Here is a 1153433-nt window from a genome sequence, read left to right as displayed (position 1 = left end):
CAACTCTTTGCATGAGGTGGCCAAAGTACTCGAGTTTCAGCTTTAGCATCATTCCCTCCAAAGAAATCCCAGGGCTGATCTCCTTCAGAATGGACCAGTTGGATCTCCTTGCAGTCCAAGGGACTCTCAAGAGTCTTCTCCAACACCACAGTTCAAAAGCATCAATTCTTCGGCGCTCAGCCTTCTTCACAGGCTAACTCTCACATCCATACATGACCACAGGAAAAACCATAGCCTTGACTAGACGAACCTTTGTTGGCAAAGTAATGTCTCTGCTTTTGAATGTGCTGTCTAGGTTGGTCACAACTTTTCTTCCAAGGAGTAAGCATCTTTTAATTTCATGGCTCAGTCACCATCTGCAGTGATTTTGGAGCCCAGAAAAATAAAGTCTGACACTGTTTCCACTGTTTCCCCATCTATTTCCCATGAACTGATGGGACTGGATGCCATGATCTTCATTTTCTGAATGTTGAGCTTTAAGCCAACTTTTTCACTCTCCACTTTCACTTTCATCAAGAGGTCTTTTAGTTCCTCTTCACTTTCTGCCATAAGGGTGATGTCATCTGCATATCTGAGGTTATTGATATTTCTCCCAGCAATCTTGATTCCAGCTTGTGTTTCTTCCAGTCCAGCGTTTTTCATGATGTACTCTGCATATAAGTTAAATAAACAGGGTGACGATATACAGCCTTGACGTTCTCCTTTTCCTATTTGGAACCAGTCTGTTGTTCCATGTCCAGTTCTAACTGTTGCTTCCTGACCTGCATACAGATTTCTCAAGAGGCAAATCAGGTGGTCTGGTATACCCATATCTTTCAGAATTTTCCAGTTTATTGTGATCCACACAGTCAAAGACTTTGGCATAGTCAATAAAGCAGAAATAGATGTTTTTCTGGAACTCTCTTGCTTTTTCCATGATCCAGCGGATGTTGGCAATTTAATTGTTGGCAATCTCTGGTTCCTCTGCCTTTTCTAAAACCAGCTTGAACATCAGGGAGTTCACGGTTCACATATTGCTGAAGCCTGGCTTGGAGAATTTTGAGCATTACTTTACTAGAGTGTGAGATGAGTGCAATTGTGCAGTAGTTTGAGCATTCTTTGGCATTACCTTTCTTAGGGATTGGAATGAAAACTGACCTTTTTCAGTCCTGTGGCCACTGCTGAGTTTTCCAAATTTGCTGGCATATTGAGTGCAGCACTTTCACAGCATCATCTTTCAGGATTTGAAATAGCTCCACTAGAATTCCATCACCTCCACTAGCTTTGTTCGTAGTGATGCTTTCTAAGGCCCACTTGACTTCACATTCCAGAATGTCTGGCTCTAGTTCAGTGATCACACCATTGTGATTATCTGGGTCGTGAAGATCTTTTTTGTACACTTCTTCTGTGTATTCTTGCCACCTCTCCTTAATATCTTCTGCTTCTGTTAGGTCCATACCATTTCTGTCCTTTATAGAGCCCATCTTTGCATGAAATGTTCTCTTGGTATCTCTAATTTTCTTGAAGAGATCTCTAGCCTTTCCCATTCTGTTGTTTTCCTCTATTTCTTTGCATTGATCACTAAGGAAGACTTTCTTATCTCTTCTTGCTATTCTTTGGAACTCTGCATTCAGATGTTTATATCTTTCCTTTTCTCCTTTGCTTTTGCTTCTCTTCTTTTCACAGTTATTTGTAAGGCCTCCCCAGACAGCCATTTTACTTTTTTGCATTTCTTTTCCATGGGGATGGTCTTAATCCCTGTCTCCTGTACAATGTCACGAACCTCATTCCATAGTTCATCAGGCACTCTATCTATCAGATCTAGGCCCTTAAATCTATTTCTCACTTCCACTGTATAATCATAAGGGATTTGATTTAGGTCATACCTGAATGGTCTAGTGGTTTTCCCTACTTTCTTCAATTTAAGTCTGAATTTGGCAATAAGGAGTTCATGATCTGAGCCACAGTCAGCTCCTGGTCTTGTTTTTGCTGACTGTATAGAGCTTCTCCATCTTTGGCTGCAAAGAATATAATCAATCTGATTTCAGTGTTGACCATCTGGTGATGTCCATGTGTAGAGTCTTCTCTTGTGTTGTTGGAAGAGGTTGTTTTTTATGACCAGTGCATTTTCTTGGCAAAACTCTATTAGTCTTTGCCCTGCTTCATTCCATATTCCAAAGCCAAATTTGTTTAATTTTTCACTAAATGCTTTCCAAGCTTCACAAGAATATCACTTTATTAACTGAAGTGACACACCTGTGATTATTTGTTCCAATGGAAATAGAGTCTTTCCTAGAAAAAAAAATGTTCTGATTAGAATTACAGCCTACAAGCAGTGCCACCCATGCAGTGATGCTTACAGATGTTCTGACTTTGTCTTCTTGCATCTATCCTTGTAACGTCTGGTTGGCTGCTACAACCCTTTCTTATAGGAACTGCAGTGCATAGGTGCTATTTTCAGAAGTCCAAAGTCAATATGGTGGTTAGGAAGCCATGTGTTAGGTGTAATTAGGACCTGACAACCAACTATGCTGTCTGGTGTAGAAGTGAGTGAAGATTCAACAGGACAAAGCGTTAAATGTGCCGGAGGCCTCTTTTCCATTAGAGGTGTGTTGCCTGGTTGAATTTTGACTTCACACTTTTTCCTCCTTCTTGCTGCCTCTTATTACACCACTTGTTTATTTTGTTTACATTCATTCATTCTTCTTCTTCTCCTGACTAACTTTGTTTCTGAAAATTCAACTCTTATTTTAGAATATACTATATGCCAGGCAGTGTTCTATTTCCCCCAAGTTTTTTTCCCTACAACCTATCAACTAAACTTTATTCTGTACTTGACTTCTCCTTGGGAAAAAGACTGAAAGAGACAAAACTTTTCAAAGAAATGTATGAGGTGGTAGTGGGGGAATCACATTTGGAAACATACACAGACTTTATGTCTTCATTTTTTTAAATCATGTTTTAAACTAGAATGGTCAACAACTGTGTGTTTCCTGAATTATTATAAGCTAGTATAATAGTGATAATATTTTGTTTCAGAATATTTTTGACAATCAAGTAGGGAAAATTTCTAGAGTATTTTTATTATGGACATATTATGGACTATAATGATAACATCTGGTCATCTGAAATGATTCCTATATGTTTGAGACATCAGAGGTATCCTTTAACTTGTAAAAATTTTTTTCTTTTCTAGAGACATAGTCACTGTGGCATACCATTACAGAGAGATACTTTAGTGAGCAATCAGGTAGGAGAGTAAAAGGAGGTAGTAGCATATTAAATCAGACTGTTAAGAAAAGCAATTAATAAGAAAATAGCTGTGTAGCTCAATCAGATAAATGGAGAGACTGATCAAAAGTAGTTAATTGGATGGTTTGGGTTTGTATTAAGTATATGATGAGTTATTTTTAATGTTAGAGAACTATGCATCTTGTTACTCTAGGAAGACTAAAATTAATCTGAGTAAAAGTAAGGAGAACTGAGCAATTGATATAATATGTGGGTTCATTGTAACAAGCTAAAGAAGATAAATTTTGGCATATTTTTGTTGAGAAAACCTGATTTGCACCTAACGTGAAGTTATTTATAATCTTTATATATCCCAGTTCTTATGACTGTTCATATACTTTACTGCGGAAATACTTGTGTGTGGGTTTTACAACATATGATATATACACAATATCACCTTTGTAAGTTTTGAAAGAAATCTGAATTCTGAAACATGTGGTTCCAAGAACTTCAGGTAAGGAATTATAAACTTTTGTATAATTATCAACCATGGGGGAATTATCAACCGAAAGGAGAAATGTGCCTGAGCTAAAAGCTCCTCTCTAACAAGCGGAGTCAGTAGCTCATGTGTAAAATGGTTAAATCAAGAAGCAAAAAGCATGCGTATTATGTAGGGTTATGAACCAGATGATTTAGATGGAAATTCAAATAAATTTCCCTTTGAAGTGGAGGGGGTTGGAATGGGAGACTTGCTTCTCATCACATGCTCTTTAGTATTCTTTGAACTGTTAGCACATGCATACATTATTTAGGTTTTAGCAAGTTAATCATTTCAATAAGCTTGCTCTGAGTTTGTACAACTTGTTAGGCACTGTATCTCAAAATGTAAAAATTAAATCCTTCAAGAATTCTCATATGCAAAATAGAATATAAACAATGAAACATAATACAAAAAAACGAAGTGATTATGTACAGAGAAGAGAGTGACTACAGTTTCTAGAAATATGAGAGATTGTAAGTAGACGTAAACGACTGTGTGCATCTATGTGTATATGAAGGTGATGGGCCTGGTGAACTGTGAGTAAGGGAAGAGGGAAATCAGACAGAGTTATCACAGTGAAGACTTGTTAGAACCCAAAGTTCTCAATGGAAGAGAGGTAAGAGGGAGATGGAGATGGGGGAGACGATGTGGAAAAATTTACAACGGAGAGCACTTTTCCATGCTTCCCTGTAGCCAGGATAGACCACCCTGCCCTTAATTTAGATCTCTATTCCCTAGCAAAGAGGAAACTGGTTCAGATAGTTTGTTGTTATTTTTGTTTTCCTGGGCAGAGGTGGGGGGAGTGAAAGTCGAGGAGAGAAAGGTGTATTTTATGTAGGAAATCTATGTCCTAATTTTACTCTCAAAATAGAAAAACCCTAAGATATAAGCAAGGAAAATTTTCAAGAAACTCAGTATAAAGTCAACTTTTTCTAGATTTCAAATTAAATGGATGATGTAAGTGAAACATGGCTCATCTGACCAGGATCTTAAAGTAGGCGAGCTAACTAAATCTCACAGGTGGTCTTTAAGGGTAGCCCTAAACCTGGAATTCATTGCACTAATCCAGCTTAAATATTTTAAGGGTGTGAACAAATAAGATGAGGTCACTGATGAGAAAGAGTTGCTTCTGTACCCATATTGGTAGCTGTAGCAGCTGTGATGTCTCTTCAAACACCCAGATTATAGGTTAAATCCTCAAGTTGAGCCTTAGAGTTTTAGAACTAAATAGAAAATTCTTGAAATATCAGGACTTTGATACAGCAGAAATGATGGCAAAGGAGTTGTATGCAAAATGATTACAATGGGGAGTGATCGGATACATTGTCAGTAAATACAATACACAAAGACTTAATTTAAAAAATGGAAAATGAGGACCACTCTCCAAAGAGAGCTCAACAAAAAATGCTTCAAGTCCATCTAGAGTTAAGAGTGCACATAGGAATGGCAGTGAGGCCTCTGACAGGTGGCAGGGAATGTAAGTTGACAGATGAGCTTTACATTTCTCGAAAACTTGGTCTTTATCAGAGTTCACAGAGGCGGATGGGAAAGGAACAGATGTCAGAAACAGCAGTGCTTCTCAGGGAAGATTAAATGGTAGAGGAAATGGAGATCACATTACCAAATAAGACGGGAAGGGAAAGCAGTGTCTCTAAAGGGCACTGGATAGAATGAGCAGGTGGAATGTGAATCTGAAGTTTGAGGAGATATCCTATTATCATAGTAAGCATCAGACTATCATAGGGTATGACACAGTCACAGGATTGGCATTCCATTAATTGATGATGGTTATGGGTGATTCCTTCATTTGTTAATAGAGTCATAGGGGATAAGAAAACTAAATTATTTTTTTTCACTGAAATATAATTGATTTATAATGCATGTTGGTTTTTGGTTTACAGCAAAGTAATTCGGTGATATATTTACTTTTTCTCATATTCTTTTCCATTATGATTTATTATAGGATATTGATTGTAGTTTCCTGTGCTGTACAGTAGGACTTTGTTGTTTATTTATTTCATATATAGTAGTTTATATCTGCTAATCCCAAACTCCTAATTTATTTTTTCCCATCCCCTTTTCCCCTTTAGTAACCCCCCATACCATAGAAAAGTTTGTTTTCTGTGTCTGTAAGTCTATTTCTATTTTGTAAATAAGGTCATTTCTATCATACTTATTTTAACTTCCACATATAAGTGACATAATATATTTTTCTTTCTCTTTTGGACTTACTTAGTATGGTAATCTCTAGGTCCATCCATGTTGCTGCAAATGGTGTTAAGGAAAAATTTTAATTTATATATATATTAAAATTTTGAAATGGAGATATATACATCTCCATTTCAGAATTGGTGGGAAATTGAAAGTATTGTTGCAATGTGTTGGGAAGAACTAGAGTTTAGGAAGATTTGGGGTCGAGAGTGGATTGGATCACAACATGTTACTTTTCAGTCATTTTTTTTCCCCTTTCTCAATACACTTCCTTTCTCTCCCTTTATTTCTTCCTCTTTCTCCTACTGGGACATGTGGAAATGAGACCTGCCATATGGGAAATCACAAGTGATGTTCAAAGAGAGAAAATTTATTATTAAGGAAATTGCCTACATTGTTATTATATGAGTATATATTCACTAAGAAGACATTTATATATGAAATGTAATTAGATTTCTGGCCCATATATTGAAGATCTTTTCAATTAAAGGAGCTTGAGACTGGAATTTAAAATACCGACCTCTAGTTCTAGCTTACTCCTATTTAGCACTGTGACTTCAGGCAAGTCACATGACCTCTTTGGCTGTTAGTTTCTCCCTCTGTAGAGAGAAACCTGAAATAATGTCAGTAATGAATGTTCTTGATGGATTGAATGCCAGAGTCTAAGTGGTGATTCTAGTTAAAGCAAATGGCATCCACTATAATAACAGCAAGGGAAAGGGTAGCTGCAAGAAACAGAAAATTACCTTGATGAAGGAGTTCCTACATTTTTTATCCATTCATGCTACTATTGCTAATTAAACATTACTGTGGTTTTTCTATGCCTGGGTATATTTTCTTAAAGATATCCACATTCCTCATTCTCTTGCCTCCTTTAGGTCTTCACTTAGTGGAGTTTATCATCTCATGAGCCTTTCCTTCTTCCTTATTTAAAATTATACATGTATACACAAACATGCATACACCACACACACACACACACGCACTTTCTTTGGAATTTCCTATTTCCCATTTTATGCTTTATTTTTCTTCCTAACACTACTCATTTTCATATTAAAAAAATTGTCCTTGTTTATTTTATTTATATACCCACTGGAAAGTACGATAAAGACAAGGAATCTGTTTTGTTCAATGCTGTGTATTTAACATGTAAAACAGAGCTTTTCACTTCAGACCCTCACTAATGTTAAATTCTTGATTATCAAGTGGCTGAGGGATTCTAGAATGGTTGTGAGTATATTGTTGAAATAGGAATGGATAGGGAGACTAGGAAAGTCAAGAGTGGTAATGGATCCATGACTGTAATTTTCATTGTGTCTTGAGCAATAGGATCTTTGCTTCAGATGAAAAGTTATGTAAGGGCTCTTATTTAAAAAAATGCTAAAAAGTAAACACAGACCTAGTCTGAGTGAAGCAGGTGAAAGGAATATGGCTTAGCCTGCTTTTCTCCTGCAATCTCAAGGTGGTCCCCGAAGAGTCTCTGCACAGATTTTCTCAAATTTACCTAATTTCAAAAATCACTTGGGTTACTTTTTAAAAATAGGAAGGAATGAGAGTATAGCAGGAAGTTGATAAAGGGGAAGAAGTTTATATCAAGGAAGAGACAATTGGTAACAGAGAAGTGCAAGGATTTAAGAGGCTAAGCAAAGAGATAGGTTAGCAAAAGGTTAGTGGGGTCTAGTGAGTGAAGTAATTTTAATGGTGGTCAGTCACTTATACTTGTCTTCCACATGAGAAAGAAAAATTGGATCTTGGTTTGGGTTGAGAATCAGATATGTTTAAAAAGAGAAAAACAAAGCCATATTTAGGGGGTTGTTTTGTTGAATTTTATTATTGACATTGACGCCAAAGAACCAACATACAACCACTTGAACTAAATAGAAGACTAACAGAGAGTTCTAAACATTCAAACATGTAATGAAAAAAAAATTCCATCAGTCAAAAATCTCAGAAGAGACATAACTCACTCATTCATTGCTACTGTTACTGCTAAGTCGCTTCAGTCGTGCCCGACTGTGCGACCTCATAGACGGCAGCCCACCAGGCTCCCCCATCCCTGGAATTTTCCAGGCAAGAACACTGGAGTGGGTTGCCATTTCCTTCTCCAATGCATGAAAGTAAAAAGTGAAAGTGAAGTCACTCAGTCGTGTCCGACTCTTCGTGACCGCATGGACCGCAGCCCACCAGGCTCCTCCATCCATGGGATTTTCCAGGCAAGAGTACTGGAGTGGGGTGCCATTGCCTTCTCCAACTCATTCATTAACCAGTAAACAAACAAAATCTAGAAAAAGATGTATTCATATTCCTTGTTTTTTCATGTTAAGTATAAATTTCCTTTTCTATCAATAGATCATAATCAAATTACTTAAGTTGTGCAACCTCTCCAAACACACCTGCAAGTTTCACTGTATACTTATTCTTTTGTGAAAGAAAAAGACTTGTGGACACATGGGAAGAAGGAGATTAATTGAGAGAGTAAATATCAAAACATATACATTACCATATGTAAAATTAGATAGGCAGTGGAAATTTGCCATATGACACAGGGAACTCAACTTCAGTGCTCTGTGTTAACCTAGAAGGGCGGGATGGGGTGGGAGGTGGGAGGCAGGGGACATATGTATACCTATGGCTGATTTGTGGCTTCCCTGGTAGCTCAAGAGGTAAAGAATCCACCTAGAATATGAGAGACCCAAATTCGATCCCTGTGTCAGGAAGAACTCCAGGAGAAGGGAATGGCAACCCACTCCAGTATTCTTGCCTGGAAAATTCTATGGACAGAAAAGCCTAGTGGGCTACAGTCCATGGGGTCGCAAAGAGTTGCACAGGACTGAGTGACTAACACTTTGACTTTGACTTGATGACTGATTTATGTTGATATATGACAGAAACCAATACAATATTGTATTGACTTGATGACTGCTTTATGTTGATATATGACAGAAACCAACACAATATTGTAAAGCAATTATCCTCCAATTAAAAATAAATAAATTTTAAAATTACTGTATATCCTTTAACTTTTTATCCATTAATCTTTACAGTTCTTTGCATTCATTAAAATCTAAATTTTAGATTTTAAAATATCTAAATAGAGAATTCTCTTTTTCCCATTATTCTAGCTCTTTTTGCATGTCTCAGACTCCTCAGCATCAAAATATCCAAAATGAAATTCATGACCCCACTGAACCCATGACTTATCTCCATTTATTATTCCCTATCTAATGACATCACTTCCATGTTCAGTCTTTTGCTCAATCCCTCTTAGTCTTCTAAATAGTTTTTCAAATATATATGTACTTCCTTCTACTCTCCAACTTTAGTCCAAGCTAATGTTGTCTTCTTTCTTGACTCTTGTAATAGCTTTCATGTAGACATTCTCTAAATTCTTGGGAGTCTGCTCTAGGTGTCGCTTAATCAATCACCTCTTTGCTGTTTTCACTGCCATTATATCATTCCATCACCTTTTTATCTGGGCCATTGGAGCATCTAGCATCCCAGTTGCTGTCTCAACTTTTAGTGTCTATCTTCTTCAATTTACACTATATTCTAAAACCAGTGCAATCTTCATAGAGTGAGCATGTTTCCCAACTGCCCTATTGCTTGTTGAATTAGTGTGTGTGAGTGCTAAGTCACTTCCATCGTGGCCAACTCTTTGCAACCTTATGGAGTGTAGCCCTCCAGGTTCCTCTGTCTATGGCATTCTCCAGGCAAGAATACTGGAATGGGTTGTCATTCCCTCCTCCAGGGAATCTTCCAACTCTATTACTTTAGCATTCTCTTCACCAGAAATGCCCTTTTCTTATACTTAATGTCTGTCAAAATCCTGTCTGTCAAAACCCTCAAGACTCTTGAAGCTTTTTCTGACTCTTTAGCCTGATGAGGCAGATCTGTCCTTTGAACTCACATAGACACGATGTCCTCTTTTACCATAGATCATAGACTTTCCTGAGAGCAGAGTTCTACATTTATAGCCCCAATCTTGTACTGTCTCTTACATATGGTAAATACTCAATACATTTAGTTAATTTTAGCACATTTTGAGTAGATTTTAGACTTTGAATCTGAGAAAACAGCTAAATTACTTTATTCATTTTAGTATTCTGAAGTTCCACAGTAATCAAATGGACGCCTTCTTGCATGTGAAAGCATGGCTTCACTCTATTTGTTTCATTTCAAAGTGAGCCAGGTCCTTTTACCATGAGATAGGGAAAAAAAAAGTGGGATTAAGCTGAAATTAATGTTTTGATGAAGATGAGGCAGATGGTAAATTGACCTGAGGGAAGCAAAAATAAAAATCAACTTGCCACATGTTAACAAGAGAAACTCTTCATGATTGATGTTCAGTGACTTGGAAATTCTCTTCAGGGCAAAATGCATTTTCATTGCTTACTCACATACATTCTGAGGCATAGATTAATTTCAAAACAAGATCTTAAAGCTATAAGGAACCTCAGACATCAGCTTAGTTTGTGGTTTTCAAACTTTTCTCTCTCCTTTCTTGTTTTCAAGCATTGGAACCCTTAATTCAATAAAAATCTTCTGTGAAATCCCATTATATGAAATAAATAAAAATAGAGTTGTTTTTGGTTAAATCAGGGTTGGAAACCAGGATCCAGCCCTCTTGCCTCGGGTCTCTCCAATTTCCATGGTGGCCCCCGAAGCACATCCAAAAAAGTCCAGGAATTCTGGTGATCTAAATTTAAAAGCAAAGGAACTGGTCTCACCTTTCATTCCTTACTAGAGGAAACAGATTCCGAGAGATTATATGACATGGCCAGAATTATAGTATTGGGCTATGGTGGAACCAGGACTAGAATTCGGTTTCTTGCCACCCAATCCAGTATTCTTCTCCTATTTCCACAACAGACTGGTTCCAAATAAGAAAAGGAGTACGTCAAGGCTGTATATTGTCACCCTGCTTATTTAACTTATATGCAGAGTACATCATGAGAAGCGCTGGGCTGGAAGAAGCACAAGCTGGAATCAAGATTGCCTGGAGAAATATCAATAACCTCAGATATGCAGATGACACCAGCCTTATGGCAGAAAGTGAAGAGGAACTAAAAAGCCTCTTGATGAAAGTGAAAATGGAGAGTGAAAAAGTTGGCTTAAAGCTCAACATTCAGAAAACGAAGATCATGGCATCTGGTCCCATCACTCCATGGGAAATAGATGGGGAAACAGTGGAAACAGTGGCTGACTTTGTATTTTGGGGCTCCAAAATCACTGCAGATGGTAATTGCAGCCATGAAATTAAAAGAAGCTTACTCCTTGGAAGGAAAGTTATGACCAACCTAGATAGCATATTCAAAAGCAGAGACATTACTTTGCCAACAGAAGTCCGTCTAGTCAAGGCTATGGGTTTTCCAGTAGTCATGTATATGTGTGCAGAGAAGGCAATGGCACCCCACTCCAGTACTCTTGCCTGGAAAATCCCATGGGCAGAGGAGCCTGGTAGGCTGCAGTCCATGAGGTTGCGAAGAGTCGGACATAACGGAGCTACTTGACTTTCATGCACTGGAGAAGGAAATGGCAACCCACTCCAGTTCTTGCCTGGAGAATCCTAGGGACGGGGGAGCCTGGTAGGCTGCCATCTATGGGGTCGCACAGAGTCGGACATGACTGAAGCGACTTAGCAGCAGCAGCAGCATGTATGGATGTGAGAGTTGGACTGTGAAGAAAGCTGAGCGCCAAAGAATTGATGCTTTTGAACTGTAGTGTTGGATAAGACTCTTGAGAGTCCCTTGGACTGCAAGGAGATCCAACCAGTCCATTCTAAAGGAGATCAGTCCTGGGTGTTCTTTGGAAGGAATGATGCTAAAGCTGAAACTCCAGTTCTTTGGCCAATGCGAAGAGTTGACTCATTGGAAAAGACTCTGATGCTGGGAGGGATTGGGGGCAGGAGGAGAAGGGGACGACAGAGGATGAGATGGCTGGATGGCATCACCAACTCCATGGATGTGAGTTTGAGTGAACTCCAGGAGTTGGGATGGACAAGGAGGCCTGGCGTGCTGTGGTTCATGGGATCACAAAGATTCGGACATGACTGAGCGACTGTACTGAACTGAATTGAATTCAACACATTAACTAGCAACTATTATCAAATGGCCATGTTACCATATTTTCCTATAAAAATGCATTAATAAGTTGGTAGCATGTTGACAGGCAATCCTAAGTATTATGTCACATCCCAGCCTTAAGGGGAACTTGGGATAAGAAAGGTAAATAGGGTAAAGAACTAATAATTCAATTTTGAGGCCAGAATAGCAGGATTAAAAAGAGGCACATATATAGGGCTTTTAAAATAGGGGAAACAAAGGGAACTTAGAAAAGGCTTTATTAACTCCACATTTCCCAAAATGAAAAACACTTGATTAAAAAATTTGGTTTTATTGTAGTAAGAACATCTAACGTGAAATCTACCCTTTTAATAAATTTTAAGTGTATAACAATATTGTAAACACACAATGTTGTACAGGAAATCTCTAGAACTTATCTTGCATAATTAGAACTTCATGCCTGTTCATTAGCAATTTCCCTTTTCTCCCACCCACTAGCCCCTGGCAGCTACCATTCTATTCTCTCATTTTTTGAATTTGCCTATTTTCCATACTTTATATAAGTGGATCTAGCAATCCCAATTCTGGATATTATCCAAAAGAACTGAAGTCATCAATATTTCAAAGAGATCATTGCAGCACTGTTCACAATAGCCAACATGTGGAAACAACCTAAGTATCCATCAATAGATGAATGGATAAAAAATGCGGTATATGCATACAATAGAATATTGTTCAGCCTTAAAAATAAGGAAATTTTGCAATGTGCAGTAACATGGATGAACCCTGAAGACATTATGCTAATTGAAATAAGCCAGATGCAGAAGGACAGGTGTGGTGTGAGTCCACTTATATGGTCAAAATACTTTAAGAACTTCGCATTGACAAAGTTTAAGAATAGAGAGTTTAAAAAATTCAATATCCCACCTTCTAGGAAAAAACTGCTATTACTCCTTCTTTTAGATACCTCTCTTTTGAATGTAAATGCATGAATTTATAGAATTTAATATAAATATACTATGCATGCTGCTCTATAACATAGTTCTCTCAGTCAAGAAAAATCTCGGTGCTCTTTCTACTGAATATAGATATGTCAATTTATTTCATAGTCATGCAGTGTTCTTTTGTGTGGGTTTATCAACCATACTCTGCTCACTTTTAAACTGTAATGATAATAGTACCTACTTTATGATATTGCTGCTGCTGCTGCTGCTGCTGCTGCTAAGTCGCTTCAGTTGTGTCCAACTCTGTGTGACCCCATAGACGGCAGCCCACCAGGCTCCCCCATTCCTGGGATTCTCAAGGCAAGAACATTGGAGTGGGTTGCCATTTCCTTCTCCAATGCATGATGGATTAAATTACTAAATATATGATAAAATGCTTAGAACAATAAGCACACAATAACTGTTAGCTGTTATTAGTATGTACCATAATTTTTAAGCTAGTCCCCAGTTGATGGACAGCTCAGTTTTTCAACAATAACAAAGCAAATATCATTTCATACATGTACACTGTGCAAGTACTTTTTTAGGCATGGGTCAAAGGAGAGATACATTTAAAATTTTGGCATTTTCACATCTCATTAGTCATTCCAGCCAAGAGTGTTTAAAATATCTGTTTCAGAAAGGGATATTATCAGTCTGATATGCAAATATTTACACACATGTAGTTTTAATGTGCATTTCTTTGAGCAATAGTGAAGCTTGGTGTCTTATATTTTATTGACCACTTGTCTTTTATCATCTGAAAAGTGCTAAAACTATCCTTGACCACTTTTCTGTTAGTGTTGATTTGTTCTTTTAAAGAGTTTTTTGAAGCTCTCTTAATATTAATTTTTAGTCATATATGTTCCCAGTACCTCTTCTCAAATTGTCATCTGCTTTTCAGTTTTGTCCATTGTTTTGTCATGAAGAAATATTTCATATCCATGAGACATTTTATAGTTTCAAGTTTTATGTCACATATCAAAAGTTGGGAGTTTTTGTTTTTCACTCCAATCTTACCAGAATTATCTGTACTCTTGAACTTTAAGTTTTGGGAGGGAGGGTGGAAGTCAATTCTTCTAAAGTTGTTTATTTGAAAGTCTGATTTGTAATGTCACCTTTATCACAAAATAAATTCTCAGATATATTTTACCCTTTTATGTTCTTTTCTATTCAGCTAATCTGCTGGTAGGCTTTTATAACAGTCATATGATGTTTATCACTAATTTTTATATTGAATTTTAATGTTTGAAGGGTGGTTACTTCTGTTACATTTGTTATGTTTTAGAAATTTCCTGGCTACTCTCAACTGTTTATTCTTCCAAGTGAAATTTAGAATCATTTTGTCAAGTTAACTCTCACAAAATTATATTGAAAAATTTCTCTTAAGATTACATTATAGGTATTTAATTTTAGGAGAATTTGTAACTTTAAATATTAGAGTTTTCTATTCAAGATCTGTTTCTCATTTTATGCACTGCACATTACGGTTAGGTTTATTCTCAGATTTTCCTAGTGAATACCCTAGGTAGGTATAATTCATTTAATTATTAATTTTGCAGTACCATCTGACACGAGTCTGCAGTGTGAATATAAATTTTAAAAAAACTTTCACCAAACTTTTAATGTTTGAAAATCCTGTGTTATAGGATAAAGAAAAGAAGTTTGTTAATGCTAGTAGAAACAATATTATTTTATGAAGAAAAATATAAAAATTTCTACTGACAGTTGTCATCAAGGACCACTCCTTTTGCCATTTTCATTACAGAGGACAATTTTTCCAAGCAGCTCAAACATCTCTTACCTACATACAGTTTCCATTTAACAAAACAAACAAACAAACAACAACAAAACTTGTTTGGCCAAGATTTCACTATAAATTATTTGAAGAGTTAGGTTTTCATTATTTTTCTAATCTTATCTAAAGAAGAAACACAACTCAAGTCCTTGAATATGCAGACTCACTAGGGTTAAAAAATAAATACTCTAAATTCAGCCAAACAATCATTATGCTTAATTCCCATTCATCTAACTAACAATTATTGAGACCTATTATGGACAAAGTTATAAGTAGAAACAGTTCTCTACTCCACAAGGACTTATTATCTAGTAGGAATGACAGAGGTGAAACAGGTAATTGAAATACATGTTCTGAACAATTAAATCTGATAAAATCAGTAAGATCAAATGACAATTAAAAGGCCAATGAATACTGTATATGTGTGTGTGCATGCGTGCGTGCATCAGTAGCACTTATTTGTAATGAATAGCACACTCAGGCAGAAATATGCCTGACTAAGGCAGGTTTCTGTAAGGTATAATTGTTAAGTCTTTCTTTCACTCTACATACAAAATGTTGTCAATAGCAATCAGATTAGGCCCACCCTATTTTTAAGATCTAATTCTAGCAATAACTTTTAGAATTTTAAAACTCAGATGTTTAATTAAAAACCATGTGAAGAATGATTGAGTTCATGGTACAAAATAAGAACTATATCCTTTTTATTACAAACATATAGATAGATATCTATATATATGTGTTACCACAAAGTAGAGTATAATAAAATAGACACACTCACACACACAGATTGGGGTTCTCATGTAAACTTCCAGCATCTCCTCATTAAGTAACTGGTTAGGAGAATGCTGCTTTCATTGTCCAAGTTGTGCTGATTCTTCTCTGTATGTGCCAGTGTTCTCATCCTGTGCTGATCTGTGCTAGGACATCACATACTTGTATAAGTTCACTACCTATGTACAGAAAACGCTCATCTCTTGCTTTTGTACATGTTTAAAGCTCCATCTCAAGTATTTCTAGAATTTTGTTTCATTCTTTACTTCCTTGTCTGGTGTAGTCGAAGCTATGAACCTGTTTAACCGGTCACCCTGGTGATGGCTCTTGCCATGTTGTGATGTTTCATGCTTGGCCTCCATTCTGAGAACAGCATGTCTGCTAAGCTCTGCCCACTGTGAGAATGAGCTGGAGTTTTTGCTTTTTGGCTTGAATGCTCTTGCTTGGCGTCCAAGCTAAAAAAATTGCCTTTTATCCATTGGACAAGATTGTGCATGTGATAACACACCTATGGAATTCCATTGAATTATAGACCTCTTTTCCTCACCACAGCAGGAGTTCATGGTATTACTGTCTACCCCAGTTGATTTTTGAGAATTTGACTAAAGCTATGTTCCCCCCACTTCCTCCCCACAATATATGTGCATTTACAAAAGTTTGCATAGTGTTTCAGGGAATTGACCACATTGTAGGGAATCTCCCACCTTCTAGTGCTCTCTTGTTTCCAAGAAAGGACACTTTGTTTAATGACTTCAAATCCACTATCATGTAGGACACATGATATTTGAAAAGTAGGAAAAAAATATATGTACTAATAGAATGCTTTAATAAAGTTAGAATGTTCCTTCAAGTGAATGGTATTTTCTTATGTGCCATTTCTTATTTTTTATAACAACTTGAAGGTTAAATGTCCATGGGAATATCTCTCATGGACTGTAATGTTTATAATATTTCTATAAAATGTCTATAATATTTCCTCTATTTCTTCATTCTCTCTTTAACTTGCTTCAACACAGTTAAGGCAGGTTCTGTTCCCATCCTCCCCCAAAACAGCTCTTCTCATGGTTGTCAATATCCTATTATCTTGACACATGTAAGAACTCCAGATTAAAATATCTACCTACCTTTTGAAAATATATATATATATATATTTGAATGCCTAATTAGCATTTTAAATTTAACTTTCCAAGACAGAATTCAACCTCCATGTCCCATAGTCTTCTTTGTTTTAGTAACAGGCAAACATACAAGTCCACCTTTGATTCCTTTATTTTTCTTACCACTCTACTTACACCTAATCCAGATGCCCTGATTGTCATTCTAATACCTGGAATTTCTTTCTTGCTTTTTATTATTTATTATTTCATAATACTCCATCATGCAATTTTTTTTTCATCCTGTTTTTCTTTTTCTAGTCATTCCTTTCAAAGTGATAGCTTTTAGTTCACATTAAAGGATGCTTATATCTTAGAATTTTAAATATAAGTAAATAAACATAAAATATAATGTTTTATGGGGTAGGGAGAACTCTTCATTGAGGCCTATTGTAATATCAATGTATAAAGTTATAATAAGGAACAGAGAGGTTGCAAAAATGCTATATAAACTCTTATACACTAAGAAAATCAATTGAGGTTTTTTTATTCCTTAAGACATCGATGTTATTACTAGCACTACTAAAAATGAATTTAATAAAGCAGTTCAATTATCTTCAGTAGTTATGGCGCATGGGTCTTATACAGAGCTGGGTGCGGTAAATACTGAGAGAAAATAGAGTTACTTAAATAAGTCACTGCCAGGGAGGGGAGGCAGACATATAAGTAAATAAATATGACAGTGAAAGAAGTCCAACAACAAAAACATGTAAAGGATAAAATGGAGGCAGCAAGAGGACTGATTGGCTGCAGTGGAGAGGGTGTGTTCATCACCTGCTTGCTCAATTTAAAAGCAGGGGCACTTTCCTTCATTCCCATCTATCCTTCATTCCTCCCGCCACCGGATTTGAGTTCATGATTTGCTGACTCTATTCCAAGGTTTGTCAGACCTTTTCTGTAAGAGACAGATAGTAAATATTGTAGGCTTTGTAGGCCACATGTGGTTTCTGTCACATTTTTAAAATAACCATTTATGAAAATGGTTTTCTCTTTTTTTTTTTAACCATTCAATATGGTAAAAATCATTCTTGACTATTAGGGCCATATGAAAATAAGCTAAGGCCAGATTTAGCCCTCTGGGCTGTGGTTTGCCAACAACTGCTCTTCTCCACAACCTTTCCCCAAACCCAGTCACTTCCTTTTCAACTGCTATCCTAGTTGGAAAGACCCCTGTTTCTTTCCTGCACTACTGCATTTCATCTCCTGCTTGGTTTCCTATTCCTACTCTTGGCCCTCCCTGATTCACACTCCACAAAAAGTGGTCAAATGATCTTTTAAACTGTATGTGTCACTTCCCATGTCAAGGAAGGCTTCCCTGATGAACCTATAAAAATTAGAGTTATTAAGTAACTTGGCAACATTTCTGTTGTGTGTGCTGTGCATGCTCAGTTTCTTCATAGTGTCCAACTCTTTGTGATCCCATGGATTATAGCCCACCAGGCTCCTCTGTCCATGGGATTCTCCAGGCAAGAATACTGGAGTGGGCTGCCATGCCCTTCTTCAGGGGATCTTCCTGACCCAGGGATTAAACCCATGTATCTCCTGCACTGTAGGCAGATTCTTTATGCTGAGCCACCAGGGAAGCACAGCATTTTTGTTATGCTTAAGAACTGAGGTTTTTCAAAAAAAAACAAAAACAAACAAACAAACAAAAAAAAGAACTGAGGTTTTTGGGTTTTTTTTTCTTTTTTTTTGAGGAGGGTGGATCTTGCTGCTTAAATTATAGGAAAGCAGTATAGTTCTCACCACTCTTATTTTAAGTGTGTGATACTATTTGTTAACACAGTTAAAGTAAGAAGGGATCTGAGATCTTTTTATATATTGAAATTTAATTATTTTGAATAATGAAAGAGTAATTGTGAGTAACCATTAAATCTAATTAGAAATAACTCAGTGTTTAAGTTTAGCATGAGTAAGAAAAGGAGGAGGGGGGAGGGGAGATGGGGCAGGGAAAAGGAGAGTATACACTCTGTCATCTAAAGCGGGATAAAACTCAATATTCTATTTATGTTGTTTATCTCTCTTTGGGTTGTTCTGAGTCTTTGTTGGTCTGGTCCTGTCTGTGTTAACCTTTGTCTGTGTGATGAGTTCTAGATGTGGAAATTTCTATAACCTCCAGTTCCTTCTATTACTTTCTACCAACTTCTTGATGAGGTCTTTTCTTATCCTTAGCAGCACTTTTTTCTACTGTGTTTTCCCTTCCTGTTTCTTTGATTCACCCGTTCTTCTTTTGTTAAGGGCCCAGCCTTACTGTGTCTTTTCCCAGGTAGCCCTAATTCTTCCACTGCTCTATTTTTGAACCATACCGCTCAGCATTTTTACCAACCCAGCTTCTTAAAGGAAGCAGATAATTTGCAGCAAACATTAAACATAGGTTCAATTACACATGTCAGCATGAATTAGACACATATTGTTGAGATATTTTCAAGAGTTACTCTTTTAAATAGTACCTTCTTTTTCTCAAAAAATGAAAATGCTTTTTTCATCTATTGCCCCTTTGTTCCCATAAAGTTACATTTATTTATTTTCATTTTTTAATTTAAGGATTGCGTTTGTGTATTATTATTCTTGCTTTACTTATAGTGAAACTGAAACACAGAGCAGAAAAACAGTCCCCACAAGGACACTCAATATATGTTCCAGTCAAGGCTGGGCCTCCCAGGTTCTGAGAGCCAGAATTGTGTTTTTTCTCCCAGTCCTGCTGAGGGCAAGTAGAAATTAAAGCAATCCCTAAGCTATGCTCCAAGATATTTGTAAGTCAAGGTCATTTGTTTGTACCTATTTTGAACATGTTACCCCTTTTAAGAGAATTCCAAACATGCTTTACCTAACCCAGTGTTTCTCATACTTGGGTAACATGCAAACACCCTTTAAAGAAAAAAAACCTCATCAGTTATGAACATAGACAAACATTTTTTTCATCATATTACTTATGTATGAGTACAAAATTGTTTTATTTTAAATATCTACAAATATATAAATAGCTTATGCTTATCATTCTACTTTAAAAAAACAAAGCCAATCAAGTTCAAACAGAACTCTATTACCGAGAAACTCTGATTGATAAATAACATTTACATGAGATATGATGACCTTTTGGGAAACCTCATTAGCTAGTCAACAGGAATGTGCTCTGACTGCCAGGCATAGGGTATTTTGAGATCAGTATACCCTGTGCTATCTGACCCCACCACCATCCTCCTGCAAGTTTTATCCTACTGAAATGAAGCCTCCATCCACCCAGGGCACTGTGATGCCATTGAAGGAATGTACCTAATTGATATGTTGACATGTGTCTCTGCTCTTTTTTTTATTAGTATTCCATAAAGTACTATTAGTGCACACTTTAGTGCACAGGCACTAAAAGTGAGTGCCAGTGTTCACTTATAAAGTGACAATTCAGAAAAGTTTTACTAATTTTATTAAATTTGTTGTTGTTGTTCAGTAGCTTAGGCATGCCCAACTCTTTGCAACCCCATGGACTGCAGCACACCAGACTTCTCTGTCTTTCACCATCTCCCAGAATTTGCTCAAACTCGTGTCCATTGAGCCAGTGATGCCATCCAACCATCTCATCCTCTGTCATCCCCTTCTCCTCCTGCCTTTGATCTTCCCCAGCATCAGGGTCTTTTCCATTTAGTCAGCTCTTCCCATCAGGTGGCCAAAGTATTGAAGCTTCAGCTTCACCATCAGTCCTTCCAATGAATATTCAGGGTTGATTTCCTTTCGGATTAACGGGTTTGATCTCCTTGCAGTCCAAGGGACTCTCAAGAGTCTTCTCCAATGCCACAGTTTGAAGGCATTAATTCTTCAGTGTTCAGCCTTTCTTATTGTCCAGCTCTCACATCCATACATGACTACTGGAAAAATTATAGCTTGACTATACATACCTTTGTAGGCAAAGTAATATCTGCTTTTTAATACAATGTCTAGGTTTGTTATAGCTTTTCTTCCAAGGAGCAAGTGTCTTTACTTTCATGGCTGTGGTCACCATCCACAGTAATTTTGGTGCCCAAGAAAATAAAGTCTGTCACTGTTTCCATTGTTTCCCATCAATTTGCCATGATGTGATGGGACCGGATGCCATGATCTTCGTTTTTTATTAAATACCAGCACCACATGTTATTTTTAATTCTCACAAGACCTCACAGACTGGGGGTCAGGAGACTAATTGGAGAAAATTACCCTAAATATACTGCTTTATTTTTTTTTTCCCATGCCTTAAGGTAATTTATTTTATTTTATTTTTTTAAATTTTATTTTATTTTTAAACTTTACATAATTGTATTAGTTTTGCCAAATATCAAAATGAATCCATCACAGGTATACATGCAGCCAGAGTTTTCTGGTCCAGCCCTGGACTAGGCAGCTCCCTACTAGAATGATTTAAAGGCAGCTCAAGGACCTCAGGCCTACCAAGTAACTAAAGCACTTGAATGACTCAGTCCTTTCAGGTAGAAGAATTGAAGTACCCAGTTTAATCCAGTATTCTTCACCCTGACTGTTTGGATATCAAAGTTCCCTTATGTTTTCTATTAAAAAATGCAAAGGGAGCTTTCCTGGTGGTCCAGTGCTAAAGAATTTGCTTTGCAATGCAGGGAACATGGGTTTGATCCTTTGCAGCAACTAAGCCCCATGCCACAACTAGAGAGTTAATGCCCCAAGTGCCACAACTAAGACCTCACACAGCCAAATAAATAAATATTTAAAATAAATAAACATACAAATATATTATCTGGGAAGAATTAATAATAATTGATTTTCTAGCTGACATTTATTATGAATGTAATCATGCATGAAACAAAGTCTAGCATAACAAGACATAGTAGAGGTGAGTTTGATATCATCATAAATCACCATGTGTTAAGTATTAACATCTACTTGTATCAGCAATCTAGTGGTAAACAGAGCCCCCACTCTTGGTTTTTAAAATCTAGTTGGTAATATACAGGACAAATGGGAGGGAGAGCTTTCTTGGGGATGTAGCAGAGGGGGGAATTTACAAACTAAGCAGCAATAAAGCAGTCAACCCAGGCCATCTTGGTGTGGAACCCATAGAGAAACTACCTAAATAGAAGATGTTTGGGGAAAGAAAACAAACCTTTCCTACTTTTTAGTTTCCTAGCTTGTTTTGCTACTCTTGCTTACATTTTTTAAAGTATGAGAGTTTATTTGTATTACAGATAGATGATTCTTTAATTATGGAATTTCATTTTTGTATTTCTTTCAGAACTTGTACTCCCTCCAAGTCATTTCCTTGATCTATTCAGTCTAATCCATTGTGGGAGTGAGGGAGAGGAGTTAGTATCACCCTTAGCCTGTAGTCACGTTTCCTCTCTCGGGATATGGACATAGTTAGATAGTTCTGGATTTCTTATAAGCCTTCATTGAGTAAGAAAGCAGAGTTTAAATTCAACAGAGTTTAAAATCAACAGAGTTGTTGATATTGTTTCTCTGTTTGACATTCTCCCAGCTCGATATTATTCATGTGATAAACACATTGTTTAATGTGTGTTTAGCTCCTGAGCATGTAATTAACTCATTTCCCTCACAGTTCTATAGCTTACAAGTGTCAATGCTTACTGTAGTAAATATGTTGATGCCCACATTACTATGTTTATTGGTGGGAAGATGATGGCTAATAAGATGATCCCCAAGGAAAGGTAAACAAATATTAGCAATCTCTGAATGCACAGACTTCTACAAGATCTCATTTAATCATCATACCCACTGTGAAGCATGAATTATCATCAACATACGGAGATAAAATAAGCCTGCAGAAATCTGGTTATTTGCCTAGGTTCACATGGGTAGTGCTAGAGCTCATATGTAAACCCCTGTGTCTTAATTCCAAACTGTGTATGTCTTTTCCCTTGACGTACTGGTCGTTGTTTCTCAGAGTCTGGGGGTAGAGCCTTCTGTGCATGCAGCAAAAGCAGAGAGTACTCTTTTGGTTTCTTCTAAAAGTCATTTAAATCTCTCTGTCTTTCCTCCTCCTGCTCCTTTCTCCTTCTCCGTGCTAACTACTTTTCTCTTCATCACCCTTCCCGCAGAGACCAGACTAGGAGTCATGATTAGGATTAATGGATAAGAACTATTCCAGTTCTCTTTCCCTTGTCAAAAGCCTGTTTCTGGATAGACATGCATTTGAGCTAATAGCAGTATACAGACCACCAGCTGTGCTCAGAGCAATGCAGCCAAGTGTCATCTTGTCCAAGTCCAAGGCTGCATCTCAGAAGACGTGTGGAAGGGGCCCCTCTTTCCCTGTTCCCATCTTGAATCAACACTCCCTAGGACACAGGGAGAAGGACTCTCACTAAAGTACAGAGGACAGGGTACTCCAGTCTGCTCTCCTTCATTACCCTCACAAGGAACCTCACTGAATCCTGTTAATATCAGTGGAAAGCAGTGGAGGGATTTAATGCAAAGGACTTCAGAAAAGCTCACTAATCAGTTGACTGCTTAGTCTTCTTGCTTTTTTCTTGGTGTTGCCTGTATTTGAATGTGTCTTTGCTTAGATGATAGGGGAGAGAGGGCAAAATTAAGCTTTGATTTTTGTTTGTTGCTTAGTGACAAATGTTGGGAGTAAAGTTTAAACCATTGAGTTCTGGGAATTGTCAGAGGATTTTATTTGTATATGCCTTCTTGACCTCCATTTTTCTCAGATAAGTAAAAATTATGCGGCATTTGTAAACAAGGTACTTTTATTGAGTTGAACTTTTACACATGTATGGTATACTTAGCCAAAATAACACTTTTATTTAATACAGTTATACTCCAAGGGTTATGCATGTAGAGTTCTATGTGATTAATATGCACTTGAAAGCATTACAAAGTAAGCATAATTTCATAGTTTGTGGGGTTTCTTAAATTCACTTTGTAACTTAATGTGCAGCCACATAAGTCAAAATTGAGGGATATTACTACCAGGAATTCATATCATATCACGTACCTTTTTAATGTAAACTAGTCACTACTCCAAACTTGCAACTTTCTCTTTAAAAAAAAAAATAAATTGTGTTACCTTGGCACAAAGAAAGAAGTGAGGAAATGAGACCATTAAGCATTTGAAATATGCTAATTTTAAAGTGCTTGCAATATGTTTTGCCTTGCTAGTACATTTTTTCCTTCCTAGTAACTTAAAAGATATAAAATACAAAGTCCCTGTACTTAGCTTACTAGTAGAGAAAATTGAACCCATGTAGTTCACTGCAGTTAATTATAGAGGTAGTTGTAGTAGTTTATGAGCATTCACACAGCCAGGAATTTTTCTTTCTGTTTTACTCACATTGGTTGCCTTATTTTATTTCTTACGGAGGTGCTCAAATGCTCTCACCTACCCTTTGAATTTTCAATTTAAAATGTCTCATACATGTTATTTCTTATATATATAAGAAATATATATATCATATATATATGAGATAAGTATATCATATATATATGAGATAAATATATCATATATATATGAGATATATATATGGTTAAAGACTCTTTCCTTGAGTGAAAAGTCCTAGAAATTCATATCTTCATAGCCCTCCCCTTTCTCACACACACATATACTCACACTCACACTCATGCTCACACTCATATATATTCATGCTAATAATCAGTTCGTGTAGTTTTTCTTTTTTTAATGACTATTAAAATGAGAAATGCTATTGTTCTGCTTTACTGGGTATTCATTTTTGCTAAGACATAATAAGACATGATGACTAGATATTGCTACTGTATTTTCAGAGTTCTTAATTATCAACAACAGAATCTACTCTAGCTACTTTAAGCAGAAAAACATTAATTAAATGGGATATACTGCTCAAAGAACCTTTGGTGGGGAAAAATTCCAGAAATAGTCTGAGTTTCCAGGAATGGTTCTCCAAATTAAATTTCAGAACTGAGGTTGCCAGGGACCTGTTGCCCCGACCAGTGTGGAGGCCTCACAGTCAGGAAGCTACCCTGTATTATACAGCCTCTGGATCCAGAGCAATGCCACTTCTGCCATGATCCAGGCCAACAAAACCCGTGCCACAGTCTCTGCCTCTTTCCTATGTGACTCACTTCTGAATCAAAGTCTGGCATGAGCGCATCAGATGGGTTGACACTGTCTTATCTGGAGCCCCCGCTGTAATAGCAAGGTTGGGAAGGGAAGGAGAATTTTGAATTGAACTCAAATGTTACAAGGGAATTGGAGTGGGTATCGAGATAATCCATCCTCAGAATCCACTTCAGTTAATAGCTGTGATATATATATCCCTGATGCTTTTGTACCATTCAGTTACTTGGAAATTCTATGTGTGAGTGAGGCTTGCGGAATATGGATCTCCCTATAAGATGATCAAGTAGCAAGCTGGCTTTTTCCTTGAAATGTTAGAATGCAAAGCATTTTCTCTGAATCTTATTTAGCTTCCCAGAGAAGAACAGTCAATATCCTGCCTGACAGAGGCATAGGCATCCATCTGGTTGCTGGCATTCTGGGAGAAGGCAGGAAAGGGGACTGAGGGATAATATTTCAGTATAAAGATTTTCACTAAGTTCTCTTGTTTTTATCCCATATTTGCTGTCCCCTGGATCCAGAACTTCTTTTGTATTATTTTTTTCTGTAGGGAAAAGCCTCTGGTCTCCTGCTGGGGTTTAGGAATGGGCTGCCATTACTGGGAGGGAGGGGCCCCATGTCATCAGTTGTTCTGGATAGGGCTTTATCTGATCCTGTCCTCGTCAGCTCCATAACTGTATCCCCTCATGTTGGGTACCAGTGCCTCCAAGGGCAAGACAGGACCCAAATGGGTTGGCTTCTCCTTCTCTCCCTGTCTAGGTGTTAGGATGAGATAACTCCTTTCTGTGAAAGTGAAAGTCACTCAGTCCTGTCCAACTCTTTGTGACCCCATGGGCTATACAGTCCCTGAAATTCTCCAGGCCAGAATACTGGAGTGGGTAGCAGTTTCCTTCTCCAGGGGATCTTCCCAAACCAGGGATCAAACCTGGGTATCCCGCACTGCAGGCAGATTCTTCATTAGCTGAGCTACCAGGGAAGCCTGAAAGTTAATGAATACTCCTCTGTCTGCTTTCTCTCTTACAAAGCCTTTGGGAAATCTCTTGTCCACTGTTTTTTCCCCTTCTATTTTTTTGGTCCTTGTGGATTATTATTTTTTTATTCTTTTACTGGTATCATAGAAGGTTCAGAGAAGGGAGAGGCTGTATATGCATGCAATCAATCTGCTATGCTTAACCGTAAGTCCATGAAATTTATTCTTTAGAGCATTTATTATAATCTGTCTTTTACATTGTCAATCTGGTATGTACAAATACTCATGAATATTGCTTTAAATATAAGGATTAATTAAATATAAACATTTAATAATAAAATCATTAATGTTCTCACTTTCAAATTGTGAAAGTACTTTTTTAGTCAGGGGTAAAAGGAGTCAACATTTTAAGGGTACTAGATGTACTTGAAATTATAGAGCTATATATATATATATACACATATATATATACACACCAAGTGCAAAAAACAAATAAAAAAGTGGTATTGCCCAAGAATGCCATGAGAATGGAGGAGGGAGCCCTCCAGTGGGCTTTTATGGCCAGACAGGCTTCCTGGAGGAGGTGAAGACTTAATTGGACTCTAAAGAAAGAGAAGGAACTAGGAAAAGAGCAGAGTCCAATTGGGTAATGGCAAATATACTATATTTCCCATTACCCAATAGAGATATTCCAGTGTGTAGTCCCATTTAAGGATCTGAGTACATGCAGAGGGGCAGCCATGAAGCTGATACATATAAACTGTGGAGTGTTGGGGGCCTCCAAGGAAGCTCATCAAAGGTATACATGGACAGTTTTTTCAGTGCCCAAGAGAAAAATCTAAAGAAGTAATATTTACTAGCAGCATGCTGGCTCACAAATTCTGTTTACTACTCAAAATTTAATTTAGATTAAAGAAGGATATTAAAGCCCAACTAAAAATATGGGTAGTTTATGAGTTTCATACTTTGTACATCTCTGTAGTTATAACTTTTTAATAGCAATAAACATCAGATTTTAGTTTTCAACAGCATGTGGAACTAGTAGTATGGTATTCTCAATATTTTATAGCCTTTTTCTTTGATATGTTGATTATTTTATAAGTCAGTCATCGTCTCTTGAGTCTTTAATATAAGCAGAACACCATGCCAGCCTAAGAGGGGACTCAGGCATATGTGCGTTCAGCACTTTGTAGAATGTCAATCATGCAACCAAAAATAAAAAGGAAACAGTTGCTTCTTTCAAGGGCTTGATGCTTTGATAGGAAGTCAGGACATAGTTGCAGAGTAGAAGAGGAGCAAGCTGCATAAAATGATTAACAAAAGTAATAATAAAGGTAATAATAGTAATAGATTTGCTCTTTCCCTTAGTTTACCTTGCAGTTGGAAAGGCAGAGCATGAACACACTTAGGTGGAACATTTGGACACTTAGACAATGAGACAAAAAGTACAAAGTCATGTCGTACAAACCAAGCACATGAGTTCTGTCGAGGGGTCAGATCTGGGTGTAAGGAATCCCAGCAATGGTAGAGGAGGCCTGAATGCTGTGCCTGGCCATACCAGGGGCTTTTGCTCTTTCAGGAGCACTGCATACTTGCATGAGTTTCTGGTGGACACATCAAAGTGCCCAATCAGGCAAGCCAGGCATGGCATGAGTGGTTTGAACTAGAAGGACTTGCTAGATTATATCCATGATTCTGAGAGATAAGTTTGCCCAGTTAGAAGTCACAGGGATCTGGATGGAACTACTTGGTGTAGGGGACTTAAAGGAGTGAGGTGACTCAAATTCTGGCTGGAAGTGAGAGGAGAGCCCTGGCACTGTGGGGACATCTGGAGAATAAGGCTGGCAGGTGGACCAGATTCTGAAAATAGGATCTAAAGAGCCAGGCCTGTGTTGTTGTTGTTGTTCAGTTGCTAAGTTGTTTCTGAATTTGTGACCCCCATGGACTGCAGCACACCAGGTCTCCTTGTCCCGTACCATCTCCCAAAGTTTCCCCAAGTTCATGTCCATTGAATTGGTGATGCTATCCAACCATCTCATCCTCTGTTGCCCTCTTTTCCTTCTGCCTTTAATCTTTTCCAGCATCAGGGTCTTTTCTAGTGAGTAGGCTGTTCGTATCAGGTGGGCAGAGTATTAGGGCTTCAGCATCAGTCCTTCCAAAGAGTATTCAGGGTTGATTTCCCTTAGGAGTGACTGGCTTGATCTTCTTGCTGTCCAAGGGACTCTCAAGTATCTTCTCCACAATTTGAAAGCATCAGTCCTTTGGTACTCAGTCTTCTTTATGGTCCAACTCTCACATCTGTACAGGACTACTGGAAAGACCATAGCTTTGACTATACGGACCTTTGTCCTTGGTCACTGCGACTACCTTTCTTAGCAGAAATGTCAGGGTGAGACAATGATTCTTAATGGGCAGGTTTTCTCATAGCCCCACTCCTATGAGAAAAGAGCTACACTTTTTAATCTACTTAATATAGTGGGCTTTGATGTCAGAATTTTTTAAAGAATATCCTTGACTTGAAAATAAGTCTACAAATAGGATGGGAAAGGAAAAGATAGAAAGATAGAGAAATGAGATCTATATACTTGAAGAAAAAGAAAAAATGTACATTGAGCCAGATAATCTTTTGCAGGAATTTTGAGGGAAGAGAACCAAGAGTGGCAAATAGGCAGCAGTATTTTTAGTGGAGGAAAGAGTTTAGATGAAGACAAGAGGGTATGACTGGATGTGTCCCATGTGGAAAGCGAAAATGCATTGACTTTCCTGAAAAGCAAGAGTACTGTGGTTGGTGCAGTGGGTGTGTTGAGATTGAATTTACTCTGAAGTCATCTTGGAAAATGAGATGAGGTGAGAGTAGGAAGCATGAAGAATACGTATGCTTTCATAACTCTTGTGTCAGTTACTCATGGGGACATCACATTTTTCTTGGCCCTGATCCCCACCCAGAAACCCAGGATAATGTCTCCAGTTTCCTTGTTTGCAAACATTCTGGCCACAGTGTACCAGGGATAAAAGAAAACTTTGTTGGGGAAAGAATATTGATCAACATTATTGTCTCTGGAGCAGCAAGCAAATTATAATAATTGAATGTTCCACAGTATCTCATGAGTTTTCAGGATTCTGAAAAAAAAACATTTAGAACCTCTGGATGAGGGATCTTTTCAACTTGTACTGATCTGTGGGCTACCACCCTGTTTTCGGACAAGGTTCTTGGTTGCCCCGTCATTCTGTCTCCTCCTTCAGCTGGCACCACAGTACCCCCTCTGTGGCCTTCACACATTGTCAGTGTAGTTGTGTCACAGGAATGTTCCATATGTTGCTAGCAGAATGGTGCAACACTGAGAAAGAACAAATAAATGTCAATTTTCAAGTAGGACAAGAGGCATTTAATAAATTAGGAGTATACAATATGAAAAATGTGTTATAGAGAATGCACATGATATAAAGTATGAGAAGAGGAACGGTCAGAACTAAGAATCTTTCCTCTAGTGAGACACAGCTATCCTCCGCAGCATGAAATATTCCGCTAGTCTATTGTGGAATCTTTTTCTAATCAGATTATTTATTAGCCTGAGAAATTGCCATGATTTTTTTTTCACATTTTTCTTTTATTTATGTTTTTTTAATTTTTTTGTTATTATTATTTTTTTACTTTACAATATTGTATTGATTTTGCCATACATCAACATGCATCCACCACGGGTATACACGTGTTCCCCATCCTGAACCCCCCTCCTACCTCCCTCCCCATACCATCCCTCTGGGTCATCCCAGTGCACCAGCCCCAATATATATATCCCCAATATATATATATACCAGCTTCCTATATCCTGCATCGAACCTGGACTGGCGATTCGTTTCGTATATGATATTATACATGTTTTAATGCCATTCTCCCAAATCATCCCCCTCCTCCTTCTCCCACAGAGTCCAAAAGACTGTTCTATACATCTGCGTCTCTTTTGCTATCTTGCATACAGGGTTGTCATTACCATCTTTCTAAATTCCATATATATGCGTTAGTATACTGTATTGGTGTTTTTCTTTCTGGCTTACTTCACTCTGTATAATAGGCTCCAGTTTCATCCACCTTATTAGAACTGATTCAAATGTATTCTTTTTAATGGCTGAGTAATACTCCATTGTGTATATGTACCATTCTTATCCATTCATCTGCTTTCTTATCCATTCATCTGCTGATGGACATCTAGGTTGCTTCCATGTCCTGGCTATTATAAACAGTGCTGCGATGTACATTGGGGTACACGTGTCTCTTTCAATTCTGGTTTCCTTGGTGTGTATGCCCAGCAGTGGGATTGCTGTGTCGTATGCCATGATGTTTTAAAATGTTAGAGCAATCCAGTGAAGAATTATAACAAAATTCACATATTTAAAAAATAGATTTAGAACCATTATTACCTATTTCAAAGATATACTTGGTGCCATTACTATCTTTTAAATATATTTTTCTCTAGTCTTTTATAATCTAGTCTCCTTTATGTTCTGTCATTTTTTTAAAACTTTGTATCAGTTTGTACCTCTAAGAGCAGCATAGCTGCTGAATTTTGTTTTTGTATTGTTTCGAAGTGTACTGGATTGTCACAGTATATTTATATGTTTAGGCCACAAGATTTTTTAGTAATCAAATCAAGTATATTGTTCTAGGTTAGTAAAACTTTACCTAATAAACTGTATGATATTAAGCAAAATGCTGTAAATTAATTCAAAATCAGTTTTTGAGAACTTAGAAATAAGTTTTCATATCACATCTTTTTGGATCATTTTTAACATAAGAGTATAGGTAGACATGGGGCTTCCCAGGTGGCTCAGTGGTAAAGAATCTGCCCACCAATGCAGGGGACACAGAAGACACAGGTTTGATCCCTGGGTTGGGAAGATCCCCTGGGGAAGGATATGGCAACCTGCCCTACTATTCTTACCTAGAAAATTCCTTGGCCAGAGGAGCTTGGCGGGCTCTAGTCCCTGGGGTCGCAAAGAGCTGGAGATGACTGAATGCGTGCACGCACACACGCACATAGGTAGACATAATGGTAAAAATAGTACGGGTACAACATAATAGTAAAATTCCATCATGTTGGTATTTTATTTGTAATGTATCATCAACAATCAAAATTTTGCTAACCAATATCCATATATGTAACAGTATAATAGCTGTTAAATGTAAATGAGTTATAACACAGTCCTTACCCTCAAGTAGCTTCCAATCTACTTGAAGAGGCAAGCTGAACATAAATAGGCAGTTTTATTCTATATGTGTGTGTGTGCTCAGTCGTTCAGTCCTGTTTGACTCTTTGTGACCGTGGACTGTAGCTCGCCAGTCTCCTCTGTCCATGGGATTCTCCAGTCAAGAATACTAGAGTGGGTTGCCATTCCCCTCTCCAGGGTTATTCTATATAGCCTATGACAAAAATTATAGAAAATTTGAAAACTATATAGAGGTCTATGACTTGCTATCATCAGAGTAGGCTTCATGGAGGGGGTAGCACTTCACATAAATTTCAAGATCATTAGTATTTGCCTTCTTGCAGAAAAGAGACATTCCTAGCAAGTAGAAGCAATACAAACACAGGCAGAGGTAAAAATAAACATGGTAGTCAGTCTAAATGTTATAAAGTTTTAATGATCAAAAGCAATGACAGTTAAGCATCTTATACAGGTTTTTTTCCATAGAATTTTAATTTGATTATCAAAATATATATAACTATCCAAATATTTTACTCAGCATTTGACTTTAATTATTAGACATTCTCAAATTAATTCAACAAATGTTTATAATTTACACTACATAAATTTCAGTGATCACTGTGCTAGGCATTGTAATATATAGAAAGGAGGAGGGATTCGCAGTCTTATCCTTGAAGATTTTGGTGCCTTATCATGCAGGAGACCCGGGTTTGATCCCCTAGAGAAGGAAATGACAGCCCATTCCAGTATTCTTGCCTGGAGGATCGCATGGACAGAGGGGTCTGGTGGGCTACAGTCCATGGGGTCGCAAGAGTTGGACACAACTTAGCAACTAAACCATCATTAGTGAGAAAGATGCACAAGTAAAATGATTCAGTGTAGTTATCAAACCAAGGCCACTTGAATATTCCCCAAGTTCTAAAACTCTGTATGTATGAGTCACCAAGTATATAAAGACTTTCCAATCCTTTGCACATTCAGGAGTTATTCCTCCATACACTGAACACTTTCCTCATACTCACTATAGCTTCTTCCAGCAACCAAGTTATATTGATGGTGCTCTGCAAGCTAGAGGTTATCAGTGGACACTTGCTGGCCCCACATCTGTCCCATATTGATCCTTTTGTTTCCTTTCAAGGTCAGTGAACATATACTGTGAGGCTATATCTTAATTCCCATCTCCCTCAGTATTGAGCCTCTGCTTGTGTCACTCATAGTTTAATTACTTCCACCTCAGACCACACTCTTACACACTAAAGCCTCCTTTCTTCGGCCTATTCTGTCAATATTTCTCCTCTTTCTTCTAACATTTGGCAAGTTATTGCAAGGAAAACACACACATACACACTCTCTCATATTCCCTCTCTCTTTGAAAAAAGAATCCCTGTCATCTTTGATGCCTTCCATACAAATAGTACTGGTTGTTGTTGTTCAGTTGCCCAGTCACGTCCGACTCTTTGCAACCCCATGGACTGCAGCATGCCCGGCCTCCCTGTCCCAGTCCATCTCCCAAAGTTGGCCCAAATTCATGTCCATTGCATCGGTGATGCCATCCAACCATCTCATTCTCTGATGCCCTCTTCTCCTGCCCTCAATCTTTCCCAACATCAGGGACTTTTCCAATGAGTTGACTGTTTGCATCAGATGACCGAAATACTGGAGCTTCAGCTTCAGCATCAGTCCTTCCAGTGAGTATTCAGGGTTGATTTCCCTTAAGATTGACTGATTTGATTTCCCGGCTGTCTAAGGGCTTTCAGGAGTCTTCTCCAGCACCACAGTTTGAAGGCATCAATTCTTCGGCCTCTGCCTTCTTTACAGTCCAGCTCTCACAACTGTATGTGACCACTGGGAAGACCATAGCCTTGATTATATGGACCTTTGTCAGCAGAGTAATGTCTCTGCTTTTCAACACACTGTCTTAGGTTTGTCATAGCTTTCCTGCTAAGAAGCGATCATCTGCTGATTTCATGGCTATAGTCATCATCTGCAGTGATCTTCAAGCCCAAGAAGAAGAAATCTGTCACTGCTTCCACCTTTTCCCCTTCTATTTGCCATGAAATAATGGGCCTGGATGCTATAATCTTAGTTTTTTTAATATTTAGTTTTAAGCTGGCTCTTTTGCTCTCCTCCTTCACCCTTATAAGAGGCTCTTTAGTTCGTCTTTGCTTTCTGCCATTAGAATGGTATCATCTGCATATCTGAGGTTGTTTCCCTGCCTGTCTTGATTCCAGCTTGTAACTCATCTAGTCTGGCATTTCTCATAATGTTCTCAGCATATACTCTAAACAAACAGGGTGACAGGAGACAGCTCTGTCATACATCTTTCTCAATCTTGAACCAGTAGTACTGATAACCATCTTATATTGAGAAAAGAAAAGGTATTATGTTTTAAAATGAAGAAAAGAATGGTGCTGAATGAGTGGCATCAGCTTTTGAAGCTTTTGAAACTTACACAGAAAATTTTTTTCTTGATCCACATTTAAAAACTCTTCCTCTAGAATTTTGCAAATGCTTCCTCCAAAATGTCTATTAAAGATAAAATGTTTAAAATACCAAATTCTATTCCTTGTTTATTTACCAAAAAAAGAAACATTCTCTACTTTTTTTGCTTTTCTTTGCAAGTGTAACCTACTTGAACAATAAAATTAACTGAACATTCTGAGTTCCAAATGAACAATCTTGACAGAAATTTTTAAATTAATGCATTTGCAAGATGAAGATGTCTCATATAAGATATACACACATACCTCATTTTATCTGACAACCTTGCGTTGTCAGATGGTGATTAGCATTTTTAAGCAATAAAGTACTTTTCAATTAAGGTAAGTAGATTGTTTTTTTTTTTTTAAACATAATGCTATTCCACACTTAATAGACTACCATTTAGTATAAACATAACTTTTATATGTACTGGGAAACCAAAAAAATATCATTTGACTTGCTTTATTATGATATTGGCTCTGTTGTGGAGGTCTGGAACTAAACCTGTAATATCTCCAAGGCGTACCTATAATTTAAAGTGAATAAAATAAACCATACCTGTTGTGTGAATTGAAAGGAGAGAGGGGATACTAATACAGACATAGAATTAAAACTCTGGAAAAACTCTTTGCACAGACGATAGAACTTGAACTGCACTCTAGATAGTACACTGGTATATAGGGAGTTGAAAGAGTATATCAAGCTGGGAAAGGACTGTTGGCAAATGTGTATTTGGTTGAAATGGAGACTTCCTACTAAAGAGTAAAGGAGATATTGACAAGTCAGGATCAGACCAATTTGTAGGTGTTTTTCAATTTCACATTAAGAAGTTTCATGGAACTTCTTCCATAAATAATGGAGAACTGTGAATGTTTTGAAGGTCTATAATGAATTTGAGAAACCTGTTGGCAGGTCAGGAAGCAACAGTTAGAACTGGACATGGAACAGCAGACTGGTTCCAATAGGAAAAGGAGTACATCAAGGCTGTATATTGTCATCCTGCTTATTTAACTTATATGCAGAGTATGTCATGAGAAATGCTGGGCTGGAAGAAGCACAAGCTGGAATCAAGATTGCTGGGAGAAATATCAATAACCTCAGATATGCAGATGACACCAGCCTCATGGCAGAAAGTAAAGAGGAACTAAAAAGCCTCTTGATAAGAGTGAAAGAGGAGAGTGAAATAGTTGGCTTAAAGCTCAACATTCAGAAAATGAAGGTCATGGCATCTGGTCCTATCACTTCATGGGAAATAGATGGGGAAACAGTGGAAACAGTGTCAGACTTTATTTTTGGGGGCTCCAAAATCACTGCAGATGGTAATTGCAGCCATGAAATTAAAAGACGCTTACTCCTTGGAAGGAAAGTTATGACCAACCTAGATAGCATATTCAAAAGCAGAGACATCACTTTGCCAACAAAGGTTCGTCTAGTCAAGGCTATGGTTTTTCCTGTGGTCATGTATGGATGTGAGAGTTGCACTGTGAAGAAGGCTGAGCACCGAAGAATCGATGCTTTTGAACTGTGGTGTTGGAGAAGACTCTTGAGAGTCCCTTGGACTGCAGAGAGATCCAACCAGTCCATTCTGAAGGAGATCAGCCCTCGGTGTTCTTTGGAAGGAATGATGCTAAAGCTGAAACTCCAGTACTTTGGCCACCTCATGCAAAGAGTTGATTCATTGGAAAAGACTCTGATGCTGGGAGGGTTTGGGGACAGGAAGAGAAGGGGATGACAGAGGGTGAGATGGCTGGATGGCATCACTGACTTAATGGACGTGAGTCTGAGTGAACTCCAGGAGTTGGTGATGGACAGGGAGGGCTGGCATGCTGCGATTCATGGGGTCGCAAAGAGTCGGACACGACTGAGCGACTGTACTGAACTGAATGAATTTGACAGAGTAGTTTAAGAAAATTGCCCTCTCTGGTGACGTTAGAGGAAGTACAAGACTAAAAGACTAGATAGGAGGCCATTTATAATTGCAGGCTTGTGAGATGCCAGGGACCTGAATTAATGTAGTGGGAATGTCAAACAATGGGAGCTATGACAAATGCTTCAAACACCGTGCAGTATAGTCTTGATGTAATAAAGAAGCCGATGGAAGACAATACGTCAGAAGTGATAGTGAGGTTCCAGACTGGGTGACTGGAAGAAGGATAAATATACCTGATGGCAGAAATGGGGAGGTCAGAAGAGGAAAACTGGATGGGTGAGAGGAAGGAATGTGATGATAGGTACATGGGCTCATCACTGTCAGTAGAAAGTTAACGTGAGCCGCATATGTCATTTAAAATTGTCCAACAGCTGCATTCAAAACAGTACAGATGAAATTATGTTTAATAATACTTTACCTCAATATATTCAAAGTATTGTCATTTTAACATATAATTGATATAGAAGTATTAATGATATAGTTTTCATTCTTTTTCTCATAATAAATCTTTGAAATCTGGTATGTATTTAACACTTAAGCACATCCCAATTTGACTAGCTACATTTCAAGAACATGGTAGTCACCTTAGCTGGAGGCTACCATATTTAACAGTGAATTATTAGAAAGTTTATAGAGTTAACAAAGAATATGTAACAAATGTCTCAATTAAGGTAGTTAAGATTCACTATATTTTAGAAATTATACTTGTTTACCCTTTCTCCTTCTCTGTTTCTTTTGTTTATTTCAACTATTTCATATTTAAGATGTTATTTTAGTACAACATCATACCTTCCCAGAAGGACTGAAAATTTTAGAGATATCCATGACATATAGCTTCATGGTTCTCGCATTTAATTCTCCATCTGACTAACAACTTTAAACAAATTAGTCTGAATCTTCTTTTTCTTCTTTTTTTGTCAGTCTGGAAAACTCTTGATTAGGAAATAATTTAGCAATATGTCCTCAAAAGTCTTAGATAAATGACATTTAGTTCTTTGGAAATGAAACTACGTTTTTTTATATTTCTCTGTCTGCACATATGTGTATTTCTCCATTGTTTAATATCTGATGAAAACTTGCTGGAGTTTTGGTCTCTACTATACGCTAAAGAATGTAGTACAAAAGAGAGCCTACTTCTATAGAAAACAGGCCAAGGACATTGTGTTCCATCTTTACAATGAAATGCAGATTTCCCATTAGAAGGCAAATCCATCATTTCAAAAGGTTAAATAGGATGTGCATTAAAAAAATCCAACTGCTTAAATTTAGGGCATTGAAAAGCATCCAGTACAAAAATGTTCCCTGGTTCTCAAGCGTTTTCATTTGATTATGTGTTGGGTAGCTTTTCCTTCAGGCTACAACCTTGACTCTTAGAATTGTGTCCTAAAATAGTCTAAAGTTAGGCCCAACTCTGATGCTTCATTTGCATAAATTATGCATTTTGTTATTTAGAATATCCTTGTATTTGCTATTGTTAATTTCTGTAAAAGAAATATTGGAATCTTCTTACAGTGCTTTGCTTTTTTATATTTATTCTTGCACTTCTCTCACTGCCATTCAATTTGTTTTTGGTCTGTTTTGTTATCTTCTTTGAAGACCTTGCCTTCTAGGACAGCCATTTTGTCCTTCAACCAGCTTCCTTTAGCTTCCTGTGTCACCTGTTCCTTTCTGCCTCACTATTCTAATGTGTTCTGCCCAAATTTCCCCCTGACTAATTTAGGAGTTAGTTAGTTAGTTCAGTCGCTCGGTCGTGTCCGACTCTTTGCGACCCCATGAATCACAGCACGCCAGCCCTCCCTGTCCATCACCAACTCCATCACCAACTCCCTGTCCATCACCAACTCCTGGAGTTCACTCAAACTTATATCCATTGAATCGGTGATGCCATCCAGCCATCTCACCCTCTGTCATCCCCTTCTCCTCCTGCCCCCAATCCCTCCCAGCATCAGAGTCTTTTCCAATGAGTCAACTCTTCGCATGACGTGGCCAAAGTACTGGAGTTTCAGCTTTAGCATCATTCCTTCCAAAGAACACCGAGGACCGATCTCCTTTAGAATGGACTGGTTGGATCTCCTTGCAGTCCAAGGGACTCTCAAGAGTCTTATCCAACACCACAGTTCAAAAGCATCAATTCTTTGGCGCTCAGCTTTCTTCACAGTCCAACTCTCACATCCATACATGACCACTGGAAAAACCATAGCCTTGACTAGAAGGACCTTTGTTGGCAAAGTAATGTCTCTGCTTTTGAATATGCTATCTAGGTTGGTCATAACTTTCCTTCCAAGGGGTAAGCGTCTTTTAATTTCATGGCTGCAGTCACCATCTGCAGTGATTTTGGAGCCCCCAGAAATAAAGTCTGACACTGTTTCCACTGTTTGCCCATCTATTTCCGATGAAGTGATGGGACCAGATGCCATGATCTTCGTGTTCTGAGTGTTGAGCTTTAAGCCAACTTTTTCACTCTCCTCGTTCACTTTCATCAAGAGGTTTTTTTAGTTCCTCTTCACTTTCTGTCATAAGGCTGGTGTCATCTGCATATCTGAGGTTATTAATATTGCTCCCGGCAATCTTGATTCCAGCTTGTGCTTCTTCCAGCCCAGCGTTTCTCAAGAAGCAAAGGCAGTGATAGTTCTTGCAATAACATTTTCTGATGTCTGCAGACAGCATGGCCCCCGCAAGCTGGCTAGGGAACATAGAAGAATTCTGCCCCACACTACTGAGCATAGACAAATTCTCAAGGAAGAACTGTAGGAGCTGAAAGAACAATAAAGTTTATGTCAAACATATCTGTATGGTGCATGTATTTCTCATAAGCATTAATATTGTGTATTAAGTCATGGCTAAATCTCTATGCTCTTCTCCTCTGAAATCTAGGCCTGGCATTTCTCAGGACTGTCACCCGAGATATACAGAGGACTACTGTTTAACAAGGGCTGTGTTAAAATGCCCCAAATATTGACTAGGTTTCCTAAACTTGAATATTTGGCTGTCTCCTATTATACTGATTGTTAGATATTTATGCATGCGATAATATTGTCCCTGGGCCACTCCATAAAGGTAAATGTTCTAATAATTCTTTGGCATCCAATATGTTTAACCAAGATTGGTTTGGTTCCATTTGCAGACCTCCCCTCTCAAATGTCCATTTTCTTCCTAAAGAGTTGTTAATTTTAGAAGAGAATTTGTTCTAGTTAATATCAATTCACTTCTAATGGGTGTTTATTCTCCCCAAAGAGTTTGACAATTTAATGGCATCATTTTTTTTTCCTGGACCCACATTTTATTCTAGACTTGAATGAAAGAAGTATTTTCTGTGCTTTATCATAGTTTATAGGGAATATCTCATATTAGGGTCCTTGTGCTTCCAGTCTCCTGCCGGTTCTGGCTATCAAAACTGCTTAGGCTGCAAATAAAATATGAAATGAAATCCATCTGGCATTTCTCATTGAATTAGGACCAGAACATTTTTGCTAAATATTAACAGATGGCTAAATTTTTAATATCAAACTAACATTTTAAAACATCTAAGGGGACCCACATGAGGAAGAAAGGATAGAAGACCATATGTTTTTTCCATCCCTGAGCCCTTTCTTCCTCTGCACGTTCCCTCCCGTCATTCTTCTGACCCATATATTGAGAACCATTGGCATCTCCTGTCTCCAATGATTTTTCTTCCTTGGTGTGGCTTGGTGATGGTTTGATGGCTTAGTTGCAAAGTCGTGTCCAACTCTTTACAACCCCATGGACTGTAGCCCACCAGGCTCCTCTGTCCATGGGATTTCCCAGGGAAGAAAACTGGAGTGAGCTGCCATGTCCTCCTCCAGGGGATCTTCCTGACCTAGGGATCAAACCTGCATCTCCTGCTTGGAGGTTTCTTTACCACTTAGCCCCCTGGGAAGCCCTTGTTCCTTGGTAGCTGGTGTCAAAGTAGTGTATGATGGTATCAAAATATTGTAATCAAATGCTGACCAGCTCAGGTGATATGTGGCTGTGGACATGCTTCAAGATCTTTTATTAAAGCCAGTTCTCTCTTTCTCTCTATAGGAAAAAGAAAAGAAGTATATGCTTCCCTTGGACAACCTGAAAGTTCGGGATGTGGAAAAAAGCTTTATGTCTAGCAAGCATATCTTTGCACTCTTTAATACAGAACAAAGGTAAGAAAATGAAGCAGCTTATGTCTTCACATTTTTTTTCTTTGAATTTCTATGTGATCCAGAGACCATATTTGCAAGATTTCTTTTGGTCCTACCTTAAAATTTGTTAACTCTTGAGTTTTCCTTTCATTTGTTTTGTATTTTCAGCTTTTACCATAGGTTATGAATTCAAAAGATTTAAACTTAGAACAAGGAAGATCTTCAAGTATTAATTTCCTGCTCTTAAGCAGGCACCTGTGTCATTCTTAAACTATGTTTTGTTACTTTAAAGTCTTCCTTGTTCTGCATTTATTGTTCTGTACTTATAAATAAATTACTCAGATATAATTTTTAGTAGTGTCCAATGGATTAGTATCACTTAAGACCCAATCAGGTATTCTGACTAAATTCTTGCATCAGTAAATAAAATTATTCATTTAAGATGAATGCAAATATATTGTTCTTTACAGTTTTTCAAAGCACTGTCCACATTCATTGTCTGTTGTAGCAATTGTGAGGGAAACGATAGAGTACTATGATTACCATTTCATAAATAAGAATGTATCTCAGAGACTTTGGGATCACAAAATTATCCCTGAATTTGGGGCTAATTATTGTGGAGTGCCATGGTTATTCACTGAAACTAAGTAAACAAATGGAGAAGGAACAGAGAATTGGATAGAGAAACATAAAAAGACTACGACTAGGCAAAAATAATAAAGACCTTTTCCAAATGAAATTGTTATGGGAAAAAGCTAATTAATTTCTGTGAGTCAGTTATTAAGAAACTGAGTCATTAGGTGGCAGGATCTAATTTTAACCCATCTCTCCAGGCTTTTTATCTTGGTTTAGCAATGAATGGAGTTCCTTGATTAGGTTCAGTGACTGGCCCAGGGTCAATCACACAGTAAATCAAAATGGTGGGAGAGGGGGGCAGGGAGCCTTTTTTCTACATTCCCAGTCAGTTGCTCAGAGTGACTCATTGTACAAAAATACTTAGAAAAACCACAAGAGCAGAACGTTTAAAGAATCAAGGGAAAAGAAAATTAATATAACTCCCCTGCCAAATACTGAGAATGAGATTTTATTAAAGTATTTTAATTTAAATACTGATTTGTTATTAGTATTATTTGAGAGCAGCTGGTGAAAAGACACTGAAAATGATAAGAATAAAAAGATTTCCTGGAGAGACAAGTACTGTGTCCTCCACAGGGGCAAAGTTCAGTACTGTTTACATACCTTCCTCGGAGCAGTGGGGAGTCAGAAAGTCCTAAAGCAGTCTTCAGGGGTGTGCTCAGCCTTCCTGCTTGGATGCAGAGTGGGCAGTATAATTGCCACACAGGAGGTCAAGCTAAATTTGAATCTTTGATCAACCTAGAAAGTTAAGGTTATAAAACTGCTGAGTATAAAAAAAAAAAAAATCAGATAATGATAGAGCATCTTTTTAGACAAAATACAATTATGGATTTATTTTCTTCTATTTTATTGGAATATAATTGCTTTACAGTGTTACGTTAGTTTTTGCTGTATGGTGAGGTGAATCATCTATGTGTATATATATATCCGCTCCCTCTTAGAACTCTCTCCACTCCCATCCCCACCCCAATCCCACCCATCACAGAGCACAAAGCTGAGCTCCCTGTGCTTTATAAAAGTAGCTTCCCCCTAGCTATCTAATTACACGTGGTAGTGTATATACATCAATCCTAATCTCTCAATTTGTCCCACTCTCCCCTCCCCCACCCCCCACCCTGTGTCCACATGTCCATTCGCTACATCCATGTTTCTATCCCTGCCTTGGAAATAAGTTTATCTGTACCATTTTTCTAGATTCCACATGTATTCATGAAAATATGGTATTTGTGTTTCTGACTTATTTCACTTAGTATGACAGACTCTAGGTCCATCCACATCTCTATAAATGACACTTCTTTGTTTCTTTTAGTGGATGAGAAATACTCCGTTGTGTATATTTATATACACCACATCTTCTTTATCCATTCATCTGTCATTGGACATTTAGCTTGTTTCTATGTCCTGGCTATTGTAAATAGTGCTGCAGGGAGCATAGGGGTACATATGACCTTTTGAATTATAGTTTTCTCAGGGTATATACCCAGGAGTGGGATTGCTGGGTCATATGGTAGTTCTCTATTTAGTTGTTGAAGGAACCTCCATACTGTTCCCCACAGTGGCTATATCAATTTACATTCCCACCAGTAGTGCAAGAGGGTTCCCTTTTCTCCACATCCTTTCCAGCAAAGAGAGCAAAAGACATGAACATAAGAAATTTCCGGGCTTCTAAAAATCTAGGTATCCTGGAATTCTAGACTTGTCAGAAAGTATTAAGCTCTTCAACCACTTCACTTGACCTCTATCTGTGCAAGAATATACAGGCATTTTTGCCATTTATCTTTTCCTCTGAAATCTTGATAATTTTCAATTATTTTGGTATTGGCTAGGCCCTCTAGTAGTACAATATTAAGTACAATTGGGCATCTTTGTTTTGTTCGTGATTTGAAAGAAAATTATTTCACATTTTTATGGTTAAGTGCTTTCTGATAGTTACCCGTTATCAAGTAAAGAAGATTCCCTGAGTTCCTAGTTGCTGAAGTTTCTGTTTTAATCATGAATGGGTGTTTTTGTCATGGATGAGTGGTTTTTTTTTTTTTTTCCCCTCTATGACCTTCTTTTTAAATCTATTCATGTGGTGAAATATATTAATAGGCCTTCTTACTGTAAACCATCCTTGATCTCCTAGGATTAAACCTAATTAAATTACGATGTATTATTGTCTATTATGTGTCCCTGACTTAAGTTTGCCATTTTATTTAGCTTTTTGCATCTATGTTCATAAGTGAAATTGGCTCATAAATGTTCTTTTTTATGTTGTCCCTGCCTAGTTTTCATATCAAGGTTCTGTTAGCTTCATAACTAAAGTTATGAAGTAGAAAAAAGTTCTTATTGTTCTTTGGAACACTTTGTATAAGGTGGGGAGTGAATGTTAACTGAGTGGTAGAACTCACCTGTAAAATCATCTAGAACTTATGGACAGTTTTGATAAGTAGACTTTGGGCTAGTGATTTCATATATTTAATAAGTATAGATTTGTTCAGGTTTTCTGTTTTTTCTATGAGTTTAAACCAATTATATTTTTTTCTAGGAAATTACCCATTCTGTTTTTTTAATATATTTTAATATTAGCATCAATGATTTCTTACTATTCTATTTTTACAAATCTCTGCTGTGTCTGAAATTTAATCCTTTTTTTATTTCTCATATTAAACCTTACCTGTTTTCACTTGGTCACTCTTTTCAGAGTTGTATCTTTTTCCAGAGAACCAACTTTTGATCCTCAGTTGTATATGTTTTATCTATTTCAGGAATTTCTGCTCTCTTCTTCATTTCCTAACTTGTATTTACTGTGTTTTCTTTGTAGCCCATTTTTTCTAACTTCTTTTTTAGATGTGTAGCTCAAAATTTTTATCTTATTTTTTCTTATGTATACATATAATTGTATAGATTTCCTTCTGTGTATTTTTAGCTGCTTACCACAAACTTTTAACATAATACCTTGGTTACCATTAAGTTCTGTTTCCTCTGATCTTCTGTTTCCATAATCTTCATTATCATTTTTTCTTTGAGTTGTTTAGAACTGTGTTTTATATTTTATAGTGCATGGAATTTTATTGTTTTTTTGTTGTTGATTTCTAACTTAATTGTATTGTGGTCAGAGCACATGATCTAGCACACATGGTAAATTTTCATAAATATTTCATATATGCTTGAGAAGAATGTATTGATTTAGGAGTACAGGGTTCCATGAGAGTTCTATGAATCATGTTTGTTAATAATACTATCCAGTCTATAGTAATTATAAAAATATAGTTACTATATTTTTAAGTCTTGATTGATAAAACTCAACAAGTATATACTAGGAAGCTGAATTATAATTTGTGTAAGAGAATGTTTTGCCTATATTGTCTTCTAGGAATTTTATGGTGTCCTAACAGATATTTAAGTCCTTAAGCCATTTTAAGCTTAATTTTTGTGTACAGTATAAGGGACTATTCTAACTTCATTGATGTACAAGTCATTGTCCAGCTTTCTCAACACCACCTGCTAAAGAGAATGTCTTTTCTCCATTCTTTTCTCTCATTCTTTTCTTCATTCTCATTCTGTATATTCTTGCCTCCTTTGCCAAAGATTAATTTACCATATGTGGTTGGTTTATTTCTGGGCTTTCTGTTTTTTTTCCATTGATCTCTATGTCTGTTCTTGTGCCGATGTCACACTTTTGATTACTGTAGCTTTGTGTATTGTCTGCAGCCTGGAAGAGTTATGCCTTGAGCTTTGTTCTTTTTCCTCAGGATTGCTTTGGCACTTCTAGATCTTTTGTAGTTCCATATAAACTTTAGGATTGTTTGTTTTAGTTCTATGAAAAATATCATGGGGAAGTTGATAGGGGTTGCAATAAATCTGTAGCTTGCTTTTTGTAGTATGGCCATTTAAACAATATTAGTTTTCTAATCCAAGAGTATAGGATATCTTTCCATTTTCTTGAATTATATTTGATTTCCTTTATCATTGTTTTGTAGTCTCAGCATATAACTCTCAGTTCAGTTCAGTTCAGTTCAGTCGCTCAGTCGTGTCCGACTCTTTGTGACCCCATGAATCGCAGCACGCCAGGCCTCCCTGTCCATTACCAACTCCCGGAGTTCACTCAAACTCACGCCCATCGAGTCATTGATGCCATCCAGCCATCTCATCCTCTGTCGTCCCCTTCTCCTCCTGCCCCCAATCCCTCCCAGCATCAGAGTCTTTTCCAATGAGTCAACTCTTTGCATGAGGTGGCCAAAGTACTGGAGTTTCAGCTTTAGCATCATTCCTTCCAAAGAATACCCAGGACCAATGTCCTTTAGAATGGACTGGTTGGATCTCCTTGCAGTCCAAGGGACACTCAAGAGTCTTCTCCAACACCACAATTCAAAAGCATCAATTCTTCAGCGCTCAGCTTTCTTCACAGTCCAACTCTTACATCCATACATGACTACTTGAAAAACCATAGCCTTGACTAGACGGACCTTTGTTGGCAAAGTAATGTCTCTGCTTTTGAATATGCTATCTAGGTTGGTTGTAACTTTCCTTCCAAGGAGTAAGCATCTTTTAATTTCATGGCTGCAGTCACCATCTGCAGTGATTTTGGAGCCCCAAAAGATAAAGTCTGATGCTGTTTCCACTGTTTCCCCATCTATTTCCCATGAAGTGATGGGACCAGATATCATGATCTTCCTTTTCTGAATGTTGAGCTTTAAGCCAACTTCTTCACTTTCCTCTTTCACTTTCATTAAGAGGCTCTTTAGTTCCTCTTCACTTTCTGCCATAAGGGTGGTGTCATCTGCATATCTGAGGTTATTGATATTTCTCCTGGCAATCTTGATTCCAGCTTGTGCTTCTTCCAGTCCAGCGTTTCTCATGATGTACTCTGCATATAAGTTAAATAAGCAGGGTAACAATATACAGCCTTGACATACTCCTTTTCCTATCTGGAACCAGTCTGTTGTTCCATGTCCAGTTCTAACTGTTGCTTCCTGACCTGCATATAGGTTTCTCAAGAGGCAGGTCAGGTAGTCTGGTATGCCCATCTCTTTCAGAATTTTCCACAGTTTCACCTCATTGGTTAGATTTATTTGTAGGTTTTTTTGATATGATTTTTAAACAAGGGTTTTTTTTTTAACTTTGTCTTTCTGATATTTCATTGTTAACGTACAGAAATGCAACAGATTTCTGTATATTAATCTTGTATTCTGATACTTTGCTGAGTTTATTTATCAATTCTAATAGTTTTGTGTGGAGTCCTTATGGTTTTCTGTATATAGTATCATATCATCTGCATATAGTGACAATTTTATGCGTTCCCTTCTGATTTGGATACCTTTTATTTCTTTCCCTGTTTAATTGCTATGGCTAGGACTTTCAGTACTATGTTGAATAGAAGTGATGAGAGTGAACATTCTTGTCTTAAACCAAATTTTAGTTGAAAGGGAAGATTTTCATTATGTTGGCTGTGGGTTTGTCATAAATGGCTTTTGTTATGTTGAAATATGTTCCTTCTGTACCCACTTTTGTTAGAGTTTTATCTTGAATGGATGTTGAATTTCATCAAATGCTTTTTCTACATCCTTGAGATGATGGTGTGGTGTTTGTCTTCTTGATATTGTGTATTGTATTGATTGATTTGGATATGGTGACTCGTCCTTGTGATACTGGGATGAATCCAATTTGATCATGATGTATGATAACTTTTTATGTATGATACTTTACTGGATTTGGTTTGCTAAGATTTTGTTGAGGATTTTTGTATCTATATTCATCAAAGATATTGACCTATAATTCTTTTTTGGTAGTGTCTTAGTCTGGTTCTGGTATCAGGGTGGTAGTGGCTTCATAGAAGGACTTTTGGAGTGTTTCCTCCTCTTCAATCTTTTGGAAGAGTTTGAGAAGGATTGATATAAGTTCTTCTCGGTATGTTTGGTTGAATTCCCCAGTGAAGCCTTTCTGGACTATTGTTTTCAGCTTTTTTTTTTTTTTTTTTACAAATTCTGTTTCCTTCTGGGCTTCCCTGGTAGCTCAGATGGTAAAAATCCACCTGCAGTGTAGGAGATCCAGTTCAATCTGTGGGTCAGGAAGATCCTCTGGAGAAGGGATAGGTTACCCACTCCAGTATTCATGGGCTTCCCTCGTAGCTCAGAAAGTAAAGAATGTACCCTGTAATATGGGAGACCTGGGTTCCATCCCTGGGTTGGGAAGATCCCCTGGAGAAGGACATGGCAACCCACTCCAGTATTCTTGCCTGGAGAATTCCATGGACAGTGGAGCCTGGCTGGCCACAGTCTGTGGGGGTCACAAAGAGTCGGACACGACTGAACGCCTTTCACTGTTTCCTTCTAGTGTTTTGTCCATTCAAATTATCTATTTCTTCTTGATTCTGTTTTGGTGGGCATTATGTTTCTAGAAACTTTTCCATTTCTTCTAGGTTGTCTGATTTGTTTCCATGTAACTGTTCATAGTATTCCTCTGTGATTTTTGTTTGTCTGTAGGAGTGGTTGTCATTTTTTTCTCTTTCCTTTCTTATTTTGTTTAATTTGATTCTTTTTTTTTTTTTCTTAGTGAGCCTGACCAGAGATTTATTCATTTTGTTTATCCTTTCAAAAAACCATCTCTTGGTTTTATTGTTTTTTTTTTCTATTTTTAATCTCTTTTCATTATTTCCTCTGATCTTTATTGTTTTTTTCCTTCTGATGACTTTATGTTTTGTTTGTTATTTTGCTCATTCTCTTAGGTGATAGGTTAGTCTCTTAGGTTGGTTATCTGACATTTTCTTATTTTTTGAGGAAGGCATGTATCACTATATAAAGTTTCCTCTTATTACTGCTTTTGCTGCATCCTTTAGATTTTTTAAAGTTCTGTTTTCATTGTCATTTGTCTCCATGTAGTCATCTCTTTCTGTGGTTGATTTCTATTTTTATGCCATTGTGGTCAGAAAAGATGCTTGAAATAATTTCTATCCTCTTAAATTAATTGAGGCTTGTTTTGTGTCCTAAAATGTGGTCTGTTCTACAGAATGTTCCTTAAGCACTTGAAGACAATGTATATTTTGGTGCTTTTTGGATATAATGTCTTGTAGATATCAATTATATCTAACTCTTGTGTCATTTAGGATTTCTGTTGCCTTGTTGATTTTATGTATGGAAGATCTGCCCATTGATATCAGTGGGGTTTAAGTTTCCTACTATTATTGTATTCCCATCAATTTCTCCCTTTATTTCTGTTAGTATTTGTGTTTTGTATTTAGGTATGCCTATATTGGATGCATATATGTTAAGGAGTGTAATATCCTCTTCTTGTATTGATCCTTTTATCACTATATAGTGCCTTGTTTATCTTTCTTTATGAACTTTGTTTCAAAGTCACTTTTGTCTGATGTGAGTGTTGTTACCCCTGCTTTCTTGTCATTTCCATTTGCATGAAATATCTTTTTCCATAGCCTCTCACTTTCAATCTATGTGTATCCTTCACCCTAAATTGGGTCTCTTGTAAGCAGCATATCGTAGGCTCTTATTTTATTGTCCAATCTGTTACTTTACATCTTTTGATCTGCTGATCCATTTATTTATTCCACTGGCATTTGTTTATTATTGATAGATATTTGTTTATTGCAGTTTTATGCCTTGTTTTCAGTTGATTTTGTGTTTCTTCTTTGTTCCTTTCTTTTTCTTTTTGTTTTTCCATTTACCATTTGATGATTTTCTTTTGTACTAAGCTTGAGTTCTCTTCTTTTTAGTTTTTGTGACTCTATTGTACGTTTTTGATTTGTGGTTATCTTGGGTTTCGAGTATGTTAACCCATTACTAGTTCTACTTGCTTTATACTAGTAGTCATATAAGTTGAAAGACATTCTACAAAAAACCTATATTTTCTAACTCTACTCCCCTACCTCTTATGATTTTGATGTTCTCTTTTATATCTTTATGTTTATTCTTTTGCTGTTCATTATAGTTATCATTGCTTTCACAGATTTTTAAAAATTTATGTACTGGTTTATTAAAGTTATTTACCTTCTTGTTGTAAGTTTCTCTTTCCTATAAATTCTTGATTTTTTTTTAATTTAGAGAAGAACTTTCAGTATTTCTTTTTTGGATAGATTTAGTATCTCTGTATTCTTTTAGTTTCTGCTTGTCTGAGAAATTCATTATCTCTCCTTCCATTCTAAATGATACCCTTGCTGGACAGAGTATCCTATGTTGCAAATTTTTCTTCTTTTTCAAGACTTTAAATATGGTTTGCCATTCCCATCTTGCTTGCAGCATTTGTATAGAGAAATCAACTGATAGACCTATGGCATCCCCTTGTAATTAATCCTTTGTTTTTCTTTTGTTGCCTTAAGAATCCTCTCTTTAATTTTTATCATTTCTATTGTAATATGTATTGGTGTAGGTTTGTTTGCGTTCATCCTCTTTGGGACCCTCTGTGCATCCTATACTTGGACATCTGTTTCCTTCTTTAAATTTGGGAAGTTTATAGCCATAATTTCTTCAAATACATTTTTATCCTCTTTTCTTTCTTTCCTTTCTGGGATTCCTGCTATGCATAGATTGGCATGCTCTGTATTATGCCATAGATCTTGTGTGTTGCTTTCCCTTCTCATTTGTCTTTCCGTCTGCTGTTCTGATTTCCATTAATTTACCTTCCAGTTCATGTATTTGTTTTTCTGCATTATTTACTTTGCTATTTGTTACCTTTAGCTTGGTTTTCATATCTGCATTTGAGTTGTCTAATCTTGATTGACACTTCTTTACAGTTTCTGGTTCCTTGTTACAGTAATCTGCATTTCTTTTGGCATTGTTTCTTAAATCCTTCAGCAGTCTTATTACCTTCTTTTTGAACTCAGGGTCTGATAGAACAGAGAGGTCTGTTTTCTTGTTTGTTATTTCAGGTGATTTCTCTTACTTGAGAGTAGCTCATCTCCTTCTTCATTTTACTTGTATTTCTATGACCCTATGAATTTAAGAGAAACAGTTATCTACTGTGGTCTTGAAGTGCTCTCTTTATATGGGAGTCTCCCTATGTAAACAAAAAAGATCTTAATGACCCAGATAACCATGATAGTGTGATCAGTCACCTAAAGCCAGACATCCTGGAGTGTGAAGTCAAATGGGTCTCACAAAGCATCACTATGAACAAAGCTAGTGGAAGTGATAGAATTCCAATGAGCTATTTCAAATCCTGAAAGATAATGCTATTAAAGTGCTGCACTCAAGATGCCAGCAAATTTGGAAAACTCAGCAGTGGCCACAGGACTGGAAAAGGTCAGTTTTCATTCCAATTCCAAAGAAAGGCAATGCCAAAGAATGTTTAAACTACTGCACAATTGCACTTGTCTCACATGCTAGCAAAATAATGCTCAAAATTCTCCAAGCCAGGCTTCAACAGTACATGAACCAAGAACTTCCAGATGTTCAAGCTGGATTTAGAAAAGCCAGAGGAACCAGAGATCAAATTGCCAACACCCATTAGATCATTGAAAAAGCAAGAGAGTTCCAGAAAAACATCTGCTTCATTGACTGCCAAAGCCTTTGACTGTATGGATCACAACAAAATGCAGAAAATTCTTTAAGAGGTGGGAGTACCAGATCATCTTACTTGCCTCCTAAGAAATCTGTATACAGGTCAATAAGCAACAGTTAGAACCAGACATGGAACAACAGACTGGTTCCAAATTGGGAAAGGAGTACATCAAGGCTGTATATTGTCACCCTGCTTATTTATCTTATAAGCAGAGTACATCATGTGAAATGCTGGGCTCGATGAAGCACAAGCTGAAAATATCAATAACCTCAGATATACAGATGATACCACCCTTACGGCAGAAAAATGAAGAGAAACTGAAGAGCCTCTTGATGAAAGTGAAAGAGGAGGGTGAAACAGTTGGCTTAAATGTCAACATTCAGAAAACTGATAGCATCTGGTCCCATCACTTCATGGCAAATAGATGGGGAAACAATGGAAACAGTGAGAGACTTTATTTTCTTGGGCTCCAAAATCACTGCAGATGGTGACTGCAGCCATGAAATTAAAAGATGCTTGCTCCTTGGAAGAAAAGCTATGACCAACCTAGATAGCATACTAAAAAGCAGAGATGTTACTTTGCCAACAAAGGTCCATCTAGTCAAAGCTATCGTTTTTCCAGTAGTCAGGTATGGATGTGAGAGTTGGACTATAAAGAAAGCTGGATACCAAAGAATTGAAGCTTTTGAACTGTGGTGTTGGAGAAGACTCTTGAGAGTCCCTTGGACTGCAAGGAGATCCAACCAGTCAATCGTAAAGGAAATCAGTCCTGAATATTCATTAGAAAGACTGATGCTGAAGTTTCAGCATACTTTCACCATATTTTGGCCACCTGATGCAAAGAACTAACTTATTGGAAAAGACCCTGATGCTAGGAAAGATTTAAGGCAGGAGGAGAAGGGGACGACAGAGGATGAGATAAGGTTGGATGGCATCACCGACTCAATGGACATGAGTTTGAGCAAGCTCTGGGAGTTGGTGATGGACAGGGATTCCTGGCGTGCTGCCGTCCATAGGGTTGCAAAGAGTTGGACACGACTGAGTGACTGAACTGAACTGAAATGAAATATGTGATCTTGTTTTACATGATATTTGTAATCAGTGACTGTGTACAACATTTGTTTTCCTTGATTTTAAGGTATGAAATTTAATAAATCAATAAAGGGTTTAAAAAGGAATAAAAGGTAATCTAGTTGAGGGAAGATTATACCTGAAAAAATGGGTTATAGTGTATAAGGTAACATTTAAACAGACTGTATGATAGTGTATTCAATTCCGATACTTAAGTGCTGGGGGAGCATGGGATTTATCCAGAAGCAATAGTTAACATCATAGAAGTTGTCTCTCATTAGTTTTGGCACAAATTGTTGGAGAGGAAATAGAAAAGAATATCCCAAAAAGGGAATAGTATTAGTCAAAACAAATGGGTGGAAAATGTTGCTTAATCTATTGCCAGCCTTTTCTAGATGAGAATTTAGTTTCAAAGGCAAGATGGCCCTAGTTTAAAAAAAAAAAAAGTAAAAGCATTCCATTGTCTTCCATAGGGTTTAATGAACTGTCCTTTCCCATGTAAGTTTATGTATTTACTATTTCCTGTAAAGAGAAAAGCATACATCTGTCAAGAGCTCATATACTTAGCTTTATTTTTTTAACAGCACATGAATGATATTCTTTTCATTGATTTCAAGATTATGTTTCTGTTTTTCTTTTCTTTCTTCTGAGACAAGATATTAAAAGATGTGTTCTGTTTCCTTGCCTTTAGATGAATTTATCCTTGATTAATTTAGAAGAGATTTTATAAGCGCTCCTGTTGTTTTGTCTTCCCCATTGCTGTTTTCTGCGGCAGTGTTTTAGCTCAGTTCATTTAGCCATTCAGCTGACCCATGTAAGACACATTGACCTAGGACTTAGTTTCTGTGCGAACATCAGGATTGGTGCTAACGTGGGTATAAAATATGGCTTTTTAGGGTTTTCTGAGACCTTAAAGATAATCTTGTTTTCCCTTTTCACTTTACAGGTTAAGGAGTTGACACCTCTAACAGTTTAACACTTTTCTCATGTCAAAAAAAAAGCAGTTAATGACAGGGCCAGAACTGGAACCCAGGTCTAATGTCTCCTTGATCCATGGCTCTTTCTAATCTGTAGTTCTGATATTAACTATGCAACAGAAATTCCGCCTGATATTTTAACTGGAATTGTTCCTAAAAGAGCAACAATGAAAAGATTTTTACCTTCTTGTGCAGGTATTTCAGTTTGCTGTTAGGTCTTACAAATTTCCATGGAACACTTTTGAGTCTTATTTGCAAAGGCTACGTGAACTGACCAGTACCCTTGCTACAGTTCCTGAAAAACTATATTAGCCGTTACTACTTGTATCACAGCTTGTGATAATAATACTACTTGTATTATTCCTAAGAGCTCATTAAGTTGCTATTTCAACTTTCCACCATAAAATTTAAAACAGTTACTCTATAGTTCCCAATCATCAGGTGTGTCGGAATTGATACATTTAACATCCTTATTTTAAAAGCCTTCAATGTCCTGGTGAATTAATATGATCTTTATGACTCTGGTGACCAGATTTTTGAGCCATTCTAATTAGTGTTTAGTGCTAATATTTTTGTAAATGGAAGGAATTGTTACTGGTTGCAGTAACTTCTGTGGTGGAAGACAGTGAGTTTCACACCTAGACTGATTTAGCCTACAAAAACTCCAGGTAAGAATATGCACCCCTAGCCATCCTCTGAGCCTTTGAAAGAGGGCATTCAGATACCTGGAGAGACTGATAAGTCAAAAATATTTAGATCTCACATTCATTGTATCACTGTATCATTTACAAAGTCTAAGTTAAAAGATTCCTGAACTTCTTTGTGGCAAGATCGAAAGTGAAGATTGGAATGTGCCCCCAGATTTTTGTTTCATTTAATTTTGTTAGAAATGCCACTTTTTCTTAGGTAGAAGCACTGTGCTGGTCTTTATACTCCCAGGCAGGCACTGGTTTTTAAAGTCATGTTAAGGCCCATTTGGTCCCAGGTATGTCAGCTCTGGTAGCCAGCAGAGATCTGTGTCTGTCCAGGGGGTTCATCGAGCAGCCATGTGGTATTTTCAGAGCACCGCTTGGGGTTGTCCAGCTCTGTTTTCTTTTAAATTAAGGCATTCTTTCTTTGATGCTGTTTTGTGGCTTCAATTCAGGATATGGTTTATCAACATTACCAAGTGTTCCAATTCACCCCTCCCTGCTTTTTCCTACAGAGAGTGATTTTAGGATGTTTCACTACACCACTCAGTCCCTAGCACATTGCCGACACTCAATAAATGTCAAATAATGCTGCACTATAGCAAGTGTGGGCTTTTTAGGCGTTCAGAAAAGAATGGCTCTTTCTTCTCATTGTTGAGTGGTATATTTTTCCAATTGTTAGCTGGAAAGGAATTGGAGTCAAGTTTTCCATTTATATACCTTTATGGCTGTTTCTATATTCAAACGTGCTTTGAGTTTAAGTTGTTTGGAAAAGTGCTTAATTAAACAAATATGCTAGGCAAGAGGTGATATGCAGTGCCTTGTCTGAAAGCTTATGTCTCACTTGGATATGGTGGAATGTCAAACCTGTATTAAAAGAGAATTAATTACTCTTCCATACATAGGAATCATATTTATTAGAAATTCAATAGAGTAAAAACATATAGTGCATGTTACTAGGAAATGAAATATTGTGTTATAGGATGCAATGCAATTAAGCTTGTGTTTGGAACATAAACATGACAGCTGGAAAAGTTATTTTATTTCATTTTACCGTCTGCTGTTTTCAAAAGAATATTTAAGACGTTTCTTCTTGCTTCATAAAATACTAATAATGCATATTATCTTCTGAATATTCTGGTTCAAGATTTTTCTTCATCATATGAAGACTCAGCTAGTAACCAGTCTTTCAGTCCAAGCTGAGTAATGAAGTGTGTGTCATCCTTCACTTTCTCACAGAGTATAGGTGGGTTGTCTTTCCGTGCAGTGGGTGTTTATAACACCCTCTGAGCACCTGGTGGAGGAAAGCAGTTTGAAAGTAAAAACTCTTTATCTGTCTCAATTGACATATCCAATTCACTGTATCCTTTCTGCAACTTCTGTACAGCATGAAAAGAAAGTGTGGTTTTCCCCACTTCCCTGATAGCTCAGTTGGTAAAGAATCCACTTGCAATGCAGGAGATTGATTGATTGATTGAAAGTCACTCAGTCATGTCCGACTCTTTGTGACCCCATGAACTATACAGTCCATGGAATTCTCCAGGCCAGAATTCGGGAGTGGGTAGCCTTTTCTTCTCCAGGGGATCTTCCCAACCCAGGGATCGAACCCAGGTCTCCCGCATTGCAGGCAGATTCTTTACCAGCTGAGCCACCAGGGAAGCCCAGTGCAGGAGACCCTGGTTCAATTCCTGGGTCAGGAAGATCCACTGGAGAAGGGATAGTACCCACTCCAGTATTCCTGGGATTCCCTTGTGGCTCAGCTGGTAAAGAATACGCCTCATTGAGGGAAACCTGGGTTCGATCCCTGGGTTGGGAGGATCCCCTGGAGAAGGGAAAGGCTACCCACTCCAGTATTCTGGCCTGGAGAATTCCATGGACTATACAGTCCATGGGGTGGCAAAGAGTTGGACAGGACTGAGCAACTTTCACTTTTCTTTCTATTCTTAGTATGAAAAATATTCTGCTAGATATGAGATCAATTGGAGTCTGATGCATTGTCCTGAGAAACGCATAAGTAAACGGGTATTAATCAGATGTCAGTGATATTGCTATAAGAAACACTTAAACAACATGATTAAGTAACAGAATGTGTTAAGTCAACATTTTAATACCTTATACTTCTTTCTAGTTTTAATACAATGGTAAATTAATTAATTAAAAATACAGTCATATCATGAGTATTTATCTCCACTGCTATATTACATTCCATAAGGCAGAGACTTTTTTTTAATTGAAATATGTCTGGTTTACAATGTTATGTTAGTTTCAGATGTGCAGCAAAGTGAATCAGTTATACATATACGTATATCTACTTTTTTTTAGATTCTTTTCCCATATAGGTCATTACAGAGTATTGAGTAGAGCTCCCAGTGCTATACAGCAGGTCCTTATTAGTTATCTATTTTACATATAGTAGTGTGTACATGTCAACCTCAGTCTCCCAATTTATCCCTCCCCTTGACTGTTTCCTGGTAACCATAAGTTAGGCTGTGTTTGTCTGACTCGTTGCTTTTATCCCCAGGGCCTAACACAGCATCTGGTGATTGTGAGAGCTCAGAACACGAGTAAATGAAAAGATGGATGGATACTAAACATTCCCCCTCTGTTATGTAGAGAAAATATAAATAATGCTAATTGTCAATAAAAAGCATTCTGTAGGTAAGCTCTAGAGAGGCCTACAGCCTCAGATCCGAGGAGGATGAAAATGGAGATAAAAATGAAAACTCTTAGAGGAAATAGTTTTAGTACAAAAAAAGAAATCTCCTATTTAAAAGTAAGAACCTGAGAATTTTAAATTATATACAAACTGTATAAACAGGCTTTGTTTTAATTTAATGTAACAGAATTCATGACAGTTTAAGGGGAAAATATAGATGTTTTATTGTAAATTGTCTCAACTTTGTTCCATAATCTTAATAATATTATTCAAATATATTTTGTAGATATCTATACTCAGCGTTCTAAATCTTCATTTCTTTAGCTCTAGCAAAGTATTAACACATTTCAGGATTTCTGTTATATACTGAACTTTTGAAAGTTAGGGAGGTGAAGAACCAGAAGACAGGATTTTAGTTTTCTGTTCATAAGTTTTTGGTCCTTCTTGTTTCTGCTAGAACTATTAAGTTCAAGTGGGTCAGACAGATTTGAGGACTTTTGCAGAATTATTGATTGTGAATTCACAATATGACAGTAATGTTTATTTCCCTCTATAAATCAGAAAAGATAAACCCCTTGCTTTCCTTGCCGAGATGGATAGGCATACATGTTTATTAAGTCAATAAAAGGACACTTTATATCTTGAAAGCTGTTAAAGCCAGATCTTTGAATCAGAGAACTCTTTTTTTTGTGTCCACTTTCTTCCTTTGTTCAAGTCTCTCACTGCAAAGATATTTGTTGTCATATGGTTCTGATCTTGCATATTTTTCAGTGGTTTCTCAGTTCTCACTACTGTATCTTTTCCCTTTAAGGGTGTCTCTCTAGTTGTGAAAGAACAATGTTAGGAAATCCTAGGTACATCAAAGAGGAGGGGCAAAAATATTTTCAAAGGGGAGCCTGGAGAGAAACAGATTGGAGAACCGAAATTGTCTTCCCATTTGATTTATTTGGTTCACCAACCACACCAGGACAGAAATCAAATATGATTTGGTAATATTTCTATGAACTAAGTCTGTGACAATTGATTTCACAGCTAAGATAAATTCTCATGAAAGCCAACATAATTGCTTGAGTATGAAATGTCTGTGGCTTGAAGCAATCAATTTAAATTCTTCTCTTACTGGTTTTCAACTTAAACTCTGAAATGAAATAGGAGTCTGATGCCCTACTTGGATGACTGTTTCTGCCTTTTTTGAGGGAGAAAAATAGCAAGTTAGTGCTTTTCAGCTCTTTCAAATGTCATTAACAGGCTTTGGAGAAATTCTTCATGCTTAAAACTCCTGTGTGTAGTCCATATCCATTTTTCTAGGGGAATTAGGTATTGTGCTCCCTGGGAGCCCTCGCTGATTTTAAACAAAGGGATTGATAGGATAGACTCAGCAACTTAGATTCAGTTCCTTTCACTAGAATTTCAACTGGAGTTTATCTTAAGCCATTGGTAGCGCCAGCAGAGATTTTGGTCAGTTTTTGAGGCATTCACATTCAGGAGGTTTCCGTCCAAGGGCTGTCTTGATGAATGAGCCCAACACGGCTGTGTAAAGTTCAAGAACAAAAAGAAATTATGTCCTTCACAGCAAGTTTACTTTTCTTCTAGGATTTCAGAGCAAACACATTGCCTGCTCCCCACCTACTTCCCAGAACAACTATTTGCTGATGGTCAGTCCCCTCCCCCTACCACCCCCTTGAGACAAATTCTGTGGCTTGGGACGGACATGTGCCTCCATTTGGGGACCATAAAATGGCCCCAACTGTGCTCATTAATGATAGGGGAGCAACTGCTAGTTGCAGACATACTATAGAAAAATATATGCTTGGTTCTAACATACAGTCTTTAAAAGGGAAGCTGTAATGGTTAAGTTGCAAGTGAAAGTGACAAATCATCATTACACAAGACGGGTACCAATGACTGATATCTTTAAATATGTGATTGTTTATAAATAAGATTGTCTTGCTAGTTTTCCTTAAAAAACATTTTCCCTTTTGAAAGCTGGTCATGCTAAGGAACTGGATTCAGGAAATAAACTGACTTTTCTCGGGCTTTTACTTCAAGGAATGAGTTTACCTTCTGGTTATTTCTGATAAGGATAGAAATAGAATGAGTTGGGTGCCAAAGCTCATACAGTGTGGCAGTGACTTTGTGGCAGCAGGGCCCCTGCAAGCTGCAGCTAACAGGGGGATAGCCAAGTGTGCAGGTATTTCAGTCAGCAACCTGCGGGGAGAGCTCTTAAGAAATGAATAAGCAAGGGTGTGAAAATTTCCCTAACAGAGTCTACCCTGAAGGAAATTTCTAAACACTTATATTTCTTTGGCAGTCTTAGAGGCCTCCCAAGAGCAAAAATAAAGAAAACTATGGACTTGTTTTACTATTGGAATGGTCAGGTTTTTAGCGATGACCTGAAGAATATAACAACCTACATGTTGAAAAAGAAACTTACATCAAATAGAAGAATAAATAGAAAAAGTCCAAAGAAGGGTTATTATTCAAATCTGTTGCTGTTGAAATCCAGTTACACTGAACAATGTATCCACGGTGCTCCTGGAGGACACAGTGTTTTCTGTTATTACCAGTGTTACTGTATACTATCCTGATTATTAAAGCAGTTACTAAAGCTGTAACACCAGGCCTAGAAGTTATTTTGTTTAAAGGCGAGGGGGTGGGGGGGGGACCTTTAAATAAAAGTAACACACATACACATATATAAAGCTCTATAAAGATCACTGAGCACCCTCAAATCATACACTTAAGAATATTCATTATAAGCCTGTTTTTATAATATCAATTTATAAATCAGAAATCTTTTTGTGACCTACTGCATGTGTAATATATTTTTATTTTTCCTCAGTTGATTTACTATGAGACTGACTTACCCATAAAGAATGTACCCATAAAAATGTCCTTAGTGACTATACCTGCTAAGAGAAAATACTGTGAAGGTTTTAATTACATACCTTGCATATAAATTATATTATTCTGCTTCAGTTTGCTGCATTCAGGAGGAAACTATTTACTGGCATGTGTAATTAATTTTAATTAACACACATAGCCTTAGTAAAGGAAACTGACATGGCACAAGCCTTGGTAGAAAATGTTAGTCACACTCTGCAACTAACTCTGAGCAGATGCATGGTTTCATAAAGAAAATATTTGCAAAGCCTAACTGGAGTGAGTTTTTTCCTTTTCGTTTCTTTTTCTAATTTGAAACTGCCTATGTTTATTTCTTAGAACCTGAGGAAAATACTGCTCACTTAAAGGAACTGTCTCAAAAAATACAATTGCAGAGAGTAGTTTTGACTGTTTAAACACAGAATCTGCTTTTTCTGTCAGTGTGTTTGTTAAATCCATACCTCATTCCATACTTTTAAATCTCTAGCAGGCCAAAGCATGAGATATCACTAGATATCTCATAGCCCAAATTTGTTTTATCATAGAATGATTTTTGCATTAGAAAAGAGATAAATGCTTGAAACTTGGTTACTCTGTCAGTTCACTAAAGTAGTTAAAATATTTCTGTATTTTGATGACTGTATCGTGGTCTTTAAAATAAATTGGCCGTATAAGATCTATATCAATGGCTCTCAAAATTTTTGGTTGATTGACCCCTTTCCACTCTAAGAATTATCAGAAACTTCAAAGAGCTTTTATTTAGATGGATTTTGTGGATTCCTATATTGGGAATTCTGGGAGCAAGTTGACTTCACATTATCACTTAAGTTTGGTATTTTTAAGAGAGTATTTATACCACAGAAATTGGCAAGTGCTATAAACTACCATTTTCTGGAAAGCTAGTTGTTAAACATTTATTAACACACTGCCAATTATACCCATTGTCAGAAATTAAAAATGAAACATCAGAAAAGATTAACTTACTAAATCGATTAAAAGTAATAGTAATGAATCAACTTCATGACATAAATCGTAAGTTTTTATGGAAAATATTTTTTAAAAAGCAGTGGAAAGAGTCGCTTTTTTTTTTTACAGTTTTGCAAATTTCTTTAATGTATAGCTTAATGGAAGACAACTGGATTCTCATATCTAATTCTGCTTTTAATCTATTGCAATATGTTGTTTTGGTTGAAGTATATGAAGAAAATCTGGCCTCACACAGATCTGTAGTTACAAAGAGAGGAGTATTTTAATAACTTTTCACATTCTTGTAGATTTTCTTTTATACCTTATCAAAACACAAGTGATAATTTTCAAAAAGTTAGTTGCAGTGTGGATTCTGAAATCATGTCAATGAGCTTTTCATATCCTGTTACATTAATCCATTGGTCTATCGTGCACTTTAAATGGATCTTTTACTAACGAGTGATTTTGAAACATAATACATTTTGTCATTTGAAAAATATTGGCTCATTGATTTATATAGATCTTCTCAGTGTTTCGTAAATCATTATACAGTGTTTTCATTATATTCATTAATATCACTACTAATCCATCAGAGATGGAGGAGCTGTCAAACCCATGGTAGGAGGTACAAATTTCAAAAATTCTAAGGATGAATTTTATTATTGATTACAAATACTGTCAGTTGTTTTCCTCTAAGTGTTAGGCTCATTTTGTTCATTTTTAAGAAAATTTCTGCTTAAAACTCAGGTTTTCTTAACCATAGATTAATTATTGGACTTCCAAGTAAAAATAGCATCCCATGAAAGAAGTAGGTACTTCAACTTATAGTTTAATTGCAGAAGTGCCTTTGCTTGAGAAAACCACTTCAGTAAGCAGCAAAAGTGCTGTGCAAACTTCCTGTTTCTGACATAGAATATTGGAAAGATGTAAAAGCTGTAAAGCTCAGTGGTAAGGAATTCACCTGCCATTGCAGGAGACACAGGAGATGCGGGTTAGATCCCTGGGTTGGGAAGATCCCCTGGAGGAGGAAATGGCAACCCACTCATATACTCTTTCCTGGAAAACCCCATGGACAGAGGAGCCTGGTGGGCTACAGTCCATGGAGTTGCAGAGTTGGCCACACCTGAGTGACAGAGTTCACGTACATATTCTGGGTCTAGATTTTTTTTAATTAATAGTTTTACTACTTCATCAAATTATCCTTAGATGAAATGGGCTTTTTCTAAAGCTGTAACATCTTGGCAATGAAGACTACAGTGACTGTCAGTGTAGCTTCATGACATTGTCTTGATTGGTGCTGAGTCACCCATACTTGCTCTTGTACCATCAGTGCAAATTTATCTTGTTGTGAGATAAATCATGACATTCAAAGAAATTAGTCTGTACCTTAACTATTTCAACCACATTTATTAATTATTTGTATAAAAATGAAGGTCTTTGAGGATTAGTTGGTACTGATACCAGACAAATATAATGAAAACAATTGTAGTCATCCTTGAGATTTGTCCATTTTAAGACAAAAGTATAATTCTGCAGATGAGATTTTTAATTCATGCTGCGTGTTAGCAACCAAATCTTCAATTGGACAAGTTACTCTATCGCTGGAAGATGACAGTAGTTTCTCTTTACTGACTTTTAACCAGGAGGTATTCACCAATATCAAGTGCAAAATTTTTAATTATTGGCCTCTCAGCTGCAGTGTGTACTTCTCTGCCTGTTGCAGTACAGTGACTTATCTCTTCAGACACTTCAAGGGCTTTTTCATTTCTACTTTGAAAAGCTCTAGCAAATACTATTTGGATTTAAAAGCACACGTCGTATCTCTGTTTAAAATATGTGATTTCTATTTTTTAATGTCCAATGATTGGTCTCAAAGTGATGCTATAACTTAAGTGGTATTACAATGCTATTGAAAAGTGTTCAGTTGTATAAGAAAGTAAGGTAAATTATAAACATTTATAAAGCCACAGGAAAGAAATAGCTTTCATTCAATTTTTATTTCATATTTATACAAGACAAAAAATGTATACATATATATTTGTATGTCTCCGCATAGGCATGAGAGAAACTTTAGAATTTCAAAATAAGAATGTACTGGGTCATAATGAGGTCATGGGGCTTCCCTGGTGGCTCAGATGATAATCTGTCCATAATGTGGGAAGCCCAGATTTGATCCCTGGATTGGGAAGATCCTCTGGAGAAGGGCAAGGCAACCCACTCCAATATTCTTGCCTGGGAATCCCATGAACAGAGGAGCCTGGCAGGCTACAGTCCATGCAGTCACAAAGAGTCAGACACGACTGAGTGACTAATACTTCCACTTTCAATGAGGTCACAAAGATAATAGGTATAAATGAGAATAGCTGTTAAGAGAACAGTAGAAATATTGAGAACAAATGAGTTAATATCTGAAAAAGCACATACTTCCTTTGAAAGTTCTAGATAACATGAGTGCACAAGCTCATCCTCCATTAACTGCTCAAATGATAACATCACATGTCCTCACAGCTTCAGGCAAACTCCTCTTTTCATTCATAACAATGAAAATGAAAAAATAAACAAATATTATTATTAAAAATTTTTTTTTACCTTAAGAACCCCCTGGAAGAGTCTTGGGGACCCCAAAAGTCCCCAGGCAATAATTTGGGAGCTATGGCAGTTAGGCAGTACATGATATAATGATTTTGTGCTATGACATCAATTTAAGGTTTATTTTCATGCTATGATGGCGGAACTTACTGCAAAAGTATGTGTTAATTACTTCAAAACTAAGAGTTTTGAAGAACCAAGAATCCACTGACTACCAAAATAAATTAATTTTTTTTTCTTTTGACCATGTCATATAGCCTGTGAGATCTTAGTTCCCTGATGAGGGATCAAATCCATCCCCCTGCAGTGGAAGCATGGGGTTTTACATGTCCACTCTACACTGTCTTAAAACAGGATGAAAACCTAGCACGTATGGAAAGTCAAGTTGATTTCAGGTCAAGTGGATAAAGAGATTTATTTTAGCAATCAAAATCATGCCATTCAGTCTCCTCCCACTCACCCCCTGAAATAAAATTCAAAACAGTTATGGGATTTCCAAAACATTTGTTTACTCCCCTTATCTATCATTTTTCTTTTAGCAGTGATGATGCTGAGGAAGGTAGATGCCAGTGAGAGAAATCATCATATAGCTTTGGGTTAACAAGGAGATAAAGATGTTGGAAATGTGATGATCTTCAAGAAGCATGTGTGGAAATGCAGATGTGACTAAAGAGAGTAGCCATATCACCAAGAACATAGACATTTCTCCTGCTCTCTAATTCTGTCCAAAAGTGAAAGTGTCCGGGGCCTCAGTCTCAAATGAGAGGACTTATCTGATAATCTGGGGAAATATATAAAATATACCCTTTTTCCTTCCCTTCCACTATGTTAAGTTTGAGAAGTGATGAAAGACAGGAAATATTGAGCTACTATTTCTTTCTTTCTTTTTTTTTTTTTACGAAATGCTGTATATGTAAAGGATTCTCTGGTCAATATCCTTCACCTTGAAACAAAACAGAAATTTTAAAAAGGGAAAGTCACTCAGTCCTGTCTGATTCTGTGACCCTATGGACTATACAGTCCATGGAATTCTCCAGGCCAGAATACGGGAGTGGGTAGGTAACCTTTCCCTTCTCCAGGGGATCTTCCCAACCCAGGGATCGAACCCAGGTCTCCCTCATTGGCAGATTCTTTACCAGCTAAGCCACAAGGGAAGCCCATGAATACTGGAGTGGGTAGCCTATCCCTTCTCCAATGGATCTTCCTGACCAATGAATCAAACTGGGGTCTCATGCATTGCAGGTGGACAGTTTACAAACTGAGCTATCAGGGAAGTACATACAAGGGGGCACCCAGATTCACCTTGAATCAGATTCAACCTGGATTCACCTTGAATCAAGTCAGAAATTTAAAGGAGAGAATTTTCTCCTAAAGCACATCTTTTCAAGTTTTCTATGATAAAGAGCCTTTAAAAAAAATTGTTTTTAAATATCTTCAGACCAATACATAGTCCCACTCTACAATGAATATTAAGCTTAAGCTGCATGTGACTTATCTCTTGAGTCTAACAAGACTGGCCTAAACCCTGTTCAGTAAGGCTCATCCACTGATAATGGCTTGGATTCCATACAGTGTCAGATGACCACAAAAGCTCCAGCTGCTGCTTCTCGAGTTCCATACTTTAAATGTATCGTAGACCAGTAACAAGTAGTTCTCAGACCTCAAGTACTGCTCTGCTGTTGGCCATCACAAATACAGGGTTGAATTTGCCAAACACACTCCCTCACAGAGGTTAATTATTTCTAGACAGTTATGGCCTGTCATTTGTGTAGCTGTTGTTAGATGCACAGTGAAGCCAGTTACAGTAATGTGGGCTCAACAGGAAGAATAATTCAAAGGACATGTTATTTACATCTTAGACTAGCTCCCATGGTCCAAATACTGATTTTGGCTTTTCCTATAAAACACAAAATGATGTTAAAGTACTGGACAGATCAAAGGCATGACGATGAACTCATCTCTGTTTTTAAATATTTTTAAAAATTTATTTATTTTTTAATTGAAGGATAATTGCTTTACAGAATTTTGTTGTTTTCTGTCAAACCTCAACATGAATCAGCCATAGGTATACATATATCCCCTTCCTTTTGAACTTCCTTCCCATATCCCTCCCTTTCCCACCCCTCTAGGTTGATACAGAGCCCCTGTTTGAGTTTCCTGAGCCATACAACAAATTCCCGTTGGCTATCTATTTTAAATATGGTAATGTAAGTTTCCATGTTATTCTTTCCATACATCTTACCCTCACCTCCCCTCTCCCCATATCCATAAGTCTATTCTCTATGTCTGTTTCTCCATTGCTGCCCTGTAAATAAATTCTTCAGCACCATTTTTCTAGATTCTGTAGATATGTGTTAGAATACAATATTTATCTTTCTCTGTCTGACTTACTTCAGTCTATAATAGGCTCTAGGTTCATCCACCTCATTGGAACTGACTCAAATGTGTTCCTTTTTATGGCTAAGTAATATTCCATTGCGGAGAAGGCAATGGCACCCCACTCCAGTACTCTTGCCTGGAAAATCCCATGGACAGAGGAGCCTGGTAGGCTGCAGTCCATGGGGTCACGAAGAGTCGGACACGACTGAGTGACTTCACTTTCACTTTTCACTTTCATGAATTAGAGGAGGAAATGGCAACCCACTCCAGTGTTCTTGCCTGGAGAATCCCAGGGACGTGAGAGCCTGGTGGGCTGCCGTCTATGGGGTCACACAGAGTCGGACACGACTGAAGTGACTTAGCAGAATATTCCATTGTGTGTATGTACCACAACTTCTTTATTCATTCATCTGTCAATGGATATCTAGGTTGCTTCCATGTTCTAGCTATTGTAAATAGTGCTGCAATGAACAATGGGATGTATATGTGTCGTTTTCCATTTTGGTTTCCTCAGGGTATATGCCTAGGAGTGGGATTGTTTTTAAATATATTTTAATGAAGTATAGTTGATGTACAACATTATATAAGTTACAATATAGTGATTCACAATTTTTAAAGCATATGCTCCATTTATAATTATTCTAGAATATTGATTATTTTCCCTGTGTTGTATAATATATAGTTGTAGCTTATTTTATGCATAATAGTTTATATCTCTTAATTCTCTACTTCTATATTGCCCCTTTCCCCTCCCTTCTCCCTGCTGGTAACCACTATTTTGTTCTCACATGGCTCCTTCTTATACCTAAATTTTTAATGAGGAGAAAACAACCTGAGAAAAATGTATTTATTGATACTTCAGCTTTCCTGTCCTTTTATAAACTACTTTGCTTGCTGACTTCTTTTGCCTGTCTCTGTGGAACAGTTTTTTTTTTTTTTTTTCTTCCATATAACTTTAGTGGTGTAAAACTCAATCAAAACTCAATTTGAGAATAAATACTGGTTTCTAGCTTTGGAAATCCAGATAGTGTACTCGAGTCAGAGACCTAAGAGGGAAAACTATCTGCTGCTGTTAGTCCTTTAGAGCTCCTGGCTCCATGGGAACACGTGTAGTGTAGTTCCTTGAAAATCATCAGTCAGTTCAGTTCAGTTGCTCAGTCATGTCCAACTCTTTGCAACCACATGGACTGTAGCATACCAGGCTTCCCTGTCCATCACCAACTCCTGGAGCTTGCTTAGAATCATGTCCATTGAGTCAGTGATGTCATCCAACCATCTCATCCACCGTTGTTCCCTTCTCCTCCTGCCTTCAATCTTTCCCAGTGCCAGGGTCTTTTTCAATGAGTCAGTTCTTCATATCAGGTGGCCAAAGTGTTGGAGCTTCAGCATCAGTCCTTCCAATGAATATTCAGGACTGATTTCCTTTAGGATTGACTGGTTTGATCTCCTTGCTATCCAAGGGACTCTCAAGAGTCTTCTCCAGCACTACAGTTCACAGTATGAGTGATAGTTCATGTTAGTTGTATTTTTCTAGTCTCAAAAGTGATATTTATTATTGATGCTTTCAACTGGGATTCTTCTTATAAATTAGAGGATCAGAGTATTTCCAGAATCAGAAATGTAGATTCTCACTTTCATATTAGGTAAACTGGTGTAAATTATAATAAACAGTGTGAGAACTCAAAGTTAGACAAAAGGCAAGATACTTTGAGAGGAAAGCATAGCTAACTATTCTATGTGCTTTTTAGGAGGTTAAATATATGACAATAAAGAATAATCAATAGCTGTACAACATAGTGAGTATAGCCAATATTTTATAATAACTGAGTGAAGTGTAACCTTTAAAATTGTATAAAAAATAAAAGAATAAAAAAACTTAAAAAAATAGTGAATAACTATACATGTAACGTTTCAAATAGCTATTAGCAAACTTTTGCTATACAGTTAATGAAATTGAGGTTGTTTTTTTTATTGTGGCTAGGAAACTCTCAAGAACGTCACTTGAGGGGGGAAGTTAACCAACTTATAAGCACTTTATTGAACATTTATAACATGATTGGTCCGTGGTAGGGGCAGGAAGAAGCAAAAATGGTCCTTGTTCTTTGCATTCGTGAGTTTCATAGTGTATTGGGACAAGATGGGTATTTCTGTCAATTGGATAGTATAGTAAATGAGATTTCTCATCATCCTAATTCCCTACATTTCCGATACACAAACTAGTCTTCACATCTGTGTAAATAATCTGAAAAACATTAAAAAAAAAACTTAAATTCTGTAGATCCGTCTCCCTTGGCCAGTGAACTAACAATCTTTAGAAGACCTCAGAGGCTTTTAGTAGTGAGTAGGAAAATGGCAACTAATTGCAGTATGGGAAAACATGAGGTGTCATGTGTTAGAGGAAAATTATCCAAATTCTGTCTAAGACTCTTAGAATTTGGTTAAGTGCAGTGAGTGGAAAGAACCTAGGAGTGTCTGTAGACTTACACTGAAAGTACCTAGCAACATATTGATGTGGTCAGGTGGACATCATCAAGAATGCAAAATGTCCTGCTTTTATAACATTACTTTAAAATTTTCTCAGTCAATTGCAAGAAAAGGTGTCATATAAAAAATTAGATCCTGTGGGTGAAAACTTAAATAATTGATCTGAGATTAGTAGAATTATCTTGCATATCATAGCAAAAGGATTAGGGTTCTTTAATTCTGTAAAAATAAGAGATGTTTTTAAAGTGCTGAAGTCATTAGATTATGTTACTATGATTTCCCTCCATGAAATTTTTTAACTGTTAGAATTAAGAGTGATCTTTGGATTAAAATATGGCCTGCACTGCAGTCCTGTCAATTATAGATCTTAATAGATTATGTTAGCCCCAAAAGGTAGTGTGGGTACATCTCAAGCAATTTGTATAAAATTATGGCTGCATCAAAAATTATCTGGTTCCTAAGGGAAAGCATCTATGAGCTCAGAGACTGATTGCAAGATAGACCCCTTTGCCTCTTCTGATACGTGTCCTATTTTCTGTCTCACATATGGAATATTCTTTTAGTGAATCCTAGATTTGACCCAGTTATGCTTTTCTTGTACCCTGTTCAAGTACAGTAGACTTAAAATGACGGAGTGCTTATAAAAAAAGTACTCTGTGGTCTATTTTCCTTAGATGCACAAATGGCTCTTTTCCTTGCCTAGGGTCAATATTTCCTAATTTTTTATCACAATTTATAATTTATGACCATTTTGCAGGAGTACATGTTACAATTACTGTTTCATAATAAGTAACACATACAGTTTGACTTCAGGGAAACATTCACTACTCATTCTTTGACATGCTGTGAAGGAGAAGGCAAGTTTCTGTGATTCATTAGGCCTTTTCTTTATAAACACCCTACTTTATTCTGTCTTCAGTTACAAAATCAGGAGCATCAGCATGTGAGATATTGCATAAGTTTACAAACTTAGCCTGGGTCACATTGCACCATTGGCTTCGCTGCCTTTCTCACTCTGCTGTGTTTCCATAGTGAACCCTAGCACATGCTGACTAGAGAAGAACCCCAGCAGCTTGGAGTGCTTGGTTTCCTTTGGAGGTTGAAGTGTTCTTTCTCTGGTAGTTTGTATTATCACTGTGACTTTTCCTGGGCTATGAGGTCAGTCTCCCCTTGTTTCACCTGGGGAGGTAGGCCAGTTTTCTCGTTGCTGAAATTTGCTTTGCTTATTTTAACTCGCAATCTGGTTTTATAAACACAATCCTGCCAGACTGTGGGTCATTTTTTCTCCTTTCAGTGTAGGAAATGAATGAGCATACATGTTGAGAAAAGAATTGATGCTTCATCACCTTTGGAGGGTGCAATTCATTTATGAGAAATCTTGAGAATAATAATTTTCCACTGGATTGAAAACTAGCATGGGGCATTTTAAATTCCTTTTAATACACTGATGTTGATAGTCAAAGCTTATTTTGAAATACACAAGTTTTAAAAAATGTTTAATGGATTAACTGTGGGCAGTAGACGAGTATAATACTCAGTTCAGGGGCTTTTATACCTCTGCCTAGGAACAGGATAGCATGTGAGTATTTGCACTTGAAATTTTCTCATTGGGAAAGACCCTGATGCTGGGAAAGATTGAGGGCAGGAGAAGATGGCATCAGAGGCTGAGATGGATGGATGGCATCACTGACTCAATGGACATGAGCTTGAGCAAACTCCAGGAGATAGTGAAGGACAGGGAAGCCTGGTGTGGTACACTTCATGAGGTTGCAAAGAGTCAGACATGACTTAGTGACTGAACAACAGAAATTTACACTTGAATAATTTCTAAATCAACACAAAACCACTAGCAAACTTATAACCTTGATCTGTTTGCTTGGGTGCTCATAAATCAGAATTGATCTTCGGTGAGATCCTGAATGCTTCAGTCATCAATGTCACCAGTATAGATAATTGGACCACTTCTTAGTGCCTTCACCTCCCCAGCATAGTCATTGGTGTTCTGGACTTTTGCAGAAGCCTCCTCCTTGGTCTCTTTCTGTTCTTGCTATACCATAGTTAGCGTGTTCATTGCACAGCAACCAGAGAGAGATTTCAGGAGTAAATCAGATCCTGCTACACACATCTGCCTAAATTCTTTCAGCACTTTTCTCTTAGGCTTCGGGAAAAAAACTAAACTTGTTATCATGGCTCTACAAGGACCTCCTTGATCTGGTTTCTGTCTACTTCTCTGAACCCATTTCTGAGTACCCTCCATTGTTCATCATGCTCCAGTGATATTGGCATCCTTCCTATTTCTTGAGTTTGTTGAGCTTGATCCTATCTGAGGGTTTTTGCATTTGTCTGGAATGTTCTTCCCCCAGAAATTCTCATGAGTCATGCTCCCTCTTTAATTCTTGATTCTTTTCAAATGTTATCGTCTCGTTTTCTGACTACCCTCTCTAAAAAGGCACTTTTATCATTCTGTCTCCTTCTCCTGCCCTGTTTTTTTTTTAACTTTTTAATATTTTAAAATATTTTTACTCACTTTTTTGTTTTCTGTCTTTCCCATTTGGGTGTAAGTTCTGGGAAACCAAGAATTTAATCTCATTTGTTCATTGGTAGGGCTACTCTGGTGGCTCAGGCAGTAGGGAATCTGCCTGTTATGTGGGAGACCCGGGTTTGATCCCTGGGTCAGGAAGATCCCCTGGAGAAGGGAATGGCTACCCACTCCAGTATTCTTGCCTGGAGAATTCCATGGACATATGAGCCTGGCGGGCCACAGTCCATGGGGTCACAAAGAGTCAGACATGACTGAGCGATTAACACAGTTCATTCCTATATCCTCAGTGCCCAATGTAATGCCTGACATAGAGTATTTATTCTGTGGTGAATAAGTGAATAAGTGGATAAGTGATTGAATGGACTTTGGTATTGCTTGTTATTATCCTTGAGCTTGCTGTTTGATGGATTTTTTCCTCAGTCTTAAACTTTAGTCAGTATTTATTTAATGGTAACCGCATGTTCTGTGAGGATATTGAAAAATGGTACTGAGTAACTATATAGAACTTTATAATTCATTTTAGCATATACTTCTTTGTTGTCATCCAAAAGAGATTCCAGACTAATAATCAGAGGAAATAAAACATTCTTGAAAAGTTTGTAAGGAGAGGCAGCAAAACACAAAATTATTGAAATTAATAGTATCCAAGTTTTACACACACAAGTACACAGGGAGATATGAAAGGAATAGTTCAAGCCAAGCATTATTAATTTTCATGAAATACTATTGTGAATGAGGTAAAAGGACTAGTTGGAAATAGAATTCCATATACAAAGACTGGAATATGGAAAGTCTTGATCAAAGATAGAAGATTGTGTTCAAGGAACAGCAAGTTTTGCTTTGATAGGAAGAGACTATGTATAACTGGCTGTTTTGAAACTGAGTATGATAAGAATTTCTGTGTATGTGTGCTGATGGAGAGGAAATATATGTTAACAGAAATAAATTATAGGAAATTTTGAAGCTGGTCTGAAAAAGTTTTGAAGCTAGTGAACAAGGAACTCCTCCAGATTTTTAGAAGGGCATTGACAGTGTGGAGAGGAATAACTTTCTAATGAACTATACCATGCGGGCTGAAAAGAGGTGAGTTGAATTACATAGAAAGGAGCCTGGGATGTTGTTGGACTATTAAATTGACAGAGTTCCAGATGAACTGTCCACTTGGAATTGGTTTCTTTCCTGTAAGGTCCATAAATTAATCATCACAATGGCAATTTCTCAAGGGGAGAGTTACCAGGAAAATGGTACCACAAACACAGACTAGGTAATATGTAGGCCAACATCCCCATTTTCCTCAATGTAAGTATGCTTAAAACAAGCTGACTTAGAAGACAATACATTCCGTGGGCCAGTTCTTTGCTTTCACAAGTGTTTTAGAGTCCAAAGTGTTGATGCCAATTGTTTAGCACTGTAAATTACTTTGTAAATAACTATTACAATCCATATAAATAATTATTGTGCTAAGTTGCCTCAGTCATGTTAGACTCTTTGCAACCCTATGGACTGTTGCCCACCAGGCTCCTCTGTCCATGGCAGATTTTCTGTCATGGATTTCTCCTCTGTCCATGAATTCTCCAGGCAAGAATACTGGAGTGGGTTGCCATGCTCTCCTCCAGGAGATCTTTCCAACCAGGGATTGAACCTGTCTGTATCTCTTACATCTTCTACACTGACAGGTGGGTTCTTTACCACTAGTGCTACCTGGGAAACCCTAAGTAATTATTGGTAATTTTTAAAGAATATTAACAAACTTGATCTTAATATTTTCTTTGTGAGTCAAGCTGATTTATGAACCTAATTCTGTAATTTACTGTGGTTCTGTTCCTGAATGTTAGCTTCTATGTTTGACAGTATTGTACTGGTTTCTTCCTCAGTGATATTTTGAAAAATATAATATACTTTTTTGTTCATCTCACTTCTTTACTCTGAATTTTTAGAATTATAAAACGTTGAGATTGAAGGGGACCAAGAGATGTAACATTTCATCTCAGTCAAGATCATGTCTAAAATATATTAGCAAGATGAAAATCTATTATACTTGCTTCCATGACTGTTTAGCCCAGTGTTTTTACCAAGCTCAGGACAGAGAGCTATGGAGGAACGGGAGTTTGTGATTTATCTTGTCCATTGCTCATCCTCACTGCTCATTCTGTCTACCTTCTTCTTCACTCTTCCTTTCTGAGTTAGTTACATCATTTGGACATTGCCTTGTGAGCTAATAGCTTTCTCCAGGAATATTTGCATTTTTATGATAATTCTACCAGGTACCATTCGGAGAAGGCAATGGCACCCCACTCCAGTACTCTTGCCTGGAAAATCCCATGGATGGAGGAACCTGGTGGGCTACAGTCCATGCTTTCATGCATTGGAGAAGGAAATGGCAACCCACCCCAGTGTTCTTGCCTTGAGAATCCCAGGAACAAGGAAGCCTGGTTGGGCTGCTGCTTATGGGGTTGCACAGAGTCGGACACGACTGAAGCGACTTAGCAGCAGCAGCAGCAACCAGGTACCATGCTTGCATACATTATTTCAAATCCTTAAAAATCCCCTTAGATCGTACTACCCTCTGTTATCAACAACAAAATCAAGACTTTGAGAACTTGAGTAATTTGCCCAAAGTTACAAAACCAACACACGATTAACAAGTTCCAGAGTTCGAATTTCTCTGATTCCAAAGTCTATGCTCTTTCTGTCATATCATACATTGATTCTTACAGAAACCTAAAGCTCTCAAGACTCAAAAGAAGACAACTGTCAGAAACATAACTGGCTGGTGAAAGTTTTGATATGGGATAAGGATATTCTAGGTAGGATAAAACTGTTTAACTATCCCACATAGTGAACATTCACTTTATTTGCTTCTATTAGGAAGCATCTTTTGTTCAACCACTGGAATGTTAGACTTAAGTCTATTTGGAAGTAGTTTCCAATTCCTTATTTACAGATACAGTTCATCATTCTTGTCTGGTAACTGTTGCAGCCAGTAGGAACCCACATGTGCTCTTCATACAGAGGGAGAAGGAAAGGACAGTCCTTCAGCCCAGGTACTGAGACAACTTACGGGGCGTCTCAGATGGTTGAAGTTGGGTCAGACCTGTTTTTATACCCACACAGCTGCAGCCACATGGCATCAACTTGCACCTGTTTACTCCAGATCTTCTTCCTTCCCAGGTACCTAATATCCTTACTAGCTACTGAGGGAGACATTATGAGAGGTTCACTTGAATTACTGGAAAATTCTTCTTCATATCTCTGTGCCACTTTTTCTCTCAGGTTTTCTATGAATGGCAATGGCTAATTAAATGCAAGGGGCTTCAGAGTGCTGCAAACAGCACTTTTCCTGCTAGTTTCTTCTTGAAAATATCTTCCCCTGGCCTTTTAACCTCCTGCGTCTTCTTTTAGTCACCTTGCAGGCTCTCTTAGTTCTCCCATGGATGGACTCCATTGCTTTAGTTGGATTCCAAAACTGAGCACTGTGGTTGGCGGGACTTGACCAATGAAGAATAAAGCAGCAATTATTTATATTCTTTGTGACTGATTCTCCTTTGCTACTTCCTGAAGTTGTTTAATTATTCCTTTCTATTCTTATAGAAAACCAGCTTAACCTTTATTTTATTGAGATGTAGAGGGGTCATTTTCTAAGTTTAGCAAGGAAAGAGGTGAATTTTACCAGGAAAGGGCTATGTTTTCTTCTTCCTCAACTAAAAAGAGATTTGGGGTTGCCTTTGTGTTTTCCTTGTGGTTAAAAATGTGCAATTGCTTGTTTTGCAATAGGTTTTGTTTTGTGTTGTATGCAATTTTCTTTTATATCTTTTTTCCCCTTAAAATTAAATCCAGTAAAATATGAAAGAAAGAGAAGTGAAATAATCTCCACAGCTGCTGTGTTTTCCTGGAAGGCAAAGACATCTCAATTTTAAAGTTGGTCTTAAAACATGAAATCATTGTTCTTTCAAACAGCTGTCTGGTCAAAACTCTTTTGTAGTGTACATTTTTAAACAGCAATTTTTAAAAACCACTAGGCACTTTGTAAAGATTTTCTTTATCTGGGTTATGGATTATTTTCAGTCTTTTGAGTAATTGTTAAAATGATGAAACTTACTGGAATAAAACAGATGTCTGTTTTTTCTTTTGTTTAGCAGGAAGAAGGAAATGTCATTGGGATATTGGGACTTACTTGGTACCTTGACAGTGAAGTCTAAATAAATGGTTTTTAGTGTTTTAGAATTCCATTTACTATCAATTTTTGTATGTACTTAAGCTTCATGAGAATAGGGACCTTGTCTGTCTTAATCACCATGTGTCCCTCGGGACCTCACACAGTACCTGGCACATAGCTTCTCAACCAATGTTTATTAAACAAATCAGTAAATGAATGCCACAAGAAACATTATATGGAATGATACATAATGTATCCATCTTCCTGTTAAATTGTATGGAGACACCTGGCATGAATGTCTTCCTTAATAGAAACTTGGAGGTTGAAGATATATCTCACAGTCTCTACTGTTTTTAAATTAGTCCATTATGGATCTTTTAACTGGGATTTTATCAGCTCTGATATTATTTATATTTCTACCACCTCTAGAAGTAATAAACTTCTTAAACAGAAGGTATAGTTCAGTTTAAATGATGCATAAGTAAGGCTTTGCTGCTGCTGCTGCTAAGTCGCTTCAGTCGTGTCCGACTCTGTGCGACACCATAGACGGCAGCCCACCAGGCTCCCCAATCCCTGGGATTCTCCAGGCAAGAACACTGGAGTGGGTTGCCATGTCCTTCTCCAACGCATGAAAGGGAAAAGTGAAAGTGAAGTCGCTCAGTTGTGTCCCACTCTTCGCGACCCCACGGCCTGCAGCCTACCAGGCTCCCCCGTCCATGGGATTTTCCAGGCAAGAGTATTGGAGTGGGGTGCCATTGCCTTCTCCTAAGTAAGGCTTTAGGGGAATACAAAGTAGAGGAAAATTTATGTAATTAATGCTACCTAGGGAAGATTCAGGGGAAGGATTATTTGGGTTGAGGCTCTAAGGCTGAGTAGAAGTTTGTCAGGTGGTTAAGAAGGCAGAAGGACATAAGCAACATTGAAGCAACCTTCAGCCTGAAGGTTGAAAGGGCATACCATGAGACCCTGGTCATAGAACCACCATTATTATCATTATCACCTTCTACATAAATATTACTCCTTCACACAAGACATAGGTTGCCATTGAATTGCTTGATTTTTTTCTTTTTTTTAATGAAGTGCTTGATTTTTTTTTTCAGCCTGATTTATTTTCTTTGAAGAGTCATTTACATCCATTGTGCTAGAAACTGTAAGTGTACCTAAAGTGGCTTCCCCACACAAGTCACTAAATAGCCAGGCTTCCTGCAGATGAGGTTTTGACAAACTTTTTGCGGCAAGGTAATTAATGTGTGTATATACAGATTTTGTGCCTTAAGCAGTTTTGTGCATCTGGTTGTATGCTGCTCACCCCAATCCTGGTATCTCTTAAGGGAACCAGTGGGTTCTATAGAGCCAGGATAGGAGTGGTGCTGGTTACCTGAGTGGAGTTCCTAGTCACAAAGCATCCCAAACTTCCCAGGTGCACTCAGAACATCTTTTTGTAGCTATGAACAGAAGAGTGGCATGAAAACCTATCTTTCCAGTGATAAAGACACATACGAAATGTTCAAAAATGAGTTCAAGGAACTGACTTTGATATAATTTGACATGATAATATCAATAGATAATAATTTTAAATAACTTGAAAGACATATTTTGTGGAGAGCCATTGATACCACGTCTGTGCCAGTCTCTCTCAGTTCTTCTAAAATTTTCATCTACCCTATTCTCTTTAACAGTAGCTCATTAGTGATAAACTTGTAAATATCTTCACCCCAATCCCAGGCTCTGAGAATTCTCAGCAAACTCTTTCTAGGTGTTTGGGGAGCTATGAATCTGTAACTCCACTATTATATCACATGGTTGTTTTTTGGCTTCTTAATCAATACTGTGCCTTCTAGGAATAGATGCTGCTTCTCCTGTGTTGATAGTTACTCATAAATCTTATTTTTCATAACTTGTTAAATGTCTCTTAAAATTTACATAATAATTATTATTAGCTAGTCATTAACTAAAATAAGAGATCCCACATACAGTGATTCTCAAACAATACACGCCAGGCTAGTGCAAACTGGGCAGCGGTTTATAACGAGGCATCACACTGCAGGATCAATGGCTGCTCTATATTTATCCCTCAGAGAAATGCTGAGTTTGAGCTTAAGCAGATTATTATCCCAACCTCTTCTGACCTAATAAATGAGACTGACTAAGAATAATTGTGGTTCCCTGTCTGCTTTCTTCACCAGTTGCCTTTTATTCCCTTCTGAAGTCTTTCATTGCTTTGGGCTAAATGAAGTTTGGATTGCAACAACATTTTTTTTTAACAATATTGTAATATTGGCTAATTTGCTATTGGTTATGCCTGAGTAGACACATGACCTGTGGCTGTTTGGCTTGTCCTCCTATGGGAAAATACTTAACGAGGCTAATAAGCTGTATTAAAATAAAATAAACAAATTCACATGGCACCTTGCATCACAGCCACATGTGGTATGATTATTATGAATTATCCTGAGACACCAGTCCCACATCTTCAGCTGCCTTCTGGGCATTTGCACTCAGAAAATGTCACTTCCTGTTTAACCCACCTGGAACCAAAACCATTATCCTGTCTTCAAAGCTGCCCCTCACTTTTGGAGTTTTCGGGGGCCAATAAATCACACCCATTTCTCCTCTTCTCCAATTCAGATTTGTTGTTGTTACTGTTTTTAGAAGCACAGTAAGCAAACAGATAAGGCATGAAACAGACGGATCTAGATCTGTGGCCAAGTGCCTTGTTAATACTTTAGCCCTCAGTAATCATAGACAAAGCTGAGCAGCCACAGGCCTCTCCCACAGGGCAGAACTCACCAGAGCATCTTGGAATGAGAGAGAAATGCATGTGTCCTACAGGCACAAGCTTGCTCAATTTTGCTTTTATAATCCACCAATCACAGCAGTTAGTCTGTCTCCTCTTTTTGGAGGAGAAACAATGAAGTCTGGAGAAAAGGAGCCAGGAGCAGAAAGTCCTTCAGGAAGCCAGATCAAGTTCCTACTAAGGAATCCAGACTTTCTATTTTTATTTAGATTACTTTCCTGAATTGTGTGACATAAGATTATTTTAGCATTTGGGTATGAAGAAGAATATTTAGATATTAAATATGTTATACTGCAAGAATTTTTACCTCTTAAATTATCATCTGCCTTCTTTATGATCTCTTTCATCAAAAATAAGACCCCACAATTATAACCCAAATTCATGCTTTCAGCTCTTTTATCGTGACTGTGATTAATGCTGACATGGACCTGGGATTGTGGCCATTGGCAGCCAGAGAAAGTCAGGAGTGGTGGTGACTCAGCTGATTTCTGCAGCCGCACTTACAGTAAATGTGTTTTGCAATGCTCTTATATTTTAAAATATTTTTTCTAAAAATTAAGACTTTTTTCATTTAGAATTTTTGTTTCTTCACTGTGTCAAGAAAAAGGAAATGTCAAAGCCTGATATCAAAGATCAGTGATCTTTATCCTAAAACAGTGGGGAACTCTTGATGGGGTTGGGTTTGGCTACAGAATGGAGAGTAGAGGAGTAGAGCAAGTAGAGGAGTTAGTTTTGGGTAGTAATCAGGTGAAAGACAACAGTGTCCTGGACTAAAATGGAGGCAGCAGAGACGAAAAAATGGGAGATTGCTTAGAGGGCTGTATTGACAGAAAGGACTGATTGAAGTGTGAGAAAAGAGGTGTCTAGAATGACATCTACCACAAGCAACTAGGTGGAAGGCAGCACCATTTGCTAATATGAGGAAACTTTGGAGGAAGAGATTTTGAGAGTAAATCAAGATTTTGAAAGTGGAAACATCCAGAATTTAATGGTAGCTTGGAGAAGAAGTCTGGGGCTTGTGAGTGGTCAGCTTATACATGGTACTGAATGCAAATGGTTTCTTCCCAGTACTCCTCATAGAAAATTCTCTTAGGAAAAACCCAACTCGGTAATAGTGGGTGGATATTTTTTCTATTATTGAGGTATAATTGACATATAACATTTATATTAGTTTCAGGTATACAAGATAATGATTCAATATCTATATATATTATGAAATAATCTCCACAAGTGTAGTTAAGATCCATCAGCATACATGGTTACAAATTATTTTTCTTGTACTGAGAACACATAAGACTTGCTCTTTAATCAATTTTCACATATGCAGTACAGTATATTATTAACTGTGATCATCACACTGTACTTGCCCATGATTTATTTCTTTTCTAATGGAAGTTTATATCTCTTGCCCACCACCCCACCCACTGCTTTTGACAACCAACAGTCGCATTGGAGAAGGAAATGGCAACCCACTCTTTCTTTATCCATTCACGCTTTGATGGACACTTAGGTTTTTTCAATTTTTTTGGCATTAATGTCTTAATTTACTTTGAATAAACCCAGGAGTGAATTGCTGGATCTTATTATAGTTATATTTTTAATTTTTTTGTGCAACCTCCATACTCTTTTCCACAGTTAGTGCTCCAATATACCTTCCCGCCAACTGTGTCTGAGAGTTCCCTTTTCTCCATATCCTCACCAATATTTACTTCTTGTCTTTTTTTTTTAAGTTTATTTTATTTTTAAACTTTACATAATTGTATTAGTTTTGCCGAATATCAAGATGAATCCGAAAAAATTTATTTTTTTTTTAATTGAAGGATAATTGCTTTACAGAATTTTGTTGTTTTCTGTCAAACCTCAACATGAATCAGCCATAGGTATACATATATCCCTTCCCTTTTGAACCTCCCTCCCATCTCTCTCCCCATCCCACCCCCTAAGTTGATACAGAGCCCCTGTTTAAGTTTCCTCAGCCATACAGCAAATTCCCATTGGCTATCTATTTTACGTATGGTAGTGTGAATTTCCATGTTATTCTCTCCATACATCTCACCCTCTTCTCCCCTCTCCCCATGTCCATAAGTCTGTTCTCTATGTCTGTTTCTCTATTGCTGCCCTGCAAAGAAATTCTTCAGTACCATGTTTCTAGATTCCATATATATGCGTTAGTATATGATATTTATCTTTCTCTTTCTGACTTACTTCACTCTGTATAATAGGCTCTAGGTTCACCCACCTCATTGGAACTGACTCAAATGCATTCCTTTTAATGGCTGAGTAATATTCCATTGTGTGTATGTACCACAACTTCTTTATCCATTCATCTGTCAATGGACAACTAGGTTGCATCCATGTTCTAGCTATTGTAAATAGTGCTGCAACGAACAATGGGATACATGTGTCTTTTTCAGTTTTTGTTTCCTCAGGGTATATGCCTAGGACTGGGATTGCTGGGTCATATGCTGGTTTTATTCCTAGTTTTTTAAGGAATCTCCATACCATCTTCCATAGTGACTGTATCAATTTACATTCCCACCAACAGTGCAAGAGCATTCCCTTTTCTCCACACCCTCTCCAGCATTTATTGTTTGTAGTCTTTTTGATGGTGGCCATTCTGACAGATTTGAGGTGATATCTCTTTGTAGTTTTGATTTACATTTCTCTAATAATGAGCAATGTTGAGCATCTTTTCATGTGTTTGTTAGCCATCTGTACGTCTTCTTTGGATAAATGTACATTTAGGTCTTTTTCCTACTTTTTGATTGGGTTGTTTGTTTTTCTGGTATTGAGTTGTATGAGCTGCTTGTATATTTTAGAGATTAATCCTTTGTCAGTTGTTTCATTTGCTATTATTTTCTCCCATTCTGAGGGCTGTCTTTTCACCTTGCTTATAATTTCCTTTGCTGTGCAAAAGCTTTTAGGTTTAATCAGGCCCCACTTATTTACTTTTGTTTTTATTTCCATTACTCTAGGAGGTGGGTCATAGAGGATCTTGCTTTGCTTTATGTCATGGAGTGTTCTGCCTATGTTTTCCTCTAAGAGTTTTATAGTTTCTGGTCTTAAATTTAGGTCTTTAATCCATTTTGAGTTTATCTTTGTATAAGGTGTTAGGGAGTGTTCTAATTTCATTCTTTTACATGTATCTGTCCAGTTTTCCCAGCACCATTTATTGAAGAGGCTGTCTTTGCCCCATTGTGTATTCTTGCCTCCTTTGTCAAAAATAAGTTACCCATAGGTGCATGGCTTTGTTTCTTGGCTTTCTATCTTGTTCCATTGGTCTATATTTCTGTTTTTGTACCAGTATCATACTGTCTTGATGACTGTAGGTTTGTAGTATAATCTGAAGTCAGGAAAGTTGATTCCTCCAGCTCCATTCTTCTTTCTCAAGACTGCTTTGGCTATTCAGGGTCTTTTGTATTTCCATATAAATAGTGAAATCTTTTGTTCTAGTTCTGTGAAAAATTCCATTGATAATTTGATAGGGATCACATTGAATCTGTAGATTGCATTTGGTAGTATAGTCATTTTCACAATATTGATTCTTCCTACCCAGGAACATGGACTATCTCTCCTTCTGTTTATGTCATCTTTGATTTCTTTCATCAGTGTCTTATAATTTTCTGTGTATAGTTCTTTTGTCTCCTTAGGTAAGTTTATTTCTAGATATTTAATTCTTTTTCTTGCAATGGAGAATGGGATTGATTCCTTAATTTCTCTTTTGGATTTTTTATTGTTAGTATGTAGAAATGAAAGTGATTTCTGTGTATTGATTTTGTATCCTGCAACTTTCTTAAATTCACTGATTAGCTCTAGTAATTTTCTCATACTATGTTTAGGGTTTTCTATGTACAGTATCATGTCATCTGCAAACAGTGAGAGCTTTACTTCTTCTTTTCCAACCTGGATTCCCTTTATTTCTTTTTCTTCTCTGATTGCTGTAGCTAGGACTTCCAGAACTATGTGGAATAATAGTGGTGAAAGTGGACACTCTTGTCTTGTTCTTGATCTTAGGGGTAATGGTTTCAGTTTTTCATCATTGAGAATAACGTTTGCTGTAGGCTTATCATATATGGCCTTTACTGTGTTGAGGTAGGTTCCTTCTAGGAGAAGGCAATGGCACCCCACTCCAGTACTCTTGCCTGGAAAATCCTATGGACGGAGGAGCCTGGTAGGCTGCAATCCATGGGGTCGCGAAGAGTCAGCCAGGGCTGAGCGACTTCACTTTCACTTTTCACATTCATGCATTGGAGAAGGAAATGGGAACCCACTCCAGTGTTCTTGCCTGGAGAATCCCAGGGATGGGGAGCCTGGTGGGCTGCCGTCTATGGGGTCGCACAGAGTCGAACACAACTGAAGTGACTTAGCAGAGAGAGGTTCCGTCTATGCCCATTTTTTGAAGAATTTTATTCATAAATGGGTGCTGAATTTTGTCAAAGGCTTTTTCTGCATCTATTGAGATGATCATATGGTTTTTCTCTTTCAATTTGTTAATATGGTGTATCACATTGATTGAATTGCATATATTGAAGAATCCTTGCATCCCTGGAATAAACCCAACTTGATCATGGTGTATGAGCTTTTTGATGTATTGCTGAATTCTGTTTGTTAAAGTTTTGTTGAGGATCTTTGCATCTATGTTCATCAGTGATATTGGCCTATAGTTTTCTTTTTTTGTGTTGTCTTTGTCTGGTTTTGGTATTAGGGTGATGGTGGCCTCATAGAATGAGTTTGGAAGTATCCCTTCCTCTGCCATTTTTTGAAAGAGTTTTAGAGGGATAGGTATTAGATCTTCTCTAAAGTTTTTATAGAATTCTCCTGTGAAGCCATCTAGTCCTGGGCTTTTGTTTTTTGGGAGATTTTTGATCACAGCTTCAATTTCAGTGCTTGTAATTGGGTTGTTCATAATTTCTATTTCTTCCTGGTTCAGTCTGAACTTTTATAAGAATTGAACTTTTATAAGAATCTGTCCATTTCTTCCAGGTTATCCATTTTATTGCCATATAGTTGTTCATAATAGTCTCTTATAATCCTTTGTATTTCTGCATTGTCTGTTGTAACCTCTCCTTTTTCATTTCTAATTCTGTTGATTTGATTATTCTCTCTTCTTTTCTTGATGAATCTGGCTAAAGATTTGTCAGTATTGTTTATCTTCTCAAAGAACCAGCTTTTCATTTTGTTAATCTTTACTGTTGTTTCTTTCCTTTCTTTTTCATTTATTTCTGCTCTGATCTTTATGATTTATTTCCTTCAGCTAATTTTAGGGTTTTTTTGTTCTTCCTTTTCCAGTTGTTTTAGGTGTAAAGTTAGGTTGTCTGTTTGATGTTTTTCCTGTTTCCTGAGTTAGGATTGTATTGCTATAAACTTCCCTCTTAGAACTGCTTTTGCTGCATCTTCCCTCTTACTGCTTCTGCTGCATCCTATAGGTTTTTAGTTGTCATGTTTTCATTGTCATTTGTTTCTAGAAATTTTTTTATTTCCCTTTTGATTTCTTCAGTATCCTGTTGGCTATTTAGAAACACATTGTTTAATATTCATGTGTTTGTGTTTTTTACAGTTTTTCCTTGTAATTGATATCTAGTCTCAGAAGGTTCTGGTTGGAAAAGATGCTCGTTACAATTTAAATTTTCTTAAATTTACTGAGGTTTGATTTGTAACCCAAGGTGTAATCTATCCTAGAGAATGTTCCATGTGCACTTGAGAAGAAGGTATATTCTTTTGCATGTGGATGGAATGTCCTGAAGATATTAATGAGATCCATCTCATCTAATATATCATTTAAGACTTGTGTTTCCTTATTAATTTTCTGTTTTGACGATCTGTGCATTGGTGTGAGTGGGGTGTTAAAGTCTCCTACTATTAGTGTGTTACTGTCAATTTCTCCTTGTATGTCTGTTAGTGTTTGTCTTATGTATTGAGGTGCTCCTGTGTTGTGTGCATAGATATTTACAATTGTTATGTCTTCCTCTTGGACTGATCCCTTTATCATTATGTAGTGTCCTTCCTTATCTCTTGTAATTTTCTTTATTTTAAGGTCTATTTTGTTTGATATGAGGATTGCTACTCCAGCTTTCTTTTCCTTCCCATTTGAATGGAATATATTTTTCCATCCTCTCACTTTCAGTCTAAATGTATCTTTAGGTCTGAAGTGGGTTTCTTGTAGACAGCATATTTATGGGTCTTATTTTTGTATACATTCAGCCAGTCTGTGTCCTTTGGTTAAGCATTGAATCCATTGACATTTAAAGTAATTATTGATATATATGTTCATATTGCTATTTTCTTAATTGTTTGGGGTTTGATTTTGTAGATCTTTTTCTTCTCTTGAATTTCTTGACTATATAATCCCTTTAACATTTGTTGTAAAGCTGGTTTGGTGGTACTGAATTCTCTTAACTTTTGCTTGTCTGAAAAGCTTTTGATTTCTCCATCAGTTTTGAATGATATCCTTGCCAGGTACAATAATCTTAGTTGTAGGTTTTTCCCTTTTCCCTTTCAGTGCTTTAAATCTATCTTGCCATTCCATTCTGGCCTACAGAGGTTCTGCTTAAACATATGGGGTTTCCCTCATATGTTACTTGTTGCTTTGCCCTTACTGACTTTAATATTCTTTCTTTGTGTTTAGTCTTTGTTAGTTTGATTAGTATGTGTCTTGGCATGTTTCTCCTGAGGTTTATCCTCTATGGGACTCTTTGCGCCTACTGGACTTGATGAACTATTTTCTTTTTCATGTTGGGGAAATTTTCAACTATAATCTCTTCAAAAATTTTCTCATACCCTTTCTTTTTCTCTTCTTCTTCTGGGACCCCTATAATTCAAATGTTGGTGTGTTTGATATTGTCCCCGAAGTCTCTGAAACTATCCTCAGTTCTTTTCATTCTTTTTGCTTTATTCTGCTCTTCAGAAATTATTTTCACCATTTTATTTTCAAGCTCACTGATTCGTTCTTCTGCTTCAGATATTCTGCTATTGATTCCTTCTAGAGTATTTTTAATTTTATTAATTGTGTTGTTTGTCTCTGTATGTTTATTCTTTAATTCTTCTAGGTCTTTGTTAATTGATTCTTGCATTCTCTACATTCTGTTTTCAAGGTTTTTGATCAGTTTTACTATCATAATTCTGAATTATTTTTTCAGTAGTTTGCCTATTTCCTCTTCATTTATTTGGACTTCTGTGTTTCTAGTTTGTTCCTCCATTTGTGTAGTATTTCTCTCCCTTTTCATTATTATTTTTTTTTAATTATTGTCTTTGCGGTCTCCTTTTCCCAGGCATCAAGGTTGAATTCTTTTTCTTTTGGTTTCTGCCCTCCTAAGGTTGGTCCAGTGGTTTGCGTAAGCTTCTTATAGGGTAAGATTTCTGCTGAGTTTTTTGTTGTTGTTGTTGTTTGTTTTTCCTCCAATGGGCAAGGCTGAATGAGGTGGTAACCCTGTCTGCTGATGATTGGGTTTGTATTTTTGTTTTGTTTGTTGTTTAGACGAGGCTTCCTACACAGGGTGCTACTGGTGGTTGGGTGATCCTGTGTCTTGTATTCAAGGGGTTTCCTTTGTGTGAGTTCTCACTATTTGATACTCCCTAGGGTAGGGTTTGGAGTCAGTGTTCCCACTCCAAAGGCTCAGGGCTTGATCTCTTGTCCTAAAATCCAGAAGTTCAGATGCTCTTAAGTCCTGCTGAAGTTGGAGCCTGAAGATCAAGTGAAGCCAGCACTCTGTCCCCTTACCTTAAGTTTGTCTCTGGGCAAGTGTGTGTGCATGTGTGAGTGTGTGTGTGCCTACTTCTTGTCTTTTTGATAACAGCCGTTCTCACAAGTGTGCGATGATGATACCACATCAGGATGTTGACTTGCATTTCCCTGATGATTAGTGATGTTGAGCATCTTTTCCTGTACCTGTTGGCCGTCTGTATCTCTTCTATGGAAAACGTCTATTCGGTTCCTCTGGCCGTTTTAAAAATCAGCTTGTTTTGTTGTTGGTTTTGAGTTATATGTTCTTTTTATATTTGGATATTAACCCCTTTACCATACATGTAATTTGCAAATATTTTCTCCCATTATATATGTTGCCTTTTCGTTCTGTTGATGGTTTCCTTTGCCTGTGCAAAGGAATTTTTAGCTTAATGTAATTTTGTTGCCTTTGCATTTGGTGTCAAATCTAAAAAATCATCACCAAGACCTGTGTTAAGGAGCTCAATGCTTATGTTTTCTTCTAGGAGTTTTATGGTTTCAGCTCTTAAATTCAAATTGCTAATCCATTGTATATTTATTTGTGTGTATGGTGCAGGATAGTGGTCTGGTTTTATTCTTTTGCCTAGTTTCCTTAACAGAATTTATTGAAGGATCTGTCCTTTCCCTAATGTATATTCTTGGTTCCTCTGTTGAAAATTAATTTACCATGTATGTACAGGTTTATTTCTGGGCTTTCTATTCTGTTATATTGATCTATGTGTCTTTTTTATGTCAGTGCTATACTATTTTGATTAATCTAGGTTTGTGCTATAGACTGAAATCAGGGAATATGATGCCTTCACCTTTATTCTTCTTCCTCAAGATTTCTTTGACTATTCAGGGTCATACTTTTAAACATTTTATTACACTCAATTTTCTAACTTACTTTTTAGCAGTTTTACATATTTATTTATAGGTAATATTGGTTTATAGAGACATAGCCCAAAGTTTGGTCCTTAAAATACACACTAGGTTTGTGAGAAATTCAAGGAGATAAGTTTATAAGGTCAAATAAACTTGGGGGATTCTACGTAGCATGTTCTTTTCCTGATTTCCAATGTATATTGGCCTATTAATGTTTCTGAGATGTCCTGCATAGTAGAAACTTTCCCTTAAATTTTGGAAAGACCTATAACCTCTCTGAGATAAGAACTATTTTGAAAAAAAAAGTTTAATTGTTTTCTAGTTTATGCTATGGATATTTGTCAGTTGAAATTTTATGATTCTTATTTCATTTCTTAAAAATTGTCTCCAACATTGATACTTATAAATTTACTATCATGAAAGTCTACATGCAAGCATGTGCGTGCTAACTCACTTCAGTTAGTGTCCACTTTAGTGTCCACTTTTTGAGACCCTATGGACTCTAGCCCACCAGGCTCCTCTGTCCTTGGGATTCTCCAGCCAAGAATAGTAGAGTAGGTTGCCATGCCCTCCTCCAGGGCATCTTCCCAATCCAGGGATTGAACCCCTGTCTCTTGCATCTCCTGCATTGGCAGATGGGTTCTTTACCACTGGTGCTATCTGGGATGCCAAAAGTATACTTAAAATATCTTAAAGTAATTCAGTCTGCTCCCTGTTAAAGTGTAAGTCCAATTCCTGATTTTGATTATTTTTCTCGTCTTTTATTTACTAGATATTACAGTGCTGTTTCTTTATTTGATTCATCAAAGAAGAAACTCTTAAATTTTACCAATGATAATTCATTTTTCCATAATTAGTTCCTAACTATTATATCCTGCATTTTGCTCTGTCTAGTTTTATAATTTCCCAACTTGTTAAATGCTGACAATGTATTTTTGTTTCTTTTTTAGAACCATAACTTTGACTATATGGACCTTTGTCAGCAAAGTGATGTCTTTGCTTTTTAATAGGCTGCCTAGGTTTGTCATAATTTTCCTTCCAAGGATCAAGCGTCTTTTAACTTCATGACTGCAGTCACCATCAGCAGTGATTTTGGAACCCAATGTCATATAAGATAATAAATGGCACAGCCTGGATTTTAATAGGTGTTTATGGTCTTTATCCTACTATGTTTTAATTAAACTTATATTAGTAAAAGTTTACTGTCCATAATGCAGATAAAAATTCTGCCAGATTTCTTCCTTACATCTGAATAATATTGTATCTGGAGATTTGTGATCAGTTGCTGGCATGTCATTTTCAGAAAATCCATTTAAAATAGAGCAAATTCACAAGAATGCAAGAAGGATGCAGTGTTATCTAGAATCCTCTTCATATGAGAAATGCTTGGAAAAGTGCAAAAGAGTTGGCTTAGGGACTAGAAGACTTATGGGAGACATTATATCTGGTCTCAGATGTTTGAAGAGCTGTCATAGGCAAGGAAATTAAACTTCACATTTTTAACACTCAAAGACATTCTTATGATGTGAATGAAAGTGGGTTCATGAAATATCAAATATGGGCTCATGTGGTCATGTTCCCAATAGTGTAACACTTAAAAGCCTTTTACCTATGGGATATATTTTCTTATGATCATTTTTAATATTGAGATGAATTTTGTTTTTTCAAACTCCAAAACACATAGTTAAGATTGATTTCATGGTGAAATCATTCAGAAGGTCATATCTGTGTGATTGCAGCTGAAATAGACTAAACAAACAAAAAAAAATGCAGTCAGTACAAATTGCTGTGGGTTATCTATATAGCTACAGCATGTGGTGAGACCCTGGAAGCTGCATCCACAGAATTTATGAGACTTCCAGTAAATCAGCTCAATTCAGTGTTTTAGACCTGTATCCAACTCTCTTTGGATGTCTAGACACAGCCCAAGATGAGGCTTCAAAAATGGGTAAAAATGAGGCAGCCAAAGCCACCAGAAGCCTTTGACCCTCTTCTAATGTTTCAACCAGATAATTATTTTCCCTCTCAAGAATTTGGCTATCCTTAGAAGGAAAAAAAAAATTAAAATTTTCCATGTGAGGAGCCCCTGAAAGAAAATACTCCAGAGAAAGGTCAGTAAGAATGGGCCAAGGCTGAATTCTTCAGATCTGCTTAGAGAGTGTGGAAAGTCTCTACTTTTCCTGCTCTTCAGCTGGCCAAGCACTCCCATGGCATTTGTCCAACTTTGCCTTCCCCATACCTTTACATCTTAAAGTAACTCATACTATGCAGTGGAAATGCCTCAGATAGAAACCTAAGTGGTAACTAAAAGCTATTGTATAGAAATAATTAGAAAATTAAAAGCTGATGAATTTTGATTCCACCAAAATAATCCATTACCCTTTCTGCTCTGTAGCAAAGATATGACCTTTCAGATTTTCCAACAGTAAACTGTCATACTTGGAAGATATATTTCCTTTAAATATATCCCAATTTAATTAAGTTTTTCATTCTACTTATTGCAGTTTGCCTCTTCAAACTTTTTAAATTTTAGGTTTTCTGTAGAAAGTTAAGAATCCAGTCAAAAATGAAAAAAATGGTTTTAAAAATATGCCCATTCCATAGTTCATTTATTAATTGATACATTTGTTCATTCATTGGACTAATATTTGTTTTACAAAGGCTGTATGCCAAAGAATGTGGTAGGCCCAGGTGGTGCCATCTCTTAGCTATGTGATTTGGGGAAAGTCACCTAATCTCTCTCAATCTCATTTTGCTTAACTGTAAAACAGCTTTATGATCAATTTTGTGGAGTTGCTATGGATATTAAAGGAGATGATTTCTCTTTAAGAAGGTAAAAACTTAGAAGTTTCTCTTTTACCCTTCTCCATCCATCACTCTATCCGAAAAAAGTCATACACACCAGAGTTGGAAAGTCAAAAGCACTCAAGAGTGCAAACATCAATCAACTATTTGCAAGACTCATGGAGTGAACTAGATTGAAATCCTTTGAGTGACTAGTGCATGCTTTAGCCTGATTAAGGAAAATTGGACTACATAGTAAAAAAGAAAGAAAGAAATTTCTTCACTTACTTACTGAATCAATGTGAGAAATGTGGAGACTGCCCCAACCAAAAATTCAGATGTCCAACTCTATTTTGAGCCAACTCATAAAATGAACCCAAGTGAGAATTTACAAATAGAGAAGTCCAGGTGGAAAATGCCTGATGATATATTTATTAAAGTTGAATGTGCAGAATTCCATCTAAATAATTGCTTAAGTGTAACAAAATTGAATACAAAAGGAAAGAAAGAGAAAAGGAGCCTCAAAGATGTGAAAACAAAATTCAGAAATAATTTCTAGGTTTGTATCTCTAGACAGATTTGCAAATGTCATGAGATGCTATGGAAAGTAAAAGCTTCTAAATCCCTTAAGAAACCAAGAATTATGATTTTATTCCTGCTGCTGCTGCTAAGTCGCTTCAGTCGTGTCCAACTCTGTGCGACCCATAGACGGCAGCCCACCAGGCTCCCCCGTCTTTGGGATTCTCCAGGCAAGAACACTGGAGTGGGTTGCCATATCCTTCTCCAATGCATGAAAGTGAAAAGTAAAAGTGAAGTCGCTCAGTCGTGTCCGACTCCTAGCGACCCCATGGACTGCAGCCCACCAGGCCCCTCCATCCATGGGATTTTTCAGGCAAGAGTACTGGAATGGGTTGCCATTGCCTTCTCAAAAATGAATTCAAGAATGATTTGAAAAACTTTTAAAGATAGTCATATACCTGTAGAACTGAAAACCACTAAAAAAAAAAAAAAAAATAGGAAACAACAAAGACCAGAAATAAACATGATTAAAATTTTCCTGATTGTAGAAGGTGATTTTCAAACTGGGATGAAAAATAAAAGCCTACTCTAAGGTTAGCATTTATAACAGATATTTCTTTTAAAAACTAAAGTAAATAGATAAAAGCAAAAATATAAAAGAGACAAAGATACGTCAGGCAAATGCAAGTTAAAAAAAGAGAAATATTACAGTAATGTACAAAAAGCATATAATGAAATCAGAACAAAGAACCAGCATTTCCAAAAGTATATAAAATGCTCAACCTCCTTGACATGCTTCATCACTCAATCTTGTCTGGCTCTTTGTGACCCCATGGACTGTAACCTGCCAGGCTCCTCTGTCAATGGGATTCTCCAGGCAAGAATACTGGAGTGGGTAGCTATTCCCATCTCCAGGGGATCTTCCCCACCCAGGGACTGAACCTGGGTCTCCTGCATTGCAGGCAGATTCTTTACCATCTGAGCCATTAGCAAAAGTATTAGAACTTTGACAGAGAATAACTTTTCAATTATAAAATTATTTGCAGAGGTATTCTAAAGATGATAGTCAATATTTTTAAGGGTGTGAGTGTAGTCATTATTCAGTAAGTATTCATTGAGTACTCACAAGCACTAATCACTTAGTAAGAACTAGGGTGATAGTATAATCAGATTAACCCCATCCAAAATGCCTTCCATTTATGAAGGTCTTATATTTGTTTTAATTTAAGAAAATTTATTTTTGTGTGTTTGATAGGCTTTCTCCTAATATGAATGGAATATTTTTTCCATTTCAAAGTTATCGGGAGTATTGAAAAAAGTCATTGATTTTTGTAATTTGTCCTGCAGTCAATATTAGTCTTTTAAGCAAGAATCTTATTAATTCTAGTGGTGTTTTGTAAAAACCACTTGGATTTTCCAACTCTTCTTGGTTTAATTTTGTTGGTTTATATATCTCTAAGTTCTTAGTTTTGACATAAGATCACATAAAGTATTTGATTCTAATTTTCTCAATCTCCTATGTATTTGTGGGTATGTACTCTATTCTTTCTCATTTTTGATCTTGTATTACTTTTGTTTTCTCCCCTAGTTAAGACCCTAAATTTATTATCTATTTCTAAAATGAAAATACTCGTGGATGTTTTTATCCTTTATGTTTTCTTAATATTTTCTATTTTATTAGTTTTCGCTTTAATCTGTGTTAATTTCCTTTCTTTCTATAGATGAATATTAACATTTTTTCTTTTTTCTCTAAATGATGAGCATATTTAAAGCCATAAATTTTCCAAAGCACAGCCTTTGTTGTACTTCATTGGTTGAGTATGATGTATCTATATTTTTTAATTGCTTTCTAAATAATTTATAATTTTTTGTTTCTTCTGTAATACAAGGATTATCTAAGAATGTGCTTTTTTTTTCTTTTTGACTCTTTTTTTTTAGAAATTCATTTTTTCTTTTTCTTTTTTTTGCTTTATGACCAAAAAAATATGACTCATAAAATTTCTATTTTTTTAAATTTCTTAAAACTGATATTGCATGTATGTACAAATCCAAGTATATGACAGACTTTTGTAAATCATTTGTTGATGATGAAACAGTCTTTATCTTCTACTTAAGTGATAAAGGAATCTATTAAATTTTATTCATCAGTTGTATTATTTATTTCTTTTGTGCATTTACTTATCTTTGTCCACTATGTTTAATTTGAAAAATACATATTAAAAGCTTTCCATATTTATACTTTAATTAATTATATGCAATAGTTATATCAAGTTTACCTTTACATTTTAAAGTAACATTTGCTTCATTTAATTGTCTACTATGTTACTTGGTGCACACAGGTTTAAGAGTGTTTTCCAGTCTTCATAAATTGTACTTTATATCATTATATAATATTTCTGTTTATCCTGTTCAGTACTTTTAAATTCTATCTTGCCTATATTAATATTGCTGCTCAATGCAGATTTTTTCCTTTGTTTTCTGTTTGCCTGATATCTCTTTACTTGTTCCTTTATTTTTGCAAATAACATAAAATTGGGCTTTATTTTTTCAACCTACATTAACTGTTTAGCTGACAGAATTCAGTTTACTTTTATTAATTTGGTAATCAATATACTTGATTTTATTGCTGTCATTACATTTTCTTATTCTGCTGCATCTTTTATTAATTTTCTATTGATTTTATCAAGAAGCTATTAATTTTCCTTGTATTACTTTTTTAAATTGGGGAGTTCTACTGTACTTTTTATTTTATTAATATTTAAACTCATCACTACATAGCCCAATTATTCCATGAGGCAAATTATCAAATATTTCTGTCTCAAGACACTTTCTTCTCCTACTTCTCTGCTTACCCACTTCTTCCAACAATATGAGAACTCTGGCATCTTTTGCCTCTCCACTATTCACCCCTGCATCCGTCAGAGGAGAACTTGGGCGTATCTTTATTTCCTTTCACTCTCCCTCAAGTTTTAGACTATTTGAATTTCTGTTGCAGAACTCTTCTACTTTAAGAGTTTGTATTGAGTCTTTATATTGCAGTTCTTATATGATCTATCATTAGTTATTTTGATTTGACTCTGAATATGACAAGTTTTGTTGCTCACCAGTGTTTTCTCTTCTCTTAGTTTTTCTTCACCTTGAATATTCTCTGCAGGTTTACTGAGTGTTGTTGTAATCCTAATGCTGCTTTAAGATAACTCTCAAGTTTGGGTATGTGGTTCTAACCTGGCTGGATGTAGGACTCTGAGTTTGCAGTCCCCTTAAGAATACTTGAATATTATTTCATTGCCTTCTACCTTTTGAATGCTCAGTCCAGTGCCAGTCTTTTTCCTTTTTAAGCAACTTGCTGTTTCTTTAAGAAGACTTTTCTTTATCTCAAAAAACAAGATTTATTTTAGCACATGCTTGTGTCATATCTTTTCTCACCAATCCTACCTGAAACAGTGTTTTCAATGTACAGATTTCAGTCTTTCTAAAAATCAAGCTAAATTTCCTTTTTAAAAAATAGTTTCTGTTTTATAATTATTTTTCTCCTCCTATCTTCCTTTTCTTTTTCTGGACCTCCTATTATTTACAGGTTAGTTCTCTAGTTCTTTCCTCCACACTTCTCTTTCTTTATATTTTTTTAACTCTCCTCAGTTCAGTTCAGTCGCTCAGTCGTGTCCGACTTTTTGCGACCCCATGAATTGCAGCACACCAGGCCTGCCTGTCCATCACCAACTCCCGGAATTACTCAAACTCACGTCCATCGACTCAGTGATGCCATCCAGCCATCTCATCCTCGGTCGTCCCCTTCTCCTCCTGCCCCCAATCCCTCCCAGCATCAGAGTCTTTTCTAATGAGTCAACTCTTCGCATGAGGTGGCCAAAGTACTGGAGTTTCAGCTTTAGCATCAGTCCTTCCAAAGAAATCCCAGGGTTGATCTCCTTCAGAATGGACTGGTTGGATCTCCTTGCAGTCCAAGGGACTCTCAAGAGTCGTCTCCAACACCACAGTTTAAAAGCATCAATTCTTCGATTCTCAGGTTTCTTCACAGTCCAACTCTCACATCCATACATAACCACTGAAAAACCATAGCCTTGACTAGATGGACCTTTGTTGGCAAAGTGATGTCTCTGCTTTTGAATATGCTATCTAGGTTGGTCATAACTTTCCTTCTAAGGAGTAAACATCTTTTAATTTCATGGCTGCAATCACCATCTGCAGTGATTTTGGAGCACCCAAAAATAAAGTCTGACACTGTTTCCATTGTTTCCCCATCTATTTCCCATGAAGTGATGGGACCGGATGCCATGATCTTCGTTTTCTGAATGTTGGGCTTTAAGCCAACTTTTTCACTCTCCTCTTTCACTTTCATCAAGAGGCTTTTGAGTTCCTCTTCACTTTCTGCCATAAGGGTGGTGTTATCTGCATATCTGAAGTTATTGATATTTCTCCCGGCAATCTTGATTCCAGCTTGTGCTTCTTCCAGCCCACCGTTTCTTATGATATACTCTGCATAGAAGTTAAATAAGCAGGGTGACAATATGCAGCCTTAACATACTCCTTTTCCTATTTGAAACCAGTCTGTTGTTCCATGTCCAGTTCTAACTGTTGCTTCCTGACCTCAAGAGGTTTCTCAAGAGGCAGGTCAGGTGGTCTGGTATGCCCATCTCTCAGAATTTTCCACAGTTTATTATGATCCACACAGTCAAAGGCTTTAGCATAGTCAATAAAGCATAAATAGATGTTTTTCTGGAACTCTTATGCTTTTTTGATCATCTAGCGGATGTTGGCAATTTGATCTCTGGTTCCTCTGCCTTTTTTAAAATCAGCTTGAACATCTGGAAGTTCATGGTTCACATATTGCTGAAGCCTGGCTTGGAAAATTTAGAGCACTACTTTACTAGCATGTGAGATGAGTGCAATTGTGCAGTAGTTTGAGCATTCTTTGGCATTGCCTTTCTTTGAGATTGGAATGAAAATCGACCTTTTCCAGTCCTGTGGCCACTGCTGAACTTTCCAGATGTTCTGGCATATTGAGTGCAGCACTTTCACAGCATCATCTTCCAGGATTTGAAATAGCTCAACTGGAATTCCATCACCTCCACTAGACATTCCAGGATGTCTGGCTCTAGGTCAGTGATCACACTATCATGATTATCTTGGTCGTGAAGATCTTTTTTGTATAGTTCTTCTGTGTATTCTTGCCACCTCGTCTTAATATCTTCTGCTTCTGTTGGGTCCATACCATTTCTGTCCTGTATTGTGCCCATCTTTGCATGAAATGTTCCCTTGGTATCTCTAATGTTCTTGAAGAGATCCCTAGTCTTTCCCATTCTATTATTTTCCTCTATTTCTTTGCACTAATCGCGAGGAAGGCTTTCTTATCTCTTCTTGCTATTCTTTGGAACTCTGCATTCAGATACTTATATCTTTCCTTTTCTCCTTTGCTTTTTGCTTCTCTTCTTTTCACAGCTATTTGTTATGCCTCCCCAGACACCATTTTGCTTTTTTGCATTTCTTTTCCATGGGGATGGTCTTGATCCCTGTCTCCTGTAGAATGTCACGAACCTCCGTCCATAATTCATCAGACACTCTCATCAGATCTAGTCCCTTAAATCTATTTCTCACTTCCATTGTATAATCATAAGGGATTTGATTTAGGTCATACCTGAATGAATAGTGGTTTTCCCTACTTTCTTCAATTTAAGTCTGAATTTGGCAATAAGGAGTTCATGGTCTGAGCCACAGTCAGCTCCTGGTCTTGTTTTTGCTGACTGTATAGAGCTTCTCCACCTTTGGCTTCACAGAATATAACCAGTCTGATTTCGGTGTTGACCATCTGGTGATGTCCATGTATAGAGTCTTTTCTTGTGTTGTTGGAAGAGGATGTTTGGTATGACCAGTGTGTTCTCTTGGCAAAATTCTATTAGCCTTTGCCCTGCTTCATTCCGTACTCCAAGGCCAAATTTGCCTGTTACTCCAGGTGTTTCTTGACTTCCTACTTTTGCATTCCAGTCCCCTATAATGAAAAGGACATCTTTTTGGGGTGTTAACTCTCCTACTGAATCTTAAAATCTACTAATTCTTTTCTCAAGATCCATCATCCTTTCCTTCAACTTACCTACTCAATATCTTAACTTAAAAGTCTTTCTTTCTTAGTCCTATAAGTCTTTTTTAATACTTTCTTGTACCTCTTCAAATACTTATTATTCTTTTATAATCCCCAACCATTCTCCGTTGTTTATAGACTGCTCTGATTGCCTTCTTTATTCTTTGTTTCCTCTGGCTGTTAGACCTCAGTGCATGTCCTTTTATTTTCCTTTGCTCATGGTGGCACAGATCCAACTGGTGGATACTTTAAGTGGACTGGTGAATGTGGGAAGGAACAATCATCGAAGTCTTCATGGCCAGAAGTGGGCAATTTATCAGTTTCCTTTTGAAACACCTGGAGAGAGCTTTTCTTCTTCACTAGATTAGAAAAAACTCAGTCCTTCCATACTTGCTTACAGCCAGAGGATTGAGAACACTCAGCAGTCCTATGATTATTGAGGGTCAGCTCTACTAAGGGGCTGCTACATGCTAGTCCTTGTCTTGAAGTTCTCCTTCTATGGTCCCAAAGCTTTGTTTTCATCCCAGAGCAAGAAAGTACCACAGCAGTTATCTAGCTCACACCCTCTACCAGACTACCAGTCCTAATGTCTTCTTGACTTAAGAGGATGTATTTTACCTGAGTTGTAAGTAGAGAGGAAACAAAGCACACTGAAGCCACCATCTTTCTGAATCCTCTGCAAATATAATGATGAGCATAAAAATGATACATTCTGTACACTACTTAATACTGCTTATAGGCTTGTTGGAAAGATAGGTGTTAATACAAAAAGAAACCCACATGTAATACTGAAATCACAGCTATGATTCGTACTATGAAAGAAAGGTAAATGAAAATATGAAAAATGCATGAAAGAGGAACGACTCCTGTAGAGGAATCAGGGAAGTAATGTCTGAAGAAGCCATGGTTAAGCTGAGATACCAAGAAAGAGTAGAGTTAACTGTGTAGTGAGGGAAGGACAGAGAGCTGCAGACAGATAGCAGTTTATTCAAAGACTTTAGGGGTAAGCATGCCATATTTGAGGAGGTAAATGGTAAGCATGGCAGAAAAATCAAAGGAGAACAGAGTATGAAAAGAAGCTAGAGAGGAAGATCATGGTGGGCTGGACTGTGAAGGGCTTTGTAGGCTATGATAGCAAGTGGTCTTTTCCTAAAAGCAAATAGTATTGGGGTGTTTTATAACAGGAGTAAAAATATCTGATTCACATTTTCAGAAGATAATAAGGATTCCCAGGAGAGAGCAAATTTAAAGTGTCCAAGTGATGCTGGGAGACCAGTGAGGAGGCTTATTGAAATAGCCCCTTTCAATAGCCTCTTTCATATTGGAAGAAAAAGAGTAATAAGATGATAGTCACTATACAGGTTGTACACTTTTAGGTAGTAAAATGTAAGGAGGTAAATGAGAATGTGGAAGATGTCCAAGATGCCTCCAAATTATAGGCATTACGCTGATGTTGCATGAAATGGGAGCATCAAGTTGGAAACCACCAGTTCAGTCATTCACGTCAAGGTGCCTTTGAGATATTAAAGCGGAGAAGTCAATGAGCAGTATAAGTCTGGGGCAGGTCTAGACAGGGGATGTAAATATGTAAGTCATCTGGATTAGGTGTAAATTGAGACTCTTAGGCATGAATGAGAAGACCTTGGGAGAGAGAAGAGAAAAGGATTGTTAATCTTGTACCTTGCTAGTATCTGTCTAAATTGGATTATCTTCTCTGGAAAGATGGCTAGAATTATCTTTATGTATCATTGTCTTGAAAAAGGATTCTGTAACTCCATTTATAGAAATCTATCCTCAGAAAATAATAATAATAAGGTAGAAAGACAAAGGCTTATGGATAAAAATATGTAGTTAAGTATTATTTATGATTGCAAATAAAGGAAATTACTTATCTACTATTAGGAGAAAGTCAAGAAAATTATCATACATTTATCTTAATGAATATTATACCATTATAATTTGATATTTATGAAGATCTAATAGCATAAGTATATGACCATTGTATGCTAGTAAGTGAAAAGGACACAAAATTGAGAGAACATCAACTGGATGAAAAATGCATACAACAAAAGAATATAAAGAAATAAGTTTATCTGTCAGTAGTAGAAAATGGATGATTGTATCCAGTTTTATACTTTTATCTAGTTTCCAAATTATTCAAGTATTACATCTTGTGTATTATTTTATTATTAGGAAAGGACATATAAAATTATAATATTGTCCTAGTTATAAACATGAACTTCATAGGCAATTTACTCTGTTAAATACTGGTTAATGTTCTTTCCTTTTCACAATATTGATGAGCATTTCTGATTTGAATCCCCATAGTATTTTATCTTTTGAGATTATTGCCATAATTTTAAAATTTTATGAGCCATTTAGACTTGTAAATTAACTTTGAAAATTATATAATTACTCGGCAATGGCAAGTCCATTCCCCTCAGAACAATTCCCCATCAGCTGGCACTCAGTGTGTCATATGAGAACATCTCTAGTTCCTTCTCTTTTCATTGCTTAGCAGTACAGATGACTCTCAATTCTTTTTATGAGGGTGTTTTAATTGTATAATACATACATGTGGGAACTTGTTAATTATTTTAAATGCAATAGATTGTTTTTTGTTTTTCATCAATGACTGTTAGATAACCCTCCATTTGGACTGTCATTTGTATCATCATTGTCTGTAGGGATATGAAATCATATTGGTTTTGGTTCAAAACTAAAAAGCTTGATTTTTTTCTTTCTTTTTTTTTTTTACTCCAGGAATGTATACAAAGACTACCGCTTCCTTGAGCTGGCATGTGATTCGCAGGAGGATGTAGACAGCTGGAAGGCATCTCTACTGAGAGCTGGAGTTTATCCTGATAAATCTTTAGTAAGTGGATTGATCTCCTATTTTTAAATTAGTAACCGTGTTTGAGAAAGCATAATTCAACATACTTTATGCTAAAGGACTAGTTCTCAGTTGACTTAATTAATTTGGCATAGTTTTAACTTTTTACTTTGCTTATATTTCTTTTTATCCATTAGACTTCTATTTTAAGAAGTTTACCAGTATATTTGTCAAAGAAAATGCCCAACTTTGCCATAAAACCTAATGTATGTATGTAAACTCAAAGCATGGGAGAGTTTCTCTGTTTTAATTTAAATTTTATTTTCCTTTTTATGTTATTCTACAGTATACTATTCTATAGTATTCATTTAAGCAGTTTATAACATTCTTTATGTAGTCATAGTATATATATTATTAGTCATAACACTTTTTCATATTCCTTAAAATATAATTTTTATGAAAAGCTACCTCCTTTCATTATGTCTGTAGTACCAGTATCCAAAATTAAACTCTGGTTAATGTCACTGTAAGTAAAAAAAGAACAAAAAATATTATATTGCTAGTCCCACTTATCTTTATTAATACACTTCAAGTGTCTTGGAGACATTTCTCTCATTCAAGTTAATAAACAGATCTTCTATTTGTGTTCTTTGGAAAATGTAATATTACACAGACTAGTCTGGATTTAAACTTCAGAATTCCCACCCAACATATGTACACTCAGCATTAAACAGACTCTGCAAATGTGTGGTTCTCACTGCTTCCTTGCTACCCCTGAGATATTGTACTATCCAGGTTTCCCCTAGAAGTTAAGCACTGAGACTGAGCTTTGGCGGATTTACTTCATCTTGACTTTTGTGGTGCTTAGATTGGCTGTAGATTAGTTTATACGACTGCCCATGCACAAGCTGGGTTATTTCTCGGCCCCAAATAGGTATAAAGTCTTCTCAAGGGAAAGTCTGAGATGGGAGCACATTGTGTGACAACTGAAGCATCTGGAGGGGATTTCAGACCTGACCGTATCCCTGAGGTTTCACTGGAATTTCACAAAGTTCCAGAAGTAAAGGATAGAGGATTTGTGCCAAAACATTCTCTTCTTTGCTGTTATTTTAGTTTCCATGTAGACCTCTTAACCCCATCTCTACCTCCACTTGTCTGGTTAGTACCTAAAACAGTGAATCCCCATGACACACCCTGTGCCCTCCAAATGGGGTGAAACCAGACCCTTTCCAGGTGATATGTAGGTACAAAGGTATCTTCTGTACCACTTTGATTTTTGTTGTTAGTTCTAATAGTTACTTATTACTCTGTCCTATCCATTGACAGACATATGTTTAATGTTACAAATGTTCTGTATTAAAAAATGCACATATACTTAATGTTTTATTCATTCATTCTGCAAAAGCCTGCTGAGCGTGTGCTTTTCGCCAGCTATCTTTCTAGACACTAGTGATGCTAAAGTGAACAGTGAGGTCCTGCCCCTCAAGGAACAGACATTAGAGTGGATGAATAACTTTGTAACTGTAAACTGTTATTTGTTAGAATGATAAGTTCTGTAAAAAATGAAAGGGGCAGACTGTGAGAATGAGGGTCAAGTGAGTTTTATTTTAGTAAAAGTAATTAGGAAAAGCCCCTTTGATTGGAGTAGGCTCCTGAAAGAAGTGGGAAAGTAAATGATGTGAATGTCTGATGGAGAGTGCTCATGGCAGAGGGCTAGCAAGTACAAAGCCAGCTCAATGTCTTAGAGCACCTAAGAGTTACAGTGTGTCTGGACAAGTGAAGGTACTTGATTTCCAGAAGTGGTCAGTGGCCAGATTATATAGGCCTTGAAGGAAATGGCAAGCATTTGTGCTTTATTCTAGGTGAGATGGTAAGCCATTGGAGGGTTGCAACTCAGTTAGTGACATGATAAGATTTACATTTTTGTAAGATTGCTATGCCTGAGTGTTATGAGAAGCAGCACAGCATGTGGGGTTAAAGCACAGGCTTTAGCATCAAAATGTGTAAACTGAAATTTCTGATGCTCACCTACAAGCTGTGTAGCCGTTTTATCTTTCGAGATTCCAGTGTCTAAAATGGAGATAACAAGAATCATCTGCAGCATCGTTGACAGGGTTAAATGAGATAATGTAAGGAAAGCACTGGACAGGGTAAACATAAGTTAGCACTCCATTTTTATTTATGATGATGATTATTGTTTTCATTGTAGATTACATATGTAAGTGAGTACAAGAGAGTTAAAACATTGTGGATATTTACAATACAGTCCCGGTGTGATTGTGAATACTTTATGATATTTTCTGTCTTCTAAATGTGCTTGGTTATATAAAATATCTGAATGTGTATATGTGTATGTGTGTGTCTTCCTTCCAAGAAACTGTAATGTTTATGAAAATGTTTTCTTAGGTCATGATTTTGTCAACTAAATTTATTTTAAATGTACCAGACAAGTTTGCTATTAAAAACAATTATGCAGTGCCTCTCTCGTGAGGGAAATACTGTCTTGGGAAAGCAAAATTACCCTTCCCTCTGTGAACTGTTTTTATAAACCTGAATTTTTATGTATTCATAGCTCTACACAAAAGAAGATGCTCAATAAAATATTTGCTATTTTTTATTAGAATGCTCAATTTTAAGCAAATCTAGAATTGTCCTACACAAACTGTTTTGATTCTTTTCACATCATTTTTATTTGCTGATTAAAATACATTTGGTACTATTGCTTGGAAAATCGAGACAAAGGGGCTTTTTACCACATGCCAAAGATATGACAGGAAATTAAACTTGGCAGTATGCCATGAACATTGCTTTTCTCAGCTTTCATCATAAACAATATTTGCATTTCTTCTGCACCATGTAGTTCTGCAGGTTATACTACACAATTGCTTGACTTTCAGATGTTTCAGTGGCAGCTAACTACTGAAAGCAATCTAAGTAGGATGCTTATCTAAACATTGCATTTTAGAACAATCTTAGGTTTGGGGAAAATGATACTTCTAGGTACAGTTATTCTTAATTTAGAAAGATTTGACAAAGAAGTCAGAGTAACCTAATAACAGATGTCTCTAAGTAAATTTTTAGAATTTCTGGTGTTTCTGTTTTTGTATCACTAAACCATTGAGTGAATAGCAAACCAGTCAATCCCTACCCTAATAATGAAATGTTCATGTGTCATACATGGATATGAGTCAAGACCAAAAAAATTCTGCTTTTTACATGAGACAGCTCTATTCTAATTGGAAAAAATTCTACATAGGTCATTTTTCTAAATTGTATAAGTTTGGATTCATTTAGATAAATATCCATCACCCAAATCTGGATGAGCTGATGTTTAGAATAATTTTTTTTGTCCAAACTAAGGTTGCATACTTTTTTATAACAATTGTTTCCTCATCATATCTTTTTCCATCATGTCCACATGGTGAAATGTTTTTTATGTCACTCATAATGTTCTGCTACTCTATTCCTTCTGTCTCTTAGGTCATTTCTCTTGGGGTTTTCTACAAATTTTTCTTCTTTCTTTCCTTTCCTTCCGTCTTCTCCCACTTCCTTCCTTCCCTTCATCCATCACTGTTATGTGGACTCTGTGGACTCTTCCACTGTTATGTGGAAGATTCAAAGATAAAAAAAAGAAGGCAGTTCTTACTTTACAGGAGTTCCAAGTCTAGTGGAAGAGAGAGATGCAAATAAATAGCTACTGTACAATGTGAATAAAAAACTGGTGGGTATCTATATAAAGCACAACAGCCCAACTATATTCCCATGTACATTTTCTAATTACCTTCTGTTTTCTAATCATTGATATATTTTATTTTACCATGTTCGTTTTCTAATTACTTTCCAGTCTCTTAAACTTTCTGGACCTAAAGCTAAATGTAGACTTCTTATCTGAGCATCGTGGTATGTGACCCTAAAATGGAAATGAGTCCTGAGTTTACTTTCCCACTATGCCACTGACTTACTCTGTGAATGTAGACATAACATCTCTGACCCAGAACTCTGGCATACTACCATCACCTGAGCTTTCTGAGCAGCAAGAATATTTTTAAAATATATTTAAACCTGAATTTGAATTTAACAGAATTTTATTTTTTACTTCTATTTCCTTTGGCCACTAAATTGAAATTATACTCAGTATGAAATTTATAAGTATGAAATTAAATAAGTACATAGGAATTTATGTAGTTTCAAAGTGAAGTTGTTTCTAAAGGGATTAATAGCTTTTTGTTTTTGTTTTTGATATTCCCTCAAAGATTTGGGGGAAGTTAAAACAGGAGTAGGCACTGAAAATGAGTCCCCCTGAAAATGAGTTCCTCTGCCAAGATTACGACTAACCTCTCTATCCAAAACTTTATTCCCTTTCTTGTTCTGCACCATTTCCCCGTCAAGATTAAGCAGCATCAAAAAGTGTGTGTGTGTGTGTGTGTGTGTGTGTGTGTATCAATAGCTACAGGTCACAATTTTGTAATTTTAAAACTTATTTTTATGATCCATGTATGTAAATTTTTCCTCTAAGTGTAAATAGAAATGTGTGAATTTAATTAAATACCTAAAGAATGTCATATAACAAATGACTGATTTTCCTGGCACAGTTTTGTCAGCTCACAATATGACTTTATATATAAATGTGAAGGAATTCCAGATTCTTCTGTGCGTGGAAGTTAGGTAGGCTTGAAGTCAAATCCACTTGTGTTGGAATCCCTACCCTTCCATTTATGTGCCATATGGCTTAGGCAACTTATTTCACTCTCTAGTTTTTTATTCCTTTTTAAACTCAAAATAATAATTTCTTCCTCTGAGTGATTTTGTAGGATTAAATGAATACTATTGCACACCACATCTAGCTTGGTGCCTACACCTGGAGGAAAGTACTCGGTGCCATGTAGACTTTAATGTTGATATTGACTATCATTAGTGTGTCCATGAAGCTGTACTTCTCAGATTAGTAGTTCCCTTTTCTTTGCAAACTATTGGTGAAATCTGGGGAGAATCTCTCCAACTGTTGGCTGAGGATACCAAACTGTTTAGGAGAGCCTTGAGATTATGCTGCCTTGTGGACAGACTGGCCTCAAAGTCTCCATCATTTAGTCAGGAGTGAGCCATAGAGGCTGTCAGGGAAATGAGAGTTCACAAACCTCCTCCCTTCAGATTCTGGCCATCTGAAAGGTGCAGCTGCAAATCTGTGCATAGCCTAGAAACAGATGTGGCGCAAATTCAGTTTTGTATATCTGTTAAGACATACACCTCAGAACTTTTTACAAGAGTTTTTTTTTTTTTTAGCTATATAGATACATGGTCCTCCTGTCTAATATATGATTTCTTTTTTAACTTATTAATTTTTAATTGGAGGACAATTGTTTTACAATATTGTGTTGGTTTCTGCCATACATCAACATGAATCAGCTAGAGATATATGACCCTTCCTCTTGAACCTTCCTCCCACCTCTCACCCCACCCCACCCTTCTAGGTTGTCACAGAGCAACTGTCATTTTTCATCTCTTAAGAAATCATATACCATCTAGACAGTAGAAATGGAAGCACCCTGGAACTTCACTGTACCTCTGAAGTCAGGACTCTCCCAGTCATAATTCATGTTTTTAAGGACTGCCTTGGAGGTTGAAACCATCCCCTAATGCAGTCTCAGGGATATGAGAAAGTCTTTTTGGATAGACTTTACAACCGAATTTTTCTCTGTGGCAAAAAGCAAATCAGGGAGACGGTGTCTGTTTCACTCTAGGGGGAAGAGAGGAATGAACACAGAGCCCCATAAGTATTCATTAATGTGGTGATGACCACTCCCATGTATTTACTCAGCAGTCTTGTGTACAAGATAGAAAACACCCATATTCGTCCCACTCTACATAACTTTATTCTTAGCTTATTTGACAGTGCTTCCCACAGAAATTAGAGCAGCTCCATGACCAATAGTTTAGTTTTTTTTTTTCAATGAAGGGACTTTCTAAATATAAATGCTGCCATACAGAGTAGTGGAGGAATTATAGAGAATTTACATTTCACCAGTCATGACTGCTATGCCTCTCTCAGAATAGACAACTGGGGAAATGATTGAAGGAAATAAGAAATGGCAAAGCCACACCACGTCTTTCACTTGTATGTTTCTCGTATTTAAGGATTAAGGCCCCCTACTCGGTGACATCACTGTTGCCACTACAAACAGAACCATCTGCCACCGAGCAGGGAAGCCAGCCATTCCCTAATGTGCAAAAATACTTGGTTGAACTCCTGAAACTTATTTGGTAGATCAAAAGCTGCACTGCTGTGGAATGCAATAATCTCCATCTGTTTGAGGTATTTTCAGCACTATTGCCCTTCTTTGGAGAACCAAGGTCCCATTATTTTCTAAGATAGTATTCTATTCCTGATAAAATTCTCTCTGGGGATCTTTATTGCCTTATTGAACCATTGGCATAGTCTTTACAAAAGATTCCTTTTCCCCTGATTTCATTCATTCTGGTACCATTATTTATGTCTCACGTAAACCAGGGATGTTAATGGTTATATCATGGCCACTCACAATGTCAGGAAACTTCTCTATGCTGTTTTTTCAGTGTCTTTAAATTTATGTTTTTATTCCATATGATGGCCCTGATGGTCCTTGAATTAGATATCCCCCCCACCCCCCCCAACCCCCCACCCCCACCCCCGCCCAGAGTCACCAGCTGCCATTGTTTTCCAGAAAATACACTCTCCTGGAATCATTCCCTTACTGCTCTCCAGAAAATTTTTGTATGTATTACTTCCCCACACACATCCTCTCTTAAAACTAAATGCCAGATCTCCAGCCCAACCTGTTCCTCCACACCCTGTGCTCCGGCTTCTCCACACAGGCACAGACTCCACTCACAGCTCTCTTCCACTCTGCATCTCAGTGGAGAGAGACATTCTTTCTGGGCCCCTTGTGAGGAGAGTTCAGATCTGTTCCCTCCCCATATCGCATCACGTCTCCCCCACAGGATCTGACCTTGCAAGGACTCAGGCTGCCCTGGGAGTAATGAATCACCATTTTATTTTTTTAAGCCATATGTGGGTTAAATTGTTTGATATAAATCATACTCCTGCCGCTCCAGTTTGAAACAAGACAGCCATTTGCCTGCTGCCTGTTGCTGGCTGCTCTCTGTGTCTCTATCCGGAACGTCCCTTTTAGAAATGACTACATTTTTGTAACTAACCTTTCCAGACCCATTTTCTTGAATGTGGACCAGTGTTTATTTTGGCTGCCTCCCCACTATACAGTTTTCACCTCCCATGCCAGCCCAAGACCAAACTCGTAATTTATGAAATAAAGGAATGGTACAGATGGACGTCGTAACGTGGTCTGCTTGCCCTGTCTCCCCAGAATCACTCACTCCTTTCCTCTTCTCTTTTTCTTTTTTTTTCCCCCACCTTCTTTGAAACCAAGGATGCAGTGTTTGTTTAAAAATGCATTGGCTGATGAAATTTTCCACTGCTTGGCATGTTGGAGGAGGGGCTGTCAGGAAAGGGCAAGCCGACATACTAAATACTTTGCCTTTCATGCTAACAGCTCACTTATTACCAATTCAAACCAATGCTTTTTGGCCAGGTTCCCGGTACTTCAAGTATTTCAAGTAGAAAGAAAGGGGGAAACCTCTGTCATAATTTTCTAGTGTTATAAATGTATGATTTCCCTTAATGTAAGTAGAATCTTTGACTCATCCGTGAGCTTTGGGTGCTGTATGTATGAATGGGATGTCAGTGAAGAGGTACTTATTTTGATTTTGATCTAGCATGAAAAACCTCATGACTTAAAAATAAATTTGTTTAACATATTTTTTTCTTTTTTTTCCTTGCGGCTACATGCACAGGGGAACAACAAAGTAAGTTCTTTGTCCTCCTGCAGCTCCTCTGTCTCTTCAGTCCCCACTCCCCTCCTGCATGTGCCCTTGGTGAGAGAGCTTCTGTGCTTTGAAATGACTGTCTGTGACAGTACACCAATGATAGAGGCTGTGCAAATGTCAGAGAAAACAGAGCTTGGACTACCATCGTGGCGGTTCATTTTTGACCTTTCGGAAAGGAAATATTACGTTCCTCAGGGCTGGTTATTGGACAGTTCAGAGAGGTTGTTTTTATAAGGAAAGAGAGCAACACTGAGAGCAAAGATGATGATTTAATAATGAGGATTCTTCTGCAGAAAGGGTACGACCATCTGATGAAACTCAGTGCAGCTGACGTTTTTGACCAAAAATCAAAGCTCTCATGTTAATGTGCAGTTATAAAAACCCCAAACTGGAGTCTTAAATAGCAGGATGGCTGGCTTTGTTGGTGAAACCGAACTAGATCAGTGCTCTGGCTTTGAAGGTGCCTTAAAATGGATGGAGGAGGGTGGGGTCAACATTTGCCTTGGCTTCTGCGCGCTTGATGTATTCCAGCTGGATGGAGGCAGGAGGGTGTGGGGAATGGAGGGGGAGACTGAAATGTGTATCATTTGTGAAACCAGGCAACACACACACATGGTGGAAACTATTTTAATGCTGTTGTTGTAATAGATAAATGAGTAATTTAGTAGTTCACAGAGTGGCTTGCTTGTTAAAATTTTAATTTAACTTTTCCAGAAGATTAGAACTACTTCTCACTTATATTAGGTATGTAAGAGTAATGTAGTTAGGGAAGATAGTCTTAAGTTTAGCAGGGTGATTTGTTTTTCCTATTTTTTTCCTATGGAGAATTATTAGCGCTTTATCCTACCAGGTGGCCCACTTAAAATAGGCCTCATTGAATACAATAAGAATTGAAAAGAATCTGTTTTATAAGGGTCTGCCTGCATATTTAAGCCAGCTGGAATTCATCAAAATTGCTATTCATAAGCCATACATATAGAATTTAAAACAAATGTGGGAAATCTTGCAGTTTAATTTGATGGAATGTGCTATTATGGAATAAGTTGATAGAGTTGGTATTGAAAATGTGTCACTTTATAAATTTATATCTTGCTATAATTGCTTATGACCCAAGTAATAATATTTAATGAAGTTAAAAATAATATTATAAAATTACAAGATAGGCATTTGTGAAGGACCCAGGGGGGTGAACTTAGGCCACTAAAAGTTTACTTTTTAAAACAGAAGGTAACTTATTAAATTGATTAAGGATTTCTTCTAGAAGTAAAGGATAATATTTCTAACTAATATTGTCACTATTGGAAAAAAAAACCGTTTGGACAAAATTTTAGTTCTCACACCGTATGCTGTATTTTGATTCTTGAATAGTAAGTCTCTTTGGTCCTGGACACACATTACACTGAGTTGCTGTCTAGAATTTCATGTGCTGCATCGCTTAATTGTTTAAATTGCCAGAGATATGTGAGTGCACTAATAGCAAGTCTATGCATGCTGAGGATCAGGCAGTCAGCTGCTGACATTTTAGGGAAGTGCTAACCCTTAGATCAATCTGATTTCAGTGTTCACCATCTGGTGATGTCCATGTGTAGAGTCTTCTCTTGTGTTGTTGGAAGAGGGTGTTTGTTATGATCGGTGCATTTTCTTGGCAAAACTCTATTAGTCTTTGCCCTGCTTCATTCCGTATTCCAAGGCCAAATTTGCCTGTTACTCCAGGTGTTTCTTGATTTCCTACTTTGGGATTCCAGTCCCCTATAATGAAAAGGATATCTTTTTTGGGTGTTAGTTTTAAAAGGTTTCGTAGGTCTTCATAGAACTGTTCAACTTCAGATTCTTCAGCGTTACTAGTTGGGGCATAGACTTGGATTACTGTGATACTGAATGGTTTGCCTTGGAAACAAACAGAGATAATTCTATCGTTTTTGAGATTGAATCCAAGTACTGCATTTCGGACTCTTTTGTTGACCATGATGGCTATTCCATTTCTTCTAAGGGATTCCTGCCCACAGTAGTAGATATAATGGTCAATGGAGAAGATCTATACAGTCAGCAAAAATAAGACCAGGAGCCGACTGTGGCTCAGATCATGAACTCCTTGTTGCCAAATTCAGACTTAAATTGAAGAAAGTAGGGAAAACCACTAGACCATACAGGTATGACCTAAATCAAATCCCTTATGATTATACAGTGGAAGTGAGAAGTAGATTTAAGGGCCTAGATCTGATAGATAGAGTGCCTGATGAACTATGGAATGAGGTTCATGACATTGTACAGGAGACAGGGATCAAGACCATTCCCCTGGAAAAGAAATGCGAAAAAGCAAAATGGCTGTCTGGGGAGGCCTTACAAATAGCTGTGAAAAGGAGAGAAGCAAAAAGCAAAGGAGAAAAGGAAAGATATAAGCATCTGATGCAGAGTTCCAAAGAATAGCAAGAAGACATAAGAAAGCCTTCTTCAGCGATCAGTGCAAAGAAATAGAGGAAAACAACAGAATGGGAAAGACTAGAGATCTCTTCAAGGAAATTAGAGATACCAAGGGAACATTTCATGCAAAGATGGGCACAATAAAGGACAGAAATGGTATGGACCTAACAGAAGCAGAAGATATTAAGAAGAGATGGCAAGAATACACAGAAGAACTGTACAAAAAAGATCTTCATGACCCAGATAATCACGATGGTGTGATCACTGACCTAGAGCCAGACATTCTGGAATGTGAAGTCAAGTGGGCCTTAGAAAGAGCATCACTACGAACAAAGCTAGTGGAGGTGATGGAATTCCAGTTGAGCTATTTCAAATCCTGAAAGATGATGCTGTTAAAGTGCTGCACTCAATATGCCAGCAAATTTGGAAAACTCAGCAGTGGCCACAGGACTGGAAAAGGTCAGTTTTCATTCCAATCCCAAAGAAAGGCAATGCCAAAGAATGCTCAAACTACCACAAAATTGCATTCATCTCACACGCTAGTAAAGTAATTCTCAAAATTCTCCAAGCCAGGCTTCAGCAATATGTGAACCGTGAACTTCCTGATGTTCAAGCTGGTTTTAGAAAAGGAAGAGGAACCAGAGATCAAATTGCCAATATCCACTGGATCATGGAAAAAGCAAGAGAGTTCCAGAAAAACATCTATTTCTGCTTTATTGACTATGCCAAAGCCTTTGACTGTGTAGATCACAATAAACTGTGGAAAATTCTGAAAGAGATGGGAATACCAGACCACCTGATCTGCCTCTTGAGAAATTTGTATGCAGGAAGCAACAATTAGAACTGGACATGGAACAACAGACTGGTTCCAGATAGGAAAAGGAGTACGTCAAGGCTGTATATTGTCACCCTGCTTATTTAACTTATATGCAGAATACATCATGAGAAATGCTGGACTGGAAGAAACACAAGCTGGAATCAAGATTTCTGGGAGAAATATCAATAACCTCAGATATGCAGATGACACCACCCTTATGGCAGAAAGTGAAGAGGAACTCAAAAGCCTCTTGATGAAAGTGAAAGTGGAGAGTGAAAAAGTTGGCTTAAAGCTCAACATTCAGAAAATGAAGATCATGGCATCTGGTCCCATCACTTCATGGGAAATAAATGGGGAAACAGTGGAAACAGTGTCAGACTTTTTTTTATGGGGCTCCAAAATCACTGCAGATGGTGACTGCAGCCATGAAATTAAAAGACGCTTACTCCTTGGAAGGAAAGTTATGACTAACCTAGATAGCATATTCAAAAGCAGAGACATTACTTTGCCAACAAAGATTTGTCTAGTCAAGGCTATGGTTTTTCCTGTAGTCTTGTATGGATGTGAGAGTTGGACTGTGAAGAAGGCTGACCACCAAAGAATTGATGCCTTTGAACTGTGGTGTTGGAGAAGACTCTTGAGAGTCCCTTGGACTGCAAGGAGATCCAACCAGTCCATTCTGAAGGAGATCAGCCCTGGGATTTCTTTGGAAGGAATGATGCTAAAGCTGAAACTCCAGTACTTTGGCCACCTCATGCGAAGAGTTGACTCATTGGAAAAGACTCTGATGCTGGGAGGGTTTGGGGGCAGGAGGAGAAAGGGACGACAGAGGATGAGATGGCTGGATGGCATCACTGACTCGATGGACGTGAGTCTGGGTAAACTCCGGGAGTTGGTGATGGACAGGGAGGCCTGGCGTGCTGCAGTTCATGGGGTCGCAAAGAGTCGGACATGACTGAGCGACTGACCTAAACTGAACTGAACCCTTAGGTCATTCAAGAAGCATTTTTTGATTTTTTTTTTAATTGGAGGATAATTCCCTTACAAAGTTGAGTTGGTTTCTGCCATACAACATGAATCAGCCATAAGTATATGTGTATATATACATACATACATAAGTATGTGTGTGTGTTGTGTACTTAGTTGCTCAGTCATATCCGACTCTTTGCAACCCCATGGACTGTAGCCCGCCAGCTCCTCTGTCCATGAGGATTCTGTCCAGGCAAGAATACTGGAGTGAGTTGCCATGCCCTCCTCCAGGGGATCTTCCCAACCCAGGGACTGAATCCAGGTCTCCCACACTGCAGGCAGATGCTTTACCGTCTGAGCCACCAGGGAAGCCCATAGATAGATAGATAGATCCCCTCCCTCTTGAACCTCCCTCTCATCCAGCCCCATACCCTTCTGTAGGTCATCCCAGAGTGTTGGGCTAGGCTTCCTGTGTTATACAGCAATCAAGAAACATTTATGATATGACTCTTTCATGAGTGATTCACTGATGACATAAAGGCATTTTTAAAATTCCCCAAAGAAAACACTTTTCCATAGCAGGAGTCATCCATTTGCGTTGTCCTGCTTGGTCAAGTTCTTCTGAGTAATGAAATGTTCAGTTTAATAGAATTTACTGATTCTTTTCAAATAATTATACAATGAGCAATAAAACTCAGATGCTCTAAGCTGGTGCTCCTTAAGGCTACCTCTCAGATTATGCAGAAGGCCCTGCAGAGTCTCCCAGCACCTGCAGCCCCCATCTGCACTGTGAACACTTGGTATAGTGCTGTGGGGGATCATTGGGTGCCAGTTAGAGTGTCAGCTGAAGCATGCCAAAGATGCAAACACTTAATGGTTTGATTTTTAACTGAAGAGCAGCTACTTTGGAGGGGCTTATGTGTATTGCCCTTATGCCTTAATTCTTGGTTGCTTATGTTATGATTAAGTAATAGTTAGTGAAAGAAATATAGGGCTAATACTTTTAAAATATGATCATTGTACTGACCATGGACTCTGGCACAAAAGAGGCTCCTCAAATCACAAACGGCACATCTGCAGGCTATTTTCCTTTCACTTAGAATTTCAGTATAAATGGACAACACTGGAATACAAGCTGTGCTGTCTCCAGAGTATAGATCTGGAATCTTCAAAAGGAGAATATGAGATTCTTTTTTCCCTCTCATGCTAGGATGCTTGTTCTGCGTTGTCCCAAAGGCAACACACCTGTTTGTTGCCTGCCATATACATGAGCCAGCTGTAAAAGGTGACTCATTTCAGACTCTCAAAGGCTAATTGTTTGTTTTGTTAATAGCATTTCATTATTTATGATACTCACCAGATACTAGAGAGAATGAAGCTTGCTCAATTAATGTTTCTTTAGATGAGCAGGATGCGTGGATTCATCTTCCTTCATACATGCACACATATACATACATACACGTATATTATAAAGTGTATGGATCAACTCTACTATTCATTTTCTCAATGCCCGCTAAAGTGATCTGCTTCATCCACCTTTGTTATTGTTCTTCAGTCACTCAGTCGTGTCTGACTCTTTGCAACTCCATGGACCGCAACACGCCAGGCTTCCCTGTCCTTCACTATCTCCCGGAGTTTGCTCAAACTCATGTCCATAGAGTTGGTGATGCCATCCAACCATCTCATCCTCTGTCATGCCCTTCTTCTCTTGCCCTTAGTCTTCCACAGCATCAAGGGCTTTTTCAATGAGTCGACTTTTTGCATCAGGTGGCCACAGTGTTGGAGCTTCAGCATTAGTCCTTCCAATGAATATTCAGGGTTGATTTCCTTTACTTAGAGTTTGGAAGCTACTTCTCTAAACTCTCAGAAAAAAAACATCTACAAGAGACACAGAGATTTATATTATAAATGCATTATGGGGCAAAACACCAATGGTCATGTTCTTCCTTGAGCACTTATATGCATTTTGTTATTTCTCCTTAAAAAGCACATTTTCCTTTTGTGAGGAGATCATAGTTGCTCAGGAAAAATTTTCCTTCCAGCCCCATTACTTATTTTTCCTTTGGAAATGTTTTTCTACTGGCTTAGTGATATCTTAAATTTCTTAAAGTAGAGTCTGTCTCCTCTTTCGAGGGGTTTCCCTAGACCATGAATTCCAAGTCAGTGTCTTCCAAAGACCATAATCTAGGACTCTGAATTAGTTTGGGGAATGTGAACAAATATAATACAGTAACAGAGAGGTTTGGACTTTTTTTTTTTTTTTTGGTTGGTTGGTTGGTTCATTTGTTTGTTGAGTACAAATGTAATACAGAATATCATTTTCAGAACTGAACCTTCAGGTAAAAAGTAATCTCCATGTTTTGTCCTAGATAGAAGAGGTTTAATTTGTTTCATTAACTTGATACCCTTGCTTGGTGGACATTTCTAGGAATTTAATAAGCATTTAGTTTTATTTTTTTGTTACTTTGAGTTTTGGTTAAGTATCTTTGTTAAATTAGGCAAATTAAAGGTAGAAAAAGCCCTTAAAATATAAAGAATAAAATACTGTTAAAAAAAATCTCTCAAAATTTCTTAATTATGTTGATACACAAATACAAATGAAAACTAAAAGGAATCCTAGGTTCAGAAATGAATACTTCAAAAAATTTTAACTTACAGAGAAACACTACAGGTACTCTCCTCTCTTATGAATCTTTTATTATGTTTAAAAGAGAAATTAACTAGCACCTTACTTAACATCAGTCTTCTTAAACTAAAGGATTATTTTATGTCCCTCATGTGGAAATATGGTATGGACTGCCTTGATTGAAGAGAAGGAGGATTTGAAAAGGAGAAATAGAACTGAAACATGCAAAAACATGTTAAAAACATGTCAGATTAAAAATAAGTTTTTACTAAGTTCTAGGAGAAGGCAATGGCACCCTATTCCAGTACTCTTGCCTGGAAAATCCCATGGAACGAAGAGCCTGGTAGGCTGTAGTCCATGGGGTCGCTAGGGGTCGGACACGACTGAGCAACTTCACTTTCACTTTTCACTTTCATGCATTGGAGAAGGAAATGGCAACCCACTCCAGTGTTCTTGCCTGGAGAATCCCAGGGACGGGGGAGCCTGGTGTGCTGCCGTCTATGGGGTCACACAGAGTCGGACACGACTGAAGCGACTTAGCAGCAGCAGCAGCAGCAGCACAGGAAATGGCAACTCACTCCAGTATTCTTGCCTGGAGAATCCCATGGACGGGGTCCTGGCGGGCTGCAGTCCATGGGGTCACAAAGAGTCAGACACGACTGAAGCAACTTAGCACAGCCCAGCACTGTTACATTAAATGCAATAATTTTATACATAGTAGAGGGCTTTGATATTTAAGAAAAGAAAAAGGAAAGAAAATCCAGTTTGAACACCTGTTTTAACATTTTAAAAATACTTTGTCTAGTAATTTTCCAACACATTTAGCTAGACAAGTGGACATTGGCAGTCTCATTAGTGGGAAAAGTAGTTACCACCTAGCATACTGATTTTGGTCAGCCATTGGATTGTAGTCATCATTTGCAAAGACAGAATGTGCCAAGTCAAATGTCACCAAAATATATTACACTGAAAAACACAGATAGTAAATCCATGTTAATTTGTTTTGCCTCTTGTGCAAATCTTCAATTCCTAAATTCCTGTTCTTGGTCATATGTGAGAGAGTATAGGTAAGGAACTGAAAATTCATCATGAAGCCTGGAAATGTCTTATTAATGATGTGTGTTATAATCTTAGTTGATGAAGGAGCAGACAGTACCTTGTCAGAAGATATATTTCCTCTCTAATATTTAAAATGACTGAAAGAACGTTCTTTTTATAATATTTATTTATTTATTTTTGGCTTGCTGGATCTTCATTGTGGCTCATGGTCTCTAGAGAGGGGGCTCAGTAGTTGTGGTGCATGGGCTTAGTTGCCCTGCAGAATGTGGGATATTCCAGGACAGGGATCAAACCTGTGTCCCCTGCATTGGCAGCTACCTGCCGATTCTTAATCCCTGGACCACCAGGGAAGTCCCTGAAAGAACGTTCTAAGTAGTTTAGGTATAGTCAGCTCAATTGGGTTATTTATTTTCTTTGAATAATGTATATTTTTTCCTTGATTTTCTTGAAGAAGTTTAGTAAATGTATTTCCCTGGGATTTATGGAGAGCCCCTCTGGTTCACTTAATTTATTCATAACCCAATGAGAATATCATTAAAGTTAAGAGAAAGGAGGAAAACTCACGGGCCTCAAAGTGTTATTTCAGCTCTATGTACATATAAAAATTGTCTGTCTCAATCACTGCAGCACCAATAAACCTTTGGTTGTTTTTTGGCAAATCGGTCTTAAAAGAGCATTGTAAAAAATGCCTACTTTTTGAACCCCCAGCTTTAATCTTAAACAGTTGGGAAAAAATGACAGTTCATTTGAAGGCAAAAAACTTTGATAAGGGAGGTAGAATCTATGTTGTATACCCAAATTTATTAACCTTGCCACATAGACTCTATAAGGAATCAAAAATTAATCTGCTGTTTAGAAAACTTACAGTGGGTGATAAGACAGGGAACTCTGAAACGTTTTTTGTGCTAATTTTATATTTTTATTTTCTCTGTCTTTTATAAAACATGACTCATCTCTAGTTAATGAGAAATAAGAAAATAATGATGTCTTACCTCATAGTTTTTTAAATGTATTTTTTCTCATAGTATTTTAGACATCTTTTAGTATGCCCTATATTTTTTCAAAGGAATTGGTTTAACATTGCTCCAAAATTAAAGGGGTTCTTTATGTTTTTGTTTTGAAAACATATTGTCATCGAGTATGATTTTAGAAGTTTCATTGTAATGTTTTATTTTCAAATTTAACCCCTTACAGAAGAATTTTTAATAAAAAAGTAGAAATTTATTTCTTTTGCTAGTTTAACGTAATGTGATTATCACACGATACAGTGAAATAATACATATTTGTAGTTATGAGAGTTTAAAATCCTTCTTCTTGTTTTAAGCAGATCATCTGGACAAAAACTAAAATGAAAAAGGATATGATTTGTATTAGAAATAAGGGTAATTCAAAAGATATATATGTATGTAGTAATATTTAAAAAACATATAAATATTAGATATCTAATAAGGTTTAGAAAGATAGAGATATAGAGCAAACTTTTTTTTTTAACTTTTATTTTTTTTATTTTTAAACTTTACAATATTGTATTAGTTTTGCCAAATATCAAAATGAATCCGCCACAGGTATACCTGTGTTCCCCATCCTGAACCCTCCTCCCTCCTCCCTCCCCATACCCTCCTTCTGGGTCATCCCAGTGCACCAGCCCCAAGCATCCAGTATCGTGCATCGAACCTGGACTGGCAACTCGTTTCATATATGATATTATACATGTTTCAATGCCATTCTCCCAAATCTCCCCACCCTCTCCCTCTCCCACAGAGTCCATAAGACTGATCTATATATCAGTGTCTCTTTTGCTGTCTCACATACAGGGTTATTGTTACCATCTTTCTAAATTCCATATATATGCGTTAGTGTACTGTATTGGTGTTTTTCTTCCTGGCTTACTTCACTCTGTATAATAGGTTCCAGTTTCATCCATCTCATTAGAACTGATTCACATGTATTCTTTTTAATGGCTGAGTAATACTCCATTGTGTATATGTACCACAGCTTTCTTATCCATTCCTCTGCTGATGGGCATCTAGGTTGCTTCCATGTCCTGGCTATTATAAACAGTGCTGTGATGAACATTGGGGTACACGTGTCTCTTTCCCTTCTGGTTTCCTCAGTGTGTATGCCCAGCAGTGGGATTGCTGGATCATAAGGCAGTTCTATTTCCAGTTTTTTAAGGAATCTCCACACTGTTCTCCATAGTGGCTGTACTAGTTTGCATTCCCACCAACAGTGTAAGAGAGTTTCCTTTTCTCCACACCCTCTCAGCATTTATTGCTTGTAGACTTTTGGATGGCAGCCATTCTGACTGGCGTGAAATGGTACCTCATAGTGGTTTTGATTTGCATTTCTCTGATAATGAGTGATGTTGAGCATCTTTTCATGTGTTTGTTAGCCATCTGTATGTCTTCTTTGGAGAAATGTCTATTTAGTTCTTTGGCCCATTTTTTGATTGGGTCATTTATTTTTCTGGAATTGAGCTGTAGGAGTTGCTTATATATTTTTGAGATTAGTTGTTTGTCAGTTGCTTCATTTGCTATTATTTTCTCCCATTCTGAAGTCTGCCTTTTCACCTTGCTAATAGTTTCCTTTGTTGTGCAGAAGCTTTTAAGTTTAATTAGGTCCCATTTGTTTATTTTTGCTTTTGTCTCCAATATTCTGGGAGGTGGGTCATAGAGGATCCTGCTGTGATGTATGTCAGAGAGTGTTTTGCCTATGTTCTCCTCTAGGAGTTTTATAGTTTCTGGTCTTACATTGAGATCTTTAATCCATTTTGAGTTTATTTTTGTGTATGGTGTTAGAAAGTGTTCTAGTTTCATTCTTTTACAAGTGGTTGACCAGTTTTCCCAGCACCACTTGTTAAAGAGATTGTCTTTAATCCATTGTATATTCTTGCCTCCTTTGTCAAAGATAAGGTGTCCATATGTGCGTGGATTTATCTCTGGGCTTTCTATTTTGTTCCATTGATCAATATTTCTGTCTTTGTGCCAGTACCATACTGTCTTGATAACTGTGGCTTTGTAGTAGAGCCTGAAGTCAGGTAGGTTGATTCCTCCAGTTCCATTCTTCTTTCTCAACATAGCTTTGACTATTCGAGGTTTTTTGTATTTCCATACAAATTGTGAAATTATTTGTTCTAGCTCTGTGAAGAATACCGTTGGTAGCTTGATAGGGATTGCATTGAATCTATAAATTGCTTTGGGTAGTATACTCATTTTCACTATATTGATTCTTCCAATCCATGAACATGGTATATTTCTCCATCTATTAGTGTCCTCTTTGATTTCTTTCACCAGTGTTTTATAGTTTTCTATATATAGGTCTTTAGTTTCTTTAGGTAGATATATTCCTAAGTATTTTTTTCTTTCCGTTGCAATGGTGAATGGAATTGTTTCCTTAATTTCTCTTTCTGTTTTCTCATTATTAGTGTATAGGAATGCAAGGGATTTCTGTGTGTTGATTTTCTATCCTGCAACTTACTATAATCATTGATTAGTTCTAGTAATTTTCTGGTGGAGTCTTTAGGGTTTTCTATGTAGAGGATCATGTCATCTGCAGATAGTGAGAGTTTTACTTCTTCTTTTCCAATTTGGATTCCTTTTATTTCTCTTTCTGCTCTGATTGCTGTGGCCAAAACTTCCAAAACTATGTTGAATAGTAATGGTGAAAGTGGGCACCCTTGTCTTGTTCCTGACTTTAGAGGAAATGCTTTCAATTTTTCACCATTGAGGATAATGTTTGCCGTGGGTTTGTCATATATAGCTTTTATTATGTTGAGGTATGTTCCTTCTATTCCTGCTTTCTGGAGAGTTTTTATCATAAATGGATGTTGAATTTTGTCAAAGGCTTTCTCTGCATCTATTGAGATAATCATATGGTTTTTATTTTTAAATTTGTTAATGTGGTGTATTACATTGATTGATTTGTGGATATTGAAGAATGCTTGCATCCCTGGAATAAAGCCCACTTGGTCATGGTGTATGATCTTTTTAATGTGTTGTTGAATTCTGATTGCTAGAATTTTGTTAAGGATTTTTGCATCTATGTTCATCAGTGATATTGGCCTGTAGTTTTCTTTTTTTGTGGGATCTTTGTCAGGTTTTGGTATTAGGGTGATGGTGGCCTCATAGAATGAGTTTGGAAGTTTACCTTCCTCTGCAATTTTCTGGAAGAGTTTGAGCAGGATAGGTGTTAGCTCTTCTCTAAATTTTTGGTAGAATTCAGCTGTGAAGCCATCTGGACCTGGGCTTTTGGTTGCTGGAAGATTTTTGATTACAGTTTCAATTTCCGTGCTTGTGATGGGTCTGTTAAGATTCTCTATTTCTTCCTGGTCCAGTTTTGGAAAGTTGTACTTTTCTAAGAATTTGTCCATTTCTTCCACGTTGTCCATTTTATTGGGATATAATTGTTGATAGTAGTCTCTTATGATCCTTTGTATTTCTGTGTTTTCTGTTGTGATCTCTCCATTTTCATTTCTAATTTTATTGATTTGATTTTTCTCCCTTTGTTTCTTGATGAGTCTGGCTAATGGTTTGTCAATTTTGTTTATCCTTTCAAAGAACCAGCTTTTGGCTTTGTTTATTTTTGCTATGGTCTCTTTTGTTTCTTTTGCATTTATTTCTGCCCTAATTTTTAAGATTTCTTTCCTTCTACTAACCCTGGGGTTCTTCATTTCTTCCTTTTCTAGTTGCTTTAGGTGTAGGGTTAGGTTATTTATTTGACTTTTTTCTTGTTTCTTGAGGTATGCCTGTATTGCTATGAACTTTCCCCTTAGGACTGCTTTTAAAGTGTCCCACAGGTTTTGGGTTGTTGTGTTTTCATTTTCATTCATTTCTATGCAAATTTTGATTTCTTTTTTGATTTCTTCTGTGATTTGTTGGTTATTCAGCAGCGTGTTGTTCAGCCTCCATATGTTGGAATTTTTAATAGTTTTTCTCCTGTAATTGAGATCTAATCTTACTGCATTGTGGTCAGACAAGATGCTTGGAATGATTTCTATTTTTTTGAATTTACCAAGGCTAGATTTATGGCCCAGGATGTGATCTATCCTGGAGAAGGTTCCATGTGCACTTGAGAAAAAGGTGAAATTCATTGTTTTGGGATGAAATGTCCTATAGATATCAATTAGGTCTAACTGGTCTATTGTATCGTTTAACGTTTGTGTTTCCTTGTTAATTTTCTGTTTAGTTGATCTATCCATAGGTGTGAGTGGGGTATTAAAGTCTCCCACTATTATTGTGTTATTGTTAATTTCTCCTTTCATACTTGTTAGCATTTGTCTTACGTATTGTGGTGCTCCCGTGTTGGATGCATATATATTTATAATTGTTATATCTTCTTCTTGGATTGATCCTTTGATCATTATGTAGTGACCATCTTTGTCTCTTCAGAGCCTTTGTTTTAAAGTCTATTTTATCTGATATAAGTATTGCTACTCCTGCTTTCTTTTGGTCCCTATTTGCATGGAAAATCTTTTTCCAGCCCTTCACTTTCAGTCTGTATGTGTCCCCTGTTTTGAGGTGGGTCTCTTGTAGACAACATATGGAGGAGTCTTGTTTTTGTATCCATTCAGCCAGTCTTTGTCTTTTGGTTGGGGCATTCAACCCATTTACGTTTAAGGTAATTACTGATAAGTATGATCCCGTTGCCATTTACTTTATTGTTTTGGGTTCGAGTTTATACACCGTTTTTGTGTTTCCTGTGTAGAGAATATCCTTTAATATTTGTTGGAGAGCTGGTTTGGTGGTGCTGTATTCTCTCAGCTTTTGCTTGTCTGAGAAGCTTTTGATTTCTCCTTCATATTTGAATGAGATCCTTGCTGGGTACAATAATCTGGGCTGTAGGTTATTTTCTTTCATCACTTTAAGTATGTCTTGCCATTCCCTCCTGGCTTGAAGAGTTTCTATTGAAAGATCAGCTGTTATCCTTATGGGAATTCCCTTGTGTGTTATTTGTTGTTTTTCCCTTGCCGCTTTAATATTTGTTCTTTGTGTTTGATCTTTGTTAATTTGATTAATATGTGTCTTGGGATGTTTCGCTTTGGGTTTATCCTATTTGGGACTCTCTGGGTTTCTTGGACTTGGGTGATTATTTCCTTCCCCGTTTTAGCGAAGTTTTCAACTATTATCTCTTCAAGTATTTTCTAGTGGTCTTTCTTTTTGTGTTCTTCTTCTGGGACCCCTATGATTCAAATGTTGTAGCGTTTAATATTGTCCTGGAGGTCTCTGAGATTTTCCTCATTTCTTTTAATTTGTTTTTCCTTTATCCTCTCTGATTCATTTATTTCTACCATTCTATCTTCTAATTCACTAATCCTATCTTCTGCCTCTGTTATTCTACTATTTGTTGCCTCCAGAGTGTTTTTAATTTCATTTATTGCATTATTCATTATATAATGACTCTCTTTTATTTCTTCTAGGTCCTTGTTAAACCTTTCTTGCATCTTCTCAATCTTTGTCTCCAGGCTATTTATCTGTGATTCCATTTTTATTTCAAGATTTTCTATCAATTTCACTATCATTATTCGGAATTCTTTTTCAGGTAGATTCCCCATCTCTTCCTCTTTTGTTTGGTTTGGTGGGCATTTATCCTGTTTCTTTATCTGCTGGGTATTCCTCTGTCTCTTCATCTTGTTTAAATTGCTGAGTTTGGGGTGTCCTTTCTGTATTCTGGCAGTTTGTGGAGTTCTCTTTATTGTGGCGTTTCCTCACTCTGTGTGGGTTTGTACAGGTGGCTTGTCAAGGTTTCTTGGTTAGGGAAGCTTGTGTCGGTGTTCTGGTGGGTGGAGCTGTATTTCTTCTCTCTGGATTGCAATGAAATGTCCAGTAATGAGTTATAGGATGTCTATGGTTTTGGGGTGACTTTGGGCTGCCTGTATCTTGGAGCTCAGGGCTGTGTTCCTTGCTGCTGGAGAATTTGCTTGGTATGTCTTGCCCTGAAACTTGTTTCACTCAGAGAGGTTTACAGCGTTATATGGAGAAGAGAAGAGTGAGGAGGGAGTTAGAGGTGACCCGAATGAGATGAGGTGGAATCAATAGAGGAGAGAGTGGGCTATTCAGTAATCTCTTCCTTATGTGCACTCCACAAATGGACCACTCAGAGTTGTTCACAGAGTTATACAGAGAAGAGAAGAAGGAGGAAGGTGGCAGAGGTGGCCAGGAGGATAAATGGGGGGAATGAAAAAGAGGGAGACAGATCCAGCCAGTAATCAGTTCCCTAAGTGTTCTCCACCGTCTGGAACACACAGAAATTCACATAGTTGGGTAGAGTAGAGAGGGGTTAGGGAGGAGACACAGGTGACCTGGTGGAGAAAAAGGAGAGTCCAAAGGGAGAGAGAGCAGTTAAGCCAGTAATCTCGCTCCCTAGTGAAAAATGGGTACTGAAGATTGGGTTCTTAAAGGTACAAAATTGGTAACAAATACATAAAAGCAAAAATTTTAAATGTAGAGTTTGGAATTTCAAAAATATGATGTTAAAGAAAAGAAGAAGGAAAAGAGAAAAAAAACGAACAAACAAAAACAAACAAGGTCGCAAAAATTATAAAGAAAATATAGGTACAAAATTGATAACTAATACCAAAAAGCAAAAGTTAAAAATCTAGCGTAGAGTTTGGAATTTCAAAAATACAATGTTAAAAAAAGAAGGAGAAAAAGAAAGAGAGAGAGAAAAAAACAAACAAACAAGAACAAACAAAGTCGCCTAAATTATAAAAAAAAAAAAAAAGGTACAAAATTGATAACAAATACCAAAAAGCTAAAATTAAAAATCTAGAGTAGAGTTTGGAATTTCAAAAATACAATGTTAAAGAAAAGAAGGAAAAAAAGAAAAAAAAGGTCAAAAAATTATAAAAAATATATATATATGAAGTTTGCTTTAAAAAAAAATAGGGTCTTTTTTTTTTGCAAAGTAATCAGTTATAAAAGTGGAAATTAAAGGAATAATAGAGGACTTAAAATTTTTTTTAATTAAAAAATAATAATTTAAAAAAAAGAAAGAATGATCGTACAAATAGTAAAAAATATATCTAGGACTTTCTCCGGTTTTGTTGTGAGTATTGTGGGTTCAGTTCATTTTTGGCTAGTTCCTTGGTCCCACTTATATTTCTCAAGATCTATAGGCCCCTTCCTATGTAGTTGGTAGTAACCACAGGATTTTAATCTATTGCCTGTAGCTTCCAAGGTGGTTCCCTCTGATATAGTTTCTTCTGTTTGCTGGTCTCTTCAGTGTCTGGTTTCCGCCCTGACACAAAGGGTATGGTGGAGGACACTTTTTTTTTTTTTTTTTTTTAGGCTCACTTGTTCAGTCACGCTGAGGGGAGGTAGGGAGGGATGCTGCAAACAAATAACACTGGCGTGTGCTCGCAGTGCCTCAGCCACACTGGGTCTGCCCCTGCTCACGGTGCGTGTAGCCTCCCTGCCCACACTGCTCGGGCTCTAGGTTGTTCCGCCAGGAACCATCCGAGGCCGGCCCTGAGCTGCATGCAGCTCCCAGGTCCAAGCTGCTCAGGTTCAGGCACTCGGGTAGTCCTCAGAGGCGCAGACTCTCGGTTGGGCCTGCGTTCTGTGCCCTTCCCAGATCCGAGCAGCTCAGGTGATGAGGTGTTTGGCGCACGCGATTGCTGCGACTTATCGCCTCCCCACCGCTCGGTTATCTAGGTGTGCACCGGCACACCTTCTCAGGCAAATGTTGGCCGTCCAGACTCCCAAGAAGTTTTAGTTAGCAAAGAAGCCTGCTTACAGTTTTATAGATAATGTCTCTCTGGGGCTGCGATTGTCCCCTTTCGGCTCTGGCTGCCTATCAGTGGAGGGGGATGGTCTGCCGCTGGCTATCTCTGTTCAGTCGTTTGTTCCGAGCGCGGGCCTGGCGGTGTCATAGGTTAGGGCTGGCTTTTCGCGTGGTAGATATCCCACAGTCTGGTTTGCTAGCCCAAATTATTTCGCTCAGATAGCGCTTGGGGTATTCAGGCCAGATTCTTGCGATGCAGCCTGCGCTGCACCTCCCTGCCCAGCCCCTGCTTGCTAATGGCGGATGCAGGCATCTGCACTGCTTCTCCGCTGGGGGAGTTACCGTAGGGCTTGCAATGTGCGGGTTTTAATTGTTTATTTATTTTTCCTCCCTGTTATGTTGCCCTCTGTGCTTCCAAGGCTCAGCACAGATTCGGCAGTGAGAAGGTTTCCTGATGTTTGGAAACTTCTCTCTTTTTAAGACTCACTTCCCAGGACGGAACTCCGTCCCTCCCTCTTTTGTCCCTTTTTTGTCTTTTATATTTTTTCCTACCTCCTTTTGAAGACTTGGGTTGCTTTTCTGGGTGCCTGATGTCCTCTGCCGACATTCAGAAGTTGTTTTGTGGAATTTAGTCAGCGTTTAAATGTTCTTTTGATGAATTTGTGGGGGAGAAAGTGTTCTCCCCGTCCTACTCCTCCACCATCTTAGCTCCTCCCCTAGAGCGAACTTTAAATGAGAAAACCTGTCTACTTAGAATGAAAAAAATACACTCCAGAAATAGATCCAAATGAAAATCAATGCTTAATTTACAGACTATTTGAATTATAATAACAATAAAAATACTATATAGGAAACACTATAAAATATACAGAGTGTTATACACAGAGAAAAATTAATAACTTTTAAAAGAATTATTATTTAAATAGAAGTAAATAAATTCAAGAGGTTGGAGGAGAGCAACAAAAAAAATCTAAGGAAAGAAATTAATGAGTAAAGTAAAAATTAATGAATTAGAAAATAGTGAAAAAAAATGTGACCTTAAACTACATGCAAATTTAATACTTTTGTATGGTCCAAAAGACAGTAAACAGTTAAAAAGCAAATGACAAATTCATAAAATATTTGCAGCTATATTATATGACATACAAAGTATTAAATGTCCTCAGGTTAAAATTGTTTCTATTCAATTCATTTAAGACATAGCAAAAACCAGCCAATCAATCGTTTAAAACCACAAAATAAAAAGTAAAAAGACTGACAACCAGTTGAAAAAAAGGGTTCAATTCACTAGCAATTCACTACAGGAATTGTAAATTAAAATAACTGCCCCTACATCATTTTTGAGCTTTCAGATCATGAGAAATGAGAAAGGATGGTCATGATAGGTGGTAATAAGGAAGCTGTTCTTCTTATATGTTACATGTGGCTGAGTATTCACATAACCTTGATGCAGGGTGGCCAGTTTGGCATGCATCAGATACCTTGATTATGTGCCAACCTTTTGGCCAAACCATTCCACTTCTAAAAATTTATTTTTATCAAATAATTCAATAGTTGTGCAGTGGTATTTGTTGAAAAATTATTTGGAAACATTTTTTTATAATTTCTGATATTTAAAAAATGCATCAGTATCCATCATAGATAATTGATTAAATAGAATATGGTACATCAATGAAATGCTATAAGTGAGTGAAGTCGCTCAGTCGTGTCCAACTCTTTGCGACCCCGTGGACTGTAGCCCACCAGGCTCCTCCGTCCATGGGATTCTCCAGGCAAGAATACTGGAGTGGGTTACCATTTCCTTCTCCAAATGAAATGCTATAAAGCAAAATTTAAAAAGTAAAGATGTATATATACACATATATAAAGATGTATATATACATATATATAAAGATATAAATATATCAATTGCAGTGGAAATTTTCATGATAAATTAACTGAAAAAAAAAAAACCATAGATAATGTAATGCCATTTTTGCATTAACGTATTTGCATTAATGCCAAATTTTGTAGGGGATGGTGTTTATATGGAAATATTTGTACGTAGAAATTTTGAGAAGATATACACCAAAATGTTAATTGTATGGGCAATTTTAAATTTTGTTCCCGTGTCATTTTCTCATTTTCTTGAAGCTGTGTTTTGTGTGATTTTCATAAAAAGATTTTAAAATACATAGTAAAACAAAAAGAGAAAGATACTTAAATGGAGGATGGTGAGAAAAAAAATATAAAATGATGAAAATAATATTTAGAAGGAGAGATATATTATTATACATAAATGGATTAAACTTCAAAAAAAGAAAATATTAAATAAATAATGGAAGTTAATCATCTGAGACTACAAACTTAGCATAATAATATAATCTTGTTTATAATTTTTTAAATGAATACACAGATTTTTGTTAACACCTTTCGCTCTACCCTGCCTGTGCAAATATGCTATTTTCCTCACTATTATGAGTCTCTGAATGCTCACCTTACCTTGTTGCCTGAGTCTCAATAGTGTCTTTGTTTCAAATGCTCAGATTCCCACGTATCCAGCCTCCCCATCTTCCTAGACCAATCATTCTTCCTTAAGTTCCAATTTTGTACCTGTCAGCACTATCACCCTCTATGACTATGTTGTGCATAATGTACAAATAATGTATATTATCTAAGGGTTATCAGGGAGCCATCCCATGGCCTAATTTCTGGTCTTTGATCTTTTGCTATTTAAAAAATCTAATTGAGTTTTAAAGATGAAAACATATAATATTGAGCTAATGAAAAGAATTCTGTCAGATTTAAATTTAAAAGTTGATTCATTTGCCTTGAATCCATTGATTTATGTAACAAATGTATATTCTGAAAATCAAAAGGCCGACAACAATTGAAGAACTAGGATCAGAATTAGAGTCCCTACTAAGAAATCTCCCCTTGAAGGGGGGGAAAAAATCATCCTTTAGATTTGAGAGAGTCATGTTGGCCTTTGAATATTTACTCTGTGTTTGCTTGGCTCCCTACCAGACACCTCCAGTTTGAAAAAGAACTGAAAGGCTTAGAGGTATAAAGTATCTGATTTCTCTGTACCATATTTAAGCACAAAGAGATTAAAGTTGATGACAATGAAAGCCAGTGACTTAATCTGACTCTAAAGAATAAACAGAGTTTTTAAAAAAGTTAAAATTTGAGAAAACATTTGTGACACATATAGCAAGCAAAGAATTAATATCTTATTTTTACCCAAATTAAAGAGTTTCTTAGAAATCAATAAGACAGTAATAAACATGAAAGAGAGGAGTGGTGTTTAGAGGGGAAGTGGAGAGCCTGCTGAGGCAGTGCAAAGGAGAGATGGTGATAGCTTGGGCTAGGGACAGTAGTGTGATAGTGAGAAGCAGTTAGTTTCAGAATATATTTTGGTGGGAGAGCCATTTAAGATTTACTGATGGATTGGATCTGAAAAGTGAGAGAAAGAGCAAAATAAAAAAAGATTATTGGATCTTGGATGATGGGTATGGGTTAGTGCCATTTAATAAGATGAGTAAGATAAGGAAAAGAGAAAATGGAGTGAGGCATTTTGTTTTGACCATGTTAAATTTGGGATCCTACTACATATCACTGTTTAGTCAGGATAGGCTAATACTGCTGTAACAAATACTCCCCAAAATCTGGTGGCTTCAAACTACAAAATATTTCTTGCTCATGCTGTGTGTGCATCTCAACTGTCTGGGACTTTGCTCCTTGCTATTCCCACTTCAAGACTCAAGCTGATAGGATTGTTGCTGATCACCAATGGCAGAGGAAATAAGCGAAGAGTCACACATGGACTGTTAATGTTTCTATCTGAATGTGACATGTAATTTCCATTTTCATCGTCCAAAGCAAGCCACGTGGCTACACCTAAATACAAATAGACAGGAAGTACCATCTTACTGGGTACCCTGGAGGGGAGAACCAAATATTGGAATGTCTGTTTAAACATCCTAACGGAGATGTCTTTTAGGCAGTTAAATATGTACATCCAAGTTCAGAGGAGAGGCCTTCAGACAGAGATTTGCAAGTTGTTAGATATTGTATTTAAAATTTTGGCACCTAAAGAGAAATGAAAGGAGGAGAACTGAGGACAGAATTATGTATTCTTTAGAAATACAATTAGAAGAAACCAATAAAAGTGACTGAGAAAGAACATTTGTGTGTGTGTATACATACGTTTATAAGAGCATAGAGAAAGGTGTAGGAAATGAGTTTGAAGAAAAGTTAAGAATTATTTTTAACTTCTTTAGGCAGCTATGTGTTAGTTTGCTATTGCAGTCATTATTACCTTTATAAACTTAGAAATATAGTAAGAAAAATTTTTATACAGAAAGTGTATGGGGGGAAGTCAGGGAGTGGTCATTAACTTTTAAGAAGACTGAGCAGGTGAGTATGAGGCAGTTGGTAGGAAGCTAGAAGAAGGCCATATGAGCATATGTGAAAACCCAGTTGGTAATGATAATTACTACATTGAAGCCATATGCTTGCACATTAAAAATTAAGTGTTCTGAGTGGACAGAGCAATTTGGCAAGTATCTCAGAACAAAAGCTAAAATAAGTCACTCAGGACTCTTGATTTTTTTAAGAAATGATAAAAAGGACTATCATATTTTAACTTAAAATTGTGTTCTTTTTCTTAAGTATTTGCATTTTGTTTGCCTTAACTTGATACATGTTATTTTAGTCCAGAATTAGGAATATACTTCCCTTAATTATTGGAATATGCAGAATCAAGTAAAAGTTCTAAAATGAAAAGAATATTTTAAAATAAGGATTTAGAATATATATTCTATTATATGCCAACAAATAGAATCAGTCCTAAAATAGAAAAGGCTAGTGTTATTTGGGGATATAGCACAAAATGAAATACTAAAGACCAACTTGACAAAATGACAACACACTTTCTTCAGCAAAATTTTTTACTATTGACCACTTTTTAATTGAAGAAAGAATCTAATTTGGACATTTTCATTTTCCTCTTTGAAATAATTCACCATTAGTTCCATAAATTTTCTCATTTTATGTCATGGCTTCAAAGAGAAGAATTAGTGACACTTCAAGGAATTGGGGAAAAAATAACAATTTGATACAAAGAACAAACTAGAACTTTTAAAAAAGGATCAGCTTGTCTAAATCTTTATATCAGTGTATTTTACCTCAGGTTAGAAATTGGAAATAAGTATTGTTTCCACTTAGATCAGTCATTCTCAACTAGGGGTGATTTTGCACCCTATGGACATTTAACAATGTCTGGAAACATTTGGACTGGGGAGATACTACTGAAATTTAGTGTGTGGAAGCTAATATCCTATTATTTACAAGATAGTCTCTACAATGAGGGCTTCTCTGGTGGTTCAGTGGTAAAGAATCTGCCTGCCAGTGAAGGAAACATGGGTTTGTTCCCTGGGTTGGGTAGATCCCCTGGAGAAGGAAATGGCAACCCATTCTAGTATTCTTGTCTGGAAAGTCCCATAGCCAGCTGCAGTCCATGGGGTCTCAAAGAGTCAGACATGACTTAGTGACTAAACAACATCTCCACAATAAAGAATTAGTCATATGTGTTGATAGTATTGAAGTTGATAAACTCTGACCTGACTTGAAATAAGTATGTAAGATCCTTTCATACCCAATTTAGCCTATGAAGATTTGGACCTATGACCTTCATTAATCAAGCCAAATTCACCTAAAATTAGCTAAAGAACTGGAATCTGTTCACCTACAAACTCTGATGTACAAGCAGTTTGCACCTACCATTATGCTTCAGCAGTAGCTGAAGCACATTATCTGCTTAATTTGAAAAATATTCCCTGCCCTTTGAATTGATGAATTGCCTTTAAAAGTATGACAATACTGTAAAGATTTTCAAATTTGGGCTTGTATTCTTGGACAAGTGGTTCGAGGTCAAGAACTGTGAGTGTTACAAAGAATTGCCTTCACCAACACTTTTTTATGAACATATGTCTTTCATTAAATAAGAAAAGCCCAATTTTTATAAATTTGGGAAGCTTTTATGTGCTTCCACTAAAAGCCTATTTCAAAACTGGAATTCCATGAAAACAGAAAAAAAGTTAAAATCTTTCTATATTTGAGCATTAGAACGAGACATTAAAAAAGACTCAGTAAAATGCAGTTAAAACCTGAGCCTTTATCAAGAAAAACTTTTCTAATGTTCCAACTTAAGCTTATATTTTCCTTTCTATGTGGTCCAACAATTCAACTCATGGATTGTCAAGCAGAGACTTTTTTTGAGTAAGGTATGGAATGTATTGTCTGCCAAGAAAGTTATTTTTAAGTCACTGTAAGATGGCCAAGACATCGAGTACCCAAAGATAAAGCCATCCACATTAGTTTGCTCAGCCCATATAAAGGCTGAGTTTGTCAAGCATTGAAGCATAACTTTGATGCTTTGATTTTCTTAAAATGTGACAAAATTACTGAAATCAATTATAGAAGCCAAGTTTTATGAAGGCTATTAACAATTTTACATTTCCAATTCATGGGATGTGTGGAGAAGGGTTATAGTTATGATGAATTACAGAAGTATAAGATTTATGGAATTATGGATTTGTAGAATGCAAATATCACATCAGAGAGTGGCAAACATCTAAATTTCAACTTGGATTCTATAAAATGGCATGGTGGTTGTGGCCCAGGAATAGATCTTTAACGAAGACAGTGTATTATTACAACTGCTCAACAAATAGAAAGGCCTCCCAAATAGTGAAAAAGCAGTATTTAAATTTTAAAGTACCAGACAGGGAACATTAGGCACAAATTTAGCAGAATAGCATTTTGTACATTGGCTAATTTGTGTGATATTCTACTATGTGTTATTGGTTTATTATTTGTTTATTGTCTGTCTTCTTAACTGTACTTTAGACTCTGTAAAGACACTATCCTCTCTGAGGTTTTGTTAACTTACTATATACCCCTAGAACTTGGGACATATAGGTAGTGAATAAATATTTGTGTAATGATTCAATGAATGAATATAAATGATGGAAGAAGCAAGTGACAAAACTGTGACCTTAGACATAGGTTTGAGGGAAGAAGTGGATGAACTGTGAAGACCGAGATGGGTGGGATAGGGGAGGAGGTCCAAGAGGGAGGGGATATATTTATACCTATAGCTTATTCACTTTGTTTTATAGCAGAAACTAGTTCAACACTGTAAAGCAATTATATGCCAATTAAAAGAATTTCAAAAAAAGAGAAGTAGGTGAAAATGCAGTGGAAGGAAAAAGTAAGACTAGATAGGAAAGGTATTGACATGGAGACAGAGTAGCTTTGGAGTAGCTTCCAAAACTTCTAGCCACTAGCTTGGTCACCATGATTCATTCACCTAAAATTACTGTAATAATTCTCCCTTATACATTAAAATTTTTACATTGCCAGGATATTTACACAGTCTTCAGGGCTAGGCATAATAAAATGCTAATGAAATAAATTTTAGTTTTTTTTTCCAGTATGTGTCAGTTAAATCTGATTGTGCTTTATTCCCAGTTCTATTAACATATTTTGTCCCCTGGGGGAAAAAAATCTATTTATATCTTAATTTTTCTCAAAATAGGGATCATAGCATTACTATAAAAAGGAAAACGCTCAGAATCGTTTCATTTTTTCATCCATTCTTTCGGCACTCCCAGGTCAGAGGATGGCCCTCCTTTTTGGCAAGGTCTTCTCTTCTACTTATATTTAGGGCTTTGCTTTATCAGTTATTTCCATATCTTGGGTTTTTGTTCTCTATCCTACTGGCTTTTTCATAGATAAGTGTATAGATATTAATAGAGATAACTATGTCTTTGTCTACAGATGTGTAGACTTTTCTTTCTTCTACTTGGCTTCCCATTCCAAAACTGTATATTTCCCGCTTTCCCTTCACCCATATGTATCTTTAAATTAGCTCATTTCATCCTCACAATTCTGTAACACAGTGATTCTCAGCGGGGGGCATTTGGCAATGTCTGGAGACATTTGTGACTATCACTACTGGGTGGAGGGGTGCTACTGGCATCTAGTGGGTAGAGACCAGGGTTTCTGCTAAACATGCTATAAGGCACAGGACAGCCCTCTAGAACAAGAATTATTGTGCTTAAAATGTCAATAGTACTGCTGTTGAGAATCCCTGCTGTAAAGAAAACAGCGTCTTCTCCATTCTAGAGATGAAGATCATGAGGCTTAGTCAAGTTTTCTAACTAGCCAAAGATCACATATCTAATAAGTGAAGGAGTCAGGATTTAACTCAAACTCAGTTTTGAACTTAAAGTTCATAAACTTTCTAATGCACATACTCAATTTCAATGTAGTTTTAATTATTGTATGTAAATTTAGGGTAAACATCTTAGTGCATGATTCCTGATATTCGTATCTGATTATTTCCTTAGGGTAGATTTGCGGAAGTAGAATCGGTGTCAAAGAGAATGAATAGTTATTTTTTATTACTTTCCTCAAAGCTAGAGTAATTCACATTCCTAACAACTCACCTGACTAACCTGCAATGATTACCATTTTCTTTTACCTTCATATTTAATCCATGCCAGTTTGATCATCCTCCTTTCCCTTAAAAAAAAAATCCCATCTGTTCAAATAATTTCCTTTAATTGCAAATTTATTGATCCTCCTGATTAGAACAAAGACATGCAGAGTTTTAAGCTCCAGTGTGAGCTGAAATCCAGCTCTGCAGGGTGATTTTGTGTAAGTTTACTCAGAGCCTCTCTCCTTTGTTAAATGGCGCTCAATGACATTCTCCACCTCACAGTGACCAAGTGAGATAATAATATTTGTGATATATGTAGAACAGTACCAGGAACAAAGTCAATTCTCAAAAGGTCTTGGCTGTCTTCAGTATTGTTTTTGTGCTCACATGGTCTTTTCAGCTTTGTTAAGGTGCTGTGACCCTGAACCCAGTGGTTGCACTGACTCTCAATATCATCCTCTTTCTCCAAATATTACCCCTTTTCTGAGATTGCTGTTGTTCAGTCACTCAGTTGTGTCCCACTCTTTGTGACCCCGTGGACTGCAGCACACCAGGTTTCCCTGTCTTGCACCATCTCCTGGAGCTTACTCAAATTCATGTCCATTGAATCAGGGATGCCATCTAACCATCTCGTCCTCTGGCGCTCCCTTCTCCTCTTGCCTTCAGTCTTTTCCAACATCAGGGTCTTTTGTAATAACTCTGCTCTTCACAGCAGGTGGCCAAAGAACTGAAGCTTCAACATCAGTCCTCCCAATGAATATTCACTGATGTCCTTTAGAATTGTCTGGTTTGATCTCCTTGTAGTCCAAAGGACTCTCAAGAGTCTTCAGCACCACAGTTTGAAAGCATCAATTCTTTGGCGCTCAGCCTTCTTTATGGTCCAACTCTCATATCCATATCTGACTGCTGGAAAAACCATAGCTTCCATTATACAGATCTTTGTCGGCAAAGGGATGTCTCTGCTTTTTAATAAGTTATTAGGTTTGTCACAGCTTTTCTTCCAAGGAGCAAGCGTCTTTTCATTTAATGACTGAAATCACCGTCCACAGTGATCTTGGAGCCCAGGAAAATAAACTCTGTCACTGTTTCCATTTTTTTCCCCTATATATTTGCCATGAAGTGATGGGGCTGGATGTCATGATCTTAGTTTTTTTAATGTTCCATCTTAAGCCAGCTTTTTCACTCTCCTCTTTCACCTTCATCAATAGGCTCTTTAGTTCCTCTTCATTTTCTACCCTGTGGGTGTTGTCATCTGCATATCTGAGTTTATTGATATTTCTCCCTGCAGTCCTGATTTTCTGCTATTACTATTTACCAAAGGCTTACTGTTTGCTAACTCCCTGAAGAGCATCAATTGAGCTACCTGTTGCTGAGCTAGTGGTTGGCTTTTACCTTCAGAATTTGTTCATAGCCACATCTTTGCTCCAGGTATTCTTATATGCTCAACTATAAACCATCTCCATCTAGGTATTATAGATTATCCTTCAGTAGTTCTCTACTTCTATATTTTCTTACATGAAAGTTCTATGTAGCAGTATTTCCCAAAGTATGTTCAGCCTATTTAATGGAAAAGAAAGTGTTTTGATGATCAAAATATGTTTGGATTACTTTATATTCTTTATCTCTCTCGTGAAAAACAAAGTATATTAGCTTTTTTCTAAACAAAGTTGAGTCTTGGAATAAAGAAACATGTAAATATCTTTGACTGTAGTTCTTGAACTTGTTTTTATCAAATACTCCCCACCCATTTTTTTTCCCACCCATTTTTAAAAACACTTATCATCATCTTGTAGCATCAGTGTTTGATGGGGAACCCACTTGCCAAACAGGCAGCAGGACTAGGAGCAGCCTCTAACTTAGGGTTTCTCAGCATGATCCATCTGACCTGCTCAGATATATTCAGTTCAGTTCAGTCTCTCAGTTGTGTCCTACTCTTTGTGACCCCATGGACTACAGCTCATCAGGCATCCTTGTCCATCACCAACTCCCGGAGCTTGCTCAAACTCATCCATCAAGTTGATGCCATCCAACCTTCTCATCCTTGGTCATCCCCTTCTCCTCTTGCCCTCAATATTTCCCAGAATCAGGCTCTTTTCTAATGAGTCAGTTCTTCACATCAGGTGGCCAAAGTATTGGAGTTTCAGCTTCAGCATCAGTCCTTCTAATGAATATTCAGGACTGATTTCCTTTAGGATTGACTGGTTCAATCTCCTTGCAGTTCAAGGGACTTTCAAGAATCTTCTCCAAGACCACAGTTCAAAAGCATCAATTCTTCAGTGCTTAGCTTTCTTTATGGTCCAGCTCTCACATCCATACATTTCTACTGGAAAAACCATAGCTTGGACTAGATGGACCTTTGTCAGCAAAGTAATGTCTCTGCTTTTTAATATGCTGTCTAGGTTTGTCACAACTTTTCTTCCAAGGAGCAAGCGTCTTTTAATTTCATGGCTGCAGTCACCATCTGCAGTGATTTTGGACCCCAAGAAAATAAAGTCCCTTTGCCATACCCCAGGTTGTGAAATCTGTTATGGGTCCTAGAACTTTCATAACAGTGCAAGAACTTCTTTAGTATAATTGTTCTCCAGTTTGTGAGTCGTCTGCTTGATGGCTCTATGGTGGGGCTAATGGCGACCTCCTCCAAGAGGACTTGTGCCACACGCTGTGCCTCCCAGGTCTGCTGCAGCCAGAGCCCTGTCCCCACAGCAGGACACTGCTGACCCGTGCCTCCACAGGAGACACTCAAACCACAAAGGCAGGTCTGACTCAGCCTCTGTGGGGTGTCTGGGTCCTCTTGCACATGAGGTTTTATTTGAGCCTTCCAAACATCTCTGGCAGGTATGGGGTTTGATTCTAAATGCAACTCTGCTCTTCCTACCATCTTGTTGGGGCTTCTCCTTTGCCCTTGGACATGGGCTATATTTTTTTGGTGGGATCCAACATTCTCCTGTTGATGGTTGTTCAGCAACTAGTTGCAATTTTGGAGTTCTCACAGGGGAAGGTAAGTGCACATCCTTCTGTTCTGCCATCTTTATTTTATTTTCAGACATACTCAAGTTTCTTATTACAAATGCAAACTCCTGAGTCACTCCTAGGTTTTCTCAATTTTAATATTTGAAGATGGCACCTGGGAATACACATTTTAAATAAAGCTACCAGAATAATTTTACAACCCCTTACAGCTGTAGGTACTAAGAGCAGCCATAGTGTAAGACGCAAACACTATTAATATTTCCCTTCTATCATATCAAGGAAGATTTTTACACCCATAACCTTTGATTTTATTGTGAGATACATTGACAAAACATTAAGAAGTATCCCCTAAACTCAGGTTTACCAGAAATTCAGCTTTCTTGTCACACCCCATCCCAATTCCCTGTCAGCTGTGAGCAATAGCAAATCATTTTGCCAGTAGCTACAGAGGCTGTGAATGAATTCTGTTCACAGCTCTGACACTGATGGTGAGGAATCTTTATTTTTCCTCATTGAAAATGAGTGTTGGAGGTTCCCAGGTTGAAAGGAAGATCTTGAGAAGCCCTAATACATTTCTCCATGGCACAGGATCAGAACAGCCACGGGGTATGCCCTGCGAGCTCAAACGAACTCACTCTTTTCTGTGTATTTGTTTGTTCAAGGAGGTCATTACTGTATCTCTTTGTACTTTTGTGCTAAGAAGCTCAGAAATTTCCAGGGAGTTTTCCAGATGAGCCAAAGTGTATAACTAATACTTCATTTTTATTTTAAATCCAGAGTGAAAATGAATCCGAACTTGACACATTTTCTAAGTAGTAGAAAATTTGTTTGTATAGCTTTATAGTTTTAGTTTTTCTTTCTTTTACCTTTTGCTTTTTAGAACGTTTCTGCTAAATGATATTAACTCATTAAAAAGTATGTTCACGTTTTCCTTCTTTTGTGATTTCCGTACTTTGTACTCTGCCAAATTTGCCCATGATGTTCACTGACACTTGTTTTTCTAAATAGAAAATACAATTTGATTGATTTCAAAGGAAAGTTGAGGGTAACCTCTGGCTATGAAATGTTTTGGTATGTTAAGTAGTTCCTTTCCAATGTGTGAAAGACTGTTTCATTCTTGGGATCACTTTGAAGTCTGCCTTTAACCTAAATCTCCTTCCTGACTTCTGAAGTATTGTAAGTTTGTACTTGCTACCCTTGGAATACAAGGACAGGGTGATGCTGTTCCTTTAAGATATTAACTCAAACTGTATTATCTATTAATATTTCCATCTATGTTTCTGTCAGTCTGTTTCTACACATTTGCACTGGCTTAATTTACCTTAGAAACCTCACCTCTGTCACTCTTGCCCATGCCCTATTGTTAGGCTTAGATAGTCATCTACTGAGAAATTAATGGGGCCCTGGCCTGGTAGGTTATCTGCTCCATCAAAATACTGCAGTTTTAAATAGTCTTTGCTTGCTATGCCTGTGGGCCAAAGCACATAGACGTGTAACAAACACTTAGTGTTCAGCCATATTTCAGGGTAACAGCTTCTTGCATCTTCCTCCCAACTTTAGGGAGCCAGTGTACTTGTCTCAATTTCCTGAGGTAACTTTCTCATCTCCAATAGGTGAGGGCAGCCTGAAAGCCAGCCTTCTTTTATACATCATTCCTGCTTGTCCAGTCTGTTGGAGTTTGATGTCATTTATTATTTCTCTCATTTCACATAAAGGTTCAATGAACCTTTATGGAGCATTTGCCAGGTGTCAAGCATACAAAAATTTCTAGGTCCATGACTTCTGTCCTTAAGGGACTCACTCTCTGACAGAAACTTACAGTACAGTGTGAGAAAAGGTATGTTCAGGGTTTGGTTCCTAAGAAGCACCCAGCATGGATGGGTGGGGAAGGCAACCTAATGGGTGACACCTAACTGTTGAGGTCAGGCATGGTGGGACTGATGCCTACACAGCGGGCAGGGAATCAAGGCACCAAGGATGGGGTACCTTATCCTGTGCCACCGAGAAGCTATGAAAGGACAGGGTGGTGTTTTAGACTGTTTAGTCTAACTGCAGTGTAAAAGATAAATTTAATGGGAGCCCAGGAGATTTGTCAGGAGATTCTCAAGTAGCCAAGGAGAGAGGTTGTAAGGGCCTGAACCTGAAGAGTTTTAAAGAACAGATGATGATGTAAATGAAAAGTATGCCCCTTCCCAATCTTTTGGCTTAGATTTATTCTGGGAATTTAGTATGCCATCAGAATCAGTTGTAGGTTGACACATTTCCTTATAAGTTGTCGGTGGACAGCCTCCTCTTCTCAGGGGAAGAATCACCGTGTCCCCATTCCTGGTCCCAACTTATGTATGTTGCCATCTCCCAGACAGGTCCCCTGCCCAGCTCCCACTGGGCTGCTCTGCAGCTGTGACCATTAAGGTTTATGCTGACCCCTCTTATGAGCTTTTCCTCCCTTCCAAGTACTCACCAGACCCGACCCTGCTTAGCTTCCAAGATCAGACAAGATCGGGCACTTTCAGGGCAGTAGGACTATAGACGAGCTTTTCCTAACCACAGTGTCCGACAAACATTGAGCACTCACCGTGAATTTTACCATCTGTATGACACAAAAGTGAAAAATAAATTAGAATGAATAGTATTAAGCACATCTCAATGATTTTGGGAGTGTTGGGTTTCCTCTCATTCAGTCAATGCATTGCAACATTTCTCTAGTTAAAAAAAGCAAGTATGTTGTGAAAGTTGTGATCTATTACAGTCTTGTTCTGTGCTTTATTTGTTGCCTTTCAGTAATCTGTAGAGCTGTTTATCGTGGTTTTTTTTTTTTTCCTGATATGAACCAATTTCTTTGTTCTTTTCCTTGTACGTTTCTTCTTTTCTGCCCCCTTACCTCTTTTGGGATCTTGAGAGAGTGGTTTCAAGGGAAATTCTTTAAGAGACCTGCAAAATGTATTTTCTCCATTGAGTTAAAAAAAAAAAAAACCTCCATAGCAATAAACTTGGTTTAATGTGGTCAGTTTTATCACAGATCAGGCCTGCCCAAGGCAAGGGAGCTCAGCCAGTAATTTGGGAAGCCTTTGAAGCCACATGCACATGTATATATTAACCTCCGAAACTAGCCATAATTTTAATTAACATAAAATAATCTAAAGACATGCTGATTAGACACCGTGTGGCTTGAACAAAGCATTCTGGGCAGGGGGTTGGGAAATAGAGAACTTTGACCATTCCTATCCCCTACAGACAGGGTTTTCTTTAATCATTTAGAAGCACATTTTATTTTTTTCAACTTTTTTTTTTCCTTGCCTGATGTTCTTAGAGACCAAAAACAACAAAATTCCAAAAGCTTTTGCTAATTAGGAAGAGAGGAACTGAAACTGTTACAGATTATGTCAGTTAAACCTCACATTAGGAAAAAAAAAGTAGAACTCCAGATCTCTTTTAAAGCATATGATTTACACCCTATTCCAGTAAATTGAAGCAGGCCGAGAATTTTTCATTCATTTCTCTTGTGTGTCATGTGGGCCACACTTCGAGCTGTTGGTTCTCCCAGGGACAAAGCAGGAAGAATTAATTGGAGCCAGTGTTGCTTTTTATGATACGTGGTTTTGAGCTTCGGAGCAGTGGAGTGCAGTGTGAATCATGGAAGCAACCAACTGAAAAATCCTCAACCCTCTAACAAAAAGCAGATTTTTTTCCACATTTCTTCCAAGTTTTTATTTCACATGTGAGTCTGAGATAGAAAATACTTGGTAAAACTGTAAGGAAGCCGCAGTAGTTCTTGCTGTTTGGGGGTTTCCTGGAGAGAATCGTGTTCAGAATGTTCCTTTTTTTGCCAAAAGGTTTATTATGTGGACTGAAAGGCCCAACAGGACAGACTACACCATCTCCATTTTATTATACATGTTATTTACTGGGGTTTCCCTGAAGAAAGCTCAAGAATTCTTTCCCCATGAGTCACTGACCAAGTGATTGTTTTTTTAAAATATAAACTCTCCTTCAGCTGGTCAATTTGGAACATGGTCTTCTCATCTTCTGCTCACTTCAGGGCCGCTTTGCCTTCATCTGTAAATAATCACGTCTATAGCCAAATCGAGCAGTTTGAATGTAGCCAATTTCTTTCTGTTTTAACACTCAGGTCTAAGAAATCAACAGCCTGGTCAGGAAAGATTCAGAAGACTCCATCCTCTGAATGTGACCAACATAATTATATTTTCATTGCTTTGGCAAAAGGCCTCTCCGTGGTTTAATTTCTGCTGGAATTAATGAGATGGGGAAGTTCACCCTTTTTCACTGAGAATCGGCGGTGGTTGCTATGCCCAGATCCCATTCCCTTTTTACCTTTGTGAGTGGGTGAGATGATGTTGCCTTCTGCTCTCATCCTCTTATTGAGCAAGACACTGTAATGATTGTCCTTTGAGGTAGCTGAACTTTCTAATTAAATTTTGACACCTTAACAAATGTGTCATTATGAACATTAATCAAAGTTAACTTTTTCTCCATAAAAACAGCTCTATAATTGCAGTCATCTATTGTACAGGAACAATGTTGTTTTAGAGAATATTTCTGAACCCCTCCCCAGCTCCCTTCCCAGTGGCTGTAAGTCTGCTGATGCCAGCTGAGTGGTCTAGAGAGCCAGCTAATTACCTCCTTCCACAGCTTTTGATTTGGAGCCCAACTGATGGCGCCAGAGGCTGAACCACAGTCACATCTACAGGCCCCTGATTTGCCAAATGGAATCCATGCAGTTTGTTTCCTTTCTCACAGTGTTTTTACGATGGACTCAGCTAAAACTAGAAATAGACTAGGAATTATTTCAAAATATTAATGGATGATGGTTTAATATTAATGGATGATGGTTTAAATTTTGAGAAAATAGGTTTATGTGTGTGTTCACAAAAGGACACATGTAAACATATGACAAAATTTATTAGACATTCTTTTAATTATTTTCCACTAACTACAAGAATACCAAGGGCTTTTCAGGAGACTTCACATTTTATAGCGCAATTAAGTTTTTAATCCATTGTCTTTTGATGACTAATGTGTAAGGACTCATGTCCAAATCAGAAGTGCCTAGAATTCTTGCTAAACTGACATTCTTTTAAAATATACCTTAGTAAAGAAAAATTATTGTATGCATAGAGCAGTCTTCCCAGGTGGCTCAATGATAAAGAATCTGCCTGTAATGCAGGAGACCTGGGTTCGATCCGTGGGTCAAGAAGATCACCTGGAGGAGGAAATGACAACCAACTCCAATATTCTTGCCTAGAATGCCAGGCTGCAGTCCATGGGGTCCCAAAGAGTCAGACAAGACTGAGTGACTGATTACACACACACACATGCATAGAGGGAATAAGAACTCTCTTTCCAGGAGTTTCAGAGGAGTTAACCTGAGAGCCTGAGACCATAACAGTTGTCCCTCTGTTTCATAGAAAAAATTAAACACAAAAACTTTAGTTTCATGACCTTAATAATGTTTGTTTCTCCAAAAGAACTTTTTCAGCTGTATATTGCTTTCTTATTTGACGTTCCTTTGGAAAGAGAAATTGATTATTCTAAAGAAAATAATGTTAGAAAGCAAAACAGTTCTCAGACATTTGCAAGTTCAAGGTTTTATAAATGAATGGGTAACTTTTCTCACTATTAATTTGACTCCAAACACAATTTGGAGCACAATGGCAGTAAATATTTCAAACTCTATAGAGTAGAGTGAACAGAAAGTTAGTTCCAGTTTTCTTTATTGATGAGAAGTTGGGAAATTATGCATAATTTTAAAGAGCCGATAATCTAAACCATACAATAAGCACATGCTCTGTCTCTCTCTCTCACACATACACACACACACAGACACGCACACACACACACACACACACACACACACACACACACACAAACAGTTATCCATTAGAATAAATCTTCCTCATCTCATTTTCCAAACTTTTAAGTGTAGCTGTGCCCACTGATTCACTGATTCATCCCACAGAATTTAATGAGCACCTTCCATATGTCCAGCTATGTTTGGTGCTGGGTATAAAACATGAAGGAATTCCTGTTCTCAAAGAACTCCCTGCCTTGTAGTAGGGGAGGCTGATAAGAAAATCATTTATCATCACTTTTTATGATCATTGCTGTAATATTTCTGTTAGAGAGCATAGATGTGAGGTGCCTGATTATGTTTTCCTGACAAGCAAGGGTGTGGATCAGAAAATACTTGGAAAAGAAAGTGACTTTTGAGATAAATTTTGAAGGGTACAAGTAAGAATCTGGGAGAAAGCTGGGGAAAGGGGGATAGATCCTGGACAGAGGAGCAGTGTGATTAAAAATTCAGAGAAATGAGAGTGTAGTGGGAGAACTGGAGGTAGATGGCTATGAGTGCTTGAGGTTTGAATGATGATATGTAGAGGAGGCTGAGAGGCAGGGGAAGTAGACAGAGGACAAACCTCACTGGGCTCTGTATGCATGGGCAGGAGTTTAGACTTTATCCTAGGAGCACTATGGAGTCATTAAAGAAATTTAAACATGTGACCATCTTTAAATTTAATAAGAGTGTTATACTAGGCCAAGTGAGTATTAGTGTATCTAATCTATTAAGATATAGGACTGGAGACTAAAAAACTGTTGCAATAGAAGATGAATGTTGAAATGGGGACAGATAGACTTCTATTTTAAACGGAATAAACAACTGGGGCTTCCCTGGTCATCTAGTGGTTAAGAATCCAGACTTCTATTTTAAAAGGAATCACCCATAGGGACTTCTCTGGTCATCTGGTGGTTAAGATTCTGCCTTGCAACACCCAGGACACGGATTTGATCCCTGGTCTGGGAAGATCCCACATGCCGTGAGGCAACTAAGCCTCAGCACTGCAGCTACCGAGCCCTCAGGCTGCATCTACTGAAGCCTGTGCACGTAGAGCCTGTGCACCACAAGAGAAGCCGCCACAATGAGAAGCCTGCATGCTGCAACGAAGAGTAACCCCGCTCACCGCAGCTACACAAAGCCTGTGTGCGGCAACGGAGATCCACCACAGCCAAAGAAATAAATACATCTTACAAAATAATAATAATGGCAAACAGGCCAGATACCCTGATGGTACCCACAACACAATTATAGTTAAAATGCTGCATGTGATATAGAACATTTGTTTTTAATGCATTGCCAAATGGATTGAAGGAAAGAATTCACAGAGGCCATAAAATAAAGTGAAAGCAAGAAACCTGGCAGGTGAGCAAATGCTAGAACTGATTTTCATTCTCAGGGTTTCACCCAGACTCTAGAGATCTTGAACCTTCATCATGGTGGCCAAAGAAGGCCTGGGGAATAGGTGTTAAGCTTAGGACATTACTGTTTCTAAGGAGTCTAACAAGGAGACTGGCATACAGGCTGGCATTACAAAAAAACAACCTTAATGTAAAGGCATAACTAGAAATAGACCCAGTGTTCAGAAGGATGAAGCAAAGGAATGATCCTTTATTGACATTGGCATTAAACTGAAGGACAATGGTGCTGGTGATCTGATCCCAAATCCCCTCATTTGAGTGTAAGGTCTGAATTGATGTGATGTGCATTGTGAAAAACTTCAAGTACAGAATTTAATTTTCCTGGGAAACTAGCATAAGCAAATATAAATCATTTCTGGAAAAATACAAGTTTAACCCAGGTCTTAACTCTCTCAGATAGAGTTCTAAGGAAAATGAACAATTCACAAGGAACAAAGAAAGGAATGACATAAGGAAACAAGCTATAACTGAGAACCAAGAGGAACAACAGACAGGGAAGTCAGGCCACCAAGGAAAGATATTGGAGTTATTAGGCACAGAAATAAATTTAAATGTTTTACATGTTTAAGAAGTGAAAGAGAAACTTGTAAGTATGAGTAAGAAAGAACAAGGAGATTTGTGTGGTGAAAAGAATAACTTCTAGAAATGAAATTCAATCATTGAAATGAAAAATTCAATCAAAAGATTCCAAGAAACAAATTAGACTTAACAGAATAAAGAATTAGTGAACTGGAAAATCTGTAATGATATGAATACACTGACCAAAAGAAAGTTCAGGCCAGAATAAAGCCTGCAAAGAAAATAATTGAGATCATAGACTGAGCAGGTCTATCTAACATATGTCTAATCAGAGTTCTCGAAGGAAACAGAGAATGGAGAAAGGCAGTAGTCAAAAAAGGACTAGCAGAATGTTCAAAGTAACATTGTTTATAATAATGAAAATCTGGAAACAATCTAAATGACCATCAGTGGAAGGGGAAATAAATATTGCAGTATATTTTCACAGTGGAGTTATAGTACAGCATCCCAAACAAGTGGACTGTAGTACATTTAACAGTATGCATGAATTAGCAATATAAGTTAAAGAGATTATACTACATAATTTTTTATGAAATTAAAATAATAAAAACAATTCTTTAAGGGTACATATAGATGCAATGAAACAATAAGAAAAGGAAAGTAAAGGAATGATGGTTGTTTTCATAGATGGTTAACTCTGGTGACAGAAACAGAGATGAATTGGTAGAAAACACCCTCTGAGTAGATGCAGTTATTTAAAGTACTAGCTTTTGTTTTGGATAATGAATTCATGGGGGCTTATTACATTATAAAAATAAGTAATTTAAAATCTAAGTAAATAAAATTGATTCATACATTGACCAATGATGAAAATGTGCCATGAACCCAGAATTATGAATAATCCAACTTTATATACTAGAAGTATATTGAGGAAGATGGTAGGAGAGAGAGAAAAAAAGAAAAGAGAACAAGAGAGGAAGGAAGACAGAATTTCATAAAATTGTTTTTTTAATATTTACTTTTATTTGATTGTGCTGGTGTTAGCTGTGGTACTTAGGATCTTTCTTGTGGCACAGAAATCTTTAATTGTAGCAAGTGAACTCTTAGTTGCAGCACACCAACTCTTAGTTGTGGCATGCAAACTCTTAGTTATGGCATGTAGGTTCTAGTTCCCTCACCAGGTATTGAACCCAGGTCCCCTGCATTGGGAGCTTGGAGTCTTAGCCACAGGACCATCAGAGAAGTCCTCCTAAAATTGTTGAAGTCTGACAATTCTCAGAAAGCACATACATCCTAATAGAATTAAATAATGATAATAAATACACACTTAGGTAAATGATAATGAAACTATAAGACAAAAGAAAGTGGGGAAAACCACTAGACCATTCAGGTATGACCTAAATCAAATCCTTATGATTATACAATGTAAGTGAGAAATAGATTTAAGGGACTAGATCTGATAGTGTGCCTGATGAACTATGGACGGAGGTTCCTGACAATGTACAGGAGACAGGTACCAAGACTATCTCCAAAAAAAAGAAAGGCAAAAAAGCAAAATGGCTGTCTGAGGAGGGCTTACAAATAGCTGTGAAAAGAAGAGAAGCAAAAAGCAAAGGAGAAAAGCAGAGATATAAGCATCTGAATGCAGAGTTCCAAAGAATAGCAAGGAGAGATAAGAAAGCCTTCCTCAGCGATCAATGCAAAGAGATAGAGGAAAACAATAGAATGGGAAAGACTAGAGAGAGATCTCTTCAAGAAAATTGGAGATACCAAGGGAACATGCAAAGATGGACTCAATAAAGGACAGAAATGGTATGGACCTAGCAGAAGAAGAAGACATTAAGAAGAGGTGGCAAGAATATACAGAAGAACTATACAAAAAAGATCTTCATGACCCAGATAATACAATTGTGTGATCACTCACCTAGAGCCAGACATCCTGGAATGCGAAGCCAAGTGGGCCTTAGGAAGCATCACTACGAACAAAGCTAGTGGAGGTGATGGAATCCCAGTTGAGCTATCTCAAATCCTAAAAGATGATGCTGTGAAAGTGCTACACTCAATATGCCAGCAAATTTGGAAAACTCAGCAGTGGCCACAGCATTGGAAAAGATCAGTTTTCATTCCAATCCCAAAGAAAGGCAATGCCAAAGAATGCTCAAACTACCACACAATTGCACTCATCTCACACGCTAGTAAAGTAATGCATAAAATTCTCCAAGCCAGGCTTCAGCAATACGTGAACCGTGAACTTCTAGATGTTCAGTCTGGTTTTAGAAAAGGCAGAGGAACCAGAGATCAAATCGCCAAATCCGCTGGATCATCGAAAAAGCAAGAGAATTCCAGAAAAACATCTATTTCTGCTTTATTGACTATACCACAGCCTTTGACTGAGTGGGTCACAATAAACTGTGGAAAATTCTGAAAGAGATGGGAATACCAGACCACCTGACCTGCCTCTTGAGAAACCTGTATGCAGGTCAGGAAGCAACAGTTAAAACTGGACACAGAACAACAGACTGGTTCCAAATAGGAAAAGGAGTACGTCAAGGCTGTATATTGTCACCCTGCTTATTTAACTTATATGCAGAGTACATCATGAGAAACACTGGGCTGGATGAAGCACAAGCCAGAATCAAGATTGCTGGGAGAAATATCAATAACCTCTGATATGAAGATGACACCACGCTTATGGCAAAAGGGAAAAACTAAAGAGCCTCTTGATGAAAGTGAAAGAGGAGAGTGAAAAAGTTGGCTTAAAGCTCAACATTCAGAAGACTAAGATCATGGCATCCAGTCCCATCACTTCATGGCAAATAGATGGGGAAACAGTGGAAACAGTGGCTGACTTTATTTTGGGGGGCTCCAAAATCACTGCAGATGGTGACTGCAGCCATGAAATTAAAAGACACTTACTCCTTGGAAGGAAAGTTATGTCCCACCTAGACAGCATATTAAAAAGCAGAGACATTACTTTGCCAACAAAGGTCTGTCTAGTCAAGGCTATGGTTTTTCCAGTAGTCATGTATGGATGAGAGAATTGGACTGTAAAGAAAGCTGAGGGCCGAAGAATTGATGCTTTTGAACTGTGGTGTTGGAAAAGACTCTTGAGAGTCCCTTGGACTGCAAGGAGATCCAACCAGTCCATCCTAAAGGAGATCAGTCCTAGGTGTTCATTGGAGGGACTGATGTTGAAGCTGAAACTTCAATACTTTGGCCACCTGATGCGAAGAGCTGAGTCATTGGAAAAGATCCTGATGCTGGGAACGATTGAGGGCAGGAGGAGAAGGGGACAACAGAGGATGAGATGGCTGGATGGCATCACCGACTCAATGGACATGAGTTTGGGTAAACTCCGGGAGTTGGTGATGGACAGAGAGGCCTGGCATGCTGAGGTTCATGGGGTCACAATGAGTCGGAGGTGACTGAGCGATTGAACTGAACTGAACTGAAGACTCAAGTCCACACTCTAACAAAATTTATTACACATCTATATATAGAGTATTTTGTTCATCATAATGAATTCAGACCAGAAAAATAACAGAATATAAGAACCCTCAAATTTGAAAAGCTGGAAAAAACTTAAAAATAATCTGTTTAACATATGAACATTTCTGTAAAATTTATATAAATACAAGAAAGAAGAGGGAAGTAACATTTGTACAATGCCTTAGATATGTATCAGTCATTGTTCTGGTGTTTTGAAAATCTCATTCAGTTCTCACAACAAATATTTATTGAGTTGCAGTTCTTATTTCCATTTTGTGGTAGAAAAGACCACGGCTTGGAGAGATTAAATAACTTACCCAATTTGACAGAGCTGACAAATGGTAAATTCAAATTCTGGAGAAGTGCCAAATAGCCCTGTCCAACCTCCCCATCTTCCCAGTAGCATTTTCAATAAATGAATAATATAATATGTATTAGCCATTGCCTTCTCCAATGTATTAGCCACGATGTCACCAAATAGAACACTTTCTGTGTAACCTTACAATACCACCATTTCCAATATCAAGGGTTTCTGACCCCAGAGATGTGCCTCGGAAGATCAGTTCTCCCTTCTCACTTCTCTAGACTTTTTTCCCACTTGGATACTCTGCCAATTCCTCCACCACTTGCTTCGTCATCCGTTTAAAAGTACAGTCACTATTTTCTAATGGTGCAATGGTTTTGAATCCTGATTCTTATACATAAACAAATTATTGAATCTCTATGAGCCTCAATTTCCTCATATGCAAATTGGGAAATAACACATACTCACCAAGGATATTGTAATGATTAAATGAGATTAAATAAAGGCCTTAATCCACATCCTGGCACTAAGAATTTCTCAATAAGTGATTGCTATTGCTATTATTAGGTCCTGTACAGGTACAGAAAGGGCTTTCATAGTCAGTGGTACTTATTTTCCTTTCCTAGGTGGCCTCAGATTAAATGATCCATCTTTAGCCTACTGGTTATGGTCTAATATCATCTTCAGTTCAGCTCAGTTCAGTCACTCAGTCGTGTCTGACTCTTTGCGACCCCATGAATCGCAGCTTAGTTGTCATTAATTATAGATTATTTTAATAAGAAAATAGATATGAAATATTCTGTTCTCAATTTCACATTGAGGTAATATGGATACAGTGATATATTGTGTGTGAAGTCGCTCAGTCGTGTCCAACTCTTTGCGACCCCATGGACTGTAGCCCTCCAGGCTCCTCTCTCCATGGGATTCTCCAGACAAGAATACTGGAGTGGATTGCCATTTCCTTCTCCAGGGGATCTTCCCAACCCAGGGATCAAACCCGGGTCTCCTACATTGCAGGCAGAAGCTTTATCCTCTGAGCCACCAGAGAAGCCCATATGGATATAGTGATATATTACAAATATCCATTTTCTAAATTAAGATTTTTTAAAAATCCCAAAGGTTCATCCCCTGAGTTGAATACACTACAATAGAATAAATGAAGACAATGTGCACTAAGTTTCTAAAGAATATGTGTGAAAGTTGCTGAGTCGTGTCAGACTCTGTGACCCCATGGACTATACATGTCCATGGAATTCTCTAGGCCAGAATACTGGAGTGGGCAGCCTTTCCCTTCTCCAGGGGATCTTCCCAACCCAGGGATCAAACCCAGGTCTCCCGCAATGCAGGCAGATTCTTTACCAACTGGGCCACTATCATACATTACAGAAAGTGAAATAACTATTGACTATGATAAACTGTAGGCATATTTAAGTTAGTCTGGCCAAAGAGTACTTTTGCCTCCAGGATTTATTTTTTCTGAATTAAGTGGTTATATACAATCATGTTAATGATACAGTGATTTATGAAGGGGATTGCTATACTGTTAGGAGTTAGAAACAGAAAAACACCAAATCCCCATGTATATAAACAACTCATTCTGAGGCCAGAAGAGGGAGGAGAAGAGGTGGGAAAAAACATCAGACTGCATCATCAACATGTACATTGTGTGATTCGTGTCCATGTACATACAAACTGGTGTTGGTTTCTGGAAATAAAAATGCCTATTTTATTTTCAAATTGTGCAAATTTGATACACCTAATAGGCAGAGAGTTTTATATTTTGCCTTTCAACTAATCACTGTATCATTTTTTTCAAACAAAGAAGATAATAAGTACTAAGTGCTATTATAGAATATCTTCTTTCTGCTATGATGGTTGCCATCATAAAGTTGCTTACATTTTTCATACCCTTCCATTTTATCTCATTAATATATTCCTAGTAGGTGCACTCCCCTGGTGGCTCACACAGTAAAGCATCTGCCTACAATGCAGGAGACCCAGGTTCAATCCCTGGGTTGGGAAGATCTCCTGGAGAAGGAAATGGCAACCCACTCCAGTATTCTTGCCTGGAAAATCCCATGGACGGAGGAGCCTGGTAGGCTATGGTCCATGGGGTCGCAAAGAGTCAGACACGACTGAGAGACTTCACTTTCACTTTCAGTAGGTGCACTCTTCCTCCTGCTAATGACTTAATATGTTCATGAATCCAGAGAAATGGATTTCATTTTCCTTTGCAGAACAACATTCTCTGCCACTTTGTGTAGTGTTCAGACTTTCTGAGGATTGCTTAGCTATCATGGTATAACTAGAGAAGAAGAAAGGAAGTACTTTGCTTGCATAAAAATTAATGTAAAAGCAGTTCTCCCAGGAGCACAGCAATACAGTGAAGTCTAGATTATCTATTAGACTCTCAGAGACCAGGGTGTGCTAGAGGACGAATAGGAGAAGAAAAAAGCTTCGGTTCTCGCTCATGTTATACTTACTTTGTAAAAAGAATTTCGTTCTCTTTTACACAAGATGCAATTCATGAGACCCCTTTATATCAGCAGGAAACTCATCTGTCTGCATAGATGGAACCTGATGGCTGTTAACAGCATGACAAAACACTGCTGAACAGTTCAGGATACAGGGATAAGGAGTATCATTCTATCATTCCCAACTGAAACAACATCAGAAAATGTAGGCAGGCTAAATAGAATTATCCAAAATGGAGCCCGTCTGATATTCCAAGTCTCTTGGAGACAAAAGTGCTATTCACCTCTTCTTCCTTCCTACGGCTGAAATTCATTTGCATCCACTGACATCCTTTAAATTATTACCCTCCTGGGAAAGTCTGAACCCCCTGTAGAACACTTACAAACATTCAGTTGTTTCTGATCAGACCTATTTTGTTTGTAGTTCCCCTGACTCTTATTTTAGTATCCCAGGAAAGAAAAATCACTGCCAGAAATATAGCAAATGTTGACCATCTAGATTCTCTGGGTTTTAGGGACTTCCTGCAGCAATTTTAAAATTTGAGATATCTACTTAATGCTTTAAAGGTCATAATTCCAGAAGTCTGGCTTTTATCTGAACCTTGAGAATGATAAATCTAATAGAATTTCTTGTGCCCAGAGAAAATGCAAAATGGGAACTAGAAGATTCCAAAAATTCAGCTGCAGAGTAATGGATGGCTTTCTCCAAATATCTGTTAAAATCTTACTATAAGAAATTCTAGGATTTTTTAAGTAAAATTGTTTGTTTGGCAACAAGAATTTAGCACTTTCAAAGCATTCACATGGTCTGTTCCCCAGGACTCCCTTAAAGATTGCTTTGCTGAGGCTGTTGAACATCTGTCAGCATTTTCAGCATAAACCATCGGCTCAAAAAAAATTCTTCAGTCTGAAACTGGGTATATCAGATACCAGCTCAGGAGTTTTTATGTGTATTCAGGAAAATAAGTTCAGCTGTTTTTAAGCTAGAGCTATAGAAAAAAAAAAATCTAATATACCATTTCAAGACATGCTTGTAGCTTATACATAGGTAAAAGGAAAACAGACTTCTACCCAACTAAAATGAATGGGAAACATCTAAATGATTTGATAGTTGTGAGTTTTTCTTGACACTGTCTTGCTGAAACAGGATGTCTTCATTGGAGCTGGGTGACCACATTCTTAGTAGGATGGTATATGGAACTCTGCCCAGCATTAATCCAGAGGTCAGAATGTGCCCACCTCTTGGCAGCTGAGGATGAATGGCCTAAGTGACAAATTCCATTTCTTCAGCTTCCCAGATCATTGTACAGCCAGAGACTAATACAATACACAGCAGTTTGCCAAAAGGGATCGTGATCCGCTGGTGGATTGTGGTTTTGCACAGCTTCGACATACATTATCTTGACATCTAAAATTACTTCTCAGAGTACAGCTGTGCGTGTGATACTGGCCTTCATTCCACTGAATGATCCCGTGCAGTCCACTTACAACAGGAATGCACTTTTGAACCAAAAACTGTCACTACAAATCTCACCGTGAGTACAAGAATTCATGAAGAGTTCCAGTTTATTGGTTCGCAAGGATTTGCTTATGAAGTTAAAGAGATCATGTCTTAAAATTGTTATCGCATACAAGATGGAAAAACCATTTCAGTGAATGAGCTCCGGATATTGATTTTTTTCAGTTAACTACTTGTAATGTGAACATTTTTTTCCTTTATATATAAATGTTAATTGGAAATAGAAAGGTAAGAAATGAGTAGCTCTTTAACATAACAGTCCTCTCTATCAGGTTCTGTGTTGTGGAACTTTTTTGAACTGAAACTTTCTTAAATCACTACAGCATAACCCTCAGGAAAAAAAGTACAAAAACTCAAAACATAAACAATTAAAAAACATACTAAAATTGAGCCACTGTTTTATATACATAAATAGCTCTGCTTTGATCACAGAGTCTTCTATTCCAATAGGAGTTTCTTCCCCATGGCAATGGGAAAATGTCCCAGTTTTTCTGATGAATTTGTGCTATTGAACACTGAACTTAAAGCTTCTAAAGCTGAATTTCAAGTCTAGCTCTTCAACTTATATTGTATAGCCTTGGAAAAATTATGCATCTCATGACTTGTAGTTTTTGAAAAAGGAGGTAAGTCTACCTATGTTACAACTTTGATCAAAATCTCTAAACAAATTATGTGAGTAAAACAATTTCAAAATTGTATACCTCACACTTATACAAAGTACATATTCATATTTCTACAAATAGTACATAGAATTCTTACTAACATCAAAGGAAAAGAGAAGTTTAAACTACGTGAATCCCAAATAAAATTTGACAAACAAATGGTGGTTAGGATGTAAATTGCTTTTGGTATTAATCTTTGATTCACTTATTCATGGTTTACAAAATGCTTTGTAAGAATTAATAGCTATTCTGAAATAGCTAATAATAGTCAACACATAAGTAGTAACACTTAATGTGTTAATGGGTGCATCTGTGTGTCTGTAGTATATAAAACATTTTTTGCTCTAGAATATTCTGAAGAAAAAGAGAAAACTTAGCACCAGAGCTCTCAAAGGTTATTTTAAACTATACTTTAAAATACCTTTTAAAGGATCTTTTTGAAGGACTTGTGGACTTTGATTTCCAGCAGATTTTTAGACTAGTTATCTTGACTTCAAAACATCCAGAGATATTGAGGACCGTGTGAGAAGTGCTCTTTTTATCCCTGACTGAGCTCTCAAGAAAAATGAGAAATCCTTGGGGTATGGAAATACGAAGGAGGCTGGAGATCAGAGGGTTAAGCCTGCGGTGAAACTACAGCTGTTCATGGGGCATTTGCCTTCACTATACCCAATAGCTTTGGGTTTACATAGTCATTTGAGGATAGGAGAAAAGACTTCAGTAAGAACAAACTGGAACAAAGACCCTGGCAGGAAGCAGGGTCCTCAAAGAGATACACCTTCAATGAAATGATAGATCAAGAAAAATCTACTGGCCAATAATGGGAGAAAACAAGGAAAATTATTTGTCTCAACCTGGGTTCTGGGTAGAAGAAAAGTCTTCCTTGAGAATCCATGTTATCACTGTCATGTGATTTGGGGTTCAGATTTGTACCACTTGCATGGTCAAGCAGATCGAAAGCTGAGAAATTAAAAATGGTCCCTGGTTGGAAACAGTTCTGGGAGCATATAGAAAAATAAATATTCTCTAGAGGAATGCACCCTCATATCAGACCTAATAGGAGTCACACAAATAAAAATATACAAATACACAATCCAACATTTAAAAGGAAGCTGTCATGACTGAGTAAAGAGAATAGCAAACAGTAGAAAAGATGTTGGACTATGTTTAAAATGTTTGAAGAAATAAAATAAACCATAAACTTGAGAAAGGAATACCTTTTCTTTAAAGACAATGCATATTTTTAAAAAGAATCAAATAAAACTTTTAGAATAAAAAGTGCAGTTTTGAAATTGAAACTTTCAGTCAGTTCAGTTCAGTTTAGTCGCTCAGTCATGTCGGACTCTTTGTGACCCCATGAATCGCAGCACACCAGGCCTCCCTGTCCATCACCAACTCCCGGAGTTCACTCAGACTCACATCCATTGAGTCAGTGATACCATCCAGCCATCTCATCCTCTGTCGTCCCCTTCTCCTCCTGCCCCCAATCCCTCCCAGCATCACAGTCTTTTCCAATGAGTCAACTCTTCACATGAGGTGGCCAAAGTACTGGAGTTTCAGCTTTAGCATCATTCCTTCCAAAGAAATCCCAGGGCTGATCTCCTTCAGAGTGGACTGGTTGGATCTCCTTGCAGTCCAAGGGGCTCTCAAGAGTCTTCTCCAACACCACAGTTCAAAAGCATCAATTCTTTGGGGCTCAGCTTTCTTCACAGTCCAACTCTCATATCCATACATGACCACTGGAAAAACCATAGCCTTGACTAGACGGACCTTTGTTGGCAAAGTAGTGTCTCTGGTTTTGAATATGCTATCTAGGTTAGTCATAACTTTCCTTCCAAGGAGTAAGCATCTTTTAATTTCATGGCTGAAGTCACCATCTGCAGTGATTTTGGAGCCCCCAAAAATAAAGTCTGACACTGTTTCCACTGTCCCCCATTAAAACTTTACAAGTGAATTAAAGACTAAGTAAGCTGAAGCAAGACTAAGTGAAACAGATTGTATGCAGTGGTGCACTGATAAATGTTTTTAAAGTGGCTCTCTAGAGGTTGGGGAGAAAACCCTTTCATGTAGTGTTTGCCAGTTTCCATGGTGTACCTAACCCACCACAGCCCATTTTAAGCTACCAATGTGATGACAGTGAATGTGGACCAGGGAGAGGATATGCCCAGTTGGCTATTGTAAGCTGATACAAGCCAGTTCCTACACACGACTGGATGTATAACTAAGTTACCCAGAATACAACACAGAAAGGCACAGTGATAGGAAATGTGCATGAGACATAAAGGATAGCATGAGAAAGTCTGATGTAAGTTTAATCATTAATGTCAGTTATGAATTCTAAGATCTAGGAGCACCACAGATAACATGCAGAAACACATGGTAATGAAATTGCAGAACACCAAAGGCAATCTCAAAAGTATTCAGAAAAAAAAAGAGAGATCAGCTTCCAAGGAACAAGAATTAATACTTCTTGAGAACAATGGAAATAAATAACAGAATAATTTTCAAAGAACAGACAGAAATATTGTTAAACTAGAAATAGTTATCCTAATTATGTTAAATATTATTAGTAGTAGTAAAGTGAAGGTATATTAAAGGCATTTCAAACAACAAAAGCAGAGAGTTTATCATCAATGGATGACACAAAAGGAACTTTTTGTAAAAGTACTTTGGGAATATTGGAAAGGAATAAGGACAAAGAACATTTATGTAAATTGAAGATGAGAGGAGAAGGAGATGACAGAAGATGAGATGGTTGGATGACATCACCAACTCAATGGACATGAGTTTAAGTAGGCTCTGGGATTTGGTGGTGCACAGGGAAGCCTGGAGTGCTGCAGTCCGTGGGGTTGCAAAGAGTCAGACACGACTAAGCAACTGAACTGAACTGATCTGAAGCTGACATAAAAATAACAGTAATAATTAAAGGCTATATGAACGGCTTTATTTTCCCACAAATAATAAACAGCTTTTTATGCATTTAACTTATCATATTACCACTTAGAAGTTTTAATCATCTTTTGTTCACTTTTGACTTATTAAGAAAAAATCAGGAAGAAAACGTTAAACACTGTGGTAAAAGATTTACTTGTTTTAGTCCAAGTTACATTTTGCTGACCATGCTAACTATTTAGGTAGGTTTTTTAATACATTTTTTAAAGATTTATTTATTTTATTTTTGGCTGTGCTGAGTCTTTGTTGCTGCGCACAGGTTTTCTTTAGTTGTAGGGAGCGAGAGCTACTTACTGTCTAGTTGCGGTTTGCAGGCTTCTCATTGAGGGGGCTTCAGTAGTTTCATTCCCTCCTGCTCTAGGTGCATGGGCTCAGTAGTTGTGGTGCTCAGGCTTAGTTGCTCCATGGCATGTGGGATCTTCCTGGACCAGGGATTGAACCTGTGTCCCCTGCTTTGGCACATGGCTTCTTAACCACTAGACCACCAAGGAAGTGCTTGGTAGGTTTTTAATTTGTAATGAAAGATCCATATATATTGGTAGGAAGAGAACACTCTCTTTTGTGTTTCTTGAACTACTCTCACACTACTCAGCAGATGGTCCTCAACTTACCATGGTTCAGATATGATTTCTCTACTTCAGGATGGCGAGAAAAAGTTTCATATTCAGTAGAATCCATACTTTGAATCTTGAGCTTTTCCTCAGTTAGCAGTATGCTTTATGATCCTCTCTCATGATGCTGGGGCAGCGGCAGGATCATGCAGGTAAACTGCCAACACCCTTGCAGCCATATTGCACCCACACAGCTATTCTGTTTTTCACTTTCAGTATGGTAGTCAATAAATTACATGAGATATTCAACACTTTATTGCATAAAATAGGCTTTGTGTTAGGTGGTTTTGCCCAACTGCAGGCTAATGTAAGTGTTCTGAGCACACTTAAGGTCACCTCAGTTCAGTTCAGTCGCTCAGTCGTGTCTGACTCTTTGCGACCCCATGAATCGCAGCACGCCAGGCCTCCCTGTCCATCACCAACTCCTGGAGTTCACCCAGACTCATGTCCATCGAGTCAGTGATGCCATCCAGCCATCTCATCCTCTGTCGTCCCCTTCTCCTCCTGCCCCCAATCCCTCCCAGCATCACAGTCTTTTCCAATGAGTCAACTCTTCACATGAGGTGGTCAAAGTACTGGAATTTCAGCTTTAGCATCATTCCTTCCAAAGAAATCCCAGGGCTGATCTCCTTCAGAATGGACTGGTTGGATCTCCTTGCAGTCCAAGGGACTCTCAAGAGTCTTCTCCAACATCACAGTTCAAAAGCATCAATTCTTCGGCCCTCAGCCTTCTTCACAATCCAACTCTCACATCCATACATGACCACAGGAAAAACCATAGCCTTGACTAGACGAACCTTTGTTGGCAAAGTAATGTCTCTGCTTTTGAATATGCTATCTAGGTTGGTCATAACTTTCCTTCTAAGGAGTAAACATCTTTTAATTTCATGGCTGCAGTCACCATCTGCAGTGATTTTGGAGCCCCCAAAAATAAAGTCTGACACTGTTTCCACTGTTTCCCCATCTATTTGCCATGAAGTGATGGGACCGGATGCCATGATCTTCGTTTTCTGAATGTTGAGCTTTAAGCCAACATTTTCACTCTCCACTTTCACTTTCATCAAGAGGCTTTTTAGTTCCTCTTCACTTTCTGCCATAAGGGTGGCGTCATCTGCATATCTGAAGTTATTGATATTTCTCCCGGCAATCTTGATTCCAGCTTGTGTTTCTTCCAGTCCAGCGTTTCTCATGATGTATTCTGCATATAAGTTAAATAAGCAGGGTGACAATATACAGCCTTGACGTACTCCTTTTCCTATTTGGAACCAGTCTGTTGTTCCATGTCCAGTTCTAACTGTTGCTTCCTGACCTGCATACCAATTTCTCAAGAGGCAGATCACGTGGTCTGGTATTCCCATCTCTTTCAGAATTTTCCACAGTTTATTGTGATCCACACAGTCAAAGGCTTTGGCATAGTCAATAAAGCAGAAATAGATGTTTTTCTGGAACTCTCACTTAAGGTAGGCTAGCCTAATTTGTGATGTTTGGTAAGTTAGATGTATTAAGTACATTTTTAACTCAGGATATTTTTAACTTACAATGGGTTTGGGGGAAGTAACCCCACTGTAAGTCTAGGAAGATCTGTACTTTACTTCTGACACCAGATGTATGTGTTTTCCACACATTAAGCGATTCTGTGACACCAGCTGGGTATCCTACAATTTAACTCAATTCTGACATTATCTGGAAATGGCATCAGGTCATACATGTTAAGGGCTCAGTTCCACGAGACCCTTCCTCCACCTCCCACCTTCAGATGCCAATCAAAAGTCACTTGCTGTGTAAATCAGATGTTCCCACAAATCCATACTCCAATTAGATAATTTGCTAGAGCAGTTCCAGAACTCAGGAAAATCTTACTTACTAGATTACTGGTTTATTATAAAAGGATACAAGAGGAACCATCAGATGGAAGAGATACATAGGGCAAGTTTTGGGGGAAGGGATTCAGAACTTCCATACCCTCTCTGGGTGAGCTACATGGTTGTCACCACTGGCAACTAGCCTCAACCTTAGGAGCTTTTCAAAAGTCCCCTCATTAGTATAAACTCAGGCGTGGTTGAGAGGGTTCTGTTATGAATAACAAAAGGGATCTTTATGGTTCTTATTACATAGAAAATTCTATGTACTCACTCCGACTCACCAAAAAAAAAAAAAAAAAAAAGTTATTTTATCTAGTCTCCAATAAAAGAACCAGGACTCCTTGGAGATATTCTAGGACTAGAGCAGAGAAGGTACAAAATGAGCCTGGAATATGTATGGTGCCAGAAAGTAAGCACTCCAAAAATGATGGGGGCCAGCATATGGATATAGGAGGCAACTTAAAGGAGGCTTCCAATTACTAAATTTGGGACAATTTCAGCAAAAGAGTAATGATAGGAATGGACTATATCCTGTAGAAACCATACTTAAATAATTGACTAAATAATTAAATGAAGGGGAAGGGAAAGCTCTTCCTTACAATATAATTCCAATTAATACATTTAGAAGAGAAAATAGGGACTTCCCTGGTAGTCCAGTGGCTAAGACTGCACCCGCAATGCAGGGGGTCCAGATTCAGTCCCTGGTAAGGGAACTAGATCCCTCATGGCACAACTAAAGATCCTACGTGGCTCAACTATAGATCCCATTGCAACGAAGACTGAAGATCCCAAGTGCCACAAGTAAGAGGCAACACAGCCAAAATAAATAAGTAAATACATTTCCAAAAGAAGAAAGAAAAAATCACCATTTATAAAACACCACAGTAATAATTGTTTCTCTCAGGAATCATCAATGGATACTAAAGTTAGTAGGCAAAAATATGATGAGAAGCAGGATATTTACATGCCCTCAACATATTACCCATAAGATACTTACTAATCCCAAAAAGGCAAAACCGCTAGAAACTTTATAGCGGAGGAACCTGGCAGACACCATCTTAACCAAGTGCTCAAAGTTGAACCTCACTAGTTAATGGGATAGATCTCTTAAGAGCACGCGTCTCCTGATAGAATGCACTGTGGAGGTCATCTCATTCATGTGGTTTTCTTGACAAAAACATACAACCTGGATTAATAATGAAGAAACATCAGATAAGCTCAAATTGAGAGACCAAATAACTAGTCAATACTCTTCAAAATTTCCTGACAGACCATGGTTGTGTGGTTTTATAAGATGTTAACATTTGAGGAATCTAAGTAAAGAGTATACAGGAATTCTGTTAATTTTGTAAGCTTTTTATAAGACCTAATTATTTCAAGATGAAAATGTATTTTAAAATCAGAGATAGGGTTATGATAGTTTCCAACCTCCCTTATTCTCAGAAAGGCCATTTATTAGAGCCCTCCCCTCCCAGCTCTATCTAAAGACATCAATGCAGGGCTTCAGTAGAAGGGGGCCAAGTGTAAGGCTGGAAGGAAACAGTTTGGGTCTGAAACACAAGGTCCCTACTGTGTTGAATCAGCATGGCAGAGGCTATTAAAATGCCATCTTTTTCACCCTCCCACTCCTCTCTCTTTTCCTCTAGCTCCATATTACACATCCCAGACTGCTTTTAATCCTATTGGGAGGATGTGCAGCAAGAAAGAAAGAAAAAATAATGAATGGCTGTATTCCTTGGCACATGAATAACAGTTTCCCTTTTGGGGTTTCAAGAATAAAAAATGAGAGGCTTTTAATCTTGCAAACTTGTGCAAATGTGTGTGTGTGTGTGTGTGTGTGTAGATAAAAATGTAAACTACCACTGTGGTAAGAATAATGCTGATTTTTAAAGTCTGCTAAAGCGAAAGGAAGCATTTTTCCAGAATAAGGTATGTTAGAGGCCAGTGGGAAAAAAGAACAGCAGATGACTGTGTTTAGAGCTGGGCGAATTAGGAAATACCCTTTTCATAGTTAACTCTAAATAGATGAGCTGTTGTTGCCAAGATGTGTTTATCAGAAGTCTAGGCCATCTCACAGGATGTGAAATCTGGTTTAGCTGTGTAAAACAGCTCTGTATTTTTATTTTAGCCAAAACTCGGCAAGACTCATAGTCAGTTCCCTCCCCAATAGAGTAAAACAGCAACAAGGACAACAAGCAAACACACTGAAACAGCAGAGTAAATGTTGGCAGGAAGCCTGCTGTGATCCAGCCTTGTTTTGTAGAAGGAATCCTCTCAGTTTGATGCATTGCTTCTCCCAAGTGAACTCCGGAGAGTTTTACTTAAGATAAAATAAATTGAAGTGAAAATAGAATCTTGCTGTTGGTCATTCCTTCTACTTAAAAAAAAGGCAGGCAAAATTTCCACGCTCTCGTTGACTCTCTCGTTACTCTCTCGTGGGTTGACTCTCTCATGGCTGTGGAAATGGTGCAAGACAAAGCCACAGAGAGAATAGTCTGGTGTGAATACAGACCACATGCCTCGTTACTTGTGCTTCTTTCTGGGGTAATCTGTCTTCAGTGAGCAGGCCTCCCTCACTTGGCCAGGTGAGATTCCACCAGGTTGCCTCTCCGGTGACTCAGACAAGGCCTGGGACTCACTGAATTTACATTAAAAATCCTATGGGCATCTGGACACCCCCCTCCCCTCACACACACACACACACACACACACACTTAATAAGCATAAAGTTGTGCATTTCCCTCTATAGTGATGGCGCTGCTGGCTGTTTTTGTTGTTTTTGGCTTTGAGGTCTTACAGACCAGCCAGCCGTTGTGTAAGCATAGTTTGTCTGAATTGCTTCGGGACTAACTGCCTTCTTAGAAGTCCTCTTGCTGTTCATGATTTTTGCCAGCAAGCCATTACTATTGTTAATTTAAAATTCCTCACTCTGCCTTTTCTGTGCTATAAGATGGTAAAGTTTAGTAGTCCTTTAAACCCTCAAGATTTTGAGGGGTCTTCAATTTCTGTAATTTGGGGTAGGGGTTTTAAGCCAGTGTAGAACTTGTAAATTTGCTAAGTTTAATCAGAATTGGGGAGGGGATGGTGGTTAATACTAAACTATTCTGCTCATGCTGTTTTAAAAACTTCTGGTGTGTGTGCCTTTTGATTTTTTGCTCATCATATAGCCTATTCAGAAAAATTAAAAAAAAAATTAAGTAGCTCTTGGCAAAAGGTCAAAACCAGCATTGCAGGGAAGGTATTTAAAAGTCTTTTAAGTGTGGCTATTTGTATAAGCAATAACCGAACATTTCTTATGACCAGGGAGGACTATTTTCACAGTCTTTCATGGAAATATTTCTAGACGATCTCTGTGGCTCTTTTCCTTGAGCTCATTTATTTGCTTTTGCTTTAGAACAGAGCATTTTAATGAGCAGTTTTATGAGCTTAACCTGCGTTCTGCAAGCTCCACATGACTGGATTCCTGTTACATATAACCTTTGCCCTATTTTTCATTAAAACACAAGATTTTCCTATAATCAACTCTGTACTAAGTAAGACCTTAAAGGAAAGAATGCAACGATACTTTGGTCTCCTATTCAGGCTACTCAACATGTTTTCAAACTATTTGTTTCCTTGTTGTTTTAAAAATTATACATATGAATATTTTAATCATAAACTCCTTTCTTTTCTAAGATACTTATATCCTCATGGGTTTCATACCTTTACCCAATCCAATATCACCACCTCCCTCTTAATGAATACCTCTGTGTTTACCATCCACTGAGGCAGGGACAAAGGCAGCATGAACCCCAAATCATTTTCGAAATAGGAACTTGTAAGAACAACAAATCACATAGGTTTTTTTCATCTTATATGTATACAAATGCTAGGGCCTGAAAGTTCCGGCCTATGACAAAGTTAGATAACCATTCAATGCACCTTGACTCCTTCTCTTTGTCTCATAATTGGACATTAAAATAACTATTTTCTATTCTATGCACAGTATCCCAGATGTTTTTGTATAGAATGACTTTTTTTCCTCTAACCTAAGACCATCCAAATTTGTTTAATTTTTCTTCCAAGTTCACTTTCAGTGTTTAAATCAGTTTTATTGAGGTCTGCTAGACATTCAAGTTCTCCCTTTCATTTGAGCAGGCTGCAGAACCCCTGGAAGGGTCTAACAGTCCTGGAAACAATGGAGACATTGTTGTTTGTCACAGGCAGCTCCCCTCTCGGTCACGCATTCCAGCCATGTTTGCCTTTTAAAACTATACTACGGATTTAAGATAGTCTGCGGTTCCTTGTAACACCTAGCTCTTTTTCTACCCTTCTTACTTCAGCCAATCTGTCCTCATCTTATAATCTTGTTTACTTTTAATTTTTAGAACAAGGAGGGCACTCTTTAAAACAGAGTAAAATAAGTTTAGGGTAAATGAAAGGAAATCTACTTCACATCGGAGTTAGAAACTTATGGAACTCATTAGTTCCCAAAGGTGGTGCTGGCAGGAAATGTAAATGAATTCAAAAACCTCTTAGCCAAATTTATGAATGAGAGCCACAAATGGCTACTGAGAAAACCAGAACTCTGCCTGATTTTTACAACTGAAGACAGAGAGTTGCTCCAAGCCCTCCCACAGGAGGTCTCTTGAGATCTGTTGAGTCGACTGACCTTGGGTCTGGCCCCTGATGGGTGTCCTCTCAGCACTTGTCTCTCTCTGGTTTCACAGAGGTTCAGAAAGACCCTGCAGACCGATTCTTAAATAGGCAACTTTCTTTTTGAAATAACATTTTTTTTTTGGTAACTGTTCCTTTACCGTTCAACCATCTGCCTACCACAGTGCCAATTATGACTGTCAGTTAGGGAATGGTGACGTCTGTCCAGTGGAAACTAGCTGAGATCACATTTGGATCTTAAAACATCGATACTTTCTTTTATGTAAAGTTAGACCTTTCTTTTTCCTGGGACTTTTCAGGCTTCAGACCGTAAATAGCTTTCTTACTTCATCCTATACTCTATCCTTGGTAGAATCTTTGATCCCCTCACCCCTTTGACTTTTCCCAGATCTGTATCTGCAGGGGTTCTCAACCAAGGACACTGAAAAAAATCACAGATGCTCCAGGCCTCATCCCAGACCAAGTAAGTCAGTCTCAGTGGGTGGGGCCCAGTCATGGATATTCTTCAAAATCATCCCAGGCTGTTTTCAGCAGCCAGATTGAGAGCCCGGACTGGCAGGTTGCTATAGAATTTCTCCTCCCCCTGAACCCCTTGCTCATCATCTCAGTGCCACCTGAGGCATCAGTCTGCCTTACCCCCACCTTTCCACCCCCTCAACTCCCCTGCCACCCTCCCATGTTAGATATTCATTAATGATTTTGGCGGAGCTCACTGTACCAGTCAACAATGCTGGATCTTTATGCTGTCTGCTTTCAACTGTGAACTCCCAGGAAAAGAGAACTTGCTGCAAAAATGTGGTCCCTTGCTGGGGACTTGCCTGGTGGTCTAGTAGTTAAGACTTCACCTTCCAGTCAGGAGATATGGGTTCGATCCCTGGTTGGGGAGCTAAAATTCCATAGGCCCCATGGCCAAAAACCCAAAATATACAAGAGAAGCAATATTGTAAATTCAAGAAAGACTTTAAATATGGTCATATCAAATATATATATATATATATATATATATATAAATGGCCCCTTACAACTTTATGATACCCAACACTTGAAGGGCCTTCACCTCCTTTTACTCATCTTTTTGTTGACTGACATGGTACCTGCTCCAAATAAGATCTTTCTTCACATCAGTTGCTCACTTTCCCTCTAGGCAGGCATGGGTCCTTTTTCTTTAGGAGAACATTGAGGCCAACCAGAGGAAGCTGCCTGATGCCATTATTTCATCCTTCCTCTGTTGTCTTCTTACCCTTCCCTTCAGTCTTCAGGAAGAAAAATTCCACTTGCATTTATTAAACACTGTGGAGTACCAACCATGTGCAATGAATTACACTACAGTTTAAAAGACCTACTAGAAAGCAATTAACAAGAATTCATAGGAGAGATGTAAATTCTTAACATGAAGAAATTTAAATAGGTGATAAGTATTTAGGATAGAGAGATCAATTCTGATGGCCAAGGGAAGGTTATCACATAGATGGTGACATTTGGGCCAGGTCTCGAATAGTGCAAGGATTTTAGCAATCATGTATTAGGCAGAAAGCACTTCAAATTCAAGAGGACAGAGTGGCCAAAGGTACCAGGTTGTAATGTGTATGATTTGATCTGGAAATAGTGAACAGATGGATATAGCTGGAATATGGCACAGAAGGTGCCATATTCTTTCTAAGTATTTCTTTCAAAATGTTTAATCTTTCTAAATATTTCACCTTTACCAATATCCTGAATCTTGTTCATTTTAACATCATCTAAAATTTAATATGCACAACTACCTTCGCAGGTATTTTTGGCCTTTTTTTTAAACTTTATATATACATATGTCTTCCCTTTCCTACAAGAAATCATTTTGACCCTGATTGTCTTGATATGTACCATACCATTTCCTTTATTCCTCTGCCAAGCTCTCAGAGCATGATTTATACTTTATTTTACTCCCCTTTGCATGGTCCTCACCTTACCCTCCTATTCTAGCTTCCAGACTCCTCCCACTTTCCTCATCCCCCGCCTCCCTCCTCACCCCTGCAGAAAGGCTCTGTTATGGATTCTCATATAATTCGGACAAAAGATCGTTGGCCAGTCTTCATTCTGTTTAGCCTCTTAGCAATAGCTGGCATTATTGGTAACAGCATCTTGAAAGTATTCTTATCTAAAGTAGCTGGGAGGGTGTTTGTTCTTTGAAATTCTCCCCCTTCTTCCACACCTTGGTGGTCTTTGCTAGTACTTCTTCCCGTTCTTAACTGTGGATATCCTAAAATACTTTTCTCCATCCCTTACCTGTTTCATTTCTTCATTCATTCTTTCACTCTAAGACCATTTATTGAGCACATGCACGAGGCCAGGCACGTTGCTAAACACAAAGGTAAATCTGGATTTCTCTGTGCACACACAGATTTTAACATGCTTTCTGTTCTTATGGTTCCAGTTTCTACCTCTGCATGAGAAATTTCTAAATCTACATTTTCTGCTGTGACTTCTCACCTGGACACTCATTCTCTGATTCAAGTTATCCACATATATATCTTTTGCATCTACTCAAACATAATTTGCTCAAAAATAAATTCATTTGCTCAATGAAAATCAGTTTTCCTGCCTCAGATTACTTACCTCAGTCAATGAAGTCATCATTTTAGTCTTCTATGCTGGAAATTTGACTATGATATTTTACACTTATCTCAGTCAATTTTGTATCCTTTCTTAAGGATGTCTTTAAGAGCCACTCTTACTCTATTTTTATAGCTACTCATTTGATCCAGGCTTTCATTACCTCATATATACTACTACCATAGACAATAATTGGTCTCTCCATTTCCAGTCTCACCCTCCTTAAATTCATTCATCTTACGAACAGCTGCCATAATAATCTTCCTAAAGCACCATTTGATCACATTCTTTCTGGTGACATTGCATGCCCACCACATCACATCTCATCTCTTTAGTCTAACTCTAGTTTTCCACAGTCAGACCACTCATTTCACAATTCAGCCGCTCTCCTTCCACTCAATGTGTTTGTCCCTATGACCCCTCCAATATTTCCCCAAACACATCAAGCTAATTTCCACCTCTTTCCTTTGTTCCCCTTGCCTGCCTACCTTCTTGATGTCTGCACACCATAGTACAACCAGGTGACGTCTCACATACTTTCTTTCTAGAGCCTTATCTGGCTCCTGAAAACTCCAGGAATCTCTCCTCTCTTCAAAAGCCAGTTATCCTTAGAGGCTTTTTACCATACAGCTTAGCTCTTTTTACATGCTGTTAGTATGACACATTGTTCCCTGCCTTTTAATCAGCTCCTTCCCAAATAGATGGTAGACTTCTCAGGAGCACAACTTGTGTTGTGTTATTCCCTTCAACCTGCCAGGGCATCTAGCAGATTTCTTATCCTATGTTCTATGCTTAATATGTAGTATGAATTAATTGTTGTAATTATCTATCCTTCAATAAACTGGTCTAGACCAAAGAAAGACTCTGCAAGGACAATAGGAAACAGTCTTTACACTGTATACAAAAGGGGTCATTTTCCACTCTACAACATTAGTATCTAATCTGCATATCAGTTTTGATGTAGATGTCTCTTTCTGACTCAAAAAGAGTCAGTTAAAAGGTAGTCATAGAGCCTCTAAATCTAAATATTAAATTATATGAAATACAGGGGTTGTAATAACTCATTAAATGATATCAAGATGGGACTTCCCTGGTGATCCAGTGGTTAAGACTTGGCCTTCCAACACAGGGGATGTGGGTTCAGTCTCTGGTTAGGGAGCTAAGATCCCACATGCCTTATGTTCAAAAAACCAAAACATAAAACAGAAGCAATATTGTACTAGATTCAATGAATACTTTAAAAATGGTCCATATCCCAAAAAGATGACATCCAGGTGAATTTGGTCTACCAAATTCAGATTGGGGAGTGGGCTGGAACCCACAGGACAGATGTCCCTATATTTTTTTTAAAAAGACAACAACAGATAACAAAGGAACTAGAACGAGAGAGAGAGAAGTCTATAGATTGAGATGAAGCTAAGAGACATATCCACCAATCACAGTATATAGACTTATAGGATTCCAATTCAAGTACATAAAGTGAAAAAAGATTTTTTCAAAGACGGTTGGGGAAATGTCATTGAACACTGAGTATATATAATGTTGAGAAATTATTAATATTTTTAGAAGTGATAATAGTACTGGTTATGTTGGTTAAGGGTCCTTTTCTTTTCGGAATACATACTGAAATATATACAGATAAAATTATATGATGTTGGAGTTTGCCTCAAAATAGCTGAGGAAGAGAGAGAAAACAAGGATACCCATGTGGTAAATTATTGAAGCTGAATAATGAGTTATTAACCCCCAGGTTAATTTATATTATTCTCTCTACTCTCTCTACTTATATGTTTTTAAAATTTCCCCAGTAAAAATATTTTTAAGTAGTCACTGATGTTAAGCAATTCTTATGAAATATTTTGGGGTGACAATGGTACTATGGTTATGGTTTTTGAAAAGGAGTCCTAATCTTTTAGAAATTAAAAGTTGGACACAACTTAGTGACTAACAGCAATAACAACACACTGTCTACACGGTCCAGTGAGGTAACCACCATTGTTACTGAACACTTGAACTGCGGCTAGTCCAAATTGAAATATGCTCTAAGAGTAAAATACATACTGGATTTTGAAGACTTCATACAAAAAAAAAAAAAAGGGAAAGAAAGTAAACTATCTAATGATGTTTTTGTGCTGTGCTAGTTTGCTGGAGCTGCCATAGCAAAGTGCCAGATACCGGGTGACTTAAACAACAAACATTTATTTTCTCACAATTCTGGAAGATAGAAATCTGAGTTCAGTGTGTCAGCAGGCTTGGTTCCATCTGAGGTCTTTCTTGCTGGCTTGTAGATAGATAGCCATCTTCTCTCTGTTATCACCTGGTCTTCCTTCTGTGTGTGCCCATGTCCTCATTTTCTCTCCTTAGAGGAACACCAGTCACATCAGTTTAAGGCATGCCCTAGAAAGTCTCATTTTAACCTAAGTGTCTTTTTAAAGATGCTTTCTCCAAATGCAGTCGCATTCTGAATACAGTTTTGAGAGTTAAGACTTCGACAAAGGAATTTGGGGCAGATACAACTTAGCCTATAAATATATGTCAAAAGATAATATTTTGGATATATTTCATTAAAGCATTATTCAAATGCACTTCACTTGTTTTACTTTAGTGTCTTTTTTTTTTTTTTGCCATATAGAAGTTCTATTTTTTTTAAATTTTATTTTATTTTTAAACTTTACAATATTGTATTGGTTTTGCCAAATATCAAAATGAATCCACCACAAGTATACATGTGTTCCCCATCCTGAACCCTCCTCCCTCCTCCCTCCTCCCTCCTCCCTCCCCCCTCCCCATACCATCCCTCTGGGTCGTCCCAGTGCACCAGCCCCAAGCATCCAGTATCATGCATCGAACCTGGACTGGCGACTCATTTCATATATGATACTATACATATTTCAATGCCATTCTCCCAAATCATCCCACCCTCTCCCTCTCCCACAGAGTCCAAAAGACTGTTCTATACATCAGTGTCTCTTTTGCTGTCTCGTATACAGGGTTATTGTTACCATCTTTCTAAATTCCATATATATGCGTTAGTATACTGTATTGGTGTTTTTCTTTCTGGCTTACTTCACTCTGTATAATAGGCTCCAGTTTCATCCACCTCATTAGAACTGATTCAAATGTATTCTTTTTAATGGCTGAGTAATACTCCATTATGTATATGTACCACAGCTTTCTTATCCATTCATCTGCTGATGGGCATCTAGGTTGCTTCCATGTCCTGGCTATTATAAACAGTGCTGCGATGAACATTGGGGTACACTTGTCTCTTTCAATTCTGGTTTCCTTGGTGTGTATGCCCAGCAGTGGGATTGCTGGATCATAAGGCAGTTCTATTTCCAGTTTTTTAAGGAATCTCCACACTGTTCTCCATAGTGGCTGTACTAGTTTGCATTCCCACCAACAGTGTACGAGGGTTCCCTTTTCTCCACACCCTTTCCAGCATTTATTGCTTGTAGACTTTTGGATCGCAGCCATTCTGACTGGCGTGAAATGGTACCTCATAGTGGTTTTGATTTGCATTTCTCTGATAATGAGTGATGTTGAGCATCTTTTCATGTGTTTGTTAGCCATCTGTATGTCTTCTTTGGAGAAATGTCTATTTAGTTCTTTGGCCCATTTTTTGATTGGGTCATTTATTTTTCTGGAATTGAGCTGTAGGAGTTGCTTGTATATTTTTGAGATTAGTTGTTTGTCAGTCGCTTCATTTGCTATTATTTTCTCCCATTCTGAAGGCTGTCTTTTCACCTTGCTTATAGTTTCCTTTGTTGTGCAGAAGCTTTTAAGTTTAATTACGTCCCATTTGTTTATTTTTGCTTTTATTTCCAATATTCTGGGAGGTGGGTCATAGAGGATCCTGCTGTGATGTATGTCGGAGAGTGTTTTGCCTATGTTCTCCTCTAGGAGTTTTATAGTTTCTGGTCTTACGTTTAGATCTTTAATCCATTTTGAGTTTATTTTTGTGTATGGTGTTAGAAACTGCTCTAGTTTCATTCTTTTACAAGTGGTTGACCAGTTTTCCCAGCACCACTTGTTAAAGAGATTGTTTTTAATCCATTGTATATTCTTGCCTCCTTTGTCAAAGATAAGGTGTCCATATGTGCGTGGATTTATCTCTGGGCTTTCTGTTTTTTTCCATTGATCTATATTTCTGTCTTTGTGCCAGTACCATACTGTCTTGATGACTGTGGCTTTGTAGTAGAGCCTGAAGTCAGGTAGGTTGATTCCTCCAGTTCCATTCTTCTTTCTCAAGATAGCTTTGGCTATTCGAGGTTTTTTGTATTTCCATACAAATTGTGAAATTATTTGTTCTAGCTCTGTGAAGAATATCATTGGTAGCTTGATAGGGATTGCATTGAATCTATAAATTGCTTTGGGTAGTATACTCATTTTCACTACATTGATTCTTCTGATCCATGAACATGGTATATTTCTCCATCTATTAGTGTCCTCTTTGATTTCTTTCACCAGTGTTTTATAGTTTTCTATATATAGGTCTTTAGTTTCTTTAGGTAGATATATTCCTAAGTATTTTTTTCTTTCCATTGCAATGGTGAATGGAATTGTTTCCTTAATTTCTCTTTCTGTTTTCTCATTATTAGTGTATAGGAATGCAAGGGATTTCTGTGTGTTGATTTTCTATCCTGCAACTTTACTATAATCATTGATTAGCTCTAGTAATTTTCTAGGTAATTTTAGGGTTTTCTATGTAGAGGATCATGTCATCTGCAAACAGTGAGAGTTTTACTTCTTCTTTTCCAATTTGGATTCCTTTTATTTCTCTTTCTGCTCTGATTGCTGTGGCCAAAACTTCCAAAACTATGTTGAATAGTAATGGTGAAAGTGGGCACCCTTGTCTTGTTCCTGACTTTAGAGGAAATGCTTTCAATTTTTCACCATTGAGGATAATGTTTGCTGTGGGTTTGTCATATATAGCTTTTATTATGTTGAGGTATGTTCCTTCTATTCCTGCTCTCTGGAGAGTTTTTATCATAAATGGATGTTGAATTTTGTCAAAGGCTTTCTCTGCATCTATTGAGATAATCATATGGTTTTTATTTTTCAATTTGTTAATGTGGTGTATTTCATTGATTGATTTGCAGATATTGAAGAATCCTTGCATCCCTGGGATAAAGCCCACTTGGTCATAGTGTCTTTTAATGTGGCTACAGAAATGTGGCTTGCATTTTATCTCTATAGGATGACATATTTTATTTCTTTGGACTGTTAAGACACTGTATCCATCACCTGTTGGAGGAGTAAGAATAAGTCTTAATTCTGAATAAATTTCTCAGTTTCAATTTAATTTCACTTTTAGTACTTAGTTTAACTGAGGTATTGTTAATGAGCAAGAGCAGTGAGATGGTACATGAAAAATGAAAGTGAAAGTCACTCAGTCATGTCCAGCTCTTTGCAACCCCATGGACTATACAGTCCATGGAATTCTCCAGGTCAGAATATTGGTGTGGGTAATCATATTAACAGAAAATAATCTAAATTTCCTAAAGCATCTTTTAGATATTTTATCTGGATCATCTGGTAAGGCTGTTGGGGACCCTAGGATGTTGGCAAGGTATATTCACTAAACCATCTGTATGCTAATGCTAAGTCACTTCAGTCGTGTCCGACTCTGTGCGACCCCTAGACGGCAGCCCACCAGGCTCCCCCGTCCCTGGGATTCTCCAGGCAAGAACACTGGAGTGGGTTACCATTTCCCTCTCCAATGCATGAAAGTGAAAAGTGAAAGTGAAGTTGCTCAGTCGTGCGCGACTCCTAGCGACCGCATGGACTGCAGCCTACCAGGCTCCTCCATCCATGGGATTTTCCAGGCAAGAGTACTGGAGTGGGGTGCCATGGCTGAAAATGTTATCTTGAGACCTTTGAGAATTCTGCAGTAGAATCCCATTGACAACTTTATCAGCTACAGTGTTCAGTGGACCTTGAAGAAATGCAAAACTCTTGACTATAGGTGCTTCTTTAAAGGCTTCATTTTTTTTTCTAATACTCTTGAAAGACATAATGATTCTACCTAAAGAATTTTACCATTGTGTGTTTCTAATCCATTGCATTCTTTTATGTTTATTTTTACATATTTTTGCATGTAAAGCAAGTACTCTATTTACACTGAACTTTAAGATAAGAGAGAACTAAATTAAAGCCACTGTGTACCATGCTGTTATTTTACTATATAGTTAGTCTCTTATGACCTCCCATGCTGTTTTCATAATACTTGAATTTTATCGCCCCTGATCTCCCTAGGACTTAAATAACTTTACTATAATGCATCAGTAGTCATCCACGTAAACATTTTTGAAGGACTGAACAACAAACAAATTCTGTTTTATAATAGTTATTATTTTTCTTTCATATTTTTGTCCATCATCTAATCTGTGTGAGACCCAGTGTTCATTGCATAGACCTTATAACCCCTTAATACCCTGATTCTAATGAGAGTATCTGTTAAACAAATTGTATGATAGAAGTAATAATTTGAAATTTCCCTGCAGTTATGCATTTTTAGATGAGAATAATAGAATTCCCAAAGCATAAATTACTCTTGTGAAATGGTCATTTTTGTTCCTAGTCTTCAGGTATTTTCTTATAAATTATACCACTAGGATTTTTCTTGTGATCATAACGTTTGGTTACTTGAGTATGAAACATTTGTGATGATAGTGATCTTAGAAAATTAGCAGCAGCAAAAGCATCACTCTGAATCAAAGAAGAGCCTTCATCATGATCATCATGAAGAATTGTTTTATGTCTACAAGGCATTTCTCACCGGACTATCCTAGCAGCATTTGGAAGCATATGTTTTGTTTCAAGGTGTTTTCATATCACTTTTGCTGGTGGGGTGAGCATCAACCCCACCCTAGTCAAGAATGGAGAAGAGCTCATAGTATGTAACAGTTAAGAGGGTACATCCTGTAATCAAAATACCTGTATCGAATTCCCACCCTACCACTTATTAACTAAGTGACTTTAAACGAGTTTGCTTTTCAGACTCTTCAACTGTAAAATTCAAATAGTAACCATAATAAATAATGGTATCTACTTCATAAGGTTGCTGTAGGATTAAATGGGTTAGTATATGTAAAGCAGTTTGAATACTCCCTGACATTTTATTGTCATTTAGTGAGATTTTTTTTTCATCATAACTTTCAACGTAGAAACATTTTTATATGGTAGAAGTTAGTCTACCAATTTGGTTGAAGAAAAAAGAAAAAATATAGCCCACTAACTAGTATGTGTACTAATGTAATAAGAATGCATCAGTGTAGTAATGGTGTCCACTAAGAATTTTCTTAGCATCATTTTAGCCCTATAACATTTACCTTTTTGTTGAGATTAACTGCATATTTGCCATCAACTATTATGATCCTTACCTTCAAGAAACTTTCATTTTGGTTAGGGAAGTCAACATTTACATACCTAACTAAGATACAAGACAAAGGATCAAACGTCTAAACTGAATGTTCAGAGGGTGTTGTGTTTTAGAGGCAGCATTCAAAGATGTGTTGCATTTGCACTAAACCTTGAAGGATGAGTATGTGGAGGTGGAAGAAAAAGACTTAAGGCTGAGAGGACATCATGACTATCTCTGGATGTTTTCTTCACTTGGATTCTTTAGGACATAGGTAACAAATTAAATTCAAGTGTACTTAACTTTTTAAAACTAACAAAACCCTTTACTGCCTGGTATGACTGCACAGTCCAGAGGTAGACAGAGCTGTCAGAGCCAGATCCAGACATTCCAATAATGTCTTTAAATATCTGCCTCTCTCCATGTTTCATCTATACAGTTCTCCGTGTTGACTTCATTCGCTGGCAGGTTTGAGCCCTCTTCACTCTGACGCAGGCTAGCCCTCAGGCTTACATCTTAAGAAGCTCTCATCCTAACTGAGAGGGAGCTTCTCCTTCTAACAGTTCTAACAGATGTGCAGTGATTGGCTTTTCTTGGTCACATTGCTGTCTGTCATCACAGAGGCCAGGCCAGATAGGTAGATTGGTGACAGGGTACTTGGCCTGATCCATGCAGTCCCATCTAACCACCAGAACTGAGAGTGGGGGAGAGGAGACTTCCCACATTCATATTTGGTCTGTCAACAGAGGAGGGATGGCACGACCTTGTGATAGAATAGAGAGGATGAAGATGGATTATTTTTTAACTCATTTCCCTCTCACTTAGAGAATGCTAAGAAGTACAGTTAAATCATTTGAGTGGGACCATTGTAATTTGCCATCACAGCCTCCTTGATCTTCTGCTTCTCTGAATTCCTACAGCACCTATTAATTTCACTAAGCAATGTAACACTGAATCACATACTGTTTTATAATCTATAGTGAGACTGTGTATTAGCATTCTCCAGAAAAACAGAACCAATAGGATGTGCATGTTTTATACATATTGATATGTCTCTCTATATGAGTCAGTGATCCAATTTGAGTCTGAAGGCAGTCTGTTGTAGAAGAAACAAGAGCCAGTGTTGCAGATGAAGTCTAAAGAGAGTCTGCTGGAGAATTCTCTGCTGAGGGAGGCCAGTCTTTTTGTCCTATTCAAGCCTTCAACTGATTAGATAAGGCCCACCCATATCACAGAGGACAATCTCCTTTAGTGAAAGTCCACCAATTTAGATGTTAATCTCATCCAAAAACACTTTCATAGAAATATTCAGAATGTTTGTATCAAATATCGGTATTCTAGTCCATGGTCCAGCGAAGTTGTCAAACAAAATTAATCCTCACAGATTGTTTTTATGTTTACCTTTATTTTATCTGTTCCTGTGTTCTGGTGGTTTTTCTCTTTGGAAATATTCTAGTTCTTGTTCTGCTATTCCAAAAATATGTAATTACTTTTTAATCAAAAAGGAAATTTGTATCAGTTGATTGTCATTTCAGTTCTTTTAGTAAAAGGGTTTTATCACAAAGTTAAATTTTAAACAGTTAATATTGTTAGTTAATCCTAATACTTAATATTGAAAAATAACTTTGTCCCTTTTGAAATTACTAAAATAATCTAAAACCAAAAATGATGGTGAGGGGAATGGTTATCTTTGAAGAAACCTTTTAAATTGTTCTGTTTAGACTGTTTATTGTTTGGATGAAAGGTTGCTATTCATGGCAAGTAAACTCGGTATATAAAGATTGAAATTTTCCAAAACTAAATATTACCAATTGTAGAAAGAATTCTTAGTAATACTGTTTAGTAATATTTGATGTATTTATATATGTAATATATTTTATATATCTGTATTTTTCATATTTATAAACTTATCTGTTATATAAAGTAATACAGGCCTTTAGATTAAAACCTAGATTGGAATTATTATAACTTCTAGGAGTACCTCAACACAGAGCTTGTAAATTTTTAGATTTCTTTAAGAATCCTCATGGGCTTCCCTGGTAGCTCAGCTAGTAAAGAATCTGCCTGCAATGTGGGAGACCTAGGTTTGATCCCTGGGTTGGGAAGATCCCCTGGACAAGGGAATGGCTACCCACTCCAGTGTTCTGGTCTGGAGAGTTTCATGGACTGTATAGTCCATGGGGTCGCAAAGAGTCAGACATGACTAAGCAACTTTCACTTGCACCCACTTCAGTATTCTTGGGCTTCCCTGGTGGCTCAGCTGGTAAAGAATCCTGATGCCTGCAATACGGGAGACCCGGGTTTGATCCCTGGGTTGGGAAGATCCCCTGAAGAAGGGAAAGGCTACCCACTCCAGTATCCTGGCCTGGAGAATTCCATGGACTATACAGTGACCCCATGAGTCAGACAGGACTGAGTGACTTTCACTTTCACTTTCAGACATACAGGGCACTGGACAGAAATATACTGTTAGGCAGCTGTTGAGCTAAATGAGAGTTTAAAAAAAAAAAAAAGATATATAGCTACATCAGAATTAAGATAGGTTTGTTGTTGTTAATCAAATAATTATCTTTAAAACCCTAAAGGTTTTCTCAATGTCTGTTTAATTTCATATTAATCTTACATAGTTTTATAATGTTTATCATGATGTTATATAAGATGAAGAGATACAAAGCTATAGAGAGACTAAAAAATTAACAGTAGGTAAAGGAGAAGAGTCAAGGAAGGAAAATAACAGAATCAGAAAAAGTTGGGTCCTGCCTGCTAACATAGTGGTTATCCCCTGTGTACCCTGGATCAGGTGAGGCTCAGTGTTTTCTCCTGTAATAGGGCTATTTCTTACAGAATGGAGGTGCAAATTAATGCCCCTTTGCTTCCCAGTGTTCTGACTACAAATACCGCTCACATCTGTAGACATCTTCAGACTGTTAAAATCTTTATATCAATTGAAATACAATTCTCAATGCAGATAGCTGTTTACCCTTTCCAGGCAAATAAGAGGCTGAACTCATTTGTAGGAATCTAAGAGATCATGCTGTATAACAATACCCCAGTTATCTGAAGCTCAGTCGCTCAGGTTCCTTCAGAAACAGAAATCCAATCCCTCAGGAAATGGCCTGGGTTGGTTAGTTTTTTCCGTCATTTATTCCACAATATTTACGAAGCTCCTGTTAAATGTAGGGCCCTGTGCTAAGTACTAGGGCCCTGTGCTAAGTACTAGGGGAAAGTAATGAGCGTGTTCTCTCGGCCTGCCTTTGAAATCTTACCCAACTCTGAAGGTCCATCTCGAATGCTGCTATCAGTAAAGACTCCCCAGAAGCCCACCGTGCTTGAGCTCACCTTTGACTCACTAATTCATCTGACACTGTGTTACCCTGCTACAAGCAAGGTGTGTGGTTTTAGGCTTCATTTATGTCTCTCACAGACCACATTAGGCACTACGTAAACATTTGTATTGACTTTATAGTGAAATACTTGTCCCAAAATAACAGACCACAGCCTCGACTATCCTCAAAGACTTCCTGAAGCATGTTTCTCCCACAGTCTTTTTTTAAAAGTTTGGTTGCCTCCCTTTCTGGCCTCTGCAAATTAGAAGTGAATGGGAGTGGGGAAAGGTTTTTACTGAGACAATCTCCATAAGGTGGAGCTGGAAGATTCAAAGCAGCATTACCATGGCAACATATTTTCATAATGATAACCTGCTTCACTAAGAAAAGTTAAATTATATTTTTTACCCTTTGTTTGAAAAGGAAATGGCAACCCACTCCAGTATTCTTGCCTGGAGAATCCCATGGAAAGAGGAGCCTGGTGAGCTACAGTCCATGGGGTCACAAAGAGTCAGACACGACTGAGCAACTAACACACACACACCCTTTGTTTACAGTAGTGGAGAACTGTATAACAATAATAAGATGCTGGTTATGTGAAAAAAATCAGTTGTGTAAATCTGGAGGTTATCTCCCCAAGTTCTCCACTGGTGAGAAGAGACACAGCAAAGCCCCCTTGAGCTCTGTAGTATGTTTATGTGTATATTCCTGACGGGACACTTTGTATCTCTGTTATTTCACTTTTAAAGAGTGCAGTTCTGTGCATGTGTGCTAAGTCGCTTCACTCATGTCCAACTCTTTGAGGCTCTATGGATTGTAGTCCATCAGGCTCCTCTGTCATGGAGATTCTCCAGGCAAGAATACTGGAGTGGGTTGCTATGCCCGCCTCCAGGGGATCTGTCCAACCCAGGGATTGAACCCACATCTCTATGTCTCCTGCATTGGCAGGTGAGTTCTTTACCATTAGCGCCACCTGGGAAGCCCCCAAAGAGTGCAGTCACCAGCCTTATTCAGATGGTTTCAGGATCCTCAAAGAAGCTTATGACATAAGTAAGAGCTTTAAGGAAAGGAAGGAGACAAAGACAAAACATGAAAAATAGACATCTTGGTAAAGCCCAGAGTTTTTCTGTAGTGGATGCTTTGAGGTATGGCAGGAATTATTTCTGATCTGGCTCCTTCATTCTTTGACCTGTTGAAGTTTCAGGTCTTTGCGTGTTAGTAGCTCAGTCGTATCCGACTCTTTGCGACCCCATGAACTGTAACCCGCCAGGTTTCTCTGTCTATGGAATTCCCCAGGCAAGAATACTGGAGTGGATTGCCATTCCCTTCTCCATTCAAGTTTTTAGGAATAAGCATTTAAATTAAAATTTTATACAGCAGCCTATTTCTTGAATACTGTGTAAATAATATTAATTTTTACAAGCAATTCTAAGTTGTTATTTTTGATTATTTAAATTGCATTAGATTTCTCAAAAGCTATTTAGAAAAAAAATTACAATAGGAAGGCCTGTCCATTGTTATTTTTCAAAAGGAAAGCTGGTTTTCACAATATTATTCACATTTTGTAAACAGCATCAATGAACCTGCACATAAAAGGTTAAATGTTTGCAGACCATTCTTTTTTTGCCTCAAAGATCAGAGACAAATTACTATTTTTATTTTACATTCCCTTGATGAGGATAATGATAAACAGCTGTCACTTCAGTGCTTAGACTGCAAAGAATCCTATCGCAATCCTATAATTTAAACAAAGAAAAAATACACAGTCATACACAGTATTCATACAGAAAAGAGAATCATAGAGAATTTGCTTAAGGGAGCATTTGCTCTCTGCAGTTACTCGGTTAAAAGAAAAAATTCTACATATATACATTTCCCCCATTCATCTTAGACATATTAGAAGGGACAATTACTCCTCTCTTTCTAAAATCATAACTTGAATTCTGTGACTCCCCATCATGCCCATGGTCTTATCAGAGTAGTTAAGATTTACATGTAACTACACATCTACTAGGATTTCTAAAACCTAAAGAGAATTTCTAATTATTTTACTGGTTATTCTGAAATGTTTCTTCTTTTTTTTAATGTTGAGAATTGAACTGTTCAGTGTTCTCTATTCACTCCAATTTTTTACTTATTACTTTCATCTGGTTTCAAAAAGTGAAAGTCAATGTCTTTTGCATATTTTGATATGCAGAAATTAAAGCAAGGCTAGAAGTTAAGTATAGGGTAAAGTGGGAAAATTTAGTGTTTCTATATGAAAATAGAAATGGTGGTATAATTTTCCTGGTGTTTCATTTTCCTAGAGGTTCTTTTAATAAATACTGTTTATTCCGGTTTTCTCTTTTGGCTCAATCATATTTTTTATTTTTACAAATATAAGTATTTAAATGTCATCTTTTCCTAGAAACTCTTTTTACATTTATTATTTTATCTGTGAAACTGATTTGACGAATTATGGGTTTTTCCCCTTTTCATAATAGTTCTTATTTTTTTTATACCTAAAAAAAAATAGAAATTGGCTTCACATTGTATCCAAGGATCAAACCCAGGTCTCCCACATTGCAGGTGGATTCTTTACCGACTGAGCCACCAGGGAAGCCCAAGAATACTGGAGTGGCTAGCCTATCCCTTCTCCAGGGGATCTTCCTGACCCGGGAATCGAACTGGGGTCTCCTGCATTGCAGGCAGATTCTTTATCAGCTGAGCTACCATCGTAGCCCCTCACATTATATTCACCTTATATTTGTTGAACATTTCAGCTCTCAGAGCCTCAGCACGCTCTTAGGTTGATGATAACAGGTACCCACCTCCTAAGGCTGTGGTGTGGATCATCTACGTAAAGTGTTTAGCACAGTACCTAGAACACAGAAAGTGCTCAAACATGTTCCTGGCAGAGAAAGTATGTTGATGCTAAAATGCCATCATCCCCTTTTGTTAAATACGACAGCAAAATCCCAGTATGTTTCAGGTCAGAGAGACGAAATAAAATGCATTTTATCTATTATGGAGATATATATTGCTTTACGTAAAAGGTGTTTTCCTCAGAAAGCTGTAGGTCATGTATTTTCACTTGATACATACAGGATTTCATCGTCATTTTATCATCCTCACTATAATCAGGGCTTCCCTGGTGACTCAGATGGTAAAGAATCTGTCTGCAATGCAGGAGACCTGGGTTTGATCCCTGGGTCAGGAAGATCCCCTGGAGAAAGGAATGACAACCTAATCCAGTATTCTTGCCTAGAGAATCCCATGGGCGGAGGAGCCTGGTGGGCTACAGTCCATGGGTTCGCAAAGAGTCAGAGGGGACGCAGCAACTACTACTTTCACTTTCACTATGATGAAGTAGTAGTGGATCCTAATTCATCAACTTGGGATTTCTCTCATCTCCAATTTTGTAACAAATAGGCACTCTTAGAGATCCTGAAATGTACTGAGGCAGCCTCCTTGATTTAGGCAAAGCCTTTTTAGTATCAACTCCTCCTCCTTCTCTTTCTCTGGTACATCAAGCTTTGTGCTAGCTGATGAGAAGGGAGAATTAAACAAGACCCTGGAGTCTAATAGTGGGAGAAGCATACCTAGGCTGGATATAAATCATAGATGGTAGTACAAGACACAGATGAAGTACTGTGCAGGGAGTGACGGTGGGTCTGAGGGCCACTGGGAGTTTGTCTAGAAGAGGTGATGGTGAAGCTGACTTTTAAAAGATAAAAGGTCTTCACAGATGGAAGGAGGGGATTCCAGGGAAAGAGACTAGCTTGTAGAAAACATGGAGATTTAAAAATAGTAGTTTGCTATTTTTATATTATTTGAATTGAAAATGTCTTGTGCTCAAATTTTTCAGCTTAAATTTTCATAATGTGTGTTGAGAACCTAGCAGCTCTCTAACTCATTCCATGAATATTCAGAAAGGAAAGAAAGAAACTAACATTATTGAGAAGCCACAAGGCCCTTAGCTAGGTTACTTCATATGCATTATCTCATTTATCCCCATTTTAAAGATGGGGAAGCTGAGTTTCAGTTACATTAAATAAGTGAGGTGTGGCCACACAACCGTACCTAATAAAGCCTGAGTTTAAACCTAAATTTTTACTTTCAAATACGATGCCCTTAAGACAACATTGCAGTTACCACTGATTCTTAGAATTTAAGCTTAGTGTGGCACACAATCTTCAGTAGTTTTTAATGCCCTGGGGAGTTTTTTTCACTGCCTTTGCTGATCTTCCCTCTATCACTTTACCACTTTATCACCCTAGTTACCTATTTATCCCAAATCCTATTGTGCTTATATTACAAATTAATGATAAAAGTAAGGAACTACCTGATTTACTTCTTTCAGTGACCAAAGACCATTTAAAAAGAAATAGTATAGGGATAGGGAAACAACTGTCATTATTGACATCTAATCCCCTCTCTTGCTGCAGCAGCAGTAAGATGCCTCAGAAATGTCCTCCAGTTGTCATCATGAAGTATGTGACTCGACTCAGGTTTGGAAAGTAACTGTTGTGTTTTAGAGTTAGCACATATTATTTTAATATTTGTAAGGTGTTAGAAAAGCAACAGAAGCCTATATAAATGTTTAGAACTAATTTCTATCTTTGTTATTGTTGATCTTGTGGCCTACAAATATGCCTTTCACACATACGTATTGATCCAAAGTTAACACTTATTTATAGATCCATTTAAGCAATTCAGCACAGTGCTTTGACAAGAACTGATTGGATGATTAAAAACCTGGCAGATCAAAGTAGGTACATTTCCAAAGAAAATTACTTCATGTCCACATTGGAAGCAATAAATTATATCCCCCTCTTTTTTTGCATTAGTAATTAAATCTTTCCAAATGCTAGAAAGCAGCCAGACCACTAACAGTATTTGTATCATGTTCTGGGGCTTAGATGGTTCAACCTGACTTGAAATGGAGACCATTTATTCTAAATTGATTTCAATGCCAAGCCAACAGGTCAGCCCTTAATGATGAAGATGCCCAGCCCAGCCTCTGGTGGATAAGCCAAAATTAATTAACTCAAGTTGCAGAGTATAGAAAACAGATGCTTCTCTCATGTTGCACAAATAAATGCTTTGTGTTTGGATGTATTCTGTTTTATTCAAAGAATAACAAGTTGGAAGTTAAAACTCTAAGTTTTTCACAGTGGAGCCAGCCTTTAGTAGTGATGACAGAAGCATGAATTTATAGAACAAATTCCAGCAAGTGCATGGAAAAATGCATTATTCCCTGTATCTCTTATTTTGGCTCCAGGCCAGGCCTAGGAGATTTAGTTTTAAATCTGGACTGATCCAAGTGCTGATCCATTCCAGAGCAGACCTAGGAGTTCCAGAACACCACCAAGGTTATTTCTAATCTATAGAATCCCTGGAGACCCCTCCCAGAGGTTTACATCTGCATCAGATACTTGGATTCAGTTCTTTGGCCAACTTGAAAATGACTTAAGATTACATTGTTCTCTAGAGGTACATTGTTAGGTGCACTGTTTATCTGATTGTCTGTCTAAACATTCATTCAGAATCCCAGTATTTTGCTTTTCCTTGATTGTGGCCGGCTAAAGGTAGAATAATAACTGTGTGGTTCTGATCTCTTTTCAGAATAAATGGCTGTTTGATAAGATAAAGATGTTACCATCTGGTAGTACAACTTCAAATTCAGTAAACAGAAGTCAATCATATGATAATGTCTGATATTTTTTTTTCTTCTGAATCAATGTGAAATAATCCTTGTTTTTCTTTCCTTTCTGTTAGACTGAAAATGATGAGAATGGCCAAGCAGAAAACTTTTCTATGGACCCACAGTTGGAGAGACAAGTGGAGACCATTCGCAACCTTGTAGACTCCTATATGTCTATTATCAACAAATGTATCCGAGACCTAATCCCCAAAACAATAATGCACCTTATGATCAATAATGTAAGTGTTTATCAGCTGTCTCATTTTTAACTTCTAATCCCATACTAGCGTGGAAATTGCTCACACTCTCTTCAGCTTCTTTGTGATATTTTCTGGATGGTCAAAACACCTATTACCCAGGCTTATCATTTTCCATTACAAGTGGTAATTGACTGAGTGGAAGGGAACTTAGGAAAGAAAACATAAATTACTTCTAGCTACAGTAAAGTGGTATTTCCTATTGGCTGTCTCCTCTAGAAGGGTGTGAATTTGCTCATGATAAAGCAGAGAAAAAATACTATAGTCAAGGAATAAATTAGTTGCAAAGCCAGGAATAAAACCAGATACCCTGGCTTCTAGACTTTGAAATTAAAAGCAAAAGATATCTATTCTTTTCTACATATTCATACAGAATACGGTAATACGGTTCTTCTCACTTTCTAAAAATTATAGAATACTATTTTAACCTAGCAAAGGGGTTTTTGCCCTATCACCATGGATACAAAATGAGTTTCTTTTTCTTTTCTAAGGTAAGATGATAGAACCAAGGATCTCAAAGTAATTGATCTATATTTCATAGAATCTTTCCCTTTTCATGGTTATCTTTACAGCAGTCAGGAAATGATACTTAAATTACATGGTCTGGTTTGGTTCTTTTGGTCGCTACTTTGCTAAACTATAAATAATACCGCTTTATTTGAGAACTTATCTTTTAGATAAGATAGGCTATAATGGGGTGTTTTATAGCAGGCTTTTCTGATTCTTGAAAAGTACACCACCAATTTTATTCTTTATTATCTTCTAAGGACACATTTTTATTTAAATCAATAATATATTATTAACATTTGCTTGTAACAAAAATTAGATGGTAAAGTACAAAAGAGCCCCACCCTAGAATTCAGGAGAAACCTGGATTCTATACTTGGTTCTGTTACAAACTCTGTTGTTGTTCAGTCGCTCAGTCATGTCCTGCTCTTTGTGACCCCATGGACTACAGCACACCAGGCTTCCCTGTCCTTCACTCTCTCCCTGAGGTTGCTTACTCATGTCTGTTGAATCGATGATACCATCCAACTGTCTCAACCCCTGTTGCCCCCTTCCCTTCTGCCCTCAATCTTTCCCATCATCAGAGTCTTTTTCAATGACTCGGCTGTTCGTATCAGGTGGCCAAAGTATTGGAGCTTCAGTTTCAGCATCAGTCCTTCCAATGAATATTCAGGGTTGATATCCTTTAGGATTGACTGGTTTGATCTTGCTATCCAAGGAACTCTCAAGAGTCTTCTCCAGCACCACGGTTCGAAAGCATCAGTTCTTCAGCACTCACCCTTTTTATGGTCCAGCTCTCACATCAGTACATGACTACTGGAAAAACAGTAGCTTTGACTATACAGACCTTTGTTGGAAAGTGATATCTCTGCTTTTTAATACACTGTCTAGATTTAACCTAAAACAATCCTTTGTGTCTTTCTATTTCCTCCATATATAAAATATGAATCATAAAAAGGTATCTGGATTAGTTATTTGTTCCCCAAGATAGTATATATGGAAGTATCAATACAATGAAAAGTATAGTTGTAAGAAACTAATATGGCTGCCTACTAAAGAATTGAAATAACCACTATCCATATATTAAGATTCCTTTCAAAATTCTAAGTTTGACAGTTTGTTGTTCATGATGTATGAGTTCCTTGACTTGAAGACCCCAGTCACATGAGCAATCTTGTTTCTAACTCACTTTATTTTCATACACATTTCATTTATTCAAACAAGGTGAGCAGAATGCTTTGAAGTATCAGCAGCAGGTAAGCAATGTATTGGAAATGTATTGGAAACTATAAATTATATACTTAAGCTTAGTCAATGGCCTGCTGTGTGACCTGAAGCAAATCATTTGGCCCCTCTAGACTGAAGTCAGTCACTTCTAAGACTACACTAGGAACCCTGAGCTGCCCCCCAGAATTGTCAGAGAACATAATAAATGTGACTCTATGCCATTTTGAAAAATATAAAGTACTAAACAAATAGTCTGTGTATTTTTCAAATTACCCTCTTAACTTCACTTAAATGAGTTCAGGTTGTTTTGCTGTGGAATCCAGGCACTTGCTTATTTAAACATTTTCCTGATTAAGAATCATTTATCTTTTCCCTGTTTTACCTAGAGTCATTAGTGCTGCCATCAGTTCAAACGCTGCTCTGCTCTGCACTATATTAAATCATCAGCACAGGAAATAGCACTTCCTGTCTATAGCTGTGAGGAGTGGCTTGACATAAATTAGTCAAAAGGGGGAAAAAAAAACTGATTGCAGATCTATCCTACTTTCACCTTCTCAAGAAACACACACACACAAAGAAACATGAGGATAATTGCCCTTACCCCTCACCACTCACTTGCTTTATGAGATGGCAAAACCCCTACCTAAAGGTATTATCCATTGAAGTGAAGTTCTGCTAATTGTCCTCAAGGAGACCTCACATAAGAATCATGAGAAAGAACACTTCAATTAAGACTTGATCTCCAAGGTCAAACCTTGAGGTAGAGATTGATAGGAATGTGGAGAAAGTAAAAACATTATGTAATGCTGGATTCTTATGACATTATGGCTATCTTTGTTTGAATATAATATTTTATATCTACCAGAAAATAGTTTTATACATCTAGGATGATTGCTTTCCTTTGGATATTATTTTATCCACATTTTTACCGTATATGTAAAAGTATATAGAGCTTCCCTGGTGGCTGAGTGGTAAAGAATCTACATGCCAATGCAGGAAATGCAGGTTCAATCCCTGGTCTGGGAAGATCCCCTAGAGAAGGAAATGGCAACCCACTCCAATATTCTTGCCTGGAGAGCCCAGTGGAGCCTGGTGTTCTACAGTCCATGGGGTCGCAAAGAGTTGGACATGACTTAATGACTGAAAAACAAAAATGAAAGTATATAGTTTTATATATGTGTGTGTATAATATAAATTTATATGTATAATTATGTATATGTAAAAATACAAATCCCTTTAAAAAAAAATATATTCTCATGACATCTTATGGTACAGAACGTCTGATCCCTTTTTGTTCATTCCAAAAGCACCCTTTTGAGTACAAGGAACAGAAACACACTGAACACCCAGTACTGTGTCATACATATGTGTTGATTTTTTTTTTTTTTTAAACTTAAAGTGAAGAGATCTTCAAGTGAAAGAATTAATCTTAAAATCATAACAAGAAAACTAAATACTTTGACTCCTCATTCTGAATTCCATCTCCTTAACCCCGCTGTTTCTAAAAATGGTTGTGGATGAAAAAGCTAGTTGTTCCTGCAGAACCGATAAATGCCTAAAACCGGGTCCTCTATTTGTTAACTATCACTATTGAAAGCCAGGCTGTGGCCTTTCCTCTCTGAAATGGGAATGGCTACTCTGCCTTCTGAAAACGAATATGTTTCAGCCAACTTTCATAAAGTTCAGAATTTGGTGGGCAGTTTCCTTTGAAAGTTTACATTAAGTGTTCTGCCACTCAAGTCTCCATATGGAATTGTTTAAGAAGTTTAAAGCCAGCAATAAATGCCTCGCCTCAGACATACTGTAAGCCTTTGTCTATTGAAATGCAGCAGCTGTTTCATTGCTTAAACATACCAGGTAACAGCGGCACAAAGAAATAGCAAGTTTATGACAGGCGGTTTTTCCGGACAGGCTACAGGCAAAGCGACAGAGTTTTGTTTGAGACTTTAAAGAAAACACACATATAACACCGCATAGCAAGCACATCTCGATGGCCTCTTCTTCTAGCTCACACTACCAGAAGTTCTCGATTAGAGAATCAAGAAAGTGAATCCAGCTTTATTTGAAAAGTGTCAGTGGCAAAGCAGCACATAAGTTTGTGTTTGAACCCATAGGACAGCCACCTGTTGGGTACTCATGATTTTGTTCCATTTCAAATGAAGAAGTTGAGGCCCCAAGAGGCTAAGTGACTTGCCCAAGATCACACAGCTGGTGGTGGCAGGATCATGACTAAAATCCACCTCCACGTCTTCTCATTCATGGTCTGATATTCTCTCCAGTCCACCACCAGACAGTGCATATGGCAAGGTTCAGAACATTGTTAGTCTTCTCAAACCAGAGGGGTGGGCTCTGATCCCCATAGCATATACATAGGCTGTCTTCCCAGAGGGTTCATTTTACTTGAAAATTTGATTAGGGTTTGTTTGAATACGAGAAACAATGTTTTGAATCTTAACTAGTAAGTAATTTAAAACATTGTTCCTTGTAGTCAAACAAACCCAGCTAATACAAAATAGAATGTAAAGTTTTATGAAACATTTTAAGAACCAAATATGAAACCTGGAGGCATTTCACACTTGGAGCCTGTGCCCCTGGACCGCTGGAGGTCTACTTTCACTCTCCTTGGCCAGTGGCCCTTTGGTGGAAAATTAGTAACATGTGCCCTAGTTCCCCAACTTATTGTAACTTTAACGTGTATGAAGTAGAGTGTTATTTTAAATGTTCATTATTTGAAGGGAAAGAACATCTTAAATACCAAAGCACTAATTTATTTCCACCAGTCAAGAATTCTGTATCCTGCTCAAGAAACAGATCCCAACTAAGACCCAGAAGCCTCACAAGCCCCACTTTTGCTCCCCTCCACCCCCCACCATCACTCACCACCAAAGGTAACTCTCCTGCTTTACATCATAGATTAGTTCTGCCGTACTTGAACTTTGGAATTATACGGTATGTACTTTTTTCTGCCCATCTTCTTTGCTCAACCTTTGTGAGTCAAAGGATATTCCTTTTCAAAGGAAAACTTGGTTGGTCTTTACCAAAATGAAATCCTGGGAAATGGAAAGCAGTCTTAAGTAGAAATTAGAGAATTGTGAGATCCCAAGGAATCTATATATTCTAACCAAGCCCCTCTCTAAAGCTGAACACAATTAAACTTCTTAATTAAGTTTTTATAGGTATATTCATGTGAATGAAACTTATCACTGTGCCATTCTGTGGCCCCTCCTGTCTCGAAACAAAAAGGTTTTAAGGAAATGGTCTTCTAAGTAACTGAATTGTATGAAAATTCTATAAATATCTCTTCTAATTGTGAAGGCTTTAAATGGTTTTAGTAATAAAGACAAAGAAGAAAGTTAAAGATTCAAAAATACTGCAGGTTTGCTAGAGAAGGGTTAAAGTCAGAAAGAGAGGAAAACATGTGGAACGTTTTTAATGACCTCACATTCCTTTACACTGAGCAGAACGACATGGCGCAGTAATGCCTGTTTATCTAGCCTGTGGAGTTTGAACTGGAATGAGGCTTTGTGCGTGAGAATTTTTTGGTGAACCTCACAAAGATGTATAGGTTATAAGGTGTTATAATTAAAGCCGTAAAGATTCTTTCAAATCTCACATCCAAGTATAATTAGTTTAGGTCATGTTCTGTAAGGTATTTTCTCAATGCTATCATTTAAAAGGGATCCACTTGGCCTCCAATTGTGCAGAATCCTTGATTTAAATATTTGTAACATTGACATACAAACTGCTCAGAAAGTCCCTGAAGTGTCTGGAAACTCCCCAAAGTTCCCCCTACCTTTGTTCTAGTTATAGCATTACAAAGTGAGGCTAGCAGGAGGAGAAGAGTTTTAAATTTTCTTACGTGCAAAATAAATGTTAACTTCGCTCTACGTGAACTGTGTCACTTGATGCTGGCACTATTGCCCTAGCTGCCTATCTCTACATACCTAATCCCAATTTAGACCTTATACTATAAAAAGATAGCTTTTGTTGATGGAGCACTGCCTAAATGCTAGGCATCAAGCCTACCAGGCTCCTCTGTCCATGGAATTCTCCAGGCAAGAATACTTGAGCAGATAGCCATTCCCTTCTCCAGGGGATCTTCCTGACCACGGGATCGAAACCAGGTCTCTCTCATTGCAAGCAGATTCTTTACCATCTGGGCCACCAGGAAAGCCCTGGCATCATGCTAGGCAATATATATTCACTGTTTCACTGAATCCTTGCACCAACTCTTTTTTTTTTTTTTTCTTATACCAACTCTTGAGGCAGCTCCTACCTTTAACCTCATTTTGCAGATCAGGAATCTGAAACTCAAAAATGTTAAGTTTTTTGTCCAAGAACAATAAATGTTAGAGCTAGGACTCAAATTCATTTTTGGACTGTGACACGTGGCTTGTGGGATCTTAGTTCCCCAACCAGTGATCGAACCTGTACCCCTACATTGGAAGCATGGTGTCTTAACCACTGGCCCAGCAGGAAAGTCCTGTAAGACTCAAATTTTGAGCTGTCTCATTCCAAAGAATATGCCCTTAACCACTGTACTATATTGCCACTTTCTCTTATGCTAAAAATCATTCATATTATTTCAGGACATTGCTAAATCTATTGGGTAGTAGGCAGGTTTTAATGTGTAACATTTTGATGTGGAAGAGTTGATTCAAGGCAGATCTTTGATCAGAATGCCGAAGCAGGCTCTTATTATTTTATTTCGTGGTTTGTTTGACAGTTGCTTCTTAATTCAGATCTGCTTTAAATCTATTCTTGGAAGGACCTTCTTTTAAATTGTGTTTAATAGATTCTAAGTGATACTCCAGGAAGATGTAAAGCTTCAAAAGAGCTTAACCTAACTGTTGGTCAATGCCAGGAAACTTGTCTGGTTTTGAGTTTGGAGTTGCACCATCTCTCCAAGTACTTACACACCTCACAGTGGAAGATTTGTGCAAATGTGTATGACTCCTTGGGCACCTGCAAGTGTGTTTAGCAGTAAATAAATCTTCAAGGAGGAGAACAGTTCTTAAGCCAAATTTACTGTCTTTTCTCTAAACCTGACTTTCCTTGACTTCCACTCACCCAAACTTCAATGCTTCAAGGGTCTTTGTTCCTTTCTTCCTTGCCCCTCATAGCCAAACAGCACCAAGTCCAGCTGGTTTTTCCTTTATAATATCATTTATCTGTGTCCATATTTTCTATTCTACAGCAACCTTGCTAAATTAAACCCTTATCATTCCATAAATCTGCAGTGATCTTCTGACAGAATTCTTTATCTCTACTACCACTCTTGCAAATTCTTTTCCAATCACAGCCAGATTGACTTTCCTAAAACTCTCTTTTATTATTTCACTTACTTGCTTTAAAAGCCTTCCATGGCTCCCCATTGCCAAGTGGATAAAGTTCAAATACTTTTCCTTGGCTTTCAAGGCCTTCACATCTGGCCCCAAGTTACCTGGCCAAATTTACCTTCTACAGCCATCACACATAAACTTCCCCTTCCACCAGACAGTTGCCTGGATACATCTTATGTATTAGATTGCTTCTACATTTAAATCATTCCTGGTTTACAGAATATGTACAGAGAACAGTTTTTATTTATTTCACAACAGAGCTGTGATTTAGCTGAATTCTCTGATTAGTAGAATTATTCAAATGGTTTGATACCTTTAAAAAATAGTGAAGTTATGTGTTTTAGAATCTTGTCATTTCTGAGTTACAAATTTAACTACAACCCAGGAATCTTGAGCATCTGATAAGTGTTCTGTTGTCTGCTTGAATTTGTAACAATTAAATATACTCGCTTTTGGCCTTTCATAGATCTAGTGACTCTAGATAAGTGTTAACTTTCTCTTAACAGAGGCATTGAAAAATTCAAGGTGGTTTATTTTTCTAGGCTTAAGTTAAGTGACATACTTGTGTACCACACTATAATCCTGACGCTTAACTGTAAATTATCTTTTCTAGTCACTCAAAGTGAGGCAAGGGGGTCATGGAAAGAGCACTAGACAAGTCCGAAGATGTGGGGTTCAACTTAATGTTGTGTGACTTTGGGCAAGTTACTTAACTTCTCTGAGCTTCATTCAGTTCCTTCATCTGTAAAATTGGGATAATAATACATGCTTCATACATATGCAGTGAGAATTAAATCAGATACCTTGTGAAGACACATTGGATTTCATTGATTCTCACATTCACTTTTTTCCACATTTAACATTTCTGACACGAGGATGCATGTGACACTCAGTGATACCTTGGCATTCTGTCGTAGTTTAGTTGACAGTGGTTTTCCTTTCTTAGTGGCACGTAAAAGAGTGGTGTGTCTCAAAATCAGGGGTGTCTTAGACTTGATGAAATACAGTTATTGATTCTCTCTCCCGCAAGGCTATGTGACAACCCATCCTTTCCATTCTCATCCTGCCACAAAATGCCCCTCCTCAAAGACTCACATGAATTGTTCATATTTTAATTTATTTTCTTATATGAAATTTTATGTCATATAAGGTTAACTATGGAACCTTATGTCAGTCTTCATCACTGTTAAGCTCTGGAAACCAGAGAATGTATCACTTTTTTTGTAAATGAACTTGCATAATTATATATGATTCTATATTTAATACATATTCACTGGTACTAATTCCACTTTTGAGACAACATGGAAACCTGGGGTCTTAATAGTATTCCAGGGATTTTTGGTAAAAGATAGGTAAAGGGCTGAAACACCAAGGAATACATAGCTTGTGTTACTACCTAAGTTTCCCTACATCATTGTTTCCTATTGAAAATACCACCACTTACCTGCTGGCACTTTCCCTTGTCTATAAACCAAGCAGCCACAGACAACACTGCAGAAATGCTTGTACGACCAATAGGCCTTGTCCTGATGATGGCGAGGTTTGGCCCTCTTTTCAACTACCTGTTTTTCTTTAGTATCAACGGCCGTCAGACAGAGAGGAAAACTGTTACTGGCATCGGGAGGCTAATGAAGAAAGAAGAGTGAACATGCATGATGGGTCCCCTTTCCCAGAGTGAACTTTTGTGGACTTTGTCCACAGGCTCTGAACCAGTTTATCAATCAGTCACTCATTCATTTCCATTTTTCACTTTTCTGCGGTGACTCGACAGGTTAAAGATTTCATAAATTCCGAGCTCCTAGCACAGTTATATTCTTCAGAGGACCAAAATACCCTGATGGAGGAGTCTGCGGAGCAGGCTCAGCGCCGGGACGAGATGCTTCGAATGTACCAGGCCCTTAAAGAAGCCCTCGTGGTCATCGGCGACATCAACACAGCCACGACGTTCACACCCGCACCACCACCTGTGGACGACTCCTGGATCCAGCATTCCCGCAGGTAGGAAGATGGTGCCCCCAGTGCCAGAGGCCTCCCAGCTTGTCCACAGTCGTTTTCTGAATGTGCTTCCCTAAACCGATATGAAGAAGAAGTGAAATCGCTCAGTCGTGTCCGACTCTTTGCGACCCCATGGACACCAGGCTCCTCCGTCCGTGGGATTTTCTAGGCAAGAGTACTGAAATGGGTTGCCATTTCCTTCTCCAGGGAATCTTCCCAACCCAGGGATCAAACCTAGGTCTCCCGCATTGTAGACAGACGCTTTACCGTCTGAGCCACCAGGGAAGTCCAATATGAACCTAAAGCAAAAAGAGGAAAAGGATTATTTAAGTTCAGGAGGGATAGAGAGAGTCAGATAGTCTCAGCTCCTTTCAAAAACAAGCACAATATACCTGGACAATGGCATGTTATACAGCCATTAAAAAGAATAAGTACTGAAGTAAAAAGACAGTCCAGTTAATGTGAAGCTTAAAAAAAAATTTAAATTGTAGAATGTTGTATGCAAAAAAGCAATTTATGCATATATATATGTATATATATGAGAGAGAGAAGATAATATAGAATATAGATAAAAAGGATACCCAGGAAAAGATACTGGTTGTCTCCACAGAGGAAGGGGTAGGGAAGGAAACTTCCTTTCACCTTTTACCCTTTTATAATATCCGTAATGTGTATCTGAGTTAGTCAGACAATACTTTTTTAAACATAGTCAATTATAACATATTTTTAAGGATGACTTCTGATGGAAAGGAGGATGAGCAAACTGATGTCTCTCTCTGTCCCCAGGTCCCCCCCTCCAAGCCCCACCACCCAGAGGAGGCCGACGCTGAGCGCACCTCTCCCACGACCGACGTCCGGCCGGGGACCAGCACCCGCCATCCCCTCCCCGGGACCCCACTCAGGGGCGCCGCCAGTGCCATTCCGGCCGGGCCCATTACCTCCTTTCCCCAACAGCAGTGACTCGTTCGGGGCGCCTCCGCAGGTTCCGTCTCGGCCCACTAGGGCCCCTCCCAGCGTCCCGAGGTGAGTGTTCTGCACGCGGCCGAAGTAGGGGGGTCGCGGGGTGGGATGCTCGTGGGTTCTCTTCTCATAGCGTGACAGACAAAATTGATTTGGAAAAGAAAAGGGCAGAGATACTGTCCTACATGTTTGCTGTATCCCCTCCCCCAGGAGAGGAATCATAGGAAGATTGCTGAGCCCATGACTCCATTTAGAAACCAATATATGAACTACACTCTCCTTTCTCTACTGGCACAAACTAAATGAACCACAGAAACTTAGGTCCAGATGAATGATGTTTTGGCAGCTATTTGTAGAATTTGACAGAGAACTTTGAAGTGAAAGAGCCAGTGGCTGGTTTGCTGCAAGCTGTGTGCACCCTAGGTCACCAGAGCATCACAAGCTAAGGCCTAGCCTCTTCTATTACCAGAGGAATTCTATAAAACCACTGACTTCAAGGAATATTATCCATCTGCCCTCCGAACTTTGACCCTTAAACCCAATGTCACTAACTTTAATGTAGGCTGAGTAAAAATCTGGCTGATTCATCTGCAATTGTTTTTTAACACAGACATATGACTGCTGTGTGCGGTCACTGACAATAAATAGAACAATGTACATTTGAATAATACATTCTGGCATTTATAAGCAGATTTTCAGGCTTAATTGTGAAACAAAATAGCTAATAAATAACTGAAACTTGAAATCATGTATACCACATATAGTTGAAACTATAGTCTCACCTTCATACATTTACAGTCAATATATTAATTAGAGATTTTGAAAATAGAGGGAATTAGGGTTTTGTTTTTTTTTCCAACACCAGAAATTTAAAAAGGAAAGAAAATAGCCCATAGAGAAAGCTAGTTTTTTCAAAGTTCAATTCAGAGGATTAAAATATTTGTATACTCCATGAAGGAAAACCTTACTATGCTTGTACTGTCAAAAGAGAAGTGCTTTCTGCCTACCCATGAAGTCTGAACCACCTCACCCTCTGATTATAGTGCTTACATTTATTTCAATCTTCAGGGCTGTTGGGTGTAATGAAGAGAAGAAGGGTGTCCTAAACCACCAAACAAAGGGAGGTGTAGACGAATAGAAGGGAAGTGAAATCAGAAGATTTGATTTGCCACAGGTCTTGGGAAACTCAGACTGAGCCATGAGTTCCTCATCTATGAAATAAAGACTCACCAAGGTTGTTGCTCAAATCATATGAGATGGGATATTTGAAAAAGTCTCATTAACTGTAAATCACAGTGGATGTTATTGCCATCACCATTGTGGTCCCCATCAGAGAGGATATGTGTACTCTCAAACCAGTTTTTTTTTTCCTCTAACCTCAGAAAATTTGATTTATAATGTACTTGGAACTGAGCTTAATTCTAGTATTAATAATAAAAATGATAATATTTATTGAGCTCTCAATGTTTGCTTTGCGTGCGTGCGTGCTCAGTCGCTTTAGTCGTGTCTGCCTCTGGTGGCTCAGTCAGTAAAGAATATGCCTGAAATGCAGGAGGCCCAGGTTCGATCCCTGGGTTGAGAAGACCCACTGAAGAAGGAAATGGCAACCCGCTCCAGTATTCTTGCCTGGGAAATCCCATGCATGGAGGGGCCCAGTGGGTTACAGTCCGTAGGGTCACAAAAGAGTCGGACACAACTTAGTGACTAAATCACCACCACCAAAATGTATGCTAGGCGCTGTCCTGAGAGTTTTGCACGTATATTTTTGTTGAATGCTCACAACAACCCCACGAGTTAGGTGATTGTCCATTTTACAGACTAGATGCAGAGGTTAAGCTGTTTGCCCAAGGCACTCAACCAGGCCCTAACAGAGTTGGGCTTCAACACCAAGCAGTCTGACTCCAAAACTGTCTCCTAACCATAATGTCAGGATTTCTCCATCTCAGCGCTACTGACGTTTTTGTTGTGTGGGTCATGCTGTGCATTTTAGGACGTTTAGCAGCATCCTGGCCTCTACCCACCGGATGTCAGTTGCACTCACTGAGTTGTCACCACTGAAAATGTTTCCAGACATTGTCACTGGTTTGGGGGAGTTAGTCTTCCTCCCCTTGAGAACTTCTGTACTGCAGCATTCAAAAGACTGTCCCTTCCATGTAATCAAGCATAAAGGTCAGCGCTGAGCCTCACTTATAAGCAAAATTAAATTATTATTTTAGGAAACTTAAAATTGACTGGGAAAAGGTCTGCCATTGTGCCAAGAACGTATGGTGGCCATTGGGGGAGGGCTGTTAGAGTCCCACACAGGAGCCTTGAAGTCAGCTATTTTGTCTGTTTAGCTATAAGAAGGAACCAGAGCAACCTGGGGATGCCTGTCTTCAGGAATGAAAGTGCATGTCTTTGCCTGCTCGCTTGGCTGCTTCACCTCTTTGTTTCAGATAAGCTGGCTTGCTAATACCCTTCAGAGATACTGCTGAATGCTAAATTGATTTGTTAAGCCAGGTGGAGTTGCCCTTGGTATTTCTGAGCTCACTCACAGAGGGTAGCCGGCAGGAATCAGCCTCCCGAGCCTGAGCTGGAGAGGGAAACCTCCAGGTTTCAGTCGTCTGCACTCGGGAATTTATAGGACAACAGTTGTGTTACTCAAAATTTTTAGGGTATTCTCAAGTTAGAGCCAGACTTAATTTGATCTGGCCTTGCAAAGAGTCTCAAATGTAAAACAGAAATGAGAGTTCTGAGTAAAAGAGGAAAGTTGGTTGTTTTCTGCTGAGCCTTCGAGTTTCAGCGCCAGTTCTGCGCATTGGGAGGGAAATCCCTGGAGGGGCAGGGGGGTGGTCACCTGAGAGAGAGCAAGAAAGACTCTGTCAGGATCCTTATGCCTATTAAAGTTTAGCTTTAGATGGAGAATTCTGACCACATAAAGTCTGTTTTTAATAAAAGCCAGAGCGGGAATCCTACCAAATGCAAGCCAGAAATGAGGTTTAAGATTTCAAAAAAAGAAAGAGAGAGGAAAGGAAAGAGAGAAAGAGATAGAAAGAAAGAAAGAAAAAGTTAAAGGAATTCTTGTGGAAACTTCACCTTGTTCTATTTATTTATGTATTCTCTTTTCCCTCCATGACTTGCCTCCATTTTCTCTATTAAAATCTAAAAAACTTGAAATGCCATTATCCATCATCTTCAGAAAACCAACCCTTAGCTTTCCGAGAAGGAAATTTAATTTTTTTCCCCAGTCCTTTGCTTTCTTAAGGGCCCTTTCTCCCCTTTTATCTGAAACCAGAAACTCATAATATGACAAGACAGCACAAGGGGTATCCCGCCAGCTCCCTGTTGGGCTTTAATGTTACAAAGGCAAACACTGAACTTTTAGCAGCAGAGGATTCTGCCATGCACTGTGTGCCCGAGCTTAGTTTTCTTCCGGATAATTCAGAGTTTCATTAGCAGGCTATGATCTTCACTTTTAAGAGCATAGATTTATTATGACCCTATTCAGACATAATGAAAGTGCTTACAGTTGTACAGAAACCATGAGTATTCTGGGTGTTTTTTTTTTTGTTTTTTTTTTTTTTAAGTGATTATTATTTTATCTTTCCGTTTCAATGTAAAGAAAGAGGAAGGAGAGAGGCTGGTGGAGTCATTTTTGGCCCAGGTTTTCTCAGCTGCTCAAACTGTTCTGGTTTATGTGCATGGAGCCTTTCAGTGAGGGAGCTAGAAATATTGCAAACTACATGCCTGCTTTAATTAATTCCTCCTGAACTAGGGAAGCATTTCTGTCCAAAAGAGGCTCATCAACAGGGATGATTCTACCATTAGAAACTTGACTGTACATAAATCTGACTTGGGGAACATTTTCTGATGCTAGACGGTTTCGTGTGTCCCCCTCCTCTCTCACCTCCATCAGCTTCTCTGGAGGGGCTGAAACCCAGTTGGAAAACCCCATTTAGTTGTATCCTTGTTTAGCAAGATACTCTTAAACAGACCTCAGTACCTCTTTAGGGGCCCTATTCTTTTACTTGAGGATCCTAATGTCTAGGGCTGATGTAGCTATTTTCAGTTAGAGCTTCTTAAAATTAGCTAATTGGGAATCACAGCCTTTGACATTAACAGAACAAATTAACTGAATCAGAGTGTGTTTTTCCTGGCAACGGTGACTCTGGCATTATTTTATTCATTTGTCTTCTCCCCTTTCCTTGGACTAAGCTATTTTGCAACGGTCAAAAGGGGATAAGGGTGGGAGGAAGGGTCTCTATCCAAGGAAAAGCAAACTTCACTTACCTCATCACCCAGTCTTCTATTTAAAAAAAAAAAAAAACTTAAAAAAAAAAATAGAAGTCCTTTTTTAACCACCCCCTATCACCAAGTCTGATGGTGTCTTTTAAAAATGACACAAGTGAATCAGAGGAGAGGGTTAGCTTTTACTCCAGCTCATTCACATGACAGAAACACAGCATGGATATCAAGAGTGCTGGATAGAAAGAGTCTCTCTCTGGGGAGGCCCATGGTGATACCGGCATCCCTGCCTTGCAGGGACAGCCCTGGAATAGCATTAAGATTACCCCAGGGCCTCCCACTTGCACTCCTTCCATGACTTAGTTTCCCTGACTTTACATGGAGCACCTTGAGAGTCTCCTCACAGCCCCACATTCTCAGTAATTCATGGTTCAACTAACCATAGCAAAAGATACATCAGTTCTTTATGTGAAGAGACAGTCCATGCATGCATGTTCTTTTCTTTACAAAGGTAAAAGCCCTTTGATTCTCTTTAATCTTGTTTTAAATGGTTGACCTTGATGTCTTCTGTACCGTGTCTCTTTTATGCATACATATTTTATGCATTGATTTAACTGACAGATAACACAGAATCCCTTTCACCTAGGGATAAAGCTCCCCTGTTTTGTTTTGTTTTTAGCCAGTTCCCCAAATTTTGAATAAGAGAAAACCTGTGATTCTTATGAGTGTGTCTTTGCATCCCTAATATCAAGGTTTGGTGCCATGAAGGACGAAGCTGCCGAGCCTTGAAGTCGTGGGCTCAGGGTTCACGGACAGTTAAGCAACTTGTGGGACTAGCCTGTGTCTGACTCCTCAGCAGTCATGTTCTGGAAACATCCTGACTTACTCCCTCCTCAACAGCCCTCTAAAAGCATGACTTCTTTTAGCAGCTGAGTGTCTTTGGACGAATGATGAATTCATCTTGTGATTTCTGATTTCAGCCATGAGCTTTCTATTTTCCTCACCATCTTTCTCCTTTAAAGAACAAACAGATAAATTTATGATTAGGTGTATTGATTTTTCAGGGAACAGTTATTATATTTAGCAACTGGATTTAAAAATCAAGCAAGGATTTTTACAAAGTATAATTGCTGAGACTAGAAACACCTTCAAAGCATTGTTTCTGATTCTTAATATTTGAGGCATATTGTGAGGCTACTATGTCACAGAATTTGTTACTGAAACCCCAAATGTAATTAATAATTTGTTGTAGGTTTACCATGAGTTGTCATGATGCTTAATATATTTTCATGAATATAGGAATTTGGCCACAAGATGTTCACTAAAGAAAATGTCTTTAATTTTATTTGATCCTCTCTATTAAATATTTCATCAAAATCATTCAAATACCACAGTGATTCTGGTTGTAACATAATAATTCACTAAAGTGGATCAATGGTTAATGTCAAAGGTTTTCTTTCTTCAGGGTCTTGGTTTCATTCTAGTTTGAGTGGAAGTAAATTAGTCTGGTGGTTTCCTTCTTGGGTCTAGCAAACTTGAGTTACTTTACACAAACATCTCCATCCCACCACAGTCCAGACTGACTGGCAGTCTATTTAGGTCAGGCTCAGGAATGTGGGAGCTTTACAGCTGTGTCAAGATAGACTTCAGATTGCCTTTAAATTTTCAATGTGCCCCTTATCTTACTTTTCCAAACATCTGATATTGCAGGAGGGTACAAGAAAAAGGAAAATAAGAAAGGATCTACATGAGACAGTACAAACAACAGAAATGCAGACAGAAAGCAGGGCAATAAATATAACAATAGACCATATACCATCTCAGCCCCATGGTAACTGGCACTGAGTTAACAAAACAACTTCTTCCACGTCTCACAACAAATAATAGCAAATAGCTCTGTCATTGTTCTTGTTTGGGGCTGTACATTGCTAAGCTTCAACAATGAAGGGAAAGCCTTTCTGAGTTTCAGGGTAGCCCATCCACCCCTGGTTTCACCTGATCGAGGAAAACAGCCAAGACTGGAGTCTGGCACAAGAGCCATTGTCCGGTGAAAAACGCACAGTCAATAGTTATTATTCGTCCTGTAGCCAGTCAGCAGCCAACTGTCACCAGCTGGAATCTGCTGAATGTTCCTACATACAAGTTGATGTCAGCTGAAAGAAAAGAAAACAATTCTACCCAGTGTAAGCAGACCCACAGTCTTGTAGACGCACACAAGCTAGTACTTCTGTTTCATCACTGCCCTCTTTTGTCTCCCTCACTGTAAGAAAAGAACGGTTTTACGGGGAACGATTTTTCATTTTCAGGCAGTTATGGTCAGATGGCATGTTTTTCAATGACTTCAGAGATTCATGGCACAGCATGATCCATGGCTCTTTCACCTCTAAATTTTCTGTAAGCAGCCAGCTCCAAGAATAAGCTGCTGGATGCTTCTTCCTCCCTCTGATTTATCAGTTACAAGGAAAAAATCAGAAGTGAAATTTAGCTTACTAGAGCCACTTCAGCCAATAAATAGCCAGGAAATTAAACATGAAAATGTAAATGCTGCATTTTTCACTCAGAATATGAATTACATGCCTACCTCCAGTTGTATGAGAGAGGAACTGAGGATTTAACTGAGGGTTTGATGGCTGTTGTCTACTTGTCATAATTTTATTTTATTTTATTGCTGCTTAAATATAGAATTTTTAAATGCCCTACGTTGAAACCCTCAGCTTACTGTAGCCAACATCTTGTAACCATTGTCTAGGGGAACCTCTGAATCTAAACATATATTTACACCCTTTAGTTGCCAAATGAAATCCATCTGGCTTACCCAGTGCCGTTTCCAAAAGAATATTACACTTTTAGTCTGGCCAGTATTTTTAAATGTAGAAGAGGAGGTGGGGGGTGAGGGGCGTGTTGGAAAGTCACTGGGTTTCTAAGAATCTGCCTGTGTACTGATGCCACATTAACAGTATTTAGATGAAGTTTAAGCTCATGTGGCAACTCTGACCATAAATAGAATTCCTACAGAGGGCAGTGTCGAAAGCCACAAAGAACTGAGGCAGGCTCATCATGGCACAATACTTTCTTTTCTTTCTGGCTAATTTTTAGGCATCAGAGCCACATGGTAGGCAAATCCACAAACAACGAGTGCTCTAATTTCTGAAATTATTTTTTAACCATTCCCATAAACACCAGGAACTGTCCACTCCTGTTCTCCAGCCAAAATTATCAGCTCACATGAATTGTAGAAAGAACACATTCCATCCAAGGACCAGGGGGAAAGATGCATAATCAAAATGGTAAATGGCAAAATTCTCAATTGCTCATGGTCAATGACAAGGCCAGGCCTTCTTGATTTTAATTGCTCAGACACATGGAGAATTCCAAATCTTCATAAAGTCAGCATTTTCCCCCACTGGGATTAAACACTGAAAAATGGGATAATACTGTTCTTGCTGCTGTTATGGGAACCCAGTAAATGTGTAGGTTAATATAAAATTTAGAAGTAAACTTTATCCTTTTTCTGTTTTTGTTTTGTTTTTGAGAAAGAGAGAATAAGGGAAAGACTAGATAACCACCAACTAGATATATCACCACAAGTGAATCCCCAGGCATCAGTGGCAATTTTGAAACCCGAGAGAAAGGAGACCTCAGGTGGCTCTGAATATGATTTGGAAAATAATCTTATTTTACAATCAAATATGCCAGTTGCCTCCACCATGTAAATAGATACCTGTATTAGGTTTCAGATTTTCGTGAGCAGCTTTATCTACATTTCAGTATATTTGACATTCATCTAGCATGAGACTTTTTATGATAAGAGGAGATGGGAAAGCCTTTTTTAAAGATATTTTGCAGCTCAGAGAATCTAAAATGAAATTATTCCACTTGGAAATGGATAATTATGTAAGGTATATTCTGTACCATGTGCATTTTTTAACTTTATATTAGGATTGCTTTTGAAGCCAATTTTAAGAGTGAATGCAGTTTTTCCCTCAAATAAATCTCCTCCTAGTCTCGTGCTCAAGTGTTTTCGCCAGAAAGTCTGCACTCTGCTTTGCCTTTTAGACCACCATTCATGGAGTAAAGCTATAAAAATGAGGAAAACGTCTACTTATTTTTAAAACAACTAGAATTTCTTTTTACTTCTTAGCAGTATTGGAAAGTATTTTAATAACTAAAATAATAAAACTTCATGTGAGGCCAGTGCTACCTTAATTATTGCCTCTTGGGGTGGAAAATTAAGGAAACATTAGTAAATGTGTTAACTAGAGAAACCACTGCAGTAATTTCCCTCCACGTAACTGGGTCTAAAGTCACAATAAATCCATGCTGTACATATCCTTTGAAAGAAAGAAAAGTTATAGTTTTAGCTGTAATAGTAGTAGTATCAGAACTCTCAGGACTGAAATTAATGGACCATAAAAATCCCTGCAATTCATCAGCGGACTTTGATTAACCTACTTAAATGCTCTCCAGTTCAGTTTAGGGATCTGTGATGAGGGTTGTTGATATGATTCCTTGATTTGTTTTAATATTTCGAACACTCTAAACTACCCTATTACCATCTTAATACTCTAAAACTAATAAGTATTTGGAAATTCATTTTGAGGCACCGTATCTTTGAATAAACATGTTGAAATCGTGTTTCTTGCTTTTGCTTAAAACTTTGGTGTGTGATTGATGACATCTTGTAGATTTCCCTCTTTTTTTTTTTTTTTACTATACTCGCCTCCTTCAACCCAGGACCCTTTCCATTTGATATATAGTGTTTATTCAGTCTTGTGACTGAACAGCACATGAGGCATTCATACCGATAACCACGGTTACTGTGTTGTTCCCTTCCCTGTAGAGCAAGAAGTCTCAGCAAAATATTCTTGAGGGTCACAGGGAATCTTTGCAACTTACAAATACTTTCCCAGTCTCTGTAGACTATTCAGGTTTCTGTCTATATGTTGTTATTTTTATCATTAAAGTTAACCTTTACATTTTTGTCTGTGGATTTCATACCACTTATTAAGGTGCATTTTGAGGTACAAAAATATGGAGCTAGAATAACGAAGGTAGTGCTGACCACTGTCTCCAGTCCGGAAAGCGATGTTAAAGCAGAAAGGCAAGGTTTTAGGACATTTGTCTTTACTGCATTCTCATTGCATTCCTGCTTTGTACTCCCCGTCATTCTGATCCCTTTTGTCTCTAAGTTAGGCACTACACCCAATTATATAGGACGGTCTTCCGTTGGTTACTTCTGTCGGACACCTGCCTTCTAGCTGTGTTTGGCAGGCCCGCCAGATGAGGTAATAATCAGAAGAAAATGTTCTGGTTTTTTGGCCCCATCCACGTACAAGATTATTCAAAACAGTTTTCTGTGAGTGAGAACAGAGATGCTTTGAGATCCGTTGGTCTAACATTCTGTGGGGGTGTGGAGGAACAAAACTGTAAACTTTTTTGATCCCTTCTAGAAGAGTGGAAATATAAATTACATCTGCCTTTGCCCATCCTCTCAGTGATGGTTACAGACAGATATATGTAGAAATGAGAGCCTCTTATTTGTAAACATTCTAGCTTTGCTCTCCCCAGCCGTCTTCTTGAGCACAGCTCCCATGGTCATTACAGCAGTGTTTTCCTAAAAGCATATTTTGTGAACTATTTCTCCAAGATGATGGCAGTTTTTTGTAAGACAGATGCCTAAAAGACATATGGTTTTCATAGATTTTTCCGTCTAGACTAGCTTTATTTAGTGACTTTTGGCCTGAATTGGTCTAGTTAAAGTTTCTGTAGGAGCGAGTATAAAATTTTTAAATGTGGGCATACCATTAAGGTGTAAAACAAAAAGTTTGACTTCTTATTGGCGAACGATTAGAAGGGATTGGTTGAAAATTTCCTTCAGGTTAAGTAATTGTGATCATACTGTGCACCCACTTGTCTATCCCTCTCCCACAACACTGTCCAGAATGGAAAGGCTTACCCTCAAAATCCGGTAACTGTTAAATTCATATACTTCTCACTGTTTTCCTGAGTAAATTCTTTGTATTCCAGTTGATGTGTGTGAGTGTGTTAGAAAGCTGTAATTCTTTCTGCAGACTCTTTACATGGCCCAGGGGACTTATGATTCCTTGCCCTTTTAGCACCAGTTTTTACAAACACAGCATTTCTCTCATTTTAAAAAAAGCGTCCAACAAGCCGCAGAGTAAAGGAGAAGAACATTCAGGAGTTTTTGTAGTGCCTTCAAACGCCGATGAAGATTTCATTTTAAAATGGCAGTTTTTGAGCCAGCGTCAGAAGACTCATTTAGAAACAATATGATACTTCAAGAGGAAAAGAATAATTTCTACACTTGCCTAGAAATCAACCTTTTGCTCCCTGACACCACAGATCCGTGCCCAGTTTAACTGCATCAGAACACGGAGACTTGTGGAAGGGAGAAAATGTGGGCCATTCTGTCTTCGCACTGAGCATTTAATTGGACTCCGTTACATATTTGTTCACTGACATGGCAGCTTGCAAAGCACACCACCTCTCTGTTTTTCTGTTTGCTTTCAGTGTTTTTGTTTTTCAAGCTTGAACTCTAAAGCATGTTAGAGCTCCTCCTGCTGGAATTTTTTTTAATCACTGGGATTCTAATTAGTAAACTGTACTTCGTCTCCATTTTTTCCTCTCGGATTGATACATGACCAGAAAAATACCATGTGGTGCGTTTAAAACTGGGTTTTTAATTCACTAGGTTTCACAATCAGGCAAAAATGAAACCTTGGTATAACATAAATCTTCTCTAAATCTTCAGATTCCTCATGCTCAGTTTTTGTTGTTGTTACAAAAATAAGAGGAATTGGAAAGTTAACTTTTGCATCTATATTTCTCAGTACACATTTACCCCCTTTGAGGTCAGGCCCCAAGTCGGATACTCATGCCCAGAAGGTTCTTGCTGTCAGAAAGGAGAAAAGGTCTTCCCCACCTTTCCAATGCAGAAGTGAATTTTACAGTTTCATAGAGAGATCCAGTGTTGCCTTTTTCCTCCCCATCCTTGTTTCTTTTCATTTCTTCTCCCTGACTTGAGGTGACAAAGCAGTGTACATCTCAGAAGTAAAAGTTCGCCTCTCCCAGTAGCTGGTCCTTAGCACCTCCTTCCCAACCTCTCCTCCTTCCCCCAAATGTCTGAATTGGCCAACCCCCTCCCCTGGTGCCTGGTGTGGGAGTGAGGGGAAGGGCAGGGAAAAGAGGACAGAAGACCGTGAAGAGGGTTAGAAATAGCTTTGCCCCAGCTACCATCAGTGGGACTAGGTTTCTGCATCCATGCATGTAAGTTCTTAGATCTCTTTGGGGATTTCTTGAAAGAGAGAAAGAGGTAGAGAGGGAGACAGAAGGAAGGGAAAGAAGAGGAGAAAGAGACAAAGAGAGAAAAAAGTCCTCAGAGGGGACACTGCCTAACTTCATTCAATAACCATGTGCGTGTGAATCTTTCAAAACCACCTCCTTTGTCTCTGTGTAGTTTTCTCATCACTATATTCCTCTGACCTTCTGTTTCTTTGCAAACCTTTTAGTCTTTTTCTCTACCTAGCTTCTCTGTTGTCAGTGATATAGTACAGAAACTAAAATATAAAAAGGTCAGAAGTAATGCTTTTTAGGAATCATATTTTAAAACAAAAAACCCTTAAAAACTTTGCTTTGTGAATTAGGACTTGGATTAAAACAAGTAGTTTTGCCACTTGTGATAAAATATGAGACATTTGATTTCTCAAGCTGACAGTACTTTTTCTAGCTTTTTTACCCCCTTCATACGTACTATCTCCTATCCCTGGAATGCCGGCACCCTCAACTTTTTCTGTTTTCTTCAAGCCCTTTTAACACCCCAACCTCTTTCCAACTCCAGTCTAAGACTCCAGGTATCCCTGAAACGCTTGAGGCATAATCCTGTCGTTGCACTTACCCAGCTGTGACACTGTTTACTTGTCTCTCTTCCCAGCTGGACTAGAGATTCCTGGGCAGTGACTGTCTCTATTTCTGTACCCCTAACGCTTTATACAGTACCTAGCACATAAACAGGGCTTATTGAGTGAATGAGAGAAAACAAAATGAGTTGATATACAATGTTTAATCAAAGTTTATTTTCAGAATTAGCCCAATCTTTAGTGTATTTTAAGAAATGATTTAAATGCACACTTTCTCTCTTGTTCTTGTGCTATTCCTTCTGTGCTAAAACCTTGCCTGGCTAATTCTTTTTACAAATCATAAACTGAGCGGAGTTCATGTAGGCATATAATCCCTTAAGCTGCCTTTTTGCTGCAACCACAGAAGTGGATTTATCTGTACCATCCTTATGGGTGGAACCCAAGTCAGACGTTTAAAATAAAGTGAAAGAAGTGTGGCAAGGTGGATTATATAACCAGTTATCTCAGAGACTAATTTATACAGTATATTATATGTTTGCATCTTCAAATAAAAATTACAGACTGTTTTTCCCCTTATGTTGTTATTTCAAAGTTCATCAGTTGATTCATACTTTCCCAATGACATACATTTAAAAATCATGGGTTCATTTTCACAGGGGAAAGAAATGCTGGCTCTAAAATGTAGCAAGAGTCATATTAGAGAATTTCTCTTGAATCCTTTAAATGTACTCCAACTTCTCTGTTGTTTCCAACATCTACTGTAAACTATTCTTGGACAGTACTGGCTCACTCTGTACCAAAGCTAAAAGAGCCAAAAATATGCTGGATAGCATCCTATAGTGTTTTTGACAGTTACAAAATATTATCTTCCATGTGGACAAAATCATGACTGTTCATAGCATTTTTCTGAACTTTGCCTTGGACTTTTTAGATATCCAAAACCTGTTTTTTTAATAAATGCTCAAATTAAGAAGCAAAGCACAATGCTGTGTTGAAATGTAAAAACACTGTGTCCCACAATCTGTTCTCTTAGAGCAGACATTAGCAAGAGGAAGTCCTGGGTCATAGTTAGCTGCCTTTCCATTTCACCTGGAGGTGTGCTCCTGTCTGATTTATTCCTGGGCATGTTCACTTATTCATGTCCTTGAATTCCTGCTTGAGACACTGCCCCCTACAGGTGCTATGAAAGGCTGCAAGCAGGATAAGGCGTAATCTCAGGTCATGGGAAGTTTATAATGTTGTTCAGATGATAAACTATGTATACATGCCTTAAACTTTGAAAAAGGATGCAAGGATTACGTTATTCAAGAGGGTCATGGAGAAGTAAGGCATTTCAGTTCCTGGGAAGGAGAAACTATGGGCATCCCCCATTTAGCTGACTCAGACGCCACCAGAGCCATTTTTGCCTGAAGCCACTTGGGAACCACGCACAGCAGAGTCCATTGTGGGAGGCATGCGTCACGATTTTAGAAAGTTCAGAAGCAGTTTTTGCTTTTGTTCTCTAAGAAATTCATCCTATGTAGCCCTCAAAAAGGAGAGATACTTTACTTCTTGTGCTTAGATAGACAAAATCCTTCTTTTTTATCTTTTCATCAATAAGACCAAATGACCCTAAATGCAATTACATGTAAATTAAATTTTAAAACAGTTGTATTTTAAGACTTTACCTATATCTAATAAGTAGAACTTATGGTATAAATTGCATATCCTTTTTATGCAAATAACTGTCCTTGTAGGCAAATATAATTAATTCCCCTAAAAGTATCAGTCTTTGATTTTTTTAGAGTTTTTTATTTTTTTAAATTTGGGTCCACCTAACTAATTAGGCTGGGCTTCAGTTGTACCCTTTTCAAAGATGACAACTTGGAATAGCGTGGTTAGATGTGCTTAGTGTCTGCACCCACTGCCATGTTCATGAGCAAGCTTCTCTAAACAAGTAGTTATTCTTCTGGTGATGACTAACAAAAAAACTACTGTAGTATAATATCTCAGTCTTTACAAAATAAACCTAAAACCAATTTGACCCATGCTTGAATCTGATTTCCAAAGGTATCAAAGAATTTCCACAACCATTTCTTCATCTTTCTTAAGATAGTTTTTCCCAGCACTTTCTCTTTTTTAATCTGACTTCATCTGGCAAGTGAAATGAATTGCTAAGAAAGCAAGGACAAAATCATTTATTATGTCTTCAGACAGTTTTCAAAGCATGGGACAGCAGCATTAGCATAATCTAGGAACTTACTAGAAATGTCTCACCCCTATAGAAAGTCTGTGTGGGACCTAGAAACCTCTGTTTTAGCAAACCCTCCAGGGAGTTCTGATGTACAGTCTAATTTCAGAGACATACCCTTAGAACATGCCCATGTGACTGCCGTATAGAAAAAATGCCGGCCTGGGAGTCCTGATATTTTGGTTTAAGTAAGGAAAGGATGGAGCCTGAGCTACATAGGCCTAGGCTGGCTCACAAACTTATCAGATAGATAAATCTCACTTTCCATCCTGAAGAGAAATACAGGCAGGGGCAGAAAGACCAAGCCATGTCAGTAATTGGTGTTACGATGCACCCCTGTTAAGATCGGTCACGCATTGTGAATACTCAGAACCAGCTAACCCAGAGAAGAGCAAATGAAGATTTAGTTCTCCCATTCTTAGAAAAGAATCAAATGAGACAAGCAGAGAATTGATTCATTCTTCTCTCTTATCATTGTAGCCAGTTTCTCCCCCACCATGCCACCCACCCCGTATGAACATTCGACTTTCTTACAAAATTTGTCATTGTCCAAAATAATGCACCCGGCCCATCCCTGCAGCTACAAATGCAACTTTAAGTATTACATCTTTCCCTTTGATTTGGAAGCAGAAACATGGCTCTTCTATCGTAACCATAAACCGCCCACACACCACACAGTGTTTCAATAAACACTAAGTGATGCAAGATGCTCCATTTCAATATAATGGGTAATTTAATGAAGCCCATCTCTGTGCAAAGTAATGGAGAAAAATCTGGTACAAAACAAATAACTCTGCTTGGCCCAAAACAAACTGTCTTATGAGGTGAATATCTTTGGAAACTCTTTGAATGGTTAGGAACTGGACCAATGAAATGAACTTTAACAATAAACCTTAAATGTTTTTCTGGTGTTGAAGTTGGCAAACATCTTAGCATTACTTATTAAGAAAATTCACACTGAACAACTTGATGCTCCTCTTAGATTGTTTCCCTTACTAGATTATCAAGGGGTTATTGTTTAGAAATAAAATGGTGCTTATTTCTTCCAGAAGGCTTGACCAGCTCTTCAGGATTTTTAATTACTAAGTACATGTATGAGTTATTTTAACTTAAAACTAGGCATATTTTAAAGATGTCATAATTTTTTTAAGAGACCATGATGGAAATTTGATCTTTCTTCTTTTTCAATCATTAATTCACCACACAGGGTGCAGTGCCTATTTAGTGCCCTAGGGACTCCCTTAAAGTGCTCGTAATGGATAGGTTCTGCTGATTTATTTATTTGAAAAAAAAAAGTAGCATGAGCCAAAGACAAAGCTGAATTCTGGGATATGGTGATGAACAAGACAAACAAAAGACCTGGCACATAATAGAAAGTTGTATTTTTTTAGTTTCCTGCCTTGCCTTCTTTCTGCAATTGCCTATTATCGTTGACTTTGTCTCGTTGCATCAACACAGTCCAAAGATTGGAGAGGAGATTAAGGAGAGGTTGCTGTGCCATCAGAGTATTTCAATCTTTCTATTCTCTGTCTCTATCATTGAGTCCATCCCTTCCACCTCCCCACTTAATTTCTAGTTTCTTTAACCCCATTATAGACCTACATTCTCCTATGACTTTCAAATTTTATATGCCATGATTAAAATCATATTTGCCCCTGCTTTAACCACATTATTGTATTTTCAAGCTCTGAGCCTGAATTACAAAATTTTGCCTCATTTTTTCCACTTAAAATGGGGTGCTGTAGTAAAACCACTTGCATACTTGTTTTAGCCCATTTGTATTCCACTATGAATAGATTTGAGTTTTTAAAAATTATGGAGCATAATACAGACCACATAGTACATGCTCAATAAATTATACATGCAGTGCATAACTGGAAAGCATGTTACAGATCATCTAGTCTGAGTCTCCTGTGTCATAGATGAGAACACTAAGGCTTAGAGAAGTTTAGTGACTAATGATTACACAAATTGGCAGTTGGAGCTAAAATACACATCTTTCAACTTCTGTGTAAACGTGCTGTCTCAAATATAAACCTCTGACAAATGCTTCAAAAAAAGTTGCATTTCTGGCCTCGCTGGACCCACTCTCCTTGAGCTAGTCTATACTCTAGCCTGTCTGAACATCTTTGTGTAGGTACTTTTCAGTCATTCACTTGTTTGTCTGCTATTTAATAAATATTTATTCACTGTCTTCTAATCACATTATACTGAATACTGAATATATGTAATAAATACAGAATATGTGGTCTCTGCACTCAAGAAGTTTGCTGTCTACCGGAGAACACAGGCCATAAGCTAGTAAATACATAATGGCAAACAGTTAAGTGCTATGAAATGCATAAAACCATGAGGTGGTGAGGAGTGGTGGTTGGAAATTATCTGATGGTCAGGAAGTGCTGGGCTATGACATTTAAGCCAAGAACCAAAGAATCAGAAGAGAACTCAGTTGCATTCCTTTCTCTCTTGGCTACAACACTTAGTCCAAGCTATCACATATGCATGGAACAGTTTCTAGCCCACCATGCTACACTGTATTCTGCCCCTCGCTGCATTTGTCATTTCAAGTCTACTTTTTTCAAATAAAATTGCCTAATTAAGTCCATCCCATTATTGAGCCTTCTGATGGAGTTTTGCTTTTTCAGGTTCAAATTCTGGCCAACTTTCTTACTCCTCCTATAACTGCTAAAATGCTAAGAATATATTTCTATACGTTATGTGACTATCAAACTCCCCGAGGAAGGGCCTGTGATTTAGTATTTATTCCAAACATCTACTAAACAGTTAAGCAGTCAAATATCCTGTAGGTAGAGTTTCTAAGAGTCTAAATCCTACACGCCATTGTAGCTGTTGTTTTGGCTTTTTTTTTTGCTAGAACAGTGATTTATTTTTTTAAAATACCTTAGTATAATGTAAAGATCTGTGGCTATCAAAAGTATTCATAAGTTGTTTCTTCTGGGAGTAACTTTCATTTATTCATTTGTCAAACGTTCAATGAATGAATGACAATCTCTGACCTAGACACCACAAGAAAGTGAAGATGACTAAGACATAGTCCATTTCTGGTCAGTGGCAATAAATATATAAACCTAATTCTAGAAATACATTGGGATGCTAGAGAAGCATCAAGATAGGAAAACGTAGGTCAGAGAAACTTCACCAAGGTGGGTGTGGAGGGAGGAATACAGTTCTAGCAGATAAACAAAAGAATCAGAAGAGAACTCTGATTGAGGACATCATTGAGAGCAGCTCCATGCTAAACACTCTATGAAACACCTCAAGTGGACATGACCTCTGGCTTCTGGCAAGTTCACATCAAAGGAGAAAATGGCTGGGTTCAAAGCCAGGATGTAAGTCAAACATATAACCCTGTCAAATGAAAATGAGCCATATGCTAGTGAAAGGGCAGGTGTTTTTGTGTTGTCATAAGCGAAAAGGAAATAACAGGAGGATTTTTCCCAGCCAGGAAATTGCCCAAACATTTCTAGTGGTCACACTACCCCGTAGCCTTTTGCGGGAAAAGGACTTACTTGTTTACCCAAATTAAACAGCTAGTAGGAATTGGTTTAGTTCCGTACTGTGCATATAAGGTATCTGTAGTTACAGTTTGAAAAACTGAGTGCTGCTTAAGTGATAAGACTTAGTGTAAGAGGTTAAACTGGCATGCACCTTCCCAAGAAAAAACCTTTCTTCCACAGTTCCTTGGATATTTGTCAAGCACTGGAGGCAAAAGAAACTCCACTAAGATCTATGAGTTTGCACTTAAGCGGTTGGTACTTTTACCATTAACCAACGATACCTCTTTTGTTTTGATTTTTCCTTGACCATCTAATTTTATCTTATAGCTCTGTAATTTTTAACATTGCATAACCATTTTCTTTAGCTTTTCTAACTTCACTCCTTCATCCTGAGAAAGAGTATTTGATTGGATCAATTTTGTGTGTCCAATAAAGAAGAAAACTTAATGACATGACAGTAATTCCAGAAAGGGGGCGGGAGGGCTCTTTCTGAAAAATGTCAATGGAAGAGTTTTATCAAGAAGAAAAGTTTCAATTTGCAGAATTTGTTGAATCTTACTGGCTATAAACATTACCCTCTGAGATATGATGTGTAAAGTCAAGTACACACATAAAAAGCTGATTAATGCATTTAGGATAAATGTATGGGTTCAATGAATAAAGAGTATTAGTTGGTATAAAGCTGAAGATTCTCAGATACAGTAATATTTCATTATATGAAGTTTGTTTATTTAGAAACCTCAGCTGTTAGAAACACCATTACCAATCAGAAAGTGAGCAACACTGTTACTAAAAATAAGACTTTTAGGACCCAAAATAGAAGCCAGAGCTCATGCAATTTACTCAGGGACTCACCCTGAGCCTGTTTATGCTTATTGTAGAGAACTCTAGGAACCTTGATTTTCTGATTTTCTAGTACCCAGTAAATTAGAAGTAAAATATAGAATATATTGGAGAAAGCTACTGCTGAGGGCAATGAGAAGTGATAATTAACATCCTGACGGGAAAAAAAAGAGGAAGAACATTACATAAAGGGAAGAAAAATTCAAACCCCTTTAGTCTCTGAGGCCTAAATACCTTACTAGTTGCTGAAGTGGGCATACTCTACTGGCTGAGAAATATGCAGTGTATTTCTGATGGCTTTTATTTTTTTTTTTCAGATGGCTTTTAAATGATTTAATGTTTTTATTAGTATTGGGAGGGAGGACTTCAGTTTTTAGAAAGATTTGCATATGAAAAATATCTCATTTTCATTAAAAAATGCTGGGTGAGTGAAAAGTGACAGTATTAAGTTATTCCAGATGGCAACCATTCCTGCTAGCCTGTTTGTGCATGAGCATGTGCGGGATGGCTCTTTCTCAGTATCTTCGGGATAACCTTCTAGTAGTTACTCTACTTGTTTCTTTACCTTTCTTTTTCTCTCTTTCTAGCCGGAGACCACCCCCATCACCAACTCGTCCCACTATAATCCGTCCACTAGAATCCTCCCTGTTAGACTAAACGAAGTGTCTGGCATGGCAGTTAATCACTAATGAATTTTACGAAAGCAAAATATTTGGTAACTGTTGCAGTAAATCATGAGTAGTCGCATGTATGGACATCAGTAGGCAAGTAACCAGTTTGACTAATGCATTCATCACTCACCTTCATTGCTCATGGTATGTCAAACTTTTGGGGTTTGACTGTTGAAAACTGCTGACTCTTTAAGGTTTTGTATGTTGTATTGACCAAAGTAGGTTGTATAGCCGCCCTCTGCTTTGTGGACCATTGGCCTACCCTGGCATATATTTGAAATTGCTTTGACAGGTTTCCCACATTACCTACCAGAGAGCCCATTCAGTGTAATTTTTAAGAGATAAGAGATAGTGGGCTTAGACCTAAATGATATACTTATTTTCCTGCATTCTGTTTTGACTGATGAAAATTATATTGTCTATTATAAATGTTTCTGCCTACTCCAGGATTACCTGTTTAGAGCCTCTCTCCTTCCTCTTTATTTCATAAAACTGATAGGGAGTAATTTTTAAAATTAAGATTCCTTAAAAATAAAACTTTTCCAGAAGCACAAAGTTGTTTGCAAAGGAAAAGTTAATGCATTGCTTGCTCTAGAAGGCTTCTCATGCCAGTGTGTTTTTGCTTCGTGCTAGAAGCATATTCAACAGTGAATCAAAGCTTGCTTTTTGGTAGTCAGTCAGTAAATTTGGCTAGTTAGTTTCAGAGTTTAAGGAAGAAGTAAAATATCACATCTCAAGAAGTGTCTGGACAAATGTAATTTCTTTATTCACTTATGTATTTACCTCCTCAGATTACAGTGAAGGCTAGCATAGAAAATATTTAATTTTTTATATTGATCTGATTTTAGGCATGACTGACTACACTTTGACACTAATTCCATTCGATTTATTTAGTTAGAGCAAAAATATGTCTCTCTTTCCATGCTAATATGTAATTCCCTAATGCAAAAATTTAGCCTACCTTTGAAACAGGTTAATGTAACTTTTTATCCATTCTAGGTTTCCTTAATAAATCCTGAGCCTTATTATAGGATAGCCATATTTAAAAAATGGGACCTGGCATGGAAAAAAAAGATGCCCCGGGTTAAGAGCGGAGCTCATTCTCCTGCAGTCAAACAACTTGAGGGTCTCTTTCCAGGTCCTTCCAGAAAATAGTTAAGACATCGAGATTTAAAGCAAATCGGCAAATTCTAACATTTCTAAAATTTACAAGTGCAGCTTAGCCTGGGGGTTAATAGTTCAGTCTCGAGGCGGACTTTTGGACTACCTAGGAGTAGATGATTAGCATGTAGGAAATGGCCAGAAGCCAACTGGAATTTTGTCTGCTAACTGTCCCCAGACAGCAGACCAAATATTCACTGCCTATTTGTGTCCCATGACACCATTTCATGTTCTGCAGAAGTAAATCAGGTTAGCCAACTGAAATGTCTCCCTTTGAAAGCAGCAAACATGATTTGTACATTACCTTAACTTTAATTTCCTGTGTAGTTTATACCCAAAGCAGATACCCGTAAAGTATGAAGTAAAAACGTTTAACCGTTATTAAAAAGAGAACTTGCCAAGTTGAATGGTGTTGTTTTGAACTTATTCTAAAGGGTTAAAACTAGGCCACTCAGGCAAAAACCAGAGAATACAAGATTTACAAAAAGAGCCCTTCAACTTTTAAATTACAAGTGATTGTATAAAGAACTACACCCTAAATCGCCACCCTAAATCTTCTCATATCTTATGTTTTCTCCTGGAAAAATGTTAACTCTTTGTGAATGGAACAGAGGTACAAGATACATACCGTATTTTTAAAACAGCATTGCAGCTGAGTGGAAATATGTTAAGTAAAAGGAATAGTCTACAGTGAGATCTTTTCAGAAAATTTCCTCTTTTTAGGATTCCCTTTGCTTCTTCCTTTGAATTCTCTAAAATAGGCATCTAATGGATTATATACTTCAGGGTTTGGCTTTGTGCTATATGTGGTTTTACGTTTTTCTATATTTCAAAAGTTTCCTTTGGTTAAAGGAAAATATTGTGGATAACCACTGGTGTGTTCTTAGATCAGCACAAACCATGTCAAGGAAAATTGGAGATTTGTTTTCCAAGTTTCTTTGCACTGGTTTTATGCAGTCATAAACAGTGGCATTTGTCACCTTTGGCTTTTGCTCTGGGTTTATAACCCCACAGTTTCCTTGTCTCAGCTGTCTCATCTTGTGTGTGCATTTTTGTTTTATTTTACTTCTAAGCTATTTCTAATAGAACCCAGCCTCTCTCCTGGAATTTCAGCATCATGTTGGAAAATATTTTCACTTTACTGCAGTACTGTGTCATGTGATCAGTATTAATCCCATTTCCCAAAGGGTTTGCATCCTGTTAAAAGGAGATGTCAATTTAAGTGAAGTCACAAGCTCTAGGATGTGCAGAGTTTAGAGGACAGCGTTCATATCAGGTCTTTAGATGGGAATGTCACTTACTGAGCTTTCTAAGTATTCCCCATACGCTTCAGGTCTTTCGTGTAACTGCCCCCTGATTCCTCCAATGTTGCCTGAACAACAGATGCAGCTCCATCATGTCTAGTATAATAAAACATACAGTGATTTTAGGATTTTGAAAAATAAACTGTGTGTTTATTTGATGGGTCAATCTATTTTATTGTCACATGCTAAATCTTGCATGCTTATTGACTAATTGGACCTGCCATCAACTCAGTTGTGGACAGATGATTGAAATAGTATTGATTTAGAACAGATATGTTACATTTTCAGATGTCATCTACCAAAATGACTCCTTGAATATTGCTTCTAGCTGTAGTCTGTAACATAGAAGAGCAGTAGGGTCTGTTTAATTAGCAAATTGCCTACTTGTTCAGATAATAACATTGTTCCAAAACATGATAATAAAACCAAGTTCCTGTGATATAACTATAAGCCTTCTGACTTTAGAATTAAAGAGTAGTCATATATATTCATTTTATGACTTTTTAGTATAGACTGTAGCCATAATTCTCAAGTATGAAATGGGACCTAATACCAGTATGTGACAAATGTTGATGTTTCTGTGTACACACATACTTTCTATGCATGTGTCTCTATACAGACTATGTGTATAGTATATACATAGTAAATTTGTGTAAGTACATGTATTTTGTGTCCTTTTGGGCAAGTAGGTTTAAAATTACTTGTTAAAATGCCACGAGCATGAATGTGATTGTATGTGTATCGTGTATATATGTATATGTATGGGTGTAAATATGTATACATGTGCTTTGTATGTGTGAGTATGAATTATTTTTTAAACTATGCTAATACAGGAGTTAGCCTTAGAGTATCTGCCATAATACGTGATAATAGTGGTTCATTTCCCAAACATACATGAGATGTACAAAATTTTTTTGTATTGTATTCATTCTGAGAGGCACAAGGCTCAGAATTTCCATGACAACATGGTAGAATAACATCTGCAGGCAAAAAAAATAATAATAATTTACAGACATTTACATCTAAATTCACAACATTGCTCTTAAAGAAGAAATTATCTTTGCCAATATAGCTAGCTCATAGTAAGTGTAAGATCTGTAAACCTACCTTTAAGATCGCTGATAGAGTTATAAAAATTATTCTTAGATTGCTGAGCTGAATCTTTTAAAGCTAAGTTGGTCTATATAGTCATCTTTATCTCTATTGTAAATGTCAAAATTTTAGAGGGATCTAGCAGTATAATAATACAAGTAGTGGATTTTTCTGAGTAAATTGCTTAAAATGCAGGGAAGAAGTTATGTAATACCTCAAAGGCAAGTCATCCATTCACTTTTTCAGGTAGACATTTTTCATTTGTCGGACAGTATAATTATTTGAAATTGACAGGAATCTCCTTAACGTTGAGAATAAAGCTTAAATAGTAGGTCTTTGAACTATGGAACTCAATGAAAGAAGATAATATTTGAGACTCAAGCCATGAGTTTTATATTATTTCACCAAGAGGGCTGAAAGCTATGAACTCAGAGTTTAATGTGAATGAGGCTGTTGATAGTTTCCAAGAAACAGTTATTGGTTCACTAGATCGCTCATTCCTTTCTCAAAAGCTCAAGTGTGTCTTTTAGATAATCTTCAGTCATCCTGTCTAGTTGGTATGTTTAACATTATGTGGTGTTCTGTATTGTGAAATTTTAAGATTTTGAAGCATATGTTGTATATGCATTGCTATCTGTATATATGTGTAAGAATGTTGGTATATATGAGAACAAAAGACAGGGAACTCAAGGAAGAATCTCCTGTTTGTCTTAAGACCTGTTCATACTGGTATGTTGGTGAGACTTCTCACCTGTCTGGGCTTCCCTGGTGGCTCAGACAGTAAAGAACCCGACAGCAATATGGGAGACCTGGGTTGGAAAGATCCCCTGGAGAAGGGAATGGCAACCCACTCCAGTATTCTTGCCTGGAGAATTCCATGGACAGAGAAATCTGGCAGGCTTCAGTCCATGGGGTCGCAAAGAGTCAGACATGACTGAGCGACTTTCACACACACACACACACACACACACACACACACACTCACCTCTCTGGTCTGAGGTTTTACACATGGCTCAGCTCAAGGCTTCATTTCTTTTTTTATTTTTACCCTCTGATTTCTTAATGTAATGTTTTTTAAATTACTGTAAAATTATTCTGTCTAATCTCTTGCATTGTCTATTGTCAATTTGATAAAAATGATCCTTCCCAATCAGAAATTCCACCATTACTTGATTTCTATTTAATTTCATATGTATAGCCTTTGTTTTGCTTACCTATGTTTCTTTTCTCTCCCTTTTCAAAATCAAACTCGTTTTTTTGCTTTTTTATATTAAGAAGGAGTGTACAGAAGCAAAATCTTGCCTTTTATGTCAATTCTTTATTTGAGCCAGAATACTTTCCACTGTCAGAATCCTGAAAAAGCATTTTTCAGGATTTCTTAATGCTGATATATATGGATGGACTCTGTGAATGGACATTTTGAAGCAACTTCCTTTAAATCCTGTATCATTCTAGAAGGTCATGTGTACCTGTTGTGAAAATGTGAAGCTGTACTACTGAACCTGAAATAAATGATAACATTTGAAGGACTCCCTCTTCCTCATTCTTGTATATATTTGAGTCATGTCTTTGCTTATCGGTAAGACCTGACTTGTAAATACTTAGAACTCTTTTTAATCCAATTGTCCCAGAATTACCAGTATGGAGAATGATAGCATTTGACATTAGTGTCATTAATTTGGGGAAGAATGAGATTTTTAAAGGGAGCAAGTTGAACAAATCAAAGGCAGGAGAGTGGGAAACATTTTTACTGACTTGAAGTCATTGTTTTACTAAGTTAAAGAAGGACACAAACCTTCGGCTGCTGGAGCGTGCAAAGTGACACTTGGCAAGAAGCACCGCGACACTTAGCTATTGAAAAGGAAGTGATTCTGAAAATCTAGGTCTACAGAAGGCATTTCTTGCAGAAAGTAATTGAGCTTCTGACTCAACAGTTGACCTCCATTGTTTACTCATGGTGTGTTGATGGGAGAAGTTACCACTTTTCATTTCCCCGGTAGTAAGAAAATGGAAAAGTGTTCAGTAGTTACACATGTCCTTATCCCAGCTGAATTTCCAGAGAATAGACAAAGACTCTTTGTAAGAAGGGAATGGGAGGGGAGAAATTTTGATTTACTTTCCCTTTGTGTTTAGGATAGACTCCTTGTGGAAAGATGAATTGGAAAGACTGTTGGGTAATTCACACTTTCCTGTTGTAATTTCTTTCTCATGTCTATACATGTTCTGTGAGAGGGTCCATTAGTGTCTTCAGAGGAAGCCTCTTAATGGAAGAGAGAGTCAGGATGTGAATCCTGCTGTGCCCTTGTGTTGTGCAAGCCTTACTGCATGATTCTTATTCAGAATTGTTCCTGACAGAAATACCCAAACCGAAGGACCTTATTGTAACTGTTTGGCAGATTTCCATTTGTATTTTTAAAATAGTTCTGACATCAATGTAAATATATGCCCAATTAGTTTTCAAGATTCTTGTTTTTCTGCTGGAATCTTTAAATCTAATCCTGAGAAGTACTCATTTCATCACACACCTGACATTGCCCCTTTTAAGACCATTTCTTGGAGTTCTTTCACACTGAGGCAGCCTGATACTTAGTGCATGCAAGAGATGTTGGCTAAAACTACAACTTTAATTGGAGTTTCCCAAAGTCCACTCCATGAGATTTTAATGTTTTACACATTCATACACCAAGACCCTCTCGATTAAATATACTTGGGAAAAGATGACTAAAAATTAAAGGTTTATTTACTAGAAGACTCTACAGAAGCTCTCATATCAGATTACAGGGCTAGTGTCTCCATGTTTCTCACATTTATTTTAACATCAATGCTTTGTTCATAGAGCATCTATGAACTATACTACAGGACTAGTGTTCTGAGGTACATGCCTTAGGAAGCACTGTTTTAGTGGCTTTAGGCCAGGTTCAGTTCAGTTCAGTCGCTCAGTTGTGTCCGACTCTTTGCAACCCCATGAACCGCAGCACACCAGGCCTCTGTATCCATCACCAAATGCCAGAGTCTACCCAAACCCATGTCCATTGAGTCCGTGATGCCATCCAACCATCTCATCCTCTGCAGTCCCCTTCTCCTCCTGCCCTCAATCTTTCCCAGCATCAGGGTCTTCTTAAATGAGTCAGCTCTTCGCCTCAGGCAAATGCATTGAGTGAGATTATCCCAGTACAGACCATCACTAACACAAAGTTGGGTGGTAAAATGTCATCGTAACCAGAGATCCCAATTTAGGACCATCCTCCTGGTATTCTGGTGCTTTGTCACAGTGGGGTCTGAGACCCAACCAGGTAGGTCACATAGGAGCAGGAGACCTGAAAGCAGATAGCGACAGACATGCCATGAGTCCTAGGGAGCCTTGTGGAGAACTCAGAACGTTTTCAATATGACTTTGACTCTCTCACTCCAAAGTGAGAGAAAATACTGAAGGCTTGGGAAAGTGAGACAAGAAAGGCAATAAGAACAGGCCTTCTTCTCAATGCTTCTCTGATGATCTCCACTTTTAAGTCAACTTAGATCTCTCCCTTCACAAGAATACACTGGGAGTCATGTAATTACCTGAGAAAGGTATACTGAGCTGAGTCCCAGTATTTTCAGCAAATGCCTTCAAGCATTTCAGCATTGGGTTAAGTAACATAGTAACATAAGTAACATAAGTAACATAGAGCAGCAGTCCACAGCCTTTTTGGTTCCAGGGATTGGTTTCCTGGAAGACAATTTTCCCACTCCTTTGAATTAATTACATTACCCCTAATGCTTGTGAAGGGAGAGATCAAAGTTGACTTAAAAGTGGAGATCATCAGAGAAACATTGAGAACACCTGTTCTTACTGCCTTTCTTGTCTCACTTTCCCAAGCCTTCAGGCTCACCCACTTCTCAGGGATGTGAAGTTATCTAAGTGATGGGCAAAGGAAACAAGCAGAGCATGTTTTGTGAGATTGTAACAGAAGAGAACAAAGTTATAAGGAAGGCCTTTCCAGGGCTCTTGCCAGAGGAATGTCACCATAAGAACAGATTGCAGCATTGAGGTAGATCCAAGAGAATGTGGGTAATTCATCATTCTTATGAATAATGGGGTCTTTTATGTATATATGAATTATGCCCATGTTCCACACACAGGTTTTCCTGCCCCTCTACTTCCTGTTTTGGCCAAACGATTCTCTGAAGTTATTTTCAGAAAACTTAAGGAGGTATAACCTGAAATGATCATCTTGACTAGGGAGAATTTGCTTGTACAGTGAATGCTGGCATGATGAGCTTTCAAAAGTGCTAGCGACTCAGTATCCCCACTCAGTAGTCCAAACTCAATACTTCAAGTTTCAACTGTTAGAAGTGGCAACAATAGAAAGTTCCTTTGTTGCCCTTCATATAAAAAGCCCCAGTATTTTCAGCAAATGCCTTCAAGCATTTCAGCATTGTGTTAAGTAACACAGAGCAGCAGTCCTCAGCCTTTTTGGCTCCAGGGATCGGTTTCGTGGGAAGACAATTTTTCCACTGACAAGGGCAGAGGTTCAGGGGGTGGGGATGATTTCAGGATGATTCAAATGCATTACATTTATTGTGCACTTTATTTCTAATTATTATTACTTCAGCTCAGTCTCAGATCATCAGTCATTATATCCCCAGAGGTTGGAAATCCCTGATATAGAAAATTCTGGAAAAAGTAAAAAAAAAAAATTGCCAAGATCCATAATAGAAGTAGCTCTGAGCCAATGTATGGTGTCATCACCAAGGATGTGTTTTTGGCAACAAGTGGAAAGTTAGATACAGGATGAGTGAAGAGGAAAGAAAAGAGCTAAGGGGATAAATGTATACACATTTCTCCGGTGGTTGAAGCAAACATTCTAGCTGTTCATGAAATATATTCCAAGACATAAAGCTTCTGACCCTGTTTCTGGACTAGAACACCAAACTCAAACAGGAAGGCGCTTTGGCATATGCTGACAAAATGTCCCTTCAGCACTGTGGACTTGCTGTTCAGTTTAATGGCTCACCTCCCCACCCTGCTGAGGTCATTAAAGTGTTCTAAAGCCCCTTCAGAACTCAAAAATAGTTTCTGTTTGCTGGGCAGGTGATAAATCTCACCAAGCCTGACAGGAATTTAATTACACTTTCTTCACAAAAACACTAGGGATACCCATTACCTGGATCTCTAAAGCTAAAGGCTTGCAGACCCCCCACAGTTGAAAGGTTAGGGACCCATAATAAGTTCTTCATCATATAAATGGATGGGAGGCCTCCTTAAGTGCAGCCAGCTTAAATTGGACCAAAGAAAAATTGGTCTTGGACTTTAGGAAAGGTAAGATCATTTTTCACTGTTGCTAAGAAATACCCCCGTCAGCTTGGCTGCATTAACATTTTATAGAAGATGAAAAAGAAGTTTGTTTTTGTTTTTGTTTTTTTGTAGACCTCCTTGCTCCACTCACTGAAGTGTTACAGAAGTAAGATGGAAGTGAGTATGTTGTTGAACACCTGGACGAGTAGCCAAAAAGAAGTCCCACAGGGAGCGGGGTACTGAACTAACCTCGCAGTTGTATGGCTTGCTGTAATGTTGAGCTCATTACCAGTTGAGTTAGAAGGAGGAAATTAAACATAGACTTTTGCAGGAAACCCATGGGAAAGCTTCCTGGCCTGCTGTTGTCCTACTTACAGAGCTGCGCCTTGCTGTGTAGCCTTTACTGCATCTTCTCTACCAGCCCATCATTCAGAGGCTGACGTCAAAACTAACCACTTCTCTGGACCCTTCTTTCACAACCAGTGAACCTGACAAGATGCAAGCCAGGCTAGGGATACAAAGAGCCAGCAAACCAAATTTCACTTACCCTGGACCCAGTTCAGAATAAATCAGAGCTTCAGTTGCACCTAACTCAGAGTAAAAGAGAAATTTTACAAAATCCTCACATCACCATGAACCAGATGTAGCCTCCAAGTTTGCCTGGGCCTAGAAAGGCTATCACATCAGGATTTTCACCTGCAGGAAATTCTCATTTACCAACCCTTTTCTCCAAGATTGACCCCTGATATTTTCCACCTTGTGATTACATTGCTCATCTGATCTCTCGCTGCCTTCTACTGTCCCTCAGCTTAAAAAAAATTTCCCCTGTCATATTGCTCTATCAACTCCCTCTCCCCCTATGGAGATTTCACAACATTTATTGAAATCTTTGAAAATAACTGAATGTCACAAAATCAGGGTTGGGAAACAAATACTCAAGTTATAAAGGTATGTGGCTCTGGTACTATTCCCAGTTTTCCTGAATATGATTGCATGAATATCATTCCATGGTACAAAATAATATGGGTTTGGAGTAGGCTCAAATGGCTCATACCTAGCACATGACTGGTAGCCAGGAAACAGCCCAGGAGCTGCTTACTATGCCACGTGATCTCTCATTTCCCTTGCATGTCTGCATGTTTTTTGTCTGATTTAAATTTGATTTTTGTGGGATTATTTTTGCATGCTCTTATTTGGATTTGTTTTCTGGTTTAAACATTGTTTTCTTCCTCCGCATCTGTGTTTTTCTTTTTATTATTTTGTTTTGTTTTCACTAGGCGACCCCCTCCTGCAGTTCCTGGACAACCATCCTAACCCCCATCATTCATCTCCTTTTGTGTCCAACAACATGTCTGTCTGTGGTATTTAAAAGCCTTTCATTTGCGCTGTATGTCATATGTACAGAAAAACTTCTATTTTTGATCCATGTCTATAATAAAAACAAAGTTTATTCTATATAAAAAATGAAATGTGTTCTGTTTCTTTTTCTAAAGAAGATCCAAGTTAAAATAGGAGTTTGTTTCAACTAAAACCAGGTATGGTGAAAAATACATAATTTGACCTGCAAAGGAGCTTCAATTGAAAATGACTGATTTTAAGTTCTTAAAGCATTGTGATTTAGGATGATATTTGGTGGACAATAGTAATCGATCTTCAGTTGAAATGTCTGTCCAATAGAAGAGTGAAAGATGAAGCAAAAATCCTGGGTGTCTAGAAAAGACACAGAGAACCGAATAAATTCAGTCTGCTCCCAGGAATCTCATTAATAATTATTATTGCACCAAGACATTTTGCACTAAGACATTTTGAAGGAGGAAAAGGGGACAACAGAGGATGAGATGGTTGGATGGCATCACCAACTCAATGGACATGAGTTTGAGCAAGCTCCTGGAGCTGGTGATGGACCATGCTGCGATTCACAGGGTCACAAAGAGTCAGACACAACTGAGCGACTGGACTGAACTGAAGCAACTGAACTGAACTGAAAAAATGAAGACATTTTTTCCTATTTTCATTGTTTTTTAGGTGATAAAGTACATAAGATTATGTTAGATTATGGGAGAAATTTTTGGTCTGAAACATGTAAACCTCATATATTCTATTTGGCAAGTTCAGGGGAAAAAACACATCATTCGAGTAAAAATACAAGGCAAAGAAATGTTGCCACATTGAGAAGATTACTAATGATGTCAGTAAAGTACTGGATGAACAAAATCTTTATGAGTTTTCAGGAAGAGAACTTTTTTTATACCTTAATCCTCAAATGATAATTTCAACTCTGAAATTTTAAGCTATCATTAAAAACTAATCCCAAAGACTTACCCAAATAAAATGATTATTATTAACACACTATTGACCAGGAGATTTTTGTAGAAACTAATGTCTGTGGCTGGTGATTTGTTATATAAATGACTGTTGAAATACTCAGGACAATAATGCTTGTGTAACAAAAGATGAATTAATATGTCTGTGGTCAATAAGTTGTTAAGGTAACATAGTTTATCCTGCCAAATATGTGATCTGAAGCCTTCCACTAAAGGCTTGAGATTTAATTCAGAGTTTTCCTTTTGAATATTTATTTGGTCTATGTTCGAGTTTTAAAGGATCTCCTCTTGGATCACTTCTCCATGTGCCTTGCTTTAGCACATGAAGAAAGAAACTACAGGATGGGAAAGTAAAACACTGTTGATCAGGACTCGGTGTTCCACTCACTTCCTGGCTGACCTAGACAAGCACTGGCAAGGAGAGGCAGCTCAGATGTGGGCAAGAACCACCTCAGTACAGCAACGAGGACCCTCACTACCAATGTCCTTTCTCTGGGCCATAAAAATCTTTTTCAAGGACTACATGCTCCTCCCCAAAATGCAAAACCAGCTTATCTCTCAGGTGAAAATTTTCATCTTGCATGTTAATACATCACTGTGTATTTGCATCACAGGTCCAGTGACTGAGAGTTAGAAGCGCTGGTGACTAAGGAAATTCAAAGACACCAAAGCAGAGGGTCAACCAAAGCTCAACTTTACCTCCAAGTGACTGAACTGATGCAGACTACCACACAGCTTGCAGTCTGTTGCCCTTCCTTTCACCTTCAGTCTAGACATTTTAACTTTTTAAATCAGTATTCTTATCGTGTAACATTCTCATTTGATAGCATTCTCATCCCAACAGACCCAGAGTTCCTGGGTTATATCACACCACCTCCCCAAATACAAACAGAGGTTGTCAACAGGAAGGAAAACCTCAATTCATTTCTTTTTTTAAGTGTTTGGTATTTTTCCACCCTCTGAAATTTGAGCTTGTTTCTATGTGCAATGTTATACCATTTAGATGTTTAAAACTTAGATTGATCTGATGACCATGAGAACGTAAAGCTGAAGTCGTAGTTGAATGAAATGATTCCGTGGCAATCCTAATCCATCTCTTCAACCAACAGGTATGGCCCCATCCTCACATTAGACTGGTGAGAAGAAAGGGGACTGACGGGATGGGGTGGTGGGGGTGGGAAGAAGCCTGGAGTAAAATTAAACTATTCAGAGGTTTGTTCATATTTCTTTATTGTTCCTACCATTTCTGTGTTTTATAGTATGCCCTTGCTCAGCTCTCCCTCCCTCCTCACCCCTCAATATTGGATAGAGAGCTGAAGAAGTACAGTTCTTCAGAGTTGAATCAGGATCTTTGGGAGAAAAAACTATTATATTTTTAATACATATTCTTAAGTATTCCCATCCCTTTATATATCAAACATTCCTTGAATTTATAAGAATGTCCTAGTTACTGGGAATACCAGATACGTTAATAGGATAAAAGTAGCGGACAAAATAGGGAAATAAGAAATTCTAATATAAGCTATGACAGGAAAAACTTTTGGACTTTTTTCCAGGGAGAACTGTTACTGACTTCCATGCTAAAGCAACTATTTGAGTCCTAGAATCAGATTATCCACTTGACCCAAAGCCTGCTAGCATTCTAGAATGTGGTGATTTTGACCTCTGACAAAAAAATAACAGAACTCATTTCAGCCAATCAGAAACCAAACTTTTCATTTCTCATGGAATAGTATAATAGACTCTAAATCATGTTAAGTGTGGGTTGAGAAAGACATAGTGGGATTGAAACTGAAGCAGTCTGTTGTTAACTTTGCTTTGGCTTCTAACAAGAAGGCTTTAGATTCAGAAGGTGTCCTGCACTGGTCTTCCACTGGACGCAGTGAGAGGAGTGAGAGTCCTCCAGCCTCTAGCTAGAAACTCGCAGACCACGCAAGAGATGGAGAAAAGAGAACTAAAGGTAGGGAAAAGAAAAAAAAAACTTGCCATACTCTCCTTAGAGATTTCCACTGGTAATATATGTCTGTAAGCCTTGGGAGCCACATGTACATTGAAGCATTTTTCAGCAAACATCCTCAAAGTTGAGAGCCAAGAGGAGATAAGGAGATAACCTCAGCTGTTCACATACAAACATGGACACCTTCAGTGGGTTTGGAGCTTGGACCCTTCAGTCCCCTTCATCCCTGAGTTTGAAAAATACTGTACTTGACAACATCTGTTTTATAACTCAGCACTAAGTATAATTTTTTTTTAACTCAGAAAATTGATATTGGAATCTTTAGTCCAGTTCCATAAGATTCTGAAATAAATCTTTGCAACTGTGAATCCATTTCAAAGACATGAACCTCATCCACAGAGAGAAAAGATAGCTAAAAAAGAAGAAAACCTCTATGCCCTTTATAATCCTATAGAATCTATATCTGAATAAATCAGATGGAGCTCAAATGCCACCACACCCCTATATGTTCCTCATTTAAATGGACACACTAGCTGCCTTCATTAACATAATATACACCTGTTTTTTAAAAAAACTTTTTATTTTGTATTGGGGTATAACCAATTCACAAATGTTGTGAGTTTCAGGTAACTAGCACAGGGACTCGGTCATGCATATACGTGTATCCATTCTCCCCCAAACTTCCGTCCCATCCAGGCTACCACGTAACATTGAGCAGAGTTCCTTGTGCTAGACGGTAGGTCCTTGTTGGCTATCTGTTTTAAATATAGCAGTATGTACATCTCCAACCCAAACTCCTTAATTATCCCTTCCTCCTGTCCTTTTCCCCCAATAAGTTCATTCTCTAAGTCTTTGAGCCTCTTTTTTTGTTTTGTAAGTAAGTCCATTTGAATATACATCTGTATTTTGATTTTTGATTTTTTTAATACTATAAATTACTATCAGATCACAGTACTGTCAACATTTAAGATTGGATCAGGTGGTAGGTTGTTGGATGAGTCAACGCTATAAACTGCTACTCTCATGCTTTTTTTTAATCAAATCACATTTTACAGTACTCCTTATCAGGTCCTGATCTCACCACAGTTCACATCTTCCGTGATCCTCTTGAGCAGGCACACAGTAAAGACAGTCTTAGCAAGCCCCAGGGTCCAAAGAGACTTACGATCCTCAAGAGCGTAACACTGAAGTGGGTCCTCCCTCTCAAAACAGCTGCTAACAAAGGATATTTTTGAAGCTCCGTATAACCCAATGGAAAAACAAGTCTTTCAGATTCTTAAGGGCTCACTTTTCATCCTCCTCTCTGTGACTGTATTCTAGAGGCAGCAAAGAGTAGTGCCAAGGAGACTGTTCTTCCTCCTGCTGCTTTTTTCTCTTTTAAAGACAGAAACACATTCAGCCTCAAACACAAAAGCTGCCTGGGGCCTAAAGATCTGTTTATTTTGCAGCTTATAAAGAGCAGGAGACCCGCAGTATTCTCACTGACCAGAGTCCAAGTGTTCTTGGGCTCTGCAAAAGGCCCCGGGGCCGTCCTGTAAGTGAGCTGGGAAAAGCAGAAGCAGCCCCCTTAGCTGGGGAAAGCTAGCTTTTCGGGGCCTGAGGGGACAGTACCCCTCGACCTCAGCTCTGGTAAATGTGCTCCACCACCCCTGCAAAAGTACAGTCAAGGGACTGGAGAGCTAGTCTGTTAGGGCACAAGACCTCACTCAGGCTGATCCTGAAACCCAGGTGCCAACCGCTGCTGGATGATGACAGAAAAGGCCATGCCTTTCTAAGGCTCTTCCTCGGGCACTCTTACCCCTGTATCATACTACGGGCAAGATGGCACCTGTACCGTGGTGTTGCTAGGCCCCTGGTGCCCAGCAGATGTTGGCCTGTGGGGAAGCAGAGCCTCCCTTATCTCTGGATAAGGGAGTCTTCCTGTTAATCACAGTAACAGATCTGGGAAGAAAAGGGCTTTTTGATTTGGCTGGTGATTGCTATTGTTCCCTAAGTAAATGAGCCAAAGTTAATTGCACCTGTGAGCTGTAAAACCCTAAGCCAAAAGCAGTGGGCTGGTAAGCTAGCTCATTCCTACAGAACCTCAGCCATTTTTCCTCCACCTCTGGCTGCAGCTAAGCTAGCCAGAGCCCTGTCAGTGGTCCGAGGAGCCGCCCTCCTCAGTCCTGATGGTTCCCAGGACCTTGATCAAACCCTGGCTCTCACTTCAGCCCTGGTCACTTTCCCCAAAATCAAACTTTCTCTAGAAATGGCATGGCCCCATTGTTAGAAGTTTGCATGGTTCTCAGGAAATTAGTCATTAGCGCCCCACAAGGCTCTGGTCCATATGTTCATTTATCTACCAACCTTCAGTTCTTTCTCCTTTATCTCCTGATGATTTTAGCTCCTGTTTCACTGTCATTCTCCTGTCTTAATTCTTGGAGATTTCCACCTACCTGTAGGTACACCTTCCAACACCCCACTTCCATCTCATTTCCTTGGACTTCACTTCTCCAATATCGTTGCCCTCCCCCCACCTCAGCTATTCACTTCCAAAGTCACAACCTTGTCTTTATCTTTTCTCCAGCCTTTACTTCCTGGCTTTCAGACCCCTTGAACTTCCAATCCATAGAACTTTGCCCTGTCCTTCATCTCCATTTTTCACCCTTCTTGAGGTTCATTCTCCTTCTTACTCAATTTAAATTCCATGGCCAATCATTATAATCATGCCCATGTATAATTACTATTCTCCCTTGCCCTTCTCTCAGTCTGATTAATCACCATCCTGGGTAAATTCAACTCCCCATCTGCTCTAGTTTGCACTCATGTAGCTGTACAAGGTCAGCAAAACACACACACACACACACACACCCAACTTCACTTTAAATTCATGACTACCAGTCTCAAGTGAGCCCTTCCTTACTACTGCTGGGCATTATACTAAGCATCCCTAGTTCATCCACTCCCCCAGTGTCACAAACTGTTTCATATCCCCTCATTCCATCAGTTCCCCTCACTCTCACATCTCAGCTGATTCTTTGCCTCCTACTTCCCTGAGAAAAGTGAAGCAATCAGAAAAGAACATCCACAGATTCCCATCACCTCATCTGTCCACTAGCCATCTACCCACTTACCTGCATCTGTATCTACACGTCGCGCCTTCCCACTTGTTCCCAGAGACCAACTCTTCTTCTCTTCCTGAAGCCAGTCCCTCCCCTGTGCTCACTTGCTCAAGAACATGACCTCAGCAGTTAATTCTCCCCTTTCTCACATCAACTATTACTTTCTACTGTTTCATTTCCATCAATATACATTCTCCCATCTTAAAAAAAAAAAAAAAAAAACATTTTCTTTGCCCTCACCTCCCCTTTCAGTTTCTGTCCTATTTCCTGGTTCCCTTTTGATGCAAAACTTCCAGAGAGTTGCCTGTACTTGCTGATCCAATTTCTCTTCTCTTGTTCTCTTAAACTTACTTCAAATAGGTTTCTATTCTCACCACTCCACAAATATATATATATTAAGGGACACCAATCACCTCCTCCTTGATAAATCCAGTCATCAGTGCTCAGTCCTTGCTTTCTTGATTTTTCAGATTTTGATCTAATCACAGTTGACCATCCCCTCTTCCTGAATCATTTGCACTTGGTTTCCAGGATTCTAAACTCTGGATCTTCCTCCTGCCTCAGTCGTTGTGCTTTCCAAATCTTTTTGTTTATTCTTCTCTCCAACATTTCACTTTGGATGTCTTAGTCCTCTTCTATATGAAATTCCTTCCTAGTGATTTCATCCAGTCACACAGCATTAAATGCCATTTATATACCAGCAAACCTTAAATTTCTATCTTCATCCCATACATCGCTCCTGAAATTCAAACTCATATCCCCAACTCCTCACTCAGCATTTCATCTTGGGTGTCTACATTTCATACATGTCTACATGCCCCAAACTGAACTCCTGACCCTCCTCCCCAGAATCTTTACCCGTATCTCCTGGACCCCCATCTCAATGGATGCCATCTCCATCTTTCAATTTGCTCAGGCCAAAAACCTCGAGTCATTTATGATTCTTCTCTTGTGTTCATGCCGTCCATCTAACATACTAGGAAGCTTTTGACTCTACTTGCAAACTATATCCAGAAGGTGACTGTTTTCCACCACTTCCTCTGCTATCACTGTGGTTTGCGGCACCATCATATCCCCTGCTTGGATTAATATCAGAGCCTCCTCTAATGCTTTCTGCTTCTACTCTTGCCCCACAGCATCCAGAATGAGCCTAGTCTCCCACATTCCCTCTCTGGCCTCCTCTTCTGCTCTCCTCATTCACTTCATTTCGGCCACTCCTGGCTATTCCCCAAACACATCATGCCGCCTTCTGCCTCTGCAGCGGCTCCTCCCTCTGCCTGGAATGCTCTTCCCCTGAGACCGTGGATAATTCCCTCACTTCCTTCCAAACCTTTGGTTAAATGTTACCTTTTCTGTGAGACCTACCCAGACCCCCTTATTGAATTCCATTGCTACTTTTTCCTTTTTTGCTCAATAGCATTTATTACCTTCTGCTTATGTTTATCATGTCTCCTCTTGCTAGAATGTATGCTTCACTAGGTCAAGGAACTTTGTCTGTTTTACTCCTATGTAGGTGTATCTCAGGCAGACAGAACAAGCGGTATCTGTCATATAGATAGTGTTCAGTATCTGTTGAATGAATACATTTCTAAGGTTAAACATCATAAAATGTGAATGGTAGAAGTGAATAGAGGTGGGCCTAGGTGGACAATAAATGTTTTAATAAATAGATATTGGGGGAAGAGAATAAGGGATAAAGAGGGACTTGATAAAGCATTAAAAGCAACAGCCTACCAGTTAGCCCTGGATGCATTTCAAGACTTACATTGAATTTCATTATAAAAAGGAGTATCAATAACTTCCACAAGATGGCACTATGTCCCAGGCCTGTTTTCCTGCATTCGAAGTTTGAAATATTGTAAAACTGTGTGACTGGTGCCCTCTGCTGGCTTGCTTTTGTTTTTGTTTTTTGACTTTGAGCCTTTGGTTTAAAGATGTAAGTGATGGGCTCTATATACTTCCTTGAACATGCTGTGTGGATTCTTAAATCCGTAATTTAAGCCAGCTGCCCAAAAGCACACTCAAAAGTTTATACTGGCACAGCATACAGGCATAACACTGGTACCAGTTTGATTGCCACAGAGAACCACTGTGGTGTGGGGACACTCAGATCCACGCACAGCATTCTAGCTACATACCAGTCACGTATCACACCACAAAATCCAGCACACCTGCTGCCCTGTGGCTCTACCTCTCCTTGGTCCTTCCATCTCGACTACAATCCCTGGTACCATTTTGGAAGGATGGGCAAAACTGCCTTCCCATCCCTTTACCCTTGCTCTAGCTTGCCACCCTCCCACCTTACTTATAACTTATGGTAACAAGAAACAGAGCTGGGAGAAAGGAGTACAGCTTCTTATATAAATATTTGACAGGTTGGGCTTAATTGGAGGATAATTACAAGGATTTTTATTCCAATGCTACTCTTCCCTTCTGCCCCCCACTACCCACCCACATACACACACCATAATTAATATTCCCTGGAAATTTAAATCATTAATATCCTACTTGGACCCTTTCAGTGTGGTATAAATTTAGAAGGCTGATTAGACTACATACTTAAGTGATGAGTAACTTTCTCAGGAATTATCACATTAGGGCCTGTTGGTCATTAAACAGGCCAGCACCCCTGTGCCAGCAGCAGCCCAAAGAAGCTGCCATATATGAGCTCATCACCCTTCAGGTAGCAATGCCTAAGGGCTTGGGATTTCTGAACATGTCCTTACAAGACATTTATAGCTTTTTTATTTGCACTCCCCGCCCCCCAAATTTTTGGATCCCATCTATATCCCTGGCTTGTGAAACTTTTTGGACTTACATGTAGAACGTTTATAAAATTTTTTGTCTTAAATTTTCTGTTCAAAGGTGTCTCTCCTATAAGGGCTCCCCCAGTGGTTCTGTAGCAAAGAATCCACCTAACAATACAAGAGACATGGCAGGAGACGCAGGGTCAGGAAGATCCCCTGGAGAAGGAAATGGCAACCCACTCCAGTATTCTCACCTGGAAAATCCCATGGACAGAGAGGAGCCTGGTGGGCTACAGTCCATAGGGTCGCAAAAGAGTTGGACATGACTTAAGAGACTAAACAACAAAAACCCTCCTATATAAGGCATGAACATTCACTTTCGTCACTAACAGTTTTATAGGCAATGACTGGATCTCTTTTAAGCCTTTCTTGCAGGCTGTGGTGGTTCTATTCTCTAATCTGGTTTCATAGGCCAGCCTCCTTTCCCTCAGATTCCTACCATTTTGGTTATTCCAGTTATCCTTCTGTGATCCTTTTCTAATTGCACTATAGCCTGGTTGTGAGGCCACCGACTCTATACAAAGAATTCCAAACACAAAAGTGCTGGATTCTGTTTATATCTCAATAACCTCCTCGATAATGCCCAGAATTCTGAGCCAGTGTCCTCCAGATACTACATATGGAACTAAGCAGTTCGCTTGGGTGTACCACCTCAGGCACCTCGAACTTAAAATGTCCCATTCTTATCTATTTCCAAACCTGTTCTCACTTCTGTTTTCTTATGGTATAGTTATTAGAAACACAAACATCCACTCAAGGCGGAAGCCCTCCCAGTCATCCTCTTCCCCTTCTACCTTCCAACATGAATTCACCAAGTTCTAAAAATCTCTCGTCAGAACCCTCACCTCCTTTGCCCACTGTCACCACCCTTAGTCTAGACTCTCATTTTTCACTATTGCCACAAATGCTCCCCATGCTCAGCCTCTGTAATTCAGCATGAACACTGCTATTAGAATTTCACACACCATGAAGTGTTAGGTGTGAATCCTAGATCCCTTTTTTTTTAAACAAAAAACTTATTTTCATTGGAAGATAACTGCTTTACAACATCGTGTTGGTTTCTACCACACATCAGCATTAATCAGCCGTAGATGGACATATGTCCCCTCCCCCTTGCATCTCCCTCTCACCTCAGGTGGGAAGCCTATATTCCTTTCCAAAAGCTCCTTCACTTGCCATTGACTCCAAGATCCAATAATTCAACGTACTCACCACTCTCAGACCTCAACTTCTCTGCCCGCAGCCCATCTATTCTGCACTCCCCTCCACTGCCAAGAGGTATCAAGCCCTGTGTGCCTGGACATATACTCATCCTTCTACCCACAGATACCTCTTTTCTATCTGAATTGAATCTGCTGCCCCACCCTGTACCCTAATAGCCAACCCACGACACCCCATCCCCTGCCACCTCCCCTCTGAACTACAGCCACAAGACTGAACAGGATCAGGCCTTGGGTAATTCCAAATATTAGACAGTATGACAGCTGAACATGACAGCACAGGCACGTCAATTCACCCCACTGAGGAAGTATTCTTCAGAGTGATTCAAATCTGTGGAACTTTCTGCTCACCAACACGATGCAGTTGCTATGTGAGTTCCCTCAAGTTGATCATCAGAAACCCATTCAGATAAGGAAAATATATTAAGACATTAAAAAAAATTTTTTTTTACTTGATGTTTGGCAGAAACCAACACAATATTGTAAAGCAATTATCAAAAGTAAATTTAAAAACAATTTATACAACTCTTATTACATTCCACCACTATCCCCTATCTTGTTTCTGATGTGGACTATATAACAATCATGAGCCAATTCTGGTCAGTCAAGGTATGCAGAGTAGTGGTTACCTTGTTTGGACAGGGTATGCTCTCCCAGTTTTCCAGCTGCCATTAGTCACATGAAGCATGCCAGCTCCACTTGCTCAGCCCAGGTATTGCTGACCTGGGCTAAAGGCCTTTGCCACTTTGTCTCCCAAACCATTTTTTTGCTTGCTGAAATCCCAACCTACCCTCCAGGACTAAAGCTCAAGTGCTGTCTCCTCTAAAAAATATTTCATTACTCCAGCTCTCTTTGCCCTCCAGCCTCTTTGAATTCCCCCAACATTCTGCTTGTGTATTATGATACATCATACTCCCCTTGAAGTTAGTTAGTGGCATACAGGCTTCATTAAGAACTAAGTGGAAATTCTGAGTCAAGGTTAAGTGATCAATTCTGTGATCTTTGGCAACAAAACTGGACATATTATCCAGGGTTCTAGCATTTGAGCTGTAGATAAATAACAGAGCCTGCATTTGGTATACTGAGAAAGGTCGAGAGAAGTGACTTTACATGCACACACATACACAAATTCTCACTCTCCATGTCCCTACTGTATGCCTTCTGCTTACAGAAAAATCATGAGACAGCTTGATGTGTTGTTATTTTTTTAATAAATAGAAACCACACCACTTCATTTGTTACAGAGAAGAATTAGAGGCAATAATTCGAGGGCCCCACAAAGCTTTTTCATCTATACGATAACAGAAAGGATAATCACCTTCACCACCCAAGCCTTTTGTTAACATTTTCTTTTGATCTCTGATCTCCCACCCACATCAGCGTGCCACTTCCAGAATGAACTCTGCCTTCAAATCTTCTACTAGTTGGAAGGCTGATCTATCAGCTTGTCTTAGTAACAGAATGGAGGTCCCCAACTCAACTGAGGAACCTGGACAAATCTTCTTTGATTTCAGCCTCATCCCAAGGCCCATGAATGTTTTCTTTAAAAAGCTGCAGGCGAATGAGGTAGAAAGGACAGAGACATGAGATGGAAATCAGCAGAAGGGCAAAGAGTATGGCTCCCACAGCACTGATGGACAGCAGGCCTCCTAAGGCTGAGAATGCAAAGAGCAGCGTGACCCCCACATAGCTGCGAGGTGTACATGCCTTCAGTTTCTTCTGTAACATGGGCCACAGGGCAAAAATCTGGATGGCAAATGTCACCATGATGAAGGCATGGAGGGATCGGGGCAGGCGGGAGGCAAGGCAGACAGAAGCAAAGATGGCCATGTTCAAGGACAGTGTGCTGGATACAATGGCAGCATTGGCACCATAGTCAAAGAAGATGAGGTGACCTAACAGCATGAAGACTGCCATGGCATAGATGGTGTCAGTGCTGACAGACTCTGTCAGGGTCTTCAGCACCGGCGAAAAGCCATAGGTGAAAGTAATGAAGACTAGGGCACTCTTCAAGTCAGCCCACCGGGTCCGCCCACTCTTCTTCCGTCCTTCACCTCCGTCAATGAAATCAAACAAAACATAGCCAATCAGTGAAGAAGCCAGGCCAGTCCCAAAAAGCCACTGAGGGGCCAGAAGACCCTCATCCATATACCACCAGATAACCACAAAGACACAGACACTGCACAGCTGCTGTATCACCACACTGGACTCAAACACCACAGCCCAATATTGGTATTTCCGGGCATAGATGTTTTTCCGGAGCTCTTCAAGGAACCTCCGATCCACGTAGTTATCAGGAAAGGGCTGTCGCTCATACAAGACCTTCTGCCACCTGACCTCTTTGGTGTTAGCTACAGGCTGGGCACACATTATCCTTTCGCTCAAACTCAGGCGACTTCAATCTCCCTTGCAGAAGTCCATGTGGTTCTCGTTCTTTATAAAGTTTTGAAGTAAGACTTCTCTGGAAATTCCATGCTGAGTTGTGGTTTATATTGTATTGACCTTCCCTTGCTTTCAAAGGCAGCGACCCAGGCTAGGCCTACAGTAGATGAGTTTGTTCTCTGAGGCAGGACAATGCAGCTAAGTTCCTACAAAAAGAGAGACTATGAATCTATGAAAGGTCAAGGGTAGGACTTAGCTAAAATCATATCAACTTGGTTCGTTAGAAGCCTGAACAAAATATACGTGGTAACCATCTTATACTATAGATGTGAAAACTTCATTTCAGATTTTACAGTGTAATTCTTTTTCAGCTGTTGCTTATCCAGTGCCTACTATGTCCTGAGCCTTTGAAGCTTCTTCCATTTAATCTCCACAACCTTGCAAGTTAGTGTCAGTCCCACTGTATCTAGTAAAACAGCTGAGATTCAAACAGTGGTAAATAGTGGAGCCAGATTCAAACCAAAGTTCGGCCCAAAAGCCTGTACCTCTAAACCAGTTCTTAACTCAGGGGTTCACACACCCCTGAGGTCTATCGATGATCTCCAAGACCATTCAAAACCCTCCCTGTTAATGCATATTTGTTGCTGTGATTTATGCAAATTTCTAGGACTGGAATCCAAGTTTTTATTGGGTTCTCAAAGGCATCTGTTACTTAAAAAAAGTAGAAAAGAAGAAAGTTACCGGTCTATAAGGAAAGGTAAACCTCACAATACGGAAAGATACGAGCTCTATGGTTTGTTTAACCAAAAGCAAAGATTCAAGATTCTTAATCCCTTAATTGAGCTTAACATCCTTTAAAGAGCTATCATCCTACTCATTAACGGCGAAACTCCGGAGGATCGAAGATAATGATCCCCTTTCCACAAAGGGAAAACTAAGAGTCAAAAATACCAAGGTCATCCAGCAAGACTGAGAAGAAAATTCTTATTGCCTGACCTTATTTCTTCCAAGGAAACCAGGGTAGGGTCCGAGGCGCCGAAAAGGGCAACGTCCACCCAAAGGGTGGGGGACAGGGCCGGGTGGGGTGTCCCCGGGGGCGCCCCACTCCCCCTCCTGGGCCTCCCCCGCCCGCCGCCGCCCTTCACCCGCATCGGGCCTGCGGGAGATGGCGGAGGAGGCCCGGAAACACTGACTCCCAATCGGCACCCACCTGCCCGCGAGTTCCTAGGGGTGCGCGGCCGGGGAAGGGCGGCCGCCCGCCTCCTTCCCCATCCGGGGCGCCGGGGTCGTGTCGATGGCTGAGCACTTCCGGGGCCGCCACAACCTCCGCGGCTAGAGCGCCCTTCCTCAGCCGGTGAGGCCGCGATGTCGCTGCTGCCTCCTCCTGGCCACTTAAGAGGAACTTCCAGTTCCTCTCCCAGGAGGAATGCTCTGAGCCAGGAAAGCTGATCTTCAACAGCGAGACCCGGAATGTGGCATCGGAAGGGCAAGGGAGAGAAGCCAGGCTGGAAGAAGAAAGGTTATAAGGGCGACTTGATTGAGCTCCTGTTGTGAAGTCAAGCCCTCAGCTAGGGACATCCCATGCATCCGTGCATCCACTGGGCACATACTCAATAAATATCTACAGGTATCATGCACTGTTTCAGGTGCTAGTGATACAGCAGTGAACAGAAGAGACAAGAATTCCTCCCCTCACAGAGATTTCTGTCTTGTGCATTGACCTGTAAAGAAACGACGTCCTCCTCCTTTCATGGAAGACAAAACTGAGGCTCAGAGAGGTTGTGATTTGTCCAAGGCCACACACTTGGAAAGTGGATTAACCTAGATTAACATCCAATTGTCTACCGCTTGGAGGTGCAGTATTTTCCTCTGCCTCCTGGAAGGGGTGAGGGTGGACGGCCCTGTGACTGAAAACAGCCAGACACTTGGAATGGGAGGCTGCTAACATTCACCTGAGGTTGTGGAAATATAAGAGGACGCATAAACAGATGGGAGTAATGAAGAAGCAGAGGGAGATAGTAGGACACAAGATGTAATCGACACATAAATCAGAAAACCTAAATCCACTTACTAGCTGTGTGACTCTGGAGAAGGCAATGGCACCCCACTCCAGTACTCTTGCCTGGAAAATCCCATGGACCGAGGAGCCTGGTGGGCTGCAGTCCATGGGGTCGCTGAGGGTCAGACACGACTGAGCGACTTCACTTTCACTTTTCACTTTCATGCATTGGAGAAGGAAACAGCAACCCACTCCAGTGTTCTTGCCTGGAGAATACCAGGGATGGGAGAGCCTGGTGGGCTGCCGCCTATGGGGTCGCACAGAGTCAGACACCACTGAAGCAACTTAGCAGCAGCAGCAGCAGCTGTTCAGTTCAGTTTAGTGACTCAGCAAATCACACTGACTAAATTTGATTTCTTCATCTGTAAATGGAGATAACACTATTTCCTCTTGGCTACTTAATGGGAGAGTCAATGGGGTCAAACATGAAACATAAAAAGTGTGAAGTGCTGACTGATGTATAGCTGCTGTTAGCCTACTTTCATCATCCTAATGATGGAAATGGCCAAGTGAAATACCTTCTGCAAAATGAGCTCTTTCCATTTTTCCCTCTAGGTGTCTGTTCCAAGATTTCACAAGATTCCCTGGTTTAGTGAGGCCAGCTTCATGAACAAGCCATTAGTGCTCAGCCTCCCCAAAAGGTAACAGCCCAACCACTGAGAGCAAAGATTTCAAGCAAGGTCTCATGGAAGATGATTTCTTAAGGATTAGGGACAACCATCTGAGGGGCATAGCTGGACGGTTAAGAGGCTAAGTCAAGTGCTTAAAAACCAGAAAGGAGAACTTGCCCAGCAATCCAGTGGTTAAGACTATGCCTTCCAATGAAGGGGGTGCATGTTGGATCCCTGGTTGGGGAACTGAGATCCCATATGCCCCAGGGTGCCACCAAATTTTTTTTTTTTTAATTAACAACAACAAAATGGAAAGGGCCATGGTTTTTAACCCAAAAGTGAGCCCTGAGAATTGGCCTGGCTGGAGGGGATAAGACCTCAACTAACTTCCTTCTGTTCCACTACCGCTTAGCAATACAAGAAAATTTTGCCCATGGACACTGCCTTTCAAAACAATTCCATCCTCTTCATCATCTTACCCTGTCTCCCTGCTTTAATTTGAACTTTTAAAATTTTAACCATCAAAAGTCTAGAATCAAAAATTCTTATCTTCATAGAGTAGCAACTTCCTGTATTTTAACTTTGAGACAATCTCGTCCAATCTCACCAGTCCTGCCCTTTCAAACAAATGCCTGTGGAACATGTGTCTATCCTTTAAAATTGGGGGATTTCATGTGTAGGGAGTTGCCACTTGAAATAACTGAGTTCACTCATTCCTCCCCCATTTCTAATCCCCGGGTATGATCCCCAGGTCTTATACTCTCCTCTGAAAGGGGAAATAAAAGGAAGGGTGAGTGGGAAAACCCAGGGAAGACTGGGAGAGAGCAGGCCAGGAGCTAAGTTTATAGGTACATTATAGGTGAGAAATCGGCTCCCTTGGCATGTAAGGTCATTTGCTGGAAAGATAATACTCTCTGAAAAGAGCCTTTCCTCCTTTTGGTAACTGTCATGTACTCTCCTGTCCATGGATAAATGACTCTGCATGAGAAATATTTCCTCCACATCCCATTTCAATAACATACACATTTGCTTCGTCCGCTGCCCTTCTTAGAAACCACATTCTCAGTAAGCAGCTAGACAGTTTTGTATATTCTCAGAAGCACCTGTAAAGTGCTTGTTGTTTGGGGTTTTTTTTTTTTTTTTCTCATAACTTGGAATATATCTAAACTCTAGCTAATGTCTTAAAATAAAGCAGGCAATCTGAGATTGAATAAACCCAAAGGCTTGTTGACTAAATAAAAACACCAGTGACTTAGTTCATAAGAGCTGCTAGCAGTTCAAGGATCAGCATGAGTAATGACAATTTAGCACCTTTTAATTAGGGACAGGGTACAAACTCACATGGCAGTGATAGTCAGATGGTCAGCATACATGAGTAGAGCTGGCCAAAGGGAACTGTAATGAAGGGAGATCACCTCCCTTCAGGAGAGGAATGGTCAGCCTCTACCCTGGTCAATGCTGCCTGTAGGTATGTGACCCTGTCTGTATTTCCAACGGTAGCAGAAATGTGGATTTCCATGTGAAATGGGTAGTGTCTGACATCTAACTAGGGTAACATCCCGCTATCCCATCCCACCCCACACCTCTTAGACCTACCACTGCAGCCATGAGCAAAGCATCCCGGTGCATGGCTCTCTCACCCCCAGCTCCCTTTTGCCTTGATTGTACAAGCCTTTGGTGGGAGGTAGGAAGGGAGCACTGGAGTAGGCAACGGCAACCCACTCCAGTATTCTTGCCTGGAAAATCCCATGGACAGAGGAGCCTGGCAGGCTACAGTCCATGAGCTTGCCAAGAGTTGGACATGACTGAGTGGCTGAGCAAGCCCACAGGGAGCAGGGATGTGAAAAAGGCAGACCAAGAACACAACTGGGCACTCTCACGCCCTGTTCAGTTTCACAGACGGGTCCTGGGGTGTCCCGGGGCCAGCCAGCTGGGGAGAGAAGGAGTAGTTTTTCCATGCAGCCAGCCATGCTTGAGCCAGTTGCAAAGAGAAATAAGTTGACATGGTACGGAGCTCTGCCCATGTCTGTTCTGGGAGGATTTCTCAACACCTCTGAAGAGAAATGGTGCTTACCTACCTCACAAGAACTCTAAGATGACTAGATAGCACCTGTGAGGTGCCCTGACCTTCAGAAGGACAAGATAGGAATGGAAAGTCTTTTGAAAGGATTCTCCAAGTCTCAACAGTTCCTAAGAATTGGAAACCCCTTCTCTGGCCATAGCTCGGAGTTCCAAGCTGTTTATTTCTGGAAAAAACCCTTTTCTAGGAACTTGGTTGGGAAGTTCTGAATGTGCTTTAAGTATTACTGAGCTTTGGACAAGCAGTTCCAACACAGAACAGTCTGAAAAAGAGAAAGGAAACTTCAGTGAAATGCACTCAGAGCACCCCTAAATGCAAGTTCTGGATACACACCTGCAGGCTTGGAGGAGGTGAGACCCAGTTCTGAGGGTCACTGCCCACAGACCCCTTCCTACCAGGAGGTATCTCTCTCAGGTCAGCCTGACTGTGCTGAAGCCACATCCATCATTTGTCTCAAAAGCCCTCACGTCACACTGTGGTCCTGTTTAACATTCTTGGGCGCCAAAGCAGTTTTACAGGGGCCTCTGATCTCTCCTGGTCAGCATTTGGGTATCAAGTTCAAGGCGAGCTGTTCACACGTCAAAGACAGAGGTGGTAAAGGAGCTGGATCAGACCCACCTCTCCACTCTCCCAGAGCATGGTGGGAGAAATAAAACAATAAATGCCTCATGAACACCATGTGCACGACTTTGTTATAAATGAACAATGGACAATGAAATCTTTCCTTATAAACGAGGAGAGGTGTTCTTGGCAGAACTACCAGCATTCCACACGATTTTCCATTTCTCGGAGGCCAGGGAAGGCCCAGGGCTGCACACACAGGCTGCTTACGAGGCCCAGGCCCCCTGCACACCTTGGCTTCTTACAGTGTACTTAAACAACCCACAGGGGCCAGCAGGGTGGGTCACCCTGGGAAGAGAACTCTTGTTATTGCTGTAGCATCTCTGCCTCACCTTCTGCCTGGAACGAAGGAATGTTCCAGAGGAAGAGTATAATTGGAGGGAGATGTTCCATGGTAGGAAATGGGTGGATCATTTTAGAGTACAGGGACAGAAGCTCCAAGAAAGCAGGCCAGGCAGGAAAGGATTGCTCTTGTTAAATATCAGTGGCTTGTGTGCAGACCTTGCCAAGAAGGAGCTCTGGGGTACATGTCACCCATTATCTTTCTGCTTTTCTCAACAGTTTTTTTCTAGCTTTGTTTGTACACCGTCCACTGTCTCTGACAACCTACAACTGGCATTGGTTAGTTCAAAAAGGGTGAACGTCTCTGGTGGTGCAGTGGTAAGAATCTGCCTGCCAATGCAGGTGTTCCATCCCTGGTCTGGGAAGATTCCACATGCCACAGGGCCAACTAAAGTCTATGTGTCACAACTACTGAGCTCACGTGCTGCAGCTACTGAAACCCACGTGCCTAGAGCCTTGCTCCAGAACAAGAGAAGCCACCTCAATAAGAAGCCCACACACCACAAGGAGGAGTAGCCCCCACTCGCCGCAACTAGAGAAAGCTGGCACAAAAGCAACAAAGATCCAGTGCAGCCAAAAATAATTTAAAAAATTTTTAACATTAAAAAAAAAGGAAAACCTAAAGGGCCAGAGAAGCCAGAGTGACTAAAGAGGAGAAATCTTATGGCAGCCCCAAAATGGCCGGGGCCCTCCAGGTTCAGGGTGAGGAGCAACAACTTGGGTGTCCCCCAGGTTTTCTCTGAAGTGCCCAAGGGCCTGACACCTCACACGGGGCACCTCGGTTCTAACTTGCTCTTGTTTTGCCTTCTCAGATATCCTCATTCCTCTGCCACTTTTCTGGTTGCATCCAAGAAGGATATGAATTTGCCAATTTTGTTCCAAGTTCCAGATATCTTATCTAAGGTACCCAATTATTTTTTAATCGAAAAGAAACCCGAGGCTATAAATAGTTCCAGGAAGACAGAATATGAATACAAAGGGTATCATATCTCCCTAACACAGCCCTGAGTCTGGATCATCCTCAGTGTTCAGCAGAGATCTGTTAAATGAAGTGAGTGAACAATGTCTGCCCCTTGCCCATCCTGTCCTGAGTATCTTAAGGCTCCCATGCACTAGAACTAAGAATAAAGGCATCAGGTTACAATAATCAAAAAGGGAACCCCCCCAACACACACACCAAAAAAAATTTTTTTTTTTTTCATATTGAAGGGTCTTCCCTGAGACCTTCAGGGACTGCTTCTCAGCCTGTGCCCAGAACCAGTCTGCTTTTCTGGAGTCTCTAACCCCTTCCCCCCACCACCATGAAGCCCTCTGTCTCCAACCTAAGACCCCCTAAACCCAGGGAATTTCACATTAAGAACTCCACACCTCTCCTTCACCTCGTGGAAACCTGCCACGACTGGCTGCTGGGGGACACTGCGGGGCGGGGGTTCCCATATGAGGGGTGCTGGTGCAGCGAGCACCCGCCCCAGGTGGAGAAAGAGCATTCCGGGGGATGTGGGCAGTGTCTCCACCTGAAAAATCCCAGGGCTGCTAAAGGCGGCACGCCAAGCGCTTGGCACGGTGCCCTTGGGTCAGGGGATGAACGCTTCCAGGGCCCTCGCGTTATGTGGTTGAAAGAGATGAGTGAGTCAGATGCCACCCACACAAATGGGTGGGTGGACGGGCCAAGAACCTAACCGCGGACTCAGAGCAAAGTCCTGGAGAGGAGGTGGGGGGAAAGGTCACCTGCGGCCTGGGGGAGGGGCGAGGGAAGGATGCGAGAAGCAGCGGCACCTGCACCGGATCTGGAAGATATTATTTCCACCTGAGGAGGAAGGGCCGGGGGTGGGGGTGGCCAAGACTTGGAGCCTGGGCTTGCCGCTAGAGCATCCAGGAATCCCGCCGGCAGGAGTGCGGGCCCGGGGTGGGAGGGACCCAAGGAGGCGGGTGGACCCCGCCCGGGCACGAAGGGGACGTTCCAGGTCTACAAGCACGGGAGTGGCGGGGTCAGGGCTGTGCTTGAGAGTCAAGCACGAATCCCCCTAACACCTTAGGCTGGACAAGCAAGTAAGTAAGAAAGGGACGGAGGGGCCTGAGCGGAGACGGCGTTGCTCCCTTGTTTGCTGCAGTGCCAGCAAGAAGCCTTCCAGTCACTCAGTCTCTGCAGTTCTTCCTGAGACAGGCTTTCCGCTGCCACCGAGCGCCTCCTCTTCGCGGGTTTGCCCTGGTTCTCAGCGCACCGTGCCATCCTAGGCGCTAAGGCTCTAAGGAGGGGGAGGAAAGCATCATGAGAGAGAGGCCTGGTTTAGGATTTCACGGCTGCAATACTCTTATGTGGCCACTAGATGGAAGCCAAGAGCAACAGCTCCCGCGGCCTGCCCTGCAGGCTGAGCCTGGGAGGCTGGTCTTTGAGCAGACCCAGGAGGTCACAAGTCCATCGCTCCTGCTGCGACAGGAGACTCAGGTACTTCACCCACACCTTCACCCCCACCTTGTCAGAGACTGACCCTCCACCAGTGAGCGTGTGCGTGCGCGGGTGTGTAGGCCAAGCAGGTGTAGGGGAGGCAAAATTTTATCTTTGCTGTCTTAGGGTTTGGGGCTAAACTAGAGATTTAAAGGGACAGATTAATAGGAGAAAAATTTATATGCTATAAGTTTTATGTGAAACAGGAGCCTTTATAAGGAAATGAAGACCCAAAGTAGCAAAATCTGAATGTTTTTATAGTAGGTGTCAAAAAAGGCAGTTGTGCAAGAGTAACAAAACTGTGAGGAGGCTGAAGGAGGAGAACAATTCTCTTGGCTTCATTTCTTGTCCTTGAAGATAAGAATGTTTCTTATCTTCTGAACGTTTCTTTTCTTCTGGTATTAGGACGTCTTGTATATGCGGTTTTATCTCCTTTTAGGAAGAAAAAGAGGAGGTTAGAGCACTTTTCTTGCATGTGCTGTTTTTACAGAGCATCTTAGCTCAAAACAAGGCTTAGGCCAATGTGGCAGGTTTGGGGGAGGCATAGTCTGCCACCCTTCTTAGGGCCCTGGGATCTGTTGGGGCACCTGGCGGGTACCTCATGTCAGATCTGAATCCAGTGCCCGGAGTCAGTGGCGAGCCTGAGGCCTGCATGTATGTGCTGCTCCTCTCTAGAGCGAAGCTATGTTCTATCTCATGGGAGTGGAATGTACTGTCCTCTCTCTTCCTTTCTCCTCCACACCAGGGACCTGTCAGGAGGCTGTGGTAGCCCCGAGATCCTGTCCCCAGGGCACAGGTGCAAAGGTCCTGCCACCTGGCTCCCTTCCTCCTCATCATCACGGGTCAAAAGTTATCGCTTTGAACATCCACATTCCAAGTGGCCTTTGCTGCCCAGGAGCAGTCCCGGGCAGGGGCGAGTGTGTGTGTGGAGCAGACGCCTGAGTGCATCACCAGAGAGACAGAGAACCAGAGGCTCAGAGACAAAAAGACAGGGGAGGGAGACAAACAGCAAGAGAGCAGAAGCCAGACACACAGAAGGGTCAGGGGACAACACAGACCAAAAAGGAAACAAAAAAGGAGAGGTGGAGCTCACAGAAAAGAAAACAGAAAATGAAGACCAAGAAATGAGGCCTGAACATGTCCCCATTTAAACACCTGCACAGCAGCTCTTTACCAGCAGGGCTTTCACCTGCCTGTTCCAGGCATGTACTTGACTCCTCTGGATTCTGGGAGAGAAGAAAGTGACCACGGTAATTGGACAATCGAGGCCAGGAGGTGACTTACTCAGAGCTCACAGCCCAGCAGAGCAAACATGGAGGCGATCAGGGAGCCATGGTGGGAGCCCCTGGAGCCTTTTGCCTGCTTACTGGGTGGGCTGTGACCGAGTCTCCCCCCAACCCTGCACCATGGAGTACAAAGTACCCCCCACTCCATTCCTGCCCCATCCCCATCTGCTCTCCTTAACTGGCTTTGTTGTCCCAGTCTAACGAGTCAGAGAGAAGAGGAGAACATTATTCATACTGCTTTTGGCAGACTTGTGACAAAAAGCCCTCATTGACAAACACCGTCCAGCAGCAGAGATGTGGCTGGGAACACTATAGGAGGCAACTTCCCATTTTCTGAGAACTCTTATTTCTCTGTCATTGACTCTCAGTTTTTGCAAATTCATGACCCCTCACATATGCTTCATTCCGTCTCCTGTTTGTGTTGATCAAACACGTATAACCACAAATCCAAGCTTTAAAGGAAAGAACTGACCTGAAATAATGATCTAGATATAAATAATGATCTAAATAATGAAATGAAAACCAAGTTTCATAAGTCTGGGTGATAGTTACACGGCTGTTGATCATTTCGTGTATGTTTGAAATTTTCCTAGTGAGCAGTAAGAGTATTTCTTATACTATGCTCACTTTTGTTCTTTGAGATGGTTGCTATTGTCCAAGAGCAGGGAAATGTGTAGTTATGATGGGGGCTTTTGGTTTGAATATTGAACGTGGTTCTTCTAGTGTTACTTTTTGGCTTCTAAGGGCTGCAGGAATCATCATGTCCTGATATGGACACTAAGAGTTCTCTCTCCCCCTGGGAAAAAGGTAGTCTTTCTTTGACCCTTTATCCAAAGAACTTTCTGGATGACAGAAACTACATGTATGGACTGTTGGACAAATCTCTTAACCTGTCTGAGCCACAGTTTCTTCACTGTGTCCACCAAAAGGGTGGAAGTAGGTGATGGTTGATGAGGTGTCTCAGTTAAGGCAGGCGTGAGCAGGAGGAAAGGAAGACAGGTGTGGGGCAAGAAGGTAGGAGGCAGGCCTGTCAGTGCCCCTCAAATCATGTTTGTGATGGATATTTTTAAAATCGCCATCTGGTGCTTACATTTTTCAGTTTTTGTTAGGTGGACAGGTGTGTGTCTGAAAGAGAGCGAGAGACAGAGAGAGGAAGAGGGAAGGAGAGGGAGAAAAAAATTCTTTTTTTTTCCCTCTAAGATTCAAGGAGGCCCAGCACTTTGGCCACAAGCCAGAGTTCAGGGGCCTCAGCAGACACTAAGCTCAGATAAGAGGCTGTTTCCAGGTGATGTGAAGCGCAGGCTTTGGCCCTGGGGGTCGACTGAGCTCTGCCTCACCTTGGCCGGGCTCTCCTGAGGAGAGCTGCTCGGGAAATGAGAGCCCCATGGACATTTCAGAGCCTCTTTTCCTGATGGCTCCGACTCTGCAGATGACACAGCCGGGGGGCCTGTGCTTAGAACCACCGGCCTGTTTATGCTCCATTCCTGCTCGTGTGCTGAGTGAGCATGAAGGAAATCAGGAATGAGAAGGAGAGGCTTCACGTAGAAGGACCTTGGTTTCAGGGCTGAGGCCCAGAAAGAACACAATCCCAAAAAGTCTGTGTTGGTGTCTTTATAGACTGGCCAGGCAGGATTGCTCATCACGGCCACCTCCCACACTGCACAGACACCCCTCTACCCCCCATCCCCCCACCTCCAGGCCCTCGCCCGCCTCTCCAGGTGAGGAGGGATGCAGTGGCTCTTCTGGGGGCGAGGATTGGCTGACAGTGAGTCTCAGGTAGAAATACCGCCACTTTCCTGGCAGAGTGACTGAAGCCACACGTCAAAAACTGGTTCTTTCTGTCCCTAGAAAGCGTGGGCAGGATGAGAGTTGGCCTCTGGCCTTTTGGCCACAGAGACCAGCAGCAGCAGCAGCAGGGGGTTGGGAGTAACAGAGCGTTTCAGTGATCGCCCAGTCAAGCCTCTCAGAGCCAGGTCTGGAACCGAGCAATTTGCCTTCCAGCCTTGGCTTTTCTAAGAACTTTGTGTCCATGAACTGGTTGCACACAAGCGTCCTGTAATGTTTCCCTGAAGAAAGTGCTATTACAGTAATGATCTTTGCACACATCTGTTGTGTTTTAGAGGTTTATGGACATACATGTTTGCTGCTGCTGCTGCCAAGTCACTTCAGTTGTGTCCGATTCTGTGTGACCCCAAAGATGGCAGCCCACCAGGCTCCCCCGTCCCTGGGATTCTCCAGGCAAGAACACTGGAGTGCGTTGCCATTTCCTTCTCCAATGCATGAAAGTGAAAAGTGAAAGGGAAGTCGCTCAGTCGTGTCCGACTCTTAGTGACCCCATGGACTGCAGCCCACCAGGCTCCTCCGTCCATGGGATTTTCCAGGAAAGAGGCTAGTCATGTCTATATACCTGATCATTTAAAATGCTTACACTGACACATTCGTTCAACCAACATGTGTTGAATGCCTACTGTGTGCCACACAGTAGGTTCTAGATTCCGGTAGTACTTTGGGTCAGTGGTGATTATCAGTACTTCCCTCTGAAACTTGTATTTGTCGCTGTATGTGTTTGATCAACATGAAACAGGGAGGAGGACTTAGGAGATGCAGGGTAGTTGCTCTAGTGATCACAAGCTGTCAAAACTTGGGAGTCAATGAGAAGGAAATAATAAAAAGAGTTCTCTGTGGTGAGAAGATTGGAAGTCAGCCTCTTATATATCCAAAGATGTGTGAGATACATTCTTGCTCTTAGGAGGAAACAAACATGCTAAAAAGCAAACAGAACAACAGTGCAGATTGCAGCAAGAGTTATACTAAATCTTGATGCAATCTGAGAGGCAGACACCCAGGTAAGGGAGTCAGGAGAAGGACTTTCTGAGAAAGAAGAATCTAAGCTAGATTGTACAGGATAAGGAGTTGCCAAAACCAGATCAAACAATATATATGACATGTTTCTCCCTCAGATTCCCAAGGATGACAGTCCTCACAGTGTGGGACTCAGGTCACAGGTCCAACTCTCGTTAAACTAGCAAGCTCCTGCCAGGCACCTGGTATGCTTGTTGCTTGATTTGGAATGAATCCTGTGATTCCAATCCCTGCAGGCCCTAGTGTTTTCTTCTGCAGACACCAGATGTCTGCAAGAGGGGCAGAATCAACTGCAGGAAACATAAGCACCTGCTTCTAACTCCACTGAAAACAAACCTGCTGAGCACCCTCCCATCCCACCTCCGTCCATCCAGGTCTTCCTTGTCCTTTCAGACCAAGCACAGATGCCACTTTCAGAAGCCCCTGCTGAGTCCTCCAAGGGGACACAGTCCGTCTCTTTGCTGAAGCCCCAGAAGTACCCTCGCTTCTTCAGTGATGCCTAGCACATCCAGCCTTGAATCGCAGTTTCAGAGAGGTGTCTTAGTCTCAGAACTCAAAGACATGAGGGACAGGGGGAGAAGCCTGGGCCCCAGGAGGTCCCATGCCCAGGATATCTGGGAAGAGAAGGTAGAAGCTTGAATGGGCCCAGAAGAGCAGAGGAGTCAGCCCGGGGTCAGGGTGAGGGTTTGCGGGGGGTCCTCTCCAGCTTCTCTTTTCACCCCTCCCCCCAACACACACACAACTGGCCATTCCAGGCTGTCCTCACTTACCTGAAGTGGATTTGCCAGGTCTTTCTTCCAAGTCACTGCGCAGTGTTCCTAGGTTGGAACACCGCCCCCTCTCCTTGCTCACCACATCCAGCACCTACCCAAGCACTACCTGTTCTTTCAACCCGCCTCAGAGCTTTCTCGTGACGCCCACCCCCACCAGGTGAACTCAGGCCTCCTTTTCCTCCCAGTGGCTTCAGCATCTTTCTGCCTTCAACACTGGCACGCTTCTTGGGTGCTGAGCAGGTTGCAGTCAGAAATGGTTTCTTCTTTATCTCCACGTCCTCAGTACCTGGGGTTCCCTGGTGGCTCAGATGGTAAAGAATCTGCCTGTAATGCAGGAGACCCAGGTTCGATCCCTGGGTTGGGAAGATTCCCTGGGAGGGAATGGCAACCCACTCCAGCATTAATGAAAGGACAAATACATGAGTCTGTATTCTTCCCTGGTCTTCCTTTGGGCCAGAAACCTTACTCATCTTTGTGACCCCATCTCAGCACCCTCCACGCGGTGGCGTCACAGTGAAGGTTTGTGGCTGAATGAATGGATTAAGCTGTTCCCAGTCATGCTTCCACATGCCAGCCCAGTGTGGGAATACTGATTCTTTGAGCTGATTCTTTGAAAATGGACTATAAACATGAAATGTATTTTGAATATTTGTCAGAAGAATCCAACATGGTGCATACTTTACAGTCCTCAGACCCCTAGTAATGCCTCACCCAAGTGTATCTCATGGAAAAGTCCGGCAAAGGTCACGTTAGGAGCACGCCGCAGCACTCCCCATGCCATACAGGTATATTCCCCATCTTCCTGTTCTGCACAGCTGGCTGGACGGCAGGAACGCGTCAAGGCACAGGTGGGCACTCCTGCAGTGACAGACCGCCAGGTCACTCAAATGAGAGAAAGCCTTCAGTTTGCAGTAACCGACTGCTTGTCTCTGTGGCCCTCCTCTCCCTTGTAGCTACGCTTCCTGAGAATCTTATCTCAGGACTCTGGTGTCAGTGTGAACAGGAAAGGGTAGGAGAGAATCCCTACGTGGGATACTAACCTCAAGTTGCCATCTGTTCCCTAACCAAGCTTTCACCAGCTATGCAAATGAGGAGCCTGTGTTTCAGGTGGAAATGCTCCGAAGCCCACCCTTTCCCCTTCTGGCAGAAATGGAGTCTGAAAGAGAGCAGTGTTTGCAGTGAGCAGACGGCTGCCCCACTCTCCCTCTGCTGGTGGTTTCTTTGCCTCCCTCCTCTGGGGAGAGAGGGGCTCAGGACCCACACACCAGCTCCAGTTCTGCCCAGGTCTTGATCGGCGGCTCTCGGGTGGTGCAGAAGGGCCTCGTGGTAGCAGACAGTGTATGCTTGAGAGCTGATGTCGTCCCAGAGTAAAGGCCTGACAAGAGAGGATAGGATTTCAGAGAGACTAGAGAAAGCAGGTTTGCAGCCAGCAGAGAAGTCTTCTATTTGTTTTTCTCAGGCCATCAGAGGGTCTCAACTAGTTAAGATGGTGGGACTTGTGTATGACATTTGGAAAGTGTCACCTATGAGAGAGGAAAGCCCCTCACACTGGAAAGAGGGACCTCACTGGATTTCAGCCCCAGGCCCACCCTGCCCCACCCCACCCCCTGCCAGCTGTCTGATGCCTGTGCCACTGTATGCGGGTGCCCAAGGCCACTGTTTAGTCTGTGGCTCACCCCCTTCTGTCTAAACCCTGTCTGAGTCTAATGTCCATCCTGGGCATGGCTGGGACCAGAGTGTTCATCTCTGTTTTGTGGCAGAAGTAACTGTTATTCCTCCCACCCCTCCACCCCTTCCCCACTTCTTTGCCACCCCAGCTCCTCGCCTCTCTCTGTCTCTCTCTGCAGGCTGGGTGGAACCAGAACGACCCCACGCTGATCAGAAACAAGCAGCTGTGCTCCACATGTCGAGGTGTGAAAATGGTAGGTGAGGGGATGGCAGGTGTGGGCATGGGTGTCCCCAGGGCACAGCACTACGCCTTCCGCACCAAAGCCCAGCAGAGAGACCAGGAGCCTGGCAGGAAGGGCCACAGATGAGCAGCTGCTAGCCTGGGTGCTCCATCACCTTACATGATATACCTCCCCATTTGCAACGAACCACAGATGAACCAAGGCAGGTTGAACCCTAGGGGAAAAGCAGAGTTGAGCTGCTTTGCTTGGCCTCAGGTGACTACCCTACAGAGGTGCCGGAGGTTATGGAGCCTCTTCTCTGCCTTAACATGTCTCCAACACAACACTCAGCATCACAGCCATGACACAAGCAGCTTCATCCTGGGCTTTGTCATACATTCAGTCGTCGCCTCGGTGGTGGAGCTGGGGGGAGAATCTCTGGTACTTCCTGGCTACAGGTGGTTGTTTGTTGCTGGTGGTAGGGAATGGTGGGTCAGGGGAGTTTTAGGAAAGAAAAGGCTATTTAGGGGATGTGGGTGCCTCAAGAACAAAGCTCTGACATCTGAGTTGCTAAAGAAAGAGGTGTATTTCAGGAGGGAGGCTGTACGTGTTGGAGTTAAGACTTGGGTCAGTGTAAGAAGCAAGGTTAGGGGCCTTCTGAGAAAGCATCGGGCTTAGATTGAAGGTTGACTTAGTTGAATGGTTAGGTTTGGGTTTGGGAAGCATCTCTTTAATTCTGATCCTCTTTGACTCAGGGAGGAAGGTGAGGCTAGTTGTGCAGAAACAGGAAAGGGGAGAGGAATAGAAGACAAACAGGAGGCACGAGCGAGGCCCCTTTGATGAGTTCACAGTGAAAATGCTTCCAACGAGCAAGTGTTTCGCTGGGTTTGTGAGTTTGTCATGTGGGATTTGGAAATGTCACTGAAGCTACCAACAAAGGTGTACCCGGATGTTACAACATCCATTCATGTTCTGCATAATTAGGATCACAGTGTTCAGTATCAGCTTTGGCTGGGGTCTGGGAAACTGGGATTGGAATTTCTCCTGGTCTTATTTCTGGAATCACTTGTGTCTACGTTTAGAAGGCTCTGACCCCAGGCCTAAGCAGGCCCTGGCCAGTTGGCTCCCTGGGGACCTCAGCAGCTGTTCTCTCTCTCAAGACCTCTTTTCTAACCTTTGCTTTTGCCCAAACCAGCCCAAGTGGAAGCACACAGCAGGGTTTTATCATTCGTCGGAATGCCCAAAGGAAGCGCCTCAGATGCAAAAGTGCCCAAGGGCCCTTCCCTATTGCTGTCAGAACCGGGCCTCGCAGAGCCTAGGGGAAATGAAAAGAGGTTAGAAAATAAGTGCGAAATACTCTTGGCTCACTGTGTGCAGTAGCAGCTCCGCTTCCTTCTTGGCGGGGACTGGGGTGGGGACTGCTTTGTCACTGAGACCCCTCCATTCATGGGGTGGAGCGGAGATGCTGGGAAGGTATCAAAAGACTCCTAGGAAATTCCCTGGTGGGCCAGTGGCTGACACTGTGCTTCCAGGAGGCGTGGGTTCAATCCCTGGTCAGGGAGCTGAGATCCTGCATGCCATGGGGAACGGCCAAAAAAGGTGATTCATAAAAATAGAGGGCACTTCCTCAACTTGGTGTGGGGTGTCTACCAAAAACCCACAGCTAACATCAAACTTAATGAGGAAAGACTGGGTGTTTTCCCCTGAGACCAGGGACAGACCTGGATATGTACTGTTGCCTCTTCTGTTCACCATTTAGTGTTCGTTCTAGTCAGGAAAATTAAGGCAAGAAAAAGAAACTGAAATTAGAATAAAAGAAATTAAAACTATGGAAACATAAAACCATATTTCAAATGATGTGATTTTATATATAGAAAACCCTATATATATTTCTATATATAAAACCCTTTTTATATATAGAAATTTTATATATAGGGATCCACAAAACATTTACTAGAGCTAATAAATGAGTACAGCAAAGTTATGGGACACAAGATCTATGTACAAAAAATAATTTTATTTCTATGTATTAGCAATGAACAATCCAAAAATGAAATAAAGAGAACTATTCCAATTATAATAGTGGCAAAAAATTAAAATAGGAATAAATTCAATAAAAGAAAGGAGAAAATGATATATGAATGACTCACTAAATGCAACTTGAGTTTGCTAAGATGGTATGTTATTTCTATAACTTAGAGTGCAGTTTTGGGCATTGTTACACATGTGACTTTCTTCCATAGGTGCAACCAAAAACTCTGATAATCCCAGATGATCGGAAACTATCCTTTGCAAATATTATGAATCATAGGTAAGTTAAAGATTTAAATCAGGACACAGATTTATATCTGGTTATATTCATTTGGGGACATAGGATAGTGGGTTGAGTAATATAATAAGTAAAATGTTTGGGGAATGCTTAAGCGATGAGTTTCTTGAGTGGTTTCATTTTCTGGTTAAACTATTAATACACAGTTAGACCAAAAAAATAGTTGTTTTTACCTTTTCCCTAAACAGCTATTGAAACTAATGTACAAACTATAATTTTTCTTTCTACCTTCATAAGACCTGTACAAGGCATAGAATAGATTTGTTTGATGACTTAGAGCTAAACACAAATTTTCCATGTAGATGACATATCTAATCCGTAAGATATGGGAGATTACACATTACTTCTCTTGGCCTGGGACAGCCTCTGATACACTGCAGTGACTAAAATTACTGTTAACCATTCCTTTTGTTGTCATTTGCTGCTTTCTTACCAAGATCAAATATATCAGAAATAAAGTCCAGTCAAAGTTTGATTAGTTGGATTTTGGGGTTTTTTTCCTGCATGTTACTACCAGACAGGGAAGAAGAATTCAGTTTTCATTTTATTAAAAAACTCAAAACATGGAGTCACCCTGGATAAGGAACCAAGATAGGTGGACTTGCCTTGCAGTAGATGGTTGAAATGTAAGCCTACACTGACCTTTACATATGACTAAGCCAAAAAGTTATATGTGATCTAATGACAATCATTAACTTGTTTCCTCTACAGAGAGCAATAATGTTGGAAAATACATAGGCCCTTTTGTAACCTAGGATGGACAGTAGTAGATATTATATTTCTCTGTATGAGTTCAGGGACATTTATACAAACTAAGATGCGGACTCAGACGCATCAAAACCACGTCCTGGCCCGAGTAGACATGGTGGTGGAGGAAATGGGCATTTGAATGTGACAGGCTCCAGCACTAACATTACCTACACCAACTCTATACTTAATAAGTGCTCTTAGATCACGATAAATGTAACTCATAAATATTCTTTACAGACTTTAAATGGAAAATTGAACTATTTAAACTCGGGAATTTCTGAGCTAAAGTTCATTCTTCTATGAAAGAGAGTTTTGAAAAGTTTTGACCCAATTTATTTATCTTGTATATTTGGTACTTTAAAGAAAGTCTCAAGTCGTGAGTCATTAATTTTTTTAAAAACCAAGCTCTTCTTCCTTTAAAGCTTAGAGTGAAGGCTGAACCAATCCTAAAATCATGTCAATCCCAGTATTATTAGATTGGTCATTTTTAGTTTTTATTTTTTAGTAAAATGAAAGAAAACATCCTACTCTGAGATTTAGCTTGTGTGACTATAACGTAAGATCCTGGTTCTGTTTGTAGCTTATAATTTCTCTCCTTACAGTCTCTAAATATCACTACGCATATAGGCTGATGAAATTGTCTTCATTGAAATACTTTTTAAGAGACTTTAATTATAGTCATTGTGGGAATCAAATGATGTTTGTTGATTGGAAGGAATGAAGGAAAGAGGAAAAGGAGAAAGGAAAAGACAGAGGAAATAAGTATGAGCAGATAGATATATATTTGTTGTATTATAGTGTAGACAGTTCTTAAACTATTGTCTTACAAATACCACCTTCTTGTTTGCCAAAAATGGGCAATTAAAGGTATTTTTCTTTTTCTTAGTCCCAGTGAATCCTCCAATGGCAATTTAATAAAATTAACTGGATGGATTGACCATATTTTTAGTAGCAAAGTTAAAATAATCTTGGAAAAATCTTTGTTGAAATAGATACCAAGAAATGAATGTAGAGATGTAGCTTGCTCATCCAAGTTTACAGATTGGTCAATCTTTAGAAAAAAAACAACTTAAAATAATGTAGAAATGGTTTGGGGCTTCCCCGATGGGTCAGTGGGTAAAGAATCTGCCTGCTAATGCAGGAGATGCCAGAGACATGGGTTCGATCCATGGGTCAGGAAGATCACCTGGAGAAGCAAATGGGAACCCACTCCAGTATTCTGCCTGGAAAATTCCATGGACAGAGGAGCCTGGAGTCTACCATCCATGCAGTTGCAAAGAGTTGGACATGACTGAGCAATTGAGCACCTTTTGGTTGAGAGTCACTTCCAATCTTAGCTTCCGGAAAAAATAGACAGTGGTCAAGACATTTTCTCCAAAATTGGAGGATTGTGATAAAAATATGCTCAATTTCGCACTTGAAAGGTAGATTGGAAGTGTTGTTTACATTTTTCTTGAGAACTGGAGGATTCTCTCCTTAATCCCTTCTATTTTCAGACTATACATGTTCTGACAGTGAAATAAAATAGTATTTTAAATGCAGCTTTTATCAAACTCCATGAAAATATCACTTAAGTAAAAAGAGCTTCTGAAGTAGTGGTCTTTGACCAGTCATCTCACACTGCAGCCAAGTGATCTGAATACCAAGTTAGCAGGTGCTGGGTTCGAGAGCCCATCTGTGTTTTAAAATTTATAAAGACACATTCCTTTCTGCCAAGCCCTAGCCAAATCGCTAATGTGTATTCTTGCTTCTTCCCATCAGAATGATGAGTCTCCATCAGCCAAAAGCCCAGACTGTACCCAAACGTTCTCGTGATGACATCCTAACAGGTTTGCCTTCTTTTGGAGTACTTGTAGGGAGACACATACCACCCTCATGGTAATAGAATGAAAAGTTTACTGCCTAAGATAATTTCTGAATTTTTTGAACAAATTCCCATTCTCCATCCCTTCTCTTTCACGTTCTGCTTATTGACCTGTTTCGGTGGGTCCACACCCCTCCCTTCACTCCAGCCCTCCCTGTCCCCTCTTCAGCCCTCACTTGGCCTTATCCATGGTGTGTTCCTTCCCAGGTCCTCTCCATGCCACATCACTCTGCCCCATTTAAAGAGCCCCATAATCCACTTGCTGAAGAATGTCTATAGATAATTCCCTTCTCAGGCAGTCCTAATAGCCCCAATTAAGGGGAGAAAGGATGTATGTCTCCACACTGCTGGAATGGCCTTCCCAAGCCCTGAACCCTCCCTCCCACAGGCTCCTTGGAGCACCTGCCTTCTCCTGGCAGCTGCCCAGTGCTATTCTTACATTCACTCGCTGGTAATAGAATAAAAGGATAGCAACTCTATCTCTGGCTTCAGCATTGACATAAATCTTATCTTTTAGAGAAACCAATACAGGGCTGGTGGAGGAGGGGTGGGTCATTCTTTGGAGTGATGTAATTTAAGGGTTTGATGCAGCAGAGGCTGTCACTTTATGTCCGTATTTTCATCTGTTTCCAGATTAACTGAAGCCACTTTCAGTTTTTCTTTTGATACACATAGAAAGGAAAATCAAGAGCACTTTCTTTACTTCATACTAATGGGAAAGTCTAAGCTCTGTCCTGGGAGGTTGCAGGGGAGTTAGAGCCAGAATTGAACTGAGAAGACATCAGAAAGGAAATTTGAGGACAGAAAGGGTATCTTGAAGCAGTGTCAAAAGGGAGGATCAGAGACTTAGTGGACAGCTGAGGTTAGGAGATTTCCACTCTAGTGGATCTCCAATTCCTTCTTATGTATACAGAAATATTGGCCTCTCTACTGCCTGTCATTTAGCCAAAGTGGACTGAAGATCCAAGAGTTAAGTGCGTCCTTCATGAAAGCTCCCCCATCTGCCTGCAACCACCTCATTCTCTTGAAGCCTAGGGAACGCTGGGCGAATGAACCCATGTGAGGCTGGTTTCAGGGTTCTCTCTTATCAGCCGCACATTCATTCTGAGTTTCCCTTAAGCCTGGATTTTTTTCAGGTCTGCCTCACAAAGGACGAAACCTACGTGTGCACACGTACTCGCACATAATTACATGCCCTTCCCTAAGCAAAAATGTTTATTTTCTGATTTTACAGCACAATGTGATAAGATGCTTCTCATGAATTTATTAACCCTGAGGATATATTTTCAACTACCAACATAAGAGCTAGACTCAATGAATGTAGATTATATTAAGTTCTCAATAGACATTGTTCTTGCCCATAGTTTTCATCCAAGAACCACAGTCTTGGAGGTAGGACTTCAGGGAGTGCTTTTAGAGCTGAGGCTTGATAGATTGGTAGTTGATTCCAGTCGTGACCCTTCTGAGCTGAGCTTTGCTCTTGTGTATGCTTTCTGAGGTTAAAAAAAAGGTGCCTAGGAACAGAGAGACCTGGGTTTAGATCCTAGCCTTGCTAGACAGGTTTAGCTATCTTGTTGAAACTCTTTGGGTCTCTATGTTCCCACCTTTAAAACCAGAGAAGCATTTTGCCCACTCCCACCCCTGAGAGCCAGACACTCAGTACCAGCAGCCTTCACTTTTGATCGACCCAGAAAAGCTGCTGACACTGCCCCAGCCCCCGCTGGCTTATACAGCTTAGACGTGTCCCTACGTTGCATAGCCTGTGGACATGCTGCAAATACCAAATGGCTGAGTCATCCAGCAAACATCACTGCCAGTGACTGCCCAACTCATTTTGTTGATCACGACAGTAATCCCTGGTGTTCTTCTGGATTCAGCTAAATTTCATAGATCCTCAATAATTCCTAGTGAGAACTAAGTAAATGGAAAGAGCCTATCTCTATTAAGTGATGGGGTTTCTTCATCTTGACTCTGGCCTTGAGTCCAGAATTCCATAACGCTCACAAGCTCTTGTCCATGAACATAGGTACAGCTGCTAACCACCTGGCTTAAGTCTACCACCTGGCCTGGTCTACCATTCCACCGGGGCTAAGACGTGACATGAAGTGTTAGGATTAAGGAGATCTGGCTTCTGATCTTTAGTTCATCATGACCCTGTACCTCGGTTTCCTCTTCATTACAGTAATAACACTGAACTGGTTTGTGATCTTCTGACATCTCTTAGCTCTCATTCACCTGGACCATGGAGCTTTTCCAGAGAATTCAGGACACCAGCTCCCTTAGTCATTCCGTGACTTCCGATGAGAATATGCTATTTTAGACACTGATGTACTCTCCTTCACAATGAGTAGTCACAAAAATGAATAAACCAACCATCTGTAAATAAACTGATAACCAAAGAAAAGGTCAGGACGGTAAGAGTTTTATGCTATGCTATGCTATGCTAAGTCACTTCAGTCGTGTCCGACTCTGTGCGACCCCATAGACGGAGCCAGAGTTTTAAGGAGCCCTAAAATAAATTATTTCATAAAATGAAGGTTCCTTTTGAAATACAAGTGTATTTGCCCTACTGTTGGCTTTTGTAAGATCACATTTGTTTGTTTGAAGAGCAGAACCACACGTGTGTCCCTGAAAAGTCTTCTGAGGATTGTATCCTCTTTTCCCTTTAACTCATGTTACAATTCCAGTCGCACATTATCTTCATTTATAATTTAATTGGCAGTCTCTCTGAATATTTGAGTTTTGTTTCTAAACACTCTTTTCTGGCCTCTTTGACCAAGATATGTAAAAGCTTAAGTGTGGTGGGGTAAGATGGTTCTGTTAGAGAAGGTTTTCATGTGAATCTTGAAGCTGTTTTATAAGGTTGAGAAGTCTTTGGTGACACCAGTTATTTTGAGTGTATTTTAAAAATAGAATCTAAGGAGCCCTCTCCTTCCTTCTTGCTCTGTTCTCCAGAGAACGTTCACTACAGACTGCCCATTCTGGGCCCCAGGACAGCTGTCTTCCACAGACTTCTGTCAGATGCCTATGAAACCCTGCAGGAGACACAACTCTCTTCCCTGCCCAGTGAGCAAAGCAGTGAGTCAGTGAGTGGTGGGCACTCATCACCTTCCAGATGCTGAGAGAGAAAGCCACCTCACCCAGTGAGTTTCTGACACTAGTGCCTTCACATCACTTCCTCTTAGTATGAACAAGATGACTCAATTTTGCCTTCCTAACCATTGTTAAAGTTCTAGCTCTTACCAGTATCTTCTCATTTCTCCTAAAGATAAAATAGTTTAATGGACATGATTATAAACATGTGATGATTAAAATGGAACATTTTGAGTGTCATTTTTTTTTTTTTTTTGAGTGTCATTTATTTTATTTTGCTAAAGAGTTTCTATAATAGACAATAGTTTTCTGTTTCTAAGACATGGATTTTCTGTGAAAATCAATTCTTCTTTCAGGACAGAAGGCCAGAGATGGTTCCAGGAGGTCAGCATAGTAAGAATAAAAGAGAGAAATGGTGGTCACCCTTCTGTCCTTATCTCAGTTAGTTAACTCAGATGACAGAGGTTGCTGTATTGCGGTAACTGGTAAGTGGTAGGTGAAGGTTGTGTGTTCATGTCACGTTAGCTCATAGCTACCCAGGGCTTCCCTGGTGGCTCAGATGGTAAAGAATGTGCCTGCAGTGTGAGAGACCAGTGTTCAATCCCTGGGTCAGGAAGATCCCCTGGAAAAAGGAATGGCTACCCACTCCAGTATTCTTGCCTGGAGAATTCCATGGACAGAGGAGCCGGGTAGGCTGAGTCCATGGAATCACAAAGAGCTGGACATAGGTGAGCGACTAACACTTTCACTTTTTTCACTTTTACTCTTGAGGACAGAAAAAGTATTTGTCTTGCCTTCCTCATGTAACCTCCATTAGTGTCTGGAATGTAACGGATGTTCTTCTCATCTGTGTTCAATCAAATTCAAATCAAATGCTTCTATTCTGTATTTTGGTTACTTTGGTTTGAGGATGTATATCCAGCTCTGTCACAGTCTGTGTGTGTGAGACAAAGGAAAATTCTAGGCTTGTAATATTATATTTGTGGGCATATATGCTCCATGCCCAGCTTCAGGAAGGCTCATGTAAAAAAAGATCCCTTCCATTACTTAGGAGGCAGTGGCCTTATGGAATCCCAAGATCCTGTCTAAATGGGCACTGGGCCAACCTGTGGGAATGAACCTCTGTGCTGTGTTTGAAGAATGTAATTCAGAAGTCTCTAACAGATAGCCTGGTGACCAAACTGACCTCATTTCTTGCACATGCGTGCATGCACAGACACACAAACCCCCAAGCCGGAAAAGCTTTCTTGATTACCCTATATTCCTGGTAGGCTATGGATTCTTGGTTTCAGTTCATTTAGAGTTCAAGAATTCCAAAAATAGAATGCAATTCCTTTCAAATGAAGGCTGTGTGCATGAATTGTGATCCCATTTCAGATAGTTGTCGAAGGACAGATGAAAATGTTTCCTTATCTTTTTTCTTTGCAAATTAACATATCCAGTAAAAGGATCTGGGGCACACATTCCCATATGTTAGAGGAGGGTGCATGCCTGCAGCACAGTTATTTAGAGCTTTTGAGGTAATCTGAATATTATCTACTTAAATAGAATACTTCCTAAATCTCCTTAGGAAATCTTCACCTAGAATCCTTGGGTGTTCCCCAGATCTCATTGAAAAGAATAACATGGTGGTATTTTGTTAGCGTTCTAGCATGGTGACTGACAATCATGGTCTATGTTGTGGTTCTTACAATTTTTGATCTTAGGAACATTTTGCACTCCCAAATGTTGAGTGGGTTATATTCATTGACCGTTACTGTGTTCTAAGTTAAGATGGAGAAATTTCAAATCACAACAGTACACAAGTAGACCTTCCAATTTCTGTCAGAGTGATAACATTGTCACATGTCAGGCAGCCTCTGGAAAACTCCGCTGTACTTCTAGGAGACAAGAAAAGAAAGGCAAGTAACATCTCAGTGTCATTATGAAAACAATTTTGACCTCAAAGAAATCCCAAAAAAGGATTTCAGAGACTCCAAGGGTCCCAAGACCATGCTTTGAGAACTAGTAATGTACAGGGTGTATGTACCCTTGCATCTTCAGCCTTCCGGGAAAAGGAATGCTAAGGTGCTTTCACTTATCTACCTGAGAAGTCTGGTCCCTTGGGAGAGATTAGAGAGAAGGCAACAAAGTTTCAAAGAGAAGAGAAGGTTTGCGAAGTTTGGAGATACTAACTTTTTGAACATCCTTTACCTCTATTTGAACATCTTTTAACTCTCTTTCCTCACATCATCTGTTTACCAACCTTAACTTGGTTTCTCAAATAGTGTCCTGGTAAGAAGAGGATGGGTTGACCAGTTGGCATAAGAACTCAAGTTCCCTTTGAACTCTCATTTTTCTATATGAATGCTTGTTAGCTTATGTGCTTTTGGTTACGATGAAATCATTTCTCAGAATCTGAGGTCCAAGCCTTGACCCAAGGTGGCCTGAGCCCACTGGTGATGTCCCATCAGCAGCTTTGTTGAACAATTAGCCAGCTGGTGAGTTTCCTTCACACTTTACTCCTGCAACTATATCCTATAATGGCACTGAGGGCAGATTGTCCTAGATTGGGAAGTCCAACCCTTGACTTCTTCTCCATACAACCTACCCAATGCAATGATTTCAATTTAAACTCACAAATAGATCTATATGGGTATTGCCTGTTTTTTTTCTACTGGTGATAATGTTTATAAGAAATTATCTTAAACATGCTTCTCTTTGTACCATAGGGGTTAAATGGTTGAGTCTACCATCTTCTTTGGTGCAATCTCTTCCTTACCTAATTGAATCCTTGGAGGTAATAATTTGGACTTGTCAGTTATTCTTTTATCTACTGCATGTTCCTAAGCTTCATCCACAAACCTCTCATAAATTGACCAGGATAATTTCTTTATGGTAAAAATCTAGTCATAATGTTATTCCTGATTCAAAGTCATGTACTGTTTGGATTAATTTTTTAACATGGATAATCTTGGCTAGATTTGTTTGTTTCAAGGCTAAAGCCTGATTTTTCTGTTTTAAAAATAAATGACTCTTGTTATAATAAAAATCCACAAACATGAGTCAGACTTACTGCTACTCTTTTATCTTCTTTCACCCCAACAGGGAACTTAAAAACCAATCAATCAGCATAGTTGTTGCCTTACTGCCAGAATTGGAGAGAAATGCTATATTTAGGAGAATCTGTACAAAAAATCAAGTATGTAACCCAAAGCCATTGTCGTCTCCATTCCCCAGTTTAACCTTGGGAAATCCCACAGGCCTTTACTGTCTTGTACCCTCCGCAGGGTCACTCGTCTTCTTCCTGGCCCCTGACTGTCAAAGTTAATGGGAGGCCAGTCAGGGGCCTGTTGGCTCCTGGGCCCTGCGATATTAACACTGGAGCTGCCCATCTTCCTAAAAATGCCCAAGAATCATGTAACTCCAAAGAGTAGATGTGAAACAGGGTTTGGCAGAATGGCCTTGTCTCCTCTAAGGAAGCCCTGTTGGAGTATCCTGCATGGGTGTAGTTCCTAGGTTGGGAGAGTCTGAGGATGAGGACGACCATGCCCAATAGAATACAGAAAATTTCCCAGAAGAGGAGGAAGCACAGACTTGTTTCTGTTAGTCAATCTATGAACTACAGTCTTAAGAATCAAGATTAAATTAGAATGTCTAGAAATAGAAAAACTTAATCTCTAGAGAAACCGAGGACAGTCAATCCTGTTTCAGCCATGTCCCCCTCAAACCCACCTCAATTTAGCACCTTAGTAAGCACTGCCCCTGTTTCATATTTGTAATTCTTGTCTCTCTAGAAAAATGTGTCACTTCATGAGGATGAGAACAATGTCTCACGCTCCCACCATATCGCCATGGGAACTACTCACATTCTAGCGATACTAAGAAGGAAGAAAAGTTCATTTCTCAATTGCTAAGCAGAATGAAAAAAACAGGAGGTGAGATCCTAATATTGGGGGCTCTGAGGATATGAAAGGTTTAGGTACTAGGACCCTGCCTTTGAGTGACTTATCATTTCAATTGGATAAATAACAAACATATACACAAACAAAGAGCATGTGCACAGGCCAGTATGGAAACAAGTGTGAGTTACTCTCTAACTGAACCCTGGTGATTGCAGCAATAGTGCTCTCCTAGCACCAACCGTCCAGCTCGCTGGGTAGGAACAAAGATGCAATTGTGTGACTGTGTCAGGAAAGTTGGTCAGAAGAGAGATAGCCATATCCACCCACAAAGGATGTTATCTTGCATTCTTTGCAGTCTTTGGCAAGACATTTAACTAACTGCCTGGCCAGTGGAGTGCAGAATAGTAAAATTAGGCATTGACAAATGTTTGCAGTTTTGAGGAAGACTTGTTCCTAAACTTCTTGGGATTGGCCTCTGCTCAGTCCTGTGTCTCAGCGACCATACTATGGGATGTCATATGGCTACAGTCAGGAAACCCTTACAACTCAGATTCTCACATGGAGAAAATTGTGTGAAGAACAAGATGTGTCTAAACAGCAAGAGAGATACTGGTTCCCATTAGTTGGCTCAGGAGTGGAACTGAATGGCTAGAGAAAAGACATTAGCAAAAAAAAAAAAAAAGAAAAGAAAAGACATTAGCAAAAGAAGAGTTTTCATTTTTCTTTACTCTTTGAATTTTAAACCACAGGAATGGTTTCATTGACTCAAAAACAAAATAAGAGGAAATGAACAACAGCAAAAAACTCTGCAAAAGTGTTAATAAACCTATCAACATAATTAATTGTCTTCCTGACAAACAAGACACAGAGTCCTTGAATACCACAAAGTTCAGGCAAACAACCAGGTCAAAGATAAATTTTATCTCTGGCCTTTGGAAGTTTTGCTACTGAAATGCTAGTTCTGGCAAATAGTAACTGATGTCTCATGCTTATGGAGCATTTTAAGGTTTTCAAAGCACTTGTCACTTACTTTTCCTCTCTCTTTACATTCAAGTTCACCAGTGTTCTCCTTCCATTAAACAGGAGAGGTAATGTTCCACTCAGTGCTGTCCACTTAAGAAACACAGTCCTTGCCTGGGCACCTCTGCAGAACTACTCATTCTGTTGTAACAAGTGCATTTGCTGCTTTTTTTTTATGGCACTGCCTGCATGGGACTGGTCTCTTGCATAAAACTCTTGAAATATTTGATGAAATGACCATGTTCTCCTTAGTCTTATTATTTACTTGTTTATTTACATTGATGTATATTTGATTCACACTACTTGGTTAGTTTCAGGTGTCCAGCAAAGTGATTCAGTTACATGTACACTTTTCCAATTCTTTTCCATTATAGGTTATTACTGTGCTGGGTAGGAGGACCTTGTTGGTCACCTTTGTGATGTAGTGTGTATCTTAATCCCATACTCCTAATTTATCCCCTCCCCTACCTTCCCTCTGGTAACCATAGGTTTGTTTTCTATGTCTATAAATCTGTTTCTGTTTCGAAAATAAGTTAATTTCTATCATTGTTTTAGATTCCACATATGAATGATATATTTGTCTTTGCCTGACATACTTCATTTAATACGATAATCTAGTTCCATCCATGTTGCTGCAAATGGTGCCCACTTCTCGTTCAACACAATATACCTAAGATTTCCTAGCAGTCAATCACCTCAACCTTGTTAGAGTTAAGTCCAAAGTAGCAGTTCCTCAGTGGAATTCTCTACCTTCTGAGGGATGAAACCGGCTGCAAACCAAGCCATGCCGAGCCCCATCTTGGGTTTACCTGGCTGAGGAATGCCACATGCTTGCTCGAGGCACAGGCCTCTGTTCTCTCAACCTGTTAGATGTTCAGGGTCATTAGCATGGGTGATGTCTTTGGAACGGGAAGCCAGGGTGGGGCCATAAGAAGCTGAGCTCTGGCATGAAACTTGCCTACCAGGATAGACAAGGCTAGGAAGGGGAATGGTAGAAGGTAGACTAGACCCAAGAGTGTGGCAAGGTCAGAGGATGAATCTTCCAGCAGTCAGCCTAGGTGTTCTGGTCTGCAGTCAGAGCCCAAAGTGGAGGAGAGCAGCAGTGACCAGGGAAGTGGAGGAGGATGTATGAAGGAGGAAGGGCTCACTTGTAAATACCAAGGGCAGGAGTTCATCATCTTGGAAGTCTGATTGTCTGTAGGAAAGCCCCGTCACAGAACCAGGTTCAAAGGGCTGCCCATGGAAGGGAGTCTGGCCAGAGCAAAACTAGAAGAAGCCCAAAGGATTCCCATAAGAGCATATCATGATCTATGGGGGAGGAGTAAGAAAGTGCGTGCAATATTTTAATATTTTGCATACATACACATTTAAAATATTCTTGTTGTGTTAAAATAGAACATAATGAAAGCAAGTATGAACAAAGTCATTTTAGCTGGTGAGGATGTACAGAAACTAGACTCTAGCTCAAAACTATTCTCTTTTGCATATTAGTGACTTTCAAGGGAGTTGTGAAGTTTTTATGTTAGCTAAAAAAGAGGGCATCAGTTTCAGTATTGAGAAACTCTCGAAAAGTAGAAGAGAAATAGAGAGTCCAGTTCTGGGGATAGGCTTTGTTGCCCACACAGGCAATAAGTTAGCCTAGGACTTTTTTCCATTTGTTTGGTTTGCTTTAATTACTTATTTATTATTTTTTATTGTATCTACTTTTTGGTGTAGCAGTAGTTTCTTCTCATATCCATTACAAGGCAGAAGTAAAGAAATATGTGTGGCAAAATAATCTTATTAATATTCAAGCTTGATCTTTAAAGTCTTGTTATTATAATTAAACCTTTAGGTCTAGGATCCAGTGGGAATCGACAATGCTATTTTTTGAAGCCCTTTGTGAAGTTCTACCTTGTATTCTCTGACTTGGCTGAGAACCAAACAAAAGAAAAGAAACTTCTATTTCATCAGGGACCATTCAATTATAAGAAATGTAAAAATATTTTTTCTTACTCAGGAAAGAAAGATAATTTTATTCACTCAGTGGAATATTGTGTTTTAAAATCTTATTCCCAAGGTTTGAGAATCTGGTAGCTAGATATGGGCTGTCCCATGAGTTTTGGGGGGACCAGATGATCTTTGGTGACAGAGAAGAGTTGGGGTCACTCTTCAGTCTTTGGGTTCCATTCTGAAATGAAGATTCACCAGGACTATTCCTAGATTATTTAAGTGTAATAGTATGTAAATTAAATGCCATTTTCAGCAGCAGGGATGAACCTAGAGATTTTCATCCTGAGTGAAGTAAGTCAGGGTAGAAGTATCATATGACATTCCTTATATGCAGAATCTAAAAAGAAATGATACAAATGAACTTATAAAGCAGAAAGAGACTCATAGACCTAGAGAACGAACTCACGGTCACCAGTTGCAGGGTAACGGTAGTTAGGGAGTTTGAGATAGACATGTCCACACTGCTAAATTTAAAATGGATAACAAACAAGGACCTACTGTATAGCTCAGGGAACGCTGCTCAGTACTATGCGGCAGCCTGGAGGGAAGAGGAGTTTGGAGGAGAATGGATACGTGTATATGTATGGTTGAACCTGGCAGTATCACATCATTGTTAATCAGCTATACTCCAATACAAAATAAAAAGAAAAAATAATATATACATTATCATAAAATATAAATACTCGTGAAAGTAAATGTGTACCATTTTGAGCATTTTATATTACTAAGACTTTACTGCTTAAAGAATTTTACATAAAATAAAATGGGAGTTTTCCCCCTTAGATTTAAAGAAAAAGGAAAAAGAGAGGAAGGGATGAAGAAATGGAAGAAGAAAAGAAGTGAGGGTTCTGGGCTTATAGAGATGGACAAAGGGCAGGAGAAATTTTTCCATTGATCTAAAACGTTTCTTTTGGATCTTGTTGGTGCTAGCAGCCATTACTGTTTATGAAGATAACACAAGTGAATGAGTTTGTAACCAGTTCATAGGTATGGTCATTTAAATTTTTTTGAATCCAATTTATTTAAGGTAAAAAAAATAATCATCCATTTCTTCTACTCCCCATCACCCCTTGCCTCTTATAACCATCAATCTGTTCTCTGTATCTGTGAGCTTCGGTTTTGTTTTGTTTCAGATTTCACATTAAAAAAAAGAAATCATATGGTTTGTGTTTTTGATTTATTACACTTAGCATAATTCCCTTGTGGTCCATTTATGTTGTTGCAAATGGCAAGGTTTTGTTCTTTTTGTGGCTGAATAATGTTCCATTGTGTGTGTGTGTGTGTGTGTGTGTGACTTCTTTATCCACTCATCTATTGGTGGACATTTAGGTTGTTTCCATATCTCGGCTATATAAATAATGCTGCAATGAACATGGCTGTGCAGATATCTTTTCAAGTTAGTGTTTTTATTTTCTTCCAATAAATACCCAGAAGTGGAATTGCTGGATCGTAGAGTAGTTCTATTTTCAGTTTTTTAAGGAAACGCCATTTCTACTAACAGTGTACAGGAGTACCCTTTTGTCCACATCTTTGCAAGCATTTGTTACCTCTTGCTTATTTTTAAATTTTTATTTATTTATTGTGCTGGATCTTCGCTGCTGTGCCGTCTTTTCTCTAGTTGCAGCAAGTGGGGGCTACTGTCCAGTTGCAGTACTCAGGCTGCTCACTGCAGCAGCTTCCCTTGTTTCGGAGCGCAGGCTCTAGGGCACGTGGGTTCAGTAGTTTTGACTCCCGGCTCAGTGGTTGTGGTGCATGGGCGTGGTTGCTGTGTGGCATGCGGGATCCTCCCGGACCAGGGATTGAGCCTGCATCTCCCTTTATTGGCAGGTGGATTCTTTACCACTTAGCCATCAGGGAAGCCCTCTTGTTTTTTTGACAATAGCCATTCTGACAGGTGTCAGGCGATATTTTATTGTGGTTTCAATTTGCATTTCCCTGATAATTAATGATGTTGAGCATCTTTTCATATACCTGTTAGCCATCTGCATGGAAACATGTCTTTTCAGATGAAGATTTTTAAATTTTTAAATTTAATTAAAAAATTTTTAATTGGATTGTTTGCGGTTTTTTTTCTATTGAGTTGTATGAGCTTTTTAAAAAGTATTTTGGATATTGGATCTTTACCTAATATATTATTTGCAATTATTTCCTTCCATTCAGTAGGTTGCCTTTTCATTCTGTTGATGGTTTCTTTTGCTGTGCAGAAGCTTTTTAGTTTGATTTAGTCCCACTTGTTTATTTTTACTTTTGTTACTTTTGCTTTTGGTGGATGTCAGATGCAAAAAATCATCACCCAGACTGGTGTCAAGGAGCTCATTGCCTGTGTTTTCTTCTGGGAATTTTATGGTTAAAACCATAAAGGCCTAAAGGCCTAAAAGCCTTACGTTCAAGTCTTTAGTCCATGTTGAGTTAATGTTTGTTATGGTGTAAGATTGTGATCCAGTTTCGTTCTTTTGCATGTGGCTACCCATTTTCTCAATACCATTTCTCAAAGAGACTGTCCTGTTGCCATTGTATATTCTTGGTTCCTTTGTTGTAAATCAATTGACTGTGCATGCGTGGACTTTTTTTCTGGGCTCTCTGTTCCATTGACCTGTGTCATTTGCTTTACTTTAATTCAGTGAACATTCTGTGTGAAAACTTACTAAGCAACAGGTATTGTGTTGGGTGCTATAGATCCAAGAATGAATACCATTGTTTTCTGCTCCTGGGAAGTTTGTGATCTAATTGGGCAATAGAGGTAGGTTGACAGATAATCACAATGAAATGTTAGAATTGCTCTGATAAAAGTCTGCGCAGGATGCCAGGAGGGGAGGGGGAGGGCAGAGGGAGTTTCCTAGTTTTAGGGCATAGAAGATTATCAATAGTTCTGAATGTCATAGGGAAGTCAAGCAGGAAAGGAATGAAAAGGTCACCAGAGTCCATAATAAGATGTTGGGGATAACTTTAGTTCATGTATTAGTTGTTAAACTGCATTGCAGTGAGTTAAAGAAAGGAGTTTGGTATGAGGATGAGCGGAGGGTATGAAGAGAAGGTCTCTTTAATGTGGGAGAGTCTGAAGCATATTTGGAGCCAAGCCCATGAGCACCTAAACATTCCACTGCTTTGTTTCTGTGAGTTGCTTTTTTTAAAAAAGAAAAAAGTTATTTATTTTTGGCTGTGTTGGATGTTCATTGCTGTGAGGGCTTTTTCTCTAATGGCAAGAGGAGGCTATTCTAGTGGTGGTGTCCAGGCTTCTCACTGCAGTGGTTTCTCTTGCTGTGGAGCACAGACTCTAGGGCACACGGGCTTCAGGAGTTGCAACACATGGGCTCAGTAGTTGTGGCTCACGGGCTCTAGAGCACAGGCTCAATAGTTCTGGTGCACGGTCTCAGTTGCTCTACAGCATGTGGGATCTTCCTGGATCAGGGATCAAACCCGTGTCTCCTGCCTAGGCAGGCAGATTCTTTGCCACTGCGATACTAGGGAAACCCTCCGTGATTTGCTTTTAAGACAAGAAATTTTGTAAAATATTGTTATGGTTAGGAATCTCATTGCTAGCCTTTTTTTAAAACGTACCTCTTAGTGTTATCTGAATCCTCTGGGCACACTCCAGGTGGGCTCTGCTCCCAGTCCTCAGCATGCCTACACCAGAAGCCCAGGACTACAAAGAGAAAGGAATGGCACCTGCTCCCCCAGCTCAGGGCCGTCCTCCAGCATCCTGCTCTCTGCCTGCTTTCAGAGCCGCCTCACACATCAGCTCCCCTCCTCCCTAACCCACCTCTAGTGCCTCTGGACCTTAGACTGTCTGCTTTGGGTCTGGTAACTGGTCCTCCTCAGTGCTGCAAACTCATGCCCGAGCCCTGAGAATACCCCTGGCAGTGCCAAGAGTGACCCATCACCTATTCATTCATTGCATGTATGTTTATGAAGCCCATAGCTGGAATACTCCTCCCACTCATTACCCTATGAAATTACCCACCCTGATAAAAACTGACAACCCCTTACCCTGGTGCTGTTCTTGCCTTTTGAGCTGGCCCACATTCTGTCTGTGAAGTGTGTTTCTCTCTAAATAAATCCACTTCTTACCTATCTCTTTGTCTCTCACTGAATTCTTTCTGCGATGAGACATCAAGAACCTGAGCTTCATTAAGTCCTGAGATCAGGTGTGTGAATTACATGGTTTCAGAAGCAAAAGTAAATCCTCATAATCAAGGTTCTCAATGCTCATGTGATAGCTCCACCAACTCTAGTAATAGTCAGTACATTCTAATGCAACCAAAGGACACTGGACATCTGGGAGACTTCTTTGTGTAAGGATCTGGACTATAGTTTCTTTCCTATGAGTTTAAATTATGAAGGTAATATTTTATCTATTGCAACCACTCCAGAATTATAGATGGAGAAACCAAGGTTTCTTAACCATGGCACTGGGTGCTCATTTAGTGCTTCCCAAAGCCACTCTTTTTCTCTGAAAGATCAGAGCTTGTCTGTGTCTGGCAACTTAGGCTCTTCCTGAAATGAGGGAAAGCTACACGGTAGGTTTTATTATCATGCTGGCATCTAAAGGTATGAATATAAGCTGCTGAAGCCATGAGATGTAATGTTGACAGACCCTCACTGGAGACTAATTCTGGGCTCCTTATCTGGAAATTACAGATGCTGGTTAAGGTTTTGAAAGTGAAAGTTGCTCAGTTGTGTCCAACTCTTTGTGACCCCATGGACTATACAGTCCATGGAATTCTCCAGGCCAGAATACTGGAGTAGGTTGCCATTCCCTTCTCCAGGGGATCTTCCCAACCCAGGGGTCGAACCCAGGTCTCCTGCATTGCAGGCAGATTCTTTAACAGCTGAGCCACCAGGGAAGCCCAAGAATACTGAAGTGGGTAGCCTATCCCTTCACCAGGGTATCTTCCCGATCTAGGGATCGAACCGGGGTTTCCTGCATTGCAGGTGGATTCTTTACCAACTGAGCTATCAGGAAAGGAACCGTAAAAACTATTGTGAAACAGGAACTAGGTCAGAAGGGTAAAAATCTGGGCTTTTTAATTTTTTTTTTTTTTTTTACCAGAAGGAATATCCAGAGACTATTTCCTCAGGCCATCTGGCAGCACTGCTAACAGATCAGATTTTTGCATGACTCAACTTTTTGCATAAACTCTATTTAAATGTCACCTTTCCAGAGAAAACCTTATTGATTATCTCATCTATAATAGCCTGCCTACAATCCAGAACATTTAATCCTTTATTCTGGTTTTTAAAATCACAGCAATTATCACTATCCAATACTGTCTAAAATGATTAGTTAATTGATAAAACTTGCTTTTTTTCTGTCTTCTCCCACCAGAAAGCAGAGGCCTGGTTCAACCAACTCCATAAACCCAGAGCCAGAACAATACCTCTAAAATAGAAACCTAAAAATATTTGTTGAATGACTGAACAGTGAATGAATCAATGAAGAAAATGACAGGAGCTGTAATTATTTCCATTTCAGACAGATCAAATTCCATGTCAGGTTTAGAGCAGGTTTTAAGTGGTTCATTTTCTCTCAGGAACTAGCTGTAATGTTTCTGTATCACTGGTCTTAGTGCCTGCCGTGTACAAGGCTCTCAGTAAATCTTTGCTGGATAAAAGAACATGTATCGTATACTCCTTAATGATGAGCTGCTGTAATTTTCAAGAAAAGTAGTCAGCGAGCAACATATAATCTTAATAATAAAAAAAATTGGAAAATGCAAATAGATTTCATGTGATATGAAAATTGAAAGAGATGAAAGATTTGAAGATTTAAAATAACATTTTTAGACTAAGAAATGGAAAATCATGAAGGCAGGAGACTTTTAAGAAGGAGAAATTCAAGTTGTCATGGTCGTCCATGTTCCTCTCATTTCCTTTGTTAAGTAACCTAGGGAAGTTATAAAATCTTCTTCCAGGAGGGCTTTAAAAAAAGAGCACTTTCTCCTTGACTGGATGCCTGTGGATTTGCCCCCAGAATGAGGGAAAACCAAGTGGCCTTTCCAAACATCTTCCATCCTCATGATAATTCTTAATTTGGACACTGAGAAACTACTCATTTGTCGTTCAGCTGACATTTACAAATACGTTCTACATGCCAGATAAGAGCCAGAATCCTTTGGCTGCAAGTGACAGAAACTCAGTTCATACAATTAAAAAAAAGAAAGAAAATGTGCTTGAAGGATCCTGGCTTTTCTCCCAGAGCAACTAAGCCACAAAAAAGGCAGGGATATAGCAGACCCCAGGAACTGCTGGACCCAGGGACCTAACTTGGTGGGGATTCTCTCTCTACCTTTTCCCTTATTTCTGGAGTTATCTTTTTCCTTTCCCTGCTACAGACTGCCTGTTTCCACATGGTGGAAAGCCTGAAGACTGATAAGAAGTATCTTCTAAGATTAATGCCATATAGCTTTTTGGCCACTGTAGTTCCAAGCTAAAAAATCGAAAAGAAGGCACCTAGCCCAACTTGGAAACGCACCCTATCAAATCAAGCAATCAATTATGACCATTGCAATGGGATGAAATAAGTCCAAAAAGATAAAGTGGTGGGGAGAGACAGTTTTCAAAGGAAGGGGGCGGGGCTTAGCAGGCAATACCATATACACTCATTATGGTCTGGCACGGTTGGAAACTGGTCAAAGATGATTAAGCCCTTATACCTGTAAAACCAATGTGTCATCCGCTACCGAACTACACAAAAATGCTGGCAGTAACATCCCTGGGAAGTCTGAACGAGGTGCTGTGTATGGGAGCAGCTGAGTTTGGCATCTCTCTGAGAACGCCTCCACTTTTTTTCGTAAGTCGTTTCCCCAGTTCAGAAGGTTGACTGTCCCTCGGAGCTAGTGATGACTGTGGAGGCAGAGGTGATTGTTAAGGAACTGGTTTGTCAACTCTTTGGAATCTGAGAAGAGAGATCACTATGACCCTCTTGGGGATGAGCTGATCAAGTACAGTAGATGTAGAGAAAGGGAGAAAACAGGAAAAGAAGAATGTTGTTAATGGAGTTAATATAAAATTAACTCCAAACCTCACTTCCTCGTAGCTCTCCGTGTCTTCTTCCATCGAGGAAGGAGAAAGCTAGGGTTTCCTGGAAAATATTGAGAGGGCGAAGCCTTCTGATATATGAATCTCTGATCACAGACTGCTGTCCTTTCCACTCTGTGGTTGTGTCTGCGCCGTACTGCCCCCCCCCCCACCCCCAGCAGTGCCTGGTAAGAAAGATGGTATGAGACTGAATGAGCTATTTATGTCCTAGTTTTGTTTCCATGACAACTGAGCTTCAAGCATTGCATTTAGGCCCTTAGAATTCACACCTTTCTGAGGAGGACTCTGTATGTTTGGGGAAGGGATGGAGTTGGCTTCTGGTTACATAGTTGGGCTTTTCACTCTATGGGCTTTTCTCCATAGAGCTGACCTTTTTTTAGAGATATTTCTGCTTTCAATGCTTGTGTGTGTATGTGTAAGCCGCTCAGTTGTGTCCGACTCTGCAACCCCACAGACTGTAGCCCACCAGGGTCCTCTGTCCATGGGATTCTCCAGGCAAGCATACTAGAGTGGGTTGCCATTTCCTTCTCCAGGAGATCTTCCCTACCCAGGGATCAAACCTGGGTCTCCCACGTTGCAGGCAGATTCTTCACTGTCTAAGCCACCAGGGAACTTCAATGCTTAGAGTAATCGTATTCTTTCCCAAGTGACTTGAAATAAAAATTCTTCACTTTTCCCTTTAAACAATGTCTGCAGCCCAGTAATTCCCAAATAGGCTGGTAAGAACCCAGAGGGGTGGGATTGCGGGGGGGGATGGGGTGGGGGTTGGGAGGAAGGTTCAAGAGCAAGGGGACATATGTATATCTATGGCTGGTTCATGTTTTGATGTATGCCAGACACCAACACAACACTGTAAACAATTATCCTTCAATTAAAAAAGAAGAAGAAGAACAGCACAGGGCACAGCACCCCAGTCGTTTGTTAGTCAAATGGGAAAGTAGGAGGAAGTAATGCCTTGGTGGCAACTAGCTCAGCCAGTCAGCCCCTGTCAGGAACCGTCTCTCCTTTCCCTGAACTAGAGGGACCGTGCAGAACTGGATCCTTTCAGGGGAAGAAGTGTCTGAAGATTTCCTGCAAGTGAAGAGACGCATGTGGCAAGAGTCCCAGGAGAACCTGATACTATCACAACATTGTTTGTTAATTGGCTATACCCCAATACAAGATAAAAAGTTAAAAAAAAACTTGCCATGAAGGAGATGAAAATGTTTAGGCAGATAAGGATGATAAACATCCATACTGTAAGAATTTCAGTGACCGACTGAGTTCTTCCTTTCGGCTTGAAGCAAGAAACCATGACTTAAACATTTCCGGGTATCTCGGCAGCATGGTACCTGGCACAGAGCAGGCACTCAGTAAGTTTTGATTGATTGACTACTTAAAAGTAATGTGTGATATTTGCAAGCGTATCTCAGGAGCTTTGCACAGTCTGGGGCTTCCTGAGAGCAACAAACTTGCTCTCTACAAATGAAAAATATCCTTTTAAAAATTTTCAATTATCCCTCATTTAACTCTGATTCATTTTTCTTAATTATGCTCCATGTTAACTAGGAATTTGATTCCCCAAAACTGGTTCCCAATGAAATAGAGGAAATTAGTTTTGTCTCTCACAGCCCTCTAAAGCAGGAGCAACTCATTCTGATACACAGAAACGGAGCTGAGGATGGGAATTCCTCTGGATTCCCAGCAAAACTCAGGATCGAAATCAGTGACAGGACTTCCAGAGTTATCTTCACTGAGAGATCGTGAAACCACCACAGAAAGGGAGAAACAGAGTCTAGTCAGTGGGGAATTCTCTTTGCTTTCAATTTGTAAACCCCTTAGACCTTATATGGAGAAGGCAATGGCACCCCACTCCAGTACTCTTGCCTGGAAAATCCCATGGATGGAGGAGCCTGGAAGGCTGCAGTCCATGGGGTCACTAAGAGTTGGGCACGACAGAGCGACTTCACTTTCACTTTTCACTTTCATGCATTGGAGAAAGAAATGGCAACCCACTCCAGTGTTCTTGCCTGGAGAATCCCAGGGATGGGGGAGCCTGGTGGGCTGCCGTCTATGGGGTCGCACAGAGTCGGACACGACTGAAGCGACTTAGCAGCAGCAGCAGCAGACCTTATATAATTGACATCTGGAGTTTCCATCTCTTATTTGTACATGAGAATTACTGAAGTAAATTAGCTTAAAACTGAAGAACAACAAGGCAAAGATAAGCAATGAGAATTGACATTTGTAAATGAAGGACAACCTCAGACACATTTATATCTTAGTGGCCAAGAGCAAGGGTGCGGCTGGCAGCCTGTTCAGGGTTTGTGTCCTGACACTGCACCTTCCTGCTGCCCTGTGACTTTGGGCAAGAGTGTTGTGAGACCAAAATGCATTATGTCAAGAAAAGTGCTCAAAATACGCCTGGCACATAACAAGTGCTCAGTAAATATCAGTAAATCTTACTATTAGAATGTTTTTAAAAGTTTCCTGGGACTTCCCTGGCAGTCTAGTGGTTAAGACTCTGTGCTTTCTTCCAATACAGGGGGCATAGATTCCATCCCTGGTCAGGGAAGTAAGATCCAAAGTGCTGCATGACATAGCACCCCCCCCAAAAAAAAATTTGCTTTCGAAGCCACAATTTTAATAAGGCTATTTTCCTGCCTAAAATACTACTTAATATTCCAGTAGCTTGTTCTTTCCCCCTGGATGAACTGAAAGTTCTTTAGCATGGCCTGAGGTTTATTCCAGGGCTGCCCCCACTTACGCATTCCTGGCCTCTCTTCCCTGATGAAATCCTAAGCTCTAGCTTTACTTCGAACCCTTGAAGGGCCTTGTGTTCTTTATACATGTTCTTTTTCTTCTGCTCAAAACATCCCTTCCCTACCACTTTTCTGGCTAATATCTATGTGTCCTTAAACTAGCCCAGATGTCTCCTCTTCCGGGAAGCTCCCCCTAACACAGCTTGATTTGGGGACCCCCCCCCCACCAAAACACAAGCTTTTCTAGTCCCTTGTTCTACTGATCGCATCCTCTAACATACTCTGCTCACATCTTCTCTTTCTCTCTCACGTGCTCCTTTGTGAAAATAAATGGCATCTTGTTATCCAGTGTATTCTCAGCATGTATCACAGAGGAGGTGTTCCAAAAAATGCTTACTATTTTCAGAACAGACTGCTACTGCTAAGTCACTTCAGTCGTGTCCGACTCTGTGAGACCCCATAGACGGCAGCCCACCAGGCTCCCCCGTCCCTGGGATTCTCCAGGCAAGAACACTGGAGTGGGTTGCCATTTCCTTCTCCAGTGCATGAAAGTGAAAAGTGAAAGTGAAGTCACTCAGTCATGTCTGACTCTCAGCGACCCCATGGACTGCAGCCTGCCAGGCTCCTCTGTCCATGGGATTTTCCAGGCAAGAGTACTGGAGTGAGGTGCCATTGCTTTCTCCATTAAGAACAGAGGGGGGTTACAAATGAAATAGTCTAGAAAAATCAGCAAAGGTAAAGAACAGAAGCCCGCAATAAAGAGAAATAATTAGTGAAAATCTGTAATTCCTTCACCTCTCAACTCACTTGTACACCCTCATCTGTGCAGGCCTAGGATTTGCTTCTTTATTAACTTCTGTTCTCAAGTTCCTCTGAAGAGAATACCAGGAGTGACGTTCTCTGATAACTCAGGTCTTTGACGGTTACCTGATCCTGCTTTATTTCCTGTGAGCAAGCACAACACCAAGTCTTGATCCTCAATGCAAAATGCAAGCAGTTAGGGTGTCAAGTCCTTCTAAGCTGATTATGGTTCTTAGAGGTAAGGAATCCAGGCTTTCCATCATCTAGACAATGCAGAGCCTGTCTTGTGGACTAGCCAGCACTGGATAAATAGTAACCAATTGCTTGTCCCTTTTCTAAGAATACTAGAGGGCCACAGTTAATCCTTTAGATATTCCTGTGGGTGGAAACATTCTGTTGCATATTGATTAGAAACATGATAGCTCAAGGTCATTCAGCAGATAAGTGGCAGAACTAGGAAGTACCAGGGCCATATAAGTTTGAGGTCATGAGTTTGAGCAAATTCTCTCAGTCATGTCCGATTCTTTGCAACCCCATGGGCTGTAGCCCATCAGGCTCCTCTGCCCATGGGGATTCTCCAGGCAGTAATACTGGTGTGTGTAGTCTATACCTTCTCCAAGGGATCTTCCCAACCCAGGAATCAAACCAGGGTCTCCTGCACTGCAGGCAGATTTTTTGCCAGCTGTGCTATCAGGGAGATACTGAAGCCTAGTGTGCTGCAGTCCATGGGGTCGCAAAGAGTCAAACACGACTTAGCGACTAGACAACAACAAAGGGTCATATAATGCAAGTCAGTCTCTTTTTTCCTTCGGCATTTAAATTCTGGACACAGAGCTATGGAATAAAAACCAGAGCAGAGAGGCAAGCTAATGAGAACATTATATGTTTGAACGAGATTTAAAAATAAATGGTAAATAGAATTTATGGAATCCTATGAACCTGTTCCCAGCAATCTGGAAAGCATTAGCAAAAGAAAATACCCAAGTTATCCAAGGGAATTACCCTACTATCTTTGGGTGTTTTTGGCATGAAAAAAGCCCCAAGGATCCAGTGTAAGCATTAGGAGAAGAGAAAGAGGAAGAAAAAGGTTTCTAAAGAATTAGGGGCTTGATTTTTCTGCCATTTAGTAGACATTTGATTTTTAGATGAATTGGTTACAAGTTTCTGAAATCTCTTTCTCAGGATGTTTGATCCTGGAAAGTAGAATAGACTTCAGAATATTTCAGTCTCAAGTGTGAATAGACCCAAAGATTTTCACCTGTCTCTACAATAGACAGACAAATGATCAGAGAGCTTGTCAAAGTTAATGAAGTCTCTTCTGGTCCAGAGATTGTATATTACCTATCTTTATAACTCTTATTCTACTATGAAAAGTGAAAGTGGAATTCGCTAAGTCATGTCCAACTCTTTGCAACCCCACGGACTTTAGCCAGCCAGGTTCCTCTGTCCATGGAATTCTCTAGACCAGATTACTAGAGTGAGTAGCCTTTCCCTTCTCCTGGGGATCTTCCCAACCCAGGGATCAAATCCAGGTCTCCCATGTTGTAGGCAGATTCTTTACCATCTGAGCCACCAGGGAAGATCAATTAGCTGATGCTCAGCAAATCTTGCTGGAAAAAAAACAAAGTTGTGAATGCATAGCATGTTTGGTTAAGGAATTGTGGTCTCTTATTTTTAGTTCTCAAAGGAAAAAAACCTGATTTGTAGCATTTGCCACTTTCTGTGGTGTAAATACTGGCAGTCAGGCCACTGGCAAGTTGCCAATGGTGTAACAGTCAGTCAGTCAGCTCAGTCACTCAGTTGTGTCTGACACTTCGCGACCCCATGGTCTGCAGCATGCCAGGCCTCCCTGTCCATCACCAACTCCTGGAGTTTACTCAAACTCATGTCCATTGAGTCGGTGATGCCATCCAACCATCTCATCCTCTGTTGTCTCTGTTGTCTCCTCCCAACCAGCTCACAAAGGTTCCAGAAGTTTATCAGCTGGGTCTTGTGACTGGCAGGAGTCAAGTCCAGCAGACCTGTGCTTGTAGCAGTACATTCTTGGATCTCTGTGTTCACAAAGCAGAGCAGGGGTGAGTGTTTTCAATACATTTAGCCCTCAGAGGGAAAGGGGATTCTAGATAAAGCTGGAGGTGTCTTAGGAACAGAAATTCTGTAGTATGCTGAGGTCTCCCACGTAGAAAAGCACATCAGTAGTGTCCTGGAGGAACTGCCAAGGACCAGAATACTTCTCCATCTCTAGCCTACTATGCAAAATTGAAGAAGTGAGTATTAAACTCTCCTCTGCATTCTGCATGCCTCTTCCTCTAAACAAAAAAGAAAAAACCGCTCAGAATTCACAACCCTCTTTAATAGGGTTGAATTTTATGTGAACAATTAAAAAACAGTAATCCAGGTCTAAATGTGTTCAATCACAGTTACCAATGTAAGCTATCTTTGTAATGTGGAGATTAAACCAAAGAGGGTTATTTTCTTTGATGTGTGTGTGTTTGTGGAGGTGGGAGGGTGGGGCTTCCCATGTGGCACAGCTGGTGGAGAACTCAGCTGCCAATGCAGGAGACGTAAGAGACATGAATTTGATCCCTGGGTCAGGAAGATCCCCTGGAGGTGATCATGGCAACTCACTCCAGTATTTTTGCCTGGAGAATTTTGTGAACTGAGGGGCCTGGTGGGCTTCAGTCCATGGGGTCACAGAGAGTCAGATACAACTGAAACAGCTTGGCATGCACGTACCCACGCGTATATATGTATATATTTATTTGGCTGCACGAGTTCTTAGTTGCAACACGTGGGATCTAGTTCCCCAACCAGGGATCACACCTGGACTGCCTGCATTGGGAGCACAGAGTCTTAGCCACTGGACCACCAGGGAAGTCCCCAGAGAGGGCTAGTTCTAATTACTTGAATACTTTTATCAAAACCAAGAATACTTTTTTGTGTGTGATTGGCAGTAAGCATTCTTCATCAAGATAAATAGATCATGATTTCCATTCTCCCACCATTTCCATCATTCACAGGGTTTTCGTTCAGAGTTTCTCCATTTGTCACGCTGCTGTATTAATAGGGTTTCCTGCTCCTGAGTGCTTAGGGGGAGTGCTTGGTGACAGGTGTTTCTTAGGGACACGTGTATGTAGCCAGCATGACTTCTTTCAGCCAGTTCATCCTGTCCACTGGACGCTCTGGACAGGTCAGGAGGGGCTCTGGTTATGGATCACAGGAACGTACCTGGGACCAGGTCCCACGTGAAGCACACGTCCCTCCTCCCCAAGTCCTGCCCTGTCAGGGAGGTGGTGGCCTTGAGTGGAGGGGGGACGGTGAGAGCCAGGTCAGCACGGCTCTTTCACTGCACACACCAACCCTACCACACAAATAGACATCATGTAAAAGACAGGCTTCAGCCTGTTCTTCTGTTCGCAGAGTTAGTTCTACATCACTCACCACAGTCTATTGGATTGGCCAAAAATTTTGTTTGGGTTTTACTGTGAGATGTTATGGAAAAAGCTGAATGAAATTTTTGGTGAATCCAATACTTTTTGCTAGTCCCTTGGTCCTATGCCTGGTCTTCCTGACATTTCCTGTGCTATTGTTTTCTTCATACTTTCCCAAGATCATTCTTTGGAATTACCCTACATGTTTGGGTCAGTTCCACTCAGTTTGGTGTAAGAGATAACACAGAATCTGAGGTCAGATGGTCTGGATTTGTGCCTTGGCCCCTTTGCTTGCTGGCAGTATGGCCTTGGGAAAGTGGTTTGACCTCTTAGCTTCAGCTTCCTCCTCTGCAAAACCAGGTCACTACACACCCCTATTTTATGAGTGTTGTGAGACAAAAATCAGGACATAGGTGCCAAATTCCCAGCAGATATCTTGGTGGTAGACACTTGAATATGTCAGCTCTTGTTAGCATTACTTTTGTCCTTGTTGTGGTCATTGTCATCAGTAGAAGTGAAGTTTCCACAGCACAGCACTGACCCAAGTGCCTTGGAAAAGGTCCATATTCCAGCCCCCACCCACCCTTATCTCCCAAGGGTCCTATGGCCAAGGTCCCTGAGTGAAGTCTTGAGAAATGCTTAATGTAAAGAGATGCTTGTGAAACCAATGCCAAACCTACCTTCAAGCATAGAACCCTGGAATAATCTGTCCCTTGACATGTTCTGCAAATTTGTCTTGGATAGGAAAATCCTTAATGACTTTTTGATTTTGCTTGCCACATGCTTTGTTACTGCTGACACAAAGGCAGGTCTAGAAAACATATGTCTTTTTAAAAGTTTACATTTGATAAATACTGATTTCTTGGCCTTTTAAAATGACAACGTTGGGATTGAAATGGTTTTATTGTTTCCCCTCTAAGAAACTGAACCAGGGATACTCCAGACGGCCTCTTGTACCTCTTGTAATTAACGATCAGTCTGGAGTCCTGCTGGAAAGCCCTACCTCTTTTCACTTCCCTCCATTTATTCTGGGGAAACAGCCAAGCTCCTGAAATAGGGCAGATGCTGCCTGGACTTGACAGGTCTGGATGCCCTTGAAACTGTGACTGGACTCATCTGTCAGGATCAGGGTTTGGAGCTTACCTTCCAGGTCCAAAGTGTCTCTGAATTTTTCAAGATGCATAAAAAGAGATTCCATGTATGTAGTCATGTGCTACCCTCTAGAATATCCAAACTGTGCTTTCTAGATATGCTGACAGTAGACTTTACAGGCATCTGACATATCTGGAGAAAACACGAGAGGTCAGGAATAAAGGCCAAGAGGACTACTTGGGGTTTTCCATTGGGCAGGAGAGGTCACTGCCAGGGTCAGCAGTGTTAGGACTCCCCGCATTTCCTGATGGCACCATGACCATTGCATTCTACTCTATATGAAGCCAATCTCTGCCCTCCTCCCCAAACCTCTTCCTCTAATTCTTGGCCTCCTCTCCACCACCCTGCAAATCTTCAATTCCAAAATGGTGGGCAGAGGGGCCTACATTTAGCAAAAAGGTTCCTGTGAGCTTTGCAGAGGAATCTACATTCCACAGAACGTGGTCCACTGGAAAAGGGAATGGCAAACCACTTCAGTATTCTTGCCTTGAGAACTCCATGAACAGTATGAAAAGGCAAAAAGATAGGACACTGAAAGATGAACTCCCCAGGTCAGTAGGTGCCCAATATGTTACTGGAGAACAGTGGAGAAATAACTCCAGAAATAAGGAAGAGATGGAGCCAAAGCAAAAACAACACCCAGCTGTGGACGTGACTGGGGATGGAAGTAAAGTCCAACACTGTAAAGAAAAATATTGCATAGGAACCTGGAATGTTAGGTCCATGAATCAAGGTAAATTGGAAGTGGTCAGACAGGAGATGGCAAGAGTGAACATCAACATTTTAGAAATCAGCAAACTAAAATGGACTGGAATGGGTGAATTTAACTCAGATGACCATTATATCTACTACTGTGGGCAAGAATCCCTTAGAAGAAATGGAGTAGCCATCATGGTCAACAAAAGAGTCTGAAATGCAGTACTTGGATGCAATCTCAAAAATGACAGAATGATCTCCGTTCGTTTCCAAGGCAAACCATTTACTATCACAGTAATCCAAGTCTATGCCCCAACCAGTAATGCTGAAGAAGCTGAAGTTGAATGGCTCTATGAAGATATACAAGACTTTCTAGGACTAACACCCAAAAAGGATGTCCTTTTCATTATAGGGGGCTGGAATGCAAAAGTAGGAAGTCAAGAGATACCTGGAGTAACGGGCAAATTTGGCCTTGGAGTACAAAAAGAAGCAGGGCAAAGGCTAAGAGAGTTTTGCCAAGAGAACGCACTGGTCATAGCAAACACCATCTTCCAACAACACAAGAGAAGACTCTACACATGGACATCACCAGATGGTCAATATTGAAATCAGCTTGATTATGTTCTTTGCAGCCAAAGATGGAGAAGCTCTATACAGTCAGCAAAAACAAGACCAGGAGCTGACTGCAGCTCAGATCATAAACTCCTAATTTCAAAATTCAGACTTAAATTGAAGTAAGTAGGGAAAACCACTAGACCATTCAAGTATGATCTAAATCATATCCTTTATGATTATACAGTGAAAGTGAGAAATACATTCAAGGGATTAGCTCTCATAGACAGAGTGCCTGAAGAACTATGCACAGAGGTTTGTGACATTGTTCAGGAAGCAGGGATCAAGACCATCCCCGAGAAAAAGAAATGCAAAAAGGCAAAATGGTGGTCTGAGGACCTGGGAAGTGGTCCTTTTCCCAAGTAGCTGAGAAAAGAAGAGAAGCGAAAGGCAAAAGAGAAAAGGAAAGATATACCCATTTGAATGCAGAGTTCCAAAGAATAGCAAGGAGAGATAAGAAAGCCTTCCTCAGTGATCAATGCAAAGAAATAGAGGAAAACAATAGAATGGGAAAGACTAGAGATCTCTTCAAGAAAATTAGAGATACCAAGGGAACATTTCATGCAAAGATGGGCACACTAAAGGACAGAAAAGATATGGAGCTAACAGAAGCAGAAGATATTAGGAAGAGGTGGCAAGAATACACAGAACTGTAAAAAAAAAAAAAAAAAAAAAAAAGGATCTTCATGACCCAGATAACCACAATGGTGTGATCACTTACCTAGAGCCAGACTTCCTGGAATGCGAAGTCAAGAGGGCCTTAGGAAGTGTCACTATGAACAAATCTAGTGAAGATGATGGAATTCCAGTTGAGTTATTTCAGATCCTAAAAGATGATGCTGTAAAAGTGCTGCACTCAATAGGCCAGCAAATCTGGAAAACTCAGCAGTGGCCACAGGACTAGAAAAGATCAGTTTTCATCCAATCCAAAAGAAAGGCAATGCCAAAGAATGTTCAAACTACCACACAATTGCATTCATCTCACATGCTAGCAAAGTAACACTCAAAATTCTCCAAGCCAGGCTTCAACAGTATGTGAACCGTGAACTTTCAGATGTTTAAGCTGGATTTAGAAAAGTCAGAGAACCAGAGATCAAATCCCCAAAATCTGATGGATCATCAAAAAAGCAAGAGAGTTCCAGAAAAACACCTACTTTAGCTTTATTGACTACGCCAAAACCTTTGACGGTTGGATCACAACAAACTTTGGGAAATTCTTCAAGAGATGGGAATACCAGACAACCTGACCTGCCTCCTGAGGAATCTGTATGCAGGTCAAGAAGCAACAGTTAGAACTGGACATGGAAAAACAGACTGGTTCCAAATCAGGAAAGGAGTACATCAAGGCTGTACATTGTCACCCTGCTCATTTAACTTATATGCAGAGTACATCATGTGAAATGCCAGGCTGGAAGAAGCACAAACTGTAATCAAGATTGCCAGGAGAAATATCAATAACTTCAGATATGCAGATGGCACCACTCTTATGGCAGAAAGTGAAGAGGAACTAAAGAGCCTCTTGATGAAAGTGAAAGAGGAGAGTGAACAAGCTGGCTTAAAGCTCAACATTCAGAAAACAAAGATCATGGCATCTGGTCCCATCACTTCATGGCAAATAGATGAGGAAACAATGGAAACAGTGAGAGACTTTATTTTGGGGGGCTCCAAAATCACTGCAGATGGTGACTGCAGCTATGAAATTAAAAGACACTGGCTCCTTGAAAGAAAAGCTATGACAAACCTAGATAGCATATTAAAAAGCAGAGGCATTACTTTCCCAACAAAGGTCTGTCTAGTCAAAGCTATGGTTTTTCCAGTAGTCATGTATGGATGTGAGAGTTGGACTATAAAGAAAGCTGAGCACTGAAGAACTGATGCTTTTGAACTGTGGTGTTGGAGAAGACTCTTGACAGTGCCTTGGACTGCAAGGAGATGAAACTGGTATCCTAAAGGAAATCAGTCCTGAATATTCATTGGAAGGACTGATGCTGAAGCTGAAACTCCAATACTTTGGCCACTTGATGCAAAGAACTGACTTACTGGAAAAAACCCTGATGCTGGGAAAGGTTGAAGGTGGGAGGAGAAGGTGACAACAGAGGATCAGATGGTTGGATGGTATCACCGACTTGATGCACATGAGTCTGAATTACCTCCAGGAGTTGATGATAGACAGGGAAGCCTGGTGGGCTGCAGTCCATGGGGTCACAAAGAGTCAGACATGACTGAGCAGTTGTACTGAGCCTCATTCTACTGGGACTTCCCAGGTGATGCTAGTGGTAAAGAATCCACTAGCACCCACTAAAGAACCCATTAAAGAACCCACTGGAGACGTAAGAGACTTGGGTTCGATCCCTGGGTCAGGAAGATCCCCTGGAGGTTGGAATGTCATCCCACTCCAGTATTCTTGCCTGGAGAATACCATGGGCAGAGGAGCCTGGTAGGGTACAGTCCATAGAGTCGCCAAAATTCGGACGCAACCGAGCAACTGAGCACACACTATGTTCTGTTTCCCTCAGATAGTTCTTTTCTCACGTACTGTGGCTATAGGGCCGCTCCGAGCCCATCCAGTAGTCCTGCTGTCAAGTCACAAGTCTTCAGCGCTGTCCTTGAGCAGTGAATTTGTATTTTACAAAATCCAATTCAATTTTCTGAAGAACCTTAAGAATTATGAGCTGCAAAATCCAAGAGATGGAAGGTCATCAGAGGTCATCTTGCCTAGTGCCAGGAACCATGGTTCATTTATACAGTGTTACTCACCGAGAGGTCTGGCCTTTGATTAAACACCAGATGATGGAGTTTGCCTCTTCAGAAGAAAAAGGAATATCTGAGAAACAGGAGTGTGGATGAGGACAAACATCTCGTATTTTTGTTTCTTTTAAATTTCATCTTGTTGCATTGATTGCCTATTCAAAAAAAGTTAACTAGATGTTTTGAAAATGCCTTCAGCATGAGGAAACCCATTACCCCACAAAGGAGATTGTTTCATTTCAGGTGGCTGGAATGGGTAGACAGCTGTTTCTCTTGCTGAGTTGAAATCAGTTTTGTTTGGCTTCTACTTGCCTCCCCATTCCTCATAGTAAGTGGTAGAGAACCAGCCCACCCCTCTTTAGCTTTAAAAAAAAAGATCAAACCATCATTCTACCTTGTTTTAGTCATTCCTTCTCGAAGGACAGAAAGGTCACCCATGTTGCTACATCAGGTCTCTCATCTAGGAGGACTGGAGGTAAAGAAAAGCTAATTTTAGTATTTATGGGGGCGGGGGAGGGGGGGAGAAAAAGAAACTGGTCCAGGGATGTGTGGTCTTGTTGAATTTTGCCTCCACTGCTCACTGAAGGGTGAGGATGGGTAGAGCCAAATTTTCCTCCAAAATAAAGAGGCAGCTCTGGCCTTAACCTTACAGCCTGCGGGGATGGAAGGAGAGGCTCTCTGCGGGGATGGAAGGAGAGGCTCTCTGCGACAATGGACACTTCCTAGCAGCCTCGGAGAAGTTTCATAAGCTTCTGTAATAGATTGTAAAGCATTTAGGGGCAGGAGAACACACTGTTCACTATCACAGGAGACTTGCACAGACTTTCATCCAGACGTTTATAAAGTTAATAATATCAGGGGTCTGATTTTAAGGGCATGTTCTTGGACTGGAAAGACAGTGGATAGGCTTAGAGCTTTGTATCCAATGCCTTTCTTAATTTTTATTATCATGTCAACAAGTTTTGCCTCTCATCCTCCTCCACCCTGAGTCCCTAATCTGTGCTAAAATACGAAGGAAGCACCGGGATACGTACCTTGACCTCCAGGAGCATGTATTCATCCAAGAAGGCTGTACGTAGTGAAGTAGGAATAGAAGACCAATTAGACCTGACCAGGAACAGTCCCCAGGGGCAGCGCTCAGCCCATGGTGTCCCCCTGTAGCTGGTGCCCCCCGGCCACACACAGACCATGTGCCTTCCCAGAACTGAACAGTGTCCTCATTCCCCCTCTCCTACAGAAGAACAACCCTACTGATCTATTAGGAAATAGCCTTAGAGGTGTCTGTCCAGTTGCCCGAGAGGTACCCACCCCCCACAGCCTATCCAAACACCTTTCCAACTTGGTTTCCCTTATGGCCACGGGTATGTATTGGGGACCAACTGACTGGAGGAAAAGAGAAAGACTGTAATTATGAGGTTTGAGAAGCAGTCACAGAGAGATTTGTCTGCCAGAGGGATATCTTTAAGGTTCAGATTCAGGCCAGAATAGCACACCCCCCCACAAGATGGCAAGTTGACAATGCCTTGTTCAGCCCATCTGTGGCACTCCTGGCCCCCATCAGCATGGTAAAGCCTCTCCGGAGAGCTGGTCTTCTGGGCCCCTGCTTACCTTATCAGAGGTGTAACCACAGGAGGAACAAGATATCTAGAAAGTCGTCAAATGGACAGCGAGTCCTTCTGTTTAAGCCTGTGTTGTTGTGTCTCAGCTCAGGCACACCTCTCATTCATGTCTACTCTGGACCAGTTCACACGCTGGCAGGCACCTCTTGTTTGGCCAACTCAATCAATTTACCCCTGATGTAAGCTGGAGCACGTCAAACATGTTTTCACCTGAGCGTTTACTACTAACCAAGCCAAATGACTCAGTGTGTTTCCTGCCTTTATGTTCTCTTTGCGTTTAGGAAGCAGGCCTTCCGACACCGAGCCCGGCGAGGAGAGGGTGGGCATGCATGAAGCACACTCTGTAAATATTCAGTGATTACCGTCTACCAGCCTGGTGTTCTGCTTGGCTCTGGGAGACCAAGGATGAATGAGATTCTTGTGCCTTCATGTTGAGGGGGGAGGCAGAAAAGTCAGCGAGCCACAGTGCAAAATTGAGCTAAGAACTGGAGCTGAGAAGGCACTGAGGGCGGGCACCTAGTCCAGCCTTGGTGAGGGACGAGGCTGGGACAGGGAGTCAAGGAACCGTCGAAGGGAGGTGACATCCCACCGGTTGAACAGGCATTTGCTGATCCAAAGACAGGGCCAGGTGTCAGGACAGAGAGGAGGTTCAATGGCCTGGGGAGCCAATGGGAGGTGAGAGAGAACTGGGTTAGAACCAAGTGATGAGTCTTTGTATCTCAGAATTTGTTGTTCAGTCTGTAAGTCGTGTCTGACTCTTCATGGCCCTCAGGACTACAGGATGCCAGGCTTCACTGTCGCTATCACTGTCCTTCACCATCTCCCGGAGTTTGCTCAAACTCATGACCACTGAGTTGGTGTTGCCATCCAACCATTTCATCATGTGTTGCCCCCTTCTCCTTCTGGCCTCAATCTTTCACAGCATCAGGCTCTTTTCCAGCAATTCAGCTCTTCTCATTAGCTTTTCATTTGGGTTAATGATGGTGATTGATACCAATTTATATTTATAGTCAGCCTAGGGTTAGCAAAAGCTCTCTGTCCTGATCTGTGAAAAGATGGCTTAAAATGTGTGAAGGTCAGGAAAAGCGAAGGTCCAGTTGCTATGCCCCCTCCTCCAGCTCTGGTAGAAAACAAAGGCCCACTAGCAAGTGTCTATCGTGCTGGAATGTGCTGGCGCAGCTCAGGGGCTTGGGGCGCTCTTTCTCCTCCCTCTTTCTCCTCCCTCTTTCTCTCCTCTTTTGGTCTGGTGAGCTTGCAAACAGTCTGTATTCTCAGAGCTTCCCTTGTCAGGTCTCATACAGGACTCCCTGCTTAACCAGGCATGCATACCACACAGCTTTCTGCAGACATCCTCCGGAGCCCCCACCACCACCCCAGGCCTGCCTCCACACCCCACGTGCCCTGGGCCCTCAGAACTATGACAGCTCTCTGGAGACAGCAGGTCTACAAGAGGGGAGTCACATATCTGTGGAAGGACAGAAGCCCAGGAGAAGATGTGGAATATGATTTGTCGATCTTTTCCTTAGAACCCAAAAGGGAGCAAGATGGTTCATCCTCTGAGGAAGAGCCTTAAAAATCTCAAGAGAAGGGAAAGGACCTTCAGATCTTTGTGTCCACAGTAAAAGAAGTTAATATTCTTAGATATTCAAATGCAACTTTAACATGGATTATCTTACTCAATCCAAATGATACTCTTACAAGGTGTTTGCTATTATCATCTCTCTCTGTGCCTTGCTGTCCTCTTTAGGGATATAACGGCACCCACCTCATAGTCTTCAAAGGATTTAACAGAGAAAATAATAAATACATTAGAACTGCACCTGGCATGTAGTAAGCTGTCAGAAAATGTGAGGACTGGGACTTCTTTGGTGATCCAGTGGCTAAGACTCCATGCTCCCAATGCAAGGGGTCCAGATTCAATCCCTGGTCAGAGAATTAGATCCCATATGCTGCAACTAAGGCTCGGTGCAGGCAAGTAAAATAAATAATAAAAAATATTAAATATGAAAAAAAGAAAACGTGAGTATTTATTATTGTGAGGAATCTATGGCACAGAGGCTAAGTAATTTGGCCACAGCTGATTAAATGAGGCCAAGATTCAAACCCAGGCTGTCTGACCCCTGAGCCGACCTCCTAAGGGCAGCACTATGCACCCAGTGGCTCAGCTCCAAAGAAGAATGAAGGATGACAAGGGACTGGTGACTTTGGGTTGCTAGAGAGAAGCTGGAAGACCCCTTTGGTTGCGTGAATCAGTGGCTCTCAGACTGCTCCCCAAGCAGCATCCTCAGAATTTCCTAGGGGCTTGTTGGAGATGCGTGTTTCCAGGCCCCATCCCAGCTACTAAATCTGAAGCTCTGGGGGGAGCCCAGCGTGCTCTGCTTTCAGGAGCCCTCCCGGTGGGGACTCCAACTCTTCGTTATCTCATACCTCCCATGTACCCAGGCTCCTCGGATAGACTCGGCTCTCAACCACACTGTGATGAGCCATCATTTTCCAGGAGGAGGTCTAGAAAAGGCTCAGCTGCGGGCTGGCCACCCAGGGCTCATGGAAGCCTCCACCACCCTCGGCATTTTGTAGGAGAGCAAATGGCAGTGGCACTTTCCCACCTCCTCTGGTATTCCCTCCAGTAGTTAAACAATCCTCCGAAGAAACAGGCCTCTAAAACATGCATTAAATTGGCTTCATGGTCACAACACACAGAGACTTCAGTTTTCAGGAACACTAGGTCACACTGGAGAAAACAGACTTGATCCCCAGCTTTTGGTGGTGGTTATTGATTTTCCCCCCAAAATTGACTGAAAGAGTTTAAGGGCCAGAAAAGCTAAAAAGTGACCAAATGAATTCTTCCCCTTGGGGAGTATATCTATCAGGTGTGGAGGTGGTCAGAGGTATAACCAAGGCTACTGTAGCTTTGAAATTTGGGTAGGATTTCATATAGGTGGTTACAGAAGTAGCACAATTTCCCCCAAGGATCAGGGCAGGAGAAGGGCTGGCCCATGGGGGTGGGCACAGGGAATGGGCTAAATCACGTTCTTTAACAACTTACTATTCTTGAGTGCCTTCAACCTGGCTCAGTTTGTCGCAGCAACTTTGAGAAGATTATAATGAGCATTATTGTAGTGACTTTATACTGTCCTTTTTGAGCACATACCCTATGGCAGGCAATATTCATTTTGCATCTGTTAAGTCTTTTAATTCTCATAAGTGTGGAAGTAGAGATCATTTCTTCATCCTCTTCTTATAGATGGATTTAAAATAGTGAAGCACAGAGAAATTAAGCAATTTACCTAGGGACAAACAACTACTCAATGGTGGAGCTCGGCTTAGAACCCAGGTATTATAGCAGGAATGTAGCAGGTCCCATGGTGTGATTGCTCCTCTCCAGACAAGTTAGTGCCCACACCAGGGAAGGGTGGGGAGGAGAACAGAACAGAAACACAAGGCTCCCAGCTGATTCTGGAGCTAGATTCCCTCCACAGTGGTGCCTCAGCCAAACTCTGCCACATCAGTCCTCTGGCCTGGAGTTTGACACCCACTGCCATTCATTAGAGTCAGGTGATAATGACACATGCGGGCCTTGGCCAGCAAGCATCCTGAGATAGATAACAAAGTCCAGCCGCCAGCGCTGTGCTGCACCTCCCCAGAATGAGATCAGAGCTCAGGAGGGCACGTGGCAGAGCTGCCTGGCCTCAGGGAGTTGTGCCCAGGCCCTGCCTGCCTCTCTGCCCGGTAGGAGGGGCTGGGGCTCCATGTGGGACGTCCTGGTCTGAGGTGGGGCGCCTTCACTCCAGGGCAGCTATGTCAGGTGAGGAGGCCAGGCTGACGGGTGTGACCATGTGTGCTACCACCTGCCCACCCTTCCTAGCAGACAACTGGAGGTTTCTCACTGTGAGTCTTCCTTCCCGGGCAGACTGGGACGGAGGACTGCCTTCGGGTTTTCTCCCGCAGACGGAAATTCAAAGCCAACAGGCCTCTCCCCGAGAGACTGCAGACCCAGGCCAAGGTTCCCAGGAAATGGCCAGCTCACCCTGTCTGACAAGTGACCTCTCCTGACAAGTGGCCAGTTGAGTTTCAAAACAACAGTGCCACTGACTAAAAGAAAATTGCCTCTTTAAAAAAAAATTGTATTTATTTATTTTTGGCTGTGCTGGGTCTTCGTTGCTGTGCGGGCTTTTCTCTAGTTGTTACAAGTGAGGGCTACTCTTTAACTGTCATATGCAGGCTTCTCATGGCAGCGGCTTCTCTTGGGTGGAGCATGTGCTCTGGGCATGGGGGCTTCAGTAGTTGTGGCCTGGGGCTCAGTAGTTGCCGTTCCCGGGCTTTAGAGCCCAGACTTAATAGTTGTGGTACATGGGCTTGTGGAGTTAGTTGTTCTGGGGCATGTGGAGTCTTCAGTGTCAGAGGTCAAACCCAAGTCTCCTGCATTGGTAGGCAGACTTACACTGAGCCACCAGGGAAGGCCAAAATTGCCTCTTCTTAAAGAACGCAAGGTGGTTCATAGGTGGATCAGAGTTCCACTCTTCAGATGCAGGAATATGGGGGACACTCATACTCATTCCACAGAGCAGGATATCTGGGTCACCCCTTCCCAGAGGGGCTGACGCATGTGTATGCTCTGCTTACGCTCGAGGGAACTGGTAGCTGGAGGTAGTGCAGGACCCGCCGTACTGGGCATGCTTTCTGAACACAGGAGCGCCTGCCATGGATCTGCTCCAACGCTCGGTAATGAGGGCTCAGACTGGTGACTCCTGGCCTCTGCACAGTGTGTGTTTTGTTTCCTTGTTTGAAGGCAATTTTAAGCTTAAATGTATATGGGTGGGAGGGGAACATGTTTTTCTATTAGACAGTCTAAAACAACTGGCAAAGGTACAAGGAGCCCTTGTTACCTGGACCAGGATCTGAGGAAATGCTCCTTACCCAGAAGAGGACTCTGGAATAAACTGTTCCTTTCACCAGGCTGGCTCAGGCCCCAGTGATTGCTGAGGGAACAGATGAATAAAGCCTGAGGGGCTGGGAGAGCCACTGGGGCCTCCCAAAGTCTACAAGTCTCAACAAGGCCCCATCCTCCTCCCTAAACCACTCTGGATCACTTAGCTTAAAACCCATCAGTCCTTAAACACCTTCTCCCACCTGCTCAGGGAAGATGTCATCCCTGGTGCCCAGTTTCTGGAAGTTTCTGCCTTTCATTTTTAAGAGTTTGCTTTTTGCCCGGGGTTAAAGATCTTCCATTCGAGAAGCAGGCTGGGCAGGCTTTCCTCCACAGTCCAGCTGTGAGCCCAGGGATTCCTGAGCCTCCATGGGAAGCATCCCAGGTTAGCCCTGGAACTGCTGGTGGACTCATTCATTGAGCAAGTTTTTAGGGGGCACCTTCTACATGCTAGGCTTGATCAAAGCCCTGGAGACAGACACATGAACCAGATCTGCTCTCACAGAGCCTGTGCTGTGCTGTGCTTAGTCACTCAGTCGTGTCCGACTCTTTGCGACCCTGTGGACTGTAGCCCGCCAGGCTCCTCTGTCCATGGAATTCTCTAGGCAAGAATACTGGAGTGGGTTGCCATGCCCTCCTCCAGGGGATCTTCCCAACTCAGGAATCGAACCCAGGTCTCCTGCATTGCAGGAGAATTCTTTACTGTCTGAGCCAGCAGGGAAGTCCAAGAATACTGGCGTGGGTAACCTATCCCTTTGCCAGGGGATCTTCCTGATCCAGGAATCAAACCAGGGTCTCCTGCATTGCTGGTGGATTCTTTACCAGCTGAGCCACCAGAAAAGCCTCCTCACAGAGCCTACATTCTAGTAAATATTTGTTGTTTTGGTCACTAATTCATGTTCAACTCTTTGTGACCCCAGGGACTGCAGCATGCCAGGCTTCTCTGTCCATCACTATCTCCCTGAGTTTGCTCAAACTCTTGTGCATTGAGTCAGTGATGCCATCCAACCATCCCATCCTCTGTCGCCCCCTTCTCCTCCTGCCCTCAATGTTTCTCAGCATCAGGGTCTTTTCCAATGAGTTAGCTCTTCGCATCCGGTGGCCAAAGTATTGGAGCTTCAGGTTCAGCATCAGTCCCTCCAATGAATATTCAGGGTTGATTTCCTTTAGGATTGACTGGTTTGATCTCCTTGCTGTCCAAGGGACTCTCAATAATATTACTCTCTTAATATGGTATATTAGGAGGTGATGATTGCTATGGGAAAAAAAGCGTAACAGGAGTTGGGGACGATAGAAACCTGAGGACCCAAGTGAACCCAAATCAGGAGTAAGTCATTGGATGGGGATGTCTTTTGGCCTGAATGTCACTGCTCCCCTCACCCCAGGACCTTCACTTTTACCAAGAGCTCCTTCTAATGCCCGCCTCTCTTCTTTTGAGTTTTTTGTTCCTATCCCTTCCTCCACCACCAAATACTGGGCCTCTTCCTCTCTGTTACTAATCCTCCTTATTTCCAATGTCCAACCCAAGCCCAGCCTTAATGCAGCTCCTCAGAAGTGTACAGATGTGTCCTCTCTCTGAGCCCTGTAAAAGCATGAAGCCAAGCAAGCGCTCCTGAATCTTATCTTGTCTCCTGTGTCCTGTCAGTGTCTTGTTGGTAGCATTCTCAACTCGTGCTAAGCTGTTAAAGAGGACTGCTGAGCTCTCAGCACACGGCCTTGAATAGAAGATGCCTTTAGTCAGCATACTAAGTGGCTCCAGTGCGCTTTGCTTGGAGAGGACTCCTCATTCCCAGGAAGCTGCAGCTTTTTCTACTCAATCCCTAACCGCTCCCTCAAGCTCTCTCAGTTGAATCTCCATTTGATGAGAATTTGCTCAGTTTTCCCTCTCCTCAAAGTGAAAGTGTTAGTTCCTCAGTCATGTCCACCTCTTTGCAGTCTCATGAACTGTAGCCCACCAGGCTCTTCTATCCATGCAATTCTCCAGGCAAGAATACTGGAATGGGTAGCCATTCCCTTCTCCAGAGGATCTTCCTGACCCAGGGGTTGAACACAGGTCTCCCACATTGCAAGCAGATTCTTTACCATCTGAGCCACCAGGGAAGCCCAAAGCACACATCGGGCAAAGGTAGGATTTGAACTATGCATTCAGAGAACAACGGATTAGCAGTCCATTGCCTTAACCACTCAGCCACTTCATCCTCATCTCTCTTCAAAACATAATCTGTATCTTTATCATCTCCTTCTTATCTAAGGAGAATTAGTACTGACTGCGGCCAAGACTAACTGCTTCATCTACACTTTCCCACCATGACTGCTCATGACTCTGGCAATCTTGTTCTGTTCATTATCCAAAAATTCTTGTTCATTCTATTAAAGTACTGACTCCTTCTTCTAAGCATCCCAGCAAGTTGAAGTCTTCCCAATTAAAAATAAGAAAAATCCCCGTACTTCTTCCTCAAATTACTACCAAATCATTTCAGAAGGAAAAGTGAGTTAGAAAATGGACTCTTGAATGAAATTTCCCATAGTTTAACTACCACTTCTACTGTTGATAACTGTGGGTTTGGGTAATTTACTTAACCACTTGATTCCTCAGTCTCTTCATCTGTAAGAATGGGGATAATCATAATAACAACTATCTCATCATGTGAAGGTGAGAATGAAGCAAATTAATTGTTTGTAAACCACTTAGAAACAATGTCTGACACCTTATAAATGCCATGTAAGTGTTTGTTAATTAAAATAAATAATGGCTAAACATTAGCTATTATTGCTTCTTTCATTTTTTTGGTATTATTTCTTCTTAAAGCTACCATCCAATCCCTCTATTGCCTTTCATCACTAAATTTCTCAAAAGGATGGCTTACACTGCAGATTCTCCACTAATTGCCTCCAGTTCCTCAAGCCACTATAAGACTGAAACCACCGTCTTCCAAGATGCTAATGGCGTTCTTGACCTATGACTCCACAAAGTCTCTTTTCCTTTCATTTGCCTTCTAGTATCTGACTTAGAACCTCTTCCTCCCATTGGAGAATCAAATCCAGCGCCTTGTCAGCCATCATTGCTCCACGTACTCCATCCCTTGACACAGCCTTCCCAAAGGTTCTCCTTGCCTTCTTATGCTCCTCCCTCTCCCTGGTGATGCCATCCTTACTCCTGTCTTCAGTTATTGCCCTCATGCCATTGACTCTCACACCTACGAGGCCTGACGTTTTCCCCCTGAGCACTAGCCCAAAAGCCTGACTGTCCAGACAGAGAAGATATCCTATCAAATATTCAATTACAACATGTGAATCTGCTCCCTCTCATGTGTTGCCACAAGTCTCTGTTTCTGGCATTTAGCCTCCAAAGTTTGAAATCTTAGTCTTTGTTGTTCTGTACCCGTACGTGCCTTTGCATTTCACAAGTAAGTTTCACCTCCCTTAGTGCAGTTGTTCCCTATGACGACCTTAAGAACATTATTTGGTGAGTGATTTAGTAAGTCTCAATTTAGATGCGTCGTCTTTCCTCAGACCGACAAAACGAGTATATTTGCCAATTCTTTTAAGAAAGGCTGGTACAACTGCTTACAAAGGAAGAAAACAAGGTTCATGAAAGTTAGGTAGCTTGTCAAGGTGTTGGAAGGGTCAAATACAATAGTAAGTGCAATGGAAGCTTCATGAACCATAAAACATGATGAAAATACCAGGTTTTAATAATTACTAATAAAATATTAAATTATTGTTGAAACAACACATTTGGTAAATGTCAAAGGAGAAGTACTGCATGCTCATTCAGTCATATCTGATTCTTTGCAACCCCATGGACTGTAGTCTACGAGGCTCCTCTGTTATGGGATTTCCCAGGCAAAAATACTGTTGAGAATTACTCGGTGCATAAAACACAGAGGGGAGAGAAAGATTTCAGTTTGTTGACCTTCTAAATGACCAGAGGCAAAGTCTAGCAGTTGCCAACCTGGCTGGGCCTGGATGATGCATTCGGAGACTTTATCTTCACCTCCCCATATTCTGGGTGCCACACAGTCACTAAGGATGTCCCAGCATTATTTGACTAAGTGCCTGAGACACAGGCCTCTAGAATGTACCAGAGGAAGCCACCAAAAGCTGTGTCTCATTACTTCTTGTGTTTTTAAGTTATTTAAGAAAAATAAATCTTGTTTATTTTTATTGTAATAGGTTGACTTACAAAATTGTGTTTGTTGGTGGTGTAAAGACTCTTGTCCACTTATACTCATATTATAGCTATTCAGCTGTGCTTTTTTTTTTCACATGTAAGTTATTACGGAGTGTTTAGTACACCACTCTTGCTAAAGTAGGTCCATGTTGATTATATATTTGCAATGCTCCTTTCCCCAGACTGGAAAAATGGACATATTGCCAATGCTGTTAAAGGACTGTAGAATCCCAGGGACGGGGGAGCCTTGTGGGCTGCCGTCTATGGGGTCGCACAGAGTTGGACACAACTGAAGTGACTTAGCAGCTGTGAGGATTACTGAGATTATGCTTGTACAGGGCTTGAATTACTGCTAAGAAGAATGCTGAACAAATACTGAGCGTGTGTGCATATATACTGTTGCTTTAGTCGTGTCCAACTCTGTGCAACCCCATGGACTGTAGCCCACCAGGCTCCTCTGTCCATGAGATTCTCCAGGCAAGAATACTGGAGTGGGTTGCCATGCTCTCCTCCAGGGGAAGAGCATAGTCATTATTTAATCCAATTGCCATTTATTTTAATAATTACTCATGAATAGTGATATCTTGAGAACTAGGCCTAAAACTGGAACAACTATAAGCTGTCCAGTCACAAAAGTCAGTGGGTACACTTTTACCTAGAAATGGAGTCACAGAATGAAATGTAGTCAGTTCGCTCTGAAAGCTGAAAATAAGTTATGTCACATTTATGTTCAGATCTCTAAGAGCTCCTGTTGCTGGTGGTCTGGGGAGATGCCACCTCTCTGCCTGCGTGGTCATCAGATGATGTCCAGAGAGTGCCCCAGCCTGGGCCACTTTGTCCTGAAAAAGGGGACAAAACACTAGAAAGAATAGAGCTGATCTCAGCTTCCCAACAAATTCACGATCTGTTGATGATGTAAGAAATCTTCATTTCACAAATTGCTGTATCTGAATTTAAAAGTGAGGAGAAACCTCTCCTCGGTCCCCAAAATCTGCCCTGTGGGTTGCAGTGGATGTAAAGGACAGAGAGGTGGAGGAATAGAACTGAGTCATTAACCAGGGAGGAATTCAGTTAAGTCTCTGGGTTTGGGAATCCAGCCTCTTTGTGTAGGACTCACTGGGGCCAGCAGCTTTTCTCAAGTGTCTTCTGTTACCTGTTTCCTTGAGCACCCCACCCCTAAGGAACACTAACCTGGAACAACAGGATCAAGAGGAATTCCTAAAGTTTAGTCCAGAGCAGTACAGCTAGATGGTGGGAAGGCCAGCTGGAGCGAGGGTCTCCTCTCTAACATCAAAGGGGCTGTGGGGAAAGAACCTACAATAAGGTGCAGCTGAAAAGTGACATGCTTCCCTGGAATTCTTTACTACTTGCTTCCAGTTGGAAAGGAAAACCTAGCTTATGATACCAAAACCAGTGTTACTGACAAACCCAGGTGCTCCTGTGGATCCTCCGCCATGGTCCTGCTGAGGCCACGCTGCCTACAAGCTGCTCCCAGCCACTGGCAGATCACACAGGACACCGTGAGGCAGACCTGTTCCTCTAAGACTTGGGACTCTTCCAATACGTGACTTTGGCTCAAGGACATCCTGTCAGCTTGGCCAAGCCTTTCTCAGAACTAGGCTGCAGTCCATGACTCTTCCTACCCATTTCTCCTTCCGTCTTCCTTCCCTTCACTGTTGTCAGACCTGCATTATGGTCTGAAAGCTCTCCCCAGCGTCTGTTCCTTCCCCGTTTATCCTTCACAGGCACCAACCCTGTGCATCTCTATTGTGTCCAATCCTCTCTTGGGTCTGATAAGGACCTGAACTCACACATCATTAACACTAATATATCTATTGCATTCTCTGGGGAAGGTGCTATACTAAGATTGAGGGATGGTGGGACCATACAGAGATACAGGCCACAGTCCCTTGCTCTTTGAAAGCCTTTCACTGAATAGCTAAAATGATTCCCACAGATACAATCAGTTCAGTTCAGTTCAGTTCAGTCACTCAGTCATGTCCAACTCTGCGACCCAATGGATGGCAGCCTGCCAGGCTTCCCTGTCCATCACCAACTCCTGGAGCCTACTCAAACTCATTTCCATCACATCAGTGATGCCATCCAACCGTCTCATCCTCTGTCATCCCCTTCTCCTCCAACCTTCAATCTTTCACAGCATCAGGATCTTTTCCAATGACTCAGTTCTTTGCATCAGATGGCCAAAGTATTAGAATTTCAGCTTCAGCATCAGTCCTTCCAATGAATATTCAGGACTGATTTCCTTTAGGATTAACTGGTTGGATCTCCGTGCAGTCCAAGGGACTTTCAAGAGTCTTTTCCAACACCACAGTTCAAAATATCAATTCTTTGGTGCTCAGCTTTCTTTATAGTCCAACTCTCACATCCATATATCACTACTGGAAAATCCATAGCTTTGACTAGACAGACCTTTGTTGGTAAAGTAATGTCTCTGCTTTTTAATATGCTATCTAGGTTTGTTATAACTTTTCTTCCAAGGAGCAAGCATCTTTTAATTTCACAGCCACAGTCACCATCTGCAGTGATTTTGGAGCCCAGAAAATAAAGTCTGTCACTGTTTCCATTGTTACCCCATCTATTTGCCATGAGGTGATGGGACCAGATGCTATGATCTTAATTTTCTGAATGTTGAGTTTTAAGCCAACTTTTTCACTCTCCTCTTTCACTTTCATCAAGAGGCTCTTTAGTTCTTCTTCGCTTTCTGCCATATATGAGGTTATTGATATTTCTCCTGGCAATCTTGATTCCAACTTGTGCTTCATCCAGCCTGGCATTTCACATGATGTACTCTGCATATAAGTTAAATAAACAGAGTGACAGTATACAGCCTTGATGTACTCCTTTCCCAATTTGGAACGAGTCCATTGGTCCACACCCAGTTCTACCTGTTGCTTCTTGACCGGCATACAGATTTCTCAGGAGGTAGGTCAGGTGTCTGGCATTCCTATCTTTTTCAGAATTTTCCAGTTTGTTGTGATCCAACAGTTAAAGGCTTTACTGTAGTCAATAAAACAGAATAGATGTTTTTCTGGAACTCTCTTGCTTTTTCTATGATCCAGTGGTTGCTGGCAATTTGATCTCTGGTTCCTCTGCCTTTTTAATACCAGCTTGAACATCTGGAAGTTCACAGTTCACGTACTGTTGAAGCCTTGCTTAGAGAATTTTGACCATTACTTTGCTAGCGTGTGAGATGAGGGTAGTTGTACGGTAGTTTGAGCATTCTTTGGCATTGCCTTTCTTTGGGATTGGAATGAAAACTGACATTTTCCAGTTCTGTGGCCACTGCTGAGTTTTCCAAATTTGCTGGCCTATTGAGTGCAGCACTTTCACAGAATCATGTTTTCTGTTCATTTCAGTTCAGTAGCTCAGTCGTGTCCGACTCTTTGCGACCCCATGAATCGCAGCACGCCAGGCCTCCCTGTCCATCACCAACTCCTGGAGTTCACCCAAACCCATGTCCATCAAGTCGGTGATGCCATCCAACCATCTCATCCTCTGTTGTCCCCTTCTCCTCCTGCCCTCAATCTTTCCCAGCATCAGGGTCTTTCCAAATGAGTCAGCCCTTCGCATCAGGTGGCCAAAGTATTGGAGTTTCAGCTTCAACATCAGTCCTTCCAATGAACACCCAGGACCAATGTTCTCCTTTAGGATGGACTGGTTGGATCTCCCTGCAGTCCAAGGGACTCTCAAGAGTCTTCTCCAGCACCACAGTTCAAAAGCATCAATTCTTCGGTGCTCAGCTTTCTTCACAATCCAACTCTCACATCTATACATGACCACTGGAAAAATCATAGCCTTGACTAGATGGACCTTTGTTGGCAAAGTAATGTCTCTGCTTTTGAATATGCTATCTAGGTTGGTCATAACTTTTCTTCCAAGGAGTAAGCGTCTTTTAATTTCGTGGCTGCAATCACCGTCTGCAATGATATTGGAGCCCAGAAAAATAAAGTCTGACATTGTTTCCACTGTTTCCCCATCTATTTCCCATGAAGGATTGGGACCAGATGCCATGATCTTAATTTTCTGAATGTTGAGCTTTAAGCCAACTTTTTCACTCTCCACTTTCACTTTCATCAAGAGGCTTTTTAGTTCCTCTTCACTTTCTGCCATAAGGGTGGTGTCATCTGCATATCTGAGGTGATTGATATTTCTCCCGGCAATCTTGATTCCAGCTTGTGCTTCTTCCAGCCCAGCGTTTCTCATGATGTACTCTGCATATAAGTTAAATAAGCAGGGTGACAATATACAGCCTTGACGTACTCCTTTACCTATTTGGAACCAGTCTGTTGTTTCATGTCCAGTTCTAACTGTTGCTTCCTGACCTGCATACAGGTTTCTCAAGAGGCAGGTCAGATGGTCTGGTATTCCCATCTCTTTCAAAATTTTCCACAGTTTATTGTGATCCACAGAATCAAAGGCTTTGGCATAGTCAATAAAGCAGAAATAGATGTTTTTCTGGAACTCTCTTGCTTTTTCGATGATCCAGCAGATGTTGGCAATTTGATCTCTGGTTCCTCTGCCTTTTCTAAAACCAGCTTGAACATCTGGAAGTTCACGGTTCACGTATTGCTGAAGCCTGGCTTGGAGAATTTTGAGCATTACTTTACTAGCATGTGAGATGAGTGCAATTGTGAGGTAGTTTGAGCATTCTTTGGCATTGCCTTTCTTTGGGATCGGAATGAAAACTGACCTTTTGCAGTCCTGTGGCCACTGCTGGGTTTTCCAAATTTGCTGGCATATTGAGTGCAGCACTTTCACAGCATCATCTTTCAGGATTTGAAATAGCTCCACTGGAATTCCATCACCTCCACTAGCTTTGTTCGTAGTGATGCTTCCTAAGGCCCACTTGACTTCACATTCCAGGAGTCTGGCTCTAGGTGAGCCATCATGATTATCTGGGTCGTGAAGATCTTTTTTGTACAGTTCTTCTGTGTATTCTTGCCACCTCTTCTTAATGTCTTCTGCTTCTGTTACCTCCATATGTTTTCTGTCCTTTATTGAGCCCATCTTTGCATGAAATGTTCCCTTGGTATCTCTAATTATCTTGAAGAGAGCTCTAGTCTTTCCCAGTCTATTGTTTTCCTCTATTTCTTTGCATTGATCGCTGAAGAAGGCTTTCTTATCTCTCCTTGCTATTCTTTGGAATTCTGCATTCAAATGGGTATATCTTTCCTTTTCTCCTTTGTTTTCGCATCCCTTCTTTTCACAGCTATTTGTAAGGCCTCCTCAGAGAGCCATTTTGCTTTTTTGCATTTCTTTTTCTTGGGGATGGTCTTGATTCCTGTCTCCTGTACAATCTCACAAACCTCCATCCATAGTTCATCAGGCACTCTGTCTATCAAATTTAGTCCCTTGAATCTATTTCTCACTTCCACTGTATAATCATAAGGGATTTGATTTACAGGTACAATGGTGAACAATAAAAAGAAGTATATGCTTTTGATACAATATTCTTGTCATCTGTTTATACAACTGTTTCCCTTTCTCTATCTCAATGGAACCAGTTTTTTTTTTAAACTGTAAATCAAGACTCATTAGGGAGCTGTAAAATCCTAACAGTGGGTCACAACCAGCATCACTTGAAACAAAATAGAGGAAAGCAGAAGGTAGCATACATAATAAATATTATATGTGAAACTCTTGCATCTATATATTATGTGCACATACAAATATTTGTGTATAATGGACTTTAAAGTAAAATAAAATATAATATTCCTTACTGAAACACCATTAAGAAATTCTGAAAGTGAGAAAACTCAACCATAAACTTCCTGAGGACAAGAACAGTGTCCTTATTCGGGGCTATAGTCCCAGGATCTAAAGCAGTGTCTAATTCCATGGAGGCATGCTGTAAATATTTGTTGACTATGTGTGCTTTTGATGGCTAACTTTAGAAAGCCATTTGACCGGGCTTAGTGATGCCCAGATAGTTAGAAAAACATTGTCTCTCTGGATGGGTCTGTGAGGGTGTTTCTGAAAGAGATTAGCATTTGACTTGGTAAGGGTGAGTAAAGGAGATCACATCCTCACAAATGCAAGTGGGCATCATCCCATTCTTTGAGGGTTTGAATAGAACAAAAAGGTAGAGAAAGGGTGAATTTGATTTCTCCTTGAGTGAGGATATCCATTTTCTCCTCCCTTCAGACTTCAGTACTGCTGGTTAATGGGCCTTTGGACTTGGAATTACACCACTAGCTCCCCCCGTTCACAGGCCTTTGGCTGTGACTCCACTACTGGCTTTTCTGAGCCTCCAACTGGTAGACGATAGATTATGGGACTTCTCAGCATCTATAATCACATGGGTCAGTCACGTGTACTAAGTCTCTTTTAAATTATCTGTATATCTCCAATTGGTTCTATTGTCTGAAGAAGCCTGCCTAATATGGTAGTGAATAAGGAAAAAAGAGTCAGTTTACAGAAGAGAGAAAACCTTAGAACTTGAAAAAAAGGACTGGATTTAGAAAAATGGAGAGGAAAAGGACAAAGATTCAGGGAGCGTGATCTGAGGTGGGAAGTGAAGGCTAAGATGCTCCTGATATATTAGGGAGATTGAGTAGACCAGTTTTTTGGTTTAATGACTATCAGTGTGGAAAAAGAGTAGAGAGGAAGAAGATGTTGGCCAGATATTTATGTCAAAATGGCCAAGACAGTTCTCCCAGCATGTGCTTTTGCAATGATAAGGTGATAAGGTAATAATGATAATGGCAAAATCATACCCAGAACTCACACGAGGCATTTTTCAGAGGTGTCTGAGCACATTACCATGCTGCATGATTCATCCTCTTGAGGATTCTGTGAGACAGGTTCGGGGAAGTTTTCAATTATCTCTATTATTCAGGGAGGGAAACCTGAATAGAAGTAGTGAGAATGTCTTAATTCCACATCCCTACTGTGAGCTGTCTGGAGTTCTTTGTCTCTCCATTTCAGCTACCTCTTCCAAAGCCAGTCTTTGTTGTTAAGCTGTGTCCCAGATCCCTTGTAGATGTAGAACCCTTTTAAGTCTATAGATGTGTATCTAGTTCAGGCAACTAACTAGATTTAAAGCCTTGGGAAGGAAGAAGGGCTACATCTTCTCTTTTAATGATATACAGATATTTCTCATTGACACCTAAAATGAAATCTGTGTGTCTAAAAGAAGACAGTCAAATGACACGTGGGTTTTTAAGTGCATTTTCAGTCTAATATGGGTTCATTCTGTTAGCCTACTGGAGTCTTCTGCCCTTGAAATCCATCAGTTTCTCTCTCTTTAGATTGTTCCTTTGCCCTTTTTCCCTCTTTCACCACCAATAAGACATGATACATAACTCCAGATACTGGTTACCAAATCTAGTGAAAAAATTGAATGGTTCACAAACCTCCTCAGCCTCCATTTATGGCCTTTTATACTTCATTGTCCACCATACAGATTGGATCTCCAACCCAAGTTCCTTAAAGACCTTTATACTTACCTGAGTGCAGGTGCAGGGTCAGTAATGGCTACTCCTAGTTTTCCCAGAGCTCAGTTGAATAGCAGCCTACTTGACCTCTTAAAGGTCACCTGGGCTTGCCAAGAGTTTTCTAGAAGTATGTTACCTCTTTCTGCTTTACTAAACCAATCAGTATTCCCCCCATGGTTTAAATGTAGACTGCTCTTATGTCAGGTTCATTCAGGTTAAATCAATGATATGAGCAATGACATGATCGGCCATGGCTTATACTTTATTTCCTAGCTGTCCCCAAGCAAAATTGGCCATGCTTAATGCCGAAAGGGCAGCACAATGTATCAGGAAGAATGTGAACTCTGGAGTCCTGCTGGGTTTCCAGTTTTGTGGCATCTACTGGCTTCTCACCATGGAGTTGGCCTTTAGATGACTCTCTTTGAATCTCAGTACACTGCTTTAGTCTTTCCCTTCAGTGCTTAGCAGAGACCTAAACTCAAAGTACATCCATGGTGAGTTCTGGTCCATTTGATTTAACTGACCTGCCTATGACATTGTAGCAAGCTTAAAGCTTCTCCTTCTCCCAAGCTGTAGCTCAGTCAAGGTCATCAAAGAGTGAAAGAGACACTGGCCATTGGAATGGTTTCTGCAGCAGCTGAACACTAGTTGATACTTTCTTTCCTCTTTTTTCTCCCAGGACTTCTTCCTACCTGTTGGAGCACTCTCTGCTCTGGTATTAGAGGGTGGGTCACACTCTAAGGGAAACTCCTGCAGTTTATAGCAGAGGCCGACTCCTTCCTATGACCTCAACAGCAAATGGAGTAGGAAGAAATGGAAAACTGAAAGAAGCACTATTATCTCTAAAGCTAAGGCCAAGTGAGAACGCCCCTAAGGGACATTGTACCATTAGGTACTTATATGGGAGCCGATGCAAGAGCAGCAAGAATGCTGTAAGGATGATGACGTGCCCCACCCCCCGCCCCTGACCTCACTAACTCTCCCACAGCTTCCCCACATACGTGCCACGATCCAGACATACTGGACTACTTGTAACTTCCTAAAATTGCCTGCTTTTTTTTTTTTTGGCCTCTAGGCTTTTCTTTATGTTATTATTCTGTCTTCCTGGGTGCTTTTCCCAGTCCTTCCCATAAGTAGGACTTCCTCCTACTTGTCCTTCTGGGTGTGACTAGGTATCAGTTTCCCTCCTCTTGTTCACCTTCCCAGACTATGCTCTTACAAGACTTTCCTCCTGTCTCCATACATCACAAGTGATATTGTAATTGTTGATTTATAATCACCATTCACCGTTTCCAGAATGATGACAGCAATGAAATCATATGTGCTGAGCACTGCCTATGTTCCGAGTACTATATTTTATGCCATTAATTCTCACATCAGCCTCGTGTGTAGGACTGTTATTCCCATTTTGTTGTTATTCTTTAGTTGCTAAGTCAAGTCCAACTCTTTTGCGATGCTATGGACTGTAACCCACCAGACTCCTCTGTCCATGGGATTTTCCAGGCAAGAATACCAGAGTGGCTTGCCACTTCCTTCTCCAGGGCATCTTCCCAAGCCAGGGATCCAATCCTAGTCTCCTGTATTGGCAGGTGGATTCTTTATAGCCAAGCCACCAGGGGAGCCCTATTTCCACGTTAGAGATGGGGAAAATGAAGCTTAAAAAGGCTTTATCTACACTTACACAGTTAATAAGAAGTAGGGTCAGGATGAGAACAGAGGTCTAGTTTTCACCCACTGGGCTGTGCACAACCTCAAGGCAAGGCCGCATCTTTCATGTCTGTAGCCTCAGCGTCTAGCACAGGGCTTGGAATGAAGAGCAGATGTGTTGCTCAATAATGTGTCTGATAAATCAGTAAATGAATGGTGATGAACTGCTGTCACAGTCAGCCTTGATAATCTCAATATATATTTCCTGGTCCTGGATAACCATTTTAGAGGAACACTTAAGTCTAAAATAAAAAGATACTTCAAGGACAGCAGCAAGAGAGTATTTTGTAACTTGACTTTGAGTACATTAGACATGACTGAACTGGATTGAGTTAACTGGGATAGACTGCTATACAGAACAGGTCAAGGGACTTCCCTGGTGGCCCAGTGAATAGGAATCCACCTGCCAAAGCAGGGGACGCATGTTTGATTCCTGGTCCTGGAAGCTTCCACATGCCTAGGAGCAACTAAGCCTGTGCCCCACAACTACTGAACCAGTGCTCTGGAGGCCAGGATCTGCAGCTGCTGAGCATGCGTGCTGCAGCTACTGAAGCCCACATGCCTAGAGGCTGTGCTCCGCAACAAAGAGTAGCCCCAGTCACTGCAACTAGAGAGAGCCTGCTTGCAGTAAAGAAGACCCAGTGAACTAAAAATAAATAAATAAAATAGGTTGAGTATCCAATGAGGAAATGGATATAGATAAATTGTATTACTCCCAGGAACTACTACAAAGGGTTTAACAGAGTCTAATGTTCTGCTGAGGCAGAGCCTTGGGCAAATAGCTAGGCTTTATTTGCACAATAAACAAATGGTCCCAGTATGAGCTAAATTTCTCAGGAAGGCTGCTTGAAAAGCAGGTCTGGGCTTAGAACAAGTCTGAACCAGTTTTCTCTGTTGTAGGAGAATGAAAGAACAGATAATTTTTGGTGGAAATAATAAACCTGAAGAGAAGAGGCTTAGAAAGGCTTTGTCCCTAAACAAGTTCTCCCAGACTTGTAACCAGTAGGTAATTCCTGGAGATCTAATGCACAGTCATTATAGACAATGCTGCTGCTGCTGCTAAGTCGCTTCAGTCGTGTCCGACTCTGTGCGACCCCATAGATGGCAGCCCACCAGGCTCCCTCGTCCCTGGGATTCTCCAGGCAAGAACACTGGAGTGGGTTGCCATTTCCTTCTCCAATGCGTGAAAGTGAAAAGTGAAAGTGAAGTTGCTCAGTTGTGTCTGACTCTTTGCAACCCCCTGGACTGCAGCCTGCCAGGCTCCTCAGTCCATGGGATTTTCCAGGCAAGAGTACTGGAGTGGGGTGCCATTGCCTTCTCCACATTATAGACAATACTGTATAGATCCCATTTGTTCCCACCTCAAAAGAAGTGATAATTATGTGACACAATAGCGATGATAACTGCTGCTAAGGTGGTGATCACACTGTAATATATATCTGTATCAAATCAACACATTGCACACTTTAAATTCTTACAATATTATATGTCAATCATATTTCAACTTTTAAAAAAGCCCTTTGGTTTCATTTCAAAGTAGAATACATTCCACCACTGAGGTTGCCTACTTAGAGGATCAAATTGCTGCTATAGAGTTTAGATTTGAATATATTTATTCTAATTTTTAAAATCTCCTAAAACTTTAGGAAATTATAAAACAGTTACTGAGATGCAGAATGAATACGTCAGGTAAGCATGTCTACTTACTAGGAAAATCAATTCCTGAGTGATAGAGCTGATGGCAAGGAATCATGATAATTTATTCCAGTTTTGACAGTTGATAATATATATGAAAGCACTTTTACATTTGTAAAGGGAAAACATAACTGTTGTAGTTACACAGTACTCTGAAAATCCATGACAATGGAATTTCATGTGATTGGATGTGAGTCTGGAAACCTGACCAATCAGCTAAGAATACTAAGAATATAATTATGTTATGTTAGTATTATATTAAATATAATACTAAGAATAGTATTATAGGATTTTTTAAAAAATATCTTTTTAAGCTTTAGACTTCTTTGTTTATGAAATGTGGTTATGTCTAATCTATCTACCTCACTGGGTGGGATGTATGATCAAATGAGATCATGAGGATTGAAAATGTAGACACCATCTTTCTCCCTTAACCAACAATCAACATCTCAAGTCTACTTCCAAGGGAGGAAAGTAAAGTAAAGGGTACTGCTAATCTTCCTGTGAATCCCTTTGAAGAGAGAGGAGAAGTAGATAATGTGGTGTCTTGGCTCACCATCCTCCCCGCCCCCAGTGTGAGTCTCAGTGAATCACTAGCTTTTGATACAATAGAAGCAGGTTTTTCAGAAACCTTGTAGCATATTTCCCTGCTTCTGCCTGCGCTGCTAAGTCCCTTCAGTTGTGTCCGACTCTGTGCGACCCCATAGACGGCAGCCCACACCAGGCTCCTCAGTCCCTGGGATTCCCCAGGCAAGAATACTGGAATGGGTTGCCATTTCCTTCTCCAATGCAGGCATGCATGCTAAGTCCCTTCAGTTGTGTCCAACTCTGTGCGACCCTATGGACAGCAGCCCACCAGGCTCCTTTGTCCACAGGATTCTCCAGGCAAGAATACTGGAGTGGGTTGCCATTTCCTTCTCCATTCATTTATTGTATCTACCTCATGAAAGACAATGGGCTTTAAAGGTGAAAAATCACAGTCCCTGCTCAGGAGTAATATTGCACTGGGAAGTAACCCCCTAGAAGTTTCAGACAAGAATAGTTCACAAGACAGGCTATGGGAAGGAAGATCTTTCCAAGCTAATTGTATCAGGGTCAAGATTAATTTAGAAACTTTAGAAGATATGTTTAAACTAAAGTTGAATGATTGTTCTCATCACTGGACAAGATGCATGAGATCTCATTTTTTATGAAGTAAAACAACAGATCCCCCAGAATGATGGAGCGTCTTTCTTGCTTTGGAGATAACTTGGATTTCATTCCCAAGTTTTCTCAGATGTGAGGTTTCAATAATAAAGGTTTCAGTAAGACACAGTGTTCATTGCTCAGTCGCTCACTTGTGTCTAACTCTTTGTGACCCCATGGACTGTAGCTCGCCAGGCTCCTCTGTCCATGGAATTTTCTAGGCAAGAATACTGGAATGGGTTGCCATTTCCTACTCCAGGGGACCCTCCCAACCCAGGGATCAAAACCAAGTCTACGTCTCCTTCATTGGCAAGCAGATTCTTTAATACAGCGTCATATGGGAAGCCTCACTAAGACACAGAAAAGCAACAAAATGATAAAACACTGGAAAATAGCAGAAATGGGTAGGCGACTTAAGGGGAATTGTAATGAAAGAGGGATGGCCGATCATGGCATTAAATCAGGGAATAACCCATGTATTCGCTTTGCATCAGTTACCTTACTAATTAGTGTGAAGGTAATCTAAAGGAAAGATTTTAAAAAGTTAACGTCTAGATTCAAGTTTTTTTAATTAATGTGCTATTTAGTTTACTTAAATCTTATTTTATAGTGTCTAATCGAAACGTGGGCCAAGACTTAAATCTGGTAACACTGAATATTGAATGGATGAAGATTTGTCCTTCATCTTCTTCTTCTTTTAATCCTTTACTTTGGGCACCAAACAAAACCTGCCTACGTTGATGAGAACCCTGTGGTCCAGACCTCTCCCTGACCTGTATACTCCATCAGCATTTGGGTTCTGAATCTAATTTCAACATGTCCCTGCTGTCCACTGAGAAACAAACCAGTTAATCAATAGCAGTAGAACCTCAATTAAAGGAGAAAATGGAACTGGTTAAGAGACATGATTTAGGGAGCTAGGAAGAGAAGCAGAGAAGCCAAAGGAGAAATGAGGTTAAAAAAGGAGATGGTGAAGAGTGGTCTTGGACAACTGAGAAGAATTGGATTTAATGATTTAATGATTAGAACTGCTGAACTGAGTAAAATGAGAGGAGAAAATAGAGAATGCAACACGTTAAGGAAAGAAATCAGCCCATGAAGAAGTGGAGACAAGATTATAATAATGATGATAACCAGTGTTTATTTGGGAGCTTAGCTGTGTGTCTAGTATTCCACTAAACGCTTGGCACATATTATCTCCTTACAGAGACCCTATTAGGTAGGTACTATCATTATGCTCATTTTAGATGAATATTGCGATACAGAGTAAACAGTAATTTATGTAAGTGGGCTTCCTTGATGACTCAGTGGGTAGAATATCTGCCTGGAGTGTAGGAGACATAGGAGATGCAGGTTCAATCCCTGGGTTGGGAAAAAGCTCTGGAGAAGGAAATGGCAACCCACTCCAGTATTCTTGTCTGAAAAATCCCATGGACAGAGGGGCCTGGTGGGCTACAGTCCAAAGAGTCAGATACAAGTGAGTGACTTAGCACACATGAATTTACTACATTGTGTTACTGATAATCTGGAGCTGATGAAGCTCAGATTCAAACTCAGAACTGTTCAACTCTTGACTGCCAGGCTATCGTGCCTCTCTAGGTTTACTTGATTCAGAGGAAAAATAATTTTATCTGTATCTCACGAGGAGAATGTGGTTTGGGGGAACTTTTTGTCAAGATAAGGAGGATACAAGGATCTATGTGAGCAGATGGGAAAGAAGCAGTGGAGATGGAGGTTGAAGATACAAAGAGCTGAATCTCCTAAATGGAAACTTGCAATTGATGGGATAAAATTTCCCAAGGATAGAAAGGACTCTGATTACAAACACAGCTAGATGAATTAAGACATAAGAAAAGGAAGAAAATGCTTGCTGGGTTTGATGATTAGGGAATAATTTTGTTTGAAATAGCTTTAAAACTCAGATTTCACAGAGGAAGTCAGTTGTTAACAAATATTCAGTTATTTCTCAGATGAGTTATGCACCCTGTCAAGTAGAGTCAACAACAGCACTGCTTGTCATTTCTAATTATTTTCTAGACACTGATTATAATGATGAAAAACAGTTTATCATTACTGTGCCACGTAAAATATTTATGTTGCTCCATTCATCTGAGAAATTGTATTCTTCAGGTAATCTCTGGATAGATAGGGCACGTCAATTAGAATTCTTTTGATTGTAAGGATCAGGAACACAACTGGAACTAACTTAGGTAAGAGGATTGCCATGTCTCACACAACCAGACCCAGGAAGGCCAGGGTTGTAGCCAGCCTTGGGAGAACTGGAACTGGGACTTGGGTATCAGCAGGGTTCTCTCTTCTCTCTGTTTCTCTGTGCTGCTAACTTCATGTGCTCCTACTCCGGGCTACAGTCTCCATTCCTTCCCTGCTAGAAAGAAAGGCATTTCTCCCAAACTCCAGTATGAAAATCTCAGGGAAAGCCTCAGAGTGTCTTATAACCCAGGTCACATGCCCGGTGATGCGGCTAATGACTGATCAGGGGAGTGAGGTCAGCTCCCATCCAAACCACGTGGGGCTAGGTGCAAGATGAGGAATTTCAGTTCTTCTAAAATAAGGAGATGCTGTTCCCAGAAGAAAGAAAGGGTGACAGTCAGAAACAAATAAAACAAATCCACTGCCGGAGTGTGGTCAGCTCTTTCACTGATGGGGAAGGGGAGGCACAGAGGCATTAGAAAATCAACTCAAGAGTCCTCTTGAGTCAGAACTGACAATAGATGTGGTTCTTTTTTTTAAATTAATTAATTTTTTTATTGAAGGATAATTGCTTTACAGAATTTTGTTGTTTTCTGTCAAATCTCAACATGAATCAGCCATAGGTAAACATACATCCCCTCCTTTTTGAACCTTCCTCCCATCTCCCTCCCCAATCCCACCCCTCTAGGTTGATCTACTCATCTTCCTCATCTTCCTTCTGGCTATTGTGCTAAATGTTGGGTTCAGTTTTGGTCATAATTATTTTGCCCTCCAGTTGTATTCTTTGTGAGCAAATAGAAACATGTGGCTAGGAGTACATATTTCTGGATATATCCTCAAGAGTCAGCTTCCCTCTTCTCCAAAGAAAATAGTAGGAAAAGATTCATAACAAATTTCTCCTGGGTCAGCAAGACTCTGATTGCTTCAGCCCTGTCTTCACCTGGCTTATTCACAGTGATCTCAGAGAGAGCCCCACCTGCAGAGTCATAATGAGTGAGCTAAGAAATAGGCAACTTCAGCTCCACCCTGTCTGCTGACACAAGCCTTTGAGCTCCCATTTCATCTTTCACAGTTCATTTAGTGTGAGGATGTTCCCTTCCCAGTCCTGAGAATGTAGACATTTAGGCTCTCTAGAGCATGGTCATCATATGTCCAATTTGTGTTTTTTAACTTTAAATATTCTTAAGGAATTGGCATATTTTGCAAAGCTAAAGAATATTTTTTCTCCGCATTAATGAAAGGAATTTGCAGAAGCAATGATTGGATATTCAGAAGTAAAGCAGAACACAAGGATTATCATTGTAGGCAGGGTTCTTGGAAATATACATACATGAAAAGAAGGCAACATGGGCTTGAATAATGCTTATGTCTACTTAATAGTGTGCAGATCTTAGACTTGAATACTGAAAAGATTCATTGAGAAAAACCCAATTCATTGCTTCATTGTTGAGAAAATAAAAGGAAGTTTTCTATTAACCTCCAGATTAGTAAGTATAGGCTTCCCGGGTGGCACAGTGGTAAAGAATCTATCTGCCAATGCAGGAGATGCAAGAGACCTGGGTTCTATCCCTGGGTTGGGAAGATCCCCTGGAGGAGGAGGAAAGGGCAACCCACTCCAGTATTCTTGCCTGGAGAATTCCATGGACAGAGGAGCCTAGCAGGCTATGGTCCATAGGGACACTACTGAGCAATTAGTAAATACAACACAGAAAACATGGTCCTTGACTAGCAGAATGGCTTTTAAGACTAAAAATAGTCCCAATGGGTATTTTTCAAGTATCTGGTATTCTCTGCCACCACTGATTCAGACTCGGCTGATGTTTGTGACCGACTGCTCTCTTCTGGCTCTTCGTTGTTTGCCTGTGTTACCTCATTTGATTCTTGCTTCAACTTCAGAGGAGTCTCAGCATTCTCATTGTACAGAGACTTGGGGAAATTCAGGGCCTAAGTAAGGCCTCCTCAGTGTGGAGTGAGGAGTTGGGGTTCTGGAATAGAATCTGGTGTTTCCTGATACTACAACTCTGACCCTTGTCTCCATTTTATTGGAGTCTGTGAGGTGTATTGACATGTAGACATCGACATGTAGTCATTTGCACAGAAATAGCCAAGAATAGAGCAAGCATAATTTGAGCAGTCATGAGGCATGATCTGAAACCATCTGTTCTTTCCCATGTCTTTGTGTGTTTGCTTTTTGTAGTGTCAACAAGTTCTGTGTGTGGCAGAAAGGCATGAAAGATGAAACAGCAGGTTTGAATTACAGAGTTGTATGGGTCTGGCCTGTCCCCCCAACTCAGGGAATTTTATTTACTCATTGAAAACCTAGTGCAACATGTGTTCAAAGACAGCTGGGTCTTGAACGAAGCGATATCACATGGGTGATATCAGAGGGTCATGGAGCCATGTGGGACCTTAAGATAAAAACACTCCTGCACAGCCTGTCCCAATCAATACACAATGTGCCAACTTCACATGAAATGTCCTTTGGCAAATAAAAAGGTTCTCTTAGGGAAATACAGGATTTTACCTCCAATTAAAATTAAGTTATCAAGTAGACTATTAAGGAACAAGGTCAATTATTCCTAAGCACATCACTCTAATACTATAGCTAATTTCACTTTTGTATATTTATATTCCCTTCCTAGGGACATCACTGTCTTTAGGATGCATCACTTTGGCTCCCGTGATCTCTTTTGATAAATGACAGTTTGCAAGAGATGCAATGCCTGACCTTGTGGTTTATTTTGCAAGCCTGTGGCCCTCAGCAGCATGATTGCATGGTGTTTTTTTTTAATTCCCTGGTGGTATCTAGATGTTCAAACCCACATCCTAAGAACAAAGTGAGTGTGCTAAGTAACAACTATTTCTCTGTAGCCCAGCTCTGCCCAGTTATTTCTGGTACACAAGGCAGATCCCCTCGAACTGCTTCCTGATCAAGCATTTTTAGTTTCTTAAGCAACTGCAACAGGAAGGTATGAGACAAGGCCCTATTTCCTAAGAGGCATTATTTTTGTCAGCCCATTGCTCCTATCAGTATTCAGCTCTTAATTTTTACATTTTTAAATAAATCCCTTATTTTTTTTTAAAATAGAAAAGTCATACTCTAAACTGTACACTCATTGCTGCCAGTAAAAGCAATGAAAGAGGACAAAGGTATAGGAGCTTCCTTTGACAGTAGGTCAACACTTCCAAGCTTGTTTTTCTGGAAACACACAGGAGGACAGAGAAATAGTTTCACAAAGGGGATCTTAATGGACACAAAGTTACAGTACTCACCCCCTTATATTTTTAATATTTATTCATCTGGCTGTGCCAGGTCTTAGGGGCAGTATGCAGAATCCTTGAATCTTCATTGTAGCATGCAAGATCTTTAGTTGCAGCCTGAGGGATCTAGTTCCCTGACCAAGGATCAAACCTGAGCCCCCCCCCCCCCACCTTGTCCCCCGCATTGGGAACACAGAGTCTTAATCACTGCATCACCAGGGAAGTCTCTTGCCCCCTTCTTAATCACTCCTTTCTCCTCTCTCCCAGCTTCCTCCCTCTTCTTTTGTTTTTCTTTCTCCCTGTCCTTGACCGTATTCTCCCTTCTCCCCTCTTTCCCTTGAAAGTTTCTATCTGAACGGGTTTTTAATACTGTAAGAATATTAAGATTAATGAAATAATATTTGAGTGTTCTGATGCTCTCAGAGGAAGGTTCTTTGGATTTCCTTGTTCTCTCATAATTAATGTCTTCTCTGGGAGTGAACTGTTCATCCATCAAGCATATTAGCTCTTCTCCAGCCAGATAACCATCTGCTGGTCTTTGAGAAGTAAGAGATTTGTTAGGTGATTTTTTTTTTTTTTTTTAAGATTAAGGCCAAGGATCTGTATTGGCTCCTCACTGGAAGGAAATGGAAACAGTTCCACCCAGGGCTGCTGTCCAATGGGAAAAAAAGAGAACAGGACTATTGGAAGATTGAAGAGGCATTCAAGGCCTTCTATAATATGCCCCAAACTACCTTTACAGCCTTATCTCCTGTAGTCCCCTGACACGCCTGTAGCCTTCTCTCAAGGTAGACTGAACTTATTTCTCTTCCTTTAGTCTATGAGGCAGGCCCCAGACCTTAGCCTGTATGCTCTTCCCACTGCCTGGAAAACACCATCCCCTTCCTAAAACACGACAGGCACACAGATGGGACCTCACGTGGTCCTTCTGCCGGGGAAAGTGCGTCTATCCGTGAAGGCTCCATCCTCGGTCCATCTCTTCCTCCGCCTTCCTTGAGTGTCTCACCTTGCTCCATCTCTTCTTCTCTGAACACCTGTGGCACTTACTTGTGTCAAGCAAAATTTCACCTCCATGATGAAAACGTACTGACAGTGAACCTGAAGATGATGCTCTTGATAAAATTCAGCATGCTTTAAAAAAGCGGCATGTGTGTGTCTCAGTGAAGAGAGGGTGAGGAAAGTAGACGATGAAAACAGAGAGACTAACTAGAGAGAAGTGATGAAAGTAAAATATCACCTTCTGGTCCTGATTGTGTACCTTCCAGAACCCTTTTTCACTAGTCCTCTTGTATAGCTGTGCTAATTGTCTCTCTCTCTCTCTTCACTTTGGCCTTCATCCTGCAACTCTCAGTCATACTGATAGTAGAAACTCAGCAAGGCTTCTCAAACTCCAGTTCAACGTTTTAGAAACATCTTTTCCATTTGGAGACACCACTATACATACCACACACACACACACACACACACACACACAAACATACACACACTATATCCCAGTTGGCCAAATGTCCACTAAATTGTGCTTAACTTCCTAAATGCTGCCGCTGATATTGCTTTTGGCTCTTTCTGCATCCTCTTGGCCAAAACTAAAACCTGAATAGTTTATATTCTTCTCCTTTCCCTTCTCTAGCCTTTTCCTGAAAGTTTGAACTTGGTGTTAGAACAGCTTCAGGCAGTCTCCCTCTTGTCCTGCAGTCTAGTCTGCGCATACGCTGAAGGCTTTGACACATCAGACAAAACCACCTGGCGCTTTTGTTCTCTAGTGTTTATGTACCCATATCCTTACAATTTGGGATCACATACTCTCAATAAATTGTGAAAAATAAATTGTTAAAAAGCATTTTTCAATACCCTATTTTGCTTCTAGCTGCTGCTGCTAAGTCGCTTCAGTCGTGTCTGACCCTGTGCGACCCCATAGATGGCACCCCACCAGGCTCCCCTGTCCCTGGGATTCTCCAGGCAAGAACACTGGAGTGGGTTGCCATTTCCTTCTCCAATGCGTGAAAGTGAAAAGTGAAAGTGAAGTTGCTCAGTTGTGTCCGACTCTTCGCAACCCCATTTGCTTCTAGAGTAAAGACCTATTTGAGAAAGATAATGGAAACCTTGTAGACCTTAAGATAAAATCCTAAAAAGCATTTATATACATATACATACATATATATATATATTCATAGCCATACACATGTCAAACTTGATAATTGATAACTCATGTGGTTTATTTATTTATTTTAATTGGAGGATAATTACTTTATAATATCGTTATGATTTTGCTATACATCAATATGGGCTTCTCTGGTAGCTCAGATGGTTATGAATCTGCCTGCAGTACAGGGGACTTGGCTTTGATCCCTGAGTTAGGAAGATCCTCTGGAGAAGGGAATGGCAACCCACTCCAGTATTTTTGCCTGGAGAATTCCATGGACAGACCATAGGGTCGCAAAGAATTGGACATGACTGAGTGACTAACACACTTCATAGGTATACATGTGCCCCCTCCATCCTAAACTGCCCTCCCACCTGCCTCCCCACCCTATCCCTCCAGGTTGTCCCAGAGCACCGGTTTGAGTACCCTGTGTCATGCATCAAACTTCCACTGGTTATCTGTTTTACATATGGTAATATATATGTTTCAATGCTATCCTCTAAAATCATCCCACCTTTGCCTTCTCCCACTAAGTCCAAACGTTTGTTATTCATGTAGTTTTGAGATGAAAGAACAATGAAACAAATATGTAAAATATTAGGAATAAATCTTTCCTTCCTTCCTTCCCACTTTTCCTTTCTTTCAACAAATATTTAATACCTACTGTGTATAATATCCAAGCTTTCCAGGTGGTACTGTGGTAAAGAATCCACCTGCCAACGCAGGAGATGCAAGACACGTAGGTTTGATCCTTGGGTCAGGAAGATCCCCTGGAGAAGGAAATGGCAATGCACTCCAGTATTCTTGCCTGGAAACCCATGGACAGAGGAGCCTGGCGGGCTACAGTCCATGGGGCTGCAGAGTGGACAAGACTGAGCACAGCAGTACATACATACATGTATTTGCTGCTACAGGGAGTGCTTATGCTTACTGTCAGTCACTCAGTGTGTTTGACTCTTTGCTTCCCTTTGGACTGTAGCCCACCAGGCTCCTCTGTATGTGGTATTTTCAGGTAAGAACCTGCTATATATGTATTCAGTACTGTAGGGAATAGAAAGATTAAAATACTCACCTCTGTCCTAAAGTCTCTTTCAGTCTTGTTAGGAAGACAAGGAATGATGGAAAAGAATATATGATACAAATATTAAAAGATTAATACATAAAGTGTCATGAAGTAATATGTGATTGTATAACAAATAAGTGGCATAGTGAATTAGTGCTATGATTTTGAGGTAGACATCTTTGTGAATTAGGTGGTCCCAGTAGGCTTCCTAGACAAGGAAGAGTTTTAGCTGGGCAGAAAAGAGAAGTGCAGGACCATTTTGATGGTGGGAACTAAACTAGTGGATTAAAAGACTGTATGTGGGATTAAAATATTGTTATCAATAATGTGGTCTCAATGAGATTTTTAAAAAAGATGCTTAGAAAAAGGAAGGACAAGGAACACAGAAAAAATACTAGCTGGTTGACTTTGAGCAGTGGAATGATTGTTTTCTTGGTAGTATCTGTATTTTCCAAATTAACTATCATGAACCTAAAAAAAATAAGATGTGATGAAACATTGAAAAATCATGCATCAACCTTTGTTGACTTTTTGATCACAAATCTTCTAGTGACAACACAGGATTATCTCTCCTAGCTCATGTTTACAACAGGCCACTCAATTATTTTTCTCACAGAAATGCGTGTGTGGGGATTTCCATGATTAATGTTTTGTTTGATATGTTAGGTAGCTTTTGTGTTCTCTTCCTTTCAGCGTATTAGCCATTGTTCCAGTTATCTTCTGAGTAATAAAATCATCTCCATACCTAGAGGAGTAAACAGGGCTTTATTGTGCTCATGGGTTCCATGAATCGGACATAAGTGTATGCAGGGAGGATTCATCTTTGCACCATGATGTCTGGGCCCTCTGCTGGAAGATGAAAGGTTTGGGGTGACAACAGCTGAAGTCTGGAATTATCCAAAGGCTCCTTCACTCAGACAATCTGGCAGGGGATGCTGACTGTTGACTGGAAGTCAACATTCCGATAGCTGAGGCTATCGGCCAGAACATCTCCATGCGACCTCTCTGTATCTCCTGGGCTTCCTTATAGTAGGAAGTCATTTTCTTTGGGTGTTTCCAAGTAAGAGAACTAGGCAGAATCCATAGCTCCTTATTTATTTATTTATTTGCAAGAGGTATTAACTGTGGCATGTAGGATCTAGTTCTTTGACTGGGGATCAAACCCAGGCCCCCCACCTAGGGAGCATGGAATCTCAAAACTGGACCGCCAGGGAATTCCCTGTGTCTTCTTTTCAGATCCTAGAAGACACAACCTTGGAAATCGCACAGCCTCACTTTCACCACAGTGTATTGGTCCAGGCAGTCACAAAGCCCACCTCCTCCTCTAGTTTCAATGGGAGGAGAGAGAGTCTCTGCCTCTTAATGGAGGAGTGACAAGGTTCCAGAAAAACACGGGGAACTAGACAAGTTTATGTGACAATTTTCAGTTCAGTTCAATCGCTCAGTCGTGTCCAATCTTCACGACCCTATGGACAGCAGCACCCCAGGCCTCCCTGTCCATCACCAACTCCCGGAGCTTGCTCAAACTCATGTCCATGGAGTTGGTGACACCATTCAACCATCTCATCCTCTGTCGTCCCCTTTTCCTCCTGTCCTCCTCCTGACAAGGGCAATTTTGGGAAGATAAAATCTACCACAGCTGTTGTCATGCTTTTTCTTGCAGTTAAGTCAGTTGTACCCAATTGCTGCTGAAAAAGCCAGATGAGCCAGATTTTCAGGCCCAGATCTTTTTTTGATAGCTGAGAGATCCCTTAGTGCAGTGATATCAAGTATCTGCTGCAAGTTGCTTTCCCGCTGAAGAAAGGCCTCACTTTCATCACTGAAATGGTTTGGTTTATAGTCCGGGAACTGCTGCTTGTTAATATGTTGACCAAGACCAGGAAGTTCTGTTGAGAGATACCCTGTCTTATTGAAATTTATGTTCTGTGTTATATTTATGTCAGATTTTTTTGTTTTCTTTTGGCTATGCTGCATAGTACATAAGATCTTTGTTCCCTAATCAGGGGTCAAACCCTGTGCCCTCTTCATTGGAAGCTCAGAGTCTTCACCACTGAGGGACCACGGGAAGTCCCTTATGTTATATTTGTAAATACAGATATAAAGCCATTATTTGGGTATGGAAGGACAAAACAGACCCAACAGAGGGAGCAGGGAAAGAAGGAAAGTGAGTACATGGGAGAGAGGATGAGTGGAAGGAGCTTTTTTAAAAAATATCTTCCACTCATCGTTGCCAAGTGGGAGATCTAGGTTGATAGCAGTTGGGGCCTGGTCAGCAGAAGATTAGCAGAATAATCTCCAAACCATTCTGCTTAGGTCTGTGAGATGTAGAGGCAAAATTAAAAAATGAGACTCCAGCCTTAGGATGTTTACTTGTCTCAATGAGCATGGGGAGGAGGAGGGCAAAGGAAAATCTCATACATATATACTTCACTTGTTCACTCTACAATGAGAATGGGAGTTGTCCATTAATCAGAGTGGTGGTACAACTTAAAAACTGACTGAAATTAGAATCAAGTTTATCAAATTTCCCCACAGCCACACTTTTAGTCCAAAACAATGGAGATGCTTTATATACTCCTGTACAGATAATGGCTCAAGGAGACGAGGGAACAATGTCTTAGAATAGTGTTTCCAAACTTATTTGACAGCAAACACCACCTCTTATGTATGGATTTCAGGGACTGTCTTCTGGAGATTCTGATTTTGTATTTGTAGGGTGGGCTTAAGAAACCATACTTATTACAGAGGATTCCATTACAAGGAAAATTTAGAAAATTGAGATCTAGGAGAAATTGCAGTTGACCAAAGAGGAGTGAAAACCCAAAGAACGGCTTGTGCAAATTAAAAAAACAGAAGCACAGCTCATTACATGCTTTATGTACCTTTCACAAGTTGACTGAATCTACATCAGCAGGATTGCAGATAAATACAGTAAAAATAAATTAATTCAAAATACGTCTGTCAAGATATTTCCAACAAATGTGAGTCTCTGACTAAAAAGTACATAGTTACTCACAACTGTGCAAATAAATGCATCATGTTAATTTTTTTAGCCTATAAGTAGTTTTTGAAAAAAGGTAAAATCAAAAACATACAATGTTTAAATTTAATCAAAGTCATTTTAAAGGATTCAAAATTTAAATTCTCCTCATAATGATCAAAAATCCCTTTCATCTTCATCCTTATTCTTCAGGAATAACCTTTCTTTTTTCTCTCTTTCCAAACTTCTTAGAGTATGTTTTTGTTTTCAATCGTATCTTGGAAGATGGAACTTTAACTACTGACAGTCCTAATAAAGTCCTATAAAGAACGAATGTATCTAAACATTCTAAAAACGTGAGACTAATGTTCTATCTTATATAAGTAATATAAGGAGGGTCGTATTGCTTCACTGTAGCTTTGAGGTTTTTTTTTTTTTTTAATGTAGTTGTAATTTTAAATGAAAGAATGGACACAAAAGCTCTAACTCTGAATATAAAAGATGCCCAATAAATTTAAGTGTCCCACTTTATCAGTCATTGTCAGCATCCCCAGTATCTTCCTCATAGGTCGACTTGATTCAGTGGCTCCTTTGTACCAAGACTCATGCTACGTGCTGTGGCGGTGACAGAGGTGGAATAAGATACTTCCCATCCCTCCAGTGAAGGACCCACTAACTGTAGTGTGTGTCAGAATATAATAATCCACACTACAACATTCACAGAGTGGAGGGATTGCACAGCAGGATTCTGCCACACTTTATAAAGTGGCTTTTCAGCCGATCTACAAAAAGTTTCTATATAAATGCAATAATCTCAACAACTTTCCCTAGAAGCATCCTTGTTACTCTTCATTAATTATTTGGCGATATGGAATGATGAATGTATAATGCTTTCTTATCAGACTTTCCCAATGAGTTCAATTAAATGGTTTGAGTCATTTCAGGGTCACGTATTGAAAGTTGTTTTGTGGAAGGAAACTGCAAAGTTTCTTCAATGCTAGTTTACCTTGAATATCGTTTCATGCAGATCCTTTAAAGATTTACTGACTGACATGCCTTAATATCCCATTATCTCCCTGTGCAAAATGAAGAGGTGAAATTACTTGATCTATATAACAATCTTCACAGTTTAGGCCTCAAAACAGGATAATGACTGAACAAGGAGGCAAAGTAAGTATGCCTCAATTATCCAAGTAGTTGCTTCACGTCATGGAATAGTAGAAAGATGGTTTAAAAATAGATACAGATAACAGAGGGAAGCAGAAATTTTTAGGCCTTGGAAAAAGTTACATTTTAAACACTAAATAGGTGGTTCTAAAGCAGGAGTAGCCAGAACAGTTCTAATAACTGGCTTTCCTATTCTAAAAGAGAAAAATAATCAATAGGAAAGTGTTCATTTGCTCCACACCTCCACTTTTTATTATCTTCTTATATTTGACTCAGATTTTTAAATCTAGGCACTGAATGAACAATTGTGAAATCAACACATCATAGCAGGTAGTTTACTTTGTTCCACAGATCCAGTACAGACAAATGGAAAAGGAAAAGAATATGAATACATGAAAAACATGAATTTATTTTGCCACAAATCACAAACATTATAATGAAATATCTTAATTTGGGGGAGTACCCTCATGGGAACTAGGCTGGATCCTAGTGGCCAGCATTCCAGGCTTTTGTTGCTGTGGCCCAGGTTCAATCCTTGGTTGGGGAACTGAGATCCCACAAACCATGCAACATAGCCAAAAAAAAGAAAAGAAATATTAGTTTTTTAAAAATCCAAAGTTTACATGCACATAAGAATCAAACAGTTGTAACAAAGTTATGAAAAAATCAATTCCCTACTGCTCACCTCCTATTTCTTCCTGATCAAAAATCAACTGCTTCTACTACTTATTGTCAGCTATTTTCATATTTGCCTCCATATCCCAAAAACTGTATTGTTATTTTTTGTTTCTATTTTTCCAAGTTTTAGGCATTATTGATTGACATTCAGTTATGCAAGCTGAGGATTTTGCTCTTTTTTCTTTTTCCTGACCAAGGACTCCTACCAGAAACCTATAATCTTTCCAATCCTCCCATCCTTCTCATGCAGTTATAATTTTGTTTGGATTTAATTTTACTGTTTGTTATTAAGATCATATAAATGTTAATCACAGATGAAACTTTCTGCATGGCTGTTTTCTAAATTGTTATGTTTTAGTTTTCTAAGTGCTTCTCACTAATTCAACTCTTTATTTCATAAACATCTAAGTTTCCACCAAATCACTCAGATCCAGTAGATGTTCTACAGATGTCATCTTCTTGACAACATCTCTCTCAGGGCCGCTGACCTGCACCAGTCTGCATGGCTGCCTCTTTCCTATGTCTGGTTCTCAGCTGTCATGCTGGGTTCTTTCTTCACTATCACCCTGGGGATCCCTTTCACCTCTTTCCTCTGTACTGGATTTCCTGTTTCCTGTATCAAATGTCTTCTTCTTTTTGGTTTCCTCCCTTGTTTTGGTAGAGCAAAATCTCTTTTCATGAGAAATTCCCAACAGGTAAATTTGTTGAGATCTTGCCTGTCTCAAAATGTCTTTATTCCCCCTGGCACTTGGGGATTGATTGATGGCTTGAATGAACAAAGAATCCTTGGTTGGAAATAACCTTCCTTCAGTATTTTGAACATGCTGCTCCATTGCCTTTCAGCTTTCCATGTAAATGTAGACAAGTCTGAAACTAGTATTAATTCCTGATTCTTTGTGCATGGTCTATTTTTCTCTCCTGTCTCTAAAACTTCTGTGATCTTCTCTTTGCCTCCATTGTTCTCAAATTTCACAGTGGGGCACCTTAGCGTTGGCCATTTTTATCCAGTACGCTGGTCCCTTTGACTAGGGAACTTTCAATACAGAAACTCTGAACTCTAGGAAAACGTCTTGAAAAGTGTTTACTATCTCATCTATGTCTTCTCTCTTCTTCTATTTCAGATACATGTCTGGACTTCCTGGATGAGTCCTTTATCTTTTTGTCTACTTTCTAGATGATTTCCGCAACTTTATCTTCCAATTTTTTTATGTAGAGTTTTTTTTTTTTTTTTTTCATAGCTTTACTTCCTAAGAGTTCTTGGAAGATGTTGACAGATTCCTTCTTTTTAGTATCCTGCTCCTGTTTTAGGTGGCAATATCTGGCAATGTTACAATTTCTTACTTTCATTTAAGATTTCTTCTCACTTCGTAGTCTCATTTCTTCTCACTTCAAGTTAACAGCTGCTCCTATTTGTTCTCTCTCTTTGAATCTTTGAAAGTAGGGTGCCGTCACCACATTTCACTCTTCAATATTTCAGCATAAGTCTCCTTAATGTGAGGACATTTCCTACATAATGGTATTATCATATCTAAGAAAAAATAATTTATTAATTAATGACCAGTGCTTATTCAAGTTTTTCCAACTGATTGTCACAAAAAATACTCTTCTTCTTCTTTTTTTTTTTGCATGATACTTTTGCTTTAAACTATGCTCAGTTCAGTTCAGTTGCTCAGTTGTGTCCGACTCTGTGACCCCATGTACTGCAGCATGCCAGGCTTCTCTGTCCATCACCAACTCCTGGAGCTTGCTTAAACTATGCTGGATGTTCCCAAATCCAAGCTTTACCTTTATATTCCCCTGATAATAAATCTATAGTTTTTTTTTTTTTTTTCTTTTTTGCTGGTGGTAGGGGAAGGGCACTCATTTAGCCATGTAGAGCAGTGGAGGGTCTCTATTTTTTAATTTGCAACCCCTTTCTACTACCACACTACCAAACACACATACCATCAACCTTACTTCCCATGGTACTTGGTGTATTGTTTCCTGAATGGGCTTTCTGGGGATTCTGTGTCACAATCGAGTCAGTTCTTGCCATTTCCTGTTGCTAATTAGGGTTCATTTTTTTCATGTCTGCTATGTTGAAGATTATTATTTATTGTTCCAACAAGAACATATTTGAAAGTAAAATTTCCCACTATTATTAATTATGCCAGTACCATCAATAAGGGTAAACCAGAATTGTCCTTGGAAGGTCACATTAGGAAGTTGTTTCCTTATCAATATAATTTTCAGCTTCAAAGTTTTGCTCTTTTGATTCTCTCACCTGACCTCTCCATCCTTGTGTCTTTATGTACAAAGAACAAATAAAACTTTCCTGTTGTTTTATGGAGTTTTGTGAGTAAAGGTAATTGTGTGTGTTCAACTGTATTATTTTTACTCAACTTAATGATCTTGAACTCACTGTGATCACTTTGTACTTGGCATCACTTTTTGGTATTTTAATGTTCTTGAATGTCTTGTTTCTTGTTCTTGAAGGCTATCGAAGGGGATAGCATCTCTAATACTTAGTCTTTAAAGTCATCATATGATCTAATGTGAATTATTTTATGTACATATTCAACAAATACCTGTTTCTTTATTTTTTGTTTAGAACTCACTATCACTGATTATGTCAAACACAGAGTACCAAATAAATGTCAGGCAAACCAAAATTATAAGGTATGTGGTAAAAATTGTTAAGGTAGTTTTTAATTAAATTATAGAGTTTACTGTTCTCTATACCTGAAATAGGTTCTCCTCACATCTCTATCTATTCAAATACTACTCATCTTTCAAAGCTTACCTTAAATCTACTACATTTTCAGGTCTTCCCTGATGATTTCCTTGAAAGAAAAAAATTTCTTTTTCCTCTAAAATCTTGTGACACATATGATTTGTATTGTTTGTTGCATTTATTCCATGTCTTATGTATCTTATTTCCCCTAGTGCGATGGCTTTCACTTGATTTTTACTGCAGCCCACATTAAGACATATGTTTTATACTGCAACTCAATATGCATATACACATATAACAGAACACACACAAATATACAACATGCATACATGTGCATATATATATGACATTTATATCACTGAAACAGGAGTAACTGAGATAATATTACCCCTTACTGAGACACTAATATTTTATAAATTATTACCTTTTGCTTTTTAAAAAGTTCTACTTATGTCCCTGAAAATTGATTACTTGACCCTCTAATGAGTTGTAACTCACAATTTAAAAAATAACGCCCTACTGCAGGGATTCTTGACTTAGAATCCAAATATAAATTCACTGGTCCATGAACTTGGACAAAAAATAATTATGTCTTTACTTTCACTAAACTTTTACTGAAATTTAGAATTCTCTCTTATTACAAATGGAGGTAACTAATCTCAGAAATTTGTCACTAATAGAAGTCTCCATGTCACATGATACATATTGTGCTCCTGCTGCTGCTAAGTCGCTTCAGTCGTGTCCGACTCTGTGCGACCCCATAGACGCAGCCCACCAGGCTCCCCGTCCCTGGGATTCTCCAGGCAGGAACACTGGAGTGGGTTGCCATTTCCTTCTCCAATGCATGAAAGTGAAAAGTGAAAGTGAAGTCGCTCAGTCATGTCCGACTCTTAGTGACCCCACGGACTGCAGCCTACCAGGCTCCTCCATCCATGGGATTTTCCAGGCAAGAGTACTGGAGTGGGGTGCCATATATTGTAGGTATCTTAAAATACATTTTAAACTCATCACTCTTTTGATGATTGAAAATCACCACTGGCAATGGTGGTTTAGTCACTAAGTCGTGTCCAACTCTTGTGACCCCATGGACGGTAGCCAGCCAGGTTCCCCTGTCCATGGGAGTTTTCAGGTAAGAATACTGGAATGGGTTGACATTTACTTTTCCAAGGGATCTTCCTAATCCAAGGATAGAACCCACACCTCCTGCGCCTCCTTCTTGGCAGGTAGACTCAATTACTAATCACAAATTTGCTTTGAAATAGTTTCACAACTGTATTTCAGTTTAATTGGTTTCCTTTGTAATCTATTATTTTATTTTATTCCCTTACAAATACTCTGAAGGCTTCCCTGGTGATTCAGACAGTGAAGAATCTGCCTGAAAACACTCTGAGAAGGGACTCATGTGTATCATGAGCCTGCCAAAAGGGTGCAGTCTGGAAGAAGATTAAGAAACTACAAGAACACTGAATTTCCTGGAGACAAATAATCTACTGCAGCACCTTTCATATAAAAAAAGCTCAATAAATATTTGTTGAACACATTATTTCTCCAGATTACTCAAGGATAATTTAAACCCAGAAAAGTTTAGTCACATACACGTCAAACAGTATTATGCTAAAAAGCTAATTTGGCTACTTGTAGTGGAAGAGATAGTTGGCTAGTATCTCTAGTCAGTTGCTAAAACTTAGGGGTTTGCTATTCCTAGGAATTGAAAATATTGGGCAGATTGTAATTTGGTATGATTAGACAAATGAAATAGTAACTAAGTAAAAAATCATTTTTTTGGCTCCTGTAAAAAAAACAAAACATCATGTTTTACATATATAACACATGACCTCTTTGCATAAGGAATTGATACACTGCTTGGGGAGATAGACATTAGGAGAAGTGAGAACACAGGGGTTTCAGAACTTGGCAAGCAGCATGGTCTGTGAGACGGTTGAGTCCTGAAAGGAAACAGTGGAGGATATGTCTTATACTGTCAGCTGAGTTGGATCCTGAGAAACTTTAAAAGCAGTACTTTATTCAACAAATATTTCAATGCTATTGGGGATTTTCTTTCCTTTTTCTTTTTTTTTTTTTTCCTTTCCAAAGAAAGGATGTGATGGGCAAAGATGTTTGTGTTTGCATGAGCTCTTTCCTTGGCCTGGAATACTCCTTCCCTGAATCCCTGGGTAGCTACAGATCTCCACCCAGATGTTTCCTCCTGGGGAGACCTGCCCTGACCCTTGCCCACCCAAGACATCCACCCATCAGCACCCTTCACACCCCTCAATCTATGCATCTTCTTCCCGGCATCTTGTCCTCTATGGGAGGTTCCTCACTGTCCCGAGGGCTGGCACTCTGGGCCTCGGATGTGCCTGGCCAGTGGCAGGTGGCCACATGGACAGTACCATCCCCCACGTGGCTGCCAGTACTGCCACCCACAGGTCTTGAGAAAGCAGGTGCTGTGTTCCTCCCATAGGACGTGGGCACCATTAGGACTCATTACATCCTAGGTTCACGTCCGAACTTTGATGCTTGGGTGACCTTGAGGAAGTTACTTAGTGTGCTCATGCCTCAGTTTCTTTATCTGTACAATGGGGACAAGGCTGGTGCCTATCACATGGTGTCACAAGGATTAAATTAATTAATATGTGAAAACACTTAGCACAGCCCCAGCATGTGGTAATGATATCATGCAGGGCTCTGTGGGGCCCCTGGGTACAAGGCCTTTCTGTGTCCCCCATTTCTTTGATTATAGGAAATAGCCTTCATTCAACCCCCATGAACTTCCCTGAATTCCAATGGGCAGAGTCAAACAAGTAGTTGTTAATTACGGAAGGGAGACCAGGTAGGACAAACTGTTAAGAGCAGTGTTGGGCAAGGTCCTATTTCCCCATAAAAGGATACACACAACAATATCTTTGACTTGTATTGTAGATATTGAAACACCTTCTAGATGGGAGAAGTTAACAATTAATGATGGTGGGCGGCCCACAAGCATGTAGACCCCAGACCAGTTTGACCTGAAGGTCGATGATGCTGACTCCTACTTCAGTTCAGTTTAGTTCAGATCAGTCACTCAGTCGTGTCTGACTCTTTGCGACCCCATGAATTGCAGCATGCCAGGCCTCCCTGTCCATCATCAACTCCTGGAGTTCACTCAAATTCACGTCCATCGAGTCAGTGATGCCATCCAGCCATCTCATCCTCTGTCGTCCCCTTCTCCTCCTGCCCCCAATCTCTCCCAGCATCAGAGTCTTTTCCAATGAGTCAATTCTTCGCATGAGGCGGCCAAAGTACTGGAGTTTCAGCTTTAGCATCATTCCTTCCAAAGAACACCGAGGACCGATCTCCTTTAGAATGGACTGGTTGGATCTCCTTGCAGTCCAAGGGACTCTCAAGAGTCTTCTCCAACACCACAGTTCAAAAGCATCAATTCTTCGCTGCTCAGCTTTCTTCACAGTCCAACTCTCACATCCATACATGACTGCTGGAAAAACCATAGCCTTGACTAGACGGACCTTTGTTGGCAAAGTAATGTCTCTGCTTTTTAATATGCTGTCTAGGTTGGTCATAACTTTCCTTCCGAGGAGTAAGCGTCTTTTAATTTCATGGCTGCAATCACCATCTACAGTGATTTTGGAGCCCCAAAAAATAAAGTCTGACACTGTTTCCACTTAGCTCACCGCTAACACATCAGAAGAATGTCCACGAGCTGATCCTGCCCTCTTTGGACAATTGATATAAAACTTTTCACTCTTTTCCATAAGTTAGGACCCACAGTTTTGAGGACATGAGCCCGTTCTGGCCCCCTTTGCCTGGCAAAACAATAAAGCTATCCTTTCCTACTTCATCCAGAAAAAAAGGATGTGAAGGAGGTAATGTTTTAGGAAACTTCACCTGAGAGCATTATACAGGAGGGACTGGGGGCCATGGACTTCCCTGGTGGCTCAGATAGTTAAGAATCTGCCTGCAATTCTGGAGACCTAGGCTCGATCCCTGGGTGGGGAAGACCTCCTGGTGAAGGGAATGGTAACCCACTCCAGTATTCTTGCCTGGAGAATCTTATGAACTAAGAAGACTGGTGGGCTACAGTCCTTGGGGTTGCAAAGAGTCAGACACAACTAAACTATTAGCACCCTGAAGGACATAACAGTTAGAACTCTTAACACGTCATCATCAATTGCTTTGTTTCACTCCCTTTTGGGAAATATATATTTGTAAATACTTGCCAGATGCTTCCACCAGAACCTAAAGCTCAATACTACACTTCTAAAATCAAACTAATCTTCCTTACAAACCTGCAACTCCTGACTTTTCTATTCATGTCACGACCACATGCCTTCTCAGAAGTCCTCTTAGATTTCTCCCTCTCCATCACCCACTTCCTGAGTCATCCTTTCTCTGGCTGATTTCATTACTGCTAAACTCATGTATTTTCAAAGTAGACATTGAAAAGCCAATGTACCCAGTTGAGAAACCATGTTTTAGCATGGTTAACCAGTGATAGAAGACTAAACTGGTGGTCATAAAGTGCAAAGATTTTAAGGGGAAATCTTTTGTTGTTTGCAATATAAACAGAACTAAACAGACTGACATTGCAGTTTGTGATTCTTCTGTTAAGAAACTGAGTTCTCAGGCTGTCCTAGAGAACCAAGTTTTTCTTATCTCCTTCTGAATTCTACCTTTAGTTCCTCAAGTAGCTACATCATCAGAGCTCTAAGGTAGATTTGGTAAAGTAGTTTAGGCTCTCCTCAGGCAAGCAAGCAATTTTAGTTGGTCAGTCATATCTGATTCTTTGTGATCCTTTGGACTGTAGCCCCTCAGGCTCTTCTGTCCATGGGATTCTCCAGGCAAGAATACTGGAGTTGGTTGCCGTTTCCTTCTCCAGGGGAATCTTCCCAATCCAGGGATCAAACCCGCCCCCCCCCCCCATGTTTCCTGTATTGCAGGCAGATCCTTTATTTGCTGAGCCATCGGGGAAGCCCTCCTCAAACAAGGAGTGGCTAAATAAAACAGGCACGTCCTATTCTATGCACATATCTATACGCACTCAAAGAAACAGCAGCAAATGGAGTAAAGACAAATAATAATAAATCTCTATCTCTACTGTATCTATATGTAGATAATATTTTTAAGTGCTGATCACCACATTCACCCTTCTTCCCATCTGGTTTAGTCCCTTTCCTTGTCTCTATATTAGTCTTTTCTCAGTTCTCTGGGCTTTCACTGATTTTTGTCCTAACTAATTTTACTCTGGAAGCATCTAATTTCATTGAGCCTCAGCTGTTCCTCTGTAATACACAGTGTCTCAGTATTTTATAATATTGAAAAGGGCAGATAAATTTTCAACATATTCAAAATATGTCGAAGCTTGCTCACCAAATACCACCAACTTGAACAAATATGTCTTCTCTGGGGCTTTTAAAGTGTGATTTATATATGAGACAAAGTACAAAGGAGCTGGCCAGAGGGGTTGACTTCTTATCTGAGATCTGCTTGTTTTTTTTTTCACCGTGAGCAAACAGAGTATCTGATTTTTATCCTGGCAGGGACTTAACCTGTCCAGTGTTTCTATGTCTTTAACCTTTTAAGAACAGGAGAACTCCTGTTCACCATGTGTCTTGTCCTTGGTGACTCCCTAAATAATCCAAGGATCTGCAAGGCACATAAGTTACATGTGTGTAGTCAATGCTTCATAGATTTTATAGAATTGGGTGATTCTGTTATAGGAGGGTTTCCCAAGCTAGGCATTTTTGACTTTTCAGGCCAAATCATTTTTTGTTGTGTAAGGCTGTCTTCTGCATTGTAGGATGTAGCATCCCTGGTCTCTACCCATTAGACGTAGCACTTCCTCAGTTGTGATAACCAAAAACATTTTTAGACTTGCCAATTTACCCTCAAGGGAAACAGTTGCTGCTGGTTGACAATCACTGTAGTACAGTTAAGAGGTGGTAGATGGTGGTTAGTTAGCTTGCACTAAGATTAAATACACATTTTTCTTGCCATTTTCTGGCATGTGGTATATATTTAAGTATGAGGGCAGTTATCTATACTCAATTTATTTTATATGATACTTATTTTATCACATTTATTGTGCTAGAATAAAATTTATTCCATTATTTTTTCTCATATTTAACAACCATGTAGAAGAACATCTAGTTTTTCAAAGGTCAGCTCCACGGAACTTCTCTTATCCTATCTGAGGCCTCAAAACAAATAGGAATTAATGCAAATAGAAACTCAAGTGAAGAACTTAATTTATGGGGAAATTGAATTTATGCAGAAGCAAGTTCTATTTTATGTAGTGATGGTAGAATAAGTGTTATGTCCAGCCACTACTTGAAGAGAGGCTGGGATCTAGAGTTGACCTGGGAGTCAATTGTATAGCTGAGAACTGAAAGTATGAAAAATCCTAGAGAAAAATGAAAAGCTAAAGGGACTGAAGATTAAACCTTAACATGAAGCTATAGACATGAAACTAGCAAAAAGAGAAAAGGATATTTATTGCTTGAAACAATAGTAGCCAATGATTCATTAATAATAAGGGAATGACAACCCTACCACAGGGGTCACTCTAAAACCTCAACTGTAAGAAAAACGAAGAAAGAAAGGAAAGAAGGGAGGGAGGAAAAAAAGGAAGAAAAATTCTATCTACTAGTTGTATGTGGACTTGTGGGTTTGGAGTGAGAAGGACAGGATACAAGAGAGGCACCTGATAACTTGTCAGGCTTGAGATGAGTATGTATTCTAACAGAACTTTGTTGGCTGTGATCTATGGAGAAGCAGCTCAGGAGCACCTGTTCTTTGTCCTGAATAACCTAGTTCCTGGAGTGAAAGGAAGAGGGTGCCCAACATGGTAAAGAATGTAAAATAATCCCCATACTTCTTTTGTCCCTACTGCTACTGCTAAGTCACTTCGTGTCCAACTCTGTGCGACCCCAGAGACAGCAGCCCACCAGGCTCCCCCTTCCTTTAAATTTACATATTAATCATTTGATATTGCTCTTGGGCTAGTTAAGTGCTTGCCTACTGCAATGAGAGAGATAAAGAGCCTTTATTGTCATACACCAAAAGGGTCATGAACAGATCATTCTACATTTTGCAAGAAAAATTAGTTTAGGATGAATTCCTCTAAAACCAAATCATGCTTTGTAGAATTTTTTTAAATATCCAGTTGACTTATAGCAAGAATTTTAGAATGAGTCAAAACATTCAGTTTCCTGGGAATATAATTAACAAACAATTCAACCTAGAAGGTTTACAAGGAATTACATGGCTCAAGATTAGATGGACATTTTACGGAGTCTTTTTTCCTTCCATCACATAAGCAGTAAGTGCCTCATACTTTTGCTTTGACCACTGGACAATCGGACAGTTGGTCTCCATTCTCCCATCGTCTGGATGCTTTCTGGAGAAGGTAGTTCCGAGTTTCTGATAGCAAAAAAAAAGGGGGGGGGGGGAACACCATTGACTTATATTTCTTATTTTATAAAAGAAAATAAGCGACTCGGTAGCGACTAACTTCCCTGGTAGTGTCAAGAGTCTGAAACAAATGTATCACCAGGGATAGAAGAATTGCGGACTTTCAGGCAGACGGTCCCTAAACTAGCTTCTGAGAGATCTTTAGAAGCCTCAGGGGCATAAAAATCTCGGGTGGGTACATTGCTCATTTTACAGATTGAGAAGCGGTCATTTTTTCGTCTCAGACGGTAACGAAAGACGTGCGAAGGCGACCAATTCCCCCGATTTCGGTGAACCCCAGAACTTGAAAGTCCCAGCAGGAGCCGCAGTTTTCCTTTCTGACCCCACCACAGCGAACCCAAAGCACGAATCCAAAAGAATAGAGACGAATCGAGCCAATTCCAACAGAGGAATCCGGCCGGCTGCGAAATTCTCCCTGAGGCGGAAAAGATGAGAAAGTCGTCCCACTCCAACCAATCAGGTTAGAGGAAATCTTGGCACACCCCCCCCCCCCTTCCCGCCAGCCAATCAGCATCTAGTTCGATGGGCCCGGCCCACTGACAGGGAAAACGCCTTTAAAATTTTATTAGTATAGCTTCCCACCCACCTCCCCCCCACCGTCATTCTAGGCCTTTCCACAAACTGCGGTCAAAAAAGGAAAACTGCATGTAACACTTCCAAAGCTTGTCAGTCTTTCGGTAAGAAGCGAAACCACAGACCTCTTAAAACAGTGATACTAAGAGGGACAGGGACAGGGACAGAGAAACGAGGGTTCTATAGGGAGGTTTCTATAGGGAGAGAAAACTATAACTCCCAAGGGCCTTTGCGCGGACTACGCGCGCCCCGAGCAAGAGGGCGGACCAGCGTAGGTAAGAGGCTGAGGGTCACAAGGGTGCTCTAGGACTTCCTGAAGTGGGCGGGACTTGAGGTGGGCGGGGCGGTGGCCACCTCGGCTCTCCCGCTTTGTGGCCTCCTCCTTCGGCGTCAGCCGCCAGAGACGTCGGAGGGGGCGTGGCCCGCGCGGAGGCTGGTGGGGGTGAGAGCGCCGCGGGACGTGGGTGACGCGTCTCCTTCCAGCTCAGCGGTGTGTGAGGTGTCGCGGCTCCGCTGGCGATTGGCTGTTGAGAGGCGAGTGCGCAGCGGCCGTTGGTCGCCGGCAGCACGGAGCGAGAGCCGGGGCGGGCGGGGGTGATATGGGGCGGCAGCGGAGGTGGCGGCTGGAGAAGGCGGGCGCGGACGAGCCGGCGGCCGCGGCGGAAGCGGCGGTTCCCGGAGTCGTCCCGTGAAGCGCCCGGGTCGGCGCCGCCGTGGGCCCCTGGGAGAGGGCAGCCAGCGCGCGAGCCGCTCAGGAGCCTGTCCTCCAGCGCCGCAGCCCTTCGGACTCTCGGTCTCATCCTCACTCTCCTGCTCCGGCTCCTCCATCTTGGCCTCGGCAGTGGCAGCTGCAGGGAGGATGTGCCGCCTTCTGGCAGGGGGAAGAAGGAGGAGAAGATGAAGAAGTACCGGCGGGCCTTGGCCCTGGTCTCCTGTCTCTCTCTGTGTTCCCTGGTCTGGTGAGTAGCCGCGACCACACGGGACTTTCCCTTGAGGGGAGACGGGGCAGGGAGCGGCCCGAGTCACACCCCCAAATTATCCTGGCTTTTGGGGTGCGGGTCTCCGAGGCGCCTATGAGGCAACAAACACATTATTCCGTGACTTCCCGGCGGACTGGCCTGGCAGCACTGTGTGTGGAGGTTTTCATGGTGCATTTTGGAATTTACAGAGTCTTAAGTGGCAGAGGAAGCGCCCAGGTGCCTTTGTACCCAATTACCCTGGCCCTTGGCGATGGAGGGGTGTTTGGGTAGTGTTCAGATAGAGACTGGCTAAGTTGTTCGGGCTTAGTACCAGCCACTTGTTTTCATGGTGTGCGAAGGGCAGAAAGCGTGTCGGATGTGGCGTGTTCCCGATAGGCGATTTTAACAACGTGACTTGGGAAGGTGAGTAATGTACGAACAGTAGTTCTCCTGGCCCTTTTCTCTCCTGGTCTTTGCCTCGGATACTTTTGGGGTTGCTGTTCTTGGAAACTTTGGGGGGCGTTATGAAGCCCTTTTTCAAGGAGTAGATGATAAGCTGTTCAGTAGCTGAGTGTGTCTTAGGTGTAGTGTGCACGGGTGTTTCTGATCGTGTGCCTCGGATAATGTCCCTTAGTAATAGAAGGATAAGCCCTGCATTTTGAAGGCGGGAAGAGTGCTTTGTCTATAAGTTTCTGTATGGAGTTTCTGTTAATCCCTGGCACATTTGGGTTTTTGGGGAGGAGCAGAGAAAGCTAGCTTATCAGTCAAAGGATCGTTACCATTGCACTTGAAAAATCCCTTCTGTACTCCGAGGGGATTTCTTCAAAGCTGTGTGATGTTTGCTGATTAAACAGATGCTTCTTCAGTCAAAGTGATTTGCTGTTACATTAAAATCTAGGTAAACTAAGTTTCTTGTTTAGCTTATTTCCGCAAAACACCAACAGTTGTTTTTCATTAATGTGGGGTGTCTAACGGATTCCAAAGACACTGAAGTTGTACCAGAAAATAATAGATAAATAAGAAAAGAAAACACTTGCCTGGCTGAAGAATTTTGAGTGGTAGGTTGATAGACGTTTTAGAGAACAAGAAATTTGACCTTTTTGACATTTACTCTCAACCCTTTAGCAAAACCAGTGTTATCTCATCTTAATACTTATCAGCATCACGTTGGGTACAAAAAGTGCTTTTAGGAAGTGAGTACACTCACTCATTTTAAATTTAAATTTGTACGTGAGAGAGGGAAACCTTGTATTCATAACCACTTCTTTCTTTTGGCTGTTTAGTTGTAGGTTACGTGTTTTTTCTCTTTCTCCCTGATCTTGCCCATCTTTAGACCATGTTGTTATTCTTCTTTACTTTGTGAAATGGTTTAGGGCAAAGAGGTTACACTTTTCATTCACATTTAAAACACACCAGGATCTCTGATTTTTTTCTTTTTTAAGTTGAAATATACCTGACATATAACATTGTGTAAATTTCAGTTGTAGAACATATTGATTTGATACGTTTACATATTGTAATATGATTACCATTGTTGAAATAGTTAAGCACCTCTATCATATTACATAGCCATTTCTTCTTGTGGGAATAGTTAAGATCTAGTCTCAGCAAGTTGATAATTATCATAAAATAGTGTTGTTTATACTAACTATTCAGTGGTCTTCAGGACTAACTTATCTACCAGTTGCAAGTTTCTACCCTTAAATGGAATTGAAAAAAAATTGATTGGTGGCAGTGAAATCAAGCATTTTAGTGTAGTTTTAAAAATCATTTGTGGATTTATAATAACTGTGCTTCTATTATTTTGTTTAATTTCTGGCTGTCTTTTGCTTAAGCTAATCTCAATATGGTTTCTCATCTTGATTCATTAGAAATAGTAATGAGCTCATGACTTGTTGTTCATTTGGTCAGTCATGTTCAATTCTTTGCGACCCCATAGACTGCCAGCACATCAGGCTTCTGTCCTTCACTGTCTCCTGGAATTTGCTCAGACTCATGTCCATTGAGTCGATGATGCCATGACTTGTTAGGGGAAAAGAAATCAGTTGGCCTATTGAAAACAATAGTCATAAAGTTCTGTAAAGTTTGTTGACTTTCACAATGAAAAGTGGATATTGAGGGTTTAAGTAGTGCAAAATTTAAGAAGCTTTTGTTTAAGAAACAACTGAGTTAGTTTGTTTTGAGATTTGTTTGCACTGCCAAATTCAGAGAGATTTTAATTGCTCTTTACTGAAGCGGTTGGGAAGGCATTAAAGTAGAATATTAAGGCTTGAGAATTTTTTGGAAGGGTCATGATGAGATCAGGAAGAGGAGTGGTGTATGGTGTGATTGGTAAAGAGACTTTTCTTCCTTGGGAAATTGGAATAATGAAATTAAGTCACTGACTCACCTGGCGATCTGGTCCTTGCTACAGTCTGGTCTGTTAGGTCATTTCTCAACATCTCCATTCTCCCTTAGCTTGATGCCATTGTAGGGTTCAGCAGGTTTTGCAAAACAGTCATTTTTGTCTTTGTCATTCATAAAGTGTTGCAAGATTTTGTGATTCTTTTCTTTTTTAAGTTGTATCATTTTGTAGATTTTTGAGTGCTATATGTTTATACTACAACACTCTAGTTTCTAATTTTCCAGCCTCCTCATCCTACCAATATTACTGCATTTTATAACCACCTTATTTATATTGTCACATATTTACAGATCTTGATTATGTCTCCTCTCTCCTTTTGTCTTTCCAGCCTGGCGTTCTAACCTTAGATTACTTTCACAGAAGACCCATCCAATCTTTATTATTCATTCTGATTGCTATTTTTTTCCTTTTTTCATACTTTTGTGTGATTATCAAGTAGCACAGAGTATTTTAGGCATAAATGTACTATAACATCAAGAATAATTATGATAGCTATTATTTATTGTCAGCTGCCTCTTTGTCAAACCTGTGGTGTATACTTTGTACATTTTAGCGCTTTTAATCTTCAGCACCTTTAATCTTCACAACCACCCTATGTGTATTATTGATAAATTAATTTTACATTTTATAGTTGAGGAAATAGAGAAGTAACTTGGCTAAGGCAAAGCAACTATTAAGTTCTGGAGCTTGGATTTGAACCTAGGCTGCCTGATTCATAGGATCCTTGATTGCTGTAATCCTTTGACTATGGGCTAGAAAGCCTATATTGTAGTTATGGCTCCATCACATAATAGATCTGTGTCCTTGGACATGTTTTGTGGTGTCTTTGAATCTTATTTCTTATATCCTAAAAGTGGGACAACTAATTCGTTCACAGCCCACAGGGTTGTTAGGATGATAATATGAGAGAGAATATATATGATAGATCTTTGTAACATAGTAAGGGTACATTATCTATATATTTCACCATAAACTCATTCAACAAAGGTTTTTTGCTCATTATGCTCATTATGTACCAGATGTTGTTACTGGCATTGAAAACCTGAAAATAGGGTGACCAACTTATCCTGGTTTTAGCAGTAAAAGCCCCAAGTGCCAGGAATCCTCTGTGTTAGTTTCCTATTGCCCCTGTAACAAGTTACCAAAAGTTTAGTGACTTAAAAACAACATACATTTATTATCAGTTTTGTGGGTCAAAAGTCCAAAATAAGTCTTAACTGGGCTAAAGTCAAGGTGTCAGCAGGCCTGGTTCCTTGAGACTCTAAGGGGAAGAATCTACTTCTTGACTTTTTCAGCTTCTTGGGTCTGCTTGCGTTCTGTTGATCGCCATTCAAAAAAGGAAAAAAAAAAACAAAAAACACTTGCCTTAAGTGGTAGATATTCAGATTTTTTTGTGTCCTCCCCTCATCAGAAATTAAAAGATGCTTACTCCTTGGAAGGAAAGTGATGACCAACCTAGACAGCATATTCAAAAGCAGAGACATTACTTTGTCGACAAAGGTCTGTCTACTCAAGGCTGTGGTTTTTCCTGTGGTCATGTATGGATGTGAGAGTTGGACTGTGAAGAAAGCTGAGCAGCTAAGAATTGATGCTTTTGAACTGTGGTGTTGGAGAAGACTCTTGAGAGTTCCTTGGACTGCAAGGAGATCCAACCAGTCCATTCTGAAGGAGATCAGCCCTGGGTGTTCATTGGAAGGACTGATGTTGAGGCTGAAACTCCAGTACTTTGGCCACCTCATGCGAAGAGCTGACCCATTTGAAAAGACTCTGATGCTGGGAAAGATTGAGGGCAGGAGAAGGGGACGACAGAGGATGAGATGGTTGGATGGCATCACCAACTCAATGGACATGGGTTTGGGTGGACTCCGGGAGTTGGTGATGGACAGGGAGGCCGGGCGTGCTGCGATTCATGGGATCACAAAGAGTCGGACACGACTGAGCGACTGAACTGAACTCATCAGAAAAATATTGTGTGTATAGCTTTATTATGTACTTAATTGTTTATAAGATTTATACATGTGCAAATATGGCATTAGTATATTTATATACTAATAGTGTACGTAATAAGTGACACAAATTAGGTGGTTAAGAAAGGTGAGAAGGAAAATAATCTTAATACTTTGTTAGCAGACCTTTTTGTTCTTATTTAAAAAGTAATAATTTGGTGAGAGTTGTGTAATTGACTGACTAGATTATTTTGCATCATAATGGGGATGAAAAATAGCTTGTACTTAGCCCTGCGATTTTGTTGTTGGCTTATGCTTGCCTTACTATTATCTTGGTGGGAATTTTTTTCAGAGCCACTTCTCCATGTTGTGAGAGTCAGTTTAGTTAAAACTAAATAAGTTAATCCCCGAATCTGCTTCATTGGGCACATGTAAATGACATTACATCACAATATGCTGGAAGTAAAATATATTTTATGGTTTACTGTTCGTGGAATTTTCATTCTTTCCTTCACTTTCAGACTGTATAGTCTCTGCTGTTATGACTGGCTGACCTTTAGATGGAGTGTGAATCCTTATATTAATCTTAGTAAAGCTAAATAAATTAGAAGTTAACTTTTTTTTAGAGCATTTTTAGGTTCATAGCAAGATTGAGCAGAAGGTACAGAGATTACTTTTAATACTTGATCTCTGTCTCCACCACATGCAGAATTTCTTCCATTATCAGCATCTCCCACCAGAGTGGTTTAATTTATTTAAGACTAAAAAAGTCAATTTTTTTTCTTTTTGCACCGAAAAGGATCATTTGGAGGCGCTCATATTTAGAGCTAATAAGAGAGGAGCCTGACATTTAAACGATTCTCATACATTTGACAGATAGTTACAAAAAATAGTTTAAAAGGTCTTTAGGAACTCGAAGGGAAGACTTTGTATTCTATAATAGATATGGTCTATCTCTAGCTGTGTGTCCTGGGACAAGTTAGCTCTGTGAGCTTCAGTTCTCATCCATAAAATGTTTTGAGAATGGTGAAGTGGCAGTCACAGTAGGGGAGAGTTGATAGATAACCTAATTCAGAGTAGTCTGTTTTGTTGGCCTTTTTGGCCTTAGTATTAATAGTAATTTTTCTGAGGGTATGTCACCTAGTTTTCATTGATTTAAGAGGTTTATTGCTTGGTTTGTAATTTTGTCTCTGTACCCTTTATTTTGCGTTTTCTCTGACAGTTTTGCTGGTTTCTTGCTCATTTGTTAATATGCATAAGTGAGCAGAAAAATAAGAAACTTAATTTTTTTTTTGCTTATATTTGTATAAGCAGTTCCCCCCCCCCCCCCCTTTTAAAGATAATGATTAGAAATTTCCTTGGGGAAAAATTTTTCCTTGAAAAATCCCTACTCTGTCTTTAATCTGGAGATTTTTTTCCCTATGTTTTGTTTCTATAACTCTTTAAAGACTCTAAATCTGCTTTTCTGAATCAAATAATATTCAAAATAAGTAAAATAATAAAATAACCCTTCTCCAAATCATTGATGACTTTAAAAAAAAGTCTGTCTTGTTCTGGGAATGAAATGTTCAGCATGGCGAGTGTACGTAATGATAATGTATTGTATGTTTGAAAGTTGCTGAGAGAGTAGATCTTAAAAATTCTCATCACAAGAAAAAGCATTTGTACTAGTGATGATGGATGTCAGCTAAACTTTTGTGGCGATCGTATTGCAATAAATACTAATATTGAATCATATTGTACACCTGAAACCAATATAATGTTATATGTCAGTTATATCTCAGTAGAAAAAATTAAATACTTTCTTATGGAACTTTATGTTAAAAAGTTTGGGAAGAAAGTTTATTTTTAGTCTGGGATATACATTCCATAGAAAATGTCTGGTACTTAAAAGAGGTCTTGGGTTGTTAAAAACAGTGTCAGATCCCTTCAGACAAATGAGATGAAACCAGATTGCCTAAATAGGAAAAAGTCTGTGAAAGAAGGTGTATGATGTCTTTGTGTAAAAGCTGAACACGTGTTTTCAGTAAAAAAATGATAAATAATTTACTTATAATATCCTTTGGAATTATTTTTTAAAGAAGTGGATGTATTTCATAATAGCCTCTTTAGATTATTAAACATCCGAGGATGTATTGGAATAGATGCAAGTAGTAGACAGTAAAAAATGTCTTGGCAGACACTGAAAAAAACAAAAGATGTCAGCACCAAACTTACCTTTGGCTGTTGGTTATTTCATTTTTCAACTGTTCATGTACTCTTTAAAGTATCTTTCATTTTCTCAACAATGTGAATAGAGAAATGAATCTGCATGTATACCTAATAGTCTAGTGCTTTTTAATGAAAGGAAAGAGATAAGTTTACTAAAAATTTAAGTGCTTTATTATTCTCTCAAGTCATCTTTATGTAGAAACATTTGTATATTTGAAATACGTTAGTGAGAAACTCAATACCTTTTGTTGGAAACCTGTACATGTTGCAGATGGTACTTCAGTGCCAGGTGTAGTTCACCTGTTTTGTTTTCAAGGCTGTATTTTAAGTAGTTTAAGAAAATAAAATTGTACATGTCTCAAGGGAATGAAAATTGCTTTTGAGTATTTGCGGTATATCAGTCCTTTGGTATACATTTGTTTCATAAATGCTGAGTTTTTTGAAAGAAAATTTGATTTTATTTTTAGGACTTCATTTTTGTAATGACTCAGTTAAAAATTATTTTATATTTTTTGTAAAAGTAACACTTTGTTAGAAAATGTTTTGTAGCATTGACATAGCTCATAAATACTAAGTTTATTTTGTATTTCTTATTATGGAGTATTTGAAATCAGTAACAGGAGAAAATGTGTAAAGTGCTTAAAACAGTGCTTTGCTCTTAGTAAGCCCTGTTCTTATTATTCACTCAGTCTGGATACTTTGGCAGAAGTTGGATCCTAGGCTGAGGTATCAGAGTTCAGAAACAGGAATCCATATGTTTGTTCAAAATATTATTTGGTTGCCAACAATATATTGGATGTGGTGGGGGTTGCTGAAGAAGCAGGAGACTTGAGCTCTGCCCTGAGGAGTATACAAGTTGATGTCAAAGTATACAAAGATACTGGTATAGTGAAAATGGCATGAAACCAAGTTAGAGCTTGATTGTAATCCTTTCCTTCCTGTATTAACAGTGAACCTTTTTGGGTACTTATTTTTGTTCTAAGTGCTTTATCCGCACTAACTCATTTTGACTTTATTAAACTCTTTTTGAGATAGTCACCACATTTTAAAGAGACTAAGAAAGGCACGGAAAAATTAACCAACTTGCCAAAATTATCTGTAAGCAATGAACTGGAATTTAAGTAGCCTTTGAATCTGAGCCTGTGCTCTTAAGCACTACCCTGTGCTACGTGGAGGCTGACAGGTGGCCTTAGGCAAGTTTCTTTACCTTTTCTTTGTCAGTTTTCTTATCTAAAAAATGAGGTTGACTGGATTCACTCAATGAGGAATGAATATTGAAATTACTCATTCATGAAGCTTTAAAAAAAAGTGCCTAAGCCACTTACCTTGGAAGTTTGCTAAGTTTGGAATATTCTTTTGTGTGTTCCAGTAGTTACTACTACATTAAATGAATTCTGAGATTTTTCTTTTGCACTTTTAACATTCTAAGGTACCTGATTTGAGCATTGGTGAACAGTACAAAAAGCTGAGTTGGTTAGTAGGGGCTTGAAGAGAAAAACTGGACAGGAGTTGTCAGGTAAGACTTCGTTTTAAGAGAAATGACGTCTGTGGTTTATAAAACTTGGCTTCTGTGGAATACAGGCGCTTTACAGACTGAAAGAAGATAGACTGGTGCTACTAAGATGAACAGTGGCCTTTCCCTAGTTTGCATGTGTGTGTGCTTCTGCTTGCCTGCCTTCAGTGGGCAGACAGTACTTAATTGTCAGGAGAAATGAGAAAGAGTTGTGGGTAAAGGAGACAGTGTACTTGATATGGGTGGAAATGATAGTAAGCAGACAAACCAAGGAAATAAAGTCATTCCTTGGTATTTGTGGGGGATTGCTTCCAGGACCCCACCTCGATGTTTAAGTCTGCTTTGTAAAATGGCATAGTCACTTTGCCCTCTGTATAAACGGATTTGGAACCTGTGGATGCAGAGGGCCAAATGTTTTCTGGAGATTATGATGGGTTTTGCAAGTTAAATCAAGGAGTTAGGCACCGAAGATCCAGCAAGAGAAGTGGTGTTTGGAGACTATTATTTTGACATCATTACTAGATATTTCTCAGAGAAGAACGGCTGGAGGGATGAATACTAAATGAAAAGCAATTGGAATAGTTGAAGTTTGTCATAACAAGGACTTAACTTGGCAGTAGAGATGAAGAGGATGTGTTGAACAGAGGTTTTGAGCAAGTCAGTGATAGGTTTGGTGATAGGTTGGCAATGCAGTAGAAACAGCATTGGGCTATGATTCAAAGGAACTGGGTTTTGGTTTGCCTCTGACCAGCTCTTGGTTTTTGATACTGCCTTTCTGTCATCTATCTCAGTGTCAAAAGATGTTTACTGAGGCTTCTGTTTGCTGTGTTTGGCAGGATTCTGGTGGACAAAACAAAGTAGCTGCTTTCTTGGAGCTGACCATGGTTGAGAAAATAAATTCTAGGGTCTAAAATTATGAATCTGAAATAAAGTTCAAAGAGAGGAGTGAAGTTTTTCCTTTTAACTTGGGCAACTAGAGGAATTGGAGGTGTTAAAAAAGAATTAGAGTTGCAAAGAGTTTTAAAAGAGAAGGAGCTTTCGGTTGAGATGAGTAGAATATCCGAGTGGAGACGTTTTATTAGTGAAATTCTGTCAGTCGTGTCTTACTCTTTGCGGGCCTATGGATGATACAGTCCATGGAATTCTCCAGGCCAGAATACTAGAGTGGGTAGCCTTTACCTTCTCCAGGGGATCTTCCCAACCCAGGGATCGAACTCAGGTCTCCTGCAGTGCAGGCTGATTCTTTACCAGATGAGCCACAAAGGAAGCTACAAGGGAGATGTTATATAGGCACTTAAATACAGACTTCAGTAAAGACGACACTTTGGCTGGAGCTGTTCTTGTAGAGGGGATCATTTAGGAAACAAAATCTTTTGACTGAACATGGAGTTGCTGCAGATACTTAGAACAAAGAAAGGTGACGAGCAAACTAAGGCTCTGAAGAGAAGGAAGAAACTAGGGAAAGAAGTTTAATGAGGTCAGAAATAGAAAAGTCTCAGATAGCCTGAGAAGCTTGAAAATTGAGAAAAGGACCTTGTTTTCAAAAGAGAGAGGTGATTGATAAACTTTTGTGAGCAGAAATAGAAAATATTTGGAGAGAGGTAGGTGTGAGTTCATACACATTTGTTTGGCAGCCAGAAGGAATGCAAGAGGTTGGAGTAGCTTCCTGTATGCTTCAAATTATCCAACCCATTTTCATCTGAGGTTGATTTGCTTCAAAGTATCCAACCCGGTTCTATCTGAGGTTGATTGAATCCAAAGATGCTGAGGGCCTCCTGCAAGGGACGTGAGCATCCATGGATTTTGGCATCTAAAGAGGGTCCTAGAACCAAGATACCTAGACAACTGTTTTCACTACTTTGGAATTTGATAAATGAAAGACGATGAGAAGGACAGCAGCTGATAGCAACTGCTGCCATATGAATGCATATTCTATGCCAGACTAAGCATTGCACAGATAGATTCAGGGGATGAGGTTTGATAGACAGAGTGCCTGCAGAACTATGGATGGAGGTTCGTGACATCGTATAGGAGGCAGTGATCAAAACCATCCCCAAGAAAAAGAAATGCAAAAAGGCAAAATGGTTGTCTGAGGAGGTCTTACAAATAGCTGAGAAAAGAGAAGCGAAAGCCAAAGGAGAAAAAGAAAGATAAACCCATGTGAATGCAGAGCTCCAAAGAATAGCAGGGAGAGATAAGAATGCCTTCCTCAGCAATCAGTGCAAAGAAATAGAGGAAAATGATAGAATGGGAAAGACTAGAGATCTCTTCAAGAAAATTAGAGATACCAAGGGAACATTTCATGCAAAGATGGGCTCAATAAAGGACAGAAATGGTATGGACCTAACAGAAGCAGAAGGTATTAAGAAGAGGTGGCAAGGATACACAGAAGAACTATACAAAAATGATCTTCATGACCCACATAACCATGATGGTGTGATCACTCACCTAGAGGCAGACATCCTGGAGTGCAAAGTCAAATGAGCCTTGGGAAGCATCACTACGAACAAAGCTAGTGGAGGTGATGGAATTCCAGTTGAGCTATTTCAAATCCTAAAAGATGATGCTGTGAAAGTGCTGCACTCAATATGCCAGCAAATCTGGAAAACTCAGCAGTGGCCACAGGATTGGAAAAGGTCAGTTTTCATTCCAATCACAAAGAAAGACAATACCAAAGAATGTTCAAACTACTACCTAGGTGTACTCAATCTCAAGCTAGCAAAGTAAGGCTCAAAATTCTCAAAGCCAGGCTTCAACAGTACGTGAACTGAGAATTTTTCATATGTTCAAGCTGGATTTAGAAAAGGCAGAGGAACCAGAGATCAAATTGCCAATATACCGCTGGATCATAGAAAAACCAAGAGAATTCCAGAAAAACATCTACTTCTGCTTCATTGACTACGCTAAAGCCTTTTACTGTGGATCATGAGAAACTGTGGAAAATTCTTCAAGAGGTAGAAATACCAGACCAACTTAACTGTCTCCTGAGAAATGTGTATGGAGGTCAAGAAGCAACAGTTAAAACCGGACATGGCACAATGGACTGGTTCCAGATTGGGAAAGGAGCATACGTCAAAGCTGTATATTGTCACCCTGCTTATTTAACTTATATGCAGAATAGAAAGTGAAAGTGAAGTCGCTCAGTCGTGTCTGACTCTTTGCGACCCCATGGACTGTAGCCCACCAGGCTCCTCAGTCCATGGAATTTTCCAGGCAAGAGTACTGGAGTGGGTTGCCATTTCCTTCTCCAGGTGATCTTCCCAACCCAGGGATTGAACCCGGGTCTCCCGCACTGCAGGCAGACGCTTTACCATCTGAGCCAGCAGGGAAGCAGGATACATCATGTAAAATTCTGGGCTGGATGAAGCATAAGCTGGAATCAAGATTGCCAGGAGAAATATCAATAACCTCACATATGCAGATGATACCACTTAATGGCAGAAAGCAGAGGAAGTAAAGAGTCTCTTGATGAAAATGAAAGAGGAAAGTGAAAAATCTGGCATAAACTCAACATTCAAAAAATGAAGATCATGGCATCCAGTCCCATCACTTCATGGCAAATAGATGGGGAAACAGTGGAAACAGTGACAGACTTTATTTTCTTGGGCTCCCAAAATCACTGCAAATGGTGACTGTAGCCATGAAATTAAAAGATACTTGCTTCTTGGAAGAAAAGCTATAACCAACCTAGACAGCATATTAAAAAGCAGAGACATTGCGTTGTCGGCAAGAGTCCATCTAGTTAAAGCTATGGTTTTTCCATTAGTCGTATATGCATGTGAGAGTTGGACTATAAAGAAAGCTGAGTGCTGAAGAATTGATGCTTTTGAATTGTGGTGTTGGAGAAGACTCTTGAGAGTCCTTTGGACTGCAAGATCAAACCAGTCAATCCCAAAGGAAATCAGTCCTGAATATTCATTGGGAGGACTGATGCTGAAGCTCCATTAGGACTTTGGCCACCTGATGCGAAGAACTGACTCATTAGAAAAGACCCTGATGCTGGGAAAGATTGAAGGGAGGAGGAGAAGGGGGCGACAAAGGATGAGATGGTTGGATGGCATGACTGACTCGGTGGATGTGAGTTTGAGCAAGCTCCGGGAGTTGGTGATGGACTGGGAAGTCTAGTGTGCTACAGACCATGAGGTTGCAAAGAGTGGGACACAACTGAGCAGCTCAGCTGAAGCATTGCACATGCATTATTTCATTTTCCTGTTTTACAGTGTTTATATTGAGACTTACAGCTTTTGTAATTAGTTTGTCCAAGAGAATGCACATAATAAAAGGGGGAACCTAGGATGTAAGAGTTGGTTTATAAAGAAGGCTGAGCACCAAAGAATCGATGCTTTTGAATTGTGGTGCTAGAGAAGACTCTTGAGTCCCCAGGACTGCAAGGAGATCAAGCCAGTAAATCCTAAAGGAAGTCAACCCTGAATATGCATTGGAAGGACTATTGATAAAGCTCCAATACTTTGGCTACCTGATGCGAAGAACTGACTGTTTGGAAAAGACCATGATGCTGGGAAAGACTGAAGGAGAAGAAGGGGGTGGCAGAGGATGAAATGGTTAGATAGCATCACCATTTCAATGGACATGAATTTGAACAAACTCTGGTAAATAGTAAAGGACAGGGAAGCCTGGAGTGCTGCAGCCCATGGGGTCACAAAAAGTTGGACAGGCCTTAGTGACTGAACAACAACACGTTTTGACTCTGAGGTCCATGCCCTAGCCACTACACTACAAAACTTTGTCTCTTGGGGCTGTTATCTAAATCAAGGGGTAAACATTGCCCCTCCTTTGTGGTAGTTCTTATATTTGTATCTGCAGTAACTAGCCTTAATAACATGATCGGTTCTTAAGAGAATGGATTAATGTTATTTTCTCACCTTTCTTTTCATTTATCTGTTGACTAGAGAATATGACATGGGAAATGTAGCGGTACAAAGATGATAGGCTTTGGAGAGATCTAGATTGGTTGAGTGACTTTTGACCAATTAACTTCTGAGGTTAAGTTTCTTTATTTGTAAAAGTTAAATTAATATTTTAATGTAAACAGCTTGACACATTAGAGAAAGACTGTGTTCTCTTCTAGAGACATCAGATACTTAGGATCAGATTGGTCATACTCAGTTTATGCTACATTCTTTATAGGTCCCCCTTTTTCCCTCCACTTTACATCATTACTCTTTTATAGTCTATCTTCATTTTCGCTTCTATCTCCCCCATGTTGGGCATTTACCCTGGAGTATATTTGATGTGTTTTTCCAGTTAATCGTCATGTATTTACTTAGATTTCTGATTTCTTCCAAAACTAATGTTTTGTTTATATGTTTTAAAATTTGCGTAAATGGTATAATGCTATTAATCTCATTCTTTTTCCTATTTCCTTCTACCTAACACTTTAAAAAAAAAAAAAAAAAAAAAAAACAACTAACTTGTTTTAGTTACTGGAGTCACCGTTATGTGAATTCTGCATAGTGTGACAGATGCCTCAGGAAGGGCTGATGTCATTTATTCACTGAGTATTTATTGAGCCCTTTGCATGTATGCTGCTTCTAAAGAGAGACTTTATACCAACAAATGCATTTGGGAGTATTTTGTTCCATTTGCTTATCTTTTGCTGTCCTAATACTATAGACTAATTAGAGTGGTTTTGTGATAAATCTTCATTATCTGGCAAGGTGAACCACTTTCCTTTGCTTTTTTTTGTCAATATAGTTATTCTTAGATAAGTTTTTCCATATTTAGAACATCCTTCAGGTTATTTTCTCTAGGATTTTCTTAAAATTTTTTTTTTAGTTTATATGGGAGTATATAGTAAATTTACAGTGTTGTGTCAGTTGCAGGCATACAGCAGTGATTTAGTTATGCATATACATGTATCTATTTTTTCTCATTTTCTTTTCCCACATAGGTTATTACAGTGTATTGAGTAGAGTTCCCGGTGCTATATGGTAAGGATCCTTCAGGTGTTTTGATAAGAATTATACTGGAGTGCTGAAGTAGTTCAGGGAGAATTGCTGTCTTTACTTTGCTGTCAACAGCACTCCATCTATGAACGTACTAGATCTTCAGTTGTCTCTTCATTTTGTGGTCGTTATTAGAGTTAACATTTTTTCCTCTGTAAATGGTTGTGTAGTTTTTAAGGTTAATTTCTAAATTATTTTAAAAAATTGTTACTGATAATGGTTTATTATCTATCTTGTTATTACTGGGGAGGAAAATATTGACTTTATTGCTTATTTTTTAAATTGAAATAATTTACATACAGCTAAGTGCACATGTTGTCAACTGTATAGTTGGATCAGTTTTGACAAATACATACATCTGTGTAACTCACACCCATCAAGATGCAGAGCATTTCTATCACTCCAGAATGTTTTCTCATGTCGCATTCTACAGAATTCCCTGAAGCAACTGACGATTTGATTTCTATCACCATGGGTTAGTTTTGCTACTTCTGGAAACCTATTTAAATAGAATTAATACAGTATTTATTCTTGTGTCTGACTTCTTTCACTCAAGTGTAATGTTTCCAAGATTTATCCATCTTATTTCATTCATTTGTAATTCATTCCTTTTGATTGTGAGAACTAGTATAATACATTGTATGAATATACTACAGTTTATTTATATTCTCCTGTTGTTGAACATCTGGACAGCTTCCAGGTTTTGGCTATTAGGAGTAAAAGCTACTGCAGACGTTTTTGTACATACAGTTTTCATTTCTCTTAAGTATGTAAAAGTGGAATTGCAAGTACTGAAACAGATGGATATCCTGTGCTTCTGGAGATAGTACCCTGAGAAAGACACATTGCTTATGAAGGATTCCAGCCAGGAATATATAACCTGAATCTGGTCATGATGAAGGGTAAGACAAACCTCAAAAAAGGACCACGGTATTCATGGTCAACAAAAGAGTCCGAAGTGCAGTACTTGGATGCAATCTCAAAAACGACAGAATGATCTCTGTTCGTTTCCAAGGCAAACCATTCAATATCACAGTAATCCAAGTCTATGCCCCAACCAGTAACGCTGAAGAAGCTGAAGTTGAATGGTTCTATGAAGACCTACAAGACCTTTTAGAACTAACACCCAAAAAAGATGTCCTTTTCATTATACAGGACTGGAATGCAAAAGTAGGAAGTCAAGAAACACCTGGAGTAACAGGCAAATTTGGCCTTGGAATACGGAATGAAGCAGGGCAAAGACTAATATAGAGTTTTGCCAAGAAAATGCACTGGTCATAACAAACACCCTCTTCCAACAACACAAGAGAAGACTCTATACATGGACATAACCAGATGGTCAACACCAAAATCAGATTGATTATATTCTTTGCAGCCAAAGATGGAGAAGCTCTATACAGTCAACAAAAACAAGACCAGGAGCTGACTATGGCTCAGACCATGAACTCCTTATTGCCAAATTCAGACTTAAATTGAAGAAAGTAGGGAAAACCACTAGACCATTCAGGTATGACCTAAATCAAATCCCTTATGATTATACAGTGAAAGTGAGAAATAGATTTAAGGGCCTAGATCTGATAGATAGCGTGCCTGATGAACTATGGAATGAGGTTCGTGACATTGTACAGGAGACAGGGATCAAGACCATCCCCATGGAAAAGAAATGCAAAAAAGCAAAATGGCTGTCTGGGGAGGCCTTACAAATAGCTGTGAAAAGAAGAGAAGTGAAAACCAAAGGAGAAAAGAAAAGATATAAACATCTGAATGCAGAGTTCCAAAGAATAGCAAGAAGAGATAAGAAAGCCTTCTTCAGCGATCAGTGCAAAGAAATAGAGGAAAACAACAGAATGGGAAAGACTAGGGATCTCTTCAAGAAAATCAGAAATATCAAAGGAACATTTCATGCAAAGATGAGCTCCATAAAGGACAGAAATGGTATGGACCTAACAGAAGCAGAAGATATTAAGAAGAGATGGCAAGAATACACAGACCCAGATAATCACGATGGTGTGATCACTGACCTAGAGCCAGACATCCTGGAATGTAAAGTCAAATGGGCCTTAGAAAGCATCACTACGAACAAAGCTAGTGGATGTGATGGAATTCCAGTTGAGCTATTCCAAATCCTGAAAGATGATGCTGTGAAAGTGCTGCACTCTATATGCCAGCAAATTTGGAAAACTCAGCAGTGGCCACAGGACTGGAAAAAGTCAGTTTTCATTCCGATCCCAAAGAAAGGCAATGCCAAAGAATGCTCAAACTACTGCACAATTGCACATGCTAGTAAAGTAATGCTCAAAATTCTCCAGTCAGGCTTCAGCAATATGTGAACCATGAACTTCCTGATGTTCAAGCTGGTTTTAGAAAAGGCAGAGGAACCAGAGATCGAATTGCCAATATCTGCTGGATCATGGAAAAAGCAAGAGAGTTCCAGAAAAACATCTATTTCTGCTTTATTGACTATGCCAAAGCCTTTGACTCTGTGGATCACAATAAACTGTGGAAAATTCTGAAAGAGATGGGAATACCAGACCACCTGATCTGCCTCTTGAGAAATTTGTATGTGGGTCAGGAAGCAACAGTTAGAACTGGACATGGAACAACAGACTGGTTCCAAATAGGAAAAGGAGTACGTCAAGGCTGTATATTGTCACCCTGTTTATTTAACTTATATGCAGAGTACATCATGAGAAACGCTGGACTGGAAGAAACACAAACTGGAATCAGGATTGCCGGGAGAAATATCAATAACCTCAGATATGCAGATGACACCATCATTATGGCAGAAAGTGAAGAGGAACTAAAAAGCCTCTTGATGAAAGTGAAAGTGGGGAGTGAAAAAGTTGGCTTAAAGCTCAGCATTCAGAAAACGAAGATCATGGCATCTGGTCCCACCACTTCATGGGAAATAGATGGGGAAACAGTGGAAACAGTGGCAGACTTTCTTTTTCTGGGCTCCAAAATCACTACAGATGGTGACTGCAGCCATGAAATTAAAAGACGCTTACTTCTTGGAAGGAAAGTTATGACCAACCTAGATAGCATATTCAAAAGCAGAGACATTACTTTGCCAACAAAGGTTCGTCTAGTTAAGGCTATGGTTTTTCCTGTGGTCATGTATGGATGTGAGAGTTGGACTGTGAAGAAGGCTGAGCGCCAAAGAATTGATGCTTTTGAACGGTGGTGTTGGAGAAGACTCTTGAGAGTTCCTTGGACTGCAAGGAGATCCAACCAGTCCATTCTGAAGGAGATCAGCCCTGGGATTTCTTTGGAATCCCAGGAATGATGCTAAAGCTGAAACTCCAGTACTTTGGCCACCTCATGCGAAGAGTTGACTCATTGGAAAAGACTCTGATGCTGCGAGGGATTGGGGGCAGGAGGAGAAGGGAACGACAGAGGATGAGATGGCTGGATGGCATCGCTGACTCGATGGACGTGAGTCTCAGTGAACTCCGGGAGTTGGTGATGGACAGGGAGGCCTGGCGTGCTGCGATTCATGGGGTCGCAAAGAGTCAGACACGACTGAGCGACTGATCTGATCTGATTTAAAAATAAAAGGATTATGTCCTTCAAAAGTGTCAGTACCACATAAGATAAAGACTAAGAACTGTTCCAGGTTAAAGGAGGCTGAAGACACAGGACATGGTCTTAGACTTGATTCTGGGCTTGGGGTTGAGGAGGGGAGGGGGAGTGCTGAGAGGACACTACTGGGACATAGATTATTGTGTCAGTGTAACATTTCCTCAGATTGTTAATTGTAGTGTGGTTGTGTAAGAAAATATCCTTATTCTGAGGAAATACGTACAGAGATACTTCGAGATATATTACACGCAGTGGGGAAAGAGAGGGCCATGAACTTGCTGTGAGAATGGCAAATGATGGGACAAATGGGTCACAATAGGTAGAGAGGGTTTGCGGTTGTTCTTTTTACTATGTTGGCATTTCTTCTGAAAGCTTGAAATTATTTCCAAATAAAAAGTAGGGGGTAAAAGATTGGGATTTCCTTTTCTCTAGATAAGGTGTTGATTAATCCGCTCAAAATTTTTAAATTATTGTCAGTGATTTCCAATTTTTGTATACTTTGTCCCAGTTTTGTTATTTTTCTAGAAACATCCATGTCTTCTGAGTTTTCAAATATATTAGTATATATAGCTGTTAATATTTTATGATTTTAAAAAGTATGTCTTGCCTGTGGTTATTTCATGCTTTTAGAACATATTTTGTTAATTCATATCACCAACTCTCCTTTACCAGTTTTTCCAGAGGTTTGTCTTTTTAATATTTTCCTTGGAGAACCAACTTTTGGTTTTAATCTTTTGGTTTGGTTTTCTCTCAGTGATTTCTGTCCTTAAGAGTCTTCCTTTTTTCCTTAGATTGAAACTGTCCTTTATCTTCTTGAGTTGAAAGAGGAGCTCTTTTGTGTTCAGTTTGTCTCCAGATATGCTCAGAAGGATAGCTTTCCTGCTGCTGTTTTACCTGCATCCTACCTACCAGTTTTGACCTGTAGTCTTCTGCTCTAATATTTTGTAATATGCCCTATATTTTCCTCTTTAATAAAAAATTATTCTGCTTTATAATTTAGTTTACAGGTTTTAGAAGGTGGTTAGCTTTTTCTATCCTAAATGACACTCAAATGCAAATTTTACAAGACTTTTAATTACATCTACTCTAAAAGTTAATACCTTTCCATATGAATGGTGAATCCATGCCACATTAGCGGGGTGGGGGCGGGGAGGTGACAAGAAGAGACAAGTGTCCTCTTATTTTCCAGATTCTATTTTTTGAGTTTGTGTGTTTGTGTGAGGGGGTGGTGGATGGATGGTTGAGTTGGGGAGGTAGTGGTAGTGGTCGAGGCAGGAGATGGGGCTGATGGGAAGAGGAATGAAAAGTGATTGAATTTTGTTTCTGCTGTGTGCTGCAAAACAGTTCCCCTAAGAACCCTCATTAGTAAGTATTTGTTAAACACCTAATGTTTGCAGGTTTTGGCTATGTGGGGAGGGGCTAAAGTAGTTAGGGATATGAAATTGATTCTCAAAGAGTTTAAGTGTAAGACGATATACTTGGCTCACAATCAATTTAATCAATAGTAATAGAGTCTGAGGGGAGAGTGTCAGGGGCTCACAGGGGCTCCATTTATCTTGCTAGTTGTGATTTCTGGTGCTGAATTTCTTAAAACTTTTGAAAGTAATTTCATCAGGCTTGGGGTTTTCACAGTACAGTTTTTGAAAGTTGCTTCAGTAGTATGGAATCAGATCCATTTAGTCATGCAGCAAAGTGCCCTCAGCTATTTTAATGTGACCCAGTGATTCTTAATGATGGGGCATGCATATCTAATTCACCTGGGAGAACTTGTTGACAGTAAAGAGTGTATTATAGAGATTCATTGTTCTTCAGTGTAGTTGGTGTGGGTTTGTGTTATTTCATTTTACTTTGGTGATTTAAAATTTCTTGACAGTTCTTAGTTGGTGATCATTTTTATCTATTTTAGGCTTTTTTCTTACACACAAAATTAAGGATATCTTTGCAGGTCTGTCTTTAATTAGCATCTGTCTTTATATAGGGACTGATATATTAGAGGTAAACAGTGATACTATTGATAAAGCTACTCTATAGCTTTATCAATAGGGTAGATAAGCTAATAATGTATTACATACTAATGTCAGGTATACTAGGGTTCTTCAGAGAAATAGAACCCACTTTATATGTAAAATGAGATGTTGAGTCACACGATTATGGAATCTGAGAAGTTCTACTGTCTTAAAGCTGGAGACTGAGGAAACACAGTGGTATAATTCAGATCAAGTCTGAACGCCTATTAACCAGTGAAGCAGAAGATATAATCCCAGTAAAAAGGCTAGACATGAGACGCCACAGCTCAGATAGTGAGGCAGGGGAAAAAAGGGCGAATTCTTCTGGTCAGTCCCTTAAAGGATTAGATGATGCCCACTCATATTGGGGAGGACAGTCTACTGAGTCCACTGATTCATATCTTGTTGTTGTTGTTCAGTTGCCAAGTTGTGTCTGACTCTTTGCAACCTCATGGACTGCAGATTCCAAAGCTAATCTCGCCCAAAAAGCTCCTAACTTCGGATAATGGAATTTGATTATGTGATAGTAAAAATAAGTCTCATGAGATTTAATGTCTTTTGGCTGTCTTCACACTAACTGTGAATATTGGGATTTATATATACATATACACATGCAGAATTACTGATGATAAAAGTAGTATATGCTCGTAGTAGAAATTTAAAAAGTATAGAAAAGAATAAAGAAAATAAGGGGGCATAATCACCAAAATTCTAACACCCCTAGTTTTGAATATCTGAAACTTTTTGTTGTCCCAAATGTGTGTATATATACCTGACAAATACAACTACAAACACCCATGTGAGAAACAATGCAAAAATCTGTCAATAAAGAAATGTTTAATAAATAATGATATATCTATATGACAATTTGAATAAGTAATATATTCTTATGGCTCAAAATTCAGAAGACTTAGAGTATTAAAAAGTGAAAAATATCCATCTATCCAGTCAATCAGTTTTCCACCCTGGAGGCAACCACGGTGGTGCTTTTTTCCCCTTTTGTTTTTAATTCTTTCAGAGAAATTTATGGACCTACAAGTGCCTTTAGTAAACATGTGCGCACATAGTAGCATACTATATGTGTATGTTGTTATGTACTTTGCTCTTTTATTTGATTTTAATTTTTATCAAAATGATGTAACAAAAAGTCAGGTAGCTCTACAAGGATTTTTGTTTATTTGCTTTTGCAAAGAAGTCAGTCCTTCATCCCTCTTTCCTCATTTTTCCTTTCCAAGGAAACCACTTTGATCTTTTACCTGATGAATTTTGTTTACTTCTTTGTCTCTAAAATAATTGTTTTAATGTCACTTTTAGGTATGTTACTGCAAATGATCAGATTCTCCTGGTAATGTAGTTCAGTCATAATTTGGATTAGATCAGTATTCATGACTATAAATGATACAGCTGAGCCATGTGGTAAAACATGGTTACTTTTCCTTTTTCTGTTCTACTTTTCCATTTTCATGGGGCTAATATTTGACTTGTGTTTTCTTATTTTTCTCTTTAATTACAAATTATCTGCTAGTTGTGTAGATCTGTTCTTGAGATTTTCAGAGACTCCTCTAAGTTGTGCTGTTAATTCCGTCCTCCAAAAGAGGACTCTTCCAGAGCTTCTGATGACCTCCAGTTTAGTTTCGGTTGCCCTCTTTGTGTACATACAGCTGTCATCCATGAAATTCTCTTTGCAGTCACCCTGGGAATTCTCTTTTACTCTTTCATCTCACTACTATATTGTTGTAATTATTGTGGTTTCTTAGATGTCTAATTTCCCCACATTAAAATCTTATTGACTATTCTGTTTATATTGGAGAAGGCGATGGCACCCTACTCCAGTACTCTTGCATGGAGAATCCCAGGGACGGGGGAGCCTGGTGGGCTGCTGTCTGTGGAGTCGGACATGACTGAAGCGACTTAGCAGCAGCAGCAGCAGCATGCTGTTTATATGAACTTTAGAGTCAGTTTGTCTAATTTTTTTAACGCTTTCTTTTTTGCAACTTCAGTGTGTGGTTTTCAGATCTTCCATATAACTTTGAATTGTGTAAAACTGACTTTTTTTTTTTTCAACTTAAAATAATATCAGTTTCAAATATTTTTACTATTAAGAACACAGAACACATATGTGTGTTTGTGTAGAACATTTCTCGCTAAGTTTATATTTGGTATTTTATTGTTTCTATTATAAATGGGGACTTTTCTTCTGTTAACTCTTACAACTGGTGGTAATGATTTGAGTAGAGTATCTGTTGATTTCTTTCTTAATTTTATACCTGCTGCTACTGCTAAGTTGCTTCAGTTGTGTCCGACTCTGTGCGACCCCATAGATGGCTGCCCACCAGGCTCCCCCATCCCTGGGATTCTCCAGGCAAGAATACTGGAGTGGGTTGCCATTTCCTTCTCCAGTGCATGAAAGTGAAAAGTGAATTCGCTCAGTCTGACTCTTAGCGACCCCATGGACTGCAGCCCACCAGGCTCCTCCTCCATGGGATTTTCCAGGCAAGAGTAATGGAGTGGGTTAGGAATATTATTTTATACCCAAGTCTTCTTTTAACACTTTTTAGTTTTCCAACCATATAAACTCATTTGCAATTAATGATAATTTTACTGTATCCTTTCTCATTTTTATACTGCCTTTGTCCTCATATTATGTAATACTAGTGATAATGGACATTCTTGTCTTGTTTCAGATCTAAATAGGGGTATTTCAGTTTCTTCACTGATTATGATAGTGACTCTTAGGCTTATGTGTTATGCATGTACTATGTATTCCCCATGTTAAATATCTACTTATTACTATTTTATTAATTTCAACATCTTGATGCCTGCATAAATTTATCAAATGTCCTTTGGTGAGGATAATCTTGAGATTTCTTTTCCTTGGTATTTTTGCATAGCAAAGTAAATGTATTTTAAACCATTTTGGAATATCAGAGCTAAACTCTACTTGACCATAACAGTGGTGTGTTACATCTTTGGTATGTTAATGGAGATTTTTTCTTTTTTATTTTCTTCAGAACTTTTGTGTTTGATTCCATATGTATTATTAACCTATAGTACTTATATATATGTACTGTTTCCATTAATTTTTGATATCATTGTTACGTTCCCTATAAAATAATTTGGAAGCTTTACTTCTATACTTTGAAATAGTTTAGGTAGCTTCAGCATTATCTGTTCTTAAATATTTGGTAGAATTTAGAATATCAGTGGCATCTGGAGCTTTTGAGGAGGTTAGCTGTTTGTCAGCTTTCTCTGTTCTTTCTGTGATAATTGTCAGATACTCTTATTATTGTGAAGTATTTCCTGTTTTACCTTTGTGAGATTAATGATGCCTTACTTGGAGTGCTGATAACACTATATTTTTCTTAGGGTATTAAATAAAAAAACCTTTGTCTTATGTACATTTGTCTTCATCATTAAATTGTCAAATTGTCAAGAACATTAGGATAAGAACCATCTATTGTCTATTGCCTCAAATTCTAGTTCATGGTATGGAATATGTTGTTTTAACGACCTTACTTTTTTTTTTTTTTGATGGTGTCGGTGGATGTTTTACAGGCTTCCCAGTTGGCATGTGTGTTGTAAAGAGAGTTCTTCAGCTTCATCGTATTACTCTCAAGATGACAATTGTGCACTAGAAAATGAAGATGTACAATCCCAGAAAAAGGTACCTTAAATAAAGATGAAGTTGTAATTTGTGTATTAGCTTTCTGTCTTCTCAAAACATTTGGAATAAAAATATTTCAAAAATACTGTGACATTATTTTTGATGGAGATTTGTAATTTTCTTTGCTATACTTTGAGAAGTTACTTAGGTAATTCTGAAATTAACCTAAAAATATTTATTTATTCTTATTGCTTGTGTTTGGAATATTGTAGTCCTACAGTATGGAGAAGGCAATGGCAACCCACTCCAGTACTCTTGCCTGGAGAATCCCATGGACAGAGGAGCCTGGTAGGTTGCAGTCCATGGGTGGCTAAGTCGGACACGACTGAGTGACTTCACTTTCACTTTTCACTTTCATACATTGGAGAAGGAAATGGCAACCCACTCCAGTGTTCTTGCCTGGAAAATCCCAGGGACAGGGGAGCCTGGTGGGCTGCCGTCTATGGGGTTGCACAGAGTCGGACACGACTGAAGTGACTTAGCAGCAGCAGCAGCAGCAGTCCTACAGTAAGGAGAAAAATAGTGCCTGTTCAGAGAACTGAAGACTAGGACTTTCTTTTTAATACTTTAACTACTTAAAGTGTTTCTAAAGAAACCTGAGTCTTATAAATTAAAAACTATTAGAAATGAGAATTATAGAGAGAATCTGAAATGATTGGCTATGTACTTTGTTTCATACATTTGGGTAGAGTGAATAGACAGAGGCCAAAAAATCTGATGGTCTCTAAATAGTTTATTATTTTATCATTTTAAATGGTAAAAGGTGGTTATTGACTTCAGCTAGATTTGGCTCCTCCTCATCCCCCCCGAAAATCAATGTACTTATTTTAAATTAGAGGAATAATTTATACACACTGTAAGATATTCATCTTTGTATCCCCTTCCCATCCCCAAAGGAACCAAAATTTGCGTTTCTTATTAAAACACTCAGACCATTTTCTTTGGGTGTAGATACATCATAGCTCACAAATTAATGTTTTAATTTTTAGTAAAATGTCATAAATATTGCACAAGTTGACTTCCCCTCTTCCCCAGCAATATCTTGTGGATACCTTTGTATGTTACTGTATTATTTTGAATAGCTACATTTTTATTCCATTATATGGATGTGTTAAATTTATTTAAGTACTTTTTTGATTGAGAGGCTCTCAGCTGTGTTTATACGTGCATGTTTGTGTCTGCATTTGTGTGTGTGTGTGATTGTGGATGCATAAACTTTAAATTATATGCTTGGGTGTTTTCTTTTTTTGGCATGATGTTTAGAATGGATTTATATTTCTGAGTTATACAGGATCTGTTTTAAGAATAGAGCAGTTAAAATTTTGAAGACTCTTGCTGGATACCTCTCCAAAAAAAGTGTGATTGTATGCTTCTATGCACAATCTGTAAGACTTAAAGCTAATCTCTTCTTTGATGAGAAATAAGACTTAAATGTTAAGAATGATTTAAGCAAAGCATTAAGGAAGGGGAAATAGACATTCTTTCAGTAAACATTTGGTTACCTATTATGTTCTTTACAGGGTTAGAATATGATGGATATGAACTTTGCTTTTATGAAACTTGTATGCTAGAATATACATTTAAAAACAATATATCTGAAATTCTAACTTAACAGTATCAAAAGAGATGACACAAAAAGCTATAAGCGTATATATTTACCAGATATTTACTGATCTTACTGTGTGTCTAACATACAGTGCTGGGTGGTAGGACTAAAGTGCGTATTAAGAAATCAAATGTAGTGTATGTTTGGAAGGCAGCTATGCTCATTACTATACCACTAGTGTACACATGTAGTATACATTTGAAGTGAAGCAGTAAGGAGAGTAATACATGAAGGAAGACAATAAGCATGGAAACAAAATTATTAAAATCACAATCAAGTGTTTTGGTTGTGTAGAAAGACAGTCTTAATATTGCTTCAGGACTATTTTGTGAAGCACTTTCATCAGTCGGCCTTTTCTTTGTTGCAATATAGGATGAAAGAGGGGGACCTGTCAATGCTGAATTATCGGGAAAAGTAGGTTCAAGCTTACCTGTTCCTCCAGAAGAAAACAAATTAAAAGATGATTACATTGTGAATGTACAGGTAAGATTTGTTGCTTTGATTTTTTAATGATATGGCTTTTCAAACCACTTTACAACATAGAATACATTTATTTGGTCAACATATTGTGTATTTTTTTTCCCCTTTCTTTTTGTGATACCATGCAACAGAATTACCAATGTAATAGTAAATGTGACCATTTTCCTTGTAGTATGGGTTTGGCTGTAAATCTTTCTTTTTAGGTTCATTTTGGCTCAGTATTATTTACCTTCTCTCAGGTTTTCAGCTGTCAGGGGACATTTTTTCTGACTTAAAGTATTTGTATGTAGAATACAGAATATTTTGATACCAAATTTTATCACTTAGTGTGGAATATTAATAATCATTAATAGATTATGTTTTTTCCCCTTTTCTCTCATATTATATCCTAAGTATTTTTCATTTTGTATACCAGCTTTTATGAAATATGTAAAACTAGACCAGAGTGTAAGTTGATCAGAATGCTGATGCATCTGGAAACCATTTAATATCAGGAATAACTGAAGAAACTGGGGATGTTTGATCTGGAAGGAAGAAGGACTAAGGAAAAACTAAATATCTTAAATATTAACGAAAATAAATTTCAGCTTAAAAGGAGGGAAAATGCTCTTAAAAAAAACACAGCCAGAGTTATTTTATTGGGTTATCTAGGGAGATATAGTACATTGCATTTTAATGAATTTTGGAGGAGGTTTGGAAGAGATTTATGCATAAGAGTAAGGGAACAGTGATCTCTGTAGCCCTTCAGTTATATGTGTATCCCAAACAGTCTTGCCATTGTTCATTTTCCTGAATTTTCCTCATGGTATCCTCTTATTCAAATATATTGAAGTGCTTACTGCATCTTTAGAGACCTGTGCTGTTCAGTACAGTGGCCACTAGCTACCTGTGGCTCTTGTGCATTGGAAATGTGGATAGTCCTAGTTGAGATTTGCTGTAAGTATAAGATTCACATCGATTTTGGAGACTTAGTATTAATAAAAGAGAAAAAAGAGTGTAGAATATCTTATTAATTTTTTATGTTGAATGATAATGCAGTATTTGATAATAATGTGATAGTTCTTTTCTCAAAGCCTCCGTCATAAAATACAAACTATTTGTATTCTTTTGCTAACTTTTCATTCCAGTGTAAATTCCTCAAATGATCACATTTCATTTTATATTCTTATTTTATAAAGAATTTTTGTTTTATATCACATTATTTATTTTATGTTCTTTTATATTTATATTCTTCTACATTTTTATTTTATATCACATTCCTTATTTTATATTCTTCTGACTCTGCCTCTTATTTTCTTTCTGCTGCTGTACTGCCTTCTCCTTTTCTTCAAAGTCCTAGTTCTTCTAGTTCATAGTAGTCCTTAGTTTCTCTTTTCTTTGAACTGAGCATGAGTACCTCTCTCTCATTTGATACTCAGTAAGTATTGTCTACTGTGTGCTAGGTACTAGTACATGCGAGGCACTAAGAACATGAAGATCAAGAAAACATAGTCCGTACTCAAGACATTTATAATGGAATTGAAGAAGAGAAATAAATAAGGGCAATTGAGGTGTTATAGATGCTGTGATTAAAGTCTATACAGATAACAGTAGAGGCATAGAAGAAGGGGAATGGCTAATTCTATATGGAGTTGGTTGGTGGGGGAAGTACTTATAAGAGGTTTTCAAACATAAGTAGGTATTAAGTACATTTCAGATTATGTTTTGGAAGAGTGAAACAACATACAGTCCTTAAAAGAGCAGCCAGAATTGTGTATTGCTTTGTAATGTTATTTATGCATGCCTTGTATTGTTATTTCTTGATACACATTATCTTCTAAACTGCTCAGGGACAAAAAACTATGTGGTACACTATTTTATACTAGTTTAATATATACTATTATATATTAAATTCTAGTATATAGTATTTTATACTAATAAATAGTAATGCTATTTAATAGATACTGTTTCATGTATTTACATAGGATTTCTGTGTTGCTATAGGATACATTAAGGTAATTATAGTAAGAAATTTTGTAGGTCCTGATACAAAATAGGAAAGAAGAAAGATAAGCTGCTTTGTCCTGGTTTATGAAATGCTATGACAAATCTATAGAGCCTGTATTGTAATATGAGATGTATTCCTTAGGGTGTTTGTGTTAGAAGAAGGGACTTTTATAAAAGTAATTTTTTAATGAACATTATATTGTTACTTTTGAGACATACTTTTTATAATATCATCTTCAAATAAAGAGAGAATTTGTTAATCCCAACATTAAATACAACTGACTTTTTTAGAAACAGGATACGGAGTCAAAAAAGTTAAGTCCATCTGTGACTGAGACACTCCCTACAGTTGATGTTCATGAAGATTCTTCCAGTGTAGTTGTGGACAGTGAAAATACTGAAAATATTTCCAGTTCATCTACCTCAGAGATCACTCCAATCTCAAAACTTGAGTAAGTCATTACAAAGAAAAAAAGAACATCATTAGATAATGACAGAAGAATTTCTTTGATACTGAAATTTGACCTTTAGTCTATATAGCAGACCTATACAATAATGCATTTGTTTTGTGTTTTTTTAATGATCTTACGGCATAATGAGTATTTATACTTCTGTCTAACTCAGGGAGGCTGATTGTATCCCAGGCATGAATTATCTGCATAATATAGGTAAAGTGAGATTCTTGTTTAAGAAACATGGTGCTTAACTGAATAATCTTCCCTATAATTATCAAAAATTCCAATGTCAGAGTATTCATTTCCATTAAGTATTACTGTGTTATTCCATTCATAATATGTCTTTGTATGATAGCTAACTTTTTCAAGCTTGATAATAAATATTCAGAATATTTAGATATATTTGGAATATTTTGTTTCTTTTTCTCTCTTTTAAAAATGTTTTACAGCATTTTTAAAGGCTACTTTCCATTTTCAGTTATTACAAAGTATTGGCTCTATTCCCCGTGTTTTATACTACATACTTGAGCCTGTCTTATACCCAATACTTTGTGCCTCCCATTCCCCCACCCCTATTTTGTTCCTTCCTTCAGAAAAGGAAAGAATACCCATTTGAATGCAGAGTTCCAAAGAATAGCAAGGAGAGATAAGAAAGCCTTCCTTAGCAATCAGTGCAAAGAATTAGAGGAAAACAATACAATGGGAAAAACTAGAGATCTCTTCAAGAAAGTTTGAGATGCCAAGGGAACATTTCATGCAAAGATGAGCACAATAAAGGACAGAAATGGTATGGATCTAACAGAAGCAGAAGATATGAAGAAGAGGTGGCAAGAATACACAGAAGAACTATACAGAAAAAGATCTTCATGACCCAGATGATCACGATGGTGTGATCACTCACCTAGAACCAGACATCCTGGAATGTCAAGTCAAGTGGGCCTTAGAAAGCATCACTACGAACAAAGCTAGTGGAGGTGATAGAATTCCAGTTGAGCTATTTCAAATCCTAAAAGATGATGCTGTGTAAGTGCTGCACTTAATATGCCAGCAAATCTGGAAAACTCAGCAGTGGCCACAGGAGTGGAAAAGGTCAGTTTTCATTCCAGTCCCAAAGAAAGGCAATGCCAAAGAATGTTCAAACAACTGCACGATTGCACGCATCTCACATGCTAGCAAAGTAATGCTCAAAATTCTCCAAGCCAGGCTTCAATTGTACGTGAACCGTGAACTTGGAGATGTTCAAGCTGGATTTAGAAAAGGCAGAAGAACCAGAGATCAAATTGCCAACATCCACTGGATCATTGAAAAAACAAGAGAGTTCCAGAAAAACATCTATTTTTGCTTTATTGACTACGCCAAAGCCTTTGACTGTGTGGATCACGACAAACTGTGGAAAGTTCTGAAAGAGATGGGAATACCAGACCACCTTACCTGCGTCCTGAGAAATCTGTATGCAAGTCAGGAAGCAACAGTTAGAACTCGACATGGGACAACAGGCTGGTTCCAAATTGGGAAAGGAGTACGTTAAGGCTGTATATTGTCACCCTGCTTATTTAACTTATATGCAGAGTGCATCATGCGAAATGCCAGTCTGGATGAAGCACAAGCTGGAATCAAGATTGCCGGGAGAAATATCAATAACCTCAGATATGAAGATGATACCACCCTATGGCAGAAAGTGAGGAAGAACTAAAGAGACTCTTGATGAAAGTGAAAGAGGAGAGTGAAAATGTTGGCTTAAAGCTCAACATTAAGAAAACTAAGATCATGGCATCTGGTCCCATCACTTCATGGCAAATAGATGGGGAAACAGTGACCGACTTTAGTTTTGGGGACTCTAAAATCACTGCTGATGGTGACTGCAGCCATGAAATTAAAAGACATTTGCTCCTTGGAAGAAATACTATGACTAACCTAGACAGCGTATTAAAAAGCAGAGACATTACTTTACCAACAAAGGTCTGTCTAGTCAAAGCTATGGTTTTTCCAGTAGTCATGTATGGATGTGTGAGTTGGACTATAAAGAAAACCGAGCATTGAAGAACTGATGCTTTTGAACTGTGTTGTTGGAAAAGACTCTTGAGAGTCCCTTGGACTGCAAGGAGGTCCAACCAGTCAATCCTAAAGGAAATCAGTCCTGAATATTCATTGCAAAGACTGATGCTGAAGCTGAAACTCCAATTCTTTGGCCAACTGATGCAAAGAACCAACTCTTGGAAAGACCCTGATGTTGGGAAAGATTGAAGGCAGGAGGAGCAAGAGACGACAGAGGATGAGATGGTTGGATGGCATCACCGATTCAATGGACATGAGTTTGAGTAGGCTTGAGGAGTTGGTGATGAGGGATAGGGAAGCCTGGTGTGCTGCTGTATGTGGGGTCACAAAGAGTTGGACGTGACTGAGCTACTGAACTGAACTGAACCCTCCCCGTTGGTAGCCACTAGTTTCGTCTCTATATCTGTATGTCTGCTTTTTTTTGTTACATTCACTAATTTGTTTTATTTTTTAGATTCCACAGATAAGTTATCTCATACAGTATTTATCTTTCTCTGACTTATTTCACTTTTAGCGTAATGCCCTCCAAGTCCATCCATGTTGCTGCAAATGGCTAGATTGCATTCTTTTTTTTTTTTGCTGGGTAGCATTCCATTGCATGTGTGGATATATATACAACAGGTTCTTTATCCATTCATCTGTTGGTGAACACTTAGGTTGTTTCCATGAGTTGGAAATTGTAAACAATGCTGTTGTGAACATTGAGTACATGTATTTTTTCAAATTAGTGTTCTGTTTTTTTTCGAGTACATACAAGTAAAATTGCTGGGTCATAGTTTTAATTTTTTTGAGAAACCTCCATACTGTTTTCTATAGTGGATGCACCTATTTACATTCCCACCAGCAGTGTGCACGGGTTCTCCTTTCTCCACATCCTTGCCAACATGTGTTACTTACTCTTTTTTTTGGAATTTATTTAGTTTTGGCTGCACTGGATTTTCATTGCTGTGCATGGGCTTTCTCTCAGTTGCAACGAGTGGGGATTATTCTCTAGTTGGAGTGCACAGGCTTAGGTGCCCGGCAGCATAGGGAATCTTAGTTCCCGGACCAGGGATTGAACCCAGGTCCCTCCATTGGGAGGTGGATTCTTAACCACTGTACCACCAGGGAAATCCCTGTAAACTTTTTGAGAATAGCCATATGACAGATATCTCTTTGTGGTCTTGATTTTCCTTTTCCCTGATGATTAGTGATGTTGAAAGTTTCCTTAATTTAGAAAATCTGTTTTGTACGCCTAGTTTCAGCAACAGTACAAAGAACAAAAACCCCTTTCTTTTAATAGTATATTAAACATATCCTTTGTCAAATGAGTTAGCTTATGTAAAATGTATAGGATAGTATCTGGCATAGAGTAAGAATATATGCATCAATTAATACAATTCTTATCATCAGTACTATTTTTCTCTTTTCTAGAATATGAGGGACTGGGTTTAGGAGTTTGCCCTGGTAAGGGACGAGGGAACAGAAGACATGCTTAGAAATAATGATAGTTTTTAAAATTTTAAAATGTTAAACACTTAGTATTTAAGCCTAGATACTATATATCTGAACAGTACATCTTATTTTCTCATTATATTGAACATGATTGTTTAGTGAAATGAAAGTAAGGTAGGGAAAGACTCTTGAGAGTCCCTTGGACTGCAAGGAGATCTAACCAGTCCATTCTGAAGGAGATCAGCCCTGGGATTTCTTTGGAAGGAATGATGCTAAAGCTGAAACTCCAGTCCTTTGGCCACCTCATGCGAAGCATTGACTCATTGGAAAAGACTGATGCTGGGAGGGATTGGGGGCAAGAGGAGAAGGGGACGACAGAGGATGAGATGGCTGGATGGCATCACTGACTCGATGGACGTGAGTCTCAGTGAACTCCAGGAGTTGGTGATGGACAGGGAGGCCTGGTGTGCTGTGATTCATGGGGTCACAAAGAGTCAGACACGACTGAGCAACTGATCTGATCTGATCTGATATTTTAAATGAAATTATGAAAGTGCTTTAAGAACTTTAGTAAAGCATTTTGAGATAATAGATGATTTCTTGATACTGTAGGCAATAACTCTAATATTGGTAGGATGTACTAATAGAAGTGAAACATGAGAGAAGATGCATTTAGAATAAATAATTTAAAAATCTTATTTTTGACAAAATCAAATATTAACCTACAATATTTTGTTTTAAATGTTGGTAATCAGCTATTTAGAGGCCAGGCAAGAGCACCAGCAGATCCAGGGTCTACAGTTCACATGTTTTAAATCTTTACACAACTTACAGTATGTGAATTCTTGAAAACCCTCTGTAGAACTATAAAGCATTTTTTCCTGGCTTGGATTTGTTTTGGAAATCACTAATATCACTTTTAACTTATGCTGCATTATGTCCATTAAATTGTCAGATCGTCTTTTTTGTTTCTATTTTAGTGAAATAGAAGACTCTGGTACTATCCCTATAGCCAAGCCAGGGGAAACTGAGCATTCTGAAACTGATTGTGATGTTGGTGAGGCCCTTGATGCAAATGCTCCAGTTGACCAGCCTTCCTTTGTCAGTCCACCTGAAAGGTGAGTGTGAGCTGTTGTTTGTCCTTTATATGATTCTATAATAAATGGCAGTGTCACCTTTGAGTACACTTTGGTGCATACTTAATTCAGCTTTATGATTGAGAGGAAACTTCTTTGTGCTCCTTTCTTGGTTTACTTTGTATTCATGTACACTTTTTATAGTTTGGATTTGTGTGTACTTGTTATTCAGCTGAAATTTGTTGATTTAATATGCCTTTTGATTTCAAATAGCCTTGTCGGCCAACATATAGAAAATGTGTCATCTTCGCACGGCAAAGGAAAGATAACAAAATCAGAATTTGAATCAAAAGTTTCATCAAGTGATCAGGGTGGTAGTGATCCAAAATCTGCATTGAATGCTTCTTCAAATAATTTAAAAAATGAGGTAGGTAAATAACATGCACTGTCTCCTACTTTGTTACACAATGCATTTTCGTTTTTAACTAATCTTGTAATTTGTTAATTGTATTTGCCATAAAGTTAAGGGATCAATAGTTAGTGATAAATGTGGAACTGAGGTGAAGTGTGCTCCCAGAGAGCAAGTGGTTACTTCATGAAACTATTGCCAGTGTAATGTTCATATATAAAGTTGTCCCAAGTATGACCTTTCTTTGGTTGTATTTAATTATAAATGGTTTTCTGCCGCCATAGACTGTTTGGTACCAGATGCATAAAGTCCTTTTTTAAGCAATTTTTAAAGAGAGCTTTATAGAAGTTATGATTGTTTTAAGTATCTTCAAACTATAACTCAGTAATACAGGATTAAATTTAGGCTCTTCAACTAGAATTATTTTAAAGGGACATTTTACCCTTTGTTATTTGTGTGCAAAATACAACTAGACCAGCTTATATTAACGAATATGATTCTTAAAGGCAAGGCTCATCCCTGTATAATAGTTGTATTTTCTTTTCTCTTTTTGAGTTTTTACTTTGACTTCATGTGGAGGCCAGTACACAGGCCAGTACAGAATTTCCTGAAAGAATGTTGGCAGAGAAGTGTATTCCCTTCATCTAAGAAATAACTAAATAAAAGAGAGAAAGGCCACTCAGTGAACTTAACAAAAACAAAATGAGGAATCGGAGTTCAAAGTACTGAGTGCCACATCTGTATTTGTTTGTTTCTCATTTAACTTTTCTGTCCTCCACTTTTTCTTTTACATATTTTCTGTGAATCTGCATTCATTACTAACTAAATTTCATTCTGGAGACCTGACTATCATTGGGCTAGCTGTTTCTGTAATGCTGCTTATAAATGTAGGAAGTTAACATTTCATAGTCCAAGATCTTGTAGGAACAATTTTCCAGTGAAACCAAGACAAGTGTGTGTTACGGTTCAGTTGTCAAGTACCACAGGCATAAATAAAATTAGACAAACATTACAAAAATGTCTTCTTTGAGCTATTTAAGTACCAAATCTAGAATTCAAGCAATGCAGCTAGTTTTGCCCAAGATTTGCTTGTTCGCCTTGACCATTCACAGCAGTGTCTTGCAGATCCTTGAGATAACAGGGATAAGCTCTCCCACTCACACAGACTTAACTGGGCAGAACTATTCTCAACTGGATGGTGTATAGAACTACTGGACACTCTGTGATAACGTTCATTCTCTGACAGCTCTTTTGGAGTATTAAATAATTTAGAAAGTAATTAATTGTAAATTCCATTCCTTTGCTTGTTATAATGCTTTGCAAAGTAATTTTATTGTGTTGTTTAGTTTTTATATTTGTTGCTAAGAGGTGAGAGAGAGTGCTCTGCCTGGCCCTCAAAGAGTGTGTGTGTATTCTTACTTTTTATTGTATTTCTTTTAGTATTTGGGCTTTACTCTCAAGCATCTCAACTAGATTAATTTTTATAAATATTTGTTTATTTTCTCACTTAAACTAAATTTTTATTATTTAATTTTTAAATTAGTGTAATGTTGGTCTTTTAGTTTTATTTTCTGTGTATTAGTTTTTAAATAGCTACATACTTTTATAAGCTTGTGTGTTCTGCAAAACATTCCCAACATGGAGGTTGTAGAGGAACCAATTTGCTAGTTTGTCTTCCTAAAGCAAGATTATAGAAATTCGGGTTGGTGTGTTATACTAATATACACATTAGCATTAGTACTCAAAAATGTACCCTAATATGAGATTTGTGCCATTTACTGAAGTGAGTGAGTTTTAGTCTCTCCATTGTGTCCCACTCTGCAACCTCATGGACTGGAGCCCACCAAGGCTCCTCTGTCCATGGAATTCTCGAGGCAAGAAGACTGGAGTGGGTTGCCATTTCCTTTTCCAAGATTTATGGTCTAAATAGATTTTGTATACTTCTCAAGGCACTATTAATAAATGCATTATGTATTGTTTTAGGAAGACAGAAATAATGTTAAAATGGAATGAACATCCTTGCATACATTCTTCTAATTAAGGTTAAAATGACAGATTGAATTGTATGCCCTCTCCAGTTACATATCTTCTCTCCGCTTCAGATATAACCACTATCTTGAATTTGTTTTTTGTTTACATTTTAGAGTATATTTTTAAGCTTTTTTCAAATATTCATTGCTATAAACAATACATACTATTATTACTTGGCATATTTTGAAACATAAAATGATGTCATTCTTAAATATCATTTTACTCAACATTGTTTTTGAGTTTTATTTATTCTTTGTTTTCACTGTTATATTTGATTCTACCACAATTTACCTGTTCTTCAATTCATAGATATTTAGATTATTTCTAATTTTTTGACATTATGAATAGTGCTGTAATAAGTGTCCTTATGCATATTTTCTTAGGCACATATGTATGTTTTAATTGATATTTATACATGGGAATTAAATTATTGGGTCATAGAGTATGCATATCTTTAATATTGCTAAATGTCACACTCACTTTAGCAGTCCATAGATGTCCGTGGCTCAACAGGCTATCACATTTTAACCTCCATCAGTTTGGTATACTTTATTATCTTTAGTTTTCATTTGCACTCCCTGATTTTACTAAGAGTGAACACTTTGTATTTTCTCTTTACTCAGTTGGCTGTTCCTCTTCCACTTTTCCCCATTATTGATTTGTAGGCAGTATTTATGGTTAGTAATAATCCTTTGTTGTCTGAATGTGTTTCATATATTTCTGTCTGTGGCTTATTGAACTGTGTGGTGTATGGCCTTTTGATAAATTTAATTTTCAAATTGTAATCTAGCCAGATTTTATCAGCCTTTTAAAAAATGCTTTCCTTCATCTTGCTGAATCCTGGTACAGCCTGAATCATGAAGATATCTTTTCTATACTTTCTTTAAAGCTTTGCTTTTCACATTTAAGTTTTTACAGCCACCTTAGAATTTTATATAAATGATACTTTAATTTTTAAATTTTTTATTGAAATCTTTGGTGGCTCAGTGGTAAAGAACCACCTGCCTAAGCAGGAGTTGCATGTTCAATCCCTGGGTCCAGAAGATACCTTGGAGAAGGAACTGGCAACGCATTCCAGTATTCTTGCCTGGGAAATCCATAGACAGAGGGGCCTGGTGGGTACAGTCCATGGGGTTGCAAAGGGTTGGATACCGCTTAGTAACTAAATAACAACAGCAACAATAGCTGATTGATAGTGTTGTATAAGAGTTGGACACTACTGAAGTGACTGAGCACGTTGTGTTACTTTCTGTTGTATAGAAAAGTGAATCAGTTGTATATATATGTATATCAACTTTTTCTTCAGATTTTTTTCCCCCAGTATAGGTTATTACAGTGTTCCATGTGCTATAATGTAGGTCTTTATTGGTTATATAAATGGTACTTTTTATTAAGGATTTAGTAGAAACAGTATGCATGCATGTATGCAAGCTTAGTTGCTCTGTACTACCTCTAAAATTAGCTTGCTTTAATATATATTACTTTAATGTAGATTTTAAGGTGGATTCACAGCAATTATAGTATCTGTACAGTTTTTGTATGGGTAATTGTTGGCTTATGAAATTATATAGAGTTTATTACAACCCATGCTAATACTGCTAACATATGAAGGGATTCATCCTGTGATACTCAGGTAGAAGGTTTTAATTCTTCAGAGAGAAACTCAGCTTTTAAGTTAAACCAAAACTTTCCTTTGTATGTTTTTGTTTTTTCCAAAATACTATCATTCATTATAAAATTGGACTTCTAGTTTAATTTGACAGAAACATTTGTATTTACTAGTGTAATTTATTCTGTTTTCTCTGTATTCTTTGAAACCTGAAATCTATTTATTTTTGACATTTCTTTCAGAGTTCTGATTATACAAAGCCGGGAGAAATTGACCCTACACCTGTCACAAATTCCAAAGACCCAGAAGATATACCAACATTTGATGAATGGAAGAAGAAAGTTATGGAAGTAGAAAAAGAAAAAAGTAAGGAAGCACTATAATGTAATTTTTTTAAGGGATTGGTTTAAATATGCAGTTTCTCTTTTTAATTGGTAAAATAAAGTAAAACTTCTGAAAACTTTTTAAAGGTGAAACTTACCAATATGCTTTTGGTTGCCCACATGGAATTTGTCTATGTCTGTGTCTTATTAATCTTAATTAAAATACATTATTGTAAATTATTAAACAAGGCTAAAATAAGATAAAGTGGGCAAAGCAGTTGATTTTCCATCTCAGTTTGTAAGAGGAAAGTTGAAACATGGAAAGTTCTCAGTCATAAAGCTTTAAACTGTAAACAGAATTGGACTAAAGTATTACACTTTCTCTTTGTCATTGTAAAAGTCTCAGAGTTAAAAATTTTGTTGGGGTTAGTGATGGATAAACTTCTTTTTTTTTTTTTTTAAACTTCTATCCTTAATACAGTAAAATGTATATGCAAAAGTTTTGATTCTCATAGTAAACTTCATTTTATGAATTACACTAAGCATAAGTCAAGTAATGTGGATTTTTGTAGTTAATTTGTTTACTAAGGATATAAAGCTGTTTCATATGGGTTTTAAAAACATTCTCTTTAGTATTAAAACCTGGACTCTAGATGGCAGCCTGTTGTTCTTGAGATTGTTTGTTGTGGGTATTTTCAATCATAATCATCATATATATATGTTCATAATAAGGTTTGTCTGCAGGTCAGTCAATGCATCCATCTTCTAATGGAGGTCTACATGCCACAAAAAAGGTCCAGAAAAATCGAAATAATTATGCTTCAGTAGAATGTGGTGCCAAAATTTTGGCAGCTAACCCAGAAGCCAAGGTACTTAAGTACAAAATTCTTCTATACATATAGGAAGCTAGAGATTTTATTAAATATAAGCAGTGGTTTCCTGGAAACTATATTTTAACATGAGCTATTTTCCTAATCCACTAATAAGTGCAAGATTATGCTTTTAAAGACATAATTTCTTACGTGATTTCTTGGTGTATTGGTTGATGCATTGCACCATTTTTTTTTAAGAGCAGTTATAGGTTCCCAGCAAAATTGAGAGGAATGTCCAGAGATCTGCCATATGCCCCCTGTCCCCACATACGTTAGTCTCCTCCATTACCAACATCTCCCACCAGAGTGGTACATTTGTTATAGTTGATGAATTTATATTGACAGATTGTTACCCCCTGAAATCCATAGTCTACGTTAGAGCTCACTCTTATATATTCTGTGGGTTTGGATAAATGTATAATGACATGTATCTGTCATTATAGTATCATATAGAGTATTTTTACTGTCCTAAAACTCCTCTGTGCTCTACCTATTCACTTCTTCCGTCCTCCAGCTTTTGACAGCCACTGATCTTTTCACTGTCTCCCTAGTTTTATCTTTTCCAGAATATCATATAGTTGAAATCATACCATATGTAGCTTTTTCAGACTGACTTCTTTCACTTAGTAATATGCATTTAAGTTTCATCTGTGTCTTTCCATGACTTGATAGCGCCTTTCTTTTTAGTATTGAATAATACTCCATTGTCTGGATGTACCATAGTTTATCCATTCACCTACTGAAGGGGATATACTTGGTTTTTAAACTTTTAAAACCTGTGTTTTAAAAGGAAATAGCTAATAGGAAAAATCATTTTGCTTCTATAGCAACAGATGTTTAATTTTAGTTGTTTTATTACAAGCCTTACTTAGCATAGTATAGACAAAACTTGTAAATTTTAGCCGCTGTTATGCTTTCTTCCCAGGTGTTTCAGTCTCTTAGGCATATTTTAATATCTAAAAATATAGAAAACCTAGAAAACTTGAGAGTTGAAGTAAATGTTTTTCTTTAATTTATTCCCTTAAAATAGAGCACATCTGCTATTCTTATAGAAAATATGGATCTTTATATGTTGAATCCTTGCAGCACTAAAATTTGGTAAGTAATATAAAATTTAATAAAGTATGCTTCATATATATATATAAACCTTTTATGTTAGGGTTAGATTGATTTGTTCATATATTCACTTAATAAGCATTTATGATTGGTGTTGGTACTATACTTTCCTTAGGTTCTGGGGTCTAAGGACCTAAAATGTCTTTCTTTTTAAGGATGTCACACAAAATTGACAGATCTAGTTCAACAATTATCAAGTAGTATGAAAAGTATGGCTGAAAAGATACTGTAGAAACAGAGATGATATATAACTGCAGAAGAGAATGAGCTTGCTAGAAGAGGTGATTTATGAGCTAAATCTTGAAGAATTAATTCCTTGAATTCATAAGTAAGTCACAGATAAGGGAGACAGAGGTATTCAGGAATTGTAAGAAGAGACCAGCTAATAGGAGCGAATGTCTTCTGGGCAGCTGTAAGTAGGAGCAAACTGAAGAAGCTGTTTTAGTGATTTCAAGAATAGAGGTACAACTAGAGTAATCATGAAAGATGAGCCAAGAGACTCAGTTTAGCAGTAATTAGGCCATTCATGCTATGTATACACAGCTTAAAAGTTTCTGATGTTTATCTTAAAGACCATAGGGAGTAATTTTAAGTAAGGTAGTAAGTAAGGTAGTTTTAAGTTTAAGTAAGGAAATGACATGACCTCACTGGCATTTTGGAAAGGGTTTTCCTCAAAAGATGGCCTACAGCATAATGCAGTTGGAAGCAGTGAAACCAGTTAGAAACCTGCTGTCATAGCTTATGTGGAAAATAAGGGCTTTAATTAAGGCATGGCAATTTGGATAAAGAAGAGAGAGGAAAATCTGAAAAATGTTTATAGCAGTTAAAATTGACAGCTTTTGCTTAGAAATCGGATGTGAAGAAGTCAGAGGCATCTGGTAAGTCTCCATGGATTTTGGCTTCATTGCTTCAATCTAATTCTTCCATTAAGAATATAGACAAAGAAACTTATGGGGGATATATAGGGAAAATAATGTTTAATATGCCAAAAGTTTTATTAGATTACTTGGTTTCATTGATCAAAAACAGCTATTTTAAAAAAGAATTGAGGTAAATCACCACTATTTTACTGATTGATTAATGATGTGGTATAGTCACTAAGTCACGTCTGACTCTTTGCAACCCCATGGACTGTAGCATGCCAGGCTCCTCTGTCTGTGGGATTTCCAAGGCAAGAATACTGGAGTGGGTTGCCAGTTCCTTCTCCAGGGGATCTTCCCAACCCAGAGATTGAACCTGCATCTCCTGCTTGGCAGGTGGATTCTTTACCACTGAGCCTCCTGGGAAGCCCGTTTTCCTCTTTTAGATAATTGTTTATTCACACTTTTCCGATTTACAATAATACATTTATCATAAAATTCTCTTATATATGGGAATTTGTTTCTATACTCTTTGTCCTGTTCCTTCGGTCAGTTTATCATTACCTGCAGAAACACCACACTCTTTAGCTTCATACACCTTAATACCTGGTAGGGCAGGTTTTTGTACCATATTCTTTAGGACTGACTGGATTGTTCTGCCGCTGCTTGCTTTCTTTTTTTTTTTTCTGTTAAATCTTAAACTTATTCTATTGAGTTCCCCAAGTGTCCCATTGGATTTTGTTTGGGATTGTATTGCATCTTTTGCTGACTTTTAAATTTTGAGTTTACCTTATCCTATATAGGGCATATCTTTAAATTGTTTTTAATGTCTTTCAGTTATTTTTTTTTTAAACTTTTCATGAAAGTATTGTGTATCTTTTGTTAAATTCATTTGTGGGTATCAGCAGGAAACTAACACAACGTTGTAAAGCAACTATACTCCAGTAAAAATTAATAAAATGTTGTGTTTAGACATCCAGTTTTTTTTAATGTATGAGTATTAGATCCAGCTACTTTTTTATAGTCTCTTATTTTATTAGTTTATATGTAGAATCTTTGAGGATTTCTGCATAGAAAATTATAGCTTCCCTACATATTTTTCTCCTTTTTAAAATTTTCTAATCCTTTTTATTATATTTTACTTTCTTTTTGTCATCACACGCTGGCTAGATCATTGAGAAAATTGTGCGTAGTGATAGTAGGCAGTTTCATCTTATTCCTTATTTTGAAGGCAGTGCATCTAACCTAATACTTATAAGATATGTTTTTTGTTTTTGTTTTTGTTTTTACTGAAGTGTAGGTGATGCTAGTGGTAAAAAACCCATCTGTGAGTGCAGGAGATGTAGAGATGTGGGTGCAATCCCTGGGTTGGGAAGATCCCCTGGAGAAGGGCATGGCAACCCACTCCAGTGTTCTTGCCTAGAGAATCCCATGGACAGAGGAGCCTGACAGGCTACAGCCCATAGGGTCACAAAGAGTCAGACAAGACTGAAGCGACTTAAAGCACATAGTTGATTTCCAAAATTGTATTAATTTCAGGTGTACAAAATAGTGCTTCAGTATTTTTCTTGATTATATTCCATTTAAAGTTATTACAAAATAATGAGTATATTTCCCCGTGTTGTACAATATATCTTTGTTGCTTATTTAATCTGTGTATAGTATTTTATGTCTCTTAATTCTGTACCCCTGTCTCGTCCCTCCCGTTCCCTCTGCCTCCTGTTAGCCACGAGTTTGTTTTACTTTCTTCTTGTCTTCTTCGTCATGGGTGGATCGACCCTATGTTCGTGGGGTCATTTCTGGACTCTCTGTCCTGAGCTGCTGATCTGTGTGTCTTGTTTCTGTATCTACCATGCTGTTGTGATTACTGTAGGGTTGTTGTATAATCTGCAGTTAGGGAGTATGATATCTCAAGCTTCTTTTTTCTCAAGATATTCTAAATTTGAATCTCAACTGTAAAGCCTTCCATGTTTCAGGGAAGATGTTAATTTTAAATTAAATATGTGATTTCAAAGATAGGACATTCATGTGGCTCAAACTCAAAAAGGTGTTTAAAAGAGGTAGAGGAGCTACAATGAGAAATACACTTCCAGTCTATCATCTATCTTCCTATTCACTGTTGAATTTTTAGATACCTTTTTATTTTCTTTATGCAAAAACATAGAGATTTTATTTATCTCTCAGTTTTCACAGCAGCATATTATACATAATATTTATCACCTTGAATTAAGTTTTAACTTAAAATTTTCTGGTGATGATTCTATTTCATTCATACATAAAACTTTTTCTTTCTTTTTTTTTTTTTTTTTTTGATAACTTCATGAAATTCCATTATATACTTGTACCAAGATTTAACTACTCTTATGTTGATAGTATTTGGGTTGTTTATAGTAATCTTTTGCCATAACAGATAGTTATTATAAATAAGCTTGTGCATGCATTGTTTCATACTTGTGTGAATAGGTGGCAAGGTTTAAAAACCATATTTAAAAGCAGTAATTATGAGACTGTATGTGTGCTAAGTTGCTTTAGTCTTCTCTGACTCTTTGCAACTTCATGGACTGTATAGCCCACCAGGCTCCTCTGTCCATGGGATTCTCCAGACAAGAATACTGGAGTGGGTTGTCATGTCCTCCTCCAGGGGATCTTCCTGACCCAGGGATCAAACCCTTGTCTCTTAAGTCTCCTTCATTGGTAGGTGGGTTCTTTACCACTAGCGCCACCTGGGAAGCCCATACGTGAGTTTTCTAGAAAATAGAAAATAGGTTTTCTATTTCTTCTCAACTTAGTTTTAGTAAATTAGTTTGGTTAATTACATTTTTCTAGAAATTTGGCTTTAATCCATTTTGAAGGTTTTTGTAATGAAGTTGTTCATGGTATTCTCTTATAGTTAAAAAATCTTTTCTTTGTACCTTTGCAGATAAGTCTAAGGTTAGCTCTGTTCTTTCTCAAGATTATTTTGGCTATTTGGGGTATTTTGTGTTTCCACCTAAATTTTAGAGTTATGCATTCTAGTTTTGTAAAAATGTCATTGGTATTTTGGTAAGGATTGCATTGCATTTGCAGATTTGTGTAATATGTTCATATCATCTAAATTTTGACACGTGGTATTTTATCAAAGTACTCTTATATTTACGTTTGCTACTTCACTGATCTTTTAAGATTTCTGACCTACTATTAATTAAGAGAAGTATGTTGAAATTAGATGTGTCAGCTTTTATAGTTTAACTAATTTACATGTGTTATCTACTTCTAAGAAAATATAAAAGATGAGGCTTAGATAAAAAAGCATTTTAAAATCAACCTTTATGAGGCACAATAACATATGTACTACTAATTTTATATATATATTATGAATGTTTACTGCTGCTGGTAAGTCGCTTCAGTCGTGTCCGACTCTGTGAGACCCCATAGACGGCAGCCCACCAGGCTCCCCCGTCCCTGGGATTCTCCAGGCAAGAACACTGGAGTGGGTTGCCATTTCCTTCTCCAGTGCATGAAAGTGAAAAGTGAAAGTGAAGTTGCTCAGTTACACTTTAATATAAGTTTTAGAAATGTTAAATCTTCTTGGTGGATTGACTGTACACCTGGTAATACATTTGTCCAAAAATTTATTTTAATAGTATCAATAATATAGCTCATATCTTCTTAGAAATTGAGAACGTTGTATGCAAAAGAGGTAGAGGAGAATTTGCTTTTTCTTATTAGTGCTCTATTAGATTTGTAAATAAAAAGCAAAATCTGAGTCTGATTTTCTTTAATTTCCTCTCCCTGGGGTGGTAGTACAGTGTTTAGGCTTTGGAGCCAGATAGATGTCTCTTTTAACTTTTAACTTTGTTACTTACTTGCTAAATAATTCTTAGTTAGGGCTCTTGATTCTGCCTTTTTAACAGAGACGAATGAACTGTGGTTTGAAAAAGATAGTTAATTTTCTCTGACACAGAAACCTCAAGTTGATATGTGGGGCAGGGGTATAATAGAAAACAATTAAAGGACACATACCACTCCCGAGATGTTGTCCCTGCCTGCATTGCTGTGATGATTTCTTCCTATCACATCCTCATTGTGACCTGTAAGGTGGGAGAAAGCAGAAGTAGAGGTAGCAGCTTCCTTTTGAAGGCTTGACCTGAAAGTTGCACTGGAGACTTCTGCCCATATCCCATCACCATAATTAAGTAACCTTGCCAAGACTGGGAAAAACAGTCTTTGATTAGTGACTATATGCTTGGCTACATCTTTGGAGAGGGGAACAAGTTTTATTTTAAAAAGGCAGAAAGGAAAAATGTGAAGTAACCAATTGAAAGATTCTGTAAAATAGAGATAATCTCCTATGCATTTTGGTTGTAAGAATTAAATCAGAGCATGGACATAAATCATCTAAAATGGTACCTGACACAGACTAAACATTCAGCAACCGTTTAGTTTACTTTTTATCAGGAGCTGTTCTCTGAATCATGGCTGTTCTTATTTACCATCTTCTGGAATTCAGTTCTGTTGCTCCCCAACATTAACACAATATGTTAATTGTAATGCTTTTAATTTAACATTTACTTGTCAGTGTATATAATCTCATTTGATATAATAATTAGTTTATTAAAGTATTGATTAGAGTCCTAGATGTCATGAGTATTTCTTTCCCCAAATGCCAAGCAGAACCATACTGTTAATGTTTTCCTAAATAGCAATATTTTGTGGCATCTTTTCCAGGTCCATGATACGTATCTCAAATATAATTTTTTTTTTTTTTCAAAAATTTCACACACGTGATTTCATATAGTTCCATAATAATCCTTACTTTTCTTTCCCTACCCCTATTTGCCATCCCCTGTTCCGTCTCCCCACTGGTAACCGCTAGTTTGTTCTCTGTACCTGTGAGTCTGCTTTTTTTTGTTTTATTCACTAGTGTGGTATTATTTTTAAAAACAGTTTTATTGAAGCGTACTTGACATATAAAAAACTACATGTAAAATAAATTGTAAAATGTTAAAGTGTACAATTTGATAAGTTTTGATATGTATTCATCTATGAAGCCATCACCACAGTGAAGATAATAAACATAATCTGTCTCCCCCAAAATTTTCTTCATGCTCCTTTATAATTTTTCTCTCCCACCCCTTACCCCCATAGCAATTACAGATCTGTTTTCTATCACTATACATTGGTCTGTATTTTCTATATTTTTATATAAATGCAATATATACTTTCAAGTATCATTTTTAATAGCTGTTTGTTATTTCATTGTCTGAATGGGGCCATAATTTGTCAATCAGTCCTCTGTATTAAACATTTAGGTTGACTTCCCTCCCCCCAGCCCTCACTTTTATAAACTGTGCTTTGATGTGTTTATTAAGATGCATATACAAGGGTGATCATTTGGAGCTGTGTGTCCATAGATTAAATTTCTAAGAGTATATTGCTGAATCAACAGCTGTGGTACCTTTTGAGATAATATGGCCAAACTGCCCTCTAGACTAGTCAGGTGACACTCTTACTAGTTCTTCGTCAAATCATTCCTTCTCCAAGAATGAGCTTTGTCATTAGAAAAGAATCTTTATTAAAAAAATACTGTAGGACAAAATCAGTATTTTTTTCCCCACTAATGCTGTGCTTAGGGAATACTTAGGGGTGTTCTTTCTCAAATCCTCTTCCTTCCTTACATTTTTTTAATGAATAACTTAATGGAGGCCTAGTTTATGTAAGCTGTTAATGTCGTGTTTAATATGAATTGTTATTCTAGTTGGTTTATCTAAATAATTGTCTTGTGCTCTTTTTAAAGGTTTGTTATTGAACTCTGTGAACCAATTCAAGTAAAACAGTTTGATATTGCAAATTATGAATTATTTTCTTCTACTCCTAAAGACTTTCTGGTTTCTATCAGTGACAGGTAAATTCTAAAGCTGGTTTCTATGGAGTTAATATTGGATTTTCAGAATAAAAATTTTAAAATGGGTCATGTTTTAAAACTTTAATTATTTTGTTTTTTGTTTCAATCAACTTGTATCCATTTGGAAGAACAGTAATAATACTGTTGTAGGGTAGTCATTTGTTAGTTTACTTTCATTAACTTATATAGTGCTTATAACAACCCTCTGATGTTATTCCCTTATGAGATGAAACAGAGAGAGATTAAATAGCCTATCTAGGTCACGTGATTTGTGAGTTGGACAACCAAGATCCAAACATAGATCTCTATGATTTTGAAGTCCTTACTTTTAATTATTATGCTGTATTGCTTCCAAACATTTCTTTAAAAAGTTATTAAAAACATATATGAATATTTCATTTTACATCATTTTATAGCATATGATTTTGTTAAGGTTTATTTTAAAAACTTTGGTATATATGTGTGATTATAAGGGAAACATACATTCTAAGGAATTTGGTAGAGAATCCCAGTTCTATCAACGAAAGATACTGTATTAACATTTTAATACGTTCCCTTCCAGTCTTTTATACACATTTATATGTTTATCAGATCAGATCAGTCGCTCAGTCATGTCCAACTCTTTGCGACCCCATGAATCGCAGCACGCCAGGCCTCCCTGTCCATCACCAACTCCCGGAGTTCACTGAGAGTGAGTCTCAGTGAACTCAGTTCAGTTCAGTCGCCATCGAGTCAGTGATGCCATCCAGCCATCTCATCCTCTGTTGTCCCCTTGTCCTCTTGCCCCCAATCCCTCCCAGCATCAGAGTCTTTTCCAGTGAGTCAACTCTTTGCATGAGGTGGCCAAAGTACTGGAGTTTCAGCTTTAGCATCATTCCTTCCAAAGAAATCTCAGGGCTGATCTCCTTCAGAATGGACTGGTTGGATCTCCTTGCATAGTTCTATCAAAAATCAGTTTTGATGCTTACATCTTGAGAATATCCTTTTTTTTTTTTTAAACACATCGTTTTTAATAAATACTTTATATTTTCCTCCAGATGGAGGTATTTGTTCATTCCATAAATGCTTTTTGAGTGCCCGCGATGTTACCATGTAGGATGCTGTTATTTATTTAATCCTTCTTTTATTATTGACTATTAAGAATTTTCTGTGGTGTTTCTTCCCCTACCCTACATGTAGCATTGCCTATATACAGTTTTCAAAATGATTTCTGAAGATCTCTTACTCATTTTTCTTTAACTAACTTTGCTCAGATCATTTCCTTTTTCCCTAAGCCGTAATTTTCTTACCTGTCAAATGAATGTGTTCAGTTATGACAAGTAAAGTGTATTTTTTTAGTGTGATAAGAGAATACTCATTACTTTGAGGGATTCTCTAAATGCTGTAGTAAAGAAAAACAGTAGTTTGGGGCTTTTACATTAGATTTCCTTTAAAATCGGAAAAGCTGTGTAAGTGCTGTGAAATTCAAATATGATAGTAAATGACTTTTTCTGTTTCCCTTTCAACCAGTACTTATGCTTTATATCATCGCACACTTCAGTTCAGTTCAGTCGCTCAGTCATGTCCAACTCTTTGCGACCCCATGAACCGCAGCACGCAAGCTTCCCTGTCCATCACCAACTCCTGGAGTCCATCCAAACCCATGTCCATTGAGTCAGTGATGCCATCCAACCATCTCATCCTCTGTCGCCCCCTTCTCCTACTGCCCTCAATTTTTCCCAGCATCAGGGTCTTTTCAGATGAGTCCGCTCTTCACATCAGGTGGCCAAAGTATTGGAGTTTCAGCTTTAACATCAGTCCTTCCAATGAACACCCAGGACCAATGTTCTCCTTTAGGATGGACTGGTTGGATCTCCTTGCAGTCCAAGGGACTCTCAAGAGTCTTCTCCAGCACCACAGTTCAAAAGCACCAATCTGAGCACACACACACTGGTACATAAAGAGTAGTACCTCATCCTTCCAAAACACTCTCTTGGCTACTTTCTGTTTTAAAGCCTCCAGTTTACTTGGAAGCCCTCTAAAACTCCAAGAGGCACTCCTGGTTCTTTTTGTCTTCTTCTTGTCTTCTATTTGATAGTGTGATTTTTCAAGATAGTCTTTCTTCATAAGGAGAAACCTGTCAGAGTTTAGTTGGAAAAGAAAATGTATTTATTCAACTTGATGCTTAACTCATATTTAAACTATGTTAAGTGAATGTGTTACCTGGAGAGGGGGAAAAAAAGTACAAGATCTCATTTGAAAATGATAGGACCTCTCAATGTGTGATTTATGATTTTCTAAAAAGGAATGTTAATATTTTTTTTTATTTTCTAGATACCCTACAAATAAATGGATTAAGCTGGGTACTTTCCATGGTAGAGATGAGAGGAATGTCCAGAGTTTCCCTTTAGATGAACAGATGTATGCAAAATATGTGAAGGTAATGTTTATCTTTACAGAACTGTGTTCTATAATGAAACATACCTATTATTCATACTTGATACCTCACCTATTTAGAAATAAGAAAAATTAAGAGGAAATGTATTGCTGTATTCCTTTTAATAAAATAATTCTTTCTTGAATATATTATTTTATGGGACAAATACTAATACATTCCCTTTTATGTAACTGGAAACCTAGGCTGGTTTTTTGATATCTTGGCTTTGATGAAATTCCAAATTATAACTCTTAATATTTTTGAAGTCTTGATATAAAATGTCATCTTTATAATATTATGTTTCTTTATATTTTAAAACCTGAATCAGTTACTCACTGCTGTCTTTAAAGCAGGTCTGGTTTCTTATCAAAATCTGATTCTGAGATTTCTATTTTAATGCCCAGTTATTTTTCATTATAGCTTTTTGTCTTTTGTATATTCAGGTGAAATATTATATGTCTAAGTAACAATTTCAAATAAAGTTTTAAGCATTTAAATTCCTGCTGCAACCTAAATGTCCATTGACAGAAGAATGGATAAAAAAGCTGTGGTACATATATATGATGGAATATTATTCAGCCATAAAAGAGAACAAAATAATGCCATTTACAGCAACACAGATGGACCTAGAAATTGTACTGAGTGAAATAAGACAGAGAAAGATAAATATCATGTCATATTGCTTATATGTAGAATCTAAAAAATGGTACAAACGAACTACTTACAAACAGAAATAGAACTACAGATGTAGAAAACAAACTTATGGTTACCAGAGGGTAACGTGGAGGGTAGGAGGAGAGATAAATTGGGAGACTGGTATTGACAAATGCACACTACTATACATAAAGTAGGTAACTAATAAGAACCTACCATATAGCACAGGAAACTCTTCTCAGTACTCTGTAATGACCTGTATGGGTGAAGAATCTAAAAGAGTGTGTATAAAAGAGTGTGTGTATATATATATGTATGTGTGTATATATATATGATAAATTTTGCTGTACAGTGGAAACTAATGCACCATTGTAAATCAACTATACTCTAATAAAAGCCATAAATTCCTACTGCCTCTCTCACCAGTCTTGAGGTGAATTATCTACCAAAATAGAATTATTATCACTCTTGAATTTAGACAAAATATGGGAATTTCTTACTCCTTTTTACTTCTTCCTTTTTTTTTTCTTTATGATACTATAGCCATACCTTAAAGTACAACTGTGTTGTTAGTAAGACCTTTTGGAATGACAGCAGCTCTAATTTTCTTCCTAATTATTTCTTCTTTAAATGTGAAAACTTATACCTACCTACTCGTCTCTTGGGATTTTACTTTCTGTGTCTTTTGTAAGCATGTATTAAATTGGCTTCTGTAAATGGGTAAACTTGTAGTATTCCTACTCTCCATATAAAAATATTTTTATAAAAATGCTGTTTTTAAAGTACAGTTGATATTTTCAGTTAATGATTCAACAGTGTTCAGAAAAATGATGATACATTTTCAGTTTCTTTTTAAAGTGAATTCTGAACCAGTTTAATGACCTTTTTATGTAGCAGTTTCTATACTGTAATGCCAAAAAAAATACATAAAATACTTTGGCAGATGATACAATACCTGATTTTGCAATGAACACAGCTCACATGTTGTGAAATAGTTCCAAGAATCATTCTTTATAGAGTCTACTTTGTTAATAACAGAACATTTTATTAGTGATAACAGAAAAATCCTATATAAAGCTCCCTACTTTGTCTTCTTTATAATGGGAGACTATAGAGCATTTTGATGACTGGTTTTCTTAAAAGCCCTATTTGGTAGATTTAAACCTAAAAGCAAAAAACATTTACTTCTGATTCTTATTTTATATTGATAAATGTTATATAAGTTTACCTGAGTTTTGCTCATCCCAAAAGAATTAAAACCCATATTTTAAAAAATGCTTTTTAATAGCTTATATTTTGAAAATGAATTGATAAATATCCTCTAGTTCTATAAGTTATACTTAAAATAGCAGCATGTCAGAAATCCAAATTTTCCCCAAAATAGTTTGTATATAGTATTGTGCAAGAATAAATATTATTTTTTATTATGTTAATCTTTTTATCAATATGTATGTTCATTAGATATGTATAGCCACATATAGGTATCAATGTATTAATATGTAGGTATATACATGATAACATTTATAATATTTAGTGTAATATAAGACAGGTTATTTCTAGATATGCTTTAATTACTTTTAGAATGCTTTCAGATCTAATGGATAAATAAAACAGCAGCAGTGGATTTTAGGTTAAAGTTAATTTATTTCATTACAGTTGCACTATATTTTCTAGTTGTGATGGTAAAAATAAATGCAAATCATTGCTTTGGTTTCTGCAAAGAAATGAGTACTACAATGTTATCCATCACAGTATATTGCTTTCTATACTTTAATTATACAATATAATTTACAAATATTGAATGTTGCTTATGGCATGTTATTCAGACTTCGGAACTGATTTCTTTTTCTTTTCCTTTCTCTTGCTTCAGATGTTCATCAAGTACATAAAGGTTAGCAACCTTCTCTTTTGCAATATTGAATAATAGGGCATGACATATTATTGCATGGCAAAGCAAAACTTTACAAATACTAGTTTTGGGGAAAATTAGGACTTTATTTTTAGAAATACTGTAATGAAAAAACAATATTTTGTTAGATAATTTCACATACACTGTGCTGGCTTGCCATTTTGTGTGCTTTTATTCTTTAGGTGGAGTTGGTATCACATTTTGGATCAGAGCACTTTTGTCCATTAAGCCTTATAAGGTAATACAGAGCAAAAATATTTACTGAGTGGTTTAAAAAGAAAAAAAGGCAACATAAAAATCCCAGTATATTTAAAGTGAAGAAATCATTTGTTATTACGTGAGATAACACCATAAAAAATATACTGCTAAACCTTTCTTCCTTTTGCATACAGTTTAGAAAAGTGTAAAAATTTAGATAGGAATTTGGCATGTATCATTTCTAATTTTTTTTGAGAATTTATATTCATAATTATATCCTTGAAAAAAGTATTTTAAATTTTTTATGCTGAACTGTATGTATTTTGCAGTTTCATTTTGTATCTATCAGTATGATTTGATAATGACCGTAATAGTATATTTCTGATTTCTTTAAACTGCTATGTAAGTTTCACAATCTGAATAAACCACGATTTGTGAATCCTCCTTAAAAATTTTTTTTTCCTTTGTTAGGAAAAAAGAACCTTCATTTTATATGTTCAGTTTAGCTTGCTTGATATGATGATAATAAATGGAAACATTTTAGGCCAGTAAGTCATTGGCCTATTAGTCATTATATTTTTAAATGCCTTAAATAGATTAACATTGTAATGAAAACAGTGGATTGAGAAAGTCATTGTTTTTGAGTTCAAAGTTAACGATGCTCAAAACAACCAAAATTATTATAGTTTGTCATTTATTATGAAGAGATGAGTCTTAATAAGACATTAATGAAAAACTTCAATGAAATTGTTGTTAACAGGGTTTTTGGCACTAGCATGGTGGAAGAATATGAAGAGATTGCTGATTCCCAGTATCAGTCAGAACGTCAAGAACTATTTGATGAGGACTATGGTGAGTGATTTTTAAAAAGTAACTATTTATGTATATGTTTTTGTTTTTTAAATGGGTAAATGTAGGTCACTTAAAAAGACTGCCATGATGATTAGTCTTTAGTTTATTCCTTGTTTTTAACCCTAGTAACTAATTTTCTCCTAAACCTATTTTCTAAAATAATTTTCTGCTTGTTGATCAGTTATTTGACTTGAAACTCCCTTCCATTACCCCAGTGCTAATAAATTATGGTTATATCCCTATGCCAGGCCCCAAAGCCTATTACTCAAAGGCAACTGACATAGTAGAATTGAGCATGAGTTTCTTTGATTTGCCTTTAGCCTAAGAGCAAGCAAGCAAGCATATTGAGGCATGAGTTTTTGAGAAATTCCCATGAGCCTGCAGAGGTCAGAGAATGTTTTATGACACCTTCCATTTCTATTTTATTAAGTTCTTGTTTTAAGATGTCTTAAACTGTAGTCTGAAAAATCTAATTTTTGCATTCCCTAGTTTTCCCATAAGTGAAGTCATTTACTAGGGGTTGGTAAACTACACTGAAAGCTTGAATAAAAGTCTTATAAATGTGATTAAAATTTTTGCAAGCAGTAGAAATATATTCTTTGGTTATCTGTTTGATAAATGGTTTATGAATTTCCTTTTTTGTGAATGTGCTTTGGATGTATAATGAAAACTGTAAAATTGTTTTGTCAACTGACTTGACATAATTTGTGCTTTTAAACATATCATCTGAGATAATTCTCAGCATAATTAACCTTCATTTTCTCTGAACAGATTACCCACTGGATTATAATACTGGGGAGGATAAATCCTCAAAAAACCTTCTTGGTTCTGCTACAAGTGAGTATTTGGGGGTTTTTCTAGTCACTATTATTAAAGTATATCTCAACTTCTGTTTCCCGGCATATGTGAACATTTTGTTTTGAAGTTTAGGGGGCTCCTTCTGTCTTAGTGTTGAACTTTGAGTTGAAATCAAAGAATACTTTTTTAAAGTATTTTCATAGGAATAAAGTAGAATATATGTAAACAAAGAAGAGAGGCAAAATGCAAACATAGGTCGGTTCTTTTACAAAAAGAAGTAGTTATATTTTTAGGCAAGTTCCTTAGAGTGAAGAATGGGATATGAATTTACTTGGGGAAAGAATTGTTAAAGAGGTCCTAGACCATATAAATAAGAGCATCTAGGTAATCATACTTGGTAGGAAAGGAGTTTATTTTGGAAGTGGTACTCATCAGTGAAATCCTACCAAATGAGGATTTGTTAATGTATGGATATGGTTAGTTTCCTGATTAATTATAAAGCATAAAGGCTGTTCTTATTCATGATAATGGTGATTCCCAAGCAGTAACAATAATAGTGATAATAATACACTCTTTGTAAACTGAAAAAAAAAAGGACTAAGATACTAGTTGTTTAGCTTCTTGTCTTGCCAGCCTATTATCTGAACTTATAGATAGGCTAGCCAAGTAGACTCCTGGAAAGACGTTTACCGACTGACAGTTTATTTTTACTGTTAGAATGCAGGTAGGTGTATTTTACATTTGTTATTTTTGGTTAGTCCCCCAAAATAAGGACTTTTTATTTGGAGGTTAATAATTGAATTTAATGAAAGTAAATCTTAGTAACATAGAAGACGATTTGTGCGTTTTTATTTTACTCTTGAGTTGTTTGAATCCCAGTCTCACTGTCTATATTGTCTTCATAGCTTTTTAAGGTACTCAACCAGTAGTACCTATACTTAGGTAGATATTTGGTGACTACACTATATGAAATTAAGAGTCACTTGTCTTTCTTCTCATCTTTTATCTTTTTCCCTTTCTTCCTTTCTTGTCCTCTCCCTCTCCATAGAAGACTATAGATTTCAGTGGACTTTCTTAGGGAATAGGAAAAAGAATGTTAAAAAATAACTGCATAAAGGGAATGCTTTTATGTAATATTTAACTTTGTTATAGATTAGCTTAATATATTTTTACTCTGTTGCTAGTCAACTGACTTTTTAGATATTATTGATTACTTTTAAGTGTATCCTTAGCAATTTCTTGGAGAAGGCAGTGGCACCCAACTCCAGTACTCTTGCCTGGAAAATCCCATGGACGGAGCAGCCTGCTAGGCTGCAGTCCATGGGGTCGCTAAGAGTCAGACACAACTGAGCGACTGAGCGACTTCACTTTTCACTTTCATGCATTGGAGAAGGAATGGCAACCCACTCCAGTGTTCTTGCCTGGAGAATCCCAGGGACGGTGGAGCCTGTTGGGCTGCCGTCTGTGGGGTCGTGCAGAGTCGGACACGACTGAAGTGACTTAGCAGTTAGCGATTTCTGCTGATGATAGCATTAAAAACAGGTGCCTCATTCGCTGCTATGGGATAGTTTTTTAGGAATGAGACAATGATGCTATTTTATTTAATTGGATGTTAAGATGTTTGTTCTTGTCCTTAAATTTGTAGTTTAAAATTTATATTTTAAATTAAATATATTTATTTATATTTAATATATTTAAAGTTTATATTACGTAATAGTCATCATATCATAATTCAGTAATGCTGATTTAGCTGTGAGGCGGCATTGTTATTTTATGGGGTCAGAAAATAGCCCCAGACTAAAAGTTCTCTAGTTTTTGGTGGTTACTGGGAACAAAGGAGCACCTTCCAGAAGTAATGATTTACTATAGTTTTAGATAGGGGAAAATTTTGTTGATATTTTGCTTTCTTTCTCTATCTTCCTGTGGGATTAACTCCAAGACAGCATTAAAATGTTTTCAGTAGAGGACATTTCCTTATTTGTAATCACTTCTCTGACTGATGTATTATTTTAATTAATGAGACATAGAATTTTTTTAGACCCTATTTTCTGGATCTTTTTCCTTGAAGATATGTTTCTTGGTAACACATTTCATTTTTGTTTCTATGGCTTTCTGGAAGAGCAGTCCATTTACGTTCTGGTGTTCCTAGGTGTTGAAAAATTTTGTATAGTGGAGACAAGGTGGATGGGAGGATATCAGCTGAGCCCAAGTATGAGAGGTTTAAAAAGATATCCATTTCTTGATGTTTCAGAACAAGAGAGGTGGTAGTAGCTGAGTGATAAGACTTTGCTGTTATTAAGTTAATAAGCATGACCTAATACTGCTGCCTTTGATACCTATATCCTTCTGGTTTTCTCTGAATAGTCTAGACTGGTTTTGAGCTTGACCTAGTTACTTTCTCCAATGTAATATAATGTTAGGAAAAAATAACAAGGTGGAATCAGGCCAAAGAGCTCGTCTCTGGCAGTGGAATGTCTGAATTTGACTATAATCATCACCACTTTCTAAATTAGCTTGAAATTGGCCAATTTTGCACCTAATTTATTTTTAATATTTACACAGTGTCTCCAAAACAGAATTCTGTGCCTTTAATTTAAAAGAGAAACTCTTTTTTTCTTTTGCTATTGAGTAATTGGTAGTCACAGGAAATATATGTCACCAGAGTATGTTGCTTCTAATGGGACTTGATTGTCAAAGAGCATGCATGCTACTCTAATAAGCATGCTGCTTATTTAGACATTTTTGATATTATATAATTTACTGAACTTCCAGAAAGGAGAGAGTACTATCTTAGAGCAACATTCTTGGCTTTCTATGTTTGCCAATTCTGGGACTCTTCTGCCTGAATCTTTGTTTACATTCTTGAGCTAGAGCATTTTCATATTTTACATCAACAGAAATTCTTCGTATCAATCTACTCTACTTGTGCTTGGTCATGTGGCTCTTCCAGGCCACTCTCTACTTTGATATTCTTGCAAGTCTGCCTTTACTTCTAAATATGATCTGTATTTTATTAGAGTCATCAGATTTGCTAAGGGCCAGATTTCTGCTTCTCTTTCTGCCTAAGTTTAAGACAAACTGTAGTTTTTGTTTTAAGTCAGAATACTTTTTATGAATGTATTTATTTTAAGATCCTAGAAGGAGTAACAGAGAATGAAGGTAGGTGTGTTGCAGAGTTAGTAGCTCAGTACACATAGGAGGAAGTAGTTTTTTTACTGGTTTGTCTTGTGTTGTAGCATAGGCATTTGGTTTTCTGTATCAAAAAGAGCCATTGGTGTGTTGGGGACTTAGTGTATATAACATGTTGATATTTGGTCCGTAGGAGAGTTTTTCATTCCTAAAGTAATGGGATGGGATGAATAAGTTACCCAATTCAAGAGAAAGGAGTTGGCAAATCCATGAGAAATTGAGAGCAGGTGTCTAGTATCGCACTATATTCCAAATTGTTGCTTTTACCCTTTAGCCTTTCTGAAGGCTTTTCAGTGATTAGATTATGATCGTGACAAGTAGTCATGTGTTTAGATGCAAAGTGAGACTGGTAAGAAAATTCACAAAGCTGCTTTCTCCCAAAAGAAAAAAACTGTATTTGACAGCATTCTGTGAACATAGCAAGATTATTTCTTAATAGGTTAAATGGGCTGAGAAGAATCTGCCAGATTTTGCTTTTGTTACCAAATGGCTCTCTGAAATAATAAACAATATTTTTAAATGATGAGTAGTATGTATAAATCTTCCTTATTTTAGGTACTAGTATAAAAATTTATATTAAAAAGTAGTACTCTAAAACTTCTTTCTCTACACAGATCAACAGATACAGATTTTTAAAGCTTTTAATAATAATACCAAAAAATTTAAATGCAAAAATTTGAAATCTGAAGTAAGATTGCCCTTTGAAGCAAGTATAAGGGACTTAGAATATAAACTTAATTTCAGAATTTGGGTTCTGTGAGCAGTCAATTTTGATTGAACTTCAGCTATCAGGCTAAGTAGAGGATCAGATACTACTATTGAAATATTCAGTGCAGTTCAGTCGCTGAGTCATGTCCTGACCCTTTGTGACCCCATGGACTGCAGCATGCCAGGCTTCTCTGTCCATTACCAACTCCAGGAGCTTGCTCAAACTTATGTCCATAGAGTCATCCAACCATCTCATCCTCTGTCGTCTCCTTCTCCTCCTGCCTTCAATCTTTGCCAGCATCACTGTCTTTTCTAATCAGTCGGCTCTTCACATCAAGTGGCCAGAATATTGGAACTTCAGCATCAGTCCTTCCACTGAATCTTCAGGACTGATTTCCTTTAGGATTGACTGGTTTGATCTCCTTGCAATATTGGTTGACATTAAAATTTGATTTATGAGGAAATACAGAGTTTCCATTGCTACTTAAGTTTTGTTTATAAAGGAATGGAGTTTCCATTTCCTGTTTTTATGCTGAGGTGTCGTTTAGCCTAAGTTCTAAGACTGCTTCTCTGTTTTTACAATTTCCCAGGTGAAAGGACAGGATTGACCTATAATCCTAGATATTTCAAAAGCAAATATAAAGCTTTTGTGTGTTCAAGTAATGATTGGAAACAAAGTACCACTGCTTGTTGTCTTTCAGATTATAGAATCATAGTTATGTAAAGTTTAAAATTAATAATTATGTACTACTAGTTATCACATTTAAAAGTCTAAAATCTCCTATTTTTACCTGTCATAAAACGTATGTTTACAGTATCAGCACCAGGTGACAGTGCTTGGCTTGTTCCCAACCTTCTGAATATGCTAGCTTTTCCTTCTTTAGATCCTTTCCTACTTCTCACATCTCTGGTTTTCATGAATGTGTGATGAAAACTCAGATCTCTTTTAGGAAAGGAAACCAAGATGGAAAAAAGTGATGAGGTTTAATATGTAGCCCCTGCCAGATGTTAGTATTTTAATGGTAGAAAAACCTGGTGAATTACCTTCTAGTAGAATTTCAGAGATTAGATTGGAGTTGGAATTTAATTTCCTGTGAAATTACATTAAATTACTAGAAGGAAGTCGTCTGTTCCAAGCCAGCTTTTTATGGAGTTATGATATTTCGTGGTCCTCATGTATCTTCAGCCATTTATGTAGATATTAAGGTTTGTAGCACTTTACTCATCATTGAGATAACCACTTTGGAAAGAGAGGAAGAATTAGAAAGTATGCAGATTGCTTTACCTACAGCACTTAAGTTTTATGACTTTGACTTTTAATTCATCTTCCTGTGCCTATATTCACCCAGTTCAGAAAAGAATTTGTCATTTATTGTCCATTAAACATTGTTATAAGTCATCAAAGGCATGATTCTATGCAGTGTCAATTTGGGATTTAACCATATTACTTAGATATTTTATATTCATAGTTGAAAATAGTCTTTCTGCTGTCCTTTGAAGAATAATCTTCCTATTTTATTTATTTTTACCTATGAAAGACACATGTTTAGGAAAAGGATTTTTTGTTTGTTTTTGGTTTAAACTGTAGAACCTTTTCTTTAAAAAAAAAAAAACAAGGCTTTTCTGTAAATTATGGGTTGTCACATTTTTTTCCTGTCTCAGTGCAGGCTATATGCTGAATATAACTTGAATCTTGTGATATGCTGAAGGTAGTATTTGCTGAAAGGTTTGGAGAAGTTTTGTAAAAAAAGTATAATTAGATTTTAAAATCCTTCTGAATATAAAAGTTCAGATTTATATATAATACTTTTTGCCTGAAATTTGTATCCTGTATTGGACTAATAGTAAGGTGAGCGAAAAGGTAATTAGTCCAAAAAATGCAAAAGACCATTACAAATGGTTTTTTACTATCTGATATCAGTTATATGAAAATATTTAGGTGTATTAGTATCTTTTTCTGATTGAATTTTGTTTTAGATGCCATTCTAAATATGGTGAATATTGCCGCTAATATTCTGGGAGCAAAAACTGAAGACCTGACAGAAGGTACCTAATCATTTTATGGGTCTTTTAAATATATGATACTCCAGGGGTCTTCCTAGTTAGTAAAATTAATTAATAAGCCAAGCAGTTTGATTTTTTTATTTAGAAATACAGAAACCATTCAAAGGAACTTGCCAATCTTCTATTATTCATTGTTTATTTGAATTTCACAAGTTCTCTTTAATAAATAGGATCTTGTCTATATAAAAATCATTAATTTGATTTTTCACTCTTAACCTGCTGTAGAAGTATTGATTTTATCCCTAGTTCTTTCCTGAGGTTTTGATGCTCTAATGGTTACTTGAAGTATGCTTTTATTTATCAAATAGCAATTCAATTTAGAAAGTAATAGAAATATGAATATTATGAACAAGGGGAAACAATCTTACCCTTTTTTTGTTTTCAAAAATACTTCATTCCATTTATAAAATAAGTCATGGGGTTGTAATATATAACATGGGGAATGCAGTGTGGTGGCAGATGGCAGCTAGACTTATTGTGATCATTTTGCAATGTATACAAATGTCATATCACTACGTTGTACACATGAAAATGGATATAATGTTGTATGTCAAATATACTTTAATAAAATTTAGTTCTAAGTGCAAACTTAAAATGTCCCATTTATTTCTTCTTATTCTCTTTAGTTAACTCCAGTGTCTTATTAATCATGTAAGATTACACAAAACTCATAGTTACTTGCTTTAATTTTCTGAGAAGTTGAGAAAGAATATGCACTACTTATAGTTGTGACTTTCAATGATTATTTCTTTTTAAAAGAACTTGATGGAAAAAAAGAAAAGCAGAGTCTGCAGTAGAAAACCTGTTTGCCTTTTTTCTTCTCCCTTGAAGAATCTAAAGTTCCTTATTTGTTATAGTGAAATTTTCATGGTATAGCTTTTTAAAATTAAACTCAATATGGACATCTTTCTTAAAATAGGAAATAAAACTATATCTGAGAATGCTTCTGCCACAGCTGCACCCAAAATGCCTGAATCAGCTCCTGTTTCAGCTCCTGTTCCATCACATGAGTAAGTTATACTGGGATATTAGAGTTCTATTAAAAGAGAGATATACTTGTACATAAAAAGGTATTTGTGATCTGTGGAAAATGAAAAACTCCGAATCATGGGACAGACATTCCACAGCCACTTAAAACATCTTTGAGTTGCTTTTTGTATACTGGCAGTTCACCGTAGATAGACCAAATGTGCGTTATTTTGATATAGTGTTACTTTTATTATTTACAATACTTAATCTTTTCCTTATTGCAAATAATTAACTCTGCAGGTATAAGTTTGAGGACAAATTTTAAAGACCTGTTTTTATTGAGTTCGGATTTAAAAGCCTTGATTATTTATATATCTGTGCTATGCCTAGAAAGCTATACAGGATACCTGAAATACTTAGAGCAGTGATTTTTAAACGATGTGTTGGTCACACAGCTTACTCTTGGAGTGTTCATTTTCTGAAATTGAATGATACAGGTCTTTCCCCAGGTTGCAGTGGTTACTTTGGGCAGGGATATATATGCGTCAGTCAGTCAGTTCAGTCGTTCAGTAGTGTCCGACTCTTTGTGACCCCATGGACTGCAGCACACCAGGCTTCCCTGTCCATCACCAACTCGGAGCTTACTCAAATTCTGGTCTTTTCTAGACCAGAGGTAGAGGTGATTAAGGTTTGTACCTCAACCTCTGATCTAAAATAGATAGGCTTATTAATGATTTGGGTTATTGGGATAATCTGGTTATAGTTATTATAAATTTAGCTATGTATATTTCATTAGATATACTCCCTGTAAACTTTGACAGACATTTCTCTCAGAGGAACTCTACATAATGAGGCAAGATATTTACATGAAACAGTTCAAGGTAATAAGTAATGAAACCTCAGTGAGCTTTGGAGCTGTAATTTCAAGGTACTATGTTAATTTAAAAATGAGATTTTTGTGCTTTGACGGGCACAGTGTCAAATTTGTGTTTTCCTGAAATATAACATTATGTGTTACTGATTCCTAGATGGTCCTAAGAAATCTCTGGGATAGAAATTCTTGCTGTTTCTAATTATGTGGATCTGTCTCGGTTTTGTAACTAGGTTCTTCAGTGACTAACACATAGTATGTCTTTATTTTTCAAAACTAAATTAATTTTATTTTACACACACACACACACATTTACCCCTTCGTGTGTGTGTGTGTAAATATTTATTGAAAGATACCACATCTGGCTAATGTAGCAGTTTTTACTCTTTTGCTTTAGAGTTTTGTTTTTTAGTAGATATTCTTACATAAGTTTCTTTACTTAATGTTTCTTCATGTATGTTTGTTTTAAATTCTTTTTGATGATTATATGGCAGTCCTCTGAAAAAAATAAAAGAATCCATGATACAGTATCACTCAAAAATTTTTATGAAATGATGACTTACTTTCTTTTCCCAGGTTTGAGTTTCTAAAAGTGTAACTCTGATTAGAGTGTATATAGATGATAGGGCTTCCCTGGTGACTCAGATGATAAAGAATCTGCCTTCAGTGTGGGAGACCTGAATTCGATCCCTGATCTTCTCTGGTTGGGAAGATTCCCTGGAGAAGGGCATGGCAACCCATTCCAGTATTCTTTCCTGGAGATTCCCCATGGACAGAGGAGCCTGGCAAGCTACAGTCCATGGGGTCGCAAAGAGAAGAACACGACTGAGTGACTAAGCACAGCACAACACAAAGATAGTATAACTTAATTTTTACCAAATTATTCAATTTAGTTGTAAGAAATATTGTGTAGAGACTATATACAGCTGTCTATATCTGTATCATCTGTTAAGGGAAGCTTAGCCTAATTATGTTTTAATTTAGTCTGTTTACTATTTTATTATCAACAAAATGAAAGTCCAGCTTTTAGATATTGTCTTTTAAAAAAAATTTTCTGTAGAAAAAAAATTTTTTTTAAATGTGGACTATTTTTAAAGCCTTTATTGAATTTGTTATGATATTACTTTTGTTTTGGTTTTTTGACTCTGAGCATCTGTGATCTTAGCCTCCTGCTGCTGCTGCTGCTGCTAAGTCACTTCAGTCATTTCTGACTCTGTGCGACCCCGTAGACGGCAGCCCACCAGGCTCCCCCGTCCCTGGGATTCTCCAGGCAAGATCACTGGAGTGGGTTGCCATTTCCTTCTCCAATGCATGAAAGTGAAAAGTGAAAATGAAGTCGCTCAGTCGTGTCCGACTCTTAGCGACCCCATGGACTACAGCCTACCAGGCTGCTCCGTCCATGGGATTTTCCAGGCAAGAGTACTGGAGTGGGGCGCCATCGCCTTCTCCTGACCAGGGATCAAACTCATACCCCTGCATTGTAAGACAAAGTTCCAGTCAGTGGACTGCAAAGGAAGTCCCTAGATACTGGTGGTTGTTTTTTATTCCTACTTTTGCTGTTATGATATTAGACTTCATTTAAAGACATTTCCTGGCAATTTTAGTAGTGTTTCACAGTAGGAAAATTTACATATGAAAATTTCTTTTTGGTATTCAAATTACTTTGTTTTTTTCAAATTATACCTTTGTTGCTACAAAGCCTGCACCTAGAAATTCATTACCTTTATCTTGGAAGGGACCACATAATTTTCAACACTGTTCCCACCAGCTTGAATTCCCCACTCTTCCCTACTGGACACGCATACTCCAGAGACCAAAGATAGGACTAAGTTAGTGACACTAATAGTTTATTATTAGCCAGGATTTCCATTACAATGGTTAAGTATTTAGCTTTCAATAGCAGAAAATTAGCCTAGATAATACTGTGATTATTTGGGGGGAGTAGGGATATTTTCTTCTTTCTAGAGCAGATAATCCTGTGTGTGTGTGTAATGCCACATTGAAATTCCTCAAATCTCCACAGAGAAATGATCTTTGAGAAATCTGCAGATGACCCTTGAATAATGGGTTTGAAGTGTACAGATCTATTTACACGTGGATTTTTTTCGTTAGTAAATACTGCAGTACAGATGATCTCGGTTGGTTGAATCTGTGGATGCAGAACTAAAGTACAGAGGAACTGTGGATATGGAGGACAGGCTGTAAGTTACACAGTGTGTAAGGCTGCAGCTCTGACTCGCTGCATACAGTTCAAGGGCCAACTGTAGGATGACTCTTGAAAGTAGGATACTCAGGCACAAAGTGCATTCGTAGTAAGAGTCCTGGGTTTTTGTTCTAACTGGGACTTGCATAGCCCTTGGGTAGCTCAGTTTCTGATATAAGGGGTGATAAAGCTTGTGATATTGATGAATATGGGAGGAAGGATACTATCTTCACTAAATGGAAATATATTCAGTAAAGGTACTATGTTCAGTAAATGGAAATATTCGCATAACAAACTATTCTTAAATAGGGATTAAAGACAAACTTGATTTGGTAAATATGGTGATTTGAATCATCTGGCTTGTCACTTGATAGATTATCTTTCTGTACCATTCCTGAATAATACTGTTTTTATAATGAAAGTGATTTAAAGGATAGTAATTCATTCAAAGTAAATTTGAGTGTTTTCTGTACTGCCCCTTCTTTTTATCTTATGTGTGATACATTTATTTTCCTTAAGCATAATTATGGATATGTATTTCTAGGTTTGAAACCACTGAAGGACACGTACATGACATCGAGTCATTGTCACCAGATACTACAAAAGAAAGTCCCATTGTACAGCTAGTTCAAGAAGAAGAGGAGGAGGCAAGTCCTTCTACAGTGACCCTTCTGGGTAGTGGTGAACAAGAGGATGAAACATCACCTTGGTTTGAGTCAGAGACACAAATATTTTGCAGTGAACTCACCACAATTTGTTGTATTTCTAGTTTTTCGGAATATATATATAAATGGTGTTCAGTTAGAGTTGCTCGTTATCGGCAACGCAGCAGAACTGCTCTGAGTAAACAAAAAGAGTATCTTATGTCAGCTGAACCACCACTAGTACTTCCTGAAGAACCAGTAGATGTTTCATTATTGCAGCCTCCAGGTGGAGAGCCAGACAGTAATAAGGAAAAGGACGCTGAAACCAGTGTTCTAGATGATTTAAGTGGTGTGCTCCAGGAAGATTTGATTAATCACACTTTAGATGCAATTGAACTTGAACCAAGCCATCCTCAAACTCTTTCTCAATCTGTTCTCTTAGATGTTACTCCAGAAATCAACTCATTATCTAAAATAGAAGTATCTGAGCCTGTTAAATATGAGGCAGGGCATTCACCATCACAAGTGATTCCCCAAGACAGTTCTGTTGAGGTTGATAATGAAACAGAAAAAAGGTCTGAGAGTTTTAGTTCTATAGAGAAACCAACTGTGATCTCCGAAACAAAAATACTTGATAAAGTAATGGATAATGTTGTAAAAGAAGACATAAACTCCATGCGAATTACCACAAAGCCATCTGAAACAATAGTGCCACCTGTAAACACAGCTACTATGCCAGACATTGAAGCTGGGGAAGCCAAAATGAACATAGCTGACACACCAAAGCAAATTTCCACTCCTGTGGTGGATTCTTCTTCATTACCTGAAGTAAAAGATGACGAACAGTCTCCAGAAGATGTCCTTTTAAGAGGGTTACAGAGGACAGCTACAGATTTTTATGCTGAATTGCAAAACTCCTCAGATCTAGGATATGCTAATGGAAATCTTGTACATGGATCAAACCAAAAGGAATCAGTATTTATGAGACTTAATAACCGTATTAAAGCCTTAGAAGTTAACATGTCTCTCAGTGGTCGCTACCTGGAGGAACTTAGTCAAAGGTAAGCTTTCTTATGAATTAGCACAATCTACTTTGCACAGTGAGTTAAGTAGCAGAGTCTAATCTGACTAAAAGAGAGGATTTAATTATCTCATGATTCCTTGGGGGCTCAATGGTTAAGAACTTGCCTCCAATGCAGGAGACATGGGTTTAATCCCTGGGTCAGGAAGATCCCCTGGAGAAGGAAATGGCAACCCACTCCAGTATTCTTGCCTGGGAAATCCCATGGACAGAGGAGCCTAGCAGGCTATAGTTGATGGGGTCGCAAGAGATCAGACACAGCTTAGCGGCTAAACAATGAATGTAATAGAAATAAGCAGCATTTTAGCTGGAGAGAGAAAGTTATTTGGATGTTGGTCAGTAATTTTAAGAAGTGATTTTCATTTTTAGAAATACTAAGTGACATAATAAATTTGAATTATCTATATCAGTTTCTCCTTTCTCCTGTTGCTTAACTTTAGCTACTTCTGCTGTTTCGTTCCCAGAGCAGTCATGGAAAAATTAAAGTTTATAGACCTTAAAGCTCTTTGTGGAACTTGACTAGGTATTAATTAAGAATTTAAATAAGTGAATACTGGAATAGACTAAACTAGATAATTAGGCAACATTTGAACTCTTTCAGCAAGTATCCAGAATCCTAGTCCTAGTTGTAATAATTTATCTTCTTGTGCTTATAAAATGCCAGAGGCAATGTCAGTTTGCTTATGCAGTGATGAAGACCCCTGGCACAGTTCTCCACTTCTTAAGCCAATTTTTGTTATTGTTGTTGTTCCTTAAGTGTCATTGTGCCTTAGGACTTTTCCAACATTTTGTAACCACAAGGAGCTCAGTGCCCAGAATTTCTGAAATACTACCTTTTCCTAATCCTCCTAAATTAAAATGCTACTAATGAAATGTCTCTAAAGTCATTCAGTTCAGTTCAGTTCAGTCGCTCAGTCGTGTCCGACTCTTTGCGACCCCATGAACCGCAGCAGGCAGCCCTCCCTGTCCATCACCAACTCCCGGAGTCCACCCAAACCATGTCCATCGAGTCGATGATGCCATTCAACCATCTCATCCTCTGTGGTCCCCTTCTCCTCCTGCCCTCAATCTTCCCTAGCATCAAGGTCTTTTCAGATGAGTTAGCTCTTTGCATCAGGTGGCCAAAGTATTGGAGTTTCAGCCTCAAAATCATCATTATGTGCTAAAAGATATTGCTTCTTAATTCATACATATACTTTATTGGCAAATTATATGTGGGTGTGTGTGCATGCTTGCATCATAACTTGCTCAAGCCTCTCCCCACTCCCACCCTTTTTACGCCCACTAAGGAACCACTGAAATCACGCATGGTAAACCTTTTTTTTTTAATTGAGATGTAATTGATGTGTAACATTATGTTATTTCGGGTATAACAATGATTTAATATTTGTATATGTTCTAAATGATTACCACAGTAAATCTGTTAATATCACTATGTAGTTACAGGTTTTTTTCCTATTGATAAGTTTTAAGATCTACTCTATTAGCAACTTTGAAATATACAATCCAGTATTATCAACGGTAGTCAACATGCTATATGTTATATTCTTATTCAGTTCAGTTGCTCAGTTGTGTCCAACTCTTTGTGACTCCATGGACCGCAGCATGCCAAGCCTCCCTGTCTATCACCAACTCCTGGAGCTTACCCAAACTCATGTCCATTGAGACAGTGAGGCCATCCAACTATCTCATCCTCTGTCGTCCCCTTCTCCTCCTGCCCCCAATCCCTCCCAGCATCAGAGTCTTTTCCAGTGAGTCAGCTCTTTGCCTCAGGTGGCCAAAGTACTGGAATCTCAGCTTCAACATCAGTCCTTCCAATGAACACCCAGGACTAATCTCCTTTAGGATGGACTGGTTGGATTCCTTGCAGTCCAAGGGACTCTCAAGAGTCTTCTCCAACACCACAGTTCAAAATCATCAGTTCTTCAGTGCTCAGCTTTCTTCACAGTCCAACTCTCACATCCGTACATGACCACTGGAGAAACTCTAGCCTTGACTAGATGGACCTTTGTTGACAAAGTAATGTCTCTGCTTTTTAATATGCTGTCTAGGTTAGTCATAACTTTCCTTCCAAGGAGCAAGTGTCTTTTAATTTCATGGCTGCATTCACCATCTGCAGTGATTTTGGAGCCCCCAAAAATAAAGTCAGCCACTGTTTCCACTGTTTCCCCATCTATTTGCCATGAAGTGATGGGACCGGATGCCATGAAATTAAAAGACGCTTACTCCTTGGAAGGAAAGTTATGACCAACCTAGACAGCATATTAAAAAGCAGAGACATTACTTTGTCAACAATGGTCCGTCTAGTCAAGGCTGTGGTTTCTCCAGTGGTCATGTACGGATGTGAGAGTTGGACTGTGAAGAAAGCTGAGCACTGAAGAATTGATGCTTTTGAACTGTGGTATTGGAGAAGACTCTTGAGAGTCCCTAGGACTTCAGGGAGATCCAACCAGTCTATCCTAAAGGAGATCAGTCCTGGGTATTCATTGGAAGGACTGATGTTGAAGCTGAAACTCCAATACTTTGGCTACCTGAGGCGAAGAGGTGACTCATTTGAAAAGACCCTGATGCTGGGAAAGATTGATGGCAGGAGGAGAAGGGGACAACAGAGGATGAGGTGGTTGGATGGCATCATTGACTCAACGGACATGGGTGTTTGGGTGGACTCTGGGAGTTGGTGATGGACAGGAAGGCCTGACCTGCTGCAGTTCATGGGGTACCAAGGAGTCAGACATGACTGAGTGACTGAACTCAACTGAACTGATGGGACCAGATGGCATGATCTCAGTTTTCTGAATGTTGAGCTTTAAGCCAACTTTTTCACTCTCCTCTTTCACTTGAATTAAGAGGCTCTTTATCTTTAGTTCTTCTTCGCTTTCTGCTATAAGGGTGGTGTCGTCTGCATATCTGAGGTTATTGATATTTCTCCCGGCAATCTTGATTCCAGCTTCTGCTTCTTCCAGCCCAGCGTTTCTCATGATGTACTCTGCATATAAGTTAAATAAGCAGAGTGACAGTATACAGCCTTGACGTACTCCTTTTCCTATTTGGAACCAGTCTGTTGTTCCATGTCCAGTTCTAACTGTTGCTTCCTGACCTGCATATAGGTTTCTCAAGAGGCAGGTCAGGTGGTCTGGCATGCCCATCTCTTGAAGAATTTTCCACAGTTTGTTGTGATCCACACAGTCAGAGGTTTTGGCATAGTCAATAAAAGCAGAAATAGATGTTTTTCTGGAACTCTCTTGCTTTTTCAATGATCCAGCGAATGTTGGCAATTTGATCTCTGGTTCCTCTGCCTTTTCTAAAACCAGCTTGAACATCTGGAAGTTCACGGTTCACGTATTGCTGAAGCCAGGCTTGGAGAATTTTGAAAATTACTTTGCTAGCATGTGAGATGAGTGCAATTGTGTGGTAGTTTGAGCATTCTTTGGCATTGCCTTTCTTTGGGATTGGGATAAAAACTAACCCTTTTCCAGTCCCATGGCCACTGCTGAGTTTTTCAAGTTTGCTGACATATTGAGTGCAGCACTTTCACAGCATCATCTTTCAGAATTTGAGATAGCTCAACTGGAATTCCATCACCTCCACTAGCTTTATTTGTAGTGATACTTCCTAAGGCCCCTTTGACTTCACATTCCAGGATGTCTGGCTCTAGGTGAGCAGTCACACCATCATGCTCTTCTGGGTCATGAAGATCTTTTTTGTACAGTTCTTCTGTGTATTGACTATGCCAAAGCCTTTGACTGTGTGGATCACAATAAACTGTGGAAAATTCTTCAAGAGATGGGAATACCAGACCACCTGATCTGCCTCTTGAGAAATTTGTTTGCAGGTCAGGAAGCAAGTTAGAACTGGACATGGAACAACAGACTGGTTCCAAAGAGGAAAAGGATTTCGTCAAGGCTGTATATTGTCACCCTGTTTATTTAACTTATATGCATAGTACATCATGAGAAACGCTGGACTGGAAGAAACACAAGCTGGAATCAAGATTGCCGGGAGAAATATCAATAACCTCAGATATGCAGATGACACCACCCTTATGGCAGAAAGTGAAGAGGAACTAAAAAGCCTCTTGATGAAAGTGTAAGTGGAGAGCGAAAAAGTTGGCTTAAAGCTCAACATTCAGAAAACGAAGATCATGGCATCTGGTCCCACCACTTCATGGGAAATAGATGGGGAAACAGTGGAAACAGTGTCAGACTTTCTTTTTCTGGGCTCCAAAATCACTACAGTTGGTAACTGCAGCCATGAAATTAAAAGACACTTACCCCTTGGAAGGAAAGTTATGACCAACCTAGATAGCATATTCAAAAGCAGAGACATTACTTTGCCAACAAAGGTTTGTCTAGTCAAGGCTATGGTTTTTCCTGTGGTCATGTATGGATGTGAGAGTTGGACTGTGAAGAAGGCTGAGCACCGAAGAATTGATGCTGTTGAACTGTGGTGTTGGAGAAGACTCTTGAGAGTCCCTTGGACTGCAAGGAGATCAACCCTGGGATTTTTTTGGAAGGAATGATGCTAAAGCTGAAACTCTAGTACTTTGGCCATCTCATGCAAATAGTTGACTGTTGGGGGCAGGAGGAGAAGGGGACGACAGAGGATGAGATGGCTGGATGGCATCACTGACTCAATGGACGGGAGTCTCAGTGAACTCCGGGAGTTGGTGATGGACAGGGAGGCCTGGTGTGCTGCTGTTCATGGGGTCGCAAAGAGTCAGACACGACTGAGCGACTGATCTGATCTGATCTGTGTATTCTTGCCACCTCTTCTTCATATCTTCTGCTTCTGTTAGGTCCAAACCATTTCTGTCCTTTATTGAGCCCATCTTCACATGAAATGTTCCCTTGGTATCTCTAATTTTCTTGAAGAGATCTCTAGTCTTTCCCATTCTGTTACTTTCCTCTATTTCTTTGCACTGATCACTGAGGAAGGCTTTCTTATCTCTCCTTGCTATTGTTTGGAACTCTGCATTCAGATGCTTACATCTTTCCTTTTCTCCTTTGCTTGCACTTCTCTTCTTTTCACAGCTATTTGTAAGGCCTCCCCAGACAGCCATTTTGCTTTTTTGCATTTCTTTTTCTTAGGAGTGGTCTTGTTCTCTGTCTCCTGTACAATGTCACGAACTTTGTCCATAGTTCATCAGGCAGTCTATCAGATCTAGTCCCTTAAATCTATTTCTCACTTCCACTGTATAATCGTTAGGGATTTGATTTAGGTCATACCTGAATGATCTAGTGGTTTTCCCCACTTTCTTCAGTTTAAGTCTGAAATTGGCAATAAGGAGTTCATGATCTGAGCCACAGTCAGCTCCTGGTCTTGTTTTTGCTGACTGTAGAGTTTCTGCATCTTTGGCTGCAAAGAATATAATATATCTGATTTCGGTGTTGGCCCTCTGGTGATGTTCATGTGTAGAGTCTTCTCTTGTGTTGTTGGAAGAGGGTGTTTGCTATGACCAGTGCATTCTCTTGGCAAAACTGCATTAGCCTTTGCCCTGCTTCATTCTGTACTCCAAGGCCAAATTTGCCTGTTAACTCCAGATATTTCTTCACTTTCTACTTTTGTATTCCAGTCCCTATAATGAAAAGGACATCTTTTTGAATGTTAGTTCTAGAAGGTCTTGTAGGTCTTCATAGAACCATTCAACTTCAGCTTCTTCAGCCTTACTGGTTCAGGCATAGATTTGGAGGATCACCGTGATAGTGAATGGTTTGCCTTGGAAATGAACAGAGATCATTCTGTCATTTTTGAGATTGCATACAAGTCTGCATTTTGGACTCTTTTGTTGACCATGATGGCTACTTCATTTCTTCTAAGGGATTCCTGCCCACGGTAGTAGATATAATGGTCATCTGAGTTGAATTCACCCATTCCAGTCCATCTTAGTTTGCTGATTCCTAGAATGTCGACATTCATTCTTGCCATCTCCTGTTTGACCACTTCCAATTTGCCGTGATTCATGGACCTGACATTCCAGGTTCCTATGCAATATTGCTCTTTACAGCATCGGACCTTGCTTCTGTCACCAGTCATATCCACAACTGAGTGTTGTTTTTGCTTTGGCTCCGTCCCTTCATTCTTTCTGGAGTTATTTCTCCATTGATCTCCAATAGCATGTTGGGTACCTACCTACCTGGGGAGTTCATCTTTTCAGTGTCCTATCTTTTTGCTTTTTCATATAGTCTTATTACTTCATCATTTTAAGTTGTACCCTTTGCCCACTTATTCCCCCTGCAATTGACAATCACCAGTCTGTTCTCTGTATCTATGAGTTTAAGATTTTTGTTTTTAATTCCACATGTAATTGAGATCATGTGATATTTGTCCATCTCTGGCATGTTTCTCATAGCATAGGCCCTCAAGGTCCATCCATGTTGTCACAAATGGCAAAACTTCCTTCTTTTTTATGGTTGCATAATATTCCATGGTATACACACACCACATTTCTTTATCCATTCTTTTGTTGATTAGTTTGCTTCCACTTCTCAGCTATTGTACATAATGCTGCAGTGAATATGGGATGCAGGTATCTTTGCAGGATAGTGTTTTGTTTCCTTCAGATAAATGCTCTAAAGTGGAATGGCTAAGTCATATGGTAGTTCTGCTTTAAAATTTTTGAGATACTACCATACTGCTTCCTGTAGTGTCTACACCAATTTACATTCCTACCAACTGTACAAGGGTTCTTGTTTTTATACATCCTCTCGAACATGTTATTTTTTTGTCTTTTTGATAATAGCTATTTTAATAGATGGGGTGGGGGGTGATAACTTCATTGTAATTTTGATTTGCATGTCCCTTATGATGTTGAGTATCATTTCATCTTCTTCCATCTATTTGTTTTCTTTGGGAAAATATTCAGATTCTCTGCCAATTTTTAAATGGTTTGTTTTTTGCTGTTGTATGAATTCTGGATGTACTCAATATACTGGGTATTAACCCCTTATAAGATTAATTAATGGCTTGCATATATTTTCTCCCATTTGGTAGGTAGCCTTTTCATTTTGTTGATGGTTTCTTTTTCTGTGTAGCTTTTCAGTTTGATATAGTTCAACCTGTTTTTGTTTTTGGTGTTAAATCCAAAAAACATTTCTGACTGAATTCAAGGAACTTACTGCCTATGTTTTCTTCTAGGAGTTCTGTTGTTTCAGTTTTTACATTTAAGTCTTATATACATTTTGAGTTTTTTGTGTATGGTGTAAGATAGGGGTCCAGTTTCTGTTGCTTGTGGGTGTTTGGTTTTCCTAGCACCATTTATTGAAGTGACTGTCCTTTCCCCATTGTGTATTCATAGATCTTTTGTTATAAATTGACTATGTATTTGACCGTAAATCTTCTATAGCAACAAGGAGCATAGAATTGCTGTTGAGGTAGCAAATACCTCAAGGGACCTCTTTATTTTACCTTTATAAGTTTTCCTTTATTGCACAGACCTCAATAAGAGTCATTTTCGGAAATATGGCTTTATCTCGTATGTTGAAATCAGAAGTATATTTCCAAAAATAAATTAGTAAATAAGAAATTAAAACCAATTTAAATCAATTGTTACTCCATAGGTACCGAAAACAAATGGAAGAAATGCAAAAGGCTTTCAATAAAACAATAGTGAAACTTCAGAATACTTCAAGAATAGCAGAGGAGCAGGTTGGTCATCTTCATGTCTTACTTTTTACATAAAGTTCCATTGAATTTTATAGGCTCTGTCTGGTTAGAAGGATCAGTAATGTTCGTTCACTTTTTCCCTGATAGTTGATGATTACTGTGTAATACAGTGCTTTCTATTTCTAGCCCTTAGTATCAGTATATACCCAAGAGAAAATTTTCTTGAGCATTATTCATGTTACATTTCAAGATTTGTATATATATATATGTGGGTAGAAGAGTAGTGGTCTTTTTTGAAATTTTGTTAAACTCTAAAATAATTTGTGCATTTCTATATAGACAGTTTTTGTTTGTAAGTAAGAACAGCTCTAGTTCATTTTAATCCTTGTATTTTTTTCTTCTTGTTTTCTCTTATCTCTTACTTAGAGCTATACAGTGATACAATAGGACTGGTGATAGTAGCCATTTCCCTGTCTTGTTGATTTTAAGGGATTGATTTCTGTATTTCACCATTAAATGTGATGTTCATGAATAATTGTTTTTATGGTTTGTTACCATGATGAAGAAATTTTATACTTTTCTAAAGGCTATTTGGGACTAAAGGATGATGAAATGAGGTAAAGAAGTCTCAAGTTGCAGAGTTGCATCTTACTCTGAATTTGTGACACATAATTGTGGTTCCAAGTAAAATTCTTCCAACCTACTTTTTTTTTTCAGTTGAGATTTGAAAGTTATTTGCATATTCTAAGTACAAGTTCTTTATCAGAGACAGGCTTTGCAAATATTTTCTCCCAATCCATTACTTGTTTTCTCATTCTTTTAAAGAGCAGAATTTGTTCAAGCCCTGTTTACCTGTTTTCTCTTTGCTCTGCAGAAACTTTGCCTAACCCAAAGTCACAAAGATTGTTTGCTTATGTTTTCTTTTAAAATTTCTATAGTTTTAGTTTTACATTTGGTTTATGATCTATTTTAAATTCTATGTGTTACAGTGTTATAAAGTATGAATCAAAGTGCTTTTTTGTGAGGACTAGGGGATTGAGAAATGTGAATATTCCTTTCTTCCAGCATCATTTGTTGAAAAGACTATCTTTTCTCCACTGAATTTTCTTTGCACTTATTTTAAGTCAATTCGCCATATACATGTGGCTGTGTTTCTGGGCTTCTCTTCTGTTTTGTTCATCTACTTGTCTTTTTGTTTATACTACACTGTTGTGATGGCTAGCTATATAGGAACTCTTGAAACCAGATAGTGTGAATCCTCCAACTTTGCATTTCCTTTCCAAAATTGTTTTGGCTAATCTGGATTTGACTAACATAGATTTTAGAATTTGCTACCAGAAACAAAAACCTGTTTGGGTATTGATTGGGATTATGTTGAATTTATAGATCAATTTGGAGAGTTGATGTTTTAAATAGTCTTAAGTCCTCTGTCCCATGAACACAGTATTTATTTAGTTCTTTATTATTTTTAATATTTCCCTCTATATTTTCTGTTTGTTTTCTATGTAAGTCTATGTTTTATGAAAGATTCTTTAAGTACTTTTAAAATAATCTTGTGTACCATTAGCACTATTGGAAATAAATCTTGATTAGAAGTGTTAACCAATATCATAAATTTAATAATTTATCCTTTAAAACTGTCTGCAGTTTATCAGTGTTTGTCAAATGTGAGTCAAAAGAAACAGTTTAATGACTCACATTCAGCATTTTAAAAAGATGAAATAGGATAGAAAGTACCACAGTGGATCACAGTGAGGGAAGTAAGTGAAACTTCTTGTTACAGTTTTATACATCCACCTACTCTCCACCCCCACCCACCCCCATACATAGTCCAGACTTAAAACTTATTTAAATGTAAAGTTAAAATATTTAACTTTAGAATCATAAATGGCTATGTAGATATTTCACATAAGATCCTAAATTAAAGTGCTAGATTTTCTTGACTTCCTGCTGCCTTCTTTTCCTTCTTCCAAAATTTACTAGTAAGTACACATTTTCAGTACAGTCTTCTTAGTGTAGGTTCATGACCATGAGCATATTGCATAAGCTTCTAAAATATGCATGTAAGTGATATTTTAAATAAATATATGTTTGCTCATTATAAGTTTCTAAAATTCTGATAGATGGGTGTTCTTGATGAATTTCTTTTCACTGGTGATAACCTAGCTTTGATTAGATTATCCATTGTCGTTTTTTGACTGTGTGACTTCCTAAGTTTCACCCTATCATGCTCTGAAATAGAACTTTTAAGACCTTCTTGGTATGAGCCTGCTTTGTATCCAGAAACATTCTTCAAAAATTTTTCAGTGTGTCTTTGTATTGACTGCTTTGGTTTAGAAAAATCACACTTGACAAAATGACAATTTTGCAGATAGCTGGTTATATACTGTTTTACACATACAGAGTCCACATTAACTTGAGAAGTAGTTTATTAGAATTTGCTAGGCAATATTCTACATGGTAGCAGTGAATGGCAAAAGGTGTTTTTGTTTGCTCAGGTCGGGGAGAAAGGTTGAAGTCTTAATTAGATTCTTAAGGGTTTTAGATTTTTTTTTTAAATTTCTGGTCCAGATTTATAATATTCATTCATTAAGAGCTACCTATTAATATGTCACTCCGCCTTGAGGAATTTAACAGTTTTTCTAGATTATTTTATTTGAATTTATAATGTAGCTAATGTGTACATGAAACACAAAGGAAAATATTTATTTCTTCCTTTATTATAGGATCAGCGGCAAACTGAAGCCATCCAATTGCTGCAAGCACAGCTGACCAACATGACACAGCTTGTTTCAAATTTATCAACAACAGTAGCAGAATTAAAACATGAGGTAATTGTTACTGATGGTACTGTAGGAAACAGTGTCATAAAGATTGGTTTCATATCTAAGAACTTTAATCCAAGAAGATTGTCATTTATAGAGAGCTTTTACAGAACACCAGAATGTGGTGGTTTAAAGTTATGGAAATACATTAATTATCATAATGCTTTGGAAAACATGGCTTTCATAGCTTAGGCCTTAGCTACAATACAGTTATAAAGCAGTTCTATTAGGCCTTTTGAAAACCATTGGTAGTTGCAGTATATACTTCATTTTCAGTTCAGAAAAGCTTATTATTAAGTTGCTTGCTGCTGCTCAGTTGTGTCCATCTCTGTGACTCCATGAACTAGAGCCCACCCGGCTCCTCTGTCCATGGGATTTTCTAGACTGGACTGGAGTGAGTTGCCGTATCCTCCTCCAGGGGATCTTCCCAACCCAGAGATTGAACCCGTGTCTCTTGCGTTTCCTGCATTGGCAGGTGGATTCTTTTATTTACCACTGAGCCACCTGGAAGCCCCATTAAGCTGCTTAATGAAACAAACTTTTCATTGATTTAAGAAGCATTTATTGCAACACAAATGTGTGTCAGGCATGAACTATCCAGTCCTTGGTTTAGGCATACAGCAGTCAGTAGCCCCTGGTAGAGAATGACACGTTTATGTGTGGACTGGTGGTGCTCTAAGTGTTGCTGCTTTGGCTCAGGTGGTGTTGGAAGGCTTACCTGAGGAAGTGGCGTTAGAACTGAGTGCTCAAGAGAAGTTAGCATCCACACAGAGCTTGGGGTCAGAACAGGCCTGTTAGTAGCAGAAGTAGGACAAAGGGCCTGTGATTAAAAACAGTGCAGTGTGTTTGGGGTTGGAAAGAAGGCTGGTGTGCAATACATAACAGACATCATTCCACGTCTGTTCATGGAGACCTACCTCATCCCCGGATTCTGTAGTTTGCACTGTCGCCTGGCATTCCTGTGGGTTTATGCACTTGGCCCATGAAGCCAAGTGCATAGTTTCTTATGTTTTGCTTGATAATTAATTTTGCAACAAAGGTCTTAATTCACAAAAACAAAAAACCAAAAAAGGAAGAAGAAAGCTGGTGTAGCTGGAACAGAGTGAATGTGAGAGGTGAGGGTAAGAAATGAGTTCATGAAATCGGCAGAGACCTGATCATGTAGCCCTTTGTAGGCAGTTTAGAGTTTGAATTTTATTCTCATAATTGCAAGTCATTGGAAAGTATTAAGTAAAGAAGTAACATGGATCATTTCATCGACAGCACTTTGAGCTCCCTACTTGCTCTGTGGAAAATTGCTTCTTTGAGACCATCTAGAGCGCAAGTAGGGAGGAGACCAATTAAGGAAGTGATTGAAATAGCCTGAATGAGGTGGTGTTGGCTTGGTTTAGGATTTTAGGAGTGGGGAATAGTGTGGAGTTGCTAAACTCAGGATATAGTTAAGAGATAGAAGGACAAGCTTGTTGGGAATTTGGATGTAGGTCATAAGGAATTAAGGGTGATCCTTAGGCTTAAATCACTGGGTAATGGGTGGTTTAGTTTTGTATGAGAAAGACAGGTAGGAGCATTTTTTTTTCCTCACTCAAAAGGATAGTACAAATGATAAAAAATGAAATGTATGTAGCAGAATGTAAGATTGGAGAACATAGGTGAAAGGCATACATATGTCCATCGTACTATTTTTTAAACTTTTCCATGGGTTTGAAAATTTTTAAAGATTGAGAGGGGGAAAGAAGAAAAAGGAGAACGTTGCCTTTGTAGTACATTTGCAAAGGACTTGGCCTGCATTTATGATTTTGAAGAACTTTGAAAAAAATGTTTAAAATGGTTTGTCCTTTGAACTTTAGATTTCAGTGTTTTTTCCTAATATGATTTTCAAACTGTTATTAAGCTCTCTTCTCATCTCAGGTTTCAGATCGACAGAGCTATCTTGTCATATCTTTGGTTCTCTGTGTTGTCTTGGGACTGATGCTTTGTATGCAGCGTTGTCGAAACACTTCTCAATTTGATGGAGATTATATTTCAAAACTTCCTAAAAGTAATCAGTATCCAAGCCCTAAAAGGTAAGTCAGCATTATTTCACAATTTTCCTCTTATTTGAGAAACTTGAGCAAGTGAAAGATACTGAGATAATTTCTCTCCCCATATGATTATCTTGAAACCAAAATGTTAAAAACTTGGAACTAGTGAGAGGGTCCTGTGCCTGGAAGGTTCTATAGACTCTGATAGAGAAAACACTAAATACATAAAAAACCCAGTAGTGGTTGTGAAAGATACTTCAATGTGGAATTCAAAGGGGGAGGAGGAGAATAGGTATTTTAATACAGCACCTTTTAGAGAAGAATTGGTGAATTTTTTTTTACATGTGGTATCTATAACTGGAGTGTTACCTTAGAGATAAGTCCTATATGGCATGTACAGTTTTCTAGCATTCACCTAACCCCAAATACAGAGTAAATTATATGTATTTTACTCATCATTCCCAATGTTGATTTTTCTTAATGTTAGGTGTTTTTCTTCCTATGATGATATGAGTTTGAAAAGGAGAACTTCATTTCCACTCATCAGATCCAAGTCTCTACAGTTAACTGGGAAAGAAGGTAGATTTTTGTGCATATGTAACATGTATACAGAAAAGTGAATCTAGCTTCCTTCTAGAACAAGTATAATGTCAATGTTGTGTTGGAGACCGTCTGCAACCGAACAGTGGGTGTGAGTGGCCTTTGTGCTGTGTCAAAGCCACTACCATTTCCACACTTTACCTTTGTTCCTAAAAGTCCAGAGGGTGGGGCGGGACGGGGGGCTTAGTTTAATTAGCCATTGATAGCCTGTTTGCACATGCTCCTGTTTAGAAGTATTTCTTTTTAGAAAGGGGTGTTTGAGAAAGTTCAGCAGATATGGAAAACCTGAATGTGCTCCCATAGTATCCTGTGCTTATCTGCTTCCTCTTCCTATACAGGTAGGACCCCTTTTGTCTCTAGGACTGTGAGGCACTTTATGAAAAATAAATCTTTTTCTTTTTTACAGTCCAAGGTCTATAATAGTATTCCATAGTCTAACACTTGATGAATACTTAAATTTAATAAATGAATGAATGTGTACTGAGTGGCTTTCATATATCAGTACTTTTTTTTAAATTTTATTTTTTAACTTTACAATATTGTATTGGTTTTTGCCATATATCAACATGACTTTTTAATATTAGTACTGTAATTAGTGCTTACTGAGACATATCTTCATAGCAATATTAAAATAATTAATCGTATATTTCAGCTAATGCTTTCTTAATAATCATTGGATTCTCTTTCTTTAGGATTTAGTAACTGAGCAGTGTGTTTCAATTGATTAAATCATTCAGGCAATCATTCCTGTGCTGCTCTGGTTTACTGTTACCATGAAACTTTACGGACTTAATCCGTAAACATGTATGTTTACTTAAAAATAGTAAATTTCTTCCTACTTCCTGCTCTTTTCTTTTTTTTCTTTTGGCTGATACGTCTTTTTATAATTGAATTTTTTTAATGAAGTATAATTTGTACAGGATTTTATACTTAATCATTTATAAAGTTTGGTGGATTTTCACAAACCACACATAACTATGTGACCATCACCCACATTAAGAAGTACAGCATTATCTAGCACCCCAGAAACTTCCTTGTGCTCCTTAGTCATTACCCATTTCCTCTCAGTAGAGTCACTGCTTATTTTGATATTGTGAGATTCACCATGTCGTTGAGTATAGTTGTAGTTAGTGTTGCCTTATGCAAACATACTATTCATTATTCGTTTCCATTGGATTATTTTCTTGCATACACACATCTGTTGGGTATATAGCAGAAATGGAATTGCTGGATCATAAGATTCTGTCTACTCCACTTTAGTAAATACCACCACACAGTTTGCCAAGAATGTTGTGTGAACATTCAGCTGTTTTTTAGAGTTCCATTTGTTCTACATCCATATTAAGATTTAACATTTAGTATTGTTGATCTTTTAGCTGTATTCGTGTGATTATGAAATACCAATATGTTGAGGTATTTTTCCTTCTCAGCATTTCTAGTCCCATTCTAAATTAGTTGAAAGCCTGACTGTTTCTTTTCTTTTTATGTAACTCTTCAAGGCCAGGTAGAATATAGCCTTTTGTACCTGATAGTAGTATTACTTGTATTTTAAACAACTGTATCATCTTGGTTCATCTTTATAATTTAAAAAGTTGAGTACAATAGTCAAGAAACTAATTCTGATTCTGCTATTCATTAATTCATTTATTTCTTCTCCTAATTTGAATTAAATATCATCTTATGAAATTTACTATTGTCTACTTTGATTTTAGCCATCTTTGTACTTGCCTTATTTTTAATTCCAAACTCTATGAGAAGGGCCCATTTCTTATTTTGTTTTCTTATTGTAGTAAAAAAACATACAACATAAAATTTACCAACTTGAAATTTAAGTTTCTCTTAGAAATTTAATTGTTATATATATACTTCAGTAATGTTTAGTATGTTCACAATGATGTGAAACAGGTCTCCAGAAGTGTTTCATTTTGTAAATCTGGAACACTGTATTTATTAAACAACTACCTTTTTTCCCCTTCCTCCCAGCCCCTGGTCACCATCAATGTATTTTCTGTTCTTGTGAATTTGAATATTTCAGATACCTTATATAAGTGAAATCATGTATTATTCATCTTTCTCTGACTGGCTTATTTCACTTAGCATAATGTCCTCAAGTTTCATCCATGTTGTAACATGTGACAGGATTTCTGTTTAAAGACTGAATAATATTATGTTGTACAGATAGATACTATACTTTGTTTATTTATCTGTTGATGGGCACTTGGGTTGCTTCTGCCTCTTGGCTATCGTGAAATAATGCTGTTGTGAACATGAGTGTGCAAATACGTCTTTAAATCCTTGCTTTCAGTCCTGGATATGTAGTTGACCCTTGAACAGTGCTGGAGTTAAGGCCACCGAATCTGTACAGTTGAAAATACGTGTATAATTTATTGTTAGCCCTCCATATCCGTGGTTCCTCCATTTTTGAGGTTCTGCATCCATGGAGTCAGCCAACCAAATATTATGTAGTTCTATAGTATTTACTGTTGAAAAAAAATCCACATATAAATAGACTCACATATCCATGTATAAGTAGACTTCAAACCCATGTTATTAGAGGGTCAGCTGTGTACTCAAGCGCGATTGCTGAATCATATGGTAGTTCTATTTTGTGAAGAACCTTTACAGTGTTTTCCATAGTGCTTGCATCATTTTACAGTCCCACCAACAGTGCATAGTGGTTCCAGATTTCTCCACATCCTCACCAATACTTGTTTTCTGTTTTGATAGTAGCCATCCTGATGGGTGTGTGGTGATACCTCATTTTGCTTTTGATTTGTGTTTCTCTGATGATTAGTGATGTTGATCATCTTTTCATATGTTTGTTGGCCATTTGTAAATCATCTTTGAAGAAATGTCTATTCAAGTCCTTTGCTCATTTTAAAACCAGGTTATTTTTTGCTTAATTGTAGGAGTTCTGTATATTCTGGATATTAATCCTGCATCAAGTATATGATTCACAGATACATTCTCCCATTCTGTAGGTTGCATTTTCACTCTGATGATTTTGTCCTATGATGGACAAAATCTTTTTAAGTTTGATGTAGTCCTCTTTGTCTCTTTTTGCTTTTGTTGCTTGTACTTTAACTAGTACATCCAAGAAATCATTGCCAAGGCCAGTGTTATAAAGTTTTTATAACTTTTTGGAAAAAGAAACTTCGTAACACTGGGCTTGGATGTGACATTTAAAGTACAAGCAACAAAAGCAAAAACAAAGAGGACCACATCTATTTTAAGTTAATTTTTGTATATGATGTAGGATAAGGGTTCAACTTCATTCTTTCGCATGTAGATATCCAGCTTTCTAGCAGTGTTCATTGAAGAGACTGTTCATTCCCCACTGAAGGGTCTTGGCACCCTTGTTGAAGGTTATTTGACCATTTGTGTGAGGGTTTATTTCTGGACTGTTTTCTTTCCCCCTGTTGTTCTGTATGTCTGTCTTTATACCAGTACTGTTTTGATTACTGTGTTTGAAATCAGGCAGTGTGAGTCCTATAATTTTATTTTTCTTTTTCACAATTGCTTTGCCTATTTAAGGTACTTGGGATTTGATATGAATTTTAAGATGCATTTCATTAAAAAAAAGAATACTATTGGAATTTTGATAGGGCTTATACTTAATCTGTAGGTCGTTTTGGTAGTATATGGACATCTTGACAATATGAAATCTTCCAGTCATGAACATGAGATACTGCTCAGTTTGTACCTTCTTTAATTTTTTTCATCAGTGTTTTATAGATTATACTTAGATTTGCATCTCTCACTTCTGTTGACCATCCAAGTAGACCTAAACTATTTTGATTTTTGTAATACATTTTTGTTGTGAAATACCAAAAAGTGCATAAAACTGAAATGTACAACATGCAGAGTAATTATAAAGTGAACACCTGTGTAACTAACACCCAGATCAAGAAATAGAGCAAGACCAGCACTTTTGGTATTGCTTTTTGTAGAGGTAACTATCTTGATTTTTGAATTAGTTGTCATCTTCATTTTCATAAGTTTTACCATCAGTGTTTGTGTTTCTCAGCAATACAATTGGATTTTTGCCTGGTTTTGAGCTTTTGATAAATGAAATTATACTATATATACTCCTTTTGCCTTCTTTCCTTCAACATTCTATTTGTAAGGTTCGTATACATAATTGTACTTCATTTTCAATATTGTATAGTATTTCAGTAACTGACTAAATTACAATGTAGTTATCCATTCTGCTGTGTTATTTACAGTTTGGGGTTATTACAGATAATGCTGGTGTAAACATTCCCTTTGTTTGTATATAGGCAGAGAGTTGCCTAAGTTTCTCTAGGAATATTTTTGTTGTTGTGTTGCTAAGTCATTTCCTATACTTTTGCAAGTCCATGGATTTTTGCAAGCCTACCAGTCTCCTCTGTCCATGGGACTCCCCAGACAAGAGTACTGGAGTGGGTTACCATTTCCATCTGGGGTGGAGGGAGTAGGGGATGGAATCTTTCTGCCCCAGGAGTTGAAGCTGCCTGCTTGGCAGGCGTATTCTTTACTGCTGAGCCACCTGGGAAGCCCCCTCTAGGAATATTACCTAGATGTAAAATTGCTGGGTTGTAGAGTATGCTAATCTATAAGTTACAAGATAATGGCATACTTTTCCAAAGTGGTCGTATCAGTTTATCCTTCCACCAGTACCATGAGAATTTCCATTGTCTACACTTTGGCCAGCGCACAGTCAGAATTGTCAAGTTTTAAAGTGTTTGTTAACCTTATTTTAGTTATAATTTGCATTTACCTGATTACTAGTGAAGTTGAGCATGCTTACTTAGGCCTTTTAATCATTTGACTTTCTTGGACATTGAAATTTTTGCCTGTTCTTTTATTTGGTTGTTTACCTCTTTCCTGTTGGCTTATAGTTATTTTTAAAATTTGTATCCTAATTGTTAGTTCGTTAATGTTGCAGATAATCTTATTTCACTCTTGAGGCTATTTATTTTCTTTTCTTTTACATGGAGTCTTTTTAAATAAGAAAAAGAAGCTTTTAATTTTAATGTAATCAAACTTCTGGGATTTTTTTTTCCCGGTGTGGTTATTGCTTCTTCTGTGTTGTTTAAACAGATTTTTTTTTTTTTTTTTACTGTTTATGAATGATATTCTCTTATAGTTCTAGTGTTTGGTTTTTATTTTTAGATTTCTAAGATACCTGGAATTGATTTTTTGTATGTGGTTTTAGGTAGGAAATCCATTGTAAAATTTGTATGAAATTCAGTTGTTTTAGGTTGCTCAGCCATTATTGGGTCTTTGTTTCCATGTTAATTTAGAATCATTTATTAAGTGTTTCATTGAAAAATTATTAGGCTTTTGGTTGATTACATTGATTCTACGTATCAATTTGGGAAGAACGTAGCATCTCTGTGTACTCCAAAAAGCCAAACTTTTGAAAGTTTTATTTCTAGAATATTTTTTGATGTTGTTGAAAATTGCGTTTTGTGTGTGTTTGTGTTTATTGCTGGTATGTAGAAACGCAGTGGATTTTGGTGCTATTGACATTTTCCATATTCTTTGATTCTCTGCTTGCTGGATCTTCAGATAGAGGAGTGTTAAAGTCTCCAGCTGTAATAGTAGGTTCATCTGTTTCTTCTTGTAGTTCTACCGGTTTTTGCCTCATGTATTCTGCCATTCTGTGAGATGCATACAGAGTAAAGATTGTTATGCTTTTTGGATAATGGACCCCTTTATCATCATGAAATATCCTCTTTATCCTGAATAAATTTCCTTGCTCTGAAGTTTACTCTCTCTGAAATTAATATGCCATTCCTGCTTTCTTTTGATTTGTGTTAGCATGGTATATCTTTCTTCATCCTTGTGTCTTTAATCTCTATATATCTTTATATTTAAAGTGGACTTCTTATGAGCAACATATGGTTGAATCTTGTTGTTTGATCCACTTTTACAGTCTTATAAATTGGTGTATTTAGGCCTTTAAGTTTAAAGTGATTTGATATTTATCCAACTGTATTTGCTATATTTGTTACTGTTTTCTATTTGTTGCCCTCATTCTTTATTCCTGTTACTGTCTTCCACATTTTTTCTGCCTTTTGTGGTTTTAACTGAGCAAATTATATGTTTTCATTTTTTTCCTTTCATAGCATATGTTAAAAAATTATGACTTTTTTTTTTAGGGTCCCAGAGTTTACAGTATACATTTACAACTAATACAAGTCCACTTTCAAATAACACTATATTACTCTAGAAGTAGTACATATATTTTGTAACAACAAAATATTTCTAATTCCTCCCTTCCATCCCTTGTATCAGTGCTGTCATTCTTTTTATTTTTACCTAATCTTGTCTATTTACATAAGCATACTCAAGTACTTTGTTGCTATTATTATTTTGAACAAATTGTTATGTTATGGATTAAGAATAAGAAAAGTGAAAGTTTTTATCTTCCCTTCCTTTATTCCTTCTCTGATGCTCTTACTTTATGCAAAACTGGGTTTCTAACCTACCTTATTTTCCTGCTTTCTAAAGAACTGCTTTTTAACATTACTTGTAAAGCAGGTCTGTTGGCAATTTTAGGTCCTCAATTTTAGCTTATATCTTTGATTTTTTGAAATTTGTATATGATAGGCCTCGTTGTAGTATTTTGGGCATTTGTCCTGCTTGTTGTTCTAAGTTTCCTGGAGCTGTGGTTACAGTCTGATGTCAATTTGAGAAGATTCTGTCATTATTACTTAAAATATTGCATCTATTCCTTTCTCCCTTCCTTATCCTCCTGTGTTCTCATTACTTGTACGTTACACCTTTTGGAGTCATCCCATGGTTTTTGGATAGTCTGTTCAATTTTTTTTTTAAGTCTTGTTTCTCTTTGTATTTTAGATTTGGAAATTTCTATCATCATATTCTCAAGTTTAGTGGTTCTTTACTCAGTCTATTAATGAACCCAGAGGGATTCTTCATTTTTGTTCCTGTGTTTGATCTCTATCTAGCATTTTTTAAACTCCTTTTTAGAATTTTTCTGCTTATATTATCCATCTCTTCTTGCATGTTGTCTGATTTTTTTCAATTTACATCCTTAATGTATTTTTTAAAAAAATTCCTGATCTAATAATAATGTCAACATTTCTGTCACATCTAACTCTGGTTCTGATGCTTGTTTAGTCTTTTCAAACTATGTTTACCCTTTTTAAAATGCCTTGTAATTTTCTGTTGAAAGAGTATAATGTACAGGTCATCTCTAATTTATGATGATTTGACTTGATTTTTCAACTTTATGATTGTGTGAAAACAACGTGCATTCAGTAGAAACTGTACTTCGGTTGTTGATGTCTCCCTGGCTAGGAATATGCAGTATGATTCCATGTTGCCAGACAGTGGTGGCAAGGTCTCTGGGAAAAAATGACTTGCGTTTCACTTGACGGGCCTGGATTCCTGCTTTTCCTTCAATTGTGGCCTGGGATTACTTACTTACTTAGTCTTGACAGCCTAAGTAAGTGCTGTTGATGCTGCTGCTAAGTTGCTTCAGTCGTGTCCAACTCTGTGCTACCCCATAGACGGCAGCCTACCAGGCTCCCCCGTCCCTGGGATTCTCCAGGCAAGAACACTGGAGTGGGTTGCCATTTCCTTCTCCAATGCATGAAAGTGAAAAGTGAGAGTGAAGTCGCTCAGTCGTGTCCGACTCTTCGCAACCACATGGACTGCAGCCCACCAGGCTCCTCCGTCCATGGGATTTTCCAGGCAAGAGTACTGGAGTGGGAAGTGCTGTTGGTGACTTACAAAAAACATTGCTTTTAGTGGAAAATTCGATCTGAAAACCATTAGCAATCATTCCTAGAAGTAGACATCGTGTTTGTTTTTTTTTAAAAAGCAATTTGAATGAGATTAGTAATCTAGTAGAAATGACTATTTAAAGGAATCATTGGATATTTTTATATATTTGATGACTTTCTCTACAAGTTTCTAAGACATAATGTGAAAAATAATAATTCATTGAATCATGTTATTAGTAAATTTCTGGTACATGAAGTTTATTATGAATTTGTTACTTACAAACTTAACGCCTGCATCAAACCATAAATCATTTACTTTTAGTGGGTTGAATAGGACTAAAATCTCATAGCCCCTCTTTTATATGTACATTTATCTTGTCAGTAAAGCTGTCTTGAATGTGCTTAAAGTAATGAAACCTTAGAACCTTAAGTATTTTTGATTTTCTTATCGTACCAGAGTGTTCTGGTATTGATCACAATAAATCATAGTTTTGATCACAGTAAATCATAGTAATAAACAATTAGGAAAAACTTGTTAAACTTCCTTTTGTGTGTATGTTCCTTGAACTGACTTTCATACTATGTGCTTGTTGCACATAATTAACCCATAATTGCAACACAATGTGGAGTTTAGTCTTTTAGAAAAATGTTCATATGATCTGTAAGTTTGGTATTAGCTTACCTGGTAATGTTATTTTTCTTATCAAGTTCAGAGGATAGAGGGTTCCCAGGTGGCTCAGTGGTAAAGAATCCGCCCACAAATGCAGGAAACACTGATTCTATCCCCAAGATAGAAGATCCACTCTAGTATTCTTGCCTGGGAAATCCCATGGACAGAGAAACCTGGTGAGCTGTAGTCCATGGGGTGGCAAAAAAGTCAGACACGATTTAGCGACTAAACAACAAGAGGGTAAAGCTGGTCCAAACAAGGATCCTTACTGTGTTGGTTGAGAGCCAGCTGTTAGTTAAAAACTCAAGTTATTCAATGATGACCAGTCAAGCCCAGGATAAGAATGGTGCCCTCTTCTACCTTGTTGCTTTAGGTTTACTAATTTCAAATGCATAAATATATGTTTAACCTGTTACAAATATAAGTTCATTGGTTCTGTTATGAAAATAATCATAAATGGATAATAGTTATAGTATTTAATCATAGTAGAATCTACTTTACATTTTATATCTGCCTTTTTGTTTTTTCTTACAGTAGACCCAAGTGATTTGTACATTGTAGAACCCCTCAAGTTCTCTCCAGAAAAAAAGGTAATGCTTTGTTTCCTTTCAAGTGTATTGGTGTGTTATGTGGATGTAGATGAAGAAATAGGTGAAAGTTTTACTATAACCTTTACTGGTCCTTAAACTTACTGTTTATTTTCAGTTATGATAATGATTTGTTTACAGGATCTGCAAACTGTTGCCCATAGGCCATATATGGCCTGTTTTATTATGATCCTGGAACCATTTTTAAAGGGTTATAAAATAAAAGTGAATAGGAGAGAGAGTATGTGACCTGAAAAGCCTAAAATATTTAGTCTCTGGCTTTTACAGAAAAAACTTGCTGACCGCTTGTTGATACTCATTCTTTATTATCAGTGCATGTCAGACAGTGTGTATACCTATTCCTGTAATCCTCATATCAACCTGAAAATGATACTTTCCCCATTTTTTAAGTGGGAAAACTGAAACTCAGAATTTGTATCTTCTTTAAATGACCTATTAAAGAGGTGGCAAAAATCAAAATATACTTAGACTTTTTTGGTTACAAGTGCGGGTTTTTCCCATTTTGCCTCTGAAAGTAAGTTGTACTCATTAGAGGTCCAGGTAGCTCAGTGGTAAAGAATCTGCCTGCCAATGCAGGAGACGCAGGTTCTATCCCTGGGTCTGGAAGATCCCTTGGAGAAGGAAATGGCCACCCACTACAGTATTCTTGCCTGGAAAATCTCATGGAGTGAGGAGTCCATGAGGTCACAAAGGAGTCAGACACAACTTAGCAACTAAGCAAACAACGTTTGTCTCTAGGCTGAAGAACTTGACCATTAAAACCAAATAGCCTAGGATTCAGTCCTAACTTGGCCACTTACTGCCATGTAACTTGGACAGGAAATCAAACTTATGAACCTTAGTTTTCTCATTTGGTAGTCAAGGACAAAATGCTCACCTTTCAGGGTTAGTAAGATACACATGAAAGCAACTGGAAGAATATATAGCACATAATAAGCATTCAGATACCTAATCTATATTCAGAGGTGACAGATAAATGAAGAATTTGGTTGAGTAGTATTACAAAGTGGAAAGCTAATTATGGCAGTATCTGTATAGAACATAACAGTATGTTTTGCTGTTTATAGCACTTCCACTTTCCACCAGGAGGTGGCACTTTACTCCAGTAGCTCAGCTCTCTGAATGTTTGATTAGGTACTGTCAGAGGTCTAATTCCTACCCTTTCTTTTACTTGTGTTAAAGAAGAAACGCTGCAAGTACAAAACTGAAAAAATTGAGACCATAAAGCCGGCTGATCCATTGCACCCTGTAGCCAACGGAGACATAAAAGGAAGAAAGCCTTTTACAAACCAGAGAGATTTTTCTAATATGGGAGAAGTTTATCACTCTTCTTATAAGGGTCCTCCATCTGAAGGAAGCTCAGAAACTTCATCACAGTCAGAAGAGTCTTATTTTTGTGGCATTTCAGCTTGCACAAGTCTGTGCAATGGACAGTCTCAAAAGACAAAAACTGAGAAGAGGGCTTTGAAACGAAGGCGATCTAAAGTCCAAGACCAAGGAAAATTGATAAAAACTTTAATACAGACTAAGTCAGGATCACTGCCGAGTCTGCATGACATAATCAAAGGAAACAAAGAGCTCACCGTGGGAACATTTGGTGTTACAGCAGTCTCGGGACATATCTAAAATTAATCAAACTTTTCATAGTGGAGACTTTTCCTTGTTGTTATTTGAAGAACAGTCTGTGGTATTTGAAGGGTATGGGGAGGGAGAACATATTAATGGGAAAAGTATTCAGAAATTATGATTTCTGCCTTTTTAAAAAGTAGGTGGGATTATGTCAATCTTGGTTAATGAGCTGCAGTTTTACAAGACTGCAAGGACAATGGTAGACATTTTATAAAGATGTTTTTTCACAGATTAATTAATTACTGGGACAAAAGTAATTTGGAAGCCCAGTTCCTTGGGTGGGATAGGAATGAAAGCCTAAACCTCTTCCTTTAGCTTTGTTCCTATTTCTTGCACCTTCCCATATTTATGTGCCTTTTGTCTATTTATAATGCCACTGGAAGAGGAGGAAGAACTTTTTCTGTCATTTGATTTCTTTTATAACTTTGTTAGTTTTTGAAGCTGCAAACACTACAAGGCTTTAAAGTGATCTGTGCCTGGCGTTCAGTAAAAATCAGTTAAGACAGTGTAAAGATCCTAAAGACTTGGCCAGGTAGACTTTTGTTTAGCAAACTCACCTGAAACAGACACTTGATGGAATTTTTAGGTCTATTCTTCTAGGTAAGTGGTGATACTTTTAATGCTATTTTCAGTTAACTTATTCACACTAGTTTCCTTTGGTTACTAATTCAGTGAGAGGAAAAAACAACTACGTGATTTTTTTTTTCTTCAAATGATTGGTATTTGCAAATAATTTTTTTTTCCTATAAATTCACGTGTTAAACACATTTAGCCACTTTTAAGGGTTTCCTTTAGCTATGGTACATTTTAAACATTCACAATAAGCACTAATCCTCTTGACTTTGAGATTGTTGTTTTCTCTTAAAAAAGGAAAATTTAAAAGTTTGTCCAGTGAGTCCAGGCCTCATAATCACTGCCTATGTACATATGCACAGAACCAGCTAGTGAGTTTGTCAAGCCTTGTCTAATTGGTCAAGTCTAAAGGGATTACTACTCCTTGGTGTTTGCTTTGTATTGGCTACAAATGTGCAGATATACATGTGTGTTGTCAATGTGTTTGTATTCATTTTGTCTCTTTTCTTTAAAAATAATTGGCAGTGACTTTGAATCAAATGATTTCTAAGTATGTGTTTATACAGTAATGGAGTAAAAGTGGAAAGTTTCTTTTTGAAAGGGAGAGAATTCACTGTTTTGTGTTGTAAAATTTAAGTTATAAGTTATTGAGCACTTTTAGTAATAACTTTTAAACTTGTCTAATACCTTATGGGGGTATTGTTCGTAATGTGACTTATTTAAAGCCTCTTTTGTTTGTTTAAGTTGCTGCTTTACGGTAACAATATGTTTTAGATGATTTACATTTTTTTCCAGTCTGTACAATTAGCCATTCAGAGCAAGAGGGCCTGATTGTATAGAAACCCATTGAAAAGAGGTCCAGATGAGAGCAGAGGTAGAGCAGGAAGTTACACCATCTGTGTGCAGCATCCAGGGTTGTGGAAAGAAGACTTTTAATAATATAACTACGGAGCTGTAGTGCCATTAGAAACTGTGAATTTCCAAATAAATCTGAACACTTGTCTTTATTAATCACTGGCTCTTCTGTTCTTTGAAGGAGAACTTACAAACTTAATACTCTGAACATAGATTCGTTTTTAAAATTAAAATTTTTTAAATTTTAAAAACGAATTTTTAAAATTAAATACAGCAGCATCTTGTTAAATATGTGATTACATTCCGCCAACTACAAACGGATTGAACTTTCACATAAATATTTTGTTCCCTATACAGTCAGAATTGCACCATTTCAAACACTGAAAGAGAGTTTTAAATATTCAGTGGGCTACACATATGTGCCTTCCTCTTACTAGGTGCCATCTCTAAGACTAATTTAAAATTTTTTACATATATAAATATAGCACATTTTACAATTTGGGGTTTGTTTTTCCTCTCTCAGATTATACTTACATGAAGGATAAAAGCAGAAAGTCTTGCCAATAATAGATTTGTGCCTGGTGAGAAGCAAATTATGTGTATGTGTGTGTATAAAATAGGCTTTCAATGTTCCTTGGTAATTAGCTTCATTTTATTTCTTCTGATATTAAGAAAAGCTTTAAAACAGTAAGAAGAAACCGAGGGATCTGTAAGAGCAAGAATACAAAGTAAAGAAGTCCTTTTAATTGGATTTTTTTTCAGATAGAGTTATAAAATTTGAGGAATGAAATCATTTTATTAAGTAAGCCTTGCACAGAAAGGTAGCAGTTCTCTATTCTCTGTCACTACACCCCCCACACTCCCATGTTGCACCCTGACCTTTGCCAATCAAGGATTTCTTTCTGCCTAGCAGCAGCTGTTTTCAGCACTGTATCGCCAGTCACTGTGCTTATTTTGCCACTTACTTACTTGCCAGTTTTTGATGTGCCCCTAATTTGAATATGTAAACTTGTCTGCATGAATATAAAGTAGATATAAATGTATATTTGTTACTCTAGTCAAACAAATTTAAAATCATAGTATAATAACCAACATGTCCATTTGGAATTGTTTTAATTCTCCATTTTATATAACAAAACCATGCAACAGAAGCATGAGACATCCCTCCAAACAATACAACAATGATGGCTTTCTTAAGCTCCCTTTACACCCTGATTTTTCTTATCCCATTCCCAAATCATTTTTCTTTCACTAAAAGGAAAGTTCTCTTTGCTGTAGGGGAGGGGAAAAGCTGACACTCTCCAAATAACATTTTCAGATAAACCTAATTTTTTGTTAGGGCAAAGACAGTGCTTCCTGTCTTTGTCCTTGACTTCCAAGAGTGGCTGAAAGATGGACTTCCCTTTTACCATTTCAACTCAACACCCTTAAAAGTCAACAGTTACAGGAGAGGAATCACGATGATGGAGGAGTAGGATGTGGACCTTACCTCCTCCCATAATACAGCAAAAGCACATCTACGAGTGGCATGATTCACACTGAACATCTACTGAATGCTGGCAGAAGACCTCAGACTTCCAAAAGGCAAAAAACCTTTCATGTAACAAGGTAGGACAAAAGAAGAAAGAGGGAGAAAGGAATTGGGACAGGACCTGCACCCTAGGGAGGGAGATGTGAAGGAAGAAAGGTTCCCCCATGCTGTGAAGTCCCCTCACCTGCAGGGAGATCAACTTAGATGGAGGGGGAGCTTCAGAGCCTTGGAGGAAGAGTGCAGCAACTGGTTACAGTGGAAGGACCTGCACAGATGGTTCACACCTCTGCCCTGTGTACCCTGGCTGACATGCTCATCTGTTGGTGTGGTGAGGCTAGGTGCCAAAGCTCGGGCTTCAGAGTCAGACCCAGAGAGAGAGGGATTGGCGGTGTAGAGACAGCCTGATGAGGCTGGAGAGTGGCGACTAATCGTGCACTCAGAGGAGGCCGGGGCCTGCCAGAGAGGCAAGACACCACTGTTGGGTAGGGGGGGTACGTTAGAAGAGGGGCAGGACCACCATAGGGGAGCTTTGTTTCCTGTACCTGGGCTCTCTGGCAACAAGACACCACCTAACATGAGCTCTGGGGGTAGGTGCAAGCTGCTGTCACTGCTACGGGCTCCAGAGATGGGCACAGGCCACTCCCATAACTAGGGACCCATGAGCAGGCACCAGTTGCTCTCCTTGGGAGTAGGCAGGCTGTCACTGCTACTGAGAAACACAGGAGCAAGTGCCAACTGCTAGCCTTGCTGTCCCGGGACATCATGGACCACTGCTGCCCCTGGGAGGCCTGGGAGGGGGTCCTGATCATGGTCCCTGCTTACTGGGAGTGTGCATGGGCCTTTGTGCATTGTGCTTGCACACCAAATACCAAGGCAATGGCAGCCAGCACACACTGCTGGAAAAGACAGCAAGCATCCAAACTAAAAGCAGTCCTTCAATTCCAGACAAGGTGGCAGGAGTAGAAGGACTTGAACTTCCCTCCTCTCATAAAAACACCAAAATCATAAGTAACTGCTTAAAGACCATTGACAAGAAAGACTGGAACCTACCAAAAAAGATACTTTACATCCAAAGATGAGGTCTCAATGTGATGGTAGGAGGGGCCCTTTGACTGTGTAAATCAAATCCCATACCTGGCAGTTGACCAACTCACAGACTAGAAAGTAATTTTATCACAGAGGTTCTCCCCATCAGGAGTGAGATCTGAGCCCCATATCAGTATCCCTAGCCTGAGGGCCTGGCATCAGGAGGAGCCCCCAGAGCATCAGCTTTGCAGGCCAGTGGGGCTTGAGTGCAGGAGCTCCACAGGACTGGGGGAAACAGAGACTCCACTCCTGGAGGGCACACACAAGATTTCACATGCACTGCGACCCAGGGCAAAGCAGTGACTCCATAGGAGCCAGAACTATATATATAGGGGCTTCCCTGGTAGCGCAGTGGTAATCTGCCCACCAGTCCTGGAGATGTGGGTTTGATCACTGGGTCAGAAAGATCCCCTGGAGAAAGAAATGGAAATCCACCTCAGTATTCTTCCCTGGGAATTCCTACGGACAGCGAGGCCTGGCAGGCCACAAAGAGTTGGACACAAGTTTGGCCTTGGAGTACAAAATGAAGCAGGGCAAAGGCTGTTTTGCCAAGAGAACACACTGGTCATAGCAAACACTCTCCCAACAACACAAGAGACTACACATGGATACCAACATATGGTCAACACCAGGTTGATTATATTCTTTACAACAGAATATGGAGAAGCTCTATACACTCAGCAAAAAAGCAAGAACAAGACCTGTGGAGCAGACTGTGGCTCAGATCATGAGCTTCTTATTGCAAAATTCAGGCTTAAACTGAAGAAAGTAGGGAAAATTCTGGGCCATTCAAGTATGACCTAAATCAGATCCCTTATACAGTGGGGGTGGTGAATAGAGTGCCTGAAGAACTATGAATGGAGGTTTGTAACTTATAGGAGGTGGTGACCAAACCATCCCAAAGAAAAAGAAATGCAAGAAGGCAAAGTGTTTGTCTGAGGAGGCTTTACAAATAGCTGAGAAAAGATCTGAAAGGCAAGGGTGAAGGGGAAAGATAAACCCACTTGAGTGCAAAGTCCCAGGGAATAGCAAGGAGAGATAAAGCCTTTCTAAGTGAACAGTGTAAAGAAATAGAGGAAAACAATAGAACAGGAAAGACCAGAGATCTCTTCAAGAAAATTGGAGATATCAAATGAACATGTCATTCAAGGATATGCACAATAAAGGACAGAAACAGTAAGGGCTTCACAGAAGCAGATGAGATTAAGAAGTAGCAGCAAGAATACCCAGCTGCAAAAAAACAATGACCCAGATAACCAAAATGGTGTGGTCACTCACTTAGAGTCAGACATCCTGGAGTGTGAAGTCAATTGGGCATTACTATGAACAAAGCTAATGGAGGTGATTCAATTCCATCTGAGTTATTTAAAATCCTAAAGGATGATACTGTTAACGTGCTGCACTCTATCTGTCAGCAAATTTGGAAAACAGCAGTGGCCACGGGACTGGAAAAGGTCAGTTTTCATTCCAGTCCCAAAGAAGGGCAATGCCAAAGAATGTTCAAACTACCATAAAATTAACTCTCATTTCCTATACTAGCATGGTAATGCTCTAAATCCTTCAAGCTAGGCTTCAGAAGTACATGAACTGATAGCTTCCAGATAGACGTACAAACTGGGTTTAGAAAATGCAGAGGAATCAGAGATCAAAATGTCAACATTCATTGGATCATAGAGTAAGCAAAGGAATTTCAGAAAAACACATACTGCTTCATTGACTACTCTAAAGCCTTTGACTGTGTAGATCACAACAAACTGTGGGAAACTCTTCAAGAGATGGGAATACCAGACCACCTTACCTGTCTCCTGAGAAACCTTTATGCAGATCAAGAAGCAACAGAATCAGACATGGAACAACAGACTAGTTCAAAATTGGGAAAAGAGTACATCAAGGCTGTGTATTGTCACCCTGTTTATTTAACTTATATGCAGAGTGCATCATGTGAAATGCTGGACTGGAGGAATCCAAGTTGGAATCAGAATTGCCAGGAGAAATATCAACAACCTCAGATATGCAGGTAACACCACCCTTATGACAGAAAGCAAAGAGAAACTAAAGAGTACTGTGATGAGGGTGAAAGAACAGAGTGAAAAAGTTGGCTTAAAACTCAACATTCTGAAAACTAAGATAATGGCATCTGGTCCCATCTCTTCATGGCAAATAGAAGGGGGGAAAGTGGGAAAAGTGACAGATGTTATTTTCTTAAAGACTCCAAAATCACTGTGGATGGTGACTGCAGCCATGAAATTAAAAGACGCTTACTTCTTGGAAGGAAAGCTATGACAAACTTAGTTCAGTTCAGTCGCTCAGTCGTGTCTGACTCTTTGCGACCCCATGAACCGCAGCATGCCAGGCCTCCCTGTCCATCAACAACTCCTGGAGTCCACCCAAATCCATGTCCATCGAGTCGGTGATACCATCCAACCATCTCATCCTCTGTCATCCCCTTCTCCTCCTGCCCTCAATCCTTCCCAGCATCAGGGTCTTTTTAAATGAGTCAACTCTTCGCATGAGGTGGCCAAAGAATTGGAGTTTCAGCCTCAACATCAGTCCTTCCAATGAACACCCAGGACTGATTTCCTTTAGGATGGACTGGTTGGATCTCCTTGTAGTCCAAGGGACTCCCAAGAGTCTTCTCCAACACCATGGTTCAAAAGCATCAATTCTTCGACATTCAGCTTTCTTTATAGTCCAACTCTCACATCCATACATGACCACTGGAAAAACCATAGCCTTGACTAGATGGACCTTTGTTGGCAAAGTAATGTCTCTGCTTTTGAATATGCTGTCTAGGTTGGTCATAACTTTCCTTCCAAGGAGTAAGCGTCTTTTAATTTCATGGCTGTAATCACCATCTGCAGTGATTTTAGAGCCAGAAAAATAAAGTCAGCCACTGTTTCCACTCTTTCCCCATCTATTTGCCATGAAGTGATGGGACCGGATGCCACCATCTTAGTTTTCTGAATGTTGAGCTTTAAGTCAACTTTTTCACTCTCCTCTTTCACTTTCATCAAGAGGCTCTTTAGTTCTTCTTCACTTTCTCTCATAAGGGTGGTGTCATCTGCATATCTGAGTTTATTGATATTTCTCAGCAATCTTGATTCCAGCTTGTGCTTCCTCCAGCCCAGCATGTTAAACTTAGACAGCATATTAAAAAGCCCAGGCATCACATTGCTCAACAAAGGTCTGTCTAGTCAAAGCTATAATTTTTCCAGTAGTCATGTACGGATGTGAGAATTGGACCAAAAAGAAGGCTGAGCACCAAAGAGATGATGCTTTCAAATTGTGGTGTGGGGGAAGACTCTTGAGAGTCACTTGGACTGCAAGGAGATCCAACCAGTCAATCCTAAAGGAAGTCAACCCTGAATATTCATTGGAAGGACTGATGGTGAAGTTGAAGCACCGATACTTTGGCCACCTGATGTGAAGAGCCAGCTTATTAGAAAAGACCCTGATGCTGGGAAAGATAGGGCAGGAGGGCAGGAGGAGAAGCGTACAGTAGAGGATGAGATGATTGGATAGCATCACCGACTCAATGGACGAGTTTGAGCAAGTTCCAATAAATAGTCCAGGACAGGAAAGCCTGGAGTCCTGTAGTCTGTGAGGTTGCAAAGAATCAGACATGACTGAGTGACTGAACATATATATATATAAAATATTATTTAGCCTTAAAAGAGAATGAAGTAATGCATTTTGCAGCAACATGGATGGACCTGGAGATTATCTAAGTGAAGAAAGTCAAACAGAGAAAGACAAACTGTGTGATAGCACTTAAATGCGAAATGTGAAAAATGATACAAGTAAACTATAGAAAACATAAGTAGAATCATGTAGACATAGAAAACATAGAAAACATAGAAAACATAGACACAGACATACAAGTAGACATAGAAAACCAGCTTATGGTTTCCAAAGGGGAAGTAGAGAGAGGGATAAACTGTGAATCTGGGATTAAGAAATGCACACTACTATACATAAAATAGATACACAAGGACCTACTGTATAGCACAGGGAGTTATATTCACTATTTCATAATATGAGAAGAGTATGAAAAAGAAATATATGTCTAACTGGATTATACACTACTTCATACACTATTATGAAACAAATACAACACAGCAAATCAACTATACTTAAGTAAAAAGAAAAAGGATGAGTCTTTCTTTCAAGAGATATTTTATTCAATGAGGTAAAATATTTTGTGATCATTATGTATTTGGGATGGACCACCACAACACTTAACTTTAAGGGGTAAGGAAGTTTGCACAATCCAATTCTAAGAACCAGGCAACATTCAGTAGAAATGAACAGTATTTTTATCACTGGTCACAAAAGGTCTGCTCTCCTCAGGAGCAGACAATCAGAATTCTTATCTATTATGGTTTATGGAGGAGCTATTCCACGTCAAGGTCAGGAGGGGTGGCGGTGAGGAGATACCCTCTTCCAAGGTAAGGAGCAGTGGCTGCGCTTTGCTGGAGCAGCCGTGAACAGATACCCCACGTCCAAGGTAAGAGAAACCCAAGTAAGACGGTAGGTGTTGCAAGAGGGCATCAGAGGGCAGACATACTGAAACATAATCACAGAAAACTAGTCAATCTAATCACACTAGGACCACAGCCTTGTCTAACTCAATGAAACTAAGCCATGCCCACGGGGACACCCAAGACAGGCGGGTCATGGTGGAGAGGTCTGACAGAATGTGGTCCACTGGAGAAGGGAATGGCAAACCACTTCAGTATTCTTGCCTTGAGAACCCCATGAACAGTATGAAAAGGCGAAATGATAGGATACTGAAAGAGGAACTCCCCAGGTCAGTAGGTGCCCAATATGCTACTGGAGATCAGTGGAGAAATAACTCCAGAAAGAATGAAGGGATGGAGCCAAAGCAAAAACAATACCCAGTTGTGGATGTGACTGGTGGCAGAAGCAAGGTCCAATGCTGTAAAGAGCAATATTGCATAGGAACCTGGAATGTCAGGTCCATGAATCAAGGCAAATTGGAAGTGGTCAAACAGGAGATGGCAAGAGTAAACGCGACATTCTAGGAATCAGTGAACTAAAATGGACTGGAATGGGTGAATTTAACTCAGTTGACCATTATATCTACTACTGCGGGCAGGAATCCCTCAGAAGAAATGGAGTGGCCATCATGGTCAACAAAAGAGTCTGAAACGTAGTACTTGGATGAAATCTCAAAAACAACAGAATGATCTCTGTTCATTTCCAAGAAAAACCATTCAATATCACAGTAATCCAAGTCTATGCCCCAACCAGTAACGCTGAAGAAGCTGAGGTTGAACGGTCCTATGAAGACCTACAAGACCTTTTATAGAACTAACACCCCAAAAAGATGTCCTTTTCATTATAGGGGACTGGAATGCAAAAGTAGGAAGTCAGGAAACACCTGGAATAACAGACAAATTTGGCCTTGGAATACGGAATGAAGCAGGGCAAAGACTAATAGAGTTTTGCCAAGAAAATGCACTGGTCATATCAAACACCCTCTTCCAACAACACAAGAGAAGACTCTGTACATGGACATCACCAGATGGTCAATACCGAAATCAGATTGATTATATTCTTTGCAGCCAAAGATGGAGAAGCTCTATACAGTCAACAAAAACAAGACCAGGAGCTGACTATGGCTCAGATCATGAACTCCTTATTGCCAAATTCAGTCTTAAATTGAAGAAAGTAGGTAAAATCACTAGACCATTCAGGTATGACCTAAATCAAATCCCTTATGATTATACAGTGGAAGTGAGAAATAGATTTAAGGGACTAGATCTGATAGAGTGCCTGTTGAACTATGGTCGGAGGTTCATGACATTGTACAGGAGACAGGGATCAAGACCATCCCCATGGAAAAGAAATGCAAAAAAGCAAAATGGCTGTCTGGGGAGGCCTTACAAATAGCTGTGAAAAGAAGAGAAGTGAAAAGCAAAGGAGAAAAGGAAAGATACAAGCATCTGAATGCAGAGTTCCAAAGAATAGCAAGAAGAGATAAGAAAGCCTTTCTCAGCGATCAATGCAAATAAATAGAGGAAAACAACAGAATGGGAAAGACTAGAGATCTCTTCAAGAAAATTAGAGATACCAAGGGAACATTTCATGCGAAGATGGGCTCAATAAAGGACAGAAATGGTGTAGACCTAACAGAAGCAGAAGATATTAAGAAGAGGTGGCTGGAATACACAGAAGAACTATACAAAAAAGATCTTCATGACCAAGATAATCATGATGGTGTGATCACTCACCTAGAGCCAGATATCCTGGAATGTGAAGTCAAGTGGGCCTTAGAAAGCATCACTACGAACAAAGCTAGTGGAGGTGATGGAATTCCAGTTGAGCTATTTCAAATCCTGAAAGATGATGCTGTGAAAGTGCTGCACTCAATATGCCAGCAAATTTGGAAAACTCAGCAGTGGCCACAGGACTGGAAAAGGTCAGTTTTCATCCCAATCCCAAAGAAAGGCAATGCCAAAGAATGCTCAAACTACGGCACAATTGCACTCATCTCACACGCTAGTAAAGTAATGCTCAGAATTCTCCAAGCCAGGCTTCAGCAATACGTGAACTGTGAACTTCCAGATGTCAAAGCTGGTTTTAGAAAAGGTAGAGGAACCAGAGATCAAATTGCCAACATCTGCTATATCATGGAAAAAGCAAGAGAGTTCCAGAAGAACATCTATTTCTGCTTTATTGACTATGCCAAAGCCTTTGACTGTGTGGATCACAATAAACTGTGGAAAATTCTGAAAGAAATGGGAATACCAGACCACCTGACCTGCCTCTTGAGAAACCTATATGCAGGTCAGGAAGCAACAGTTAGAACTGGACATGGAACAACAGACTGGTTCCAAAGAGGAAAAGGAGTACGTCAAGGCTGTATATTGTCACTCTGCTTATTTAACTTATATGCAGAGTACATCATGAGAAACGCTGGGCTGGAAGAAGCACAAGCTGGAATCAAGATTGCCAGGAGAAATATCAATAACCTCAAATATGCAGATGAGACCACCCTTATGGCAGAAAGTGAAGAGGAACTAAAAAGCCTCTTGATGAAAGTGAAAGTGGAGAGTGAAAAAGTTGGCTTAAAGCTCAACATTCAGAAAACTAAGATCATAGCATTTGGTCCCATCACTTCATGGGGAATAGATGGGGAAACAGTGCAAACAGTGTCAGACTTTATTTTTGGGGGCTCCAAAATCACTGCAGATGGTGACTGCAGCCATGAAATTAAAAGACATTTACTCCTTGGAAGAAAAGTTATGACCAACCTAGATAGCATATTCAAAAGCAGAGACATTACTTTGCCAACAAAGGTCCGTCTAGTCAAGGCTATGGTTTTTCCAGTGGTCATGTATGGATGTGAGAGTTGGACTGTGAAGAGGCTGAGCGCCACAGAATTGATGCTTTTGAACGGTGGTGTTGGAGAAGACTCTTGAGAGTCCCTTGGACTGCAAGGAGATCCAACCAGTCCATTCTGAAGGATTCAGCCCTGGGATTTTTTTGGAAGGAATGATGCTGAAGCTGAAACTCCAGTACTTTGGCCACCTCATTGGAAGAGTTGACTCATTGGAAAAGACTCTGATGCTGGGAGGGATTAGGGGCAGGAGGAGAAGGGGACAACAGAGGATGAGATGGCTGGATGTCATCACTGACTCAGTGGACATGAGTCTGAGTGAACTCCGGGAGTTGGTGATGGACAGGGAGGTCTGGCATGCTGCGATTCATGGGGTCACAAAGAGTCAGACGTGACTGAGGGACTAACTGAACTGAACTGATGGTTTATGGAACTTTAAAGAGTAAGTATAAAAATGACTCAAATCCCCACATGAAAAAGAATATTGATTTGAGGGAGTGTGAAATGTTAATGTGTCTTACATCAAAGAGGCTCAGCTTAAATATAACAACTAGTAACACAGCAGAGAGCGGAAATTGTGGCTCTTCTTTTCTCCCCCAAGAGTCTCTGATCTCCCCCTACAGCCTCAGAGCACCCTTCACATGAATCGCAAGAGCCTCACTAGGGTTTTGATCTGCATGTTTCTATGAATCCCAGAGTGACCAAGTTTATCAAATCACTCAGAAATACCTTAAATATTTATCACAGGGCCATATTGCCTATCCCAGGCTAACTCTGGCCATTGTTTGCCTCATTATGTGTGCTCTGTTGCTCAGTCATGTCCGATTCTGCGACCCCATGGACTGTAGCCCACCAGGCTGTTCTGTCCCTGGGATTACAGGCAAGAATACTGGGGTGGATTGCCATTTCCTCCTCCAGGGGACCCAGGGTTTGAACTAGCGTCTCTTGAGTCTCCTGCATTGACAGGTGGGTTCTTTACCACTAGTGCCACCTGGAAATCCCTGGCAATTGTTTGCCTAATTATAGTTAGAGCAAATAAAGAACTCTAGGCATTTTAGGGAGAAGGCAATGACACCCCACTCCAGTACTCTTGGCTGGAAAATCCCATGGATAGAGGAGCCTGGTAGGCTGAGGTCCATGGGGTCGCTAAGAGTCGGACACGACTGAGCGACTTCACTTTCACTTTCTTCCATTGGAAAGGGAAATGGCAACCCACTCCAGTGTTTTTGCCTGGAGAATCCCAGGGACAGGGGAACCTGGTGGGCTGTCGTCTATGGGGCACAGAGTCGGACATGACTGAAGTGACTTAGCAGCAGCAGCAGCAGGCATTTTAGAGTGGTGGTGTTTTTTTTTTAACTATAGTGTGGATCAGTTTAGAGCTATCTCTGACAGCTTCTCTGATGGCTCAGTGATAAAGAATTCACTTTGCAGTGCAGGAGATGTGGGTTTGGTCCCTGGGTTAGGAAGATCCTCTGGAGGAGGAAATGGCAAACCACTCCAGTACTCTTGCCTGGAAATCCTATGGACAGACGAGCCTGGCAGACTACAGTCCATGGGGTCGCAAAAGAGTCAGACACTGCTACACACACACACACACACACACACACACACACACACACAGTCAGCTGTTTGATTGTAAAAATAAGTGAGAGTCTGAACTGTAAACTGATTCAGAGACTATTATTTACAGTAAAGAAATGATCAATTCATCTATTTTTGAAAAATGGCTGTGAGTTTGTATTTCTATTCTGCAATATTCATGAAAGAGGAGTCACATAACTAAAAGACAATTAAATGAAATTTAAAGAAAAGATTTGTCCTCAAGATTGCCACTGGGGAACATTAATTACTAATATATTTCAACTTCCTATAAGAAGAATTACAGATGCAAACTTCCACTGGTAGTTAGATGAACTTATTTCCCCCTCATCACAAGTTTTGTAGGTCTAGGACTCTTTCTGTGGAATCAAGCAACTTAACTGATTTATTACCCTTAGTTCAAAAGGGATCCAACAGATGACCCTTTATTGCCTGACCCATTTCAAAACTTCCTATTCAAAACACTTTTCCTGAGTAATACAGCACGCAGTACTTTTTTAAAAACTTTTTTAATTTAAATAAATTTTTAATTTAATCAAATATATATCCAAAATAGTAACATTTCAGCGTGCCACCCAGTACTTGAAAATCCTCATAGACCGAGAATACATTCTCCTAATGTAAGGAGCCCTTTAGAAGGGCCAACCAAGCAGACCCAATCCAGGTGCTGCTGGGCTATGTCAAGTCTTGTCTCATTTTCTTTCATGGCATAGCCTCCGAAGAAGCGAAAGTCAGGTCCACCTGATCTCCTGCCTTAGTCTGGGCCTACTCCTGTCTCTCATGGGCACAGCTTGGACAAGTCCATGTGGGCATCCACCCACTTGCCTGCACACACACACGTGACTTCCATGAAACAAACCTCATAACTTTCAGAAGAAGACTGTGTATGTACTCATTTAGAAAAAGATGTTCTAACAACGTTTGTCCTTTCATGTATCCCTGTACTATTATTATTATAGTATAATGATAAAAATTTTCTTAGATATCTCTGTCTCCTCTCCCTCACTAGAACTGTGAGGTTTCTGAGATTACATACTTAAAAGGATATGCCTTCTTCAGTTATGTCTTAACTCAGGTATTCCTAGTTAAAGTCTGTCTAAAACATCATTTGGGTTACTTTGTAATTTTGAAGCTTCCCCAAGAAAAAATGCTGAGGCCTCAGATGGGGCTGTTTTAAGACAGTCCCTTAACTTAGGAACTTCAGTCTAGTAAGCAGGGGTTGACAAGAGAAACGCAGAGAGACAGCCATTAATAGTATATCATGTTTAAGTGCTCTAGTTAGAGGAACACAGAGGGTGTACCACTGTCTGGGCAGAACAGATTTCAGAGAGAAACTGAATGAATAGGAGTTTCCCAGGCAATGGAAGCAGTGGTGGTAGACATTGTTGGGCAAGGGTAGGATTTGAGACTACCCTGAATGGCCATCAGAGGGCATTTTACCCACAAAAAGCCCTGAAAAGCTCAGAGGCATAAGGCACATTGAGCTTCATGACCATAGCTGGTCACTAACCAGATGGACTTCAGTTTCTCTCCCAAGGCAAAGATCATCAGATTCTTACCTCTCATCTTGGGCTTTCTCTTATTATATGAAGATGCCATTATTGAAACACCACATGAGTTTTTCTGCTTATGGAGATTAATTAGTAGGTGTGGGGCCTCCAAATATTATCTCTTCTCTGTTGTTACCAAACCAAACTTGGGTCTGCTTGCCTGTGACAGTAAAGCCAGTCTCCAGACACCAGGTTGTGGGGAAAGAAAGTAAAGCATTGGTTGCAGGGTGCCAAGTAGGGAGTTCGGAACAGCTAGTGCTCAAAACCTCTTTGGTGGCTCAGACGGTAAAGAATCTGCCTGCAATGCAGGAGACTCGGGTTCGATCCCTGGTTTGGGAAGATCCCCTGGAGACGAGAATGGCAACCCACTCCAGTATTCTTGCCTGGAGAATCCCATGGGCCAAGGAGTCTGGCAGGGTGCAGTCCATGGGGTAATAAGAGTTGGAGATGGCTGAGCAACTTTCACTTCACTTCACTTCAGTGCTCAAAAAGCTTGAATTCCCCAGTGGATTTCAGCAAGGCATTTTGCATCTCAGGGCATGGGATCAGCTCATAGACAATTCTCTGATTGGTTGATGGTGAGGTAATAGGGTGGAGTCACATCGTTAATCCTCAGGCTCCAGTATGTCAGAGCCTCTGTGCTCCTGAGTATCAAGTAATTTCTGCCATTTGGTGGTAGATTTTCCCTGGGTTGGAAAGATCCCCTGAAGAAGGGAATGCGACCCACTCCAATATTCTTGCCAGGAGAATTCTATGGACAGAGGAGCCCGGCGGGCTACAGTCTGTGGGGTCACAAAGAGTCAGACCAACTGAACAACTAACGCTTTCACTTTGGCATCTGTAAAACAACTTGGGAAATGTGCATCAGATACTGTTATCTAGATACTTGCAAGAGGAGCTAAAGCAGAGGACATGGGATCCCCCATAGGGTCCCGCTCAGTTACGTTGAGACTGGAGGCTTATGTTTAAGATAATGGCCAACAGGGATTAAGAAAGTAGCCTTTGCTGTGATTATGGAACCTTACAGGTCCTTTCTATTCTGGGCTAATCCGCTGAATTAATTTATAGATCTATAATCTGTGACACTTTAGGAATTTTTAATCTCTTTCAGGCACGGAGTGGGGAAAAGTGTCACTTCCTCATTTTCTTCATTGCATTTCTCCATGAAGGACATAGAAAAAAATTCCCAAGTCAAATAAGAGAAAAATCTAAATTTTAAAATTGGCATGTGCTGTGCTCAGTTGCAGAGAAGGCAATGGCACCCCATTCCAGTACTCTTGCCTGGAAAATCCCATGGATGGAGGAGCCTGGTGGGCTACAGTCCATGGGGTTGCTAAGAGTCGGACACGGCTAAGTGACTTCACTTTCACTTTTCACTTTCATGCATTGGAGAAGGAAATGGCAACCCATTCCAGTGTTCTTGCCTGGAGAATCCCAGGGATGGGGGAACCTGGTGGACTTCCGTCTCTGGGGTCGCACAGAGTTGGACACGACTGAAGCGACTTAGCAGCAGCAGCAGCAGTGCTCAGTTGCAACCCTGACTCTGAATCTGACTCTGCAACCCTGTGGACTGTAGCCTTCAAGGCTCTGCTGTCCATGGGATTTCCCAGGCAAGAATACTGAAGTGGGTTGCTATTTCCTTCTCCAGGGGATCATTCTGACCCAGGGATGGAACCCGTGTCTCTTGTGTCTCCTGCTTTGCAGGCAGATTCTTTACCACTGAGCTACCAGGGGAGTCCCAGTAACTGGCCTGGAATAAACTAAAGACACAAATGACCAGGAAGATTGAGTTCAGAAGTCTGGATCAAAACCAAGATAAATCCTGACATGTATTTTATTTCAGGAAAATTTCCCTCTTCCCTAATGACTCTCGCTTATGGAAGAATTACTTCACATCAAAGAGGTGACCCACCTGGAGGAAGGATTTTTCTTGAGCAACTCAAAGACTGAGGACACATGTGGGATCCACTTCTAATTATTCAAAAGGTTTCTCAGATGGTGGTTCCAGGTGTGTCCCTTACAGTAGGGGGGAGTATAGTGTAGAGTGTGAATCTCTCTGCCTAGGGATCTGATGGGTCTCCCTGGACCCCCAACCTTTGAGAAGCAAGGGTCTGGGATGGAAGTTCATCTGAGCTTGGAGAAGGTATCTGAGGAACCTGCAGAATTTCAAGCTAATTGGTATTTGTCTTTGGCTTTTATCAGTTTCTCAAAGGACTCTTTCACTCTCAAATAAGTTTAAAATCCCAAGTTTGATACAATGTATTTTAAGTCTTTCCTGCCCCTGCCCCTGCCCCTCCCCCCTTTTAGGGTCAGGGTCGGTGGTGGGAACAAATCTGGTGAAGTTTCTTTTTTTTTTTTATTAAGAAAGTGATTTCCTTTAAAAAAAATTTTTTTTTAATTTATTTATTTGGCTGTGCCAGGTTTTGTTGCGGCACGCAGGATCTTCATTTCAGGATATGACAACAGAGCCGGCAGAAAAACTGCATCTTGTCTCAGCCTGGAGAGGTAAGAAAAGATATTCTTAAACAAAGTAGGGAATGCGGGCTGGTTGCCAGAAAGACAACCCCCAGTTTCTGGGGAAGGTAGAGGGGCTGGAAAACCCCATGGATGGAGGAGCCTGGTAGGCTGCAGTCCATGGGGTCGCTAAGTCGGACACGACTGAGCGACTTCACTTTCACTTTTCACTTTTATGCATTGGAGAAGGAAATGGCAACCCACTCCAGTGTTCTTGCCTGGAGAATCCCAGGGACTGGGGAGCCTAGTGGGCTGCAGTCCATGGGGTCCCACAGAGTCGGACACGACTGAAGCGACTTAGCAGCAGCAGTAGCAGCAGAGGGGCTGGAGATTGAATTAGTCACCAGTGGTCAATGCTTTACCTGATCACACCTACACAATGAAACCTCCATTAAAACCTCCTAATCAATGGTGTTTGGAGAGTCTGAGATTGGTAAGCACAAGGTGTGCTAGGAGGGTGGTGTGACCTGAAACAGCATGGAAGCTTGAACCCTGTTTTATAGCCAGTCAGAAGTATGGGAGGCCCAGGGCTTTTGACTGGCACCTGAAGTGGAACACAGTCTGTGAGACTGAGCCCTTAAATGCTGAGGGACTCTGGGAAGTTAGTGTCAGAACTGCATTGAGTTGTTGAATACACAGTTGGTGTCTGGAGAATTAGAGAATTTGTTGTTGGTGGTAGAAAATACTCCAGAGTGAGACATTCATCATAGTGATTCTCAAAGCACATTCCCATGGAACAGTGGTGTTTGTGGAGCTGACTGAGGTTTTCTGTGGTGATTGATATTTGAATAATGATAGTTTTTAAAATTTGCTGGAAAAAAAGTGTAGAGGTTCTCAAATTGTGCTTCATGAAAACAAAATTCAGAGATCCACTTAACACCCAGTCAGAGAGGCACATTCAGTGCCTGACCTGATATGAAATAACATCTGACTTGGTATCAGAGAACTCTGTTCAGCAGCAGGGAGTCCAGGTATTCTATCTCTAAGACTAGTATGAAAAAGCAAGTAGAATTTGGTTCTGATTTTGATTTGGCTGTTTATAAACATTTTCACCATGTGCAAATGTTTGACCATTTCTAAGCCTGAGTTTTCCTTTCTTTTACTAGTTTTTCTTTTCTTTCACCTAGTTTTTCTTTTCTTTCTTTCTCTCTCTCTTCCTTTCCTCCTTTCCTTTTTCTTTCTTTTTCCCTCTGTCCCTCCCTCCCTTCCATCAATTATTACCTACTATCATCTATCATTTCCATCTATCCATCTATGGTAGACAAACTTCTCATCAGTATCTATTTTCTTTTACTTCTAGGCATTTAGAACATATACACACACACCCTCCCTCTCCCCCTCCTTCCCTCCCTCACTGAGGAGAAGTGATGACTTGTGCTCTTTTCAGCAGAAACACTGAAGAGCTGGTGACAGTGTCCATCTTGCCTTCTCCCTGCTGACAGTGTAAATGTGATGCCTCAGCTGACTAGGGTCCCTGAATGAAGACATAGTGGAGCCCAGCCATTGTGGACTTTCTGTGCATGAGAAATATGCTGTTGTGTTAGGCCAGTGAGACTTGGGGGTTATTTGTTGCTTAACCCACCTTCACCTGACTAATGCATCATCTTGCCTTGCTCCAAAAAGAAGTTAAAGTAGCTTAAAAGAGAAATTGAGCACAGTAGGATAAAAAAATAACTGAGTAAATTAAGGATAATTTATAATAGCATTTACCTCACAGAATTATTGGGAGAAGACATAAATATTTATCAGTTGTGATTGACAGTAGAGGTAACAATATGAGACTTTAGTTCATTTTTATGTTTGGATCTTTCTTTTGTTTTTCAAGATTTATGACATTCTTTAATGATAAAGAAAAGGGAAATTCCAAAGCTCTTGTTCTTACTTTAAAAAGAACTTCACAAGTATTATACTTTTCAGAAAACAGATAACAATTCAAATATTATTACAAGGGCAATGAATTATTAAATGAATCAGTCAGAAATGGAGAATGTTAGAACTTACAGGTTACATTCACAGGACAAAGTGGGTCTTTCTATATGATGGTCCCTCCCCATCCCAGAGACCTCTTTCACTTTCTGCTGTGCTCAGGGAGCCCTTCCTTGACCCACTTACTTATAATTACAACCCAGTTTCTTCCACCCCACCTACATTATCACCCTAGCTTACTTATTTTTTCCATTGTACTTATCACTATCTGCCATACTACATCTTTTTAAAATTTATTTGCTATCTCCTCCAACACTGGAATGGAAGCTCCATGAGGACAGAGGCCTTTATCTGTTTCTGTTTGCTGCTGTATCCTCAGCACCTAGAACGGTGCCTGCCATTTAGTGTCAGTGCTCAATAAAGTTTTTTGATTAAGTTATTGACTTGATAGGAGTTTCCAGAATCCTTAGTGCAGGCACCAAAATGGAGAAAATAGCCAATTGCCTGGCACTCTAGAGTTCGTGTGAGCAAGACATACACACCACACTGAGAAATGCCTTCTCCATGTACACCCTCCTTGACTCTGTCGATCCATACCTTCCCTGTCTCTTCCCTTTTCAGTGTTCTGGTTGTGAAAGATGCTACCCACTAGACAGACTTCAACAACAGTAGTAATGAAAAGTAAAATTAAATAATGGTTAACATTTATTGAGCACTGATGATGCGCTTGCTTCAAGGCTAAGTACTCCCATTCATAGTTTAATTTGAATTTCAAAAACTCTAAAGTTAGTACTATTATTGATATTTTCCTTATTTTAAGGATGAAGAAATTGAGGCTTGAAGATGACAAATGATATCCTTAAGGCCACGTTCTGAATAAGTGGCAATGTGTGTGTTTCAGTTACCTTTGCTCTGTAACAAGTCACCAAAAACGCAGTGGCTTAACACAATTTACTAATATTTGTCATGGTTCTGTGGGTTGAAAGAGTTCAACTGGCTGGTTCTCGCTTGGAGTCTCATATGATGGACCTCTTTGTATGTAGTTAGATGGGTTCTGAGAGTCAAGATGGCTTTCACATGTCTGGCATCTCAGGTGGGACACGAGGGGACTCTGTCTACATGGCATCTCCCCATTGTTAGCTTAGGCTTCCTCCCAGCACGAGGCCTCACGGTAGTCCGACTTCTTGTGTGATGATTAGCTTCTTATGAATTGTCCTTAGAGTCACACAATGTCACTTCTGTCTCATTCTATTTGTTGCATTGTAACAACTCAGTTTCACTGTGGGAGGTCATAAATACTGGGAGGTATGGGTCATTGGGAGATTATTTTGGAGGCTTGCTATCATGTTGGGATCTCTAAACCAGACATTCTGAACTCCGGCTGCTGCTGCTCCTGCTGCTAAGTTGCTTCAGTTGTGTCCGACTCTGTGCGACCCCATAGACGGCAGCCCACCAGGCTCCCCCGTCCCTGGGATTCTCCAGGCAAGAACACTGGAGGGCGTTGCCATTGCCTTCTCCAATGTAGGAAAGTGAAAAGTGAAAGTGAAGTCGCTGAGTTTTGTCCAACTCTTAAAACCCCATGGACTGCGGCCCACCAGGCTCCTCCATCCATGGGATTTTCCAGGCAAGAGTACTGGAGTGGGGTGCCATTGCTTTCTCAGGAACTCAGGCTAAGAGGTTGGAAACCCATTTATCAAGATAGAATAGCAGGTGACATGTGAAGAAGGAAGCCTTAGCAAGACAATTTAGATTGGAAAAGATCCTGGTGAACTCAGATCAGATCAGATCAGTCGCTCAGTCGTGTCTGACTCTTTGCGACCCCATGAATCGCAGCACGCCAGGCCTCGCTGTCCATCACCAACTCCCGGAGTTCACTGAGACTCACGTCCATCGAGTCAGTGATGCCATCCAGCCATCTCATCCTCTGTTGTCCCCTTCTCCTCCTGCCCCCAATCCCTCCCAGCATCAGAGTCTTTTCCAATGAGTCAGCTCTTCGCATGAGGTGGCCAAAGTACTGGAGTTTCAGCTTCAGCATCATTCCTTCCAAAGAAATCCCAGGGCTGATCTCCTTCAGAATGGACTGGTTGGATCTCCTTGCAGTCCAAGGGACTCTCAAGAGTCTTCTCCAACACCACCGTTCAAAAGCATCAATTCTTCGGCGCTCAGCCTTCTTCACAGTCCAACTCTCACATCCATACATGACCACAGAAAAAACCATAGCCTTGACTAGACGAACCTTTGTTGGCAAAGTGATGTCTCTGCTTTTGAATATGCTATTTAGGTTGGTCATAACTTTCCTTCCAAGGAGTAAGCGTCTTTTAATTTCATGGCTGTAGTCACCATCTGCAGTGATTTTGGAGCCCCGAAAAAGAAAGTCTGACACTGTTTGCACTGTTTCCCCATCTATTTCCCATGAAGTGATGGGACCGGATGCCATGATCTTCATTTTTTGAATGTTGAGCTTTAAGCCAACTTTTTCACTCTCCTCTTTCACTTTCATCAAGAGGCTCTTTAGTTCCTCTTCACTTTCTGCCATAAGGGTGGTGTCATCTGCATATCTGAGGTTATTGATATTTTTCCTGGCACTCTTGATTCCAGCTTGTGCTTCATCCAGCCTGGCATTTTGCTTGATTTACTCTGCATATAAGTTAAATAAGCAGGGTGACAATATACAGCCTTGACGTACTCCTTTCTCAATTTTGAACCAGTCCATTGTTCCATGTCCGATTCTAACTATTGCTTCTTGACCTGCATACAGATTTCTCAGGAGGCAGGAAAGATGGTCTGATATACCCATCTCTTGAAGAATTTTCCTCAGATTGTTGTGACCCACACAGGTAAAGGCTTTGGTGTAGTCAATAATGTAGAAGTAGATGATTTTCTGGAGCTCTCTTGCTTTCCTATGATCCAATGGATGTTAGCAATTTGATCTCTGGTTCCGTTGCCTTTTCTAAAACCAGCTTGAAGATATAGAAATTCTCAGTTCATGTACTCTTGCTGTCTTGCTTAGAGAATTTTGAGCATTAGTTTCCAAGCATGTGAGATGAGTGCAATTGGGTGGTAGTTTGAACATTCTTTGGTATTACCTTTCTTTGGAATGGGAATGAAAACTGACCTTCTCCAGTCCTGTGGCCACTGCTGAGTTTTGCAAATTTGCTGGCATATTGAGTGCAGCACTTTCACAGCATCATCTTTTAGGATTTGAAATAGCTCAGCTGGAATTCCATCACCTCCACTAGCTTTGTTTTTAGTGATGCTTCCTAAGGCCCACTTGACTCTGCACTCCAAGATGTCTGGCTCTAGACGAGTGATCACACCATTGTGGTTATCTGGGTCATGAAGATCTTTTTTGTACAGTTCTTCAGTGTATTCTTGCCACCTCTTCTAAATACCTTCTGCTTCTGTTAAGTCTGTACTCTTTCTGTCCTTTATTGTACCAATCTTTTCATGAAATATTCCCTTGGTATCTAATTTTTTTGGAAGAGATCTCTAGTTTTTGCCATTCTATGGTTTTCCTCTATTTCTTTGCATTGATCACTTAGGAAGGCTTTCTTATCTCTCCTTGGTATTCTTTGGAACTGTGCATTCAGATGGGTGTATCTTTCCTTTTCTCCTTTGCCTTTTGCTTCTCTTCTTTTTTTTTTTTTTTTGCTTCTCTTCTTTTCTCAGGTATTTGTAAGGTCTCCTCAGACAACCATTTTGCCTTCTTGTATTTCTTTTTCTTGGGGATGGTCTTGATCACTGCCTCCTGTACAATGTCATGAACTCTGTCCATAGTTTTTCAGGCACTCTGTCTATCAGATCTGATCCCTTGAATCTCTTTCTCACTTCCACTGTATAATCATACGGGATTTGATTTAGGTCATACCTGAATGGTCTAGTGGTTTTCCTTACTTTCTTCAATTTATGTCTGAATTTTGCAGTATGGGATCATGATCTGAGCCACAGTCAGCTCCCAGTCTTGTTTTTGCTGACTGTGTAGAGCTTCTCCATCTTTGGCTGCAAAGAATATAATCAAGCTGATTTCGGTATGGACTATCTGGTGATGTCCATATGTAGAGTCTTCTCTTGTGTTGTTGGAAGAGGGTGTTTGCTATGACCAGTGCATTCTCTTGGCAAAACTCTATTAGCCTTAGCCCTGCTTCATTTTGTACTCCAAGGTCAAACTTGCCTGTTACTCCAGGTATCTCTTGACTTCCTACTTTTGCATTCCAGCCCCATATTATAAAAATATACCTTTTTTTGGGTGTTAGTTCTAGAAGGTCTTGTAGGTCTTCATAGAATCATTCAACTTGAGCTTCTTCAGCTTTACTGGTTGGGGCATAGATTTGGATTACTGTGATATTGAATAGTTTGCCTTGGAAACAAAATGAGATCATTCTGTCATTTTTGAGATTGTATCCATATACTCATTTTCAGACTCTTGTTGACTATGAGGGCTACTCCATTTCTTCTTAGTGATTCTTGCCCACAGTAGTAGATATAGTAGTCATCTGAATTAAAATTGCCCATTCCAGTACATTTTAATTCACTGATTCCTAGAATGTCGATGTTCACTCTTGCCATCTCCTGTTTGACTGCTTCCAATTACCTTGATTTATGGACCTAACATTCCAGGTTCCTGTGCAATATTGTTCTTTACAGCACTGGACTTTGCTTCTATCACCAGTCACATCCACAACTGGATGCTGTTTTTGCTTTGGCTCCGATCTCTTCATTCTTTCTGGTGTTATTTCTCCACTCTTCTCCAGTAGCATATTGGGCACCTACCGTCTTGGGGAATTCATCTTTCAGTGTCATATCTTTTTGCCTTTTCATTCTGTTCATGGATTTCTCAGGGCAAGAATACTGGAGTGGTTTGCCATCCCCCTCTCCAGTGGATCATGTTTTGTCAGAACTCTCCACTATGACCCATCTCTTGGGTGTTCCTATACAACATGGCTCAGTTTCTAACTCAGCCTGAGTTAGACAAGGCTGTGGTCCATGTGATCAGTTTGGTTAGTTTTCTGTGATTGTGGTTTTCATTCTCTCTACCCTCTGATGGAGAGGATAAGAGGCTGATGGAAGCTTCCTGATGCTGCTGTCTTATAGCTGTGCTCTTTCTTGTGTAGCCATTCTCATGCCCCTAAGACAAATATTTTGGCTGACATATCAGCCCACTACAGATGTTGTTCTGCACACAGAACAGCTCCTTATGATTCCCACATAATCCTTTTTAGCTCAAGGAAGTAGTGTACATGTGCATTCCATTTCCCTCAGATGTTTGCCTTTGTTCCTGATTTCTGGTCTTTGTGATACTCCACTGAGCTGTCAGATAAGCTTCTAATAAATATACTCTCAGCACTTTCCTCAGGGAATTACTCTTTCACGAGCTCTCCCTGCACTGTTTCTCATAATCCTGTGTGTTTGTGAAAATTATTTCAGTGCAACTCCAACAGAGGAGGGCATGGCAGCCCACTCTAGTATTCGTGTGTGGAGAATCTCATGGACAACCAAGCCTGGTGGACTATATAGTCCATAGGGTTGCAAAGAGTCAGACATGACTGAAGTGACTTAGCATGCAAACATTCATGGTGGCCCTATTTTTACCTCTGTACTGCTCTCCATAGTGACTGCACCGATTGACACTCTCATTAATGGTGTAAACGGGTTCCCTTTTCTCCATACCCTTTCCAGCATTTATTGTTTGTGGACTTTGATGATGGCATTCTGAGTGATGTGAGGTGATACCTCATTGTAGATTTGATTTGCATCTCTCTGATAATTAGAGATGTTGATTGCCTTTTCATGTACCTCTTGCCCATCTGTATGTCTTCTTTGGAGAAACGTCCGTTTAGGTCCTCTGCCAATTTCTTTATTGAGTTGTTTGTGTTTTTGATATTCAGCTGTATGAGCAGTCTGTAAATTATGGGCTGCCAGTTTGTAAATGCTGCGCCAGATCTCAAAGCTCATGCCCACACTCACACAAGACCCTCACGGAGGTGTGGGCTACTCTGCCTGACTGTCCAGTTTCATTTCACACTCCTGCCAACATCCATGTAGTCAGCAAGTGTTTATGATTCCTGCTACATTCTAAGTATGTTCTAGGTGCTGAGGGTATAGCAGAGAACAAAACAAAGTCCCTGCCATCAGGGGACTTATGTTCTAGTTAGGGGAGACAGACACAAGCAAAGGTACAAAATGACAGATGGCACCAAGTACCATAGGGAAAGTCAGCAGGGTAAGCTCCTGCCTGGCAGCCTGCAGAACACGCCTTGCTTTCCTGTTCTGCTCTGTGTCTGCTGGGAATGACTCTCCCTTCCTTGGGGCTTAGCTGCTCGAGACCCATCACAACCTCTGAAATATTTTCTATGACCCCCACCCTGCCCATGGAACATTGGTGACCCCCATCCTGGTTTATGTGGCACCTGTCCCTGCTCTCACCACAAGGTTTAAGTATATAATTACTTTTCAGTATCTCCCACCAGACAGTGTGTAATCATTCGAAGACTTCTGTATTTCCTTCAGTTCAGTTCAGTTCAGTCACTCAGTAGTTTCCGACTCCTTGCGACCCCATGAATCCCAGCACACCAGGCCTAACTGTCCATCACAAACTCCCGGAGTTCACTAAGACTCATGTCCATCAAGTCAGCGATGCCATCCAGCCATCTCATTCTCTGTCGTCCCCTTCTCCTCCTGCCCTCAATCCCTCCCAGCATCAGAGTCTTTTCCAATGAGTCAGCTCTTCGCATGAGGTGGCCAAAGTACTGGAGTTTCAGCTTCAGCATCATTCCCTTCAAAGAAATCCCAGGGCTGATCTTCAGAATGGGCTGGTTGGATCTCCTTGCAGTCCAAGGGACTCTCAAGAGTCTTCTCCAACACCACCGTTCAAAAGCATCAATTCTTCGATGCTCAGCCTTCTTCACAGTCCAACTCTCACATCCATACATGACCACAGGAAAAACCATAGCCTTGACTAGACGAACCTTTGTTGGCAAAGTAATGTCTCTGCTTTTGAATATGCTATCTAGGTTGGTCATAACTTTCCTTCCAAGGAGTAAGCATCTTTTAATTTCATGGCTGCAGTCACCATCTGCACTGATTTTGGAGCCCCCCCAAAATAAAGTCTGACACCGTTTCCACTGTTTCCCCATCTATTTCTCATGAAGTGATGGGACCGGATGCTATGATCTTCGTTTTCTGAATGTTGAGCTTTAAGCCAACTTTTTCACTCTCCTCTTTCACTTTCATCAAGAGGCTTTTTAGTTCCTCTTCACTTTCTGCCATAAGGGTGGTCTCATCTGCGGTTATTGATATTGCTCCCGGCAATCTTGATTCCAGCTTCTGCTGCTTCCAGCCCAGACTTTCTCATGATGTACTCTGCATATAAGTTAAATAAGCAGGGTGACAATATACAGCCTTGACGTACTCCTTTTCCTCTTTGGAACCAGTCTGTTGTTCCATGTCCAGTTCTAACTGTTGCTTCCTGACCTGCATACAGATTTCTCAAGAGGCAGATCAGGTGGTCTGGTATTCCGATCTCTTTCAGAATTTTCCACAGTTTATTGTGATCCACACAGTCAAAGGCTTTGGCATAGTCAATAAAGCAGAAATAGATGTTTTTCTGGAACTCTCTTGCTTTTTCCATGAGCCAGCGGATGTTGGCAATTTGATCTCTGGTTCCTCTGCCTTTTCTAAAACCAGCTTGAACATCAGGAAGTTCACGGTTCACATATTGCTGAAGCCTGGCTTGGAGAATTTTGAACATTACTTTACTAGCGTGTGAGATGAGTTCAATTGTGTGGTAGTTTGAGCATTCTTTGGCATTGCCTTTCTTTGGGATTGGAATGACCTTTTCCAGTCCTGTGGCCATTGCTGAGTTTTCCAAATTTGCTGGCATGTTGAGTGCAGCACTTTCACAGCATCATCTTTTCAGGATTTGAAATAGCTCAACTGGAATTCCATCACCTCCACTAGCTTTGTTCGTAGTGATGCTTTCTAAGGCCCACTTAACTTCACATTCCAGGATGTCTGGCTCTAGGTCAGTGATCACACCATCGTGATTATTTGGGTCATAAAGATCTTTTTTTTTACAGTTCTTCTGTGAATTCTTGCTACCTCTTCTTAATATCTTCTGCTTCTGTTAGGTCCATACCATTTCTGTCCTTTATGGAGCCCATCTTTGCATGAAATGTTCCCTTGGTATCTCTTGGTATTTCCTTAATATTTTATAAATATTTGACAATCAAAGGGACATCTTTGTGAAGGTCTTTAGTAAGGGAGTTGCCGGGTGGGAGGAGAATCCTGCTGTCTTTTCTTCATGCTCTTTCCCAGTAAGAAAAGCATTTTTTTCTGCTGTCAAATCACAGAATGGTGCACGTGGTTACCTAGAAAACCAGGTTAAAGGACACACATTGTTTGTGTCCTTTGGTTTAGGGGCAGCTTCTTAATGAGTGTAAAATACTGTCTTGTATTAGTGAGTCAAAGGAGGCAAAGCTGACTTTCCCCGGTTGTGAAACAGATACTAGTGTACCCATCATTTGCACATTCACATATCACATTTGCACGTTCATATTTGCATATTCACACACACACCACACACATAAGATGAAGAACATATGTCCTGTGCCAACAGGCTAGGACTTAACCGTGTGTACTTACTCGGTATGACTTAGGTAAACAGGATGCATATTTATGACTGACAAGCATCAAACACTGATCGCTGCTCCTGGCAGAGCTCCACCTCTGACCAGCGCGTCTGACTTGCTGCGCGCTGTGGTCGCATCTGGCTGCCGCCGCCTGAGTTTCCGTGGTTAAAGCATCCTTTGTCTAAAATTCTGAGAACCCCAGTGCCGGTGCCTAGAGGCTGGCTCGGTTTTCTAGAAGACGCAGGGTTGGGGCTCCCTCTGCCCGTGTGCTGCCACCCCTGGAACAAGATGAGGGCTGATTTTCTGTTTCTTGAGTGGAGCACACTCTTGTTCCACTGCACTCTGGAACACCTGAGATCTGGAGCCAGACCACAGAGGGCTGTGGGCAGAGCAGCCTCTGATGTGTCTCATCTCTGGAAACCCTGACTTTCAAGCTGTGTCAGAGCCGCCCCAGAAGAAAGTGACCAGGCTTGAACCCCGGGTGAGGGGAGGAGGAAGGAGTGGCCTTGGGCAGCTGGCTGGGAAGCTTGTGCCTTGAAAGGGTGGCAGCAGGGAAAGGCTCACCCATGGGCATTACTTGTGTGTGCCTTACGTTGGAAGAGGAGGGCTAGTCATGGATGGGACAGTCAGGGTTGCAGCTGCCACTGACCTCGCTGCTGGGGAACGGGCAGAGCCAGGCTGGCAGGACTGTCCAGGGGTTCTGATCACACTGAGCAAGGGAGATTCGGGTCACAGATCAAATCTGCAGTTTGTCTTCTCTTCAATTGTTTATTTGCTTCCTATGAGCTTTAAGTTGAATGCACCCAAACTTTTTTTTTTTTTTTTAAACATCAGGTTAAATGAGTGAAGATAATTCTTCAAGTCCCATGTCAGAGTAAACCTCCTCAATGAAGTATTTCCTCTGCTCCCAGCTCTGTCCATTCCTCCACCCTCAGTCCAAGTAGGATTTACTCCTTTTTAATACAACACTAATTTTAAGGTGTCTAGAATATTTATCACACCTGTAATGCAGTTACTGTTACATGAGGACTTCTCTGCTTCAGCGCGGCTTTTCTAACCACGGGGAGCCTGAGCTGGAGGACTGGCTTGCTCTGTCTGCCTCCCTGAGGTGGGTGGTGAGGGCGTCACACGTAGGAGCTCAGTGATGAAGAGAGGAGCCAAGGGGCTCTGAGATGTGCTCCTTTCCCGGGCCCACTGCGGGTAACCAGCCACCAGCACTGTCCCCATTCAGGGAAGGAGATGGCCAGGAGATCTTTTAAAAATGTTTCAAATAAATGCGGTTGTTAGAACACACAGTATGACATGGCTTCAGAAATGTATCATGGTTTTTTTTTTTACCATTTGACATTGTTTAATTATTAGGAATATTCAATAGAATGAGTGCTATACATCATATATAAGTATATACAAACACATTTGTGCATGCATGCATATTATATATATATTTTTTAAGTTAGTATTTTATGAAATCATAACTAATCGATGACATCATGACATCACTGTGAAGTCTTTTGACTGCCCCCAACTTTTATAGCCGTTTTATAATCTGAGAGCTACACACAAGGTCCCCACTGGTGGTTTACTGTGTAAATTCCCTGAGGACAGGGTGTAGCTTGTGTCCACTGTATGCCCACGGTAGTTTGTAGTGCCAAGTGCTCGGAGCTGTTGATGGAATGACTGATTGATTCCTGGCTTTATGGTGGCACCTCAGTCTAATTTGTTTTTTCTTTCGACTTCAGATGCGGGGGGTTGGGGAGGAGGGAAGTGGGACTGATGATTATCAGGAAATCAATCAGGAAGGGCAATGAGAATTCAAGCCATCTGCCCAAAAAGTAGGATTGCAGTCAGTCATGAAGGTCTAATGTTGTGCTTTTATCAAAGGACTAATGTCCACCCTGTTTGTTCTGGATAAACACAGGGAGGGACAGAAGTCATAGAAAAGGAAGGACCTTGAGATCGGGGATAGCTTTTATTAAAAAAAAAAAACAAACTTGGGTTTTGAGCAATAGAGAAAATGTGGCTGATGATGAACCCTGATTCAGACGTCTTCAGGTGCCTCTAAAATACAAATTATGTTCTGGGGACCTGGAAAGCATTGTGGGAGTTAGAGGAGGTGAAACCTCATGAAAAGCAGTTTCATGTTCTCACACTGAATTTCACTGGAAGGTTAGGTGGGTGGAGGTCTCTCTGTCAGCTCAGGATGAGCCCTGCTCTTCTGGTGAGCTCTGCTCTGCCACCTGGCAGCCCTCATTTTTCGGGCAGTGTTGACCTTTCCTCTTCTCACGGACTGGCAAGACTTAGGCCAGTTGCCCCAAACACTGTCACTGCCCTTTCATTACAGATCCTACTCTTTTTAAGCAGCCAGAGAGATTTGCACTTTCTCTTGAATTGTTTCCTTGCTTCATATGAATGTTCAGTTGAATGGACCCAAACTTTTTTTTAAAGACATCAAATTAAATCAGTGGAGATAATTCTTCAAGTCCCACCCCAGAGTTAACCTCCTCAATGAAATATTTCCTCTTCTCCCAACTCTGTCCATTCATCCACCCTTCTTGTTATGGGTTTATTCAGTCTGTTTTGGTTTTAAGTGACAGAAACCCAATTCAAATAGGTTTGGACTTAAAAATAAAATTTTATGGCCCTTGCAGTTTATAAAATTTAGGGGTAGATCTCCAAGAGTAAGGGCCCCTAGAATCAGATACTCTGGTAATATCCTCAGGTACTTACCTTTGCCCCCCTCTCAGCTTTGCTTTCTTAGACACTACCACATAGATGACCAGACAAGCAGGTCTAGGCCTCCTCTCTATGTTACAAATAACCCCTGAAGAGCAAGAGTACTTCTTTCCTAATAGCTCCAGTAAGGTTCCAGAGCTGCTCAGTAATGGCCTAGCTTGTGGCACTTGGCCAGCTCTGACCCAGTCACTAAGGCCACTAAAACTCATGGTTTACTGACCAAGTCTGAGTCCTGAGTCCATCCCTGGAGTACGATTCCGGGTGGAATCAGCTACAACTGAATCACAGAGACAGAGAGGGTGGAAAATTTCTCAAAGAAAATTGGACTGTTGTTACCAAAAATGGGGTGATGATTACAGAGTGAATTACATTACAGTGAAAAAGTGCAGGTACTCTGTAAAGATTTCTGCATCCTTCCTACATGCAAGAGTGTTCTCTAGAAACATGTCTTTCCATCTAAGCTTTAAGGGCTTGGCTCCTAAAATTGTGTCTCCCATTCCTCAATACCATCCTGGTTCCATTTAAAAGCTGGTATTTTTTTTTTTTTAAGAAAGTTGGATATTTTCTTGTAGAGGGTGTTCATCAAGAGGGAAAATACCATTTCGTTTTTTTTTTCCTATCCAGTGAAATAATCAAGAAGCACAATCTGTGCTCCTCAGTGAGGACAAACAAAGTTTCTGAAACCATCTGGGAACAAAAGATCATTATAGATTTATCTGAATGGAACCAATATGTCATGTGGATGGAGCCCCATATCCAGGGTGATCAGGGTGTTTGGAGCACGTGGTCAGATATACCTGGCCTTGACGAATGCTGGGAGACTGGAGGTTTTGGCCCTGACTCTGCCACTCACAACCTGGGTGAGACTGAGTAATTCACTTCTTTCCTGGTCTTCCGTTTTCTCATCTATAAATATTAGGTTTTGGACATTTTCTCTCTGGGGTACTCCATTTTCTTTCTGAAGTATTTGATTTTTGGTAGACACTCAAAATCCATAATGCTCTTAATTATGGAGTAATTCACTTCTTTTCTGGGCTTCCGTTCTCTTATCTCTAATGTTAGGTTTTGGATGTTTTATCTCTAGTGTACTGCACTTTATTTCTGAAGTATTTGATTTTGGGCTGACATTCAAGTCTACAATACTCTGGGTTATACCTCCTCCATATTTGTATATGGCAAAACTTGAGCACTGCAAGATTAAATTTTAAAAACTCCTTTCTGCTAGATTGAAGAAGAGGAATGTGAGTGACAATAATGCTCAACACTTCTTTCAGGACAAGAGATGTCCTAAGTCACGGATATCTTCAGATCCAATGTGGGCTAGGCTTAGTTTCTGGGACACAGTCAACCAACTATCAATTGTCCACTGACCTTGTGACATGAAACTGCCCACAAAATGAGCAGATGCCTGCTGTGTGCCTAAACATGGAGGATATGAGACAGGAAGGGAGAGAGACATTTGTGCACAGGAAACAAGAAATTGTGTCTATTTCATGTTTAATCATTCTGAGATATTTCATTAATAGAAATGAAATACTGCCAGCCACGATGCTCATTTCAGTTTGGAAAGCTCTTTTATCTCAGATTTCCAACTGGACAACTAAGAAGTTATACTGGATGATCACACTGTTGAAACCCAAGGCAGGTCCATGCTAGATAGAGAGTGAAAGAAAGAAAGAATGAACTGATGGCTGGATGCTAAGATGAATTTCATTTCCAGCTCCATGGCTGTGAGCACAGGGATCTCTCTTCAAGAGGGAAGACAGCACATAGGTACAGGAAGATATGAAAAAAAGTGGAGAAAACAGAAAATACGTGTCTATAAACTGGAGAAAGGGGCTATGGGACAGGAGAAGAGATGTTTGAACCGAGAGGTCATAATACTTAGCTTCTGCCCCTGAGACCTGTGAAAGGAAGTGCTTCCTGCCACCCTCTGACCACTTCCTCAGTGTCCCTCCCACCGCAGTCCCCTTACTCTTCAACTCTGTGGAGTTGGAGTTGAAACAATTGACCGAAGGAGTGTTGTGGAAATGAAACTGCTTTAGTGGCCATCGTCACTGGGTTCTTGTCTGTGTCTTTATTCTCTGCCCAGCCCTCTCTGGGCCCTCCCTCTGTCCTGTGTGGTGGTATGGGTTAATCTGAGCCCAGGGAGAGTGAGCAGGGCCGTTGCAGGCTGTTAAACACACTCACGTGTGCACACACACACACATCCTAACTTGTGTGTGAACCTGCATTCTGTGTCAGCTGTCAGAATGTAGGTTTACACACGGGTTAGGGTGCAGACGTGAGAGCAGGCCTTGCTGTGCAGGAACAAGGATGGTGCAGAGCTGCAAGATAAAGGAAACCCCAGCACCTCTGCTCTCCCCCCGGAATCCCTACCCTCAGAGGGTTGGAGCCTGAGGAGTGCCAGACCCAGGGCTGAGGTCTCCCTTTCTGTACAGTCCAATTACCTTGATATGTGAGTGATATATGAAGATGAAGTGCATTGTAGGATTGGGGTTCTCACAAGTTAGGTATCTGCAGAGAGGAAGTTGATTCAGCCAGTGGGTCAGTCACTGTCCTGGGGATGGATTTAGGTATCTCAGTGTCCGTGAAAACCAATTCCGTGAGGGGCAGGACAGACCTGCTGTGGACAGCAAGATGCAGAGGTTAACCTCTGTATGGTGATGGGGGCAGGTTTCTGGAGCTGGCGATAAAAAGACAGGCAGGCTGGCCTCTGCAGTGGTGAAGCATGGAACAGGAGATGCCAGGTAGGTGCCTTGGTAGATCGATGGGGCATTTACCAGGGGACTGGAGCAAGGTGCCAGGGCATGGCCCTGGAAGGAGAATCTGGCAGGGCAACAGGCCTAGGGAAGACAACAGCGAGCAAAGCAGGCCCGAGTGTGAGAGGAATGGGCATGAGGGCAGGGCTTCAGGGATGGGGGAACAAAACCCCATTCCTGGATGCAGTGTATTATGGACACTGGAGCTGGACAGCCTGGGTTTGAACCCAGGCCCTGCCACTCTTTTGAAAAATGACTTAATCTTTCTGAGCTTTGGTCTCCTTATTGCCAATGGGGATATTTAATCTAACTGGGTTATTTTGAGGAACTGATATGATAATCTACATAAAGGATCTGATTCAGTATCTGGATACTCTGTGACACTCAGGATCCTATTTTTTTGGCTACAGTTTATCATTTTATTTTTTTGAATAAGGACTTTCTCAGTTACCCATTGTCTCATAAAAGACACAAGAGCTAAATATTTTTATAGTGGCATACCAGATATACTCTCTTCTAAAAGTTACAGACATATGTTCTATTTGATTTTTAGCAAAGGTTAAGAGAATAGATGTTTTATTGGATGCTCACTATGTATTTTTTCATTTAATCATCAAATCACCACATAAAGTATATTGTCATCATTACCCCCATTTCACAGATAAGACATCTAAGGTATAAACATTAAATAACTTATTCATCATAATGTAGTTTAGTTATAGGTACAGATTTAAGCCCCGGTGTGACACTAGGTAAGCATTGCTTGGGGCACCAGATGGTTGCTGGTTGATAAGAATAAGGGTATGAAGTTAGAGCACGGCCTGTAGCCCCAAGGTGACAGGAGAGCAGGTCTCCTGTTATTTCCTGTTCGGAAGTTGGTCTGGTCCCAGAGCTCAGCCTGCAGTGTCACCACCTATAACGTGCAGTAAGTTTGGGGTGAAGAGGGTAGACGGATTATGGAGCCATTGGGGCACCAGAGCTGGGAAGTTGTCTGCCCTCCCTTGGCTCCTTGTTGCTTAAGGACTGATGCTCCGGCGTGCTGACTCGGGGCTGGCCAGCCCACGGCACATGGGAAGGACCAGATGGCGCCAGACAGTAAGTGCTGTAACTGTGTTCTTCCGCATCTTGGTTTTTGTCGGCTGCAGCTGATTTTCTGAGGATTTAGTTTCCTGTTTGGGTGGGAGATGCATTAAGTCCATTTTGGACTGATTTTTAAGAGCAGCAGCTTTCAGCATTTCAGTTTTAGTTTTCTGGATGACTTTGTCCTTATGGCACGGGATCTTGGGAATCTGATCATGCCCAGTGTCCACGCACCTGTCTCCCTCTTTTTGTCCTTCTTCTTGCCAGTCCCTCCAGTCTCCTTTCCCCAGTTTTCAGCCTCCCTTTCCTCACTAAATCTTTATCTTCCGGCTCATGGCTCTTTCACCTCCACCTTCCTCTGTCCACACCTTTTCCTATCTGTCTTTTGATCTTTTAACCAACTTCTCCCTTATCATATATAGTCTTTGGAGTAGAGGGGACCTCAGAACATCTAGTGCAGCCTGAGCCCCAGGTCTCCGCCAGCACATCGTTATCCCAAGCTTAGGAATCTCCCGGAACTGGGAACTGACCCCAGCCCAGGGTGGCTCGAGCCGTGCTTACAGCGCTGTGACTGTAAGCACAGTGGGGCTCCACTGATGAAAGAAGTTGTTCCCTCTGCCTCTGAGAAAGTGGAACCTTCTACTGTTTGGTACTAGTTCTCCACAGGTCTATCTAGACAAGCAATACTCAGGGGCTATTTATTGAACATTTCCTGTGTGCCAGCCTCTGGGCTAGAGATTACGGATTGCAAAATTGACTTGAAAGTGTCCCAAGAGTTAAGATGCTTTTGTTTAGGAAATAGACTAGATTTCCAATGACATGGTGTGTTGAGTGCTATAATAAACAAGCTGCAGGAACCTTGAAGGAGGAGGAATTCACTGTGCCTGGGAAGGCCTCACAGAGGAGCTGATGTCTGAGCTGACTTTGGGAAGAAGAGTTTACCAGGCAGGACTTGGGGATATGGGGCTCCATCAGGCAGCTTGACTAAGATCAAATAGAGTGAGGTATTTAACTGGAAGGAGTGAAGGAATGGATTGGACTGATAGATTCCCTGCGGAGACGGAAGAAAAAATCACGTGTAACATGATGTAGAAACCACACACAGGGCGGTGCGAGGAGGTCAGGGAGCAGGAACCCTGAGGAGTAGAGGTGTGGGGGTCCAGCACTTCCTGTTGTGAGAGGATGCTTTGCTGGGTTCCGGTTACCTCTTCTGTTAATAGAGGCGACAGAAATACCAGGCTGTCTGTCTTGTGGTGGAGACAGTAGGGGGTGGAGTCTGAGCATTCAGTCCAGGTCTCAGTCGTGGAGTACAGTGCATTTAGGGAGGTAAGGCGAGCTGAGCAGTTGCGAGTGTGGCTTCAGACACAGGTAGACCTTATGAAACAGGAGGCATGGAGAAGTGGGGACTAGGAGTTTAAAAGTGAGAACAAGAAACTTCCACATGGAATTCAGGTTCCCTAGAATGATAAATAGGGATTTTGATGGTATGTATTTGGGGAGGGGAACTTATTTGTCAAAGGCATGTGAGAATTTGCAGGGATGAGGGGGAAGTGATGAGAGGAAAAACCTAGCATCACAGTGTGGTCTGGTAGGAAGACCTGAATTCATGTCTAAGCTCAGCCTCCTCATAGGTTATTTAGCCTCTCAAATCATTTGTAAAATGGAGATAGGATAATTCTTATCATGGAGGGCTGCTTGAGGGTAAAATAAGGTAATGTATAGAGTTCTTGCTTCCATGGGGGCTCAGATGGTAAAGAATCTGCCTGCAATGCTGGAAACCTGGGTTTGATTCCTGGGTTGGGAAGATCCCCTGGAGGAGGAAATGGCAACCCACTTCAGTATTTTTGGCTAGAGAATCCCATGCACAAAGGAACCTGGCGGACTACAGGCCATGGAGTCAGACATAACTGAAGCAACTTAGCATGAAAATGACCACAGGGACAGAACTCACCAAATTCAGAGCTCCTGAAGGAGTTGTGTTTGACCATGGCTTTGTCTTTGCACCCTTCCATGCTGCTTGGCTCCTGTTAGGTGCTCAAGACATGTATGGATGGAACTGAACAGAAGCAAATGCTTCCTGTGTTTCATTTCCAGATGTAGAAGGTGTGGTAGGGAAGCACCAGGAGATAGGGTGGGATTTCTTCCTAGTTCTTCCTCCATACTGGTTGTGGTTTGGGGAGAATCCTCTTACCTCTCTTGAGCTCAGGTCCAAATCTGTGAAGTTAGGGACGTGAGTCAGTCAGCTCTTCCCTATTCCAGCATTGACGCTCTAGGACTTTACTGTAAGGTTTCAGACTGGTCAGACATCGCTAGTTTGCAAAGAAAGCTCAGTGGAGAATACCTCATTTATCAAATTGCAAACTAGTACAAGGCCTAGGGCTTTTCACTTACTGGGGTGTGGCTGTCCCGCCGTCGGTAATAGACAGTGAAACATATCCAGACTCAGAGGCAGTATGCTCAAATTTTCTTCTCCTGAGACCCTGAGGTTAGAAGGCTCTTCCAGCTGCATAGCCCTGACTAACATCTGCTAGACACTCAAAGGAAACAGTGGGTGACAAAAACAACGACTTTGACATTTAAGTCAGTCCTTAGTACATGTGACCGTCCCACAAACCCACCATGACACCATGATAAATGTGAGAAGCATTTCAAACATCAATAAAGGTTCTTAAAAGAGCCCACAAGACCTAGGTCTTTCCAGTCTTTTTGCACTTCCAGTTAATCATTGAGCTATAACTGGCATATAGCACTGTATATGTTTACGGTATACAACATAATGATTCGACATCATTATGAAGACATCATGAAATAATTATATACATTATATATACATCATGAAATAATTATCACAAGTTTAATGAACATCCATCATCTTTTATAGATGCAAAATTTAAGAAGTAGAAAAAATTTTTTTCCTTATGATGAGAACTGTTGGGATTTCCTCTCTTAACAACTTTCATATATAACACAGTGAAAGTGAAAGTTGCTCAGTTGTGTCTGACTCTTTGCCACCCCGTGGACTACAGCCTGCTGGGCTCCTCTGTCCATGGAATTCTCCAGGCAAGAATAATAAAGTAGAAAGCCGTTCCCTTCTCCAGAGGATCTTCCTGACCCAGGAGTCAATATATAACATACAGCAGTAATTATATTTATTATGTTGTATATTATATCCCTCATACTTATCTTACAACTGGAAGTTTGTCCCTTTTAACTGCCTTCATCCAGTTTCTCCTCCCCCCAAAACGCTGCCTCTGGTAACCACAAATCTGATCTCTTTTTGTATGAGTTTGTTTGCTTTTAGTGCCATGAGCTACAATGCCATGTTAGTTTCTATTATTTGATATTTCTATATATACTAAAATGGTCACCATGATAAGCCTAGGTACAATATGTCTGCATACAATGATACTGCACGATTCTTGACTATAGTCTCCTCACTGTACACTTCGTATCTGTGACTCACTTATTTTACAGCTAGAATTTTGTACTTACTCTCCCTTACCAGTTCCTCCTCACCTGCCCCAACCCTCTTCTCTGGCAACCACCTGTTTTTGCTCTGTATATAGGAATCCGTTTCTGTTTATTCATTTGCTTTTTTTAAAAAAATTATTTATTTATTTAACTGGGGGATAATTACAATACTGTGATACTTTTTGCCATACATCAACATGAGTCGACCATAGATATATGTGTCCCCTCCCTCTTGATCCCCACTTCCACCTCCCTCCCTACCCCATCCCTCAAGATTGTCACAGAGCACCAGCTTTGGGTTCCCTTCATCATACATCAAACTCCCACTGGCTATCTGTTTTACATATGGTAATGTATATGGTGGTGGTGGTTTAGTCACTGAGTCATGTCCGACTCTTGTGAGCCTATAGACTGTAGCCCCCTAGTCTCCTTTGTCCATGGGATTTTCCAGGCAATATGTTTCAATGCTGTTCTCTCAAATTATCTCACCTTCTCCTTCCCCCACTATGTCCAAAAATCTATTCTTTATTTCTGTGTCTCCTGCTTTGTTTTTTAGATTCCACATAATAAGTGAAGTCAGATAGTACTTGTCTATCTCTGCGTGTCTTATTTTACTTAATATCCTCTAGGTTCATCCAGGTTGTCACAGATGGCAAGATTTCATTCTTTATTATGGCTGAGTAATTTTCCCTTATATATATCTTCTTTATCCATTCATCTGTTTCTGGGCACTTAAGTTATTTCCATATCCTGGCAGTTGTAAAAAAAAGGTTGCAGTGAACATAGGGGTTCATATGTCTTTTTGAATTAGTTGTTTCCTTTTCTTCAAATAAATACCCAGGAGTGGAATTGCTGGATCATATGGTAGTTCTGTTTTTAATTTTTAAAGGAATCTCCATACTGAGTTTCATAGGAGCTGCACCAGATTACAGTTCTGTCCACAGTGCCTGGGTGGGAGTTCTCTTTTCTTCACGTCCTTCCAAGCACTTGTTGTTTGTTGTCTTTTTGATAATAGCCATTCAGACAAGTATGAGATAATTTCTCATTGAGGTTTTGACTTGCATTTCCCTGATGATTAGTGATATTAAGCATCTTTTCATGTGCCTGTTTGGAAAAATGTCTGTTCAGATCCTCTGCCCATTTTCAATTGGTTGGGTTGTTTGTATTTTTGATGTTGAATTGTGTAAGTTATATATATATATATGTGTGTGTATGTGTGTGTTTGTGTATGATATTAACCCCTTATTGGATATATTTTTTTGCAAATATCTCCTTCCACTCACTCCCATTTAGTAGGTTGACTTTTCATTTTGTTGATAGTTTTCTCCATTATGCAAAAGCTTTTTAGTTTGATATAGCCCCATTTGTTTATTTTTGGTTTTGTTTCCATTGTCTGAGGGGACATACACAAAGAAAAAAAAAATTCTACCATGACTGATGCCAAAGAGCTTATGGTTTTTTCTAGAAGTTTTGTGGTTTCAAGTCTTAAGTCTTTAATCCATTTCAAATTTATTTTTGTGCTTTGAGAGAGGAATCTAGTTTGAGTTTTGTACTTTAAGAGAGTAAGCCAGTTTGATTCTTTTGCATGTAGCTGTATAGTTTTCCCAACACCATTTATTAAAGAAGCTGTCTTTTCTCCATCATGTATTCTTGCCTTCTTTAATTACCCGTAAAAATGTGGGTTCACTTCTAGTGAAGTCACTCAGTCGTGTCCAACTCTTTGTGACCCCATGGACTGTAGCCTACCAGGCTCCTCTGTCCATGGGATTTTCCAGGCAAGAGTACTGGAGTGGGGTGCCATTTCCTTCTCCAGGGGATCTTCCCAACACAGGAATCAAACCCGGGTCTCCCACATTGTAAGCAGACACTTTTACCGTCTGAGCCACCAGGGTTCACTTCTAGGATATCTTTTTCCCACTGAATTATGTGTCTGTTTTTGTGCAGAACCATACTGTTTTGATTACTATAACTTTGAAGTATAGTTTGAAATCAGGGAGCATAATACTTCTAGTTCTACTTTTCTTTCTTAAGATTGTTTTGACTATTGGGATCTTTTGTGTTTCCATACAAATTTTAGAATTATTTCTTCTAGTGAAAAATGCCATTGATATTTTGCTGGGGATTGCATTGAGTCTGTAGATTACATTGGGTAGTATGCTCTTTTTAATCATATTAATTCTTCCAATTTATGAGCATGGGCTATCTTTTCATCTGTTTGTGCTGCCTTCAATCTCTGTCAACAGTGTCTTACAATTTTCTGAGTACCATTCTTTTACCACCTTAGTTAGACTTATTTTTATTCTTTTGCAGTGCTTGTAAATGGGATTGTTTTCTTAATTTCTTTTTTGATAGTTTCTTGTTAGGAAATAGAAGTGTGGCAGACATCTGTATATTAATTTTATACTCTGCAACTTTACTGAATTTATTGATGAGTTCTAGTATTTTTTTTTGTGTGTGGTATCTTTAGGATTTTCTGTGTATAGTATCATGCCATCTGCAAACAGTAACAGTTTTACTTCTTCCTCTCCCATTTGGATTCCTTTCATTTCTTTTTATTGTCTGAGTGCTGTGGCTAGGACTTCCAACAGTATGTTGAATACAAATGGTGAGTGTGGGCATCCTTGTCTTGTTCCTGATGTTAAATGAAATATTCTCAGCTTTTCACTGTTGAGTATAATTTTGGCTGTGAGCTGGTCATACATGGCCTTTATTATAATAGTTCAGGTATATTCTCTCTATAGCTGCTTTGTGAGAGAATTTTTTTTATCATAAATAGATGTTAAATCTCATCAAAAACTTTTTATGCATTTACTGAGATGATCATATGATTTTTATTCTTTAATATGTTAATGTGGTATATCACACTGATTGGTTTGTGGATACTGAACCATCCTTGCATCCCTGATATTAAACCCACTTGATCATGGTGTAAGATCCTTTTAATGTATTGTTGAATTTGGTTTGTTAGTATTTTGTTGAGGATTTTGGCACCATGTTTATCAGTGATACTGGCCTGTAATTTTCTTTTTTGTGTGATATCTTTGTCTAGTTTTGGTATTAAGATGATTCTGGCCCCTCATAGAATGAGTTAAGAAGCTTTCCTTCCTCTCCAAGTTCTTGGAATAGTTTGAGAAGAATAGGCATTAACTCTTCTCTAAACATTTGGTAAATTTAACCTGTGAAGTCATCCAGTTTTTTTTTTTAATTCATCATTCAGTTTTATTACTGGTAGTTGATCTGTTCATATTTTCTATTTCTTCCTGGTTCTATCTTGGGAAAGTGTCCATTTTTTGGTGTTCAATTGTTTCTGGTAATCTCTTATGATCCTTTGCATTTCTGTGGTATTGGCTGTAACTTCTCCTTTTTTCCCCCTGGTTTTATTGATTTGGGCCCTCTTCTTGATGTCTGGATAAAGGTTTGTAAATTTTGTTTACCTTTTCAAAGAACCAACTCTTAGTTTAATTAATCTTTCTATTGTTTTTTTGGTCTCTATTTCATTTATTTATGCTCTGATCTTATTTCTTCAGACATTTTTAGTCTTAATAGATATTGTCCTATCCTGTCTCCTACTGGCCTATAGGCAGTGGGTTCTCAGCCCTATAAACTTGGGAGCACTGCTCACAGAGCAGTCTTGTTTCACAATCCCTCTTACATTGTGTCCTTTTTGGATTAGAATTTTGGCTCAATACCAACAGGCTGTGTGACTTCAGGCAAGTCCCTTAATCTATTTAAGTATCAGTTTCTTCATCTATATTCATATAATCAGCATACATTTATTGAGTGCCTCTAATACCAGGCACTATTCTTGGCTTGGAATATTTATTCATTTGTCTTTGAGAAATTAAAGCAATTGGTCACTGATAAGATTTAGGGAACCAATGTATGACCTCCAACACTGTTCCCAGTTGTATACTATGTATTTCTGTGTTTGCATACAGAGACTGAGAGGAAAATATGGTCAGTGAGCAGAGGCATACCTAACTTACCATGTCAAGGTCAGCCACCAGGGTTCTAACTGCAGGAGAACAAGATGAACCTCCCGAGAGAAATAGTAATACAATGAAATGGTATTAAAACCTTTGAGCAAGAGAGATGATGGAGTCTCTCCCTGGCTTCTTGGGACATACTTTGGGTGGAAAGGAGGTCATCTGGAGGCAGGAAAGACCAATGAGTGCTTGGGATCCAGTTGGATTATTAATGGTAACAGGTGCCTTTGGTAGTAAGTCTATTCCTCTCAAATGTCTTTTGGCTTGTCTCAGGTTTAAAAGCCAAAAGCTGATGGGAAATTTAGAAAGTGAAACATAATTTGAGCATTCTGTAAAATCACTTTATGAGGAGCCTGTAAAGAATTTCAGCATTTATTTATTGAGTGCATATTAGTTGCCAGGCACTGTGCTGGGCTGGGTGTACAATTGAATGCAATGTGATTTTATACCTCCTATCGAATAGTGATAAGTACCAGAAGAGGGGGAAAAAATCCCAGAGAGAGAACATTAAATGGAATTATCTCCTTTAGATGAAGTGGCAAGTGAAGACCTCTTTGAGAAAGTGATATGTAGTTTAGCATTGAAGGGTTCTAGCACCTGGTCAAATAAAAGTGGGGCAGAGCTGGGGCAAAGAGCCTTCTAGGCACCATCTTAGGCATAGATCCTGAGGCAAGGAAGAATTTGCCCCATTTGATGAACTGAAAGGCCAATGTGGCCTGTGTGTGGTGAGAGAGGAAGGGAGTAGAAACGGTTAAGCTGGAGAGCTGGGAAGAGCCCAGATAATGCAGAGTCTTGGAAGTCATGATAAAGTGTTCAGATTTTATTCTAAAGGCAACTGGCAGCCACTGAAGTGTTACTTTTAAGAAGCAGACTTACATGATCAGATTTACACTTGCATCAGTGACAACCAAAGAAGTGACATGACCCACCTCAGTGGAAGATGAAGAAATACAATGTTGTCATGATTCCATAATAAGTCAATGACAGGCTGATAGCACATGTAGGGTATTATCAGGCTATGGAGCACGTAACATCACTGAACGAGGCTGCAATAGAATCTTAATTCCCACTAAATAGTCCTGTTCATGACCTGGGACCCTCTTGGAATTATTAATTCAGTCAACATATGTTGAGTTTTTACTCAGTGATGTTGAACAAAACAGACACAGTGTACCACGTGTAATTTGTTAATACTTAGTACTACCCCTGTCTCTATCCTCTTCCCCATTCCCAGGAGCACAAAGCTGAGAAATGACAATTCTTCCACTCCATTGCAAGTGAGAGTCCAGTTGGATTCCACCAATGAGAAGCAATTCCATGAGATTTGGAAAGTAATGGAGGAGAAGCCACTGGTTGTCACAGTAGTTACTGGAAAGTGTTTGGGGACAGCAGAAGTGGTTTGGGTTTTTCCTACAGCTTTCTGCTGTTCACCTAAAAATCACCAGTATCAGCGTTGTTGGAAGCTGAAACTACTGGTTGTAGCATGAGTCTGAACTTCAGTTTCCTAAAGTTGTTCTTGCTGACTTTTGTTTGCCCAATCTTTAATTCCTGTATTAATCCTTTCTCCAATTTGCGTACTTGGAGTGGCTTCTGTTTTTCTGTCCAGACTCCAGTTGATACACAAAAGACAGGGAAAAAATGAGAATAGTCTCGACATCCAATAATACTGTTGCATGGAGTGGCGGGGATGAAGGATAATTTTGGCCCCATTGCTGCTGTCATCCACATCTCCAGATTGTCCCCATTCAAGTTGCTGTGACCTGGAGAAACAAGAGTTGTGCTTGATCGCTTATCCTCCAATTCAGTCTTTTATATTGGAAAAGAACATCAAAGTTACCTTTATCTTAGAGACAAGAGATCAAATTGAAGCACAGAGAAAGTTGTGGTCATCCACCTCCTGAAGTGAGTTAAAAAGCCTTCAATATCTTACAGATTTTCCTGAGCCAATCAGATTGTGAAGTGGGAGTAGAAAAGGGCCACCGATAAAAAGAATAGAAAAAGCACACTCTTTGCAGATCAAATAGACTTAAATGTGACTGAAGCCTGGCTCAACCTCTTGCCAGGTTTACTTTTCTTCTCTGAATCTAATCTAATCTAATCTAATAATCTAATTATTCTGAATAATTAGAGATAACGAGATAATATAATATGAGATAATAATAATGAGATAATATACTCATTTTCATAGACTTATTCTGCATATTAATGATGATGATGACAAATAATAATTACTGCTAACAGTTGTAAAACATGCTGTATTCCAGACACTCTCCTAAGTGCCTCATGTGAATCAACTCATTTAATTAATCCTCACAATAACACTAGAGGCAATGGATGTAAAGAATATAGCAGAGCTGACAAGATGACTTACGAACATGTGTTTCTGACTCTGACCCTTGAAACAACTCCAAGAAACAGGCAGTGTCTTGATGGGCCTGAGAAACTAACATCAACCTGAGAAGCTCTTGAGGGGAGAAGAAGGGGCGGCTGCATCTCAGTGTACGTGTGCATGTACATTTACAGCAGCTCAGGGGAGAAGAGGGTCAGATGTCACACGGAGATGGGCCAGGCCAGAGCTTTATGAATCTGTGTGTTTCTCTTTCCTATCTTGCTTGGTTGTCATTTTGAGGCAGATAAACAGCAGTGGATGCCCAGAAGCACTGGGGGAAATATCAACATAGTGCTGGAATCTGGCTGAGGTGGGGAGAAGGAGTCAACAGCAGGTATAGATAAATGACTCCAGCTGAGGAAGAAAATCTCTTAAAAAAAAGAGCAATGTCAGGTAAACCCTCGGTAGATTTTCTTTGGCAAGGTAGGTGGCAAACGGGATGATTTACCCCAGATTATAATGCCAGAGGCTCTTCCTCCTAAGGAGGGATGCACTGCCAACTCCCTAAGCTCCCTAGGAAGGGCATAAATTACTCCTGGATTCCTGGGCTTTAGCCACATCCACCTCTTCCCTCCCTCTAGCTCCCACACACATGCTTCATATTATGCTCCATGAGAACTGAAACTCGCAGGAATGTGTAAGCTCGCAAGGAAAAGTGATCAGACATATGAGGAATACAGTGCTCTAAAAGAAAGACACCACCAAACAAGTTATGCCAGGCAAAGAAAATTAACAGACCATAGAAAATACGTTTAAAATAAGCATAAGAAATACCTTCCAAAAATATGAAGGTAAAATACCGACAACATTAATCAAGGAAAACAATTCAAAGAAGAACTGGTGGGAAATATTGGATTTGAAAAAATGTTATAGTTGAAACAAAAATCTTAATGAATTTGTTAAATTTTAGAAAAGATATAGCTGAAGAATATATTGGATGTATTACTGAGCTGGAAGATATCTGAAAACTTCAAAGCATCAAGAAAGTAGATAAAAATTTTGAAAGAAATCTTACTTGCAAATCTTTGGGGGGAAAAAAGTTAGATTTTGAAATGTATATCCAGCTAAATTACCATTTAAATGTATACCTGTGGCGGATTCATTTTGATATTTGGCAAAACTAATACAATTATGTAAAGTTTAAAAATAAAATAAAATTGGAAGAAAAAAAAAAAATACTAGTACAAAGGAACTGTAAGGATCCATCACAACCCAGAATTAAAATTCTAGGCAGCAGGAACATGACGAAGGTGATGGTAGGCAATGGGACTATAGTTTGCTCTCTCTTCTGTGAATTTACCTTATGTGGACTACTTCAATGGACTTCCTTGCCCTCTGGCTTCTGATTGAATTTGCCTAATGGGAAGCCCCAGCAGAAGAGAAGAATCTATCCTATTGTGAAAGTGAAGTGAAAGTCGCTCAGTTGTATCCGACTCTCTGCGACCCCATGGACTGTATAGTCCATGGAATTCTCCAGGCCAGAATACTGGACTGGGTAGCCTTTCCCTTCTCCAGGGGATCTTCCCAACCCAGGGATCAAACCCAGGTCTTCTGCATTGCAGGCGGATTCTTTGCCAGCTGAGCCACAAGGGAAGCTTGTGTAGTAGGACAGATATTTATTCTCCAAGTACACCTTGGACTGGCTGCAATTCTTGACTTGAAGTCACAAGTCCTATTAGGCTGTCTTCTCCATACAAGTCTGCCCTTCTTAGGTTCCAATAACTTATCATTCTTCTTAACTAGTGGTCATAACAACCCTGTTCCTTCTATTGATAAAAGAGTATACTGTTTTCTTTTTGATTTCCCTACATCTTACTTATATGGTTGTCCTTTTTGCTAAGCCCTTCTCAAGCTATCCTAATTTCTGTTCCATCTGTTTGCTGATGAGATTCTGATGATATAGTAGGAAACTTTATTGACAGTGGCATTGAAACATGTGTAACATCATGTATGAGACGAGTCACCAGTCCAGGTTCGATGCACGATGCTGGATGCTTGGGGCTGGTGCACTGGGACGGCCCAGAGGGAGGGTATGGGGAGGGAGGAGGGAGGAGGGTTCAGGATGGGGAACACATGTATACCTGTGGCGGATTCATTTCGATGTTGGGCAAAACTAATACAATATTGTAAAGTTTAAAAATAAAATAAAATAAAAAAAATAATAAAATAAAATAAATAAAAACGAAATAAAAACAAAACCTTAGAAAAACATCATACTTATTATGAGAAACTTTAGAATAGTCTCTCTGTGATTAGGGATAAGAGCTAGATACCCATAATAAAAATTACTGTTTTATATAGTTCTTGAGGTTTGGGACAATCCAAAAAGAAAAGTAAAAGAATGAGGCATAGGATTAGAAAGGGAGATTAGAATTTACCATTTTATCTGCTAATAATGTTATGTTAATAGGAAAGAAAACCCCAGGAGTCAATAGGCACACTATCAGAAATAAAGAGAGTTCCATAAGTTTACAAGAGTCTAAATTATTACAGAATGAAGAGCATTTATTTAAGTCAGAGTCATTTGCAACTATGAATGACTATGAACAAAACTAGTAAGGTGATGGAATTCCAGATGAGCTATTTCAAATCCTAAAAGATGATGCTGTGAAAGTGCTGCACTCAATATGCCAGCAAATTTGGAAAACTCAGCAGTGGCCACAGGACTGGAAAAGGTCAGTTTTCATTCCAATCCCAAAGAAAGACAATGCCAAAGAATGTTCAAACTACCACACAATTGCATTCATCTCACACACTAGCAAAGTAATGCTCAAAATTCTCCAAGCCAGGCTTCAACAGTACATGAACTGTGAACTTCCAGATGTTCAACCTGGATTTAGAAAAGGCAGAGGAACCAGAGATCAAATTGCCAACATCCATTGGATCATGGAAAAAGCAAGAGAGTTCCAGAAAAACATCTACTTCTGCTTTATTGACCATGCCAAAGCCTTTAACTGTGTGGCTCACAACAAACTGTGGAAAATTCTTAAAGAGATGGGAATACCAGACGACCAGACCTGGTTCCTGTGAAATCTGTATGCAGGTCAAGAAGCAACAGTTAGAATTGGACGTGGAACAACAGACTGGTTCCAAATTGGGAAAGGAGTATGTCATGGCTGTATATTTTCACCCTTATTATTTAACTTATATGCAGAGGACATCATGCGAAATGCCAGGCTAGATGAAGCACAAGCTGTAATCAAGATAGCTGGAGAAATATTAATAACCTCAGATATGCAGATGACACCACCCTTATGGAAGAAAGCAAAGAAGAACTAAAGAGCCTCTTGATGAAAGTGAAAGAGGAGAGTGAAAAAGTTGGCTTAAAACTCAGCATTCAAAAAACGAAGATCATGGCATCTGGTCCCATCACTTCATGGCAAATAGATGGGGAAACAATGGAAACAGTGACAGACTTCATTTTAGGGGGCTCCAAGATCACTGCAGTTGGTGACTGCAGCCATGAAATTAAAAGATGCTTGCTCCTTGGAAGAAAGGCTATGACCAACCTAGACAGCATATCAAAAAGCAGAGACATTACTTTGCCAACAAAGGTCTGTCTAGTCAAAGCTAGGGTTTTTCCAGTGGTCATGTATGGATGTGAGAGTTGGACTATAAAGAAAGCTGAACACTGAAGAATTGATGCTTTTGAACTGTGGTGTTGAAGAAGACTCTTGAGAGTCTCTTGGACTTCACTGAGATCCAACCAGTCAATCCTAAAGGAAATGAGTCCTGGATATTCAATGGAAGGACTGATGCTGAAGCTGAAGCTCCAATACTTTGGCCACCTGATGTGAAGAACTGACTCCTTGGAAAAGACTGATGCTAGGAAAGATTAAGGCAGGAGGAGAAGGGGATGACAGAGGATGAGATGGTTGGATGGCATCACTGACTCAATGGACATGAGTTTGAGTTAGCTCTGGGAGTTGGTGATGGACAGGGAATCTGGCATGCTATAGTCCATTGGGTCACAAAGAGTCGTACACAACTGAGTGACTGAACTACTGACTGGACTATAGCCCACCAGGCTTATCTGTCCATGGGGATTCTCCAGGCATAATAATGGAGTGGGTTGCCGTATCCTCCTCTAGGGGATCTTCACAACCTAGGGATCAAACCCAGGTCTCCCGCATTGCAGACAGATTCTTTATTGTCTGAGCCACCAGGGAAGCCCATGAAGGGGATTAGTGCCCTAATGAGAGCCAGAGGAAATCTTGCTTCCTCTCTCCACCCTATGAAGATACAATGAGAAGTCAGTCATGTGCAGTGCAGAAGCTACAGTCTTTTAATGACTTAATCTTGGAAGTGCTATCCCAACACTTGTGCCTTATTCTATTTGAAGTGGGTCAGCAGGTCCAGTCCACACGTAACGGGAGGGATTTATGAAAAAGTGTGAATGCCAGGAGGTGGAGGATCATTGGGGTTGTGTAGAGGTTGCTTACCACAGAATCTAAAAATACCCCAGAAAATGATGTCTATTATCACAACAAAATTACAAAATACCAAGCAATTAATCTAAGAAAGAATGGATAAGACCATCCTGGAGAAAAAATTTAAAAGCCATAAAGGATAGATGAAAAGCTGTCAATAGGGCAAAAACATTGTAAAGAAAACACTTCGCCTAAATTTGTGCAATTACAGTAAAAAGAGTCCAGTAGAACATTTTAAGACCATGCTAGTTTTCTTTTCTAAAGCAGAGACATTACTTTGCCAACAAAGGTCCATCTAGTCAAGGCTATGGTTTTTCCAGTAGTCATGCATAGATGTGAGAGTTGGACTGTGAAGAAGGCTGAGCGCCGAAGAATTGATGCTTTTGAACTATAGTGTTGGAGAAGACTCTTGGGAGACCCTTGGACTGCAAGGAGATCCAACCAGTCCATTCTAAAGGAGATCAGTCCTGGGTGTTCTTTGGAAGGACTGATGCTAAAGCTGAAACTCCAGTACTTTGGCCACCTCATGCAAAGAGTTGATTCATTGGAAAAGACTCTGATGCTGGGAGGGATTGGGGGCAGGATGAGAAGGGGACGATGGAGGATGAGATGGCTGGATGGCAACACTGACTCGATGGATGTGAGTTTGAGTGAACATGAGTTGGTGATGGACAGGGAGGCCTGGTGTGCTGCAATTCATGGGGTCGCGAAGAGTCGGATACAACTGAGTGACTGAACTGAACTAACTGAACTGAATAGATATAGGAGAGATTAAGTATACTCAAGTTTTTTTTGAAAAAGAGGATCAAAGGGAAAATTTTGCCATACTAGCCTTAAGACATTTTATAAAGCTATAATTTTGGGAACTGTGTGACACTAGTACTGGAATAGAGAAAGAAATCAACGAGACAAAGATAAGAGCCCAGAAAAAGACCCAACTATAGGTACAGACTTCATATATGATAAATATACTGTGATTCACTGGGAGAAAAGATGGATTATGTTAAGAAAACTGATTCACATGTGGAGAAAAACAAAGATGAACTCATGCACATCTCTTTAAATCTCTCTGACTGGCAGTCCTACCTGCTGAAAGAAATCACCAACTCTTGAGTCTTTCTGCCCCATCCATCCTCAACAAACCCTGGTTCCAGACTCAGAGATGCAGGTAGGAGGGTGAAGGTGAGAAGGAAAGAAACTCTTCAATTTGGATGAGCTGCCAGCCTGCTGGCTCTTTGATTTATTTATTCAGTGCATCTCCCAAGAGCAAATACACAATTTTTTCCCTTTAGTGATCACAGTTAACATCTATTTGTAAAAGATAATTTTTGCTAATTCATAAGGTTCTGGTAGAACCCCAAACTATGATGGGCCCCTGTCATTGTTTGTCAGGGTGTTTATTTTGCTAGGAACTTTACCAACTTGCGATGCTTGGGGTAGCATTATCAAAGAGCGGCACCCAGGTTTAAGACTGCTCCCTTTGTCTCTGTTTCAGTTCAGAGTTCTCTCTAGGGTTGGAGGGCATTGGGGTGTGGGGGCAGATATTAGGATTCTGATTCTGCCTACCACAGAATTAATCAAGAAGCAGGACAGAGGAAAATGTGAAACTACAGCATAATTCCTATTGAATAAGTCTAGAATTTTCTGTGGGAGTTTGAGATAGAAAAGCAGCATGGTCTTAGCCTGAAACAGGAATCCTTTGGTACATCTGTTCACTGGTAGCATCTCTCAGGATACTGGACATCAGACATTGACTTGTAGTTTTTGCTGCAGTCTCTCTTCTCTCCCCTGTCTTTTATTCTTAGTGAAAGAAGGTAAATTACATTAAGTCTACAGCCAGATAATTTGTGGGAAGATACACTATATTTTCCCACAAACACAACAAGAACAGTAACATTTGTTGAGTGCTTACTTTTATGTTGAGGACTGTTTTAAGTGTATCAAGTGCTGTGGCTCAGTTAATTCTCATATTGCTCTGTGAAATAGGTATTATTATAATCACGCCCATTTTTATAGATGAGAAAACTGTGGTGCAGAGGAGGGAAAGTGACCTGTCCAGCTCACATAACTAACAAGTGCAAAAGCTGGGATTTGAACCCAGGAAGTCTCACATCAGAAGCACACAATCCTAACCATTTTTCTAATCTCCCCATCCAGCATATGGGGGTTTTTTTCCATTGATTTGAATCTTTGCCATTCTCAGGAAATTTTTTATAGTTTAAAAATATGATTCTATACAACTGCTCTTAAGGATTACTTCAGGATACTTTAAGGGTTGTGTTTTAGTTGTACATAAGGTGGAACTCTTAAAATTATGTTTTTTGATTATTAATTATAAACTTACTATTTTTTTTTGCCTATGAAGAAACCCATATGTGAATTTAAAAGCATGTTAACTCTGCCCACCTGTAAAAGAGTGAGAACACTGTGTCATGTTAGGAAAATTAAAATGGAGGAAGTCTTGTTTAGGCTTCAGAAGCAGAACAGGCTTCTGACCGGCTTCTCACCTGCCTGGACACTGCTCGGATTCCATGCCTGCCTGCATGCACAGCAAGTAAGGCAGCACTTTAGATAAGAAAGGGAGCAGGTCTTGGAATTCTTGAGCCCCTGAGGGTCAACAAAACCCACCCCGGGGCCCAAGAAAATCCTAAAATGCACAAGGTGAAACAGTCGCTCAGTCGTGTCCGACTCTTTGCGACCCCACGGACTGCAGCACACCAGGCCTCCCTGTCCATCACCAACTCTTGGAGTTTACTCAAACTCATGTCCATTGAATTGGTGATGCCATCCAACTATCTCATCTTCTGTCATCCCCTTCTCCTCTTGCCGTCAATCTTTCCCAGCATCAGGGTCTTTTCAAATGAGTCAGTTCTTCGCATCAGGTGGCCAAAGGACTGGAGTTTCAGCTTCAGCATCAGTCCTTCCAATGAATATTCAGGACTGATCTCCTTTATGATGGACTGGTTTGATCTCCTTGGTATCCAAGGGACTCTCAAGAGTCTCCTCTAACACGACAGTTCAAAAGTTATGAAAACCATAGTTACATTTTTAAGTGCAAATTGATGATGGTTATCAGTTTGCAACCTGGGATTGTAAATGGGAGCCCTTGAAACTGCAATTTGGAGTCTCATCCATGGGATGGACGCACTACCCAGGACCCTGCCGGAGCCAGCCGGCAAAGTCGATTGGGTCCCGAGAACGTGCACGGCGGGGCTAAGAAAGAAACTAAAGCAAGAGACTACAAAGATGGGGTCGAGAGGTTCAGACACGTCACCACGAAGGGACGCAGTCTGACACCAACTTTATTCAACATCTCATATTTATACAGAAAAGCGTGAGAAAGACAAGACAGTTGACATTTTTTCTTGGTTGGCCTATACATCTTACAAACAGTCACAAGAAATCTTGAGAGCATGGGAATGGCTCCCTGTTATTTCTTACACCAGATAACATTTCTCTGTGCGTGAGAAGTTTGCACAGAACTCCAGGTGCCTGCAGTAAATAAGCGCCTAATCTCTGGGGTGGCGGGACAGAGAGCTATGTTTGCAAGCAAACCCTCAAGGACTGAGGCAGCTCCCAGAGCTGTGTCCTTCAGACAAAGGACCCCGTTCTCACGGGCAGCTCCCCGCAGGACCCTTTCCCAAATGGGACTCCAGATTGCTGTTAATGAGGGACTTCCCAGCACTGTTCAAGTCTGGATATAGGTCAGCCCAGTTTGGTGATTATATGCTGTTATTTTTCTCTATTGTTTCTATTTCTCTCCTTTTAATTATTATATATTGAAATTAAGTCAAATGATCTCTTTCGTTGTTTTCTTGTTGTTGTTCAGTCGGGTCTTCCTTTTTGTGACCCCATGGACTGCAACATGCCAGGCTCCTCTGTCCTCCGCTCTCTCCTGGAGTTTGCTCAAATTCATGTCCACTGAGTCAGTGATGCTGTCTAACCATCTCATCCTCTACCGTCCTCTTCTCCTTTTGCCTTCCATCTTTCCCAGCATCCAGGTCTTTTCTAATCAGCCAACTCTTCACACCAGGTGGCCAAAGTATTAGAGCTTCAGCATCAGTCCTTCCAATGAATATTCAGGGTTGATTCCTTTAGGGTTGATTGGTTTGATCTCCTTGCAATCCAAGGGACTCTCAAGAGTCTTCTCCAATATCACAATTTGAAAGTATTAATTCTTCAACTCAGAGACCCAACTCTCACATCTGTACATGACTACTAGAAAAACCATATCTTTGACTATATGGACCTTTGTTGGCAAAATAATATCTTTGCTTTCTAATATGCTAAGTTTGTCATTGATTTCCTTCAAAGGAGCAAGGGTTTTTTAATTTTATGGCTGCAATCACTGTCTGCAGTGATTTTGGAGCCCAAGAAAATAAAATCTGTCACTGTTTCCACTTTTTCCCTTTCTATTTGTCATGAAGTGATGGGACTGGATGCCATGGTCTTAGTTTTTGAATGTTGAGTTTTAAGCCAGCTTTTTCACTCTCCTCTTTCACCCTCACCAAGAGGCTCTTTAGTTCCTCTTCACTTTCTTCCATTAGAGTGGTGTCATCTGCATATCTGAGGTTTTTGATATTTCTCCTGGCAATCTTGATTCCACCTTATGATTCCTCCAGCCTGGCATTTTGCACGATGTATTCTGCATATAAGGTGACAATATACAGCCTTGTCATACTCCTTTCCTAATTTTGAATCAGTCAGTTGTTCCATGTCTGGTTCTAACTATTACTTCTTGACCTGCATACAGGTTTCTCAGGAGGCAGGTAAGGTGGTCTGGTACTCCCATCTCTTTAAGAATTTTCCAATTTGTTGAAATTCACACAGTCAAAAGCTTTAGGGTAGTCAATGAAGCAGAAATAGATGTTTTTCTGAAACTCCCTTGCTTTCTCCATGATCCAACAAATGTTGACAACCATAACAGAGGTAGCAAACAGAGATGCCTAAAGGGCCCAGGAAGGCCATTTCTCACAGTGAGGTTCATGGGAAACACAGTGGAGGGTGTGCAAGCCAGGCAGCCTGGCACACCCATGTCCTGTCCTTGAGAGCTGCAGCAGTGGCCCAAGTCCAGCTGACTGGGTTTGCAGACAGGGCCTCCAGACTGCCCAATATTCTAGTGTTTCAAACCCCAATATGACTATAACATATATGGACTATCCCAATTTTTCTAAATGGTCTACACAACAAAAATTTATTTTCTCAGTTCTAGATGATAGAAGTCCACGATCAAAGTGTTGGTAGGGCTGGTTTCTCCTAAGTCCTCTTTTCTTGGTTTACAGATAACCACCTTCTTGCTGTGTTTACAGATAACCACCTCACTTGGCCTTTTGTCTGTACACATGCATCCCTTCTACCGCTTCTTCTTTTTTCAAGAAGTATTTATTTATTTATTTTTGGCTCTGCTGGGTCCTTGTAAGTGCATGGGCTTTCTCTAGTTGTAGACAAGCATGGGCTTCTCGTTGCCGCGACTTCTCTCATTGAAGAGCATGGGCTCTAGGGCACGTGGGTTCAGTAGATGCAGCTCTAGGGCTTAGTTGCCCCATGGCATGTGGGATCTTCCTAGAGCAAGAATGGAATATGTGTCCCCTGTATTGCAAGGCAGATTCCCAACCACTGGGCCACAAAGGGAGCCCTCTACCTCTTCTTGTAAGGACATTAATCATGTTGGGTTAGGGTCCCACTCAGACTACCTCATTTAACCTTAATTACACCTTAAAGGCATTATCTCCAAGTACAGTTACATTGGGGATTGGGATTCGGTGCTTACACTTTGGAAGAACACTATTCAGTGATAACAGCAGTCCACTGTGAGTCTCAACAGTAATCTTTTGCCCCAGGCATCTGTGGTTGGTTTATCTTGTGATACTTAAAGTATCGCAATGGCTATTGCTTTTCTGGTCTGAGTTCTAGGTTCAGCAAAACAGAGATGAATGTCTGCAGTATGGACTATCCTGTTTTTTGAGGAGGACAGTAAATAGAAATAAACAACATTATAAGGCACAAGCAAAGCAAGTCTGAGGACTCTGTGAGGCATATGGGCCACTGGTTTGCAGTCTCTGATCTGTTATAGAGTAGGTGGGCATGTTGTAACCTGTAAACTCTGGTGCTTTGCTGTGTCAGCGTAAACAGTATTTGGGTGTGGGGGAGGGATGGCAGCAGGGGTTGATTCCCTCCTGCCAAAGGTAAGACACAGAAGTGACTCCTCTGGCCATGACTCGGTGCTTTCGCCCCACAGGCCACTCTCCTTGTAGCTGAACAACGGCTGGAGCCCGCAGAGCTGCTCTGACGCTACCCCCTCTCTCAGGGCCTGAGGACAACGAGCCCACCCTCCCAGCCTTTGAGGGAGCAGGGCAGCAGCGATTGGGGTTTTGAAAGCTTTCATCATAAAGTTGTGGGCGGAAACTTCCCGGGGGGGTTTGCTCTGAGTTTCTTGAGGCTTCTCAGGGTCAGATGCAGAGTGAGTGGGTGTCTCTTTGAGAAGCCGAAAGAGAACGAAAGAGAGGTGTTTCCCTCAGTTCTGGAAACTCTATAAAGAGAGAACCGGCTTCCTTCTCTTGAGCAGTCAGAAACAGGAGTCTGGCCTTTGACACCTGGGCCTCCACACGACTGAAGAAGAGGAAAACCCTGGGCTGGGGGCTGGCCTGAGGCACTGGATGCCATGCAGCAGCCCTTGAATTACCCATACCCCCCAATCTTCTGGGTGGACAGCAGTGCCAGCTCCCCCTGGGCCCCTCCAGGATCAGTCTTCCCCTGTCCGTCCTCAGTGCCAGGAAGGCCGGGGCAAAGGAGGCCACCACCACCGCCACCCCCAACACTACCGCCACCGCCACCCCTGCCTCCACTACCGCCACCACCTCTGAAGAAGAGGAGGGACCACAACACAGGCCTGTGTCTCCTTGTGATGTTTTTCATGGTTCTGGTGGCCCTGGTTGGATTGGGGCTGGGGATATTTCAGCTCTTCCATCTACAGAAGGAGTTGGCTGAACTCAGAGAGGTAAGCTGCCTGGGGGATTGCCACACCCTGAAGGTGCAGGGGTGGGGGATGGGGTGAAACTGCCCTGCTGAAGTGGGGGAGGAGGGCAACAGGAATCCACATGGACCACACTTGGCTTGCAGCGTACTTCTCAATCCTTTCTTCCTGTCTTAGAAATGAATCACACTAGCCATCCTATTCTACCTGCAGAGAAATGGGGGCTCATATGGGTGGAAGGAATATTTTCTATCTTGGGAGGGATCAGGATCAAATTAGGACTGGCAGTTGGCTGATCATCTGAGAAAGGAAGACCTTTACTACCTACCTCATACTTGATTCAACAAAGAAAAGGAACTTGGCATCTGAGAAGTGAATTTGTTCAAATGCACAAACTAAATTTCCCTGGAAGTGCTTAAAAGTATTAGAACTATTTCAAATCGCAAAACTGAGGCATGGACAGGCACAATTGCTTGGCCAGAGTCTGAGTTAGGAGAGGTTCTGCGTGCTTAGATTTCCTTTCCAGTGCTTAGTTTATTTGACAGTTCTTCCTTTGCTTAAAGAGCTTCATAGTTATTATATATCTTTTCTCTTTTGCCAGTCCACCAGCCAAAGGCATACAGCATCATCTTTGGAGAAGCAAATAGGTGAGTTTTTTTATGCTTGCACACTGAGTTTCTAAAAACAGTCCTCAGCACCGAACCATGTTGGAGGAGTACCTTGAATTCCATCTTATTCTTGGGCACATATAGACTATGGAAGAGAAATCCTAACCAATTCCAAAATCTCATGTCATTTTGGTTCTTGAAACTGCCCTAAAATATGAAGTGAGTTTAACTGTTCAAAATTAGTTTAGTTAAGTATCACAAAAAAATTCAAAACTAATTTCTGCTTGAATTTGGAAAGAGAAACACACGTGTACAACCCTGGACCTTTGCCCCCACAAGGAGCTGGCTCCAGGCCTGCCCCCTTCCTCAGGCCTCCTGATTCCCATGCACAGGGCAGTGGCTATAGCTCCTCAGGAGAGAAGGGGAGGTGCAGGCAGACACAGCTGTTGCTGGGAAAGATCCTTGCTCTCCTATTTAAACTCTATAAGAGATTACTTAAGAGTCAGATCTGATTTAAATTTTAATAGGTTATATTTAAGCTTTTAAAGAGTGGGCAAGCAGTCATCCACATTAGGGTGGTTCTCTTGCAGCCGCTGGAAAGCTTGGAGGAAAACGTTAGGCATTTTTCAGAGGGTAGTCCCACTTCACTCGGAGACAATCACGCACTATTTTTGATAATAAAGGGAAATCCTCTGTGTGAGATCCAGGACAGGAAGATCACAATGTTGAACGTTGGCCTCTTAAAGTTTCAGGACATAGTTTGGGAAACTGTGGATTTAGAATACTCATTAAACTAAGATGGAAAGGAGCTTAGAGAACATCCAGTCCAGTCATCTCACCTTTCAGAAGAGAAACAAAACACCAGACAGATTAGTAATGTGCCCAAGACCTCTGGGCACAGAGGCTGGAATGGGGCTGAGAAGGAACTCAGGCTCCTGATGCCTTGTCACCTCCAGCTCTTACCAGTACATGTTCTGGCCCTGTGACACAGGGAAACTCCTACTCCTATCTGTCTCTGATGGTCATGGAATGAGAAATAAAGATGACAGGCAAGATGCCTCTGCAAAGAGAAGACAGCATTGGTCATCTAGTCAGGGAAGCCTGCTCCAAATTCTCAGGCTGTGCCTGAGAAACCCAAGACACCCTATTGCCCTGGAAGGTAGGCTCTTGTAGGAGCTATTGGTAAGGTCCTCTGGTTTCTAATTCTGGGTATGAACCTGTAAAGAGAAATTCCAGATGTACCCAAGCAGAGTACAAATGTTCGTTAGAAGAATAAAGCTTCTGGAGGATTTCTAATATAAAATAGCTTTGAAGATCAGTGAAATGTGGCCGGTAAAAGGGGTACCAAATTACTCATCTTTCAACACTCTCTAGAGTCCTTTTAGTGATTAAAAATCAAGTTAGCAGATGAGTCAGATCAACCTGTCCCAATAACAAGTATTAAGTATCTTCCTTAGGCCAAACCAGATGGGCCAGAAATTGGTGTGTTATCACATAGAAATCAAATTAGCAACTCTACTAATGAGATAAGAGATGCAAATTTTAAAAAGGGGGATACCTAGGTTGACCCATCTAATTAGTGAAGTTTAAAAAAATAAAGCCCAATTGGCAAAAAATGTGAGTGAAAAGGGTCTGCTTAGTGACAGTCAGTGGGCATGTAAATTGCTGCTGCTGCTGCTCCTAAGTCACTTCAGTCGTGTCAGACTCTGTGCGACCCCATAGGCAGCAGCCCACCAGGCTCCCCCGTCCCTGGGATTCTCCAGGCAAGAACACTGGAGTGGGTTGCCATTTCCTTCTCCAATGCATGAACGTGAGAAGTGAAAGTGAGGTCGCTCAGTCGTGTCCGACTCTTATCGACCCCATGGACTGCAGCCTACCAGGCTCCTCCGTCCATGGGATTTTCCAGGCAAGAGTACTGGAGTGGGGTGCCATTGCCTTCTCCACTATACCTTCTCTAAAGAGCAGTTGGGAAAAATATATCAAAGGATTAATACTGTTAATTTACCTTGTAATCTCATCACTAAAGCTATCTAAAGAAAATAAAATGTGTCTGAAAATTTATAATAAGGATGTTCACCACTTTCTTAGAAGACTATTTCTAATAAACCATTTAGGAGACAGTTAAATGCCACTCAATAGGAAATTAGTTAAACACATCACAGTGTATTCACACAAGAGCATAACATGCAGCAACTAAAGCTGTATACTAGAAGGACATTCAATATCATAGAGATTGTCCATGTTGTTAGATAAAAAGACAAGTTATAAAACAGTGTATTTCATTTAATATTCACTCTTTAAATACATATACATATTTTCATATTCTTAGTAAGCATCTAGAAGGACTTATACTCCAACAGGTTAACTGGGAGGTACTTACTACTGTAGATTATTTAAACTTTCTTATTTGGTTCACTGTCATTTTTCCACAGTTAACTCACCGAATCTTTTATTCTTTCACAAATGTTCTTGGAGTGCTTCCTGCATGCCAGGCTGGGTGTGGGTTAGTGGGTGATAGGAGAACAAGAAAGACAAGGGGCCTGCTCTCATGGAGCTCTTAGCATGCTAGAGAAGATAAACAAAAGCAAGCAAACAGACAACAGACTTTCAAGCTGTGCTAAATGCAACCTAAGATAGAATGGTCTGGAAACTCCCCTCTAAGGAGGTGTTGTTAATGTGGGTGTGTGTATGTGTGGCGGAGGGTCCGGGGGTGTGGGAGGCTGGGAAAAGCAGTCCAGCTCTGAGAATGTCATGTGCAAAGACCCTGGAGCAGGAAACAGTCATCCTCAAAAGTGTAGGGTATATTTCTACTTTATTTATTCCAGCATTTATCCAGCAGATATTTTTATTGAGTACCTTCTATGAGACCAACACTTGAGGGATATAAAGATAGACAGCATGTGGTTCTCTGTTCCATTTCCTGTCAGTTTATGGCTGAATGCTAGATAGCTGCACAGATGGTTTGTGGTATAGGAATGTAGAAGAGACTCAGTTTTGCCTTTCCTGTTCGCTAACACCTCACTCATGATGTGTGGTCTTGGGCAGCTACAGAGGGAATGACTGCTCACATCATAGTCTCAGTTGATGGGAGCATGCGCACATCATATGGAGTTTTACAGGCTAACCGTGAGGAGCCTGCTGTGGATGAGCACTCTTCTATGCAACTTTCTTCAAAGTCTAAGTTAGCTGAACTCATTAGCCAAATGGTAGTGCTATTGCACTGAAAGATCTCAAGTCAGAGAAATAGTATCTATTTTGAGAACTGTTGTCTATTTTCAATCTTTCAGTTTAATTTAATGCACATGTACTGATTGCATGCCCTGGGTTAGAAACTGAGCTAATTACTCTGGTAGATTAAACATATAGTAAGGAATTTGCTATTTATTTGGAGGAGTAAGACCAGTCATCCAGTTACCATTGAAAAAAAGGTGAGTCAGAACGGACAAAATAGGGTGAAGCCAGAGTGCTTCCAGGTTTCAGTGGAGGGAAAAATCATATTTGATTAGAAAGGCTTGGGAAGGTTTTCCAGGAAAAGAGATATTTTAGATGGTGTTTGTAGTGTCAATAGGAATTTGACACAGAGATCAGTTTGGGAGGGCATTCCAGGCAGGAAGAGTAGCACGGACAAAAGCACAGAGGCAGGGAGGCTGGGTGTGCTCAGAACTGCTGTGTGGCAGTGTCCAGTGTAGGTGAGTGAGCCAGAGGAGGCTGGACAGACGGGCAGAGAGCATGTGGTGGGGAACACCTGTGTGCAATTACATGTTTAATGAGGAGTCATTCGCGGTGTTTGAGACCTTAGAGGAATTAATCTGGGGCCAACTGTAGAATGCCGCTGGGGAAGACCTGGTGGCCTGGACATCAGCAGTCTTCTTCAACCTTTGTCCTGTAGTCCTGAGGGCAGCAGAGCCAGAGACGCAAGAGCCCGGGATTTGGACTCAGGAGACCTGAGTGTTGGTCCCACTCTGACACTGAGTTAGCGGGTCTTCTTGGACAAGTCACCCAACTTCCAAGCTCATTTTGGCATCTGTAAGGATTGCCGCCTCAAAGGATTGTTGGGAGTTATAAATGCAGTAACTTATATGGAGGGCTTTATAAACTGACCTTTATATTGTTGTGTAATTTATAATTTATGCATGTCTATCTTAATTTGACTCCTTTTTACCTCTCTGTTTCTGAAATATAGGCTGCTGTAAGTCCTGCAGTTTGGACTTGAATGATTAGTGGATGTTAGACTGTTGCCATTTATGCTTATAAAAATATCTTTTATTTAAATGCCCTGTTTAGAGTCCCACAAAAAAGAATAGTAGTTATGTCACTTTTACATGTATCTTTCATCTCTCTATAATACAGGTCACCCCAGTCCACCCTCTGAGAAAAAGGAACTGAAAAAAGCAGCTCATTTAACAGGTCTGTATCTGGAGGGCCATCTTGGGAAAGCCTTTGGCAAAAAGCAGAGTAGCTGGTTGGTTTCCGTGACTGTGCTCTGAGGGAGCTGATACTTTCCAGTGACAGTATTTGAAACCCAAGAGTAGTCACATCTTTCTAGTTACGTCAACACCACACACATGCACACACACACACACACACACACAAAGGGCGGCTCTGGGCAAGGCCCTGCTCTAAACAGGAGAAATGGAGCTGCTTATGACATGATCCCTGCTCATAAGGAGCTCACTCTCTTCACTCGCTCCAAGGACCCTTGGGGAATTTGGGACACAGGTCCAAGAGGTGAGAGCTGGGGAGATGGTGAACAGTGAATTATTTCAATATGTGTTTCCCTGGTTTTCTGGGAGAGCTTTACTCTGTCCATGCAGAAATAGGAGAAGGGAGGCTGGGTCCTGGCACACGTGGTCGTGCCGTGGAGTGACATGATTTGATAGCAAGACAGTAGGGGCACTGTCAGTGTGAAGTCCACCAATATCTGCAAAGTGGATGCGTATCACAGAAACTGGCATGCTGCTGTCCCTGAAACTATGTCAGCAGAGGCTGTAAAATGATCCAGTTTAGATCAACAGATATTTCTTGAGCACATGCTTTGTGCCAAACCTGGGGCATGTGGAGTTGAATCACACATGGCACCTGCCTTCAAGGAGCTTACAATCTAATAGGGAAAGACATGAAAGGTATGAAAGCAATATTTTCAGCATTCTCTGCTTGAAGTAGGTATGTACACCATGCTGTGCAGATACAAAGGAAAGGGGATTTTTGCCCATACTGAAGAATCTTTCGTGTAGGTGAAGAGTTGGACTAGATGATTCCTAAGGTCCTTTCCAACTTTAGAACTTCAGAGTTCCTTGGATTTGACTTCTCCTCTCATGAAGAGACTCAAACTCTAGCAATTTGGATGCTAGTTCTGAACCTCTGTTCATAGAATCTCTGTTCCAGAGAGCTAAAATCATCCTGGTCTTTTCTCACTGCAGTTGGTTAGAAACATATGTTATTGTCCCAGTTGTGTGGATGATAAAATCGAGGGAGTCAATTTGATAAACGTGCTGAAGAAGTTCAGTAACAGGTCAGGTCTGACCCATCACCCAGTTCTCTGTCACTTAGGGAAAAAGCATTTGCTCAAGGAATGGTCCACAGTTTTGCCTTGAAAGCTTGATCTGTGGGATACATGAGCATTCCTGGCTGAAAGCTCCTCTCTGGTTTGATTTCAGGCAAGCTCAACTCAAGATCCATGCCTTTGGAATGGGAAGACACCTATGGAATTGCCCTGGTCTCTGGGGTGAAGTACAAGAAGGGCAGCCTTGTGATCAATGAAACTGGGCTATATTTTGTGTATTCCAAAGTGTACTTCCGGGGTCAGTCCTGCAACAACCAGCCCCTGAGCCACAAGGTCTACTCCAGGAACTTTAGGTACCCCCAGGACATGGTGCTGATGGAGGGGAAGATGATGAACTACTGCACTTCTGGCAAGATGTGGGCCCGCAGCAGCTACCTGGGGGCTGTATTCAATCTAACCAGTGCTGACCATTTATATGTCAATGTATCTGAACTCTCTCTGGTCAGTTTTGAGGAATCTAAGACATTTTTTGGCTTATATAAACTCTAAGAAAAGCACTCTGGGATTCTCTCCATTATGATTCCTTATTACAGGCCCTGAGAATATTGTCTTGAATGAGAGTTTTCTGAAGTCCACTTGAGGTCATGAGTGAAGACATGAACCAGGAGGATCTTGAGACCACAGAGTCCAGCAGGTCTACAGTTCCTTATCTCACCTAAGGTCCACAAACCAGACAGGAGGAGGACTGTGAGCAATGAACATGAAACTCTGGGCTGCCATGTGGAGGTGCAAAGGCAGGGAAAAGTGACTACCAGTTGCTTGTGTCAGCAACTACACTCATCTTAAGTGGCCTAGTGCATTCGGACACATTGAAAATGGCACCTTTGAACTCACCTCTTGGGGTGGGTCTACTGTCTACCTCAGGGGAGGCTGTCTTTCATGTATATGGATATGACATGAATGTATAAGGGATGGGAAAAGAGGACCAGGCTTGCATGATAAGCTAAAGAGACTGAAAGGCCAGCATCCCACTGGCAGCATCTTTATTTCTAGATGTACAGTCTGAGCCATCAGGTCATGTTAACAGAGAAGCAAAAGAAATCTTTTGGGAACTTAATGCACTCCCTATACAGCATGTATATTTCCAGTGCAATTGTAGGGGTGTGTGCGTGTGTGTGAGTGTGAGTATGTGACTAGAGGGTTACATAAGTAGAAAGAATGTGGAAATTGGGAAGGGCATGTTAGAATATGGGCTGCATTTGATGGTAGATTTTGAATGCTTTTTGGTAACCAACTCTAATAGTCCTCAAAGCTCTTTGATTGTCAGTTATTAATGCTGTTTTCCCATAATATAACCATATTTATATGTATTTTGTACATTTTAATGAAAAGAATACCCATAACAAAAACTATATTTTATAATATAGGTAGGCATTATAAGTGTTCTATTTGGAAATCACTAAGGTTTGTATCTTTTCCTTATTATTTCTTTTCTCCATGGCTTCCTCATTCATTATGAATTAAGCCCACTTAAAGAAGAATATACTAGTGTGAGAAGAGTTATGAGGCAGACTTTTGCATCTTTGCCAGGCTCTCCTCTCCTCACTATATTCTCTTTCCCTTCTTTCTCCTACTACCCAGTTTCCATTACCAATATTATTGCCAGTGTTAAGCTCACCTATTTCCCATAGATTTGATGACAGTTTGTCTTTTCGTGGTGGCAGAGACATGGCACAATGGAAAGGGCATAGACTTTGGGCCTAAAAACCTGAATTTGAATCTTCGTTCCTCTACTTAATAACTATGCAGGTCACTTGACCTTTTTTGGACAAAAGTGGGGTAATACGTACATAAAGTATCTGATGCATAGTGGAATGTCAAAAATAGTATCTGCCATTATTAATAAGGGGAGGTACATCATTCTCCAGAAGAAGCTACAAATCTGAGAGATCCATCCAAACACCTGTTTCTTGCCCTCTCACCTTGGTCAGTCACAATGACCTTTTCCTATGTTGTCCAAATGCTTATTACCATGACTTCTCCTTATATTTTGTCACTGTTAAAAATAACACTTCTGTTAAAATTTGACTTCAGCACCTTATTTTCACAACACAATCTCCTGTAATTCCAACTCAATTGGTCCAACATTTTCTCTCCTAAAATATATATTTTTCCATATTTGACATTCAATTAATAAATAATATCATTTTCTTGCTTATCTATCAGCTCCTTCTTTATCTTCACTCTTTTCCATGATCTGTCATTACAATTAGTACCTTTCAAAGACCCTGAACTCCAAAATACTCTGTTACAGTCACTATTTTCCTCTTGTAAAAATTTCATTTTCCTTATGCTGGCATCCTAGCAGCTGGATGTTGCTGGAGAAAAATAACTCCAACTGATTGATTAGTTTCATTTTATTTTTATCTATCATCTACTTAAATCAGCCAATCAATTATTTATCCATCAGTGAATTATTTCTGTCTTTTGATTTATTTGAATAGGTAATACATGCACATGGTACAAATTGTAAAAGGTGTACGAAGATATAGGATGAAAGTAAGTCCTCTTCTCGTCCTGTCCTGTGGCTCCACCTCTGCCCACAAGGAACATCACTGTCTCCTTCTGTAACTTTTGCGAGATGGTCTATACACAAATATGACATCACTTTATGTCAGGGTTTCCCAGCCTCGGTTCTGTTGACATTCTGGGCTCCTGATTCTTGTTGTGAGGGTTGTCCTGCCTGCACATTTAGTATGTTTAGCAGTATCCCTGCCTGCTACCCTCTAGATACCAGTAGCATTCCCCTCCCGCCCTGTGTGATAACCAAAAATATCACCGAATGAGGCCAAATGTCCCCAGGCTGGGGGTGAGGAGACAAAGTCCCTCCTGGTTGAGAACCACTGCTTTTTATTAGTGATCAGAGATTTCAAATCAGCATTCAAAGGCCCACCACTTTTTCTTCAGTTTCTTCATGAGCATTTTTTTTTTTTTCACTGTTTGAGACAATTACATCATGTCTTTTCCTCTTGTAAACCAACCACATCCCCTCCTCCCACCATGGAATCTCACTTCTACCACTGAAACACAAACCCACCTGCATCTGAATGATCTCTTTCTTCCATCCAATACGGAGGAGGAAGAGGACCATTTATTTGTGCACTAGACTCATTTCCTCTTCCCTGCTTTACCTGTTTAAAAATTTTCTTCTTTCTTCTTGATCTTCAAACTAGCTGTCTATGAAATAATGCCCACTAGCATGTAATACATATATACTCACGTATTTCCTTTCACTAAAAGACAAATCAAACCACAAAACAACCCAAACCTTTCTTTAACCTTCCTCTTCCATCAGTAATGGCTTCGTTTCTCATTTTCCTGGTAGAGACAAACATCTGAGAAGGTTCTTTCCACACACATGAGCTCCATTTTTTTTTAGCCAGGAATCTGGCTAGGTTATTTATTTGACCATTTAAAAAATCTGTTTTTTTTTTTTTTTCCCTGTTAGAATAAAAGTTCCAAAAGCAAGACCTTTTCTGTTGTGTTTGCCTTTGTATTTATTCCAGATTACCTAACTCAGTGCCAGCACATATTGCTGCTGCTGCTAAGTCACTTCAGTCGTGTCCAACTCTATGCGACCCCATAGATGGCAGCCCACCAGGCTCCCCCGTCCCTGGGATTCTCCAGGCAATAGTACTGGAGTGGGTTGCCATTTCCTTCTCCAATGCATGAAAGTGAAAAGTGAAAGTGAAGTCGCTCAGTTGTGTCCAACTCTTAGCGACCCCATGGACTGCAGCCCGCCAGGCTCCTCCATCCATGGAATTTTCCAGGCAAGAGTATTGGAGTGGGGTGCCATTGCCTTCTCCGCCAGCACATATTAGGTGCTCAATAAATATTTGTTGACTAAATAACTTTAATCATAAGGCAAAGGCCTTTCAGTGGATATGTTTTTCAGAGTAGTGAATCTATAGCTGTGTTGCCTCATGGATGTGTGTGCATGTTTATCCATCTTTGACTAGATTATCCAATGGTAGTTTGAGGCTACAGATGAAAAAAAATTGTGCATCTTAATTCATGGAATTAGAAAACAAGAAAGATCTAATTGGTCCTTGGAATTACCAGGAGCTTTGGGGAGAATGTTGAGGAAAATTTTTAGGTAATTAGAGCTGAAACTGTCATTTGGAAGATACTCAATACATATTTGTTTTCCCTGGTAGTTCAGACAATAAGGAATCTGCCTGCAGTGCAGGAGTCCTGGGTTCGATCCCTGGGTCTGGAAGATCCCCTGGAGAAGGGAATGGCAACCCACTCCAGTATTCTCGCCTAGGAAATTCCATGGACAGAGGAGCCTGGCAGACCATAGGGTCTCAAATGATCGGACATGACTGAGCCATTAACACTTTCACTTTTTTCAATATGTATTTGTTGAATAAATTAATGAACAAAACCAAAGGTCCAGGTTGGAGTACGTCACCTGATCGCCTTAAAACTCTTCTGTTGATTAATCTGCTTTATATGGTCAGGTTTCTGACCAGGTACCTCTTGGAGAAAGTCAGAGAGGTATTCACCCTTCTTTTGGCTGATTGTACTCCCAACCCTCACAATGAATTTTCCTCATCAGTTTATTCTTCATATGGCTCCATCCATTGAAGTAAACTGGTTCTGATGGTCATGGGAAGTTGGCTGGACCATTTTTAGGGGTCAGTGGGCCCTTCTAGATAATGGTATTAGAGCAAAGAGGAAAGAGGAATGGTGCTGGGCATCCAGAGGGGACCTGATGCCATTAGCTAGTTGTGGTACTACTGGCCCTTTTACGCATCTGAGTCTGCTCTGCTAGGACGCCTTTGGGATTTTCTGAAGACAAGTTTGTAACTTACTATGCTCTAAATATTCATTTCAGGGAAGAGGTACTAACGGTTTCTTTAGCTATTTTTCTGTAAGCAGGAATACAAGGGATGTCAAAACTCTAAAACTTTTGGAATGTGCTCAACAAAAATAGAGTCAGCCATCATTCCCTTATGAAATGCTAAACCCAAAGTAGAACACATATTGAAAAAAAAAAGGTCACCTCTGGTTCAGTAGTTTGAGGTTTTCTTTCTTTTGATTCAAAGAACTAAAAACGTAGAAAACCATATTTTTTTTCTTAGCCCCCCAGAGTGGTGACTTTGTATCCTCTGAAGTAGGTTTTGACTTACCACAGCTTTTCAGAAAAAAAAGCTTTACTGGGGCCATCACTGTGAGAATGACTAACTTGAAACAACAGATCATTGGAAGACGTTGAATTGGTTAAGAAGCTGCCTCCTCAAAGCCACACTGTAAGATTTCCTTAAAGAGGTTAAACCATAGACATTTCTTGGTCCTTATCTAAGAAAGAGTGCTGTTAAATTGTATGTTAAATTACATTTTTTCAAAGGAGTTTGGTTAAGTTCTGATGTTAGTAGAAACAATTTTTTACTTTCTCTTTGTGTGTATGTATTTGTGTGTTTCTTTTCCAGGGTTTTGAATCATCCAGAGGCAGAATGAGGTAATCCTAGGAAAGCTGAATTAAAGCCCATTCCTTAGGGCCTTCAGACTCAAAAATGGACATTATTCAGAAATAATATAACTACTGATAGTAGCCAGGAATCTTTGGGATTCATCTAGAAACCACCAGCCTTGGAAATATAGACAGCTAAGTGGGTATTTTGCTCCTTACGTTTCACCCAGAGGGTAGAAAAGCATCACCTCAATGACAACTTTCTTGCTGTCGCTAAAGTTTTCCCTTTGCTGGCAGACATTTCTTCACTGTTCTACCTGGTACCTCTTTAGAGAAAAGTGCACTGGGCCTGTCTCTTCTCTTTCTCGGAGACCCCTTCAATTCTATGGGGTTATCCTTTCTTCTCTTTCTCAGTAGAATGACATGAACCTCAATCACATTCTGTTGAAAGTTGTCTTCTGTTCTAAAAGTTGTCCTAAGTTTTCTGAAAATTTCAGGAAAGACCTCCATTCTTTGAGCAGTCCACATGACATTAACAGCAGGTTTCCTGGCTCTCACCTGGATTCTGGCAGTGCATGTTCTCTAAGGTACTCCTATCGTGGACCATCTGCGTTGCCCTCAAGGCACTCCTACCACAGGTTGCTGGGTGTACACAAATTTTATTGACAGTTTGGGGCTAATGGATAGAGATTACATTATACACACAGTGTAAGTTACACCTAAAATTGAGTGTTAGACATCACCAGCATCCCTCAAATTTGCTGCAGTTATTTCCTTAAATGTGTCACCCCAAATCCTAGTACTTGAAAGGAAGCATACGCTCATTCATTCAAAAACTGTTCAATGTCTCCCATCTACCAGAAACTATCCAAGATACCATGAGTACGACAAAAAATAAAGTCTCTTATGGAGTTATGTTCTAAGGGAGACATGGTAAATAGACAACAGAAAAGAAGCAAGTAAGTGTCTAGTTAGTTATGGGCTCCCCAGGCGGTGCAGTGGTATGGGTGGCAGTGCCTGCCAATGCAGGAGAGGCAAGAGATCCAGGTTCAATTCCTGGGTCAGGAAGACTCCCATGGAGAAAGAAATGGCTACCCACTCCAGGATTCCTGCCTGGAGCATCTCACGAATCTCCTCCTCTCAGAGGAGCCTGATGGGCCACAATCCATGGGATCGCAAAGAGTCGGACGTAACTGAGTGACTGAGCACACACAGTAAGTGCTAATGAAGAAATTGTAAGGGAGATAAGATGGTGGAGAGGGGAGAAGAAGGAGGGGATTGTTTGATAAGTGCTGAGGGGATACCACTCAGAACACATGAAGCAGAGAAATTAAAATGCAAAGGCATAAGACGAAAAAGGTATATGGTTGGAGTGGAGTGAGTTGATGAAAACTGGTTGGAAAGGTTACCAGAGGCCAGATGATGAAGGGCCTTGGGAACTTTGTAAAAGAGTATGGATTTTATTCTAAGGGTCATAGAAAGCCTTTAAAGGGCTAGAAACAGAGAGTGATGTGACCTCTAGTTGTTTATGAAGAACAACAGCCTCTGAGTTGGGAGGACAGTTGTAGGCTGCTTTAGCACTCCAGGTTGGAGAGGGCAGTGGCTTGAACCAGGGTACTGAGAGTCAATTTGATGTTAGTGTTAAACAAGTTTGCTAATGGATTGGATGTGGGACATGAGGGAAGTGACAGTTCTTTCATTTTTTGTCTGAGCAATTGGGAGGATGCTGTGCCATTTACGTAGTATGGTTTTGCTACTCTCGAGTAGGAGGTACAGTCTGTGTTGGAGTCAGAAAACTGTTGTCTGGGGATTCTCTCGTGGCTCAGTGATAAAGAACCCACCTGCCATTGCAGGGGACATGGGTTTGATCCCTGGTCTGGGAAGAACCCACAGGCTGTGGAGCAACTAAGATCATGTGCCACAACTACTGAACCTCTGCTCCAGAGCCTGGGAGCTGCCACTGCTGAGCCCACGTGCCACAGCTACGGAGGCCCGTGCACCCTAGAACCCGTGCTCTGCAACAAGAGAAGCCACTTTAATGAGAAGCCCGCGCACTGCAACCACAGAGTAGACCCAAGAAACGCCCATGCTGCAATGAAGACCCAGCACAACCAAAAATAAAAACAGACAAATTAAAAAAAAGAAAACTCCTGTTTCCTGTTACACATCCTTGGGTTTGTACCAACAAGGACTAGCTCTTCACTGATAGCTGACAGCATAAAGACCGACCAGCCTTTAGGTTCTGCTTGAGTTCTTCTCATAGATATACGTGTCTCTATCATGGCCTTAAGAAGGAAGGAAGACAGGGTATATTAAGATTGCCATGTATAAACCTGAAATTGCCCCAGTTGCCAAAAATTACTCATCGCAGATCTTAAGTCAATAAGTAATCTTTGAAATAAGGCAAACTTTCTTCTAGTGTAGAAGTCCCCTTTGCCGTATTTCCAAATGGAACCCATTTCCAAACATATTCTCTATTTGAATAGTTTCAGAAGAGAGGACTCACTGAACTGTGAGGGAACCCATTTCTGTACTGGACTACATTACATTTTAGAAAGTTATTTCTTAGATTGAAGTCCTCTACACACTGGTCATAGGTCTTTGCTGCTTAATACTCCTGTAGAATTTTATGGCTTGTCAAGCTCTCTCATGTACCTTATCTTGTTTATTTTTCACTAAACTCTGTAAGGTAGATTGTTATCCTTATTTTATACACAAAACAACTGAAATCCTGGAAAGTTGTGAGCCTTGCTAAAGGTGACGTGGCTAAGAAATGGTGGAAGTGGGACTTAACTGTAATTGTCTAACCCTATGTCTTAAGTTCTTTCCACATGCAAAGAGATTTCTTAAAACTGTATCATAAAATGACACTTAACATGAGCCTCATCTCATTAATTTTCAGTGATTCATTATCTCCTTGCATTTCAATATGAGTCTCTTTTTGCCTAGTACCAATATTCTTCATTATATCATATTGTTATCTATAACATACATTATATTGATGTAATCCTATTGATTTTGGGATAATTCTGATGTAACTCTGTTGATGCGGTTCACAGAGTTTCAGTGCTGAGACTTGCTGTTTGATTCGTTTTTCATTTCTTCTCTCTTCTGTATTCTTTATGAGTTGCCCCTACTGCCCCTCTGCCAGCACATAGCATCCTGGTTTTAATAAGGTGACAGGGAAAGAGATTGAGCTTGGGGTCAAAGGCCTGGGTTTGGGTTCAGCCTCTTCTATATGTGGGACCTTAAGTAAGTGACACGAACAACTTGGGATTCATTTGTCTCCTCTGTAAAATAAGAATGCCGATTTCTGTTCTTATGACTTTATAGGAATAGTGTTAATGCCAAGGGGAACAAGGCTACATTGTGACTTGGAAAATCACTCCTGAGGTAAGTCATCGGAACTGCTATGTTCCTCAGCAACTTTCTTGATATGTATGTGTGCTTAGTCACTCAGTCATGTCTGACTCTTTGCGACCCTATGGACTATAGCCTGCCAGGCTCCTCTGTCCAGGGGGATTCTCCAGGCAAGAATACTGGGTTGCCATGCTCTCCTCCAGGGGGTCTTCCCAACTGAGGGATCGAACCCAGGTCTCCAGCATTGTAGGCGGATTCTTTACCATCTGAGCCACCAGGAAAGCCCCAACTTTCATGATAAAGTCACTTAAAAACTTTCTTACTTGCTTAAAAATCAATTATCCATAATCCTATCATGTATGAATCCCATCAAACATAAAAATACTATTTAGGAACAATATCTGGGTAAATCTCATTCTGAGCTATGTAAATAAAGTAATAATATCTTATGTCTTTATGGCCTTTAAAAACATTTTCTCACATGTCTCTTGTTTTTATTGTTTTAAAAATATATGAAGTAATACACATAAAAGCAGTTGGCATGTATCAGATTCTCTATAAAGTTAGTTGAATATATTGAATGTTTTCTATGCTCATTATGGCTTCTCTGGTGGCTCAGAGGTTAAAGTGTCTCCAATGCGGGAGACCTGGGTTTGATCCCTGGGTTGGGAAGATCCCCTGGAGAAGGAAATGGTAACCCACTCCAGTATTCTTGCCTCCAATGCGGGAGACCTGGGTTTGATCCCTGGGTCGGGAAGAGCCCCTGGAGAAGGAAATGGTAACCCACTCCAGTATTCTTGCCTGGAGAATCCCATGGATGGAGAAGCCTGGTAGGCTACAGTCCATGGGGTCGCAGAGTTGGACACGACTGATTGATTTCACCTTCACCATGCTCTTTATATTCACAACCTAGGGTGATCCATTTTGATGCCTATTTTTTAAGCCTGACATGTAATTAAATAGAGTGATTTAATTCTATTTAACTCACTTTTGACTGGTGGTATATAACACTTTAAGCTTTTTGCTATCTTGCTGCTGCTGCTGCTAAGTCGCTTCAGTCGTGTCCAACTCTGTGCGACCCCAGAGACGGCAGCCCACCAGGCTCCCCCGTCCCTGGGATTCTCCAGGCAAGAACACTGGAGTGGGTTGCCATTTCCTTCTCCAATGCATGAAAGTGAAAAGTGAAAGGGAAGTCGCTCAGTCGTGTCTGACTCTTAAGTGACCACATGGACTGCAGCCCACCAGCCTCCTCCATCCATGGGATTTTCCAGGCAAGAGTACTGGAGTGGGGTGCCATTGTCTTCTCCATTTTGCTATCTTATCTATAGCTAAAACCCCCTGCTTAACTCAGGGCTTCTTAGGAGACATGAACTGCTAAGGAATCTACCTTCTCCAGCCGCTCATCACAGAAGGGATAGAACTCCTTACTGCTTTTGTCCTAGCCTTGGCTTTCCATGGGTGAACAAAGTGACAAAGTGAGTTACCAAGAGGCACTCTTGATGTTATTGAAGTCTGAAAGTGTCCACTCATGTAAGATACCATATGCAAGACAAGAACCTTTGCAAAGGAAGCTAGAGAGTTGTAGAGGCATCTGTTGATACCTCAAATGTTTCTCTGGGCAAGGATCTTTTAGTTTCACTTGGTTTAGGTCTCAGTCTTGTTGTACACCTCACCGTAACACCACCACCCCTGCACCACTTCCAGTCTCTGGAAGGGAACTTGGTACACATTTTCTGGAAAGGAAGATTCTATAAGTTTCTCCTGCTTGAAAGAGAAGGCAGGTGAAAGATTCAGGAAGCTACAGAGTTCTCTGGCCTTAAGTAAATGAACTAAGAATCTAGATCTTTGTAACAGATTGAAAACTGTAGATTAAAGAAACTGGGGATTCCAATAACATGAAATGTGTCTTATTCTCACCCATATCTTCATTGAGAAAAGAAAACAGCATTGACTCAGATGATGAGAAAGAGACACAAAGGTGTCAAACAGAACTCTCAAAGTGTGAACTACAAGGAAAGATAATTCAAACCTCAGCATCCTCTTTGCATCATCTGGTGGGTTGTGTTCTGGCTTCTAAGAAATTCTGGAAGCTTCTGCAGGGGTCTGGAGGGTGGCAAAGAGAAGAACACCACACAAGGGGCTGAGATGGTTCATATGTCTTTTGGGTGGCAAAGTGACTCTTTCTAACTTTCCAGAAGAACGTGAAAAAATTGCTCTGTTCTGAGATTGGGAGCAGGAGTATAATCAGTGTTCAGGTAGCTGAAAGTACATTTGAGAGGAAGATGAATACATTTTTTCTGCCCTACTTCTAAGTCCATGTTGTCATATCTTATGGCTCACAAGATGGGTAAGAATACCCCTTTTACTGAAAAATGTGTCCCTGTGCTTAGCCACTCAGTCATGCCTGACTGTTTGCAATCCCGTGGACTGTAGCCCACCAGTCTCATCTGTCTATGGGGATTCTCCAGGTAAGAATATTGGAGTGGGTTGCCATACCCTCGTCCACCACCCAGAAATCAAACCCAGTTCTCGCACATTGCAGGCAGATTCTTTACCATCTGAGCCACCAGGGAAGCCCAAGAATACTAGAGTGGGTAGCCTATCCATTCTCCAGGGTATCTTCTCAACAAGGAATCAAACCAGGGTCTCCTGCATTGCAGGTGGATTCTTTACCAGCTGAACTACCAGGGAAGCCCTTTGCTTAAAAATAGTGGGACACTTATCACATGACTTAATTCTTGCCCTAAGCCAAGCCATGGAGTATGTAAGTAGAAATAGTAGTTGTAACTTATTGACTCCTTTTTGTGAGGATTATGCAAAGTGCCCAACATTTATGTTTACTAATCCCCACAGCAGCTCTACAAACCCATTTTGCAAATGACCAAAAACAGATTTAGTCTTGGAGAGGTTAAGTAACTTTCCCAAGATCACATGGTAAGAGAGCTAGGATTCAAGACCAGGCTTTTATGATCCAAAAAATCTTAACCAAAGCAAGATCATATCGCCCCATTATATTACCAATATTCTTCATTCATTCAACAAACATTCATTAAGCAACTACCAGGTGCCAATCATTGTTCAGAGGATACAATAGCAAACAAGTCAGGTAAGTTCCTCACTTCTTTTAAACTTACATCCTAGTTGGGAGCATGAGTGGTGGAGAAAATAAACAGACAAGTCAATAATAAATACTATAAATTTATAGTATTTATAAATATTATAAATACCATAAACACTATACAGAGAATTACCAGAGGGTGATAAGGTAAAGAGAGACTAGAAAACTATGAGTGGGAAGGCCTTTCTGAGAAGGTACCATTTAAAATAACAAGGGCCAGGAATGCGAAGATGAAGCTAGAGTGCATTGCAAGCCGAGGCAACAACTTTTTCTGGGCTTACTCTTGGTATTTTTGAGTCCATAATGCATCTAGAAATATGCTGAGTTTTTTTAAGGGCTTAAATGACAATAGGTCCACTAGTTACTTGACAACTGTCAGCCTAAATAAAGAGGTAAACTGAGGCAAGCTCAAGTTACTAGAAATTAGGTTTATTTGAGAACAGTAGAGGAATTGCTCTTTGGGAATCATGTGCTGTAGCAAGCTATAGGCAAGTCTGTTGAGGATTTAGGGTGAGCTGTATTTATGAGCAAGGAGTGTGAAGAAGGGGAAGTTCAGGGAGAGTCCAAGAAACATGTTTTTTGGCTTGAGGATGGAGAGAGATTCTTGGCAGATGTTCACTGGTCAGGTAATAAGTCTCAGTCTTTCATAAACCAGACGTTTATAGGAAGTCAGTCTCCTGGTTCTTAAATTCCATTCCTCTGAGGGCGCATGTGTGAGATCCACCACTGCGTACCCTCCAGTTCCATTTTAGATTGAAATCTTTTCACACAACTAAATATATCCCCCAAATATTTCCATACTTCTCCCTGGCGCTGCTCCTAACTTCCTCCTTGTTGAAAACCACTGTCAAAAGTGATGGCTGTAAAACAGGAATGGGCTCAGCAATTATTAAGAGCAGGGACAGCAGGAAAGACCACAGGGCTGGAGTCTGGGGATGGCAAGAGATGATGCTGAAGAAGTAGACAGGAGCCCAGATGATGCAGGGCTTTCTAAACTGGGGTGAGGGGTTTAGGTTCTAGTGGAAGCCACTGAAAAGCATAATAAAAGGAGAACTGGAGAGAAGTGGAAAGTTTTGATCTGTTAGTTTTAGTAGTAAAATTTTCAGGTCTGTTGATTGGGTGTTGGGTGCATGGAAAAGAGATGAATCAAGGATTACGCCTACTATTTTCTACTCTGTTTCCTTTACAGCACCTATTGTAATGATTTCCTAGACTTTTTTTTTCCTTTGTGTATTTTTCCAATTAGATCCAGGTCGACTTTTATTCTGGTGCTCAATAACATTGTGTTGAAAAAATGATTGAACAGAACAATATGGACATCTCTTTCTCTGAGCATACAGATCTACCTATTTCTTTTCTTTTCTTTTTTTTTTTTTCTGTTTTCATTTCTTAAAGTCTTTGATTTGTTATAATATTACTTCTGTTTTATGTTTTCGGTTTTTGACCTGAGACATATGGGATCTTAGCTCTCTGAAGAGGGAGCGGACCTGCGCCCTACTGCATTAGAAGGCAAAGTCTTAACCACTGAATGGCCAGGGAAGTCCCTCATTTATAAAGTTTTTTTTTTTTAATTGGAGAATAATTGCTTTACAATGTTGGGTTGGTTTCTGCCACACAACAAGTGAATCAGTCATAAGTATACATATGTCCGTACCCTTGTGCCTCCCTCCCATCTCCCCTACCCCGACCCCAAATCTCCAGGTCATCACAGAACGCCAGGCTGAGCTCCCTGTGTTATACAGCTACTTCCCACTAGCTATTTATCTTACACATCTACCTCTTTCTTCTTAATGGTTGTGTGCATAGACCATCAGCACATCTTGAGTCATTTCTCTATGAAGGGACATTTAATTTGTTCCCAAAGTTTTGCTGTTTCAAAAAAGCTATAATGACTATGTTTACATATGTGTTTGTGTATTTCTGTTAGTATTTCTTTAGGATAGAAAAACTGAATTGGAAGGTATAAGCTATGTAGTTATGACTTTCAATGGGTATTATCAAATTTCTCTGTGAAAAGTTGTACTAATTTTCACTCCTACCCACACCAGGTGAGAACACCTTTTCTCTATACTGTAAGCTTTATTTATATTATCATTTCTTTTTTTTTTTCCTGGCTTTTTAATTTTTTTATTTTTTAACTCATTTCTAAAACTTTTTACATTAGCAGGCAAAAAAATGCTCTCCATAATTTGCCTTAAAATATTTTCGAAGTTGAAACTCTTTAATTTTTGGCTTTATTGCCATTCGTAGTTCTTCTTCAGTGAATTAGCTAATATAATTTACTTTTAAAAATTAAGCTGTTGTATTTTTTTTACCAGTTTACGACAGCTCTTTGTGTGTTATGAATGTGGCTCTTTCTTTGTCAGTTACATGTATTACAAAGGTGTCTTCCCATTGTGTCATTTGTCTGTTAACTTTTTCCATGTAGAAATGTTTACTTTTTAAAAGCAAATCTATTGTTTTCTTTATAGCTTCTTGTCACACTTAGACTTCCCTCGCCTTCTACTTACAGACACATGTCTCTGTTTTCTTCTAATAGAGAGCTTTCACTGTGCTTCAGTTCCATAACAAAAATCTACTTTTATACAGTTGAGATAAGTAGTACACAGATTTTTCAAATCAGATAAGTCACACCTAGCTTTAATTTCCCATTCATTTAAAAGGATAACACAATCTTAGACTAAGCTTTGCTTATGCTTGGGTTTGTTTCTGTTTAAAAAAAAGGGGAAAAAAAGTCAACAGGCCTAAGATGGAACCACTTGTCCCCAGAACAGCAAACCTAGACTTAATTCCAGCTTCTACTTCTCTCAGGAATGGAATTTCTGGAAATTTCTGGTCAGCACTGATGAGGTAGCTTTGCTTGAAACTTTCTTTTCTTTTGCTAATAACCTCTTTGTCCTGTTCCATTTCTGTAAAAGCATCCATTTTATACAGCTCCTTGGAGAACTCTCCTGTTTACTAGATGGTGTGCACCTCAATTCATGAGTTGTTGGATAAAGCTAAATAGAAAGCAAAATTTCTCAGTTGAATTTTATATTTTAACTGTTCCAAACTCTCTCTTTTGTTCCTTTGGTCCTTTTGTCTGTTATTGGGCTAGTCGTTCTATTTTGATAACTGCATCTTTATGACTTTTTGTTGCTGGCAATTTTTATATATTTACTCTTCATGTGGAGTTTATAATCAACTCCTCCAGTGCCTCTCCCCTCATTCACTTATGTGCCAACTCCTATTGAACTTTTGATTGGAATTATATAAAATTTATTATAATTTAATTTGGAGGGAATTTGACTGCTTTACACTATGAAGTCTACCCTTCTAGGAAAATATGCTGACCTCTACGTCAGGCAATTTACACATTAGTTTCATTGTATCCTCATACTAACATTATTATTTGGATATTTATTATCTCTTTTTACAGAGGAAGAAACTAAGTCTTAGGTTAGTTTAATTGTTCAAGTTCATATAGCAGAGAATGGGTAAAATGAAAATTAAAACCCAGGTCAGCAGACCAGCAGGTTTCCAAAACTGATATCCCTTCCACTCGTGTATTTGTCTCCAGTGTCGGACGAGGAAAGAAATGGGGAAGGCCTGAATTAGAGTAATAGCAGTGGAAAAAATAAGAAGCCTGATTTGAGAGATGCTTAGGATTCAGTGATTTATTGGATTTGGGGTAAAGAGAGAGATAAAGCTGGGGCATATAGGATTAATGGGTTGGGTGGTAGAGACACTCACCAAGAGATACAACATAGGAGAGGAGCAGGGTCTCTGGGGAAAGTTGTGAGTTTCGTTTTGGACATGTAGCTTTTGGTGTCATTCAGAGGTGATTGGAGGTCTGCATGAATTGTAGTGGAAGGATAAGGGCAAGGAGACATGAAGATCCTAGTAAAGGAGTTGTTTAAATCATCCCCCAGGCCACTAGACCCCTACAGTTTTTCACTGGTGAGTCAGGCCTCTGAATCTTCATGGGATGCAGCTCCCATTGTCTAGAGTGTTTGTGTCTTACCAAGGCCTTCAAAATACCTGCCATTTCTTGCTTATCTCAACTGACTAACATGGTGCCACCTGCGGAATATACTAATATATGTTCAGATGGTCCAAGTCCCTTTAAACTAGATTATGACAGAGGGAGAGAGTATCACCTTAGAGCAAAGCCATAACTACAATATTGTCCCTTCCATGGGAACATGAACTGTTTCTGCCCTGTTTTGATAATATGGAAAAGAATTCTTTGACCAGATCAGTGATAAACTCTTTGTTGTCGAGACAGTGCCAGTGTGCTCTAACTAAAAATGGCATGTCTGTCACCGCAGCTGCATGTAGAGGTAGTATGGATGGAGTTTGTTGCGGCCCAGTGTCATCCTCTAGGATCCACATGGTTTCCTTATGAATGAGACATGAATTAAATGGAAATACGGTGAGGACTACCACTCCTGTCGTCCCCCTGCCTAGCATGCAAGATTGTTTTGATTGACTATCTCAGCTGAAAGGTAACGGTGGTAGAGTTTGGTCTTCCCACCATAATATGCCACTTTGTGAATGACTCTAGTTTGCTCTGATGGCTAAGAGGAGGAGGTGGAAGCAAATTTTAATCTTTGCAAGTTTTTTTTTTTTTTTTTTTCTTGTAAGGCAGAGGCCTCTGTGTCATCTTCAAGCAAGGGGGAATGTTAATTTTTAATATGGAGGAGTGGGCCTCTTCTGCAGGCCCAGAAAGGTCAAGGGAATCTGATGTTTCAAGGATTTTTAGAGCACTGACTTAAATGTCCTATTTTCCAGTCTCAAGGTACCATGCTTTTTGAAGCAGGGTCCTTCCTCTGGCATCCTGGACTTGTCAGAGTTGAGATTTTAAACTTGTCTGGAGCACACTGAGGTTAAGTGAAATTGCTCACTTGTGTCCGACTCTTTGCAACCCCATGGACTGTAGCCTACCAGGCTTCTCTGTCCATGGGATTTTCCAGGCAATAGTACTGGAGTGGATTGCCATTTCCTTCTCCAGGGGATCTTCCTGACCCAGGGATGGAACCTGGGTCTCCCGCATTGTAGACAGACGCATTACCGTCTGAGCCACCAAGGTTAAGACTGGGACCCAATTCTCAGATTTTTTTAGAGCTCTAACCTCCAGCTTCAAGGGTTAGTCTTTGATGTTGCCCAGGAGGCCCTTTGACTTTCTCATTCCTTAGCACTATCGACATTTTGAGCATGAGAATAAATCTTTGTTGGGGATGATATTGTATTGTGTGCTAATGGGTGGTTAGCAGCATCATACGAGAGGCCAGTAGCAACCTCCACCCCCTACCCTCCCAGTTGTGGCAACCAAACACGTCTTCAGACAGTGTCAAATGTTCCCTTGTTGGGGCAAAACTGACTGTGTAGGGAACCACTGCCTGAGATAAAAGGACGTTAGGGTGGGGCAAGCGGATATTATGTGCCTCAACTACTCTGATGTAATATGCCCTTCACCCCCACCCCCAAAACATGTTGAACCTGACTCTGTCCAAACCTTAGAGCACACTTACACCACAGTGGGTAGCACGGTGCACTGCCCACATCGCTTCAAGACCAAGGCACGCATTTTCAAGCAAGGAGAATGTTGACCGTGGAAGGTTCACAGCTGATGGAAATTGCCCTCAGCTGAAAGCAGCTGCCTTCTGCAAGGTTTCACACCCTTCCTGTAGGTGTGTGCATCAGGGTCAGGCCGACATGATGGCACAGTGTCACTGCCACAGTCTAAAACAACCAGATTCGGAAGGTGACATTCTGCATGATTCCATTCATACGATATTTCAGAAGAGACTAAAACCACAATGGCAAAAATCAAATCAGTGGTCGCCATGGCAAAAAGGGAGTGGGGATTGATCACAAAGTCATGTGAGAGAACTTTTGGGGATGATAGAAGCATTTTATATCTTTATTGTGGAGGCAGTTATATGAGTGTGTGTGTGTGTGTGTCAAAATTCATAGAACTGTACACTAAAAAGAGAGAATTTAACTGAATGTAAATTTACTTGATAAACTTAATTTGGAAAAAATATTAAAAAAACAAAACAAAACAATTTTGAAGGGCCATTCTATTCCCAGAGCTACCCATGGGATAAGTAGTGGCCTTTGTCACAACTTCTTTGCAGTTCAATTTCTCCCTTTGTCTAGTCCTGCTTCTTTCTCTCCCAGAAATGTGGTATTCCTGAGAACAAACACAAATGAGATCTTCCACAAATCTCTCTCTTGGTGTCTATTCCCAAGGAACCCAACTTAAGAAAGTCTGTCTGAGAAGGCAGACAAAATAGGATTTTAGAGTTGGAGAGCCCATCAGCTGGCTGGCAATAAGAATCCTGTCGCTACTGTCCTAATAGACGCTGGCATGTGGTGAAAGTGAAAGCCGCTCAGTCATGTCCAACTCTTCGCGACCCCATGAACTGTAGCCCACCAGGTTCCTCTGTCCATAGGATTCTCCAAGCAAGAATACTGGAGTGGGTTGCCACTCCCTTCTCCAGGGGATTTTCCCGACTGAGGGATCAAACCTGGGTCTCCCTCATTGCAGGCAGATTCTTTACCATCTGAGCTACCAGGGAAGTGATGAGACATGTGGTGAGTAATACAAAATTGCTTAAACTTTTCGTACAGAGTGAAGAAAGAAAGAGAAAAGCAAACATTGTGTATTAACACATGTATGTGGAATCTAGGAAAAATCGGTACAGATGAAACTATTTGCAGGGCAGAAATAGAGATGCTGATGTAGGGAGTGGATGTGTGAACGTGGGGGTGGATGGGATGAATTGGGAGGTTGGGACTGACGTATGTGCACTGCCACATGTAAAACAGAAAGTTAGTGGGAAGCTGCTGTATAGTACCGGGAGCTCAGCTCAGTGCTCTGTGGTGACCTAGAGGGGTGGGATGGGGTGGGTTGGGAGGGAGGTCCCAAAGGAAGGAAATACACACACACACACACACACACACACACACAGCTGATTCACTTCATTGTACAGCAGAAACTAACACAGCATTGTAAAGCAACTATACTCCAGTTTAAAAAAAAAACAAAACTTTTGTTGGGAACTGAGATGGGATACAAGTGAAGAGAACATACTGACAGGTGCAGTATCCCAAGCATTTGAGAAGTTCAGTCAGTTCAGTCACTCATTCGTGTCCGACTGTTTGTGACCCCATGGACTGCAGCATGCCAGGCCTCCCTGTCCATCACCAATTCCCGGAGTTTACCCAAACTCATGTCCATTGAGTTGGTGATGCCATCCAAACATCTCATCCTCTGTCAGCCCCTTCTCCTCACACCTTTAATCTTTCCCAGCATCAGGGTCTTTTCAAATGAGTCAGCTCTTTGCATCAGGTGACCAAAGTATTGGAGTTTCAGCTTCAACATCAGTCCTTCCAATGAATATTCAGGACTGATTTCCTTTAGGATGGACTTGTTGGATCTCCTTGCCTTCCAAGGATGTGAAATTAGAAAAAGACAGTAAGAATTCTGATGGTGAGAAAAGTTAGTAGTGCTGAGGTTGAGAATGCCTGATCTAATGGTTTCAGCTGCAGATGATTTTTCCTTGAGTCAATAGTTGATTTGCCATTTCCTTCGCCAGAGGATCTTCCCAACCCAGGGATCAAACCTAGGTCTCCCACATTGCAGGCAGCTGCTTTACCCTCTGAGCCACCAGGGAAGCCATCAATAGTTGATTAGGGTTTACAAATTCGGTCATTTTGAAAGGTTGTTGTTGAATCACGCAAATACACCGGGATTCTTGGCCCCCGGAGGAGAAGAATTCAATCCGGGGCCAGAGACGAGGCTTGATCGCTCAGAGCTTTTGTGTAATAAAGTTTTATTAAAGTATAAAGGAGATAGAGAAAGCTTCTGACATAGGCATCAGAAGGGGGCAGAAAGAGTACCCCCCTGCTAGTCTTTAGCTGGATGTTATATAGTCACTAGCAGTCTGTTAATGAAAGAAAGGAATGTCTTAAAATTCAGAATGGCACCAGGCCCCTCACCCGTAAGATGCATTTTGGGATAATCTTGGCACCAAATGGTTTATCCTGGGCCATGAAATGATTAACTTGAATCTTGAAGAAGGGCAGACCACCATACAAATAGTTTCATTTACATAGATTAGGGGAACAATATCCATACTGGTTTGTCAAGTAGGTTCTGGGCCAAGAGGCGGAACCGAGTTGGAGACAGAGTTCGGGGTAAAGGCATAGTACATTAGCATAGCTTAAGACAAACATTTCCATAAGAAAAAGGCATTGGTTATCTCTAGGCTCAAGAATAGCTAACTTCAGGCGAAACCAGGTGTCATTATGGCAACACAGTATTTTAAGAGAAACCTCCCTTTAAATTTGTATAGAGAAGGAAAAAATATTGCTAGTTTGTTTCCTCCTGCCGCTTAAGAGAGATAAAAATGTCTGACACTTGCAGGCTATTTCCTCCATTTGGAGACCCCTGGCCTTCCTGCCTGTTACCCTCTCAATTTCTTCCACATTTATTAAATGGAGTACTGTAAAAAAAAAGAGCTTTTAATGATTACCTAGGTTTACTTGCTTTCTCTAATTTTAGGAACAACCAGCTCTGGAATAATACAGTTGCAATAGTCAGAAAATCGTTATAGTTTTCACTTTAGGCCTAAATTAAATACAGATAAAATGTAAAAATGAGAATCAATAAGATTTGATAAACAGTTCCTGAAGGTAGGAAGAAGTTATAATGACTCTTGGTTTTCTAACTGAGTGTATAGTGGTGCCAGACATTAAATAAAAGAGAACAACAAGCATGAAAGATTTGGAGTTATTGAGTTTGAGAAGTTTAGCAGATTGAATATCATTCACTTCCTTTTCTCAGCCTCTATGAGAAAACTGCTCTTCTTTGAGCCTTTGATGGTGTTCTTGGGTGCGTGGCTTGCAACTGATAGAATGCAGATGAAAAGGACAGCTGCCCTTTCAAAGCCTAAGCCATAGCAGCATTGTGTATTTGTGCTCAGGGAAGGCACTTCTACCATCTACCATGAAAATAAAAAGCTCTTTCATTCTGGGTCTCAGAACAAAACACATACAGAGCAGATCTGAGCTTAACCCACACTTTGGAGCAGAACTTCCTAGCCAAGCTCATTCTAGATGAGCTGAAAGAACTACAATCAATCTGCAGATTCATGAGCGTGAGAATCAATGTTTCTTTACTATTGAATGTGTGGTAGTTTGTTACGTGGCAATAAGACAGAAACAAAAACCCTGAAGGACACACGTGAAAATGCACAGTATGGATCTGGATACGCAGGTCTCAAAATTAAGAGAGGATCACAAAGGAAAAAGAATGGTGTAAGAGAAGAACCAAAGTCAGAACCCTGGGGAACATTGACAAATTGGCCATTTGTCATTTGGACATGCTCAGTTCTGAGTACTGAAGGTATTTTCTGCTGTGATTGTATTATATACTTTAGGTATAAATGTGGATATATATGTATTATGTATTACTGTAAGAATTACCTGTATATTCTGCCCAGCCAGTTACAGCTGTGATATATACACAGACTCTGGATTACTCAGATATGATGAAATACCGATCTGTATTTTTCGCCACAAAGTCTGTGTTTTTCATTGCTGTGCATGGGCTTTTCTCTAGTTGCAGTGAGAGGGGGCTACTCTCTAGCTGTGGTGTGTGGGCTTCTTAGTGCAGTGGCTTCTCTTGTTGCAGAGCACAGGCTGTAGAACGTGGGCTCAGTAGTTGTGACACAGCATGTGGGATCTTCCTGAACCAGGAAACAAACGTATGTCCCTGCATCAGCAGGCAGATTCTTAACCACTGGACCACCAGGGAAGTCCCAGGGTTGGTCATCATATTATGATTTTAAAAAGGAAATTGCTCTTGCTTCTATTCATTTTACATCCCAGCTTCTTTGGTTGCCTGAATTTTGCCTCCTTAACAAAACTTCTCTCCAGACTTCCAGGTCAGTTTCCATTAGAAGCCACTCAGTGTGTCAATCTTTGAAACTGATTAGTCAATTTCTCTTTCCTCAATATTCAGTTGAGAAAATTTTGTTTTTTGCTTAGGGCACTGAAGAATCCATTTTCTTCTGCAAAGGCTGGAGGCTCCTGTTTTACTTCAGTGCTCTCTCTTTTCTTCTTCTTTCTCCTCCTCACTCCCTCTCCTCCCCTTTTCTTCTTCCTCTCTCTCCTCAATGAACGCTCCCCCCTGAACTCCGCCATTCTGCTCCTTTTTGTAGGGACATTTTCTAGTTCCTTGAGGTACTAAGAAGAGGGTTAAGAGCTGTTTTTGCTCTTGCACCTCAAATTCTACAAGTATAAAGGAAAGTTTTTTTGCTTCTTAGTTTTGTTTGTTTGTTTTTAAAAATAGTGTTGATAACACAATGTTCATCTTTTAAATGCTTTTAAATGTTCCTGTTAGCTACCAGAATCACAATAGCATCGTTGACCACAAAACATGCTTTCGTTCTAATGGGGCCTGGAGCCTCTGCTCTAAGTCTAGGTGGAGACAGACACAGAATTGCATGTAAACAAAAGTTCATGAAGTGCGTTGCAGATGCTCTCCTCCAGCCAACTCTTCAGAGCAACTTCCTGTTCTCATGAGGAACAAACCAGAATGAATTGCTTTATGTAGACAGGATAGGAGAAAGATAGTGTCATTTTCTCATCTGAGATTATGACTTGATACTCATCTACTTAGTTCAGATCTTTAACAGAAAGGGGAAGTTCTGATAAAAAGCTAGTTATGAGGGAAGATGATGCATTTAATTTTAGAAACATTGAATTTCAGAATCTAGTGAGTTTTTGGAACACAGAATCCAGTTTTGAAGTGCGTATCATTAGGCTTTGAACACATGGAGTTTAAGGTTCAGCGAGATTTTCCTATGGAGGTGTCCAACTGGCAGAGCTGACATAGAAGAGGTATCAGGGCCAGAGTTACAGATTTGGTCATTACTTGTATGTTTGAAGCTTTGTGAGGTGATGGGGAAACTCCTGGACTGCCAAAGCAGGGATTGAGGATTGAGCCTTGGGTTATACCCAATTTGGTACATGGAAGGAGAAAGTGAAACCAAGAAAAAAAAAGATGAATAGATATGGTAGGGAGATTGTGACAATATAGCCTTGTGCATGCAAACACCGATAGAATTCTGAGAAGGCATGTGTGCTTATGTAACTAAGCAAGGGCTTGTGTGCCCACAAGGCAGAAAGCCAAACTCTGGTACCAATTATTTGCAGCAAAGCAAGGATTTATTTGCAGGGAGTCAAGCAAAGGAGTGGGAGACAAGACTCAGAGCCATTCAACCTTGGTCTTTCAGTTAGGGATATTGTTAAGGGGAAGAACAGAAAAACTGGGATAAATCATCATCCTGTGACATTTCTTAATCATGTTTTTAGGAGTCAAGAAGTGTCCAGTTTATGATTCTCTAGCCAGGTGGCCCAAGGCTTAGGGGTCTCTGAGCTCATCTTGTCCTGGAAAAGCAACTTTAGTTTGTATATTAATATTGAAATATAACAATAGCAACTTTAGACCATTGACAATATTTACGGACAACTGCAATCTTAATCATCTGATTCTGGTTGATTAGTGGTCAGCACAGAATTGAGGTCAGGGGATAAGAAAGGGAAAAAAGTTCTGGATAGAAAGATGAATCACAACTCAGTAAGGGAACTTGTTCTCAGGAGGACTTGTTTTCAGCGATGATTGTCTGCCACGAGAAAGAGACAAAGGCTGAGTAAAAGCCATCTGATTAGGTGATGAGGAGGCACTGGGAACCTTTGAGAGATGATTCAGTGGAGTTGTGTAGACTAGAAAACAGTGTCAGCAATTAGGGGGAGATTCATTGATGAGGAAATGGAGGAGAGGAAGACAGACAACTTTTCAACAAAATATAGGCAGGAAACAAAAAAGAAAAAGAACTCCAGGATTAAAGTCAGATGTACCTACCCTGGTAGAAAAAACTCCAGGGATCCTCACTGCTCTGACATTGGACTACTTAGGATTTTGTGATATTTATCACCTTTTTAAAAATGTGCAATTTGTTCTATGAAGACCTACAAGAACTCCTAGAACTAACACCAAGAAAAGATGTCCTTTTCATCATAGGGGACTGGAATGCAAAAGTAGGAAGTCAAGAGATACCTGGAGTAACAGGCAAGTTTGGCCTTGGAGTACAAAATGAAGCAGGGCAAAGGCTAATAGAGTTTTGCCAAAAGAATGCACTGGCCATAGAAAACACCCTCTTCCAACAACACAAGAGAAGACTCTACACATGTACATCACCAGATGGTCAATATCAAAATCAGATTGATTATATTCTTTGCAGCCGAATATGAAGGAGCTCTATACAGTCAGCAAAAACAAGACCAGGAGCTGACTGTGACTCAGATCATGAACTCCTTATTGCCAAATTCAGACTGAAATTGAAGAAAGTAGCGAAAACCACTAGACCATTCAGGTATGACCTAAATCAAATCCTTATGATTATACAGTGGCAGTGACAAATAGATTCAAGGGATTAGATCTGATAGACAGGGTGCCTGAAGAACTATGGATAGTGGTTCATAACATTGTACAGGAGGTGGTGATCAAAACCATCCCAAAGAAAAAGAAATGCCAAAAGGCAAAATGATTGTCTGAGGAGGCCTTACAAATAGCTGAGAAAAGAAGAGAAGCAAAAAGCAAAGGAAAAAGGAAAGATACACCCATCTGAATACAGAGTTCCAAAGAATAGCAAGGAGAGATGAGAAAGCCTTCCTCAGTGATCAATGCAAAGAAATAGATGGAAACAATAGAATGTGAAAGACTAGAGATCTCTTCAAGAAAATTAGAGATACCAAGGGAACATTTCATGCAAAGATGAGCACAATAAAGGACAAAATGTTATGGACTTAACAGAAGCAGAAAATATCAAGAAGAGGTGGCAACAATACACAGAAAAACTATATAAAAAAGATCTTAATAACCCAGATAACCACAATAGTGTGATCACTCACCTAGAGCCAGACATCCTGGAGTGCAAAGTCAAGTGGGCCATCACTACAAACAAAGCTAGTGGAAGTGATGGAATTCCAGCTGAGTTATTTCAAATCCTAAAAAATGATGCTGTTAAAGTGCTACATTCATTATGCCAGCAAATCTGGAAAACTCAGCAGTGGCCACAGGACTGGAAAAGATCAGTTTTCATTCCAATCTCAAAGACAGGCAAGGCCAAAGAATATTCAAATTACCGCACAACTGCACTCATCTCACATGCTAGCAAAGTACTGCTCAAGATTCTCCAAGTCAGGCTTCAACAGTACATGAACCAAGAACTTCCAGATGTTCAAGCTGGATTTAGAAAAGGCAGAGGAACCAGAGATCAAATTGCCAACATCTGTTGGGTCATTGAAAAGGCAAGAAAATTCCAGAAGAACACCTACTTCTGCTTCATTGACTATGCTAAAACCTTTGACTGTGTGGATCACAACAAACTGCGGAAAACTCTAAAGAGATGGAAATATCAGACCATCTTACCTGCCTCCTGAGAAATCTGTATGCAGGTCAAGAAGCAACAGTGAGAATTGGACAGGGAACAATGGACTGGTTCCAAATTGGGAAAGGAAGGAGTACATCAAGACTGTATATTGTCACCTTGCTTGTTTAACTTATATGCAGAGTACATTAAGCAAAATGCTAGACTGGATGAAGCACAAGCTGGAATCAAGATTGCAGGGAGAAATAGCAATAACCTCAGATATGCAGATGACCCACCCTTACAGCAGAAAGCAAAGAGGAACTAAAGACCCTTTTGATGAAGGTGAAAGAAGAGAATGAAAAAGCTAGCTTAAAACTCAACATTCAAAAAATGAAAATCATGGCATCCGGTCCCATCACTTAATGGCAAATAGTTGGGGAAACAATGGAAACAGTGACAGACTTTATATTCTTGGGCTCCAACATCACTGCAGATGGTGACTGCAGCCATGAAGTTAAAAGATGCTTGCTCCTTGGAAGAAAAGCTATGACCAACCTAGATAGCGTATTAAAAAGCAGAGACATTATTTTACCAACAAAGGTCCATCTAGTCAAAGCTATGGTTTTTCCAGTAGTCATGTATGGGTGTGAGAGTTGGACTATAAAAAAAGCTAAGCACTGAAGAGTTGATGCTTTTGACCTGTGCTGTTGGAGAAGAGTCTTGAGAGTCTCTTGGATTGCAAGGAGATCCAACCAGTCCATCCTAAAGGAAATCAGTCCTGAATATTCATTGGAAAGACTGATGCTGAACCTGAAGTTCCAATACTTTGGCCACCTGATGTGAAGAACTGGCTCATTTGAAAAGACCCTGATGCTGGGAAAGATTGAAGGCAGGAGCAGAAGGGGACAACAGATGAGATGGTTGGATGGCATCACTGACTCAATGGACATGAGTTTGAGCATGCTCCAGAAGTTGGTGATGGACAGGGAATCCTGGTGTGCTGCAGTCTATGGGGTTGCAAAGAGTTGGACACGACTGAGTGACTGAATTGAACTTAACTGAATTCATTATAATTTCTCTTCGAATTTTAAAGAAATGCTCACTTTGATACCTAATTGTATTTTCCTTGTTTTGTATACTACTTTGTATAAGTTTCTTGTTGTCCACACTTGGATCTTCTCCAGCAAGGATGAATGTTCATGTAACAGACTTCTTTGTTCCCATCTTCTTGGATCCAAGAACAGTTTTGGTAGACCTGAGTTCTAACTCTTCCAGTGAATGACCAAGCAGATGTGGCAATTAGCTTACCCTGATTCTTGAATTGGTTCTTAATTTGGGCTCCTCTCAGTGCTGACCTTTCTTTCTTTTCCATTAACTACCCAGGAAAACAAACTGCTTTTCAGATTAGCTGCTATTTTTTAAAAAAAATATTATTTATTTATTTTTGACGGCCCTGGGTCTTCATTGCTCTGGACAGTCTTTCTGCAGCTGCAGTGAGTAGTGGCTACTCTCCACTTCGGGCTTCTCCTTGTGGTGGCTTTTGTGGAGCACAGGCTCTAGGCGCAGTCTTCAGCAGTTGCAGCACGTGGCCTCAGTGGCGTACGGGCTCTAGGGCACACGGGCTTCCGTAGTCGGGGCTCTCAGGCTTGGTGGCATGTGGAATCATCCCAGACCATGGATCAGACCCTTGTCTCCTGCGTTGGCAGGTGGGCTCCCATCCACTGTACTGGAAGACCAGACTAGCTGCTATTACTTTGTAAGGTACCTTCATAGGTGGGATTGGATGACTCTTTGAGTTCTTTGTCAACTTGAGGTTCTATATTTGTTTCAAATAGCAGGACTTCAAGGGAAAGAAGGGCAGAACTTGAAGATTCAACTAGCATTTGTGACCCGTAGGAGAAGGGGTGGCAGAGAGGGAATGGCATGAGGGAGGTGATGAGCCACTCTGAGGCAGGGTAGGGGGCCAGCATAGGAGGGATTGTCTGGGTGAGGAGTCTGCGGTGGGCGTGGCTGGGTTAGCCGGGGCTGACCGGGGATGCAGGGCGGGACTAATAGGACCAGGGAAGAGTGGAAGTTATGCCTGGAGGAGACCTAGCAGAGAAAGCAGTGCTGAGAGGGGAGGGCAAGGTCAGAGAAGAGTGTGGCCACCTCAGAGACACCTCCAGAGCACCCTGCTCACAGGAAGAGCTTGTTTGATCACTGACTCATTGTGTGGCCTGCCCTTCCTGTGCTGCAGTTTCCCCTTCTGTGAGATGAGAAGCACAACAAAAGGCCATGGGGAGGAAAAGCTAAAAAAATAGACCAAGATGCTGGTGGTGGATATGTTCTTCTATGGTTTCTACGGTAATAATTCTGGGCTGAATTTAAAAAGAGAAACCACAAGTTGTGTAAAATACACATTGACTTAGTAGTAAAATGCGTTTCAAATTGATTTTCCTCTTCCAGGGGGCAGTCACTAAAAGAGATAATTCTCTTCGAGAAAACCCCTAGTCAGGGGGTCTCTGGTTTGTCACTGAAACACAGAAACTGAATTTGGCACACACATTTTTGGCCATAAAGAAAGAAATGACAAACAAATGTTAGTTCTTTTATTCACAATAACATTTATTGAGAACTGACCATGCGCCAATCTGCCAGCGTTATAATCGGTAGTGAGATTACCAAAATGGAAAGCATAGATTTAGCCATAAACAAGTATAGAAAGGATGCAACTAATTACAGCCACAGGAGATCGAGGCTCTATTACACAGGCGTGTGCCAGGTTCTCTGAGAGACCAGATGAAGGAGCTAGGGATCCAGGGGACAGAGGTCAGTACAAGTTCTGGAAAGGAGCTGATGGGTGAGCTGGTTCCTGGACATGTTCAGTGAGGAGGTGCAGAGGAAGGGTGGGAGGACATGGGAGGAGAACTTTGCCACTTTGGCATTAAGTCTCAAGCCAGACTATTAGAATAACAGTTCCTTAGAAGCTGACCCCATGTTTGATTCATCTTCATATGTCCCAGGGACTTTTCCCAGACCTTTGTCCCCAGTGGCACCCAATATACATTTGTGTTTCTCCAATTCACTCCTCTGTCTGAAAGGATTCAGTAGCTTTCCATGATGATGGATGAATTCCATTCCCCTCTTCTAGACTCTGAAGCCCTGTGTGATCTGTATCTGTCTTGAACTCCTCTTCCGTTCCCCAGCATGACTCCATGACTCATCATGACTGGCTATTTCTTATCCTCCAGCTTTCCATGTCAACCTTTTTTCCCCAGAGAGGTCTTGCTTTATCAGCTAATCTAAGTAGGTGCCTCATACTTTACCCTGGTTGTCTCCATTTTTGTACCCTATTCCTAAAATACGGCTTCCCAGGTGGCTCAGCGGTGAAGAATCCACCTGCCAATGCAAGAGACACAGATTCAGTCCCTGGGTTGAGAAGAGCCCTGGAGAAGGAAATGACAAACCACTCTAGTATTCTTGACAGAGGAGCCTGGCAGGCTATAGCCCATGGGGTCACAAAGAGTCAGACATGACTGACACATTACATTATATTCCTAAAATATTTTTCAAATAAATGAAATGTTGATGGAAACAAAATAATAATAATAATATAAGCTATAATTTATTGAATTCTTATTATATGTTTAGCATTGTGTTTCTTTCTTTTTTCCTTTCTTTACCTTTTTTTGTGCTGAGAACACTAAATCTACTCATTCCAGAGGTAGATACATTATTAAGTACAGTTATCATGCTTCACATTAGATCTCTAGAAATTATTTTCTAATAGAAAGTTTGTGTGTATGTTGGATGCTTACTTCTTTATACACAATTACCTTATCTAGTCCTCATAAAAATCATATAAGGTAAGTACTATTATTATTTCTAATTTATAGAAGAGGAAACGGAAGCTTAGAGAGACCAAACAAACTGACCCAGGAACCGCAACCAATGATAGAGTGACATCTTAGAAATCAGGATGTTTGCTTCAGACTCGAATGTATTAAGGCCTTTAAATACTGCCTCTTGAATGTGTTTGAAAGCTCAAAGTGTTTAGCCAATGATTATCGTGTATCTATTTCAGAACAGTTTTGTGTTCTATGAATTTTTAAATGATCAAGGACATTAATCTAGAGCCTTCTACTACAATTCCTATTATCATCTATGGCATCAAATGATCACCCTTGTTTATTAGAAAAAGGGAATATGAGCTGGATTCTCTCATTTCTCTTCCTCAAATTTCTGTTGGCCACAAGTCACGTGATACCAATGGGTTTACTGTGAGTGGGGGGCTCCAAGGCAGTGCATAGGAATATTTCTGTGCATAAAAATTGCCTGGGAATCTTATTTAAATACAGTCTCTGATTCATAGGCTTGAGGTAGGGGCGGTGAGTCTGCATTCTAACAGGCTTCCAGGTGGGCCCATGCAGCTAGCTGGGGGTCACACCATGAGCCACATGTTCTAGGGGTGAATGTAACATAGAATATCTGGGTTTTTCTTCTGTCCCCAACAAGGCAAATGAGTTCTAGTAACTGGCACCCAGACACAGACCTTGGTGGGATAGGTAATCACACTGGAATTTAATCTCCAGGAGATCAGCGTCCTTTCCTTCCTTCTTTAGCATGTTTTCCATTCCTGGCACAGAATTAGAGCTCGATGATTATTGAAGGTAGAGAATTTTTCCTTGCTTGGGTGTCGGTAAGAATTCATCATCTCAATCTTCCATTTCTTTCCTGTTCTGAGGTGAGTGAGTAGAACCCATATTGCAGGAAAGTGAAAGTTCTTTCCTGTACAGTAAGTCCACATAAAAAGTGACAGGTGACCTACGTGAGAGAAGGAAAGAGAAAATGAAATCCTAAGACCTGAACTTCTACTTTGATTAACAGTCAAGTCCTTTTTGGGTTTAATGTTCCTCATTCCAGGCAGTATGCAGTAGACAGTTCCCTATTGCTCTGCAGTGGAGGGGGCTGCTGAACACGTTCGTCCACTCATTCAGCATATATGTGGAAGCAAAATTCCAGGGACTTGAGATATATTGGTGAACAAAGAAGACCTGTATCCTCACAGAGCTTTTACTGCAGTTGGTGGAGACAAATAGTAAATTAAATAAATATTATACGCTGCTGCTGTAGCTGCTGCTAAGTCGCGTCAGTCGTGTCTGACTGTGCGACCCCATACACAGCAGCCTACCAGGCTCCCCCATCCCTGGGATTCTCCAGGCAAGAACACTGGAGTTGTTTGCCATTTCCCTCTTCAATGTGTGAAAGTGAAAAGTGAAAGTGAAGTCAGCCAGTCGTGTCCAACTCTTAGCGACCCTATGGACTGCAGCCCACCAGGGTCCTCCGTCCATGGGATTTCCCAGGCAAGAGTACTGGAGTGGGGTGCCATTGCCTTCTCCAATATTATATGCTATAAGGTTATAATAGCTCAGGAAAAATGAGATGTATAACGAGGTAGGGGAACTATGGAGTATGAGTGGAAGCATGTTATAATATTAAATAACATGGTCACAGTAAGTCTCATTGGAAAAGTGATATTTGGGGAGAGACTTGACAGGAGTAAGGGAGGAAAACAGCCAGATTTCCAGGGCAAGCATGTTGCCAGGCAGAGGTGACAACTGGTGTACAGGACCTGGGCCAGTAGAGTGGCTGCAATATTCCAAGGAGAGCAATGAGGTCAGTGTGTCTCAGTTCAGTTCAGTTCAGTTCAGTCACTCAGTTATATCTAACTCTTTGCAACCCCATGCACTGCAGCACGCCAGGCTTCTCTATCACCAACTCCTGGAGCCTACTCACTCAAACTCATATCCATCGTGTCAGTGATGCCATCCAAACATCTCATCCCCTGTCATCCCCTTCTTCTCCGCCTTCAATCTTTCCCAGCATCAAGATCTTTTCCAGTGAGTCAGTTCTTCACATCAGGGGGCCAAAGTATTGGCATTTCAGCTTCAGCATCAGTCCTTCCAATGAATATTTAGGACTGATTTCCTTTAGGATGGACTGGTTGGATCTCCTTGGAGTCCAAGGGACTCTGAAGAGTCTTCACCAAAACCACAGTTAAAAAGCATCAGTTCTTCAGTGCTCAGCTTTCTTTATAGTCCAACTGTCACATCCATACATGACTGCAGGAAAAATCATAGCTTTGACTAGACGGACCTTTGTTGGTAAAGTAATGTCTCTGCTTTTTAATAGACTGTCTAGGTTGGTCATAGCTTTTCTTCCAAGGGACAAGTGTTTTTTAACTTCAAGACTGCAGTCACCATTTGCAGTAATTTTGGAGCCCTCCAAAAATAAAGTCTGTCACTGTTTCCATTGTTTTCTCATTTATTTGCCATGAAGTGATGGGACAGGATGCCATGATCTTAGTTTTCTGAATGTTGAGTTTTAAGCCAACTTTTCCACTCTCCTCTTTCACTTTCATCAAGAGGCTGTTCAGTTCTTCTTTGCTTTCTGCTGTAAGGATTGTGTCATCTGCATATCTGAGGTTATTGCTATTTCTCCCTGCAATCTTGATTCCAGCTTGTGCTTCATCCAGCCTGGCATTTCACGTGATGTACTCTGCATATAAGCTAAATAAGCAGGGTGACAAAATACAGCCTTGAAGTACTCCTTTCCTGATTTGGAGCCAGTCTGCTGTTTCATGTCCGGTTCTAACTGCTGTTTATTGACCTGCATACATATTTCTCAGGGGGCTGGTCAGGTGGTCTGGTATTCCCATCTCTTTAAGAATTTTCCACAGTTTGTTGTGATCCACATACTCAAAGGCTTTGGCATAGTCAATAAAGCAAAATTAGGTATTTTTCTGGACCTCTCTTGCTTTTTCTATGATCCAACGGATGTTAGCAATTTGATCTCTCATTGCACTACCTTTTCTAAATCCAGCTTGAACATCTGGAAGTTCATGGTTCACGTACTGTTGAAGACTGGTGTGGAGAATATTGATCATTACTTTGCTAGTGTGTGAGATGAACAATTGTGCAGTAGTTTGAACATTCTTTGGCATTGTCTTTCTTTTGGATTGTAATGAAAATTGATCTTTTCTAGTCCTGTGACCACTGCTCAGTTTTCCAAATTTGCTGGCATATTTAGTTTAGCACTTTCTCAGCATCATCTTCTAGGATTTGAAATAACTCGGCTGGAATTCCATCACCTCCACTAGCTTTGTTTGTAGTGATGCTTCCTAAGGCCCACTTGACTTTGCATTCCAGGATGTCTGGCTCTAGGTGAGTGATCACACATCATGGTTATCCAGGTCATGAAGATCTTTTTTGCACAGTTCTTCTGTGTATTGTTGCCTCTTCTTAATATCTTCTGCTTCTGTTAAGTCCATACCATTTCTGTCCTTTATTGAGCCCATCTTTGCATGAAATGTTCCCTTGGTATCTCTAATTTTCTTGAAGAGATCTCTAGTCTTTCCCATTCTGTTGTTTTCCTCTATTTCTTTGCATTCATCACTGAGGAAGGCTTTCTCATCTCTCCTTGCTATTCTTTGGAACTCTGCATTCAGATGGGTGTACCTTTCCTTTTTTCCTTTGCTTTTTGCTTCTCTTCTTTTCTCAGCTATTTGTAAGGCCTCCTCAGACAATCATTTTGCCTTTTGGCATTTCTTTTTCTTTGGGATGGTTTTGATCACCACCTCCTGTACAATGTTATGAACCACTATCCATAGTTCTTCAGGCACTCTGTCTATCAGATCTAATCCCTTGAATCTATTTGTCACTCCCACTGTATAATCATAAGGGATTTGATTTAGGTCATACTTGAATGGTCTAGTGGTTTTCCCTACTTTCTTCAATTTCAGTCTGAATTTGGCAATAAGGAGCTCATGATCTGAGCCACAGTCAGCCTCCTGTCTTGTTTTGTGTACTGAGTGAATTAAAGGATGAGGAAAGTCATAAGAAGTGAGGTCAGAGAGGTAAGAAAGTAGATGAAGAATTATTCAGGTAGGTCCTTGTGGGACTCTGTAAACACTTTGGTTTATGTTCTGAGTCAAATAGGGAGTGTTACAGACTTTTAACACTTACGGTGATATGACCTGATTTGCATTTTAAAAGTATCTCTCTGGCTTCAGTGTTGTGAATAGGCTGTGGGTTCAGTTCAGTTAGTCATGTCCGACTCTTTGTGACCCCATGGACTGCAGCATGCCAGGCCTCCTTGTCCTTTACTATCTCCCAAAGTTTGCTCAGACTCATGTCTATTGAGTCGGTGAAGCCATCCAACCATCTCATCTTCTGTTGTCCCCTTCTCCTACCACCCTCAATCTTTCTCAGCATCAGGATCTTTTCAAATGAGTCAGTTCTTTGCATTAGGTGGCCAAAGTATTGGAGTTTCAGCTTCAGCATCAGTCCTTCCAATGAATATTCAGGACTGATTTCCTTTAGAATGGACTGGTTGGATTTTCTTGCAGTCCAAGGGACTCTTAAGAGTCTTCTCCAACACCACAGTTCAAAAAAGGCTGTGGGTGGACAAGGGCAAAACCAGAGAGACCTATAAAGAAGTATGGCGATAATCCACAATGAAGGAAACTATAAGAAAGGTGAAAAGACAGCCTTCAGAATGGGAGAAAATAATAGCAAACAAAGCAACTGACAAAGAATTAATCTCAAAAATATACAAGCAGCTCATGCAGCTCAATACCAGAAAAATAAACAACCTAATCAAAAATTGGGCCAAAGAACTAAACAGGCATTTCTCCAAAGAAGACATACAAATGGCTAACAAACACATGAGAAGATGCTCAACATCACTCGTTATCAGAGAAATGCAAATCAAAACCAAAGTGCGGAACCATCTCATACTGGTCAGAATGACTGCTATCAAAAACTCTATAAACAATAAATGCTGGAGAGGGTGTGGAGAAAAGGGAACCCTCTTACACTGTTGGTGGAAACACATATTTGTACAACCACTATGGAAAACAGTGTGGATATTCCTCAAAAAACTGGAAATAGAACTGCCATACAATCTAGCAATCCCACTGCTGGGCATACACACTGAGGAAACCAGAAGTGAAAGAGACACGTGTACCCCAATGTTCATCTCAGCACTGTTCAAAATAGCCAGGACATGGAAGCAACCTAGATGTCCATTGGCAGACAAATGGATAAGAAAGCTGTGGTACATATACACAATGGAGTATTACTCAGCTATTAAAAAGAAAGAATTTGAATCAGTTCTAATGAGGTGAATGAAACTGGAGCCTATTACACAGAGTGAAGTAAGTCAGAAAGAAAAACACCAATACAGTATATTAACACATATCTATGAATACCTACAAGACCTTTTAGAACTAACACCCAAAAAAGATGTCCTTTTCATTATAGGGGACTGGAATGTAAAAGTAGGAACTCAAGAAACACCTGGGGTAACAGGCAAATTTGGCCTTGGAGTACAGAATGAAGCAGGGCAAAGACTAATGGAGTTTTGCCAAAAGAACACACTGGTCATAGTAAACACCTGCTTCCAACAACACAAGAGAAGACTCTACACATGGACATCACCAGATGGTCAACACTGAAATGAGATTGATTATATTCTTTGCAGCCATAGATGGAGAAGCTCTATACAGTCAGCAAAAACAAGACCGGGAGCTGACTATGGCTCAGATCATGAACTCCTTATTGCCAAATTCAGACTGAAATGGAAGAAAGTAGGGAAAACCACTAGATCATTCAGGTATGAGCTAAATCAAATCCCTTATGATTATACAGTGGGAGTAAGAAATAGATTTAAGGGCCTAGATCTGATAGATAGAGTGCCTGATGAACTATGGACGGATGTTTGTGACATTGTACAGGAGACAGGGATCAAGACCATCCCCATGGAAAAGAAATGCAAAAAAGCAAAATGGCTGTCTGAGGAGGCCTTACAAATAGCTGTGAAAAGAGAAGCGAAAAGCAAAGGAGAAAAGGAAAGATATAAGCATCTGAATGCAGAGTTCCGAAGAATAGCAAGGACAAATAAGAAAGCCTTCCTCAGTGATCAATGCAAAGAAATAGAGGAAAACAACAAAATGGGAAAGACTAGAGATCTCTTCAAGAAAATTAGAGATACCAAGGGAATATTTCATGCAAAGATGGGCTCAATAAAGGACAGAAATGGCATGGACCAAACAGAAGCAGAAGATATGAAGAAGAGGTGGCAAGAATACACAGAAGAACTGTACAAAAAATATCTTCATGACCAAGATAATCACGGTGGTGTGATCACTCACCTAGAGCCAGACATCCTGGAATGTGAAGTCAAGTGGGCCTTAGAAAGCATCACTACGAACAAAGCTAGTGGAGGTGATGGAATTCTAGTTGCGCTATTTCAAATCCTGAAGGATGATGCTGTGAAAGTGCTGCACTCAATATGCCAGCAAATTTGGAAAACTCAGCAGTGGCCACAGGACTGGAAAAGGTCAGTTTTCATTCCAATCCCAAAGAAAGGCAATGCCAAAGAATGCTCAAACTACCGCACAACTGTACTCATCTCATACGGTAGTAAAGTAATGCTCAAAATTCTCCAAGCCAGGCTTCAGCAATACATGGACCATGAACTTCCAGATTTCAAGCTGGTATTAGAAAAGGCAGAGGAACCAGAGATCAAATTGCTAACATTCTCTGGATCATCGAGAAAGCAAGAGAGTTCCAGAAAAACATCTATTTCTGCTTTATTGACTATGCCAAAACCTTTGACTGTGTGGATCACAATAAACTGTGGAAAATTCTTAAAGAGATGGGCATACCAGACCACCTGACCTGCCTCTTGAGAAACCTATATGCAGGTCAGGAAGCAACAGTTAGAACTGGACATGGAACAACAGACTGGTTCCAAATAGGAAAAGAAGTATGTCAAGGCTGTATATTGTCACCATGCTATTTAACTTATATGCAGAGTACATCATGAGAAATGCTGGGCTGGAAGAAGCACAAGCTGTTATCAAGATTGCCGGGAGAAATATCAATAACCTCAGATATGCAGATGAAACCACCCTTATGGCAGAAAGTGAAGAGGAACTAAAAAGCCTCTTGATGTAAGTGAAAGAGGAGAGTGGAAAAGTTGGCTTGAAACTCAACATTCAGGAAACAAAGATCATGGCATCCAGTCCCACCTCTTCATGGGAAATAGATGGGGAAACAGTGGAAACAGTGTCAGACTTTATTTTTCTGGGCTCCAAAATCACTGCAGATGGTGACTGCAGCCATGAAATTAAAAGACGCTTACTCCTTGGAAGGAAAGTTATGACCAACCTAGATAGCATATTGAAAAGCAGAGACATTACTTTGCCAACAAAGGTCCATCTAGTCAAGGCTATGGTTTTTCCAGTGGTCATGTATGGATATGAGAGTTGGACTGTGAAGAAAGCTGAGCACTGAAGAATTGGTGCTTTTGAACTGTAGTGTTGAAGACTCTTGCGAGTCCCTTGGACTGCAAGGAGATCCAACCAGTCCATTCTAAAGGAAATCAGTCCTGGGTGTTCATTGGAAGGACTGATGCTAAAGCTGAAACTCCAGTACTTTGGCCACCTCATGCGAAGAGTTGACTCATTGGAAAAGACCCTGATGCTGGGAGGTATTGAGGGCAGGAGGAGAAGGGGACAACAGAGGATGAGATGGTTGGATGGCATCACTGACTCAATGGACATGAGTTTGCATAAACTCTGGGAGTTGGTGATGGACAGGAAGGCCTGGCGTGCTGCGATTCATGGGGTTGCAAAGAGTCAGACATGACTGAGTGACTGAACTGAACACATATATATGGAATTTAGAAAGATGGTAACGATGATCCTATATGCGAGATGGCAAAAGAGACACAGATAAGGATATTGGAGTCTGTGGGAGAAGGTGAGGGGAGGATGATTTGAGAGAATAGCGTTGAAACATGTATATTACCATATGTGAAATAGATCACCAGTCCAAGTTTGATGCATGAGACAGGACACTCAAAGCCGGTACACTGGGACAACCCTGAGGGATGGGATGTGGAGGGAAGTGGGAGGGGGGTTCAGGATGGGGGACACATGTATACCCATGGCTGATTCATGTCAATGTATGGCAAAAACCACTACAATATTGTAAAGTAATTAGCCTCCAATTAAAATAGATAAATTAATTGAAAAAAAGGAGTATGGCAATATCCAAGTGACCAGGAATCAGGGCATTGGGAATACAGGGCCTCAAAATGTTTGATCTGAACAGCCAGAGGGATAGAGTAACAGTAAACTAAGGTGGAAATATCTCAAGGGAAAGATTAAGGGTTCAGGTTTGAGAGGTGATGAAGGATTCTGTTTCTGTTGAATTCCAAGTGTAAATATGAAGTGGGCAGTTGTGGAATTGTGATTCTAGAGTTCAGGAGAGAGGTCTGCTCTGGGTATAGAAATCTGGGAGGCCTGGCATTTAGGAGCTGTTTAAAATTATGACACTGGGTAAGTGACTGTTGACAGAGAAGAACAGAGGACCAAAGGGCTCAATCTCGAGATAGATACTCCAGCATTAAGAGGTTGGGAAGAAGAGAAGGAACCAATAAAGGAGATGGAGAAGGAATGACCCATGATGTAGGAGGAAACTAGAGTTTGGGGTCCTAGAAAGCAGGTGACAAAAAATATATTAAGGAGTAGGAATGACCTACTATGTCAAATGCTTCTGATAGGTCAATTATGGTGAGAGATGTAAATTGCTGAGAACTGATCAAGGGAGCCAGCAAAGTGGGGGTCACTGAGGACTTTGATGAGAGCGGGTATGGTAGGGTTATGAGGACTAATGTCTGGTTGGAATGAGTTTAAGAAAAGAGTAAGAGAAGAACAATTAGAGACTAATACAGGGACTCCCTTGAAGATGTTGATAATAAAGTATAGCATATTATCAAAAGACAGAATCATGTGAGAAAATTTGAGAAAGGAGTATAAATCAATGCCATAAGGCAAGATGAAGAATAGTATGGAAACTGAAAGTTTTTTATTGGCATAAAAATAATAGGTAGTCAAGGTGATGTTCACCTCATTTTACTGAGCTTTCTGTGTGTCATTTCAAACACCAAAATAAAATTTTCTACCCACGCCTCTGCATATCTCTAAGGAGTGTTAAAACACTTTAAAATTTTTACATTTGATCAAACGTGACAGAAATGGTATTGGAGGAAAGTCGTTTCTTAGTCTTGTAAATGGAGTAAGTATATGAGAAGACACAGCCAACCCAAGAGGGCTGATTCTGACTGGTGGAGGTCAGCTCCTCAGCCTCTTTCCTTAAACTGTCTTGTTTATTCAGGACGATGGCACCTTGTTCTTCTCTGCATTCATTTGGAACTGATGTTCAACTGCTGCTGCTGCTGCGTCGCTTCAGTTGTGTCCGACTCTGTGCAACCCCATAGATGGCAGCCAACCAGGCTTCCCCTCCCTGGGATTCTCCAGGCAAGAACACTGGAGTGGGTTGCCATTTCCTTCTCCAATGCATGAAAGTGAAAAGTGAAAGTGAACTTGCTCAGTCATGTCCGACTGTAGTGACCCCATGAACTGCAGCCTACCAGGCTCCTCCACCCATGGGATTTTCTAGGCAAAAGTGCTGGAGTGGGGTGCCATTGCCTTCTCCGGATGTTCAACTAGTAACCTTTTATAGATACAGGATTCCAACTGGATTGAATGACAGCTTTCTTTATTATCTGCACTCTAGATTCTTTATTCTTTGTAATGGAGTACATGGGTAGAAATCAGCAATTTAGAGACATGGATTGGTAAAGGAGGGTAGGCTTCAGATTGATTTCTGGTTGTTACAGTGACTTTGGGAGAATTACCTCATTTTATATTTTATTTGTAAAATGAGATGACTGGATTTGATCATCTCCTCATAGTTAACATTTACTTTTAAATATTACCAAATATTACTTTTAAATATTACCATAGTTAACATTTACTTTTACATATTACCACTGTGCTAGATGCTGCATTTTAAGTCTTTAGCTTATAGCCAAGTTGGTAAGACAGAATTTACATATAAAAGGTTAGATGACCACAAAAGGATTGGAACCAAGGCAGTCCCAGGCTTGCTAAAGGCCAAGAAAAAGCAAAAGTTTTAGATCACCCTTGCTCTGAATTACAGGAAGGGGACATCTTTATGGGATGAAAAGTTAACAGCCATTTCCAAAGAAGGTATGAGTTAAGAGTTGGACTTACATTCCTTGAAGGATGGACAGGAGTGGACCTGGTGGAGAGACTTGGCCAAAGGCAAGGGGCAGTAACATTCTTGGTGTGCAAGAAGTGATAAGTTGACCCCTCTCTGGCTAAGGCTGAGCAGATGCTTCATGGTTAGGGGAAGGTTTGGGCACAAATTAATGGATGGGGCCAACAAATCCTTTTAAGATCTCCTTTTAGTCAGTGGTTGTGTTATTTCCCCTTAATGAAACTTTAATGGCGTCACTAAGAAGAAACATAACTCAGAAATTATTCATCCTGTCAAAGCCAACCATCCCCCACCTCCTCCTTGCTGTAAGTGGAACTTGTAGAGAGAACAGACCCGAGATGGGCAGAGAGAAAGAGAGGGTGGTGCCCTGGGCTGGTAGTCAGGGTCAGAGCCTGTCTGGACTTTTAAGAGAACACTCCTTGGACCTGGGCTGTTTCTTGCAGCCTTCCTTGTGTGTGGAGAGAAAGGTTCTTGTAGGTCAATCCAATGTATAAATGTCCCTCTTCATTAAGGTAGCCGTGGCGTAAGCAATATATGTACCTTTTCTCCACTTCTGTAACTTTGATCCCTTGTGTTAGGAGAAGGGACATAGGAGGAGCTTGCTGGCTCACCCAGCTCAGAGTCATGCAGGGAATTCACAGGCAAAGTGCTTGTGCCCTGGGAGGGTCTGAGGAACAAGGGTGAGTGTGTGTGGGTATCGAAGGAAGGGAACATGGGCACAATGTCCAAAGGAAAACATGCCAAGAGAAGACCTTGGCTCTGCCCCTTCCACAGCCACTTTCCCTGCCTGGATGGCGCTCTTTGTGATTTCTTCATGCCCTTTCCAAGTGCACTTTCAGTGACCCTCCAGGACTTCACTGCAGGAAACTAACCTCTGCTTCTCTAATATACGATCAGCCAGTTGTCAAAAACCAACCTTCCTGTTCCTAACTGTTGCTTCTGCTGGCCTACCTGTCTGAGTTCTCATTCTGAGTGAACAAATGATCCTTTTCTTCCAGAACAAAGGAAAGTGCTTTTGTGTGAACCCTTCCACCCTCCCCCCACCCCCAGTGAAAATGCATTTCCTGGCGTTGTACTGTGGTCTGGTCTGAAGATAGGTTTTGGTTGAGGTTTCAAAAATCCTTGTAACGAACAAGGGCTCTAGGTAGATTGGCTTAGATCAGAGTTGATTTTGGTAACTTCTGTCAACTGCTAGACAATTAGGGGGATTGATGATTCATCTTGACAGCTCTGGTGCTGTTTTTTACCATAATTGCCAGAGATTATACAGATTATTCAGAAAGAGGAAAATAGTGAGTATTGTTTGAGAAATCAATCAGTCAGACATCTTCCTCTGTCTTATAATGCTATGGTTATAGCTATTGGATAATAAAAGATTTTTTTAAATGAATCTTTTCTTTAAATTGAAGAATAATTGACTTACAATATTGTATTAGTTTCAGGTGTGAGGCAAAGTGATTTGGTTATATATACATATATGCATGTATGTATATATGTATATACACATATGTATACATACATATATATTCTTTCTCAGATTCTTTTCCATTATAGGCTATTACAAGATACTGAGTTTAGTTCCCTGTGCTATACAGCAAATTCTTGTTGTTTATCTATTTTATATGTAGTAGTGTGAACAGAGGTTTTTATGTTTGTTTGTTTTTCGTTTGATAGATATCTTCTCCCAGGAAGACAGCTACTCATTTGTGTGCCTCTCATGCACTTCAAAAGAAAGAAAAAAAAGGACATAAGAAAAGCCCAAACCCAGAACCTGTTTCCCTCCCTGCTGCTACTGCAGCAGTTTCCTCCCTGCTGCTGCTGCTGCTAAGTCGCTTCAGTCGTGTCCGACACTGTGCGGCCCCAGAGACGGCAGCCCACAGGCTCCCCCGTCCCTGGGATTCTCCAGGCAAGAACACTGGAGTGGGTTGCCATTTCCTCCTCTAATGCATGAAAGTGAAAAGTGAAAGTGAAGTCGCTCAGTCATGTCCGACTCTTAGCGACCCCATGGACTGCAGCCTACCAGGCTCCTCCGTCCATGGGATTCTCCAGGCAAGAGTACTGGAGTGGGGTGCCATTGCCTTCTCCGAGTTTCCTCCCTAGCCACTACCAAATTAAAAATCCAATTAGAGACCAAATAACATATACAATAAATAAGGGCACTCCTTTTAGGTGGCTTGGTTAGAGGAATTTTGTAACACTTTAACACAGTTGATGGTTGTTTTTAATCTTTTCCTTCTCAAGGAAAATATAATTCAGGTCACTTGCATGTCCTGTACCTTCTATATAGTGATCAGTAGAGAAGGCGCTGGCACCCCACTCCAGTACTCTTGCCTGGAAAATCCCAAGGGTGGAGGAGCCTGGTAGGCTGCAGTCCATAGGGTCGCTAAGAGTTGGACATGACTGAACGACTTCACTTTCCCTTTTCCCTTTCATGTATTGGAGAAGGAAATGGCAACCCACTCCAGTGTTCTTGCCTGGAGAATACCAGGGACGGGGGAGCCTGGTGGGCTGCCGTCTATGGGGTCGCACAGAGTCAGACACGACTGAAGCGACTTAGCCGCAGCAGTTATTAACTATATACAGCAGCAAATATAAGTGACATAGATTTTTCCCAGCTGACAGTATACACATGTTATTTAATCATTGCCAGTAGATACCCCCAAGGCGTTTTCTAGGGCTGCTCTGTTTTCCTGTGTGGACCTGAACAGCAGGGCCAATGAACAATCACGTGCTGGAAAGGCCAGTGACGCCCCTTGAAACAGAATGAACTATGATCGTCCGGATGACGTGACTTTTCATCGAGAGACATAACCTGTACTGAGCGTGAGAAACCCAGGCAGCAGGACAGAAGCCTTTTTTAGGTTCGTTAGTTTTTGACCTCACTGAAGATCACTTCCAGTCATCTCAGCAGTGCAGAGCCCCTGTGCTGTGGTCATCTTGATGATCTTCAGGAAAGAGGGTGTGCAGCACATGGTGAGTCCCCACACGCAGCTGAGTCGCTGAGTCAGCTGGAAAACCACAAGGGTCAGGTGTGTGTGTTGATCTCGGGGGCTCAGTTCTGTGTCTGACTCTTCTAACTACCCAGATTCACTGCTGTAAATTAGGTCCCCAGAGCCCGCTTGAATCATTGACCAGCGTAGTTTTCCACAGAGAGAGTCAATTTTTTGGTCTCTCATGTACCTCCTCCCCCTGCTTGTCACCTCCTCTACTTTCCCTGTCCTGAATTTCAGTAAACAGCCTTGCCTTCTCCCTTCTTGCCCAGACCAGAGATGTTGGGGTATTGCTGATGACTAGTTCTTCACCCCATCCAACCCATTATCAAGTCCACCATTTATATGCTTTCCATCCCTTTATATACTTTCCGCTCCTGGTCCTTTTTGGCCTGCCTTTCTGCTGCACTCTTGAACTCCATCCATACATTCATCACCCTCTTAATAAAACATTCTTTTAAAATCATATACCTGACTGTACCACTCATTCCTTTACCATGGATTTTTACTAACTTAAGAACTTCGCTTCAAATTCTTTTTTTATATATTTAATTTTATTTACTTTTTATTTTTGGCTGTGCTTGGTCTTTGTTGCTGCACGGATTTTTCTCTAGTTGCAGCAAGTGGGGGCTACTTTCTGTTTGTGGTACACGAGCTTCTCATTGCGGTGGCTTCTCTTATTGCAGATCACGGGTTCTAGGGTGTACAGTCTCAGTAGTTGCACTTCCCTGGCTCTGGAGCACAGGCTCAGTAGTTGTGGTACATGGGCCTAATTGCTCCACAGCACGTGGGATCCTCCCAGACCAGGGATCAAACCCTGTCTCCTGAACTGGCAGGCAGACTCCTTACCACTGAGTCACCACGGAAGCCCTAGCTTCAGATTTGTAACACGGCTTACCTACTGCTCTGGCCTCAAGCTACCCATGTAGCTACACTGACTATTATCCTCCAGCCCCAAGTGAATCTCCCAGGTTCTCTGCTCCAAGCAGTTGCTGTTATTTAGTTGCTAAGTTCCTACTGACTCTTTTGCAACCCCATGGAGTGTAGCCTACCAGGCTCCTCTGTCAATGGGATTTCCCAGGTAAAAATATTGGAGTGGGTTGCCATTTCTTTTCCCAGGGGATCTTCCCGACCCAGAGATGGAACCTGCATCTCCTGCTTTGGCAGGCGGATCCTGTTCCCTAAATATGACAGATGAGTTTCTTGCTGCCTCCAGGCCATCCGTTTACCTGGAAATTACCATTACTCCCTCCCGGTCAGCTTCCCACACATACAGTCTTGAGTTGGAACAATTCCCATTTGCTCTTCAGGTCTCAGCTTAAACATCACTTTCTTCAGTAAAACCTTCTCTGATTTCTCAGACTCTGTTAGACCTCCTACTTATCAGTGACTCTGGTCCCCAGTATTTGCACAGTAGAATTTTCTGAATAGTATTTGTGAAGGTAAAGTGTCTTCCTCACTGGACTGTATACTCCGTAAGAGGGAGTTCCTTTTCTTTTCACCAGTGTGGACCCAGGGCCTGCGGTGGTGTCTGACACATAGGAGGAACCCCCAAAAATCTTCTGCTTAATGCTGACTGTCTGTATCAGGATGGTCCAGCAAGTTTGCAGCATTCCCAGACTCAGATGTCCTTAGAATATACAGTGTGATTCTTTCACATATTGGTAAGTTCACAGTGAGGGTAGACTTCAGGGTTTGTATTGATTTTTTTGTTTTTAATTGGAGGCTATTTACTTTACAATATTGTGGTAGTTTTTGCCATACATTCATATGAATCAGCCGTGGGTGTACATGTGTTCCCCATCCTGATCCTCTCTCCCACCTCCCTCCCCATCCCATCCCTTGAGGTCATCCCAGTGCACCAGCCCTGAGCGCCCTGACTCATGATTTTACAGCCCAGATGGGACCTTTCCTTCTGCTTCCTACCATGCTGGCTCCCTCTTGGCTTGTTTTCCCTGTGTGGTGTCAGTTACTTCCCAGAGCCTGCCTTCCTGCTCAGCCACGCTGAGAGGGTGGGACGAATTGAGAGAGCAGCACTGACATCGCCAGGCGCCTCTGTTCTCGGGATTCTCCAGGCAAGAATACTGGAGTGGGTTGCCATTTCCTCCTCCAGGGAATCTTGCTGATGCGGGGATCAAACCTGCGTCTCCTGCATTGGCAGGCGGATTCTTTACTACTGCGCCACTTAGGAAACCCCATATATATTTTATGGTTGATTTGTGTTGTTGTATGGCAGAAACCAACACAACATTGTAAAGTAATTATCCTCCAATTAAAAAAGAACAAAGCAAATTAACAAAACTATCACAAATACAAGAGTATATGTATTTAAGAATATATTTTTAAAAAAGTTTTTGAGGTCTCAATGACGTTCAGTCACATATTTAATCCAGATGGTCTCAATAACACTTAACCCTCCCAAGGCTGCATCCTTGAAAACGGTTCCAGCTGTGGGATCCAAGGATCAGAGAAGGGGGTGAGAAGGTTCAGGTTGTCTGGATCTAGCTCCTGGATCAGATGATGGCCCTGTCCTCTCCGTGACCTCCTCCAACACCGCTGGCTTCACCTTTCCTGAAAAGAGGTATGGAGGCTTCCCGAATGCTTGGCTGCTCTGCTGCTAAGTTGCTTCAGTCGTGTCCGACTCTGCGCGACCCCAGAGATGGCAGCCCACCAGGGTTCCCGGTCTCTGGGATTCTCCAGGCAAGAACACTGGAGTGGGTTGCCATTTCCTTCTCCAATGCATGAAAGTGAAAACGGAAAGTTAAGTCGCTCAGTCGTGTCTGACTCCTAGCGACCCCATGGACTGCAGCCTACCAGGCTCCTCCGTCCATGGGATTTTCCAGGCAAGAGTGCTGGAACAGGGTGCCATTGCCTTCTCCGGCTTGGCTGCTCTAGTAACTTCTAAAATATTATCTTGTGTTCATTTTAGAATCTTATGGAGGTGCTTGGGTTCTAAATCAAAACAAGCAGTATTTAACATGTTTTTTCCTAAGGTAAATTCAAAATACTTGAATGTAAGTATACTGGGTTTAAACATCATGTTTTAAGTTTATTGTTGTTTAGTTGCTAAGCCCTGTCTGACTCTTTGCAAACTATAGACTGTAGTGTTCTCCAGGCAAGAATCCTGGAGTGGGTTGCCATTTCCTTCTCTAGGGAGCTTCTTGACTCAGGGATCTAACCCGAGTATCCTGCATCGGCAAGCAGGTTCTTTACCACTTAGCCATCCCAACAGCGACATACTGACTTTAAACATCACATTTTAAGTTAGAAGAGCCTTAAGGCTTTTCCAAGAGTCTGTTGGAACCCAGAGTTAACAGAGATACAATATTTAAATTTAAAAAGAGTTGCATATGAAGCAAGAAAGCAGGGAGGGGAGACCACAGATTTCAAGAGTAAATAAATCAGCAGTTGGTTTTAGGGGTAAAACAACTGGCGTGTACTGTGTCTAGGACTTAATTCACTCGAATGACTTATGCTTGGACAATATCATAATTGAGAAAATGAAGATCTTTGGTTGGTGGCTTACTGGAAAAGTATTCCTGGCCAGAATCAGGTGCTGGCATCAGGTTCCAAATGTGCTTTAATAATTAGAGCTCATTTTCCCTGACTTGCCTGTTGTTTTTGTTTTTTTTTTTCCTGCTTGTAACGCAATTAGACTGCCTCATTGTTCTTTTCACCTGTGTGTGTTTCATTTTTTTGTTTTAAATTTCAGTGCTTTAAAGATACTGGAGAAATCTGTTTCTTCTCAAGTCAGAATTCTCTCTCCGAGTGGGAGGAAGAGGCGGGGGTCACCATGGGTATTCCCTGCTCTGCGGATTTTTGAGAGAAGACACCTGCTTCAGCTGACAGGCTGAAAACAAGCTGAACAGCTGAAGCTTTTTCTTTTGATCGCTCCCATTAGGTAGTATTTTCCCACCTCACGGTTTGCTGAGCATTGATTTCCACTCAAGATAGAAGCTACCTGAGCGCGTCACTCTTTCCCTCTATTTGTCAACTTTTACTTTTTGTTTAGTCAGGCAACCCCACAGGGGTGGAATCTTATTCATTGTTCCAAGCAGTGCATCGTCAGAAAACCTGAGTGTGTTTGCAGAGTCCTTGGTGAATAAAGTAACTGTGTCTCGGGCTTCTTAGCTGCAGGTCTGATGGCTGTTTTCCATGTTTGTTTTGTAGGTTGGGCTATGTCCTCTTGATGAGGTTGGAGGATGAGGTACAGGGGAGAAGAGATAAGAGCACTGCTTTTTTCTTTTCTGCTAACCTAGGCTTTAAAAAAAAAAGATAGCTGCAGAATACTTGAGAGTGTAACCTGGCTTTGAAGTAAGTTCATGCCTCTCCCCACATGCACACTCATTGATTTAGTAGCTGGGACTGGCTGATTGGGATAACTTCTTCATGTGAATTTGCTCTTTGTTGCTCCCTCTCCTGAAGTTTCAACCAGCAACAGTTGAGGCTGCATTTTCCTACCAGACAAGCTTCATTCTGTAGTCAAGAGTATTTAAATACTTTTCTCTTCGGGCTGAAGGATAAAATGGAATAATCAGAAAAAGACAAATCGGTTTCACGGTTTCACGGAGTAGAGAACTATGCTTCTTTTACACTTGACACCCAAGCCCTGAAGGCGAATATGATAGAATAAAATAGCTTTATGTAATTGAAAAACTAAATTCATTCTGAAAAAGCTTAATAGGTTTTAAGAGAAATTGGTTCACATAGTTCGTGTGTTCCTCCATTTTCAGTCCAGCAACCAGAGCGATAGTTAAAAAAATAAATCACCCTTTCTACCTGTATTGGGCTTCCCTGATGATCCAGTGGTAAAGAATTCACCTGGCAATGCAGGAGGCACAGGTTCGATCCCTGAGTTGGGACGATTCCCTGGAGAAGGAAATGGCAACCCACTCCAGTATTCTTGCCTGGGAAATCCCTTGGAGAGAGTGTTACAGAAACCAGTACTTGAGAAACCAAGCACCACACTCGGAGAGTTGGAGAACTCAGGTTTATTACGCTGGCGGGCCCAGAGGAGTTAACACGCCAATCTGTGAGCCCTGAACAAAGGGGTTACAGAGTTTTTATACATGGACAGGCATGATTAAGCGGGTTTGCAGGAGCTGGGTGATTGCAAAGAGCAGGACAAGGATGAGTGAGATAAGCTCCAGTTCATAGTATCGTGAGTCCCCACTTTCTGAGACTACATGACATAGGTGATCCAGACTTTGCAAGAAACAAGCTGAATTACAGAGGCAGAATGAGCAGGAGCTTATGTAAAATCTTAACTTTTCCTTTTCAAGAGGAGACTGGCAGGCTACAGTCCATGGGGTGGCAAGAATCGGACATGACTCAGCAATGTTCACCTGTATTAAATCCTTCAATAACTTCCCAGTACTCTGAAATTTAAAATCCAAACTCTTGTTCGTGGCCTTTCTAACCAATATTTTCTGGTGCCTGCCTACTCCCCAGCCTCATCTCATGCTAGCTTCCCTGATGTCCACTAAGTGCCAGCCACACTGGCCCCTTCAGTTGCTGAACCACCACCCTCTCTTACCTCCGGGCCTTTGCACACACCATTTCTTCTACTTGAAATGCTCCTCTGTGGCTCTTTACAAGGCTGTTTCTTTTCATCCTTTGGCTCTTAGGCTATCCTCTCAGAAAGGCCTTCCACAACCACGCTAATGAGGTTCCTCTATTATTTTCTATTACTGCATTCTGTTCGTGTAATTATCAATTTGTTTATTTTCTTAGGCAGCATCAGTCTTTCCCTGTTGCACCACAAAGATTATGCCTGCTTTTTTTCATTTCCTTTTCTTTTTGAGATGGACAGATGATCTAGAAGAAATAATTCTCTGTAAATTTAATTACATAAAACAAGGAGGAAAGATTTTAAATGTTCAGTATGATTTTGACAATTATGTATACCCATGTAACCACCACTCATAATGATACGGTATTTTTTTCATTATCCATGAAAGTTTTCCTCATGGTCTTCTCCTTAGTTCTTCACCAAAAGTAACCATTTACTGATTTACATTACTTCACTTTTACCTATTTTTGGCTTTCTTTCAACACAATCCCTATGAGATTCGTTCAAGTTGCTGTAGATATCAGTTTATTCCTTTTATTGCTGACTAACATTCCATTGTATGAATACCCTAAAGTTGATTCTCCATTGTCTTGTTGATGGCACTTGGGTGGTTCCCAGATTTTGGAATAAGGCTGGTATGAACATTCTTGTCCAAGCATTTTTACGCTCATATGTGTTTGTTTCTCTTGGACAAGCACCTAAAAGTGGAATTACTGAGTCATAGGGTAGGTGTATGGAGAAGGCAATGGCACCCCACTCCAGTACTCTTGACTGGAAAATCCCATGGACGGAGGAGCCTGGTAGGCTGCAGTCCATGGGGTCGCTAGGAGTCAGACATGACTGAGTGATTTCACTTTGACTTATCACTTTCATACATTGGAGGAGGAAATGGCAACCCACTCCAGTGTTCTTGCCTGGAGAATCCCATGGACAGAGGAGCCTGGTGGGCTGCCGTCTCTGGGGTTGCACAGAGTCGGACACGACTGAAGCGACTTAGCAGCAGCAGGGTAGATGTATATTTAAACTTCTAAAAAATGACCAGTACATTGTCCACATTTGTTTTATTGAATTAAAATATACCTGATTTCTATTTCAGGGCCTGACAACACAGTAGCTATTTACTATCTCTTTGCTGAAGGATTTAATGTTCTTCTCAGTGTTCTGAATGCCTTGAGAGGCATCTGTCAGTTATTTAAGGATGGCATTTTTATAGAAAATTACAACTCTAAGGTACAACTGAAATCATTGTGATAGACTTTAAGGATACTATGCAAGGACAATTTTGAAATTAAGCTTCAGCCTTAGTATTTTGATTTGTTTTGCCTTTTTTCCTCTTTTTTTTTTTTTTTTTACAATTGACCACTACTCCATAAGCAGAAAACCATTCCTGCCCTTTGCTTCCATATGTCAAGCTCTACTGTGGGTTATGGTTATGGGTTTTACTCTGAAGAGGTCAAGAGTACTCTCTAAGGAGAGCTCAGTCATGTGGGGAAACTGATGGCTAGAGTTAATGTCTAGGGCCTTCAGAGGGTCAAGGGCAGAACTGAAGTTATAGTGCTCAGCTTGGTTTTGGTGGCCTTGGCTTGCAGTGGCTTGAAGCAGGGATTTGGTTCCTGGCCAGGGTTCAAGGTCGGGTCATGGCAGTGTGAGCATCTGGTCCTAACCACTAGGCCAGTGGTCAGTGGCAAGCCCTTGGCCCTTCAGCTTTGCTGAAAAGAATTCCCACAAAGACAGAAAGTAATGAAATAAGTAAACTGTTTATTAGGAGGGAAAATAGTACAGTATGTGTGGCTAGATACACGAGCAAACTTGGGGTCATGGCCTCATGGCAGTTTAAATCACTTTTATGGGGTATTTGCTCCAGATTTTCTTTGGCCAGTTGTCTTGCTTTGCTTGGTTCTGAGTCCGTATTTGGTTTATCTCAGGGTCCTCCCATGTGTGTGCGTGTGCACCTCTCTCAGCCAAGATGGGTTCTGGCAAAGAGGCCTATGGGAAGACTCAGCATCACTTCCTTTCTGACCTCCAAAGAGCTTTCTAGCCTAGAAGTTTCCTTGACTCTGAGAATTATACAGTCTCTTATCTTTTATCTGGCCTTTCTTGTCTTGCTGTGTGTGTTTTGGAGTTTCTGTCCACAGGGAGTGCTTTCCCTGGGGGGACCCATCTACCTCCCGGCTGGAGCTGTCTTTATTCTTTACCAGGAACTCACTAAGAAAACTCATTACTTCCTCTCAATTCAGTGAGTCAGGCCAAAGTCGACATTTAGTGGGTGGAGACAATGGGTGCCTAATTTAGAGTGAAGTCTCAAGGAGTCTCATTCCTAATTTGAAATGACCCACATGGGTTCACACTTCTGTCTCAGAACCTTTATTTCTTTGATATATATTTTGTTTCCTGGAAACTTGTAAAGTCCTGAGGGTGTTCCATGAACAGGTGAGTGAACCTGGGCTGTGGGGAGGATGGGAGTGAGGCTGGGAGAAGGAGAAATACTGTAGTGGGTGGGTGGCAATTACATGGATTTAAAAAATCAGATGCTGGTTTCCTGTGTAACTCTGTATAAGGCAAAGTCCTTCTGCAGTTCATGAATATTTGCATAACAGCTCATTAAAGTGGGAGAATTGAATCACTGGAATGTCTTGGGGGCAGTTTATTTCTATCAAGACTGGTGGAATTTTTCTGTGGTGGGCATGGCCTGCTGAGGCCCTGTAACATAACAACTTATATCATCCCATGCAGAAGCTCCTTTGTTTCTGGCAGATGATTAGGGGTTGCAGAGCTCATGAGCACTGACTCAGAAAGTGTCTAGAAAGTAAATGGGGGAAGTAAATACCATATTAAAAAATATATATTTCTTTTCTCCAGGATAGGAAAGAACTCAGAAAATATCTAGATGGAAGGACTTAAAATATTTCTTCAAAACTGTTAAGAAAAACTTGTTCATCTTTCTCACTTTTCCTACTTCAAAAAATGTTTTATGTCAACTTATAATTAAAGTTTTAACAACTCTAAGTTGTTAAAAGTTATAGCATTTGTTGTTGTTCAGTCACCAAGTCGTGTCCTACTGTCTGCGACCCCATGGACTGCAGCATGCCAGGCTTCCCTGTCCATCACCAACTTCCGGAGCTTGCTCAAACTCATGTCTATTGAGTCGGTGATGCCATCGAATCATCTTATCCTCTGTCGTCCCCTTCTCCTGCCTTCAGTCTTTCCCAGCATCAGGATCTTTTCCAAATTATAGCATAGGCCAGCTAAAATGGTTTAACAAACTATTTTAAGGGAAGACAGACAATTTTACATCAAAACTGATATGATATTGTTGGAAAATCAGGTACTAGATTTAGCTCTGATCTTAGTAGCCTTAGGAAAACAGTAACTAAAAAAACAGACATGGTCCTGTTATTTGATAAAGGGAATCATAAAAATCCATTTAGAGGGTTTTTTTTTTTTTTGGTATTGAATTCCCAAGAGAAATTAACTTAGTCTTGTAAAGGCTAATAAAGAAATGGACATGTCTGCAGAAATATCCTATGAGTAATTTTCTCTCACATTCATGATCCTTCAAAATTCAAAGGCATAATATTATGCCTTTGAATTATACAAACTTAAGGAGTTTGTATGGAGTCCTAAGCTAATATGTCTTATTTAAGCATTATTTGACACAGAATTAGAATACTGAGAATTTATTGCTGGAGTTCTTTAACTTTCTTACACTATGGACCTCTCTTTAAAACACCATTTTATAGATATGAAACAACACAGAATTACAATGAAATTAGTTGTATTGAAGTATGGATATTGATATATTTGAAAATTTGTGATATATTAATATGTTAACATATTAAGATATCAGCATGTCTGCAAAGTATTGTAGGTTAACATAGGGATAAATGTAAACACTGTTTTAATGTTTGTACAACTGTTAATGTGTTAAGGAAAATATCAGTGATCTCTGATAGCTACAGATATGGCTGATATTACTGTGATTTATTTCCTACAATCATAAAAGAAGATGTGTTAAATACCAGTTTAAAGTTAATGAAAAATCAAGATGCGTTTTTGTTTTCCCCATTCAGATTCAGGAATTCCTCTCTATTCTATCAATGGGCTCCTTGGGATCTATGAATATGATGTTAATGACCAATGATTTGGAGCTGGGGTCCCTAACCTTGAAGCTGTGGACAGGTATCTCCTGTCAAATCAGCAGTGGCATTAGGTTAGAAATAAAGTGCATAACAAATGTAATGCATTCAAATCATCCTGAAACCATCCCCCTCTATCCATGGAAAAATGGTCATCCGTAAAACCAGTGCCTGGTGTCAAGAAAGGTTGGGAATTGCTGATTTAGAGGAATTGAAGATGACAGAGGATGAGATGGCTGGATGGCATCACTGACTCGATGGACGTGAGTCTGAGTGAACTCCGGGAGTTGGTGATGGACAGGGAGGCCTGGCGTGCTGCGATTCATGGGGTTGCAAAGAGTTGGACACGACTGAGCGACTGAAATGAACTGAACTGAACTGAAAGTAACTCATCTTCATTTGTTTTGGTCAGGAGCTTAATGAGTTGATCCAAGATTGCTTGAGTGAATTAAGGAAAGATGTTCTTTATAAATAAAGGGAGATCCATCAGCTTTAGATTATGAGAAACAAAGTTGATGTTATAAAAACATTTCTTAGTCTTCTATTTGATTTGATTTATTTATTTTTAATTATTTCTCGAACAATCCTTTAACAATAATGAAAACTATTTAATTTTCTTATGCCCTGGCAAAAAAAAAAAAAAAAAAAATATGGATGTTAAGAATAAGTGAAAGAATGAGTGAATGAATCTTTTTCTTGATATTTTTATTCTCAAGCTTCAGTTCTTTCAGTAAATCTTTCTCCAAGCTGCTAACAAGTAATAAATGTGTCAGATGGAATTTCGTTTCACCTCTCAATTTATTGGCTTGTGGATATTAGAGAGCTTTTAGCCAAAGAAAAAGAAAGGAGAAATCATGGAACTGAAAGATAAGAAAATTGTATCAGTACCAGACGTAGGGAAATTCTTGAATTTAAGAAGGACACCAACAAATGCCAGTCTGGTGCTCAGAAAGTCAAGAGGAGTGAGGCCTTCCCTTCTGCTTATCCTTTCTTCTCTTCTGCTTTTCCATGATTCACAGCTGAGAATGCAAAGACAGAGCAGAAGGAAACCAAGGGGAAAGCAGAAAGGGTGGTGAGGAGGAGTGGGAGGACATAAAGGAAAGTAATCTCTATTTGTGCCAAATATTTCACTAACAAGCCATCATTCATGGACCAGTTGGAGCTCTGTAGTGTATACCTATTGAGTGGTGGGGTTTCTAGAATGGGATATCTTAAACTGTGGACCAAGGACCACCTGTAGTAGTTTGTTTCAAGTACAGTCTTCTAGGCCTATCTCACAGCCTACTCAGTCAAATATCCCTGTGCGTTTTCACTAGCTTTCCAAGTGGTTCCAGAGCCCTTAAATTTGGAGAACTACTGATTATGATGAGAGATCAAAATTTGCTTGACTCTTGCTAAGGCAAAGTAAATCTAATTCTATCCCCCTCCGCCCCCCTCCCCAACTTGTTAGGCAGGAAAGAAAATATGCTCTTTCACTCACAGGTACACTTATTGCACTAGAATTCAGAAATTTGGCCAAGCAACAGCTGTTTTTTTCCTTTCAGGCAATTATTAGCAAGGAAGTATGATAGGCAGCACTCTCAAGTTAATTTGCAGAAACCTCATGCCCTTCTTTTTAGCAAATAAAATAGAGAAGGGGTAGAAGCAAGTTCTCCTGCTGGTCCTGAGTATGGAAGTGTGTTGGGCCGGGGCAGAGATTTTTACCCATGAGTATATGCTGATCATTCTTAGATGACAGGAAGTAGACGTAGAATCTATATATTCAAATACATTTATATTATCCAGAGAAAAAGAATTATAAAAGCAATTCCCAAATAAGTTATATTGACTTTCAAAAGCAAGTTCTCTATGATATCACTTTTTTTTGTGAGCAAAAATTACTTTGGCCATTGTAAAAATCCATTTTTTCCATCTTATGAGGACATACTGTAAAGCTGGAGTTAGGCAGTCCAAAGCAGTCTCACTTACCTAGATATTTTCTAGTGCAGTTTTCCATACTATTTTTTAGTTCATGATACTTCCATTAATTCCCAGGTCACACCAAATTACACATGAAGATCCTTCCCTATTCAGTCGTCTCTCTAGTCGTATTCTATACACCATGATCAGAAATGAAACTTCCTTAAATATAAATATGAAAGTAAAACATAATAGATATGACTCTACTTGAACATACAATGAAATTCATGGGCTAGAAGTAAACTATAAACCTTCCCCTAGAAATAAATGAAATAAAAAATTTAAAAACACAAGGGTAGACTTTGAGACTTTTATTTTTGAAGTGAAAATAATGATGACTTTAGAGTTCCTCTTTGGTCTTCCTTTTACCTACAAAGTGAGCATTTAAAAACACACAGGGCTGAATTTTTTCACCACCATTCAGGTTATCTTTTAGACACATGGTATGAATTTGTCACATGAAGATCATTTCATTTGACATTTCAACAATTTAAAAACTCCCAATAGAGCATTTAACTCAGACACTGACCGTTTTCTTAGGACCATTGGGATTTAAGGGGATGAGGCCTAAGTAGCCTAAGTCCTGGAGAAATCATCTATTTCGGAATGATACTGTCTTTCTGTCAATCATCTGAATGGTTTGCTTTCATATTTTTATAGGTTAGACTCTTTGTCCTAAGAATTAGTCAATTTCACGTTATCCTGTAAATTTTTGTCATTTGGGGGACTTAATGTTATAGCATCACTTCAAAGTATAGTGTCTTGAAGTGTGACTTAGTGATTTAACATTTGTAAACTGGCTGGAAGAGACTTTGAGAAGCCTATCAACACCCATCCTCTTACACAGACTTTTGCCTCAATAATGCAGCATAGATGGTATGGGTTCATATTTTAATAAATCCTAGAAGTTGCTAATATCACTCCTAGTTGCTGTTTTTATTTCATGATGCCCAAGGTTTCTTTGATAAAATCCTTCATTTATCAATTGCCTAATAGGAGAAACTTTTAGCCATGCAAAGCTGACAAGAGTCTGTCTTAACTGGCTGTTGACTGGCTCCCCCTTTTTTCTTACAATCATCGTAGACTGCCATTTCTGCTCTGCTGATCTGGATTTGGTTGGTCTAGAATTGAAAGCTTACTAAGGACAGCTGGATTTTAGTTCAGTGGATAATAACATTTAGCTATTTTATCCTTTTTAGGGAGAAGGCTGTAGAGGGAAGTTAGAAAGAGCATTTGTATATTGCTGACCTAAATGTGGTCCCAGGGACTGCTCTGTTGACCAGAACAAGGGAAGTGATCTTCTCCTTTCTGCACTAGATTGTACTTGGAGCTTACGTTTATTTCAGTAAGTCCCCTGTAGGAGTGTCCTGGACAAACTGGCACATCCAATGTAAAATGATCAGGACATATGAGATTTGGAACCCTTATTAGAGAGTTTAAAAGAACTAAGGTGTATATCCTGGAGAAGAATAGAGTAATAGACATCATAGGCATCTTCAAGTAACTAAAGGACTGTGATGTAGGAAGGTTTAATTTTGCTCCTTATGTGACTCCAGACAAAAAACTAAGGCCCATGGGGCCTTGCTATGGGTGGAGAGGTGGGGAGGAGTTGCAAGGAGTCAGATTTCTCTTCAGTGTAAGGAAGAGGTTTTGTGTGTGTGTGTGTTTTTTAAAGATTTATTTATTTTTGGCTGTGCTGGGTCTTCATTGCTTTGCATGGGCTTTCTCTAATTGTGACCGGGGGTCTACTCTTCGCTGGGTGTGAGGGCTTCTCATTGTGGTGGCATCTTTTGTCACTGAGCACAGGCTCTAGGGCACACAAGCTTCAGTAGTTACAGCACACAGGCTCAGTAGTCGTGGTTCACGGGCTCTAAGAGCACAGGCTCAGCAGCCACGGCACATGGGTTTAGTTGCCCCACAGCATGTGGAATCTTCCCAGATCAGGGACCAGATCTGTGTCCCCTGCATTGGCAGGCAGATTCTCATCCACTGTACCACCAGGAAAGTCCAAGGAAGAATTTTTTTTAACCAATTCTCCATACACAGAACATTTTGCTTTGAGGTATAGTAAGCTCTCAACACTGAGGGTATACAAGCACAGACAGGACAGCAATTAAGTTATATTATAGAATAGACTTCAACAAGGAAGGTTTGATCAGTTGACCTTAAGTTCTCTTCCAAACCTTCAGATTATATTTTAGGCATGTAACTTTAACCTCTGGGTCTTCATTTCTTTAACTTGAAAATAAGGGCTTTGTACTAAGTGACTTTCAAAGTTGCTCATAGCATTGATACTGATTCTAAGAAGGAGTCTACACTTATCTTGCTCTTCTACTTGAGGTCTGTGTCCATGAACCACAGCTCATCTAGGGGCTTAGGGGCTCAGCAATGACCTCTCCTTAAGGACTCTTCTATGTGTCTCCAGTGAGACACCTGGCCAGTGGGTCTAAAATGTAATCCAGTTGTTCCTTCAGCAGAGTAGGGCTCTGGAAAGAGATGGAATCAGAACAGTCCTGATGGTCATATGGCAGACATGTTCTCAATCCAGTGTTTGTCATGAAAGTAACAAAGTCAACTGACTTGTCCGTAATTCAACAGTTGAACTTAGTAGACTGTAATAACTATTCTTATAGAGTATCACTCAGTAGGAAAGCTATGGTTTTTCCAGTAGTCATGTATGGATGTGAAAGTTGATGCTTTTAAACTGTGGTGCTGGAGAAGACTTGAGACTCCCTTGGACAGTAAGGAGATCAAACCAGTCAATTCTAAAGGGAATCAACTCTGAATATTCATTGGAAGGACTGATATTGAAGCTGAAGCTCCAATACTTTGGCCACCTGATGCAAAGAGTCGACTCACTGGGAAAGACCCTGGTGATGGGAAAGATTGAGGGCAGGAGGAGAAGGGGCAACAGAGGATGAGACGGTGGGATAGCATCATTGACTTGAAGGACAGGAGTTTGAGCAAGCTCTAGGAGATAGTGAAGGACAAGGAAGCATGGCATGCCGCAGTCCATGGGGCTGCAAAGAGTCAGACGCCAGTTAGTGATTGAACGACAAGCGAGGGTTCAGTTACTAATCTGTAGACTTTTGGATTTGCTCTTTAGAGACATATGAAAACCCCTAACAAGGTATTATTTCTCTCCCTCCTGGAGAAGCTGTGTTGGTGTCATCTAGAGCCTTATCTTGCATCTTCCTCCACTCATGCCTCTGCAGGGTTTCCTATCCTCGCCCCCTCTTCTCTCTCCTTGTGACTGGCTGTCATGTGGGTGGAAAAGTGCAGAGACTCATCTTGTTTTGCCACTCTCTGGGGAGACCGATCTAAAGTACAAACAGAAAACTGAATATCATGATAGAAAAAAATTGCTGAAATTATTTTGAACAGTCAATAAGAAAACCATGCAGCAAAACCCACATCAAAAGGCCAGTTGTTGGGGTATACCTTTCAAATTCTATTAACTGCAGAGGCCATGTACAGGGAGGGAGCTATAGAGGTGGAGATGTTTAAAGAAAGAAAATGTCAGATTGATAGTGAAAAAAAAATTGAATAACAAGTTTGAAAAAGTGAGACAGAATATTTCCACCACAGAGAATAAAGACTTTAGCTTCCAAGAGGTGTATGTGACCCCTTACCGTTGTTTCACTTTGTGAGAAGATACTTGCAAAGTCTTTCTGGTGGATGCCACTGGAAGGTGTTTTGATGAACTTCCCTGCCGTAGGCTTTTCTTGTTTTGTACTGTCACAAAGGGTAATTTTATAGGTTTGGTTAAGTGGACAGAAAACAATTGGAGCATTGTTGGGGGTAGGGACATTTGGGAATCTTTTCTAAGTAGAATGTGAGTGGAGACAGGAATTCTAAACTGGTATCATGCAGGTGTTTCAATAATACTGTGGGTTTGTTTGTGATCACCCTCTTACCCTCTTGGGAAGTTTGCTATGAGCCATATGTTTACACGGCCACTGTCACAACGTTGCCTTTGGCTCTGCTTTGCCTGGCAATGTCAATGACTAGACAAATACTCTGTTTTATCACCAGAGATCCAGAAAGGACTGGGTCTAAGCATAGAAAACAATCAGAAATCCATAGTGAAGATGCATAATTGATTCCTGGACTCGAAGTCATTCTAATAGTTCACTTTTGAAATCAAATAGAACAATCTTATTTGCATCTGGGAGTTCACATCATCAATATAGTAACATCTTAGTCCGTTGAATATGTGATCAGAAGAGGCTCTTTAAGAGTTCCATAGAAAATGTGAATATAAAAGAGAAGGGCTAAACAGCAGCTCCTAGCTAAAGCCAAAGGGAAGGAGGCATTTCCCTTCTTTGGGATGTTGGCATGTGAAAGTTGTAATTTGTAATCCACAGCTAAGGCTTGGGGGCCATGCCATGCCTGCATGCTTAGTTGTGTTTGACCCTTTGTGACCCTTGGGCTGCAGCCCACCAAAATCCTCTGTCCATGGGGTTTTCCAGGCAAGAATCCTAGAGTGGGTTGCTATTTCCTTCTCCAGGGGATCTTCCCAGCCCAGGGATTGAACCCATGTCTCTTGTGTTGCAGGAGGATTCTTTACCTGCTGAGCCATTGGGGAACTCCCTGCATGGCCCCCCCACCTGCCCCCACCCCCCAGGGCTTGGGGGCCAGAAAGCTCAAAATTTTCTTACAAATGGTATAATATTGGGCAATATTTTTAAGTCCTCATTTTCTTTTTCTTAAAACAGGGATAAATGCTAGTGCTTATATGAATCAGTTAAGATGCCTTTGATTATGAATAGTAGAAAACTCAAGATAGTTTAAGGGAAATAAAGTTTTGAAGTAGGCCTAGCTTCAGGTGTGGTTTGATCCAGCTACTCACAATTTCATTGGGCCTCTAGCTGGATTTCTTTACAAGTCTCTTGCTGCGTCTTCCTTCTTGCATCAGTTATGCCCTCAGACTGTCCCACTTCAGGGAAGCAACAATGGTCATGGCAGTTTTAGACCTTACACCCTCATATCCCACTATCTAAAAGAAGAGAGTTCTCTTCTGGTAATTCCCATGGAAGGAGGAAGAACCTTCTTTCCAAGAAGCCCTCAGCAAAAGTCTCCTATGTCTCAAAGGCCAGAATTAGCTCATGAGTACACTCTGAACAATCACTGGGCAAAAGGGGTGGGATGATAGACATAAGGGTCACTTCCAGAGCTGAGGGTGGTGTCAAACCCACATTAACCACCACGTGAAGACTCTAGGAGAGGCAATTCCTCAAAGAAAAATGTGAATCTTGTTCCAGGAAAAGGCGGAGAAAAATGATGCCAGAAGGCAACCAAAAGCAGTTCCCTAGATGGTGGTTGTAAATGTGTTAGCAGGGTTCCTGACCGTGCAAAGGAATAGATAAACATAATAATCACTGTTTATATTTATAATTTCCTTTTCCTCCTTCTCCAAGGAAATCTTACATAAATTTAGTAACGATTCAGGAACCCTATCTCCCAGTTTTACGGTTTAAAGAGAAAAGCTTTGAAGTTAGATCAGGATTTGAATTCCAGCTCTGCTAGTGCTATGACTGTGGGCAACTTCATTCTTTGAGCCTCAACCTCCTTCACTGAACAAGGGAAGGAGTGGTAAATAATATCTGCTTTTCAAGCTGGACTTACACAAATGCTATAGAGTTGGAGTGAGACCCAAGTTAAAGTTTGTACAGTGGTAGAATCAATAGAACAGTGACTTGTATTTAGAAATGTATATTGGTGATTTCATCTGCTCTCATTTTTAATGTCTCTCATTTGCCTGGTGACTGCATATGTGATATTTCTCCTTCAGGGATACTAAGACATTGAATTGAGAGCTTTAAAAGTTTAAATTAGGAGGATGTGTGGGGATATAGCATAATGTGAAATCAGAGGACACATATTTCCTCCTCCCCTACCAGACTGATTCTCTCATATATGGCTCTTATAAATAATTAGGAAATATTGAACTAATTTTGTTTGTATCCATTCATCCTTTTCTTTTCTTGTTTCTTTTCATTTTGTTTCCGCCCCTGCATACATGTTTGGCTTGCTGGTACTGACTAGTGGCATCTGTAGGTACTGCTTAAGCTTGATAGTGGCATTAGTCTTTTAAAAAAAAATTTAAGCCATTTTATTGAGATATGATTGACATTAAAAACTGTACACATTTAATGTATGTAATCTGAATCTGGAGAAAAGTGTGTGTGTGTGTATGTGTATTTGCACCTAGTTTTACTGAGCTCTTCAGAATTCTGGCTCTGGTGTTGAGCTAGTACATAGCAGGATTATGTCCAAGTGATTAGCAACATGACAATAGTCTCAACTGAGGTTTTTCAAAGTTGCTGTGTGCATTTGTCACTAGAGGGGGAAAGTTCATCCGGCCGCAGCCTGAGCGAGGACACTGAGAGCCTGCACCTGGCCTCCCCAGGCCCCTTTCTGTGAGATCCTGTGGTTGTACTGTTGATCCTGTGCTACTACTGTGTCTTTCGCCTGCTTAAGCTTTGTCATTTGGATCCTGTGAATTTTCTTTAACGATCCAACTCTGTTTAACTGCCACTGATAGGGAAGGAGTAACTCATTGTTGGCTTCCCTGGTGGCTCAGACAGTAAAGCGTCTGCCTGCAATGCGGGAGACCCAGGTTCAATCCCTGGGTCGGGAAGATCCCCTGGAGAAGGAAATGGCAACCCACTCCAGTATTCTTGCCTGGAAAATTTCATGGATGGAGGAGCCTGGTGGGCTGGGGTCTCAAAGAGTCAGACACGACTGAGCAACTAACACTACTGCTACTTGCTGCAGTGACACTTGTTATTAGCTTTGCAACTTGGGTGATTTATCCAGTGTCTCTAGCCGAGGGTTTTAGGCAGTAAAATCAAGAAAGTAGTATTATCTACTATATCCCTCTAACATACTTCTTCTAAGATTCAAATGAGATATGTGTGAAAGACTGTGATTAAGTTTAAAGCATTATATACATATTTATTATCTCAATTATTATTAAAAAGTACTGCTAGTAGTTCTTAGTGTACTTAATCTTAGTGATAGTTGTAATACTCTGAAGTGATCGTAGAATAACTAGCCAAGGTAAGAGTAGAGAAACAGCTAGCATTAAGGGGAAGGTCAAGAAAAGGCACCATTTGAAAAAGAAAATAATGAAAGTCAACTGATAAGTGGTACCCTTTGCAAAGCCATTTGTCAAAGCCCGCTCTGAGGAATAATTTCTGTGTAGCTGATGTGAATTTAGGAAATATACAGGTACAAATAAGATAAGTTAAATGAAACTCATTTTTACTAATTAAAATGTACATTGTAGTGACAATCTATATTAAGGTAGTAAGCATTTTTCTGTTTTGCTATCATGATTCCTGGTGACAGATATCAGTTGTGAGTATCAAATGTTAGAGCTTGAAGGGACTGTAAAGGACATTTGATCCATTCCATTCCTTTACTGTAAAGATGTTTTAAAGATGAGGAAAACTGAGATCCAGACAGCGGGTGAGACTTTTCTGAGATCAGATTCAAGTTATTAACAGAGTTAGGAGTAACACCCAGTTCTGATTCTCTACCCCATGTTCTTTCAGATACATGGTTCGGTAGGTTTGATTAAAGTCCCTTGCAGTTCAGGGGTGAAGAGTACAGAAGGTCTCTGCCAGTAAGGATTTTATAGTCTAATGCAGGAAGCAGGAAAGAAACCAATTATACTAAGTGAGATGAGAGATATCATAAACATATAAGCAACATATCAATACATTTTTGGGGAAACATTTAGAGACAATTTATTCTCTATAGAAAAACTTCTCAAGTCTATATATATACAGCAACGATTGTTTTCAGAGCTCTAAAATAACAGGCAAAGTTCCTAGGAATCCTCCTGGTATGGTGGCCCAAGGTCCCTTGGGTAACAAATATAAAGAGACGGTGGTGCTTGGGGCATCAAAATGGAAATCCTTGACATATACACACTATTAATACTATATATAAAGTAGATAGCTAAGAAGAATCTGCTGTAGAGCATAAGGAACTCTACTCAATACTCTGTAATAGCCTATAGGGCTTTCCTGGTGGCTCAGGGGTAAAGATTCCCCCTGCCAATGCAGGAGACATGGGTTCAATTCCTGGGCTGGGAAGATCCCCTGGAGAGGGAAATAGAAACCCACTCCAGTATTCTTGCCTGGGAAATCCCAGGGCAGAGGAGCCTGGCAGGCTATCGTCCATGGGGTTGCAAAAGTTGGAAATGACTTAGTGACTGACCAACAATGGCCTATAGGAGAATCTTTTCAAAGGGCGGATGTGTGTGTGTATATATATATCTCTCTCTCTATATATAAAACTGATTGACTTTGCTGTACACCTGAAAACAACACAACATTGTAAATCAGCTATACTCTAATTAAAATTAAAGTATAAATAAAAGCTGTTTTTGAAATATACTTTTAAAAAAAATGGCAATCTTGAGAAACAGACTTGAGACAAAGGCTACGTTTGTCCATCTCTGTTGGGCGTGTTGGAGCACTCCGCAGGACGGCAAGATCACCACCCTGAGGTTGTGTGGAAAGAAGGCACTTGCCTTGGGACACTTGTTATCTGTTGGTGATCACTGGTTTCCAGGATGGTACCGGGATGTTTCAATCCCCTCCAGCCTCAAACTCAGGAATTTATCCACACAGTGGGCTGTCATACAGAGGCACTTAAAGAACTGTAGGAAGGAAACTGATGTTTACTGAACTTCTAATGTGGCCAAACGTAGCACTAGATGCTTTATATGTGTAATCTTATTACTCACAACAAAGCTTGAGGTAGAGTTAGATTTGGTTTGACTATAATTTCAGCCTTCCTTGAATCCCTCCTTACCATTTGTTCATTTCATGAGTATTTTGTGTGTGATTTCAAAAACCCTCTTTCAGGAAGCTGCTAAGTTGCTTCAGTCATGTCCGACTCTGTGCGACCCCAGAGACGGCAGCCCACCAGGCTCCCCCGTCCCTGGGATTCTCCAGGCAAGAACACTGGAGTGGGTTGCCATTTCCTCCTCTAATGCGTGAAAGTGAAGTCGCTCAGTCGTGTCTGACTCTTAGCGACCCCATGGACTGCAGCCTACCAGGCTCCTCCGTCCATGGGATTTTCCAGGCAAGAGTACTGGAGTGGAAGGGGCTTCTCTAATTCTTCTTCCTGAGCTGGAACCTTGTTAGGAACCTTTAGGAACCTTCTCCTTAGCCAGAACCTTTCATTAAGAAATTGGAAATGACCCATGTGTCTATCAATAGATAAATGGTGGAAAAAATTATGAAATCCTAGGAACTATTAAGAATAAATACTGACCTGAAAACATGACTATGGTATGTTTTTAGCAATTTCAGTTCAATAGCATAGCATGACCTCGATACAAAACTGTGTGTGTGTGTCTAAAGTTATACAACAAACTGTTAATCACGGTTTCCTCAAAGAATGAACTTGGAACAAGTAGGGATAGAGGCAGGCTAAAAGGGTGTTGGAAATGAGAGGAACTACAACACATCTTTTATTTATATTGTGTAATTTTCACATGATGAAATTATAAGCAGCTTTTAAAAAGGATTATGAAAGTCCCTTTTATCCTTGTTTTGTTCTATTGGGTTTCAAATCGGAATCATCTAAACTCTCAATGTAAGAGCAGAGATTGGGGGAAATCACTCACTTTTTAATCTTCTCTTTATTAGAGCTTCGCCTCAAAGACGCTGGCGTGACCTGTCAGCCTGCTAGCAGACGCTCGGTGCTGTCTCTTCAACTCTGCCCTTAGACCAGGCACAAGGAGTCATTCTGTGTTTGAAAAACTTCCTTCCTTTGTATTTGAGGTTATTTGGTAGATTCTACAGATGTATTCAGACAAGAACTGACCTTCAGCATGAATACAACTGAGGCTATTAATCTCTGACCTCCATATGTAGGAATTATTATCTCCATCATATGACTGAGGCAGTTCAGAGAAGTTGAAGGGGCACTGAAATTAAAGAGTACAAAATTGCATATATGACTTTAATTACCTGCTAGATTACCAGATGAAAATTTGTGGTAAGTGGGTGAAACAAGAGTTAAAGTGAAATAAGTTCACACAAAATCTTATTTTTGATCATTTTAATGTGATCATTAAAGTTCTGAGTGCTTTTTGTCTGATTTATTTTTATGACTATGAAAAAGGGCAGTTATTAAATACTGTTGGTGATTTGACTCTAAAATCAAAAATTTAAGACTAATAATTTCAAACTGCCTTGGTCAATTTAATTGAAGCTATCTTGAGATTTCTATGTTGAGCTGTTAAAATTTGCAAGTGCTGGTCTGTCTGATTTGATTTCTAAAGTTCTGGCTCCATCAGTGTGTAAGGCATATAAGCTTGACAAACCAGTCATTTTCCTTCCCTGGTATCTAGTTTTCTGGTCTGTAAATTGAAGTGTTTGAACTAGATAATCATCAAGATTGGCGTTATTCTGAGTCTCTGAAAGTTCTCTTTGGTTCACAGCTCACTTACATAGTTAGGTAAATTTACTTCTGAGAACTCTTCAGCATATCCTCTGAATATTAATGTCAAAACTGCGTAAATATCTTAAATAAAATAATAAAGTGGCTTATAAGTAGATTAAATGCTTTCTTGTACTTTATTACTGAGTTCTTATTGAAGTTAACTTGTCAAGGACTAGTAAAAGCTATGTTTGGTCTAATTTATCTCTACACCAGTATTTCAAAAATATTATATAAGAATCTAAGACTAACATAATGCTTACCCAGAAAAAAGATAGCTTTTCTAAATTATATTTATCTAGATAAAAGAATCAAATTCTTAAATAAAAACTATTGGAAAAACTCTATAGAAAGACTTAAAAATGTGGAGGAGTATCTTGCTCTATTCCATATTTAGCATATGACTGTGCAGGTTCTATGCTGCTCTGAATAATAAAGACTTGGACCTAAGAGAGAATATGTCACCTCCATTATCATTATCACTAAAAATAAAATTGATCTCCTTTATTTGTCCTCCTATGTGGTGAGGAGGTATCTATACAATATCAAATTATAGAATAATTGAATTTCAGAACTAAAATGGACTTTAAAGACAATGTATTCAAACCAGCTCATTTTATTTCATAAAGCTCGTTCAAATCCCAGTGATGTTTCTTTCTAATATTGAAGACACTCAAAGATACTTGTATCCACTTACTTTTCTCCTATTTTATTTATATGTGAATATATTACTCTTGCCTGGAAAATCCCAAGGGCGGAGGAGCCTGGTAGGCTGCAGTCCATGGGGTCACTAAGAGTCGGACACAACTGAGCAACTTCACTTTCACTTTTCACTTTCATGCGTTGGAGAAGGAAATGGCAACCCGCTCCAGTGTTCTTACCTGGAGAATCCCAGGGACGGGGGACCCTGGTGGGCTGCCGTCTCCGAGGTCGCACGACTGATATACTCCACTTCAGTCGCACGACTGAAGTGACTTAGCAGCAGCAGTGCATATATTAATATTCATTCTATTTAGTATATATTTCTGAGTTTTCACAAATGTATGCAGTCATATCATTACCAATACAACCAAGATGCAGAATGGTTTCGTCACCCAACAATTCCTTATACAGCTCATGTATTAATTCTTCCTCCATCATCAACCCCTAGCAACCACTGTGTTCTCTGTTCCTATAGTTTCAACTTTTCCAGAAAATCAGAGAAATGGAATCAGACAATATGTAGCCTACATATTGTAGACAATATGTAGTCTGGCTTTTTCCCCCCCATTTAGCATCAATCATTTTTTGGAGATTTATTTATGTTGTTGTGTGTATCAGTAAAATACATACTTTTTGTTGCAGAATTGTATTCTATTTTATTGATGTATCACGGTCTGTTTATCCAGTCACCTGTTGAAAGACATTTGCTTTTTCCTAGTTTTTAGTGATTGTAGTAAAGCTGTTATAAACATTTGCAAATAGGTTTTAGTGTGAACATGTTTTTATTTTGGGAGGGGGAGGTAAAGTCAGTGAGTGAGTAAAGTCAGTAAGCTATTTTTTAAAAAGATTTTATTGGAGTATAGTTGTTTTACACTATTGTGTTTCAGGCGCATAGCTAAGTGAATCAGTTATACATGTATCCACTCTTTTTTAGCTTCTTTTCCCATATAGGTCATTAGAGAGGGCTGAATAGAGTTCCCTGTGCTATGCAGTAAGTCCTTATTATCTATTTTATATTTAGTGGTGTGTTTATGTCAATCCCAATCTCCCTATTTATCCTCCCCATTTCCTCCTGGGAACCATGTTTGTTTTCTACACCTGTGACTCTATTTCTGTTTTGTGAATAGGTTCATTTGCATCATTTTTTTAAGATTCCACACAAAAATGATATCTTGATACTTGTATTTATCTATCTGACTTACTTCACTCACTATAACAATCTCTAGGTCCATCTACGATGCTGCAAATGACATTTCATTCTTTTTTATGGCTGAATAATATTCCATTGTATGTATGGACCACATCTTCTTTACCCATTCTGCTGTCGATGGACATTTAAGTTACTTTCATGTCCTGGCTATTGTAAATAGTGCTGCAATGAACATTGAGGTGTGTGTATCTTTTCAAATTACGGTTTTCTCTGGGTACCAGCCCAGGGATGGGATTGCTAGGTCATATGATAGCTCTATTTTTAGTTTATTAAGGAACCTCCATACTGTTCTCCATAGTGGCTGTACCAATTTACATTCCCACTAACAGTGTAGGAGGATTCCTTCTTTCCACACCCTCGCCAGCATTCATTGTTTGCAGATTTTGTGATAATGGCCATTTTAACTGATGTGAGGTGATACCTCGTTGTACTTTTGATTTGTATTTCTCTAACAATCAGTGATCTTGAGCATCTTTTCATGTGCTTCATGGCCATCCAGCCATGTCTTCTTTGGAGAAATGTCTATTAAGATCTGCCTATTTTGGGATTGCTTTTTTAATTGAGCTGAATGAGCTGTTTGTATATTTTGGAGGTTAATTCCTTGTTGGTCACTTTGTCTGCAAATATTTTCTCTCATTCTGGGTGTTATTATTTCTGATTATGGTTTTATTTGCTGTACAAAACCTCTAAGTTTAGTTTGGCCCCAGTTGTTTGTTTTTGTTTTTATTTTCATTACTCTCTGGTGGCTCAAAAAATCTTGCTGCAACTTATGTCAGAGGATTCTGCCTATGTTTTCCTCTAAGAGTTTTATAGTATCAAGTGTTACATATAGGTCTTTAATCAATTTTTGAGTTTATTTTTGTGTATGGTATTAGGAAGTATTCTAATTTCATTCTTTCACATGTAACTATCTAGTTTTCCCCACTTATTGAAGAGACTGTCTTTTCTCCATTGTGTATTCTTGCCTCCTTTGTCATAGGTGGGTGAGTTTATCTCTGGAATTTCAATCCTATTCCATTGATCTATATTTCTGCTTTTGTGTCAGTAACATACCGTCTTGATGACTGTAGTACAGACTGAAGTTAGGGAGTCTGATTTCCTCAAGCTCCATTTTTCTTTCTCAAGATTGCTTTGGCTACTCAGGGTCTTTTGTGTTTCCACACAAATTTTAAGATTTTTTCCCTAGATTTGTAAAAAATGTCACTGGCAATTTGATAAGGATTGCACTGAATCTGTAGATCGTTGGGTAGTATAGTGATTCTGGCAATACTGATTCTTCCAATCCTAGAACATGGTATATCTTTCCAACTGTGTCATCTTCAGTTTCTTTCATCAGCCTCATAGTTTTTGGTGTATGAGTGTTTTGCCTCCTTAGGTAGATTTATTCATAGGTATTTTATTCTTTTTCATGTGATGGAAAATGGGATTGTTTATTTAATTTCTCATTCTGATATTTCATTGTTAGTATAGAGAAATGCAAGAGATTTCTGTGTATTAATTTCATATCCTGCAACTTTACCAAATTCATTGATGAACTCTTAAGTTATCTGGTAGCATCTTTAGGATTTTCTATGTATAGTATCATGTCATCTGCAAATAATCTTCCCTTGTAGCTCAGTTGGTAATGAATCTGCCTGCAGTGCAGGCGACCCAAGTTCTATTCCTGGGTCAGGAAGATGTCCTGGAGAAGGAAATGGCAACCCACTCTAGTATTCTTGCCTGGAGAATCCATGGACAGAGGAGCCTGGCAGGCTACAGTCCATGGGGTCGCAAGTGTCAGACATGACTTAGTGACTAAACCACATCTGCAAACAGTGACAGTTTAACTTCTTTTCCAGTTTGTATTCTTTTTTTTCTCTGTTTTGCCATAGAATTCTAAAACTATGTGAATAAAAGTGCTAAGAGTAATAAGACATCCTTGTCTTATTCCTGATCTTAGGGGAATAAGCTTTTGATGGTGGAGTATGATGTTAGCTGTGGGTTTGTCATATATGGCCTTTATTATGTTGAAGTAGATATGTTGAAGCCCATCTATGGGCTTCCCTGGTGGCTCAGACAGTAAAGAATCCACCTGCAATGTGGGAGGCCTGGGTTTGATCCCTGGGTTTGGAAGATCCCCTGGAGGAGGACATGGCAACCCGCTCCAGTATTCTTGCCTGGAGAATCCCATGGACCGAGGAGCCTGGAGGGCTACAATTCATGAGGTCGCAAAGAGTTGGACATGACTGAGCAACTAAGCACAGCACAGCACAGGTTCCCTCTATGCCCACTTTCAGGAGGGTCTCTCTCTCTCTCTCTTTTGTTTTTAATCTTAAATGGGTATTGAATTTGAACTCAGCTTTTTTTTGTGTCTATTGAGATGGTCATACAGTTTTTATTCTTTGTTATATGGTGTATCACAATGATTTAATTAGATTGTCTTTTTATTTGCTGAAGTGTCTTTTGCAGAGCACAAGTTTTTAATTATGGTGAAATTCAGTTTACCAATTTTCTTCTTTTTTGGTCATGCTTTTGTTGCCATATCTAGGAAGTCTTTACCTAACCTAAGGTCACAAAGACTTTCTCCTTAATTTTCTTCTAGGAGCTTTTTTGGGCTTCCCTGTTTGCTCAGCTGGTAAAGAATCTGCTTGTAAACCAGGAGACCTGGGTTTGATCTCTGGGTTGGGAAGATTCCCCTGGAGAAGGGAAAGACTACCCACTCTAGTATTCTGACCTAGAGAATTCCATGGACTATACAGTCCATGGGGTCCAAAGAGTCAGACACAACTGAACAACTTTCACTTTTATTTATGGTCTTCCCTGGTGGCTCAGTCAGTAAGAGTCTGCCTGCAATGTGGGAGACTCGAGTTCAATCCCAGCTCAGGAAGATCCCCTAGAGAAGGAAATAGCAACCCACTCCAGTATTCTTGCCTGGAGAATTCTATGGACAGAGGAGCCTAGTGGGCTACAGTCCATGGGATCACAAAGAGTCAGACATGACTGGGGGACGAACACTTTCAATTTCAGGAACTTTATGGTTTTATGTTATGCATTTAAGTCTTTAATCTTTCTTGAGTTAAATTTTTAATATATGGTTATGCTGTTTCATTTTTCTGGATCAGTTCATCAGTCAGTTTGGTTGCTCAGTCATGTCTGGCTCTGCGATCCCATGAAGCGCAGCACGCCAGGCCTCCCTGTCCATCACCAATTCCTGGAGTCCACCTAAACCCATGTCCATTGTGTTGGTGATGTCATCCAACCATCTCATCCTCTGTCGTCCCCTTCTTCTCCTGACCTCAATCTTTCCCAGCATCAGGGTCTTTTCAAATGAGTCAGCTCTTCGCATCAGGTGGCCAAAGTATTGGAGTTTCAGCTTCAACATCAGGCCCTCCAATGAACACCCAGGACTGATCTCCTTTAGGATTGACTGGTTGGATCTCCTTGCAGTCCAACAGACTCTCAAGAGTCTTCTCCAACACCACAGTTCAAAAGCATCAATTCTTCGGCACTCAGCTTTCTTCACAGTCCAACTCTCACATCCATACATGACTACTGGAAAAACCATAGCCTTGACTAGATGGACCTTTGTTGGCAAAGTAATGTCTCTGCTTTTTAATATGCTGTCTGCTGCTGCTAAGTCGCTTCAGTCGTGTCTGACTCTGTGCGACCCCAGAGACGGCAGCCTACCAGGCTCCCCCATCCCTGGGATTCTCCAGGCAAGAACACTGGAGTGGGTTGCCATTTCCTTCTCCAATGCATGAAAGTGAAAAGTGAAAGTGAAGTTGCTCAGTCGTGTCCGACTCCTAGCGACCACATGGACTGCAGCCTACCAGGCTCCTCCGTCCATGGGATTTTCCAGGCAAGAGTACTGGAGTGGGGTGCCATTGCCTTCTCCAAATATGCTGTCTAGGTTGGTCATAACTTCCTTCCAAGGAGCAATCATCTTTTAATTTCATGGCTGCAATCACCATCCGCAGTGATTTTGGAGCCCAGAAAAATAAAGTCAGCCACTGTTTCCACTGTTTCCCCATCTATTTGCCATGAAGTGATGGGACTGGATGCCATGATCTTAGTTTTCTGAATGTTCAGCTTTAAGCCAACATTTTCACTCTCCTCTTTCACTCTCATCAAGAGGCTCTTTAGTTCTTCACTTTCTGGCATAAGGGTGGTGTCATCTGCATATCTGAAGTTATTGGTATTTTTCCCTGCAATCTTGATTCCAGCTTGTGCGTCTTCCAGCCCAGCATTTCTCATGATGTACTCTGCATATAAGTTAAATAAGCAGGGTGACGATATACAGCCTTGATGTACTCCTTTTCCTATTTGGAACCAGTCTGTTGTTCCATGTCCAGTTCTAACTGTTGCTTCCTGACCTGCATACAGGTTTCTCAAGAGGCAGGTCAGGTGGTCTGGTATGCCCATCTCTTTCAGAATTTTCCGCAGTTTGTTGTGATCCACACAGTCAAAGGCTTTGGCATAGTCAATAAAGCAGAAATAGATATTTTTCTGGAACTCTCTTGCTTTTTCCATGATCCAGCAGATGTTGGCAATTTGATCTCTGGTTCCTCTGCCTTTTCTAAAACCAGCTTGAACATCTGGAAGTTCACGGTTCACATATTGTTGAAGCCTGGCTTGGAGAATTTTGAGCATTACTTTACTAGCATGTGAGATGAGTGCAATTGTGCTGTAGTTTCAGCATTCTTTTACATTGCCTTTCTTTGGGATTGGAATGAAAACTGACCTTTTCCAGTCCTGTGGCCACTGCTGAGTTCTCCAAATTTGCTGGCATATTGAGTGCAGCACTTTCACAGCATCATCTTTCGGGATTTGGAATAGCTCAACTGGAATTCCATCACCTCCACTAGCTTTGATCATAGTGATGCTTCCTAAGGCCCACCTGACTTCACATTCCAGAATGTTTGGCTCTAGGTGAGTTTGTTTTTCTGGATATGAATGTATAATTTTCCTAGCACTATTTGACTTAAAGACTATTGTTTCTTCAGTGAATTGACTTTTGCCTTTGTCAAAGTCAGTTGACTGTATATGTATGGGTCTATATCTGAACCTTTTCTTCTCTTCCATTCATCTAAGTGTCTGCTCTTCTGTCAGTAAAACACTATCTTTCTTATCGTAGTTTTGTAGCAGGATTTCTCAGTCTCATCGCTATTGATATTTTAGTCCAGGTAATTTTGCTGTAGAGGTTATCATAGGCTATTTAGCAGCATGGTTAGCCTCTCTTTTCCAGACATCCCCTGAATCATGACAATCAAAAAAAAAAAAAAATCTCCAGACATAGCTGAAATGAACTAAGGGAAAAAAATCATCTCTGGTTGAGAACCACTGATTTATACAGTAAATCTTGACAATCATACTGTTTTCTTCTTTTTTCTAAACTGTGTTGGCTATTCTAGTTCCTTTGCTTTCTAACATAAATTTGGGGGTTAGTTAGTTGATTTCCATAGGAAATCCTGCTAGAATTCTGATTGGGATTATATTGCATCTGTGCATCAGTCTAGGAAGAAGGGACATCATAACAATACTGAGTCTTCCAATCCATAAACACAGTATATCTCCACATTTATTTAGGTCTCCTTTGATTTTGTTTTCATTAATGCTGAGTTGTTTTCAGCACAGAGTATATTGGTGTATGTAGATATATGCATTTGTATCAGATATACATTTCCTAAGTATTTCATTTTTATGCTTTATATTTTTTTTAAATTCTAGTTACTCTTTGCTATTATTAAGAAATACAGTTGACTTTATATATTAATCTTATATTCTGTAACCTTGCTAAACTTGTTAGTTCTAAGAGTTTTTCTCATAGGTTCGCTGGGATTTTCTCCATATACAAACAATTTTATTTCCTCCTTTCCAATCTCTGTGGTTTTTCATTTTCTTCTCGTTTTGTTGTGCTAGTTAGGTGGGGCAACAGCAGTTATTGTTGTCTTGGTGTCAATACTAGGGAAACAGTCATTCAGTTCAGTTCAATCGCTCAGTCATGTCCAACTCTTTGAGACCCCATGAACCACAGCATGCCAGGCCTCCCTGAGACCCCATGAACCACAGCATGCCAGGCCTCCCTATCCATCACCAACTCCCGAAGTCCACCCAAACCCATGTCCATTGAGTCGGTGATGCCATCCAACCACCTCATCCTCTGTCGTCCCCTTCTCCTGCCCTCAATCTTTCCCAGCATCAGGGTCTTTTCAAATGAGTCAGCTCTTTCCAACAGGTGGCCAAAGTATTGGGAGTTTCAGCTTCAACCTCAGTCCTTCCAATGAACACCCAGGACTGATCTCCTTTAGGATGGACTGGTTGGATCTCCTTACAGTCCAAGGGACTCTCAAGAGTCTTCTCCAACACCACAGTTCAAAAGCATCAATTCTTCAGTGCTCAGCTTTCTTTATAGTCCAGTTCTCACATCCATACATGACCACTGGAAAAACCATAGCCTTGACTAGACGGACCTTTGTTGGCAAAGTAATGTCTCTGCTTTTTAATATACTGTCTAGGTTGCTCATAACTTTCCTTCCAAGGAGTAAACAGTCATTATTTCTCCATAAAGTAGCATTAGTGGTATATTTTTTGTAGCTGCCTTTTCAGATTAATGAAGCTTTCTTTTGCTTTTGATAGTGATGTTGAGAGCTTTTAACACGCTGGACATTGAGTTCGGTCAAATATTTTCCTACCTGCATTGAGATGATTGTACAGTTTTTCTTTTAAGTCTGTTATGATGAATTATACCGGAGTGATTTTCAAAAGTTGAAACATCTTTGCATTCCTGTAATAAACCTCTCTTGCTCATAGTATATAATTATATGCTCCTGGAATTGATAAAATCTGTTGAACTTTGGTGTCCATATTCAGGAGGGATACTGTTTTGTAATTTTACTCTCTTGTAATGTCTTTGTCTAGTTTTTGTATCAGGCTAATGCTGGGCTCATAAAATGAATTAGAAAGTTGTTCCTTCCTATTCTATTTTCTGAAAGAAATGTATACATTTGGTATTTCTCCCTCATATGCTTGGTTGAGTTTAGTAGTACATTTCTCCTGGCCTCTATTATTCTCTGTTGAGACTTTTTAAACTTCGTATTCCATTTCTTTAGTAGAATATTCAGTTTACTATGTTGTATCCCCCTCCCAGAAATATTTGATATGTGGTATTTTCATATTTGTGTAGTTTAAAATATTTTATACCTTCTCCGAGACTTCCACTTTGACAATGAGTGAGTTATAAGGATGTGGTTTAACTTCCAAAAATTGGGTAATTTTCAAATATCTTTATTTTTAAATCTAATTCCATTATGGTCAGATGTGCTCTCTAGTAGTCTTCTCAGTTGACTATTATTTGGGCATTGTCTAGAACAGAGGTAAATAATTTTTTTTGGTAACGTGTCAGATAGCAAATATTTTTGACTTTTAAGACCATATAATTTATCCCTCAACTACTCATTTCTGCTTTTGTGGCACAGAAATAGCCACAGAAGAAATGCAAACAAATAGGCATAGCTATGTTCCAATTAGACTTTATTTATAAAAACAGATGGTAGATTGAATTTGGCCTGCAGGTCATAATTTGCTGACCCCTGATCTACCTTGGTGAATGTTCCATGCACACTTAAAAATGTATATTCTGTTGTTGGATGGAATACTTTATGAATATTAATTAGGCAAAACAGCAATAATATTCAGGTCTTCTTAATCCTTGATTTTCTACTGTTCTGCTGATTATGGAGGTATTTTGAGGTCCCCAAGAATAATTGTGGATTTGTGTATTTTTCCTTTTAGTTCTCCATTTTTGATTCATGTATTTTGAAGCTCTGTTGTTTGCAGTATACATATCTGGATTGTTTTGGGTTCTAGATATATTGACCCCTTTTTCTCCCTAGTGATCCTTGTTTTGACATCTACCTGGCTATTAATATAGTCATTCTCACTTTCTTTAGTTGTGTGATGGCATGTTTTATCATTCTCCATCCTTCTACTTTAACCTGTATATCATATTTATAGAGTTTCTTGTAGACAACATGTAACTGAGCCTTTTTTGTTTTTCCTATCTGACAATCTTTGTCTTTTAATTGGCATGTCGAGACCACTTTCTTTGAATGGAATTATTGATATGGTTGGATTTAGGTGTACTCTCTATTTATTTTAGATTTTCCTTTTCTCTGTTTTTTACCTATTCACCATTTCTCTGGTTTTTCTCTATTCACCATTTTCTGCCATGTTTTAGATTATTTCAGTTTTTTTTTTTATACTTTATCTCTTGGCTTCATGTCTTTGTATTTTTTTTAGTTGCTGTTTTAGGTCTTTCCAATATACATATCCAACCTTTCACAGTCTACTTAGAGTTAGTATTTTACCACTTCAAATAAAGGTTGAAGTTTTAATCATGTAGTTTTCTTTATTTTCCCGTCTCCCTTTGTATTAAACTTTTCATGCATATTACATTTGGGGTCCCAGGTGGCACTAGTGATTAAAGAACCCACCTGTCAATGCAGGAAACATAAGAGATGCAGATTTGATCCAGGGGTTGAGAAGAGCCCTTGGAGAAAGAAATGGCAAATCACTCCAGTATTCTTGCCTAGAGACTCTCATGGACAGAGGAACCTGGTGGGTTATAGTTCCTGGGGTCTCAAAGAGTCGGACATAACTGAGCAACTGAGCACACACACCAATGTATTACATTTATATGCATTGCAAATCCCATCAGACAATATTATAATTTTTGCTTTTAATAGTCACACCTACTTTAATGAATCTAAGAGGAAGAAATAAGCTTTTATCTAGATATCTTTAATCTCCATGTTGTATCACTTTCAGTTAGCCTGAAAAATTCCTTTAGGGTTTTTCTTAGAGCAATTTTGCTAAATATGAATTGTCTCAGTTTTCTTTCATCTTAAAATGCCTTAATTTCACTATATTTTTCCTTGCTAGGTATTTCATTAGTTAAACACAGAATTCTGGTTTGCTAGTTATTACATTATAGTTACTTTAAAAGAAAATTGTGTCACTATCTTCTGGTATCCATGTTTTCTGATAAGAAATCCACAGTAATTTGAATAATTTTGCCTCTTTTTGTAATGTGTCATTTTCCTCTGGTTATTTTCAAAACTTAAAAAAAAATCCTTGATTTCCTGCAAATTTATTATAATGTATGGAGGTATAATTTTCTTTGAATTTAACCTATCTGGGGTTTTCTGAGCCTTTTGAATTTATTTCTTTCACAAAGTCTGGAAAGTTTTCAGCCATCCTTTTCCCCCTTTTCACATTTTTCTGTGATTCCAATAACTTAAATGTAAACCTTTTGATATTTTCCTATAGGCTCGTTCCCCCACCCCCACCCCCAGCCAGTATTTTCCCTTTCTGTTCTTCAGGTTTGAATAGTTTCTGTTGATCTGTACTAATTTTCTGACTCTTTCCTTTTTTTTTATCTCCCTTGAGACCACCTAATGAGTTTTGTATTTCAGATATTTTTTGGTTCTAAAATTTCCTCTTTTTTTTTTTTTCCAGTTTCCCTTTCTTTATTGAGAGCTTCTATCGCTACATTTATTTCAGGAGTGTTTGCTTCTTGGAGTCTGGTTACTATAGCTGGTCTAAATTTTGTCTGATTCCAATATCTGTGTCATCTTACAATTGACTTTCATTGATTCTTATTTTCCTGTGAGTTGTCAAATTTCCCTGGTTCCTTGCTTGTCCGTAGATTTTTTTTTTTTTCAATTGTATCCAGACATTTTGGATTTTATATTGAGAGTTGGTCCTATTAAACTCCTCTGGATAAGGTTTTTCTTTTCTTTTTTTTTTTTGGTAGTTAATCTTTAAATTTAGATTGAGAGTTTTCTTTCATTTTCTCTGCGTGGCCTTTCAAGGTCTTTGCTCTTCTGCTTTTACTCTGTCCTGCACATGGGCACTCAGAGATGAATTCCGGACATGTGGCTTTATCCACAAAATTCAGAGATCTCCCTCTCTGACTCTTTCTCTCCAGTGTATCCCCTAAACTCTCTGGCTTCCAGGAGCTCCTTTTCCTGATCATCTGACTAGAAAAAAGTTTATTTGAAGTTCTAGTGATCTTATTACCCATAATTTATGCGTGACTGGGGCAACCCTCAGTACCAAGTGGTGAGAATAAAGGGGGAGAGAGAGAGGCAAAAACATAAAAGTCATTTCTTCACTCTTTTTGTATCAAAAGGTTCCCTTTATTTGAGTTACTTTGGCCAGAAACATGGATTTTCTCCCAGGGATTTTGATGCTGGAGTAACGGTGATTACATTTCAGATTCATGATTCGGGTTGCCCTTGGTACAGGACTGGAAGGAAAAATAGGAGAAAAAACAAGAACAAACAAACAAACAAACAAACAAACAAAAACAGTGGGAATCACTTGGGTCAAAGTGGAAAGGCAAAAGAGGAAAAATACCAAAGAAACTCGTCTCTATATTAATTTCTCAAGTTTAGGTTCTCCTCCCTAATCTTCTTCGAGGTAGTTGATTTTGTGTGTTTGTCCACAGTTTTTCTGTAATCGATAGGAGATACAGGCTGCAGTGGGCTTGCTCCACCTTGGCTGGCAATAGGGGTCCTTCATTTTTATTCATATTTGTGATGATTGTTAATTGCTCACAGTGTCTGACACCTAGAAGATGATCAATGAGTATGTATTGATTGAAAGGATAAATGAATAAAAAGTTAAGGAGAAAAGGAGGAAAGGAGAAAAAGGAAGGAATAGGAAATATTGGGAAGAGAAACAGAGGGATGAATTTAGAATATTAGGTTCCTAAAAGATTGCAATGGTTTCAGGCATAATTCTACATTATGGTCACTAGATGGCAGTAGAAACCAAGGTCTACTTCACAGTCTTTTAAAAACATACTCAACAATGATTATATAACAATATATTTATAGATTAGGAAATGAGAGGAGTGGTTGTGGAGAGGGGGTGGCCATGAAAATTAATAAGAGTCAATTTCTACCTTTCAGGATTTCACAAATTAACAGAAAGAAAGACTAACCATAACATAAATCAGACTATGGTAATCCTACAGTAGAAGTGTAAACTAATATTAACGTAAGACAGGAAGGGGTATTAATTCTGATTTACAAAAACTGAAGAAGTCTTCACTGAAAAACTTTTGTGGCTGGCTTTGACAGTTGGGTAAAGGTTGAACATACCAGGTCGGAAGAGGGAGGAGGTATTCCAAATAGAGAAGAATACCTGGAGAACAATAAATCCTGAAATGTGGCTGCAGCATAGCATATGTGAAGGAAATCATGGAAGTCGATGTTGGGAAGCTGAGTTGGCATCACGTTATGGGAGTTCTTACATGGGGGAAGGGTGTTGTTTCTGAGTCCTGTGTACATGCTCCCGTCTCTGGCCAGGGTGCTGGGAGTGCTCGCAGTTTTTAGCAACAGTCCTCTGTGGTGGAGCAGCTTGTCCCAGAGCCTTGGACAGCTCCTGCTGGATCAGAAGCTCAAGACTCAACATCCTCTAGGGTCCCGGAGGGAAGTTACATAAGTGCCTTGGCTGGGTGGGCTCCTTGCCAGATGTGGTCAGTCTGAAGGTCCTGGGTGAAAGCTTGTTATCATGTGGTGACCTGGACCCCGTATTACTAAGTCTTCTAGTTTTTCAAGAGAGTTCGGAAATGCAAATTTATATGAAATTTCCTGTTGTTTTTTTTTTTTTTTAATGCTGGCACTAATTCATAGTTTAGGAAGCACAGAGTGAGCCAATCAAAACTATCTGTGGGCTGGAGTGGGCCCTTGGGCAGCCACTCCTTCCTGAGAGTCGTCTGTAGGCTCCTTTCCTGATCTCTGTCATGGCTGAGGTCCAGACCTAAGTGTCCATGGAGGGAGTTCCTCTTTGCCGATTTTTCTGTCCGTGTGTGGAAAGGTTTCCTAATGGTGTGTCTCAGAGCGACTCCCCCCAGCCCTTCCTATGAGCTACCCCCTATGCCCAGCCCTCTGCCTTCCCCTCTATGTAAAAGCCACCAGGCTGGCCACTCAGGGTGGTGGCTGGCACGCAAAGCACTGTATTCCTGGTGTTTCCTTATGTTGTGGTGTTCCTTTCCTTATGTTTTCCTTAGGTACATCAGTGCAGGTTTTAACAGTGACCCTGATGGTTCTTTGGTGCTCATTCAGAAGTTACTGTGGTCTTCAAAATTTTCTTTTTAAATCTATTGGTTCTTTAAGCTTCTAGATTGCATTTAAAATAGGATAGTCTACTTACATATCTATACATAGATTTTAATCACTTACTATTTCTTATTAATTAGAACTGGGGGAGAATTGGGGGTTTGTGTTTCTCTTGCTGTTGCCTTATTATAGCTCTGTGAACCCCAAAGGGTAATCAGTATTCTTTGTTCCCTGAGTCCATAGAAGCTGGGAATCTGGTTCAAGGACTCTAGGGTGCCTGAGAAATGGAAAATGGAGAGGCAAAGGATTCAGGTTCAGAAAGGAGATAGAAAGATTCTTTCCCTCTTTTTCTTTTCCAGTGATCAGAGCTCCAGGTAGCGTAGTAAGAGTCAGAAAGTCACAGCAGAAAAGAATGGATTCTGAAGCCATACTCTCTGAGGTTCTATTTCAGTTCTTCCCCTAATAAAGTGACTTTGGGGCCATCACTTAGCTTCTCTGTGCTTTAGTGTTCTTATCTGTGAAGTGGTGATATTAATAAATTATCTCATAGAGCTATCTTGAAGATTAAAATGGCCCAATGTACATGTAGAAGGTAAGCAGAGAGGTATTTGTGGGTGTGATTTAATACGAATGCTGCTGTAGCATTTACTTTTAAAGACCAATTACAGATAAAATTGAAGAATTAACAAGATGATTCCAGCTTGTTGTTGATGATTCCAATCAACAAGGAATTCCAGCTTCACTTATCCCGCAGGAGTAAATACTTCCTTTGTGTGTCTATGTGAGCATGCATAGAGGTTGAAAGTCAGTGGTGACTTGTGTCCTATTTGATTATGAATTTTCACCAGGTGGCAGCAGAGTATTATGAGACGTCACAGAATTCAGTGTCCTACTCAGACCACAGAGTAGAGAGCAGCAAGCGATGGTGGCTTGAAGATCTGTCCACTGATGTTGGTTGGGTGTTTAAGTTTCCTGCTATTATTGTATTCCTGTCAGTTTCTCCCTTTGTGTCTATTTCTATTTATGTATTTGGGTGCCTGTATGTTGATGAGTGTAAAATCCTCTTCTTGCATTGATCTTTTTTTTTTTTAAATTAAAAGTATTGATTTATTTGTCTGCCCTGGATCTAAGTTGCAGCACGTGGGATCTTTGTTGAAGTATGTAGAATCTTTAGTTTTGGCATGTAAACTCTTAGTTGTGGCATGTGGGACCTAGTTCCTTGACCAGGGATCAAACCCTGGGCCCCCTGCATTGGAAACATGGACCTTAACCACTGGACCACGAGGGAAGTCCCTTGTGTTGATTTTTTTTTTGATTTTTTCCTCATTATATAGTGTCCTTCTTTACCTTTATGTGCTTTGTTTTAAAGTCTATTTCATCTGATATGAATGTTGCAACAGAGTTAGCAGATGCAAACTATCACATATAGAATTGATAAATAATAAAGTCCTACTGTATAACATAAGGAACTATATTAAGTATCCTTTCCATATGATGGAAAAGAAAATGAAAAAGAATATAAATATATATGTGTGTGTGTGTGTGTGTGTGTGTGTATGTGTGCACACACATAATTAAGTCACTTTGATGTACAGCAGAAATTAATACAACATTATAAATCAACCATACTTGAATAAAAAAGAGTAAATGAGAAAAGAGAGGGGTTGGCTTATTCAGGGCAGTCCTCATTCTGAAAGCAGCTCATTAGATCTGGCAAGTCAAGCTCCAATATGAGTTCAAAAATACCATCTCCATATAAAAACTAGCAGAGAAATGTCAGGTGGATGAGGGGAGAGATGCTTGGAGAAATCAACATGGGAGTGACAAGAGAGTACCTCACTGAGTCAGTGTGTGTGGAAGTTCACTAGTGGGTATGAAATTCAGGGCCTGATCTGTATGTTGGAAGGAGAACCAGTTGTCTGTCTAGTTTACCTGGTGAAGTCCTGAAGGTGTTCTGTTCCACAGTTTAGCCCAGGCTCACCATTATGGCTCATCTGGGTCAGCTTTTGTCTCTGGAAGATCACTGTTAAAATGTAAGTACAGGACATCCCTCCAACCCCTTTGGGACAAAAGTTTAACTCTTATTAACTGAGATCAATTCTTCGATTAGTTTATGCCACTTTGAAAGAGTGAATTGTCTCAAGGAAGGGAGTGGAAACAATAGTTTTAAGCCAAAAGTGGAGGGAAAGGTTAAAGTCATACTATAGGATCAGAATTTAGGGTGAATTCCCACTCCTCATTTTGGCTGACAGCTAGGAGCTGGCCTGGCCCTATCAGGTAGGATATTGCTGGAGCTGGCCCTGTACTCTTGGCTAGGCTGTGGTGTTCTCCGGTTGAACAGAAACAATTTCACTCAACCCCAATATCTGACAAGGCCAGTCTGCAACCACAGTGGGCAAGGCAAAAAAAAAAAAAAAAATTGTTACTCAGGTTTGAACACAGATACAAATGAGAGCACTGTCAAAAGTGAGCAAAAAAATGACCAAACATGCTAATAATCTGATGAATATGAGTAAGTGAGTTATATTTCTTTGCTGATTAAAGTTTGGCCATGTTTCACTCCTCATACCTTCTTCTCTGGTGGCTCAGACAGTAAAAATCTGCCTGCAATGCAGGAGACCTCTGTTCGATCCCTGGATCAGGAAGATCCCCTGGGGAAGGAAATGGCAACCCACTCCAGTATTGTTACTGGGAAAAATCGCATGGACAGAAGAGCTTGGCGGGCTACACTCACGGGGTCGCAAAGTGTCGGACACAACTGAGTGACTGACGCACAGCACACACTCCTCACACCTTCTAGGTAAGAATGATCAGGATACGCAGTCATAGAATCCTGGCAGTATCCCGCCCAGACCAAGGCCTTGTTTCCTTAAATCCTCCCTCCAAATCCCCTAACACAAGGTTCAGTAAGAGAGTGCTGGATGTTTGGGAAGAGGATAGAATTGGAGAAGAACATGCCCCAGGAAATGGAAAGAAGGATGAGGCCAAAAACCTCTCTGCTTCACAATGGGGCCTTGGGAAGGCCCTCATTTCTCTGTGTTCAGCGACCAGAAGCCAAGGACCCTGGCTGCATGTGTTGCTGACATTCATCCTCTGTTCCGTATCTGAGCAAAGGAGCCTGTGGTCCTGCAGAAGCCTGGCGTCTGGGATGGGGAGTGAGTTCATTCAGCCCACTGCCTCTTCTCCTTCCTAAGCAGCTGACTCCTCCTTCTGATGTGGTTTTGTGGTTAGACAGTAAGCAGCACGGCTCATGTGGACATGGTGTGCTTTCAGTTTCTGAAAGTGAGTCATGTTGACTTTCCTCTTGGGAGTAAGAGTGACCCTTGCTGAGAAGGACTATATGACTAGAAAGAAGAAACACCAAGGCCACCGGTGCCAGAGTGTTTACCACTGCAGGTAGTCACTAGTTTCTGGGAGTGGTATGTGTCATTGCTGTAAGCAAGGTGAACTAGGAAGAGGAATTTGGTTTTGAATCTTCAAGTATTTGCCAATGTTTGAAGTCTTTATTCTCACTCATCCATTGGAGTGATGCCAATGGCAAAAGAGCTCAGGATCTATCAGATTAGATCAGATCAGTTGCTTAGTCGTGTCCGACTCTTTGCGACCCCATGAATTGCAGCACGCCAGGCCTCCCTGTCCGTCACCAACTCCCGGAGTTCACTGAGACTCACGTCCATCGAGTCAGTGATGCCGTCCAGCCATCTCATCCTCTGTCGTCCCCTTCTCCTTCTGCCCCCAATCCCTCCCAGCATCAGAGTCTTTTCCAATGAGTCAACTCTTCACATGAGGTGGCCAAAGTACTGGAGTTTCAGCTTCAGCATCAGTCCTTCCAAAGAAAACCCAGCACTGATCTCCTTCAGAATGGACTGGTTGGATCTCCTTGCAGTCCAAGGGACTCTCAAGAGCCTTCTCCAACACCACAGCTCAAAAGCATCAATTCTTCGGTGCTCAGCCTTCTTCACAGTCCAACTCTCACATCCATACATGACCACAGGAAAAACCATAGCCTTGACTAGATGGACCTTTGTTGGCAAAGTAATGTCTCTGCTTTTGAATATGCTATCTAGGTTGGTCATAAGGATCTATAGATGGACTCAAATAAATTTATATTCGATCAGCTGGTATATGATGGGGAGGGTTTCCAAGAGGATTATTTGCTATTATTACATCTTTAATCCTTGTGTCTACTAACAAGCTCATGATACTGGCCCACTCATAAAGGTCCTAAGAAATCATGGCATACCTGTTGAGAATTGAAGTTGAACTTGTAAAGAGCCAATAGACAAAAGAAGGACTTTCTTCTTTGTGGGTCCATTTGGTTAATCTTTCATGAAAGAATGTAAAGCCAGGAGGAAGCTATGAAGCAGTCATGTCACTGCTTCTGGGCCCTTGATAAGCATTGTTCTTTAATTGTAGCGTTCTTTCACACTGAGCCAGAATGTAGCCTCAAGACGTTTCTTATCTCTGTGCTCCAGACCGCCACTACACCAGATCCCAGTGGGCATCTAGAACATCCCAACGTCTGTTCTAGATTCTCAGTTTAACTTTGCTCTTGAGTATCCAGGTTATGGGAGTGCCACATTGAGGAGGTTGCATTTCTTTCCTCAATAAGTAAATCCTTTTTAGTTGAAGAAAAGAGCAAAGGGAATTATTCTTGAATTCTGCATCACTGATCCATCAACTATTACCTATTGCCTTGTTAAGTTATTTGGGTGAGATTAAGAGAGTTATGAGAAAAGGCCTATTGTGGAGAAAGATGAGGCATTCTAAACAGTTTGTATCTATAAGTATGCAAATACGGCGGCCACTTCATGGGGCTGAATTTTCAAGGCAATATGACATTCAATTCTTTTTAGGTATTAGGCCTGTCATTTGGTAGTTGCTATGAGGTAGGGGGTAGCATCTATTAGGGCAGATTAGATTCAATAAGGAGACTTATTAAACTGTTAACATTTTAGAAGATTTAGCATGTGATAGCTATTCATGCATCTTCTATAAAATGTACTTTTAAAATCATAATATATTATTAAATACAGTGCCATCTGAGTCTTGGTTGCACTTAATAGATATAAGCTCTAGATTATATCATCAGGAAAGGGACTTATTGGAAGGCAACTGCTTCAGAGAAGGAGCAAGAAGGTTAGAAAACAGACTTCCATCAAAAGACATTTGCTACACTTATGTCAGGCTGACACAGGAGCTCTGTGCTTGTCTGACTTCTCTTCATACCTGGAGTCCTTAATCTTTTGTAACATGAACCCATTTGGCCATCAAATGAAGTCTATGAACCACTTCTCAGAATATTTTAAAATCTGTCAGATAAAGTATGCAGGCTTATAAAAGAAACCAGTTATACTGAAATATGGTTATCAAAATATTAAAAAATCCCATGTGTGGGATATATAGCAACATATATGCTTCTTTATTAATGCATTAGATAAACTTAACTGGTGACTCTAATATTGCAGCTTCAGGAATGATGAGCATAAGTGTTTCTTGGGTATCTGTTAGTAGTTTACAATATCTGTAAGGATTATAAAGAAGATGAAAATACTTAATTTCAATAGGAGACAAGGTCACAATTACTGCTAATACTACTGGGGTTAGTTTATTGCCTACATTCTTAATTGAAGGACATGAAAAATTGTAGTTAGAAATTAGAGGAAATAATAGTGTATATATTTTTTCAATTCAATTTCATGGATTTCCCTTTATTCTGTTTATAGATTCCAGGTTAAGAATTCCTATTTTAGACTGTGAGCTCCTAATTCAGCTTTGTGTGTATGTGATCCCCTTTTGTGAAACATCTGTATGTATTCCTCTATGTGTGTATAACCCTAACCCTAACCCTAACCCTCTAGGTGGATAGCTTTTTTGTCTGTAATGAGTGGAACATTATTTTTCCCCCCAAGCACTCATGGAAATAACTGAAACATGAAGCAACAGATCCCAACCACAGTACAGATCATCATTCAGTACTGGTGGTTCTTGGCTTGCTTCTGTCTGGAAGAACTCCCGCTCAGCTCCTCTGCTGTCGTGGTACTCCTTGTTTTCCCAGTCATATCAGCCGAACGCTATGGTGCAGTCTCCTATGATTCCACTATGGGAGCTGGATGCTATTTTGGGTTGAATGGGTAGTGATACCCTAATATTTCCTCTGAGAGGACATGGGTTTTACAGTGGTGGTTGTCCACCTAACCCTCTCTGAGGAAAGGAAATTAACTTCTTTCTTGACAGTCACGATGATTTTCTGTCATCATTATACTACTATCATCGTCTTGATTTATCAGAGGATTTCTTTCTATCTCCCATTGCCCTACCTTCAGCTTCTCTGCCTTCCAGTTGCCTATTATTTCTTGTTTTACAATTGTGTTAAATGAACTGGTACTTTGTATGTGTCCAGTACGAGTCTATTATGACAATATTAATTGTGTTGTTTGTCCTGTTAGTGACCCAAATATCTATTACTTACTTGGATCTTTATATCTACATCTGTGATGCTTTCACTCCAATGCCCCATGTTACAGTTCAATGACCCTCTGAAAGGAAAAAATTAGAACTGGAAAGTACTTACAGACTGGACACGGTTATGTTTGTCTCCTTCCTGCCGCCTTTATTTCATCACGAAATATGGAAATAAAAACAATGTCAAATGTGAAAACGTGGCATAGGGAAAAACTCTTTGAAATATCTGGTGGATAAAAATAGTAACAATAACAACAGCAAATAAGTTTTCCCAGTGACCTGAGCTTTGAAAAACTAATAGGTATTGCTGAATATTTTTCATCTCATTGATCATAGCATCTACCTCCAAGAATAACAAAGATGTTTTGAACTCAGAAAATGAATGAAGAAATTCATTCTGACCCACTCCACTCCATTTATTCCGTAAACATTTTTGGGGGGATTGTCTGTGTACCAAGAACTGTGGTTAGAGAACTTTTAGAAGACACTGTTGTGAATTAGATCATATACTGGTTTGGAATCACAACAATGCTGAGATACAGCAGAGATTTTTATCCTTCTTGAAGAGATGAGGAAATAGAGCACAGAAAATGGAAATGACTTGATTAAAGTTGGCCATCTATTTTCTGTCAACAACAGAGCTAGAGTTCTGAGATTCTGAATTTGTATCTAGTTGTCCTTCAGAAGCACAGACACAAGTTCGTAAAGTAAAGTAACTTTTGAAGATCACTCTCTTCCGAAACTATTTTTATTCAGTTCTTCTAAAACCAGCTGTTTATTCACTGTGAGTTCATTTCTCCTTAAAAAAGCACCAGCCAAAAGCTCTGATTTGAGGAGCTTGAGTCCAGGCTTACCTTCAGTCATTCTAGACCAGTTGACTGTACTTTTTTTTTAATTAAACTCAGGAGAAAATAGAATTCCCTTCAGCATAATTGTCTCTTTCTTCAGGGCATTCCTATGTGACTTTAGTAAGTATTCATTGAGCAGGTGCTGTATGTAGAGTTTTGTACTCCTATTCACTCAGATGCCCAGTCCTTGGGACTTTTAGGCTGAAAAGACCTAAGGAGAGAATTACAGAGTTATCAGATATGGTGATCTGAGGCGTTTCTAAGACATAAACTACTACTGAGGTATGGCCTCAAGGGAAGAACAGTTGACCTACTCTTTCTCCTATACTGTGTGAAACTGTATTTTGATCCATTCCAGTAACTATTTGTGTGAGCATGAAATGAACTGAACTTTTGTTATGTAGAAATAATTATTTGAATATAAGATAAAGAGATAATTTCTTTTTGCTTCATTTTTCTTCCTTCCCTCTTTGTTCTCTTTTTCTATCTCATTTTATTTTTCCCAAGAAATACTCAGTTTAGAACCAACAAAGGAAGAGAGATATTGTATGAATAAAACATGACGTTTGCCTCAAGGAGATAGATATATGTTCCAGTGTAATGCAATGTGTTTTTCAGTAATGAAGCTATACATAAATAATTCAACCGCCTAGCTATTGGGGTTAGCCAGAGGAAGCTTTAGACGTGGGTGAAACCTAAGTAGGGTCTTAGAGAATTGAATAAAAGTCTGACAGATAGATTATTTGTGCTTATAAAGTAAAAACTCAATGTACTCCAAAAAATAAGTGTTAGAAGTCACAGAGACTATTTTTCTGGTTACCTTTATTAGTCGTGAGGGAAAAGAAAACTTAGATTGAGAATTAGAAAATATTCGAGAAGCCTGACTCCAACTCATAAAATGTGGCCTTTAAGAAATTGGCCAGTGACTGAGACACTACCCGTTTCTATTAGAGCATTTCCTGCTTGTAGGTGATCTGAGGGTTCTGGTGGAAGGTCTTTAGAACTGATGCCTGGCAGATTCTCTCCCCCAAATATAGTCTTTTCTAGCTCTTATGGGGGCCCCCAACAACTCAAAACTGAAATTGTTAGTTAAACCACAGCTTTAACTACTCAGCCCCCCAAGTCTTCAGTCATACTTGTCAATTACCCCTACGCCCACACAGAACCTGCCTTTTTTGTCTGGGTGATGCCAGTAAACCCACCTCTGACTAGGATCAGACCATATAGGAGGCTTAAAGCCCTATGGGATTTTCAGAATGTTTAATAGGGTGTCAAAACATCTATGGGGGACGGCCCCTAGAGACCCTGTGCCAACTGACTTCTACCCACCCTCATACGTCACATATATGGCAGCTTTATTCTGAAGTTCATTGGCAGTAAATTCTTATGAAAAAGTATACAACTTAAAAAGAATTATCAATTAACTCATTTCTGGAGACGTTTCATTTTTAGGAGGAAAAAGCCTACTGACAAAACTAAACTTCCGGGGGATCAATCCAGATTTAGTTCAATTTCCAAGCCTTCTATTCCAACGTGTGTGTTCATTGTATGAGACAATTAATACTCAGACTAATACCCTGAAAAAAATTGATTGTTGGCTATTTTGTACTTCTGAATGCCAGAAATATTAGAGCAATAAAATTTTAAACAAAGAAGAGTTAATGGTAGATTAACTATAGAATTAACTTGGAAGTTTTCTGTGTGCTTGGGTGAATTGATTTCTTAATGTATGTATTTCTTAATGTATTCTTATATTTTTTTTTAAAAGAAAGTTTTAGAAGCACTGTTTTTCTGAGACAAAAAGAAAATGTGTTCAAAAAGAAAATGTGTGCACAGAAATGATACTTAATTACATCATATGCATTTAATAGCTTTTATTTCTTTGTACCTGATTGTTTCACGCCTTCTTTCCAAATGAACATAAAGAAAATAGGTGCAAAAATAAATGCTTTGGCTCAGCTACAAATTCTATCTGCATTTAAACACAGTTGCAAATCAATCACTTGTGGAACTTTTTTAAACTTACGCTCCTCTCTCCACTCTCTGCCATTTTTATTCACCAAGTCTGGGGTGATGTCTGAAAATATTGAGAGATGTTTTCAAAGTGATTCTGATGTTTTTCCATTTTGAGAACTACCCGTTTAGATTATTTTGTAGCCCTTGTATTCCCCATTTTACCTCTTCCCAGTTTGCTGCTTAATATTTATTGAGGGGACTTCCCTGGTGATCCAGTAGCTAAGACTCTGCACTCCCAGTGCTTGGGGCCAAGGTTTGATCCCTGGCCAGGGAACTGGATTCTGCGTGCTAGGAGTTCACGGGCTACAACTAAAAGACCCCATGTGCTACGGCTGGGACCTGGCACAGCCAAATAAATGAATAAAAATAAATATCTTTAAAATGTATGTATGTATTGACTAACTTTTCTTTGTCCTTGATTATTTCACATCTCCTTATTTCAAAATGAATACAAAGAATTTGGAGGCGATCCCTGGCAGTACCTAGAACGTCTAGTAGATCCAGCTGGTTCGAATGTAGCATAGAGTCCCGTAGAGGAGAGAGAGGTCTGAGGAGGAGAAAGTGGAGAAACTTGAGTACCCAGAGATCCAAGTGGGAGGCGGACAGACTGGCTACCTGATGGGGATGTAGGAGCGGAGTCAGTGTGTGTGGGCCTGCTCACTCGTGTCCAACTCTTTGCGACCCCATCGACTGTAGCCTCTCAGGCTCCTCTGTCCATGGAATTTTTCCAGGCAAAATTCTGGAGTGGGTTGCCATTTCCTCCTCCAGGGGATCTTCCTGACCCAGAGATCGAACCCGAGTCTCATGCATCTTCTGCATTGGCAGGTGGGTTCTTTTCCACTGTGCTACCTGGGAAGCCCAGGAGCTGAGTCAAGGGCACTGGTATAAGGCTGAGGAGAGCCAGTTGTTATCTAGCTCTTCCTGTTCACAGGAATGATGCAGAGGATTGTGAATCTTAGGATGGAACTCTTGATCTTTTGCTTAGTTGGATTCTTGGTTTCAGAGAGGAATTGATCATCTCACTGGGACCTGCTAGAATGGATTCAAGCTATCAAAGGGATTGACAGTCTCCATTCAAATGGTTCCACAGAGCTTTAACTCTCAATGGAGTGTTGACTTGCAATCTCTCCATTTTTATCATGTAACTGCATACAGCTGAGAACATCACCGTGAACCAGGAAGTAAGCATCTACCATTAGTGGGAAACTGTCCAAGGAAGTGACTTGTAAAGGACAGGACTCTTGAACACAAATATTTTGGTCCTATACCAGCACTCTTCTTTACTTCTAACTTAAGCTTCTGACTTGAGTGTGCTGTCACCCGTGGATTTGAAATCTGATGTCCTCTCAGTTTTTTGCTTTCCAACCTTGCAGGAATTTCCCCAGCATCCCAGCACCCCTTGAGTTTCACTCCCCACTTGAGTCGTAGCTTTCCAGGAGTTCTGTTGCTTCCTCTTCTTTCTTCCCCGTTTTTACAAACACTGCAGCACAATGACTCTTCCTTGCCTTTTATGAAACCACATAAAGTCATAACAAGCCAACGATAATTCTCCAACAGGGTATATTAGAGTTTTATTCTTTCTATGTGTCTTGGGAAAGGGTGTATGAAATTTGTCTCAAATTTACTGTATTTCTAATGGAGATATGTGATCACTGTTCATTTTTTTCATTTTTCTTTGTCTTGGTACTACAAAGGTAATTAGTTCCTGAACCTTAGTGACACATTTGATGGATAAGGATGAAGTGAGATGATTTTCAAAAATGGTATTTCTCTCTTAAGAACAAAATGAATTCTCTTCAGAGAAGAACAATTCACATGATTGTGAAACAATATGATTTCTATCTTAAAACTACTTGAAGTCTTTGGAAGGAATGATGCTAAAGCTAAAACTCCAGTCCTTTGGCCACCTTATGCAAAGAGTTGACTCATTGGAAAAGACTCTGATGCTGGGAGGGATTGGGGGCAGGAGGAGAAGGGGACGACAGAGGATGAGATGGCTGGATGCCATCACCGACCCGATGGACATGAGTTTGAGTGAACTCCGGGAGTTGGTGATGGACAGGGAGGCCTGGCGTGCTTTGATTCATGGGGTCGCAAAGAGTCGGACACGACTGAGCGACTGAAGTGAATTGAAGTGAAGTGACTGTTGCTCAGCTGTGTCTGACTCTTTGTGACCCCACAGACTGTAGCCTGCCAGACTCCTTTGTCCATGGAATTCTCCAAGCAAAAATACTGGAGTGGGTTGCTATTCCCTTCTTCAGGGGAACTTCCTGACCCCGGGATCGAACCTGGGTCTCCTGCATTGCAGGCAGATTCTTTACCACCTGAGCTACCAAAGGACCCATAAAACTACTTGAAGCACTGAAATTTCCACTAATCTGGAATAAGACAAAAGTTAATTTTGGTAGATTCACTGTGTATAAAAAAGGATGCATTCATCATAAGCAGCATTTTAAAGCAATAAATAGCATTAAGGGTTGTTTCAAATGTAAAACACAACCTCAAAAGACAAAGGAAAATTGAAATTTGCCAAAGTTTACCAGAATGTGTATATATACAAATTTACAGGTTCAATTTTCATGCCATTAGCTATTGAGCCTAGTAGACAAACATATTTAGGTATCATTTTTTATTTTCCTTTTTAAGTTAATAGACTTTATTTTTAGTATAATTAAAGAGGTTTACAGAAAAATGGAGAGTTGCCATACTGCTCCCTCTTCTCACATGCAGAATTTCCCTTATTCTTCACATCTTGCTTTGCTGTGGTGGATTTGCTACAACTGGTAAACCCATACTGATATATCACTATTGAAGTGAAGTGAAGTCGTTCAGTCGTGTCCGACTTTTTGCGACCCCATGGACTGTAGCCTACCGGGCCTTTCCGTCCATGGGATTTTCCAGGCAAGAATACTGGAGTGGGTTGCCATTTCCTTCTTCAGGGGAACTTCCTGACCCAGGGATCGAACCCAGGTCTCCCACAGTGTAGGCAGACACTTTACCGTCTGAGCCACAAGGGAAGCCTTGTAAACCCATATTGATATATCACTATTAATTAAAGTCAATAGTTCACTTTAGGGTTCCCTATTTGTGTTGTCCAGTTCTATGGCTTTTGACAAATGCGTAATGTCCTATATCCACCTAATGGTATTGTATTGAATAGTTCTATCATCTTAAAATTTCCCTGTGTTCTGCCTAGTCATCCCTCCTTCCTTCTCCCTGAATTCCTGGCAGCTTGGAATTTAGGGAGAATGGACAACACAGTAGAGACTGTGTTTTTGCTGTCTCTATAGTTTTGCATTTTTCTCAAATGTCATGTAGTTGGAATGATATAGTATGTAGTCTTTTCAGACTGGCTTCTTTCACTTAGCAGTATGCACTTAAGATCTTTCCATGACTTAGTAGCTCATTTCCATTTATTTTATGAATGTACCATACCTTAATCTATTCACTTATTGATGGACATCTTGGCTGTTTCTAATATTTGGCACTTATGAGTAAAACTTCTACAAATGTTCATGTGTAGGTTTTTGGGTGGACGTAATTTTTCAACTCACTTGAATAAATACCAAGGGGCACATTTCTGGATCATATGGTAAGACTGTTTAGTTTTGCAGGAAATTGCCAAGCTGTATTCCCTTCAGCAATGAATGAGAGTTCTTGTTGCTCCACATCCTAATTGGCATTTGATGTTGAATTTGGATTTTCACCATTCGAATTATTGTGTCATGGTACCTCATTGTTGCTTTGATTTGCGATTTTTCTAATGACATGTGATGCTGAACAAATTTCCATATACTTATTTGCCATCCATATATCTCCTTTAGTAAAATGTTTGTTCAGAGCTTCTGCCCATTTTCAAATGGAATCCCAAAGTGTTTAGTAATTAATTAATTGAAAAGTTTATTTTCCCTATTGTTGAGTTTTAAGAGTTCTTTGTAAATTATGGATATAATTTGCCAGATACTTGTTTTGAAAACATTTTCTTCCCATCTGTGGCTTGTCTATGCAATTTCTTAAGGGATTGTCTTTTTAAAACTAGGTGTGTTACACAAATAAGCAGTTTTCTTGGTTTTCTGGGAGTGTCCAGTTACAATGTTATGAAAGAGGAAGACAGGGAGATTTTATTTTAGTAAGAAAAGTTCTCTTAACTATGATATCGTAAAATGAATTATCACAGGGACTCAGAGGAACATGTAAATGTCAAATTTCGTAGAATACACTGTAGGGGTAATTGGTGTCCTTTAAGAAGTAAACCCATACTAGTGGGACATGTATGTTCTCGCACAGGCCTGGTGCTCGTGACCTTTTATCCTGAAACTTCTGTCTTGCGCTCACTCCATTCTTTTAATTTCCTTCTCTCTTGATTTACTGATCACCCACCATTTACATCTCAGTCTGAACCCCTCATGTTTATTGTCCAATGTGTGGTATTGAATCAAGAGCTTGGGCTTTCTCATCAGGTAGGTTGAGCTCAGCTCTCTGATCTGTAAATCACAAGCTATGTGACTTTAGGGAAGTTGTTATCTTCTTATAGCCTGTTTCCTTCTGTGCCTGCCCAAGAGTTAGTTGAGAAGATTAACTAGTATGTGTAAAACATTTAGCATTGTGCCTGGCTCTGGTGCTCAGTTAATGTGTATCTTCTCCCCATCCTTTTTATTTTTGCTGTATATTCTCCCTACCTTTATAGCCTATAACTCTTTTTGACTTTCAGTTTTCCTTGTTTGAGGCTGAATATTTCTCCAAATAACATTGAAAGTGATAACTCCCTTCCTTCCTCCCAAGCAATTCCTCTCTTATAAGTGTCCTGTGGTCAGCCCCACGTGGTCTGTTCTGGTCCCTTGGTAAAGCCCCCAAACAGACATAGTTAACTGAGTCTTGGACCTGCAGCTTCCCTTTCTCCTTTAGCTGTTGCTATTTCTACCCTTTTTAGAGGCACTAAATTCATTTATACTAACAAGTGTTTAGTGATGAACTACTATGTACTTAGCATTGTGATGCAGTTGAGGGGCTCACAAAAAGGAAGAGAACGTCTTTCCTTCAGATTGATGATCTACTTGGAGAGACAAGATATAATGGTAAAACCGACCCCAATATTAGACAGGGTGTGCCTAGAGGTTAGGTACAGTCACGTGAGCTGGTGCTTTTGTAGTATTCACTGGTATGTCACCCAAGTGACCACTACCCAGGTTTGGGCCCCGGACTCTGACCAAGAGAGATACCTGTTGGCTAAAGGAATCCAGAGGAATGAACACAGCCTTGATAGTGAGGGACAATGAAGAGAGGTTTATAGCATGATTGGAGTCAGTAGCTGGGGATCATTGGAGACTATAGAAACCAGCTGCTCTGAGGAGTGGGAAAGAATCTGACTATTAGACACAGGTTCCAGGAATAGGAGAATCTTCACTTTTTCCTCTCTCCCACTTTGTTCCTACCAATTTACTGTTAGTTTTATGGCTATGGACAAACATCTAGTGAGAACCAAAATTTGCAAGACTTCCATTATGAAATAAAATTACTAAATTTAATGTCAGATTTTGTCTTAAAAAAATTCAATGCTTATTTATTTATTTTTTTTAAATAACCAACCTGGGTGCAAAGACTACTTTAGAAATCTTACAGAATGAAAAAAAAGTAAATGCATAAGACAAATGAGACATTGGGAAAAAAAGTGTGGGGGATACTAGATGAATCCAGAAGTGAACTTAGAATGTAACATTTATGCTATAAAGTTCCCTACATTTGTTGGAGTTGGGCCTGTCTAGGAACTAACCAGAAAAGTGAACATGATTGTTTACAAAATTTATAGGATTCCCTAGGTAACAGTCAATCCGTGTAGGAATGTAAGAGGAAAGTAACCATTCCTGATACTAGGCCATGGAAAGTTTTTTCCCTCAGGGCCTTCATATAAAGATTTAGAATTTAAAAATTTGACTTCAACTTTTGTAAGAATTTCATTGTATGAGGGAAGGAGGAGAATGTTTACTAATCAGAAACCATCATCTTTGATTTCTTTACATCAAAATTATAGGTGCTCTGTGACAACCATACTTAAAGCTGATTAACATTGTTGTATGGCAGAAATCAACACAACATTATAAAGCAACTATCTTCCAATTAAAAAAAAATTAAAGGGTAAATTTAAAAAAACCTTTGCTTTTATACAAAAAAATTTATAGGCTTTCTTTTCTACTTGAATATACCCAAGACCTCTCCAAAATTTCCTCATGATCAACAAGGGAAGAGGGGGAGGGATCCTCATGACATTAAGAAAGGAAAGATGAGACATCTTGACATTGAATCCCCCATATTATTTCCTCTCCCTTACTTTCTGCTACGGACAATTCCTTGTGGCTCAGCTGGTAAAGAATCTGCCTGCAATGTGGGAGACCTGGGTTCAATCCCTGGGTTGGGAAGATCCCCTGGAAAAGGGAACGCAGCCCACTCCAGTATTCTAGCCTGGAGAATTTTCCATGGACTGTACAAAGAGTGGGACACAATTGAGTGACTTTCACTTCACTTCATGGATAATTATTTTCCCCTTAAAATTTGTATGTTGAGGTCCTAATACCCAGCACCTAAGAATGTGACTGCATTTGGAAACAAGGCCTTTAAGGAAGTGACTAAGTTAAAATGATTTCATTAGGGTGGGCCCCAATCTAGTGGGACTGATGTCCTAATAAGAAGAGATTAGGACACACAGACAGCGGCCCATCCCTGGTATGCACAGAGAGGCAACCATAAGAGGACACAGCAGGAAGGCAGCCAAACCGGCCGAAACCTTGACCTTGGACTCTGAGCCTCTACGACTCTGAAGAAACAAATTTCTGTTGTGAAATCCATCCAGTATGTGATACCCTTTTATGGCATGCGTATGTAGTCACTTCAGTCATGTCCGACTTTTTGCAATTCCATGAAACATAACCCATCAGGCTCCTCTGTCCATGGAATTCTCCAGGCTAGAATACTGGGGTGGGTAGCCTTTCCCTTCTCCAGAGGATCTTTCTGACCCAGGGATCAAACCTGTTTCTCTAGCGTCTCCTGCATTGGCAGGCAGGTTCTTTACCACTAGTGCCACCTGGGAAGCCCTAATAAATGACATACCTTCTAATTGGTCTTATATGCCACTGCAAGATTCCCTTGGCTCAAATTTACTTTGATCATGTCAGTATTCTTTTGAAAAACTGAAAGTTTAAACTTCCTATTCTCGTATTTATGATTTTCAAAAATCTGACCCCAATCTGCCTTTCCCCAACTTAATCCACACTACACAAACCTCCTCTAGTAAAACAGCTCCATATCATCTCCCAGGTGTGCTTTGTATCTTTCCTCATTCTATGTGGAATATTGAAATTTCCATCCTTTGAGATCTTACCCATCCCTCAGTATCCATCATCTCAACTTCCCACTCATCTATAAAGCCTTTGATTATCTTAATTATTAAAAGCATTTTTTCCTCTTCTGAGTTCTTACAACATTTTGTCATTATTTATTCACAAGTCTTATTCCTCCTGTTTGAGGGTAAGATCCTGAAAAGTTCAAGTCACATTTTTATGCCTATATGTAAAGTTCCTAGCACAACTTCCAAAGAAAAGGTGATTCATTCATTTATTCATCCGTACATTGCTCTTAGCCACGTGTTATATTAGTCTGTAGAGGATACAATAGAGAACAAAACAAATGTGGTCTTTGCCCCAGGGGACTTACCTCCCATTGGAGATGCAGATAAATGAGTAATCAAGTAGGTTAGAGGTTGTTGTTAGCACCTTGATAGAGAATAATGTCATGACTTATTTCAGATAGTGTGCTTTGGGAGGGCCTGCTAAGGAGGTGCCATTGAAGCTAAGACATGTAGGGAAGAAACCAGCCCCAAGAAGCAGGTTAAGCAAGGAATGAATTTTGTGCTCCAACTAACATGCTTAGAGCACAGTGAACAAGAGGGAGTGTGGCTGGAGGTGAGGGCAGAGAGGAGGCGACCACTAGGTCCTGCAATGCCTTGGGAAGGGGTTTGGGTTTTCTTAGGAAGCCTTCAAAGAATTTTAAGCAGGCAGGTGTCATGGAATGCTTTAAAAATCTCTCTGCTATGCAGAGAATAAATTGTAAGAGTGAAAACATGGAGACATATTAGGAGACTATTGTGGTATCCAGGTTAGAAGTGGTGGGTTGCAAACTAGGGTGGCAGTGGAGAAAGAAGTGGATGAGGTGTAACATTTTGGAGGTGGCCTTACAGATGGATAGGATGTGGGGAAACTGAAGAAGAAGGATTACTCCAAGATTTCGGTTTCTATTAGCAATGTTTTTCCTTATTTAATTGTAAAATAGGACCTAATGATTAAAAATAGTCTTACACAATATACACATACACACACTATAGGAAAATAAAGGCTCCCAACTTTGTTAAATTATGCTTCCCTAATAGCTCAGTTGGTAAGGAATCCACCCGCAATGCAGGAGACCCTGGTTCGATTCCTGGGTCAGGAAGATCCATTGGAGAAGGGATAGGCTATCTACTCCAGTATTCTTGGGCTTCCCTTGTGGCTCGGCTGGTAAAGAATCTGCCTACCATGCAGGAGACCTGGGTTGGGAAGATCCTTTGGAGAAGGGAAAGGCTACCAAATCCAGTATTCTGGCCTGGAGAATTTCATGGACTATCCATGGAGTTGCAAAGAGTCAGACATGACTGAGCAACTTTCACTTTCATTTGTTAAATTCTACTTGTCAAGGACAATAGCTTTAATAGTTGAATATATGCTGGGAGCTGGCCTGAGGAGCTCCACCTGTGGCAAAAGTCATGAGGGAGGAGGCTCGGCATACGCAAAGGCGGGGTCGAGCCTCAGGAGTCCCCCTGGAAATTCTCGAGCATCTACCCCCAAAACCAGAGTCTGCCTACTTTCTGCTTTGTGCTCTCACCTACACCTCTGACTTTATGGGGGTCTGTCCCCCACTACCTCTCTCTGAAAAAAGAGTTAGCTTACAGCTCCAGTTAATAATTCCTGGGTGTGACAGTGTTTCAACCTACAAACTCCTTTGGAAATCCTCTAGCCTGCCTGAATAGGTTTTTCCGGCCACATGTGATTGTTCAGAGCCTCCCAACTGTGAGAGGCAGGAGATGTTCTAAACTGTCTAAATACAGATTCCTTTGAGTAATTAAAAGATTGATTAGAAATTGTATTGGTGAAGGGTTTTTCACTTGTTGGGCCAATGTTTACTGCTAAGTCTCCATATCCCTTACCTACTGTGTCCTTGGCAGTGTATTGATTGATATAATGGGTGTATAGAAATGTAAGTAGTAGCCTCAATGTTTGTAACTTTGGACCCTTGAGTTAATTCTTTTTTGGATTGAGCCCACCTCACCTTTGCCCTATGGGAATGCAACTTTATCTAATGCTTTTTGGAGGCTGGTGCCTGACTTTAGAATAATCACCTTTAGAGAAAAATAAGTTTCTTAAAATGTTAACAGGCCTCCTGGCCATAAGATGATGTAAATCACCTAAACTTTTGCATATGATAAGTTTGAAAGCCTGGCTTCAATTAGGATCAGGAACTGCTGTCCTTGCATGACTATACCCCTTCCCCCATTATCCTCTATGCACAACTTAAGGTATAAAACTACTTTGGAAAATAAAGTACGTCCTTTTTTTCACCAAAATTTGGTCTCCCCATGTCATTCTTTATTTCACCTTCTGGCTGAATTTTTCCTCTGAGGCGGGGAAGCTCGTCAAGCCTACTAATTTTGCCTGGGCTTCTAAGATCTGACCGGGGGAGGCCTTAGTGTCTCCTCTCCTTCGGGAGAACGGGAGGACGCCTGCGGCCTTCATAGGTGACGTAAATTCCCTGCTTTGGAATTTTATTCAGCCTCTTTTCTTCACTGAATTTCTTCGCTGAGCTATCCTTATTTCACCACTCTTTATATCCTTAATTAACGTTTAATTAAACAGTTGTTTCCTGATCCTCGCTGATACCGTCCCCGCTTTGAATTCCCTGGATCCACCGGGGCTGGACCCTGGCAAATATATGTTTAACACATATACATACACACACACACACACACACACACACACACACACACACACACACATATTTTTAATGCTTGTGGGTATATGTGTGTGGTAAAAATGGAAAAAGAATGTCATTCAAAGCAAAAACCAGCTATAGCCACCTCTAACCTCTCTGGCATAGCAGAAGTCTATCTTATGTAAACAGTATCTTACTTAGAAAAATTACCTTGGAGGCCTTTTTGGTGAGTGTCCTGGGGAGAGAGAGGAAAACAAAGTGAAAGGTGAATTACTCTGAAAAACCAAGTGAGGGGATAGCCTGATCTGTGGGTAGCCTGGGAGAGAGTTTCTGAAAATGAAAGATGGAGGGAGAGGGGACACAGATGGAGGGGCTATCCAGTAGGGAGCTGAGGAAATCCTTGGTATGTAGTGGATGTGATCAAGGAACTTTGGAACAGGAGTGACTCTTATTTCTACATGGTTCTCAGCTTTGCTGGACTCCCTCCTAAATTTTCATTAAACTTCTGTTACACATGACAGTTTCTAGTGGTGATTTAGCTTAAAGCTAAATAAAAATAGGAAATTGGTATTTAGCATGAGCAAGGCAGTCTTGGCAGTCTTGTGACTGATTGCCACAGGTAGTGAGAGTCAGGTAGTTGAGAGTAAGGAGAATCAGGCTACAGAGTAGATAGGAAATAGATATGATTTCTTATCTCTGTTCTACGGATGAAAAATTCCCTCAGTTTGAATTTAGGGACTTAGGTACTTGTGCCATTTTATTTAAGTAGTTAAAAAATATTTTATCCCTAAGGGTGGGCAGCAGAATTTGATTGTGTGTGTGTGTGTGTGTAACATATGAACTGTGTTCAGTGTAGATCCAGGTATCTGGCTATAGTTCTTTCATTATTTAAAATGCATCAACATCCCTGGCAAGGTATGACAAAAGCAGTAGTGGGCAAGAAATCTTTGCATTTCAGGGTCTTGGATGGCCCCATAAATAAGAGTTGGCAGCATTGTTAGGTGACTTTTAAATTTAGGTTTTTCACCTATAAGTTGAAGTTTTTCAACTTCAGCATTTAATTATTCTGTATTTGAAAGGTCACTAGAAACCAAGAGTTTTTTTTTTTTTTTTTTTTAATAGTGTTGAAACTGGAAAAAAAAGTTTAATCAATTTCCATTCAAACCAAGCTCCCCTCTTGCATTTTTTTCCCTTTGGGGAGGTTATGGGGTAGATAGAGGTTGTGGAGAACAAGGCGGTTATTGTTTTTGTGAAACTTTTTGGTTTTGACTCTGACCTTTATCTTATAATAGAAGGTAGGGTGTTCTGTATTAAATGGAAGAAACCTGTGGTGAGGGAACAAAGAAACCGTAATAGGGGAAGCTTAGATATAACCTAACAGAGAGCCCATATTGTCTAGGGAGAATCATTTAGTAGCAGTAGATAAGTTCTAAGTAGGACAATGGGGTGACCTGTAGCTGAATTCCAAAGATCAGTAGTTCAAGGACATTTCATAGGCTTCAGAAATCTATTTGTCTTGCCAGTATTGATCAATACCACCCTCTTTCCCCCTACCTATATTCATAGGTCTTCTTTTTTTATTTTTTTTAATTAGCTTATTTATTTTAATTGGAGGCTAATTACTTTACAACATTGTGGGTTTTGCCGTGCATTCGCATGAATCAGCTCTTCTTGATTCTCATTATGTTTAGGAAAACACTGGCATATTCAGATGCCTTCAGAAAAACAAACAAAATCTTCAGGGTTACTCAAATCCACCCACAGCCACATCCTTCCAAACATGCTTATTTCCATAAGACCTATGTCTTTAGAAGATGGGAGGAAGGAAGAGATGTGAAAGGTTTTAGATCCAGTTCACCCTTTAGTATTTCCCAGATTTATAATATGCATAAATGATAAAAGTGAGGTTTTATTCTTGGTTCTGTTGTTGATCTTGGGAAATTTCTAAAGAACCTAGGTGTTTTTTGTAACAAAGAACCCCAGGGCATTGTCAGGACCAAACTACTTTAAATCTTTTGCATGTTATTAACTTAATAAATGATTTTGCTTTCAACTTTTGTTGTTCTAGGTTATATACTTGCTTGCTAATCACAAGAAAGTGATTATTTCAGCTTTTTTTTGCTTTTTTTTTCATGAGATTCTTATTTTGTTTGCAGTTAGATTTATCACTTTCTAGGGTACTCCACAGAAAGCATAGTTACCTTGGGACACCAAATGCTTCATGAAAGTAATGATCTGGCAGCTTGTTAGAAGGGAAAATCAAATAACCAAATGAACCGTCTGTTTTTCCCTTTCCTTTAGACTCAATCAAAAGAATCCACAGTAAGTCTTCAGAAGGTGCTACCCCTAATCCCAGCTGGGGAATTCCTTGGTTCTTTCCAACAATTATGGTTTACCAAGAACTGTCCTTACTTTGTGCTGTAATCTACAGCATCTATAACACCATGCTTGCTCAAGAAGTTGCCTGCTTTTTGGCGTGAATGCCTACCATGTTTAGGCAAGAGCAACTTGAAGCAGAGAACTCTTTTAGGACAAAGACAGTGTCTTATTCATCTGTTCATCCCTAGGGCTTAGAACAATGCCTGGGACAATGTAAAGTGTTAAGTGTTAATCGCTCAGTCATGTCCAACTCTGCGACCTCATGGACTATAGCCCACCAGGCTCCTCTATCCATTGAATTCTGTAGGCAAGAATACAGAAGTGATTAGCCATTCCCTTCTCCAGGGGATCTTCCCAACCCAGGGATTGAAGCTGGGTCTCCTGCATTGTAGGCAGATTCTTTACCACTGAGCCAACAGGGAAGCCCAAAGGGACACTATTTACCAAGGGTGTTGAGGAAGATCACTTCGGGATTGATCTCAAAATGGTGCAGCTCTCTGCATCCTGGCCGCACGCTGGGAAACATGTTCCTGGTTCTTTGGTAAAGAACTCTGTGAATTAAAATACCAGGCCTTCTTTGGGGATTGACTCTGAGCTGCTGGGATAATAAATTGTTAATAACAGGAATTCAGAAGTAGAAGTCACAGTGACGAGATTTGCAGCTGCCAGTGGCTGGTCTCTTAACTCTGGTGGGAGCAAGGACCCACTGCCAAGTGGTCAATGTGTTCTGAGCAGAGTAACGATTGTAAGGATAGAGGCTGCAGTGAGAGAGGTTGGCATCTATTCAGCGCAACAGGAAACCCTGGGATACCAGGGAAAGGTAAGAGTTGGGAGTTTGGAGACCATACCAACAAAGTTCAGGGATTGAGGAGGTCAAAGACACTCAAATTGCTGTCCGTCATGGGCAGATGAGGGCCTGGGGGTAGAACAGGGTAGTCACAATACTCATAGATCCATTGAGTCAAACAGTTGATTTGATGAACAGACAGAGATGGCAGCTGGCTTTCTTAACAAGTCCATGATTCCATCGTTTTAGTGAGAGCAGATGATTTGTGAGTTCCCAAGAGAAAATTGTGCTGTTGAGCAGAGATGCCATTTTCCCATAAGGGAGGGGTGTTTGAGCAAGTGTGTTCTCTATATGAAAGGCCTCTGGAGATTAGATCAGATGTGCAGTTGGGGTTTGTGTAGGGGCAGCCCACAGGTGAGAGGCACCTCATTAAGTTTGTGTCTGAGTGGGCTGAGCAAGTGGGGAGGTTGCGAGGAGCCCCACAGGCTTCAGAACGTTGTCAGTTCCAGTCCCGTGTGAGTGGTTCGCTGGCTGCACACCTGCTGCTGTGTCTCTAGCACAGCTCTGCGTGCACACTTTGAAAGTGTTCTCACATGTAGATCCTGTTTATGTAAGAAGTTAGATCAAACACCCCCACAGTGCTTTAAGTACACACTGGATGGGTATCCTCTTAGCCCTGCCGTGACTCAATACACAGAGCAGAAACGCTGCTCTGTTCTCTAGACTCTGAATTTCCAAAGTAGAATCACTTGAGAATCACAGAAAACCATCCCTCTCTCAATAAGTGCTGTCCTGGCCAGCTAACCTCCATGGCTTGCACTGCTGCAGGGCTGGGGGTTATTGATTAAAGGAAAAAAAAAAACAATTTTTTTAAAGACTTTTTTTTTTAATGGACAATTTTTTTTTTTTTTACTTTATTAAAATACTGAGTTTATTTCACATGTATATTTTTGTCTCCCCACCATTTCCATCTGTCTGACCACCACTACTACTATTCCTATCATAACATTCCATATATACTTAAAACCAAGCAAAGGGTGGAGTTCCATCTTTAAAAACTAAACAGGCATTTTGGACAACACATTCTTGGCAATGGAACGTGGACAACATTTATCAGACACGGTAGGGAAAGTTCTTACTTTGCATTATAAAAAGGACAGCCAGATATCAACTGTTACAGAAATGAAATAAGACAGAAAATTTTTAACAAACTATTTACACTATTTTCTTAAAGAGACTTCCTCCACTGCCAGAGATCTTGAATAGCCTCCTGGTCAGTCATCCGGAAACAATTCTTCACATAATTGATAAACTTGGCTTCCACTTTGGGAAGGGAACCACGTTTTTCTATACTTGCTTGCATTTTTGCTTTAATGTCTTCTACAGAGCTAGGTCCTTTCGGTGTTTTAGGTGTTTTTTCCTGTTTTTTGAAGGATTCTTGACCTTTTGATCTTGGTGTTGACGGTTTTGAGTCTTTTCCATTTTGGTTCGATTTTTGTGCGTTTTTGGCTGGAGTATCTCGTACAGATTTCTTTACTGGAGCTTTTTCTTCAACTTCCTCATCAAAATCGTCATCATCTTCATCATCATCATCATCGTCGTCATCATCTTCATCTTCATCAGCAGCAAGCTTCACTTTCTTCTGGGGAACCTTGCTGCCACTTCCAGGGGCAGAACGCTTTCCAGATGTACTTAGGAGTTTCACCTCCTCCTCCTCCTCTTCTTCTGACTCTGCATCTTCCTCCACGGCTACTAAGTGCTGTCCACTGATATGCACAGGCCCTGAACCACACTTCAGCCGTAAGACCACAGGTGGTGTAATTTCAAAGCCCCCAAGAGAAACCGTTGGCTGTACAGACATTTCCAAAGTTGCCAGTGTTACTTTAATTGGACTGCCTTCATAATTCATCGCCTCTGCTTCAACAACGTGTAACTCATCCTTTGCTCCAGCCCCTAAACTGACCGTTCTTAAAGATAACTGGTGCTCATTTTCATCATTATCCACCTTGAAGTGATAATCTCTGTCAGCCTTTAGTTCACAACTGAAAAGATAGTTCTGGGGCCTCAAGGGGCTCATGTCCATGTCCATTGAATCCTCCATGGGTTGGCTGCACGCACTTATGTGGGAGAGAAGCCGGATGGAATTGAAAGACTACTATTGGAACCAGCAGCCGTGTAGGACGGAATCACACCAGGGTTAATGGACTATTTTTAAAATCTTTATTTAATTAGTTACAATATTGCTTCCATTGTTTATGTTCTGATTTTTTGTTTTTTTGTTTTTTGGCTGCCAGGCGTGTGGGCTCTTAGCTCTGTGACCAGGAATCGAACTTGCACCCCCTGCATTGAAAGGTGAAGTCTTAACCATTGGACCTCTGGGGAAATCCCAGAAAAACCAAAATTAATATAAATGAATCACTTACTTTTTCATGTTCACTTTCTTCCATTCTGAAGCTCTCCTTCCTCTCTCTAGTATTTTCCTATCATCTTTCTCTTCAGTTAATTGGAATGAATTGCTCAACAAACTTGTTATTCAAACATGAGACATCTTTTTGCTCTTTAACTATTTGTTTACCTGCTACACATTTTCTCAGCAAGGAAGCCAAAATTTCTCTTGAGGTTCTCCTACTTAAATTGCCTAGTAACTTCAGGGTTAACGCTATGTAAAAACAGAACGGGGGTCTGGTCAGTGGGGACTGTGAAGACCAGTCTTGCACCTCTCTGCAGCAGGGCTTGTCCACAGCAGCGGTGGTACCCTTGGTGGCCCTGACACCTCCATTTTATGCAGCGGTTCTTCATCTGCACTTGGCCTCTGTTGGCTTTCATATGGCTCTAGCAGAAGGTTCTTTTGGTTCACACACACAGACAACTAGGGGCAGAAACTGACCAACACTGAGAGGTTTAGTTGGGTTCTAATAACTACAGCGAAAGAAAGTGAAGTCACTCAGTCGTGTCTGACTCTTTGCGAACCCATGTACTGTAGCCTACTAGGCTCCTCCTCCATCCATGGAACTTTCCAGGCAAGAGTACTGGAGTGGGTTGCTATTTCCTTCTCCAACTACAGTGAAAAGAGAGTCAATATTCTCCACCTTTTCTGGTGACCATTATCACCCAAATGGTAGCACTCTTTTAAAGCCACAGAAAATCCAACATCTCTTTAATACTTTTCTCCTATGAAAAGAGTGCTTCATTGTGGTGGACAGAATATAATCATTCATAAATCCACTTTCCTCCCGTTCACATAGGAAGACTTCATTTTCTAGCCTTCCTTGCTTCAAGGTGGAAACTGTGATGAGAAACACACAGAAAATATGGGCCCACGTGCCCTATTGTCCCCAGGTTTTGCCATAAAACCTTTCCACGTGCCCTTTGCTTTATCTGCATGGCTGAAAGTAAAGGATTCCAAGATGGTAAAACCATGAGTAGGGAATAGCCTGAGCCCTGAGTCACTGCTTAGAGGAAAGTCACCTATTAATAAGAAAGTAGTCAGTCTGCACGATCTCTTGGGAGCATGAGAAATATGTCTTTATTTTGTGAAGTCTTGAGATTTAGGGGTCTAATTGTTATCATAGAAGAGTCTATCCTTCTTTAACCAGTACACTTATTACTCAAGGCAATTTGTCACACCCCTAACCCAGACAATGTCATCCAGCTTATTTTTGCATAAGCAAGAGGAGCCTTTTATATTTACCCACAGTGAACAGAAAGGTTTGCTTCAGAAGGACTTGCTTACTGACTCCTAGACTTTAAAGGGGTTGACATTTCTAGGACTACACCTACATCAGTCAGCTTGGCTCAATTATACTATGATAAAAAATGACCTCCAAATCCAAGTGGCTCCTATCAACAAAGGTTTATTTCTTGCTCAATTTACATTTCCATCACTGGTCAGTTGAGGCTCTTGCTCCATATCTTCATTGTGAGACCCAGAATGACGATGCAGCCTCTATCTGGGGTGTTGCTAGGCTCATGGAAGAGGGAAGTGGTCCCCAGTGAACTTCATGCTAGCTCTTAAACTTCTGCTTGTAAGTGGCAAGCATAACTTCTGCTTGCATTTGATGGAACAAAGCTTACACGGTTAAGCCTGATGTCATGGAGGGTGACATATAATCCTGCAGGGAAGAATACTACAGAAAGGGGAACTGGAATGTTTGAAAGAATAATAACATTATCTATCAAAATCCTCAAGGTACACCCTTCTTATTTTTGGTCTTGACAGGCATCCTGTTATTTTTTAAAAGGTGTAGGATAGGATGCTAGTGGGCATTTGCTTAACTTAAATATTTTGAAAATACATCCTTCCCTAGTGTTGAGTCCAGAAAGAGGCTTACTTCTTTTTTTTTTTAATTTATTTGTTTTAATGGAAGGCTAATTATTTTACAATATTGTCTTGGTTTTGCCATAAGGCTTACTTCTTAAAAGAAAGACAAGAGTATCAACTAAGAAACTCAGTGCTCTTTATTTTTATTGGAGTATAATTGCTTCACAGTGTTGTGTTTCTGCTGCACAATGAAGTGTATCAGCTATATGTATACAAATATCTCCTCCCTCTTGGACCTCCCTCCCACCTCCTCTGCATCCCACCCCTCTACCAAAACTGTCCTTGGATCCAAGAATATGAGAGAAAGAAGTCTGTTACATGAACATTCATCCTTGCTGGAGAAGATCCAAGTGTGGACAACAAGAAACTTATATAAAATAGTATACAAAACGAGGAAAATACAATTAGGTACAAAAGTGAGCATTTCTTTAGAACGTGAAGAGAAATCATAATTAATTCAGTTAAGTTCAGTTCATTCACTCAGTCGTGTCCGACTCTTTGCAACCCCATGGACTGCAGCACGCCAGGCTTTCCTGTCCATCACCGACTCCCAGAATTTGCTCAAACTCATGTCCATCGAGTTGGTGATGCCATCCAAACATCTTGTTCTCTGTTGTCTTCTTCTCCTCCTGCCTTCAGTCTTTCCCAGCATTACTCAGTGCTATTTAAATAAAATTTTGCAAAGGGATACACAATCTCCTTTGCTCCCTTTTCTGGTCAGCTTCTCTTTTTGTTAGCCTCATAACAGAATAACTTTCTTGGGCTATATCAGTTTTTTAGTGTTGCTATTACAAGTTATCACAAATTTAGCAGTTTAGCACCCATTTATTATCTTGTAGTTCTGAAGCACAGAGATCTAGTCACAGCATCCAAGACTTTGAGTCTCGTAGGACTGAGATGAGGCATCAACAAGGGTCTGGAGCTTGCTTCCAGGCTCATTCAGAATTTGGCCAGGTTCAGTTGCATGTTGGCCTGAGGGATCTGTTTCCTTGTTTGCAATTGGTCAGGATATGTTACTAGTTTCTAGAGGCTACCAATATTCCCTGACTTATGGCCCCGTTCCTCCATCTTCAAAGCCAGCAACCATGTGGGTTGAGTCCTCAAGCTTCTAACCGCTCTGACCTTCCCCTTCTGCCTCATCTGGCCTCCGCTCATCTCTTTAGCCACACCTCTCTGAATCCTCTGCCTCCACTTCTGCTTTTAAGGGCTCATGTGACTATGTTGGGCCTACCCAGATAATCCAGGGTCATCTTCCTATTTTAAGCTCAGCTGATGTGCTATGCTAAGTCGCTTCAGTCATGTCTGACTGTGACCCTATGGACTGAAGCCCTCCAGGCTCCTCTGTCCATGGGATTCTCCAGGCCAGAATACTGGAATGGGTGGCCATTTCCTCCTCCAGGGGAAGCTCAGCTAATGAGTGAACTTAATTCCATCTACAAAATCTCTTCACAGCAGTGCCTAGATTAGAGTTTAATGGCCAGGAGGTGAATCTCAGAGAAGGGTGGGGCACTTCCTTAGAATTATGCCTACCATGAGTTTTAGTTATATCTGTGCACCAGATAATTGGAAATTTTCCCTGCATCCTTTCATCTTGTCCTCAAGTCTAGTAGGTTTGCTGGTATAAAAATCTAGGAGAGAAAACTATAAACAAGGCAAGTCGCTCAGTCGTATCCGGACTTTTTGCGACCCCATGGACTGCAGCCTACCAGGCTCTTCCATCCATGGGATTTTGCAGGCAAGAGTACTGGAGTGGGTTGCCATTTCCTTCTCCAGGAGATCTTCCTGACCCAGGGATTGAACCTGGGTCTTCTGCATTGTAGGCAGACACTTTACCATCTGAGCCACCAGGGAAGTCAATCTAGGAGAGAAAACTCTATAAACAAGGCAAGTCCTAAGCACAGTGACTTCCCTGACTAGACCTTGAAGTTAGGAACAGAACTTTACACTCTTTCCTACCCAGCACCCTACAACTTGTGCCCAGTAGAGGGTCTATAGGAACTCGCTGTTTCTGCTGCTGTTGCTATTTTTGCCTTGGCTGCTAAAGAATGAAATAGACCTACCTCTACATAAGTTTCAAGCAAATTCAGAGGGCCTGTGATGTATTACGTGAAACACAGTCTTTTAAAATAGCTAAATTTCTAGCTCAGAAAATGGTCCTTCAGGATGGCTCACAACCTTTTTCCACCCATCAGCCTCAGCCTACAATGTAACCTCAGTTTATGGAGGAGTAGGGTGAATATGCGTGCATGTTTATTTATTAATATGAAACCTGAAAGTGTGATGATTTCTGAAATTATTAACGGAAAACTTAGGTGGATTCTAGCGGAAGACTCTTTTACTCCCCACTTTATATTCTTCTGTGGTCCCCATGGAAAGGAAGTTCCATCAACCCTTCCATCCTTTCTGGGAAGTACATGCAAGGGGGTTTCTGTGTTTCTTTCCACCTCTTACATGCTTGTCTCCAAGGGAGAAGGAATAGCTAGTCTTATGGGGCAGAGTCTGATGTCCTCTGGCCTGGGTCCTGTGTCTTAGAGAGTAGAGGAATGGACTTTCTGCTTTCCCCTGCAGTGACTACAACGTGGGTAGGTAAGAAGAGTGTGCTCCTTCCTCTTCCTCCTTCTGTATGAGAGCTGTACCAGGGTCAGTGCTGGAGTTTGCCCTCTGGAAGCAGGCACAGACAGAACTTTACTCTCCTGGGCTTTCTTGGTTTCTCTGTCCTACTGTTGATGTGCCTGTGAAGTAGCTGGGTAACAATTTATATCATCTTCTTAACAGACTTGATTGATTCTCCCAAGCTCTGGACTTAAGAAAGTCTCATTTTGACCTCAGGTCCACGGTGAGTGTTTTAGCAGGGAGTTCATTACTATGAGAGTTATTGGGCTTCATGAATAAACATTTACTTCTGATTTGGCACACCCTGAATTTACTCAATGATGACAACCCAGAGAAGAGTTGGAGACCAGATTAGCCCATCCTGGTCTTCATCATTATAGATATTTCTATCATCCTAAAGTAACAAAGAGTATTTCTTAAAAGGCTAGTACAGTTCAGTTCAGTCGCTCAGTTGTGTCCGACTCTTTGCGAATCCATGAATTGCAGCACGCCAGGCCTCCCTGTCCATCACCAACTCCTGGAGTTCACTCAGACTCACGTCAATTGAGTCAGTGATGCCATCCAGCCATCTCATCCTCTGTCGTCCCTTTCTCCTCCTGCCCTCAATCCCTCCCAGCATCAGAGTCTTTTCCAATTAGTCAACTCTTCGCATGAGGAGGCCAAAGTACTGGAGTTTCAGCTTTAGCATCAGTCCTTCCAAAGAACACCCAGGGCTGATCTCCTTCAGAATGGACTGGTTGGATCTCCTTGCAGTCCAAGGGACTCTCAAGAACCTTCTCCAACACCACACTTCAAAAGCATCAATTCTTCGGCGCTCAGCCTTCTTCACAGTCCAACTCTCACATCCATACATGACCACTGGAAAAACCATAGCCTTGACTAGATGGACCTTTGTTGGCAAAGTAATGTCTCTGCTTTTGAATATGCTATCTAGGTTGGTCATAACTTTCCTGCCAAGGAGTAAGCATCTTTTAATTTCATGGCTGCAGTCACCATCTGCAGTGATTTTGGAGCCCAGAAAAATAAAGTCTGACACTGTTTCCACTGTTTCCCCATCTATTTCCCATGAAGTGATGGGACCAGATGCCATGATCTTTGTTTTCTGAATGTTGAGTTTTAAGCCAACTTTTTCACTCTCCTCTTTCACCTTCAAGAGGCTTTTTAGTTCCTCTTCACTTTCTGCCATAAGGGTGGTGTCATCTGCATATCCGAGGTTATTGAGATTTCTCCCGGCAATCTTGATTCCAATTGTGCTTCTTCCAGCCCAGTATTTCTCATGATGTACTCTGCATATAAGTTAAATAAGCAGGGTGACAATATACCGCCTTGACATACTCCTTTTCCTATTTGGAACCAGTCTGTTGTTCCATGTCCAGTTCTAACTGTTGCTTCCTGACCTGCATACAGATTTCTCAAGAGGCCGATCAGGTGGTCTGGTATTCCCATCTCTTTCAGAATTTTCCACAGTTGATTGTGATCCACATAGTCAAAGGCTTTGGCATAGTCAATAAGGCAGAAATAGATGTTTTTCTGGAACTCTCTTGCTTTTTCGATGATCCAGCAGATGTTGGCAATTTGATCTCTGGTTCCTCTGCCTTTTCTAAAACCAGCTTGAACAACTGGAAGTTCATGGTTCACATATTGCTGAAGCCTGATTGGAGAATTTTGAGCATTAATTTACTAGCGTATGAGATGAGTGCAATTGTGTGGTAGTTTGAGCATTCTTTGGCATTGCCTTTCTTTGGGATTGGAATGAAAACTGATCTTTTCCAGTCCTGTGGCCACTGCTGAGTTTTCCAAATTTGCTGGCATATTGAGTGCAGCACTTTCACAGCACCATCTTTCAGGATTTGAAATAGCTCCACTGGAATTCCATCACCTCCACTAGTTTTGTTTGTAGTGATGGTTTCTAAGGCCAGCTTGACTTCACATTCCAGGAGTCTGGCTCTAGGTGAGTGATCAGACCATCGTGATTATCTGGGTCGTGAAGATCTTTTTTGTACAGTTCTTCTGTGTATTCCTGCCACTTCTTCTTAATATCCTCTGCTTCTGTTAGGTCCATATCATTTCTGTCCTTTATCGAGCCCATCTTTGCATGAAATGTTCCCTTGGTATCTCTAATTTTCTTGAAGAGATCTCTAGTCTTTCCCATTCTGTTGTTTTCCTCTATTTCTTTGCATTAATCACCGAGGAAGGCTTTCTTATCTCTTCTTGCTATTCTTTGAAACTCTGCATTCAGATGCTTATATCTTTCCTTTTCTCCTTTGCTTTTCACTTCTCTTCTTTTCACAGCTATTTGTAAGGCCTCCTCAGACAGCCATTTTGGTTTTTTGCATTTCTTTTCCATGGGGATGGTCTTGATCCCTGTCTCCTGTACAATGTCACGAACTTCAGTCCATAGTTCTTCAGGCACTGTATCTAACAGATCTAGTCCCTTACATCTATTTCTCACTTCCACTGTATAATCGTAAGGGATTTGATTTAGGTCATACCTGAATGGTCTAGTGGTTTTCCCTACTTTCTTCAATTTAAGTCTGAATTTGGCAATAAGGAGTTCGTGATCTGAGCTACAGTCAGCTCCTGGTCTTGTTTTTGCTGACTGTATAGAGCTTCTCCATCTTTGGCTGCAAAGAATATAATCAAGCTGATTTCGGTGTTGACCATCTGGTGATGTCCATGTATAGAGTCTTCTCTTGTGTTGCTGAAAGAGGGTGTTTGTTATGACCAGTGCAGTTTCTTGGCAAAACTCCATTAGTCTTTGCCCTGCTTCATTCTGTACTTCAAGACCAAATTTGCCTGTTATTCCAGGTGTTTCTTGACTTCCTATTTTTGCATTCCAGTTCCCTATAATGAAAAGGACATCTTTTTTTTTCGGTGTTAGTTCTAAAAGGTCTTGTAGGTCTTCATAGAACTGTTCAACTTCAGCTTCTTCAGCATTACTGGTTGGGGCATAGACTTGGATTACTGTGATATTGAATGGTTTGCCTTGGAAATGAACAGAGATCATTCTGTCATTTTTGAGATTGCATCCAAGTACTGCATTTCAAACTCTTTTGTTGACCATGATGGCTACTCCATTTCTTCTGAGGGATTCCTGCCCGCAGTAGTAGATCTAATGGTCACCTGAGTTAAATTCACCTGTTCCAGTCCATTTTAGTTCGCTGATTGCTAGAATGTCGACGTTCACTCTTGCCATTTCTTGTTTGACCACTTCCAATTTGCCTTGATTCGTGGACCTGACATTCCAGGTTCCTATGCAATATTGCTCTTTACAGCATCGGACCTTGCTTCTATCACCAGTCACATCCACAACTGGGTATTGTTATAGTTAGACAATGAGTACAGTTAATATTCAAATTATCCTAAAAAACAATGCAAAAAAAGATGAAAACCTTAAGTACAAAAATAGGTAAAAGGTCCATTTTGGGATCTGGTCCTGCCTCTCTCTGTGTCATCTTTGTCACCTTGACCTTCTAGCTCAGATTTTTCTCCCTCATCCTGCTCACCCCAGAATGTGCTAGGCTGGTTGGTCCCTGTCTCTGAGCATCTGACTTTGCTATCAAATCTCTATTTTATTTCCTTCACAACAATTTTAATCATTGATATTTTTCTTTATAAAAATTTGTTTACATGGTGGGTTAATTTGCCAGGGCTGCCAAAACAAAGCATTAGAGATTGGCAGCTTAAACAACAAAGTTATTTTCTCACAATTTTGTAGACTAGAAGTCCAAGATCAAGGTGTCAGTACGGTTGATTTCTTATATTCCTTGACTTGTTGATGGCCATCTTTTCCATGTTTCTTCACATGGTCTTCCCTCTCTATATGTCTGTGCACTAAACTCCTCCTCTTATAAGGACACCAGTCAATTAGGGCCCACATCAATGACTTTATTTTAACTAAACTACCTCTATTAAGATCCTATCTCCAAATAGAGTCACATTCTGAGATACTGGGAGGTTTAGCCTTCAATTTGTGAATTTGGGGGAGTCACATTCAGCCTTTAACGCCTATATACGGTTTATTTTTTCACTACCAAAATATAGGTCCTTTGGTATAAGGTATCTATTTCATTAGATGCTGTGTCCAAAGTACTTAGACTTGTGACTGGAGTGTAGTTAGTGCATGCATGCTCAGTTGCTTAGTCATGTCCAACTCTTGAGATCTCATGGACTGTAGCCCATCAGCTCCTCTGCCCATGGGATTTTCCCAGGCAAGAATGCTGGAATGTGTTGCCTTCTCCAGAGAATCTTCCTGACCCAGGGATCAAACTCATGCCTTCTGCCTTGGCAAGTAGATTCTTTACCATTGCACCACCTGGGAAGCCCATAGAGTTAGTTCTTAGTGTGTAAATATTTGCTCAATAAATGGAGGAATTTGAATAGGTTAGATATCTGTACAATTAAGACAGCTTGAATATTTACAGGATTTGATGGTTGATAACATCATTTCATGGGAAATAGATGGGGAAACAGTGGAAACAGTGTCAGACTTTATTTTTTTGGGCTCCAAAATCACTGCAGATGGTGATTGCAGCCATGAAATTAAAAGATGCTTACTCCTTGGCAGGAAAGTTATGACCAACCTAGATAGCATATTCAAAAGCAGAGACATTACTTTGCCAACAAAGGTCCATCTAGTCAAGGCTATGGTTTTTCCAGTGGTCATGTATGGGTGTGAGAGTTGGACTGTGAAGAAAGCTGAGTGCCAAAGAATTGATGCTTTTGAACTGTGGTGTTGGAGAAGACTCTTGAGAGTCCCTTGGACTGCAAGGAGATCCAACCAGTCCATTCTGAAGGAGATCAGTGCTGGGTGTTCATTGGAAGGACTGATGCTAAAGCTGAAACTCCAGTACTTTGGCCACCTCATGCGAAGAGTTGACTAATTGGAAAAGACTCTGATGCTGGGAGGGATTGAGGGCAGGAGGAGAAAGGGACGACAGAGGATGAGATGGCTGGATGGCATCACTGACTCGATGGACATGAGTTTGAGTGAACTCTGGGAGTTGGTGAGGGACAGGGAGGCCTGGTGTGCTGTGATTCATGGGGTCTCAAAGAGTCGGACACGACTGAGTGACTGAACTGAACTGAATATGTGAAGAGCAAGGCAGGAAAATCTTAGATGATTTCTAACTTAGATGATTTAGTGACTAGTGGTGCTTCTCAATGCAATAGGAAACACAAGAAAAGGATTGGGGTTTGGGGAAAAACTTTGCACATGCTGAGTTAGAGATAATTTGGAATATATTCAAGTGGAAATGTTAAGGAGACCTTGTATGGCATGTGGAGAATGCAGTGGAGAGATCTTGGTTAAAAATATAGATTTGAGGATCATCACTTCATAGTAAATACTAAAATCAAGATGGCAAATGAGATCACCAATGGTAAAGAAGCTGCCTGCAATGCAGGAGACCCGGATTCATTGTGAAGATCCCCTGAAAAAGGGAATGGCTATCCACTCCAGTATTCTTGCCTATAAAATCCCACAGACAGAGAAGCCTGTAGCTAGAGAAGCCTGGCTACAGTCCGTGGAGTTGGAAAGAGTTGAACACAACTGATCGACTAACATTTTCACTTTCAAAAAGAACATAGTTAGAAAGAGACCTAGGACAAAAGCAAGGAAAAAACTAAAGTTTAGGGGTTGAGTAGAGGAAGCAAAGTTTGAGAACAGAAAGAAGAGAGTAGAAACAGCATATCATAGAATCCGAGGAGGAAAAAATATTGAAAGTAGTGGTCACCTATGTCAAAGGATAAGAAGTGTTTCTCAAAGGCTATTCCAAGGAATAATCCTCCCATGAAATACTATTTGGAAAAAGATTCTGTGGGCAACTAAGTGAGAGAAATGCTGAAGTCTACTTACTTTTCTTGCAGAATCACACAACAATTTAGCATATTAATGTCTTTGAAAAGTGTTGATGTTAAGAAACCTATACATTTTAATTTCTAATGTAATGTTTCCAAAGCTTATTTGACCTTAAATCTCTCCCTGTTTTTCTTACATAACTAGTCTAAATAATAGCACAAAGAACTAGAACCCAAGGAATTCTCTTTGGGAAACAATGTGATAGCATAATCAATTAGGTAAGCATTGAAAATAGCCCTTTGCATTTGACAAGTTAAGGGGTTTTGTTGGTATTGCTAGAGTGGGTTTCTATTGAGTGATGGGACCTGAAGGAAAAAAAAATTATACAGGAGGCATAATCTCCTTCTATAAGCTTGACCTCAAAGAGGAGGATAAGAATTAGGAAAGAGTCTTGCATGGATACTGTGTGGTGGTGGTGAAGTTGCTAAATTGTATCCAACTCTTGCAACCCTATGGACTGTAACCTGCCAGGCTCATCTGTCCATGGGATTCTCCAGGCAAGAATACTGGAGTGGGTTGCCATGTCCTTCTTCTGTGTGGATGCTGTGTAATATTAGGTTAATACATTTAGGAGAGAAGGAAATGGCCAAGTTTATAGATAATAGAGACATTGAGAAAGAGGTAGCAAGAGAAACTGAATTATCAGCAGAACCAGATCTATAAGGAAATAGGGGGAAACTGAGATCAGAAAAAAGTTCTTCAGAAAGGAAAGGAGATGCAATTGTCCATACAGGATAAGAGGTTGAAAAAGTCCATGATAATCTCAGTTCCTCAGACAAGAACACGTCTCGGAGTTTATCTTTGGTGCTGAAACAAAAAGGTGCTCTCCTCCAAATCCCCCTTCCCAAAAAAGCTCATGTCTGATCTTGTTCATGTGAAAGTCCTTTCCAAATCTTATTATTGCTATGGTCAGAGAGTTACTTCTACTTTGAAGTCCTAGGTAGGCATGGTTTTCCTGAGCCTTTTAATCATCTAGTTTCCTTTAGGTCTCTGCCTCTGGGCAGAAACTTGTCCTATGCATTTCAGTCATGTCCAACTCTGTGCAACCCCACAGATATCTATACTTTGACTTTTTTCTTCCTGTATTATTTTAATTTTTCTTAGTTTTAAGCTGCTAAAGGTCTTAAGTCCCATCCTATTTTTCTTCTTCAACTATCAGTCACCATCTACAAGCCTGAAAGCCATCTCACTTCTTTCCATGTGCTGAACAAATATTTATTTTGGCCACATACTATGCACCAACTACTGTTACAAGCACTGAAGATAAAAACATGGTAAATAAAAATATTATTGACTTTACAGAACTTCCATTCTAGTGAAGGACTCAGGCAAAGAAGAAGTAAAGATTAAATTAGTTACAAACTTGCAACCATTACCTTGCTGACAAAGATCCATATAGTTAAAGCTATGGTTTTTCCAGTAGTCATGTATGGATGTGAGAGTTGAACTACAAGGAAGGCTTAGCACCAAAGAATTAATGCTTTTAAAGACTCTTGAGAGTCCCTTGGACTGCAAGGAGATCAAACCAGTCAATCCTAAGGAAACAAATCCTGAATATTCATTGGAAGGACTGATGCTGAAGCTGAAGCTCCAATACTTTGGCCATGTGATGCAAAGAGCTGACTCATTAGAAAAGACCCTGATGCTGGGAAAGATTGAAGGCAGAAGGAGAAGGGGATGACAGAGGACAAGATGGTTGGATGGCATCACCGACTTGATGGACATGAGTTTGAGCAAGCTCCGGGAGATGATGATGGATAGGGATGCCTGGTGTGCTGCAGTCCATGGGCTCGCAAAGAGTCAGACATGACTGAGCAACCGAATAACAACGAATTGATTTCTTAGGTTGGTCACCAGGCAAGAGAAAAATTACTTAGAAGGAAGGTGTGGCTTGGACTGGATAATTGAACAAAAACTATTCAAAGAGCAAAGATGATAGGCAAGCTGTATCTGAAATACCAGACTAAAGAGTTGAAGGCAGTTTATCAGATCATATGAGAGAGCAAATCTATCATGATTCACAGTGGAAAGACCAACATGTGGGTAACCAAACAACATGTTTAAGACAGTGGGTAGCTTTTAGAGCTGCAATCTTTTGGGTTAACTTTATCCCTGTTTTCTGAAAGCAGCCCTACTTAAAAGTTTTTGTTAAATAACTGCCCAAAGGTCTAAGTCTATGCATTCTTAAGTTATCAGTAGCAGGGGAAAGCAGTCAGGAAGCATACTTTATGATTTGGATTTTCTGTTTAGGTTATTCAACAGCCAGGCAGTTGTCATTGTATTGATGGAAGTAGTTCTCTCCCTACTGGATGCAAGAGGCTCTCTCTATTTCAGGAAAACAAGACTATTAGGAAAAACAGTCTTGTGTCAGTTATGAAGATGTTGAGTTTTTGGTGTCTATGAAAAGGCCAGTTACTTTAATGCCTCAACCTAGAGTTTAAGAAGGAGATCTGGGTTGGAGACAAAATATCTGGTATTGTCTTCTCCAATAGAAATGGACAAGACTGCCCAGGAATGGTGTACTGTGCTTTTTATTATTTAGAGCAATATGCCAGATAGGGAAGGAAGTGAGTCTGAAAGGGCTAACTGGGAGAAACTTGATTGGGTTATTAGATTGGTGGATCTGGTTAAGATGAAAAGCAGGTATAGGGAGGGTAGCTGAGTGAGAGAAATGGAAGAGTAAAAGAGACTGGATGACTGACTTTAGTCTTTTGAATCTAGAGAAATTCTGAGGGACACAGTTGTAGATGTGTCTGAGGAGTGATTGACAAAGAGGAGAGGTCCGGTAGAAAAGGATTGTTAGGGAGGGCATGAAGGAGGGGCAGCACAGAGTAGCTCTAATGGTGGACGCATAGGAGAGATTAGACCACAAAGGGGCTTCAAACACAGGAGGAGGGACATTAGAAAGGTGAAGTATAGTGGGCTCCAGTATGGTGGAGACACCTGGTCCCAGATGCCTTCTGGAGAGATCCCTGTAAGTAAACACACTTCAGTTCTTTTAGAGTCAGTCATAGCTTGAGATAGCTTATGGAGATTTATATACATATATAAATGAAGATTATTTATATACTTACTTTTGGTTGTGCTGGGTCTTTGTTGCTGCACCTGGGCTTTCTCTAGTTGCGGCAAGTGAGGGCTACTCTCTAGCTGCAGTGTGCAGGCTACGTGTTGTGGTGGCTTCTCTTGTTGCAGAGCATAGGCTGTAGGCGGACGGCTGTGGCACACAAGATTTTGTCGCTCAGGGGCATGTGGAATCTTCCTGGACCAGGCATTGAACCTGTGTCCCCTGTATTGGCAGGCAAATTCTTATCCTCTGTACCACCAGGAAAATCTGGGTTACATTTTTGAGGGAATATTGGTTGTTGAAGGTGTGGCAACTCAGATTTTTGTGAGTCTCCATTGCATTGGTTCAGGGGTCAGAGTTGTTGATGTGCAGACTTACACTAGGGCTTCCGGGTAGAGGTCCTTGTTATGAGGGATCTGTAATCCAGGAGTTGTACCCAGTACAAGGAATCCATACTGATCATTTGTCCCCTGAATCCCTTCAAATGTAGCATCCATCCTATGGGATTTATGCAAGCTCAGACAGGGATTGGGAGAGAAACAGGGCTCTATCTAACTAATTTCTGAGTACCCTAAAATCACTGCGGATGGTGACTTCAGCCATGAAATTAAAAGATGCTTGCTCCTTGGAAGGAAAGTTATGACCAACCTAGATAGCATATTCAAAAGCAGAGACATTGCTTTGCCAACAAAGGTCCATCTAGTGAAGACTATGGTTTTTCCAATAGTCATGTATGGATGTGAGAGTTGGACTATAAAGAAAGCTGAGCGCTGAAGAATTGATGCTTTTGAACTGCGGTGTTGGAGAAGACTCTTGAGAGTCCCTTGGACTGCAAGGAGATCCAACCAGTCCATCCTAAAGGAGATTAGTCCTGGGTGTTCATTGGAGGGACGGATGTTGAAGCTGAAACTCCAATACTTTGGCCACCTGATGTGGAGACCTGACTCATTTGAAAAGACCCCGATGCTGGGAAAGATTGAGGGTGGGAGGAGAAGGGGGCGACAGAGGATGAGATGGTTGGATTGCATCACCATCACAATGGCCATGGGTTTGAGTGGACTCCGGGAGTTGGTGACAGACAGGGAGTCCTAGCATGCTGTGGTTCATGGGGTCACAAAGAGTTGGACACGATTGAGCAACTGAACTGAACTAGGAAGTGAATGGAGGAACAAAGTTGAGAAGATAGAGAATGGAAGCACTTTGGAGCGTTGTATGTTGAGATAAAAGTTGAAGTAGAGACTGAATGAATATCAGGTACAAGGTCAGAGCCCAATGTGGGGCCAGAAGTCACTTCCAAATTCGCCAAACCAAGGAGATGAAATGAGATTAGTAGGTCACATGTATTCCAGAAAAATAGAGAATGGTAAGATATGAAGTGGGTAAAAAATGAGGTCTAGTTATTAATATCAGGGTAAAAGAAAAAGGAATTTGGTTATGTGCCATATAGCATATGATTGGTGTGGTATTAATAGTATGACTCCCCTTTTAAAAATAGAAACTATAAGCAAGGTGAAAAGACAGCCTTCAGAATGGGAGAAGATAACAGCAAATGAAGCAACTGACAAACAACTAATCTCAAAAATATACAAGCAACTCCTACAGCTCAACTCCAGAAAAATAAATGACCCAATCAAAAAATGGGCCAAAGACCTAAATAGACATTTCTCCAAAGAAGACATACAGATGGCTAACAAGCACATGAAAAGATGCTCAACATCACTCATTATCAGAGAAATGCAAATCAAAACCACCATGAGGTACCATTTCACGCCAGTCAGAATGGCTGCAATCCAAAAGTCTACAAGCAATAAATGCTGGAGAGGGTGTGGAGAAAAGGGAACCTTCTTACACTGTTGGGAATGCAAACTAATACAGCCACTATGGAGAACAGTGTGGAGAGTCCTTAAAAAACTGGAAATAGAACTGCCTTGTGACCCAGCAATCCCACTGCTGGGCATACACACTGAGGAAACCAGAATTGAAAGAGACACGTGTACCCCAATGTTCATCGCAGCACTGTTTATAATAGCCAGGACATGGAAGCAACCTAGGTGTCCATCAGCAGATGAATGGATCAGAAAGCTGTGGTACATATACACAATGGAGTATTACTCAGCCATTAAAAAGAATACATTTGAATCAGTTCTAATGAGGTGGATGAAACGGCAGCCTATTATACAGAGTGAAGTAAGCCAGAAAGAAGAACACCAATACAATATATTAATGCATATATATGGAATTTAGAGAGATGGTAATGATAACCCTGTATTCGAGACAGCAAAAGAGACACAGATGTATAGAACAGTCTTTTGGACTCCATGGGAGAGGGAGAGGGTGGGATGATTTGGGAAAATGGCATTGAAACATGTATAATATCATATAAGAAATAAATCACCAGTCCAGGTTCGATGCAGGATACAGGGTGGTGCAGTGGGATGAGCCAGAGGGATGGTACAGGGAGGAAGGTGGGAGGGGGGTTCAGGATGGGGAGTACATGTACACCCGTGGTGGATTCATGTGGATGTATGGCAAAACTAATACAATATTGTAAAGTAATTAGCCTCCAGTTAAAATAAATAGATTTAAATTAAAAAAAATAAAATTCAACATTCAAAAAAATAAATAAATAAAATGGAAAAAAATAGAAATAGTATAAATAAAAAATAAGCCAAAATATTGTTGCATCAGAGAATTAACTCTTGGCAACTTCTAGCTAGCATGGTGATCTTGAACAACCTCTTAAAAGTCTATGGCACTGTGTGTTTTCATCTGTAAAATGTAAGCAGTTGGATCAAGTGATCTCTTGAAGTTTCTAGTAGCTCTGTGATTCTACAGCGTTTATTCTTTCATCTTTCAGACCCCTGCCATCTTCCCCCAACCCCTTCTAGGGTCCCATATCACATTGAAAGGGTCAGTAGCTTTCATGCAAGGCCAGCCTTAAAGATTTGTTTTCTTTCTAACATTTAGAATTGAAGTAACTGCAGACATTTGGAGAGGCATAGCTCATAGCCTACTGAAATTTAATGAATGACCTAACTTCTCTAGAAGATAAGATGACTACATTGTTTATATGGACTTCATTGAAATATCGTGTGTCAATTGGATTTCATGCCTTAATCACACTGGCAGAGAAAAGAGTGTAGTGGCTGCTTTGGAGAATGGAGGAAGCCGGAAAGAAGGTAAAGAGTGAAGATACAAGATGACAATGGGATGAGATCCAGGGAAGAGAGAAGATCATAGAGCTGAGAAGGAATTGACTTTTCTTCATGTTAAGGGTGGCAGAGGGGAAGAATTCAACTGATTACTAGACAGGTGCATCTGGATCCAGGAATAACAAACCATATGGTGTCCAACTCCTTCAAAATGGTGAGTTTCATAAGCATTCTAATTTATCTCATGTGGACATTGCATAGTTAGAAGATGTATGCTGTGAACATTTCTTGATGGAAACAGGCCAATCAAAGTGAAGTATTCCAAATTAGTCTTTGAAAGGACCATGTACCTTTAGTTGAGAAGCTGAGCTGAGAGGATTTGGATGAGGTGTTGGAAGTTATATATTTTTTGTTTTTCTTTTGAAATATGAGAGTTGGCTTGGACTACACAAACTATTTTCTTCTCATTCCTCTATTACCACACATTTAAAAAGTGTCAACAAGCTGCTGTTTTTCACTGACTGGCTTATTACAGGAACAATATCCTACAGGAAGGGGAGCAGAGTCATAGACAAACTTAAAACTTTACTTATGGCCATGATGTCTCTTAATGCCGATTTCACAATAGATTTTTCTCTATATGACATACACATCCCTTCCCCACTTCAGTACTTGATAGTAACTCACTCCCTATAAGGAGATTAAGGATTTTCTCTCTTCTCATCCCCTTCCTTCTAACAAGCTGAATTTGGATGTGAAGTTTATCAGAGGGATTCTTGGTTCACCCGAATTTGCCATCTCCAAATCATAACTTATTTTTAAAAAGAAAATTTGAATCCCAACTTCATAAATGTTGCAACAAATAGCTATCAATGCTACCTTTAAATACACCCTGGAAGCAAGTAACATCTGAGAGATTCCTTTTGACTCCAAGTTATTAGATTCTGTGATTCTTTTGTGATTTTAATTGGAAATGGGGGTGAAATACCCATAGGTGACTATAATCTACAGGGGTAAAGAAATTAGGAAAAAGATGTGATGTGGGCATAACAGCCTTGAAAAATGCATTGATATTTCTTTAAGAGAACATATTTTTTAGGGTGTAGTTTGAGTTGGATCTTTCATAATCTGGCTATCTTCTAATTTTTCCTATTTTCCTTCTAATCAGCACCACATTTAGTAAATTATTAATATTCAGTGATGATTTCCTTCATTAAAACAACCAGAAGAATTTTTTTTTTCATCTGGATATCATTAAACATGGAAGAAATTAGGGACAATTAAACAAGAAATGATTCTCAGCCAAGTTTGACATTATTAAAAAAAGCCTTCAGAGAGCTTAATTTAACTTGCACATGACCCCCCTGAGAGCAGGAAAATTATTTAATTCCAGACAAATTTATACAATTCTAGAAATATATGATCTAAATTTCATGCTGTATAAACATTTTTTTTTCACTTAAGAATTGATACCAGTTACTTCCTGATTGGTACACTGGGTTAGAAATTAGAAGATCTTAAATTTGAATAAATAAGACAGATAAAGACAATGAAGCATGAAGAACTATTAAAAGAAAGTTTTAAAGAAAACTGCTTCTTATCTTTAATTCAACTTTTTAGAAACCATTGCTGTTTTTAAACTTTGAGAAATTCCTTCTGCTACATCACTCCCTCTTCTACTTTCTCTCTTCCTTTTCTTGTGCCTGTACATGAAATTATTCAGTCACAACTTGACCAGTAGTCTGCTTATATTGTCTGGACACAAAGAAATTGTGCCCACATGTGTGGAAACCAGTCCCAGTTCAGCGGGAAGGGAATTCAATTTGGATCTCAAGACCCCAGAGGAAGTTCTGGATTTTCCTTTTATAGGTTGTGTGACTTTAGGTGAATCATCTAACTTTTTGAACTTCATTTTATCATTTGAAAAATCAAGGCAATAAAACTTATTCCATGAAGTTCTTATGAGGATTATATAAGGTGTTTATGAATAATACTTTACCCAGTAGATTGCTACTCAGTTTGTAGTTAAAGAATTAATCAGATTTAGAACCTGAAACAGATATGTGGTAATTCATCTGAGGGTCTTCTAAGGCAGAACTCACACTTACACATTTTCCTGAAAGGCCTTGGATTACATCACGTGGCAAAGTTCCTTTTTGTGTAAATGCTACCTGTGGGTGTAATCACTTGTTAGCATTTGGTTACATTGTTACTATTTTCTGATTAATTATGAGAGGGGAATAGTTTCTGTTCTGGCAGCATTTTTCTTTTATTTTGGTGCTTTTTGTCAGATATCTGTGAGACACATTTCCCCCTAAGTTCTGACCTTTAGGTTAATGTGGAATGAATATTACAGCAAGATAAGAGCTCCACAGGGTGTAAATAAATGTCACTTTTCAAATAGAAATCAGCATATGTGCTAGAAAAGAAAACCGAGATTTTTGGCTGATCCTGTCTTAGAAACAGTAGGCTCTCTAATAGAAGAGGCTTCACATAAGGATCTATAGGTGATGCAGAATAAAACTTAAAACTACTGAAAGACCTAACAAAGCAATATTTCCCAAGATTATACACTGCAGAAGATATTAGAAACAACTAAATTTATCACTCCATTTCATTCCTCAGGATCTCAGATGTCAGGAAAAAGATCAAGGTCATTAACTCAGATGGTGCTTCTATTGGTCAGGTGCGAGCTCTGCTGCTGCTGCTGCTGCTAAGTCGTTTCAGTCATGTCTGACTCTGTGCGACCCCATAGACTCATTGGAAAAGACCCTGATGCTGGGAAAGATTGAAGGCAGGAGGCAAAGGGGACAACAGAGGATGAGATGGTTGGATGATATCACCGACTCAGTGGTCATGAGTTTGAGCAAACTCTGGGAGATGGTAAAGGACAGGAAAGCCTATGCTTTAGTCCATGGGGTCGCAAAGAGTCGGACACTACTGAACGACTGAACAGCAAGATTTTTAGATCAACATGAACTCAAGTTTTATTTAAAAATTTTATTCAATTTTAATTGTATTTATTTAGCCATACCATGAGGCATGTAAGACCTTAGTTCCTCCAATAGGGGTTGAACCTGTACCCTCTGCAGTGGAAGGGTGGAGTCCTAACCATTGGACCCACCAGGGAAACTCACATTGCATTCAGTTCTTTATTTTTCAAAGTCTTTTCATATCCATTATAAAGTTAGGGAAGTCCCCATGAACTCTAATTTTATAATGGATATGAAAATACTTTGAAAAATATAAAATTGCATGCAAATGTGAAAGCTTATTATTTTAAAAAGTAGGATGTGAGAGTTAACATTTACTTCTCTTAAATTCATTTGGGCCCCAAAGATGAAGAGCACACCTCAAGAGAGTAGAATTTTGTCCAATCTAAACTTCTCTGGTTGGTATTTCCCTTTTAAATTGTACTCATACCTAGTTTCTTTGTTCACTTATAATCCTTATGCAGTTAAATGTCTGATTTGAAGAACCCAATGTGTAATTTCCTTTTCTTATCACAAACCCCAAACACAGCATTGTTCCATCTCAAGATGGCTAAGCAGACTAACAGTTTGTACCCCTGAAAACCTGGAAAAGTTCTGATGTCCCAAGTGCTTCAAGGAAAACTGCCACAATCTCTTGGTGAAATCTATTTCTCCCAGATTTTTCTTGGATATCTTTGATTGTAGATTTCTATAATATGCTCAGAATTGTGAAATGTGTAACTAATTGTGCAACAGAATTATGAAAGTGTTCCTTCCCTTACGTAGCTTATAGTGTGACTAAGGAAGTAGGAAGAAAAAGTCCATCCATGAAATTAAGAAACAAATACAAGTTATTACTAATTCAGATACTTACTGAAAAGCTGCTTTAGGCTCACTCTAGGGGTTTTGCCTGGAAAATCCCATGGATGGAGGAGCCTGGTGGGCTACAGTCCATGGGGTCTCGAAGAGTTGGACACGACTGAGCGACTTCACTTTCACTTTTCACTTTCATGCATTGGAGAAGGAAATGGCAACCCACTCCAGTGTTCTTGCCTGGAGAATCCCAGGGACAGGGGAGCCTGGTGGGCTGCTGTCTATGGGGTCGCACAGAGTCGGACACGACTGAAGTGACTTAGCAGCAGCAGCAGGGGTTTTGCAGGGAAAGTATTTCAACCTTGTTTCTGAATGCTACATTATAGCAGTTCAGTCCATTTTGGAGGTCAAAACTCTTAATATTATTGAGCATTGTCCTTTGAAATTATTTTACCAAACCACTGATAGAGTGGGAAGGTGAATGTCACGAGTAATTCCCCTTCTTCATTCTTCTTTTTCCTCAACACCCCATCAGGGAAAAACCCCTCCTATCTCTAGAACTTGCACGAAAAACCAGTGAAATAATCCGGCGATACTAAGATTAGTGACCCAACCCCTGCTTAACTAGCACATTTCAAAACCACATATGTCAAGGTCTTCTCTACATATAGGTCAGTGTGTGGTTTCCTCCGCTGTGGCTACTCTGGGAAGAGAAAGCAACAGTTTTCTTGTTTAAAAAAGGTGCTCGATGTAGCAAAGACTAAGGGGGAGATCGTGGGCTGAAAAAAACACAGGAGGACCTGAAGGTCATTTTATTCATCTGGAAATTCTCCCACTGGCCACTGTTCCTCTCAGGCCATTGCTCTTGTTTTGAGTAAACTGGTTTTGCTCTAGTTGAGCAGGTCCCATGCTGAGGAAGGGCAGTGTGGCTTGGTGGGCAAAGTGAGGAGATGGCCATCAACATATGTGGGCTGAATACCCACTTTCTTGTGTCTCTTACATCAACAGTCAAGTATTGCTGCTAAAAGACTCTTGAAGACTGAGGGAGAAGGGAAAAAGGCATGTGTTCATGAAATAGTAGAGGAATACTGGAGGAGACAGGGGGAGATAAAGACATGGTAACTGCTTATGGGGGGCGGGGGCGGGGAGGTATTCTGTTTTTCAGTGTCTGGGTGGTGGGTCGTGGGAAATACATCAGGGCATTCTCGTGCCAATTCAGGAAAAGGGCTGATTTTAAGTCAAGAACAGGGTAAATCTTTCCATGCTTCTTTATCATCAGAAGAGATCTTGGGTTATAGTCTATTAGGTAATTTCTCCTCCCTTGAGGCAGAATAAGGTATTGGTTAAAAGTTCAGAATCTTTTTAAATCACTTTAAAGTGTGATTTAAAAATAGATTTCCAACACGATTGGAAATGTGTGATCTCTGACAATTTATGTAACCTCTCTATGCCTCAGTTTCCTCTCACTTGTATAATGGAAATGAAAAAGCATCATCTCACAGAGAATTACAAGGATTAAATGGGTACATAGACATAAACTGCTTGGCACATCATCAGCACTTAATAATTATTTCCCATGGAAATCACCTGCTAACCGTCCCCTGCCCTCTCCCTGCCAAGCCCAGGCCGCATAGCCTAGTGGTGGAATGCATGAGATTTATGGTTAGATTGGGTCTGGAGTCAGCCCAGTTGTGCCCCTGGCCTGCAGTGGGATATGGGACAAGTTATTTAATCTTTCTAAGCTTTGTTTACTCCATCTGTACGTTGGGATAATAGTGATATTTACCTCATAGTTTGTTCTGAGGAATGAATGAATGCAAGTTCCTCTTGCAAGATCTGGCACACAGTAGATGCCACTTCTCTAATACATGCACACATATCACACACACAGACCACATTTGCACATACAAAATGATTTTTCATCTTACAAGATTGTCTCTTCCTTCCTTGAAAAGAAAACCTGAAGAAACGTCATCTTTCCTAAGGCAGTGCAGAATAATGACCCTGAACTGATTACTTATGCCTAGGTCACACTAGAGGTAAAGAACCAGCCTGCCAATGCAGGAGATGTAAGAGACATGGGTTCCATCCCTGGGTCAGGAAGATCCCCTGGAGGAGGGAATGGCAACCCACTCCAGTATTATTGCCTGGAGAATCCCATGGAGAGAGGAGCCTGATGGGCTCCAGTCCGTAGTGTTGCACAGTCGGACACGACTGACATGACTTAGCACCCATGCACTGAGAAGAATATATCCTTTTCAATTCTCCCTTACATTTTCCCTTTCTATCTGCTACGTCAGGAGCAGAAGACCAGGGAAATTGATGACAAAACGGGGGAGGGGGGTGGGGAACAGAAGAGGACCAAAGCTGACTTAGCATGTGTCTGCTTTTCTCATGAATAACTGACTTTCAGGACTGGATACATAATTTGTAGGGCTCAGAGCAAAATGAAAATGCATGGCCCCATGTTCAAAAGTAATTAAGAATTTCAGGACAGTGACATCAGGGCATTAAACCAAGCACATGGCACACACAGCCACGGATCTGTAACGCTGGCCCTGCTCTCAGTTCTAGGGCAGCTGGAGAGGGGAGGCACTGAAGCCCCTTTTGTTGTTGGTTTGAAGCTAACTTGTCTGTTCTTTCTATCTGAGTCTAAATGAGCCATGTGGGCTTACTTCCAGGGGTCTGGGAGCCTGGAGACTGGGAATATAAAGTATCAGACACCCCTACCTCTGAGGGGAGGTGAAGAGAAATTGGGTTAGAACTGTCTAACCCAATCAATTAATCAATCAATTTGATCAGTTCATAGGAAATCCTCATAACTGTAGGAGGGATTGTCATACACAGGGGTGAAAAGTATAGTAATACCAGTCATTAGAGAATATTTGTGGGTGTGGCTGTGGTCTATAATGATGTAAAATGGTCACTTTCATGGTCTTAGAATCAGTTCAGTTAATTTCTTCTGCTTAACAAAATTTTAAACTCTTAAGAGGATTTATCTACCTCTTTTATTCACTTATTAGAGAAGTGAAAGCTTGACCTTCCTTCTAACCTTGTTAGAGACTACTGTACTAGCTTGAGGGCATTAGGAGGAAGATAGGCAGTAAACACATTTCAGTCTTCGTGCCTGCATGCATGCTAAGTCACTTCAGTCTTGTCCAACTCTATGCAACACTATGGACTATAGCCCACCAGGCTCTTCTGTCCATGGGGATTCTCCAGGCAAGAACACTGGAGTGGTTTGCCATTTCCTCCTCTAGGGGATCTTCCGGAACCAGGGATGGAACCCGAGTCTCTTATGTCTCTTGCACTGACAGGAGGTTTCTTTACCACTAGCGCCACCTGGAAGCCCATTTCAGTTTTCAGGAGCTAGAAATGCATATCATCCTTTATATCCATATTATCCATATCCTTTTATCTATTTTGTACCTTGCAGGGTAAATTTGGTGATGAACTTGAATTCTTTGAGAGACTAACAAGAACATATAGGCCATGGACAGAGGAGCCTGGCGGGCTGCAGTCCATAAGGTTGCCAAGAGTCAGATGCTTTGGCTCTTTAATTCTTTGAGAGACTACCATGTGGCTCAAAAGGCCTATATGTTCTTGCTCTGTGACCAAGTTTGGGAGGGTGGGCCCTGGAGATGCAGCAGCAGAGATCCTGGGAATGGATGTGGGGATAAATAGGGTAGAGAAGGGGGTTTCAAGGAAAGCTGCTAGAGTTAGAGGAAGGAGAAAGGTGGTGAGGAGGAGAGAGTTTTGGGGAGAAGGAGGTACTGCAATGGGGGGCTGGAGAGAGGAAGAGAGAGCCCTGGAATAAGGAAGTCTAGGTTGAAAGGTTCTGAAGTTAACTTGTAGGTTAGGAAGTCCCAGGAGGAGGGGAATAGCAGGCCCTTTCCTTTCTTAGACAAACTGAAAGCCCCGAGGGGCCACGGAGAGAACTCTGTTCATTGTAGATCCACTGGCACTACCACCCCTTAACTCTTTGGGTGGTTCTCTACTTCTCCCAGCAATTCAGAGTTCTTACCTGGAGGATTCCATGGATAGAGGTGCCTGGTGGGCTACAGTCCATGGGGTCACAAAGAGTGACTAAGACTCCCCCCTCATCCCCCGCCCCAGCAATTCAGTCCTTTAAATGCAAAGCCAGGGTGTGCAACAGGGGATTTCTAATCCCAGTCTGAGCCAGACCACAGATTCCAGGGGAGCGAGTGATTGAGATGGAGGGAATAGGTCAAAGAGAGAGAAGGAAAGCACACGAGGAGATCAATGATGGGTAAAGAAGGAAGGAGAATGGAGGGGACTGGCTGGGGTAGAGTGAAGCATGGGCATTTTTGTCTGTTATGTCTTTCCTACTTTTTTAAATAACAATTTTAAAGTGATATTTGAACACCATATATCTCATCTTTTAAAAGTATATAATTCAGTGTTTTTTTAGTAAAGTTATAAACTTGTGCAACAATCACAACTAGAATTCAAGAACATTTTTATCACCCCTGTAAAAAAAATTACCCGTTAGCAGTCACTCTGCATTCTCCCCTTGCCCCTAGTCCCTGGAAACCACACATCTGTTTTCAGTTCCTGTAAATTAGCCTGTTCTAGACAGTTCATGTAAGTGGAATCATACAATATGCAGTCTTTTGAAACTGGCTCCTTTCACTTAGCATTAAGTTCTTAAGGTTCATCCAGGTTATAGCATGTATCAGTTTTGTTTTCACTTTTTGGGTATAATAAATGATGGTGCTAAGAACCATTTTTTTTTTTTTAAATTGGGGTATAGTTTCTTTACTGCTGCTACTGCTAAGTCGCATCAGTCGTGTCCGACTCTGTGCAACCCCATAGATGGCAGCCCACCAGGCTCTGCCGTCCCTGGGATTCTCCAGGCAAGAACACTGGAGTGGGTTGCCATTTCCTTCTCCAATGCATGAAAGTGAAAAGTGGAAGTGAAGTCGCTCAGTCGTGTCCGACTCTTCGAGACCCCATGGACTGCAGCCCACAAGGCTCCTCCGCCCATGGGATTTTCCAGGCAAGAATACTGGAGTGGGCTGCCATTGCAATGTTGTGTTAATTTCTGCTGTACAACAGCATGAGCAGCTATGTATACATACATCCATACATATTTCCCTTTCTCTTGGACCTTGTACCCTGCCCTATCCATCCCTCTAGTTCACCATAGAGCACCAAGCTGAGCTCTCTGTGCTATACAGCAGATTCCCACTATCTATCTGTTTTATATATACAAGTTTTTGTGTGAACATATGCTTACATTTCTCTTGGGTATGTAACTAGAAGTAGAATTGTTGGGCCATGTATAATTCTGTGAGGAACTGCCATACACTTTTCCAAAATGCTGTGCCAAGTTTCTCCAGTCTACCGCATGGACTGTAGCCCACCAGGTTCCTCTGTCCATGGGATTTCCCAGGCAAGGATACTGGAGTGGGTTGCAATTTCCTTCTCCAAAATGGCTGAACCATTTTAGAACTTCACCAGCCATGAGTGAGAGTTCTAATTTTTTCACATCCTTGCCAGCACTTGTTATTTTCTGTCTTTTTGCTTTTAATCATCCTAGTGGGAGAAGACAATGGCACCCCACTCCAGTACTCTTGCCTGGAAAATCCCGTGGACGGAGGGGCCTGGTAGGCTGCAGTCCATGGGGTCTCGAAGAGTCGGACACGACTGAATGACTTCACTTTGACTTTTCACTTCCATGCATTGGAGAAGGAAATGGCAACCCACTCCAGTGTTCTTGCCTGGAGAATCCCAGGGACGGGGGAGCCTGGTGGGCTGCTGCTATGGGGTCGCACAGAGTTGGACACGACTGAAGCGACTTAGCAGCAGCAGCAGCAGTGGGAATGAAATGTTATCTCATTGTTTTTTTAATTAAAGTATAGTTGGTTAACAATATTATGTTAGTTATAGGTATACAGAAAAGTGATTCAGATATATATACACAGCACATATACAGACTATTTTCCATTATAGGTTATTACAAGATAGTGAATATAGTTCCCTGTGCTATACAGTAAATGCTTGCTGCTTGTCTATTTTATATATAGTAGTTTGTATTTGTTAATCCCATACACATAATTTATTCTCCCTTTCCCCTCTTGTAACCATAGGATTTTTTGCTCTGTGAATCTGTTTCTGTTTTGTACATAGATTAATTTATATATTTTTTGATTCCATATATAAGTGACTTTTATCTTTCTCTGACTTGACTAAATATAATACTCTCTAGGTTCATCTGTGTTGCTGCAAATAGCAATATTTCATTCTATTTTATGATGGAGTACTATTCCATTGTGTGTATGTATGTATACATATTGCTATTTAGTCTCTAAGTCATGTTCAACTCTTGTGATCCCATGGAGTGTAGTGTGCCTGGCTTCTCTGTCCATGGGATTTCCCAGCAAGAATACTGGAGTTGGTTGCCATTTCCTTCTCCAGGAGATGTTCCCAACTCAGGGATTGAACCCACATCTCCTGCACTTGAAGGTGGATTCTTTACCACTGAACCACCAGGGAAGCCCTATGTGTACACACACACACACACACACACACACACACGCAAACATATACACATACAACACGCGTACATATGCTACATGCTTTTAAGCCAGTCATCACCTGGTGGACACTTGGGTTGTTTCCATGCCTGGCTATTGTATTAATGCATAGTGATGCTATGGACATTGGGCTACATGTATCATTATGAATTGGAGTTTTGTCTCTTCTGGACATATACTCAGGAGTGGGATTGCTGAATTACCTGGTAGGTCTATTTTTAATTTTTAAGAAAGCTTCATATGGATTTACATTTAAAATATTGTGTTCTTAAGCCACTTAAAATAATTACTTTTACGAATAATAAACAATTAGTAAAACTGGTTTCTGTTTTTAATTCTCAAAAATTGCTACATTTTTCTATTTGATTTAGTTTTAGTTTTAATTTTTAAAATTGAAGTATAGTTGATATGCAATATTGCATAAGTTATAGGTGTATAACATAAAGATTCACAATTTTTAAAGGTTTATATTCCATTTATAGTCACTATATAATATTAGGTATATTCCCTGTGTTGTAGTTTATTTATCTTATACACAGTAATTTGTACCTCTTTGTACACATCTCTGGAGAAGGCAACGGCACCCCACTCCAGTACTCTTGCCTGGAAAATCCCATGGACAGAGGAGCCTGGTAGGCTGCAGTCCATGGGGTCACTAAGAGTCAGACACGACTGAGCGACTTCACTTTCCATTTTCACTTTCATGCATTGGAGGAGGAAATGGCAACCCACTCCAGTGTGCTTGCCTGGAGAATCCCAGGGACAGGGGAGCCTGGTGGGCTACTGTCTCTGGGGTCGCACAGAGTCGGACATGACTGAAGTGACTTAGCAGCAGCAGCATACACATCCTGTACCATGATTCTCTCCCTTCCGTTCTCCTCACTGGTAATCACTAGTTTGTCCTCTATATCTGTGAATCTGTATCCTTTTTGTTATATATAAACCATACAGTGGTTTTTTAGATTCTACATATAAGTGATTGTCTTTCTCTGTCTTATTTCACTTAGCATAATACCCTTCAAGTCCATCCATGTTGTTGCAAATCTCTCATATCTTCTTTATCCTTCCTTTGTTGATAGAAATATAAATAACGCTGCTATGAACATTAAGGTGATGTATATTTTCAAATTTAGTGGTTTTTTTTTTTTTAAGATGTATACTCAGGAGTAGAATTGCTGAGTTATATGAAAGTTCTACTTTCAGTTTTTTGAGAAGCCTCCCTACTGCTTTTCACAGTGACTGCACCAATTTACATTCCCACCAATAGTGTGTGAGACTTCCCTTTTCTTCACATCCTCACCAACATTTTTTGTGTTTTGGCCATCTGCATGTCCTCTTTGGAAAACATGTCTATTTAGTTCTTCTTTCCATTTTTAAATCTTTTAAAAAAAAAGTTGAATTATTTTTTTGTAAATTAATTTATTTTAATTGGAGGCTAATTACTTTACAATATTGTAGTTGTTTTTGCCATATGTTCACATGAATCAGCCATGGTGCACACGTGTCCCCCATACACATACGTTAATGTTGAATTCAATAAGCTGTTTATATATTTTTGATATTAAACTCTTACTGGTCCTATTATTATCAAATATGTTCTCTCATTCAGTGGGTAGTCTTTTTGTTTTGATGACTCCCTTTGCTGTACCAAAACTTTTAAGCTTAATTAGTTCCCATTTGTTTATTTTTGCTTTCATTTCCTTTGCTTTAGGAGACAGATCCAAAACAAATATATTATTTCAATTGATGTCAAAGACTGTTCTGCCTAAGTTTTCCTCTAGGAGTCTTATGGTTTCTTGTCTAACACTTAGGTCCATTTTGACTTTATTTTTGTATATGGTCAGTCAGTCAGTTCAGTCGCTCAGTCGTGTCTGACTCTTTGCAACCCCATGGGTTGCAGCACACCAGGCTTCCCTGTCCATCTCCAGCTCCTGGAGTTTACTCAAACTCATGTCCACTGAGTTGGTGATACCGTCCAACCATCTCATCCTCTGTCATCCCCTTCTCCTCCTGCCTTCAATCTTTTCCAACGTCAGGATCTTTTCCAAAGAGTCAGATTTTCACATCAGTTGGCCAAAGTATTGGAGTTTCAGCTTCAGCATTAGTCCTTCCAATGAATATTCAGGACTGATTTCCTTTAGGATGGATGGTTGGTTCTCCTTGCAGTCCAAGGGACTCTCAAGAATCTTCTCCAACACCACAGTTCAAAAGCATCAATTCTTCGGCACTCAGCTTTCTTTATAGTCCAACTCTCACATCCATACATGACTACTGGAAAAACCATAGCTTTGACTAGACAGACCTTTGTTGGCAAAGTAATGTCTCTGCTTTTTAATATGCTATCTAGGTTTGTCATAGCTTTTCTTCCAAGGAGTAAGCGTCTTTTAGTTTCACGGCTGCAGTCACCATCTACAGTGATTTTGGAGCCCCCAAAATAAAATCTGACACAGTTTCCACTGTTTCCCCATCTATTTCCCATGAAGTGATGGGACCAGATGCCATGATCTTCGTTTTCTGAATGTTGATTGTTAAGCCAGCTTTTTCACTCTCCTCTTTCACTTTCATCAAGAGGCTTTTTTGTTCCTCTTCACTTTCTGCAATAAAGGTGGTGTCATCTGCATATCCGAGGTTATTGATATTTCTCCCAGCAATCCTAATTCCAGCTGTGCTTCATCAAGCCCAGCATTTCACATGATGTACTCTGCTTATAAGTTAAATAAGCAGGGTGACAATATACAGCCTTGACGTACTCCTTTCCCAATTTAGAACTAGTCTGCTGCTCCATGTCTGGTTCTAATTGTTCCTTCTTGACTTCCATACAGATTTCTCAGGAGGCAGGTCAGGTGGTCTGGTATTCCCATCTCTTTCAGAATTTTCCACAGTTTGTTGTGATCCACACAGTCAAAGGTTTTGATGTGGTCAATAAAGCAGAAGTAGATGTTTTTCTGAAACTCTCTTGCTATTTCTATGATCTAATGGATGTTGGCAGTTTGATCTCTGGTTCCTCTGCCTTTTCTAAATCCAAAATATTAGGAATATATTTAAAAAGGAGCTCCCCTGGTGTCTCAGATAGTAAAGAATTTGCCTGCAATGCAGGAGATCTGGGTTCAATCCCTGGGTTGGGAAAATCCCCTGATGTTTAACAAAAGAAATGAAAGACTTTTACATTGATACTATAAAACATTGTTGAAAAATATTTTTAAAAGACATAAAAAAAATGGTAAAACAACCAACGTTAATGGATTGAAAGACAGCATTTTTGAGATGACAATAGTCCCCATATTACTTAACAGATTCAACATAATGCCTATCATATCAAGGACAGCTTTTGAGGGTATAAACTAGCAAATTGATTCAAGAAATTAATGTAGAAATACAAATAAATACGAATAGCCAAATACCAAAAAAACAATTATCAAAAAAAGACACAAAGAAGAAGAAAGTTTGAGGATTCATGTTTAATGATTTCAAAGCTTACTATAATGCTACAGTAACAAAACCAGTGCACTGGCATTAGGATAACAGGGGTTCCGGGGAGAGAAGAGAGAAGGAAAAATATCAATCATGTATTTGAAAAAATTATGATTGAAAATTTCTCAAATCTAATGAAGGAAACAGATATCCAGGTACAGGAAGCACAGAGGGTCCCACACAAGATGAATCCAAACAGACCTACAATAAGACATACTATTAAAACAGTAGATGTTAAAGATAGAGAGAATTCTAAAAGCAGCAAGAGAGAAACGAAAAGTCAGTTACACGTGAAACCCCATAAGGCTATTAGCTGATTTCTCGTCAGAAACTTTGAATGTATGACAGTCTGAAAAGGACTGCTGCTGCTGCTGCTAAGTCACTTCAGTCGTGTCCGACTCTGTGCGACCCCATAGAAGGCAGCCCACCAGGCTCCCCCGTCTCTGGGATTCTCCAGGCAAGAACACTGGAGTGGGTTGCCATTTCCTCCTCCAGTGTATGAAAGGGAAAAGTGAAAGTGAAGTCGCTTAGTCGTGTCCGACTGGTAGCGACTTCATGGACTGCAGCCCACCAGGCTCCTCTGTCCATGGGATTTTCCAGGCAAGAGTACTGGAGTGGGGTGCCGACTACAAAGTCCTAAAAGTGAAAAACCTGCAACTTTACCAAGTAAGGTTATCATTTAGAAAAGGAGAGATAAAGAATTTCTTAAGCAAAAATAAAAACCCACCATCACTACCACCAGCATCAACAACAAAACTATAAAAGAATTCAGTGATACTAAATCTATTCTAAAAGAAATATTGAAAGCTCTTCTCTAAATCATAATAGGAATGGCAAACATACAAAAGTATTGAAGATCACTTAAATATGCAAGTACGTAGATTTAAAAACAATAAAAAATTTTTGTAAGAGTTATTATAACACTATAATTAAATTTTAGTGCTAAAATTAATAGCAAAAAAATAAGCATGAAAATGTAAATAGGGCATAAAATTACAAAATGTGAGGGAGAGAAGTAGAAAAATATAAATTTGTTTTGTGTTTGAACTTGTACAACTATCAGTTTAATGCAAGAAGCTATAGTGATGGGTCAACCATACTTGAACTCCAGGGTAGCCACAAATCAAAAATATAAAATAGATTCATAAAAAAGAGAAAGTAACTCAAGCATACTACAAAAGAAAATCATCAAACCACAAAAGGAAAAACAAAAAGAAATAAAGAACTACAAAAACAACTGGAAACAAAGTTTAAAATGACAGTATTTGTTTATGTTAGTTGCTCAGTTGTGTCTGACTCTTTGTGATCCCTATGGATAATTACTCTAAATGCCAATGAACCAAATGCTCTAATCAAAAGGTATAAAGTGGCAGGCTGCATTAAAAAAAAAAGAGGACCTACAGTACGCTGCCTACAAGAGACTCACTTTAGGGTGAAAGACATGCAGACTGAAAGTAAGGGGATAGAAAAATAGAGTTTGTGTAAACATAAATAGCAAGAGAGCAGGGGTAAGCCATATGCATATCAGACAAAATAGATAGACTTTAAAACAAAGGCTATAAAAGCAAAGATATTATATAACAGTAAAGGTATCAGTACAAAAAGATATTATACTCGTTAACATACATATGCGCAGTACAGGAGCACCTAAATATATAAAACAAATACTAATAGACATGAAGGGAGAAACTGACAGGAATACAATAGTAGTAGAGGACTAACACTCTACTGAAATCAATGGACAGCTCATTCAGACAGAAAATCAGTAATGCAGAAGTCCTAAATAACCCAATATACCAGTTGGACTTAACTGATATCTACAGTCAACTATATCCAACAAAACAGACCATACATTCTTTTCAAGCCCTCGTGGAATATTGTCTAAGATAGACCATATATTAGGTCACAAAACAAGTCTCAGCAAATTTAAGGGGACATTGTTTCAAACATCTTTTCTGACCACAATGGTATAAAAGTAAAAATAAACCACAGAGAGAAAAACGAGGGAAGAACAAACACAGAAAGAACAAAGAACATACTAAAAACAACAACAAAGGAGTCAATAATGAAATCAAAGAATAAGTCAGAAAATACCTAGAGATAAATAAATGAAAATATAACTTTACAAAATCTATAGGATGCAGCAAATGTGGTTCTAAGAAGGAAGTTCATAGCAATAGAGGCATAACCCAAGAAACAAGAAAACTCTCTCCCTAAAATCTAGGAATAAAACCACCATATGATCCAGGAATCCCATTATTCAGCCTATACCCTGAGGAAACCAAAATTGAGAAAGACACATGTACCCAGCTATTCACTGCAGCACTATGTATAATAGCTAGAACTTGGAAACAACCTGGATGTCCATAGACAGATGAATGGATAAAGAAGATGTGCTACATATATACAATGGAATATTACTCAGCCATTAAAAGGGACACACTAAATGTGTTCTAATGAGGTGGATGAACCTAGAGTCTATTATACAGAGTGAAGTAAGTCAGAAAGAGAAAAATAAGTATCATGTACTAATGCATATATGTAGAATCTATAAAGTTAGCATTGATGAATTTATTTGCAGAGCAGCAATGGAGAAACAGACATAGAGAACAGACTTATGGACATGAGGGGGTGGAAGGGAGGAGGGAGAGGGTGAGATGTATGGAGAGAGTTACATGGAAAGTTACAATACTAAATGTTGAATAGCCAATGGGAATTTGTTGTATGTCTCAGGGAACTCAAACAGGGACTCTGTGACAATCTAGAGGGGTATCAAGAGGGATATCACCGGCAGCATCTGGGAAACTCACAGAAAACTACTACAGCTTATCTATGAATTTGGTATGGTTGCAGGATGAAAAATTAATATACAGAAATCTGTTGCACTTCTACACACTAGCAACAAACTATCAGAAAGAAACAGAAACAATCTTACATATCATAACAACAAAAACAATAAAGTACCTAGGAATAAACTTACCTAAAGCAGGTACCCTGCTTATTTAACTTATATGCAGAGTACATTATGAGAAATGCTGGGCTGGAGGAAGCACAAGCCGGAATCAAGATTGCTGGGAGAAATATCAATAACCTCAGATATGCAGATGACACCACCTTTATGGCAGAAGGTGAAGAAGAACTAAAAAGCCTCTGATGGAAGTGAAAGAGGAGAGTGAGAAAGTTGGCTTAAAGCTCAACATTCAGAAAACTAAAATCATGGCATCTTGTCCCATCACTTCATGGCAGATAGATGGGGAAACAGTATCAGACTTTAGTTTTGGGGGCTATAAAATCACTGCAGATGGTGACTGCAGCCATGAAATTAAAAGATGCTTACTCCTTGGAAGGAAAGTTATGATCAACCTAGACAGCATATTAAAAAGCAGAGACATTACTTTACCAACACAGGTCTGTCTAGTCAAAGCTATGGTTTTTCCGGTAGTCATGTATGGATGTGAGAGTTGGACTATAAAGAAAGCTGAGCGCTGAAGAATTGGTGCTTTTGAATTGTGGTGTTGGAGAAGATTCTTGAGAGTCCCTTAGACTGCAAGGAGATCCAACCACTCAATCCTAAAGGAAATCAGTCCTAAATATTCATTGGAAGGACTGATGCTTAAGCTGAAACTCCAATACTTTGGCCACCTGATGCAAAGAACTGACTCATTGGAAAAGTCACTGATGCTGGGAAAAATTGAAGGCAGCAGGAGAAGGGGACGACAGAGGATGAGATGGTTGGATGGCATCACCGACTCAATGGATATGAGTTTGGGCAAGCTCCAGGAGTTGGTGATGGACAGGAAAGCCTGGCATACTATTGTCCATGTGGTTGCAAAGGGTCAGACACGGCTGAACAGTAAATTGAATTGACTAATATTTTGTTTTTTATGATATTGTAAATGGAATTATTTCTTTATTTCTTATTCAGATTGTTTATTGTTAATGTATAGAATGCAAGTGATTTTTGTATATTTATCTTGTCTCTTACAAGTTTTATGAATATGCTTATATATTTTAATAGCTTTCTTACCGATTCCTTCAGTTCAGTTCAGTCGCTCAGTCGTGTCCGACTCTTTGCGACCCCATGAATCACAGCATGCCAGGCCTCCCTGTCCATCACCAACTCCCGAAGTTCACTCAAACTCACGTCCATCAAGTCGGTGATGCCATCCAGCCATCTCATCCTCTGTTGTCCCCTTCTCCTCCTGCCCCCAGTCCTTCCCAGCATCAGAGTCTTTTCCAATGAGTCAACTCTTCGCATGAGGTGGCCAAAGTACTGGAGTTTCAGCTTTAGCATCAGTCCTTCCAATGAACACCCAGGACTGATCTCCTTTAGAATGGACTGGTTGGATCTCCTTGCAGTCCAAGGGACTCTCAAGAGTCTTCTCCAACACCACAGTTCAAAAGCATCAATTCTTTGGCGCTCAGCTTTCTTCACAGTCCAACTCTCACATCCATGTATGACCAGTGGAAAAACCACAACCTTGACTGGACGGACCTTTGTTGGCAAAGTAATGTCTCTGCTTTTCAATATGCTATCTAGGTTGGTCATAACTTTTCTTCCAAAGAGTAAGCATCTTTTAATTTCATGGCTGCAGTCACCATCTGCAGTGATTTTGGAGCCCCCCAAAATAAAGTCAGACACTGTTTCCACTGTTTCCCCATCTATTTCCCATGAAGCGAGGGGACCAGATGCCATGATCTTCGTTTTCTGAATGTTGAGTTTTAAGCCAACTTTTCACTCTCCTCTTTCACCTTCATCAAGAGGCTTTTTAGTTCCTTTTCACTTTCTGCCATAAGGGTGGTGTCATCTGCATATCTGAGGTTATTGATATTTCTCTCGGCAGTCTTGATTCCAGCTTGTGCTTCTTCCGGCCCAGCGTTTCTCTTGATGTATTCTGCATATAAGTTAAATCAGCAGGGTGACAATATACAGCCTTGACGTACTCCTTTTCCTATTTGGAACCAGTCTGTTGTTCTATGTCCAGTTCTAACTGTTGCTTCCTGACCTGCATACAGGTTTCTCAAGAGGCAGGTCAGGTGGTCTGGTATTCCCATCTCTTGAAGAATTTTCCACAGTTTATTGTGATCCACATAGTCAAAGGCTTTGGCATAGTCAATAAAGCAGAAATAGATGTTTTTCTGGAACTCTCTTGCTTTTTTGATGATCCAGCAGATGTTGGCAATTTGATCTCTGGTTCCTCTGCCTTTTCTAAAACCAGCTTGAACATCAGGAAGTTCACGGTTCACGTATTGCTGAAGCCTGGCTTGGAGAATTTTGAGCATTACTTTACTAGTGTGTGAGATGACTGCGATTGTGCGGTAATTTGAGCATTCTTTGGCATTGGAATGAAAACTGACTTTTTCCAGTCCTGGGGCCACTGCTGAGTTTTCCAAATTTGCTGGCATATTGAGTGCAGCACTTTCACAGCATCATCTTTAAGGATTTGAAATAACTCCACTGGAATTCCATCACCTCCACTAGCTTTGTTCGTAGTGATGCTTTCTAAGGCCCACTTGACTTCACATTCCAGGATGTCTGGCTCTAGGTGAGTGATCACACCATCGTGATTATCTGGGTTGTGAAGATCTTTTTTGAAAAGTTCTTCTGTGTATTCTTGCCACCTCATTTTAATATCCTCTGCTTCTGTTAGGTCCATACCATTTCTGTCCTTTATTGAGCCCATCTTTGCATAAAATGTTCCCTTGGTATCTCTAATTTTCTTGAAGAGATCTCTAGTCTTTCCCATTCTGTTGTTTTCCTCTACTCTGGGCTGGAAGAAGCACAAGCTGGAATCAAGATCGGCAGGAGAAATATCAATAACCTCAGATATGCAGATGACACCACCCTTAGGGCAGAACGTGAAGAGGAACTAAAAAGCCTCTTGATGAAAGTGAAAGGGGAGAGTGAAAAAGTTGGCTTAAAGTTCAACATTCAGAAAACTAAAATCATGGCATCTGGTCCCATCACTTCATGGGAAATAGATGGGGAAACAGTGGAAACAGTGTCAGACTTTATTCTGGGGGGCTATAAAATCACTGCAAATGGTGATTTAAGCCATGAAATTAAAATACGCTTTCTCCTTGGAAGGAAAGTTATGACCAACCTAGGTAGCATATTCAAAAGCAGAGACATTACTTTGCCAACAAAGGTCTGTTTGGTCAAGGCTATGGTTTTTCCAGTGGTCATGTATGGATGTAAGAGTTGGACTGTGAAGAAAGCTGAGTGCCAAAGAATTGATGCTTTTGAACTGTGGTGTTCAAGACTCTTGAGAGTCCCTTGGACTGCAAGGAGATCCAACCAGTCCATTCTAAAGGAGATCAGTCCTGGGTGTTCATTGGAAGGACTGATGCTAAAGCTGAAACTCCAGTACTTTGGCCACCTCATGCGAAGAGTTGACTCATTGGAAAAGACCCTGATGCTGGGAGAGATTGGGGGCAGGAGGAGAAGGGGACGACAGAGGATGAGATGACTGGATGGCATCACTGACTCGATGGACATGAGTTTGGGGAAACTCCGGGAGTTGGTGATGGACAGGGAGGTCTGGTGTGCTGCAGTTCATGGGGTCTCAAAGAGTCGGACACGACTGAGCAACTGGACTGAACTGAACTGGGGAACTTCAAATCCATTCTCTTCCCTCCATTCATTGCTGGGCTGCTGGTTTTCACAGCTACCATGCTTCTAGGGTTGCTGGATTTCAAGGCTAGCTTGGAGCTAAGGAGAGGACCATGGGAATAGAGTAAGTTAAAATGTCACAGAGCTTACTGTTCTTAGTGAGATTAAGCTGTTTTTCTTTAATAAATACCCCTCTGATTTTTGTATGACCTTGGTTAATTTCCAAAGTTCAAAAAAAGTTGATTTTGACACATCCTTCCCAAATTTTCCTGCTTTTATGGAGGAACAGATTTTTGGGTGCCTTACAATGCCGTCCTAGAAATATTCCTTTTCCCTAATATTTCAAACTTTTTCTCTCCTGATTATAGAATAAAATTTAGAAAGTGCATAAAAGCATGCAGACATTTAAAAAGTCACCTTTGAATATAAGTTCATCATCACTTTAAGTATCTCTCTTTCTGGATTTTGTTTTATGCATTTCCTTAAGTTTATTAATTACTTAATTAATTATTTTCCCTGACTGAAGTAGTCATGAAGGTGAGGAGTAGAAAAGAGATTTGAGGAGAGGAGGATATTGTACCTGGAGCCTGGAGAGAAGGTAGAGTTGAGGAAGAAAGAAGTTCAAGTTGAAAAATGCAGAATAATGTAAGGGAAAAAAATAGAATTCCACCTTCCAGCAACAAATACTGGTGGTATATTGGGGTGTCTAATTTTCTGTTGTGTCTATGAATACATGTATAAAATATACACGTTATAGCTACATGTTCACATATATACTTATATGGACACACATAAACATATGTGTCTGTGTGTGAGTGTATTTTTAAACAAATTGCAATCATATGGTTTTATGCTTTTCCCTTATATAATCAACATTTGCTGGAAGTCTTTAAGTTAATTTGGAAGCCCGTTTTTCCATTAAGTAGATATATTTTAGTAAAACACAGTTCTATCATATTGGGCAGCCACACAGTTTCCAGTTTTGCAGTATTTTTAAAAATATTACCTCAAATTTCCTTGTGTACTTCTAACCTGAATTTCTGGTTAGTTCATTAATATAAATTCCTAAAAGTGTCCCTTTATAATTTTTAGTAAAACCTGTAGTACATGTTTTCAGTTTTACACAAGGGTGAACGCTGGGTTGAATAAGGGCATCAAAGACTTCTTCTATTCCTACTATCTTATGTAATTTTTAAAAAATAGAAAGGTACAGAAAAGTACACAGACCAAAGTGAACACACCAGTGTGCCCATCATCCATATCAAGGCGACAGTAGTGATGACAGCAGTAGTGATGAGAATGCGGTACAGCACTGTGCCAGGAATCGTGGGAGAAACGAGAGACACAGAGAGATTGTCCTTTTATGTGCACATGCATATATTACTAGTTGTATGTCCCTTAAAGAGGTCCAGCTATCCTAAGGTCAAGGATGCTGGGGAGAGAATTTTCAAGTGAGGAGTGTTAATCAAGGGAAGCAAGGGAGTACCCAGACAGGTGTGTTGTGCGAGGGGACAGTACGGTGGTAATAACAAGTGAGCTTTGAGGCAGTCCCATAGTGTGAGATGAAGAGAGACGCTTTTTGCTTGACTTTATGTCTCTTACCTTAAAAGTTGAGGCTCACTCTCTGAAAGCTTACTATGTTCCTAGAACTGAGATGGGCCCTATGCAGGTGGGATAGTAGGATCTTAGAGAGGTTAATCTGGGGCTGAATTTCAGTGTCTCTACTTTCTATCCAGGTGATCTGGGACAAGATACTCAAATTTTCTGCAACGCAAGTTCCTCTTTTGTAAAGCAAGAATAGAAATGTGTACCTCACAGGATGACTGTCAGTGTAAAATGAGCCAACTCAAATTTAGAGCATGCAGCATAGTGCCTGAAATGCGGTGAACACGTAATAAACAAATATTATTCCTTTTTTCCTCTCACAGGATACAGACTCTTTTCTCAATGAATTTATAGTTAATGTCTTTTTTTTCCTGATTACTCAAGATTGTATTTATTATTTTTTTAAATATAAATTTATTTGTTTTAATTGGAGGTTAATTGCTTTACAATATTGTATTGGTTTTGCCATACGTCAACGTGAATCCACCACAGGTATACACATGTTCCCCATCCCGAACTTCCCTCCCTCCTCCCTCCCCGTACCATCCCTCTGGGTCGTCCCAGTGCACCAGCCCCAAGAAACCAGTATAGTTAATATCAAGGCAAGAGAAGAGGGAATTCAATAATTGGAGACCACGTGTACTAAAGTATGAAGTGATGTGGTCAGATAATAGGAGAAAGAATGGTATAGAGAATGAAAACATAAGTGATCCTTCATTTGCTGTACTTCCCTTTCTTTTGATTAAAATGTTTTTCATGTGCCAGCCTATACAATATACTCAACCTAATTAACCATAGGTGTCAAGATCTATGAGACTATATAAAAATTTTACAAGTTAGGTGAGCTGTTCACCTTTGGTCAATTTAAGAGACAAATATTGGGCTCCCCAAACATGGAATAAAAAAATGGTAAGTATCTTGTTCTGGAAACTTGCTCAGTTTGCTGCATATCTTCTCTGGATTCCCAAGAAAACTTTTGCTGTTTTATTCTATAGCTTCCTCACCAGTTATCAGAATTTAAGTAGATAAAATGTGGGCACAATTTGCCAAGAGAAACTGTAAAGAAGGGAGATATAGAAGAGGAATAAAAGGGTGATTCTTTATAATTTTGTCAACCTTATCCCTTCTAACCTGTTAAGGCTTATGTGTCTTCCTTTGTTACGGTGAGTGAATAAAGTTTACAGGTGAAGGGAAGAAGCTTGAAACAAGGACATTTAGCTATACACCAGTGCTGGTCTGTAAAATTCTAAAAGATACCAAAAAGGTCTGAAATAAAATATGAGGATACAAGTAAAAGACATTTAAGAATTATAAAATTTTTCTTCTAAATAAAATTGCAGAAGCCAAACTTTATATAATCTGAGAGAGGCAGAAGGGTAAAAGTAATGTAGGCAGAAGAGCAATGAAATGGAACTTTAGGGAAAAAAGAGAATTTTACAAAAAGGGAGGTAGGTTGGAAGAGGATGCAAAAAAGAAAGTAAGAAGAAAAAAAAATACGAGTAATCCCACAAGGAAAATAAACACAGAAGTCAAACTGAGTGAGTAAGAATGAGTGTGTGAAATAAAGATGGAATGAACCAACAGGGGACTGGGGAATGCACAGGGTAGGAGCAAAAAATGGGGACCTTGAAAAAAATGAAAAGAGAATAATGTAATAGTATTCAGTAATGGTTGAGGAAATGATCAAAAGTCAATGATGGACAAGGGTGAAGATTGGGAGAAAAATGGTCATCGGATTATGTTGACATGAAAGTGAAAATGAGACTATGCCTTTGAATCCTGATCTGTGTGAAGTAAAGCCAAAAGCACAGACTTGTTAGCTTATGAAGTGACATAAAGGGTTATCAAGGGAGACAGACTAAGGGCACCTAGTATCCATTCCTATTACAACTCTTCCAAGAATCCTGTTCTATCCGAGAACCTTGGGGGAATGAATACCTGGTAAGAATAACATACACAACGTATAGATTCCTAGTTCATAGCATGTAAGGGTTAGTTAAAAACACACCAAAAAATAACGAAACAAGGAAACTTACAGACCCATCCTGAAGCACATTCATAGGACCCATCTCTTCATCTCATTTATTTACATAAATGTAAAAAAGTCGACCAAGTCTTCAAGTGGTTTGTTAACTATTTTACCTACTAGAGAAAGGTAACTATTTTCATTCAGCAGAAAATTCATTAAACAGATCTTCATCAATAATTTACTATATGTCAGATATGTCCTCTAGGCAATGCGGATCTAGTCAGCCAACAATAGAATAGAGTTTCTCTTTTTCTTCTAACTTGGGTCTCTTTGTGCACTCAGTTTGGGGACAAGGCGGGAATTCTGGCAATGTTGTTAATGGTAAACATGGAAGGATTATCACAGGGATAGCCTTATTAATCCCATCTTATAACGAAGCACTGACTTGAAAATCTCCTTAGTGGTAGGTACAACTTTGCTGCCCATAGGGCCCCACGTTTGGTGTTGCCACATTCAGGGTGCATGAGATCAGAGCTGTGCAGTGACTTGGAGCAGGAGCAGGATCAGAAGGGGAAACGAGAATGTGGTACTCTTCATGAGGGGATGCAGCCGAACGTTAGAAGAGACTTACTTGCTTATCTATTTTTAGCACATCCTTCTGCTTCTAGCGATATTCAGGCATGACAGGCTGGCTTGAACTGGCTACCCAGTCTAAATTTCCTCTTTATTTATAATACAGTAGATTCGGAAGGGAGGTATATGTGAGTGTGTAGTTTCTGATGCTTACATTATTAACAAAATGGATTGTGGCTGCCCTGAATGTTCATTTAAATGCAATAAAATATTAAAAAAAGAAAACTTAGCATGACCTTGGCACCTGGGGATGCTCAGTTATGTAGCCTGTGAATAAAAGCCCTATAGGGGCCTCACTGTGTGACTTTTCACCACCTCTCAGTTCTTACTGGCCTCCTCCCTTCTAAGCCTCAGCTGAGGGGGTCACCCAACAGCAAGAGATTTGTTTTCTGTGACATTTGCTATTTGTTGCTGGCTCACTGTTTCGGTGGGGGAGGTGTCATGCTAAAGTTTCTAGGGGCAGTAGACCATGCACTTTTTGACACTATTACTCATTTCTCTCATGGAGAATGTCACCAATGTCACTTCCCCCATTTTTTTTTTTGGTGTATTGGAGCTGCCCAAGTTCGTGTTGTCACTCAGGCGGCAAGTGGCAGACTTCACAGCCTCAGAGAAAGTGGGGGAGGAGGTGGCTCACCTCGTCTCTCCTTCTCTGTTCAGATGTTTCTGTGCTGAAGAGCGCCCGTTCGGCTGCCGAGTCTGCTGCCCCTTCAGCTGGCTTGGTTTGCCCTTCGGGGCTTTGTGGTGGGAAGCCTCTTGCTTATGTTAGCTAGTCTGAGATCGTTGATGGGTTGTCGGGCTCCAGAAGGTGAACCCTTTAACAGAAATGTCTGTTGGTTTCAGTTTCTGCTCTTGACTCTGTGAAACCAAGGCACGGGGTAAAATTTCTCAGTTTTGTTTTCTCGTGTTCCGAGGTCTTTCTTTCTTCCCTCCAACATTTTAATGCACGAGAGGGCTTGCTTTCTGAGCATCAATTTGAATTTATGTTTAAACTCTATTTTCTCCTTAGCTTGAGAGGAATATTAAAAACACCCTGGGTTTCCTCTGTGTGTGCAGGGCATGCCTCAGAGCCTCAGGCCCTTGTTCCCACAGGTCAGCTGCTGTAATCAGTCTGAGCAGCACTGGATCAATCCAGGTTGTAGGGTCCTCTGGAGTCAGTCAACACATGTATGTCACTGAGTCTTCCCATGACCAGACCCTGAGTGGACGCTACAGACAAGGGGCCTCATGCCTCCTGGAACATCCATTCTTTTTATATTGTATACCATCTTTGGGGCCTGGGCTGCTAAAAAGCACACTTCCAGCTTGAAGAAGCTCTCATCTATTATTTTAAAATCCCCCCAAAAGATGATTCCACAGTGACTCTCCCTGTTATGTTCGGGGAGGATTGCTGTCTGGTAGACTTTCTGTCCAAGTTATATGGTGTTGGTGCTCAGCCAGGCAGTTCACCCAGTGCAGGGGAGGAGAGCAGCGTCATCCTGACCCAGCCGCTGCGTACGTGCCTCCGTTTCCTCCTGGTGACCCACGCTTCCACTAGTCTCATTGGTGTCCGAAAACAAACCCGAGAGCCGGAGCATTAAGGGAACCACCGGTGACAATGGCTAAGCCTCTGGCCAAGGCTCTCATGACCTCTAATTTATTGCCAGCTGGCTGTGTGACCTCGAGTCAATGACTTATCTCTGTCAGCCTCAGGTTTAGGGCTATTGACAAATATTAGATGAAATAAAATATTTTCAAATTTAGCATTATGCTTAGTACATAGCAAAAATTTGATAAATAACAGTTACTTTTATTAAGGAGCGTCACCTTAACTATTGTTAAAGAGTGTCACTGTCACAAGAATGTTACAGTCCATCTCACTCATCTGCCCACTTGGGACCTTGATCTCCTGTCATTCATCTTTCTCCTGTCCTTGCTCCTCCCCACCATCACCATCATAATTTGCCAAGCTCCGGCTATGCCAGGTGAGGTGGGCAGTGAGAGCATTTAATTGCACTGTGTCATGTAGTCCCTACATCACTCCTTTCAGTCTTGGCTCAATTTTTTTCTTTTCGTTGAAGCTGACTTTCACCCTTTTATTTAAGATTGCAAACCTGACCCCCACACTTCCAGTTTCCTGCTTTTTCTCCCTCTTGGACTTACCTTCTAATATACTGCATGCTTACTACATTTCCTTAGTGTTTATTTTTTGTTTATATCCTCCTTTAGAATGTAAGTACAGGAGACTTCCCTGGTGGCCCAGTGGTTAAGAATCTGCCTTCCAATGCATGGAATGCCCGTTCCATCCCTGGTCAGGGAGCTAAGATCCTACATGCTACTGAGCAACTTAGCCCCAAAGTGGCAAGAACAGGTGCACGAGAACTAGAGAAAGCCTGCACAGCACAGTAAAGTCCTAGCACAGCCAAAATAAATAATAATTTTCAAAAAAAAAAAAATGTGAGTTACCATAAGGGCAGGGATTTTTTTTTTTTTTAAAGAAATCTCACTCTGTCTTTAACAGGTGCATCTTAAGTACCAATAGAATGCCTGACACAAATAAATGCACAAGTATTTCTTCATCTAATGCGTGAATGGTATTGATTGGGCAAAAAAAAAAAAAGTGTGACCATAACAATCCTCATTTTACAAATAGAGAGAATGAATTCTGGTAAGTTACGTAAACTGACTAAGGTGAGAGCTAGTAGGTTTTGGAGTCTGGGTTTAAGTTAATCTGAAAGCCCAATCTCTTTATCATTTTCCTCTTCCACTCTTGTCACTTAAGTACACTTGGGGATTTTTGAGGAATGTTTCCTATATGCTCACACTTGCCAGGTAGCAGCACAGCTAGGGGCTTGAAGCCCTTAGGTGGCAGAGCTAGGTGGTCTGTGTCAATGTGGAGGAGAAGATCTCTGTTTTCTTGGTGTTCCTCCCTTTTAGAAGCACCCCCAGAGAAGTGTTTCCTGTAGACTCATGCTTCCCAGAGGGTGGCTAAGTCTTCAATGTGACTTACAGCCATGAGTACATGGCCTGGACTAGGTGTGACTGAAGTAACAGCTGCCATGCTGCACTCATTCATATCTTCACTTTCCTCTGACAACTGATGTTTGTAGTTCATGCTGGTGTGTGAATCTATAAACAGTGTCGTGTGATTTTTGAAAAATCTGAGTGATAAACAAACATGAAAAGATGCTCAACATTGCTCATTACTAGAGAAATACAAATCAAAACTACAATGAGATACCAACTCACACCTGTCAGAATGGCCATCATCAAAACGTCTACAAACAATAAATGCTGGAACGGGTGTGGAGAAAAGGGAACCCTCTTCGCATTGCTGGTGGGAGTGTAAATTGAAACAGCCACTATGGAAGACAGTATGGAGATTCCTTAAAAACTAGGAATAAAACTACCATATGACCCAGCAATCCCACAACTGGCATATATCCTGAGGAAACCATAATTGAAAAAGACTCATCTCCCAGTGTTCATTGCAGCACTATTTACAATAGTCAAAACATGGAAGCAATCTAGATGTCCATTGACCATCAACAGATGAATGGATAAAAAAGTTGTGGTGCATGTATACAACTGAATAATACTCAGCCACAAAAAGGAGGAATGCATTTGAGTTAGTTCTAATGAGGTGGACGAACCTAGAACCTATTACACAGAGTGAAGTAAGTCAGAAAGAGAAATATAAATATTGTATACTGACGCACATATGTGGAATCTGGAAAGATGGTACTGATGAATTTATTTGCAGGGCAGCAATGGAGAAACAAACATAAGAGTACAGACCTATGGACACAGGGGGAGGGGAGGAGGGAGAGGGTGAGATGTATGGAAAGAATAACATGGAAACTTACATTACCAAATGTAAAATAGATAGCCAATGGGAATTTGCTGCATGCATCAGGGAACTCAAAAGGGGGCTCTGTAACAACCTAGAGGGGTGGGATAGAGAGGCAAATGGGAGGGAGGGGACATGGGTGAACCTATGGCTGATTCTTGTTGCTGTTTGACAGAAAGCAACAAAACTCTGTAAAGCAATTATCTTTCAGTTAAAAAATAAATTTAAAAAATCTGATCAATAAGCATAGCTCTATTTGTATATAGAAAGAGCTCTATTAGCAATGTTGTGGCTGTTCCCAGGAGGTGAAGTGCTGAATAGCATCTCTGAATCATGGTTTGGCTTTAGTTTTTCTGAGAGTTTATAAGATCCCCTTGGGAAAGTCAGTGGGCAAGATGATGATTGAGAAACAGGAGTCACCACATAGGTGACCCCATAGTCATCCTCATCTTGCAGGGCTGTTGTATGGGACCATGCTTTGGGCATCTGATAGAAATGTCATCAAATGGAGTGGCTGCCCTGTATTTTCTGCTTCTCATCTCACCACCACATGCAGCCCTCAGGAGCAGGGCAAAGCAGGGGCATTCTCTGGTATGAAAAGAGCATCCTCAGCTGGCTGAAGGTGAAGAGGTAGAGGAGTTTATAGGAGCTTCAATCAGCACAAGGGCATGACAAGCCAAAACAGATACGAATGTGGACCTGGCTTCCTAACATATTCTGTATTAAAGTTAAAAAAGATGATCTGATTGAGGTGAGAGACACAGTGAAGATAGTTCTCATCATATCTGTGTCTTATATCACATTGCTTAAGTTAGACCAGTTGGCTGGATTCCTACCAGAAGTGTAAGGGTCTTTTTGCTAGAGTTCTCAAAGTAGGGGAAGATGGCAAGAGTTTGTCACATTCAACATTCACTATGGACCGCCTCTCACTCAATGTTCTTCTTGGTTAAACTGTTTATTTTGTATTGGGGTATAGCTGATCAACAGTGTTGTGATGCTTTCAGGTAAACTGAAGGGACTCAGCCATACATATACATATCCACTCTCCCCCAAACTCCCCTCCCATCCAGGCTGCCACATAACTTTGAGCAGAGTTCCCTGTGTTACACAGTAGGTCCTTGTTGGTTATTCATCTTAAATATAGCAGTGTGTAACTTACAGTTGCTGGGGGGAAGGATGGGAAAAAGAGTTAGGGAGTTTGGGATGGACAATTATTCAGCATTTTGGAATAGGTGCCAACACCCCCAACTGTATCTGTGTCTTCCAGATCTAGAGTCTCTCTGTTTTCTTTTCAGAGAACAAATCTTCAGATTTCTGCAAAACTAGGAAAAAGGAAATAGAGAAGATGAGGGAACCTAGGGACTCTTAACAGCTTCTGAGATAGTATTCCACTCAGGCTTCCTTATTTCAGACATCCCTTTGACCCCAAGTTCCAGAGACCCTGGGGCTTCTGGTTCCTGAGAACTCTGCAGGTTCTGTGATGTTAACTGGGTTGGTTCTCCCCATCTTTGTCTACTGTTAGGATGGGACATGATGGGACACTTGCCCATCTCTTGCTAGCTTCCAGACTGTGGAGCTGGGGTCTCTTCAGTTCTCCCATTGTTATGGAGTTGGGTCTTGTTAAAGCTCCCTTTACTGCAGTTCTGGTTTCAGGAAGGGTTGAAGGTAGATGGGTGTATTAAGTCATCCACCTTAGCCTTTAACCTGCTGTTGCTGCTGCTGCTGCTGCTGCTAAGTCGCTTCAGTCGTGTCCGACTCTGTGCGACCCCATAGATGGCAGCCCACCAGGCTCCCCCATCCCTGGGATTCTCCAGGCAAGAACACTGTAGTGGGTTGCCATTTCCTTCTCTAATGCATGAAAGTGAAAAGTGAAAGTGAAGTCACTCATTCGTGTCCAACTCTTCACGACCCCACAGACTGCAGCCCACCAGGCTCCTCTGTCCATGGGATTTTCCAGGCAAGAGTACTGGAGTGGGGTGCCATCACCTTCTCTGAGCCCTTAACCTAGATTCTCCCCAAGTACAACTTCTTTCTTTTGCCAGGAACTCATTTGATCTTCAGGGGGACTCATCTGCTGGCTATCGAGGTAAAAAAAAAAAAAGTTTGATAACGTAATCAGTTCCTTTATATAATGCTCAGTCTCCCTACGGGAAAAATGCATTCTCTCTGGTTGCTCCCTTTTCCTCCTGTGTTTCTCCCATGTATCTACACATGTGGGGAAGGAGGTTCTAGGAAGAGGACTTTGTGTCTTTGGGTCCCATGTTCTCTGGAATCCAAGTGAGGTTCCTGTTTACCTGGCTGCTATTGGCTTTGCTGGCATTTTCTTGTGCAGTTGGTAACTCTCATCTTGCTGCCCCATTTCTCTCCTGGCTTCTCATAACCTGGCTGTGCCCCTTGGGCTAGGATGGCTTATACCTGGTTCCCACTGGCTGCAGGCCTGAATCTCTGCCATGTGCTACTGCTGATCCACTGGCCCACAGGTCCACCTCAGAATCAGAAATAGGGCCACTGTCACTGGGGAATCAGTGGTTGATCTGTCGATCTTGCCTCACCCCCAACAGACCATGAGAACCAAAACTTTGGAAAGCTAAACTTTTGAGATTTCTTCCTCCCTGGGCCTCCTAATTGATGTGGTCATGTGCCAGGCTGGTGCAGGAGGTAATTATTTTCCAGGTCGAGTGGGGAGGAGAAACTCCTCCTGACCACAATGTTACCTGACTGTAGCTCCCCTTCTAGGGGCCAAAGCCTGCAAGGGGGGCAATTGGGACACATGTGGTTAACAATCTTCCTCTTCTGCCTCCCCCAACTTTCTTTTATTAAAAAATGAAGTGAGGATGACTTTTTCTTTTACCTCCTGAGTAATTTATTCCTTTTATCTTTGAGCATCAAGCCTCCCCAGGGACTTGCCCATCATTGGTCCAAGCTTCTATCATTCCCACACTACAGGTGATCTATATAAATGTTGGGTTAAGGGGCTTTATTTCCTCCATATGGACTCTATTCTGACTGTACGGACTCTGTAGCCCACCAGGTTCCTCTGTCCATGGGATTCTCTAGGCAAGAATACTGGAGTGAGTTGCCATGTCGTCCTCAGGAAAATAAAAATTGTCTTCTGAATAAATCTATTTTGTATATCAGAAAATGAATATTTGCTAATTTTTCCCCTTTGCATTTCTTTTGTAAAGTATTCTAGTATTTTCCCAGAGAAATGGACTCCTTGGACTGACGTAGTCAAAAAAGGGAAAAGAGAGAAGCAGGTATTTTTTTCAAAATATTACACACAGAACTTGTGATATAATTACATTACTGTAGGTTGAAAAGAATCAGAAAGCCTGGGATTGGTTAAGCATTAAGTTCCTGAAAAGGTCTTGAGCTGTGGGCTTCTGGTTCCTGGAACAGAGTTTCGGGCAGAAGCTGACCATATGAATATTAGCTTATGAGGTGAGACCATTTCTAAACATCTTTCATTGTAAAATCGGGGTGATTAAATGAGAACTTTGCAAAGCACTTATAAGAGCTTCATCTATTGTTCTCATCATTACGAATACATACATGCATGCTTAGTCGCTTCAGTTATGTCCGACTCTTTGCAACCATATGGACTGTAGCCCACCTGGTTCATCTGTCCTTGGGATTCTCTAGGCAAGAATACTGGAGTGGGTTGCCATGCCCTCCTCCAGGGGATCTTCCCAACCCAGAAATCAAACCCACATCTCTTCTTTCTCCTGCATTGCAGGCAAATTCTTTACCCACTGAGCCACCTTGGAAGCCATTACTAGCACTACTTCTATTAATGCTGCATTCAGCAGAAGTCTATTGTTTTGATTTGAAACATTTCAAATGTTGTAGTCTTGCTAACTTAGGGTGCTCCTTTTCCAAATGACCTAGAATCAGTGGAAACATCTTTGAACTGGGAGATAAATAGTTGTAGAGAGAAGCCAACACAGTAAGGAATTTCAGAAATAATTAATGGTAACACACTGATGAACAAATGAGTGGTTTGGCTGGAGAGGTCATCTTGGACAAAGCTTGCCCAAACTTTGTCAACCTTGGTCTACTTTTGTTCTTTGACATTTGTTTGAAGTCTCCAAATTGGTGAATATTTTGGTCAGGTGGACTTAAAGGGTGAAAGAACTTCTATACATATGAAAAAAACAATTTAACTCTTAACTAATTCCATGGAATAAATAAAATGACTAACTTTTTTGTATATATATACACATATATACACACACACATATATTAATTTGAAGTATAATGGATTACAATGTTAGTTTCACATGTACAACACAATGATTCAGATATATATATGTGTGTATGCATGCGTGTGTGTATATATTTACTTTTTCAGACTATTTTCCCTTATAGGTTATTATAAAATATTGACTATTGTCCCCTGTGCTATGTTAAAATGACTAGTTTGATATGTTTAACTTAAAACATTTAGAAAACATTGAATGTGCCAAAATCTTAAAGGTTATTATTAGGCTATGGAATTTTGAGTGATTTTTAATACTTTTCTTTCCCCTATGAAATCTCCAAGCTTTCTTTATGATAACTGTTACTCAGATCATCAGAGAAAATTATATATGGAAAAGCAAAAAGATAACATAGAACTGAGTTTTGTATCTTTAAAAAAAATGTATTTTTATTTATATTTGGCTGTGCCAGGTCTTAGTTATAGAATGGAGGGTCTTCATTGCTGCATGCGGAATTTTCTAGTTGCGGCAGGCAAATTCTTAGTTGGAGTGTGTGAGATCTAGTTCCCTGACCAGAGATCAATCCCAGGCCCCCTGCACCATGCTGCTGCTTCTAAGTCACTTCAGTCATGTCCGACTCTGTGCGACTCCATAGACGGCAGCCCACCAGGCTCCCCCGTCTCTGGGATTCTCCAGGCAAGAACACTGGAGTGGGTTGCTATTTCCTTCTCCAATGCATGAAAGTGAAAAGTGAAACTGAAGTCACTCAGTCGTGTCCGACCCTCAGCGACCCCATGGACTACATACAGTCTTCCAGACTCCTCCGTCCATGGGATTTTCCAGGCAAGAGTACTGGAGTGGGCTGCCATTTCCTTCTCCACCATGAGCAGAGTCTTAAAACTGGTCCACCAGGGAAGTCCCTGAGTTTTATATCTTAAGATAATTGATCCTAAGGCTTGTTTCCTATTTTACCATTCCATGTGAGCCTACATACATTTTAAAAATATAATTTGAAATAGCTCAGTTTATACAAAGTATCATACTAATCTCCTAGCAATGTGATTGTTGCTAAAGATTAGTTTAGAAACAAAGATCAGCGCAAGTTGCTGCATTTCATCAATGTTAATGTTAAAACTTAAAACAAGGGAATCTGATAAGAATGTTATTCCTGGGTTTAAATGAATATTTAAAGATTTTGTATGTGTATATAAAACATATATTTGTGTATATATGTGTGTATGCATGCAATCACTCACATATGCACAAGATATAATATGCAAGTAAAAATAAAAAGATATTTTGAAAAATGAAGCAAGTCTTTCTCTGTATGATAAGAAGAGTGCCCCTAAGGTCTCCGCCAACTACAGAATTCTCTTTTTCTGTGATTCAAACCAGAACTATATAGCATCAGTATGCATTGGAAGGACTGATGCTGAAGCTGAAGCTCTAATACTTTGGCCACCTGTTGGAAAGAACTGATTCATTAGAAAAGACCCTTATGCTGGGAAATATTGAAGGCAGGAGGAGAAGGGGACAACAGAGGATGGCATCACCGACTCAATGGCCATGAGTTTGAGCAAGCTCCGGGAATTGGTGATGGACAGGGAAGCCTGGTGTGCTGCAGTCCATGGGGTCACGAAGAATCAGACACGACTGAGCGGCTGAACCGAAGGTCTCCACCAGCTGCAGATTTCTCTTTTTCCATGATTCAAACCGGGACTACTCATGGGAGAAAGTTGAGAAAAACTCACAACTGGCCACATGGTGGTGCAGTGACTCCTCATAGAAATAGTGTTGCCCAGCTTCCAGAAAGCAAACCATTATACCCCAAAGTTAAGTTATTCCAGAAGATGCCTGACCAGTTTGACAAGCGTCAGGTTCCTGGCAGGAGCAGAAACTTCATCATCTTCCTGTACACAAAGATGTGGTTAGAATCCTGGCAAAGTCAGTACTGGTGCATGTGACTTTATTGTCTTCTGGTCTTGTGACTGAAAAAGATATTTGGGTATTGAATTGTCTATAGACTGTTTTCTCTTGTTCTCCTTAAAGCAATGAATTAAATAATGACTAGTTTACTATCTGCCTCTATAATAATTTTTCCTTTAGCCTTAGTCAGCTGTCTCTTGGCCCTGCCTCCCAACTACTGCTGCTGCTGCTAAGTCACTTCCATCGTGTCCGACTCTATGCGATCCCATAGATGGCAGCCCACTAGGCTCCTCTGTCTCTGGGATTCTCCAGGCAAGAACACTGGAGTGGGGTGCCATTTCCCACTAGTTGGTTCTAATTCTTCTCCTTTCCTTCTCAGCTAAGTTAACACTACCATGTCTGTACTTCATCTACTCTTCAACTCATCTCAGTTTGGAGTCCACATTTGCTTTTGCAGGTCATCAATGAACTTTACATTGCTATGCCAGAGGATGCTTCTGCAGTCCTTATCCATACACCCCATCCTAAAACTCTCTGGCCTTTACTTCCTTGACTCCAATTTGTCCTGGCAGTCCTCCTAATTCCTTGGTTATTCCTTTTTGGTCTTCATGAACTCTTCCTATTGTGCATATCCATTGACCATTAGTGTATCCCAGGGTTACAAAGCTGGAGGCTATTATACGGAGTGAAGCAAGTCAGAAAAAAACAAATGCTATATATTAGCGCATATATATGGAATTTAGAAAGACGGTAACAATGATCCTACATGCAGGGCAGCAAGGGAGACGCAAATGTAGGGAACAGACTTTTGGACTCAGTGAGAGAAGATGAGGGTGGGACAATGTGAGAGAATAGCATTGAAACATACATTGTCATATGTAAAATAGATAACCAGTGCAAGTTTAATGCATGAAGCAGGGCACTCAAAGCCAGTGCTCTGGGACAACCCATAGGGATAGGGGGTGGGAGTTGGGAGGGGAGTTCAGGATGTGGGGGGGACACATGTAAACCTGTGGTTGACTCATGTTGATGTATGGCAAGAACCATCACAATATTGTAATTATTCTCCAATTACAATAAATGTTTAAAAAATAAAAAAATTTATTTCTGTCTGTACACACTTTGCTTGGGCAATCTCATCACTATCATTATTTTATCCATCAGTGGAATAATGATCAATGCCAAATTTTTATCTTTAGCTTTGACTGTCATTCTCTACTCGCCACCTTCAGGCCTCGCCATCAACCCCCACCCCCACGCCTTACAATGCTGCGTGGCTTCTTTGTTGCTAGTTTACTGGTACTACCATCTAGTTGCCCAAACCAGAGACTTAAAGAGTCATGTGAGATTTCTCATTTCCCTAAACCTCCTATGTCTAGACAATCAGCAACTTTAGCTCTTAAATATTTTTTCAAATCTGTCTTTTTAGCCCTGTCCCTTGTATCAGTGATGTCGTGCAGGCCCTTAGCCTCTCTTTCTTGGTGCACTGTAATATGTAGTCAGTCTCCTTTCTTCTGTCTTGCTTCCCTTCAATTTAGCCTCTACAATGTAGAGAGAATACTCTACAAAACCACATCATTTAACCTCCTTCTTTAAACAATTTTAGTGGCTCCTCCTCATTTACAGATCAGAGTACAAAGCTCTTACTATAGTTTACATAGCCCTACAGGCCTGGCTTACTCCCTCTGGTTGATTCCTGAATTCTCTCTCACCAGTTCTTGTTCTCAACATTACAACCTAATAATACCGCCTCTAGTTCCTCACTCCTTCCCCATTGTCTGTGTCTCTGGATTTATTTATTTTGTTCCTTTTGTCTCAAACTCTCCTCCCATTTTACTTTGTCTTAATAGCTCTTACTCATCTTTTAACATTCTTGTCACATGATATCTCTCTGGGATGTTTTCCTGGAAATCCTAGTTGAACTAAATGCCCCCCTTTCTCACTCTCATAGTACTGTGTTTACCTACAATCTAGAACTTCCCAGGTTTTAATAAAATGATATATTTTGATAAGTACTTGTCCACTTCAATGGGCATGAGCTCCTTGAGAGGAGGGGTCACATCTACTTATTTTTCTCACCACCAGTTCCTAGCACAGGGTTTTGTGCATAATGAGTGTTTGATAAATTTTTATTGAACAAGATTTAAGATTTCTTGAGCCTCAGAGTCCTTGAGGGTGCTCTCTGAAGTCTGCTCTAGTTCTTAGAAAATTAAATATGGTTTTAGTTGGGGCCAACTTCCTGGAAGAGAGAAGACTTGAGCTGTGCTGTGAAGAATTGGGTGGATGGTGTTTGAATGATAATCAGACGGAACACTAACATTGTGTTTCTGACACAGAGTAGGGGGAGATGAGTTTGGGTTGGTAGAATTGGCTTATTAGAAACTTCTGATGAGGGGCAGGTGGATTTGGGCTTATCTACACAGGCAGAAGAAGCACTTGAGATTCTTGAACAGAGGAGTGATATTTTCAGAGCCATCCTGCAAGAAGAACAATCCAGCACAAGATACAAAACCAACTACGTGGGAAACAGGTGGGAATCAGTGAGGCCAACGAGATATCAAGGCTGTTCAACAGGGGCCAGATGCTGAGGGCATGGATCAGAGTGGCAGTTGAGTGAAAAAAAAAAAAAGAGTTTGAGCCATTAGAGGAAAAATAAACAAAGACTGATTGCATGTCATAACAACAGAGAGCAAAGAGTCATGACATTTTCAGATACAGCAGCAGAAAGTTAGGGATATAATGAACAAAAAAGGAATTTGGAGAGGAAGGATGGTTTATGGGTTAGCAGGTGACTTTAGTTTCAAATCTTTTAATTTGAGATGATGAAACATTGCAATACTTCATAGGTACTGCTGCTACTGCTGCTGCTAAGTTGCTTCAGTCGTGTTCGACTCTGTGTGACCCCATAGACAGCAGCTCACTAGGCTCCTCTGTCCCTGGGATTCTCCAGGCAAGAATACTGGAGTGGGTTGCCATTTCCTTCTCCAGTGCATAAAAGTGAAAAGTGGAAGTGAAGTCGCTCAGTCATGTTCGACTCTTAGCGACCCCATGGACTGGAGCCTACCAGGCCCCTCCATCCATGGGATTTTCCAGGCAAGAGTACTGGAGTGGGGTGCCATTGCCTTCTCCGTCATAGATACTAGGTATGCTTAAGAGATGCTGTATGCATTTGAGTGGGTGAATGAATGAATGGAATCTTAATGAAAGAGTTCATCAGGCATATGGAATCTCTGACTGAAATCTCTTGTCGGATAGACCATGTCTGGAACTGTGACTTAGATTTATAAATTATCAACTTAGAGTTGTGAGAACTACTGGAGTACATGAACTTCTGGAGGAAGATTTAGCGGGGGAGAGAAAGGCAGAGGACTCAGGTGTGAGCCTGGGGTGCTTTCTTTCTCTGAAGTAAACAGAAGATCCATTGAAAGCCAATGAGTGTGTTAGGTTAGCTAGATACAGATCTGTTGCTCTGAGCCTGAATAGTCTATAATACAGTTACACAGCTCTCAAATATAACAGAGTTGTTGGAATCTATCAGAAAACAAATTTGCAGTCATGAAAGCTACTTTTCAACATATGTGGCATATAAGTAGTCAGAATATAAGAAAGTTTTTGTAGATTAATAAGAGAAAAATGAATATTCCAACAGAAAAATGGGCAAGAGGTATAAGCAGGAAATTTTGAAGATAAATATAAAAGTATAAGAAATATGCAAAAGTGTGTTCAAGCGCACTGGAAATAAAAATAAGATAATACGATCTTGCTCTTAGCAAGCAGGAAAATTTTTAGTTAAAAGCAATACCCATGGTTTTAGTGCTTCGCAGGTGGCTCTAGTAGTAAAGAACCTGCCTGCCAAGACAGGAGATGTAAAAGATGTGGGCTCGATCCCTGGGTCAGGAAGATCTTCTAGAGGAGGAAACCCACTCTAGTATTCTTGCCTAGAGAATCCTATGGACAGAGGAGTCTGGTGGGCTACAGTCCATAGGGTCACAAAGAGTCGAACATCACTGAAGCAACCGGGCACATACACATGCACCCAGAGGTAGCAATGGTGTGGGAATCAGACACTTTGTGAAAAAGTAAACTCATGAAAACCTTCTGGATGCCAGTGTGGTGATAATGATTATATTTAATGCATTGATTTAGTTCTGTGAGTTCTTGAAATTTGAAATAATAATTGCTTCGCACTGATATAAATGTGTGTTTATTTCAACTTTGTTTACAGTTACACAAGGTATAATATAAACATCTTGCTGATCTTAGTAGTTATTAAGGTGAATCTGTACATTGAATTGTTTTTAACTATCATTCTGAATATCTGGCATTGCAACTCTCATAATTGTAACTATTTCTTATGTTATGCTCAGACACACTGATTATTTTCATCTGGTATTTAATTTGATTTATTTATGACACTTAGCTTTCTCATTTACACTTGCACTTCCTCTCCTTCAAAATTCTCTATCAGCTTCATTCTTGTTGAATCTCATTTTGATGTGGTGAACTATCTAGTCTCCTCTTTTCTCTTCTTAATTGAAATATAGTCTATGATATTGTGTTAGTTTCAGATATACAGCAAAATGATTCAGTTGTCTATTTCAGATTTATTTCCATTACAGTTTACTACAAGATACCAAATATAATTCTCAGTATTACTGCTGCTGCCGCTAGGTCGCTTCAGTTGTGTCTGACTCTGTGTGACCCCATAGATGGCAGCTGACCAGGATCCTCTATCCCTGGGATTTTCCAGGCAAGAATACTGGAGTGGGTTGCCATTTCTTTCTCCAATGCATGCATGCATGCTAAGTCGCTTCAGTTGTGTCCGACTCTGTGCGACCCCATGGACAGCAGCCCATCAGCCTCCTCTGTCCATGGGATTCTCTAGGCAAGAGTACTGGAATGGCTTGCCATTTCCTTCTCCACTCTGTATTACAGTCCTTGTTTATTTTACCCAGGGACGGGGGAGCCTGGTGGGCTACTGTCCATGGGGTCACACAGAGTCGGACACGACTGAAACGACTTAGCAGCAGCAGCAGCAGTATATGTCTATTAATCTCAAACTTTCAATTTATCTCTCTCCTCCTTCCCTGTTTGGTAAGCATAAGTTTGTTGTCTATGTCTGTGAATCTGTTTTGTAAATAAGTTCATTTGTATCATTTTTTTAGATTCCATGAGTAAGGGATATCATATGATATCTGTCTTTCTCTGATTGACTTCACTTAGTATGATAAACTCTAGGCCCATCCATGTTGCTACAAATGGCATTATTTCATTCTTTTTTATGACTGAGTAAGATTCCATTATATATAGGTACCACATTTTCTTTATCCATTCATCTGTTAATGGACACTTAGGTTGCTCTCATGTGTTGGATACTGTAAATTTTCTGGTCTCCTCTTAATGTTTCAGGGACATATCTTTTGCAGTTTATCACAATGTCTTGTGCTCTGATTTACTGCATAGAAATCAGTAATTTTTATGCTTCTTAAACTATTAAATCTTTGAAAAAGTGAAGCAGTGGTTCATAAATGCAGAAAATAAGCTGTCAGAAATGCATTTTTCAGATATATTTATACTCCAGATCAAGATAAAAATAGATGATTTGTTTAACTTTGCATGCTTTAAATTCTAAATCTACTTTCTAAAAAATATTGAGTAAATACAAACTTGGAGGCTTATTTGCTTATTGTTTAATTGCGAAGTTGTGTCCAACTCTTTTAAACCCCATGGATTGAAGCCTGCCAGGCTCCTCTGTCCATGGGATTTCCCAGGCAAGAATACTGGAGTGGGTTGCCATTAAAGTGAATAAACTCATCAATTGCCATGATCAATACGTATAAAGAATTTAGTTAACCCTAAATGTTACTAGTTTTATTTGCCAGGGGGATAATATATAAACAACTTCCTCCTGACTCTTGGGAAGTTATCCTAATGCTTTCTAGATAATGATAGATAGATGACGAATATTTGGATACACTGGGAAATTGGTTAAAAAATTATAAATACACAACAAACTAAACTATTTTACTTTTCTAACAAACACAGAATGAGGTAAGTGACTGCAGTTGTTCGTTACTGCTTGTTCAGTCTTTGTTTCTTTGATATTGCCAAGAACCAGGAGGAGAAAAGAAGCCCAGTTATTAGTCATTAGGCATGTCAGAATGGGTTACATGTTCAAGTTCAGTTTAAGTTTATACTGAAGTTTTACACTGCTGCTCATTTTTACTGAACTGGTTTTTTTCTCCCTGAGGCAATGACATATATTTGGCATATTTACAAATGCTGAGCAGCATGATTTCATTATTTTGTACTGAAGGGAGTCAGAACATGCACAGGTGGTTTTTAATTTATGATGGTTCGATTTAGAATTTTTCGACTTTACAATGGTGCAAAAGCAGTATGAATTCAGTAGAAACTTTACTTTGAATTTTGATCTTTTCTTCAGCTAGCGATATGCAGTAAGATACACTCTCATGATGTTGGCCAGTGGGAATGAGCCACAGCTCCTGTCAGCTACACTATCACAAGAGTCAACAGCTGATAAACTTACAACCAGCTGCCCCCAGCCAGCCATTCTGTTTTTCATTTTAAGTTCAGTATCCAATAATATGAGATATCCAGCACTTATAAAATAGGTTTGTGTTAGATGATTTTGCCAACTGTAGGCTAATGAAAGCATTCTGAGGACATTTAAGACAGGATTGACTAAACCATGATGTTTGGGAGGTTAGGGGTATTAAATGCATTTTTGACCCAGGATATTTTCAACTTATGGTGGGTTTATGGGGATATTACCCCATTGAAGTTGAGGAGGATGTGTAGCTTTATACAAATCTCATTTGAAGTATTACCGTAACTATGGAAACATATTATTTCTCATAGGTGTGCTGTGCAGAGAAAAGATCACAAATGTTGATCATCAATAAAGATCTGATGTCCCAAGGACAAGTCACTGGACAATTCTAGTCATCTGTGGTGGAGGGCTATAAAGATTCTAGGAGACACCTTAGAGAACTTGTTCCAGGTTCATGCTGCCCATCTCACAGGAGTGGAGTTAAATATGTTTATGCTTCAGCTTACCAGTGTTTTTAAAAAATCTGTAAATGATTTACTATTTCTGTTGTGTTTGTCATGTGGATAATTCTGGTATTTGGCCAGAGATCTAGGGTTGCAAATCCTAGAGTTCTTTGAGGCTGAAGCTCCTGACCCAGACATTCCTCCCAAGAGAAATCAATGAGGTTCAAGTAAGGCAAAGCACATTTAGTATTTCTATGGAATCCTTGATTCAAAGACCAATATGGTTACTTGTTATGGAGTTAGAGACTCCTCTTTACCTAAGTCCCTACTGAAGTAATTCTGTCTCCTTGCCCTTCCTGGCCCTGTCCAGTGTTGGCTTCTATACCATTCAGTTCTCAATACCAGAGGAAGCAAATCCAAGGAGGTGCAAAATAGAGAGTATTTTTTTAGGATCTAGCATATCTGTGGTTTAACCTGTATGCCTCAGGGGAGCATACTCAGTCACATAAGTAAAAGAGTTACTTACTGAGGCTTGGAGTTTTAATGTTTGTTTTATAAAAAGCTCTATTTCCTAGTTCTTTAGTTCTGTTAATGTTTTTGAATTTAACCCAAAAATGATGGTTAGGGGAAGTAGAGAGGAAGACATCAATAAGTAATAATTATAGAGAGACAGGATGGAAGAAATATATCAAAGTGGTCAAGAGAGGTGGCTTTGTTGCCAGATTGCCTAGATTAAAACGCTATTTCTGTCACCTCATAATTTAGCGAAGTGCTTAATGATTTTGCTCTCCTGTTTCCACATCTGTGAAATGAAGATAATAATAATTGTAAGAATTAAAGAGGCAAACGTTTATATGCTCTAGGTGCTTCACGTGTTTATCATTATTCAGGCATATCATTCCTCCATGACCACAGTCATGTTTCTAGGAAGTGGTCATCAATGTCCAGAAAATTTTAATATTGACTTTACAGTGGACACAGGTACCCTTGTTTGCCTTAACTGCTCAAATTGACTCATTTTAAAAATAGGCAGACAATATATACTAAGTTGTAATGGCAAGTACAGTTGTTGGTAACGTAGAATGTTTTGGTTTGATTGGTCAGTTCTCTTTATGTGAAAAAAAAATTGGGGAGAGTAAAATTGTAAAAAAATTGGGTAGTATTATATGTAAATATTAAAAATTATGGGCAGCCGTCGCAGCGATGGCGTCGGGGAGGCGACGCGGGGGCCGCGGAGAGCGAGCGGCTGACCTTAAAGAAAAAAAAAAAAAAAATTATGTATAAATTGGGTTGTAAAATTATAATCAGAAAGTTGAAAGAAAGACAAAATTATGTCTTCATAGATTATGAAGATATTATGTAAGGTGTTCAACTTTGATCAAATGAACTCATCATCTCTCTTAGAACAAACATGTATGTTGGTAGGTTAGAACTATCTTTATCAAATGCCATAGAAAACATTAGGCAAAACTGTGCTTTTTAGGCTTCTTATTTCTAGACTCCAAGTAATCTGTCTCCAGTGCCATTAATAGTTTTCAATTTCAGGTAGAAAACACTAACATGGTTGAATTTTCAGGTTCATTAATTGCAGTCATATTGTAGTCTTATTTTTCTGAGTTTACATGCTGTTTTCCCTGATTCAATTCAGAGGTTTGCAAATCTCGGGCACATAGTTTTAGAGATACCGTTTTAGAGTATCGCTTGTCAAATGTTAATGAGCATAGGAAGTACCTGGACATCTCGTTGAAAAGCAGAATGTGGCTCAAGAAGTCTGGAATGGGACCTGAGTCTCTGAGCTTCTAACAGCTCCAGGTGCTATCAGTGATATTGGTCCAAAGATGTACTGTAAGTAGCAAGTTTGTAGGTGACTTGTGCATCCTAATGTCCCCCATTGCCTCTAACTTTTTCCTGTTAGAAAAAAAATACAATTTTTAAGTTCCGGAAATGGCATATGAAGTGAGTAGTTGCACACAGGAGATTCTCTTTTGTTTCTGACAGCATATCACTTCTCTGATCATTTCATATGGCTCTTATTAGAATGTTTATGAGAGTGTTTTGTAAACTGTGAAGAGTTATACAAACTAAGTGGCCTGCCTGCATCATTAACCATCTCATAATAAATAAATCATCCTGGCCATGTAGGTTGTCTGTGTACCTGCTGCTGCTGCTAAGTCGCTTCAGTTGTGTCCAACTCTGTGCGACCCCATAGACGGCAGCCCACCAGGCTCCCCCGTCCCTGGGATTCTCCAGGCAAGAACACTAGAGTGGGTTGTCATTTCCTTAGCAAAGCAATGCCTGTTATTCATAGCATCTGTCCTTGTATTTTGACATGGGTTTTTGTTTGAATTCATTGTTGTGTTTTGTGAAGTCTAGCACAGGGAGTGCTCCTTCCAAGGAATGAGTCTTTTGTTTACACTTTCTGTGAACATTTCTTTGAACAAATTGCCAAAGTGTATTTTTTGGTACACCACAATCTCTGTTGTAAGTTGATATTTCAAACATATGCTCCATATTTGATGAAAATTTGTTTTGCTATTTTCACTTGATGGAGTAATAAACATCATACTTGCTTTTAGACACTTTGGCCACCTCATGCAAAGAGTTGACTCATTGGGAAAGACTCGGATGCTGGGAGAGATTGGGGGCAGGAGGAGAAGGGGACGACAGAGGATGAGATGGCTGGATGGCATCACTGACTCAATGGACGTGAGTCTGAGTGAACTCCGGGAGTTGGTGATGGACAGAGAGGCCTGGCGTGCTGCAATTCATGGGGTCGCAAAGAGTCAGACACGACTGAGCGACTGAGCTGAACTGAGACATTGTTGATACTTTTAGGCATTATTGATATATGTAGATTTAGATTTATTTTTAGATATTGTTGATACATTTTAGATATTTTTAGACATTGTTGAATTATCATCATAACAACTACCATTTTTGGAGTTCCTACTTTATACCATTAACTGTATATAATGTACGTACATTTATTTTTTCCTAATCATTGAAACGTACTTGGAATGCGAGGATTCTGTATTGGTCAGGACAGGTTCAACTAAGCTGTGGTAACAAATCGCCCCTAAAATTTCAGTGCTTTAGCAAAACAAACATTTATCATCCAGTCATGTAAAGTTCAATGCTGGTCAGGAAGGATTCTTAATCCTATAAGACCATCATCTTGATTTCTGCCTGGCTCTTAATTTATAAAGATGACTGAGTGACAACATAGGAGATCAATGGCATTGAAAGAAAAGTTTGTCATTATTCCCTGTTCCCCTAGAAATAGCACCTTGACTTACCATGCAGGGATACTGGGGGAAGCACCAAAGTTAGTTAAGAGGCAGAAGCAGGAATAAGGGAAAACACATAGGTCCAGAATCTTTATTGTGTTTTCTGTGGGAAAGGCAAAGCAGGGCAGGGAAACTGCTTAGGACTGGTTTGAATTATGTTGGTAGGCTCTGGGCAATAGGGTTGGTCTCTAGTTCTCTGGTACCTGGCCCTGAGTGATTTAGGGCAGGAGAAATGCTGGCCTGGTATATGAGAGTTAGATAAAGAAGGCAGCTGAATATAAGGACTTGGGATTTGGTTGGAGGGTTTGTAATGTAATTTTTGTGCACTCAAGAAAGCTGGGTCACAGGGGAGATGTAAACAACTTTGGCCATTTGGTTCTGATTAATGGGCTTCCCTTGTGGCTCAGCTGCTAAAGAATCTGCCTGCAATGCGGGAGACCTGGGTTTGATCCCTGGGTTGGGAAGGTCCCCTGGAGAAGGGAAAGGATACCCACTCCAGTATTCTGGCCTGGAGAATTCCCATGGACTGTATAGTCCATGGGGTCACAAAGAGTCAGAAACGACTGAGTAACTTTCACTTTCACTTCATGTAGACAACTACAGAAGCTAAGAAAGCACAGAGCACATCTTGATACATGGCCTCTGAGTTTACCATAGCATGAGAAGAGAGACCTGAGTGTGTCCATGGGATATTTTTAAAGATCAAATCTCCCTTTCCATATCCTACTTCTAATGGCCTTAGCTCACTCCTTGGAAAGCTGAGAAATGCAATCTTTGTATTGATTAGAAAAAGAAAAACAAGGGTTTGGTGAACACATGTGTTGGCTCTGCCATACTACAATTATCTCCAATTTATAAAAGAGCAAACTAAAGTTCTGGTAGATTGTGGTTTATTCAAACTACTCATCTTGCAAATAGAAAAGCCAGGGATTGAGTCTAGACTTTCCAAAGTCCTCACCTTTCCCTGTATCACATGACCTCTGAACTGAATATGATAATCCTGAGCATGATAGATAAAATGGGCTGACTGATCATATTTCACAAACGTGTAATTGAGAAGGCACTTAGGGGGAGTTTAATTTATTTTAATTTTTTAACCATTTTTAGAATTGAAGTAGTTAATTTACAATTTCCCTGGTGGCTCAGATGGTAAAGAATCCATTTGCAAGGCAGGAGACCAAGGTTCAATCCCTGGATTGGAAGATCCCCAGAAGAAGGGAACGGCAACTCACTCCTGTATTCTTGCCTGGTAGGCCCCAGTCCACGAGATTGCAAAGAGCTGGACACAACTGAGCAACTAACATACACGCACACACACACACACACACACAGAGTTAATTTACAATGTTGTGTTGGTTTCAGGTGTACAGCAAAGTGATTCAGTTATACCTATATATGTGTATATCTATCTTTTTTCAGGTTCTTTTCCATTATAGGTTATTACAAGATATTGAATATAGTTCCCTGTGCTACATAGTAAGTACTTGTTGCTTATCTAGGTACAGGGGTTATAATTAATAAGTGTAAAATTCATAAAATAATTGAATGAAGAGTTTAGAAACCACCTGGGTCTTAGTCCCATTCAGATCATTAAATACAAAGAAAAATTGTCTAGTTTTTCAGTTGCATTATCAAATTTGGAAGATCAATAGTTGGAGGCTTAAATGAGCCTGGTAAAGAACAGTTAAAGACCTTCAATTTTTCTCTGAAGAGAGAGAGATGAAGAGCATAGTCTTATCACTAGCAGGTACTTTTTGGTGAAGTAGATTGCTGAGAGTCTGGCCACCATTCTTGGGATCACCATACCACATTCTTGTCAGTGGTACCTAGATAACACTGCTGGGGAGAGTGTTATCATTGCTTCAACATTGCTGCTGATGAGGTCAAGGAGGGTACTGTCCAACACACGGGTACAGAAAGTCCCCAGTTTTCACCACAATGAGTTCCTGGAAATTATGTCAAAAAGCACATAAACTGGATCTTATTTTGGCAAATAATATTACACTGGGGGAGTGAAGGTTGTCCTACTGATCAAGTCGTAAATATCAACTAACTCGATTTTTTTTGAGGGGGGGTGCCTGTTGGTAAGTCAGAATTTTTTTGTCCAATGTGATGTAGTTTTTTAATATACTTCACAGATATATATATTGGTGTATGTATTTGTACATGTGTATATATATGTGTATATGTGTATATATATGTGTATATATATATACCTGCTGCATTCTAGATGCTATACTTATAAAGGAGGACTGCTGTTTCATCTTTTTTCAAAATGTCATGATCCAGGGGTATAAAGTTTACAGTGCTGAGACCATCATTTCCAGAGGCATGAGGGATGCTGAAAAGGGCTTTGTAATGGGACTCTGGAGACCTTTACTTATTGGGCATAACTATTCATTGGCTGGAGAAGGAAATGGCAACCTACTTTAGTATTCTTGCCTGGGAAATCCCATAGACAGAGGAGCCTGGGTGGGGGGCGGGTGCGGAGCTACAATCCATGGAGTCGCAAAGAGTCAGACACGACTCAGCGACTAAACAGCATTCATCGGCTCCGTTGTCAAGGGCAAGTCATTTATTTGGGGGCTATTGTTTTCTTCTTGTATAATTATGAGGAGGCTGATTTTCTTAGGTTCTTTCTACCTCTGTATCCTAGTTACGTTGTGTAGGATATTGATCTGGGTCATCTTAGAAAGCATTTCCCCCTTTGTACTGCTATTGAGGCAAGAAAATGAATGTGTTTTGAAATAAAAATATATTTTATAGTTTGTTGCATAAATAACGCACATTTTCCATGGTGATCTGAAACACCACAGGCTTATGGTGAACAGTTATTACCTCATCTCTTACTCGCATGTCTGTGAGTAAGTCACACATGTAGCTGAAAACTGCAACTTCTCTCTCCTCCCAGAAAGTGTTAGGAATGTATCCTTTGTCTATTGTATGACATTTATTTACAATTTAAGGAGGAAGAAAATTAATAATGAAACTTGAATAATCACCCATAATGTTACTGGTTTCCATATAGCCCATTATTGAAGACTCATTTATTTATCTCTTGCCATCTGTTGGCATTTGATCAAAAACCAAAAGATGCAAAAATGAGTCATGGCTTCGTGAGTCTTACTCTTTCTCTCTGTACCCTTTACCTTTATGGCTGCAAGTGAGAAAGAAGGTGTGTCATACCCAAACCCACTGATAGCCAGTAACAGAGGAAATGAAGGGAGCTCTTCAAAGCCCAAGCCAAGAATGTGTGTTTGTTGTGGTGACTAGCTTGGAAAATGAAAGTTTGATGTTGTTTTTCTGTGATAATTATTTTGATCTTCCAATGTTATACTCCTGAGAGAGGAGAAAAAGCAGGAAACAGAATTTGGTGTAGTGCACGTTTCCTGAAAGAATGGGGATTCCATAGCTCTTGTGAATGTTTTGACATTTGGTGTCATTGAACAAAAACACTGCTACGGGTTAAATGTTCGTGTCCCTCCAAAATTCATATCTGAAGCTCTAAGCCCTGATGTGATGTTATTAGAAGGCGGGCCTTTGGAACAGAATAAGGTTTAGATGAAGTTGTGAGGGTGGGATCCTCATTATAGGATTACTGTCTTTTTAAGAAGAGGAAGAGAGCACTCTCTCTATGTACCCAGGACAGGCTATGTGAGCACAGAGTGAGAAGGAGGTTGTCTGCAAGCCAGGAAGAGGGCCTTCACCAAGAACTGAGGGCTTTCACCACTATCACCTTGACCTTGGACTTTTCAACCTCTGAAACTGTGAGAAATAAATGTCTGCAGTGTAAGCCTCGCAGCCTATGATACTTTCTTACAGCAGATGCTGAAGATGATGTTTACTATTTGTGAATAAACTGCTTTGGCATTTAAATTCCCCAGGATATATAGATTCCTAGTAAACAGAATGTAAAGAGCCAACTCATTGGAAAAGATTTTGATGCTGGGAAAGATTGAGGACAATAGGAAAAGGGGTGATAGAAGATGAGATGGTTGGTTGGCATCACTAAATTAATGGACACGAGTTTGAGCAAACTCTGGGAAATACAGGATAGGGAAGCTTGGTGTGCTGCAGTCCATGGGGTTGCAGAGTCGGACGTGACTTACCAACTGAACAACAACAAACAGTATTACTTTCTGACTCTGGTACTGGTATAACCATATTATCCCTCTTCTCACCTCACACCTCCTATGCTGAGATAACCTACCACCAGCTGAGCTGACCAAGACATACACCTTGTATTGAATGAAGTGTACCTGTTACAAAGGGGAAATCAGAGTACTTTTCCTCCCATAAGGGTGGCTCCATCCTAAAATAGCCAATAAGACTTCTTTGCTAGAACCCGATCAAGTAGCTATTTTAGGTAAAGGGAGCTATCCTGTAGCACTGGTATATAGTATCACCAAAGTACTTTTTAAATCTTGAATCATAGATAGTCAAATTGAGGAGGAGACCTAGCAGTCATCTAGTGTAATAGATGAAGAGACCCAGGAAAGTTGGTGATTTCTCCTGGTTCCATAGTCATTAACCATCACTTTTAGCACCTTGATCTCCTGCAGCTAAATCTGGTGTTGCTCCCATGGGGTTACTTAGAATACATCAGATAACAATTCCTCATATCTCTATCTATTAATATCTGTCTGTCTATCTATCTAGAATATGTTTGCTTTTATTTAAGAATTTGAAATAGGGCTTCCCTGATGGCTCAGCAGCAAAGAATCGACCTGCCAATACAAGAGACGTGGGTTCAATTCCCTGGAGATAGAATTTCAGTATTCTTGCTGGGATAATTCCATGGACAGAGGAGCCTGGCAGGCTATAGGCAATGGGGTCTGAAAGAGTCAGACATGACTTAGCAACTAAACAACAACAACAAGAAGAATTTGAAATACCATGTATGGTATATACTTACACGAATTTATAATATCTTAAAAAATTTTTTTATTCTGGTAAAAGTCACATAATATAAAACATACTATTTTAACCATATTTAACTGTACGGTTCAGTGGCACTAAGTGCATTCATGTTGTTGTGCTACTTCCACCATCATCATATAATATTTTAAAGACACTTAGTATTATACAGTGGAGAAGGCAATGGCACCCCACTCCAGTACTCTTGCCTGAAAAATCCCATGGACAGAGGAGCCCCTTAGGCTGCAGTCCTTGGGGTCGCTGCGAGTCGGACACGACTGAGCGGCTTGGCTTTCACTTTTCACTTTCATGCATTGGAGAAGACAATCCAACCTACTCCAGTGTTCTTGCCTGGAGAATCCCAGGGACGGGGTAGCCTGGTGGGCTGCCGTCTATGGGGTCACACAGAGTCAGACACGACTGAAGCAATTTAGCAGCAGCAGCAGCAGTATTATACAGTACCTATTTGTTATTACCTATTTAGCTCTTTTTCTTCTTCCCTTTTTTTTGGAAATGTCTCTTTTTATTATGGTAAGAACACTTAAAATGAGATCTACCTCATTAACAAATGTATAAGTACATAGTACGCTATGGCTAAATATAGTCACTGTGAGGAACAGCAGATCTCTAGAACTTCTTCATATTATAGAACTGAAACTTTCTACCCGTTGAACAGCAACTCTTCATTTCCCTCTTCCCCCAGCACCTGGCAACTACCATTCTACTCTCTGCTTCTATGAGTTTGACTATTTTAGATCCTTCAGATAAGTGGGTTCATGCAGTATTTGCCCTATTTAACTCAGCGTGGTGTTCCCCAGGTTCATCCATGTGTCTGTATATGGCAGGATTTCCTCCTTTTTAAGGAGGACTAATATTCAATTATATATGTGTATATATACACACATACATTTTCTTCATTCATTCATCAATGTATTTTGTAGATTTTTATCTTCAAATGATTTTCACATGTAGAACAAGAAACAAAAAACAGGAGGCTTTTATTCCTCTTTTTTCCTCTATTATGGTGAGTACAGTGTTTTGTACATGATTGCTACTCAATTTTCATTTACTATTTTACTCTGTAAAATATTGTTAGAAAATGTATTAACTATTTCAGCCTAACCATTGTAGAAATTAAGGCAAAGGCCTGTCTGGCTCTACCAACTCTCTTGCCTCAATAGTCTTAACTAAAGTTTGGAGATGACTGTACCCTTTCCTGATAGGATTAGTGCATCAGATAGAAGATGACTACAAATTCTTGGCTACTTTCCCCATCAACATCTGGTGACTATTTCTCCTTCCCTTGAATCTGGGCTGGGCTGTGACTGCTTTAACCAACAGAGTAGTTTGGAAGTGATGCCATGTCAACTCAGCCCTAGCCTTTAAGACAACAGAAAGCTTCTTCCAACTTTCTAGAGCCTGAGCTTCTATGTCTCTAGCATCTCCTGCATTGGCATGCAGGTGCTTTACCAGCTGAGCCACTAGGGAAGCCCATTATGCATTATAGTATAGTATACTATAGTGTCATATGTTATAGTATAGTATATTATATTAATCAGAGATAGTCACAGGCCTCTTGGGACCATGAGATTTCAATTTAGCATATTGGTGGCTCAGATGGTAAAGAATCTGCCTGCAATACAGGAGACCTGGGTTCAATCCCTGAGTAAGGAAGATCCCCTAGAGAAGGGAATGACTACCCACTCCAATATTCTTGCTTGGAGAATTCCATGGACAGAGGAGCCTGGTGGGCTACAGTCCATGGGGTCACAAACAGTCAGACATGACAGTGATGAACATTAACTTCAACACAGTATATTAACTTGAGATATGAGATTGAGCCATGAGATTTCAATTGGTATATTACTTATGGGTTTATACTCTTCATTCATTAATTCACTTAACAAATGTTTTTTGAACATGAAAACTGTGGCAGGAGCTGTGTGAGTTCCTGGGAAAACAGGAATGAATTAGCAGACAAGCATCTTGCTATCAGGGTGCTTAGTTTTGTGGGAGCAATTTATTAATAAGTGAACAGATAATTATCTTTCAAAGAAAAGTGTTATGCAGGAAATAAATGTTATTGTGAGACTGAAACACAGAGAGAAGCATGGCAGACAGGGAGGTCAGGGAGCAACTATATTGGTGATAAGTTCAATTCAGTTGCATCTGACTTTTTTACGACCCCATGGACTGTAGCATGCCAGGCTTCCCTGTCCATCACTAACTACCAGAGCTTGCACATACTCATATTCATCAAATTGGTGATGTCATCCAACCATCTCATCCTCTGTCATCCTCTTCTCCTCCTGCCTTCAATATTTCCCAGCATCAGGGTCAGTTCTTCATCTCAGGTAGCCAAAGCATTGGAGTTTCAGCTTAAGCATCAGTCCTTTCAATGAATATTCAGGACTGATATCCTTTAGGATTGGTTGGTTTGATCACCTTGCAGTCCAAGAGACTCTCAAGAGCCTTCTCCAATGCCACAATTCAAAAGCATCAATCTTCAGCACTCAGCTTTCTTTATGGTCGAACTCTCACATCCATACATAACTACTGGAAAAACCATAGCTTTGACTAGATGGACCTTTGTCGGCAAAGTAATGTCTCTGCTTTATAATATGCTGTCTAGGTTAGTCATAGCCTTTCTTCCAAGGAGCAAGCATCTTTTAATTTCATGGCTGCAGTCACCATCCACAGTGATTTTCGAGCCCAAGAAAATAAAGTCTGTCACGGTTTCCATTGTGTCCCCATCTATTTGCCATGAAGTGATGGGACTGGATGCCATGATCTTAGTTTTTTGAATGATGGGTTTTAAGCCAACTTTTTCACTCTCCTCTTTCACTTTCATCAAGAGGTTCTTTAGTTCTTTTTCACTTTCTGCCATAAGGGTGGTGTCATCTGCGTATCTGAGGTTATTAATATATCTCCCTGCAACCTGATTCCAGCTTGTGCTTCATCCAGCCTGACATTTCATATGATGTAGTCTGCACAGAAGTTAAATAAGCAGGGTGACAGTATACAGCCTTGATGTATTCCTTTTCCGATTTGGAACCAGTCCATTGTTCTGCGTCTGGTTCTAATTGTTGCTTCTTGATCTGCATACAGATTTCTCAGGAGGCAAGTAAGATGGTCTGGTATTCCCATCTGTTAAAGAATTTCTCACAGATTGTCATGATCCACCCAGTTAAAAGCTTTGGCGTAGTCAATGAAGTAGAAGTAGATGTTTTTCTGGAACTCTCTTGCTTTTTTGGTGATCCAACAGATGTTGGCAATTTGATCTCTGGTTCCTCTGCTTTTTCTAAATCCAAGTTGAACACCTGGAAGTTCTCAGTTCATACTGTTGAAGCCTGGCTTGGAGGATTTGGGGCATTACTTTACTAGCGTGTGAGATGAGTGCAAGTGCATAATAGTTTGAACATTCTTTGGCATTGTCTTTCTTTGGGATTAGAATGAAAATTAACCTTTTCCAGTTCTGTGGCCACTGCTGAGTTTTCCAAATTTGCTGGCATATTGAGTGCAGCACTTTCATAGCATCATCTTTAATGATTTGAAAGAGCTCAACTGGAATTCTATCACCTCCACTAGCTTTGTTCATAGTAATGCTTTCTAAGGCCCACTTGACTATGCGTTCCAGGATGTCTGGCTGAAGGTGAGTGATCACACCATCATGGTTATCTGGGTCCTGAAGATATTTTTTTGTACAGTTCTTCTGTGTATTGTTGCCATCTCTTCTTAATATCTTCTGCTTCTATTAGGTCCCTACCATTTCTGTCCTTTATTGTGCCCATCGTTGCATGAAATGTTCCCTTGGTATCTCTAATATTAGAAATAGGCTCCCTTTTGTCCTCCAGGCCTCAGCCTAACTGTTTTGTCTGGGGATGTTACTCCAAGCAAAGAGGAGCAAGTGCAAAGTTCCTGAGGGAGGAAAGTTCTAGAAGAGAAAGGGAGACAGAGTGCCTGCATCCTACTGTGAGATGAGGGTGGGGCGGGGTGGGGGAAGCTGAGTAGGGACCTTATGATTCAGGGCTTTGTTTACTCCATCTTAACAGGAACTTTGGGTTTTACTCTAAGTGAGAAGGAAGCAAGGCTTCCCTGGTGGCTTGGTGGTAAAGAATTCCCCTCTAATACAGAAGACACAGGTATGATCCCTGGATCAGGAAGATCCCCTGGGGAAGGAAATGGCTACCTGCTCCAATATTCTTGCCTGGGAAATCCCATGGACAGCCTGGTGGGCTACCATCCATGGGATTGCAAGAGTCAGACATGACTTAACGACTAAACAATAATGAGAGACAGGCCTGGTTTATATTTGAGAAAGATTATTCAGAATGATGTAGAGAGAATGGATTTATAAACAGAGAAAGTGAAAATGAGAGAAGAGCATTTAGGAGGCCACTGTGGAAGTCCTCAGAGAAAAGGGAACAGATTCGAGGAAAAACAGAGATGCTGGGCTGGATGACTTACAAGCTGGACTCAAGATTGCCAGGAGAAATATCAACAACCTCAGATATGTAGATAATACCACTTTAATTCCAGAAAGCAAAGAACTAAAGAGCCTCTTGAAGAAGGTGAAAGAGCAGAGTGAAATAGCTGGCTTAAAACAGCATTTAGAAAACTAGGATCATGGCATCTGGTCCCATCACTTCATAGCAAATAGATAGGAAAAGGAAAAAAATGGAAACAGTGATAAATTTTATTTTCTTGGGCTCCAAAATCATTATGGATGGTGACTGCAGTCATGAAATTAAAAGACACTTGCCCCTTGGAAGAAAAGCTATGACAAACCTAGAGAGTGTGTTAAAAAGCAGAGACATCACTTTGCTGACAAAGATATGTCTAGTCAAAGCTATGGTTTTTCCAGTAGTCATGTGTAGAATTAATGAGAGTTGTACCATAAAGAAGGCTGAATGCCGAAGAATTGATGTTTTCAAACTGTGGTGTTGGAGAAGACTTTTTAAATTATTTTTTTAAATTTATTTATATTTTAGTGGAAGGATAATTGCTTTACAGAATTTTGTTGTTTTCTGTCAAACCTCAACATGAATCAGCCATAGGTATACATATATCCCCTCCTGTTTGAACCTCCCTTCCATCTTCCTCCCCATCCCACCCCTCTAGCTTGATACAGAGCCCTGTTAGAGTTTCCTGAGCCATACAGCAAATTCCTGTTGGTTATCTATTTTACATATGGTAATGTAAGTTTCTATGTTACTCTTTCCATACATCTCACCCTCTCCTCCCCTCTTGCCATGTCCATAAGTCTATTCTCTATGTCTGTTTCTCCCTTGCTGCCCTGTAAATAAATTTTTCAGTACCATTTTTCTAGATTCCATATATATGTGTTAGAATATGATATTGATCTTTCTCTTTCTGACTTACTTCACTCTGTATAATAGGTTCTAGGTTCATCCACTTCACTAGAACTGACTCAAATGCATTCCTTTTTATGGCTGAGTAGTATTCCATTGTGTGTATATACCACAATGAACGTTCCTTAAACATTCATCTGTTGATGGACATCTAGGCTGCTTCCATGTTTTAGCTATTGTAAATAGTGCTGCAATGAACAATGGGGTACATGTGTCTTTTCCAATTTTTGTTTCCTCGGGGTATATGCCTAGGAGTGGGAATGCTGGATCATATGGTGGCAACCCACTCCAGTGTTCTTGTCAAGAGAATCCTATGAACAGAGGAGCCTGGTGGGCTGCTGTCCACAGGGTTGCACACAGTCGGACACAACTGAACGACTTAGCATGCATGTACACATGTATTGGAGAAGGAAATGACAACTCATTCCAGTAATCTTGCCTAGAGAATCCCAGGGACAGAAGAGCCTGGTGGGCTACAGTCTATGGGGTCGCACAGTCAAACATGACTGAAGCAACTTAGCAGCAGCAGCATGGTGGTTTTATTCTTAGTTTTTAAAGGAATCTCTATACCACCTTCCATAGTGGCTGTATCAATTTACATTCCCACCAACAGTGTAAGAGCGTTCCCTTTTCTCCACACCCTCTCCAGCATTTATTGTTTGTAGACCTGATTATGGGCTTTCTTGGTGGCCCAGATGGTAAAGAATCCGTCTGCAATGCAGGAGACCCAGGTTCAATCCCAGGGTTGGGAAGATCCCCTGGAGAAGGAAATGGCAACCCACTCCTATATTCTTGCCTAGAGAATCCCATGGACAGAGGATCATGGTGGGGTATAGTCCATGGGATGGCAAAGAGTTGGACACAACTGAGCAACTAACAATTTTACTTTCATTTTCAGACCTGTTGATGGCCATTCTGACCAGTGTGAGGTGATATCTCATTGTAGTTTTGATGTGCATTTCTCTAATAATGAGCAGTGTTGAGCATCTTTTCATGTGTTTGTTAGCCATGTGTATGTCTTTGCTGGAGAAATGTCTGTTTAGGTCTTTTCCCACTTCTTGATTGGATTCTTTGTTTTTCTGGCATTGAGTTGTATGAGTTACTTGTATATATTGGAAATTAATCCTTTGTCAGTTGTTTCATTTGCTATTATTTTTTCCCATTCTGAGGATTGTCTTTTCATCTTGCTTATAGTTTCCTTTGCTGTGCAAAAGCTTTTAAGCTTAATCAGGTCTCACTTGTTTACTTTTGTTTTTATTTCCATTACTGTAGGAACCGTGGGTCATAGAGGATCTTGCTTTGATTTATGTCATCGAGTTTTCTGCCTATTTTTCCTCTAAGAATTTTACAATTTCTGGCCTTACATTTAGGTCTTTAATCCATTTTGAGTTTATCTTTGTGTATAGTGTTAAGGATCCTGACGCTGGGAAAGATTAAGGGCAGGAGGAGAAAGGGATGACAGAGGATGAGATGCTTGAATGGCATCACCGACTCAATGGACATGAATTTGGGTAGACTCTGGGAGTTGGTGATGGACAGGGAGGCCTGGTGTGCTGCAATTCATGGGGTCGCAAAGAATCAGACATGAGTTAGCAACTGAACTAAACTGAACTGATAGTGTTAAGAAGTGTTCTAATTTCATTCTTTTACATGTGGCTGTCCAGTTTTCCCAGCACAACTTATTGAAGAGGCTGTCTTTCCCCCATTATGTATTATTGCCTCCTTTGTCAAAAACAAGGTACCCATAGGTGCATGGATTTACTTTTGGGTTTCCTACCTTGTTCCATTGGTCTATATTTCTGTTTTTGTGCCAGTACCATACTGTCTTTATGACGGTAGCTTTGTAGTATAATCTGAAGTCAGGAATGTTGATTCCTCCAGTTCGATTCTTCTTTCTCAAGACTGCTTTGGCTATTTGGGGTATTTTGTGTTTCCCTATCAATTGTTAATTTTTTTGTTCTAGTTCTGTGAAAGATGCCATTGGTAATTTGATAGGGATCACATTGAATCTGTAGATTGCATTTGGTAGTATAGTCATTTTCACAGTGTTGATTCTTCCTACCCAGGAACATGGAATATCTCTCCATTTGTTTATGTAATCTTTGATTTCTTTCATTAGTGTCTTATAATTTTCTGTGTATAGTTCTTTTGTTGCCTTCAGTTCAGTTCAGTCACTCAGTTGTGTCTGACTCTTTGCAACCCCATGAATTGCAGCATGCCAGGCCTCCCTGTCCATCACCAACACCCGGAGTTCACTCAGACTCACGTCCATCGAGTCAGTGATGCCATCCAGCCATTTCATCCTCTGTCATCCCCTTCTCTTCCTGCCCCCAATCCCTCCCAGCATCAGAGTCTTTTCCAATGAGTCAACGCTTCACATGAGGTGGCCAAAGTACTGGAGTGGTCAGTTCAGTTCAGTTCAGTGCAGTCGCTCAGTTGTGTCTGACTCTTTGCGACCCCATGAATTGCAGCATGCCAGGCCTCCCTGTCCATCACCAACTCCAGGAGTTCACTCAGACTCACGTCCATCAAGTCAGTGATGCCATTCAGCCATCTCATAAGTAAGTTTACTCCTAAATATTTATTTCTTTTTGTTACAGTGGTGAATGGGATTGATTTCTTAATTTCTCCTTCTGATTTTTCATTGTTAGTATATAGAAATGCAAGTGATTTCTGTGTATCGATTTTGTTTCCTGCAGCTTGGCTAAATTCACTGATTAGCTCTAGCAATTTTTTGATACTGTCTTTAGGGATTTCAATGTACACTATCATGTCATCTGCAAAGAGTGAGAGCTTTACTTGTTCTTTTACAATCTGGATTTCTTTTATTTCTTTTTCTTCTCTGATTGCTGTAGCTAGGACTTCCAGAACTATGTTGAATAATAGTGGTGAAAGTGGACACCCTTGTCTTGTTCCAGGTCTTAGGGAGAATGCTTTCAGTTTTTCACCATTGAGAATAATGTTTGCTGTAGGCTTATCATATATGGCTTTTACTATGTTAAGGTAGGTTCCTTCTATGCCCATATTTTAAAGAGTTTTAATCATAAATGGGTGCTGAATTTTGTCAAAGGCTTTTTCTGCATCTATTGAGACTATCGTATGGTTTTATCTTTCAATTTGTTAATATGGTGTATCACATTGCTTGATTTGCATATATTGAAGAATGCTTGCATTCCTGGAATAAACCCAGCTTGATCAAGGTGTATGAGCTTTTTGATGTGTTGCTGAATTCTCTTTGCTAAAATTTTGTTGAGGATTTTTGAATCTATGTTCATCAGTGATATTGGCCTGTAGTTTTCTTTCTTGTCTGATGTTGTTGTCTGGTTTTGGTGTCAGGGTGATGGTGGCCTCATAGAATGAGTTTGGAAGTGTTTGTTCCTCTGCAAATTTTGGAAAGATTTTTAGAAGGCTAGGCATTAGCTCTTCTCTACATGTTTGATAGAATTCTCCTGTGAAGCCATCTGGTTCTGGGCTTTTGTTTTCTGGAAGATTTTTGATCACAGCTTCAATTTCAATGCTTGCAATTGGGTTGTTCATAATTTCTATTTCTTCCTAGTTCAGTCTTGGAAGATTGAACTTTTCTAAGATCCTATCCATTTCTTCCAGGTTATCCATTTTATTGCCATACAGTTGTTCATGATAGTCTCTTATAATCCTTTGTATTTCTTCATTGTCTGTTTTAACCTCTTCTTTTCTATTTTTAATTTGTTGATTTGACTTTTCTCTCTTTTTCCTTCTGAGTCTGGCTAAAGGTTTGTCAATTTTGTTTATCTTCTCAAAGAACCAGCTTTTAGTTTTATTAATCTTTACTATTGGTTCTTTCATTTCCTTTTCATTTATTTCTACTCTGGTATTTATGATTTATTTCCTTCAATTTTGGGGGCTTTTTTTGGTTCTTCTTTTTCCAGTTGTTTTAGTTGTAAAGTGTGGTTGTCTATTCGATATTTCTCTTGTTTCTTGAGGTAGGATTGTATTGTTATGAACTTCCCTCTTAGAACTGTTTTGCTGCATCCCATAGGTTTTGAGTTGTCATGTTTTCATTGTCATTTGTTTCTAGAAATTTTTTTATTTCCCTTTTGATTTCTTCAGTAAACCATTGGTTATTTTAAAACATGTTGTTTAATCTCTATGTGCTTTTGTTTTTTACAGTTGTTTTTTTTTCTTATAATTGATATCTAGTCTCATAGAGCTGTAGTGGAGAAGATGCTTGATACAATTTTCTTAAATGTACTGAGGTTTGGTTTGTGACCCAAATCAAGCCTGGTCTACCCTGGAGAATATTCCATGTGCACTTGAGAAGATGATGTATTCTGCATTTGGATGGAATGTCCTGAAGATATCAATGAGATCCATCTCATCTAATGTATCATTTAAGACTTGTGTTTCTTTATTAATTTTCTGTTTTGATGACGTGTCCATTGGTGTGAGTGGGGTGTTAAAGTCTCTTACTATTATTGTGTTATTGTCAGTTTCTCCTTTTATGTCTGTTAGTGTTTGTCTTATGTATTGAGGTGCTCCTATGTTGGGTGCATAGATGTTTACAATTATTATATCTTCTTCTTGGATTGATTCCTTGATCATTACGTAGTGTCCTTCCTTATCTCTTGTAATCTTCTTTATTTTAAGGTCTATTTTGTCTGATGTGAGGATTGCTACTCCAGCTTTCTTTTGCTTCTCATTTGCATGGAATATATTTTTCCATCCTCTCACTTTCAGTCATATGTGTCTTTAGGTCTAAAGTGGTTTTCTTGTAGACAGCATATGTATGGGTCTTGTTTTTGTATCTATCCAGCCAGTTTGTGTCTTTTGTTTGGAGTATTTAGTCCATTTACATGTAAAGTAATCATTGATATATATGTTGCTATTGCCATTTTCTTAACTGTTTGGGGTTGATTTTCTGGATCTGTTTTCTTCTCTTGTATTTCTTGACTATATAAGTCCCTTTAACATTTGTTGTAAAGCTGGTTTGGTAGTACTGAATTCTCTCAACTTTCGCTTGTGTGAAAAGCTTTTTATTTCTCTGTCAATTTTGAATGAGATTTTTGCTGGGTGCAGTAATATTGATTGTAAATATTTCCCTTTCAGTACTTTAAATATATTCTGCCATTCCCTTCTGACCTGCAGAGTTTCTTCTGAAAGATCAGCTGTTAAACTTATGGGGTTTCCCTTTTATGTTACTTGTTGCTTTTCCCTTGCTGCTTTTAATATTCTTTCTTTGTGTTTAGTCTTTGTTAGTTTGATTAGTATGTGTCTTGCCATGTTTCTCCTTGGGTTTATCCTGTATGGAACTTTTTGTACCTCTTGAACTTGATTGACTGTTTCTTTTTCCATGTTGGGTAAATTTACAACTATAATCTCTTCAAAAATTTTCTCATATCCTTTATTTTTCTCTTCTTCTTCTGGGACCCCTATAATTTGAATGGTCATGCGTTTGATACTGTCCCAGAGATCTCTGAGACTATCCTTAGTTCTTTTCATTCTTTTTACTTTATTCTTCTCTTCAGAGCATTTTATCTTCCAACTCACTGATTCGTTCTTCTGCTTCAGAGAGTCTGCTACTGATTCCTTCTAGAGTATTTTTAATTTCAGTAATTGTGTTGTTTGTCTCTGTATGTTTATCCTTTAATTCTTCTAGGTCTTTGTCAATTGATTCTTGCATTTTCTCCATTCTGTTTTTGAGGTTTTTGATCATCTTTACTATCATTATTCTGAATTCATTTTCAGGTAGTTTGCCTATTTCCTCTTCATTTATTTGAACTTCTGTGTTTCTAGTTTTTTCCTTCATTTGTGTAGTATTTCTCTGCCTTTTCATTTTTTTTTTTTTTTAACTTATTGTGTTTGAGGTCTCCTTTTCCCAGGCTTCAAGGTTGAATTCTTTCTTCCTTTTGGTTTCTGCCCTCCTAAGGTTGGTCCAGTGGGTTGTGTAAGCTTTGTATTGGGTGAGATTTTTGCTGAGTTTTGTTTGTCTGTTTGTTTGTTTTTCCTCTGATGGGCAAGATTGAGTGAGGTGGTAATCCTGTCTGCTGATGAGTAGGTTTGTATTTTTGTTTTGTTGTTTAGATGAGATATCATGCACAGGGTGCTACTGGTGGTTGGGTGATGGTGGGTCTTGTATTCAAGTGGTTTCCTTTGTGTGAGTTTTCACTATTTGATACTCCCTAAGGTTAGTTCTCTGGTAGTCTAGGGTCTTGGAGTCAGCACTCCCACTCCACAGGCTCACGGTTTGATCTCTGGTCAGGAATGAAGATCCCACAGGTGGTTTATTATGGCATTAAGTGAGATTAAAACAAATACCCAAAAACAAGTAACCAAAGATGAACCCGAGATGGCAGTTACAAAATCAGGCAAATACTAAATAATGGAATGCACACATATACATATATACCCATACGTAAAATCAAAGCAATCCAGCAAATATAAAGTACAATAGATTGACCTGGCAAAGAAAGGAAATAAAAAATTATACCTACCAGTTAAGAACAAAACTAACTAAAGCACAAACTGGAAAACAAAACTAAAGCAAGGTGCCAACTGGGGAATAAAGCAATCAAAACAAAACTAACAAATATATTGAGAGGAAAAGAAAGAAAAAAGAAAGAAAGAACAGACACCCAAAGTTAAATAGATGTAGATAAAGAGGATTTATATACATTAAAAATTAGGTTCAAGGGGAAAAGAGCAGTAAGAGAAGCAACAAAGAAATAAATGTAGAAAAAATAATAACAGGTTTAAAAAAATAAAATTAAAAAAGAGACAAAAAAAAAAAAAAAAGGAAGAAGAAAAGAAAAAGGAAAACTCCACAGAACAGCAGAAGCCCAGTGTAGAGGCAGAGGTTTATAACAACAATAAAAAATGTAACTGGGAAAAAAAAAAAAAACCTCAAAAGCTTAATTAGATTTCATAGTGCCAATAAAATCAATAACTGCAATGGGGCAGGGTGGGGGAGGGGAAAAATCTGAAAGTATCTACAGAACAAGTAAAAACAAAAAAATAATAAATGTTTTTCTTGGGTCACTGCTATCAGTGTCCTTTCCCTCACTGGGAGTCACAGTCCACCTCACCTCCCTAGGATGCCCTCCAACACTGTGCTGATCTCTGCACCTGCTGTGGGGGCAGCTCAGATGCTAATCTAGTCCTACTCCTGTGTGTTCTTGCCTCCAATGTCCACAGCTATCAGAACTAGTGCGTTTTGTGGGAACTCTCAATGTCCTTTTATGTATGCCATAGACACAGAGTCTGCCTAGCTGGTCATTTGGATTTAATCTTCAGCTTGTACAGCTTGTGGGAAGGTTTTGAGTCTTCTTCCTTAGCCACACTGCCTCTGGGTTTCAAGAGTGGTTTTATTTACACCTTTGCATGTGGGTCATCCACTGGGGTTTGCTCCTGAGGCTGCCTTGGAGGATTTGGGTCTGCCACAATGAGTGCCAGGTGTGGAGGTTGCGCAGTTGCTTGGGTTACAGGGATTCTGGCAGCACCAGCCACTAAGGGGAGTTGGTAGCTAGGGCTGCAGGAAATACAGTGCTTTAGAAGGGTATGGCAACCAGTATTGGCCAATACGCTCCAACATTCTTGCCTGGAGAAGCCCCTTGACAGAGAAGCCTGGCATGCCACAGTCCACAGGGTCATAAAGAGCTGGATATGATTGAAGTGACCCTGAATGCATGGATTCAAAACTTTTTTGCCTGTGACAGTTCTGCCCCAGTGAGGTTGAGCATGAAGGTAGCACAGCTGCTTGGCTTACAGGGACCCTGGCAGCACCAAGTGTGCAGGGACACGGACTGTCTCTGCCACAGGAGTTATGGCCCTATCAGAGTCTTTTTTTTTTTTTGAGCCTCTTGTAGCAGCTGATCAGAAGGCCTCTTTGGCCAGTTTTTCTCCATAGCTCTCCCTATTCAGACACTTAGAGGGCTCCCTTACCTGGGATCCTTCTCTGTTGTTCGGCACATCAGGCATATAGAGGGGACCCCCTGGCTGCAGTCCTACTGTAGATCGGCATGTCAGGCACTTAAAGGGGCACCCTGGGTAGGGTCCTACTCTGTAGTTCAGTGTATCAGGCGTGTGATGGGCCAGCCTCTCTGTTGTTCAGCTCTGGATGCTGGAGTGTGGGGAGAGAGAGGCTATGGTGACGGCTCCACCAACTACGTGTTACTCAGCAGTATCACCTTATTCCATGGATGCCTGTCTTTCCTCCACAGACATTTCCCACTACAGTCTCTTCCCTCACATCCCCTCTATCCCATCTCTCTGCAGTCAACAGCAGCCCTCGTACTGGGATTTCTCCACAATCCCTAAACTCCAGCTCCAAGCTGCTGTGCCTTCTAGGGGACCTGCATTCCCTGTCCAGGGTATGTATGGCTGTGGCAAGGCCTGTCTGATTCTCATTCCATTTAGGCTGCCACAAGCAGCTGTTTCACTCTCAATCTTAAATGTTTCTCCTCTGACTCAAACAATTGCCCAGATGTGGGGATTGGACCCCTGCTTCAGTTCCCCCACCTGCCAAGGGCATGTCCAGTCCTACTAACACTCCTGTTTTTCCCCCTAGTTCCTTCATCCTACTGAGTCTTGCGTGGTTCTGTATATTCTTTTCCTCTGGTCAGGTACTCCTGTCCCCTCTGAGCTGGTGTTCTGCATGCACTTCTGTGTCTGAAGGTGTATTCCTGATGTATCCATGGAGAGAGAGTGGATGTATTCCACATCCACTTACTCCTCTGCCATCTTGGAGAAGACTCTTGAGAGTCTCTTGGACAGAAAGAGACCAAACCAGTCAATCCTAAAGGAAACCAACCCTGAATATTCATTGGAAGGATTGATGCTGAAGCTGAAGCTCCAATACTTTGCCACCTAATGCAGAGAGCCAACTCATTGGAAAAGACCCTGATGCTAGAAAAGACTGAAGGCAGGAGGAGAAGGGACGTATGTATGGGTGTGAACATGTAACTGATGATTTTTTGTAAGCCTCTTAAGGGTTAGAACTTTGCCTAATTTACAGGGTCTAAGACAGTGATTTCCAACCAGGACAGAGGTGGGAAGGGCCAACAAAAGTCATCTATGAGTTTCCTTGCAAGTACAACCTTTCCCACCTCAACCTCCCTCTCCTGGAAGATTCTGAGACAATCATCAAAATGAGCCATGATTACTGATGAGAACCTATGTTATTCCTGAGATGTTTTTGCATAAGAAAAATGATGAGAACCCAGATCCTAAACAATAATATTGCATATTTGTTTAATTCAATTGAGAATGGTCATGTGCTTCATGGTATTTCAAAGTTATAGATATATATAATTATAAGATTATGTCAACTATGTCAATTATTGGAAATGTGAGATAATGTGAAGTAAGTAGGATATACTCATATAAAATAATATGAATACAAAGACTTTATTTATGTAAAATATTCAGGATATTTTACAGAACTGAATAATGCAACTGAATAATGCAATTGGCTTTTGTTTAAATTTTATTGGATCCTTTTCTTTCAAAATTGGGTAAATATAAACCTCAGTATTCCATGACAGATCTTCTATACAAAATTAACTCTCCAGATGCTTCTAGCAATCAGGATCTTTTTACCAAATTAGTGTATGAATGACTTCTGTAGAAATCCCCCTCAGAAATACACAGAACATAAAGTCCTAAGGATAAATCCTTTTTTTTTTTGGTTTGTACTTTTCAGCTTTCTTAAGACACACTTGACCCCCAAACTCTTTCCCCAAGGGACACCTGTTAATATTTCCCAGACCTATTATCTGCATAACAGCCTCAGGAAAAATATGGGTTCAGGGTTTATTTACCCATGTCCATGGGCTTTGGTGACTCATCATGAGTTTTTCCTGTTATAACAGGATGAGGAGCCCCTTTATAGGATCTTAAAATTCTGTTTTCTCTTTACCTTGTCAATCATTTAAAAGGACTTTGAATATTATATCTGATGACATTTTCAATACATATTTCTCTAGACTCTTTTCTTGAAATATATTGGTCAAAATGAGACTATCATAAGATAGGACAAATCCTATAGCACTTATTATATACTGCCAGATGACCTTCCAAAGTGATTGAACAACTTCATTATTTTATGAAATATAAATGTATTTTTACATTAATTCACTGAATGTAAAGTAGTGGCTTACACTTGTTTTAAATTATATTCTTTAATTATTATAAAGGTTGAAACTTCCCCACATGTTTTGTCACCATTTTTACTAATCTATAAATTACTCACATCATCTTAATTCTTGTTAAACTTGGCTATCTTTGTGAAAAGTTAGAAATATACTCAGGAAGTAGAAATGGAAACTGAATACAAACTACTTGATTTTTTTTTTTTTTTTTTTTTTACATGGGACTAAAAAATCAGGCCCAGTTGACTGAACTAGAAGAAGGCAGCCTCACCTCTTCCCTCTCCCCACATCTCACCCTCTCTTCTCTCCCCAGAGAATGTAAGCTTCATGAAAGCAAGGAGCATGTCAGTCTTTTCATTTACACTGTGCTTGTCATGTAGTTGGTACTTAATAAATAGTAATGGAGAGAAAGAAGAAGGAAACAAGGGAGGATGGAGGGAGGCCTTGTCCTTCTCAAAAATGTCCTAGTAATTACATTATCCTTGAATTTATTTAGCATTTAACAACATAAAATGTACTGTAATTATTTTTTTTTTCGTATTTTCTCGATCAAGTCACATAAACCCACTGGCTCCATTTTACTGGACGGGTCTGGGAGGAGATTCTCTGAGGTTCCATTTGGTCTTAAGATGATGCTGTGATCTGAAAGATATATTCCAAGAAGAACTTCAGTCCAAACTTCACTAGAGAAAAAAATTTACATATCCAGTACAAGCAGGAGTGTCCCTTTTTTGGACTTTCCCCATCCCTTGCACGAATGGGCACACACACACGATCACACACACACACACACACGCACATACACATGATCACAGGCTAATTCCTGCCTGAGAATCTTTGCTCAGGGAATTTCCCCTCCTAAAATACCCTATCCTTCCCTCTCTGCTCACCTACATCCTTCCTACCCTTCAAAGCTTTGCATAAGTTGTATTTGAAGCCAAAGAATCATAAAGCTGCTGCCTCTATATTGTCTTGACTTTCTGTTTTTCCTCTTAAAAGTTTTAAGATTCCTGTGAGCCCCTCCAGACTTCTCCAGTAAAGATGGCCAGCAGCTCCAGCAGATCACCAGGCAGGGACCCTGTCCCTGCCCACTTCTGATGAAACTCTCAGACCTTGGAGAGGTCCCTGGCCATGCCCCGGGGCAATCCCCCCGGGGCCTGGAGCTGACGTGGTTTGAACTCCCACGCAGAGCTGCTCTGCCCTACTTCTGGATTTTACTGTAACTTGCTTAGCAGCCAGAGGTGCTGAAGATGCAGAAAGGCCCTGTGGGTTTGCTTTTGATAATGTTTCCAAAACTGTTAGCATTTCCTGCCCTTGTTAATAGTCTCCTTGAACTCTTTTTTTTTTTTTCTTTTTTGTGGTCATTGCCTGTCCTTCCTGGGCTTCATCCCATTATTCCTTATTATTCATTTTGATTATTCACAGTTCTCTTTCTCAGTGTTTCTCATCAGCATGCTATGACTTTCCACATTCCATTTCTGTCTCCTTTGCCCCATACTACCCTCCCCCAAACACCCTGATCTCCCCTGCCTTTCTTCCTTCTGTAATCACTGTGATATCTTTCCTCTGGCATCCAGTTACTGTCCCTTACTTCCGTTAATGTTATTTAAGTAACAAGCTTCTTAAGGAAAAAAGAATCCAAGTCATTTAGTGGAATATTTGATACCAGACCAATCTTAGTTCAAATTTGACTTTTGACCCTAGTTGTTTGACCTTGGGTGAGTTACTTTAACTGATTTGAGTCTCAGCTTTAACCTCTCTTAAAGAAGGATGATGGGGCTTCCTAGGTGGTGCAGTGGTAAAGAACCCACCTATCAATACAGGAGACATAAGAGACATGAGTTAGATCCCTGGGTCAGGAAGATCCCCTGGAGAAGGAAATGGCAACCCACTTCAGTATTCTTGCCTGGGAAATCCTATGGACAGAGGAGCCTGACAGACTACAGTCTGTGGGGTTGCAAAGAGTCAGGCACAACTGAGTGACTTTATACACACACACATACACACACACACACACACACACACACACACACACACACACACACACACACACACAAAGAGGGATGATACATTTCAAGTTTCACATATTGTAAGGTTCAACGAGTTACTTTCAGAGAGTGCTTGATATCTAACAGGTAATATTTCTCTTCTATTTCTATTTTCTACCTTTTTATGATGAAATTACTCTGTTTGTCTATGATTGTTAGCTTTCTATTCGTTCATTTATCCAGCAAGCACTTGAGCACTGAGTACAGGGGAGGCAGGGGTAGGATTGGAGATACGTTGATGAAATGTGCTAGGCAATGTCACTGCTCTCAGAGTTTATGGTCTAGAGGGAGACTCAGGCAAGTAAACTGGCATCCTGCTCATCATCCTCCCTGCCCCCTGCTTAGGAAAATCTTCATGAGCACATGTTTCCATGTGTCAGATACTGTGTTTCATGTTAGAATCCCACATGAGTACCACTTCCCCTTGAGGAGCTGCAGCTTTGCAACTGCTTTATGTGTCAGATAGAATGATAATTCAAAGAAAGAAGTGACCATTTATGGAGCGGATCAGAGAGAGGAGAAGGGTGGGGTGGGCTTCACTGAAGAGGTGAGTCTGGGAGGGGTTGCAGATCATGTTCAGGGTTGTGGAGTAGGGTTCCAGAGCGAGCTCTATATCTGAAAGATAACAATATGAAGTCATATGGCTCTCCTGGGCAATGAGAGTGCTGCAAGGAATTTAGTTCTGCTGGTGTATAAGCAACAAGGTGGAGAATGGTAGGAAATGTGCTGATTAGTCATGAGGGACTTGACTTGAATGCCATGACTGAGAGTTTGTGTTTTGGAAGCACAGGAGAGTCAGTAAAGTACATACAGAAATTCATTTAAGAAATCTAAATCTACTGGCTTGTATAGCACAGGGGACTCTACTAAGTATTCTGTAAAACTTATATAGGAAAGGAACTTGAAAAAGAATGGGGAAAAAATGTAAGTCACTCAGTCATGTCCAACTCTTTGAGAACCCACTGACTGTAGCCCACCAGGCTCCTCTATCCAAGGAATTCTCTGGGCAAGAATACTGGAGTGTGTAGCCATTCCCTTCAGTAGAGGATTCACAACCCAAGGACTGAATCTGGGTCTCCTGCTTTGCAGGCAGATTCTTTACTGTCTGAGCGACGATGGATAGATATATATAAATACTGGACTCACTGTGCTGTATACCTGAAATAGGCACAATACTGTAAGTCAACCATACTTCAATTAAAAAAATTTTTTTAAAGAGGTAGATAGGGAAGAGTCAGAAGGCAGGGGATCTAGGAACTAGGATGCTGTGTCTCTCTAACAAATGAGGAAACTAAGGTATGGAGAGGAAAAGGAGCAGTTTTCAAGGTCATAGAAGGGACAAGATGGGATTCAGACCTAGGTAACCTGACTCTAGAGCCTACATTCTAGCATGTTTGATGAACTGAAAATGAAATAACACAGATAATTGTAAACCTTAAACTTTAGTCACTCATAAGCTTTATGTTTAATTTTTAAAGTTCATTTATTTTCATTTGTAACTGACATGGAGTATAGTTGCTTTACAATGTTGTGTTAGTTTCAGGTGTACAGTTAAGTGATTCAGTTGCACATATACAAATATCTATTCTTTTTCAGATTCTTTCCCATATGGGTTATTACAGAACACTGAGCAGAGTTCTTTGTGCTGTACAGTAGATCCTTATTGATTATTTTGTATATAGTAGTGTATATATGGTAATCACAAACTTCAAATTTATCCCTCCAACCCCCCTCCACCTTTCCCCTTTGTTAATCATAAGTTTGCTATCTAAGTCTGTGAGACTGTTTCTCTTTTGTACAAACACTTTTCTACACTGAGTACAATTTTTGTAGGTTCCACATATAAGTGATATCATATATTTGTCTTTCTCTGTCTGACTTTATATGATAATTTCTAGGTTCATCTATGTTGCTGCAAATGGCATTTCATTTTTTTTTTATGGCTGAACAAAGGTCCGTCTAGTCAAGGCTATGGTTTTTCCTGTGGTCATGTATAGATGTGAGAGTTGGACTGTGATGAAAGCCGAGCACCGAAGAATTGATGCTTTTGAACTGTGGTGTTGGAGAAGACTCTTGAGAGTTCCTTGGACTGCAAGGAGATCCAACCAGTCCATTCTGAAGGAGATCAGCCCTGGGTTTCTTTGGAAGGAATGATGCTAAAGCTGAAACTCCTGTACTTTGGCCACCTCATGTGAAGAGTTGACTCATTGGAAAAGACTCTGATGCTGGGAGGGATTGGGGGCAGGAGGAGAAGGGGACGACAGAGGATGAGCTGGCTGGATGGCATCCCGACCCAATGGACGTGAGTCTGAGTGAACTCCGGGAGTTGGTGATGGACAGGGAGGCCTGGCGTGCTGCGATTCATGGGGTTGCAAAGAGTTGGACACAACTGAGCGACTGAACTGAATATCCGATTGTATATATGTACCACATCTAAATACATTCATCTGTTGGACATTTAGATTGCTTCCATGTCCTGTTGTAAATAGTGGCTGCAATGAACATTGGGGTGCATGAATCTTTTTGAATTATGAATTTCTTTAGGTATATGCCCAGGAGTGGGATTTCTGGGTCATATGGTAGTTCTATATTCAGTTTTTTCAGGAACCTCCATATTGTTGTCCATGGTGGCTGTTCCAATTTCTAGTCCCTGCATTCCAGCTTACATTTCCTACAGTGTAGTAGGGTTGCCTTTTCTCCAAACTCTCTCCAGCATTTATGTTTGTAGACTTCTTAATGATGGCCATTTCTGACTGGTGTGAGGTGGGACCTCATTGCAGTTCTGATTTGTGTTTCTCTAATAATTAGCAATGTTGAGCATCTTTTCATGTGCTTTTTAACCATCTATATGCTTTGGAGAAATGTGCATTTAGGACATTTAGGTCTGCCCATTTTTCAACTGGGATTTTTTTTTTTTTAATTGAGCTGCATGACCTGTTGCCTTGTCATTTGTACTGTTTGCAAATAATTTTTTTTTTCTCATTCTGTGGCTTGTCTTTTCATTTTGCTTATGCTTTCCTTTGCTGTGCAAAAGCTTTAAATTTAATTAGGTCCAAATTGTTTGCTTTCATTTTTCATTACCTTAGGAGGTGGATCCAAACTATATTTTTATTGCTGTGATTTATGTCACAAAGTGTTCTATGTTTTCCCTCTAAGGGTTTTATAGTGTCCAGTCTTTCATTTAGATCTTTAATTCATTCTGAGTTTATTTTTGTATATGGTATTAGAGAATGTTCTAATTTCACTCTTCTACATGTAGTGGTCCAGTTTTTCAAGTGCCACTTATTGTAGAGACTGTCTTTGTTGTATATTCTTGCTTCCTTTTGTCAGATTAATTGACCATAGGTGTGTGGGTTTATTTCTCCTGTTTCATTGATCTATAAGTCTGTCTTTGTGCCAGTGCTACATTATTTTGATTTCTGTAGCTCTATAATATAGTCTGAAGTCAGGGAGACTTATTTCTCCAGCTCCATTTTTCTTTCTCAAGATTGCATGTACTATTTGGGGGCTTTTGTTTTTCCACACAAATTTTAAGATTTCTTGTTCTAGATCTGCAGAAAATAGTATTGGTAATTTGATAGGGATTGCATTGAGTTTGTAGATTACTTTGGGTAGTATAGTGATTTTGATAATATTGATTTTTCTGATCCAAGAATATGGCACACTTTTCCACCTGTGTCATCTTCAATTTCTTTCATCAGTATCTTATAGTTTTTGGAGTATAGGTCTTTTGTCTCCTCAGATAGGTTTATTTCTAGGTATTTTATTCTTTTTGATGTAATGGTAAATGAAATTGTTTCCCTAATTTATTTTTCTCATGTTTCATGGTTAGTATATAGAAATGCAACCAATTTCTGCATATTAATTTTGTATCCTGCAATTTACCAAATTCTGACTAACTAACAGTTTTCTGGTAGCATCTTCAAGGTTTCTTGTGTATAGTATCATGTCATCTGAAAACAGTGACAGTTTGACTTCTTCTTTTCCAGTTTGTATTCTTTTTTATTCCCTTTTTGCTCTCTAATTGCCATGTCTAGGACTTTCAAAGCAATCTTGAATAAAAGTGGCCAGAATAGATCCTTGTCTTGTTCCTGATTGTAGAAGAAATGCTTTCAGGTTTTCCCTGTTGAGTGTGATGTTAGCTGTGGGTTTGTCACATATGGCCTTTATTGTGTTGAAGTATGTACCCTTTATGCTCACTTTCTGGGGAGTTTTTATCATCAATGGGTGTTGGATTATGTCGAAAGCTTTTCCTGCATCTATTAAGGTGATCATATGGTTTTTATGCTTCAGTTAGTTAATGTAGTATATCACATTGATTGATTTACAGATATTAAATAATACTTGCATCCTTGGGATAAATCCCACTTGATCATAGCATGTGATTCCTTAATTGCTGGATTCTGTTTGCTAAGATTTTGTTGAGGATTTCTGCATCTATGTTTATTAGTGATATTGGCCTATAATTTTCCTTCTTTGTTGTATGTCTGTCTGGTTTTGGTACTAGAGCGATGGTGGCCTCATAGAAAAATTTTCGAAGTGTTCCTTTCTCTTAAGTTTTTTAGAATAGTTTCAGACGGATAGGTGTTAACTCGTCTCCAAATGTTTGATGGAATTTATCCATGAAGCCATCCAGTGCTGGACTTTTGCTTGTGATTGGTCTGTTCATATTTTCTGTTTCTTCCTGGTTCTGTCATGGGAGATTGTAGCTTTCTAAGGATTTGTTCATTTCTTCTTGGTTGTCCATTTTATTGGCATATAGTTGTTTGTAGTATTCTCTTATGATCCTTTGCCTTTTTGTGGTATTAGTCGAAACTTTTCAATTTATAATTTCATTGATTTGAATCCTCTCCCATCACTTATTTCTGCTCTGATCTTTATGACTTCTTTCCTTCTACTAACTTTGAGTTTTGTTTATTCTTTTTTCCCTAGTTGCTTTAGATGTAAGTTTAGGTTGTTTATTTGAGATTTTTCTTGTATTGCCATAAACTTCCTTCTTAGAACTGCTTTTGTTGCATCCCATAGGTTTTGGGTCATTGTGTTTTCATTGTCATTTGTCACTAGGTATTCTTTTATTTCCTCTTTGACTTCTTCAATGATCTATTTATTGTTTAGCAGTGTATCATTTCTCTTCCATGTGTTTATGTTTGTTTGTTTGCTTTACAGGTTTTTATTTTTCTTTTAGTTGATTTATTATCTCATAGTGTTGTGGTTGGAAAAGATGCTTAATATGATTTAAACTTTCTTAAATTTACTGATGCTTGATTTGTGGCCCAACATGTGAACTATTCTGGGGAATGTTCTAAGTGCACTTGAAAAGAATGTGTATTCTGCTTTCAGATGGAATGCTCTATAATTATCAATTAAGTCTGTTTGGTCTAATGTGTCATTTAAGGCCTGTGTTTCCTTACTAATTTTCTGTCTGGAAGATCTGTCCATTGATATAAGTGGCATGTTAAAGCCCCCCACTATTATTGTGTTACTGTCAATTTTTCCTTTTATGGCTGTTAGCATTTGTCTTATATATTAAGGTCCTCTTATGTTGGGTGCATACGTATTTGCAATTGTTATATCTTCTTGAATTGATCCCTTGATTGTTATTTAGTATCCTTCTTTGTCTCTTGTAACAGACTTTATTTTAAAGTAAAGACTGTTACTATTTTGTCTGATATGAATATTGCTACTCCAAGTTTATTTTGATTTTTATTTGCATGGAATAGCTTTATCCATCCCCTCACTTTCAGTCTCTCTGTGTCCTTAGATCTAAAATGGGTCTCTTGTAGACAGCATATATATGGGTCTTATTTTTGTATCTATCAAGCCAGTCTATATTTTGGAGCATTTAATCCATTTACATCTAAGGTAATTATCAATATGTGTGTCTTACTGCCATTTTGTTAACTGTTTTGGATTTGTTTTTGTTTTGTTTTTTCCTTCCCTGTTTCGTTCTCTTCTTTTTTGATTTGATACCTATCTTCAGTATTATGCTTGAATTCTTTTTCTTTGTGTGTATGTGTATATCTAGTATAGAATTTTGGTTTGTAGTTACCATGAGGTTTTCATACAGGAGTCTACACACACACACAAGTTGTCTTTAAGTTGCTGGTCTCTTAATTTCCAATGCACCCAATATCCTGCATTTGTATTCTCTTCTCATGATTGCTGGTTTTGAGATCACATTTGTGTGTGGATGATTTCCTATATTTTTTGTATGTTACCTTTACCAGTGAGCGTTCCCATTCATAATTTTCTTGTTTCTAGTTAAGCCCTTTTCTTTTCCATCTAGAGAATTCCCTTTTGCATTTCTTGTAATGTTGGTTTGGTGGTGTTGAATTCTCTTTAGCTTTTGCTTGTCTGTAAAGCTTTTGACTTCTCTGTCAGCTCTGAATGAGAGCCTGGCTGGATAGAGTATTCTTGGTTGTAAGTTTTCCCTTTCATAACTTTAAATATATTGTGGCACTACCATGAAATTAAAAGATGCTTACTCCTTGGAATTAAGGTTATGACCAACCTAGACAGCATATTGAAAAGCAGAGACATTACTTTGCCAACAAAGGTCCGTCTAGTCAAGGCTATGGTTTTTCCAGTGGTCATGTATGGATGTGAGAGTTGGACTGTGAAGAAAGCTGAGCACCAAAGAATTGTTGCTTTTTGAACTGTGGTGCTGGAGAAGACTCTTGAGAGTCCCTTGGATTGCAAGGAGATAACCAGTCCATCCTAAAGGAGATCAGTCCTGGGTGTTCTTTGGAAGGACTGATGCTGAAGCTGAAACTCCAATACTTTGGCCACCTCATGCGAAGAGTTGTCATTGGAAAAGACTCTGATGCTGGGAGGGATTGGGGGCGGGAGGAGAAGGGGACGACAGAGGATGAGATGGCTGGATGGCATCACTGACTTGATGGACATGAGTCTGAGTGAACTCCGGGAGTTGGTGATGAACAGGGAGGCCTGGCATGCTGCGATTCATGGGGTCGCAAAGAGTCGGACATGACTGAGCAACTGAACTGAACCGAACTGACCCTCTGACCTGCAGAGTTTCTGTTGACAAATTTTCTGATAATCTTTTGGGGATTCCCTTGCATGTTATTTGCTTTTTTACCTTGTTGCTTTTAATGTTTTCTCTTTGTCTTTAATTTTTGTCAATCTGGTTAATGTGTGTCTCTCTGTGTTCCTTCTTGGGTTAATCTTGTATAGGATTGTTTGCACTTCCTGGACTCTTGCCTGGAAAATCCCATGGATGGAGGAGCCTGGTAGGCTGCAGTCCATGGGGTCGCGAAGAGTTGGACACAACTGAGCTACTTCACTTTCACTTTCCACTTTCATGCATTGGAGAAGGAAATGGCAACCCACTCCAGTGTTCTTGCCTGGAGAATCCCAGGGATGGGGGAGCCTGGTGGGCTACCATCTATGGGATCGCACAGAGTCGAACATGATTGAAGCGACTTAGCAGCAGCAGGACTTGGGTGACTGTTTCTTTTCTTGTTAGGGAACCTTTCAGCTGTTATGTCTTTAAGTATTTTCTCAGGCCATTTCTCACTTTCTTCCCCATCTAGGACCCCTGTAATGTGAATATTGGTGTGTTTAATATTATTCCAGAGGTATCTTAATCTGTTCTTATTTCTTTTCATTCTTGTTTCTTTATTCTGTTCCACAGCAGAAATTTCCACCATTCAGTCTTCCAGATCACTTATCTATTTTCCTGTCTCATTTATTCTATTAATTCCCTCTAGTATATTTTTCATTTCATTTATTGTATTATTCAATTGTTTGTTCTTTATATCTTCTAGCTTTGTTAAAAATTTCTTGTATCTTCTCACTCTGTGCCTCCATTCTTTTTCCAAGATCTTGAATCATCTTTACTGTCATTACTCTGAATTCTTTTCCTGGTAGATTGTCCATCTCCATGTCACTTAGTTGTTCTTGGGTTTTATCTTGTTCCTTCATCTGGGACATACTCCTCTGCTGCCTCATTTTGTCTAATTTTTTCTGTCTGTATCTGTTCCGCAGGCTATAGGATTGAAGCTCTTTTGCTTCTGGTGTCTGCCCCCTAGAAGGTGAGACTATTCTAGAGGCCTGTGCAGACTTCTTGTTGGGAGGGACTGGTGCTTGCCCACTGGTGGGTCTTGTCCCTCTATTGGGCAGACCATGTCAATGACTGTGTTTAGAGGTGACTGTGGACCATGGAAGACTTTAGACAGCCTGTCAGCTGGTGGGTTGGGCTGTGTTCCCACCCTGTTCATTGTTTGACCTGAGGCATCCCAGCACTGGAATCTACAGGCTGTTGGGTGGGACTTTATCTTAGCATCAAAGTGGTAGCCTCTGGGAGAACTCACACCAATGAGTACTCCCCAGTACTTCTACCACAAGTGTCCTTGTCCCCACAGTGAGCCACAGCTACCTCTGCCTCTCCAGTAATCCCTCCAAGATCAACAGATAGGTCTGGCCCAGTCTCCTATGAAGTCACTGGGTCCCAGTGGGCACAAGACTTTGTTTGCACCTTCCTAGAGTGTATTACAGAGAAGGCAATGGCACCTCACTCCAGTACTCTTGCCTGGAAACTCCCATGGATGGAGGAGCCTGGTAGGCTAGAGTCTATGGGGTCGCGAAGAGTTGGACATGACTGAGCGACTTCACTTTCACTTTTCACTTTCAGGCATTGGAGAAGGAAATGGCAGCCTACTCCAGTGTTCTTGCCTGGAGAATCCTAGGGACGGGGGACCCTGGTAGGCTGCCATCTGTGGGGTTGCACAGAGTTGGACACGACTGAAGCGACTTAGCAGCAGCAGCAGAGTGGATTCCTCCAATCCTGTGGAATTTCTGCAATCAAGCCATGCTAGCCTTCAATGCCAGGTGCTCTGGGGGCCTCTCTTCCTGATGCCAGACCCCCAGACTGGGGAGCCTGATGTGGGGGTCAGGATTCTCACTCCTGTGGGAGAAACTCTGTGATAGAATTGTTTTCCAGTTTGTGGGTTGCCCACCTGGAGGGTATGGAACCAGTGGTATTGCAAATATGCCTCTCATACTGTCTGTGGCTTCTTCTTTGTCTTCTGATGTAAAATAGCTTGTTTGTTAGGTTCCAATCTTTGTGGATGGTTGTTCAGCAGTTACTTGTGTAATTTTGATGTTTTTGCTATAGGGAGTGAATTCAAGTCCTTCTACTCTGTCATCTTGACTTCCTCCCCTTCCGTTTAAAAAACCTAAATTTTAGCATCAAAATCCCCCAAAGATTTGTTAATGCACATATTGCTGAGCCCCATCTACAGATTGATTCAGTAGGTGTAAATGGGGCCTGAGGATTTGAAATGCTAATGAGTTCCCAGGTGATGCTGAGACTATAGAAGTTGAAAAGATGGTGAAATCAGAGCATTAGAATACTCAAGAAAAGACAGTGGTATAGTTAGTAAAAATATGCCTTGATGCAAAGGGAGCATGTTCATCAGGAAATTGAGTGTAGAGTCTGTTCGAGGCAGGGAAGCTGATATGAGCAGGGCATAGCTGTGGGAATGTGATGAGGAATTAAGGCCTCACAGAAAGGTGGGTTCATGTTGGAAAGACATGGAAGATAGGACTGGAGATAAGATTAGAAATACAATCCTATCTCAAGACAGATTCCAAAGGGTCTTGAATATCTAGCTATTGAGCTATGGATCCTCTGTGTAGATAATTTAAAGCTTACTGGAACTGGTTTACTCAGAGTATTTATTTAGGGGTGGTATAAATTATAAATTGGAGAAAGGAGATAAGTTAGAGGGAGACCCCAGTCCCCACCCTCATTGCTCGAGCAGAAGAAGAGCCCCAAGTATGTTCCTCAGACGTTCATTCCTGAGAGTTTTCATCTGGCTTCCTCTTCCTCCTTTACCTAGTTGCCTAAACTTTAAACTTTATGTTCTTATTTATTTTCCATTTCTTTCTCTAACCTGTTTTTCATATTTAATTCATTTGTTAATCTTTTATTTTGTTTAATCTGTAAGTCTGACTTTTTAACATTTCAAATATTTTATATCATTGATGAAATATCTTTAGACATAATCTTTTATCTTTTCCTTTATTATTTTAAGCTTCTTATCTATTTAAACTTTGGCTTCTTATTTATTTAAAGGATCCAGATTTTATTTTTTTAAGTCAAATCATAGGATCTTTAGTAAGAAGGTTTCTTTGGTACTATCTCTCAAATTTAATTCTTATAGCTATTTTTGTTGCATTTATTTTGTTTGCAGGTTCAGAATTTTATTTTCAAAATTTAATACTTGTTCTCATCTTAAATTTTAACCATTTTTGTAAGACTTTGAGGTTTTTATTTTTCTTTCCTTTATTCTCATTCATTTATTTTCTCTTTTCTATAAGGTGTAGAACATCTTTGATTTCCTGGAAATTGTATACTGAAATTTCATTTTTTGCCCCTTTTTGATAAATACAAGCCTTAAAAATCTAAACCTTCTGATATGTATAGTTATATGTATTACAGAGAAGAATAAAATAGGAAAACAGTGATTGTGAGTAGAGGGAGGGCCTATCTGCAAACTGACATTTCAATAGTGGTCTGAATACAATGAAAGATGCAGCCTCGTATATTTTTGGTATAAGAACCTTTGAGATAACTTGAATAGCATGTACCAAAGCCCTGAGGTAGGAGCATGTCTGATAAGTTCAGACTTAAGGAGACAGTGGCTGAAGGGGCAAAACAGTCAAAAGAAGAGTATTAAATAACATTAGGGAGGAGTGGTGAGTTATAGATATTCATGTATGGCCTTATAGTCATTTTAGTAACACTGGATTTTATTTTCATAAAATTGAGAAGTCCTAAGGGCTTCTAAGTTAGAGAAGGGATATGTTCCCCTTTATACTTGTATAGGATCCCTTTGGTTCTCTTTTGAGAATATACAAGAGAAGGGGAAGGGGAAGAAGAAGGAAGCTAGTCCAATAATCTGGACAAAATATGAGGGTGCAGTTGGGCTAGGGTGGAGGCCATGAAGGTGGTGAGAAGTGGTAAGATTCTTGATAGATATAGAAGTGTGAGTTGACAGAATTTGATGATGCAGTAAATGGGGGGTATGAGAGAGAAAGAGAAGTTGAGGATGACTGAAAAAAATTTGATCTGAGGAGCCAGAAAATAAATTGCCTTATTTTGAGATGGGAAGACTACAAGAGAAGCAGGCAGTACATACAGAGAGCATTGGGGTGGAACCAGGTTTTCGGATTTGATGAGATTAGTTTTCAATAGATTGATTTGCAAGTTTGGATGGTAGACATCCAAATTGAGATATCAAGTACGTAACTGAATAAATGAGTCTGGAGTTCAGCAGTCAAGTTCCATAGAAGATACAAGTTTGCATTTCTGAAGTATTAGCATAGAGATGGTATTTAAAACTGTGACGCTAGATCAGATCACCTAAAACAGTGCTTTTCACTTTAGGACCACAGCTATAGTGAGAAATGCGTATCATGCTACAATGTGGTACACAGGCACACGCATGCTGATTCAAAATGGATGAAACAAAACTGATCCTTACCACAGATGTCGTACTCTGACATTTTCAGTGATATTTCTTTTATTTCATTAAAAATAACTGGTAATTGCCCTCCAACTTAACCTCACCATCCACTAATGGGTGGCAGCCCACATTTTGAAAAGCCTTGACTTAAGATATGAATAAAAGCAGAGAAGAAAAGAGGTTTGAGGATTGAGTTATGGTGCCCAGGGAAAAGTTTGGTGTTTAGGAAATGAGGAGGGGCCAGCACAACAGCCTGAGAAGGTGTGGTCAGTGGAGAACCAGTCCTCTTGGACACCACATGGTCTGTATCTCTGCTCCCAACCCCCCTGGTTCTGGCTCTCTCTCATCTCCCCTCCTCTGGCCTCTCTCCTCTCCACTACTTCATTCCATGGATGGGCATTGTATTTCTGATCATCCTATTCGTGATGCCAATTGTCTTGCTGCATCTCACTGTGTGTACTATTCATTGAACCTGGGGTAGGCAATGCATGAGCTGGAAGACTGGAATGAAACTCAAGTTGCTGTAGGAACTACACATGCGTTTATTCTCTCCTGGATGGTACAGTACCTGTAACAGCAGACACACTATATCCTCTCCTCTCCTGGCTGACCCAACAAACACAGCCATGATGCAACAGTAATATGCCTCTCCTTTTTAGGTGGAGGTTATACACGTGTTGGAGAAGACTCTTGAGAGTCCCTTGGACTGCAAGGAGATCCAACCAGTCCATTCTAAAGGAGACCAGCCCTGGGTGTTCTTTGGAAGGAATGATGCTGAAGCTGAAACTCCAGTACTTTGGGCACCTCATGGGAATAGTTGACTCATTGGAAAAGACTCTGATGCTGGGAGGGATTGGGGGCAGGAGGAAGAGGGGACGGCAGAGGATGAGACGGCTGGATGGCATCACCGACTCGATGGACGTGAGTTTGAGTGAACTCTGGGAGTTGGTGATGGACAGAGAGGACTGGTGTGCTGCGATTCATGGGGTTGCAAAGAGTCGGACACGACTGAGCGACTGAACTGAACTGAACTGATACATGTGCATAGCACAAAGTAGCCCGTGACCAAGCAAGTACCTCCTGATGTGGATGCACAATGCTGTAAGTGATCTCAGCTGTTACATAGTCATTATTTACAAAAGGTGGGGCAAGAGAGCCTGAACATGCAATCTTGGCTAATTTGCTCTCTCCCCATATGCATGGAGGCATCCCCTTCGCTGTCTAGAAACTAGTGTGTTTAACTGACATAGATCATGTGTTTGGGACTAACATAGTGGGATTACAGCCCATGCAGAAATGAGGTATAAATCAGTGTTAATTTTTTTTTCTTTCTTTTTAAAATATAGTTGATTTACAGTATTTCAGGTGTACATCAAAGTGATTCAGTTTTAAAATTTATTCTTATTTTTTTACCATTTTTAAATTGAAGAATAGTTAATTCATAATGTGTTAATTTCAGGTGTACAACAAAGTGATCCAGTTATATGTATGTGTATGTGTATATATCTATTCTTTCTCAGATTATTTTCCATTATAGGTTATTATAAGATAATGAATATAGTTCCCTGTGCTATATAATAGGTCCTTGTTTATCTGTTTTATATATACTAGTGTGTATCTGTTAATCTCAAATTCCCAGTTTATCCATATTTTCTTTTCTTAACATTTCTTAGCAATCTGCAGCAGAGCAGACTTCTCACTGGCCCTATTTCTTGTTTGCTGTGCTATGCTGTGCTAAGTTGCTTCAGTTGTGTCTGACTCTTTGCAACCCTATGGACTGTAGCCCATCAGACTCCTCTGTCCATGGAATTCTCCAGACAAGAGTACTGAGTTGGGTTGCTGTGGCCCCTCCTAGGGGATCTTCCTGACCCAGGGATAGAACCCGTGTCTTTTATGTCTTCTGCATTGTCAGGCGGGTTCTTTACCTCTAGTTTAGGCCTTAGGTACTCACCGCAATTTCAGGTCTGCCCAGCCCCTTCTTCCCCCAAGTTCTGTTTTAATTTCCTTTCCCATGTCTAACCAGGAGAGCATGCCAAAATTCTGTTTGTCTATTAAATGGAGAAATGCAGCTTAACTTTGAGCCATCTTTCTCTTTCAGACTAAACATGGGGTCTATTTTTACGTAAGTAAGGGCTTATTAAGATGCTTTTCTAAACAAAAAAGAAGTTTTCTTCCCCAAAATAACTCTGCACACCTCTTGAGGGAAGCCAACCTGAATATACAGAGCTTTCAAAACCTAATTTTTCCATTCCTGAATTCTATGTCTGTTGTTATGTACCACGTATTGCTTTGCTAATTCTTGGACTCCAAAGAAGAGTTCTGGCAAATGCAACAGTTGGATGGATTGCCACAGTTGCTGATGATAATGCTGTTTCTATTATACTTGATTATTTTAATTTTGAAATAGCTAGTTATATAATTTTATTTATCAAAATGAGTGTATAAACAAAATATAACCAAATATTGAAAAACACACTTTAAAAAATACAAACCCACTTAAAACTTTAAAAATCCAATGTGATAAACTATATTTAAAGCAGGATATCTGACATGATGTCAATATTCAATTAAGGAGACACAAGTTTGTTGTCAGAGGTATAGCTCCCAGGGCTACGATAAAGAAACTTATTTTAAAATTTCTTCTGTAAAAGACTATAAAATGACTCTGTTATCATAGAGCATATGCCAAAGGAATCATTAGTTGCACAGGATATTATGCAATAATGTCAAATATTAAGGCTGTACATTTAAGCTAATTTCCACATTGTTTGACTCCAGGGTTGCATCAGCATGAAAAAAAAAAAAGTGAAGTGATTGTGGAAAATGTTCTTGCTTAGAACAGAGGTTGGTCTGGCATGCTTCCTATTTTGTAAATAAAGATTTGATGGAACATAGCCAAGCCCACTTATTTAGTATTATTTCTGGCTGTTCAGAATAGTGAAGTTGAGCAGTCAGACAGAAACTTTATGGCCTTCCCACTGCCCTTTAAGACTAAAATATTTACTACCTGCACCTTTATAGATAATGCTTGCTGATGGCTTTAGAAGGTCAAAAACTGTTGCTCAAAGTTTTCAGTCTTACCATTATGATGTCTTTCAGTTCAGTTCAGTTCAGTCGCTCAGTCATGTCCGACTCTTTGTGACCCCACGAACCGCAGCATGCCAGGCCTCCCTGTCCATCACCAACTCCCAGAGTTCACCCAGACTCACGTCCATCGAGTCAGTGATGCCATCCAGCCATCTCATCCTCTGTCGTCCTCTGCTCCTGCCCCAAATCCCTCCCAGCATCAGGGTCTTTTCCAATGAGTCAACTCTTCACATGAGGTGGCCAAAGTATTGGAGTTTCAGCCTCAGCATCATTCCTTCCAAAGAACACCCAGGACTGATCTCCTTTAGAATGGACTGGTTGGATCTCCTTGCAGTCCAAGGGATTTCCAAGAATCCTCCAACATCACACTTCAAAAGCATCAATTCTTCGGCACTCAGCTTTCTTCACAGTCCAACTCTCACATCCATACATGACCACTGGAAAAACCATAGTCTTGACTAGATGGACCTTTGTTGGTAAAGTAATGTCTCTGCTTTTCAATATGCTATCTAGGTTGGTCATAACTTTCCTTCCAAGGAGTAAGCGTCTTTTAATTTCATGGCTGCAATCACCATCTGCAGTGGTTTTGGAGCCCCCCAAAATAAAGTCTGACACTGTTTCCACTGTTTACCCATCTATTTCCCATGAAGTGATGGGACCAGATGCCATGATCTTAGTTTTCTGAATGTTGAGCTTTAAGCCAACTTTTTCACTCTCCTCATTCACTTTCATCAAGAGGCTTTTTAGTTCCTCTTCACTTTCTGGCATAAGGGTGGTGTCATCTGCATATCTGAGGTTATTGATATTTCTCCCAGCAATCCAGCTACAAATATGAAAAATTAATTTTGATTCTATTAAGATATTTGATGAGAGAAATTTAATTATTGTGAAAGTCTTGAATTTGTTCTTTTAGTATATATGGTAATATTTTTCCTTTTCTATAAAGTGGCAAACTTGAGAGATTATTTTGGCAAACCACTCAGACACAAGTGTATGGATTTTTTTAAAGTTTTCTGTAAAAAACTGGGAAACTAATAGTTACTGCTAGGTATGATTGAATGAGAGACATTTGCAATAAATCAGTTTATGTATTTTGTTATTCTGCTTGACATGTAAGTTATAATAAAGCATTTATGTTTACATGATTTAAGAGGAGATATCAAAGTAATTATGTAGTGATTAGCCAAAGAGAAGACAAATTTGTTTTACTCTAATACAAAGTTTCTGAGATTAATGCCAGCTCCCAGAAGAATGTTAATAAATGTAATAGACCATTATTTTAAAGAGATACTTTAGAAACTCTTAACTCAAAAATTCAATATGGGTTTTATTAAGCACCTCCTATGAGTCATTTTCCTGGAGGAAGAAATCAGGACTCCCTCAATTTCCTTTTCTTCTACCTCCAAACTTATGTAAAGAGTCCTTTTTTCCTCTCAGGAAAAGTTGTATCTTCTCTAAGGCTGACCTCCCATCTATGAGTACACATTATATGTCCTGTTTCTGCTGAAAACTTGTTCATTCATCAAGCCCCATTGCCTCCTATATCTTTGGTCTGTTCATCTTCACTAGAGTCTTCCTACCAGACTCAGTTTCTGCCCCGCCCTTGATAGAGTCTCTGTGTTGTTGTTTAGTCTCTAAGTCATGTCGGACTCTATTGTGACCCCATGGACTGTAGCTCTCCAGGCTTCTCTGTCCATGGGATTCTCCAGGGAAGAATACTGGAGTGGGTTGCCATTTCACCTTTCAATTTTGACACTTTCATTCTTTCACTTTTCACCAGGAACATTCTTAAACTACTTGTTCCACTGATTGTTCCTGTTCACTGAACCCTTGTTGATCTGACTGCTACTCACTCGTGTTGCTGAAAGTGCCGTTCCTTCAATTACTAACAACCATATTGCCAAATCCAGGTTTCCATTTTCACTCTTCAAACTGTTAACCATTCTTTTCCTTTGACTTCTGGCACTTCCTTTCTCCTTGATTCTTTTTCTATGACTTTGTTTCTTTCTGGATCTGCCCCTGGCTGCTCCCTGCATTTTTTTGTAGCTCTGGATTTTCTTTCCTTTGTTGTTTACCACTTCCCCTTTCATTCCATGTCTCTAAACTTATAGAGACTCCAGCATTCAGGCCCTTATGAATACCTGTTCTTAAATTCTATCTCCTGTCTACTTGACCCAGACACCAGGATGCATCACTTCAGTGCTCTCTTGCCAGAAAACTCATCATCCTAATTACCCTGTCCTTCTTCCATTATTTCCCCAAATTCCTTGACATTGGATCTATCCAACACACTTTTTCTCACTTTCCTCTGGGCTATTTCATTAAGCTGGAGAAAAATCACAACTCTTGTTCTTCGGACTGAACTGTGTGGCATAGCAATCCTTTTATGTGCACTTGATCCCCTCTTTCTTTGTATTGCTCTAGAGGATTTTATTTCATATATTTTTCATTTAAACTTCTTAACCCTCACTCATTATTCTTATTTAGAGCAGATATCCTTGTCTATCAGTTTAGTCAGTTGCTCAGTCATGTCTGGCTCTTTGCAACCCCATGAACTGCAGCACGCCTGGCTTCCCCATCCATCACCAACTCCTGGAGCCTATTCAAACTCATGTCCATCTTGTCGGTGATGCCATCCAATCATCTCATCCTCTGTTGTCCCCTTCTTCTCCTGCCTTCAATGTTTCCCATAATCAGGGTCTTTTCCAATGAGTTGGTTCTTCACATCAGGTGGCCAAAGTATTGGAGTTTCAGCTTCAGCATCAGTCCTTCCAATGAATATTCAGGACTGATTTCCTTTAGGATGAACTGGTTGGATCTCCTTGCAGTCCAAGGGACTCTCAAGAGTCTTTTCCAACACCACAGTTCAAAAGCATCAATTCTTCAATTCTCAGCTTTCTTTATAGTCCAACTGTCACATCCATACATGACTACTGGAGAAACCATAGCTTTGACTAGACAGACCTCTGTTGGTAAAGTAATGTCTCTACTTTTTAATATGCTGTCTAGGTTGGTCCTAGCTTTTCTTCCAAGGAGCAAGCATCTTTTAATTTCGTAGCTGCAGTCAAGTAATAATTTGAGATTTATTCAATTTTTTTATCCCTTCACTTTGAAACTTCATTCAGTTCAGTTCAGTTCAGTCGCTCAGTCGTGTCCGACTCTTTGCGACCCCATGAATTGCAGCACGCCAGGCCTCCCTGTCCATCACCAACTCCGGTTGGAAGAGGGTGTTTGCTATGACCAGTGTGTTTTCCTGGAAAAACTCTGTTAGCCTGCCCCCTGCTTCATTTTGTACTCCAAGGCCAAACTTGCCTGTTACTCCACGTATCTCTTGACTTTTTACTTTGGTGTTCTAATCCCCTATGATAAAAAGGATCTCTCTCTCTCTCTTTTTTTTTGGTGTTCTAGAAGATCTTGTAGTTCTTCATAGAACCATTCAACTTCAGCTTCTTCAACATAAGTGGTTGGGGCATAGACTTGGATTACTGTGATGTTAAATGATTTGCCTTGGAAACAAATTGAGATCATTCTGTCATTTTTGAGATTGCACCCAAGTATTGCATTTCAGACTCTTTTGTTGACTGTGAGGGCTACTCCGTTTCTCTAAGGGATTCTTGCACACAGTAGTAGATATAATGAATTAAATTACATCCTTTACTCCATTCCTACTAACTCTTCCTCCATTTCTACATCTTTAACTTCTCCTACTCTGAGGAGGAGGTATCTGTCTAAAAATTTGCCTAATGGTAATTTTGGTGCTATACTCTAAATTCCCTCTTCTCCTCTAGGACTTGGATCTTTTATTCAACAGTCACATCATCCCCATTATGCATTTTCAACCTCTCCTCTGTGAGTTAAATCTTTAAAGCCTACAAACATGTTCATATCTCTCCAGCATTTAGCAACAACTACAGCTAAAACCATAACCAGCTCACTCTCACTGAATTGAAACTCCTGCTCATAAATGGCTGTGGGGGCCACCTTCCTGGAAGGTAATTTGATAATATGTAAACATTCATAAAATATTGATTCTTTTAGCTACCAACTTTTCTCTACCTATACATATAACTTAGTGGAGGGGATTGGAAAATTTACTATTTAAAAAATTGTGTCTCTTTCCAAATCTAAATTCCACTGTGTGATGTATTTAATAAATGATAGTCATCTATATTTAAGGAGATTCTCAGTCAGCTAGAAAAGTAAAGTCAGATGAAAATGGCTCATTCAAATCCTTCCTAAATTGTTGATGTTAGGTATTATTCCATTGTTTTGGGACAAAATCTAACTTAAATATGTTTAAAAATTTAAAGATATTGTTCGCATAATGAAAAACATTAAAACTGAGATTAATTTCAGCTAAGGCCTGACACAGTAGCTCAATTTGTCTCCACAGAATTTGTTTCTTTCTGTTTTCCTGTTCTGCCTTCTGTGGTGTCAGCTTTATTCTCAAAAATCATGCTGGTTCCCCATCCTGCATACCCATGGTGCAAATTTCACATCTCCCAACCGGAGACCAACGGAGAACCTATTTCTGGTAACTACTTCATAAATTATAAATTAATTTCTTGGCTTAAGGAAATTAAATACTGATTTTGTTATTGTTCGGTCACTCAGTCATGTCTGACTCCGAGAGCCCATGGATTGCAGCATGCCAAGTTTACTGTCCTTCATTATCTCCCAGAGTTTACTCAAACCCATGTCCATTGAGTTGGTGATGCCATCCAACCATCTCATCCTCTGTTGCCCCCTTCTCTTCCTGTCCTCAATCTTTCCCAGCATCATGATCTTTTCCAACGAGTGCTGATTGGCTTAGGCTAATTCTAGGGCCCACATCTGGAGCCAGACTGAGGTCAGTCTTATCTAAGTAGTATGACTAAGAATGGGGAGGGCTGAATTCTCCAAAGAAAAATGAGAATATTCTTTGTGAGACATGAAGGAAAAGATGAACAAATGTCTACCCTTTCCATCTGCATGAGCCCATCTCAAATTGAACACAGGCTGGTAAGAAAAGGAAGAGTTCTACATGGGTGTGGCAAAACAGAGAAGGAAGAAATAGCCCCAAAAGTCCACCTTTTTAAATACCCATTCCTTAGTTCTAAGCAGGAGGGTTTCCTGGTTTGAGTTGTTAACTTTTGGGGTGGATATGACTGATATCACATTGGTATTAGTGACCTTTCCTGTTTAGTCTCCATTAAAAATCAGATTCCCAAGAATATCAAAGAGTTCATGCATATCTGCATGCAGAATAAGAAGGATATGTACCTTAGCAGTCCAACCTTATGACCAGCAGCATCTCCTCTCCCTGCGCCCATCTCCCCAGACACTGTTATATTAAAATAAGAGGTGCTTTTATCATTTTTTTTATCTTGATCTACATACTCATTATGATAAAGAATCTAATGATTATTCATTCCGTTATCTCATTTAAGGGGACTTGCCTGGTGGTCCAGTGGCTAAGACTTTACCTTCCAGTGCAGGGAGTGTGGGCTTGATCACTGGTCAGGGAGCTAAGATTACACATGCCTTGTGACCAAAAAAAAGAAAGTCCCCAAACCCCCCATTATCGGAAGTACTATTGTAACAAATTCAATAGACTTTTAAAAAGGGTCCATATAAAAAAAAAAAAAAAAACTTTAAAAATTATCTTGCTTAGTAGCATAGGCAGTAAAACTCTAGCAGTCTAACAGGCATAGTTACTGCTACTGTGGTCTTATCATAGTTCCCCATAGTTCATCAGTGAACTTAACACATATTCTTCTTGCTTTATCGTCTAGAACAAGAAATCACAAAGTGATCCTAGAAAAAAAATCACATATTTACCATATAATGAAATCTGTAACACTCTTAAAAATCATTTTCTAAAATATTTAAAAGTTAGAATATATCTTTATGATATTTAACAATTTTCAAAAGCAGTATGCACAACTATATAGCAGATTTAATCCCAAGTTGCAAATACATATTTACACAGATAAATTTATAAAAGACAATATAGAAATACACCAAAATGTTAATGATGGATATCTCTCAGTGCTGACATTTATGACGTTTATTTTCATTTTCTTTTCTTTTTTTTTTTAATGGCTAATGGGCATAAGTCTCGGTCCATAATAAGAGGGAAGAAAAAAAAATTTTCTTTAGTTTTTCTGCAAATAAGTGTAAGTTCTATTTCAAACCCTCAGTTGAATGGGGAGGTAGAAATTTATTCAGAGTTTCCGGATCTATGACTAAGTTGTGGGTATATTTGGCAGGCCAAGGCTGTGATTCTGGGAACCAATGAGCTAGCTCTCTGCCATCATCTGTCTGTACTGGCAGAAGGTCGAAGTCAACTCCTATCTGGCTTCAGATGTCAGTTCACACAGCTCAGCGCTCTGCTCTCTTGCTGCAAGGCCTCTCTGAGTTTGGTTTTCTCTCGGCTAACTCTATGGCCTTCTTGGGTGTTCCTATGCCATCCAGAGCATAAGAAATTTGATAAGTTGTGTAAATCCCAGTCGTCCATGTAGCTAGTCCTCTGCCACTGCTCCCAAGCAAGCTAGGTTCAGAAAACTCCAAAAATCCTGCCATTTTTTCAAATCACACGTAGAAAACCAGGCACACGTTTCTTCTTCTCTGGAGTCTCTCACACTCACCTGGATTTTCAAGCATGACCCCCTCCCTCAATTCTGAACTAGAGGCGGCACCAGGGATACATCAATACGGAAGTTCTTCAACTTTCCCTTCCCTTTTTCTAAGTCTGGAGGCTGATTTGTGATGGGGCTGGGAAAAACTGATTCTTATATATCACGTATTTTCCCAAATCTTTTTAGTTATGACACAAGGTAGATGCATGGAATTCTGTAAGGCAAAATGTTTTTGAATCTCAAAATATTAGGTACTTTGGTTTTAAAACCCTAAGTAATTTTCTCTATTTCCAAAGCATTTTCCTTCTCTTGAGAAAATGTGTATGTTGCCTTTTAGTATAAATGAAGAAAAAAAACATTGTTAACAAGGAGTGGAAGTGAAAAATATATAGATAATTTGTATATCAAAATATGATCTCTGCATTTATTTCCAAATTTTTTCTTTTTGAATAAATTTAACATATAACATCATATAAATTTAAGATGTACAATGTGTTGCTTTGATACATTTGTACATTGTGATATGATTACCATTGTAGTGACGTCATCACATTACATAGTTATAGTATACTGTTGTTGTCTATATTGATTATACTGTGCATTAGATCTCTGTGGCTTATGTATTGTTTGTTGCAAGTTTATAGCCTTAAACAACATACATTTTGTCCCCTTGCCCCCATTCCCTGGTAACCACCATTTACTTTCTGTTTTTAATGAGTCTGGGTTTTGTAAGATTCCACATAAAAGTGATATCATATGGCACTTGTCTTTCTCTGTTTTCCTTATCTCACTTATAATGAACTTAAGGCCTATCCATGTTGTTGCAAATGGCAGGATAGCCTCATTTATCATGGCTGAATAATATTCCAAATTTTTTTTGTAAAGCATATTTGACTTTTGTGATCAGAAAAAAAAAGACATTAGGTAAACACACAAACCACCCTCCTTGGATCCTTTTCCCCATGTGGGTTCTACTGCTTCTCTTGCCTTCTCTTCCCAGTTGCTCTCTTCCACAAAATGTTACTCTTAGCTTCCTGTTATCTTTAAACCACTTCTGCCAAATATAACAGACTCTTTAATGTTTGTTTTGACCACTTCTCTTTCACACTGCCATTTCCGATTCCTCTCAGGTTGGCAATCTTCCTTCTCCTGGAGTCTGAGACATCCCTGTATTTTGGCATCTGCACATCTGTCTGTTTTCCTTCTCTTTTGCAGTGTCTCTTCTTTCTTTGCTTTTGAATGTTGGCTTTCACCAGAGTTGAGCTGTTGACTTTCTTTTTGCTCTGTTAGCTCTCTCTTGGCTGATCTTTACTGTGTCAACCTTGGCTTTAATTACTTACCACTGATAATCTGCTCTTGGCAAACATAGATCCATACCTATAATCTCTCTACTGGGCCCTAGAAGTCAGCTTCTCATATCCATGACATCCAAACTAATCTCATTTTCTTTCTTCTTAATTTGTTCTTCCTCCCATACTTCCTCTCTCTAAGAATGGCCCTTCCATAGATGCAATTATAAAAGACAAAAATGTTGCAGTTATGACATGTTCCTCTTTTACTTTTGTTTCCTCCCTAATTGATTGCTGACCATGCTGTATTTGTCCTCATTCCTCTATTCCCACTGAAACTGCATTCATTTGGTACAGATTATCCCTTTTCCTGAACTGCTGCTATAGGCTTTTAACTAGTCCCTCTGATTTCCATCTCCTATGATTTCAATCCATTCTCCTTTCTGGATATCTGTAGGGTGCTACTGTTTTCAAAAATAAATTTATTTTCATGTTAATCAAAGTTACTCATATACATGATTTAAAAGAACTAAACATTCTAGAAAGCTGCTTATAAAATAAAGTAGGTTCTGCCACTGCCTCCTGTATCTAACCCCATTCCTGCATTTTGCAGGCTATTCCTTTTGCATTTCCTTCACAATTCTAAAAGCATTAATATATGATTATATCTCATTTGTTTCTGTTTCAGGAATTATCTATTGACTTTCCATCATGGAAGATAAGGATTTATTGCTTTCTTACTGAGGCTCCACTCCAACACCATCAAACACACACACACAAATTCTCTTTCAATTATTTTTGAATCCTAATTGTATTTTTATAATTATATTGTAACTTTGGTAAGATCAGTGTTCAGTTTATGTTATTATAATTGTTTGAACACTATTCAAAGCCCGACTGTGTCTGGTGTTCTCCCCTTCCTTACGTCAGCCAAACTTGACACCAATTCCTGGAGTTAGGGTGGATTCCACAGACTACAGACCTCACTTCAGACATTAGTCTCAAGTATTAGGTTCCTCAAGTTACCTCTACTTCTGTCCAACTTGGCTACAAATCCAGGGGTTCAACAGCGTCCTCCTCAGACTTAGTAATTGCTAGCATAATTCACAGAACTTAGGATGGTTGTTTCCTTCCCCTTACTAGATTATTTTAAAGGACAGCACTTAGGAACAAACAAATGGCAGAAATACACAGTGCAAAATCCCCTGGAGAAGGGAATGGCTACCCACTCCAGTTTTATTGTCTGGAGAATCCCATGGACAGAGGAAGTGGGTGAGCTACAGTCCACAGGGTCACAAAGAGTCAGACACATCTGAGCAACTAACACTTGTCAGGAGGGTGGAGGAGCAGAGCTTCCATGCCCACTCTGGGAATACCACCCTTCTGGCATCTCAATGTGTGCATCAACCCAGAGCTTTCCAAACCCTGTTCTTTAGGGATTTTTATGAAAATTTTATTATTTACGCACGAATGATTAATTCATTGGCCGTTGGTGATTCAATGCAACCTCTAGCCCCTCCCCGCTTCCTGGAGGTTGGGAGGTTGAGCTGAAAATTCTAGCCTTCTAATCAAATGGTTGGATCCTCTGGCTACCAGTCCCCATTCTGAAGTTTCTAGAGTCCCACCAATAGTCACCTCATTAGGATAAACTCAGGTATATTTAAAAATGGATTATTATGAATAACAAGGGATACTCCTATCACTGAGGAAATTCTCAGGAAGCTCTGTACCAGGAACCAGGGACAAAGATCAAATGTATTTCTGCTTACACCACTCCATGTAGGAAACTACAATTAAATATATCTCTTTTCTTGTACAACTTTTTGGTTTCTGTTTTCCCTGAAGTTAACAATTGTCTTTCTTTGGTGTGTTTGTTTGGTTTTCTTAGATTCTCCCCCATAAATATAAATCCTCCCCACAATTTTAAACCACCAGATGTTCTAATATTTTTATCTTCTTGGAAATCTCTTTCTGGAGATTTCTGAATGGCTGCCCAAATCTGCACTTGTTTTTCTAGGCCTACTGCACACCTGCCACCTTGGGATCTCCCTTTCCTATTACCCCAGGGATTTTCCTCACCTCTCTTCTGCATTAAATCCCTGATTGCCATTCGTGTCTTCATTTCCTTATTCTGGTGGAGTATATCTGCAAGGAGCTTCTTGATAAAGAGTATACAGAAAAAAAGTTATTTGAAACCTCACGTGTCTAAGCAATTATTTTCATTCTTTTGTGTTCAACTAATATTTTGACAGGTGTGGGAAAAATGGCTGGCTGTCCACAAGAAATCTGTGCTCTTCCTTTCATTGTAAAGAGCTGTTGGTAGAAATTCTTGGCTACCCAGAAACTAGATTTTCTTGACTTCCATCATCTAGGAGTTGGTAGATGACTAGTTCACACCTGTAGTAGGTGAAGAAAAGGGGTATGAATCACTTCTAGGTCAATGAGCTGAATAAATCTGTCTCTTCCATCCCCTTCTTTACTCTCCTTTTCATCCTTAATCTGAAGGTGGCTGCTGCTGCTGCTAAGTCGCTTCAGTCGTGTCCAACTCTGTGCGACCCCATAGACGGCAGCCCACCAGGCTCCCCCGTCCCTGGGATTCTCCAGGCAAGAACACTGGAGTGGGTTGCCATTTCCTCCTCCAATGCATGAAAGTGAAAAGTGAAAGTGAAGATGCTCAGTCATGTCCGACGCTTAGCGACTCCATGGACTGCAGCCTACCAGGCTCCTCCGTCCATGGGATTCTCCCGGCAGGAGAACTGGAGGGGGTTGCTATTGCCTTCTCCAAATCTGAAGGCAGAGGACTACAAAGTCCATGAAGACAGAAAAATCATAAAATTTTAGAAGATGCTTTTCTGAATCAATAAGCAGAAGGCCATTTTTCCATACAGGAATACATACTGCTTTGTAAGTAAATAAGAAGTAAACTTTTATTGGATTAAACCTCTGAAATTTGGAAGTTTATTTGTTACAATAGCTAGTACTATTCTTAAAAATTTTATTTGTACTGGGTTTAAAATTTCAGGTCACAAATCATCGTCCCTCAAAAACTTGGAATGACTGATCCATTATCTTCTAGCTTTCACCTTTGTTGTTGAGAAATGCAATGTTGTTTTAATGTCTAATTACTGTATGTGACCTTGGTTTTCTTTTCCTTGGATGGTTTTAGAGTATTCTTTCTATGGCCAGAGTTTGAAACTTCATGGTGATCCATCTTAATTTAGAGTGTTTCCTCTGAAATATTTGATGAGTAGTTGGTAGGAGCGGTCAAATTGAAAATGTAACTTTCTGGGAAATTTTATTGAATTATTTCTTTGATACTACTCACTCCCTGCTCTTTTTTTATCTTACCTGCAAGAGAATTCAAGCTAATCAGATTTCAGGCTTTTTTTTTTTTACAATTCTCCCAACTCTAAACTTTTCTCTCCTATTTTCTTAATTTATCCTGTAAACTTTCTATTGTACTTTTTATTCTGCTATTGTTTTCAATTTCCAAGAGCTCTCTTCCCCCATTATGCTTTCATATTAGAAATTTTTCATATTTTTGTTTATAATATTTTCTTTTATATATCAGAGAATATTAGTGATGATTCAAGCTGGATTTCTTCCAAATTGTCTGATGTCTGTTCTGAAGGTTGAAGGCTTTCCTTAAATATCTGATAATTCTTGCATGTCTGCTTACATTTGAATGGTACACTAGAAAATTGACCAGAAGCTTTATGGAGTTTAGTGGGATTTGTTGACCATTGGGCTTCATTTCATGATGACTTGACCTGGTTGTGTTTGGGGGACCCACCAACTTGTCAGTATTTCTAGGTCTTTTTTATAGGATTGGGTTGAATATTCAGTTAAGAATCTTTTCCTCTTATGCCTAGAGCATATAAGCCTGGTTACTAGCATCTGGGAGATGAATGGGAAACCAGGATGGGGATTCACCATTTAAGATGTAGACCGTTACTCAATCTGAGTTAAAACAGAACCCTCAGGGGTGCCTATTATCCATCATCCATCTCTTCTGCTAAACTTTTTATCGAGAATAAACATCTACTTTTCTTCAAGCAGAGGTAAGGAGCTAGCTCCCATCTATGTGCAGAGAGTACCTGGACTTTGTTGCTTCTTAAACAGATTTTTTTCATCCAGTCCCTTACTTCCAGCCCTGTCCTCATTCATCATTTTAGGGATAGCTAAAATCACCAATTTCTGAACCAGTTTTGGTTTAAAAGGCAAAAGATTTATACAATCTGAAGAGAAAGCAAAGTATACGCCCACTGCTGGTTTAAGGTTAAGCTTCTTGTTTACCACAGATTAAGGTTCACTCATCTAATTTTCAGCTTCAAAATTTTGGTCTTCTTCTCTCATCTATATTTGTCCTTTTGATATGCCTTTTAAAAAGTGTATGTGTGTGTTTATAGTTTTATCATGGAAGTGTGCATCCCTAGATATTCTAGTTTAATTTTGCTATTAAAAACTTGTTCACATGCCATTTAAATCTCTTTTAATCTAAAGATTTATCTTCTGTTTCTCTTTTTCTTCAAGTGTATTTGTTGGAGAATTTGGGCCATTGACTTGCAGAGTTTCCTATAGACTAGATTTTGCTGATTACACACTGATGTATTTCAACATTTTCTCTTCTTTTGTATTTTCTGAATTTGGTAGTTGGATCCAGAGGTTTGATAAAACTCAGGTTTGTTCAGTTTCACAAGATTAGAGATAATGTTATATATTCTTTCATCAGGAGGAAACTAACCTTTGTTTTTACTCTCTTCCTGGGTTAGCAGCTGTTAATAGTCAGATACTTAGATTCACTAGTATACTGAAGGTTGTAAAATGTTGATGTTCTAGTTATATCATATTGTTTTCATTTTTAGCTGGAGTAATTTTCTATGGAGACATTTTCATTCATATAGTATTTTTTCATGCAGTGATCTGTTCTAGACTGTGGATTATCTTTTCATTCACTTATCAGTGCTCTTCACAGAGAAAATTTTTAAATTTTGATAAAATTCAGTCATTTAAATTGTACTAATGAAAGAACGTCTATAGTACTTTCCATGTGGTAAGAGTTTAATCTGGAGGGGGGAGTGTTTCTTTTAATAACTCTAACATTACTTATTAGCAATTCCATTTCTGAGAAGATGGAGTAGATGTAATTTCCCCTTATCTTTCCTATAAGTATAACTAAAACCCATGGGGAGAATATATAAATAAAACATAAGAAAGATTTGAAAGAGAAATGAGGACAGATTAGTAGAAATTCCAGGACTGTGGAAGATCACAGTGGTAAGTTTCCAGAGGTTTCTGTTTATCTTATATATCCCAGATTTGAAATTGAAGGCAGTAAACTGGAAATAAAAAGGGGCACAGACAAAAAAAGACCCAAAAAAGCCTTCTATCTTTAGCCAAAGGAATAAAATGGGACACCTAGTGATATAGAAAACATTGGTATAATGACTACTCTACTCTAGCCAAATATCACGGAAAAAACTGTGGCCTTCCCCAAAGCAAAAAAAAAAAAAAAATGCTGAGTGGGGAGATTAGACTGAAACCCTCACCAGGCTGTAACAAGTTTCCCTTATCACCACTATCATCACATCATCCTCCCACACCTTCCTCTCCCTGGGGAATGGGGGTAAGGAGACTGAGTAGTAGGTATAGTAGGGATTCCTTAAGTGCAGTAGGGAGGTTGAATAGTAGGCACAGTAGGAAGCCAAGACTTTTTGTCTTTACCAAGCAGAAGTAAGGCTACATTCTCCTCTATGGTGTCAGTAGAGGCCACAAGAAAAGCTGTAATTAGGTACTTTACCTCTTCTGGCCAGGGAAATATCCGTGGAAGCCCCTACAGAGCAGGACTTCTAGTCTTCCCTTCAGTAATGAGAAGTTCCCTGGTTGGGTGTCAACAGAGGCCATGTGAAGCACATGAACTTTTATTAATATACCCACCTGGCAATGTTAAGGTGGTATATTCCTCTTCCCAGTATCAATGGAAGCAAGCTACACCAGTTTAAATATAATTTGGAGTCTTATAAGTACCCAATTTGTGGCAAAGGCAATGGCACCCCACTCCAGTACTCTTGCTGGAAAATCCCATGGATGGAGGAGCCTGGTGGGCTGCAGTCCATGGGGTTGCTAAGAGTCAGACACGACTGAGCAACTTCACTTTCACTTTTTCACTTTCATGCATTGGAGAAGGAAATGGCAACCCACTCCAGTGTTCTTGCCTGGAGAATCCCAGGGGCAGGAGAGCCTGGTGGGCTGACGTCTATGGGGTCACACAGAGTCGGACATGACTGAAGTGACTTAGCAGCAGCAAGTACCCAAATGGCCATGTTTATCAATAATCCCTCATTATATCAAGAACCAGGAAGACATCTAACTGAATGAAAAAAAATCAATAGATACAAACACTGAGATTACAGAGATATTAGAATTATCTGACAAAAATTTTAAAACAACCATCATAAAAATGCTTCAATGAGCAGTTATAAACATGCTTAACCAAATGAAAAAAAAAAAAGAAAAAAGTGTTCAACAAAGAATTAGAAAACATAAGAACCAAATGGAAACTTTAGAATTTAAAATGCAATAGCCAAAATAAGAAAACTCAATGGATGAGTTCAATAACATAATGTAAGGAAGAGAGGAAAGAATCAGTGAATTTGAGGATAAAACAGTAGAAATCACCCAAATCTGGAAAAAAAGAAAAAAGCTGAAAAACAAAAAAAAAACAAAACAATCAAGCAAAACCTTACATACGTGTAGGGCTATAACAAAATATATAACATTCATGTTATCGTTAGAGTCCTAGGAGAAGAAAGATTATAGATTCAAGAACTTAAGGGGGCACCAAACAGCATGAACTCTCTAAAACTTCACATCAATACACATTATAGTATAGCTTATGAAAACTAAATTAAACTTGCTCGGTCATGTCCGACTCTATGACTCCCGTGGAAATTCTCATGCCAGAAAACTGGAGTGGGTAGCTGTTCCCTTCTCCAGGGAATCTTCTCAATCCAGGAACAGAACCCAGGTCTCCCACATTGCAGGCAGATTCTTTACTAATTGAGCCACATGGGAAGTTTTATGAAAACTAAAGACAAAGAAAAAGTTTTAAAGCAAGAAGAAAGAGGCAACATCTTAGCTTTTGAGGAAGAACAGTTTGAATGATGACAGGTTCTCATCAGAAACCATATAAGCTAGAAGTGATACATTTTTCAAATGGTGATAGGAAACTACTATCAACCTGTTATCCTATATCTAGTGAAAATATTCTTCAGGAATTAGAAGATAATTAATATATTCTTAGATGAAGGAAAACTAAGAGAATTTCTTTCCAGTAGATCTATTGTACAAGAAAGCCTAGGAAAACATTTCACAGTATATACAATTTGTTATATATTTGTTAATATATGGGCTTCCTGATAACTCAGCAGTAAAGAAACTGCCTGCAATGTAGGAAGCTTGCAGGAGACGTGGGTTTGATCCCTGGGTCAGGAAGATCTGCTGAAGAAGGAAATGGCAACCCACTCTAGTATTCTTGCCTGGGAAATTCCATGGACAGAGGAGCCTGGCAGGCTACAGTCCATGAGTTACAAAGAGTTGGACATGACTGTTAATATACAGCAGATTATTACATTGTACACTTTAACTGTGTTCCAATTATATTTGTCAATTGTACTTTAGTATAGCTAGAAAAAAATATTTTTAAAGATTGTTTTATAAACTTCAAGAAAAGAAAAAAGAAAGGCCAAATGAAGTTTTCTAAACAAAAGAAACAACACAAAAAGGAATCTTGGAATATCACAAAGAAAGAAAGAACACAGTAAGAAAAAAAATGGGTAATACATTAGACATTCATTCTTCTCTTGAGTTTTGTAAATTATATTTGAAAATTGAAGCCAAAATATAACATGTTTTAATTGGTTTTAAACGTATGGAGAGAAAATGTTTATGACTATAAGCAAGAGTGGATAAAGGAAGATAAAGGGAAATAAGAATTGTGAGAGTTAATTTCATGTATCAATTTGCCTGGGCTGGGTTATGCTCAGATAGCTGGTAAAACATTATTTCTGGCTATGCCTGTGAGGTATGTGAGGTATTTCTGGCAAAGATTAGCATTTGATTTAGTAGACTGAATAGAAAGAGCCACTCTTACCGATGTGGTCAAGTATCCAAACGTCTGAGGATTTGAATGGAACAAAAGAGTGAAGGAAGGGCAGATTTTCTTCTTTAAGCTGAAACATCTCTCCTTGCCTACCAGTGGACATTGGAGCCTCTGGGTCTAGGGCTTTTGGTCTCCAAGTCTTTTACCAGTAAGCCCCCTGTTTCTCAAACCTTCAGATTAATACTGACCATCTTTCCTGGTTCCCAAGCTTGCACACAGCAGATTGCAAAACTTCTTGGCTTTCATAACTGCATAAGCCAATTTCTATAATAAATCTCCTCTTATATGTCTATCTCTACATCTATATATCCTATTGGTCTAATTTCTCTGGAGAACTCTAACACAACATTTCTGCCATTTATTCAAACTAGTAAATGACTACACCAGTGGGCTATAATAAATTATGCATATATAATGTAATATCTAGAGCAACTACTAAAGAGTTATACATAAAGATACAATAAAATACTGTATAGACAATCAAAATGGAAATGTAAAAAATTCTGAAGCAAACTGCATGGAGATAAGAAAAGGAGACCAGAGAAATGAAAAACAGAGAGGAAAGCAGAAAAATCAAACTGGCAGATGTGAAGCCCTAAATATACACAATTATTTTAAATGTAAATGATCTACATGCATTGATTAAAAGTAAGTGATTCCCAGAGTGTATTAAAAATTATAATCTGACTATATATTGTCTATTAGAAACTCAAATATAGGAAATTTAGATATATTGATATAAGCAAGTTAAAAGTAAAAACTTCTTGCACATATTAAAAGAAAGCAGGAGTGGCTATGTTAATATCGGATACATTAGACTCTAAGAAGAGAAAATTACCAGAGAAAATGTATGTAATTAAAGAGTCAATCCATCAGTAAGACATAAAATTTTGTGTCTTGCCAAAATATTGGCACTAAATATATATGTGCCAAATAATAGAGTTGCAAAACATGTGTAGCAAATACTGACAGAACTGGAAGAAGAAATAACAAATCCAGACTAACATGTTGGAAACTTTAACATTCTTTTCTCAAAAATTTGTATGACAACTAAGCAGAAAATCAGCAAAGGTATAGAATTCAATACCATCAACAAGCAGTTATAATTGGCATGTGTAGAACAATTTACTCAACATACATTCAGTACAAATTACCCAAGAAATATATACCAATATAGACCATATCATGAGCCAGAAAACAAATCTCAATAAATTTTTAAAAATTTAAATCATACAAAATATGTTCTCTGATCACAAGAAATCACTTACAGAGAGATAAAAGGAAAGTCTTCAAACACTTGTCAAATAAACATCACGTTTCTAGATAACCCATGGGTCAAAAGCAAATCTCAAAAGAAACTTTAAAAAAGTACACTAATGTGATTGAAACATAAATAGCACCATATTAACATTTTTAGGACACAATTAAAACAGTTCTGAGAGAAAAATTTATAGTACTAAATAAATACACCAAAAATACTAAAAAATCTCAAATAAATAATCTAAGCTTCCATCTTGTGTTAAGGAAAATAATGGCTCCCTAGAACCTGTGAGAGTTGGACTGTGAAGAAAGCTGAGTGCCGAAGAATTGATGCTTTGGAACTGTGGTGTTGGAGAAGACTCTTGAGAGTCCTTTGGACTGTAGGGAGATCCAACCAGTCCATTTTAAAGGAGATCAGCCCTGGGATTTCTTTGGAAGGAATGATGCTAAAGCTGAAACTCCAGTACTTTGGGCACCTCATGCGAAGAGTTGACTCATTGGAAAAGACTGATGCTGGGAGGGATTGAGGGCAGGAGGAGAAGGGGACGACAGAGAATGAGCTGGCTGGATGGCATCACAGACTCTATGGACGTGAGTCTGAGTGAACTCCGGGAGTTTGTGATGGACAGGGAGGCCTGGCGTGCTGCGATTCATGGGGTTGCAAAGAGTCAGACATGACTGAGCGACTGATCTGATCTGATCTGAGAACCTGTGAACATGTTATCTTAGATGGCAACTGTAACTTTGTAAATGTGATTAAGTTAAGAATATTGAGATGGGAAATTATCCTGATAGTACCAATGTAATCACTGCTGCTGCTACTGCTGCTAAGTCACTTCAGTCGTGTCCAACTCTGTGTGACACCATAGACGGCAGCCCACCAGGCTCCCCCATCCCTGGGATTCTCCAGGCAAGAACACTGGAGTGGGTTACCATTTCCTTCTCCAATGTAGGAAAGTGAAAAGTGAAAGTGAAGTCGCTCAGTCATGTCCGACTCTTAGCGACCCTATGGACTGCAGCCCACCAGGCTCCTCCATCCATGGGATTCTCCAGGCAAGAGTACTGGAGTGGGGTGCCAGTGCCTTCTCCAAATGTAATCACAAGGCTCCTTAAAAGACAGAGTCAGAAGTGTCAGAGTGAGAGAGACTTTAAGGTACTGCTATTGACTTTGAAGATGGAAGAAGGAATCATGAGCAAAGAATACTGGCAGCCTCTAGAAGCTGGAAAAGGCAAGGAAATATAGTCTCCTCTAGAGCCTTCAGAAAGAAAGCAGACCTACTGACACTTTGACTTTACCCCATGAAACTTCTGACCTACACAAGAGTCAGAAAATAAATTTAAGTCATTAAATTTGTGATAATTTGTTATAGCAGTAATAAACTAATATAGATTTTGGTGCCAAAACCAAAATCCTGTTGTAGTAAACCTTTATAACTGGAAGTGGCTTTGATATTGGGCAATTGCAGAGGCTGGAAGAATTTTGAGAAACATAATAGATGGCTTCCTAGAAACTTGTTGTTTAGTTGCTAAGTTGTATCCAACTCTTTTGGGACCCAATGTGCTGTAGCCTTCCAGGCTCCTCTGTCCATAGAATTTCCCAGCCAAGAATACTAGAGTGGGTTGCCATTTCATGTTAATGACTGCTAGTGAGAACTCAGAAGTGAGGAATGTGGTAAAACAAAACAAAACATATTATCTTGGAGAATACCTTAATCATCATGAGCAGACTTTTTAGAAATATGCATATTACAAAAGCTACTGGTGAGGGCTCAGGTGAAAATGAGGAACAGGCTATTGAAAGTGTGAAAAAAAAGGCTCCTTGTTATATACTAACAGAAAACTTAGCTGAATTGTGTCCTTCTGGTTATGTGGGAAGCAGAACTTGTAAGTGATGAGCTTGGAAATTTAGCTGAGGAGATTTCCAAGCAGTGTTGAAGGTACAGCATGTTTTCTTCTTCTTCTTCTTTACAGTAAAATGGGTGAGGATAGAGATAAATTAAGTGAAGAACTGTTAATTAAGAAGAGAATAAGGCTCGATGATTTGGGAAATCCTCAGTCTGTCCAAACTTACAAATATGCTAAAGTTAGAAGAGTCACTGCCAGGAAAACACTCTGATGAGAAAGCGAAGGGTGTGGCTAGACAATCTTTTGTTATTGCCTTGAAAGGAATCAAATACCACTGTATTCAGTCATACAGGGGTCACTGAAGAAATTAGATACGTGACTCATGAAGCCCCTCAGCCACCTCAGCAGAAGCCAAAACTAAAAATAACATTATCTAGGGAAGATCCATGGAGCGGTCTGTTGTTTCATGGAGTAAATCCCCTTACATACAAAGGAGACCCACAAGTTTCTAGAAGGTTTTCTACCAACAGAAACACTGTCCACTTGGACTTAAATGAATAGATAGAGAATAAAATGATAGTTGACCTTCCAAAATTCTACAGGCGAGAAGTAGGTTGATGAAAGTATTTATCTTCAAACACATATACTTCATGAAAAAGGAAGGAAACCCCAAAGGCAGAGCCTCAAGGTCAGAGGGAAAAGCCTCAAACTCAGTGGTTGGAGCCATGAACCACTAAGGATTACTTTTAGGTCAGAAACCCAGTATTGTTTGCCCATCTTAATAAATAAAACTCAGCCACATCTTAAGTAGTAATGGAGGAAAGAGAAATTATAATCCTTTTCAAATTAAATGACTGTACTAAAAAGAAAGTCTTCCCTGATGGCTCAGTGATAAAGAAACCTCCTGCCAATGCAGGATACACAGGTTCGGTCCCTGGGCTGGGAAGATCCCCTGAAGAAGGAAATGGCAACCCACTCCAGTATTCTTGCCTGGGAAATCCCATGGACAGAGGAGCCTGGTGGGCACAGGCCACACAGGAGAATTGAGTGGGGATGTACTGGGACACACTGCTTCTGCATCCCTCAAGTCCTTCGTGGTGACACTAATCTTTGCAATCCCTCCAGCAGTGTGATAGTACCTTTGGTTTACTATTTTCCTAGCAAGAGGCAGTTCTAGTGGCTTCCACTTTGCCTTTCCTATGATTATAGCCCTCACTCTACAAGTCAGGGCACTAAGGAGATTCTACCAACTGCTGAGCATGTATTCTTGAAATAGAGAGACAGCCACAGAAGGGACTTCCCTGGCAGTTCAGTGGTTAAGACTCCATGCTTCCATGTAGTGGGTACAGGTTCAATCCTTGATCAGGGAACTAAGATCCTACGTGCCACATGGAAAAAAAAAAAGAAGAAATAGCCACAGAATAGGTTTGGTGTCCCACCACTCCCTCTCTGAGATGGATCTGAGCTAAAACTCCACCTCTTTACCTAAACTTTATAAGCCTCTGCTCTGCCTGGTGGACCACAGTGATGTTTTGGGTCTCCTGGAATTTGTGTTAGTTCAGAGTCAGTGTCCAGTATTCCACGAAAGGTCTGATTATTTCCTTTTCTCCAGTGCACAGTAACTCTGGTAAAAAGCCATATATCCCTTTGCGGAAGGCTGGGGAAAAAGTTAACAGTATACATCTTATCTATCTGAAGAGGTTTATTGTGAGTAATTGACTCATATAGTTATAAAGACTGAGAAATCCCACAATCTGCCATTTGCAAGCTGAACTATACACCAGGAAAGCTGGTGTATAGTTCTAGTGAAAGTCTGAAGGCTTGAGAACAGGCATACCAATGATGTAAGTCCCAGTATAAGGGCAGGAGATGACCAATGCCAAAACTCAAGTAGTCAGACAGCACAAAGTCTCCTTTTCCTGCCTTTTTATTCTTTTTTTAAATTTTTTTAAATTTTTTAAATTTTATTTTATTTTTAAACTGTACATAATTGTATTAGTTTTGCCAAATATCAAAATGAATCCGCCACAGATATACATGTGTTCCCCATCCTGAACCCTCCTCCCTCCTCCCTCCTCCCTCCCCACACCATCCCTCTTGGTCGTCCCAGTGCACTAGCCCCAAGCATCCAGTATCGTGTATCGAACCTGGACTGGCAACTCGTTTCTTACATGATATTTTACATGTTTCAATGTCATTCTCCCAAATCTTCCCACCCTCTCCCTCTCCCACAGAGTCCATAAGACTGTTCTATACATCAGTGTCTCTTTTGCTGTCTTGTACACCGGGTTATTGTTACCATCTTCCTAAATTCCATATATATGCATTAGTATACTGTATTTATGTTTTTCCTTTCAGGCCCTCATCAGATCTAATGATGCCCACTCACACTGGAAAACACAATGGACTTTACTCAGCCTAGTTATTCTAATGCTAATCTCTTCTGGAAGCACCCTCCCTCACACACCTAGAAATAACATTGAATCAATTATCTGGGCATCTTGTGACTAGGCAAATTGGCATAAAATTAACCATCACATTTCCATTGCTCCCTATTACCTCACTAGCTCAGGTTACCATGGCAAGCCTCTCACAATCAGGTATTTCAAGGCAAAATGAAGGCACATATCTTTAGGAACATGAGATATGACAAGCTTGCCTCAAAATTTGATTGCAACATCATTAATTCTGCCATTCTGTGAGCATCCAGTCAGGGATTTATACACCTGTTTCCCTTTCCTAAATACAGTCTTCCAAACCAACTGGGTGTTTTCTTGGGACCTCCCTTCTCATTTCTCTTGGGGTACTAGAGGAGGAAGCTGCTCTGTCTTCTGTAAGAACGAAGAAGCTGCTTAGGGTGAGAGGAGCTGGAGGAGAACTCTGGCAAGCACCCAGAGGTCTGGGAGGTTCTATCATGTTTCCTCCAATTTTTTTTTCATACTCTTGTTCTAACCTCAAGGTAATACCAGAAAAACAGAGTCTAAATTTGTGAGGTAGAAGTAGGAGTTGGGAACACAGACCTACTGCTAATTTGCATATCCAAGTTCATTAAAAAAAAAATACATATGGAGCTCTCTCCTCTCTGGCCCTGATGCCTTGCTCTGCTGCTGCTGCTAAGTCACTTCAGTCGTGTCCGACTCTGTGCGACCCCAGAGACGGCAGCCCACCAGGCTCCCCCGTCCATGGGATGCTCCAGGCAAGAACACTGGAGTGGGTTGCCATTTCCTCCTCCAGTGCATGAAAGTGAAAAGTGAAAGTGAAGTCGCTCAGTCGTGTTCGACTCTTCGCGACCCCATGGACTGCAGCCTACCAGGTTCCTCCATCTATGGGATTTTCCAGGCAAGAGTACTGGAGTGGGGTGCCATTGCCTTCTCTGGATGCCTTGCTCTAGGTCATGTTAAATAGGTTTATTAATTTCTGATTTGTTGTTTCTCTAATTTTGCATGGCATTGGAAATTAAAAAAACAGACCTTTCACTTTTAGGAATGTATCATATGGATATAGTTGTCTGTGTCAAGGATATGTGTACACGATGTTCATTCTGACACTGAAAGTTGAAAAAACTTATTATTCAGTAAAAGGAGAGATGGTTCAGTAAATTATGATCCATCTGTGGAGGCAATACATGGAATAGTGGTTAAAAGCATGGGCTCTGAAGCTAGAGGGCTTCCCTGGTAGTTCAGCTGATAAAGAAATTGCCTGCAATGCAGGACCCGGGTTTGATTCCGGGGTTGGGAAGATTCCCTGGAGGAGGGATAATTTTGGGGTTTCCCTGGTAGTTCAGACGATAAAGAATCTGCCTGAAATGCAGAAGACCTGGGTTCTATCCCTGGGTTGGGAAGATTCCCCTGGAGGAGGACATGGCTACCCACTCCAGTATTCTTGCCTGGAGAATTCCCATGGACAGAGGAGCCTGGCGAGCTACCATCCATGGGGTCGCAAAGAGTCAGACACAACTGAGTGACTAAGCGTGGCCCACCACTCTAGCTGAACTAGAATGTCTGTTTCCAAATTTTGACTCTAATATTTACTAGCTGTGTGACTAACCCTCAACTTCCATATCTATAAAATGAAGATACACTAATCCCTACCTAATATAGTTATTGTGTGACTTTGAATAAATTTTTTGTTCTGCTTGAAAAAATTAAAAAAATAAGATCTCCAATGTTATCAGTGACAAAACTTGAAATGTTCGTATACTTCACAGGCAGCATTGAGAAACTATCAATATTCAACAGTATTTTACATTTTTAAAGAACTTGCATTTTTGTACAGGTTCAGTTCGGTTCAGTTCAGTCACTCAGTAGTGTCCAACTCTTCGCGACCCCATAAATCGCAGCACGCCAGGCCTCCCTGTCCATCACCAACTCCCAGAGTTCACTCAGACTCACGTCCATCAAGTCAGTGATGCCATCCAGCCATCTCATCCTCTGTTGTCCCCTTCTCCTCCTGCCCCCAATCCCTCCCAGCATCAGAGTCTTTTCCAATGAGTCAACTATTCCCATGAGGTGCCCAAAGTACTGGAGTTTCAGCTTTAGCATCATTCCTTCCAAAGAAATCCCAGGGCTGATCTCCTTCAGAATGGACTGGTTGGATCTCCTTGAAGTCCAAGGGACTCTCAAGAGTCTTCTCCAACACCACAGTTCAAAAGCATCAGTTCTTTGGTGCTCAGCCTTCTTCACAGTCCAACTCTCACATCCATACATGACCACAGGAAAAATCATAGCCTTGACTAGATGGACCTTTGTTGGCAAAGTAATGTCTCTGCTTTTGAATAGGCTATCTAGGTTGGTCATAACTTTCCTTCCAAGGAGTAAGCGTCTTTTAATTTCATGGCTGCAGGTTAGTTAATATCTAAAACCCAGGTACTCTCCAGACAAGCTGGCCATCTCTAGATATCTGCCCAAATCTTCATGTTACACATGGGACTATGTCACTAAAGGCCAACACCCTTGGCCATTGCTGAATCAGGAGAAAATTCCCCTAGGAGTTTCCATCTTCTGCTTTCCTAATGTTCCAATAAAGAGATTATGAGCTGATCAACCACATAGACAGAGAAGTTCAGGAAGCTCTCCATATCTCAGTGGTTTCACTGTGGAAAGACTTCATTAGACTTTCAACAGCAACAAAGTTGACAGGTGGTGGCCCAGCTGCAGGTTTACTTCACACTATTTGCATCTGAGCCTTTGCTAACACAGGGCTTCACAACCTATACAATTCCTTCATTTATTTCCTTAACTTAAAGCTTCTCAGATTTATTTTTCTTAAGGCCTATGCATTTTCCCTAGAGCCTCAGCCAACTCTTACCTGACTTTCCTCCAAACTATTTCACCACTTCCTTTCAGTTTTCAGTTCAGTCACTCAGTAGTGTCCAAACTCTTTGCGACTCCATGAATTGCAATACACCAGGCCTCCCTGTCCATCACCAACTCCCGGACTTCACCCAGACTCAGGTCCATAGAACGGTGATGCCATCCAGCCATCTCGTCCTCTGTCGTCCCCTTCTCCTCCTGCCCCCAGTCCCTCCTAACATCAGAGTCTTTTCCAATGAGTCAACTCTTCACATGAGGTGGCCAAAGTACTGGAGTTTCAGCTTTAGCATCATTCCTTCCAAAGAAATCCTAGGGCTGATCTCCTTTAGAATGGACTGGTTGGATCTCCTTGCAGTCCAAGGGACTCTCAAGAGTCTTCTCCAACACCACAGTTCAAAAGCATCAATTCTTCGGTGCTCAGCTTTCTTCACAGTCCAACTCTCACATCTATACATGACCACTGGAAAAACCATAGCCTTGACTAGACAGACCTTTGTTGGCAAAGTAATGTCTCTGCTTTTGAATATGCTCTCTAGGTTGGTCATAACTTTCCTTCCAAGGAGTAAGCGTCTTTTAATTTCATGGCTGCAATCACCATCTGTAGTGATTTTGGAGCCCAGACAAATAAAGTCTGACACTGTTTCCACTGTTTCCCCATCTATTTCCCATGAAGTGAGGGGACCAGATGCCATGATCTTAGTTTTCTGAATGTTGAGCTTTAAGCCAACTTGTTCACTCTCCTCTTTCACTTTTATCAAGAGGCTTTTTAGTTCCTCTTCACTTTCTGCCATAAGGGTGGTGTCAGCTGCATATCTGAGGTTATTGATATTTCTCCTGCCAATCTTGATTCCAGCTTGTGCTTCTTCCAGCCCAGCGTTTCTCATGATGTACTCTGCATGTAAGTTAAATAAGCAGGGTGACAATATACAGCCTTGATGAACTCCGTTTCCTATTTGGAACCAATCTGTTGTTCCATGTCCAGTTCTAACTGTTGCTTCCTGACCTGCATACAGGTTTCTCAAGAGGCAGATCAGGTGGTCTGGTATTCCCATCTCTTTCAGAATTTTCCACAGTTTTCCTTTGACTGTGATCCACACAGTCAAAGGCTTTGGCATAGTCAATAAAGCAGAAATAGATGTTTTTCTGGAACTCTCTTCCTTTTTCCATGATCCAGCAGATGTTGGCAATTTGATCTCTGGTTCCTCTGCCTTTCCTAAAACCAGCTTGAACATATGGAAGTTCACGATTCATGTATTGTTGAAGCCTGGCTTGGAGAATTTTGAGCATTACTTTGTTAGCGTGTGAGATGAATGCAATTGTGTGGTAGTTTGAGCATTCTTTGGCATTGCCTTTCTTTGGGATTGGAATGAAAACTGACCTTTTCCAATACGGTGGCCACTGCTTAGTTTTCCAAATTTACTAGCATATTGAGTGCAGCACTTTCACAGCATCATCTTCCAGGACTTGATATAGTTCAACTGGAATTCCATCACCTCCACTAGCTTTGTTCATAGTTATGTTTTCTAAGGCCCAGTTGACTTCACATTCCAGGATGTCTGGCTCTAGGTCAGTGATCACATCATCGTGATTATCTGGGTCGTGAAGATCTTTTTTGTACAGTTCTTCTGTGTATTCTTGCCACCTATTCTTAATATCTTCTGCTTCTGTTAGGTCCATACCATTTCTGTCCTTTATCGAGCCCATCTTTGCATGAAATGTTCCCTTGGTATCTCTAATTTTCTTGAAGAGATCTCTAGTCTTTCCCATTCTGTTGTTTTCCTCTGTTTCTTTGGATTGATCGCTGAGGAAGGCTTTCTTATCTCTCCTTGCTATTCTTTGGAGCTCTGCATTCAGATGCTTATATGTTTTCTTTTCTCCTTTGCTTTTTGCTTCTCTTGTTTTCACAGCTATTTGTAAGCCCTCCCCAGACAGCCATTTTGGTTTTTTGCATTTCTTTTCCATGGGGATGGTCTTGATCCCTGTCTCCTTGTACAATGTCATGAACCTCCGTCCCTAGTTTATCAGGCACCCTGTCTATCAGATCTAGTCCCTTAAATCTATTTCTCACTTCTACTGTGTAAACATAAGGAATTTGATTTAGGTCATACCTGAATGGTCTAGTGGTTTTCCCTACTTTCTTCAATTTCAGTCTGAATTTGGCAATAAGCAGTTCATGATCTGAGCCACAGTCAGCTCCCAGTCTTGTTTTTGCTAACTGTATAGAGCTTCTCCATCTTTGGTTGCAAAGAATATAATTAATCTGATTCCGGTATTGACCATCTGGTGATGTCCATGTGTAGAGCCTTCTCTTGTGTTGTTGGAAGAGGGTGTTGGCTATGACCAGTGCATTCTCTTGACAAAACTCTATTAGCCTTTGCCCTGCTTCATTCCATATTCAAAGGCAAAATTTGCCTGTTACCCCAGATGTTTCTTGACTTCCTACTTTTGCATTCCAGTCCCCTATAATGAAAAGGACATCTTTTTTGGGTGTTAGTTCTAAAAGCTCTTGTAGGTCTTCACAGAACCATTCAACTTCAGCTTTTTCAGCATTACTGGTTGGGGCATAGACTTGGATTACTGTGATACTGAATGGTTTGCCTTGGAAATGAACAGAGATCATTTTGTCATTTTTGAGATTGTATCCAAGTACTGCATTTCAGACTCTTTTGTTGACCATGATGGCTACTCCATTTCTTCTAAGGGATTCCTGCCCACAGTAGTAGATATAATGGTCATCTGAGTTAAATTCACCCATTCCAGTCCAGTTTAGTTCTCTGATTCCTAGAATGTCTGGAACTCCAAGTGATGAGACTAGTTTCTTCTAGCCCTCAGTTACTTTAATGAATTCCCTTATTCCCTTTATTGAAACAAACAAACAGAAAAATGCAATTCTGTATTTAACCTCTGTTTCCTTCTTGTCCATCCTGTCTTATGGAGGCTGCATATTCCTCTTTATCCAACAAATTCATCTCTATCAAATTCTCATTACAGAGCTTCCAGAGTAATGGTTCTGAAAGAATGGTCCCCAAACCTGGAAATTGACTAGAAAAGCAAATTTCTTGGCTTTACTCTAGGTCTATTAAAACAGAAACTCTGGGAATAGGGTTCAGCAATGTGCTTTTGAATAAACCCTCCAGATGATTCTTAAGCACAATCCCAGTTGTTCACCACACTTAAAACATTTATTCTCACTCTCCATAGCTGAACAGGTCCCCTAAATCAAAGGCAAAATCAAAGTGCACAAATACTAATCTCCTCAGTTTCTCACTTCTATATCTAGAAGCTTACTATCAGTAGCATTCTTTCCCTATTTCCATTCTATTTCATAGGATATGGTGGTACCATCCATATACAATATTCTCTAGCCTCGTTTGGAGTCTTGGTCTACCCTGGTGGCTCAGTGGTGGAGAATCCGTCTGCTAATGCATAGGTTCAGTTTGGTTCAGTCACTCAGTCATGTTTGACTCTTTGTTGACCCCATGGACTGCAGCATGCCCAGCTTCCCTGTCCATCATCAACTCCTGGAGCTTGCTCAAACTCATGTCCATCGAGTTGGTGATGCCATCCAACCATCTCATCCTCTGTCATCCCCTTTTCCTCCTGCCTTCAATCTCTCCCAGCATCAGGGTCTTTTCAAATGAGTCAGTTCTTCATATCAGGTGGCCAAAGTATTGAAATTTCAGCTTTAGCATCAGTCCTTCTAGTGAATATTCAGGACTGATTTCCTTTAGGATTGACTGGTTGTTCTCCTTCCTGTCCAAGGGACTCTCAAGAGTCTTCTCCAACTCCAGAGTTCAAAGCATCAGTTCTTCATTGCTCAGTTTTCTTTATGGTCTAACTCATATCTATACATGACTATTGGGAAAACCATAGTTTTGACTATACAGACCTTTGTTGGCTAAGTAATGTCTCTGCTTTTTAATATGCTGTCTAGGTTGGTAAACGGAGAAGGCAATGGCACCCCACTCCAGTACTCTTGCCTGGAAAATCCCACGGACGGAGGAGCCTGGTAGGCTGAAGTCCATGGGGTTGCGAAGAGTCGGACACGACTGAGCGACTTCACTTTCACTTTTCACTTTCATGCATTGGAGAAGGAAATGGCAACCCACTCTAGTGTTCTTGTCTGGAGAATCCCATGGACGGGGGAGCCTGGTGGGCTGCTGTCTATGGTGTCACACAGAGTCGTACACGACTGAAGCGACTTAGCAGCAGCAGGTTGGTAATAACTTTTCTTCCAAGGAGCAAACATCTTTTAATTTCATGGCTGAAGTCACTATCTGCAGTGATTTTGGAGCCCAAGAAAATGAAATATGTCACTGTTTCCATTGTTTCTCCATCTATTTGCCTTGAAGTAATGGGACTGGATGCCATTATCTTTGTTTTTTTTTGAATGTTGAATTTTAAGCCAGCTTTTTCCACTCTCTTCTTTCACCTTCATCAAGAGGATCTTTAGTTCCTCTCACTTTCTGCCATAAGGGTGGTGTCATCTGCGTATCTGAGGTTATTGATATTTCTCCTGACAATCTTGATTACAGCTGTGATTCGTCCAGCCTGGCATTTCTCCATATAAGTTAAATAACCAAGGTGACAATATATAGCCTTGACATACTCCTTTCTCAATTTAGAACCAGTCTGTTGTTTCATGTCTGGTTCTAACTGTTGCTTCTTGACCTGCATACAGGTGTCTCAGGAGGCAAGTAAGGTGGTCTGGTAGTCTCATCTCTTGAAGAATTTTCCACAGAGTGTGTGATCCACACAGTCAAATGCTTTAGTGTAGTCAGTGAAGCAGAAGTAGATGTTTTTTCTGGAATTCTCTTGCTTTTTCTATAACCCAACAGATGTGGCAATTTGACCTCTGGTTCCTCTGCCTTTTCTAAATCCAGCTTGAAAAAAAAGGCAAAACAAAGGAACAAAGTCTCTGAAACCAGTTAAGGTTTTATCTCATTCTTTTCATTGGTTATCAAGTTTTTTAAAGTTACCCATATTTTCTGTAAACAGTTCCTCAGCTCTTTCTTTTCCAGTAAAAATAATGTATTACAATCACTTCCCTGAAACTGCTGTCTCCAAGGTCACCAAAACACTTCTAAACACCAAATCTATTTAACTGGAAGACAGCTAAGGAACTCTCTCTGGGTCTAATTTCTATCTCTCTGGACACTCCTACTTGTTTTTTCCCCAGATATTGTTGTTTTTACTTGTTCATTATATGCGTTTGTCCCACAGGGTTTCATCTTTCATCCTCTTCTCACAGTGAACACTTTCTCTGGGTGACCTCATTCCTGCCTATTTCCTTCACTGCATCCAAATCACTGTCTCCGGTGTAGATGCTCCTGAGTTCCAAATCTAAATGTCCTGCTGCCCATGGATTTCTCCATCAAAATTTCTGTTAGGCACTATAGACTCAACAGATCATAACCAGGATCATAGTCTTTCTCATAAAATCTGCTTCCTGTTTTATCTGCATGCATGTGAGCACTTAGTCATCTGGAAGTCATTCTTCTGCTCCTTATCCCCATAAAGTTGTTCTTATTTGACTTTCTTCACACTCCTTCATACATTCCTTCTCTTAGTTCATCTTATCCATAGTCATTGCAATATTTCCACCATTGTCTTTCTTGTCTGCTTTCTAACCTGCTTTTAACCTCGAGCTTTCTACTACTGTTATTTGGTTCCTATTCCAGTCAGATAAGTCAAAGGGAAAAGCTATGTTCAAGAAGCCAAGGTGGAGCAGAGTGGTGGTGTGTAAGGAATAGCTTCTTACCCCAAATTGCAATATATCATGCTAACTCATGAATATCAATATTATGTCCAGAGGGTAGAAGGTCTAAATCAATGTCATTAATGTAACGCAGAAATGAATGGTGAGACTCCGAGGATGGACCATAGAACCAAATGGGGCAAAGAATCCTGGAAATCTTTTGGAGAATTTTGAAGTGTGTGGTGGGTATAATGGATGAGTTGCAAGGTGGGGCACAGGTGCTTTGTTTATGTGGTTTTCCATAATAAGTAATATAGGTCACCTGGAAGCCTTTAGGGGCTTCTCTGGTAGCTCAGACAGTAAAAAATCTTCCTGCAATGCAGGAGACCCAGGTTTGATCCCCAGGTCAGGAAGATCCCCTGGAGAAGGGAATGGCTATGCTTTAAATGACTATATGGAACAGAAAGTGCTAGAAATATATTCTAGAAGGAAAACCACATCATATTAATTTCCTGCTTAAACTACCATATCAGTTCAGTCACTCAGTTGTGTCCGACTCTTTGCGACCCCTATACCACATGATAAAGTCAAAAATTCTTGCCATGATTCACCAGACTCATTGTGATTTGATCCTTGGTTAACTGCACAGCCTTCTTTCCATCCCTCCTAACACATGTGCCTCAGACACAGCCAGTTACTTAGAAGCTCCTGAAAGTAGCAAGCCATTTGGTATCGTAATGTAGGGTGCTTTTCAGGTATGCCCATTTCCTGACCTGCCAGTCTGCTATTCTCTGGATTATTCTTTGAGACTCATCTTAAACAATTCCTCTTCCTTGACGCGCTATGTGTTTTTGAGCAGATCTATGACATAATAAAAGGAGGGCATAGCAACCCATTCCAGTATTCTTGCCTGGAGAATCCCATGGAGAGACGAGCTTGGTGGGCTATAGTCCATGGGATCACAGAGTTGGACATGACTGAAGTAACTTAGCACGTGACATCAGTTCAGTTCGGTCGCTCAGTCATGTCTGACTCTTTGTGACCCCATGAATCGCAGCACGCCAGGCCTCCCTGTCCATCACCAACTCCCGGAGTTCACTTAGACTCACGTCCATCGAGTCGGTGATGCCATCCAGCCATCTCATCCTCTGTTGTCCCCTTCTCCTCCTGCTCTCAATCCCTCCCAGCATCAGAGTCTTTTCCAATGAGTCAACTCTTCACATGAGGTGGCCAAAGTACTGGAGTTTCAGCTTTAGCATCATTCCTTCCAAAGAACACCCAGGGCTGATCTCCTTTAGAATGGATTGGTTGGATCTCCTTGCAGTCCAAGGGACTCTCAAGAGTCTTCTCCAACACCACAGTTCAGTAATGTCTCTGCTTTTCAATATGCTATCTAGGTTGGTCATAATTTTCCTTCCAAGGAGGAAGCGTCTTTTAATTTCATGGCTGCAGTCGCCATCTACAGTGATTTTGGAGCCTAAAAAAATAAAGTCTGCCACTGTTTCCACTGTTTCCCCATCTATTTCCCATGAAATGATGGGACTAGATGCCATAATCTTAGTTTTCTGAATGTTGAGCTTTAAGCCAACTTTTTCACTCTCCTCTTTCACTTTCATCAAGAAGCTCTTTAGTTCCTCTTCACTTTCTGCCGTAAGGGTGGTGTCATCTACATATCTGAGGTTATTGATATGCGTATCTCCTCACCGCTGCCCTCGGGGAGTAGTTCCTCTTGGCCCCCCTGTGCCCTTGCAGCACATGACATAATAAAAGATGTATTTTAGAAACAGAACTCCATGGCTACAAGAAAAAAAAGAAAGGCAGAGACACTAGTTCTACCTGCAATGATCATAGAATAAAGTAATGGCTGTGTAGGGGTAGAGACATGACTGTAACAAACAAACCAAAACAAATGTCATAGGCTTTTTATGATTGTGATATATTAGAGTAACTTTAAATAGCATCTATTGGGTATTTTAGCTGTTGTTCATTAGCTCAGTCCGACTCTTAGCAACCCCAAGGACTGCAGCCTGCCAGGGTTCCTTGTCCTTCACTATATCCCAGAGTTTGCTCAAACTCATGGTCATTGAGTTAAAGATGCCATCCAACCATCTCGTCCTCTGTCACCCCTTCTTTTCCTGCCCGTCAACCTTTCCCAGCATTAGGGTCTTTTCAAATAGTCAGCTCTTCCCATCAAGTGACCAAAGTATTGGAGCTTCAACTTCATCATCAGTCCTTCCTATGAATATTCAGGGTTGATTTCCTTTAGGATTGATTGGTTTGATTTCCTTGCAGTCCAAGGGACTCTCAAAAGCTTCTCCAGCACCATGGTTTGAAAACATCAGTTCTTCAGTGTTCAGCCTTTTTATTCTCATATCTGTACATGACCACTGGAAAAACCATAGCTTTGACTACAGGGACCTTTGTCAACAAAGTGATGTCTCTGCTTTTTAATATGATGTCTAGGTTTGTAATAGCTTTATTCCATGAAGCAAGCATCTTTTAATTTCATGGCTGCTCTGTTTTTGGAGCCCAAGAAAAGAAGACCTGTCACTGTTTCCATTTTTCCCCCATTTATTTGCCATGAAGTTATGGGACCAGATGCCACAATCTTAGTTTTTGAGTATTGAGTTTTAAGCCAGTTTACTCACTCTCTTCTTTCACCTTCCTCAAGAGGCACTTTAGGTCCTCTTTGCTTACTGCCATAAGGGTGGCGTCATCTGTATATCTGAAATTATTGATGTTTCTCCTGGCAATCTTGATTCCAGCTTGTGATTCATCCAGCCTGGCATTTTGCATGATATACTGTGCATATAAGTTAGATAAGCAGGATAACAGTATACAGCCTTGACATACTCCTTTCCCAATTTGGAACCAGTCTGTTGTTTCATGTCCAGTTCTAACTATTTCTTCTTGACCTACATACAGGTTTCTCAGAAGGCAGGTCAGGTGGTCTGGTATTCCCATCTCTTTCAGAATTTTCCACAGTTTTTTGTCATCCATATAGTCAAAGATTTTAGCATAGTCAATAACACAAAAGTAGATATTTTTCTGGAATTCCCTTGCTTTTTCTATGATCCAAGGGATATTGGCAATTTGATCTCTGGTTCCTCTGCCTTTTCTAAATCCAGCTTGTACATCTGAAAGTTCTCAGTTCATGTACTGCTGAAGCCTACCTTGAAGGATTTTGAGCATACTCTTGCTAGCATATGAAACGAAAGCAATTGTATGTTGAACATTCTTTGGTATTGCTCTTCTTTGGGATTGGAATGAAAACTGACATTTTTCCAGTCCTGTGGCCACAGCTGAATTTTCCAAATTTGCTGGCATATTGAGTGGAACACTTTAAAATATCACCTTTAAGGATTTTGAGTAGCTTAGCTGGAATTCCATCACCTCCACTAGCTTTGTTGGTAATAATGCTTCCTAACACCTACTTGAACTTCCCTGGTGGCTCAGATGGTAAAGCATTTGCCTACAATGCGGGAGACCTGGGTTCGATCCCTGGGTCAGGAAGATCCTCTGAAGAAGGAAATGGCAACCCACTCCAATACTCTTGGCTAGAAAATCCCATGGATGGAGGAGCGTGGTAGATTACAGTCCATGGGGTTGCAAAGAGTTGGACATGACTGAGAGACTTCACTTCAAGACCTACTTGACTTCACACTCCAGAATGTCTGGCTCTAAATGAGTGATCACACCATCATGGGTATCCAGGTCATTAAACCTTTTTTTGTACAGTTCTGTGTATTCTTGCCACCTCCTCCTAATCTCCTCTGCTTCTGTTAGTTTCTTAACATTTCTGTCCTTCATTGAAGACTTTCTTATTTCTCCTTGCTATTCTTTGGAACTCTGTATTCATTTGGGTATATCTTTCCCTTTCTCCTTTGCCTCTTGCTTCTCTCCTTTTCTCAGCTATTTGTAAGGCCTCCTCAGACAACTTTTACCTTCCGGCATTTCTTTTCTTGGAGTGGTCTTGATCACTACCTCCTGTACAATATTACAAACCTGTGTCCATAGCTCTTCAGGCACTGTCTATCAAACCTAATCCCTTCAATCTATTTGTCATTTTCACTTTATAATCATAAGGATTTGGTTTAGGTCATACCTATATGGCCTACTAATTTTTCCTACTTTCTTCAACTTAAACCTGAATTTGGCAATAAGGAGTTCATGATCTGAGCCACAGTCAGCTCCCGGTCCTGTTTTTGCTGATTGTATAGAGTTTCTCCATCTTTGGCTGCAAAGAATATAATCAGTCTGATTTTGGATTGACCATTTGGTAATGCCGATATGTAGAGTCGTGTCTTGTGTTATTGGAAGAGGTTATCCCCCACCCAGTAACTAAATAAGATAGTCTTTTTAAGATCTACAGTTTATTTTAGGTACTCTTGATTTTAGAGATCCCCACCTCACATAATGCCAAATGAATTGCTCCCCATCGGACATTAAATATATTAATTACAAAAAGACTGAATCATGTTCATTATTGAAAAATGTTATGTTTTGTTAATATTGACAAAAAGCTGTTTGTTACATTTTTCTGGGCAAAATGTAATAAGAAATATGCATAGGTCCAAATCACCATGGCAGAAAAAAAATGTCTTGTATTGAGATTTTGGGCCTCCCTGAGGGCTCAGCAGGTGAAGAATCTACCTATAATGGAGGAGACACAAGAGACACTATTTCTGTGCTAGCAAGGAATAGAGAACTGATTAAAAGGTCATTGACTTCCAGGATTCAGAATGATGTTTTTCAAAAAATAATAAGTCTTTATCAACACTAAATGGTAGTTTTCATCTTCCACATTTCTCCTTCTTCTCATATTCAGCCTTTTCAGTGATAATATTATAAGCCAATACAATCTTCCAGAAAAAATAATAATTTTTTGAGCTAGAAGGAATTATTAACAATTTTTTTTTTTTTTTCCCACTGCTAGTTCTCTCCAAATACTCTTCTGGGGCTGGACCTACAGTACTTAATGTGAAACAGGTCTTGAGGCCATGCTTGGTCCTTTCATCCCTGATTGAGTGGAATACTTCAAGTATTTAACTAGGCTCCAATATCCTGAGGGAGTATTCAGCATCAAATCATAGAAAAGCATGACTCATGAAGCAATTGTGTAAAATGATGAAAATTCTTTTACTGTTCTCCTTTAATCTCTCTTGTCTGTGTTGATTAGGTCTCCAACCACCAAAGCTGTAAGGCCAAGGAAGATTTACCTCGTATTGTGAGAAAAAGAAAATAAACCTGACAGTTTTCATCTCTTCTCTAAGAAACTGAAGTCTATCTACAAGAAAACCAAGGCTTCCTTTATTTTTAGGTAAGAGAAAACATTGCATTTCTTGTGGGAAATTCTTAGAGCCACTCGCACATTGTCAGCCACTTTTTGAAGTCACAAACAAGATCAAACAACATCCTGCAAAGCCCTGAGTATATAGTGAAAGAAAAACTCCTTGTGTCTCTCTCAGGGAGATACCCAGGCAGAAGGAGAAACCTGGCCTACCTATTTTACTTCTATAAATATCTAGATAAAGGGAGTCATTTATCCTTTATGTTTTAGTCTTTATGCTTTATGTTTCAGTCTTTTGGTGCTATTGGAAATGAAGTATTTCTTTTTCAGTAAATTTTCCATTTAATGGGAACTTATTTCTTTAAGCACCACACTTTATTTTTATCACTATTAATTAAAAGATCTCTTTAAAAATATATGCTGTTTTGCCGTGTTAAATAATATACTGGATAGCATTTAATATTCACTTGGTAACCTTAGGTTATCATTATGATGTCAGTTACTAAATTTCATTTTCCTGAGAGGATTCTGAAATATATAAAATGCTACTTGTCACCACATTAATCTGCCTTAGGTAGTACTAAATCCTGTAGCTTTGCTGTGTGGACTTTATCACTCTTACTGTTTTGTCTTCAAGAAATATTTTGTTCTTGGGGAAATTAAAAGAGACATAAATGACTAGACAGATATATCATGTTCATGATTCAAAAGATACAATATTTTAAAGATATCAGTTACTCAAAAATCTATATGTAGATTCAATGTAATCACAATCAAAATCTTATCAAGTTTTTTTTTTATTGAAACTGAAAGCTGATTCTGAAATTTCCATGTAAATGCAAGAGACCCAGAATAACCAAGACAATTTTTTAAATGAAGAACAAAGTTACAGTACTCAGATTTTAAGAATTATATAGCTATAAAACTATAACCATAAAGCTACAGTAATGAAGTCAGATGGTTAATAGGGTTAACTGATTTTCAATAAAAGATATTAACCCATTCAATAAGGAAAGTATAAACTTTTTAACGAGCAGTCCTAGAGCAATTGGTTATCCTTATGCAAAAGTAATATTGGGCTTTCCTGGGAGTTCAGCTGGTAAAGAATCTGCCTGCAATGCAGGAGACTTGGGTTCAATCCCTGGGTTGGAAAGATCCCCTGGAGAAGAAAAAGGCTACCCACGCCAGTATTCTGGCCTGGAGAATTCCATGGACTATATAGTCCATGGGCTCACAAAGTGTTAGACACTACTGAGCAACTCTTACTTTCCTGCAAAAGTAACCTTGACCCTTAACTCACACAATACATAATACTTAATTTGGAATGGATCATAAATCTAAAGAGAAGATATCAAACTATAAAAGTCTAAGAAACAAAACATAAGCAAAAAGTCTACAAGACACCAGATTTGGCAGTAAGCTCTTAGGTTTTCTGTGACCAGATAGGCTAGAGTTCACAGGGTTGCACAGAGTCAGATATGACTGAAGCAACTTAGCATGCGTGCATGACCACAGATGGACAGCAGAAGGGAATTTTAAGGATGATGAACCTAGTCTGTATGGTACTGCAGTGGCAGATAAAGGTACTCTGTGCTTTTGATAAAACCTCTAGTAGTGTGCATCACAAAGAGTAAACTTCATTTTATGCAAATTTTTGAAAAATCAAGTAGGATGTTGAAGAGATCCTGGAATAGAACACAGACTGTGTTAAACAAATACAGATACATGACATAATCTTCCTGAAAAGGATGAGGGAGAAAGGAACCATCACAGACTAAGAAAGACTAAAGGAAAAATGACAATAAAACGTAATATGGCATCCAAGATGGGCTCCTTGAACAGCAAAAGACATTAACAAGAAAACTGATAAAATCCAAATAGAGTATGGAATTTAGTTAATAGTGATACAAATACTAGTTTATTAGTTTTGGTAAATATGCCATAGTAATTTAAGTTAGTTGTGTTAGGGGAAATTGAAACTGGGTGAGGGATATATGGGAATTCTTTTGCAACTTTTCTGTAAATCTAAAATTATTTCTAGATAACATGTTTAAATGAATTAATAAATACCTAAGAACCTATAATATGCAGTTTATGTATACTAATTTTATATAAACCTAATTTATGTATCTTGATATAAATGATGGAATAAATAAATAACTGAGGAAGAATGAACAAATCTTCCTTACAGAAGAATTGCAAATAATAAATGCAGAAATAGCAGATTCATGTTGATATATGGCAAAACCAATACAATATTGTAAAGTTAAAAAATAAAATAAAATTTTAAAAAATAAAAAAAATTAAGTTATGTGTTATAAAATAAATAAATAAATAAATGCAGAAATAATGAGAGAAATACAAAATCACCATTACAACACCAGAGCAATTATTGGTGCAGGCGGAGTCTATTGATGGGTACTAAAATTAGCGGGTAAAACTTTAAGGAGAAAGAGAATACTTGCAGTTTCAAAGTAACTGCCCCAAATATGAATTGCCATGGTGGTTTTAACATATGGCCACAAATTTTTTGATACCCTTTTCTCCAGGAAGTGGAGGTTTGAGTATGGGTTGAACTTAGTGACAAGCTTCAAATGAATAGAATATGAGCTGAGAAAAATAATCACTTTACAATGACGAAACCTGGAAGATACCACCCTACCAAGTGGTCAAGTTAACATCACCAGTAAAAAGTCTCCTTGATATCGTGTATTGCTGATAATACAATGAAAATGTCACTTCACCTTGTTCTATTCTTCATCTTCTAAATGCATAACCTCATAAGAAAAAAAAAATTATAGTCATGAGAAAGCCTCAGAAAAACTCCAACAGAGGGACATTCTACAAAATACCTGAGGCATACTCTACCAGTGTCAGTCATGAGAAACGAGGAAAGTCTGAAAAACTGTTATAGACTAATGACTAAATGAATTGGATCTAAAAATGGGAACAAGTTAAAAAAAAAAAAACAACTGGAGAAATCTGAATAAAGTCTCTAGTTAACAGTCTTGAATCAATGCTAATTTCTGGTTTCAATAAATGTAATATGCTTATGTAATATGACATTAAGGGAAGCTGAATGAAGGGTATATGAGAATTCTCTGTGCTATCTTTGTAACTGGAAAATAATAAATCTGAAATTATTTTGAAATCAAAAGTTAAGAAAAATCACAAAGTATTTTAAAGTTATTGCTTCCATTGCAATAATTTTAAGATACTTTGTGATTTTTTTTAACTTTAGATTTCAAAATTATTTTAGACTTATTATTTACAGTTGTACAGCATTGTAAAGCAGTTTTTCTCCAATTAAAAAATAGAAATAAAATAGTTATTGCTTCCAAATATTATTGCATATTTGAATAAAATATGTTAGAATTAGCTTAGTAAAATAGTGGTTAAGAATGAGAGCTTTAATTTTAACCAAATAAAACTCAGTTCTGCCTTTTATTAGCTCTGTAATTTGGGCAAGTTGCATAATTCTTCCAAGTCTCAGTTTCTTATCTGTAAAATGGGAATGATATTAGATAACTTCTAGGTTTTATAAGAATTAAAGAAGATAATGCATAGAATCTAGCACATAAGAATTGCATAATATATTTATTATTGTTATTAAAAAATACTACTACCGTTGCTTATGTCTAAATAACCAAATATAAATGAAGACTATCCTCTGTGCTGAGATTATTCACTTTAACCTACAAATAGGGAGAGAATACATTGTGAAGGTTTCGCAGATACTGGCAAAGAGGCCCTCAGCATGGCTGCTTTTAGCTGAGCAGACAGCTGGCTTTTATGGGAGGCAGGGGGCTGCCAGGAAAGGGTTGGTGGATCATGGCTCAGATGGTAAAATTCTTAGCCAAATATGAAGAGCAAGAAAGTCCCAGGAAGATATTGTGCTGGTCTTTTTTTTTTTTAATGTATTTTATTTACTTATTTTTGGCTGCACTGGGTCTTTGTTGCTGGGCACGGGTTTTCTCTAGTTGCAGTGGGTGGGGGGTTTCTACTTGCAGTGCACATGCTTCTCTTGTTGCAGAGCACAGTCTCTAATAATAATACGGTTGTCTGTAGTTGCAGCACACAGGCTTAGCTGTTCACAGCATGTGAAATCTTCCCAGGCCAGGGATCAAACCCACGTCCCCTGCATTGGCAGGCAGGTTCTTATCCACTGGACCACCAAAGAAGTCCTGTGGTCATCTTCAGTCAGTCAGTCAGTTCAGTTGCCCAGTGGTGTCCCACTCTTTGCAACCCCAAGGACTGCAGCATGCCAGGCTTCCCTGTCCCTCACCACCTCCTGGAGTTTACCCAAACTCATGTCCATTGAGTTGGTGATACCATCCAACCATCTCATCCTCTGTTGTTCCCTTCTCCTCCTACCTTCAATCTTTCTCAGCATCAGGTTCTTTTCAATTGAGTCAGCTCTTTGCATCAGGTGGCCAAAGTATTGGAGTTTCAGCTTCAACATCAGTCCTTCCAATGAACACTCAGGACTGATCTCCTTTAGGATGAACAGGTTGGATCTCCTTGCAGTCCAAGGGACTCTCAAGAGTCTTCTCCAACACCGCAGGTCAGAAAAATCAATTTTTCAGTGCTCAGCTTTCTTTATAGTCCAACTCTCACATCTATACATGACTACTGAAAAACCTTGGCCTTGACTAGATGGACTTTTGTTGGCAAAGTAATGTCTCTGCTTTTTAATATGCTGTCTAGGTTGCTCATAACTTTCCTGCCAAAGAGTAAGCATCTTTTAATTTCATGGCTGCAGTCACCATCTTCAGTGATTTTGGAGCCCCCAAAAATAAAGTCTGACACTGTTTCCACTGTTTCCACATCTATTTTCCATGAAGTGATGGGACCAGATGCCATGATCTTAGTTTTCTGAATGTTGAGCTTTAAGCCAACTATTTCACTCTCCTCTTTCACTTTCATCAAGAGGCTCTTTAATTCTTCGCTTTCTGCCTTAAGGATGGTGTTATGTGCATATCTGAGGTTATTGATATTTCTCCTGCCAATCTTGATTCCAGTTTGTGCTTCATCCACCCCAGAGTTTCTCATGATGTACTCTGCATATAAGGTAAATAAGCAGGGTGACAATATACAGCCTTGACATACTCCTTTTCCTATTTGGAACCAGTCTGTTGTTCCATGTCCAGTTCTAACTGTTGCTTTCTGATCTGCATATAGGTTTCTCAAGAGGCAGGTCAGGTAGTCTGGTATTCCCATCTCTTTCAGAATTTTCCACAGTTGATTGTGATCCACACAGTCAAAGGCTTTGGCATAGTCAATAAAGCAAAAATAGATGTTTTTCTGGAACTCTCTTGCTTTTTCGATGATCCAGCAGATGTTTGCAATTTGATCTCTGGTTCCCCTGCCTTTTCTAAAACCAGCTTGAACATCTGGAAGTTCACAGTTCACATGTTGCTGAAGCCTGGCTTGGAGAAATTTGAGCATTACTTTGTTAGCGTGTGAGATGAGTACAATTGTGCGGTAGTTTGAGCATTCTTTGACATTGCCTTTCTTTGGGATTGGAATGAAAATTGACCTTTTCCAGTCCTGTGGCCACTGCTGAGTTTTCCAAATTTGCTGGCATATTGAGTGCAGCGCTTTCACAGCATGATCTTGCAGGATTTGAAATAGCTCAACTGGAATTCCATCACCTCTACTAGCTTTGTTTGTAGTGGTGCTTCCTAAGGCCCTCTTTACTTCACATTCCAGGATGTCTGGCTCTAGGTGAGTGATCACACCATTATGACTATCTGTGTTGTGAAGATCTTTTTTGTACAGTTCTTTTGTGTATTCTTGCCACCTCTTCTTAATATCTTCTGCTTCTCTTAGGTCCATACCATTTCTGTCCTTTATTGAGCCCACCCTTGCATGAAATGTTCCCTTGGTTCTCCTAATTTCCTTGAAGAGATCCGTGGTTTTTCCCATTCTATTGTTTTCCTCTATTTCTTTGTACTGATCACTGAGATAGGCTTTCTTATTTCTCCTTGCTATTCTTTGGAACTCTGCATTCAAATTGGTATATCTTTCCTTTTCTCCTTTGTTTTTAGCTTCTCTTCTTTTCAAAACTATTTGTAAGGCCTCCTCAGACAGCCATTTTGCTTTTTTGCATTTCTTTTTCTTGGGGATGGTCTTGCTCCCTGTCTCCTCTACAATGTCACAAACCTCCATCCATAGTTCATCAGGCACTCTGTCTATCAGATCTAGTCCCTTAAATCTATTTCTCATTTCCACTGTATAATCATAAGGGATTTGATTTAGGTCATGCCTGAATGGTCTAGTGGTTTTCCCTACTTTCTTCAATTTCAGTCTGAATTTGGCAATAAGGAGTTCATGATCTGAGCCACAGTCAGCTCTTGGTCTTGTTTTTGCTGACTGTATAGAGCTTCTCCATCTTTGGTTGCAAAGAATATAATCAATCTGATTTCAGTGTTGACCATCTGGTGATGTCCATGTGTAGAGTCTTCTCTTGTGTTGTTGGAAGAGGGTGTTGGCTATGACCAGTGCATTCTCTTGGCAAAATTCTATTAGTCTTTGCCCTGCTTCATTCTGTATTCCAAGGCCAAATTTGCCTGTTACTCCAGGTGTTTCTTGACTCCTACTTTTACATTCCAGTCCCCTATAATGAAAAGGACATCTTTTTTGGGTGTTAGTTCTAAAAGCTCTTCAAAGAACCATTCAACTTCAGCTTCTTCAGCATTACTGGTTGGAGCATAGACTTGGATTACTGTTATATTGAATGGTTTGCCTTGGAAACGAACAGAGATCATTCTGTCGTTTTTGAGATTGCATCCAAGTAATGCATTTTGGACTCTTTTGTTGACCATGATGGCTACTCCATTTCTTCTAAGGGATTCCTGCCTGCAGTAGTAGATATAATGGTTATCTGAGTTAAATTCAACCATTCTAGTCGATTTTAGTTATCTGATTCCTAAAATGTCAACGTTCACTCTTGCCATCTCCTATTTGACCACTCCCAACATGCCTTGATGGCAACCCACTCCAGTGTTCTTGCCTGGAGAGTCCCAGGGATGGCAGAGCCTGGTGGGCTGCCGTCTATGGGGTCGAACAGAGCTGGACACAACTGAAGCAACTTAGCAGCAGCAGCAACATGCCTTGATTCATGGACCTAACATTCCAGGTTCCTATGCATTATTGCTCCTTACAGCATTGGACTTTACTTCCATCTCCAGTCACAGGCAGAACAGGGTATTGTTTTTGCTTTGGCTCCATCTCTTCATTGTTTCTGGAGTTATTTCTCCACTGATCTCCTGTAGCATATTGGGCACCTACCAAACTGGGGAGTTCATCTTTCAGTGTCCTATCTTTTTGCCTTTTCATTCTGTTCATGGGGTTCTCAAGGCAAGAATACTGAAGTGGTTTGCCATTCCCTTCTCCAGTGGACCACATTTTGTCAGACCTCTCCACCATGACCCGTCCATCTTGGGTGGCCTTACAGGGCATGGCTCATAGTTTCACTGAGTTAAACAAGGCTGTGGTCCACATGATCAGATTGGTTAGTTATCTGTGATTGTGGATTTCAGTCGGTCTTCCCTCTGATTGAGAAGGATAAGAGGCTCATGGAAGCTTCCTGATAGGAGAGACTGACTGAGGGGAAAACTGGGTCTTGTTCTGAAGGGCAGGACCATGCTCAGTAAATCTTTAATCCAATTTTGTCATGATGGGTGGAGCTGTGTTCCCTCCCTCCTAGTCATGCTATGGTGGTGGTCTTAGTCATGCTATTTTTCACTCTGACTTTCCAGACACTGCTATTTATTCCTCTGAGAAAGGGAAAAACAAACACATAAGGGCATTCTTGATCAGTCTCTTCAATGCTCTTTTCACTTTCACCCAGTGGGAAACTCACATAGCTCTAAATAGGTGTTTTTATATAGGAGTAACAAGACTTCCCTCATAGCTCATTTGGTAAAGAATCTGCCTGCAATTCAAAAGTCCAGGGTTCAGTTCCTGGGTTGAGAAGATCCCCTGAGGAAGGAAATGGCAACCCACTCTAGTATTCTTGCCTGGAGAATCCCATGGACAGAGGAGCCTGGCAGGCTACAGCTATAGTCTATGGGGTTGTAAGAGTCAGACACAACTGAGCGACTAAGCACAGATACACGCAACAAGGCCATACAGTACTAACCCTGAACATGTTGATCCAAAACCAAGTTGACATCATGAACATGATGAAGTTGGATATAGTCCCTGAAACCCTGCGTGTTAGTCCCAGCTTGATAGTTCTGTGAATATTTGTGTATGAGTGAGTGGTTATTAGTGTTCACTTGGTTAAACCAATAAAACCAATGTTATTCCTTCCATGCTAACCCAAACCTCAGATGCCTGTTCTTTCAGTAAATATATCACACACCTTACATGTGAATAGGTTTTGCCATGGGCAAAGCTGTCTCTCAGGCAGCTTATTTAAGTTTTTATTATTATTTAAGGCTTTAGATTATTTAAGGTTACTTTTAAAAGTTTATTATTATTATTTAAGGTCTTACATTTGAGGTCTTTTGGGTAATAAAACACTCAGTGATTTCTGCTTTTTTTCTCCAGTGCCCCCTTCTCTTCCTCACCCTTCTTTTCTACTAGGAATAAGGTCTTTTGCTGCATGCAACTACCCCATCTCCACAGCTTCATAATTTTAGCATAGCATTGGGCTTCCCAGGTGTTGCTAGTGGTAGACAATCCGCTTGCCAAGGCAGGAGACTCAAGAAACATGGGTTTGATCCCTGGGTCAGGAAGATTTCTGAAGTAGGAAATGGCAACCCACTCCAATATTCTTACCTAGACAATTCCATGGACAGAAAAGCCTGGTGGGCTACATCCATGGGGTCTCAAAGAGTCGGACTCGACTTAGAAACTGAGCGTGCATGTAATCTTTTTTATTGCTCCTACTGGCTCAGCACATAGTATGTGTGTGATTGAGATCCACAATTTCCTCTGTTGGCTGAGCAATTAGTATTTTGATAGAAAGACAGAAAAGATACATGCAAATGGGTCAAAACAGGGTAATAAGTGAGCTGCTGAGAATGCTGGATCAAAGGTAGTTTCAAAAGATGACAAGTAATAAAGAAAAGGAAAATAGAGGCAAAAAACAAACAAAAAAACCCCCTCACCTTCTTAATTTTCCTCATGTGAGCTCAGATAGTGAGGAGCCATGGTGATACTAGCATTGCCACAGCCCTTTCTAAGGAGTTTTCATAACTATCTCATCTGATGCTCAGAGCAAGCAGTGAGGTGGGAAGGGAGGATGCCCCAAGGGCCCAAGGTCAAACCAGGTTTTAACGTTCCAAACCCAGACTTGTTTCCCTTCCCCTACCAACTTCTAGAGGCTCATCTACATGGGAATGGACTCTAGAGGGGAAGGGCTTATTCTTAAAAAACCATTTATACTGAGAAGAGCAGAGGAAGCTGACTTTACCTGATGACTCAGAACTAGAAAGCACTGCCATGCACACTCATCAGGACATCTCTGCTATGAGGATGCATAGATGCATCATTCCCTCAGTCTCCAGCTTGGGTAGGGTGTGCTGGGACAAGCTCTCCACCTTTGCTGCACTCATGTCCTGTACCCTTCCCTATTCCATCACCCAGGAGAGACTCCACTATCTGCCTTTTTCAGGGGGACCCTTACCAGCCCAGAACATGTGGTATAACCAATTCACCATTTATTATAAAAATTCTTTGATGTCCTTCTTTTAGTAAAAATTTTAATTGAACTATAGTTAGTTTACAATATAGTCTTTGTTTCTGCTGTATAGCAAAGTGAGTCAGTTATACATATATTCACTCTTCTCTAGATTCTTTGGTCATTGTATAGGTCATTACAGGATATTGAGTAGAGCCTCCTGTGCTATACAGTAGGTCCTTATTAGTAATCTATTTTATATATGGTAGTGTGAAGTTTAAAATGTTGATTCTATCTTGAACTTACATAAAAGTTACAACAAATCAATTTTTTTCTGAAACATTTGAGAGTAAGTTTTGACAGGATGCCCCTATCATACTTTAAAGCTAGATTGTACTCTTAACAAATGAGGATATTCCCCTGTATAACCACAGCAACCATCAAAATCAGGAAACTAATACTGACATATGCTATTAATACCATCCTATCTTATCCTTTCACTGAGGTTTCAGTCAGTGTCCCAGTGATGTCTTTATAAGGAAAGGATCCAGTTCAGAATTACACACTGCGTTTAGTTGTGTCTCTTTAGTTTGCCTCTATCTTTGGTCTTCTTTTCTTGACTTTCAGGATCTTGGTACTTTGAGGGATTACAGAATTGTTTTTGTTTTTGTTTTTGTTTTTTTGGGAGAGTATCCAGTTTTATTTTTCTCAGGCATAGCATAGAAGTGATGCTGCATTCTTCTCATTGCATCTTGTCAAAGAGCATGTAACTGATTTGTCACATTACTAATGATTCTAGTTTTATCATTTCATTAAGATGATATTCCCCAAGCTTGTTCAGTTGTTAAGTCATGTCTGACTCTTTTTGACTCCATTGACTGTAGCATGCCAGGCTCTTCTCTCTCCACTATCTCCTGGAGTTTGCTTGAATTCATGTCCATTGAGTTGGTGATGCTAGCTAACCACCTTATCCTCTGCTGCCCCCTTATCTTTTTGCCATCAATCTTTCCCATCATCAGGATCTTTTCCAATGAGTCGGCTCTTCGCATCAGGTGATGAAAGTATTGGAGCTTCAGCAACACTCCTTCCAATGAAAATTGGTTGATTTCCTTTAGGATTGACTGGTTTGATCTCCTTGCAGTCCAGGGGACTGTCAAGAGTTCTCTCCAGCACCACAATTTGGAAAGCATCAATTCTTTGGTGTTCAATTTTCTTTATGGTCCAACTCTCACATCCATACATAACTATTGGAAAAACCATATCATTCTTTACTAAAGGGGACCAGAACTCCTTAGAGAAATTACTGATTCCATAGCTGGGGTAGGGTTGTTGACATTTCTCCTGGCAATCTTGATTCCAGCTTTTGATTAATCCAGTCCAGCATCTTGCATGATGAACTCTGCATATAAGTTAAATAAGCAGGCTGACAACATACAGCTTTGACATATTCCTTTACCAGTTTGGAACCAGTCCATTGTTCCATGTCCAGTTTTAACTGTTGCTTCTTGACCCATGTACAGATTTCTCAGGAGATAGGTAATGTGGTCTGATATTCCTGTCTCTTGAATTTTTCACAGTTTGTTGTGATCCACAAAGTCAAAGGCTTTAGTGTAGTCAATGAAGCAGAAGTAGATGTTTTCCTGGAATTCCCTTGTTTTCTCCATGATCCAATGAATGTTGGCAATTTGATCTCTGGTTCTTCTGCCTCATCAAAACCCAGCTTGTACATCTGGAAGTTCTCAGTTCACATACTGCTGAAGTGTAGCCTGAAGTATTTTGAGCATAATCTTGCTAGCATGTGAAATGAGCACAATTGTGTGATAATTGGAACATTCTTTGGCACTACCTTTCTTTGGGATTGGAATGAAAACTGATCTTTTCCAGTCCTGTGGCCACTGGTGAATTTTCCAAATTTGCTGACATATTGAGAGCAGAACTTAAACAGCATCACTTTTTAATATTTTTTTATTAAATTTATTTATTTTAATTGAAGGTTAATTACTTTACAATATTGTATTGGTTTTGCCATACATCAACATGAATCCACCATGGGTGTACACGTGCTCCCCATCCTGAACCCCACTCCCACCCCCCTCCCCATACCATCCCTCTCGGTCATCCCAGTGCACCAGCCCCAAGCATCCTGTATCCTGCATTGAACCTGGACTGGCGATTCGTTTCTTATACGATATTACACATGTTTCAATGCCATTCTCCCAAATCACCCCACCCTCTCCCTCTCCCACAGAGTCCAAAAGACTGTTCTATACATCTGTGTCTCTTTTGCTGTCTCACATACAGGGTTGTCGTTACCATCTTTCTAAATTCCATATATATGCATTAGTATACTGTATTGGTGTTTTTCTTTCTGGCTTACTTCACTCTGTATAATAGGCTCCAGTTTCATCCACCTCATTAGAACTGATTCAAATGTATTCTTTTTAATGGCTGAGTAATACTCCATTGTGTATATGTACCACTGCTTTCTTATCCATTCATCTGCTGATGGACATCTAGGTTGCTTCCATGTCCTGGCTATTATAAACAGTGCTACGAGGAACATTGGGGTACACATGTCTCTTTCAATTCTGGCTTCCTTGGTGTGTATGCCCAGCAGTGGGATTGCTGGATCATAAGGCAGTTCTATTTCCAGTTTTTTAAGGACTCTCCACACTGTTCTCCATAGTGGCTGTACTAGTTTGCATTCCCACCAACAGTGTAAGAGGGTTCCTTTTTCTCCACACCCTCTCCAGCATTTATTGCTTGTAGATTTTTGGATCGCAACCATTCTGACTGGCGTGAAATGGTACCTCATAGTGGTTTTGATTTGCATTTCTCTGATAATGAGTGATGTTGAGCATCTTTTCATGTGTTTGTTAGCCATCTGTATGTCTTCTTTGGAGAAATGTCTATTTAGTTCTTTGGCCCATTTTTTTGATTGGGTCATTTATTTTTCTGGAACTGAGCTGCAGGAGTTGCTTGTATATTTTTGAGATTAGTTGTTTGTCAGTTGCTTCATTTGCTATTATTTTCTCCCATTCTGAAGGCTGCCTTTTCACCTTGCTTATAGTTTCTTTTGTTGTGCAGAAGCTTTTAAGTTTAATTAGGTCCCATTTGTTTATTTTTGCTTTTGTTTCCAATATTCTGGGAGGTGGGTCATAGAGGATTCTGCTGTGATTTATGTCGGAGAGTGTTTTGCCTATGTTCTCCTCTAGCAGTTTTATAGTTTCTGGTCTTATGTTTAGATCTTTAATCCATTTTGGGTTTATTTTGGTGTATGGTGTTAGAAAGTGTTCAAGGTTCATTCTTTTGCAAGTGGTTGACCAGTTTTCCCAGCACCACTTGTTAAAGAGATTGTCTTTTCTCCACTGTATATTCTTGCCTTCTTTGTCAAAGATAAGATGTCCATAGGTGCATGGATTTATCTCTGGGCTTTCTATTTTGTTCCATTGATCTATATTTCTGTCTTTGTGCCAGTACCATACTGTCTTGATGACTGTGGCTTTGTAGTAGAGCCTGAAGTCAGGCAGGTTGATTCCTCCAGTTCCATTCTATTTCTCAGGATTGCTTTGGCTATTCGAGGTTTTTTGTATTTCCATACAAATTGTGAAATTATTTGTTCTAGCTCTGTGAGAAATACCATTGGTAGCTTGATAGGGATTGCATTGAATCTATAGATTTCTTTGGGTAGTATACTCAGTTTCATTACATTGATTCTTCCGATTCATGAACATGGTATATTTCTCCATCTATTAGTGTCCTCTTTGATTTCTTTCACCAGTGTTTTATAGTTTTATATATATAGGTCTTTAGTTTCTTTAGGTAGATATATTCCTAAGTATTTTATTCTTTTCGTTGCAATGGTGAATGGAATTGTTTCCTTAATTTCTTTCTATTTTCTCATTATTAGTGTATAGGAATGCAAGGGATTTCTGTGTGTTGATTTTATATCCTGCAACTTTACTATATTCATTGATTAGCTCTAGTAATTTTCTGGTGGAGTCTTTAGGGTTTTCTGTGTAGAGGATCATGTCATCTGCAAACAGTGAGGGTTTTACTTCTTCTTTTCCAATTTGGATTCCTTTTATTTCTTTTTCTGCTCTGATTGCTGTGGCCAAAACTTCCAAAACTATGTTGAATAGTAGTGGTGAGAGTGGGCACCCTTGTCTTGTTCCTGACTTTAGGGGAAATGATTTCAGTTTTTCACCATTGAGGATAATGTTTGCTGTGGGTTTGTCATAGATAGCTTTTATTATGTTGAGGTATGTTCCTTCTATTCCTGCTTTCTGGAGAGTTTTTATCATAAATGGATTTGAATTTTGTCAAAGGCTTCCTCTGCATCTATTGAGATAATCATATGGTTTTTATTTTTCAATTTGTTAATGTGGTGTATTACATTGATTGATTTGTGGATATTGAAGAATCCTTGCATCCCTGGGATAAAGCCCACTTGGTCATGGTGTATGATCTTTTTAATGTGTTGTTGGATTCTAATTGCTAGAATTTTGTTAAGGATTTTTGCATCTATGTTCATCAGTGATATTGGCCTGTAGTTTTCTTTTTTGTGTGTGGGGGATCTTTATCAGGTTTTGGTATTAGGGTGATGGTGGCCTCATAGAATGAGTTTGGAAGTTTACCCTCCTCTGCAATTTTCTGGAAGAGTTTGAGTAGGATAGGTGTTAGCTCTTCTCTAAATTTTTGGTAGAATTCAGCTGTGAAGCCGTCTGGACCTGGGCTTTTGTTTGCTGGAAGATTTCTGATTACAGTTTCAATTTCTGTCCTTGAGATGGGTCTATTAAGATATTTTATTTCTTCCTGGTTCAGTTTTGGAAAGTTGTACTTTTCTAAGAATTTGTCCATTTCTTCCACGTTGTCCATTTTATTGGCATATAATTGCTGATAGTAGTCTCTTATGATCCTTTGTGTTTCTGTGTTGTCTGTTCTGATCTCTCCATTTTCATTTCTAATTTTATTGATTTGATTTTTCTCCCTTTGTTTCTTGATGAATCTTGCTAATGGTTTGTCAATTTTATTTATCCTTTCAAGGAACCAACTTTTGGCTTTGTTGATTTTTGCTATGGTCTCTTTTGTTTCTTTTGCATTTATTTCTGCCCTAATTTTTAAGATTTCTTTCCTTCTGCTAACCCCGGGGTTCTTCATTTCTTCCTTTACTAGTTGCTTTAGGTGTGCTGCTGCCTAGTCACATCAGTCGTGTCCGACTCTGTGTGACCCCATAGACAGCAGCCCACTAGGCTTTCCCCATCCCTGGGATTCTCCAGGCAAGAATACTGGAGTGGGTTGCCATTTCCTTCTCCAATGCATGAAAGTGAAAGTGAAGTCGCTCAGTCATGTCCGACCCTTAGCGACCCCATGGACTGCAGCCTTCCAGGCTCCTCCGCCCCTGGGATTTCCCAGGCAAGAGTACTGGAGTGAGGTTCCATTGCCTTCTCTGTGCTTTAGATGTAGAGTTAGGTTATTTATTTGAATTTTTCTTGTTTCTTGATGTATGCCTGTATTGCTATGAACTTTCCCTTAGCACTGCTTTTACAGTATCCCTGAGGTTTGGGGTTGTTGTGTTTTCATTTTCATTTGTTTCTATGCATATTTTAATTTCTTTTTTGATTTCTTCTGTGATTTGTGGGTTATTCAGCAGCGTGTTGTTCAGCCTCCATATGTTGGAATTTTTAAGTTTTTCTCCTGTAATTGAGATCTCATCTTACTGCATTGTGGTCAGAAAAGATACTTGGAATGATTTCAATTTTTTTGAATTTACCAAGGCTAGATTTATGGCCTAGGGTGTGATCTATCCTGGAGAAGCTTCCGTGTGCTCTTGAGAAAAAAGTGAAATTCATTATTTTGGGGTGAAATGTCCTATAGATCTCAATTAGGTCTAACTGGTCTATTGTATCATTTAAAGTTTGTGTTTCCTTGTTTATTTTCTGTTTAGTTGATCTATCCATAGGTGTGAGTCGGGTATTAAAGTCTCCCACTATTATTGTGTTATTGTTAATTTCCCCTTTCATACTTGTTAGCATTTGTCTTACATATTGCAGTGCTCCTGTATTGGGTGCATATATATGTATAACTGTTAGATCTTCTTCTTGGATTGATCCTTTGATCATTATGTAGTGTCCTTCTTTGTCTCTTTTCACAGCCTTTGTTTTAAAGTCTATTTTATCTGATATGAGTATTGCTACTCCTGCTTTCTTGTGGTCTCTATTTGCGTGGAATATCTTTTTCCAGCCCTTCACTTTCAGTCTGTATGTGTCCCCTGTTTTGAGGTGGATCTCTTGTAGACAACATATATAGGGGTCTTGTTTTTATAACCATTCAGCCAGTCTTTGTCTTTTGGTTTAAGCATTCAACCCATTTATGTTTAAGGTAATTATTGATAAGTATGATCCCGTTGCCATTTACTTTATTGTTTTGGGTTAGAGTTTATATGCCTTTTTTGTGTTTCCTTTCTAGAGAAGATCCTTTAGCATTTGTTGGAGAGCTGGTTTGGTGGTGCTGAATTCTCTCAGCTTTTGCTTGTCTGTAAAGCTTTTGATTTCTCCTTCATATTTGAATGAGATCCTTGCTGAGTACAGTAATCTGGGCTGTAGGTTATTTTCTTTCATCTCTTTAAGTATGTCTTGCCATTCCCTCCTGGCCTGAAGAGTTTCTATTGAAAGATCAGCTGTTATCCTTATGGAAATCCCCTTGTGTGTTATTTGTTGTTTTCCCTTGATGCTTTTAATATTTGTTCTTTGTGTTTCAGTTCAGTTTAGTTCAGTTGCTCAGTCATGTCTTTGTGGTTGATCTTTGTTAATTTGATTAATATGTGTCTTGGGGTGTTTCGCCTTGGGTTTATCCTGTTTGAGACTCTCTGGGTTTCTTGGACTTGGGTGATTATTTCCTTCCCCATTTTAGGGAAGTTTTCAACTATTATCTCCTCAAGTATTTTCTCATGATCTTTCTTTTTGTCTTCTTCTTCTGGAATTCCTATGATTTGAATGTTGTGGCATTTAAAATTGTCCTGTAGGTCTCTGAGATTGTCCTCATTTCTTTTAATTCATTTTTCTTTTTTCCTCTCTGATTCATTAATTTCTGCCATTCTATCTTCTACTTCACTAATCCTATCTTCTGCCTCTGTTATTCTATTTGTTGGCTCCAGAGTGTTTTTGATCTCATTTATTGCATTATTCATTATATATTGACTCTTTTTTATTTCTTCTAGGTCCTTGTTAAACCTTTCTTGCATCTTCTCAATCCTTGTCTCCAGGCTATTTATCTGTGATTCCATTTTGATTTCAAGTTTTTGGATCATTTTCAATATCATTATTCAGAATTCTTTATCAGGTAGATTCCCTATCTCTTCCTCTTTTGTTTGGTTTGGTAGACATTTATTCTGTTCCTTTCAGTTCAGTTCAGTTCAGTTGCTCAGTCGTGTCCGACTCTTTGTGACCCCATGAATCGCAGCACGCCAGGCCTCCTTGTCCATCACAAACTCCCGGAGTGTACTCAGACTCACGTCCATCGAGTCAGTGATACCATCCAGCCATCTCATCCTCTGTTGTCCCCTTCTCCTCCTGCCCCCAACCCATCCCAGCATCAGAGTCTTTTCCAATGAGTCAACTCTTTGCATGAGGTGGCCAAAGGATTGGAGTTTCAGCTTCAGCATCATTCCCTCCAAAGAAATCCCAGGGCTGATCTCCTTCAGAATGGACTGGTTGGATCTCTTTGCAGTCCAAGGGACTCTCAAGAGTCTTCTCCAACACCACAGTTCAAAAGCATCAATTCTTCGGCGCTCAGCCTTCTTCACAGTCCAACTCTCACATCCATATATGACCACAGGAAAAACCATAGCCTTGACTAGATGGACCTTTGTTGGCAAAGTAATGTCTCTGCTTTTGAATATGCCATCTAGGTTGGTCATAACTTTCCTTCCAAGGAGTAAGCGTCTTTTAATTTCATGGCTGCAGTCACCATCTGCACTTGGAGCCCAGAAAAATAAAATCTGACACTGTTTCCACTGTTTCCCCATCTATTTCCCATGAAGTGATGGGACCAGATGCCATGATCTTCGTTTTCTGAATGTTGAGCTTTAAGCCAACTTTTTCACTCTCTTCTTTCACTTTCATCAAGAGGCTTTTTAGTTCCTCTTCACTTTCTGCCATAAGGGTGGTGTCATCTGCATATCTGAGGTTATTGATATTTCTCTCAGCAATCTTGATTCCAGCTTGTGTTTCTTCCAGTCCAGCGTTTCTCATGATGTACTCTGCATATAAGTTAAATAAGTAGGGTGACAATATACAGCCTTGACGTACTCCTTTTCCTATTTGGAACCAGTCTGTTGTTCCATGTCCAGTTCTAACTGTTGCTTCCTGACCTGCATACAGATTTCTCAAGAGGCAGGTCAGGTGGTCTGGTATTCCCATTTCTTTCAGAATTTTCCACAGTTTATTGTGATCCACACAGTCAAATGTTTACCTGCTGGGTATTCCTCTGTCTCTTCATCTTGTTTATATTGCTGAGTTTGGGGTGGCCTTTCTGTATTCTGGCAGTCTGTGGAGTTTTCTTTATTGTGGAGTTTCCTCCCTGTGGGTGAGGTTGTATGGGAAGCTTGTCAAGGTTTCTTGGTTAGCGAAGCTTGTGTTGGTGTTCTGGTGGGTGGAGCTGGATTTTTTCTCTCTGGAGTGCAATGAAGTGTCCAGTAATGAGTTATGAGATGTCAATGGGTTGGAGTAACTTTGGGCAGCCTGTATATTGAATTTCAGGGCTCTGTTCCTGTGTTGCTGGAGAATTTACATTGTATGTCTTGCTCTGGAACTTGTTGGCCCTTGGTTGGTGCTTGGTTTCAATGTAGGTATGGAGGTGTTTGATGAGCTCCTGTCGATTAATGTTCCCTGGAGTCAGGAGTTCTCTGGTGTTCTCAGGATTTGGACTTAAGCCTCCTGCTTCTGGTTTTCAGTCATCTTTTAATATTTTAAATAGCTCAGCTGGAATGAGAATATTTTTTTTTCAGAAGTAAAAAAAAATACATACCTATATATATATATATATATATATATATATATATACACACACACACACACACACACATACATACACACACACACATACACACATATATACAGAGCCTAGTGAGGAATGTATGTAGATGTATTTGTGTGTGCATACCCATTTTTGTCTATATTTATCTCTGTGTGTGTATATGTATATACACATGTACAAAAAAGCCCAATTGGCCAGTACCTTCAGTTACAGTCCAACACTACATGGTTCATTCTAGTTTTCTTCCTTCCCACATTTATAACTCTTTTGCAACAACGAGAAAGCATATACTTCTTATTTGATCAATCTCCTTGTTTGTAACTAATCTCTTATTGTCATTGTCCTAATCCTGCCATGAACCCCTGTCTAACATCACCTGAGTTCAGATATCCTGGGCTGACTACATCTTCAGGCTGAAGCTCCCTGGTGCCTCATGGGCTCTAATGTTTCCAACAGGATTCCTCTCCTCATCTTGCTCAGGTTATATTTACACAAGGTGCCCCCTTCATCTCCCTTGGATACAGACACTTATGCAGGGCACCTACATGGATACTCTCATCCACATACTTAGACTCTTCCACCCATACCAAGCTGCCCTCCTGTGTAGACATCCTCCTTATCTGCCTCTTGGGCTCTAATACCCCCACCCTATGCTCCTTTCTTTGTTGACCTTCTCTGCATCTTTCTGTGCTTCTGCCACATCATGACCTTCCTGCCAGCCCCCTGCCAGGATGAATACTTTGTTCTCTTCTCACTCTCACTGGGCCATTTTGGAAGCCTGACTAACTTCCTTTAGGCTCTCCAACATATGCCAGGCCACTCTTCTTCACAGACACCCTCCTCACCCTCCTTGGGCTATGGCTTTTATGCAGACACCACCCATCACTCATAGGCTCCCACATCTTAGATCAAGATGTTCCCTCTCCTCTCCCACATTTCAGTGCCTGTCTTGCTCAGCCCTACCTATTGCCTTCGAACTGTACAGCTCAGGAGGGGTGGGGAAAAGGGATGAGAACCATTTCTGAGATTTTTTCCTTTTCCTTTTTTTGGCTTATTTTATGCATTTGTCTTTTTATTTTAATTTATTTTTAATTGGAGGATGGTTGCTTTACAATGTTGTGTTAGTTTCTGCTATACAATAACATGAATCAGCCATAGGTATATTTATGTCCCCTCCCTCTGGAACCTCCCTGCTACTCCACCCCCCATCCCACCCCTCCAGGTCATCACAGAGCACATGGCTGGGCTCCCTGTGTTATACAGCAACTTCCCACCAGCTATCGATGTTACACGTGATAACACTGTTTCTTATTTCAAGATTCTTGGACTCCACATAGAAAAGCAACTGAACATAAAGTAAATTTAGTACCAAGATTTTTAAATAATTGTGAAGGGAAGTAGAATTGAGTTAAAGCCTAAAATAAAATGACCTTTGAAAATCTTAAATAAGAGATTTCAAGTTTCCAGGATTTTTGTAAGAAGGGCAAGTCCCAATTTATTTCTCCAAGCTCCTTATGATATGTTGGTGCCTATGCTCTGCCTGTCAAAATAGTTTACATTTCCAAAATTAGTTTAGGCTGCATGTTCAGAAAAACCTCCTTTATAAGTTCTGGCTCTTGGGAGGTGGGAAGGGGATTCAGGATGGGGAACACATGTACACCCATGGCTGATTCATGTCAGTGTATGGCAAAAACCACTACAATATTGTAAAGTAATTAGCCTCCAATTAAAATAAATTAATTAAAATTAAAAAAATAAGTTCTGGCTCTTGCACCTCTTCAACTTGACTACTCAAAACAAGAATTCTGAATCATTTGATTATAACTGACCTTTGATTATAAAATGCCCTTTTTTACTTTCCAATTGTTTTCCATGTGTAATAACAGACTGCTCCACAAGTTTGTGAAAATTTTTTGTAGCCCCTCCTCCACCCAGAGTCTAACAGAAGGTTAAGCTCACTAAGCTAGATTTGATGTAACTGATACTTCAGAGACAAAAAATAAATAAATAAATAAAACACCACACCCAGAGTCAGAAAGGGGACTTCCCTTGATATCACTCTTTCTCTGTCTCCCCTTAACCACCCTGACCTCATACCTACCCCCAGCCTCCTGCTGCATCTAGATTCGTTTGTGTTGTTATTGTCTGAGGCATAGGGGAGGCAGAAGCCGTTTATTTACTGAAGGTATTGCTTGCTGAGTAATACTTGGAGAAATACATGGGTTTCTGACACAGTCACCAGGGACCAGCAGCTTCTACCACAGTTGATGTGTTCATCTTTGGTCAACGACATAAGAACACATTGGAATTTCCCTGCGCTGCTGAGAGGAATGGAAGAAGTTGAGGACAGGCTGAGAGGAGAGAAGTACATTCTTAGGGGTGCAAACTCCAAGTTGTTCTGATAACCAGAGATGCCAGCTTTGTTTTCCCTTTTGTTTGTATTAACAGAGAAATTATTCGCTGGGATTGCCTCAAATAGGGGGCTTACCAGGTGGCACCCCAGGTGGCACTACTAATAAAGAAACTGCCTGCCAATGCAGGAGACATAAGACATGTGGGTTCAATCTCTGGATTGGGAAGATACCCTGGCTTAGGGCATAACAATCCACTCCAGTATTCTTTCCTGGAGAATCCCACGGACAGAGGAGCCTGAAGGGCTGCAGTCTAATGGGTGGCAAAGAGTTGGACATGACTGAAGCAACTTAGCATGCAGGCATGCCTCAAATCGGGATTTGTCTTGTCTAATATTACTGACTACCTTGACCTCATTGAGAGTCTGGAGGCTTTGTTAGAAATAACTTTGAATAATCCCTTGGATACCCCATTTCTTTTAAAATAAGTAAAGGGAATGTATACTCAATCTACTTGAACAGATACTGCCTTCTCAGAAAGCATGGCTTCTTCATAGAATATTATTATTACTTTCACATATTATGTTCATTCTTCTTTATTAAATTATTAATATACCTGTTTCTTAATTAGCAGTAATGTTATGATATTTAGGATTTTTTTTTCTGTGAATGGATAAATGATATTTGTATTTTTCAGAGTTTTTAAAACCACTTTATTGAAGTATGATTGACGTACAAAAAGCTATACATAATCAATTGTGCAGTTAGTGAATTTGGAGATAAGTATACAGCAATGAAGCCACCACCTCAGCCAGTGCCATAAACGTATCTCTTACTTCTATAAGTTTATTGCCATCCACCATCTTTTATTTGTGGTAAGAACTCAATCTAAGTTCTATCTACTTAGCAAAATTTTAAGAATATGATATGGTATTGTTTACTGTAGGCATTGTGCTGTACAGTAGGTCTCTAGGATTTATCTTGCATAACTGAAACTCTGTATCCTTTGACTCATCCTCCCCATTCTCCCTTCCCTTTTCCCCCCTGGAAACTCTCTGCTTTTATCAGTTTGACTATATTTTTTTCTTTTTATTTTTTAGTTTGACTATTTTAGATTCCTCATAAATGTGAGATCATTAGTAACTGTTTGTCATTCTGTGTCTGGTTTATTTCACTTATTATGCTATCTCCCAGATTCATCCATGCTGTTCCAAATGGCAGGGTTTCCTTCAGTTTTAAAGGCTGAATAATATTCCATTGTATGTATATGCCAGAATTTTCCTTATCCATTTATTCAATGATGAATACTTAAGTTGCTTTCATATCTTTGCTATTTTGAATTATGATGTAATGAACATGAGAACACAGATATCTTTTCAAAATCCTGATTTCAATTTCTTTGGATATACACTCAGAAACAAGATTGCTGGATCTTCTGGAAGTTCTATTTTTAATTTATTAAGGAACTTCCATACTGTTTTCCATGATAGCTGCATCAATTTACAATCCCACTAACAGTGTACAAGGGTTCCCTTTTCCCCACATTCTCAACAACACTTGTTACCTTTTGATTTTTGACAATAACCATTGTAACAGTTGTAAGGTAATGTCTCACTGTGGTTTTGATTTTCATTTCTCTGATAATTAGTGATTCTGAGCACCTTTTCATCTACCTATTGGCCAACTGTATGTCTTCTTTGAAGAAAGGTCTATTCTAGTCATTTGGCTATTTTTTAATCAGCTTTTTTCTTTCAGTTGTAAGAATTTCTTATATATTTTGAGTACTAACCTTTTATCAGATACATGGTTTTCAAATATTTCCTCCCATTCTATAATTTGCCTTTTCATGTTGGTGATTGCTTCTTATGCTGTGCAGTTTTTTAGTTTGATGCTATTCCTCTTGTCCTTTTTTTGTTGCCTGTGTCCAGGATTTTATTTCTGAAGTTGCAAGAATAAGAAAAACACAGACAATTTTGCATTATTGGCTTCAAAATTTAAACTTATTTTTTAAATAAGATGAAACTTTACTGTTGAATATATGTGATTTACCCAATGTGTATTGATTATCAACTATGTGCAAGTTGCTGCCTTGGGGTTAAGAATAGAAAAGGATAAGCAGAGAGAAAAGAGACAAATTCTCCATCTCTGGGGGCATTATAAGTTAAAGGGAGGAAATTAAATAGATAAATAACAAAAAGATATTTTGTATTGAGTGAATTAATTCTCCTGAAATTAATTCTTCCTGAGAAAAATTTTCCAAATGAGACAAATTTGTGAATTCTCTTTTAATAGATCAAAGTCTGAAAGCATGAGAAAGTAAGAATTCAGGGAAAGACAAGCAGTAGACTGGGGCTACAGCAAATGATCCCTAGGCAATATATGTAGGAAATAATTCTGGAGAAGCAGTTTGGAGTTAGATTATGAAGTCTTAGTTTCTACATTAAGGAACTTGCAGTTTATTCTCATAATGGTATGGGAGAGGCTTCTAGGAAACTGAGTGACATGAACTGATTTTCAGTGTGGGGACTGAGCAGTGGAGTGAATGGGAGTTTGTATCATAAAGTAAATCACCTATTTGTTTATTCCACAAACACTTGTTGAGTATCCAATAGTTGCTGGTGATACTGAATCTGATAAGACAAGATTTCTGTGATTGAGAAGCTTCTGGCCTAATGACAGATATAGTGCCAAGTAATCAGTGCTTTGGGGCTTCCCAGTTGGCACTAGTGGTAAAGAACCTGCCTGGAAATGCAGGAGATGTAAGAGCCTTGGTACAGTCCATAGGGTCACAAAGAGTTGAACATGATGAAGTGACTTACCACACATGCACAATCAGTTCTTTGATAGTGGTAGCATAGGATAGATTTAAATGAGACTGGTAGGTAGAGGTAATGATAAAAGAAAGCTATATGGGTCAATGACATGGGTTTGCAAAAATAGGTCCACATTAGCTAGACTTGTATTAGAGGTGTGTGTATGGATTTGTGTGACAATGGTGGTGAGGGGTGTGTAGAAATTGGGTACTTCAGGTAGAGAGGTTTTCATATATAAATTCGTGGACATGGGACACATTTTCAGAAGGGATATGTACCAAATTATTTCATGTGAATGAACTGGACTGTCTATAGTGGGTATGGTAGGAAATGAGCCTAGAGAAGAAGGCAGAAACTAAATTGTGGAAGACTTTAGTTGGTCCATGAAGATTTTTTTTTTTTACTTTAATACTGTTGGGTGGGTCAAAGAGTTCTTTTCCTCTCTTGTGTATCTCTAGTGCTTGGAATGCTAAATACCTTATTTGTTAGAAAATGAATAAGTCAGTTAATGAAAAGTGAAGGCAGGAGAGGACGATACATTATCTTCTTCCAAAAGTGCTCTTCCATTTTAAGAATAAAACTTTTTTTTTCATGATAGAATATGATCTTTATTTTGGAAAATACAGCAATAAAAACATAAAATAATGTGGACATATTTGATGTCAAGCATTTCTTCATAAATTCATGCATTTACTTAAAAAAAAAAAAGTTCATTCAGGTTTTCCATACCATCTTATGGAAAAACACAAATGGACTTTTTGGCCTATCCAATAAATGCAATGGGAATCTGTAAAATTTAAGTAGGAAATGGCATAATCATATTTGGACTTGAGAAAGATCACATGTAGTTATTTGTAAATAGACACTAGCCAAATTAGAGGTAAGAAGTCTGGTTGAGAGAGTGTTGTAGTTGCCCAGGTGAAGAGTAATGAGACTCTGAATTAAGCCAAAATGGGGTGAAATCGATGGATTGAAGACTTTTAAGACAGTAAAAGCTATGGGGTCAAAAGAGAGGTTGGGTTTGTAAGGCTGAGTGAGAGGGAGCATTCTACTAGGATGCTTAGTGTTTGGCTGTGAACACGTAGAAAAGCAGGATGTCATGTATTGGAATAGAAAATATTGGAGAATACAAATTGTGAAATTATTTGTTCTAGCTCTGTGAAAAATACCATTGGTAGCTTGATAGGGATTGCATTGAGTCTATAAATTGCTTTGGGTAGTATACTCATTTTCACTATATGGATTCTTCCAATCCATGAACATGGTATATTTCTCCATCTATTAGTGTCCTCTTTGATTTCTTTCACCAGTGTTTTATAGTTTTCTATATATAGGTCTTTAGTTTCTTTAGGTAGATATATTCCTAAGTATTTTATTCTTTCCATTGCAATGGTGAACGGAATTGTTTCCTTAATTTCTCTTTCTGTTTTCTCATTATTAGTGTATAAGAATGCAGGGATTTCTGTGTGTTGATTTTATATCCTGCAACTTTACTATAATCATTGATTAGTTCTAGTAATTTTCTGGTGGAGTCTTTAGGGTTTTCTAAAACCTCAAATAGCCAAAGCTATCTTGAGAAAGAAGAATGGAACTGGAGGAATCAACCTACCTGACCTCAGGCTCTACTACAAAGCCACAATCATCAAGACAGTATGGTACTGGCACAAAGACAGAAATATTGATCAATGGAACAAAATAGAAAGCCCAGAGATAAATCCACGCATCTATGGACACCTTATCTTTGACAAAGGAGGCAAGAATATACAGTGGAGAAAAGACAATCTCTTTAACAAGTGGTGCTGGGAAAACTGGTCAACCACTTGTAAAAGAATGAAACTGGAACACTTTCTAACACCATACACAAAAATAAACTCAAAATGGATTAAAGATCTAAATGTAAGACCAGAAACTATAAAACTCCTAGAGGAGAACATAGGCAAAACACTCTCTGACATACATCACAGCAGGATCCTCTATGACCCACCTCCCAGAATATTGGAAATAAAAGCAAAAATAAACAAATGGGACCTAATTAAACTTAAAAGCTTCTGCACATCAAAGGAAACTATTAGCAAGGTGAAAAGGCAGCCTTCAGAATGGGAGAAAATAATAGCAAATGAAGCAACTGACAAACAACTAATCTCAAAAATATACAAGCAACTCCTGCAGCTCAATTCCAGAAAAATAGATGACCCAATCAAAAAATGGGCCAAAGAACTAAATAGACATTTCTCCAAAGAAGACATACAGATGGCTAACAAACACATGAAAAGATGCCCAACATCACTCATTATCAGAGAAATGCAAATCAAAACCACTATGAGGTACCATTTCATGCCAGTCAGAATGGCTGTGATCCAAAAGTCTACAAATAATAATTGCTGGAGAGGGTGTGGAGAAAAGGGAACCCTCTTACACTGTTGGTGGGAATGCAAACTAGTACAGCCACTATGGAGAACAGTGTGGAGATTCCTTAAAAAACTGGAAATAGAACTGCCTTATGACCCAGCAATCCCACTGCTGGGCATACACACTGAGGAAACCAGAAGGGAAAGAGACACATGTACCCCAATGTTCATTGTAGCACTGTTTATAATAGCCAGGACATGGAAGCAGCCTAGATGTCCATCAGCAGATGAATGGATAAGAAAGCAGTGGTACATATACACAATGGAGTATTACTCAGCCATTAAAAAGAATACATTTGAATCAGTTCTAATGAGGTGGATGAAACTGGAGCCTATTATACAGAGTGAAGTAAGCCAGAAGGAAAAACATAAATACAGTATACTAACACATATATATGGAATTTAGAAAGATGGTAACAATAACCCGGTGTACGAGACAGCAAAAGAGACACTGATGTATAGAACAGTCTTATGGACTCTGTGGGAGAGGGAGAGGGTGGGGAGATTTGGGAGAATGGCATTGAAACATGTAAAATATCATGTAAGAAACGAGTTGCCAGTCCGGGTGCGATGCACGATACTGGATGCTTGGGGCTAGTGCACTGGGACGACCCAGAGGGATGGTGTGGGGAGGGAGGAGGGAGGAGGGTTCAGGATGGGGAACACATGTATACCTGTGGCAGATTCATTTTGATATTTGGCAAAACTAATACAATTATGTAAAGTTTAAAAATAAAATAAAATTAGAAAAAAAAGAAAAAGAAAAAAAAAAAAAGAACTGCCTTATGATCCAGCAATCCCACTGCTGGGCAAACACACCGAGGAAACCAGAAGGGAGAGACACATGTACCCCAATGTTCATCGCAGCACTGTTTATAATAGCCAGGACATGGAAGCAACCTAGATGTCCATCAGCAGATGAATGGATAAGAAAGCTGTGGTACATATACACAATGGAGTATTACTCAGCCATTAAAAAGAATATATTTGAATCAGTTCTAATGAGGTGGATGAAACTGGAGCCTATTACACAGAGTGAAGTAAGCCAGAAAGAAAAATATCAATACAGTATACTAACACATATATATGGAATTTAGAAAGATGGTAATGATACAAGACAGCAAAAGAGACACTGATGTATAGAACAGTCTTATGGACTCTGTGGGAGAGGGAGAGGGTGGGGAGATTTGGGAGAATGGCACTGAAACATGTATAATATCATGTATGACATGAGTCGCCAGTCCAGGTTTGATGCACGATACTGGATGCTTGGGGCTGGTGCACTGGGATGACCCAGAGGGATGGTATGAGGAGGGAGGAGGGAGGAGGGTTCAGGATGGGGAACACATGTATACCTGTGGCAGATTCATTTCGATATTTGGCAAAACCGATACAATATTGTAAAGTTTAAAAATAAAATAAAATTTAAAAAAAAGAAAAAATATTGGAGAATAAAGAAGAGAGGGTTTGGGGAGAAAACTGCTAAAGTTAGGATTGGACATGTTGAGTTTTAAGATACTTATGGGCCATAGTTCTGTAGCCATTAACAGAGCCCTGAGTAGCCCTGGTATTTAAGAGTGGGAAAGAGGGAACTATGAAGAAGAAGGAGGGAAATCAAAAGCATGGTGTCCTATAAATGAAGAAGACAGAGTTTCACAGATGTGTCAGTGAGCAGCAATATCAGATATCACGAGAACAAAGAAGGAAAGAGCAACAACAAGCTTGGAGCTTGTTAGAGACATTAGAAGTATGGTAGAGATAGGAGCTAGATTGCTATGAGTTGAGAAATGATGAGATCTGTAAATTAAAGGAAGAGGAAGCAGCAAGCCCCCTCCCCTTTCTCTTTTAAAAGAAGCATGGATTCTTAGAACGAATCATTGCCATTGATTTGGCATTGCTGGGTGATGTTTAAATATGTATATGTTGATGGAGCTGTACAGTTGCTGTGCCCACTACAGCTTCCCTAACCTGACGTTTGCTCTCTTCTCTGATCTTCGAATGCAGTGCAGCCAGGTGAGGACAGCTAGAAGGGTGAGACCCAGTCACCAGAATGGACTAGGTACTTGCTGAGGACAGTGAAAATAATGTTTTGTGGCAGATAGAACAAAGAACATGAAATGGACAAGCATCTGGTTTACATCAAGGAGCAGCTTAAGAATGGGTAGACAGAGGGGTCCCAAAACCAGAAACATTGGCAGAAAAGACCCAGTGGACCCAAAACATTTCAAAGTTCTTGAGATTAAATGCTAGTTCATGTCTGAGTAATAGAAAACCTGTAGGCCGTGGCTTTAGAACCACAGCATCATTCTTATGTAGGAATTCTGGGAAAAACCCCAAGGGGTTATCTCTTTGGGTTAGATGGAGCTGCCTGCTTGCAGACATGCAAATAATAATAAATATGTTTGATCTTTACCCATTTACTAAATTATAAGCTTCTAGATGCCGGGAAATCTGGGAGAGCAGGGTTTGTTTTTTTCAAAAATAATCATCATCATGTTTTGATAATTGAAGATACAGGCTTATTGGAAAACATAAATGTTTAATTACCGAAATGTGTAGAAAGCGAAAGTTTCCCATAATCAACCACCCACCCCCATAACCACTGTTAATTGGTATATCTATGCAATTACCTGGGTTTTTTTTTTTTTTACAAGAATGGATAATACTGTATATGTTTTGTGACTTTGTGATTTCAGTGATGAGTGCCCTTTCTGTCAATACACAGAGACAACTTTCAGGCTTCATCTTCCTTAACAAACCAACAGAAACAAAACTTGTATTCTGTAGTGTACAGATTAATGAAATTATTTTAACAAATTCCTGTCAACAGACATGTGGGTTGTTTCTGGTCTCTCACCATTTCAGATAGACTGTAGTAAGTGTTCTTGCATATGGATCTGCATAAGCATTTCTATTGGATATATGTCTATTTCTAAAAATGCATTTATAAAAATTATGTATATTTTGCCAAACTGCCCTGGGATAGCTGTTAAAGAAGTTGCAAACAGTATCAGTAGCAGGGGTTCTCATCTTGGATTACGTGAACTATGGATATGATCAGAGTGTCTGAACTACAATGGGAAAAAAATTAGCATCTTCATTTTCTCTCACCTCTGAAATTTAGCTTTCAATTGCTAGTAATAACAACAAACCACAGTAGTTTTACCAATAGTTGTGATTTTCTCACTAATCGAATTCATTGTTGCTGTCAATATCTTGAAATATTATTTGTTTTTTCACTACTTTGAAATTAAGGTGGCTTTAATTCCTGTCAGTGTATCTTATTATTTAATGCGTTTAAAAAGTAGGTATATTTCAATATCACAGGTTTTAAAATATTGATAAATATTTCAATATACTTACTTCCTTTGTAATAGTGTGTACTTTATGTTTTTACGAGCATTTTTATGACAAATGGTCCACAGCCTTCTCCATACTGTCATAAACTGTGGCGCAAGAAGTGTTGCAAATTCCTAAGGCTTAGAGGCAAGTACATGAAGTGAGAATTATAATAGAATTAATAAGAAATACTTATGGTGCTATGACAAGCCAGATGCTATTCTAAGAACATTACTTATATTAACTCATTTAATCTTTACAACAGCCCAGTTAGGGAAGTTATCTATTTTCACTTATAGCAAAGAAAATAAAGCACAGGGAGGTGAATTTGCCCGGGGTCACACTACTAAACCAGTTGTGTAGGCAGGCTGTGACCTCAGCATTGCACTTCAGGGTCTGTGTACTTACCTTCTTGGATAAACTGGTTTCAGAGAAAAGTATCTGCATGTGTGAAATAGTAAAGTCTTCACCTGGTCACCCTGACTTCACACCCTGACCTGAAAAGTGTGATTCGATATGTGCATCTTTACCTACTGTGTTGATGGAAACATGGGGGCAGGATACATAAAAGAACTAACAGAGAGCACAGACTCCCTGCTTCTGAATATAGTTAATATCTTCTTACCTATGATGATTCTCATTCACTCACAAATTCATTTATTCCACAAATATCTTGTACCAGGTACTTTCCCTGGCACTGGGGATGTAGCAGAGCATCAGAAAAATACAGTTCCTACCTTTCTAGATCTTATACTGTGGTCAGGAAATTGAGACAAATAAACAAATCCATGGGAACAAACAAAATGAACAAGGTCATTTCATAAAAGATAAGTGCTATGAATATGCTAAAACAGGGTGATGGGACAGAGTGACACAGACAAGGGTGGGAGATGCAACTTCAGCTGAGTGGTCAAGAAGGGCTCTACCCCAGGGTGGCATTTGGGCTGAGACAACAGAGATTTAGAGGACCCAAGCTCTCTGAGGACCTAAGGGACAGAGACCACTCCATGGTCAGATGTCCGAATGTATGAAGGAGATTGCTGAGACAGGGTCAGGTCATGGGAGAGGAGTGGGTGGTGAGAATGGGCCACCTTTTGGGGAAGATGTCTTCTCTGACTAACTGGTAAAGAAAGACACTTTGAACCTTCCCTTCTCATACTTTCTCAGCAGGAATTTCTCAGCATCAGAGCCAGCCCTTAAGAATGCTCTTGAGACAGGCTCAAGTCAGATCTCTCCTTCACTAGCTCTCTGCCTGAACCCTTTTTCACTTGACCCTTTCCACCAGCACGTGTTGTCTTTACATGTTTTCAAGTTGCTCTTCACTCCCCCAGGGACAAAATACCGGGAAGGAAAGAGACTTTGCCAGTTACAGAATACTGACAACACACTGTCACCCCAAATAGGCAGACTCATCTCCAGAAAAGTGAGTCTGTCCACAGTTTCGACTTTCAGTTCTGTTTTGTTGTCTCACCACTGACCAGTTTTCTGTCAATAGAGGGTGAATTGACTTTAGTGGGAGTGGTTACTTCTACTGTGAATCTAAGAAAATCAAAGTAAAAAGTACAGGAATAAAAGAGATTTCAGTGTAGCCCAGAGGAGATCAATAAAACCAGGGTAGCAGAGGTGTGGGCTTACACTCATAAAATCATTAGCTTCCTTTCAGCTTTGTAGGAAGCCTCCAGGTGCTAAGGGAAGAGATGCTGAGCAGCTTCTCAGAGGGACACATATTCCTGTGGGGGTTCACACTGTTCCCAGGAAAGCCCTAATGAGCTGGCCGTGGAGGCATACGCTGTCTGTGGTTGTGAAAATTTTTTTTAAAGGGAAGGGAGTTTCACCCTGAGTTTTTAACTTAAAATGGGCTAACGTTAAAATATTTTCTGCCTTTCTAAAGCAAAGTCAGATTCCTTCCTCCTCCCACACAGATTTTTCAAACTGTCATCTGATCTTCTTCAATGTCTTAGAGCAAGGAGGGGGAAGACAGGGCAGAATGACTCAAATAATTAAATAGACCCTAGCAGGCAGGAAAATAAGAGGCCATAAGATAGAAACCAAGAATCCTAGAGAAGCTCCCATTATATACAATTGACCCATTTCAGAATTTTACATATTTTTATTTATTTATTTTCATATTTTTCTTTTTTAATATAAATTTATTTATATTAATTGGAGGCTAATTACTTTACAATATTGTATTGGTTTTGCCACACACTGACATGAATCTGCCATGGGTGTACATGTGTTCTCCATCCTGAACCCCCCTCCCACCTCCCTCCTCATGCCATCCCTCTGGGTTCATCCCAGTGCACCAGCCCCGAGCACCCTGTATCATGCATCGAACCTGGACTGGCGATTCGTTTCACATATGATAATATACATATTTCAATGCCATTCTCCCAAACCACCCCACCCTCTCCCTCTCCCACAGAGTCCAAATTTTAATTGGAGGATAATTGCTTTACAATATTGTGTTGGTTTCTGCTGCGCAACAGCGTTAGTCAGCCGTAAGTATACATATATCCCCTCCCTCTGGAGCCTCCCTCCCACGCCCCTCACCCCACCCCTCTGGGTCATCATAAAGCACCTGGCTGAGCTGCCTGTGCTATACAGCACCTTCCCGCTAGCTAGCTATTTTACACATAGGAATGTATATATTTCAATTCTACTCTTTTAGTTCATCCCACTCTCCTTCCACTGCTGGGTCCACAAGCTCATTCTCTCTGTCTGTGTCTCTATTCTTGCCCTGCAAATCAGTTCATCAGTACCATTTTCTAGATTTCATATATATGCATTAATACGTACATGTTTTTAAAGTTCTTTCTAGCTAAGCAGAAAGATCACACTTAGTCTGCTTTCCATTTATTTTTGTGTGTCAGTCACTCCTCAATGATTGTAAACCAGTCTTGATCTCCTTCAGTTCAGTTCAGTCACTCAGTCATGTCCAACTCTTTGCAACCCCCTGCATCGCAGCACGCCAGGCCTCCCTGTCCATCACCAACTCCCGGAGTTCACTCAGACTCATGTCCATCGAGTCAGTGATGCCATCCAGCCATCTCATCCTCTGTCGTCCCCTTCTCCTCCTGCCCCCAATCCCTCCCAGCATCAGAGTCTTTTCCAATGAGTCAACTCTTCGCATGAGGTGGCCAAAGTACTGGAGTTTCAGTACTTTGGCCTGAAAAGCATCATTCCTTCCAAAGAAATCCCAGGGCTGATCTCCTTCAGAATGGACTGGTTGGATCTCCTTGCAGTCCAAGGGACTCTCAAGAGTCTTCTCCAACACCACAGTTCAAAAGCATCAATTCTTCGGTGCTCAGCCTTCTTCACAGTCCAGCTCTCACATCCATACATGACCACAGGAAAAACCATAGCCTTGACTAGACGTACCTTTGTTGGCAAAGTAATGTCTCTACTTTTGAATATGCTATCTAGGTTGGTCATAACTTTCCTTCCAAGGAGTAAGCGTCTTAATTTCATGGGTGCAGTCACCATCTGCAGTGATTTTGGAGCCCAACAAAATAAAGTCTAACACTGTTTCCACTGTTTCCCCATCTATTTCCCATGAAGTGAGGGGATCAGATGCCATGATCTTAGTTTTCTGAATGTTGAGCTTTAAGCCAACTTTTTCACTCTCCTCTTTCACTTTCATCAAGAGGCTTTTTAGTTCCTCTTCACTTTCTGCCATAAGGGTGGTGTCATCTGCATATCTGAGGTTATTGATATTTCTCCTGGCAATCTTGATCTCCTTAGAAAAGGTTTAATATACATATATATGTGAGAGTGTGTATGTGTGCATGTGTGTGTGCTATGTGCATGCTAAGTCGCTTCAGTCGTTTCCTACTAAAGCCTGCCAGGCTCCTCTGTACATGGGATTCTCCAGGCAAGATACTGAAGTGGGTTGCCATGCCCTCCTCCAGGGGATACACACACGCACACACACACATATATATATGATTAAGTCCAAGACCATTGTGTCAGTGATACTGAGCATGATGCTCTTCCATTGAAGAAGATCAAGGAAAAGATTTGAAAATAGGCATTGAGACCATTCGACACAGTTTCCAGGCTTTGAGTTAAGTACTCAGTGTCTTCCTGGTAGTATCATGTTAATGCCCTAGTGATATTTTGATTTTATTTTGTACCACATTTTTTTTTTCAGGAAATTAATGTGTACATATGACATCATTAATGCAAAAATAAAAGCTATTCCACCTTCCTGAACTTTAAGTTTAATTAACCAGCATATGGCTCAGTAAAGCCCAGATACTAAAGATTCTTCAGGGAATAGGTCAGGAGCATTTCTTTCAGAGTATTTGTTCTCGGCATGGTGCCCTGTCTAGCGGCCTGATTAGATTCGCCTGCATTTCATTTTCTCCCTAGTTGGCTTCTTCCTAACTCCACCTCCTTTATCTTGTACTCATGTCTCTAAAGTTAACAGGAGTGACTCTCAGTCCTCTATGTATTTGTTTTGGCAAAAAATGTTCACCATCCTAAATTCCTTCCAATTTTTCCTACTGTATTTCAGGAAGAACTATTACCAAGTCAGTCACATTGGATACATTTCTGTTGAATGTATCCAATAGACAATAACCACTCCCCCAAGAGAGTCATCAAATAAGAATTTTCCAGACTAAACTAAGGTCCTGTGCAAAAACTACACAATCATTTCATTGCATGACAGTGTAAGTAGATAATTTATCCAATAAACAGCCCACGAACCATTCTTAAACTGACCCAAGTTTAACCTTTTGAAGTAGTCTATGAAAAATATAAAAATTGAAGTGATCACTGATGAAACTCCAAATATGCAAAGACAGAGAAGTAAGATTTTAATTTCATTGAAGTATAGTTGATTTACAATGTTGTGTTAATTTCTGCTGTACAACAGCAACTCAGTTATACACATATATATTCTTTTCCATTATGATTTATCATAGAATATTCAATTTAGTTCCCTTCTGTGCAATAGAACTTTGTTGCTCATCCTATATATAATAGCTTGCAGTTCCTAATGCCAAACTCCCAGTCCTTCCCCCTCCCACACCCCTCCATATTGGCAACCACAAGCCTATTGTCTTGGGGCAACCACAAGTGAGTTGTGAGTCTATTTCATAAATCTGTTCATTTATGTTGTATTTTAGATTCCACATAAATGATGTCATATGGTATTGTCTTCCTCTGTTTGACTTCCTTTGCTTAGTGTGATAATCTCTAGGTCCATCTATGTTGCTGTAAATGACGTTGTTTCTTTATTCTTTATGGCTGAGTAAAGTAATATTCCCTTTGCTCCGAAACCTGGAGAGAAAAGATTTTAAAATGTACTCATGCACCATAGAAAGAGAGCATTCAAACATAAAAGAGAATGCCATTTTAAAAGTAAGAGCTGGTTAAAAAGAAGCAAGACAACTTTAAAAAAGTAATTGATGAGTCTGTGTTAAAATAATGAAATTTAAAGTAGCAAATCTAAGATGGTCTAAGGATCATACAGCACGTCAAGAAAATTGAGCTGCTGAGTGAGTTTCACCTGTTTACTTGAACACATGGAGAAAATAGGGCAGCCAGTCTGGACAGTTGGTAACCAAGAGCCATAAAATGAAAGGGCTGGAAAATATCTTGGAGATATTTATACCAATATTCTTATTTTATTGATGAGGCAATGGAGGCCTAGGGAGCTTGAATGGCTTACTCAAATTACACAGGAACTTAATGACAGACCCTAAATAAGAATCTGGTCCCTTGGCTCCAGCCCAAATTTCTTGTTGCATAGGTCCCTGCCTCTCCACTTGTCCTTTTCTTCCTTAGTTTGATATTGGTATTTTTACCCCATGGTAAACTCTTCTTCCACTCTCCTTCCTTAGGTTGAGTGGCCCAGAAATAAGTTCAGACACTTAATTCCATCTGACTTTCTCTGAGCCTGGTTCCTACATAATGGCAGCTTTCTGGTACTGAAGGCGTTTAAAAGAATAATGAAGTTAGAAGAATGAGGTCCAAATCACTTACTAGCTATGTTCCAGGAATGATTTCCACTCTAAAAATAATTTTGAAACTATTAAATAAACATACTCCTACATACCTCAGTGACTAGGATCAAGCAAGAACTGAATAATTCCTAAAATAAAAATGATAGCAGAATAAAAAAATTGCCCAGGACTTCTGAATAACTAACAATCTCACATTTTCTTACCATCCCTAGTTAATATAAAGCATATGGTAACTGACATAATTTAAGAAAAAGGTAAATTACAATATAGAAATGTAAATAAATAAATGAAGTTCATCTTATAGATGAAAATATCATCTAATCTGAAACTCCAAGATACTCTTCTAAAAACATTTTAACCCTGAATGAAATTTGCACTTTAAATTAAAATAATTTGACTTCAGAATAGATGCTTTGATGATTATTTTTAAGCATTTATGTGTCTATCCACTACAGTACCTATCAGAATATCTAGTATACATGCTCAGCATATATTTGGTGAATTTATGTAAATTAAAGTGAAATTCAGAAGAGCTTAGCAGAAACTATTTAGTTGTAGGTCTTTGGATACTAACTTTAGGCCTTAGAGGTGGCAGTGAAAATAAACGTATAGAATAGATTTTACAAATATGCTTGAAACTAATTAGCATTGATTTTTATGAACTAATACTTAAGATCAAGGATTTCCCAGGTGATGCAGTAGTAAAGAATCCACCTGCTGACACAGAAGATGCAAGAGACCCAGGCTTGATCCCTGTGTTGAGAAGATTGCCTGGAGTAGGAAATGGCAACCCACTTCAGTATTCTTGCCTGGGAGATTCCATGGACAGAGGAGCCTAGTGGGCTATAGTTCATGGCATCAGAGTCAGACAAAACTGAACAACTGAGCACACACATACTCTTAAGATCAATTTAATGATTTACGTTTTCTTTTCTTATTTTTTGACATCTATATAAAAATATAATTCACATATCAAAACATTTACCCATTTAAAATGTACAATTCTTTTGGTAGAATCAGAGAGTTATGCGATCATCACAGTCTAAATGTATTTTTCTCTTTCCCAAAGGAAATATTTTTCCTTTCAGTAGTCACTCCCCATCCTCTGATCTGAGCCTAGGCAGGCGCACGTCTACGTCTCTATAGATACGCCTCGTATATTACATTGATTGATTTTCTACATTAAACCAACCTTGAATTTATTAATTATCCCAGAAAGACAATTCTCATGTGATTATGAAACATGATCCTTTTAAAATATTGTTGGATTAAGTTTGCTTGTACCTTTCGAGGATTTTTTGCATCTGTATTTCTGAGCTTACTGGCCTCTAGTTTTTCTGCAGGAGCTGTTTTTGTTTTTATGGTGATTTTTTTTCCTGTTCAAGGATCAGGTAATTGTCTCATGTAGTAAGTTGGGAGGTGTTCCCTCCAATTATGTTTTCTGGAAGAATTGGTATTAATCCTTCTTTTCACATGGTAAAATTTATTGACGAAACTACAAACTCCTGGGGTTTTCCTTATGAGAAGTTTTAAAATTACTAATTCAATCTTACTAGTAAGTTAAAGATTGTAGGTGTATTCAAAGTAGGTATAGCACGAAAGTTTTGAGATCTTTATTATGTGTTCAAAATAGACATTTACAGCTCTAATTTTCCCACTGAGCCCTTCTTTAACTGCCTTCCATAAGTTTTGGTATGCAATGTTTCAGTTTAAATCATGAAAATATTTTCTCATCTTATCTGTTAGTATTAACTTATTTATTCAAGAGGTTTAATTATTTTTACATATTTGTGAATTGCCCAACTTCCCTTTGTTATCAATTTCTAATTTAATTTAATTTTTGTCTGAGAATATACTTTGTATAATTTCAGTCCTTTTAAATTTATTGATATCTGTTTTATGGTCTATACTGGAGAATGTTCCATATGTACTAGAGAAGAATGTGTCTTCTGCTATCATTGGGTGGAGTGTTTTACAGACGTCTGTTAGTGCTATTTGTTTTATAGTCTTGTTCAAGTCTTATTCAGCTATTGATCTTCTGTCTAGTGATATCCGTTATTTAAACTGAGTCTTGAACTCTTCACCTATTATTGAATTATCTGTTTCTCCCATCAATTCTTTCAGATTTGTTTCATGTATTTCTGACCTCAGTTGTTAGGAGAATGTATGTTTATTGTTTAGTCACTAAGTCATGTCCAACTCTATGAACTGTAGCCCTCCAGGCACCTCTGTGCATGGAATTCTCCAGGCAAGGAAACTAGAGTGGGTTGCCATTTCTTTCTCCAATGTATGTTTATAGTTGTTACATATTACTGATGGAATGACCTTTTCATCATTGTAGTTTCTTTATTATCTTTAGTAACATTTTTTTGTTTTAAAATTTATTTAGTCTGAAATTAGTAAAACTGTTCAAGTTCATTTTTTAGATACCTTTCCACCCTTTTACTGTCAACCTACTTGTATCTTTGATCTAAATTGTATTTCCTGTACATAGTATATCAGAGAAGGCAATGGCACCCCACTCCAGTACTCTTGCCTGGAAAATCCCATGGACGGAGGAGCCTCATGGGCTGCAGCCCATGGGGTCACTAAGAGTCGGACATAACTGAGAGAGTTCACTTTCATGCATTGGAGAAGGAAATGGCAACCCACTCCAGTGTTCTTGCCTGGAGAATCCCAGGTATGGCGGAGCCTTGTGGGCTGCTGTCATGGGGTCACACAGAGTTGGGCGACTTAGTAGCAGTACATAGTTGGTTTTTTTCTTTCGATTTTTATTTTCCTTCATTTTTTAATTAAATAGAGTTAATTTACAATGTGTGTTAGTTTCAAGTGTAACAAAGTGACTCGTGTGTGTGTGTGTGTGTGTGTGCGTGCGCTTTTTCATATCCCTTTCCATTATAGGTTATTACAAGATACTGAGCATAGTTTCCTGTGCTATTTAGTAGGTCCTTGTTGTTTATTTTATATATAGTAGTATGTATAGGCTAATCCCAAATTCCTAACTTATCCTCTCCCCTCTCTTGCTATCCCCTCTAGCAACTGTACATTTGTATTCTATGTCTGTGGATCTGTTTCTGTTTTGTATATAAGTTAATTTGTGTCATTATTTTTCAGATTCCACAAATAAGTGATATTAGATGAGATTTATCTTTCTCCATCTGACTTATTTCACTTAGCATGATCATTTCTAGGTTCATCCATGTTGCTGCAGATGGCATTATTTCATTCTTTTTAATGGCTGAGTAATATCTTATTGTATGTATATACTACATCTTCTTTATCCATTCTTGTGTCAGTGGGCACTTGGGTTGCTTCCATGTCTTGCTATTTTCAGTAGCTGCAATGAACATTGCTGGTGCATGTATCTTTTCAAGTTAGAGTTTTCTCTGGATATATGCCTGGGAGTGGAATTGTAGGATTATATTGTAGCTCTATTTTTAGTTTTTTAAGGAACCTCCATACTGTTCTTCATAGTGACTGCACCAATTTATATTCCCTCAACAGTGTGGAAGGATTCCCTTTTGTCTACACCCTCTCCAGCATTTATTATTTGCAGATTTTTTAATGATGGCCTTTCTGACCAGTGTGAGATGATACATCACTGTAGTTTTAGTCTGCGTTTTCTAATAATTAGAAAAACTATGTTGAACATCTTTTCATGTGCTTTTTGGCCATCTGTATGACCTGTGAACTTCTTTATAATATTTCTCACCAGTTTTGCTGGCAAATTGCTGAAATTATCTTACTTTTTCCTTTAATCTAGGAATTTATTTGTTTTCGCCTTTATTTTTGAAAGATAGTTTTACTTGATGATGTGAAATTCTTAGTTGAGGAATTTTTTGCTTTCAGAATTTTGTATGTTCTCCTACTACCTGGGCCTTCCTGGTGGCTCAGATGATAAAGAATTTGCCTACAATTGAGAATATCTGGATTCAGTTCCTGGGTTGGGAAGATCCCTGGGGAAAGAAATGGCAACCCACTCTAATATTCTTGCCTGGGAAATCCTATGGACAGAGGAGCATGGCAGGCTACTCACTGGGGTCGCAAAGGACATGACTGAACACTTTCACTTTCCTACTGCCTATCTGTCCTGTATTGTTTCTGATGAGATGTCAGCAATGCTATGTTATAGTTCTCTTCTGGGTAATAAGTGAAGTGAAAGTCACTCAGTCATGTCCAACTCTTTGCAACTCTATGGACTAAACAGTCCATGGAATTCTCCAGGCCAGAATACTGGAGTGGGTAGCCATTCCCTTCTCCAGGGGATTGAACCCAAGGATTGAACCCAAGTCTCCCACATTATAGGCAGATTCTTTACTGTCTGCATGAGAAGTTGTTTTATTCTTACTGCTTACCAGTCTTTCTCTTTATCTCTAGATTTTAACATTCTATTGTGATGCAATTGAATGTAAATATGACCAACCTAGATAGCATATTTAAAAGCAGAGACATTACTTTGCCAACAAAAGTCCATCTAGTCAAGGCTATGGTTTTTCCAGTGGTCATGTATGGATGTGAGAGTTGGACTGTGAAGAAATCTAAACACCAAAGAATTGATGGTTTTGAACTGTGGTGTTGGAGAAGACTCTTGAGAGTCCCTTGGGCTGCAAGGAGATCCAACCAGTCTATTCCACAGGAGATCAGCCCTGGGTGTTCTTTGGAAGGAATGATGCTAAAGCTGAAACTCCAGTACTTTGGCCACCTCACGTGAAGAGTTGACTCATTGGAAAAGACTCTGATGCTGGGACGGATTGGGGGCAGGAGGAAAAGGGGACGACAGAGGATGAGATGGCTGGATGGCATCACCAACTCGATAGACGTGAGTTTGAGTGAACTCTGGGAGTTGGTGATGGACAGGGAGGCCTGGCGTGCTGCGATTCATGGGATCGCAAAGAGTTGGACATGACTGAGCGACTGAACAGAACTGAACTGAACTGAACTGAGGATACTTGGAGTTGATAGTGCTTCTTGGATGTGTAGAATATTTCATTTTGTTTTTTTTCAAATTTGAGAAATTAAAAAAATGGTGGGGGGAGGCATTATTTTTTGAGCATTTTTTTTGTCCTTTTTCTTCTTTTCTGATATTCTCATTATACATATGGTTAATTTCCTTAATGGTGTCCCAAATCTGTCTGAGACCTCACTTTTTCTTTTTTCTTTACCTTTGTTATTCAGGATGTATAATTTCTATTGATCTACTTCTCAGTTTGATAACTCTTCCTTTGGTCAGCTCATATTTACTGTTGATCCCTTCTAATGAGTTTTTAATTTTATCAAACTTTTTAACTCCAGAACTTTCATTCGATCTCTTTTATAGTTTCTATTGTGTGTGTGTGGTTTTTTTTTTTTTTTTTTTCTGTATTTGATGAGACACTGTTATCATTCTTCAACTCCTTAGGTGTGGTTTCTTTTAATTTTGAAGATATTTATGATGACTGCTTTGAAGTGATCATCTGCTGAGTCTACCACCTGGGCCTCTTCAAGCCAATTTCTATTGCCTGCTTTTATTCCTGTGTATGGATTCCCTGTGTCTTTCCATGTCTTATAATTTTTAATTGAAAGCTAGGCATTTGAAATAATATAATATAGCAACTCTGAATACTGTACTCTACCCCATCCGCAGAGCCTTGATCTTGTTATTGCTTGTTTGGTCATTTGTTTAACAACTTAGCTGAATTAAGTCTTTGCAGTTTACTTCCCTTCCCAGTGGTCAAAAAGCTCTCATATCCCTGCTTAATTTTTAAAAAAATCTTTTAGCTTAGATACCTAAGGATTGCTCCTACTTCAACATAAACCACTTATTTGTCAAAAATTGTGCTTCAGTCTACTTGGCCAGTTAGATTTTTTCTTTTTACCATTGAATGTGTGTAGGTATGGAGGCTGCTATAAAGATTCAAGTTTACATTTTTGCCGCCACATTCAACCAGAAACTAGTACCTTGGATTTTTTTCTCTCCAATTACTCTTAAAAGGACATGGCCTTTTGCATGTGTGCAGTCTTCCAGACATTCAAGGGTGGGAATGATTTTCCTAGGAGTTGCTTCTGGGTCTTCATAGATTATTGTTCATTCATATTTGATCAGAGGTTATGTTTATGCCACTAGTTCCTGTGAGATATTTCCTGGAATATGCTTTCACTTGCTGTGAACATTATATCAAGTTATTTAACCTTTTTAAGCCTCCTATATTTTTTGCTTTTGCTTTTCTAACATGTAAAATGAGAGCAATAACAACTATTCAATCAAATATTGGTATTAGATAAAATAATTTATACAAGTGCCTTGTTGTTCAGTCGCTAAGCCATGTAGGACTCATTGTGACTCCATGGACTGCAACACATCAGGCTTCCCTGTCCTCCCCTATCTCCTGGTGTTTGCTCAAGTTCATGTCCATTGAGCTGGTGATGCCATCCAACCATCTCATCCTCTGTCACACTCTATACAAGTGCGTGGTATACTGTTTTTTTACAGAATAAAATAAGGGTTGTGAATTATTATTTTATTATTATTAGGTATAATCAATGCTAATATTAAGAATAATAAATCCTTTAGTAAATCATATAAATATCCCAACTCTATCAGTTAGGGTGCTTTGGGTCAAATAACAGAAAAATCAGCTCAAAAATTTCTTTCTTACAAGAAATCTAGAGGGAGGGAAATTTCATGGTTGGTTGAGTTAATGACCCAGAGGTATCATCAGGAAGCAGATTTATGCAGTCTTTTAGTTCTTCAGTCCTCAGAGTTTTCCTTGTTGTCTTAGGTTGATTCTTTTCAAGGCATAAGATGGCAATTATAGTTCTAAGTTTCACACGCAGGTTGCGAGAGCCACAGGCTGAAAAGAAATTGAATCTGTCTTTCATTCCTTTTTAAGGACAAAAACAGCTCTCCCTAAGCTAAAAAGCTTCCCCTCAGCTCTCATAAACCAGAATTTTGGCACACACCCATTATTAATACATCACTGATAAAAGGGTTCCGATTACCACCACAGGTTTACAAAGATTAATGAAGATTTACCCCTCTTCCCCAGCTGCTGGAGAGGATTAACATCTCTGAAAGCAGGTTGTATTCTAGTACCTGAATATAATTGGGTTTCTATGGGCAAGGGAGAAGAGGAGAAAGGATTTGAGTAGATAATAACATCTATTACATCTGTGCTAGGGATTAGGGGACTTAGAGATCAATAAGATAGTTTATCTTCAAGAAAATTATATTTATTAATAATATTACGAAAAAAATAGTATCATGATTATTTTGCCCATGATAACTGATACATTGCCCTGTCAATGTCTTTAATGTCATGGGTTTAAAAGAACATGAGACATTAACTAAACTTGTTGACTCTCAAACTCATTTCATTTCCTTCATTCTGACCAAGACATTCTGTTTAGTCAGCATTGCAGATACAATTAATCAAATTGGCTAAAAACAATAAAGGGAAATTTGAAAACTATCCCTCAGTGATGGGAAAGTATCACTAATACCTAGAAAAGTTAGTTTATTTTATCTGTAAAGAAACTAATTCATGTTGATTTGAAGACTCATCAATTGTTATTCTAGACTGTTTTGAAGAAATCACTCAGGGTCTGTCTAGTGGCTCAGACCTTCCAAGTTTCTACCCACAGAGTAACACATTCTGTCAAGTAGACATTTGAAAGTTTTGCAGAAAAGAATAATAGAGATTTAGTTCTGTTTTGAATGAACACCTAAGAAAGTCTATTCTTCACTATAGTTTGGGGTAGAGAATACAGTTGAATGTGGTTTAAATTTTAGTGTCTTATACTTGGTAGTGGGTTAGAGAGAGAAGTGCCAGTGTCTAGATTTATGAAGCATGTATTATTTGTCCAAAATTTCTTTGTTTATTCATTCCACAAATTACACAGCTAAGTAGCTAATATGTGCTCTACATTTTGGTGGGAAATGATGAACCCCACAAAGTGAAAAAACTTCAAGGACTTTAATATGAGCATATTGTTATAATACAAAGAAGCAAGTGATAAGACAGTTCCTGCTATAGAACTTATGCAGAAGGAAAACAATGTCTATTGCAACTAGAACAATATTTTATTGCAACAATAACAATTTTACTGCAACAAGAGTTGCAACAAAGAAAGATAAATACAGATATGAACATAATAATAATACATGGCACATACACATAGATACATTCATCAATTATTTATTGGGTCTTTGCTATATATAAGACCCTATGTCAAAAAGATACAAAGAAAAAGAAAACATTTCTGCATTCAGAAGGTTTACAAGATCACAAGAAAGATAACCTGCATACTTAAAGTACTAAAAACTAAGAAGGAAAAAAATCAATAATTTTTAATAAAATAGCAAATGCACACATAGGGGTTATTATGTGCCAGGAGTTACCCTAAGCATTTTAAATACATTACTACTAACTCATTTAAACTTCACAGTCTGCACTATTCTTCCATATCGCAGAGGAGGAAACTGAGGCACAGAAATACTTTGCCCAATGTTGCATAGCTAGAAAGTGGGGGGGGGGGGTCAAGACTACAGGCCAGGCAATATGGCTCCAGAATCTATGCTGTACATGGTGCTTCATAATTACATGCAGTAACTTCACAGACTTCATATATAGGACAGGACAAGGTATACAATTGGAAATTTTAAGGAAGATATGAAGAAAACACTTGGAGTCTCCAGATAAATGAGATATTGTTTCTAATTCAAAGGATAAAATATGCCATTCTGGAAAAGAAAGCATTTGGAAGATGTGGAGGATTTAGGCATGAAGGATTAGGCAGGTACAGCCTGGGAAAGTATGAGGTATTATAGGGAATGAAGGCTTTTTCAGTGTAGTTTGGAATATAGTTGGTTATAGGAGATTAACCAAAGGTTAAAGTGGAAAGAATCCTAAACTGTTAGGACTGGCGGTGCCTTTGTTGTTGCTCAGTCCCTAAGTCGTGTCTGACTCTTCACAACCCCATGGGCTGCAGCATGCCAGGCTTCCCTGTCCTTCACTCTCTCCCAGAGTTGGCTCAAACCCATGTCCATTAAGTTGGTGATGCCATCCCAATCATCTCTTTCTCTGTTGCCCCCTTCTCCTCCTGCCCTCAATCTTTCCCAGCATTAGGGTCTTTTCATTGAGTCAGCTCTTTGCATCAGGTGGCCAAAGTATTGGAGTTTCAGCTTCAGCATCAGTTCTTCCAGTGAATATTCAGGGTTAATTTCCTTTCCATCAATTAGTCTAGTTCATTCATTTACTGACAAAGAAAGTGAAACCCAGAGAGAATGACTGGAGCATCATCCCAGTGGTACTATGACTGGCAGAGCCAGGGTCAGACGTCTGTTCTGTGTTACAGGCCAGAAGTTTTCATATTCCATTAACTTACAGGAGTAGATCAAGGAGAAACTTTATATGTAAGTAACAGTAAACTACTAAAGGGTTTTGAGTAGGGAAGGAAGACCTGACTTTGAATTCCACATCCTTAACCTGCCAGTTGTGTGATTTGGGAGGATTTTACTTAACTGCTTTAAATTCAGTAGGTTCATCTGTAAAATGGGGATAATAAAATGCCTTTGTCATGGGGTTGCTTTGAGAAGTCAATGAGGTGCCTTACATAAAATTGTTGCTAAGTCGTGTCTGACTCTTGCAACCCCATGGACTGTAGCCCACAAGGCTTGTCAGTCCATGTGATTTCCCAGGCAGGAAAGGTTGCCATTTCCTTCTCCAGGGGACCTTTCAGCCCAGGGATCAATCACGAGTTTCCTGCATTGGCAGGTGGATTCTTTACCAGCCAGAAAAGCCCACACAAAGTAACAGTAGTTGCCAAATAAATAAAATCCCCACCCTCCACTTCTTTCTATTTTTCTTTCTTCTTTTTTTTTTCTTGTTTTGTTTTGTTAAACTTTTCTTTCCCTCCCCCCTCTTCTTTTTCTCTCTCTATCAGTTAGAAAGGTGGGGAAAGGCAGACACTGACCAGCCCCATGCCCACCTGCAGTGTGCTCCTATCTAGGATCTGTACCTCCTGGCCTGGAGGTTGCCTTGGAAGCATGCTACGCCCAAGCTCATGACAGATCAGAAGTGCCAGAATGCCCATAACCCTCCTCCCCACCTGCAGACCCCACCCCAGCCCCCACCAGAGAAGCCCTAAAGCAACGGCTGAAGGAATCTGGCTGAAGGAATTCATCAGCTTCTTCCTTGACACACAGATAAGATTCCTCTGAGGTACAGGTTCCATATCATTTCCCAGGGTTTCCCCACAGAACTGACTTCAGTGCTCTCTGGGATAGCACACCCTTCACTGGCTTCCTTCCCTTCCCTGACTCACTTCTTTTTTTTAACTTTTTATTTGTATTGGGACAGAGCTGATTAACAAACAATGTGATAGTTTCAGGTGAACAGTGAAGGAACTCAGGCGTACACATGTATGTATCCATTATCTCCCAAACTCCTCTCCCATCCAGGCTGTCACATAACACTGAGCAGAGTTGAGTGTGCTATACAGTAGGTCATCGTGGGTTATCTGTTTTAAATATAGCCGTGTGCACATGTCCATCCCAAACTCCCTAACTCTCCCTTCACCCCAACCTTCCCCCCACCCCTGGCAACCATAAGCCCATTCTCAAAGTCTATGAGTCTGTTTCTGTTTTGTAAGTTCATTTGCATCATTTCCTTTTAGATCCCACATATAAGGGATGTCTTACGATATTTCACCTCTTCTGACTTACTTTACTCAGTATGACATTCTCTAAGTTCATCCATGTTGCTGCAGATAGCATTGTTTCATTCTTTTTAATGGCTGCCCTGACTCACTTCTTCATTCCCCTTTCAACCTTTCAAATAAACTACCACTAATGACTATTTGAATGCTTTGGGGGGATTCCACACCAAGATGGGGTGGGATCTTAAATGGTAGAACTGGGTCCTAGAAGATCAGGGAGAAATGGGAATAAAAGCATAGATTTCCCCTAGTCCAAGGGAAGAAAAAGAACATTTTTCGGGTTAGAACTGGCAGTTTACTGACAGCCAAGCTAGCTCTGTTACCTGTTATCCTATCCTCTCATCATTTCTTAACATTCCAGACCTAAACAACATAATCTCAGAAGTCTCATTATAATGTCTACTGGGAAATCCTGAATGGCCCAGCATCTGGGTTGACCTTTCTTTCCCAAGGCTGTTGCTCTCTTTGGCTTTTTGATGGTAGAATGAGGAGGTGGAAGCCACTAGTGCTAACATGCACTGTGATTCTGGGAACAAGGGTATTCCCAATATACAGACAACAATAACTGTCATTTTCAGAATTACTGTAGTGGTGCTGGTGATGAAGGCAGCCCAGAGAAGTTGCCTGCTTATCTAGATGACAGTGAGTTTTCTGAAACTGTGGAGATGGGTCTGGGCCAGGAGGAGAATTTTCCCTGATAGTGCATGAGATTTGCCCACAAAAGCAGAGAACTCTACAGCCTATCCCTACCCTTGTACTGAGCAGAGTGCTGCCTTGAGCAGGGCAAGGCTGTGTCTCCAGTTTCACATATCCATCTAATAAATAATCCTTTTTTGTGCTACAAGGCAGAATCCAGGAGAGTCTGTTGTGCGCAAGGAAGAGGAATATCTTTAGCAGACACCCACAAAAATATCTTTTAAAAGTCTAGAGCCCTAGGAGAATGAAACCAACTGGTGCCCAAAATGGCCTTTTAACGTTCCAGGGAAACAAAGACCTTCAAGTTTCAGGGGTTATCATGACTAGACTTTTGAGGGGAAAAAAAGTGTAGCTGCTCAGTTGTGTCTGACTCTTTGTGACCCCATGGACTGTAGCCCACCAGGCTCCTCTATCCATAAAGATTATTGCTAATATGGCCTGTGTCTAGATGACAATGAAGTCTTTTTCATGCAGTAAATACCTAGACTACACAAATAATGTGAGAAATAGTTTCCTAACACATTGAGGTTTGTAATATGACCTGTGTTTAAAATTTTAAATGGAGGTATAAATATGGGCAAATTGAAGGTAGGTGATTTTTCTGAAAATCAATTGGTTGAGAACAGTTGTTAAAATCAACGTGTGGTGGTGGTTCAGTTGCTAAGTTGTGTCCGACTCTTTGCAACTCCATAGACTGCAGCACGTCTGGCCTCCCTGCCCCTCACCATCTCCTGAAGTTCATTCAAGTTCATGTCCATTGAATCGGTGATGCCATCCAACCATCTCATCCTCTGTCACCCTCTTCTTTTGCCTTCAATCTTTTGAAGAGTCAGCTGTTCACATCAGGTGACCAAAGTATTAGAGATTCAGCTTCAGCATCAGTCCTTCCAATGAATATTCAGTTTGATTTCCCTTAGGATTGACTAGTTTAATCTCCTTGCTGTCCAAGTGACTCTCAAGAGTCTTCTCCAGCACCACAGTTCAAAAGCATCAATTCTTTGACACTCAGCCTTCTTTATGGTTCAACTCTCACATCCATACATGACTACTGGAAAGACCATAGCTTTTACTAGACAGACTTTGTTGGCAAAGTGATGTCTTTGCTTTTTAATACACTATCTAGGTTTGCCATAGCCTTTCTTCCAAGAAGCAAGAGTCTTCTAATTTCATGGCTGCAGTCACCATCCACAGTGATTCTAGAGTCCAAGAAGAGAAAACCCATCACTGCTTCCACTTTTAACCTCTCTCTATTTGCCATGAAATGATGGAACCAGATGCCATGATCTTAGTTTTTTTTAATATTGAGTTTTAAGCCAGCTTTTACACTTTCCTCCTTCACCCTCATCAAGAGGCTATGTAGTTCCTCTTCACTTTCTGCCATTAGAGTGGTATCTGCACATCTGAGGTTGTTCATATTTCTCCCAGCAATCTTGATTCTAGCTTGTAACTCATCCAGCCCAGCATTTAAAATTAGGATATTGGTCAAAAATTGATATTTCTAATCATGGTAACTTTTCATTCAGTGATGCTTACCACTTCATTATAAAAATCATTTGTTCACAAATGGGGATAGCACTCATCATGTATTGAGTATTTAGGGTGAATAGTACAATAATGTCTATAATTATTAGAAAATTAAATCAATAAAATGGGCTTCCCCGGTGGCTCAGAATCTGCTTGCTAATGCCGGAAAATCCAGTTCAATCCCTGGGTCAGGAAGATCTACTGGATGAGGAAATGGCAATGCACTCCAATATTCTTGCCTGGAAAATTCCATGGACCTAGCAGGCTGTAGTTCGTAGGGCTACAAAGAGTTGGACATAACTGACCATGCATGCATGTAAATCAATAGAAATTATCTATAAAGATTTCCAGTATCTTTATTTCTTATTCCACTCTTAAAACAACATTCTAAACCATAGTGCTCTTTCTAAAAATACTTGACAAAAAGAAAAGAAAAGCATTCATTTGTTCATTTTGGAAGTTTAATTTTCTTTATAGAGAATTGTCACAGTTCCTTATGTTATAAAAAGTCAGGAAAATGTAGTTAAATATCACTGAAAGTGGACAAAATAGCTTTTTAAATGTGTTTTTAAAATTTTTAAATTATTGTAGGTTGCTTAAATATTAATTGTATGCAAGCAAGTGGTTAGACACTTTAAATATTTACCAATTTATTTTGGGTACTTTATTTAGACAGAGAAATATTATTTTATAATTTCTGAAAATATTAACCAATTAATTTAAGATAATTTTATGAGATTTGAAAAATAAACAAAAATACTAAAATATAAACTATTATTCATAAACAAGTATAAGAAAAATGATTCTCTAACCAAATACTTTCTGAAGAAATGACTTGAAATTAATTGTAGCCTCAAAAATTGAAAAACAGTCTCATGATATGCAGAAGTCACATATTTTTTAAGACAGTGACTGGAAAGGTTTTTGTTTTCAACTAATTGGTGATTTTAACCAATTTGTTTTAGTGCAAGTCTTTTGGAGAAATTTTAGTCATAAAGTCTATACAGGGAAGTCACTCATTTTACCAGATGTTGATACAAGGTCAAGTGACTTTCATGTATTTATGATTTCCAAAGTGACTAGTGAAATGTAGACATAAAGACCTTGGATGTGATGATGGGAGTCTTAATTCCCTTATCTGATGTGTTAGGCTTCTGGATGTCCCTGTATCATGTGATTACTTGCTTGTTGGGCAAAGAGGACATCCATGTATGGAGAGATGTTCCTTGATCACAATTTCATCACAATTTCCTGCAGTGGTCCAATCAGGCCTGAATGGGTGATGCAGAGGAAACTGTCTTACATGCTGTATATAAAAGATTTTGATGCTGTGGTCTGTGGATTGTTTCCTGAAGGAGAATAATAAGGTCAACCACAATAAAGCACTCAGGTGAACAAAATAGGGTCTGCACAAGCTGCAGAACAGATATGGGTGTGTCAAAAACTGAACAGATATGGGTGTGTCAAATACTATTGTATTATTTATATTCCAGATTCCGTTGGTGGAGACAGAGGTGTAGAGATGTTGTTGCTCAATTGCTAAGTTATGTCTGACTCTTTGCCACCCTATAGACTACAGCATGCCAGACTCCTCTGTCTTCCATTATCTCCTGGGGTTTGTGCAAATTCATGTCCACTGAGTCAGTGATGCTATCTAACCGTCTTGTCCTTTGTTTCTCCCTTTTCCTTTTGCCTTCAATCTTTCCCAGCATCAAAGTCTTTTCCAATGAACTGGCTCTTCACATCAGGTGACTAAAGTATTAAAGCTTCAGCTTCAGCCACAATCCTTCCAATGAATATTCAGGATGTAAGGATACTTAACTTGAAAAGTGTGAGAGACAGAGGCAGAGAGAAAGAGTGAGGCTTGAGAAATCTTTATAGACTATTTTATTTAGTTCTCTCAGGCTCAATAACAGCAAAACTAGAAAGGACACTTGGGCAAATTCTGAGTCATAAAAATACTTGTGGCTGTACATTTCATATTACTAAATTAGAGCCTATTAGAGGTTTTATGACTAGTTCTTGGCAAAAAGATCAGAGAATGTCCTTTCATCTGCCAGTGCTAACTGAAAAGGCAGTAGATTTTTATAAGCAAAGGCAGCGGGCTGAGCATGTAAATTTCCTGAAGGGTGCCTTTGACATTTGCAAGTAAAACTCTGTTAGAAGCCTAGACGTGTCCAGTGAAAAACAATATGTGAGCTGTGAAACTGCAAAACAATGTTGTGGATCATTTGGTCAAGTCATTTCTTGATCCAGTCTCCATCAGTACTGCTATAATATTTACAAGATTACTCTATTGGGTGTTTTCTTTATTTTCTCTTCTTTGGATTGCTCATGAATTAAGATTTCCATAAAATAAAACTTTTGGTGATAGGAATGTAGTCATCATGGTTTTTATATTTATTACATTTTCTACTTAAAAAATAACATATGAGGGTAATGAATGCTTGATGTAGTAGTCGAGCAAATACAAGTGAATAGACCACTGTCTCCTTTGCCAGTCCTCTGCCAAATTTAACAGTATCTTTCCACGCCTTTCTTTATGTCCATAAAATGTATTACTTTGTAAAACTGGTGCGACATTCTTCTCATCCCTGTATACACTCCTTTTTGCAGTATGACTTTGTGGCTCCTCTCATTAAGAAGTCAAGTCCACTTCTTCACCCTTGAAGCTGGACTTGGCAGGAGTGAGTTCCCTTGATCATTGGGGCACGACTGACAAGACACTGGGAGATCAAAGGACAGAAATCTTTTGCCTTTGGGAATTTTCTGAGCACCACATGAGTTTTGTCACATGTATAGTTATGCATAGAGCTCCTCAAAACTATGAAACAAGAACAGTACATAGAGAAAGGATTTATGAAAAAAAAAAGAAGAAGAAAAAATGGATTTCTGAAGTCTTTGCTTAACGAGGTGGGTGTTTTATCATGTTGTGTGATCTTAGGGAATTTATATGCAGTATAATCTCTTAAATTTCTTTATCTCTTTGTGCAAATATATGCTTTACTTTTCAAACTGAAGTAGAGTTGATTTGCAAAGTTTTGTTAATTTCTGCTGTAGAGCAACATGATTCAGTTATACACATATATACATTATTTTCTATATTCTTTTCCATATGGTTTATCACCAGGTGTTGAATATGGTTCCTGTGCTATACAGTAGGACCTTGTTGTTAATTCTATATGTAATAGTTTGCATCTCCTAACCCCAAATTCCCAGTCTGTCCCTCCCCGCTCAGCAACCCCAAGTGTGCTCTCTGTGTCTGTGAGTCTGCTTCTGTTTTGTAGGTAACTTCATTTTTGTCATATTCCACATAGAAGTGATAGCATATGATATTTGGCTTTCTCTTTCTGACTTGCTTTTCTGTGTATGATAATCTCTAGTTGCATCCATGTTGTTGCAAATGGCATTATTTTATTCTTTTTTTATGGCTGAGTAGTACGCTATAAACATGTACCAAATCTCTTTATCCATCCCTCTGTCAGTCAGTGGACATTTAGGTTATTTCTGTGTCTTGGGTATTGTGAATAGTGTTGCTATGAATATAGGGGGACATGTATCTTTTCAATTGTGGTTTTGTCTGAATAGATGCCCAGGAGTGGGATTGCTGGGTCACGTGTAACTCTATTTTTAGTTTTTTGAGGAATTTCCATATTGTTTTCCATAGTGGCTACAGCAGCTTATATTCCCACCAATAGTGTAGGATGGTTCTCTTTTCTCCACACCCTCTCTACCATTTGTTATCTATAGACTTTTTACTCATGGCCATTCTGAGTGGTGTGAGGTGGTACCTCATTGTAGTTTTGATTTGCATTTCTTTAATAATTAGCAATGTTGGGCATCTTTTCATATGGCTGTTGGTCATCTGTATGTATTCTCTGGAGGAATCTCTATTTAGTTCTTCCCCCCATTTTCAATTCGGTTTTCTGTTTTTTGCTGTTGAGTTGTTTGAGCTGTTTGTATATTTTGGAAATTAAACCCTTGTCAGTCGCATCATTTGCATAAGTTTTCTTCCATTTCAGTAGGCTGTCTTTTCATTTTGTTTTCCTTTGCTGTGAAAAATCTTATAAGTCTGATTAGGTCTCATTTGTTTATTTTTGCTTTTATTTCTATTGCTTTGGGTGACTGACCTAAGAAAACATTGGTACAGTTTATGTCAGAGACTGTTTGCCTATGCTCTCTCCTATTATGTCTAATGTTTAAGTCTTTTGTGCTTTACCTTTTAAAAATTTGTCATGCTTTTACTTTTAAGAGCGCAAACATATGAGAATACATGACCCTCTTTTATTAAAAATGATTTTAATCCTTTTACTCTAGCTGAAAAGACAAAGGCATTATAGCTGTCATCTCTCACCTTTCTATACTCTGTTCTCAGTCTCATTTTCTCCTCCCAAGTTCCTGACATTCCCATAGTTGCTCAGTCTTCTGTTCTGTAGGGATAATGTAGGAGAGTGTTCTACTAAGTTAATTTATACTACTGTGATAGGAATTTATAGGATTATCTTTCTGATGTGGGTAACCTGAAGAGAGACTAGTCAGAGTTTATTACAAAAGCTTGAATTGATAATGGTGGAATTTTAGGCCAGAAATATCTGAAAGTTGAAAGTTTACATACAACCTCTTCCATCTCAACCAGTGTATCTCTAATACATTCTCAGAAATATACCTTCTCAGGAGCAGGTATTTACTGCTTTTCTTTACCTCAGGATTCAACCGGATATAACCAGAGATAGAATACTTTTCCATCTTATCAACAGAGGTGATACAAGAATAGAAAGAATCATAATAGGATATTCATGATTAGGGTCAGGATATTGATTACCAAACATAGTCAAAAGATTTTTTTTTGTAAGTGGCAAGAGAGAGAAAGAACCATGTGACTCAGCTAAAACTATGTACTATACAAATCTCTTCATATACTGAAGCTTCCTTGGTGACTTAGATAGTAAAGAATCTTTCTGCAATGCAGGAGACCCAGGTTCCATCCTTGGGTTGGGAAGATCCCCTGGAGAAGGGAATGGCTACCCACTCCCTTATTCTTGCCTGGAGAATCCCATGATTCTCCTCTCCCATTACAGAGGAGCTTGGAGAGCTACAGTCCATGGGGGTCTGCAAAGAATTGGACATAACTGAGTGACTAACACTTTCACTGAAGCATTGGGACTAATCAGGTCATTTTTTAAGATGTATGAAAAATTACAAGTATCAACTCCTCATAATCTGTTCCTATCCTTTCTGGAAACTTATACCATCAACTTTCCTTTTCTCTTTTTCTTCAACTTTTCCTTCTCTACATCTTTTTTCTACTACTATGCTTTTTCTCTCTGAGCAGTTCTTTTAGTAACCTCTTTAATAATTCTTTCTTCACCCCCAGGTCATGAATATACATGGAATCAATGAAATATGTTGTGTGAAATAAAGATCATTTCACATTTTTCATATAGATGTTTAATTGCTCCAACATCATTTATTGAAAACAATATATTAATACTTTTCCCTACTTGTTATGAATCTAATGTCCATATAAGCATCTCTTAGTCTTATAATTCTTCTCTACTTGTTAGCTGTCTGATACCATCAGGGAGATTTACTTGGGGGTTGTCATTAATGTTCTCAAATTAAATAGCTCTTTTTTAAATTTGCTACTTAAAAAAATAGTCCCCAGTCTCTGCTGAAATTTTTGATAGTATCTATTCAGTTCAGTTCAGTCGCTTAGTCGTGTCTGACTCTTTGTGACCCCATGAATCGCAGCACACCAGGCCTCCCTGTCCATCACCAACTCCCGGAGTTCACTCAGACTCACGTCCATCGAGTCAGTGATGCCATCCAGCCATCTCATCCTCTGTCTCCCTGAAAATAACAAGCAGAATTATTCTAAAGTTGTGTTTGGCAACCATATTTAGAAGCATATTTAGAAGCATTATTTCTGTTGTTTCTCACCTGTGTTATCTCGTCTCCCCACACGTATGATTAATTTTTATTATCTGCTAGACTTTGACAAATTTCCTGTTTGAGGTCTAGGATAGTGTCGTCATTCTCAAGAGAGGTTTGTTTCTGTTAGGTTCCTGAGAAATTTGAAACCTGGCGTCACTGAAATCCAATATCAGGTGTTGATCTGATCTGAATCTGGGTTGGTTGCTGTATAAGGACCATTCTGCCCCTACTTCACCCTTACTCCTGAGGCATCCTGCCCAATCAGCGAGTTTGTAGGAACCATGCCCTTGGTGAGCCCTGTGCTCTTTCCAGAGAAATGACGTTCTTCCACAACAACAACTTAAAAAAAAAAAAAGTAAACCTTAATGTGAAAATCCCAAATATAAAATAGATAAAAGCAACAGTGCTCTGGTTGAAACTAGACAGTAGGGCCTGGGACATGAAATTACATCTTCTTAGTCTTATCATGTCTCCTAAGGTGGTTCCCAAAGTACCTCCAATGAATTCATCTCTTTTAAATATCTTTATAAAAACCATCAAATTTTAGGGGGGGAAAAAAAGCACTTCAATCTATTTTTATAAAGCTGGGTGTGGTTGGCTCAAGAAAAGGCCTAAGCCATGCATACAAGCCCCTTACATCTAATTGGTTTTATTTACATCTGTAGTCTCAGGCTGCACCCTTAAACTCAGGCTTTTATGAATAAAATTTGAGCCAAAAGTAACAAGAGACACTGAAGGTACAGTTGGCTCAGTACAAACCAGAAGTAGTCAAATAACGCTAAACCTCATGTCCTTTACAGATGGACAGAATATTTCAGTTTTTATTTATTCATTTATGAAATACTTTTGAAGTACTTACAGTGCAGACTTTGAAGATACCATGATTAAAAAAGAAAAGTGTGCGATGTGTTTCTGATCTTCTAGGCTTCTACTTAATTATGTATGAAGGTTGTTTTTTTTTTTTGTATTATGCTTTAATGTTATGTGCAAACACCAGTCTCTCAGTAAGTCTATATTTTTATCTCTTCAGTAACACCTACACTTAAATTTCCCCTTTTTCCACTTTTTAAAAATCCAGATTCTTTATTTATTCACCTCTCTTATCAATGATACCACTTCCTTTGAAACCCCCTCGGACAGAAGCACTATCATAGTATCTAGAATCTCGGACAGATTCTATCATAGTGTCTTCTTTTGGGCCTGGGGAACCGTCTGCTTTCTTTGCTCACTCACAAATTCTTCTTGACTGTGCCCTTAGTTCAAAAGCCTTTACTCCACTGAAAGCCATGCCATCTAATTGTACCACTCTTTTTACCATAAAATGCATGCAACAAGCAATTTCACGCAGCATGTAATTTAAATAATATATTATGACTTGAAACTGAGTTTTCCCACTTTTATCACCACTTGTTATTGGCCCAGCTCAAGGTTGGGCTTTCCCTGGGGCTCAGTGGTAAAGAATCCACCTGCAGTGCATGAGACATGGAGACGCGGGTTTGATCCTTGGGTGGAGAAGACCTCCTGGAGAAGGGAAAGGCTACCCTCTCCAGCATTCTTGCCTGGAGAATTCCATGGATATGAAGAGCTTGGCAGGCTATAGTCCACGGGGTCACAAAGAGTTGGACACAGCTGAGCAACTAACACTCACTATAGTTAATAATGTTGTGTTAACTTCAGGTGTACAGCAAAGTGATTCAGTTATACATGTATCTACTCTTTTTCTAATTCTTTCTCCATTTAAGTTATTATAGAATATTGAACAGAGTTTCCTGTGCTATACAGTAGGTTTTTGTTGGATATCTATTTCAAATATAGCAGAGTGTATCATGTCAATCCCCAAATCCCAATCTATTTCCTGTACTCCCCCCAACCACCACCGATGTGAGTGTGTTTTGTAAATAAGTTCATGTGTATCATTTTAGTTCCTTTATTCTTTCTCAGCAGCTTCTGTTCCTATTCCCGTTAGAGACTACCCGGAAGTTTTCACTCTACACAAAGCCTCAGCAAATGACCCAGGTTCCTATTTCACTGAGAAAAGAAACACTATCAAGTAAAAATGTTCTTGGTTCAAACCTGGATCTTCACCCACCTTTTTCTTTTCCTGAAATGGAATAAAAATTTCTTCTGAATCACTAAGGTGATTCTTCTACATATATTTTTGATCCATTTCCTCCTGCATCCTTAGAGTTTTTCTTTTATCAGTAAGCTTCATTCTTTGCATCTCCATTTATTTCCCTCTCTTTACGTAAGTTCCAAATACTCAACCCACAAAGATGTTTGTTATTTCCCCTTTCTGAAAAACTCTGTACCACCCAACTTTCTCCTCCTCTTCACTACTATTCTCTTTCCTACCCAGTTTATTAAAATAAGCCTTACTTGCCTCTTCTGCTCCTTTACCTTTCATACATTTTTACCCACTCAAATTTGACTTCTGCCTCTTTTGATCCAACCTTCTCAAAGGTCAACAGTGAAAAATCCTATTTCCCAAATCCAGTGCCTTTTTTTTTGCTTTCCTCATTCTTTGAATCTGGTTATGGTATTTAACAATATTGACCACTTCTTCTTTCTTGAAAGTCTGTTCTCCTTCAGCTTTAAGATAGATTCTGTTTCCTTTTATTCTCTTCCTGTCTCCTTGATCCACTCTCTCAACCTTCTCTTTCCACCTCTCGATTGTTGTTTATCAGAATTCCAACTTTGTTCTCTTCTTGCTCTTCACTCTTTCATGGAGTGTTTCCAAACATTCTCTTTTCAGCTCTCCCCTATATGCCTTAGAGCAGCAGTCCCCAGCCTCCAGGATCTTTATGATCGTAGGTAGAACTAAGGTAATAATAATAGAAATAAAGTGTACAATAAATGTAATGCACTTGAATCATCCTGAAACCATCTCCTACCCTGCTTCAGCCCATGGAAAAATTGTCTTCCACAAAACTAGTCATTGGTGCCAAAAAGGTTGGGGACCACTGCCTTAAAGCCTGTCTCGCCTTCTTTTGAGCTACAGCTCACCTCTAACGGCATACTGGAAATCTCTGTCCATTGTCTCACTCCTGCAGATATACCTCTAGTCTCACTAGAACTCTTCTAAACTCTCCTCCATTCTTACACTCCAAAGAAACCTTAAAAGTCCTGTTTCTCATCTTACACTCTTTCTCTGTTACTAGTCTCCTCATTATCTCCATTATCTAAGTTGAAAACCCTGGAATCACCCTCACTCCTCTTCTTTCCTCATTCCATTAAGTCAATAGGTCAGATCATCTCCATTTTGTCTTCGAAGCATTTTTTCTTTTTTTTTTTTTAATCAGATGTGACTTTCTACTTCCCCTTTGGACCCTCTTCATCAAGGCACCCCTGACTCTTTAACTTACCTGTAGGTAGCCTTGATGAGTCCTGGCTTCATTCACTCTAGAACTCTCTTACTCCTTCCTTCTCTCAAGTTGTATTTTTATACTATCTGACCCAAATAACACTCAGTTACTGGATTCTTCAAGGAATTTATAACTACATAAAAAGTTATTCCCTTCTACTAATTAAATGAGCTATTAGTGTGCACATGACACTTGCATATCAGAATCTCTGAAATTAGTGTAGGGTTCATTAAGGATGCTTTAGTGTCTATAAGATGGACTTCCCTGGTGGCTCAGACGGTAAAGCGTCTGCCTACAGTGTGGGAGATCCGGGTTCAATCCCTGGGTTGGGAAGATCTCCTGGAGAAGGAAATGGCAACCCACTCCAGTACTCTTGCCTGGAAAATCCCATGGACGGAGGAGCCTGGTAGTCTGCAGTCCATGGGGTCACAAAGAGCTGGACATGACTGAGTGAATTCACTTTCACTTTCTTTCAGGGTCTATAAGATATAAAATGAGGATGCTTTAATATGAATCAATGAAACTCTGAAGTCATATTTACTTCTTATTGTGACTATTTATCAGTACTCTCTACCATCAGAATTTTCCCAGTCATTTATTATAGGAGTGGGGGAAAAGCAAGGGAACCCTGCCCACCACAAACTAGACAATCAAGAGCTAACTCTTTTGAATTGTTTCTGTTAGAAAGTCTTTAAAATATTTGTTCTCTTCTCCATGGTTTGGAGACTTTTAAATTTGTATCCTTGCTCAAGAAAGCCTTAGAAAGTAAGGTATATGAATCAAAAAGATGAAACTTAGTTTTCCTATTTGTTAGAAGTTCTGATTGAACCACAGTATTGAGAAGAGGGTGCAATACATAAATCAAAGGACTTGAGATTTTAAGCAGAGGCTAATTATATGTAGATTCATTTGTGTTAATGACTGAAAGTTGACAGTTGGGATTCTAGTTTTTTTACTTTAACATAGTTTTCATAGATAAAGCAAAGCTCTGGTGGTGCTGAATTTTTCTAAAAGTCTACTTCTGATGTAAAAAAAAAACCCTGAATACTTAATAATACATGAATTAAGTATGGAATCTGAATAAAATTCAGTGTTCATTTTTTTTTTACTCTGAATTATCTATTCTCATGTAACAGCATTCTACACAATTGCATCAACTTAGATCACAATAAACTTAGGGAAAAGAAAATAATGAAAGGATTTTATTTTGAATGAGATTTCATATCTAGATCTGGAACTATCAACTCAGTTATATCTGTTTATTGTGTGTGTGTGTTATAAGGTATGTACAGCTTCCCAGGTGGCTCTAGTGATAAAGAATCTGCCTGCCAGTGCAAGAGGCAAAGGCAGGAGACTCAGGTTCAATACCTGGGTCGGGAAGATCCCCTGAAGGAGGAAATGGCAACCCACTCCAGTATTCTTGTCTGAAAAATCCCATGGACAGAGGAGCCTGCCAGGCTACAGTCCATGGAGTCGCAAAAAGTCTGACACAATTGAGTGTGCACATACCCACCCCCCTCCCCCCAACACACACACACCTCAGATTCATGAATGTAGAAGTCATTTGAAATGAATTTTTAAATACAAGTAAGTATTTTCACAGTGCTTTGAAATTTTGAACTGGCCGTGTAGGACTATAAAGCAAACAAATGATGTCTTCTCTAAAATATATGTTTGACATTAGGAAAGAAGTAATTTCTGGACATTCCATGCACTACCACCAGTGTGTTGAGCTCAAAATCAGGTTATTTAGTTTCTCTTCTATTAAATGTCATGATGAAATTGTGGTGCAGCATTGACCTTACAAAAGGTTTAAATACAATTCCTGTGGTAAAATTAAATAAACCTCTCTTGTTTCAAATGGGTTTCAGAATGTACACTAGCCAGTTTTAAGATCCAGTGACTAATACTTATTAATTTGTGTCTTCCAGTGATAATGTTAGTCATTGTGTCTTTGATTGTGTCAAGATACATAAAGCAGCTGTAGAATTTTTTAAAAACCAAATGTGGCAATGTTTTCATTCTGTGGCAATATAGTTTGTGAGACAAAGATTTTCGTAATTTCATATTTTGTATGATTCATCTAATTTTTCAGAAGACTGAACCCAGTGCAAATAGCAAATCATTTTCTGCTGTTTAAGCTTTTTTTTTAAATTAGATAATGGAGCTGAATTGGTTTTTTGTCAATTGTATTTGAGATGGCAGCCACTTTAGAAAATGACTCAATTATATGAGACAATTTCAATTTCATGTGATTCACTGAAGACAAAATTGTCTAAAGATATTTCACTCAAGTATTCTGACAGTGGTATGATAGTATATGAGTTTTAGAAATTAACACAAACTAAAAAATGCTGATAAGGGCAGTAATATTTGAAATGGAATTGAAAATTGTTCTTTTATGAAAGTAATATGTTGTACAAACGTATTTAATACATATGTTTGTCATAGGTTACCTCTTGGAAGGAGGGTGACTACTTTGGCTGAACTGTGACATTATGCTAGCCCTAGAAAATAGCTTGAACCAGAAAATATATAATGAGATAATATTTTTATGGGCTGATATAATTATTTTAGTGAACCTTTAAGACTTAATTAAACTTCTAAAAATCTTTTCATATATTCTTAAGAAGTGAAAGTTAAAGATTGGCCAAAGTATATAACCCTCTAATTAAAAAGAAATGCATTCTTTTGTGGCCATTGTTAAACATAAATATTGTTTCTCTGCATGAAGTGCTTTGAGTTCATTTTTGAAATGCTTTTTTGTGGTTTTCAGAAGAATTCTTGAGGATCATTACTTTTCCTTCCCAATCCTTCAAGTTTGAATAATTTAATCTCCAGCTAGGGAAAATTTATTTATTAAAACTGAAATAGGGATTAAGAAATTTAGTCACAACCAATGAGTCTTTTGATGGAGAAAAATCTGAAGGGAAATTCACCATTAATTTTTAGACTAGTCAAGTCATAACTCTTATACCCATGGGAATTCCATTCTTGCCCTTAAGGACTTTTTACCCATCCGATAACATGTCTTCATTTAACATTGTTAGTTTGGATTGGGTTCTTCTTAAATGCCACTCCAATTTTAGTCTATCTAAATGAACGACTGGCTCTATATCCTTTTTGCTACCGTAAAGAACATTTATTCCTTCTCTTTCTGAAATGCTGAGCAGATGATGAGTGAAGGGTCATTCAAAATCTTCATGAACTGGAAGCAGGTTTTTATTTTTTCACATCCTTACTGTGCTCCACACTCAAAGTGATATTATTTGAGTCCACAGGATTTGAAAGCTGAACGGCCAACCTAGTATTTTAGAACATTCCTGAGATACTTTGCTCAAGAAAGTGGAACAAAGGGAGGTGGATTTCTGCTTCCTTGAATGGAATTGGTACTCACAGTGTTTCTAAAAAGCAAAAATACTTTGAGTTGAAATTAAATGGTGTTTTCATGGTTATTTATCTAAATGCTGAACTGCACAAACCTAAAATGTCAATCACCCAGGATGAAAACTTGATTGTTTATTATTTTGTATTTTATGGACTTTTGAAAAATTAATTTTTAAAATTGAGGTTTGGCTGGTGTAACAATATTGTACAATATTGTATTAGTTACAGGTATATAGTATAGTGAATCACAATTTTTAAAGGTTATACTCCATTTATAGTTATTCTATAATATTAGCTATATTCCTTTAGGGATGCTTTAAATCAAAGAATTTGGAATTCTTAAAGAACACCAAAAGTTGAGTCCTTTTGGAAATTTTCCTGACGTTTGGAAGAAACTAGGTATCTTTCTCAAATTGGAGAATGTTTTTCTGTTGCCTGGAGGGCTTTACCTATACTATCCCCTTGATGTAGAATGATGCTACCTTTCACCTCCATCACCCAATTAATTTTTTGACACTTAAGATTCAGCTTATATATTGCTACCTTGAGGTTGCTAACTCATGACCCCTCAGCCTAAGTCCTGATTCTTGTTATATGCTCTTGTAGATCTTTGCAAACATTACTTGAGGCCCTTACCACAAGTAGTACTTAGCCATTTCTTTTGTATAAGTGATTAGTTTTAATGTCTTCCCCAATAAACTCTAAAGTTCTATCTGATTTGCTAATTCCACCCAGTTCCAACTGCCTAGTAGAGTACTTTGTATATATTGCAGATGCTCAATGCATATTTGTGACTAAAATGTAAGAACAAATATAGGGATGAAATACTTTCCCCCAAAATTAACGTGTGCTTTCCTGATTGTAAATTATGCATTTCTAATGGCTAATTTTCTCCAGATCTCTCTATACTCCAGCATCAATTTGTTCTAATCCATGAAAACCACACTTCAGGTGTTTCAATGACCTACTCGCTGCCAAATTTAGTATAGCTTATATATTATTTTAATCTCTTAAACTCCAATATAGTTTTGCATATGTTGAACTCCCAGCAACATATTGTTTTTAAAATGTAGATGCCTTCTTTTAAAATTGAAATATAGCTGATTAACAATATTGTGTTAGTTTCAGGTGGACAGCAAAGTATCAACATAATTTTTAACACTGGCCTCTGTTGCATGACTGTCTGCACTTCTCCTTTTCTGGTGATTCTTATCTACTCATATTAGAAGCTATCTTAGGTTAGATTTTTCATTCTAAGTAAGGGATTGGGGAAAATAGGATAGAGAGAGGGGAAGGAGTCAAGCAAGGGTAAAATTTTAGGCAAAGTACCCTAGAGAGTAGCTTAGTCTTATCCCAAGGGAAACTCTGGGGTCTGAGTTATGTAAGAGAGTTGTTCTTTCATTGCTCCTGCACTGGGCAGTCATGGGCTAACAGTGGTTGCTTTCCCAGGACTTTGGCTTTCTATCCTTACAGGAAAAACAGCTCTAGTAGCTAGAGGACTGAGGGGAATCTCATATATGGGCTCTAGAAGAAAGAGAACACAAAGCTGGTAAGGCTGCATAGAAACACAAGAAAAGACTGAAAGGAATCTGGGAAGAGCGCCAACAGTATCTGTTATGGAGACTCAACCAGAAGCATCATCCCTATCAATGCGAACTATTTCTGTGCTCAATTGTGTATTCTGTAATTTTGGATCCACCTGTTCAGGGCTTCCCTGGTGGTTCAGTGGTAGAGAATCCGCCTGCCAATGCAGGAAATCCAGGTTTGATCCCTGGGTTGGGAAGGTTCCCTAGAGAAGGAAATGGTAACTCACTCCAGTATTTTTCTCTGGGAAATCCCATGGACAGAGGAGCCTGGTGGGCTTCAGTCCATGGGGTTGCAAAAGAGTCAGATACAATTTAGCAACTAAACAAAAACAACCATCTGTTCAAAAAAGACATGCAAATCTACTTATCCTTCCCTGAACATTACCAGGCGGCTGTGCAGCACTGGAGTGGTGAGCGGCAGAGAGAAGATACCCTACGTCCAAGGTCAGTAGCAGCAGCCACGAGGAGATACCCCATGTCCAAGGTTATGTTAGGTCCATGAATCAAGGAAAATTGGAAGCGGTCAAACAGGAGATGACAAGAGAAAACGTCGACATTTTAGGAGTCAGTGAACTGAAATGGACTGGAATGGGTGAATTTAACTCAGATGACCATTATATCTACTACTGTGGGCAAGAATCCCTTAGAAGAAATGGACTAGCCATTATAGTCAACAAAAAAGTCCAAAATGCAGTACCAGGATGCAGTCTCAAAAGGGACAGAATGATCTCTGTTTGTTTCAAAGGCAAACCATTCAATATCACGGTAATCCAAGTCTATGCCCCAACCAATAATGCTGAAGAAGCTGAAGTTCAATGCTTCTATGAAGACCTACAGTACCTTTTAGAACTAACACCCAAAAAAGATGTCCTTTTTATTATAGGGGACTGGAATGCAAAAAGGAAGTCAAGAAACACCTGGAGTAACAGGCAAATTTGGCCTTGGAATACAGAATGAAGCAGGGCAAAGGCTAACAAGAGCTTGCCAAGAGAACACACTGGTCATAGCCAACACCCTCTTCCAACAACACAAGAAAAGACTCTACACATGAACATCACCAGATGGCCAAGACCGAAATAGATTGATTATATCCTTTGCAGCCAAAGATGGAGAAGCTCTATACAGTTAGCAAAAACAAGACTGGGAGCTGACTGTGGCTCAGATCATGAACTCGTGATTGCCAAATTCAGACTTAAGTTGAAGAAAGTAGGGAAAACCACTAGACCATTCAAGTATGACCTAAATCAAATCCCTTACAATTACACAGTGGGAATGAGAAATAGATTTAAGCGACAAGATCTGATAGACAGAGTGCCTGATGAACTATGGACGGAGGTTCGTGACATAGTACAGGAGACAGGGAGCAAGACCATCCCCAAGAAAAAGAAATGCAAAGAAGTAAAATGGCTATCTGAGGAGGCCTTACAAATAGCTGTGAAAAGAAAAGAAGCCAAAAGCAAAGGAGAAAAGGAAAGATATAAGCATCTGAATGTAGAGTTCCAAAGAATAGCAAGGAGAGATAAAAAGCCTTCCTCAGCGATCAATGCAAAGAAATAGAGGAAAACAACAGAATTGGAAAGACTAGAGATCTCTTCAAGAAAATTAGAGATACCAAGGGAACATTTCATGCAAAGATGGGCTCAATAAAGGTCAGAAATGGTATGGATGTAACAGAAGCAGATGATATTAAGAAGAGGTGGCAAGAATACACAGAAGAACTATGCAAAAAAGATATTCATGACCCAGATAATCCCAATGGTGTGATCACTCACCTAGAGCCAGACATTCTGTAATGTGAAGTCCAGTTGGCCTTAGGAAGCATCAGTATGAACAAAGCTAGTGGAGGTGATGGAATTCCAGTTGAGCTATTTCAAATCCTAAAAGATGATGCTGTGAAAGTGCTGTACTCAATATGCCAGCAAATTTGGAAAACTCAGCAGCCATTGGTCACAGGACTGGAAAAGGTCAGTTTTCATTCCAATTCCAAAGAAAGGCAATGCCAAAGAATCCTCAAACTACCACACAATTGCACTTGTCTCACACGCTAGTAAAGTAACGCTCAAAATTCTCCAAGCCAGGCTTCAACAGTACGTGAACCGTGAACTTCCAGATGTTCAAGCTGGTTTTAAGAAAGGCAGAGGAACCAGAGATCAAATTGCCAACATCTTCTGGATCATCAAAAAAGCAAGAGAGTTCCAGAAAAACATCTATTTTTGCTGTATTGACTATGCCAAAGCCTTTGACTATGTGGATCACAATAAACTGGAAAATTCTGAAAGAGTTGGGAATATCAGACCACCTGACCTGCCTGTTGAGAAATCTGTATGCAGGTCAGGAAGCAAAGGTTAGAACTGGACATGGAACAACAGACTGGTTCCAAATAGGAAAAGGAGTATGTCTGTATATTGTCACCCTGCTTATTTAATGTATATGCAGAGTATATTATGAGAAATGCTGGGCTGGATGAAGCACAAGCTGGAATCAAGATTGCTGGGAGAAATATCAATAACCTCAGATATGCAGATAACACCACCCTTATGGCAGAAAGTGAAGAATTAAAGAGCCTCTTGATAAAACTGAAAAAGGAGTATGAAAAAGTTGGCTTGAAATTCAACATTCAGAAAACTAAGATTATGGCATCTAGTCCCATCACTTCATGGCAAATAGATGGGGAAACAGAGGAAACAGTGGCTGACTTTATTTTTCGGGGCTCCAAAATCACTGCAGATGGTGACTACAGCCATGAAATTAAAAGACGCTTACTCCTTGGCAGGAAAGTTATGAGCAACCTACACAGCATAGTAAAAAGCAGAGACATTACTTTGCCTACAAAGTTCCGTCTAGTCAAAGCTATGTTTTTTCCAGTAGTCATGTATGGATGTGAGAATCGAAGTATAAAGAAAGCTGAGTGCCAAAGAATTGATGCTTTTGAACTGTGGTGTTGGAGAAGACTCTTGAGAGTCCCTTGGACTGCAAGGAGATCCAACCAGTCCATTCTAAAGGAGATTAGTCATGAGTGTTCACTGGAAGGACTGATGTTGAAGCTGAAACTCTAATACCTTGTCCACCTGACTCATTTGAAAAGACCCTGATGCTGGGAAAGATTGAAGGCAGGAGGAGAAGGGGACAACAGAGAATGAGATGGTTGGATGGCATCACCGACTCAATGGACATGAGTTTGAGTAAACTCTGAGAGTTGGTGATGGACAGGGAGGCCTGGTGTGCTGTGGTCCATGGGGTCACGAAGAGTCAGACACGAAGAGTTTATTCAAATTCATGTCCACTGAGTCAGTGACACCTTCCAACCTTGTCATCCCCTGTCACCCCCTTGTCCTCCTGCTTTCAGTCTTTCCAAGCATCAGAGTGGCTCTTCACATCAGGTGGCCAATTACTGGAGCTTCAGCTTCAGCATCAGTCTTTCCAATAAATGTTCAGGGTTGATTTTCTTTAAGATTGACTGGTTTGATCTCCTTGCTGTCCAGGGGACTCTCAAGAGTCTTCTCCAGCACCACAGTTTGAAAGCACCTTCTTCAGTATTCAGCCTTCTTTATAGTCCAACTCTCACATCTGTACATGACTACTAGAAAAATCATATCTTTGACTATATGGACCTTTGTCAGCAAAGTGATGTCTTTGTTTTTTAATATACTGTCTACATTTATCATAGCTTTTCTTCCAAGAAGCAAGCGTCTTTTAACTTCATGCCTGCAGTCATTGTCTGTGGTGATTTTGGAGCCCAAGAAAACAAAATCTGTCACTGCTTCTACTTTTTCCCCTTCTATTTGCCATGAAGTGATGGGATATTATGCCATGATCTTAAGTTTTCTGCATGTTGAGTTTTAAGCCAACTTTTCTACTCTTCGCTTTTACCTTCATCAAGAAGCGCCTGGCAATCTTGATTCCCATCCAGCCTGGTATTTCGCATGATGTACTCTTCACAGAAGTTAAATAAGCAGGGTGCCAATATAGTCTTGACAAACTCCTTTCCCAATTTTGAACCAGTCTGTTGTTCCATGTCTGGTTCTGTTGCTTCTTTACCTACATACAGGTTTCTCAGGAGGCAGGTAAGGTGATCTGGTATTCCCATCTCTCAGAGAATTTTCCAGTTTGCTGCTCTTCACACAGTCAAAGGTTTTAGCATAGACAATGAAGCAGAAGTAAATGTTTTTCTGGAATTCTCTTACTTGTTCTATGATCCAGTGGATGTTGGCAATTTGGTCTCTGGTTCCTCTGCCTTTTCTAAATCCACTGTGTACATCCTGAAATTTTCAGTTCACGTACTACTAAAGTCTAGCTTGAAGGATTTTGAGCATTGTCTTGCTAGCATGTGAAATGAGTGCAATTGCATGGTAATTTGAACATTCTTTGGCACTGCCCTTCTTTGGGATTGAAATCAAAACTGACCTTAGCCAGAAACAACTTAGCATCTCATAGCTATACTGCTCAAGTGAGATACACGAACATGATGCCTACTACCTGTGTTGAGTTCCTTCTATGTCAGCTCCTAAGTTGTTGCAAATCTTCTCAGAGTTCCACACCACCAGTGCCAACCCATGAGAAAAGAGTAAAGTAAATGCTGACTTTGCTTTCTGCCTTAGGATGACTTACTGTCTGCTGGTGCTGAGGTTCATTTATTTCTCACCAGCATTCAGAAACTGTCATTTCCTTTTCTACCTGCAAGGCCTAATAATCACTTTTAAAGCCCTGTGTATTATTCATCACACATCTGCTTCTCAGATATGGGCCTGAAAGCTTGCTGAGGAACAGCTTCCAGTTTTACTCTCTCCTTTCACTGTGGAGAAACTTAGAAGTTTGGCCATACTTTTTGATGGAAGGACAAGGAACTAGGTAAATTGCTTGAACTTGATAAGCTTTCAGATTTTTAAACTGTACTTTCATTCTTGAAGGATAAAAATGTTCTCACAGAATTTAACAAAGCATCTTATATTATTAAGGTTTTTATTGTTTTTTTTTTTTTTAATATTTGCTGTAGTCACTGTAGATACTTAGCAAAATGTCTCTGCTGTGGTGAGTGGATCTCCAGGATTTAGAGTTTCTGTTGTGGCTTTCACCTGGTGGGGTTACTACAGGACTGGGTCTTTTATCATGAATCCGTGTTACAAAATATATATTCAGTTGGGATATGGTAGTGGTACCTGGACAGTGGTGAGGAGTATGAAACAGAACAGAGGAGAGGGGAATGCTACTCTTGGTTTATCACCTCAACTGGAATGTGAATTCACTGGGTTTTATTACCAATAGTACTACCAAAAAAAAAAAAAAAGAGTTTTCACTGACTACAAAGGTCTTAACTGTAACTCATGGAGGACTAGCAAAACTGTTCATTTAAGCCAGGAGTTGTACCTCATGAAAATGAATTTGTTCTGACTTGATCCAGTGGTGGTGTTGGAAGGGCCAAGACTCAGGAGTCCAGACTTGATTATTTTCACACAAAATAGATCCAAATGCCACATAGTCAAGTAAAGTACAAATACGAGATTAAAATGAGCCTGTGCTCTGCTGGCCCTTTGAAGTTTAAGAAATTACTAACCATGTCCACTGTCCCAGGTGCCTAAAGAGATTCAAACACCCACAACTGAGTGCATTTGCCAGAGCTGCAAGCAGGTTAACATATTTTATGCCAAAACTTTAATGGCAGTGTCTCCCATCCTGAACTTCCGTGGAAGCTCCCTCTCATCAATCTTGGTTCTTGTTTTACTCAAATCCTTAATTGAAAAAAAAAAAAAAACTTTATTTTAGAGGGCAAAGGACAGAATATTTTTCTCACTCTTTTCATATTCCCTGGGTGACTAAATTCTCATTCAGCATGGGAGAGAATGTTTATTCCAGAACTGCTGGTGGTGGTCTAGAACGACTCCAGAATATTCCACCTACATCTGTGTAAAGGTTTTTGTGCCGTGACCAGATGATAAGGGTTGGAAAACAATGAGAAGCATGCCACTCAGCCTGCAGGAGGGTTGTGGGTAGCTGGGGCTGAGTCCTTCTGTGTCTACTTGTCATCTCAGCTCATCATTAGTCTGGCCTCTGAGTTATGCTTGGAAAAGACTGCAGCCACTGAGAATGCTCACAAAGATACCTCTTGCGGTTTCTGCAACTTTGGCCTGAAGTCTAACTAAATCGTTTACCTAATGGAGGCCACATGTTGGCCCTTCTTGCCTGGGTGTGTGCCTCTTCAGCTGCATGGTAGTCAACTTCATCCAAAGATGGGGTTTGCCAAACTGTTATGCTATGAAGGGCCAGATACAGTTCTGAGTTTCTCAAGCAAAACAAAAATGAATTAATTAATGACTCATGCTTTATACTCATTTCCTGAGGCACACCCTTTGTTTCTCCTCACTCTTGCCCTTATATCTTACACTCAATTTATTTTCTTGGTATTGTTTATGCTATTCTTCTTGCTTTTCTCACTGCCTCTACCTTAGTTTTTTATATATACATATACATGTGTGTATAAAAAAATCCAGCTTCTCTCCTAAGCTTATAATGCCACTCTATTCACTTCACGTTGATTAGTTTGTGTGTTTGGTATTATTTAATTTATTTAAAACCTTAATTTTAATGTATACTTTTTAGTCTTTTTCTTTTGGTTTCTGGATTGGATTTTGCTTAAAAAGCCCTGCCCTATTATAAAATCAACTTTTGTATTTTCTTCTGCAAATGGAATGAATTTTGATATAAGGGGTGAGGTAGCGATCTAGTTTTGCTTGATTTTCTTTTCTCTAAATGGCTGGCTGTTTATCCCAACGTCATTTATTGCATAATCTATCTTTCTCTGCTGACTCAAGTACTATCTTTTTCTGTTGTGCTGATTTCCCATGAGGATTTGGTATGGTTCTAGATTCTCTGTGCCAGTCCATAGATCTTCCTAACTCTACCAGAACCAGTAGTTTTCATCATTCTGGCTGAAATTCATTCTGTTATGCCTGTATCCAATATATTTATAGAGGGCCTACTATATAATTGACATTCTTCTGTGTGTTAGGATTACACTGATGACCATTTTAATCCCTAGTAATATTTCTTTTAATCTCTCATTACTTTTGTGGATGGGAATTCTTGGTGTAGAAAAAAAATTCTTGGTGTGTATCACTTTTTTGTTATCATATAAATTTGTTTGTTACCATATAAATTTTAGAATCAGTTTACCATGTTAAAGATAGTCTTCCTGGGATGTTTATTGGGGTTGCTTTGAATTTCTACCTTAGTTTAAGGAGAACTGGTATCATTTGAATATTACTTCTAGAAAATAATTTCCTATTGATTCAAGACTTCTATGTTCCCTTATAGAATTGCAAGCTTTGTTTAGATAGGACCTGCATATTTTTTGTTGAGTTTGTTTCTAGGTATTTGTCTCTCTTGTTTCTATCGTAGATGGTATCTTTTCCCCACTATATTTTGTCATTTACCTCTGTATTGAGAAACTACTGATTGTTGTGAATTATTTAACCAGTCACTATGTCGATTTCTCTTAGTATAATATTTTTTAATCAGTCCCAATGTTTTCTAGGTATGTATGTATATGTATGTATGTATATATATATATATAAAATGTCTTTTATCTGCAAAAAAAATTGTAATTTTATCTGTTATGATTTTTATTTTTTTCTCTTGCCTAATTACTTGAGATTGTGATCCCAGTAATGATGTTGAAAATGGTTATCTTTATTCAGTTTCTGATTATAATGGGAACACTTTTAGTACCTTATCATGACAGGGGGTCTTGATTTGAGCTGTGAAACTGTTTTTCACAGAAGAAACTAATTCATTAATTTTTATTTTGAATTTTATTACCATAAAGTTGATTTAATTATTTTTTCTCTTTTTGAATATGAATACAATGGATATATTCATAGATCTTTTTGTCTAAAACATCTTGTCTCTCTTCCATTATATTTTAGGTTAAATCATAAAGAGGTAAATTATGTGGGTGATTGCCACTAATTTAATTCTGTTTTGGCTTTTTAAAAAACTGAGTCTGGGATGTTAGCCAAAGAGTCGAATATTTTTCCCTCTTCTTATTTCCTTTGTCAAAATGAGCAAAAATAACTTTGTTTGTGTGTATGGATGGATGGATATAGATACATTCTTAAAGCAGCAATAAGACTAAAAATCAAAAGTCACAGTTAAAGATGTGCTGTTTTAAAAGCTTGTCAGTTTAAAATATCCTATTAGAAAGAATTCCACAGGACCTCTGGCCCAGATTTGCCTCCCCTATAAGTAAGACCCAACAGTTGAGCATTAGTGTTTCAAATGTTTGTTTGCCTTCCTGGATCTAACATCAATAACAAAATGGATTTGAATGATTATTCAATAAGTATTAAACAGATCAGCTGGTCTGACCTTAAACCAAGTCACTTACAGATCTCACTAAGAATTCATTATCCAGTTTCTAAAACCTTGAAAATCAAATGGCAATCCACTCCAGTATTCTTGCCTGGAGAATCCCATGGATGGGGAAGCCTGGTAGGCTATGGTCCATAGGGTCACAAAGAGTTGGACACAACTAAAGTGACTTAGCATGTAGGGTAAGGGAGTTAGAGAAGGCAAGGTTCAGAAAAAGAACGAGACTGGCACTTTACAGATCACTTTTAATGAGGCGAGAAGAGGCAGAAGTCAGATTAGTGAGCTGCTGCCTAACCCAAGAAAAAAGTAAATATGTATAGTCTTATATGTGGAAAGCTACTGTCTTAAGGGGGCTTCTTCTCCAAGGTTGTTCGGAGTAGTTATCTCTTAAATGGCTGGGGCAAGGAATTTTGAAGATGAGCCAGAGGCTGGACCAGCTGGGAGCTGGGCTCAGCCTTACTGTCCATTTTTTTTTTTTTTTCTTTCGGGTGAGAGAGTTCTTTGTTTTGCATAGAACGGTGGGGAGGACCTGGAGGGGAGTTTTAACTCCAGGCTATTTTGAGCCATAAAACTTTCCTTCATAGCACACGTGCACACAGAAGGCAGTAGAGAACTTCTTCTCTGTAGGACATAATACAGTAAACTCCCAACAATATTTTTGGGTCATGTCTTCTTAGCTCCCGAGTTTCATTTATGGTGGTTAGTAAGAATCAGTCCTTCTCTCCAAATTCCCTTCTCTACAGTGTCTTGAGAGCAGTACTATTTTCTACTTGGTTCCTCCTTGCTAGTCTGACCCAGCAGCCTCTTCCTTCCCCCTTCTGAAAAGCCTGTTTCAGGAAAGGTGAAACTTCCCACCATCCTTGCAAAAGACAGTTTTTCAAGAGGGATAGTTCCTGCCACAATTCTAGCAAATAAAGTCTTTCATCACCTTAAAACGATATTATTGCTGTCACAGCCGCGTTTCTACCTCTTAGGTGGGAGTTATCAAAGAAATACTGTGAGCCATCAGAGGGAGGAATAATTTCAAACAAGCACCTACTCATGCTCCTTCCTTCCTGGGAGCACTAGAAAGTTTTCATAGGCAACATTTTGAGGGACTTTTTGTATAGAAATTACCCTGATCACATAAAAGCATTCCTTCTATAGGCTACTCACTGGGACAAAGATATAGATTTAGAATATAGCATTCTATTGATACTTTGATCTTTCCCAAACCATTAATGTATTTCTTACAAATCAATGCTACTTTTATGTAAATCAATAAATGGTTGCTGTAGCTTTGATGCAGAACCTATTTGAAAAATTTTTGTGAAGTTCTCTGAATTTTAAACAAAAGAGGTAGTTTTATGCATCATTTGAACTCTTGGGAACTTAATTAATTGACTTATTTTCCTATCAGGAATTCATAATTGAGGATAAAAGAAGTTACAGAGAGAGCCAATGGGTTTTTTGGATCCCATTATATCCAAACAAGACCAGAAGGAAAGAGTATTTTTCTCCCAACCCTTCTTCAGATGATGTTTTGTCTACTGCAGAGGAGAAAGGATAAATAAGCTGGGGAAAAAATGGCTTACTGAGGAGTTAGGCTGGAGGAGGTACATTTAGTTGAACAGTGGAGATTGCCTCTTTATCCACTTTAGAGAAGCAATTTCCTTTCTCACTGGAGTTTAGTTACTGAGGAACAAGACTTCCTAAGCAAGTACTTCACCCACCCCTTCCCCATGAGAGTGACTTCATCATAGGAAAGGTGTTCCATTATGTCACAGTGGGGTTCTCAGTCAAATCTGTAATAAGAAGTGGTTTATTACTGCAAAAGGAAAACTGAGCTATTAAGAAGTGAAGCTGGGGACCTCTGAGAGCAAACTTGACTGTTCTCCCAGACATTATGTTTATTCCCTTTCAGTTCAGTATAGTTTAGTCGCTCAGTCGTGTCCAACATTTTGTGACCCCGTGAAGCGCAGCACACCAGGCCTCCCTGTCCATCACCAACTCCCAGAGTTTACCCCAACTCGTGTCCACTAAGTCGTGATGCTATCCAACCATCTCATCCTCTGTCATCCCCTTCTCCTCCTGCCCTCAATCTTTCCCAGCATCAGAGTCTTTTCAAATGAATCAGCTCTTTGCAATCAGCTCTTTGCATCAGGTGGCCAAAGTATTGGAATTTCAGCTTCAACATCAGTCCTTCCAATGAACACCCAGGACTTATCTCCTTTAGGATAGACTGGTTGGATCTCCTTGCAGTCCAAGGGACTCTCAAGAGTCTTCTCCAACACCACAGTTCAAAAGCATCAATTCTTTGGTGCTCAGCTTTCTTTATAGTCCAACTCTCACATCCATACATGACTACTGGAAAAATCATAGCCTTGACTATAAACCATAGCCGTGACTACTGGATAAACCATAGCCTTGATCTTTGTTGACAAAGTAATGTCTCTGCTTTTTAATATGCTGTGTAGGTTGGTCATAACTTTCCTTGCAAGGAGTAAGCGTCTTTTAATTTCATGACTGCAATCACCATCTGCAGTGATTTTGGAGCCCCCCAAAATAAAGTTATTCCATTTATTGGAAGCATTTGTTTCTGTAACTCCATCAAGGAAGCGAGAATCAGGCTTGACTCTAAATATTTCTTTTTGAACATTAGTCAGTTAAAAATAGAATCATAGGAATTAAAAGAACTTCCAGGTTGGTTTGTTTTTTTTTTTTTTTTTTTTTAAATATTCCTGTATTTCACAATGGCCTTCCTAAACCCTTCCCCACATGTATCCTGTTTGCCCAAACACTGAGGATGTAATATCTCATGGTCTGTTTCAGAGTTCAACATTGTCAAGAGCAGGGAAATACTCCCCAACCAATCTAAGTGTATTCAGTCCAAGTCTGCATTTTTTTCTACCTCAATGCTAGAGCTAATAAAATGATCTTAAATTGTAAAAATTTAGCAGAATAAAGGCCTTAAAACTCAAGTGTTTCCCAACCAGAATTCTACTCCAGGCTGATAAAGTAATGAATGTCTGCCATTGGCCCTAAGCACATAGGAGAAGAAAGATTTTGTGGGAGAGGGCAAGAAATGACAAACATTCTCTACATGGACAGAGAACAGGCTCATTTAGACCAGTGGTCACCTATGCCAGGTTGACTTCTGGTGCCTAGAGAGCTACATTTCAGATCACTTGGGCTGCCTGTGAAAATCCAAGTTTACAGACTCCCCTCTCCTACCCTGCTGCTGCTGCTGCTGCTGCTGCTAAGTCGCTTCAGTTGTGTCTGACTCTGTGTGACCCCATAGACGGCAGCCCACCAGGCTCCCCTGTCCCTGGGATTCTCCAGGCAAGAACACTGGAGTGGGTTGCCATTTCCTTCTCCAATGCATGAAAGTGAAATGTGAAATTGAAATCACTCAGTTGTGTCCGACTCTTAGCGACCCCATGGACTGCAGCCAGGCTCTTCCATCCATGGGATTTTCCAGGCAAGAGTACTGGAGTGGGGTGCCATTGCCTTCTCCTACCCTAGATCCTAATTTAGTAGATCCATATTGTTGAGTGCTACTCTGAGTTCAGAATCTGTACTAAACCAACACCCCCTACCCTGGCCAATGTAGGAAACCTGCCTGTGTATCTAGCCCAGCTCTGCTTCCATGCCTCTAGTGATGGTGGTGAGCAAGGGGCGGGGCAGGGTGATGTCCATTACCTAATGAAGCAAGCAATCTCTTTTTCAAGCAATTGTAATTATTACAAGCTTTTCCATGCACTTATTTGAAATCAACCACTCCTTGACTCTCATTCACTGTTTTCACTTATATGACATAGAAGAGAGAGCAAGCAAATATAAGTCTCTAACAGATTAGCTCTTCAATGTTTGTTGATCATACGCCATGTTTTCTCTCTGTTTTATCTTTTTTCTTTTCTAACAAACAGAACAAAACAAATCACCATTCTCTGAAATCCAGGAAAAGGGAGTGCCTGGAACTCTCAGCCAGGACTTTCCAGCCTCACACCTTGATCCAGGTCACCAGTTAATTAGCCAACTCATAGTTCATTTTGAATTCATACTTGCTTGTTCAGAATGACTTTGTAAATGCCTCCCCTGTCCCACTCTTACTGTGTAATAAAGATCTAGGAAGTCTCAGATTTATCTTATGTTATCTTTGAAAACCTTTGCATCACCCCACATTCCTCTAGCTCTCTCAGCTTCAATGCTTTGGGTCTGAGTGGATATCAGAGCCTCAAGAAGTCCCTTGTTGAGGGGCTGCAGAACCCTGGACCTGAGCTGAGTCACAAGGTCAATTGGTATAGATTTTACCCAGAATAAGTTACACATCCCCCTTTCTATGAATTTTCTTCCTTCTCCCTTCTCTTTCGCCTACCTCTTATTTTCACATCTCAGCATAGATCTTACCTCCTTAAAACAATGCCCACACTGGGTAAGGTTGCCTACCCCATCATGTATTTCCATAGTATCTGTGTTAATCATAACAGCTACTACATAGCAGGGGCTTCCCAGGTGGGGCTAGTGGTAAAGAACCTGCCTGCCAGTGTAGGAGACCTAAGAGATGCGGGTTTGATCCTGGGTCGGGAAGATCCCCTGGAAGTGGGCACAACAACCCACTCCAGTATTCTTGCCTGGAGAATCCCATGGACAGAAGAGCCTGGCGGGCTAACATCCACAAGGTCACAAAGAGTCGAACATGACTGAGGTGATTCAGCACGGCACCACATAACTTGGAAATTATCCAAGTAGTTGTCTGGTGGCTTGTTATTACATTACAAATTAGCTCCTTGAAGACATGGACATTGTCTTGTTTACCTGTGAACCTTAGATACTTTGTAACTGCTCAGTTAATAATTGCTAAATAAATAACTAAATGGATGGATAAGTAGATGAATGCATTGACTTAAAGAGAAGCTTGAAGAATTCTAAGTGAACAGAATTTGCCTTCCCCTTTCACTTTTTTGGGTGGTTTCTTAGCCTTTTCTCCAAATGGTTACTTGAGAGGTCTCCAGTCTTGGGATGAGGTGGTGTTCATTGCATTTATTATTTATTCACTTGTTTCCTCCATACATGGAGACTCCCAGGAAATACTGCCAGTAAAGTTCCCAAGCTGATCTAGAAAAGCAGCATTAACAATGCATTTAGTTTCTCACCCTTGATACTAAAAGTTGTCCTATTTTCCAGTCAGTAGGTAGGTTGGGAAATTTTTAAAGCTTATCCTAAACTCATCTTGACATTCCTAACCTTAATTAAATATTACAAAGTGTCCTATCTCCTGTCAAAGACACTCCTGTGATGGAGACCGATAGGCAAAATTCCTTCCATTCCTGTGTTGCCTGAGAACTCCCAAACTGTGTAAAGAATCTGGTATTTTCTCATTAGCAAGTGTTCTCCCATCAGCCATGCTCTTCCCACAGAGCTGCATTCTTCTTTGATGAGTAAAACATTCTTTTAATCATGTTCTGCCAGTGAGTCATTGGGACCCAAAGCAGTTTAGAGGAGAAATACAGAACTGAAGTTGGGCATGTGATTCTAAATATTTGATTTACATTTTATGTTGTGACTAAGTAGGCTCAAGGCATATTCCGGCAGAAAGCACCGCCTCCACCCAGAAAAATGAAATAGTTCTTGGGTCTTTCCTATTTATTCATACCTTTCATGCCTGATATCTCTCTTCCAAAGTAATTTCCATTTAACATTTTCTCATATTTAAGTGACAGTGCTTAGTAAATTACAGTTTTAAAGTGAATTCAAGAGAAGGATAACATATAAGCCAAAAAGTGACATGTAGAGAGATTATGAGATAACAAGTAATCTTAGTCTCACTGGGGATCAGTCCCATTACTTCACAGTCTCCTTAGTTAACTCAGAAAATAATCAAACCATACATCTCTAGTTTTACTTCCGAGTTCTTTTTTAGGACAAGACAACACGGTAAACTCAAAAGAATACAGAAAAATCAAATGCTATAAAGTATTCTATGATCTTGTTGCATCTTGTTCTTTGGCTTATAGTCATTGGAACAAATAATTGGCCATCTGGGGTTTACTTTATTTATTTTTAAATTAATTTTATTGGGGTATGGTTGATTCATAATATGTTAGTTTCTGCTGTACAGCAAAGTGAACCAGCTATGCTAATGCTAAGTCACTTCAGTCGTGTCCGACTCTGTGCGACCCCATAGACAGCAGCCCACCAGGCTCCCCCATCCCTGGGATTCTCCAAGCAAGAACACTGGAGTGGGTTGCCATTTCCTTCTCCAATGCATGAAAGTGAAAAGTGAAATTGAAGTTGCTCAGTCGTGTCTGACTCGTAGCGACACCATGGACTGCAGCCTACCAGGCTCCTCTGTCCATGGGATTTGCCAGGCAAGAGTACTGGAGTGGGTTATACATATACATATATCCACTCTCTTTTAGGTTCTATTCCCATATAACTAATTATAGAGGACTGAGTAGAGTTCGCTGTGCTACACAGCAGGTCCTTATTAGGTATCTATTTTATATGTAGTGATGTGTATATGTCAATCCCAATCCCGCCCCCTCCCCTCTCCCTTGGTAACCATAAGTTTGATTTGTACATCTATAACTCTGTTTTTCTTCTGTATACAGGCTCATTTGTACCATCCTTTAAGATTCCACCTATAAGTGATGGCATGTATTTGTCTTTCTCTATCTGACTTACTTTACTCAGTATGACTCTAGGTTCATCCATGTGGCTGCAGATGACATTACTTTGTTCTTTTTATGGCTGAGTAATATTCCATTATATATATGTACCATATCTCCTTTATCCATTCCTCCATTAATGGACATTTAGGTTACTTCTATATCCTGGTTATTATAAAGTGCTACAATGCATATTGGGATACACATCTCTTTTTGAATTACGGTTTTCTCAAGATATTTGCCCCAGAGTGGGATTGCTGGATCATATGGTAGCTCTATTTTCAGTTTTTTTTTTTTTTTTTTTTTTAAGGAACCTCCATACTGTTCTCCATAGTGGCTGTATCAATTTATATTCCCATAAACAGTGTAGGAGGGTTCCCTTCTCTCCACACCCTCTCCGGCATTCAGTGTTTGTAGATTTGTTTACTTTAAATGTCTGTCTTCCACTAAACTGTAAAGTCCAGGAGGACAGAGGCAGTGTTTGTTTACCTAGAATCTAAAACTGTGCCCTGTACGTTGTAGGCACCCGGGAGTAATTGGTAAATGAATAGAACCAATTACTGGCTAGCATCTAGTTGAGAGAAAGCAAGCCTGAAGAGTTCCTTTTAAACCTCTGCAGTTATCCCATGGCAGGAGAGAAGGGCAGCGCAAAGAGCTCTACACCACTCTGTTGAGAGGACCCCTCCCACACCCCCAGTCTTCCTAGCTCCGTGCTCAATACTTCTCTTCACCTCGCCACTACACATGGCCTGAGGACTAAATGCAGGAAGGCACTGTGGTCAGAACTGAGTGTTCTTCTTCACCAAAGAGTCTTTAGGGCTTGCCTTCATGTTATTCCACCTCTCCTCACGTTGTTCCATATTCCCTGCTTGAACTCCTTCTCCAAACCTCTCAGTCAGATTCCCCAAACCCTTCTTTTGGACTATGTTCTCACAGTCAAGCCTCAACAAAGACTCCTATATACACAACCTCTTTTTCCATTACTCCTTCATTCAGTTCAGTTCAGTTCAGTCACTCAGTCATGTCCAACTCTTTGTGACCCCATGAATCCCAGCACGCCAGGCCTCCCTGTCCATAACCAACTCCCGGAGTTCACTCAGTCTCATGTCCATCGAGTCAATGATGCCATCCAGCCATCTCATCCTTTGTTGTCCCCTTCTCCTCCTGCCCCCAATCCCTCCCAGCATCAGAGTCTTTTCCAATGAGTCAACTCTTCGCATGAGGTGGCCAAAGTACTGGAGTTTCAGCTTTAGCATCATTCCTTCCAAAGAAATCCTAGGGCTGATCTCCTTCAGAATGGACTGGTTGGATCTCCTTGCAATCCAAGGGACTCTCAAGAGTCTTCTCCAACACCACAGTTCAAAAGCATCAATTCTTCGGCGCTCAGCCTTCTTCACAGTCCAACTTTCACATCCATACATGCCCACTGAAAAAACCATAGCCTTGACTAGATGGACCTTTGTTGGCAAAGTAATGTCTCTGCTTTTGAATATGCAATCTAGGTTGGTCATAACTTTTCTTTCAAGGAGTAAGCGTCGTTTAATTTCATGGCTGCAGTCACCATCCGCAGTGATTTTGGAGCCCCCAAAAAATAAAGTCTGACTTCTTTATTAGCTTGTCGTAATCAAAATCTAGGTCTCCTTTAGAGATTTCAATTCTTCCACATCCCTTGAAAGTGAAGGCAATTTTTTTTTCTTCCAACCTTTGTGCCATAGTGCTGGAGGTGAATATTTGATTCTTAGTACTTCCAAATATTGTTAACCATTCTCTTTAAACAGTTTTCTGAAAACACCTACCATTAGAGTCTATGCACATCCTCATCTATCTCCTAAGCTGTAGGTCTCTCCCTTTTTTCAGTAAAATTTCAATTTCTGTTTTTCCCCACTCCCACTCCTGTCAAAAATTCTGATGCCTCATTATCCACTGGAATAGTCCATCTTCTACTTGGTCTTTCAGTACCTTGATCTCATTTTCTGTGCTCCTAACCTCCACCACACCTCATCTCAGTCATTTACTCCTGTCTAAAACAGGATAGGAAGCCCAGACGGAGTCACTTATGATAAGCCCCATGTTACCAAGCTGAGATGGAACATATTTGCAGTTTTGACTCTTTCAGAAATGGACTCTTAAACCAGTAAATTAAGAATCTCTTGATCAGCACTAGTGAGCACCTGTGCCTGACAGACCCTTGCCTATCCCATAAGGGAAAGTGACCACACTACAACCAATCCACTCTTCACTGGTATGACTCTCTTGATCTTGCTCACTTCTGACTACAAAAGTCTTTCATTTTATTCAGCTCCTTGGAGCTCCTTTCTACCTTCTAGATTGGATGCTATCTGACTCATGAATCATTGAGTAAAGCCAATAAGATCTTTAAAGTCTACTCAGTTGAATTTTTTTTTTTTTGACACTTCCTACACTTATACCCTAGACCATGTATTGGGATGGCCAAAAAGTTCATTTGAGTTTTCCCAACCCAATATTTTGCAAGCACTGAATCTTAGTCAAACTGTCTGATCACCACTCTTACATCTCCAGTTCAATTCCTCTTATTAGAGGAATTCAATTCAATCAATCAATTCAATTCAATCCAATTCAATTCCTCTTACTAGCCCTCCTCTACTCCCCAGAGATCCTTCTCCCGTTCACCCTCTCCACTTCTCACTGCCTATTATCTCCTCCATAGCCGGTCTTCCCTCCTTACCCAAATTAGTTCATTGGTTTATTCTCATAATTACCTCTGGGATATACTTTTAATCCTTTGCCCCTTTAGGTTCTGGTTATGTTTACCAGGTTAAATCCAATTCTCCACCCATTTTTGTTTGCACCTGAGGTGGTGAATATGGTTGGAAAGACTATATAACTAGGCAGACTGATATGTTTGAAATTCAAGAGTATTAAATGACACGAGCACACTACACTTACCAGCAAGTCTGCTCCTGCTTTCTTGGGTCTTTAGTTCTTACCTTTTCCTCTCTCTTCAAATCTATAACAGCTCTATTCTTGCTCCCTCTTGACTGTTTACTGTGTCTGATATTTCACTGCAGAAATAAAGAGTAATCAGATAAAAAGCTCCTCATCTCTTCCCAACCAAATCTCTCTCCTCCCTGTGCCTTTTATACCCATAGAGTCTTGCCTCCCTACGTATTAAGAAGAATGCATTTTCTGTCCCCCTATTTAAGACCAACCATTCCACCTGTGTCCTGGATCATTTTTTTATTAATTCACACTGTGTTAGATTGATTGATGCTCTGCTATCTTAAGAGGGAATGATCTTCATATTGAGACCAAGACATCAAAACCTAAAGATTTTAGCCAAGAAGAATTGTAGGAGAAAATCCTCAGTGGAAATGGGGTTAATTATTTAAATAGACCTTACTCTGATGGCCCAAGTTTCATTTCCTCCTTGAGATTTTGTCATGTTTATTTTTGCAGCCACTACCTTATCCTATACTCAGAGGCCTGCTGTTCCCCTAAAATTTTGATCTACTACTGCCACAACCAAAATTAATTTTGGTCTTGGCATAACTGAAGTGTACTGGATTTTCCCAAAGGTCTTTTACTAGAAACTAAAGAAAAATACCTTAATATTTTGTGACAGAATTTAGGTATAGAAAAGATACATTTGTTTATTCATTAATTCTTCAGCTATCTATTAAGTCTCCCATTATACTTGGCACTGAGGTTAAAGTCAAAGGTTTTAGCACATGGTATGTATTTGCAGATGGCTCTGAATCTAGGAGAGAAGACAATAAGAAAGAAACAAATAATTGCATAGAATTTAATAATATACAAATGTGGTGTAGTGATTGGACAGATTGGGATTGATTTTCTCTACCTGAAGAAGCTGGGAAGGTGCATTGAGGGGAGGGTGTTTAAATTTGGAGAACGTAAGCAGGTCAGTGTAGATGGAGTATTGACATGAGGCGTGAGAGATGAGGAAGGGACTAGGAAAACAGACAGGTGCCAGTCCTGGATGATATTAAACATAATACTAAAGGGTTTAGACTTTATCCTGAATATGCAAAAGGAGATCTTGACTTTTTTAAGCATTAAAGTTTACATATTAGGTAGTTTTCATTTGTACGAAGACTATTTAGGAAGTCAAGTGAGAGAGATGAGGACCTAAACTTAAAATGTTTGAGTGATAGTGATTCAGTCGTGTCTGACTCTTTGAGACCCCATAGACTATAGCCTGCCAGGCTCCTCTGTCCTTGGGATTCTCCAGGCAAGAATACTGGAATGCATTGCTATTTCCTTCTCCAGGTAACATGTTTAGAAGTATGAATCATTGGGTCCTAAGGAACAGTTGGATGGAGGAAGGAATAGTCAAGGATGACTTCCCTGTTTCTAATGTGGATGTCTAGATGAATAAGGGAAGAATGCACCATTGAAAGGGATGAATAATTTCCAGTGGGAAGTGTTTTGACTACATCCTTTGTGAGACTAGCATTAGAAGTGAATTTTTTGCCTGCAAAAGAATCGTTTGTGACCTTTTCTCTAAACTGGATTAATGAATGACACTACCTAAAATCCATTGTGTGTACTATATTATTACGATTTTTAAAAACTAAGCAAAACTATTTGCAGGATAATAAACCCATCACCATGACACCTGAGCACTTAGTGAAGATATCTGAAGACTCTTTCTAGAGCCTGCATCCAGACAAATACGATTTGAAAAATTCTATTCAAATTCTTCTTTTCTATCAACATTAGTTTAACAGTGTTGTCTTTTTAACTCATTACTCCAGGAAAGATACAATAGCCAGGCTTATGCAAACATGGTGAAATAAAACTTACAAATCTTGCTCAAAGCAGTTAATTTTCCTGAAGTACCAACTAGACATTTCTATGATCTTGGGGTGATTGTTTCCAATGAAGAAAATCAGATCATCTGAAAGATTTTAGCTGTGTCTACTATGATTATATAGATTGGGCCATAAAATTTGTCCTATGGCTACTGATCTTGAATCCCATAACGTGAATCTGATAGACAGGTATATGCTATCTGCCTATCCATTCATGCTATTACCCTTTATTAGGGAGATAGAAGGTGTTATACAAATGATAAACTCCATATGGAATTGATTAGAAGTATAAATAAAAATGAAAAAGTAAAGTGGCTATAAAGTTCTTTGAAAATTTTAGGTGGTAAAATTATAAAAATAACATTAATAATAGTGCTTACTCTTTTCCAGGCAGTATTCAATGCTGTGCCTCTATGATCTTATTTAATCCTCACTATGATCCCATGGGCTAAGCACTATAACATCAGCTTTACACACAAAGCAGCTGGATTTAGTGAGGTTAAGTAACTCATTTCAAAGAAGCAGTCAATAAGCAGAAGAACTGTGATTTAACTCAAGGGTCAGTGGAAACCCCAAGAATTTAAGAAGAATGGACTTGAACCCAAGTCTTTGTTCCAGATTTGCAGTGTTGAACTGTACCTAAGACTAATCTTAGGGCAATGATATCAGCCTCCAGTAAGCAGGGCAGATACAAAGACATCAAGAAGATGTTTGTTATTTAGCATTCTTTACGAGGTACACACACACACACACACACAGATAACAGATGGAGTTTTTTCCTAGGAGATCTGGCAACCCTAAATTCTGACCACTAGTTAGGCCTCAGCATGACAAATGCTGGTCCTAATGTACTAAAAGATAGGATGCTTAAGTGTGATGTTTTCAAAGACTTTGCTTACATAATTTCTAAAAGACCTTTGTAAAATGATCTAGAGCCATGTAGTTACCTCTCACACTCTTAAATTACCAGATAAAATTCTTCATTTAAATTTAAATAATTGCTGAGTATGAAATTTCCAGTGCCCTATAAATATTGGCGTGAAGTGCTCAGTTACTCTGCCATGTCCTACTCTTTGTGACACCATGGACTATAGCCTGCCAGGCTCCTCTGTCCATGGAATTTCTCAGGCAAGAATGCTGGATCAGGTTGCCATTTCCTTCTCCAGGGGATCTTTCCAACCCTGAGATCAAACCTGTGTCTCTTGTGGCTCCTGCACTGTCAGAATCCTCCTGGATTTTTTACCGCTGTGCAACCTAGGAAGCATTACTTATAATTAAACTGTGAATTCATTCTTCTAAGTATATTCAGTGAAATCTAAATACCATAGTGGTTTGATACTGTCACCCACATTGAAATAGATGATCATGTTCTATAATACATGAAAGTTTTGTAATTATCTTTGAATTAATACTTCCTTTCTCACTGTTTTATCCTCATATAACCTATTTTAGCTTTGAAGGTCTCTCATTGATTACCCAATCATTTGTTTTTGTAGCAAATAGATGTATATAAATGGAAATTTCACTATTTAAAAACTTTCCTATACTTACCATACAGTTTATTAGTACAGAATGGTTGAAACATGAATATACAACATGTGGGACGCAATGTAATTGGACAAAATTTTGAACATTTTTACTTTTTAAAAGGGCTTCCCAGGTGACTTTAGTGGTAAAGAACCCATCTGCCAATGCAAGAGACATAAGAGATGTGTGTTTGATCCCTGGGCTGGGAAGATCCCCTGAGAAGGAAATGGCAACCCACTTTAGTATTCTTACCTGGAGGATTTCATGGACAGGGAAACCTGGCAGGCTATAGTCCATAGAGTTGCAAATAGTCAGACATGACTGAAGAGACTTAGCATGCACTTAAAAAAAAAGTAAATGGGAGTTTTTTATCCAATTGTTTCAGATATTCTGTTCATAGACAGATTTCTCAGTACTAGAATGAGACAAAGTTCATCAATTTACTCTTATTTTTTTGTTTGTAAATGTATAAGCACTGGGAAATCTTGTTCATGTGGTTATGTAGAAATGTCATTCAATTAATAATCCTCCTTTTGTGTTAAATGCCAATGTTTATATCAGGACATTAAATAAACAGTTTATTATGCTCTCTTCAGCAGCATATATACTAAAATAAACTATTTAGTGATCTATCAGCTGACAGATTGGTTAAGTCTTCCTCCAATTTTGAAAAACTCAAAAAGCTGAAAACCATCCAACTTGCAACAGATCCGTCATAAACAGAGTCATTTGCTTTCTCAACACCAGCATCACTATTTTCAAATGTCTCTTTGTTTGTCACCCAGTAGTCTTTTATACTCTGGAGCAATGAGCCAAAGAAACTTTTGGATGGATAATGGGTGGTTCTTTCTTTTGCAAAGTGGACAAAGTTATTATGAAGAGGTAGATGGGAAAGAAAAAAAACTATGCTTTTTTCATAAGCATTTTATGGAAGCTGAGAATAAATTAGTGCTTTGAAACCATGTACATCTGCATATGCTCAGAAAGTTTTCAGATACCATCAGAATCTAGGCAACACTTTGAATCCCACTACTTTAGTGCCCATGCTTGTATACATGAAAATCATGGTATTTTGGGTCATATGGGTTGTCTTTATTCCTAAAGATAGCTGAGTACCTAATTAACATCATTTGAAGTGTGTGTGTATAAGTTGCTTCAGTCATGTCCAACTCTTTGTGACCCTATGGACTGTGGCCCGCCAGACTCCTCTGTCCATGGGATTCTCCAGGCAAGAATACTGGAGTGGGTTTAGGACAACCCATCCTCCTCCAGGGGATGGAACTTGCATCTCTTGCACCTCCTGTGTTGGCAGGCGGGTTCTCTATCACTGGCACCACCTGGGAAGCCCCAGTTTGAAGGGTACCAGTATGTTTTTCTGGATTCTAAAATTCCCCCAAAGCAGTGGTTACTGTTACCCCTCTGAACAAAAACCTCTCAAGTATGGAACTGAAACTGACTGGAAGAAGTAATAGATAGTGTTTACTGAGTATGTATTATGTGCCAGATATTTAAAATTTTTGCATAAACTAAATACTACTTACAACCCTATGAAGTAGATGCTATTAGCCCTGGTGTACAAATGAGAAAAATTAAGGCACAGAAAAGTTAAATAACTTGCCCCTGGTTTCACCATTAGTTGGTAGAGCTGGCCTCCAAACCAGGCAGTTTGTCTCTGAAAGCTACTAAGCTTAACCACTAGACTAAAAAACTCTCAATATTATTCCTATCTTTACACACTAGATTTCTTGGGTTAATTTTCTAGACATACTTTGGGGCTTTGAGAATAAGGGGCAGAGGACAGACCTGGATTTGGGTGTTTGTTTTTTGGAGGGAACTATAGGTAATGCTACAAAATGCAAGTCTGATTGCAGTCTTTCAGTAAGGGCTGTGGACAACTAAATGGATGACTGAAGGTATTGAGTCTTGGGAAGGGAAGACAGGGGTTCAGAACCAGGGAAAGCAGACTTCAGAGAGAAAAAAGAGACAATGACTTTGTCATAATGGTTCTCTGCCTGGCCTCACCGGGAATTTGTTAAGCTAAGAGAGTAATGGTCCATTTGGTCAGTGACAGATGTTGAATATCTTGTGCATCTAGCTGCATATGGGAAACCTACAGGAAAGCCTGTAATGCTAGTTACTTCATTCACTGGACACTTGCTTAGTGATTGCAGCCCCTGTGCATAGACAGTAGCATACTCAAGATGTGCAAAAAAAAAAAAAAAAAAAAAAAAATCAGGATTATAAATGCCTTAGATCATAAAGTGTGATAATCACGGTAAATCCCTAAATCAGGAATGTTTCTGTCTTAATTTCACACTGTTCCATTCTACTTGCCAGTAGCAAGTTTAAAACAAGCCAGGAAGGACCTAGTTAGATTAGATCACCTCATACTTTGGTGTGAATACTGAAAAACACAAACCTTAGGGCATGCCTTGGAGGTCAGAAAGTCAGCATTTGTGAGAACGAGAGAAGAAACAATTCCCAAGGTCTTGGCAGGAAATGTTTCGGCCATCTGGAATCACAGTTCTGCTGTTGCTGCACTGTATTTAACCCTTTATTAAAGTGTGGCTATTGTTTAGATGGAAAAAAAGATAAGCAGACAAATTAGCAACTGACCAGGGAGACTTGTGGGTTAGCATTTGAGTTTGTACCTGGAAAGAAACGAGAGGTTTGACAAGCTGCCTTCAGGTTCCCTGCTCTTTGTTCCTGGAAACCTCTTTTTGAGGGCCAGAATATTATAACAAGATTTTCTGATAAAGAGCCATCAAAGTCAAAGAACCAGAATAGATGATTAAATGTTAAACCCACCTAGAAAGTACATCAAGTAAGAAGGAATTCTTGCCTTTATTGGTAACTAAACTGAAATCCTTGAAAGTCTAGAAAACCCCAAGTTAACCTAATTATCCCTGGTCATTGTGTACCCTTCTGTAAAACTTGGCAGAGGATTTAGGACAACACTAAAGTGAGTCTTAATCCATATGTTCTAAATATGAGTCAACTGTGACAAAGCTGTCAAAACCCTAACTGTCTTATTCTGGGCACAGGACCAAAATAAGGAGAACGACAGCATTGTATACCATGAAACAGTCAAGCCATTTGTTAAATGTTCGGTTTCCCTCTGGAATTTACATTTTAAGAGGGATATTGATCAATTGGGGGCATCCCAGGTGGTACAGTGGTAAAGAATCTGCCTGCCAATGCAGGAGACACAGGTTTGATCCCTGGGTCTGGAAGATCCCCTGGAGGAGGAAATGGCAACCCACTCCAGTATTCTTGCCTGGAAAATTCCATGAATAGAGGAACCTGGTAGGCTATAGTCCATAGGGTCACAAAGAGTTGGACACAGCTGATCACACAAGCACACACATTGATCAATTGGAGCATATATAAAGGAATAGAACGATAATGATAGGGTCTTGGAAACAATGCACAGAAGAAACAGCTAATGACTAATGAGAAAACTTGATCTGGAAAGAGAAAAAGGAAGAATGCATATGGTTTCATGTTTGAAGGAATGTCATGTGGGAAAGGGGACAGACTCATTTGTGTTGACCTATATAGCAGGCAGATAGGAAAGATTTAGAGGCGGATTTAAAGACATGTTTGGAAAGAATTATCTTATAATTCAAACTTTTCAATTGTGGATTGGGTTGTCTAGTGAAGTAATAGGCTGGAGATGATCAAGGATAAGCTGTCATGGATATTACAGAATATTGCAGGGGTCCCTGCACTGGGTGACTTACATAGCACTGGCTCTCGAAACCTGGAACCTCTGCCTTCAAACCATTTATTTCTGACACAGATTTTTTTAATGAAAATTGCACTTGGAAACTCACTGTGTTTTTCTCTTTTACCTTAAAGATAAGCCCACTGCATGAGCCAAGTAAATCTTCTTGCTTATTGGGTTACACTTACTTATTAGAGAATATGAATATGGTTTGCAAATTAGCCTTCTATGGAAGGTGGGGGAGATATTATCTAAATTTGAATCACCTGTCATACTACATTCCAGGGTCCAAAGACTTCACAGTGAGCAAAAGGAAGTGGTTGATACTTTTCTTCAAAAAGATTTTTTTTCTATTTGATGGTTGGAAACATTCCTGCTCTGTGAAAGGATAATAAACTTTTAATACCCCTTTGCACACCAATATTCTATATTAAAAATATGTCTAGACTTCCCCTGAAGAGAAAAAGTTAAAATTTTACATAACTTTCTTCTCCTTCTGCCTCTGTAACTCAGCTTGCCCCTTGCAAAGTCTAGATCACGTAGGTCACGTAGTCTCAGAAAGTGGGGACTTGTAATACTAGGAACTGGAGTTTATCTCACTCACCTTGTCCCGCTCTTCGCAATTGCCCAGCCCCTGCAAACCTGCTTAATCATGCCTGTCCAGGCCAGGCATCCCCCTCTCCATCTTGACTGCTATTCCCATGTGTGAGAAACCCAGCCTATTAACAGCTAGTGCTGCCCACTACAGCCTGTCTATAAAAACTCTGTAATCCCTTTGTTCAGGACTCAGAGTTTAGAGTGTTAACTCCTTTGGGCCCACCAGCGTAAAAAAAAAGTTAGAATTCTCTAACTCTCAGAGTGTGGTGCTTGGTTTCTCAAGTACTGGTTTCTGTAACACCCCTAACTAATTCAGATTTTATAACATGATACTAGCTAATGATTCAGGTTTACTAGCACCTTATAAATGATTAGTTTTTTTAAGGAAAACTTTATATACTATTATTCTTCAAAATATTTTATGGCATATGCATTTATTCACTTTTATATATTCATAAAATGTTTATTATCCTATTACATCTAGAAATACAGGAATGAACAAGACAAAAAATTCCCCTGTTTTTTGGGAACTTAGATTCTAGATGAGAGGTAACAGAAGAAAAACGAAGTCCTTAAGAAACAACATGCAGAAAAGTGAATGGATAGATATATACATTGATACATGTGCTTAGCTAGTTTTAAATGCTACATAAAGAGTATAACAGCAGCAGTGTAAGGATTGCTAACTGAGTATGTGCTCATGTTTCCTGCAAAAGTTAATGTTTGACTTGCTGCTGCTGCTGCTGCTAAGTCGCTTCAGTCGTTTCCGACTCTGTGCGACCCCATAGACGGCAGCCCACCAGGCTCCCCCATCCCTGGGATTCTCAAGGCAAGAACACTGGAGTGGGTTGCCATTTCCTTCTCCAATGGATGAAAGTGAAAAGTGAAAGTGAAGTCACTCAGTCATGTCTGACTCTTAGCGACCCCATGGACTGGAGCCTACCAGGCTCCTCCATCCATGGGATTTTCCAGGCAAGAGTACTGGAGTGGGGTGCCATTGCCTTCTCCATGTTTGACTTGAGACCTAAATAAACAGAGAAAGTAAAAGTCACTCAGTCATATCCAACTCTTTGTGACCCCATGGACTGTAGCCCACAAAGCTCCTCTGTCCATAGGATTCTCCAGGCAAGAATACTGGAGTGGGTAGTCGTTCTCATCTCCAGGGGATCTTCCCAACCCAGGGATCGAACCTGGGTCTCCTGCATTGCACGTGGATTCTTTACCATCTGAGCCACAAAAACCATGTGAAAATACGGAGAGGACCTTTCTAGGCAAGTGAGCAGCAAGTGCAAAGACACTGTGGTGAGAAGGAGACTGACTTGTTGAGGAAAAGCAAGACCACGGTGACCAGAGGATAGTGCCTTGAAAGGGAAGATAGTGGCAGAAGAAGCAAGAAGGTACAGGGGAGCCTGAAGACTTGCAGGCTTTTGAAATAAATTTAGGGTTTATTTCAAGCACATTTAAAGTTATTAAGAGAGTTTTAAGGAAGGAATTATGTAATACAATGAGATATTCTTTTTGAAAGAATCTTTTGGCTTCTGTGTAGCAAGTAGATGGGAAGAAGGTGAGAGCCAGAACAAGGTATATTAGGCCACCATGCAAACATGTAAAAATAAAAATAAGCTCCCCAAGTGAATGTTAGACCAGTTGTTAACAAGAACTATCATAATATTGTCCTCATAGAATAAATAAATATTTATTGATGAGTTAAGTGTCTGGGACTGAAGCCAAGCTCCTTGTTCTTTCCATGAATTGTGCCTTTTTATTTGGCTCCCGGGTAATGAAATTACTAGCGCTATGTACATTCATATTTTGGAAGACTTAAGGCAGAGAGCTGCTGCCTTTGAGAGGACATATGTTCAAAATTGGAACACGTATATCTCCAACAGATAGCTGTTTAACTGAAGGAAAATCCATGGATACAGAGGAGATAGAAGAGGTCGGTGGAAAGCAAAGCAGAAAGACACTTAAGGGTCATGGTCCCTTTAGCCCCCTGATGCTAACAATGCTTATGTTGCTCTAATTATTTAGCCTCAAGGCAGCTTCTGTGTCCTGTCATAACATTGCCTCCAGGTTCTCTGTACCTCTTCTAAAGGCTCTATGCTGACTGGTTGGCTTTGAGCTTCACAGCAGGCTTAATCCAGTGCTTCTTGCCAGAGCAATGGTTTTCAAGTTCTAGCATGTGTCAGCATCACCTGCAGGTTTGTTAAAACACAGGCTACTGGACTCCACCCCTAGAATTTCTGGTTCAGCAGGTGGGTCCCAGGAACCAACATTTCTGTGCATTTCCAGGTAATACTGATGCTCGAGGTCTAGAAATCATGCTTTGAGAATCTCTAGCCTTTAGGCGTAGAGTGTAGGTGAGGAATGAGATAGAGAATGACAGTGATTAGAGAAAACCCCTGTTTACAACACCTGTGCAATAGATACATATAAGATAAAACCAAATTAACTTGAACCTCAAAGGTATCTTAATTGGGGAAAATGTCAAAAGGAGGAATTACAGCTGAGAGAATGGAATACAGCTGGAAGAACGGTTTTACTCTTTGCTTGAAGATGGTAGCGGAGCTGAGAGCTCAGGGTTCGCGAATAATTGCATGGAATCAAACTGCCCATGAACAGTATGAAAAGGCAAAATGATAGGATACTGAAAGAGGAACTCCCCAGGTCAGTAGGTGCCCAATATGCTACTGGAGATCAGTGGAGAAATAACTCCAGAAAGAATGCAGGGATGGAGCCAAAGCAAAAACAATACCCAGTTGACTCACTGGAAAAGACTCTGATGCTGGGACGGATTGGGGGCAGGAGGAGAAGGGGACAACAGAGGATGAGATGGCTGGATGGCATCACCGACTCGATGGACGTGAGTCTGGGTGAACTCCGGGAGTTGGTGATGGACAGGGCGGCCTGGCGTGCTGTGATTCATGGGGTCGCAAAGAGTTGGACATGACTGAGTGATTGAACTGAACTGAACTTGAGTTAGAAATGTTAGGGTCATCTCTCTCTTTCCTCTAGCCCAGTATTCATTGAAACAGTTTTTTTTTTAAGCCTTTTTATTTTGTACTGAGGTATAGCCAATTAACAATGTTATGATAGTTGCAGCGATAGTTTCAGGTAAAAAGCTAAGAGACTCAGCCTTATGTATACATTGTCTATTCTTCCCCAAATTCCCCTCCCATCTAGGCTGCCATGTAACATTGAGCAGTGTTCCCTGTGCTATATAGTAGGTCTTTGTTGGTTATCAGTTTTATATAGCAGTGTGTACCTATCCATCCCAAACTCCCTAACTATCCCTTCCCCACACCCTTTCCTCTAGCAGCCATAAGTACCACATCTCTTTTTATCCATTCCTTTGTCTGAGGACATCTAGTTTGCTTTTGGAAAACACTGATGCTTGGATTCCATGCACAGAAATTCTGATTTAACAGGTTGAGGATGTAACCTGAGCATCAGAATATTAAAGTGCTTTCCAGGTCATTGTACAGCCGTGTTCCAGCTTCTGCCTCTTTCTGTTTGCAATCACTGGCTGTCTTTACTCTGGTCCAATTCTTCATTTCCCAATGCGGAACAAGGTTGGCTTAGTCCTACTATTATTATTCATCACTGTCAGCCTAAGAATAGGAAAAAACAGCCAGAAAGAGGAATTCAGGTGCAACTGGACCAGCTGGATCAGAAGTGGCTCTCAGTTAGTGGCTTTAAAAAGTAAGATATTTTTAGATATTGGAGGAGGGGTCATTTAAAAAAAAAAAAAACCTCTATACAATTAACTGTTTAAATTATCATTTTATAAAAAATGATAGCAGTTTATGCTGTATAACACAGGGAGCCCAGCCCGGTGCTCTGTGATGACCTAGAGGGGTTGGATGGGAAAGGGGGGAGGGAGGCTCAAGAGAGAAGGGATATATATATGTATTGTTGTTGTTGTTTAGTCATTAAGTTGTGTCCAACTCTGCTACCCTATAGACTGCAGCATGCCAGGCTTCCCTGTCCTTCACTATTTCCTAGAGTTTGTGAAAACTCATCTCCATTGAGTTGGTGATGCTATCTAATCATCTCATCCTCTGTCACCCTCTTCTCTCACCCTCAATCTTTCCCAGCATCAGGGTCTTTTCCAGTGAGTCAGCTCTTCACATCAGGTGGCCAAAGTATGGGAACTTCAACTTTAGCATCATTCCTTCCAATGAATATTCAGGACTGGTTTCCTTTCGGATTGACTGGTTTGATCTCCTTGTTGTCCAAGGGACTTTGATGAGTCTTCTCTAGCACCACAGTTTGAAAGCATCAGTTCTTAGGCACTCAGCCTTGTTTATGGTCCAACTCTCACATCCATACATGACTACTGGAAAAACCATAGCTTTGACTAGACAGACCTTTGTTGGCAAAGTGATGTCTCTGCTTTTATACTTATGGCTGATTTCTGTTTAGTCGCTCAGTCGTGTCTAACTCTTTGTGACCCTGTCCATGGAATTTTTCAGGCAAGGATACTGGAGTAGGTTGCCATTTCCTCCTCCAGGGGGTCTTCCTGTCCCAGGGATTGAAACCATCTCTTCTGTGTCTCCTGCACTGAAGGAAGATTCTTTACCCATTGAGCTATCACATTGTTCTATGGAAAAAACCATCACAACATTGTAAAGCAATTACACTCCAATTAAGAATTTTTTTTAAATGATAGGAGCTTAGAATTCTTTCAAAAGTAATTACTTAGTTCTTTGGCCCATTTTTTGATTGGGTCATTTATTTTTCTGGAATTGAGCTGCAGGAGTTGCTTATATATTTTTGAAATTAGTTGTTTGTCAGTTGCTTCATTTGCTATTATTTTCTCCCATTCTGAAGGCTGTCTTTTCACCTTGCTTATAGTTTCCTTTGTTGTTCAGAAGCTTTTAATTTTAATTAGGTCCCATTTGTTTATTTTTGCTTTTATTTCCACTATTCTGGGAGGTGGGTCATAGAGGATCCTGCTGTGATTTTTGCCGGAGAGTGTTTTGCCTATGTTCTCTAGGAGTTTTATAGTTTCTGGTCTTACGCTTAGATCTTTAATCCATTTTGAGTTTATTTTTGTGTATGGTGTTAGAAAGTGTTCTAGTTTCATTCTTTTACAAGTAGTTGACCAGTTTTCCCAGCACCACTTGTTAAAGAGATTGTCTTTTCTCCATTGTATATTCTTGCCTCCTTTGTCAAAGATAAGGTGTCCATAGGTGCATGGATTTATCTCTGGGCTTTCTATTTTGTTCCATTGATCTGTATAGAGACATTTCTCCAACGAAGACATACAGATGGCTAACAAACACACGACAAGATGCTAACATCACTCATTATCAGAGAAATACAAATCAAAACCACAATGAGGTACCATTTCATGCCAGTCAGAATGGCTGCGATCCAAAAGTCAACAAGCAATAAATGCTGGAGGTGTAAAACCCTCTTACACTGTTGGTGGGAATGCAAACTAGTACAGCCACTATGGAGAACAGTGTGGAGATTCCTTAAAAAACTGGAAATAGAACTGCCTTATGACCCAGCAATCCCACTGCTGGGCATACACACTGAGGAAACCAGAATTGAAAGAGACACGTGTACCCCAATGTTCATCACAGCACTGTTTATAATAGCCAGGACATGGAAGCAACCTAGATGTCCATCAGCAGATGAATGGGTCAGAAAGCCGTGGTACGTATACACAATGGAATATTACTCAGCCATTAAAAAGAATACATTTGAATCAGTCCTAATGATGTGGATGAAACTGGAGCCTATTATTCAGAGTGAAGTAAGCCAGAAATAAAAACACAAATACAGTATACTAACGCATATATATGGAATTTAGAAAGATGGTAACAATAACCCTGTATACGGAGACAGCAAAAGAGACACAGATGCATAGAACAGTCTTTTGGACTCTGTGGGAGAGGGAGAGGGTGGGATGACTTGGGAGAATGGCACTGAAACATGTATAATATCATATGTGAAAAGAATCGCCAGTCCAGGTTCGATGCAGGATACAGGATGCTTGGGGCTGATGCACTGGGATGACCCAGAGGGATGGTACGGGGAGGGAGGTGGGAGGGGGGTTCAGGATGGGGAACACATGTATTCCCATGGTGGATTCATGCTCATGTATGGCAAAACCAATACAATATTGTAATTAGCCTCCAATTAAAATAAATTAAATTAAAAAATATAAAAGTAATTATTTTCTGGTCTTAACATAGGTCATTAAAAATTTTTTTTTCAGTTGCCTTTGAGGCCCTGTTTTCGGGTGTATTCTTAACTTATTGTAATAGAAAGCATTTGGGTTTTTTTCCCCTGTGTCACCACTTTTTCTAGCAAACCATTTGTAGCATTTATATCTTATTAGTCTATCCTCGTCAGATTTCAGGCAACCTGAGAGATGGAAGGAAGGGGATAACAGGGAATCATCAAGACCTGGAAGCCCTCGTGGACTTAGGCTGTGGTTAGGGTGCTTGCTAGAAATACACCAGAGAATGGAGGGTGAGTCATCACTAAGCTAAAACATGTTAGCTAGATAGCCATCAGAAGGATTTCCTGTTTGCCTCTGTGGGATGCAAATGAGAAATTCATCTTTTTGTCTGATTTTACCCATTTTTATTGCAAATGACTCCATAGATGGGAGGTCTCTTAGCCCTCTATCAGAAGGCTCTTGCCCTGTTCACCCAAATACAGAAAGAAAGATGGGCCTTAGGATCATCCTTGATTGAGTCACTCTTAATGGATGAGTTTGACACAAGAAACTTTCCCCTTGAGTGGAGAAAATTGCCAGGCCTCCCCCATGGGGAACCTGGACTGGGAAAGACTGCTTTGTGCCCTTCTGCTGGGTCCTGCAGTCCCCAGAGGTTAGCAGTGGGGGAGAGAAGAGCACTGTTAGTTGCAAAAAAGACAGAGTCAATGCCACATTCAGAGATGCAGCTTTCTGAGCCCCACAGAGTACTGTGTCATTAAGATTCAGATCACACAGATTTCTCTGTCCAACATGCCTCAGAAATACATCAGATTTATTGATCTATCCTGGAAAAATGAGATGATTTAGACTGCTATTGACTTTTCAAATGAGATTCATATGCCATAAAAATCAGTTTTAAAGTGTACAGATAGTTTTTAGTATTTTCATCAAGTTGTGCAAGTATCAGTGCTATAATTCCAAAATATTTTCATCACCCTCTAAAGAAACTCCCATTCTCTCTCCCCCACACTCCCAGGAAACCACTAATATACTTTCTCTCCCTGTGGATTTGCCTAGTGTGGAAATGTCATACACATAGAATTGTACAACCTGTAGCCTTTCGTAACTTTTGTAACTGGTTTCTTTGGCTTAGCTTGGGATGTTTTCAAGGATCGTCTGTATTGCAGCATGTATCAGTATTTCATTCCTTTTATGGCTAAGTAATAATCCATTGAAGGATATACCACATTTTATTTATTCACACATCATTTAATGAACATTTTGCTACCATTTTTTGGCCATTATGTGTAATGCTGCCATGAATATTTGTGTACACATTTTGTATGTTTTCCTTTCTCTTGGGCATACATTAGAAGTGTAATTGCAAGAGTATATGGTTACTCTATGTTTCATTGTTGAGGAACTCAGACTATTTTCCAAAGTGGCTGTACCCTTTCACATCCCACTAGCAATGTCTGAGAGCTCTAGTTTCTCCACATCCTTGCCAACCCTGGTCGCTACTGCGTGTTTTAGATTATAACCATCCTAGTATATGTGGAAGTGGCAGCCAAGTGTGGTTTTGATGGCATTTCATTAATGACAGATGATGTTGAACTTGTTTATATATCTTTAGAGAAATGTCCACTTAAATTCTTTGTCTGTTTTTAAATTGAGTTCTTTTTATTGTTGAGTTGTAAGTCTTCTTTATATATTCTGGGTGCAGGTATCTTGTAGTATCTGCAAATATGTTCTCTCATTCTGTGACTTGTACTCTCAATTTCTTGGTGGTATTATTTGCAGCACAAAGTGTTTCTTTTTTTTTTTTCACTTTTGATGTAGTCCCTTTTTTCTTCCTCTCTTCCTTTGTCACTTGTGATCTTGATGTCATATCTAAGAATCTACTTTCTAACCCGAAGTCATGAAGATTTAATTCAATTTTTGGTCTAGGAGTTTTGTTTTCACTTTGACATGTGAGTATATGATCTGCTTTAAGTTAATTTTCGATGTATAATGTGAGTTAAAGATCACATTCATTCTTTTTGCTGAAAATCTATCTACTACAAATGTATTGATTTATACGTGGGTCCTTTGCATTTCTGTATAATTTTTAGGGTTAGCTTGTCAATTAATGCTTTTTTTTTTTTTTTGCATTTCTTTTCCATGGGGATGGTCTTGATCCCTGTCTCCTGTACAATGTCATGGACCTCAGTCCATAGTTCATCAGGCACTTTATCTATCAGATCTAGGCCCTTAAATCTATTTCTCACTTCCACTGTATAATCATAAGGGATTTGATTTAGGTCATACCTGAATGGTCTAGTGGTTTTCCCTACTTTCTTCAAGTGAAAAAGTTGGCTTAAAGCTCAACATTCAGAAAACGAAGATCATGGCATCCGGTCCCATCACTTCATGGGAAATAGATGGGGAAACAGTGGAAACAGTGGCAGACTTTATTTTTTTGGGCTCCAAAATCACTGCAGATGGTGACTGCAGCCATGAAATTAAAAAACGCTTACTCCTTGCAAGGAAAGTTATGACCAACCTAGGTAGCATATTCAAAAGCAGAGACATTACTTTGCCAACAAAGGTTCGTCTAGTCAAGGCTATGGTTTTTCCTGTGGTCATGTATGGATGTGAGAGTTGGACTGTGAAGAAGGCTGAGCGCCGAAGAATTGATGCTTTTGAACTGTGGTGTTGAAGAAGACTCTTGAGAGTCCCTTGGACTGCAAGGAGATCCAACCAGTCCATTCGGAAGGAGATCAGCCCTGGATTTCTTTGGAAGGAATGATGCTAAAGCTGAAACTCCAGTAGTTTGTCCACCTCATGTGAAGAGGTGGACTCATTGGAAAAGACTTTGATGCTGGGAGGGATTGGGGGCAGGAGGAGAAGTTGGTGATGGACAGGGAGGCCTGGCGTGCTGCGATTCATGGGGTCACAAAGAGTCGGACACAACTGAGTGACTGAACTGAACTGAACTGTCAACTAATGCAAAAAAGGAGCTGAAATTTTAATAATTCTTTGCTTTTTCTCTTTGCTACCATATCTCTCTGATGCTTTGAAAATGATTTTTTTGTAATGTATCCAACATTTCCTAATTTTCACCATGAGGCCTTTGTCTTGCCTTGATCTACTACATCCTTCTTAAAAGTAAAAGTTCTCAGCTTATTTTTGTGGCTATATTGGTATCTCTCACATACAATGATCTTGATATAGGAGTGTTTGCATTTAAAATATAAATATGCCCTATATTTGAGTCATGTGTCTTCATCTAGAATGTGAAAATATATGTCTCTTCTACATTTACTTCTTGTAGGGAAGCCTTTTTTACTGCTTTTTCCTGACAGATATAACCATGAATGACATTTCTTCTTCTCATTTACACATATGATTTAATCATTTTTCATTTTTGCTATTCTTTGGGTCATAAAATCCCTATCTTTCTGACTATCAGAAATAATCAGTTTTTTCTCAGTAGGAAAAAGAAGTTAGAGGAAATGAAGTTTTGAAAGGGGAGCAGTTGCTAGTTTCAGGTTCTGAATGTCATTCTCATTCTGAGAGTAAGATTTCTTAAGCCTTAGGTTTCCTTCTATTCTCCCCACAATGAAAGAACTGCAATTCAACAGCAATCTTTGCATGATGCTATTTAATGTGTACAGAGCTGTCCCTGAGTCCTTCCAACCATGTGATCACCCTCAAACATATTTTTCAAACATAATTTTTAAACATAGTTTTAAATAGGCTAAATTCTAGAAAACTACAGAAGGAACAATCTCACACTTATTTTCTACGGTTCTTTTATTCAAGCTTCCCTTTTGAATTCAAGTATTTTCCCCACAATTTTACTGATAAAATCAAATGTAGTTAATATGTTTAAATAGTAGGCTTGTTAAATTATCAAATTATTTTTAAACTTATTCATTTAATGGTTTGTTGACATGTACATGCTTTATTTCAACAAATGTTTATTGAGTTCTGGACCCCGAGATACTTGTGATTCAAAGATGAATAAAATTTAGATCATGCCTGTGAGGAGTTAAAAATTTAGTGGGAGTGGGGAGAAATAGACAAAAAACATACAATTTTAAAATAATTTAGTGAACTCAATGATAGTACAAGGTGTTGTGGATCACTGACGAAGGACAGGAGTTGTTGTTGTTCAGTCACTTAGTTGAGTCTGACTCTTTGCAACCCCACGGACTGCAGCAAGCTAGCTTTCTCTGTCCTTCACTATCTCCTGGAGTTTGCTCAAATTCATATCCATTGAGTCATCTCATCCTCTGCAGTCCCCTTTTCCTCCTACCTTCAATCTTTCCCAGCATCAGGGTCTTTTCCAATGCTCTGGCTCTTCACATCAGGTGGCCAAAGTATTGGAGCTTCAGCTTCAGCATCAGTCTTTTCAATGAATATTCAGAGTTGATTTCCTTTAAGATTGACTAGTTTGATCTCCTTGCAGTCCAAGGGATTCTCAAGAGTCTTTTCCAACACCACAGTTCAAAACCATCAATTCCTCAGTGCTCAGCCTTCTTTGACTACTAGAAAAATTATAGCTTTGACTATAGGGCAATTTTAAAATAATTCAATGAAGTCAGTGATAGTACAAGGTGTTGTGGATCACTGAAGAAGGACAGGAGTACTAAGGTGAAAAGAGAACCATGAGGCATTAAGGCCTTGGAAGGAGAGGAAGGTAAAAGCAAGAAAGGACCAGAATATTCTTGGCGGTAAAACTTAAGGGGAAGTAGATTCTGTTATCCTTAGATGGATACCTAGTGAAAGCTCAGTCATGGTAAAAAGGAACATCATCCCTTATTTTTTCACCTACTTCACAAAATTGTCTTGGAACCATTCAGTAGTCAGGTTTCTCTTTTTCTCTGATCAGTTCATGGGGCTTCCTTGACAGCTCAGTTGGTAAAGAATCCTCCTGCAATGCAGGAGGCCCTGGTTCAATTCCTGGGTCAAGAAGATCCGCTGGAGAAGGGATAGGCTACCCATTCCAGTATTCTTGGGCTTCCCTTGTGTCTCAGCTGGTAAAGAATCCGCCTGCAATGCTGGAGGTCTGGGTTCAATCCCTAGGTTGGAAAGATCCCCTGGAGAAGGGAAAGGCTATCCACTCCAGTATTCTGGTCTGGAGAATTCCATGGACTGTATAGTCCACAGGGTCACACAGAGTTGGACACAATTTAGTGACTTTTACTTTCCCAGTTCAGTTACAAATTCTGTGATGCAGAAGATTCCTTGTCTGGGCAATGCATAGCTTATAATTAACAACCAATTATTGTACTCAAAAAGAAGGAAGGAAGGATGTCACTGCACTTCACTGAAGACCTCTAATCTTACCTTCTCAGTGAGTTTTATTTCCTTTCTGCCACTAGAGGGAAATGTCAACATTTTTTTTTTTCTTCCTATCACCAGAGGAAATCTTCCTGAAGAAAAGGCCCTGCCCCCATACAGCTGGAGCCTATTTCTCCTGGAGAATTTTCAACATGAATCACTGTTCATACTTTATCCAGCTAGGTTCTTGGAACATAAACTAGCATCTTAATAATGGAAGAAATATCACCAAATAACATAGCTCCATTTTAACTGTTCTCGTTATTTTCTCTTTTCAGTCCTTAGAAACCAAATTCTATTGTAGCTGCACCCTTTGTGTGTGCACACTGACACTCACACATGTACATACACACACACTCCATGTTGCAGGCTTGCAAGGAGGTATTTTCTCACTTTGTACTTTAATCTCTTCTCAAATAAGACTGAGAACTCTGAGGGAAAGAATGCACATTTTCTTCCCCAGATATTCTTACTTAAAATGAACACATTTAAAAATATGTTTAATATTTTATCATATTATATCATAATATGATAAAATAAAATATGAGGTCCCTTAATCATAAAATATGATGTCCCTCCTAAGTTTTAGGAGGGACATCAGGATGGCCAAGGGGTCTAAAGTGAAAGTGAAGTCAGTTGTGTCCAACTCTTTGCAACCCCATGGACTGTAGCCTACCAGGCTCCTCCATCCGTGGGATTTTCCAAGCAAGAATACTAGAGGGGGTTGCCATTGCCTTCTCCAGGAGATCTTCCCCACCCAGGGACTGAACCCAGGTCTCCAGCATTGAAGGCAGATGCTTTACCATCTGAGCCACCAGGGAAATACTTGTTGTTCAGTTGCTAAGTCATATCCAACTCTTTGCAACCTGATAGACTGCAGCACACCAGGCTTCCTTGTCCGTCACTATCTCCTGGAGTTTGCTCAAACTCATGTCCATTGAGTCTATGATGCCATCCAGCCATCTCAATAAATATAAATAAAGCAATGAAGAACTCCTACTTTGGTAGAAAACAGGAATTTAAATTTAAATTTTTTGGTAACCAAAAAAGAAGATCATATTGGTGGTATGTCAACATCACTAGGGGGCGTCCTCATGGCTCAGATTGTAAAGAATCTGTCTGCAATGTGGGAAGGTTCGATTCCTGGGTCTGGAAGATTCTCTGGAGAAGGGAATGGCAACCTACTCTAGTATTCTTACCTGGAGAATCCCATGGACAGAGGAAGATGGCCAGATACAGTCCATGGGGTCTCAAAGAGTTGGACACAACTGAGTGACTAACACTTTCAACATCACTAGAGACCTGAAGGAAGTGAAATGCCAGAAAGGTCAACGTGTTTACTTTTCCCCTACCATTAATGAAAATTTGCTATTTGCTAGACACTGGTCTAAGATTACATGCATTATTTTAATCTTAAATACCACCCTATGAAGTAAGTAATAATACCACCCCATTCAGGCTGGATGAAACACAGGCTGGAATCAAGATTGCTGGGAGAAATATCAATAACCTCAGATACACAGATGACACCTCCCTTATGGCAGAAAGCAAAGAGGAACTAAAGATCCTCTTGATGAAAGTGAAAGAGGAGAGTAAAAAGCTGGCTTAAAATTCAATTCAAAAAACTAAGATCATGGCATCCAGTCCCATCACTTCATGGCAAATAGATGGGGACATGATGGAAACTGTGACAGACTTTATTTTCTTGGGCTCCAAAATCACTACAGATGGTGACTGCAGCCATGAAATTAAAAGACGCTTTCTCCTTGGAAGAAAAGCTATGGCCAATCTAGAAAGCATATTAAAAAGCAGAGACATTACTTTGCCAACAAAGGTCCATCTAGTTAAAGCTATGGTTTTTCTAGTAGTCATGTATGGATGCGAGAATTGGACCATAAAGAAAGCTGAGCACTGAAGAATTGATGCTTTTGAACTGTGGTGTTGGAGAAGACTCTGAGGGTCCCTTGGACAGCAAGGAGATCAAACCAGTCAATCCTAAAGGAAATCAGTCCTGAATATTCATTGGAAGGACTGATGCTGAAACTCCAATACTTTGGCCACCTGATGTGAAAAACTAACTCATTTGAAAAGACCCTGATGCTGGGAAAGATTGAAGGCAGAAGAAGGGGACAACAGAGGATGAGATGTTTAGATGGCATCACTGACTCCATGGACATGAGGATGAGATGTTTAGATGGCATCACTGACTCCATGGACATGAGTTTGAGCAAGCTCTGGGAGTTGGTGATGGACAGGGAAGTCTGGCATGCTACAGTCCATGGGGTTGCAAAGAGTTGGACATGACTCAGTGACTAAACTGAACTGATGAATTGCGTATTATATGTCCCTTGGGACTGAGCTTAACTATATTAAAGTAACTTAGGTAAGTTTCCACAGCTAGTAATGTGAAGACCTGAGATCTGAACTCAATTTTCTTTTCTTTCTCTCTGATGTATTGCCTTCTATTTATAAACAAAGTTCTAGACCTAAATCAAAGGGATCTCTGACTGTACTGCCAAAGTGCTCCCAACAGAATCCCTTTCCCTTTACTCCAATGGGTAGAGATAGAGGATGGGAAAATTAGGCCAGTATTTCCAGTGTTGGTCCATCCTATAACTTGTTAGACTCAGACTTTGCCTATGATATGGTCAAAACAATCAGTGACTTAAAGTTCCGGGCCTCAGTTTTCTAATCCATAGACTAGGCTTAATGATTCCCATAAACTGGACTGCTGTTAGGTGCAACCTAGAGAATTTATGTAAAACTCTAGGACAGTTCCTTACTCTACCGTCATGTGCCCCCAGATATACACTCCTTCAGACAAGCTGCAAAAGATGATCTCCAAATCGTTTGTATAGAATTCTCATGGGACCCAATCAAAATTCAGATTTCTGAGTCAATTAAAGTAAAATACAGTATAGAGCTTCCTCAAAAAATTGAAAAATAGAACTACCATATAATCCAGCAATTCTACTCTTGGATATATAGCCTGAAGAAATAAAAACACCAGTTCGAATATGTACATCCACCCCAATGATCACAGCAGCTGTATTTATATTTGCTAAGAGGTGTGTGTTAGTTGCTTAGTTGTGTCCAACACTTTGCGACCCCATGGACTATAGCCTGCCAGGCTCCTCTGTCCTTGGGGATTCTCCAGGCAAGAATACTGGAGTGGCATGTCATTTCCTTCTCCAGGGGATCTTCCTGACCCAGGGATTGAACCAGGGTCTCCTGCATTACAGGCAGATTCTTTACCATATGAGCTACAGGGAAGTCCTATAATTGCTAAGATATGGAAGCAAATAAAGTGCCCATCAACAGATAAATGGGTAAAGAAGACATGGTATGTGTGTGTGTGTATATATATATGTGTGTGTGTGTATGTATGTATATATTCAATAGAATATTATTCAGCCATAAAAATGAAATTTTGCCATTTGCAACAACATGGATGGACTCAGAAGGCATTATGCTAAGTGAAATATGTCAGACAGGGGAAGACAAATACTGTATGACATTACTTATATGTGGAATCTAAAAAAATAACAAACTAAATGAATAATAATAATTAAAAAAGAAGCAGACTCACAGGTATAGAGAATAAACTAGAAGTTACCAGTGGGGGGAGGGAAGGGGAAGGGACAGTATGGGAATAGGAGGGAAAAGGGTTATTAAATGAAATCATATGTGTGAAACTTTTGAAAATTGTTAAGCACTATAGAATTTAAAGAATATTTCATTCAATAAAATAAGAAGGGTAAAATAAAGTTCCAAGGCTTCTCCATTTAGGTTTAGATAATTCATAAAAAAGGCCTAATTCAGTAAACAGCAAGTACTTTAAACTAGAAATTGATATAATCCTCCCTGTCTCTTAAAACACTATTTTTCCCTTCCTTACTACTGTTGGTTGCTCTCTCATAACTACAACATTCTTCATTTTACAGTTTGGTGGTGATTTTTTTTTAAAGATTAGTTCTCAAGTTTTTCCCATCATTTCTCAAGATGGAAATTCTTCAGTTTGAGGGTATCATTATTGTCTATTATTGTCGGTTTCATTTTGCACTGCCCTGAATCTTCACATGCAAAATCAATTTCATCTTGTCTAAAAATGGAATCTTTGAAAACATAACAGTTGGCAGCTTGCCTCCATTTCTAATATCTGAGACCACCTTAGTATATTACAGCACCGTTGGAATCCATAACTTTGGAGTCTCAAGCAGAAAAACATACTTACCATTCTGCATATTAATCTTAAATTTAGCTATTATTAAGCAAGAAAAATAAGTGTCAATAATTAGAGTCTTAGAGCTACATATGGGATTGCCAGTGTTTCAGATAAAGTGGAAATTTATAGAATCAGTTTTTCTTAATGTTTACAAGAACTTCTGATTATTTTGACCTTATTTCTTGATAATCTTTTCCTCTCTCTTGCTCTGTTTTCTTTATATGACCCAGAATTGAGAATTGGGCTTTTTCGTAGGTTGTTTCTGCATGGAATCTATAGAGAAATCTATATTTGCTGGTGGGCGGGGATGGCTGAGGCAGCCCTATACATCTTTGACATGATTGGTTACTGTACCTTGATCTGGTGAGTGTCTGGTGCCTCCAGAGCAGGATGAATTTCTAATGGGGATGCAAGTTAGGGGGAGTCCTTGATCAGGGCCCAGATGCAGAGGTGTCAGGCTGGACAAAGAGTCTTGCTTTTTTCAGACATTTGCAGAGTATTTGAACCCACCTAGTCCTTGTACTAGGAACCAGATGGATCTCCTGGGTTGATAAGTGTCTTCACTCAGGTTCCCAAAAGCAGACTCTGAGACAGGTTTTTATGAAGGCAATTTATTGAAGATGTGCTCTCAGGAGAAGAGAAGTGGGATGCATGCGTGCTCAGTCGCTTCAGTCGTGTCCGACTCTTTGCGACCCTATGGACTGTAGCCCACCAGGCTCCTCTATTCAGGTAAGAATAGTGGAGTGGATTTCCATGCCCTCCTCCAGGAGATTTCCCAACTCAGGGATCAATCCCTCATCTCCTGCATAGAACAGGGAAAGAAAGTAAGGATCTGATCTCACTTGGAATTAACTTCAGTCTATGTCCCACAAGGAGTTCTGGAGCATGAATTATACCATGGTTTAGTTGCACTTTGAGGCAAGGGAGCCAGAACTATATAGTCCCTGTCAGTTACTGGTGGCGGACTGTCTTGGGGGAGGGATGGCTTCTCTCAGAGGGCGGTTCTCTGGAGAAAGAGCATCTGGGTACCCTTAGTGGTGATGCTCAGTGCTACTGGGGGATGGATGTGCCCACTCAGTGCAGGGGATGTGGGCAGGCTGGCAGCAGCATCCACTGCAGTAAGAAATGTCTTTGTCTTCTCACCCTATCTTAAGAACATAAAAAAATGCAGGTCAGTTCCTTTGCTTTTATTTAAGGAATTAAAATGATGCTCTGAATATAAATGGGTGTCTACACTGTCAGCCAGAGAAAACCTTAGCTTTCAGCTGCAGTTGAAATCTTGATTTGCTAGATATTTGTGGTTATGCATATTTAAGAAATCCCAAAGTTATAATTTAGGTGGATTACCACAAAGCAACAGCAGAAATTAGTTATATACACAAAAAGCTTTTCTTCATCACCTCCCACCTCTGCCAATACCAATTTTTCCACATAATATTCAACTTTACAAATCCACTCCTTTTACTTAGGATTATTCATTTTCTCACTCAGATGAGCCACATATTGTTTTCATAGAAGCTTGGTTCACAGAGACTGGGAGATGACTAAGGGATGAAATTGGCCTAGAGTCAGATGATAACTAGCAACAGATACTTGGAATAATTAGCTATGTATTCAACTGCCCAGCAAAGTGGAGACTATCTCTCGTCTTTAGTTCAACATTGCCGTGAGAGAAACAACGCAGTGACTCTATTTTTTTTTTCCAGTTTTTGAAAGAAGAAGTGAAATTTTAGGTTTTCTATATAAATAACCCCATTTAAAATGTTAGAATAAATTCATATTTAAAATACTGTGGAGGCCTACTCTGTAGAGGTCAACATAGCCTCAAGTCCTGTGAAAGTCTGTCTGCCTGCACATTGCTATAAGATTTTAATCCCCTAGGATGAAAAATAGGAGTCTTATTTACCTTTGTATCATATCCAAGAGGGAGTTTTGCATTTAATACTCAAATATTTATTAAATGATTTGTTGAAAAATTGTGGAGACTCTTAGCATTTACCAACATTTAGGAAGATCTACAATTAATCTAGAATCACTGTGCTAAAACTGGAAAGAGAGAAAAAATAGCATTCTTACCCTCCAGCAGCTCACAGTATATCTGACCGGATAAAGAGATATGGAGAAGATAGTCGCAGTCTGTGGGGGTGAAAATAAAATAAAACAAAAAAGTGAACAGTTTCAAGGTCTTTGAGAGAAGCAAATACAGTAACACCTAACTGATTAAAGTAAATTTATCAATAGGAGCTAATAGAACAAAGTTTTGAATGACAAGTTGTAGTCAGCCTATCAGTGTACATATGGCAAAAAAGAAAGGCTTTCAAAGCAGAAGAAACTGTGTACAAAGCCATGGAACAGTGATAGTTCAGAAAGCTGCACCTTTGACTAGTACATAGAGTGAAGGGTGAAAAGATAGGAGAGGACACATCAAAGGTAAATCAACAGCCAATTTGGGTTGGGAAGTGGGACTTACATGTCATGCTAGGAAGTTTTTCAAGACAGTGATGGAAAACTGCTGAAAAATCAAAAAAGGAAGAGGGTAGTATATTTTTCAGGAAGGCATATGAGTAGCTACAGTATGGCCTCAGCCTCATCCCCAACTAAGGCCTGCTAAGAGCAGTACCTCCCAGCCCTCTCTATGACTGGGTTCATAAAGCTGACACATCTGTCCTTGCAAAAAGAAGCATTTCCAGTTATCCAAAGTCCATCACGTGACCTTTGGTGTGACCCAGGGGCCTCAATGAAACAAGAACTTGGCATGGCATCACACTCACTTCACCACAGTGAGCTGAGTTGTGCTTATTGCTAATAGGAAGCAGAGAGGGGAAAAGGACTATTGCGAAATTTTTTGGAAGCAACGCCTCTGGCAACCTGGTATCCTTTGAAATGTCTAGGATACCCTTGTAGTGAATTGAATAGCTGGAGAATAAAGCTGAAAGAAAAGCACTTCTCTCTATCTTACATTTATTTTTTTTTTAAAGCAACTAAAAATGAGATAAAGACTTGAGTGTAAGACCTGAAAGCACAACACTCTTAGAAGAAAATATAATGGAGTAAGCTCCTTCATAAATGCATAAAGAAAGAAGAGATGGCAAGAAAACACAGAACAACTATACAAACAAGTTCTTAATGACCCGGGCAACCCCTGTGGTGTGGTCACTCACCTAGAGCCAGACAGCCTGGAGTGTGAAGTCAAGTGGGCCTTAGGAAGCATTACTACAAACAAAGCTAGGGGAGGTGATAGAATTCCAGCTGAGCTATTTCAAATCCTAAAAGATGATGTTATTAAAGTGCTGCATTCTATACGTCAGCAAATTTGAAAAACTCAGCAGTGGCCACAGAACTGTAAAAGGTTAGCTTTCATTCCAGTGCCAAAGAAGGGCAGTCCCAAAGAATGTCCAAACTACCAGACAATTGTGCTTGTTTTGCATGCTAGTAAGGTTATGCTCAAAGCCCTTCAACCTGCGTTCAGCAATATGTGAACCAAGAACCTCCAGATGTACAAGCTGGATTTAGAAAAGGCAGAGAAACCAGAGATCAAATTGCCAACATTTGGTGGATCATAGAGAAAGCAAAGGAATTCCAGTAAAACATCTACTTCTGCTTCATTGACTATGCTAAAGCCTTGGACTGTGTGGAGAACAACAAACTGGAAAATTCTTAAAGAGAGGAATACCAGACTATCTGTCTCCTGAGAAACCTATATATATGTGGGTCAAGAAGCAACAATTAGAACCGGACATGGAACACTGGACTGGTTCAAAATTGGGAAAGGAGTATGGCAAGGCTATATATTGTCACCCTGTTTATTTAGCTTATATGCAGAGTACATCATGCAAAATGTCAGGCTGGATGAATCATAAGCTGCAATCAAGATTGCTGGGAGAATATCAACAACCTCAGATATGCAGATGCCACTCTAATGCCAGAAAATGAAGAGGAACTAAAGAGCCTCTTGATGAGGGTGAAAGAGGAGAGTGAAAAAGCTAGCTTAAAACGTAACATTCAAAAACTTAAGATCATGGCATTCAATCCCATCAGTTCAGTTCAGTTCATTTCAGTCACACAGTCGTGTCCGACTCTTTGTGACCCCATGAATCACAGCATGCCAGGCCTCCCTGTCTATCACCAACTCCCAGAGTTCACTCAAACTCATGTCTATCGAGTCGGTGATGCCATCCACCCATCTCATCCTCTGCCGTCCCCTTCTCCTCCTGCCCCAAAATCCCTCCCAGCATCAGGGTCTTTTCCAATGAGTCAACTCTTCCCATGAGGTGGCCAAAGTATTGGAGTTTCAGCTTTAGCATCAGTCCTTTCAATGAACACTGAGGACTGATCTCCTTTAGAATGGCCTGGTTGGATCTCCTTGCAGTCCAAGGGACTCTCAAAAGTCTTCTCCAACACCACACTTCAAAAGCATCAATTCTTCGGTGCTCAGCTTTCTTCACAGTCCAACTCTCACATCCATACATGACCACTGGAAAAACCATAGCCTTGACTAGACGGACCTTTGTTGGCAAAGTAATATCTCTGCTTTTTAAAAGGGGAAAAAGTGTAAACAGTGAAAAATTTTATTTTCTTGAGCTCCAAAATCACTGTGGACAGTGACTGTGGCCTTGAAATTACAAGATGCATGTGGCTTGGAAGGAAAGCTATGACAAACCTAGACAGCAAATTAAAAAGCAAAGATATCACTTTGCCAACAAACGTCCATATAAAAAAAAAGCATAGAAAGCTATGGTTTCTCCAGCAGTCATGTACAGATGTGAGACTTGGACCATAAAAAAGGCTGAGCACCAAAGAACTGATGCTTTCAAATTGTAATGCCAGAGAAGACTCTTCAGAGCCCCTTGGACTACAAGGAGATCAAGCCTGTCAATCCTAAAGTAAATCATCCCTTAATATTCATTGGAAGGACTGATGCTGAAGCTGACTCTTCAGTACTTTGCCCACATGATGTGAAGAGCCAACTTATTGGGAAAGACCCTGATGCTGGGAAAGGTTGAAGGCAAAAGGAGAAGGGGGTGGCAGAGGATGAGATGGTTAGATAGCATTACTGACTCAATGGACATGAGTTTGAGCAAACTCTAAGAGATAGTGAAGAACAGGGAAGTCTAGCATGCTACAGTTCATGGAGTCACAAAAAGTCAGACACAGCAGGTGAACTCACACACAAACTCCTTGATAGCAGTCTTGGCAATGATTATTTAGATTTAACACCAAAAGCAAATGCAACAAAAACAAACAAGTGGAACTATATTAAAAAAGCCTCTGGACAGCAATGGAAACTATCTGCAAAATTAAAAGGCACCCTATGGGACTGGGAAAATATTTGAAAATCATGTATCTGATAAGGAATTAATACATAAAATATATAAAGAACTCAACTCAATTGAAAGATTAAACAATCTGATTAAAAAATGAACAAAGGAACCAAATAAACATTTTTCTAAAAGAGGACACATGAAAAGATGGGCAACACTACTAATAATCAGAGAAATACAAATCAAAAGCCCAATGAGGTGTCACTGCATACCTGTTAGAATGGCTGTTATCAGGAAAGACAAGAAATAACAAATGTTAGTAAGGATGTGGAGGAAAAAGAGACACTTGTGCATTGTTGGTGAGAATGTAAATTGGTACAGCTACTATGTTTAATAGTGTGGAAACCCCTCAAAAAATTAAAAATAAAACTACCATACAATTCAACAATTCTACTTCTAGGGTATATTTCCAAAGAAAATGAAATCACTATTTAGAAAAGATTTCTGTACCCCCGATTCATTGCAGCATTGTGCACAACAGTTAAGACATGGACGCAAGTATCCATCAACAGATAAAGGGATAAAGAAAACAGATAAATATATTTCTACACACACATATACACACAATTGAATACTCTTCAGCCATAAAAAGAAGGAAATCCTGCCATTTGTGGCAACAAGGATGGAACCTGAAGAGCATTATGCTAAGTGGAAGAAGTCAGAGAGAAAAACAAAAACTTACATTGGAATCTTAAAAAATAAAAGCACTCTTCTCTTAAATCAAAGATCTCCAGCCACTTGAAAATTGTAAACTGTTGACTCAAGAGCCAGAGGCAGATTTAATTGCCCACAAACTGTTGCCTGCAATATGTGAAAGCAATTTTTAAAAATTAATTGTCATTGAAAGACTGGCAAGTTAATGTTAGAATCCTCTACGTCTCTTGTAAATAATGCTACTGTGAACATTGGGGTGCATCTATCTTTTTGAATTAGTGTTTTCATTTTTTCCTGATTAAATAGCCAGGAGTGGAATTCCTAGATGATTTGCCAGAGAGGAGAGAAGTAGGGGAGGAGATAAAAATAGGTGAAGGGAGTTAAGAGATACAAACTACCAGTTACAAAATAAATGTCACAGGATTATAAAGTCATGGAGAATATAGTCAATATTTTATAACTACTTTCTATGGTGTGTAATCTATAAAAATATTGAATCACTATGTTGTCTACCTGAAGCTAATGTAATATTGTAAGTCAACTATATTTCATTTAAATAGTAATCTCCATGTCTGGTTTATGTTAAAAATCCTGAACTATCTGGAAATACTAGGCCCATTTTAGTATTTTAATTAATTGCTTGCCATACTTAAAACATGTCTTCAGCCATGAGGCTTAGTGTTCATATAGAAGTTAGAGAAGACATCCTGGGTAACAGAGACACTGGCATGATTCGTTTGTTTTATGCATGCCTTTACAAAAAGAAAAATGTGTGTAAGTAATATAATGAACCAGGAAAACTGAAGTTCTAATCTTACAGCATGCGTGCTGAGTTGCTTCAGTCATGTCTAACTCTTGGCAACCTCATGGACTGTAGCCCACCACAGTCCTCTCTCCATGGGATTCTCCAGGCAAAAATACTGGAGTGACTTGCCATTCCCTCCTCCAGGGGAGTCTCTCTGACCCAGGGATTGAACCCATGTCTCTTACGTCTCCTCATGGGCAGGCAGGTTCTTTACCACGAGCGCCAAGTTGCTCATAACCTACAATATCATTGGGATGAGAAGATTTGCCTTCCTAAATTCAGCTTTCCTATACATAACTCTTTGTGTGTTAACTTTTTTTATTTTTGGTGATATACACTTTGTTTTAGGGTCAATTTGAATTAGTGACCAAACAAGGTAAAACTTCACCTTTAAAAAAAAAAATCAAAGATGGTTACATAATTCATTTGCAAACTAATGTATACCTGAGACAACCAAAAACAATTTAAGGCAATAATGGGAATATAGGAATTTTGTTGGTACCTTCCCAAAAAATAACACATAGTCAACTGTGAAAGGACATTATTTGTCATCAAGGATTAATTTATGACTATAGGACATGCTGTTGTGAAATGTAGCTTGTATTAAGTAAAAAAGTTTTCCTGGAATCAAAAATGTTTATGAATGACAACTTATAGAAGCATGTCAGTTGTTTGAGCAGAAATGATGTGTACCAGTCAGGAATGACCATTTGGAAATGGAAATCTAACTGCACATATTTCTTATCATTTTGAAGACATAACTAAGAAACTATAGAAAAAGTTTTACGAAAATAATACCATCTTATATTTTGAATAATACCATCTTATTTTTGTACAGGCTTCCCAGGTGGCAAAGTGGTGAAGAATCTACCTGCCAGTGCAGGAGACTTGGGTTTGATCTCTGGGTCAGTAAGCTCTCCTGGCATAGGAAATGACAAAATGGCAACCCACTCCAGTATTCTTGCCTGGGAAATCCCAGGGACAGAGGAGCCTGGTGGGATCACAAAGAGTCAGACACGACTAAGTGCACACGCGCGCACACACACACACATATCTTATTTTTGTGGTGTTGATGAATACTTTTCCATTACTAAATAACTTTTGGGAGAGGCCCAGGAGGGGCACATCTCAGAAATGACTTCTTTATGTGTTGAGAATAGTCTTGATGTAATGCAGACTACCAAGAAGTACTAAGTGTGACTTGAAATAGTACTCTTATGAGTATAGTTGGTACTTGGTATTAATATTAGATTACAGTGAAACTTAAATCCTGGTGACATTGTTTTACAGAGACTGGGAACTCAAATCTGCCTACTACATTTTCTCAGAAATCATTTTGTGCTAGGAATTTAAAATCTCACCCAATGTGGATGTGGTTTTTGTTCTAGGAGCTGGACATGGCACTGTGCTGGAGCCATAGACAATGCAATACTTGGCTTATGAAACATAATGTCTGTAGAATGACAGATTAGGTGTCCTGGTCATTCATTCCATAGTGCTAAAAACATGTTTTGACTTCTTGGAGGGAAAAAAAGACCTGACTTATTCCTGTTATTCGAAGGGAAATTCTAGAGAAGAAAAAAAATGTATGGGTGAGGTTAGAGCTCCCTTTTAAGTTCACAAGTATATGGTAGCAAAGACAATTTAAGCTCGTCAGTTTAAGGTTCCTTCCCTCTTTCAGCAGACATGTAGATCAGTCCTGAAAAACTTACATAGAGACAGACATCAAGTTGCAGGAAAACATCATTTGTCCCACAGGTTTCTACTGCGATTCCATGATTCAGCCTGGTCCCTCAGTTCTTAGTCCATTCAAGTGTCTGTTGAACTTTCACTTCCTCTTATGTAAAGGCTGGCAAATTTCCTCATATATTCTGGGCCCCGTTGTGAATCATGTTTCTGCCAACAGATTGTCCTAAGAACTATGGCGTTCTCTTGCCTTGATCCACCACTTCTTAAGTCCTGTTCTCTGGCTCTGCTTTTTTTCCTGCAAGGTGTAGATTCTCTCTACTCCCCTAAATCTGCCAGGGGTCTTGCCCTCTCTCTGGGTCTCTTCCCAGAAGGCAGAGTATCAGACCTCTCTCTCTGGGGTCTACCCACTTGTTGCTGTAGTTGTTTAGTTACTAAGTCATGTCTGACTCTCTGCGACCCCATGGACTGTAGCCACCAGGATCCTCTGTCCATGGGATTTTCCAGACAAGAATACTGGAATGAGTTGTCATGTCCTTCTCTAGGGGATCTTCCTGACCCGGGAATTGGACCAGCATCTTCTGCCTTGAAGGCGGATTCTTTACTGGTGAGCCACCAGGGAAGCCCACCCCAATCTTTTTGGCACCAGGGACCAGTTTGGTGGAAGATGATTTTTTCACAGACCCAGAGAGAGGGGATGGTTTCAGGATGATTTCAAGCACAGTGCATTTATTGTGTACTTTATTTCCATTATTATTATATCAGCTGTATCATAGATCATCAGGCATTAGATCCCAGAGGGATCCCTGCCATACATCTCCCCAGCCTGGAGAAGCTTTTTCTTGTACTAGAGGGAATGTTATTCTCCAGTCCTGTTCCTCATACATTTTAGATGAACCCATAACTATCTGTTTCCCTTACAGAGCTGAGGATTTTAGAAACAAAGCTAAGAAATAGCTCTCGGGATACTTTGGCTTTCTACCCTGTCCCATTCCTCCTCCAAGGCAATGAAGACAAAGGCAATAATTGGGTCTAGGAACTTTAGATGTAAGAACACAGGAATGGGATGGAGGGAGCAGGGAGGGGAAAGAGACAGAACACTTGTAGAACAAAAGAGAAGAGAAAGTTCAGAATACTGTTCCAGGAGACAGTATTTTAAAAGCACTCCAGATGGTCTGAAAAATTAACTAGTCAAAGGGCAGATGCTCCAGATGTCTGGAGGGGATCCTCCCAGGCCTTTTCTGTGTTATTACCATCCCAGAGCTCAGTGCATTCTGCAGCACTGTTATTTAAAATTAAAAGCAAAAAAGCTGTAAACACCCTCACTTGTGACTTGCCTTCCTTGAAAACAAGTTTCTCAATAGATTAACCATTGATTGCCAAAACACATTCCTTGGTCAGTTTTCCTGAGATGCCTCATGAAAATTAATTCTTTGCAGGGTTAATTTTCTCCCACTGCCAGGTTACTGTGAAACTTTCCACTGCCAGGTTTGAGCTGTTTATCCATGAGGAGTGTGGTAATTTGTCTCCATCCATCTGCCTATTTTACTCACTCAACATTGGATGGGCACACACACAAGGAAGTAGGAATATAAGTAAGGATTAAATATAGTCACTGCCTCCAAGGATTCAGCCTATTGAGGATGGCAAAACTATACACAGACAGTTTCAATATAGTGTGGTAAGGGCTCTGCCAGAAACTGCCCAAGGACTTCTCTATCTCAAAAGTAGCAGAAGAATCAAATAGCCAGTTACTCTACTAGCTATCAGTAGAGATAGCAGGCCTGCCTAATGGCTCAGATAATAAAGAATCTGCCTGCAATGCAGGAGACCTGAGATCCTGGGTTGGGAAGATCCCCTGGAGGAGGGGATGGCAACCCACTCCAGTATTCTTGCCTGGAGAATCCCATGGACAGAGGAGCCTGGTGGGCTACAGTCTATGGAGTTGCAAAGAGTTGGACATGACTGTACAGTACTGGACAGTACAAGTACAGCTACTTGTACTCCTTTCCCTGGGCAATGGCAGCTGTCCTAAAGATATTTTGTCTTTGTCAACTGCCTAGTATCTTTTATTTATTTATCTAAGTAGGCACAGGCAGAGAATTGAATTGATAATTCCCTTTAGTTCATGGATCATTAAGCAGTTAATCAGTCAACTACCAAGTCAGTTGTCAAGAGGCTTAGCCTAGCAAGCTAGCCGAAGACAGGGGCACACAGACTTTGCAATGGTAGTTTTAAATGAGAAGGTTAATCTTTCCTACTGTACATTGCCTACTTGCTTGATTTGCTGATTCACCACTTTATTCCACAAAGGACGGAAGACCAGATGGTGAGAGTAACTTAGATCCTGCACTCACCAAGGTCAATAGTAATCCTTTCTGGGTAGTCTATTTGTCTAGATTTGAAACATTGAAGAGGAACACATACCTCACAAACACCAGTGTTAAACTGCTTTTGACAAAAACTTTCATTTCTAAAAACCTGAGGTATTTCTGAGCAGAAAAGGATTATCAGCTTAATTCAGAACATTTAAAAAATTCTATTATTGGAGTATAACTGCTGTATAATGTTGTGTTAGTTTCTGCTGTATAACAATGTGGATCAGTTACATGTATTCCCTCCTTCTTGAGCACCTCTCCCACCCCTCTAGATTGTCACAGAACACCTTGCTGAGTTTCCTGTGCTTTATAGCAGGTTCCCATCAACTATCTATTTTACACATGGGCTCCCCTGATGGCGCAGAAGGTAAAGAACCTACCTGCAGTGTGGGAGACCTGGGTTTGATCCCTGGTTGGGAAGATCCCCTGGAGGAGGGGATGGCAACCCACTCCAGTATTCTTGCCTGGAGAATCCCATGGACAGAGGAGCCTGGCAGGCTACGATCCATGAAGTCGCAATGAGTCAGACAAGACTGAGCAACTAAGCACAGCACAGTGTATATGTGCTGGCTCAGATGGTAAAGAATCTGCCTGAAATGCAGGAGACCAGGATTCAATCTCTGGGTCAGGAAGATCTCCTGGAGAAGGGAACCGCTACCTAGTCCAGGATTCTTACCTGGGAAATCCAGAGGATCCTGGAGGGCCACAGTCCATGGGGTCACAGATGAGTCTGACAGGACCGAGGGACTAACACTTCCAGTGCATATATGTCAATGCTACTCTCCCAGTTTGTCCTACCCTCCCCTTAACCTCACTGTGTCCACACGTCTGTTCTCTGGATCTGCGTTTCTATTCCTGCTCTGCAAATAGGTTCGTTTGTACCATTTTTCTAGATTTCACGTATATGTGTTAATATATGATATTTGTCTTTCTCTTTCTGACTGATTTCACTCTGTATGACAGAGTTTAGTTTTATCCACAACACGAAAAGGACCCAGTTTCATTCCTTGAGCTAAACAGTTCCACCTCGCCTTTCTTTCAGTCAGTTCAGTTCAGTTCAGTCGCTCAGTTGTGTCCATCTCTTTGTGACCCCATGGACTGCTGCACACCAGGCCTCCCTGTCCATCACCAACTCCCAGAGTTTACCCAAACTCATGCCCATCAAGTCGGTGATGTCATCCAGCCATCTCATCCTCTGTTGTCCCCTTCTCCTCCTGCCCTCAATCTTTCCCAGCATCAGGGTCTTTTCAAATGAGTCAGCTCTTCGCATGAGGTGGCCAAAGTACTGGAGTTTCAGTTTCAGCATCAGTCCTTCCAAAGCATACCCAGGACTGATCTCCTTTAGGATGGACTGGTTGGATCTCCGTGCTGTCCAAGGGACTCTCAGGAGTCTTTCCCAACACCACAGTTCAAAAGCATCAATTCTTCGGCACTCAGCTTTCTTCACAGTCCAACTCTCACATCCATACATGACTACTGAAAAAACCATAGCCTTGACTAGATGGACCTTTGCTGGCAAAGTAATGTCTCTGCTTTTGAATATGCTAACTAGGTTGGTCATAACTTTCCTTCCAAGGAGTAAGCATCTTTTAATTTCATGACTGTGATTTTGGAGCCCCCCAAAATAAAGTCAACTACTGTTTCCACTGTTTCCCCATCTATTTGCCATGAAGTGATGGGACCAGATGCCATGATCTTAGTTTTCTGAATGTTGAGCTTCAAGCCAACTTTTTCACTCTCCTCTTTCACTTTCATCAAGAGGCTCTTTAATTCCTTTTCACTTTCTGCTAGAAGGATGGTGGTGTCATCTGCATATCTGAGGTTATTGATATTTCTCCTGGAAATCTTGATTCCAGCTGGTGCTTCATCCAGCCCAGCATTGATAACTGCATATAAATTAAATAAGCAGGGTGACAATATGCAGCCTTGATGTACTCCTTTTCCTATCTGGAAGTTTCTATTCTCTCTCTCTGTCCCTCTCTTTCTATTTTGTCATAACTTCATCCTCAGAAAATCACCAGTTTGTTCTTTGGACCACATAATTTTACCATTATTCCTCTTGGAAGACTCTCTCTACCATAGGAGTTAATGTGTTGAGTTAATGGGAGTTAACGCACCATATGAGTTATTGAGTTATTCACAAAATAAGCATTTCTCTAGTAAAGTAATGCTGTTTCTTTTTTTGACATGTCAGGACAAGTATAACTAAATGAAAATGAAAGGTATTGAAATGACCTTCAATTCAAAAACATGTGTTATGTTACAGTTGTTTACATGTCTATCAGCTTTGTGAACCTGGAGGAAGGAATGTGGACTTTGGTATTAAGTAGCTTTATGGGCTTCCCTGGTATCTCAGATGGTAAAGAATCCACCTGCAATGCAAGAGACCTGTGTTCGATCCCTGGGTTGGGAAGATCCCCTGGAGGAGGGCATGGCAACCCAGTCCAGTCAGTATTCTTGTCTGGAGAATCCCTATGGACAGGGGAGCCTGGTGGGCTACAGTCCATGGGGTCACAGAGTCGGACATGACTGAGCAACTAAGCACAGCACAGCACAGCTTTACTTTAGTTCCCTATAGAGTAATTCAGGAGCTATATATCCTTGGTCAAGTTCCTTAGTGTCTCTAAGCCTCAATTTTTTCATCTGTTAAAGCAACAAGTCATGGTGGCCTTGTGCTTTCTGCTTACTTTGTACCTGGCATCTCCCTCTACCCAACAAGCCTCTCCTTTCTCTCTACTTCCACTTACTCTGAATCCCACCCATCCGACAAGTCCAAGTTCTAGTCACTATTTCCCCAGTTGCTCTGGCCCACTGTGACCTCTGCTCCTTTGAACTTTCTAGAGTAAATAAATACTCCTTGTACTACTCAATTAGCACTTACCACACTACCTTTGTAAAACATTCTGAAGGAGAAAGGAAAAAGAGTGCAAGAAGTAGGTCTAGATCAAACTACTTTTTCACCGATTTTCTGGTTCAAGCCTCCATGAAACACATCTTGATCATTTTTTCCTTTGTAATTTAATTTAATTTATTTATTTTTGGCTGTTCTGGGTCTTTGGGACTGTGCATGGTCTTTCTCTAGTTGCTGCGAGCAGGAGCTACTCTCCAATTGCTGTGCATGGGCTTACTGCAGTGGCTTTTCTTGTGCGGAGCACAGGCCCTAGGGTGCCAAGACTTCAGGAGTTGCAGCTCGTGGCTCAGTAATTGCAGCTCCCGGGCTCTAGAGCACAGGCTCAATAGTTGTGGCACTTGGACAGGCCTAGTTACTTCAAGGCTTGTGAGATCCTCCCAGATCAAGGATTGAATCTGTGTCTCCTGTATTGGCAGGTGAATTCTTCACCACTGAGCCACCCGGGAAGCCTCATCTTGATCTTTCATTAGTCAGATAGATTGTTCTTAGATATTGCTCTTGGAATTCTTAGATATTCCATTGCAATTTCTCTGTCCATCCATCTAGTTCTAGGTTGAAAGGGGCAGGGGGGAGGGTTAGAATGCCATCAGACACTGCTGTTCCACCAGGAATGTGAACCTTCTGATGCTTCCTTGCCATTTTCCTTAACCTACTCTGAACCAGGGGAATTATGAGTTTCTCCCCTTAACAACTGAGGTCAGTGTCACCATTACTGTCAAATGACAAAACAGACAAATTTGGCTAACCCAAGACCTGAGTTGCTGCTGCTGCTGCTAAGTCGCTTCAGTCATGTCCGACTCTGTGCGATCCCAGAGATGGCAGCCCACCAGGCTCCCCTGTCCCTGGAATTCTCCAGGCAAGAACACTGGAGTGGGTTGCCATTTCCTTCTCCAATGCATGAAAGTGAAAAGTGAAAGTGAAGTCACTCAGTCGTGTCCGACTCCTAGCGACCCCATGGACTGCAGCCTACCAGGCTCCTCCATCCATGGAATTTTCCAGGCAAGAGTACTGGAGTGGGGTGCCATTGCCTTCTCCAAAGACCTGAGTTAAAACCTACGAATTTCCACCTCTGCTTGCCTTGAGCAGAAACCTTCTTCAAATCACTCAAAACTACAGCCAGTGCTGTTTTCTTGCTTTCAGCATTCTGACCAGGTGATTTTAAATGGTTATCCAGAAACTTTGCTCCATTTCAAAGCCCTTTTCCAGACAACAAACAACTTCTTCACTCTGGCTGTACATTTGGCTCTATTCCCTCTGTCTGGGACTGTGTTTCAGCTTTAGTTTGAAAGCAAGAGAGTTCCAGAAAAACATATATTTCTGCTTTATTGACTATGCCAAAGCCTTTGACTGTGTGGATCACAATAAACTGTGGAAAATTCTGAAAGAGATGGGAATACCAGACCACCTGATCTGCCTCTTGAGAAATTTGTATGCAGGTCGGGAAGCAACAGTTAGAACTGGACATGGAACAACAGACTGGTTCCAAATAGGAAAAGGAGTACGTCAAGGCTATGTATTGTCACCCTGCTTATTTACCTTATATGCAGAGTACATCATGAGAAACGCTGGGCTGGAAGAAGCACAAGCTGGAATCAAGATTGCTGGGAGAAATATCAATAACCTCAGATATGCAGATGACACCACCCTTATGGCAGAAAGTGAAGAGGAACTAAAAAGCCTCTTGATGAAAGTGAAAGTGGAGAAAGAAAAAGTTGGCTTAAAGCTCAACATTCAGAAAATGAAGATCATGGCATCCAGTCCCATCACTTAATGGGAAATAGATGGGGAAACAGTGGAAACAGTGTCAGATTTTATTCTTCTGGGCTCCAAAATCACTGCAGATGGTGACTGCAGCCATGAAATTAAAAGACGCTTACTCCTTGGAAGAAAAGTTATAACCAACCTAGATAGCATATTCAAAAGCAGAAACATTACTTTGCCAACAAAGGTTCATCTAGTCAAGGCTATGGTTTTTCCAGTGGTCATGTATGGATGTGAGAGTTGGACTGTGAAGAAGGCTGAGCGCCAAAGAATTGATGCTTTTGAACTGTGGTGTTGGAGAAGACTCTTGAGAGTCCCTTGGACTGCAAGGAGATCCAACCAGTCCATTTTGAAGGAGATCAGCCCTGGGTGTTCATTGGAAGGACTGATGCTAAAGCTGAAACTCCAGTACTTTGGCCACCTCATGCGAAGAGTTGACTCATTGGAAAAGACTCTGATGCTGGGAGGGATTGGGGGCAAGAGGAGAAGGGGACAACAGAGGATGAGATGGCTAGATGGCATCACTGATTCGATGGACGTGAGTCTCAGTGAACTCTGGGAGTTGGTGATGGACAAGAAGGCCTGGTGTGCTGAAATTCATGGGGTCGCAAAGAGTCGGACACGACTGAGCGACTGATCTGATCTGGTTGAACGTTCTCCTTGAATCACCATTCCTCAGGATGCCTAGTCCTTATCACAGTGTTCTACAGTGTCTTTTTTTGGATTGCATTGTTAAGGATGTCATCATTCCATTAACTGAAAAATCGTATTATTCTGCTTCTTATCAATGAACTCATCATTATATATATATATATATATACTTGGCCAGCATATTATGTCTCTAGGTCATGGAGTCTGTGCAGACTGGGTCTAATTTTTTTCTTCCTTGGGGATTTAGGAGCCTGTTAAACATACAGTATCCTGCTATATATATTTACCAATTGCTACAATGCTACATTTTCCTGGACAGTCCCTGATTCTAATACACTGTCTAAGCTTTATGTGCATATTTTTTATGTATAGGTCCTATTTTGAAGTTTGGAAACCTCAGATTCATATAATCTGATCCCAGCTTTCAAGAAACTTTCCATTCTGTGGTTTTAGGGCACAACCACAAAACAAAAACCAGAAGACTGTAAATAAAAAGGGTCAACCTGATCAAAACAGATAAGAGCATTATATCATTTCAGAGTCATTTAGGGTTGGGAAGTCAGGGAGATCTCACTTGGAAGTGATATCAAAGTCAAGGCCTTTGCATATATTTCTACTCATTCACATTTTTTAAGTAATACACTTGTTGACATCTTAGGGATATATTGTCTCAAAGTTTGGGAGATGTGATGGGCTTGAAGGAAGATGTTCCCAGCATGGTGAGTCTACTTTCTGTAGGCCTGCAGGCTGCTGGATGCTGACTGAGGCTCTCGGTGTGGCCCACATGGCTCTGCATGGAGCATAGTCAATAGAGAGTCCTGTGCTTTCTACTCACAATGAGCCTGCTGTGAAGCAGAAATGATGACAGAGGTGGTAAAGCCACTGAGTTGGCTTACTCACTGAGAGGGTGAAATTCAAGGTCAGTCAGCTTCTGTTATCCTAGCAACCCGCCCCCACTTCCTCTTGGCAAATAAATCACACAACGTGAAGTGTTTGAGTTAGGGGAGGACTGCAAGGCACTAAAAAGGTGGTTAAGAGGCTTCTGTTCTGACTCTGCTTCCATTGCATCAAGGTTCCTGGGCAATCCATTTATTTAGTCAAATAATTAGGGTGCTGGATGGTAGAGAATTTCTGAGCAAAGGTAACTTTTTTTTAATACAGTCATAAAATTCCTTTACATTCCATTGCCAAAGAAATATTAAGAACTTTGTATAGCTATAGAAAAAGCAACTAATTTTTTAAAGAGTCAACATTTTAAAGTCAGCAAAACAAAACAACTTTGCCCCCTGCAAAAGAAGGTGATTGGAGCAGATAGGTGGTGTTTTATGCTTTTTAAAAAGCGCTGATAGCCTGTTATCAATAAAATCTCATACAAAGCCATGATATATCAAAGGGACGAAGCAGAAACTGGTTGAAGTGGCAGAAACTGTCTACATAGCCTTTAAAACCTAAGCCGAAAAGTCTGTGTAGCTTCCCTTGCACAGAGCATGAGGGCACTGCATAGCAGAATCTGAAACTGCTGGCCTCCACGCCTCCACACTGACTTCGGCTCTGACATTCCAAAAGGGAGCAATGTTCCCAATTTTTTTTTTTTCTTTTTAACAAGGAAATATTTAATTCTACTTTTCTGGTGTGAATAAAAGGAAAAGGCAGTATGGACAAGGGCATGGTCATGTGTTAAGCAGCTTTCTTTTCGTTCTTCTTGTATCATGAAGGTTTGAGAGCAGACGAGAGGTAAAGGGAAGTTCTGTACCTCCGAGTAATCAGCTCTCCACTCTTCCATTAAGCAACAAAACAAATGAACATAAAGAAGATACACTGTGTTTCATGACCAGGCACTGGTCCTGTCTCCCTCACCCCATCCCCTCTCTCCATGAAAGAGTTGGGGGGTCTCTGAGCTTCTCTTTAAACCACACTGCTAAACCCTGGAAGGGTTAAGGCAGAAGATGGAAGTGTGGTCTCAGGGGGAGATGGAAGAGGAAACATCAGTGTATGAGATAAGGAACTTCCAAGAAGGCAGGCTGAGTGTTGACTTGGGAAGGCCAGTCTCTGCATACTTGGACATCTTCCTCAGGGCCCTAATGGTGGCTGGTCTTGGTCATCCTCCCCACTGTAAAGGCATGATATTAAGATCAATGAAATAATCCCTAGGTATACTCAGATTCCACAATATATGCTGTCACGAAGTGCATGATACCATGCAATTCACTAATTTTCACAGGCCCCAAAATGAGGGTTCCACTATCTACTTCACAGGAAGCCTACATTTCAGAAAATTTAAAGTACTATAAAAATGTACATAAGCCCTCTGGGATATCCTTTCCCCTCTCCTCTCATCTTTTGTATACTTTTCCTCATCGTCTTATCAAGAGATGGAGGTAAAGGAAAGGCATTATGTGAATTTGTTGGAAGAGGTAGGTAAAAGCAGAGAAGGAAAATAACCATTCTTCCCTTTTAAACACGCCAACTGCCATTCCATTCAAGTCCTATTTCTCTCTAGTTGAGGTGGATATTTGCGTCTTCTCTATTTCCTAGACACACACTACAAAAAAAGAACTTTGGAAGTTTCTAAGCATTAGACAAAGTATAAAGTAAAAATGTTACTTAGTTCAGAGAGAACTCAACTTATTTAATGAAAGCATAATGAGCCTGAGATGTATTGTTTTCATTCAACAAATTCCAGGAACGCATGTAACCTCATGCTAAATCCACCTTAAAAAGAAAGAAATGTCTTATTCAGTGTTAAGTCACTTATCTAGTTTGAAAGATCCACAGAAGGCTCTTACTATAATGAGGAATCTGTTGGAGAAATCAGGCATGATGTACGTACTACTAGTAAGAATTGGCTCTATTCTTAAAACCAGAAAATTAGCCATTAAAGAATGTATAGACCCATGGAAAAACATTTAGAGGGAAAGGAAACTTAGATGTGTAACAAACTATGACAAATCCAGTGACTTCAAACAACAGTCATTTACATAACTCATGAAACTGCAATTTGGGCAGGGCTTGGTGGGGAAGACTTGTCTCTGTTCCATGTGGCATCAACTGAGGCTTCCTAGGGCCTGGAGGATCCACTTGTAAGTTGGCATACTCACATGCCTGGCCTGTTGTTGGCTGGGAGCTCAGTGAGGGCAGGAGGCTGGAGATCTCTAGTCCCTTCCACTTGGGAGGCTCTATGAATTGCATAGTGGCAGGGTTCCAGAACTCAGAATCCTACAGGATAAGAAGTAGAAGCTTCTAGTTTCATAAGGCCTAGAACTAGAAATAACCACAGCAGCTTTTAAATTTAATTAGTCTAATTTGTTTGTTTTTGCTTTAATAACTTTTACTCTAGGAAGGAGCAGAAATGAATCATGCCATCTGGAGAAGAGGGATGCTAATATGGGTAGGGAGACTGTGTAGGAAGCTTCTCTAAGTTGTGCCCTGACTACCTGTCTCTCCACTATGATCCAGGTCCTTCCCTAGGATTGCAACAACAAGATATCTGTGGGCCCCTTGGAAAGGGCTTGGGAATGGTCACGAGGCTGAGCCATCTGCCAACCAAGCCTATGTCTGTTGACCGTGGTCATCCTCTCATGGTGGCTGGATCAGTGACTGGTGTTGGTCACTGATCAGGACTGAAGGGTAAACAGGGCTCAGAGCAGGCCCTGCACACATGTGAGGAATCTGTTTCTGGTGAACCTCCCGCTTCCCAAGCTTTTGGCCTATTCCCCAGGGCCTTGATCTCTTTAGTCCCAAGATCCTCTTCTACAAATGAGGCAGGTTCTATACAGCCCTGAGGAGAATGGGAATCAGTTAATAACTTGGCAGATGAGGGATTCAGTTCAAATATTAGTATTTGACCAAATCTCTCCCATCAACTCATGAGTTCACCTTTTCTCTAAAGGATTTCCAAAAGCCAATGTTTCAAGCCCAACCAAGAGGAGCACTGATACTCTTAACCAAAAGGATTCTCATTATAGCAAGAGTACTATAAACTTCCTCAGATATAGTCCCAATTTAGGATAGCATTTCTCTGTCAATTTGCCATCTCACAACATCCACTTCTGAATAGTCTTACACATCACCATGAGTTCAACATCTGTCCCAAGGAATGAGACCCAGAAATGGAGTTTAGAGAATGTTCTTTTAATAATAGGGTAATCTATGTCCCATTGTTCCTATAATTAACATATGAATCTTACTTTTTTTCCAGTTTAGATTAATTCCACTAAACTGGAAATCTGTCACTCAAAATAGTCCCTGGTTCTTTATTTGCTGATAAGCCAAACATAAATAATTGCTTCTCACTTTCCTAGAAAGTAAGAAGGGGGACATAAAGTCATCTCAAGGCATAGCCCCAGAAAACAGGCAAGTCTGGGAGTTGGCCTCTGTCTTTTTTTCTTTTTAAACTTTACAATATTGTATTAGTTTTGCCAAATATCGAAATGAATCCGCCACAGGTATACCTATGTTCCCCATCCTGAACCCTCCTCCCTCCTCCCTCCCCATACCCTCCCTCTGGGTCGTCTCAGTGCACCAGCCCCAAGCATCCAGTATCGTGCATCGAACCTGGACTGGCAACTCGTTTCATACATGATATTATACATGTTTCAATGCCATTCTCCCAAATCTCCCCACCCTCTCCCTCTCCCACAGAGTCCATAAGACTGATCTATACATCAGTGTCTCTTTTGCTGTCTCATACACAGGGTTGTTGTTACCATCTTTCTAAATTCCATATATATGCGTTAGTATACTGTATTGGTGTTTTTCTTTCTGGCTTACTTCACTCTGTATAGTAGGTTCCAGTTTCATCCATCTCATTAGAACTGACTCAAATGTATTCTTTTTAATGGCTGAGTAGTACTCCATTGTGTATATGTACCACAGCTTTCTTATCCATTCATCTGCTGATGGGCATCTAGGTTGCTTCCATGTCCTGGCTATTATAAACAGTGCTGCAATGGACATTGGGGTACACGTATCTCTTTCCCTTCTGGTTTCCTCAGTGGCCTCTGTCTTTAGCAACATTGGAGGGTGTCACAAGTGTTAGCATAGACTGCTGGGAGAATATGTCTCTGCAATATCCATGTATCCCCTGCTGAGATTTCATCATGGTAGGTTCAAATTTTTGAGAAATAAAATATTATTTATAGATGTGAAATATTTTGTGCAGGACACTACAATGGAGATAGGTTGGTGAGAGTTATTTCTGTAGAAATTTTTCTATATATCAGCAATAGTAATAATAGTAAATAACACAAATATTTCTTACAATGTGTCCAACATTATTCTAAGCACTTTCTATGTGTTTAGTCATATGATCTCTCCATCCTATAGGATAAGTATCACTGTCATTTCCATTTTATTGATGAGGAAACTGAAACTCAGAAAAGTTTAGTAATGTGCCCAAGACTAGTGGTAAAGAACATGCCTGCCAATGCAGGAGATGTAAGAGACACAGATTCAATCCCTGGGTCAGGAAGATCCCCTGGAGAAGAAAATGGCAACCCACTCCAATGTTTTTGCCTGGAGAATCCCATGGACAGAGGAACCTGGTGGGCTACAGTTCATAGGGTCACAGGGTCAGACATGACTGAAGCGACTTAGCATACACACACATAAGTAGAAGAGTCAGAATCTAAAAAAAATTAATATATAGCAATATTTTATATGGTTTTAATGTTACATATATGGTATCATGTTGAATGCATCCTTTATAACTTTCTTTGTAACTTTATATTTATGTTAATATGCATGGCTCTTATTCATTCATTTAAAGTGCTATACAGTACTTCATATGGAATATATTGCTATTCCACATTATGTTGATCTATTCTACTATTCTTGTCCCTGTTATGATTTATAATTTTTCCCTATTATAAAAATAGTGTATTAAACATAAAATATATTAAAAATTTGTATGAAAACACCAAAGACAGACACATATATCAATGGAACACAATAGAAAACCAGAAATAAACCCACATACTCAGGGTCAATTAATCTATAATAAAGAAAGCAAGAATATGTAATGGAGAAAAGACAGTCTCTTCAATAAGTCACGTTGGGAAAACTAGACAGCTATTACATAAAAGAATGAAAATAGAAGCTGAGCAGCTACATGTAAAACAATGAAATTAGAACATTATCTAACATCATTCAGTTCAGTTTAGTTCAGTCGCTCAGTCGTGTCTGACTCTTTGCAACCCCATGAATTGCAGCACACCAGGCCTCCCTGTCCATCACCATCTCCCGGAGTTCACTCAAACTCACATCCATCGAGTCAGTGATGCCATCCAGCCATCTCATCTTCTGTTGTCCCCTTCTCCTCCTGACTCCAATCCCTCCCAGCATCAGAGTCTTTTCCAATGAGTCAACTCTTCGCATGAGGTGGCCAAAGTACTGGAGTTTCAGCTTTAGCATCATTCTTTCCAAAGAACACCCAGGGCTGATCTCCTTTAGAATGGACTGGTTGGATCTCCTTGCAGTCCAAGGGACTCTCAAGAGTCTTCTCCAACACCACAGTTCCAAGGCATCAATTCTTTGGCACTCAGCTTTCTTCACAGTCCTACTCTCACAACCATACATGACCACTGGAAAAACCATAGCCTTGACTGGACAGACCTTTGTAAGCAATGTAATGTCTCTGCTTTTCAATATACTATCTAGGTTAGTCATAACTTTCCTTCCAAGGAGTAAGCGTCTTTTAATTTCATGGCTGCAGTCACCATCTGCAGTGATTTTGGAGCCCAAAAAAATAACATCATATACAGAAATAAACTCAAAATGGATTGAAGACTGGACACTAAAAGCTCCTAGAGGAAAACACAGGCAAACACTCTTTGACATAAACTGCAGCAATATTTTGGGGGAGGGGGAATTTGTTTTCAACTATTCATGCCACTGTCACCCTAAGTCACTCCTGCTTCATTGCAGTGAAAGGCAAATCATCAGGTTCACTCCAAGGAAAATGTATTCTCTTTTTGCAGGCTTAGCTTTCTCCTTACCTGCAGTTCCTCCAACCAATCTCAATTCTCTTCATCCTTCAAAGAGCACTGTAAGGTTGACCTTTATTGAGGTTTATATGTTTTATAATAAATGTGTGCTTTATACATTTTAGTTCACTTAGTCCTTACAATAACCCTACATGGTTGGTATTATTATTTTCATTTTAGAGATGGGAAATTAAGTTTCAGAGAGATTAAGTTCCAGAGTTACACAGTATATGGCAGAATGAGTATTTGAGGGCGAGTCTGTGAAGAAGGCTGAGCGCTGAAGAATTGATGCTTTTGAACTGTGGTGTTGGAGAAGACTCTTGAGAGTCCCTTGGACTGCAAGGAGATCCAACCAGTCCATTCTGAAGGAGATCAGCCCTGGGATTTCTTTGGAAGGACTGATGCTAAAGCTGAAACTCCAGTACTTTGGCCACCTCATGCGAAGAGTTGACCCATTGGAAAAGACTCTGATGCTGGGAGGGATTGGGGTCAGGAGGAAAAGGAGACAACAGAAGATGAGATGGCTGGATGGCATCACTGACTTGATGGACATTGAGTCTGAGTGAACTCCGGGAGATGGTGATGGACAGGGAGGCCTGGTGTGCTGCAATTCATGGGATCGCAAAGAGTTGGACACGACTGAGCGACTTAACTAACTGTTAATTGAATTCTAAAACTTCTGCTTTGTGACTAACCTATGTGGGCCCACCCATCATAAGAAGCATTCCCTAGTTACTTTGAGAACTAGAAATACAAAAATCACAAAGGAAAATACCTCTTAAACACATAACTAGGTCCCATTAATACCATGTGAAGAATCTTCATAAAATAATAATTATCAGAGGATACATATCTTGTCAGGGAGAAATGAGTAATAATAGAAAATGAGTAAAACTTGGAAAAAATAAAGCTAAGACCTGCTTTACTTCTTCAGGGTTCCTAAGGTATTTTTGTAGGTGTCCTTTCAGAATCTTCCCAATAATGTGTTAACACTTGTTTTGCCTTAACATCTGTGATAACTATCAGGATGGGACTTCCAAGCTATGACACTGAGAATTCCTACAAAGTACTGAATAATGACTGATTAATGAGAAGGGGATGTTGAAAATAACTATGAAGATAAATGCACCAGTTACATAGAATATAGGTCAGGAAGTGAGATTTGGTGATTCCCAAGCTAAGACTTAACAGCCAATTAAGAGCAAAATAAAAGATGTAGAGCATTCTGGGGCTTCCCAGGTGGCACTAGTGGTAAAGAACCTGCCTGCCAGTGCAGAAGACTTAAGAGACTCGGGTTGGATCCCTGGGTCAGGAAGGTCCATGGGAGAAGGGAATGGCAACCCACTCTAGTATTCTTGCCTGGGAAATCCCATGGCCAGTGGAGCCTGGTGGGCTACTGTCCATGGAGTTGCAAAGAGTTGGACACAACTGGCATGACTTAGCACTCACACACAGAGCATTCTAGACTTGGTAAACACCAGGAGCAAAGGGATTGAAAGCAAGAAATAGCATGGGATGAGGGATAACTACAAAGAATTTGGTTTTCCTGCACCATGAGTGAGAAAATTGAGGTTAAAAAGACACACAGGGTTCAGAAAATGGAGTCCACTTGGGGACACATTAAGGAGTTTGCAGTTTATTTAGCCTGTGGATGGTGAAATGATATCAAATGATCTTAGACAAGTGATCTGATTATATTTGCATATTTAGGCAGATGGCTCTGATAAATGGGTAAGACTTTGAGGTAGAAACCCAGTAAAGAGACTACAGTTGACCCTTATACAAGCCAACCTTCCACACAGTCAAAATCTGAGTATGTCTTATAATCAGTCTTCCATGCCTGTGGTTCCTTCTTGCCTGAGGTTCCTCTTATCTACAGTTCCATTATGCACAGATTCAACCAACAGGGGATCCATGTAGTACTAATATTTACTATTGAAAAAAAATCTGCAAATAAGTGGACCCACATACTTCAAATCCATGTTGATCAAGGGTCAACTGCATTATAATCTTCCAGGAAAGACATGAGGAGGGATTGGCATAAATCCATGACAATGAAATTGAGAGTGGGGTAAAATAAACAGATGATTGGAAATTTGAATCCAAGACAACATCCTACAGGATGTACGAGTTCTGTGAGAAAAAGAATGGTTTGGATCACAGGCTGGGGTTTCCATATTGGCTACTTAAGGGACAAAAACCTCCCTTGTCCCTTTCTCTCTTCTGATGCAGTGTGAGAGCTAGTTCATAGCATCTTCTCTCTTTACAGCCATGGCAGTTCTTTAGAGGTCTTATCACCCTTCTTCGCCACAAAGCCTGGCTGGGAGACAATTCTGCTTTACCCCGGTAGGTCTTCCTACCTCAAAAACCTCAGGAATAGGTATTGGGGTTTAGTCACACTCTCACTTGGAAAGATCCTCAGGAAGTTCAGACAAGTTGCCTTATCTTCTGCCCAGAGCTTGGCATCCCATGAGGCTGAATTCCTTTAAAAACAGGCCAATAAAAAAAGTGGCATTAACCCTTTCTCCAAAATAAGAAATGGTCTGGTATATAGCTAGGCGTCCGAAAAGAGACTCCAGGTGACACTTTAGCAATGCTAGCCCAAACTGTACTTCACTAAAGAAAAAAAAAAAAAAAAAAACCATGTCAGCTACATCAGCATCTTTGTAACAACTAAAACTGTGAAAGTAGATGAGATCATTCAGAGTGAAATGTAGAATGAGAAAAGTGGCATGAAACCACCAACTTTTGAAATCCGTGGGCAAAAAAAGCTAACACTGAGATGAAAGTAACAGGAAAATCAACAGAATATTTACTATACAAATCCAGGGGTAGAGCATTTTAAGAAAGAAGTTGTCATGAAGAGTCAAAGTTCTACTAAGCTAAGGTCACTGAAGAGTCCATTGTAATTGAATTTGTTGTTGTTAAGTCACTCATTCATGTCCAACTCTTAAGAACCACATGGACTGTAGCACTCCAGGCTTCCCTGTCCTTCACTATCCCCTAGAGTTTGCTCAAATTCATGTCCATTGAGTTGGTGATGCTATCTAACCATTTCATCATCTGCCACCCTATTCTCCTTTTGCTTTCAATCTTTCCCAGCATCAGGGTCTTTTCCATTGAGTCAACTCTTTGCATCAGGTGGCCAAAGTATTAGAGTTTCAGCTTCAGCAGCAGCCCTTCCAATGAATATTCAGGCCTGATTTTCTTTAGGATTGACTGGTTTGATCTCCTTGCAATCCAAGGGACTCTGGGGAGTCTTCTCTAGCCCCATAATTCAAAAGCATCAAATCTTTGGCACTCAGCCTTCTTTGAGGTCCAACTTTCATATCTGTAATGATTATTGGAAAAACCATAGCTTAGACTATATGGACCTTTGTTACCAATGTGGTGTCTTTGCTTTTTAATGTGCCGTGTAGGTTTGTCATAGCTTTTCTTCCAAGGAGCAAGTGTCTTTTAATTTCATGGCCGCTGCTGCTGCTGCTGCTAAGTCGCTTCAGTCGTGTCCGACTCTGTGCGACCCCATAGACGGAAGCCCACCAGGCTCCCCTGTCCCTGGGATTCTCCAGGCAAGAACACTGGAGTGCATTGCCATTTCCTTCTCCAATGCATGAAAGTGAAAAGTGAAAGGGAAGTTGCTCAGTCGTGTCCGACTCTTCGCGACCCCATGGACTACAGCCTACCAGGCTCCTCCATCCATGGGATTTTCCAGGCAAGAGTACTGGAGTGGGGTGCCATTGCTTTCTCCAAATTTCATGGCTGCAGTCACCATCTGCAGTGATTTTGGAGCCCAAGAAAATAAAATCTGTCACTGTTTCCATTGTTTACCCATCTATTTGCCATGAAGTGATGGGACCAGGTGCCATGATCTTAGTTTTTTGAATGCTGAGTTTTAAGCCAGCTTTTTCATTCACCTCTTTCACCTCCATCAAGAGGCTCTCTAGTTCATCTTCACTTTCTACCATTAGGGTGGAATCAACTGCATCTCTGAGGTTGTTGATATTTCTCTCAGCAATCTTGACTCTAGCTTGTGATTCATCCAGCCTGGCATTTCATATGATGTACTCTGCATAGAAGTTAAATAAACAGGGTCACAATATAAAGCCTTGTCATACTCTTTTCCCAGTTTTGAACCAGTGTATTGTTCCATGTCTGGTTCTAATTGTTGCATCTTGACCTGCATCCAGGTTTCTCAGGAGACAAGTAAGGTTGTCTGGTATTCCCCTCTTTAAGAAGTTTCCACAATTTGTTGTTCTCCACACAGTCAAGGGCTTTAGCATAGTCAATGAAGCAGAAGTAGATGTTTTTCTGTAATTCCCTTGCTTTCTCTATGATCCAATGAATGTTGGCACTTTGATCTGTGGTTCCTCTGCCTTTTCTAAATCCAGCTTGTACATCTGGAAGTTCTTAGTTCATGTACTGCTGAAGCCTAGCTTGAAGGATTTTGAGCATAATCTTGCTAGCATGTGAAATTAATGCAGTTGTATGATAACTTGAACATTCTTTGGCACTGCTCTTCTTCAGGATTGGAATAAAAATTGACCTTTTCCAGTCCTGTGGCCACTGCTGAGTTTTCCAGATTTGCTGGCGTATTGAGTGTAGCACTTTCACAGCATCATCTTTTAGGATTTGAAAAAGCTCAACTGGAATTCCATCACCTCCCCTAGCTTTGCTTGTAGTAATGCTTCCTAAGGCCCACTTGACTTCACACTCCAGGATGTCTGGCTCTAGGTGAGTGACCACACCATCATGGTTATCTGGGCCATGAAGATCTTTCTTGTATAGTTCTTCTGTGTATTCTTGCCACCTCTTCTTAATCTCTTCTGCTTCGGTAAGGTCCTTACCATTTCTCTCTCCTTTATTGTGCCCATCCTTGCATGAAATGTTCCCTCAGTTCAGTTCAGTTGCTCAGTCATGTCCAACTCTTTGTGACCCCATGAATTGCAGCACGCCAGGCCTCCCTGTCCATCACCAACTCTCGGAGTCTACCCAAACTCATGTCCATCGAGTCGATGATGCCATCCAGCCATCTCATCCTCTGTCGTCCCCTTCTCCTCCTGCCCCCAATCCCTCCCAGCATAGCTCCAATTTTCTTGAAGAGATCTGTAGTCTTTTCCATTCTATTGTTTTCCTCTATTTCTTTACATTGTTCATTGAAAAAGGCTTTCTTATCTCTCCTCGTTATTCTCTGGAACTCTGCAATTTTTCCTTTTTTACCTTGCTTTTCACTTCTGTTCTTTCTTCAGCTATTTGTAAAGCCTCCTCAGACAAACACTGCCTTCTTGCATCTTTTTCTTTGGGAGGATTTTGGTCACTGACTCCTGTACAATGTTATGAACCTCTGTCCACACTTCTTCAAGCACTCTGTCTACCAGGTCTAATTCTTTGGATCCACTTGTCACCTCCACTGTATAAATCATACAGGATTTGATTTAGGTCATACCTTAATGGCCTAGTGGTTTTCCCTACTTTCTTCAATTTAAGCCTGAATTTTACAATAAGAACCTGATGATCTGAGCTACAGTCAGCTCCAAGTCTTGTTTTTACTGATTGTATACAGCTTCTCCATCTTTGGCTGCAAAGAATGTAATCAATGTGATTTCAGTATTGACTATTTGGTGATGTCCATATGTCTCTGATCGTGTTGGAAAAGGGTGTTTGCTGTGATCAGTGTTTTCTCTTGACAAAATTCTGTTAGCCTTTGCCTTGCTTCATCTTGTACTCCAAGCCAACCTTACCTGTTACTCCAGATAACTCTTGACTTCCTACTTTTGTTTTCCAATCCCCTATGATGAAAAGGACATTTTGGGGCTGGGGGGGAGGTGTTCTAAAAGCTGTTGTAAATCTTCATAGAACCAATCAACTTCAGGCTTTTTGGCACCAATGGTCGGGGCATAGACTTAGAGTACTGTGATGATGAATGGTTTGCTTTGGAAACAAACCAAGATCGTTCTGTCGTTTTTGAGATTGCACCCAAGTACTCCACTTAGGACTCTTGTTCACTATGAGGGCTATACCATTTCTTCTAAGGGGTTCTTGCCCACAACAGCAGATATAATGGTCATCTGAATTAAATTTGCCCATCCCCATCCATTTTAATTCACCAGTTCCTAAGGTATCAAAGTTCACTCTTGCTATCTTCTGCTTAACAATGTCCAATTTTCCTTGATTCACAGACTTAACATTCCAAGTTCCTGTGCAATATTGTTCTTTACAGCATCAGACTTTCACTACCAGACACATTCACAACTGAGTGATGTTTCTGCTTTGGCCCAGCTGCTTTATTTTTTCTGGAGCTTTTAGTAATTAACCTCTGTTCTCTCCGAGTAGCATATTAGACGCCTTTCAACCTGGGGACTCAACTTCTGGTGTCATATCTTTTTGCCTTTTCATACTGTTCATGGAGTTCTCATGGCAAGAATACTAGAGTGCTTTCCCATTCCCTCCTCCAGTGGGCCACATTTTGTCAGAACTCTCCACTATGACCTGTCTGTCTTGGGTAGCCCTGCACAGCATGGCTCATAGCTTCATTGAATTATGCAAGTCCCTTTGCCATGACAAGGCTGTGATTCATTAAGGGGTGTTCCTGGATACTGATGTGCTTAACAAGAGCTGTTTCAGTGGATTTGTTAGGGTAGGAGTTAGATTATATTAAACTGAGATTTTACTGGCCAGTAAATAAGTAGCTGAGAAAGAAATTAATCATGAGGTACACAGAGGGAGAAGTTGTGTATAAGCATGGATACACAGTGAAGCAAAGGCGCCAGTGAAGAGGGCAGGCTGAGGATGAAAGACAGAAACACTAACCGATGGAGCTGGTCCTCTGGGCACAGGAGGAGATAGGGTCCAAAGTACAGAGGAGTGTGTTTGCTTTGAGCCTGAGAAAGAACAATCTATTCTGCTCTACAAATAAAGAAAAGGGGAGGAGAAAAATTATGAATGTAGACAAGTATGTAGTAGATAGAAAGTTCAAATATTTCATGCATGCTTGCTTCAAATTTCTCAGAGAACCAAGTAGTTAAAGCATCTGCTTAGGTGGGCTGGAGAGATATGAAGCTTTGAGATTGTGACACATTCAGATCAAAGACAAATAAGAGAGTCAATATTTGTTATTAATTCTCCCACTGATATTGTAAACAACTAGCATTGTGTAGCCACACGTTCTGGGAAACAAACTCACTTAGAAGGACAATGCAATAGTGGAGTGCAGGTTTTTTTTTTTTTTTTTTTTTTTTATTATTATTATTTTTTACTTTGCAAAAGTGTATTGGTTTTGCCATACACCAACATGCATCCACCACGGGTGTACACGTTAACTAGGCTTAAGACATATGAATCACGGGTTAACTTTGATTGTATCTTTCTTGTGCGGGCCCAAGGCAGAGTCTCCTCTTAGCCAAGGACCCGGACCAGTTTTTATAAAAACCTTACATACCCTAAGCATAAGTGCCCAAACCCACCTCTCCAAATTCCCTGAAACTAGTCTGAACAAAAGAAAAAGAAAGATACAATCAAAGTTAACCCATGATTCATACGTCTTAAGCCTAGGTAGTTAACAGTGGACAATTACCAATAGGCCTGTGATCATACTCCAATAAGCATAATAGAATGTTATGATTCTATTTGGTTACACAGATAATTAGGGTATTCGAGAGTCCTGGGGCTCTTCCTTCCAGAGGCCTGGTTTTCCAGTTGGTCCTTCCAGGGGCCTGTTTTTCCAGTTGGTATGTGTGAACACTGTAACTTTGGGTTTCTTTTAAGTTAACTGAATCTCTACCACCAAATTTAATCACACGGTGGCCCACCACTTACATTATTCACCCCACATACACTCCACATGTCAGTATTTTTCATTTGTATGTGGCTTTTTTTCAGTATAAAGAAGTTTTTGATTGTTCTTCTTGTGGTAAGGAAAGGAAATACAGCTCTTTTGACAACTTTATTTTCTTTTGACAAATGTATCTAAAGTCAGTCCTATATAATTTTTGTTTATTTTTACATTAGAGGATAATTGCTTTACAATGTTGTGTTGGTTTCTGCCATACATCGACATGAATCAGCCATAGATATACATTTTTCCCCTCCCTCGTGAATCTCCTTTCCACTTCCCACCCCATCCCACCTCTCTAGGTTGTCACAGAGCAGAAATGTGGTGATAGAGAAGACTCTTGAGAGTCCCTGGATTACAAGATCAAACCAGTCAAACCTGAATATTCATTGGAAAGACTGTTGCTGAAGCTCCAATACTCTGGCTGCCTGATGCAAAGAGTTGACTTATTGGAAAAGACTCTTATGCTGGAAAAGACTAAAAGCAAAAGGAGAAGGGGGTGGCAGAGGATGAGATGGTTAGATAGCATCACTGACCCAGTGGACATGAATTTGAGCAAACTCCAGGAGTTAGGGGAAGACAAAAGAGTCTGGTGTGCTACAGTCTGTGGGGTTGCAAAGAGTCAAACATGACTTAGCAACTGACCAACAAATAAAGAGGGTGATATTTTTTTTAATGCCAGTGGATAAACTTCTATTCAGTTCTGGGACTGAGAACAAGTTAAAGAGAATGAAGAAAAATGGAAACTAAAACATTATGGAAACTTGGTTCTTGATCTCAAGTCATTTTCATGGAAATTGGAAGGGCAAAACTGATTCCCTAAACCAGGGATCCCCAACCTCTGATTCCCATAACTCATGATCTGAGGGGGAGTTGATGTAATAATAATAGAAATAAAGTGCACAATAAATGTGATGCCCTTGAATCATCCTGAAACTATCCCCCTGAAGACAATTTTTTGTGGAAACCAGTCCCTGGTGCCAAAAAGTTTGGGGGCTGCCACCCTAAACAATTAGCCTGTCAACAAACACTATTTAATTGAATTCCTAGTCTGTGCTTAAGTCTCAAGCAGAAGTCTTATGGCAGATTTTACAAAACTAGAATTTTACATTCATTTAAAGAGGAGTTGGCCTCTGAATGAAAGGTTCCTTTGATTAATGTCAAGTTAATTAATTTCTACTCAAGATTAATCAATTAAGAAAACAAAGCACTAGTCTGGTTTAAACAAATCTCATAAATAGAACAGTTTATATCTTTCTCACATAGCATTCAGATATATTGACTCGAATTTATACATGAAGAACCTTATTTAAATATGTTAGGCCATCAATAAGAATTTTTTGATCATTTATAGTGCCACAGGCCATAAATGCAAGGACATCTATTTCCAATTTGTTTCTATATGAAAACAAAGCAGGGGGAAAAAACACAAATGATGAAAATTGAAATGAAAAGAGGAGGATCTGAGAATCTGGATTTTAATTTGAAATCACTTTATGCCTGCTGCTAAGATTCATAAAGCTGATTTGAAACTATGGGATACTGTAGACATCAGATCAGATCAGTCGCTCAGTCATGTCCTACTCTTTGCGACCCCATGAATTGCAGCACGCCAGGCCTCCCTGTCCATCACCAACTCCCGGAGTTCACTCAGACTCACGTCCATCGAGTCAGTGATGCCATCCAGCCATCTCATCCTCTGTCGTCCCCTTCTCCTCTTGCCCCCAATCCCTCCCAGCATCAGAGTCTTTTCCAATGAGTCAACTCGTCACATGAGGTGGCAAAAGTACTGGAGTTTCAGCTTTAGCATCATTCCTTCCAAAGAAATACACTGCTCTTAATGTATAGCTGCTTGTAACCATATCTAAGTCAAAAATCAACTTGTTAAAAAAGGAATTTTCAACCTCAAGGAAGCAAGACTTGATTTTTTATCTTGTCCTTCACGGGTATTAGAAGAGTTGTAAGGAGGCTGATGTCCTGAGCCAACCATTCCAGGTTCAGGAGGGAAGAAAGAATGTGAGAACAGGACTTGGTGGCTAGTGGTTTCAAACCCTTGGTCAAGAGAGTATTACTTTGGTAGTCTGATGGAGAGCAGGGAACAGGAAGAAGCAGCAGCATAAGAGAAATGCTGTCAGACCTCAGATGTCAGTGAATCTGGGGCAACAGTTCAACTGGCTGCATTTTCTTTCATTTAAAACACACATCTGCCCAGACTGGGCTGGGTGTTAACTTGTCTGGTAACAGGGCTGAGAGTCCTCAAAGAGTTGGACACGACTGAACGTCTGAACTGAACAGAACTGAACAGGGCTGGAAAGAGAACCAGCTATTTTTCAAGGTCTTTTCCAGCTCTGAGATTCATCCCATCATTTGCTGCCAGGGGAAACACAGGCTGAGCACAGGGATCATCCAAGCATTGGCATAAGCACACCAGGGAGCATAGTTCTGGATGTGGACAGTCAGCAGAATGGAATTTGAGGAATGTGGTAGGACTAAAATGTGAAGCTAGAAAAGTTGACTTACATTAGAGAGATCATTGTTTAGATTCCTTAAGATTTTGAATACTTGAGGGTACACGCCTAGGTTAAGGGAAATGAGTTTCAGTGGAATTCAAATTGGGTCAGGCTTTTCCAGATGAAGCAGAAAATGCTAAAAGCCATAATGAGGCTAGAGGAACTGGGTTCAGAGTTTTCCTGGGTTCAAAGCTACTTCTGTGTTCCTCTCCTGGGATTTTGGAGAGCACATGGATAAATCAGGCAAGTGTATTCTCCTCAGTTCTGTCTCGTCTTAACAAAAAATTGAAGAGCCGGACATTAGAGCCCTCGGCGTGTCATAGCTCTCGGGTCTCAGACAGACAATGGTATAGCTCTCAGGTCTCGAACAGATCGTGTTATAGCTCTTAGACAAATCAGTGTTATAGCTCCGTGTTACAGCTCTATTTTATTTAGAAAATAGCAGGAAAATCCACCCTCAAGGTGTGAGGGCATGCCAACCCAAAGACACGAAGAGAAGGGGTGGGGCGCGGGGGCGGGGCACACCAGCATGCGGGAGAGACAGAGAGACAGAACGAGCACGCACACAGGACAGAGAGACCCCTGGCCATTTGGCTCCTCTTTTTATATGTTTTTTCCTCTCCCTGGGCCTGTCCTATGTAAATTGGGCTAGCCAGGAGTGCTGTTTGTCCTACCTAAGGTCCTCACTCAGGTCCTCGGTCCTTGGACCTTCCTTTGTTCTATTTTCGCGGGCTTTTCCCTCCCTTGTCTTTTAGCTACCACCATTCTGGACTCCATTTCCTACTCTAACTACCTAATAGATATAAACCATCAGTGCAGAAAGAACACATGTAAACCTGCTGTGACATCCCTGCCTTGACCATGCTCAAAGCAGAAGCTTTTCCTCACTCCACCTCCTCCATTCCGTTGCATCTCAGCCCATTTTCATCACTTTGACTCTCAAACTCTCTTCTCTACCTTTGCCTTCTACAGCCTTCATCCAAACCATTTCACTTGGGTCCACTTCCCTTGGGCTCTTTGGAACATGACTTTGCCAAGGGGATACCCAAAATACAAATGCTTCTTTACAGAAAAACCTACTAGGCTTTTTTTTAGTCAATTAAAATATTCATACTTGTAAACCATATCTCAGTAAATCTGGTTCTCGGCAACCAAGATAAATCTTAGAAGTTTCTTTCTTTCTTCAGAGTTAATGATTTACATCTTCTCACTCTCCTTTTATAGCAACAATTGTGGCAAGTTTCCCTCGCCAAAGAGCTTGTGAGTGCCAATACAGTCAACTGTTGACTTTGAGTTTGTCTGATTCTCAGAGCAGATTGAATAAATTGTTGTTGTTCAAAGCAAATTGACGCAAATTATATAATTTCCTTCCAGATGTGTGTGAACCTAAGCATTTCTGAGATAGACAGCAAGATGTCAAAATCATTCCCACTTGGATAAACAGGAACCTCTTGAATTTGGGGCAGATCATCCTCTCATTTTTGGCTCCACTGACACTCTAAAGACAACGAGAGCAGGCATCCTCCCATTGAGGGCAGCCCCTTTGAGCACTGATCTTGCCCTAAGTGTGTACCGTGTATAAATGGTTATGAAGATACACAAATCAATGTGTGCATAACTGATATGAGTTTAACACATGGGTTTCTGGATAGTTACAGTGTTTTGCTCCCAGAAGGAAATCACCAAAATTAATTCCAATTTTGTTTTTGTTTTTTGTTTTTGAAGAAACATTCCACAGTGCTGGTTTGTTCTCTATTTCCCACAATCTACAGCAACAAGTGACTCATTTTAAAACTAGCTCTAGAGTTGCCCATCTAAAATAACTCAAGTAAAACACACACACACACACACACTTGTGATGTTTGTCACAATTAATCAATCTTACAACACAATTCCAGAACAATTAAAAGTTAAATAAGATATAAAACTATAAGAATCTTAGAACAACAAATGTGTGGAAATTTTTATACTTCTCAAGTGGGAAAGGTATTACTAAGCATTGTATCAAAGGCAGAAAGCATTAAGAAAATGAACAATAGAATTGATTTCTGAAAAAAAATTAAAACTTTTACAAGGCCAAGAACTTTGCCAAATATTAAAAAATATAAATTAGGGAAAATATTTGCAATCCATAAAGAGCAGTTAACATATAGTTTTTCACAGTTGCATGCTAGACAAAGTCATGAGAAGACAATTCACAAAACAAATGTCCAGTAAACATATAAACATGTTTGACTTTACCAATAAAGCTTTCCTTTATTCTCCAATGGTTTACTTCTCTAGTATTAGCTTTTAAAAAAAAATTCCATTATTAAAGAAAATAAAAAAGCAAACACTTTTCTTAAGCAGGTCGTTTGTTCAGAGGATTGAAGACCTCTGTGAGTAGATGGCAGCAAAACCCAGTGAAATTTGGATTATTACTATTAATATTATTAGTGTTAGTGACATGGAAAAATGTAGGTTGTATCAGTGCTCACAGTTCCTTGACAGGCACTTAGGAAAAGCTCATCAAAAACAATTTAAGTCAGTTGGAAATTACATCAGTGAAATAAGGGTATGTATATTTTGTGTGTGTGTGGTGATGCCCTGTAGGACTCTAGAAGCTAGGAAACTCCTGCTTTCCTTATGACTCTGTTTGTCTCTCCTTCATTCCATCTTTAAAGTGGGCTTTTCTGTAAGACTGTGTTCTGAGTTTGTTTGGATCTTAATGTATTGTTTATTGTTAAATTTTCTTTCTTTGTGGGAGAGATGGGGACTGAAGGAAAAGTAATGTCAAGTATTTGTTATCATTTTATCAGAAAGCATGATTTAAGATACTTCAAGTCATGCGTTTATAACCTTGCCAACGGATACAGTTGGAATTAGATGTGGCAGCAGCCAGATATGAACACTGAAGTGACTCCTGGAGAGAGAGTGGACTCTCGAGCAAACCACTGCGTTCAGAACCTGGCTCTAAGTATACTAGTACTGTAACTGCAGGGAAGTTATTTAACTTCTTGAAGCCTTAATTTCCTTATCTGTAAAAATGACTAAAACCAGGACTTGCTTCTTAAGTCTCTTGTGAGTCTTACTACTTGTAAGCACTAAAAATGGTATCAGAACAAGGTACGTGCTCAAAAGCTGTTAGTTACATACATATTTTCTTCAGTTTTCTGGGTTCAGAGATTTTTCTTCAATTCTCTGGCTGGCTGTCGTTCTTCAGATGTGAATACAGATTACAGGAAAGAGGAGAGTCATGCCAAGAAGTGAGAGACTGGAGAAAATGATGCATTCTCAGGAATCCTCTGAAGATGTTATAGCAGAAAGTTCAGAGAAAATTTAAAAACAACCCTGATCTCTTGGATAGAGATGAAGAAGAGCTTGGTTTGGACCAGCTGTTGGTCTTTTTGATGAAAGGAAATTCCATAGTGAAAGAGTGTTCTCTGGAGGCCTGGAAAGTTGAGAAAAGCATTGACTGCAGAAGGTCCTTGGGTGGAAGAAGCCTCACTCGGCTGTGAGGAAGGCACCGCCTTCAAGGAGCACAGATGCCATCTTCCCAATGCCTCCTGACCACTGTGGTTTTGACTCCAGGTCTTACCTTCTTTCTATCACCACCCGCACTCTCAGTCTCTCACTCCTTGCTGTAATTTTTCTCCATTGTAGTTATTCTAACGTATTTAACACTTGCTTGTGTATCCATTATTTAAGGTCAGTCTTTCTTCACTTGAAGTTAAGTTACACATGGGCAGAAAAGTGTGTCTTTTTTGTTCACTGATGCATTTCTAACACCTATACATAGTTGGGGCTCCTTAAATATTTGTTAAACAAATGAATGAATCACTGGATGAATGGAACACAGGGAGATAGAATGGTTTTAACACAGTTCCTCAGTTTTTCACTACTTGGGACACACATGCTTACAAGGCCCACCCTGACACAGCAGCTCATAGAGAGAGAAAGGAGAAAATTGAAATAAACAAATGGAAACAGAAGATAAATAGAAGCTCTGCTCTATAATGCTCTCAGTCTCATTCAAAAGGTGACGTTTAAACTTAGCCCCTTAAGGAAAATCCCTGCATCTCAACCTCCCCTTCCCCAGTCCCTGAACAAAGCAGGGTAAAAAGGACTGTGGCAAATCTTTGTTTGCTCTTAGCACCCAAAGAGGTGTATAAGAATGTATGGGAAGCAAAGCTGAGGATGAAGTTTTTCTCAGACACACCTCTTCCTTTGGGTGGAGATTGGTGTATGCGGTATAAAACCTTAAGCTGTATTAAACAGAGCTGTGTGGGTTCCTCTAGGGGAGGTGCTCAGATTCTGAGTCCTGTCTTAGAATGCTTTATCCATTGACTATATCAATCTATCAGTGGGTTTCAACTGTAGTTTCCTTTGTGGTAAGTGCTGGTGAGAAAGTAGGATAGTTCAGTCTAGTTGTTTCTAGAAGATGAGGCCTGCCCATCACTGACCAGTGGAAAAACCCACAGTGAGGAAACAGTCCTGTATAAGGTCTGTATCTCTAAAATAATCAACTAACTGACTAACTAACAAACCCTTCGTCTATCTAGCTAGATGACTAATAGGCAAACCACTCAGTAGCCAGAATAGAGCTGTTGAAGGCAACAATTCAAAGCCATGTATATATATGTGTATATGTACATGAGCTTCCCAGGTGGCGCTACTGGTAAAGAACCCACCTGCTAATGCAGGAGACATAAGATATGTGGGCTCAGTCCCTGGGTTGGGAAGATACCCTGGAGGAGGGCATGGTAACCCACCCTGCTGTTCTTGCCTGGAGAACCCCATGAACAGAGGAGCCTGGCGGGCTACAGTCCATGGCTTTGCAGAGTCAGACATGACTGAAGTGACTTAGCATGCGAGTATGCATGAATGCGAGTATGCATGAATGCGAGTATGCATGAATGCAATTATGCACGAATGTCCCACTGCAGTACTCTTGACTGGAGAATCCCATGGACAGAGGAGCCTGGTAGGCTGCAGTCCATGGGGTCGCGAAGAGTCGGACACGACTGAGTGACTTGACTTTCCCTTTTCACTTTCATGCATTGGAGAAGGAAATGGCAACCCACTCCAGTGTTCTTGCCTGGAGAATCCCAGGGACGAGGGAGCCTGGCTGCCGTCTATGGGGTCACACGGAGTCGAACACGACTGAAGTGACTTTGCAGCAACAGCAGCATGCATGAATGTATATGCATGTTTGTGTGTGTGTGTGTGTGTGTATATATTGTTGTTGTTGTTTTAGTCACTAAGTTGTGTCTGACTCTTTGTGACTCCATGAACTATAGTCTGCCAGACTCCTTTCTCTATGCATATATAGAGAGAGTTGAATTTCGTTAACTCATTAGCCATATACAAACTAGCCTAATTACCTCTGCAGCCTATTTCCTTCTAGTTAGATCACAAATAGATCACACAGCAATTAGGCTGTGTCTTTCATTGTTTTAACTTCTGCTTAGTATGCATTCTTTTCCTGTCAGCCTATCTAACATATCTAAAATCCTTGGATCTTTTATGCACCAGTTTAACTTCTTGATCTGTGGCTTCATTCTGGGTAACTCTGGTTTCTCTTATGCCACCCTCCTCTACACAACACTTCTGCCCATATCCCAGAACCTTAAACTCAATAGTCTTGTCCTGCTCCAGGTTGGTTGTATTTTAAGTGGCTAGCACTGTCACACTGGACAAGTCATTTCTCTTTCTCAATTTCTTTTTTCATGTTTCTCCTCATTAACAATAGCTTCATCCTTCACATTCCTATGCTAGAATAATTGGGTTCAAAAAATAAAGTGACCCAGTCATTCCTTGTCTTTTTTTATTGGGATATAATTGCTTTACAATTTGCATTAGTTTCTGCTGTATAACGAAGTGAATCAGCTGTATATATACATATATGCCCTCTCTCTTGAGCCTCCCTCCCATCTCACTCCCAATTCCATCCCTCTAGGTCATCACAGAGCACTGAGATGAGTTCCCTGCACTTTATAGCAGGTTCCCACTAGCTGTCTATATGGTAGTGTACATATGTCAATCTCAATCTCCCAGTTAATCCCAGCATCCTCTTCTCCCTCCCCCTGCCCACATGTCCATTCTCTATGTATGTGTTTCTATTCCCGCCCTGCAAATAAGTTCATCTACCATTTTTTCCAGATTCCACATATATGCATTAATACATGATATTTGTTTTTCTCTTTCTGAGTTACTTCACTCTGTATGATAGACTCTAGGTCTATCCATATATCTACAAATGATCCGATTTCATTCCTTTTAGTGACTGAATAATCTTCCATTCTATATATGTACCAGAGAAGGAAATGGCACCCCACTCCAGTACTCTTGCCTGGAAAATCCCATGGACAGAGGAACCTGGTAGGTTGCATGCAGTCCACGAGGTTGCAAAGAGTCAGACACAACTGAACGACTTCACTTTCACTTTTCACTTTCATGCATTGGAGAAGGAAATGGCAACCCACTGCAGTATTTTTGCCTGGAGAATCCCAGGGACGGGGGAGCCTGGTAGGCTGCCATCTATGGGGTCACACAGAGTCGGACACAACTGAAGAGACTTAGCAGCAGCAGCAGCAGTAGCAGCTATATATGTACCACATTTTGTTGATCCATTCATCTCTCATTGGACATCTAGGTTGTTTTCATATCCTGGCTATTGTAAACAGTGCTGCAATGGACATTGGGGTACATGTGCCCTTTCGAATTATGGTTTGCCCAGTCATGGGATTGTTGGGCCATATGGTACTTCTGTGTTTAGTTTTTTAAGGAATCTCCGCACTGTCTCCCATAGTGGCTGTATCAATTTACATTCTCGCCAACAGTGCAAGATCCTTTTCTCCACACCCTCACCAGCATTTACTGTTTGTAGATTTTTTGGTGATGGCCATTCTGACTGGTGTGAGGTAATTGTAGTTTTGACTTGTATTTCTCTAATAATTAGTGATATTGAGCATCGTTTCATGTGTATGTCTTCTTTGGAGAGATGCCTATTTAAGTCTTCTGCCCATTTTTTGATTGGGTTGTTTGTTTTGTTTTCAAATTCTAAATTATTTTTTCATTGAAGGATAATTCCTTTAACAGAATTTTGTTGGTTGCTGCCAACATTGCCATGAATCAGCCATAGGTATACATATGTCCCTTCCCTCTTGAACCTCTCTCCCATCTCCCTTCGCATTCCAACCCTCTAGGTTATTACAGAGCCCTGGTGTGAGTTCCCTGAGGCATACAGTAAATTCCCATTGGCTATCTATTTTACATATGGTAATGTAAGTTTCCATGTTACTCTTTCCATACATCCCACCCTTTCCTTCCTCCCCCTCCCCATGTCCAGATATCTGTGTCTCCATTGCTACCCTTAAAATAATTTCATCAGTACCATCTTTCTAGATTCCATATATATGTTTTAGTATATGATATTTGTTTTTGTCTTTCTGACTGTCTTCACTCTGAGTAATAGGCTCTAGGTTCATCCGCCTCATTAAAACTGACTCAAATGTGTTCCTTTTATGGCTGAGTAATATTTCATTGTATATATGTACCACAGATTCTTTATCCATTCAACTGTTGATGGACATCTAGGTTGTATTATAGCTATTGTAAATAGTGCTACAATGAACACTGGGCTACCTGTGTCTTTTTCAATTTTGGTTTCCACAGGATATATGCCTAGTAGTGGAATTGCTGGGGCATATGGTGGTTTTATTCCTAGATTTTTAATGAATCTCCATACCATCTTCCATAGTGGCTGTCCCACCAACAGTGCAAGAGGGTTTCCTTTTCTCCACACCCTCTCGAGCATTTATTGTTTGTAAACTTTTTGATGATGGCCATTCTGACCAGTGTGAGGTGATATCTATTCTACATAGTTTTGATATCAAAACTATTGTAGTTTTGATTTGCATTTCTCTAATAGTGATGTTGAGCATCTTTTCATGTGTTTGTTAGCCATCTGTATGTCTTCTTTGGAGAAATGTCTCTTTAGGTCTTCTCTCATTTTTTGATTGAGTTGTTTGTTTTTATGGTATTGATTTGTATGAGCTGCTTATATGTTTTGAAAATTAATCCTTTGTCAGTTGTTTCATTTGCTATTATTTTCTCCCATTCTGAGGGTTGGCTTTTCACCTTGTTTATAGTATCCTTTGCTGTATAAAAGATTTTAAGTTTAATTAGGTCCCACTTGTTTATTTTTATTTCCATTACTCTAGGAAGTGGGTCATGGAGGATCTTCCTGTGATTTATGTCATAGAGTGTTTTGCCTATGTTTTCCTTCAAGAGTTTTATAGTTTCTGAGTTTACATTTAGGTCTTTAATCCATTTTGAGTTTATTTTTGTGTATGGTGTTAGGAAGTGTTCTGATTTCATTCTTTTACACATAGCTGTCTAGTTTTCCCAGCACCACATTTATTGTATATTCTTGCCTCCTTTGTCATAGATTAGGTGGCCATAGGTGTGGGGTTTATTTCTTTCCTTGTCTTTTAAAGTTTTTGCTTTCCTCCTGTTTCCTACAAGGTAGAATCCAAAAGGTTTAGCTTAGAAGTTAAGACTCTTCAATATCTAATTTCAACCCACCGTTTTATATTCTCCCTCTGCCCTCCCCCAATAACCTGTCTCTTATATTTTGCTCTTTGTAGTGTCACTTTGTTCTCTGAATACCGTAGGCCTTTTTACATATAGTTCGCTCTCTTTGTGATATCCTCCCCACAATATTTACATATTCATCTTTTAGAACTCCAGTTCAAAAGTCACCATCTCAGTATTTCTATACAACTTTGTTCATATTTCTATAATTACAGTTAGTACATCTCTTTCTTATAACACCACACATAACACTTCAGCAATATTCCAGACATTTATTGGACATCTATTAGTTTTAGGGACAAGTACGAAGTGCTAGAGATGCTGATGATAAAAAATATCTCAAAAAAGTCAAGGAAGTCTCAGTCCAATGAAAAAAGTGACAAGTAATGAACATGGAGGGGAAGGCAGCAAGTCTCTTTTGAATGCAAAAGAAAAAGGGAAGTTTTTATGGCTGAAATGATAACTATTAACACATCTGTTTCCCAGTTCAACAAGGGCTGGCACTATATCCTGATTAGTTTCTGTCCCTAATAACTAGCAGTGTACCTGAAGCAGGCTTATTGAATTAATTAATTAGTAAATAAAAGAGGCAGGACTAAAGTGATTTGAAGTAACTTTCAAACTCTAAAACCATAAAAGCTATCTTTGTGGAATTCCATAATATATTGCAAAGACAGTGCTTTATTTTTTTTAAATTTTATTTTATTTAACTTCACAGTATTGTATTGGTTTTGCCATGTATCAAAATGAATCTGCCACAGGTATACATGTGTTCCCCATCCTGAACCCTCCTCCCTCCTCCCTCCCCATACCCTCCCTCTGGGTCGTCCCAGTGCACCAGCCCCAAGCATCCAGTATCATGCATCAAACCTGGACTGGCAACTCATTTCATATATGATATTATACATATTTCAATGCCATTCTCCCAAATCATCCCACCCTCTCCCTCTCCCACCGAGTCCAAAAGACTGTTCTATACATCTGTGTCTCTTTTGCTGTCTCATATACAGGGTTATTGTTACCATCTTTCTAAATTCCATATATATGCATTAGTATACTGCATTGGTATTTCTCTTTCTGGCTTACTTCACTCTGTATAATAGGCTCCAGTTTCATCCACCTCATTAGAACTGATTCAAATGTATTCTTTTTAATGGCTGAGTAATACTCCATTGTGTATATGTACCACAGCTTTCTTATCCATTCATCTGCTGATGGACATCTAGGTTGCTTCCATGTCCTCTATGACCCACCTCCCAGAATATTGGAAATAAAAGCAAAAATAAACAAATGGGACCTAATTAAACTTAAAAGCTTCTGCAGAACAAAGGAAACTATAAGCAAGGTGAAAAAACAGCCTTCAGAATGGGAGAAAATAATAGCAAATGAAGCAACAGACAAACAACTAATCTCAAAAAATATACAAGCAACTCCTACAGCTCAATTCCAGAAAAATAAATGACCCGATCAAAAAATGGGCCAAAGAACTAAATAGACATTTCTCCAAAGAAGAAAGACAGTGCTTTAAATTGAGAGATTAAAGTAAGGATTTCAGAACACAAGTTTTTTTCCAGTTTAGAAGTAGCCCTGAAAATAAGAGTAATACAAATTTCACACAGGGCTGCAAAAGTGAAGGGCAGAAAAGCCCTGAAGGAGAAGAGAGCAGTGAATCTAGGAAGTGCCTTGGAAAGAAAGGTAAAGGAGAGAAAGGAGAAAAAGATGTTGGCTGGTAAGACTAACTAAAGTTCTTCTCCGCTTCTTTTAAGGAAACAAATATGATGACACAAGCCCCGGGGGATGTATAGTCCAAGCTTTCAGTTTACTCGAAGTATAGGATTAGAGCAACAAGTTAAAACATTACCATGAGAAAACATACAGACACATCTAGAATATAGTACATTATATGTGTCTACGTACTGGTCCTATCTAAAAGTCAATTTCACAAAAACAAAACCAAACTAAAATGGTGTGAGACTGAAATTTTAAAGAAATTGAACTCTACAGGATGCTTGGGGCTGGTGCACTGGGATGACCCAGAGGGATGGTATGGTGAGGGAGGTGGAAGGGGGTTCAGGATGGGGAGCACGTGTACACCTGTGGCGGATTCATGTTGATGTATTAACCAATTAACCAAAACCAATACAATATTGTAAAGTAATTAGCCTCCAATTAAAATAAATAAATTTAAATTAAAAAAAAATTTTTTTAAAGAAATTGAACTCTAGTCACAAGACATTTCTAAGGCAACTGGAGCAATTTGGTTGGATATAAAAAGATACTATGAGATTACAGGTAATGTTTTAGGTATGTTCATGCTACTGTTTATGTAGAAGAATATTCTGATTTTTAGGAAATACCAGCAGAATAAGTTCAGATGAAATGTCATGATGAATTTAGTTTCAAATGAATTCAGGAGAGAGAGAGAAGCAAAATTCCCAAAATGTAATCAATTGGTATACCTAGTTGTATATATAACTATGTTTACTGAATTAGTCTATGATCTTCTCAATATCTTTGAAAGTTTTTAAAAACTAAAATATGAGGTAAAGAGAATAAAATATTAATAATATTTTATTATAAATAAAATTTATATGTATTATAAATAAAATATTTATAATACATATAAATTTTATTATATTTTATATTTATTTATTATATTTATAGTTACTTACATATTATATTTATTATATTTTATAATATAACATATTATATATATTATAAATATATATTTATAATATATATTTTATTATAAAGTATTGATAAGGGAAATTTCTTAATGTGAAAAAGAAAAAAAAGAAAAATCAGACCAAGTAGCCAACTCACTAATCCATTGAGCTATACTAATGGATTAATCTATTGGATTTTAGAACACAGTAATTCTGTCAGCCAAGTTCAAGCCTCTAGGGATCCTTCTTACACTTAGAGGAAACAATAGTTTTGTGATGAGGACTAAACTGAACAAGTTCTATAGTGTTTCAAAGAGATAAACTGTGACACCTGAATTACAAAGATACACACATCTCTAATTCGGATTTATGGGAAAGACAAATAGCTTTTGCAGGCTCAAGTTATGAAGGAACTCTCATGTGTATGTGTAAGTTTAAACAAACTGTGTGTCAGATATAATGTATTTCACAGTATTTTCTATTAATAAAACTTGTTAATACAATTTTTGAACACGTGCTCATCCTAAACTTTAGAAATTCCTAGGAGTGCTAAAATATTAGGCAAGAGAAGTCAGTCAGTCCTAACATATTAGGCAAGAGAAGTCAGTCAGTAATTTCCTCAAGAAAACCGTGACCTTGAAATAGAGAAATGTATTTGAATGCTAATTAACCTGTGCTTCCAGAACCTAAGAAAAATTAACTGCTTCAGTTCAGTTCAGTTCAGTTCAGTCGCTCAGTCATGTCCGACTCTACAACCCCATGAATCGCAGCACGCCAGGCCTCCCTGTCCATCACCAACTCCCGGAGTTCACTCAGACTCAAGTCCATCGAGTCAGTGATGCCATCCAGCCATCTCATCCTCTGTCATCCCCTTCTCCTCCTGCCCCTAATCCCTCTCAGCATCTTTTCCAATGAGTCAACTCTTTGCATGAGATGGCCAAAGTACCGGAGTTTCAGCTTCAGCATCATTCCTTCCAAAGAAATCCCAGGGCTGATCTCCTTCAGAATGGACTGGTTGGATCTCCTTGAAGTCCAAGGGACTCTCAAGAGTCTTCTCCAACACCACAGTTCAAAAGCATCAATTCTTCGGCACTCAGCTTTCTTCACAGTCCAACTCTCACATTCATACATAACAACTGGAAAAACCATAGCCTTGATTAGATGGACCTTTGTTGGCAAAGTAATGTCTCTGCTTTTCAATATGCTATCTAGGTTGGTCATTGGAGAAGGCAATGGCACCCCACTCCAGTACTTTTGCCTGGAAAATCCCATGGACGGAGGAGCCTGGTGGGCTGCAGTCCATGGGGTCACTAAGAGTCAGACACGGCTGAGCGACTTCACTTTCAGTTTTCACTTTCATGCATTAGAGAAGGAAATGGCAACCCATTCCAGTGTTCTTGCCTGGAGAATCCCAGGGACAGGGGAGCCTGGTGGGCTGCTGTCTATGGGGTCGCACAGAGTCGGACACGACTGAAGTGACTTAGCAGCAGGTTGGTCATAACTTTTCTTCCAAGGAGTAAGTGTCTTTTAATTTCATGGCTGCAGTCACCATCTGCAGTGATTTTGGAGCCCCAAAAAATAAAGTCTGACACTGTTTCCACTGTTTCCCCATCTATTTCCCATTAAGTGATGGGACCAGATCCCATGATCTTCGTTTTCTGAATGTTGAGTTTTAAGTCAACTTTTTCACTGTCTTCTTTCACCTTCATCAAGAGGCTTTTTAGTTTCTCTTCACTTTCTGCCATAAGGGTGGTGTCATCTGCATATCTGAGGTTATTGATATTTCTCCCGGCAATCTTGATTCCAGCTTGTGCTTCTTCCAGCCCAGCATTTCTCATGATGTACTCTATATAGAAGTTAAATGAGCAGGATGACAATATACAGCCTTGACGTACTCCTTTTCCTATTTGGAACCAGTCTGTTGTTCCATGTCCAGTTCTAACTGTTGCTTTCTGACCTGCATACAAATTTCTCAAGAGGCAGGTCAGGTGGTCTGGTATTCTCATCTCTTTCAGAATTGTCCACAGTTTATTGTGATCCACACAGTCAAAGGTTTTGGCATAGTCAATAAAGCAGAAATAGATGTTTTTCTGGAACTCTCTTGCTTTTTTGATGATCCAGCAGATGTTGGCAATTTGGTCTCTTGGTCCTCTGCCTTTTCTAAAAGCAGCTTGAACAACTGGAAGTTCACGGTTCACGTATTGCTGAAGCCTGGCTTGGAGAATTTTGAGCATTACTTTACTAGTGTGTGAGATGAGTGCAATTGTGCAGTAGTTTGAACATTCTTTGGCGTTGCCTTTCTTTTGGATTGGAATGAAAACTGACCTTTTCCAGTCCTGTGGCCACTGCTGAGTTTTCCAGATTTGCTGGCATATTGAGTGCAGCACTTTCACAGCATCATCTTTCAGGATTTGAAATAGCTCAACTGGAATTCCATCACCTCCACTAGCTTTGTTCCTAGTGATGCTTTCTAAGGCCCACTTGACTTCACATTCCAGGATGTCTGGCTCTAGGTGAGTGATCACACCATCATGATTATCTGGGTCATGAAGATCTTTTTTGTACAGTTCTTCTGTGTATTCTTGCCACCTCTTCTTAATATCTTCTGCTTCTGTTAGGTCCATACCATTTCTGTCCTTTATCGAGCCCATCTTTGCATGAAATGTTCCCTTGGTATCTCTGATTTTCTTGAAGAGATCTCTAGTCTTTCCCATTCTGTTGTTTTCCTCTATTTCTTTGCATTGATCATTGAGGAAGGCTTTCTTATCTCTTCTTGCTATTCTTTGGAACTCTGCATTCAGATGCTTATATCTTTCCTTTTCTCCTTTGCTTTTCCTTCTCTTCTTTTCACAGCTATTTGTAAGGCCTCCCCAGACCACCATTTTGCTTTTTTGCATTTCTTTTCCATAGGGATGGTCTTGATCCCTGTCTCCTGTACAATGTCATGAACCTCCGTCCATAGTTCATCAGGCACTCTGTCTATCAGGTCTAGTCCCTTAAATCTGTTTCTCACTTCCACTGTATAATCATTAGGGATTTGATTTAGGTCATACCTGAATGGTCTAGTGGTTTTCCCTACTTTCTTCAATTTAAGTCTGAATTTGGCAATAAGGAGTCATGATCTGAGCCACTGTCCTTAATGGGAATTAAATGGTTGACCCTAAATTTCTTTTTATATTCTTGGCATTTGTTTCTTATTTTCCCTGGAAAGAGCTAATTGTTCATGCTGGCAGAGCATGTGTAGATTCCGACTCCTTGTCCTGGGAATAAAGAGTCATGAATGCGAACTTCCCATTGCTTCCTGTTGCATGCTAGAAGATGTTTCACTCTGAAATGCTCCTTCATATGACCCTGGAACTGGTTTTGCTAAAATGCCTCCTTCCCCACCAGAGGGCATCAAGATTCACTGCTCACTGGACATTTCCCCCAGAACTGAGGCTTTCTAGGCTGTCAGTGTTCTGTCAAGCCAGGGAAGACAGACTTCACCTGGAAAACAATGAGGGAAATTCTACTCATGTGAGTGGTTTTTCTCACACCAAAAACACATGTGCATTGTTACTATTCTGTCTTGAGAAAGTGGAAGTTCAATATATCCCTTTGAAATTGAAATATTTGAGGAAAATGATTAATGTCCATAGAAGCTAACTCAGCCTAGGAGGTGAATTCTTTCCCATGCAAGCTAATCCTCCCTGATTTAAAACTTACCATCAAAGTCAAATGTTTGGGGCTCTATGTATATTCAAATATATATTATATATTGAAGTCAGTCATGTCCAACTCTCTGCGACCCCATGGACTGTGGCCTACCAGGCTCCTCTGTCCATTGGATTTTCCAGGCAAGGGTACTGGAGTGGGTTGCCATTTCCTTCCCCAGGGTATATTCCCAACCTGGGAATCAAAACCAGGTCTCCCTCATTGCAGGCAGATGCTTTACCATCTGAGCCACCTGGGAAAAGTCAAGTATATAAACTTCCAGTGCTCAGAGATTTTCATCTCTTATGGCTCTTCTGGCCCAAATTTTGTAACTAGTTGACAAGTATGGTGGTTGCACATTTCAAACAATTCATTTATCTTTAGTCCCTGGAACAGGGAACAGACCCCATGGAGAGACCCTGTGTCTGGCACCCTTACACCAGTTGTTGTGCTGGTTATTAACCTGGCCTGCCATTTGCCTCTGATAGCCAGCTCCCTCATCTGAAACTTAAGAGCTGGCCAGACTTCCAAGACTCTCCCTGAGACCCAGGGCAGGGAAAACAAAATGTCTATTTTCCAAATAGCTTCATTTGGTTACACAGTGTCTAAGTAAGAACAATGGCCACGATGAAGGCTTCTCAGTTTTGTCATGATCAGAAGGGAAAAGGTGAATAATGACATTGAGGCCACTGAGGGTTTGTCCTCCAAAACCGAATGTCTCCTAATTCTGCCTCTTCCCCCCACTGTCAAATCTCAGTTCACTATTCTTAAGCAGACCAGAGAATTCATCTTTATTCATTTTCATAGCTTCTTTAAGTTTTTTTATTCTCCTTTCCTGCATCCCAAGGAACAGATTGAGTTTTTGTCTGCTGTTTCAGATGTTGTATACCCTATTTTTTTCTTATAACATTCATACTCTTATTCATATATCCTTATTAGTTGTTTCATGTGTTAATACTTCTATTTTACATTAAAATATTGTTTTATCTCCATATTAATCTATCATGTTGTCTAAATTTTAGTTCTGGGTTTGATGCTTCCCTTTTTGTTTTTCTCCGGTTCTAGGTTTTAAAAAGAGAACAATAGACTTTACCAAGATATTTGATTACATTCTTTTTTCATCTCTTGTAGCAATTCCTGGTTTCTCTTCTTTAGAAATTTCTTATTTAGAACTTTCTTCAAAAGCACATTCAAGGTAGTATCTTTATAAGGTAAACATGAGGCTGTGTATGCCTCTTTTTTATTAAGCCGTTTTTTTAAATGAAAATGTAACTTGATATAAAATTCTTAGTCCAAATTTCTTTTCCATCAATACTTTACATACAGAATTTCATTCTCTTTTTGCATTTGCTATTGCTACTGACAAATCTAACGACTACTTTGGGGGGAACTTGTGTCCTTCACTTGGAAGAAAGTACATCCAGAAACCCTTTGTCTCCTCAGCAGCATTGAACCATGAGTAAATTGATGTCATTACCTAATTAGACCAAAACTTTGCTCTAACACCAATCTTTCCCCACACATTAAATGCCTATTTTGACTTAAGTACTGCTTTAGGCTGTTGGTATGTGAACATCCTCTTCCAAGAACACAAGAAAAGACTCTACACATGGACATCACCAGGTGATAAATGCTGAAATCAGATTGATTATATCCTTTGCAGCCAAAGATGGAGAAGCTCTATACAGTCAGCAAAAACAAGACCAGGAGTTGACTGTGGCTCAGATCATGATGAACTCCTTATTGCAAAATTCAGTCTTAAATTGAAGAAAGTAGGGAAAACCACTAGACCATTCAGGTATGACCCAAATCAAATCCCTTACGATTATACAGTAGGAGTGACAAATATATTCAAGGGATTAGGTCTGAGAGAGTGCCTGAAGAAGTATGGATGGAGGTTCATGACATTTTACAGGAGGCAGTGATAAAGACTATCCCCAAGAAAAAGAAATGCAAAAAGGCAAAATGGTTGTCTGAGGAGGCCTTACAAATAGCTGAGAAAAGAAGAGAAGCTAAAGGCAAAGGAGAAAAGGAAAGATATAAACATCTGAATGCAGAGTTCCAAAGAATAGCAAGCAGAGAGAAGAAAGCCTTCCTCAGGGATCAATGCAAAGAAATGGAGGAAAACAATAGAATGGGAAAGACTAGATATCTCTTCAAGAAAATTAGAGATACCAAGGGAACATTTCATGCAAATATGGGCTCAATAAAGGACAGAAATTGTATAGACTTAACAGAAGCAGACGATATTAAGTAGAGGTGGCAAGAATACCCAGCGGAACTATACAAGAAAGATCTTCATGACCCAGATAATCACGATGGTGTGGTCACTCACCTTAAGCCATACATTCTGGAATGTGACGTCAAGTGGGCCTTAGGAAGCATCACTATGAACAAAGCTAGTGGAGGTGATGGAATTCCAGTTGAGCTATTTCAGATCCTATAAGATTTGAAAGTGTTTCACTCAATATGTTAGAAAGTGCTGCACTCAATATGCCAGCAAATTTGGAAAACTCAGCAGTGGCCACAGGACTGGAAAAAGTCAGTTTCATTCCAATTTAAAAGAAAGGCAATGCCAAAGAATGTTCAAACTACCACACAGTTGCACTCATCTCACACACTAGCAAAGTAATGATCAAAATTCTCCAAGCCAGGCTTCAGCAGTTCGTGAACCGTGAACTTCCAGATGTACAGACTAGATATAGAAAAGGCAGAGGAACCAGAGATCAAATTGCTAACATCCATTGGATCATTAAAAAAGCAAGAGAGTTCCGGGAAAACATCTACTTCTGCTTTATTGACTACACCAAAGCCTTTGACTGTCTGGATCACAACAAACTGTGGAAAATTCTTCAAGAGATGGGAATACCAGACCACCTTACCTGCCTCCTGAGAAATCTGTATGCAGGTCAAGAAGCAACAATTAGACCTGGACATGGAACAACAGACTGGTTCCAAATCAGTAAAGGAGTATATCAAGGCTGTATATTGTCACCCTGTTTATTTAACTTACATACAGAGTACATCAGGCAAAATGCAGAGCTGGATGAAGCACAAGCTGGAATCAAGATTGACAGGAGAAATATCAATAACCTCACATACCAGGTGACACCACCCTTATGGAAAGCGAAGAACTAAAGAGCCTCTTGATGAAAATGAAAGAGGAGAGTGAAAACGTTGGCTTAAAACTCAACATTCAGAATGGCACCTGGTCCCATCACTTCATGCAAATAGATGGGGAAACAATGGAAACAGTGAGAGACTTTATTTTGGAGGGCTCCAAAATCACTGCAGATGGTAACTGCATCCATGAAATTAAAAGACGCTTACTCCTTGGAAGAAAAGTTATGACCAACCTAGACAGCATATTCGAAAGCGGAGACATTACTTTGCCAAAAAAGGTCCATCTAGTCAAGGCTATGGTTTTTCCTGTGGTCATATATGGATGTGAGAGTTGGACTGTGAAGAAAGCTGAGAGCTGAAGAATTGATGCTTTGGAACTGTGGTGTTGGAGAAGACTCTTGAGAGTCCCTTGGACTGCAAGGAGATCCAACCAGTCCATTCTGAAGGAGATCAGCCCTGGGATTTCTCTGGAAGGAATGATGCTAAAGCTGAAACTCCAGTACTTTGGCCACCTCACGTGAAGAGTTGACTCATTGGAAAAGACTGATGCTGGGAGGGATTGGGGGCAGGAGGAGAAAGGGATGACAGAGGATGAGATGGCTGGATGATATCACTGACCTTGATGCACGTGAGTCTGAGTGAACTCCGGGAGTTGGTGATGGACAGGGAGGCCTGGCGTGCTGCGATTCACGGGGTCGCAAAGAGTGGACACGACTGAGCGACTGAACTGATGCTGAAAAAGATTGAAGGCAGGAAGAGAAAGGGATGACAGAGGATGAGAGGTTTGGATGGCATCACTGATTCAATGGACATGAGTTTGAGCAAGTTCAGGGAATTGGTGATAGACAGGGAAGCCTTGTGTGCTGCAGTCCATGGGGTCACAAAAAGTCGGACACGACTGAGCAACTGAACCGAAACTGAATGTGAAAGTTTAAGTTTATCAAAACAAGCTCAGTTATGAGAAATCAATGGGCAGAACCTGCTCATATGATGCCAGGAAGTAGTAATGTGTCGCATACAATTCACTGTGGCAAAGCTAGCATGTACAGGCTAATAGAGACAGAGTAACAGCTAAGAAAAGCACTTGACTTCTAATTCAATATTCTCCCTTGAGGTAATCTCAAGACCCAAAACTGTGATGATACACAAGAGACACACCTTCAGAATGTCCTTGTGTCCCTTTCAGTAAGACTGTATGGACCTCAAATAAGGGATGTGGATAGTGTGATGCAAGTCAATGACCACTGTCAGTAGGGAGTCCTAGCAGTATAGCCAAACTACTATTCACTTATTCATTTATCTATCCATCCAGTCATCCACTCATTAAAAGTGGTCTTGTGTCTTTGCTGCATGTCAAGCCCTGTGCCATCAATATGCCAGGGCTATGAAAGAGAGCTTGACTATGTGGAGTTGACCAAATGGTGGAGGGGAAAGGTATGAGTCAAGGAGACTCACCAACGCATGCAAGCTCGTAAGTATGAGGAATGCTCTTAAGAAGAGAGTACATGTCCTTCAAACTGACCTGGTCAGCAGGACCAGGGAAGTTTACCTTGTAGAGGTGATGGCTGAGATTTGAAGGCTGCGCAAGAATTGAATAGACAATGACAGGAGGAGAGAATGCTCTAGGCAGAGGGTACATTATATGAAAAGAGTGTGGCAGGAGGGATGGTTTGGAGTCCCAAGGACAGAAAGTAGGCCAATGTAGCCAAGACATTGAACTCACCAGGGAACACCCTGTGACACAAGGGTGGGAATGGGTGGGGATTAGAATGTGTGAGACCTTTTAAGCTATGTTAGGAATTTTGGTCTTTGCCCTGCAGGCAACGGAAAGCCTTGGGGTTTTTAAGTCTGGAAATGGAGGTGGGATGATCAGTGTTGCAAGTGGAAAATATTACTTTGGTTGTAACATGGAGGGTGTATTACTGTGGAAAAGTGTTGTCAATAGCAGCAGCTGAGCACTTCCAGGCATTGGAAACATGTAACATGTAACAAAGCTTTCTCACATATGTCAGTTTACCTTGCTTTGGAAGATCACTGCCTGTGTGTGTGCATCAGCATAAATTCCCTTTCCCTGATTAATTTTTTTTTTTTAATTTTGGGCATTTGTAACTATGCTGACCTCTGTTTAGAATAGTCCATCTGCTATCATGCAGAGCTCTGATCTGGCCTCTTTAAATTAGGTTCCCTGTGGTTGATCACCTGAAACTCATGGCACTGTTTCCCTGAGGTAAGGTTTTTCATACCTAGTTGCTGTTGTTTAGTCGCTCAGTCGGGTCCAACTCTCTTGCGACCCCATGCACTGTAGTCTGCCAGGCTCTCCTAACCATGGGATTTCCCAGGCAAGTATATTGTAGTGGGTTGCCATTTCCTTCTCCAGGGGATCCTCCCAACCCAGGGATTGAACCTGCATCTCCTGCATTGGCAGGTGGATTCTTTACCACTAAGCCACCAAGAAACTGGCCTTCTCGTATTTTAGGCTGTATCAAAAGCACTTGGAGCACTTGTTAAACCATAAACAGCTGGGCCCAGCACTCCCAAAGTTTCTGATTCAGTAAGGCTATGGTAGGAACCAATAATTTGCCTATTTAACAAATTATCAGGGGATATTGATGATGTTGGTCCAGGAACCACACTTTGAGAACCACTGCACCTAATGTGTTAGATCCCATCTGTGGCTGCACATTAAAATCACTTTGGAAGCCTTACCAGTACCAGTTTAGAGGGACCCCAGACCCAAAAATGTGAATATTCCCAGTGATTCTAATGCCCATACATTAGATTGGAAAACACTGATCTGGTTCCTTAGATGTTGAATACTAAGCCTTAAGTTGCATTACTCTGTCTCTTTTTCCCCTTTATTTCAAGCTAACTCATTGAATCCTAGCTATAAGGCAATTTGGAGCTTTCAACAGAAATAATTTTGAGATGCATACTATTTATGAAAAGTTTATCTGAGTTTTGTGTGCAACTATTTACATATTTATTTACGAAATGAGATCATACTATTCACACTGCATTTTAGTGTTTTTAAATATATTTTCCCACTCATCAACAAATTTCCATATTTCCATATCAACAAACAACAAAATACTCTTTATTTTTTTATTTGGGTATAGTTGCTTTACAATGTTCCATTAGTTTCTGCTGTACAAAGAAGTTAATCAGCTACATGTATTCATCTATACCCTCGCTCTTGAGCCTCCATACCACTTTCAAAATATCCCCTTTAAAACATCGTTTTTAATGTTGATGTATTACCTCATTGTGTAAAGAACACAGTCTCTGAAAACAATACTAGTGATATTCTTGAAAAGTACTAAAATTAGAATTACCTAAAATTAGGTAAATGAAATTTTTATTTTGATATTTCTGTTTTATATTGCCAAACTGATCTATAGAAAAATGTATACAAATTTATACTCTCTTGTGAGTGTCCATTTCCCCACACTTTAATCAACCTTTGTTAGTTATCACTAAATCTACTTTTTAATTTACTAGATGAAAAATTAAAATAGTTAAGAATTTTTAAAAGTTTAAAGTGAAAGTCACTCAGTCATGTCTGACTCTTTGCAACCCCATGAACCATACAGTCCATGGAATTCTCTAGGCCAACCTACTGGAGTGGGTAGTTAGCCATTTCCTTCTCCAGGGGATCTTCCCAACCCAGGAATTGAACTCAGGTCTCCCACATTGCGGGTGGATTCTTTACCAGATGAGCCACCAGGGAAGCCCTTTAAAAATTTATCTGAGTTTAATTTTAAAATGCCTACTTCTGGGAAGGAAAGTTATGACCAACCTAGACAGCATATTGAAAAGCAGAGACATTACTTTACCAACAAAGGTTCGTCTAGTCAAGGCTATGGTTTTTCCAGTGGTCATGTATGGATGTGAAAGTTGGACTGTGAAGAAAGCTGAGCACTGAAGAATTGATGCTTTTGAACTGTGGTGTTGGAGAAGACTCTTGAGAGTCCCTTGGACTGCAAGGAGATCCAACCAGTCCATTCTGAAGAAGATCAGCCCTGGGATTTCTTTGGAAGGAATGATGCTAAAGCTGAAACTCCAGTACTTTGTCCACCTCATGCAAAGAGTTGACTCATTGGAAAAGACTGATGCTGGGAGGGATTGGGGGCAGAAGGAGAAGGGGACGACAGAGGATGAGATGGCTGGATGGCATCACTGACTCGATGGGTGTGAGTTTGAGTGAACTCCGGGAGTTGGTGATGGACAGGGAGGCCTGGCGTGCTGTGATTCATGGGGTTGCATAGAGTCAGACATGACTGAGCGACTAAACTGAACTAGCCAACATCCATTCGTTTCTCAGTCAACACAACTAATGAGAACTTACAGTGTATACTGCATGTGAGCATCATTTTGGTCTCTAAATTAATATTTTTGTGCACCTATGTGGGAGTGGTTGATAATGAAGGTACTATATGATCTTTTGATTGTTTCTATTTTCATCACATGATTCCCACTGGATATTACCATCCAGATCAGTGTATGTGTGTTTGTGTGAGTGAGTGTTTACAGTCATGACTCATGTCCTAAGAGGTGAACAACATTGGCTTCAGCAACTTAGATGCTGATGAAACCTCTATTATGCAATTTCCTGTAGCACAGATTGCAGTCAGCAGGACAGGTTTTCATGACTCTGCTGTCCACTCCCTGCTTCAACTGCTTCCCACAAAATGTTCCCACAAAATGAACAGCTTTATCCCTGCCATGCTAACTGCTCCACAGCCAGTTTCCACCCTCTTCAAATTTGTACTTGCTTCAGGGACTAAGGAGCCTGGTAGGCTACAGTCCATAGGGTTACAAAGAGTCGGATATGACTGAAGCAACTTAGCACGCAGCCTGCACACAGGGAAGGGTAGATTTCCTTTACTACATGATTTTGGTGTGCCCAGGGTAGAAAGCAGGAGAAAGATTCCCACTAGCCCAACAAACTCCTTCTCCCAGTTTATCAGTTCTTGTCCCTACTGCTGTTGCCACATCTCACTGCTGAGGATCTCTCAAGGAAGCTTCCCAAGGCTCAGGGTGTGCTCTTTACCAAGGAAAGTTATAGCCCCGGAAGTTGGCTGGGCTTCAAGAGAGGGAGGATTTGGTCTATGCTGTGTCATGAGTTATTTCCAAATTAATACAAAGGGTAAAGCTCCTCACTCGGACAAGCTGAAAGGCAGCCTCTGAACAAGTCAAGCAGTTCAGCTGGGGGTCTAACATTACTTTGATCATTCTTGTCTTTGCTATCTTTATAGCAGCTTACCTAAAAGCATTTAAATTGATCCCACTGAAGCTCAAAAGATTTATGTGTATTTTTCATATGTGGAGAAACTTCCAGTTTGGAATAACCTGGGATTTGCACTGGCACACACCTTTCCTTTCGCCTGAAATATGCCTTCTAAACTTGAGAGATGGTGCTTCTCTTCATAAAATATAAGGTAGGAGTTGGTCACTATTACTCATCTCCATACAGAACATGACCTTTAGTATCTTTGATTCTTATAGGAGTCATTCCTTAAGTTTACCCTGAATCTATATTGCTATGTTTTCTCCTGACTGACATACCATGATAATCAAGAGAGTCAACCAAAATGATGTCCAGACATGTAGAAAAGTGATCAGTACTCAAAGGCACATATTCCAGACACCAGCCTGCAGGAAAGTGGTATGCTTCATAGGGTACTGTGGAAGAAGTTCGGACAGGACGATCTTTAAATCCTTTCCCATTCTAAGATTCTATGTGCTTAGAACTTCCCCATGTTAGTATTAGGGAAAGAAAATAAAAAGTTGTCCCTATTATCTTTTCTTAATTCTACGTCTAAACACTTTTTATTAATGTATGACTTACATAGAATGAAATACATGATCTTAAGTGTATAGCACTTAAGCACTTGGCTTCCCTCATGGCTCAGATGGTAAATAATCTTCCTGTAATGTGCAAGATGTGAGTTTGATCCCTGGGTTGGAAGATCCTCTGGAGAAGTGAGTGGCAACCCACTCCTTTCTGGAGAATCCTATGAACAGAGGAGCCTGTTGGGCTATAGTCCATGGGATCACAAACACTCGGACTGAGAGACACACTCAAAGAATGAAATACATAGATCTTAAGTGTATAACATTTAAGCATAACTCTGATTAAAACTAGAATAAATAGCAGTCCTCATGAGAGGTTCTCTCATGTCCCTTTCTGATCACTATCTCAAGGATAATATCAATTTTATACTCTATCACCATAGATTAATTTTTGCCTATTTCTGAATGTCATATTAATGGAATCACACAGTATATACTCTTTCATGTCTAGCTTCTTCATGCAATATTACGTCTGTGAGATTCATTTGTATTGTTAAGGATGGCAGTGGTTCATTCTTTTTCATTTCTTGTATGCTGTATGAACATACCACAGATTATCTATTCTATGGGTGAATATTTGAATTGCTTTCAACTTTTTGCTATCATTAATAAAGCTACTTTGAACATTCTTAAAATATTTTGCTACACACAGCACTCATTCCTATTGGATATATAGCCTGGAATGGAATTGTGGTAGGATCATGTTTAGTTCAAAAGATATTGCCAGTTAATTTTCCAAACTGGCTTTACCAATTTATATGGCCACCAACAATGTAAATCTCCGTATTCTCACCAACATCTGATTTTACTGTCCTTTTAATTTAATTCAGTCTAGTGGGAGAAACTGGTATCTCTTTAGTATTAATTTGCCATTTCTTGAAGGCTGATGATTTTGAAACTTTTCATATGCTTCTCCAATTATTATTTTAAATAATTCCAATCAGGTTTTTCTCTCCATTACCAGTGGAACTGCTCTTGATAAGTAACAAATGGCCTCCATATTAGTTCTCAGTTCTTATCTTCTTGACTCCCCAAGTAAGATGGTAGGCACTGAGAGAGGGCATGAGAGGGCATCAGAGGGCAGACAGACTGAAACCATGATCACAGAAAACTAGCCATTCTTATCACACGGACCACAGCCTTGTCTAACTCAATGAAACTATAAGCCATGCCATGTGGGGCCACCCAAGACAGACGGGTCATGGTGGAGAGGTCTGACAGAATGTGGTCCACTGGAGAAGGGAATGGCAAACCACTTCAGTATTCTTGCCTTGAGAACCAATGAAAAGTATGAAAAGGCAAAAAGATAGGACACTGAAAGATGAATTCCCCAGGTAGGTAGGTGCCCAAAATGCTACTGGAGATCAGTCGAGAAATAACTCCAGAAACAATGAATAGATGGAGCCAAAGCAAAAACAACACGCAGATGTGGATGGGACTGGTGATAGAAGCAAGGTTCAATGCTGTAAAGAGCAATATTGCATAGGAACCTGGAATGTTAGGTCCACAAATCAAGGCAAATTGGAAGTGGTCAAACAGGAGATGACAAGAGAGAACGTCGACATTCTAGGAATCAGCAAACTAAGATGGACCGGAATGGGTGAATTTAACTCAGATGACCATTATATCTACCACTGTGGGCAGAAATCCTTAGAAGAAATGGAGTAGCCATCATAGTCAACAAAAGAGTCTGAAATGCAGTACTTGGATGCAATCTAAAAAACAAAAGAATGATCTCTATTCATTTCCAAGGCAAACCATTCAATATCATGGTAATCCAAGTCTATGCCCTGACCAGTAACGCTGAAGAAGCTGAAGTTGAATGGTTCTATGAAGATTTACAAGACCTTCTAGAACTAACACCCAAAATAGATGTTCTTTTCATTATAGGGGAATGGAATGCAAAAGTAGGAAGTCAAGAAACACCTAGAGTAACAGGCAAATTTGGCCTTGGAGTACAGAATGAAGCAGGGCAAAGGCTAATAGAGTTCTGCCAAGAGAACACACTGGTCATAGCAAACACTCTCTTCCAACAACGCAAGAGAAGAATCTACACATGGACATCACCAGATGGCCGACACCAAAATCAGATTGATTATATATCCTTTGCAGCCAAATATGGAGAAGCTCTATATAGTCAGCAAAAACAATACCAGGAGCTGACTGTGGTTCAGATCATGAACTCCTTATTGCCACATTCAGACTGAAATTGAAGAAAGTGGAGAAAACCACTAGACCATTCAGGTATGACCTAAATCAAATCCCTCACAGTGGAAGTGAGAAATAGATTTAAGGGACTAGATCTGATAGACAGAGTGCCTGATGGACTATGGATGGAGGTTCATGACATTGTACAGGAGATGGGAATCAAGACCATCCCCAAGAAAAAGAAATGCAAAAAAGCAAAATTGCTTTCTGAGGAGGCCTTACAAATAGCTGTGAAAATAAGGGAAGTGAAAAGCAAAGGAGAAAAGGAAAGATATACCCATTTGAATGCAGAGTTCCAAAGAATAACAAGGAGAGATATGAAAGCCTTCCTCAGTGAACAATGCAAAGAACTAGAGAAAAACAATAGAATGGGAAAGGCTAGAGATCTCTTCAAGAAAATTAGAGATACCAAAGGAACATTTCATGCAAAGATGGGGTCAATAAAGGACAGAAATAGAAGGGACCTAACAGAAGCAGAAGATATTAAGAAGAGGTGGCAAGTATACACAGAAGGACTATACAAAAAAGATCTTCACGACCCAGATAATCATGATGGTGTGATCACTCACCTAGAGCCAGACATCCTGGAATGTGAAGTCAAATGGACCTTTGAAAGTATCACTTTCAACAAAGCTAGTGGAGGTGATGGAATTCCAGTTGAGCTATATCAAATGCTGAAAGATGATGCTGTGAAAGTGCTGCACTCAATATGTCAGCAAATTGGGAAAACTCAGCAGTGGCCACAGGACTGGAGAAGGTCAGCTTTCATTCTAATTCCAAAGAAAGGCAGGGACAAAGAATGCTCAAACTACCACACAATTGCACTTATCTCACATGCTAGTAAAGTAATGCTTAAAATTCTCCAAGCCAGGCTTCAGCAATCTGTGAACCATGAACTTCCAGATGTTCAAGCTAGTTTTAGAAAAGGCAGAAGAACCAGAGATCAAATTGCCAGCATCCCCTGGATCATCGAAAAAGCAAGAAAGTTCCAGAAAAACATCTATTTCTGATCTATTGACTATGCCAAAGCCTTTGACTGTGTGGATCACAATAAACTGTGGAAAATTCTGAAAGAGATGGGAATACCAGACCACCTGACCTGCCTCTTGAGAAACCTATATGCAGATCATGAAGCAACAGTTGGAACTGGACATGGAACAACAGACTGGTTCCAAATAGGAAAAGGAGTACATCAAGGCTGTATACTGTCATCCTGCTTATTTAACTTATATGCAGAGTACATCATGAGAAACACTGGGCTGGAGGAAGCACAGGCTGGAATCAGATAGACAGGAAAAATATCAATAACCTCACATATGCAGATGACACCACCCTTATGGCAGAAAGTGAAGAACTAAAGAGTCTCTTGATGAAGGTGAAAGAGGAGAGTGAAAAAGTTGGCTTAAAACTCAACATTCAGAAAACTAAGATCATGGCAACCAGTCCCATCACTTCATGGGAAATAGGCGGGGAAACAGTGGAAACAGTGACTGACTTTATTTTTGGGGGTTCCAAAATCACTGCAGATGGTGATTGCAGCCATGAAATTAAAAGACACTTATTCCTTGGAAGGAAAGTTATGACCAACCTAGACAGCATATTGAAAAGCAGAGACATTACTTTGTCAACAAAGGTCAAGTTGTCTAGTCAAGGCTATGGTTTTTCCAGTAGTCATGTATAGATGTGACAGTTGGACTATAAAGAAAGCTGAGTGCCGAAGAATTGATGCTTTTGAAATGTGATGCTGGAGAAGACTCTTGAGAGTCCCTTGGACTGCATGGAGATCCAACCAGTCCATCCTAAAGGAAATAAGTCCTGAATATCATTGGAAGGACTGATATTGAAGCTGAAACTCCAATACTTTGGCCACCTGATGCGAAGAGCTGACTCATTTGAAAAGACCCTGATGCTGGGAAAGATTGAGGGCAAGAGGAGAAGGGGACGACAGAGGATGAGATGGTTGGATGGCATCACCAACTCAATGGACATGGGTTTGTGAACTCCGGGAGTTGGTGATGGATAGGGAGGCCTGGCATGCTGCGGTTCATGGGGTCGCAAAGAGTTGGACATGACTGAGCTACTGAACTGACTAACTGAACTGACTAACTCCCCAAATCACGCATCCTTTGTTTTCCTCCTACCCCACTGGCTATTCTTTATCAGTCTTTCTTTTTGCCAGTTCTTCCTAATCTCCCATCGTTTTAACACAGAAGTACCCTAATCAACTTCATCCCTCCTCTGACGCCAACCTCCTTCACCCCCTTTCCCTATTTTATTTTTGTTTATATTAATTATGACCATTTATAATATATATAGCATGCCAAGGTATTTATTGCTTTAGCCTTATCATAATAAGGGATGAAAGCTCCAGGAGGAAAGAAATTCTTGCCTCTTTTGTTCCTTTGATATATTCCCTATATCTAGGACAGTCTCTGTCACATAGCAAGTACTTAATAAGTACTTGATGAATAACTGAGTGATGGACTGAGTGAATGAAGCAATAGAGGGGAAATGGTAAGAAGCATTGGAAAAATACATTCTCCCAAGAAATATTTAATGAGTGACTATTACAGACAGAGCCCTATTTGGACCTGTACACTCTAGACAGTATGACTTGTGTCACCAGAGTTCAAGTTTTAAAGGCAGGTGCCTTTGAGTTTATGAGTGGCATGAAATTAAAAGACACTTATTCCTTGGAAGGAAAGTTATCACCAACCTAGACAGCATATTGAAAAGCAGAGACATTACTTTGTCAACAAAGGTCTGTCTAGTAGAGAGGAATCAAATCCTTAAAAACATCTGTGGCAAGTGTCAAGATGACTCAAAGGAAAGCACCAGAAACAACTGCATAATCAGTTTACACTGCAATGTAAACTGAGGATGGGTGTGGTTTGGCAGCATAGTGTTATGTCTCTTTATCCACCTCTACCAGAAGCTTCATTGGAACATGACAGCTTCTCAGTTGGTAGCTAGGGCATAACTGAAGCCAGCTGGAGCTTTCATGATGGGTCAGCTGGTAAAGAACCTGCCTGCCAAAGCCAGAGACAAAAGTTCGATTCTTGTGTTGGGAAGATTTCCCTGGAGAAGAAAATCACAACCTCTTCCAGTATGCTTGCTTGGGAAATCCCATAGATAGAAGAGCCTGGTGGGTTACATTTCATGGGGTGGCAAAAAGTCAGATAAGACTGAGTGTGTGTGCGCGCGCACACACACACACACACAGCTGTAGGCAGCTAACAATCTGGACTAAATTCTAGGTTGTAAAACAAAAGTAGTTAGTAAGCTGGATGAAGTCTCTGTGGCCAGAACAAACATTCAAACAAGTTTAGCACAAAGAAAGGCCAAATCAGTGCATTTAGAAATTCCTCTCTCAAAAAATTCCTGAGATCTCTGGACTTTGACCCAGGGAACGCCAAGAGATTAGAATACAAGTGAGAGATGCAAGCCCATGACAAGTCAAGAACAAAGTGGAAGGCATACACAGTTGTGACATTTAGCAGTCATTTTTGGCTTCTGGGATCTATAGCCTGGATCTCCCAAAGGTCTTTGTGGTATCCAGTGCTGTGTTGGCTGGATGCCACCAACAGAGGCATATTCCTAAATCCTCACTGGAAACCTAAATCTGAAGACCAAGAACAGAATAAAGGGAGGTGGAAAGCTTTGCTGTCAAAGCTGGAGACTATTTCCAAAATAGGCAGATTCTTCCTCAGATTCTTGGCTATCAGGCAAATTGTTCAAAGGTAGTAGATGTCAGCTCATGGCCCAACTCTCTTCCTCCAGAAGTACAAAAAGATATTTTGGCCAACAAGCCATTACATGAATGTTTCTGTTTAAAAATTAGTTATTCATTTTTTTATCTTTAGCTGCACTGGGACTTTGCTCCTGCACGCAGTCTATCTCTATTTGTGGCAAGTGGGGGCTACTCTTCATTGTGGTGCTCAGGCTTCTCATTACCATGGCTTCTCTTACTGTGGAACATGGCCTCTAGGTGTGCGGGCTTCAGTAGTTGTAGCACGTGGCCTCCGTAGTTGCGGCACATGGGCTCAGTTGCTCCGCAACATGCGGAATCTCCTCAGACTAGGGAATGAACATGTGTATCCTGCCTTGGCAGGCAGATTCTTATCCAATGCACCAGCAGGGAAGTCCCTACATAAATATTTCTATTCTTGAGTTACTATGTTTTACCTTGTATGATGGATATATATGCACTGCAGTCATGTCTGACTCTTTGTGACCCTACAAACTATAGCCCAGCAGGCTCCTCTGTCCATGGGATTCTCTAGGCAAGAATACTGGAGTGGGTTGCCATGCCCTCCTCCAGGGGATCTTCCCAACCCCAGAGACTGAACCCGTGTTTCTTATGTCTCCTGCATTGGCAGGTGGGTTCTTTACCATTAGCACCACCTGGGAAGCCCCATTCTTCCCTTTAGATTATAATTAATGAGGACAATAGAAGCTATTGTTTACCCATCTCTAAATCTTCCCTCCTACCACTATGTCCACCTAATCCAGTGCCTTGAACATGGCTGAAATTCAAAAAATACTCTTGATTGAATGGAATTTCCCTCAAATGTGTGAGAATGCATATTACCCTTAGGGCATATTGAAACTCCTGCACTGTGATTTTTCTCCTATCTACCATCAGCACGACTGGACCAAACTGGTTTGCCCACACTTCCTGCCTAGGTAACTAGAGGTGAACTTTTGCTGACCTTAAATATTTGTCACCATCTCTTAAGATCCTTACATTCCTCACAAGATTAACGGAAATAAACTTGGGTTTATTAATGGTTGATAATTGGAAATATTTGGAAGTATCTGGGAAGTAAGCATAGCCAGAGTATGTCCTATAAACCTCAAACATCTCTCTATAAATCTTAAAAATATCCTGCTTTGAAAATAAATTAAAAAGAGGTGTTGGGCAATTGTGTACTAAATTTCATTTAAATGAATCAATTTTTTCCCACGTCATTGAGAAGAAAATAACTGTAGACTTTCATGCAGTGGAGCAGAACTGAAACTCTTACTTCCCACAGTCATTTCTCAGCTATAAGTCATAAAATACAGTCTCTTTTCTGCCTATAATCTGTTTTCTTTCTTAAAGACACTTAATTTTTTTTTATTATATCTGTATTTCATCAGCAATATTTGATAAGAAAGGGAGCAGGGAAGAAGGAGAAGTAGGTAAAAAGGAAGCTTAGAGTATTAAGACAACCCCATAATAGAGTAGACTCTCACCTGGTCAGAAAATACTGGGGGAAAAAAAAAAAAAACTGAAGAAACCGATGTAGAATGAGTTTGCCTTACTTTGAGATTTTAATAGCTATAGCTTTCTCTCACTAAGGAGAAAGTTGCTAAGGATTTTTTTTTTTCTGCCATACAAAATAAGCAGTACCATCTTTATTAAACTCTAAGGGTGGAAACAGTGATGGTCAATTTTATGTGTTAACTTGACTAGCCCACAGTACCTAGCTATTTGGTGAAACACTAGTCTAGATGTTCCTATGAAGTTATGTTTTAGGTAAGATTAGTATTTAAATTAATAGACTTTGAGTAAAGCAGAATATACCCCACAATATGGGTGGGCCTCATCTAATCAGTTGAAGGCTTTAGGTGAAAAAGAAAAAAAAAAAAAAAAAAGACTGATCTCTCTTAAGGAAGAAGGAATTCTGTCTCCACACTGCCTTTTGAATTGAACTGTAACATCAAACTTTCTGTGGGTCTCCAGCTTACTGGCCCAACCTGCAGAATTGAGACTTGCAGGGTCACCACAATTATATGAGCCAACTCCATAAAATGAATTTCTCTCACATAGATAGATAAAGTAAAGGTATACATATAGATAAAAACCTGCATTTTATTCTGTTTCTTTGGAAAACTGTGACTAATAAAAAAAAAAAAAACCACACAGGTTAGCGTTGGACTTCTTGAAGCCAATAATACAGGTATTCGATACAAGTCAAAGATTAAATAAAGCACAGGTTACTTAGAAGATATTTTCTTGATTCTGAAAGGAAATGCTAGTCTACTGTGTATTATTTCTTGAAATGATACCTTCCCTGAAGCAGTTTCAATTGGAGCCCTTTCAACTCAGGTACACAATTCCTTGGATTGCCTTACTGTTATTATAGATCTACATTGACCAGAATTCAATCTTCAAAAATGTTATTACACATTAATACCTACTATGTGGGCTTCCCAGGTGGCTCAGAGGTGAGGAATCCCCCTGCCAATGCAGGAGATGCAAGGGACCCAGGTTCAATCCCTGGGTTGAAAAGATCTGCTGGAGTTCAGTTCAGTTCAGTTCAGTTGCTCAGTTGTTTCCAACTCTTTGTGACCCCATGAATCGCAGCACACCAGGCCTCCCTGTCCATCACCAACTCCTGGAGTTTACTCAGACTCATGTCCATCGAGTCAGTGATGCCATCCAGCCATCTCATCCTCTGTCGTCCCCTTTGCCTCCTGACCCCAATCCCTCCCAGCATCAGAGTATTTTCCAATGAGTCAACTCTTCGCATGAGGTGGCCAAAGTACTGGAGTTTCAGCTTTAGCATCATTTCTTCCAAAGAAATCCCAGGGCTGATCTCCTTCAGAATGGACTGGTTGGATCTCCTTGCAGTCCAAGGGACTCTCAAGAGTCTTCTCCAACACCACAGTTCAAAAGCATCAATTCTTTGGTGCTCAGCTTTCTTCACAGTCCAACTCTCACATCCATACATGACCACTGGAAAACCCATAGCCTTGACTAGACTGACCTTTGTTGGCAAAGTAACGTCTCTGCTTTTGAATATGCTCTCTAGTTTGGTCATAACTTTTCTTCCAAGGAGCAAGCGTCTTTTAATTTCATGGATGCAGTCACCATCTGCAGTGATTTTGGAGCCCCCCAAAATAAAGTCTGACACTGTTTTCCACTGTTTCCCCATCTATTTGCCATGAAGTGATGGGACCAGATGTCATGATCTTCATTTTCTGAATGTTGAGCTTTAAGCCAACTTTTTCACTCTCCACTTTCACTTTCATCAAGAGGCTTTTGAGTTCCTCTTCACTTTCTGCCATAAGGGTGGTGTCATCTGCATATCTGAGGTTATTGATGTTTCTCCTGGCAATCTTGATTCCAGCTTGTGCTTCTTCCGGCCCAGCGTTTCTCATGATGTACTCTGCATCTAAGTTAAATAAGCAGGGTGACAATATACAGCCTTGACATACTTCTTTTCCTATTTGGAACCAGTCTGTTATTCCATGTCCAGTTCTAACTGTTGCTTCCTGACCTGCATACAGATTTCTCAAGAGGCAGGTCAGGTGTTCTGCTATTCCCATCTCTTGAAGAATTTTCCACAGTTTACTGTGATCCACACAGTCAAAAGCTTTGGCATAGTCAATAAAGCAGAAATAGATGTTTTTCTGGAACTCTCTTGCTTTTTCAATGATCCAGTGGATGTTCGCAATTTGATCTCTGGTTTCTCTGCCTTTTCCAAAACCAGCTTGAACAACTGGAAGTTCATGGTTCACATATTGCTGAAGCCTGGCTTGGAGAATTTTGAGCTTTACTTTACTAGTGTGTGAGATGAGTGTAATTGTGCGGTAGTTTGAGCCTTCTTTGGCATTGCCCTTCTTTGGGATTGGAATGAAAACTGACCTTTTCCAGTCCCGTGGCCACTTCTGAGTTTTCCAAATTTGCTGGCATATTGAGTGCAGCACTTTCACAGCATCATTTGCTGGAGTAGGAAATGGCAACCCACGGCAGTATTCTTCCCTGGAAAATTCCATGGACAGAGGAGCCTGCTGGGCTACAGTCCATGGGGTCGCAAAGAGTCTGACACGATGGATTATGCATACACTCCTTTCCCCACTGACAATACTCTGTACTTGTAATAAAAATCTAAACTCCTTCTCATAGCCCATAAAGTTTTTCATAACTTAATCCCATCTTCCTTTCCATGATCACTTTCTCACTGTGCATCAACCACACTGGCTTTATTTCTATGCCCATTTATCCCATTCTCTTTCCTGATTCACTTATTTCCCCCTCCCTACAACACTTTTGGCTATCCATCATCCCATTCTTTCACCATTCAGGTTCACCTAAAATGCCAGCTTCTCAGATGGACCTCCTCTAATCACTTCAGCGAGAAGAGCCACCTCTGACAAAATATATTTTCCCATTCTCACTGTTTCTCCTATTGCTACCTTTCCATATTTGTTTTCTTCCCAGTGCTTAACACAACATAAGCTGTGTTAGTAATCACCTGTTTATAGACTTCTTGTCTTTCTGATCCCATTAAAATATAAAGGGTTTTGCTGGTATCGTTCAAAATTTTGAGAACAGTGCAAACAGAATGAGTTACTCTTTGACATATTTTGGGTGAATGAATGAAAGCCCTAAGTGTTTCCTCAGAGCACTTATTGCTTCAGTTGACAGTGGAGAGTCACTTGTGGTCACCTCTAATCTCAGCCCCCTTATGGTGAATGGGCCCTGATCTCCACCTAATGTTTCTCATATTTTTATACTCAGTTTCTCCAATTTGGACATAGAGTTTCGTGTGACCCACATTTTCAATAAAGATATTAAGCAAATACCAAAGGAAATTTTTTTTTTAATTTGTGCGGGAAGTGTGCTTTTTTCATAACATTTCCCCAGATAAAATGTTTGTTTATGACATTTCCCCAAAGAAAATCCATCCACTTAGTATGGGTGTCTGCCTATTTATGTCAAATGCAGCTGGTGTTCTGTAAAATTCATTACATAAACAACTATTTCCCTTCCCTAGAATTTTAACTACTAAAAGATCACCTTTCTTTGCTTAGGTGTACCCCAAATGGGAAAATAGGTGCAATTTACATTAAATAAAGCATACAATTACATTCTGTTAGGTTTCAAATATTTACACGAACTGTGAACCAGGAACATACCACAGCACTTTAAGGGTGTTTCTGCCTGACAACAAAATATTTCACTAATTCAGTTGAAATTTAGTCTGTCATGCTGTTTAGTCTCCACAATGATCATAGAAAAGCATGACTACTTGGGCCAAATTAATTGATTTTCCTAAAAATTGTGTTGTTTGAGGGAGGATATGGCAAATATATTATTTAATCTTGCACTTGCTTTTATTTTTTTTTCTTTTCTGAGATTCACTTCATAATCTTAATTATATCAATAATACTTAAATCATGGTTTTCTGAGCCTGTTTGTCTGCATTTTTTCCTTTCCTCTTCTTTTTTTATTTTCTTTGGGAACTGACATGAACTCTCCTTTATGAAGCTAGAGTTTGAAGAAGGCCTTCCTAGAGAAGAAGAATATATAAAATTCAATCTTGAGTAGCCCCTTCCAATAAGGATGTTAGTCTGTGCTCCAACCTTGTGGTAGAAATTCCCATGTCTCTAAATAGATAGATGATAGATAGATAAGCATAGAAATGTATAGAGATAGATGTATTTGAGTTAATTATACTCCTCAGAATGTACATTATTGTCATAGATCCATGATAGTCTCTTGCTTAATTTCATTCATTCTTTCATCCCTTTTCCACACCAGTTCTACATCCCTAGTATTCAAAAGTGTTTAATGTTTATCTTTTTGTAGGTATTGTTCTTACAAAATATCCATTTTATTAGCATGAATTTTCAACTTATGCTAGTTAGTTATTTACAGGTTCCACTCCTGTTTCTATCTTTTCTTTCTTTTTAAAAACTCAGCCATAACTTTTTTAGCATTCGTTTGTGGACACAACTTAGCAACTGAGCACAAGATTGAGCACATGGAGCTGTGGGCATACGTTATCTGTTATTTCTTTCACTGCGCAGTCCTTCACTGGGAATTCTTCACCTTCAACTTATCTTTCTCCTAAGATTGGACTCCAAGATTGCCTCTAATTTATACCACCAAAAGCGACACTGATGAGCTTTTTAAAAAATGTTCCCTTGTGAAACTGTGAGAATGTCTTTGTGTTGACATCCGAAAGTATGATTGCTTGGTCATAAAATATGGGGATATTTATTTGAACCAGGTTCTATTAGAGTGGTCTTTGCCCCAGTCTCTACTCTCTTGGAAAGATCGCCCCATATCTCCATCATGGCTGGGCAATGTCCAGCTTTCTCCCTCTTTATTTTTTTGGCCAGTTTAACAAATGCAAAATGGTGTCTCATTGATTAATTTGCATTTCCCTGGTTATTGCTGAATTTGGACATCTTTTCATATGCTTGTTAGCCTTTGGATTCCCTCTTTTATAAATGGCCTCATCATGTCCTTAGCCCATCTCATGATTGTGGGTTCTTGTCTTGTTAATTTTCATGTGCTTCTTTTCTTAAATATAAGGCTTTTGTATACTTCATCTATGTTGTGCATCCTTGAACAGAAAGATATAATTACTATATAATCAAATTCATCAATTATTTTGTTAATGATTTGTAGAATTATTTTAGAGGGAAGCATTGTTTAAGAATAGTTTCCCCAACTTCTAGGTCATAAGCATATTCTTTTACATTTTCTTGTGTGTACTTTTATAAATTTTGTTTTAACACTTGAGTCTGAATCCATCTGCAATCTACCATTTGCATTTACTATTAAAGAAGGAATCCAGTTTCCTTATTCTACATGTTGTAAGCCTGTTTTCTTAGCACTATCTACTATAGCATCTGCACTCTGCCCATTGATTTGCAGAACTGCCTTTGCTGTATATACATGAGTCTGTCTCTCTGGGATCCATGTTCTTAAAACTATTTTTATGACTCTGATTTTTTTTTTATTATTCTTAATAACTGATAGGTTAAGTCTTCTCTCTGTAGCCTTTTCTGAGATGTTAGAATTGTGTGTTTGATTCTTCAAAGGTGTAGATTAAAGCTTAATTGGGTTTACCCTGAATTTATAGATAAATGTGGAGTGAATTGGTTTCTTCATAACATTGTCCTCATATCTAAGATAATAGAATTCCTCTCCCTTTGTTCAGGTTATCTTCTAGAAATCTTGTGTAAGTTAATTTCTGATAACTTTTTGTTGTGATTGAGATAGACATCTTTTATTTAAATAGTATTTTCTATTTTATTACTGATGAAGAAATGTGTTCTTATTATTGTGACGTGATCTTGGACCCAGCAAACACATTGAACTCAATAGTTCTAAGAGTTAGTCTGTTTTTCCTTCTGGCTTACTTCACTCTGTATAATAGGCTCCAGAGGGATGGTATGGGGAGGGAGGAGGGAGGAGGGTTCAGGATGGGGAACACATGTATACCTGTGGCGGATTCATTTTGATATTTGGCAAAACTAATACAATTATGTAAAGTTTAAACATAAAATAAAATTAGAAAAAAAAAAAAAGAGTGACACACACACACACACAAAAAAGAGTTAGTCTGTCCCTCTGTTGATTTTTCTAGGTAAATAACCATATCACTTGCATGTCAAGTTTTATCTCTTTTCTTCCAGTCATTGAATTTACTTCTTTTTCATTCCAGGTAACATTCAGCAGTGTATCTAGTACTGAGTGAAATAGTAACAGTGTATACTTGTCTTATTTCCAGTATTTAAAGGAATGTATCTAAGGTTTTTCCAATGACCACAATGTTTGTTCTAGATTTTTGGTATATAACTATTACCAAGTTAAGGAATTTCCTGGCTATTCCTAGTCCCAGTTTTCTAAGACTTTGTTTTTAATTATAAATAAGTGTTGAGTCATTCTTATCTCCTTTTGGAATCAAGACTACACTAAGCTCATAAAACAAGGTAGGCAATATTACTCCTTCCCTATTATATGGAAAAATGTAAGTTAGAAATCAAATGGCAAATCAGGGTTTCTTTCCAATATGGGCAGTCTGGGATCTCTGGAAAGACACAGACTTTATTACATTACCAAAGAGAAGATTTATCTTTTTCAAATCAGTATTGGTTCTTGTTTGGTATCTTCTACCTTGGTAGGAGGGTGCCTACTGTTCTTAGTCATTGTTTTGCATAAACCAAGAGGCCTCTTAATGAAGGAGAAATTGGCATCCATTGTTGTTCAAACACAGTTTCTGTTCTCAATGAGTGGGAACATTGAGTGAGACTCTAAAGCTATCTCTTGAAGAGATGATTATTTTTGCCTCTGTGTTGCCCATAAGCATAATTACTCTGTTGGTTGAGGTAAGGAATAGAGGTGAGCACATTAAAAAAAATAGGACTGTGGTTAGTTGTATCTGGCAAAATGCCATCAATGAAGAAGATGGGTAAACCATGCTGTGCTCTACTTCCAAAGATGCTAGTCTTCCAAATTTCTTCTTTTGATAATATCCACAGCCCAGTTTGCAAGAATTTCCAGATTCCTCTTTGTGATATTGAGGAAAGAATCCCAAAGATAGGATTTCAACAGTTCTAAAAATAAAGCTCAAAAAGTTGTGGTAAAACTTGTTAAGTGTGTGCTCACCCAACTCTGTACACTTTACATGGTGAAAAGAAGTAAAACCTTTTTTCCCATGAGCATTTGTTAGTTGAGGCTCCCTCTCCCATGTGGTAATCTGAAGCTAGATGAGGGCAGCCTTCTGATTGACAGTGATGTTGAGGTGAATATAGGAGTGTTTAGCTTTAGCTCAGGGCTATGGCATGAACTCCTGGTACTTTCTCTACTTGAGTTTATCTCCACCTTGAATTTACCTCTTTGTACTTCTATTCTTCAGGCAATACCATTTACACCACAGCAAAAGTAAGCGAGAGAGGGGTGAGGCTGAAGAAAGAGTTTCTTTAGGTCATTGTCCGTGCTGTTGAGTCAGTAAGTCAGGGTAGGTTTCTTAATTCCCAAAGGATCTGACCTTGCCAGCTGCCCACACTTGTTTCAGGTGACTAGACCTGTGGATGGAACCTGGCATCATTGCTTGAAATCTCATAGTGAGCAGGAGAGAGAGAGGATGGGGTGGAGGAGATCAGTTTTATTAGCAAGAGGGAAAACAACTGATTGCTGCTGCTGCTGCTGCTAAGTCGCTTCAGTCGTGTCTGACTCTGTGTGACCCCATAGATGGCAGCCCACCAGGCTCCCCCATCCCTAGGATTCTCCAGGCAAGAACACTGGAGTGGGTTGCCATTTCCTTCTCCAATGCATGAAAGTGAAAAGTGAAAGTGAAGACGCTCAGTCGTGTCCGACTCTTAGCGACCCCATGGACTGCAGCCTACCAGGCTCCTCCATCCATGGGATTTTCCAGGCAAGAGTACTGGAGTGGGTTGCCATTGCCTTCTCCAAAACAACTGATTATGTATGCTTAAACACTGTGCCTATAAAATTCCCATAATCTCTTGTCAGTGAGTTTCAATAAGAGGGTGCGCATAAAAGAACTTAGAGAAATATTAAGCCTGCATATGGAAGGTGGTGTTACTTTGATCTTGTCTTTACTTTTCCATCTTCCATTATCACTGATTCTTTGGCACTCAGCTTTCTTTATTGTCTTAAAAACAGTATATTTTTCAGTTGAATCTGATCTTGTGGCTTCATGGTATTGTTTTATTTTTTAATTTTGAAGTTAATTTTTATTAGAGTATAGCTGCTTTACAATGTTGTGTTAGTTTCTGCTATACAGCAAAGTGAATCAGCTCTTGTTGTTGTTCTGTCACTCAGTTGTGTCCGACTCTTTGTGACCCCATGGACTGTGCAGCACATCAGGCTTCCCTGTCCTTACTATCTCCTGGAGCTTGCTCAAACTCACGTCCATTGAGTCGGTGATGCCATCCAACAATCTCATCCTGGGTTGCCCCTTTCTCGCCCTGCCTTCAATCTTTGTCAGCATTGAGGTCTTTTCAATTAAGTAAACTCTTCTCATCAGGTGGCCAAAGTATTGAATCAGCTCTCGATTCAGTTTAGTTCATTATTCATCCATGTCCAACTCTTTGTGACTGCAGCACACCAGGCTTCCCTGTCTATCACCAACTCCCAGAGCTTATTCAAACTCATGTCCATTGAGTCAGTGACACCATCCAACCATCTCATCATCTGTCATCCCCTTCTCCTCCTGCCTTCAATCTTTTGCAGCATCAGGGTCTTTTCCAACAAGTCAGTTCTTTGCATCATGTGGCCAAAGTATTGGAGTTTCAGCTTCAACATCAGTCTTTCCAATGAACACCCAGGACGGATCTCCTTTAGGATGGACTGGTTGAATCTCCTTGTAGTCCAAGGGACTCTGAAGACTCTTCTCCAACATCACAGTTCAAAAGCATCAATTTTTTGGTGCTCAGCTTTCTTTATACTCCAACTCTCACATCCATACATGACTACTGGAAAAACCATAGCCTTGACTAGATGGACCTTTGTTGGCAAAGTCAAGTCTCTGCTTTTTAATATGCTATCTAGGTTGGTCATAGTTTTTCTTCCAAGGATTAAGCATCTTTTAATTTCATGGCTGCAGTCACCATCTGCAGTGATTTTGGAGCCCAAAAAACTAAAGTCTCTCACTGTTTCCATTGTTTCTCCAACTATTTGCCATGAAATGATGGGACCAGGTGCCATGATCTTAGTTTTCTAAATGCTGAGTTTTAAGCCAACGTTTTCACTCTCCTCTTTCACTTTCATCAAGAGGCTCTTTAGTTCTTTTTTGCTCTCTGCCATAAGGATGGTGTTATCTGCATATCTGAGGTTATTGATATTTCAGTTCTGTGTATACATATATCACTCTTTTTTGGATTTCCTTCCCATTTAGGTCACCCCAGAGCATTGAGTTTCCCTCGTGCTATATAGTAAATTCTCATTAGTTATCTATTTTATACATATAATTTTCTTTTTCAACTGGAAATTTCCCCAGCACTTCCAAATAGAAGGCAAAGAAATATGTTCCCACAATACCATAGTGCTTCAGAAAACACTGGAATTTGAACAAGCCCACTTGAGTCCTCTCTTGACAAGGTCACCCTGCAGCTATTTGTGATCTTAGATTATCAGAACTCTTGAGCTCTTCTAACAAGCATCTCCACCTTAACAAATTTGGCTGTAGATTTTTTCTTTATTTCTCCTCCATTCCTTTCTTTTTTTCTTTCAGGTAAGACAGATTTGTATGTTGTCTGCCAAATTAAGGAAAATCCTTCTAAATGTATTCACAATCATATTACTGTATCTTTAAAATCCAATTGTAGAAAATAATATTTAAAAAAGTTAAACTTCAAAATAAGGTGGTTTGCTTTTACTTTAACACCCTTCTATGGAGGAATTTTAACTATTCTAAAGGGAATGTTTCATGCAAAGATGGGTTGATAAAGGACAGATATGGTAGGGACCTAACAGAAGCAGAAGATATTAAGAAGAGGTGGCAAGAATACACAGAAGAACTATACAAAAAAGATCTTCATGACCAAGATAATCATGATGGTGTGATCACTCACCTAGAGCCAGACATCCTGGAATGTGAAGTCAAGTGGGCCTTAGAAAGCATCACTAGGAACAAAGCTAGTGAAGGTGATGGAATTCCAGTTGAGCTATTTCAAATCCTGAAAGATGATGCTGTGAAAGTGCTGCACTCAATATGCCAGCAAATTTGGAAAACTCAGCAGTGGCCACAGGACTGGAAAAGGTCAGTTTTCATTCCAATCCAAAAGAAAGGCAACGCCAAAGAATGTTCAAACTACTGCACAATTGCACTCATCTCACACGCTAGTAAAGTAATGCTCAAAATTCTCCAAGCCACGCTTCAGCAATACGTGAACTGTGAAATTCCAGATATTCAAGCTGGTTTTAGAAAAGGCAGAGGAATCAGAAATAAGATTGCTAACATCTGCTGGATCATAGGGAAAGTAAGAGAGTTCCAGAAAAACATCAATTTCTGCTTTATTGACTATGCCAAAGACTTTGACTGTGTGGATCACAATAAACTGTGGAAAATTCTGAAAGAGATGGGAATACCAGACAACCTGACCTGCTTCTTGAGAAACCTATATGCACGTCAGGAAGCAACAGTTAGAACTGGACATGAAACAACAGACTGGTTCCAAATAGGAAAAGGAGTACATCAAGGCTGCATATTGTCACCCTGCTTATTTAACTTAGATGCAGAGTACATCATGAGAAACGCTGGGCTGGAAGAAGCACAAGCTGGAATCAAGATTGCCGGGAGAAATATCAATAACCTTGGATATGCAGATGACACCACCCTTATGGCAGAAAGTGAAGAGGGACTAAAAAGCCTCTTGATGAAAGTGAAAGAGGAGAGTGAAAATGTTGGCTTGAAGCTCAGCATTCAGAAAACAAAGATCATGACATCTGGTCCCATCACTTCATGGGAAATAGATGGGGAAACAGTGGAAACAGTGTCAGACTTTATTTTTTTGGGCTCCAAAATCACTGCAGATGGTGACTGCAGCCATGAAATTAAAAGACGCTTACTCCTTGGAAGGAAAGTTATGACCAACCTAGATAGCATATTCAAAAGCAGAGACATTACTTTGCCAACAAAGGTCCGTCTAGTCAAGGCTATGGTTTTTCCAGTGGTCATGTATGGATGTGAGAGTTGGACTGTGAAGAAAGCTGAGCGCCAAATAATTGATGCTTTTGAACTGTGGTGTTGGAGAAGACTCTTGAGAGTCCCTTGGACTGCAAGGAGATCCAAACAGTCCATTCTAAAGGACATCAGTCCTGGGTGTTCTTTGGAGGGACTGATGCTAAAGCTGAAACTCCAGTACTTTGGCCACCTCATGCGAAGAGTTGACTCATTGGAAAAGACTCTGATGCTGGGAGGGATTGGTGGCAGGAGGAGAAGGGGATGACAGAGGATGAGATGGCTGGATGGCATCACCAACTCAATGGACATGAGTCTGAGTGAACTCCGGGAGTTGGTGGTGGACAGGGAGGCCTGATGTGCTGCAGTGCATGGGGTTGCAAAAAGTCGGACATGACTGATCAACTGAACTGAACTGAATGTTAATGACTCTCTCACACATATTGATTTAACATCATACAAAATACTTTCTCAGAAGTCTCATTTAAGAACTTCACATAGCCCTTAGGGTTGAAAGCCAAAGCAGGATTAATGATTTCCATTTTTCCAGAGATTAAATAGATGTAGAATGGTGACTAATGATCTAAGATGACACAAATTCCATTGGGCAAATCCAAGTCTTATACCACTAATGCATTTTCCAAGAACAACACTTCTCTGAGAGGAATTTAGCTGTATTAAGCAAAACTAAACTTGCAAAGTCATGTGATATGGGTACAAATAGTTTCACATACCATTTTCTCATCATCAAAACAAACTTGGCTGACAATGAGCAAAAGTGAAGTGTCCAGAAAGTTTGTCATTTGGGATTCTATCATTCTCCTTCATCCTTTCATCTCCATCTGGCTTCCCCTTCTCCCTTTCAGGTACCCTTTAGCCTTCTACTTGTTTCATACTTCTCCACTTATCCAGAAAGAAAAAAGAATTTCAAAGATCAGTGTGCTATTTTTCTGGCTGTAGAAAGTACATAAAAGGACAGTAAGGATAACCCCTGTGTATCCATCCCAAGGAGGGAGCACTCTTTATCCTTTTGGAGGAATTTTTGCATACATGTATGTATAACATGCACATGCCTCAAGAGGTAGGTTGAAGGAGCAGAAAGATGAGTCAAAAGATGTTCCTGATATCTAGTAAAAATAATAACCTTTATATATTATTTCTACCACTGGAAAACACAGCCAATCATTTATTTATTCATGTAACACTTAATGCAACAATTTACTGAGCATCTACTCTGCATCTGTGATATGTTTTAAGGATCTAGCAGTACTCTTCAAGGTTGTTGGACTAGTCAGCCAAAAAAAAGTGAAGAATTACAATATAGGGTGAAAAAGAGCATAATAATGTTGGTAAGTACTATGTGTAATAGTGGTACAAAAGAGGAAGTATTTCCCTTGTGAGCTGGAAGTCAGCAAAGGGCTCTCAGAAAAGAAGATATTTCAGCTGGAGCTGTAAAGAGGAATAAAACTTAGCCTGCCAGACATTCCAGGCAGAGAAAAACAGCACTTGCAAAAGCAGGAAGGTCTGAAATGAGTTGGCACACTCAAGAGACTATAACTAGTCCAGTGATGAAAAGAAAGAGTAGTGATGGGACAGACTGACAGTGATCAAGATCGTGGCAAGACAGTGTGTCATGACTTATGTCATTCTTTTCTGATCAGTATCTTTTTCCCCTTCAAGTGATGATGGCACCATGATTTTCTTTTCTTTGGGGAACCACACTTTTCCTACTCTTTATGATCTTGATTGGGCTATCTTTCATGGAAACCTCTTAGAGACAGACAATGACTCAAAACTACCCAGTTTAGGGTTCTGTTGGTTACAGTGATTAATTCAAAGCACATGACCCAAGCAGGCCAATAAGAGTTTTCTCTAAGATTTGATGTATGGCAATTGGGATAGTCTTCTTCCTTTGGAATCTTTAACTGTATAGATAGCAGCTACTGTTTCCTGCTGCATGCAAGTTGTAGGGAGCAAACACACTAAAGAAGGCAGAATCCAAGGATGCAGTGAGAGAGATCAAAAGAAATGGAAAGATGAAGCCCAAGTGATATCACTTGAGTAGTGTGCCCAAAGCTTTTGATCAATTCCTGTACACTCTCATTACCTGGGTTCTACCTGAACAACTTTAAATTGAGTGTCCATCACTTATGATGAAGACAATCCTGATACGCAACCATTTTTAGCACATTGGACTTTATTATACAGGTAATGAAGAGGGTCCTTGAAAAGTCTGGAGCAATGACTAGATGTGTGTTTTAGAAAGTGTACGCTGGTGACTATGTAGAGAATGAGTAAGAGTAGGGATAGTCAGGGAACCTAGTTATAAAACTAGTATGAAAATCTAGATAAGACACCAGAAAGACATGAACTAAGGCAATACTAGTGGTTTTGAGTGGAAAGAATCCATTTTGAGGAAGATTGAAAATGTAGTCAACTAAGTAAGAGGTGTGAAGGGGAGGAGGAGGTATTCAGGGATAATGATTAGCATTCTTGCTTGATGTTTTAGGTTGAGTGGTTTTTTGGTTAACCAAAAGAGAGAATCCAAGAAGAGATAAATATAGGGGGTGTGAAGAAGTACGTTCATTCAGGGAAATTTTAAGTTGAAGATTTTATGGCACACTGATGTGGAGATGTCCAGTGGCAGTCAGTTAGATAGTTCTACCACTTCTGACTAAAGGCTGATCAGGAGGTCCAGATTTGTATATCACAATAAACTGTGGAAAATCCTGAAAGAGATGGGAATACCAGACCACCTTAACTGCCTCTTGAGAAATCTGTATGCAGGTCAGGAAGCAACAGTTAGAACTGGACATGGAACAACAGACTGATTCCAAATAGGAAAAGAAGTACATCAAGGCTGTATATTGTCACCCTGCTTATTTAACTAATATGCAGAGTACATCATGAGAAACGCTGGACTGGAAGAAGCACAAGCTGGAATCAAGATTGACGGGAGAAATATCAATAACCTTGGATATGCAGATGACACCACCCTTATGGCAGAAAGAAGTGAAGAGGAACTAAAAAGCCTCTTGATGAAAGTGAAAGTGGAGAGTGAAAAAGTTGGCTTAAAGTTCATGATTCAGAAAATGAAGATCATGGCATCCGGTCCCATCACTTCATGGGAAATAGATGGGGAAACAGTGGAAACAGTGGAAGACTTTATTTTGGGGGCTCCAAAATCACTGCAGCCATGAAATTAAAAGACGCTTACTTCTTGGAAAGAAAGTTATGACCAACCTAGATAGCATATTCAAAAGCAGAGACATTACCTTGCCAACAAAGGTCCGTCTAGTCAAGGCTATGATTTTTCCTGTGGTCATGTATGGATGTGAGAGTTGGACTGTGAAGAAGGCTGAGCACCAAAGAATTGATGCTTTTGAACTGTGGTGTTGGAGAAGACTCTTGAGAGTCCCTTGGACTGCAAGGAGATCCAACCAGTCCATTCTGAAGGAGATCAGCCCTGGGATTTCTTTGGATGGAATGATGCTAAAGCTGAAACTCCAGTACTTTGGCCACCTCATGCCAGGAGTTGACTCATTGGAAAAGACTCTGATGTTGGGAGGGATTGGGGGCAGGAGGAGAAGAGGATGACAGAGGATGAGATGGCTGGATGGCATCACTGACTCGATGGACGTGAGTCTGAGTGAACTCCGGGAGTTGTGATGGACAGGGAGGCCTGGCGTGCTGCAATTCATGGGGTCGCAAAGAGTCAGACACGACTGAGTGACTGAACTGAACTGGATTATAAGAGAATGCCAGAAGCTTTTGAGGTGGAAGAGATAACTCAGGGAAATGGTATGGAGTGAGAAGAGAAAATAAAGGACAAAACTTTGTAGAATGACAGCACCTAAGAGGTAGACTTGTAATGGGAACTGGAAAGGAGATGTTGGAGAGGTGGAGGAGGAATTATGAAAGAGTGGTGTACCAGAAACCAAGCTATTGTCAGTGGCATGAAGTACCTCGTGTTAGGTCAGTAAGATAAAGATTATAAAATATTCCTTTTTGACTATTTTGATGTCTCCTGTGACTGGCAAGAATACTGACTGAAGTGGTTTGCCATTCCCTTCTCCAGCAGACCATGTTTTGTCAGAACTCTCCACCATGACCCGTCTGTCTTGGATGGCCCTGCGTGGCATGGCTCCTAACTTCACTGAGTTACACAAGGCTGTGATCATTTTGGTTAGCTTTCTATGAATGTGGTTTTCCTTCTGGAGACTGTGGGATATAGTTCTTGCTTCTTATGTCTGCCCTCTGATGGATGTAGATAAGAGGCTTGTGTAAGCTTCCTAATAGGAGGGACTGGCTGTGGGGAAAACTGGATCTTACTCTGGTGGACAGGGCCATGCTTAGTAAATCTTGAATCCAATTTTCTGCAGATTTAATTGTTTGGCCTAAAGTGACTCAGTCCAAGGGAAGAGAAGCCCCAGCAAGATGGTAAGAGGGACAAAATCGAATTTGTAATAAAACCCCATATTCACCAGAGATGCTTAGAGGGCTCATACCTACCTTGTGTGCATCAGGACCCAGAGACTCCACAGAGACTGAGACAGAACTGTGTTTGAGTGTCTCCTGAAGAGGTATTGGTCAGCAATGGACTGCTGCGGAGGCAGGGGTTCTGGGACCGGTGAACCTTGGTATGGCATAAGCCCTCTTGGAGGAGGTCACCATTAACCCCACCATAGAGCCACCAGAACTTAACACAGGACTGGCACAAACAGAACTTTGTGTGTACCAGGACCCAGAAGAAAGGAGCAGTGACCCCACAAGAGACTGACCCAGACATGCCTGTGAGTGTCCAGGAGTCTCCAGCAAAAGCATGGGTGGGCAGTGGCCTGCTGCAGGGTTGGGGGCACCGGGAGATTGCCATTATCTTCATTACCTCCACCATAGTTTGGCCTCAGGTCAAATAACAGGGAGGGAATAGAGCCCCACCCTTCAATAGAAAATTGAATTAAAGATTTACTGAGCTTGGCTCCATCTATCAGAACAAGACCTGGTTTCCCCCTCAGTCAGTCTCTCCCATCAGGAAGCTTCCATAAGCCTCTTATCCTTCTCCATCAGAGGGCAGACAGACTGAAAACCACAATCAGAAAACTAACCAATCTGATTACATGGAATACAGCCTTGTCTAATTCAATGAAACTATGAGCCATGCTGTGTAGGGCCACCCAAGATGGACAGGTAATGGTGAAGAGTTCTGACAAAATGTGGTCCACTGGAGAAGGGAATGGCAAACCACTTCAGTATTCTTGCCTTGAGAATCCCATGAAGAATATGAAAAGGCAAAAAGATAGGGCACCAAAAGATAACTCCCCAGGTCAGTAGGTGCCCAATATGCTACTGGAGATCAGTGGAGAAATAACTCCAGAAAGAATGAAGAGACGGAGCCAAAGTAGAAACAACACTCAGTTGTGGATGTGACTGGTCATGGAAGTAAAGTCCAATGTTGTAAAGAGCAATATTGCATAGGAACCTGGAATGTTAGGTCCATGAATCAAGGCAAATTGGAAGTGGTCAAACAGGAGATGGCAAGAGTCAATATCGACATTTTAGGAATCAGGAACTAAAACGGACTGGAATGGGTGAATTTAACTCAGATGACCATTATATCTACCACTGTGGGCAAGAATCCCTTAGAAGAAATGGAGTAGCCATCATAGCCAACAAAAGAGTCCAAAATGCAGTACTTGGATACATTCTCAAAAATGGCAGAATGATCTCTGTTCATTTCCAAAGCAAACCATTCAGTATCACAGTAATCCAAGTCTATGACCCGACCAGTAATGCTGAAGAAGCTGAAGTTGAACGGTTCTATGAAGACCTACAAGACCTTTTAGAACTAACACCCAAAAAAGATGTCCTTTTCATTATAGGGGACCGGAATGCAAAAGTAGGAAGTCAAGAAACACCTGGAGTAATAGGCAAATCTGACCTTGGAGTACAGAATGAAGCAGGCCAAAGTCTAATAGAGTTTTTCCAAGAGAACGTACTGGTCGTAGCAAACACTCTCTTCTAACAACATAAGAGAAGAATCTACACATGGACATCACCAAGAAGGTCAATACTGAAATCAGCTTGATTATATTCTTTGCAGCCAAAAATGGAGAAGCTCTATCCAGTCAGCAAAAACAAGACCAGGGGCTGACTGTGGCTCAGATCATGAACTCCTTATTGCCAAATTCAGACTGAAATTGAAGAAAGTGGAGAAAATGACTAGACCATTCAGGTATGACCAAAATCAAACCCTTATGGTTATCCAGTGGAAGGAACAAATATATTCAAGGGATTCGATCTGACAGAGTGCTTGAAGAACCATGGTTGGAGGTTCATGACATTGTACAGGAGGCAGTGATAAAGACCATCCCCAAGAAAAAGAAATGCAAAAAGGCAAAATGGTTGGCTGAGGAGCCTTACAAATAGCTGAGAAAAGAAGAGAAGTTAAAGGCAAAGGAGAAACGGAAAGATATACCTGTTTGGATGCAGAGTTCCAAAGAATAACAAGGAGAGATAAGAAAGCCTTCCTCAGTGATCATTGCAAAGAAATGGAGGAAAACAATAGAATGGGAAAGAATAGAGGTCTCTTCAGGAAATTTAGAGATACCAAGGGAACATTTCATGAAAAGATGGGCTCAATAAAGGACAGAAATGGTATAGACCTAACAGAAGGTATTAAGAGGTGGTAAGAATATACAGAAGAACTATACAAAAAAAGACCTTCACAACCCAGATAATCACGATGATGTGATCACTGACCTGGAGCCAGACATCCTGGAATACGAAGTCAAGTGGGGCTTAGGAAGCATCACTTCAAACAAAGCTAGTTGAGGTGATAGAGTTCCAGTTGAGCTGTTTCCAATCCTAAAAGATGATGCTGTTAAAGTGCTGCACTCAATATGACAGCAAATTTGAAAAACTCAACAGTGTCCACAGAACTGGAAAAGTTTAGTTTTCATTCCAATTCCAAAGAAAGGCAATGCCAAGGAATGCTCAAAATTGAAGTTTCTCAGTCGTGTCCTACTCTTTGAGGCCCCAAGGACTATAGCCTACCAGGCTTCTCTGTCCATGGGATTTTCCAGGCAAGAATACCGGAGTGGATTGCCATTCCCTTCTCCAGGGGATCTTCCCAATGCAGAGATCAAACCCAGGTCTCCCACGTTGCAGGCAGACACTTTACCCTCTGAGCCACCAGGGAAACCCAAGAATGTTCAAACTATCACACAATTGCACTCATCTCACAACGCTAGTAAAGTAATACCCAAATTTTCCAAGCCAGGCTTCAACAGTACATGAATCATGAAATTCTAGTAGTTTATCAAGCTGGATTTACAAAAGGCAGAGGAACCAGAGATCAAATTGCCAACATCCATTGGGTCATTGAAAAAACAAGAGAGTTCCAGAAATACATCTACTTCTACTTTATTGACTATGCCAAAGCCTTTGACTGTGTGAATCAAAACGAACTGTGGAAAATTCTTAAAGAGATGGGAATACCAGACGACCAGACCTGCTTCCTGAGAAATCTTTATGTAAGTCAAAAAGTAACAGTTAGAACTGGACATGGAACAATAGACTGGTTCCAAATTGGGAAAGGAGTACACAAAGGCTGTATATTGTCACCCTGCTTATTTAAATTTTATGCAGAGAATATCATGTGAAATGCTGGGCTGGATGAAGCACAACCTGGAATCAAGACTGCCAGGAGAAATATCAATAACCTCAGATATGCAGATGACACCACACTATGGCAGAAAGCAAAGAAATAAAGAGCCTCTTGATGAAAATGAAACAGAAGAGTAAAAAGTTGGCTTAAAACTCAACATTCAGAAAACTAAGATCATGGCAACCAGTCCCATCACTTCATGGCAAATGGATGGGGAAACAGTGGAAACAGTGAGAGACTTTATTTTGGGGGGCTCTAAAATCACTGCAGATGGTGACTGCAGCCATGAAATTAAAAGATGTTTGCTCCTTGGAAGAAAAGTTATGACCAACTTAGACAGCATATTAAAAAGCCCAGACATTACTTTGGCAACAAAGCTGTGTATAGTCAAGGCTATGGTTTTTCCAGTAGTCATGTATGGATGTGAGAGTTGGACTATAAAGAAAGCTGAGCACCAAAGAATTGATGCTTTTGAACTATGGTGTTGGAGAAGACTCTTAAGATTCCCTTGGACTGCAAGGAGATCCAACCAGTCCATCCTAAAGGAAATCGGTCCTGAATATTCATTGGAAGGATTGATGCTGAAGCTGAAACTCCAATACTTTTGCCATCTGATGCAAAGAACTGACTCATTTGAAAAGACCCTGATGCTGGGAAAGATTGAAGGCGAGGGAAGAAGGAGACGACAGAGGGTGAGATGATTGGATGGCATCACCAGCTCAATGGACGTGAGTTTGAGTAAACTCTGGGAGTTGTTGTTGGACAGGGAGGCCTGGCATGCTGCAGTCCATGGGGTTATAAAGAGTTGGATATGAATGAGTGATTGAACTGATAACTGATTGGCTCAGTCCTGGAATCTATGGGCTCTATGGTAGGGCTACTGGTCACCTCCAAAAGGACTTATGCCAGTACATGCTTCTCAAGACCGCTGCTTCCAGTGTCCCTTTCCCCATGGCAGGCGACTGCCAACCCACACCTCTGCAGAAGACCCTCAAATACCCACAGGCAGATCTGGCTCAGTCTCTTGTGAGGTTACTGCTCCTTTCCCCTGGGTTTTGTTTGTGCCCTACAGAGTCTCTGTTTCCTCCAGTTTATGGACATTCTGTAATTAAATCCTGCTGTCCTTCAAAGTCAGATGCCCTGGGGATTCCCAGTCCCTTTGCTGGATCCCCAGGTTGGGAAGTCTATGTGGGGCCTAGAAACTTTGCAGCAGTGAAAGAATTTCTTGGTATTATTGTTCTCCAGTTTGTGGGTCGCCCACCCAGTGATTACAGGATTTTATTTTTTCGTGATTGCACCCCTCCTACCATCTTGTTGTGGCTTATCCTTTGCTCTTCAACATGGGGTTTTTTTTTTTTTTTGGTGGGTTCCAACATCCTCCTGTTGATGGTTATTCAACAGTTATGATTTTGGTGTTCTCAGAGAAGATGAGTGCATGTCTTTCTACTCCATTTTGTGGGGAAAGACTGAAGACAGGAAGAGAAGGGGGCAACAGAGAATGAGATGGTTGGATAACATCACCAACTCAATGGAGATGAGTTTGAGAAAACTCTGGGAGATAATGAAGAAAAAGGAAGTGTGCTTCAGCTCATGGGTCACAAAGAGCCGGACACGACTGAGTGACTGAACAACCTGTGACTGGACTCTGAGCAGTTTCAAGGGAGCATAGGAGCTGAGAAGATAAGACTTTTTAAGCAGAAGTGTGTCCATCCAATTTAGCCTTTCTCATATTCTCAGATACACTATTGTTTATATGTAGAATTTTGCTGCATTTTATACTATATAGAGGATATAGCAAGCAGGATTTTATGAAAAATATGTAGTCTTTTATTGTGAGGTCTATACTTCTAACATGGGCAATATCTTGTGTACAAGGATATGTCATAGATGATCTCAGAAACCCAAAAGACACATCTTCCAGAACCATCTAGTTACTATATTTGTGTCTGTTTATACTTTCACCTCAGGTACATCATGTCTCTCATTCAGGTTAAGTGCTTTAAACCTAATCAAATGATACTAGTTTACAAGTTAAAGAGATTGTTTAGAGTTATGATTAGCTATCTTTGCATGTGTACTCAGTCAGTCACTCAGTCATGTCTGACTCTTTGTGAACCTATGAACTGTAGTTCACCAGGCTCCTCTGTCCATGGGATTCTCCAGACAAGAATGCTGGAGTGGTTTGCTGTGCCCTTCTCCAGGGGAACCTTCTCAACCCAGGGATCAAACCCAGGTCTCACGCCTTCAAGCAGATTCTTTACCATCTGCACTACCAGGGAAGCCCGAGAGTACTGGGGTGGGTAGCCTATCCGTTCTGCAGGGATCTTCCATTGCTGCCTTTGCCTCAATCCGAATATGCTCAAGTTGGGAACTAGATTAGGACTTAGAGCTATGTGTCTTTATACCTTCTTAGAGATACTGTGTGTGTAATCACACAACCACAGAATTAGACATGATGACTGAAAACATAAATGTTTGTATCTCTTAGTAGGACTATCTTTATATTTCACTTATTTGAATAGAGACTAGAAACTGGAGTTTACCTCCTTGACTTTTTATGCTCTAACCTTAGACAAGTCTTTTGTCCACTCTGTACCTCTGTTTGAGTGTCTGCATGCTCAGTTGCTTGAGTCATGTCCAACTCTTTGTGATCCCATGGACTCTAGCCCACCAAGTTTCTCTGTCCATGGGATTCTCCAGGCAGGAATACTGAAGTGGGTTGCCATTTCCTCCTCCAGAGGATCTTCTCAACCCAGGAACCAAACCCATGGCTCCTGCATTGGCAGATTCTTGACCACTGAGCTGCCAGGGAAGCCTATGTCTCTGTTTACTTATCTGTAGAATGGAGATAATGCTAGTGAATACCTTAGGGACCTTTCATGAAGATAATGTGAACTGGAATGTATAAAGCACCAAGGTCAGATTACTAGCACATAGCTGTTGCTCAATTAGTTTCTATTGTGTTTATCATTATCATTATTAATATTGTCATCAGAAGGAAAGAGATTTTTTTCTTGGAATTTTTTTGCCCAGGACTCCTATTATCTTCTCTGGTCCAGCTGAATGACACTGCTTGCAGGGCCTGTGATAGAACCCCTACACTAAGCCACAAAGTCTCAAGAAGCCTCCAGCCTTGATGTCAAGCTCTAGAGAGTGTAGCTTGCAGTATTTTTACCTTTGTACTCCCTTTGGGTGATCAGGAAATGATAGATTTATAGAATTTTTTCCTTCCTTCTGTTGCTTATGGTTTAATTTTTTGCTAAACGGAAAATATTTTGCCACATGCCCACATCCTCAGGTTTATCACATCAGAGAGAAATGCTGGCAGCAGCTCTTACTTCTCCAGATGTGAGCTCCTTGTGTGGCTGTCTGCATGTTTCTGGTACTTAGAGCCACAGAACATCTCATTTCCAGAAATAACACTATGATGTACCAACACTAAACTTATTTCCTGTCTTGGGTGGGCCCAGAGCATTCCAGTAAATTCACAAGTGTATTGTAGACTGGGAAAGAATAGAAAACATGCTTCACTCTTTTGCAAGGTTTACCAAGATCCATATGAATGAAACAGACTGACGTTGTGCTTTCATATGAAGTATTAAAGATCCCAGTGAAAGTCACTCAGCCATACTCCATTCAATTCTCCAGCCCAGAATATTAGAGTGGGTAGCCTTTCCCTTCTCCAGGGGATCTCCCCAACCCAGGGATCAAGCCCAGGTCTCCCATATTGCAGGCAGATTCTTTACGAGCTGAGCCACCAGGGAATCCCAAGAATACTGGAATGGGTAGCCTATCCCTTCTCCAGGAGAACTTCCTGACCCAGGAATTGAACCTGCATTGCAGGCAGATTCTTTACCAGCTGAGCCACCAGGGAATCCCAAGAATACTGGAATGGGTAGCCTATCCCTTCTCCAGGAGAACTTCCTGACCCAGGAATTGAACCTGCATTGCAGGCAGATTCTTTACCAACTGAGCTATAGGCGAGGATGGAATGAACCAGCCAAGGGCCAAACATGACAGCATGTTTTGATATCCAGACTGTCTGGCTGAGAACTTCATAGCTCATTTATGCTCATTCCTCTGAGCATGGACTTTTTTTTTTCTTAGCAATCACAAGAAATAGAAACTTCAACAAGAAACCCATAAGCAAGCTGTGATATGCACTTGTAGTTACCAGGACACTCTCTGGAGTCCCAGTCACCATTATCATTGATAGCTTACGGGAAGGGTGTTGGATTTGTGATCTCCGAAGAAGATTTAGCTTCAGGACCAGAGACCAGGCTTGATCACTCAAGAGCTTTTGTGTAGCAGAGTTTTACTAAAGTATAAAAACGGACAGAGAAAGCTTCCAACATAGACATCAGAAGGGGAATGGAGAGTGCCCCAATCCCTAGTCTTAGCAAGAGAATTATATACTTTTTAATTGGTTATTACAGTAAATCAAAATGTCTCAAGGTTGTAAAGATCTTACTAGACCCACTCCCATAATATACATTTTAAGATAGCAGGATTAGTCAGAAGGTTTTCAGGAAGGAGAAACTTGTCCTCAAACAGGATACATTATTGTTATATAATCCTTACTAAGGAATGTAGGAAAAAAACATTTGTCCTTTCCTCCTTGAGAATTCCAGACCCCTATCTTCTCCTTAAGAGCCCCAGATCCCTTTCTCCTCCTTGGGGACCACAGATTTCTTATCCACCTGCCTAGGAATTTACACTCTCATCATCATCCTCATCATCTCTGCATTTTCCCTCAGTCTTGAGTCTTCACTACTCCATCCGTTCTAGTTGTCTGATGCTGCAGGCTGTCACAGAGTCAATCAAGCAAGCCTCTATCTCAAGGGCCCAAAGATGGGCTGATCACTATGTACTTTCTGTAAGTGTAAATAAGTGTTAGTCGCTCAGCTACCTCTGATTATTTCTGTCCACAGGGACTGTACCCCATCAGGCTCCTCTGTCCATGGAAGTCTCCAGGCAAGAATACTGGAGTGGGTTGCCATTTCCTTCTCCAGGGGATCTTCCCAACCTAGGGATGGAACCTGGGTCTCCAGCATTGCAGTAGATTCTTTACCATCTGAGCCACCAGGTAAGCCCCTTATCGTGCACATAAAAGAGTTCTGTAATTAGTCCCTTTCTGTGCAGTCTGAAAGACAAAGTAAGCACATGCAGAGCAACTAAAAAACCATAAGATATCTAAATGACAATGCAAACCTCCAAAATGGGAGTCCCAAAACAAGGGAGTTCAAAGTTAACTATAATTATGTGACCAGAAGAGGAATAATAGGAAGGAATAGGAATTCAGCTGAGCCATGGAGGATCAGCACATTTAGAGAAGGGAGGCAGAGATGTGTTTAGGTTGGTGAAAAAGTAATTGCGGTTTCAGGCTATGAATTTTAAATTATTATAACTGGGCTCAAATATATCTTTATTAATCAAGATAGGAACCATTACAATCAACATATTTTTTGCCAATGAGAAATAAGTTTGTTTATTCCTGTAGCATTAAAATCTGTGTGTTGTGTCTTAGAAAGCATTTTCTTTTTAAAATTTATTTGTTTTAATTGAAGGATAATTACTTTACAATATTGTGATGTTTTTTGCCATATATCAACATGAATTGGCCACAGGTATACACGTGTCCCCTCAATCCTGAACCCCTCCCTAGCCTATCCCTTTGCATTGTCCCAGAAAATGGGCTTTCGGTGCCTAGCTTCATGCATTGAACTTGCACTGGTCATCTGTTTTACATATGGTAATGTACATGTTTCAATGCTATTCTCTCAAATCATCCCACCCTTGCCTTCTCCCACTGAGTCCAAAAGTCTGTTCTTTACATCTGTGTCATCCTACCTGCATGTAGGATCATTGGTACTGTCTTTCTAAATTCCACATATATGAGTTTATACACTGCATTTGTTTTTTCTCTTTCTGATTTACTTTACTCTGTGTAATAGGCTCAAGGTTCATCCACCTCATTAGAACTGACTCAAATGCATTCCTTTTTATAACTGAATAACATTCCATTGTTTATATATACCATAACTTCCTTATCCAGTCATCTGCCAATGGACACCTAGGTTGCGTCCACGTCCTACTTATGGTAAATAGTGCTGCAATGAACATTGGGGTACAAAGATGGCAGAGGAGTAGGTGGACATGGAGTACATCTCTCTCTATGGATATATCAGCAATACACTTCAAACACAGAAGTGCATGCAGAACACCAGCTGAGAGCAGACAGGAGTACCTGGCCAGCGGAAAAGAATATATAGACCCATGCAAAACTCGGTAGGACAAAGGAACTAGGGGGAAAAACAGGAGTATTAGTAGGACTGGACCTGCCCTCGGTGGGTGGGGAAACTGAAGCAGGGGTCCGATTCCCATATCAGGGCAATTGTCTGAGTCAGAGGAGAAACATTTAAGGCTGAATGTGAAAGAGCTGATCTGTGGTAGCCTAAATGGAATGAGAATCAGACGGTCCTTGCCACAGCCATACATTCCCTAGAGGGCGCAGTGGCTGGAAACTGGAGTTTAGGGATTGTGGAGCAATCCCTGGGTGAGGGCTGCTACTGACTTCGGAGAGACAGATCATGGGGATGTGAGGGAAGAGATTGTAGTGGGAAATGCCTGTGGAGGAAAGCCAGGTAGCCATGAAAGCAAGGTGATACTGCTGAGTCACGTGTAGGGGGTGGAGCCAACATCATAGCCTCTCTCCCCCCACATGCCAGCATTGGCAGCTCAACAATAGAGAGGGTGGCCCATCAAACGCCTGACACACTGAACTACAGAGTAGGACCCCACCCAGGGTGCTCCTTTAAGTGACTGATGCACCAATCTACAGAGTAGGACCGCAGCCGCGGGCCCCTCTATGTGCCTGATGCACCAAACAGCAGAGAAGGACCCCAGGCAAGAAAGCCCTCTAAGTACCTGAATAGGCAGAGCTACAGAGAAAGACTGGCCAAAGAGGCCTTCTGATCACCAGCTGCAAGAGGCTCAAAAAAAGACTCTGATAGGGCCATAACTCCTGCAGCGGAGGCAGTCTGTGTCCCTGCACACTTGGTGCTGCCAGAGTCCCTGCAAGCCAAACAGCTGCATCACCTTCACGCTCAACTCTCACTGGGGCAGAGCTGCCACAGGCAAAAAAATGTCTTGCACCTATGCGCACAGGGTCACTTCAGTTGTGTCCGACTCCTTGTGACCCTGTAGACTGTCGCCTGCCAGGCTTCTCTGTCAGGGAGAAGGGTTCTCCAGGCAAGAATACTGGAGCATATTGGCCAATCCTGGTTGCCATACCCTTCTAGAGCACAGTATTTCCTGCTGCCCTAGCCGCCAACACCCCTGAATATCTGGTGCTGCCAGAACCCCTGCAACCCAAGCACCTGCACCACCTCCACATCTGGCCCTCACAGGAGTAAACCCAAGTCCTCCAGGGCAACCTCAGGAGCAAATCCCAGTGGATGACCCACATGCAGAGGTGGAAATAAAACCACACTTGAAATCCAGGGCAAGTGTGACTAAGGAAGACGACCCAAAACCCTCGCACTTAATATACAAGCTGTATATTAAATGTGATTAACACGATCAACTGGGCAGACTGTGGTGTGGATTATCTAAAAGATCAATGAGAGCTCCTTCAAAAGAAAATGGACTAGTTCTGATAGCTGTGGACATAGGCAAGAACACACAGGAGTAGGACCAGATTAGAATCTGAGCTGCCCCCACAGCAGGTCCAGAGATCAGCACAGTGTTAGAAGGCATCCTAGGGAGGTGAAGTGGACTGTGACTCCCAGCAAGGGAAAGGACTCTGACAGCAGTGACGCAAGAAAAACATTTATTATTGTTATGTTTTGACTTATTTTGTAGATTCTTTTGGATTTTTTTTTCTTTTCTTTACTTTCCCCCCCTCTGTTGTAGTTGTTGATTTTATTGGCACTATGAAATCTAATTAGGAGAAGACAATGGCAACCCACTCCAGTACTCTTGCCTGGAAAATCCCATGGGCAGAGGAGCCTGGTAGGCGGCAGTCCATGGGGTCACTAAGAGTCGAACATGACTGAACGACTTCACTTTCACTTTTCAGTTTCATGCATTAGAGAAGGAAATGGGAACCCACTCCAGTGTTCTTGCCTGGAGAATCCCAGGGATGGGGGAGCCTGGTGGGCTGCCATCTCTGTGGTCGCACAGAGTCGGACACGACTGAAGCAACTTAGCAGCAGCAGTATGAAATCTAATTAAGCTTTTGAGGGTTTTTTTTTTTCTTTTTCATCTTTTTCTCAGTCACATTTTTCATTGTTAGTATAAACCTCTGCCTTTATGTTGGGCTTTTGCAGTTCTGGGGAGGGTTTATTTTTTTCTCTTTTTTAATTTTAATTTTTTAAACCTATTATTATTTTTCTACATTTATTCCTTTGCTGGCTTTTCCTACTGTTCTTTTACCCTTCCTATTAATCTTTAATATATGTAAATCTTCTTTATCAACCACTATTTAACTTTGGATATCTATTATTTCTTTCTTTTCTTTCTTTCCTTTAGTCTCAATATATTTGTTAGTTTTATTCTCATTGTTTTATTCCCCAATTGGCACCTTGCTTTAGTTTTGTTTTCCAATTGTGCTTTAGTTAGTTTTGTTCTGATAGATACAATTTTTGGTTTCCTTTGTTTATCAGGTCAATCTATTGTACTTTATTTTTGTTGGACTGTTTTGATTTTGCTTATGGGTGTATATGTATATTCAGTCACACTTTTTCTTGTTGTATGAACCTCTGCATCTGCTTTGGGCTTTTGCAGTTCTGTGGAGTTTTCCTTTATTTTTCCTTTTTTCTTTCCTCTTCCTTATTTTTCTTTCTTTTCTCTTTTTTATCATTCTAACTTAAAATTTTTTAAACCTATTATATTTTTTATACATTTATTCCTTCATTTGCCTTTCCTACTGCTCTTTTGCCCTTGCAGTTAATCTTTATATAAATCTTCATCCTCTACCTCTATTTAACTTTGCATATCTATTCTTTATTTCTTTTCCTCTCAACATATTTGTTGGTTTTGTTTTCATTGCTTTAGTCCCCACTTGGCACCCTGCTTTAATTTTGTTTTGCAGTTTGTACTTTAGTTAGTTTTGTTCTTAACTGGTAAATATAATTTTTGGCTTCCTTTGTTTGTTGGGTCAATCTATTGTACTTTCTTTTTGCTGAACTGTTTTGATTTTGCTTTGGGTATATATGTATATGTGTATATTCCATTATTTTTTGCCTGATTTTGTAACTGCAGTTTGCCTGGGGTTCATCTTTGGTTTCTCATTTTTGCATATTTGTGTTAATCTCACTTCATACCATAACAAGCCACTTGTAGAATCTTTGTTCCTGACCAGAGATAACACTCTGAGCCTTTGGAGTGGGAGCACTGACTCCAAGACCCTTGACTACCAGAGAACTAACCCTAGGGAGTATCAAATAGGGAGAGCTCACACAAAGGAAACCACTGGAATATAAGACCTGGCATCACCCAACCACCAATAGCACCCTGTGCAGGATGCCTCATCTAAACAACAAACAAAAGAAAATTACAAACCAAATCATCAGCAGACAGGATTACCACCTCACTTAGGCTTGCCCAACAGAGGAAAAACAAGCAAACAAGCAAAAACTCAGCACAAACTCACCCTATAAGAAGGTTACACAACCACTGGACCAACCTCAGAGGGCGGAAGCCAAAAGGAAGAAAGGATTCAAGACTAAAACCTGGGAAAAGGAGACCTCAAGCACAATAACTTAAAAAAAAAAATAACAAAAAGGCCGAGAAATACTACACAAACAAAGAAACAAACTAGAAACACAGAAGTCCAAATAAATGAAGAGGAAATAGAAAAATTACCTGAAAAAGAATTCAGAATAATGATAGTAAAGATGATCAAAAACCTTTAAAGCAAAATGGAGAAAATTCAAGAATCAATTAACAAAGACCAAGAAGAATTAAAGAATAAACATGCAGAGACAAACAACACAATTACTGAAATTAACAATATTCTTGAAGAAATCAATGGCAGACTATCTGAAGCAGAAGAACAAATCAGTGAGCTGGAAGATAAAAGGGTGGAATTAACTTCTAAAGAGCAGAATAAAGTAAAAAGAAAGAAAAGTAATGAAGATAGTCTCAGAGACCTCTGGAATCAATTGATATCAAATGAACCAACATTTGAATTAGAGGGGTCCCAGAAGAAGAAGAGAAAAAGAAAGGGTATGAGAAAATTTTTGAAGAGATTATAGTTGAAATTTTCCCCAACATGGAAAGGGAAATAGGCAATCAACTCCAAGAGGCACAAAGAGACCTATACAGGATAAACCCAAGGAGGAACACACCAAGACATATACTAATCAAACTAACAAAGACTAAACACAAAGAAAGAATATTAAAAGCAGCAAGGGAGAAGCAACAAAACATACAAGGGAAATCTCATATACTTAACAGCCGATCATTAAGCAGAAACTGCAGGCCAGAAGGGAATGGCAGGATATATTTAAAGTACTGAAACGGAAAAATCTACAACCAAGATTACTGTACCTGGCAAGAATCTCATTCAAAATTGATGGAGAAATAAAAAGCTTTTCAGACAAGCAAAAGTAGAGAGAATTCAGTACCACCACACCAGCTTTACAACAAATGTTAAATGGACTCATATAATCAAGAAATACAAGAGAAGAAAAAAGATCTAAAAAATCAAACCCAAACAATTAAGAAAATGGCAATAGGAACATCAGATCAGTTCAGTTCACTTCACTTCAGTCGCTCAGTCATGTCCGACCCTTTGCGACCCCATGAATCACAGCACGCCAGGCCTCCCTATCCATCACCAACTCCCGGAGTTTACTCAGACTCATGTCCATCAAGTCAGTGATGCCATCCAGCCATCTCATCCTCTGTCATCCCCTTCTCCTCCTGCCCCCAATCCCTCCCAGCATCAGAGTCTTTTCCAATGAGTCAACTTTTCACATGAGGTGGCCAAAGTACTGGAATTTCAGTTTTAGCATCATTCCTTCCAAAGAAATCCCAGGGCTGATCTCCTTCAGAATGGACTGGCTGGATCTCCTTGCAGTCCAAGGGACTCTCAAGAGTCTTCTCCAACACCACAGTTCAAAAGCATCAATTCTTCAGCGCTCAACCTTCTTCACAGTCCAACTCTCACATCCATACATGACCACAGGAAAAACCATAGCCTTGACTAGATGGACCTTTGTTGGCAAAGTAATGTCTCTGCTTTTGAATATGCTATCTAGGTTGGTCATAACTTTTCTTCCAAGGAGTAAGCATCTTAATTTCATGGCTGCAGTCACCATCTGCAGTGATTTTGAAGCCCCCCAAAAAATAAAGTCTGACACTGTTTCCACTGTTTCCCCATCTATTTCCCATGAAGTGATGGGACCAGATGCCATGATCTTCGTTTTCTGAATGTTGAGTTTTAAGCCAACTTTTTCACTCTCCTTTTTCACCTTCATCAAGAGGCTTTTTAGTTCCTATTCACTTTCTGCCATAAGGGTGGTGTCATCTGCATATCTGAGGTTATTGAGATTGCTCCCAGCAATCTTGATTCCAGCTTGTGCTTCTTCCAGCCCAGCATTTCTCATGATGTACTCTGCATATAAGTTAAATAAACAGGGTGACAATATACACCCTGACGTACTCCTTTTCCTATTTGGAACCAGTCTGTTGTTCCATGTCCACTTCTAACTGTTGCTTCCTGACCTGCATACAGATTTCTCAAGAGGCAGGTCAGGTGGTCTGGTATTCTCATCTCTTCAGAATTTTCCACAGTTTAGCGTGATCCACACAGTCAAAGGCTTTGGCATAGTGAATAAAGCAGAAATAGATGTTTTTTGGAACTCTCTTGCTTTTTCAATGATCCAGTGGATGTTGGCAATATACATCAATAATTACTTTCAATGTAAATGGATTTAAATGCTCCAACCAAAAGACACAGACTGGCTGAATGGGTACAAAAACAAAATCCATATATATGCTGTCTACAAGAAACTCACTTCAGATCTCAAGACACATATAGATTGAAAGTGACAGGATGGAACAATATATTCCATGCAAATGAGAAGCAAAAGAAAGCTGGAGTAGCAATGCTCATACCAGACAAAATAGATCTTAAAATAAAGATTACAGGAGATAAGGAAGGACAGTACATAATGATCAAGGGGTCAATCCAAGAGGAAGACATAAGAATTGTAAATATCTATGCACCCAACATAGGAGCACCTCAATACATAAGACAAACACTAACACACATAAAAGGAGAAATTGACAATAACACAATAACAGTAGGAGACTTTAAGACCCCACTCACACCAATGGACAGATCATCAAAACAGAAAATTAATAAGGAAACACAAGTCTTAAATGATACATTAGACGAGATGGATCTCATTGATATCTTCAGGACATTCCATCCAAATGCAGAAGAATACACCTTCTTCTCAAGTGCACATGGAACATTCTCCAGGATAGACCACATCTTGGGTCACAAATCAAACCTCAGTACATTTAAGAAAATTGAAATCATATCAAGCATCTTCTCTGACCACAATGCTATGAGACTAGACATCGATTACAAGAAAAAAAATTGTAGGAAACACAAACACATGGAGATTAAAACACATTTCTAAATAACCAACAGGTTACTGAAGAAATCAAAAGGAAAATTTTAAAAATTCTAGAAACAAATGACAATGAAAACATAACAACTCAAAACCTATGGGATGCAGCAAAAGCAGTTCTAAGAGGGAAGTTTATAGCAATACAATCTTACCTCAAGAAACAAGAAAAACATCAAATAGACAATCTTACTTTACACCTAAAACAACTGGAAAAAGAAGAACAAAAAGAAAACACAAAATTAGTTTAAGGAAAGAAATCATAAAGATCCAAGCAGAAATAAATGAAAAAGAAATGAAAGAACCAATAGTAAAGATTAATAAAACTAAAAGCTGGTTCTTTGAGAAGGTAAACAAGATTGACAAGCCTTTATCCAGACACATCAAGAAAAAGAGAAGAATCAAATCAACAAAATTAGAAATGAAAAAGGAGAGGCTACAACAGACGATGTAGAAAAACAAAGGATTGTAAGAGACTATTATGAACATCTATATGGCAATAAAATTGACAACCTGGAAGAAATGGACAGGTTCTTAGAAAGTTCAGTATTCCAAGACTGAACCAGGAAGAAATTGAAATTATGAACAATCCAATTACAAGCACTGAAATTGAAGCTGTGATCAAAAATCTCCCATAAATCAAAAGCCCAGGACCAGATGGCTTCACAGGAGAATTCTATCAAACATTTAGAGAAGAGCTATTGCCTATTCTTCTAAAACTCTTTCAAAAATTTGCAGAGGACGGAACACTTCCAAACACATTCTACAAGGCCACCATCACCCTGATACCAAAACCAGACAAAGACAACACACAAAAAGAAAACTATAGGCCAATATCACTGATGAACATAGATGCAAAAATCCTCAGCAAAGTTTTAGCAAAGAGAATTCAGCAACATATCAAAAAAATAAAAAGAAAAAAGAAAAAGAAAAACCACTCATGATCAAGTTAGGTTTATTCCAGGAATGCAAGGATTCTTCAATATATGCTTATCAATCAATGTGATACACCATAACAACAGATTGAAAGATAAAAACCATATAATCCTCTCAATAGATGCAGAAAAAACCTTTGACAAAATTCAGCACCCATTTATGATTAAAACTCTTCAAGAACTAGGCATAGAAGCAATCTACCTCAACATAGTAAAGGCCGTATATGATAAGCCTACAGCAAACATTATTCTCAATGGTGAAAAACTGAAAGCATTCTCCCTAAGATTAGAAGCAAGACAAAGGCATCCACTTTCACCACTATTATTCAACATAGTTCTGGAGGTCCACTACAGCAATCAGAGAAGAAAAAGAAATAAAAGGAATCCAGGTGGGAAAAGAAGTAAAGCTCTCATTGTTTGCAGATACCATGACACTGTACATAGAAAACCCTAAAGAGAATATCAGAAAGTTACTGGAGCTAATCAGTGAATTTAGCAAAGTTGCAGGATACAAAATCAATATGCAGAAATCACTTGTATTTCTATATACTAACAATGAAAAATCAGAAAGAGCAATTAAGGAATCAATCCCATTCATCATTGCAACAAAAAGAAATAAATATCTAGGACTAAACTTACCTAAGGAGACAAAAGAACTATACACAGAAAAGTATAAGACACCAATGAAGAAATCAAAGATGACATAAACAGATGGAGAGGTAGTCCATGTTCCTGGTTAGGAAAAATCAATATTGTGAAAATGACTATACTGCCAAATGCAATCTACAGATTCAATGCGATCCCTATCAAATTACCCATGGCATTTTTCACAGAACTAGAACAAAAAATTTCACAATTCATATGGAAACACAGAAGACCCCAAATAGCCAAAGCAGTTTTGAGATAGAAGAATGGAGCTAGAGGAGTCAACCTTCCTGACTTCAGATTATACTATAAAGCTACAGTCATCAAGACAGTATGGTACTGGCACAAAAACAGAAATATAGATCAATGCAACAAGATAGAAAGCCCAGAAATAAACCCATGCACCTATGGGTACCTTATTTTTGACAAAGGGGGCAAGAATATACAATGGGACAAAGACAGCCTCTTCAATATATGTTGAGAAAACTGGACAGCCACATGTAAAAGAATGAAATTAGAACACTTCCTAACACCATACACAGAGAAACTCACAATGAATTAAAGACCTAAATCTAAGACCAGAAACTATAAAATTCTTGCAGGAAAGCATAGGAAAAACCCTCGATGACATTAATCAGAGCAAGATCCTGTATGACCCATCTCCTAGAGTAATGGAAATAAAACCAAAGTAAACAAGTGGGACCTGGTTAATCTTAATAACTTTTGCACAACAAAGGAAACTATAAGTAAGGTGAAAAGACAGCCCTCACAATGGGAGAAATAATAGCAAATGAAACAACTGACAAAGGATTAATTTCCAAAATATACAAGCAGCTCATACAGCTCAATATCAGAAAAACAAACAACCCAATCAAACAATGGGGAAAAGATCTAAATGGACATTTCTCCAAAGAAGGCATACAGATGGCTAACAAACACATGAAAAGATGCTCAACATCGCTCAGTACTAGAGAAATGCAAATCAAACCTACAATAGATATCACCTCACCCCAGTCAGAATGACCATCATCAAAATGTCTACAAACAATAAATGCTGGAGAGGGTGTGGAGACAAGGGAATGCTCTTGCACTTTTGTCTGGAATGTAAATTGATACAGCCACTATGGAAGACGGTATGGAGATTTCCTTAAAAAAACTAGAAATAAAACCACCATATGACCCAGTAATCCCACTCCTAGGCATATACCCTGAGGAAACCAGGGTTGAAAAAGACTCATGTGCCCCATTGTTCATTGCAGCACTATTTACAATAGCTAGAACATGGAAGCAACCTAGATATCCATCTACAGATAAATGGATAAAGAAGTTGTGGTACATATGCACAATGTACTATTACTCAGGTTTTAAACGGAATGCATTTGAGTCCGTTCTAATGAAGTGGATGAACCTAGAACCTATTATACAGAGTGAAGTGAGTCAGAAAGAGAAAGACAAATATCATATTCTAACACACATATACAGAATCTAGAAAAATGGTACTGAAAGATTTATTCACAGGGCAGCAATGGAGAAACAGACACAGAGAATAGACTTATGGACATGGGGAGAGGGGAGGAGAGGGTGAGATGTATGGAAAGAGTAACATGGAAACTTACATTAGCATATGTAAAATAGATAGCCAACAGAAATTTGCTGTATGTCTCAGGAAACTCAAACAGGGGCTCTGTATCAACCTAGAGGGGTGGGATTGGGAGGCAGATGGGAGGGAGGTTCAAAAGGGAGGGGATATATGTATACCTATGGCTGATTCATGTTGATGTTTGGCAGAAAACAGCAAAATTCTGTAAAGCAATTATCCTTCAGTAAAAAATTAAATTAAAAAAAATTTGGGATACATGTATCTCTTTCAATTATGGTTTCCTCAGGGTGTGTGCTGGGTTGCATAGCATTTGTATGCCCACTTTTTTAAGGAATTTCACACTGTTCTCCACAGTGGCCCTACCAGTTTGCATTCCCACCAGCAATGTAAGAAGGCTCCCTTTTCTCCACACCCTCTCTAGCATTTATTGTTTGTAGACTTTTTGATGAAAGCATTTTCTTCCTCCTGTTGGTTGTGGAAGTGTTTTTCTCTGAAAAGTGTTGTTGTGGTGCTTCAAGAAGTGGTAGTTGGTTGGTGAGAGGCCAGTTGAATATGGCAGATGAGGCAAAATTTCATAACCCAATTCGTTCAACTTTTTTGAAGCATTGATTGTGCAATGTGCTGTCAGGTGTTGTGGAGAAGAATTGGGCTCTTTCTGTAGACCAGTGCTAGCTGCAGGCATTGAAGTTTTTGGTGGATCTTATTGATTTACAGAGCATACTTCTCAGATGTAATGGTTTTCACTGGGATTCAGAAAGCTGTAGTGGATCAGACTGGCAGCAGACCGCCAACAGTGACCATGACCTTTCTTTGGTCCAAATTTGACTTTGGAAAGTGTTTTACAGCTTCTTCTCAGTCCAACCACTGAACTGATTATCACTGGTTGTCATATAAAATCCACTTTTAGTCACATGTCACAATCTGATTGAGAAATAATTTGTTATTGCATAGAATAAGAAAAGATGACCCTTCAAAATGATGATTTTTAAAAGTTTTTGGTCAGCTCATGAGGCACCCACATATTGAGCTTTTTCAGATTTCCAATTTGCTTCACATGCCAAATGACCACAGAATGGTCAATGTTGAGTTCTTTGGCAACATCTCATGTAGTTGTAACAATATCAGCTTCAGTGATCCTCTCAATTGGTTGTCAACTTCTGTTGGCCGGCCACTGCACTTCTCATCTTCAAGGCTGCCATCTCCTTTGTAAACTTCTTGAACCACCACTGCACTGCATGTTCTTTAGCTGTTCCTGTCCAAAACCATTGTTGATATTGTGGGTTGTCTGCTGTTTTACAATCATTTTGAACTCAAATAAGAAAATCACATAAGTTTGCTTTTTTTCCTAACATTTCCCTAGTCTAAAATAAATATAAAATAAACAGCAAGTAATGTCATTAGCAAAAAAAATAAATAAAATAAAACAAGAAATGCACATTAAAATGATTGATGTAGAACATCATTTTAACCACATTTCATTGTAACCACATTTATTTAAGAATGTATTCTAATATCAAACAGCAAAGTCCAACAATGCAAAACTGCAATTACTTTTGCACCAACTTAACATTAGTCTCTCAGTCGTGTAGGACTCTTTGCAACCCCATGGACAGGCTCCTCTGTCCATGGGATTCTTCACACAAGAATACTGGAGTGGGTTGCATTCCCTTCTTCAGGGGATCTTCCTGACTCAGGGATAGAACCTGGGTCTCCTGTGTTGCAGGCAGATTCTTTATCATCTGAGCCACCAGGGAAGCCATTGCACCAGTGTTCCAAACAGTGGGAGCTAAAAACACAAAGGCCAAAGTGTGCAGAGTAGGTATTGAGAACTGGGACAGGGGAACCAGGGAGGGGTGAGACCAAATGAGAAGAGCAGAATGTTTTAGAAAGTTAAATGGCCTTCCTTGGAATCTAGCCATCCTTTCTTATGTCCACTTGTAAATCTCAGGACCTGTTTTGAAAGAGGCAACTGAAACAACTGAAGGTATGGTTTAGGGAGCTGCAGTCAGAGGGAACTATGTACTGCATTTTCCTTTTCGTCCTTAGGGCTGTGCTGAGGGAACTCCCATTTTCCCATATTTGTCTCTCTCATCCCTGCCCCACACCAGTGCCAACATCCATCTTCAGGAAGAGCTGTTCACACCAAGGCAGGTATGGCAAACCCAGCATGGTGCAGACCAGGAACAATGGCTCAGACTCTCAAACACCCATATGTGTTAAGTGCACAGCATCTGCCATCCTGGCCTCAGGCCCCAAAAGGAGGCTGCTTTCTAGGAAAGCTTTCACCAGTTGCTTTTCTGCTTCAAGATAGTAAAACTAGCATTCACCCCTCTGGGCTTTCATTTTAGGTCTCTTCCAATGCTTCCCTGAAGGAGGTAAAGGAGAGAATTCTTTCTCAATATTCTTTCAAACGAAAGCACACAGGCCCTTTTTCTTCCCTCACCAACCAGAATACAATTTCTCACCTACTTCTGATTCCTAATATAAGTCAGTAGCAAGGTTTATATGTATATTTCTCTGACTGAACTGTGATCTCCCCAAGGACAAGACATTATGCTACACGAGCCCCTTTCATCTTTTCACCCCAGTGTTCAACAGCCTGGCTGATGCCTATGGAGTATTTATCAACTGGAAAAAGAGAAAAGACCCCATAAGAGTTTCTAGACATTGTCCTGAAATTTTTTCTAAGACAAACCAGCTCATGAATGAATACTTGTATTCATGCACACTCCACCCAACTCAGGGCCATTAAACTCTTTAAATTTAGGTTAATGCTTCCTTTAAATGGAAAAAGATCAGATGGCCCCAGTAAATCATCAGATCTTTTCCAAAGTGGCAGCTAGCCATAAGCAAGGTCTTATGATCACACAGGGCAATTTTGCCAGAAAAGAGACTGGGGGTTAGGATACAGAGTTTCGGGTATTTATTAGGAAAGTAGGAGATGTTGATGCTACCCGGGGAAAGGCTTTATATGTTTCTTATGATTGAGTGAAGGGCCCAGATTCTAGGAAAGTGTGCAAAAGACCACATTACTGGCTTCATGACCTATAATTGGGCTTCCCTTGTAGCTCAGTTGGTAAAGAATCTGACTGAAATACAGGAAACCTGGGTTCAATTCCTGGGTCAGGAAGATCCCCTGGAGAAGGAAATGGCAACCCACACCAGTATTCTTGCCTGGAGAATCCTATGGACAGAGGAGCCTGGCAGGCTACAGTCCATGTGGTCACAAGAGTCGGACACAACTTAGCGACTAAACCACCACCAATTGAGCAGGTTGCACAATTTTGCCATGTTCAAGAGACCTTGTTCTGATCGCTAGGAAACCATTCCTTCCCTCTAATACACACACACACACACACACACACACACCCCTTTCTATAGAGAAGAGAGAGCCATGAGCATTCTAAAACCAGATGGGGAGCCAAAGGAGGAAAAGAACAAAGCACTATGTGGATTTTTAAAGAAAATATGTGTCATAAATTAGTTGTTAAGAAACTTTAGTATTGTCTTAAAAGAAAATTCCTCAAAGTCTCTAAAAAGTAGCCAGAATAAAGCTGACAAATTTGTGGCTTTTTCTAGAGGCCCACTGTGTAAATCTTGAGAAAACACCCCACGCTGTTGACACAACTTTCTCCTACTGGGCCATTCCCTTCTATTCCTCTTTCCTTCCTTCCTTCCTTCCAGTACACAAACTAAGACTGCTTTCTTGAAATTTTCCTGAGCATCATTGTTTCTGTGTCTGTTAAAGTACTGGTTCTTATCTCATACAGGACCATCGTCATCTCTCCTGGGCGGTCACTGAATTCTCATGCCCACCGAACATTGTCTGTACACTACATATAGATGCATCACAAATACTTCTGAAAAAGCCTTGATAGTGTATAGTAAGTCCCCTACATATGAATGAGTTCTATTCCAAGCGCATATTTGTAAGTTCAATTTGTTCAAAAGTCCAACAATGTTAGCCTAGGTACCCAACTAACAAAATTGTTTATATAGTATTGTAATAAGCTTTATAATACTTTTCACACAAATAACGCATGAAAAACACAAAAAATAAAGGAAACATTTTTAATTTTACAGTACAGTACCTTGAAAGTTATAGTAGTCCCAGCTACTTCACTACTGCCTTTACACTGGCTTCCAGACATCCTGGGCTTGAAATAGAGACATTTCACGACTGTGCTCTATAGAAAACTGTAAAGTACTCAGAAAAGTACACTTGTAGAGTGTGCAAGCACACGACAATGGCATGACAGATGAACTAGCTTACGTGATTGGACATGCTCACGTTTTTGAAAGTTTGCAACTTGAAAGTCCGTATGTAGGGGACTTACTGTAAAATTAATTCATTTAAAAGATACCTTCTGTCATTTTTATAATCAGCAAATATTAAAGGTATCTACTTTTAAATTAATTTTTATTGAGGTGTAATTGACATATAACATATTAGTTTAAGATATGCAGCATAGTGATTTGATATTTGTATATGTTAAAAAGTGATCACAAGAAGTCTAATTAACATCCATCATCACACCTAGCTACAATTTTTTTTCTTATGATGAGAATTTTTAAGATCTGTTTTCCTGGTGTCTTTCAAATATGCCTTAGTTTTCTTTGGACCTCAGTCTTTTTAATAACTCAAGGGCTAGCTAAAAATTAGCTTGTCCAAACTTGCCCAGTGTTTAAGAGGACACAGCATCCACTGGCAGTGTATTTAGGTCTGCTGGCAATTCAACAAAGAAAAGAGCAGAGAGGTGGAATGATATAGTCACAATGGCAAAATAAATTCCTATAGTTGGAGAACACAGATGGAGAACACAGATGCCTGCTTTGGCTCTCACACCACAACAGAGCCTTGAACCTCATGCTCTTTAGTACTCACATCCCCCACCATACACACACACACACACACACACACACGGAGTGCACTCACACACCCTCATCTCTATTTCCTTATCAGTGCCTTCTTTAGTTACCCAGCTCTCTGTCACCTCTCCTTTCTTTAAACACCCATAGATAGCAATTCCCACTTTGCATTTTATTATCTCAGTCTTCTAGAGTGTCATATAGAACTTTCTGTCTCTAACCAAATTGCAAAGTCCTTGAGGATCAGTGACTGTGATTATACAACAGTTTCCTTGGGACCTTTACCTGGTCCTTGTATTGTGTTGAACTTCTTTTCAGTACATGAAGGTAATGACTGATGGATTGTTTTAGATGAAGCCTCTTATTCTGCAGGTCTGTTTCACATCCTTATCTTAAGTGAAAATTTCTTAGATATAATGTCTCCTAGTTTCCCTGAGAGAAAACAGCTTGGAGAATTTACTACCACTTTCCCTAATGCAGCCAAAGAAAAGGTGACAAAACAAATTATACACAGTGGAGTTATGCAGAGGTTTCCCATCTGATTTTATTTCCCTTACTAAAATGTATCTTCTGTGTCATGCGACAACTGTGTCAGTGAGACGCAAAAGGCTTGGAAGTTGTCCTAGAACTTTAGAAAAGACAAGAAAATAGAAAACAGATGTTCTTCTTCAACAGCTCTGGTTTTAATCCCATGGGGGAAGCCTCAGCATCAGAAATCATGTGGGCACTCCATTTCCTGGTGATTACAGACATGCTTCTCAATGGCAGGTTTCCAAAAGATATTTCTGCCTCTTTGATATCAGTTGTAGTACCTTCTGATTGGGCCTCCAATTGGCACAGTGGTAAAGAACCTTCCTGCCAATGCAGGAGATGCAAGGGACACAGGTTCAACGTCCAAGTTGGGAAAATTCCCCTGGAGTAGGAAAGAGCAAACCAGTCCAGTATTCTTTGCCTGGAGAATCCCATGGACAGAAAAGCCTGGCAGGCTACAGCCCTGGGGGTCACAAAAGGGTCAGACACAACTGAGTGCACACACACATACACACACACCTTCTGCATGCAAGCTCATTCAGGCTAAGCCCATTTCCCAATTTTTTTCAGTTTTTCCTAGAGATTGGTTTTGTAGTACTCAATATACCTGATTAAATGACACCTTCATTTGTGATTTTTACTTCATAATAATTATGTAATACATTTTATAATTATGTTATGAAATATGGTATACATCATAATAGTTAATCTAAGCAATAACTCCCTTCCCACTAACATGGTGTCTTGGAAGAATTCTGTCCCTTAACTGGAGCTTATGATCTGCATTGAGGAGTGAGCTAATATGACAGAATGATGGAGAGTTTAGCCTCAAAGTCAACCACCTGAACTTGCTGTCTGCCTTTGCTACTTATCTCTTGCATGAACTTGGGCAAGTGTCTTATCTTCTCCACGTCTCAGTTTCCTTATTTGGCATGGATTTGTTAAGAGGATTAAATGAACTGATCCACATAAAGTATTTTTAAAAGCTGCTGGTATACTTAATGTTCAGTAGATACTATTTATTATTAGTTATTCTCCTTGTCTAGCTCCAGAGGGTATGTCAGTCACCTGGAGTTCTGGACACATTCTCTCTCAACTCTGAATTTGGGCCCTCCACCCTGAAACAGAGACTCTTACCTACCTCAGGAAGGTCAACAGAGCTCCCTCCTCTGTGACCTCGTGTGGATGCTGAACATCTTGTGTGCTGTGGAGTTGGAGCAGGAAGCAGTGCATGGGGCCCAGGGCTGCCAACTTGACTGAGTTCAAACAAACATCGTTGATCCCAGACACACTCCATGACAAGTCAGCAGTCTGCTTTGATTTCCTCTTTCCTCACTGCTTCCTTTTCAGTAAATCAGTAGTCCACACCAGACCATGGTATAACAAGATATTTTCTAGGGCTTCATAAAGATGATTAGTTTCTTAAATGTTACCTGATCAGATCAAAGTTAGTACAAATATTCGGAAATTCCATAGTGTTTTGCAGTGTGTTGTGTCCAATATAACCTGTGAAAACAGCTTCAAGATGAACTTCTTGAACTTCTTGAGTGTTAAGAAATTGTTGTCTTATTTCTGTCGCTGATTCTGAGACTGCACTGGCTGGAGGACTTTAGGCAAATGACTTCCTTCTTGAATTTGGGCCTTCCCCAGAATAATCTCTGAAAAATAATATTCATTCCTACTCTACTATCAGAGATGGGCTAAAGACATGGCAAGAGTCACCCCACCCCTCAAACAAAAGGTGGGTGCAAGGAAATAAACATGTTCCCTGATTTGGCAACTTCTCAAGTCTATCTTTCTGTATTTCCATGATAAACTAATTAATAGAGAATTTGGATGAACTTGTGGCATCAAAAAAAAAAAATTTGGAAAGATGATCCTATTGTATGAGGAATGATGTTGTTTAATAAGGAATTACTTTCAGGATAGGATAACTTTAGGTGGGCGTTATTTTGTTAAAATTTTGCTGTGACTTGAATTAAGGTTTCAAAATGTAAATCTCAAATTATCCTGAGAACCCTCCACAAGGCTGTCAGTGATTTCCTAACTCTCATTCAAATCTTGAATCTTTGGCTAATCAGTATAACACACATTTGTCCAAACTTAGAAGTCCCTGAGAATTCCAGTACTTTTTTTTTTTTTTTTAACTTTGCAATATTGTATTCATTTTGCCATACATTGACATGAGTCCGCCATGGGTGTACATGTGTTCCCCATCCTGAACGCCCCTCCCACCTCCCTCCCCATCCCATTCCTCTGTGTCATCCTAGTGCACCGGCCCTGAGCACCCTGTATCATGCATCGAACCTGGACTGGCTATCTGTTTCACATATGATAATTTACATATTTCAATGCCATTCTCCCATATCATCCCATCCTTGCCCTCTTCCACAGAGTCTAAAAGACTGTTCTATACATCTGTGTCTCTTTTGCTGTCTCGCATACAGGATTATCATTACCATCTTTCTAAATTCCATATATATGCATTAGTATACTGTATTGGTGTTTTTCTTTCTGCCTACTTCACTCTGTATAATAGGCTCCAGTTTCATCCACCTCATTAGAACTGATTCAAATGTATTCTTTTTAATGGCTGAGGAATACTCCACTGTGTATATGTACCACAGCTTTCTTATCCATTCGTCTGCTGATGGACATCTAGGTTGCTTCCATGTCCTGGCTATTATAAACAGTGCTGCTATAAACATTGGGGGTACACATGTCTCTTTCAATTCTGGTTTCCTCGGTGTGTATGCCCAGCAGTGGGGTTGCTGGGTCATAAGGCAGTTCTATTTCCAACTTTTTTTTTTTTTTTTATAGCTAATTTTTTTTTTTAAATTTTTAAACTTTACAATATTGTATTAGTTTTGCCAAATATCAAAATGAATCCGCCACAGGTATACCCGCGTTCCCCATCCTGAACCCTCCTCCCTCCTCCCTCCCCTACCCTCCCTCTGGGTCGTCCCAGTGCACCAGCCCCAAGCATCCAGTACCGTGCATCGAACCTGGACTGGCGACTCATTTCATACATGACATTATACATGTTTCAATGCTATTCTCCCAAATCTCCCCACCCTCTCCCTCTCCCACAGAGTCCATAAGACTGATCTATACATCGGTGTCTCTTTTGCTGTCTCATACACAGGGTTATTGTTACCATCTTTCTAAATTCCATATATATGTGTTAGTATACTGTATTGGTGTTTTTCTTTCTGGCTTACTTCACTCTGTATAATAGGTTACAGTTTTATCCATCTCATTAGAACTGAAAAACTGGAAATAGAACTGCCTTATGATCCAGCAATCCCACTGCTAGGCATACACACTGAGGAAACCAGAAGGGAAAGAGACACGGGTACCCCGATGTTCATCGCAGCACTGTTTATAATAGCCAGGACATGGAAGCAACCTAGATGCCCATCAGCAGATGAATGGATAAGAAAGCTATGGTACATATACGCAATGGAGTATTACTCAGCTATTTCCAACTTTTTAAGGAATCTCCACACTGTTCTCCATAGTGGCTGTACTAGTTTGCATTCCCACCAACAGTGTAAGAGGGTGCCCTTTTCTCCACACCCTCTCCAGCATTTATTGCTTGTAGACTTTTGGATCACAGCCATTCTGACTGGTGTGAAATGGCACTTCATTGTGCTTTTGATTTGCATCTCTCTGCTAATGAATGATGTTGAGCATCTTTTCATGTGTTTGATAGCCACCTGCATGTCTTCTTTGGAGAAATGTATGTTTAGTTCTTTGGTCCATTTTTTAATTGGGTCTTTTATTTTTTGGAATTGAGCTGCAGGAGTTGCTTGTATATTTTTGAGATTAATTCTTTGTCCATTGCTTCGTTTGTTATTATTTTCTCCCATTCTGAAGGCTGTCTTTTCACCTTGCTTATAGTTTCCTTTGTTGTGCAGAAGCTTTTAATTTTAATTAGGTCCTATTTGTTTATTTTTACTTTTATTTCCAATATTCTGGGAGGTGGGTCATAGAGGATCCTGCTGTGGTTTATGTCAGAGAGTGTTTTGCCTATGTTTTCCTCTAGGATTTTTATAGTTTCTGGTCTTACATTTAGATCTTTAATCCATTTTGAGTTTATTTTTGTGTATGGTGTTAGAAAGTGTTCTGCTGCTGCTAAGTCGCTTCAGTCGTGTCCAACTCTGTGCGACCCCATAGACAGCAGCCCACCAGGCTCCCCCGTCCATGGGATTCTCCAGGCAAGAATACTGGAGTGGGGTGCCATTTCCTTCTCCAATGTATGAAAGTGAAAAGTGAAAGCGAAGTTGCTCAGTCGTGTCTGACTCTTAGTGACCCCATGGACTGCAGCCCACCAGGCTCCTCCGTCCATGGGATTTTCCAGGCAAGACTACTGGAATGGGGTGCCATTGCCTTCTCCGAGAAAGTGTTCTAGTTTCATTCTTTTACAAGTGGTTGACCAATTTTTCCAGCACCACTTGTTATAGAGATTGTCTTTTCTCCATTGTATATTCTTGCCTCCTTTGTCAAAGATAAGGTGTCCATAGGTGCGTGGGTTTATCTCTGGGCTTTCTATTTTGTTCCATTGACCTATATTTCTCTCTTTGTGCCAGTACCATACTGTCTTGATGACTGTGGCTTTGTATTAGAGCCTGGTTGATTCCTCCAGTTCCATTCTTCTTTCTCAAGATTGCTTTGGCTATTAGAGGTTTCTTGTATTTCCATACACATTGTGAAATTATTTGTTCTAGTTCTCTGAAAAATACCGTTGGTAGGTTGATAGGGATTGCATTGAATCTATAGATTCCTTTGGGTAGTATACTCATTTTCACTATATTGATTCTTCTGATCCATGAATACGGTATATTTCTCCATCTATTTGTGTCCTCTTTGATTTCTTTCACCAGTGTTTTATAGTTTTCTATATATACGTCTTTTGTTTCTTTAGGTAGATATATTCCCAAGTATTTTATTCTTTTTGTTGCAATGGTGAATGGAATTGTTTCCTTAATTTCTCTTTCTGTTTTCTCATTGTTAGTGTGTAGGAATGCAAGTGATTTGTGTGTGTTTTTATATCCTGAAACTTTACTATATTCATTGATTATCTCTAGTAATTTTCTGGTGGAGTCTTTAGGGTTTTCTATGCAGAGGCTTATGTCATCTGCAAACAGTGAGAGTTTTACTTCTTCTTTTCCAATCTGGATTCCTTTTATTTCTTTTTCTGTTCCGATTGCTATGGCCAAAACTTCCAAAACTATGTTGAATAGTAGTGGTGAGAGTGGGCACCTTTGTCTTGTCCCTGACTTTAGGGGAAATGCTTTCAATTTTTCACCATTGAGGATAATGTTTGCTGTGGGTTTGTCATATATAGCTTTTATTATCGGAGAAGGCAATGGCAACCCATTACAGTACTCTTTCCTGGAAAATCCCGTGGATGGAGGAGCCTGGTGGGCTGCAGTCCATGGGGTCTCTAAGAGTCGGACACAACTGAGCAACTTCACTTTCACTTTTCACTTTCACGCATTGGAGAAGGAAATGGCAACCCACTCCATTGTTCTTGCCTGGAGAATATGTTGAGGTATGTTCCTTCTATTCCTGCTTTCTGGAGGGTTTTTTTTTATCATAAATGGATGTTGAATTTTGTCAAAGGCTTTCTCTGCATCTATTGAGATAATCATATGGCTTTTATTTTTCAATTTGTTGATGTGGTGTATTACGTTGATTGAGTTGTGGATACTGAAGAATCTTGCATCCCTGGGATAAAGCCCACTTGGTCATGATGTATGATCTTTTTAATATGTTGTTGGATTCTGTTTGCTAGAATTTTGTCAAGGATTTTTGCATTTATGTTCATCAGTGATATTGGCCTGTAGTTTTCTTTTTTTGTGGCATCTTTGTCAGGTTTTGGTATTAGGGTGATGGTGGCCTCATAGAATGAGTTTAGTTTACCTTCCTCTGCAATTTTCTGGAAGAATTTGAGTAAGATAGGTGTTAGCTCTTCTCTAAACTTTTGGTAGAATTCAGCTGTGAAGCCGTCTGGTCCTGGGCTTTTGTTTCCTGGAAGATTTCTGATTACAGTTTCAATTTCTGTGCTTGTGATGGGTCTGTTAAGACTTTCTATTTCTTCCTTGTTCAGTTTTGGAAAGTTGTACTTTTTTAAGAAGTTGTCCATTTCTTCCAAGTTGTCCATTTTATTTGCATATAGTTGCTGATAATAGTCTCTTATGATCCTTTGTATTTCTGTGTTGTCTGTTGTGATCTCTCCATTTTCATTTCTAATTTTGTTGATTTGATTTTTATCCCTTTGTTTCTTGATGAGTCTGGCTAATGGTTTGTCAATTTTATTTATTCTCTCAAAGAACCAGCTTTTGGCTTGGTTGATTTTTGGTATGGTCTCTTTTGTTTCTTTTGTATTTATTTCTGCCCTAATTTTTTAGATTTCTTTCCTTCTAGTAACCCTGGGGTTCTTCATTTCTTCCTTTTCTAGTTGCTTTAGGTGTAGAGTTAGGTTATTTATTTGACTTTTCTCTTGTTTCTTGAAGTAAGCCTGTATTGCTATGAACCTTCCTGTTAGCACTGCTTTTACAGTGTCCCATAGGTTTTGGTTGTTGTGTTTTCATTTTCATTCGTTTCTATGCATATTTTTATTTCTTTTTTTATTTTTTATGTGATTTGTCAGTTATTCAGCAGCGTGTTGTTCAGCCTCCATATGTTGGAATTTTTAATAGTTTTTCTCCTGTAATTGACATCTAATCTTACTGCATTGTGATCAGAAAAGATGCTTGGAATGATTTCAATTTTTTGAATTTACCAAGGCTAGGTTTGTGGCCCAGGATGTGATCTATCCTGGAGAAGGTTCCATGTGCACTTGAGAAAAAGCTGAAATTCATTGTTTTGGGGTGAAATGTCCTATGGATCTCAATTAGGTCTAACTGGTCTATTGTATCATTTAAAGTTTGTGTTTCCTTGTTAATTTTCTGTTTAGTTGATCTACCCATAGGTGTGAGTGGGGTATTAAAGTCTCCCACTATTATTGTGTTATTGTTAATTTCCCCTTTCATACTTGTTAGCATTTGTCTTACATATTGTGGTGCTCCTATGTTGGGTGCATATATATTTATAATTGTTTTATCTTCTTGGATTGATCCTTTGATCGTTATGTAGTATCCATCTTTGTCTCTTTTCACAGCCTTTGTTTTAAAGTCTATTTTATCTGATATGAGTATTGCTACTCCTGCTTTCTTTTGGTCTCCATTTGCATGGAATATCTTTTTCCAGCCCTTCACTTTCAGTCTGTATGTGTCCCTTGTTTCAAGGTGGGTCTCTTGTAGACAATATATATAGGAGTCTTATTTTTGTATCCATTCAGCCAGTCTTTGTCTTTTGGTTGGGGCCTTCAACCCATTCACATTTAAGGTAATTATTGATAAGTATGATCCCGTTGCCATTTACTTTATTGTTTTGGGTTTGAGTTTATACACCCTTTCTGTGTTTCCTATCTAGAGAAGATCCTTTAGGATTTGTTGGAGAGCTGATTTGGTGGTGCTGAATTCTCTCAGCTTTTGCTTGTCTGTAAAGCTTTTGATTTCTCCTTCATATTTGAATGGGATCCTTGCTGGGTACAGTAATCTGGGCTGTAGGTTATTTTCTTTCATCCTGCCATTCCCTTCTGGCCTGAAGTGTTTCTATTGAAAGATCAGCTGTTATCCTTATGGGAATCCCCTTGTGTGTTATTTGTTGTTTTTCCCTTGCTACTTTTAATATTTGTTCTTTGTGTTTGATCTTTGTTAATTTGATAAATATGTGTCTTGGGGCGTTTTGCCTTGGGTTTATCCTGTTTGGGACTCTCTGGGTTTCTTGGACTTGGGTGATTATTTCCTTCCCCATTTTAGGGAAGTTTTCAACTATTCAACTATTATCTCCTCAGGTATTTTCTCATGGTCTTTCTTTTTGTCTTCTTCTTTGGGACTCCTATGATTCGAATGTTGGGGTGCTTAATATTGTCCCAGAGGTTCTGAGGTTGTCCTAATTTCTTTTAATTCTTTTTTTCTTTTTTCCTGTTTCATTTATTTCTACCATTCTATCTTATACCTCACTTATCCTATCTTCTGCCTCCCTTATTCTACTGTTGGTTCCCTTCAGAGTGTTTTTGATCTCATTTATTGCATTACTCATTATATATTGACTCTTTTTTATTTCTTCTAGGTCCTTGTTAAACCTTTCTTGCATCTTCTCAATCCTTGTCTCCAGGCTATTTATCTGTAACTCCAATTTGTTTTCAAGATTTTGGATCATTTTCATTATTATTATTTGGAATTCTTTATCAGGTAGATTCCCTATATCTTCCTCTTTTGTTTGGTTTGGTGGGCATTATCCTGTTCCTTTACCTGCTGTGTATTTCTCTGCCTTTTCATCTTGTTTATATTGCTGTGTTTGGGGTGGCCTTTCTGTATTTTGGAAGTTTGTGGTTCTTCTTTATTGTGGAGGTTCCTCACTTTGGGTGGGGTTGGACAGTTGGTTTGTCAAGGTTTCCTGGTTAGGGAAACTTGGGTTGGTGTTCTGGTGGGTGGAGCTGGATTTCTCTCTGGAGTGCAATGAAGTGTCCAGTAATGAGTTTTGAGATGTCAGTGGGTTTGGTGTGACTTTGTGCAGCCTGTATATTGAAGCTCAGGGCTATGTTCCTGTGTTGCTGGAGAATTTGTATGGTATGTCTTGCTCTGGAATTTGTTGGCCCTTGGCTGGTGCTTGGTTTCAGTGTAGGTATGGAGGCATTTGATGAGCTCCTATCAATTAATGTTCCCTGGATTCAGTTCTCTGGTCTTCTCAGGATTTGGACTTAAGCCTCCTGCCTCTGGTTTTCAGTCTTATTCTTACAGCAGCCTCAAGATTTCTCCATCTCTACAGCACCGATGATAAAACATCTAGGTTAGTGATTAAAAGTTTCTCCACAGTGAGGGACACTCGGAGAGGTACACAGAGTTACATGGAGAAGAGAAGAGGGAGGAGGGAGATAGAGGTGAGCAGGAGAAGAAGAGGGGGAATCAAAAGGGGCAAGAGCAAGCTAGCCAGTAATCACTTCCCTATGTGCTCTCCACAGTCTGGATCCCTCAGAGATGTCCATGGAGTTACACAGAGAAGAGAAGAGGGAGGAAGGAGACAGAGGTGGCCAGGAGGATAAAAGGGGGAAACAAAAGGAGAGAGATAGATCCAGCCAGTAATCAGTTCCCTAAGTGTTCTCCATAGCCCGGAACACATAAAGAGATTGACAGAGTTGGGTAGAGAAGAAAAGGGGAGGAGGGAGATAGAGGAGACCTGGTGGAGAAAAAGGAGAGTCAAAAAGGGGAGAGAGCAATCAGGCCAGTGATCTTGCTCCCAAGTAAAAATGGGTACTGAAGACGGGGTTCTTAAAGGTACAAAGTTGGTAACAAATACCAAAAAGAAAGATTAAAAATCTAGAGTAGACATTAGATTCTCAAAAATACAATATTAAAAAAAGAAAAAGAAAACAAAGTCACAAAATTATAATATATAATATGAATTTTGCTTTAAAAATAGGGTCTTTTTTTTGCAAGGTAATAGCGGGTTATAAAAATGAAAATTAAAGGAGTAATAAGGGACTTAAAAATTAAAAAAATGTTTTTAATTTAAAAAATGATAACAGTAAAAATATATCTAGGACTTTCTCTGGAGCTGTTGCGGACAGTGTGGGGTCAGTTCATTTTCCGATAGTTCCTTGGTCCAGGTTATACTTCTCAAGGTCTATAGGCCCCTTCCTATGTAGTTGGTGCTAACTACAGGGTTTTAATCTATTGTACCTGTCACTTCCAAAGTGGTTCCCTCTGTTTATTTTAGCTTCTTCTGTTTGCTAGTCTCTTCAGTGTCTAATTTCTGCCCTGACACAAGGGGGGCAGTGGTGGTCACTTTTTTTTTAGGCTCACTTGTTCAGTCGTGCTGTGGGGAGGGAGGAAAACTGCATACATATATCACTGGCGTGTGTGGGGAGCGCTCACAGTGTTTCAGCCACACTGGGTTTGCCTCCCCCCTCGCCGTCCTCTGCCCCCCCCTCCCCCCTGGCTCATGGCATGTGTGCTTTCCCAGTCTACACTGCTCAGGCTCTAGGTTGCTCTGCCGGGAACTGTCTGATGCAGGCCCTGTGTTGCATGCACTCCCCAGGTTTAAGCCGCTCAGGTTCAGGTTCTCGGGTACTCCACAAAGGCGCAGACTTGGTTGGGCCTGTGTTTTGTGCCTGCCCCAGGTCTGAGCAGCTCAGGTGACCAGGTGCTTTGCAAGCACAGTTGCCCCCAGTTGAAGGCTGCAACTTATCACCTCCCCCATCCCAGCGGCTCAGTTTTCTGGGTGTACAATGGGCGGGCCTTCTCATGTGTGCCATGTGTCTCTTCTGGGGAGCTGATCTCTGGCTGCGACCCTCCCAGCAGATGTTGACCATCCAGAACCCCAAGACGTCTTGGTTAGCAACGAAGTCTGCTTGCAGTTTGGTATAGAATGCCTCTCTAGGCCTGTGATTGCCTCCTTCCGGCTCTGGCTGCCCTCGCCTGCCTGTCTCCAGTGGGGGATAGGCCGGTCCGCAGCCAGCTAGCTCTGCTTAGTCCTTTGTTCTGTGAGTGAGCCTGGCAGTGTCTTAGGTTAGGGCTTTCTGCAGGATAGCTATCCCACAGTCTGGGTTGCTACCACAAGCTAGTTTCCTCAGATTGCCCTCGGGGCATTCAGGCTGAATCCTTACCCTAAGCCATGCAGCCTGCACCTCCCTGTCCAGTCCCTGCTTGCTAGCGGGCGATGCAAGCGTCTGGGCTGCTGCTCTGCTGGGAGTTGCTGTTAGGCACGTAATCTGTGGGTTTTAATTATTTACTTATTTTTCCTCCCGGTTATTTTGCCCTCTGAGATTCCAAGGCTCACCACAGACCGGCTGGAAAGAGTGTTTCCTGGTGTTTTGAAACTTCTCTCTTTTTAAAGACTCCCTTCCCAAGACAGATCTCTGTCCCTACCTCTTTTGTCTCTTTTTATCTTTTATATTTTGTCGTACCTCCTTTCAAAGACAATGGGCTGCCTTTCTGGGTGCCTGATGTCCTCTGCCAGCATTCAGAAGTTGTTCCATAAAATTTGCTCAGTGTTCAAATGTTCTTTCGATGAATTTATGGGGGAGAAAGTGGTGTCCCCGTCCTATTCCTCCACCATCTTCCAAATATTTTTTATTGAACTGCATTTGACATATAACATTATTACTTGATACATTTATATACTCTACTATAATTGACATTGTAACAACAATTAAGATCTCTATGTTGTTACATATTTATTATTTCTTTCTAGTGATTAGAATTATTAAGTTCTAGTCTCTTAGCAAGTTTGAAAGTGAAAGTGTTAGTCTCTCAGTCATGTCTAACTCTTTGTGACCCTTTGGACTCCTCTGTCCGTGGAATTGTCCAGGCAAGAATACTGAAGTGGGTACCCATTTCCTTCTCCAGGGGGTCTTTCTGACCCAGGGATTGAACCTGGGTCTCCTGCATTGCAGGCAGATTCTTTACTGTCTGAGCCACCAGGAAAGCCAGGCAAGTTTAATGCTTACAATACAATATTGTTGTTTGTATTCACTATATTGTGCATTAGACGTCTAAGGCTTGTTTGCTACTTGTTGCAATTGTACCCTTAAACAACATTTGTCCTAATATAAATATTTCTGAGGGCATTCTTCACCATAGATGAGAGACTGTCTTGCTAATAAGGGAAAAATAATAATAGCAAGTATGTGTGCATGCTCAGTCATGTCTGACTCTTTGCAACCCCATGGGCTGTAGCTCTCCAGACTCCTCTGTCTATGGAATTTTCCAAGCAAGAATTTTGGAGTGGGTTGCCATTTCCTCCTCCAGGGGATCTTCCTGACCCAGGGATCGAACTCCTGTCTTCTCCATCTCCTGCCTTCACAGGGGGACTCTACCATGGAGCCATCTGGTAAGCACAATAGCAAGTATATCCATTTGTAATGTATTAATAAGTTATTTTACATACATTATTTAATCCTCACAATATTGTGAAATAGTTATGGGAAACATAATTACCTCAATTTTATGCATGAGAGGAAAGAAAGAAGAAGAGGAATCAGTAGGGATTACAAAGAATATCCACCATCCATTTATACATCACTAGTGAATAACCACATGTGCCTATCTCTGGGAGTATATAGCAACAGACCAAATCTTTACAAAACCTATAACTTTATGAAAGTGACTGACAATTGATTTAATAACAATAAAATAATGTAAGTGCTGTGATATGGATCTCTGAGATCAAAGAACAGGTAGCCCTACTTTAAAAGATGCAAAAGACCTCCTTAAATAATTTGCATTTTAGCAGATGTATAAAGGATGAGGAGTTAGCTTGATGAAAGGGAAGTAGGGTTGAGTACTCTTGTGGGACAGAATATCACGTCCCAAGAAACAGAATTAAGTGAAGACAAATTGCACTTATCAAGGAACCAAGAAAAAAAATTTTGGCATGATTGTGTAAAATGTAAGCTGGGAAAGAGATAAGGCTAGAGAGTTAGACAAAGGACCAAAGTCATATCAGACCTTGTAGTTTATTTTAAGGACAATGATAAGACAAAAATTAGGGCAGCATGAAAAACTAGGATAGTAAAATATTTTGAAGGGATAATTTTAGGAATATAGTCAATCACAATAGCCCTACAAAGGAGTCAAAGAGTAAGAGGTCATTTGAGATATTATAGATGATGGAAACATTTCAGTTTGATGGTAGAGGTGTAACAAAAGCCCTATGTATGATTAAATGACAAGTAAATAGAGGCAAAGGGTATGTATATGGTTTGAAAAGTTCATGCCTCTCTTACTAGAGTTGATAGAAGGGTCAAAGGAAGTTTTTTCAAGATAGAAAATTTTAAATATGTTTGAAGACATAGGGGAGAGACTGTATATAAAGGTAGAACTTAAAGATATGATGAACTCATTAAAGATTAAGGAAGTAGTAATATACAGCATGGTGACTACAGTTAATAATATTGTATTCCATATTTGAAAGTTGCTAAGAGAGTGGACCTTCAAAGTTCTCATCACAGAAAACTGTTATGTTAAGTAGACTTCTTGTGGTAATCATTTTGTACTATATACAAATATCAAATCATTATGCTGTAGGCCTGAAATGAATATAATGTTATATGTATATTATATCTTAATTTTTAAAAATTAAGGAAGTAAGATATACAAGAAGAGTTATAATGAAATGCTTAGCTAAGCAAGAAGGCTCAGAAAAAAGATCTGTGTGCATATTTTTACAGCCCAAGTACCAAAGCCAATCCTACTCTTTGCCCTTCCCTGGCTAGTTAACCTAATAATAACATTCCTGGAAAGTTTTGTCTTTTTATCACTTGGTCTATCTGTAGTGGGACACTTTTCTGTTGGAAATTCACTTACTTGCATCTTTGAGATGATGTTAAGATAATATAAGAATTGCCAAGTCACATATCCTTAGCACATGAAAAGATAACATCAAAAATGAATTTTGGCTAATGGCTAATTTTCCATTCTCCTGATAAGAGGAAGTGCTCATATGCAATAAATGGGTATGGAAAGGTCTCCAGAATTTGAAGTGAGATGAGTCAGATCATTTTCATCATCACTGCAGCAACCAAAATGGAAAATTGTCAGATCATCATCTTCTACTAGGACATCATCAACCTTTCATCAAAAAGTAGAGGCTTCTTACAAGCACTGGCAAGAAAATGAAGCCACTTAATACTCCTTTCCCATGCCATCAACCTAACAAAAATGGGGTGATGGGGCTTTTCTTAGACCTTTCAAGGGATTTGCTGTTCAGTTGCTAAGTTGGGTCTAACTCTTTGCAATCCCATGAACTGCAGCAAGCCAGGCTTCCCTGTCCTTCACTATCTCCCAGAGTTAGGTTAAACTCATGTCCATTGAATTCGTGATGCCATCCAACCATCTCATCCTCTGTTGTCCCCTTCTCCTCTAGCCCTCAATCAATCCTCCCTAGCATCAGGATCTTTTCCAAAGAGTTGCCTCTTTGTATCTGGCACAAAAGTATTGGAGCTTCAATATCAGTCCTTCCAGTGAATATTAAGGATTTATTTCCTTTAGGATTGACTGGTTGGATCTTCTTCTGTCCAAAGGACTCTCAAGAGTCTTCTCCAACACCACAGTTTGAAAAGTATCAATTCTTCAGTGTTCAACCTTCTTTATGGTCCAATTCTCACATCCATAACATGACTACTGTAAAATCCATAGCTTTAACTATATGGACCTTTGTTGGCAAAGTGATGTCTGCTTTTTAATATACTGTCTAGGTTTGTCATAGTTTTTCTTCCAAGGAGCAAGCATCTTTTAATTTCATGGCTGCAGTCACTGTCAGCAGTGATTTTGGAGCCCAAGAAAAGAAAATCTGTCACTGCTTTCCACTTTTCCCTCTTCTATTGCCATGAAATGATGGGACCAGATGCCACGGTCTTAGTTTTTAGAATGTTGAGTTTTAAGCCAGTGTTTTCACTCTCCTCTTTCACTTTCATCAAGAGGCTCTTTAGTTCCTCTTCACTTTCTTCCATTAAGTTAGTATCATCTGCATATCTGAGGTTTATATTTCTCCCAGCAATCTTGATTCCAGATTGTGATTCATCCAGCCTGGCATTTCACATGATGTACTCTGCATGTAAGTTAAATAAGCAGGATGACAATATACAGCCTTGTTGTACTCCTTTCCCAATTTTGAACAAGTCTGTAGTTCCATGTCTAACTGTTGCTTCTTGCCCTGAATACAGGCTTCTCAAGAAGCAGGTAAGAAGGTCTGGTATTCCCATCTCTTTAAGAAGTTTTCACAGTTTGTTGTGATCCACATAGTCAAAGGCTTTAGCATAGTCAATAAAGCAGAAGTGGATTTTTTTTTTAATTCCCTTGCTTTTTTATGATCCAACTAGTGGTGGTTTAGTTGCTAAGTTGTGTTGGACTCTTGAGACCCCATGGACTGTAGCCTGCCACATTCCTCTGTCCATGGGATTCTCCAGGCAAAAATACTGGAATGGGTTGCCATTTCCTTCTCCAGGGGATCTTCCCGACCCAGGATCAGACCTGAGTCTCCTGCATTGCAGGCAGATTCTTTACCAACTGAGCTACAAGGGAAGCCCATGATCCAACAAATGTTGGTGATTTGATCTCTGGTTCCTCTGCCTTTTTATATCCAGCCGAACCTATGGAAGTTCTCTGTTTATGTACTGCTGAAGACTACCTTGAATGATTTTGAGCGTATCTTGCTAGCATGTGAAATGAGTGCAAATGTACAATAAGTTGAACATTCTTTGGCATTGCCTTTCTTTGGGATTAGAATGAAAACGGACCTTTTCCAGTCCTGTGGTCATTGCTGAGTTTTCCAAATTTGCTGGCATATTGAGTGCAGCATTTTCACACCAGCATCTTTTAGGATTTGAAACAGTCCCGCTGGAATTCCATTACCTCCCAGATCTTTGTTCATAGTAATGCTTCCTAAGGCTCACTTGAACTCACACTCCAGGATGTTTGGCTCTAGGTGAATGGCCACACCATCATTGTTATCCAGGTTATTAAGATCTTTTTTGTCCAGTTCTTCTGTGTATTCTTGCCACCACTTCTTTATCTCTTCTGCTTCTTTTAAGTCCTTGCTATTTCTGTCCTTTATGGTGCCCATCTTTGCATGAAATATTCCCTTGGTATCTGATTTTCTTGAAGTGATTTCTAGTTTTTCCCATTCTATTGTTTTCCTCCATTTCTTTGTATTGTTCACTTAAGAAATCTTTCTATTTCTCCTTGCTTATCTCCTAAACTGCATTTAATTTGGTATATATTTCCCTTTCTTCTTTGCATTTTGCTTCTATTTGTAAGGCTCCTCCAACAACCTCTTTGCCTGCTTACGTTTCTTTTTTGGGGGGATGGTTTTGGTCATCACCTCCTGTACAGTATTACAATGTTAAGTGTTACAATGTTCAAGGAATTATGGAGTCAGATACCCTGGAAGATGCCATCTCAAAGTATTTCAGGACCTCCTACATCTTTAGATATAGATTCTTCTAGTCCTGCAATGGAAAAGTAGAGATTAAATCTGTGCCTTTGGCAGGCCACGAAAAAAGATATTGGAAAGAAAACTGGTTGTAGATACTGCAAATCTGGGCAGTAGACCTCATCCAGAAACTTCATATATATCTAAACTCTAAATATCCTCAACATTCTCAAGCACTGGGCCAAGACCAACAGTGTGAAATTTAACAGGTACCGAGATTAATTCCTCAGAGTAGGGATTAATAGGTACAAACTACAATGTATAAGATAAATAAGCTTTAAGAATATTTTATACAGCCCGGGGAACATAGCCAAAATTTTCTAATAACTCTAAGTGGAGTAATATGTAAAAATATTGAATTAGTATGTTGTACAGCTGAAACTTATATAATAAATATTATGAATCAACTGTACTTAAACTTTTTTGAGAAAGATTAATTCTTTCATCTAGGTTAAATACTATGAGTGCACATGAAAAAAAAACAGACATGAAGATCTGGGTTTTTTTTAACTGACTGTGACTTTAAGATGAGCCAGCACAGCTAATAATGACATCTAATGCCACTTTAGGCATGATTAAGGAGAAGAGTGTTTTCACTGAGAGTAAATTATATCTTTTTACTTTTTACAGATCAACCCCAATTCTGAAGTGCTTTATTCCAGTGTAAGGATAACTACTCAACTGTGAGCAAGTAGAGGCATCCATGATCAGATTTACATACAAATTTACAATGTGCAAGTCTTTGTCACACACTATAATACTGAGTTTGATCCCCATAATCATCCTATGAGATAAATATTGTTATACCAGTCTTAATAGATTACAGTGCTGAAATTGAGTGGCATTAAGTGCCTTGATCAAGGTAGCATGGTTACTAAGTGGTAGAGCCAGGTCATTGACTCCTAGACCTCCATTCTTTCATCTGTATCATCCTATAATAAACCGTGATGTTTGACTGAGGGAGATAAGACTTGGTGGTTCTTATTAATACTCTTCAAACATTGGAAGCTATTGAGAAAGCTATTAGACTATATTTAAAAAAATTTTTTTTATTGAAGTATAGTTGATTTAAAATGTTGTATTAGTTTTAGGTGTACAGTAAAGTCAGTTCAGTCAGTTCAGTCGCTCAGTCATGTCCAACTCCTTGCGACTTCATGGACTGCAGCATGCCAGGCTTCCCTGTCCATCACCAACTCCCAGAGCTTGCTCAAACTCATGTCCATTGAGTCAGTGATGCCATCCAACCAACTCATCCTCTGTTGTTCCCTTCTCCTCCTGCCTTCAATCTTTCCCAGCATCAGGGTCTTTTCCAATGAGTCAGTTCTTTGCATCAGATGGCAAAAGTATTGGAATTTCAGCTTCAGCGTCAGTCTTTCTAATAAACATTCAGGATTAAGATATCCTTTGGGATTGACTGGTTGGATCTCCTTGCAGTCCAAGGGACTCTCAAGAGTCTTCTCCAACACCATAGTTCAAAAACATCATTTCTTCAGTGCTCAGCTTTCTTTATGGTCCAACTCTCACATCCATACATGACTACTGAGAAAACCATAGCTTTGACTAGATGGACCTTTGTTGGCAAAGCAATGTCTCTGCTGTTTAATATGCCATCTAGGTTGGTCATAGTTTTTCTTCCAAGGAGCAAGCATCTTTTAATTTCATGGCTGCAGTCACCATCTGCAGTGATTTTGGAGCCCAAGAAAATAGTCTGTCACTGTGTCCATTGTTTCCCCATCTATTTGCCATGAAATGATAGGACCAGATGCCATAATCTTCATCTTTTGAATGTTGAGTTTTAAGCCAACTTTTTAACTCTCCTCTTTCACTTTCATCAAGAGGCTCTTTAGTTCCTCCTCACTTTCTGCCATTAGAATGGTGTCATCTGCATATCTGAGGGTATTGATATTTCAAAGTATAGCAAAGTAATTCAGTTATATGTATATATATAGATATATAAGAATATAGGTAATAATTATATAGACATATATTTTTCATTATAGGTTATTATAAGATATTGAATATCATTTCCTGTGCTATATAGTAGGTCCTTTTGGGTTATCTTTTTAAAAAATTTTAATTGGGGTATAGTTGATTTACAATGCTGTGTTATTTTCAGGCGTACAGCCAAGTGAATCAGATATACATAAACATACATCCACTCTTTTTTCTAGATTCTTTTCCCATATAGACCACTACAGAGTATTGAGTAGATTCCCCCGTGAAGTATGCTGCTGCTGCTGCTGCTGCTGCTACTACTAAGTCACTTCAGTCGTGTCCGACTCTGTGCAACCCCATAGACGGCAGCCCACCAGGCTCTGCCATCCCTGGCAGTATAGCAGGTTCTTACTAGTCATCTTCTTTATATATAGCAGTGTGTATATGTTAATCCCAAACTTCTAATTCATCACTCCTCTACCCACTTTCCCCTTTGGTAACCTTAGTTTGTTTTCAAAGTCTGTGAGCCTGTTTTGTAAATAAGTTCATTTGTATCATTTTTTTCAGATTCCACATATGAGATATCATATGATACTTGTTGCCTGATTTCACATAGCATGATAATCTCTAGGTCCATCCATGCAGATTTAGTCTTGAATGAGACAGCAGATAGATGTTAAGAGAACTGAGTGTTAGCAAAGCCTAGGTGACTATTACTGAAGGAGTAGAAAGTTGATGGAGAATTTAAGACAAAGCTAATAGAGCTGAAAGGAGTCAGTAGAATAAATTGAATTTCCTAATAAATCTTGAGTTATTTATAGCCTTCAGTGAAAATTCCTGAACAAGAGTTTGTGCAAATGTTTCCTTTACTCTCATTTTTTAAATAAACCTCTATTTTTATTATGAAAGCAGAAGTGGAAAAATAAGAAGGAGGATGCATTAACAATGACTCTGGAAAAGGAACCACTGATATGCCATCTGCCTAAAACTGTAGTATCGCATCCGCAAAGCCTTTTATGGGACATCCCAATCATTCCAAATCCATGTGAATAATGACAGAGAGTGAAGGATGAAAGGCTAACCTTTTATAGGATAACATTTGGATCTAATGGTGCTATATCCATCCACACTCTTCAAATACTTTCTAATTCTTCAAAATATGTAAAATACCAAGTCAGTATGCCCTCTCTACCTAGCTCCAAACAGGCAATCAGAAACTTGGCTTCTAATTTCAGTTCTGCGGGGTACTTTCTTACTGGCCTTGGGCAAGCTTGCACTCAGGTTTATGTTAGTGTGACTCTTCAGGCCTGTGGCACCTCATGTAGAATTTATGAGCATATACTATGTAAAATGGATTAAGTGTACATGCCTGTTTAGCATCAGATAGACCTGATTTTCAGCAGTTCCCTGCCACTTAGAAGTCCCTCTAACTTCAGTTCCTTCATATGCTAAGTTTATGGATATGAAAATGCATGTGATATAATTATGTAAATTACCAATGAAGGGGGGATTCCCTGGTGGCTCAGATGGTAAAGAATCTGCCTGCAATGCAGGAGACCTGGGTTCAATCCCTGGGTTGGGAAGATCCCCTGGAGGAGGGCAGGGCCATCCACTCCAGTATTCTTGGCCTAGAGAATCCCCATGCACAGAGGCTGGCAGAAAACAGTCCATGGGGTCGCAAAGAGTTGGACATGACTGAGTGTCTAAGCACACACACCAGTGAAGTAGGTCACTGGTCATAATCTATATTTTGGAGAAGGCAGATTTCAAACAACTTTAAACAAAGTTAGATGGAATGTAATGGAGTACAATTGGAAGGAGGACAGGGAGTGGATCAGTAAAGATGGGAAGCTATGGAAAAGACCTTGACACTGCAGTAACATATCACTCAGATGAGTAAAGAAAGAAAGGCATATAGATGGATGTATGTGACTATACAAATAGTCTTTCTAATGGGCTCAGACCTAGAAGTGTATGAATAAAAGATGAGAGATGGGGCACATAACCAAGACGGTTTAGCTTATTTTTGACCATGCCATGAGACCTGTGGGATCTTAGGTCCCCAAAAAGTGATCAAACACAGGCCCATGGCAGTGAAAGCACTTAATCCTAACCACTGAACAAGCAGGGAATACCCCCCCACCATTTTTTTTTTTTCAAGACAATTTTAAAACAGTGGCCTAAACCTCCCAGAATAGAGTCAGGAAATCTATAGCCTGGAATGAGCTAAAGTATATGGGAAAAAAAGAAAAAAAATCTGAAACAAGAAAAAGACTGTGCTTTGGGGTTTTGTTTGTTTAAAGAAGACTAAGAAGGAAAGTATAAGAGCCTGATTTGGGGGGGATAAAAGTGTCATGATGAATTTTATGGGAGAAACCTGCGTTTCTTAGGACCTCTTATGGAACACTTGTACCAAACGTTGAGCCTTTCATAGTTAAGGAGATATAACCTCATCTATGGAGATTTTGACTGTCCAGTAGGAAATAGGCATGCAAATAAATAAATTTAAAGTGTAAATATATTTTTATTTATGTAAAAAATAAAATAAATGCAAAATATACTAAAATAACTATATTAAAAGAGGTGGGTACAAAACCCAGGTGAAATATAAACCAAAAAAAAATCAAAATCTGCCTGGCTAGAGGAGGATTCCCAGAAAGAATGGCATTTAGACTGAGGCATCTCAGTCAATGAAATGCTGTACAAACTGAAAAAGATAACACAGATGTAAGATAATAATGTAGTCAAACTTCCTGTCATTCTGAATGAGTTTAGCCTCATTGACCCTGGTGAAGCCTTTCAGTTTGCTAAAAAACGTTTACTAAGGTTTCATAGTACCTGGCAAATTTTAGAGAACCAGAGAAATTCCAGAAGACTGAAAATTGATAAATATTATTTAGATTTTCAGTTTTAAGAGGAAAGATTCAATGGCAGACAGTGTTGTGGATTATTTGAAAGAACAGGCTGTGAATTTAGATTGCTAAGAGATTCTGGCTTTGCTCCTTACCTTGGTCAAGATTGTGTGACCTTAACCAAGCTATTGAGCAACTCTGTCCTTCAGTTTCCTCATCTATAAAATGTGAGACTAAGAGGTTATACTCAAAGAAATAGTAGTGAGCATTACAGGGAAAATGGTTGGAAGAATACCTAGCAGATGGTAAGTTCTCCATATTAGGAGCTGTTTTATAATTCTACAAACTAGACCAAACTGATAGGCCTTCAGATCAGATCAGATCAGTCGCTCAGTCGTGTCCGACTCTTTGCGACCTCATGAAGCTCAGCACGCCAGGCCTCCCTGTCCATCACCAACTCCCAGAGTTCACTGAGACTCACATCCATCGAGTCAGTGATGCCATTCGGCCATCTCATCCTCTGTCGTCCCCTTCTCCTCTTGCCCCCAATCCTTCCCAGCATCAGAGTCTTCTCCAATGAGTCAACTCTTCACATGAGGTGGCTAAGTACTGGAGTTTCAGCTTTAGCATCATTCCTTCCAAAGAAATCCCAGGGCTGATCTCCTTCAGAATGGACTGGTTGGATCTCCTTGCAGTCCAAGGGACTCTCAAGAGTCTTATCCAACACCACAGTTCAAAAGCATCAATTCTTCGGCGCTCAGCCTTCTTCACAGTCCAACTCTCACATCTATACATGACCACAGGAAAAACCATAGCCTTGACTAGACGGACCTTTGTTGGCAAAGTAAAGTCTCTGCTTTTGAATATGCTATCTAGGTTGGTCATAACTTTCCTTCCAAGGAGTAAGTGTCTTTTAATTTCATGGCTGCAGTCACCATCTGTAGTGATTTTGGAGCCCAGAAAAATAAAGTCTGACACTGTGATTTCCCATGAAGTCATGGGACTGGATGCCATGATCTTTGTTTTCTGAATGTTGAGCTTTAAGCCAACTTTTTCTCTCTCCACTTTCATTTTCATCAAGAGGCTCTTTAGTTCCTCTTCACTTTCTGCCATAAGGGTGGTGTCATCTGCATATCTAAGATTATTGATATTTCTCCCAGAAATCTTGATTCCAGCTTGTGTTTCTTCCAGCCCAGCGTTTCTCATGATGTACTCTGCATATAAGTTAAATAAACAGGGTGACAATATACAGCCTTGACGAACTCCTTTTCCTATTTGGAACCAGTCTGTTGTTCCATGTCCAGTTCTAACTGTTGCTTCCTGACCTGCATACAAATTTCTCAAGAGGCAGATCAGGTGGTCTGGTATTCCCATCTTTTTCAGAATTGTCCACAGTTTATTGTGATCCACACAGTCAAAGGCTTTGGCATAGTCAATAAAGCAGAAATAGATGCTTTTCTGGAACTCTCTTGCTTTTCCCATGATCCAGTGGATGTTGGCAATTTGATCCAGTGGATGTTGGCAATTTGATCTCTGGTTCCTCTTGAACATCAGGAAGTTCACAGTTTACATATTGCTGAAGCCTGGCTTGGAGAATTTTGAGCATTACTTTACTAGCGTGTGAGATGAGTGCAATTGTGCCGTAGTTTCAGCATTCTTTGGCATTGCCTTTCTTAGGGATTGGAATGAAAACTGACCTTTTCCAGTCCTGTGGCCACTGCTGAGTTTTCCAAATTTGCTGGCATATTGAGTGCAGCACTTTCACAGCATCATCTTTCAGGATTTGGAATAGCTCCACTGGAATTCCATCACCTCCACTAGCTTTGTTCATAGTGATGCTTTCTAAGGCCCACTTGACTTCACATTCCAGGATGTCTGGCTCCAGGTCAGTGATCACACCATCGTGATTATCTGGGTCGTGAAGATCCTTTTTGTACAATTCTTCTGTGTATTCTTGCCACCTCTTCTTAATATCTTCTGCTTCTTTTAGGTCCATACCATTTCTGTCCTTTATCGAGCCCATCTTTACATGAAATGTTCCCTTGGTATCTCTGATTTTCTTGAAGAGATCCCTAGTCTTTCCCATTCTGTTGTTTTCCTCTATTTCTTTGCATTGATCGCTGAAGAAGGCTTTTTATCTCTTCTTGCTATTCTTTGGAACTCTGCACTCAGATGTTTATATCTTTCCTTTTCTCCTTTGCTTTTCACTTCTCTTCTTTTCACAGCTATTTGTAAGGCCTCCCCAGACAGCCATTTTGCTTTTTTGCATTTCTTTTCCATGGGGATAGTCTTGATCCCTGTCTCCTGTACAATGTCATGAACCTCATTCCATAGTTCATGAGGCACTCTATCTATCATATCTAGGCCCTTAAATCTACTTCTCACTTCCACTGTATAATCATGAGGGATTTGATTTAGGTCATACCTGCATGGTCTAGTGGTTTTCCCTACTTTCTTCAATTTAAGTCTGAATTTGGCAATAAGGAGTTCATGGTCTGAGCCACAGTCAGCTCCTGGTCTTGTTTTTGCTGACTGTGTAGAGCTTCTCCATCTTTGGCTGCAAAGAATATAATCAGTCTGATTTCGGTGTTGACCATCTGGTGATGTCCATGTATAGTCTTCTCTTGTGTTGTTGGAAGAGGGTGTTTGTTATGACCAGTGCATTTTCTTGGCAAAACTCTATTAGTCTTTGCCCTGCTTCATTCCGTATTCCAAGGCCAATTTTGCCTGTTACTCCAGGTGTTTCTTGACTTCCTACTTTTGCATTCCGGTCCCCTATAATGAAAAGGACATCTTTTTGGGGTGTTAGTTCTAAAAGGTCTTGTAGGTCTTCATAGAACCGTTCAACTTCAGCTTCTTCAGCATTACTGGTTGGGGCATAGACTTGGATTACTGTGATATTGAATGGTTTGCCTTGGAAACGAACAGAGATCATTCTGTCGTTTTTGAGATTGCATCCAAGTACTGCATTTCGGACTCTTTTGTTGACCATGCTGGCTACTCCATTTCTTCTGAGGGATTCCTGCCCACAGTAGTAGATATAATGGTCATCTGAGCTAAATTCACCCATTCCAGTCCATTTCAGTTCGCTGATTCCTAGAATGTCGACATTCACTCTTGCCATCTCTTGTTTGACCACTTCCAATTTGCCTTGATTCATGGACCTGACATTTCAGGTTCCTATGCAATATTGCTCTTTACAGCATCAGACATTGCTTCTATCACCAGTCACATCCACAGCTGGGTATTGTTTTTGCTTTGGCTCCATCCCTTCATTCTTTCTGGAGTTATTTCTCCACTGATCTCCAGTAGCATATTGGGCACCTACTGACCTGGGGAGTTTCTCTTTCAGTATCCTATCATTTTGCCTTTTCATACTGTTCATGGAGTTCTCAAGGCAAGAATACTGAAGTGGTTTGCCATTCCCTTCTCCAGTGGACCACATTCTGTCAGATCTCTCCACTATGACCCACCCATCTTGGGTTGCCCCACGGGCATGGCTTAGTTTCATTGAGTTAGACAAGGCTGTAGTCCTAGTGTGATTAGATTGACTAGTTTTCTGTGAGTATGGTTTCAGTGTGTTTGCCCTCTGATGCCCTCTTGCAACACCTACCGTCTTACTAGGGTTTCTCTTACCTTGGGCGTGGGGTATCTCTTCACGGCTGCTCCAGCAAAACGCAGCCATTGCTCCTTACCTTGGACGAGGGCTATCTCCTCACCACCGCCCTTCCTGAACTTCAATGTGGGATAGCTCCTCTAGGCCCTCCTGCAACATGGGCATGGGGTTGGTCCTCCCGGCCACTGCCCCTGGCCTCGGGCGTGGGTTGCTCCTCCCGGCCGCAGCCCTTGGCCTTGGGCGTGGGGGCGTAGGGGCGTGGGGTATCTCCTCCCGGCCGCCGCCCCTGACCTCGGACTAAGGTAGGCCTTAGTCACATCAAAGATTCCAAAGTAGAATGCTTAAAAGACTCATCATTGAAAAAGAAGTGGTGATATTTTGGGACCAGGGTGGGTTCACTGATAATATGTTCCTTAGGACCCCCACACATTTCCTGTTTTGGCATATGTGTTTTGCTGACAAGGGAAAGGGACTTTGTAGACCTAGCACATGGATTTTACCAAGGAATTTTGCCATCTTTGTAAAAAAAGGTGGGAAAATGCAGACAGGGATACTGATTGATCTTCTGATTAGGCATGTGTTGATTAAAGGACTTTAATCCTTTAATCCACAACTAAGTGTTGATTAAAGAACTTTACCAATTACCAGGAAAGGAGATACACACAGAAGGCTTTGGTATACTCATGGAGGAGGAATTATGTGAGACACTGGGGAAGCAAGAAAAGTATATTCCTATTTTCAAGGAGGTTATAGTAGATTAGGGAAAATAAATACTTACACAAATACTGTAACAGCATATATATACTATATAATACTATAATATACAATGTGTCTGTATATACTATGCATATACTTTAATAACAGCATATACATACTTATATACACACTAAAATAACAAATATATATCCAGTACTATATTGCTTAGGGATTGTGGAAGGCAAAGAGGTCCCAGTGAAGCAGATACTTGAACTAGTTTTGAAGGCTGGTTTTTTTACCTCGCTAAATGATTTTGAAGAAATACTTTAAGAATATTTTTTTAATTGAAGCATGGTTGTTTTAAAGCTTTGTGTTAGTTCTTCGTATATAGAATAGTGATTATATATCCTTTTTCATATTTTTTTCCGTTACGGTTCATTACAGGGTATTGAATATAGTTTCCTTTGCTATACAGTAGGACCTTGCTGTTTATCTACTTTATATACATACACACACACACACACACACACACACACACACATATATATATATATAGCAGTTTGTATCCACTAATCCCAAACCACTAATTTATTCCTCCCCTACTTTCCCCTTTGGTAACTGTAAGTTTGTTTTCTATGTCTGTGAGTCTATTTGTTTTGTAAATAAGTCCATTTGTATCATATTTTAGATTCCCCATGTAAGTGATATGGTTGGTATGTGTCTCTTTCTGACTTACTTCATTTAGTATGATAATCTCTAGGTCCATATATGGTTCTGCAAATAGCATTATTTCTTTTTTACGGATGAGTAGTAGTCCATTGTATTTATATACCACATCTTTATTCTTTCATCTGTTGATGGAAGTTTAAGTTGTTTTCATATTTTGGCCATTGTAAATATTGCTGCAGTGAACATTGGGTGCATGTAGCTTTTCAAATTTGAGTTTTTCCCAGTTATATGCCCAGGAGAGGGATTGCTGGGTCATATGGCAACCCTAGCTTTTTAATGAACCTCCATACTGTTTTTCAGAGTAGCTATTCCAATTTACATTCCCAACATCAGCATAGAAGGGTTCTCTTTTCTCTACACCCTCTCCAACATTTGTTATTTGTGGACTTTTTAATGATGGCCATTTTGACTGGTGTGAGGTGATACCTCATTGTAGTTTTGATTTGCATTTCTCTAATAACTAGTGATGCTGAACATGTTTTCATGTGCTTATTAGCCATACAAATGTCTTCTTTGGAAAAATGCCTACTTAGGTCTTCTGCCTACTTTATGATTTTTTTTTTTAATTGTTATTGAGTTGTATGAGCAGTGTGTATATTTTGGAAATTAAGCTCTTGTCATTTACATGGTTTGCAAACATTTTCTCCCAGACCATAGGTTGTCTTTTCATTTTGTTTATGGCTTCCTTTGCTATGCAAAAGTTTGACTAGGTCTCATTTATTTAGTTTAGCTTTTATTTCTATTTCCTGGGACGGTTGATCCAAGAAAACATTGCTATGAATTATGTCAGAGAATGTTCTATCTTCTCTTCTAGGACTTTTATAGTGTCATGTCTTATACTTAAGTCTTAAAGCTGTTTTGAGCTTATTTTTGTGTATGGTGTGATGGTATGTTCCAACTTCATTGGTTTACATGTAGCTGTCCAGCTTTCGCAACACCACTTCCCAACCCACTTCCTAAAATATCACCTCTTCTTTTCCAATGTTGAGTCTTTTAAGCATTCTACTTTGGAATATTTGGTGTGACTAAGGCCTACCAGTTTGGTCTAGTTTGTAGAATTATAAAACAGCTCCTAATATGGAGAACTTACCATCTGCTAGGTATTCTTCCAACCATTTTCCCTGTAATGCTCACTACTATTTCTTTGAGTATAACCTCTTAGTCTCACATTTTATAGATGAGGAAACTGAAGGACAGAGTTGCTCAATAGCTTGGTTAAGGTCACACAATCTTGACCAAGGTAAGGAGCAAAGCCAGAATCTCTTAGCAATCTAAATTCACAGCCTGTTCTTTCAAATAATCCACAACACTGTCTGCCATTGAATCTTTCCTCTTAAAACTGAAAATCTAAATAATATTTATCAATTTTCAGTCTTCTAGAATTTCTCTGGTTCTCTAAAATTTGCCAGGTACTATGAAACCTTAGTAAACGTTTTTTAGCAAACTGAAAGGCTTCACCAGGGTCAATGAGGCTAAACTCATTCAGAATAACAGGAAGTTTGACTACTTATTATCTTACATCTGTGTTATCTTTTTCAGTTTGTACAGCATTTCATTGACTGAGATGCCTCAGTCTAAATGCCATTCTTTCTGGGAATCTTTCTCTAGCCAGGCAGTTTTTTATTTTTTTGGTTTATATTTCACTTGGGTTTTGTACTCACCTCTAAATTATTTTAGTATATTTTACATTTATTTTATTTTTTACATAAATAGCCTCCAGCTTTGTTCTTTTCCTTCAGGATTGCTTTGGCAATTCTAGGTCTTTTATGTGTTGTTTAGTAGTTGTGTCCGATCTGCAACCCCGTGGACTGTAGCCCACCAGGCTCTTCTCCATGGGATTCTCCAGGCAAGAATATGCGAGAGGATTGCCATTCTTCAGGGGATCTTCCTGACCCAGGGATTGAACCTGGGTCTCCTGCATTGCAGGCAGATTCTTTGCCATCTGAGGCACCAGGGAAAATCAGGGAAGGGTCTTTTATAGTTCCATGTAAATTTTAGGTTATTTGTTCTGGTTCTGTGAAAAAATGTCATGGGTAATTTGATAGGGATCACATTAAATCTGTATGTTGTGTGAGTAGTATTAATTCTTTCAATCCAAGAATATGGGATATCTTTCCATTTCTTTGAATCATCTTTAATTATCAATGTTTTATAGTTCTCAGTGTATATGTCTTTTACCTCCTTGGTCAGGTTTATTCCTAGGTTTTTAAATATAATTTTAAGAAGGATTTTTTTTTTTTTTTACTTTCCCTTTCTGATATCTCATTGTTACTGTAAAGAAATGCAAAGATTTCTGCGTGCTAATCTTATGTCCTGTTACCTTACTGAATTTGTTATTTTTAGTTCTAGTACTTTTTGAGCAGAGCCTTTAGTGTTTTCCATATACAGTATCTTATTTTTCTGCATATAATAACAATTTTACCTCTTCCCTTCTAATTTGCATACATTTCTTGTCTGATTGCTGTGGATAGGACTTCCAATATTATGTTTAATAGAAGAGCATCCTTCTCTTAATTGAGCATCCTTCTCTTGCTCCAGATTTTAGTTGGGAGGCTTGAAACACTTTGTTATTTAAACTGCCAAAATTTCAAGACACATTTGATTATACTAATGAAAAAATTCTGTCCATTTATTGCTAAACAAAACTGTTTAAAATACTGAGACAGTTGTTTCAGTTAGCACTAAAATCATCCTTACAACCATGTCTTCTTGTCCAAGATCCCTATTTTATTACTACTGCTTCTCTGTCTGAGCTCCTCCCCTCTCTGATGCTGCTGTCTCTTACAGACCGCTCCTCACCTGGGCTGTCTCAGTAGCCTTGCAGGTGGTCTTGCTCTGCCTCTCCAACACGTCCTTCACCATGGTACCTGAGCTACCATCTCTGAAAAAGGTCCCATCAAGCCAAAAACTTCTAAAATAAAAAACAAAAAGCCCATAAATAGTAAAGCAAAGATTCCTTGAACTAACACTCTAGCTGTTTGGGATTTGATTTCCTTTGCATTCCGTGTCAGTTCCCAACTCATATCTCCATCTATGACCTTCACTGAGCAAGGGGCTCACACATGCTCTCTTTCACACACCATGCCTTTACTTACACTTCGTCTCTGCTTAGAGACCTTCAACCCTTTCATCATATGAGAATTCAAATATTTCCCCCTTCTCTGATTTGGCTAGAATGTGTTATCCCTTATGCTTATTCATAGCACTTGTTTCATTGTATTGGATGATCTAGTGGGGAAAAAAAAAAAAAAAACTTGGCTAGGATTTGGATAATCTAGATTCTAATTCTTGAATATCTTCTTAACTTCACTGTGTCTATTTTCCAATTGCAACTGACGAGGCATTGATCATCTTTGTATAAGATACCTTTTAGCTCTATAACTCCTCAGAACTATATATTTGTGATTTGAATCCATCTATCTTCTACTAGGTGTATTTTCTTAAATCACAATGTCTTATAAATCTTCACATTGATTGTAGCACCTGACTGCATTTTGTACCTAAAAAACCTTGGTGTAGATTAGTGGAATAAATGAGTGAATTAGTGAATGAATGATTAGATGTTTATATAATACAAATTGAGTCACTATTATGTTAGTAATTTAAATAAGATGTATTTAAATAAAGTATACTCTCCATTTGATGATGTTTATAGAGAAGATCTAAGATCACAGCCTTGTCTAACTCAATGAAACTATGAGCCATGTCGTGTAGAGCCACCTAAGATGAATGGATCATGGTGGAGATTTTTTGACAAAATGTGGTCCATTGGAGAAGGGAATGGCAAACCACTTCAGTATTCTTGCCTTGAGAACTCCATGAACAGTATGAAAAGGCAAAAAGATAGGACACTGAAAGATGAACTCCCCAAGTCAGTAGGTGCCCAATATGCTATGGGAGAATAGTGGAGAAATAACTCCAGAAAGAATGAAGAGACAGAGCCAAAGTAAAAACAACACCCAGTTGAGGGTGTGACTGGTGATGGAAGTAGAGTCCGATACTGTAAAGAGCAATATTGCATAGGAACCTGGAATGTTAGGTCCATGAATCAAGGCAAATTAGAAGTGGCCAAACAGGAGATGGCAAGAGTCAATATCGACATTTTAGGAATCAGGAACTAAAATGGACTGGAATAGGTGAATTTAACTCAGATGACCATTATATCTATCACTGTGGGAAGAAATCCCTTAGAAAAAATGGAGTAGCCATCATAGCCAACAAAAGAGTCCAAAATGCAGTACTTGGATGCATTCTCAAAAATGGCAGAATGATCTCTGTTCATTTCTAAGGCAAACCATTCAATATCACAGTAATCCAAGTCTATGACCCGACCCGTAATGCTGAAGAAGCTGAAGTTGAGTGGTTCTATGAAGACCTACAAGACCTTTTAGAACTAACACCCAAAAAAGATGTCCTTTTCATTATAGGGGACCAGAATGCAAAAGTAGGAAGTCAAGAAACACCTGGAGTAACAGGCAAATTTGGCCTTGGAGTACAGAATGAAGCAGGCCAAAGGCTAATAGAGTTTTTCCAAGAGAACATACTGGTCATAGCAAACACTCTCTTCTAACAACAGAAGAATCTACACATGGACATCATCAGATGGTCAACACTGAAATCAGCTTGATTATATTCTTTGCAGCCAAAAATGGAGAAGCTCTACACAGTCAGCAAAAACAAAACCAGGAGCTGACTGTGGCTCAGATCATGAACTCCTTATTGAAAAATTCAGACTTAAATTGATGGAAGTAGGGAAAACCACTAGACCATTCAGGTATGACCCAAATCAAATCCCTTACAATTATACAGTGGCAGTGACAAATAGATTCAAGGGATTAGATCTGATAGACAGAGTGCCTGAAGAACTATGGACAGAGGTTCGTGACATTATACAGGAGGCAGTGATCAAGACCATCCCAAGAAAAAGAAATGCAAAGAGGCAAATATTTGTCTGAGGAGTCCTTACAAATAGCTAAGAAAAGAAGAGAAGCAAAAGGCAAAGGAGAAAAGGAAAGATATACCCATTTGAATGCAGAGTTCCAAAGAATAGCAAGGAGAGATAAGAAAGCCTTCTTCAGTGATCAATGCAAAGACATAGAGGAAAACAATAGAATAGGAAAAACTAGAGATCACTTCAAGAAAATTAGAGATACCAAGGGAACATTTCATGCAAAGATGGGCACAATAAAGGACAGAAATGGTATGGACCTAACAGAAGCAGAAGATATTAAGAAGAGGTGGCAAGAATACACAGAAGAACCATATAAAAAAGACCTTCATGGCCCAGGTAACCATGATGATGTGATCACTCACCTAGAGCCAGACATCCTTAAATGCAGAGCCAAGTGGGCGTTAGGAAACATCACTACAAACAAAGTTAGTGAAATGATGGCATTCCAGTTGAACTATTTCAAATCCTAAAAGATGCTGCGGTGAAAGTGCTGCACTCAATATGCCAGCAAATCTGGAAAACATGTCAGTGGCACAGGCCTGGAAAAGATCAGTTTTCATTCCAATCCCAAAGAAAGGCAATGCCAAACAATACTCAAACTACCACACAATTGCACTCATCTCACACGCTAGCAAAGTAATGCTCAAAATTCTCCAAGCCAGGCTTCAACAGTATGTGAACCATGAACTTCCAGATGTTCAAGCTAGATTTAGAAAAGACAGAGGAAACAGAAGTCAAATTGCCAACATCCGCTGGATCATCAAAAAAGCAAGAGTTCCAGAAAAACACATACTTCTGCTTTATTGACTGTGCAAAAGTCTTTGACTGTGTGGATCACAATAAACTATGGAAAATTCTGAAAGAGATGGGAATACCAGACCACCTTCCCTGCCTCCTGAGACACCTGTATGCAGGTCAGGAAGCAACAGTTACAACTGGACATGAAACAACAGACTAGTTCCAAATTGAGAAAGGAGTGTGTCAAGGCTGTATATTGTCACCCTGCTTATTTAACTTATATGCAGAGTATATCATGAGAAACGTTGGGCTGGATGAAGCACAAACTGGAATCAAGATTGCTGGGAGAAATATCAAGAACCTCTGATCTGCAGATGATACCACACTTATGGCACAAAGTGAAGAAGAACTAAAGAGCCTCTTGACGAAAGTGAAAAGGGGAGAGTGAAAAAGTTGGCCCAAAACTCAACATTCAGGAAACTAAGATCATGGCATCTGGTTCCTTCACTTCATGGCAAATAGATGGGGAAACAGTGTCAGACTTTATTTTGGGGGGCTCCAAAATCACTGCAGATGGTTAGTGCAGCCATGAAATTAAAAGACATTTGCTCCTTGGAAGAAAAATTATGACCAACCTAGACAGCATATTAAAGAGCAGAGACATTACTTTGCCGACAAAGGTCCGTCTAGTCAAGGCTATGTTTTTTCCAGTAGTCATGTATGGATGTGAGAGTTGGACTATAAAGAAAGCTGAGCGCCAAAGAATTGATGCTTTTGAAATCTGTGGTGTTGGAGAAGACTCTTGAAAGTCCCTTGGACTGCAAGGAATTCCAATCAGTATATCTTAAAGGAAATCAGTCCTGAAGATTTATTGGAAGGACTGATGCTGAAGCTGAAACTCCAATACTTTGGCCACGTGATGCAAACTGACTTATTTAAAAAAGACCCTGATACTGAGAAAGATTTAAGGTGGGAGAAGAAGGGGACAATAGAGGATAAGATGGTAGGATTGCATCACCAACTCAATGGACATGAGTTTGAGTAAACCCCAGGTCTTGGTATGGACAGGGAGGCCTGGCATGCTGCAGTTCATGGGATCACAAAGAGTCAGACATGACTGAACGGTTGAACTAAAGAGTCATTTTTGGAGAAGATATACATTACTTTTTCTAATACATATATTTAATAAACGCCAAAGCACAAGCTTACTTTTAAGGATGTGGTGAAAGCATTACTATGGTAAAGGAAGCTAATGTGCCCTAGGGTATTGTTTCTTAGGGAAATAGGATAATGAAATGACTTTCATGATAGTGGTATGTGATAGTAGCCAACTTTCATGGAGCACTTGTTATATATGTACTTAGAATTTTGCATGGCTTATTTTACTTAAGTTTTTAAAAATGGAGAAGAATGGATATTAGATTATTTTGAGAGGTTGTTTGCAACATATATATCTTTTATCTTGCTAATCATTCTAACCAAGAGCTAGGTACCATCTTTTTTGTTCATTCATTTCAATTTGTTGAGTTCTTTTAATGTTCCAAGAACAGTTTTAGGTGCTAGGTGCTGGAGATATAGCATTGAATAAATAAAATGCTTTTATCTTGGGGCTTACCTTTTTGGAGAGGAAAGATAATAAGATAGATGTTAGATAAACAGGTTAAAATTTTAGGAATAAATCTAGCTCTTAAAATCAATGGCAGCCACCCTTCTAGTATCACTATGTAGCATGAACATTTCATATATTAATTAGTATTGTAAACATAAATTTATTTTTGATTCAACAAATATTAAATTCCAACAATATATCAGACATTGGATAAATGACAGTAAACAAACAAGAAACTGAGTCTCAGAAAAGACAGAAATTTGTCCAAAATCCAAGTAATTGGTAAATGGCAAAACTGGGATTTTGAAAAAAGTATGTGAAGCTAGTGAAATAATCTTGGTCCACAGACAAGAGCCATAGCAGAAAAGAGGTCAGATTCTTTTTGAAAGTAAAGATTCTTTTTGAAGGTAAAGATTCATTTTGGTAAACTTGAATTTGAGATATTATACCCGCAACGTGAGACTGTCAAGTAGACAAGTGAATTTACAAGTCTGAAATAAAGGAGAACAACTTGTGCTAGAGATAAATATTTGAGAGCTGACAGCATACAGGTAGATAATGTAATATTGATTGTGGCAAAGCTTGTATGCTATAGATTGCCAGCATTCAATTGGCAAAGTTGTCACTAGGTTATAAAAAGTGAAGATCTTGACCTTTTCTCAGACTCAGAGGATAGAAGTTCAGGTGATTTTGTGATGAGAAATGGATTATGGTAAGCCTCATGGGCAACAAAACTTAGGGTTTTTTTGTTTGTTTGTTTTACTTTCTAAATTGTATTTATTTAGAAGCTTTGACTGTCTTTAAATACTTGGAGAAATATTCAGCTGAGATGCAAAGTTGTATGCCATAAAGCAGTGGTTCTTATGTACCTTATCAAATGTACATAAGAAAAACCAATGGATCAGAGCTAGTTAAAAATTTGATTCCTAGGGCTCATTCCTAGAAACATTTATTCAGTGGAATATGAATGGGGACTAAGGATTTTTTTAAGCTTACTGGATAAATCTGATGTAAAGTTTATAGACCTGACTTTGAAAAATTCTGCTATTGCTCACTGAACAACTTGTTCTGTCTTAGTATTGTAAAGATAGCTGCTCTTGGTGCATCTGCCCAGCAATCATTAAACCAAATAGGAATTTTTCCAGTTCTGGTGATGTGAGACAGGTAGCTTATTGACCCTTTACACTTAGTGCAAGTTAATTAACAAGGTTCTTTTATTACCTCAATTACTTTAACAATGTTCCTAAGAACAGGTTGATAGAGAAGGACAGCATTTAAGAACAGTAGGTGATGAAATGGAAGACAATAAATAAAGGGAGCCTAAAGGCTTTGCCCACTGGAGTCTGTCATCCAAAGTACACATGATAATGCTAAATTCACACCAACACTCAAATTTGTGATTCATTTGTTCATTCAGCAGACAGTAAGAACTATGGCCCAGGCACTGTGGCGGACCTTGGACTCTAGTCACTGGATTCCTCTCAGAGACCAGCCCATTGGATAAAAGGAACAGTCCAAAAGTAGGTAGGGAAGATTTCCATTCTAAACCCACCGGTACACCACAGTCTGATTCTGTGTTGAGGCCCATTGTGAACAACATCTCCGTTCCACCACCACCCCACCACCCCCTGCGCATGGTGGTGGTGGTTTAGTTACTAAGCCATGTCCGATATCCCTGGACAATACCAAAGCTGGGTAGAAACAATCACCCTGGATGCTGAAATCTGAGATTTCCACATGCAACTGAAGAAATGAGAAGGCTGGTTTATTCTAATGGGGCCTGTTTGTTGAAGTTTCATTTTTCTATTGTCCAACACTTCCTGAATTCCTTGAAGCAGATCCCATAAACCCTCAAGCCTGCTTCTCCAAGCAATGTAACGGGATTCACTAATACTGCTGTATTTCAGAGTAATAGCTCATCCAAAGTGTGTTGAACTCCTTAAAGTTGTTAATTGCTAACAGAAATCAGATTAAGATAAAATGAATGGAAGAGTCTGCAGTTTACTATCTTGAGCATTTGTTTTAGAACTGTAGATAGAGCCTGCTTAGAGCTCAGCACTGTTTTGTTTTTTTTTCTATAAAAGTTGAACTATTTCCATCATACTTCTCTAATTTTTCTTGACTATGTTCATTTCTAACAGTTTTCTTAAGTCTAACTTCTCTGAGCAGTGATTTTCCTCATCATCTGCCTTTTTATTCAACTCTTATTGCTCTTTGTGATGATGTTGGGACTTTTTGTATTTCTGTGTTTTATTAAAGTTTTCCTAGATCCCTTTTTGACACACGAGAGTATAACTGGATGGTAATATGATTGGTACTTGAATATCAAAGTGAGACAATATTAAAGTGAGACAATATCAAATTGTCACTGCAAATATGCAGAATTTATAAAAGGAATGAAGGTAAGCTCCCTGTGCCACTCCTCTTAGACACTTTAGGAAGATCAAGGATGTAAATGAGGTCAGAGTCAGGAGGAGAGATTATGATAAAATTTATAAAGAGGGAGTAATAAAAATAGCTATCATCGAAAGACCACAAATAACAAACGTTGGCAAGGATGTGGAGCAAAAAGAACCTTCCTACACTGTTGGTGGGAATGTAAATTGGTGCAGGCACTATGGTGAACAGTATGGGGTTCCTTAAAAACCTAAACATAGAACTACAGTATGATCCAGCAATCCCTCTCCTAGGTATACATCTAAAGAATCAAAAGCACTGATTTGGAGTGCATGTATCATTTCAATGTTCATAGTGGCATTATTTACAACAGCCAAGACATGGAAGTGACTCAAATGCCCACCAATGGATAAACGGATAAAGCTGTGGTTTATATATAGTGAAATATTACTCAGATGTCAAAAAGAATAAAATAATACCATTTGAAATAACATAACCATTATCCTTAGTGAAATAAGTCAGAAAGACAAATACTGTATGTTATCATTTATATATAAAATCTTTATAAAAAGCAAATGAATAAACAGAAATAGACTCGCAAATATGGAGAACAAACTAGTGGTTACCTGTGAGAAGAGGGAAGGAGGGGCAAGACAGAAGTACCAGATTAGCAAGTACAAATTACTATGTATAAAATAAATAAGCTAACAGGATACATTGTACAGCACAGGGAATTTAGCCAATATAATATCTTTCAGTGGACTATAATCTATAAAAACTTTGAATCACTATGTTGTTCACCTGAAAGTAACACAGTAAATCAAACTGTATCTCAAGTAGAAAACTTTTAAAAAATAAGTGTTTCATATGGGCAACAATATCTTTGATGTATACTTACATTCTCTAGATCACAAACACTAGCCTGATAACCCACAGATATGTCAGTTATAGCCTGCTTACCAACATATACTTTCTTATAGGTATAAAATTTAAACAACTATTTGAAGAAACAAGGAAACAGAGTATACATTGAAAAAAAAAAAAACCCCTGAACTCACAACACTAGGGAAATTTAAAGGTCATCTGTTGGTAGCTTTTGGTTGCAACTGTGGAGACCTCTGCTTGCCCTGAGAAATAACTAATAGGTGGGGCTATTTGTAAGGACTATGACAATTTCACTTTCTCCCTTGCCTATCCTGATTGTTCCAAGAACAAGGCAGGAACTGAGAGGCTTTATTGAGGAGAGTTTTACAAGCAGTGGTGTGCTGGTGAATAGACTTTCCAAAAAGAAAAGCCCTGATTGCCAATTCCCGTGGTATAAATAGTCCCACCATAGCCAATTTCAAGGATGACTGTATTTCATAGCCAGAATGTGCAATTTTTGAAAATATAACAATCAGTTCTTAGGAGCAGGGATTCCCTAGTGGCTCATATGGTAAAGAGTCTGTCTGCAGTGCGGGAGACCTGAGTCAGATCCCTGGGTCAGGAAGATCCCCTGGAGAAGGAAATGGCAACCTACTCCAGTATTCTTTCCTGGAAAATCCCATGGACAGAGGAGCCTAGTGGGCTACAGTCCATAGGGTCACCAAGAGTTGGACACGACTGAGCAACTTCACTTTCTTATGAGCTAGTGCTGGCCCACTCCTGCACACTGCTGCTTATAACTCAACAATGATTAACACCGGCAAGTTTCCATAAATATATGTCATATAACTTTAATTTCCTGAGAAAATACACAAATGCAAGAGGAACCAGGCATCCAAGTCTTTGGCCCAACAGATTGCATTAAAAAAAAACAACAACAAAAAAAGAAATACTAAGAAGCACCTTGGCCTCAGGCTTAGTTTGCTCCTAAGCAGACAATACAAATATTTTTAAATTAGCTTTATACGGTGATATTATTAACACACTGTAGCTTTTTACAAATATCCATAAATATCTTAAATTGGGTTATCATGTAATCATATTACATACCTTTCAATAAGAACCCATAAGCAGCTAGTTAATTTTGTAGAGTCCAAAACTTTAGCAGACCATTATTGAGTTGAGTGCTATTCATTCTTTTTGGAACTTAATACATTTGACCAAGACAGTCTCTACAAAGTGAGGAAGGGAGTTCAGTTGAAGTCAGTCCTGAACAATAGCCCATGCTCCCTGGTCCAGGTAAGGAAAGGAAAAGAAGTCTTTGAGAAAGGAGGGCATTGGTGTAGCTTCCCTCTATCTGCCAAGAGAATATATACCCCCTGAAGATCTAATCTGCTAAACTTTATAGACATCCACATGAGAGCAGAAATACCAACCCTAAAGCTAAAATAGTGTGATACAGTGGGAAGCCCATGGCCCCTTGTTAATCATTTGTTCTGTGGGGTGAAGCAAGTTACCTATGTTCCACCTGCCTCCATATTCTCAGTGTTATAATTGTGCCAAAATACCTGCCCCGTTAACTTTCTAGAGTTGCCATGTGATATATGAAAATACTTTGCAAACTGCCTAGCCAGCTAAAAATACGGAATCATGACATGAAAAAATACAGTACTGGTCATATAAATTTCTGTGGTTAAATCTTATGATTAGTAATGATTACTCTTTCTTTACCATCGGCCATGTTTAGGCACATAGACAAACAAGTTCTCATGAAGCCCTATGTAAAGGTTCAGAATGACCCTTTTGACCAGCTGGTCTTATAAAGCACCAAGCATCCTGAGTGTGATTAAATTAAGAAAAATTCCAGAATAAAGTGCATCCCACACCAATGCCACCTGTGTCTCTGTCCCCTCATGCCATCAAATGTAAAGTGGGGTAATGCTTGCATAGCAGTGGCCACCCTCCAAGTCTGACTACTTTTTTATTAGGAGGGTCTCAGAAGATAGGAATATGGGAAGAATGAAGTCAAGCAGTCCACAGTCCAGGAATATGAGAACAAGGGCAGACTACTGCCCTGGATCTTTTCTGCATACAAGATAAGACTCCTGTGGGAATAAGACTTCATTTTTCCACCCAGAGATTCAAGGGTTAAACAAAGACACTTGGAGAAGATTCTGTCCTCTAGCTACCCATATTCATTTCATGAACTAACAAAACTGTCTTTGCTGATCTAACATCAAGGGTTACCAAATGCCTTTTGTCCTTCTTCTGAGTCTCATTCAGACAGGCATGAGAAAAGAAAATTCACATGCAAGGAGTTCTGTTTCTGTTGATTTGTATACTCAGATGAACTGCAGAGATTGAAAATCTTCCTTGTCCAGCCTATGCACTGATGTCTCTGCAAGTGCTGAAGAGGATGAGGAGACCGAATCAAGTCTCTAGGAGATGAATTGGGGATTTGTAAGTAAAAAGATCCCCCAGTATGTCTTATTTTTCAGAACCTGATGCTCAGCATTGAATATCAAGTCTATTACATCTCCAGCGTGGAATTCGTAAGCCCCTCCTACATTCTGGATCATAGAGTTGTTGGTTAGAGCTTGTATGGGGTCTTCATTCTTACGCAGCTGCACCTCGAAAGGAGCTCGTCCCTTGTAGGCTGTATTGGGAGCCACTTGGCCATAAATTAAGTACAAACCATTCTGAAGTATCTTCAGCCTCCAGTCAGCTGTCTTATTCACACAAGAAGGCTCAGGAGAAGGCATTTGCCATTTTGAAGGTAATGGTCCTACAAGATATTTATAAGGGGGGAATAGGAGGAGAAACAAAAAGAAAAGCATAGTTATTTAATTATTTCATCATCTTCTTGATAATAGTTTCTTTCCTATTTATAGGAAAGGTCTATACTAGTTCTCTCCAACCACAATTTTAAGTATCTACCACTCCCTACTTTGAAGAAATTGCCTAAGTTTATCTCTTGCTTGGGGGGCTCTAAGAAAATAAGTTTGGAATAGGGAAATGGGTTAGGGAATAGGGAAATAGCACTGTATCATTTGTCAATCAGTATTTGTGAAATAAAAAGAAGAAAGGAATGGCACACTAGGATGGTGATGACAAGAGTTGGCAGTCCAGAAATGTATATTCATGTTTTTCTGTAGCAATACTATTTATCATGTATCACTTTATCAATGAGGCCTGCTCATCAATCTGTTTAAAATAGTGCTCTCCTGTCACTCTCTCTCTTTATCTTGTTTTAGTTTTCTTCATAGAAGTTGTCACCATCTAGCCTATTATAATTTAAGTTGTTTATTTATCAATCTTATACCTACTTGAATATAACATTTGAGGACAAAGGAAAAGTGAAGTTGCTCAGTCGTGTCCAACTCTTTGTGACCCCATGGGCTATAGCCTGCCATGCTCCTCCATCCATGGGATTTTCCAGGCAAGAGTACTGGAGTGGGTTGCCATTTCCTTCTCCAGAGGATCTTCCCCACCCGGCGATCAAACTCGGGTCTCCTGCATTGTAGGCAGACGCTTTACCGTCTGAGCCACCAGGGAAATCAAATATTCCTTTATTTTGTCCATAGCTGTATCTTCAACACCAAAAAGACTTCCTACTACCCAGTATATGCTGAATTAGGTGTACTGTGTCTAAATAATGGTGCTTCAGCTTATAGGTATGTGTCATTCAAGATTCACTTGAGATACTATTATCCAAATCCTTAGCAAATAGCTACTGGTAAATTAACTAGTTAATACATGGAAATTATTTGACTGTTTAAATAGAAGTATCCCTAGGTTATTGCTGTCATGGGGGATGTGAAAAGGATCAAGACTTTGATTTTTATGGAATTTACACATTTTCATAATGTTCATTGTTTTTACACAAAGATGTAATTTCAGAATCCCAGAATGTGCAATAATTATCTGGTGTGTTCTCTAATGCTCCATAATTTTTGTTATGGGGGCAAAGCCTTTGTCAAATAATTAGAAAGAAACCTTGATTAAAAATATACTAAAAGAGATAACACATTGACTTAAATTCTTCTTTATATATAAATAACTGATATAAGGGTCTGAGGAGAATGAAGGAGAGATCATCAAAGCAGAAAGCAAAGTCTCCCTGTTTCTCCATTGAATCCAGAGCCCAGTAAATTTCTTACTGCTTGACCATGCTATAGATAATAGGCAAGTCACCAGGAAGAAGTATCACTGGTTTTCATGTTTAATTCTGTGATGGCGGGAGCCTCAACCTTAAAGTTGAGGTTCTCAACTTTTACCACATCAAGAGGGTATTTCAAACATATCATGAGGAGTTTCACTCCATTTACTAGAAAAAACAACAAATCAAAAAGGCAGAGACAAGTAAAATGAGATTCCCTATCCTCTCAAGTCAAGGAAGCCTGGCTATTTGTGCTGTACAGTAAAACGGGAATTGAAGTTGACTCTAGAAGTAGTCTGCTCTCAGCGGAAAATGGGTATTTGATCTTAAACCAGTAAACAACCCCAAATGTATTCATTTTTAATTTTGTATGTATTCTAAAAAAATACCCAAAGGCTCAACTGTAAACCTTACTGTGTCTTCTAAGCAAGTACCAGGTCACTATAAAGGAAAGTGACTCAGGAGCTAAGAGGAGAGGTGAAAGGAGCAGAGAAGGGACCACTCCCCTCTCGTTTCTCATCTTTACACTTGGAAACAAAAATTGCACCCTACACTCACTCTAGTGGACACTAGCAATATGGGAAATGTGAGAAGGTCTCTGAGTCTGTCCCAGGGAAAAGTCGTAGAAATCTGAAACTTGTGCTTATTAAAACAATTAAAAACAGAGCTGAAGCCTCAGCTCCTAGACAACTACATGATTAACAGTTAAAAACAGTAGTTGTAGGATAACTAAAATAGAATGCATCCTTTCTTAGCGCTGGAGCTTGCCTTTTGCAGCAAATAGTAAGAAAAGTAAAAAGGAGGCCTATAAGACAGTTCAGTCCAGTCAGTCATTCAGTCGTATCTGACTCTATGCGACCCCATGGACTGCAGCATGCCAGGCCTTCCTGTCCATCACCAACTCCCAGAATTTACTCAAACTCATGTCTAAAACTCATGAGTCGGTGATGCCATCCAACCATCTCATCCTCTGTGAGACAGGTTACTCACCAAACTTCGCTACACAGGGTCCTTGGGCAGTCTGTAGGGGAAGAAGAGGAATTGGTCAGGATGGTGACAGTGTCACAGTTTTCTTGATTATTTAGAGGCTCAGATTCATGAAGCAGACTTCTCTGCCCTAACCACATTAAAAAAAAAAAAAAAAATCCCTCCCTCCACCCTGTTTTGGATCTCTCTGCTTTCCTTTACAGATAACTGGCTCCTTCCTCTACATTTCACTACACAGCTACCTTTTGGGTCTTCTAGGAGGAAGTTAAGAACTCCTTCTATCCACCTAATCTCCACCTACAGGACACCTATTTGATCTTGGATGCTCCTTCTCTTGGGCTACAGAAATTTTCTATATGTCTCTGCACCCCAGTGACTGCATAAGATGATCCACTGGCACGTGAGAAGAAACTAACAATTCCCATTTATATTTATTTTAAATAGAAAATTAAGCTATAGAAATATTTATTAATGTATCAGAGTGATAAAGTCTCCCCTATTTAATATTTAGATAATCATGCATCACACATAGTAATTGAGATAACCCTGAGGAGATCTCAGTTTCAAAATCTTGCAACACAAATTACATGCCACAGAAAGCTATCAGTGTGGTTGATTTTATAAGTACAGATATTTAAATACTAAAGGCTTTACGATACTTGGTAGTAAGATAAGGTATATCCACAAACATTTTTTGCAGGGGCCATGTAACAGTGCATTGCTTTTCTTGCAGCAAACTGTTTAAGAGACTTTTTGAGCTTAAACAGGATGCCAATTTTTTAATAGGATTTCTCTGGCTGCTATGCTAAATACATTAAAGAGTGGCAAGAGTTACAAGGTAAGAGATCAGTGTAAGCATTTAGGCAAGAAAGCATGGTGCCTCTGACCAAGGTACCAGCTGTGGAGATGGTGACAAGTGATTGGAAATTGAGTAAACAGGAGTTCCTGACATGGATATGGATAAGAAAATGAGACAAAGATGACACCAAAATCTGAGCAATTAGAAAGATAACACTGTTAATGACTGAAATGAGCAAGATTTAAGAGGACTAAATTGGGGGAAAAGAATCATGAGTTCATTTTTTGGACATGTCAGATTTGTGATGAGTATTAGATACCCAGGTAGGAGTGTCAAGAAGGCGACTGGATCTATAAGGATGGAATTTAAGGAGTTTTAAAAAAAAAAAAAATTAATTTAGGAGCCTTCAGCATCTGCATGGTGAGTTAAGATAGGAATCTATATAAGAGCATCAAATCAGTGATTATAGATAGGAAAGAGTATTGAGATATTGCAGTGTGTAGGGGTCAGGGAATAAGAAAGAACCCACAGAGGAGGCTCAGAAGGAAAGGCCACCTTGGTAAGGATTTTAATTATGAACTATGGAATTTAAGTTGTCTAAGGAAGGGAAAAAAATCATGAATGGAGTGAGGGACTATTAAGTTCTTTAAAAAGGAACTTTGCACTATTGAATGATGGACTTAAATTTTAGTGTCATAACATGGTAAGCGTACTCAAAGACGCAGTCTTCCATTTTGATCTATATGTGTTCAGGAGGTGATTTTTCAGTTATGACAGTCAAGACCGTGAATCAAGGTAAATTAGACGATAACTTTCAATTTCTTGTATTAAAATGTGTTAAACTAAGATTAAGAAAATAAAAGAAACATTTATCAAATTACTAAAATACTATTTCAATTGTTTTATAAGTGTTTATATTATATAGTTGCATATTATACAAATACAATATTTTGGTAAAAGCAAAATGTTTTTGCACTGTGAATAAACCACATTAAGCATATCACTTGGTTTATCCTTATAAACTTATATTGCATATCTTTTTAATATACAAAATATTATAATTTGTATAAGACTTAGCAGTTAGCATATATATTGGGATTGTAGTCAAGAATATTTTGTTGATAGAGTTTCTTAGAAGAGATGCTGAAATTCCATTTTGTTTAACCCATGTGATAGGGACTCCCTTAACTTCAATTTTCTCATTTATAAAATGGGGCAATCGCAGCACCTAGTCCATTTAGGTTGTTCATGTGCTTAAATGAGTTAAGTCTCATAAAGGATTTTGCCCAGATATTCTGTCTTGTCCTGCTTATTAAGTATTAGTGTTTTGATAATGATGTTGATTATAATGAAGAATGAAACAAACTTTATGTACCTATGTATTATACTAGCATTGTAAGCAAGAGAAACTAATGTCATCTATGGTCATTGCTTCTTAAGAAGTTTATCACCTTTCTAGAAAGACACAAATCAACACATGAAGCAACTGAGTAACAATCTAAATATAAAAGCATGCCAAAAAATGTGCCATTGATAACATCTATGTTGTCTTCTGTCATGTATAAAGAGTGTGTGAAGAAACCTAAGGCCACAGAAAAATTAATTGGAGAAATCTTGGATGTTGCATGGTGGGCTGCTTTAATGTCCATTTAGAACTACAGAAACCACCATTGTGATATTCTGTCATTATTGTCACAAGTGAAATCTGTCTAATCACTAAAATCCTGTGTTTGGCAGTGAGACACACTCTTTGGTTGAGGAAGTAGAATAGATAAGCAAGGAATACCCATTTTGTTAAGTCTTTATCTTCATTGTAAAGTCATTAATAATAATGGTATAAATATGAATCACTACTATCTACTAAGAGCCTACTATGGGTCAGGATTGTACTGTCTCTTAATTCTTACCACAACTCTATGAGATAACATTTTCATTTGCAGAAGAGGAAATGAGAAGTAGGAGGATTATGTAACTAGCCCAAGGTCATGCAGCTGAAAAAAGGCCAGGCTGAGATCCAAACAGCCTGTCTGAGTCAAAAGTCTCACCCCTACGGCTCCAGAGCAGTTTGTATTTCTAATCCTGGTGATGTTTGGAAGGAGTAAATATCCACTTATAAAGCAGTATATGAGTCCTGTTTAGTTAATTCATCTTTGCTTAGAAGGATCAGTGGCTCTTGTAACCCCATTTTGATTTAAGCTCAGATTTATGTAATTGGGTTAATAAGTAAACTTAATAATTATTTCTCCAAACCAACTCTAATCAAATAATCATTTGGAAATAGAATCTACTATGCTTATAAATACATGCAAAACTTCCCCTTTTGAAAGTATCCTTCGTTTCACTGAAGCAGGGGACTCTCCTGAACATTTGGTTTCTTCTTTTTTTTTTTTTTTTTTGCTGTGAAGGTATTTTTTATTTTTTAAATTATTTATTTTAATTGGAGGCTAATTACTTTACAATATTGTAGTGGTTTTTGCCGTACATTGACATGAATCAGCCATGAGTGTACATGTGTTCCCCATCCTGAATCCCCCTCCCACCTCCCTCCCCATCCCATCCCTCAGGGCCATCCCAGTGCACCAGCCCTGAGCACCCTGTCTCATCCATCGAACCTGGATGGGTGAACATTAGGTTTCTTAAAAGATAATTTCTGTAAGGTTATTTTCATGTAGGGGGTGGGGGACCATCTCCTTGGGCTCATAACTGATTCTTTCAGTGAGATGTCTTCTGAAAGAGAGGGAAGAAAGAAAAAAAGAATCCTCCCACGGAAGTTTTTGTTGGTTTAAAAAGATCTGAGTCTTCCTGTCTAACACTTTTTGAATTAGTGCCTAGAGAGGTTGGAAAGTGGGATTTTGTATACAATAACCAGAGTGGAGATGAGAACAATGTAAACTCCAAGGTCATAGAGCATTATAAGGAGGTGGAAGTGGCTACCTAGTAATGACTCATCACCCACAGTCATTCAGTCGTCTTTTCCAAAAATACTAACCTGTGGCCAACAGGGAAAGAGAAGTGCGGAAAAGTGGAATATGGAAGCTAATATCATTGTACCATCAGCCAGTTATTGGCTTTTCCCATGGGAACAAAGCCTCCATGGCACCCTGTCAGGACAATATCCTGAAAACTTTTCAAAATTCCCCAAATTTGGAACAAACTCTGGGCTGTTTCTTTAGAAGCAGAACCTTTCACTGGGTAGCTGCATGTTGTCTAGGAGAGGGAATCCCAGAATAAGAGCTCAGACACAGGGGACTCATCAAGTTCAACGTTGGCAAGAGGTGTCCTAAATGCCTCTGGGAGTATGAGACCTCCTCCTTCCCTTTGCAAGAGCAGCTGTGTGCCTCTGAGAAAGACAATTCTCTTCTCTCCCAGGCAGAGTCCCCAGTCACATGCAGGAACTGATGACACGGAAAACCTACCCTATGTTTTTCAATGTCATCAGGCTAATAGCATGTGGAGTGGTTTTGAGAAGGAAAAGGCACTTCCAAATTTAAGTTGTTGCTATTCTCACCCTTCCCTTTCTTCAGAAATTGAAACAAAGAATTCCTAATGACTCTTCTTCCCCCTGCTCAAAGCTTCACTGTCCAGAGAGTTGAGAGGTCTGCTTGAAACATTCCTTGAGACACTGGGGGATGTGGTCACAAATTCCTTTCTTGTACACCATTGTGTACAGTTACAAAATACAAATTAACGGGCTACTGTGTAAAAACTTGGCCAAAGCTCTGCTTGCCCTAGGTTAACATCAGCATCTTCTCTGTACTGTTTCCTCCTGTATCTTTTCTCAGTTGCTTTCAAATATCTTTAGTAGTAGAACCATATCTTTGAAATCTTAACTGGTCAATCTGTCCCTTAGAAAAATGTTTCTGCAGTCACTGTTTTCAGATGTACCCAGGAATTGGCTAAATCCTAAATTAAATAAGGCATTTATGTTCTTTCTGATCAACACTATGTAAACAACAGTCAGAAAAAAACTTTTACTAAGAATCTAATGGATCTCCATTCTCTTCCCTAGACCCATAATTTGGAGTGGAGCTCAGTGGGAAATTCCCGATAAGCATCAGGGGCTTCCCAAAAAAGAAAGTACTTCCTCCTTCCTCCGTGAAGCCTTCCCTGATCAACCTAGCCCGAAGTCATTGCCCCCCTCTTGACTCCCTTTATGTTCTATACCACACTTAGATAAAGTATTAATCACTGTATTTTATGGCTAGAAGGGACATGATGATGAACAAATCCATTTCCCTACCACCACTTTTCAGATGAAGAAGCTGAGAACCAGAAAGATTAAATGTCTTTCAAATGCATACAGCTAGTTATTGAGAGACCTAAACCCAGAATTCATATCTTCTTACTCCTAGTTCAGTGCATTTCTCTTCTCAAAGATAGACTACACCATCTATTACTTACCTTACTTGTCTCTTTCTTTCAAAGCTCTAACAATATTGAGTGACAATGCTAACAACTAGACTTAACAAAAGAAAAGAGGAGTACAATAAATTGTAACCTTAGATTCTGTTGTCTCCTTACCTTGAGTGGAAGAAAAGTAAAGATTAGTGCACTGAAGGAGCAAAGCAATAGCACAATAATTACTGTTGAGTAGAGGAGCCATTGTTTCCAGGATGGTCTCTGTGCTCCTTGAAGACTTGAATGGCTTAAAGGCATATTCTCCATGTGGCTCAAACTCATTGTCTGCAGGAATGAGAGCTGTGGAAAGCAGAAATTCAGGAGTGATGAGCACATGGTGCAACTAGTCAGTTTTGTAGAATAGTATGCTAATTAGTAGTGGGTGTGAGAGGCGGGGTTTTCCTCCTGATTCTGTGTGTTGGAAAATGATACTTCTAGGCTAAGTGCTGACTCTCACTTGGCACTAGGCCCAATGCACAGGGCTAAAAGCCAATACAAACACAGAGGATTAAAAGAAGAAAACAAGGGAAGTTAAAAGGGGAAAAAACTATTTCCTAAAACAAGAACAACTACGGAACTGGGCAGTATTACAAATTATTTCCAGATAATTACTTTTTGTAAGGAAAAAATAAAGTTCAAGATTAAGCCCTATTATACTCCAAATGTATATGTGTAAGGCAGTAGATTAGGGAGACTGGGGTGCAAGGTTTGGAAAAAATAGTTTCATGGATTTCTAGGGCATAAAATGTGTTCATTGGAAGATAATCTCTAGAAAACACCAAGTGTATTACTAGAATTTAATTTTTAAAATGTCAACACAACAAGCTTAATTCTTTTATATCTCACCATTTTGAAACTCTGAAAATTCAATGCTAGCATCAAATAGAAATAAAATTTTCATAAAAAGATATTTTCTTGCACCCTGTCCTCCAGTCTGAGCTTACACTCTATTCCAAAAACCTGAAGTTTTCATCCTGGAATCAAAAATACTGATTTATTGCAAAATTGAGGAAGTCTCCTGGTTCGCTGTACTCAATCTTTCCATCTGTTAAATGGAATACCTGCCTTCTCCACTCACCTCTCCTCCCGCCACCCCACACATAATGTCAGAATTATGTGCTAGAAGGAATAAGCGTTTTTAAATCAGACAGACCTGAGAGAGGCAGTTCTTATCTGCTCAGTGGCCATCAGCATATTCTTCATTTCCTTCGTGGTAAAATTAGAGAAAATTTCCACTTCATAATGCTTTTCTGAGAATGAAAGAGATGTAAAGTTTTGGCTAAGAAGTGTTCCATAAGTGCTTCTCTCTTCACCCTTCTGAGAGATGTTGTCAAGACTAAATCAATTATGAAATCCTAGAAAAGAATGATTTTTAAAATATTTACCATAGGGTGTAATTCATCTGATGTTCTTTCAAATAAAAGTAGGTAAAGTATTTTGAAGAAAAAATTTCTAAGAATCAAAGTTGGTTTTTTTTTTTTAATTAGGGGAAAAGCCTATTGAACATCCTCATTTCTGAAAGAAGATGCTAAGGATAAGAGAACTTGAGGACTTCCCTGGTCATACAGTGGATAAGGGAGAAGGAAATGACAACCCACTCCAGTATTCTTGCTTGGAAAATCACATGGATGGAGGAGCCTAGCAGCCTACACCCCATGGAGTTGCAAAGAGCCGGACACGACTGAGCAACTAACACACACAGTGGATAAGAACCCACCTGCCGATGCAGGGGACATGGGTTTAATCCCTGGCCTGGGAAGATTCCACATGCTGCAGAGCAACCAAAGCCTCTGTGCTCCAGCTACTGTGCTCCACACTGTAGAGCCTGGGAGCAGCAACTACTGAAGCCTGTGTGCCTAGAGCCTAGCTCCACAATAAGAGAAACCACTGCAATGGGAAAACTGTGTAACACAGAGAGTAGCCCCTGGTCACCATAACTAGAGAAAACCCACATTTAGCAACAAAGACCCAGAACAACCAAAAACTAAATAAATTTAAAAAGGAAAAAAAAAAAAAACCTTTGAAAGGTGTATCACACCATTAATGACTGGGTGACAGTGGAGTGGGGACCTGGGCCTAGAGATACTGTCTTATAACCCTTTTTTTTTTTTTTTACTACCACACTAATTGCAGCAATACTTCTCACTGAGTTATCAAATTTAACTTGGCCCAGATATCTCTGAAGAAGAGTCACTGAGTCACATGGGAATAATTTTTCAATACTGCAATGTTTTGTGGCTCTGTCCAGGACGCTGTGATTCAGAGAAGAATAATAAACTGACTCTAGAAGAAATTGATTCATTCTACCCATAACTCTTCTCTTTATCATGTCTGAAAGGCATAAACACCAGCACAGAATTTAAAATTGACTACTGAAAAGGCAGACTATTTCCTTCCTGCTTCTCTGATTTGTTCCTTCTCCTGATTCCTCTCCAAATTTTAATTGGAATTGCCTCTGCTTACTCAATTCAGTAAATATTTCCTTAAATGAGGAACTGTTCCAAATATAATCCAGCTCCTTCTTCTGCCTTTAACCAAGGTTAGGCTCTCAAATATCCTGTTTCAACCTTCTAAACGTATCTTTAAAATATGACATGCTTATCTCAAGAAGAATATATTCCAAGCACTAGGAACTATACTCAATACCTTGTAATAAACTATAATGGAAGATAGAATGTTTAAAAAATGGAATATAAATATTTGTATATATATGTGTAACTGAATGACTTTATTGTATAGCTGAAACCAACACAGCATTGTAAATCAACTGTATTTCAATGCAATTTTTTAAATAAAGAAATTAAACTTGGAACCAAGAAAAGAGCAAGAGACATATTAAAAGAAGAGAGCTATAAAGAACTACCCAGTATGGGTAGTTCGGTTAACTAATTCCACAGAGGAGAAAATGAGGTCCCGAGAAAGAAGGAGACATACACAAGGTCACAGAACAAAACAGTGACAGAAGTAAAGTAGAATCCAGTTTGTTCCTTCCAAAAGAAAAAATAAAAGAATACATTCCAGGACTTCGTTCCACGAAACAGTTTCCAAAATGAATACGTTTCAGGTTAGGACAAGTGGCAGTAGGGAAGACTTTCAGAACTCTAAATTAATGAGTCATCATTGGTATCTTTTGGCTACACACTCTCAGAATTGGCATCTCAGGATCCTACAAGAAGGAAATGAACACTGAACACATGAAGCTTCTGTATTTATGGCCTGACACTGGCTCAGATACTTGGAATGAATTTTTAAAATTAAGTTCAATTAGCAAATCTATGCTGAATATTTACTCTCAGCCAACTACTGTGCTAAGAGCTTTGAGAGGTATTTTAAAAAAGGCACGGCTGTCAAATAATTTGCTGCCCAACTGGATTTAAACCGTACATATAGGGAGACAGAAACCCAAGTGAATGCTAGAATACAGAGCATCAGCAGACACAGATCTAAAGGAGCTAAAATAGTTGAGAAGACACGTTGGAAATTATTGTTTGACCAGAGAAAAGAGGGAATTCTTTCTTGAGAGAGTGGTAAAAGTTGAGGTATGAGCATTACATAAATGTTAGAAATTTTAAAATGTGAACAAGTGACAGAAGACCAAACTTTTGAATGGATCTGGTAGTCTGATTCAAGAGCTGACAAGTGAGGAATTTCAGAAAAACAAGTAAAAAATGTTTTCTGTATTTTTCAGATTAGAAACAGCATACAAGTTACGACTGATTAAGCAACTTTGTATTCACAGTTCTTTTTAATTCAGAATGAATTAGATACATAGAAACTTGGCTATGGTTCAGTCATTGACTGAATCACACTAAAACAAATTGGGCACCTAGGATGTGCCTTCTCTGTGCACAGTTACATTAGAATAACAAGCAGCCCTGTGTTGACATCACCACATATACAAATAATGACACTGACATTCGAGAGCATGAATCATTTGCCCACACTGGTAGAACAGGGATTGAATCCCCAGGTATTGGACTCCAAAACACTTTTTCCACTCTTGGTGCTGAAATTTATCCAGTAGTTGCTGTGTAAACCGCATGGGATGCATATTGAAATCTGTGAGAGAGTATTATATGGACATCAGATTTCTCCAAAATCCTGTATTACTGAGGTCTGCACTCCCTACCACATGCCCTCTATACACCAAGCCATGCTTAGTTACTCATTCATGTCTGACTCTTTGCAACCCCATGGACTGTAGCCCACCAGGCTCCTCTGTCCACGGGAATTCTCCAGGCAAGAATACTGGAGTGGGTTGCCATGTCCTCCTCCAGGGGATCTTCCCAACCCAGGGACTGAACCCAGGTCTCCCGCATTGCAGGTGAATTCTTTACCATTTGAGCCACCAGGGAAGCCAATACACTATTTACCATGGCTTTTATGCTTGTGATAATGTATGGTATAGCATATTTAATCAGAAATATTCCATGTGCCAGAATTCACAACTGCACAACTGATTTTGTCTACTGTGGATTTCAGAGTATTTACTGTTATGACAAATAAGGCCCAGTTGACTTGAAGATACTACATAAATAATGACTGAATTGTTATTTAGTTGCTAAATTGTGTCATATTCTTTTGCAATCCCATGAACTGTTGTCCACCAGGCACTTCTGTCCATGGGATTTCCCAGGCAAGAATACTGGAGTGAATTGCCATTTCCTTCTCCACATAGATGATATATGATAGAAAATAAACAGACATGATACATAAATATGGTTTTAAACTTGGAATTTATGAAGACAACAAGTCTCTGTTAAGACTGGTAAATGTCTACTCTGTAAAGAATTCTGCACAGAAGACCTTGATGCTGGGAAAGATTGAAGGCAAAAGAAGAAAGGGGTGGCAGAGGATGATATGGTTGGATGGTATCACCGACTCAATGGACATGAATCTGAGCAAACTTCAGGAGATGGTGAAGGACATGGGAGCTTGGCATGCTGCAATCTATGGAGTCACAAAGAGTAGGACACAACTGAGCAACTCAACAGCAACAACACTATACATAAATGAATACATATATAGAAATACATGTTTACATATATATACAAGTTTACATATTATATGTACAATAAATTCTACAAGATACATGTCAATCTCCAGATCATAAGAGTATGATCTCTTATGGAACTAATAAATAATTAGTTCCTCTCTAAGGAACTAATAACAACTCTAACCAGGGTGGCCTAGGAAACAATTTTAATTAAAACTGTTTTTCTTCCATGACTTGGGGACCCTCTTCTATACCCCATATTATCTTGTTCTGTGCTGTTTTACATGTCCATTTTTTTGGAGTCCTTACCAAATTCTTCATTGTTTGTCTATGTTTTACTGACTCAAGTGCAGCCTTTAAGCAGCAAGTCTATTGATCAATTTCCATGGAAGCCTTCCTGTGCTAGTTTCCTGCCTAAGCACTAATCTTTGAGAAAGGCTGTGTCAGGTAGTAGGTGCCTGTCTAGCCTGAGTCTTTTATGTGAGTGGTTTGTTGTTGTCTCATGTGTGTGTGTGTTTGTGTAAGGGGCGGGGGGCAGTTCTCTCTAGGCTAACCAGTATTGTGTCAGTGTCTTGGCCATAAGAGAAGCATCTTAAGCACATTTTGATGGGAAGGATTACTTCCTGCTTGGAAACTAGACCAAAATAAATTTTCCATTATGTAGTATGGCATGATACTTCCTACTTAAAACCATTAACCACCACCCCAGAAGCCATAATGGAAGGGATTTGGTATTAAAGCCTATATTGCTCAATATCAAATGGATCACCAGAGAACTCTATTTCACCTATCAACCTAATTGAAATAAAAGGGTCTTAATATTCCTGAGACTAAGCATCACCAAATCTCCTGGATTTCTTGGGCAGCTCTGGCAGAGGAGGGAGTGAGGAGGTATTTTTCCCTTTACAATTCAACTTATTTTCTTCATTTGACAAGCTACCACATACACACTCCACCAGTGAAGAACAATCAGCACATTCACTGCACTCAACACCTAACTGTAACGTGTTCATACAGAAATCAATGAGATACTTCCTCTTCCGGTTTCCCATTTTTAATCCTGGTCTTACACCATCCAATTCAGATTCTCTGGCTCAAGGCTTGGTTTGTTGGTGTTGGCACTGAGAACCTACATGAGTAAAGGCAGGTTTTGACTTTTATATATGAAATGAATCCAAAATACAGCAAAAGGATGTTATCCTCCTCACTCATTTAGAAAACATCATTGACTGCCTTCTATGTACCAAGTATGTTAAGAACTTAGTACTGATAGAAAAGGGCCAGTCCTTATCTTCAAATTTCTTGCTGCTTTTTGGTTTGGTTTGGTTTTCACAGGTAGCTAGAGAAAGAGACAATATACAAAGCAACATGGGGAGAAGTATGTAGGAGGATAAGAACCAAATACCCGACCTCACTCAGGTTAAGGGCAAGTTTATAAAGGAGTCAGTTCCTAGGCTGGTACATCTAAAGAGACATTACCAGATGAAAAAACCTCATAATATCCCCTTCTCCTAAGCTAAGTAAATTTGTATTAATTTACTAATATGTTATATACTGATAATTTGCTATATTTAATATAGTATAATAGATACATATATATTATGTATGCTATATAGTACAATGTATAAATATTGATTTTGTGTGCATATGTGTCTGTGTAGTTTGACAGCGTTTCAGGCACTTTACTTGGCAATGGAGAAATCAGAAAGAATATGATAAGACCTCCGATCTTAAAAAATTCATTGTCTGGTAATTGCTGGTTTTTTAACATTTGAGTCTCCATGGAAAACAGGTTTCAATTTCAAGACAAGTTTCACGTACTGCTTTTTCAGAGAATGATTTTATATAACTTTCCCAATCTCCTAAGTGAGAATTTCCAAGGCATCTGGAGTTGCTCAGGCCAAGAAACTCATCCATCTTGTTTGATGACTCGAGCCCTGACTGAATACAGTAGGATGTCCCACTATAAAGAGGAAAGCTCAGGCTGATACACCAATGGAAAAAACCTGAATCATAGACAATGCTGCGGAATGCTGTTTGATGAAATGGTGCCAGCTGAGGTAGCAAGCAGTTTCCATTTGCTAAATAAAGAGTAAACATCCCTGAAGAGTTAGCTATGAGCATTAGGAAAGATAAGGCTTAAATTATTTCAGATCTTTCATCATCCAGCAAGCCTCAGGGAAATCTCTTTGGCTGAAAGTAGGGATGTTCTCCACCCAACACGTACACAGCCTCTTACATCCTCTCCTGGTTCCTCATCTCATGAATTCCTAGATTATGTCATGAATCAGCTGCTCGAGTGTCGGTTTCTAATGTAAACCATAAAAAAAGAAAAGTATAAAGAACTAAACCAAGCGAAACCAAAACAATCACAAAACTACTAAAATTCAAATCCAAATCTAATTCTAAAACCTATTTTTTTCATTCTGTCTTGATGCATCAATAAGTACCTGAACTTGGCTTTAGTACTGGAAGGATTTTACAGTGAGAAACGATTTACAATGTTAAGGATTCTTATGTGCTTCATTTCTGAATATGATATCTACTAATACATCTTTTGAAGAAAAAGCTCTTACTGAATTGTCTTATCTTTTTCAAACAGGCACAATTTTTTGCTTTGTCTTCAATTTCAAATTCTTTCTTTTTATTCCTTCTTAGTCTCAAAATGACTCAGGTTTCCAGATGGAGCAGGAGTTGAAATGAAATTTTAAATTAGGATAAAAATAGAACTTGCTATTTCCACACTATTTCCAGCCAAAAATTTCCTTAAGCAATTTTTCTTAGCAAAAAGAGAAAAAGAAGCCCTTTATACTTCAATACAAATATACACACACACACACACACACACACACACACATATATATAGCATACATTTATTTTTAATTTTATCCTTTGTATTAACGAAGGATGAGAGTAATAATAGAGTGAGATAGAATATTAATTAAAAGAGAAATTTAGAGCCAAGTCACGTTGTGAGAACCCAAGGATGGGATAGCTGAGTTTCTATGTAGAAAATAGAAGTCCCAGAAGGCTTAAAGAGAAGATAGATAGGACAGTAATTGTGGTACAGGTGACAGATGATTTCAACAACTATTAGAATCATTAATGAATATGCTGAAAACACAAAGACTGGTGTGCATATTCTCCTGGTAGTAACAATGTTGACAGCAAGCACAGCATCAAGAACAGCTGCCTTTGATTGAGCACCTTCTCTCTTTTAAGTAGGAATTGATCAGTTCAGTTCAGTTCAGTCACTCAGTGGTGTCCGACTCTTTGCAACCCCATGAATCTCAGCACGCCAGGCCTCCCTGTCCATCACCAACTCCCAGAGTCTACCCAAACTCATGTCCATAGAGTCGGTGATGCCATCCAGCCAGCTCATCCTCTGTCGTCCCCTTCTCCTCCTGCCCCCAATCCTTCAGAGCATTATGGTTTTTTCCAATGAGTCAACTCTTCACATGAGGTGGCCAAAGTATTGGAGTTTCAGCTTCAACATCAGTCCTTCCAATGAACACCCAGGACTGATCTCCTTTAGGGTGGACTGGTTGTATCTCCTTGCAGTCCAAGGGACTCTCAAGAGTGTTCTCCAACACCACAGTTCAAAAGCATCAATTTTTCAGCGCTCGGCTTTCTTCACCATCCTACTCTCACATCCATACATAACCACGGGAAAAACCATAGCCTTGACTAGACGGACCTTTCTTGGCAAAGTAATGTCTCTGGTTTTAAATATGCTATCTAGGTTGGTCATAACTTTCTCTCCAAGGAGTAGCATCTTTTAATTTCATGGCTGCAATCACCATCTGCAGTGATTTTGGAGCCCAAAAAAATAAAGCCTGACACTGTTTCCATTGTTTCCACATTTCCCATGAAGTGATGGTACCAGATGCCATGATCTTAATTTTCTGAATGTTGAGCTTTAAGCCAACTTTTTCACTCTCCTCCTTCACTTTCATCAAGAGGCTTTTTAGGTCCTCTTCACTTTCTGCCGTAAGGGTGGTGTCATCAGCATATCTGAGGTTATTGATATTTCTCCCGGCAACATTGATTCCAGCTTATGCTTCTTCCAGCCCAGCGTTTCTCATGATATACTCTGCATATAAGTTAAATAAGCAGGGTGACAATATACAGCCTTGACGAACTCCTTTTCCTATTTGGAACCAGTCTGTTGTTCCATGTTCACTTCTAACTGTTGCTTCCTGACTTGGATACAGGTTTCTCAAAAGACAGGTCAGATGGTCTGGTATTCCCATCTCTTTCAGAATTTTCCACAGTTTATTGTGACCCACACAGTCAAAGGCTTTGACATAGTCAATAAAGCAGAAATAGATGTTTTTCTGGAACTCTCTTGCTTTTTCCATGATCCAGCAGATGTTGGGAATTTGATCTATGGTTCCTCCGCCTTTTCTAAAACCAGCTTGAACATCTGGAAGTTCATGGTTCATGTACTGTCAAAGCCTGGCTTGGAGAATTTTGAGCATTACTTTACTAGCATGTGAGATGAGTGCAAATGTGCGGTAGTTTGAGCATTCTTTGGCATTGCCTTTCTTTGTGATTGGAATGTAAACTGACCTTTTCCAGTCCTGTGGCCACTGCTGAGTTTTCCAAATTTGCTGGCATATTGAATGCAGCACTTTTATAGCATCATCTTTCAGGATTTGAAATAGCTCCACTGGAATCTGATCACCTCCACTAGCTTTGTTCATAGTGATGCTTCCTAAGGCCCAATTGACTTCACATTCCAGGATGTCTGGCTCTTGGTAAGTGATCACACCATCGTGATTATCTGGGTCGTGAAGATCTTTTTTGTACAGTTCTTCTGTGTTTTCTTGCCACCTCTTCCTAATATCTTCTGCTTCTGTTAGGTCCATACCATTTCTTTATCAAGCCCATCTTTGCATGAAATGTTCCCTTGGTATCTCTGATTTTCTTGAAGAGATCTCTAGTCTTTCCCATTCTGTTGTTTTTCTCTATTTCTTTGCATTGATCACTGAGGAAGGCTTTTTTATCTCTCCTTCATATTCTTTGGAACTCTGCATTCAGATGGGAATATCTTTCCTTTTCTCCAAGGAGTGGCGGCTGCCTGGGCACAGGAGGGCTAAGAGGAGCTACTCCACGTTCAAGGTCAGCAGGGGCAACTGTAAGGAGATACTCCTCACTCAAGGTAAGGAGCAGCGGCTGTGCTTTGCTGGAGCAGCCATGGAGAGATATCCCGCGTCCAAGATAAGAGAAACCCAAGTAAGACAGTAGGTGTTGCGAGAGGGCATCAGAGGGTAAACACACTGAAACCATAATCACAGAAAACTACCCAGTCTGATCACACAGACCACAGCCTTGTCTAACTCAATGAAACTCAGCCATGCCATATGGGGCTCCTCAAGACGGACGGGTCATGGTGGAGAGGTCTGACAGAATGTGGTCCACTGGACAAGAGAATGGCAAACCACTTCAGTATTCTTGCCTTGAGAACCCCATGAACAGTATGAAAAGGCAAAACGATAGGATACTGAAAGAGGAACTCCCCAGGTCAGTAGGTGCCCAATATGCTACTGGAGATCAGTGGAGAAATAACTCCAGAAAAAATGAAGGGATGGAGCCAAAGCAAAAACAATATCCATTCGTGGATGTGACTGGTGATAGAAGCAAGGTCCAATGCTGTAAAGAGCAATATTGCATAGGAACCTGGAATGTTAGGTCCATGAATCAAGGCAAATTGGAAGTGGTCAAACAGGAGATGGCAAGAGTGAACGTCGACATTCTAGGAATCAGCGAACTAAAATGGACTGGAATGGGTGAATTTAACTCAGATGACCATTATATCTACTACTGTGGGCAGGAATCCCTTAGAAGAAATGGAGTAGCCATCTTGGTGAACAAGAGTCTGAAATGCAGTACTTGGATGCAATCTCAAAAACGACAGAATGATCTCTGTTCATTTCCAAGGCAAACCATTCAGTATCACAGTAATCCAAGCCTATGCCCCAACCAGTAATGCTGAAGAAGCTGAAGTTGAATGGTACTATGAAGACCTACAAGACCTTTTAGAACTAACACCCAAAAAAGATGTCCTTTTCATTATTAGGGGACTGGAACGCAAAAGTAGGTAGTCAGGAAACACCTGGAGTAACAGGCAAATTTGGCCTTGGAGTACAAAATGAAGCAGGCCAACGGCTAATAGAATTTTGCCAAGAGAACACACTGGTCATAGCAAACACTCTCTTCCAACAACACAAGAGAAGATTCTACACATGGACATCACCATCTGGTCAACACTGAAATCAGATTGATTATATTCTCTGCAGCCAAAGATGGAGAAGCTCTATACAGTCAGCAAAAACAAGACCGGGAGCTGACTGTGGCTCAGATCATGAACTCCTTATTGCCAAATTCAGACTTAAATTGAAGAAAGTAGGGAAAACCACTAGACCATTAAGGTATGACCAAAATCAAATCCCTTATGATTATACAGTGGAAGTGAGAAATAGATTTAAGTGACTAGATCTGATAGACAGAGTGCCTGATGAACTATATAGACGGAGGTTCGTGACATTGTACAGGAGATGGGGATTAAGACCATCCCCTGGAAAAGAAATGCAAAAAAGCAAAATTGCTTCTAAGGAGGCCTTACAAATGTGTGTGAAAAGAACAGAAGCGCAAAGCAAAGGAGAAAAGGAGTTGATCAGCCCATAATAACTACTTGACCATCCTGATTTGAAGTCAACCAAGGTGAATGACACTTTTTAGGTTCAGAGTGGGAAACATCATCAAAATTGTATTTATTTGAACACATAAAGCTTGTGGTTTGCAAGTGAATGGAGGAACAAGAAAACTAACATGGCATGGGCTTCTGAAATCAGTGAGCTAAGGAAAGGAGAAATGGTTACTGTCTTTCCAAGTCCAGCCTGCCTTTGTTTACCTCAGTCTCATACAATGACTTAAAGCTAGTGGACAGGGAGAGGCAAAAACTTCGCAGCTTATACTTCCCTGCAACATTTTGAGGTAGGAAAAAGCTTCAGGAGAGCACCTTGGTGAGACAGAAAGAGCTCAGCCAAGCTGTCAAGGCTTCCAGATTCTGGGTTTGGTTCTTTTCACTTAGCTACCATATGTGATATAGAACATATGGAGAAAAAAAAAAAAAAAAAGACCTCTTTGGGCATTAGTTCATCTGTTAAAAAAATTGTAAAGTGCATTTCAAACTCTAAAACCCTATAAAAATGTGACATACTTGGTAAGCTTTCATGCCTTTGCTACTCCATACTTTACGACTTATTTTTTCTGTTAGTTTCATGTGTGTTTCTGCACAGAATCCATCCCCCATCACACACAGATACACACACGCACACTATAGTTCTATTCATTTCCCACCACATAATAAAGTAGCCAAAATTCTTAAGTACTTATTTAGTTGCTATGTTCACACACAATGAAAATGGCAGAAAATTTGGACACTTTTGAATCTGAAGTTGAAACCAAGCATAACCCTATTCCTCCAGCGCTCGGCGCTGACACCACCTAGTATAATGTAAAGGCCCTTTTGTGTCCCCTGCCTCTCCTTTGCAGAAAAGTTAAAATCTTCCAGGCATCCTTGAGTCACAAAGGAGCAGGTTCAAGCAGTTAATTTGTAAAGGAGCTCTATTTAACTGGCTTAAAGAAATGTAAGTGCTTACAAATCAACAAATTCTAAATACAAGAGAAACTAAGCTAAATAAATTTCAGGTTCATGTGAACTGGGAAATATTGAATATGACTGTGTAAGTTTGTTAATCTAATTAGTATAGACATACCTTAGAATCATCAGCCTTAAGTATAACACATCTTATTATGCCAAGGTTTAATATAAGCTAAATAAAATCTTGTTTTATCTGCTACAAATTTGTCAGCAAGGGAAAGTAACTTGATATGAAGAAATTTTAAGGAAAAAAATACAAATAAGAGCTTTAGGTGAACTTTTTGGGAAGTCTAGGAATGTCTTGGAGAAGGTGATGGCACCCCACTCCAGTACTCTTGCCTGGGAAATCCCATGGATGGAGGAGCCTGGTAAGCTGTAGTCCATGGTGTCTCGAAGAGTCGGACACGACTGAGTGACTTCACTTTCACTTTTCACTTTCATGCATTGGAGAAGGAAATGGCAACCCACTCCAGTGTTCTTGCCTGGAGAATCCCAGGGAAGGTGGAGCCTGGTGGGCTGCAAGAGTCAGACAGGATTGAAGCGACTTAGCAGCAGCAGCAGGAATGTCTACTTAAGAATAATCTCTTCAAGTATTTAACAACTTAAAATTTAGAGCTGTGCTAAATAAATTTACATGAAGGAAGTTTATTGAAAAATGAGACAATTGCTAAATAAGATACTGAAACATTAATTACTGGACACTGGCTTCCTTTTACAAAGAAACAAAAACACATTAATAAATGTGGCTGGTGCCACACTATTTTCTGTAAGAAGAACATTTTTTAAGAAATTATTATTTGGGTTTATGTTTACCAATTTATTATATGCTGCTGCTGCTAAGTTGCTTCAGTCGTGTCTGACTCTGTGCGACCCCATAGACGGCAGCCCACCAGGCTCCCCCGTCCCTGGGATTCTCCAGGCAAGAACACTGGAGTGGGTTGCCATTTCCTTCTCCAATGCATGTAAGTGAAAAGTGAAAGTGAAGTCGCTCAGTCTTAGTGACCCCATGGACTGCAGCCTACCAGGCTCCTCTGTCCATGGGATTTTCCAGGCAAGAGTACTGGAGTGGGGTGCCATTGCCTTCTCCGAAGTGATGGTATAGAAAGTGATAAAAATGTTTGTAGAAAAGGGACCCTAAGAGTTTTGTGCATAGCCAGGATAGGCAAAGTTTAAAATAAGTTTAATTGAGAAAATAAATTTTGAAAAATAAGGTGGTACAGAACTTGAATTTGAGCTTTTACCTCCATTAAGAGGACAAGATTTTTTAAAATATTGAACTGCCTTTGATAACAGATTTTAAGTTCTTTACCTTTTAAGTAATCTGCTCTGTATTTGCCTTTTAAATCTTGTATTGTTACTTTACCTCAATGGATAGCTGTCTCACAGTGACCTGTGATCCTATCTGACTGACTGTTCTAAACCCTTTTAGTTATTTTTATGATAAAACTTCTCAAGTCAAATCGTAATGAAGCTTCTTTGACATTTAGCTTACTTTGGGATGCTTCAGAGGGTCCCTGAAACACCACAAAGGGAAATATTAAATTCAATAGATTGGCAGGTTAAATTACATGTTGTTATTGTTCTTCAGTCACTAAGTCATATCTGACTCTGAGACCCCATCAACTGCAGCACACCAGGCTTCCCTACCTTCATTATCACTAGTCATGGCAAACACCCTCTTCCAACAACGCAAGAGAAAACTCAACACATGGACATCACCAGATGGTCAATACTAAAATCAGATTGATTATATTCTTTGCAGCCAAAGATGGAGATGCTCTATACAGTCAGCAAAAACAAGACCTGGAGCTGACTATAGCTCGGATCATCATCTCCTTATTGTAAAACTCAGATTTAAATTGAAGACAGTAGGGAAAACCAATAGGCCATTCAGGTATAACCTAAATCAAAACCCTTATGTTTACACATGGAGGTGACAAATAGATTCAAGGGATTAGATCTGGTAGACAGAGTGTCTGAAGAACTATGGACAGAGTTTTGTAACATTTTACAGGGGGTGGTGATCAAAAGCTGCTGCTGCTGCTGCTAAGTTGCTTCAGTCGTGTCTGACTCTGTGTGACCCCATAGACGGCAGCCCACCAGAATCCCCTGTCCCTGGGATTCTCCAGGCAAGAACACTGGAGTGGGTTGCCATTTCCTTCTCCAATGCATGAAAGTGAAAAGTGAAAGTGAAGTCGCTCAGTCGTGTCTGACTCTTCACGACCCCATGGACTGTAGCCTACCAGGCTCCTCTGTCCATGGGATTTTCCAGGCAAGAGTACTGGAGTGGGGTGCCTTCGCCTTCTCCGTGATCAAAAGCATCCCCAAGAAAAAGAAATGCAAGAAGGCAAAGTTGTTGTCTGAGGAGGCCTTACAAATAGCTGAGAAAAGAGAAGTGAAAGGCAAAAGAGAAAGGGAAAGATATAACCAACTGAATGCAGAGTTCCAGAGAAAAGCAAGGAAAACAAAACAAAGAAACAGAGAAAATGATAGAATGGGAAAGACTAGCGATCTAGTCAAGAGAATTGTAGATGCCAAGGGAATATTTCATGCAAAGATGGGCACAATAAAAGACAGAAATGGCAAAGGCCTAACAGAAGCAGAAGAGATGGAAAGAATATACAGAAGAACTATAAAATGGTCTTAATGACCCGGATAACCACGATGGCATGACCACTCACCTAGAGTTAGACATCCTGCAATATGAAGTCAAGTGGGCCTCAGGAAGCATTAACAACACAAACAAAGCTAGGGAAGGTAAAGGAATTCCAGTTGAGCTATTTCAAACCCTAAACGATGATGCGGTGAAAGTGCTGCACTCAATATGCCAGGAAATTTGGAAAACTCATCAATGACAACAGGACTGGAAAAGGTCAGTTTTCAATCTAATCACAAAGAAATTAAATGCCAAAGAATATTAGAGACTACCATATAATTGCACTCAACTCACATGCTAGCTCAACCAAAATCCTTTAAGTTAGGCTTCAGCAGTACATGAACCAAGAACTTCCAGATGTACAAGCTGGATTTAGAAATGGCAGAGGAACCAAAGATCAAATTGCCAACATTTGTTGGTTCATAGAAAAAGCAAGGGAAGTAAAAAAAAAAATCTACTTCTGCTTCATTGACTACACTAAAGCCTTTGTGTGAATCATAATAAACTGTGTAAATTACATGGGAAGTATCAAATGAGTAATAAATCTTCTAAGGTTATGTCATATGGTAAATATTATTACTAAAATAGATTCTCTAAAAATTATATGGAACTCCTAACATTCTTGTATGTCCTGCTAAAATGTCAATCATAATTCTAGTTATTATCTTCAAGTGTTTTATATCACAGCAATAACCAAGTTACTTTGTCAATTGCATTGTAATCAGATTTTAAACATGCCTTAAACTTTTTGTCATTATAGAACACTCATGTGAAAGTGAAGTTGCTCAGTCGTGTCCGACTCTTTGTGACCCCATGTACTGTAGCCTACCGGGCTACTCTGTCCATGGGATTTTCCAGGCAAGACTACTGGAGTGGATTGCCATTTCCTTCTCCAGGGGATCTTCCCGACTCAGGGATAGAACCTGGGTCTCCCACATTGTAGACAGACACTTAACCACCTGAGCCACCAGGGAAGTCATAGAACACTCATGCTTTCACTCTAATGCCTTTGAAAAATGCTTCCTCTTCAAGAAGATTTAAAGAAGGGCTTTTAGCTAAATACAAGTATCTGACCTTCAGATTATAATGCTGAACTGGGTAAGATATCAGAGAATTCTAGTAGAAAACGTGATGATTTCATAAGATATAAACAAAAGGATTGAATGAACTGATGAATAAGGTTATCGTTTTATGGTTTCTGCAAGAATACAGAAGAACTGCACAAAAAAGATCTTAATGACCCAGATAACCATGATGGTGTGGTCACTCACCCAGAACCAGACATTCTGGAGTATGAAGTCAAGTGGGCCTTAGGAAGCACTGCTGCCAATAAAGCTAGTGGAGTGATGGAATTCCAGCAGAACTATCCTAAAAAATGATGCAATTGAAGTGCTTCACTCAATATATTAGTAAATTTGGAAAACCAAGCAGTAGCCACAGGACTGGAAAAGGTCAGTCTTCATTCCAATTCCAGAAGGGCAGTACTACAGAACGTTCAAACCACCAGACAGTTGCACTCATCTCCCACACTAGTAAGGTTATACGCTAAATCCTTCATGCTAGGCTTCAGCATTACTTGAACCAAGAACTTCCAGATGCTCAAGCTGGGTTTAGAAAGGGCCAGAGGAACCAGAATTGCCAACATTCACTGAATCATAGAGAAAGCAAGGGAACTCCAGAAAAACATCTACCTCTGTTTTCATTGATTACGCTAAAGCTTTTGACTGTGTGGATCATAATAAACCGTGGAAAACTCTTAAAGAAATGGGAATAACAGACCATCTTACCTGTTTCCTGAGAAACCTGCCTGCAGGTCAAGAAGCAACAGTTAGAATAAAGTATGGAACAACTGACTGGTTCAGGATTGAGAAAGGAGTACAAGGCTCTTTATTGTCACCCTGTTTATTTTAAATGCAGAGCACATAATGCAAAATGCTGGGCTGGGAGAGCAAGATTGCTGGGAGAAATATCAACAACCTCAGATATGCAGATAATACCACTCTAATGGCAGAAATCAAAGAGAAACTGAAGAACCTCTAAGTGAGGGTGAAGAAGGAGAGTGAAAAAGCTGACTTAAAACTCAATATTAAGAAAACTAAGATCATAGCATCCAGTCCCATCACTTCATGGCAAATAGAAGGGGAAAATGTGGAAGCAGTGACATATTTCCTCTTCTTGGGCTCTAAGATCACAGCAGATAGTGACTGCAGTAATAAAATTAGAAGATGATCACTTTTTGGCAGGAAAGCTATGACAAAATTAGACAGTGTGTTAAAAAAGCAAAGACATCACTTTGCTGACAAAGGTCCATATAGTTAAGGCTATATGGTCTTTCCAGTAGTCAAGTATGGATGTGAGACTTGGACTATAAAGAAAGCTGAGCACTGAAGAATTGATGCTTTTGAACTGTGGTGTTGGAGAAGATTCTTGAGAGTCCCTTGGACAGCAAGGACATCCAGCCAGTCCATCCTAAAGGAAATCAGTCCTGAACATTCATTGGAAAGGACTGATGTTGAAGCTGAAACTCCAATACTTTGGCCACCTGATGCGAAGAACTGACTCATTTGAAAAGACTCTGATGCTGAGAAAGATTGAAGGCAGGAGGAGAAAGGGATGACAGAGGATGAGATGGTTGGATGGCATCACCAATTCAATGGACTTGAACTTGGGCAAACGCTGGGAAATGGTGAGGGACAGGAAGCCTGGCGTGCTGCAGTCCATGGGATCACAAAGAGCGACTAGTGACTGAAAAACACCAACATCTGAAAAATTACTGATTTAAATTTGTGTTTTCCAACTGTATCAGAAATCTTCCCCCCAAAGTAACTATACAGTAATTTGGCAAATTATATATTTGTAAGCAAAACTGAAACATTTCTCTTTTCCTCTCTGTCTGTTCTTTCTAGAGACAGGGACTGCTTAGGTTCCCAACAGCTTATCAGGTAAATTGGGAAGGCTATCTCACTTACAAGTACCTAAAATTTCAAGGTACTTTAGGGACCTTAAAAAGGGAGGAATTCACCTAGATCTGGAAAGAAAAATCTATTACAAGCCCTTGGTGTGGCTTTCCCAGACCTAAGAGTTCTTTTAAAAGTTCAATTTGAGACTCAAGTTTCAGCAAGAGCCTATATAATCAGTTGTGTGTGTGTGTGCTTCGTTGTGTCCAACTCTTTGCCACCCCATGAACCTTAGACTGCCAGGTTTCTCTGTCCATTGAATTTTCCAGGCAAGAATACTGGAGTGGGTTGACATTTCCTCCTCTGGGGGATCTTCCTAACACAGGGATCTAACCTGAGTCTGCTGCATCTCTTGCATTGCCATGCAGATTATTTACCACTGTGCTACCCGGGAAGCCACAAGATCAATTACAGTTACATAAACCTTCAAGCCAAGTTCATTGAAACCAGATGGAAATTTGGTTCTCTCTCTTTGTTAAGAGAACACAGTTTTCTTGGAAGGCTGCTTTTAATAACAGACTATGCAAATTTCTTTGCCTTTATGGTTTATATTTGTTGTTAAAATTCTCTGCTATTTTGGTAAAGTAAACAGGTATTATTTCAAAATGACCAATGAAGTTTATCACACATGTAGATAAAGCTCATTCTACTTCCACAAAGATTAACCCCCTATGGCTTCCCTAGTGGCTCGGTAGTAAAGAATCCCTCTGCCATGCCAGAGATGCTGAAGACTCAGATTTGATCCCTGGGTCAGGAAGATCTCATACAGAAGCATATGGCAAAATAAGCCAAATAAGCCCATTCAGCACAACTGTTGAACTTGTGCTCTAGGGGTTGGAGCTTCAACTACTGAACCTAAAAACCAAAAATACTGAGGCCTGAACACCCTACAGCCTGTGCTCTGAAATAAGAGAAGCCACCACAATGAAGAGCCCGTGTCCTAGAGCTAGAAAGTGGCCCCCACTCTGTGCAACTAGAGAAAAACCCATGCAGGAACGAAGAACAGCAAAGACAAAATTTTTTTTTAAAAGTCAAAATAGAGTAGCTGTGGTTCAGACATCCAAGGAAATAATTAGGTGACAATAGGATCTTTGACAAATCCTTGTATTGTTAAGAACTTGAGTTTTCTGAGCTTTGTCAGATTTGGGATGCCAAAAGCCATTCTCAAAACAATGGCTCCTAGCACCTGGTGACAACAACCTTATTTTTAAAGGTCTCCTCTTATAACTCTGCTCAGTTGGTAAAGAATCTGCCTGCAATGCAGGAGACACCAGTTCAATTCCTGGGTCAGGAAGATCTGCTGGAGCAGGGATAGACTCCCCACTCCAGTATTCTTGGGCTTTCCTTGTGGCTCAACTGGTAAAGAATCTGCCTGCGATGGGGGAGACCTGGGTTCGATCCATGGGTTGGGAAGATCCCCTGGAGAAGAGAAGGGCAGCCCACTCCAGTATTCTGGCCTGGAGAATTCCATGGACTGTATATCCACGGAGTCACACAGAGTCCGACATGTCTGAGTGACTTTCACTTTCACTTTTCTTATAACTCTTATATGTTTAGACAATGAAATTGCTAAAACTGTATGTTAATAAAGAGAGAAAACCCTTGTGTGACAACCAATAGCCACATTAATGAGTAAAACCTACATGGATAAGCCGAGACAATTGAGTACTGGGGTACAGGTCACCCAAGAGTATCAAGTCTACATTAGGATACACGCTTATTTTTCTAACAAGTGTGATCTCCCTGGTCTATTTGGATTCAGGTTGTCACTACAGCAACTACTTCTATTAATAACTGAGTCAAGATGGACTCATTACACTGAACAGGATAACCCAGCAACTGACCCTATATTGTCACATCAAAATTGTTATCCAACAAACTTGGTTCTTATTCCTGCTTCAACATCTAGTTACAGAAATTCTTATACTGATCTTTGCATGATATGTAGTTCTATATGAGATCAGTGATGAAAATGGCACAATTCTAGATATGGGAAGAAGCAAAAGATGGAATACTTCCCTGAACTACAAGAATTTAATAAAGACAGGTAATCCAGAGAATTTTGGATACTGTTTTATGACCAGGTCCAGTAACAGCACATTGAGTGGCCCATCAACAAAAGTCTTCACCACATCTGGGAATGAGCATCCCCAGCACCAAGGAACACAGGGTCATGAAAAGCCCTGAAACCATGGCCAACGTTCTGACCCTGAAGGGCTCCCACCAACTGAAAATTAGCACTTGCCATGTACCTCTACAAAGATTAAATCATGGCCACTACAACTGTGCACTATCCACACACTCTGATAGGTGTTCAGGTTAGACATCAAGAATGAGGCACTCTGTGCTCTGGAAATCTGACAGAGCAGGCCTTCAGGTATGTAGACACTTTCAGGAGAAGACTTTATGAGCCCAGATTCTCGCATTTTCTCAGACCTAGAGAAACCCTAACATCATTGACAGTGACATTTGTTTTGTCTATGAAGGGGAAAATTACAATCGAGAGTGAAAATAGAGTAGCTGTGGTTCAGACATCCAAGGAAATAACTAGGTGACAGTAGAGTGCGATTTCAGAAAAGTCCTTGAATTGTAAAGAAATTGACGTCTCTAATACGCGTCAGCTTGGGATGCCAACAGCCATTCTCAAAACAGTGGCTCCAAGCACCTGGTGACTACAACCTTATGTTTAAAGGTCTCCTCTTGTAACTGTTATAAGTTTAGACAATGAAATTGCTTTAAATCATATGATAAGAGAGAAAACACTTGTGTAATGACCACTAGCCAAATTAAAGTTTATAAACTACTTGGATAAGCCTAGAGAACTGAGTTTCTGGGTACAAATCTTCAGAAAGTGTTAAGTCTATATTAGGATACATGCATAGTTCTGTAAGAAGGACTACTAAGACCTACCCTGTCTATTAATATTCAGGTGGTCTCTTTGCCAACTACTTCTGACTGAGGCCAAAAGGCTCCCTTCCTTTACCCAAAATAACACAAGTACTAACCCTATTTGGATCACAATAAAACTAGATATCAAACATAAGTTGGTTCTTACTCCTGCTTTGACCTCAGTTATAATAAATCTTTTACTGCTCTTTGGATGATATGTAGTTCCATATGAGATCAATGAGAGTCACAGTGTAACTCTAGATATGGGAAGAAGAAACAAGATGTAATACTTCCCTGGACCACAAGATATTAATAAAGACATGTAGTCCAGAGAATTTTGGATATTGTTTTATGGCCGAATCTAGAAACAGCACACTGTGTAGCCTGTCAACAAAAATCTTCATCTGTGGCATTGAATGATCCCCACACTGATGGAAAAATGGGCATGAGAAGCTCCCAAACTATGGCAAGTTGATGACCCTGAAGGGCCTCTGCCAGCTGAAAATTGGCACTTGCCATTTACCTCTACAAACATTTAATCATGACCAATGCAGCTGCTCACTTTCAACATCGCCCAAAAGGGGTTCAGACTGGAATTCAGGAATGAGGCTCTCTGTGCCCTAAAAATCAGATGGAGCATGCCTTCAGATAGGTAGACAAGAAGACATTATGACCCCTAATTCTTACATCTTCTCACACCTTGAAAAACACTAATTTCATTGACACTGACACTTGATTTTACTATGGGAAAATTACAATCAAGAGTCAAAAAGGCCTTCCCTGGTGGCTCAGTAGTAAAATAATCCACTTGCCAATGCAGGAGACACTCGTTCTTTGTCTGATCCTGGAAGATCCCACATTCCCTGGAGCAAAATAAGCCCGTTCACCACAACTGTTGAGTGTGTGCTCAATGGCTCAGAGCTTCAACTTCTGAGGCCAAATGCCACAAATACTGAAGCCTGAATGCCCTACAGTCTGTGCTCCACAGTGACAGAAGCCACCTCAGTGACAAGCCTGGGCACTGGAACCAGAAAGTAGCCCCCACTCGCTACAACTAGAGAAAAACTCATGGAGAAATGAACAATTCAGCCAAAAAAAAATTAATAAAATTTAATAAAAGAGTCATAATAGAGTAGCTGTGGTTCTGACATCCAAAGAAATAACTAGGGATCAGCCTTGTTAGAAAAATAAGCATGTATCCTCATGTAGACTTGACACTCTCAGGCATCTCATACCCTGTACTAAATTGTCTTGGCTCATCCAAGTAGGTCTTAACCAGTAATGTGCCTATTTGTCATTATACAAGTGTTTTTTTCTTTATTTACATATGGTTTTAGCAATTTCATCATCTAAATATATAATCCTTGGAAGAGGAGACCTTTAAAAATAAAGTTGCTTCACCAGGTACTAGCATCCGTTGTTTTGTGAATCGCTTCGGCATATCATATCTGACAGAGCTCAGAAAGCTGAAGTTGTTAACAATACAAGGAGTAGTCAGAGCTCACATCCCTGTTGCCTAGTTATTTCTAGTCACTCGGCAACTGCTTCTATCAATAACTGAGTTCAGATGGCCTCATTCCATTGGACAGGAACACTCGGGCACTGACCCTTCAATAATAATCGAAATTATTATCCACTGTAACTTGGTTCTTATTCTGCTTTGAGCCCTAGTCACAGTAACTCTCTTACTGATCTTGTAGCATGATATGTAGTTCTGTATGAGATCAGTGATGGTAACAGTGTGACTGTAGAGAAGAAGCAGCAAGATGGAATACTTCCCTGGACTTCTAGAGTTTAATAAAGATGGATGGTCCAGAGGATTTTGGATACAGTTTCATGGTCATGTCCAAGACCATCCCATGAGTGACCTGTCAATGGAATTCTTCCCCAAACCTGGGAATGAGCATTCCCAGAACTGAAGGACAAAATGGTCATGAAAAGCCTTCAAACCATAGCTAAATAAGTGACCCTGCAGGGGCTCTGCCAACTGAAAAATGGCAATTGCCATCTACCTCTGCTAAGTCGCTTCAGTCGTGTCCGACTCTATGCGACCCCATAGACGGCAGCCCACCAGGCTCCCCTGTCCCTGGGATTCTCCAGGCAAGAACACTGGAGTGGGTTGCCATTTCCTTCTGCAATGCATGAAAGTGAAAAGTGAAAGTGAAGCCACTCAGTTGTGTCCGACTCTCAGCGACCCCATGGACTGCAGCTCACCATGCTCCTCCATCCATGGGATTTCCCAGGCAAGAGTACTGGAGTGGGGTGCCATTGCCTTCACTGCAGCTGCTTACCTTCAACACCCCCTGAGAGGAGTTCAGGGTGGATACAAAGGAGTGAAGAACTCTGTGATCTGGAATTCTGACAGAGCAGGCCAAGAGATAGACAATCTCAGGAGAAGATGTTCTGAGCCCTGATTCTTGCCTCTTCTCATACATAGAGAAACACTAATTTTGTTGAAGCAACACTTCTTTTGGCTATGAAGGGAAAATTACACTCAAGAGTCAAAATAGGCCTTCCCAGATGGCCCAGTGGTTAAAGAATCTGCTTGCCAATTCAGAAGACACGGGATCCATGGCTGATCTCGGAAGATCCCACATTCCGAGGAGCAAACTAAGCAGGGTCACCACACTAGGGCTTGAAGCTTCCTCTGCTGAACCCAAGTCCCTCAAATACTGAAGCCTGAATGCCCTACAGCTTCTGTGCAACAACAAGAGGAGCCACCACAATGAGAAGCCTGCATACTGGAGCTAGAAAGCAGCTCCCACTTGCTGCAAATAGAGAAAAACATGTGCAGGAATGAAGAGCGGCTCAACCATAATAAATTAATAAATCTTCTTCAAAGAAGAGTCAAAATACAGTAGCTATGGTTCAGACATCGATGGAAATAACTAGGTGATAATAGGGGTGTGATCTCTGACAAGTCCTTATATTGTTAAGAACTTCAGTTTTTTAACAAGTGGTGTTGGGAAAACTGGTTAACCACCTCTAAAGAATGAACTAGAACAATTCCTAACACCATACACAAAAATAAACTCAAAATGGATTAAAGATCAAAATGTAAGACCAGAAGCTATAAAACTCTTGGAGGAAACTATAGGCAGAACACTCTCTGACATAAATCACAGCAAGATCCTCTATGACTCACCTCCCAGAGAAATGGAAATAAAAACAAAAATAAACAAATGGGACCTAATTAAACTGAAAAGTTTTTGGACAATGAAGGAAACTATAAGCAAGGTGAAAAGGCAGCCCTCAGAATGGGAGAAAATAATAGCAAATGAAACAACTGACAAAGAATTAATCACCAAAACACACAAGCAACTCATGCAACTCAAAACTAGAAAACCAAACAACCCAATCAAAAAGTGGGCATAAGAACTAAACAGACATTTGTCCAAAGAAGACATACAGATGGCTAATAAACACATGAAAAGATGTTCAACATCACTCATTATTAGAGAAATGCAAATCAAAACCACAATGAGGTATCATCTCACACCATCAGAATGGCCATCATCAAAAAGTCTACAAACAATAATGCTGGACAGAGTGTGGAGAAAAGGGAACTCTCTTACACTGTTGGTGGGAATGCAAACTGGTGCAACCACTATGGAGAACAGTGTGAAGATTCCTTAAAAAAACTGGGACTAGACCTGCCATATGACCCAGCAATCCCACTACTGGGCACACACCTCTTTCAATACACCAGAATTGAAAGAGACATATGTACCCCAATGTTCATTGCAGCACTGTTTGCAATAGCTAGGATATGGAAGCAACCTAGATATCCATTGGCAGACAAATGGATAAGGAAGTTGCGGTACATATACACAACAGAATATTCAGTTCAGTTCAGTTGCTCAGTCGTGTCTGACTCTTTGAGACCCCATGAATCCCAGCACGCCAGGCCTCCCTGTCCATCACCAACTCCCGGAGTTCACTCAGACTCACGTCCATCGAGTCAGTGATGCCATCCAGCCATCTCATCCTCTGTTATCCCCTTCTCCTCCTGCCCCCAATCCCTCCCAGCATCAGAGTCTTTTCCCATGAGTCAACTCTTCGCATGAGGTGGCCAAAGTATTGGAGTTTCAGCTTGAGCATCATTTCTTCCAAAGAAATCCCAGGGCTGATCTCCTTCAGAATGGACTGGTTGGATCTCCTTGCAGTCCAAGGGACTCTCAAGAGTCTTCTCCAACACCACAGTTCAAAAGCATCAATTCTTCGGTGCTCAGCCTCCTTCACAGTCCAACTCTCACATCCATAAATGACCACTGGAAAAACCATAGCCTTGCCTAGATGGACCTTTGTTGGCAAAGTAACGTCTCTGCTTTTCAATATGCTATCTAGGTTGGCCTTAACTTTTCTTCCAAGGAGTAAACATCGTTTAATTTCATGGCTGCAGTCACCATCTGCAGTGATTTTGGAGCCCCCCAAAATAAAGTCTGACCCTATTTCCACTGTTTCCCCATCTATTTGCCATGAAGTGATGGGACCAGATGCCATGATCTTTGTTTTCTGAACGTTGAGCTTTAAGCCAACTTTTTCATTCTCCACTTTCACTTTCATCAAGAGGCTTTTGAGTTCCTCTTCACTTTCTGCCATAAGGGTGGTGTCATCTTCATATCTGAGGTTATTGATATTTCTCCAGGCAATCTTGATTCCAGCTTGTGCTTCTTCCAGCCCAGCATTTCTCATGATGTACTCTGCATATAAGTTAAATAAGCAGGGTGACAATATACAGCCTTGATGTACTCCTTTTCCTATTTGGAACCAGTCTGTTGTTCCATGTCCAGTTCTAACTGTTGCTTCCTGACCTGCATAAAGGTTTCTCAAGAGGCAGGTCAGGTGGTCTGCTATTCCCATCTCTTTCAGAATTTTCCACAGTTTATTGTGATCCACACAGTCAAAGGCTTTGGCATAGTCAATAAAGCAGAAATAGATGTTTTTCTGGAACTCTATTGCTTTTTCCGTGATCCAGCAGATGTTGGCAATTTGATCTCTCAGCTATAAAAAGGAATACATTTGAGTCAGTCCTAATGAGGTGGATGAAAGTGGAGCCTGTTATACAAAGTGAAGTAAGTCAGAAAGAAAAACACAAATACTGTATATTAACACATATATATGGAATTTAGAAAGACAGTAACGACCTTATATGCAAGGCAGCAAAACAGACACAGATGAAAAGAAGACTTTTGGACTCTGTGGGACAAGGCAAGGGTGGGATTATTTGAGAGAATAGCGTTGAAACATGTATATTACCATATGTAAAATAGATGACCAGTGCAAGTTTGATGTATGAAGCAGGGCACTCAATGCGGTGCTCTGGGAGAACCCAGAGAGATAGGGTAGGAGGGCAGTGGAAGGGGGTTTCACAATGGGGGGACACATTGCACCAGTGGCTGATTCATGTCAATGTATGGCAAAAATATCATCACAATATTATAAAGTAATTATCCTCCAATTAAGATAAATTAATTTTTTAAAAAAACTTCAGTTTTCTGAGTTCTGTAGATTTGGGATGGCAAAAGGCATTAGAACAATGGCTATGGAAGAGAACAAGATGGTGGAGGAGTAGGTGGATGTGGAGTACATCTCTCTCCATGGATACATCAGCAATACACCTTCAGACACAGAAGTGCATGCAGAACACCAGCTGAGAGCGGACAGGAGGACCTGACCAGTGGAAAAGAATACATAGAACCACACAAAACTCAGTAGGATGAAGAAACTAGGGGGGAAAACAGGAGTATTAGTAGGACTGGACCTACCCTCAGCAGGTGGGGGAACTGAAGCAGGGGTCCGATCCCCACAGCTGGGCAATTGTCTGAGTCAGAGGAGAAACATTTAAGGCTGATAGTGAAACAGCTGATCTGTGGCAGCATAAATGGAATGAGAATCAGACGGTCCTTGCTACAGCCATACATATGCCAGGCAAGAACACAGGTCTCCTGGAAGGGGCAGTGGCTGGGAGCTGGAGTTTAGGGATTGTGGAACAATCCTAGTGCAAGGGCTGCTGTTGACTGCGGAGAGACAGATTGAGGGGATATGAGGGAGGAGATCGTGGTGGAAAATGCCTGTAGAAGAAAGGCCGGGCAGCCATGGAAGGAAGGCAGTACTGCTGAGTCATGCGTAGGGGGTGGAGCCATCACTATAGCCTCTCTCTCCCCACACACCAGCATTGGCAGGTGAACAATTGGAGAGGCTGGCCCGTCAAACACCTGACGCACTGAACTACAGAGTAGGACCCCACCCAGGGTGCTCCTTTAAGTGACTGATGCACCACACTACAGAGTAGGACTGCAGCCACGGGCCCCTCTATGTGCCTGACGCGCCAAACAACAGAGAAGGACCTCAGACAAGGGATCCCTCTAAGTGTCTGAACAGGCGGCGCTATGGAGAAAGACTGGCCAAAGAGGCCTTCTGATTGCCAGCTACAAGAGGCTCAAAAAAAGACTCTGATAAGGCCATAAGTCCTGCCGAGGAGGAAGTCTGTGTCCCTGCACACTTGGCACCACCAGGGTCCCCACAAGCCAAGTAGCTGCATCACCTTCACACTCACCTCTCACTGGGGCAGAGCTGCCACAGGCAAAAAAATAAAAATAAAAATCTTGTGTTTATGCACGCAGGGTCACTTCAGTCCTGTCTGAGTCTTTGCCACCCTGTAGACTGTGGCCTGCCAGGCTTCTCTGTCAGAGAAGGGGTTCTCCAGGCAAGAATACTTGACTGTATTGACCAACACTGGCTGCCATACCCTTCTAGAACACATTTCCTGCTACCCTAGCCGCCAACCCCCATGAGTACCTGGTGCTGCCAGAACCCCTGCAATCCAAGCAGCTGCACCACCTCCACACCTGGCCCTTACAGGGGCAAACCCAAGCCCTCCAGGGCAGCCTCAGGAGCTAAACCCAGCGGACAACCCACATATAGAGATGGAAATAAAACCACAATTGAAACCCAGGGGCAGTGTGGCTAAGGAAGAAGACCCAAAAACTTCCCGCAAGCTGTACAAGCTGAAGATTAAATCCACATGATTAACTAGGCAGACTCTATGTCTATGAAATATATAAAAGGACTTTGAGAGCTCCCACAAAAGAAAATGCACTAGCTCTGATAGCTGTGGACACTGGAGGCAAGAACACAGTGGGGTAGGACCAGATTAGAATCTGAGCAGCTCCCACAGCAGGTCTAGAGATCAGTACAGTTTTGGAGAGCATCCTAGGGAGGTGAGGTGGACTGTGATTCCCAGCGTAGGAAAGGACTCTGACACCAGAGACTCAAGAAAAACATTTATTATTCTTATTTTTTGACTTGTTCTGTAGATTCTTTTGGATTTTTTTCTCTTTTTTCCCCTTTTTCCCCTCCTCTGTAGTAATTGTTGATTTTATTGGCACTAAGAAATCCAATTAACATTTTCAGCTTTTTGTTGTTGTTGTTCTTTTTCTTCAGTTGGATTTTTTATTGTTGTCATAAACCTCTGGCTCTATGTTGGGCTTTTGTAGTTCTGTGGAGTTTTTTTTTGTTGTTTTTTTAATTTTTAATTTTTTAAACATACTATTATTTTTCTACATTTATTCCTTTGTTTGCTTTTCCTATTGTTCTTTGCCCCTTGCAGTTAATCATTAACATATATAAATCTTCTTTATCTACAGCTATTTAACTTTGCATGTCTATTCTTTCTTTCCTTTCCTCTCAACATATTTGTTAGTTTTCTTTTCATTGCTTATTCCCCAATTGGAAACTTGCTTTAGTTTTGTTTTCCAGTTTGTGCTTTAATTAGTTTTGTTCTGGTAGATATAATTTTTGGTTTCCTTTCTTTGCTGGGTCAATCTATTGTACTGAATTTTAGTTTGACTGTTTTGATTTTGCTTATGGGTGTATATGTATATGTGTATATTCAGTCACACTTTCTATTGTTGTTATAAACCACTGCCTCTACATTGGGCTTTTGCAGTTCTGTGGAGTTTTCCTTCTTTTTCCCTTTTTTCTTCCTTATTCTGTTTTCTTTCTCTTTTTTTATAATTTTAATTTTTTAAAACTTATTATATTTTTTCTAATTTATTCCTTCATTTGCCTTTCCTACTGCTCTTTTCCACTTGAAGTTAATCTTTAATGTATATAAATCTTCTTCATCTACTTCTACTTAACTTTGCATATCTATTCTTTCTTTTCTTTCTTTCCTTTCCTCTCAACATATTTGTTAGTTTTGTTTTCTTTGCTTTATTCCCCACTTGGCACCTTGCTTTAGCTTTATTTTCCGGTTTGTGCTTAACTTAGTTTTGTTCTTAACTGGTAAATGTAATTTTTGATTTCCTTTGTTTGCTGGATCAATCTACTGTACTTTATTTTTGTTGGACTGTTTTCACTTTGCTCACGGGTGTATATGAATATGTGTATATTCCATTATTTTAATTATTACTTGCCTGATTTTGTAACTGCCATTTGTTTGGGGTTCATCTTTGGTTTCTCATTTTTGGGTATTTGCTTTACTCTCCCTTAATGCCATAACAAACCACTTGTGGAATCTTCATTCCTGACCAGAGATCAAAAACTGAGCCTTTGGAGTGGGAGCACTGACTCCAAGACCTTAGACTACCAGAGAACTAACCCTTGGGAGTATCAAATATTGAGAATTCACACAGAGGAAACCACTGGAATACAAGACCCAGCATCACCCAACCACCAGTAGCACCCTGTGCAGGACACCTCATCTAAACAAACAAAACAAAACTACAAACCCAATCATCAGCAGACAGGAGTACCATCTCACTTAGTCTTGCTCATAAGAGGAAAAACAAACAAACAAAACCCAGCACAAATCTCACCCTATACGAAGTTCACACCAACCACTGGACCAACCTGAGGAGGGCAGAAACCAAAAGGAAGAAAGAATTCAACCTTCTTCAAGAAAAGAATTCAATTTTCCTTTGAAGCTTGGGAAAATGAAATCTCAAAAACAATAACTTTTAAAAAATCAAAAGGCAGAGAAATACTACAAAATGAAGGAACAAACTAGAAACACAGAAGTCCAAATAAATGAAGAGGAAATAGGAAAATTACCTGGAAAAGAATTCAGAATAATGATAGTAAAGATGATCAAAAACCTTGAAAGCAAAATGGAGAAAATGCAAGAATCAACTAACAAAGACACAGAAGAATCAAAGAATAAACATGCAGAGACAAACAACACAATTACTGAAATTAAAAATATTCTAGAAGGAATAAATAGCAGAATATCTGAAGCAGAAGAATGAATCAGTGAGCTGGAAGATAAAATGGTGGAAATAATTTCTGAAGAGCAGAATAAAGTAAAAAGAATGAAAAGAGCCGAGGACAGTCTCAGAGACTTCTGGGACCATATCAAATGAACCAACATTTGAATTATAGGGGTCCCAGAAGAAGAAGAGAAAAAGAAAGGGTATGAGAAATCTTTTGAAGAGATTATAGTTGAAAATTTCCACAACATGGAAACGGAAATAGCCAATCAAGTCCAAGAGGCACAAAGAGTCCCATACAGGATAAACCCAAGGAGGAACATGCCAAGACACATACTAATCAAACTAACAAAGACTAAACACAAAGAAAGAATATTAAAAGCAAGGGAGAAGCAACAAGTAACATACAAGGGAAACCCCATATGCTTAACAGTTGATCTTTCAGCAGAAACTCTGCAGGCCAGAAGGGAATGGCAGGATATATTTAAAGTACTGAAAGGGAAAAATCTATAACCAAGATTACTGTACCTGGCAAAGATCTCATTCAAAATTGATGGAGAAATAAAAAGCTTTTCAGACAAGCAAAAGTTGAGAGAATTCAGTGCCACCAAACCAGCTTTACAACAAATATTAAATGGACTCATACAGTCAAGAAATACAACAAAAGAAAAAGGATCTACAAAATCAACCCCAAACAATTAGAAAATGGCAATAGGAACTTATATATCAATAATTACTTTACATGTAACCAAACCAAAAGACACAGACTGGCTGAATGGATTAAAAAAAATGAGACCCATATATACACTGTCTACAAGAAACCCACTTCAGATCTCAAGACACATATAGACTGAAAGTGAGAGGATGGAAAAACATATTCCATGCAAATGGAAAGCAAAAGAAAGCTGGAGTAGCAATCCTCATATCAGACAAAATAGACCTTAAAATAAAGATGACAAGAGATAAGGAAGGACACTCCATAATGATCAAGGGGTCAATCCAAGAGGAAGACACAACAATTGTAAATATCTATGCACCCAACACAGGAGCACCTCAATACATAAGACAAACACTAACACACATAAAAGGAGAAATTGACAATAACACAATAACAGTAGGAGACTTTAACACCCCACTCACACCAATGGACAGGTCATCAAAACAGAAAGTTAATAAGGAAACACAGATACATTAGACGAGATAGATCTTATTGATATCTTCAGGACATTCCATCCAAATGCAGAAGAATACAACTTCTACTCAAGTGCACATGGAACATTCTCCAGGATAGACCACATCTTGGGTCACAAATCAAACCTCAGTACATTTAAGAAAATTGAAATCATATCAAGCATCTTCTCTGACCACAACGCTATGAGACTACATATCAATTACAAGAAAAAAATTGTAGGAAACACAAACACATGGAGATTAAACAACACATTTCTAAATAACCAACAGGTTACTGAAGAAATCAAAAGGGAAATCAAAAAATTTCTAGAAACAAATCACAATGAAAACATGACAACTCAAAACCTATTGTGAAGTCGCTCAGTCATATCCGACTCTTTGTGACACCATAGACTGTAGCCCACCAGCCTCCTCCATCCATGGAATTTTCTAGGCAAGAGTACTGGAGTGGGTTGCCATTTCCTTCTCCAAGGGATCTTCCCAACCCAGGGATCAAACCCAGGTCTCCCACATTGCAGGCAGATGCTTTACCGTCTGAGTCACCAGGGAATCAAAACCTATGGGATGCAGCAAAAGCAGTGCTAGGAGGGAAGTTTATAGGAATACAATCCTATAATTGTAACAAAAGCAATACAACAATACAGGGTTGTATATATATATATATCAAGAAACAAGAAAAACATCGAATAGGCAACCTAGAACAACTGGAACTTACACCTAGAACAACTGGAAAAAAGAACAACAACAAAAAAAAAACAAAATTAGTAGAAGGAAAGAAATCATAAAGATCCAAGCAGAAATAAATGAAAAAGAAATGAAAGAACCAATAGTAAAGATTAATAAAGCTGGTTCTTTGAGAAGATAAACAAAATTGACAAACCCTTAGCCAGAATAATCAAGAAAAAAAGAGAAGAATCAAATCAACAAAGTTAGAAATGAAAAAGGACAGGTTAAAACAGACAATACAGAAATACAAAGGATTATAAGAGACTATTATGAACAACAAAATGGTTATAAAATGGATAACCTGGAAGAAATGGACAGATTCTTAGAAAAGTTGAATCTTCAAAGACTGAACAGGAAGAAATAGAAATTATGAACAACCCAATTACAAGCACTGAAATTGAAGCTGTGATAAAAAATCTCCCAAAAAACAAAAGCCCAGGACCAGATGGCTTCACAGGAGAATTCTATCAAACATGTAGTGAACAGCTAATGCCTATCCTTCTAAAAGTCTTTCAAAAAATTGCAAAGGAAGGAACACTTCCAAACTCATTCTATAAGGCCACCATCACCCTGATACCAAAACCAGACAAAGACAACACACAAAAAGAAAACTATAGGCCAATATCACTGATGAACATATATGCAAAAATCCTCAACAAAATTTTAGCAAAGAGAATTCAGCAACATATCAAAAAGCTCATACACCTTGATCAAGTTGGGCTTATTCCAGGGATGCAAGGATTCTTCAATATATGGAAAACAAACAGTGTGATATACTATATTAACAAATTGAAATATAAAAACTATATGATCATCTCAATAGATGCAGAAAAAGACTTTACAAAATTCAGCACCTATTTATGATTAAAACTCTTCAAAAAATGGGCATATCAGGAACCTACCTCCACATAGTAAAGGCCATATATGATAAGCCTAGAGCAAACATTATTCTCAATGGTGAAAAACTGAAAGCATTCCCCCTAAGATCAGGAACAAGACAAGGGTGTCCACTTTCACCACCGTTATTCAACATAGTTCTGGAAGTCTTAGCTACAGCAATCAGAAAAGAAAAAAAAATAAAAGGAATCCAGATGAGAAAAGAAGAATGAAAGCTCTCACTCTTTGCAGATGACATGATACTGTACATAGAAAACCCTAAAGAGAGTATCAGAAAGTTACTAGAGCTAATCAGTGAATTTAGCAAAGTTGCAGGATACAAAGTCAATACACAGAAATCACTTGTATTTCTATATACTAACAATGAAAAATCAGAAAGAGCAATTAAGGAATCAACCCCATTCACCATTGCAACAAAAAGAAATAAATATCTAGGAATAAACTTACCTAAGGAGACAAAAGAACTGTACACAGAAAAGTATAAGACACCAATGAAAGAAATCAAAGATGACATAAACAGATGGAGAGATAGTCCATGTTCCTGGGTAGGAAGAAACAATATTGTGAAAATGACTATACTGCCAAATGCAATCTACAGATTCAATGCAATCCCTATCAAATTACCAATGGCATTTTTCACAGAACTAGAACAAAAAGTTTTACAATTCATATGGAAACACAAAAGACCCTGAATACCCAAAGCAGTCTTGAGATAGAAGAATGGAGCTGGAGGAGTCAACCTTCCTGACTTCAGATTATACTACAAAGCTACAGTCATCAAGACACTATGATACTGGCACAAAAACAGAAATATAGACCAATGGAACAAGATAGAAAGCCCAGAAATAAACCCATGCACCTATGGGTACCTTATTTTTGACAAAGGAGGCAAGAATATACAATGGAGCAAAGACACCCTCTTCAATAAATGGTGCTGGGAAAACTGGACAGCCACATATAAAAGTATGAAGTTAGAACACTTCCTAACACCATACACAAAGATAAACTTAAAATGGATTAAGGACCTAAATGTAAGACCAGAAACTAGAAACTCTTAGAGAAAAACATAGGCAGAACACTCCATGACATAAATCAAAGCAAGATCCTCCATGACCCACCTCCTAGAGTAATGGAAATAAAAACAAAAGTAAACAAGTGGGACCTGGTTAATCTTAAAAGCTTTTGCACAGCAAAGGAAACTATAAGCAAGGTGAAAAGACAGCCCTCACAATGGGAGAAAATAATAGCAAATGAAACAACTGACAAAGAATTAATTTCCAAAATATACAAGCAGCTCATACAAGTCAATACCAGAAAAACAAACGACCCAATCAAAAAGTGGGAAAAAGACTCTGTAGACATTTCTCCAAAGAAGACCTACAGATGGCTAACAAACACATGAAAAGATGCTCAACATCACTCATTATTAGAGAAATGCAAATCAAAAGTACAATGAGATATCACCTCACACTGGTCAGAATGGCCATCATCAAAAAGTCTACAAACAATAAATGATGGAGAGGGTGTGGAGAAAAGGGAACCCTCTTGCACTGTTGGTGGGAATGTAAATTGATACATCCACTATGGAGGATGGTATGGAGATTCCTTAAAAAACTAGGAATAAAACCACCATATGACCCAGCAATCCCACTTCTAGGCATATACCCTGAGGAAACCAAAATTGAAAGAGACACATGTATGTCATTGTTCACTGCAGCACTATTTACAGTAGCCAGAACATGGAATCAACCTAGATGTCCATTGACAGATGAATGGATAAAGAAGTTGTGATATACATACACAATTGAATATTACTCAGCCATAAAAATGAATGCATTTGAGTCAGTTCTAATGAGGTGAATGAACCTAGAACCTATTATACAGGGTGAAGTGAGTCAGAAAGAGAAAGATAAATACCATATTCTAACACATATATACAGAATCTAGAAAAATGGTACCGAAGAATTTACTTACAGGGCAACAATGGAGAAACAGACATAGAGAAAAGACTTATGGACATGGGGAGAGGAGAGGAGAGGGTGAGATGTATGGAAAGAGTAACATGGAAACTTACATTAGCATATGTAAAATAGATAGCCAACTGGAATTTGCTATATGTCTCAGGAAACTCAAACAGGGGCTCTATATCAACCTAGAGGGGTGGGATGGGGAGGCAGATGGGAGGGAGCTTCAAGAGGGGATATATGTATACTTATGGCTATTTATGTTGACGTTTGGCAGAAAACAGCAAAATTCTGTAAAGAAATTATCCTTCAATAAAAAAATTAATTAAAAAAATAATAATGGCTGCTAGCATCTGGTGACTACAACCTTATTTTTAAAGTTCTCCTCTTCTAACTCTTATAGATTAGACAATAAAATTAAAATAAAACATTTGTGTAATGACCTATATAGCCACAATATGGGGAACACAAAATTGGATAAGCCTAGACAGCTGTGTTCTGGGGTACAAGTTGCCTGGCAGTGCCATGTTGACATTAAGATACAAGCTTATTTTTCTAATAAGGATGATTACTCTTGGCTTTAGTATTCAGGTTGATACTGTGGCAACTAATTCTATTAATAACTGAATCCAGATGGCCTTATTTCATTGGACAGGAACACCCATGCACTGACCCTCTATTAGCCACAATCAAAATGTTATCCAATGTCACTTGCTTCTTATTCCTGCTTTGACCCCTTAATAACAGTAATTCTCTTATTGATCTTTGCATTTTGTTTAGTTCTGTATGAGATCAATGAGGATAACAGTGTAACTCTATATATGGGAAAAGCAACAACATGGACTACTTCACTGGACAGCAAGAGCTTACTTACGACAAGCAGTCCAGGTAATGTTGGATACTGTTTTATGGAAAGGTCCAGGAACAGCCCATTGAGTGATCTGTCAATGAAAACATTCCCCAGAGCCTGGAAAGAGCATTCCCAGCACCGAATGACTAAATGGTTATGAAACCGTAGTCAAATATATGACCCTGAAGTGGCTGTGCTGACTGAAAATTGGCACTTGTCTTGAACCTCTACAAAGATTAAATCATGATCACTTCAGCTGCTTACTTTCAACAACTCCTAAAAGGAGTTCTGGGTGGACATCAGGAGTGACTCATGCTGTGATCTGGAATTCTAACAGAGCAGACTAAGAGACAGATAATTTCTGCAGACAACTTTCTAAGCCCTGATTCTTGCATTTTCCCATACTTAGAGAAACACTGATTTACTTGACAATGACACTTCTTTGGGCTATGAAGGGGAAAATTATAATCAAAAGTCAAAATAGGCCTTCCCTGGTGGCTCAGTAGTAAAAGTATCCACCTGCCAATGTAGGAGATATGAGTTCTTTGCCTGATTGCCAAAGATCCCATATCCCCTGGAGCAAAATAAGCCTGTTTGCATATATGGAGCATGTGCTTTAATGCTCAGAGCTTGAGAGTCTAACCCCAAATGCCACAAATACCGAGGTCTCAACACCTTACAGCCTCTGCTCAGCAACAAGAGAAGCCACCACAATGAAGTCTGCACGCTGGAAATAGAAAGCAGCCCCCTCCTCACTGCAACTGGATAAAAACCTGTGCAGGAATGAACAGCTCAGCCCAAAAACATTAATAAAGTCTTCTTAAAAAGGGTCTTAATAGATTAGCTGTGGATCAGATATCCAAGGAAATATCTAGGTGACAATAGAGGTGTGATCTCTGACAAGCTGTTGTATTGTGAAGAATTACAGTTTTCTGAGCTCTGTCAGATTTGAGATGATAATACTCATTCTCAACACAATGGCTGCTAGCACCTGGTGACAACAATCTTATTTTAATCCTCTTGAAACTCGTGTGTTTAGGCCATAAACTTGTTATAACCATATGTTACTAAAGACAGAAATCACTTCTATAATTATCAATAGCACCAAATTGTTAAAACCTACTTGGATAAGCCTAGACTTCTGAGTACTGGGGTACCAGTTGCCTGACATTCATGCTTATTTTTAAAACAAGTATGATCTCCCTGGTCTATTAATACTCATGATGTCACTTCTCAACTATTTCTATTAATAACTGAGTCTAGATGGCCTATTCCACTGGACAGGAACGCCTATGCATTGACCATTTATTGTCCACAATCAAAAATGTTATGCAACGTAACTTGCTTCTTATTCCTGCTTTGACCCCGAGTCACAATAATTCTCTGACTGATCATAGTAAGTTATATAGTTCTTTATGTGATCGATGATGATAATGGTGCAAATCTAGATAGGGCAAGAATCAACAAGAAAGAATACCTCCCTGAACCACAAGAGTTCAATAAAGACAGGTAGTATAGAGAATTTTGGAAATTGTTTATGGAAAGGTCCAGGAACATCCCATTGAGTGACCTGTCAATGAAAATATTCCCCACAGATTAAATCATGGCCAGGGCAGCTCCCACCTTCAGCAACCCCTGAAAGAAGCTCTGGATGGATGTCAGGATGGAGGCACTCTGTGATCTGGAATTTTGACAGAGCAGGCCAAGACAGACAATTTCTAGAGAAGTCTTTATGAGCCCTGAATCTTCCATCTTCTCATACCTAGAGAAACATTAATTTCATTCACAGTAACACTTTTTTGGGCAATGAAGAGAAAATTCATATTAAGAGTCAAAATATGCCTTCACTGGTGGTTCAATATTTTAAAAATCTGTCTGCCAATCCAGGAGACACCAGTTCCATGCCTAGTCAGGAATGATCCCACGTTCCAAGGAGCAAACTAAGTGTGTTCACCACAACTGTGGAGCCTATGATCTAGGGCTCAAAGCTTCAACTTCTGAGCCCAAATGCCACAAATACTGAAGCCTGAACTTCCTACAGCCTGTGCTCTGCAACAAGAGAAATGACCACAGTGAGAAGTCCGTGAACTGAAACTGGAAATTAGCCCCCATTTGCTGCAACTAGTGAAAAACCTGTGTAGGAATGAAGAATAGTTCAGCACAAAATATTTATACAATTTTCTAAGAAAAGACTCATAGTAGAGTAGCTCAGGTACAGACGTCAAAGGAAATATCTAGGTGACAATAGGGATGTGATCTCTGACAAGTCCTTGTATTGTGAAGAATTTCAGCTTTCTGAGGTATAGCAGGTTTGAGATCCTAAAAGGCACTCTCAACACAATGACTGCAGGCACCTAGTGATATCAACCTTATTTTAAAGGTGTCCTCTTGGAACTGTTGTATGTTTGGACAATGAAATGGCTTTAACCATATGTTAATATAGTGAGAAAACTCTTCTGTAATTACCAATAGCACAAAATTGTTGAAACCTACTTGGATTAAGCTAGACTTCTGAGTATCAGGATACAAGTCGCTTGACATTGTCAAGTCTACATTAGGATACAAGCTTATTTTATTTTACTAAAGGTATGATCTCCCTGGTCTACTAATATTCAACTTGTCAATCCTCAACTACTTCTTTTAATAACTGAGTCCAGATGGCTTCATTCCATTGGATAGGAACACCCATGCACTGACCCTCTATGGTCCACAATCAAAATCATTTTGCAACATAACTTGCTTCTCATTCCTGATTTGACCAAGGCTATAATCATTCTCTTACTGATCATTGCAAGTTATGTCATTCTGTATGTGATCAATGATGATAATGGTGTCACTCTAGATAAGGGAAGAAGAGATAAGAAAGAATACTTTCCTAAACCATGAGAGTTCAATAAAGATAGGTAGTACAGAGAATTCTGGATATTGTTTATGGAAAGGTCCAGGAATAGCCCATTGAGTGATCTGTCAATAAAAATATTCCCCAAACTCTGGAATGAGCATTCCCAGCACCAAATGACTAAATAGTTGTGAAAATCTTCCAAATCATAGTCAAATATATGACCCTGAAGGGTCTGTGTCATCTGAAAATTGGCACTTTCCATGTGCCTCTATAAAGATTAGGTCACAGCCACTGCAACTGCTTCAACACCCCCTGGAAGGAGTTCTGGGTGGACATCAGGAGTGAGTCACTTTGTGATCTGGAATTCTGATACAGCAGGCAAGATACATAATTTTTGGAGAAGACTTTATGAGCCCTGATTCTTGCATTTTCTCATAGCTAGAGAAACACTGATTTCCTTGATAGTGACACTTCTTTTGGCTATGAAGGGGAAAACTATAATCAAAAGTCAAATAGGTCTTCCCTGCTGGCTCAATAGTAGAATCCACCTGCCAGTGTGGGAGATAGCAGTTCTTGCTTGATCTGGGAAGATCTCACATTCCCTGGAGCAAAATAAGCTCGTTCACCACAATTGTGGAATCTGTGCTCTAGAGCTTTGAGCTTCAACATCTGACACCAAATGCCACAAATACTGAGGCCTCAACGCTCTACAGCCTGTGCTCAGCAACAAGAGAAACCACCATAATTAAGCTGGTGCACAGGAACTAGGAAGTAGCCCTCACTGGCTGTAACTAAGAGGAAAAAAAGGTGCAGGAATGAAAAGCACTCATCCCAGAAAAATTAATAAAGTTTTCTTAGAAAAGAGTCATAATAGAGTCACCGTGGATCAGATATCCAAGGATATAACTAGGTGACAGTAGGGGTGTGAGCTCTGACAAGTCCTTGTCTTGTAAAGAATTTTAGCTTTCTGAGTTCTGTCAAATTTGAGATGATAATAGATTTGAGAATTGTCTCAACACAATGGCTGGTGACAACAACCTTATTTTTAAAGGTCTTCTCTTGGAACTCATATGTTTAGACAGTGAAATTGCTATATGTGCGTGCTCAGTCGATTCAGTTGTGTCCGACTCTTTGTGACCCCATGGACTGTAGCCCAACAGACTCCTCTGTGCCTGGAATTCTCCAGGCAAGAATGCTGGAGTGGTATGCCATTCGCTCCTCCCAGGAATCTTGCCCACCTAGGGATCGAAACTGCGTCTCCTGTATCTCCTGCATTGTAGGTGGCTTCTTTCCTGCTGAGCCACCAGGGAAATGCAAAATAGCTATAAGCAAATATTAATAAAGGCAGAAAATACTTGCATAATGACCAGTACCCCTTTCATGGTAAAAATCTACTTTGGTAAGCCTAGACATCTGAGTACCAAGGTATGAGTCATCTGACAGTATCAAGTCTACGTTAGGATGCACACTTGGTTTTCTAAGAAGGAAGATTTCCCTGGTCTATTAATATTCAGGTTTTCAGTACTCAACAAACTCTATTCACAATGGACTCCAGATGGCCCAATTCCATTAGACAGAAACAACGAGCACTGACCCTCTACTGACCACAATCAAAACTGTTATGCAATGTAACTTGCTTCTTATTCTTTCTTTGACTCCAGGTCACAATAATTCTCTTACTGGTCATTCCAAGTTATGTAGTTCTGTATGTGATGGATTACAATAACAATGTAACTCTAGATATGGGAAAGAGCAACAAGATGACATATTTCCCTGGACCAGAAGAGTTTAATAAAGACAGGTCATGCAGAGTATTTTGGATACTCTTTTATGGAAAGGTCCAGGAATAGCCCATTGAGAGATCTGTCAATGAAAATCTTCCCCTAACCCAAGGATGAGCATTCCCAGCACCGAAAAACTGGTCATGAAAAGCCTCCAAATCATAATCAAACATATAACCCTGTGGGGCTGTGACGACTGGAAATTGGCACTTGTCATGTGCCTCTACGAAGATTAAATTCTGTCTCACCTTCAACACCCCCTGAAAGGAGTTCTGATCGGGCATTAGATTGAGGCACTCTGATCTGGAATCCTGACAGAGCAGGCCAAGACAAAGACAATTTCTAGAGAAGCCTTTATGAGCCCTGATTCTCCCATCTTCTAATTCCTGGAGAAACACTATGAATGTTTTCATTGACAGTAACACTTTTTTTGGCAATGAAGGGTAAATTCATATTAAGAGCCAAAATATGCCTTCACTGGTGGCTCAGTATTTAAATTATCTGTCTGCCAATCCAAGAGACACCAGCTCCATGCTTGGTCAGGGATGATTCCACATTCCACGGAGCAAACTAAGTGTGTTCACCACAACTGTGGAGCCTATGCTCTAGGGCTCAAAGCTTCAACTTCTGAGCCCAAATGCCACAAATACTGAAGCCTGAATGCCCTACAGCCTGTGCTCCACAACAAGAGAAGCCACCACAATGAGAAGTCCACACACTGGAACTAGAAATTAGCCCCCACCTGCTGCAACTAGTGGAAAAACCCGTGCAGGAATAGAGAAGAGCATAGCACAAAAAAATTAACAAAATTTTCTAAGAGTCATAGTAGAGTAGCTCAGGTTCAGACATCCAAGGAATTATCTAGGTGACAATAGGGGTGTGAGCTCTACAAGTCCTTGTGTTGTTAAGAATTTCAGATTTCTGAGCTCTGTCAGATTTGATATGCTAACAGGCACTCTCAAGACAATGGCTGCAGGCAACTGGTGACATCAACTTTATTTTTAAAGGTCTCTGCTTGCATCTATTATATGTTGTGACAATGAAGTTTCTATAACCATATGTTAATAAAAAGGGAAAACTCTTGTCTACCAATAACACAAAGTGTTAAAATCTACTTGGATAAAGTTAGACTTCTGAGTACCAGGGTACAAGTCACTGGACACTTTCAAGTCTATATTAAGATACATGCTTTTTTTTACTAACAAGTTTTATCTCCCTAGTCTCAATATTCAACTTGTCAATCCTCAACTACTTCTATTAATAATTGAATCCAGATGGCCTCCATCGGACAGAAAACCCACACACTTACCACAATCAAAATTGTTACGCAACATAACTTGCTTCTCATTCCTGCTTTGAACCCTAGTTACAATAATTCCCTTAATTGATGGTTGCAAGATACGTCATTCTGTATGGGATAAATGATGATAATGGTGTAACTCTATATAGGGTAACAAGCAACAAGAAAGAATACTTCCCTGAACCACAAGAGTTCAATATAGACAGGCAGTATGGAAGATTTTGGATACTGTTTATGGAAAGGTCCTGGAACAGACCACGGAGTAACCTGTCAATGAAAATATCCCCCAAACCCTGGAGTGAGCATTCCCAGCACCAAATGACTAAAATGGTCATGCAAATCCTCCAAACCATAGTCAAACCCTGAAGGGGCTGTGCCACCTGAAAACTGGCACTTGCCATGTACCTCTACAAAGATTAAATCATGGCCACTGGAACTGGTCACCTTCAACAGTCCCTGAAAGGAGTTCTGGATGGACATCAGGAGTGAGCCACTCTGAGATGTGGAATTCAGAAGGCAATGGCACCCCACTCCAGTATTCTTGCCTGGAAAATCCCAAGGACAGAGGAGCCTGGTGGGCTGCAGTCCATGGGATCGCGAAGAGTCGGTCGCGACTGAGTGACTTCGCTCTCACTTTTCACTTTCCTGCATTGAAGAAGGAAATGGCAACCCACTCCAGTGTTCTTGCCTGGAGAATCCCAGGGACGGGGGAGCCTGGTGGGCTGCAGTCCATGGGGTCGCGAAGAGTCCAACACGACTGAGCGACTTCGCTCTCACTTTTCACTTTCCTGCATTGGAGAAGGAAATGGCAACCAACTCCAGTGTTCCTGCCTGGAGAATCCCAGGGATGGCAGAGCCTGGTGGGCTGCCGTCTATGGGGTCGCACAGAGTCGGACACAACCGAAGTGACTTAGCAGCAGCAGCAGCAGCAGGCTAAGAGATAATTTCTGGAGAAGACTTTGAGTCCTGATTCTTGCATCCTCTCATAGCTAGGGAAATGCTTTGACAGTGACATTCATTTGGCTATAAAGGGGAAAATTACAATCAAAAAACAAAAGAGAACTTCCTTGGTGATTCAGTTGTAAAAGAATCTGTCTGTCAGTTTAGGAGATAGGAGTCATTACCTGATCTGGGAAGAGCTCACATTCCCTGGAGCAAAATAAGCCCGTTCGCCACAAATGTTCTAAGACTCAGAACATGTAACGTCTGACCCCAAATACCACAAATACTAAAGCCTCAACATGCTTCAGCCTGTGTTCCACAACAAGAGAAGCCACCACAATGAAACCCACGCGCTGGAACTAGAAAATAGCCCCCACTGACTATAACTAGAGAAAAACCAGTGCAGGAATGAAGAACAGGTCAGCCCACCCAAAAAAATTCATAATATTTTCTTAGAAAAGAGTCATAATAGAGTCACTGTGGGTCAGACAGCCAAGGAAATAACTATGTGACAATAGGGATGAGATTCTGACAAACTCTTGTATTGTGAAGAATTTCAGCTTTCTGAGCTCTGGAAGATTTGAGATGATAACAGCCATTCTCAACACAATGGTTGCTAGCACCTGGTGACAACAACCTTATTTTTAAAGGTCTCCTCTTGGAACTTTTGTATGTTTAGACTGAAATTTCTATAACCATATATTAAGAAACAGAAAAATCCCTTGTGCAATAGCCCCATTAATGGTTAAACCTACTTGAATAACACTAGACTTCTGAGTTCAGTTCAGTTCAGTCACTCAGTCATGTCCAACTCTTTGTGATCCCATGAATCGCAGCACTCCAGGCTTCCCTGTCCATCACCAACTCCCAGAGTTCACCCAGACTCATGTCCATCGAGTCAGTGATGCCATCCAGCCATCTCATCCTCTGTCGTCCCCTTCTCCTCCTGCCCCCAATCCCTCCCAGCATCAGAGTCTTTTCCAATGAGTCAGCTCTTTGCATGAGGTGGCCAAAGTACTGGAGTTTCAGCTTTAGCATCATTCCTTCCAAAGAAATCCCAGGGCTGATCTCCTTCAGAATGGACTGGTTGGATCTCCTTGCAGTCCAAGAGACTCTCAAGAGTCTTCTCCAACACCACAGTTCAAAGGCATCAATTCTTTGGCGCTCAGCTTTCTTCACCATCCTACTCTCACATCCATACATGACTACTGGAAAAACCATAGCCTTGACTAGACGGACCTTTGTTGGCAAAGTAATGTCTCTGCTTTTGAATATGCTATCTAGGTTGGTCATAACTTTCCTTCCAAGGAGTAAGCGTCTTTTAATTTCATGGCTGCAGTCACCATCTGCAGTGATTTTGGAGCCCCCAAAAATACAGTCTGACACTGTTTCCACTGTTTCCCCATCTATTTCCCATGAAGTGATGGGACCAGATGCCATGATCTTCGTTTTCTGAATGTTGAGTTTTAAGCCAACTTTTTCACTCTCCTCTTTCACCTTCATCAAGAGGCTTTTTAGTTTTTCACTTTCTGCCAGAAGGGTGGTGTCATCTGCATATCTGAGGTTATTGATATTTCTCCCAGCAATCTTGATTCCAGCTTGTACAAATGCCTGACACTGTCCTCTCTACATTAGGATACATGCTTATTTTACTAACAAGTATGATCTCCCTGGTATATTAATATTCAAGATGTCACTCAACAACTTCTATTAATAACTGAGTCCAGATGGCCTCATTCCATATGATAGGAACACCCATGCGCTGACCCTTTATTGTCTACAGTCAAAATTGTATTGCAACATGACTTGCCTCTTATTCCTGCTTTGACCCCTAGTTACAATAGTTCTCTTACTCATCAGTACAAATTATGTAGTTCTGCATGTGATCAACAATGAGACCACTGTAACTCTATATATGGGAAGATGCAACAAGATGGAATACTTCCCTGGAATACAAGAGTTTAATAAAGACAGGGAGTCCAGAGAATTTTCAATACTGTTTTATGGAAATCTCCAGGAACAGCCCATTGAGTTATCTGTCACTGAAAATCTTCCCCAAGTCCTGGAGTGAGCATTCCCAGCACCAAGGTAAAAAATTATTATGAAAATCCTCCAAACCATAGTCCATATATGATCCTGAAGTGGCTGTGCTGACTGAAAATTGGCACTTGCCATGTATCTCTACAAAGATTAAGTCATGGCCACTGCAGCTTTTACCTTCAACAACCCCTGAAAGGAGTAGTGGCTGGACATCACAAGTGAGGCATTCTATGATCTTGAATTCTGACTGAATAGGCCAAGAGATAGACAATTTCTGAAAAAGACTTTAGGAGCCCTGATTCTTGCACCTTCTCATACCCAGAGAAATACTAATTTCCTTGACAGTGACACTTCTTTTGGTTATGAAGGGGAAATTTTTTTTTTTTAATCAAAAGAGGCCTTTCCTGGTGGCTCAGTTGTAAAAGAATCTGCCTGTCAATGCAGGAGATATGAGTTCTTTGCCTGTCTCTGAAGATCCCACATTCCCTGGAGTAAAGTAAACCATTCGCCACAACTGTTGTGTGGAACCTGTGCTCTAGGGCTTGGAGCTTCAATTTCTGAGCCCAAATGCCACAAATATGAGGCCTGAATGTCCCACAGCCTGTGCTATACACCAAAAGAAGTCACCACAGTGAGAATCTCACACACTGGAACTGGAAAGTAGCCCCCACTCACTGCAACTAGAGAAAAACCAGCGCAGGAATGAGGAGCAGCTCAGCCAAAAATATTAATAAAATTTTCTTAGCAAAGAGTCACAAAAGAGTAGCTGTGGTTCAGACATCCAAGGAAATAACTTAGGAGACAACAGGGGTGTGATCTGACATATCCTTGTTGCCAGAAAAGAAATTTAGTTTTCTGAGTTCTGTCAGATTTGACATGATAACAGCCATTCTCAAACAATGGCTCTTACTTAGCACCTGGTGACAACAACCTTATTTCTAAAGATCCCCTCGCATAACTCCTATGTTTAGACAATGAAATTGCTAAACCATATCCTAATAAAGAGAGAAAACACTTGTGTAATGACCAATACCCCATTAATGGTTAAAACCTACTTCTATAAGCATAGATACCTGAGTTCCGGGGTACAAGTCGCCTGACAGTGTCAAGTCTACATTAGGATGCATGCTTATTTTTCTAACAAGGAGGATTTCCCTGGTCTAATAACATTAAAGTTGTCACTCCTCAACAACTTCTATTAAGAACTGAGTGCAGATGGCCTCATTCCATTGGACAAGAACACCCACTCACTGACCCTCTACTGTCCACAAACAAAATGGTTATGCAAAAGAACTTGCTTCTTATTCCTGCTTTGACCCCTAATTTCAATAATTCTCTTACTGCTCTTTATATGATATGTAATTCCATATGAGGTCAATGATGATACTGGTATAACTGTAGATATGGGAAGAAGCAACAAGATGGAACACTTCCTGGACCACAAGAGTTTAATAAAGACAGAGGGTCCAGAGAATTTTGGATATTCCTTTATGGAAAGGTTCAGGAACAGCCCATTTAATTAGCCAATCAATGAAAATCTTCCCCAAACCTAAGAATGAGCATTTCTAGCACCAAACAACTAAACGGTCATGAAAAGCCTCCAAACCATAGTCAAATATCTAACACTGAAGGGTCTGTGCTGCCTGAAAATAGGTACTTGCCGTGTACCTCTACAAAGATTAAATTATGGCCACTGCAGCTGCTCAACTTCAACAACCCCTGAAAGGAGTCTGGGTGGACATCAGGATTGAGGCATTCTGTTATCTGGAATTCTGAAAGAGCAGGCCAAGAGATAATTTCTGGAGAAGACTTTATGAGCCCTGATTCTTACATCTTGTCATACCTAGAAAAACACAAATTTCATTGACAGTTACATTTGTTTTAGCAATGGGGCAAATTAAAATCAAGAGTCAAATCAGGCCTTCCCTGGTGGTTCAGTATTTTAAAAATCTGTCTGCCAATCCAGAAGACACCAGTTCCATGCCTGATCTGGGAAGATCCCACATTCTGCACAGCAAAGTAAGCGCATTCACCACAGATGTGGAACCTTGCTCTAGGGCTTGGAACTTCAACTTCTGAGCCCAAATGCCACAAATACTGAGCCTGAATGCCCTACAGCCTGTGATCCACAAGAGATGCCACCATAATGAGAAGCCCACGAACTGGAACTAAAAAGTAGACCATACTCGCTGTAACTTAGAAAAACCCATGCAGGGATGAAGAACAGCTCGGCCCAAAAACTTAATTAAAAAAAATTTTTAAGGGTCACAAATAAATATCACAATAACATCACCATGGTAATTGATATGTACAAGGTTTACTGTTATAAAAAAAATATGAATGCTAATTTTCCTCGGATTTTAAAATATGAAAGTTTTTCAGTAGATACTTTGGAAATTTTTTAAATGGCAAAAAATGTAGACTTAACAAAGTGTACAAACCCTTAGAAGGAACAATAATTGAAATCCCTTAATAAATATACTTTCTTTAAAATAACAGTATATAACAGTAGAAATATTTGAAAATCCAGAAAAATACAATAGTTAAAATCACACATAACCTAAACATAACCACTGTTAACATGTAGATTTTATTCTTACTCTTTTTTTCTGTATCTGTGAAACAAATAAGATTGACAGTCCAAACACAACAATTTACACACAAAGAAAGATTTATATTTCCAATAAATATTGCTTAAATTTGCCCTTTTTTGCAGTCTCACCCACTTACCCACCACTCCCTACCCCACATACCTATACATGTAAGTGGTGTCAACTGGAAGAGTGGTGGTACACATGTTGCCTACTTTCTCTCCATTTCACATTCCCTGGGCCTTGGCCCACCAGTTCAGCATGAAGACAGAGAGGACACATGTGAAGTGGTGAGGAGGGGAAACTGACAAGGTCATTAGTGGAAGTCTGGCATTACTTTGTTGGGCTATAATCCCTTTGAGTTACTTGTTAATGGTTGGAATATGTATTAGTTTCCTATTGCTGCCATTATAAATGACTGCTATTTATACTAATAATATACAATATTATTACCTGTGCTCCAAACTGGACATAATGGTTATTCGAATGTGAGAAGAGGGCTTGTTTAGAACAGATGTGTAAGCTCTAACTAGACTTCCTTTTGATACACTGCAAGTTTCTACAGCTGAGAGGGAAACTGCCTAAGGATTATATGAAGAGGGCTGTTCTGCTGCTGTCAAGGTCTAATTATTACAAGTTACAGTTCTTCTTCTTTGTACTTGAGAAAGCATCTCAGTATGTTCTGGTTTCCTGCTCAGGGAAAGCTTTTAACCCAAAATAGGCTATTACAGGTCTTAGCTTATGACAGGAATCTGGTTACCAGCAGTACCAATATCAGAGAGGTCAGTATTAGACAAAAAGTCACCCTTCAGTTCTTCCCTTTCTTAATCTTGAGTTAGCCAGTTCTTAGCATCCTCTAAAATTTAACCAACCACAACTTCCTAGAGAAATCATCCCTTGACCTTTTCACCTTAGTTAAGTGCCTCTTCCATTTGTTCCCAAACCTCATCATATTTATCCACATTTTAGCTCTTACCACCCCACAGTATAACCATCTGCTTACTTATACATCTTCTCCATTGGAATGTAGGACTCTATAGGTGATTTTTTTAATCTCTTTACATCCAAAAGCTACCCAAGGTCAGGGTCACAGACAATGCTTAAAAAACATTGGATGGATTAGTGGATGGGTAGATGAATAGCTCTACTAACATTAGACCATCACAGAGTAGCAACCAGACTAGACTCTGATCCTAAGGCTTGATTTTGTAAGTGTCCGGAAGCATTTAACAGGAGGCTTCCTGTGTGCTGTTTTGGATCTGTCAGGAATTCTCTGTTCCTTATTAATTCCTGAATATTCAGGAATTAAGAGGAGAGGCAAGCCTCTCCCAGGACTGAGGAATCCAGGCATTTCCTTTGTTAGTTTTTCTATACAGTGATAAGTACCCTCTTCCTTTTTATGAACCATATGGTAAAAGTGATTATTTACAACTCTCTCTCTCTTTAATATGGATCACCTATGTTTTGTAAGTCTGGAATTTTAGTCTTTATCTTTGCTGAGAATAACTACAGTATATATGCCCACACCATGTTGATTAAAACACCTTTGCTCCATCAGAGCTCTGGTCCCTGTGTCTTTCTTTCTCTTTCTTTCTTTCTCTCTCTCTCTCTCTCTCCCCCTCTCTTTTTCAGGCTGATCCCCTGGAGTGCAGAGGCCCTCTGAGTTCATTTTCCTGCCCAGGCTTCTAAGACCCTCTCGAGAAGACACTCTGCACCTTCACCCCATCGAGAGGGCACCTGAGGCCTCCGGGAACAGAGCAAGCCCCGTGCCAGGGGCTTTATTGGCTTTCTGTGTAAACCAAGGAATATCAGCCTCTTTCTCTCCTTTACTTTCTTATCATTGACTCCGGACCACCAGGTTCCAGTTCATTAAAGGACCTCAACAGTAAGTACCATGTTCATCCCATTCTACCTCCACGAATCAGAATCAGCTATGACTAGGGCTAAATCTATGCTGAAATGTCCACTTCCCATTTTGCTTAATCATTTTTCCCCTTAGCCCGGTGACACCAATAACAACATTTTTGTTTTTCAAGCTAAGATCTGGTGGTCTTATGGCTGGCAGTAATGCCCATGGCTGGCCTCTCTAGCCTTTGAGATACTGAGTGCCAAGAAAAGGAAGCAGAGCAGTGCCTGTGCTTATCAGGTTACCTAAAGTTTGTTGTATAAACAGCATGACTCACATTGGTCTTGTCTAAACTGTACACTCTTCCTATGATTTATAATTAAAAGGATCTTACTAGACACCCTGTAGACATTGACTGATTACACTGTACATCTGTTTCCTGATGTATATCAAACCATGTTGTAATGTGAATGCTGCCACAAAACCACATCCTTGTTAAAGAAGTAAACACAGAGTAGATTCTTACCAAGAGGGATGACCATGATCAAGTCTTCTCTAATGGAATGAGCATCTGGCATGACTTCCAAGCAACTCTTGAGTTTGTTGTCAGTTTATAATTGTAGTGTTGCCTACTCCTTCCTTTTACCTACCTGGGGTGTTGTACTTTTTCCCATAATAGTATTTATGTCTCTATATTAAACTGCAAGCCTCTGAGGGGCTTGGACAGTGTTTATATCTACAGTGTCTTGCATGGTGTAGATGTTCAGTAAATGTGCATGGGAAGAGTGAGTGAATAAGTAAGTGAAACAATATATTGATCTTCTTTGAGTTAAATATTTCATATATCTGAATTATCTTTCCAACTAGGAATGAGCATGCCCACAAGCTTTTATACATTCTGTCCTTTATTCTTTAATGGCCAAAACATATTGAGGGGGTGATAGGCCTGGGTTGTAAGGTAAGTACATTCTCTGGTTTTGGATCAGAACAACATTAACTGGCTCCTTCTATAGTCAGATCCAACATCTTGATCTCCTTAGAACCATTTCTGTGCTTGATTCTTTTAAATCTGACTGATAAAGTATGTAAACATGAGTTTACAAATTTGGATTTAGATAAAAACATGAAAATATATTTTCAAGGCAGAAATCTCTAATACCCTTAAGATGGAAGATTGAATACAAAAGGAAGTTTAAAAAACAAAGCTAAATGGAATTCATATGATGAAAAAAGGGGAAATTCTGGCCTTCAATTTCTTAGCCATTAAAGCATCACTTGAAACTGCAACAGTAAACAAAAGGTGACAGAAACATGGCTAGAAGATACACATTTTAAGAAATGAGAAAAACCAGCTTGAAGATAACATTTGCAGGAGTATTTTCCTTCTGTTCAACTCTTCAAATATGATTTCATAAAGCCTGAATGTTTCAGCCCTTTGCTAAGTTCTTTGGTGAACTATCATTCAATTTTCACTGTTTTGAAACCCAGAGTTGTCATTCCATACAGTTTCTCTGTTCAGGTGAACTCTCTGTTGCCACATGTAATACTGCTTCTACACCATCATTCTATCATTCAAAGTTCAATTATCTTGTCTTAGTTATTATCTTATTTGACATCTTCATAGACTTTACCATTATTAACCCAAATTCAAAACCCTCTTGGTTTCTAGGCTACCATTCACTTCTGGTTCGCTGTTTGCCTTTTGTCTCATCTTCATGGATTCTTTCTTGATTTCTCTTTAAAACTAGGGTTCACTGGGATTCAGTCCTAAAGTCTCTTTTCAGATTACAAGATGTCTCTAAAGAAAGTGATGTCAAGCAAGAAGGCAGACTAGAAAGCTCCAAGCTCTCATTCCCCTGCAGAACCAAGTAGACAAATATAGACTAATAAGAAATAGTTTTGTTGGATCTATAGAAATGAGTCAAATATCTACAGCAATCAAGGAAAGACTCAAAAGTTATACACTTAACATAGAAAATTTTGTGGTATTTTGCTAACTCTTTGTCCCATCCTCTCCCATTCACCAATGCATGCATTCAGAAGGCCATCACTTCAATCCCTCTCTCCTCTTTTGGGACAGAATTTAAAAAGTAGAACATGTTTGCAATGTTCTGAGAGTTCCTGAAAGATAAGTTTCTATCTTACCTAACATAAATCTCAGAGATAAACAGAAGCATACTTGGATATCAAGTTGAAGGCTACTGAAAGCTGTAGCAGGCACCTTAGTGCACAAGAGATGGAGAGGACTGCAAACTCACAGATGGCAGAAGAAAGAGATTATGAGCAAAGTAATATCGCAGAAGGTCTAAGACTCTAAGAAAAAGCAAAGGCGTCTCAGGGAAATTCAAACATTTTAAAAAGTCATGTAAAGGCAGTTTGACAGTTTCTCATAAAAATTAAACATACTCTTACCATATTACCCAGAAATTGCACCCCTTGATATTTATCCAAAGGAATTGAAAACATATCCACCCCAAAACCTGCATGTGGATGTTCCAGTACTTGGAAGAAACCAAGATGTCCTTCAAGAGGAGAATAGGTAAATAAACTGTTGTACATCCAAACAATGGAATTACTTCCAGCACTAGAAAGAAACTATCAAACCATGTAAACACATGGAGAAAGTTCAAATGCATATTACTAAATGAAAGAAGCCTAGCTGTAAAAAGCTATGTACTATATGATTTCAAGTAAATAACATGCTGAAAAAGGTAAAACTACAGAGACCCTAAAAACATCAGTGGTTGTCAAGGAGGCTGTGGAATGGAGGTAAAAATAGGCAGAGCACAGAGGATTCTCAGGACAGCAAAAATAAAATATATTATCATCATGGATATATGTCATTATACATTTATCCAGATCCAGAGACTGTCCAACACCAAGAATAAAACCTAAGGTAGACTCTGAGTAATTACATTCTGTCAATGTAGGGTCATCCTTCATTTTTTTTTTTTTCACCTTTCATTTTAAAATTTGTCATTCTGCAAATCTGTTTGCAGAGCAGCAATGGAGATGCAGACATAGAGAATGGACATGGACAAGGGTGGAAGAGCATAGGGAGAGGGTGAGAAAAATGGAGACGAGTAGCATGGATACATATACACTAACATATAAATAGACAGCCAATGGGAATTTGTTGTATGACTCAGGGAACTCAAAATGGGGCTCTGTAATAACATAGAGGGGTGGGAATGAGCAAGAGGTGGGAGGGGGATTCAAGAGGGAGGGGGATATACATACACAGAGGAGAGTGAAAAAGTTGGCCTAAAGCACAACATTCAGAAAACTAAGATCATGGCATCTGATCCCATCACTTCATGGGAAATAGATGGGGAAACAGTGGAAACAGTGTCAGACTATTTTGGGGGGGCTCCAAAATCACTGCAGATGGTGATTGTAGCCATGAAATTAAAAGACACTCCTTGGAAGGAAAGTTATGACCAACCTAGATAGCATATTCAAAAGCAGAGACATTACTTTGCCAACAAAGGTCCGTCTAGTCAAGGCTATGGTTTTTCCAGTAGTCATGTATGGATGTGAAAGTTGGACTGTGAAGAAAGCTAAGTGCTGAAGAATTGATGCTTTTGAACTGTGGTATTAGAAAAGACTCTTGAGAGTCCCTTGGACTGCAAGGAGATCCAACCAGTCCATTCTAAAGGAGATCGGTCCTGGGTGTTCTTTGGAAGGACTGATGCTAAAGCTGAAATTCCAATACTTTGGCCATCTCATGCGAAGAGTTGACTCATTGGAAAAGACCCAAGAAAAATAGAAATGCTGATTTTATAACTTTGATCTCTATAGCCGCCAAATGGAATTTTCCTTCACCCAAGGAGGTGGTAAGATGTGGTAAAGATATTAATAATAAACATTAAAGTTGTCTAAAAAAAAAAAAAATGAAAAGACCCTGATGCTGGGAGGGATTGGGGGCAGGTGGAGAAGGGGACGACAGAGGATGAGATGGCTGGATGGCATCACTGACTCGATGGACATGAGTTTGGGTGAACTCCGGGAGTTGGTGATGGACAGGGAGGCCTGGCGTGCTGCAATTCATGTGGTCGCAAAGAGTCGGACACGACTGACTGACTGGACTGAACTGAACTGAAGGCTAATTCAAGTTGATATATGACAGAAATCAAACCAATATTGTAAATCAATTAAAAATAAACTTTTTTTAAATAAATAAAATCTGTAATTCTAACGAGTGATTTTGATAATGGGGAAAGATATGCATGGGTGGAAACAGGTGACATATGGCAAATCTCTGTGCCTCCCATTCAATTTTGTTGTAAATCTAAAACTGCACTAAAAAAATAGTATTTTTAAAAAACACCCATACATACAAGAGAAAAAGTCCATGCACAGGAAAGATGAATGCACAGTCTGAGAATACTTTAAGTCTTCATGCCAGGCTGATTGGCAAAGGTCTTGGCATTGAGTTAGTCCCCAAAGACAGGGAGTTGTGACTATTGTTTCAAATGCTTAATTCTCAACAAAATGAAAACACAACATACCAAAACATATGTGATCAGGAAAAGGGCAATCTTAAAGGAAATATTTATAGCGATAAGCAAATTAAAAAAGGAAAATTTCCAAATCAACCATCTAAAATTATACCTTAAGGAACTACAAGGAAAACAAACTAAACCCAAGGTTAGCAGAGGGAAGGAAATAATAAGGACTAGAGCAGAGAGAAGCAAAATAAAGAATAAAAAAGCAATAGAGAAAAATGAAACCAAGAGTTGGTTCATTTTAAAAAATTAACAAAACTGATAAATTGTTATCTTGGTTGACTAAGAAAAAAGAAAGACTCAAATAACTAAAATTAGAAATGAAGGATCAGACATTTCTACCAATTTTATAAAAAATATAAAGGATTATGAGAGTGTACTATGAACAATTGTACATAAATAAATTGAATAACCTAGGTGAAATGGACAAAAATCTAGAAACACACAGCCTAATGAGGAAATAGAAAAATATAAGCAAACTGGTAACTAATAAAGAGATTGAATCAATAGTCAAAACCCTCTCCAAAAGAAAAGCTAAGGACCAAATTACCTCACTGGTGAATTCTATCAAACATTTAAATGATGAACACCATCCCCCTCAAACTCTTCCAGAAAACTAAAGAAAAGGAAACATTTCCAACTCATTTAAAGAGGGAAGCAGTGCTTTGCTATCAAAGCGAGGCAAATTCACTACAAGACTACAGACTCATATTCCTGATGAGCAGCAATGTAAAAGTCCTCAATAGAACACTAGCAAACAGAATTCACCAGTTACTAAAATAATTACATGTCAAGATCAAGTGGTATTTCTTCCTGGAAGGTAAGGATTATTCCAGTATAAAAAGCAATCAATGTAATACAGGATGAAGGGGGAAAAGCACATGATCATTACAACTGATACAGAAAAGGCATTTGACAAAATTCAGTCCTTTCATGATAAAAACACTCAAACTAGGGGCAGAAGAAAACGGCCTCAACATCATAAAATTCATATACGAAAGGTCCTAGCTAATATCGAACTCGACAGTGAAAGAATCAAACTGTTTTATCTAAGATCAAGAACAAAACAAGGTTGTCCATTTTCACTACTTTTATTCAACAAAATACTGGAAGTTCAAGCCAGAGCAATTAAGGAAGAAAAATATAAAAGGCATTCAAATTGGAAAGAAAGTAGTAAAATTATCTGTCCTCAGACAACATGATCTTATTTTACAGAAATCTTTAAAGATTATGCACACATATCCTAACTTGTAGAATAAATAAATTTTAACAAATAGTTCTGATAGAAGAAAACAAAATTGCAGGACACAGAATCAATACACAAAAATCATTTGCATTTCCATACACTAACAGAGAACAATTCTAAAAGGAAATAAGGAAAACAATTCCAGGTAATAACATCTAAAAGAATAAAATACTTGGAATAAACATAACCAAGGAGATAAAAAATTTGTACACTGAAAACTACAAAATTACTTAGAGACATTAAAGAAGATGCTAACAAATAGAAAGATATTCAATATTCATGAACTGGAAATTTAATATTGTTCAGATGTGAAAACTACCAAAAGAGATCTACAGATTCAATACAATTTGTATCAAAATCCAAATGATGGTTTTTTTAAATTTTATTTTTGCAGAAATAGAACAATGTATCTTAAATTCATTTAGAACTTCAAGGTACCCAGAATGGATAAAACACTCTTGAAAAGGAACAAAGTTGGAGGTCAGACACTTCCTATTTCAAAATTTATTACACAGCTATGGACATCAAAACAGTGTTGTATTGGCACTGTATATACACAAAGTGATGGAATAAACTAGAGAGCCCAGAAATAAACCCTAGCATATGGAAATGGCAACCCACTCCAGTATTCTTGCCTGGAGAATCCCATGGACAGAGGAGCCTGGCGGGTAAAGTCCACAGGGTAGCAAAGAGTCGGACACGACTTCACTTTCACTTTCACTTTATGTAATCAAATGATTTTTAATAAGGGTGCTAAGTCTGCACAATTGGGAAATGAGTCTCTTCAACAAATGGTACTGGGGAAACTGGACATTCACATTCGAAATAAGGAAGTTGGATCCTTATCCTATACTGTCAGCCTACGAGTCTCCTTGGGCCTACTGGTCACTGAGTATCTCTGTTTCCCTCAAAAGGTATGCACACTCAGTCCTTCACATTCTTATCTCTGCTGAAAACCTTCTCCCTCCTCTAAGAAACATCCATTCCTCCTTAAAGCCCAAATTAAATAAAAATTTCTCACCCTTGAAGTCTTCCCTGATGTTCCTAGGAATATACTGACACTTCCTACTCCAGACTTCTATAACTCTCTTCTCTTGTCTCTATCCCAACACATCAGTGAGGCCTGGTAGGTCTCTGGATGGGTGTGCCTCTCTCCCATGGCCCTGGGAGCACCTGGTAACATAGAATGTGAGCACCAATCTGTGTTAATGAGCTATATGTTCCTAGAGCTTATTATATCACCTAACACACAATAAGTGCTCAGAGATCTTAATTCATTGATTGGAAGACTTGAGAGAAGAAAAGTGATGTGTAGAAATAAAGAGCTATATTACTATAACCGGCCTAGTTGATTTAATATCTGCAGTTCCTGTTTAGCACCAGCAAAATTTCTTGCTTTATAAAACACAAGTACTAGATAGCGACCCCCTGAAAGAGGCGAAGTGGATTATGGTTGCCACCATGACCTGGGATAATGTTTGGCACATGGTAGGCACTCAGTCAGTGTGGAAGAAAGGAAGAGAAGTGAATGAGGGCACGAGGAAAGAAGGAGGAAGAAGGCTAGGAAAGGAAGAAATATCAGAAATATGCCTCTAGAGTCTATAACCTACGAAATCAAAGGATCCAGATGCCTAATCATCATGGAATTGGGCTTTCGCTTAAGTGGGGAGCCCAAGAGCCTACTAAGTTTATTCTTCAGATGGAAAAAACTGACTGGTCCAAGCCTCCACAATGAGAAAGCGGTAGAGTCAAAATTCAACTTGACTGTCTCCAAAGACTGTGCTGTGCGCCTTTTTCATAACAACCTGACTACATACCTACCCATGCTTTCTTCATCGTTCACTGGCTTATATTTAGTTAACACATGCCTGGTGGCTCAGCCAGTAAAGAATCCACCGGCAAATCAGGAGACCCAGGTTCAATCCCTGGGTCAGGAATATCCCCTGGAGAAGAGAATGGCTACCCACTTCAGTATTCTTGCCTGGAGAATTCCACAGACAGAGGAACCTAGTAGGCTCCATCCATGGGGTCGCAAAGAGTCAGACATGACTGAGCAACTAATGCTTAAAAGGAATTTACTGTATGCTAGGCACTTCTCTAAGTGCTCTGCAAGCATTAAATCATTGAATCTTATGATGGTGAGGTATCATTACTGGTCACATTTTACAGATGAAGAAACCGAGACAGAAAATTCAAGATCTCACTTTATAGGTGAGAAAACTGAAACAAAGAAATTAGTTTCCCCAGAGTCAGACTGTTAGTGGCAAAGCAGGACCCAATTCCAATAGTATGAATTTAAAAGTCTATGTATTGAGTCTTTAAACCATCTCTATTTTTGTTACAAAAATAATCCTTTGGTAAACTGAATTGTACTTCCTACTTGTTAGTCAAGAGATTGATAATAACACTGAGATTATAACCTAGGATTAATTGTCCTGCTTGCCTTGGGTCTATTATATCTGCTTTTTAAAAATCTGTTCTATGGTCAGAGACAATCTTGATTTTTCCATTTGAAAATTATTTCTATACTACTTCTAAATTATAGGGTAAATCAGATGAGAAAGTATAGAAGAACCCACATGGATTACTTTCTTACTTCAGAAAAAAATTCATAAAGATATGCCCATGTTTTTAAGCGATAAACACAGAGATGCCAAGTGAATTTAGTTCTCATTCTAACGCCAATCAATTGGTACTGGCTTCTTGGAGCTGTATGCTGAACAGGTTCTAAAACCCTGTTCTGCTACAAATAAGTATGGTAGTAGTGGCTTAGTTGCTAAATCATGTCTGACTTTTGCAGCCCCATGGATTATAGCCTGCCCGGTTCATCTGTCCCTGGGATTTCCCAGGCAAGAATACTGGAGTGGGCTGCCATTTTCTTCACCAAAAGAAAGTTTAATTTTTAAATTATTCAGAAAACCATAAACAACTTTCTGACTTCCCAGTGGCTTTCTTCCTCCTCTGTATGAAGGGCCTTTAAGCTCTAGCTGCAAAGATGCACTTTTTCCAGTCAGCAACTCACCATAAACAGATTCAAACTCAGAAGAGTATTTAAGGATTAAAAACTCAAAGTGGTCCATCTTAAAGAAATAAACTAATCTTGAAGGATAAAAAATAGATTTTCATTTAATTTTCACAATTTGATGAAACAAGGATTATGTTTATCTATTTTGTACATAAGCAAAGTGAGGCACATAGAAGTCAAATGGATTGACAATTGGTCATGTAGCTTCCTGTAAGTAGCAAGAGGAAGAGCTGAAATTGGAACCCTAGTATGACTGTGGACAAAGGCCATCCTACTTTCAGTTCAAGAGTCATTAGGACACCAAACAGAAAAGATGGGCGTTATCAGATAGAGGATGATATTTGAGCAATGTGTTTGGCTCTAAACTCTGACAGCCATTGCAAAAGGGAAGCAAATGTGTTAAGTGATGAAGTTTTCATTTTCTTGTATTTAAGACACCAAATCATCTGCAAGAAAGAAAAAAGAAAGGAAATCATTTCCTGGACCCATCTCTATGAGTGACATGTAGATAACATCTGACAATAACTTCTACTGTTTTTACATATGACTTTAAAATGCTATCCAAGGCAACCACTCACTGCAGCAAAGGGTGGATGGAGTGATTGGGACTATCAATCCACCCCTCACCCCCAGCTTCCAACCTGCCCTGCTGCCCCGGCCCCAGATGAGGGTATACACTTGGAGCGGGAGTTGGCACTGGATGCCAATGAGTGGCCATGCCAAAGGAGCCAGAGCCAGGAGGAGCCGCCTCAGGCTGAGGGAGGTTTACAGCTGTAGAAACTATACCCCAGTTATCAAAAAACCTGACTCCCAGAACATGATGAATGTTAATGACCTCAAACTCAGGATGTCCAAAGCTGGACAAAAACACCTGCTACACTTCTGGAAGGAGATGGAAAAAAGCCCAACAGGTAGAACTTTATGCAGAGCTCTAGGCCATGAAATTTGAGGAGCTGAACTTCTTTTACCAAAAGATGACTGATTGATTTAATCATTCTTCCAGAGAAAGTGGATGCTTGAATGGAACCTGTCCCTTGAGAGGTATTGGGCAGGGATACCAGGGATCCAAATCAGCTGCAGGCCTGGGAAACTGAAGGACAAGGACTTTTCCAGATTTCTTGGAACAAAGTGGCAGTTCTTCTAGCTGGTAGGCAGGGGACAAGGCCTAGTGTTGCATGTCCCTACGGGATGTATGATGTTGGTTTGCCATCCTGTAAGACACTTTTCCAGATTCAATCAGAGTGTATCCTGAGGCTTCAATAGTTAGCTGAATAATATCATGGCAACAAATTCATCTTTTTGCGGTATATAATAACCAGTGAAAGAACAATGGAATCCACAAAGTTTATGGTATATGAAGTATTAGGGGAAGATGAGTTTTCCCCACTAAAGGACAAAGACAGTCAGAATGGACAACTCTACTACTGCAAGGCATGTTTTGATGTCCCTCCATCATTGTTGGGTCTTCAATGCAAGAGGCCATGTCATAGATGAAGTTGGCTCTCGCCTCCCAGCAATTCCCCACTTGAAGGGTGCCAATGATGCACCAATCCAATGTAAAATCTCTCCTCTTATTTCCTATCCTGGAGAAGGACCAAAAAGTTATATGACAGAGAGAGAATTCCATGCACCTTTAATCACTGATGAGAATGGAGTCCAAGAAGAATGGTATATGAGCCAGATACCAAGTTCTCCCATAATAAGAATACCTTTTATTTTCGGTTGACTGATCATAAACCTATAGGACCTCATCTGAAATACTCAAGTTTTAATATCCACAAGCTTTCATTTTGCTTGTTGAATACTCACAACTACTCCATATTCCCTAAGATCCAGGTGACTGAACTTCAGAAAACATTTTTATAATTCTCAACTGACTGAAGGTCTTATTTACATTTTTCAATTGTATAACTTTTTTTCTAAGCTAAGGAAAATATTGGCCATCTAAGAAATTTCCTACAGTTTACGTATTGTCAGGATGTTTTAACATCACTTTACTTACAGCTGAAAGCGCTTGTTTTGGAAGTTGTACATAGTAAAAATATGTGATTGTACATGTTGAAAGGTTTCCATGGTACTATAAGTTTATTTTACCAAAAATAAAATTAAGAAAAAATAATAAAATGCTGTCCAAATGTACATAATGGCTCTTTATAAAGGCAGAAGTATAATGTATAAAATGTCAGATGAAAGCCATTCTACTGAAGTTGATAGTGGGATCCAAGTGAATTAGTTCCCAGGAAAAAAATGAAAGAATCTACACTTTGATAAAAGCCAGAAAATTTGAAGGCCTGCCTACTCTTGTGTTGACAAATTGCATTAGGTCATTTTGTATATACATATGACTCAGTGGTGAGTGAGAAATATAAAAAGGGGAGAACTGTACTTTGTTCATCTTATTGCATCTGAAAGACAATGAGGTAAGCAAACAAATATACTATAGTCTAGTGATCATTTCTAAGCTAGACTTTTAACTAATAGGGATCTATTTCCCTTTGTGGGAAAGTATAAGTATGGCTTCCAAAGCCACAGACTTTCTAGTTGGCTTTTAAATGTTTTTCTGAATCATAACTAGCTTAAATGGGAAAAAAAAAAAGAAGTAGACAATTTCCAAGCATTCACAAGCCTGAGTAAATAAATTTCACACTAACTGAAGGAAGTGAAAGCTTTTTTTATTCCTGTTTTTAACTATAAGAAATATTTTTCCTTTCTGAGTAGTTGATGGGATACCCAATTTCCAGAACTGTGACAAGACTTGATAAAGTCATCTGACTCACAGTGCTACTGAGTGCAAGTGGAAACTGCTCTATGGACCACAGAAATCAAACATTTATAAATTCTTGGTACCAGCTCTAGAAAATCAGGTGACACCAGACACTCTTTGCAGTACACAATATAAAGGATCTTCCCCTTACATCACATATCAGTGCCCATTTCCTATATTTATCAACAAGGAATAAATTATGTACATGTTTAATTGCCCTAGAAAATAAGAGGTTCCGGCAGTAACCTAGAAGGCAGTAAGAGAGAAAGCGAGAGAAGTCATTCTTGTAAATAGAGCACATAGTATTTCCCATGTGATGAGATGGCATGCCAAGAAATTACTGCGTATTTATCTGTAGAAAGGACTCAACTCCAGATTTTCTACAGTTTTCACTGAGACTGCTTTTGTTTATTTTTTCCCACAAAGGTAAACAGTGTGCTATCAGAAAAACATGAACTGTTTGGTTCAAATTAGTGGTTTTATTGTCTTCAGATAAATACTCAAGAGTGAAATTACTGGATCCTATGGTATCTCTGTTTTTCATTTTTTGAGGGACTCCTATACTGTTTTCCATAGTGGCTGCACCAATTTACATTCCTACCAGAAGTGCATGATTGTTGGTGATCTGTATGTCTTCTTTGGAAAATGTATATTCAGGTCCTCAGCCCATTTTTTAATCAGATCATTTGGGGTTTTTTTTTATGTTGAGTTATATGAGTTCCTTATATATTGTGAATATTATCTCTTATCAGACAAGGCATTTACAAATACTTTCTCCCATTCGGTAGGTTGTCTTTTTTGTTTTGTTGATAGTTTCCTTCACTGTGCAAAAGCTTTTAGGTTTGATTAGATCCCATTTGTTCACGTTAGCTTTTGTTTTCTTTGCCTTAGGAGAACAGATACAAAAAAATACTACCATGATTTATGTTCGAGAGTGTTCCACCCATGTTTTCTTCAACAATGACACAAGAAGTTTGTAATCAAATTGGGGAAATGTAATTTATAAGAGCACCATTTCCAGACATGTCTCTGAGCTTTCACATGACTGATTATTTCCTCCTTCTTTAAAAATTCTTCTCTTAGTTTCTGTCCTACTTCACATCTTTTTTTCATCCGCTTTATTATTTAAAGTGGGTTCCTCTTTCCTAGCCATGCCTACAATACTGGCATTCATTGATATTTGGTCCACGGTCCTTTTCTCTTCCCTTATGGCCACTCTTTGCAGCCAACGCTGGAGAAGCTCTATACAGTCAGCAAAAACAAGACTAGGAGCTGTGGCTCAGATCATGAACTCCTTATTGCCAAATTCAGACTTAAAGTGAAGAAACTAGAGGGAACCACTAAACTATTCAGATATGACCTAAATCAAATCCCTTATGATTATACAGTGGAAGTGACAAATAGATTCAAAGGATTAGATCTGATAGACAGAGTGCCTGAAGAACTATGGACAGAGGTTTGTGACATTGTACAGGAGGCAGTGATCAAGACCATTTCCAAGAAAAAGAAACGCAAAAAGGCAAAATGGTTGTCTAAGGAGGCCTTACATGTAGCTGAGAAAAGAAGAGAAGCTAAAGGCAAAGGAAAAAAGGAAAGATAAACCCATTTGAATGCAGAGTTTCAAAGAATAGCAAGGAGAGAGAAGAAAGCCTCCCTCAGTGGTCAGTGCAAAGAAATGGAGGAAAACAATAGAATGGGAAAGACTAGATATCTCTTCAAGAAAATCAGAGATACCAAGGAAATTTTTCATGCAAAGATGGGCACAATAAAGGAGAAAAGTGGTATGGACCTAATAAAAACAGAAGATATTAAAGAAGAGGTGGCAAGAATACACAGAAGAACTATACAAAAAGGATCTACATGACCTAGAAAGCCATGATGGTGTGATCATTCACCTAGAGCCAGACATCCTGGAATATGCAGTCAAGTGGGCCTTAGGAAGCATCACTACAAACAAAGCTAGTGGAGGTGACAGAATGTCAGTTAAGCTATTTCAAATCTTAAAAGATGATGCTGTGAAAGTTCAGTTCAGTTCAGTTCAGTCTCTCAGTTGTGTCAGACCCTTTGGGACTCCATGGACTACAGCATGCCAAGCCTCTCTGTCCAACAACAACTCCCAGAGTTTACTCAAACTCATGTCCATTCAGTAGGTGATAACATCCAACCATCTCATCCTCTGTCATCCCCTTCTCCTCCTGCCTTCAATCTTTCCCAGCATCAGGGTCTTTTCCAATGAGTCAGCTCATCGCAACAGGTGGCCAAATTATTGGAGTTTCAGCTTCACATCAGTCCTTCCAATGAATGTTCAGGACCAATTTCCTTTAGGATGGACCACTTGGATCTCCTTTCAGTCCAGGGACTCTTAAAGTCTTCTCCAACACCATAGTTCAAAAGCATCAATTCTTCAGCACTCAGCTTTCTTTATAGTCCAACTCTCACATCCATACATGTCTACTGGAAAAACCATAGCTTTGACTAGATGGACTTTTGTTGGCAAAGTAATGTCTCTGCTTTTTAAAAATTAAAAAAAAATTAATTTACTGGAATCGGGCCACCGCCCTCACCGCGCCCGCTGCCTCCCACCACTGCTAAACTATGGACCCCCACAAAGTGAGCGAGCTTCAAGCCTTTGTGAAAATGTGTAAGCAGGACCCGAGCGTTCTGCACACTGAGGAAATGCGCTTCCTGAGGGAGTGGGTGGAGAGCATGGGGGGTAAACTACCACCTGCTGCTCATAAAACTAAATTGGAAGAAAATACCAAGGAAGAAAAAACAGATAGTAAGAAGGCGGAGGAAAACATAAAGACAGACGAACCGTCAAGTGAGGAAAGTGATCTAGAAATTGACAATGAAGGTGTGATTGAACCAGACACTGATGCACCTCAAGAAATGGGAGAAAAAAAAAAAAAAAAGAAATGGGAGATGAAAATGTAGAGATAACTGAGGAGATGATGGATCAGGCAAATGATAAAAAAGTGGCTGCCATTGATGCCCTAAATGATGGTGAACTACAGAAAGCCATTGACTTGTTCACAGATGCCATTAAGCTAAATCCTCGTTTGGCTATTCTGTATGCCAAGAGAGCCAGTGTCTTCATCAAATTACAGAAGCCAAATGCTGCCATCCGAGACTGTGACAGAGCTATTGAAATAAATCCTGATTCAGCTCAGCCATACAAGTGGCGAGGGAAAGCGCACAGACTTCTGGGCCATTGGGAAGAAGCTGCCCATGATCTTGCCCTTGCATGTAAGCTGGATTATGATGAAGATGCTAGTGCAATGCTGAAGGAAGTTCAACCAAGGGCCCAGAAAATTGCTGAACATCGGAGAAAGTATGAGCGAAAACGTGAAGAGCGTGAGATCAAAGAAAGAATAGAAAGGGTTAAGAAGGCTTGGGAAGAACATGAGAGAGCCCAGAGGGAGGAAGAAGCCAGAAGACAATCAGGATCTCAGTATGGCTCTTTTCCAGGTGGCTTTCCTGGGGGAATGCCTGGCCTCAATGAAATTCTTAGTGATCCAGAGGTCCTTGTAGCCATGCAGGATCCAGAAGTTATGGTGGCCTTCCAGGATGTGGCCCAGAACCCGGCAAATATGTCAAAATATCAGAGCAACCCAAAGGTTATGAATCTCATCAGTAAATTGTCGGCCAAATTTGGGGGTCAAGCATAATGCCCTTCTGACATAAAGCCCTGCTGGAGGAAAAGCAACTTAGATCACCTAATGGATGTTGCAATAATACAAACCAGTGTACCTCTGACCTTCTCATGAAGAAAGCTGGGGTGCTTTGAAGATAATCCCTACCCCTTTGCCCCAAATGCAACTGAAAACATTTTATAGCGGTTTGCCATTAGGGTATTCATTCAGATAATGTTTTCCTACTAGAAATGTAAAACTTTAAGCAGTTTTTAAACCTTAAAAATATTTAAAATTAAAAAGGTGTATTAACCCCTACATTTTTCTTTACTAATGATTTTGATTTTTTCCTTTGAATTAATTAGGCAAGTAAGATACATCAGTGTGGAAGATTTATTGTTACAAGTTTGAGTGAAATAAAGATTTGTTAGTGGGAGGCAAATACAGCATTTAAATAGATAAAGTTTGAATTGGAAAAAAAAATTAATTTAAAAAATAAATAAACTGAACAAAAGTAGGTGAATGGCCTTGGTCCTAAAGGCCATAATGGACTTTGACAAAACCAAATATAGTGGCAGCACTGCCATTGGTCTTGAGCTCATGGTGTTTGAATTTTAGTACTGATACAGATAAGCCTTAACAGAATACTTTGTACATTGATCTAAAGTATTTAAAGTCAATTCATGGTGGAAGTCTCATTAAAGTTCAATATAGAAAAGTGTTCTTATACTGATATTAAAAAAAACAAAATGCTGTCTAGGTTGGTCATAACTTTCCTGCCAAGGAATATGTCTTTTAATTTCATGGTTGCAGTCACCATCTGCAGTGATTTTGGAGCCCCCCAAAATAGTCTGCCACTGTTTCCATTGTTTCCCCATCTATTTGCTGTGAATTGATGGGACCGGATGCTATGATCTTAGTTTTCTGAGTGTTGAGCTTTAAGCCAACTTTTTCACTCTCCACTTTCACTTTCATCAAGAGGCTTTTGAGTTCCTCTTCACTTTCTGCCATAAGGGTGGTGTCATCTGCATATCTGAGGTTCTTGATATTTCTCCTGGCAATCTTGATTCCAGCGTGTGCTTCTTCCAATCCAGCGTTTCTCATGATGTACTCTGCATCTAAGTCAAATAAATAGGGTGACAATATTCAGACTTGACATACTCCTTTTCCTATTTGGAACCAGTCTGTTGTTCCATGTCCAGTTCTAACTGTTGCTTCCTGACTTGCATATAGGTTTCTCAAGAGTCTGGTCAGATGGTCTGGTATTCCCATCTCTTTCAGAATTTTCCACAGTTTATTGTGATCCACATAGTCAAAGGCTTTGGCATTATCAATAAAGCAGAAATAGATGTTTTTCTGGAACTCTCTTGCTTTTTCCATGATCCAGCAGATGTTGGCAATTTGATCTCTGGTTCCTCTGCTTCTTCTACATCCAGCTTGAACATCAGGAAGTTCACGGTTCACATATTGCTGAAGCCTGGCTTGGAGAATTTTGAGCATTACTTTATTAGCATGTGAGATGAGTGCAATTGTGCTATAGTTTGAGCATTCTTTGGCATTGTCTTTCTTTGGGATTGGAATGAAAACTGACCTTTTCCAGTCCTGTGGCCACTGCTGAGTTTTCCACATTTGCTGGCATATTGAGTGCAACACTTTCACAGCATCATCTTTCAGGATTTGAAATAGCTCAACTGGAATTCCATCACCTCCACTAGCTTTGTTCGTATTGATGTTTCCTAAGGCCCACTTGATTTCACATTCCAGGATGTCTGACTCTAGGTGAGTGATCACACCATCGTGATTATCTGGGTCGTGAACATCTTTTTTCACATTGCTGCACTCAATATGCCAGCAAAACTGGAAAATGCAGCAGTGGCCACAGGACTGGAAAAAGGTCAGTTTTCATTCCAATCCCAAAGAAAGGAAATTTCAAAGAATGTTCAAACTACTGCACAATGGCACTCATCTCACATATAGCAAAGTAATGCTCAAAATTCTCCAAGCCAGGCTCCAACAGTGCATGAACCATGAACTTCCAGATGTTCAAGCTGGATGTAGAAGAAGCAGAGGAACCAGAGATCAAATTGCCAACATCTGCTGGATCATTGAAAAAGCAAGAGGGTTCCAGAAAAACATCTACTTTTGCTTTATTGACTTTGCCAAGGCATTTGACCATGTGGATCACAACAAACAGTGGAAAATTCTTAAAGAGATGGAAATACCAGACCACCTGACCTGCCTCCTGAGAAATCTAATTGCAGGTCAAGAAGCAACAGTTAGAACTGGACATGGAACAATAGACTGGTTCCAAATAGGAAAAGGAGTACATCAAGGCTGTATATTGTCACCTGGCTTATTTAACTTATATGCAGAGTACATCATGAGAAACGCTGGGCTGGAAGAAGCACAAGCTGGAATCAAAATTGTTGGGAGAAATATCAATAACCTCAGATATGCAGATGACACCACACTTATGGCAGAAAGAGAAAAAGAACTAAAGAGTCTCTTGATGAAAATGAAAGAGAAGAATAAAGAAGTTAGCTTAAAGCTCAACACTCAGAAAACTAAGATCATGGCATCCGGTTCCATCACTTTATGGCAAATAGATGGGGAAACAGTGGAAACACTGAGAGACTTTATTTTTGTGGGGCTCCAAAATCACTGCAGATGGTGACTGCAGCCATGAAATTAAAAGATGCTTGTTCCTTGGGAGAAAAGCTATGACCAACCTAGACAGCATATTAAAAAAGCAGAGACATTACTTTACCAACAAAGATCTGTCTAGTCAAAGCTATGGTTTTTCCACTAGACATGTATGGATGTGACAGTTGGACTATAAAGAAAGCTGAGCACTGAAGAATTGATGCTTTTGAACTGTGGTATTGGAGAAGACTCTTGAGAGTTCCTTGGACTGCAAGAAGATCCAACCAGTCCATCCTAAAGGAAATCAGTCCTGAATATTCATTGGAGAGACTGATGCTGAAGCTGAAACTCCAATACTTTGGCCACCTGTTGCAAAGAACCAACTCATTGGAAAAGACCCTGGTGCTAGGAAAGATTGAAGGCAAGTGGAGAAGGGAACAACAGAGGATGAAATGATTGGATGGCATCACCAACACGATGGACATGAGTTTGAGTAAGTTCCAGGAGTTGGTGATGGACAGGGAAGCCTGGCGTGCTGCAGTCCATGGGGTCACAAAGAGCTGGACACGACTGAGCAACTGAACTGAACTGAACTGATAGCCACTCTAAATAGGTTAGTAGGCTATGTTATCCACTCTAAGGGCATCAATTAACACCTGTTTGATGAGGAATCTCAACTCTGTGTCTCCAGACAGATATCACTGGAGCTCCAAACACACATATACAACTTCTTTCTGATTAATCTGGAAATCCGATTAATCAGTGTGTCCAAAATTGAATTCATTTGATGTCCATTCAGCTGTTTCCTTCCTTTCAGTTTCTTTTTCCCTGAATTCATCACTCCACACCCAATCAAGTCAGAAGCCAATTCTATATGTCTCTTTCTTCCTCATTACCTCACCCCTCTCCATTCATATTTTGAATAACCCCTGAGTCCATCCCATTTTCTTTGGCCCCATCATCATTACCCAAATTACCATAGCAGTAACCTCTGGTCTTTCTTTCCTCCAATTTATTCTTCACACTGCAGCGACCACGATCTTACATAAAGAGGAAAGAGAGAGTGCCAGAGTGTGTACAAGCCAGTGCTTTCAGTATGTATATATTTTAAATTTGAGTGAGGGAGCATTGCTCAGTCATGTCCGACTCTTTGCAACCCCATGGACTATACAGTTCATGGAATTCTCCAGGTCAGAATACTGGAGTGGGTAGCTGTTCCCTTCTCCAGGGTATCCTCCCAGCCCAGGGATTGAACCCAGGTCTCTCATACTGCAGGCAGATTCTTTACCAGCTGAGCCACCAGGGAAGTCCTTTTTAAATTTACTTTTACTTATTTGAAAATTTTATTTATTTAAATTTAAATTTTTATTTATTTTACTTATTTTAAATTTAAATAAAATTTACTTATTTTAAATTTACTTACATAAGTCTCTGAGTGAATTTTCTTGTACACTCAGGGGAAAGCAAACAAAATACCTCTCAAGAAGGACAAATTCCTAAGACTATGAGAGAATGTCAAACTCCCAATTGGGAAAGCAATCAGAGGTTTTCTGCAAAGGTGTTAAAAGGACATGAATGGAGAGAAATGGAGGCTGGAGAGAAAGAGGAAGACATGGAGGGACATCTATCCAAGGGGCCTAAAGTTCTAAAAAATATGTATGGATAAATGCTTAGACATAAAGTGCTCTACTGGAAGCATTAAACACTGCTCTCAAGTTCTCCGATGTTCAGTGCTTGCAAAGGGGAATTAAATATTATAATAACAAGTACAAGTATTGCTGAGAAAACAGGCCTCTTGGCCCTACACTGAAACCCATCAGTTCAGTTCAGTCACTCAGTTGTGTCCAACTCTCTGTGACCCCATGAATCGCAGCACGCCAGGCCTCCCTGTCCATCACCAACTCCCAGAGTTCACTCAGACTCACATGCATCGAGCCAGTGATGCCATCCAGCCATCTCATCCTCTGTCATCCCCTTCTCCTCCTGCCCCCAATCCCTCCCAGCATCAGAGTCTTTTCCAATGAGTCAACTCTTTGCATGAGGTGGCCAAAGTACTGGAGTTTCAGCTTTAGCATCATTCCTTCCAAAGAAATCCCAGGGCTGATCTCCTTCAGAATGGACTGGTTGGATCTCCTTGCAGTCCAAGGGACTCTCAAGAGTCTTCTCCAACACCACAGTTCAAAAGCATCAATTCTTCAGCACTCTGTGAGTAGTGTGTCCCCTCATTTTTATTGCTTAGGCTTTTGTGGGCTCAGAATCCAGAATTACTTAAATTACACAGAATCCACCTGGAGCAGAGCCAGACCAGACAAATGGCTTCTTCCTCTGGAACAAAGACTTGAAGGCCCCACTCCAGAAATTTCTGTTTATTATTTATCAGGAAGAGCTTTGCACAGCTAAAGGACCATTTATTCTTGAAGTAGAGCCTTGTTAACCACAATACCACTTTGGAACATTCACATTAGCTCATAAAGATGTGACTGTGGGTTTTCTTTCATGGGCTGACGTTCACTTATAACCCAAGAGTTGGACCACAAATACCAATAAGAACATAGCCCTATTTCCTCCCTTCCTTTCCTACAAGGACACCAAACTTTCTGCCAAAGCTTTTCCTCCACAATCAATTTTGAAGTTTCAAGCCAATGGTATAGCTTCCTCACAAGCAAAGAGTGGCAGACTCTAAGCCCTCTAGGCCACTCCAGAAGCCCATTGTCCTGGGCTACATTAGCATCACCTCCAACCTTACTAATTTCTCTTAAGAGATCTATCAGCCACTAATTTGGGATTCATAAAGTATTTCCCTCATTATTTAGCATTTGAGGATACAAACCAATTAGTGACGTTACAAGGCCCTGGCCTTTTGGGAAAACAACCAACTCCCCAAGAAATGTATAGAAGGAAACCCCACCAAAGGGATAGAGGTTTACCCATTCAAATGGACATGTAGGGTCTTAAATATTTTGAACATGCTAGTGCAACTGAGAATCCTTGGAAAGAAACACGACTAACAGACCAGACAAGAATATGACTCCAGGGCAGCACTGTGCCTAAATCGGAGGGCATTTCAGAATTAGGTTTCCTACACTGTGAGAAGGGCTTCCCTGGTAGCTCAGTCAGTAAATAATATGCCTGCAGTACAGGAGATCCGGTTCCATCCCTAGATTGGGAAGATCCCCTGGAGAAGGAAACGGCAAACCACTCCAGTATTCTTGCCTGGAAAATTCCCACGTACAGAGGAGCCTGATGGGCTGCAGTATATGGGGCTGCAAAGAGTCGGGCACAGCTGAGTGACTAACGACACTCTGTGAGGAAGCGTGGCAAAAGAAATGTGCTGTTATTAGAGAGTGGAGGGGTGGAGGGGCGAGGCTGCTAATGGGCCCAGGAGGAGAGTCAGGGAATGAAAGAAAACAGGATTCCTCAGCACAGGGCCAAACTAGCTGTCTTCCATGACTGTGCTTGTGACCAAGCATCTTTGAGTATAATTTGACCATGGTATCCTTTCGTGCAAAATTTTGTGGAGACTATGTTTCTTGGAATACAAGGGAAAAGGCAGGGGGGATAAAAAGTCAAGACTTAAGCAATCTCTGTCCCTCTATCAGGAGAAAATGTGGGGAGAGCTCTTGGTATACCATGGTCTGGGAGAAAAAACAAAAATGTTGTGGAACAAGAAGACAGCACAAGGAAAGGCAGCCCTACTTGCTCCCATCTTTCCTTTCTGAGGCACGAGAAAGGGACAAGAGCTGAAGTTTTTCTATTAATAATTCACATCCAGAATTTCACTTCCAGTTTGGTGCTTTTTTGGTGAATAAGCATCCTCTGGACCATTCGGTTGACAACATCACATATTTTTTGTCACCCGATTTTGTGCTAGATGCTAGAGATACAACAGGATATCAGGGGAGCCATCTTTAAGTCAACAGTCTATCAGGGACTCTCTGCTTGAAGAAATTTGGTGAATAAAATTCAGTTTCCATGTCTCCATACATCTCACCTTCTTCCTTCCCCACCACTTGGTGTCCATAAATCTGTTCTCCATGTCTGTGTCCCCATTACTACCCTGCAAATAATTCTGGAAACTTACATTACCATATGTAAAATAGCCAATGGGAATTTGCTGTATGATTCAGCGAACTCAAACAGGAGCCCTGTAACAATCTAGAGGGCTGGGATGGGAAGTGAGGTGGGAGGGAGGGGACATGGGTGTGCCTATGGCTGATAAGCAATTATCCTTCAATTAAAAAATAAATAAAAAACAAAAACTTAGTGTCATCTTTCTTGGAGTGCTCCACCACATCATAGGTCTCTAATAATAGGGAAGCTTTTTTCCCCAAGATACCCTGATCTAGCTGCAGGGATCATTGCATTCCAACCTCCAGGGACTTTAGTTAATGACTCAGGTGGTCTGTCAGTTGAGAATGATTTTGGGGGATGGGGAGCACTCCAGGTCAGTGCAATGTTGTTAGCTGGTAGTTTTAAGATGTGGGACCCAGGAGCAAGTCCAAAACCAGCTCAGATAGGGTTATGGCCTAAACTTGTGAAAATGCCTTTTTCTCCCCCCTGTGACCTTCTCATTGCTTTTTATCATCACTGTTACTGTTTCTCATGACTGGAAGGAAGTTGCTTCACCCTAACCCTAACTCTAATTTATATTTTAAATGACAAAGTCATTTATATTATTATTTATAATAATAATATTATTATAAAATGACAAACTGTTTATATTATTATTAAATGACAAACTGAGCGAAATTAAACTCACGTAGAGACTAAAAAGGGGTTGAAAGTCTTCAAAATTTGCTTTCCCTGCTGCTTTCTCGTGCTTCCTTTCTTGGAATGCCAGGGGTTCTAATCTCAGGCAAAGGGGCAATGACTGCTTCATTTTTAAGATAGCCCTGTCCTCTACAGCACTCTAGGGTCCCTTCCTTCATCCATGGTGAGCACATCAATGTTTTCTGACTCAGCTCAAATGCACAACCTGTTAAGTTTTTCCAAACATCTCCTGAAAGAACCAGGTATTCTAGTGCACCAGTTGTTCACACCATTACTGAACCATTTGTCATGCTGAATTGGAATTGTTTATGCACATTATCTAGCTTATTGAAGTATGAGGACCCCAGAGAAAGAGACTCCTCTTATTTCCTTTTGAGAAATTTCCCTCTTCTCCCTCATAGAACATAACAAAAGTTTGGTAAGTTTTGTAAAATAAATCAATGAACAAATAATAATGTTTTACTTAGATATAGTATTTTACAATTTTACTTACAATAATAATATACATTTGGATGACACTTTAGTGCTGCTGCTGCTACTGCTGCTGCTAAGTCGCTTCAGTCGTGTCCGACTCTGTGTGACCCCATAGATGGCAGCCCACCAGGCTCCCCCATCCCTGGGATTCTCCAGGCAAGAACACTGGAGTGGGTTGCCATTTCCTTCTCCAATGCATGAAAGGGAAAAGTGAAAGTGAAGTCGCTCTGTCGTGTCCGACTCTTCAAGACCCCATGGTCTGCAGCCTACCAGGCTCCTCCTTCCATGGGATTTTCCAGGCAAGGGTACTGGAGTGGGGTGCCATTGCCTTCTCCAACTTTAGTGCTTACACAGTGTATTTAGATACATACTCTATTTGATCCTCAAAATACTATTAGGTAAGGTAGATATTATTCGAACCCCATTTTCACAGCTGCCAACAGTCCGAAGAGAAGCCTTCTCCACTTCACCCAAACCTAGTAAGAGAAGGAAGGGGACATAAACCCAGATTTTTTTATTTCAAATATAGGACTCATGCCATCACACTTGGCACTCTGCGATAAGAGAGAATATTTGAACAAGAGAACTTTACTCAGACTCATTCCAGAATAGAAATAACTGATTTCAATCTGGACCCATAGAAGTGGTCTTAACACTTCCCAGGAAGATAAGGAAGCTCCTTTTTGTTCAGCTAAAGCATTTTATAGTTTTGAATTTAAAGATTTTTGAGCAACTATATCTAAGGCAACAAAGAAAAGGCCTGTGGAGATGAAAAAGGACATACAGAAATAGAATCTGAAATGTCTTTAGAAGGCTTAGGAGGAAGGAATTATTTGGTACTGATTAAAGGCAATCAGATGGCACTAGCAGTAAAGAACCCATCTGCTAATGCAGGAGACATAATGAGATGTGGGTTCAATCCCTGGGTTGGGAAGATCCCCTGGAGAAGGAAATGGCAACCAACTCCAGTACTCCTGCCTGGAGAATCCCATGGACAGAGGAGCCTGGTGGGCTATAGCCCACAGGGTCACAAAGAGTTGGAAACAACTGAAGCAACTTAGCATGCATGCTAAGGCAATGAGACAATTAGGCAAGGAAAAAGAAATAAAAGGCATCCAAATTGGAAAGAAAAAAGTTAAATGTTATCTATTCAAAGATGAAGCTATCTTATATATAGAAAAATCTAAAGACACACACACACCCCTACCTGTTAACACGCCTACCTGTGGTGGATTCATGTTGATGTATGGCAAAACCAATACAATATTGTAAAGTAATTAACCTCCAATTAAAATAAATAAATTTATATTTTTTTTAAAAAGAGCTAATAAATGAATTCAGGAAAGTTCCAGAATACAAATTTGACACACAAAAATCAGTTATAATTTTATACACTAACAATGAATAATCAAAAAAGGAAATTGACAGTTGTATTTACAATAGCATCAAAATTTGTTTTAAATCTACAAATGAATTTAACTAAGGAGGCAAAAGATTTGCACATTAAATACTGTAAAACATTACTCAAAGAAGTTAAAGAATACACAAATAAATGCAAGACATCCCATGTTTATGAACTGGAAGATTTAGTTTTGTTAAGACAGCAATACTACCCAAAACGACCTACAGATTCAATGCAATCCCTATCAAAATCCCAATTGTGGGATTTCTGCATAAATAGAAAAACCCATCTTAAAACCTCTATGGAATCTCAAGGGACTCAGAATAACCAAAAAACAATCTTGAAAATGAAGAATGAAGTTGAGGAACTCATATTTCCTGGTTTCAAAACTTACTGCAAAAGTATAGTCATCAAAATTTTATGGTACTAGTATAAGGACAGAAATGTAGACAAAAGGACAGAAACGTAGACAGAAGAACAGAATAGGGTCCAAAATTAAACCGTTGCACAGTCTCTTGATTTTTAACAAGGATACTAAGACCATTCAATGGAAAAAGGACAGCCTTTTCAATGAACAGTGCTAGGAAAGTTGGATATCCATGTGAATAACAAGGAAGTTGGATGCTTACTTTACCATGTACAAAAACTAACTCAAATGGCTCAAACACCTAAACATAAGAAATAAAACCCTTAGAAGAAAATACAGGGGAAAATCTTCCTGACACCCAGTTTAGCAATGATCTCTTGGACATGACACCAAAAGTCCAGACAAGAAATAAAATAGATAAACTGATCTTCATCAAAATTATAAACTGTTCTGTATCAAAGGATGCTGTCAGTAGAATGAAAAGGTAATTCATGGAATAGAAGAAAATATTGACAAAGCATATATCTAATAAAGGATCAATATCCAGAATATATAAAGAATTCCCATGATCTACAGACAAAAAAGGAAAAAACAATCCAAAAATGGGCAAAGGGCTTAAATAGACATTTCTTCAAAGAGGATATATGAATGGTCAACAAGCACATGAAAAGATATTCAGTATCACTAGCCATTAGGAAGTGTAAATCGAAACAACAGTGAGGTGCCACCACATGTCCATTAGGATACCAATTATCCAACAAAGGGGGAGGAGAATAAAAAGGATTGGCAAGTGCTGGGCTACACCCCACAGCCCTATAAGTCCTATAATTGCCCATCCTCAAGACCAAAGAAAGAGCTTGGAGTCAGCAACAGAGCCATCAATGGTTTAACATATAGGAGGCGCTCATGTGTGTAAAGCAAGGTCCTAGAGCAAAACCCCACTGGGTATGGCAGGCAGCAGGGACAAGACAAGGCAGCAGGCTTTGCTTCCAGGGGCAGGGGGTAGTTACCAATAGGAAATGACATCAAGTTAGCTCACTGGTTACTAGGAAAACCAGCAGATGGGTACTCTTAACCACCCTTTTGATAAGCTATCCTGGTGACTAAAGTTACACCAGTCATCAGCTGGGACCTGGTGCAAGTACATAGGAAGGTCAGTCATGTGAGTAGGGTGTGGGTGAAGAAGGCACTGGTCCAACCAGGGTTGTATAGAGAACGTGAGAACAGCCCCATCTTGGGTGACCTGATCATATATTCCACCCCTACATACATTGCCCGACCCTCACAATCTTGGTCTGCCCCTTTTCTTTGATATCCCTGGGGTCAGGTATGTAGTAGGGGCACTGCCACCAGGTGTCACATACACAATACAGACAACAGCAGCCAAAGAGTATCCAAATAAGGTACCTAGTGCACTAAAAAACAGTCATTTGCCAATATCTGGGTTAATTTTGGAGCCAAGAACTTTCCAGGTGAATGGAGAGGAAGTCAAGGGCAGGAGCACTCTGACTAGTTATAAGAAAGGTCAGGCCACCCCCGGTTTTCACACACTCAGAGCCACCCCTAAGAGGAGGGGAAGGCCTCAGCTCTAAGAGGAACATTCTAGTGACCTACCAAGGAGTCAACAGTCACAGTACAAGTCTGTCACCCCTGTGATTTGGGAGCCATTAGGGGTATGATGCATTACGCATTTCTGAACAAAATCCCACTTGTGTGTCCAGCTGCCAGCCTATTCCATTCCACACAACATTGCTCAAGGGGGCTGATGGGAATCCACCCTGACAAAGTGTATGATAATATTTGTGGATGGGGTGTTTCTGACATATTGGCATGCAGGACAGGGAGATGGTAAGAGTCTTCCCTCCCACTGTCAATCCTCCCGACCTGGTCCCATTAGCCAGAAGAAAGACAGAAGCCCAGAGGAAGACAACAGCAGCATCTTGCTGTAGACCCAGCAATTAGATTCATTTCATAGCAAGGCCATTGTTGCTGCTCGGTCCTAAAATAGACTTCCTCTGCTCAGGCTAGGGATGAAATGTAAGACATCTGACAGGCACAATACAGGGGAGATGAGATAGTTAAGCAAAATACAAGCAGCAACCACATTCAGAGATAGTATCACATCTGCCTGTGTTTTTACACCCTGGTGTGCAATACGGTTCAGAAATCAAGTTTCAGTAATACAAGAGCATGTCTAAAAATTACATCTACAATGGCCACTTGAATGTCTGAACCACAGCTATTCCATTTGAGATTCAAACGCACTCCCCTCTTCAATGGCCAAAGCAGACATACAATGCATGTCTGCTGCTGCTGCTAAGTCACTTCACTCGTGTCCAACTCTGTGCGACCCCATAGACGGCAGCCCACCAGGCTCCCCGGTCCCTGGGATTCTCCAGGCAAGAGTACTGGAGTGGGTTGCCATTTCCTTCTCCACAATGCATGTCTGATGGGCCACAAAACAGGCCACTCTGGTCAAAAAAGTTTAAGTTAACCATGCATATGCCAGAATGACTTCTCCATATTTTAATATGTGCAGTTTTTCCATTATTTTCCCTTTGATTACAAATCTTTTGATAGATCAAAGTATATGTCTCTCGAAACCAGGGTGAATGTTGCCTGCCCTGTGTCTAGATCATGTCCTCCAGTACTAGTCCTCCTTTATACTTGCTAGTTATCCATACTGGGGAGAGTGGAGAACTGATCAGATATTGTGAACACATTTAGAGGTATGTTAATAAAGAAACATTTTAGAGACTATACATTATACCAAATTGTTAGAGAAAAAAAAACTGTTTCTGTGCTTTTAGTAGCAGACTTCAAGCAAGTAGTGTTACATAGCATGAGTAGGTATACTCTGTGACAACCTCACTAGAGAATTCTCTTTCCATCCTGAACATCAGGGCAAAAGTATGACTAACATAGTAACTTTTATAAATACAGACCTCAATTAGCATAACTAGAATTTAATAACCATCAAAACATATTTTTCTCTCTAAAATTATCCTCATCTCTACCAAACACAGGCAAATCAAGACTAATTTTTGTTTACAAAATAAGTCTGGTCAATTGACCACACAGGTTCCTCCAAACTGGCTGTGGAGCAACTCAGGAGGAGTCAGACTGAATTCCCCAAAGGTCTCTTAAGACCAGGAAAGCCAGGCTTCCTGTTGGTCCAGTGGTTAAGAATTTGCCAATTCAGGATACACTGGTTCAATCCCTGATTTAAAATATTCATCTTTGTTTCATTTAAAATAAATAAATAAAATGATGTTAGTTTCAAGTGTACAAAGTGATTTGGTTACACACAGTATACTTTTTTCATACTCTTTTCCATTATAGGTTATTACAAAATATATAGTTCCCTGTGCTATACAGCAGGTCATTGTTACATATTTTATATATGCATGTTATATATGTTACCTATGTTATATATGTCATTGTTATATATTTTATATATGTATTTTATATATGTATGTATATGTTAATCCCAAACCTCTAATTTGTTTCCACCTGCCAATAATTCCCTTTGGTAATCATACATTTGTTTTCCATGTTTGTGAGTCTATTTCTCTTTTATAAATAATTTATTTCCTTTTTTAGATTTCACATATAAGCAATATCATGATATTTGTGTTTCTGGGTCTGACTTCACTTAATATGATAATCTTTAGGTCCATCCATGTTATTACAAGTGGCATTATTTCACTCTCCTTTTGGCTGAGTGAATAACACACACATACACGACATCGTCTTTATCCGTTCCACTATCAATGCGCATTTAGGTTGCTTCCATGTCTTTGCTATTGTAAACAGTACTGCCATGAACACCGGTGCATGTATATTTTTGAGTAAGAGTATTCTGTGGATATATGCCTAGGAATCGGATTACAGGATCATCAGGTAACTATTTTTAGTGTTTTAAGGACCCTCCAAACTGTTCTTCGTAGTAAGTGTACCAATTTACATTCCCACCAATAGGGTAGGAAGGTTCTTTGTTCTTCACACTATCTCCAGAATTTATTATTTGGAGACATTTTGTTCATGGCTATTCTGACTGATGAGGTGATACCTCATTGTAGTTTTGGTTTGCATTTCTCAAATAATTAATGATATTGAACATCTTTTCATGTGCCTCTTGGTCATCTGTATTGTCTTCTTTGGAGAAATGCCTATTGAAGTCTTCTGTCAATTTTTCCATTGTTGTTCAGTCACTAAGTCATGTCCTACTCTTTGTGACCCCATGGACTGCAGCACGCCAGGCTTCCCTGTCTTTCACTCTCTCCCAGAGTTGGCTCAAATTTATATCCATTGAGTCGGTGATGCTGTCTAGCCATCTCATTCTCTGCTGCCCTCTTCGCCTTTTGATTTCAAATTTTCCCAGCATTAGGATCTTTTCCAATGAGTTGACTGTTCATATCAGGTGGCCAAAGTATTGGACCTTCTTCAATCTTTGTTTTTTTGATATTAAGCTATAAGAGATACTTGTGTGTTTTACAAATTAATCCCTTGTCAGTAGCATCATTTGCAAATATTCTCCTATTCCATAGGTTATCTTTTTTTTTTTTTTAATTTTTTTTTCCTCTAATTTTATTTTATTTTTAAACTTTACATAATTGTATTAGTTTTGCCAAATATCAAAATGAATCCGCCACAGGTTATCTTTTCATTTTGTTTATGGTGTCTTTTGCTGTGCAAAAACTTGCAAATTTAAATAGGTCCTGTTATTTATTTCTGCTTTTATTTCTATTACTCTAGCAGATGGACAAAAAAAAATATGACTGCAATTTATGTCAAAGAGTGTTCTGCCTATGTTAACCTTTTATGAAGTTGAAATAGTGGGGGGAAAGAGGCAGGACACAAAAGTAGATAATGAAGAAGGAACAACACTGCTGTTGGAATGCAGTAAAGATTGGTTAGCACCAGCTAAAACCAAAGTGGCTTTGAGAATAGTCTGATCATTGACTTTAGCTTAGTGTATCTTCATTATGATCCTAAAAATCACACCCTCTTACACAATGCCAGTTTGGAGATAGACCATAAAATGCCCATAAGTGGGCAATGGCCCAATTTCTGGGAAATTCCCATACTATCCTAAAACAGCAGAAATATTCCTCCCACACATTAGCCTTCCCCTTCATGGATCACAGCCTTGTTACGACAGGGCTTGCAAAACTCAGTGAAGCTATGAGCCATGCATGCAGGGCCACCCAAGATGGACCTGTCATAATGAAGAGGTCTGACAAAACGGGGACCACTGGAGGAGGGAATAGCAAATCACTTTGGTAGTCTTGCATGAGAACCCCATGAACTGTATAAAAGGGCAAAAAGATATGACATCAAAAGATGAGCTCCCCAGGTTGGAAGGTGTCCAATATGCTACTGGGGGAGAGCAGAGGACAATTACTAATAGTTCCAGAAAGAATGAAGCGGCTGGGCCAAAGCGGAAATTATGTTCAGCTGTGGATGTGCCTGGTGATGAAAGTAAAATCTGATGCTGTAAAGAACAGCTTTCATATGAACCTGGAATGTTAGGTCCATGAATCAAGGTAAATTGGACTTGGTCAAGCAGGAGATGGCAAGAGTAAACATTGACATCTTAGGAATCAGTGAACTAAAATTGACAGGAATAGGTGAATTTAATTCAGATGACCATTATACTTACTTCCATGGGCAAGAATCCCTTAGAAGAAATGGGGTCGCCTTCATAATCAACAAAAGAGTCCAAATGAAGTACTTGGGTGCAACATCAAAAATGACAGAATAATCTCGGTTTGTTTCCAAGACAAACCATTCAACATCATAGTAATCCAAGTCTATGCCCCACCACTGATGCTGAAGAAGCTGAAGTTGAATGATTCTGGACATCCTAAAACTAAAACCAAAAAGAAAGATGTCCTTTTCATCATAGAAGATTGGAATGCAAAAGTAGGAAGTCGAGAAATATCTAGAGTAACAGACAAGATTGGCCTTGGAGTACAAAATGAAGCAGGACAAAGGCTAACAGAATTCTGCCAAGAGAAGGTACTGGTCATAACAAACACCCTTTTTCATCAACACAAGAGATGACTTTACACATAGACATCATCAAATGTTCAATATCAAAGTCAGATTGATTACACTCTTCGCAACAGAAAATGGAGAAGCTCTACAGCCAACAAAAACAAGACCTGGAGTTGACTGTGGCTGAGATCATCAGCTTCTTATTACAAAATCCAGGCTTAAACTAAAGAAAGTGGGGAAAACCACTAGGACAGTGCAACCTAAATCAAATCCCCTATACAGTGGAGGTGATGAATAGATTCAAGGGATTAGAGCTAGTAAACAGAGTGCCTGAAGAACTATGGACAGAGGTTTGTAACATTGTATAGGAGGCAGTGACCAAAATCATCCCAAAGAAAGAGATTCAAGAAGGCAAAGTGGTTGTCTGAAGAGGCTTTACAAATAGCTGAGGAAAGAAGAGAAATGAAAAGCAAGAGAGAAAGGGAAAGATATACCCAACTGAATGCAGAGTTCCAGAGACTAGCAAAGAGAGACAAGAAGGCCTTCTTTAATGAATAATGCAAAGAAATAGAGGGAAACAACAGAAGGGGAAAGACTAGAGAGCTCTTCAAGAAAATTGGAGATATCAAAGGAACATTTCATGCAAAGATGGGCAAAATAAAGGACAGCAACAGTAAAGACCTAATAGAGGCAGAAGACATCAAGAAGAAATCTCAAGAATACACAGAAGAACTGTACAAAATGGATCGTAATGACCAGGATAACCACAAGGTTGTGGTCACTCACCTAGAGCCAGATATTCTGGAGTGTGAAGTTAAGTGGGCCTTAGGAAGTACTGCTGCCAGGAAAGCTAATGGAGTTCCAGCAGAATGGAATTCCAGCAGAGCTATTTAAAATCCTAAAAGATGATACTGTTAAAGTGCTGCACTCAATATGTCAGCAAATTTGGAAAACCGAGCAGTGGCCACAGGACTGGAAAAGGTCAATCTTCATTCCTAATTTCCAAGAAGGACAGTACTAACAAATGTTCAAACTACCAGACAATTGCACTTACTTCCTATGTTAGTAATGTTATGCTCAAAATTCTTCAAGTTAGGCTTCAGCAGCACATCAACCGAGAACTTCCAGATGTACAAGTTGGAAAGTTTAGAAAAGGCAGAGGAACCAGAGATCAAATTGCCAACACCCTCTGAATCATAGAAAAAGCAAGAAAATTCCAGAAAAACATCTATTTCTGCTTCATTGACTATACTAAAGCCTTTGACTGTGTGGATCATAACAAACTGTGGAAAACTCTCAAAGAGACAGGAATGCTAGATCATCTTACCCATCTCCTGAGAAACCTGGATGTGGGTCAAGAAGCAAGTTAGAATCTTGTATGGAACAATGGAGTGATTCAAAATTGAGAAAGGAGTATGACAAGGCTGTTATATGCAGAGCACATTATGTGGAATGCTAGGTTGGATGAGTTACAAGCTGGAATCAAGATTGCTGAGAGAAATATCAACAACCTCAAATATGCAGATGATACCACTCTAATGGCAGAAAGTGAAGACAAATTAAGAGCCTTTTCATGACAGTGAAAGAGGAGAGTGAGAAAGCTGGCTTAAAATTCAATATTAAAAAAAAAAAAAAAAAACTGAGTTCATGGCATCCAGTTTCATCACTTTACGGCAAATAGAAGGGGAAAAGGTGGAAGAAGTAACAGATTTCCTCTTCTTGGGCTCTAAAATCATCGCAGATGGTGACTGCAGTCATTAAATTAGAAGACGATTGCTTCTTGAAAGGAAACCTCTGACAAATCTAGCCAGTGTATTAAAAAGCAAAGACATCACTTTGCCGACAAAGGTCTGTATAGTCAAGGCTATGGTCTTTCCAGTAGTCATGTACAGATGTGACAGTTGAACCATAAAGAATGCAAATGCTTTTGAACTGTGGTGCTGGAGAAGACCTTTGAGAGTCCCTTGTACAGCAAAGAAGATCAAACCAGTCAATCCTAAAAGAAATCAACCTTGAATGCTCATTGGAAGGACTGAAGCTGAAGCTCCAATATTTGGCCACCTGATGTGAACAGCCAACTCATTGGAAAAGACCCCAATGCTGGGAAAGACTGAAGGCAGGAGGAGAAGAGGGTGACAGAGGATGAGATGGTTTGATGGCATCACCAATTCAATGGATATGAACTTGGTCAAATTTTGAGAGATGGTGAGGGACAGAGAGGCCTGGCTTATTACAGTCTATGGGGTGGCAAAGAGTCAGACATGACTCGGCAACTGAACAACGAACAACAACATTAAAATATGAAATTACCTAACACATAAAAACCCATAACTCCATGGCCTGGGCCAGCTCTCACTTTGAGACTCTTCACATTGTGCCTATTGAGTCTGTATCTTTCTAAATAATCTCACATTTGCTTTTTCTTTGGCTTGCTCTTGAATTATTTTGTACCTGAAGCCAAGAACCCTCACTTAGCAATATATTCTAAGGATTCCTGTAGGTCCCAGGATGTGACATTTCCCACTTCAGCAACATCTTTTGTGGCAACCACAGCAGGGACCTCAAAGGGCATAATCTCTATCTACCTTTCCGGCTAGAGCTCCCCACCTCCATGGAGAGTTGCTGGGACAAGGGGTCCCAAGATGTTGTTGACTTTTTAAAAAAATGCACAATATGATAGTTATGAGTTAAATTTTATGTGGGGGAAAATGAGGACTGCAGCCTAGTGGTTATATACCTCTGAGAAACTGCTCCAATGAGGTACGAAGAAAGGATGGTACATATGTGATTTTGGTAAAGGGGGAGTGCATGCTGTCAAGCACATATTTTTGTAGAAAGTTTCTGCTAGTATCATGAAGCTTCTATTTGTCACAAGAAACAGTCATCACCATGAAAGACTTCAGTGCTTTTCTAGAATAGATATGAAGAGATACAAGAATTGGGCTCATAAAATTGGTTCCTGAGAATATCCAACTATCTGAAGACCTGTCCTGCCAGTTTTTCCCAGAGCACCTCATTTCTACTCTCCATCCTTAACTCCTTCAGGGAGTGCTGAAAGTTATGCAGTATATGATTTAATCATTGTAGAGGTAGATGGCAAGCACCCATGGCAAGTGCCAATTTGTAGTTGACATTGTGAAGACCAAGTAGCTGCTTAGCTGACAGCTGATACTGCCCACAGGATCTAGTAGACACCAGCTGCCTAGCCTTGAAGGAACCCCTTGAATCCCCGGCTCTTCACTGGTTCTCTCTCCTCCTTTCCTGCCTTCAGATTATACCACTCTATTTCTTTTGAGCAAAGAAGATCCATGAGACAACCATCCAGACTTTCAAATTAAGACCACAGCAAATAATTGGCAACTTGATTGGGTGACTTTCCCCTCCATGGCTCCTGGAGCCCAATTATTCCCCCTCCATACTTTTCCCCAGTCTCAGTCCAATTCCAGGACTGAGAACTGTGTTAAGGTGCTCAGGTAGGAGGACTGTGGTGGTCCTCCACTAGATCTGAGGCCCGGTCCTTCCTGAGTGCTTCTTGGGGCTCACAGCCTCATTGCATTTCTAAATGGAAGTCACGGGCAGGCACTTCCCTATCAGGGGTTGCTGACTTATATTTCCTAGCCTAGTTAGGAGCCACAAAATCCATTCCCCTTCCTCCTCTTCCTTCTCTCAAACCCCTCCTACTTCCTAGACTGTCTACTGAACCTGAGCACCCCAGCTGACTGTGCCAACAGGTTGGCTGTCGCATCTGCTTCATGGCCACACAGAAGTATACCTCTCTAGCATCCCCTCGGGTCAAGACCTACTATTACTCTGAGTCCCCAGCTGATGGCCCCTCCACTGGTTGCTTGATCCACCACTGTTATGCTAAACATCTTAAATGTCACATCCTGAAGGGAACATTTTCCTTGTATTATGATCATCACATTGCCTTGTGGCTCTATATACTCCAGCCCCAGGCTCTATAGACTTTTTTTCTTCTTGAAATAAACGTTCATTAGTTAAAAAACAAATCATACAGAGCCTCATGTTATATCTAATATTTCTCTTTTTTTTTTTTTAATTGGGATATAGTGGTAAAGAACCCGCCTGCCAACCCAAGAGACTTAAAAGATGCAGGTTTCATCCCCAGGGTCAGGAAGATCCCTTGGAGGAGGGCATGGCAACCCACTATAGTATTCTTGCCTGGAGAATCCCATGGACAGAGGAGCCTGGTGGGCTACAGTCCATGGGGTCACTAAGAGTTGGACACGACTGAAGCCAACTGCATGCACAGCTGATTTAAAATGTGTTAGTTTCTACTCTTTCATGTGATAATAAAGATTATTCACTTGGCCAATTCAGGGCCTATGTCTCCTCCATCCCTCCCTCTCTGAAGGGTTTAGGCCTTGCACTTGGGGTGCTTTTTCTTCTGCAGGCTCTCATTCCTTAACTAACACGGGGGGCTCATTAGGCTAACTGAACAGGCAGACATTCAAGTGCTCACAAAGACCTCACTGCTGCCTTTGCCAAACGAACCGTTTCTTAAGGCTGGATGGCCACAGCCCACTTTTCCCTGATTAATTAAACGCCTCTGTCTACAAGCAATAAATGCAGGAGAGGGTGTGGAGAAAAGGGAACCCTCTTACACTGTTGGTGGGAATGCAAACTAGTACAGCCACTATGGAGAACAGTGTGGAGATTCCTTAAAAAACTGGAAATAGAACTTTCATACGACCCAGCAATCCCACTGCTGGGCATACACACACTGAGGAAACCAGAACTGAAAAAGACATGTGTACCCCAATGTTCATTGCAGCACTGTTTATAATAGCCAGGTCATAGAAGCAACCTAGATGTCCATCAGCAGATGAATGGATAAGAAAGCTGTGGTACATATATACAATGGACTATTCCTCAGCCATTAAAAAGAATACATGTGAATCAGTTCTAATGAGGTGGATGAAACTGGAGCCTATTATACAGAGTGAAGTAAACCAGAAAGAAAAACACCAATACAGTATACTAACGCATATATATGGAATTTAGAAAGATGGTAACGATAACCCTGTATGCAAGACAGCAAAAGAGACACAGATGTATAGAACAGTCTGTTGGACTCTGTGGGAGAGGGCGAGGGTGGGTTGATTTGGGAGAATGGCACTGAAACATGTATAGTATCATATATGAAACGAATCACCAGTCCAGGTTCAATGCAGGATACAGGATGCTTGGGGCTGGTGCACTGGGATGACCCAGAGGGATGGTATGGGGAGGGAGGTGGGAGAGGGGTTCAGGATGGGGAACACGTGTACACCCATGGCGGATTCATGTTGATGTATGGCAAAACCAATACAATATTGTAAAATAATTAGCCTCCAGTTAAAATAAATAAATTTATATTTAAAAATAAATAAATAAATGCCTCTTCTGCTGAATTCCCTGGCCTGGAGTCAGGGACCATCACAGATCAGGTATAATAAGCCAATTATACTGTTAGAACAGATAGATAGCTAGATACGAGCAGAGAAAGGGGGACACAGGCCAAATGACAGGAAACCATACATATTATGAACAATGGGGGGCCTTTGGGCAGACAAAGAAAAGCAGGAACCTCTGAATGACTGGAAACCACACATCTTGGGATGACAAAGGCCCCAGATGCAAACAGAAATGTGGGGAAAGATAGGATCTTTGGCATCTGGATGTAACCTTTTGCTCATTATGTTCTCATTAGAGTAAAATTAACCTTGCAGATAAGAAGAACTTAGCATGCAAGGATGCAATGAAGCTTCTTCACAGCAAAGCAAACTACAAGCAAAATGAAGACAATTCACAGCATGAGAGCAAATACTTGCAAATGAAGCAACCTAGAAGAAATTAATCTCCAAAACATACACTCATGCAGTTCTAGGTCAAAAAAACAAATAACCCAATCAAAAACTGGGCAGCCAATTAAATAGACATTTCTCCCAAGAAGACACACAGTGGACATGAGGCACATGAAAAGATGCTCAACATCACTAATTATCAGGGAAATGCAGATCAAAACTACAATGAGATATCACTTCACATGGTCAGAATGGCCATCATAAAAAAAAAATCTATGAACAATAAATGCTGGAGAGGATGTGGAGAAAAGGGAACCCTCCTACACTGTTGGTGGTAATGTAAGTTAGTACAACCACTAGGGATAACAGTATGGAGGTTACTTAAAAAACAAAAAATACATATTATCTAGTAATCCCACTCCTAGGAATATAATTAGAAAAGATAAATGCACCCCAATGTTCATTGCAGCATTATTTATAATAGCCAAGATATGCAAGCAACCTAAGTGTCCACCAACAAACGAATAAAGAGGATATGTTATATATACACAGATATTGCTCAGACACAGAAAAGAATGAAGTATGCCATTCGTAGCAACATGGGTGGAGATTAGCATACCAAGTCAAGTAAAAGAAAGACAAATATATGATTTGACTCATATGTGCAATCTAATTTTTGAAAAATGATACAAATGAAGTTATTAACAAAAACAGACTTACAGATATGGAAAACAAACATCTCTACCAAAGGGGAAACATGGAGGGGAGGTATAAATCAGGAACTTGGGGTTATCATACATACACTACTATATATAAGATAGATAACCAACAAGGACCAGCTATATAGCTCAGGGAACTCTACTCAGTATTCTGTGATAAGCTACATTAGGACAGAATCTGAAAAAGGATGAGTATATGTATAACTGAATCACTGCTGTGTACTGAAACTAACACAATATAGTAAATCAACTACAGTTCAATAATTTTTTTTTAAAGCCTAAATAAGAACAAAAATCTTTCCTCCTTTAGGAAAGGTGAAACTAGGATGATAATCTGGAAATATGACCCAAAAGCCCTCCCTCCCTAAAGAATATTCTGCTCATTTTCAAACCCAATATAACCAGCTTCCCAAAGAAAACTCAGGGTACCTACTCACCTGAGTCTCCTGTTGAGAGCGTACTATAGCTTACTACATTCTCGCTTTGCTCTCTTGAACTCTGTGTCTGTCTCTGAATTCTCTCTGTGATGGGACAAGAAAGACCCTACTCTCCAGTAACACACTACTACTTTCATTGCCATCAGAACTTGATTCTGTAACACTCCCTTTTGGGGATCCATCCTCTGAAGTCCCTAGCTGCACACTCCCCTGCCTACATTTTTTGGAATACTAGGGACACTGGGAGAGTGCCAGGACAAATAACTACCATTTAACAAAACCCCTCTCTCGTCACAGCATCCTAGCCAATAATAGGGACCACTACAAACACAGTGGTGCTTAGGATGCACATTAGCTAATTGGAGTAAACTTAGAAAAGATAGCTTAAAAAAGAAAATTAATTTTATTTGGCAACACTGCACAGCCCCAGTATAAATGAGGGAAGCAAAGAGATCTGGCCAGAAAGTGAGTCATTAAATTACAATACTATCTTGCAACTAATGGAAGAAGTCCCAAATACCCAAATGCTCATAACCCTACTCCTAAGATCCAGATCTCAAAAAGCTCCTGCTGAGCTGTGCCTGGCTTACATCCCTTCAAAGTGCCTTTCTCTCCACCCCCACTCCACCCCCAAGGAGCCTGATGTTTTAGACGATCCCTTATGAGCCCACAAAGTTCCCAACTGGGAACTTCTACCCATCCCAATTCTAAGGCAGAGGTGGGGGTGGGGGGAGGACAGTCTTCCCGGCTGTCTGGCCCTAGGGCCCCACCTGGGTTACTGGGAATCCCACCACTTGATTCCTCCAGCCCTGTCGTATATTCTTTTACTGGAGGTGAGTCCTGCTAGTACAACATGAAGCAGGTCTACCTACCAGCCTCCCAATACCAAACTCTGGCCCTTAAAGGAAGTGCTAACTTCCACATCCCCTCCACATCCACAGAGTCCACATCCCTTTTCTTATGGCTAAGCTTGCTAGTTTGGACATTTTTCTGAGGACCCCAATCAGTTCACAGAGTAATTCACCAAACTGACAATGTCCTATGAACTTACTTGGGGGTGTCCACAAGTCCTCCTTTCCACCTGCTGCACTTTTAAAGAAAAAAGCCAGATCCTTAGTATAGCCTAGGAATTACACCTACATGCCTGCCAGTGAACTGGTAGCCCCAAATCAAGGACATATAATCTACCTTACTGGAGGGGATACAATCCACTGGGGACTACTAACAGGGAGATAGAGGGTTTGAATACAAGAACCACATCATAACTTGCCTCATAGAAGGGGTGGAAAAGTGTTGTTAAGCCTATTAATTAGGACACCCAAAGAAATAACATGCGGAAAAGGTGAGAATTCGACCCCTCTTTTAGGACTGCCTGGTGGAACCCTTTAGAAAGTATACCAATAATAAACCCAACACCCTTGAAGCACTGCTGCTGCTGCTACTGCTAAGTTGCCTCAGTCATGTCCGACTCCATGCAACCCCATAGACGGCAACCCACCAGGCTCCTCCGTCCCTGGGATTCTCCAGGCAAGAACACTGGAGTGGGTTGCCATTTCCTTCTCCAATGCATGAAAGTGAAAAGTGAAAGTGAAGTCACTCAGTCGTGTCTGACTCTTCTCGACCCCATGGACTGCAGCCTACCAGGCTTCTCCGTCCATGGAATTTTCCAGACAAGAGTACTGGAGTGGGGTGCCATTGCCTTCTCTGCCTTGAAGTGCTAATGGCTAATAGCTAAGTCGCTTCAGTCGTGTCTGACTCTGTGCAACCCCAGAGATGGCAGCCCACCAGGCTCCCCCATCCCTGGGATTCTCCAGGCAAGAACAGTGGAGTGGGTTGCCATTTCCTTCTCCAATGCATGAAAGTGAAAAGTGAAAGTGAAGTCACTCAGTCGTGTCCGACTCCTAGCGACCCCATGGACTGCAGCCTACCAGGCTCTTCCGTCCATGGGATTTTCCAGGCAAGAGTACTGGAGTGGGGTGCCATTGCCTTGAAGTGCAAGTACTAGTAAATAATCACTTTATCACTCAGTCTACCCCAGACATTAGGGGAAAAAATTACAGAAGACAGCTATAGGACCCCAAAGCCCCATGAATCAGCTCATAGACTTGGTCTTTGGAGTATTTAACAATAGAGACCGGGGTGAGGACACAGCAGGAAGCAACACTGTTGCCAGGTACAACAACAAAAGGCACACTTATTGGTGGCAACCCTAGCCCCTGCACCACCTCACGGTTAATCTCCCCCACCCCCACCCACCTTGCAAAAGCCAACAGGAGGGGTAGGATCTAGAAAATCTAGATTAGAGCCACTGCTCTGCCAAGAAGGAACATGTTTCAAATGCAGCCAGGAGGGCCATTGAAAGGACGAGGCCCCCATGTATGGAAGAAGTCCACCAAGACACTACAAACTAGAGGGCCACTGACAGTGAGACTGCCCCCAATCCCAGAGGAGGCTTGAGGCTCTCACCCTGAGAGTGGCCAAGAAGATGGAAGACTGACAGGGCCCTGGACCCTCCCTGGCTCCCAAAGGACACCTAGATATTTCACTGGAGGAGCCTCACTCAGGTAACCCTGGACATGGCATGTAGGAAAGTTGTTTTGTTTCTTTTTAATTTTTTAAGTTATGAAAATATTATAACATATGTATAGGAGACTTGGAAAATACAGAACAAAGTTACGTATAGTTCCGCTGTATGTTATGATTATTCTTTTAGGTAGATAAATTAAGATTTTTTAGTTGGGGTTTCAATATCAAACTCTCAAAAATTAACAGAATGAATAGAAAAATAGAAGGATATAACAGACCTGAAAAGCACTACAAACCAATTCAACATAATTAACATTCATACAGTGGAAAGTTTTTGCTTTTTTAATTAGATACAGAGGCTGCCTATTCTGTGCTGATTTCCCTGGACTCTTATTCTCCCAATGCTGTCCAGTAACAGAGATCAATGGATGGCACAAAGCCAAATGATTCACCACAACCCCTCAGCTGCATAATAGGGAATTTGACCTTTGCACACCAATTCTTGTTTACACCTAAGGGCCCTGTCCCATTGTTGGGAAGGGATTTGCGCACTAAATTCTAGACAATAGTTCAATCAGAGATACCCTCAGAGAAACAATTGCTCTTAGCCATAGAGCCTGTCTCAGTCACAAATCAGAGGCCATCTCCTTTCCACCCCATAGTGTTTCTCAAGTAGACCCCACTGACTAGGACACCGAAGTTCCTGGCGGAACTCCTAATGTCCGTCAGTTCAGATTTCATTAAAACCTAGTGCTGATTACTGATGGGAAAAACAATATCCCTTGAGGCCCAAGGCCCAAGAAGTTATCAAGACTTTAATAACCAACTTCTTAAAATATGGGCTATTATATCCCTGTCAATCTCTGGGCAATATTCCCATTCTCCCCATAAGAAAGCAAAGTAGAGAATCCAGACTTGTTCAAGATCTGAGGGCAGTTAATGAAACAGTAATTCCTGTTCACTTGATAGTCCCTAATCCATACACCACAATGAGCCAAGTTCCAGAAAATGCAAACTGGTTTACTGTGACAGACATAAGGGATGCCTTCTTTTGCATTTCCCTGCACCCAGACTCTCGATATATCTTTGAGTGGACAGATCCAGACAGTCATAACACTTCCCAGCTAAGTTGACTGTGCTACCCTAAGGCTACAGGGGTACACCCTCCTGTATGGAAACAAATTAGCAAAGAAATTAAGAGAATTACAGTTGATTAATAGATCTCTCCTACAGTATGTGGGCCACATCCTACTTTTTAGTCCCACTAGGGATAACTCAGATAAAAACACCATCCAGAGGGATCAATCCAAGAAGAAGATATAACAATTGTAAATACATATGCACTCAACATAGGAGCACCTCAATATATAAGGCAAATGTAAACAGACATAAAAGGAGAAATTGACAGTAACAGAATAATAGTGGGGGACTTTACACTATTGAAGTGTTGAAGAGATCATCATCATCCAGACAGAAAATCAATAAGGAAACACAGGCCTTAAATGATGCTTTAGATCAAATGGAGTAAATATTTATAGAGCATTCCACATGAAAGCAGCAGAATATGCCTTCTTTTCAAGTACACATGGAACATCTCCAGGATAGATCACATGTTGGGCCTTAAGGTAAGTCTCAGTAGACATAAAAAAACTGACATCCTCTCAAGCAACTTTTCTGAACACAATGCCATGAGATTAGAAATCAGCTACAAGAAAAAAAAAAAAAACTTCAAAAAGAAACACAAACACATGGAGGCTACCCAATGTGCTGTTAAAGCAATGGATCATTGAAGAAACTAAACAAGTCAAAAGTATCTAGAACAGTCTTTTGGGCTCTGTGGGAGAGGGAGAGGGTGGGATGATTTGGGAGAATGGCATTGAAACATGTATAATATCATATACGAAACGAGTCGCCAGTCCAGGTTCGATACATGATACTGGATGCTTGGGGCTGGTGCACTGGGACAACCCAGAGGGATGGTATGGGGAGGGAGGAGGGAGGAGGGTTCAGGATGGGGAACACAGGTATATCTGTGGCAGATTCATTTGATATACGGCAAAACCAATACAATATTTTAAAGTTAAAAAATAAAATTAAATTAAAAAAAAATAGAAACAAATGAAAACAAAAACATGAGGATCCAAAATCTATCGGACACAGCAAAAGCAGTTCTAAGAAAGAATTTTATGGAAATACAGTCTTGCCTCAAGAAACAAGAAAAACCTCAAATGAACAACCTAAACTTTATACCTATAGCAATTATAGAAAGAACAAAACCCAAAGTTAGTAGAAGGAAAGAAATTATAAAAATTAGAGCATAAATCATTGAAATACAGACTAAGAAGACAATAGAAAAGATCAATGAAACTAAGAGCTAAATTTTAGAAGAGATAAACAATATTGAAAAACCTTTCCCTAGACTCATCAAGGAAAAAAAAAAACAAAGGAGAGGGCCCAGATTAATAAATTTAGAAATGAAAAGGAGAAGTTACAACCAACACCACAGGAAGGACCATGAGAGACTGCTACAAGCAAGTACGTGCTAATAAAATGGAGCATCCAGATGAAATGGACACATTCTTAGAAAGGTGCAAACTCCCAATACTGAACCAGGAAGAAAAGGAAAATGTGAATAGGCCAACTACAAGTACTGAAATGAAACAGAATCTGTGATTTTAAAACTCCAAACAAAAAGTCCAGGACTAGATGGCTTCACACGCAAAGCCTATCAAACCTTTAAAGAAGAGTTAACATCTATCCTTTGAAATTCTTCCCAAAAAATCGCAGACAAGGGAACACTTCCAAACTCATTCTATGAGACCACCATCACCCCAATACCACAACCAAAGATATCACAAAAAAAAAGAAAATTACAGTCAATATTACTGATGAATATAGACCCAAAAAACCTCAACAAAATACTAGCAAACCAAATCCAACAATTCATTGAAAGGATCAAGTGGGATTTACTGCAGGGGTGCAAGGATTTTTCAGTATCTGCAAATCAATCAGTATGATACACCACATTAACAAATTGAATAAAAACCATATGATCATCTCAATAGAGGCAAAAAAAGCTTTTGAAAAATTCAGCATTTATTTATGATAAAAACTCCAGAAAGTGAGAATCGACAGAATATACCTCAACATAATAAAGGCAATATATATGACAAACCCACAGCTAATATCATACTCAACAGTGAAAAATTTGAAGCATTTTTCCTAAAATCAAGAACATGACAAGAACGTCCATTCTCACCACATTTATTCAACAGAGTTTTGGAAGTCCTAGCCCCAGCAACCAAAGAAGAAATAAAAGGAATCCAAATTGAAAAAGAAGTATCATGTTGCAGATGACATGACACTATACATATAGAATCCTAAATATGTTACCAGAAAACTAATGGAGCTCATCAATGAATTTGGTAAAGTTTCAGGATATAAAATTAATGCACAGAAATCTCTTGCATTTCTATACACTCACCATGAAAAATCAGAAAGAGAAATAAAGGAAATAATCTCATTACCATTACATCAAAAAGAACAAAAACCTAGGAGTAAACCCACCTAAGGAGCCAAAATACCTGTACTCAGAAAATTATAAGACACTGATGAAATAAATCAAAGATGACACAAACAGATGGAAACATATACTCTGTTTATGGATTGGAAGAATCAATATTGTCTAAATGATTATACTACCCAATGCAACCTACACATTCAATGCAATCTCTATCAAATTACTAATGGCATTTTTCACAGAACTAGAAAAAAATTTTTTTAATTTGTATGGAAATATAAAAACTCCAAATAGCCAAATCAATCTTAAGAAAAACAAAGCTGCAGCAATCAGGATCCCTGACTGCAGACCATACTACAAAGCTACAGTAATCAGAAAGTATGGCACTCTCACAAAAACAGAAAAATAGATCTATGAAACAGGATAGAAAGCCCAGAAATAAATCCACATATCTACATTCAATTAATCTATGACAAAGAAAGCAAGAATAGACAGTAGGGAATAGACAGTCTACATTAAGTGGTACTGGGAAAACTGGATAATAAAGAATGAAATTAGAATATCCTCTAACACCATACACAAAAACAAACTCAAAATAGACTAAAGACCTAAATGTAAGACCAGATACTATAAAACTCCTAAAAGAAAAAATAGGCAGAACACACTTTGACAAAATCACAGCAATATCTGTTTGGATCCATCTCCTAGAGAAATAGAAATAAGATAAATTTAAAAATAGGACCTAAGTAAACTTAAAAGTTTTTGCATAGCAAAGGAAACCATAAATAAAATGAAAAGACAACCTACAGAGTGAGAGAAAATATTTTCAAACAATGTGACCCACAAGGGATTAATATCCAAAATATACAAATAGGCACACAGCTCAATATATTTTAAAAATCCAATTTAAAAAATAGATCTAAGTAGACATTTCTCCAAAGAAGATATACAGATGGCAAAAAAAAAAAAAAAAGAAAAGAAAAGATGCTCAGAATCCCTAATTAATAGAGAAATGCAAACCAAAACTACAATGAGGTACCACCTCACACCAGTCAGAATGGTAATCATCAAAAAGTCAACAAATAAGTGCTAGAGAGGGTGTGGAAAAAAGAAACCCTCCTACACCGATGGTGGGATTGTAAATTGGTATATCTACCATGGAGAACAGTATGGAGGTTCCTTAAAAGAAACTAAAAGAGTTACTATATCATCGTGAAATCCCATTCCTAAGCCTATATCCACAGAATACTTTAACTAAAAAAGATATATGCACCCAAATATTCGTAGCAGCACTATTTATAAGATCCAAGACATGGAAGCAACCTAAATGTCCCATGACAGATGGATGGGTAAAGAAGATGTGGTATCAATACACAACTGAATATTAGCTCTTAAAAAGAATGAAATGGACTTCCCTGGTGGGGCAATAGATAAGAATCCACCTGCCAGTGCAGAGGACATGGGTTCAATCCCTGGACTGGAAAGATTCCACATGCCTCGGAGCAACAAAGCCTGAGCACCACAACCACCGAAGCTCACACACCTAGATCCTGTGCTCTGCAACAAGAGAAGTCACAGCAATAAGAAGCCCATATACCACAATGAAGAATAGTCCAAGCTCTCTGCAACTAGAAAAATCCCACACAAAGCAAGGAAGACCCAGCACAGCCAAAATAATTATTTTTTTAAAAAAGAATGAAATAATGCCATTTGTAGCAACAGGGATGGACCTAGAGATTATCATACTAAATGAAGTCAGACAAAGACAAATGTCATATGATATTCCCTGTATGTGAAATCTAAAAAAAATGATACAAGTGTACTTATTTACAAAACAGAAATATATCCACAGCCACATGAAACAAACATATGGTTGCCAAAGGGGAAGGTGGAGGAGGGATAAACTAGAGGAGGATGGGATTAACATATACACACTACTATACATAAAACAGATAAACAAGGACCTACTGTATAGCACAGGTTACTATACTCAATATTTTGTAATAACCTATAAGGGAAAAGAATCTAGGAAAGAATATATATATATATATATATATATATATAGAGGTAGATATATCTGAATCACTTTGCTGTACACATGAAACTAATACAACATTGTAAATCAACTGTACTTCAATAAAATAAACAAACACACCATTCAGGTCCTTGACTTCCTGAGGGAATGAGGATATTGAGTCTTTCCTCACAAGGCCCAGATTTCCACCCAATAGGTTATATATCTGGGATGTGGGCTCACCCCTGGAATGACGTCTCTAGCCCAGAACCAAAAGGAAGTCATCATAATCCTTAAGCCCCACTCCCAAATAAAAGGCAACTGAGGACATTTCTGGGGATGGCATTTCTTGTAGGATCAGGATACCTAGATTCTAGCTCACAGCAAAGCCCATGAGGCCCTAAAACGATACACTGCAAACCCCTCAACTGGGATGAAATGGGCATTCCTAGCCTGTAAAACAAAAATTAGGGACTGCCCTTGCATTAGATCTCCCAAACTTAGAAAAAAACCCTTTACCCTCTATATAGCTGAGAGACAAGAGGTAGCCCTGGGTGTCCTCAACCCCAAAATTCAGGTATCTCCCTAGACTGATAGTTTATTTCTCAGAACAACTTGATCAATTAGTCACTGGATGACCAGGGTGTCTTAGGGTAGTGGCTGCCACTGCTCTGCTAGTAGAAGAGGTGGGACAATCACCAGAAGTCCTAACTCCTCACCAGGAATAAGGAACCCTAGAAGCAAACGGACAGCAGTAGCTGACGGCTGCATGTTTGCTTAAGTACCAGTCTCTCTTACATGACACCCCAGGTGTAACTCTTAAGGTTTGCATAGTCTGAACCCAGCTACTCTAATGCCGGACCACCCACCCCAAGGGTCCCTTGTTCACTCCTATGTGGAGACTATTGAACAAGATTATTCCAGGAGGCCTGACCTCAAGGATGAGCCCCTGACCAATCCTGATGCAGAATGGTTTACCCACGGAAGCAGATTTATACATGAAGGGGTAAGAAAGGCTGGTTGTGCCAAGTCAGCTGAGCCTGGAGTTCTGCCCTCTCACACTTCCACCCAAGAGGCCAAGTCAGTTGCCTTGACCACAGCACTCCAGCTAAGAAAGAAAGGGGACTATTAACAGCCAAAGGGACCCTTATGAAACATTAGACAGAAGTTCTAGAACTTCTAGAAACAGCCCAGCTTCCAAAGGAGGTTGAAGTCATTCCCTACAGAGGCCAAAGGGGCAGTACATCCCTTATAAGGGGAAATGTTCTGGCTGCAGGGGTACTTAGACTTCAGCCCAAGAATAGCCAGCCCTACCCCAGCCAGAGCTCTCCTACCTGACACCCCACCCTGCCCAATGGTGCTATCTTCAGTCAGTCAGTTCAGTCACTCAGTCATGTCTGACTCTTTGTGACCCCATGGACCACAGCACACCAGGCATCCCTGTCCATCACCAACTCCCAGAGTTTACTCAAACTCATGTCCATTCAGTAGGTGATAACATCCAACCATCTCATCCTCTATTGTCCCCTTCTCCTCCTGCCTTCAATCTTTCCCAGCATCAGGGTCTTTTCAAATAAGCCAGTTCTTCACATCAGGTGGCCAAAGTATTGGAGTTTCAGCTTCAGGATCAGTCCTTTCCATTGAATATTCAGGACTGATTTCCTTTAGGATGGACCAGTTGGATCTCCTTGCTGTCCAAGGGACTCTCAAGATTCTTTCCAACACCACAGTTCAAAAGCATCAATTCTTCGCTGCTCAGCTTTCTTTATAGTCCAACTCTCACATCATAGCCTTGACTAGATGGACCTTTGATGGCAAAGTAATGTCTCTGCTTTTCAATATGCTGTCTAGGTTATCATAGCTTTTCTTCCAAGGAGCAAGCGACTTTCAATTTCATGGCTGCAGTCACCATCTGCAGTGATTTTGGAGCCCCCCAAAAATAAAGTCTCTCACTGTTTCCATTGTTTCCCCATTTATTTGCCATGAAGTGATGGGACCAGATGCCATGATCTTAGTTTTCTGAATGTTGAGTTTTAAGCCAACTTTTTCACTCTCCTCTTTCACTTTCATCAAGAGGCTCTTTAGTTCTTCTTTGCTTTCTGCCATAAGTGTGTCGTCATCTGCATACCTGAGGTTATTGATACTTCTCCTGGCAATCTTGATTCCAGCTTGTGCTTCATCCAGCTTGGCATTTTACATGATGTACTCTGCATGTAAGTTAAATAAGCAGGGTGACAATATACAGCCTTGATGTACTCCTTTCCTGATTTGGAATCAGTCTGTTGTTCCATGTCCAGTTCTAACTGTTGCTTCCTGACCTGCATACAGATTTCTCAGGAGGCAGGTAAGGTGGTCTGATATTCCCATCTCTTGAAGAATTTTCCAGTTCATTGTGATCCACATAGTCAAAGGCTTTGGCATAGTCAATAAAGCAGAAATAGATGTTTTTCTGGAGAAAACTTTTTCAATGATCCAACGGATGCTGGCAATTTGATCTCTGGTTCCTCTGCCTTTTCTAAAATCAGCTTGAACATCTGGAAGTTTACGGTTCACATACTCTTGAAGCCTGGCTTGGAGAATTTTGAGCATTACTTTAAGCATGTGAGATGAGTGCAATTGTGCGGTAGTTTGAGCATTCTTTGGCATTGCCTTTCTTTGGCATTGGAATGAAAACTGACCTTTTCCAGTCCTGTGGCCACTGCTGAGGTTTCCAAATTTGCTGGCATATTGAGTGCAGCACTTTCACAGCATCATCTTTCAGGATTTGAAATAGCTCAACTGGAATTCCATCACCTCCACTAGCTTTGTTTGTAGTGATGCTTCCTAAGGCTCACTTGACTTCACATTCCAGGATGTCTGGCTCTCGGTGAGTGATCACACCATCGTGATTATCTGGGTCATGAAGATCTTTTTTGTACAGTTCTTCTGTGTATTCTTGTCACCTCTTCTTAATATCTTCTGCTTCTGTTAGGTCCATACCATTTCTGTCCTTTATTGTACCATCTTATACACCTACAAAAATCAAATGGGCTGAATGTTGGGGAGTGAAAAGAGACTATTTAGGGTGGCTGACAAAAGATAACGAGCTTCTCATTCCTGAGGCTAAGCAGTGGAAAATTATTAAGCACTTCCAAGATTCCTCCCATTTCAGGCAGGACTCCCTAGTCATTTTGGTAACTCGCCTTGTACCCAGGAAGCCACCACATACCTCCACCCCTAACTCAGCCCATACAACATTGGGGAACCTATCCAGGGGAAGATTGGCAAATAGATCTAAATGCCCTCATGTAGGGGATGGAATACTTATTGGTATTCATAGACCCCTTTACAGGGTGGATAGAAGCTTTCCCTTCCAGAACTGCAAAGGCAATAGCAATATCCAAATTTCTGCTTAAAGAGATAATTCTGAGATTCTGGTTCCCCAAAAGCTTACAGAGTGATAATGGAGCTTCTTTCACTGCCAGGATGACCCAACAGGTTTCCTCAGCTCTAGGTATTAATTACCACCTCCACTCTTCCTGGAGGCCTCAGGCAAGGTAAAAAAAAAAAAAACAACAACAACCGCAAACTGTTTAGCTGTGCCAAGAGACTTCAGAAATTTGCATCATCTCCCTCCTCCCTATAGCCCTTCTGTGGAACAGGACGGTGCCAAAGGGAATTTTAAAACTAAGCCCATTTGAAATGACCTATGGGAAGCCCTTTTTGACTTTGGGTCTTGTTTGATGAAGAAGCCTACAAATTACTTTCCAATTTTTTAACAACTAAAATATGTTACTTTGATAATAAAACATTTAAACTAAGAAAAACAAAAAAACAGACCCACAAATTGGTCTCCCACATTGTCAGCTTGAGCTAAGTTGAAATAGCCATACAGGATAAACTCAATACCATCTGAGGTGGGCCACTGGATTAATATGAGGGCAGGAATAGGACTGGCAAAGGGATTGGCCACTCCATAGAGAGGCTTTGCCTACCATGAGGTGATCCTAGAAAATCTAACCAACACTTTAGAGGACCTAGCCATGACCACTGGATATGCCCTAAATAGACTTTCAGCTTCTTTAAACTCCCGTTAAGTGAGTGGTTAAGCTGTCCAGTCTATTATGGACAATAGATTGCCATTGGACTACTTGTTGGCTGAGCAGGGTGGTGTCTGTATGGTCGTAAATAAAACCTGCTGTACCAACATCAACAATTCAGGCCAGATGGAGATGGACCTCAAAAAGATTTATGAACAAGCATCATGGGTACACCACTGCCACCAGGGTCAGATGCTGGTGCTGTCTGGCCCACCATTAAAAGCATCCTCCCTAGCCTTACCCAGTTACTGCTCCTCCCGGGCCCAGTAATGGCCATACTCCAACTTGTCCTCTTTGACCCTGCCTCTTTAACCTCTTGGTAAAGTTCATGTCTTCTAGGTTACAACAGTTTCACATCAAAACGATGGCTATGCAAGGATTTCAGCCCAGAGCACCCTCTGACTTAAAGAAGCTGCCCTGCCTCTGGATGCCCCTACACCAGGCATCCAGATTTTGTACTCCCTGATAGGCAGTGTCAACACCACTGCCCAGCCCTGAGGCAGCTACAGAAGACAGACATTGTCCTTCTGCTTCCCATAGGGACAGGAAAAAAATATCCACGGGGGGAATGAGGCAAGAGGGAAAGGGGTTAGGACACAAACACTAGATAATGAAGAAGGGGCGTAGCAGTTGGTATGTGATAAAGAAACCAAAGTGGCTTTGTGAATAGTCTGATCATTGATCTTTAGCTCACTGTACCTTCACTGTATAACTAAAAATCACTCCTGCTTATGCATGACAGTTCTGAGGTGGACTATCTAAAGCCCAAAAGTGGACAGTGATTCAATTCCTGAGAAATCCCCACCTTTGCCCAAAATAGCAGGAATCTTTCTTCCACCCGTTAGCCTATGAAATTACTTAATCCATAGAAACCTAGGACTCCAGGCCCTGGGGAGGCTCTCACTTTCTGAGATGGTCCACATTCTGCCTATGCAGTGTGTAGCTCTCTAAATAAACTCACCTTCACCTTCCTCTGGCTTGCTTTTGAATTCTTTGTTGTATAAAGCCAAGAAATCTCACTTAAATTCTTTAATTTCTTACTCAGTTCAGCAGTATGATCTGAAATTTATCAGAGACTTGTCCTTGTCAAAAGGTCCTTCCTGGAGCTTCCCTGGTGGTTTAGTGACTAAAATTCCAGCTCCCAGTGCAGTGAACCTGGGCTCAATCCCTGGTCAGAGAACTAGATCCCACAGACCACAGTTAAGATCTGGTGCAACCAAATTTAAAAAAAAAAAAAAAAAAAAAGGTCCTTCCTGTGAATCTTCTTAAAGGTGAGGCACTTTTATGCTTAAACATGTCAGGACTGGTTTCTTTGTTCATATCCAATTCTGGTGCTTAGGAACAGGGACCATATTGATGTCCCAGGGCAAAAAGCTGCACTTCCTTTAGTGAAGGAGGCAGGCCTGACCCTGATGCCCAGTAAGGGGCAACCGTAGGCTTTTTGTTTTTCTTGTTTTTATTCCATTTTGTTGGCCTTGTGCTGGTTTTTTTTTTTTTTTTTTTACAAATGATGTATTTTGTTTAACCAAATATTAAAAATGGAAAACTCCATGCATAAATTTCATGTCTGAATTCTGTAATTATGTACATTAAAAAAGAGAACCAAAAAAAAAAGATGAAGCATGTTTGCAACAGCATCAAGAGTACAACCATAACTGTCTATAAATGACAAAAGACTTCAAAAGACATAGTTAAACATCTGATTACAATGCAATCAATAAAGAAATGTGGTTGTTATAATAATTAGAATTATGACTGATCATCATCCTAACCCTTAAAAATCTTAATCTGGCAAAAACCAAGAAGCAAGTGATTGTACACTGTTTGTCATACCTGCATTTACTATTTGGAAAACTTACGCTTTAGTTTCCTAAGAAAGTAAAGGCAGATAAACCTACACTACAAATTAATGTTCCAACTTTTTATACTACTCGAAATGACCCAAATAGTCAATTCTCTTTATTTAACTTAGTTTGGTTTCAAGTTACCAGAATCTGGAGAGATTATTTTAGACAGACACACCCAAAATACAATTATTCTTACAGAGTTTTAAAAGGACTTTTTTTTTCCTTTACTCTCAGGGATTAAATTTCTGAGAGCCCAAGTAGATTATTTACATCTCAAAGGCTCAAGAAGAGAAATACCAATTCCATCTAGATAGGTAATTTCCTCTAAAGACACATACAAAAACCAATTTTAGAATATCAAAAAAGAGTCCCATCTTGGAATTTACAGAAATTTTTTACAGTTTAAACAAAAAAAAAAGTAATGGACAATAAAACATATTCATTCACCTCGCTTTCAGAGGACCAAGAACTAGCATTTAGTTAATCTTCACCTCTGCTGTTAGCTCAGCCTCTGTGACCCTTCTTAATATAAAGAGCAATGGCCAGCCCACAGCTGGGGCCACTTTTTCCCCTCAACCAAAAAGCCAGCCAATGTTTCTGCAGTGGCCTTAGGGGTTGTCTATGAGTCCTCCATACTCCCTTGGAGGCCCCCATTCATCAAGGACAGACACCACAGGACCCCACACACTGGTAGACAGATTTCCCACACAACTTTTGGCCCCAAATGTTAGTGAATAGCCCCCAAAACTTTGCGTTACCCAACCAATGTCTCAGCACTTACAGGAGTTTTCTCCATCTCCTTGCCGGCACTGCCAGTTGTTGGGCTGCACCCCACAAGCCTGCAAGCCTACTTGCCTATCCTGCGACCAAAGAAAGAACCCGGAGTCAGTGACAGAGACATTAGCGATTTCATGGATGGAGAAACTTATATGCCTGGAGCAAGAGCCTGCAGCAGACAGGCGGGACACAGCAACAGGCTTCTGCTGAAGGGAGAGGGGTGGGGGTGGTGTACTGTTTATAAGGGGAATTGACATCTGGTTGGGTCATTGGTTACCAGGGAAACCAGCAAAGGGGCATGCCTCTCACCGCCCCTTTAATAAACTATCATGGCAGCTAAAGTTAAACAAATCATTAGCTGGGGACTTCACTTTCACTTTTCACTTTCATGCATTGGAGAAGGAAATGGCAACCCACTCCAGAATTCTTGCCTGGAGAATCCCAGGGACGGAGGAGCCTAGTGGGCTGCCATCTACGGGGTCGCACAGAGTCGGACACGACTGAAGCAACTTAGCAGCAGCAGCAGGGGCAAGTATGTAGGGAGGTCAGTCAGGGGAGTAGCCTGTAAATAAAGAAGACACTGGTCAGGCAGGGGGTGTACAGAGAGCAAGGGAATAGCCATCTTGACAGCCTGATCGTACAGCAAGGATATGGAAGAATTGTAAGCCTTGTGCCTTCCTGGTGAGAATGTAAAATGGTGCAGGTGGTGTGGGAACACAGTTTGACAGTTCCTCAAAAAGTTAACCATAGAATTACCATATTATCCAACAATTCTACTTCTAAATATATACCCCAAAGAATTGAAAGCGGATATTCAAACAGATGCTTGTGTACCAATTTTCATGGCAGCTTTATGCACAATGACCAGAAAATGGAAACAGTTCAAATGTCCATAAGCAAATTCATGGATAAACAAAATACAGTGTATACATGCACAATGGAATATTATCCGGGCTTCCAAGGGGATGAAATTCCAATATATGCTAAAATACAGATGAACCTTGAAAATATTATGCTAAGTGAAATAATGACACAAAAGGCTACATACGTATTGTTTGATTCCATTTACATGAAACTGAAATTTTTATAGTAAAGAATGTTAAGTGTAAAGAAGATTTTTTTAATAAGAATCAATAGGAAAGTTGGGCTTCCCTGGTCACTGAGACAGTAAAGAACCTGCCTGCAATGTAGATCTGGGTTTGATCTCTGGGTCAGGAAGATCCCCTGGAGGAGGGCAGGGCAACCCCCTCCAGCATTCTTGCCTAGAAAACTCCAGACGAAGGAGCCTGGCAGGTTACAGTCCACGGGGTTGCAAAGGGTTGGATGTGCTGGAGCAACTAACACACACACACAATAGGAAAAGACATGACTTTTAATATTGTCTTTGGGGATAGTACCTTTTATCTTCAAATTTGCTCTATTGCTGCTGCTGCTAAATCGCTTCGCTCATGTCCGACTCTGTGCCACCCCATAGATGGCAGCGACCAGGCTCCCCTGTCCCTGGGATTCTCTAGGCAAGAACACTGGAGTGGGTTGCCATTTCCTTCTCCAATGCATGAAAATGAAAAGTGAAAGTGAAGTCACTTAGTCATGTCAGACTCTTCGAGACCCCATGGACGGTAGCCTACCAGGCTCCTTCGTCCGTGGGATTTTCCAGGCACGAGTACTGGAGTGAGTTGCCATTTCCTCTAGCCTTAACTTTATCCTGCCCAACCTACCGCTGTACTTAAATGTATAGTAGTTTACTGTCACTTGTACATTTCTTAAGAAGGGATTTATAATGCCTTTATAATTTCCCAGTAGTTAAAAGGGGAAATTTACAATTTCTTACACTCAGATTTCTCAGATGAGATCTTAATTTCATACACATGTCCCTGGCTCCTCTCTGCTGCAGCTGCTAGAACCCTAATTAATTGCATTTGATTGTCTCAACTTGTTCCTAATTGAAAAGATCTGGAAACTGGGTCACCTAAAATATGTTTACGAATATTTGAATTGTGTATCTCTGAGATGATGGCTTGGGATTTCATGACTCCCCCCCTACAATCTATCACATTTTTGTGACACACTTATCTCTTTCTCTTAACTTTCAATTCAGTTCAGTTGCTCAGTCATGTCCAACTCTTTGCAACCCCATGAATCGCAGCACGCCAGGCCTCCCTGTCTATCACAAACTCCTGGAGTTCGCTCAAACTCACGTCCATCGAGTCAGTGATGCTATCCAGCCATCTCATCCTCAGTCGTCCCCTTCTCCTCCTGCCCCCAATCCCTCCCAGCATCAGAGTCTTTTCCAATGAGTCAACTCTTCACACGAGGTGGCCAAAGTACTGGAGTTTCAGCTTCAACATCATTCCCTCCAAAGAAATCCCAGGGCTGATCTCCTTTAGGATGGACTGGTTGGATCTCCTTGCAGTCCAAGGGACTCTCAAGAGTCTTCTCCAACACCACAGTTCAAAAGCATCAATTCTTCCACGCTCAGTTTTCACATCCATACATGACTACTGGAAAAACCATAGCCTTGACTAGACGGACCTTTGTTGGCAAAGTAATGTCTCTGCTTTTGAATATGCTATCTAGGTTGGTCATAACTTTCCTTCCAAGGAGTAAGCATCCTTTAATTTCATGGGTGCAGTCACCATCTGCAGTGATTTTGGAGCCCAAAAAAATACAGTCTGACACTGTTTCCACTGTTTCCCCATCTATTTCCCATGAAGTGATGGGACCGGATGCCATGATCTTCGTTTTCTGAATGTTGAGCTTTAAGCCAACTTTTTCACTCTCCACTTTCACTTTCATCAAGAGGCTTTTGAGTTCCTCTTCACTTTCTGCCATAAGGGTGGTGTCATCTGCATATCTGAGGTTATTGATATTTCTCCTGGCAATCTTGATTCCAGCTTGTGCTTCTTCCAGCCCAGCATTTCTCATGATTGATATATAATTCACATACCATAAAATCCACTAGTTTAAAGTACACAGCTTTGTGGTCTTTTGTATAGTACAGAATTGTGCAACCACCACCAAAATCTCATTTCACACCATCTTCATCCTACTACACAATATACACAATACATACAATGGGCTTCCCTTGTGGCTCAGCTGGTGAAGAATCCACCTGCAATGTGGGAGGCCTGTGTTCGACCCCTGGGTTGGGAAGATCCCCTGGAGAATGGAAAGGCTACTCACTCCAGTAGCCTGGCCTGGAGAATTCAGGTCACAAAGAGTCGGACACGACTGAGCAACTTTCACTTTTGGAGAAGGAAATGGCAAACCATTCCAGTATTCTTGCCTGGAAAATCCCATGGACAAAGGAGCCTGACGGGTCACAAGAGTCAGACATGACTTGGTGACTAAACCACACAATATAAGCAGAGCTATTTAAAGTAGAGCTGGAGGAGCCATTCCAGAAGACCTGCGTTGTACATCCTGTTTTCTGAAACTCTGAACTAGACCAGAGCACCAATGTTCCAAGAATCAGCAAGAACAAGAATATCCTTGAAAGGACTGATAAAAATGAACTTTTGCTTAGTGCCTTTCACCTGACCAATCAACAAAGTACAAATCATCTTTTACCAAATAAGACTTTACTTTGATTAATTACCTCATCTTGCACCAGTTAACTTTTTTAAAACACTATAATTTTTTTTAATAAATAAAAAATAAAATTTGCAAACTTAAAAAACCTTATCTTCCTCTCTTTTCCACATAAAAACTCTGATGCCCTAGCCTGTAATCAGAATACCATTTGGGTTTTTACCTAAATCTATGTACCTCGAATTGCAATTCTTTGATCCCAAATAAACACGTTACCTCTTGAACTGGATTCTGGCTTTTTATAGGGAGACATTACATAAATGGTATCATACAGTATTTGGTCTTTTGTGATTAGCTCTTTTAATGCTTATTTAAGATTCTTCCACTTTATAGCATATATCAGTACTTCATTCCTTTTTCTGGCTAAATATATTACACTATGGATATACCACATTTGTTTATCCATTCATCAGTTGAAGAACATTTGAGTTGTTTCCACTTTTTGGCTGTTATGAGCATTCGTGAATGCATTTTTGTGAGGACACATGTCTTCCTTCTTCATTTCCCTTGGGTCTATATCTAAGAACAAAATGGCTGGGCTGTATTGTAACTCTGATTAATAATATGAGGAACTATCAAATTGTTTTCCAAAATAGGTACACCATTTTACATTCCTGTTAGCAAAACATTTGCTATTATTTGTCTTTTTTAATTTCACCATCCTAGGGAGTATGGCTTCCCTGTTGGCTCAGACAGTAAAAGCGTTTGCTTACCATGTGGGAGACCCAGGTTCAATCCCTGGATTGGGAAGGTCTCTGGAGAAGGAAATGGCAACCCACTCCAGTATTCTTGCCTGGAAAATCCCATGGATGGAGGAGCCTGGTAGGCTATGGTCCATGGGGTCGCAAAGAGTCGGACACGACTGAGCAACTTCACAGTACAGTGGGTATGAAGTGATTATAGTTTTGATTGACATTTACCTGATGACTACTGATGTCAAGCATCTTTTCATATTTTTGTTGGTTATTAGTATATTATTATTGAAGAAATGTCTATCCAAATCCTGTGCTCTTTTATAATTGGTTTCTCTTTTCATTAGGGAGTTTATTTCTCTTTTTATTATTATGTTGTAAGCTTTATTAAAAATATATTCTGGACACAAATCCTTTAGCAGAGATATAATTTATATTTTCTTTCAGTCTGTGGGATGTCCTCATTCTCTTGATCATGTCCTTTGAAGTAAATGTTTTTAATTTTAATGAAATCCCATTTATCTTCTTTTTCTTCTGTTATTTATGGTTTTTGGTGTCATATCTAAGAAAACGTTGTCTAACACAAGGTCACAGAATTACTTCTAAGTTTTTTTCTACAAGCTTTATAGTTTTAGCTCATATTTAACTCTATGATCCACTCTGAGTTCATTTTTTATAACAATGTGAGGCTGAGATCGAGCTTTACACTGTTCCATGTGAATATTCAGGTGTCCCAGAACCATTTGTTGAAGAGATTATATATTCCCACTGAATTATTTTGGCACCTTTCTTAAAGAAAAAAATCACTGATCATAAACATAAGAGCTAATATCTGGACTCTCAATTATAATAAATCAATATTTCTTTTCTTATACCAGTACCATACTATCTTGATTACTGTAACTTTGAAGTAAATTTTGAAGCAGGAAAGTATGAGTTTTCCAATTTTGTTCTTTTTTTACAAGATTCTTTTGGCAATATTCTAACCCTTTTATTTCCATAAAATGTTCACATCACCTTGCCAATTTCTGCAATGAGGAATCTGGGATTTTGATAGGGATTGTAATGAATCTGTGGATCAATACAAATATTGATGGTCCCCATTTTTATATTGCCATTGTAACACTATTAATTCTTCCAATATATAAACATAGGATGTCTTTCCATTTATCTAAATGTTTACAGCTTTTTCAACAATGTTTTGTAGTTTTCAATGTACAAGTCTTGTACTTCTTGTTAGATTTATTCCTGTACTTCTTTTCTTACATTTATTCCTGAGTGTTTTACTCTTTGTGATGTCTTCTTAATAGATTGATGATTTTACTCTAAAATGTCCTTTTTTTCAGTAACAAGTTTTGTCTTAAAATCTTACTTGTCCAATATTATATAGCCATCCCAGCTCTCTTTTAGCTTGTCTTTGCTTTGTATATTGTTTTCCATTTTTTAACTTTCAAACCTATTTGATTTGAATCTAAAACACATTTCTTATACATAATACATAAATCAATTATGTTTTCTTAAATATTCTGTCAACCTATGCCTTTTGATTGAAGTGTTTAATCTACTTATTGTAATTACTGATAAGGTAGGATTTATGTCTGCCATTTTGCTACCTATTTTTTATATGTTTTATGTCTTTCTGTTCCTCTTTTCCTCTGTAACTGCCTTCTTTTGTGTTAAATACATACCTTCTACTATATCATTTTGAGTCTCCTATTGTTTCTGTATTTTTAAGTTATTTTAATAGTGGGTGTCATAGGGATTAAAATTAGCATTCAAATTTAAAACGATACGTGCTTGCTTCAGCAGGACATAAACTAATTTAAGACAACCTAGATCAAGCTAATACTAACTTTATTTCAATGGTATTTTGCTCCAAAATACCTCTGCTCCTTTTCCCTTTCTTTATGCTTATTTATTTCCCTTTCTTTATTCTTTCTTTTATACAAATTATACGTATACACATTCCACACTTGATCTTAGCCAAAAGACCAAGAAGTGATAATATTTACACATTCCAAATAAAATAGTTTTATACTTATTTCCTTATGTGGCTGTCTTTTAAATAATATAAAAGAAAAAAGTATAAAAACAAAAAATATGTTTATATTGTCTTTTATAGTTAGCTATGTACTTACCTTTTCCAGTGCTCTTTATTTCTTTGTGTGGGTTTGAGTTACAATCTAGTGTTCTTTTATTTCAGCCTGAAGGGCTTCCTTTAGTATTTTTTATTAAATAACTCTGTTAGTGACAAATTGACTCAGAGTTTGTTTATCTGGGAATATCTTTATTTCTCCTTCATTTTTGAAGAATAGTTTTGCTGGATATAGAATTCTTCATTGACAGTCTATTTTTTCAGTACTTTGAATATATCATCTCACCTCATCTTCTGGTCTCCATGGTTTCTAATGAGAATTCCTTGTATGTTATGAGTCACTTCTCTTGGGCTTTCAAGATTCTCTTTGTCTTTCTAAAGTTTCATTATGATGTGTCTCTGTGTAGATCATTTAGAGTTTATCTTACAGTTCATCAAGCTTCTAAGATGTGTAGATTGATGATTTTCATCAAATTTGGGAAGTTTGGGGCCATTATTTCTTCAAATATTCTTTTGGTCCCTTTATCTCATCTCTCCTTCTGAGATATTCATTTTGCATATGTTCATATACTTGATTGTGTCCCTGTGGATACAGTCTCTCTGAGGTGCTGTTTATTTCTTCTTCATTCTTTTTGTTGTTGTTCCTAAGACTGGATAATTTCAACTCACCTATCTTCAAATTGACTTATTCTTTCTTCAGTAAGCTCAAATTTATACTTTTTAGCACCTCTAGTAAACATTTCTTATTTGGGAATTGTACATCTCAACTCCAGAATGTCTACTGAGTTTTTTTTTTAACTCTCTATTGATATTCTCTAATTGATATCATTGTCATGCTTTATTTTAATTATTTTGTTATTTTAACATATTTATAATGATTGATTTAAAGTCATTGGCTACTAAGTCCACCAACACTTCCCCTTCAGGGACATTTTCCTTGGCTTCCTTTCTTTTCCTGTATATGTGCCATATTTTATTGTTCTGTGCATGTCTCATAAATTCTGAAACTGGAGACTTTAGATAGTATATTGAATAATATAACAACGATGGTATCAGATCACCCTCCCCAAAGTTTCTTATTGTTGCTAGTATTTTGAAATATGTGGCCAATGAGTTCTCTCCTAGGCTTTTAAATTTTTGTTTTTATTTTTAATCTGGATTCCTAGGAGTCACCCTTGAGTTAGCATTGTTTAGTGGCCAACCTATGATCTATCAGAGATTTTCTTAAATGCTTTGTCTACATGTCTTTCACCTTTGGCCAAAGGGATCTGTGTGTGAAGGCATGCCTTCAAAATTCAGACAGTTTATGAAGCAGTGTTAGATTTAACTTCCTGCTTGTGCAGAATGTAAATGTAAGACAAATGTGGACTAGAATAGCGGGAGTCTTCTCCTTTCCCAGGCCAAGTCCTGAACACACATTGTCTTCTAGATTATCAGAAGTATGGAGCTTTTTGAATTCCTTAGTTCTAGTTACCTAGCTCCAGGACTTCCTGTAAGAATTCTGGTCATACTCTTTTCTTGTCTCAACTGAAATCATAGCCTTAGACCAACAGCTATGATGTTGCCAGCAGATTACTAGCAGGTAACATCCTGGGAATAGAGCTTTTATTTGTTGCTGAGCTAGCTCTGAGCTAAAACAGCCCAACACCCTGGGAATGAAAATTTTCCAGGTAGCTTCAAGTACAGACAAAATATTGATGGTACTATATAGATGAGTCTTTTAATCAAGTTCCAGAAATGGTCATTCCTCTCCATTGGCTGCAAGACTGCTGGCTTTTCATGACTATCCCTCTACCTGATTGGAGAGGAAAGGGGACTAGGAATAGCTCATGTTAAAATGACATAGTTACTGCTTCCTTACAGAAGTTTAGTGTGGACTAAACTCGTGTGGACAATTTTCAGCTTGTTTTGTGGTTTTGGTTAATTTCTAAAGTTACAAAATGATTTTAGTTGTTTTGCCAGTATCTTCTGTTTTTGTGAGTAGAGAGTTTCACCAACTATCTCACTCTGCCATTCCAGAACGCTTTTCTATTTTGTTACTTTTTTATCCTGGTTGTGCCCTTCTATTTAGAATCATATGTGAGAGTGTTAAAACAATGTCCCCTTGTGCTTTATTAAGAAACAGACCTGGCCAACTCAGAGTTTAGAGTTTCTTTTCAAATTATAGTTTCTCCCATATATGGAAATACTCCTTCTTCTACTAAAAAAGAAGAAGAAGGATATTATATAAGAGAAATCTGTGCCAGGAAGAAGTAGATCAATTGCCCCTTCTGTCCTGGTAGATGATGGGAAAGAAAAGTGAGCTGACTAAGTACTATGGAGAGATCTTTCATTTCTTCATTTCTCCCACTCAAGATAACCCCCAAGGAAAGGGCCCAGTAGAAAGATCCAGATGCATATGCCTGAAGATCATGGTGAAGAGTGCCCAGAAAGATTGTCTTAAAGAATCTTTCCTTTTTCCCCCAAGGCCTGTACTTGGGACTCAAACATGTGACTTGATGCTGCTGCTGCTGCTAAGTCGCTTCAGTCGTGTCCGACTCTGTGAAACCCCATAGATAGCAGCCCGCCAGGCTCCCCCGTCCCTGGGATTCTCCAGGGAAGAACACTGGAGTGGGTTGCCATTTCCTTCTCCAATGCATGAAAGTGAAAAAATAAAGTGAAGTCACTCAGTCGTGTCCAACTCCTAGCAACCCCATGGACTGCAGCCCACCAGGCCCCTCCGTCCATGGGATTTCCAGGCAAGAGTACTGGAGTGGGTTGCCATTGCCTTCTCCTGTGACTTGATATTAAGGTACTAATTGGAGCAGCATATTGGCTAAGACCCAGGGTCTGATTGAAGGGATTGCCACACCCAAAATATCATATAAATGCCCTAGACTGTGTATTCTAGTCACAGATGCTTGCATATCCTACAAAAGGTCAGACATAACAAGTTATACCTGAAAGACTGAGTGACTGCCCCATGACAGGAGCCAGAAGAGATCAGTAAGATGCTACAGAATTCTATATGATTTCCAGTCATTTGTCTTCTGTGTTGCCCTGAGGTTGCCCTTGCTGGGGGGACAGTGGAGAAGGAAGGGAGGCAGGAGTAGAGATGGGGAGAGGAAATTTGAAAAGTATTTATCTAAAAGAGACTCAGTCATTCAAAATACACTGTTCAAACCAGTATAGCCTATCATGCAAGAAATAGGAAGCTGAAAGCCTTCCCCTCCTGATGGGATGTGAGGAGACTATAAAGATCAGTCATGTATTAGAAAATAAAGAAGCTAAGTTTCTTTATACATCTAAGTACTAGTACAAGTTCACTTGTGATCCGATTGCATCATCTTACTTTTTCTCAGTCACACAGAAATATGAGACTCTCCCTTATAGTTGAACACAGTTCAGCTATTCCCTCCTGTTCTCCTCTTCTTTCTCTTTTCCTCTCTGGTACACCCAATAGAAGTGCTAGGGCTATGGTCAACTTGACAGAAGCAGATTTCTGTGCTTATTCTCACCACCAGGAAGCTCCATGTAAGGTCATATGACCATTAAGATGGAGAACTCCAATGCTTAGGTTCCTCTACCTTGAATGCCTTCTACCTCTTCCCCTTCTCCATATGACTCACTACCTGTCCTGAATAAATCAGCTTGAACATCTGTCTCCTACTCTCCCTCCTAAGTCACACAGCAGTTCTCTGGGCTCCCACAGCATCCTATCCATCTCCATCTCCCTCCTGCAAACAATATTGCATGTGATCATTTACTTTTCTCCTTTCCCTACTGGACTATGAGCTCCTGAATGCCTGTTCTGTGTTTTTATTTGCCTGTTCTCAGAATCTAACCTAGTCATGGGAAAACAGAAGGTATTAACTCTGGCACTGAGTGTTTATTACTTTTGATTTTCTGTCTCAAATTTTACTACTCTGTACTTTTTATTCAAATTATTAAACACCTACGATAGGTCTACTGCTGCTAAGTCACTTCAGTCGTGTCTGACTCTGTGCGACCCTATAGACGGCAGCCCACCAGGCTCTCCCATCCCTGAGATTCTCCAGGCAGGAACACTGGAGTGGGTTGCCATTTCCTTCTCCAATGCATGAAAGTGAAAAGTGAAAGTGAAGTCACTAGGACTAAATAAAACCCAACCCTTTAAGCTGAGGTGCTTATAATTCTGTGTGGCAGATAAATACAGTGAAATACAATGTGTTGAGTATTTTAAGGGAAAAAAATTATTGTCGGACAGAATAAACGAAGCCTTTAGATTTCTATATGAAGTCTACCTTGATCTCTCTAATTTTCATGAGAGAGATCTCTCTAATTTTCATGATCTCTCTAATTTTCATTTTATAGGTGACAATGGTGGGGGTAGGAGGAGGATGGTCACTGACAGTATGTGCAAAGCAAGAAGGTATTAACTCACAATTAATCACTGCATTAATCTTCCTGGAATATCCATGTCAGGAATTCAACCGATAGTCTGGCTCATATTCTAGTGATATTTCCTCTCAAGTAAAATGCTAAAGAGGACAGGTACTGCTTGATCCTAAAGGTCTTCTTTACTCAAAACCTTAATCTGTATGAAGAATATATCAGAAGAATATTGGGTTTCCTAACACTTTCTCTGGTTTGAGGAAATGAATAATAAGGCATAGAGAAATTATGATTTTCAGTGTGTGAAACTCTTGAAGACTTATGTACACTACATCAGAACAATATCATGCTTTCTTCCTCTCTTTGGCTCTTTATCAGGTTGAGTAAATCTCTCTTACAGGCTTTGATATCTGTTAATAAATATTCATTAATCATCTATAATGAGATCTTAACTATAAATTTAGAACATAGACAATAGCAATAGAGAGTTAGACATCAAAAAGTACCTGAACAGATGATGATATCTACAGTGAAAGCAAAGTGATACAAACACTACAAGAAAAACACCATAAATGTAACTTCACAAAATACATAATAGTTTATTTGAGATGCTTTAGGTGACTAGAGGGCTTCTCTTGTGGCTCAGATACTTTGGCCACCTGATGCGAAGAACTGACTCATTGGAAAAGGCCCTGATGCTGGGAAAGATTGAAGGCAGGAGGAGAAGGGGACGAGAGAGGATGAGATGGTTAGATGGCATCACCTACGCGATGGACATGAGTTTGAGTAGGCTCCAGAAGTTGGTTATGGACAGGGAAGCCTGGAGTGCTATAGTCCATGGGGTCACAAAGATTCAGACACGACTGAGTGACTGAAATGAACTGAGGTGCTGCTGCTGCTAAGTCACTTCAGTCGTTTCCAACTCTGTGTGACCCCATAGATGGCAGCCCACCAGGCTCCCCTTTCCCTGGGATTCTCCAGGCAAGAACACTGGAGTGGGTTGCCATTTCCTTCTCCAATGCATGAAAGTGAAAAGTGAAAGTGAAGTCACTCAGTTGTGTTCGACTCTTAGTGACCCCATGGACTGCAGCCTACCAGGCTCCTCCAGCCATGGGATTTTCCAGGCAAGAGTACTGGAGTGGGGTACCATTGCCTTCTCCAAAACTGAGGTGACTAAATGCCAAATGAATGCTAATACAATAGGTGCCTTAAAGATCAGAGACAAAGGAAGTTCTCAGAGGTCTATATGAGGTCAGGGGAATATCCCAAAAGTGAGGTGGGGTGTGGAGATTATGGCTTGAGCTGAGAACAGGTGAATAGGTGGGGTGAGTGGTTATCTTTGGGGAGAGAAAATGGATCGTGATTAGGAAAGGGTGTGAAAAGGACGTCTGGTGAGCCAGCAAATTTCTAGTTTTTTAATTAAGTGGTAAAATACATGGGTTTTCATTTGTTTTATGAAGTTTTCTGTATGTGTTAAGTACCACAATAATATAGTTTAGAGAAGAGACTGATGTATGGGAAAGGCTCTACTAATTAAAAGTAAAGTGCTCCCAAAGCCTCCACCATGATACTGGGAGGTCAAAGATGAGTAAGACCTAGTCATGATTCTCAGGAAGCTCCCACCCCATCCCAGGAAGGAACAGTGGTGACTGGAGACGAGTCTAGAAAAGTAGTTTGGAACAAATTTGTGGACACTTTGTACAATGCTAAGGCACTTCAACTTTCTCCAGTAAGTAACCAAGAACCAACAAATAGTTTAAAGCAGATTTATGTGATGAGATTTTCATTTTAGAAAGCAAATGCTGGTCATATCATAACATATGGGTTGGGGAAATGAGGTAAAACTCAGAGCCAGTATCTCTGATAAAGCCTTATATTGTTTTAACTTTCTCAGGTACATGTTCTCCTTCCCTAAGAGCTTTGAACTTGTGAATAGTTGTGACACAATCTTATGTTTTCCAGAATAGTATATATAATCCTTGCCAGTAAACACAATAAATACAGTTCAGCTGCTTTAACCCTTTCTGTTAGAGGAGAAAGATAGAAGTATTAGTTGAATAAATAATGGACCAATGAATTATCTTGATATCTTGAGCCTTCTAAAACCTACTGAAAGTGTAAAAGTGTTAGTTGCTCAGTCATCTCTGACTCTTTGTGACCCCCATGGGCTGTAGCCCGCCAGGCTCCTCTGTCCATGGAATTCTCCAGGCAAGAATACTGAAGTAGATAGCCATTCCATTCTCCAGGTGATCTTCCTGACCAGAGATTGAACCCAGGTCTCCCGCATTGCAGGCAGATTCTTTATCATCTGAGCCACCAGGGAAGCCCAAATTGAGTTGTATCCAATTTTATCAACATCATCCAGCCAACCCCTAAATTTTAAATTTTATCCTGATTGCACTTATCCCATCTCTATCTCCTTAAATCCCCTTCACCACACCAGGAAAATTTAAAGATACTTATAGCAAATAAGCCCCCAACTGGTATGTTGTTGTTCAGTCACTAAGTTGTGTTTGATTCTTTGCTCCTCTGTCTGTGGAATTCCAAAGCAAGAATACTGGAGTGGGTAGCCATTCCCTTCTCCAGGGGATCATCCTGACCCAGGGATCGAACCCGAATCTCCTGCATGGCAGGCAGATTCTTTGCCATCTGAGCCACCAAGGAAGCCCCCTACTTGGTATATATCTCTATAAAAATTTATATCATATGTATTAATCTATTTAAATATACACATATTTAATACATTTAAAATATATTTATACTTACAAATATATTTAAACATAAGTTTAAAGGAGCCTATAGCTCTAAGATTTTCTTGTAAGCATCTGTGGGTGATTGTTTACAAGCTTGCATTTAAGAGTCACTGCCCAAAATCAAGATTTCAGGAAACATTGATGGGGAAAAAATAAGGTCAAAGGACCCACAATCATACCACTGGTGTCAACAGTTCCTCAACTTAATAACACTTGCATCATGTATGCAGGAGAATATAAGAATATGAGCTATTTTTAGAATTTTGTTTCTCATGTTCTGACAAAAACCCTTCCCTTTTCTCTCTCTCTCTCTTTTTTTTTCCAAGTCAATGGTTTTGAGTGGAAAACACCCTAGAGCAGTAAGAGGAGGAAGGAAGCTCCAGACAGTCTCAGTGATGAGAACAGGAGTTCCAGTTTTTACAGGAATCCTGTGTGGCTCTGTGCATGTGTATGCATGTGTTTTTTGACGATGGAATAGAAAACAGAGAGGGTGGAGTGCAGAGGGCTTTATCCTTCTCTTAATTCTCAACACACCCAGGACAGGGGAAAACTTCAGGAAGGACATAAGAAAACATGGGAGGTCAGATACAAGCTGAGGCCCAATATGAAAATCTATATAAGACCCCCTGGCCTTAAACCAACAAGAAAGTAAAGGTCAGCCAGTGGTCAGGTTTGAAAGTCTCTGTTCACCTCAGACAGTGGACTTTATGCTGGAAATCACCAGGCCTTTATTCAGAAAGAAGAGAAGGATAGCCTACGGGGAGAAAATCTTTCTAAGCAGATGTCTACTCCTAATAGTCTCAAGTCCAGATGTGAAAACATAAGTTGAGACTCATGAACCACATTCTACATACTTGAGAGTTCAAAGTAGAGGCTTTTACATTAAATATGTTTTATCATCTTATGAGGATTAGAATAGTTTGGAAAACCAGTTCAAAATCCAGATTTTCAGACTCTGCTCAGTTTTACTCTTGAATGTGGTAGCATGACAGAGCTGGTCCCTGGACCACAGTCAGCTCCCCCATTCCACCTCTGGTTCTGTTCCACAAGGTGATGATGAGCCATGAGCACGTGTGAGGACTCCAGCCTGCCTACACAGCTCTCTCTGTACCCACTACGAATAATGATTCTCTGCCTAGCCCTTGGGCCTAGGCTTCAGTCATCCCTTGGGTGAATTTTAGAGAGAGAAAGAGGGAGGAAGAGGATGAGCCACAGCACAAGGTACTGTACCTGTGAAGAGAAGTGTCAGGGGAGAATGAGTGCCCAAGGGACACTATGTTTTAATTAAATTTAGGGTGAGAATACTTTCTTTGATTCAGCCTTGGATTTTACACATGACCAGATGAAACAAGAGGATGAAACAACAGGAAGTCCAGGATAAACAGTTGTTTTTAGTAAGGATGAGTCAAGCTCCATGAGAGTTGAAAGAACTTTACTATGGAAACTCAGAACACTGAATTGTGGTCCCACATCTATCACTCATCACAGGTCCATCCCCCAGATTTGTGGCGTCATGGGAAAGAGTAAAAATGATGATCCTCACACTACACATCTAGTTATGTGAAACTTAAACTCAAGTAACAATTTAACTGTTAAATATGTCCTATCCTATCAGTCTGACAAATATGCCTTCATAATTATCTGGAAGGCCAGGCACAAATTCAGAATTCTTGGCCTCTTCAAATTTGGTATGGAAAATAATGGTGCCCAGAGCCGCCCCTTGTCCTATACCCTTACCCTTGCTCTTTCACCCCTAGGCTCCTTCCTACACATTGAGGGATCTCACACATGTGTATTGACACCTTAAATTACACATCTGAGATATGTCCACACATCCCCCCACCGCAACACTCCCTACCTGTTCCCATCCTTGATGCAAACTGCTGCCCTGATCACTCAGAGACCTAAAAAAGGCACACCACCAGCATGGTTCACTCACTGGAGGACTAGTCCAGGGAAAAGCCTAGGCAAGTAAGCCTGGAAGCAGGTATAGTCCACAGGCTCTAGGTAGACATATCCACTTGGCCCTGCCAGCTCCTCACCAGGAAAGGGTGCAGCCAAGGAAAGGCTAGCACATGGCCCCTGACCTGTCAGTACTACTACACATGTACCTGGCTCCCAGGAACAACCTACCCTCTGTGGCCCGTGTCAGGCATCTGAACTATATCATTGACCCCAAGGAGCAGCATCTGAATGAAATGTTGCTTTTTGAGTCACTATTATTCAGGCTTCATGACCTTCTTATACCCTGAAAATTCATCTAGTGGGACAGGAAACTGGACGCTGAAAAGCTTGACCAATTCAGACTATCTGCTGAGGCAACAGCCATCAGCTATTGAGAAGACATGATCGTCTAAATCTCGGGGCTGTAGCTCTTTATCTTGGGACAAGAGGTTATAGCTGTGGCATTTAATAGCAAATAGTGAAAATGAAAGAAATTTTTCCAGCTTCTATTAATAAAAAACAAATTTTGTATTGGGATAAGGATAGATGAATGGCACATAATAGAAAGCCCAGAAGTAGACCCACATGATACAGCCATCTGACCTCTGACAAAGGCAAAAGTGGTACAATGGAATAAAGATGGTACCTTCAACAAATGGTGATGAAACAACTGGACATCCACATGCCTCCACCCCCCCAAAAATAAAATATAAACGCAGACATTACACTCTTCACAAAAATTAACTAAAATGATAAATGATAAAGGAACAACTGTTAAACTCCTAGAAGATAACAGAAAACACAAGAGAAATGACCTCAGATTTGGTGATGACATTTTAGGTACCACACCAAAGGCATGATCCAGGAAAGAACTGAAAAACTGGACTTCATTAAAACCAGAATTTTCTGCTTTGTGAAAAGTACTGTCAAGATAATGAAAAGATAGATCACAGACTGGGAAAAAAAATATTTGCAAAAGTTATGTCTGACAAAGGACTATTATCTGAAATATACGAAGAACTCAAAATTTAACAATAAGAAAACAAACCCAATTTAAAACTAGGCCATTTAACAGATACCTCAATGGCAACCCACTCCAGTATCCTTGCCTGGAAAATCCGATGGACGGAGAAGCCTGGTAGGCTACAGTCCATGGGGTTGCAAAGAGTCGGACACAACTGAGCGACTTCACTTCAACAGATACCTCACCAAATAAGATATACAGATGGCAAATAGGTACATGGAAAAATGTTTCATATTACATCAGGAAAACACAATTCTTTTTTAAATGAGTATGACACACCTATGAGAAATGACCAAAATTCAGAAAAACTGACATCAAATGTTCACGAGGATGTGAAGAAACAGGAACTCTCATTTACTGTGGCTGGAAATACAAAATGGTACAGCCACTTTGACATACAATTTGGCAGTTTCTTACAAAATTAAACATACTCTTGCCATCAGTTCAGTTTAGTTTAGTCACTCAGTCGTGTCCAACTCTTTGTGACTGCAGCACACCAGGCCTCCCCGTCCATCACCAACCCCCAGAGTTTACTCAGACTCATGTCCATTGAGTCAGTGATGCCATCCAACAATCTCATCCTACACTTTCCCTTTCTCCTCCCACTTTCAATCTTTCCCAGCATCAGGATCTTTTCAAATGAGTCAGTTCTTTACATCAGGTGGTCAAAGTGTTGGAGTTTCAGCTTCAGTATCAGTCCTTCCAATGAATATTCAGGACTGATTTCCTTTAGGATCGACTGGTTGGATCTCCTTGCTGTTCAAGGCAATTGCACTCCTTGGTATTTTCTTGCCAAAACTGAAAAGTTATATCCATACAAAAACCTACACATGCATGCCTATAGTAGCTTTGTTCATGACTGCCAAAATGTGGAAGTAACCAAGATACCTTCCAGGAAGATGCTGAATAAATAAACTGTAGTACATTCAGACAATGGAATATTATTCAACACTAAAAGACATGAGGTATCACACCAGGAAAAGACATGGAGGAAACTTAAATGCACATTACCAAGTCAGATAAGCAATCTTAAAAAGTTACATAATGTATGGTCTCAACATTTTGGAAAAATCAAAACTAAAGAGATAATCACCCCGAAATCATAGTATACATAAGATTGGGCTTCCCTTGTAGCTCAGCTGGTAAAGAATCCACCTGCAATGTGGGAGACCTGGGTTTGATCCCTGGGTTGGGAAGATCCCCTGGAGAAGGGAAAGGCTACCCACTCCAGTATTCTGGCCTAGAGAATTCCATGGACTGTATAGTCCATAGGGTCACAAAGAGTCGGACACGACTAAGAGACTTTCACTTCACTTCACTTCATAGAGATAACAAACAGGTCAGTGGTTTCCAGGGGTTAGTGGGGAACAAAGGATTTTAGGACAATGAAGCTACTTTGTGTCTGTATTTTTTTTTTTTTTTTTGGTCGTGTCACATGGCATGCAGAATCTTGGTTCCCCAATCAGGGACTAAACCATGCCCCCTGTAGTAGAAGCGTGGAGTCTTAATCACTGGATCTCCAGGGAAGTCCTGAAACTACTCTGTACACTTCAGTTATTACAAAGGATTCATAAAACATACAACACCAAGAGCAAGCTCTTATGTATACTATGATTTTGAGGTGATTATGATATTTCAGTGTAAGTTCATCAATTATAACAAATGTATCACTCTGGTGAGGGTTGTTAATAATGGTTGACACTACGCATATGTAGGGGTAGATAGAATATAGGAATATATAGAAATCTCCTTCCAAGTATGCTGTGAACATAAGACTGCTCTAAAAAGTAGTCTATAATTTAAAAGTATCTAGACAAAAGAGAAGCCAAAAAAATTTTTTTGATCTGCCATGCTAGAAAAAGATTGAATTGTCCTTCTATTCTCTCTATAGAGAGTACTATCAATAATACTTGGCAGAAAGAGATGATAGAGTATGCATCTCATGTAGAGATACTAATGGGGGAATGTAAGACAGACACTGTTTGAATCTCATGTTTAAAGAGATATTGCTATATACTGATTTGTGTCCCCTCAAAATTCACATGCTGAAATCCTAAGCTTGGATGTGATGGTATTAGGAGGTGGGGCCTTTGGGAGATGATTAGGTCGTGAGGGTGGAGCCCTCATGAACAGGATTGGTGCACTAATAAAAGAGACCCCCCCACCCCTCCAAGAGTTCCCTCAGGCTTCCCAGGTGGCAGTAGTGATAAAGAACCTGCCTGCCAATGCAGAAGACAAAAGAGACATGGGTTTGATCCCTGGGTCAGGAGGATCCCTTGGAGAAGGGTATGGCAACCCACTCCAGTATTCTTGCCTGGAGAATCCCATGGACAGAGGAGCCTGGCGGGCTACAGTCCATGGGGTCACAAAGAGTCTGACATGACTGAAGCGATTTAGCACACACAAGAGTTCCCTCACCCCTTCTACTATGTGAAGACACAGAGAAGACAGCTGTCTGTGAACCAGAAATCCATACCAAACACGAAATCTGCCAGTGCCACAATCTTGAACTCCCCAGCCTCCAGAACTGTGAGATATAAATGTCTGTCATTTATAAGCCTCGCGGTTTATGGTTTTCTGTTATAGGAGTCTGAACAGACTAAGGAAGAAATCTTAGTACGATTTCTTAGGAATAAAAAAATAAAAATAAAACACCCACTCCTACCAGTTTCTGTATGCTGCTGCTACTGCTGCTAAGTCACTTCAATCATGTCTGACTCTGTGCGACCCCATAGACGGCAGCCCACCAGACTCCCCCATCCCTGGGATTCTCCAGGCAAGAACACTGAAGTGGGTTGCCATTTCCTTCTCCAATGCATGAAAGTGAAAAGTGAAAGTAAAGTCGCTCAGTCGTGTCCAACTCTTAGCAACCCCATGGACTGCAGCCTACCAGGCACCTCTGTCCATGGGATTTTCCAGGCAAAAGTACTGGAGTGGGTTGCCATTGCCTTCTCTTAGTTTCTGTATAATAACTGTTAATAGTTTTTAAGTGTTCCCTATTTGAACTGTGGTGTTGGAGAAGACTCTTGAGAGTCCCTTGGACTGCAAGGAGATCCAACCAGTCCATTCTGAAGGAGATCAGCCCTGGGTGTTCTTTGGAAGGAATGATGCTAAAGCTGAAACTCCAGGACTTTGGCCACCTCATGCAAAGAGCTGACTTATTGGAAAAGACTCTGATGCTGGGAGGGATTGGGGGCAGGAGGAGAAGGGGACGACAGAGGATGAGATGGCTGGATGGCATCACTGACTCGATGGACGTGAGTCTGAGTGAACTCCGGGAGTTGGTGATGGACAGGGAGGCCTGGCGTGCTGCGATTCATGGGGTCGCAAGGAGTCAGACATGACTGAGCGACTGATTTAATCTGATCTGATCTGATCTGATATTCCAGATATTAGCGTACTTGCTCTATAAATTACCTCATGCAATCTTCTTGATCCCCATTTCAGAGATGGGGCAGGAAGTGGTTAAAGAATGTACCAGAAGGCACACAGGTAGTACTTGATGGTACCAGGACTTGAACCCAGCTGCCTGGTTCTTTAGGACACAGTCTTAAGCACTGGGCCACTCTGTCTTCCTGGATCCTCACTGGGCATGGAAAGAAAAGGCTGTATCCTAAGCCTATCTTCTAGTCCTGCAATTCCGGGCTGATGTATTTAACCTTTGTCCTCATTTATAAAACAGAGGAAAGAGTACCACTCCTAGGGCTGTTCTAAGAACTGGAGGAAATAAAATAGGATAAGTCTCCAGCACATGACAGCATTGCTAGGTATCCAGTAAGTGCTGGTTCCTCTCTTCCCTCTTTCCTTCTGTTGGGCTACACTCCTCAGGCCTATAAAGCTGGTACCTGCCAAGCTTTAAAACTACAGAAAACCTAGAGACAACAACAGAGACATCAATGGTTTCATGGATGGCGGAACTTACACATTTAAAGCAAAACCTTGGAGCAACCTCCCCCAGCGACCAGCAGGACATGGCAGCAGGCTTCTTTCCTGAGAAGAAGGGGAGACTGCCAGTTATAGTGAAATTGAGGTCAGGTTGGCTCATCAGTTACCAGGGAAACTAGCAGAGGAGCAGGCCCCTCACTTACCCCTTTGATAAGAACACTTATCAGCTGGGGTCTGAGGTAAGCATGTATCAACAGGAAGGTCAGTCATGTGAGTCGGATGTAAGTGAAGCAGGACTAGTCTGTGGGGGATGTACAGAGAGCAAGAGAGCAACCATCTTGAGTGGCCTGAACATATACCTTCCTTCCTTCTTTCTTTGGCTATTTGGCTATTTTCTTTGACCGCTTTCTTTTAGCTCCCTGAATGTGCAATTCACAGAAATAATATTGACTTTCCTTTTGGCATTTTTACCAACCAAACACGTCTTTCTACCTGTCTTATCTTGTTTCTACTGTGATCATTTGGAGGTGAACATGGATGGGTCATTTTATTAGCTTTTGTAATTAATAGGTGACCAAAGATTTTTTTTCCAAGAGGGAAGAGAAGGCAGGATGTGATTTATAAGTTAAGGAAAGGAAAGTATGAGGCCCCATGGTCCATCGTAACTGTCATCACTATGGAAATGATCTTGCAAAGTGCGTGTCCTTTTCACCGAAGTCAGCAGTTCTGTTTTGACACAGAAGGACAGAGTAAGCCCCTGAGGAAGTCTGTTCTTCAGTTCCTGCACAAGCAGTTTAAGGGCTGGCATTTGTTTAGTCTGGGCTGTCTACTTTCTGTAACTATGAGCCTCTTGTGAGCTGCAGCATCCCTGCTTTCCAGGTGGGTCACAAATCAGGCACGTGAAATAAAGGTGATGGCACAGATCCAGAGGATCAATTTTCTTCCCTGAGGAGAAAAAGCGATTTTATCCTTTGCTTAAGGTGGTTAAAAAAAATAAATCTTCCATAGAGTGGGGGGCGGAAATCTACTCCTTAAAGTCAGAGGAGCAGAGTGATGGCAAACGTGGATTCATCCCCTGCAGCTGTGTCTCCATTCAGTGGGTGTTCAAGAAAGCAAAAGTCTGAATGCTTACTCCTCCCCTGGACAGGGATGCCACTTTTTTCTTTCTGAAAGGAAAGACGGTTCCACCCACCAGAGATTCCTTGTGGGCTGGCCCAAGCTATTTGCATCACAGCTGCTCTGTCTCAGCCCCAGTTGCATCATTGAAGCAGAAGCCCCGGAGGGATCTTATCGCTGCCAGTTTCTCTAAGTTGTTATTATTTCAAAAAGTGAAACCAAATATCTGCTTCCTTCACTTAGCACATTCTAGAGGAGCTGCAGCTACTTGCTAGAAGAACCAGGGTGAGGCAGGAGCCTCAGGCTCAGAGCATGGCCAGACTCCTCCATTCATGCTTCTGATCTCAGTCCTGTCTCAAACTTTCATTTACCTGCCTCTATCCCCTCCACTGCCAGGTTCTTCAGATGTCCCATGAGGTCCTGCCTCCTTAATACCTGAATAAGGAGATTGAGCCTTGTTCCTGGAGAGATTGAGGGGCTGGAAGTAGACCCCAGGGTTTTGGTGTCAGGGTGATTCCAGCACCTTGAGGACTTGGAATAATGATCCTTGAAATCATGCAAAATAGGCCAGTGGAACACTGACTTGAGCCTAATTAAAGGCAAGAGACTTCCAGAAAAACATCTATTTCTGCTTGATTGACTATGCCAAAGACTTTGACTGTGTGGACCACAATAAACTGTGGAAAATTCTGAAAGAGATGGGAATACCAAACCACCTGACCTGCCTCTTGAGAAACCTATATGCAGGTCAGGAAGCAACAGTTAGAACTGGACATGGAACAACAGACTGGTTCCAAAGAGGAAAAGGAGTACGTCAAGGCTGTATACTGTCACCCTGTTTATTTAACTTATATGCAGAGTACATCATGAGAAACGCTGGGCTGGAAGAAGCACAAGCTGGAATCAAGATTGCCAGGAGAAATATCAATAACCTCAGATATGCAGATGACACCACCCTTATGGCAGAAAGTGAAGAGGAACTAAAAAGCCTCTTGATGAAGGTGAAAGAGGAGAGTGAAAAAGTTGGCTTAAAGCTCAACATTCAGAAAACGAAGATCATGGCATCTGGTTCTATCACTTAATGGGAAATAGATGGGGAAACAGTGGAAACAGTGTCAGACTTTATTTTTCTGGGCTCCAAAATCACTGCAGATGGTGACTGCAGCCATGAAATTAAAAGACACTTACTCCTTGGAAGGAAAGTTATGACCAACCTAGATAGCATATTCAAAAGTAGAGACATTACTTTGCAACAAAGGTCTGTCTAGTCAAGGCTATGGTTTTTCCAGTCGTCATGTATGGATGTGAGAGTTGGACTGTGAAGAAAGCTGAGAGCCGAAGAATTAATGTTTTTGAACTGTGGTGTTGGAGAAGACTCTTGAGAGTCCCTTGGACTGCAAGGAGATCCAACCAGTCTATTCTGAAGGAGATCAGCCCTGGGTGTTCTTTGGAAGGAATGATGCTAAAGCTGAAACCAGTACTTTGGCCACCTCATGCGAAGAGTTGACTCATTGGAAAAGACTCTGATGCTGGGAGGGATTGGGGGCAGGAGGAGAAGGGGACGACAGAGAATGAGATGGCTGGATGGCATCGCCGACTCAATGGACGTGAGTTTGAGTGAACTCCGGGAGTTGGTGATGGACAGGGAGGCCTGGCATGCTGCGATTCATGGGGTCGCAGAGTTGGACACGACTGAGCAACTGAACTGAACTGAACTTCCAGGTACTGAGTCTGCCCCCTTCCCTTTTTTTTATTTCTTTGTTATGTAAAGGCTGAGAAGGACTTTTTTTTTTTTTTAATGAAGAAAGGAACCCAGAACCCAGCATGTTCTCCTTAACCTTTGGTGTTCCTGTAGGTTGAGGGGGACTCCAGTCTGAAGAGTTGGCCCTAAACATCCTATGACACTGATCCAGCGCCCTGCCCCTATCCTCTCATTCTGCCCACTTCTCTTTCGGGTTTGGTTCTACTGAACTAGTGGTTCCCCTCTCAGCTGCATTCTGTGGAGCTACGTCACCGACTTCCTGCCTGGGTATGCTGGCTCTGTACAGACTCCTCAGTCACCTCCTGCCCCGAGGTGGGGAGAGCAGAGTCGGGTTCTTATGAATGAAAAGAAAGGAATCGTCACCAGGCATGCCTCTGCACCTTTTCTCAACCGGCTTCCCAGGTAATAACTTGTGCTGACAACGAAAGAGAAATTTCCTGGGTGTATGTTTCCACACTCCCACTTCAAACAGCACAAGCTTGCTTAATCCTGAAGCCTAACAGGCATGCTTTGTAGGTAATCAATGATGTCTAATTTAATTCCTTAGATTCTTTCTTGCATTCCAAACATTGCTAGCCTGGACTTGGACCTAAGGAGCAGTTTTTTCCCTTGAATGCTCCAACATGTCACTTTTTCCAAATTCAAGTTACCAGGTATTTTCCTAAAGCCCAGGGTCTTATCTTAATTGCTAAGAAGAATTAGCCTCAATATAAATATATATATATATATATATATTTGCAAAGTAAATAAAAGTCTCAAGAAATTAAAAAAAATAACTTTCTTTGAGCATTTTTTTTTTTTTGTCAAGGACAAAATTAAAAATAACTGGATGTCTTCAGGTCCTTCAGGCATATGCTACTCCAAGCCGACCAAACTGAAGGGAGTGCTCCAGGTGGCACACTTTTTATGGCACCCTCACTGGAGATCAGAAACTCACATCCTTATTTCTGTGAAATTCTCCCACACAACACTTAAGGATAAGAGTTAGCCAGTTCAACAATGTAATAAAACCAACCCGGAGCTGGGTACTCACTGCTGCCAAGAGTCCATGTGCAGAGATATGTGACAGAGACTGAAAGAACCTCACCCTCTCTCATTGATGAGTGGTTTTCTCCACATTTGGGTTGACTTCTTGAGTTTGACTTCTTGCAACTTCTTTTACCAGAGATGGTCTAATTGATCTCTATCTTTCTCCCCTCAAGCCCAAAAGTCCTTGGGCAAAGAATTCACTGATTCAGGTTAGGAGACTAGAGCATGGTCTACTCTGAACAGACACTTGGAACAATGAACGATGGTCATGGTCAACCAAAATGTTTTGAGTGGTTGCAATGGGGAAGTAAGCAGTGGTTAAGATCATGAATTGTCTTCCACAGCAGACCTGAGTTTTACTTTGAAGGTAATGAAGGAGTCATTGAAGGATTTTAAACAGGGTAGTGGCAGGACAAGAGTATGTTTTAATGAGCACACTGTAATGGGGCAGAGAGAGCTAGGAAGGGATTGAGTCAATGCAGCCATTACCAGCGGATTTTGTCTCTCTTCTACTCATCTGTGTCTCATGTAAGATGCAGGCCCAGAGCAGCCATGATCTGCCCCAGCATTTGCCTTTGGCCAGATCAACTGCCAAGCTGCTTGCTGCTTTTTTTTTTGTTTTTCAATAATTTATTTTTAAGTTTGCAAAATAGATTTTCAAACATTTATGACAGTACAGAAAACAGTATAACGAACTACCATGCACCCATCTTCCAGTCACAATTTTCATAATATGGTCAATCTTATTTCACAACTCCATAATATCATCAAATGTCTTTATCACTGTTCATGTTTCTGATTTTATTTTACACTGCTTCATTTTTTTTGAATAGGGGTCCAAATATGATCTATATACTATGACGATTAATACATCTCATAAGTCTGGTAAACCACTGATTCTTTCTTTCATCTTTTTTCTCTTTACTTTTCTTTCTTTTTTTGAAGAAACTTTCTGCTTTAACTGGGCAGGCAGAATCTAGTGAAGTACATATATTCCCAACCCAGGAGATAAGGAGAAACTGTCTGTGGGTTCAGAGCCAAAGGAGGCTCTGTCACCATGCCCTTTGCCCTCTGCCCTCTGCCCTCTGCTAGCTGTGAGAGAATGCACGTAAGGGGGTCAGGTCCTAGAGGGCAGCCTTCATATCTTTTGCTGGAATCATCAAGGCCCTGAAATGAGGGGGAAAATTATTTTTAATTGCATGTTTATGAACTATTGCAGGAGAGGGAAGTGTAGGAGAGGGAAAAGTGTTCATCCACCCTCTTAGGTTCCCTGGCTGGCCTGAAAAGTAAACTCACAAGGACATTATTAATAGGAGAAAAAAACTATACACATTTGTTGAATGTAAGTTTTACATGACTCTGGAGCGAGCCTTTTTATGAAAATGAAAACCTGTAGAAATAGTTCAGCCTGAGTCTTCCTATACTAGGTTTGATGAGGAGTGGAAAGTCATGGAGAAACATGACATTTTAAAGGGCCATGAGCTAAAGGTGGTAAACAGAGAAACTTAGCAAGACATATTCCTCTGGGCTCCTCTCAGCATCCCTCCATCTTTGGAAATAAGAATTCCTTTTTCTTCCAGGTAGAGAAAGGGCTGCTTTAGGGGAGAAGGGGGTATGCAGATTTCTCCCTGCACCAGCCAGTTCTCAAATTCCTCCAGCTTCCAATATTTGATAAGCCAAGGCACCATGTTCAGAGTCATGAGTTCTGAATTCCATGCAGTAACCTCTGTGGGAGGCTGTTTTGCACCTTTTCCCTAATGTGGCCTCTTGAGGAATAGAATCATGTCATTTACATTGTCTAATTGCTGTAGGTCAGATTGTTGGCTGCTTTCTTCTCAGAAATATTACTGTTATTTCTGATTAATGGTTCATGCCTAGCCACTTGAGGACTAGAGCAACTTGAATCGTCTGTACCACTCTTGAACCACACCACTGACAGGGTTAGAAAATGCTGAATGTAAACCTGCTTCTCTCTCCTGTCACTGAGAACTGATATCCTAATTATCTGTTTTCCTCTTTAATGAAAAATAAACTCTGACATATGCCATGGATCAATTTGTCTAAGAAATCTGGCCTTACCTGAAGACTATTTGAAGGCATCCTTGCTGGACCTGAGTGTTACCCTCAGCCAGCAAGTGTGGATCAGCCCTAGGCTTCCACAAAATCCATGAAGACAGCCCCATGAGCCCCATGGTCCCTCAGCTCCTGGCCTTTAAAGAACTCTCATTGTTGAGGGGAGAGGAAACCAAGCATGTGATGAAACATACATTAGATTTCACTTCAGGACCATTTGTATTACTTATATCACTCATTAGAATCCAAATGAAAGGTTGAAAACAATCTAACATTTTGGGTAAATTACTCTTCCCCTTTTTTTCCCAGTGAGTCAATGGAGAGAAAGTTATGACAAATCTTTAGGGGCCAAAACCAAAAGAGTGGGAACCTAGAGAAGTCAGGCAATATGTGAGTACATAATGCCTGAGATTTTTCCAGAATCGATAAAGCCATTTACTCTCAGATTCAGAAAGCCCCCAAACAAAGCTGATGAAAGGAAACCTAATATGATCATCAGTGCTTGACACTGGTTTCCAATCCCTTTCTGTGGTTTGGTTGGTTTCCTAGGTGGCGCTAGTAGTAAAAACTCCACCTGGCAGTGCAGGAGAAGCAGGTTAGATCCCTGGGTCAGGAAGATCCGCTGGAGAAGGAAATGGCAACCCACTCCAGTATTCTTGCCTGGAAAATTCTATGGACAGAGAAGCCTGGTGGGCTACAGTCCATGAGCTGCAGAGATTTGGACGCGACTGAGTGACTAAGCTCATGGACTGGTTGGTAATCTGAAAAACGATGGACTACGTTTCCCAGACTGTTTCTCAGCTGAGGTCCTGCATGGGACTGAACTTCTGCTTGTGCCCTCCCGTGAAACTTGAAAAGCCAAAAGGAGGTGAGGCTATCTTCCTGCTACAGTTTTGTCTGTCAAGTGTAGTCTTGAGACATATGAGTGTTTCAGGGCAGTGATGGTAACTGGACTCAGTGATCCAGCAGCCAGCAGCATGGTGAGACTATAAGCACTGAGGCATCTGGGCTGATGCACGCACCATTTCTCTGTCTGGTCACCCGCCTCATGGAGCTTCCTGACTTATCACTGTAGCTACAGAGGCGTGCCCTCATCCCAGGAATGAGGACAGTCCTGCCTCTCACCATGTTAAATGGTGTTCAACCTACCTGTGTTAAGTCTCACTCTACTCACTCCTCTCTGAGGAGGACAGCATGGGCCTCCATGATCCAGACCATCAACTACTGGAGAAGAAATGGAAAAAATACAGAAAATCATCACACCTAAGTGTATGAGGTTCATTCTGGGAGCTGTTGCCACTTCTTACGTGTTTCTGCCTCTGTCTCGGGTGAAGCTCCCTAGTCTGTGTGTCTGCCTGAGAACAGAGACTAATCAGCAAAAAGGCCAGAAGCTCTGCTTCGGCCACTGCCATCTGATTACCTGCATCATTTGCCTGAAATGCTGAGATTCTGCCACTGTTGCCTCTGGTGATTTCCTCTCTCTTGGTTCAGGGAACCCCAGCCTCTCCTACAATGTTTATTCTGCCTATCATTTTCATTTTCTTATTCCTTTACAAAATCTACAGTCTTATAAGTATAATTATAGCTCTTGGGTTTGTTGGTTCTACTTTAATATTTTTTGCTTAACGGTTAATTTTTTTGGCTTTTGTTTTACTTCATGTCTGCTGATTTTCTTAGGACTTTTAATGTGTGTTTCCCTCTATGTAACCATAACTATTTTCTCATTAATTTTTTTCACAGTGAAAGCATTTAAAACTATTAACTGACCTCAAAGTATTTCTTGACTCCATCCCCAGAATTTTCTGTATTACAAGTTCTAATTATTGCTATTTACTTCAAGATCTGTTATTAAGTAATTGGCTTATGTCTTATTTTAGCAGTTACATTGGAGATTTATAAACATTTGCCATATGGGTTTCTTGTTATTCATTTGAATGCTTACTTCAATAACAATAATAACAATAAAGTATTACTAATATGTTTTCTACCTTATTATACAGTGACCAGAGAATATAACCTGGAGAATTTCTTCTATTGCTAATTTATTCAGGTCCAAGGAAAATAATTTTACTCATTAAGAAATTCCTGGTGCTTGTCTTTTATTTTCCCTGAGAAAATTTAAGAAGCAAAAGTCTGGTTAGTACTCCTGATGTTCTCAGTGAATGTTCTCAAACGTATGTAGACACCTCAAACTGAGCAAAGTATGCAGTTATCTGAAGCCATGAGCCTCCCAGATGTCACCTGAAGTGGAATCTAAAACTTCTCTTCAGGAAATGAAAGGGAAACTCCCCCTTCAATGAGCCAAATTCCTAGCATAATCTCTCTCAAAGTTTCCATATCATTCACACATCCAGACATTTCCATTGAGTTTGTGTGGTATACTCTCTCTTTATGTCATTACTCATTCCTTAATTATCTATGCCTCTGACCAGATCATTCCAGCAGAGTGACTTACATCACCAATTTCTCCTTGGTACATTCCATTTTGCAATTTGTTTGCAATTATAGATCTTCTACATGGGGAGGAAGTAACATGCTTTATTTACTGTTGCATCCCCAGGGGCTAACTCACTACCCACTGTACATATGCTTGCTGAATTTAGTTTATTTTCATCTTTAACAAAACACATATCTGTCTTTTACTTCTATAACAAGATGTTAGAAAGAGATTCCTGCCCCTTCACCTCACTCATAAGAGGGGTGTGGGCTTTCATGGGGCTACTGAAAGAGCTTAACATCTGACCACTAGAGGTCTTAAGGGTTTGTAGTCTAATACCACCCAGAGAATCTCAGCTCAAAATACAAGCTAAGTGCTCTGGTGGCAAGGTCAGGGGAAGAACTTCTATATTGAGATTAGCCAACACTATTGGAGTTTGTCAGGGCAAGCCATTTTGATGGGAACCAGGTGTGAGGGCTCGTCTTGGGTGCTTGTCCTATACAGCATCTTAAAGAGGCAGCAGAACCCCAGCAGCAAAAAGCTGGAGATGAAAGCCAAATTACTAGAAACAAGAGGATGCACAAGCAACAATCCAGATTAGGGAAGTATCTTCTTAGAACAAGAGAATTTGTAGTCTGAGAGACTTGATCTTGGCCACCAAAGTGCTTCATGAAAGACTCTGCTTTAAACAGCTGACATACTTAAACTGACTTTATTTAGTCAGTTCAACTGATGCTTTTTCTATCCCTTTTATACTCTGTGACCAGCAAGTTGGGGAAGGATGAGAAGATAGGCAGATGGAGATGCAGCCAATCACATTCCTCTTTCCCTCCAGAAGCTTCTAGGCTAAAACAGGCTGATTCAGGAGTAGGAGATGATAAGCCATTAAATCACACTTTGATATCTATTTAATATCTTCTCCTGGATATTCTAATTACTGACATCAGAATGGGTTTGTTACTTACTTACCTCCTGAACATAAAAGCCTTGGGTTCCACCAGTTTTCACTGGAGAATAGGAAAGAGTTCTTCTTCTGAATAAATATTAAATTTATTTTAGTATTAATTTAATATCATTAATACTAATTTAAATAAATTAAAATAAACATTAAAAGGATGTCATTAAAAGACAATGAACTTGTACTTGTCATGAATTATACATGGTCACTCTACTGCTTAGATTTCCTGTGATCCACTTGGTAACCAGTGAGGGATGAAGGGCAGTTCTAAAGCCAAGACCCACAAAGGTTATCTAAAGGCAACTAGTTCTCTTAGTTACAAAAAGAGGATCTCTAGTAGCTAGTTTAAGCAGAAAGGGAATTTATTATGGGATATTGGGTAGCTCAAGGGGCCAGAGAAATAAACTTATGGCTGAGATTCCAAAAACTCTTCCGAGAACTTCACCACAGAATAGCTCTTCCATCACAGGTCGCAGAACCAAGCCATTACCACCCATACCCAGCCCTGTTCCTCACATTATTTACTCCAAAGTTGCATGTCTGATTGGTGGAATCTAGATTACATGCCGGCAACATTCTATTCAACAAAGGTGGGAATTGTAACAGAACAGTTGAAGTATAGGGTCTATTTAAGACTTTGGACAGCCACAAATGACAGATATCCTTATTATGGTTTATTCTGGCTTCCCATCCTGTTTATTTGCACTGTGGAGTAATTCTTGTCTTTTTTCCGGAAGCCTGAAGGAATGTCTGGGTTTTGTAACTTTTCTTGGCAATAGAAGTTTTGTTCCCATTAGGCTTCATGAAGATTACAAGTCATAGGGCAAGCTGCCTAGCATTTTATTTATTTTTTCTGCTACTTAATCAGAAATCTCAACATTCAACTATAGCTTACCACACCCATGAAGATGTCTCAAGGAGCTCCAACTCACAATGACTTCTTTTGCCAATACAGCAGTAGTCCATGTCCATCCCATTCACCGCACTCATAGAATCTTCTACTATCTTGCTGTTTATTGTCTTATTTGTAAAAGTAACTGGAGTGGAGGGAAGAGAACTCCACCTGGGGATATTTGCCACAGACATTCATACATACACCTCCCATGCTTGATACCTGAGAAACACTCAGCAAATATTTGTATAATCATCACGTTTAGAAGTTGGGACACCACTGGGTAGTAAGCTTCTGAAAAACAATCCAGTCATGTGATCAGAGTCTCACCACTTTCCCAGCATGCGCCCAGCCCTACCTAGTGGCTTACTAGGATCCTGCCCAAGGAATGTACCCAACTCAGTGCTTGCTGCCCGTCACCCCTGTCTCAGTGTCTCTGTCCACTCCAGTGTCAACCAGAAGCACTGCTGGCTTCCAAGCTGTTTTTTCACAATTCTCCAAAGAAAGTTTCTATGGTACCAAAGTATGAAAAATGAGGACATGTCATAAATAAGCTGTGTGACAGAAGTTGTAGGTCAGTGTCTCCTGAAGAGCTTCTAAGACCTATGCAAGCCTCACAAATAGCTGTGTCTGCATTAGCATCAGATGTTCTCCTGCCTTCTTCCTCATATGAGTTTCTTCTAACACTGTGTTTCCTAACCAGAGGAAATGGTTCTGTTTGTTGGGTTTGGTGCCTCTTTTTTCATGTTGTGGGATTTTCTTAGGTTTTTGTTCATCTTTGTGTTGGAGAACTTGGTTTGTTTTGCATAACAATTTTGTGTTAGTTATTTTAGACACAAGATCATTCCAAAAAATCATAAGCAATGTAATTCACTCTTGGCTAACAAATACTCCCAGCCAGGTTTCAGTCTCTCCAAGACACAGATCCCAAGGAGGGCTAACATTTGGCAAATTATCTCTTCAGGAGGGAAACAAAGATCATGAAAGTGTGGGTAACAAAAACTGGGGTGAAAAGTCAATCTTACACAAAGAGTCAATGGTATCTGTGCAGCACTGGACACATGGTGACATTCTCCTCTAAACCCATTACTTAATTTGAAAACAGCTAGTCTGATTCCTTAGGTTATGTTTGATTTATATTAGAGATGGTCTTTTCTCTGAAGAAATAGTCATCCTTGATTAAATTTTCCCCTAAACCATGCTATTTGGGAAGAGGAGGAGGAAGAGTAAAGAGTTCATATTGATAAAGGCAAATTACAGACAAAAGTGGAAATCTGCTGTCTTCTCTTGCTCCTGGGGGACAAGAGGCTGTATCATGTGATATCAGGGGAACCAAAAAGGACCACCAAGTTCTTACATAGGAGCTAAACTCTGACGTCTTTTTACAGTCAAAATAGCCCAACTAGAAGAAGTTCATTCAGATAAATCAAACATTTTCATTTTGGTATGAATTCATTCATTCATTCATTCACTAGTCACCACACATTTACTGATTGCCTCAAAGGTGCCAGGATTGCTGCTAGATTTTAGAAAGAGAACTATAGACATGACATAACTCTTGCCTTCACTGACCTAAAACCTAGTAAAGAAAGCAGACAAGCAATTTATTACTTCCAGTTGTCACCAGACAAGACAAAAACTACAGCATTTAATGGAAATAGAAAGGGTAACTGTCTAGACTTAGAATGAAAAGGAAGCTTTCCTGGAATCAGCTAGTCAACATCTGGGCAAATCAAGTCAACACTGCATGTAACTCAACTCTTTGGATGTCACTCTACAACTGAGGAAGTTGGAGTGCTTATCCCATGATTTTTGAAATGCTATGAATCCATTCTAATTATATATGCACATCCATTTATATAATTTTATATAAATTTGTAAATAGGACTTCACAAATCCTATTGTTTTCGATGAGGTATTTGATGCATGCAAAATATATACATTATAGAACATAGTGATAAAATACTCATTACTCCCTATCCAACTTAAGAATCAGAATGTTAGCAATACTTCCTTATGTTTAAAAGCCCTCACCCACAGACAGTCAAAATATCCATGCTTCTTGCTTACCTATGACCAGTTCTTTATAGAAAGAGGTGACAGCAATATGAGACCTCAAAGGCCTCATATTTCCCCCAGTGCCATAAGTTACCCAAAAGCCATAACAATAAAACCATAAAAATAAAAACCGTAACATTAGTTACCCTGATTCATAATCAGTGCTTACTGTATGCCAGGCAATCTTCTAAATGTTTTATGTACATGAATTACCTTAATCTACTCAGTAACTCTGTGAAGTAAATATTACCACCCTCCTTCTTATTTTAGAGAACAAACTGAGGCATGGAGTAGTCCAGTATTTTGCCCAAGGTCACACAGCTAGTGAAGAGTAAAACCAAGATGCAAATAGGTCATCTGATTTTTGAGTCTGTTCTAGCCACACTATCCCACCGCTGCAGACAGGTGATAATGATGATGGCAATGGTGCTGAAGGCAGTGCTGGTGGTAACTTTTCCTCTTAAATATGGCTGGTCCTCTAGTAGAACGTTAGATTCAAAGTTTGAGGGAATATATCAACAGATTCATCCGTCCCATAGATTTAGAACTTCTTGACAATAAGAATTAGGATGAGAAATTATAGATCTAAGGCCCATGGTTGTGAAGTGAGTGGCAGACTTTGTTCTGGAACCTGAGGATCTTACCTTAAGTACATCACTCATTCTAGAACACCAGATTGGCTAGGTTTCACAGGATACCTTAACTCTTGACTTGGAAATAAAGCACAAGTAATGAATTAAACCAGAAAAGTCAATGGTGAAGTTTTCATCTCTCTGCTTGATCACTACTGCAAGGAATCTAGAGATATTATATTTGTAAAAATTTCAAGTGAGTCATTTTAAATCTCTTTGGAGCAAAGGTGTGGACTCTCAGATCTTTTTGGGGTAGTGGTGGATAGGGTTCTACTCCAGGCACCTAAAACAGTGCCTGCACTGTTCCATGAAGTATAAGTTCCATGAAAATCAATTGCTAACATCATAACCACTATTCTATGATTTCAAAGTAGGAAAAGGCCCTTGGAAAATAATTAATCTGAAGATGTCACTGCTGTTTGTATTCAAGACTTTATTTTAATGGTTGTATTAAATATTTAGATTTCTGAAGAATAATTTGTAGTACTGCCATATTGCATGAATTAATCTGTATAATGACATTAGAAACTACACAAAACAAAGCATCACTTGACTACAAGAGTGATGGAAAGCTTGCATTTGAAGTCAGGTAGGTTGATTCCTCCAGTTCCATTTTTCTTTCTCAAGATCGCTTTGGCTATTCGAGGTTTTTTGTATTTCCATACAAATTGTGAAATTATTTGTTCTAGCTCTGTGAAGAATACTGTTGGTAGCTTGATAGGGATTGCATTGAATCTATAAATTGCTTTGGGTAGTATACTCATTTTCACTATATTGATTCTTCCAATCCATGAACATGGTATATTTCTCCATCTATTAGTGTCCTCTTTGATTTCTTTCACCAGTGTTTTATAGTTTTCTATATATAGGTCTTTAGTTTCTTTAGGTAGATATATTCCTAAGTATTTTATTCTTTTCGTTGTATACGAGACAGCAAAAGAGACACTGATGTATAGAACAGGCTTATGGACTCTGTGGGAGAGGGAGAAGGTGGGAAGATTTGGGAGAATGGCATTGAAACATGTGAAATGTCATGTATGAGACGAGATGCCAGTCCAGGTTCAATGCACGATGCTGGATGCTTGGTGCTGGTGCACTGGGACGACCCAGAGGGATGGTATGGGGAGGGAAGAGGGAGGAGGGTTCAGGATGGGGAACACATGTATACCTGTGGTGGATTCATTTTGATATTTGGCAAAACTAATACAATTATGTAAGGTTTAAAAATAAAATAAAATTAATTAAAAAAAAAAGAAAGAAAGCTTGCATTTGACCACTTGTATTTTTAAGACAAATATAAACATGATTACTCCCCACCAACATGCATTAACCTCAGCACAATTAGAAACCAGACCAAGCACAGTTTTATAAGTTTCAAGCTACGTCTAAAAATATAATAGGTGTAAAAATGATAAAGGTAGATTTGAGCTGATTCCTTGATATTTTGAGGTTTTTAACATGGCTCTGTGAGTTGTTCTTTATGCAGTCAATTTCTTATTCTCTCCAACTGTTTTAGCTGAGCAATCCTAGTTACTGTGAAAAAAAAAAAAAAAAAACAACCCAGACGCTCAATAACTTAAAGCAGTGGAAATTTCTTGTGTGTGTAGACCAAAAAGGTGTTTCTGATTGGTGATGAGAAAGGGGAAAGATATTCTATTGCATGTAGTTTACAGACCTAGGCTGAACAGGGTTCAAAGTTGCCCTGGAGATCAATATCCAGTCCGTATATACGAGAAGAACATGGATGATGCCAAGTAGGAAGGGCTATGACTCACATTTCATTGGTCAGAACTCAGTCACATGGCCACCTCCAACTGTGAGGGGGCTGAGAGTACCAGAGAGAAAAGAAGACAGTTTTGTCGATTAGTTAGTAGCCTCTGCCAAGGTAAATCTTTGTTTTCTCATCTGTAAAATGATAAATCTGTCTTTTTTTAAAACTTTCTTAAGCCTATTTGTGTGTGTTAGTTGCTCAGTTGTGTCTGACTCTATGCAACCTCATGGACTGTAGCCCACCAGGCTCCTCTGTCCATGGCAAGAATACTGGAGTGGATAGCCATTTCCTTCTCCAGGGAATCTTCCCGACCCAGGGATCAAACACAGGTCTCCTGCATGGCAGGCAGATTCTTTACTGTCTGAGCTATCAGGAAAGCTTGACATGAAAGTCACTCAGTCATGTCCGACTCTCTGCGACCCCGTGGACTAAAGGGTCCATGAAATTCTCCAGGCCAGAATATTGGAGTGGGTAGCCTTTCCCTTCTCCAGGGGATCTTCCCAACCCAGGCACTGAACCCACATCTCCCACCTTTCAGGAGGGTTCTTTACCATCTGAGCCACAAGTGAAGCCTTCAGGAAAGCTTAAGCCTATATAATTTTCAATAATAAAACAAAAAGCTACAGCCCCACTGCTTCATACAGATCATAAAGTCTTTGCTATTTGCCAGTGATGCAAAATATTCAATTTATCTTATTCATCTTTCTTGCAAACCCACAAATTATTCTCTCTCTGCTTATTTAAGAAGCTCTTATATCTCTGATTTCTGTTACATAAGACACTACAGGTAGTGACTAAAGATTACTAAATATCTTGAAAATGTCATGAACTGAACTGTGCTTAGGGCTTCATTTCACCTGCACAACAATCCAGTCAGATAGGTTTCATTATCCCTATTTGTACAGTGGTAGAGCAGAGGAGGCAATGAGTAGGGGACCTACAACTAAATAATAGCCAAAGAACACAGCTCATAAGTAAAGGTAAAATCTCAACTTGAAGTTAAGCCTCTGTTGATTCCAAATCTTGGGTTTATACCAATAAAATCACTCTGCTTCCTTTTTATATATCTCTCTCAGATTTTCCAGAATACCTACAAATGTCAGGCACCTAGTGAAAGAAATTGAACAAATACCCGTTCAAATAAACTGAATTGAAATAATAATAAACCTTTATTGTAAACCTCAAGTTTAATAAGCCTCTATTATAAATCTATGCTCTTAAAGGACATTTACACTGTCCCTTCCTAGATTTTTTTGTCTTCTCCATGCCAGTTTTATATTTGCTTTTACTTCATTGCATTCCCTCATTCCCTTTCTCAGTGCCCCCAAGGGCCATCTTAAGCCTTTCTAAGAAGGAAGCTTTTATTTAGGAAGTTATATCATACATTGTGCTGACTGCCACTTTGCCACTCAAGAATTTCTGGCAAAAGTCTTATGAAGAGTGTGACTTACAATAATTTGAGAAAGTTTCATATCTTATTTAACTTTATGGGAAAAACTAATTCAATGGAATGTGGATTTAGACTCAACTGTCTGCTTGTCTAGACTTAGCTTGATCATTCAGTTCCTTGTCTCCTTAGCTAGACATTTATTCCTTTTCCAGAAATATTCCTGTTGCATACTAAATGAGTTATATTTTCAATTGACACGAAATTAATAGGGAAGTCAGCCAAGCCAGAGGAAAATCTTTTTTTTTTCCTAGTCTAAGAGCAGCCAGCAGAAGCTTCCTGTTACAACTGTCTTCTGCGTGTAAGCACATGACCAGGCTACAGACTCAGAATGAATTCTATCGCTACTTTACAGTCTGTATAAAGTAACCTGTTCTATGCACAAAGATGCTGTGGGCAGGTGAGTAATAATGGTATGATTTTGTGTGGGGGTGGGTAGCTAATTATGGTTTATGAGACTTGTCTAACAAATTGTATCCATAGGAACTAACTACCTTCAGAAAACAATAAAAGTATGGGTCCTTAGGGACCTATTTCCATACTACCAATGTAAGTAAAAACAAATCACTTGGAGGCAGGATTCAGGCTTATATAAGAAACATTTCATTATTTCATAAACTGACATTATTAACAAAGATACTCTATTGTTCAGACATTGCAACATTTTGGAAAGCAAGAAATGTGGACCCATTTTATTAGCAATATCAATGTATTATCTCTGTATCTGCTGTTTCTTCCAGGTAAATCATTTATGTACTCACAAAAAATTATGCACTGGCCAACCTTATATACTCAGCACTGTGCCAGGTATAGAAACTCATCATTATGTTGCTTGAGAAAAAAACTTGCTTCAAATCACTATAGCAAAAAAATTTTAAATAATGTGTCATAAAAATAATTGTATAATGAGAATTTAAAGAAAGGAAAAGAGCTCTTCTTCCTAGTAGAATTAAAGGAGGACTTAACAGAGGAGCTTTCTTTGAGTTAATTCTTAAATGATGATTGTACCTTTATTTTATTCCACATTTCCACAACAGTTTCAAAATACTAATATAACTACCACCAATACAGTTAATAAGATCAGTTTAAAATATATTTTTAATATATCTTCCCCTTCCCATTTTAAAGTTATGGTGTCAGAGGATATAGCCATTGTATAGGATAACCTCCTCCTTTCAAGTCTTATCTCCGATGTCCATCAGCAGATGAATGGATAAGAAAGCTGTGGTACATATACACAATGGAGTATTACTCAGCCATTAAAAAGAATACATTTGAATCAGTTCTAATGAGGTGGATGAAACTGGAGCCTATTATACAGAGTGAAGTAAGCCAGAAGGAAAAACACCAATACAGTATACTAACGCATATATATGGAATTTAGAAAGATGGTAACGATAACCCCGTATACGAGACAGCAAAAGAGACACTGACGTATAGAACAGTCTTATGGACTTTGTGGGAGAGGGAGAGGGTGGGAAGATTTGGGAGAATGGCATTGAAACATGTAAAATATCATGTATGAAACGAGATGCCAGTCCAGGTTCAATGCACGATACTGGATGCTTGGGGCTAGTGCACTGGGACGACCCAGAGGGATGGTATGGGGAAGGAGGAGGGAGGAGGGTTCAGGATGGGGAACACATGTATACCTGTGGTGGATTCATTTTGATATTTGGCAAAACTAATACAATTATGTAAAGTTTAAAAATAAAATAAAATTAATTAAAAAAGAAAAAAAAAAAACTTGGTTTCTCAGATCACAAGTCCCTAGGTCAAAGTCTATCTAGTTATTATAGTTTATTTTCTAATAGATTCTTCAAGAAGGGTTCATGGGAACAATATTTCCTGAGTTTTTAAAGTTGAAAGCAATTTTTCTATGCCCATTGTACTTGAATGTTATTTTTGCTGGATATAAAAATTTTGTCTTGTATTTTCTTGAGTATTTTAAATGTTCTCCATTTTCTTCTGGCTGTGTGTTTTTAGTAGACTGTATAATGCCTCTCCCCACTCAAAAATCTCCATTTCCTAATATCTGCAACCTGTGTATATGTCAACTTATATGGCAAAAGGGATGTGGCAGATGTGATTGAGAGTCTTGACATGGGGAGGTTACCCTAGATTTTCCAGATGGACCTAAATGTAATCACAGGTATCCTTATGAGAGGAAGGCAGAGGCAGATTTGACTACAAAAAAAGAGAGAAGGCAATGTGATGATTGAAGCAAGGGGAGAAAATGTGAAGTGAGCCAGGGTTACTGACCAACGAATGAGAACAGCCTCTAGTAGTTGGAAAAAGCAAAGAAATGGATTCTCCCTGAGAGCCTCCAGAAGAGTCAGCCCTTCTGCCATCTTGATCTTAGCTCTATAGGATTCATGTCAGACTTCTGGCCTCTAGAATTGTTAAGAGAATAGATTTCCGTTGTTTTAAGCCCACTAGTTTCTGATAATCTTTTACAGCAGAAAAAGAAAATGAATAAAGTGTTAGTCTCAAAGAGTCTGGTGAAAACATTTTTGCCTAGATGCCTATTATTTTCTTTTTTTACATTCAGTAATTTTACTATGTCTTGGTATTGGTCCTTCAGGGTCAGTATTCCCATGCATGTAATATGCGGTTTCAAATTTTATCATTTCGGAAGAGATTTTTTAAACTATAGTTTTGGACACATTTTTCTGTTTTTAAAATTGGTTTCTTCCTCAAGGACTCCTATTATCTTACATATTGGAGCTTCCTTGCCTTTTCTCCATGCTGTCACTTTCCCTTGAATACTGGACCCAGAAAGATAACATTTTTATACCTTTGAGTATAAAAATAGCTGCTCCTTCATTTCCACCTTCTAAATTTCACGCAGTCTTCTCCCTGCAAGCACACAGGAAAAAGAAAGCGAGGAATTAAACTTCAAGGTTAGCTAACTTGTACTAGTACAAACCCTCCACAGTTCACCCAGTGTCAACACAGCATCTTTCAATCATACTAACTTCCAAATAAAAAGAATACCAAAATGATGCTTCCACCCAATGATGGATCTATTCCTTGTATAACCAAAAGCATGTTAACTCTCTCCCACAAATAAGATACAAAGTTCACTTATTCATTTTTGGATGATGTTCATTGCTCTTCCAGCTGAGTCACACTAATATATAAAGTTAACACTGTGAACACAGCTACAGTGCTCACAGTGGAAGGAATGGGAAAGTGGAAGGAAAAGAGTGGTTAATTTATGTGTGTGCTGTGCTGTACTTAATCACTCAGTCATATCCGACTCTGCGACCTCATGGACTGTAGCATACCATGCTCTTCTGTCCATGGGGATTCTCCAGGCCAGAATGCGGGAGTGGGTTGCCATGTCCTCCTCCAGTAATATATACATAAACATGGTCATATCAAAATAAGAGAAATACTCATAATTATTATAGTTCTTATTTACAAAGTTGGTCACATGGTCATAGAAGTGACCAATTTTTTAACTTCCTTTTTCATAATCCACCCCCACCTCATTGGCCCCTACCAACATGTTTTGCTTCAAACAGCTAGTTTCTTCAGATTTTCAGATCTTGAGTTAAATGGCATCTCCTCAACAAGGTCTCTTCCCCATTTAAAGTCAATAACCTCACACTTTTTTTCTCATAGCATTAACATTTTTATTTCTTTTGTTTTCACTTGTTTCTTATTTCTTCATGACTCTCAAAATATTAGTTTTAATGAATGAACAAATGAATTCCTCACCACAAAATCTACCACTTACATCCTACCAATCAACAGGTCCTATTAGTTTTCATTCCTGATATCTTTCAAATCGATTCCTTTCTTTATAGTTATCAACATCAGTTTTTATCTGACATCTTGATATCAGATATCTAGCTTCTCCTCACTCCACTTAGTGCTACATACTATATTCAATACTTACTGGAAAGAACTGATTCTGTATTTTTCTTTATATTTTGACTACCTAGCATAGTAGGCACACCATAATGCAAAGTAGGAATTCAACAATTATCTGTAGATGAATAATAATAATAATGATATGCTGCTGCTGCTACTGCTAAGTCGCTTCAGTCATGTCCAACTCTGTGCGACCCCACAGACGGCAGCCCACCAGGCTCCCCCATCCCTGGGATTCTCCAGGCATGAACACTAAGGAATGCTATATAAGAAATCAAGCTTCCCCGGTGCCTCACTGGGAGTAAAAATCCATCTGCAATGCAGGAGATGCAGGTTCGATCCCTGGATCAGGAAATCCCCTGGAGGGCATGATAACCCACTCCAGTATTCTTGCCTGGAGGCTCCCATGGACAGAGGAGCCTGGCAGGCTACAGTCCATAGGGTCACAAAGACACAACTGAAGCAACTGAGCAGGCATGCATGCATATAAGAAATGTATTAACTCAGTCTCTAGTCTCTTTATCTTATAATTCAACATTCTAAAAATGAAAATTCATAGACAAACTTATTTTGAACTTTCAGATGTCTGCTCTTTCAAAAATGCTATGTATTTGATCTCTAATAAAGTAAGATTTAATTGTAAATGGAATGAGAATTGCTTATTGCCTAAAAGAGTGTGTTTGCATAGATTTTAAGAGTTTAAAATAGTATCAACATGACTAAATGGAGAGAAATAGTATAAATGAAAAATATACAAATAATGTATACTTTAATCAATTTTGTATTGACTGAATAATATTCTACAGTGCATCTGGATAATATATGAGTGCTGCTGCTACTGCTAAGTCACTTCAGTCACGTCCAACTCTGTGCAACCCCATAGACGGCAGCCTACCAGGCTTCCCCGTCCCTGGGATTCTCTAGGCAAGAACACTGGAGTGGGTTGCCATTTCCTTCTCCAGTGCATGAAAGTGAAAAGTGAAAGTGAAGTAGCTCAGTCATGTCCGACTCTTATTGGACTGCAGCCACCATGGACTGCAGCCCAGCAGACTCCTCCGTCCATGGGATTTTCCAGGCAAGAGTACTAGAATGGGGTGCCATTGTCTTCTCCAACATGAGTGCTAGGAGAGGCATAAACAATAGACAGAACAGCAGCAAGTATTTGGGGTTTGAGAGTAAAAGATCAAAAATAATGGCCTATTTTCATTTCTTTTTTTTTGTATTATTATTTTTTTAACTTTACAATATTGTATTGGTTTTGCCATATATAAACATGAATCCACCACAGGTATACACATGTTCCCCATCCTGAGCCCTCCTCCCTCCTCCCTCCTCATACCATCCCTCCGGGTCATTCCAGTGCACCAGCCCCTAGCTTCCAGTATCGTGCATTGAACCTGGACTGGCAACTCATTTCATATATGGTATTATACATGTTTCAATGCCATTCTCCCAAATCATCCCACCCTCTCCCTCTCCCACAGAGTCCAACAGACTGTTCTATACATCTGTGTCTCTTTTGCTGTCTCATATACAGGGTTATTGTTACCATCTTTCTAAATTCCATATATATGCGTTAGTATACTGTATTGGTGTTTTTCCTTCTGGCTTACTTCACTCTGTATAATAGGCTCCAGTTTCATCCACCTCATTAGAACTGATTCAAATGTATTCTTTTTAATGGCTGAGGAATACTCCATTGTGTATATGTACCACAGCTTTCTTATCCATTCATCTGATGGACATCTAGGTTGCTTCCATGTCCTGGCTATTATAAACAGTGCTGCAATGAACATTGGGGTACACGTGTCTCTTTCAATTCTGGTTTCCTTGATGTGTATGCCCAGCAGGGGGATTGCTGGGTCATATGGCAGTTCTATTTCCAGTTTTTTAAGGACTCTCCACACTGTTCTCCATAGTGGCTGTACTAGTTTGCATTCCCACCAACAGTGTAAGAGGGTTCCCTTTTCTCCACACCCTCTCCAGCATTTATTGCTTGTAGACTTTTGGATAGCAGCCATTCTGACTGGCGTGAAATAGTACCTCATAGTGGTTTTGATTTGCATTTCTCTGATAACGAGTGATGTTGAGCATCTTTTCATGTGTTTGTTAGCCATCTGTATGTCTTTGGAGAAATGTCTATTTAGTTCTTTGGCCCATTTTTTCATTGGGTCATTTATTTTTCTGGAATTGAGCTGCAGGAGTTGCTTGTATGTTTTTGAGATTAATTGTCAGTTGCTTCATTTGCTATTATTTTCTCCCATTCTGAAGGCTGTCTTTTCACCTTGCTTATAGTTTCCTTTGTTGTGCAGAAGCTTTTAAGTTTAATTAGGTCCCATTTGTTTATTTTTGCTTTTATTTCCACAATTCTGGGAGGTGGGTCATAGAGGATCCTGCTGTGATGTGTGTCGGAAAGTGTTTTGCCTATGTTTTCCTCTAGGAGTTTTATAGTTTCTGGTTTTACGTTTAGATCTTTAATCCATTTTGAGTTTGTTTTTGTGTATGGTGTTATAAAGTGTTCTAGTTTCATTCTTTTACAAGTGGCTGACCAGTTTTCCCAGCACCACTTGTTAAAGATATTGTCTTTAATCCATTGTATATTTTTGCCTCCTTTGTCAAAGATAAGGTGTCCATAGGAGTGTGGATTTATCTCTGGGCTTTCTATTTTGTTCCATTGATCTATATTTCTGTCTTTGTGCCAGTACCATACTGTCTTGATGACTGTGGCTTTGTAGTAGAGCCTGAAGTCAGGTAGGTTGATTCCTCCAGTTCCATTCTTCTTTCTCAAGATTGCTTTGGCTATTCAAGGTTTTTTGTATTTCCATACACATTGTGAAATTATTTGTTCTAGCCCTGTGAAGAATACCGTTGGTAGCTTGATAGGGATTGCATTGAATCTATAAATTGCTTTGGGTAGTATACTCATTTTCACTATATTGATTCTTCCAATCCATGAACATGGTATATTTCTCCATCTATTAGTGTCCTCTTTGATTTCTTTCACCAGTGTTTTATAGTTTTCTATATATAGGTCTTTAGTTTCTTTAGGTAGATATATTCCTAAGTATTTTATTCTTTTAGTTGCAATGGTGAATGGAATTGTTTCCTTAATTTCCCTTTCTATTTTCTCATTATTAGTGTATAGGAATGCAAGGGATTTCTGTGTGTTGATTTTATATCCTGAAACTTTACTATATTCATTGATTAGTTCTAGTAATTTTCTGGTGGAGTCTTTAGGGTTTTCTGTATAGAGGATCATGTCATCTGCAAACAGTGAGGGTTTTACTTCTTCTTTTCCAATTTGGATTCCTTTTATTTCTTTTTCTTCTCTGATTGCTGTGGCCAAAACTTCCAAAACTATGTTGAATAGTAATGGTGAAAGTGGGCACCCTTGTCTTGTCCCTGACTTTAGGGGAAATGCTTTCAATTTTTCACCATTGAGGATAATGTTTGCTGTAGGTTTTTCATATATAGCTTTTATTATGTTGAGATATGTTCCTCTATTCCTGCTTTCTGGAGAGTTTTTATCATAAATGGATGTTGAATTTTGTCAAAGGCTTCCTCTGCATCTATTGAGATAATCATATGGTTTTTATTTTTCAATTTGTTAATGTGGTGTATTACATTGATTGATTTGCAGATATTGAAGAATCCTTGCATCCCTTGGGTAAAGCCCACTTGGTCATGGTGTATGATCTTTTTAATGTGTTGTTGGATTCTGATTGCTAGAATTTTGTTAAGGATTTTTGCATCTATGTTCATCAGTGATATTGGCCTGTAGTTCTTTTTGTGGCATCTTTGTCAGGTTTTGGTATTAGGGTGATGGTGGCCTTGTAGAATGAGTTTGGAAGTTTACCTTCCCCTGAAATTTTCTGGAAGAGTTTGTTAGCTCTTCTCTAAATTTTTGGTAGAATTCAGCTGTGAAGCTGTCTGGACCTGGGCTTTTGTTTGCTGGAAGATTTCTGATTACAGTTTCAATTTCCGTGCTTGTGATGGGTCTATTAAGATTTCCTATTTCTTTTTGGTTCGTTTCTGTTTTCCAGTTTTGGAAAGTTGTACTTTTCTAAGAATTTGTCCATTTCTTCCACGTTGTCCATTTTATTGGCATATAATTGCTGATAGTAGTCTCTTATGATCCTTTGAATTTGTGTGTTGTCTGTTGTGATCTCTCCATTTTCATTTCTAATTTTATTGATTTGATTTTTCTCCCTTTGTTTCTTGATGAGTCTGGCTAATGGTTTGTCAATTTTATTTATTCTTTCAAAGAACCAGCTTTTGGCTTTGTTGATTTTTGCTATGGTCTCTTTTGTTTCTTTTGCATTTATTTCTGCCCTAATTTTTAAGATTTCTTTTCTTCTAGTAACCCTGGGGTTCTTCATTTCTTCCTTTTCTAGTTGCTTTAGGTGTAGAGTTAGGTTATTTATTTGACTTGTTTCTTGAGGTATGCCTGTATTGCTATGAACTTTCCCCTTAGGACTGCTTTTACAGTGTCCCACAGGTTTTGGGTTGTTGTGTTTTCATTTTCATTTGTTTCTATGCAAATTTTGATTTCTTTTTTTTATTTCTTCTGTGATTTGCTGGTTATTCAGCAGCGTGTTGTTCAGCCTCCATATGTTGGAATTTTTAATAGTTTTTCTCCTGTAATTGAGATCTAATCTTACTGCATTGTGGTCAGAAAAGATGCTTGGAATGATTTCAATTTTTTTGAATTTACCAAGGCTAGATTTATGGCCCAGGATGTGATCTATCCTGGAGAAGGTTCCGTGTGTGCTTGAGAAAAAAATGAAATTCATTGTTTTGGGGTGAAATGTCCTATAGATATCAATTATGTCTAACTGGTCTATTGTATCATTTAAAGTTTGTGTTTCCTTGTTAATTTTCTGTTTAGTTGATCTATCCATAGGTGTGAGTGGGGTATTAAAGTCTCCCACTATTATTGTGTTATTGTTAATTTCCCCTTTCATACTTGTTAGCATTTGTCTTACATATTGAGGTGCTCCTATGTTGGGTGCATATATAACTGTTATATCTTCTTCTTGGATTGATCCTTTGATCATTATGTAGTGACCTTCTTTGTCTCTCTTCACAGCCTTTGTTTTAAAGTCTATTTTATCTGATATGAGTGTTGCTACTCCTGCTTTCTTTTGGTCTCTATTTGCATGGAAAATCTTTTTCCAGCCCTTCACTTTCAGTCTGTATGTGTCCCCTGTTTTGAGTTGGGTCTCTTGTAGACAACATATGTAGGGGTCTTGTTTTTCTATCCATTCAGCCAGTCTTTGTCTTTTGGTTGGGGGATTCAACACATTTATGTTTAAGGTAATTATTGATAAGTATGACCCCGTTGCCATTTACTTTATTGGTTTGGGTTCGAGAAGAAAGGTATCACTAAATGCTAAGTACAATGTGTGGTATATAGTAGTAGTAGAGCACATTTATACTGACTGCCTATTGCTTAATTTATAATAGTGAATGAGATTTTTATAAATTCAAAGTTTCAAGTTGCCTTACTTAAAGAACAGTCAAAGGATAGCAGAATATTAACTCTTAAAACTGATTATAGGGGGTGGATATAGATTGTCATATCTTAAAAATCACTAAGATGATAAATGTCCTTACTAATAAATAGTACACCCTAAATAAACGTAAAGAGCTGGGTTGAAATGACCTTTAGAAATTATTTCCTGCTTGTATTTCTAGAAACATATTACTTTGTTACTGTTCTACTTTTAACCTCAAACCTCAAAAACTAAAGGTCAAGACTGAATAAATCAGGAGAAAAATAAAAGGTCTTTTATATCTATCGTCAATAAAGAGTATGTATGTGAATGTAAAAGTCTTTTTTCAGCCTTGGCATGACTCCAAGAAAACCCAAATGCTGAGGTCTGTTTCAGTCCTAGCATTCCTCTGTTCCTCTCACAGACAGACCATAGAAAGATGAACAAAGTCAACAAGTTCCATTAATCAAAATGCTGGTCAAGGTCCATGTTTAAACACACCCCTAGGCACCGTGGCTTCAGATTTCTGAAAGGCTATGTCAGAATGATAGGATAACCTGGAAGTTCAACATTCTCTTCCTAAGGCAATTCCCTGACTGCTTCTGGATTCAGTGCTACCCTAGTTGTCCCCCAGGCATCAGTCAGAGCTAAAGGTCCTTACATCCCACACCCTCAAGACTGGAATGAATCATATGACCAGCTTTTGGTTGGGGGTAAAGTGGTGGTGATAAAGCATTAACAGGCTCACATATCAGCTCTCCTAAGTAATATTTACACTTAAATTTTAACAAATCCTTCCATGTCTTGATCCCATGGATTATGCATTGAATGAGTGGCCGTAACAGCCACAATGACTAATTACTAAGGATGTTCTTGAGAAAGGTTCCAAGCTACCCACACATTCTATGAGGTAGGCTATTTCAGGGGGAAAGTACAATAGTTAGATGACTGATGAGTGATAGATGGATAGGTAGACAGATGGTAAGCAATTCCAAAGCACTGCTGAAAACTAAATAGTTTAAGTTATAAACAAAAAAATGTTCATGGTGCTTGAATTCTTCAGTGATTATTTTTTTAGTGCTCATAATATCTCATTGATATCCTAATATATGACTTATAAAATTTTAATTAATATTTTAAAAACCATTATGGTCTTTATTAAACAATAATTTGTAATCTTTTGCCAAAAGTATTAAAAACTTGGGTTTTATGACATTTGTTTTTCTTATTTTCATCTAGAAGTAATTCAAAGCTTTTGTTCAATTGACAGAGAATAAGGTATTCATATAAATTGGGTCAAAATGAAAAGTGATATTGACAAGAACTTAGGTTCTGTCCCCAAATCATGATAAATTCTCTTTATTCAAAAACACTGAGTGTCTCCCTTTATAGGCCATGATCCAAAATTCTTAGCTATGTCTTTAATGCCTCCAATATTTTATCCTCAAATTACTCATTAATCCTTACCTTCAACCATGACTAAACACAGGTTTCTATCCTGGAAAATAGAATATGCTCAAATTAAAAAATGAGAGAATGAATGTCATAAGCACAGTGAAAGCTCCCTGTCCCCAGAAAGTACCATGAGAATTCCCACCTCAGAGACATTCACATACACTGTTCTCCTCTATCTTCTCCTTTCCTCTTCTCCAATCTAAACTCTGCAAAGCTCTTCCATTTGCTTGAGTGATCTCTCCATCTCTAAACCAGATAAATTTCATTATTCATTTGGCAATCACTTTCTGTCTTGTGGATGTGACTTTTGTAAATTAATAATTATTATAGAGACCAACTATGTTCCGGGCAATATACTAGATACTCTAATACTCAAAATAGCTCGAGATATGTGTTAACATCCCTTTTTTATTGATAAAGAAAGTGAAGATTCAAAGAGTTTAAAAAAACACTTGCCAAAGTCAGCCAGCTAGTGAATGGCAGAGTGAGGATTTAAAACTAGGCTCCAAATATCACAAGCTTTCCACCATGGCATTCTGCTTCATTTTGTCCATTGATTTCATTCATTTATTGAAACAGAGGATATCATTCTCTTAATCCAATGAGAACTCACTGAGACATGCAGGCCTTGTGAGAGGTCACTGCAAAAGGAGAAGCCAAAGACCACAAGCTTGTGGGTGGGGGCTGGGAAAAAGAGGAAAATAGGATGACACCGGGGCTTCTGGCTTCAGTATTGGTTACGATGCCTTTAAACAACAGCATGAATTAGGAAGAGGAGTGGGTTTTGTAAAGGAGAGGACATTCTTTTGTGAGCATCCTGAGTAAAGTACCCATTACTTCCATATGGAGTTGCCCAGAGGCAGGGAAACAGTGGTTAAAAGCATGGTCTTTGGTGTCAACCAGCCTTGGTCTTGAATCTGAGCTCCACCACTTCTTAGATTCATGTCTTGGGACAAATTACTTCACCTCTGAGGGTTTGTTTCTCATATGTAAAACAGGAATAATACCTACCACAAAGAGCTGTTAGAAAGACAGAATTAAATTCATATAACTAGCAGAAAGTTGATGTATAGCACACAGGGAGGCCAGTCTGGTGCTCTGTGATGACCTGGAGGGGTGGGATTGGGGGGACAGGAAGGCTCAAGAGGGAGGGATATATATATTGTTATAATTGATATACATTGAGGTACAGCAGAAACCATCACAATATTGTAAAACAATTATCCTCCAATTAAAAAAACAATTCATATAAAATGGCTAATATGTCTGGCATATACGTACTCATTATATGTTATTACAATTATACAGATGATTAAAGTAAGTGTGACCCTGGAGTGGGAGACATCTGAGCTGGAGAATGAATGGAGGTGTCATTGGTGTAGGAGCAGTGGTTGAAGGCATAAGAATCAATGAAACAGGCAAGTCGTTGAAGCAGAGATCACAACTCGAATGCCCCATGGCCAGAAAGTGAGTGAAGTGAGTTGGTGTAAGCATATTTGCACACAGAATGAACTGGGGGGACTCTAGAGAAATGGAGAGTGCATAGTTTCTCTAAAGAGGGAGGCTGCTACCCAGACTGAGATGATTTCTGTCATGTCAAAATTGGGCCCAGCATCACCAGATCTTCTGTTTTGCATTGTTTTGTCAAAACAAGTCAAAAATTTCCCAGTGTTTAAGTGTTGGTGACTAAATTCAAACTTAATAAGTAAACTGAACACATACATAAGCTAGATTGTGGCTTGTCAGCTGCCAGATTGTGACCCCCATTGTGTAGAGAAAGAGGGCTGAGGATGGAGCTCTATAGAGCATTATCACAAAAGAGATAGGCAGAGAAAGAGGAGGGGTAAAAGGAGATCAGACAGGCAGAGAACAGAGATGGAAAGAGTGGCCTGGAAAGAGGTTAATTCAAAGAAAGTCAAGGAAGAGGAGCATTCAGGAAGAAGAGGAGTTAACACCATCGCAGGTGGCACAGGGATCACTGTGACCAGACTGTGCACACAAACTCATTAAGAGCTGGGACCTCTGCTTAAGACTGCAGATGCAATGACTTTGAAGGAGAGGGGATGTAATACTCACGGAGATCATCCCAGACTTAGAAACAAGACAAGCAGTACTGAGGGAAAGGGTAACAGTAAATAGAATTCTATTTGAATCCACCTCTTGAACCAGGAAGAGGAGCCCTGAGAACTTATGGTGAATACGTTTTCAAAAGCAAAGGCGGAGTCTGGCAGGTCAACCATCCCTTGGATATAATTCCAATGGCTGAAACTGGAGGCAGATAGGAAACCAGAAAGTTTGCCCTGTCCTCCCCTATTCCGGGAATTAGCTGATCAGAACATGGAAAGGAAGAAAAAGATAAATAAAAACTCTCAACACTCTAATCAGTAGTGAATTCTAAGATCTTTTATTTGTTTCCATGTAAATATCAATATTATTATTAGCTATATTATTAATATTAATATTAACACTCTCTGAGAGCCAGGAGAGCACTAAATACAAAACTATGATTTAAAATAGGGGACCTGCCCGATATGCTTAAGAACAAATTATGATTTGAATCAAGACTGGAATCCTTTCAGTCATTCCCTAAACAGAAAGTCACTAAGTAACAACTGGCAACTGTTCTCAAAGGAATCGGGGCCTCCCCAATGGTTCAGCGGGCAAAGAATCCACCTGCAATGCAGAAGACACAGGAGACCTCGGTTTGATCCCGGGTTGGGAAGATTCCCTGGAGAATGAAATGGCAACCCATTTCAGTATTCGTGCCTTGAATATTCCATGGATAGAAGAGCCTGGCGGGCTACAGCCCATGGGGTTGCAAACAGTCAGACACGACAGCATGCATGCATGCTCACAGAAATCACCAAAAATGCTGAGGGAAAATACTAGGTTGTCGAGAAAAAAAAAAATTATTCCACACATTAAAAGAGATTATACATCTTGACTCACAGCGACCAGTACATAGGAATTTACTATGTACATTCACATTTAGCTTTATGAGCATAAGATTCTAAAATGATCATTCATTTTAGAGACAAGAGAAAAAAGCAGGATCCCAAAATAGGAAATTAGTTGTCCAGGGTCCAGGGTCCTGTGGCCAGTTAGCAACAGAGTCAAAATTAGAATTCCAATCTCCTGACTTTTCATTTACACAAAACTCCACTGTTTTCAGAAAAAGGTTTATTATCCCTTTGATTGAATGATTTAAATGGGACACATGTACTTTGATGGGTGGAAGCTGGAAGAAGTGTCCCTGTGTTGCTGAAGGAGGCCAGCATGGGAGAAGCAGGCCATGTGTACCTAAAAGGAGGGGGCACCTGTGAGGAGAGGCCATAGCACAAAAGACAGCCAACTCACAAAACAATTAAGCTTTGGCCTGGAATGCATATGTCCAGAAAAAATACAGTCAGAAACTCTAAACTTAAAAAACATGTATTTTCTTAAATATTATCTACAGTGATAAACATGTACTTATTAGCAACCACTCTGAATAACTTTGACTTTGCAGAACAGTCAATAACAAACAAGTAGACACACACACACACACACATTTAAATCCTCTAAGTAGTCAAGACATGTATCATAGAACAATTCATGTCGGGGACCTCCCTGGCAGTCCAATGGTTAGGACTTGGCACTTTCACTGCTGTGGGCCTGGGTTCAGTCCCTGGTTGGGGAAATAAGATCCTGTAAGCCATGCAGCACAGCCCAAGGGTGGGGGGACAATTCACCGAAAGCAATTTTTTGAAACTAGCAAGGTGGTACCTGAGCACAAGATGTGGGGCTGAGTATGTATCTCAGCATTAGGCATGCGTTACACTGCCTCTCTGTGGCAAACGTGATTTCCTCCCCAGACTATTCAAATGTCCACTGACTTATCCTGAGAGGTGCGGTTTCACTGCACTCCGGTGTGATAAAGATAACCCTCACAATAAATTATCTCACTCTCCCAGCTTAGAAAAGTCTCATCAGCTTTCCTTAAAACACTGATTAGGTTTTTCAAGCATCACACCCCCGAGACGGTTCTTTGAAGGTAAATTTCTATCAAGAATATTTGGAGGCTGGGAGAGCAAAATGGAGAAAACAAGGGGGAAAAAAAAAGCCCAGAGCGGAGTATTACTTAGCCAGCTATCTTCATCAAGTCCTGACAGCTGTTGATGAGGTGATTTTCCTTTTGAATTCCTCCACATGAGACAGAGATTGGGGCACTATGCAGACTACAACAAATCTCACCTTGGAGAGGCACCTCTGCTTGCAAGCAGTCAGTCCACTGGCTTTGGCAGATTCAAAACCCCTCTCCCTGGTCTTCTTCATTTTGACAGTGTCAGATGACAAATGGTAGTCAAGTGTCTTTTTCAATAATGAAAGTTTATTACGATAATTTCCTGACCAAAGGAACAACATCTTGAGGAAGAGGCACCTTTTTTCTCACTCTGGCGGAGGTGCCTAACAGGCTTGAGGCAATCTTGAGGGATGAGGAGGGTTAGGTGATTTAGAAGATACAGGATAAATACATAAAGTTAATTGGTATGTAAAAATAAGTTTTAAATATCCCTGAGTGGGGGTAGGAGTGATCTGCTTCTGGTCACATCTCACGTGGCCAAATATGAGGGCTGAGCTGGGACAACACCTCCACTCCCAAGGAAGAATCAGGGTCCTGTCCACCCCCAGTGTGGCCTTCATGCTGGTTCCTGGCTTGGGTGCAGCCATCAGGTCCTCAGTAGACACAGAATCCACCAGGATTTTGATGAATGAGAATCAACTCCCCACCATTCACCTGGATGTCTTCACAGGAGGCATTCTGAGTGGTCATATTCAGGTAGACTTTGTCCTTAAAACGCAGATAGGCCACTGTGACAGAGTCAACAATTTTGACCATGTTCAGGGAGAAGAGAGGTTCCCGACCTTTCCGGTACAGAAGCCTGAGGCTGAGTTCCTGGGAGAAGTAGCCCTTCAGAGAGATGAGATAGAACCCATCACAGGTGATGATGATTGAGTTGTTCTGCACCTTCATGGTTCCATCCGCGTCTGGGGATGTGATGATGAAACCGTTCTCATTCTCACACTCTAAGGAGGGTAGGGTAAAAGAAAAAAAAAACAAAGAATGACTCCTTAACTCAGCATTAAGCAACAATCATCCAATATGTCTAGAAACATATGAAGAGAAAATGATAAGGACAGATTTTGAAAAGAATAAAAGAAGAGAAGACTATGTTTCTACATGAGGGTTGGAATCCACTTTCCCTGTGGAATGGAAAAGGCAAAGCTAATACTAGTAGCCAAGAGAGTTTCAGAGGGGGCTGGGATTCAAGAGTGGAAAGATTACAGCAACTGGCAGTTGTCACAACACACCTGTGGCAGGAAATGGACTCTCAAGGTTTCCCTGATTTTTTCAAAATCAGGAGGTATTGGCAACTTCAGTGCTGCCTTCTTTGTTCAATGGATTGATTAGGGCAAAGGGTGGTGGAAGTGCCTCTTGCCTGGGTCCTGCACACCCCGTCCACACAAAGTAATCGCTTTAACTCTTTATCCTCTCTCCAGGCTTCCCTGGTGGCTCAGATGGTAAAGAATCTGCCTGCAACACAGGAGACCTGGGTTTGATCCCTCGGTTGGGAAGATCCTCTGGAGAAGGGAATGGCTACCCATTCCAGTATTCTTGCCTGGAGAATTCCACGGACAGAGGAGCCTGATGGGCTACAGTCCATTGGGTTGCAAAGAGTTGGACACAACAGAGTGAATAACACTTTCACTTTTCTTTTATTCTTCTCTCCATGTCACCATGAAATGAAAATTCTTCACATGCCCTGGCAACTAGACTTCCCAACAACATGTATTACTGGCCTTCGTCAACAATCACTTAAGCTTAGTTATGCTTCAATACTAAGTAAAGCTTAGTCTGTGGGTTCAGGTTCTGATATAAGAGCTCAAGAACATAGACTTATTTCTCCCTTCTACCTTTTTATTGTCAGTTTTTACTGGAAGGTGCCTTGGGAATAGTGGTTGCCACAGGAAAAAGAAAAGGAAGAGCAGCAGAACACAGAATGATAACTTTAACAGCTTTGTGTGGGGCCATTTCAAGCATAAATCAAAAACTAAATGTCTTCCATTTCCATGGCAGCCTCAGTATCACCTGGAATGGTCAAGTAACGACACTTCAAAATCTCCACTCTGGACCATGTCCCTCGGTGATAAGAAAGAGTAAGTTCCCACTGCTGGGCACAATTCAGTAATTCTTGCTGTGAATCAAGTCCCTGAGAAATACTTTGAATTGAAAACGAGGATCACTTATAGAAGGCAAGATATACTTTCCTTTGGCTCAAGAGGACTTAATAAATGAATATCCATACATAAACCACTGGTGGTTGTCCTAGTATTAATCTTGGATCCAAATAATGTTCTCTTGTTAGAGTTATCACATTGCCTTTAAGTCCCCCAACTCTCATTAAGGTAAAATTTTGTCCTGTAATAGAATTACTGGGGAATGACATATCTTACAGCCAGACAGACTTGTAAGAAGCCTTCGTTTTCTTACCTAAAAAAAGTGAGAGTAATTTCTACTCAAAGGGTTCCTAGGAGGATTAAGTGAGGAATATAATGTAATCTGTATAGTGACAAGCACTTATCTGTTAACTAATTACTCCCCTTTTCTTCTTTGACCTTAATGAAAATAATATGCAGGCCCCAAAAATTTCAGGATTTAATGTTTCCCTAAGAAAATGGAGAGATCTTATGTTCTAGGGGAAATTAAGAAGCTGGAGAGAAGATTCTTTTAAAACTATGAACCAACTAAACTTTTGACAATACTTACTGGTAAATTGTACTCTGATACTCTGGATTGGAGGGTACTGAGATGGCACCTAAAGAAAGAAAAAGGATATATTTTTAGGGAAAAAAAATGAACAAGTAGAATTGACGAGTCACATCCATCCTATGAAGCAGAAATGCAGCAGGTAAAGGGACTGACTTGAGAAGAGACTTGCCTTTTTCTATGTGAGTTAGACGCAGCCTTCCGCCTGCCCCCATTGCTTTTCTGTAACATTTCATAAGGTAAGTTAGGAGTCTTCTGCTCTTTCATGCAAGCATCTAAGTAAGATCTGTCCTCACTTGCCAAACTCTTCCTTGGTATATTATTTTGGCTCCCTGAGCCCCAATTTCCCATTTTAGATAATAGAGCACTTAAAAGTTATCTTGTTAAGAAACCCATTCAGTCATAGAGATTCTTCATGGACAAGGTTGTGACCAGTCAATCCTTCATGGTCACAGACTCCCAGAATGGACTAGGAGTGAAGTCTGGGAGCCTCCTGGCTGCTCTCTTTTTCACTGTAAAACAGGATTAAGAGTGTCCTACCTTCAGGGCCCACAGGCAATAAAAACTCTTCAAACCCTTCAGAGATGAGTAGATCTGTGTGTAAATTTTTTAAATGTTGGATCTTTCTCTACTCTTTAGTCGTGTGTAAAACCTAACTTGAACTCGAAAGCAAGAAAGAAGTAAAGCAACAAAGAAAGAAAAGTTAATAGATAAAACATCTGTGGAAATTTGGTGGTTAAAAGAACAAACTTCAATATGGGGCAAACTCCAAAATATATTAAGTGAAAAAAGCCAAAGCAAAGGGGAGAATAAAGTACATTTCCATTTGTGTTCAAAGAAAAAAAAGTTTTTGTGAGGGCACAGAATTTATCTAGAAGAATAAAGCGCTGCCTCTGGAGAAAGGAACTAGAAGCCTGAGGACAGGAGTGGGAGGCACATGTATTTTCCATGGCTTACTTTCTTGTATTTTTAAAATTTTACATTACCTACTAAGAAGGGAAATAGAAACTAACAAACAAACAGAAAAACCTACCACCTATTGTGCCTGCAGAGAACAGCAGCTCCTCCCACCAGGTTATTTTTGGCAAGATGTCCGGATCAAAGGTCTGGGGAGGAATTTGTTTTCATGCTCTGGGGTGTGGAGTCCCTGCTTCCCACTTTTCTGGCACACTCATAGCAGCAGTCAAACGGAGTCCACTGGGGCCTGCCCACGTGGATGAAGAATCCCCTACTTCCCTTGTACGTAAAGTCACAAGCCTCATCAAGCTGAAACCAACAGGCGGTGTAGGAAGAAGGGAGAGCCTGGCTGAGCCCTGCCAGTGGCTGGGCCCCTAGAGCAATATTAGTCAGTGGTGAGCACACAGAGAGGTGCTGACTCAGGACGACAGTCTTTGGCTCTCTCCCCTCTGTGGACTGTTTGTGAGACTGGACTAGTGTCCTTCATGCTTAAAGCGATGTTCTAGAAGAAGGCCTCTCAAAAGGTACATTACCCAAACACCATAATTCCCTGGGTAAATGAATGCCCCTACTGCTCTCCGGGCAGGCTGGTCTCTTGGCCACCTTGTTGAAGTTAGAAACAGCCTGTGCAGCTGCACAAAGAGCACAGCGCTCAGCATGCAGCAACCTGGTCCTAACACCAGCCAGGCAAGTACTCAGGCAAGTTGCATAACCTCTGGGTGTCAGTTTTTTCCATCTTTAGAAATTCCTCAAAGATCAGAGACATCCCTTTTACCACTGTTAACGATTTAAATTTTAAAAGTTGCAACCCTACACCAATTTCAATGAAAGAGAGAAACAGGAAGCCTCTTCATCCCAAATTTACGTCAAACTCTCTGACTTAAAAGTCCTCATGATCTGATTATTTGACTGACTGTGTAAACTTTCCGTAAGGTTCCTGCAAAACAATGACATTTCCCAATGTTCTGAAATACTGTGATGGAGAAGTCAGAGCGGTAATGATCAAGAAGACATTCTGAGACCAAGATGCTGACAGGCAGCAAGGAAAGTACATAGGACTTCCTGTTTTAGGTAGATTCACTTGACCCCAGGCTTCCTTTCCTCCTGAAGGTTACCCAGGATTAGAAATTCACATTTTCTCATCTTCCTAGCGTCAACACCACCAGGCCTTGGCCATTTTGTGAAATAAGATGATTCTTTCTCTTGTTCCATGACCTTCCACAACCTTGCCCTTCATCCTCCAAACCTGATTACTTCATGCTGACTACCCCACTGCCCAGAAATACCCCCACAGTGCCCACTTCAAGGCCTTCTATGGCCTGGTGCCAACCTCCTTGTCAAGCATTACTGCTACCTATATCCTTTCTGTGCTTTATGCTCTAATCAACTATTTCCTCTAATCCTTTAAATAAAGCCTGGTAGGACAAAACAAGAGGGTGCAGGCCTGGAAATAAAATTTTGTTCAAATTGTAACTTCTCTAGTTCTGTTGAATTTGGATGTTATATACCACTTCTGAGCTTTAGCTTTCACGTCTGTAAAAATAAGGAATATTATTATTGGAATGCTCAAGGAGATGACTGTAAAGCTCAAATAAGTTAACATATGTGAAAATACTCAGGAGTTTGCCTGGCACGTGGTAAGCATTAAAAAAATACTTGCTTCCTTTGTTCTCTCCACCAAGAATGTCCCTTCATCTATGTCTACCCATGAAAATATCAACTTCAAGGCCTAAATCAAATCCCTGGCTTCTGGTCTCCCATAGCAAGTACTTAAAAATTACTCTATTCACATGGATGTTTATAATAGCTTTGTTTCTTATTGTTAAAACTTGTCAAGGAAAAGCAATCAAGATATCCCTCTGTAGGTTGAATGGATAAACAGACTGTGATATATCCAAACAATGGAGTAACACTCAGTGTTAAAAAGAAATGAGCTTTCAAGCCACGGAAAGACATGGACACAGTTTAAATGTATATTACTAAGTAAAAGAAGACAATCTGAAAAGACTACATAATGTATGATTTCAAATGTGTGATGTTTTGGAAAAGGCAAGACTACAGAGACAGTTCAAGAGCAGTGGTTGCCAGGGGTGAGGCAGGAGGGAGAGATGAATAGGTGAAGATAGAAGATTTTTAGAGCAGTGAAACTATTCTACACTATACTCTAATGGTGGGTACATGTTATTGTTCATTTGTTAAAATCCATAAAATGTATAATACCAAGAGTGAACCCTGATGTAAGAAAAAAACTTAAATCACTCTACTGATTTTCATTCTACCACCACCAGATACATGTCTCCTCTCCGCTGCAAGACTACCTAGCTGTGTGCTCTTGGGAAAATGTCATTACTTTGCTGACTTTTAGCTCCTTCATCTATAAAATGGAAAGAGTAAACCCAGTATCTCAGAAGGTTGTTGTGAATGAGATCACATACGTAAATTTTTAGCACCTGACCTGTAACACTGTAAGGAGCTGATAAATGTCAGCTATTATTCTTGGATGCTCATGGGAGACAAGATCCATGTCATGTTCTTAATTTAGCCTATATAACACTAATTTAGCTTTATATATGACTACAGAATGAGAGAACTAATAAAAAAGAAAGGAAGTACAACCAAATCCCTAAAATACCAGCTCTTTGTAGCCCAGAAGAACACCACAAAATGATTCTGGCTTTATAAGAAAAATTACCAGAAAAAAAAAATCAGATAATATTAATTTTACCCACAGGCATAGTTTTATATATATATATATATCAAGAAAATAAAAATCCTCATATCTTCACCAGATAATAGAAAAAAATGGACTATATCAAAGATCCCAAAGGACTTTCATGTAAGGACAAGCTACAGAACAAAGTTTCTTCAATCTGCAAAGTCTGAAGAGCTCATACTATCTTCAAAGGGGACTAGAAATTCTTGTAAGTCAGTACACCAGGATCAAAGTACAGTCCTGAAGTTTCAGTGAGATGGCCTCAGAAGCATGAGTATAAAAGAAGTCATCTTCCAACAGAACACTATTCTACAGATGAAGAAAATGAGACCCACAGAAGGAAAGGGATTCAACTCCAGCCCCCTGGAACCCAGAACAACTTTCATTGTTTCACACAACAACAGTTTTTCTTCTCCTCATGCAAATTTAAAGTGGAGGGAAATTTCTTTGAAGATTTTACTAATAGTCCATTCCTTGTGTCCACTTTAGTGCCAAGTTGGAGGAAGGAAGATGTGATCATGCACAGCAGATTGGCAGGGTGATGGTCTCATGATGAGCTCATCATGGGAATCCAAAAGTTTAGGCTTCCCTCCTAGGCTTGCGGGCTGTCATAAATAGAGCCAAGAACACAGAGTACTCAGAGGCAGCTGATACATGGGCTATCTGACCAACTGCCTGAGTAATGTGTATGCCCTGTCTAGGAGCAGCTGATGATGCAACTGAAGTTCAGCTGGTCCAGCGTTATCCTTTACATTAGAGTCACCTGGGAAATCTGTAAAAATGTGTAGACTTCCAGTTTATTCATAAAGATTCTGATTCAAAAGGTCTAAATGGACGCAGTAATCTCATTTTTACAAACACCCAAGGTTCAAGATTTGAGAATTACTACACTCTACTGTGAACTCCTAAAGGTCCAAATCCAGAAAATATATCTTCAACCATTCCCTTGGCAAAAATCATGCCTGTCCTAAAGCTGGTGCTCAACTATCAGTATTATTTAATAGTTGATTGAATAGATTAGATGATTGTCATATTACTGGTGACTTGAAATAGCATTGATAACTATTGAGTACCTACTATTTGGCAGATATTACATTCAACTCTAAGAACACAAAGGGAAAGAATACACAGTCCTTAGTTTTGACAAACTTGTATGTCAATTGGGGAGATAATTCCTCCACATAAAACCACTGGTAAAGACCAATAGGCAATTTATGCCACAAGGTTCCAGAGAACAGAAAAAACCACTGCAGGCTTTGGCAGCTCAAGGAGGAAAGATGTGGGCTTAGGCCTTGAAAGAGAAAGAGGACCCAGAGAATCCAAAGGCACTGCCTAGAGGAAGGGTCTAGAAATTAGACCATTTTTGGTATATTCAAGAAAAACGGTAAAAACTTACTCAGAACTTAAAACACGCCATGCAGTGCATTACTCTTTCTGAAACTCATTAACTTTTGCTTTCAAAATAATACCATTAAGCAGAAATAATAATTACTCATGTTTTATAGATAGAAAGAAATGAGAATCAGTGTTGTTAAGAACTTGCTCAGGAATAAACAGGTATTAACTTGAGTTTGATTGAACCTCAAGTTCATGATAACATCCTTTCTCTTTATTCTATTCTATCTTAAGAGTAAAAAACCCCTATGAAAACATTTTTCTGAGAGTTCAAGATTAATTTATTTTTAATTTTAAACTCTAAACAAGATTAAAAGATTAGGTTTTTGATAGTTGTCAAAATACTCAGATGTATCTCAAAGTATCTAAACATTCTTCAGAAAAGAGCTCTTTAGTCAACTCTCCAAGGTTGTTTGTATAGTTCAGGTTGACAAAGCCATTAGCTGGACTCTAATTAGACGCATCTGTTCTGGCAAGGGGCAGCAGGACAAATAAAGTAGGCAGCAAGTAGGTGATGCAAAGAAGAGTCAGAATAATGTCCTTTTTCCTGACCTCTCTCAGTACCTGAAACACTGAACTATCTGAGAACAAAGATGGGAAATGTCTGATATACAGCATTTATCCAGCAGCCTGTACCATGTTCCCCAAAAGGTGCTGCTTGCTTCATGAGCTCATCTCTAGAATGTGTGAATTTCTTATTCTGACTCACTGGGATGTGGCATGAGGCTGCCTTATACTCATGTGGCATTTGTCCTGGAGGGGGTGTATCTGTGGCAGGAGGGAATGATACTCATCAAATGTGAAACCAGGAAGTGGGCTCTGCATTCACTATGTGGGCCTTGCCCTTCCTCACTTGCTATCAGTCAAGATCCCAGGTTGGAGTGGGATGAGATGTGAGTCAGTGGAGGACAGTGCAGAAACAGATATGCGATGGGAATCGTGGTTCAGCATGCAACCTTCACAGGGATATGAATGTCTCCTCCCCCAGCAATGGGCTTCACGTCAATCAGAGAAGACCTGAGAGATTGTGAAAGCAAAGTCTTATAGGCTCTGAGGGTGTTTCTGAATGAGCCTCCGAAGAGGAAGATGGAATTTTCCATATTTACCCATTACAGTGGGTTGGGAAGGCAGACTCTTCTCCTGGTGGATTTAGTGTATACTCGATGGAAACTCCCTTACAAAGAGTAGGGCCCCGACTTCTGATCAGGAAAGTTCAGAATCCAACTCAGAGAAAGGAATAGAAATGAACAAAAACTGGTTATTTGACCAGTCTTCCATAATCAGGAGTTTATCCTCAAAGTGATATTTCTTAGACATGAAGATGTGTGACTTTGAAAATCATGTTGAATAAAGAGTCTATTAAGATGAAAGAACACAAAGAAAAGCCATTTTAAATGTCATTCGAGACTTTCTTTTCTCTATCACCACCCTTCACCATGGCTGCCAGCACCTTTTTGCTGTAATCCCTCTTTTTAAATTCTTACTATACTCTCTACTACACAGCCCATGTGATATTCTAATATAGCCCCCTCTCTCTAACCACTTGCATTTTTCTTGTCAAATTTATTTAGTAATGGCCAGCCTCTACTTACTGACCCTCTCCTCTCTATCTCAGAGAACAGGAACTGTGGTTTCACTGTCCCAAACGCTTAGCAATTAATGGATCGCTAAAAGGAGTATCAGGTATTCAGAAAAACAACCAAATGAACCAAAAGCATCCATGTGACATGAACGCACCTTCAAAATTTTGTGATTTGCAATTCTGCATATCCTCAAGGGGAAGATTTTCTTTTATCTGGGTTTCCCTTTCCACATTTGCTTGTAAATTCCTCAAGTACACTAACAGAGGGGTCTGCCAAAACATTTCTAAGAACTCCCATAGAATAGTGAATATAACAAAAAAAAAAGAAACAGACTCACAAATATAGAGAACAAAAAACTGGTTACCAGTGAGAGGAGAGGGAAGTAGGAACTGTAAAGTACAAACTACCATGTGTAAAATAAGCTACTAGCATGTACCGTACAATACAAGGAGTAAAACCAACATTTTATAATAACAATTAATGAAATACAATCTTTAAAAATTGTGAATCACTATCATACACCTGAAAAAACTTACATAATCTTGTACATTGACTATACCTCAATTTTAAAAAATTAAATTGAAAAAAAAGAAACAACTCCCTTCCTCACCTTGGGAATCAGGTAATTTTCAAAATATCCTAGTCTTTACCTTGGTGGCTCAGCAGTAAAGAATCTGCCTCCAATGCAGGAGACCTAGGTTGGATCCCTGGGTCGAGAAGATCCCCTGGAGGAAGGCACGGCAACCCACTCTAATACTCTCGCCTAGAGAATCCCATGGACAGAGGAGCCTGGCAGGCTGCAGTCCGTAGAGCTACACAGAGTCGGACACAACTGAAGCGACTCAGCAGCAGCAGCAGCAGCAAAGCAACTGGAAAAGTTGGCTTACAAGGTACCCACTGCATTATCATAAATCTTACAATGCCTTAAACATAATGGCATTTATAAATAAATGGTTACTGAGTCTCTTAGACTGTACCCTGACACTTGCTCTGTGCTATGCATAGTCACTCAGTCATGTACAACTCTTTGCAACCCCATGAACTGTACCCCATTAGGCTCCTCTGTCCATGGAAAATCTCCAGGCAAAAATACTGGAGTGGGTTGCCATGCCCTCTTCCAGGGGACACTAGCCAAAACCATATGTGGCTCGAGGTTTTTTTTAAACTGCCCCATTCATCCTTGAGTACAAAGGGGATAGCACAATTATTATGATCAGTATCTTTCTATCTGAAGTTACTCATTCTCCATCTCATTGGCCGTATAAAAGAGTAGGCACTGTTGCCTTGGAAAGGCAACCTAGTAGAAATGGACCAGGCATTGGGCTGGGAATGGAACACTCAGGTCTGGTCGTAAGCCAGAACAAGTCCTTCCTTTTCTCAGTTTTGAATTTCCTTATTTTTATGTCCTCATTTTTTAACTCTCAATTAAGATGGTTGAATAAGCAGAGTGGAATGGGGACTATCTAAGGACTTTTTCAATACCAGAGATTAGGAAAATCATAACATTCAAAAGAAAAAAACCAAACTGTTGGTGGATAAGAAGATCGTTTGAACCCAAGATCTTTTCAACACAATAATACACGATAATAAATCCCTCAGCCGTAACAAAAGAACAGGTTTTCTCCCCAAGTGGCTCCCTCTGATAGTTAATAAAGAATCATGAGTATCTTTTGTATTGTTTATGCAATGAGGCTCTTAGCCTCATTTGCAGTAAAGCTAAATAATCCTCAAGCTACATTATGGTGTGAACTAAGACTGGTGACTAGTAAAAATCATCACAGAACAGCAGTGGAGCGATGATGGTGGTGGCAATAACAATAATGATAATGACATTTTAAACTAAAGCCTTCCTGCTAAATAATGGAAGAGAAATGAAGCACCTGATGCAAAAATCAAAGTATGCTCGCTTTATAATCCCAATCAAGAAACTAGCTATTGAATCTAGCCCTCTGTGAAATTCTTACTGAAGAGCTGTATTCAACTAGGTTACCCAGTACTATCAAGCCAGGGAACGCTTAGGATTGCTGGGAGCCCTCAGAAGCTAGAAAGAGGCACAGAAGGATCCTGGAGGATTCTTCCCTATGGCCTTCAGACACAGCAGGGTACTGCTGACACATTGACTTTGAATACTTATCCTCCAAAACTGTGAAAGGTTACATTTCTTTTAAGCCACCAAATTTGCAGTGCCACCCTGGTTGAAAAGATATTTGCATATAGTGTAAAATCACACTTACAACATTAAAATAATTCTTCAAATCAGTCTGACAGAACTATAAAGGCCCATGGAGATTATATAGTCTCATCTCCTGTTTAAAAAAAAAAAGTAGAGCTTGGAGTGGATAAATGACTGAGCCAATGCCCCAATCCCAGTCCCCTTTCTCTTCTATGAATGAATCATACATGGCAATGATTTGTTTTATCATACTAACCTATAAGGTATCACACATTTGTTAAAGCTTCATTGATTGTGTTATTTGAATTTGTGGCAGGAGATTCTTTTTTTAAAAGAATCTTTCTCCCTTTGATTCCAGGTTATAAATCTTCCCCCAGTTTTTCTACATAAGCAATTAATGTCAGGAAAGGAAAAAATTTTAAAACAGCCAGGTAAAATGCTTACAGCTTAGAGCTACGGAGTCTTGGCCAGGTGTAATGGAAAGAGACAGGACTAGAATTTAAACCTAGTCCTGATTTATAACCAGACCTTCCTATATTGACCTAGACAAGTCTCTATGCCTCAGATTTCCTCATTGTAAAACTGCCTACGAATATCTATCACCATCCAAGGTCAGAGTGAAGAAGTAAGGACAATGCAGGGACAAGATCACAAAACCAGAGATGGTATTGCAAGTAGCACCAGGAGTGATGCCTGTCAACCTCTCCCTAAAAAGAGCTGGGTTTCCAGCCTTCATCATACCACATTCAGGGCCAGATTAAGATTTTTACAGGCCTTGGAAATTAAAAACATTAACCACCCAACACACTGCTAACTCAAAATATACTTTACATTACTGAGCAGTAAAACATGTCTTTTACGACTTCTTTTATAACCCAGTAAAGATTTTATAATTTCCCTTGGTGACTATTTTGATGCTTATAATTTTTTGCAATGTTAATTGTCATTTTCATTTTGATCTTAGGTTCTGTAGGCTCATGCTATGTGACCTACAGGACAGCCCAGCCGGAGGGTATATCATTTACACTCATCCCCCCAGATACCCACCTATATAACATCCTAGGAGTGAAGCTTTCTATCCATAGCCCTTATTCAATTAGTACTGGAAGAACTAAAGTTTGGGTCTACTTGCTGCTCTTTCTGTCAGAGTGTGTTCTTAACTAGCATTTTCAATGTCATCAAAGCGAGACAAATTTATACAAATTAATAACACATCAAACTTGCCTTACTTGGCAACCAAGTTATTAGAGAATTGGATGAACTACATTAATGTAAGGGGAGCTGGAACCCATCTGGGCCATGTGTTCTAAGTGTGTCATTTTAGATTTCTGAGCCACTTTCAGACACTAACCTGATAATATTTTATATGCTCATAAATTCTCCCCTTCATTTTTACTTTGCTAATACAGCCATGGCCATCTTAATTAGACATCTAAATTCAAATAAACTAAAATTATTTCAAGGGGTTTTTCTTAATCTTAAAAATTACAGTAGGAAAGCCAAATTCATGAAGTTAAGGTTGACCCTACCTATGATATGCTTTCTGAGATCTGAGTTATGGCATTGCATGTGTGCTACAAGGTAAACATTTTAGTGGGTGTTATGCTTATAGAAGCATGTTTATAAATAATAGTAAATTTAACATTTACAAAGCTCTGTAACAGATTTGTTCCTCACAATAATCAAATTCCAGTTTTGAAGATGATTACATTGATACTTGGGGAATTTCAGGGAATTTACCCAGAGTCACAAAGCTAAAACACTGGACTGAATCTTCTAGTTCCTGATCCAATGTATTCTCTCCTATACCTCAATGACTTCCCTAAAATTTTGAGAAGATATGTTGCATTTTTTTATAAAAAGTGTTTTAATTCCTTCATTTAGCTACAAACAAAACACACAAGCCATGAGATACACACAAGCCATGAGATATTGGGGAATCCAATTCCATCCCAACACTACCATATATTTTATCTGTGACTATGAGAAACAACCTTTCTACTTTGCTATTCAGCTGCTATCCTTTCATTTCCTAAATAGGAATAACAACACTGTACCTGCCTCCTGAGAAATCTGTATGCAGGTCAAGAAACAACAGTTAGAACCAGATGTGGAACAACAGACTGGTTCCAAATTGGGAAAGGAGTACATCAAAGCTGTATATTGTCACCCTGCATATTTAACTTATATGCAGAGTACACCATGAGAAATGCTGGACTGGATGAAGCACAAGCTGGAATCAAGATTGCCAGGAGAAATATCAATAACCTCAGATATGCAGATGACACCACCCTTATGGAAGAAAGCAAAGAAGAACTAAAGAGCCTCTTGATGAAAGTGAAAGAGGAGAGTGAAAAAGTTGGCTTAAAACTCAACATTCAGAAAATGAAGATCATGGTACCTGGTCCCATTACTTCATGGCAAACAGATGGGAAACAATGAAAACAGTGACAGATTTTTAACTTTTGGGGCTCCAAAATCACTGCAGATGGTGACTGTAGCCATGAAATTAAGACACTTGCTCCTTGGAAGAAAAGTTATGACCAACCTAGACAGCATATTAAAAAGCAGAGACATTACTTTGCCAACAAAGGCCCATCTAATCAAAGCTATGGTTTTTCCAGTAGTCATGTATGGATGTGAGAGTTGGACTATAAAGAAAGCTGAGTGCCAAAGAATTGATGCTTTTGAACTGTGGTGTTGAAGGAGACTCTTGAGAGTCCCTTGGACTGCAAGGAGATCAAACCAGTCCATCCTAAAGGAAATTAGTCCTGAATATTCATTGGAAGGACTGATGCTAAAGCTGAAACTCCCAATAGTTTGGCCACCTGATGCGAATAACTGACTCATTTGAAAAGACCCTGATGCTGGGAAAGACTGAAGGCGGGAGGAGAAGGGGATGACATAGGATGAGATGGTTGGATGGCATCACCGACTCAATGGACGTGAGTTTGAGTAAACTCTGGGAGTTGGTGATAGACAGAGAAGTCTGGCGTGCTGCAGTCCCTGGGGTCACAAAGAGTCGGACACGACTGAGCGACTGAACTGAACTGAACTGAACTGAATACTGTACATGGCTCCCTCAACCTAAATGGTCCCAGAAGATTAACATTCATTAGCCATGAATGCAAAATTCCTGAAGTGGGTGGGAACCTGCGGGTTCTCTGAGAGTGAGGGATACAGAAATAATTTCTATTAAAAGAAACAGAATTGGAAGGGCAATGTGGTCAGGCATTAGGCAAGGCTAGGTCTACTCAGGGCTAGCAGCTAGGAGCTGATGTCAGAGGAATAGGGAGGTTATATTCCAAGGTCTATACCAAGAGCCTCTCTGCTCACTTTACATCTCTCCTCTGAGTCTGTGCATTTGTTTCTATTCATGTGTATATACTTGACATTTTCCAGCATGATTCCTGTCCAATCTCTGTCCTATTTTGGGTACTTGGGTCAGAACCGATATCTAAATTTTTCTTGTAGAAAATATCATCACTGCATAAACAGTGAACAATATTAGGTGCTCCTGATATTGTCCATCCTCTTACACATGGATGAGCACTTGGCTTCTTGAGAAAAGTGTTCTAATCTTAACTCCTCAGGAAAAAAAAAAAAAGAGTGGGTTCTCTTTAAAAGTTATTTGAGAACTGTTAGTTTTACTGTGGTGCCCCCTAGCGCTACGTGAGATGAGACACATTTTCTGTATTTGCCTGCATGTAGACCATGTAAGCGGAGAAGGCACTGGCGACCCACTCCAGTACTCTTGCCTGGAAAATCCCATGGATGGAGGAGCCTGGTGGGCTGCAGTCCCTGGGGTCGCAAAGAGTCTGACACGACTGAGCAACTTCACTTTCACTTTTCACTTTCATGCATCGGAGAAGGAAATGGCAACCCACTCCAGTGTTCTTGCCTGGAGAATCCCAGGGACGGGGGAGCCTGCTGGGCTGCCGTCTATGGGGTCGCACAGAGTTGGACACGACTGAAGTGACTTAGCAGCAGCAGCAGACCATGCAAAAGAAGTGAAATCTGGAGAAGCAACAACTTGGGTAATTTTTCCTGTATTTTCTTTTATACAGAATGGAATGCCGTTTGTTCCCTTAGCACACGTCACAAGACCCTTTGTGTCCTGTCTCCACCTAGATTTTCAACTTTATCTTCGTCCACTTTCTCCAATGAACACTCACCTGCAACCATTCTGAACAACTTGCCTTTTTACCTAGAAAGCCTTCTGCCCCTACCCAGCCACCATCATTCCTCTTGTCTATTTAAAGAATTTCTACTATTTTTTAAGACTTTTTGATGTGGATCATTTTTTGTCTCTACTGACTTTATTACAAGACTGTCTTTGCTTTATGTTTTGGTTTTTTGGCCCCAAGGTATGTGGGATCCTAGTTCCCCGACCAGGGATCAAACCTGCACCCGCTACATTGGGAGGCAAAGTCTTAACCACCGGACCACCAGGAAGTCCCTCTACTCCTAATATCAGCTGAAGCATCACCTCCTTCTCCAGCTTCTATCCTCCCTGAGTTTCTGTTTTCCTATCTGCAAGTGGACTGTGTCTAATGTCTGTTCAACCTAATAAGTCTATACATTTTCAGTAGTATCTCCTTTAAGAGCCTCAAAATACTTAATGACAAATCAGTTCAATACTTCAGGTGTTTCTTTTTAATTCCCATAAAATTGCCATTCCCTCCTCCAGGGGGATTTTTCCAACCAGGGATCGAACCTGGACCTCCTGTATTGTATTTAGGCAGATTCTTTACCATCTCAACCACCAGGGAAGCCCATAAAATTGCTTCAGTTGAGTTCAATCGCTCAGTCACGTCTGACTCTTTGCAACTCTGTGGACTACATTGTGCCAGGCTTCTGAGGCCCAAGAATACTGGAGTGGGTAGCCTATCTCTTCTCCAGGGGATCGTCCCAACCCAGGAATTGAACCGGGGTCTCCCGCATTGCAGGCAGATTCTTTACCAACTGAGCTATCAGGGAAGCCCATAAAACTGCTTATAAAATGCAAATTCAATTGCACTGAAAATTATTTATTTCCATGTCTATCATTAAAAATGTCTTTAAAAACTTGTTAAAATCACATGGGGACACATTTAATTTGACCTAAAATCTGAGACAAAAATTTTTAAGCAAAAATGCCTCTTATTCTTTCTAAAGGATATAAAGTCCAAGTTATAGTCTGAAACTTCACCAAGAAACTGAATTCTAACTCTGGCCATTGTTGATACAGAACTGGTCAGCTCAATGACCTCCCTTTCTGTCTTCTCCAGGAATAAAAGCGGTAAGAATATAAACTTTTAACTGTGGGTGGGATTTGCTGACAAATAATCACTAAAAGCACATCTTTCAAGTGCTCTGATACAGATCTTGGAAGAGCCCAGCTTCAATAGCTCTGAGATACATGGGTATAATTTACAAAAGCTTCTCACCTTATACATCAGCTTTTTTCTGCCATCATTCCCAGCTGAAGTTACAGGGAAGCCTGGAAGCCTGATACTTTAAGCGGCAGCCCCAATAATTGTATTGGTTTTTGTGACTCAATTTTGTAACTTGCATCATGGATATTATTCTAGTGTCTATTTCTTTCCCCTTTCTAAATAAGGTATTTTGCTAATCCAGAATAAGTTATTTAGAAATGTGCATAGTATATGAATAAATACAGATTACATGTATATGTACAAATCTGATTTCCTCCAGTCCCTTCTTAGGAACCAGGGTTTCTATAAGCTTAGGCACAAAAATCTGTTCACTTAGATTTGTATTTCTCAGATCCTCATACCCATTTTATGAGTATTCACAGGATATTGACCTGGAAGAGATATTTCTGACCATTTGATCCAACTGCCTCATTTTTCAGATGAGAAAATCAGGGTCCAAAGAGGGAAGTGAATTATATAAGGAGTGGGTAAGGTCTTTTTATCTGCCATCTCAAAAACAAAAACTTCTGCTTTTCACATAGTAAAACTTAACCAAGTGGTAAGAAAACAAAGATTACTAAATAAACTTGATTGAAAGGAAGGCTGACTGCCAAATGGAGTTTAACAGTTACATATCTTTTTTTTTTTTTCACAGAGTCATCCACACAGGAAAATTTTTATGAAGTTAAAAATTAAATCTAAGAAATGAGGAAAAATCATGATTATTGCCCAAATATCTTTCTCCTACAATAAAAGAGATCCAATTTAACTAGGTAAATGATGAGTATTTCAGCTCTATTTCATCTCCTCTATAGATCACTGTAATACAATGTCTTATAAAAGTAGAGCTTTGATAGGCATCCCCACCTATCTATCCTTCAACCAAAATCCAAAACAATCTTACCCATGAATTTAGAAAACCTCCTAGTCTATGTTCCTTCTTCAGCAGTTACTTTATACCCTTTTCTCTCAGTCTCTCTCCTCTACACACTGCTGCCACCATGACCGATCAAGTTCTGGGAAAAACACACATGACCTCTCTAAGCTATTTTTTCCCTTAACAAAGTGTATGAGATTACGATTAAGGACACATCGTGCTGCCTTGGGTCTCCTTAATAGTATAAGAAACTGTGTTAGCTAAAACAGTCTAGTGAGAAATGAGAAAATAATTAATGTCAAGTGAACAATTTCAAATATCTGAGCCACAGAAAATTTTGTATCTAGAGTATATAAGAAGACGTTTTTTGAGCAAACAGCTCAAACGTACCTCTTCCATCTTTGCTTCCATTTCTGTGCCAGGACCAGAGAAAGCTAATTCTCTCCCAAAGATCAGCTCACCGTGAATTCCAGTATCCTAGAAGCCAGCATTCAGCTGTCCTTCCACGATCTAGCACAGAATTGCTGGGTGACTTGCTAGAAAGAACCCCTCTCCTCTGCCTCCTCTGGGTACTGATATTCCAGGGTGGCCCCCTGCCACCAGCTAGCTACACATCTGTATCTGTTTCATGTTTTGCTCTCTCCCATTCTCTGAGCCCTAGTGCAATTAACTGTTGAGACTTGACTGGGGCCATCTGTTCTGTTTTGTTTTGTTTTTTTTTTAATCATCCCACAGTGCAAGGAAATATGTAACACTGCGGTTGTTTCAAAAAGCAGTCTCAGGGCTCCCGGACCTGGTGAATAAACTCAGCTGTTCTATTTTGGGTTACTCTCTTTGTTTTCTTCTCGGAAGAGCCTAATTCCGGTCTTTGTCTTGGGCATCCTGCCATGGACACTTTGCTCCTCCCCCGACACCCTCTCCCCAAAATCACCTACTCTAATTTCACCCAAAGGGTTCTGCGCAGAGAAGGAAATGTGTGGCGTGATGAAGACAGTATGGGTGTGCTGGGGTGCTCACTGGTCTGCAGACTTGAGCATGACACTAGAACCCTTCGGGAATTTGGAGACACGAGCACCCTCTGTGGGACAGTGATCACGACCGCACCCCCATTAGACTGCAGGAACCGAAAACCCGTTTCCTGTAGACAGAGACAAGCCCAGGCATCTTCTAGGACTCTGCTCATCTTATCCTGATCTAATTTGAGGTACCCAGTCTCTGACCTGGCCATCAGAAATGAAAGTTCTCATTGTCTGACCTATACAAGTGAGAGTCTTTTCTAACCAAGAGCAACCACCAGGCAAACAAGAATTATCAGACTAGCCCCAACAAGGGAACACAAGGCCACTACACATTTATTTTCTTTTTCAGTGGAATCTCCTGCAGTCAAGAACATCCTTAAAAAGCTAATAATGTTTTTATATATGAACAACTATGAAAAAAATAATAATGTAAACGGGACCAGAATAAAGAGATGGAAAAATGGAAAGAATTTCTTCATTAAGGGGTGGGAGGGAATACTAAAATGATGATCCTCCACTACATAATGTATTGGACAAAGTGATGTCAGTAAGTTGTGATTGGTAGAGAAAGACTGAAAAACACTATCTGATTAAGTTGTTGGGATAAACGTTCAGCCATGTGCACATACAGACATGAACATATATATCTCTGCTCTTAAATATATACAGGTTAGCTATTTAAAAGAACTTAATATTGATACCTTCAGCATTCTTCAGAAAGCATATCTCCTTGAGTCTATGGTGTTTATGAATACAATGAGAAAGTATAATAATGTAAAAAGGAAATAAAAAATTTATTATTTCCTTTTTACATTAATTCCCTGATCAGTCGCTTACTAGCAGAACAGATAAACCAAGTAGGTATGTCAGGGACTCAAAGCTTCAAAGTGATAGTTCACAAAAGAATACCAGGATTTTTGTGTTTTAAAGAAAAAGATTAATTCAGAAGCAGTGCCCCTGCCCTATCTCCACTGTGCCTCACCACGGCCACTGCTGAAAAAAAGGAAGGAAAAGAGAGACACAAGGGTGCTTGACCACATTTTACAATATTTGAGCAGAAAAGGGAAAACAATTTTGGTGTCAGACTATTTCCAAGTGACATTTGGAGCTGCCATCAGCCTGAGCTGGAGGAAAGGACATGTTGGTTGGTGCATCTTACCTGAGCATAGAAGTGCAGACAGATGTAGGTGAGACACAGGAGAAGCCCCAGCCCCTGAATTATGGAGGCCACCAGCAATAGCTTGTTCCTCAAGAATCTCCGGCCTGGTACATTTCCCACATTCTCGTCCAGGGGTTGGACCCCTTCCATCTTCATAATCTGGATGCAGGGACGATGAAAACCGTGACAGGGGGAAACCTGAGGGAGAACCGACTTCTTCCCCACAAAGAAGGAGATGAAGCCAACACAAGGTGTATCAATCAGAAGACACACAGAGGTCCCAGGGCCAGAGATAAGAGGCGATTGAAAGAGCAGAGAGGACTCTCTCAGTTTTAATGCTTCAGCTTTTGCAGGCAGGCGGGGGAACTTCTTTGTGACTAATCTGAATTTCCCCTTTACTTTCTTTCTTTTTTTTTCTCTGGGCTAACAGGGAGTTGTTTTTGTGGCATTCCAGTTCTGATTTGAGTGACTGTGAAAAGACAGTCATAAAAGTGTGCTATTTTCTTAATTTCTCATTGCACCAGTAACCAAATTGTGGGTCACTTGATAAAGATAAAAATCATCATCCGTTGATGTAGAAGCTCACCTATCTCTTCCCCAAGGTGTCTTAAATCATAGAAGAAATTTAAGGAAAATTCTAGCTTAAGTTCTTGCCTGAACTTCATTGGGTAACTAAGCATAGAACCCATTCTACAGATTCAGGAAAAAAAGGCACACAAAGACCATCCTTGAAGTGAAAAAAAGAAAAAGAAAAGATGAAGATAGGATGGCAAATTATGCAGAATAAAGGAGTGCGATCCTCTAGTTTTAGTTCAAGGTATTATAATAAATAAACTAGTATATACTGAGCATATACAATGTGTCAGACCCTGTGCTAAACAGTCTACTATCTTTTTCTCATTTCATCTTTGAGGCAAATTCAGTAAATACTTATATGACTAATTTTAAGCATAGCAGGAAAGAAGCAGAAGAGTATCCTGACTTTTTCCCCTCTTCTCTACTTTACATTTCTTCATACATAATTTTTGCGTGAATGAACAAATGAATAGCTTCAAATAAGCTTTGAAGGTTGTATCTTTCTTTGAGGCCAGGGGTAGACTTAGAATTTGGAAAGTAAGAGTACCCTACCAGTAGGCACTACTTACCCTTTACCACTGAAATGAATGATTAAATGAAATAAATGATAAAATTATTGATAATGGCAAGTTCAAATTAATAGATATTTACTGAGTACACAGTAAGTGCTATGCTATACTGGACAGCACAGGTACACTGGAAGGGGCTGTTTAAGATACAACAACTCTTCCACGGGCCAGTATGTCTCTCTGAGCTCCCCAACAGCTGCTCAACAGATATTTAAAGAAGGGAAGGGAGAAAAATTTTTTAATATCAACAAAATAAATGAGCTGTCATATGCAACCTATTTTTATAGAAAATTGGTTATGAGGCACAATCAAAAGGGAAACAGCTTATAGGAAATGGAAAGTACATTTATTAATACAATAACAGTTTGAATCAATTAGTATATGAATTGATACCCTCATTATAATCATCTTACCTTGCATTTGCAGAACATACTGGTCTTTAAGTTTTCGTCTGAATTATGCGGTGACTAAGACACTACACTACATACTCCAAGCCAAAACTGGAAGTCAAGTTCCATCTAAACTTAATTCTAAACAGTTATTCCTATGAGAGTCTAATTCTTGAGTAGTAGTTAATAGTTCTAAATAAATAAACATTAAAATTGGTAACTATTTCAAAAACTGACTAGAAAAGCCACAGCAACAACAACAACAAAAAAGCCTAATATAACTGTTGGAAACAATAGAGACCATCTGAAAAATAAATAGTGAAAACTATTAAGGCTGAAAATTAAAAAATATTTTAAATAAAAAAATAAATATTTACAGAGTTCACCCTTGTGGCCTAAGCAGCATGTTTTCTCATTGTTAACGTTAGCTTGGCTTCTATGAAGCAAAATGGACAATACTGATATACAAATTACTGTCTTTACAGACCAATGAAAACTCTGCAACAGAATGAATTTCCAGTTTGGTGATGTCCCAGGAAAGTTAAACCAACTATACCAACACTTGGGCCTGCACACCTGAGGCACACCTCCCATCTCCTACCTGCCATGTTTTACCTACTTACAATTTTTTATTGACACTTAAATGATGTTTACAGTTAACTGTTTCTTTTTAAACTGAATACATTCTCACAACTTTTTCACATTCTTTGTGGAAAGAGGAGAAACACACATGGAAAGATAAATAGCAACTGGGTTGGGGGTTCTGGGCAAGAACTTTTGACAAGATTATGAAAGCATTTCAAAAGTTCATCATTAGGCTGGTCTAAACATTTGGAACAAATGAAGCCATCAATCAGAGATCAGTGTTGGGCAGATGGACACACTCCTCTATCTCCAAAGTTGACATGTTTTTTAGAGGTCAAGTATGTCACCAAAATCACTACAGATGGTAATTGCAGCCATGAAATTAAGACACTTACTCCTTGGAAGGAAAGTTATGACCAATGTAGATAGCATATTCAAAAGCAAAGACATTATTTTGCCGACAAAGATCTGTCTAGTCAAGGCTATGGTTTTTCCAGTAGTCATGTATAGATGTGAGAGTTGGACTGTGAAGAAAGCTGAGCGCCAAAAAATTGATGCTTTTGAACTGTGGTGTTGGAGGAGACTCTTGAGAGTCCCTTGGACTGCAAGGAGATCAAACCAGTCCATCCTAAAAGAAATCAGCCCTGGGTGTTCTTTGGAAGGAATGATGCTAAAGCTGAAACTCCAGTACTTTGGCTACCTCATGTGAAGAGTGACTCATTGGAGAAGACTCTGATGCTGGGAGGGATTGGGGGCAAGAGGAGAAGGGGACGACAGAGGATGGGATGGCTGGATGGCATCACTGACTCGATGGATGTGAGTCTGGGTGCACTCCGGGAGTTGGTGATGGACAGGGAGGCCTGGCGCGCTGCGATTCATGGGGTCGCAAAGAGTCAGACACGACTGAGCGACTGAACTGAACTGAACTGATGTCACCTGAATCTGTGTGCAATTTTTTAAAAGCATTTCACAAAGATCCAATACACAGACCCGCCAGAGCAAATCAGCCTTGGATTGGCAGCCTCAGATTTCATTCAAAGCAATTATCTTCTCACAGATCTTCAATCTCCAAATAAACAGCCACTTCAAGACTACAGAAAAGTATAGCGGAAGGGGTTAAGAAAAAGCTTTGACAACTGACAGAATACATCGTGTTTAGGAAGCAGCAAAACTTTTTTGTGTAGGAGGGTGGTGTCTGCCTTTTTTGTTGTTTAGTTTGGGGGAAAACTGTTTTGATTTGGGGGGGTGGTAAAATCCACACTTTTCACTTGTTTCTTAAGTCATCAGTCTATTTGACAAGCATGAGCCAGGTGCCTACACTGTGGTGCTGGGGGAAAATAAATGAACAAAAAGGAAGGGAGAACTAGCAGAGTCAGGAAAGGACTGTGTCCAAGGTGGTTCTACAGGGCTGGGTTAAGAACTTTGAACTGTATCCTGAAGGCACTGGGGAAATACGGAAAGCAGGACACAACAGTATTACATTTTAGGAAAAAATCACTGAATGAAACAAAAATGGCAGGGTGGGATCCATAAGATCAACTGGGGGACTTTTCCAGGGTGTTCTGTGCCAGTTGAGGGGATGGGTAAGCCTAAAAGCCCACCTCTGCACTCGGCTCTCCATGCCTGCTGACCTAGAATAGGAGGTTTCATTCTATGAAGGGGAGCCTTTACCTTCCCACAAAGGTGTGCCCTGCTTCCCAAGTCCTGAACAAAGGGTTGCCTCCACACATATAACTGTACCCTTCTCTAATTCATAAACTCAGACAGGGCTCCTTGTTCTAACTCACCCAAAGAATGGGAGCTAGGGTAAGAGCAGGGGTGGTCCTCAAGCCTGTAATTATTCAAGAGAAATATTACAAGGTCCTGGTCTAGAGCAGAGAGATTAAGAGAGAAGATATTCACAGCGGATATACAAATTCATCAAACATTTTCAGCGCTTACTTTGTGCTACCCTAAAGTGTACAAAGGGAGTCATAACTAAGCTCTGACCTGGGACAGGTGACAGAGTAAGATGGGAGGTGATAGAAACAAATGCATTTCAAATATCAGAAACACCTGATCTGCCATCTGCTGTCACAATCTTCTCTTGATCTTAATGTTCCCATTCTAGTTAACTTAACGTTAACTTAGCACTCCAAAATCTCAAAACGCCAGAATCAGCTTTCATTCCTCCTTGCCTCAATCAGTCAGACTTCTAGGCCTAACCCTTGCAATACAGATCATATTAACTGAACTAAGCTTTGCTTCTGTCCCAAGTCCGTATTACATCTCATTTGAATCTCTGAATTAAACCTACAGCTACTTCCATTCTCTCCCTATTTCCATACTTCTCCCTACTTCCATTCTCCTTGATGTCTAATCCACACTGCTTTGACAGGATCAGTATCTATCTCACAGAGGATTAAGTTGAAATTCTTTAGCACAACACTCAAGTCACTCTGTAATGAAACCCCAAGTCTCCAAATTTATCTCCATTTTCTGTTTATTTCTGATGATCATTTTGCCTCAAATATCCTTATCCTCCATCTCTGATGATCAAAATCCTACACCCTACACACTTTCCATGAAGGACTAGCTGCCTTGTAGGTAGTGAGCTTATGGTACTCCAAAGGGTCTAAACAAAAATCCTGAAGGGATGAGTACTAGTCACAGAATTCTGGCACTGAGTAGGGGATTTGTAGGATCAGAAGTTCGCAAAGCCTAGTTGATCATCAGAATCACTGGGAGAGCTTTTGAAAAAGTCAGATTCCTAATCCCTATCTCTAGAAACTCTATAAGTTTGGAATAGTGCCTATGAATCTGTATTTCTAAAAGCTTCCATAAGAGCCAAAATTGTGAATCTCCCCAAATGACTACTTAAAGTCTGTTTCATTGTTACAGTTCTATGATATAAATCCTTGCTCAGGGCCTCCCAGAAGGATGCGGTTGTTCCTGCTCCTGTGTAGACAGCATTTTTCATGCTCTGTCTTGTCTTACACAACTATTCAAATCTGTTTCCATCCCCCCGCCCCCGCCTCCATGATACTGAAAGATCTTGAGGTCAAGAGTCTTCTATTGCACACACTCACATGGCCAAAGTAGTATAGTCTTTCTATAAAGATTTGCCAAATTAAATTAAATTTGCTTGCAACAGATGTGAAGTATGCTATTTTCAGGACCAAAGAAGAATGAGAGTCTAAACAAAACTGAAAATGGCACGATTAAATACAGAAGTCTCCTGATAAGTGGACTTTGATCTTAGATGTGAAAGATTAGCAAACCTGAAATGTGTACTTTTCATTGAAACCGGATGCACACCATTAGTACGAATGTACATGTGAACTCGTATAATGATATTCCGTTGGGTTTCAGACTCATTAGCCCCTTATTTGTCAACTTCTCTTCTTCCGATACTGATTTTCCCTTTCATTCTTCATGTTTGTTCCTTTTCTTTATCTTGAATCGACCACTGGAAGTTATTTTAGGGCATGATGATAGATTCTAAAACTTAGTGGCAGAGAACTGCTGCAGAATCTTTTTCTCTCTATGGAAATATCCCCGTGAAGTACTACACCATTATGGAAAGCAAATATATAGACAGTATTTTTGGCTCATAAAATTACATTTTAAGCTGTGCATTTAAAATATGTATGCAATGCCAAGAATATATAAAAAATTGTAAGCAAATCTTTCAACTAATAACAGTATAGGCCATTTTTTAAAAATCAACTTTACAGAAATAGTTACAGATAAAACTGTATCTACTTCAAGTTAACAATTAGATGAATTTTGACAGTTGTACACTCTCAAGAAAACCACCGTCACATACAGAACATTTACTCATTCCCAAAAGAAAATTCTCTTTAAATAACAATCATTCCACAAACAAATTTAAACTGAATACATAAGAAATTCCCTTCTCTTTCCAAAATATTTTAAATTGGGTATAAATTGTGTCAACCAGTGATTCTCAACTGGGTGATTTTAACTGTTCCACCCGAGGAGTCATTTGGCAATATCTGGAGATGGTTTTTGTTACCCGGATTTGGGGTGGGTGCTACTGACATCCAGTGGTTAGAGGCTGGGCATGCTTGCTGCTAACATCCTACAATGTACAGGACGGCGCCCACTACCACAAAAGATTATTGGCCTAAAATATCAGTAATGCTGAGGCTGAGAAACCCTAGTATAGATGTCCATGTCCATAACTGATTAAATGAGGCAATACAATATTCACTTTCTGAGCCTTTACATTTGCTTATTGTCCTGCCTTAAATGTCTCTCCAATGCCCAAAAACAAACCTATGAAGACGGCACTATTTTCTTCCCCATTTTATAATTGAAAGAAACTGAGGCTTAGAGAGGTGAACTAACTTGGTCAAGGTCACACAATAAGTGTGTAGCAGGGCTGGGATTTGAAACCTGGTTCTTTTACTCCAGAGCCTGTTCTTAAATTCCACTATTTATTTTTGTAACACTATTGATTTTTCTAAATAAAGATATAAGCTCTGTGTCTCAACTCAGTAAACAGTCAATACATCTAAACAGATATTAACATGCCAAATGTATACAACCACTATTCAATAAGAGAAAATAACTTCTTTTTATCAGAGATTTTTTTTTTCAATTATTTTCAAATTATTGGTGAATGGGAGTATATCTTATGTTCTTATATGTCTTGTTTGTACATAGCACTAAAGCCTCTCTTCATTCCATCTTCCTAGGAACACTGTGCATGGTAATTACTAACCACATCTTTAACATGAGGAACCAGAGTCTCAGAGAAAATTAACCACAACAGTGTTGGGATTTAAACCAAGATCATCTGGGTTTGTCTGTTCATTTAATTGTACCAAACCCTCAATAGTTGGTATTTTAAAATGAAAGTCTGCATCCCTCCAAAATCTGTATGTTGAAGCACTAACCCCCAATATGATGGTATTTTGATATACGGCCTTTGGGAGGTAATAGATCCTGAGGGCAGGACCCTGATCAGATGGGATAAACGCTCTTAGAAGAAGTACCAGTTGCTTTTTCTCTCTACTGCCAAGCGAAGCCACAGTGAGAAGGCAGACATCTGCAAGCCAGGCAGAGAGCTCTCATCAGAAGCTGACCATTGCTGGCTCTTTAATGGCCTTCTAGGCTCCAAACTGTGAAAAAAAAAATGAAATTTCTGTTGTTTAAGCACCCACTCTACAGTATTCTGTTATGGCAACCCAACCAGACCAAGACAGCTGAAAATAATAAAAACTGTACCAGAAGAGCATTGTTTCTTAAACTCTCGTTTCTACCCTTAGATATACCCACTCTAACGAATTTCACCCTGTCATCTTCAATGTCCTTCTAAGAATTCTTTTCTGAATGTTCTCCTATGTGGTAGCTAGAATGAAACAAGCTATACAATACACCAAGCAATGTGTCTAGACAGAGTAGGCCCTAAATAGCCGGTATTGTTTTGTGTTTTTTTAAACCTGTAAGTGCTTTTCAGTGTTTATCCTTTCACTGATATTTTACATTAACCACTCCTTAAAGCTTCTGGAAGGTTCAATCAGCAGTTTCTCTCTTTGTGAATGTAGTACTCCCTATGTCTCTATCCCCAATACCACTGTATATGGTTTGTTCACTCATTTCTGCCTCCCTAAACTGTACTGGTAAGCCCTTGGGGTATATCTTTCTGCAAAAATCACACACACACACACACACACACAAAAACCCCTACAGCTTTATGCAAATCAGCTTAGGGAATTCCTCCAGGCCTCCCCTTCCTACTTTCTGCTGTGTTCCTTGGTGCTTTCTGCAGTTCCTTCCATTTTTCTTCCTGCATTAGCTCAAACTTATCTTGGTTAAACTTGGGGCCTAGATCTCAACTTCCTGTTTTATAACTGATCCTGAAGTCCCAAAGGATGTCATGCTAGGAACTGCTCATGCTCCAGGTTCCTCCAATCCCTCTGCCCGAGTGTGCGGTTCTTCACCACACCACCTTCCTCCTGCTCTAGGCTAAGTCTGGGGAAGATGGATTAGGCTCTTCTTTTATCACACATCACAGTCTGCCCTATGTCAGAGTTCTGCGTGTGTGTGCCTGTCTTGCCACATGGAAGAGAGTCCACGCCCTCTTCATTCTCATATGCCTTTGCTCCCCCAGCACCTGTCCATGGCTGTGCTCAAAACTGTAGGTGAATCAGACTGAACTGGGGCTACAACTGTACTCCAGCTCTTTAGAGCTTTTAGCCTTCTTTTCTTCTATCCTTCTAGCTTCTTCTTTGATTCCACTTTGCTTTTATTCTTGACACTTTGGACAAAAGTCAGAAGACCTGTATGCAAATCAAAGCTTTGCTACTTGCCGTTGGACAAGTTATTTAACCTCCCAGCCTTCATGCACTCATCTACTACAGGTCAGAGTGAGTATCTAAGTTAGCATTCAACAATTGTTAATTGTCACTGTTAGTATCATTATTGTAACTTGAAAATTGCCATGGTGAGAGTATTTATATCACTGAAATTAGTTAACACTTGGGATTTTTTTTTTTCAGACAGCTGCTTTACCAGCACACCATTAGGCTAGTACTGTATATTGAAATGATGATATATTTGATCTATTAGGTTAAATAATTATTAAAATTAATTTCACTTGTTTCTTTTTACTTTTTAAATATGGCTACTAAAGAATTTTAGATTACATTGCGATGTTCTTTTTGGATAGTGCTGGGCTATACAGACCCTTACCCACATGCTAGCATGAACCCATCAACACCCCAGAATGTGGTTCCCAGGTATTTTGGGGCATCCAGGGAGAGTGCAGGTGCTCCAAAAAATGGTCCACGTTGATATCTGCCACCTTTATCAGCAGTTCTGTCTGTGAACCATTGTTCTTCCTGAGTCATCATCCAATCACCTTGACATTCCAGACTGATCTCTCTATATTCTTGTTCAATTTGCTGTGGGTTAGGTCCCTTCCATAGTTATTAGAAATGTCTACTCACAGGACCCAAGAGCCCAGTATCTCTATTTTAAGGGTCTCTATCCACTTCATCACAGTTCCAGGTGGCAAGGTAAGAGACAACTCAGTGCCCACCAATGAAAAAATCCTGCTGCTGCTACGTCACTTCAGTTGTGTCCAACTCTGTGCGACCCCACAGACGGCAGGCCACTAGGCTCCTCTGTCCCTGGGATTCTCCAGGCAAGAATACTGGAGTGGGTTGCCATTTCCTTCTCCAATGCATGAAAGTGAAAAGTGGAAGTGAAGTCATTTAGTCGAGCCCGACTCTTAGCGACCCCACGGACTGCAGCCCACCAGGCTCCTCCGTCCATGGGATTTTCCAGGCAAGAGTACTGGAGTGGGATGCCATTGCCTTCTCCAGAAAAAATCCTAAGGCTCCTTATACACATAAGTCCCTTCTTCTTTTACACTCTCTCCCCAGTTACTGAGACCTCATGATCTATTCCTGGCCCAGAGAGAGGAGAAAATTCCACAAGGGACAAAATTACCCTAACATACAAAAAACTACTTTGGATGTTAACTACTGCCCCCACCTCTAACTTGTTCATTAAAGCTGCTTCATAATGTGTTAAATATGAGGTTCTGTTATTGAAAGTTTAGTAAAAATAATGTTTTTCCTGAGTCTTTTAGTTACTGCTTAGATAAATAAGAGGGAGAAAGATTTACTTCTTTTTTTTTTACCTGCTTATTAATACTTATAGAAGCAGTTAAGACCCAGTAGTCGAGGTATGATGTGAAGTGGCTTGACTACTTGGGTCATGGTAATAGAGATGGTGACAAATGACCAGATGTGGGCTAGACTCTGCAGGCAGAACACTAAGGCTTACAGGATTAGATGTGGTAGGTGAAGGAAATCAAGGACTCAAAGGTGATTTCTGAGTGATTTGGCTGAGTCGTTGTGCAGTGGTATCATTAACTGAGCATAAGAGGAAGACAGGAGAAGCAGACAAGGGAGGCAGTTTGCAAGTCAGGAACTCTGCTTTGG

The 1153433-nt window shown here is 39.6% G+C and overlaps 8 protein-coding genes, 4 long non-coding RNA genes and 3 pseudogenes across 69 annotated transcripts in view; 8 read left to right on the top strand and 7 right to left on the bottom strand.

Annotated features, from left to right (window-relative positions):
• Positions 1 to 9108, bottom strand: part of LOC147356694 (uncharacterized) — an 81245-nt gene extending 72137 nt beyond the window's left edge. The window contains exon 1 of the long non-coding RNA XR_015143476.1: positions 1 to 9108. This exon is cut by the window's left edge and continues 68555 nt beyond it. This is a non-coding gene — a long non-coding RNA (uncharacterized LOC147356694).
• The window catches only part of DNM3 (dynamin 3), a 658236-nt gene extending 427882 nt beyond the window's left edge, over positions 1 to 230354 (top strand). For 4 of the 19 annotated variants that reach the window (XR_015143474.1, XR_015143471.1, XM_086344644.1 and 1 more), the window contains 7 exons: positions 39414 to 39523; positions 96564 to 96675; positions 177944 to 178108; positions 186974 to 187200; positions 187984 to 188220; positions 216488 to 216532; positions 217633 to 230354. Coding sequence is in view for 14 of the 19 variants with exons in the window: in XM_086344644.1 (XP_086200770.1) it covers positions 39414 to 39523; positions 96564 to 96675; positions 177944 to 178108; positions 186974 to 187200; positions 187984 to 188220; positions 216488 to 216509 (873 nt within the window). In the remaining 5 variants the exon portion in view is untranslated. Of the gene's footprint in view, positions 1 to 39413; positions 39524 to 96563; positions 96676 to 136711; positions 142203 to 177943; positions 178109 to 186973; positions 187201 to 187983; positions 188221 to 188580; positions 188984 to 189225; positions 189610 to 193133; positions 197017 to 207436; positions 212608 to 216487; positions 216533 to 217632 lie in introns of those variants that run through there. The other 15 variants (XR_015143475.1, XR_015143472.1, XM_086344642.1 and 12 more) reach the window with 6 other exon arrangements.
• On the bottom strand, positions 228957 to 231428 carry PIGC (phosphatidylinositol glycan anchor biosynthesis class C). Of its 2 annotated transcripts, none has more exons than XM_086344658.1 (2): positions 231143 to 231428; positions 228957 to 230352 (listed from the first exon to the last, which is right to left on the bottom strand). In XM_086344658.1, exon 2 carries the CDS (start codon positions 230132 to 230134, stop codon positions 229241 to 229243), a length of 894 nt encoding a protein of 297 aa, XP_086200784.1. In that variant the 5' UTR covers positions 230135 to 230352; positions 231143 to 231428; the 3' UTR covers positions 228957 to 229240. The 2 variants fall into 2 exon arrangements, with proteins under 2 accessions (XP_086200784.1, XP_086200783.1); XM_086344657.1 differs by having other exon boundaries at positions 231357 to 231428.
• Positions 231429 to 237590: 6162 nt separating this feature from the next.
• On the top strand, positions 237591 to 319786 carry C16H1orf105 (chromosome 16 C1orf105 homolog). 9 transcript variants are annotated; one of them, XM_086344661.1, is made up of 6 exons: positions 237608 to 237908; positions 238009 to 238305; positions 245074 to 245148; positions 247359 to 247426; positions 249956 to 250023; positions 253014 to 253391. In XM_086344661.1, the coding sequence occupies exons 2-6, from the start codon at positions 238129 to 238131 to the stop codon at positions 253178 to 253180; spliced, it is 555 nt and encodes a 184-aa protein (XP_086200787.1). In that variant the 5' UTR covers positions 237608 to 237908; positions 238009 to 238128; the 3' UTR covers positions 253181 to 253391. The 9 variants fall into 9 exon arrangements, with proteins under 9 accessions (XP_086200792.1, XP_086200788.1, XP_086200789.1 ...); XM_086344660.1 differs by having other exon boundaries at positions 237665 to 237908; positions 238024 to 238305; XM_086344662.1 differs by lacking the exon at positions 253014 to 253391 and adding an exon at positions 319588 to 319786 and having other exon boundaries at positions 237595 to 238305.
• Positions 255827 to 281198, bottom strand: LOC147356691 (uncharacterized). Its single transcript, XR_015143477.1, has 5 exons — positions 280875 to 281198; positions 280301 to 280335; positions 279661 to 279735; positions 279276 to 279421; positions 255827 to 279190 (listed from the first exon to the last, which is right to left on the bottom strand). It is a non-coding gene; the product is annotated as an uncharacterized LOC147356691 (long non-coding RNA).
• Positions 319787 to 325711: 5925 nt separating the features above from the next.
• On the bottom strand, positions 325712 to 327089 carry LOC147356689 (uncharacterized; annotated as a pseudogene). The gene is made up of 2 exons (XR_015143470.1): positions 326645 to 327089; positions 325712 to 326138 (listed from the first exon to the last, which is right to left on the bottom strand). The product of XR_015143470.1 is annotated as an uncharacterized LOC147356689 (transcript).
• Positions 326876 to 416567, top strand: SUCO (SUN domain containing ossification factor). Of its 23 annotated transcripts, none has more exons than XR_015143458.1 (25): positions 326876 to 327248; positions 350432 to 350540; positions 352519 to 352629; positions 354904 to 355064; positions 359537 to 359674; positions 359906 to 360059; positions 363924 to 364047; positions 364749 to 364873; positions 365907 to 365974; positions 372629 to 372736; positions 375050 to 375155; positions 377677 to 377697; positions 377898 to 377953; positions 378674 to 378765; positions 379537 to 379602; positions 385438 to 385506; positions 386444 to 386534; positions 390112 to 391272; positions 398849 to 398936; positions 401621 to 401725; positions 403628 to 403782; positions 404228 to 404319; positions 404588 to 404678; positions 413281 to 413336; positions 414540 to 416567. XR_015143458.1 is itself a non-coding variant. In XM_086344627.1 (24 exons), exons 1-24 carry the CDS (start codon positions 327187 to 327189, stop codon positions 414978 to 414980), a joined length of 3759 nt encoding a protein of 1252 aa, XP_086200753.1. In that variant the 5' UTR covers positions 326876 to 327186; the 3' UTR covers positions 414981 to 416567. The 23 variants fall into 23 exon arrangements, 8 of the variants coding, with proteins under 8 accessions (XP_086200753.1, XP_086200752.1, XP_086200751.1 ...); XR_015143457.1 differs by having other exon boundaries at positions 414537 to 416567; XR_015143456.1 differs by having other exon boundaries at positions 364737 to 364873.
• A 14979-nt stretch (positions 416568 to 431546) lies between these two features.
• On the top strand, positions 431547 to 480073 carry FASLG (Fas ligand). Of its 3 annotated transcripts, none has more exons than XM_086342627.1 (6): positions 431547 to 431721; positions 431964 to 432048; positions 469700 to 470458; positions 471036 to 471081; positions 475393 to 475449; positions 476700 to 480073. In XM_086342627.1, exons 3-6 carry the CDS (start codon positions 470123 to 470125, stop codon positions 477092 to 477094), a joined length of 834 nt encoding a protein of 277 aa, XP_086198753.1. In that variant the 5' UTR covers positions 431547 to 431721; positions 431964 to 432048; positions 469700 to 470122; the 3' UTR covers positions 477095 to 480073. The 3 variants fall into 3 exon arrangements, with proteins under 3 accessions (XP_086198753.1, XP_086198755.1, XP_086198754.1); XM_086342629.1 differs by having other exon boundaries at positions 431563 to 431686; XM_086342628.1 differs by lacking the exons at positions 431547 to 431721; positions 431964 to 432048 and adding an exon at positions 449012 to 449200.
• A 41431-nt stretch (positions 480074 to 521504) lies between these two features.
• On the top strand, positions 521505 to 959265 carry LOC147356685 (uncharacterized). 2 transcript variants are annotated; one of them, XR_015143451.1, is made up of 5 exons: positions 521505 to 521635; positions 714025 to 714165; positions 906927 to 907081; positions 935015 to 935168; positions 957813 to 959265. It is a non-coding gene; the product is annotated as an uncharacterized LOC147356685 (long non-coding RNA). The 2 variants fall into 2 exon arrangements; XR_015143452.1 differs by having other exon boundaries at positions 935087 to 935168; positions 957813 to 957950.
• Positions 578640 to 582388, bottom strand: LOC147356686 (nucleophosmin pseudogene; annotated as a pseudogene). The gene has a single exon (XR_015143450.1). The product of XR_015143450.1 is annotated as a nucleophosmin pseudogene (transcript).
• Positions 959266 to 959326: 61 nt separating the features above from the next.
• Positions 959327 to 1072150, bottom strand: TNFSF18 (TNF superfamily member 18). Of its 3 annotated transcripts, none has more exons than XM_086344622.1 (5): positions 1071913 to 1072150; positions 971153 to 971354; positions 970123 to 970299; positions 964806 to 964836; positions 959327 to 962441 (listed from the first exon to the last, which is right to left on the bottom strand). In XM_086344622.1, exons 3-5 carry the CDS (start codon positions 970279 to 970281, stop codon positions 962095 to 962097), a joined length of 537 nt encoding a protein of 178 aa, XP_086200748.1. In that variant the 5' UTR covers positions 970282 to 970299; positions 971153 to 971354; positions 1071913 to 1072150; the 3' UTR covers positions 959327 to 962094. The 3 variants fall into 3 exon arrangements, with proteins under 3 accessions (XP_086200748.1, XP_086200749.1, XP_086200746.1); XM_086344623.1 differs by having other exon boundaries at positions 971153 to 971249; positions 1071913 to 1072088; XM_086344620.1 differs by lacking the exons at positions 971153 to 971354; positions 1071913 to 1072150 and having other exon boundaries at positions 970123 to 970515.
• Positions 962001 to 972016, top strand: LOC147356684 (uncharacterized). Its single transcript, XR_015143453.1, has 2 exons — positions 962001 to 962116; positions 971487 to 972016. It is a non-coding gene; the product is annotated as an uncharacterized LOC147356684 (long non-coding RNA).
• On the top strand, positions 1028902 to 1029621 carry LOC147356683 (UDP-N-acetylhexosamine pyrophosphorylase pseudogene; annotated as a pseudogene).
• Positions 1032656 to 1034841, top strand: LOC147356682 (hsc70-interacting protein-like). Its single transcript, XM_086344619.1, is given in 2 exon segments — positions 1032656 to 1033801; positions 1033804 to 1034841. Coding segments are annotated over 2 exon segments (1071 nt in total). The 5' UTR covers positions 1032656 to 1033486; the 3' UTR covers positions 1034560 to 1034841.
• A 49483-nt stretch (positions 1072151 to 1121633) lies between the features above and the next one.
• On the bottom strand, positions 1121634 to 1144112 carry TNFSF4 (TNF superfamily member 4). 2 transcript variants are annotated; one of them, XM_086344617.1, is made up of 3 exons: positions 1143354 to 1144112; positions 1126061 to 1126109; positions 1121634 to 1124319 (listed from the first exon to the last, which is right to left on the bottom strand). In XM_086344617.1, exons 1-3 carry the CDS (start codon positions 1143507 to 1143509, stop codon positions 1123970 to 1123972), a joined length of 555 nt encoding a protein of 184 aa, XP_086200743.1. In that variant the 5' UTR covers positions 1143510 to 1144112; the 3' UTR covers positions 1121634 to 1123969. The 2 variants fall into 2 exon arrangements, with proteins under 2 accessions (XP_086200743.1, XP_086200744.1); XM_086344618.1 differs by lacking the exon at positions 1143354 to 1144112 and adding an exon at positions 1141566 to 1142519.
• Between the last annotated feature and the right edge of the window lie 9321 nt (positions 1144113 to 1153433).

The sequence above is a fragment of the Bos grunniens genome, chromosome 16 (assembly GCF_055505025.1).
Source record: "Bos grunniens cultivar Pamir isolate PY7600 chromosome 16, Bosgru_T2T1.0, whole genome shotgun sequence".
In the NCBI taxonomy this organism is placed as follows: Eukaryota; Metazoa; Chordata; class Mammalia; order Artiodactyla; family Bovidae; genus Bos; species Bos grunniens.
Note: the sequence above shows the minus strand (reverse complement) of the source record. Positions and strands in the feature narration are given on the sequence as shown.

Bases quoted from the DNA above. Each gene is read 5' to 3' on its own strand.
- TNFSF4 (XM_086344617.1), bottom strand. From the start codon at position 1,143,509: ATGAAGATGGAAGGGGTCCAACCCCTGGACGAGAATGTGGGAAATGTA. The intron at 1,126,110-1,143,353 runs GTAAGATGCACC...TTCTTTCTTTAG, and splicing joins GTCTGCACTTCTATGCTCAG to GTGCCATCTCAGTACCCTCC. The intron at 1,124,320-1,126,060 runs GTAAGTATTGTC...TACCCTCCTTAG, and splicing joins TATCAGAGTACAATTTACCA to AGTGTGAGAATGAGAACGGT.
- PIGC (XM_086344658.1), bottom strand. From the start codon at position 230,134: ATGTGTGCCCAGCCTGTAGCTAACACCAAAGAGGTCAGGTGGCAGAAG.
- SUCO (XM_086344624.1), top strand. From the start codon at position 327,187: ATGAAGAAGTACCGGCGGGCCTTGGCCCTGGTCTCCTGTCTCTCTCTG. The intron at 377,954-378,673 runs GTAATACAGAGC...TGTTGTTAACAG, and splicing joins TGTCCATTAAGCCTTATAAG to GGTTTTTGGCACTAGCATGG. The intron at 379,603-385,437 runs GTGAGTATTTGG...ATTTTGTTTTAG, and splicing joins CCTTCTTGGTTCTGCTACAA to ATGCCATTCTAAATATGGTG.
- TNFSF18 (XM_086344620.1), bottom strand. From the start codon at position 970,335: ATGTGCTCATCACTCCTGAATTTCTGCTTTCCACAGCTCTCATTCCTG. The intron at 964,837-970,122 runs GTAAGGAGACAA...CTTCCCCTACAG, and splicing joins TTACTTTTCTTCCACTCAAG to ACTGCCCAAGGACCCTGTGT. The intron at 962,442-964,805 runs GTGAGTAACCTG...AATATCTTGTAG, and splicing joins ACCCTGTGTAGCGAAGTTTG to GACCATTACCTTCAAAATGG.
- FASLG (XM_086342627.1), top strand. From the start codon at position 470,123: ATGCAGCAGCCCTTGAATTACCCATACCCCCCAATCTTCTGGGTGGAC. The intron at 471,082-475,392 runs GTGAGTTTTTTT...TCTATAATACAG, and splicing joins ATCTTTGGAGAAGCAAATAG to GTCACCCCAGTCCACCCTCT. The intron at 475,450-476,699 runs GTCTGTATCTGG...GTTTGATTTCAG, and splicing joins AAAAGCAGCTCATTTAACAG to GCAAGCTCAACTCAAGATCC.
- C16H1orf105 (XM_086344659.1), top strand. From the start codon at position 238,129: ATGAGAGAGAGGCCTGGTTTAGGATTTCACGGCTGCAATACTCTTATG. The intron at 245,149-247,358 runs GTAGGTGAGGGG...TTTCTTCCATAG, and splicing joins CATGTCGAGGTGTGAAAATG to GTGCAACCAAAAACTCTGAT. The intron at 247,427-249,955 runs GTAAGTTAAAGA...TCTTCCCATCAG, and splicing joins GCAAATATTATGAATCATAG to AATGATGAGTCTCCATCAGC.